This window comes from Melozone crissalis, unplaced genomic scaffold (genome assembly GCF_028551555.1).
Source record: "Melozone crissalis strain CALT ecotype California unplaced genomic scaffold, PUWL_Pcris_2 ptg000033l_1, whole genome shotgun sequence".
In the NCBI taxonomy this organism is placed as follows: domain Eukaryota; kingdom Metazoa; phylum Chordata; class Aves; order Passeriformes; family Passerellidae; genus Melozone; species Melozone crissalis.
In genome coordinates, this window is record NW_026535811.1 from 1,334,960 (window position 1) to 2,379,808 (window position 1,044,849).

Genomic DNA, 1,044,849 nt, shown 5'->3' on the forward strand with positions numbered 1-1,044,849 from the left:
TAACAAATATTATTTATTTATATATATATATACTATTACATGTTATATATACATATATATACACATTATACTATATATATAAATACATATATATAAATATATAAATATATATATATTATACTATATTAAAGAGATATTAAAAGGTATTAAAGAAAAACTCGTGACTGTTTGGGATAGCCAGGACACAGCTTTGAGTGATTGGTTAATTAATATAAACGACCATCACTAGAATCTAATTATTAAATTCTTTCAGGTAAATAATCTTTTAAACACATTCTACACATGTAAAAATAACAGGAGCAGTAAGTAGACACAAGAATTGGTTTTTCTTCTTCTCTCTGTGCTTTTCTAGGAAAAAACCTGGGAGAGAGAATTATATCTCTCTCTGTTTAGAGAATGTGAATGCTACACCATGTGTACTCCTTCCAGTACATCTTGCATTCTCATCCAAGGCTAAAAAGACTCTTTCTTCATTACTTTTTATCTCCATTTTTCTTTAAAATATTTCTGAGCAATAAGTTCATCCAAAATGAATTATGAATACATGTATAATTGCTGGATAGCCATTAAGAACAAAGGCACAACTAGTAAACCACCAGTCACAGGAGAGTTAAATAAAAGTAAATGGATCTAGACTCCTTCCAAAAGGATGATTAGAATTTACATGGCATAGCAGCATGGCAAGCACAGTCCCCTGCCTTGTTCATGGACCCATTTAGCAGAGATTTCTTTCAAAAAAGACATTTGCATGCAGAGTGTAATTAGGAGACAGTGATGTTTCTAGTTCAGGAAAAAGTTGTGTTGGGTTTGTTTAAGTTCTTTTTTAAATTTAAAATTCATCTGTATTTGCAGGATGATCTTACAGCTCCTACTGGCAACATTTTGAGGGTTGGGTTTGAGCCTTGGTGTTGGATATTCCTGGGTATACCCCCCAAGAGCTGGCACAGCCACTGCTGTCAGCAAGGGATGGGGCTTTTCCCTTCCCTTCCTGTCCTCTCCTTTTTCATACCCTGCACCAAGGAAACCTTCTCCAATTTATTGGAAATTCCACCAATTGCAATGTTGAAAATGTCTGAGGAAGGAGCACAGGAAAGGAATGTTCTAAACTCATTCCTAACCTGCAGAAACATTGCCATGAATTAATTTTTAAACCTCTGGAAACTTGTCTCACAAGCAATAATGGAAATGCTGTGAAAACCAATTTTCTCACTGGGGGTGGTCTGCAGGTCAAATGATCCTAAAGGTGGGATAATACTAGTATAGCTAGTCAGATACTGAAACCAGGATTTTAAAGTCATGTTTAACCTATTTCAAGACTTAAGTTTCTGCTAGATAACCTGTGAACTGCTGCAAAGCGTGTTTAATTGGAACGTCTCCAAATTTTGCTGTGGCTGAAACCAAAGGAATTGGAAATTTTGGGTGTTTATTTTGCATTTCATTCAAAGTAAACTGTCTCACAGCCCAATGTACATCAATGAAAATGGTGTGGCAAAGAAAAGCAGCTATTGAGTGCTCCTCTCCTCTAATTGCTTTCTCCAGCAGGTGGTGAGATTATTGTCTGCTGTAACATTATCTACTGTAAACTACAAATAGCACAGCTGTAACTTAATATGACATGAGCATTTAATGCTCTCTCCTGATGTTTCGACTTCTATTTTTTTTTAAATAACTGTGTGAGTAGGGGACAATAGATTTATGAGAGTAAAATTTAATTTAACAGCTACGGAAGTCAGATATTTTACTTTACTTCATGCATGATATGAATGCACCACATTATCCTGCACAGCAGAGTTTTAACAGGGTGTATTTCATTCTTTTACTGCAGAGTCAAGAACTGAATGGCAGGGCTGTGCTCTCAAATTAGGGTCCCTTTTTGTGATTTCTGAATATTCCATCTAGAGTGATTGCCCTTCAGAAGCCTTGAGGTCACCAGGATGATCTCTGTGTCACACAAAGACCCAAACCCCAAGAACTGAACATGCCCACACTGAAATCCCTGTCACTCCTTGTGCTTGAAAATGGGACATGAGCTTTTTGTTAAAGTGATCATTACTCATTGGAACTGCACAGGTTTTAAACTGATTCTGAGCTCAGCATTTCAGCCCTGGCCGTGGTGCAAGGAACCATCAAACAGCAGTGACAATGAAAAGAGATAAAAGTGTGCACAGGCAGATTAAATATCTGAAAAAATAAAAAAAGTCAAGGTCATGAAGGGCTTATTGCAGCTTTGGTCCCCCAGATTCGTTCCCCAGCTCTCACTGTGAGTGATGCAGCTTGTTCCTGAGTCACAGGGAAAGAATTGCAGTGACAGAGCTGTCCTAAGCCATCAGAACCCTAAAAAATCTTGGTGAAAACTCAGCAGCTTAAACATGCAGACAGGCAAATTTCTGTCCTCATTGTTTATGAAGGGCACAGCTGTGAAATTCTCCATGAGACACCAAGGGAAAGTTGTAATAATTGCATCAAAATGATCCATTACATTAGCTACCACAGCAAGCTTCATTCAAAGGCCATCAGAAAGGATGCAAAGTCAAACATCAATAAGCTGGGAAATGCCAGAATTAAGGATGTGTGTGTACCTTCAGTTTAGTCCTCATAATGAATATACCCTATAATGCACTCTGAAATTATGTGATTATTATTTATTATGTGTATTGCTGTTATTATTAACATTATTTTCTGTAGGTTCATTGCCTTGTTCAGTTCACAGCAAGGACTGAGTACAAGAACAGCCAAAAGGAGCAGGATTTGAGGGCTTTCAGAACTTGGACCTGCTGCAGTTGAACTCAGTGACAAAAGTTTTCTATAACACCACAGAAAGGTTCTTAAACAGGACTGTTAATTTTGTTGTGCAAGCATGGCTGGCAATAATTGGCAAATAGATGATGGCATTGAAGGGGGACCCCTTGTCCTTCCTTCTCTTGCTGCTTCCCTGCCCCTCTCTGGAGTTATGTGCCTCTAATTCAGACAGGCCACTGAAACAACTATTTTAAAAGAGAAGGCATCAACTTTCTACTCAGTGAAAACAATAAGCAGGACAATAATTACCATTTTCCCAGTGCTGCTTTCAGCTATCCCAATAAAACTAATATTGTAGTGTCCTGATATTTTAATCAGGACACTAATACAATATTAGTGTCCTGATAAAAATATCAAGACACTAATACAATAATAAATATTTGTGAGAACAATAATCAGGACACTAATTACCATTTCCGCACTGCTGCTTTCAGCTGCCCCAGATTTCAGAAAGGCAAATATCAGTGCCATGCTGCAGTTTGAGAGGAGCACCCAAGAAATGTGGAAATCCAAACAGTGCCCCAGGGCAGGTGGGATGTGAGACGTGGTCACTAAAATGAGTCCTGCAAAGGGTGAATCTTGACTAAAAAAAGCCATGTGGCATTTTTGCAAGGAGATAATGCTGTGAGCAGATAGAGGTGAAGTTCTGAGCATAATCTGCTGGGATTATGAAGATTAAATGGCATTTGACATACTTGTGCATATTGCACTGGCACATAAGGTCAGGACGTGCAGGACAGGGAGCCTTGTCCTGTTCTGCTCACAGAGCTGCCCAGAGACAGATTGTTTTTAGGAGTTATGAGTGAGAGGCCTGGAGAGAGGGGAATGGCACACACACAGACATATTTTAAACCTTGTTAAACCTTACAGGTGCCTCTTTGTGTGGGTTGGAGGAGCTCTTTGCTCCCTTTTGTCCCAGCCACCCTCTGCCTTTTCCTTTCTCTCCAGACACAGGGAAAGCAGTGCACATGGCTCAGGCGAGTGACTCTCCTAGCATTCCTGAGAAGGGAAAATTACCCCAGAGAGAGGAATGAAATGTTGAAAGGCCCAAGCAACAAAGTCACACCAGCCACGGGTTTCACTGCCTCCGTGTAAGTGGGGAATTGCGTGGCTGGGAGGAGGGTCTGAAAGGCAGCACTGGATCTGCTGGGCACTTCAAAGAGAGAAACAAGAGAAAAATAATGGGAAATTGAGGAGAACACTTGAGGATATCAGACAATCAAGCCATTGCTGGGAAGGGTGTGCCTGTTTCCCCAGCACCCTGCATTCTCCTTGGCTGCTCTCTGTCCCAGCTCAGGTCCTGTCAGGAAGGAGGATGGACAGGGGAAAAACAGGGACAGAATCTGCCAGGCCGTGGCTGTAACTTGGATTTCCCATCACAGAGCAAGCAGCAGCAGCAGGAATGTGGGCACACAGCTGTGCAGGGAGCACAAAAACCCCACAGGTCTTCACAGCTCCCCCAGATCACACTGGAAGCCCAGCTCTGGTGAAAAACCAGGCTGCTTCTTACAAGTGTAACAAACTAATTTGAAGTGTCCATTTTTAGGAGATTGGCCTTTGTTTCTCTGCCAGTTTTTCGTTTCCCTGCCCATCTCTAACAGCAAAATATGTTTAGCAGCAAGGAAAAATAAATAATTCTTAGCATTGGATGGGGATTTTTCCAGGATCATTCCAGTGACAGCTGTTTATGGCCCTAAAGAGTATGAGGGCATGATTGAGTGATCCAAACAAACTTTTGGGCTGAGACCAGCCGTTCTGAATACTTGTTTGCTCTTTTTAGGAATAAAAAGAATCAATGTGTATATTACACTCAGGCTGAGACTTGGGCTGCTTTTGTTTGCTTTTCATCATGTCCACGCTTATTCTCATTGTTATTGTATTGCTTTCAGCTCCAATAAACAGAGTATCTTTTACAAAAAGCCCAATGCCTCTGGTGTCCTTTGGGAACCCAAATTCCTTGTGACTTGGCATAGCTCAAAGAGCTGCAGTCTGCATTGCTGGCCTGACTGAGAACTCCTGGTTTTCTGGTTGCTGCTTGCATTTCTCATTGGTGGGTAGTGACAGTAATATATCTATATAATATATAATATTATAATATATATATTATACATAATATAATAAAAATCTCCATAATATATCCATAACTTGAGCTACTGTGCAGCTTTTTCATTCTGCTCTGATAGCTCAGCTACCAACGGCGAGTGGCAGAAACCAAACAGAGCTAGCAGAGAAAAGGAAAAAAAAAATTATAAAAAAAGGAGGCATGGCATAACGTAATAAGAAATGAAAAAATACGGAATTCAGGAAAGAATAATAAAAGCAAATCCTAAAATAAATGGCAGGGATTGGTTTTGCAGTGCTGGCTCACAGCCAGGTAACTGTCTGAACAGTACAACAAGTGAAGCAGATACACCTAAGGTAAAAATAATGTGCATACAATTTTGAGGAAAGGATGAACTGGAAGAAAAGAAAAAGACCCATCAAGAATGACAGAATGGTGGGACTCTAACCCCCTCAGTGCCACTCTGTTTCAGTTCTATTTCTTGTGCTGCTTTTGATGAGAATTTCAATCCTAATTCCTTCTGTCCTACATATTTTATATGTAGGACTTCAGGATTTTATATTTCCACAACTGTTCTCCTCGAAATTTTTTTAAACAGCATTCAAAATTAAAAGGCCCTCATGTTTGTTTTTTTTATTTTTATAAGCAAAAGTCAATCCTAACATGCTAGCCAAATCTAAAGCAACTTTTCTAAGGCTGGAAGAGTTCCACAGAAGATGTGAATGTTACTGCTGTTACTGTCAGGAGTAGACTGGTGGGGAAGAAGCAGACAAAGAAAAATTAAAGTGTTCTTCAGTCATAACTTATCCTTTCCACGCAGGTCAATGAAAACAGGAATCATTTCTCTAGATAGGATTTAGTTCCCATTTTCTGGGTGCTGACTGGCCCCAGTTTTGGTACCAAGGGACCAAATTCCACCTGAATCCTCCCCTGGAGGAGCCAGTGCAGAGACTCTGTGCAGTGACTCTGCCTGCTGTGATTCCTCACAGGGACAAAGAGACCAAAGAAGCCCTACAGTCCTGGTATGAAGGAGAAGCTGCTTACATGCCTCTGGAACCACTGGGCAGTGAAGATGGGCAAACTTTGCCTTTTTTATGGCCACTGCTGTGTATATTTCTCCCCTTATCTTGCTGCAGAGCCTTGGCACATCAGAGCACAAACAAAGGCAAATTGTCCATTGGGATTCCCAAGGAGAGTTACCAGGCAGTCAGCTCTGTGCCATGAGCTGCACTGGCAGCACAAAGGCAGAACCACAGGAACATTTGGTTCCCAGGGATTTGGGTCTCCCCAGAGGGGCAGAGCCAGCACCAGGCAGGGTCTGTGCCAGCTGTTGTTATTCACAGCCACATCTGGCTGCCCTGGCCAGCATGTTAGGGGTTAAACACCAGCACTGACATGGGGACAGGGCTGGCACTGGGACCCCTCCTGTCAGAACCCAAAAAATTCCTCTGACTACCCTAAAAGACTCAAACCCTGACAAAAAGCTCAAAACCCTCAGCGCAAAGTCAAAACCGCCTGTGCCTTCAATTTTAACACAAAGGAACAATTACCAGCTTCGTGCCAAAGGTTGGAAGCCAAAAGTTTAAATAAAATGATAGTAAATTTAAAAAAGTTTAAATAAAATGAAAGTAAATTTATCACCAAGTAGAAATGTAAAATTTTAGAGTTGTTAAAATGAAAGTTCAAAAAGCAATATAGAAAAATCTAAGCGTGTTCTGTCTTTCTCCTTCTTCTTCTTCTTCTTATCCTCCATCTTCTGCTGTGATAGTAACACTTTTAAATTCGTTTAAAATAGAGACAAACTGTCTGATATAAATAATAAGTATCAGAAGGCTTGATTTATTATTTTATGATATATATTACATTAAAACTGTACTAAAAGAATAGAAGAAAGGATTTCATCAGAAGGCTGGCTAAGAATAGGAAAAGAAGGAATGATAACAAAGGTTTGTGGATTGGGCTCTCTGTGTGAGCCAGCTGACTGTGATTGGCCATTAATTACAAACAACCCCATGAGACCAATCCCAGATGCACCTGTTGCATTCCACAGCAGCAGATAACGAATGTTTGCATTCTGTCCCTGAGGCCTCTCAGCTTCTCAGGAGGAGAAATCCTAAGGAAAGGATTTTCCATAAAAGATGTCTGTGACAGTAAGCGGCACAAAAGCACAGCAATCTCTGTGGAGGCACCAGGGAGCTGCTGGTATTTCCCTCCATGGCACAGCAGTGACACAAAAGGAGGCGTTTTTGGGCACACAATCCAGCGCAATGGCATCTGAGCTGAGCAGCTGAGGGTGGGTTTTGTGCCTGGAGCTGGGTTTGCTCGGGGGTTTTGCTCAGGGGTTTCCAGGGGAGCAGGAGCAGAGTGCCATTTCCCACAGCCAGTAATTGATCTAGCAGCAGTTCGAGGCAGTGCTGAGCGCTGCCAGGGACGCTCCTCCGTGCCATTAAATCAAGCTCCTGGAGATGGAGGACATGCTAACACCTCCCGGCCCCGAGTCCCCAGGGCTGGTTATGGCTCAGCAATTTATGGGAGCCTGGCTGGGGCACCTCAGGCACCTCTGGGGTGCATGGGGAGCAGCAGAGACAAACAGCCACAAACCCCTCCGAACAATTCATGGCCCTGCTCTGTGCACAGCCCAGCACAGCAGGCACACGTCCCCGTTATGGATGCTGCCTTATTGAACAATAATCACTGTAATGTTCCGCATATTTAAATCATATTTATAATCACACATTTTAACTCAGCATCCCCCATAAAGTTCTCAAGGCGTTTTACAGGACGCATAAAGCATGGGAAAGCACAAAATTTAAAAATGCAGATGCACCTACCACAGGTGCTGGAGGTGGGCTAATGAGGCAGATATACGAAAGTCTAAGCTGACAGTTTAACAGTTTAAGCAGTGTATATAATAATTCAAACGCTTTTTAAGGCATCCTTAGTTATAAACCTGTTCTTTAACTAAATATTTGGGCTAGGCTGTATAAGTGCTTATTTTCAGTTTACAATTATGGTGAGAAACAGCAACAATTTCTGGTTCCTTATTTAGAATCTTGTGCTTAAAAGCCTTCACGGACCCCAAGCTGAAGGATGAATTACCAGATGGGGAGGTTTGCAGTGCCTGCTGAGCAGGGCTGTGTGCCTCAGCACCTCTCCAAAGAGGGCTGGGACCTTTGCCTGGCTGCAGAATCCACGGGACCAGGAGCCACATCCTCTCTGCTCCTGTGTGTGCACATTAATTAATTAATTAATTAATTAATGACAGCGTTCCATATTCATGGCCATCGGTGCCACCCAGCCAAGGCTCGATTTGTTTTACTCTGAAACAGCCCCTGGGGGTGTTCCTGAGATGGTAAGCAGCACAGCGGTGACATGGGCAGTGAAAACTCACAAAATGGGCAGGCAAAAATCACAAAATATTAAGAAAAAAATTGTCCAAAATTTCCCCAAAAATTTGGGGTTGAAAGGTCCAAAAAAATAAAAAATCCGGGAATGGGGGAACATTCCTGTGGGAAAAGGGAAAGAATTGGATTAAATTCTGAATTTTGGAGCGATTTGAAGCCAGAATTCCCAAAATATTCACCAAAAAATTGACAAAATATTCACAAAAAATTTTGATCCTTTAGCACTTTGCACGCAGGCATCTGATGTGCACCTGGTTTGCCCAGTGGTATCTAAATTCTGATTATATGTGTGCTGCTCTTCCCACCAGAGCAGGCAGCAGAAGCTGATTCCACCTCTCGGATTTACATTCCTTTTGGTAGAACGCAGCATCAGAAATTCAAGGTGAAGTCACTGAACTGCCATGGAAGTTTTTCTGAGGAAATAAAGCGTGTTTAATTCTGTGCCTGCTACTGTAGAAAATTCTGGAGGTACTTGCAACTTTCTAAGGTTTTTTTTTTTTAATTTTAACATATTTCACTATGTCCAGAAATAATTTTTAATATGTTGTAATGTGTAAAAAGTGTGGGAGGGTTGGGATCTTTTTCTTGATGGCACTATGTGCATGTGTCTATATTCTCATGGCATATTTGTGGCTTGCATTCAAACTATAGATCAATTCTCATTTCTCTGCCTCCAGACATTTCCCTCTTGTTTGAAGTTAGAACTTAAAAATTGGGATAAAGTGTCAGGGAACTTTAAATGAAAATATATGGTATTTTGATGTTTGAGGATCTCAGAAACAGCGCTTCAGGGTTTGATGGGATATAATTAAGGAAACAAACAAAAAAAACCCAAACAGAAGCCAAAAACCTTCTGGAAGAAATAGAACAGAGAGAGTTCCTGTGGTGGGAAAAGAACTGGCTAATCACAGTGTCTGTGCACAGGAGCAGATCTGGAGCATTCGTGATTCTTCGTGATTTTTTCCTTTTTTTTTTTCAAGACCATAATTCTATTTTTGCAAAGCACTCATGTCCTGGGGGATGACTAAGGGAACCCAGCGAGCTCTGGGCCATCTGCTTTGGCCAGGGCAGGTGAGGAGAGCTGGCCACCTGGATAACCAAGGAGGCACAGGGTGTGTTAGTTAGAAGGGGTGGTATTACTATTATTATTATTATTATTATTATTATTATTATTATTATTATTATTATTATTATATTATAATTCTTTCTTTATTATTATTATTTTATTTTTATTCCTTAGAGCAAAGGATAAACCCACCCCAAACAAGAAGATGTTTTCACCAAGCAGAAAGAGAGCACAGGCAAACAAGGCAGCAAATGTTGCAAGTAGAGAAAAGGTCTCAGAATTCTCCACTGCAGGAGAACTGAAAAACAACTTCTGGCTTAAATTGTAATGTACTAACTTTTAATGATTGGAGTAACATGAATATGGTAATTACAGTAGTTATGATAGGCTATAGGTAAAAGTTAAAGTATAGATTGTTTCTACTGTATTGAGATGCTCAGCAAAGAAAATAATGCATTGTAAGCAAAATGCAATATAATATAATATAATATAATATAATATAATATATTTATTATATTATATTTATTATATTTATTATATATACCATTATATTCTATTATATATTATTATACAATGTATAATTATATTATATACAATTATATATAATAAAATACATTACATATATATAATGTAGAGCATTGTAACCAAAACCAGAGGGTCTCCAGGCCTACCTGCAGCTGGAGCTGACACTGTAGGCACAGCTCTGTCACTCATGACCCTGGGCTGCTGTAACACCTTGGATGGAATAAACTGCATTTTGTACACAATAAACTGCATTTTTGAAGAGCCCCTGGAGTCCTGCATCCCTCATTTAGGCTCTTACATGTCCCAGCCAGAACTACTTGCCCAGCCAAATCCCCTTCGCTTTGGAGCCAAACCTATTCTGAGCTTTCTCTCTTAATTCTCTGCATGGTTTTGTTGCCTCTTTTCCTGCCAGTCACAATTTTCACCAAAAACAAGTGCCTTGGGCACACAATAGGTTACAGAGCACTCAGGGGCTGTCACCCAACCTAATGGAATAACAGAGAGAGGGCAGCAATAGCAGCTCCCGTGTCTGCTGCTCTGTTCGTAGAGGAGGCATCAATACTGCAACACGACTGGGAATGAGAATATTTTAAGGATGGGGGTGAACCTTGCAAATAAATGAACTTTCATTGCTGCAGCATAAATTAAATGCTTTGAGGAATTGTTTGTTTCCTTACTGGGCAGAAACATCGTGTCAAATGTTAGTTACTGTTGTTACTTTGTATTATTCTGCTTTTAAAAATGTTTAGTCATTCTTTTTCCCTTTAACGTCCGTGTCCAAAAAACACACAGAACTTCTGACCTAGGAATATATTTATACAACATCACAAATCTTTTCCATGGCAACGGGCCTTGTCAAGCTGTCACAGGCACCATAATGACAGATTCCCAAGCAGTTCCCAAATAAATATGATCTTAGCATGTTCCTGGAGGAAAATGCTTTCCCCGAGTGGTGGTGGGTGGCTCAAAGCCCCTGGCCCAGGGGTGCCGGGGGAGCAGTGAGGAGCCAATCCTCCACCATGAAATCTTGTAGGAGGTTCAAAACTCAGTGAAGTCTGGAGCTTTTCTATTTGGAAAACAAAGGAGAATAAGGGCTGGTTCTTCAGACCTTTTGTCACAAAATTAGACGTGACTGGCCTTGGTCAAAAGGACTTGTTGAATGGATAAGGACACTTCTCCAGAGCCGGGGGATATAGTTATACCATAAAGAATTCCTATAGACAAGGAGAACTGATAGAAATACATATGCAGCTCTGAGTAATACTCTGCTGTGTAAAATCTTATGGCCACTAGAATTAGACCATGATTAGATAGAAAAGAAAAACCACAACTATGCATTAAACTCATTAAACTCAACTGGACCCTTCCAAGTCAAGAAATGTTTAGAGTGACAGCTGGCATGGGCTCTGCAGTGCACACATCTTCAAAAGGTCCCAAAGAAATGAAGGAATTCAGAATTGGGCACTGGGATCTAAAGAACAATCTCAAAGTCAGATTCTGCCTTTGAGATATTTTCTGCTTCTTGCTGCATTCCACTGGAGTCAGCAGCTAGTAGGAATAAGGACCTTGGGAAATGTTTTATTTAGAAATGAGCAGCAGCAATGACTTAGGAGAAGTGGGCACAGGCTGTGCCTCCTCTAGATTGAAGCAGTTGGATTTAAATAGGATATCTCTTAAGGAGGAGCAGTTTCATCCTGACTCCTGGTTCTGTTCTGTACCACAAGGTACCAGAGGATACCAGAGGACCCAGATGCTGTTCCATGGATTTTTTTCTTAATGATCATAACAGGAGAACTCTCAGAATAGTTTTTTTTTGTATTATTGTACATTCTGTGTTCCATTTGCTTCCCACAACACCCTCCATCGGCCTTACCTCCCCTTGCTCGCTCTCAGCTCTTTGCCTTCACTCCTGGTGCCTCCTCACACATTAAAGTCTCCATGACCTCATCTGTCAAATGTCCTTTCATTCACATCCAAAAACCTCCTAAACCCACCTCTTCCAGCAAGAAAGCTTTCTCCTAACATAATTTATAATTTAATTTTTTATGTCTTTTTTTTCCTCTTGTTCCTCTTTATTTTTCACATTGTAACAGACAGAGCTGTCAGTACCATCAGAACCCAAAACCGCCTGACATTTCCCATTAGAAGACTTTGTTTTTAGTTGCCTGTACTTTTGCAGCTCTAAATTACTTAGACTGAATTTTTCCATGCCAGGTGTCTCAAGCAAAATTTTTCTGGAAAGTTTCAGCTTTAGACAGTTCTGAAAATGCCATTAAGGAGGAATGCCATGGTTTAGCCAGTTGAGAGAATTCTTACCAGCACTTTGTTTAAAAGCATTTGGGTTTGGAGTAGAGATTTCAGGGATCCAGGGAACCCTTTGGTCTGTCTGTACCCCAGAAAAATGTCAGTCTGTGCCCAGCCCCAAAATCTCATTTAAAACCAAAGCCTAATGGAGAATTGGGACTCTTTGGCAGCTGAAGCTCTAAGGCAGTAGGGACTGGAGTGGAAAAAATTAGGAAATTCAAGATTTAGGTGCTGCTTCTACCCTGCCATAAGAGAGATTTCAAGAGGCACTTAGCTGGGCAGCTCCATGGAAAATATTCTGCACCTACAGTGGGGTGGGAGAACCATGGAATTTAGAAAAATAGGGATCTGATTGTATACATAAGGGCAATATGAATGTATACACTTGAGAGAGGTCTGAATTACAACTTCAGAGACTTAATGTTTAGGTTTTTGTGTTGTGCTCTATAGCTTTTAGCCTCTTTTCAGCTAGAAAAATGGTGTATTAAACTGTTTAACATCCCCATCTCTGTAATCCCTGTCAAGAAAAATCAGGTTAAAACCTGCATTTCTGAATGGCACCTCTCACACCCAAAAGGGGCCCCAAAATAATTATTGTCAGGATCTGGACCTTGTTTAGGACCAAGTGCTCAGAAAGCAGCTGGCACCTTCAGCATTTTCACACAGCAGGCAGCAGGTGTGGGGCAAAACACTTGGGGAAAAAAGAAAGGAACATACTTGGCACTCTGGCAGAATTTTATCAATCTGCAAAATTTTCCAAAGTTTTCCACGAAGCCCTGGACGTGCTGCACACAGAGTAAAGCAAAATAACAACTCCTGGTGTTCGGTCAGAGCAGTATCTACATCTCAGTAGACAGCAATTAGTTGCCAAAACCTACTGTGTACACATGACAGAGGTTAAAATCACTCAGAAGGTTTTATTTCTGAAGCTGTTATCTTTTTAACACCATTTATTAGTCATATCCAGTTAGCACTTCTCTAGAAGTGAAATCAACATCATCACATTAAGAGCTGGGAGTAAAAAGGATAATTAACCAAACAACTAAACTGCTTCCTACAATTATTATTCAAATTCTTGGGAAAGCATTAATGTTTCTTAAAACATAATCTGAGGGTTTTGTCTTGAAATAATTTATTTTTATAGAAAAGTAGTAGGAAAATGTCCGAAATGGGTCAGACTCCGGTTGCTCTGAAGGCAGCTCCTTGTTTTGGGAGGATGTGTGGATTGATGTGTCCCTCACAGTCACAGGAAGGCAGAAGAGCTCACTCTGATTTAAGGAAAGGTAAGCCTCATCCAGGAGGGCAGGAATCTTTGAATTTAGTTCCTATTTGCCTTCTTTTCAAGGTTTAATTACAAAACCAGCCTAAAAGAACCCCCTGAAGCTCCACCATGAAATGAGCTCAGGGCTGCACGTCTCTGCAGCAGCACAGACATCCCTGTAAGTGTCAGACGTGTTCAGGGGGGTGGATCTTTTTAAAGAAATGATTTTGCTGGGTTTAACATGACCTTTTCCTGCCCAGCAATTTTACTGTCTCTCAGGCTAGGTTTGGTTTTCATGGGTGTCTCCTCAGACTCTGCAGCCTTCCTGGAGATCCTCTCTGGGTTAAAAAGCTCACCCTGCCTTGTTCTGCAGGGCCACATTCCTGCAGCTCAGGGAGCTGGGATGGATGGATGGAGCTGTGGGGAGGATGGAGCTGGGATGGATGGAGTGAGTGTGGGGAGGATTTCACATCTCACAAAGCCTCCTGCCTCTCCTGCCCAGCTCCTTCCCCACAATGACTGAACTGTTCACCCACACTGCACTCCTGCAGCTATTGGGGAACTTCTCATCAGCTTTGCCTTACTTTAGCAGTTATTGAGAAGTTCTGTGCTGAGATTCCTGGCATTTTTTGCTCGCTATCCCCAGAAACAGGAGAGGAGAAGTAAAGAATTTATGAACAGTGCTGTACAGATGGCAGAACTGAGGAGCAAGCAAACCTTGTGCAGAGCCATGCAGTGAAGCATTTTCACAGCCATCTCCAAGGTTCCTGATCCTGGGACCAGCATGGCAGCTCCATGATTGCACACCACAGCCTGGGGCTGGTCTTTGGTCAGGGTAAACTTATGGCAGGCACAGGTTGTGCCGCTGTGCTCCTCCTCCCCAAAGGTGGCAAACAGGACCCAAGGTCACAGGGATTAACCCAAAGGACCTTTCCCAGGGATTATCTCAGATGATCTCTAAATAATCACCCACACATGGACCAGAGGTCACCCAGCTCCCTCTGGACCCTTCCCTCTGTCCCTGCCTTTGGTGACAGCAGCAGTTTGGTGTCTGGGAGAGCAGCGACAGCTACAGGAGCACATCAGGGAGGAGCAGAGAGTGTGGCACAGCTCGTATCTCCTCATCTGAGGTGCCTCATGCACTGCCATCTCTCCACCCAAGGGGTGGAATATTTTTTCTGCCTGACACAATCTTCATTTCAAACAGATTTCCAGACAGGAGAAACCACATTTGTGCTATGAGCTACAAGTGCCAGGCTTCTGCCTGGGCAGACATTCTCGGGGAGATTTTTGAGATCCAGACACAATTTCTGTCTTCTTGTCTGGAGCACCAAGAGTCTGGAGGTGCCACGTTGCCACGAAGCAGAACAAATAGGTTATCAGGGGCTTGCCTCACATAAAGCATGCAGAACAGACTTTGACTTTAATGAATCCAGGTGAAGGATGAATAACTGAAGCTCTCAGTCTCCGGGGGGCCTACTTTTCATATTTTTGCTTCAGCTTGCAGGAGCCCAAGTTCTGAACCAACCATAGGGAAGGGTCTGGAGCACAAGTCCTGTGGGAAGCAGCTGAGGGAGCTGGGGGTGTTTAACCTGGAGAAAAGGAGGCTCAGGGGAACCTTCTCACTCTCCACAAGTACCTGCAAGAAGAACCAGGTGAGGGCTGGGCTCTACTTCCAGGTGACAAGTGACAAAAAAATCAATACACTAACCAAGATAAGAGTAAACAGTCCCAAGGTGCACCAGGTGGGGTTTGGATTGGACATCAGCAGGAGTTCCTTCACACAAAGGGTGGTCAGATGATGGAATGGGCTGCCCAGGGAGCTGGGGCAGTCACCATCCCTGGAGCTGCTTGGGAAAGAGGGGATGTGGCACTCAGGGCCATGTCAGGGTGACATGATGGTGCTGGGTCACAGGCCTGAGGCCTGCAACCTGAGGTCTTTTCCTGAGGCCTTTTCCTGCGGCCTGCAACCTGAGGCCTTTTCCAATCTCATTCTCTGATTCCGTGATTTCCACGCCAGGATGCTGTCACAAGGACGATTTTACCTGAAGTTTTAAATATATTTTTTGAAGAGGACATTTCTGCATGCCCCTGCAGCCCCCAAAGGACAGGCTGGTCCTGTATGTGGCAGAAACCCTTTCCTTGTGCTCCCCCTGGGCAGCACATCCCTCCTGTGCCCAATTCATGCTCTGGGGTCTGCTTCCCAAACCACTTCAGTGTGAAACAACCCCACATTTTCTCATATTTCCAGGATATTCATCAGCAGAGGAAACCTCATGCTAAATTTAAGCATGAGATCCAAGTGGGCACTGGCAGAATATGTACACAGCACAAATGGAGCTCTCAAACTGCTAAAATCACCTCCACTCCTTATTTTCTGTGAGTCTGGCAAACACAGACCACGCTCACCTTACAAATGTCCACGTGCATGGTATATTTCAAACCAGGATTTAATTTTAAATCTTGGTTTCTGGGTAATTCTGGAGCATCATTGCAGATGGGCACTACATCACTAAACAGCCAAGCTGGAGGCTCCCTGCACAAGAATCACATATTAAATCTATATGTGATTTACTGTAGAATTTTTCCTATTAATGCACATTATATTGACATTTACTGTGAGAATTCATGCTTCATAAACATGGAATTGTTCTGTTTTCTCAATTTGTGCCAGTTTCCTATAAATACAGAAATTAGATAGCTATCACCAAAGCTATCTGATAGAATTCAAAAATAGATAAACAAAGAATAGCAATGCAATTTGGTCATTAAAATTCTAAAAAAACCAAACAAAAATATATCTGCCCATTATCCTTTTGATGAATCTGGCCTTTTGCCTCAAAACCACCACTAATTCTGGCTGGCACAAGAGGAGCATTTCATGAATCCTACCCAATGTTTGCAGCACTGAACTAGAAATGCCAGTCAATAACAGCTCATTATCATTATCCAGATGAGAGGCAAATTAAACATGGGAACACTATTGCTGCTGCAATGTAAAGGTTGAAATCCAAAACAGCACAAGCAGGAAAAACCTGGGCTAAGACTGTCTACACAAACCCTTCAGGATTATCAGGGCTGGATCTGAATTTGTATTTTTACTCAACATGCTGGAGCATCCTTGCAAAGATATGGGTGGAGCAGCACATAATCAGAATTCAGATACAAAATTCACAGAATTTTTGCACAAATACAGAATTCATCTTTCCCAAAGAATTCTGCTAACCAAAATAAAAATTTTTTGCAGGAAAGACAGAATAGAGCCACAGTGAATGGGGCCCAAAATACACAGGAGACATTTCATTTCCCACAGCAGCTGAAGCATCCCTGCCCTGATTATTAATTGTCAGAAATTAGCTGACAATTCAGAACATGGAGGTGTCACTGACATTGTAAGGACCATAGAGAAAACCAGAAATCACTTGGAGGCAGAGTTTAATAATCTTATACCTAAGAAAAATAATTATTTTTACCAATTAGACTAATTTGGACATGAGACCACATTTCGCAGAAGTGTGAATCATGCAAGGTTATGACAAGAGTTTTTTGGGCATAAATACCATACATTTATTTTTTAAAAAATAATCTGTTTTCCCCTCAATAACTTTACTTGCCCTGATTATAGGTGGTTAGAATTCTGTCTGGGGGCACATGTGTGTACATAGCCATGTATTTCATAGTCAAGCTTGTTTAATTTCTCCAATCCAATTCCTGGACCTGCTAAATGTAATGTAGATATAGCTGGGTTGGTTTTTTTTAGTCGAGGTTTTGGATAAAATCCATTTTTCTTTTGAATAGCATAATCCACAGGTTAAAAAGTCAGCGGCAGTGGGCTTGCTTATGGCAAGTAAGGGAAGTGTTAATGTGAAAAACCCCTCAGATTGGGCTATAGGGTAAATCTAAATAAAAAAGACAGTCAGTGTAAGGAATGACAACACATCACTGTGGAAGATGGGAATCAATGCAGATTTTTTACATGACAGATTTTCTATTCAGACTAAATATATTCTGTCTTGAGCATATTGTGTATTGCCCTGACATCATTTTGCCTTTATTCCCATGCTGTGGTGATGCTATCTGCAGCATATAGACTCCCATTGACAGCATTTTGCCTCTCCTCAGATCACAACAGTGTCTCTGCAGACATCCAGTGACATTGTTTTGCTGTGTTTCCCTCCCTGACTCACAGTGACACTGGCTGCCATCTCGCCAGCCTCCATCCCAGCAGGGCCCTGCACCACTCATTGAAAGCTGCGGCCATGGATGCTCTGATAACACAACCTGGCTTCCAGGTCTCACTGGAGGAGCACAACACGGGGCTCTCTTGGCCATTTAGAGGTGTCTTAATTTGGGACTGCTTTAACAGCATAATTAGTGGGACAATCAGAATTTTACCAGTTCAGATGGAATCAGTTTAGTGCCTGGAATTTTCATACCTCTATAACTGTATAAAAATCATCTATAACTGTATAAAATCTATAACTTTCCCTTATTTAATCTCTGTCAAGTCTTGCTGGCATGCTTAGAGAAAAAGGAAAAAGCTGTCAGCATGAAGTGACACCAGGGAATCTGGTGAGTGCCAGTGTTGTCAGCTACACCAGGGATCCTGTGGTCAGTGCTGCCGCTGGCACTGCAGGGTGGAATCTCCTCTCCCAGCTGTCCTGGCACATCTGGCCATGCAAATGGATGGGTGGAAGATAAGCCTGGCTTTGCTCTGCAACAGGTGTGCAAAACCCTTGGTTTAAAGCAGGGTTTGAGGTTAATTTTGTAGCATCACACTGGGCCTGGGTACTTCTGACAGCTCTGGGATCCCTTGTGATATACTGAGGGAAAGGGCAGATGTGGAAAATGTGAATTTAGTGCATGCAATGCTATCCTGTTATCTTCTAACACATGTGAAGAACTATCCCAGCTCGGTGATGTGTGCATCCATGGGTTAAAGAAAAGCTCACATAATTTGGTTTTGAAAAGGCTTCTGGGGCTTGATAATGCATTGCTCTATCTGGTAAACAGAAAGCTGGTGTTACTTCTTTATATTTTCTCTGAGCAAGGAGGCCTTTTCAAGGCACAGAAACCATTTATCTGTCTTAGCCAAGGTGATTTCCATACCAAGGCCATTGTCCCTGCAGTGAGACTGTGATTATGTGAAGAGTAATTGTGTGTGTGCATATCTGTGTACCTTTACATTGTTCCCAGATAACATTAATGCAAAAAGCCCACAGTGAATACAAGGAAAGGTGCTTCTCCTGCCTTTCAGAGAGGTATTACTGTCCACTTCATATTTTAAAGGGTTTCTGTGCTGGCGGGATCTGTGTCTGCCCATCCTTGCTGAGCCAGAGTGCTCCCCATTCCGTGCAGACACTTTGCTCCACGAAATGCAGCCCAGACTGAGGCACCACCATCATCAGGAGCAAAATGCAAACTTGTCATGTGCAATCCTGACAGCAGAATGGAAATGCTTGGAAAAGATGATTATCTATTGAAATATATATAGTCCAGAGGGCAAATGTTCATCCAACATATTGACAGCAAACACGCAGCATCTTTCATGAGGGCTGTCTCTGCATTTCCCTCCGTGGCTCTGGATGTCTCAGCATATGCACAGGGCATTATTTCTCCCATCAGCCCAAATCCTGACACTGTCAAGTGCCATTGCTCTGCAGACTTTGCAGATGAAGACATCTCACAGTGGGTGATAGCAGTGTCTGGGATTCGTGTTCTGCACGACACTCTGCCAAGCCTAAAGTTCAAATGAAATTTGTTTTGTTTTCTTTTGTTTTTTTCTTTTTTGCCAAAGCATTTCCATTAGCAAGTTGGTGCTCTTTTAGTTCTTTTCCTAAGACAGCCTGGAAACTTTCTGAATTAACTTTTCCACACCAAAGCCTGAAGCCCAGATGAAACAACACCGCTTTTTTCTTTTGCTGCAGCCAAATGTAACTGTGGCAGAAAAATGATTAAAACAAAGTGAGGCTGTCTGACTTTAAAGTGGGTTTAATTTCTTTATGAGCTTTTTCTACCATTTGATTCATAATTATTTTATTTCGTGCTCTCATCTTATGGGAACTTGTCAAAAAGCTTTTGAAATCTTAATAAGTAGGTTCACAGGGTCTTCTTTGGCCACAGCTTCCCTAACCTTTTCAAAGAAGACAGAAAGCCTTTAAATTAAACTGATCTGCAGGCAGCTAATTTTTGTAGTCTCAGAAAATAACTGTCTTCTGTAATTTGGGCTATTCTTTCAAATATAAACATTCAAAAAATAAAAATGGAACAGCTTTTAATGCAATCTGTGTTTACTTATACCAGTTAATAAAATCACATAATATAACTTGGTATTGTGTTAGTGCTTTTTGCTATATGCAAACCACATTCATTGATGTTTTACACTGTGATGGCACTTGTTGTGCAGCCCAGAGGAAGAACAATTCTAGATTTTGCTAATACAGTATTTACCAAAGCTGTAAAAAACCCCTTCGGAGACAGGGAAATGTAAAAGGTCATTGAAGAGGTCTATTGGCTTTGGTTGGCATTGAGGTGCACGAATTTGGGCTCAGGATGCCATGGGAGAGAGGAGTTTGGGAGAGCCCAGGTCTGTTTTCATGCAGCCCTGAGAGTGCAATCACACCTCAGTGGAGCTGTCCCGACACCTCAGCAAAGAGAGTGGAGCAAAGCTGGTGTTTGTCCCCTTTAGATATCACAGAAAAAAACCAATCCATTAACCAACAACATGTAAAATTTAACAAATACTAATTTAACAAACCAAAACCATTACAGACCTTAAAGCTTATGTTGTTCCTACCTGCCTCCATGAGCTGGGACACCTGCCAGAAGAACAGGTTCTGACCTGGCCTGGAATGGGGCAGCCATAGGGAGGAATTCCTCCCCAAAACCCATCACAAATCACCACTCTTCCATGGAGGAATTCCTCCTCTTTCTGAAGTAAAAATTATTAATAATAAAAAAATATTCCTAAAGCCAGGTGCAGCAAGATAACAACAGTCACTTCAGCTAGACCAATACCCAAGTCATAGGGAAACTGCATACCAAACCCCTGAAGAGTGTGAGGGTCACCCAAACCAGGTTTAAAATGCCTGTTCGGTTCTGATGCCACTTTCTGCAGTGTGGATTTTGAACCGGCAAGAGTTAAGCAGGCTTCTCTGGAATGCAGTGTGAGCCTCATTTAAATGCACACTTGTGCTGAGCAGGGCTTGAGTGCTCCTGAAAACCTCTGGTGGCAATGATGTACCCTGACCTGTTACCTTGACAATTTTCTGTGCCCCACCATGCAATTCATGTGTGGAACCACTGGCAACAATTACAGGAGCACTGGGTGAGATATAAACCATGCAATGTGACAGCTAAATGGCAGTTTTATTTGTTTATCTTGAAGAGTCCTTATTTAAAAGCCACTCTGCACTTTCTTTCTGCAGTTGTCACACTCAGCATCCACTGGGATCTGTGCTGTGACTGGGATCTTCAGCTGGCATGTTGGACTTGTTTCAGTTCTTAGAACAAAAGGATAATGCCCTTTTAAAGTATAGTAATTCTCTGTAAAGACACCAGAATATCTCATGGATAGCTCTGGTGGGCAGCTTCCCACCAAACATTTATTTTTACACATGGAGCACACAATCACAAACATCTCGGTGCACTGTTCATTGACTGCTGCTCTGTATTCTCCTGCCATCCCAGCTAAGGAGTTTAAGAAAAGGAATGGCCCAAACCATGCTATCTTATACACCTCCTATTGATTGACTCCAAGAACATTTAAGATCTGTGTTTTACCACCTAGACCTCAGAACAGCCAGCAGGGCAGTGGGAGCAACAGTTGTGGTCCAGCCCTTTGAAACCCTTTAATTTTAACACCACAAATAACCAAAGTGTGCCCAGAAAACCTCTGTGAGATAGTTCTGGCTGAATGCCACAGTCCTTCCACAAGTTAAAACCACCAGAAATTAAAAATCACCCATTTACATTTTGGGGTACCAGAATATTCTGGGTACCTGGAGCAAACACAAATTCCTATTTGTGCCACAGAGCACCATTGTCCCAGAGATAAGCACACCTAGAAATCTCCAGCTATTCACTGTTGTGTGCAAAGTACTGGTGGTTTTCCTCCCCTTTTGTCAAGTGCTCCTAATCTCTTAGCAGATAAGGGTTTGGCATCTCCAGAGATAAGACACAGACCTGTTCTAATTCTGCTCAGCTCTGTGTTCTGTGGTGAGGACTAAATGAATTTTGCAGCTCCAGATCAGAGATGAGGTGAGTGGCAGCAAGACAACCACGGGATTTTTACATCAAGGCATTCTCGTTCTTTAAATATGCACTCCATGGAAAATACAAGAGCTGCCTTCAGAGCAGTGATCCACGCTTGCCCAGATGTCCTTATCTGCAGGAAATGTGAGTGTCCTGGACAGTTCCTGTGTGCTCATGGCCTGGGACTTGTGCAGCCCATGGGCAAGCTCTGATTAATCTGCATTAAACACAGAATGGAGCCTGAACTTCTGCAGGCACACCAGTGAGCATCAACCAGCCTGCTTGTTTGTCTAGGCTCAATGTTCAAGCTGAGCACTTGAAATCTCATCCTATTGGTAATATTCCTTCTTGCAAGTAACCCTCCGTAGGAAAAAAAAATGTCCTTTGCTGTTTTAGATCTTATGGTGCCTTCCTGGATCATAACAGAAAGCAAGAAAAAGAAATGCAGCCTTAGATGAGTAAGAAACACTGAGGAAAATGCCCAAATAACATGGACAGACAGAGGGATTGACAGTGAGGGCACACTCAGCTCCTGGAGGCACTGATGGAGCTCCCAACCCTGGTACTTCCCAGATTGCTGACACAAATATTTACCTCTCCAAAAGAGACATTTGCTTTATCTCTCTCAGTCTAACTTCAACACACACAGTGCTCAAGCTCCCTTCCAGAAGATATTGGTTCCAAAGAAAGTGGTGAGGTTTTTCTTTTCTCCTCCTTTTTTTTTTTAATTAATTTTTGGGTGGTTTTTTTTGGTTTTGGTTTTTTTTTGGAAAGAAGAGAAATTTTTTTTTGTATGTGGGGCAATGAGAGCGATCAAGCGAAATAAATTAATTTGAGAAACAAATTGTGCTAAGGGCAGGGGAGAGCTGACAGATAAGCAGCCATGGGAAATCCATCTGGAGGGAGGACAAAGGAGCACAACTTGACTCCCGTGCAACCCCTGATCTATTTATAGGGGGAAGAGCTGGGAAATGAAGCACCTTTCAACAGCCTTTTAAGTCAACAACTGAAATGAATTGCCTTCACTTTCAGGCTGCAGTGCTGGTGCAGGCAGCACAGGAACGGCCAATTTCACACTCCCAGCTCTGGCCAAACCTGGACAGAACAAACTGGAAAAGGGAGATGGAGCCTCAGCAGGAGAGGTGACCCCAGCCATGGGCTCCTGCCAGCCCCACCAGGGCACCTCAGCTCTGGGGTAAACCAGGGGCTCACATGGGAACTGAATAAATCAGAATAAATCACTTGGTTCCTCTGCCTTTGCTGAGCTGATCTAATAAAGCCACAATTGCATTTCAACCCCCTTCTTCCTATTGTTTAACTTAACATTGCTTCCTATTGCTTAACTCTTCTTTTGGACTGAAGGTCAGGAAACCTGTCAGCTCTGGATTTTTCTCCCTCTGCAGAGCTTGGTGGCATCCCTGCTCTCTGAGTGCTTTTGCATTCACCAAGACATTTATCTCCATCCAATGTCCTAGCTAACAGAGAGGAGGGCTGCAGGGCCAGCAGCCAGGATGAGGGACCAGCCCTGACCCCCAGCCCAGAGGGTTCAGAGCTCTGAGCTCCCTTTTCCACAGGTGAGGGCTGAGCCCTGCTCATGCCAGCACTGTCTGCAGCCCAGCTTTACACTGGGGTTTTTTTTTCTTATATTATATTATATTTTTCTTATATTTTTCTGCAGCCCGAGGAAACACAGGCTGGACACAAAATAAGATCTTTTTCATTTGCCTGTTAACTCAGATCTCTTTTGATTTTCCCCTCAGTCTGCAGTGGGAAGGAAAAGATTGTCTGCCAGCCTAAGCCTACCTCAGAACCACCAAGGAACCCTTAAAATAAATTCTGGTAAACATGGGGTATGTATGTGCTTGTTTGTATGCTGTGTTTATGAGAAGTTTTGAATTCTCTCCCATTGTTTGTAAATATTCTATAGAACTCATCTGTTTTTATGTATTAATTTGTATGTGTTCGTGTATTTTCTGGTAGCAACCTGTTTTATGGAAACATTTTAATAAAAATCTGTGAACATGAGGAGAAGTAGAGCACAATACAGATGCACAAACACTCCCTGCATGACTCTGAGGAAAAAAAAAAAAGTGTACAAGGAATTCACACATCATCTAAGCAGAGAAATGTATAAACCAGAAACGCTGCAGGGGCTGAGTGTGTAAATGCAGGCTGAGCACAAACAGCTCTGCTGTCACCCAGGTGTCCCTCACACCAGGGACAAGCCAGAGGAGAGGCAGAGGAGGGAGGATGCTCCAGGTGAGCCCTGGAATGCAGGGAGGAGCAAGGGCAGCAGCCAGGGCTTTGGAGGGCAGGTGTCGCAGACAGTTTTATGGAAAATCCTTTCCTTGGGATTTCTCCTCCTGAGAATGTGAGAGGCCTCAGGGACAAAATGCAAACAATGGTTATCTGCTGCTGTGGAATGCAACAGGTGCATCTGGGATTGGTCTTATGTGGTTGTTTGTAATTAATGGCCAATCACAGCCCAGCTGGCTTGGACGGAGAGCCCAATCCACAAACCTTTGTTATCATTCCTTCCCATTCTATTCTTAGCCAGCCTTCTGATGAAATCCTTTCTTCTATTCTTTTAGTATCGTTTTAATGTAATATCTATAATAAAATAATAAATCAAGCCTTCTGAAACCTGGAGTCAGATCCTCATCTCTTCCCTCACCCCAGAGCCCTGTGACCATGGTCACACACAAGCAGTGACCCTCTCGTTGTTCCTGGCCAGCTGGGTGATGTGGAAATCCCACATTGCCCCAGGCACAGCCCCCCTGCCCAAGGGGAGATTCCTGCTGTGCTTTCCACACCTTCCCCTGCACCTGGAGCTGAAAACCCTCCCAGGAAAGGGGGAGTGACCCCAAAGTTCACAGCGAGGAGAGTTTTGGAGCACAATGGCAAGTTTCGTAAGGATATGCCAGAGCTGTTTACACTTCAGAGAAGGTTTTGGACGCGGTTCCACATCCAAGGTTAATAACAATGTTTTGGGTACAGGAGTCATGGAGTAAGTGAAAAGTTGGCTCAGAAGTTAATGATGAAGGATAGGGAAACAAAGACAATAAGTGATATGAGATGAATTATGGCAGGAGGGACTGTAAACTGAGCAGAAACTATTGCATGAAGACAGAGAAGATTGCAATCACATCAAGGCTAAGAGATAAATACAAGTCCCTCAGCATGCCTGTTTCACATCCATCTGTGTGGGTGCCACAAAACACTGGAGTGAGAAAGAAAAAAAAGGGAAGGCCAAGGCTTTGGTCAGTATAAGCATATAACACCTTGCCTCTTCAGAAGGCTTCAGTCGAGTGCACACGCAGAGCAGCACCTTTCCACCCCAGCAGGCTGCAGCATCTGCCCTCCCTGTCCCTCAGGCCAGGCTGTGTGCCCTGCTGCTGATGCCCTGCACCTGTGTGCCCTCTGTGCCCTCGTTACTGTTAATGCTGCTCACCTGTGGGCACAGCTGGGGCCAATTGGGGATGATGGGGCACAGCTGGGGCCAATTTGGGATGATGGGGCACAGCCCCATCCCAATCACCCCTAACTCTGTGCACCTGTGCTCTCCCACCTGTGCTGGGATTGCCCATCAGTGCTCGTGGTGCTCACACACCTTTGTTCCCAGGTGTACATGGTGCCAGCTAAGCTGAGGGGTTTTGCCTCCACTGAAACCCCCAGCTATGAACATTTACACAAATTCTCATTATATTTCAGGTCCCATCAACACTGGGTTTGTGAAAAACTGTTTTGAAAAATGTTAGCTTTAAAAGGCAGAATAGGCAGATGATTAAAAACCACTCCACCCTCCACCAATCCACTTTAAACAATAACTAAAATGCTTTTGGAAAAAAAAGGAAAGTAGCTGAGAATGTAAAAAACTTTGTTTCTTTGTTTGCCGTCATAGAGGATGTCATTTTGTCAAAGAATTTCAATCTCTGCAGGTCAAGGCACAAGTTCTGAGGTCTGTAAGTGCATGGGGACATTCCAGGAGGATGCAATGGAGCCCCAAACACCCATCATGAAGGCATGAAATGGTCAAAGGAGTGGCAGCCAGCAGTGCTGTCCTGTGTGATGTTCCGAGCAGATGACTGAAGCCACCCCTGCTCCTTGCTGGGTCATGGTCACTTCTGGAAAAGCAGGAATTTTTGTGCAATAAAAAGCCCTGGAAAAATGTTGGTTTTGGTTCCTTTGGAAGGGGTCTGTTGGAGGACACAGGGAATGTCCCTTTCCAAACCCACACGCTGTTTTTTTGTCTTTTTCTCTCCCCCAGAAGAATCCTTACAGCACACAATCACCTTCCAGCTCTCACCTGGGAGGGAAAACAAAGTGCCCACAGCACGTGTCCCTTACAGCAGGGTTAATCAGGGGTTACTCCGTGGTGTAAATCCCATCCAGGTGAGGCCAGAGGGATCTCAAAGAATGTGACAACAGCAGCTGTCATCCAGTGACCGCTGGTGGCCCCTGCCCCATGGGTTTTCAGGGATCAAAGCCCATGTGGAGTCAGGCAGTAAAATAAAGCTGCAGCCTTTCTAGGCTGTGTCCCAGCACGGTAATTCTACTACAGCGTTACTCCAAGGTCCTCTGAGTAGCTGCGTTTAATAATGCTTTCCAGCAAGGTTCCATTTATAAACACTTCATTATTAATAAAGCATGGCAATTTGTAGCATGCATAAGAATTATTTATATTCATGTGCTAAGCAAGCCCATAGATTTAATAATATTGACGTCTTGTAGCAGGCGTTGTAACAGCTTGTCACAGCATCATCTGTTCAGCATTTCTTACTAATGCCTTTCATAGCAGGCCTCAGAATCATTTGTTAAAGGATGCAGCTGCATCTATTAAGCCTTTCATAAATATGAATAGCACATTTTCTAACATGGCACCATATATTAAATTATTACTGGGTGTTCTAACTGGAAACAGAATTTCTCCTTCTCACTTTTCCCCTTTCCTCGTTTCCTTTTTTCCTCTCCTTTTCCCTCCCTGCCTCTGCTCCCTGTTCCTGGTAAAACACTTTTGAGTGCTGCTGTGCACCCTGTACAAAATACAAAGCTTGTGCTTTGCACAGTTCACTTTTCCACTTTATTCCTATTCAGGAAATGCCTCTTTTTGGGGTTTTTTTTTCCCTCTCCTTTCCTTCTTCTGCCAAGTAAGGTAAAATTGTAGTGCACTGAAATGTTACTAGAGATTACATTCTTAATTGTGAATTTCCTTGCTTTTGTAAGTTTGCCTCAGATCCTTAACATTTTAATGCATTTTTTAAAATGGGAATTTCCATGCTATTTTAACTCATTAGTCATGGGCTATCATTTTTCGATGTAATTACTGTAATTTCACCAAGTGACATAATTACAGTAAATACTTTGAGTAATTACTATTCATATGGAAAAAGATATCTGGAGGTGTAATAATGTCATACAATAAAATATTTATGATGTGTAAGGACAAATTATGATGACATATTTACATCACACAGCGGCGTGACAACATTCCATGTTTGCCTTGGGCGAGGATAACGACACAAAAATGAGTTTTCAGTGATGTCATCTCTTGGTAACTTTACTAAGAGTTGCTCAGCATTGAGGTACAGCAAATTCAATAACTTAATTTATATGTATATATTTAAATATAAATACATATATTTATATTTATAATTTAATTTATATTTATATATTTAAATATAAATAGTGCGACCCCAGTTTGCCCAGGTAATCATTTTCCACAAACCTGGAAGAAAACCACTGCAGAATTGGTGTTATTCTCTGTGCATCTGTGAGTCCTAACAAAGCCATCCAGGACAGAGAGGAAAAGTAAAAGAGCTGGGTTTAGGAAGAGAGAAACTCTTCAGGGAAATGCCAGGGAAATGGTGCCAAAAGCTGTCCTGTTTGGGATATTTGGGATTTGCCTCCTGCTAGCATCAGGTGTCAGCAGTGCCATTCCCTTGTGCAGCAGGGAACCAGCAGACCTGGCTGCCAAGGTCAAAAGCAAAACCAGCCCACTTCTTTTGTTAAAAAAGAGGAATTCTGAGGATCTGATAGGATTTTAAATCCATATTGTCTTTCTCTAATGAGTTTCAATGCCATCATTAAGACACAAAGCAAACATCTAACGCCACTTAAATATAAGCATATGCACATCATACACAAATGTTACCGTAAATACCTGTCATTTCTGCTTGCATAAATTCACAAACTGTTATTTCTGTGGAATGAGCTTGTTTTACAGACCTGCAGAGGTTCTGACTGGAGTCAATAACCCAGTGCACTGTGGCCAATGTTCAATTGCTTGCCAGAGCCCCAGGCTAAGCTGGTCCTGTAAATCTTAAACCAGATCCTTGGAACTTGCAGACAAATCCAAAGACCAAAAAAACCAAGACCAAAAAAACCAACAAACCAAAAAAAAAAAAAAAAAAAAAAAAGAGAGAAAATGAGAAAATTAGAAATCAGATGCTCAAGAGAGAATATTCTTGCCAGTAACATGACAGAGTCAAGTTAATTCAAAGTGATTCAAAAAGAGAGATGATTTATTTTTATTTTTTTTTTAGGATATTGCTGGCCAGTTCTGCATCCTGAATCTGATTGACATATGATACTGCTAGGCTGAATGAAGACGTTTTGCACATGTTTTTGCTTTAAAGAGCAATTGCTAGGGGTAACACTGGTTACTCACAACGTGGAGACATGCCAAACTGTTTGGAGTTATTCTGAATGAGAGTGGATCGCTGGCTATCTCCTGCTTCAAGGTTTGTAGGGCTGGGAGCATAATTCAGCATTCCTGACATCACCATGTGAGCACATAAACTCAGAGAATTGGAAAAATAAATGGGAGGGGGGCTCAGGTTCCTACCAGGTGTGCCAGTCACTTCTGTGAATGGCATTTCCACTGCAAGGGCTTGAATGAGCTCCTCAGCAGACTTCATGGGAAGATCTTTGACTTTTATAATAATTTCACTGCAAAAAATAATGTTTGACATACATTTTTGACAGGGGTTTTTGAACTTCTTTTCTTTCTAATACCCATCTCTTTCCTTTGCTGCCTTTAAACGCGTCCTGCAGAATTTCATTATTTTTTAACAATCTATACCTTTCAGAACATACTTTCCACATCTGGGGATTTTGGAATAATTTTTCTGAATGGAAGCTCCTCTGTCCCATGAGGTGTTGATGCAACATTGAGAGCAATGGCAAATTAGTCATTAATTCTTAACAGCAGCCTGAATCTGCAGAGGCAAGCTTGAGTGGGAAAGTCCTTCAATCTGTGTCAGGATTTGATCCCTCCTTTTGTTTGTTTGCTTGGTTTTCAGGCAGCACAGCTGGTCCTCCTGCTCAGCCCGTTCACACTCCAGAGCAGCTCCAGGTTCCCTCAGCATCCCTTTGCATCAGAGCAGCAAAATACTTCCCTAGTTCTGTGAAAAAATACCAAAAAAACCAACAAAACATAAACCAAACCCAGAACAGCTCTATGTGAACTATCAGCCTGTTCATTAGTGCACATGACAAGTTTCCCTGCATATATTATATATATATATATATATATATATATAAAATACCCTGCACCAAAAACCAGGGAATGGAGAGATGGGAATGCCCTGCACCAAAACCAGGAATGAGAGATGGGAATGCCCTGCACCAAAAACCAGGGAGTGAGAGATGGGAATGCCCTGCACCAAAAACCAGGACATGGAGAGATGGGAATGCCCTGATCCAAAACCAGGAGTGAGAGATGGGAATGGCCTGCACCAAAACCAGGGAATGGAGAGATGGGAATGCCCTGCACCAAAACCAGGGAATGGAGAGATGGGAATGGCCTGCACTAAAACCAGGGAATGGAGAGATGGGAATGGCCTGCACCAAAACCAGGGAATGGAGAGATGGGAATGGCCTGCACCAAAACCAGGGAATGGAGAGATGGGAATGCCCTGCACCAAAACCAGGGAGTGAGAGATGGGAATGCCCTGCACCAAAAACCAGGGAATGGAGAGATGGGAATGCCCTGCACCAAAACCAGGAGTGAGAGATGGGAATGCCCTGATCCAAAACCAGGAGTGAGAGAACGGAATAGCCTGCAACAAAACCAGGGAATGGAGAGATGGGAATACCCTGCACCAAAACCAGGGAATGGAGAGATGGGAATGGCCTGCACCAAAACCAGGACATGGAGAGATGGGAATGCCCTGCACCAAAACCAGGGAATGGAGAGATGGGAATGCCCTGCACCAAAACCAGGGAATGGAGAGATGGGAATGCCCTGCACCAAAACCAGGGAGTGAGAGATGGGAATGCCCTGCACCAAAACCAGGGAATGGAGAGATGGGAATGCCCTGCACCAAAACCAGGAGTGAGAGATGGGAATGCCCTGATCCAAAACCAGGAGTGAGAGAACGGAATAGCCTGCAACAAAACCAGGGAATGGAGAGATGGGAATACCCTGCACCAAAACCAGGGAATGGAGAGATGGGAATACCCTGCACCAAAACCAGGAGTGAGAGATGGGAATGCCCTGCACCAAAACCAGGGAATGGAGAGATGGGAATGGCCTGCACCAAAACCAGGAGTGAGAGATGGGAATGGCCTGCACCAAAACCAGGGAATGGAGAGATGGGAATGCCCTGCGCCAACCCCTCTGAGGGTGGCTGGTGCCCATAGAGTGGACATTGCCACGAGCCTTGGGAATAAACCCAGATCCTGGCAGCAGGCAGTGCCCACCAGGCCAGGAACACTTGCTTCCAGTCCTTTCCAAAGCGTAGTTTGTTAGCTAGCTACTGAAACTTTAAGGAAGTCTAAATGCCTGTAAGTGAAACAAGGCAGAAGTCTGTTTCAATAAACTTCAAAGTGGCATTGAGGGGTTTTTTATGCATTGTATTTTGTGAAGGCATTTGCTTCCAAATTGTGTTAACAAAAATATGTTGTTTGACAGATATCATCTCGGCAGACAGGTTGCCTAATCTGTTTTATTGACAAATTGACTTATTATTTGATCAACTTGAATATAGTCTTCAAGATATACTTCCATTATAAAAAAGTACATGGAACAGGGAATAATGTGTTTAGTCCATCATCTGCTTTCAGCTGTCATTTAAACATTGGTGTGTCTGTGAGGAAAGAAAAAAGTTATCCAGTTGTTTTGATCGTGCTGTCAGAGCTGTCTGTATTGTCTGGGGGGAATGCCCATGTAATTTCTCCCTCCTTGATACGATAATATCTTGACCCTCCCCATTCAGCGAGAAAAAAGCAGGTTACCACGGCTCTACCCACCACCTACATGAAGTTTCACATTCTATCAGGAGAGAAACAAAGCGTCTCTGGGAGCCACAATCACTTATACTTCACTTCCTCTGTCTTCTCTTTCAATGGGACCAGGAAACAAAGTGAAGTTTAAAGGTTTCCCTCACTGCAGGCAGAAACGCTTTTTTTTTAATAAAAAATTAAAATTCTGAGCTGTTGTGTTGCTGTCTTTTCATTAAGGGGGGGCGAGGGTGGGCTGTTGGTTGTGTTTATTTTTAAGCCAATAAGTTCCACTTGAAAAGTTTCAAAAGTATAGAGAACAAAAAAGAAATAAGATCCATATGAATTCGGGTAACAAGGCAGATGTGACAGCTTTAAGGCACTGAGTGAAGGAGGAGATCAGACAAGATTTAAACCTGGACCTACAGGAACAACCTGCTCCCTTTGGCTGCTTGCTCTTGAAACTTAACACCAGAAATGAATTCATACTGGGAGCAAGGCAGTCACTAAACAGAATTCCTCCATTTGGCCCATTTCTGGGTGTCACTCCCAATTTGTCTGTTTGCAATTACACTCACAGTAGGTGGATCAGCTCCACCAGAGATAATTAACCAGACCCCGTTTTGTGATAGAAAAATCCCTCTGGATTCCAGATAATTACCAGTATTGAAAATCTCAGCCCTTTAAAATCAAATGGAATAGACTTTTCATTGGGAAAGTAAATGCACAAACTGAATTAACAAACCCCTGAAGTTGTCAATAAAAAGGAAAATTATTTTCTCCTTCTTGTTTAACTCAGTGGGTAAATATATCCTTAGAGGGAAGTTGAATAGGCTTTTGATGCACAAAAGCTGGGTTTTGATAAAATGAAGCCCCTAAAAGAAGCCCCAAATCCAAACAGTTGTGTTAAAAATATGGGAGCTCTGGAAGTGACAAAGAAATCAGAAACCCTGAGCTGTCCCATCCGTGTCTGGTTTAGCAGAGCACAGATCTGACTAATGGAAACCTGGCCACAGAGAGAAAAACAAACCCAAGCCACCCACAATTTGCTCATCTTCGGGGTTTTTTCCTCCCTATTTTTTTAAACTGCAGACACTTAATGCCATGCTTGTCTGAGAGCTTTTCCTGTAGCTAATAATACTTTGCACTGTAGTGCCTTTAATCCAAAGATCTCAGAGTGCTTTGCAGGCATTAATGAATTAAACCTCATAACACCCCTTTGAAGTAGGCATTATTAGAGCAGCCTTAGAGATGGGCTGAGCAATTTTCCTGAAGTTGTACAGCAAGTCCCTGACAGAGTCAGGAATAGCTGCTCAAGTCCTGCATCTCAGCTGCTGCTGCAACCGCCCTGCCATCCTCCCAGATTAACTCCCTTAAATCATTTTCATTTTAAATAATTACTTTGATTTACTGACTGTATTTAAGCCGTATCTCTGTTAAATACAAGGGGAGGTATCGATTTATCCGTGCTGGGTGAGGCACTCAGTGCTGAGGGAGCTGTGCTGAGGCTGTGGAGCTAAAGTGACACAAATCCCCGGGTGGGGATGCTCTGGGGGGGCACAGGAGGGGCTGGGCAGGGCTGGGCTTCAGCCCCATCCTCAGGCAGCCCCAGTGAGCCCTGCACAGGGCTGGGACCCACCTGAGCACAGGGACTGCCTGGAATCACCAGCAGCATCACCCAGGGGTGCTCATTGCACCAAAAAGGGTCCCTGTGGTTGGAATCACCAGCAGCATCACCCAGGGGTGATTATTGCACTAAAAAGGGTCCTTATGGTACAGCTGTGCCCCTGCCACACACATCTGGGGACACACCAGCCCTCCTCCTGACCTCGCTAAGACTGAACACCCGGTGGGGATTCAAACCAAGCCCAACTTCTCTCAAAAAGCCCTTCAAACTCGAATTGCCATGCAATGCTCGCAGTGTTTGTGCTGATTCCTGTTTTTAATTAGGTTCTCAGTGATGGGGGTACCATCCCACTGTCCTTTAGGCCCAGCTCTACTGGGAGTCTCCCTGCTTGGAGTGTTTTAGGTTTTTGTGGAGAGGTGCATTTGGCTTTAACCTCTTCCTAAAGACTTGGCCTCCCCAAGGAAGGGGTGAAGGGCATGCCTGGTTTTGGTCTAACTAACATTCCATGTTGCCTCTGACAGCATCCTGAAAGTTATATGGCTGTAAATCTGCAAATAACCAACCCCAAAATCAAGCCATTATTAATCTCATGTCAAGCAGTTCTCTCTGAAACCCCCCTCACATCCTCCTGAGCCCTGTGGAACTGAGTCTGTGGCGTGTCCAGGGCTCTGAGCAGCATCTCACCTGAGCCAGGCCAGGGGTGCTGCAGGGCTGGCTTCTCCTTCCTGGCTGTGGCCAGCAACAATCCCTGACTGCAGCGCCCCAGTGCCCCTGTAACACCACAGGAGCATCCCAGGGACTGAAATGAGCTACTCCAGCTCTCTGGCTGCTCTCAGGCAGCAGATTCCTGAGATAAGTATGCTCCAGGACTGTCTGTCCCTCTGCAGAACGCGCTCTCCCCTGGCTGGCCCGACAGACAGACGCTGCCTGCTCCATTCCCCGTTGCCTTGCTGTGCATTGCTGAATATTGATCCCCAGAGCTCCCTGCCCTGCTCCCGGCCCTGCAGAGTCGCAGAGCTGGGCTCCTGGGGAGGCACACACGCTCCCATAGCCCCTGCTGCCTGCTGGGGGATGTCCTCGCTCTCCCACACACACGGAGCCTGCCTCGCTCCCTTCTGCGGAGCTAATTGCCACACGTCTGTCTTTAAAATAGTCTAATGTCATAATTATCCTCATCTTCTTCCTTCCTGCTACAGGCAATTGCTGCAGTGTTTCAGAAGTTTTTGAAAAAAAAAATTTAAAAAAACCCCAAGCAAAACCCTGTCAGAACTTGTCTGGGGAGAGAACTTGTACCACTCCCAAGGCTGGGCCATACCACTTAAGGACAGCAGAAACTTTTATTTCACTTCAGCTGCACACTCAGGTTTAACTAGCTGTCATTCCTGGTTTTGCAAAGCCCAGCCTTATCCACACATACTACAGTTTAGCTGTATCTATCCTCAGCTCACATTGTCTCTGGTTCTCCGTGACATTTTTCCACCACAGGTGTAGGGAACGTTTTTGCTTGTGCTTGGTACCAGCCCTACCAAAAAGGAAAACAGAAAAAAAAAGAGAGGAAAAAAAAAAGAAAAATGTTCTCAATCACTCCATCTCACCTGCTGATCCAGGTGGGCAGCATGGGCCATGGCAGCAGAGAAGGGCTCCCTACATCACGTTGCTGACAGTCCCAGAAAAAGGGATTCTGAAGGGTTAAACCATCCTGACTTTACTGGCCTGAGCCCCATCACATTGTTCTCTCAATCCCATTCCCATGCCACTGCAGGTGCCCTGCAGGTGCCCTTGGCTGTCTCAGGAGCTGCCAGAGCAGATCCCTGGTTTGCTGCTGGCAGTTCCAGGTGCCACCTCAGTGACAGGACGAGCACAGAGCCCAGCCTGGCACACCACAGCAGTGGGGACAGGTTCATAGGCTCTCCTCCTGCTTCCCCAAATATTGCCTTTTCCCTCCAGGAAATCTGGAACCACAGAGTGGCATCTGTCAAGCCGTAGGCACTTGAGAGTAAGCACCCATCAGAATAACTTACTGTCAAAACCAGGTACAAATTCATTTCATCCCACTTGCTGCCATATGCTGCTGTCAAAACTCCATGAACTGTTTAGGCAGCATGTTGGGACATTGTGACTAACTCTGAGCAGAGCTATTTTTTCTGTGGCTCGGTGTCCCTGTTTGTCATTGGGTATTCCCTGGGCACAGCAGGCTCAGGGGGAACCCAGCCTGGGCAGTTTCAAACCCCTGCCCATCATCCTGCCCATCGTGCTGCCCTCTGCCCTGGCCACTCTGCTCAGGACCAGCTCCTCTCTGCTCTGACACAGGGTTTGAATGGTGGGGTGATTTCTGCTCTGTGCTTTGATGAAATTCTTCAATCCTAGAGCAGCCTGCTAAGCTGAGTCCAAATCTCATTTTCTACTGCTGGAGCCCAGGTGTTTTGCTCTCCTGGCAGGAAGGTTGGCCAGCACGCCCTTTGCTGCAAGAAGTGGGAAACAGACCACAGGATAGGTAAAGAACACATTTGCTGTTTTATTGGTGCCTTGCAGGGCAGTAATACTGAAAAAGGGGAATGCAAAAGAAACAAAAAACCCAAAAACCAAAACCAAAAACCCAGGATGGTGGCGATCCACATCGTATTTTTTTTAAAGAGTACATCAACTCCTGTTTTTTTTCATTTATTGTGGCATGAATGATAACATAAAACCAAAACATGAAAATATACAACTTATATTACACTATGTGTTATGAACAAAATATAAATCTATAACTCTATGTTATATTTACATAATTATTTCTTTTATTAAATTTCAAGTGAGATGGTAGGTTGCACATACTTTGTTTTAAGCTCCAGGCATTTGATTGTCTCTATTTCTTTTCTATTTTCATTTCACTTGTAAAATCCAAAACGTTAGAAGGAGTAAGAGCTTTAGAGCCAATGGAGCTATATAAATACTGTTTCAGCAAACCAGTGACAAAAAACACTGGGGAGTAGAGAAATCAGTCAGTAGAAAAAACGAACTTGACACGTTCTTCAATCTGGGAAACTGACAAGTTAAGATAAAGTCGAAAAAAATGTAAATATAAACCGAGCTAAACAGACAGCCCATGCCCTGTGAATTGAGGATACACCGAGTGAACGGCAGAGTTCTCTGCAGGATGGAGGGGATGGTTCTACCAGCAGTGGCCACCAAAGGGTTCCTGTGCCCCACACCTGCCCCACGCCGCCTCTCGGGCAGCACGCGGCTCCCTGCTCAGGCCCACGGAGCGTCACTGCTTCTGATGCTACAAACGTGGTGGCAGAGCCTTCTGCGGGGACAATAACAGCTCATCTCTTTGGATTAAAAAGAAAAAGCTCTGAAAATGTGCTGTAAAAAGGTTAAAGACAATTTACTTTCTAAAAAATGATTTAATTAAAGGCAGTCTGCTGCAGTAACCAAATCTTTGAAATAATGTCTTCGAAGAAAGAATTTCTTCCATACGCATTCATAATAAGAGGATTTGGTTACAAAACTAATTAAATGCTATAATAATAGCTAGTGTTCTTTTCTGGGGGCCTGATTAATACAGCGGAACGGTTAGATAAAGATGTTAAATGCACTTAAAAATCCTATTTTACTAATATAAGGCATGAATAAATGGAAAAAAGGATATACTCTGTGTTATTTAATTGAGCTTAGAAGCAAGTGCCTCAGTTTTTCCCTTTCTTTTCCCTTTTCCCCACTGCTGGAGATGCTGTTTCTCAAGCTCCCAGGGTGCATGGTGGCTTCCCCCATCCAGGAGGAGGTGCCTGATCCCCTCCTGCCTCTCCAGCTCCCAGGGAACAGCGGAACAGAGCCCACCCTGGCATCAGGGCCTCCGTGAGCTTCTAGGTTAATAAATCCTCATCTCCTCTAACCTGGTTTTTCTATGTGCTCCAGGGCACAGAGCCCAGGAAAAAAAAAAGAAAGAAGACAACACAATTTTTATAAATGCATATTTTGCTTTTTTGTTTTTTAGCGTTTTTTTTTTCCCCCAGAAAAGTCAAGAGGGACAGACAGAACCCTATTTTCAAATCTGATCTTCTACTGCTGAAGGACATGTGGGTGCTCATCCTTGGACCTCAGAAAACATTAGCACGGGCACAAAAAAGCATTTTGCTGGTTTGGAACCCCAGAGCCATTTCCGAAAAATCTATGTCTTCATCTTTTGGCCTCTTTTTTTTTTTTTTTTTTTTTTTTTTTTTACTTTTTACCATTTTTCTGCATCGTTTTCAACATCCCAAAGGTGGAGGAGGGGGACAGTCTGCTACAGCCCCAGGGAAGGGCAGGCTGGGCACAGCCTCTCCAAGGGAACGTGCATGGAATTGCCAGCCCTGGCTGGGGCAGCTGGGAGAGATGGGGAGGGCTTTGTGTGACACCACTGTGCCAGGGACACCAGGCTGGGCACACCAGGCTGGGCACAGCTGGCACTGCCCACCCCTGGTGCCCCCAGCAGCCTCTCCCAGGGCATCCAGGGCTGCAGCTTGGTCCCACTGAAGCCCAGGGACCCCTTCCCACCGAGCCCTTGCTCGCTCCAAGCCCCCCTGGCACCTACCTGGAGCTAAAACAAAGTGGCCCACAGTGACACAGTTAAACCAGAGAGTCTCTCAGCTCAGCTGTGGTGGAAATCAAGCATCCAGCAAATGTGTGGTGAACCCACGAGAGTCAGGAGTCATTTGTTCACAAAGACAGGGAACAAATTTGAAAGTTTAAAAAAAAGAAAATAAAAAGAAGCAATTATCTGTTTTCACATTGTACATAGTAATGATATAAAAACAATTGTCTATTTTTTTTTCTTCCTTCTTATCCAAGCAGAGTGCTTCAAAAAAATTGGCTCTTGATGACTGGTGTAATTAAATAACTAAAATGAGTGATGAGAGAGCAGAAGTTAATTAAGATTGAAAACAACACTCCCATTAATTCACTCCATCATAATAAACATCAGAAGTTGACATGGCTGGGGCCAAAATTAAAATAAAAGAAAGAGAAATGGTGTGAGCAGAAGAAGAAGCGATTTGTTTTCATATGTATATATATATATATTTATATATATATAAAAAGGTAAGGTGGGGAGGGGTATCCGTTTTAAATAGCCTAACAGCTTCATTTGCTGCACTGCCAAATTAGAACAGAATAAAATAAAGTTAAAAAAGGGGGGGGTGTAAATAAATTATACATAATTTACTAATCTGGGAACAGCTGACCATTATTATTATTATTATAATTACCATTCAACACTAGCAAGAAGAGGCAGTTCAACTGAAAAAAAAAACCCCAACACAGTCATAAAATACAAACAAAAAAGAACCCTCTCTGACACGGAGGATATGATCAGCTACTCCAAGCATAATTTCAGAGCAAATCTTCTGAGAGAGAGAAAACAGAAAAGAATTTTTCAAAGTAGAGGTGGAAATCAAAACGGGGAAAACAGAGAAAAAGAAAAGAGATGTAGCAGGGTGCAACTGTCACATGCCCAAACATGGGAGTATTGTCCTAAGTGTTCAATGGCATTTGCTTTTTGCTTTGCACAGGTCTGCAGAGGTCAGGTTACACTTCAAGTGGGATTGCAGAGGCCAAGAAAGGCATCCCCCCTCCTGCCTGTCCTGTTCATGGTCCTGCGCCTGGCACCAAGGGCTGGATTTGCCTGATTGAGGGGCTGATTGCAAAGCCAGGGCTGCCCAGCAGTGCTGACAGGGCTCTGTGGGTGCCTGGGCTGGGATCTCAGTGCCCCTGAGCGGAGTGGGGCTGACTGTACGGGCGAGAGGGGACAACAACAGCACTGCAGCTCCCTCTGGGACAGGGATTTACTGGGAGGCAGCACAGGGCTGCCATCCTCCGCTGAAGAAACAATTCAGAGGAGGGTTTGCCCCAGCACGATGCCAAGACCTCCCAGAGCAGCTCCCAGGCCCCTTCCTCGCGCTGCGGCTGCCCAAGGAGGGCAGAGCTGCCCAAGCCATGGCAGTGCTCCACAACAAGAATGGGAATAGTTCAGCACAGAGAATGATTTCTGAGCTGTGAGAGGCAGCAGTGAGGGAAACTCAGCACTGCACCGAGTTCCTGTAACCCGATCTGCAATTTGGAAATCTCCTCACAGCCATCAGCCTTCCTTCCCACACAAACATCCCAATGGTAAAAGAGGAATTTCTGCCAGTGCACAGGAGAAAAAGAAGTCAGTGAATAAAAAAATTGCCTTTTGAATCAGAAATCAGCACTCAGCCAACCTGAAGGGACGAGTTCATCAGAACTGGGCCCAGGTCATGGTAACTAAATTATGCTCAGCACTTGGTAACATTTCCAGTGTCCCATGCAGAACAAACCGCATTTTGGACAAGCCTTTTATGTTGTTTATGCTGCCACTTGAAGTGCAAACGTAAAGTAAAGGTTTCTTACAGACCAAGTCCCTTGGAGGCTGCAGGACTTCATTCTGGAGCATGCTTTTTGCTCATGATAGTCCAAGATTATTCTTATTAGTACCATAAACACGCACACATGAAAATCCAAGACCATAAAATATTTTTTCTCTAAATTTCTTATGTCTCTCTCTTTTTTTTTTCACCTGAGAACAGCACCTACAGTTTCCTTTAAAAAGCAAAAGCAAAAGCAAAAGCAAAACCAAAAACATATGTCTAATCTCACCAGCTGCTGGTATATCAGGTTCTTCAAGGGATTGTCTAAGATATAACACTGTCCTAACTTCAGACAGAGCAAGAAGCAAATGAAAAGCCAAAGAAAAACAAAACAAGAAGAGACCAACCTAAAAAAAGCAAACTGAACTAGTTCAGCGCTTTAGTACAAATTTGGCACTTGCTCAAAGACTCAGTATGGTGTGCAACTGATGAAGAGAAGTCCTCTCTTGAAAGGAAATGCTTGTTGGGGTTAACAGAAAGACTCCCCACTTCCTTCCTTGCCAGCCACGCGCACAGGCACGCACACACACACACTTCTGACCCAGATTTGACAGGGAGGAGGAGGAGGAAGAAGAGGAGGAGGAGGAGGAGGAGGAGGAGGAGACAGAGGGGGTTAAAAGGAATTTTATCTTTTTTTTTTCCTGTCAGGTGCATTACCAAAAAAAAAAAAATTATTTCTCTTTAAACTGTAGCACAAAACAACAAAACACATTCACAAGCCACTTGTTGGCACTGTGTACCTGAGTGAGAATTTCTAGAACATTGTAGAACAAACAGCCATAAAGTTTATTTGAAAAAAAAAATAATAATAATAAAAGGTCAACGGGTAAGACTTCAGTGCTTGGGTATAGCAGCTGAATTACTGGCATTATTTTACCCATAGCTTATATCATTCTGTTGTTGTCGTCGTCGTCTTCGTTTCCTTTCTTCTGAGCCTTTTTTCCTCTGGTGCAGGCTGATGTCTATTAGTCAGCTGATGTCCCAACTAGTTAAGACTAACAGTTAAAGTAACAGTCAGTGTATGAGAAAGTTAATGTGCTTGGCCACTGGCAAGGATAAACCAGACGGGGCTTTATTGATTGATCCGTTTCCGTTCCTCCTTGGAGTCCCGCGGGCGAGCGGCGGCCCCGATCAGTTGGCCTGGCCCGCCATGTGGTTTTCACTGTCACTGCCATAGTCTGCATCGGGGTCCTCCTCCTCCTCGTCGTAGTCGTCGTAGACGTCGCCGTTGGCCTCGTCGGGCTGCAGCTCCTCCTTGACGAGCGGCTCATCGCCCTTGGGCCCGTAGGCGCCGGGCAGCGCGGGCAGGCCGGGCTCGGGGCTGCTGGACACGCTCGAGTGCTCCGAAGGCAGGTGCGGCGAGGGCATGCCCGCCATGGCGATGGCTCCCGGGTACACCACGCCCGCCGTGGCCAGCGGCAGCTGCGCCTGTTGCCTGCCGGGACAGAGAGCGTTGTTATGGGATGGGAAACGGAACAACCTGGACACGCGACTTTCTACGGTAAAACAGAGGGAACTTGAATTTCTGATTCCAGTATTCGTGAATTTCCAAAAGTGACAGTACATTAAAAAATTACACCTCTCCAATGACACAACAGTGGCAGCTGCGCCTGTTGCCTGCCGGGAGAGAGAGATGTGAGGGGATGGAAAATAGAAGTACGCGGATACGCGACTTCCTACGGTAAAACAGAGGGAAGTTTAATTTCTGACTCCAATATTCATGGATTTCCAAAAGCGACAGCAAAACCTCTCCAATGACACTAAACTAACCAACAATCCAACACATTTCTCCTCCTCCATAAAAAATCACAAAACAATAAATTGTTACATTAAGTACACAACAGCGGCAGCTGCGCCTGTTGCCTGCTGGGAGGAGAGTGTTGTAGAGGATACAAAATAAAACAACCCGGACACGCGACTTTCTATGGTAAAATGGAGGGAAGTTTAATTTCTGACTCCAATATTTATGGATTTCCAAAGGTGACAGTAAATTGAAAAATGACAGTGCCACCTCTCCAATGATACTAAACTAACCAGCAATCCCGCAAATTTCTCCTCCTCCATAAAAAAACTCAAAACAATAAATTACTTACATTAAGTACATAAAAAATTTCGTTACAAAAATATAAACATCAAAAAACTTAAAAAAACGTAAAAAACCAAAACAACAAGAGGGAATGCAGGGGGTTGGAAAGCTGCATGGAACAGGAGGAGGGCGAGCTCAAGAGTGGATACTCTTGGGCATGCACAGGAATTCTTGCACAAGCATTCAAAACTCACCGAGCCATGCTCCACAAATAAACCCAAATTAATTCCAACTGATAAGAAAACCCCAGCTCTGAAAGCATCTCCAGCTGTACCTGAGCTACACAGCTTCAGCTTGCCTGCTTGTGAGGGAAACTTCCTTTCTGCGTCTGCTTGGTGCCACCCAAAAATAAATACTGGACCAACTGTGGTCCAACTTAAAACCCATGTATTTTGAAAAGCTTCCTTTTAAAAAATCCAGCCTGCTATCAGGAGTGGACATTAGAGTCACAGTAACTAGCCATAAACTGCCCACAGAAGGGAGGCAGCAAGGTCTAGGTAAACTGCACAGGATTAGGAAGGTGCTGCAGGAAAATGCCTCTGAATGAGGAGAAAGCAGAGGACAAGCTTCCTCCACATCCCTTCAGGGCCCTGCTCATTACCAGGGAGAGGAACAGTGGGCTTTCCAGAGCCAGGATGAGTTTACAGGATGGGTCACTAAAAGCCTCCCACTGGAAGGTGAGAGTTTCCACTGGGAGCAGCCCTTGTGAAAAGCAGATTCTCTGAAGGAAGGTGGGTAAAACTGGGGAAAGGCAGGCTTCAAACGGAAGCGGGCATTACTGAAAAATAAATAAAAAGCAAGGAAACAACACGAGCATTTGAGAAAATTTCCTACAGGATGCCTTTACACAGCGTCTAAGCCTCGGAAACCTGTCTGCAGTAATGAAAGAAGAATTATTCCAGGGCACAGAAATTCCCTCAGCATCAAGAACACTGGCTGTGTTATACCAGTGTTTGTTTCCCTGAGAAGCCTCAGAGTCCCGACAAGCCCAGAGGTTTAAAATTCATGCTGCTTTTGTTGCCTTCCTGCATGAAGTAATTCCATTGCAGTAATTCTGTTCAGTACATGCTGCACATTGTAATGTCATCAGCGGTGTGTCCATCTGCACTGAAAAGCCTTGCCACAGGAGACAGGGCAGAGTCTCTTGAGATGAACATTGTTAATTAAGAATGAAACCCTTCCCTGTTCCCCTGCCTGCCTGTGCCCTGGCTGCACAGTAAGCCTCACACAGCACAGTGATCCTGAAAGGCTCTCCTCTGCCAAGCAGCTTTGTACTTGTTTGGAATTGCTTGCTGCATTTTCAGATACTTCCTGCCTGCCATCCAAGCAAGGCCTCCCTCCACAGAGCCCCTGTTTCCACGTTTCTGAAACAATCCAAGCTGTCTCAGCTGAAGATACAGCTCTTAAAGTAGGGAGCAGATCTAATTTGCATTTTATTCTTAATTCAGGAGGAAGGCTTTTGTTTTCTGGAGTCAGCATCCCTGCAACAAGATTCAGCACACTTAAATTGCTTTTAATATTTAACAATAGGAACACTTTGCACTTAAATGGTGCTTTTCAGAGTGCTTTCCAAATATTAAATAATTTAAGAATAGTGTTTTCCCACCTCTATGGGATGCCCAGCCCAGAGGATCTTGCAGCAGTCCTCAGACATTAATGTATTAGGGCTCTCAGCAGGCCCTGCCTGACACGCTACCACTGCAGATGAGGACACTGAAATAGGGAGTATAAAAAATTCCCAATTCTTCCCACTGGGATGCCTCTAGCATGGCCACAGCTCCTGCTAAACCAAGCACTTTCTGTGGTGCCCAGGCAGGAGCTGGGCTGGTGTTTGGGAGTTTAGCCCTAAATGACCTGTACTGATGGTGCACCCAAACCCACCTAAATAACCCATCTAAACCAGGAATGCAGTGCTGCGACTGGTGCCCGCAGCCACGGGCCACTCTGCCAGCTGCTGCCAGAAAGACTTCACCCTGGGTTCTGCCCCAGTGCAAATTACCTCCAGAAATGGCTTGATTTCAATGTCAGCCCTGCTTGGAAAGCTGAATTTCTGTAGGCAGAATGCTACAAGGTTAATTTTTCCCCATGATGAGGCATGCATGTTAACCAGATAAGCAGCGTTTGGGGGGGCTCTGTTGCCACCTATTCTTTTTCCATAAGGCCTCCTCCTCTTTTTTAATCTCTTGATGCCAAATGTTGGCTGACTTCCCTGTGTTTGTTTCAGTGCTTACCACTGGGATCACTGGACCTGCCAGCACCACAGGGTTAAGCAGCTCAAATTTCTCTGCTGAGCAGCTTATTCTAACAATGCACACTGTAGCTGTTTAAAACACAGGCTGCTGACACTTAACAGTCACTGGATAGATGCTCTCTCCTTTATTGCTACTTCCAGCCATTAACTGAAGAGATGTGCAACCCAGTTAATACCGAAAGGATTCCAAACTCAGATGAAACAGAACGCAAATTCCATTATTTCAGGGGGTTGCTCTTGTTGCTGGTTTTGCTTTTTTTTTTAGGATCCCTGAGTAGCTTTTAATTTTCTCATGTGATTACAGAAATATCGTGGAATATTTGATTACTTCGGATTCTTTTTGATCTGCTGTAACCAACACCAAGGAATATCTGCAGAAGGAAAATACATGCTAGTCTTCTAGACATATTTTATTCTAATCATATCAAACTGATCTATTAGCTGTTTATCAGAAGTGGCCTGGAAATTTCTGCCCAACAGAAAGCATTTAACTTGCTGGACTGTAAGACACTCCCAGGAAGGACAAATGAACAATGCAGACATGATGGGAATACAGCTTGGCATCAATCAACTGAGCCATGTCCATATTCCAGCTCAAGTTCAGTGTGCTCAGCAGTCCTTTTGCAGACCATTTGCCACAGATCCTACTGAATACAAACTTCTTTTTTTGGCTTCTGGATCCTCAGGCACTACCACAGATTCCTTCAGATATTTTCTCTGAGGCCTCCTAATAGTTGTAAGGCTTTACTAGACGACTTATTACTAGAAGACTTATTTCTTCAACCTGGCCCTCAGCAACCTGGGCTCCATCTGCACCCCTGTCCCCAAAGCCATGCACAATTCCCTCTGGGACACCAGGACCATCTCCTACACAGGATGTGCTGCACAGCTCTTTTTCTTTCTGTTCTTCAGCTCAGCAGAGTTTTCTCTCCTGACCATCATGTGCTACGACCGCTGTGTGTTCATCTGTAAACCCCTGCACTACGGGACCCTCCTGGGCAGCAGAGCTTGTGCCCACATGGCACATTTCTGTAGAAATAAGTTTCACTGGAAAATCTTAAAGCCTTTTTTCTCATGATCAGAGTGGAAATGAGACAGGTGGCTGAGGTGTTGAGTGTAAAACAGAAACAGCAATAGGGTTCCTAAAGCTGCCCAGCCTCCTCCTGGAACACTTTGCTGCGCAGCACAGCTCTCATTTCCTGTTACCAACACCCAACGCTCTCACCAATAAACTACGATAAAGAATGAAGACTTCCCCCTGATTTTGGTTAGTTTTTGGGTGGAACGGGAGTGAGGGAGGTGCCCCACCCGACGTTGAAGTACTGCCTCATCTCCTGGCGCCGGTTGCGCATGATGGCCTTGTACTCGCCGATGCGCAGCTTCTTGCCGTCCACCAGGCACGTGCGCTTGGGCCGCGGCTTGTACTTGTAGTCTGGGTACTTCTCCAGGTGCTGCTTGCTCAGGCGGGCCTGCTCCTCGTAGTATGGCTGCTTCTCTAGGTTTGTCATAGCTTTCCAGCGAGATCCTGCCACCAGAACACAGAAAAATGAGAAAAAACAGAGATGAGATGCCACTCATCCCCAAACGCTGCCAGGCAGGGAAACAAGTAGGTCACCCAGAAGAAGACACCCAAGGCCATTTGGCTTTGGGCTGGGAATCTGTCAGAGCTTCTAGACAGGGTTCTGCTCTTGTTTGTATTTGACTCATAAACCTCCAGGGGACGGCCAAGATGCAGAGAGAGGCGGCACTGGAAATTTTGACCCTGTATTTTACTGAAATTTATCTACTTTACAAAGCCTTTCAGATGGGCAGTAAAAGCGTGATCCTGACAATGGCAACACTGACACTCTGTTCCAGGAAAGAAGGCAGTGTGTTTTGGAGGGATGGACACACAGAGTCTGTTCTGCTGTGGCCCCACACTTTCCCCTGGCCACATGCCTGCTCACAGCTCCTGCTCATGGAAGGCTCCACTCCATGGGCTGCTGTCTGTGATCCACAGCTGGATCAAGGCATCAGATCTGCACAAGTCCACAGCCTCATCCTTCTGACAAACACTGGGTCTTTCTGGCTCCCAGGCTGGTGGTCAGGAGAGGAACTGGCTGGAAATGCTCTGCAGTCAGGTACAGGAGCCTGCAAAGACCCTAAATCAATGCCTTTAAAAGCTATAAACTATCCCAGATGTGTCAGTGGGGTTTTAACTCCAAGACCAAGTCCTGAGAAACACTGCCAGCCCCAACTGAAAGAATTTACTGTGTCATGAAGGGAAAAGCACTGGGCACTGGCATATCTCTCCCAGGAGCTGCACTATGGCTTCATTGCTGGCAGCCCTGTTTTCTGACTATGCTAACCTGGATACTTGAGATAGGGATATAGTAAAGACTTCAAAGTTGTTTTCAACTGCCTGCTGAAAGTTATGAACTAATATTTCTTAAAGGATATAATATGGGAGCAGAAAGTAAAAGTTCGGTAATCAGTTGCCCCATTTTATTTTTCCATTAAATATAGAAGTGCTTCAGGGTAAGATACATTTCAAATAACAGGAATAGTTCAAACTGTGAAACCTGTGGCCTAGAAAGAAAACTTTATTGGAAAATAGTCAAGTTTCCCACTGGAAAAATGTTGGAATAGTTTCTCAGTTTAATGGGTTCATAATGCCATATGCCATACTTGACTTCCTCTTGTTCCTCATTTTTTACGGTCAGCTCATGCTACCCCTCAGGCTGGTCTTATCCCACTGTACCCCCAATACTTGCAGTAGAGGGAGCACAGTTATCCTTTCCCCAGGAAAGGAAACACTTTCATTCCCTCTAGAAAGGCCTGTTCTGATTACTGACACCATTTCCCCATTGGATCTTTATTCCATGCTGCAGTCTGGGCTTCCAGAGAGAAGAGCTGGTACCAGCTGCCCTCACATCCAGAGATAAGCAGTGTAAGAGCAGCGATGTCTTTGTCCTGAGAAGGGGAAAAGATGTGGTGGCCAGAGTATTTAGGGAAAAAAGCCCGAATTCAAAGGCTCTGCAGCACCAAGCACTGCTCCTGTCCTTCAGCTGAGCCAGGGCAGACAGAGCTGTGCCCACACAGCTGTGTGTGACCGGCACCACATCTGGAGAGGGCAAATCCTTGAGTCCAGGGCACAAGAGAGATGCCCTCACCCCTGCCCAGACACTTGTGCTCCAGGCACACACGTGCTGCTTTAAAGCCACGTTTCTCTGACAAGATTTTTCAGCTGTTTGCAATATTCTCTAACTTTCAGTGCATTAGACTGACATTTTTCAATCTGAGTACCTGAATCACGCTGATTTTATGTTTAAAAACATTCTCACACAGAGAAACCCTTGTATGATGTATAGGTATGTGTACACATTTATGTAAACACATGTATACATTCCAAGAGAATTTCTGAAGCTAGTAATTAAATTCATTTTTTTCCTAAAATCTTTACATAGATTTCTCAGTGAAAATAATTAAAATATTTACTGAAAAATCTAAACAATGCATTATTAAATTGACAGGGTCCAGCAGTCCCATTTTAGCACTTTTTTAACAATTTACTAAAAAAACCATTATCCACAAGTTTAAGTTGCAGTGAACAGATGGATGACAAACGTATGCACAGATGAATTTAGTGACAAATCCGTGTATCTCATTTTTATGCTCAAAACATAATACCACAGTGTCAAACATAATCCCTAGAGAATTCTAGTGCTGGGAAGGGCACCTCCTCTCATTTTACTATAAAAATGACCCTGGATTGGTAGAACTCTATCTAAGTTACTCTGAGTGACAACAAGCTCTGTGACCTCAACTGTGTAGCGGTGCTGCTGGAAAAATGGGAAGGAGAAATTGTGGCTTTCTAATAAGGACACCCTAATATCTGGCTGAACTGTGAGATTTAATTGGTCACCCTGTGCCAGTTAACAGACAGCTTCCTGCTGGCTTCAAAAGCCTGGCCTTTTGCAGCTGAGGGAAGAACTTTGTGATGTTTCTGTCAAGAAGGAAGATGCCAGGACATCCCTCACTATTGCACACGTAGAATGAGAAAAAAAAAAAAATCAAATATGATCCTGTAAAGAAATAGAAACATCATCTTTCACTGTCTCAGACCTTGCTTTTCCCCATATCTGGCAGCAAAACAGAGAGTTTGGAGTCAGCTATACTGTCTGTCACCTCAACAGGATCTGTAATGAATTTGCACATTTTACTCCAACTACTGTATATCTAATCAGAAAAAGATGTCTCCATATCTCCCTGATCTAGCGCCAAATAGTAAAAGGTGATTCCTTATGTTAACAATTTCAGCAGAATGGCTTATTAAAACCAGATTTTAGGGTATTATAAAATGCTTAGAAGCCCTTTAAAATGTCAACCAGGATCCCCAGAGACTGCGTAAAATGTCAGCCCAGCTCAAGCGCCTGTTTTAAGCAGAATGAATTAGCAGCGTGCTGTCGGAGGTTGTTATCCAAAACAATCAGTTAAGAGGGAAAACATCAAGCTCCCTTTGTACTTTCTATATGAAAAGGGCCATTCAGAATGATCTTGTAGATTTCTGAGGCTGATTACTTAAAAACAGGTTTAACCAGGTCTACTCTCAATTTAGAACCAGACCAAAACGATTACTGCCCTGTCCTCCGGCTAATCACATCATACACCTCTGACCAGTATAATCACTTTTAACCACTATAAGGTTCTATAGCCATCAACATAGCCAATTTAGCCTTCTAATCCTGTTCCCATAACTAATCTAATCATCTCGTACCACCCTTTAAATCATGGGTTAATATCATCACATCTGCCATCCATGGCAATACATTTTGCTTCTCCAACCAATTTATCTCATTCCCACTTGCCCCCTGCTAACTTTTCATAATACCACTCTAATCAAGGGAAGCCTCAAACCTCTGACCAGTCTAAACCTGGCATATTTACCAGCCCTGCAGCTGGTTAATGCTGCCATCAGAACTGCACTGCATCTCTTGAGCAGCCTGCAAAACCAGTGAGGTCTGCAGCACAGGTAAACACGTCCCCTGCTTAGCCACTGGCCTGAGGGATGCTTAGGACCTGCAGTTGTTTTTATTGGTAAAAATACAATCTCTCTAATTTGGTCACAGATATATTATTTTTCTGCTGAGAAGTAATTCATTGACCTCAATGAGCCTCACTAGTCACCTACTGCATCCTCCAGCACAGCACAGAGGAGTAACTTTGGACAGAACATGGTCCTGAGAATCTGTTCAAACACTGACCAGTTGGAAGAATTTGGCATGAGATTCAGCAGATGATGCTCGAGACAAATATTGATCAGGACGTGAAGAGCAGTCAATATGGAAATCAGGGTTTTTAAAAAATTCTTTTCAATGTACATAGAATGAAGAACCACCAAGTGTAGGAGAAGATCAGGTTTGGGTGATAGCTGGTTGCCTGTGAAATGAATCTAAGTTCACTCTTAATTCTTCTCCAAGGAAAACCCACAAACCCTAATGAAGCAATTTAAAGGGGGTACAGCTCCTTTCAAAAAGAATACAATCTCTACAAGTGGATAAATACTGATTTCCCAATTACATTGTGGGCCCTCAAGCAGCCACCAACAAAGAGTGCATTAAAGCTCTACATTACAGAAATATAAGAACTTTATGACTCCCTCCCCATTAACAGGCTAATCTATATTTAAATAGGAGAATTAATGCTAGAATGAGTAACCAGGTGCACAAATCTGTGGGGCCTGCTGAGATGCATCTGCAGGGCCTGAGAGAACTGACAGATGAACTGGCTAAGCCACTATTGGAGAAGCTTTGGCAGTCTGGTGAAGTTACTGCTCTCTGGAAAAGGAGAAACGTAACCCCCATGTCTAAAAAGGAAATACTGGGAACTACAGGCTTCTCTCCTCCTGGGAAAAACTGCCACAACCTCAGTAATTACAAAGAATATTTCAGTGTGGTTAATCCACACTGCTGGGCACACAGGGGAAGCTCCCATCGCTGTTCTTGGCGCAGTGACTAAAGGGCGAGAGAGAAAAGCAATTCTGTTGGGTCAGGCGCTGGGCTGAGTTTGGTCAGAGCCTTCTCCAGCTGACTTACCTAGGATCTTGCTGATGTTGGAGTTGTGCATGTCGGGGAAGGCCTGCAGGATCTTCCTGCGCTCGTCCTTGGCCCACACCATGAAGGCGTTCATGGGGCGCTTGATGTGCGGCTCGTTGCTGCCGCGCCCGCGCGACTCCCGGTAGATCCGCGACTCCGACACCCCCGCGCTCCCTGCAAGGCAAGGCACACGGGCTGCACTCGTGCTGCCTCTGCCAGCAGCACCCAGCTCAGCTGCTGCACCCAGCTCAGCTGCTGCACGCCCCGTGAGGCAGCGTTCACAACAGGTAATGGTTAATACATTCCATATTGCCTGGTTTAGTTATTCCGTTTATTCAGCATCACACGAGTGATAAGGAGTTTTCATTGCTTTCAAACATAAAGTATTACGCAGCTTTTCTAAGCCATCTTTTCCTGCTTAATTACATTAACAAAATATATACTTATCAAGCAGGTTTACTTTTTATTTTCATCCTTTCTTGCTTACAGAATGCTGGTCATATTGTGTCACCTTTCTTCTATGTTTCTGTCACTGTAGGACACGAAAAAACACCAGCGCACACCGCTGTTCTCAAGGTGAAGGAAAAGGGGAGTTTATTTTTTGACTCTAACATTTATAGTTTTCTAAGAGTGGCAGTGGATTGGAGGGTGACAGTGTCACCTCTCCAGTGACACTGGTCAAACCAACAGTCTATCAACTTTCTCTTCTTCTATAAAGGAATACAAAACAATGAGTTATTTACAGAAAATGTGTGAGAAAGTCCACTACAAGAATGTCAACATCAGAAGGCTTAGAAAATGTTAAAAAACCAGAGTGACACGTTTCTGTGACAGAAAGGGTGTGATAGAGGGCAATACTGGGCATTTCTTCTTAAGCAATTCTCTAACTAGCAAAATTTACATACTTGCCTGTTTTTGCGCTTACATCTCCTTAACAATACATGCAACAGCAGAGAAACAAATAAACATTGTGCTTGCTTCATCAAACCAGTAAAGCCCACACAGATGCAGAGCACACAGCACTTATGGAGGATCAGGCCTACTCTTCATGGCTTCCCTGTGTGATCTCACTTACCCCACATAAATTTGCCTCTTTAGTCTCTTTTATTATCAGAAATACATTTTTGGTCCCATCTTGGGACCTTCAGTGGACAGAGGGAAGGTTAAAAATCATCTCCAGACTAAAAACACCCCGCGATGAATCACTTCCTCCTGCCTTGTTTCACAGCCATTTATTGCTAACAGCTTGTATTCCTCATGAACCTCCAAAGCACTGGATTCTCCCTCAGATCCTGTTGGCACACACACACAAACCCGGAAATCAGGAAAATCATTGGTACTGACCATCAGAATCTCCACTCATGTTGAAATCCATCATTGCGTGGCTGAACTTCCCATCTTCACTCTGCTTTACTGCCAGCTGCTGGGTCAGGGTCTCCAGTGTTGTTTTGTCCTATATGGGCAGAATGACAGGATTTGGAACAGGAAAATAATTAAATGTTGTAACTCCAAAGTTTTCACATTATTTAGGAGGTTTTTAGGGAACCTAGATAACTATACACAAGTGATTACTGAGCCATGTATGAAGAATAAGTAACAATGCTTCTTCTGAAGAGACAGGGTTACAGACTCTACCATAAAGTCCTTTTCAAAGTTTGCTCATTAGCTAGTGATAAGCAAACTCCATAGTGTTGAAAAGATTGGCTTAGTTAGGCACGATAAAACTGGCTGCACATCTGAAGAATACTTCAGCTCTCTGTGTTGCTGGGGCTGCAAAGCTGGCCTGAGGTTTAGGTGACACATGCTCTTTTGCAATGCATTTACTATAGCACTCTATTTCTAGCCTGCAATCCCAGTGCAGAGACATGGATGGCTTTGCTCTGTTTCTTTTTTACAAGGCAGTATTTTAGGAAGCAGCCCATAGGGCAAGAAAAAACACCCTACAGTTCAAACTGACTCAGGCCTTGGGAAAGGTTCAGCCTGAATTAAGCATGATCCTTGGGCAGCAGTTTGTGTTCTTGTCCAGACTGTTTTGTCCAACCCTGCTAACACCCCGTCCATCACTCGTGTGGTCAGAACTAACTGTGAACCCTGGATTGCAACAGGCTGCTGTGTGCTGCCAATTAATCTGTCTAAAGACTGCCAGAACAACATGCTAGGGCAATTCATTCCAACGTCCTCTTCAAAACACCTCGCTCCCCCAGAATTGTTTGACTCTACAAACGCAAAGGTGTTCCATTTTCCAACTGTTTTTGTTTTCCCAATGACTCCTGCTCATGAGCACTCTTTCTTCCTGACAATCATATGTTTAAAAATAAATCTTTCAGGGAAGCAATACTAACATTTCAAAATCTCAGGCACTGTGCCTTTTGCAAAGCTAAGAAAATGAAATGATGTGGCATGATAATGAAGTGGCTCCAGTCGAAAAAATTCTTTTGAGCTTCTTCCTGAAAGAAAAGATTTCTGTTTCCTTGCTCTATTCTACTCCTGTTGGCTGTAAAAGATCAATAAACTAAAAAACTTTCAGTTTCCACATGGCAACTGTTTCATGTAGCCTAATAATGTCACTGGGATGTGTTACACAGGAAAACAGAAAAGAGAACAATGTGAATACAGAATTGCTTCCTGCAAAGTGATGTCCCTGCATCTGCAACTCAAAGAATGGTTCAAATTCAAGTAAATCACTGCACAAAGATTTTTTCAGGAACAGTTAGAAACAAGGCTAATCTGCTCAACTTCGTATTTTCAGAGTTTAGGGAACACGAGGTTAACTCTCCTATTCCTCACATTCATTTTCACTACGAATCCCTTTCACACTCCTGGTGCTTTGTCTACACCCTGACACTTCAGCATGGAAAGCATGCAAGAGGAGTTATCCTCTGGGTTTTTGCAGGAAAAGTTCATGCAGCACACTCAGTCTATCCAAGGAAAAGGGTTTCCATAACACTACCAGGCACAGCAGACCCAGAAAGCTTGGAGAACCCTCAAAAAAGCACCTGAGCTAGTCAAGCATTTAGCTTCACCAAAATCTTTGATCCACCATTTTAAACTCAGCTCTCACTTCCAAAGCAGCTTGTCAGAAGTCAAAAAGTCAGGATGAAGGTGACTTTGTATTTCTTCCAAACTGATTGCGGATATATAATGGAAGTCAACAGTTTTTCCTCAGAAAAAAAAATCTATTTACTGTCAACTTCATAATGCTAGAGTCCTGCAAGGCACAGCCCAGCTATGGCTCTTTGAGAGCCTGACCTAGCCCAGGTTTGGTTCCTTGGTCAGAGCCCGACTCAGCTTGTGAGACAAGCAATTCTAAAAATTAGACAGCAGAAAGCAGCAAAAACAAACAGCAAGGAGCACTCCTGTCCTTCCAGAAGAAACATGAAACTCAGCCATCTCTTGCTAAACTTGAAGGGATTCCAAATTTCTGAATTTTGTATCAGACCTCAGAAGGCTGAAAGACATTTTATAAGTATTTTATTTCTTTATGAAGGATTTCCTAATCATCATTTCTATTGGATTGTAGGAGAGACTGGATCATTTAAAATTTTAATGGGTAAACCAGAGAAGATAATACTGCAGAGAGCATGCAATCTCAAAATAGCCCAATTGTTCAAAGTACAACCAGAGAGGTTTCATCAACAGCCACGACGTGATGAGAAGTTTCTAAAACTTTATTAATCAAAGAAATTAACCTGCCGCAGAAGACTGATCTGTACCACAACTCCTAGAAATGCTCTAATTATATTTAAGAGAACAAAAACACATACACACATGGAGTATGTCATGTAAAAAAAAAATATAAGAAATGACTAAGCACCACAAGTCAGACTCAGTTTTGTGGTCAGCTGCAAAAGTTACTTGGCTCTCTGTCACGGATAGCTGTCGTAGTTTAACAAAACATTGATCTAAAAATGACAAGAACTTGGTTGCAGTCTCTTTCATGGAAGAAACATAAACCAAGAAGAGTCAAAACATATGTAGAACAGCCTGATCTCGTTTGCCAGAACTCCTCCCACTACTAGATGAAAGTGAAGCAAGCCCTTGGAAGGTCTGAGGAACAAAAACATCCTGCTGGCTTTGCCTCTGCCCTCCCTCAGCACCAGGGCTCAGGGGGCACTGGGAGCATCCCACACCTCCATCCAAGGGGTCTGCAGCCCTGAGAGGGCTGGGCACATGGCCTGGGCACATGGCCTGGCTCCCTGCTCCCTCTGGAGCCATCCTGAGAGGGTTGGGCACAAGGCCTGGCTCCCTGCTCCCTCTGGAGCCATCCTGTGAGAGCTGGGCACATGGCCTGGCTCCCTGCTCCCTCTGGAGCCATCCTGTGAGAGCTGGGCACATGGCCTGGCTCCCTGCTCCCTCTGGAGCCATCCTGTGAGAGCTGGGCACATGGCCTGGCTCCCTGCTCCCTCTGGAGCCATCCTGTGAGAGCTGGGCACATGGCCTGGCTCCCTGCTCCCTCTGGAGCCATCCTGTGAGGGTTGGGCACAAGGCCTGGCTCCCTGCTCCCTCTGGAGCCATCCTGTGAGAGCTGGGCACAAGGCCTGGCTCCCTGCTCCCCCTGGAGCCATCCTGTGAGAGCTGGGCACATGGCCTGGCTCCCTGCTCCCTCTGGAGCCATCCTGTGAGAGCTGGGCACATGGCCTGGCTCTCTGCTCCCTCTGGAGCCATCCTGTGAGAGCTGGGCACATGGCCTGGCTCCCTACTCCCTCTGGAGCCATCCTGTGAGAGCTGGGCACATGGCCTGGCTCTCTGCTCCCTCTGGAGCCATCCTGTGAGAGCTGGGCACATGGCCTGGCTCTCTGCTCCCTCTGGAGCCATCCTGAGAGAGCTGGGCACATGGCCTGGCTCTCTGCTCCCTCTGGAGCCATCCTGTGAGAGCTGGGCACATGGCCTGGCTCCCTGCTCCCCCTGGAGCCATCCTGAGAGGGTTGGGCACAAGGCCTGGCTCTCTGCTCCCTCTGGAGCCATCCTGAGAGGGTTGGGCACATGGCCTGGGCACATGGCCTGGCTCTCTGCTCCCCCTGGAGCCATCCCCCAGCCCGGGCTGCCTGGCAATCCCTACAGTGCCCTGGCAGGAGCCATTTCCCCATGGCATATCCAGGCTTGCATTGCCACTGTGCAGGACTCTCCTCTCTGCTGCTCTCCTCACCCTACCCCTGCTTTCTCTGACAGGAATACTTCTCCTCTCTGCTCTGATGCCTGCAGAGAAAGAGCCGGTTCCAGAGGAGGAGTTTGGGACCGTAACTTCACATTCAGGGCCATAACCACACAATGGTTCAGGAGCATAACTTCACATTCCTGCTTTCCACATCCCAAGGGAACTGAAGGGCCAGGCAAAAAGAACCAAACACAGTTACATGGAGACTGCAAGGAGAAGCTTGCTGATCACCTCTTGCACCTAGGAATTCCCCACACACAGATGGACACAGCCTGCTACCTTTGCTCAATGATAATAAACTGAAAAGAAACAGATGGTTGCCTGCTACTGTCCTTTTGTGTGCCTCATTTCTTCCCTTCCCCTCCAACTACAGTTTGTCCTGCTATTTCCCATATCTAAACGCTAAAGGCGGTATGTTCAAATGGATTTGGGTTTTCAGGAGGTAGTTTTTATCTTTGATTGATGAGCAGGACCAGTGACAGCATCTGATGGGGTTTGCGGTACTGAGGCACATCTCCTAGCCCAGCAAGAGCCTGTAAATATCACCCCTTCCAACACATACCCTGCTCAATATGCACCAGATCTTAAGAGTTTTGGGCAGATTAATTGCTATGATTGCACAATAAAAGTTCACTTTATGACAGAAAAACCTACTGAATTGTTAGACAAGGTGGTGGCACAAGGTGTTATCCATTCAACCCTGTGGTATTTTCCTCAGCTCTCTGAGAAGGTGAAGAGTTCTATCTAGCACAAATGAAGACTTTGTAAAGGTAATCTTTGTGTGCAATCCCTCTACCTCTTGTGGTAACAAACATCAGAATAGGCTGAGCTCTAAACTTTCCCCCAGAGCCCCACCAAGTGTGGAGCACACGAGGCAGGCAGGCATGAGGGATGGTGGAGAGCTGGGAGAACTCAGGGAACAGCTGGCAGCAGTGAGAGCTGTGCCCAGAGCTTTGCAAGGATGGATTATCTGCACAGGATGGATTATTTGCACTGCAGGCTCTGCTCCTGCACATGATGGTGCTCCACAACAGGTGCTGTGCCCTCTGCCCAAGCCTTGCTATGGCCCAGATCCTGCCTCACCTCCACCTGCTGCAAGAGAATTTCTGCTTTGACTGTGTCACCAAGTGTTCTTCACTCCTCACTGAATTACCCACAAGATTTCACAAAGAAAGGCAGGATTAGTAACTGCTTACCAGAAGGGAAACTGAGTCACACGTTATGGAACTTGCCAAAGGCTCCTTAGAAAGGCTGATAAACATTTTAGTAACTGAAATTAGCACTCGTGAATCTTCCACAAAAAATACCATCTCAAGCCTGTAATTTCTTTATGAGTGTGGAATTGTGACTCTTGCTGATGGCACATGGTACCAAGGAGAGCAACATAAAAAAAAGCAGTTATAGATCCACCACTGCAATGGACCTTGCTTAAGCAACGCCTGCAGGGCTGTAAAACTCATAAAAAGCACATGCATAAATGATAAAATAGAGTGAGGCTTTCAAATGTTGACTCAGTAATTGTTAAACCCCTTCTGGCTGCACAATTTTATAGTCTTCTACCGTACTAATGAAAACGCAAGAAACAACAAAGAAGGGCTTTAGCCTTCCAATTACATAAACTCTGCGGACCACCAAAGAAGATGAAAGATTATTTATAATGTCACAGCAAGTTATCATTTGGAAGATTTTTTGTTGTTGCATCAAAGTTGAGTATGAAGAAACAATGCATTCACCACCCCCTCAGCTCTTTCAATTTTGCTTATCCAAGATCTCTATTTCTCATGGAATAATCCACCCACAGAATCTAAAAGCAGCATTAGAAACAAGAAAATAAAAGAACAGTCTTTATATGTGGCTCTTCCTGATTTTATGGTACTCCTTTCACAATTATGACAGTCTAAGTTGGGGCTACATCAGTTGGAACCATACCTTTTGGTTTACAGTACTTATTAAAACCCAAATTGCTTCAATAGTGCCCAGAAATCACTGCCCCTGATCTTCAATCTACATGAAGGGTCACACAGACTCACAGCAGAGCTTCCTTATGGGGAGTTATGGGGAAAAGATCAGAATGACTATGAAGACATTTAACTACTGCCCTCTCAGGAACAGACACCAATCACAGAGGGAATCTGCTGAAACTTACACACTCGTTTCTCTTTGTTGTGTGTTGTGGACACAGGGCTGCAGTTTCTAGGAGTTCTCAAGTCAGTATCTTTAAAAGCACCTAAGGCATGACAGAGCCCACTGAAATAAAAAGAGGAAAATCCTCAAGAACCTGGCAAGGGTCAGGACCCTAAGGTAGCTTTTTTGTGTTTTGTTTTTTCTTTTTTTTTTTTTTTTATTTCATTAATTCTTTGAGAAAGAATGAAAGAATAACTTCATTCATAAAGTGTATTATTTGGCCTGGAAACAAACAGACGGGAAGCACACAGGACTGGCCCAGCCCAGTATTTTGAAGAAGGAATAAAAAGGAAAAGGAGTGAAAGCAGAATGCTGAGATGCTGTTTCCTCCTCAGCAAAGTTGTTAGAGCACGGACAGAGGCACTGACCTCAAGCAGATCCAGCTGTAATCTGCTGACTGTAAATAGGTTAAGAGTTCCATGACCCAGTTTCTCAGCCAGACTGCTCCTTGGGCTGACATGGCCTGTAACTCTCTGTGGACTGTTCAGCCACTGCACCTTAATTTCCTGAACTCCACAGGATGGAGACAGTGATGCTTTCCCACCACTGTGAGGAGTTCTGAGGTCTCTGGATGAAATGTGCCATGGAAATGTTAACCAGGGGCTTCCCAGCGAGTCAAAAGCTGGTACAGCTCATCAGCCTGGAAAGGAAACACCAGCTGGGGGACAGGGGTGGCACACTAAAGTGAAACAAGAGGAAAATCTCAACCCACCCAGGATTTCCTGGGAAGGAGGGTCTGAATGCAGGCAAAGAGAAAGCAAGAACACAGACCCTGCTTTCCTGGCAATTGTGTCATAAACAATGGGTGAGTCAACTGCACAGCACCAATGCAGCCATTACAGAATACTTCTTTCCCATTTTTCCCTAGAAGGAATTCAAATTCTGCAGGTACTCAAACGATGAAGGCTGCTGTACCTCTGCTTGCACTTCCTCCAGCCCTGCTGAACAGCTCAGGCTGAGCCCTCAGGAGCCCAAATGGACACAACCCACAGAAGAACCAGGCCCAGCCTCTATTAGACTGCAGAGAGGTGCTGCACTGATGCTGAGTCCACAAATGAGCTGAAAGCCCATTTTTATGTGATCACATAAAAATAATTAAAAAATCTCAGGAAGTAATAAGATCTCATGGCTGTGGGGCACAGCTTAGAACTTAAACCCAAGGACTCCAAAAGCTCCAGAGTCGTAACAAGGACTCCCCATCACTTGTACGGTTTCACTTTCAGGAGGAAGTTGATGCATCTTTATTGGGATTCATAAAACTTCCACAGGAGCATAAACAGCTGCAGTGCTCCCTGACCCACACTGTGAATGTTCCCAATCTCTGCCCCTTGGAGTGAACACAGCCTGAATTCCCATTTGGAGTTCAGCGCCTGCCTGGGCCCAGGGTTCTCCCCTTGCCTGCTGCTCTCCTGAACCTCAGCTGGGCTTTCACACACACACATCCATGGGCAGAACCCATCCCTCCCTCTGCTGGCTTTGTATTTTATCAGCTAACCCTGCCCATGCATCCCTGCCACCACAAGGCACCGAGGACACCCACAAATATCCACAGCTTGTCTTTGAAACATGGATCTGGGCATTTAAAAACTGATGGTCAATCAGGAGGGGAAAAAAAGCAGTGTTTTAAAATGAAGAGCTAAAACCTTTGGGGGAATAAAAGAAGTCCTCCCTGCAGAATCTCTCCCTCCCATGCGTAGGCACTTGCTAACTGAGAGTAGTGGCACTGTGACAAAAGCAGTAAAACCAAAGGCAGGCTCTGCTAAAGGAAAAGGGGGAGGGGAGTTCTTCCACTGGCCATCTGTGAAAACAAGGCACGTGGCCATTAGATGCAGAGGCTGTAAATATAAATATACACAAGCTCCACAAAGCAAATGGCAAAAAAGAAAAAAAAGGCAGGGGGGACAGATAATAAGTGGATAAACTTTCAGGTGAAGTAAATCAAAGTGTTTATTGCTTTGTGTTGGGCAAAACCAATTTTGATCTTGGTCCCAGTTCCAGTCATCCCAAGTTCCTCAGCCCAGCCTGACCCACGGCCTCTCAGTGTCTGCAGCAAGCCCAGGGTTCATCTGCTGTGCCAGCCCCTCTCTTTTCTTCTCCTGCCTGCCCTTCTGTCCTGCAACTTTCTCTTGACTTTCTGGTTCAAATCTAGCCATTAGGGGAAGGAAAAAAGTTATTGAAGCAAAGTTCTCTACTGCAAGAAAAAATTAAATGTCATGTGTTAAACCAGCTACTCCATGTGTGCTCAGTAAAGTGAGCTGCAGTGTTTTATTTCTCAAAGGCAGCAGGAGCTGCTGGTTTGAGATTCTCAATATTGCCCTTCTTCCCAAGGGGAGAGCAGGGCCTAAATCCACTTCAGCTCAGCAGATCCCAGTGGTGTCCTAAGAGTTAACTGTACTCTCCCCATCCATCAGGCAGGCAGCGAGGCATCAGAGGGATGATGGATGTAAAATTATTGCAGGGCTGCCACCCGATACACTTCCTGCCATTTGTAACCAGCGCTGGAACCGACACACTCCTTTCATTATTAAACATCCACATTAAGCCAACATTGGTCACTGTCAGCCCACGTTTGGCACTTTCTTAAGGGGAGCAGGGAGAGCTGGGGCTGCGAGTGGGGAGGATGGAGGGAGGAGGGAGATTGGGAATGGAAGCAAAGGCATCCTGAGCCCCGTGCTCCGCAAGCATGAATAATAGGCTCAGCTCGCAATGCTGCAGTAAATATTGGTACAAATAGCTCTTTAGTCACAAGGCAGCACACAAGTACATGTCAGAGCCTTTTAAAAGGACACACTGCAAGCAGTAACAGGGAGAGCTTGCAGCGCAGGTTCAGCCCCAGTGAGGGAAGTGGGGTGTACTGGGATGCACTCAGCTGGGAGTGTATGCACACCCTGCTGGATCCTTGTGCTTGTGTACACCTCCCTGCCTGTTCTGGGGCTGAGCAGAGAGGCCAGAGCTCCCTGCCTGTTGTGCTGTTTACCCCAGGTAACACTGTTTATGTATGGGATGCATCAAGCTATAATTAACTGTAGATGACAATTACAAATAAAGCTACGCTCTCGGGTTTCCAAGAAACCACAAAAACACACACTCTTCTCATTTATACGAGGAAGTGTTTCCAAGAAAAGTAATGTAAAAATATGTTTTACTGCATTTGCAATTAAAATAGGTTTTAGTGAAATCCGTGTTCATAGTGATGCTCAAAGTTTTTACTGTAATCCTCTGAAAATCAAAGCTGTCAAGATGGTCCAAGTTGGATGCCCAAAAAGTGACTCACCCAAATCATCTTAGCCATTTTTAAAAGTCTTTTCTTATGTATGACTCCCTTTACACAGCTTCTCTCTACTTGCACAAATTCCTGTCTGACTCCTGCCTTAGCTGGCACGTCTGGCTGTCCACAGGGATCAACCCTTCTGGGAACATCAGCAAGAAAACAGGACACATCTGAGGAGCCCAGAGAGCTTCAGCAGAGACTCCCAAAGATGATTTCCAGCCCCAAGCCTGCCCAGCTACCCCTGGCAGACAAATCCCCACAAAGAGTCTCCCATAAATGCTGGGAATGGCACAGAGCCCTCTCACTGGAAGGCTGCAGAAGCAATTCTTGCCACAAAAAGCTCAACGGGGAATCACAGGTCTCCAAAAGTACACTACCCACTGCAGCAAAGAAGGGAGAAACATCTGGGATAGCCCCAACAAGTGTCTGTTACCTATAAATACTAATGTGCATTTCTAAGTGCTAATACACACAGGAATACACAGATATATATTAGGATAAAATAAAATTATTACATCTTAATACCACCCCCATCTCCAAGTCTCTGGTCAGGAAGCAAAAGTGACAGACACGATGTCTGCAAAGATCAGGGGCTGCCACTAAGTCCTGTGGTGGGACCTTGACCTGCTGAAAAGGGAAACTCTGTAAAAAAACTGTAGCCCTGTTTCTTGCCAACCAAATTCCCAGCTATCTCATTCTCTGCCTCTGAAAACAGAGAGAACCAGAATAAAGTTTAATTTAAAATGGCAATACTCGCTTTCCTCTCAAATCTTGCTCTTAGTAAGAAAACCTTAATGTCCCAGAGCAAAAAATACACAAACTTTAGAGAAGTTGGATTGTTTGTCTGGATGTAAACTTCACATATTAAAATAAGTCACAGAATCAATTAGGCTGGAAAACATTTCTGAGATCATCGAGTTCAAATCAGCAAGCCCCAATAAAGTTCTGGCATTAATTGTATCCAAACCCCCAAAGCCTACAGCTGCTTTAGAAAAATTCTCTATTGAGCAAACCATTTTTTCTCCCTGCTACCTTGTAAAAGGACTCCTGTCTGCCCTCCACGAGCCTAGCAGGAGGTATGAATTAGAGAGGAAAATAAACTTCAGCTGAGGTTGAGGGTGTGAAGTGAAAACAGAAGGAATAAGGAGAATCCCAAGAATAGGAAAGTAACAGAATAAAGTGAATGCAGATGGTTCCACTCCTGTTACTTAATCAAAAGGCTGTGCAGAGTCACTAGAGCCAGCATAAAGTCATGTGTTAGAACAACAGCTGATCTGTATTAAAGAAGATTAACTGGCAATGCCATGGTGGAGGGCCTGGGATTATTTTATGTGCTTCCACTGCCGAACAAGCCGTCAGCACAATTACTGCCCTCCGATGTGAATGACTGATCTGTAACCACAGCTAAACAGCACGCTGCTTAGGGGCCTGGGTGCTTCATGAAGATGAATTTCCATACCATCAAAGTGCTTTTAATGGGCTTCCTGATCCAACCACAAGGCCTGCTTTGCAAGTATATAGAACTCAGGATGAAGGCTTCCTGTCCAAAAGGATTTGGTCGGTTGTCACTTGACAATTCCCAGCCAGCACAAGGGAGGAGAGGGGGGAGATAGGTAGAGTTGTCTCTGCTTTGGAGGATTTAAAAAAAAAAAAAAGGAAAAAGAAAAAAAGGGTACAGATGCTTTCTGAATGCAACCAACTGCTGTATCCACAGCTGAATTCAATGCGCTTAACAAATAAGGGCAATTTAGCTATGCTTGCGAGGAATAGCTGGAGTCACTTTGCATTAGCATCTGCCTGAGTGTTAAAGTCATTTCTACATGGGGAGCACAGAAAAGGAATTTCTGCTCCGAGCATCCTTTCAAGAATGCTTAAATATTTGAATATAAATTCCTTTGTGCTTGTGATCACTTCTTCTTATATCTGACACTCTGCTTTTCCCTTTTCCCTTCTGGTGCTCTTCTCTGTGGAACGCCATAAACATGCTGCTGCCCTCTCTCTCTCCCCACAGCAGCACCCTGGCTCCCCTGAGATAGAGGGGAGGTACTGCCAGATACCCACTACACTGACCTCTTTTCCCCTTCCTCTCCAGAAAGGGATGGAACTGGAGTCACTCCGACATCGCTGGCACCCGGGACAGGCCGATGGAAACAACAGTGCAGCGGTGAGAGGCTCACGCGGACACTTAACATTCATTACACAGGCTGCTGGCTTCTCACAGCTTATTGATCAAACTCCATCTCAAACCAGGCACAATGGAAAGCCATCCAAATCAGCAATCTGCTCGTTCTGGACAATATTGTTTGACTCGCAAGCTTCCCGGGATGACTGGGTTTCAAGTTTCTGCTAAATAGCTGATCATTTTTATTCAATCCATTTGTCGGCTCGTCTCAGTGAACTGCTCGAGACCTTACAGTGGAAGTGCTCTCAGTTAAATGCAGCTGACACCAAATGTGACAAGGGGATCCTTGTACTGTATCAGCCCAGAAAATACAGCAGGGAAGGAGAGGAGCAGGGGAAGCCTTGCTAAGCCCACTGAGCTGAGAGCAGAGCTGAGCTGTGTATCCTGGGTGGCAGCATTGTAAGGACAGCTCACAGGGAATGTGGCAGCAAGCACTGGCAGGTCTGTTTATCCTCCATAAGGTGCACACAGAGACATGAGGCACTCACTGAGGACAGAAGCAACCCACAACCTCACTGACAGGCACGGCAGTGGGAGCACACACAAAGTTCACTAGAGAGTACCAGCTGTGTTGGTATTTTGTTACAGCACAGCTTCATGGGCCAGGCCAAGAGCAGACAGTGGTAAGGCCCATACATTCTGCTGCCTCTAAGTTTCACTGCAAATATTTGGTGCAGTTTGTGCTGTCAGTTCTCTGCTTTTCAATTCTGTTCAGTCATGTAACGTGACGTGACAGTGCTACATTGCAATGGTCACAAAATATCATCTATGACGACCTCACGAGGCTAAATACCCAGAAGCTGAGCCTGAGTATCAGCAAAGCTTATGTTCCTAAAGAAGCTTGAATATTTTCAAATCCAGCTCATCTCACAAACACATGTAAGCATTTCCATAAAGCAAGATTTCCACTTAGACCCAGAGATTTCCAAGATCACCTTCTCTTAATACATGTTGACAGGCTGGAACAGAGAATTAGTGGTCTCCAAAGTTCTCGTGAGGGCTTTAACCATCTCTGCCTCCTCCCCACTCTCCCCCAGGGGTCTCAGGTCCCTCTGTCATGTCATCTTTCGGCTTTTCACTTTTTTTGAACTACTCTGTTTCAAAAACAGAATAAGAAGAAGGAGGATGCGAAGGGAGGAAGAAGCTGTGTGTCTGTGGGGAGAGGCAACCGAGCACTGTGACCCTTTGCAGAAGGAGTCTGGGGAACTCACTTTTTCTGTCCTGCAGTTATTGAGACCCAGGCTGTTGACCACGGCCACCTTCCCATCCAGCACCTGTTGCTCCCTCCGTAGCTGCTCCTTCATCTGCCGCGCCTCCTGGATGGCCTTGGTGACAGCGTCGTGGTCATTTAAATAACCTGGCATGGACACAAGAAAGGGTGCCTTAAAAACCAGAAAGTCACAGCAAAATACTTCAGCTCCCACCAGGGGGATGCAGTTTATCATCATTAATGGGAAAGAGTTAAAATGCCCACCAACCTGCGTGTGCTCTACAATTGTGCTGCTGTTGTGATAGAGCCACCTGGACACAAAGCCTGGAAAGCCTCAGTGCCAAAATGCTCACTGCTGCTATTTGATCCCATCAGTCTCAATATTTCCCTGACACTGCAGAGGCTGGCCCTGTGCTCTGGATGCAGCAGGATGGAGCTGGGTACGAGTCAGGGGAAGCTCTGATCACGCCAGCAATCCCAAACTCTTCAAAACCGACCGTTCCATTCTTCCCCTTCTCCAACTTGTGAATACATTAAAATAAACCACAGGTGGCGGTGGTTTGCTATACATATGAAATGCATAATGGCTGGGAAGAAAAACCTCATCCACTGAACACTCCCCACCACCACCTGTCATTCATAAATGTACAAGGAACCACAGCTACACGGACCTACATTGCCACTCCTATTCATGCTGCTAATAGCAGGTCAAATGTCCACTGTTTTGCTGCAAATTCACAGCCTAGGGCTTAGCCTTAGTAGTCACTGAATTATTTCCTTTTAAAATGTTACAAGCATCACCGGCCCAGCTAATACTATTTAATTTTAAATGTGACACTTTGTCATTTTTTTTCCTTTAGCGTACCGTAGATTATACTTATTATGATCTGCATGTGATTTGTAGGGTAGAATACTGATGGGAGACTCCAAGCCCCAGTCTATTTCTCATATATTAAAGTAGAGGCTAATATCTATCAACCTCCCTCTCCCCCTGCACATCCCCACATGTGTGCACACACACGCTCACACACACACACTCACACACACTTCTTTCTGTCTTTTAACTAGGGCATAAAAACGGCATAAAATGAATCTGTAATATGAAATTGCCCAGAAAAGGGACTTCTGTTTGTGACATGAGGCTAAATCTAACCAGATCCATTGGTGAATTGTGACAGATGGAGGGACTGTGAGACAGAAGGCAGGCACTAATCACACACAAAATGACCGGCTTGCCTCAACATGTTCCATGGATTCCAGCAAACTTTACACCCTAATCCATTTTTAGAACAAAAAACATCTGGGCCATAAATCCTCTAATCTGCCAAAACACGCTATTAAATCCCATGATTTGTTGAAAAACACTAAGATTAAAGAAAGGAAATATAAAATGGCTAACTGCCGTGTTAGGAAAGTGTTATTAATACTCTTTCTTTGTCTCAATTATGAATGTTCTGTTCCTAAAGAGCCTTGTCTAATCATGTCAGATTACACATCCCTGTTGTATTGCTAGACTCTTCTATCTGATCTGCTGATTGCCAAAAACGCAGGACATTGTCTTGCTGCTTGCTTGGAACATTTCTGGGGAAGGAGCTGATGTCAGATTAGTTCAGTGCTGTGCTGCTGTCAGGATTTTAGCTTGGTCTGGGGTTTTATTGTTGGTTTTTCTTGACTGTGGACAGAGTGGGACTGATACTCCCATCTTCCTTGGAGAACAGCAGCTAGAGAGAAAAGTTCCTGTGCAGTTTGACTGTTGCTAATTGTAGTAACAGCTAACTTTTGGCTAAAACCCCAGGAACCCTGAGAATTTTGTGTGAAACAACTTGATCCACGTTGCTTTTATCAAATGACCCAGTTCAGTAATTCCCAGCCAATGGAATTCCTGTAATTCCAGTTTTTCGACCATAAGGAAGAATATAGCTGATTTTTCTTTCTTTTTTTTTTTTTTAATCTTCATTTTACCAACTTGCCTGGTTTCTTCCCCAGTTTGCATCTGTTAACCTTTGCATCTGATCAACCTTGCATGTAGTCAGAATAAATTAAAAAGGAAGCAAATAAACAAACAAACAGCAGTATTAGTGCTGCTTTTGCTGTTGTCTAGGTATAATACTTCCAGTCTGTAACAGAGCCAAGTTTGCCTAGGAGCTGGAATTCATGCCCTTCTCCAGACTATTTGGCTTTTCCTGAATACTGCTATCTTTGAGACAGTTTGGCACATGACAGTGAATAAAAGCAAGCACTCCTTATGTTTTTCAGTAGCTGCCAAGATGCTGGTGTGCAGGGAAATGATTAATATAGAAGCGAGTTGAATGTAAATTATTGTTGTTTAGGGTAGGTGGTGAATTATTGACAGAGAGGGGAACTGCATTTCATAAAATGAACTTAGTTCCAAGGATTGCCAAACTAGCACAGAGATGTTGCAGATAATGGCAAAGAGCAGGGAGAAGTTGTTTCTGTTTTTAGTACACGGACATATGCCTGCTCCCAAAAAGAAAAGCTTGGATTTAAAGTCATCCATGGAGCCATGACATTTGTGACTGCTCAGTCTGTAGCACCATTTCTGTGCTGTGGGGATGGCTCAGGAAAGGACTGAGGAGCTGCAATGCCTGAGTGCAGCCCTGCTGATAATCCCTGAGGCTCTGGGCTCGTGTCCCCACTGAAAGCTGAGCAATACACAGAATTTCTCATTGCTAGGGGAGCCAAGGATGGTTGTGCACAGAGAAAGCTTAATTTGCACTTAGGGTGGTACAAAGGCACATAATTTGCAGTTAGGGGTGCTGAGCCAGGACAGCCCAGGTGCATGCAGCAAGGAGGGCTGTGCACACCCAGGACAGACAGCCTGTGCCTCGTGCTGACACGTCTCAGACATCTTTTATGGAAAATCCTTTCCTTAGGATTTCTCCTCCTGAGAAGCTGAGAGGCCTCAGGAACAAAATGTAAACATTGATTATCTGCTGCTGTGGAATGCTACAGGTGCATCTGGGATTGGTCTCGTGTGGTTGTTTCTAATTAATGGCCAATCACAGTCCGCTGGCTCGGACAGAGAGCCGAGCCACAAACCTTTGTTATCATTCCTTCCTATTCTATTCTTAGCCAGCCTTTTGATGAAATCCTTTCTTCTATTCTTTTAGTATAGTTTTAATGTAATATATATGATAAAATAATAAATCATCCTTCTGAAACACGGAGTCAGATCTCCCCTGTCTCTTCCCTCACCCTGGGACCCCTGTGAGCACGGTCACAGTGACAGCTCCACCACTGCAGGCCTGGAGGTGTCTGACAAGGGGCTGGGTGCTTCCCAGGGGCTCTGTGGAGGGATTTATCCCTCAGCATGAGAAAGGGATCCAGCTCCCCTGCCACATCAGGGACCTTGGTAGCTTTGCTGAAAACACTCCCAAGTTTCTCCTGGTGTGCTCCTGCTGGAGGGTGACGTGGGATTTCACCCAAGCCCACCAGAGTTCCACCATGGCCACAAGCCCTGCTTGCTGTGATTGGGCTGGATCTGACCTAGCAGAGAGTTCAGGAGCTTTTCCTTCTTGCAGTCCTCCATTAAGGATAAACCTTTGCTAGCAGTGTCCATCCAGCACCAGCTAAAGACAGCTTATCTTACACATACAGCATGCACAGTGATACTGCTCTGCAACCTCAAAAAGTCACTTTCTATATTTGTAGCAGAGATATACAGCAGTGAACTCTGTGTCATTAACAATAACTTAAATATGTTATCTTTTGCTCCACAGTTTTCCATGGTTTATTAATGGTATAACACATTAATTCTTCTTACAAGAGTGACCTTTAAAGCTCTGTTCATCCTCACAGCTTTTATCCAATTACATTATCACTCATTAAAGGTACAGCATTTCAAAATGTGCACCTTGTTAGAAGGAGTAAATTGCAGGGGTCTCAAACCTATGGAAAATAGCAGGTGTGCAGGGAAAGAGGATTGGAGAGGGGAGAACAAGAGGTGCCTTGCCACTGAAATGTGAGTCAGATGCTTAACTTCCCAGGGAAATACAATGTTCCCTCTACTTAAGGACAAAAATCTAATGTGAAAAAAATGAAATTCAATGCATTGTGCATGGAGAGCACCAGGGTCAAGCAAACTGAATATAAAATACATTACTGTGCATCACAGTCAAAGAATGTAGGGTTAATAACAATACAGATATTAACAATTAGTAATGTGATATTTAAAAAATATTTATATGACTGTAATGTGTCATACCAAATAAACATTACTGCACAGCACTGCTGTATCACAGACACAGCTTCTGACAGGTTTGACCTAGGGCTTCTTTTGGGCTTTTCTGTGCTACCCCTGAAAGTGGCCAGGCAGGAGATGCTCTAGGAGACAGCAGAAGTAGTACATCTGCCTCACTCATTTCCCAAAACAGAGCTTGGTTTACATAATGGAACCTTGATCCAGGTTATACTCAATCCCTGCATGGAATACACCATTTCATTTGGAAGAATCAGGAATGGGTGTGGGCACATTTTCCTTACACACACAGAGGACAGTCCCTATAACACATGAGATTCATGAAATTACCTGTAAGACTGTTACTATTTAGATGGTCCTTAGGCAAAGACATCATTTTGGCAGGAGGAGGAACTATCACTATTTTCTGGAATGATGTTAGAAACAACCAGTCAAGACTTTCTTTGCAACACAGAACAACAAATCTGGGGTTTTCTTGAGTGAACCTGGTGATTGTTTTGCTTATTACACCAAGGTGAAATAATATTGCATCCAGGATTTGGATGGACTGAGAATCAAACTTGTAATTTTGGAAAGATGTAGACTTTTAACTTTAAGAGATGTTTCTGAAAGCTCATGCATCACTATTAGATGACTGGGTACAATATCAAGGGTCTCCAGTGCCCACCATCAGCAGGTCACTGTGGATAAATGCTGTATTAATGTGTGCCATTAAAAACCAGCATTTATCAGAAGTTAAAGCAGCATCTGAAGTAACACAGGCCTTCGTTTTCTTAGTCTGTGAAAGCTAAGAAACCCCTCCTGAAAGGAAAGTCTCTTGAGTTTCTGCACCCACTCCAACCAGCTGGAGCATCATGGACACCCTGGGCAGCACTGGGCAGGGCTGATAAAAACCCTTCCCCACAGGAGCTACCCTTGTTCTGAGGGGGACACACGGGGCTGGGGGGACACACAGGACAGAGTGGGACACACACAGGGCACTGAGTGGGACACACAGGGCTCAGCTCACCTATTGTGTTGGCTCTGGCCGAAGGACTGGCTAGTGTTGCTGGCACCGAGGACTTTAGTGAGCTGGCCCCGCTGTTTATTCTCAGGGCTGGCATGTGAGGAGAGGTGGGGGACGTGGGAGATTTGCCATCAGATGTCTTGGGTTTGGCTGAGAGGTTCAGAGGCTGGGCCACTTCATCCTGTGGAGGCAGAGGAGACAGAGATGTTATCACCCAAGTGCTGCTGGCCCAGCTCTGCCCAGCCAAGGCAGGGGCTGCTGCAGCTCCCATGGACCCGAACCTGAGAGCTGCTATCACACGCAGGAAGATCAGATGTGATACCAGCTTGTCACTCCAGCTTGGAACTGCAGTGACTGATAAACTGGAAAATTAGTGTGACATGGTCAGAGAACATCATCCACTCTGTCTCTGAAGAAATTATTCCCATCAACGAGACATTCGCTTCTGTCGTGAAAATAAACAGCAATTTCACAGTTGTACCTTATTTCGGATCTTGTATGCATTGATGAAGTAAAAACTGAAGACCATCTTCACTTAACACTCAACCACCACTAGCCAAACTGGGCAAACAAGTGAATAGGGGTTCCATTCTTTTTTTTATGTGTTTTTTTGTTTGTTTTATTTGGTGTGCCTTTTCTTTGGTTTTTCTTTTGTTTTAACTTGTATTTTCCCCCGAACTTCCCAGACTTAGAATCCCAAACACAAAAACACCATAGGAAATGAATACTTCTCTTCCACCTTAACAAAACCTGACACAGTAACCTGGATAATTCTGCACACACCCCCAGATGTTTTTATCTGGCGCAAAGCTGAACTTCTAGATTTCAGCAATGATTGTTATTATGTGAAAATAGAAAAATTGGGTGACATTTTTTGCAGGGTAATGGAATTATTCCTAAACCTGGCTTGATTACAGACAAGCGTGACAGACAGTGCTATAAAAAACATTAAAATGCCAAGTAATGTGTTTTTATTCGATGAAAGTAAAATACAATAGGAAAAAGAAAAAAAAACCTAACAGAGAAGGGAGAAAAGGATTTTCTACAGGGTGAACATTTTAGAAGTGATTTTAACTGACTTTTAAATAAGCAGAACTAATGGATGTGATATTAGATCAAATCATCACATAATAGCTTGTCATTGTCTGGCACTATGACTCAGGGAAGTCATCTTTTAGCTACAAGGAGTGCTTCACAGACAGCTGGGCTCCAGCTCTAGGCACTGAGGAAACTGATTCTGGCCTCCCCAAACTGTACCTACATCTAGTTTTATAGAATTATTCTTGACTAACTTACAGCTATGCAAACCTGAGCGAGATAGAGTCAGCTTTTGGTTTTTGTGGGGTTTTTTTTTGGTGTTTGAGTGTTTTACTGTTACCACTGAATCTCTGTAACTATCATGTAATGTGATTCTCTTCCACACAGGAAAGTAGGAATTTTACAGCTGCTATTACTCGTGCAACTACGATGGAGATGTCTCCAAACATAAAGACAAATTCTGCAAAGCTCTGTCATGCAACTTTTCCATTGCCTCTGAGCAAAGCACCTTTGTTATGTGTGATTATATTTCTACATTTGGTTATAGTTCTACAGTTTTGTGACAGTCATAGCAGATAAATGTTATGAGAGGCATAGTGGACAAAGCTGTCATCCTTAAAGTGATGCTGAAGCCATCCTGGAGGCAACTTGTGCATAAAACAAATGGGAAAAAATCAGTGCACAGAATTGCCCTAGGAGCCTGCATACTATACTCCCAGAGGCGAATTAGGTACCTAGATGGCAGAGTTCTGCTGATCTCCCAGGAGATTTAGGCTGCAGGGTTCAAAATGTCACCAGTAAAACTGGCATTCGACATTTTTAGAAGGGATTTGTTACTTTACAGAAATACAAATCCATTGTAGTAGAATACAACAGATAAAGATAAAATTAGAATAAAATAAAATACCAGCCAAATGGAAGGGGACTTGCTTCGCTGCTCCCCTGATTTCAATTAAAAAATAAAGAAGTCTCACAACATTCCAACTATAGTGTTGTGTAATTGGTACTGAGTTAGTTGCATTAAAGTTTTGAGTACAAATGAGCCAACAAAGCAACCAAGGACAGCAACCCCGTGCCAGACAAGGATGCCTGAACAGCCAAGCCAGGTATTTATCTGGAACTCGGCCTGAGCAGCAAAGCAAACCTGCCCACAGATTTTGAGCTCAGCCCAAGAGGGTTTGGTCCCCCCATGTTGGATTCTTGACCTCTGCTGAAGTCTCACCAGAAGGGGCTGATCTGTGTCAGATATGGAGCAGAAAGGTGCCAAGTGCTCTCTGCCCAGAGAAATCAGACACAGCAGCAGCTCAGCAGCAGCTCAGCAGCAAGTCCTGGTGGGGATGGCTCCCACCATGGCAAAGGCAGCGTGGGTCCCAACCCACATCCCAGTGTGAAAGGCTTTTCAGCCTCATCCTCAGTCCCTCAGCCATCCTATCCCTATAAAGCTTGTTTCCTTCCCTCCCCTTACATCCTCTCCCTTCTCTCAGCTCTTCTGTTCCCTTTTTTTAACCTGGTGTGAAGGCAAGGTCCTGTCCAAGTCCACTGCTCAAGGGTGGCTCTGCTCTCATTTAACGCCACTGGTTTTTCCCCATTGTAGGCATCAAGCAATGAGGCTGTTTTTGCTGCAACTATTCCTGGGAGTACGAATGCTCCTCTTCATTCAAGTCAGCACAGCCTTCTCTGAAGCCAAGAAATAGAAGGCCTTGTGGAAATAATAGAAGCCGACAGCTCCAGAGCTGATAAATGTCATTCCAAATTGCCCCTTCATTCACTTTCATTGTGTGCTCAGGCTAATGGTAAATTAATCGGAGGTCACAGAAGCTTGCTTCTCATAAAGGAGGATAAGTAAACAATTTTCAGCTATTATATATATTTACAAAATGATACTACTTCACTGTTTGGTCTTCATAACATTTTTACTTCTGTTATTTCCAAGAGCATTCTCAAATCCTCGCTGGAAGTCAAATGCATTAAAAATCCTGCGTTGCATCAGGATTTGGTAATAACTTCAGTCATTTCCTTTACAATAGTGCAACTACACTGATTTATTCCAAAGGACTCTAAAAAATATCTGGAGGACAAGTAATAACATACAATTGTGCTAAGTGTGAAGATGACTGTTAGGATCTTCAGCCAGTGAAACAAGTTACTCTCTTCCCTTTCTGCAGCCATCAATTCAGAGTCCTCCCCTCTTCCAGCTTAAACCAAGAACTGTGCTGTCTTCATTACTGATCTGAGCCTGTGTAACCCCAATAAGAACTAGATGCTAGTCCACCTTTATTTTTTAACCATAAAATCTCCCAGCTAACATTCTGCCACATTACAGATTAGCAGAGTTTTCCCAGTTATGCCAAACTGCTCGGGCAAGTAAGAGACATAAAAGATAAAGCCCAGATGTAGCATCTTCCCTTCAGGTAGATGGTATCTTTCAGCAGCCAGGAGATTTGATTTTATGCAGTGGATCACAGAATCTAGAATTACTCCCTGCACTCAGTTTTTATTAGAGAAAGCATTGATTGGTCCCTGCCTTTTTTTGAAATGCAGCTATTCTAAGATGACATTGATAAGGTGGATTTTTTCCCAAGCCAGGATTTTTTAAAGAGTTAAAGTCAAACATTTATTTATATATCAGCCAAAACATTAATGCTGAGGCTACAAGATGTTAAGACCCAAAAGGCTTGTAATAATATAAACACAAATGTGATGAAAATAAAGTATGATCTTGATTAAAGGTTATGAAATGCCTCTTTAAAAGTAGCACATTTGTCTTACGAAACAAAATACACACAGGCACAAAATAAATGTAGAGAATAAAGCATAAGCAAAAACACAGGAAGAGGGGCTAATAGAATGTATCCACAGAAATAATAATAAAATGTACCCACAGAAAGCACGGCACTGGCAAAGAGATTCCCATCCCCTGCATCACAGCTGGGTCACAGCAGCTGCTGCTTTAGGAGGAAGTGATTTGCTTCCCAGGACTGGGAGACTCACTAACCAAGACTTGAATTCAGGAACTTGAAATCCTTGATTTCCTCCAGTTTTTTTCCCAGGTTGTATCTAGGTATTTGAGGAAAGAAAGAGCCCTCCACCTACACCAGAATTTGGGGGTAAGTAAAATATCCAAGAGCTGTATTTTGTAGCTTCACTCAACCTGGATTAGTTTAACTCTGAGCTGTCACACTTCAAACTTCAGACAGAGAAAATCTCCAAGTTCAAGAGCCTGACATGCCACGCACACAGAAATGCTGCTGGCAGGCTGAGTGGGGATCACACTGCTTTTAAAGGTTTGCTTGGTCCTTTGAAAGGTAAAATGCTATAGGTTAACACAGAGTGCTCATTAACGTGGCAGGAAAAGTGAAAGAGGGGGAGAAGGAAGGGATTTGGCCACAGCCAGGCAGGGACAGCAGCAGAGCTCCAGACAGACCCAGGAACTCTGACTCTCAGTCTGCAGCCTTGGAGTATCTGGCTGAAATGATGTCTTTGCTAATCTTGCCATCATGCTGTCTCTATTTACTTCCTCCTAGGATAAAAGGTTAATTCATCTCCACGGAGAATAGATATGGGAAAAGAAGGGGATAAAATCTGATTTGGAGAAACTCTCTAAACCATCTATTAAAAATGGCACTACTTCAACACCAGGAGCTGAATACAAGGCTGATATCCCACATGAATGAAGCAGTCTAGAGAATGAAAAGGGGGGTGGGGATGGGGCTGGTGCTGAGGAACCCAGACAATTCACTAGGGTTTGATAATCTCACTCCTGTTCACACATTTTAAGGGCAGCGCACTATTAAAGTACTGAATTACTGCACTGTCCTTTAAAGCCGAGTGCTGGATCCCACTGTGGCACACGCTGCAGGCCCAGGTTGCAGGGTTTATTACAAAACCATCCACTGCTCTGGGTATCATCTGACTGGCAGTACAAATGTGCTTAAATGACCTGGCTTAAGCACAGCCCAGCCTGCTCTGCTAAAGAGGCTTTTCATGACCTCTGGGAACACATTCACCACGTCTTGCCGCCTGTTTCAATGACCTTGGCAGTACAAATTGCAGCCAAATGAGTTAGGAATGAGAATCCAGGGAGGGGGGCTCCCGCAAGATTGCCTCTGCCACCTCAACAGAAACAAAGGCTCATTCCCCCACCCGTGTTCTGCTTCCTGGAGATCTTAATTTCAATAGAAATGCAAAATATGGAGCACTCGCTGGCATGTCTGGGGCAGAAGACAATGATGCTATTGTTGCCCACTGAACAATGCAGCCACTCAGTGGCTTATCCAGGCTGCTGCTTATCCAAAAATGCCTAACCAAAACAAGGAACTGAGCTACCACAGCAGAGATGCAAGGAAAACCCTCAGGAACCAGTGTGCCTCAGCTGTCCACACACTCACACAAAGGCACAGCAGCTTCCCTCACCTCCCCTGCTCCTGGAGCCACTCGTGGTGCAACTATCAGCAGTGATAATAAGGAGCCAAGAGGTAAAGGCAGTTGTGAACCATGGTGTATAAATGAATCATGCTGCTGATATTATCCTCACTGATGAAATAATTGTATTAAATTAAGCAGGGATGTTCACATGACAGGATGGGTGAATTAGATAATGCTCATCTGCAGCTGTACCTCCTCCTGCCACATTCTCAAGTTTTGATTAAGAATAATGTGTCCCTTCCTGTAAAGGTGGAAATTTCTCTAACTATGTAGAAAAACACATACGAGACATAAAACCAGGTATCTTGGTTATGATACTGGAATAAACACAGCAGAATTATTCTTCAGGTTCAGAGAAGTCTCTTCATCATCGGCTTGCCCACAAGTTTCAGCAGCAAAAGTAGAACCAGACTCTGGTTAGAAAGGAAAAGGCACTGAAGAGAAGGACGAGGGCAGGTATGAGGAACAACAGATCTTTTCTATACCCAGAACAGATTTTTTTTGTACTTTCTGGAGCCGGGGCATGTTATCCAACCCAAGTTGGTACTTCACTGACATTGCCCAAATACTCACTCATGGGACTCAAAACAAAGGGGGAACTGAGCTGCCCTACACTTGTGACAAATACGCTTTCTGTTCTCTGCTCTGCATATAGGGAACCACTCAATGAATAAATTACTCCCCAATTTACACACTGGGAGGATTGCTGCACAGCCTCCACCCTTGCTCATGGAGAGAAGTGGTGCAGGAGCACAGCAAGGGAATCTGCTCTGTAGCACCTGGGACAGAGAGGAGTTCTCCCCTATTGTTCTTCTGCAGCACCAGGGACTCAGTGAGAATATCCTGGGACTTGTTCCTCTCAGAGAGATCCCTAGCACCCTCCCCTCTCCTTTTTCTCTGCAGGAAGTGGAGTTGCCAGGAAAGAAGTCAGCCACCATAAAGTGCTGCCCTGCAAAGCCCAAGCGGTGGTTTTGCCTGCTCTGCACACTGTCACAGTAAAACCAGAGGGCTGCTGGCTGGTTTGTGTTTAGCAGTGCTGTTTCCCAAAGCAGAATTCCCCAACAGACACAGGAAGGACAGAAGGGGAGCATGCAGAGTGAGCAGTTCATCGATGGCAGACTCCTTCCCTCCAGCCCACACCTCTGTGTGTGACACACAGCACTCTCTCTGCAGCACCTGTCCTGTCAGGCACAGAGCACAGGGGCCGGAATAACAGAGAGAATCCACAAAACTGGGATCACTCCGGTCCTGCTGCTGCCCAGCCATGAAGAGCGGGATGTTCCAGCTAAAAGCATGTCCAGGGAGAGAACTGCAGCACTGCTCTCCAAAGTCTGACTCCAGGGATGGCCTGGGACAAAGGATTTCCCCTTGTGCAGCATCTGCTCACACCTCGGCACACAGACCCAGCTCCTTGAAGGTCTCCAGGGAACCCTGCACTGGCACCTTGCCCTCTGGGGTGCTGTGGCTGCTTGGCCAAGAGAACACAGCAGGACGTGCAGCTGAGCACAATGAACAGCCTGCTGCGTGTTTGCTGGAAATTCACTTGTTTGGTTTCACAAATCTGCAGAGACAAATCCTCCAAAGCACACTGCAGCTCCTGGCTGGCTCTGGACTGTCAGAATGCCCAAGCATCCTTGTGAACTCTGCTGGCAATCCCCACAGACAAACAGCACAATGTGCTTGAGGAAAGCAGCCAGCAGGAGATTTCCAGGCTCATTTTCCTTGAACAGGAGTTTGCAGTCCCACCGACCTCTAGGGAAACCAGATGAGTTATGGATGCTTATCCCAATGCAGACCCAAATTTCAGCATTTGTTTCATCCACACAGAAGTAAATGACTTAGTCCTATCACCATTACTCTTCTAATTGGGCATTTGCTGTTCTGTTTGACTGGAACCAGAAGTGAGAGCTGCTCACCACCTTGCTGAGAGGACCCAGGAAGAGCATTTTCAGTGCAGCATGGAAACAAACTGCAGGAACAAAGAGCTTTTAGCCTTTACTTGCACCTCGTGGTGAAAAACCTCCTTCCCATTCTGCGCCTCTGAGTGAGTGAAAATTCAGCTCAGCAGCCTCATATACAGAAAAGCCCCAGTGAAGCTGAGCAAACCTTGCCAGGCTGGTCCTGAAATGAGAAGGGTCCATGTTGAGTAGGGATAAAACAGACACCAGGGCAGAAAGACTGTTCTTCACTTGGGATTCTCCTTGCCTGTGCTTCATGCCAAACCCAGGCCCTGCTGTTGGCTTTTTGCACCTATTGTTCAGCTGAATTTCTCACAGCACTGCTCCACCTGTTGATTTATAATGTTATTATAAATAACGTCATTTATTAATAACATTAATAACGATAATAATGATATTATGTATAATGTTATTTGTTCATGAAGTGCTCAGGTCAGGGGCTAAGCAGGAGGAGTGATTTAGGCATAGGTCAGCAGGGACTGATGCAGACACTGCAAATCTGCAGGGGAAGGTGACAACTGGTCTTTCACAATTTTCACCATGAAAATCACATCACATGTAGTAAAAATCATTAGAGAGGATCACAAAATTGTGGGGCAAAGGAAGGGAAAGGATTCTTCCCATGAGGACTGCTTCTCCCAAACTGCCCCCACTAAAATACATGGCACCAGTAAAGTACAGGGGGGGAAAGAAAAAAATCACTTCTCCAGTGTACCATAGGAAATATTAATTAATTAGAGCTCACAATTACTCTGACAGCCTTTGCCTTATTTTCCAGCTGGGAAGAATAAGGCACAAAGTGGCTGAGTGATTTGCCTAACCTCACACAGTGAGTAAAGAGCTGAGTCAGGAGGAAGAGCAGAGCCACTCTTCCTCAGAGCAGCCTTTGGGAGCTCCACTGATACTGCACTGAACCTCCTGAAATGTCCAGCTGCTTCAAAACAAGCTCCAAGAACAGCAGACAGAGGTCAGACAGCTTGATCTGTGGTGATCTATTCCTGAAGTTGTGCTGGGCAGAAACCGTAGTGGTCTGTGCCCCAGTTCATTTTGCTGTTTTAAATCCTTGCTGCATAATTCTGAACATGTGGAGTTGAGTCCGTATTAATGCCCTCTCCCACCCATAACAAGGCTGTTTAAAAATGGAAATAAGACATTGGGCTGGATTCTGCTGCTGCCTAAACTGAACCCAGAGTCACCACCCTGCAAGGAATAATCCCCATAAACGCTAGGCAGAACGAGCACCAATAAAAACAACAAACCTGAAAGGATGGGGAAGACTTGGAAGGAAATAAAACAAGGACCTGCAAAGCCAAACAGCACTACAAACTGGTACATTTTAAATGAACAACAAGAAAACAGAAGCCACAGTGATCAAAGCCTCCCACCTCCTCTCTGTGGTGGATGACACCTTCGCTGGGAGCACACCACCACCTTTAACCCCACACCTGCAAAAGGAATTAGTTTCAAAAAGAATACACACCAAGGAGAACCATATCAAAACAAATTAGCAACAGACCCCTCGTCCTGCTGTGGTCAGGCAGGAAAGGTAGGGATGCTCACAGTTGCTGAGATTCAGGGGGGAAAAAAGACAAAACAAAACCAATCCTCCCCCACCCCTCAAAAAAACCCCCCAAAAAAACCAAAACAAAAAACCCCCAGCTGTTGAAAACTTTGGAAGAAACAAGTCCAAAGACCTTGAAAGAAAAGAGATTTCAAACAGCTTGGACAACTGGCAGGGGGCTCAGAAATTCCTTCTCAAAAAACACCTGTGTGTTCTGTGACTCTGGGTATCCCCACGCAGCCTAGGCAGATTTCTCACTAGGAGAGGCAGCAAGTACAGCCCAGGAATATGCAGTACAAGGATAATGTACACTGCATTTATGTACAGATACACACAAGTGTTACAAAAATGGCAAAATGTGTTTTGCAACCGTAGCCATGACCTGCTTGACAATTTGTTTTTCCAACTAATAGCTTGTCAAAGGAAAGCTATCGATACAAAGCTCATCTGTCTTTAATGTTTGCATGCCATTGAAAACACCCCAGATCACTAAAATCAAAATGAATTTACACTCCATCCTGCTGGATATCTTTATGTTTCACCTCCTTTTAGCAGCAAGATGAAATCCAACCAGCAGATGCAGAAACTGGAGGCAGTTTAAGGCACTCTAGGGAATGTTGAAAGCCAACACACAACTCAGTAAATGCTGCACTCAGACAAGGATTGGTTTAATTCTTGTACCCCATCCATGTTCCCATATGTGGCGTCAACCACCTGAGAGAACATCTCCTGGGAATAACATTAATAATTACAATAATGATATTATATTATTATTATTATAATAATCAATATATATATATAATATAACAATATATAATATATAATTAATATATAATAATATAATAAATAATTATAATAATGATGTTATATTATTAATATAATATATATATATTATTAATAATTATAACAATGATATTATGTATAATGTTATTTGTATAATGTATTGGGAATGGTTGGGATTGTTGCATCCAGGCTGTTTTTCAATTGCTGATCCCTCGGGTCATCCCAAAGAGACTCAAGTACAGCTCCTGACCTTACAACAAACTTTCTCTGTGAATTTGAGTGAGCCACTCCTTATCTAACCTTCTGTGCATGGCCACTAACATCCCTGTGAAGTTACCATAAAATGGCACCAAATATAAAACCTAGTGCTTTGTACATGGCTCAGAAAGCAAAGGGTCACCCTTTGCCTCAACTCTCCCACAAAACTGGGGACGAGACAACCTTCCACCTGTGAAAAGGGTTTATTCCATGCATGGCCGTGAAACTGCATGGCAACACCAACACTTGCAGCCCTTTAAGTTTAGGAACTACTATTGGTGCTATATACTTAATTCTCTCTCTTCCTCTATCTATATCTATAACATCTATATCTATATCCTATATTTATATCTATATCTATATCATCTATATCTATATCTATCTATATCCAATAATCCATGTCTATATATCTATAGATCTATAGATATAGATATTGACCCTACCTGTGTTTATTCTACTTGCTGCTGAATGCAGAAGAGTGCTGAAGGAGTATTCAGCCCCCCTTGGTGCACAAGGCTTCAGATGCTGTTCCTGCCTCACACCAGCAGAAATGAAATCACCATCAGGACCAGAACTGGGGCCAAATTGCTGGCAGGCACAATGAACCACTAATTGCTGGATTCATTAGTACGACTCATAGTTTGTCCCCATGAGATGCTGAATACTTTCAGCTCCTTTTAAAACCTTGCATCTTGGAAATTAAAATTAACAACAGCAAACTAGTATTTTTGTTACACTGTAGAAACCCAGCAGGAATTTGAAGTCAGATCACAGGAAAGCTAAAATTCCATTATGTCAAATTAGGCAGATTTTTATCCAGCCCTTCCCTGTGAATTCTGGAGAACATGCATGCAACCACACACAATAGCTACTCCATGCTGCTCCTCAAGCCTAAACAATTGGTTAAAATAGTTTTTGTAATGCCGACAACTGCCTCACAAAATACCTTTAAAATCCCCCACACCACACCATTAGGACCAACCTATTCTTTTCAGGCATCAAACAAACGTCTGTTTAAGAACACATCCAAGAGCATTTCCATCACTCAGGCAGGGCAGTTCACCTCCCAGGAGCTGACAGTGTCAGGGATGGAAAGGGAGACAGGCAGGGAGAAGGGACCTCCAGTGCACCCACTGGCTCCACTGAGGGCACAGAATGCAGCCCGGGCTCATCTCCAGGAGCTCCAGCTGTGTCAGAGGTTACCCACGAGCCATTTCTTGATGGTTCAGAGCTGATGCCTACAGATCTCCTTTTATTTTAATGATGACTTCCATACAGATGTTAAGACATTCTTTGTCCACACAGAAGCGTACGAGAGGGAAGTTGACATCTTAAAAAAAAGAATTCTAAGAGACTGATTTGCTTTTTGTGAACAGGGCCAGCTCTGGGCAGTTTTCATATCTTATCCAGAAGAAAAAAAAAAAGGAAAAAAAGCGCCCTTCACCCTTTTCTCCTATGCTAAAGCTGCTGTGTTTCTGTGACTTATTCTGGGCACAAATCCTAGAGCACTGACTCAATGTGTATGTCACCAGTTAATTACTTCAGGAGAAGACACTGGGGCACTTGGAAAGCACAAGATAATTTTATCTCCTCACCAGTAATGACACGAATTTACACAGCACTATTTGCTCTGCCTGAGCCCAGAGGGGTTCACAAAGGGAGTCCCAAAGATCACCATGGGAATCCTTCCAGCCTCACTGAGCCATCCCCATCACAGGAAAGGCAGGAGCAGGACACACCACATCCATCTGAGATTCCAGGTGTCCCACTGCTGAGAGCCATGCAAATGTGAGATTGTTAACCTCAGCACTCATCTGTGTGTCAGTGTGCACAAGGTCTGTCTGTGTGCATGTGCTGAACTTTCCTCACCCCAAATTTGGTCTGGGCCTTTACAGAGAATATCCTTTACACAAGGATATATTCCTTGTGGAATATATCCACTCATTTATACAAATGAGATATAATTCATACAAATTACAAATAATAAGCAAATAGAGATAAATTAATTAATTTCAGAGTTTTAACTGCAGACTCTATTTCCTTTGGACACCTGAAAGCAGGAGGAGAGTACCCAGAAAAGGAAAGAAGATCATTTCAGAGAAGACTAAGAGTATTGGAAATAAGCACAAAAAGGGGTCACTCTGATCTGCAAGCAAAGCAGAAAAAAGCCAAGAGTTTAGATTAGCAGAGCTCAAGATTGACTGAGGCAACCAACAAGCTCAATTCAAAATATATTAACTTACAGCTGTAACCTGGAGCCTATACAGCTCCTAGCATGGCTAAAGATAAAAATAATCAGTGACCTGGAATGACTGCTCTCCCTGAGAGAGCCACCTTTGCAAAGAAAGACATTCACAAGAACCCACACAATGAAAACACTCTCCAGGACTGCTACATGCATAAGTTTTCTCCTAATTGTACACTGAATTAAAGCTGCTTTACTTATGAAATGCCTCAAACTTATGAAATACCTCAAAAATTAAAATACTTTCGCAACATCACGACTCTAAATTGAAAATCTCTCTCTGTGCTGCTCCCATCACAGACATGGCCTTCCCTTCCAAGATACTCAGAAATCTTTCATCAAACACTTTTTCCCTAATTTTTTTTTTTTTTTACCAGTTCTGGCAATAGCTTATCTTTGCTTTACAAGCAGCAAGGAAAAATGTGGCAAACAGAAACTGAACTCATTCATTAGCACAAAACGTACACATTGGAATCCACACTGACAGCATTAATGGATGAAGACACGTGGCCAAGAGTGAAATTTTAAACCAGTTTCATATGGTAGACCCTGTCTCATCAGCCTCTGATGTACTTTGGATACTCCTGAATTTTCTCTTTGGGTACTACTGAGCCACTTTTACTGGGAGATTCTACACCAGAAAGTCTAATTCTGCTGTGAAGTATTTATGTCTTAGCAGAATTGTCAAGATGATATCTTCTATCGTTTGAGACTCAAAATTAATCCCACTTTAATAAAAAAGTAACTCACAGATTAATTTTCTTAGCTTCTTCCTAAGCCTTTGAGATACATTTATACCAATCTCTAAGTTTCACGCATGACAACATGAAGATTTTTGTTTAAATGAGATTCTTACACACTCACAAGACTTCAGCACCTTGGACCTTAAGGAGGCTCCATTATAAAACCAAAACACGAAGCCACACTGCTTTGGAAAACATGTATACTCTAAAGTGATGCTTTCCACATAATGTCCCTGAATCCCTCTTTTGCAACAGCTCATTTTACACTGAACAGCTCAAACTGCATTCTGCACAACACATGTGTAGTTCTGAGAAACCTGAGTGAAAAGTTGCCAAGCACTTCATGTAAATCTAAAGTTAATACTAATCCAAAAGAAACTGTCTTGCTGAATTTGAGAAGAAAACTGATTTTTCCACTCTGCTGCTAAATTTTGCTTCTCTTCAGATACCCACAGCTACCAGGGATTAGAGATTAAAATGTTTCAGATTAAAATATTTTTGGAGCTGCCTTGTTAGGTGATTATCACTCAGGAGCCCTTCCTGCACAAGGCATTTCCCTGCTGCTCCTTTGAGCTGCATTCTGTCAGAGCACGTCAAGAGGAGCTCACGTCAAATCCAGCATGCAGCGTGGATACAAACCCTTGTGCAGACAAAACAAGCAGCCCCTGTCAGGCTGATCACACCGGGACTTCATTCCTCCACCTCAGAAATTCCCTTCCTGTGCTGAAAAGGAGCTGTACATTTGATGAAAGGTGACTCTGCTGCTGCCACTACACACACCTGCCACACAGCCTTTCTCTGGCTGTTGGCACACAGGGAGATGCTCAAACACTTGGTCTGGAGCTGCAAAAGGGAGGATTTAATTCCTGATCAGATGTACCTGGTTCCTCTCTGGAATTACCTGGGAGAGTGAGAGCTCCCCCCAATCCATGAGACAGGGACATTGCTGCACTGCCATCACCTGCACAAGCCTCTGCTCCTGGATAAACACATCCCTGGATTCAGAGACTCTTAACAGCCCAGAGGCTGAAAACCAAACCTCTGGAATAAAGGATGGCTAAAAAATCTCTGGAATAAAGGATGGCTAAAAAATCTCTAGGATAAAGGATGACCTCTAACAAGAATTTCCCACTCTGAAGGAAATGATCCATTAATCTGATACTGGCATAACTCCCTGGTTTGTCATCTGTACTTAACTTAGAGCTAACATTGGCTCCCCATCTTTTCAGGGCTGCCACATTCAGCAGCCCGCAGTGAGGAATGAACTTCCTGTATTTCTCCTCATGGCTGGTTCCCCTTCTTCAGCATAAAGACCTTCTGATAAATATTTTCTAACCCTCCCCACAGACCAAGGCCATCCAATGCAAGGAGCATCAACAAAAACCACCGCAACCAGAAAAATAAAATTTTTGTCTCTGTTGTGTTACGCAGCTCCAGATTGCACGCTCTCCTAAAGTCCTTTAATGCTATTTTTAGGACTTTGTGGACAACTGGCACCACCAGCTCAACAGCTCTCTCAGTGGCACTAAAAACCCTTGACTCTGTGACACTGTTTTCTTATTTGGGACCAATGCAGTCTCCTCTTGCTCTTTCTCATTTCTTAGTTCCAACTGACAGAAGAAGGGCAGCTCTGTCAGGAAAGCTTCTGAGAAGTAATGCTCAGGTATTTCTGAGTAACCTGAATGGGGTTCACTGATACAAAACTGATCAGAGCTACTGACTGCTGCCCTCCCCACCAGTTTTATTTATTTACACCAGATTCAGAAGGCATTAACAGCCAAGAACAGCAGAGAAAGGACACAGTGCCTGGTTTTTACCCCTTGCTTTACCCCTCTGCTCCTCCCCGAGTGGCTTTGAGGACCTCTCTCAGGAATAAAGCAGTCTTGATTGATAGCTGGGTATCTCACTTCTGCTTTGCCATCAGAGATTCTGGAGGGTTTTTTCCCCTTTTTGTTGTATTTTACTCTGAGTTTTCACTGTAAGGAGTGCCAGCTGAGCCTGACATGGGTAAATTGGCTGGCAGGGATCAGGGAAGAGGAGCTGTGGACAGCTCATCTGAAAAAGCATCCTAGCAGCTCCTCCACATATTTGATTTATTTTTAGGAAAGTGAGGAGGGCTGTTAGGCAGCAGAATGCTGTGCAAGGCCCTACTGCTGTTTAGATGCTGCTATTAACATTGCCTGTATTGTTTGGAACCCATTTGCTATTTCAGAAAAGCACCTTAAGAAGTTCCATTAATACTCATCATTTCCCTGTGCTCCAGCAAATGGTTTAAAAACTCATTGTTTATGTGCCTGCATGTCAGATGCACAGGCAGGGGAGCAAGGGAGAGGAAAACAACTTCAAAGATTCTGTCACCAGCTCCCCATCTGACTATTTAGGATCAAAAGCATGGGCAGCAAAGGAGAGAGGCTCCCAGGTAAGGAGATTATTACCCACAAGATGGGCAGGGAGGCTGGAGAAAGGAGCACAGCACAGATGAGCACACAGCTCCCTGCTCATCACTGCCTCTGTATGTAAACTTTCCCTTGATTATCTCACAGCTATTTCTGACCTGTTTGATGCTCTGGCAGGGGGATTGGGAAATGCAATCACTGGGAATGTTTTGGATGTACTGATGTATAATATTCTGGTGCTAATTGTTATTCCGGTGCTGAAAAGATTAATAGATTAATTTAGCAAGGATTTTAATTTTTTTTTTTTTTTAAATCAGTGGCATATGAAGAATTGTGTCCAGCCTGGAAACTCTCAAAAATAGAAGAAATGCTGGAGATAAAAGTTGAGTAAATATAGCCCAGTGTTTTATCAGGGATGCTGTGTCTTGCATCACTTTGGTGAGAACTGCAGTCCTTAGCTGTAAAATACTGAAGTATTTTAGAAATGCCTGAATTTCCTGTTGCTTGGCATTCAGGCATTCAGCAGCTCTGAGCTCTCCAGCCACTGAACAGGACAAGGAGTGCCATCAGTACACGGGGCCTAATTGAGCTGTGGGTTAGTTCCGCACAGGTTCCTCTTCTCTGCTCTTCTGGGAGAAGAATTTGTCCCCCTGCAACACAATCACCTGCACACAGGCATTTTATCAATTTAAATTGGATGCTTTCCATTAGCACGTTCAAAAATAGCAGCTCTGAGGGCACAGGGAGTCTGTGTGTCCACTTTTCACCAGGCTCCTCCACATCAGTCATGTGGCAAGGGAGTGATGCACAGAATGGGGACTAACGCTTCCCCCAAGATCTCCCCAGGATAAAATTCCACATTATGAAAGGGAGAGATGAGAGGAAGGGAGACAAATGCACCCAGCTTAACAGGGCTGCTTAGGGTGGTCATCGAAAATGAAGTTCAAGTCAACAATTTGCCTGGAGTAGAATCAGAAATATCATGGAGATGATACAGATTTTACTGTTTTAGGGCCTTTTCCTTATTTCCTCCAGACAAGGAAACAAGGAAAAGGAATTTCCTTTTCTTTTTTCCACTATATTTTTATAAAGAAAGCTTTCCTACCAAAACTACTTAATCCCACCATCAGTTATGCCTGGGACAGGAAAATCCACAGCCAGCTCCCCACATAAGGAGTTCTTCTGCAGAGAACCAGAACCTTCTGGGCCACCTCCAGGCCCATCTGCACAAGCATCAGAACTTTCAAAGGCCATGGAATTGCTGCCCATAGGTGGCATGAAGGAAATTCCATCAGAAGTGTTCCCTTTGGTGATCAGATAATGTGAAACCAAAGCACCCTCTTCAGTTAAAGACTCAGATCGATATTTCTCTGAATATTGCAGCTGAGGAGAATCTGACTGTGTGCATCCAGCTGCTCAGTGCTGCTCCTGCCCTGTCAGAAACACATTTCCTCTCCTTGTCACAACTCCCAGGTGCTGCTGCAAAGCATCACTGCCAGAGGTATTTGAATAGAACAAAAAAAATTGATTTGGACAATCTGTGTGCTCTTGTCATTGATGGAGACACAAGAGGGAGCAGGGTTAGGGCTGAGGCCACAGCACGGTTAAAAGAGAAGTGCCCAGGAATTCTCTCCTGTCACATTTCACACTGAACTGCTCCTGTTTTACAGCAGATGCTACAGACAATACACTCTGCTCCACTAAACAGGGGGAATGTTTAGCTGCATTTACAAGCTGCACTGCAAACTCACTCCAGAACTACTGCACTTGAAAGGTTCCATGGAAAGGGCCCGAATATTCCAGTGTGCAGGCACTGGATGCTGTATTTACCCATGCCACATCAAAAAACAGACACAAAGGCAGGAATGAGCAGGGCCCTGACCATTTACAGGGGGGTGTGAAGCTGCAGGTATAAAACACCTGATCTGAGGGCACTGAGGCCTGGAGCTATCAGGTGGGAGGCCTACCAGCATGGCACAGGTCACAGTTCAGACAAACACAGTGCCCACAACACTGCTCTATTTTACCTTGTGCCTGGCCCTGTATAAGCAAGAAATTACTTGCAAGCAAGGCTTGAAATGCCCCACAAGGAGGGCTGGGAAGTTGTTCTGCCTAGTTCTTCCCTGCACCTCTCCACCTGGGAGCAGGGCAGCACAGGGCACCGACACCATCAGGGGCAGGCTCTGGAAACGCAGCCCAGCGTGGCAAGCCCAGAGCTCGCTGCCTCTCAGGGGCTGAGGAGGAGGAGGCAGGATGTGCAGGGTGTGCTCAGCACCCCGGCTGTCCCCGAGCCCTCCAGGAGAAGCTGCGCTGAAATTGCTGAATCCGTTTCCGCAGGCCGCGCGCGCCTCTCCTTGGACAGCCTCCATAGCTCTGCTCCTTCCCTCCGCTCTGCTGGCAGGCTCTCCTCCTCCTTGGAAGGGAGCACAGCCCAGCTCCTCACCAGGGCTGCCAGAACGTGTGCAGCACACAGAACACAGCCCCGAAAGGCTCCCCGAAAGGGAAGGGACGGGCTCTGCGGGTCACAGCTGCTGCGAGGGGAGCAGGGCAGCCCTGCTCAAACACTGCTGGGCCACTGATAAAAGCCCTGCCAGAACAGGAGGTGCCAAGGTCTTAGAGGAGTTTCAGGGATGTTTTCAAGTCTTGCTAGATTTAAAGGATGATCCTTGGCAAGCTCCCCCTGATGCTTCTCAGCGTTTCTAGAGCCAACAGTTGTTCCATCTGCTGCTGAGGCTGACTTTGAAGAATCCTTGCAAAGAGCAGCACACTAACTTTAACACCACACGACAGGAGAAAATGCCACAGCTTTTCAGAAGTGACCTAGATGTTTGCCAGTAGCTTGACACACTCTCAGGTGAGGCTGTCTCCTTGTCTCCAAACACTCGAGGGTATTACCAAAGCTGTGCCAGTGTAAACTGTGGGCTCAAAGCAGAGATTCAGTAAACAGCTTCTACGGAAAGCTATTCTGAGGCATTAACTACTCCTCTGTGGAGGTCTGTACAGTAAGAGTGAGAAATATCACCACAAACTAACCTCAGGAACCCAATTGCTTATGGGGATTAAAAAAAAAAAAATCTAAAAAAGTCTGCAAAACTCAAGACGTATTCCCTGACAACAGTTTGAAAAAAATTACATATAAAAAAATCAGCAAAGAAAATAAACTTTTAGCGCTGTTGAACACAAACAAGCTATGAAAAAGCAAAGAAAGGTCCACACAGACACCAAGGAAGGTGTTTAGTTCCAACACATAAGCCTCAGTTTCTGCCATTGTGATGGATTTGCCACTGTTTCCTGAGCCAGGCCACTGCACCATTGTGTAAGCCGTGTTCTAATTGCTGTGGGCTCCAGAAAGGTTTCTTTGCCGTTTAGTATGATAAGTAGCTGTGCTCCCAGGCCGGGTTCAGAGCTCAGAGCAGCCCAGGCAGGTCAGGTGCCCTGAGTGCAGCTCCCACCTCGCTGCTGCTGAGGACAGACAGAGGGATGTGTCTGTCACACACCATTACCATTAGAACAGAGCCTCCTTCTTTCATCCCAGCTGAACTCCCGGCTCTCTCAGCAGGAATGCTAAGTGAAATCAATGTCTGGGATTTCCAGCAAGAGCTGGGAGGTCACAGCCACTCTATCATTTCTCAGCATTCTCCCTTCTCCTTCCCTCGCGCTCCCTCCCAGCCTCCAACTGGCACACAGCAGATTGAAAACAGCATGCAGCACAGGACTTACTCTGCACAGTTCTACAGCCTTTTGGAGCCCCCTTCCTTCCCTTCTGGCCCACTTTTTTAGATTATTCCCCCCTCCCCTTTGAAAAATAAGTTCTGTTTGTCTCCTATGGAGCTGCAAGGCAAAGGCACTGCACTCCTGAAATTATGAAAAAGCAATAAAACAAAGGAGAAAACAGAGCTGATCTCGACAGCTGCCAGTAGAAATGGTTATGCTCAATGTTACCAGCAGACATGGCAGGCCTTGGAATTCTGCAACTGCCACAAAACCCACGCTCTGCCCCTGAGATCTCCTGAGACACTCTGCTGCACAGGAGAAGCAAATTCAGCCCTGAGACTTAAAGTGCAGGAGATCTGCAAGCTGCCAGCCACACACACGACTCCCCCTCTTGTAAAATGCACAAACTGGGTAACCAAACACTTTTTAGAAAACCCAAAAATCTCCAATTAAGTATTGCACAGCTCGGTGATTTCTTGCTCTAAGAGGCCAAGCCAAGGAAAAGCCACAGGAAGTCAGAGACTCTGCAGTGAGGAGAGAGAAAAGACATGACCTAGAGCTTGACTCATCAACCCAGCAGCTCCTGATCTCAAGCCATGTCTCTCATTCCCTGAACATGCATCTCACTGGGCTGACAATGGTATTATTTATTTGTCTGGTTATTTTTAATCTGCGCTGCTTTACTGTTGGGGTACAAACAGGACACCGCTGTCAGCTCAGGGCATCTCTCCTGACGCGATAAAGGACACGGACAGCGTGCTGGAGGGCACTAACAAAAAGGAAGGACACATGTTCCACCCAGCTCCTGCTGTCACCCACAGAGGGCTGCTCTGTCCCCGCATTCCTCACTGAATTATTCCCAGATGTATTGCAAGAACAAATATTCTCCCATTGCAGGGGGACATCCCCAGAGGCCCAGGGCGGGTACAGTACCTTGCTCTTGGGAGGAGGGCTGGTTGTGCTCTTGTCTGTGTGGATGCTGGTGGGGGACACGGCAGCACCAAGGCTCCCCTGGGCAATGCCAGGGATCTTTCCTCCTGGAGACACCTGCATGGCAGCGAGCTGGGCAGCATACAACTGCTGGGAGACAGAAACAGAGAGGGGAAAGCGTGGCATGGGGAGCAACACAGCACAGAAACCATCATGGTTGTTTATGGTAAATAGTTATAAATAATATTTATAATATTTATTTATGAGACATAAATACAAATAAAGCATCTTCCCAAAACTTCTCCCACGGCAGATGAGGCGTTTTCCCTCCAATGGGCATTTTTTATTTAGCAGTTGTGTGTCTGAAGACAAGTCACAGACATCTTTTATGAAAAATCATTTCCTTAGGATTTTTTCCTCCTGAGAAGCTAAAAGGCCTCAGGAACAAAATGTAAACAATGGTTATCTGCTGCTGTGGAATGCAACACGTGCATCTGTGATTGGTCTCATGGGGTTGTTTGTAATTAATGGCCAATCACAGTCAGCTGGCTCGGACAGAGGGTCTGGGACACAAACCTTTGTTATCATTCTTTGCTATTCTATTCTTAGCTAGCCTTCTGATGAAATCCTTTCTTCTATTCTTTTAGTATAGTTTTAATGTAATATATATCATAAAATAATAAATCAGTCTTCTGAGACGGTTCTGTGCTTCCATTTCATGTTTCTCTATTTTACTCGCTGTGTTCTCCCTGTTTTCACCAGGCTGTAAGGTGTCTGGGACAGGGAATGCCAAAATTGTATTTAGTAATGACAGTAGGAGTCCACTCTCAGTGGGATTATGGGGAACCATTAGAGTCAATATAAATATACACATGTATTGATATGTGAATAAAATGCTGTCCATTAACTACTAGAAGCCCCAGTTAAATCTAAGAAACCTTAGATAGATGCAAATTTGGTCTTTGTATCTATCTAAGAAACCTTAGATAGATGCAAAGACAAAATAAATACTGGGAAGGAATATTTTTCCATGCAACAGCCCAGAAAAAAGCCTTATTTCCAGGTGAAAAAATGGAATATATGAAATTTCAAATGTATGCTTTACTCTCACTTCAGGGATAGACACACCTGAAGAGAATGAAACACACAGTGTGGTGTGGAGAAACCTGGAAGGAGGGGTGAAACAAAATCTATAAAGCCTTCATTCATGCTTTTTAAAACCTTCTGTCCTCCTGTTATCAGATTCAACATCTCACCTCAATTTGATTTATTTTGAGAATTAAAACCAAACACTCAATAAAATGTTATAAAAGGTCCCTTGTTAGAGTCCTCTCTTAAATGTCTCTGTCTGCAACACAAACCAACTATTCTACAGAAAAAGCGGTATCAGGCCCAGCTCTCAAAGGAAAAATGTGTTTATGAAATTGCAAAGGTCTGAAACCTATTTAACCAGGAAGATTGCTCCTATTTCAAAAAAATTGAAAGAAATACACAACCTGCAGCACTTTTCTTAAAATTTCGCTATTTTTTGACCTTTTGTATTACTGAACTTGTCTATTCATATTTAAATGTTTCAGGACATCTCCAGCCCATACCCAAGGAAAGGGCAAAGGTGTGACCAAGTGTTGTGAAACTTGGCCAAATGACAATAATTTGTAATTCATTTAATGGACAAACTGAACTCCAACAAAACAACATCTCTATCTCTGCTTCTCTAGTGGCATCAGATTTTGGAACAATCAATAAATCTCTGCAGAAATATTCAACTATCACCTAAAATACATCTGAAAACATGCAATATTGCATATGGGCAGGGGAGAGGAACCATAATCATTTAGCTATAAACAAACAATAGATGTTACTTTTAAATCGCTTTTTCAGAAGCCCAATTCTGCCTTCTTGAAGTGTTATGTATCTTTTAAAATTCAGAATATTACCCCTATTTATTATATATAGCAAAAATAAACCTGCCCAAAGCTGTGGTGCGTCACTGATTGCAAGGGAATGCCTTGGCCAGAATAAAGCAGTCAAGGCCCTATAGATAAAAAGTCCTTAAATCCTACACAGTAATGAAACCAGCACCTCAAAAAGCAAGGAAAACAATGTTATTCTGTATCACACTGGTATATACTGGGTTTGAGCCTCTTAATTTTTACCCTGTGTAGGATTTAAGGACTTTTTATTTAAAGGGTCTTGACTGCTTTAATGTGGCCAAGGCATTCCCTTGCAATCAGTGACGCACCACAGCTTTGGGCAGGTTTATTTTTGCTATACATAATAAATAAGGGTAATATTCTGAATTTTAGAAGATACATAATGCTTATTCAAGACGGCAAAACTGGGCCTCTGAAAAAGCAATTAAAAAGTAACATCTATTATATAACAACATAACAATATAGTTATTATTATATTATATTATATTATATTATATATTATATTATATTATATTATATTAATATATAATCATATTAATATATTATATATTATATATAATAATATTAATAGCTATTATATATTATATATATAATAATATAACAATATTGCACGTTTTGTTAATCTTTTCTCATTAACCTCTTGTGAAAATCTGCAAGGAAGCCAAATCATCAGAACAAGAGCACAATTTGATACACTTTAAAACAAGCAGGAGGTATTGCTAATTTTTTAATGCTGCCCCTCTATTTTTAGGGTATCAAACAAAAAAAACCCTTTTTCCCTAGGTCAGCACCTTAACTATTTATAATAATTTTCCCAATACACTGAGCAGAAATATTCAGCTGGACTCTGTGAATGGAGCAGGAGCTCTTGGCTGGATGACTCTGTATCACACCAGCAGCAAGCCCAGAGGTGAGGGCAGCTCTGGAAACCTCCCCTTGGGCATTGCTGCTCCACGTTAACAATGCTCATTACTGCTCCGGGGCTACGCTCACAATGAATTCTTGTTCTATTAACACAGAAAACGAGAATGAGATTTAACAGCAATTTTCAGAAGGGTTGAACAAAGTGCCAGCAATTACACAGGCAGCAATAGTTGATTCAAGCACCTATAGGCTTTGGATTACAGTATTATCTCTTATTAAAATATTTTTATTAGTGAACAGTGGAGATTAAGAGCTGTTCATAAAAAAACACCACAGAGAGAGACAGGTGGTGGCGGGAACTGAATCAGTGACTGCAGTAAATTTGTTTCTGATAAAGTATTTTTCAGTGACGATACCACAGTGATGAATTTACAAACCACAGCCCCTGAGTGTCTGAACTGTTGACTGATCCACCACTTCAACTTCTTTGTCATTCCGAGACCCATCATTAAAAATATACACATGAATGGCCTTGCTCTTTGTTTTTGGTTTTGTTTTGGTTTTTTTTTTTTTTTTTTGCATAATCAGGGGTGGGAGGGGGGAATGGGATAAAATGAGACTCACTCAGAATACATGAATTTCATTTTTCTTTACCTCAAATTTATGCTTCCATAAGGCATGAAAACTTAGATTAAGGCAAAAAGAATTTTGCAATTTTGCCTAATTTTGAATCTGCTCAGGTGGCTTTTTAGTTGAAAAGGAAAAAAGAATTCACTGAAAACAAACATTTGATGTACGTCCTACTGTGAGACAGGTTTTTAAAATTACTGGCAACACAGATAAAAGCTACAGAAATTAGAATTAAAGCTGCACTCATTAGTGATTGGTAGCAATGCTTGCTAGATATTCTACCAAAAAAAGTTCTTTATTTACATATTTGAAATGTCAGATTTTATTTCTGTCTGAGTTTCCTTCTAAGACTGTTAAACATTTCAAAAGGACAGGGTAATGTGTACATTCAAACTTCAGCAAAGGCTTCTAAGTGCCCCTTGCTTGCATCCAATGGGAGATTTTCAGAAAACAAAGATAATATTGGAACACAAGGACAGCAGGCTCCTTTAAAAACTCACCAAAGAACACATTGCAAGGTGAATTTGCTAGCTTCCGCTTTGGGCTAATTTCAGATAATAACAATAATTATAACAATAATAACAACATATAACTTATGTTATTAATAACATATAGAGCTCAGGATCCTGAGATGCACTTCACAGTATTTCGGTTTATTTGGGGATTTATTTTATTTTGGTTTGTTCCACCCAGTTCTGAATACAGCTGAGAGTTATTGCTGCTCCACCTCACACCTGCCTTAATCCCAAACAACTCCCACAAGGAGCTGCCCAGTGCAGACTCTGGGGCAAAGGACCTTGTCTGCGCTAAAGTTTCCTGTATTCACCAAGCAAAACCCAGCAAACTGCACCAATTCACCCCAAAATGTGAACCACACAGAGAATACAGAAAATAGGCTAAATATTGGAACTTTGCAGTGCTCCTTGCCTTGGCCTCACAACCCAGCTGGCTTCCTTTTGAACTCCCATCCTGGCTGTTCTCTGCATTCAGCCAAAGAGAAGAGGACAGGTAAGTGAATCACACATCAAGGAACAATAATAATTATTAGAAATCTGGGACTGGGCTAGTTAACAGATAATTAATGTACAGCTTCTAATGAGAGAGCATTGGTGACATGTAGAGGAATTCTCTACCTAGAGAAATTCTGACTCATGATGTTTCAGATCAGATGTGTTCCATGAAGGTGAACTTTGAACAAGATTTATTGTGCTCAGTCATATTTTACATCTTGTTCTGTCAGACCAGACAACATAACAGTCTCTCTAGCCTTAAAAAAGCCCTGAGACTTAGAAGGAAACGCTGAGGAAAACAAGTTCTCATTACAAAAACTGTGCAGCATTCACAAAGAGAACAAGGCTCCGCTTGTACCCAGGCACAGCCCCAGCAACCAGCATCCCTCTCATGCTAGAAAAACATCACTGCTAGAACCAGGGACCACAGGGCTCCCCAGAACAGGATTCCGATCTCCAGGGTTCCAGGCTGCAGCCCTGCTCCTGAGAATAACCCACTGCAGCCACCAGCCAAACAATGCTGGCTTTGACTCCAGAGCAGTGAACAAAGCAAAGCATGCATGTGCAACTCATGGCAGCTCTGAGCTTTCTTAGAAACGGGTGGAACTTTGAGGGGTGGGACACCCATTTTAACTAAAGCACAACTCTGTTTGTATTTTCAGGAGCTTCTTTGGGAAAGACACCAACTCTAACACCCTCAAACGGGAAGAATTTTCCCTGAAAATCCCCTTAACTCTGCCAGGGGATAAATCCTGCTCAACTATTACAAGGTGAGAAGCAGCACCCACGGCACAGCTGCCAGCTCCTGTGACACAGGAAGGGTGAAGGAAGCTCCTGATTAGAGCCCAGACCTGGTGGCTCCTCTGTCCCAGCCCCAGCAAGAAGACAATCCCTGCACAGGATGTAACTGCAGGAACTTATCAATGGACTCTTCCTATCAGAGACCAACCAGATCTGTTCGTCTCTGGGATAAAACATCATTGCAAACTGTGTGTTTGGGATTGCCTGCTCCTTACAAGGGAAGAGATTTTAGCTGGAAAACTGCCCAAGTGGCCCACATATTCATACATCCCATGTTCACACCATGTGACACTAATTGAAATAGAGTGGCTACGTGGAGTGCAATTGGAGAGGAAATTTGATAATGTCTTGTGGAAAAAGCCTGTTGGATGAAATGCTGCAGATAAAGCATCCCCTTCAAGGAAAGTAATTAATATTGTACATATTCTAAAATATTAAAAAAAAAAAAGCTGGCAACAATTTATTCCTTTAGTTCGCTGTGCAGCGCCAGAATGTAATGTATTCTTGCTGCCACTATTATTAATTATTTTTTATGCCAATGGACCTTCTGATGTCAGAAAGAATGGCCAAAGAATGTGTTTAGAGCAAGGCCACCCTTCTGACAGCCTGTTGCTCATGGAGGACACAGTAAAATGGCCAGAGGTGATGTGGGCAGTGCCAACAGGCACGAGCAGCTCCAGGAGGGTTCTGTGAGCTGCACTGCCCCTACCAGCAGCTACCCCACAGTGCAGAGCACTGCTCTGTAATCAATATGAAGTGTCTGAGTGAGGGTGGCACATGGACACTGCTGCTCCAGCACAGCTCTCCCAAATCAGCAGCTCCAAGTCACTGAAGTGCCCCAGACATTTCACTGCACAGCAAAAAACCCCACTACTGCCCATTTGTTTACCACAGGTATGCTTCCCAGGAGCTTTGCTTTTTTATACATATATCCAGATTTCTGGCAACTAGCTCAGAGCACCTGCCTCCAGTAAGTGCAATTTTTCACGTGAGAGACCAAAATTCTCTGAGTGGCCATTTGACAAAACCCTTATTTCATATTGCATTGCTTGACTTGCCTGGTGCTGTACAAAATCATTCATTGTTACCCATTAAGTGCCCAGAGTAGTTAACAAGCAAGCACTGCCAGCAGAATTACTGTAAATAAGGTTCTATATATTTCAGATTGCCGAGCTATAATTAAGGCATTTCACTATTTTACACACATTTCCTTAAGCAACTCTTTCTCCGGTTTTTATTTATAGATTTTCTGTTTGCATTTTAAGTTGTTGTATTCAACAGGGAATTAAGTCGGGGAAAATCTGTGCCTGCTTTAGGACTGATACTGAATTAATTACTCCAAATCTGAATACTCTGTGTCTCCTGAAGTTAAGTGCAGAGCTTGTAGTGGAAAGATTAAGGTCAACTGCATTTCTTATTTTGAGAACACGGATTTGCTGACTTGAATGCTGATATGGCATCAGGTTCTCATATACTGATGATATTCTGAGATTCCTTGCTGACTTGTCCCTCTTCTTCAGGCACGAAGCAGTGACACAGGTATTCTGCACTCAGCCTGCTCTGGAAACCTTTTCTTGAAAAGTTGTGGTAAGAAGTGAGCCCTAAAATACTGAAGTCCCTCTTCAAAGTAAGATGAGATGATAGTAAAGATGACGTAAATTGACAGTAAATGAAGTAAAGAGATGATAATCACCTACCAGAAGCAACAATGACAAATTAGTTTGTTGGGGGGGGGAAATAAACAGATGTAAAAACTCACATTGGATACTTTTTGCCTCCGTATATCTGTGTCTTTATGTATTAACTGTGATATCCAACAGTCAGATGAGGAACATTTTCTTTCCTGTCTGTTTCCCTTTCAACAATAAGAGCAAGAAACACAGCATCTTAATTCAGCTGCATAAGTTATTTTATTTTATTTCCTTTGATTTTACTTCTGGAGGTGGAGAAAGTAGAGCAAGGTTATTATTTTGGGGGAGAAGAATGTCACTCCTCCAGTGTAACCTTTCCAGTTACGAGCTCCTGTGCCACAGAAAATTTTCAAATACGTTCAACTAAATTTACCTCTCATGTAATATTTTTCCATGTTCATTGCTTTAAAATCTCCTTCCCCAAGTCCCCAAGAAGGCCAGCAAGTCCCACCTGATCCTGTGAGGTCCTGCTGTGAAGGTGAGGTGTCATTCCAGGGCAGCAGCTGTCCTCCCCAGCAGCACACTGGGATCCCTTTCCATAGAAAGAATATTGCACAAGGACTAGGGAAAGCTCCAGCTCACACCCACCTTTCCTCTGGCCTTACCCACATGGAATCCCCTCTTCTGAGCACAGTTCTTTTGTTCTGGGCACTGTTAAAGATAAGGCTTGCAGAAAAAGTCCATCAAACCTGTTGGACCTGTGGGAAACTGCAATTCCAATCACTGGCAAAGAGATTGGAACCGGGATTATTCCCAGTTTTGAACCAGAATATTTTGAGCCTCACTGTGTCAGGGCAAATTTGTGTTCCAAAGCAGAAAGCAGCTGAGTTTGGCTTTGGTCAGAATTCTGATGCTCTCAACAGGGAATCCCATCAACCTGGAACTCATGGAGTGCCTAATTTCAAATGAACCCCACTGCTGGAAGCTGGGGAACCTGGATGCCTAAAACAGAAATGTGTGTTAGTTTAACTGGGGTGCTTGGGCTTGGGAGGGGACAGGCTGGATGCTGAAAACACAAACGTGTGTTGGTTAATTGGGGTGCTTGGGCTTGGGAGGGGACAGGCTACACCCAGGGGATGTTGGAGTATGGGAGTGCCATTATCTGAACACAGAACTGCTGAGAGAGCAGCAAGCTCCCAATTAATGTAATTATTATGGAGTTTGCTCCACTATAGGAAAGTTCCTCTTTAACAGAATGGAGTAACAGAACCAATAGCTGTTCGATTTGTTGTTTGATTTTAATGATAAAATGGGTGTGCTCTGTACAACTCCCCCTCCAATGGAGCCCATAAAACTCCAGAGAGCCTGGAACCTCTGTGAAGCTTTGGCAAACCTCTCAGGAAATAACATAAGAAGATGTTTTTTGGTTCATCTCACTATTTCCATGCTCACACTGATGTAACGGGAAAAGTGACACTTTCCATACTCCATTAGGACATGTACGGAAGTTCAGTCTTTAATTCTTGGAGAATTTGTTCCCTCAGAGTGGTCTCTGCAAACACGTGAGGTCCCTGAGGGCTCAGTTCCTGCCTCCCACCACCAGGAACCGCAGCCAGCAAGGTCCGGTCCCACTGCAAGGCCAGGCCGCCACCCATGCACAGAAAGCTGGATCCCACCCCACTGCTCCTCTTTGGCACAGCCTGTACCGGAGCCTTAAGGAGCTGTAGGCATAACAACGTGATTGAAAGTCAAAAGGAGTTTTGTCTCTGACTTTCATGTCCCTCCCGTGCTGTGCAAGCAGAAGAGGAGCCATGAGATGAACTCTGGAACTCTGCAGGGCTGCTCTGGTGCTACAACAGCCAGGAAAGGCTGGAGCCTCCTGCTCCCACTGCAAGGGCAGGTTCTGTCCCTACCATCAGTCCAGCCAGGGGAGACCCAGCCTTCTCCACATTTCTGCACTGCCACTTCTCCCACCGCCCCATCTGGGTTATGTCACCGCATTTCTCCTCCCAGAGAAAAGCAAGGCACAATTCTTCCCAAAAACATTCTGGGTTTCACATTCTCTGAACATCAGAGAAAGAAAATACAATTTTTAGCTCATTTTCTGTGCCTGTGTTTGTGCAAAAGCAGAATGCAATATGGAGATTATTTACACAAAGTGATGGTGTTTTGCTTCCTTGGCCTGTCAGGGCCAGGTGTGTGTGTGCTGGGACTGTGGGCTGACAGTCATGAGGTTCTGGGCAGTGTGTTGAGGGCTTGGCAGATTCAGTTTAGATGTAATGTGATATATACTACATATTAGACTATATTATTCTATATGCATATTCTACATATATTGTCTATAGTATATATATAGTATATATATAGAATAATATAGTATAATATATAGTATATATATTGCCTATAATATATATTTTTTTTTAAAATATATATATATATATAATAATACAGTATAATGAAGTGATTAATTAGCTTTCTGATGTCCATGGAGTCTCCTCACCATCCCTCCCTGCCATGGGGCCATCCTGTTTCCATAGGTCACCCTAAAGAAAGGGCTCACTCTCTGCTCTGCCTCTTCAGCATTTGCCCTCTGGACTAGACAAGAGTGAATGCACAAATTCACTCCTCTGAACTCTGGTTATTGAGGCAAAAAGGATGTCCTGATGTCCCTCACAAGGCCACAAACTGCAATTTACCACCCAAAGAATTCCACAGTAATTACATTTCCACTGATTAACTACCAAAAAGCTCTCTAAACCATTAGATCCATCCCTGATTATTTATTAAATTTGTTTTCCACAAGTTTTTTTTGAGGCATTGAGTAAACTGGAAAAAAAAAAAGAAAAAAAGGAAATAGAGTCCTGAGTGAAAACAGTGCTTTTTGAAAAGTGCCCTCCACACCAATTTCCAGTATGGAAATTTGTAACAGAAAGATGGATCTGCTTGTACAAAACCATGTGAAATACTGAAATTATCTTAGGAGACATTTTTCAATTGTTAATCATACAGCTAGGTTATAAAAAGAGCTAATCCATATCTTTAAATTGTTCATCTGGAAATTTGGATTAGGAGGAAAAAACCCCAGCAATTTTCATGTTTTATAATGAAGTATCAAAACACGAAACTCTTTTCAATCCAAAAAAATGAGTCAAAATTGATGTAAAAGCACATTTTAAATTGCTTCTGGCTGAGTAGCTGCCTACAAAGCAGAAGGGGTGGGAGCACCAAAGAGTTTGCAATGGAAACACCAAGAAGCTTTTACTGCAGTCACGCCAACAAGAAATAAATGCTATCATGAAGCAATAACATCCTCCAGGAATCTTTGTATATTACCTCATTCCCAAATTTCTCATTTCACTTGAGTTTCTTGGGTCTGAGGATGGAGCTAATGAGTGAGGAGGTGTCTGAGTGGGTGTGAATTAGGGGCACTGCTCAAATAGAAGCTATTTTAACAGTTCTGTGTTTAATTCAGTCTGGAACTTGATATTTTATTTTTTTTTCAGGTGAAATACACATTCCAAGGCTAAGAGTGACTTTGGCAAAGCACAGACAATACCTAGACTTACTCCTATTATTATTATGGAGTATTAGAGAGGAACTCATGCTTCTGCTCCTTTGCTACCCCCAGCATTCTGCCCACCAGTCTAACAGAGATGGAATGGTCCTGTTCTCATTTCCTGAGCTCAGAGACTCCTCAAAACATGGATATTTCCAGTGACTGGGTCAGAAAGCACCAGTGATGGCTGCTCTCCCCCAGCCATGCTCACAGCAGCCCATGGCAGATGTTCTCACATCTGCCTGCTCAGCTGATGTGCAGCCTGTTTGAGCGACCCTCTTTGGGCTGCTCAGGGTGGCACTGCTTCCTCAGCAATCCACTGGTAAATTTACCTCCATCCCACAGTTTGGGTGACCCTCTTTGGGCTGCTCAGGGTGAGCAGCACTCATGGCTTCCTCAACCAGCCACTGGTAACTTTATCTCCATCCCACACCGGGATGGCAAGCAGGGATTCTCCTGCGTCCCTCCACAGAGCAGCAATGCCTTCCCCACAGTCCTTTCCTCTATACAGACCAGGGACAGGGGATCCAGAACAAGAAGAGGGAAGGCCTGTGCCTGCCACGGCTGACATCTGGAGCCTTCCTGCCATGGAACTTTCTGTGACAAACAGCAGCACTGCCCAGGGCCCCAGCGTGGGAGGCAGGAACACTGCAGCCCTCCATTACGCAGGGACAGTCCCTGTTTGTGCCAAAATCAGCAACTGCAGGACATCTCTCAGCTTCTCCAGCTCACACCGTGGCACAGCACAGGCCTCTGCTCAGCGATCACATTCACCACAGGAAAACCAGGGCTGCAGCAGCAAAAAGCACTTGCCAGCATCACAGCCATGAAATGCAATACTCACCCTCCCCATCCATATTTCTGTTAACATTAACATCAGCATCACTGACCACTGCCCAGAGTCACCTGGCATGCAATGGAAAGGACATGGCTATGAAAGCACAGGGAAGCAATGCCCTGAGATATCCACACTTCCCAAAGATGGAAAACTCCACTGACACAGGGAGCTGGGAGTCCACACTGACCCCTGCTCCATGGCTTTCCCAAATTCCAGCTGCTCCAGAACTGCACAGGCAGCTGGTCCTGCTGCTCCAGACACCACAGAAATATTCTGACTTTACTGTCCACCATTGCTAGTTACTAACTGGAATTACTAGGATGATGAAGAAGGAACCTGAGACACAGCAGAAAAGGGACATGAGGTGGGAACAGTCTGAGCTCATCACCCTCATCTCGCTGTATAAAAACTGGAATGGAACTCGCAATGTTATGCCAGATGATTTATACATGTTAGGCATCCATGGCTAAAGGTTATTCTCATCCCACCATCCTGAATTAAAAAAAAAAGGGAAAAAGTAGCTAATCTGTGCTCAGCACATCTATGTAATTGTTAAAAATTTTGTGCCAGCAGCTGAATTCAAACTGAACTGTATGCGTCCTCTCTGTATCTCACAAAAACACACATTTCCTTTTTTCTTGTTGTACAAGTCAGATGGAGAGAGGCTCTGTCTCCCCCAAAGCCTCCAATGGGTAAGGCACAGAGCTGCATTTTCAGGACACAACATGTGGGGAAGGGCACACAACTCCCCCAGAGCTGCCTGCAAATTCCTTTGGCTTTGTGTGGAGAACATATATGTTAACATAAAGTGGAGTGTGAACCCAAGGAAAATGAAGACAAACACTGACAGCTGGCCAATCCTGCCCTTCTTTACTGTGTTTGCCTCAAATATAGTATGTTTGTAAGAATGTGTGAAACACTTCTGAAAATAACAAGCATGGGAACACACAACTTACAATCCTCCTCAGAAGGGTCTGATTTACTGAAATCCATGGAGAGACGTCAGCACATTTCCAGGAGGAGTTACAAACCTAACTTGGTGAATATCCTGTGAATTTGGGAACCTGTGTATTTCACTGGATGGTTTCTATTTCATGGCCAAGGTCACAGAGATTTTATTGAATAACTCACTTCTCATTTTTATCTTCACCTTAATGTGTCCCAGAGAATCAGCCTGGTGCTTGCAGCACACACAGCAGTGTCTTTCAGCAGTGGGGTGTTCCACTCTGCAGAAGGACCCTCAACAGTTCCCATTGCCACCCAGCCAGGCTGTGGGACAGGGAGCCCTTGGCTGCTCGGCCCAGCAGTGACTGGCAGCCTGTCTGTCTGTCTGTCTGATCCTCCTCCAGGGAATTGGGAGAAGGAGATTCACACTCCCAGCACACAGGGGACAGATGCTGCAGGGCTCATCCCCAATTAAGGCAGACCAATTATGGTGAGTCAGACCTCTGTCCTTCAAACACACTTCTGCTCTGCAACTCCAGGCCCTGAGCTCAATATTTCATATACTGCAAGCACAGGGAGCTTTCACCTGCAGAAGGAGGAACTTTGAAAGACAACAGTCATCCTGAAGGGCCCTTTGCCTTCATTTATTGTGTCAGGGGATTATACTGATTCTAATGAGCTTAGGATACGCAACATCCTAGAGGATGCACAGCACAGATTTTCCTCGTGAGATTGGAAATACCTTACCAAATTACTATTATTGGAAGTATCTTACCAAATTATTATTACTGGAAATATCTTACCAAATTAACTGGAGTAATTATAATAACAATAAATAATACATAATTATAAATAATACATAATAATAAATAATTATAAATGTATGTTATAATTATATAAATACTATAATATAGATTTACTATATATAATAATTATTATATTACAGTACTTATAATACTATATTATAATTATATTGTATGTTATAATATTATATTATGCTTTATGTTTTATGTATTATGTATTATATATTACATACTATATACTATACATTATATTATATTAGTTATATATATTAAATATATAATATACAACTACAAAATATAATATATATTATACTATAATATATATTTTAATATTATATATTAAAATTATAATAATATTATATTATAATAAATATTATAATATACATTTATTTTATATAATTATAAATATAAAATTATATTTATAATTAGCGTCAAACTGTTCCCTTAGAGCCACTGTTCTTACAGATGGCACCTCATCAGTGACACCTTTTTAGCTTCTGCCCCTCCTGAATGAAGGCACTGCATGAGCCGTGAGCTGTTGTGCCTGACCAGGCTGGCAGCAAGCAGGAGATGCTCAGGGCCAGCACAGGGTGCCCCAGCAGATTCCCATGGCATTTTCACACCTGGGGGCTGCCCTGCCCCAGAGCCCAAGGTCAGCTGTCCCCCCTTGCCCCGAGTGAGCAGGGAACCCCCAAGATGGGCTCTGCTCCCAAAACTGGCCCAAAATTGCCATCAGAAGTGTCCTCCCTTCCTTCCCTCTGCCCTGCCTGCCCTGCACACCCTGGTGCTGTGACTGAGCTCTGCTGTCACTCTCTGCACCACGAGAGATGGATGGGACACACCAAGCCCAACCTAGGTGACCTTTGGATGTGACAAGATTTTTAGGTCAGTCCTGCTAAATGGAAGCCTTGGTGGATGGAGGCTCGCCTCAGGGTGAAATTTCCAGTGAATTTATTATCTCCCAATGCCCTTTGGACTGCTTCCCACCATCAAACACCATGGCAGCATTCAGAACAGGAAGAAATACATTAACTGGAATCTGATCGTTTTAAAAGGTTACAGCTGCCCAAATATAATTTAATTTCATACTTGCCCTTTGAGGGTTTGGTGTATATTTTCATTTTATGACTGCAAATGATAAAGCTCTTAAGATTCCAGGCAATAAAAAGGAAAAGGGGGGAGAAAGTATTGTAAGGGTTGGAGGTCTATTCAGCTCATAGTCAATGAGGGAAGTGACAAATCAGCTTTTCTAAAAAAATGGAACATTTCCTCAGTTTTCAGTAGTCATTTCTCTCCACACTTGCTGGGGAACAATGCCTTTTAGTGGAAACAAACCTGGAATGCCTAAATCCCCAGGGAGCTGCTGCAGGGAGCCCAGGGGACACAAAACTCACTACAGAACCTCTGAAAGGAGAACAGGAATTTGGGGAAACTGAGCCTACGTATTGGGGAAAACTGCACTTTGACTGAAGTTCAGGCACAAGCCTGGGCTATCCCGGCACAGCAGAATAATTCAGTTTGACACTGTGGAAGCTGCATCTCCAGATACCTGGTAACTTCTGTTGAGAAAAGTTCCACTGATGGCTTTGGAAAGGAAAACAGAGCAAGCCTCCTGACCTCAGTGGTTTCTCGTCCAACACTTTGATCTACAGTAATTAGGTATTTCATAGTTACAAACTGTGCCTAATATCAGCCCCCATTCATAAAAGGGTGATTTCATACCCTGGCTGCTAGCAGTCAAGCCTGGCAAGCAATCAGACTTACTAAAAGAAAGGGGAAGAGTTCAGAAACTTCCAAAGGCTTGCACAGTTCTTGCCATATGCAGCTCATGTCCCAGGCCAGGGATGCACCCCTTGTGCACACATTTACTGCTCTGTTTGTTCACTTCTGCCTTGGCTCCTGAAAGTGACCTGAACTTTGGGCAACAAAAACGGCCATGAGATGGACCGCAGTGAGAAATGAGGCATAAATCAAAATCCTTCCACATTCAGCTATTACACCAATCTGACAGCAAACCATGCCATCTGATGTGGGCACAACAGACAGCAACAGTCCCAGAGAGGATTTCCTGCGCTGTGTTTTAGGATGAATAGCTGCAGTAATTTGATTGAGGACCCAGAGCAGCAGGTCTGTATCAGTAGGTGCTACCTGTTAGTGCGGGTTTGTCAGGTTCCCCCTGTCCCACAGGCACTGCAGGGTGAGCACACCACTCATTTGCACTTTTCCCGTGTAAATACACACTGCTGGCAGAGCTCAGCACGGAGACACTGAACTCCAGAAATATCCACAAACACTTCCCAGGCTGGCTGCAGCTCCCACAGCCCCAGAAGGGCCCAGACTGCGATTCCAGAGAGAGCTCCCCCAGCCAGCCAAGCTGCACTCAGTGTGCTTCCCCTCCTCTCCCCCCTCTGGACAGTTTGCTCAGGATTATACAATCTGATTTGCATGATTATATAATCTTCTTTTCAGCAACATCCCTCTGAAAAGAGCAAACAACATAATAGGAAAACCAGCAGCACCAGCCAACTCTTTCAAAACCCAGTGTCTGGAATGTGCAAAGGACACACAGTAAGGGGGGGAAAAAACCCAAGTTTTTTTGGTTCTGTTACCAGATTCTTCATAGAGACCTTTCCCAGGAGCATTAATTCCCAATGAATGTAAGCCAAGAAACAATGGGAAACACAAACACCTCACAGACCTGCACTGTGGCCAGTATAGGAAGGGAAGCACCTCAAGGCGTGTATGAGGGTTGTTTTACCTCTTTAACAACAGAAGTTACTCTGGGGCAGTGTAAGAACTCTCAGGTCTTTCCTGACACTGGCAGGCAGAGGCTGCCACTGCTGCCGTTCTGATCCTGGCTTTGTCTTGCTGAACTCAGCTTTGACACCACAGTTCCACTGATCTGAGTTGGGGTTCTGTGGCACAGACATAAAACCAAGTCCTGGCTGACACAGCCACCTCCACTCCTTGTTCTTCCCTCAAACACTCAGACTTTGTCTCAGGACACTGACTAAGTGAAGCCTGTCATATTCCAATCTGCAAGCAGGCTCTTCTGCTGGCTGCTAAAACTACTTATGATGTCAGTTACTCCAGCAATATTCATCCAAAATTAATGCCTTATAAATAATCCAGGAGTGATCTGCTCCCGTCTGTCAGGCTAACCCCAAACAGGAGCAAGTGTAACATTTCTGCAGGAGAGAAGCAGTGAGGGCTGGCCTGACCTCCAAGCACCCTCGCCAGACAGGCACACACTCCTCCCTGCATGACCCATTTATTTCCCTGCTCACACCATGGATTGAGGTGTCTCACACAAATGGCCACTAACTCAGGGACACCGGGGCTGCCACCCAAGGCAGCTGGGCATCCCAATGTCAGGTTTCCAAAGGTTTTTTGTTATCCCTTCTCCAGATGAAACAGAGCTCTGTTTAACTAGTCCGTGCAGGTCAGTGTTCAATGTCTCACCTCCCCAAAAATTGGGATAGTGGCTATGCATCATGGCCTAACATTTTGCAGCACCTTGCAGCGTGTGAAGGGCCTGTTTGAAAAGCACACTGAGGACAGAGATGGTTGTTAGTTAAAACACCACGTTAGGGAACAACTTACAGCTAAAACACCTTAACTTATAGCCTAAGTGTTCCTACAGCATAAGCTCCAGTGCGGCAGTACTTCCAACTGGAAGTTGGACTTGCAAGAAATCTGTATTACATTAGAGCACTTCTGAAAGCTGCTCTAAACTCCTACCCAATAAATCCTGCAAGGCTCAGAGAACATCTGCTCCTGTCACCAGAATCAGGTTCTGTACCAGTTACCAGCTGCAGGATGGGCCACTGAGCACCTGGGGGTTTTCACCTTTTCCACTGGAGAACTCCACAGCTTTCTGAGCAGAGACAAAAACCAATGCATTGTGATAGAACAGTCCACCTAAAGCAGGTCAACTTCTCTGAGACACCTTTTAGACCTGTTAACAGGATAAATGGTCCCCCTAGCAGAAAATCACTGAATTATACTGTAATCAGATATACATGGTCACTACAAGAAAAAGGCACAGAAATGGTTATTTTGGCCTAATTCATGAGAGGAGAAATCTTGTGGCAGAGAAGGACAAAGCCAAATGGAAGCAACACAAGTGATGAGGTGAAAGGAAACAGGATAAATGTGTGCATGTGGAACACAAGGATTTGCTGTCCTCGTGCTGGGGCTCATAGGTAAAGGGACAGCAGCATGGAGCTGAGGGCTGGTAAACAGAAAATAACCAGAAAAGATGTTATTTCCATTGGCCAAATGCCTTCCAGGAGTGGGGCAGGAGGAGCAGGAGCTGCCTGAGCATCTCCTCACAGGTTTTCTCTGTGCTGAGCCCATGTGAGCTCAGGAGAGCAGGGGGAAGGCTGGCTGCGCTCCTTGCAGCCCATCTGCATACGTCCTTAGTATGCAGAATGGCTCTGGGTGTAATTGAATTGTTGTTTTTGCCTCTATTAATGCACATGCAAATGAGCCCCTGGTGCAGCTGTGCCGTATTAATCATATGTGTGCTTGTGTGTGTCTGCCCTGCAGGCCCAGGGCTGCGGGGAGGGGGACAGGGGGTTCAGCCTGGCCTGGAGCACAGCTCACCCGTGCACACAGAGCCCTGCCAGCAAGGCACTCAGGCTGGTCATTTCTCAGTCCTTTTTCATTTTTCATAGATATGGATGGGGTCTGAAAGTTCTGCAGAAAGGACTGTTAATCTGGATAAAATGAATGTGCTGCCCCTGCTAATTCCTTCCCCTGGAGAGAGGAGGCAGCTCTAATTTGACAAAGCCAAGGTGATGTTTTACCATGTGTATTTAATGCCTGTAAATGCCCACTGTGTGTGTTCTCAGATACCCACAGTGCTCAGTAAAACACAAAGCATTTCCATGCACTCTTCTGTAATGGCAGTCTTACCTACATTGGCTGGATTCTGATAAAATGATGTGATCAGGCTTTTCATCCAAATCTGTTTTAATAGAATATATTGGGTTTACCCACACCATGGTGTAAGATTCTATCAAAGGCAGGATGGGCTATTTAAATGCCAGCTCCAAAGCACACTTACCTACCATGATCAAGGTTTATTTGAGCTGTGCTCTGTGGCTCACACAACCTACCACAACCTCCGGTGCCCAGCAGGTATCCAGAAAGGGAGGAGTGGTTGGAGTTGCAAGGCTTGCTCTGGAGTTAATTGAGAAGAACTTTTTCCATTTAAAAAAATAGAGATTTTTCAGAGGTGCTCTTGGCAATCCACAGCCTCTCACCCCACACCTTACTTTTAGAGTTCAATAAATATGTTAAAATCATCACCAAGAAACCTTGGAAAGATAGAATTTTTAGAAGACAACTTACCCCACAACAACACCTGGCTAGATGGCTGTAGCTTCTTTTACTGGCAGAGTTCTGGGCCCCACACTTTTCTAGCTGAAGGACCTTGGTCTCCCCTGACCCTTTTGAAATACCCACCTTGGCTGCCATGGGCAGTACAGGTGGGAAACACCCAGTGGCCAACAATTCACTTACACAGCCAGAAAGAAGTGGTGGACAGAAGCAGGGAATATGGAATAATATACAGAATATATTATATTCTACATGTTATTCTATATATATAATATATATATATATATATATATATATATAAAAGAAATGATCTATATTTTATATATATAATTATATAGATAGAATATATTATAATATTTATTATGTATATTCTATATATAATAGAATATATATAATAGAATAACCTGCATAATGCAACAATTAAAAAAAAAACCATTTTAAAGGGGTATCCAACAAAAACTGTTGCTTTATTACTCCTCTTACATTGTTATTTGTGATGGCCACAGCAAACAGCAGAGCCATGCACTGAGCTAATGGCAGATGGACAACTGCCATCTCCTGGCAATGCTAATGAGAAATCTCACTTTCCCTGCACTTGCTTGTATTTTCCCCAGATGTGTGTGCTCACAGTGAAAAACAAATTCTAATTTTTTTATAATACTTAAGTGGATTGCATGAGTATTATAATGTTGTAATTAAACTGTGCACTAATGATTCAATCCCTACAAATGAAGTCAGAGTCCAATTAATGAGGACAGGTAAAGTAAAAAACAAACAGAGACAGGATACTCTTGATGTTGAATAAAAAAAAATATTTTCAAGTATTACCTTAGATGGTATTTAAAGCAAGACACTGCCCAGCAAACAGAAGAAATAACCCTGCACTGCTAAAATCCAGTTTGGTTCCCTGCAAGCAAAGAACTGACTACAGCAATATCCCAAAGAGTCCCCAGTGCAGAGTGAATGAATAATGGATGAAGCATTGCCCTCTCTTGGCTGCATTCACTGGGGACAATAATGGGGTGCTAGACTTTCCCTCACCACAAATAATCCAGATTCTCTGCAGCTCTGGCAACCTGGCTCCCCAAAACAAGGGGAGAATGAAGTTTTCAATATTCAGATGCACCACTCCAGTGTCTGTACAGCTTCTTCAGAGTCTTCTTTCACAGATCTGAGGTGCTGAACACTGGAAGGTCAGCTGCCTAATCTGGTTATAAACAGGGATTATAGTAAGAAATCAGAAAGAGATATGCAAAAAACCCCCCAGTTTTGACAATTAATGCACAGCAATATGGCAATATCTCTTTAAGAGCAAGGGGAAGTTCTGTCCTCAGTAACATTTCAAATGAAACTCAAGGAGAAACTCCAGAGAAACAGCCTGAACTGGTGAGTGGAGACCTGTAGTTCATCCCTGCAATGGTGGAGAAGCCAAAAGGAAGCCGATATGTAAGAAAAAACCAGGTTTCTGACTGAGAAGGCTTTAATTTTACTTTTATTTCACAGTAACAGATGTTTTATGGAACACTTGTGCGACCACTGGAGCACTCTGCCTCCTTTTCAGCAGCTGCACGCTTGTCAGAGTGCTCTGTGCTTCCCAGTGACTGTGGATCCTTGGGACACCTACAAGCAAGGCTTCCAAAGGGAAATTGTACTGAGCTGACACCTACATAACAGCAGGGTGAACAATCCTGCACAGCCCTCCAACTCCAAACAGATTTTTGCCAAAATCCGATCTCTAACATCAGTGCCTGCTTGAGGCCCAAATATTTCCAGAACTGTGGTCCAGTTTCTAAAATTCCACTTAAATCCAGCCCCTGGTATGCATCTTACCACACAACTAAGAGAACAGGTCGGTAGTAAGAAAAAATTAATTGACCCAAGTACTTGATGTAACAAGTAGAGACTAAAAATCTTGGTCAGGCTGTTTAAGGTCTAAATGTGCTCCTCACCTTTACACAGACAGAGAATTCAGGACTCTCCCAAGGACTGGTGTCACACTCAGACACTGATGGCAGCTTCTCCTGCTTCACACACTGGCAGATTTGGACACGATGCTGAGCACAAGCACAAACAATTCTGAAGCCCTGCCTCACACTGAGATGAAGAGGGAAGAAAGTTTGAGTGCTGGCACTCCCAACTTTTTGGGGTGTTTTTTTCCCAGGAGCAGATGTTTGCAGGAAGTCTGTATGACATCAGACTGCTCTGGTGTTTTGACAGGACACAAAATGTCCATACAGTAAGACTGCACAGGCAGCTGTCATTATTCATCCAGCATTATCTCTCAACGGAGTTATGGGTATATAGAGCATTTGTGTCACTGCCAATTAATCAGTTGTTGTCACTATCTGGTTATCAAACAAGCAATCTGGGAAATCTGAACCATTCCCACTCCCAATGGTGCAGATTCCTCTCCGCTTTCACGCTGTGTGATTAGTTCCCCTCTTCCCTAATGCTCAGAAACTACTCACAAAAAACTTTTTATCAGAAAAGAAACTTTCAGATGCAACTTTATAAAGAATTTGCTCACACGAATGGAAACATCTATTTCATACTTAGCTGTGCCCACGATGACTGGCACCAGAACAAACCCTGCAGTTTCGTTTGTGCAAAACTCATTACCCCAAATCTACATTTACAGCTTTGAATGCTGATCTTCAGCATGGAGGAACTGAACTCCCTCATCTGCTGAAGCACACAGGAAAACATCACACAAGGCATCCAGCAATGCTGCTGAGTCATTAGCCTTGCTCAGTAAAACTCAGAGACAATTTACGTTCAGCTTTCTCTCATTTGAACCATAGCTGCCGTCCTGCACCTCTCCCGAAGAACAAGACCAGAGGATGGTTATGAGGGGGAAAGTTGATGTAAGAAACCTGTGGCTTACCCAGAGGGATTTCACCACAGTGATGCTCAGGAATGACTTTTCTTAGTAACAGCGGAAAGCTAAAACCACTTTTTCCCCCCCCAAATAGCATTTTTGTCATTGAAAGTGAGAACGAGTGAATACAGAGGGCTGACAGACAGAGCTTTATCACAGGACAGGTTCAAGCTTGCACCAAGGCAGTTCCAGCTTTTCCAGCCCCATCCCTGTGCTTCCTTTACAGCCTCTGACAGCGCAAGGGTCAGCTTCCATCCTCACTGAGGCACTGCCCTCTCTGTGGATCCTGGGAATCAAGGCAATCCCACATGGCAAATATTGTGGTTATTGTGCTTTTTTGAATGAACTGGGCAAAAAAATCCAAAAGACAATTAAGGAGGCAATGCAGGGTGCTCTGTACAATCATTAATCTGTACATCCCAGAGGGGACTCAGAGGTGGGGAGAGGAATGGGAGCCTTGGATTCCAAATCCATCCCTGTGAGCCACTGGGACCTCAGAATGAGGGACCGCATTTTCACTGACAGAGAGCTCCTCTGCCACAGGAACAACCAGGTGCTAGCTCTTCTTCTATAAATACAGCGTGCATTCCATTTGCAAAAACAAAAACTCGATTTTGACAAGCAGGGATAAAAAAAGCACTTCCTGTTGATCTCACAGCACACCACTGAAGCCATGACCCGACTTAAAATTCTCCAGTGAAATAACAAAGACGTGTTTATTGTTCCATAAACAAACAAGAGACATTCCTTGGCTTTGTCCTCACTGAGATAACGTTGTGTATGGGATTTTGCTGGGAGCAACAGGCTGAGCATTGTGTCAGGTCCTTTGATCTCCCCTGCCTCAAGTACACAGAGCCTGAAAGATGAGTGATAGGGAGGACAGAGAGAGAAGGAAAGAGGGAACATGCCACTTTCCTGACCTTTTACTGCCTGATGGCCAGATGACACAGGCTGTGCAGGGAACACCAGAATTTTAAGATAAGCAGGGGAACGTCTGAAGTAAGAAGAGTTCCTCCTTGAAAGAGACTGCAAAGCCATTTAAAGGTGGGTTTGGACCAAAACCATCCAAACATGAATCTTTCTTTATGAATCAACAAAGTCACCACTGAGCTAAACTGGATTTGAACAGAGTTTGGAAGGCACAGACTTTCTAGTCTAGCAGCTAAGCTGAGCTCCATTCATGTCAGCATAGGTGGGCATCTGTTTTGAATCCTCTATGATAAAACCTTTCCAGAAGCAAATCCAGCCTGACTCTCTCAAACGGCACCAGAACTAAGAGGCATGTCCAATTTCTATCAGACAGACTGCAGTGATAGTTAAAAATCACTGGTAAAATGTGAGGAAAAATCAACTTCAGTTTATTTCTAGCATATACATGCCCCTAGAGATCAGATCCAAAACATTTAAGAGAGTCTGCTAAGTCAGGAATCTGAGCCTCTCCCACTGACTGGCTGCCAAACTCTCCCTCTAACTCCAGACATGTAGCAAAACAACATAGGTGAATTTGGTCAATATTTTCATTGTAATGTCCTCTGCACAGGAACAAGAGGCCTTTGAGGTTCTCAACTTTTCCATAACCTAAACTCATCCTAGGATCCCCATGACTGCAGTCACTTTTGCACAAAGCCCACCTTTTAACAAGAGAACTGTTATTGTGATAGAGCCCTTTTAACCAGGGCACTTCAGCCCACAGCATGCACAGATACAGCCCAGAGCTGGTCCTGAAATGAAAGTAAACCATCCTACCATCTCACTGGAGCACTGAGGCAATATTTTAGGACCAGCCTGAATGACTGAAAAGATAAGAATTAGAGTCAGTGTTGTTCCTGCATTGCTAGCTGGCTCCATGTTTGCTTTTCCTTTTTCCCTCCTTCTTGCTTCCATATGTCTGCTCATGTGTGTTTGGCTATTAAAAGCACTTTATCAATACTGCAACGCCTCAAAACTCATTTCAGAGGGATGACTTCTGTGGCTCCCATGATTCCTGAGCCGCCCACGGCATTTGTAACTCGGAGAATCAGAAACTACCACACAGACAATGTTGCTTTTCATACAAAGGCACAATAGGAACGAATGTATTAACCTCCGTGGTGCATGGAATGTGTCAGCTTACACACTGGCAGCTATTTCTGTGAAACTCAGCTCACTTCCGCTGGCTGCGGTAAAATAAAATAAAATAAAGCAAAAAAGTAAAAATCTTCCCCAGAGCAGTGTCCCACGCTCCAGCAGGCTGGCCAAACAAGTGGAATATGTGATGTGTGCTGCACACACAGGGATGTGGGCCAGGCTGGGCTGGAGGATGCATCGCACAGGCGGAGGAGCTGAGCCTGGCCCTGCTCGCACAGAGCTCTGCTGCAACGAGGGGAGATGCACTGCAGGGCACAGCTCGGGGCTTCTCTGCTTCTGGGACAGAATGGCAATCCAGGCTCTGCACAATCACAGTCCATTTCCACCTTGATTTCCTCTCAATCCCACATATCCTCCTACCAACCCAACATACACGACAGGCAGCAAAATTCCCACTGTAGCAATGGACACCACACTTGCTTAATTCCAAGGGCTGTGTGGCCGATCAGGAATATCCAGACCCATGGACAGCCTAATGCCTCCAAAATTCAGAATACTGACAGTCTCAATCAGATACATCTGGCTACCAGGTCACCTCTCTATTGTAGCTGAAAACAACCCTTCAGTATCTTTCCACCTGTTCTCTCATTGTCCATGTTAAATTAGAATAATCACTAATTATCTGCACTACAGCAGTGCCTAAAATGCTCTGGGCACCATAAAACACAGTAGGGGGGGCAGTTATTGCTCTGAAGAGCTTATGGCCTGAAAGGACATAATCATGTTAACGACTTCTAAGCAGTTTAAAAGTGCTTGTCAGGACAGAGCTCTTCTGCCTGACAATCCATTCCAGCATTTTGGTGTTTTACAGCCTGCAGGAGAACAGTCTAATGGAAAAGTGCCCTGGTTTCAGCTGGGACAGCACTGCCTTTCTTCTCTAGCTGGTACAGCGCTGTGCTTTGGATTTAGGATGACAGTATTTGGTAACACATCCATGTCTGGGCTGCTGCTGAGTAGTCCTTACCCTAAACCAAGGATTTCTCAGGTTGTGCGAAGCTGCACAAGAGCACTGGGAGGCAGCAAGGCTGGGACAGCTGACCTGAAGTGGCCAAAGGAATATTCTACAGCAGAGAATGTCATTCTCAGTTAATGAACTGGGGTCAACCACTGCTTGGGGACAGGCTGGGCGCCGGTCAGCAGGTGGAGAGGAATTGTTTTCCTGGGTTTCATTCTTCTCTCTTTTCCATTAAAATCATTGCTATTGCCACTATTGCATTTTACTTGATACCAATTATGGAACTGTTCTTATCTCAGCCCCCAGGTTTGACCTGGTATTCCCCAATTCCCACTTTTGGGAAGCCAGAGAGTGGCTGGGTAGCACTGAGCTGTTGTCTGGGGTTAAACCACGCCAGCAAGAAAAGCAAACGTCCTGCTATGAGGAAACTCAAAGTACAAACCTAAAGGCAGTTAACTTGGCAACAGGGACACAAAAAAGCACCAAAAACTTGCAGCAAGGTGAGAGGACAACGTGTTATCACTTGATGACTCCTTCCGTGCGCAGAGAACGGCCCGCAGACCCCTGCTCATTGCGCTGCGTTGCACAGGAAAGGAAAACTGCTTTTCATATTTACTTAACCTCTGCCTCCCCTGCATTGAGCCGGGACTTACCTGCAGTTGGAGAGGGCCTAAGCCCGGCGTTGCTGCGGCAGCAGCTGCCATGGTAGTTGGGATCAGCTGAACGGGGTAGGGGTCACCTAAGCAAGAGAATAATAGAGGCGTCAGCACCTTTTATCTGCTCTCCACCTGCAAATTAAAGTCCTGCATTCACTCCTTCCAAAAGCCTTCCTTTGTGTGCCTTGTTGAGGCCTAATGAAAAGCTCTATTGTGCAGCCTTTTACTAACACTCTTTTCACAATTCTGGCTGGGAGAGGAATGTGAATAAAAGGCACAAGCAATTAAGGCGGAAACCTCATCCTTTTTCATGATGTATTTAGGGAAATGGAAAAAAAAAAGTGCACATTGATCAGAAGGCTGCACTTCAAAAAAAGGAAAGAAAGAAGATGGGGGTGGAGGAGAAGAAAAGGAAAACAGTACAACCTTGATAAGATCACAGCATTAGAAGGGAACAAATTTACAAGCTTGTCCAAAATATGAAGTTAACTAAACTCCGCTCACTGTTAGCAAACTGAGCCTCACGCAGAGCAGAAATGGCACTCAATTGAACACTGTTTTCTTTCAGGGGAGGAAAAAAAATCTCACTTCAGTGGCAGGGTTTGATCCTGCAACAGGAAAAAGCACGTGAAGCTAAGGAAACCAGATACCAGCCTTTGAAATCCCTGCACCAACTCCACTTCATGGCTTGAGATTCCATTTTGCTTCTGAAGGAAAACTACTTCAACTTTTAGTAAGAACTGCATTGTGCCTAATGAGATAAAGGGAGCCAGTAAAGGCTTTAAGAAAAATTGCAGGCATTTATAAAGGAAAATTACCTGAAATGGCAAAAAATTGAGATGGAGACCAGCTCGTTTTAATGATATGGAGAGCTCACTTCTGGTCAACTCTAACACTTCTGGTATGTTAAAATAAACTTCATACTGCCCCATCCACAAAACTATGAAGAAAACTAGCAAAAATAATAAGAAATGTTACACACATTATATTGGTTCTTCAAGTTATAAAGTGTTTTAATGCTTTCCACCCAAATAAGCCTCACTAGAGCATTTCTGTATGTCCCTATGTTCTGATTTCTGTAGCACAAAAACACACTATGGAAGACTACGGAAAAAGCAGAACACTCTATCAGAAAAATCTACCTAAATGTTGCTGTACATGTCATTAAAAAGACATATTAAAAGTTTTCCCCTTTATTGTGCTTTTTTGAAAGAACTGGGTGAAAAAATACAAAAGACAATTAGGGAGGTAATGCAGGGGGTTCTGTAAAATCATTAATAATTATTATTGAATTAAAGTTTCAAATGTTATCAAGCCTTAGAGAAAACAAAGGGAAATAAATTTATGTAATTTCTTTTTAAATGTTAGAAATAAGCTGTGTTGGTGTACACACATTCAGGTAAGTGGCTAATGTTTATTTTTCCTTTTTATAATGCAATCTTCTTCAGTTAGACCTTTTGATCTCCTCCTGTTAAGAATTAAACACCACAACGTCTAGTAATGGAGGACCAGCAGCAACTGGGTTGGCAAAGCATCTTAACAGATATTTAACTTAAATAAATGTGCCTGTTTATATTTAAGAACACCTTAAGTAATGCTTTGTTGACTGAAGCCACTCAGGGCTGGCCAGCCAAGCAATGCAACCCAAAATGTCCACAGGCATCCCCATTCCCAAGGGTCTGTGCCACAACAATTCCATTTATTTAGTCGTCAGTGGGCAGCAGATTTCCTGAGGACTGAATCAAAACCCCTTCTGAGTTGGCATTTTCTGCAGAGCTACCTTGTGACCTGAGCAGTGGCCCCAGACATGGGAAGGCACAGAGAAAAGGAAACAGTGGCCAGAGAATCAGGGACAAAGGTGTCCAGCTGCTTCCACAGCCCCCCAGAGTGAGCTCAGCATCATTGCAAAACTCCCTCCTAAAGAAGACGTTCTGATCAAAAAACCACCATGGAAGAAAATAAAATTTTTAACTTCTCAACTGAGAAAAAGAAGGAATGAGGGAAATTTTCACAGCAGGATGCTGATTCTTACAGCCCATTAAATTTCTAGTTCTGAATTATTTGTATTAAAACACAGATATTAAAAGATCAAATTTCCATGCACTCTCCCACGTTTCTCTCCACACACAGCCTCAGCCCATCATGCCAATTCCTAAATCCCACTATTCCCACCAACAGCCCAGTGGAAGAGCCAGGACTGAAACCCACAGAGAGCTCCAGGCGCAGGGAAGGTTCTGGAACTCCATCCATGAAGCACTCGGACACTGACACAGTGCAGGAGCACCTGCCAGCCCCCAAAACACCAGCAAAGAGCTCAGCTCTTGTCTGATAAATGCACATTTTCTGCTGTTGCTCTAGAACATGCTGCATCTTCCACTGCATCCTTAAATTTATTCCCATATCAGAGTGAACTTATTGACTAAACAGTTTAAGCTAACTCTGAAATTTGGGAAATGCATGTCTTAACTATTACATTACATCTTATTTTTAGATGTAAGAAGTAGCTGCATTTTTTTTCCCAAGCTCTAGGAGCATTTCAGGAATGTGAGACAAGACAGGCAGTTCTCAGAAATGGGCATTTCCCAAGCCACTCACAAGTCTGTAACTCTGAAAACACCAATAAAACCTCAAACAACCGTATTACATTCCCATTTCCAAAATTCATTATTAATCAAATGCATGCAGGTAGGAGCGTCTTTCAGCCACCAAAAGAAACATTTTGTGCAGTCATTTCATGTTCCAAACTACCTCTTTTGTTATGTGTGGACTTTTTGCACAAACAAAGCAGCAGAGAGAAGTTTTATTGTTGTTTTCCTTTAGTAGGCCATATGGTAAAACACAGAGCAGATCAAAGGCTGCGATTTTTATGGTGACAACAAGGTAAAAATAATTTCATCAGCTAGTGCATTATTGCCTAATACGTAATTATTTCCCAGCCAGCTGGTGACATCACTTTGAAGAGCAGAACCCTTCAGGGCTGGCTGCATAAAGAGAACCCAGGATTTGTGCACTGGAGATGCAGCAGCTGCAGAAGGGCAGGGGAAATGCCAGCCTGGGGGAGCTGAGGGGGGATAATTCACGGGGAATATCAGAATATAGAGGAATCTTATTGGTGCCCACTGTGGGCAGTGCCAGAGCACGAGGCTGAGTCCTCAGTTCTGTGCCAATACTTTATTTCTCTCTCTATCCTTCTTCTGGTCCATCTTCCACAGACATACCCAGAACCTCCTTCCTGATAATTTATGCACTGCAACTTCTTTCAATTCCAAATCACACCTTCGTCCTTGCCCAAAATAATCCTCCAAGATCTTGCTTACAAGAGGATTTTCCATGAAGCACATTCACTCCCAAACCACTTTTTCTATGAACTCTCCTGTGATCCTCACTGAAAACCCTTTTCTGCAGGAGTTAGGCTGAGGTTCAGAGCCAAGGGGACATCCTGTCCCAGCACACAAAATAACAAAATAATAATTCCTGTGTTTAGGAACTGCATTTTCAGCTGACTGGCTACCAGCTCACCGGTGTGAAACCATTCTGTACTTGTGGAAATACAACAATGCCTCTAAAACCATTTATATGTTTTGCAAAATTTTATCAAAGGAGTTTTTAAAGTTAAAAAACATTAGGACTCTTTTTTTTAAGTGAAAATAAAGCATAAGAGTTAACATGATGTCTGTTGCACCATTCACCAAAACCCTGAAGATGTTTTTTGTATTCCTTTTTCTGTCACTCATCTCATTTATTCTCCTTCATGGCGCAATCCCCCCTAGTGTCTTGTCTTGTCTCCTGACAGGCTGCAAGCTCTTCAGAGCAGGCACAATTGTCTTGCTTGCTATATAAATCAAGTTACATGCTAATGTTAAATTATAATGTTTTGACAGGATTTTAAAGTTGAACCTGATTATATGAAACAATAGAACACTGATTTTTTTTTTCCCCCTGAAATTTTCTTCTCTTAAAAAAAGGATACCAGAAGAGTAGAAGCAGGGCATTTATTGCCTGTGATTTTTTAAAAACTCATTGTTTTTTTCCTACCTATCTTTCAGGGACAGCAAATGAAAAAAAGTTGGAGACCATGGAAGAAGAGAAAAGAAAACAGTGTAAAGAAGATGAAGGGTACAAAACAAAACCTAACTCCTAAATTATATTTTACAAGACCTGCGTGCTAAAGTAAATTCCATGAAAAATACTAAAATAACCATTTTCTTACAGTACATTCTGTTGCCTGAAAAGGAATGCTATGCTCTCTTCCCCCCATTTTTGACAAATTCTAGAAAAAGCCACAATAATTTTACACTCCATTTATCACTTAAGTGCATTTATAATGAATAATCGCAGCTGATGGCCAGCTGACAGGTAAGGCACTGCATTTCCTCTCCCCACTCATTTATTCTCAACCTCATTTTCCTCTCGTCCTCTTGGTGAGATGGTGGACATACAGAAAAAGGAATGGAAAGATATGAGCAGTGTTCCCTGACTTCTGGATTTAAATTAATAAGAAAAAGATTATGAAGAAGACACCACCAGTGGCTTCCAAAAGGAAATCCCAGCTGGTTCAGACCTGCCCCACAAGGACAGCCAGATGTGGAGAGCTGTGCAAACAGCTGCTCTCTGTCCTTGGAGCTTGGCAAGCTGAGTAAAGCCCTGAGTGGTCTGAGCCCATCTCCTTGAGGACCCTGCCTGAAGCACTGCAAGCCTTCAGACACCCCTGCCAACCAGAATCATCCACGATTGCAGGATACACATTTTTTAATGTTTTTCTATACGTATTGAATAAATTACACTTATTCAAAAACTGCAGCTTCCAAGGAAAGCCAAAGTACTTCCACGAAGGTCTGTACATGCTCATGAATTAAAAAATCCAGGACTTTATTCCGTTGCCCAGCTATGGATAATGGTGAAGCACCAGACATTGTTCATGGCCTGGACACTGAGCTGGAACTGCCAGCCTGTTTTACAGGTCCTCACTGTTCTGCCTGTGCTTTGGAATTATGAGGAGAAGCCACACAGAGATGGGGAGCTGTGCAACTCTTCCATTTAGAAACAGCCTTCAGTTGTGCTCTATTCTGCATCCCTTCCATTACATCTGCAACCCCACAGAGCCATCACATCCCCATGGATGCTGAGGGGCAGAGCTGTCACCAAAACCTGCTCCTCCTTGCTGTGCCTATCCACAGTGCTCCATCCACATTATAGTGTCTAACCACAGTGCTCCATCCACATCACAATGTCTGTCCACAGTGCTCCATCCACATCACAATGTCTGTCCACAATGCTCCATCCACATCACAATGTCTGTCCACACTGCTCTATCCACCTTACAAGGTCTATCCACAGTGCTCTTCCCTAATCCTGGGGGAATATGAGGCTTGGGTCAAATGCTCATCCCTGTGCAAGGCACGAACAGCAGCCCTGGAAGATGACCACCATCTATCTTCCTAAAGGATCTACAGTATGTGGTGTTCACAACAGACAGCTTCTGTTTTTGCCTTCAATGTCAATGTTTTTGCCATGTGATTTGGTGGTTGTCACGACCCGCATGTCAGCTGACACGGCTAAATCAGAAATTAGCATTCGCATCTCTTTAGAAGACAGAAACACGGACACAGAGCACAAGCAGAACTGTGAGACAGTCCACATGATACTCCATTAAACATGAAACATGTGACTGACTGAAAAACAGAGGCACATCAGCAATTTTCCCTGAGGAACTTTATGGTATTTAACTCCTAAACATTAATTTTATTGTATTATGTGAGGAGCCAATTAACTGAGAGCTCCACTTTTATCAGACTTCAGAATTATTGTTCAGAACATAGATGAATGGTAAATTCGGCATATTTCAATTTTATTAGGCTTGACTTGTACGCCTCTCATATTCTGCCAATTTTAAGAGGTAATCAGATATTTCATCAATAAATTTCTGTGTACTTAGAACACCTCCAGCAGCAACAAGCTGATATGTAAGACATATAAAATGTACTTATTGTATATTCAGATCTCCCCCCCAGTTGGATATGGTTGAAATAGTAATTAAAGTGCTTTCAAAAAACCTTGTGTTGATGACATCTGACTGCAGATCAGATTGTTACAACAAATTATCCACAGGGCACAGGACAAATGGGCAAAGAAAAACAATTCTTGTTTCCAAAATTTGTCATATCACCATAAAAATAACACAGGTATCAGCAAATAAAAGGCTTCCTGAGAATTGGCCAACAACCTGGAAAATGTACTTGGGGTAAATCCCATTTCTGGAAACACAGACTTGGCAACTATTGCTTCCCAAGAAAAGAAAACAAATCCTAAAAACCTCCAAATAACTCAGTTTCTTGCACACCCTAGTTTAGAATACAAGGTGAGTTGTTCTTCATCTTCTACAGAAGAAACTCTGTGGAATTCAACAGCTTCAGTCATCCTAAAAAGCTGCAGGACTGACAGAACACACCACACTGCTTTAGACACAGGTCATTTCCTTCCCTTTTAGCATGGTGACCAAATTTTTTAAGAAATGTTGGAGTGCAGTTTCGTAAATTAATCCTACTCAGCATCACTAATGAGAGAAGACCCATCAAAATTTAAATGTGCATTAAGGAAAGGATCATACAGAGCTGTACATGTGTGCATTAATAAAAGGATCATACAGAGCTGTACATGTGTGCATTAATAAAAGGATCATACAGACCCATACATGTGTGCATTAATAAAAGGATCATACAGACCCATGCATGTGTGCATTAATAAAAGGATCATACAGATCCATACATTTATGCATTCATAAAAGGATCATACAGATCGATGTGTGCATTAATAAAAGGTTCATATAGACCCATTTGTGCAGTAATAATAGGATCATATAGATCCATATGTGCATTAATAAAAGGATCATACAGATCCATTTGTGCATTAATAAAAGGATCATACAGAGCCATACATGTGTGCATTAATAAAAGGATCATACAGACCCATATGTGCATTAATAAAAGGATCACACACACCCATACATGTGTGCATTAATAAAAGGATCATACTACCTACAAATGATGGAGCAGCTTGCTCAGAGGCAGAACTATGCAGTTTTTAAAGGGCACAATACAAAACTTCTTCTCTTCTATCACTTGCACCATTTTTATGCTTTCAAAGCACTTCTCAAATATTAATTAGCTCTAAATAAATTCTAATTATTTCTAAGAGTGGCCCTAGCAGATCTGTATCATCTGGTGTGAAATCTGACTTCAGTGAAGTCAACAGCAACAGCTCCTGAGACCTCAGCCGAGCTGCCATTTCCCTTGCCATTGCTGAGATCTGGGAGCTGTGTCTATTATCTGCTGAGTGCCACAAGGAGGGCTGACCCAGCAGCAGCAACCAGTGACAGGGTGTGGGATGAGAAGGACAGAAGGGTTAAATGACCTGAGCCCGTCTGGGGAGCCCAAATGTGGGAGAAGCTCTGGGAAATGCAGCAATCAGACTCTCTTTGATTTCAGCATCAGTGAAAGGTGCTCACCTGCTGCTAAAACCAGTTTAAATAGTTGGGATACTGGGTCAACTCCTCAAATCTGCTCATGCTGCCAGTCATTAACTTAGTCAACAACTAACCTTGAAACATCAGTCCTTTAAAAAAAGATTTGCATTATGTATCTATCTAAAAATTACACATTATGTGTATCATAAGATACATGTGAAGAGGTGTGCATGAAAAATGCAAAAACCTTAAATTTCAAATAGCATGAATAACTAAATACAGGGCAAATAAGTATGTAATCAGTATTTACCTTTCTCACTGGGGACTATATAGCCCATCACATACTGCCAACTTTTTTTTCCTCATAAGAAAAAGTACTTCAGTTGTAAATAATAATATTAAATATTTTATACATGCAATTATATCTAGGTATGGAGGTTAAAAATTAACTGGAAGCAGAGAATATGAATCTTTTTCTCAAATAGAAATGTAATCCTAATAGAAGTTCCTCCCTTCATCTCTGCCAACTTTACCACCACACAATATGCCATAGAGAAAAGAGGGGAAGTGTCAACTTGTGTAAATTGTCCCTTATGTAATGCAAACCATCTGTTTAAAAAAACAAAACAAAATGAAAACCCAAGCCACTCCCAAGCATGATCTGCTATGGGGAAAAAGAAAGAAAAGGAAATGCAGTACATCAAATTGGAAGCCAAAGACCATGACCTGCCATGTAACCACGGAGAAAATATTTACCCCTCTCCTCCCTTTATTTACCCAATTTTGAAAAATATTTGGAAAAGCATAATTGAATCATTTGCTCTGCACATAATAGAGACTGATACTGCGGGATTCTTTTGAGCATTTCATATCTCTAGAATGTTTTCCATCAGGCTGGAGCCCAGCAGAGAAAAACTCTTTGTTTCCAACACCCCATCTCAGAGCGATGCCACCACTGGGTCGGAAGGTCCCTGGGTCCTCAGTCACTGCAACCTGGCAAAGGATGGGCACAAAGCATCAATGTGTTCTGCCCTTCCTTGGGTATCTGCCATGAAAGGAGTCCAAAGGGACCACTGCTATCAACTGTTACGATTATTTTTGTGTTCTCTTCAGTCTAAATGCTCAGAAAACAGTTTGTGTAGAGAAAGCAGTGCTCTTCTTTTCCAGCCTCTGTCTGGTGAGTGATGAGTCCTTTGGTAAGCACTGCCTGAGGAACCCACTTTTCATTCTGAAATCATTGGGGACTCACATTTCACCCTCTCTGGGGAGGCACAGGTGGGTCAGAAAGCACTGAATGAGTTAAATTAGCACAAACGTCCCTCTGAATGTGTCTCCAAAGCCAAGGAGCCACTAGCACTGCACCACTGCACCACTAGCTACTTATGAAAATATCAGTTGTTGCAATAATGTTCTCTTCTTTCTTCCCCAAATTTTCAAATCTCCCTTTTTTTTTGAGGAAAAGTATGTGAAAACTTTCATAGCTTTTTGTTCTTTGTGACTGGAACTGAATAGTCACGTGGAGTTTTTTATCATTCCTATCTGCAAGTTGTTAATGCTAATAAATAACAGAGTCATCACTAGAGAACTTCCATCAATCAGCCACAGAAAACAATTCTGAAAAATGCAATCAGTCCAGAAGGAAGGGCAGATTTTCCAAAAGGACTGGGAAGATGTGGAAGTGAGATCCATTTTTGTCAGGCACAGACACTGATTTTAAATCCCAGAAGGGCAGTCATGTACAGAAGATGCTGGTGGGGTCTTTGGAAGCTGCTAGGAGGGCTTTGCTCCCAAAAGCAAACTCAGTGAAAATCGGGCATTTAACCCATCCAGAAGCTGAGGAAATTAATCTGCTGGACATTCTCTAGATCCTAGTGCATTTGTCACTCTTAATAGGGAGGTTTAGTCTCCTAAATGACTCAGGTGGTGCTTAACAAAATTGTACCCAAAGCTCTCTGGCTCACAGACTTTGCCAAGTGGAATGACACACAGTAGGGCAAGCAAAAAAATGGGAGAAATAGTTGTAGTGGTCTGTCAAAACCATGACTTGATGTGAACATATCGTGGATTGAAGGCAGCTGGGTGGAGCTTTCCAGGTGTGGCTAAATGTGAGTTTTTGTTTACTCTAGATGCTGAGTGAAAGGAAGAAACCCTTTGGACTACTGATCACTTCTCCTCAGCCAAACATGCCAGGCAAGCACCAAACACAGAGCCGCCTTTTTCCACGGGCTCCTGCTCAGCCCTGCAGCTTGGCACGCTGCTCATCCAAGCCTCACTGCCAGGAGCAGCACAAACTTTGCTCTTTTTGCCTTTCCATTTTCAGGGTTACACAAACACCAAATCTATTTCACAGATGTGAGGAACTACAGGACTATGGTGGAGTTAATACTTCATAGATGGGAGGAACCAAGGACTATGATGGAGTTAGTATTTCATGGATGTGAGGAACCACAGGACTATCATGGAGTTATTATTCCAAAGATGTGAGGAACCACAGGATTATCATGGAATTAATATTCCGAAGATGTGAGGAACCACAGGATTATCATGGATTAAGTATTCCATAGATGTGAGGAACTACAGGATTATCATGGAGTTATTATTCCATAGATGTGAGGAACTGCAGGACCATCATGGAGTTCATGTGCACGCAGTACAAAGAAAGGAAAAACCACCTCAGCTCCTTCTAGCCAAGCTGGACCTGACTAACATGGAAACAATATCATCTGCCAGACCTGTCTGACAGCGTGCTTTGCTGACCTTTTCCAGACCCACAGTGATGGCAGCATTCACATTCAGCGTGGCTCTCAGCTACACATTCTGCAGTGTGAATCACTGAGAGGCTGAGTGTGTGAAATCACTGGAAGAACTGAATGAGACCATGTTTTGGCACTGCAGCTCTGAGGGATGGGAAGTGTTTGGAACAGTATTTGCAACAGTGGTCCCAGTCTGTAAAATATCAGGAAAAGGTGTTAGTGGCCAAAGAAACTGAGTTAGTGTTCAAGTACTTGCCTGTGATGTTCGGAAGCTGAGAGAAATCTGAAATTGTGGGCTAAGCCAGCTTTACTAAAGAAATCTTTCTATTCTAAGTGTACAAAAAATGCAGCAGTGGCAAGTGCTGAGTAACTCAAACCAACTGATGAATTAATGAGTTAGTCAAGGATACAGATGGGTACAGTGACATGGACACAACAAACGCCCAAAGCAGAGACAGAGAAGGGTGGAACAAGCAAGTCCTGGATAACTCCATAGAAAACTGATGCAGAAGAGTTCTACAAGTGCATGAAAACAAGTCCGTGAAATTCGTGCTCTAGCTAAGTTTATTCCCAGAAATAAAGTTCCTTCATTATTTCTTAACTTGTACTTATCCTCATCATGTTGACAGGAAGATGAAAACCTATAGAAGGCTTAAATAAAATATAAAAAAAATCTGCAGAATGCAGAGAACAATACAAATCTTTCAAAGATTAAAACAAGTAGATGCTATATTTTTAAGTGTTAGGCTCTCACAAATATCCTCAGAGTTTGTGTTAGTCCATCAAACTGAAAGGCATATGCTATCTTTGATCTCTGTGCAGAGCCTCCGTTGAGATTAATGTGAGCTCTGTGTGAAGAAAGAGACTAGAATAGGCCCTCAGTTCACAAATAGCAAGCAGTCTGCTCCAGGAAAAAACATGTTTTCTTACAACAGTGTTGAAATTTATTGGGAAGTTTCAAATAGCTTCTCTTCAGATGCAAGTTTGTGGTCATGAGCATGTTCGCTTGTCAGAAAGTCCTGTCAGGGAGAAGGTGCACAAACGCAGCTCTTGTGTCAGATGTTTGGCTGTTGTGTAGGAACACATCCCTCATCTCTGACAGCCTTTTCTCATGCTGTAACAGCCAATCCCCTGTTTCTCACTCATCCCTGCGTGCTGATGGCTCTGTGCATGGACAGGGTGCTATTTCACACAGCCTGTGTCCTGCAGTGCCCACTCCAGGTAAAGGAATGCCCCAGGAGCCGGGACAGGTGCTATTTCACACAGCCTGTGTCCTGCAGTGCCCACTCCAGGTAAAGGAATGCCCCAGGAGCCGGGACAGGTGCTATTTCACACAGCCTGTGTCCTGCAGTGCCCACTCCAGGTAAAGGAATGCCCCAGGAGCCGGGACAGGTGCTATTTCACACAGCCTGTGTCCTGCAGTGCCCACTCCAGGTAAAGGAATGCCCCAGGAGCCGGGACAGGTGCTATTTCACACAGCCTGTGTCCTGCAGTGCCCACTCCAGGTAAAGGAATGCCCCAGGAGCCGGGACAGGTGCTATTTCACACAGCCTGTGTCCTGCAATGCCCACTCCAGGTAAAGGAATGCCCCAGCACTTACTGCATCCCGCCTTGTAGCTGAAGCCAGGAGGAAGGAGGAATCCTTGCTGGGCAGCTGCTGCCAGGGTGCGCTGGTCTGGAGGGAACACGGGGATCATCAATGGAGGCAGCTGACCCTGGACCTGCTGAACAGAGAGGGACAATCAAACACACTATTTGGGGGGGACGAGGTCTGCAATGTGCTTTCCTTCACTGCTGGTCTGAATTCACCTCTTCATGTTGGGGTGCTCCAGCAGCATCAGCTCTGGGGCTTCATCTTCATCACCAAACACTTCATGTGAATGACATGAACCCAAAATAAACTGAAATGTTTCACTAAGGCATATCTACATCCCACTTAATTATTCCCCCCACAGCTCATGATGGCTCACTTATCTCTGGCTGTAGGGGGCTGCTTCCTTCTCTTTCACTGAACTGAGCAGCAGTATCTGTGTCAGACAGTAGCTCCCACCCTGACCAAGCCCAAACACAGAGACACCTCCTCAGAAAGGAAAAATAAGTGCACAAGTAGCACGCAGCACAGCCAGTGCTATTTTCCTGCTCAGACCCGTGCACTCATTTGTACATGTGAAAAGATAAAGCCCCAAAAAAAGGCTGAGAGCCTTTACTCACAAATCCAACAGCCATGTCTGGAGACTTACGCGTTCAACTTTGCACAGCAACTCTACACAAGCATAAAGTCAGGAAGTGGAAAATATTATATTGTAAGTGGATACTGCAGGGGACTAAAGCCATGCAGAAATTAGTCATCAAAGCTGGAAGTGGGCCATGGCACAATGTCTACTGCTGCTGCTTTTACCCTGTTCCGTTAATAGCTTCTATAATTGATAGAAATGGAAGCTGTCTCTGGATTTCACAAAGTTTGCCGGGTTAAAATGCTGAATGAATAGTTCCAATTTAAAACCCCCACTGCACTGACCAGATCACTCAGTCAAGAAGGACTGATCCATTTTTAAGAGAGCTCATCCAGATTTTAATGGCACTGTAAAGCTGAGGCATTGGAGATGGAGATGTCTTTGAAAACTACAATTTATTTTGTGGTTTAAGTAACTCAGAAAATCAGAGTATTAACAGAGAACTTTCTATGCTGAAGGGCACACAAAGGTGTCACTCCCTTCACTGTTGCCTGACAGCAGAACCTGCCCCAGCCCTTGGCTGCCACTGCTCAGAATACACCATTTACACTTCATTCTATTTCCATTTATTCTCCTTAAAATCCAGGCCACGTCTTGGTTCACCCAACACCGTTACCAGGCAAAACAGTGATACAAAATTTGGGATTACCATCCCTTTTAATTTATGCTGGAGCTGGCAACACCCCTGTGTGTGCTGACTGTGTCTGTATGGTCTGAAACAGTTTTCAAGGATAGAGTTCAAGAGCACTGTTGACAGAAATCCTTGCAGTGAAAGATTAAGATTGAGCCTGAAACACAGAGTAGATGTAGCTCCACTCACTGAACCAGCTTGATCCATTTTTTGTTACTTCAATATTTGCCTTTCTATTCTGATCCTGTTAATTAGAAGGCATACATATTTTCAGCTGAAGTACAGGATAAAACCCATATAAAATGTGATTTGTTCTCTATCTGCACAGATATCCTAGAGCTGTCCAATACCTGCCTTTTCTTCACGTGTTCATTTTTTGTTTGTTTTGTTTGAGGTTTTGTGGTTTTTTTTTTTGCTTTTTTTTTTAAGACAAAGACAAAGTAACTGTATTCTTTTAGAACAAAAATGAACAGCCATGCGGAATTTTTGCATAGTACTCTTCTTCGGCAAAAAGCCACAGAACTTTTTTTTTTAAATGGTTTCCAAGGATGAAAGTGACTTTGCCAAGCGAAGAAGCTTCAAAACAGGACTCAAAAAACACTAATAGAAAGACAGATGGTTCTACTAAGTGCTTTGCTGCCAAAAAAAATGTTAAAAAAAAGTGAAAAAAATGGAGTGATGTTATTGAAGCTGACTGCAAAGTTCTCTGATGACTGCAAATACTCTTGTCCCACTGCAAGTGTTAACTCTGCCTCCAGGGCTAATATAACTGAAGCACCACACACACACAAATTGTCATTGCCAAGCCCACAATGTAGCTTAAGTCTGCACTTGATTCCAAGTGACTGCCAAACACACGAGCAAAACACCACACTGAAAAATTCCCATTTAGGAAAACATTTACCAGGAAAATGCCCTTTCTTCCTAAATCTGACTGATGCATTTCATTTTTTTTTTCCAAATTGCTGCTCCTCTTTAGCTCTCCAAGGGGCCTTATAGCCCCTCATTTCAAATGACACAACCCTGTTTGCATTAGGGAGGTAAAAACTATGGGGTGGTGAGGATGGTTTGCATGGATATAGAAATAACACAGTCAAAACAATGCGATTTTCATTCCAGGATGGAATGTATGGAGCAGCACTCGGCTACACTTCATTTTCCCCTAAACACAAATAAATGCAAACATTCGTTCATTTTAATCCGATTACCTGACACAATATCTCACAAATTGTGGACTCTTCATTTTTATGGCTCATATAACTACTACATTTTAACTTGTTATGCTTATTATTATTATTAACTAGAATTGCTAGGATACAACTGCCTCAAGTGGCATTGAATACAGGCCCTCCTTCTGAGTTTTACATCTAAGGTGTTTCCCTTTTTTTTTTCTTTTCAAGGTATTACTACCTCAGCTCAATCTCTCAAACGTTTTTCATTATCAGTTAAATCTCTCAAATGTTTTTTATAATCAGTTAAATCTCTCAAACGTTTTTTATTTTTATTGGAAGCTTACATACCTTCCAATATTTTCTGGATTCTAACTTCTTGATACTGCATTTCTAATTTGAATATAAAGGACTGCAAATCAGGGCTGTTTTCCAGGCCTTTCACTTTGTTCTGCTAAAGGACATATGTCCATAAAAAGAAATACCTCTTCAACAATCCAATAACTCACACAGCTGTCAAGACTCTCCCCTGGCCAGCCTCTCTACGTGTGACCTCTTCTCAGGTGTAACATCCTAAAGGAGGCAACTGTATTTTAAATCCTCACAAAATTCCCACTGGATTTAATGAGCCACAATTTTGCCTTGTAACTTCTTACCTACTTTATGACGTTATTCTGGAGGATACAGACACAATCCTCCAGGATTTTCCTGGTTTTCCATATTGTTATCACTGGGTTATCTGAGCACACTGTGAACCCTCCATTAATTTTTTTCTCTCCTCTGCCCAGATGTGTTTGGCCAGTGCCAAGTCACCACACCACACCTTCACAGCCACTGAAAATCCAAAAAAGAGCCCCCCCTAAAGAACTTATCAGTACAAAAATCAGTGTGAGCACGTGACAAGCAACCCACAGTAAATCTACTGTCCAAGGGGGAAGCACCCACAGCTGCCTGCAGAGATTTCTGATTCTGGAAAGTGCCTCAATGTATCTTTATTTGTCTCAGTGCCTTTGGAAAGTCTGGCCCTAAATGGCTTACCATAGCAAAGGGAATGTGTTGGCAAACCTGAGCCAATTCAAGCTGCTGAGGCCTGGGCCAGCATCTCCACAAATCTGTGCGTGTCCTTTATGGCCCGACCATAACGAATCCCAGCACACAAAGACACTGCAGTCACCACAGTCACAGTGAATATCTCCAGGATCCTCAGCTTCGTTATAACCGTAGTATTTCCACCTCAATTCTGCTCCCCTGTCCCCTTTTAGGAACATACTATGGTTACCACAGCTACCTAAGCACCAGGCAGCATGTTTTTAACAGTTACCCCCACTGTTTGTTACTAGCTCCTGCTGTGACTTCCACAAATTTAGATTGCAAACACTTGACAACTACAGTTCTATTTTCTGTAAAAAGTCATGTGTGCCCTGGGTCACTATGTAAATAGCTACACAGGGAAAGCAGTTTAAAGGAACATTAGGATGGCAAAGTTGGACATTTGTGGCTTAGAGAATGTCAGGATCAGGGCATGACCTTATTTTGGTTCTTCACTGCACTGCATCCAGACAGAATCCTTGAAGTTCAGGGTTTCCCCTCCATATGACTCTCAATCCAGAAGGTTTATCCCATTTCTCAAGTCACATAAATCCATACTTTCAGCAAACTAAGCCCCTAAAATAGCAGCTGCTATTAGTTCTATCTATTTTCTCCTCATACACTTCCCCCAATTTAATTTCTGCAGCTGTTCATTACATATTTATTAGCATCAACTTTTATCTAAGTTTTCCTCTCTCCAAGGTAAATATTTCAGTGCATTTCCCAGCATCTATATAGATATTTATAAATAACATTTTCCACTGAGGGGCAAATGCTGCTATGCACCCACCTCTAGTTCTTCAGAAGCAGTTCTATTCCTTTTGGTGAGACTGGTGATGGATAATGAATTACTGAGTGTGGATAAGAGCAGCTGCTAAAAACAACATTTTCCTCTCTACAACCTGACCAAACTCCGCACAGTACTTCACTCCTGAACTGCTCAGAAGCGTGGCTAACTTTTATTTTCATTGGAGTTATTCTCAGCTGCCCCAAATAAGTTCAGATTTTTCATTCCTAGAATGGTGGATGCACATGAATGATCTGATTAACTTCAAAGTGTTGTAGGAAATATCTTCCTGCTTGTGACTTGTCTGGAAGTTAAGCATCTCTCCCACTGTTCAGGGAAGAATGCAACGCACATTTCACATGCAGCAACACAAATCTGTCCCTCAAAGCTGACATGTTTAATTGCATTTGTCCCCCTTCCTCCAGAAACACTTGGCTCCCAGTGCCACACACTCTGCTGAAGGACTGCATGCTTTAATTAGCACATGTGTTGGCCCTCCTTACCTCACCCCCCTCCCCGTGTCTATCTTAAGGGAAATAAAAATATATGTCCCCATATAACTACAATCTGCTATTTTCCCTTGCAGTGATGTTTAAAATAAGACAAGAAAATGTTTTTCTCTCCTGTGTATCAGTTCCCTAAGTTGCCACAAGCATGTCCTGAGCCCACAGAGCAGGAAGCCCTGCCTGTCCAGCTATGGGATGATCTCTCCTCCTCCTCCTCCTCCTGGGTTTGGGGTGCATTTTATGGGGTGCTCACTGAGTGTCCAGCATGCACAGCACAAGGTGGGTAGCATGAATTAAAGGCGCATTTCTTCTTCCTAATCACCTTCTGTGAGCTCTTCTGCAGTGGATGATTTGGGCCCTAAATATTATTCCTCCCTTTGCTGTGTGTGAAGCTTAGACAATTCACCCCAGAGCTCACCAAAATGTACCTGTGCACACAGCTGGGCTCACCCAGCAGCTCCCACAGCTGCAAACAGGGACAGGCCTGGCACAGAACTTTCACGGGGTGATCCAGGGAGAATGAACCAGGGCTCTCTCATCACCCACACCTGACACAGGCTCCCCAGCACCACCCTGCTGGCACAGCACAGCTCTATTCCGAGGACTGGTGGGGAAAAAATGGTTATTTTCATGGAATATGGACACAGTCCCTAAAGGTATGCACCTTGGCACGTGGAAAACACAGGGAACAAACTCGCAGAATGCATCTCGGGGAAATACAGAAGCATTTTCCATTTTAACAAAGCAAGGCTTTCCAGGCTGGAAGCTTTCCACCTCAGCTCAGTCCTGCAGGAGAGCCTGGGTGTCACTAGCAGCATCCATCTCCAGTTCCTCTCAGCATAAAGCCTGTAGATTAGCACACACAGCCTTCTGAAGCAAGTGCAGCAAAGTGCTGACGCTGCCAAGCAATACAGACAGGAGCTGTTTCCATGTCGATAACTTCCTTCCAGGGCTTCCCTCCTCCAGCTCCTGCCACAGCACAACATGCAACGCTGACAGACAGACAGACAGACCTCCAGCAGCACTCGGCAGCACAGAGGCCAAAAGGACCTTTCACATTCAGGAACAGCCCTTGGACACTTCCTAAGGAAAAAGCCAGTTCATTTGTTGCTCATTTTGTAACTAAAATAAAGAACTTCAAAACATTTTTTGAAATATTTGATCTAGTACAGAAGAAGCATAGAGAGGAGAGAAAAGCAGTAGGATGACTTTTTTTGCATGGGATGAGGTTTAACAAGTATTCTTGCTTGTGCAACTTGGCATGTAAGTTACCTACAGAGCAGCTCTGCCACAAAGGTACTGGAACAAGCAGCCTAAACTAAAAGTACATAAACTGGAATTCATTCCAGCTGTTTTTAGACAAAAGCCCAAGAGTTCACACAGGGAGGGCTGCCCCAGACTGTAAAACATCTCAGTGAGTGGGGTTCTGGCCAGATCAGCACCTTCAGAGCCAGTGACTGGAATTCAGGTACTGCTACACTGCAAGACTGAAGGGCACTCTCAAAGAGCCCCTCCTAATCCCAGCTCAACAGCAACATTAAAATTATTTGCCCCTTTCATTTCTATAAGAGAAGAAGATCCATTGTTTGGTGGGTTGAGCTCCTTGTTTCACGAAGAGGCTGAAGTTAGCAAGTGGGCTTTTGAGGCACAATGACCACAGTTTTGGGCATATCATCTTATTTCACCTTCCTTAACATTCACACAAACACGGAGTTCTCATGGCACAGCTTCCAAGCACCTGAGCACCTTGTTTAAGTGTCAGTGCCCTTCCTAGAGGAATAAACCAGGACTGTAAGGGAAATCTGCCACAGACTTGTGGCTGTCAGAACTGCAGATTTAGGTGCCCTACTGTTCTCTATTTGCGCTTTCGTTGGTTACCAGCGAGTTGCTCCTAAGTGCAGATGTCCTGATCAAGAGTTAAGCCACAAAGTCACTTCCCTGAGAGTGGGACATGTCTGAAGCTGCAGGAGGGGCTGGTGCTGCCTGCAGCATATGCAGAGCACAGGTTCCATATGCCTGGCTGATGCTCCCCCCTGAGCCCCGGGCCAGGGCTGACGGCTGCAGCACAAAGCCATCCAGCGAAACATTTGTCAGGGAAGGGAAAACAGGTGGGAGCTCTCCTGATGTGATTTACCAGACAGCATGTAGGATAATTCCTTCAGCAGCACGTGCACCCTCCTCTGCAGCTAGCTCATCTATGATAGATGGGCTCGGTTATTCAAAACATAATGAACTCTGGGCTTATTTGTACATGCCAGAGAGAATCAGGGACGCACAGCAATGCGCCTCCCTCGTCACTGCTGACAGCAGCCTCTCGGAAGTCACCTGGGGAATTCTCCTCCTGATTTCCTCCACCCTGAGGTGGCTCAGTTTTGCCATGTGGGTGCTCACCCAGCTCCCTTTCCTTTCAGAGTCACTGCTTTGGTGACTCAGAGCTCTCCTTTCACCAAATCCAAAGTTTTTGTGCAAGAGCATCACTGTCAAAGCAGCTCTGGAAACAGGACTGGTGGGGAGCAGTGCTGCAGAGGTAGCACTATTTCTATTTGAGGATGTCCAAGGGCTCCAGAGAGGAGTGTGGAACCAAGAGGACTTTTCCTGTAGGAGCATGGGGATTTTTCAAGCCTGAATCTGCAAATATTAACATTATAAATGGATGGCTAACTATAAAAACAAGTAGGAATGGGTGGGAAAGCACAGAACTGGCATGGGGTTAAAAGACGGGGAGAAGAAGAAGAGGAATAATCCAAAAACGACTTTGCAAGAGCTTCCATGAATGTTGGAAGTAACAGATTCAGCTGAGGACAAGGAAATTTAGTAAGTAAATGAACAGGAAATAAACTCCAGTGTTACGCACCATCACAGGCAGGAGCCTGGCTGGTTTCTGACAGTAATTGTGTTTTCTGACAGTAAGTTCTGTCCCCTGGGAGAAATGCCCCACCTTGTCACCTTTTCAGTGCTTCCAAGGCACCTTTGGGCTCATGCTGACACCAAAGTCTTGTTGTGAATGTTTCTGTGCAAAGGGTGCAAACAGGACCATCAAATGCTCTGAAACTGCCCAAAACGGTTTTCAGGTTGAGAATGCAGCTAAAGTAATTAATTCTAAGTAATTTTCTAAAATAATATCCATATTGTTTCTAAATATTCTCTAAATTTATTCTAACCATGGTTCTCACTCCTGTGTAGACTGGAGTAATGCAGCTTTTGGGAAGTGAGCCTATTCACAAAAGATTTCTTTAGTGCATTTTCCTGAAAAAATCAAGAAATGGGTGGCAATAGCACAGCTGATGCCATTACACTTTTTCTGAAGTTTATTTTTTGTCACTTGAAGTTATTCAGAGGCATCTGTTTTAAGGCCAGCTGCTAAACCTCTCCCTTTACCCTCTGTTGATTTTCCATAATATATCCAAACACCAGTAACTAATAATTCTGACGTACAAATTGCAGCAGTACTTTTCCTGTTCCAAACCCCAGATTCCTACACTGAAACAGGGAGAGCAGCTCCGGTTAGGAAACCACTGCACTTAGGAGACGATGGCCAGCTCCATGACCTCATCTTTGACACCATGCTGAGGGGATCCTTTCTAACAAACCCCTAAGGTTTCAAGACGCATTTTTCACTCAGTATCTCTTTGACAAATTGAATATCATTAATTAAAAAAAAAAAAACCCACAGCAATTTCAGTGTGTAGGCGACGGGGAAGAAACAGGGGTTATTTAATATCATGTAGTGGGCAGAAATTCAAAACCCATTCAGCTGCTGAATAGTGCCATGCTATAAACAAACAAGAAAGTCTTATCAAAGTCATCCACTTAAAATCATACCATCCAGAAAGAGAGAGAAAAAATAGACTTAAAGGACTAAAAAAAAAAAGTGTCTGCACTAAAAGTCATTACCTCCTCTTGCCTTCTTTAAACAGAGACATAGTTAATAAATCTGTATACAAACTAATGAACTACTAATGAACTACAGGGGAAAAAACATTCTTCATGGTTTGATCATTAGACTCTTGCAGAACTGGATCTGCTCATAAAATCTGAGACTGAAATCCACTGACTAAACTGTGTGAATGACCCCTCTTCTTCTCCCAGTTTTTTTTAATTATTGTCATTATTATTATTATTATATCAGATACGTGTGTCAGTGTAAATATTATTATTATTATTATTATTACTACTACTACTACTACTATTACTATTATTATATCAGATAAATGTGGTCTCCAGTGGCATCACTTTCAGAGCACAAGTAGTTACAACAACCCAGTGTCATTCTTTTCTGAAGACAATATATTGTCATTATTATTATTATTATTATTATTATCATCACTGTTACTGCTGTATACTGAGTTTCATTGCTTTCTGTAGGATTTTAGAAATCCCTGCTGGATGAACAAATGGCCAGGACACCTCCGAGCACATGTTATCAGAAATGCTTGCAGCAAACACAGCTTTAGTGCTGGACAGCCTCTAATGACTGCACAATAAAGAGCTTTTTCAGCCCCTCAGCTGCTCACACTTGTTTCTGACTATCCCTGCTGCCAGTGGAACTTGTTCCTCAGGTTTGCCATCAAAAGTTTGGTTTCAAAAGCAAAACAGACTCAAGTTGCAGAACAAATACAATTTCAGCAGAAATGTCACCACTCTCCCATTCACGTCCCGATGCTTTTTGTACCCCTGTTACCAAAATCCTCATCAAAAAATGCTATTCACAAGGATTTTGTTTGGGAACATTTCTTGAATAGGGCTGAAGACAGTCTCTAATTTTGTGCCTACAATCCAGTGACAGCAATACAGCTAAAGCACAATTAGCTGTAGGTAGAGTGATAAAATTTAGACATCTCATCATCTGATTTCTGTGTACAGCCAGGTAAGCAGCCAGCCAAATCCTGCAGCTTTTTACTCCACTGAATTGCAGCTACAAATATTTTGATTGCCCAAAACATTGTATATTTTTCTCCTTTGCTGTCACCTTCACTTCTCCCTTGCCTTCCTCCACCCCCTTTATTATTAAAGATATGAGAAAAACCACAAAAAAGGAAGAAAAAAAAAGGAGAGTAAATGCAATGGTTTTCTTGGCACTTGTAGATACGGACCATGCAGTGGAGAAGGAAACTGCCCACCTCAGAAGGGCACCTATCAGCATGAGTCAGTTTTTAATTTTCCTGGCTCTAATCCTAAAAAAAATAACAATAAATAATAAACAGAATAAAATAAATAATAATAATAAATAATAATAAAATTAATAAATAATGAATAATGACTAATGAATAATTAACATTAAAAAATATAATAAATAACGAACACCTGTGCTTGGCTGGGCGTGGCCCAGGTGTGGCAGGGCGTGGCAGCCCCACCTGGCGCCCAGAGCACCCTGGCAGGTGTGCCAAGGGAAACCAGCAGCTTTCACAGGCACAGCCCGTGCATAATGCATCAAGACAGGATCTCAGCAGAGGGGGAAAGCACAGCACAATGAGCATCAATAATCTCTGGGCATTTTCTTCCTAGTCTGAAGTACTTCTTGAACGCACAATCTTTTTTTCTGCCTTTAAATACATACATACCATACTCCTAGATCAATTTTTCAGCCACTATAGGTATTAGAGGACAATTTACATGTGATTTGCATTTTTTTCCCTCCGACTGTGGTTTTGGTAAGTCTTCCAAACCTAATGACTGTTCTTTTGGCCAGCAGCATAAATGCTGTAATCACACAATTATTGTGCTGGGAACAGTTTAATTCAGCATTTTGTTCTCAACCACAGAACAATTACTCAACAATTTTGGTTAACCATACCAGCTCGCTGCCTGGAGAGGAAGCAGAATATTCACAGCATCCATTGTCCTGCACAAAGGCAGGGAGCAGATCCTTATCTGTTATCACTGCCCAGCATCTCTTTGCTCTTTGTGGTGCTCCCACACGCTCCCCATGAATGAATAATAAATAAACTCTTAGCACACTCATCTTTAGCTGCTGAGTGTTTAATTGTGCATTTGCACACCCAGGGAAAGGCGGAGGGGATGTGTCTGGGACAGAGGGATGCCAGGGAGCAATGTAAAATGCTCTGAAATTATTACAGGGATATTATCCATCTCTTCTAAGCATAAACCATGGGCACTCAGGCTTTAAGGTCTGCTCTAAGCCATCCACTTCTCTTCAGTAATAAAAGGAATTTTCTGATCAATTGATTTATTCCCTGGAAAGACCAACACTTCCCAGGCTTTGTGACTGACTCCCAATAACGGGAGCAGAAGTTCTGAGACCTCAGCAGGAAAGAATTTAAGCTAGCAAGCCAAGTGATCAGGATCCTTACAAATTTTCTGCTCCAAATTTCAATTCTGGAAGCATTTTACCCGAGCAAATAAAAATATTTTAGTAATTCCATTTCCACTCTTGTTTTTTGTTTTGTCTTGCCAGTCACTGGGAATATTTTCATTCAGAGCTGTGAATCTGAAAAGTACAACTCTGGCAGTGCTGCTGAACAAGTGAAATTAAACTAATTAAACAAAACTGACTCAATAAACTTAATTTGACAGTTAGATCAGAAAGGAAACCAGCAGTAAACACAATGAAAACATCAAGTAATAAATGATTTTTTAAATGCCTTTAGCTTTTAAGAAGTGTTCAGCTCAGAAAAGGGACTTTGTAATAATCATAATTTTTTTAAGGGCAAAATTTGACCTGTAGGAACTTTGTGTTGAGTATTTGCTCTGCTGAAGTCAATACAAATTGATCCCAATGGCATTCAGCAGAAACAATGAAAAAAAATCGTTAATTTTAATATATATACAATAATTTACTGTAATTTAACTTTTTTTTAAAAAAGGACAAGGCATCTATGGAGGAGAACACAGGTTCAAATGTCCTCACCAGCAGGACACTGAGCTATTATTATTATTATTGTTATTATCACCTATTTTTTTCCTGTATCTATGACAGGAGCAGTACATCTTGCTTTGTGCATGTATCTGTGCACGGGCATCATCCACAAAGCGCCAGCTGCCCTCCTGCAGCCAAATGCTTTTTAATAAAACAATCATGGAGCTCCCTGGCACCTACAGGAATGGTTAAACTGCTGCCTTACCCGGTGCCCTTGAAACCTGTAATGTTTACACAAGCACATTAGCAACACTTGAGTATCTCACAAAAAATCAGTAAGTAAAGATACGTCTGAGCTGCGGCAAGGCACATGAAAAACTACCCCAAGTGTTTGGCTTCAATACCTCTCTCCCAAAAGAAAAGGACTATTTTAGCAGTTTGAGCCTGAAGTATTTAGCCAGCAGCGAGTTTGTTCATTAAACTGCGACCCACTCTGAACACACTGGGTCCCTTTAAGAGCAAAAGTCAGAGCTGTGTGCTCTGAGCCCTTTCATCAGCATGACTCACCCATTCACGGGCAGCCGGGATTGTATGGCTGGCTTATGGCAGCACTCTAAATGAGTACTCACACAATGGAGAGCTTATACAATTGCAGCAGTCCATATCCAGTAAAACTGCCTTGCTGCCCTGAATAATGGGCCCGGCTAAGTCTCTAACAGTCCTGTAAGAGCCTCCAAACAGCTGCACACAACACATGACCTGTGCCATCCTTACAATGCCTGCTAACCATGAAAGCAAGCTTTGGGAACTATTTCCTCCTCACCCTCCCCACTGGACAGCATCAATCCCTTTGCTTTTTTGAGAACAAGGGGATTTTATTTTCCCCCTCCTCTTTTTCCGTAGGTTTTTTTTTCCCCTTTTCCTTTCCAATCAGCTCTCTGCTGATCATCCTTCACACTTTAGCCTCTGGCCCAGCATACTTTGGACAATGGTGCTGATTCCATCTGTGCTCCCCATTAACGCCCTGGTAATCCTGCTTGGAACAGCTGGGCGCTGTCTGTGAGCACACACACCCCTTCTCTGGGACCCTCTGGCCGCAATCCTGTGCTTGTTCCAAGGTCCTGCTGCAGACGCCTGTCCTGGGGTCCCCCAGGGCTGCAGGGCACAGTGTCCTGGCGCAGCAAATTGAGCAGTGTGCCCAGACACAGGGTGAAAGCATGTGCCTGCTCAGCCCTGTGCCCAGCAGCACCTGCAGACAAATGACAATGCTGGTGACAAGCTTCAAACTCCCACCATGCCATTCCCATGGAGAAGCATCTTCAGCTCATCAAATGGTTTCAATATTTGTTTTACAGCCAGAAGTGCTGCAGTGCCTGAAGTTTAGCTTAGGAGCCTTTTCCCAAGAGCTGCAGTGATTGCTTTGGCTCTGTCCTGGAGCAGCAGCTGGTCAAGAGAAGGATCTGACAATATCCTGAAATGACTGAATGCTGTGCACACCCACAGGCTGGGCTGGCTGTGCACCTTGACTTTCCCAGGGATTTAACCTGCCTCAGCTTCAGCCACTGGGTGAAGTCTCCAAGACATTTCAATATGCAGCCAGAAAAATGTGAGAATAACTAAATGATCTGTACAAGAAGTCTCTGCTGGAATTCCAGTGAAAGTTCCCAGTGAGCCCTGCAGCCTGGAGCGCACCTAATGCACTGCAGCGTGTGCATGTTTGCCCGCTTGTACCCACACAGACACGTAAACACGCACGCTGCTGCAGGAGAAGTGTGTGCACACGTCTCACACATCACACAGGAGACGAGAGCAGCTCTCTCTGAGCCTCCTCGCTGCTGTTTACTCCCAAACGTAAATGTGTGTGTACGTGCACACGCGCTGCTGTTTACACACGCTTACCCACACCGTTCCCACGGAGCAGATGCCCCGGGCACAGGGTCCAGAGGCACGTGCACAGCAGGCAGGCATGCAGCACAGCAGAGGTGCTGCTAGCAGGGCAGAACCCAGCCCAGAACATTCAGCACATCCAGCTGACAGCTCCACTGGCACAGCACTGGGCAGGGATGCCACCCTGCAGCCCCAGTCTCCTGCAAGTGCATTTTCTCTGCAGCCCAGTGACACACACAGAGCCTTTTCCTTCCCAGCTTCTCAGTAAAAATATCCACACCCAGTCCTAGGCCAGAGGCACTTTGGGGCTTTTCTGTTTTCTGTTTCATGGAAGTGTTTCCATGAAGTACCCTGCCAGAAAGATGGAGATGGCAGTGACAGGGCAGGGGGAATGGCTTCACATCGACAGAGAGCAGGTTTAGATGGGATATCAGAAAGAAATTCCTTCCTGTGAGGCTGGTGAGCACTGGCACAGGCTGCCCAGAGCAGCTGTGGCTGCCCTGGATCCCTGGCAGTGCCCAGGGCCAGGCTGGATGGGCTCTGAGCTACCTGGGACAGTGGAGGTGCCACGGCAGGAACCAGATGATCTTTAAGGTCACTTCCAACCCAGACTAATTCTATTATTATTACAAGAAATAGACTTTTCAGAGCTTCCTGATGTGGCCCATAGCATGTGCATGCAGCTTTGAGGCAGCTCCACACATCAGACTCCCATCAAAACATTATTTACAAAAAAAGCTGATCCATGTAAGCTATCTAAGTTATTCTGACTACGGCACAAAAAAGTTTAACAGTAGAAGGACTCAAAAATGTACCCCAATAACTCTCCTAAACCACTGCAAAACCTATTTAAACAGAAGTTAAAAACAAGCTCCTTTCATACAATATAAGGCAGCATAAAGGTTTCACTGCTATCAGGTGGAGATAGCAAGCAGAACACAGCAGTGGCAGGTAACACATCCCTCCAAACCAGCCCAGAACCCTCCCCAGTGCAGCTCCCTGCTCTCCCCGTGCCTCATGCAGAGCACACAGAGCTGCCCACAGCTACAGGCAAGCCTGGCTCTTTGCTGCAAACCAGCAATTCAGAGCACAGATAAATGCCCAGATTAAACACTTCTTGCCTATTCCTCCTATCTCTGGAGAGCCCATTCATCCTCAAAGCCTTTACAGGTGGTCAGCTGTCAGAGAACATACCTGCAGCTGAATTACGGGCAATTTGGCCAAGATCTTTTTGTGATACGGGACTTAGAAAGAGGTGTTAATCATATTTTCAAAATTCTTCTTCTAGGGCTCCTTCGTGCCACGTCACTGTGTCCTAGAAACTTCAAATGAGGTTTATACAAAAGATCTTGGCAAGATCTAGCAGGAGGAAAGGCATGTTTGGGGAGGAACTCTCAGGTGCATTAGGAACACCAGAACAGTCCGTCAGGCTCCAGCAGATTTTAAGGAGTGCCAAGTATCTGAGGAGGAACTAAGTTTTAATTTAAAAAAAAAAAGGAAAAACAAGAAAAAAAAGAAGAAAAAAAAAGAAGTGTTCTCTCTCAGTTTTCCTTGAGGAAACAGCTTTAAAAACAAACAAGCTCCTAAGAGTTCTGTCACAGCATTTTTGCTGGATGTCTTTTCTTAACTGCAATCACCATTGCTGAAATACCATGCCTAATGTGGCAAAACTAACTTGAAGAGCAGTTCAGCTGCCCACAGAGGCTCTCCAGGCTCCTGTTCCCGTTGTCCTCAGAACCAGGATTCCCAGTCACAGCCCTGTAATACCCCAATAGCTTCCCCGTACAGGTTCTTCAGCCACGACCCACCCCAGTTCCTTGGATAAAGCAGCAATATTTTGTTGCTACAAAGCAAAATAGAGCTATATTTTGTATAGCTGTATTTTGTGGTGTTATAGCTACTTTCATGGTGTTTTAGGTCTGTCAAGAAAGCAGAAGGCCACCAAGGTGAAAGTCCAGCAGTGACACCAGGCTCTTCTAACACTCCTCTAAGGCACAAAGCTCCCAGTCCCAGTCCAGATCTGCACAGTGAAATCAGGTCTGGCATTTAGGCCTGGCCTCCCATGAAAGGTCAGCTCCTGAGAAAGCTGAATCACAGCTTGAAGGGCTTGGATCAAACCTTCCCTAAACATAACGAGTCGTGTCTTTCATGTCAATAGGATCTGTGAAGTTCATCTATTATGGCTCAACTAAAAGTCTGCTTGCTTCAGCTTCATTAGGAATTGTATTCAGAGTCTTTATTGCTAATACTGGAATTGTGCTGAAGCAGAATCCAATCTAAGACTCATAAAATGGGATGCTGCAGGAAACGGTGGTTTTATTCCAGTTAAATCTTATCTTTCAGTTTTGGTTATCCTGCTTTTTCTCTCCTATTTTATGGCCAAATTCTGCACTGAGGTGATCACACTGACAGTGGAGGGAAGTACACGTGCACAGAAGAGGAGAGATTTCACCTTTCCTGTTTATGAAATAATCTTATTTAATTCCTTCCTGTTTTCTTTGATACTGCAACCAGCATGGAGAGAAGTCCTAATGTGTGCAATGTGCACACCAGGAAGATAAGATGGCCAAATGGCAGCTTTCTGCACCCTTTTTTCCTAATAAATTAGCTTAAACCAACCCTTTTAGTTCTAATGTCAGGGTAGCTCAACAGTTTACAGAATATAAAACCCTTAGCTCACAGGGAGGCAGATTTAGGCAATTTTGTCTTCTATGGGCTGAATTCTTACACAGGGAAATTTCAGTCTCCTCTTTCTACTGATCTAAAATTAATGGGATGCCACATATGTTCCCCTTGTCTTGGATAAAAACAGTTTCTTTTAGAACTTCACAAAATAACCAGTTCAGCAGGTACTGGGAAAGCCCTGGATGATGATGTGACACAGGACTCCCCAAGAGTCACAGCTGAAGCAGCCCTTTTTTAACATCCCATATTTTATACACAACATTAACCAGGATCAGCCATCAGTTGTCTCTGATTCCCCTGTAGATGTTCAGTTGGTATTCATAAAATTCTTCATGCAAATCAAGGACAGCATTTTATCTTTAGAAGACACCACATTTCTCTGGGTTTTATGAAAATATGCTCTATTCTAGGGTGTGAAAAAGGATCATTGAGAACTCTGGAAAGATGGAATAGACCAAATCCCATGAAAATTGTCTGGTTTAGGCAGCAAATCGGAATGATCTGATTTGCTGTACTTAGGTTGATCCCAGGGCAAATCAGTGAATCCATCCACACAAAGCTCATTGATGTTTCAGGCCCTTGGACACCAAAAGCACAGAGACACAAACCCAAAATCACCAGGCACTGAGAAGCCTTGGGACTTCCACGGGAAAAATGTAAGAGTGATGCACCAGGCATGGAGACAGACTTGGCGAGGGAAGGAACAAAATGAATGGTAAATTAAATTTTGGTAAATGGCCTCGTAGCTCCAATTACAAATGAATTTACAATACACTAAACAGAAAAGACCTCACTGCAAGCTCTGAGAAATAGTTTTTAAAAACCAGGAGCTCCTTATAAACTTGGAATTGTCCATGAGTAACCAACTCCGAGCCTGAATTCCTGGATGGCTGAATCTTGTAAAGAGAACAAGATAGGCCCATATTAAAACTTTTAACGACTTTAGTTACAAAAAAAAATGAAAGGGGAAAAAAAAACGGGAAAAAAAAAAAAGGTGGAACTTTGCAGCCAGCTGGCTCCATACCGAAAGCCAGGCTGCACAGCTTGAACTTAAAGCTATCTTAACATAATGAATAAGTGCCAATAATTAGCATATGTAGTGTGAACAGGTTTGCTGGCACAAGCAAGTGAAAAACTCCAAGGTAAAGTTATTATTAGGGAGTAATTAGCTCTGTGAAGTAAATGAGTGAAACAATAGCTGCCAGCACTGACAATATGGCTAACATCTGACTATGTGGAAGATAACATTGTAAAGTATTGCTCCCTGAGCTAGAATCTGTTAATAACCATATGTTAGTGTAATTAATGCAGAGTCTTTCTGACCTGTTGTCACATAAGAACAATACTTTCTGGGAAATATTCAAACAGGCAGCTCTAAACTTGTGGATGGCAAAAAATAATTTGGGAAGTTGCTTACAAACACCTTTTCTTCTGCAAGTCTTTAAAAAGAATTAAAAACCAGTAAATGGGGGAAGAGAGTAGAAAAAATAAAGCCCCCACACTTATGAACCAACACTTATGAACCAACTTATTTTAAGGCTGATGACAAAAAGGTCAAACCTTGAATCGAGGCTTTCCAGACCATCTGAATAAAACACCAAAAAATATTACTGCATTTTAGGGGTGCTTGTAATCCATGCCCAGACTAAATTCTGCAATTTGATTAATCATATGGACTGGCTTAAACACTTTATGTAAAAATAAATAAATCCTAGAACTCAGGAGCGTTCAAATCTGAGACTGGGCTCTGAATTGTTTGGCTTGCGCTCATTTCCAAATTGAATAGATCCCTCCAGGTATCTGACATCCATCAGACATTCTGCCAAGGTCTTAATATCCTGCTAGATAGGGAGGGTCTCTGCTTGTCCCCACACAGGACATTCACACCTCCAAGTGAGTGGATTCTGGGACTACAAAGGGCAAGGCTACAGATGATTTCTCTTTAGAAGGTACTAAAAATCACACCCAGAACTTCTGAATTTTCATAATAAATGGCACTGATGCAATATTTTCCTGCCATCATATCAACATCTCAAAATGTTTCAAAAGGTCTAGTAAATACAGTTTGTTCAACAAGCCTTACATAATTACTGCATTTCCAAGTCATTGTGCTGATGCAGAGAACACGCATCCCATAGAAAGCCGTTGTCTCTGAAGCTCCCTGGTAAAGAGACCTTTGTAATTCAATATGAATATATCTCTGTTCCAGCTGAGCATCTCATATGCACCTTGGCCCTTAGAGCATTCACAGCATTGGCTCTCTGCAGCAGTTTCCTAGAGAGGGCAAAGTGGGGTCACACATCCCAAAAGAACAGCCTTAATGTCTAAAAGAAGTTAAACAGCTTCAAGGACCTGGCCATATTTAATTTCAATTTTAAAAAATTACAAAATTTAATGCAAGGTGATTAGTAGGATCTCTCTTCCCTTTTTTAGCAGGGCAGCTGAAACAAACCAACAAAGCCAAAAAAACCTCCATATTTTTTAATGCCTCACAGCCTATTATGGCCAGGCAAAGGAGTCCTGCGCGTTTGAGATCTCACACATTCATCTTCTTGCTAAACATCTGTTTAAGGCTTGTGTGATCTACCTGTCAGCAGCAGTGATCCATAAAGTGTTTGAAGCTCCTGTCACAAACCCCAGTGCTGGTTTGATCAGAGCCTTTGTGCACACTAATCACGCCCTTTATCTTTCCTAATGCTACGAGAAGAAAACCACAGCAAGGCTGTCTTCCAAACCTGAATGTAATTAATCTTTGCAAGGGGGAACCTGCCTGGACTGAAAAAGCAAGATCTGATGGGCTGCTGCTCTTTTTCTGCAAGGGCCTTATTTTTCCTACCAGGCGCCTTTCCACTTGAGTGGTACCCTTTAGAAAACACTTTAACTGTATCCCAGTGACACTGAAACAACCTTCAAGATCATCTCGTGAATGAAGCTGCTGGTAACTTCGCAGAGAAAAAGGGGCCACTGAAAGGAGCCTGACAGAAGCACGTTGAAACGAGCCTCTCTTTTTAACTGCATGGGAAAAAAGGAATCAGAATAAGAACTGCTCCCCTTTTCATGTTTCTCCTAAGCTGCTGTCCTCACTAATAATCCCACTGCTACCTGCCTTGGCTCAGCTGCACACAAACGTTCTGAAGGCTGCAGGAGCTCCACAAAGGGAACAGGTGACATCAGGTGGGTTTGGGGATTTTACAGCTTGCCTTTTGCCACTGTTTGCTTTCTGTGCCATGAGGGGAATGAGTGCTGTGTGTGATAGAGACAATGGCAATTCAAGGTGCGCTTGCACTGAATGGGACAAGTGGGTTTAAATTTGGTTACATCCTCTCTGAACAGAAAAGCTCCTCAGCATTGCTGAGTCCAGGCATTAGCAGCAACAGAATTCTGGTGAGCAGATGGTGGGAAGCAGCGAGAAACTGCTGCTGCAAGACCAAATCTGAGCCCAGATTTCAGAGCAATCCCCAACCTAAATAATGTCACAAGCCTTGAACATACATGGACGGACTGATCCGTGCCTATGGAGATGGGGCCCGTTTGGATAATTAACCCATCACAGGGAAAAACTTCAGGAATTCGTGCAGTAAAGGAGCAAGTAATTGGTGGGATGTGACTCTCACCATCACATGGCCCTCCTGAATTACACACAGAAACACTCTCAGAGTCCAGCTTGGTTCAGACAGGGGAGCAAGTGAAGTTAAATTAATCTTTCTATTACTGTCACCATTTATTACTTGGACTGTGAGGAAGTTCAAAGGACTCCAGAGGTCCAACCTCTGACTGTGCATGATCAAAGAGAGTCCTGCATGTTTTATATCTTTTTCTAAGACAAGATACCACAAGGGGAAAACATGATATAGTAGAGAGGAGTAGCCATTATATCTAATATATCTATTATAATATTATTTAGGGTTCTGTCCTTGGATCTAGTTTAGATTTCATGAGCTTGATAATTGTCTGTAGGCAACAGCAGTAGTAAAACCTGATAAATAATTTGGGCAATATGAAAGGCTGGACCCTTCTGAAAAGGTTATCCAGCAGACTTGAGGTAATTTGGAATAAAGTGTAAGACAGCACAGGAAAAGTGAAGAAACACAACAATGAGGTGTGGGGGGTGTGTGTCACCAACAGAGCAGATCAGAATTGGCGTGAATCATAGAGAGGAGAAATGCAAGTGAAAACCAGTGAAGAACCTTGGGGAAACAACATCAAACTGCAATTTCATGTTATGGAAAACAGGGAGCAATGCCTAGGCTGAAGGGAAGAACTGGGTCCAAGACTATCAACAGCAGTGAAGAGATGATGGTGCCTGGGGAACGTCCTGCCAAGAGAACAGGGAGATAATGGAATGTCAGAACGACACAGAATGACAACAGAATGACAACAGAAGACTCAGAAATCAAGTTGTAAGATTGACAAAAAAAGTGGCTGAAATTTTCAGGCAGCAGAAAAAGCTGGATTTTAGAGAAGAAGATTTGAGAAATCAGTCAAAATAGTTCCTTGGAATATGGAGGTGCTTGAGAGGGAGGAAGATGAGGGTGCTGCAAGTTAAAGAACAGAGAAGTCAGAGGAGCTTTGGGAAGAGATCTAATGAGTTCATTTGAGGCCAGTGACTCTGTCCAAGATTTATGTTCCCTCTAGCTAGAGATTAAGGCACTTGAATCGCAACTAATTTATCACTTTTCTGATGTGCTGGGCATGAAAAAGCACCTGGTACTCCAGACTGGTGCCTAATATTGAACCTTGACAGCTAAGTGTCTACAGAGTCCATCTGAATTTGATAAAAGGCACAGGTCAGCTTCCAGATAAACTCTGTACCATAGAAACTTGGATTATAGAGTGAGGACAGGACTAAACTGGCATCTTAGCCAGTACACAATCCAATTGCTTTTAATCTGTAGCTCATTGAATAATTAAGAGTTCAGAATGTCTGAGACTCTGTATACAGAGGCTATAATGTGCTGCAAGCAGCAGTGGGGAGAGGATTATAATGTTATTAAAGAACATCCTGTGTATTTCAAGGAAGAAAGGGAAAATACACCAATTCTTTTCAATGCCATTAAAAAGCAAAGATGTAACCAACAGAAAGATTTTTATTACAAATTATGCTTTATGATCTCTAACCCCTATCCCATCTCACCACGGTATAGGCACGTTGCTTGACAAAAAGGAATGATGGTAGAAGAGATCCTTCAGAGATCTTTTGGATCAGTCCCACCTGAGAACAACATGGTCTTGCCTCACTTAGCTGTAAGAATCAGGTTGGGGTGTATTAAAATAATTAATCATTAACTCCTCCAAACTTCACCTTCCCTTATAATGCTCATGCTCAGTGATGTCGGGGAAGTTAAAAATGGTTTTGCCTGTCCAGATTTCTGTGCAAACACACCTGAGGACAAAGGGGCTCTCTTGCTCAGGACCCTGTGAAATCCATTCTCCTGAGCTCTGCTGGCTTTGCAGATGTACTTGCAAACATTTATCCAAAACTGCCACCCAGGTTTGTAATTAATTAACTGAAAGATGGCATTTCTAAGGAGAGCTGCTGCAACCGGCAAAGGTCCAATGCTCAGCCAAACTGGAGCATGTAACAGCAGTAGTGCAGTAAGAAGATGCTTTCCCTGCAGAATTCAGCAGATAAAGAAGCTACAGCCACATGAACAAAACCAACCAGAGTTTTACTGGGATAAAATCTAAGGAAAAACTAAGTCAACCTCATTTGATACACTCTGGAAACTCTTAGAACCAAACCCATTTCTGTCTCAGTGCCTTGCTGAATTGTCAGTGCTGACTTACACAGGCACACACACACAATTTTCAGCGGAAAGATATTAGCCCAGCTGAGAAAAACTGCATTATTCTTTTGGTGATGTGTACTTTTTTCCAGAGGCAGCGATGAACAAAGCACTCACAAGTGAATTCCGAAGGGCTGGAAATTTCAGTAAACATCTAAGCCTCCTCCAAAATCAAACGGGCAGTCTAAGAAGATTCCCATTTCTTTCATTTGTCTAGCTGCTCTGACACTAACTGAACAAGAAATTAATTCTCATTCTGTCTTCCCTCTGAAGTCCAAGAGCACCCCTCTCACCAGTATGTGAGGCTGCTAAATAAAATCATCAGATGCTGTAAAGCAATTCAGTGAATTCCAGAAATGCAGGAAAGTATGTTTGTAGGTGAACACCAAAAGGAGCTTAAGGAAAGTGATAATCTTTAACAAACACCCTGAGACTTCTGCCTTGACCACTTGTCCCAGAGAAATTTATTCTCCTGAAACAACATGTTCTAAAGACAAAAGATTTTATTTCTTTTATAAGGGGTGCTGTAACAATTCCCTGCTTTCTAAGACTTCATGCTTAAAACACCTATGGGTAAAAATCTCAGTCCTTCACTAAAAATATTAGAAGTTTACCAGTGCAACAAGGTTTTATGCCTCAGAATATCTCCCCATTGTAAAACAAATGCTGGATCCCTCAATTACCTGCACAACCTCAGTGAATTGTATTTTTACCCAAGAAAACCCAATACAAGACAGGAACAGGTGTCTTGTGAAGAGAGCTGCCTACCCTGCACCCATTGTCAGAAGATTGGAATAACTATGGAAAATGGAAACAAATGAGGAATAAAAGCAGAGTCCACTGCATTCTTTCATTCCAGAGGTACCACAATTACAGTGAACTGCTTTGGCCAGATCTACAGCTGCCTTTTCTGATTGATATTTTCAGCTGCAGTTGGTAGAGATGATACTGTGCTGTTCTTACAAGGAACCCTGCAAAATTCAGACTTTGACTAGGACCACCATCATTACTTCTGCATCCACACTTTCTGAAGCATCAGCCAGCACTACCTTTGCTAAAGGTAGTTTGTCTGTTAAATATTGTGTCCCTTCCCAAAGAAGCATATGGAGCAAAGAGAGAGACTGAAAAGCAGAAAGGAACAAAGCAGAAAATGTAGTGTCAACCTCAATAACCATTTCACAGGGCTAGAACAACCATTTTATTTTATTTGCCATTCAACAGCTTAACTTCAAATAGGTGTTTAACTCAGAGTGGCAGTCTAAACGTTTAGCCTGAAGCTGCCTGGCAGAGGGAAAGTATCTACTGCACTTGCAGATTTAGAGCATCAGGCTCCAGAAGAAACTGTTGATTGCATAATGCAGAGAATTCATGTGACACACACACAAAAGTGTAAAGATCAAACTCCCACAACAGTGAAGTTTCTTCTATGCAAAAACTTCATGCAAGTCTAAAGAAAAATGAGGGCACTTATGGCTAAAACCTGTTTTCACAAAATAAAATTCTAGTGGGGTAACAGATTTATTAAAAAAAAAAAAAAACAGAAAACAACAGGAAAGACAAATCTAGGAAAACATTTTTATAAAAATACAAGCACAGTATGTTCAGAGGACGATGAACAGGATTAAGGATTTTTCAAACTTAATCCAAAACACTATAATATTGGTTTAAGAAAGCACAAGGGCTCACAATCCCCAACAGGAGCTGGGCATCTTGCTATGGGGATGGGAGAAGCAAGAAGGCATCATGCACCTTGCCTCCACTACCTGACATCTATTCAGTGGCAGAGGCACAGCTTTGAGCACTCCTCCCTCTGGTTTCTTGGGGTCTTTACTAGGGACCAAGCCAAATTAGAAGGAAATGAATGCCCTGGCAGCTGACTGATCATCTTGAATATTTGACTTCTTGCCCAGCACCCTGCCAAACAGGTATATTCCCAGCATGCAGTGATATATGGTGTCCCTTAAAATGAGATGGCCCTCAAATGTTTTCTGTTCAAGCAGCCCCGATACCTTGGGGATGCAATAATCCTCCTCCCTCTTTAGTTTCTTATACCAAAAGATGTCACACTGGGACTGTTTTAATCAGCAAATAAACCAAGTGCCCAGCACCTGCCTTGGCTTTTATTATCATAATAATCCTGTTTTGTTTTTTAATTCTAAAACATCAGCAGCTCAGCCGTAGGTGAGCTGTGTTTATGCCGCCCCTACCGTCGCCTCTGTGGCTCCATTATTAGCAAGCCATTAAATGGGAAAAACGGGAGGACGGGGGAGAGACGGGAAAGGCACAGCCATTTGTGCCTGTTGAACACACCAAGCTGGCCTCAGGTAGGCGGAGCATGGCATGGAGGCGGGGTAAGAACCAGAAATGGAGAGAGAAGAAAGCGAGGCAGCGAACAAACCACCGGGAGCTGGAGCAGAGCAATCCAGGAGAAAAAAGACACAGGGGCAGGCATGCCACTGGCATTTAGCACAGCCAGCATGGAGCACAGACCCAGCAGTGCTCCAGGGCACCGCACAGACACTGCTAAGGGCCCTACACCCTGATTTGTTTGGGCAGTTCTCATGGAACCAAGGGGTGCTTCAAAAGGGAAGGTATGTGCTGACAGAACCTTGGCTCTGCTACAATGAATGGATCTGGAAAAACTGAAACACAGCAAACGCTGAAAATGCAAGGAAAATTGTTTTCCTACCTTGAAGAGGACAGAAACAGACCCTCATAAACTTTTTACCACTTATTCACTTACATTTTACCAATGGAGCAGATCCGTTTTTCTGCATTAAACTCCATTGATGTGATTCAGTGGAATGGCACCAACATAAATCTGACTCTGGGAATGAGAGAGTCTTTTCTGCCTGCTTCCCTGCCTCATTCTCCCAAACACTGCAGTCTGCATTCAATTTCTTCCAGCGAAATGGGAAATTCTATAGAAAAGCAGCAAAAGTGGAGCCAGAAGATAAAAACCTAGACGGCCTGAATCTTTGATAACTGCACTCCAGTTCCCATTCTGTGCTGTGGCCCAATGGGAGACGCCTGACAATCTGGGTTCTGTTCCTGGTTCTGGCAATGAGCTGCAGCCTAACAATGTGCAAGCTGCTTCCCCTCTGTCCTCAATTCCCCTGGTCTGAAAAACAGGATGCTTTAAAAAGAAAGAAAGAAAAAAAAAAAAAAAAGAGAGAAGGAAAAATATTCCAAGATCCAGCGATGACGGTGCTACATAAGATCTGGATCATGCACAAATATCCGTGCAAATAGACTCTGAAATGCAAGTAGAAATTGGTGATCTAATGCTATTTTTTAGAGCTAGAAGTAACTACAAGGGATGAAAAGGCAGAGAAGAATCATACCTGGCAGTTATGAAATAAGGGATGATGCTTCCAGGGCAAAGTTTCCATGCACAGGGAGGAACATTTGAATTTCAAGCCACTGGAGTATTTTGACATCTCTTTCTGCTATTTAATAGGAAGTAACAACTATTTATCTCGGTTCCTCTAGGAGGTGTAAAACAAAAATAGCCAAGCATTGTGGGAAATCTACATTGCCAAAGCTTATGAAATAATCTGAGCGAAGACAAATCACAAGTTCAAGAAAGTGTCCTTCATGTAAGTATTTCAGTTTCCTTCTGAAGCAGTAAGAACCTTAGAGATAAGGACCAAACTTCCTACCCTAATCTTTATTTCTAAAAAAAGGGATTGGGCAAATAGGCTCAACATCTTAAGGCCCACTTTTCCCAGGGACTGGATAGAATTAGATCTGAGTAGGTTTATCTCAATCGAACTAGGATAGTTTCTATTAAAAAAAATAAAAATCCATATTTTAACCAGCAAAGTTTAATCCCTTCTTTCCCTGTGAAAACTCAGATAAGTTTGATTTTGCGCCTCTCGCTGTCTCCATACTCCAGGTATTATGTCATTGCACATTAGACTGTGTCAACACACCGTGACTTGGCTGCTGCTAATGCAAAACCCCAGCAAACATGGAGCCAGGAGATAATTCCAGAGCGCTTTCCTCCCCCTGGTTAATGAAGTCGCTATTTATCCTCCCTCTTTCTGACACTTCCACTGAGTGATGGTCCCAAAACGGGGAAAATCAGCCTTTGGCATGCAAAGCCGTCTTAAGGCAGGCTGGTGAGCAGCAATCTTCCTGGGCAGGTGAGCTCCACACGTGGCTCAGGAAGCATCCCTGCCCTGCGAAACGCAGGGACAGGCTGCCAGGGAAGCCTCCCCAAGGCCTCTTTGGGCGCAAAGAAGGCTTAACTTCCCACAGAAGGGTGGGGCGTGGAACTTGGGGTTTATTGCACACGGCCTGGGTGCAGGGCCCTGCTGGGAACTGCCAGCCACAGCTCGGAGCAGGCCCCAAAGAGGTAAAGGGAGTGGGAAAGAGAGAGAAGGCAAGAGTGTGGTAAAGAGAAAATGAGAGAGTAAAAGAGAGGATCAGAGAGTGAGGTTCCCATTACAATGCAATCAATCTTCTTCTGGTCTTGGAATATGGGGTTCATTGCAAAGGGCCAAGTGCAGGGGTCCTGCTGAGAGCTGCCAGCCAGAGCTCAGAGCAGGCCCCAGAGAAGTAAAAAGGAGGAGAAAGAGAGAGCAGGCAAGAGTGTGGTAAAGAGGATGAGAGGAAGAATAAAGAGGGTAACAGAGTAAAAGAGGATGAAGTTCCCATCACAATACCATAAATCTTCTGTGTTGAATATTCTAATTCTCACTAACCAATCTCATACAAGATACAATTCCTATAGCATTTCCATACAGCCTATAAGAATCATTACATTACCATACTGTGTTACATTTTAAACCCTAAAAACTCCTCTTTGGGCCCTTCTGCCAAGCTAGTAGGGTCTGCACTGACCCTTGGGCCTGTCTGCAAGCAGAGCGTAGTTTCATCAAAAGGGGATCACCTTCAGCCTGCCACATCTTTGTTTTCCAGTTGTTCAGTAACTGAGGTATCTCAAAGCTTGCTTTCATTTCAATCTCGCTTATAGTTTCCATATTCTCAAAATCTTTTGCCAGCCAATCATATTTATAAGGCTTTCCCGTTTCATGTTCCCCAGCAATCCCTGCCCTGTGAAATGCAGGAACAGCAGTGCCAGGCTGCCAAGGAAGCCTCCCCAAGTCTCCTTGGGTGGAAAGAAGGCTTAACCTCCCCCAGAAGGGCACCTCCTGAAGGAGAGGGAGATGACGTCTCACAGGAACCCACGGGTGTGAGGCTCTCAGAACATGTGCCCACACTCAAACTGCGAGTGAAGTCTGAACTTGAGAAAGGGCTGCTTTCAGAACAGCCTGCTCTTTAAAAACAATCCATCTTCTCTTGTAGTTAAATATTAAAACAGTGGCTCAGGTTCCTTAAACATTTAGAAAAATAATACACAGAAGAAGCCATGTGGAACTTGATAAAATTGTAACATCAATTGTCCTCATCTTGGTCATTTATTTCAGCACAAAGTGTCTCTGAACGCTCATGTTTGGATTTTGTGCTCTTTTGTACAAGAGGAGGGAATTCCAGGCTCCTTCAATCAACATGTAAACATTTTACCATAGTAAAATCAAGTAAAACTTCATGGGTTTTGAGTCAATCAGCAATGAAACATCAAAAGCAGACAACATACTTCACAAGCAAGAAGCCTTTTAGGAAATAGTATTATATAGCATTATTAAAGTCCCATCTTCCCCTGTTAACTACTGCATGCTAAAGCAAATGTCAGCCTGGGGGGGCTCAATGTTTCTAAATTAAACACCCTTCAAACACGCTTTCTGACAGTTATGTTCAGATTTTCCACAGATGCTGCCACTGCCAGTGCCACGGAGTGAAGCACTAAAATAGATCCAAAGCTAGTGTCACATCCAGGCTGTGCTGACACCCCTGCCACTGTAACTGCAGGAGGAGAAGCACTCTTTGTGCAGAGGGCAGCTGATGGCGCTGTGGGTGACATTCTGGAAGCCTGAACCACTGATCAAAGCCACAGAAAGTCACCAGCAGAAGGTTCTGCCCCAGACTGAAAGCAAGAGTCCATCCCTGCTCATTCCCTGGATATGCGCTGCCTTTAGAACCCTGAAATGGTGACAGTAATTCCACTCCTGCAGCTTCCCAGGGCAGCCTGTACAGATGCAACACTCTCTGGAGGTTTTGCTTACCCTGTAAATCATCATGCCTATATGCTTAATTGTTTGGCACAGCTCCCAGGACATCCATTACATCTCCTGTGACTAACACAGTTTTGTATCTGCTCACCCCTGGGGCTTCCAACCAATAAATGTCTGGGCACGGAGAGAAGGGCATGGAAATAATGCATTACAGGTCAGCAATATCCTGTCAGGACACCTGAACAATGTGAGCCAAGGAACCAGCCAAAACCACAGTACAAGGCTCTTGCCCCTCTTTGGATTTCCCTTCTCTGCCTTTCCTATCACCTAGAGAGACACTAGGATTGTACTGGAGTGTGGGAGGCCTACTCTGAACAAAAAGCTGAAAGAATATTAAATGCACACTAGAGAAGGTGGCATCAGGTTGTGATTTATGTGGGCATTCTGCCTGCTACACCCCCAGCTCCTGCCACAACCCTAGACCTCCCCAAACATCCCCACAACTGAGGCACAAACAGATGGACAGCAGTGGCTCCTGCTCAGCTCCAGGTGAGGTTGTGAGCAAGAAATGAGCAGGGCAGGCAGAAAAGTGCCTGTGGTAGCTGTAACCCACAGAGCATGGCCAGCTTCAGGGGATGCACAGAAAGGGCTTGGCCTCTACCCATGGCTCCTCTGGGGATGATGGCATTTGTGGGGGCAGCGACAAGGACACTGGGAGGAAAGCAAGCTCTTTCTGCAGGGATATTTTGTTCTTTTTAAACCTTTCCTGGGGCTGCACCCAGGCTCTGAGGGGAGCGCAGCACTGGGAAGGTAAAAAGGAATCAGCTCTTTGGCCAACAGGAGAAAAGGCAAACCCACCCAGAGCAAAAGAGCCAGAGAAGCAGGGAGGACAGAGAAATTGTGCAAGGACACATTGCACGTGCAATTCATGTAAAGGCACTGGCATTTTTATCACAAAGAAGAGTTTCATCAAAGTCTCAAGAGATCCGCCATAAAGGAAGCCCTTGCCGTGCTGCCTGGGCTGCCTGAAAGAAACACCTGTTATGCACAACAAAACAAGACAAAACAAACAATAGGTATAGAGGGGAGGCCATGCTCCAAACAGTGGGAATTGCAGAAGCACAGTTTGCTCTAAATGCAGGAGCAGAATCCTATCAAATGAACAGCTGGGGAAAGCACAATTCCCTATATTTGCTGGGAAGTTGCACAGATTAAATGATGGCAACAAATACAATATAGGTATGTGAGCTCTGCTTCCTAGGCACCAGAAAGGACAGGAACCTCCTAAGATATCTCTGATGGAAGAATAAACTTGCCTGAGCCCAGCTCCAGGAAAAAAGATAGCCAGATTTCAGAGGAACACAATGGACAACTTTCCTCCCACAGGATCTCTGCAAGAGTTTCTGCTAAGAGGATACTGAGCTCAACCAACCTTCTCAAAAGGTGCAGAAAGCAAACTTGAGATTTACACAAATCCACCCAAGTACACAAAGCAGATGCGAGCAATTCCCAAAATGGATGTTCTGTTTAAAATAAGAAGTGCAAATATTCTTAACAAAGGATACAGAATTTTGTGTCAGTATATTGATTAGATTTCAAGTTTCTTTATTCTGATTGTACCAAAAAAGACAGGAATTCTGAACTGTGCACTAAGAAATTACGCAAGGGAAGTAGAGTTAAAAAACATCCTGAAACTCATCACACAGAAAGCTAAAATTCTTGAAAAATATAATTTCAAGTCTGCCTTTCATTTCAAATAAAGAATAAATGCAAGAAATAGAGAATACTTCTAATTCTGGTCACTAGAATAGATCAGATCTCCAAAATTTTGCTGACCAGTACAATGACAAAGAAATTCCTGGATCTATCATGTATCTGGTGAGCAGAAACAGGTTCTATGGAAAAACAGAAACAACATTTATGGGGTGTCTACAGCCATGGAGACATTCAGAGAATCACAGAAGGGGAAAAGAAGAAGTCTGAAAGTTTCGTTTCTGGATTTTTTTTTTTATTTTGAAGTAATTAGAGTCCATTTCTGCTTATACTGCATTTTGTTTTATATGCATCAGTCTGTTTGCATCCCTGGGAAATTCTGTGGTCATCAATGACCACAGAATTTCTAAATGCTCAAATTCAGGGCTGTCTCTATTTGCCATGATCTCAGATCAGAACAGCCAGCATGGCTGGAGAGTTCATAAAGCCCTGAAAAACTCACAGCTACCATCAGCTGCAATTCAGTAACCATTCACAACCTTGCAAAAACATCCCTCCTTGCTCCTAAATTCCTTCAGAGCCACTGAAAATCAATGCTCAGGAAAGTGAAGCAGTCCTGTTTGTAACTGATATCTAAAATGGGGCATTTCCAATGCAGGCACTAAAAGGTGTCTGAGGCAGCTCACACCTGTGTGCAAGGTGAGAATGGAACCAAAAGCTGCCTCACAGATGCTGACTGACTCCTGCACCACAAATCTGACCTCCAGGCTTAAAGGAATTGGAAATTACGCTCAATTTAGATGTGTGTGATTCTTAGGGATATTACTAACTTAAAACTTATTACATACAGCACATGAAAAAGCCCCTCTTGCTTATTCACAGCACCTCAGAAATGCTTAAATGGCAGACAAGATTCTACACACAGTTTGCAAGATAAGAAAATAAATTCTCACCACACAGAGCTTTAAGGGGACAAATGCTGCAATACCTTCCATCAAACACTCTACCATCAGCCTCTTAGGAGAAAATAATTGATTAGTGGCACAAACTGATTCAGCTCCAAACTCACTGAGGGAGAATGGGAGGAACAAATGGAGGGTACTGAAAAAAAGGGTCAAACTCCATTTTCAACATCACCAGTCCAAATTCAACCAAGGCACTCCATCCCTCATCTGCCTTTCTGAAGAGGACAGCAATATGAAAAAAAAGTCTTCTCTATTTTGATGGAGACAATTGGGAAAAAAAAAACAAACTCAAAACTGGAGGAAGGAAGGAAATGTGACACCGAAAAAGACGGGTTTCAGAGGACAGGCTCTTGTCCACCACAGGCAGGGAATTGTCTGTCTGTCTGTCTTCCCAGGAGAAGCCAGCATTTCTCCTGTCAGTGCAGTGCCAGCTGGCACCTCTCCCATGCTGACACTCCAAACTGACCTGGAGATATTCTGGGATATACTGGTGTACCAGCATTCTGAGCTCTTACAGCCATCAAACCACACAGAAAACCAGCTAGAATAATGCCACACTGCCAGAAAAGTCAAGGAATCAAGCATCAGGGAATGCCAGAATTAAGGCTGTCAACATAATTTTCATTTTCCCACTAGTGATTTTGGTTTACAACAATATTATTGTGTAATTCTGAAATACAATTTTTTTATTCAACATGTATGACCGAGACACATGAGAATAAAATAAAGATATCTATTTCACTTCATTCTGGCACTTGTAACTTCCTAATGCCTTACTTTGTTACCTAAATAATGTATTTCTTTGCACACAATGCTCACAGCACACAAGAGTATAGGAATATTTCAATCATTTCTGTCAAATCCATTTTAAACTGCTATTTTGTTGAAACTATCCAAGTTCCAACTTCAGAATAATTTGCTGAACAGTATCACTCTCATCTTTTAAATAAGCCAATTTTGATAAAAACCATTATAACACACACATTGTAAAGTATTTTTTTGTACAATCGTACGAAATATTTATGAGCTCCAAGCACTGTGAATTCAATTTGTCTCATTTCATTATTATTACTTTCCATCTAAGTCTTCATTTTATTTTTTATAAGTTTATTATGCTTATCTTGGAACTTAAATTCTTTTATTCACTTCTAAATACAAGAAACTCTGACATTTACCTCTAAATCTCTCCAAAGTGTATTTTAAATCCATCTGAATAAAAATCTGAAATGGCTCCTTTAAATTATTTAACCATTACAAATTTTATTCAACTTTCACATGAAAAGTGAACTTAATGGAGACTCCACACAAGATGCAAAATAAAGACAGCTGACATGAGATCCACGAGCCTGCAGGTAATCTTTGTTCAACTGAGACTTTCACAAGACAACTGCACCTTTCCCTCTCTTCCTCCAGAATTTTAAGCAGGGGGTCACTCACATCACCCCTCCAATAACAAACCCCTCAAGGAACCATGAAATATTTCATTTACTCTTCTTAAAGAGCTGCCTGCCACTGTAATTTGCACATTGCAATTCAGCAGCAGGAAAGTGACTGAAAGTGGACAACTAAATGAAAACTGCCCCCCTTGGCCTCCTGCCATGTACCCTTGCATCCTAAGCCATGCAGGGAAGGCACCGTCAGCCTTTGGACACCCAGGAAAATCCAGGGTGGTGAAGACAATGGCATGGATTCAGTAGGGTGGAAGCAGCTTTTCTGTCTGAATTGTTTGAACCATTTTATCCCAGGGGAGAATTTAAGGGGCTCAGTTTTGAATGAGCCACCAAAACAGAGCTGAGACCACTCAACATGGCAATTGTGAACCAGAAAAGCAAGTCGCTGGCAACAGGAACTAAATGATCCTCAGATCTCTTCCTCTTGACACAGGTGTGGGTGCTGGTCGCAACCTTGGAATGCCAAACATAATTCCTATCCCAAATACGGCCATTTTGGCTGGAAAAGCAACATTTCAGATGGAATCAGCTGGGTAGAATGAGATGCCCAGTGCTTAGAATCACAACAAAAGATAATGATCCTTACACAGCAACACCCCCAGTGCCGTTAGAGTAAGAGTTGAGGACCTGGCAGCAGGTTTTTTGCTTGGGCAGTGCTAATGGATGGTTTTTTGTTTGAGCGGTGCTAATGGATGCAGACCAACACTCTGTTCTGTCCAAATTCCAGTGTGGGACACGACACACTACTTGCCTATGTCTCCCTGTCCTCCCACTGGAGATTCCCATCCCACCTCCTGCGCTTGCACATCCAACAGGTGAAACATCATCACACCCAAACCCTGCACTGGTCACAGCACTGCTATTACAGCCAGGACAAGGAAATGCACCTCACACTCCTGCAGGCCAGAATCTCCTTCTATGCACATCACTAAACAGTAACAATAACAAACATTTACCAAAAAAATTACATCCTCTGTTCATGCTGTGCGCCACTACAAAACACAGAAAACTCCTACAGAAACCTTAAGAACCATTTTCTGAGTAAGAGCCGTGCAATCCCAAGCATATTCCATAATATTGAAGAGGAAATAAATGAGATCTGAATTTAACTTAGAGTGTCATTCTCTTTGGGATCCTTCAGGATGTCCTGTGCCACATAAACTAAATATTACTAGGCCAAACCCCCCTCAATTTGGAGAAATCACCAGAATAAGATGCAGTTGTGAATTTTCAAAATTTGTTTTGTTCTGGGGGGGTGAGACCCTACAAGAAATGCTCTCCAACCATGCAGCCATCTGAGCCATTGTGCACTGGTGACCCTCATAAGGATGCTCTTGTTTCCAGAGCCAGTGTGATGCCACACAGCGATCTGTCTGTTAAATTGAATTCTTGCCTCTAGATGGATAGATAGATATAAAGTTTATTTTGAAATGTCTCCTAGTGCTTCTGAGCCTGACTGATGTGAGATGTTATTTTGAACATGCCAAAGCATCTGAACGGCTCCAGTCCTTTCTTTTCAGCGTGCATTCCTTGATAAGTGGCAAAGCTTCCCACTTATCAGTCACTCAAAGTGACTGTGGCTGTCAGCTGTGTACAAAGCGCAATCAGCTTGCAAGAAGAGACACCAGCATTTTTCTTCTCAGTTTGAAGCAAACACGTTTTGACTGCTAGTCATTCAATTTTAAAGCATCTTCAATTAGGGGCGGATGAAGATATAAAGAAAACACATCCTAAACACCTCTGCCAGCCAGCAGTAAAAAATTTATTGTTATCTCCTGCTTCACCTCGCTGCAGAGGCAGCAGTGGCAGCCTTTTTTTGGCTGTACAGCAGAAGTGCTCAGGATTACACAGACAAGAGCACGGCCATGGAGAGCTTGTGCTTCTCCAGGCACTTCCAGGTGGCACCTTGTGCCCCTGCTGTGCCCACACCTGCACAGGTAGAGCTCACACGGCACCCACGCCACCCACTCTGAGCACAAACACTCACAGAACGCTCTGCAGGCAGCAAAATGCCAAACAAACCCATCAATAAGGCCGTGAAACACAGACAAGGAGGGCTGGCAGAGGAGAAGCTGCTGCAGGAAGGGGTGGGCAGCTGCCTAAGGAAGGTTACTCAGCACCAGGGAGCTGAAAGTGAAAGAAAATGGTCAGAGTTGATGATGAGAGATGCAGAAATTGGAGAGGGGATCTGAAAACAAACAAACAAAAAAGGCAGTGCCCTGAGATGCCTGCTGAGCAGAGAGAGACCAAGATGAGGCCCTGGAGCACAGTGCTGCCTGCTGTGAGGACTGCATCTGACCACTGGCCTTTTCCTCACAGATTATTTTGGGTGTTTCAGTGCTCTGGATTTTAACAAAAAAAAAGTTTCTGGCCTCTCCTTGTGATTGTGTGAGAGAACTGGAAAACGGGAACACTGAAAGCTCAGTAACAGAAAGTAAATTAAGAAAAGATGCTAAAATGGCAAGAAAAGAAGTCATGAAGTTCAAAACAGTGTTAGAATTTGAGAACATTTGGACCAGTAACACTGGAGAAAACAAGTGCTATTGCCATCAAGTAGCTCAGCATAGGCAAAAAAAAAGCTGGTTTACCTCAATCAAACATGCCCTTGCATTTCCAACAAATTCAAGCTCACAGAACACTCTGAGTTTGAAGGGACCCACCACAAGGGTTCAATTCTTCAGGAAATGGCCTTTATGGGGATCAAACCCCAACTGAGCTCATGCAAGTTTTAAGCAGATACTCCTGGTTTGCAGTGGCACAACACCAGTACATAAATGTGGATGGTAAAAGTGCACAGAAAAGGCCTGAGATCAAACTACCTGCAGGAACTTGCTAAGGGTTACCTGTGGAGTTAAAACTGGCTGCAAACTGATCCTCTGCAATGAAATAAGTGCACATAAGGACCCCAACAACCTTTTACATAACTTTCCTGCTAAGGGAAGGAAATGAAGGCCCACAGGTTGCTCAAAGTCCAGTCTAGCACAAATGTTATTAGCTGAAGCTGGGAGGACAGAAAGCAATTAGCTCATTCTGACTAATTTTTCTCTTTTTTCTCCCTTTCTTTTCCCTAATCCCCCCCAGCCCCAAGGGTTTGTTCGTTTGTTTGGGGGTTTTTGGGGTTGCTGTTCTCTGGGTTTGTTTGTTTGTTTGGGGTGTTTTGGGGTTGCTGTTCTCTTTGGGTTTGTTTGTTTTTGGTTCTGTGCATGCCTGTGTGTGGCTTTGGATACCTTCTTTCCCAGGGGATTCCTGCTGCCCAAGGGACAGGAGGTAACTGACAGGAGATCAGCTGCAGGGCCCTGTGCGTGAGGAGCCATTGCTGTGGCTCTGTGCCGGCAGCCCAGGGCTCTGGAAGGGCTTGCAGAGCCATGGGAAAGGCCCTGCCTGTGAGCGGCAGGAGAACAGCTGCTCCTGACACATGATGGATGTGCACACAGCGTCCCCACATCCACCAGCACGCTCGGCCTGGCTGTGCGCTCACAGCCCGCCACATCCACACTGCAAAAAATAAATAATAGCAAACGCAAAAACAAACCGCTGCACTGGACAGAGCTGCTCTAAAAATACTCTGGAGAGTGAGGAGGAAGAGACTTTCTCACAGTTTCCTACCAATAAACTCCTACTAACATGAACAAGAGCTTTTACTCCATGTTCAGCGGGGGCTGGATCAGGCACTACTGCAGCAGTTTTATTGTCTTACCAAGGAAACCTTCTGTCCTCACCTCTCTCTGACATGCAAAGACGACTCTGGTTGTGGAAAAACTAATCCTGCTCTGCCTTGCAAAGCGATTGTAGCAGCACAAAGCACTGCTCTGCTGCCACCGACTTCTCAAAACAGCAGAATTCCAGGGAAAACGGGAATCCAGGAGCAACAGGCACTACTGGATCTGTAACCAGGTCCTTGTGTAGCAGCTGCTCATTTTTGTGTCTCCAGTGAAGGACTCATCACCTACAACATCCAGCCCTTTAAAACCCCTGGAGAACTCTGGCTGGGAACCAGGAGAAATGCCCCAAGGCCTTGGGGCTGCCCTGAGGAGACACTGACAGGGCAAAGATTATGTGTAAAGATCTCTGCCCTCCTTATTAAAAACCCAAAGTTCTCCAAGTATTTAGCTCACAGAAAATGAAAGGCTTAGCCATGTTGGAAATATAATTTAAGACTGCAGACTTGTTGGGGCAGGGAAAAAAAAATCTTCAGGTTCCTTTTGGTACAGTCAATTAACCTGTGTCTTCTCTCAACAAGAGAGAGAAAGTGGTACCTTCTACAAAAAGCCAAAAAGAACACAAACGGGCCTAGATATAATGCAGCAAGCTCTGGGTAATTCTCACCTGAGAATACAGAGCAAACAGCAAATCTATCTAAACAACAAAAATGATTGCCATAACTGGTGGGTAAATGGTGGTACTGAAGCACTCTGGAAGCAGGTCTCTACCACTGTTTTGGAAGACTGGAATCAGCCCAGAACCTCTTGCTGTTTGGAAAGTTCTGACAATAACAACTGTGTCATTTCAAAACTTCGCATGTTAAGCTTAAGAAATATTTTGCTGAACTTCTGTGTAACTCAGAAACCAAATCCCTCTTTCCTCCCCAAAAACACAGCTACATTTTGAAAAACAGATCTGGCTGAGAAATGCCATCCTGCAGGGAATTCTAAGTTCAAGACTTTTATTACATTCCAAATTGGAACTTCTCAAACCTCAGAAGGCAGTGAGAATTTGGGAATATTTTGGTTTGAGAACTCGGCATCTCTTCATCCACCCACAGCTGGCAAAGCCACATGCCCCTGGCAGGGCTGACACTGAAAGGGTTAATTCCATTCTGCTGTGCCTGTGAGACTTCCAGCACAGGGGCAAGGCCTGCAAAAGCTGCTTTCAGCAAGGAGAGCTGGGAGCTGAGAAGAAGACATGTGGCCCAAGAATGCAGTGACAGACAAAAGGAATGGGAATTGGGAACGTGGAGTGGGGTTTATCATAATGGGGCAAAAACTGTTCTGTGCACAGAGAGATTGTAATGAGGAACCCCTTGCAGAATCCCCTGTGTGCACCTTCAGCCCTGAATAAAATTATTCCCTCTGAAACACAACTTTAGTGTTGGAGAGATGAATTGCCACATTTCAGGCATTTGGTACCTGGTGGAGCAGGTCAGAGACACTGGTTGCAGCTTTGCATCAGAATTTAGCTGGGATCCCCTCGTTGTCAGGGGTCCAAACCTTCTCACAAAAAAGGGTCCCATTAAAACATCTGCTCTAGCTCTGAGGGAAAATGAAAACCCTCTCGTAAAACACAGATTGCTGTCTGGCAGGAACTGCCCTCAATTTCAAAAAGCACTTGGTTCTTGGGCTGAGTATGTCACTCAGAAAAGAACACAAATTAGTAACCAATTACTGACAGTATCAAACCAAAAAAGTCAAACAAAACTGTGGCCTTAACGTTAGAAACATTGTAAAGCAGCATTTCTGCTGCCTGCTGCTTTGAGATCTTAGTTTTACATTATTGGCAACCTGAAGTGTTCCAAGATCTTGAGCTGGGCTCTCCAAAAAAAATTTTGACTATAAATCAGAACAGATTAGAAAACAGCATTTGGCCTCTGTTTTGTTTGCCTTCTAATTTTGGAACTTGTAGTGCTCATGGGTTTCAGATTTTGCCTGGAAATCTGAGAGTTGGAAGTTTACATTTGGGAGAAATGAAAGCTGGCATTTTTGTCATCACATGACTCCAAGAGCTGGGGCTTGAGGGAAAAACATAAAACATTGTCAGGTTTTCCACAAAATTGTGAGATTAGCAGTATCAGTTTTATCACAATTTAGGCTGCAAGGTTGACCTATTTTATCAACAGTGCCCTACTGAATATGAATCGCTTTATGAATTTTAACAACCATATTTCATTTTAAATGCGGTTCAATTAAAGTGACACTTGTCAGTGAGCTCCAAAGCAAAGCCTTCCATCAGCATCCTGGGCCAGGCTTTGTCTCCGGGATCAAGGAGCCCTGAGCTCAGGGACACCCTGGAAGGAGGGGTGACACCTTTGCGGTGCATTTGGAGCCCAGCTCAGCCCCATGAGCACATGCCAAGCCTCTGCCCCTCTGTGCCCAGCTGAGATGGGAGCTGCAGAGCCCCAGAATGCCCAGGCTCCAGGGGAAGGGCACCAGGGAGAGACTGGGGTCCCACACAAGAGGAGTGGGTACCCAGGAGAGCTCCCTTGAGGACAAAACTGAGCTGAAGCCAAGAACTTGTTGAGTTATACCAGTATCTGAACCCAGGAAATTCCTCTGGCTGCCCTGGAGGGCTTAAGTCCCTGCCCAGGACCCCTGTGCCTTGGAAAAAACAATTACCAACCTCATATGAAGAATTACAAGCCACGAAAGTTTAAGTAGAATGATAGTTAATTTGCCACAGGGCGAAAAATAGATTTTGGGGTTTTTAGAATGAGGCTTCAGGGGGCAAGATGGAGGGATCTGGGCACATCCAGCCTTTCTCCTTTTTCTTCTTGGCCTCCATCTTCTGGCACTTTTAGATTGGTTTAGAGTAGAAGCTCACTGTCTAACATAGGGGATAGGTATTGGGAAGTTATGGTAAATATTGTACATGTAGTTTTTAGCATAAAAAGATAACACCACCCTGAGGCACGCAGAGTGCCTCTGTCTGTGCTGCTGAGTGGACTATGGCTGGACAGGAGAGAGAATTTTATAGATAAGAAACAATAAACAACCTTGAGAAAGAGAAATGAAAAGTTCTGACTCCTTCTTGGATCACTACGCTGGGAAAAGAGACTTTCCAACTTAACTCTAAGCAGCTAGAGCCCTGAGATAGCAGGTGTCAGCCTGCCCTACAATTTCTACCTCAAATACAGCCTGAAGCTTTGAGGTGCTGATGCACAAGGGCTGTAAATACCCAGATCCCAGCTCCATCTATGGAGGAACAGCAGGACCAGGGGTGCAGGGAGAACAGCACCAACACTCAGAGGCAGAAACCTCACAGGGAAAACCTCACACACACATTGGGCAGAGCAGAGAGTGTGCATGGGGGGCTGCATCCCAAAGTGCCATAAAAACAGGGGAGGGTTACTTAATTATTCAGAGACACTCAAACCTCTCCACAAATTAGCTCTAGAACATCCTGAAAAGTAGAAAAAAATTATAAATGTTTGCCAAAACACAAAATCTCGTCTAGATCCTGTTTTAGCATTTTGAGGTCATACAGATTCTCAAATTTAATCTAATCTGCAACTTTCCTGCAGCTTACTCCACTCTCTGTACAAAGTCCTTGTTTTCTGTTTCAGTGACACCACCTTCCAATGAACTCAGCAGAGATGGGCTTGGAAAAGACGCGCCACTTTCAGACTCACATGCCAGGCACGTTTTTCTGAGCCCAGGGAACTAAAGCATCTTTCTGCAGCATCCCAGAAGAGCTGGTTTAACTGAGCTGCAGCTCCACGGAGCATCTGCAGCCCTGTGAGGAGAAAAGGGACTCTCAGTCTCTCCCTGGTTATGGATTGTGTGATGGGCTAAGGAGAAAGGGAACTGTTTCCAAGTTAGCACACTGAGAGAAAGCACTCATAAATCATGGGGTCAGCCAGGTTATGCTTTTTTCTAACCTTAGGGTATTATGCTTTCAATACAATATTTCAGTGGCTTTCTTCTGTGTAATAATTTATATGGAATTATGGCAACTCTTACAAGCTCAGAAAAAATTGGCTCAAGTAAAACGATTCCTTTGTCATAAATAAGTTGAGTTCATAGCTACAGCACAATCACTCAGCTGCACCTAAGTCAAACAGTTATCCACTCTTTGTAGGAATATTTCCCTGTCAATAAATCTCGTGCTATTTCAAAACTTCAGGCCAGTGTGACAGAAGCCTGTTAGATTAATTAGGGCAAGGTCAGGAAAGCTGAACTCACAGCTACATTCCTGTCAGAGCTTTCTTCCACCTCCCATAACCCATAGGCTGACTGTAAACTCTCTGACCATTTTATACATGGGCATCTTAGGGGGACTTCATTGCCTTAATGTAGATACAAAGGGTGATTTCTTTAAGAACTGTTTCTTCTCTGTCAGTCACTAACTGAGGAGAAGTATTTTGCTTTGTGTTCTCTGTCAATAAGCATTATTTTTAACTTTTAGATGTTTTTCCCTTCAGAGTTATGCGCTCCAGCCAGGGTTCATGAGACTTGAGGATCATGCATGGAACTGCCCAGCCTGCCTGTGCAGCATCACCCAAATTTCCCTGCACACAGACCAGCTCTGTGGCAGAGAGGGAGCAGCACTGTCCCCTGCCTGCTCCACTGCTGACCATCCAAGAGCAGGGTGCCACAAACCCGATGGGGTCTGTGTGAAGGGGACCCTGGAGGTGAAACCCTGACCCCAGCAGGGTCAATATTTCATCTGCAATCCCCTGGGACAGAGCCCCAAATCATTCCTGAGGATTGCAGCTTCCCTCAGATGGGACTTGGCTGACTTTCATTTACTACTGACTTAGGTCAAACTTGGACCAGGGATCAAAAGATGAAAGGCTCTATATCTCATTATCAATAACCAGGGTTTTCTTCACTACCCTAAAAACAACATACTTCATTCTTATCTACAGGGCATTAAAACTTAAAAGGGTTGGGGTCAAATTACATTACTTCAATTTATTTTTATTCACTGCTTATAAAACAACTTCCTCTCTCGCTGCCATAGCTAAATGCTAAAAATACAAATATTTTCCTTGCTATTGTACAGGTTTTGCTATTGTTTTTCTTTTAAAGCCTTATTAAAAATGCAGCAATAAAGACAAATCCCTCTCACACACAAATTAGGAAGCAGAAAAGAGTACAGAGGTCCAGGCCAAATCAAGCCTTACCAATCTCAAAATCATTTTCAGCAAAGCACATCTTGTATAGAAGTTGCCTTATAACAGAGGGATGGACCTTCTGAGGAGTTTTTCATAAATGCCAAGTCCAGATATGAACAGAATGTCCTCTGGAATAATACAGCCAAGTTTTCTTCAGTATGAAGCCATAAAACTCCTCTGATGTGGCTGGAATTAGGTTTTTAGGTTTTCTTAAATGGGTTACAATTGTGATTGATAATTTTAGGCAACTCCCTCTGAAATGCTGATGAAAAGCTTTGGAAGGAGAATCCTGCTGCTACTGAACAAACAGAATAGAGTCTAAGCAGCTTGCAATGCTCTGTACAAAACTGCAGGATTGAACAACCAGAGATTCCACCCTGGTCCCAGGTATCTGTAAAGTCAAACCTCTCCTTTGTTATTCCATGGATTATGTTTATTAACCACTTCTGTTATTCCCCAGCAAACTGATTTACATCGTTCCCAAAACAGGGGCATGCTCATGGCAGAAAAGTAATCAAATACAGTCAATGGCATGAAAAGAAACTTCTGAATACAGTATGGCAGAAAGAGGCTAAATAAAGTTTACTGGGTATGCTGGTTTAACAACTTCTTCTACTCCTGGGAACAAATCTGCAGGTACCTGGAACTTACACAGCTGCTCTCCTGAATCTAACCAACCCTTTGGCCAGCTTCTCACTCACACACTATTTCTCCATAAATAAACATTTCCAGTCTCCCAACACCTCAGGCAGAGGTAAGACAGTACACTTGATTATCGGCCACTGAAGATTATCAATAACCTCAGCAAAGCCTCAAAACCAGAGCTGTAGGACACTGGTTCCCAACAAACTCTTTCTGGCAATGCTTTTGTCACTCCTGAGGAAAGAGGATTTGTCCTGCAAATGCCTGAATTATTTTATATTATATCCTGCTTGCATGACCAGCTCCTCTAACAGCTTCTTCCTGACCCCACAAGAACCATGCAAATCATATAAGGCTTTCCAGAAATTGACCTTTTTTTTGCTAAATGACAGGTAGAATCCTCTCATGTTTCCATAAACAAGATGCCAGCCAACTGCAGAGATTCTTACAGAAACGGGGGCAACAATGGCTGAGGGAAGGAGTGGGGAAGGGAAGGGAAGAACAACAGGGGTGTGGGAGGAGATGCGTCTCTGACCTGGATCTGCTGCTGAAGAAGGTTAATTTTGTGCTGCTGCTGCAGAAGCTGCTGCTGCTGTCTTGCAATCTGTGAAGAAATTGCACAGAAGAAACATGAGATATGGGGATCACCATTCCCAGGGTCCATCCTCAGGAAGCTCTGACCCTGCTTAGTTCTTCAAACCTCTCCTCTGAGCTAAGGAACCTCCGAGGGCAGAGGTTCCTTAACCTCTGGGGGCACAGGATTGTTCAGGGGCACAGGAAACAAGGGGCACAGGATTGTTCAGGAACAATTCATTGCTAACACCAGTGAGAAAGGGACTCTCATGGAAAATGCTCTGCTGCACATAAGACAAGGACCTATGCAAAAATCTTACTGAAATGGCGCTGCCAGAATCCCCCAGGAGAGAGAACACCAGCAGAGAAACAAAAAAATGGTGGAAAAGGGTAGAAAAAGCAAAAAAGTAGGATGGCCAGAAATACTCTTCTGTTTGGCACCACCTGCTCCATTTTTATTTTTTAATGGCAATGTGACACCATGGAGGAAGGTTCTCAGTGTACTTTTATTAATGCAGAAACAGGCACAAAGGGACTGGAACTGAGCTTGGAAAAATCCCTGGCTCTGCAGTGTGTGTATCAGCTGCAAGGAGCTGAGGGGGCAGGCAAGGCCACAAGGCTCAACACGAGCCTGGCTTAGGGAGGTGCATGGATCCTTCTGAGCCTCCTCTCAAAGCCAAGCGCAGTTCTCCAGAAGGAATTCCACCCTCCCTCTCCCTAAGTGACTGCAAATGCTGCTGTGGACACTTTTTACACCCATGAAGGGAAACAGCAGACATTAACAGAATGGAGTTAAGAGCTCTAAAGGCTGGAGGGAGACAAACCATTCTTGAACTTTAAAAGCAAGAATGGAGCTTTTCTTTAAGAAAGAAAAATAATTTTTATCACTACATTTTTTTTCAGAGTTTGGATATTTTCATTTCTGCATAATAAAGAAGTACACACAGTTTCTTCAATTAAAATAAATCCTAGTTGTCCTAATTTCTCATTGCCTTTTTCTATTGTTTAATTTTCTTTTTCACTTTCAAATCACTGTGGCACTGGTGACTTTAGGAGGCAGGGAGAATAGTTCATACAGGACGTCTCCTGGTGACAGAATCTTGCCAATTCCACCTTCACTCATTCCTCTACCTTTGCTGTCCTAACAACAGCAGGATACAAATTCTGCAGCTCAAGGTAAGTCACTTCTGTTCTCCCCATGTGGGAGTTCAGGCCAAAATAAGACAAGGTTTTTAAATAATTAAATTAATAATTTTAAATAATTAAAACCAGGGAAAAGCAAGGCTTAAATGGCTGAAGGTAGCAGCAGTGCCTTGGAAATCTTAAGACTTGCTTAAGTACAATACCAACACTGAATATGACAACTATGACAGATTTCAAAAAACTTTGTGAGTTTAAAACTCACAGAGCTGCAATTGTGTGATAAAATTTTAAACTAGATGTTTAAATATTCTGTGCTCATGTTCAATTACAAAAGCAGACATTAATTTCTGTTAAAATCTGCCCAGTGAAATCTGTGAGAAAAGTTAAGTTTTTGCCTCAAATGTTGCGTGTCCATGTGTGCCCATTGGAAGCGATCACATGTGAAAACCATGTTTGCATTGCCAGCGAAGGGCATATTTGCAAGAACTGAAAATCAAGCCTCTCAAGTGCAGAAGAAAAAAAGCCACACTTGTTCACTGACTTTGTATTATTTTCTGCTTTTTTCCACAGTTGGCAAAACCCAACCTCTTCACGTCTCACATTACAATCCAAGTGCTGCATTTTGTTCTTTCTGTACCTGTTCAGTATTGCTGAATTAAAGCAGCTTTGGGGGATTATTCAGGAGGGCTGGATGCGCCTCTTTATTTACAGACAGTTTAAAAGAATTGAAGATAACGGAGAATTGCAGAATATTCTGAGTTGCAAGGGACTCACAGGGACCACCCAACCCAACTCCTGAATGAAGAGACTGAGCCCACAGCCTTGGTGTCGCAGACATCTTTTATGGAAAATCCTTTCCTTAGGATTTTTTTCCTCCTAAGAAGCTGAGAGGCCTCAGGAACAAAATGCAAACATTGATTATCTGCTGCTGTGGAATGCAACAGGTGCATCTGGGATTGGTCTCATGTGGTTGTTTCTCATTAATGGCCAATCACAGTCAGAGAGCTGAGCCACAAACCTTTGTTATCATTCTTTGCCATTATATTCTTAGCCAGCCTTCTGAGGAGAACCTTTTCCTCTATTCTTATAGTATAGTTCTAATGTAATATATATCTTAAAATAAAAAATCAGCCTTCTGAAACATGGAGTCAGATCCTCGTCTCTTCCCTCATCCTCAGACCCCTGTGAACACCGTCACACCTTGGCATTGCTGACAGCAGGCTCCGAACAGCTCCAAGATGGATCTATTGCAAATTAAATTGGCAAGCATTAACACCCCTCTATAACCTGTAATATCACCTACATTCATGATTAGGGTTAAACTGTATCGCATTTTCCTGACATGTTTTGGTTCAAACTTTTCCACCGTGGAGAACAAACGGAAAAGCTTCTGGGTGCGCTTTCAGGGTCTGGAGGCCGAAGCCAAGCTGCTGGGCAGCCTTGCAGGGGTGGCTGGAGCTGCAGGCAGGGCAGTGCCCACTCACCTGCTCCTGCTGCTGCTTGGCCAGCTCCATCTGCTGCCGCTGCTTCTCGATCTGAGACGCCGCCAGCTTCTTCTGCTCGTCGTGGGCTGCCAGCAGCTGCTCCCTCAGGCTGGTCAGCTGGTTGATCATGCCCATGAGCTGCCTCTCCTTCTCAGCCAGGCTCTCTGGAGTCCCTGCGCATCGCACGGTGGGGAGAAAGAGGAGAGAGAACGTTTAGAGCCACGCAGCGCTTCATTTTCTCTTCATTCTGCAGCTCTACTGCAAGCAGAGTTTGAGGAGAGGCAAAGAGCAGCGGCAGATTGCAATGTGCTGCTCACAAAGACCTGCTCCTCTACATGGAAGATAAATCTGTACACAGGCTTTCATCTGGGGTCCCCCTTCAATGCTCCTTTGCCCTTTCATCTGTTTTGCACTGCCTTTCTGTCAGATTAACACAGGGAAATAATACTGCCTATTTTGAAGAAGTTTTAAGTTTTAAACACTTGGGATCAAAACCCCAACCCTTCCAGGTTTGTAAGACAACAATATTTATGGGAGAAACTTAGGGAAAAGATGCAGTAGTGTCAAAGCATTGATGCAGGATAAGCATTAACATCCCTCTGTAACCTGTTATATCATCCACATCCCTGATTAGCATTAAATTGTGTAGTATTTAAACTGTCAGTAACTCCTATTGCTGTTGCTGCCACACCAAGGTGCAATTTTAAAGGAAAAAATCTTTTATAAACATATCCAAAATGTGAGTTAAACACAACTCATCACCACTCTCATTTGTACTGTTGTTAGATGTTTTTTACAGTGGAGTTCAGCACCCAGAGGAACTCACTACCTCACTTTCACAACCATGCTGAAGAAATTATTTTTCTGCCCAGAAGGACAGTGGTTATAGGGGAGCATTCTTCTGCCAATGTCACCAGTGCTCTCCAAGTAAAAAAAAAAAACAAAAAAAAAACAAAAAAAAACCCAAAAAAAAAAACCACAAAAAAAAAAAAAAAGGGAAAAAGAAAAAAACTGGCGACTCCAACAAGCACGTTCCTAGCCAACTATCAGCCAGACATGGAAAGAGCTGCTGGTAATAGCTCATTTAGCCTACCCCCCTGCCAGTGCAGGAATGCTCCCTGCAATATTTCATACAGCCTGCATTGAAATGTCTGTGATGGGGAATCCTCTGCTCTTGCTCTGAAAGCCCTTGAGGTGCCACTGGAAGGGCTCTGTGCTTGATGCCTTAATTTCCTTCTTTCTTTTTGTTACTTTTACATAATTTCAATGATGTGATCCTGAGCAATGTCCCATTTGTTATATTATCCAAGTACAAGCACTTAAATCCATTTGTAGACAGCCACATGCAAGTGGAAAACCACACAGAATCACCAGAAAAAACAGAAGAAATGCAACTGAATTGTTTTTCATTAGGGTTCTAGAAATTTCTGTGAAAATATTCTCACCACACAACAAAGAGCTACAGCAGAATATTCTCAGATAAAGCCTCCAGAAAAACTGTTGTGCAAGCTGGAAACTTGAGAAACACACTGCAACAGAAAGCATAGGCCTTTAAACCTGTTCTGCTAAAAGCTGTGAGAGGGAATGGAAGCCAGTGCTAAAACACTCCCAGGGCTGAAGAAAACACTTCTAACTATGAGCTTTGCTTCCAGCACTGGAGAGAGAGAGCTGCTACAAGTCATGCATCTGCCACCTGGCCATGGAATTAATCAGAGGTTTCCATCGCCACTCTTGCATCCTTCGTTTGTTGTTCCCCAGGAGAAAGATATTTTATTCCTAATTTTCACTGAGGATGGATGCAGGCATGAGAGAGTGGGGAAGAAGTTCCTACAGACAGAAGGGACTCACAGGATTGTCTCAGCCCCTGAGTGAGGGCAAGCAGAAAGAAATCACTGTCAAACACACCAACACACAGCACTGCTGCTTCATCCCTGGATTTGCAGCTCCTACAGCAGCTTTCAGCTGGGAATCAAAAAGCCCTTTGTAAAGTTAAATTAATCCCCATCTTTAAGTTAATCTGAAAGGTAGAAAAATGTTTCCACATGTGTGGAGTGACAGGCAGAGAGCTCACAGTTCCCAGGAGAGGCAGGAAAGCTGTGCTGCTCTCCAGGCTGGGGCTGGGCTGCCTGGGAGGGAGCGGGGACAGGGACATGCCACCAGCCTGCCACCAAAACCCTTCAGCAGCTCCATCTGAGTGCCAGGAGCAAGGTGCAGCCTGCAGCTCTTGGTGCTGAGCACAGCAGGGACAGGGATGTGCTGGAGGAGGTGCTGGGGAGGCCACAGGCACACCAGAGGGCTGGAGCACCACTTTGTATTCTCAGAGAATATCTATTCTATTTCTGTTTCTATTCTATTCTCTACTCTATATCTATTCTCTATTCTCGATCTATTCTATATTCTCAGAAAGGCTCAGAGAGTTTGGGCTGCTCAGCCTGGAGAACAGAAAGCTCCAGAGACACTTTCCAATATCTAAAAAGGGCTTATAAAGATGGGGACAAACCTATTAGCAGGGCCTGCTGGGACAGGACAGGAGGCAGTGGTTTAAACTAAAAGAAAGTCAATTTAGGTTAGAAATAAGGAAGCAATTGTTTACAGTGAAGGTGGTAAAACACTGAAATAAGTTGCTCAGAGAGTGGTGGATGCCCCATCCTTGGAAAGGTTCAATTTTCAGGGCTTTTGAGCAGCCTGGTGCAGTGGGATTGGACCTGCTGACCTTCCAACCCAAAGCATGACTGAACTCAGAGCCAGCAGTGACTGCCAGTGCAGACACCAGCACCACACGGCAGCCAGGCACACATTCACTCACTCTCTTCTTTATTGTTCCATTCTTAAAGACAATCTGAAACGCCCACAAGGGGTGTTTTATATCCTACTTAGCAAGTACAATGCATAATTCCTGGGGTTTATACAGCTGGAGTGAAAGTAGTCTGACAAAAGGCAGACTTCTTGCATTATATTTCTGGAGTTATTTCAGTTTGCTAATAAACCAAAAGGGAAAATTTATCAGCATCAGCTTTATAAAAAAAATCTTCTCTTGGAGGATACTTCCTGGAAAACATGGCTTAGTAGGTACTTTTTTTTCTCAGGACTAAGCCATCCTTCCAGTAACTGGAATAGTACTTAATGATAATTTCAGTTCTTTGAGGTAATAATTCCTTGCAAAGTAAGTACTTGGATAGCCATACTCTCAAGTGACCTGCACAAAACCAGAGGCAAAACCAAAAGATCAGCTGTGTGGCTCTAATGAGAGATGGGGAGCTCTGTGCAATTTCCCCTTGTCTTGCTCACACATCATGGAAACTCCACTGATGATGAATCACAGTTTTGACATCTCTTGCAGGTAACTGCTGGCTTGTAAATGTGTGAAAATGAAAAAAAAAAAGGGAAGTACTTGAATCAGACAGTCTTGATAATAATGTTTAATGTTTGCATTTAGTTTAAGTTTGGTATTTTTTATGTTAGCCTTATTACCTAGCACACCTTTCCTATGATTACTTTTCTTCAAATGGTCAACAAAAGTGCCACTTCACATTGCCATGGCCAATCATGTATTCCTTTGCATATCACACAAAGGCCAAAGCATGGAGGGAGTTATTTATTTATTGGTGAGGTGAGGCCAACAGTGGAGTCACTACATGAGTACAGTCAGTGCCAGGAATTTTTCCTGGTGTATCAAAAACCACAAGAGAGTTGTGGTTGAGCTCCACTTGGTTCTGTGCCCTTTTCTCGGTGCTGTAGGCTGGGGGCAGACAAGGATGGGGGACTTTGGTCCTACCCTCACTATTCTCTCTGTGTTAACCTGCACGAGATCCAAACCTGCATCATGGTGTGAAGTGTCTTGGCAGCCAAGGGATTCCCACTTAAAGAGTTCTGCAGCTCACAGGGCAAAACACGTCAGTATTTTAAGCAACTAACCCAACAAGAAGTAAAGACAGCTGCTCAAATGATGCTACCCAGGAATGAATGAACCACCCCCAGGGCTGCTGACCCTGCTGGAACTTGGGAGGGTGCAGGCCCCTGTCCCCAGCAGCCACAATCAGCTGACAGAAACCCCAAGTGTCCATCACTGCAGGGCGCACCTTGGCAGCAAGCTGGACCACTCCACAGAAATTCTGAGTGAGAGCCTCAAACAGTGCCTCGAGAATTGCTCTGAGTTACCCTGAGAGCCAGCACAAACAGATACTGCCCATTTCATGTCCAGCAAAGCCTTTCACCACCTGCCCTTGCGGGGGTTGCTGTGCGTGCTCTCTGTGCCCCTACTGCCCTGGCAGAACGTGGATTTTCCACAGACGGAAACAGCTCAGGCAAAGGACCACCACAGCACACACTGCAGGTGGGCAGCTGCACAAAGAACCAAGGAAAGATGCTCTCCAGACGTGCCCTGTCACCATGAACAGAAACTCAGGAAAAACCCCACGTTTGTGGATGCAGCACCCACAGCAGATGGCAATAAAAGAAGACTCAAATTAGCGGCATTCTAGGCAAACCTAAACTCCATCTCAGATCAACACCACCCATAATAGTGTTTAAGTAGTAGAAGAAATTTACTCAAATGTGAAATAAACTATTACACATTCTTAGTTCTGATTCACAGCCTCAGACTGGCAGTGACAGTAACATTTTAATAAACATTAGAATGAAGACACCAATATGACCAAATGACACACTTAAAGTGAGAAAAGGAACAGGAGAAACCTTGGCATCCCCACCCAAAACAGAACCAGAGCAAAAAAAAGGCAGAGGAACTGCTTCTGCGATCAAAACAGTAAATACTTTGTTATAATTTATTAGACAGAACAAGAATGTAAATGAGAAGTTGGGAAAGCCAATATTTTCTGTGACAGGCACTTCCAGCTTTTGCTGCAAACGCTGAGGCACAGGGAGTGTTTGCTGCCAGCCAGCCCAGGGATGTGCATGCCCCAGGGACATCCCTGTCCCCAAACTCTGTCCCGTCCCAAATGCTGAGGCACAGGGAGTGTTTGCTGCCAGCCAGCCCAGGGATGTGCATGCCCCAGGGACATCCCTGTCCCCAAACTCTGTCCCCTCCCCAGGCACTGCTGGGGATGCTCTGAGCACCCTCACCCACCCAGGCACTGAGATCCACCTGCCAAGCCAGTCTGCACTGTCACAGGGATGCCTGAACAGCTTTTGAACTGCCAGGATCTGCCTTTCAAAGGGAAATCAAAGAAAACAATGTGCCAGTACAAAGGCTGGGAGACATAATAATATTGTATTATGTTCGTATCGTTAGCTGTGGTTACAAAAGGGAAAAAAAAGCCTCCTGTATCTACAAAGTTTTCTATGGGGGAAAAACTCATTAAATGGAAATAAGAATATTTTGAAGTGCTCTGTGTTCGAATAATGCTAAGATCTATAATAATAATTAGAGCATGCAGTATAAAGCATTTTTTAATTTCAAAGCACCACCTAATTGATCTTCTTAAAGACTGTTTGCAGGTATTGAGGTGATGGCACGCATTATGTTTTTCAAGAGCAAACTGAAGCACAAAGTTTTTAGCGACTCCCTGAAAGTCATTCTGCACTTTATGTGGTGTAGGAGGTTTTATTGCTGGCCCTGATGAAGTCACCAGCAGAACTATTGCAGCAAGGCCAAGAATTTCCCCACTGACTTTTAACAGTAATACACGTTAAATAGATAATTAAGTCTGTGTTTGACCCAGTTGGAGACTAGGTAGGGTTTCAGCCAAGGGGACCCTTATGAATGGAGCAATTATTGATGTCATCCAGCTCATGGAGCAGCAGCCCTGCCTCAGCCCTGCCTGTGTGTGACTTTGATGTAACAGCCCTGAGCTGCAGCCCATGCATGAGCTAAAGGCTGAGTCACCTCCAACATTTCCTGCAATGCTCTGCCTTTTCAGCAGCCTTTTTTAGCCAGCAAAGGTTACAGTTCTGATGCAAAAATGAAGGGTTTTCAAACTGAACAATCTATTAACCCAGAAAAATTAAAATCCTACTAGTCCTAACTGTACCAAATCCAAAGAATAAATAAAATTATCAGCAGTTCATGAAATAACTGTCTTTTCTAGAGGGTTTTCTTACAGCATCTTTCCTCCACAGTATCATTCTCATCCCAGTCTCAACTACTTTTTCCTCACTCCCCGTGCTACTTTTAACCTTGACATTTTAGAAATCTAAACCCAACAACACTTTGCTTAGTAAGGAAATAAGAAAAGTAAAACAGACAAGGCTACTGAGTGTTCCTCTACTTTAAAGCAAACTAATCTGTGTCATGCTCTCCCTAAATAAAAACCTAAAATTCTATTTATGACATAAATGCAAAGAGGAGCATTCCCATTTGTGCTGCTGAAGTCACATGTGAGGCAATGGGGAGCTGATGTTTCCTCCAGGAAAAGCAGGCTGATAAACACATCTAACTGGCTGAGGTAAATTCACAATTTAACATCTTGTTTCTCCTGTTCCTGAACAGCAATGTGAAGTGTTTATGGCCAAACTGTACTTTAAATTTGGTACCTGCTGGGATGGGAGGATCTGTGCTTGGGAACTTGTGCTGATGCTTCACTGTGGACTAGACCAGAGCTTCTCAGGCCACTAAATCCTGCAGCTGTCAGGACAAAATCATCTGAAAACTGGCATTTTTCATTGAGGATTTAAGCCACCTTTGCTACACAATGACTGCCATCCTCAACTACCCACCTTGCTAAATCCAATTATTTCACCTTATTGCTGGGGCGAGTCAGCATAATGAGAGAAAACTTTGACTGCTTTTTACTTGGCAAGCCACAGGCTCCAGAAACAAGGCAAGAAAAAGTGCACAATTCACACTGATTTGTCTGTACCTACAGATTTATGTAATGAATATTTTGTTTGACAAGTAAAAAACCATACAGGACAGCGAGATATAAGGAAAGTTTTTATTTCAGCAGACAGACATTCTTAATCTTTCATGATTTCAGAGCAAGGTGAAGAATGAGTAAAACCAAATTACGGGCAATTACCCTCTTTTGCCATTAGCAGCCTCGAGAGCTCACATTCTGCGGGGAAAAGGAAGCTCAGCAGCCTGTTCTGTACCAAACCAGCCCTCTGGTGTCTCACCAGGCTGCAAAGAGGCTGTCACTGAGCGCTCCTCACTTGCTGTCAGAAATAAGTTCGGGCACAGCAGACCACGAACAAGGCTCGGTGTTCAACCAGGTTAGCAACTCACTGTCAAGGTCATAAAGGAACAGACAACTCTGTTTGTGCTGAGGCTGTTTCTCAGAGGTTACTCATTGTTTCACTGTCTAGACTACAAGTTAGAGCTAGGCTAGGAAAACAGCAATTGCTGCTGGAATTTCGTGCAGCAGCAGGAAAAAGAGTAAAATGTGTGTGTGCGTGTTTGCTTTGTTGTGACAAACCTGCAGTTGTAGCTCAGTGACATTCAGCTCCATCAGGTAATTTTAGAACCACGAAGCACAGCTTTAGGACCCTTTTGTCAACCAACTCTCTGAACAATTTTTAAATACAGTGGTTTGGCCTCCATATATTCAAACAAAGCCATTGGCATTTACTACCTCAATTAGTTCAATTTCGTTCCATTATCTCTATCAGTAATCACATCTTAAAATTAGAACCTGACTTTTTGAGACCAAATTAAATACCTTTATGCACAAAAATCCGGAACAACCTGAATTAGCTGCTTTGCCATAAAATAACATTTTTAGATGCTTTAAAAAAGATTCCTCCAGCCCTCCCTTCCCCATACACAACCCTCAGCTAACCTCCCATTCTAGGTCAAATAGGAGCAGCTCCATGCTCTTGCCACTCCACATACAATATTACTCACCAAAAAAAAAACCAATCAGAACATCCAGAGCTGACACAAGTTTGCAAACGCTTTTGAACCATTAATTTGCAAATGCAAAATTGACACATCTCCTGGGGATCTGCGCTGTATTAGTCAAAGGTTTAAACCCAGTGTATTCCCCATGAATAATCTTTCTCCCCTTCCCCCCTCCTTCTTCCTGTCCACATGTAAATGCAGAATTTCTTGTCTTTAGTTTACAGATTATGTGATCCAAAGTGTCACTCACTGGATTACTGCACATAACCTGAGCACTACCCAGAGCTTACTTGCCTTCAACTTGTGCAGCATTACTTAACTGGAATTATCCCTCACAATCCATACAGGAATCTGCACAGCTCACTTATCTCAAGATTCTGTGTGTCACCTACCAGATTATCCCTTTTAATCCATACATTGAATCTACATAACATATGTCTTTAATTCAGGGGCTCTGACGAGCTATAGTATCGCTGAATGGATTATTTCTCTTTAGCCATTATTGGCAGCCCTAAACCCCTCAGTGCCGACTCTGCTGCCCCATCCCCTGAGCACAGGGGCACGAGCAGGGTCTGCAGCAAGCACAGCTCCATCTCACATCAAACCACCTGCACTGGCACTCCTGGGACCTGGAACCAGCTCCCCATACAGAACAGACCTCTGTGCTGTGCTGAGCTGCAGAGCAGGGCTGGGAGGCAAATCCCACTTTTTATAAATCTGTGCTCACTCCAGAATAGCCACCAGAGTCACCCAGATTAAGGTGAGCGGCTGAGCATGGCTGGTAGGCTAATCTCACTTTCCATAAATCTGAGTTTACTCCAGAGTCACCCTGAGATCTGGAACCCAGCTCCTCACACAAAACAAACCTCTGTGCTGTGCTGAGCTGCAGAGCAGGGCAGGCAGGCTGATCTCACTCTCCATAAATCTGAGTTTACTCCAGCACAGCCTCCAGAGTCACCCACATTTCCATGGGCACAATGAAGAGCTGATTTCAACCCAATCCCTTTCACAGGGACTGCAGAGAACTTCACCTGAGCTGTTTACAAACTAGCCTGCACAATACAAAAGGTCTCTCAAACAACAACAAAATTACGTCAGGTTCAGACCTGCCCCCTCTTCCTTGAGGCACAATCTCTGTTGACAATGCCTTCAAGAGAAAAGCAGCTCAGGGAGATTGGAAACAGAAGTCTGTTCGACCTTTTGTTCCACGCACCTATTCAAAATTAGCTAAGTGGGGAACATAAAAAATATGCCTCGCTGTGTCTTGCCAAGTTTCAGTAGAGAGATGGACGAGATTAGCAGCAAGGCTTTGTGCACACCAAGGGAGTTTTAAGAGGAGTTCTCATTGTGGTTAAAGCTGAGCAAGGCTGGGCAACCCACGATGCACCTGAGGCCCAGCACCACTGAAAGAGAAGCTTCATTTTAGAATTAATAAGTTAATTTTTTTATATAGGAATGATCACTGATAATTAGGGAATAAATGTATTTTTGACACCTTTTCCTAGTGACACTGGAGGACAGCAGCTCCTCTCCCACTGCAGGGCACAGCTAACAAGGCAGTTACACTGACAGCAGAAAAGGGCATGATTTTCCTTTCTCTGCACTTTGAGACCTGACAATCTCTCTGCTCCACTGAATCCAATAAAATGCATTATCCAAGAATAACCTAGAGCCCTGCTTTTGAATGGGATGGATGTAAGTAAGTTTGAACAGGCTTTAACCAAGTCAATATACAGTTTTACAGCTTCACTTTAAACACTTCAATTAAACAGCACTTTTGGAGGTTTTGCTATACAGCAACTTGTTTTGAGCACAGTAAAAATTCCATAGATATCAAAACAGAATTTCGTAGGAAACCTCTAGTGTTAAAATTGTAATTCAGCCTCAGCCCCAGACTGTGTCTCTGAACAAGCACAGGTATTTGAGTTACAGTTTCTACAGACATAAAAAGTTCTAGGCTTTGCCCCATTTTAAGAGCATTCCCTGGCAGTACCTTTGGGTCCAGCTGTGGAATAAAACAACCCATTTCCCTTTCAATTAGCAACGTGATGGATATAGACCCTTCTAAGTGTGATCCTCAATCTGCAGCTGCCTCTGCAGGCACTCAGAGATGGCTCTCCTGCTTTATGGGGGTGCAGATGGAGAAAGGGGGGTTCAAACAGCAGCCAAAGGTGACAAAGCAACCAAGAGAAACAACTGAAGAAGAACATGGGAGCCTGGCCACTTGCAGCCTCTCACCAATTTCCCTGTCTTTAATAAAATATCACTCCTCTCCAGCTTAAAGGAAATCACGCTAATAGAAAATAAAGTCTTCCTCTTCATCTCCCTTTCTTTAATCTCTCCCAGATAATAAAACCCAATGGCAATAACACAGACTTGGGCATTAACAATATGTAGCCTGGTGCTGAGCCTTTTTGCACACGATGTACTAAAACTCCCCCAGACCTAATGAAAAACACAATGAAATTTTGAACAGTTAAATGGAAAAAACTGTTCAGCGTATAAGACAGTTGGGCAGCACAGCTCCTAGCGCTGTCCACGTTCCAGGGTGTATTAAACACAAGACAGTGCTTAAATGGGGGTTTCCAAATATCACTAACAGAGAAATGGGGGGCGGAAAAAGCGCAGCTGCCGGGCCAAGCCCAGGGAAAGAAGTTAATTAAAAAATCACAACTGGAAAACTCCGTAACTGCAGAACGACAAAACCATTTTGCAGCATAACATACGTGTGTTTGTACGCGTGTGTGTGGGTACAGAGCAGCTCCACTGGCACACCTTTCCTGCTGCCCCACTGAATATAGCTGCAGCACAGCTGAGCCATTGTTTGCGGGCTGCTCGGGGCTGATGGTGCCATGAAAACCACATTCCTGGGCACTAAATAATCAGCCTGCCTGACCCCCCAAGAATCTGGAAGTCAAATTCATTTACCCCCAGAGGGCAATGCTCCATTGTGTCCTCCCTCCTTTCCAGCCACCTAGGAACAATGGACAATAATTGCAACTGTCACGGCAGTCAGTAGGAAAAATAAACCAGTGCCTGTTTTCACAGCTTACTGCCAAACTTGATCCAAACACCTAATAACCATACCCCCAACCACAGAACCACAGTCACACTAAAAAGCCTCAGATGTGAGCCTTTTGAACAGAGCTGCGGAACAATAACTCGACTTGTGTTCAAAATATAAAGCTAAAAACCAAAAATTAAAGCAAAGAAAAGTCTTCTTTGAGGCTGTGCTGCTGCTCCCCATCCTTTCCCCCAGGCACGACTGAAAGGACTGTTGAATTTCTCTGGTGGGAGCATATAGCTGGCTGCTGCTGCTTTCAAGTTTAGCTTGTGAAAGGGAAAAAGGGGAAGGGAGAAAAAAGATTGCCCTCCAAAAGAAAAAGATCACAGGCAGCGGGAACAGACCACCTTCTCAGTGCACAGCACTCTTCAGAGCAGCTCCACAGCGTGCACGGGCACTGGAAAATCACTGGGAGTCCTTCTAAAGGCTCCGGTGTGTCAGGAATTAAAGAGGCTCCTCACACTGTGCCAGATCTGCTGAAACACATGCCCAAAAGTGGGTATCAAAGATGCTTCCCCATACTCTGCCCCCGAAACGTCCTAAAGATGCATCAGGTCGTGCCAAAGGGTGATTTCATCTTGAAACAAAGTGCTTTTAAAACCCAGAACTGCCAGGTAAGCCCAGGGGCTGCCCTTCCTCCTTGAGACCTGTTGCTTTACACACATGGAGCAAGAGGAATGAATAACCCAAGGTTTGGCCCTCTGGAGCCATAATAATCACCACCATCATCATCATCACAACGACCTCTCAGCCTGCTGGGGGCTGGAGCACTGCCTTCTGTTATAAAGTTATCCCACAGATGTAATGATATAAAGTTATCCCACATATGCAATGAATATATATCTTGAATTACAGCTTGCTAGGGAGAAGCCTGGGGAAACAAGGGAATATTTTCCTGTTTGGGTAAGGCAGTGGAACAGCACAGGCTAATGCTAGTGGCTTATCAGTGACAGGCTGGAAGGCCCAAAGAATTAAAACAACACTTTCTCTGCATCTGCACCAAGCCATAAACCTGTGAGAGCACCTTGTACTGTGTGCCTTACTGGATATTGCACACCTCTTGTGCACAGGGCCCTTAGAGCTGCCAGCACAAGGTCTGGGAGCCTGCCTGAGAGAGCATCTCTAGAGCAGGGACAACATGAGCAAGCAAACATCCCAAAGTCATGGACAGAAACTAAGCCCTGTTTATAAACACAGGAGGAGAAGGGCCTAATTTTAATTTCGTTCTACTTTCACATTTCCAAAACAGCGTTGGCCTGGGTTTTGCTACTCCAGATGCACACTGCTATAAACGGGAGAAGAATCAGAGTCACTGCTTCTTTGCAGAGTGATAATGGCTGCTCTGAAAACTTGCAATTTCTGACACGTGTGTTTTGAGTGAGTTCCCCATCATCAGCACTGCAGAGGAATTATAAAAATATTAAATTACACGAAAACAAACAACCACAGGTTCCCTAAAACGACCTCGGATATAGAAAATGGGGAAATATCTTGGCAAAGCAGAAACTACTGCTGCTGGAGAGTGGTCAAATTTTGTCATTTTCCTTCTGGAGTACGGCTTTAAAAGAACATGCTCTAGTGCACAGATGTTGTACGCTGTCTTTTAAAATCTGCACTGGCTAATTTCAGTACCTAGAGGTACCATTACACAAACTTCGCTCTTTTTATTCTTCCCTACGTGCAAAAAAAGTAAAAAAAGAAAAAAAAATTTAAAAAACCCTACATCATCGAAATCTGTCCAAAAATAAACAAGGAAATCGGATCACCCCCAAATTTCAGAAACTGAGCTCTGCTATACTCTGGTACCACATATGTCTGGTACTGACTTTTTGTTCCCCCTATCCAGCAATAGGATGGGCTCGTTTATAACAGAGAACGATACAGGCAACAACAGCTTAATGTAAATTCATTCACTTAGGGCAACAGAGCATTCCATTGATTTATATGATCACAGATGGGAGTGCACACATTTCATTTAAACCCCGAATTACCGTGTTTGAAGGGGAGGGGAAGAGGAGCAGACAAAGTTCCACAAAGCCAGCGGTATCTGCACATTCATTCTCAATTTCCTTTAGCAGAGAAACAGCGTTGTTACCTTTTATTTCTCCAAAGTTCCCTGATCCCATGGCAAGAAGCTTGTCTTTCCAGTCCTTTGATAGTAGCTTTTCAATACTGGGAGTTTCTGAGTGAAGGGGGGGAAAAGAAACGTAAGCAAATCAACATGACTGTCTCCACAATAGAACTCATTAAAAGTCTATCTGCTAAAAATAAGGCCAACCCTATTCTGGGCCCCCAGTTCGTAATGACTTCATCAACAAACTGATAAGAGGGGAGGGAAGAGAAAAAAAAAAAAAGGGAACAAAAAACTAAAAAACTGAATGTGTTTTGTCACCTGCTGTTTCAAAACCATTAGCTTTTTCCTCTAGTGGAACAAAGCTCCGGTAATTCTGTATTACAATGGGCACATATAAACCTGCAGTTCATTGTTTTTCAATTTGGTGAACAAGTTGCTGCCTATAATGGATGCCTGTCAGTTTCTGGGTGTTAGTCTGCAGTCAAAAAATAATTATGTTGATAAAATGCGGAGTAAAGACAGCGAGAGAGAGAAAGAGAGAGAGAAGCAAAGAATTAGCTCCTAAATCTGCTACATGTAATTATATCCCTCTGAGTCTTTACAATTACATCCACTTTATAATGTGTGTTTAAACATCGTGTGGTGGTAAGCACACTGTGGAAAGATTTTCCGGTAACACGCGCATTATAAATAATAATAAAAAGTTGGGTATGGAAAAAAAAAAGCTTTAAAAGACTGCAAAATCCAGAGGGAGAAGAGGCATCGCTTAGAATGGAAACCCATTATTTGCTCATTTCAGATTCTATCGCTTCCTTTAAAAATAAAATAAAATATATTTGTTCGGTATTTTCAGGAAAAATACAGCGAGGGTGTGGATTGGTCTGATATTTATGTCTGCAGCTCTTGTGTTCTGACCTCTTTTTGTGCAGAATTTTAATGCATAAGTAAATATAAATGCTAATAAAATTCAGAGAACATTAAACTCAATTCCAAACAATGTAATTGTATATTCTTGTCAGCATTTAGATGGGTACACAATTACAATAGCTTTCAATCCCACGATTAGCACTGCATTCAGTTAGAAAATGGAGTGTACTAAAAGATAAGTGTCCCAGTATGTGCCATCTAAATAACAATACCCACCCTTATTATCTGGATCTAAGACATATACCGCTATTCTCGCGCTGGTGTTTATGTGTATTTGTATTTGTTCAGGCATTTGTTTACCCCCTACCAGGAGCATAAAGGGAGCGCACGTTAACTTATCAAAGGCACCGTCTGGCCTAGAGACCGCGCCATTATTAGCGACTGGTTAACTTTCCCCGCAGTAAAAACCACGGCGAGCCACCTTCATTAGCTCCTTGGGCTAATTGCACCTCTCGTCCCCCGCCGCAGCTCGGGGCGGCTCTGCCGGGGGGCGAGACACGGTGCCCAGGGCAACACCGCGCCAGGGATGCCCTCCTGCATCCCTCGGTGCCCAGGGCAACACCGCGCCAGGGATGCCCTCCTGCATCTCCCATCCATCAGGCAGGCAGAGGGACGGACGGACGGACAGACAGACAGCCGGGTCAGCCCCGATGCCCAGGGAATGCCCGTGCCAGGGATGCTCTCCTGCATCTCCCATCCATCAGGCAGAGGGACGGACGGACAGACAGACAGCCGGGCGGGAGAGCAGCGACAAGCTCCGGATGGATGAGCGCACAGGAGGCGCTGGGTGCGCTCCGGGTCTGTTCGCCTGGCAGCGCCCCGAGCTGCTCCTGCTGTGCCCGCGGCGTTCGGGGGTTCCCCGGGCTGATCCGGGGACATCTCTCCGTTGGAATCCATCCCCGATCGTGTCTCTGCCCCCCGAGCCCGCCCCGAGCGCGGCCGCCGAGCCGGGGGCGCCGCCGGGCTCCGGCCCCTGCCCAGCTCCGTCCGTCCCCTCGACGGAAACCACTGCCCACAGCGCGAACAGCTCACACACACACTGCCCCTTTCCCTTGTTTCTGTCTGTAACATACATATATTTAATTATCATCGCTCCGTGCTTTTCTGCAAGCTCCGGAGCGGCGTGTAAACGGGCCGGAGCAAGCGCGGCGTTTGCGGCGGAGCGCCGTCAGTCAGCGAAAGCCAACAAACCTTTGCAAAGCAGGAATGCGGCAACAGGGCTCTACTGAGGGCTGACAATGGGCTCCGGAGCCTGCCGGCACCGAGAGCGGCCCGCCTCACTTTGGAGCCCATTGTCAGCCGAGTCCCGGGCAGAGCTTTCCCCGCGGCCGGACAGCACACGCCGCGCTCCGCCCGGGGAGAAGCGCAAGGCAGCTCCGAACTCGTGCTGAGAGCCTTAAAGCTGCAGGAGCCGCTCCGGAGCCGCGGCTGCCGGAGCCCCGCTGCGCTGCCCGCTGCCATCCCTGCCTGCCCGAACCCCTGTTTGCCGGCATCCCTGCCTGCCCGAACCCCAGTTCGCCGGCATCCCTGCCTGCCCGAACCCCTGCCTGCCGGCATCCCTGCCTGCCTGAACTCTACTCTGCCAGCACTCCGGCTTGCCCGAATCCCAGTCTGCCAGCATCCCTCCCTGCCCGAATCTCAGTTTGCCGGCATCCGTCCTTGCCCTAACCCGTTTGCCGGCATCCCTGCCTGCCAGCATCCCAGTTTCCCCGAACCCCTATTTGCCAGCATCTCTCCCTGCCTGAATCCCAGTTTGCCGGCATCCATGCCTACCCTAACCCCAGTTTGCGGGCATCCCTGCGTGCCCGATACCCCGGCTCCCGTGCCCGGCCGGTATCGGTGCCCGTGTCCCTCCCCGGGGCACCCGGAGCTCCGCAGCGCTCCCGCCCCAGCCCGGCACAGCGAGCGATGCCCGCAATAAACGCCGAGAACGGCCGCGTATCAATGACTGAGTTGCTGCGAGAACGGCGAAGATCGCAGCAGGAAACCGCGATTGGGGATGTGAAAGGCCAAATGGCAAAATCCCAATAGTAACAATGCATCTGTTCGTTAACGTGTGGATATGAGTAATATGAAAATTTAACACAATTATAAGCCCCCTCAGCAATCCTGATGGCATAAAATAGATTGTGGTGATCTAATCAGTGCTTCCCCTGTTGAAATTCTGTATGTTAACTATTCAAAACAATATTATATAGATTTTTTTTTCCTTTAAAAACCCCCAAGCAATCATATTAAATTGATATCCTAACTTAGTCTCAAACCTCTCTTGATCTGAACTGCAATTTTTACATAAGACACTTCAACACAATTTTGACACAGGATCAGCAAATCATCATCCTTCTCTTAATCCTTAAAAAGAACTTCAATTCTGAAAGACAATAGCTTCCCCACCCCTACAGCTTTACGGAGCCAAAGACCTAGATCAGATTACAGCTTGTTTAATTCTATTATATACCATGTTAACATCTTGTACTTACATAAAATATGCTATTCATATACTCAGCCTATCACATTTCAGTAACTGCTTGTGAAATACCTTATGCACCATGTCTTGGAAAGAAACATTTATTATGTCATTTATGTACCCCATTAAAAAAAGATTTGAAATTTACACATCTTAAATAAAAATAACTGCTTAAAAGGTTACGACAGTAGAGGTTTCACGAGTTACACAGGAACAAAGTCATCCTTTGTTCAGCTTTTTTTAGAGCTGACTGGGAAGATGATGCTCTCAAACTAAGAGAAGAAATAAACACTGTCTCTTGTCTGCAAGGCAGGCATTCTCTGGAAAGTCAGTTAAACTTTTAATGCTCGCACATATGATGTGCAGCTTGAAACAGGGAAAGGAGGCCTGCACACAGGAACTGCCATTCCTGATCCCTACTCTGCTCCTCTCCTCTCAGATTCCCCAAAATCATGTTTTCTTACATGCAAAATCTGAGCTATATCGTGACAGGTTCTGGATGCACATCAGGACAGCTGTGAACTACAGTGTATTACAGTGCTCTGCATTTCCAGAAAGCCCACACATGCTGAGTATTCCTAACACCTCCTAATTCACCTAACCTTTGAGAAGAACCAAATTGCCTCTCCCTTTCCTTCTCCCAAGCGCACCTGAGCTGAGAGCCCTCCCCAGCACCCATCTGCAGTGTCCTGTGGCACACAAAGCCACAGCACAGGATGGATTCCTTCATCTGCAGGACTTGCTAACAGGCTGTTTGTGAACAGGAGCTCAGTGGTGTTTGACACGTTTGTTCCAGACACACCATGAGGAGCGTTACATGCTGCTGCAGAAGGGGATTACAGGGAGGGCGCCAAGAGAAGGACTGAGATGGCAAGAAGAGGAATCATCAACTAAACACTGGCCAAGAGGCACCTGTCTGAATCAGCAGATTCGGCCTGTGCACTACTGGAAAGCAAATCATCCCAGTAAATTAACATTAAGAGGCTTTCAAATCTTATTTTTGGTGTGCTAACAAGCATGTCACTGTCCCTCTACTCCTGTATATGATGCTTAAATACAGCTGCACTGACTGACTTGCTCAATAGCCCAAAAGTTTTCACTCTGTGAAAGGAGTGGTTTGTTTCCAGGAAAGGGACGAGGCTACAGAGCCACAGTAAGAGAGAAGCACAATTTTTATCACTGTCTGATGGAATTCTGTTGAATTTAGTCTACTACCTGAAGTTCATTTTTTTGAGCATTTTAGCTCCCCTTTGGGAGTGGAGCTAATCCTGCTCTCAGTTCAGTGGCAGCACAGATGCACAGGTACCTGGGCCTGCCTTGGAGCATTCCAAAACCCAGTCCAAAACCCAGCATTCCCTCCAGAACAGAGTAATAATTTATTAGCAAGAAGTTGTGAGCTTTATGTCTCACTCACTAAATTGGGACCTGATTGGTCTCAAAGAGAAAACCTCTCACACTATTGGAGAGCCATGAACAGCACACTCTGGAGAACCACAGCTATAAACAATGGACACAGAAAGAGAGATAGTAATTGTTTTAATTCTTTTCCTCTAAGATTTTCCTGGGAGAAACTGTCTCTGTCCTTTCTTTGAACGGAGAACACCCACAGAAGATGTCTGGCCTGGGCAAGGATGATGACACAAAGTGCAGCAGGAACAGAGAGAAGCCAAGGGGTGCTCAGTGCCCAGCCAGACCAACAAACATTCCCTGCCAACAGGAGCCATTCCTGGAGGAAGGAGTACGTGGTTGGCACAAATTATCATGAATGAACTTCAGCGCTGCCTGACACACCTCCCACTTCTGGCAAGCACCTTCCTTTGTGTATTAGGAAAGCACTGGCAAACACTGGGCTGGCACCCATTATTCACCTTTTTCTTCTGCTGTGGTCATAAATACGTTCCTGTCAGCCACAGCTCCACCCAGAGTTCCTATAACCCTCACCTACCAACATGCCACCCTGCTCTCTGCTCAGGCAACACCACAAACCCTCTATGGCCTAAATCAGGAAACAAAATTAAGGGCACATTTCCACTCTGCTTTTAACAGAGCAGAGAAACACACAGATAAAAGAAATTTCTCTGCTTATACCCCCATTTTTTTTAAGAAGTTCCTACCAATACAAAACCAGAAACAATTTTAAGGCAAGAGAAATGAAGCAACTATTATGAAGGAATGGCTGGTATCAGCAGGTTACATAGACATGCAGCATCTGCATACACATATGGTTCTCCATCAACAGAATCATGCTTTTAGGGAACTACTTGCAGCTAGGCAAGACACTATGAATCACGAGCAGGCACAACACAGAATGTATTTAAATTTGGAAATCAAAGACCACAAAACATACATTTTTTTCTCTTGCCTTCCAGGAAGCACTGCAGTTTTTCACCAGTCTAAAAGCAGTTTAAACTTTCGGAGCAGACACTAGGAAACACCTCTATAAATGTAAATATTGCTCAAATGTGGGACACGGTTGCTCAGGCGTGAGAAGCAAAGGCGTGGTGCTGAGCACAACACTACCTGGGGCTGCTGTGCCCGGCCACAAAGTGCTGTGCTTCTGGGTTCTGTGAGTTTGGGGGTTTTTTTAATACACAAAATCTTTTTTAGACTTCCCAGAGCTGAAGCAAACATCCCAGTTCCAGTACCAGGGATCTGTGGTGCTCCGGCCAGCACATCTCAGCGTGGCTCTCACTGCACCACTCCATCACCAGCACTGTGCAGGAAGCAGCTGGGCTGCACATGTCCATGGGCAGCGTCCCAGCCCACTGAACAGCTCCCTTCTCTGGCAGGGAAAGCCAGCCCTCCTGCTCCTGGGATGCCCAGCCCCATCCCAGCCACGGGTTAGCTCGCAGAGCTTTCCATTTCAGAGCACAAAACCAGCTTCTGTACCCACAGCTGGCTGCAGCCACCTGCGGTGCACAGTGACACCAGGTCACCACTGCAGTCCTGCTGCACACAGGGCCTCATCCTCGGTCTGCTCAGAAACACAACGCTTTTTAAAGTTGCTCGCTCTCTTCTGCAATGCCCACCATGCTGCTTTGATGAAGCACATGCTGTATATGAATGATAAGACATTTCATTGTCATTTCTGGTAAAAGAGCACTGCTTTTTGTGCTTTAAAAAAATAATTCACACAGCCAGAAAAGGATCTGTAGCACCATAAATAAATTACTTAATATTTCAATATCCAAATCGATAATCTGTGAATGACACCAGAAACAGGATTCTACTCTACCCATAAATATACACAGTGATTGCCTGCTCAACTGCTCACCAATGCCTACTGCCAGTTCCACAAGAAAGTTACCTAAAACCACAGGGATGTTTATTAGGAAGGAGAGGTTAGAATGGCCTTCAGATACAGTCAACTACCAGTTGTTAAAGTAATTATTGCCACAGCACATTGTACAGCTGAGATGGCCATGACACACAGAGTGTCCCCATACAATTTCTGAAAGCTTCAACCCATAGAGAATAACACCAAACCTCTTCAGAAAGCTTCAACCCAAATACCCTAACACCTTACCTCATCAGAAGGCTTGAGGCACCTGCCCACACACAGTAGCACCTTTCCACCCCAGCAGGCTGCAGCATCTGCCCTCCCTGTCCCTCAGCCCAGCCCTTTTATGCCCTGCTGCTGATGCCCTGCACCTGTGTGCCCTCTGTGCCCTCATTACTGTTAATGCTGCTCACCTGTGGGCACAGCTGGGGCCAATTGGGGATGATGGGGCACAGCCCACCCCAATCACCCCTGACTGGGTGCCTACAAGTCATCTCTTGGGCAAACCCCAGCACAAAGCAGGAACGCATGGCTAGGCAGGACTGGAAGAGCAAAGAGATTTGTTAAACTAGATTTGAGACCCAAACCAGCATCTCAATCAATACCACCTCAGGAAGAGCCAGGCTGTTGTCTGAAACTCTACTCCATCAGCTGTGTGCTCCCCAGGCTGTCCTGTACCCTGAGCAGTCCCCCACCCCAGGAGCAGTGCCACACTCACACAGGAGCTGTGCAATGCCAGCGCAGCACCCAGCCCCTCAGCCTCCCAGCAATGGAGCCCATGTTCATGTGGGGGATACACAGGCCACAGCCAGGATGTTCTCAGCTTCCATCCTCTGCTGGAATGCAGCCTCAGCACAGAGCCTGCTTCCAGGTGTGAAAAATTCAGGCATTTCTCGAACTGTCTCTCTGTCAAACACTCCTCTGGATCGACACTGGATGTCCAAAAAGCCCATCTGAGAAAGCCACCTCTTTCATGAGCACATTGCTGAGCCAGGTGAGAAGCATTCCTGCATTCCTGCTCTCACCTCAGCACAGGAACTCCAGCTCTATCTCTGTTATGTCTAACATCCTAACTTGTACATACTCCACTGCCTTCCCTACCTTAGTGACAGACCCCACCAAGGCTACAAATTGGGTGCTGATAACCCTGCAGAGCCCAGGGCTGTAGCTGCTGGGTGTAATTGCCACCCATTCCACTGCTGAGGGCCTGGAAATCACATTTGTGCTCCACTCACACCTCCACCAACCTGTCCTTCCACACCAAGCCTGGAGCCACTGCTGGCTGCCTCAGATTGACATGGAGCTGGGCCAGGACAACCCCAAATTATTCTGAAACAACCCCAGAACGGTGCAGTTTATGGTCACTGCTCAGTTACCCTGCACTGAAATGTCTGTCCTGAAAATGCACAGTAGGATGTGCCCTGCTCAGATGCAATCTGCCCTTCCCATTTCCACAGCAGTGATGCCTCTGGTTTAGGTTTTCTATTTTTCAGATTCCTGCCGCTTTAGTTCTGAGCTTCATGTTATGGGATGGTGAGCTCTGTGCACAGGGCAGGGAGACAAAACAATTCCTGCTCCAGCTGGGCACCAAGGACAAATGACCCAAATCTCAGCCCAAGAGCACAAACAAACAGAATGAAGAGAGAAAACCAAGAAGGATGGGACTTCATAACCTAAAGCTGGAATGGGACAATGAACTGCAAGGTGCAAATGGAGCAGAACTGATCCCAGGGACAGACCCCGTGCCCGGCCGTGCATTTTGGGGCCATTTTGGTTCATCTTGGGGCCATTTTGGTTCATCTTGGGGCCATTTTGGGACCATTTTGGTTCATCTTGGGACCATTTTGGGGCCATTTTGGTTCATCTTGGGTGCAGCCCTGGCTGGGCTCTTGTGCTGCCCAAGGTGGATCCATGGAAGAGATGCTTTCAATAAATCTCTGCTTTATTCTGTAACTTTAGGATGATTCCAGCTCCCCGCCAGCACTATCTTCTTCACCCCTAATTAAATTAACATGCAAGAACGAAGTAAGTTTTGAACCTTATCAAACTTTAAATAAAACAAAAGTGAAATTTTTAAATGTGTCAGTTCTTTCCTGATGTACAAAAAAATAAATACATGAAACAGAGTAACTCGCTTTCAAACACCTGAGCAGCAGCCCCTTCCTTTTTAATTAAAGCTCCACCAGTAGGAATCCTTATGAAAAGGAGGGCAACAGTGAAATTAAAAAATCCTCTCCTACATATGAAAAAAGAAGAATTCTGTCTTATTCTGTGTTCTCAGCTTTCTAATGCCCCTTTAATTCCTGGCATCTCTAAATGAAAGAAGGAATTGATTTTCTCAGGAGTGGTCCACCCAGCAATAAAAGTGTGTCAGATGACAGAAGGAGGTAGTATTCTGAGCTTCACTGAAACCCTGAAACCACTAAGATATTTTAATATTTCCAGAGACTATTTCATGAGTAACTGCATAAAAACAAAGACATCTATAATTAAATAACATTAAATTTCACTTCAGTTTTGTGTTTCCGTCTCAGTTGGACAGAGATACTCCACCAGAATACATACTCCCCTGAAATACATTTTTGTATTAGTGCTACTAACTGAGCCAGGCTCTAATTAAAGGGCCATAATATCTTGTTAATATTAACAGAGGGCCATGGTTTTGGTCTGCTAATTTTTCACATCTTCAGCACATCCTTGATAAGTAAGAGGGATTTAAAAAAGGCATTCAGTGAGACGACTACACACTAACTTTTTATAGGTATTGACACACCATCAAGGATGTTCTAGGGAGATTCCATGGTTTACCCTTTGACCAAAAAGATCTTTATGCTGATCTGTCACTTTTAAAGTAAGTAAGTGCATTGTCAAACAAACCCTAAAACAAAGCAGCAAGAGCCCCCAGAAGTATGTAATCTAAATAGCCATAAAACATAAATTGAGAGCGACAGTGTTTGGCTAGAATTCCAGGGAAATCCCTGCAAAGCTCAACTGCTCCACTTCTGAAATCCTAAATTCAACAGCAGCCATGTAACCCTTCACACACAGTCACCACAGTGTTCTCACCTGAAAATTTCAGAGCAACTTACTTAAAAAATGGAGGGAAAAGAAAAATTGAGCCCTGAAGCGCCGGTAATTTTCCTCAAAAATGAAAAACGCGAGGATTACGGGTGATGAAGCTGAGGAGACAATTTTCTAAATAGCCCATCTTGCAGCCCTGGCCATGCTGTCCCTGGCCCCCAGCAGGAAGGCAGTTCTGGGCTCTCTCAGGCTGCCCATGGAGCTGGGGATGCCTGGGCCTCCTCACCCTTCCATCCTTCCTCACCTGTCCTGACCAAGGGCCAGATTTGGCAATGCCACAGAGAAATAAAGGGGAAAAGGTAAGCAAAACAAGCACCCTCCTCAGGAAGCTGCAACTTGCACTACTGAGGGGTTTGGGGTTATTCTGGGACAGCTCTCCCTGCTTTGGGGGACAGAGGCAGCCCTGGCTCCCTGTGCCCACCCTGGGCAGAGATGCTTCCCAATGGGAAATATCCTGCTGCAGCTGTGCTGCTTGCTGGCATAATCATCAGAATCATCAGCTCCCACCCTCCTCCCCCACCCTGTTTTCCCTTTTTTTATTTTTTTTTTTGACAGCTGTCTTCCTATCTCCCCAACAGGTGCTATTAGGCCCCGAACAATGGCCAAGGCTTTTAAGGCACTGCTGTTGACAAGTGAAAGGGAACAACAAATGGCTCGGTAGTGCTCTTCTCCCAGGGTCACTCAGCCAATGGTAATAGTTATTATTTTTATTTATTAGCTCCGTGGCACTGTCCCCCATTGTCCCTCCTCCCCAGCCTGCCCTTGCCGTGCCGGCAAGGAGCTTTTTACCTTTCCATAAAAAGGGGCGAGCGCTCGCTCCGAGCCGGCTCTCCCTGCAAAGCGCACGGCTAATGAACGCTGTCCATTTGGGGCTGGATAATTCATGATGTCAGCCAGCAGAGCTGGGAGGGCTGCACCCAGACACGGCCATGGCTCACCCTGCCAGAGTGACAACGGGAGCACAGGGGCTGACAGGGCACACAGGGGCTCTCACCCCTAGCTGGGGCTTCTTCTCATGATAATTACAGGATTAGCAGGTAAACATGACACCCCCTCTCTTGAGGTTGATGTAATTTTTCTTTCCCCTGCTTAGCATTTTGCTGACTGCATCATAATCCCCTTCAGAGAACAATGGCAGGTGGAAGGAAAGTTAATTTTCCCTTAAATGAAAATGACTGCGCCCATTTAAACAATGCACTCTGAAGTGTTACTGCCAGGAGAAAAAAGTGTGCCAGAATGTTTTCTGATCCTAATATATTTCCGATCCACATATATTCACTAGACAAGGTTACTCAATTAATAAATGGAATGCAACAGATAAACCCTATCAAATGCAAGCCCTGTGTTCTCACTGTCCTGGCAAACCAGGTAAATATGAAGGAAAATCAGGCAATTCCACGTCCAAATGAAATCAGTAAACCAAAAATTGACCCAGAGGCACAAACACACTAGAAAGTTGAAAATGTAAAGCTAAAACCCATCAAAGTTTTGACACATTGTGGAACTGGTTGGTTTAGTCATGTGTTATCTATCAGACTGAGGTAACAGTATGTACATCTTTGATCATCTGCACCTATTTATTTCAATTATAAGTTGACATGACTGTGTAGTGAAAGGGCTACAGACATCAGGTTGTGGATGTACTTCCCAGATAAAGTGTGTACTGTTATAATTTGAACCCAATATAACACTGAAAGAACCAGAAAAGAGTCATTTGGGATGTTCATAAAACCATTGAAGGAATTTTAATAATCGAAACCAGAAAACTGGAAAGCCTATTCCCCTGAAACAACAAAACCCCCACAGATTAGGCCCAGACTTCCATTCTTTTGCAAAGCATGACAGACTGTTTTACCCCTGGAAGTGAGAATTAAAGCACACACGCCTGGTGCTAAACAACTCCACATCCTGAATGCCTCTTGCACAACATATGTGACCACAAACCCTCAACCATCCACTGCCAGATGCCAGACAGACAGGGACAACAACATTATTAATAATCACATTAAAAAAGGTACACTATAAATCAGTGCTTCTGAAGTGCAGGTAGTTTCAGAGTAAATCACACTGCTAGCTGTGGTGTAAATGATATTTGCATGAAATCCTTATGCCAAATTAGGTAGAAATTACTAAGGCTAATGCCATCCTTGGACTTGCCCACAATAATCTCCCAGGAGTTGCACACAGGTTTCCCCACTGAAGTGCAGCATCCCATCTGCCTTGACAACGTGCTCTGTTTGCTCTCACTTGTCTCCATTCACGGATTTTGTTGGACTCTGTTATTTTCAGCATAAATAGGGTGAGGAAATACTCTGGGCTCCCTTTTGATCAAGCATTTTTCTTTCTGAGGTAGAGAACAGCATCCAGATACATGGGTGTTTCAGCCATGCAGCAGCTGTGACAGGTAATCCCCAAATACCCAGACAGAAATCAGAGGAAGTCTATTATGCACAGCTCTTTAACATAATGGTTCCAGACAAGGGGAAAGGAAAGTCAGAAAGTAAAAGCAGAAAAGTCAAAGAGGGGAAAACACAAGGGAGATGAAGAAAACAAAGCTGAGAATGAGAGCAAGACCAAGAAAGGGCCTCATCTGTCACATCCAAAATGTGCTTTATTACAGGGTGCACTGAAGGAGAGGAGACTCAGGGCAGCTCTGCGGCCACGCCCTGCCTGCTGGACACTGTCCCCAACATGGAACCACTCCCCAGGCAAACAGATTCACACTGGAGCATCAACTGTACCTTCAAAACACTGCCAGCATGCCAAAGAGAAAATATCTTCTTTACCATAGAGGAATCTCACTCATACCCTGCAGCAAAAGTTTTTCAGACTACTTTAGAAAAATTAGGACTTCCTTCATTCACTTTAGGATGATAAAATTTCCTCTGTGGATTGCCCAGAATGCACAGGAAGGCTGATCTGCATTTGGGATGGCTCCAGGAATGACCAAGGAGCAGGGAGGTGAATGCAGGGCAGGAACAGAACCCCTTCCCCAGAGCTAAGGGCACTCACTGGGCAGCCTTTACACATTGAGCACAATCAGGGGGCACTGTATTCCCCCTGATAAGGGAACACAGACCCCAGACAGACAGAGAATGCCAGCATTTCCTCTGATGCAGTCTGAAACAAGAAACAATTCTCTCACTCCTGCACTGCCACCCTCATCAATGGACACTGAGCATTATCCTTTTCCATCTTCATGCAGCAAAGCTGCCCATGTCACTGTGGGACCTGACCTGCTTCACTAAAAACATGACAGGACTGGGTGGACTCATCCTCACAGCCCATCTGAGAGGGCCTGCTCCAGTGCCTGCTCCCTAGCACTCAAATTAGGAACCAACTCCTTCCTGCAGTTCCAGAGCATTCGCCTGTGCAGCCCCAGTAACATCAGGGAGGGGCAAGCTCACACCAAACTGAAGCAGGATGAGCAGGTTTAGGTGAAGAAAGAGCCACTCAGAAGAGACCACGCAACACATCTGCAACATCTGCAACTCAGGATCCTCCTCATTCTTCACCTGTGAGTCGTGGTAAAGACATCTGGGCTCTGCTGTGAAGGGGCAGAAGCTGCACTTTGCTCTGTCAGACAAACCTGGGATCTCTGCATTTGTGTTCTCATCTTGATCATCTCTACCTTTCATGGCACAAAAGGAAAAAGGCATCTTCTGAAATAACTGTGTTAAAAACAAGGTGTGTCTCCTAAGAGCCTGGCCTCAAACTCAAGATGCTCAGTGGGACATGCACCTCCTGGCAGAAGAGCCAAACCCAAACTTGTGTGAGAATGGTGACCCCAAGCACCGGCTGGGTACAGCTGGCTCAGGGGCTGGGACACACAGAATAAAGCCTGGCTGGCTACACAAACCTTCCCCAGCAGCTGGACCCACTCAGGAATGCAGCCTTGCAGGACCTGACAGCAAAGGTGGGTGCTTTTGGGGAGTGGCAACTCCTTCCAACAAAGATCAAACCTGTAAACAAAGAGCATATTGCACAAAAAAAATGAGGAAAAGATCCATGAAAGAAGCCACAGAGCAGATCTGGGCAGGGGTGTGTGCAGCTCTGCTGCTGGGATTTCTGGCTCCAACTCTTTGTGGGGTAACTGAACATTGACTCAAACCACCTCCAAGTCCCTAAGAAACTCAGCTAAACGTTCATGTTTGCATGGAAATCAGTCAGGTAACTGTTGGTGCAGCTGTGGGAAAAAATCAATCCAAGTCCAGTATCAACTGCACCTCAATTTTAACAGTGAAACAGCTGATGCTGATGGACTCTGCATAGTAACACCATTATCAAACTGTTATATGGAATCATCTCTTTTGTGATTTAATTCTGTGACTAACACTGATATCTCAGTATGGTCCCTTCCTTTTTTTCAGACACAATGCTCAACAATATGCAGTTTACACAGAGATTTATTTCACATCCAGCAAGAGACGCTTGGGAAAAGAACTACATGCAATTCAGTTTTTCTTCTTCAATGCTGAGATAAACCTAGGGCTGAGACTGAAATATTTTCTCTTAAACCCACCTCTCCCTGAGTAAGCTAGAGAAGTCTTGAATAAATGTGTGTAAATGTCCCTCTGGCATGCAGATATGAAGGAGAGCCATAGCAGGTACGTGTCAGTGTGCCAGAAAAGGACCCAGAGTCAATATCAAAAGTGGTGGAATAAAGCACAGGGATGTGGGGCTCCTGTGGAGTGAGGCAAATGCCAAGGGTGAATTCCCAGCTCGCCTGAGAACAGGGTGCCTGGGAAGGTGGGCTGTGCAGTAATTGCAGAATGGAGCAATGGGGAATTTAATAGACCAGAAAAGGCTGAATAGGGGAACAGGCCCATTGTTCACAAAGTTCTCTTTTGTGGCCAGGCCTTAAGAGAATGCCAGAGAAACAAATGGCTTAATCCTGGGGGGATGCTGTGGCATAAATGGAAGGAGTCCATTCCACCTTGAAAGCCAGTGGAATAAATTTCTGTATCACATAACCACACTGACGACTGCAGCTTTCAGCAGAGCCTTAAGACTCTGCAATTGGCAAACCCTGACAGTCATGCCCTCCCATGTCCCCCTTTGTCCCTTCAGAAAAGGACAAAAATGTCCTTTGTGGGCACACAGGGGACAAGTCACACAAACGTGGTGAAATGCCACGTAAAACACATGGTTACAGGGCAGACCAGAGGGAAAGGATTCTTCAGGGCTGGTTTTACCTTCTCTGCCGTGTTCTATCCACGGAGCTCCTCCTGGAGCTTCCTGGCTCTGTGAACACTGCAGCACCAGTGATTTACACAGCCCCCTTGCTAAAGGAACTGAAGCGCTGTAAGGGACACGGTGCAGAATGCTGGTGAACCTTGCAAGGCTCTCCTGAGCATCACCTGCCTCGGGGAACTTCCCATTCCTTGAGCCCTGTTACAGCAGGTGATGGACTTGGAGGGTCCTGGGACATCACAGACAGCATTTTTCCAGGTATTGCAACACAAGCTGAATCAAGAATACAGAAAGGACAGCCTAATTAAAAAGTAAAGGTCACAATCTGGGGCGTAATATAGAATATAATATACATTTGCAGAACATATTCTACCTTTCCAGAATATATTATGTTATACGTTATACCTTTCCAGAACATGTTCTACCTTTCCAGAACATGTTCTACCTTTCCTTGCAGGGATGTCAGAGTTCAAAGTGACACCATCAGCTTTAGCTGTATAAATAGCAGAAGAGCCAGGATATCATGTATTATGTGGTTCAAGGATTAAGGAGAACATAGAACAACTGGTTTTTTTTTTAATAGGAAAAAAGGCAGAAATGCACATTTCTCAGTTACCCATAATTTCTTAATGCAAGTAACAGATTCTTAATTAAGGAAAAAAGAGAAAATCTCAAGCTCATTCTAACTCAGGCAGAAAAGTGAAATGCAGAAATGTAATGCAGCAATCCCCAAAGCAGACTTTTTCCAGATCTTTATGAAACTCAGTCTCTAATGCTCAAATTCCTACTACAGCTAGATGAAAGCTATCAGTTGGCTCTAAATTTGACTACAGGAATTCTACAATTCTCTGTGAGCCTTTTGAATGAAATTCCATCCTAAAACAATTAACAGAGAAAAATTAATTTGCCTTCCAAGAACTCAGGGTTGGAGACGTGCAGCTCAGCTGTGACCTGTGATTTACTTGGTAGGCAGTGTATTGTACTTTTTATTTTTCTTCCCTCTCCTTTTGCCAGAGAAGAAAAAAAGAGATCACCATAGGTACACATTTCTTGAGAGCTCTGCACAAAGATAGGCTTCTGCAAAGCCCTCATCTGACTTTATTGAAACACTTGTTTCCTTACATATTACAGATACTTTTGGTGAGAGTTTAAAACATATAAAAGCAGCTATTACTGCCTTGAACATTTCTAACTCAGGGAAAAAAATCAAGGTACAAAAAGTTTTTTTCCATCCTATTTAAATTACATTTGGGAAGCTCTCTGAGGGGCCGCCACAAATTCCTTTAACCCCCCCAGTCCCTTAGCTCCATTAGATTAATGATGGCTCTCAAGCACTCACCCCTGTGCAGGAGAGTGTGGGACCTGCAGTCGGACAGCCACAGCTCCCTGAACGGGGAACAGAGACCGCAGGGAGACACCAGCGCCTCGCCCCTGCTGCAGCCAGCGCTGCACTGCACTGCAAACCACAGATCTTACCTGGGGAGACGAACATGAGCTGTGTGCTGAGGGGATTTGTCTCTGGCACTGGGGAGAGGCTGCAGAGCAGTTCTCCTGAGGAATAAACCACTCCAGACTACTGCATCCACTACATCCCTCTATCTGAACACCCCAAACACCGAATGGTTCCAGCAGCCCCCACTACAACGCGCTCCTGCCGCTCCACACAATGCTTCAATTAGGCTGGGCGACATTACCTATGATTATCAAAAAAAATGTATTTCCACAATGGCCCTTTCTGTCCGGTGCTGTAAGTCTCTGCTCCCAGAGCTGTGTTTATAGTGAAACGTGTGGTGTATTTTCCACTAAAAGCCTTGGCAGGAGTTTCTGTAGTTTTTCTCATGTATCGCAAGTTCAATACTCTTTCTGCATTTGCTTCACAATAACCAGTCCATTTCCAAGTGATTAATTTTCTATTCTAAAACAATGCATTCCTTTCCCCTCTCATTTTGCTGGTGTGGGGTTTTGTCTTTTTTTTTCCCTTTTCTTACCAAGAGAAAAAAAAAATTCTTTTTCAATGACATCATGGTATAAAATTTTCAAAGCAGGTTTTAGCGGGAGATATGCAGATTGCTTTGAAAAGTTACCCTCATAAATAACAACAAAGTACTGAATTATCAAGGCTGTAACTCAGTCAAGAGGTGCTGTAACTATTTAAATGATATGACCTCAGCAGAACCCCTTGATTGAATTGCAGCCTTTCATTAAACCAGGCCCTCTGTATTATTTTCTCTGAACTAGAGTAAATCAGGACGGTGAAGCGATTAGCCCCCAAGCCCATCTCTTTGTGATCTAGAGGCATATAATTTTTAACCATTACCTCAATTTTGTAACTTAAAAAGCCTGCGCATAATCTACTGTGTCAATAATTCCCTTCCACATATAGGGAATGAGGACACTACAAAATACTGCTGTGTAACCAGGTACACTGAGAAACTGAAAGGTCGTGAAGGAGCAAGATCCCACTAGTGAAAGCCAGAGAAAAGTGGGGAAAAAAAGGAGGGAGAAGAGCAAACTGTGGATTCACAGCACTGCTGCTTCATTCACAAAAAGCTGCAAACCAGAAGGGACCATCAGCTCATACAGGCTCATCTTCTATATATATTGCTGAATATTCATTATTTCATCAACCGAAATCAAACCTTCCTCTGATTTATTTCTAACTACCATTTTACTAGAAGAGAAACAGCTGGCCTCTGAGTCAGGACATTCCATAAATATCTCCTTGCTTTTACTGGAAAGTCGTGTGTGCAGGGATGAGGGTGGAGGGAACCAGGGTGCTTAAAACACTCTCTCTGCTCATCCCCAGCTGGCTGATGTGATGCTGCCTCCCTGTTTGGAGAGAGACAGCCTCCACACCAGTGGTTCCCAAACAAACCCACGAGGACAGCATCGATGTTTGGGTGTGACGGTGCGCACAGGGGTTCTTGGATGAGGGAAGAGATGAGGACCTGACTCCATGTTTCAGAAGGCTTGATTTATTATTGTATGTAATTTAAATTTATTATTTTAATGTAATATTACATATATTACATTAAATCTATACTAAAATAATAGAAGAAAAGGATCTCATCAGAAGGCTGGCTAAGAATAGAATAGCAAAGAATGATAACAAAGGTTGTGTCTCAGACAGAGAGTCCAAGCCAGCTGACTGTGACTGGCCATTAATTACAAACAAACTAACATGAGCTAATCACAGATCTACCTGTTGCATTCCACAGCAGCAGATAATCAATGTTTACATTTTGTTCTTGAGGCCTCTCAGCTTCTCAAGAGGAAAAAATCTTAAAGAAAGGATTTTTCATGAAAAGATGTCTGCGACATTTGGGAGCTTTTTACGGAGTGGGTCCCTGCAGGAGCTGCCCTGCTCGTGCAAGAGGCCAGGCAGGGATCCCTTGTCCAAAGAGAGCTCCCCAGGGCTTGGGACATGGTTTGGGAGGAACAAGCTCACAATTCCTACCATATCATGGTTCAGGAGGAACAAGCTCACAGTTCCTGCCATACCCTGGAAGAGGATGGCGCTTTTCCTGCTTGGGACATGGTTTGGGAGGAACAAGCTCACAGTTCCTACCATATCATGGTTCAGGAGGAACAAGCTCACAGTTGCTGCCATACCCTGGAAGAGGACGGCGCTTTCCCCACCCGGCCATAGCACGCTCCAGCTTTCCTTATTGCTGGGGCTCTGCCTCCTTCTTTCCCAAAGCCCTCACATTTAACTTCTCGGCGAGAGGAAAGCCACAGTGAGTCCCTTTAGCCATTTTCCTATATTTGTGTAGCTGCGAGCCGCTGTGCAGAGAGGGGAGCAGCAGCCAGCCCCAGCAACAAAAGGGCCACTGTGGGCGCGCCAGGGGCAGACGCGGTGGAAGGCAGCCCACAGGAAAAGGGCTGGCTCCAGCCAGGGGCTCCGGCCGAGCACAGGCTCTGCATTCACTCAAATTGGCAACAGGTCCCTCTGTTCCTGGCTGGGAGCTGTGAACAAGGCTCGGGATTGAATAACCAATTATACAACCGCTGACTGAGTTTATCCAAGGTTTGCAAACTGCTATAATAGCCCAGTATTCACTGACTGTTTTATCCTTTTCCAGATATAGTGTCATATCTCCCCTTGTGCTCCATTTACATGTCACTTTATTACATACATCCATTAAAAAGGTTAATACAATGTCACAGTCAATGCCTAAACGTTGCCATTCAGGATCCTCGCCTTGCTCCCCGCTACATTTCACATTCACACGTTCCTTTCTCTCCCCCTCTCCTGCGGGCTCTGCTCGCTCGCGCACTCTTTCCTGCTGCAAGTTAAATCAATTTGCTGTCAAGAATACAGAGCAGAGCACGGACAAAACGGTAGCCAGGAGTCAATGGAGTAAAAACTGCATGCTCCCTCGAGTTGCCAGTCATGGGAGCGCTCTGCGCCGCCAGTGACGGGAATAACCTTTAAATCTCCCAAAGCTCAGGGAACCGCTCCGACCTGCACACGCTGCTGGGACTCACCTGGGCCTCCTCAATTATCAGCAAAGCTCACTCGCTAACAAAGTCTTCTGAGCGGCTTTTCCTACTTTTAGATAAACTTTAAACACGCCACTAACTGTTCTTCTCCGATTTTTAACACCTCCCAACTTGACCCCACCTACAACCCAGACGCGTAGGAGGCTGGAAAAGACTGGAAAAAAAAAAAACAGAGCCAAAATTTTCTGCATCTTCCCGTGAATTACTGATAGAGATCTGGCTTAAATTTGCTCATTATTTTTCTCTTTTGCTAAAGATTATTTTCTCCGATCAAACTGATCATCTCTGCACAGAATTTTGTTTCTATGAACAAACAGAAAGAAAAGAAAACAGTAAGAAAAGAAAATTACTCAAAATCTTATACAGGTCCACTAAGTGAGATAAATTGCTTTATCTCACTAAGTGACAGTTATTAAATTTTTGTTTTCTACTGCTCTTTTAATAAAAAATCAGGCAAGAAATCAAAGACAAAATTTGACGTTCTGATTTTATGCAGTACAACTGACTCCTCTTTGCATACATGGTACCACGGGCAGTAAGGTCCAACTTTTGAGTAAGGTGCAGCTTCTGAGATGATCAGTTCAGCAGGAGATCTCCAGTGGTAACACAGCAGAGCTGCATTTATTTAACAAAGCCCAGCTTCATTCCTGACCATAAACACTGATTTTCACTTACCTTTTTGGCTTTTTACAGTTAGGAGTAGGGCAGTTCAGAAAAAAAGAATTTGATCCTGACAAGTAAAGAACCTGAGGATATTTTTCCTTCTCCATCAATTTCCTGGGGCTTGAGACTTCATTTTTTTGGTGACCATGAAAGCCACAGACACAGAAAAAATGTTTTTTTAAAAACTACTTTTGTAGCACCTAATTGTTTATTTACTGATTATCAGTCCAGAAAGTGCACAAATATTTGAAAATCATCTAAGCCAAGGGCGTTATCAACTCATCATCAGCATGTGAAGTTTGACTGCAATAATTAAAACAGAGCATTTTTCCCAGTATTCCCCCCTGCAAAGGAACATGAAATACACTGCTAATGTGAACTGTACACTGGCCCCTCTCAGTAATACAAAGTCATTCACTGGGGTAAGACTGTCAAAAATATTCTGGTTTTCTTCTAAAACCCCTTCACACAGGTTTTGGATAATATCTATTTCTATTTTGAGGAGTGCTCAGGCTTCTCACACCAACCCTTGATACTCCCAGAGACCACCTCAGGTATGGCTCCAAACTGCTGCAGGGAGCCCAGAGCACCTCATTTCTCACCCTCATTTCTCACCCTTCAGCCTGGGAAAAGGAGGGATCTGGGAAGAACTGGGATGCAGGGATGGAGGAGCACAGCACTCCTGACACACCCATGGGAGAGACACACAAACTTCACAAAACTCCTGTGACTCTCAATAAAACAACCAAATCCTTCAACAACTACCATTACTCAGTTCAGGATTCCAAACAACAAGATCACAGCAAAGATCCATTTCCAATGAATCACGTTCCTATCTAAGGGCCTGTAAAGTCCTCTCCTTTGTTCTTTTTTTCATACAATGCCTTTTGAGGGGTGCACAATGCCACTGGCCACGTTTGCATCACAAAGGACCTGCAGGCCCCTCGTTGTTCAGCTACCAGTGATAGACTCCTGATTGAGCTGCACTCTCAATGACACATGGGAGCAGCAAGTGATAGAAAGATTGGGGGAAAGCCCTCGCCTCAATTTACCCCCAGACCAATTATGTGCAAGCTTTGTGCACCATGAAATTCTATCAGAAACAAATGATATCAGCACTGTTTATGAATGCTATGGCAAGGTGTTGTCCAAAAATGGGAATCACCTCTGACAGAGGACAGGAAAGTGATAATTCTTCTGGCAAGTGGAAAGGCTTCTGTCTCCTTCTCTTGTCTAATTGTGCTAAAGAAAAAACTGACACTTAATTTTGTTACCACAGTTTCTTACAACTCCTTAAACTCTGATGATCTGACTTGGTACTAACCTAACCAAGCCCAAAGCAAGGAGCTTCAAAATTGTTTAAGGAAGAACAACTCATCTGAGCTGCTTTGGAAAAGGACATTCTCCTAACTCTGACTTCTTTTTCCTGCTCATTCAAGCACAAAAAAGGAGAAAACGGGGCGGGAATTTCTATGGCCAAAACCAAAACAAAAAAAAAAAAAGAAGAAAAAACAAAACAGGACATGAAATCCCTTTTTACAGGCTCCCAGGCAGAGAAGGATTCAAAACTGCATCACATTTTGGACAGACACAATGAAGAAAGGTCTAACTTGAAAATATAGTTATAGAAGTGCTCTTTTTTTTTTTTTTTCTGTGAGGAAATTCTGAAAGGGAAAATTCCTTCCTATCACACATTCTGATTCACAGGTTAGCACCTTGCAAGTGTCTGCAGCTCTGGTCACCATTCCAGCCTCTGCAGGAGGATATCCCGTCCCTGTGACATCCCACGGTGCTCCTGAATCAGTCTGTGCTCCTCTCTTTGAGGAAACTGATACTGCCTGAAAGATGCTGCACCTCTCCATAAAACCATCACATTACTGATCTGCGGAGTGGTGCTCTCATCCCTCTTTTTGGTGGCTTTTTGCAAACACTTCTGTAATGCATAACCCAGAAACAGAACACAGTACAATGCTTACTGATTGCTAACTGACACCCCTGCCTCAGACCTCAAACTCTCTCGAACAATGAACAAGCACAATTAGGAACCCATGAATTTGAACACTAACCCACAAGTGGGACAAGCCCTCTATGTCCCACAGCCCACAGAGAGATGGCAAACACTCCAGTGAGTGATCAAACTGTTCTCTTATGCTATTTAAAAAATAATTTTAAAAAATAGCTGTACCTCCTTCTAAGTTTAAGGACAAAATCTGACTGGTTAGTTTCCAACCTTCTCATCTCTTTCCCTTCCAAGACCTCCTTATTGTGAGCACACAAATAATTTCTAAATGAAATAGTAATTAATACCTAGCTATTTTACCCTTGACAGAAAAGAAGAATAAAGCAGAGTTTGATTCACTGACTCCTTGAAACAGATTCTTAGGGGAACCGAAGACATTCAGAGAGCAGAACAAATTATATCTGATGGAACTCATTCTTATGGTCATTCTGGAACTCTCCCTATTTATAATTGTATCTTCTGGTATTCCTGCCCTCATCAAAAGAGAAGGACAGAGCAGGACATGTGAGGGCAGATTTTTTTCCTCCATCCATTCCAGTGGCTGGATGCCACAATAAGGCACACTTTTATTTCTGTTACAGCTCACCTCTTAGCCTGGTGCCAGCAACAGCCAGCTTTAAGGCAGGTACAGTAATTGCAGCTTGCTAATTGCTTATTTCAGAATGGTATCATTACTGTACTCAAGAATCAGAATGTTACTGCTTTCATCAGGCTTTGTTTAAAAAAACAAAGATGTGAATTTCCACCTCTCCAATTTTGCGACTGCAGCGCAGCGCTGGATGGCCAGTGGTTGGTAGATAGCTCCCATTTCAAACACATATTTAACTGTGTTACCTGCAAATGATGGGGCTGTGCAGAGGAACGAGTCCCGTGTTTCATGTTCCTAATCTTCTGCAGAATTAACTTCACTAGAAAGGGATGCGTTTGTTTGAATTTCATTTGTGATGTCACGCGCATCTAAGAGCATTCCTAAAAATACGTGAAGTCCAAAAAACCTTTGCAAACTTTTCTCTCTGAGCACAGAGAAATGTAGCCTAAAATACATCAGGCTATTAACATTTTAACCACCCTGAAGTCATATTCGTGTTGCTACATTTTCAAATTATTTTCCACTTTACAAGAAAGATAAACATGAAGTTCCTTTGATATTTTAAACCCTGACTTCGAGACCGTTTCAGCTTCGCTCTGCCCAAGTGTTAACTGACTAATAGCTCTGCAGCTGCGGAAGAAAACATCTCTCATCTCCCCCATGGTCCGGCACCTTCCATTTATGGCTGCAATGATTTCATGATGCTTTACCGCTGCTGGCTCCCATTTTTTTCCCCTGTCACTCTCTCCTAGCTGGCCTGAAGCTCGGGAAGGATTTGGGAAGCTCTCACTCGGAGCAGCCCTGAGCAGGAGCCAATCGCCAGGGCAAGGGAAGCCTTCTTACCTAAACAAACCATTATCGGCTCATCTCGTCTCTTTGTACTCTTTTTTTGCTATTACCTCACGGGATTAACTTTTATCTCTAATCTCTGCTCTGGCCAACTGTCAGGGAGCCTAAAAGCTGCCTGTCTTTTAATCTGTGTGTAATAATGCTGCTGGTACCGACAGATAACTGTGGAACAACACGGAGGGAAGGAAAACACACAGACGCACAGGGGCTGATTGTTAGACACTGCTGGGCTCGTTCCCACCTGAAAGGAGGGCAAGATCACGCCTGATGTCCACACTGCACCTCCCTCTTGTCCTCTTCCGTGGCTTTCTTTTCAATCCAATGCCACCCAAGTGTTTCAATCTGGGGGATGTGTTCCTATTAACAGTTTATCTCCTGCTCAACCTGAAAGGGCCAGGGGTTTCTAGGAGTGTGCCAGAAACCTCAGATACCTGCAACCTTTCCTTAAACAAAAAATCAGGATGGGGAACATAACGGGAAAAGGAAAAGGAAAAAGGAATGAAAGAGAAAGAGAAGAGAAAGAGAAGAGAAAGAGAAGAGAAAGAGAAGAGAAAGAGAAGAGAAAGAGAAGAGAAAGAGAAATGATCCTACTGTAAAGGGAAATAGCCAGAGCTTCAAAACAGTCAACATTTTAAAGCTTGCCTTGAAATAAGTAAGTCTCTTTCTGGGTGGCACATTTACCAGGCAGTCAGGCTCTCCTTTACTTCAAGTTAATACTTTTAATAAGCTCTCCCCAATACTACATTACACCATGTTTTGTAAAACAAGAGCAAGACTGAAAGAAAAACAAAGAGCACTTAATGATGGCCAGGTGTGTAGGGTAGCAGCTCTTACAGAACATGGGCTCTTGAGGGGCTGGAGTGGGGAGGCAAACCCTCGTAAAAACTGCTCCTCTAGGGGTCTTGGTGACATTTTTTCCAGATTTTATTAAAAGCTTATTAAAGTCAAAGACATGCCCTTTCATTTCAATCTAGTCCTTTGAGTAGGAAAATCAACAGGGGAGAGGAATGAAGGAGCCCTTCCAAAAAATATCAGCAGGAGAGCTATGGACACAGAATAATGTCTAGCTAGGACACAGTATTGTAGGGAATAATTTTAAGGACAGAAAGGATCCAAGTCCTACATGGAATAGCAATAGCCATGAAAGCAGGAGGGTTAGTGACAAATGCATCGGAAGCAGGTAACTTCCAGGATTCTGGCTCAGTGTCTACTATACTTCTCAAAACCGATAAGGCAAACTCCCATGCTCCAAGCACTCTCCAGACATGAAAATTTAGGGATTAGGCACCATGCCTTGGATAACCAGCACATTTAGGGAGCTGGAACTGCAGAGCAGCACAGGACAAAATCTTCTCCTGGCAGGTCCCAGACAATTCCATTGAATCTCTGATGATTTGGACACCTTAGTAGTTGTATGATTTTCCAGCTTTGGCTGAAAAGGCATCACTATTCCTAAGTGGGAAGAACAAGGCAGGAGGAGAAATGCCTGGCCCAAAGCCAGCCAGGGGGGCCCAGAGGCAGAGGCAGGGTCACACAGAGTCAGTGAGGGTGGATGACTAACCACCATCACCTTGGCAAGCACCGCAGCACCCAGGGCATGTCCAGCTGCCTCCTGAGCATCCCCCAGGGATGGTGACTCCACAGCTCCCTGGGCAGCCTGTTCCAGTGCCCAACATCCTTTCCTGGGGATAAATTCCTCCTGAAAGCACCAGCCTGAATGGAGAATCCTGGCTGCTTTAGGAGAGGGGTGGCCAGGACACAACCCCCCGGTCCCCAGGTGCCCTCATGGGGACAGACCCAGCTTCAGGTGCTCTCCCCAAGGCCTTTATCTCCTCTCCACAGTTTCCCAAAGCCCTTCCCTGCCAACTGTGGCAGTGTTCACAGGGGTTTTCAGATTGGGGAAGAGATGAGGATCTGACTCCATGTTTCAGAAGGCTTGATTTGTTATTTTATGATATATATTATATTAAAGCTATACTAAAAGAATAGAAGAAAAGGTTCTCATCAGAAGGTTAGCTAAGAATAGAAAAGAAAGAATGATAACAAAGGTTTGTGGCTCAGCTCTCTGTCGGAGCCAGCTGACTGTGATTGGCCATTAATGAGAAACAACCACATGAGACCAATCCCAGATGGACCTGTTGCATTCCACAGCAGCAGATAATGAATATTTACATTTTGTTCCTGAGGCCTCTCAGCTTCTCAGGAGGAAAAAAGGATTTTCCATAAAAGATGTCTGTGACACCATCCCTAAGGAGCCTGAAGCACACTCAGCAGTGATTGTCCCTGCAGAGCCCAAACCTCATCCCTCTGCAGGATGATTTCAGCCTCCCACCACAGTGACAAAGGGTACAGGGGTAGGGTCCAACAAGAAAGGCAAGGTTGCAATTCTTCAGCCAAAAAAGCAAAGGAAGCTTTTAACCAAAGCCACCTGAAACTCTACAGAGAGAAAATGGACCAGAGACATGCCAAGGGTGAACTTCTTGGCAAAGGAGAGGAAAAGGGCATCACGAATGAGGAAGGGGATGGGAACCATCCTGAGGGTGACTGTGGGTGCCGTGGGCACTGGCACAGGCTGCCCAGAGAAGCTGGGGATGCCCAGGCCCTGCAGGTGTCCCTGTCCATGGCAGGGAGGCTGGAATGAGGTGAGCTTTAAGGTGCCTTCCAACCCAAACCTTTCTACGATTCTGTGATTCACCAAACCCAAATCATTTCCCCTTCTGCTCTGTCATCAGAGCTGGTCTGGGGGTTTGCTCTTCACTCCACGCACTCCTTGACCACGGACAAAGCTGTCCTGGCAGCCAGAGCTGGACACCCTTGCACTGGAACTCAAACCCTCTCTGACACAAGCCATCATTGCTGACAACAGCTTGAACCCCAGTGAAGGAAAACAAGAAACACATAATGAATTCTACAATCCACCCGTATAATAGTTGGTAATCTCAGTCTGCATACTGTGGTCTTTACCACATCCTATCTCCAAACGGTTTTCCAGGAATTCTGAGAAGATAACAGTAAGGAAACTCAAGACACCTCTTGCCAAATGAACATATGATCACAATTGTCTGGGATTATCGAGAATTCAGCAACAGAGAAGCACCAGAAGCAATAACAACCATGCTGCACAGGGATTACTGATGATTTAACACTGCTGTTCAAGTATCAAAGGCTGCTGTTCCATATAAACATGGACTATGTTGGTAAAAAGGTATTCAAAGAGCAAAGCAGCTGTGTTTCCTCTCATTGATACTGAACTAAAAGGGACAAAAAAAATCAGGAAACCAAATTGTTCAAAACTTTGTCTCTCCCACCTGTTTCACCTGACAACATGAAGTCTTTAGATTTGCCCATCTCACCCTATGATGCTTGTACTCAACCCCAAAAAAGTCTTTGCAAACATTACAGTATTTATAACAAAAACACAACCCTGGATCTCCTCACTGTCACCTCTGAAATCCTTCTTCATGCCACCGTCAGTGCCGGTCCCTCATCTCATCTCATCAGAGTAAAAATCTGCATCTGCTCCACATTTGAGACGGCATTCACAGTTTTTCAGACTGCCAGCACCACAAGCTCACAACCAAGCTCTAATCGGTGACAGAGCTGCGCCCACGCCCGCAGCCCACTCCCCCCAAAATAGGGAATCGGGGACACAGCTCCAGCTCTGACCCCAGAGCCCAGATTAGCAACCTCCCACTGCCCCCCAGAAACTCAGCAATCGATACACGGCTGCAGTTAAAAATGCCTCCCGAGCACTCCCCAGCAGCAGAGCCTGCTCAGGGTGATTATCTGAGCATCTTAAGTCAGGCTTTAATAGGGTTCTACTGTATACAGTACAGCTAAAAAAAAAAAGCCCACTAAAAATATCGAGGAGAGGAGATGATTGTGGAGGATCTCACTCTCTCAGCATCGTTTCTAGCCCGTGCCCACAACACTCCAGTGAAATATCTTGTCAGGCCAGGAGGGCTCGACAGGCCTAATCAATAGCTGTTATTTTTTCACAAGTGCCAACAAAGGAAAAACTTAATTTATGCCACGCAAGATGCTGAAAATAATTCGTACTAATTGGACTGCCGAAAATTCCCCTTCTGTCCTTCTGTTTTCGATTGCTTTTAACTTCTCAAACTTCGACTGTCCACACTGAAATGCTCAGCCTCTGAGCTGGGGAAAAAAACAAAAACACAGCAGTAACAAGGGCAACGTTACTCTCTTGCTATCTGACAGTTTAAGCTGCCATTTTTAAGCAAAATTAGCATTGGATTTAAGTGTCTAACTTCCTTCAAGTGCTTTGTAAAAGACAGCTACGCTGCTTGAGAATGCCAGATTTTGTCAAGTGAAGATGAGATGAGTACAGACTCGCTCAGCATTGTCTTCAGAGAAAGTCAGATTAATGCAGACAGCTTTACTACTTGCAATAGATATTCTAATGCAATATTCTAATATTCTGCATTGTTATTGATCCCTGGGACTTGGAAAAGCCCTTTGGAAGCACATGGAGTAAATCTAACAACTTGTGCAGGTTTTCTCTCTTCATAACCACACATGAACATGGCATAGTGCTACAGCACTTTGTGGGGCCTCCAGGCCATCAGGTTATCATCCCTAACAATGGCAACATCTAAAAAAGCTAACAGAGCAAGTGAAGGTTATTAATGAAGAACAGGAAGATTCTGATAAGCAATGAAGTATTTCAGAAGAAAGCCATCCACTGCCATTTGTCTGCAAAGCCACAAGAAGCATTTTCATGAACTGTGTATTTCAACAAAAAAACAAAACAACAAAAAAAAAACCAACCAACCAACCAAACAAACAACCCAAAAAACAAGCAAAAAAAAAACCAAAAGAAACCAGAAGTCACTACCAATAGCTGACATGCATGTTACCATAGGAAGAGGTTTCCAGCCCCTGTCCTGTTTGGAGAACTGTGGATGTGGAGCACAAGTATGGCCAACAGTGCTGAGTGCTTGGTTCTCCTGCTGTTTTTAACTGTGGGAACACACAGAAAGGGCGGGAAGCTTTCCCCAGACAAGTGGAGATGCATTCCCATCCTAAACCATGATGTACAAGCTCCCAAAGAACCACCCCAGGCTGTCAGGGCAGCGCTGCTGCTGGGGAACCAGACAGGAACGAGGGGTTTGCTGTGGGAAGGGGAGCCAGCAGGGAAATGCTCTGCACACCAGGATGAAGGAGAAGCAGAATTAGCAGAACTGCAGATGGAGGAAAGGTGGGCACTGGGGTCTTATGGAAGGTCCCTATTTCTTCAGCATTTTCCATAATTCCACAGCAGCCAAGCAGAAATATGTCCAGTAAATAGTGCAGCCACTGAGACTTTGCTTTCCTCAGTGATCCAGTCTGACTCAGGTCGTACAGTTTTAGACCCAGCTGAAGTGAATTCCCAAAAGAAACTGTGTTTGCCCTATCCTTGACATGTCAGCCTGCTCCAGAGCAGAATGAAATGGAGAAACAGAATCAGTAATTCAGAGAGCTGCAGAGTTTGGCTCCAGAGTTATCTTAAATCTTGAGCTAACCTGACAGGATACATGCACTCCAGAAGCTGAATTTAATCAGACCAAATGTCTGATGACCAACCTGTGACTGCATAGCAGAGCTCAGCTCTAGCATGCATGTGGAGACACCTGAGGGACAGAAATAAATGTTCACACAGGAAATGTTAAATGTTGCTTCACTCTGACACGAGGCTGTGCTGTTAGAATAGAAGCAGCACAAAAGCAATGCATGGTACAATGCAGAAGCTTTTTTACCATTCCCTCCTAACTTTATTAACTTTCAAAAAGGTTCATGCTGTTATTCTGTCCAGAACTTGCATACACGCTTCCAACAGATTATTAATATTTACCAGCAAGAATAAGGAAGTGTAAGTGGGATAGATAAAGCTAATATGTACTTCTGTTCCAACATGAGGGGTTTAGCATAACACATCCCGTCCTTGCAGTAATAACCATCCCATGTGAACAACAGGGGATAATGTGGGGTTTTTTTGTAAGAGAAACGTGTTTTACATAGATTTTTTTAATACACGGAGACTTTCAAGTGCATGGTCCATGCATGCATGTGTCTATATGCACTATGTCTACATGTCTGTACATGGAAGAAACTTTCTGCTCTTACAATGACTTCAGAAATCAAGCAGGGCAATACAGCTCCTTACTTTGAACAAAGGAAACATTTTAACAAAAAAAAAAAAATATTATGACTGAAAATATTATTTTGTGGCTTTGTGGAATTGTTCTACCTGACTTTGCACCAGAGCAAAAAACTCCTAGGGATAGACAGGCAGGTGATCATTAAACCAGTGTCAGGACTGAGTTAGTGTTCCTTCAGTGTCCACCCAAACACTGAGTTCTCTGCCAGAATCTCTCCTAGCAAGCAAATCTTGCTCTCCGTCAGCTCCACGAGCACACCCAGCTCAGTGACAGACCCATGCATGGGAACAGAGGGGAATTATTACTGCAGAGGTTTGAAGAACCCTTAAATCCATTCCCCACTGGGTTGATTTTGCCACAGTCACTGTTAGAATCACAGAGTAATTTACCTGTGGAGAAAACCAACTTTCAAAAGATCCAAGGAAGAAGATCATATTTAATCATATTTACATACGCGCCAGCTTCGATTTCAAGGTCTACAAGGTTGCAGGAAAATAAAATAAAAACAGAGGATCAGCTTTGCTGTTCTCTCAACGTATGCAGCAAATCAAGTCTTCCAGATCCAGCCTACATACCTCAGATACGTATGAGAATGAAAATAAGAAAGATAACCACAGACACTGAAGAAGTATCATCCAATGCATCACCATAGTTTTGAACAATGACAAAAATGGCACTTGAGTGAGAGATCACCCTCCAGCTCCATCACACCCAATGGCACATTTAATGCCAGACTCAAATTTATAGGCTATTCAAGCAAACAAAACCATGTTCAAGGCAATGCTATGTTACTTTGGTGTTTATACACAAACCACAGAAGTTTGCAAATTCAAACTTGACACACAGGCCTTCATCTGTCCCATGAACACAAATGGCAATGTCTGCACCAAGTGCCTTGATCTGGGGCACAGCTTTTGGTGTCATGCATGGATTTCAGCTCAGCTCTTCATTCCCTGTCCAGCAGGGACCTGGCTGCCCCTCAAGAGACACTGCAAAGTGCAATATTGAGGCTGCAAGGCTGCCCAAAGGTTCTGGGAACCTTTAGGGCCAAGGGTGATATTTGGGGGCACGTGGGCTATGGCAGAAGGGATGGAGAGATGTTTCAGACATGGAGGGATTCCTTCCAAAACCAGCCTGGATCTGCTCCCACTCACACAAACCAGTGCACCTCTGTCCACAGAGGTCCATTAAGCTTTTATCTCATCTTCTTTTCCCCTTTGATAGCTCTCTCTGCTCATGTCCAGTTATCAGCTATTACCAGAGACAAAAGCCAGCAGCTAAGCCATAACCAACCCGAATATGGCAAATCTATTGTTTTCAAAATTAAAATAAATCCAACAAAGTCCTTCTTTTAGTGTGGCCACTGGAATATGTATACTGAATATTTCAGTAGGACAGCTCAGTTTTTAATTCTTCAGCATTCTCTACACCATGAGAAAACAGCTACCACCACTCATCTGACTGCTGAGTATTTCGTGGCCCAAATTCATAAAGTTATTTAGGATGTGATAAATTTAACATATGGCCCCAAATCTACCTTTGTAAAGCACGGTCTGAGTCCAGTTTAAGTGAACTTTATACTACACTAATATTGTCATAATTTTATTTTAACCAAAACCACTGATCTAATGTTGTTACAAAGGTGCTCTGAAAAGCTCCATTCTAGTATTTTAAGAAGAACCTCTCCTAAAACTGTTGCACATTTGTGAAGAAGGATTTGGGGGTTTTAAGTGAACACTCTTTAAAAAACCTAAATTTTAGTTTAAAGAAATAGAACCAAAATGAGAAATTATATAGACAGATTTTCCAGTCCATCATATTAGAAACTGGGTAAATTAGGCACTTTTTTGTTAAATACTTCCTTCTGTTGACTCCAAACGGGACTACCAGAGTAAAGAAGAGAAGAACTGATTTGTGCTATTTCTCACAGGGTCACTGTAATCTCCTATTACTGGCTCAACAATGAAGAGACAGAAGCACATTTCTAGAATGCTGCTGATTTAAAACGGGGGTTTTTTAATAGACATTTAACAATATTAGTTTTGTTTCTTTTTCTAATGTAAGCTAAATACAAAGTTTCACTTTGCTTGAAAGAAACACTGAAGAACTATTAGAATGTTACTTTAGAATATTCAAATAATGTGGGAAAGCAAGTCCAGTTTTAAGGTAAAGCAGAGGACTCCTGGTCCTGAGTTGCACTGGAAGTTGAAAAACCCAAAATGAAACATTGATCTCTCTCTGGATTGAATTCTCCTTCTCCCAAAATCATTCTGGAGGAAGGTTCACGTTGGCTTCTGAATTGCTGAGATGGTGTTTAACTAATACACAAACAGAAAGGGAAATATTCTAAAAGCTGAGAAGTGAGTGCTAGCAAGGAGAGTGTAATTTAATAGCCTGAAGCTGTCTGATATACATAACCACATGAAAAGAAACCCTGTAAACCTCCAAACTGTTAGCTATCAGTTCCGAGTGGCACACCAAATCCTTTCAACTCAACTTATTTTGGCTCAATTCTGTCAAGGCAAAATTAGCCTGTGTTGTTTTCAACTGAAATTACACACTGCCACTTCCATTCAAAGCGAGACTCAAGGGTTTGCCTCCCTCATTATTTGCATTTGAAGTCACCCAGAAACTCCCTCAGAACCCCACTGGATCAGATTTGAAGATTCATGCAAAATACCCTGTTTTTAAGACAGGGTATTGTGTCTCGGCAGCATCCCTCAAGTGTGCCCATGCCAGCTCACAGGAGCCTTTCCACAGCAGGTGTAATTCAGTAATTCCAGGAGTCTTGCACTGACTGAAGGCTCCAGCCCTGCCTCAGAGAGAACACAGAAAACTCTTCCAAAGAGGGGAGAAACTCCCCAGCTCCCACGGCACTGCAGCCCTGCATGCAGCACAAGAGAATTCCAGCAGGAAACCCTCTGGGCCTCTGATCCAAGGCTCACTGACATCCTTTGTCAGGCTTAGACAAATGTTGCGGTGTGTCTTAAGCTTCTGGGTCCCTTTCCCAGGTGTGCCTATATGCCTCTCCCTTCCCCCTCGCCCCCTTGCTTAGTGTGTTGTGTCAGTCAGGCTTAACATTCCAGCAAGGCATCCTGTGATTGGTCAAGTTCAAAAGATGCCCCTATGCCCAGGGGTCATTGGCCTATGTCTAGGTGTCCCTCGTCCCTTGAGACCCCGCCCCTTTCACCTGGTTGGTGCTCACCTGTCCCCCCCCTCCCCCTGCCCGGGGAGCTTAAAAGGTGATCAGGCCATGTGCTCGTTATTCTGCTGGAGCAGCTGCTGCCGTCCAGACCTCTGTAACCATGGAATAAACTTCTGGACATTAAACCTTCCAGCGGAATCCTCTCCTTTTTCTCTTCACCATCGCCAGAAGCTCTCTCTCCTGAGGTAAACGGAGTTCCTGACAAGCCTGGACTTGCTCAGTGCCCAGCTGCAATCTCCAGCAGCCAAGGTATCTCTGGGGTGATTTACACCACAGTTGCTGCCTTTGGCCCAGCAGCGAGGGTCAGACTGGCCCAGGCACCATCTAACTGATAATATTGGATTCATATTCCAATAGACAAACACCGAATATCATCACTGGTACAAATCTGGGGCTTGCTGGATTCTTGAAAGCGTTAAAACAAATAAACTCTTCATTTTGTCCTCGCAGAAAAACCAACCTCACCCCAGTGTAATGCTGGGCAGCAAGTATCTTTGAAATGGAGCAAATAAGGGGAGGACACACCACAGCAACTCTAGGTCATTCTCTCCCCTTTCTTCACTGAGTTTGCCAACAAGTGTGCCCAACAGGCTGGATGGTTAATGCTTTATTTATTTACTTAGTGCCACGAGGCAGCATGGTGCTGCCATTCCATGCAATGCAGTTAGTCAGTGGTTTGTGTGTTTCTTTGTCACCAATGACCGCATGAAAAATACAAAAGAAAAAAAACCCAACACCAACCAAAAACCCAAAACAAAACACAAAAATCCCTCCTGAAGTATTCACTGTTCTAAAAAAAATTCAGAGGATCCACAGAATGTCAATACAACCAACTTCCTGTGCCCTCTGATAACTCATGGACATATTTGATCTTTTGTAGTTATTTTAATGCTATGAATAGTCAGAAATCACCTACTGCAGAAGATGAATGACAATCAAGTTCATGTTCAAACAATGAAATCAAAGATGATGTTTGGATTCTGAAGCAGCATTTTTCTATCACACAGTCTCAACACGTCCCTCAAATATTGAGTTCCCATCACCATCTAAAAGGGCTAAACCTCATATGGACTCCATCAAGCAGGGCAGGTGTTGTCAGAATCTGACCTAGCCCCTTCTCAAAATATGGGAGAGCAATATGGAACAAAATATCAGAGCTTTTCCTGTGAAACACCTTCCTCATCTTGCCACACAGGTTTTTGTGCTCAATGGAAAGGGTTAAATGGCTTCTCCTAAACCACAGAAATAATTTCCAGCACTTTGTTTCAATGCAGGGAGAAAGAGAGAAGAACAGGGCAGGGGCAGCTCTACAGGGAGGAGCTGAGGTCTAGAAAGGGGCTTGTAATTGACTTCTTTATTTACCATTAAACTTCTTTCAGCCAAGTCCAAAAAAGCAGTGAGAGAGAGCTCTGACTAGACAGTTTGCAAACTGTTATGCAGTTATGGGAAAGGATCAAAGGAGAATTCCTACATTTCACTGTTTGTGTTTCCTGTATTTCAGTTTCACATCAACCTTCTTGTTTGCATGAGCCTTCCTTCCACTGACACTCAGGAGCCCTGCTGCAGATCCCTCATCAGGGCAACCAACCAAGCCTTCCAAAACTGGGAAGGATCAGAGACGGGACAAGCTGCACATTTTTATATTCACTTCATCTCACGTTTAATTCCTCATAACCATACCTTGAAACTGAAAAACAAAAAAAAAAAAATAAAAGGCAATAATACAGTGAACTTGTTCTAAAGGGATTTTTCTCACCAGGGAAAAAGCTGCACTTACTCCCCCCCATCTTAGCATGAAGCTGTCTGCCCTAACTAGCTTGAGGTGAAATATTTATAAGCATTTCTCTTATGGAAAAATATTTTATGGGTAAGTCCAAAGTTTTTGGCCGTGAAAAAACATAGACAGAAATGGACTAGGACAAAAGTCGGAATTATGTCTTTTTGTGGCTTCTTTTGAAAATAAAATTCACTTTAAAAGATAATATTTAAGGTAAAATTCCAGCAGTTCTTTGTCACATCAACTGTTCACAAAATGCTACAATTTTGAAAATTTTAAAGCAAAATTTTCAAGGAAATCATAGTGAAACTTTACTGGGGCACAGTATGTGAGGTAAGTTATTTGAACAAGCAAGAAGAGCATAGGAAAGTAACTATAACATTATAGTTACTGGTAAAGAAAACACAAAGCAAGCATCGCCTCTGCCTCAAAGAGTTTGTAACATAACCCATTTTTTAAAGAATAATGTAAATGGGGGCTTTGTCTTTCCTGTCCTCCACAGAAAAGCAGAAATTGGCATCTGTTCACATCAGAGGAACATAAACACACACACACGTCCACACAGAACAATCCAGAGTCTAATCTTTACTCTGTTGACTTTCTTTGGGACAGCCCAGCAGTGCTTATCTCCTGTGTTCTTCCAACAGTGCTGAAAAATGTCATCTTCCTGACAGAGACGGAATCACAAAAATCACACGCATGACCACGACAAGCAGTCCCTCCGGACAGGACAAAAATATTAAACTGTATTGTCAGGAACGCTCAGCAGCAGCACAGAAAGGGGGTTTTGTTCAAAGGTACCAAATCTGCCTCATCATGGAAAGTGAAAAACCTCCTCTGTTCTCATGCTGGAAGCAAATCTAACCCAGAGGTTGTTCTGAGTGAAAACATGCAGGTAAAACATGCAGCTACTCTGAGGTGTATCTATCAAATATCTATCTATTGTTGGCAATAGTCAGCAGGACAGAGAATTTCCTGCTTGTTTCCTTGGGAAAGTTTTATCAACTTGAGCACTGCATTTACCATTACAGCCTTAATGCAAATGAGGATTTTTTCAGCTTCACTCACAGTCACTGCTAGACAACAAGCTGAATTGAAAATGTCACTGTTTCCCCAAAATAAGAACAACCGCACAGTGGGTCATGGCAAAAATAATTTTAAATTTGCTCTCCTGGCTTTATGAACACAGGAACTGGAGAAGCACAGCTTATTGAATACTGGGGTTAGAGATCTCTGAGAACAGTCAGAACTGCATTTAATATCTCATCTGCAGAAATCACTGCTTAATTGAAAGCCTATCAATATTCTACACTCTATTGACATTGCAGGGCACTTCACATAGCCATGTCCTGTTGATATCAAACCTTCACTACCATTTTTGCTGTTCCTGTTGCTTTCCTTGCCTGCTCATGCCCATCACATCTGGTTAAGAGATATTAATGAGCTCCTTCCAGAATACAAGGGGAAAGATTGGACAACTTAGTGGGAAGAAAAAAAAAAATAAGATATGGAACTGAAAGAGAAAGAGGAATAAATAAAGAGAGGCTGGTTCTCCTGGTGTTATGTATTTTTTCAGTCAATGGTGAAAAGCAATGGAGCAATCTTCCCTCTCCTCTCAAATGTGTGCTCTGCCTATCTCCCAGGAGATTATGGCTCCTGTGGATATCTCCTACACCTTTGGATTGTCAAACACAAAGCAGTTGGCCAAAACTGTGTCACGCAAAGCCACGGAAATTTAAATATTGACTCGAGTTGCAAAATTCAGATTCTGAACACCCCTAAATTTAGATGTGCGTCGGGTCAAGAGTTTAGGTTCAGTCCCTCACCCACGGGAAAGCCAGCTGAAAAATGTGCTTACCTGTTCACTGCCAGGATCATTAGTGTGAATTGACAAGGTTTTACTGCATACAGATAAGATTAATGGAATCTCTCACGTTGCACAAAGCCCCAAAGGCTTGGAAGTACAGTTTAATTTGAGCAAGCAAAGCAGACACATATTTTGGGTGTTGAAGACACTGGTTCAGTGTCACTTCAATTTTGCACACAGGTAATTTCACTGATGCCACTGGAATTACCAATGGTGCCACGCCAAAGGAGGTGGAAGCTATGAGTCTGCAAGGAAAGAAAGTGCAGAAGAGACAAGATGACAAGGAAAACACGTGCAAATTGGAATTTGCAGCATTAATCCTAAAAAATGCTGTACCTTTAACAGCATTTGGCACTGAGGAATGGCCACAGCTTGTTGCAGAAGCCCTGAGTCCAACATGAGTTTGTGGTGGGGCTGAGACGTGGAGGTGGAAGCAGCAAGGAAGCAGCAGCATCACCTCAGAGACCATGAATGTGGGTCTGCCTTCCAAATTCAGCTGCTGTCCACACAGCTGGGGGCTCCCTGCAAAGCAGAACCTAAACCTATGCTGATAAATCCCTGTCAGCAGGGACATTTGGAAATGCATCCCCCAGAAGGGCTTGGTGCAGGTTTAAACAATAAAGTGTTACACACTATAGATGAAACTGCATCAGGGCCTTGTTTTAGCTTCCCTAAAACAAATGCTTCTCATTCTGGGGAAAAGTCCATCATAGCCTATCTTTCCTTTATTTGAATTTTAAGCCATTTCAGCCTGTTTTCCAAAAAAACCAATATTTTTTACAGGAAGTACTTGCTTTGATCTAACAACACTCCTGCCCAGCAGCAGCTTCTGTGAAACATCAACTTCAGATTAATGATCAAATTCCTGCATTAAGGAAATGTTAAACCACACAGAAAAAGGTTTGGTGTACCACTCTAACTCCAGCATTTAGCCATGCAATACGAGCAGAATTCAAGACAAGCAACCCCAGCTCCTGCTAACAGGAACAATGGCACTTGTGTGATGTCTGTCTGTCTGTCATTTGGTCCTACCCATCCACACTGTGCACTCCACAGATTTCAGTACCGAGAGGGACACAAAAGATTTCTCATTTCACTGAAAAATTTACAGTTGTTCACTAAGAAACGGGAAATTTGAGGAAGTTGCTTCATGTTCTACTGAAATGGCACCACTGTATGAGAAGAAAGATAGTGATGGCACACCCAAAGACTGGAGCATGTCAATCCAGTTATTTTATAAATCTCTACTTTAATCATTTATTTAACATAAAGAATTAAATTTTTCTAGGAAGGGATTAATGTGGGGGTCTGCAGAAACAGCCAGAACTGTGCTGGAATTTGAGAGGTTGCAATTCTGTATTACAGAACATGCCAAAAAGCAGAGATACATTTTAAGGTGGGAATTAGATCAGCACCTGCCCTGCTGAATTAGATGGTACCTCAGATAATTTTTCTTTTTATTTTTTACATTATTGGTAAAGTTTTTTGGGTTTTTTCTTTTTTTCTTCCTTAAATAATTTTTTTCATCTAGGCACAAGAATAAAAAGTGAAAGGAAAATAATTATTCTGGTGATATTTGGGGAAATAGTGTTTTCCTATTTTAGCAGAATTTTCATGAAGAAATTCAAAAGTAAAAGATAATGAAAACAGTAAGAAAGGAGGTTTTAAATAGGAAGTCTATTTTACTAAAAGATACAGAAACACTGCCCTTATCTATGTAGGAGACTATATAAAACTTGGGGTTTTTTTAAAGATTGACATTTATTTGGCTACTTGGTCTGCTGAGGAAAAGATTACCTATAGCCACTTCTTAAGTACATCCTTTTCTTAGGAATGGGTAAAAATACCTGAATAATCCTTCAGGTTTATTATTCAGGCAAAAAGCACCTGAATTATCAATATAACCAATAATTACCAATAATAATCAATAATAACCAATAATTACTGGTTTCAGTAGACACCAGAGAGTGTCTACTGACACCAATAACATGTACCCACTGTTATTGCACTGCTTTTCCCCCACAATTTCTACACGTACCACGTGTGTGTCATTAATCTAACAACTGAAAGGTATTTAAAGTGTTTTCAGCTCAAGGTACCTCCTGTAAACTCAGTCATGAAAATTAAATGCGCGCTAAGACAAAAGGGAAAAGAGAGACCAGTGCTTCTGAAATGAAAGCTCTATTTTTGGCAATAAAAATTTAGAGCCCCTTCTCCTCCTCCCTCCCAAACTCTCAGGTTGATTCATCTCTCATTCAAATTTAAAATGCACAGAGAGGCTGCAGCAAGCCCACAGAAGATTGATATGCACCGCACTCCACGCATGGCTCAGCTCTTTATTCCAAAGTCTGGCATGGTGATGGTGGGTTTTGTGATGATATTATTTCAATATGTAATAAACAGGGTTCTCTGTAAAAGCAGTGCAACGCAAGTCCCCTTTAAAAAAAGCTCCAAATTGTTACTATAGAGAGAAAGGCAGCGAGAGATTCACAATGCAGGCTCAGAACTTGGCAACCTGCAAAAGTGCCCAGTCGAAAATTACTAACAGCTGGAGATGACAGTTGTTTTAACAGCTGAGCTGACAGGATTAATTTAAATGCACTGAAATCAAGAGTAGATAACACCTGTTTAGTCTTGCAGGGCCATTGAGGAAGGTAGGGCAGGGGAGGGGAGCAGAGCCAGGCTGCCTGTGCGGGCTGTGTGCGTGTGTGCAGCACGCACGGGTGTGCACGTGTGAGCCCTGGGCAGGGGCTCGGGGCTCCAGGGAACAATGGCACACTCGTGAGAGCAGGGGGCTGCTGCCCGCTCACACGGCAGCACAGAGGCCAACATCTGCTTCCCATTGTGCCCGCCCTCCCGTCTGATCCAGGGTCTGTGACCCATTGTGCCCACCCTCCCGTCTGATCCAGGGTCTGTGCCCACCCTCCTGTCTGATCCAGGGTCTGTGCCCACCCTCCCGTCTGATCCAGGGTCTGTGACCCATTGTGCCCACCCTCCCGTCTGATCCAGGGTCTGTGACCCATTGTGCCCACCCTCCCGTCTGATCCAGGGTCTGTGCCCACCCTCCTGTCTGATCCAGGGTCTGTGACCCATTGTGCCCGCCCTCCCGTCTGATCCAGGGTCTGTGACCCATTGTGCCCACCCTCCCGTCTGATCCAGGGTCTGTGCCCACCCTCCTGTCTGATCCAGGGTCTGTGACCCAGAGCCAGCCATGGGTAAAGATCACTGGGTTTAAAGCTGCAGCTCCTCACTCCTGAGATCCCCCTGGGTTAATTAATGCGTTCTCTTTGAGCTCCCACACGCTCCCTGCCACCCTCCTGAGCTCCCTCCCCAAACCAAAAACAAAGCAAAGAATTCCTCACCTTCCTGCCATGCCACAGCTCATAACTCCGTGTCCACAAAACAAACAAATGCATTCTGCAAGGCCTGTCAGGAGAGGCATGTGAGGCAGCAAGAAAAGCTTTGTGTGGCAGGCAAGCAGGGGCTGATTTTGTCTCTGCTTTTCAGGCTATCATCCTGCAGTGTCCTGTGTCAGGACCACAGCTGGGTGCCCCAGCACAGCCCTTGCCCTGGACATGAGCTCCAAGAGAGAACCGTCTGCTCCAAGACATCTGGGACAATCCATGGAAACCACATCCTCCCCTGGTAGTGCAAGCACCCCACAAGGCCACTAAACTTGTTCTAGGCACAAGAACCCTCTGAGCCTGACTCTGCAGCTGCTCCACTGAGGCAAGGTGAGCTCTGCTCCTGATCCTGCCTCCCAAAGCCAACCTGCAGGCTCAGTCCTGGCTGTGCACGTGGGGCTGAGCTGTCAAAGCATCTCCAGGGAGCTTGCCTCTGGTCCCTTCTTGTACAGCAGGAATCTCTGTCAGGCTGTGCCTCCCAAGCAGCAATGAAACCTCACCCCATGAACAGGCACACGGCCACTGCCAACCAGGCTTGAAAACTACAGAAACTGGACACAGAGGGTGAAGCTCATGTGGGAAACCGGGGAGAAAACACCACAGAGCAAAAAAACCCTGAAGAAATTGTGTTTCCCGAGCCTGCTCTGTGCTCTTCACCACAGGACTGATCCTTTCTGCCTGTATTCCTGCAGGGATGGAAGAACCCCAGCCCTACAGCCGGTACAGTGATGCTGTAGCTGCACACATCTTACAACAAAGCCTTCAGCTCTTCCCTCACAGCCCAGAGCCCTCCAGGAGGGTGAACTGAACTGCTCAGGGCTCCCTGAGCTGACTGCACACCCTGCACCTCCCTGTCACACCTGCACCAAGCATGGGCAGCACCCTCTGTCCTGGCAGCGCAAGGGGAAAAGGCTTCAACAGAACGGCTCAGAAAATGTTGGATTCATTACACACATTGATATCTGTGAAAAATGCGTATTTTATGATTGGCTTTTCGCAAATATTAAAATGAATATTACATGTGTTGTTTCAGAAAGTAACGCTGGATTAATTCTCTTAAGCGCTGTGTTAAATATAGTTTTAGGTTATAAAAATTGTTAAAATAGAAACGATGCTATGTAGGATACTTTCTTTAAGGAAAGGACTCGCACTGAGGTAGCAGCCACAGGACACCTGAATCTTTCAGAGAAAGACAATTTATTGCCCTCTTATCAGAAGAAATGAACTTCTTCCCGCCTTGAAGGTGCTGTTAGGGTTCAGAGGAAGAAGCTGACACTGCCCAGACAGAATCCTGTGTTTGAATGGAATTTATGCATCATGTATGAGGTGTATGAATATGCAACAGGCTGTTGCTTTTAAGGGTTAATCCTCTGTTAACGTGGGCCCTTTTTTGGGCCAGAAAAAGGTACCCAGACATCTGTACCGCTTTGTTTCTATTGTCTCATATTGTCCTAATTCAAATTGTCTAAATCATTATTACTCTAATTGTATTACTATTTTTATAACCATTTTATTACTATTAAACTTTTAAAATTTTAAAAACAAGTGATTGGCGTTTTTCACAACATCAAAAGCTGGGGAATCACAGACACCCTCAGTTAGAGCACGAACCACTGCCAGAATTCAAGGCCAAAAGGGAACCACCCCTGGTGGCTGTCCCTCAGCCACAGGTGTCAGCACACTCAGCTTGGATCCTCCCCGCATTTCCAGCCACCAAAGTTCCCACACACTCCCTCCCACCTTCCTCTTCCCCAAACAGCACAAAGCCTCATATAGGCTAAGTCACAGTGCCAAGAAAAACAGAACAACCCCTCGCTGAGCTGCATTATTTACTTATTTCAGAATTTCAAGTCCCTCTTTTAGCATTTGTTGTCCAGGCTAAACTACTTACCTGGACAAATGTAAATATCAATAGCAATTCTGAGAGAAGAAATAAGACCCAACTCACCAGGATGCAACAAACTGAAGTAAAACCACAATTAACACCAAAGTTTCAAGTCTGGGTGTAAAACTGCCTTCATTCTGTTTCACAAGAAAGCACCTTTACACTCAAGCCACATGAACCTTTCTCTGGAGGGTATACTCTGGCCACTAAATTAATTTTAATGAGGCTGGGGAGTACCTGAGTTTTACTTCTGCACCTGTGTAAAAGGATTTATTGCCCAGGGCCACTCTGCCCATCTTGCCAGCTTTGTACCCAGGGCAGGAGAGCTCTACTGAAGGACAGAGATCAGCACCAGCTCACGGCTACTCCTGGCTAAGAAAGGGAAAAACTTCAGCACAATGAGATATAAAACTTCCTTACTTGCTGAAGCACTGAACTTTTCCAGCAAATGAACCCAGAGATTCCCAATATGTGCCTAAAATATTGGGCTAATACCAGAGGGCACTTCCCCTGTTATTTTTCATGTCCACGAACCTCTGCATGTCTGGATCGTGCCCAAGCCTGGAAGCAGAAGTGCCAAGGAACATGTGAGAGGCTGTTCTCCTGACAATTCCCATTTGGCTGGTGCTGGAAACAACAGAAACCCCCAGAGAAAACCAGCAACAGCTCATCTCTGATATGCAGCACAAGATCCCTGCTGCCTACCACAAACACATCAGGAAATGCTACAGAAATGGGGGGGGAAATGGAATAATATTGAGAGAAGATGCATTTAAAAAATAAGTAAACCCTCTACTCCCTGTAAATACACATCAAAGTAGCAGCAGTGGTACTTGTACCAGCAGTAATAATGATGATGTCAGGAAGGGCTGATTACCCTTGCTTACATCCATGCTTTATTCTTACAAATTTTATAAAGCCTATCTGCACATCTAAATCATTAATTTCCATTAATATTTCCAGAGGAAAAGAAAAAAAATCTCGCTTTTTAAAGGGCTTTTTCAAAGTTTTCAGTCTGCTGGGCATGCAATGATAATTGCTGCTCTGTTCTGCCTAATGACAGAGCCTTTTCCCTGCACAAAACAAGAAGCAGCTTCTTCCCCACTTTCCTATTTCTTTACCCAACTCGGAGGCTCCAAGAATAATTACAAACAATGCCTGGAGAACGGTTCAGTTAATGTTAATTTATACAACAAACTAATTACTACCAAATGGTAAAAAATCACATGTGGAAGTTCCTGTCTCCCACGCAGGCAGCAGCCATCTGTCTCAGCCTGGGAGCTCTGGGTGACAGGCAGGGATGGATCAGAAGCACGGAGCTGCTCCCCACGACCAGCCCATGGCACCAAACACCACTGTCCATACATGGCCAGCTCAGAAATGGCTTTTCCCCCCCCTCTGTTTATAAAACAAACAAACAACTTGCACCAGCAATTGCCTTGCTGTCTAAATTTCACCTCGACCCCAAATCATTTGGGGGATCGAGGTAAAATTATCAGAATTTAGGATGCGGTCCAAAACATCTCCATCTATCAGCTGTAATTCCTCATCCCTGCATTTTCTCTCTGCAACATCCCTGACTATCAGAAAGAAAGATGTGAGATACTCTTTGAATCTGCGTAGACAACAAGATGAGAAAACGTGCTTTTTTTTTGTTTCAACATGTTTTTTTCCCTCCTCAACCTGAGAAAGCAATTTTCTCCCAAACCTTGAAAAAAAAAAATCAAAGTTAGTACAATTGTTAAACACTTTTATGGGATGCTCATTAAAAAATGACAGGGACAAAAAAGCTGGGGACAAATCCTGAAGCATTTGTGCAGTTTAAAGTCTCAGTGAATTCAACGTGAGTGTTACTTTACTGAGGACTTCAATGCCAGATCCTTCACATGAACGAGGACCTTGGCATTTTGACTGTTAATTATTCCCTGATTAGCTTGCACCTAGTGAAACAAACTAAACGCAACATCATCCCCTAAGCTGTGCTCAGGAAATCTCAGCCCCAATATTCTCTGCTCTCTGTGAGATCAGAACTCCAGCAGTCATCAAAGGAAGTGCTGCACATGAATAGCAGCAAAATATCAGAGTTTAGATTCACAGTGCGGATTTCAGAGAAGCGTTTTCCCCCAACATTAAAAACTTACAAATCTTTCTTTGCTTGAATATAAGGCAAAATGTTCGTATTGCAGAATTATCTCAATGTATCTCATTTGAATGAGCCCCCCTTGTGTTTCTGTGAGTCCCACACAAGTGCCAAAGTGCAGCCTTCATTTCATTAGAGACAAGCCACAATAAGGTAAAGACTGAAGATGTTTGAGTAAAGATGAAATGTCCATGAACTTGTGCTTCTGAGCGTTTCTCTACCCAAAAAGAAGGAATTTGTTTCAGATAGCCTGAAATAATCACAGAGGAGGAATGAGAGGCACAGCAATCCAAGCAGGGTCCCTGCAATCTCATATTCATGAGGTAACACAGTCATTATTCCCACACAGCCAGAACAGCACCCACAGTTTGAGGGAAGTAAACAAGAAAGAAGCACAAGAGAATCCACATTACCAAACAATAATGCCTAATTAGTCTCCATTCAGAGTTCTTAACAGAATTATGACATATAAAAAAATTACAGGGAAATTATTCTCGTCAGATTTTACATAACAAAACACAACCAATGAGGTGGAGGAGGAAGCAACTATTTTTCTGTTGCTCAGCCTCTTTTTTTTTTACATCATCAGGAGCTGCTTTCCATGAATGAAAACTTAGAATGCTTAACTAGAATTTCACTTTGTTTCACATTTCACAATGTTTTCCCTTTAAGGTGCATTTTACAGAAGATTGGCTATTATTAAAGGGAAGGGGGAGTGTGTGCGAATTACAATCCCAATTCGGCAAAGTCCAGTTGTTGGTATAAAAAGTGAACTAAGAGAGCTTTCACCATGGATCTGGGGTGCGAAATGAACCACTGGGTGCTGTATCAGTGAGAAGAATAAACAGAAAAAGGAAGGGCCATTCACACAGAGTGTGGTGCAGAAAAATCTGCAGAAAAGCTGCTTTTTGGGGATGCTTTGGACATCCCCAGCCCCTGGACTGTGACTGACACCAGGGCTCTCCCTCCTCCCTCACCCCAAGCAGCCTCGAGCAGCTCTCACAGCCAAAAGTCTGCCTCTAATTTTAGTTCCCACTGCTGGCACACGTTGTGTCCTAGATCACTGAAAGCCTTGAATTAATACATTAAGACCCAGTATTAAGCGACAGAAGTGACAGCTTTATGGACTGCATTCAGCCTGGGAGGAAAGCTACCTAGCCCTGCTTAAACAGCCCCACTGCCCTCTCCAAGCAGGAACAAGATTAAAAAACAAATAAAAATAATAACAATAAACCAAAACCAAATCTCCACTAGTATTTTGCCCATCCCAAGATTAATCAGATTGCAAAGGTGTATTTTCTAAACAGGCACACTGCACCTTGCGTGCCCCTGAGAACACCCAGCGTGCTGTGCTTGGTGCCCACAGCCTCATTCCTGGTGCACATTTTCAATTTTCAGTACAAGTGGTCAGCACCAACCTGTGAGAGCCCAAGGATGAGATGGAGCTGGCACCTGAACTCTGCAGCCCTCCAATGGCACTTTGCTCCGTGCTGTATTTATATTATTTATGACTATTTGTATTTATGGCACGAGGCCAGAACAACAGCAACAGCCAACAAAAGGAGTGCACAGAGAACTATTAGGAAAATTCTGCAGTCTGGCAACGTAAGAAAGCACTTCTCATTGTTTTGTCTTTGTGAGCATCATTAATTTAAAATATTGGGTCATGTGTGCTGTGAAGCACCCACTGGTGCTATATACAAGACCTAAATAAAGCCATGTATTTCCAAAACTTATATTTCCATGTATATGAAATTAATATTGAAGATGAAACTCGAGTTTCATCTTCAATATATGTATTAATTTCACATATGGGAAATTAATTAATAATTTAATTTCATGTATATGAAATTCATATTGAAGATGAAACTAGAGTTTCTCCCATCCAGTAACCTAACAATAAAAATACAATAACAAAAAGCTCCATTATTGGCTCAAAAAGACTGCACCTTTTTTTCAGCAGAAAGAACAAGGTCCTAAACTTGATACATATACTAAATTTGATACATACACTATTCATCTAATAACTTTATATTTAATTATAGAATGACCACCATTGAAAGCTCTGTAATTCATCTGAACTCAGACAGCACTGACTTGGCCAGACCAGTATGAGAAGAATGCATTTTGTTTGGAGAGGCATCCCAGACATCCCATACCAAAAGCTTCATAGGAGCTGTGAATCAATTAGATGACACAGCAAGAGGAAATGCACAAAAAAAACCCCTTAAAATAAAATAATCTTCAGTGAAATGTCTCCATATTTAGTTAAACACCACTGCTGATTAAAGCTGTACATGAGCTCAGTGTGGAACCCAGAATTTTTGCAGCTGACAATCATTAGCAAGAGCCTGCTGTCCTCCAGTTTCATCTTCATATATTAATTTCATGTACATGGAAATATAACTGTTTGGAAATACGTGGCTTTATTTAGGCCTTGTATATAGATATCTCAGCAAAAACACACTAACATGCTTTTACACTTTGCAACAAGCCAGCAAACCTACAGGATCAAATGAATACACAGTAATCACTACAGCTGAAACCATTTTCTGGTTAGTTGGTGACTTTTTTGCTTTTTCTTTTTTTCTTTTCCCCCTGATGCCTGACTCTGTGGGAGATAAGATGCTCAGTTACTGAAATGGGATATGTGTTGTGGGTTAAACAGAAAAGAAGTTTAGCATAAAACCATCAGGGTGCATAAAAAAAACCAAGAGGCTTTCTTGTTCCATGTGATCCTTGTCTCTGGACTATTTCCCTTAGGATTGTGTGGGCTAATCTGCAGTACAAGGCCGATGGCACATTCCAAACTGCACTGCAAAAACAGGACACTGGGAGAGCCGCTTCCAAGGCAGGAGAGCACTTTCCTTTCTGATAAAGCACTTGGACACTGTTCCTCACTCTGAGGCTTTTCTATCTTTGGCTGTTATCATTCTTGTTTACTGGCAGTGCAGCACAATAATTATTTAGGGTTGGTTTTTTTTTGAGATTGAAATCATATTTTCCTTTGGGCATATGGGCTGGCCTTTGCAACTGCAATTCCTGGATATTTAGGAAAACAATAATAATTAGTAGCCAAGTAGCATGTCCCATACACAACCTGCTGGACCTGACATCCACAGAGCTCATCTCCTGTGTGTCCATTATTTATCTGCAGATTCAATAATTTAATAAATTACAGCTAAAAGGCTCAGATGAACAATGGAGGTTGCTTGCACGTTGCAGTGTAGGAAATGGCTTTTTCTGCCTGACAGGAGGGATCTGGCTCCCTGTGTCACACATCTGTGCTTCTCCTTCCTGGGGCTGCCTAAGCCAGTGCTTCTGTACCCCAAAAGGCAACTCATCCTGCCCTGCTGGGCTTAGATACAGGCCCCTTACAGCTGGGCAATAAAATTTTCCACCAATTAGTGACCCCACAGGCTTGGCTGTCGTTGCTACCTTTCAGTTCTTTTAATCCTGCTCCTTCTAGGAACAGGCCTAATCCCTGTCTGTAGTGGGATAGAGAAACAAGTCACGTTGGGTTCTTTACCAATCCTGGAGTAGGTCAAACGCTGCCTTCCTAAAGCTCCTGCATGTCCAGGGGGAGTGATGAACTCCCATCTGAGAGCAGAGCTGGGCCCACATCCCCTGAAGTGTCCATTAACTCTCCCACGCTCAGAAATACATCAAGATGAGCTTCCCTTCAAGCACAATGAGCCTAAAATGCAAACCCTGCTGCTCACAACAGGGAGGCCAGGAGTTCACCTCGAGTCAGGTGGCTTTGTCCTCCTCCCTGCAACCTGCAGCAGTGGGAAGAGGGCAGGATGCTCCTTCAGCCCCAGGATGGGCCCTGCAAGGGCTCCTCCAGAGCACAGGCCAGCAGGACCCACCAAAGGAGCACTCATTCCATCACACCAAACTCCTGTGGTGCCTCAGGCTGAGCTTTTAGATTTTCCACATTCTGTGCTGGTTTAGTGTGCAGTTCTGAGCGTCATCTTAGGGCATGGTGAGCTCTGTGCACAGAGCAGGGAGACAAAACAATTCCTGCTCCAGCTGGGCACCAAGGACAAATGATCCCAATCTCAGCCCAGGAGCACAAACCCCGTGGGCTGGAGAGAGAAAAACAAGCAGGGTGGGACTGCAGGGGCTAAAGCTGGAATGGGACAATGAACTGCAAGGTGCAAATGGAGCAGAACTGATCCCAGGGACAGACCCCGTGCCCGGCCGGGCATTTTAGGGCCATTTTGGTTCATCCTGGGTTCATTTTGGGGCCATTTTGGTTCATCTTGGGTTCATTTTGGGACCATTTTGGTTCATCTTGGGCGCAGCCCTGGCTGGGCTCTTGTGCTGCCCAAGGTGGGTCCATGGAGGAGATCCTTTGAATAAATCCCTGCTTTATTCTGGAACTCCATCTCCTACTCTATTCTTTCTGTTCTAGATCAGCCTAGTCCAGAGTGGAGACGCACAAGGCACAACTCATTCCCCTCTGCTCACTCTGGAAGCAATCCTTGCTCCATCCAGCCCCAGAATTCCTTGGAAAACTTGTGCCACCACTCATTTCCACCTTTTAGCCCACAGCCCAGCCAGCTGCCAGTCACTGCTCCATTTGTCTCCAGGAGGGTGAATCAGGAGGAGGAAGGAAGAATGTGGGAGGACCTCAGCATTGATTAGAAATGTTTGGGGTGGGAAAGGAGGGAGAGAGAGATGGAGACAGATTAGAGGGCAGCAAAACTGGAGAGGAAGATAAACAGAGGCAAAAAGAAAAATGTCCTTTGTTCATGTAAATGGCTGTGTGCTCCCAAGCCCTCTGCATGAGTAATGCCACACCATGGTGTGTAAACCTCTTGGGCACATAACACAAACAAAGCATAACTGGGCCTGAGCAAACAAAGGCCTGAGCAACAGTGATTGAATTCATCTTAAAACAACAAATCAATTTGTGCCTATTAATGCCCTAAATACCAGCGTAGGAGCACTGTCCTGTTGTAATAAACAGCCATGTGTTCAATTACCTCTGCTTGCCCAACTCCTGCTCTCTCCAGTAATTACACCATGCAATGCATTCTACACTGACATTATATTAATGTGCTGGGAGGAGAAATCTTAAATACGAATTAAATCAAGGCTAAACATCTCAGAAAGCCTTACCCAGTCACACAAGTGCTAACAGGGCACTCTTCAGCAGAAAGCAGAGCCTGATTTTTCTCTCCATTCACCTCTCACTCTCCTCCTCTGGAGCTCTTTCCTCCTCCAATAGAGCTCCTTCAAGCTTTCAGTTTCAAGCTGTATTTATTTATATAAATAAATATATTAAAGAGCTCTGTGGCCCCAAAGACCAGAGCAGCAAATCTCTCCTAAGCTCTCTCAAGCCCACTTCACCTGCACAAGAATGCTCCCAAGCAGGAGCACGACGTGAGTATCAGCTTACCTCCCATCAGCCAAGCAGCAGCCACCAAACCCCCTCAACAACAGACAGGTGACATCAAAATGGGGCAGGAAAAACAAAAGCAGGGAACTTCAGGGGCTGAGACAAAAGCAGGAGAATAAAAGTTTAAGAAAAGGTTTCCTACCCCTTTGCAGAGCCGTCAAACAACTCCCATTGAGCGCTGAATAGCACCCAGCAAACAGCCCAAACAAAAGATATGATGAAAGACATATTTACTCGTGCAGGGCTCCTTCCCCCCAGCCCAACCTTTCTTTCCTTTTCACACACACCCACACTGCACCGTTTGCATTGTGTTGTTCAATAACCAATGGCAACCCGGAGGAAACACTGCAAGGGTTTCTATGATGCTGTCAAGCACCAGACAGATGCTTGGCAGTGTCAATATGTTCTTTACCTTTGGGTTCTGCCAGGGTTTGAAATGAAAAATAAAATAGGGACAATAATGCTGGGAGAGGAAGAGAGAGGTGGCAGTGAGTTAGTGCAAGGATGTACAATAAACTTTTAAATCAGTGGAGTATCATCCTACCTACCTACCTGCTGGGCTTTACTTCAGCAATTTCTACTGTTAGGTAAATAAATAAATAAATAAATAGAGCTTTTCTTTTTACTGTGTGCTGGCTGCAAGAATTCTTATAGAAAGTAAAGTAAAATTCTGGGGTGTACCAACTGCAGATTCCCAGGTCTTCTAGAACAGACTCAGGTTTTGGCTGCAAAGACAGGCCAAGCCCATCTAATGTATGTTCTAAAATCTGCTCCAAAATAAAATGCCCTAGGTGCTGCAGAACTTTGCTGACTTAAGGCTTCAGACAGCACAGAAATTTTTACATTTGGAGAAAATCGAATTTTGAAAGCTTTTCTGACTAATTTTACAGATTGCCCTCAAAACCACAGTGTGCAACATGCAGATATATTTAAGCGTCTATAAAACAACTGTTCATTTGTCCTTCTCAGGTCATTAGATACAAAAACACCCCCAAAACCTCACCAGGTTTTGCAACTCGTTTTTGTTCGACTAGTTTGCATTTTTTCATTTCAGCTGCCAAACCAAGTCAGGGGAAAAGCTGTTTCCACCTGACCCAAAGTGTTTTATTTAATCCTAATTGAAATGTTTTCATTTCTCTTTCAGATTAATCATCTTAAACATTTAAAAACAAAAAATATCATTTCCAAAGAAACATTTTGTCTAAAAACGTTGACCGTTCCAAATTTTCCACTAGTTTTTGGCTAAAATTAACTTGTCAAATTTCTAAATGCCATCAGTCCTTAATTACTGCGTAACAGGTTTCATGGTGCTTGGGGCAGAGAGTTCCCCCCAACTCTCCTTTTTGGGGTTTTTGAGCAATTTTTGGACTTATACAATTGATACATCCCCCCCAACTCTCCTTTATTTGGTTTTTGAGTGCTTTTTGAATTGATACATGCTAGAAATCATGCAGATAGAGCACGCTTTCCCCTGAAGGAATGCAGAAACCACAGTACAATTGAACTGCATGAGAAGGGAAGGTGCTAAAAGGAATTCTGCCTTCCCAGGACAGCCTGTGTGCAATGCAGGAGATGTGCACAGATGCACAAATCTGGCAAGCCTCAAGTCACCTTAAAAATACCAGCGCTAAGCAGACACGAATCTAATAAAGCTCAGCAGCAGCTCCAAACTTAGGAGTGTTTTTACAAGGCTACTTCATTAGCTAAACAAGCAAGTGGGAGTTGCTGCAAATATTGCTCCTTGCCGTACTAGAGGCTTTCCCTGGCTTCTGGTAAACAGCAGACACAAGACAGCCTTGCGAATGGCTGATGGCACAGGCTGGGAGCTGGAGCTAATCACACAGGATGACAGGTCACCCTAATCAGCTCCCAAAGCCAGCGCACATGCTCCTCCCAGCTCCTCGTCTGGCTGAATTTCCCCCTTCCCACACTCGGTGCTGCTGGGGAAGAACGCAGGGAGCCCTCCAGGTCTCGGCACGCAGGGCGCAGGTGCTGAGCAAACTTTGGAGTGAGCTCTCCACCAGCTCCAGGGCCGGCCGTGCCTGCTCCGTCAGCAGCCCTTATTAAAAACCACTAGAACAAACCCAAGCAGGCCTGTTTAATTAGGGCAAATACTCGATATCCACTTCTCCGCGTCAAACCACGCCGTCGCACGGGCCTGGGAGGTCTGATTAATTTTAAAACGCACGGTCGTGACAAGCGCCTCAGGGGTAAGAGAAAGGGGGGAAAAAAATCCCACAAATCCTGCTAGCTCGACAAATAGGTTCCAGCTAAACGGTGTGCATGCTGCCCAGATTAAGATGTTACTATTCAGCAAGGACTTGAACCTTTAATATGAGGGACAAGAGGGCTGAGGAACAGGTGGCTGGCTCTTCACTGCTGAACAAGTGACATCCCCAGAGCTGCGGCACGAGGAGCTGGCACTCTCCCCACCTACAGCTGGGGCTGCACGGGGCACAGGCTCCTCCAGAATCACCCAGGGACCAACACCAGGGTCAGAGAGCTAGTGGCTTTTACAGGGGAGGGGGAAATGCAGATAAAATAATAATAATTTTAAAAAAATTTAAAAGACCGCACAAAACCGCAAAGGCTAATACAACAGGGGAAATGCACAGCAAAATGATGTGGGGTCAAAAGTGACAGCAAATCGTGAAAAACCTTGCTGAAATGAAGCACAGCTGGTGAGGAGTCTGGGGGATAAAGGGCAGACAGGAGCCCAAATAATTATTTTTGCCTTGCTGAACCACTTGCATGTTGTGCTGTTAAAGATGAGAAGTGAAAAGAGAAAGCATTCTGCTTTGGCTCCTGCTTGCTCAGTATTATGGAGTGAACATAACCCAGAGAGAAATTTTAATTGTAGAGATTCATCAGAGGAGACTTTCATTCTGAACCAGGCAGGGGGAGAGAGGGGCTGCATCTTCTCTCCCAAAGCACGAGCTTCCTGTATCTCACTTGACCATAATGCTTTCTTCTGTATTCAAGATGCTGTATCAGCACCTCAGATGCCTTTATCAAAAGGAAGAAGAAAAATCCAAAAGCTAAAAACCTTTGAGGATGTAAGAAGAGAGAGTTGGAAGGAAATCTAAGCAAATTTTGAAAACATCCATTGAAATAAACCGTGACTATCAGGCTAAACTGTTGGGAAGGAAAACACTTAAAAACTGAAGGCAACAAATGAATAAACTTCACTTAAAGCAAGTCAGAGCTGGCAAGGCTTCAAACTAGGCTACCTCTGTTCTAGAGTTAAAGCACTTGTTAATAAAAATTTAAGCTACACTATTTAACAGGGCCTCCTCTCCACATAGGCCTACTCCACAAATAAACTTTCCAATGTTTTAATTATTTTTTATTTGTATCAGCAGTATGCGGAGGCATATTTCCATATGGCAGGGTCTTTGAAAAGAGCAAGGGAAGTTTGATGCTGTACAAGAAAAGGCACATTTTGTGGTGACAGACTGCAGAGACGAGCACGGAACCACAAGGCACCTGAAGCATCCTTCCACAGCAGCAGCAGCGCACCAGCCAAACTTGAAAGTACTCAACTGCAAAGTACCCTTGTCTGTCCTTCAGTGCAAAAGCTTTACAAAGCCTCTCCAGCACGCACTCTGTCAAAGGGGCACCGAGGAACCAAATAAAAGAACTTTAAACCTCAGCCAATTACAGTATCCTTGGGCCTTTCCCGAATCTGTGCACTTGATTTCCTCCCTTCTCATCAGATGTGATTTAAAAACAGGAGCTTGCATTTCAAAGGCCACCCTTCTCGTGCCCATGAATGGCCTGCTTTGGAATCTGTGGCTCAAAAAGAGGGAGACATCTTGATTTTTTTACAAGACTTGTTCATTAAAAGTTTTATAATGTTAGGAGATACCCCAGCCAGAGAGCCTGAATTCAGCATGGCTCGCTTTTACAGATTACAGAGCTGCTTAAACAACAGTCATTTAAATTACCACATTAACAGGTGCTGTGATTTATAATGTAAACTTAAACATCAAATACAAACAGCCTTTGGAGGACGTTCAGAAGACAAAAATCATGCCCAAGAGGCTCTTCTCATCCCTTTTTTCACATGAAGTAATTACTTACAGTACTGCTGCCTACTATAATACATGAGGCTCTGGTACCCACACTGCCTGCTGAAGCTCTGCAAACACACATATTCCCTTCTTACCAAACAGCTGACATTAATTGCTCCCCCTATGAAGACCTAAAGACTGTAAGATGAAAATTTTGGAGCAGGAAAAATATGAAACACAATAAATGAATAACTTGTCTGTGTGTGTTCATATATATTTATGTCTAAATACATATAATACATTATATATAACATATGTGTGCATATATATACATGTGTACATCTGTGCACGTGTTTTTATGGAAAATTCAAAGTATTCACCTAAACAGCCCAACTGAATTGAGTTTCAGAGGTCCTGACCAAGGAGGAAAGAGCCATGCAGATGAATGACTGCACCCACACATGCTCATCAGGTAGGTGTTCATATGATATTTCTTTATACAGAATTCCTACAAACCCCATACAACAACACAGGTCTGGCCTCGGAAAACCCACTCTGAAGGTTTTAAAGATGACCAGATACATAACCTGTTAAAACTGCCAACATGGAAAAAGAGGATTGATTCTTAATGGAGAATCTTTCCTCTTTACTAGGAGATGTAAAGAGCCAAAGAATACTCCAGCTTATTCTAAAAATAGGGAGGAATTTACTTGTTTGCCTCTTTGCTATCCAGAAGCCAAGCCATACGTTTAGGGGAAAGGCTACAGAGATTTCAGAGATTTAATTTTCCACAAGCACAGGCCATAAATTAAAACGCAGCAATCCAATCCCATTAATAGTGCAAGGAAAAGCTAAGTGGTTGCTTTGGTCTTTTTCTTTCACAAACTTGAGTCAAGCTCAGTGACTTCAAAGAGATTTCCATTTCATTTCCACAAATGAGGAGAGCAGACAGACAGAGAGCCTCTGCCATCCTCTGATGCCTGAAGAAAACAGAAGAAAAACACGCCCTATCTCATTCTCCTAATGATTTTAGCCGCAAAAGGAATCCCATGGTTGGCAGACGACCCTCGGGGCAGGGGCTGGGGGTCTGTCACAGTGTGTAAGGCTGCTCCAAACCCACTCCATTATCTTCATTATTGTGCGCCAGCAATGAAAGGGGACTGACTCCTCTGCCGAGGCCCAAGTTAGAAAGGACAGAAATGTTTCATGTAAAATAACATTGTGTGACTTCAGTAATAGGTTTATGCCTTTGGGGGCCTCGTGCTAAAGCTGCATGTAAGGATTTTCCACAGAATTTGAGAGAAGAAAAGTGAGCGCTGTATTAGTAATGAGTGAAATTCGCCGAGTTTCAGATCCACTGGAACACTCATGCCTCTGTGTCAGCGTGACTCACTGTCAATCACACACTTCCATCCAGCAGCAGGAAAATGGCAAAATTAGGGGGAGAAGAAAGGAGCAAGGAGCTCTGGAGCTAAGTATAAACCCCTATAAAAACACCCTCTAATCTCCCCAAAACTCATAGCCAAGGAGGAACAGGCAGTGCTGAGCTCTTGGAAGAGCAGGCAGCATGGGCTCCTGCAGGGCACATTAACCAAGGGTACACACACAGCAAATCCACATGAAAACCATTTAGTGGAGAGTGATGCTTCCCTCAGCAGCTCCTGTGTGAGCACAGGCAAGTGCTTACACACTGCTGCACTCCGAGCACTGTGTTTAAAATATAAGAATTCTTGTCCTGTACCAACAAAACTTACTAACTTTTACTTTTATTTCCTAGCAAACATAATCGTAGAAAACTGTTTCCCTTGTATCAATGAAGTTTCCTAGAAAGAGTCAAACGCAAAAATCAATATTTTGGAATATCTCCCTTGTCCTTAAAGAGAAGCCCTTTCCCTGACTGATACAAGGTTTGAATTGAGACCTGAAGTTGTCCATGCAGCCCTTCCCTTTTTTCTGATTTTGAGGAAAACAGGCCATTTGAGAGAATGCTTGAAAAGCACGTTTCCCACAGCAATTCAGAGGACTATTTCAAACAATAAAAAGAGAGCAAACACAGCCCATTGTACAAGTTAAATAATATATAAACTTTTGAGTACATAGAGAAATGGGAATCCGGCTCATATCTGGTCTTTGAAAGATTCACAGGAAATTGATTTAATTAAACCTCAACTACTGGTGCAAATGTTTCCCTTTCTTCCCAAAGGGAAATAAAGTATTATATTATTCTTGTTGACATAATGCAGCAAAGCTTAACCAAGATTCTTGATCTTCATCCCACAAAGCTTTACAAACTAGCAAGACTAAAAATCATTAGTGAAATATGCATTTATCACAAATTGCCGCGGTTTTACCTACATGTACTATCAAAGATTCCCACTTGTAACACCTCATTCACAGGGAAATTCATTAATATGCTAATTACCTGACTAGCAACCAGTGATGACTGACAATTTTACTTTAGCACTACATGAAGAAGACATGACAATAATTTTCTGCTGGGGTTCAGACAGAGAAGACACTGTGCTGTATTTGGTATATATCTCATTTAGGGAAAAGACTCATATTTGCAGAAGACCTCTAAGAACAGTCTAGCCATCTGCACCCAGAAATATATATTTTTTAATTAGCCACTCTAAAAACAACCATGTTGGCTGAAGGGAAGGGGGAGGGAGGCTTGTCAAAATGATGTATTTGTCCCTCACCACCTTTCAATGCTCTTATGCAAGTCTAATTTTCTTCCTAGCCACCTCACCTCTCTGGCCTCCTTTTGTTTCATGTCCCATTTCCCATTCTCTTCTAACTTCTGAACTTTTGTTAGTTCGCTTTTAAAGAGAAAGGGAAAAAAAGCTCAACTCTTTCCTATTCATTTTTTCCTGGATGGGGAGTAAGCAGAGACATGAATATGGCACCCTCATAATGATTTAACTAGGGCTTAATGAAATTTTCATCACAACCTGCTGTTCAATTTAATGGCCTTTGAAAGACAATAGAACAATGGCTGGAGGGAAGAAAAGATTTTTTGTTGCACGCATTTGCAAAGCCCAACATTCAGTTGCTCCCCCTCCTCTCTCTCCCAATCTCTTCACAAAGCTGTAGATCTTTTGTTTGTACTGTATATTTTCATTTTAGCAGAGCTGAGATAATGCACAAGCTCTGTAGCCATTCTCATGTCTATCTGTGGCCTTTGCTTAATGGAGTCTGTGCAGCTTGCACAACCTCATACTCAGCAGAGTATTTATGCACTGCCCAGAGCTCCTTGCTCTCTCCTCTCGCAGATAAAAGCCTGCTCTCCTTCCCACCCATTCCCCCTGCAATCTTCCATCCAAAGGCACAAGGTGGCACTGACCATTACACCAACCTAAATGCAAAAATAATCTTGTAAGTAATATTAAAAAATGCTCAAAGAATTAGCTTCCCAGCAGACCCTTACTGCATGCTCCACTCAGGAAAAGCCTCATTTACAATCCTGCCATGCTCCTGTATGCGCCAGTGTGTTTGTGGCCCTACTTCCATCCCAGTATGCAGGAAATTGTCCTGAAATTTTCTTGCAGGTGCTGTCAGTTCATGCTTCAGCACTGAGGTGGGCCCTGAGAGCCCTGCCATTGAACATTTGGGGCAGATTTCTGTAACAGGATGGGTGAGTGTAAATGAGAACAGAGTCTCCTCACTGTGTCCTAGGCAACAAGGCTCAGGATGCTCCCACAGCTGGCCCACAGTGCCCCAAAAAGGAGCTGTAAATACACATGGAGGTACCTACAGAGAGCACAATGAGAGCCTCATCTTCCACTCAGGACCTGGACTCTGCCCCAAACCAGGCAAAAAATAAAAATCCTCATCTCTGGTCTTAGTCCCAGAGCACAAGTCCCACAGCACACAAGTCCTGTGACCACCAGCTGGAGAGAGGGTCTCAAAGAGACCCTCAAGAAACCCATTCTCCAGAAAGGACACCCAGAAAGGACACTGCATGATGTTGTTGGCCATACATAATGCAGAGAACACCAGCATTCCCTGCCTGTACAGCACCTGCACTACACATGAACAGACCATGATGTGTCCCACACCAAAGCTTTCACTAACTCCCAGTTTACCTTCTCACCTTTCAAACAATGACCTGCACACTAGATAATTTCACAAAACCACTGACACTGATGATAATACTTCTTCTGGTGCTAGACATGGGGAGAGGGGAGTAGTGGTGTAAAAGCCCCCAGGTGATTAAAATTGCCTTACTGCAGGCATACTGAGGAGCTTGCCACTGTAACAAAAGGACCACTAGACTCTCTTTTTGGGAAAAGCTAAAAACAGCTGTGATGGGACACTCATAAAATTTACCTCTAATGCAGAAAAGAACCGTAAGATCTTTAACTCCGCTGGCACGGAAAAGCAAGCAGCGCAGAAACACGGCACGATTAAAAAAAGTAAAAAGTATACGCAATCCAAAGGATCTGGAGGAAAGAAAAGAACACAGGGAATCTTGGCCAGCTTCCCGGGCCTTACCTTCTGGCTCGTTTTTGATGAGCTCCTCCATTTTCCTCTGCTTGAGGGTGTCCACAACATCGGCCAGGCTGCCCTTGCGGCGCTCGGGGGTGCCCAGCGCCGCGCCGGACAGCGACTCCCCGCCCTGGCGCCCGCCTTCTTCTGCCTTCAGTGGTGAGGTAGATGAGTTGTGCGGGGCAAACGAAGACATCACTTTATTGCCATCAACTTCCTGAAAGAGGAGGGGAAAAAAAAAAAACAAACAAGATGAAACGTTCCTTGCTTTTCTCTTGAAGAAATGGGGGGAAAAAAAAATAAATCGGCAGAAAGAAAGGAAGAACGGTCCTTTGTTCTTGGAGTTCATTGCTATTTGTTCTTCTGTTGAAACCTTTAAAAAAGGCAAGCAATATTTCAAAAACAGCCAGAACAAAGTCTATCCATAAAGCATAAACCAAGATTACAGGCTGGAATGAACAAAGATCAGCTTGCAAGAGAGAAACATAAAATACAGTTTTTCCCTAATTGAGAAGAAGTGTTGTTCTCATAGGTTTCCTAATAACAATGGTATTGATTACCTGTAATTGTTTGTTCTTTTACAGCTCTCTTTCTAAAAAAACCTTCAATTTTTACAAGGACCGTTAATTTCCTGACTTTATAAAGTACTTAATGCCTTGATTGGCTAGTTGTTTTAGGAAATAAAATAGCAACTGAACATTAAATGTCCTTCACCATATGCCATATTTTTACTCACAGTTCAAGCAGATCTCCCATCTATAAAGGATGAAGCAACTGCTTTCTGTTTCCTAATTCTACTCTCTTCTGTCTTAAACCTTCATTTCTGGTAGAAAGTATTTCTCACAAAGGTGGTCCTAATGACTTTCCCTGGCAGCACAATGGCAAAACTCAGTGACTTCCTGGAACGCGCACACAGCCCTCCTCACGTGAGAGTCCACACAGCTCGACTCATTAATTTTAATGGAAGGCAAAACTGGCTCCAGCATCTTCAAACCTGCCTTCATTAACGCAGGAGCCTTCTCCTCCACATCTCCTCCAGCTTAAAGCAACCTTCTCTGCACAATTCCTCCTGCTTTCGTGTCTGTTGTACCTCACCCTTCTGTACACAGCTCCCAAACCCATTTCTCCCTCTTCTGATATGTGCCATCTGTACCTGAAAAACTCAGGTCAACATCTCCTAACAAAGATTGCAGCAGAGTAATACACTGAATAAAATATAACACTGTAAACAAGAGTAGTTTTTATTTTGATGTCATTTCCCAGGGGTTTTTTTTTCACTATCTTATTTTTGTACTCTAGCTGTTTAATGAATACTGGTTTTTAAATAAGCCACTGGATCATCTTGCTATATGAATTACAGACTTGGTTGAAAAAGTCTTAATTTTTTAATTGTTTTCACTCTTGCACTTCATTTCAGAGGGTATGAAGGTGCTACATCTGTCTGTAAATACGCACACACACTGTGCTTTGTGATTTTTGTTATAATTTTATATTTTTGAGTAATTTTGATGTCTGCCCTAATAAACCACGGTATTTCAAAAAAAAAAAGCCCTTATTATAAAAGAACATAAATTGCTACAAATTATTTTAATAAAATCTGAGTAAAGCTACATGGAAAACATGTAATAAAGAAAAACTATTTGTTTTCCCAGGCTACTTTGTTGTGGCCAAAAGATTACCTACGGTTAAGAAAACTTTTAATGCAAACAGTTTGGAGCAGCTTGAATGTGTTATAGTAGTGAATAAATTCCCTAAGAGAATCGGATTTAACTGAGATTACAATCTGGGCCATCATATGCCCCAAAAACCAAACCCAGTGATGTTAATGAGAGACTTTCTACTGACGTCAATGAGCTTTTGACCAAGCCCTAAAAAATTTTCCAACTCCAATCAATAGAAATGCTCCTTTTTTTTCCCCTTCCAATTCCCTCCATCTTTATTCTGCACTTGAAAAATTCCTACTTGCTAACACTGAACTTCAAAACTTAGCTGAAGCCAAATGCAGGTTTTTTCACCTATAGACTTGAGTAAACTGATTTCTTAACTCCAATCTAAACAAGCAAAATGGTTAACTTCAGCATCATTTCAGACTTTAGCCAAAATTCAAAACCATTATCACCAAGTGGCAATTGTTTTCCCTACACACGAGGCTAAAAGAGGAAATATCTTGAAAGCTGCTTTCTTATTCACACTTTGAGACAGATAAGCCAAATATCATCATCCTTAGTTACAGTTCTTAAATCTACCTATGCCACCAGTCATGTGTGTAGAACAGTGTGTTTCTTCATTTTACCAAGAACAAATTTCTTGTTTTAATCCAAAGCAGGTCCCAAAGACTTTCACTCCTGTTTCTGTGTGTCACACATTGCTTATTACAAATACTTTGTGTATTTTACAAATATACAAAGTATTTGTAAAAGCTGCCTAAACCTCAGGAATCACCACTGCAGTTTCCATGCACATGTGAGGTACAAATATGCAAGTGGGGCTTTGTACCTACAAGTATATTCTCATATAAAACCAGTTTGTTATAAGAGAAGAAGCACAAGAACACAAGGATTGAAAGATTATGTAAAGTAATAGAAGATGGTTTTCAGAATCACAAATTGCTTGGCTTTCAAATGAAGCTCACAAGTATTTTTAAAACTCTGCCTTGCTTTCTGGGAAAAGGAATTGTGAGGGGGACAATGCAGTAGTCGGTGAACAAAGCACCACGAAGGACTATGAATACTCAATTCCTAGTTCTTTCAAGTGCACTGTGGAACCATAGAAAATAAAACTTTTTTCCCCTGTATTTCAGATTCCTACCTGCAGAACAGGCACAAGTAATCTCTTATATAATCTCTCATATGATAAAGGTCTTGGAATGATAAATTCATTAATAACAGAGATACTCTCCTACTACAATGTTGGCTAAAAGCATTTACAATACCACACTTAGAAAGACTTCATAGCTGGCTAAGAAAAGAAAGGGAAGCGTTCTACAAGATATTTTTAAAAGGTAAATGAGATACTGAAATATACAATCAAGAAACCATCCCCTGCAAAAAGTTTCTTTGGAGGTCTTAGTTAGGTGTGCACGTATGCAGTGTTTGCATATCACATACATGGCTATTTACACACTTGTGGGATTTAAGCCTCAATCAAAACACAGATACAGTAGGGGAACAGCTGCAACCACATCTCAGTGGGCTAAATGACAGTACACCAGTGAATTATTCATTCAGAAAGATCTGTGGCAATCACACCCCCAACGCGTGATTCGCAGTCCAAGAGGAATCCTCTGCTGTGTGCTGTGGAGGAGAGCTGAGCCCAGCTCCTGCTGCTCAGGACACTGCAGCAGGAATCCTGCAGCACACAGCTCCAGAGCCTGCTGCCCCACAGGCATCCTTTCATTCTGCCATTCCCAACAACAATATGAAATGTACATCAGTTACCTCGCTTTCACTTCATGTCCCTCTCTTTTATTTTGTTCCTTCTTGTGCCATTAATTGGAGACATGAAAAGGCTCTCAGTGGGTCGGGATTTTTAATACTAGCACGTAAAAATAAAGGACACTTCCACCACATAAAACATGCTCGTGTCAATGGCTGCATAAAGCCAAAAAACTGAGTAAAAAAAATCCTCTGATATTGCATTATATGAGGCAAAGATTGTAAGCGGAAGGTTAAGCAAAAGTTGAAGATTGTTCTTGCTCTGTGAATATTGTGTGTCTGTTTTGTTTCTTTTAAACGTTAGCAAATACTGTAAATATCAAGTTTAATTGTCAAGTTAAACTGAAGTTTAACTGTCCCCCTGAAAACACTCAGAGAATTCTCAATGGCAAGAAAGACACATCAGCAACAGTTTAAAATCAATCCCCTGAGAAGAAGTTCCCCCCCAACAAGAGAGATTTAGCAGGTTGTTTTTTCAAAAGGACAAATTGACATGACTTTTCCCAGTTCCACTGAGAGAACAGCAACAGCACTGCAAAGTGGAATTAAGAAACATCAATATCTAATGGTGACATGGTACAATTACATCCATCGAGCCACACACAGGACCCATCTCGGAGCCAGCAGAGCAGAGGACAAACACCTTTCCTGGAGAAGAGCCTTTCCCAGCTGCAGAACCATCTCACCTGCTCAAGTTTGATCACACTGCAGCCTCTGGCACTGCTAATCCTGGTGGCAGCTCTGTGCAGGGGCAGCTGCAGGTGCACGGGGCTCTGTGCCCACCTGCACTGCCCATTCTCTGCGGATGGAGCTGGCCCACATCTCCTGAGCTGGGATGGTACTCACCAGACACCTGGGGCTGCTGCTCCTCAATTCCCCTGCAGACAGCAGGCAGGGAGCGCACAGATCCTGCTGGAGCCAACACTGCAGCCCCTTCTCTCCCTCCCAGCACAAAAGGGAGCAACCCACGGCCCGTGCCTTCTGCTCCAAGCTAGAATCCGCAGGAGGACCCGCTCATTTGCAAGAAAGTTGCCTGGATATTGCCAAACAGCTTTCCACCTATGGAGGAAATACCTCTTGCAAGGTTTAATGATAAAACAAGCTTCTGCCCTTTCAGGATGAGGTCAATAATCTTCCTTTGTTAATCTTGGGCAAGCTTTACTTAATCTAGCCCCCTTGTCACCTTTGTGATTGACAGGAAAAGTCATGTCACTGGACAATGGACTTGCCCTCACCGAGCAATATCTTTTTTAAAGATTACACAATGTTACCCTTGCTCTCATAAAAAGTGCAAACATTGTGCTGTTAAAAGAAATTCTTCATTCCAGCTGTATCTCTCAAATTGTCTCCCTCTGTTTCCAGGGTCCAAGGGAGGCATATTTCAGTTCTGCAGAGGAACATTTAAAGGCCTAATGAAAAGAAACAGGTTGTACTCGGTGAGATCTCCAAAATATCTCTTAGTGCTCTAAATAGATCTCATCTTCTCCTTCCTCATCTAGAGATGCACATTATTCCTGTCTGCAATTAAACTCAGACACTCTGCTTCTGTGACATTAAAATTTTGTCCCAAACCAACCAAGAATTGAAGCAGAAGAAAACTGAGAACTAAGTCTGAAACTGTTAATTACCACCATATGGTATGCATGAAGTCTGCATCTGCAGGGAAAAAAAAAAACATATATCATGAGAATCAAGCTGCTGGTTTTGCAGCCAAAAACACCTGGAATAAAATACTTGTGCCTTTCAAACAAGCACAGATATTGTCTGATTTTAAGAAGCCTGTGATCCTAAAAGCAACCAAAAAGGTTCTTTTTTTCAAAGCTGGAAAAATGCCCACGCTTCACTCTTTGAGAATGTGTAAAGAAGACCAAAGGCAGGGTTTTTTCTCTGCTTTCTACATTAGACATGTAGGCCTATCTATTTTATAGTCTCCATAGTGACCAGGAAGCTGATAACAGTATGACATAAGAGATAATCAGAAAACAGAATACTTCACTCTTCTGAAGACAAATGATTCTCCAGCAATTCAGTACTGTTTCCTATTTTTCAAAATTTACTTTCCCCAACAATATTTTAGGAAATGAGTATCTATGTGTATAAGATTCAACAGCACAGCTACTTCAAGTGAAAATCTGGAAGCTGTAGAAATACTTCCATTGCCCACAGGAGACCCACCAGCAATTACAAGAAAACTCAACTTGACATTTCCAGTATTTGTTAACGTTTAAAAGAAACAAAACAGACACACAATCTTCACAAAGCAAATCTTCAGTTTTTGCTTAACCTTCCATTTACAATCTTTGCCTCATATAATGTAAATAACTTACTTCAGGAGCTTAAGTGCCATTGTCTTTCAATGGGAATCATATTTTTAAATCACTTAAGTGGAGAACTGTCCCATTCTAGATGCTGTGTCACAGGGGCTGCAGAGCAGGGATCACCACACTCCCTGGCTTATGGGGGCTGTATTTATACATATTTATGTATATATATATATCAACCTGGCAACTTCAGGAAGGTGAAACAAACCCATAATCCATCAGGGTTCCCAGGGGACACTGTGCCTTTCACATGTAGGAATTTCCTTCCTTCCATCTTGTATTTAAATAGTCTTTGGTCTGTAAGTCTCCCACATGCAGTGAAGTTGCTCATCAGTGGTGCACAGGAATGACTCCAAGGAGATTGAAAAGGAAACAGGGGAGGACACCATCAGCAACCAGGAGACTACAGAAGGTCATAGAATGGAAAAACAGGTGTAAGGGGATAAATACACTGTTAGCAAGTGAGAACTGACACACAACCCAAAGAGGGATTAAAGGGTTAAGGGCATCATAAAGATCCAAAGGTTATTGGTCTGCAGTCAGATCCATGAAAAGCAACCACGGTCCTTATTCTGATTATTTCTTACCCTAGGACTGTGGTTTTAATGATGACAAGGAAATCAAACACAACAGAGAGTGAGGGAGGAAGGGAATGGATCAGCAGAGTCAGCTGAAGAGGCAATAGTGGCAGAGAACTTTTACCTGAATTAGGTGAACTAAACACAGTGAGCAGAGATGCACTTCTTGTTTTCTTTTTACTGTGACCATGCTACTACCATCAAGGGAAATACATTCAAGTCAGAATTTGGATCTACTGCCACAATGTATTTGGAACTCCATGATCCATATCTTGGAGGTACCACCAAGACTTACACAACCCTGATGACATCTTGTGCTCCCTCTAAAATGTTAAAATTTCACTTTGTAATGGAATATTACTTATTTTTAGCAATCATTACTAGCTCTTGTCCTTCAGTCTGTATTTATTTGACATGAAGTGCTGTATCTAATTAAGAACCTCCCCTTGATGAAGCAGAAGATGCACTGGCAGAGGGCTCAATGCAAAGACTAACAGGTATTTCCAGTGCTTGGTGCCCATGAACCAGGCTGAAAATGGTTCAAAGCCCAAAAACACAGGCAAGTGTCTGATGCAGCAGTCCCTATGGTTTTCTTTTACCTTTTTCCTCCATATGTAAACTGAGATATTAATGAATAGCTCCTGCAGCTTGAGGCATTTTATATAATTGATATAAAAAGCCCAGAGATCATTGGCTAAAAGCCCCACAGCGGTTGTGTTTTCATTTTTATGGATACCATAAATACTCAGCCCTTATATTACTCCGTGAGGCACCACAGCCCAATCACCTGGAACCGGAAATTGGGAATTCTCTCATATATCAAGTGCCACCCCACAATATCTGACAGCAACACTGAAATGCACCTTGATTTTCTCCAAACACCACAATATTCAGACTGCTGCCACAACTGCACGAGCAAGAGAAAATCTCAAACATTTACAGGGTTTAGAGATGAGCTGCAAGAAACTGTTTGGGCGCATTGACACAAAAGGAATAACTTATAATCCGTTTTTGCACTGATTTCTAACTTTATCCTCTGAGATTTAGAGAGCATAGGAACAGATTTTTCAGGGATTTAAGTATCTACAGATAGAAGGAGGTGCCTAGTGGGATTTCTGGAAATGCACAATAATATGTATATTCAGTTAATTCTCACTGACTTCATTTTAAGTGTCTGAAAATAAAGAGGTGGAACCAGTGACTCCGAGTGCCTCTTCACCAGACCATTATCAGCCTATCTCCAGCACAGAGCACGATCTGATAACTGATGCCTTAAAACAAACATTTCTCCCCTGGCTGTTCTGCATTCCAGCCCATCCCCAAACATACAGCATGAGTTCAGGATTTCTTACTGCTTATCCCATCATTTCTACCTGATTTATTAACAATCAAAGAATTATAGGCAAACTGTGGATCTGTTTGTAGTAAAAATATATGAGAAAACGTTGGGAGTGAAATTTTAGAACTTTTTTATATTGAATGCCAAGCATGGGTTTTTAAAATTATTTTCTTCTGTGGTCTATACTTTGGTTTTATTTTTAGCCCACCTCTTCATCCCATTTCTAGCAATGAAGTGTTCCCCATATATAAAAGTAATTTGCAAATCTTTAGATATTAAATACAGTAAAATTGTAAGAACTACCTTGTAATGAGTAAATGTGGTTAGTGACATGATTCCTCACACCCTTACTCAGACCAGATCTCTCCCACTGCCTCTTTCTCCAGCTAAAGTCATTTCAAGAGAATAACGCAATACAGGATTACATCTATTTGCTCTCAAAACACTTAACAAACAAAACTGGCATTCTGAGAACTTCTAATATGTTAGCTATAACCTGCAAAAACAAAGAACATGTTGTACTACAAGAGCCTTGTTATCTTTGTGCTAGTAATCTTCGTGCTTAAAAATAATAAATAAAGCTCTGCAAAAGCACTTTTAAGACTTTTATGAGCTCTTCCCTGAGGGACTAAAGATCGCCCGTAAGACCTTGCTAAACAAAAAATAAGACTGCTTATCAAAACAGCTTGGTAGAGGCTTCAGCATACATTAAATCCTTCTAATAGTTTGGAAATCATGCAGTATAAAACGATTATCTTTGTAAAAATACAAGCTTACTAACCAGATACAACAACTCTGGCTTGCGAGTGTAATAAAACCTATGTTGAGTGTCAAAGCCAGTTTGATCACCAGCTTTGTTACTGTGAAACAAACCCATTGTCTGTGCTAATTCCTTGGAGGGGAGAGGACTATCTGCACAGAACTCGGGATAAAAGGAATGCCATGGGCCAGCAGTGGCTCCTGGACTGCTCCCAGCGTTCACACTTCAGCTCCCTGCAGATGGAAAGGGATGGCAGACTACTTCAGCTGCTCCCTGCTAGCCTGCAAAAACTTGTACCAGGCAGACGATTTCACTCCATCCCTTTGGCTGAAAGTAAAGAAAAGCCACACATGAAATAGTTATGATGCCTCAGGTTTAGCTTTTATATTTTTCACATTCTGTGCTGCTTTAGGTGTGTGGGTCTGAACTTTGTATTAGGGGATGGTGAGCACAGAGCAGGGAGACAAAACAATTCCTGCTCCAGCTGGGCACCAAGGACAAATGATCCAAATCTCAGCCCAGGAGCACAAACACCGTGGGCTGGAGAGAGAAAAACAAGCAGGGTGGGACTGCCTGGGCTAAAGCTGGAATGGGACAATGAACTGCAAGGTGCAAATGGAGCAGAACTGATCCCAGGGACAGACCCCGGGCCCGGCCGTGCATTTTGGGGCCATTTTGGTTCATCTTGGGTGCAGCCCTGGCTGGGCTCTGGTGCTGCCCAAGGTGGGTCCATGGAGGAGATGCTTTCAATAAATCCCTGCTTTATTCTGTAACTCTGCCCAGCCTCTGCTCTAGGGCAGCCTTCACAAGGCATCAATTCTGTGAAAGGTATGTGCCTAAATCCACTACACTTCTTAAATAATCACGTTCTGCTTCATACACATTGTGTATTTTTCATGAGCCTTCTCAATTCACATCTGTTTATCTACTTTTACTTTGTATTTTCTTTGTATGTTCTTCTGCGTTTTTAGATTATAACAAGACTTACAAGATGATAACCATCAAAACAGTCTTTGCCTCCACAGAGATTAGCATCACACTATTTCTCCTTCAGAAAGCAATCTTCTGGAAGTTTTCATTTTCAAGAAGGGCCAGGAAACATAACTTTATTAAAACAGAATAGCAACTTGAGAAATACCCTCATTGTATCCACTGGAGTTTACTACAGCATAAGAACAGGAATCTAAAAAAAGAAACTTTTTTGGTTCAGAATGTTCATCTCATTCATTTTTGCAATGAATATCATCCAGCCCAAAGGACTGAGGGATCTGCTTTTACCTGATTTCTTTATTCTGCTACCTGCTTTTCACAGACTTCCATTACTTTGTCTACAACTAAGTCTCTTACATTTTTTCAGTAATGTTACAGGACTTGGCCAAGCAGTAACTGGTTTAATCTTCTTTAACAGTTATTAACAAACTTGCTTTCCCTCCAAAATTCATTTCACCTATTCTGCTCTTTTATAATTTTATTTTCTTCCTACCTACAACCATTACACAACTTTAGTGAAACAGAATTTGGAATTCTGGTGTAAAACAAAGTAGTTTTTTCACCTCTAGAGGAAGAATTGCACAGGATATAAAAAGAAGAGGAATATCCATATTCTGTGCTTATGAACAGAGAATAAATCCTTTCACAGAAAGGCAGTTCCACAGAACATGCTTACAGAGTAGCAACCAAACTTATTTGCATCTTGCACACTTCAAAGGACAGTATTTGATCAAAATGCCAAATAGATCAGGATAATTATTAAAAATTAATATGACACAAGTCAATCAATGCAACATAGATATATAAACACAGTATAGGTTAGAGCTTATTCAGAATTTTTTTGGTCACAAAACACCTTTGTGGTATTGCACATAGGACAGGTCAGGAGCATGAGCTGCCTTAGCAGGTCCCAAAGCACAGGAAAGGCAGAGCACATTCAACACCCAAGATTATCAAGAACCAACTCCCTGCTCACTCTTCTGGCTCCTACTACACCTCAAATGGTGACATTAAGTTCTACTCCAGGGAGCAGCACGGTGCCATTTTACCATTTAAGTCCCATTCTAAAGCTCACCCAAGCAGAGCTTAAACAAGATTTAAAATGTACACACACCTCGCCAGCTCAGACTGTGGCTGAGTGATGCAAAATACCCTAATAAATTCTAATTTATGACAGATTCACAGTTGTTCCCACTCTGCAGATGAGTTCTTCTTTCTTCTGTTTCTGTAAACTGCAGTCAGCAGCATACATTGCCTACTATGAAGAGACCTTTGTGATAAGATGATATCAAGGGATGTTGTGACATTCCTGATTAAGAATTACACAGTAAGCAAACCGCACAGAAATGCTAATTTCCCTCCCCTTTCTCATCACTTACCTAAATTATTCTGAGTAATACAAATGATCTTTATTAGCTTTAAAGCAGCTCATTCTCATTCTCTTATATCATTTCATTAAAGAAATCAAATTCCTGTAGATGACTAAGTGCACAACGTATTTTCCTCAACAATTAATTTCGTGCGCTGATGTATATCATGTTCACAAACAAACCAAAAAACCCCAAGGAACATCAATTCTTCTGCAGGCACAGCCAACTACCCACCATCAGCAGAGAATGAATAACTTTTGCTGGAAATAGTCCTTTTCCTCCAAATTCCTCTTTGAATCACTGATTTCTGAGTATTCCCTGCAGTTTTCAGTCATCACGAAGTGATGCTGCAAAACCCACAGAATTGCCCAACCCAAATAAGAAAGGCACAATTTCCTCCACTTTGACTGGAAAGAATGTAAGGCTGCTTTATGGTGAGAAAGCATTGCTTGGCTAACAGAGCATGGTTTCACAAAATCTCTGCTCTTAAATTTATTAAAATTGGGTCTCAGGATGTGATCCAACCAGGTGCCACTGCGCCCACCAGCACTGAGCTGATGTACAGAGGGTTTCTAACAAAAAGTTCTCTGCAATGCATTCATTAAACCCAGCAACATCAAACAGGGAAAAATAATTAAAAAGCTCCGATTGAGCACCTAGAGACCTTGAGCACAGAGAGGGAGTGAACACAAAGACAGGGTATTTGGTTTTGAATCACACTTCATATAAACATATAAACATATAAATATTTATATTATTACTATATATAAATCAAAATATATAAATATATAAATACATATATGTATGTGTGTGTGCATAAATACATATATACGTATTTATACACATTAGAAGACATTACAGTGCATTTTGAAGGGTTTTATTATTTTCCTCTTCTCTTCTATTCTGGGCTATGAGCGTCTACCCTTACAGTACACACGTTTAAGCTTACTCAAAAGAGCTACATAAAACTTTTTTATTTCAGTTTTTTTTAATCTTCAGATGCACGTTTATGTGCGGATGAGTTATCTGAAAAATAAATTGCCTGGACAGACTCAATTACGTGAAATAAAAAAAGTGAAAATCACATGCACGTGACATGTAAAGGGGAACTATGCTGAGGGTTTATTTGTGTGTTACAAGGGGGTAAAAGTGAGACACATAAGACGGATCCTCCTGAAAGGCACCCAGTCCTCCCCACAGCCCCCCCAGCACTACTGGAGCCTGCACTCTTATATTTATACAACGCCCTTCTCAATATATTTTCATTTATTTGATTTGTTGATCAAACACTACAGAGTGTCTCAACTTCAGGTTCAGAGAAACTTTCAAAAACAGAAGGTCAAAAGATGCTACAATGACACCAAGTCTCAACTTCTGATCTAAACTGTATCCAGCCAGTTCAGACTGGTCCAAGCAGGTTTGAGCTAGTCAGAACTGGTCTGATGTGGCTGGATTCAGTTTGAACAGCTCAGAACCAGTCTGAACCCAGCCCATGCTCATCCAGACTGGTGATATGGAAACCAGTTACCCAAATCAGCCAGAACATCCAAGGGAGAATACCTGGGATTAGGAAGGCCCATGGACTCAAACAGCAACACCTAAATTATATTTCCAGTGACTGAATGGAAAACTGAGGACTGCCAAAAATCCCCAATCTTTTTGTCAACTTTTTTCCATTAAGATCTTCATCATCAACATGCTTTTCCAGATTTCAACACATTTGTTTTCTACAGGTGCTGGCCAGAACACTGAACAGCTAGCAAGAGTTTCAGGAGATCCCCATGAGCAAACTGCATTTAACTCCACAGGTTATTCTCAGTGAACAATGGGATCACATTTTCAGAAGACTAAACTGTTCTGGAAATCTCACTTCCTGAACACACTTGATTTCAAGCCCTTGTGTTTATTTATTTTCATGTCAGCTATTATTCACTTCAATACAAAGTAAAACTTTTTCCCTGGAAGTAACAGAGTAAATTAAGAGCTCAGATTATGCACAGTGATAAACAAAACACTGTCAGAATTCGCTGTTGAAATGCCTCAAATCTTGGTAGCTAATCTTAAATTTACTCTAGGGCTTAAGCACTATGAAAAGAAACACAATATCCAGGGAAGACACTAAGGAGAATAAAGTGGAAAACAGAGAGCAACAAACACCTTTGGAAACTGCTGGTCATTCTTCTGACCACAGGGCTGAATTAATTTGACACAGATTAGTGGAAGTTTAGATCAAAGTATCTGTGTTCTGCTTCTGAAGCAGGAGAATGTCCAACTATGCATGGAGATAAACACAACAGTGCCTTTAAACTGTCACCTGTATTCAACACTGCTGTTCCCCATGTATTTCCTGAGTAACGTCTATCTGCTTGCTTTATTGACCATTTCTTTTTAACTGCCCTCAGCACAGAGGAGTCAATGCAGCTACAAAAGAAGAATTAGACTCTGCTTTGCAGACATATCATCAAAAAAATGATTAAGTACCATTTCCAAAGTGTTTATTACTAGGGATGATGTGAAGCAAAAAGAGACACAGTGTATTTTCAAACCCTGGGTTAAGTTATAGCATTACAGGCAATTAATAGAAATATCATATTTTTATGCAACTAAATTTGACCTCAAAAGCCACAGCAAGACAGAAAACATAGGACCCTTTAATGTCATTTTCCCTGTCATTTATCTGACTATAACCACACTTTAAAGCACTAAGGTCAGCTGGGCATGCAGCATGACCTACACTTCTGACTAGCATGCACTACATTTGACTTGAGAGTAAATAAGGGACTGACACTCCATTAACCTTCACAAGCACAATTATTTATCAAAACAGTTCAAAAGCCTACCCGACAAAGAACTGATAAATCTAGAAGCAAAAAGGAAACTGCAACAGCACAAACTGATCTTTTGCTGGTGATGAAGAGCTATTTCCTACCACAACTCCTGTGGCAGGTCCTCCGGCCAGTTTTAACACAGCCATCCATTTTCAAGGGCTGCACCTTAAATCACACTGGCTTTATCAAAATATCAGCACTTTCTTGTTTCTTTATTTTGTGGGGTTTTTTTGGGTTTTTTTTCCACCTTCTTTCTCAAAAATAATACATGCTAATATCCTGTATTTACAAGCATCTCCAAAGACTCCCCCAGAAATGCACACAGAAAATTCAAAAGAGTTGGCCCTACCTGTCATAGCACAGGTAGCAGTTGAGACAACCACCATACAATTTCAGAAACCTTAACCCCAAACACAGTAGCACCTTTCCACCCCAGCAGGCTGCAGCATCTGCCCTCCCTGTCCCTCAGCCCAGCCCTTTTATGCCCTGCTGCTGATGCCCTGCACCTGTGTGCCCTCTGTGCCCTCGTTACTGTCAATGCTGCTCACCTGTGGGCACAGCTGGGGCCAATTGGGGATGATGGGGCACAGCCCCACCCCAATCACCACCAACCCTTTTGTAGCCCAAGGATGACACCTGCTCTCAAAATTCCTGTTTGCTCAGGTGACCATCATCATGCCACCACCATGTGAACTTTATTTCTTTTATTACAAGATGTGTGCTGGTTGTGAACTCTGCAAAGTTTCTGTAGCATCTTTCTGTAGTGACATTCTACCCAAATTCTGCACTGAAGCTGGGGGTGAGCTGTTCATCAGCAGCTGTCATCTGCCATCAGCTACTCTGAATTTTTGACTGCAGAAGCACTTTGCACTTCCAAAGATTGGGAAGTTTGTTCAAAATCCTGTACTGGAAAGGGTCAGGAGGGAAAGTGAAGAGAAAGCAGCTCTTCCACAGGAGGATTCTGCCACGATCTACTGGGAATGCTGCCCATCACTGCCATCCTGTCTTGCACAGTGGTTTTCCTTTGGCAGTACAGCACACTCCCCTATTGCACCACACCCTGGGCTCATCCCCAGCCTCTCTCAGACGCACAGGTGGGAGCAATCACCAGGTGTTCACCCCTGGAGCTGCAGTTGTTACAGCAGAGCTCCAAAAAAAGCAGTGTGTGCAGTAAATGAACCACCTTCCTTGCCTTTGCTCTCCCCTCTGGATTACCTCCCTGCTTTGTAAAAATGCATCAAGGCCATGAACACAACAGCTCACCCCTCTTTCTGGAGGTCACAAGGCATGATCCCCAAAATGCAAAAATCAAGAGATAAGGGAGAAAAAATTATTTAAAGGTGAAGAGGCTTTTCTCTTATCAAGCAGCCCAAAACACAGTAAAAGGAACAGGAAGTGCTGACTGACATCAAGGTCAATTCCTACCAAATGTCATCTAATAAAGGGGAAAGATTGACTTGATAATGCCTTTTTAACAGAGGATTTATTGCATTTATAACATACAGAAAAGCATAATCCTCATTGTATTAGTTACCTTATTTCAGCTAGTGCAAACAGTTTATTCCTTAAAGATAATAAAAGGAAATGGATTATGATTTTAAACCTTCTGCACACTTTACCTTATACATATTAAAATAATCATATTTAGGGGACTGAGTACTTTTTAAACGCGATGCCTAAAATTGATATCCTGAGGTCTGATGTTTATTTTTTCCCATTGACTTCCAGATTAAATGCCTTAAATTGCAAATCCTTCCCCTTTGCCAACTCCTTGTCTTGGAAACTCAACATTTCTTTTTCCTCTTTCCACTAAGATTGTGTACTCAGACTTTGCTGACCATTCTTGGATGTGCAGGAGGCACTATAATCCATTTTGCTATTTGAGAGCTCTGCACTCAGGGCTCAGCAAAGCTAAGCAGCCCCAGAATTTGTCCTCTGCCAGGTACCCAAGCAAAAGAGAGCAGCACACAAAGCCTTCCTTGCACCAGGAAATGCACAGGAGAGGATTTCCCTGCGAGTTAATTGAGCAAATCTTGACAGCATCATTTGTGAAATGGTGTCTGAGCCACCCAGAGCATGTTGTCACTTGGGGTTAGAGCTTCTCAGCAGCACCTCAGATGCACCTGCTGCAGACACCACTATCCTTAATGGAACAGCATCTGGTTTTAAGCAGGAGACACAGCTGTTAAAATGTGAATGATTCTACTCTAAGCAGCTCCAGAGAAGCAACAAAACAGTAAAAAAATTTTTAGAAAAACCATGGTGGAGACAAGAGTCCCATATACTGAAAGGACAGTTTGAGACAAGGCAATGTGATATCACTCTTCAAATGCAAAAACATTTATTGCAGCAAAGAGAGCATTTCCTTTTGCTGCAGTGGCTAGGGCAAGAACTAATGAGAGAAAACTGATTCAGGAAAGGTTCCACAGGAGTTATTACACAGGAGTTCTTTTCTAAAGGCAGAGACAGCAAACCCTAGGTTTGCTAGACAGACTGGGAGGTTCTGAGCCTCCTGTCTGAGTAACTCCAAGAAGTCAGACTATTCTCTGAAGGAAATGACATTGGCACAGCTGATCCCTGGACTGGAGCTGGGTCTGGGTGACCTCTCCCAGTCCCTCCCAGCCCTGCAGTTCCACCAAGCACAAGGCTGAAAATGGTGAGAAATGGATGTGCTCATTCACTAGGAGCTCTATAGATCTGCAAGGGACTTACTCACTAAGCTGGATCAGGGTTTTTTACTTGTGTTTTGCTCTGGATTTTTTTTTTTTCAGATAAATCAATAGGCTTGGGCCATTTTCCAAAGATGTGATTTGGTAAGTTTCAAGCCAAACCTCTCAAGCTTTACTCATGAGATAAGTGCTAAACAATGAGCCAGATTCATCAAAGCTTTATAGACTTACTTAAAAGAAAAAGAAACTGATTCAGCCAACTCATTTCAAGCCAAATCAGGCAGTTGAAAATCTATTCCTGAGATTTGGAAAATCTGTCTTTTTTTAAAATATTTTAAAAATATGTTTTGAGAGTCCCTCTTTTGCAAGAGCCTCAGGCAACTCTGTCAAGAAACTGTTTTTTGGGATTTTTCAGTCTGATTAGGAGTGGTGTATTCCTCATGTCTAAAGGAGATAGCTGAAATACATGTGTTTGTGCATATACACCTAAATATTTTTACATATATACTCATATATACAAGCAACATAAGGTTCAAGAACATTTTATCAGAAGTTTGGTAATTAAAGCAATGGGTTTACTTTTCAAAAAGGCTAAAAATGAATGTGCTTCTTTACCAGAAGATAAACCAAACCAGTAGTGCTGGACACCAGGATTCTCTACTAATGCACAAAGCTAAAACCAGTTCCGTGCTCTCAGGCATGTTTATGAGGATTAGCACCATAAAAATCTACCCAACCTCTCAGTGCTGACCCTTAGAGTTCTGTTTCCTAGAAGAAAGTTCATCCCATGTTCTGTCAGCGCTTGGTATCTGTACCAAGAAGGATAACAACTGAACTAAACAAGCCAGTTTTTGTGTACACCCACCAAAAACCCTCCCAGAAGCCCCAAAGCACTTCAGATGTTACCAGGAGAGGGGAAGGCACAGCCTGGTGTTATCTAACCAGGATGGGTCACAGAGGTGGCTGGGGATGGAGGGAAGGACACCCTGCCTGCTGGCTGGCATCCCACACACGGCTTCTGAGCTGGGGAAATCTGCGCTGAAAATGCTGCGCTGGTGATGCAGAGATTTCTGTGCAAAACACAGGAAAGGCCTCTCTCTACCCTCTTCTTCCCATATCCACTGTTAATACCCCAGTAAACTCCATTTCAGAGGCAGAAAGGTGATGGACCCAGTCTGAGGCCATGGGATGGCTGCCCCTCCAGCCCAGCATTTGCTGTAAACATTTATGTCAAAGCAATGAGAAAACGTTCAGAACCTTGCCACGCTTTCTTTTTGTGCTCCTGCTCTTTGCAATGAAACTGCCCCTTCCGAGGACACGGGAAAATCACATGTGACTTTGAACTGGAAACCCTGAAAATCAGCGAGCCTACCTGCTAATGAGCAACTTGCTATTGAAACGAGCTCGTTAGCTTTCATTTCTGCTGGTGCTGATCGATTCATGAGCCACTAACGTGGCCTCTGTAAGCTGTACATAAATTATCAAACACATTGATTTCCCCAAATAATAAATCAGGAAGTCAGCCCTTTCCATATCTCTGGTGTAACTGCTTAGCTCGATGGCCTTCAAAATTCAGCCAAAGGAAACAGTGATAACATCAGTGTTCACAGATACACTGCATCTGAAATGGCAAATATTCTGCTGCAAAAATAAGCTGTGCTGGCATCCCAGGGAAGCGAACAGAAACTTGCCTCTGAAAATGTTACACACAAAACGCACAGAATTTTGCATCAATCCTTGTGTAGGTGGCAGCTCAAGAAATTCACAGTAAGGAACAATTGTCTCCAGCAGGGAAAAATCCAAGATAGATCATCATGGTTTTCCATCTCACATAATTAAATTCCTACAGCCATCTTCATAGGACTGCAGTGGTTAAAGTCCTACGGCCTGCCAGAGCCAGTGCTGAGTTTTGGAAGTGAAAACATTTTCTCTTGTCCACTGGCAAGAGCACAGGAAGTGAACCTGTTAAACACTCATCAGCCAGGACAGGAGAGGTAGGGAAATCCTCCTTAGCCCAAACTTGCACTCATAACATTTCCATTTTCAGCACATATAGACACCTCCAAGGCCACCCTGGCCAATCTGATTTCACCTGGCCTCCCAACTGTTTTTTAAAGTATATAAAAAAGTAATGCTTTGGACATGTATGCCTGCAAATTTCCAAGCACTTCATAACACTGATTTGCAATAATTTGCCTAAGGTCATGTGGGCCTTGATCCAAAGCCTATTAAAGACAAAGCAGTCTTTATAGTGACTTCAAAGAGCTTTGGATTGGACCCACGGTGAAGCGCTGCATAGTAAATAGAAAAACCAAGAAAAGAAAACCTGTCCAAAGAAGAAATGTCATCCTCTCCTCAACTGACTCAGTTTACTGAAAAAGATGGGAACGTGGGATTTAATTTCCCTGTTCTGCACCGCACTGCCAGCCCAATGAAATGGCTCTTTCCCTTTTCCCACACAGCTGCCCTGCTCGGAGCATTATTCAATTCTGAAATGGACCACGCTGCAGAGGTATTTCCATCACCTTGACCCTCAGAAGCTGCAGCAGCCCTGGAGAGCTGTGGCACTCCATGCCAGCCCCGGATGGTGCCAGGATGGAAACGCTGGCTCCAAAAGAGCAGCAAGCTGAGCCCTGAATGCAATAACAATAAGGAGTTAAAATGTGCAGACCAGAGAACACCGCTTAATCCCAGTTTACTGAAAGGACATGTCATTTTTAGAAAGTTGTCCAAACAACTGTCTTAATATTCTACACCAAAGTGGCTATTAATCAAACAACAAAGGCCCAATTAACACATAGCTGTTGTCACCTTGATGTTAAAAGCCTCTCCCTTCCCCCTTCTTTCTTTCTTTTTGTCTTTAATGTTACAACCTAACCCAAAAATGCCTCAGGGCCCTACAGCAAAAAAAAAGAAAAAAAAGACAAGATACAGAGAGGGAGACAGGGAGGAAGGGAAGAGGATGGAGAAGAGTGGGGAGGGGAGAAAAGGAGAGAGAGAGAGTCTTAAATACCATCTCTCCTCTAGGCAGCAATTTCCACAGATGAAGAGGTCACCACTGTTTAACAGTGTGCTGCCACGTTAATTTAGTATGACAAGATAAAGCAGTAATCTCTGCTTGAAGAGGCTGTAAACCGCCTGCTATCCAGGGACATGCTCGAGTCGATTTGCACTGTATATCACTTTATACAATTGCCGTGACAAAGCCCCCTGAGTTCCCTCATGTAAATCTCCCTCGCTGCCTCCCCACTCCGCTGCCAGTCAGGCAGGGGGATCTGGGGTAAGCCGTGCAAACTTGGTGCTTTAGCACCCCAGAGCCCCCTGCTCCCCCCGCCCAAGGAAAGATGTTTAGGACTTTGATAATCCATTGATCCCGCTTCCATATCGGCTTGTATTTTTCAATCTGTCGTGTTAAGTTGTCAGGGAGGGCGATTAAACCGATGTTTCATGTTCCCAGATTTGCGTTCCTGGGAATGATAGTTTTCAAAGCCTTTCTTGCTAGGTTCTGCTTAAAGATTATCCCTAAGAAAGCTGATGTGAATATTATTACTGGCATAAACCTGGTAATAAAACCATAAAGTGTTTTAGGTAAAGACATTTTAGAGATATTCAGGGTTATAAACATAAGAGTTTAAAGCTGGATAGAATTTGGAGTGCTTAAAAAAAAAAAAAAAGAAAAAAGGGAAAGAAGGAAAAAAAAAAAAGCGCCCTGTCAGGCTGTGGAGTTTTCTCAGCACGAAGGAAAACAACATATGTAAAAGGGAACAGGGAACTCGCGTGTCTGTGTGAAGTAAATATAATTACAGAGCCTCAGAGGAGGGCAGAGAGAACAGGACCTGTGCAGCCAGAGACAGGAACGAGGAGGAGGCAGAGAGTGTGGCAGTGGTCATGGCCAGAGCCCGAAATAAAACACAGCCACAGCCATCCCAGCCAGGCCAGCGATGCTGCCGAGCTGCACAGCTGAAAACACCCCTTCTTGTTGGGCAAATAGGGGGGATTTTCTGCAATATGTCGCAACTCTCAGATGCCATACTGCATCCCTAGAAGATGCGAGCTCTAAATTGCGTCTCCCTCTATTTCACATTTAATTTGTGTCGTTTTCCTATGGCCTGCAGGCACGATACAAGTCACAGCACACAATCTACCAAACACGGTGCCAAAATGTGAAGCTGTGCACATGTACATATCCCCGTTTTCTGGATTAAACACAGAGGAGGACATAAGTAGAATTAAAACACGCGCAGCAGACAGGTTTCTACAGAGTAAGCCTGGAATTTTACTACAGAGTAAGCCTGGAATTTTGCTACAGTTTCTTAACCAATACATTGCTATGCCTGTGCAAAGCATTTGGACTTACAAAAATGACCAAGCAAGGCTAAATCACATCTTTAACAGGTTACATATGATCTCTGCAATCGATTAAACTGAACAATAAAAATCTGATGTTCATCGCAGCTGATACTAAGACGGAAAAATGCATTTATTATTATTATTATTATGCATTTTAATTTTTTAATAACATTTGATAATTCCCTAAATTTTAAAAGGGAATTAATAGAATTAATGGCATTAGAATTAATGCCATTTTTCAATACTAAGACAACCTTCCCAAAATAACCTTTTTAAGGTTTTCTGTATTTCTTCTTTCTCCAATACATGTTGCTAACCAGGATATTATTTATTATCTGAACTACTTAATAGATATACAACAAAAGGTTTGTTTTAAGGGAATACCCAATTCTTAAAACCCCATTAAATACCATCAGTACTGGTTAAAAAGGAATTCTGATAGAATATTCACACACAACACCCCCAGCCCCTCCCCCAAAAAAAGAATGACCTAGAACATGGTTACTTCTCCAGAAAAATGAGAGGATTTTTGCACAGTAACCTCTGTTACTCCTTTAACACCACATACTACAAATGGGATTACTCTCACCTAATTTTGGCCCCAAATTTGACACTCAGTCATCAAGTCTCCCTCCATAGTCAATAGACAAGCACTTTCAGAGGGTAATTCATCTTTCCTGTCCTGGGTGCTTATTTTAAGATTGGAAATGTTGTTCCAGGCAGGTGGTTACCTAGTCACACAAACTTTGCAGACTGCCCTAACTTTTATGTGCCTCAAATTTGTTGAGCTGAACCCCAATCTCACTGAATGGCATCAATAATCTCCACGAGTGTGGAAACTCTGATAAATCATAGACCATCATGGATGAAGGGCAAGGACAATTTCCACTGTACTGGCACAGCCATGGATGACAGAAGTGAATTGCCCATGATAAATCAGCAACCTGGAACGTGGAAATAACATGTAATTTCACTCAGTAAACCAAAACCTTGCCATCTTTGTTAATATTTATCAAATTACAAGTCCAACAACTCCGTGATATTTTACCGAGCAACACAAAGATACAGGTCCTAAATATTAAATTAAGTATTTCAGTCCAATCAGTTTATTCACAAGGAAAGCTCAGGAATTCACTGTGTCAATATGTTACCCAATACCCATGTTGACAGCTTCAGAACTGAAGCTATGGTCACTGCCCAAAAGCCAAGTTTACACTGGCCACAAGCAAACAGGAAAAGTACATCATCTGCCACAGATGTATTCTTTGCAGGACTGAATGACTCTATTTGCAGCTCTGCTGGTAGATCTATGAAATTCTGAAAACTGCTTTCCAGAGGAGTTTATCAAACAGGTTTAAAGAGAATTTACACAAGTCTTATACATGTAACTATTGTGACTGAGCAATCTGCTCTCCCCAACACTCTGCTGCTGTCTCTGTCAAGACATATGAATTTAAGAATTTGGAAAAAAAAAAAGTGGGGGGATTGCAGATTTAATATTTATAAAAGTAAAGAATATACCATGCACTCACTATCATTAGTCAGATGCAGGCCACAAACTGAAGTGAGTTGAGGGGTTTGAACTCTTGAGATGCAGAATGTTTTCTATTCCCAACAGAGCCAGGCACTATACAGCAAACCTTTACTTACCAAAAACAAATTATTAAATGTTCTGGCCAGGCAATTACCTCTGACTCAAAGCTTTTTTGGTTGAAGTTATCTAAGCACAGATTTATAACCTATAGGGATCAACAGCTGAGCTTAACACCCTAAGCTCCAGCTGCAACCTATGAAGAAGAATAGGCACTTCTGGGGTGGGAGTTTCCTGACCTACTTACAGGATCTGTTAGGACAAAATGAATCACACCCCACTATTACCCATTTACTCCCATTAACTATAAAGTTAAAGCTGAATTTACTAGCTCCATTCTGAACATACACTTTTTAAACAGACAGTCTGATGGGACTTCACCCTTGAATCTTCACCCCAAAAGTGACATTCAGATTTACATGGCTTTGTATGATGTGTTAGTGGCCAGCTCCATTCTGTGAGAGGAAATAACTTCTTTCCTCTATGAGAAAAGCCAAAATGCCCTCATGCTGCACCAAGGCTCCAATAATCACCAGAAATTCATCACTGGGACTCCATAAATTTAACTGAAAACTGTGCAAGAAAATAACTTGCTCCTAGCAGAGCCCTAAATCCTCAGTGCCAAGCTCTGCACTCGTGTCTGGGTGTTTTCTGGAACCCTCAGCAGATACTGCTGAACACAGAGGGATCCAAGGCTGAGCAATCTCCTGATTGCAACTGCAGCACTCCAAAGTGAAAGCAAAGAGGAAGGTTTCACTTACAGAGATGAAAGCCACACTTTAAATTCAATCTGAAAATCAGCACAGAGTCTGAAGCACGGATGTTTTGCATTATTTCTGGCTAGCACTATTAACAAGCAGTGCAAGCTTCCACCTCTGACATGACTTAGTGGAGAGATGCACACACAATCTACCCCAGTAATTCAGACTTGAGATGTCAGAAGGATTTTACCTTTTTGCTATAATATTTCTTATTTTCTGTCATCAAAATCCAATCCCACAGAAAGCTATGTGCAGAAGGAGTTATAGCCAGTGACCTCTCCTTCCCTCCCTCTTGCTACCATCAGCATTAGGTTCCAATCAACCAGATTATTTTGCAGGAACAGGGTCATAAGCTAAGCATTCTGGGGCAGGAATGTTTCTTTTTTCTGTCTCTATAAAAATAAATCATGCTCTTGGTACAGTATAAATAAAGATAATAACAGTCTGATATTAGATTTTTACTGGTCTATGCTTTAGACAATCTGTGTAATTTGCTTGCTGCCTGTACAAACCACAGAAAGTTAATCTTTAGAGCTCTTATTTTTTCCTTTGGGGGGATTCAGTTTTAAAAGCATAAGAAGAGGATGATGAGGCAGACTATTTCCATATTTCCACTATTTCCATGTATAATTACAGTCTTGCTTACACTGCCCTGGCAAAAGCTGTCCCAAGTTACATTGGGCACAACTCCACTCAGTGACTTTTGCTGGTTTATCTAGTGATGGGATTATTAATTAATGGGATTCACCAAGTCTACTTCTCCCTTGCAAAGTGCAAAAATGCCATATCTGATCCCACACCTGCACCTAAACCAGAACCAGAAACAAAGAACTCGAGGGTGTTAAAGAGAACCTGGAAACAAGGCCAGCCAAACCATTCAGACATGCTTGCCACCCCAGGCATAAAGAACTCTTTTTGCTTCACAAAGTTTGCTTCCTCCCTCTCACTGTCTTTTAAACACTTTGGAACACTGGTTGGTTCAGAGATGCTGCAGCACATCCATGTCCTCCTGTGGGGAGGTCTCTGAACACATCTTAGGAGCTGACCTACCACTGGGAAATGTCCATTCCTAAGTAAATACATATTCCTAAGTAAACACATAATGAAATCTGCAGTTAACTTGCCAAAGGTCCTTCTTCAGCCATGAATTTCTAGAGAAAACTAATAATTACTTTTATTACAGCAGAGAAGGAGGTGGTGTTTCACTGCTGTACTGAAGACAAGAGGATGCAGCTAGCTCCATGAAAGGGAAAAAGCATCACTGGAAGACATGAGGCTTTAAATGCCATTTTCATTCCCACCACAACCACCACTACTTTTGGTGAATCTGAAAAAGCATTAGCAGTGGGAAGAACTAGAGAAAGCAAGCTGGCCTTGGCACAGCCTAATCCAGCTGAATTCTGCATGACCTGAGAAATCACACTTAAAAAGACAGTGCAAAAACCATGAGCACATCACCAGTCCATTGAAAGGACAGAAAACAAAGAAATGCTCCAAATCCCAACAGCAGTGGGTAACTTCCCATGGCCACAAACCTCAGACAGTGAGAGAAGGGACTGTACGGCACAACTGTGAGCACTGAGGGTGGCAGCAGCTTCTGGCAGTGCTCAGAGCCTGAGTTTATAACCACAGGGATTCCCTGCAGCCCTGAAATTCAAGAAACCATGCCCAGCACCTCACAATGCCTTTTAGGTTCGGTGTATCTGTGCTAAGTAGAGCTGCACATCACAAACCAAACATCCCCTACTTTATTGACATTCTGTCCAGGCAAATAGCTCAACACTCATTCTTACTGTGCAACATCTTCATATGAGCTATTTACTGAAGGGCTTTAGAATGGATTAAATAATAAAAATGACTAAGTTAAATATGTCTACAAGCAGAGGAAGAAAATGGGCAAAGCAGAAAAAGGTTTTCAGAGGACAACTGCAAGCAGACAGGAACTGACAGAGTAAAGATGCAAACAGAGAAATCTGCACCTGCACTGAAAGGAAAGGGAGAAAGCCACACCAGCTGCTCAGAAGAAGCACCAGGGGTATGAAAAGTGTGTGGAGCAAACACAAAGCACATGGGGAAACTGTTCTGGAAGTTCTAAAATGAATTAACAACTACTGAAGCAAAAATGAGTCAAGGTGGTGTCCAAAAGGAGGAGTTTGTGCTGTGTAGGGGGCAAAACATAACAAACTCAGGATTCCCACAGCCTTGCCTTGGGGAATATGTCAGATAGGAGTATGGGAGCCTGGCATGCTGCTCTTTACTCTGATAATAGTTACACTGAGACAAAAGCTTGGCCAAAGGACACACAGACACTGAAAGGAAAAGCACAAAAATTTCAAACTTCATTTCTCTGGACTTGTGTTTTCAGAACCATGGAGAATTGGGTGTTTAAGTGGCAGCAGAGTTTGTGTGTCACTACAGCACGAGAAAGACCCACTGTCACCAAAAATGGTGGAGTTTTAGAATAAATTTGGGCAGAGTGCCACAGGGGATGGACCTGGACTGCAGAAACAACACAAATCCCACATTTACTGTTTGACTTCCAATAGGATGGAGAAGATCCCACAGACCCCACCTGTGTTGTGTCACACACAGGGAGTGACTGTTGGAAGCAAAAGGTGTATCAAAATTTAAATGTAGTCTCTTTGGATTGCTGCTATAAACTGGCCTTGCAGCCCTAGAGGGGCTTTCTCCATATCCCAGCCCTCAGCAGTGCTCCTCAAATTGGTAACTTCAAAATTTTGTTTCAAATCTGTGCTATCTCTGTTACTTAGAAAGATGACCAAGCTTTTTGCTTACATAGTTTTTTTATAGGGCATTTAATACTTCTTTTTTCATAAGAGAGAGCATCTGGTTTGAATATTCCTACCAAATGTGGGCTTTACAGTTCTACCTATCTCTTTTTTCTGCAGATTTTTTCAGCTACTCATTTGAATTAGATTTTACATGTATTTATGCAGTAAGTTTAAATGAAGACATTTTCCAGTATGAAGTCAATGAGTTGATGCCTAGGCACATAATCACTTGCAAACAATGGACACATACAGTTCCCAGCACTTCCATAAAACAAAGGTGTTTACTTTTCTGTTGATTATTTTCTGCTTAACTGAATTCAAATGAATCCATTAAAAACATGACTGCTTCACAGTAAGATGGTCCTCAGCAAAAACAAACAACTGCTGTTTCCTCTTCTCTTCGTGGCCTTTAAAAACTACAGTCATCTGCTCCCTGTATTCCACACAATATATGTTGTAAGTCTGGTCTTGATTTGTCAAGTTAATGGTTTAAATGTCGTTTTAACCCTCCTGCTTGGGGAACGGGGGAAAAAAATTTAAAAAAAGAAGTTTTCTTACTTCATTACTTATTTAATGTCCCTTTGGACCTTTCAAAGTCTGATCAAAACACCAATGGGTCACCTCAGACTTCAGCAGGTGTTTCTGCTGGGAATGATGCACCCACCCTGCTTTTCCACGGCCACAAGTGTGCAAAAGTCACTGTGTTAAGAGGGTGGTTCAATAAACAGAGGGAAATTTCCACAAGAGCACACTGCTCCTGAAAGGCCCCATGGCTTTGACCCTGGCTCACCTGGGGAATGCAGGTGAGAGCATTTGCGTGCCCAGACAGGAGCTGCACCTGGAGCAGGTGATGCCAGCAGGACACAGGGATGGAGAGCAGGGACCAGGACATTGGGACACACAGATCAGCCCAACCTGAACGCAAGATGCTATCAAAGTGTTATCAAAGAGTTATCAAAGCTGTTTCTGGCTCCATCACACCTGATCCTCAATCTCTGCAGAGAGTTCTCCAGGGTCTGCATTGAACAGTGCAGCAGCAATTTCTGCAGCCCTTTGATGGGTCCTGACTTGATTCCTTTTTATTTGTTCCCCTTCCTAACAGCCCACACGGTGACTCCCTGAAATGCTCCAAGTATAAAGATTAAACCCTGGTAAAAGCCTCAAGTTGTATCTGCACAGACTGCTTCCACCAGCCACTTTTGTGGTGACATTTACAATGCAGTGTTTGCAACTTCATCATCTTATAAATATCAATTTACCACTAAGAGAGGAGGGAAAGAACAGCAGACAAAGGCAAACTTACCACTGTTTCTGGTTTACTTTAATTAAACTAGTCCTGTTCAGCTAGGCCTATCTCTTACAAAAACAACAGTTTCTAGTTTAAACTGTGAAATTGTGTGCGTGTGTGTGTTGTAATTATGGTGCCTGCTAACAATTTCATACTGCCACACTGCACATATGGCTTCCAAGCTAGCTTTATCTGAATCTTTGTGAATCTATTCTCCATGCTATTAAACTGAGCACATTCCACATCGTTCAAAAGTAATTACACTTTTGTCTAGAGTGTAGGAGACTGCTCTCCCCAAACAATGAAATTCTCATTATGAGAGCTGGCACAGTAAAGGCACTGGTGTTCACAACACTGTGCATTGTATCTTCACAATAACTTATCCTAAGCTTGATGCTCAAAGGTACACTGGAAATTAAAATTTCTCTGAAACCACTGTGAGGTTGTTTTTTTTTATTTTTTTTTTTAATATGCATTCTTTAGCTCAGTATAATTAGAGTCCTATTTGACTTTTTAAAAAGCTATATGCATTCAGATTTCCATCCTCCTCGGAAGGCCTCAACAATGGCTGAGTGCTCCAGCGCTTGTTGTTCTGATCCACCACCATTCATATGCTGACAACTCCAGGCCAACAGGTGAGGCACAGGCCAGGAGAGATGTGATAAGAGAATCCAAATGAAGCATTAAACAACCTTTTACTTGAGCAAGTGGAGGAAAAGCACAAAGCAATGTGCTGGTGAGCTCTTTGACCAGCAGAACTGCCATTCTCAATATTATTCCCAAGTTACACAGGAGTCACTTCATTCACCACAGTAACACAACTTCTTTCAGTGTGAAGCAACAAAGTTATTGAACAGTGCACCAGAATATTTCCTATCAATTTAAAGCACTATTGAAAATGAATTCTAAATCCCACTGAAAGTGCAGGACAGATGTGGGCTACCAGTGTAGTCACAGCCATCAGTTTGGAACAACCAGGGAATGGCAGAATTATGACTTACCACTTTGACCTTTTCTTCAGTACTTCTTTTAGTTATTGTATTTTTAATCCCATCCTGTATTTCACTGATATTCTATAGCTAAAAAGGATGCTCTGATTTAAACACACCATGCCTGTGGAATACTTTAATCAGTGCTTTTAGCCTTGACATTTCTCATTTTCCAGAATTTAGCACACAGACACCATTGGTGAGATCAGTGGTCTTGAGAGTTGCAAAAGCAGACAAATAGAACATAAAGGCAGGCAAATAGAAACAAGTAAAACAAACCTTTGTAACTCAGATGAGCTAACAACTATCTGCGCTACCCAAATACTGAGGCCTTAACAGGTTTCTTCAGAAGAGCCATTGACTGATACTGTAATCCTCAAGGGCTTCCCTGCAAGGCTCATGGCAGGGAAAAATCTCAGATATATTCCAGGTCAAACCATTTGCCTCTTATTTTCTACTGAGCAGTTGCTCTAAATCTGATAAGTTATTGTTTCTTTTCTTATCATGAGAAGAGTTTTCCTACGTGAAATAAGTACCCAGTTTCTTCTATCAAGAGAAAGCTGGAGACAGTGATCCCTGAGCCCAACTGAGCTGCACTTCCAACATCCTCAGAAACATCCTGTTCATTTTGGTGGGCTCTGCAGATTTTTGCAAATTTTGATCAGGTTTGAAGATGTCCTTATAGGAATTTTACCCTCCTCTCATAAAAACCTACCCAGAATTTTGAGCTGTCTCATTAAGTTATTAAAACTTGGTGAAGTGCAACAGGGTGAATTTCCAGGAGTGTAAGTTGGGAAGTGTGAAGCTCCTGGAGCTTTATCAGTAAAACTCCATCAGACTGCAGCCTGTGCTGCTGTGTGCACACCTGCACACACCTGGGTCTGCTGCCCAGAGAGGATAAAACAGCAGAATGTCAATTGAAACAGTACAAAAATGTCCTCTGCCAGGTTAGAAATGAATGCCCTGTGGGAATGATTTTTGTCACTGCTAAGCACACCAACTGAATTCATCCAAACGTTATCCAGTGATTTCCTTCTGATAACTACCTACCACAACAGCAGAGGGAGTGATTATGGCTATTTTACTCATTCAGACCTATCACTTCCTTCCTTCGGGAGACACACAGGCTGCATCCATCCTTTCTAAACTACCTGAGTGATGATTCACAACACAGTCCTCACTGAAAGGGAGATATTACCAAAATGTTACATTCATACAGGCTGCCAATCTTCTTAAATATGTATAAGGACAAAACAAGACCCTTGGAGCCCCCCAAACACTGCCTCAGGTAAGGCTGCAGTGTGTCACTGCTGCAGCAAAACTACCTAAAACACCCCTGATTCAGCACCTTGTACTGTAAAATGACAGAAAATACTGTTCTGACATCACATTAAACACAACCTCCATAGCAGGAAGCTACACCAGGAGATCAGCTAAACCTCTTGTTCTTAAAAACTGTAATGACCAAAGAAGCAAAGCGGTTAGTTAAAATCAGTTAAAGAGCAGTTAAATGTCCCAGTGAGGTGTAGCTGAAATACTCCTGCTGGATGCTTAGGAAACATTACGTTTTTATTTCATTAGGGTCTGATTCTACACTACTGGTGCCCTCACAACTTTATCTATTGACTTAAATGCTGTCAGAAACAATTCCTTATCTTCAAAACACTCTCTTAAAAAAGGCCACAATATACCAAAGCCCATATATTAGTACATACCCTCACATCCCACTGGCTGGAGCTGTTACGTTAATGAATTTCATCTCCATAAAACATAAGATAAAGGATGAGAAATAAACAAGCTCAAAAAAGATAATGACATTGTCTGCCCATGAGTAATTTCTCCAGTGATGTTCTTTCCCCATGTAAAGTTGCAATAACACAAACTAAAATTAAGTATTCCAAAGCACTGCCTGAGCTTAAGCATTAGCCCAAAAAAAGGAAGGGAAATGGATCAGGATCAATGAGTTATTCTGTCTAGGAGAGTAGTTTCAGTGAATATCCAGTGACTTGGTCCTATGAGGAATAATAATCCCTAAGGCTTTTTACTTAGGGCTTGTTACATATGCATAATGAGCTGTAAGGGCTTAAATACCACTGTGGAGCTCTTGCAGGCTTTTATGAGAATACCCTATCACCTATTTTGCAATGCTTTTTTAAAAGCCTTCAAATATGCAGGTCCACTTATTATGTTCCCTTCCAGTGAAATTACCAGCGCCCTAGTGGAGGTGGGGGACTGACAGAAAAGTTACAGCCAATTTGTAAACAGGCAAGAACTGTGCTGGCTCTGTGCTCACAGCAGAGCTTTGTGCAAGTTCCTGGTGCTGGGGGCCTTTCCCTGCTCCTCTCAGCCCTTCTGAAAATGCATCATTGCTGGGGAGCTTTCCCTGCACCTCTGAACCTTTCTGAAAATGCCTCAGTGCTGGGGCCCTTTCCCTGCACCTCTCATTTCTGAAAATGCCTCAGTGCTCCATGTGCCCAAAGCCAGCACAGTGACACTACAATGCCAGCAAGAACAGGGCACTGTTTTGTGTTCTTTAAGACACAGCCAGTTCTGGGCTTCCCCTGGAAGCTGCCTGCCATGAATGGAGTGCTCCGAGTCAGCTGTAGAGTGGAACTCACAGGCCAAAAAGCAGTGAGCTGATTTGATTCATAAGCACGGTAAATTTTATTGCGGGTATCTGTGACGCGAATCACGCTTCAGACGTTAAGTTTTTAAGTCATCAGAATTCGGTTTCTTTTTTCATTTGCCTTCACGCAGTCTTTGAAGCTTTAGTGTTGCACAAACTTGGCACCGGGGCGATGTTTCAGACTCCGTGCCAAACGTGACTCTCACTTGCAGGGCTCCAAACCCGCCTGCTGTTTGCTGAACACACACACACACACAGCTCCAGCTCACACCAGTGCAGCTCTCACGCTTCCAGCACCCCAACTGCCAGCAGGCGAGGGCGAGGGACAGCCTGCACTGCCAGGGGCACGGCCGCCCAGGATGGGGGTGCCCTGTGCCCTGCACTCCCCACCCAGGGCAGCTCGGGCTGCTGCGGAGCTCAGAGCAGATAGAGCACAATAGAGCAAAGCCAACCTACCATTGTGTTGTGCTGGGAAGTGGGAGTCCTATGGCCACAGTTCTCCTGCGTCAGCAGAGAAACTGGCTGAAATTCCTCAGAGTGAGGCTTGTTGGGAAAACTCACATGCAAGGGAAGGTGAAAGGCTGGGAGCCCGTCACTCTCCTCTTCTCCCACTTTCTGTCTGCTTGTCACCATGGCTACCTCTCCATCTGCTTCCCCATACGGAGAGGCTGGTCGCTTGGAAGACATCCTGGAAGGAACAAAAGAGGAGAAAATAATGAAACCTCCAAATAAATCCTTAATGCCGTCATTGTGTGGTTAGGGGCCATTGTAACAGAAATGCCTTTTTTGTGCTGGCAGAGAGCAGGAAACCATCCAAATACCACTGCAAAGCACACACAATTGGGAACAATGGCCAAGCAGGTAGCAACAGAACAGTGCCTTGTTTGTTGTGAGAATAATACACTAATATAGCGCTCCCTTGTATTCTGGCTTCTTAAACGTGAAAATTCACCTAAGACTGCGTAATGAAATGCAATTCCTTTTAAAAAATACCCATCTAGTTTTGCATTTGCAAGGGACTCTATGAAGATAGAATGTCTCCCGATACAAGCCATTGTCAACCTAGCTTTTAAGGAATAATCATCTGCATCTCATTATCGACCACAACTGATAAAAAAAATAAAGTAAAATAAAATACAACACAATAAAAGAACTTGCTAGCGGGCCAAAACGTCTGTGTTTACAAAATTTCACCCATGTGAGCAACTGAGTGCTACAGTCATGTTGCAAGGATCTTTCCAGGTCTGCAGACCCAGTATAGTTAAGCAATTAAACATTTGGACATTAATAATCTAAGCTTTCTGATAAAATAAAGTTAGGGGCTTTGAGTGAAGGTCAGGACTGAATGAAGATCTGCTATCAAATCTATCTATATATCAAATTATTCCTTTCTATAGCTGGATCAGAAAAAAAACCCTCATGAAAATGTAATTTATATCTGTACCTCCACAGAAAAGGATACACAAGGAAGATACCTAGAGCACACATTGCAAAACCCATGCAGAAATATTGACTTGAAATTCAGGCCTACATTGTGAAGTTTTTGATAATGTCTGATAGAACATGTTTTTCTCCAACTTTTAGAGACACTGAAAGAAAGCTAAATCATGGGCAAACTCAAGCATCATTCAAGACAAGCACTACTGAAAATCTTACAGAACCCAGAATGCTTCCAGCTTGGTCTCCAAAACAGATGGGGGTACAGTGAACTCTTATAAGGCAGACAAAATCTGGGATTAATTACAGCAACCTTGTTCATGAAAATCAGAGTATGTCCATGGATGGCCCCCTGTGCTAACCAGGGGCATCTGCAAGGAGCAGAACGAGGAGAAATCCTCCAGGCACAGCCAAAAGAAGATGTGAAAGACAGGGAAATAAATAAATAAATAATAATAAACAAAAAAATAAATAAATAATAAATTAAATAATAAATAATAATACATTATATAATTATATAATAATAAATAAATAAATAAAGTTATAAATGAGGAAACTGAAGACTATTTGTATGCAGAAATAAAAAAAGGGGCTGAAGTAAAATTGCTCCTCCTCAAAAATGTCGTATTTATGATTTTCATGACTCCATTTTTTATTCTGCACTTAAAGGGCTGCACTGGAAGAGCCCAGGAGCTCCTGAGCCATGTGTGGGGCTGCTGTGGGTGCAGCCTGTCCACAGGGTTTGGCACATTGAGCAAGGAAAGGTTCTCAGCAGCAGTCAACTGGGTCTGAAAACAAACAGCCACTTTAAACAGCCCTTTGTTAAGACTTATTTTGCTCCTAAAGATCTCGTTTTGAGCCTTGCCTCCTGAGCCAAGTTAGATTATATTTAAAAAAAAAAAAAAGGGAAAAAAACCAGAAAAACCAACAACAAAAACTCAGACAAAAAAAACCCCTACCAGAACCTACATGCAGCTGCACATGGGCTGTTCTGAACAGCACCTATTGCCAGCGCTCAGAGAACCAATCTGTATTTTCTATTAATGTCTGCCTCAGTCCAACAGACTAACACTTCATACATCCTACCTGAATTCTGTCTTGTAGGCTTCCCCACCTACGTGTCTGCAGCAAAGCATATGCACCAAGACAGAGATCACCAGAGAGACTCGTACTGGCAGTTTGCTACTAGCCCACTGAATTCAGCATTTTACAGCTAGGTTTGATGTGACAGATCTCAAACCCTTCTGCAGAAACCACACAGCTCCCTTCTAAAGTTAATGTGAATTATTCATATTTTGCATTGTACTGCACCGAGATCGACATTTGCTGCTGAATTTAAGTTTTTTGGTTACTCATTTTAACAGTACTCTAATAGAAGCCCGAGCATTTACAAAATCTCTCTGAAAATCAGCACCGAGCAGTTGTCTCAATTTTGGCAAACAAAAAGGGATGGACCCAAGATCATTACTCAATTATTCCACAGTAATTTTCTATACTTTAGAACAGTTATATTTGATAAAATGACTGAAAATATTGTAAGCCACGCACAGAAGTCCCCACTGCAATTCAATCTGACAATAAATTACAGAGAGAGAGGATGCCTTGCTTTGTATCGATGATTTGGATTATACATGATATACTCAAACTGTGTCAAGAACTCCTACTGCTGTTAACCTAGAATAACACAGATTCTGTCACATTGCTTCACAAGGAAAGTTTGAATATCACGCTGAAATAAAGCTCTTCTGTTAACTTTGGATGTGAATACAGAGTTTCAGATCATCTTCCTCTGCTTGTCACTGTTCCCAACAGGGATGAAATAATTTTCTGCAGGGAATTGATATAAACAGACAAGGAAGATAATAGAGGTGTCCACCTCCACGCACTTGCAGTAACAGAGATTATTTTGCTCTTGATCTAAAATGAAAACCTACACGTTGGATTGCAGACCGAACTAAAGTGAAAGCAGAAAGGGCAGAAGAAACTTTTCCTTTTGTCTCTAAAACACCCAGTTCAAATTACAAGCCACATGCCCATCACCAGCTTAGGAGATTAAGAAATCACTAAAATGGCTAAGGCAGCAAAATGGAGCTTTAATCTGGGTTATTCTTCCAAGAACACCCAAAGAAACGGTCACACAAACCTGGACAGCTCAGCCATCAAATGCAATTTGTGTTCAGGCAGCTCTGTCCACAGCCAGCCCGAGTCAGACAAAAATCAGCCTCACAGAAATTTCCTGGATTCTCATAAGGAGTAAGAAATCTCCACAAGAAAATAGAGGATTTAAATAAATAAATAAATAGATCCACATCTACTTTTGGAAATGTCTTCCTAAAGGACAATAACTATCAAAGTCTATAGTAGCAAAGGACCAAATAAATCTCTGAGAGGTTCCCAAGCAGAAAACGTGAAACAAGGAAAAGTCATCTACAAATGTCTTTCATCATTTCTACAGCTTGGTTGGTCCATTTCCCAAATTTGACATGCCCCCACATCATGCGTCCCCTATATTCTTCTTTCCATAAATCTTCTTTATCCTACTGAGCTAATGGCAGCTCCTAACAGATTCCACATCTAAGATGCAAGCAGAGTTCCCACCACAAACAACAAGGAAAGGGAAACAGCTGAATCCTGAGCAGCAACATGACCTGAAACTGAGCTCTTTTAACCAGATCTAGACCTAATGAAGTGCTGGAATTATCCCATCCCAACAAAGGACTGCAAACATCCTGGATCTGCCCTCAGTGACAACACAACAGTTCACAGCTCACAGGGCTTCAAGATCTTCTCCTCAAATTTAAACTCAGAATGGTTTCCAGTTACATCACTCTGAAAGATGATTTACAATGGATCAGGAAACACCAATTTATGGATAGGATTAAAAAAAGCACCCCCGAAACCCTAAGATGTAACTCAGAAAAGTACAAAAGTACAAAAGCAATACGGCACACCAGATTCCAAATGTAGATTAAATCTGTTGCAACTTCATTGTTTCAAGAAGAATTGCATTTTGAAATGCCATTAATCACTTCTACTGAATAAAAAGAGGTAGGTGGCAAGGTGGCAATTTTTTAGAGGACCTAAATCTGCAAAGTTCTGATGCACGAGGACACACCATTCCTGTACCCAGGCCATTCCACAGACACACTGGAATTATGAAATGCACCTCCATATTTGAGTTTATCAGTGGTTCAGATGGAAATGAAGATTTAATTCTGGTGATGAATTCAAATTTGGTACTGTTCCCTGTAAAGAGACCTGTTTTCAGAAAGGCTTCTTAATATGTAGAAACTGCAGGCAAAAAAACCCAAGCATGCTTTTTGTTCAATTTTCATTGAATAAATGCTTTTCCTGGTAGGAAGAATGTTTTTTAAGGGAAGTAAAAACCTCATTGTTCTAACTCACTCTTATCCAACAAATATTTTATGTGATTCATATTACAACAGTTTCTCCAAATATTTCTTTATGCCCTTCCGTTTGTAACAGACTCTTTGTAGGCTTAAATTGAGACCCTGTGTCTATTGATCTCAGAGTTTCTGCATTGACTTCAGCATGGCTGGATTTTCCCACTGGAGCAAGTAAGAGCTTCACTACATCCGCATGAATTGTTTCCTACACTTATTGGTTCCATCCAAATAATTCCAGGCTGCTAAATATGACTATTTTTCTTGCTTGCTTTTTCCCTTGGATTCAGTGTCTCACATAAGTGATCTTTCCATAGCTGTATTTTTTTTATTATTACTATTTTTAACAGAACCTCACTTAAGTGTCCCCCTCTACATCTGCATTTGTTCATTGGTTTTGGTTCATTTCATCGATGATTGTACTCCCCAAATAAACCTGAAGTGGTGTTCAGTACTCAAGGAGATAGTGCCCTCTAGCACACAACCTGCATCCTCTCCAACTGGATTGTTCCTGCCATAAAATTTCATAAATTTTGTGTCATAAAACTCTAATCTTGTTACATTAAGCAAAATACCTCAGAAACATTTCAGATACCTACAAAAGCTTTTGGAGAAGGGGCTTATCCATGTCTTCAAAAGTGTCAAACACAGATGTGTCAGGAGAAAAAGATATGAGGCCATAAATCTTAACTTGTTGGGAGTTAATTAAGGGATTCATCAATCACTGCACAGCTCACCCCATACACACACAGGCAAAATCCCGTCACAGCAATCACACAGCCCACAGCAATCCACAGGTTAAAAACTCCCCAGGCCCCTCTCTTCTGACTATTTATAAATGACTTGCTATAATCTAGCATTAAGACCTGTAATTATAAACCAGCATTAAAACAGGCCTGCAAAGTTATGGATAATTATAGCTGGTACACTTTTTAAAGAAATAAAAAGCTTTTCCATTCAAACACGGGCTTTGCCTCTCTGACAGCTCCAAGTCCACAGGATGTAGAAGGATGATTTAAACTGTATGTCAAAACTCTGAGCAAGAATCTCTTTTCCCCCTTATCAAGGGAGGCATTGTTGTTCTCTCACCATAACCAGGCGTGACAGCAGTGGCACAGCCAGCTCTGAACCAGCACAGGAGCATCACCTCTGAGCTCCTGTGGCAGCCACAAACCCTCCTGGGCTTAAACCCGTGAGCCCTGAGTCAGGGACGGAGCAGGGGATGGGAGCAGAGCAGCACCAGGGATGGGAGCAGAGGATGAGGAGCAAGATGGGACCAGGGATGGGACCAGGGATGGGAGCAGAGGAGCAGAGGATGAGGGGCAGAGCAGCACCAGGGATGGAGCAGAGGATGAGGAGCAGAGCAGCACCAGCCCAGCACCAGGAATCTGCTCCTGAACACGGCCCAAATCCAAATCAAATACTGAGAGCTGAACCAGTCCAAAACCTTGCCTGGGATTCAGTCTGCCTCTCTGCAGGGATATTTACCTCTAATTACAGCCCTTGTTGGGAAGCTGCAGACTGCCTTTCCGCAGGAAATGATTATGATTGCAGACAGCAGCACTGCTGCATGTATCTAATGTATAAGCACACACACGTATAGATGCATAAACACAAGCTCATACAAAATGTCAGCAATGCATCTGCCCATCCCTGACCACATTTAATGATAATAAAACAGCTCTTCCTCCCAGGTTCACTGAAACTGTGATCTCTCTTACACACAGCCCTGGCAAGAGGTGCCAGTTAACACTAACAACGGCTTCCATTCTGCTTTGGCCCCAAAGTAATTCATTATTTATGTACACTGAATAACTAGTACCTCTAAAAAACCCAACTCTATTCATTTTGACAAGATTACTTGTGTAATAAGGTATTACTCAACATGAGTAAGGGTGGCAGACTCCCACACACTGTCCCACTGGGAACTGCAAGCCTGACTTGTTTCTACACATACCACTAAAAACAGACTTCATTTGGCAATATCTTTGAGTCATTTACAGCCTGGTTTGGAATTCTTCACTGAAGTAATTCCACAATTAAAAAAAAGAAAAAAAGGGAAAAAGAAGCAAAATCTGTAATCTGCTAATCAGTAAAAACTGTGAGTGAAACGTGCTCTAATCTGTCACTCACACTGAGGTGGGATAATCTGCTAATTATTACTTTCTAGGATCACATCAATCACTTATCTTTTAAAGAACACCTATGCTACAAATAACTGGTGCTGTTCAAAGGGGGTTTTGGTGAATAAGTCAACTTTGTTAACACAAGATCACTACAGCATCACCTGAGTAATATTTCTATGCAGCTGCCTATTATTGGAGCTGCCACAAGTAATCCTATGCTTAGGGACACCCCATAATTTCCATTTCACCCAGCCCACCTTCTCCCTCTGGCTTTCCAGATTTCCCTCTGTATGGGGCAACCTGAACAATCTCAGACAGTCCCCTCCAGTTTAGAGAACTCTGAATATAAAATGGGGAGGTTTAGGAATTTGATTCCTAAACCATTTTAAATTTTAGTGTAATATCAGCAGCCCAACTCATAAACCTGATATTCCACATACTGTGGAAACTGGTTTTTGAGAAAAGCTACTGCTCCAAGTTCCAGTGGTAAATAAATAGTTTCAATTTGACAATATTTGAACCTCTCAAATACTAAAGCTGTTAAAAGTGTCCTTCAAGCAAAAGTTAACAAAATCCTATTTTTATTAGAAAAATGAAAAAAAAACCCCAAAAACCACTTTCTAAAAATTCCATGCCATCAACTGAAATTTTATAATCTGCATTTTCTTGCACTTGCAAGGAATTTATGCACAAAAATACCACTGCAAAATCAAGTCTAGTAAAATCCATTGTCAAAAAAAGTTCATGCTGAACATTCCCACCACGTGCTACACGAAGCTTTTCAGGGACTTTTTGAAGCAGGTAACTGGGAAAGACTGTGCAGGAGCAAGTTTGTAGTGAAATACCGTGGCCTGAAAGGAAGCAGCCTTCAACCAAAACAGAATTTGGAAGGTAATGAACACACTCCTATCTGCTATATTATTGTAAGGAATATTACCTAATTCTTCCATAGATCTCAGAGAGATTTTGCATGTCACTGGTGTGTGCTAAGCAGGAACACTCAGCAATTCACCCAGAGACACAAATTCAAAGGCAGCTTCAGCAGGAGAACCTGTGTGCTCATGATTTGTGTTTGGCACCTGCCAACTTCATCATCATTTCCTTTTTCACTCATCTGTAATATCAGCTAAAAAAGCCAAAAATCCAGTGAAACGTTGTTACACCAGGATGAGATTTGAGCTCCTGAAAAGTGTGTTTCCAAGGGGTCCAACCCCCAAAGCTGTGAGTTTGGAGCCCCTGTCCAGGGCAGGAGAGGCACGAGGTGGTGGCAGTGGCACCGCGGTGTCAGGGACCATGAGCATCCACCAGCACAAACTCCAAAACAGCAGGATGCAGCCATTGTTGATGTTTCAAGCAAACTGAGCCTGATCGCTGGCTTCTTTCATGCAAAAGACTCTGCTTGGATGATTTTGAATTAAATCCACAAGCTCATTTATTTTCCAGTGCATCCTCAAATTAACTCTGGCTTCCTTTCCTTCCAGCCCCCAACCCTTCAGAAACGTACCCTGACTCTTCAGCTCCTCGTACATCTTGCTTTCCTAATTATTTATTTATTTATTATACTTTTTTTATTATGACGTGAAATTTGTCATCATGCCACCACAAAAACAGGAGAGCTTTGCTTTTATGTTCACGTAAAGTTTTAGGAAGGGCTCGCTGAAAGCACTACCTCAATCACTGTGACATCAGGGAATCACCACTCCTCTGCCTGCTGAACTACAAAGAGGATCTAGTCAAATAATTAGAGATTGCAAGCCTTGAGATTTCACTGCACAAACTAATGCCTGAAAATGACAGGAAAGTCGTCAGTACTGCTGCAGACACTGAGTGGGAGACACAGGGAACCCACACATCGCACACAGACGTGCACACCTAATCCCCACTGAGGGAAATGAAGGCAAGGACTTGAAACGGCTCTGAAATTATGACAATTATGGCTGACTTATTGCAGAGAAATTTGAGGAAGATGGGCTCATTTTGGAAAGTTAGTAAACATTAAAACTTTCAGAGTTTTGGGAGCTTATTATCGGTCATTTGCAGTATTTGTCCAATCAAGCTGACACAAATTTTTCTTCAAGCATTGTTAAAAGATTAATTACTTTCAGTAGAATCAACATTAATAAGAAGAATTCTTCTCCAAAAGATGCCCAGATTTCAGTGTGAGAAGCCATTATTTTGACTGAGATCTTGGTAGAATGTGACACAGCTTTTCCACTCCTCCACCACGCCAGTGTCTGATGTGAGTGCCAAGCAAACAGCCACTGAGCTTCAGCCCCCCTTCTCCTTTTCCCTTTATTTAAATTCTAAACTCAACAAATGGTATTTTAACTATTTTCTAAGCAACACTTCCTCTGCAGAGTTTGTGTGTAATCACAAACCAGAAACACAGAAATTTTTAGAAGTTTCTTTTTTTCTCCACTCTCAGTTTCCCTACTGTAAAGTTCAAAATAATAACTTTATATTGCATGTGTGTTTCCTTCCAGTAAATCTACATATAATTACACTAATAAAGTGATGTTCAAGGTACCCACTGGTGTTTACACATCTGAATTTGCAGAATCATTCTACCTTATCATCTAACTCCTGCTCCAACCATCACTTGCATCCACATTTGCACTGTGGCAGCACTTTGTAAAAAAAAAACCAACAAAAAAACCCCAAAAACCCACAAGCAAACATGAACACATCCATCCACAGGTGTCCTGCAGGTTTCCTGGCTAAACTGATCAGGCCAGTAAAGCAGATAACCACTGACAGCACAAACTTGCACCGCTGAAATATTGGGCCTTTAATTAAGTTTAGTGGGAGCAGAACTGAGGCCTCACAGAAACCATTTGTACCTTTAAGAACGACACACAGTGAAATCAGTTCTGCATCTGAGTGTGTGGTGAAGAGGGCTATGAAAAAAAAAAACAAAAAACTTCAGCAGAGCAATGTCTCTAATGAATGAAAACTCCTTCTTCCCAACAGGTTAATTCCAGCTGCCCAGAATTTTTATTATTCTTTTTTGTTCACATCCATGTGCGTGCTCCTCCCTTTCTGGAGGTTTGTACATGACAGGTGCATTCTTGGCCCAGGAACAAATAATCCTGGAGACCCCAAGAAAGAAAAATCAAACTGAACTTGAAGATAAAATCACAGGGAATAAATACATCATTGCCTTTCCATTATGCTAAAAAAACACCACCAAAAAAAATTTTTTTTGAACATTTATAACGTACGAGCAATTTGAGGTAGGATTTTCAAAGCTGAAAAGAGATTGTTCCAAAGCCCAGATGTTGCCTTTCAGAAACCAGTGAAAATTGCTGCCTCGGAAAATTACTCTGAAATACCAATAGAGTAAAACAAAAATTGTTTAAATAAAAATAATTCTACTCAGACGTTCTGCTATTCCGAGAGAGAAAATGAACTTTTTTCAAGTGCTCAGGCGGTTTTGCATTCCTGTCTCCTACTTCAGATGATCCACACTCATGGATCATCTCTGGCCCAACAAATGGGGGATAAAACAGGAAAAATGCATGTCAGGATGTGAGGGCTCCTGCCTCACTGACTGTGCACACTGCACTGAGAATCTGCTTCAGTTACCTCAGAGCTGTTGTACTCCTTTCCAGGTTTTATTCAGAAAAACGTCAGAATTAAAGATTCACATTAAAAACAGGGGTGGTGCAATCACACATCTGCTCACCCACAGCAGGGCTGTGCAAGCCCTTTCACAGCTGTAATTTTCTGATTTCTGGGCATCCATGTTCCATTTCCAGCACTACTGGGCACTTCCAGAACCAGTGTAAATACCCAATGATTGCACATGCTAACACACTTCCTCATGCAGGACTGACTTAAAGCTGGTTTTTTTGCTTTGTTTGATTCTGAGACACACCTGTAAAACTGCAAGGGAAAAGAACAATCACAACCAGCTGATAATTACCCAGCTTAACAAACCAACTCCAGACACTGGTGGAGCTGCTAGGTAAGAAAAACACAGCCATGTAACACATTTATCCCTGCACAATTGAGTGCCCATTGGCAGGCAAGGTAAAAACAAACCAACAAACAGGAAAATGGGAGACCCCTCAGAACAGACAACTCTGGGAATCATAGGGGGACTCCAATATTCATTCAGAAAAGCTGCAGTGGCAAGCACAGCAGCATCAGTGCAAGAAGTGATCTACCTAAAAAAGCTCTGGAAGCTGTGGAGTGGGGTGGAGAGGAGAAAAAGCCTGAAGGGAACATCCTTCCCCCCAGGCAAACTCAGAGGATGCTGCTCCCTTTTGGAGGTTTCCTCCCAAACCTGCCCTAACCCAGGACAGCTGGCTGACATGCTGCCCACTGACTGAGCCTGCCAGGATAAAGGAGCCTTGATGGAGAGCAGTAATCATCCATTGTGTTTGTTTATTTTACCTCCTCCACCACACGCTGGAACCCTTTTTTGTTTTTTCCATTACCAAAACCATCCCCCACTGAGAGGCCTTTGTGATCTAAAAGGGGCAGAGCCCCTCTTTCCCAGCACTGGCAAATTTATGTAGGAAGATTCATTCAAACACATCTTCAAATAAACATTTGACTCTTCCCCTCCATCACAGTGCCTTCAAACAGACTTAAAAACCACCATTAAAATGGTCTGGCCTGCAACTGCTTTTACTGAGGTGTGTTAGAACAATTTAGCAGTTTGAGGCACGCATTGCCATGAAGTCCAACTTGAGATGACAGCAACAGTCCTCTGAAAAGAATAAACACACATTACAGTAAAGTAAACCTGGCTGCCATTGCCATAGCAAGTGGTGTAACAGCTTTCTTGAAAAGACTTCTCCTACCAAAAACCCTCTCCCTGCTGGGGATACACTCAGTTATACTGTAAGTGAGTCTGAATCCAGATGTTCAGATCGAAAACCCAAGCCAGAAGGCTGATGAGGAAAGCGAACACTGCTTGAGAAATGAGGCATTCCAAAGGCACCACTGGCCCCCAGGAGAAGGAGGATTCTGGATTCCTTCAGGCAGAAGGTGCTGAGCATCTCAGAAAATTAACTTATTTCTTAACCCAAAAGGAACAACAAACTTCCTTACTTCCCGCTTTTTTTTTCCTCCCTTCTGCACTCCCCACACATATATCAATTTTTGGTTTTCCTACATGAGCTACATGGATTTGGCAGTGAGAACAATTCAGCCATGTAAAAATGCAGACCATTTTTACGTACCTGAATTGTATGTAAAAAGGGCAACAGAAAACCTTTTGATCTATCTGAAGGCAACACCAGAAAGAAAACTTCTGTATGGGAAGATGCCCATGGTCACTCTGTGGCACAGCTGCAGCATCCAAAGCAATTGACCAGGAATGACAGAATTTAAGTTCTCTCATCAGCTACTGCATTTTGAAGCTGCAGACCGAAGTTTCACAGAATCACAGAATATTCTAAGTGGGAAGGGACTCACAAGGTTCATTGAGTCCAAATCCAAAGGAAGTTCCTACGTGGAGTCCTGCCAATAGACTGCAATAATGTTTTGTTTTAATCTGATGACTATATTTACATTAAAATCTATTCAACTCTTTTTTCTGGGCAGTGATAATTGAAACCAAACAACCCAACCAAAAAACAAACAAACAAACAAAAAAACAAAAAAAACCACAACAAAAAACCCCAAACAAACAAAAAGCCTCAAACCCCAAAACCAAAACCGCAACAAACAAAACGCATTAAAAAAAACCAAAAACAAAACCCAAAAAAAACCAAAACAAAAAACCCCAAAATAAACCCTAAACAAGCAAAACCCCCTAAATGCAGCGTTTAGCAGGAAAATGTCACTGCACCCTTTTCACTCGTGCCCAGTTTCACTGGCTGGCATTTGTAAACCCCTCCCTTGTACAACTTGCTCATCAGATGCACATTAATTTACCTTTCTCTTCTCTTCTCCCTCAGCCTCCATCTCCATGCTTGCTTTACAGGGGAGGACCAGAAAGTGCAGCTGTTACCAAGCTGCTGACCTCACCCTACCTCCTTCCCACCCCACACGGCAGGAATATAAAGCACAAGCCAGATTTTAGAATATATTAAAGTGCCGAAACCATAGTTTGCCTTGCTGCTAAGAGAATTTCAAATATACTTCAGATATTAACATACCCATAGATTTCTGAAAATCTGACTGGGAGCCCGTCTCTGGCTCCAAGCACCTTCACAGATCTATAAACTCATCTTACTCCTCTTATTTCCTGTACCCAATTTATTAGCAAACATTCCTTACTTGCACTACCCTTCTCATCATCCTTAAAAGCACTTACAAACACTAATTACTCTTCACATATCCCTTCTCCTGTGAAGTAAATCAGGATTATTATCCCCTCTGAAGTAAATACAGATTACTAACTCCTGTTTCCAGTCTGAGGAGATACAGTGAAGAAGTGGCTTGCACATACAAAGCACAGAGGAATATTGAAGCACAGACCAAGACACAGAAGTTCTCCATCCCATGCTCAGCCTGTGACAATCTAAACCTCACCCCTCTATTTGCAAATGATACCCTCAGCCCAATTGTTCCCCTCTGCTGGCTGATGATCAAATATTTAATGCATGCCATAAAATGAGAGTATGAACTCGGCAGCAGTGCCTCCTATTTGCCATGCCCCATTACTCAGACAGGGTGGTAACGTGCCCACGTGACAGTTTTCAATTTTATTATAGTCTCTATTTGCTCACTCACTTAAGATGTTTAAAGAAGAGTTGTATGGATTATCAGGCAGTCTGAAAAGTTCAGTTCAGAGCTCTTCAAACATATTCATTTTCATCTTATTAGCACAAGTAAAGTAAAAGCCTTAGGCAGGTAATTTACCATCCAGTTTATCCAAAGGGACTTCTAAAGGAAAAGTCAACCTTTGTAAATTGTTGGTGATAATCTCCAAATTGATCATTAATTATCAGCTGCTCCTAAGCGTTTCTTCCATCAGCAGCACTGTGAAAATAATAGATTTCTCAGCAAATCTGCCATTGTTGTCACTGCCACCTGTGCAAGCAGCCCTGATTAAACCCAGCAAAGTTCCAGGGCAGGCAGCTGCCTTGCTAAGGGAATCCTGTCCAGCCACTGCATTTCCCAGGCAGCTTAAAAATTAGTTATCCACCAAAAGGAAAGCATTTCTTACTAATGTTATATTTCACATTCTTTACCTTCCCGTGTATAGTAGCAGCCACAATTAATTTGAAGCCATTCAACTGTGCTTAACAAAGAGCACATTGTTTTGTACTGCCAAAGCCAAGCTGACACACACAAACTTCATCCTTCTTCCTCTGCAAGTCAATGCTTACAATCCAACAGTAAAAACTTGGAAAGATCATTCCAGACTTTGTCTGTGAAAATGAACTCTGGAGCACACCAAGGGTTCACCATCTCAGGTCCTCATCACACAGGATCAGAGCAGGATTCTATTTTGTTTGGTTTACATGTCAAAATCCAATTCAGCCTGGTGAAAATATTCCAGAATTGCCGAGTACACACACTAAACGGAGTTCTCACAATTTTGGGAAATGCTGTGGCCAGAGTACAACACCTGACATTCCACTAATTAAGTTTATCATTCCACTGATTAAGTTCCTAATTTAATTCCCTCCCATGGACAGTCCCAGCTGACTTTGCTGCAGCAGCCATGGATGTCACACACCCCTCATCACCTTCAGTGTGACCAAACACACCTGGCACACTCACTTTAAAATCAAACAGGATCCCAAAGAGGAGCACAACAAACTGCCAGTCCAACACCATTTAATGGTGTATTGCCATACCACAGTGAAAAGGAAGCAAAGAATTGATATTAGAGGGAAGATAAAGGCAGGTAATGAAATTTTTTAGAGATAAGAGTATCTGGAAATAGTATCCAGAAAAGGCTGCATGGTTATAAAGCACAAAATTTACTTTAGCTTGAAGATGATCTACAGGTAAAAATACCCTGAACCAGGTAAAAATACCACTTGAACCAGGAGATCTGCCACCTCCATGGGGTGGAGGTGTAACACAGCAGCAGCTGAAGCCTTTTACACCTGAGAATGGCAAAAATACAGGTAAAATATACAGGTAAAAACACCCTGAACCAGGTAAAAGCACCCTGAACCAGTGATTTGTTACCACCATAAGCTGTAGGTGTAACAGAGCAGCAGCTGAAGCCTTTCACACCTGAGAATGGCATTTCCAGCAGCACTGCCACACACTGCTCTGGTTATGAACAAACTGAGATGCAGGCTAGTTCTACAGCTGGGCAACCACATCATCTTGAACACACACACACACAAAGAGTTCTGCTCTTTTACTGCTCACTGGATTCATGATCCCTGTCCATTGGCAGCAAGTCCATACCAAGTCCTGATAATTCCAAATGCAGTGGGATTACAGTCATAAAGATGGAAAAACACAACAGCACCGCAGCTGAAAGAAGAACCATCCCTTAAAGATAGTTTTGCTCAGATGCTCTCAAATTCAAATAATTTAGGTTTACAGTTGCAGCCCGGGAGCTTTTAAATAATAGATATGAAATTTCCAGTTCAAAGGGCAGGAAGCCTGAAATGGAACAGAACCTTACAGAGAGATGAGACACAAATCTGGCAAAAAAGAAGGGAATAGACTTGTATTTCTATCAGCGAGATGGTGCCAAGGAATGGGCTGCTCTTAGGAGCTTGGGCTATAAATACTTTAATATTGAGAAAAGAAAACCAAGGAATCCATCCAAACTATTCCATCCAAACCATTAAGGTGTGCTTCTGTTCTGGACAGGGGGAATTCAAATGGCACCACCTCACTGAACAGCCCTGAGCACTGAGAACTGCCTCTCATACCCTGGCTTAAACTTCCAGGACTGAAAATAAAACAAAAAACAAAACAAACCCACACTCACAAATGCAAGTAAAACACAGTTTAGGGAGAGAAAATAAATGCTGTGATGTGATTTACAGGTAATTCTTTGCAGGAGAACTACACCAAGACTCTCAATGTATGTTTAATATTGGAAACAAGATTTGTCATCAGCAAACAATTTAATAATCCAGTTACACGAGCAGTAACAATTCCTGGGCTGGTAATGAACACTATGATATCGAAGTTGTCATCTCTCAAACAGAATCTTGGTTGGTTTCTGTACATGAGTAGCCCTGATTAATTCAATTGTGCCCTCGGTGTGTTCAGTGCCTGTCTAGGTATGGGAGAAGGGAGTCTTGCAAAGGTCTCTCTGAGGACTGAGTGAGCTTTGAAATTCTAACTTGGGCCACGTTATATGAAATAGAATCCAGCTCACTTGCCAGGAAGCAATAAAAGAGAACTCAGTGAGCCTGCTCATGTGAATACATCTTAGCAGAATCAGGGCCCACTCGAGCCGCAAGGGAGGAGAAACTTAAATAAAGCATTTCAGTATAAGCATTCTTTCAGCAGCTCTTAGTCTGTATTAGCAGCTAACATCTGAGGAAAGGAAAGGTTTGCTGCTTGGCAATGGTGTGGTGTTAATGTAACACAATCTGTTAAATGAAAAAGCAAAATTAATTCCAATTTGGTGTCTTCACATTTCACACTCCAGAGACTCTCATGGACTGAATGAAAGACAAGAAGGGGAAAAGAAAATTTAGTGATTAACAAAAAAAAATAATTAATTGTCTCTTTCTTTGCATTTCACCCAATTAAGTAAAGAGGCAATCTGAGGAGAAAATAAGAAAGGTCTCTGATTTTCATAGGTATTTCTCCCCATGTGGCCTGAGAAACGTCTGCCTGTGTCCATCTCTCCCTGCCCACTCCCCCTCTTCCCCTGTCCCCTCCACAATTCCCATGTTCAGCTTTACTCCATCCTCACAGCAAGCAATGGATTAAGCAGAATTACTCACTCCTATGCCAATTAGGGGTGAATTAATTACAATTTTGCCTCCTGTCCCTCGAAGGTTGCAAGCTTGTCCACCAAGCCCAATGGGAAGGCAGGGAAGGGAAGAGCTCAAACACCGCAGAGCAGAAACCCAACTTGTCCTCCTGAGCAGAAACCCAACTTGTCCTCCTGAGCCATTCAAGCCTCTCTCTGCCCTGGGGGAAATTGATGTGAGCTCTTCTCTCCAGGCAAAGCACAGCTGGGACTCCAACTCCCAGGACTGGAAGGGGGCACCAATAATTTTTCCTATTTTTCAGTGCCATCGTGCAAGTTAATCCCTTAATATTTGCAAAGCACCTTGAGGCACAACAGAAGCACAGAGTGTCACCATCACCAGAATAAACTGGGGCATGTTCCACCAGGCTGCTCCCACTGAATTCTCCCTGGACCTCCACTCAGGACATTTCTGGTTTCCAGAGTTACATGCACACACTGTCCAAACCAAAAATCTGGGAAGCCACACAAGGCTTCTCTTCCTCAGCAGCCCATTTTCCCCTTATTTATTTTTTTCTGAAAAAACACCTCCCCATCCCACCCAGCAGCCACATTCACTTCCAGGCTAATTATACACTGCAGGACAAGCAGCACCAGGCTGATGATGGCTTACAGAGTCAAGGGAAGGCCTAGGCAAACAAACAGGAACATTTCCCTTGGTCTCTCACTGTTTTCCACTTGGTGGTGGATCTCAAAACCTGTACAGCCATACACCTTAAAAAGACTAAAACGATCTTTGTTTCCCTTTTCTCTCTCATTTTTGCTACCCCTCTATACTTCCAGCAGCACCCTGCAAAGATCTCAGCGCTTCCAGCTGCTACTGATGCCAACAGAAACTCTGGGCATTTAATTCTGAGCTTTACAACATAAATTACTAATATCTCCTTTTGATTGATCTGTGGTGATTTTCTAGAGACCCACACCTTGTCAGGCCAACTGCCCTGCTGTGCCAGTCTGCTACGACCTGTGACATTATAAAAGAACATTCCTGTGCAAACAGAACATGAACCCAAATATCACTACTGTCTTCACAGAATAAATGCAATGCTGCACCTTTGGTCAGATCACTTTATAAAGTGGAAAAGGAGAAAAAGTGCCCCATGGATTTGATTATAACACATTTAGAGATTTTTTAAATATAATTGTTCTGAAATTGTGGTTTTTTAAACCACCAAAAAGTACCACTATTTACCTAAAGGAAAATATTTTAGTTCAGTTCTCTGCCATGATTTGTTCCAGTCCATTTTTCATGTCTCTATAGTTTGTATCATTATTGACACAGCCATGTGAGTAATAACATGTATCATGCCCCTGTCTGTACACAGCTCATATACAGAAGAATAGGGTAGTTCAGCCAAATGAGTAATTATTAAGGGTATATTTTCAAAAAACAGAAATCAATTGCACATCACAGCCACTGACTGGAGTCATTCATTACATCTCTGCTGTAGATCCTGCTCTGCTTTATAGAGACATGTCATTACCAAGAGGCAGTAAGGAAACACTGCACAAGTTTTAGCTCTCTGAATGATAAATATGTTAGTGTTTCACAATGTACAGCAAAAATGATGAAAAAAGTCACACAGAAAAAGGAAGATGGAGCAAGCAGCAGTGCTGGTTAGCTGGTTCAGTGACATACTGTTCCAATGCAGCTCTTCGGCACCCATTCCTCATGCAAACACTGCAACTAAACACTGAGGGATTCTGACCTGATTATCTGAACACCCCAAATGCAGATGAAGCACACCTTTAGAACTGAAATACACACCTAGCAGGCATAAAATGTTCTCAAAGTAGGATAACAAGACATTTTATACTAGGATGTTCAAGTGCGCTGGCCATAATGTGTTGCTTTAATTGTATACCCTTAGTAAACAAAACAAAACAAAACAAAAAAAAAAAGGTCCAGGCAATAAAAAAAATTAAAACAATCAAAACTTATTTCATACCTCTTGGTCAGTATAGCAGTTTAGCAGTTTTGCCTGCCCAGCTGGAGTGTGTGAAGTGACAGCATTAATCTCCTCTTGTTTCATTTTCTGAGTGCTTTACCTCAAGACTAGATGTTGAGAGGAATGAGTCTATGGTCCTACCTGGGCATCCTTCAGTGACCGCAGTGCAGAACTTGTTAGGTGTTAACCATGTCCCATTCCTTACTCTGCAGCAGCAGCAGTTACCTTTTTTATCTTTTAGGTAATATTGCCTACATTTCACAGGACAAAATAAAAATATGCCTTCTAATTTGGATTATTAGCAGGATGAAAGTGCATCCTGCTACCCACTGGATTAACAAGTAATAGGGATGCTAAAAAAACCTGAAAAACTCCACACCAAAAGAAGCACAAACAATGACAAAAAGACTAAACTATACTCAAATGGCCCCAAATCTATTCTTTAACTGATGTCATGTACACCCATTTCAGTGTTTCACAATTGCTTCTTCATTCCCCAGACATGAAGTCATTCCAAGGGGACTCCAAGCTATGCTGTATTTTCCACGTTTCACTTCAATAAAATATTACAAATACGTTACCATGTAGCTGGAGTTTTTTCCCTGCAATCATCATAACAAAGCAATGTTTTCATAATCCCACCACAAACCACATCTATTACCTCACACCAGAGCACAATGTTTTGGCCACGCAGTGCAAATAGTAGGAACGGGCTCACCATCATCTTCCAAAATAGTTCTTTGAACACATTTCCAAAAAACAGTAGCGACAAAAGCCCTGACACCTCATTCCTTCCCTCCACCCCACTGGATGGGTAAAAAGCACTGAAACAAGCACAGAAACAAGCAGAGAAACAAGCACTGCCCTCTGCCCCTCTGTGCTAGGAACAGGCTCTGATCACAGCCATCCACAGCTAAAAATCACTCTGCAGTCCATAGGAAACTTCCCTAAACCTGCAGAAACTGCATCCACCGTTTCACCTGGGCACCCCAGAATGAGGTTTGAGAAAGGCAGACTGTTTAATCCTCCTGTCTCACACGGCTTAACCAAGTCACAGGGAGGGCTGGGGAAACACCTAAAATATACCAGAAACGTAAGCAGTGCCCCGTTTTAATGTGAAAATGACACTGAAAATTACAGCAGAAAAAATTGAAGATGAGGTGAAAATTCTTTTGCTCGTGGCCTGATGCTTTTAGCAAGTCCAAAACCTACAGAACTTCAAAGGAATCAAAGTCACTCAAAGCCTAACAGAGCTGGCCTTTATTTATGTGTTCAATCTACTCTATTCCCTCCCAGACTTTACCCAAAATGGTTTTCAAGCAACTTACTGTTAATAAGGATTAAACCTACTTAACTGAAGTATTTCCAGAGATCACATCACTATCAGGCCTGATTAACAGGTCTTGAAGTCTACAGCAGCGAGGCTGCACTCCTCACATATTCTAAATACGACTATATATTTGTATTCTGGATTCCTTCTCAGTGAGAACCAGCGCATGCAGAATAAATTCCACAGTCCCACATCTCGTATACAAAGGGCATCACACATATCTTGCGACTTAAGCTATTCTCCTGAAATTATCTTAGTCTCACACAATCACACTTCAAATACCCCATATGTCCACTTTGGTTATCCCTCCTTTGAAAAGCTAATAAATGTAACACTGAGATGCAACTGCATTTCATCCAGGAACAATTCTCCGCAGTACTTTGTGCCAGGGAAAGCATCAATAGGCACGGCCAACAACACTCGCACTCTATTTTCCTGCCGTCGGATGGGCCCAATCCAACAGCCATGGAAGTCAGTGAGAGGCTGGGCATTGTGTGCAGCGGGAGCCGGGCAGAGCCCCACGGCGGCACATGAATGTGGGGTTTGTGCGGCGGGCCGGGTGACAAGCACAGCCTCTGTTCATTCACACCGCCAAGGAGAGGAAGGACAAACTGCCCGGGGTGTTCCCGTACCCAGGGCCGCCCCGAGCCAGCAAGGACAGCCACGGAGGTGGGAGCAGGCACGGCAAACTGCCCTTGTTCTCCTCTCTGACACCGAAACCTGGACTGACACGGGCACCTGGAAACACCAAACACTCACCTGCTGCTCTCCCCAGGCATTTCTGAAATTAAAAATCACAATACAAGACCCACCCTTGGTGCTACACAGAGCCTCCTATTCATCCTCATGGTTTCTCAAAGAACAAACAGGTAATCTGCACAATGGTTCTCAGTTACAATGCACTTGTCTTGCTTTGCTGAACTCTACCTGATACAGGGTTTAAAAACAGCAAATAATTTATTTCAGACACTCACTTGGATGTTTCACACAAACAAAAATGAGAGGGAAAAAGGAGCTCTTGTTTTTCCCTAAAACACCCATGGAAGGGGTATATTTCCAAAGAGACTGCATGAGCCAAACAATTAAAAACACTCACAAGTGCCCCATAATTCCAAAAGGAACCCCAAGTGCTTTGTATGGCTGCCTCACACGCAATGTTTTCCCAAACAATTTTTGACTTCTTGATGAAAATCATGCACTCTTCCTACACACACGCTCATGCCTTCCTCCTGCTCTTGGTGCGAGATGTAACACCAGGATCTCTGAGAGTGCAGATGTTGTGTTGTGGGAGATGAGAAACCCTGCTCACTGCTGGCGAGCTACAGGAAGGAAGCCCTCTGGGAAAGGCTCAGCTAGCAGGCACAAAGCAGGGCACACAGCCAGACAGGGGCTTGTATGTGGTCACCTCATGCATGGGACACTGATTGTTTGGGGACACGTGGGGACACCAGGTGACCCAAAAGCTGATGGGGTAAAAGGATGTGTGAACAGCAACACTGCAGTGCCAGGCAGCCAGTGAGAGCTTGCTTTGGGTGAAGTTTGGAACACAAAAAGGCTTGGTTCGTTGCAATAAATGATATTCTTTAAAGAATGAGGTCCATGTGTCTTTGTTCCCCATTTCTACATTATGCAGCCTTTTAAGCCAGGCGACAACTTTTTCTGGAGACTTTCAAACCTGTACCTGTCCAGGGCTTCCTGGAAGGCACAGGATAAATGTAAACCTCCAAGGGATTCCCAAAGTCCTGTACTGACCCCAAATCCAAGGGATTCCCAATTCCTGCACTGCCACGAGGCTGACCCCAAACCCAAGGGATTCCCAAATCCTGCACTGCCACATCCCTGAGCTCACCATCCCTCACAGGCTGGAGTTACACAGTCCAACACTGGCAGGCTGCCATCCCATTGCCATCTGGCACCCGGATATTGCAAACCCCACTTTATTTGGGATTATGGAAAAGACAGGCCACAAGGAGGGTTGAGGTCCAGCCATTAAACCTGGTCATTTGCACCCAGTTTAATGCAGATGCAGCTGTAACCTGATGATAACACCAAAATCACCAGAGCATCCTCTGAAAACCATTCTCTCTCCATCTCAAGATTTCCATAGGTCAGAGAGCTAAATTTTAGTGGGAAGGGTGATGGAATGCAGCAGTTTGCTGAAAACCAACACAAAGAGACCAGAAAGAGACAACTGGAATTTCAGTGCTAGAAACGAAAGAAGAAATGAAGAAGAGAAGAAAGAAAAGAAAGGAGAGGGCAAGATATTTGCTCATCTCGTATTTAGAGCACAGGGGAAACTTAGCCTTAACAGTGTAAATCAAATTAAACATTTCAGGGGTCTTGCTTTAAAAGCTGCCATTTTAATAAAAAGGGGGACAATTGGGAGGTTGTTTAAAAACTGTAGCTGCATTCTCCTACCCTCTGCCTCCTCCTTCTCCCAGCCCTTCCTCCCACACCACCAACTGCCATCTCTAATTTACCTTGCCATGCAGTCACTCCAGAAATCCCTCCCAACCACAGAGGACTGGAGGAATCTACAGAAAATAAACTGACAATAAACAGGACTATATTACCTAAAGGGAGGAGGGGAAGCAACGAAAATTACCAAACTGTTGACATTGGTCAAGAAAACTTTCCCCTCTAAAATTTCACAGAGCACGAAGGCTTAGCAGCAAAGGTCTCATTATGAATTCACTCAAAACTGGGGGTTTTTTTTACAGAGCTCCTTCTCCCCATCCCTGAATACAGGAGCCCATTCTGGTGCAATCATTAGTGCCCAACAGGCTGCAGTTCCCCACTCCTGAAGAAACCCATTTCATGGTACACAAGGTGAAGAGCTCTTCCTCAGTCAGAGGTTGAACAGCTCCAGTGGAGCTGCTGCATGGTGACACTGTGGTGGCAGAACTGGCTTGCTTTCCATCTGGATCATCACTGAAAGGCCCTCAGAGCTCCCTTAAAGCTGACAGGTTTATTGTTTTAATCCCCACCTGGGAGAGTAACAGGACTTCTCCTAAAAACACAGAAAGCAAGAGTGACTGCAAGTGGGGAGAATGGGACAGGGAAGCAGCTGAGGAGGAGAAAGGATGGATATAATACAGAGAGAGGGCTGTGAGTCCATCTTCTTGCTGGGACTGAAAGCGTCAATACTGTTAAGGGTTATTTCACACACATTTTTTAAAAGAGTAGGATTTTTGCTGTCCACACACCACAATTCAACTAAAACTATGCAGAGGCTTTTAAGTTTCAAATATTGTCATAATTTTATCCATAAAAATCCAACTTTATCTGTCTTCCAGTATCTCAGACCTTCTCCACAAAAAGCCAGGCTCAGGCTAATAAAATGTTATAGTTTAAAGCAGCACTGTCTTGAGACCACGTAACACACAGAAAATGAAATTTTTATTAAAATGAGAACATAAATATCAATCAGTCCTTTCATTCACCCTCCTGACATCTTGGAAGCAAACACTCCAGCCCTACCTATAAACCAGCAGTACATTTACTGAGGAAAGCACCCAGAAAATGATGAACTGACATAAGCAGCTCTCCAGACACAGCAGCAAGGACCCCTCAGCCTGTCCAAAGGTGTCACCAATGCAGGACTGACGTGACACAGCACTAAAGGGATGGCCAAACACAGGGGCTTGGGCACACACAGGAGCTGCCATTCTTGCCATCTTTTCCCAAACATGCACCTAAGGGAAAATACTATCAAGCCCTTTCAAAGAAGGACTTTCATGGAAGAAAAGGAAAGGAGAAACTGTTTTGCCCTGCTTATTTTATGGACAATTGCTAACAAAGAGCAAAAACTCCACAGATTATTTATTTGTCTTTTATGCTTAAGGGTACAACATGAACTGGTCAGAGTACCAAATTCCCACATACCCAAATCTCCTAACTTTGAGAATTTATTTTGTACAGCTATACATTTCATTAATAGGGTTTTACCAAAGGTTTTAGTCAGTCTCACTCATTCTCAACCTTTAAACAGACGAACTGGATCAAAATGATTGTATTATACTCCTGTAATTTATGGCATCAACTGTACTTTCCAGCAGTGCACCACTAAAGGAAGCCCGTGGTCCTGGTTCAGAGCTGTAAATTCCGATCAAATGGGAAAGTGTTAAATTCAGAAGAGCTCTTGGTCCATTAACTTCCACGCTGATTTGACACGCTCTGCAGTGCTTGGGCAACAGACTCTGCCACACAACGTATTCCTGAGCAAACAGTGCTTTGTGTCATAAACCATCTGGGGTGTCAGCGCCAAGGGCCACTCATCCAGCCTCCTCTGATACGCTTGGAAAGGCTGAGGTGCAGAACACAAACTTTCCTTCACTGCAAAATACCTTTTGCAAGGGTAAGGTGGATGCTGCCATCAGAGGAACGACGGCACACACAAAATTTTGGCTCAAAGGGCGTTGTTTGCATTATTGCACCGAAGAAAACCACTGGATAAACAAGCTTTCTGAAACACTAAGGTGCCAGTGAAAGTGATACCCTTCATAATCTGGACAGTGTTCCCTTTCATATCAGAGCCTATAGCTGCAAAGCTGAGTGCCAAGCAGATGGCTGAAATCTGTTTTGTACAAGGAGTGTGTGCGCACACGCGTTTTTTTCAGATGGAGTTCTTTGTATTCATATTCAGGCCTAGGTTCCAGCCATCAAAACACTGGCACTGAAGCAATCATTAGCTGCACTTTAGACAACTGGCAACCAAGGTATTCACAGTTCTCCACAAAATGTTCAGCTAATACCTCCCAGATGCATAACTAAGGCAAAAGATCATCTTCTTAAATTGGTATCAGTGTTCTGGATGGCCTTTTCAATAGACTGCACATGTATGTAAAAATCTATTGTATTTATCTCCTTTTTAAAATAATTCTGTGTTATGCTCTAAGTGTTTATAGCAGCTTTTCAAAACACAGGCTTCCACATCAAATTCTGCCCAAATACAACAGAAGAAACTCCATTCATCTTGTTCTCATCTTTCTAAGAAACATCTAGCAGGAAATTCTGTAGGTAATTTTAAGACAAAGACTTTGTCTTTCTTATCTGATAACCATTCAGCTTATTTAAAAAGTAAACATCAGATAGGCTCAGCTGCTCCAGAGGAGTCAGTTCCAGACAAGATGAACCTGTTCCTGCTGCCCTGCACAACTCATGCAACTCACCTCAGTCCATCTCTAAGTGGGTTGCTTATTACCACAAACAGCAAAACCAGAAATGCTTACCAGCATGGGGCTCTGCTGTCTGCCTGGGCTTCTCATGGAATCAGTGAACAGGTGACAATAATTTGCCTGGTGACAAATTAACAGAGGTCACACTTTGGAAAACTGGGGTTATCAAACAAATGTATATTTGGAAGAAGGCATTTTCGTGCAGCAGTCTCTCTACAGGCCCTGCTGGCCACAACTGGGAATTAGTACCTTAGGAAACACATAGTTTCAAAACAAAGATTGATTTTCTGCGCAGTGCCAAGTCCACTAAGGGCCAGATGTTAGCTCTGGCATAACTCAGGTAAATTTTCATCATGGCCATTCGGATCATTCTGATCTGCCAGGCATGCTTGTTGTTTAGGAGAAAAAGATAGTTAACCTGTCGTCAAAGCACAGCAACAGGAAACTACCAGAATCCCCAATTTGCTGAAGCTGCAGAAATCCCTCCTGATGCTTCAGAAACTCTGGTGACGCTGCAACCCATGGATGTTTGCTGCAGGTTAAGGAAAGTCATAATTCTGCTCCTCACCAGTCACATTTCCATGCCATCCTGGAGGACTGGGGTGAAGAACACCAGCCTTTCTCATGGAGTTCAGCAGAACATTAGTTAATTAATTAATTAACATTTTTAGGACCTGACACTGAACTCCAGTGCTGCTGAGCCCAAACACTCAGAATGAATGGGCACTTCTTAAAAGGATGCCTTGACTGGCCCTATCACAAAATAGGGCTTTGTGAGCACACTGCTGAGAAACTACAACTGAAGCACCACGGAACTGGCCTGATCATAATCCATTATCTTGAAAGTAATGTCACTCTGAAAAAGCTCATCAAAGAGAATAACTTAACAGCTTAGTCATGATATTCAAAGGCAGCAGAGATCAAATCCACCCAGGACTACCTCGGTTTGTACCCATTTTCTCAACAGTGTGTAGGAAAGGATGCAGCACACAGCCTAGATGTAAAGCCACCTGCAGACCTCAGCACTTCAGCTCTACTCTCACAGAGTCCGCACTTGGAAACAAGGGAAAAAACCCACTAAAACAGATTAGAACAACTTTTAACGTGAATAAGAAAATAATTCCTCCCTTTTAATAACTCTGTATCACTTCCTTCATTTCAGATGTCATTTAAAAAGTGGATGTCAAGCGTTTGGGGAAGAATCACGGTGCATTTTGTGTTCTGCAGTGGGTTTTTTGCTTTTAGGCTGGTTTGCTCACTGTGGCTGCCTACACTGCCACTTCCAGAGGAGTCTGTTCCTCACATCAACACTCTCCACATGAACAATTTTTCCCTGGGCTCACCTTGTGCCTGGTCCTTAGGCTATAAAACCTATGACAGCTGTGGCACACACGGCTGAAGATGTTAACTGTTCCCCAGGACCAAAGTTTACCTGTTTGCAGCACACACAGTTTCCAAAAGTACTGCAAAAGAGTAACTACTGCATTTAGCAGGTACAGCTGCCCGACTCCAGCTATCCAAACCTGCCTCCAGGTAAGGAGCTGCTTTAGAAGCAACTCAGATGACTGGAGGGTCTACAAACAGTGTTCCCTCCCAGCCCTCCACGATCCAACTGTGGCTGCAAACATTCCTTTAATTTATTTTATTAATTATGCTCCACAGTCCCTATTTTACATACTTAAGCGATTTGAATACTATAGTTCATCTTGCTAGAATGAGACCTTCAGAAATTATAATTGGACAGGGAGAAGTCTGTAATTTGCAGTTCTTAGGCTCTCAAGAAGGGAAAAGCAGGGTGTCTTGAGGTTAAAAAACAGGACTACCAGTCAGCATCGCTACTTTTTAAACTCACACATGCAAAAGATTTTGTGACAGAATTCCTGAGTTTACTCATCTATAGGTTGAGACTAATCTTGCCTCTCAATCTAAAAAGCACAGAAGTCTTCATGATTTGTATATCAATGCTTACCAAATGCTCTGAATTCCTAATCAAAAGAATTTACAGGAAGAATGAATCTATTATTAATAATATCAGTACTTCTAACAGTAGAGCAACTTCTCCATACGTGCGTCAGGAAAAAAAAAACAGAAAGAGAATACCCATACACATATATTGCTCAATTTATAAATTGTTAAGCATGGCTTCAGGACTGAAAACTCATTCATGAACCATGCTAGGGATCTCTTACCTACTCCCTGTTTCTGAATTTTCCCCATACAAAGACACATTTATATTACTCTAAGCTCTAAGCACAAAGGCTGCTCTGTGGAATGGAAAGAAACCTTCTTTTTTTGTGTTTGTACAGTGACAAGCATAATGGGGTCCTGATTCAGGATGCTTGCACTCTACAAAAACACACTAAATCAATGACACTAATACACATGAAGATTATCTATAAAAGAGACGCATGGCACACTGCAGAGGGGCACAGCATTTTCCCTATAATTTGCCTGGCATTTCATGCAGACGCCTAATGCACATTCCCGAGTCACACAATTCGTTTCAGACTTTAGGCAAGAGCAGAAAAAGTGAGCAGAACTTACAAAACATAAGCAAAGGAGGAGAGCCTTCCACTGAGAAATTCTGCCAAATTCTAATCTCAGTTGTAAAACCAGAATCAGCCCAATGTTCATGGGGTTTTGACAAAGATGAGAACCAGTAGCCTTCTTTAAAACACACCATAAATTTCTACTTCAGTGTCCAAAACCCAGGAGCAAAAAACAAATCAAAGCCTGAACCTGAAGAGAGAAATGTATTTTCCGTGTCCCTGTTATATTCAAATTTAAAAGCCTAGATATTTTTAACAGACATGGAAAAAAAGAACTATTTGGCTTTACTCAGCAACTGCAGAAGGAAACTGTACCAAAAGAATAATGTTGCATGTTCTGTTTTCAGTTGATTTCATTTAGCCTTTCAGTTCTATTTCAGTTATGTTTCATTTAGCCTATTTTTTTTAAAATAATCATCATGTTTTGGTGATTCACATTTCACACCATCCCAGGAACAAGTCATGTAAATACAACACAGCAAAATGACCCAGTTTGTTAATAGACATGCAAAACGGGTAAGAACATCCTTCCCTCCGCCCTTTCCAACCATCACCTTCCCACACATCTCATGTCTATCCAAAAAAGCCTCTGCCCTGGTGAGGCCATGGTATCAAAACTTAGGGATAAAACCCCATGAACTGAAGCCTCACTAATTCTTGGGAGAAGATGTTTTCAGTCCTGTCTCACAAAGTGAATGCAATGAGGACGCTAAGGGAATGCATCTGGAAGCAGAAGACCTCTCTGCAGCCTGACACAGCACTCAGAACCACAGCTCCCTCCCGGCACAAAGCTCTGCTCAAGGGCTTCACTCCTAACCCAGGCAGGCCAGCCCTGAAGGTCAGAGGACACCGCGCGCTTCCTGCCCTTCATTACACGTTCTATTAAATCAAGGAATACTTCCAAATGTATAAAAATGGCGTGCAGAGATGCACTTGGCTCTTTCAGATGAGTTTTACTTCATCCCACTCTGCTGCAGTGCAGCCCCTCCATGCCCCAGCAGACCCCCCAAACCACGGAGGGCAAACACAAACGTGCGCGGATGGGCGCGCACGCCCTGATGTTCCGGGAGGCTCGCCGGGAAAAAGGGCAAAAAATTACTGGTGACATACTTCCATGTAATTATGGTGAAAACACGCAATAGAAGCATTAAAAATTGTTTAGAACCATTAATATTTTCTTTAGTTTTGGTCTTCTTTGCTGGCAACGGTGAGTAAGTCCAGCTCGCTGTCAGACACAGCAACCTTGGCCATGCCCAACCTCTGAGATGAATCAATGGAACTTGGGTCAGTTTTTCCATTCCCAAATTCCTAAAACAGTTAAGCCCAGCACCAAAGAAACCAAGAGGATGACAAACTGCATGGGTTTCTCTTTACATGAACTACATTCCTAGGGCTTTTTCCTCCAGAGCTACAAAGGTCCATGAAGAACACTGGAAGAACACTAGATGTAGACAATGATCTTAACTACAAAACCAGCACGTATCTCTTCCACAAGTTCCTCACCACTAAAAAGAATTGAGTATTCACACAACAAAATTAAACATCAATTCACTCTGCTTATGTTTTTGCCCCCAAATGTAACAGAATAATGTTATGACAGAAACAAATGAGTAATGATAAAACTATAATAAAATCACAAAGAAAATTAGCACTAAGGCAACATTTTATGGTATGTTTAGTTCTAATAGCAGTCAGACACCCACATCCCAGGAAAAAAACACAGCCCAAAAAACTGAAGACACTCTAAATGAACTTGAGAAGACACAAAACCAGAACTGCATGGCATAACAAAATAAAATTATTATAGATCTCAAAAAGCATATGCCAAAATGAATTTCAATACTTGGTCTTTAAAAAACCTGAAGCATGAAAAGGAAATGTGGAATACTGAACATAAATCTAAAATACTAAACATAAATTTTAAAAATAGCAAAATATAAATACAGTTTGAGAATTGAGAAATGCTACCTGATTAATCCCACGGTACTTTTAAGGGAAACAAGGTCAATATAATTTCAAACTGCCAAAGCGAGCCACAAGCTTTTCCTCATTTCCACTTTACCTCTGAGTCCCACAAGTCAAAAATAATATCATCGTGTTGGAATTATTTTTTTCTTTAAACGAGGTGACAAAAAGACAAGTTCAAGAGAAGTGCCAAGCCAGATCAAAACGAGGACATTGGAAAACGTTTGCCAATTTCTGTCAAAACAAACAGCTCCCCCAATGCCATGAGAAGCACCTGAACTTCATATCAATATCTGATAGTTCTAGCAAACTGAATTCAATGTTTCTTTCTAAGTCTGTTTAAAACAATTGAATAATTACATTTCGCACCTATCCTGGAAAAAGACAGGCAGCTTCTCTGAATTACTCCTGTACACCTCACAATTTCCATCCACTTCTCACATTCTTTTCAAGCCCCATGGCCCCCGCAGGCAGCGCTGACTCGCTAAAACTCTTCCAGAACCTCGTCTGAATTTGCCGTCTCCCAAGAACCACCGAGCACGGCACTGCACGCTGTCCCAAGGACACGTGGGCTCAGGAACAGCTCCTGGGGACTCCTGCCCGCCCAGCTGGCACGGAAGGGGTGACCAGGGCTGGGCATGGGGGTGACGAGCGGCGTCTCCAGCGGAGGCTACGGCGCCTTGGGCTCACCACGGCACCCTGGGACCGGGCTGGCCAAGGCCATGGAGCAAGGCAGCCCCTCTGGAGGGTGTGGGAGAGCTGACACAGCTCCATCACTCTCGGCTCAGGGCGTAGGTGAGCACTTGGTGCTGGTGCTGGTGTTGTGACAAGGGGGCCGTGGGAGGAGATGGGAACGGGACAAACGCCGCCGGTAAATCCCCGCGACCGCTGGCCACAGCCACCCAAAGCTCCAGAGAAAAACAGCCCAAAGCTCCACAAGTTCTGCTTTGGGCGATTCAGTAATGTGACGAGATTTGCTTACTTTGCCGCCCCGTGGGTTTTAACATACTCGTGTACAACAGAATTTTACCTTTTGTAGGAAGGAGACTTCACAAGTTTTCCACATTTGATAAAAATCTATACGAACTTTAAGAGGGAAATGCTCCTTGCTTTTAAGGATGCTACTTGTTAAACAACAAACTCCTTGCCATCATCAGAGAGGCACTACAGCTATTGATTAATTGCTGTGAGCACTTCTTTTCTCTTGACTACAGTAGCAGAATTCACAGGCATTGAATATTTCCAGTCTGGTAAAGCACGACAACATTTTTTCCCTTGCACTCCTGAGTTAATTATGCTACAACCAGGCCCGAGCAAGAAATTAACGAAATAAAATAAAACTGAAAATCAAGAGGATGTCAGACTGACTTCTGCAACAGTTGTGAAGGCACAGGTATCTCACACGAACATAAAGTTACGGTATATTTCAAGTCCGGTATGAAAAGCATGCGAAGAAACTGTAACTGTACCTTGGGAGGAGACACTCTTTTTCCCATATAAATATTGTTGAAAGTGTATTTTATACACCTACAGATGTATCACACTGCACAGACACATACTCCTATCCTATCAGGCAGCTTCACATTTAAGGAACTCAAGCAGATACTCAGTGCCTCCTAAACGATAAAGCCATAAATGCTTGTTAAAGCTCCCCGAGAGGCAGTAAATATTTTGTAAACTAGTTATATATTTAAGATCTCTGGACAGAAAGAGAAGGAAAAACAATTCCTCGCCCATGTAAAGGTACCAATCAAACACACTACGCACATAAACACCGCAAGATGCTTGGTGGGAGACTGTGTATGTGTTTGTGTGTGTTTTAATTAACTCCTTGAATGCATATGATGAGCCAGCCACCCAGAATTAGTAATGCCAAACTCCCAATTTGATTCAAATGCAATGAATACAACAGTCGAATTGTGCAGGCTGGTGTGTCACTCATCAGCTCTCTCATTTGGGCTTTTGCCTTCCAAGATTAGTTCACAATTTCAGCAACTGGTAAATTATTGAGATGTTCATTAAAATCTGTAATCTGTAACAGTCAACTTCTTCCTAGCCAAGCATAAACACAACAAATTAAATCAGTGCATGCAGGACTTTAATGAATAGTCTGCAAACTCAGTAATTCCTTCAGAATTATCTCAGGGAAATAAAACTGTTCATTTTTGTCACTGCGAAAAACCAGTATGTGCAACTTTACACTGGCACTCTATCTATTCTTCACATCCCAGATCCCTAGAACCATGAACTTAAGCAATCAAGTCCTTTTCCCAAAACGTCTCAATGAAGTTAAAAGATACTCAGCTCAATAGTAATCTTTGAAATGAAAGAATCTACTTGTACAGGTAGATTTTAGGAGAGCGGGACAGCGTTCTGAGCAAGCCGAGTAACGGAAAGGTGTTATTCTTTCTCCAGAATTCTCAGCAAATGCAGCAGAATAAAGCTTTTAGGGTAACTTTAGCTAAGAAAAGCACTTAGGAATACGCAAAGTTTCCTTTTAAGAAAATGACTTCTCCATTTGACAGTGTTGGTACAACCCCAAAATAAATTCAGTGGGAGTCTGAAATGACTCGTGCAGTGCAGCAGTAAAGCAGCTAAGTATATTTTTTTCCTCCCAGCAGAGGCTTGCTTTACATCCCTGAGCCTTTCCCTTCCCCAAGCCGTGGAGCGGAACGGGGAACGCTCCGAGAGCGCGCCACCGGTGACTGCCAACGCTGAACTTGTGCCACTGTCCCCATCCCCACTGCTCCCATCCACGCCTTTTGTCCTTCCCCGCTCTGCCTTTTCCCCTCCTGAGGCTCCAGCCCACCCGTCCTTCTGCAAGCACTGCGTGCCACTTCACCTTCCACTGGCATGCTGAAAATAAAGAGGGAAAAAGTGAAGGAGCTCATGGAGAAGAGAAAGGATGTCACTCTGTCTGGGCGCCTAGCATAGCCTCTCTCTCAGCCCACAGAGAAATGTAAATATGCAGTCATTAATTTGGGTTTAAGAACATTCCGTACACCAGGGACATTGTTAAGCAGTCACTTTATCTATTTTTCATTAATCAGATTTTATTAAGACATTAAAACTTTACGTTGGGCATTTCTGAGGTTTTATCATTCTGTAAATTTCCCAGCTGCCCACAATGGTTCCGGCTGCATTGTCTCTATCTTGTCCTCAGTGAAGTAAACTTTCTATTCTGTTGTTATATTTAAGTATAATGACCCAACTTAAAAAAAAAAGGAAAATAAAAGAAAAAAAAAGAGAGAGAGAGAAAAATCAAACAACAAAAGACTCATTCCTTTCAAGACCTTTAGAGCCAATGCAGGGTGCCACAGGCGCTCACACAGCTCATCCCAGAAGTTCCCCTTTCCCTGTGAAACACACGGAGCGCATCCCAGCTAGAACATCTCCCCACAATGTTGCTGCAAACATCATCCCCCTCACCGTACGCATTCTGATGCTCCTCTCAATCAGGCAGCTGAACAACCACAAACAGAAATAAAGGCGCACAAGGAACTTCTCAGGGAAGGACGAAAATCCTCACAATTCTGACACGGTAATTAATTATACATGTTAATTCACAAAACCTACTGCAATTTACCAGTGGTGCTGAATGAATTAATGAGTGTTTATTTGTCTGATACCGAGGATCATTTTCATTCCAAGTGCGTGCCGTAAATTCCCCCTGCTGATGGCCACAGACGCAGCAGAGAAGCCCCCTGAATTCAGCCCTCCTCAGCTGGGGTGCCTGAAAGTTTCTCAAGTGTTTGCAGCTCGCTGAGACACACAGAAAGCTCTCGGGAAAGACAGCGGGGAGAGAGGAGCGAGCTCCTGAGAGACACACGGGTGCTCTGAGAGCCGAGCTGCAAACAGCCCTGCCTGACAAACCTTCCCCTCCTTGTCATTCGCCGCTCGAGTTCGAAAACGAGCAGTGGGAGACGGGTCATAGTAGCAGAGCTGAAGTGGGACACGCTGCCACGACAAGCTGGACGCCAGGAGACTGCAGAAATGCGCTCCAGGATCTGTGCTGACTGGGAATCCAAGGGAAGAACCTGCCTCAAACATCCAGCAAGCAATGATCTGTGCATCGTGCACACACACACACACACACAGAACTCTGCAGGCGTTCGTGGGTCCAAGACCCCCGGGCAGGAGGAAGCGTGTCCTCGGGGCTGCTCCCTGACAAACACACTCGTATGACATGGACAGTGCCTGCGTGTGTGTGTGTGACTGTAGTCAAACACACACAATGTAAACAAATGGTAATGATTAACAAAAACACTGCTCTCTATCCCCCAATTTCAACTGCAGAGGGAAAATTGTTTAAAAAAAAATAAATTTCCAAAAGATTGCACATCCTGAGGTTCATTTTTATTGCTTCCCATTTCTGCTGCTTGCTATTATCTGCATGGCAAAAGGAGAGCAGCATATTGATTATTTAACTAGAATGTTTACAAGAGCAAAGCTGGGATCTCTGAAAATGAAACGTATGCCTGGGGCAAAAAAAAAAAAAAAAAGGAAAAAAAGAAGGGAGTAGAGAAGCTCATTCAAAGGATGATGGTAGCCCCAAATGACTTGTTTATAGATAAAATTTATATAAATATCTATATTTATAATGCAGAGAGACTTCAGCTAAAAGAAAAGTCCCCCAGCAGGAAAATGAAAGGACTTCTTTCTGCTTCAGAGTTTACAAGCATTGTGTGCATCACGAAGTTCAAAGAATGATCAAAATAGCTCGCTTATAAATTTCTATGTGCAAACTTAGTGAGGCACATGAAATACGCGAATCTATCGATTGCACAAAAAAGACAAATACATGAGCATGATGCCAGACCACATCTGACATCAAAAACAGTAACAGTTTCCTCAGGTAGTTGAAGTAAGTTAATGCAGCGCACGTGAACAAAACCAATTTTGTCCTATTATTGTAACGCTAACAAACCGAAGGAAAGCGCCAAGTATTCCAAGTCTGGAAAATTAATTGCATTAAAGACAACCTCGGAGTAGAGCAACCTAGCCAATTTCACTTTCTAGTAAGGAAGCGTTCTAGTTTCAGAACAAGGGTTGAAAGTGTTAAAATAGTTCTTTTCCGCGTTTCCAAATTTTAATTTTCTCCGATCTTTTAATTCAAGTGTTCTTTCCTGTCCTTCCTTTGAATGCGTGTTCCTCAGCCCACTTAAAATGTTTTTATCTTGCCTTCTTTTCTATGCCTTTACTATCAAATTCAGTAGGTTTGAACGATGAACAGCTTGACTTAGCATATTTTTAACCAGCTGGTCTAGCACCTAGCTTGTATTGCATAGTCAGATACAACCAAATGTTTATACAGGAGGTAGCTTTCACGAAGATGAGAAAAACCTCAGTAACGCGCATCCTGGCATTCTTTCATTTACTGCTTGGAAATGAAAGTTTGGGTTGTTTACTGCAGCGCACAAGGGGCTATTAATAACCTCTCAAGAAGAAGCCGGAGGGGAGGATGCGGGACCATCAAGGCGCGGACGTACGAGAGAGCCTGGGATAAACGCTTCCGACCATCTCGGGAGAAGCAGAGCGTGTGGAAGAAGGAGCGAGCTGCCGGAGTCACACGGCACCAGCAGTGACAGCAAACTCGGCTCCAGGCAGGCAGGGCTCCTGTTTCGGGCAGGGGGAGTCGGGCCCGCTACGTCACGCCCGCAGCCCGCTCGTCATCCCCAGACCCGGCTCCTGACACTCCGCGAGAGACGCGACGGCCAAAACTTGGAGGCAAGAGTTTCACTTTTCCCCTTCGGTTCGTGTTCGCCTTCCCCCCCTCTCTCCTCAGGCAGAAGGATGTTCTCCTCCTGACGGAGGGCTGCGATGTTAACTCGCCTAAAAATAATAGCTCCTGCTAGATCAACAAAAGGTCATGTGCTCGCACAGCGCCTTCCCAAGTTTGACGGGAGCCTGGGGCTGCGAGCCGGAGATGCCCGGGAGCCCGGCCGCCACCGGGCATCCCCGGAGCGCCGTGCCGGGCCGGAGCGGCGGCGCCGAGCGGCAGCAGGGCACGGCAAAGCGCGGGCCGAACAAAGCTGAGCGCCGCCCGGGGCCGGGGGCTCGGCACGGACGCGGCACCGGGCACCGCGGAGGGGAGAGCGCGATCCTCTCCCTCTGCCCGGCCTCCCGCCCGAGTTGCGCGCCCGGCCCCGCGTGTCCGTGTGTCCGTCCGTGCTGCCCATCCGCGCACACGCGCGCCGGCAGGCGAGCTCCCATGAATTAAAAAATAATAATAGAAATAACAGTGCGATAACAAACAAAGCACGAAACAGAACAGGAGGGAAAAAAAAATTTAAAAAAAAAGGGAAGAGACACCCCCACACGCATACGCACACCCCCGCCCCAAGAACTCGACTCACCTTTCAAACTCCTGAGGTAAATCAGGGTCAGTTAGCATGCTGGAAAAGCACAATTTCCCTTTGTCACAGCAGCCACCTATGGTCGCCTCCAACTGAACCTGTCAAGTGAGTCCAAACCTTCTAAAGCGATTGATTTTCTCTCTCGCTCGCTCTCTCCCTCCCTCCCTCTCCCTCCCTCCCTCCCGGCTCGCTCGCTCTGAGCGAGGGCTCCTTGACCAGTCTCTTAAAGGGGCAGCGCGCTCCGCTCGGCTCCGCTCCCCCCGCCGCGACCTCCGCGGCTGCCCGGCCCTTCCCTTCCCTTCCCTTCCCTCCGAGCCCGCCGCCGAACGGGAAAAGTCAACTCCTCAGTGCCCTGAACACCCCCGAGCGGTGGAGGGGATAAAGGGGGCTGGGGGGGGCGGCGGGGGGAGGAGGGGAAAAAAAAAAAAAAACCAACAAAAAGCAGTCCCGACAATCCACCTAAAGCGGCGAGGCAGGAGCAAATCCCCTGCGCTGAGGAAGATCAGTGGAGAAAGAAGATAAAACAAGAGCAGACTGATTAAATGGAAACAGTTATCAACTCCCCTATTTCAACTCCGAGAGAAGAGATTAAACACATAAAAATGTTACCAAAGGCATTTGTGCTCCGAAGAATTTTCATTCCTTTCCCCCCCCCCCCCCCCCCACCCTTCCCGGTCTCTGGCTTTCTCTCTCCCTCTTTCTCTCTCTCTCTTTGGGTAGGGGAAAGGAAAAAAAAAAAAAAAATCACCCGCACAACAATCAGGCATTGTTCTGAGGGAAGAAAAGCAACTTTGACAGATTGAAATATAGCAGAGGCCCCTTCAAGGAAACCTGTAAACAACTTGTCACTCACTCTGTCGGTCTCACTGTTAGCTCTTGCTTTCCACAAAGTGCTGCGAACCGTCCTGGCAACAAACCCAAAGTTTCCTCAGCTCCAAACTCCATCAAACAGCCCTGTTGTGCGCGAGGGAAAAGGTAGCCACATGCCAAAACAGCGGGCGCGCACACGGACGCACACACACGGATGTTCAAACAACAACAAAAATAAACTTTCCGTTCATCTGCTGCGGCTTTTCTCGTTTAATCACACCCCCTTTCCCCCCCCCTAACTCTCCGGGCGAGCAGCAAAGCCCCGGGGTCGCGCTCCCTGCCATTCCCTGCCCAGACAATCGCTGATAACAAGGTGGACGAGGCGCGGAGCCCCTGGGCTGCCTGGCGGAGCGCAGCACTCCAGTGATCCCAATGGAAGTCTGCGGGGCCGGGAAGGCAGGCAGGGATCGGGCCCCGGAGCCCCCGGCATGCCCCGCATCGGGAGGCAGGCAGGGATCGGGATCGGGCCCCGCATCCCCCGCATCCCGGCCGGGCACGGCGCATCCCTGCGCGCTGGGCGGGCACGGCGCTCCGGGGAACGGGGCAGCGAACGGGGAAAAGCTCCCGAGCGAGCCGGGGCTGTCCTGCCCGGCCCTCAACTCCCCGCAAGGGCCGGCAGGGAAAGGAAAAAAACAAAAAAGGAGAAAAAAAATTGTGCGCCCTGTTCTTTCGCACATACGTGCGCACACACCCACGCAGGAGCACGGATCTATACCCCATTCTTTCCAGCTCCCCTGCCCTCACTCTTTTCTCTCTTCCCCCCCCCGCTTTCATCTGCAGCTGGACAGCATTAAGGGCCTTACAAACGCACGTGGTTTTGACCCCACAGCGGTTTGATGAGGTCCATTGCCACCCCTCTCATCCCTGCCTCCCAGTGGCGCGGAGGTTGCGAGTTTACTTTTTGAAATACACACACATATTTGCGCGGAGCATCCATAAAACTTTCACCATTTTCATGCCCGCTGGCTGGAGAAAAACGCCAGAATAGAAAAGCTTATTATTTTTAATATCCAACGGCTCCAGCGTTTAATTTGCTGCTCGGTGCACATGTAGGAAGCAGCAGGCTCATGCGGAGGCCGGCCAGCCCCGCGCTGGTATAAAGGCACTGCCAACTGGGAGCCGGGCTGCTCCTTTAATCACCGGCAGCAATCCCACTCCCAAGTCGTGCTCATCGGCATCCATCGGCATCCCCGGCCCGGCCCGGCACACAACTCTGCCCAGGCACAAAGGGGATGATGAGCACAGGCACCTCCAGCCTGCCTGCTCAGCATCACCCACATCTCCTGGCTCCTCACCGCGGGGCAGGGCAAACCAGCTCCCTTCTGCACCCCCCAGCAAATAATATTTCCCACAGAGATCCTTTCATGGGAGCCTGACAAACCCCTTAATGTCCACACGCATTTTTCATTTGATTTTTAGTGGCTATCCCTTTTTTAGGCTTTGAAAAGGCAGCAGATGATTAAAAAGAACAATTCCGAATACTTTCTCTTTCATCTGAGGGTCTCAAACCACGTTAAGTATCGCATTACTCCTCTGCAGGTAATAAATATAATTAGGGCCGATTCCAAAACTTTATTTGTATTGAAAAGTATCTCGCTCTGCAGGGGCTCCATTCAAATCAGCAAATCTCTGTGTGGAGTAGGAGGCTACTTAGTAAGAGAATTTGGCCTCAAATAAGGAAACTGAGATGCAGGCAGGCTTAGGAGCTTGCCCAAGTTGACACAGTTAGCCAACTCCAGCAAAAGGATGGAAAACAAAGACCCCACATGCCTCACAGTCAACAACAGCCCTTATGCTGCTGAAACGGACATATATATTTTTAATATATACGTGTATTTCAGCTTTTTTCCCCACAGATTTTTTTACTTTTACTGTGTTGTTTAAAACATGCTTCATTTCTGTATTCCCGCTCTGTAGGGCCCCTCTCCTCCTTGGTGTTTCATTTTCCCCTGGATGCACCACTGCCCATCCATAAACGCTGCTCCTTCTGCCCCAGCCCTGGTTTGCCTCCCCTGGTTCTGGGGCCTCCCCTCACACCTGGCCCTGGGAGGAGTTCACAGAGTGAAGCTGCACAGAAGCCACGTCTGGAAGAAAACGAGGAGCACCTTTTATTAAAGGAAGGATAAATCTCGAGCATTTGGGTAGAACCATACTTTGTATCTTAGCTCTAACCTCACATCCTTTTAGCAACTCGGTTCCACAACTGCCCTTCTCCCACCATGTCCTTTCTTTGTCTGTTCTGTATTTACCCCTTTCCATTATAATTTCCCACCTGAGCTTTTGCAGGACAGTGATCCCACGCCCATCCAAGCTGGTGTTATTCCCAGCACACTGGGGCTCCTGGTTTGCTGGCTCTCTGCTAGTGTGATTATAAACCAAAGCAGCCACCATCAGCATCAGGAGTTACAGAAGAAGACATGGGCTAGATGAGGAAGAATCATATTAAAACGAGGAAAAATAGAAAAATAAAAGCGTGGGCGAGAAAACTAAGATAACTGAGTTATCTGCAACTACTGAGCTCCGGCTCCCAGATAACTGGGGGGAAACAGAGTGGTGTCCAGAGAGGAGAAAAAACCAACTTACTCTTGTAGTAATTCTGCATTATGGTATCCTTGTCCTATACTGGATTATGTGGATAATATATATATTACTGCGATATAGACAGTTAAGTATAGACTTTCTGATGAAATTACTTTCTCATAAGTAGTTCGGCTGCAATTGCAAGATGGAGAAAAGGCAAGTTAAGTGGTTTGAGGGAATCTCGAAACCCTTCTGAAAATCATTTCATATTGACTTTTAGCTTGCTTTTTAGAAATTGCCAGGACATGTCACAGAGTCTGCTAGCACATCAGAGAGTGGAAAAACTGAGAAATTCGGATAAATAACCACCGAGAAAGACGAAAATGTGCATAACATGCAACTGCATGTCCAGTTTTTAACGTAAGAAATTTTATCATCTCGTTCGGAAACTTTTGACTACTAATAGGCAGCTCTGGTGGCTCTTTTTAGTGAGTGGGTGGTAGTTACAAAACCCACCGGCAACCTCCAGCATCCACATTTAATGCTCACAATTCTCTCTTCTCAAGATGAGAATTCAGACAAGTTCAAATGTCTTTAACTGATGAGAAACATGAGCTATATTCAGTGAATCTGTATTTCTCTTGCTTTGCTTCCTTTAAGGGGTACCAAACAAAAAAGGCCCAGTAAAAGAGGACAATTTGGGTTGAACTAAAAAAAAAAAAGCTCTGATTTTCATTTGGATGAGAGGACACAACTGAAATCATAAACTCCTGTAAGAATTTTTGTGCTTTACTGATTTTTTTTTTTTTGCTATTGTGGTTCTCCAATTCAAGAAGTGAACCAAAAAATCAATTATCCACCCAGCTCAAGTTAGAAATCCTGTAACTCCTGAATATTGCACAGGCAGAATCCTCAAGTCTTTACACAAGCATACTGGAAGAAGGGAAACCTTAAATGAAACATTTTTTTAAAATCCTTAAATGATATCACTTCAGTCTAGTGCCTTTGGCAGATGCTGCAATACTGTAAGCAAAGGAAGATCTGGGGGGAAAAAGAAGAGGTTTTTGGGTTTTGTTATTTCCACTGTAGGTTTTAATAACAGAGACCTACCAAGTCCAAGGCAATATAAGATGTTCCACAGAACGATTTGCTGGAAAATTCTCACAGAAAATATGCAAAACTCCGAAGATCCTAAATGGATTTTCTTTTTTAGGCACACATGCTGCAAACAACTACAGCATTAAGGATGAATCTGTAAGGCTCCTAAGAAAGGTGTTTGCAACACACCATGGAGAGTGGAGGGAGAATGGAGCGGGGCTGATGCATTTATCATGAAAAATACCTTGCAAATAATGAGTGCTGACTTCAGAGCATGGAAATGTTTAGCTACAATGCAGTTTGGATCATATGCTTAGGAACAGATTTTTCCTTCCAGTGTGCATGCCTAGCTGCCATTTCCATTAATGGGAATTAAGTACATGTGTCAAGAGGAGAAGTTAACTCTTAGGAATAAAACTAATCTATGCCTTTTTTAAAGAATGTAAATGCCACATCAGGCATGTTCAGTGTTGGCAAAACTGAATGCTGAATATAGTATAGCAAAATCTGAGAAGGAGAAGGCGGTCTGGAGGACTGAAATTTCTGTGCTATTTAGAGTTTTTCAATTTACTGCATTTCTTCAAGGAAAAGTAAAACCATCTCATTTGTAAGTGGGAAGCCCTCATTTATCAGTTATTCACTTGCACTTTTAGCAAGGCCCTACCATCTGCAACCCTCCCTGTAAAAAGGGACTGATGCTACCCTTAAAAAGAAATCTGAACCTTCATCTAAATTCAAACTTCCCTGAATATTACAATAAAGTGCCTATTTATTTTTTAAAACGAGGTTGAATCTCACTCTTTCATCCTGTCCACTCTGAATCAGCCAGGCTAAAGGAATCTCAACATTAATATATTTTCAAATTATAATATAAATAGGGATTTTCAGAAATTAAAATAGTACACGTAAACACATTGAAAATTAAATTACATGTCTATTTTAGCAATAAGTAACTTTTAATTGTAGAACTGAGAAATATTAGTGAGGTTGCACAATCCTGGTTTTGTGTCGTGTGTTGGTCTCTCACTCTCTTATCCCTCTTTGTTTTGGGGGTTATTATTGTTTTATTATTTCTGTATACAAGGTCTCTTTACTGTTTGTCTTAGTATCCTTGGTCTGCACAGAAGCAGTTAAAAAAAAAAAAAACAAAATCTGGACCATCCAAAAAATAGTCATAAAAATAGAGAGCATACCCATGGATAGGAACCGTGATTGAAATTATTTGAGAAAATAACTGGATTTCTAATTTACAGTTCCTCATTCAGGTTCTGTGTGCCACCACACCCAGCATGCACGGAGACTCCCAGCCAAGGGAATGATCCCTTCTCCTGGTGCTTGTGCAGAGCAGGGGCTGCCAGGAACCAAGACTTAACAGGCAACGTCAGCTTCTGAGCCTGAGTATCCTAAACCCACAGCTTTGGTCTATTTGCAATGGCAGACAAAGAGCCTGAGAATCCTGAACCCAACTTTGGTGTATTTGCAATGGTAGATGATGAACCTGAGTATCCTGAATCCACAGCTTTGGTGTATTTGCAATGGTAGATGATGAACCTGAGTATCCTGAATCCACAGCTTTGGTGTATTTGCAATAATGGATAATGAGCCCGAGACTCCTGAACCCAGCTTTGGTCTCTTTGCTATGGTAGATGATAAACCTGAGTATCCCACAGCCACAACTTTGGTCTGTTTGCAATGATAGACAATGAACCTTGGTATCCTAAACCCAACTTTGGTCTGTTTGCAATGGCAGATAATAATCGTGGAGCTGATTCCATCTGCAATGGTGGACAATAATTGTGGAGCTGGTTCCCAGTGCACTGAAACTGAGACCTCCCTGCTCGACCCCCTGGGCCTTTCTTCATGGCTCTCACAGTGCTTATCCCACCACATCCTTATCACTCCCACAATAACAATTCTGTCCCTTTTTTGACTGATGCACTGAGCCAGGTTAGTGATCACATTTTGTCTCTGTATTTCTAATCCCACTCTGCTCTGCCCTAACTTGTACACCAAGGATGCTGGGTTTGAAGCAAACAGCTTTGCTTCCATGGATCATCAAGCAGCACGCAACCAGAAGTGCAGACCTGTTTTTGGAAGAGTCCACATCACCCAGAACTGTTTTGTGAAGGCATTCCAGCCTTCCCCTTGTGGTCCTGAGGCTTGCTGTGGTGTTTGCCATGCAGATTCTCCACATCCACACACACACTGATGTCTGCTGCCCTTACCAGCAGTGGTTTCCCTGGAGTGCCCCTGCCGTCACTGGTGACACTTTCAGCACAGAGCTGCAGCCACCCCGAGCTAACCAGATTGAACTCTTTGCAGGTGTGCATGACTCAAGCTGAGTTTCATTCATGGCTGCCCTCCCTTCACTGGATTACAAAGAGTAGCAAAATAAAGTTCTTTCAAATAATATCACCATCAGGTATTCACATTTTACTGGGGGGGGGGGGGGGGGCAGTGAAGAATTAAACCTTTTCTCAGAAATATCCTCTATCTGAACCAGTTTTGACTTCAATTGCAATTAGACAGAGAACACAGAAAGAAGTGCCATTTCTACCTTCTGTAAACTCTTTATCTATTCTATTCTTTAAGTCTGTATAATCCTAAGGACTCGTGTAACTGCTATCTAGAAAATGTTTCATAAATAGAAATACTGAAATGTCAAATTCAGAACAAATTTGGAACTCTATTCCTTCCTATAGTATGCCATGCATGAGACCCCTACATTATGTATACAGTCTGTGATAAGATAAACACAAGTCAGTGTTTATTAAATGCAGTCAATTGATATTTAACTTGTTATACAAGTCCCTGTGAAGATCAAACTCTAAATTAAGCAGTGATTCTAATGCCATTAAATGCAAGGGAAGGAGATATAAAACACATTGCCATCTTACACCTTGAGCAGTGATCAGCAATCAATGAGTAAGTGGAGTTACAGCTCACTTATAAAGTTACAAAAGCATATGTAACCCTTAATTTATTTTAACGGGGCTCTGATGAAGTTTCATAAGTGATTTTCCACTTCTGAGTAAGAGCAAAATTCAAACTTCTACTTTCAGCACACGGACTTCAATTCAGCCACTATTACAGAGAAATAAACACCTAAGTATGGCATAAAGCAGAGCAATGGCTTGTTATTGCTCTTTCTATGGAGGCTTAACTCTTGCTCCTCATCTCTCATTACCTGGGACAGAAACATTGCCAGGGTGGAATGCTAAAGGCCCCTGGGAATGCTTCTGTGCCTCGTGCAGGGAAAAGCAGAGGAAATACTGCCACCGAGTCCTGAAGCATAAATATGGGAAATCAGAATATCTGGGGACCCTCTGGAGAAGCCCTAATGCAGCCCAGGCCCAGGCTGACTGCTTTCTAGTACCAATTAGCTGCCAAGACAGATCTTCAGCACCTGCCATCGAGGTATATTCAGAGTATAAAAGAATCAGAAAGGAGCTATAAAAGAATATAAAAACACAGAAAAAAAAAGACCACTGGGCTGAGGCAAACAGACATTCATTAAGATAAAAACACAAAGAAGTTTCTCAGGAATGTTTATCAAAGAAAATTTATGTCATAAATTTTCCTCTGCCTGGAGAAGATCCAGAGCTGAGTGTCTCTTCTCTTGCCATGTAACATTGTACTGAATCCAGACTGCACATTTGGTCACCCACTTTTTGCTTTCAATAACATTTTCTATTTCTAATGTGGCTTTTGTTTTGTTGTACAAAGTTTAATTTCTCTTTCTTTTCGATGCATTTTCTTTTTGTCATTATTTCAGAGCTGTGCTAAAGTAATTAGTGACACGATGCCAAGGACTGAAGCACACAAGCAACCTAAATATTTTGATTCACTGAGAATGCAGCCCATAATTTACAAAGGGCCTGACCCCATCCAATAAATAAAATAAAATAAATTAGACAGCTTCTGAATGCTAACAGTCTGAGCCATACAGAGAAAAACATCAAAATGCAGAAATTTCACCACATCAGATATAAGACAGTATTTTAACACTTTTTCAAGAAACGAAATCCCATTTGTACATACCTTTTTTTAATGTTTGTCCCCAGTGGGCCATTCCTGTCACCATCTCCCCGGCAGCTGTGGCTGCTGCCCTTTGTGGGAGCAATGTGGTTCAGCCTCTGGGCAGGGCTTCCACCAGGGACAATGGCACAGGTGAAATTTGTTCTCTTAAGGAAGGCTGAGCTGGCCACAGACTGGCAGCAGGAGTTTCCACAAGTGCAAATTGGGTGAAATTAAAAGGAGAAGGAGACAGATACTTTATTCTTCTTCTTCTTCTTCTTTTTTTTTTTTGTTTGTTTTTTAACTGGCCTGACATTTTCATTTATTTTACAGCTTGCCATAAGTTTTTCAGAAGGGTCCCAATATTGTAGTGAAAGTTGAAAGCTGCTGTGCAGCCAGGACAGGCATTTGGCACAGAGGCAACCACACAGAGCCTTGTGCCTATAATCTGTACAAAGATCACAGCTTTAGGGTGATTTCTGGGCCATGACACACAGGGCCACCAAAACATGACTTTGCCAGGATTTGTGTTCCATTGCATAAAAAAAACCCCAAACTGTACATCACTTAATAAAGCAATTTTTTCGTATGTAATTTGAAAAATCCCCCCTGAATTTCAGTGAGGACTCTGCCTCAGACACAAAGCACAGCCTGGTCACAGTGAGGGTCAGGTGTGCATTATTTTATCTCCCAGGTGCTTCAAACAAGGGGGCCCAGGCTGGAGAAGAGTTCTGTAATGAGGGGGGAAACTCATTCCGGTCCCTCACCCCCTGCTTTACTACTTTATAAAAGTATATAAATCCAAAGACATGTTACTTCTGAGCCAGAAGTAAATCACAAGTTACATAAAAGACTGTTTCCTATTTTGTGTGTTTGCAACTGATTTGTTCTTATAACTGAAAAAATAAAAAGGAACTGATCTCCTTTTCTTTTATTTCATAAACTTCTATTTTTAGTATTTATCTTTTCTCTAAAAAGTCTCATCGCTTTTTCCTCATATAGAAGTCAATCTCTTCAAGCACCTTGTTAAGGTCTTTTTCAAAAACTGCCATTAAAAGGAAACAAAAATCTAATGATTGTATTTTATTATTTGTTGACAAGCTCAAGCAATTATCTTTATACCTATTTTTTCTCTATAAAAGCTGTGCTGATGGATAGCTATTGTATCACAACACTCATCAATATGTCTCTTAATTTTATTTTTTATTACCACTTCAACCAATTTATCAAGTAAGGAAAGAAAAGTCATTAGACTAATTCTCAGCATCAATTCTGCTGTTCAATTAAAGAGAAGCAGAAAAATGGCTTTCTCCAACCTCACAGGTTAGAAGCCAATATTAAAAGGAAAGAATAGATATTAATTTAGCAGCCCTATTTCAGCTCATCATCAATTTCCAGGTGCACATTTTGATACGTCCAACTTTTCCCACTGCTCTGTTGCTCTTCATTTGATGACTTTAGCATCTGCCTTTCCTTCACTTTTTTCTCTGACAGTTGTAATCCTCAATATTGCAAAAGAATGGCTACAGGTTAGATTTCCCTCTTAAACCTTATACAATTGAATATGACTAGGAAATAATTTGGTTTTTCAGCAAACCTGTTACCCTTTTTACCTATTATTCTGTGTTACAACCGCAAGGAAGAAAACCTCAATTATTCTGTGTTGCAGTACAGAGGGAAAAAAATATTTACAAATGTGACGTGGATAGCCTTTTAGAAAACACCTGAATTTCTTCTGTGTAACTTCAATAGATCCAAGACATGATGCCTGTTTTGGATGGGGTTTTCCCACATTTCTAGCTAGAATAAATTAATAATAATAGTAATAGTAATAATAAGAGTAAAAATAATAATAATATAGTAATAACAAAAATCCTGTTGTCCTCCCATTTTAAGCCGCACCTATTCCAATGCCAGACTTCTAATATTGAGCTGTGCAAATCAGTTTTTCCAGCAGCTTGGAGCCCAGTCCATACTCCAGACCTGGGGAGCCTACAGGGGATAATGAACTTTAACCATGCCTTGATACCAAGGATATCTAGAAATTCAGAGCCTATCTTTGATGTGAAAGGTGATATGGAATGGCATCAGCTCTCCAGAACTGAGGGAGCTGCTGGAATTGGACGAGAGGTTGCACAAGATGTACATTTTGTACCATGAAAGAGTTTTGATAGTTTGCACATGGTTGGACTAGTCCATATAAGAGAAATACTGGTTTTTTTCAGAAATGATCCAATGACTTGCATTTACAAATCTGACAAATCTGCAGAGTTTTGTGTCGCTGCTGTGCATGGCTTCAGTATTTTCATAAGCATGAGATGGAAGATTTTTACTCTTAATCAAAACCTTACAAGTTGGGGTTTTTGGAAACTGAAATAAAGGCATATTTCTTATAAACCTTACTAAATATCTCACTGCACTAAAAATTTACCTGCAGACACAGTTTCATTCCTGGTAAATGCTCACAATCTCTGCCACTGTCTCCAATGTCCTTACAGGACCTGCAGCCTATCCCTACAACACGGGATAGCCAATGAAAAATTCCTAGAACTGTGTTTTTAAAGGTTGTTACACACTAGATCTGTGTACCACAGTGAATGCTCACGTGTGAACATTCAGTTATTAACATAACACAGGGGGTTTACTACATCACTCCAGACTGGACAGATCTCCTCCATCCCCATGCAGTGAATAAAAGCTCCCTCACCCTCAGACCACAGACAATTCTGTGATGTTGTGATGTGTTTTACATGGAATTTGTGGTCATTTTCTGACAAGTGTGACCACACTCCTTGCACTCAGGGTCTTTATTCACACTCCTTGCACTCAGGCTTATTTATTCACGTGTAACCACCCAAGTACCATTGCTTTCTCACTGAAGGAAAAATTCAGTGTTCATTTTGGCTACTGAGATATACTTCAAGCACCAAAAAAAAAAACCCAAACCCAAACCACCCAAGCCTAACAAAAATAATGAGAAGATTGTTACAAGATTTTTATGAATATAAAGCATCTGTAAAGCCGTCACTAGGTGGGTCCATAGCAATGGATTAGATTTGAGAGATATTACATTGAGAACCCTGATGATTACAACAGATGCAATATGGACTGAGAGAGGAGGAGGAAATGGAGAAGTGAAATGGGAGAGATTCTTTCCTGCAGGTGCATCAAGCCTGGAAACCAAGGGCTGAGGAGCTGGTTTTGCACTGGCTGCCCATCCTTTAGATGGCTTTTGTTAGGAAGAGAACAATTCATGTAACAGCAGAAATTGCTCATGTTCTCTCTGAGGTCCAGATGCTCACATAAAAGCTCTCCTTTCTGTGAAAAAAGAAGGTTAAGGATAAAGGAAGGCGTTTTTTCTGACCCAAAGCTCTGTACCTTCAAGCCAAAGGAGGAATGTTCCTTAATCATCCTAGAAAATAATGATTTGGGATACTGAGTGGAAAGAAAAGTGTCATTCCTTAATTTGCTTTCTGTTTGAACTACCATAAGAGTAAGGTGTTGGTTCCAGGCAGAAAACCCTTTATTTTTGGCGTGGTCACATTTATTGAGGTTTAGTCAGGCTTCAGCCAGGAGGAAACAGCCTCAGTGTGGCCACCATGACAGCAAGGAAGGAATAACAGGTATTTTCTCCTTTCTGCTAGGCAGAAGCTCCTATCAGAATACAAAGATGATGAAAAACGTGGGTGGATTATTTGGTTCCAGCTGGCTCCACATCACACAGTAAGGAAATGCCACGATCTTTGACAGGTTCAAATTAGCAAAATCAAGCAAAAGATTATGGGAAAGCTTCCCATTCCATTATCAAATAATTTGGGGGAGGGAGAAGGATGGGAGACTAACAGTTTTTCTTTCTAAGCTCTCAGGAAATGCCTATTTTTATGACCCTTTTAGTGTTGAAAGCATTGTCTGAAATAAAGACTAATCTCAAAGGATGTGGAAAGCAAACCCATGGTTAGGCTGCTCAGAAAATGCAGAGCAGGAAGGAATGAGCCATTTTCCACAGGTGAAGCTGCTGCCCAGGCCCTGCTGGCACCCTGAAAATAATCCTTACTTCATCAGCCACCCATCACAAACCCACCCTACAGCCTGCAATACCCACAGGAATGAACACCAACATCCCACCCTACAGCCTGCAATACCCACAGGAATAAACACCAACATCCCACCCTACAGCCTGCAATACCCACAGGAATAAACACCAACATCCCACCCTACAGCCTGCAATACCCACAGGAATAAAAACCAACATCCCACCCTACAGCCTGCAATACCCACAGCAAATAAAACCAACATCCCACCCTACAGCCTGCAATACCCACAGGAATAAAAACCAACATCCCACCCTACAGCCTGCAATACCCACAGCAAATAAAACCAACATCCCACCCTACAGCCTGCAATACCCACAGCAAATAAAACCAACATCCCACCCTACAGCCTGCAATACCCACAGGAATAAAAACCAACATCAGCAGCACCTTCCTTAGGGAGATGAGAGTGGGAGCACAGCCCTCATACATGAACACATCCCACTTCCCATATACCCTGTCTGTCTGTCTGTCTGTCTGTCTGTAGGCTGTCCATACACCCTGCTAGGTGTCACAGGCATTTTGCAGTCTGATCTTTGAATGAAGCTCATTACAGATGTGGGCACAGAATTTAAACCCTACCCCCAGTGGTGTGTGAATTCACTGCTCCTTCTCCTTGGGCCACACAACTCAAGCCTGTCCTGTCCCTTTGGACCTTATCAGGCTGCTGCTTTTAGGGCAAAAAAAGGTTTATCCCAACCACCAGGTGCTAAAGCTGCAACTACTGACCCAGAGTCTGTGTAGAAACTGGTACAAAGTGCAAAAACCACTTTGGTGGGAAATGTGAGTAGCACAGTGACGATGGCAATGACACAATGATAAAACATAAAAAAGTGTGTTTTACTTACAATGACTAGCACTGCAAATAAAACACACACCTGAGTAGATGACACTCCCATTTCCACACTCCCTTCCTTCATTTCACATGAAAATGACCACGGATGAAGCATTAAAAGGGTTTCATTATCTAATTCATTAAGCTAGAAGAGAAATACCTTTCTGCAGCCAAATTACTGTTTCATTCTTTCTGGCCCATTTCAACGATTTCATTAAAAACACGGCAGGTCCCAGCCTCCCCCTGCATTCTCCCCAAAAGGGGGAATCACATTTTGTCCCCCTGTGCAGGGGGAGAGGGCAGCCCCCAGAGCAGCCCCCATGCCTGGATCCATAGAGATCTCTGAGGCTGGTAAGTGCCACAAATGCTGCTCGTTTCAGCCCAGAAAGCTGCTCTGCTGAGTGCACTTTATCCTCAGTGAAGGATCTCTCACAATTGGGAAGTTTCAGCACAATCAGGGCAGGCAGGAGCTAAGAGGGGGTTCTTGGGATCACAAGATTTCATTTAGGCACTTAGGCTCTGTCACTGCTCACATTAAACACTCGCAGATCTGAGCCTGAGTGCAGCTCCCGTTCAAGGGAACAAGATATTCCCTGTGTAAAGAAAATGGATATGGCTGGAATAAAGCTCCCTGACAGGAAACAGGCTGCAAATACATGTAAACTCCAGAGCTTGAATCTGGTGTGGAGCAATCTCTTGGAATTAGCATCTTTGATTCTGAAAAATATAAACACGTGCTACACCTTTAATGTCTGCTCGAAGCCATTCAAACGCTCAAGGAGAGGCAAAAGTTAATTTTTGTGAAGTGTTACTGTCAAACCACACCGGGATATGTGCAGGACCCATCACAGGGCCCTTGCAGTGCAGTTAAACAGCACACTGAGCCAAGAGAACACCAGACAGCAGCACTCAGTGCATGGGCTGAGCACTGGGGAATCATCAGGGCTCTCTCTAAAAACACCTCAGAGACACTTGGCTACCTCTGAACAACTGTGACTACGTCATGGACACTCTGATTCCAATGGGCATCACCAAAACCTACACACCCCGTCACCTCTAGGTACAGAAGCATCACTGAGTAAGGATTGGCTGCCTGATAATTCAAACAGGTGGCACAGGGCAGCAATTCCCCAATTCACAAGGCCACTGTTGGTCCAGCTCCTGTCAGATCTTACAGGTCAACCTCTTAAGCATCCCAATCCTAAAAAAAAAGCCATTAGTTTTTTTAGGGGGCTTCCAAGACCAGTTAATTTTATTTACAGCACTTTCAAAATAGAGAGTAGTGCATAAATGCACAGAATTGCTACAAAAACTCACCAATGGGTCTTGGGTGAAAGCGTTGTTTCTACAGCCAAAATTTCTCTCATTGGGAGGCTATTTTCTTTGAGCCACTGTTAGTATGTTATTGGCTCCTCTAATACTCAGCAAGCAATGTAGAAAACAAGAGAAAAGTTGAGACTGGAGTGGATTTCAGTGGGACTACACTGTGCACCTTCCTCTGATGCACTCTCATCAATCGTCTGTTACTGAAATGGCAGAGATGGGGCAAGGCATGGAACGCTGGGTGACCTGGAAATGTTATGAACATCCATTTGAGAAAAAAAATAAATAAAAATCAAGTTTTATTGAGAAAAAAAAAAATTTAAAAAATCAACCTCATGCTTAGTTTGCCTTCTTGCAAATTTATGGCTGTTTTGAAGAGATGAGGCTCACAGTGATGGCCATACAGCTGACATGTTCTTTGTGTGCTATTTGGATTTTGGTCACCAGAGCATTTTGCTTTATATGCATGTCAAATATCCAAGATCTTTGGTAATGTTGATAAACCAGAAAAGCCATTTGTTGCAAATCTTGTAGATTTCATGTCAATAATAGGGCAAACAAGCCTCTTATCTTGTGTTGTATTGCTATTTGCTTCCAGGTAAACCTGGAAAGAGAAAAGCAAGGAGGAAGGCGAAAAGACCAACAAAAGTCTGAACTTTTTAAGTTCTTCAAAATGGTTCTGTTCAAACAGCAGATCAAAGTATAGACTGGTTCTTATTTTATCCAGAGTTGGCTTATCCCTCCACCATAAGGACTTCTTTAATTCCTGTAAAACAACTGTGTGTTCAGGAGAGCGTCTATTCTGAAAATGTTTCTATTCATAAAAATGGCATTGCTGAGCTCTAGCTCTCCAGCATGTTTGCAGCTCCATGTGAGATTTACTGGCTGACAGATAAAAGATGTCTTTTTCAAGCAGCAGCCCTGAACACTCAGCGAGGGATCATAAAATCAATCTGGTTACCTAGTGCCTCATCCAGCGACAATGGGCAGGGACAATTTGTTCACTTGTCACCACGTGGGCAGCTCCATTGCCCTCAGAGGAGCCAGGCTCACATCCCACTGCTGGTGCCCTGAACAAGGGGAGCCTCATCCCCCTGGTGCCCTGAACAAGGGGAGCCTCAATCCCTGGTGCCCTGAACAAGGGGAGCCTCATCCCCCTGGTGCCCTGAACAAGGGAAGCCTCAATCCCTGGTGCCCTGAACAAGGGGAGCCTCATCCCTGGTGCCCTGAACAAGGGGAGCCTCAATCCCTGGTGCCCTGAACAAGGGGAGCCTCAATCCCTGGTGCCCTGAACAAGGGGAGCCTCAATCCCTGGTGCCCTGAACAAGGGGAGCCTCATCCCCTGCTCTCCTGAACAGAGGGAGCCTCATCCCCTGCTCTCCTGAACAGAGGGAACCTCATCCCCTGCTCTCCTGAACAGAGGGAACCTCATCCCCTGCTCTCCTGAACAAGGGGAGCCTCATCCCCTGCTCTCCTGAACAGAGGGAACCTCATCCCCTGCTCTCCTGAACAGAGGGAACCTCATCCCCTGCTCTCCTGAACAGAGGGAACCTCATCCCCTGCTCTCCTGAACAAGGGGAGCCTCATCCCCTGCTCTCCTGAACAGAGGGAACCTCATCCCCTGCTCTCCTGAACAGAGGGAACCTCATCCCCTGCTCTCCTGAACAAGGGGAGCCTCATCCCCTGCTCTCCTGAACAAGGGGAGCCTCATCCCCTGCTCTCCTGAACAAGGGGAGCCTCATCCCCCTGGTGCCCTGAGCAGAGGGAGCCTCATGCCCTGCTCTGCCAACCCGGAGCAGGGGTCGGCACCCTTCCAGCAGGGATATGCCAGATTGCAATTTTCTTTCCCAAATTAGAGTTTAAGAATGCTTTGGCAGGAACTTTGCAGGAGCCAACAGACGCTGCCGCTCAGAGAGGAGCCGTGCTGCCAATCAGCTGATTGGCACTGCCTTGCCTCTGGGTGAGCCAGGGGAAACAGGGAGCCAGGAGCTGAGCAGGAGCCTGGGCTGCCTCCTGCCCTGGCCTGTGTGCCACCCCATTAAATGTGTGCCACCCTGTAACCTGTGTGTTATCCCATTAAATGTGTGCCATCCCATAACCTGTGTGCCATCCCATTAAATGTGTGCCACCCTGTAACCTGTGTGTTATCCCATTAAATGTGTGCCATCCCATAACCTGTGTGCCATCCCATTAAATGTGTGCCACCCTGTAACCTGTGTGTTATCCCATTAAATGTGTGCCATCCCATAACCTGTGTGCCATCCCATTAAATGTGTGCCACCCTGTAACCTGTGTGCCATCCCATTAAATGTGTGCCATCCCATAACCTGTGTGCCGTCCCATAACCTGTGTGCCCCCCGATAACCTATGTGCCATCCCATAACCTGTGTGCCATCCTATAACCTGTGTGCCATCCCATAACCTGTGTGCCATCCTATAACCTGTGTGCCATCCCATAACCTGTGTGCCGTCCCATAACCTGTGTGCCACCCGATAACCTATGTGCCATCCCATTAAATGTGTGCCACCCCATAACCTGTGTGCCATCCCATAACCTGTGTGCCACCCTGTAACCTGTGTGCCATCCCATTACCTGTGTGCCATCCCATAACCTGTGTGCCATCCTAGAACTTTTGTGCCATCCCATTAAATGTGTACCATCCCATAACCTGTGTGCCACCCCATAACCTGTGTGCCACCCCATAACCTGTGTTCCACCCAATAACCTGTGTGCCACCTTGTAACCTGTGTGCCATCCCATAACCTGTGTGCCACCCCATGGAGGCAAAGCACCAAAGGCAAATAGCATTTCACATTCCCTGAAACTTGCACACTGACAGGAAATACAAGCTTCCTCAGTGGTGCCAGTTTATTTTTAACTCTTGAATTTCTGTCTAGAACAGAAATTTCTGAACACAGACTTTAGAGACAAGAAACACCTAAAATACATGGCTTGAATACACACTTTAGAGGCAAGAAATACCTGCAATGCATGGCCCGAACACAGACTTAGAGACAAGAAACACCTAAAATTCATGGCCTAAAGAAGAGAAGAAGACACCTAAAGAAACCCCTAAAAAACACTTTAGAGAAAAGAAGCTCCTCAAATACATGGCCCTTGCTGTGGGCTTGTATTCTGGGCTCCTCACACATGCCCTTACAAACTCACCCATCTCTTTCACTTCCAGGAGCAGACAAACATTTTCAATTAGCCAGAGAGCAAATACACATAAATACAGCACGGTGGTGAGGGCAGAATGGATAATGGAGAGCAAGTGTACATTTTAAAATTAAAGATGCCTGAGAAAACAAACAGTAATTTTGTGAGGTTTTTGGCAAGGCAGGTTTCTGAGCTTAGCTGAGACATGAAAACTGCCATCCCTGCTCTCATTCAAAAAGCTGTAAAGGGGAGAGGAGCCATCCCAGCTCTTTGAGATTTTCAGTGAGTGGCTGTCATGCTCTGAAGGCTCCCAAACTGCACAACCAGCACTGCCATGGAATTGTGTCCCCTCAATTCTACACTCCCAGCCCAAGCCAGCAGCAGCAGGGCACCGATGGAGCTGCCCCCAGCCCTCTTTGGGCTGTCTGTCTATCTGTCCTTCCTGCTCCTGTGCCATGCAGGCTGCAGCTCGCACTGCTCTGAGAGCAGCAGCTCCTGTGCAGTAAATCTGATTCTGCTGGGCTGGGAGCAGCTGGCCCTGCTGCTGCTGGATTGTCCCAGCACTAAGCACAGTGTCACCTGGCAGGGTGATGGACTGGAGCCTGGCTCTTGGCACAGCAGCTACTTTGGCATTTCTTTATTAAGTTCAGGTTAGACTCACTTAAGGAATGTGCTTGCCAGCTATGCCACGTTTTCAGCTTTATATCCATCATGATGATAAATGGTCTATTTACAAAGATATTCATAATTAAATTCTTACCTTCTTTTCCCAGCCCAACATAAAACACACCTATCATTGTGTTCTGTTGGAGCAAGCCAAACTCCATTAGAAACATTTTCAGACATCAGCACAGGATCCTTTCCCACTCTGCTCCAATCCTGAACTTTCTAAAGATGTGTGCCTATTTTTAGGGCTTGAGATTGTTAAAAAAAATGACAAATTATACAATAACACCTTCACTTCCTTCCCTTCCTTCCTTCCCCCCCTTTTCTCTGCCTCTGTATTCCTGCAATTCAGTGAGCCTCTAGGAATATGTGAAATTTTGAGCATCTGCCTCTTTACCTATGCAATTATCAGAACAGAACTGTTGTAATGTAGTGCCTGGGAACCTCAGCCACGAGTGGATGGTAGCTGCTACTGTGAAAAATCCTAGTTCCTGCCCCAGGCACTTGGCAAGTTATGAAACAAGAGGCAGCAGTTAGACTGCAGCAGCATGGAAGTAATGAAATACATTTGCTCAAGATTATTATGCCGTGGTCTCACAGAGACCTAACAAGTTATTTTAGACATTAAGACAAACTATCAGTCCAGGCAGAGTTTCAACAGCTTCAGCCCCCTCTTTGTCAGGCTTTGCAGGCCTTGTTTTGTGGTTTATTGGGAGCATTTCCCCTCGTGCAGGAATGGACTCGGGTCCAGGGCTGTCTGTGCTGCTCTGGAATGGGAGAGCAGCCTCAGACACAGCTGTGCTCTGGAGCACTTATGGAGTAAAGAAGTTAATAATCCCTGCAAGCATATAAATCACCGTGCCCAAATACACTACAGTTTCTCTAGCATGTTTTACTCCCCCTCTGAAATATGAATTTCCCTTCAGCCTGCCTTATCATATCCATGGATTTTTTTTCCTGAAGTACCTGGGGATGGATTCTAAAAAATGCCTTAAAATGTAAATAGACAATCACTCTGTAGCATTCAGAACTGCTTACAGAAGTAGTGCTTAAGCACATTCTAAAATTCCAGATGAACCTTCCTGTGCCTAAATAACCTAGGCCCTGACCCATCGTGCTAAAAACTTTGCTCCAAAATTCCCCCTCTCCCCATGCACATCTCAGTGCTCTGTGACAATAAACCCTTTCTCCCCGGGCTAAACCTGGTAGCAGCCAAGCTTTCCCTTTAAGTATTTAATTAATCTCATTGCCAAAGTATTCTTCTTGAAACCTTGATAAAGAGCCACTCAGCACTCAGAATTCAAATGGATGGGAAGGGAAGCTCGGATGGGATCTGTCTCACCCAATATTACGCATGCTAATATCAGATCTACACTCCATTCATGGCTAGCAGGGAGAAGTGGGGTCTCACAGGACAGAATAAATGTGACACCTCCTAAATAACTACCCAAGGGTTCAGTGAGTTGCATCTCTGCTTTGGCAGAAAGAACGGAAGAAGAAAGGAAAGGAAGGACAAAGGAAGGACAAAGGAAGGGAAAAGGAAAAGGAAGGGAAAAGGAAAAGGAAAAGGAAAAGGAAAAGGAAAAGGAAAAGGAAAAGGAAAAGGAAAAAAGAAGAGATAACTCATTTTGCCCCAGCATCTGCTTTGAAGGCAGCTGAAGCTGGGTGAGATGGATTGCACCACTGTGTCTGCAGGTTAAAGCAGGATATTGATAGTCCAGTTCTATGAATTCCTTCCTTCCTGTCATTGACTCTGAACATAACCACCAGCAAATCATTTAACTTCTCAATGTTTCAGTTTATATATCTATAAAAAAGGTATATTATAGTGCTATTACATTCTAGATAGGCTGCAGAGTCATAGCAGGGCAAAAGTAGCTCTTGAAAGTGTGCTGAGAACCTCAGAGGGAATATATTAAGTATGTGCAAACCATATTAAAGAGACTACTAAAGAATGGGGGGAAACAACTGACAAGACTTGGAGCAAGAAATAAAAGAGATTAAATTCCACTGGCTGCACATAAATGCTGTGAATAGCCCACCTTACAAATGTTTAGCATGTTACAGGAGAGCTAATATTTCAGGGTGGATTTTCTGCACACCACGAGGAGAAGAGAAGAACTTGGTTAAATCCTCATGTGGAGCTCAGGAGCACATTCCAGCCAGGAGAGCTGGTTGTGCCCCTCACCTGGCAATGCTGTGAGTGAAGCTCTTGTGGCCGGGTGCTAATCCTCCCAGAACCCTTATTAAAAATGGATGTGCTTCCAAACAGCCAGGACATCAGGTTTTTATTTATTATTCCTGTGAGCATTGCTCCTGGTGCAAGCTTTTTCACAAAAATGAAAGGGGAAAAATGGTGAGGTAAGATGTCCATCTGCATGGCATTTATTTCCCACCTCAGAAAGTCTAAAGGAGCACATGTTTAACTTCTTGGTCAGGACAATACAGTAAATTTTGGTTCTGTGTCTGGCTCTCTCCTGGCCTGTGCCTGGAAGCAAATAGTTAATGTTCCACATGCAGCCAGAGGTGCTGTAAAGGAGGGAGGAATTGAGCACCCAAGGTGATTATAGCTGAAAACATGACTCTAATGTAGGGAAATAATTCATATTTAAATAATTGATTATTATCTACAAAGTTATCATTATAATCATGTTTATAATGAATGCATGTTTTACCAATTTGAAATAACTAAGTATTCTAATCTTAGCAAGCTTAAAGAAAGTCTGTTAATGAGATAAGGATATTTTCCTTTCTGCATATGCATTAACTGCTCTTTTTTTTTTTCACTTCAGAAAAGATGCCTGCAAATGGATTACTCTGGGATGTGCTCTTGCCAATTCACCAGTGGGAATGCAGGTAGATACACTGCTGGGGAAAATCTGGGTTTAAATTGTGCCTGGTATTTCCATTTGATATGGCATTTCCCTTCAGATCTTTGTGCCTGTCCATTCCGTTCCATGACATTTTCACTCCTGTGTTCCATCAGTGGCTCAGCCAAATTGCACTCCTGAGCATCTGGGAAGCACTTTCAACTCAAGGCTGTGGGACACTAAACATCCTCTTTTCTGGTGGGAATGGGTGATGCACATCCTTTGAGTTTCCTCAGCTGTTGTTTTGCATTCTTCCCAGGCAGAGAACCACCTCCCATTTCAAATAAAACCTGTGCTATGGGCATCAACACCATAGACACTTAGAAACCCATGATAATGCTCTGTGAGGTGCTAACCTCCCCCAAAATTAGTGGAATTCAGGAATTTAAATAATTGAATCATAGCACAGTTTGGGTTGGACATCATCTCATCTTGATCTTGAACATCATGTAATTCCAAACACCTTGCCCTGGGCAGGGACACCTTCCACCATCCCAGGGTGCTCCAAGCCCTGTCCAACCTGGCCTTAAACATTTCCAGGGATCCAGGGGCAGCCACAGCTGCTCTGGGCACCTGTGCCAGGGCCTGCCCACCCTCATGGTAAAGAACTCTTCCCAATATCCCATCCCAACCCTCTCTCTGTCAGTGTGAAGCCATTCCCCTTGCCCTGTCACCCCAGGCCCTTGTGAATAGTCCCTCTCTAGGTTTCTTGTAGCCCCTTTAGGGTCTTCTGGAGCCTTCCCTTGCCAGGCTGAACCCAACTCTGTCAGTCTGTCTGTCCCCTTGGAGAAGTGCTCTCATCATCTAACTGCTCTTCTCTGCACTTGTTCCAGCATACCCACATCCTTCTTCTTTTGGGGGCCCCAAAGATGGATGAAATCCTAAATCTCCTTAAGGATTGGCCTAATATAAAGAATTGTAAAGGTATTTTACTTTGAAACCAACTGGCAAACACGGTCAGTGTAGCATATTCCTGCTTATTTTACAAACAAAGCCTCACATATCTCACATTTTAGGGAGGGTTGGTGTCACCGATGCCCACTGAAGGTGATCAGCTTTGACACAAGGCAGGCACCTTCCCCATGTGCAACCTCACAGCTTTGGGCAGCAGATGGATTCAAATTCAACCTGTTTTGGAAAGATGGAAGGCTGGCAACAGGTATTTTGCTGGTTCAGGACATCCTCATCTGCTCCCCTAGCAGTGCATGGAACTGATCCTCTTCAGGCCATGACAGCACAAGGCATTGGCTCTTCCCATTCCACTCAAAAGGAGAGCATTGGGACACAGAGATCACACTTCAGGTTACTACTGCCCAGTGAGATGGACTTGGATGGATTTTCTGTTGTGTAATTTGTAGAATTCAGTGAGGGGAATGAAGAGAATTTTGAAACATTTAAAAACTGGCTGAAAATTTAAAAACTCAACTTTTTTGTTGAGTTTTGCAAGATATTCACAACTTAAAGTGCCACCTTTTTTGCCACATGGCAAAACACTGATTACCAGCAACAGAAGAACAAGGCTCGCAGTTACAGCACTGCCATTGTTAAGAGTCAAGCTTAATAATCATAATCATAATCAGGCCTTGATATTCCAGTTAATGCCATTGAGCATCCTTTCTCCAGAAGTTTGTAAACTGAAACAGCCCTTCTGCTTTTCCTGGTTGCATTGCAGCTCCTCTGCGTATTGTAGCTCAAAGCAGGAACCTGATCCAAACTTACATTTGTCAAAACTCCAGGACCTAAGCCCTGGCAGGTCACAGCTGCAGGTGGAAGAGCATGTTTGCCCAAGAGAGAAATGGAAAGGCAATGGGGAGTCATTTCCAGTGCCACAGCCATCCTGCTCTTCCTTGTGTCCTCCCTCCCTTGTTTTATGAGCTCCTGCAAAGGGGCAGTTTGGGAACGGGTCTTGTCAAGAAGGAGAGCTGCCTAAACCTTCAAGTACCCTTAAAATTGTCTTTGGAAATGAGTTCACACTGCTGCCATTATTAGCTCAGAAGATCTATCCAATTTCAGCCTTTTCATGTTCATTAATTAACAGGTGACCAAAAATGACATTATCAAAGTCTGCATTAAACTGCTTTCTTTGTCTTAGGATGGTTAAAGGTCCCCAGATATAATTGAAAAGGCCACCTGTGTTACAATATTATTGTTAATATTTTTTAAGCAGACACCACTTTGTCATAGACTGGATTCAAAGCTCGAGGCCACAGTCACACACACAAAAGAATAGCTGGCTTTTTTCCCCTTTCAAATTGTTGATATGAAAGGGACAGGACAGAGTAATTGTTTAATCACTGGCACATTGCTTTAAATCTCATTCTCAGCACACACAGAGAAAACAAAAATGGCTGGAAAGGGCACGGAGGCATTTGAGCTGATTGATGGCAGGTCAGCAGCCAATGCACAATGGATAGAAAATGGAGCACATCAAGAGCACCACCTCTGAAAAGCATTGCATGAAGCTGATCTCAACCAGAGGGATGGTTAATACAACAGCAAGGTGGAAATACCAGCCAGTGTGCAATATCATGTAATGGATAGGGAAGGTGGGAAAAGGTGGGAAATTGAGGATGGCAAATATTTGTGCTACTCTTTAGAGCACTCACTTTGCAGCAATATTTACCTATTTTAATAAATGTTATGCTCCAGAGGTTGACCCTTTCAATTAGAAAAGTGGCAGAAGAGGCAATCCCTGTGCCCTGAGTGGGGCAGGCAGCACATCCTTATTTCCAGCTAAATTCCTGTGCATCCTACAGCACAGGCCAGTTCCATTCTCACAGCAGGTAACTCTCCACATATCTGATATTCTGCACCTGCTTTGCATGCACTGCACTGCAGCCTGGGCAATCCAGCAGGTCCTAAAGAACAGGAGAGGAGAGTCCTGGTGGTTATTGCCCTCTCTGAGGTTCCCCCACCACTTCAGCAATTCTCTCCGTGAGGATTTAACAGCCTCCCCTGCTCCTGGGATGTGCATTAGAATTTTAAGGTAAATATTTAATGTGTGCAGATGACAGGAGAGCACGCAGCTGAACAGATTATAAAACATGGTAAAGTTTAGAGCAGCACACAGCAGAGTAGGAGCTGGCACCCCGGGAGCTTTGTGAGGATAAGGAGCCCCCAGTTTTCTGATTGCCCTCACTGGGGTTCTGTGTCAGAGTAGCATGAAGGAGAAATTTAAAAGTATTTAAAGTGTGCTCTTAGGTTCTGGTTTGGATGGGTACTGGAGGAGAAAGTCACTGTCAGCAGCTGGAGAATGAACAACTGACAGAAGAATCAGCAGAATTCTGGAAAACTCTGAAAGTGCAGCTGGAATCAGGAGCTGTTCAAGACAAATGTGGGAATTTGGGGGATAAATCTTTTACTTTTTTTGTTGTTTTTTATGATGTAAGGTGTTACTGCTGAGGGCTGCAGTCCCAGCCACCTTTCATATCCACGCGAAGCTCTGTGGGCTGCCAGGACCGGAGCCCTTCTCCAACACTCACATCTGAGGGCTCGGGTTAGAGGGGAGCCACGGGCTCTCAGGCATGTAGGAAATGGGAGCGAAGAAGTTCCCTCACATTAAAGTTCCTGTGAACCTGCTCCTGTAGATGGAACCAATTTGGCTACTTACCAAAACGGTATCAGAATCTGCCCTTTGATTGCCAGGCAGAAAAGATCAGGCAGCTCACTGACTGATCCAGTGATTTGTTATGACCTAATTGTATATTTAGATGTAAATGTTGCCTTTGGATTTGCCTGTGAGGGCAAAATCTGACCCTTTCCTTTTTTTTTTCCAGCTGAAATGAAATTATGCCTAAGTAACACATCAAAAGAGGCAGGAATTTGCAGTTGGCACTGTTTAAGGATTCATATTATCTATTGATATTACATTAATTAGATATTCCCCCTGCTCAAATGATTCAAATATTTTTTTATTTTTTCAGGACTGAGAAAAAGGAGCATGGCTTGTACTAGAAATGAAGATGTGACACAGCATTCAGCTGCAGCTCTTTTCTTTAACCTGTCTTGCACGAGTGGCAGGACTGGGAGAAGGCTTGGCTGAGAACACTCCAAAGCAATACATCTCTATTCTGAGATTCAGTGATTTCATAAGGACAGTTGCTTCTTTGCAACATTCAGCAAATTATATTCAGGATTGGGCCTGACAAGCCTGATTTTGTGCAAGGAACTAAATGGGCCAAGAAATGAATTTTATTGAGAGCTACCTATGTAGGGATGTCAGAAATCCACCATAAATTCAGGCATTCCTGTAATACAGCTGAAGTTTGCTGCTGAGTGTGAATGGACAGAGAATTTCAGTCCTGGAGCTCAATTCATTAGCCTGTACAAGCACTAATGGTATTTCTTTGAAGCACAGGGAGACTATTCCACAAGTAGTATTTGCCCCATTTACAATAAATTGCATATCTATATTTTAACTGGATATTTAGCTATTAACAGGGAATATTTACCATCAAAAATAAATTACCCTTTCCTAAAAGGGTAAGGTAAAAAGGTAAAAAAGTAAAAGGTAAAAAGGTAAATCAATTGTTCTGATTTAACAAGTGAAATTATTTAGAAATCACCTGGAAGTTTAAGAGCCTCAGAAAATGGTCACAGATCACCAACATGTTATCTTCTATGATGGCTAACTATGTTTTTATAAAATTATGGGTTTTTTAGGAGCAAGCTGCAGCCTTACTCCCCAGCCACACTGGTTTTGTTTTGCACCCAAACTGCAGGGAGAGCAAACAGTGTGAGATCAGCCAGGGCTCTGAGCAGCCATCCTGACAGCTCCATCCCACAGTGCCAACATGCCAGGGGCTCCTCCTGATACCCCCAGGGCCAGGGCAGCTCCCAGGGCTGGATGGGAACAGCCACAAAAGGGATGTTCCTCAGGGAAAACAAGGGAGACAGGAAGGACCAGGAAAGAGGGAGAGGACTTGACGTGCAGAGGGGGATGCTGGAAGAAGTCAAAAGGGAAATGCAGAAGGAAAGAGGATAAACAAAGCCATGGGATGTGTTGGTGGCAAGGAAGGACAAGACAGGAATTTGAGCTGTGAGTGACTGAGTTTATACCCAAATCCATCAGGTTTTCAATCTCTTGTTTTACCCAGCCCCATAAACACAAATTGCTCAGCCATTCCCCTGCCAGACTTCTCCCAAAGAGATCCCCTCCACTACATCCAGAGGCACAGAGGCCACCCAAGCTCTTTTGCTTCAGGCCTAACCCTCTGAGCAGTTCCTTTCCATGCCAGCAGTTTGCCTTTTTTCCTGTTTTTATGTCACACCATTAGATTTCTGCAGCAATGTGCCATCCACAGGTGGGACAGAGCAAGGAGGGGAAATCACCAGGAATGATCCAGGTAAACCATCACCTTTTACAGGTGTTTATTTAGGGAATCCAGAAAGCCACAAGCAGCCAACTTTAAACAACAAACAGTAAATTTTTTGCAGTGCTCCAGATCTGGAAAAGCCTGAAGGACCCGAAAGTATTTTTGGTTTTTTATTTGCTAGATCCAAGGAGACAAGCTGTTATTTTATTGCTCTGTGTAGATGCTCCTACTTTGATGGACAAAATGTCTGGCACAATTGGACCACAAAGTGACATAAATCCCAACAGAACAAAAATATATCCATTACCTACAGTATGCCTGGAATCAATCTCTGTGAGGGATGATTATGGTATTGACCTGAGATCTGTCAGTGCAGTTTCCTCTGAGAAGTCCCTGGTGCTTGTAGACAGAACCCCTGAGGGGGTTATCTCTCATGCACACCAACATGAACTGAAGAATAAAACTTGCCTCATGTGTGTGCTTTTCATAGCCAGATTGAAACCATTAATGGCTGTGGGATTAGTAGCTCAATGCAAGTTGTATTGAGCATAAAATAAAATAAAATTAAATAAAAGCATAAAGGAAATTAATATATATGGAACAAGGAATCCATGTCACCAAGTCCTCCATAATAAGCAAGTCAGTCCATAATGCAAACTTTCACACCTCAGTGCTCCGTGTACCTGGATAAACTTCAGCAAATATCCGCATACATTTGGTAATTGGGATGGCAGCAGCAAGGAAACAAGTGCTGGACAGGGTAAACCAGGAATCCCTTAGTGCTTAATGCATTGTAGTGTTTGTTACAAAGACCCTCACTTCACCTGGAATTAATACAAGCAGGTTTTTTTGGTCTCTGGGGAAGATGCATCCAGTTTGAGTGCAGTAATTGCACATGGATTAATCACCCAGAATTGCCTGCAAAGATCAAATCATCACCCAGATCCACAAAGGAATGAATTCACATCCAGTGCCAGAGTTGTGCCAGAAGGAAGAAAACCTTACAGAACACAACCCTTACCATGTGTGGTGTAGGTGAAGAATCATCCTCTTTATCCCCTGGACACCAACCAAAATAAAGTCAGGAATTTCAGTTTGCTGCTGACTAACAGGATTAAAGCCAGGTACATGAAATTTGAGAGTGTCTCGCGACACTCAAGGCTCCTTTGGCAGTTTGTTCATCAGGACAGCAGTGAAACCACATTTTGAGAGGCAATAAAAGAAGCTAAACACCAGAGCCCTGGGCCTCAATGCAGTCAGGCTGCATCATGCCATTTTCTCATGCAGCCAGGGAAAAGGAGATCAGCTGAGCTGGCCACAACAAAGTGCTCAGCAGAAAGGCATGAGCTGCTTCAAGGAGCCAGAAACATAAAAGGGAAATTCAGAGTCACTTCCTCTGCTTGTGACACTCATTGTTGCTGGGCTGGCTGGGACCTCGCCCTCCAGAGCTGTGTGAGAAATCCTCCCCTGCAGTTTTATCAGCACTTTTATCACTTTTATCAGAGATGGAGGGCCACGGGGAGGGGAGGCTCAGAGACAGGAGATGGCAAAGCTGTGCAGGAACCCCAGAGCCCCGTGCTCTGTCAGAACAGGGCTGAGCATGGGTGGGAGCCCCACAGGCACCTGGCAATGCCACATTTGGGCTGCTCCCAGACCTTGCCAGAGTGTGTCCCTGTGCTGGTGTTCACAGGGGTCCCAGGATGAGGGAAGAGACGAGGATCTGACTCTGTGTTTCAGAAGGCTGATTTATTATTTTATGATATCTATTACATTAAAACTATACCAAAAGAATAGAAGAAAGGATTTCATCAGAAGGCTGGCTAAGAATAGAAAAGAAAGAATGATAACAAAGGTTTGTGGCTCAGCTCTCTGTCCGAGCCAGCTGACTGTGATTGGCCATTAATTACAAACAACCCCATGAGACCAATCCCAGATGCACCTGTTGCATTCCACAGCAGCAGATAACCATTGTTTGCATTTTGTCCCTGAGGCCTCTCAGCTTCTCAGGAGGAAAAACCCTAAGGAAAGGATTTTCCATAAAAGATGTCTGTGACAGCGCCCCTGTGGCTGATCCCGTGACACAGCTCAGGCTTGGAGGCCACACTTCTTTTTTTTAACAATCAGGGGTTACCCAACCTTACCCTGGGGAGAAGCATTTGAAGAACACCAGGTTCCTTTGCATTTGCATTTTTTAGAACACTTCAAGTTTGTCTCAGAAGTTTTATAAATTAAAACACTTGCCACAGAGACCAGAACTGTTCATAATCAGCATAAAGATGTATAACTGTCCTAAACTCCTACATAAAAAGATGAGTTTTACCTGGCATTCTGCAGCAATTCCAAGTTTTAGCATCATAGAAGTTTAAAGGATGGGGCATGGATTGCACATTACAGTGTCTGATGCATTACAAAGGGGTTTCTCAGTCATTTTGTAGTACATCTGCAGTCAAGCTGGGACTATCACTCCATCAAATTGGAATAAATAAATATTTTGCATGCTTATAAGCGCCCATAAACAAAGTCAAACATGCACTTCTGTATAAGAGTGCACAGGATTTTTCAGGCAGGGGTTGATTAAGCACAGGAAATTGCAGGAAGGACACAAATGCTCCCATCCCCAGTCTGCAGTGGGTGAGATTCTGAGTGTCAGGAGCAGGGACTGGAGTGCTCAGCCAGGGCTCACCCTGCTCTGCCCCTGCCCCAGCTCTCCCAGGGAACATCCCACACAGCACTCACTCCCGTTCCACCCTGCAACTGCTCTGGGCTCTGCAAGATCCAGCCCCCATGAAATATTGAAGAGATGTGCATGCAAAAACAAAGGTAACTGCCGTCAGGAATGGCCCAACAAATTGCTTTAAAAGAAAGGAGGTCTGCATAATGGTATTAAGGAAAAAACCACCCAAAACAAACCTTCAAGGAGAAAATCATTCCAATATCTTCAATTTGAATCTGATAGGATAGAAAACCCCTGAAATTATTGCAATAATCATCACTGCAACAGATGTGGGGACAGCCAAAAAACCAAAAACTCAGGTTGCATGGGAAGTGCTGAGGTAGCTCAGCTAGGGCAGCACAAAGGCTGCTCCTGTTTACCAAGTCCCCTATAAATCTCATCAAGCCAATGTTAATTTCAGGAGTGTTTTAGCACAGCTGGGAAAAATTTGTACCATAGAAACCTTGGCTTTACAGAAACAGGAGTTTCTGAAGTATGCTAATTATTTTATAAGTATACAATGACTGGAAATACTTTAAAGGCAAACAGAAACAAGAGTGGATTGAAGCTGTGGGTTAAAAATGAGATGCAAGACCTTTCAGTAGGAGCATGCAAACATTTTCAGCACAGATTTGGATGGTTTACTACATTCTGCTTCCTCTATTCTCCCCCTCTCCAAATTGCATCAAAATTTAGTGAAAAAAAAATGTATGGGAAAGGAAAAATAATTATGGATACAGTAAGGCAGAAAACACTTAGTGGGCAAAAAATTACAAAGATGCCATTATTACTATTTATATTACATTAGCAATCACAAAATAATGCACATTTTACAAACATAGAGATAGAATCTCATACTAAAAAAAGAGTTTACATTGGAAGCCAATGAGCAGGAGGAGCTGGACCTCCTTGCTGGGCTGGGTTTAACAACACCTGTGGCTTTATCCAGCACTGAGATGTGCAGGCAAACAGGGAACTCTGCAGGGGTACAACCATATGTATGGCATGGCTGTTTCTGCATGGAAATGCATTAACTCAGGGATGCCATGGCAGTTATAAAATACTTTTAAACTGCTTTCATATTTTAAACTTGTTTCTTCCACGCTGCTGCTGGAGAAAGAAGTTCTCCAAGTGCCTACATTTCTATCGGCTCTAAAGAGGAGTAGAAATAATTAATTTTAAAGAAAATTCAGACATTTTCCCGTGGATTCCCCTCATCCCCAGCAGCCTTCCACTCCTCCCTGAGCCATAACAAACCCAGAATGACAGCACAGAGGGACTCCTCATACAAAGTGTCCTCTCCTTTGCCTAACCACCCAAACATTGCAGATCTTGGAGAGTGGTTAGTTGGAGAGTAAAAGAGCAAGAAAATGATTGCAGGGTAGATCATCTCATCCTTTCCCTCATGTTGGCTTCTCCAGGCCAGTTATCAATATCATCTGCATCATCTGAAGCAAGCTACAACTAAATATACTGGAAAGTCAGCACGAATACACGGCAGGAAAAGAACGGTCCAAGCAGAAACTCACTCAGGAATTCTGTCCAATGGGACTGGAGGCATTGCTGTGCCACTGCAGAGTGGGGACAGGGTCCTGCTGGGGCTGTCCTGCTCTATGAACACCACTATGAGTGAGAGCTGCCCAAAGTCAGTGCCTTTGCTGGGAGACAGCTGCTGATCCTAAATGCGCAGGAATCAGAGATCACAAACCCCAGACTCCTCCCTCCATCCAAACTGCAGTTCTGTCCTGGTTCTGGCTGGGAGGGAGTTAATTCTCTTCCCAGTGGTTGGTGCAGAGCTGAGTTTGGGTTTAGGCTGGGATAGAGTTAATTCTCTGCCCAGTGGTTGGTGCAGTGCTGAGTTTGGGTTTAGGCTGGGATTGAGTTAATTCTCCGCCCAGTGGTTAGTGCAGTGTGAGTTTTGGGTTTAGGGTGAGAGGAGCATTGAGAGCACTCTGCAGTTTTAGTTCTTGCTGAGCAGTGCTTACCCCAAGTCAAGGAATTGTCAGTGCCCTGCCTGGGAGGGGCTGGAGGAGCACCAGGGCATAGCCAGGACCTCAGGAGGAAAGGTGGCCAATGGTTCAGGAACACCCAGCATCACAATTTAATTTTATTTGCGTCTCTTCTTTTCCTTGAGGTTTATTTTTATCTCTTTCATTGCTTTCCTTTTCATTACAGCAACTGATTATTTCACTTTAATTCAATTATTAAACTGTTCTTAACTCACAAGTTTTCTCACTTTTCCCCTTCCCAGCCCCTCTGGAAGGGGAAGAGGAGCCTGCGCAGTGCTCAGTTGCATCTGGGGTTAAACCACAGCCAATTCCCTGCTTGCTCCCCAGCAGCACCTGGAGGAAACTGGAAGCAGAGTGACTGCTCAGATGAGATGATCTTCAATGTCCAAACAACAACCAACGTAAAATTTCATCCAAGCCACACCACAGGGCACGTTTTCAGCATTTTTTTGTGGGGGGAGATGATGCTTGGGGAGTTAACTGCAAAACTCCCATTATTAATAGAAGCCACACAGCTAAATCCCCACAACCAATAAGGAAAATATTGCCTTCCATTTCTGTCTGGTATCACTCCTGATCTGTGCTGACAGCACTCTCATCATGAATAACATTATGTCAGGCTGCCCAATGATTCCTGAAACTGTCAACAACGTTTAAAGTCAACTTCTCCAAACTTTTTAAAAGTTAATCATCTTCACTCTGGAAGCATAAAAGTTGAATGCAATAGAAAATGTGCAGATTCACAGCAAGTTTTATTGACTTGCTGGCCAAAGCCTTCATCTGGCTGCTGAACCATTTACATACAACAAAGCACTATCTATGGAAAGGGTGTCCTTAAAGGCCAGAATATACATGAGATGGCAGAGCTGAGGAAGTGTGCAGAATAGTGCACAGTGTGCTTGACTTTTACACTAAATTATAACAGCCCTCAGTCAATCCAGTGTCTGCAATCAGCCCAGTTTGGGGAGCTTCACTGTGACACCACGCACAAGCACAGCTGAGAAGGAAAAACTCTTGAGACATCTTGATTTCCTTGTCTTCTTCTGTTGCAATCTTACAATGCCACATTTTTCAAACATCAGTCCTTCAATTTCCCTCTATTTATTTATTTTTTTAATTACCACTCATCAACGTGATGAGAAGTTCCAGAGGGAAAGGCTGAAGAAAGAGCAATCAACGTGCTCTTTACTAGCTGAAAGTGTAAATTTTCTTCACTAGTCCCCCCTAGGCTGGTCCATAGGGGGCACACGCAAAGGAAATACCTTTCTTTCTGAAAGGCAGCCAATCAACTTTATGTTTTTAAATGGCTCAATTACAAAAAAAAATGCATATAAATATTGTTTCAAATTGAGTTCCTGATAAATGCTGTGCCCACTTTAAACACCTGTGTTTAACATCCTTTTCTTGTTAATTTTGCTCTTCCCTTTTTGTCTAAAGGGGTGTTTTCAGCAATTACGACATTAACTTGTACTCCAGACCTCTGAACTATTGACCTACACATAACCAAGACTGCAGGAGTTGATCCAACCTGAACTTTCTGAATCTTCCATTAGCCTTCATTGCTCACAAATCTTCCACCCTGTGCTTCTCTCAAAGCTGCAACTCTTTCAATCAATGATCACATTAGATCACATTGGGATTCACTTTTAAAAAAAAATTGAGATTTACTGTTAGTGCCCAGCTGAATGCACTGAAGAAGTCCAGAAATAAAAAAGTCAAAGAAAAACAAGATGCAGGAATCATTATTTTATAATACCAAGACTATTATGCCAAGTGTGCATTTTGGGGCTTAATTTATTATTTTCAATATATTTTCAATTGTATTTATTCATTTTATTAATTTATTATTTTCAAATTATTATTTTCAATTGTATCTGCTGGCAACACCTCTGTTTTACTCTCTGCACTGTTGAACTGAAGGATTTAACAAAGCAGCCAACAAAATCTCTGTGCACTGGACTGAAGTCCTCCTCAAAGACCCCTAGTCTATATTTTTATAAGAAATATTAAAAAATAAATACAATATTATATAAGATATATAATATAAGAAATATAAAAAGAAATTCTACAAGACACCCAGTCTATGGTTTTTATAAGAAATAGAAATCTGTCAGCTTCTCTCAAGAGCTAACAGGGAACAGCACCACTTGCAGAGGAGGGCAGTTTTTCTGCTGGTTCCATATTAACCTGGGAAAGCCTTTAAACCACAGATATTTCCTCAAAATCTGTTTCCACTGGTGCTTTTCACTTCTGAAGGAGCAGAAAAAAGGATGAAGTAGAATGGAGAAAGTCTCATGGAGTGCCCACATGATAGGGCCTGTCTTAAGGAAAGCTCTTATCTGTAAGATATTATTCAGTCATGAGAATCTAAACATAGCTCACAGAGAAAACACCAATGGCACACAAAAGCCCTCTCATTTTGGGGCAGGATAAAATAAAGCAAGGAAGAAGTGAAAGTGGTCAGAAACTGTTTGCTTTCAAGTCCTTTCAAGCGCCCCCAGTCAAGGCATTGATGTGGTGTGGCCCAGAAAGGGACAAAGCACAAAGAGATCTCCAGCTCATTTGTGTATTTGTGTGTGGAACACTGCTGCCTTAGACTGGACACTGATTCCTAAGGAAAAGGAGGATTTTCTCTCTCTTTTCCTCCCTCATTTCTTCTCCATGGCCAGAAGTCCAGCCAGAGAGCTGTGCTGGTGACAGGAGGTCGCTGATGAGCACCAGGTTCTCTGACAGCCGAGGTGCACCAATAATTCTGTCATCTCAGGGCACCCAGCCACTGTGAGCGTCCCCCATGTGCGCCAAAAAATGCACCGATGTTCAATCCTGTGCCGGGTAAATTCCCTCCATCAAGCAGATATATCTGATGTGGTCCTGAAATGGGACTGGAATGTGACTGAAATCCAGCCTAGGCTGTTCACCAATGCAATGACCACAAAAGAAAAAAAATGATAAATATATAGAAAAAAAATAATGGGAGTGAGGGTGATACAGCACTGGACCAGGTGCTTAGAAATGGAACAAGATCCTGAACAACCTGAATAAACTTCCAGCTGCACCTCCTTTGAGTGAAGGGTTGAACCAGAAGGTTTTCAGAGGGTTTGTTCCAATATAAATTCTGATTCTCAGTGTGGTTTAAATGGCCAAACTGCCCTCTGCTAGTGGCTACTTGAGGGCTGCTTATGTGGCAAACATTTGCCATGCCTCCCATTCTCCCAGGGAAATTTCTCATTAAGGTGAAGAGATTTTAACAATTAAAATAATTTAAAGTGCCAGACCAAGAAACATGAACTAGTGTAACTTGTCCCTCCAAGTTCTTCACACCTCCTCAAAGTCCTATATGAAAAATAATTACCAATGCTTAGAATAAACACAGATATTCATGCTTCCAATGATTATTCAGAAATTATTTTGGTGCAGGAGCAAAGACTTTGTTTGCGAAGACAAAATTCATTCAGGGGTTGCTTCAGGCTCTGCTTGAATGTTTAGAGCAACTTTTATGCAATCCGACATTCCAAATAGAACTGACAGTAATGGACTGGAAACACAGGAAAACTGTTACAGAAGTGAGCAAAAAGAGTTTCACAATAAAGGGAATTTAAGAGCTAAATTTCTTTAACTGGCTCTGATGAGGGACTGGCTGAACAGAAACCCCTTGAGGAGCTTTCAGATTCACAAGATGACACTGCATTGCTGCAAACCCAACACAAAAGTTGGGACGTGAGGCTGGAGAAACATTCCCCTCTGGCTTTTGCTTTGTCAGATTTGATGGAGCCAAGCAGACTGCCCAGGGATCAGCAATGAGGATGGAAAGCCTCCCAGGGAAGGGAGGAGTCCCCAGGAGAAGGAAAGGTCCTGGAGCTCTGGGGACCTGTCGCAGACATCTTTTATGGAAAATCCTTTCTTTGGGATTTTTCCTCCTGAGAAGCTGAGAGGCCTCAGGAACAGAATGCAAGCAATGGTTATCTGCTGCTGTGGAATGCAACAGGTGCATCTGGGATTGGTCTCATGGGGTTGTTTCTGATTAATGGCCAATCATTGGCCAGTCAGCTGGCTCGGACAGAGAGCTGAGCCACAAACCTTTGTTATCATTCTTTGCTATTCTATTCTTAGCTAGCCTTCTGATGAAATCCTTTTTTCTATTCTTTTAGTATAGTTTTAATATAATACATATCATGAAATAATAAATCAGCCTTCTGAAACATGGAGTCAGATCCTCATCTCTTCCCCAATCCAAGAACCCCTGTGAACACGGTCACACTCCTCCTCTTGAAAAGTACAAAACATCTAAATGTGTCCTTAAAGGTGCATACCAGGACCTTGCTGTGGGGACAATAAATGACAGAATTGACCATAAATGCTCCCCCCTTTATACTGGGCTGGAAGCAGACATTGACCTTTCCTGAGACTTTAACAATTCTCTGTGAATATTCTTCCACCTCCGTAGCTTCAGCATTCAGTAAAGCTCTTGGTCACTCTGCAAATGTTTTCTAAAATTTTTTTTTTTTGATTCTTGATTCCTGGCCTCCCTTTTTTTCTTTCCTTGATAAATCTTAGCTGGAGATAACGCTCTTTGGTGACCAAATGCATGTGCAGCACACCCCAGGAGGAGCAATATGACTTTATTTATGTTATGATGTCTGTTTAACAAGTGATGGGCCCCATTACTTGTCCACACCCCATCACTTTTCCACAAGATGCAAGAGCAATGCAGGCCAACAAAAGTTACTAAATTCCCACTCTCCACCCATCTCTAAGAACAGGAAGGCTTACTCTAGAGTCTCCTCAAATTATCATGTAGCTCAAAGTAACATTTCTAACTTGTTATGTGGAGTAATTGTGGTTCTTTCTAATAATGGGTGAAGATTTCTACCCCTTTGTCCCTTACAATTTTGGAGCATTCTAAATTTCTGGTTTCTCCAGAATTAAAATTGCTACTAAAATAGAAAATTGCCATTTAAAAAACTTGCGAAATATTCCTCTTCCTTTATTTATACTGCTGAATATCTGATTGATACCTCACTCTCCAGATCTTTCCCTCACACAGTGCCAATCTTGTGCTGAAGGCTGCTGTCCTTCTGCTTTTTGCAAACAGATGCAAAAAGCCATTTTTGCAAAAAGTCACACAGAGCCATTTTTCCTCTATCTCCTCATTTTATGGCCTTGCAGAATTACTGTGGATGTTCTCCTCAGAGCTTGGAGGACTGGGCTCATTGTCTGTGAGGTGACAACTGCTCCGTCCACACATCTGCAGAACATCTCAGCAAGTCACTCCAATGAACAAAGTCTGGTATGTTTGATTTAATTCTCACTTGAGAGTTCTGAGAATAACTCGTTCAGGTGTACCCAACGAGGTACATACCTATTCTGAAACAGAGCAGGTAAGGATTAAATGTCCTGCCTATACCCAGAGCCCTGCACCCCAGACTCTTCCTAAAACACTAATTAATTAATTAAGACTCAAGTTATTCTCCATGGTGGAGAAACACAGCTTTGCCTGCTTTATGTAGGTCAAGGTCCCAGGCAGAAACAGGCCAAGTTAATTGGCCAAGATCCAAGAGAAAGCACGCAGCAGAACTGGAAATTCAACTGTGACCTCACTGCCGAGATGTCTCACATTCCCCACCCAAAAAATCAGTCCTACCTTCATTCATTCCTTCCTCCTGAACCCTTGCAATTTTGCAACTCGATGACCATCATTTCCAGTTAGAGTGAGCAACACAGCACTGAAGCAGCTCTTAGACTCTTCTTTAGAGGAGGAAAATATAAGTACAGTACTCCAGAGCAATGCAGAATAAGAGGTTTAGGGTTGTTAACCTGATACTTGCTCTGATTTGATCAGCACAGCCCAGGTTTGGAAAGCTCAGACAAGCTAAAATTGGTAACTTTGATATTTTTGTGACTTTATGTCATCATCCATAACACTGCTGTACAATAAAGCATTATACATGATGACATAACACCTGGAGAGAGCATTGTGCTTATCAGCAAGGCTGTGGGTTCAGCCAGCTCAGCTCACGACCTCGTGAGCATTTCTGAGCTCTCAGCCAGGCTCTATCAGCTCTGGTTATTACTCTGTCCCTTTTCTGGCAAGGAGCAAATAATGCGCCTGCATTGTCTGCCCTGTGCAAAAGCCACACCAGGGTTTAACAGTGTGATGCACAGCAAGAGGGATACAGGTCACTGTTATGGCACGACCTTGTGAAGGTGACCAAAAAGAAATTTAAAATAAACATTTAAAAACAATATAAGAATGCTGCGCCTTCACAGTTCTGTGCCTTTAAAACATGTGTCAGGGAAGCCAGAATAGTGCTAGTGAAAGGAAGTGGAAGAAAAGTTGTCTGTGTCTCCAAGCAAATCCCCATCACATCTCAGCAACTGTTCAGCCCAAAGTTTAAGCGACTCCTGAAATTCAGCATCGCTGGGGCCTGGCTGCCTAATAGAGACTACAGGGTGTTGAGAAGCACAGTATATTATTTCATTAAGTGCTTTTTGGGAGAAGGGGATTTAGAAGTAAAACTGCTGGCTTTGTGTGGCAAGGTTGTGACCTTTGACAACTTCGGAGCTTATCTCTTTCATCTCGCCACTCCCCCGAGAGCCCGAACTTGCGGAGGGATGGGAGCGGGTAAGCCGGGGCCAGACAGAGTCCGGCATTGTTGTGGGGCTGCCTCCTCTCCCTCTCCCTCCTTCCCCTTCTCTCTCCCTCTGCCTCTCCCTCTCTCTCTCTCTCTTTTTCTTCCCCCCTAAACAAAACAGATCTGAACTGAGCCAAGGAAACAAAAATGTATTGTTCCTCGCAGATGGAAGCGAGTGTCGCCTAGGTAACCAGATTAATCTCCTTTTTCTCTCCCTTCCTCTCTTGTAGTGCGGTAATCGGTGGGCTCTTTTCACAAAAAAGCCAGCCTCAAAGCTGGGGCTCTAACTAGGTTCCTAATTAGCTGCAATTTACAATGAAGACAACATGATGAGATAATAGAAATTTGCAAAATAATGACATACCTCAGCAAAATATTCCTCCTCCTAAGAACCATTTTTATACAAAAACAATAAAGAGGGCCCTTCTAAAGCAAAGCTGGAAAATGGTGGTGTATTATGTGACACAGAACATTATTGTTCGCCTCTTGTTCCCCCAATCAACAGCTTATTGTTTGGCATCTTAAATAAAAATGACTCAAATACAGGCCACATAATGATCTCCATTGCGCTAATACACTGTATATACAGAGTAGTCAAAAATGTACCCAAGCCAAGGCCAGTGGGGCTGATAAAGTAGCAGGGCCCAGAAAGGTAATTTACAATACAATGCACTAACTATTATTGCTGGCCTTAATCACACTGATATCTCCCTGATTCCTGTCAGGATGAGCTCCCACATCAAAAAGGGCACTTGAGCGGGGGGCAGCCCGTTAATGAAATATGATGGCTCGCATTTGTTTTCATGTGGTGGTTGGCTCAAACGAGGCAGCTCCAGACTGTTAGCCAACAGTCTTCCCCTGTGCCACATCAAAGGCTCCCATTGATGGCAGGGAGGGAGGCAGGGGGAGACAGCGCCGAGGGAGGAGCGCTGGGCAGCTCAAAGCACCATTAAACCCTAATCTCTACCTTATGTCCCAGCAGCAGAGAGGGAGGCAGAGCTGGCTGGGGCCAGCCTGGTCCCCCAGCTCCAAGGGGAGCAGCTCCATGGGATGGGCACGGTCCTGGACGGGCACGGGGCTGCACGAGGCTCGCTGCTGATGTGGGGAGCGCACCGAGCTCAGGGCAGCTTTGATCCCAACGAAAGGTTTCAGGAACAGCAACAGATTGCCTAAAACTGCCAGGAAGAGCAGCAGCAGCCAAAGTCACTCCTGATTTGATCTGTGGGCTCAGCAGCGTTGATTGGTGTGGCTGCAAGTGACCTACAGATCTTACAGGACTGTCCCTCAAAGAAGTGCCCACTTTGGGCAAGGATGGAAGAGCATTATCATGTACCCTGACCTGGTCTTCTGGTTCCTGAGAATGGCAAGAAGCCTAATTTCCTTCACAGAGTAACTGAAAGGATTGGTAATGCCATATTACACAGAGCAAGCCAAGTGCTGAGATCTGACAGGAGATGTGGCTCCAGCCAGGTCCTGCAGGACAGCTCACAGCAAGGGTTAACCTTCTCCAGAACCACTGCAACTCCACTGCCATGTGTTTGTACAACTTCTTTCATCCTTCTCAGAGCTCTACATGGCATTGTAGGTTAGTTGGGGAGAGCCTGAATACATCAATGCTGAACATTATGTGCAAGAGCGAGGAAAAGAAGATTCTACAAGCACCCCAAATATACCGCTTTGAATGACCGCTGCCATGAGGTTTAAACAGGACACAGGGCAACTGGGCGTTGGGGTCTGAGATATTCTTCAAAACTCTCACATAAGAAACATACTGATCCTGGCAGCCTTTAGAAGTGTAATGTGACACCTTTAAATCAGCAACAGTGAACATTCAAGCAATAATATAATAAAAAAAAAGAAGGATGTAGGTTTGAGACACAGAACAGCACTGAAAATAGATTTCAGTTTTGGAATTGGGTCTGCTGTAAACAAACACAGCAAAGATTTCTAGGAAAAAGAGAACAAGGTGGACAAATGTGAAGCATTCAGTCTTTAAATAGAAATAAACAGCAAGCAATAGATGGTCAGATCCTTGTGTGCTTAATCCTATTCTCTCCATGCAAAGTGTGATTCAGCTGCAGAATAAGGTGTCATTTAATGTAACAGCATCAAAACTGCCTCTGAAAAACAAAATGATGTGTGAGGTACTTGAACTGCCTGTCAGGCAGCCCTATCCAACTAATGCTGAGCATCTTCTTATCCCATTGACTTCTCCCAGCACGGGAGCTGGCAATCCACCAGCAGTGTGCTGACACACAGGATCAGGCAGCACCCAAGGAAAGAGCAGCAAAGTGCAGAAAATGGCTTTGAACCTGTGAACCCAGTTCAGTGTAAATCCTGTGTTGACATCACTGACCATAGAAGTCACTAGTGGCCAGTTGAAAGCCAGATCTAAAGATCGGTGTGTTAGCTTTTTTTTGTTTTCACATACTATATACATTTCTATGGAAGGCTAAATATAGCCTGTTCCTTTCAGGCTCATCTGAAAAAGCAGACCCAGTTTAAAATTCAGAAGTAAGCTTTTAACCTGGCACATTTTTGTCCTTTGGAGCTTACACTGTAGTTTTGCTTAATCTACCTGGAGGTTTCATCATTGCATGCTTAGATAATCCTGTGTGGAGCAGCCTCCAGACCCCAGGAATTCAGAGCAGTGGGAGCAGGGTTGTGGCCTGGACGTGCCATGGCAGAGCCAGAACAGCAGCTCTGTATCTGCACCTGGTGTGCCTAACACCAGCTCTCCATTTTACACAGAAAACACCCAAGGAGCTCCTCCAGCTCCTTGGATGGATGAAACAGCTCAGAGAGAGTTAGTTCCCCACAATTACAGAGCTGATATTCCAGGTGCGTGGCACAAATGGAATTCAATTGGATTTCTGTACATTCAGCATCTCAAGGTTTGGGAGCCTGAATATTAACCTTTTCTCCACAACAATCCCATCCAAAGCACTGCGCCACAGGAGGTTAAAACACTGGGCATAAACCTGCAATACGAATCCTGTTATTCCTTCCCTTTTTCTTTTCTAAGTTAACAGAACTGTTTGTGCAAACCAGCGCTGCAAGGCTGGACACTCAGCGTGTTTCCTTCTCGGGCATCCCGAGCGTCTGGCACAGACTGTGTGACCCAGGGTCTGTCTGAGATCATCCACACCATTCCCCTGCAATAGCACCTGCGCCCTCCTGGCCCTGGATGGCTCTCACAACACAAATTTACCAATGGCTTTTGAAAATTACCCAAACATCCTTCCCATGAGCAAAATCTGCTGCGACACAACCGCCTGGCCTTGGTTTTATTATGATTATTACCACTCCCAGCCTTTGGGGAGCTTTGTGTGTGTCAGCACATTTCTTTAGCGTCTCTGATAGCCTTCAATCTCCCTGCCTTTTATACCTTTCAATCAGTTGCAAACAGCAAGAAAAACCACACAAACCATGGGTTTGCTCAGGACACAAGGAAATTCATGCATCCAACTGAAGTTTAATGCTCTCCAACTCCATTCCTCCCTGTCTTGCCCCTGCCCCCAAAGGAGGTGGGAGGAATGGTTTAAATCAATAACCAAAGGCTCCAGTTTTACAAACCCCTGAGCCATCAGAGTCCTTGGTGCACCAGCCCCAGCCTCCCCCAGCCTGCACACACACAACACATATAGAAAAGAAATGCTGGCAGCCTGGCATTAACAATGTTCATTCAGCGCTCTTTACTTAAAGGCAAAAACAATTAAGTGAAACCTTGAAGTAATCTCATTCTGCCTATTTAGCCTCTTCATCCCTCAATGTGTGGTTAGTAAGTGTTGCAATCAGGGGCTAAGGCCTGCTATCATTCGGCCTTAATTAAAAAAGACACAAGCAGTGGAGCTGTGAATTAGAAATGTAACAACGCACTACCCCTGATTAATTCGAGGCTCATGTTGGATTAATAACTCCAAACAAAGAACAAAAGGAAATTGTTATGCGAATTGCAGCCCTCCCAGGCCAGACAAAGGTCAAATCACAGGATTTCAATTTCATCCGGAGTCGCTTAATCAACTCCCTCGGAAGGAAGACCATATGCAGCCCTGAAAGCTCCCCATTGTAGTGCTGTTGTCACTGGACCTGAGAGACAGCACACAGATAATCCCAGCTATTCCCATCTTTTCTCCTTCTTGTCTGCTCCTTTTCTTTTTTTTTTTTTGTTTCTTTTTTATTTTCCTTTTTTTTTTCTTTTCCCCCCATTATGACAAAAGCCCTTCATTAGGGCTACCGATTCAGGAATAATCCGAAGGCAGGACAGGATGGTATCTGTGGGAAAGTGCCTTTTGTGGCTGCTGCCCCATGGCAGCACCCTGGGTCTCAGTGCCCATGCAGCTGCAGGGGCAGCCCCTCATTTTGGGGGGCAGTCACAACTGCTGTGCTTCATTGCACACCACACAGTCACTTACCCCCAAACTTTGGGGTGTAAAACAGGGTTTTTGGGACACCCTCAGTGTGCTGCCTACATCTTCATGCAGAGATCTTTTGGGGATGTTAGGTGAGAAAGCATATTACCAGTCTGAAACCCCATATCCGACCAAAACTAAGCCACAAAGAATAAAATCCCATATTTTCTTGCCCCCAGTGAAATGATGATGGAGCAGAACAGCCTTCAGTTTTCATGACCTTGGATATAGTTAGCAGGAGCAGGGCACGTCCCCCTGTTCCCATGGAACATGACTTCTCATAACTCACATGGCAGAGCATTTTATATGGACTGCACAGTTATTCTGTATTTTAAAAAAAAGAAAAGTTGGGGTCTGCTTGGGAATCTGGCACCCCATGCCAAGAACAAGCGTATAGAAAGGAAAAAAGAGCAAGGAAGAAGCTTCAGGGGGTCCATCCCCACCCTCAGTGCCTTCTGGAAGGGCTCAGCCCAGCAGCCCAGGAGCACCAGCTTGCCCAAGAGCTGCCAGCAGCCTGGAAGGGCAGGTACCCCTCTCAGCTAGATCCCTATTGTTTGCACACAGCTCAAAAGGCAGCCTGGAATGTCTCAGGGTTTGGCTCATTGGGGTTTTGTTGTTTATTCTGTAACAAGAGCACAGTTGGGACCAAATTCACTGTCCCCAGGAGCTGGCTGCAGCAAGAGGCCAGGAGCCATCACACTCCCCACCTTGACCTAGACCTCCTGCTTAACTCAAAGAAACCTCTCCTGATTTACATGGACATGAGATACAGAGGCTCAGGCAACACTTCTCCTCTAATCTTAAATTCTGGTTCAGACAATATTCTGTGTATGAGCTCCTTGGTGCAGGATTGCTGACAAATGCACCAGGACTCTGAGCTGGCCTTACCAAGAGACACCCAAAGCCCAAAGAAACCCCACAAACCCTGGCCCTAGCACCTGAAACTGCATCAGCAGCTTCCAAACCTGCAGGCTCTGCGGAGCAGGGGTTATGGCTGGGAAATACAACACCTGGGGAATGCAGGTTCTGCGGAGATCTCTTACCTGTGCTGGGTGCTGGATGAACCTGCAGGTCGCTGGGTGAACTCGAAGCAGATCCTTTGTGACTCTCAGCTTGGGATCATCTCCACTCAGTTCTGTCACAGGCTGCACTGGGTCCTCTTGCCAAGGGGCTGCTCACACAATTGTGCCTCTGAATTAGCTGTTGGAGGGGAAAAAGTGGTTTGTGAATTGCCCTTTCCCACTCAGAAATATTCCAGTTTTTAATATTAACCCAATACATGACTACTCAACTTCTCTGATGCTTTCCTTTCAAGTATCCATACTCTCGTGCTTTACATATTGATTTCTTAGCATGCAACCAAAAATTAAGATGAAATACCTACTGTGTCATGGAAAAAGAGAGTCATATACTCAGAAACCCTTTTGCCTGTGTTATACCAAGCTATTAAATCCAAATTACACAGAATGCAAATTCTGTTAGAAATGAATCTTTCAAGCATTCCACCAGCTCCAAAATGTATTCAAAAAATAAGTTTTGAAATCTGTTACTATTAGAAGCTCAGCAACGAATTAACTTCCATGCACTACCAGCTATTTTAGCTACTTCCACTCTTCAGCACGAAAGTAAAATGCAAGTTTTAAGTATGCAGCTCCAAAAGTTTAGCCCATGTATTCATCTGTCAAGAAGGAAATGGGTGCACATATCCCAGTAAGAGCAGCAGGGTGACAAGATTTCCCTTCCCAGTCATGTTGAAAGCCAGTTTAGTGTTGCAGATATCTCTTCATGAAAAATCCTTTCCTTAGGATTTTTCCTCCTGAGAAGCTGAGAGGCCTCAGGAACAAAATGTAAGCAATGGTTATCTGTTGCTGTGGGATGCAACAGGTAAATCTTTGATTGGCCCATGTTGGATGTTTATAATTAATGGCCAATCACAGTCAGCTGGCTCGGACAGAGAGTCCAAGACAGAACCTTTGTTATCATTCTTTGCTTTCTGTTCTATTCTTAGCCAGCCTTCTGATGAAACCTTTTCTTTTATTATTTTAGTGTAGTTTTAATGTAATATATATCATAAAATAATAAACCTTCTGAATATGGAGTCAGATCCTCATCTCTTCCCTCATCCCAAAGCCCCTGAGAACACTGTCACAGGTCAGCTTGCAGCCTTCAGTCCAAAGGGAGAAGGACTGGTCACACATTTCTCATGTATTCCGATTACTAAAGAGAAAATCAGTTTCTTCTCCAAGAGTGAAAGAATCACAGAACCATTCAGGTTGGAAAAGACCTCTGAGATCACCAAGTCCAAGCTTTGATCACCACTTTGTCAACTCGACCATGGCATTAAGTGCCACATGCAGTCATTTCTTGAACCCTCCAGAGACCTTGACTCTGCCACCTCCTTGGGCACTTGGGCAGCCCATTCCAATGTTTAACAACCCTTTCTGTGGGGAAATTCCTCCTGGTGTCCAACCTGGACATCCCTTGGTGCAGCCTAAAGCCATGTCCTCTTGTCCTGGGAGAAGAGGCTGACCCCAGCTGGCTGTACCTTCCCATCAGGGAGTTTAAAGAATTATAAAGTCCCCTTTTCTCCAGGATAAACGCCCCAGCTCCCCCAGCAGCTCCTCACAGGCCTTGCTCTATGGATAGCACACTCAGGAGTTGTTCAGGCTCTCACTACACAGTGCTGGTCCCCAGGTCTGTGAGACAACATTCCTCCTCTCAACACAGGACATGCACCTCTCACTTACCAGCCAGTTGTGTGCAAATAAACAAAATAAATTAAAAAAAAAATTGTGTGCAGATGAAAGCTGATGTGCTAAAAAATAGCTCAGCACAGTAATGAAATACGTCCACTGCTGCTGTAATGCTACAAAACCAAAACAAACAAAACTCCAAAAAACCCTCAAAATCCCCAAAAAAACAAACAAACAAAAAAAAACCCCAAAGCCCAAAAACCATAACCCCCCCCAACAACAAAACCAATACCAAAGAAACCACCTCAGGATAGTTTTCTTCTGCTTTCTACAGAGTCAGAGGCATCTGCTCTCTCCCAGCCCAAACGCCAGCATAGGCCAGGCATGCAAAGGTTCCTACAGCCCACATCAGATGATAACCTACAAAATCTGCTGAGGATGAGGAGGAAAACAATTTATTTAAGTGGCTGCAGACCCTACTAGCCCCACTATTAAGTTTGGCATATGCATGCTGAGTCTTGAAATCAAACTTTGCCCATCCTCATAACTCCTGCAAACACCACAGTGAAAAACAGCTTCCAAGGGGCTGCACTGGATGGGACAGGCACAGCCTAAAACAGCAGGCTGCCCTAAATTCCTGTGCATTCCCCCAGAACTGACCATGCTTGGAGCCCATCGCACTCTCCTCGCTCCTCTCAGCTATCTCTGAAGCCTTACGGATTTTTATAAATCCCAAAGCATCCACAACATTGGGCACTGAAAGCTGCCCTCAGCTTGACTTGCTCTTTCCTTTGTGGCAATAATCTCAGAGCTGTGCACCTGTATCTTTAAGCAAATAAACCAACACATTTCCCTGATTTTACTTGACATTTTTTCTTATCCTTTCCCTTTACGTAGGAGCTGCCTCTTTCTCTTCCTTTTCCCTCAAACCAGGCACCAGTGAGAAACATTCCTCCTCTGTAGCTCTTCCCAAGTGTGAAAGAGCTTTCACATATCTTTACCTTACTGACCCTTCATCTCCTTTCGAATCACAGATAAGAAACAACATTTCCTTATCTTGCTAAGAACTGGGAACACTTTCCACTTCTATTACAGTGTTTGCCACCCCTATTAAACACTCTGAGAGCCTGCATGAAAAAAAAAATTATGCATAAATCTGGTAGTTCTCTGATAGATTCCAAGCAAGCAGTTTTTCAGTGGATAGCACTCCAAACTGTACTGCGAGCAAGCAGCTGTGTCAAAAGATTAAATATGATGGGGTGAGCAGAGAAAACCAGTTATGTCAAGCCCATTTGTCTCTCCCAAAGAAAACCAAGCCGACCAAGCAAAGATAATGTGGGTTCTTCCATCCACCTTACCAAAATGCCACTTCCACTGGAAGGATAAAATCATGGCACAGCAAATTAGGTTTTACACCTGGATAATTTTTCCCAAGAAGTCCAGCACCGTTGTTTAAGCTCAACTTAAAGGACTGCACACCACTTCTAAGTGTTGCTGGGTAGCTGCTGCTCTCCTTCTTAGAGGTGCAAGATATAATTTCCTTGAAAGATACAGCTTTCCTTCCGAGAGGCAAAAATATTTCATCAAACACTTTCTTTTTCATTTTCATTTTTGGCCAGCTTTAATGGTAATTATGGGGATTGCCAATTATTGTTATAAATCTAGAAACACTGCAGTAACTTCCTTGTTACTTGAAAGAATTTATAATACACTTTAACAAAGTTATCAGGAATCTTATCTAATTCTTCATTGCTCTGATGAGATATTGCATAAAGGAGCAAGACTAAGAGTCCATTCATGTTGTATAAGCCTGGAAAGAGGTTCCAGAAGCTTAAAAGAACTGGATCCCGTAAATAATTTCACCTTTGCCTTTCTTTTTTTTTTTTAATTTCCTTGTGAAATCTGTCTCCTTTGCTTTGATGCCTTTGATTGAGAGGCATTGTGTAAATGACTCACGTTTGCACAGCTCTGAAACAGCAACACCAACAAAAGCCAAAACATACAATTTGGTGTCTTTGCCTGCTGACTAAACACTTTTCCTTGGATCTCCCTTTGCTTGGAGGGTAAATTGTTAGTTTCAAAGCTGAATGACTGCTTCAGTGAGTTGGGTAGCAGACTATTGGTACAGTGTGATAATTAAGGGATCTTAGTTCTTAAACAATGCTGATAAAACAGAAATCCCTCTCCCTTTTTTCTGGATTACCTTTAGAACTGAAATCAGAGCACGTAAAATGAATAATAATTTGCACCTTCTGTGAATGATAAAAGATTGAATCAAATTTTAACTAGAGTCTATTTGTAAATCCCTCAGGATGACATAATTACTATTCAACACATACCTTAATTAGCTGTACACATCTATTTCATAGTATTTAGCAGGTTTAAACAGCTCCTATTGTCTGCTGAATGGATGTTCCATTCTTATCAAAATGGAAACTATTCTGAATTTCCTCAGCTGGAGGAAACTTGCTCACAGAAGTTAAGAAATGATCTGGAAATTACTGTTCATATAGTCAAATCGGTTTTGGTTGGGTTTGTTTGTTTTTCATTTTTAAAGTTGTTTCAAATTCACCAATGGTACAAAGAATGGCATTGCACTGGTGTAAATTATTGTTGGTTTTGGTTCTTTCCTTTTGATGAGAAAAGGTCATAGTTGCATTGTCTGGTGAAAAGAAAAATCTATTCAAACATTTGCACAGAATTTGAAACTAATACCAGGCTAGGCAAGGACATGATTTCTTCTCCTGGTTTGGATTACAGCACAGCCTCACCTCTAGAAAGCAGAGAAAATAAACAACTTGGGGAGAAGGTCTGAAAGATATTGTACCCCTCCCAAATACCCAAAAGTCACAGACCAAACCTTAAGTCCTAAGATTTACCATAAACCATAATGCTTAGAAACATACAAACAATGCCTCCCAATGACTTTGAGATCCTTTTATCTTTCTCTTACTTCTCCAGGCTGCCCCCATGTCGTATTTTCAAGTTTTTCACCACAATTCCTTGTAGCAAAAATGTATTTTTTTAGTAAGTGCAGGTAGAGATTCCTTCACATTCATGTTATCTCATAACAGGGCTCTGCAAGTCTTGTTACGTATTGTGAGCTTCCTGATAAAATTGCAGACATTTGTTGGGAAGCTAATCAGTTCTGCCCCTGAAACAGAACAAAGTCAAACAAAATAAAAACAAACAAAATAAACCCAAACTTATTCAGTTGGGAATGCTTCCTCCTTCATAGTCATGTTTCTTCTTCTGTGTATGATGAAACTAAATGTCCAATCATTAAAAATTAAAAAGATATAAATCACTCAAATGTATCAATCTGGTCCCTTATCTTTCTCAGCAGATTTGGGGATGGAGGAGGAAAAAGAAAAGGGTTTTGTGTGATATAGGTGCCAAGGTCTTTTATACTTTACCAGCCCCTCTTTTTGAGCATGAGTTTCCCCCCTGCCTTGTGGTGGTCACTTGCTTGGTACTGGAAAAGTGGCAAATCACAGGGGGAAAGGGTGCAGGATGCACTCACTGTGCAGTGTTAATTAGTGCTGGATACTCTATTATTACACAGAGAACTGCTGATAAAAATAATCAAATTACTGCTAAATACTGATCAAATTACTGATAAAAATAATCACATTTATTATTATCATTATATAAGGTCATGTAATTAAGATAATATAATTAAAATATACATATATTAATATAATTATAGAAGTATTATTATATTATTATATTAGTATATATACTTATATTAAGCATATATACTTATATTATTATATAATAAGTATTATTATTAATATTATTATATAAGTATTATATAATTATGTAAGTATATATTAATTAATTATATATTAATATATATAATTAATTCTAAATGAGACTACTATTACTGCTACTACTGACTATTATTATTATTATTATTATTATTATTATTATACACATCCTATTGGAAAGAGAAGTAGTTTGAGCTCAGCCAGCTACAGAGGAAAAAGCTACAGGAGGCCAAAGAAGGATTTCCAATTCTCTTGCACTTAAAATATATAATCTGTAAGGAAACATGCATTTCAATGGAGCACCATACAGAAGAACTTTGGGAGAGTGCAAAAAGCCTGACAGTAGATCCAGGCAGCAAAACCATGAGATTTTGAGCATCATAAAAAGGGTGGTGGTACCAGCCCATACAGACCACCCAGTATATTCCATCCCTAGCTGAATCCTGCTGTCCTACAATACTGGCACTGGATTATTTATTATTTGCATTATATATTATTTGCATTGCAGTATCCCCAGCAAGGCCTCCAGGAAGCCCCACAGGAGTATTTGCATGTTTGGTTGATTAGTTTTGCATCTGCATAAAAATATTTGCCTCGTTGCCTGAAACCTCGACTTCAGCATGGAAATGCACAAAAAGCAGGAAATAAATCTGATCTTTCTGCTTTCCAGCTCCAAGCTGATCAATAGCTAAAACAATCTACTCACAATAATTAAAGATGAAGTTGTTAATACAAAGAATGTCTTAAAATTGCATTTGGTGTGTCAGATTTCTGGAAGCTCCTCTGAGTTCTGCTGGAGCCCCAAGTAACTGCAAACCTGTTGAGCAGGGAGCACAGGCCTCTGAGCCAAAAACTCACTCACTCCTCCAAATAGCCCTTCCAAATCTTAATTCCTGTGTCTGTGCAATACCTGGCTATGAAAATCACCTGTGATGATGCCCGCTGTGCATGGCTGTGGTTTCACCACGAAGGCAGGAACATTTACATGTGAAACTCATTCTGTGGGCAACACTTGCAAAAATAAATATATGTACATGCATCTCCAGAAGAAAGCAAACTTGACAGAAACATCAAGTTTGCAGTGCTGTGTTTTCTAAACACACAATATTGTAGGCAGACGCATTGTCCCTACACAATACACTTTGGCACAATCACAGTTCATTCTTGTGTAAATAATTTGGGATAGCATTAGAAAAATTGTAAATATGGCACTCAATTTTATTAAGAAAACAACTGACGCAATAGCAGCTATTGCAAAAATGGGATGGTAAATAGGCTGGGGTTTTACCAAATTTCTCCTTGGGCCTTTCTGATAGTTAATGAAGATATTTTATTGAAGCCATACAGTCAGGCTGAAGGAGGCTCTACATCCCACAGCAGGAGAGGTGATACAAATAAGTAAGTTAATTTGGCTTTATTAATTCATTTGAGGGAATCCAAAAGATGAATTTCTGAATTTTGATTATTGTGGACCTGGAATAACACCAGTGGATGCAGAAATCTGTCAAACATGGAAGAAAGGATGGAACAGAACAACTTTTACCACCCATTTGTTCAGTGAGCTTGAGCTGATGAGCATTGCTTTATTCTCAACAAATTAAAAACACCCACAAGCCATGCAGTGGGAAAACATGAATGGCATATTTGGGATCTGCCAAGTAGAATATAGCTGGAAAAAAATTTGGTCCTAAGTCCCAAAGTATAGCAGATCTGTGCCCTGATTAGCTTACATTCATCCAAACCTCCTTCTGTGCCCTGTGCTTAGATTAGGTTGTGCACACAACCTATTTTCTATTTATGCAACATCTGCTCTGCTTTGAGATTGTGAGCAAGAACATTTCCAGGCTCCAAAGCAGGATGAGATTACAGACTGGCAAACTGAGCTGGATAAAACAAGGCCAGAGCCACAAAGATTTAGGTTCAACTCCGATTATTTAAGATTCCAAAAATGTCTCTATTTCACATTAACATAAGTGATTTCCCATATTTATACCTCCTTCCAGTTTTGAGAAGGAAGAGAAACAGAGTGCTTAATTAGTAGAAGTTCATCTAGTGCTGTTCTTTCACATGACCAGAGTGACAAATCTTGCGGCCATCATGTGTAGTGCCATAATTAAACCTTCAGCCCTGATTATTCAGGCCTTGGAGAGTCATCCAAGCCCTGTCATGCACACACAGTGATGTCCTCCTACCACTGGGATGGAGAGGGGAGTGCAGGAGGAGAGGAGGGGATCTTTCTCCCTTGATGCCAGCATGAAAAATGTTCACCTTGTGGGAGCACTGAGGGGCTGTGAGAGGGGAGGAGTGCTGCTGAAGCAGGGGAGATGGCAGGGTAACACAGCTAACACAGGGTCCCCTGCAGATGACCAGCTCAAAATAAGAAGAAGAGTGGGGTTTTTTCCTAAAAAGCAACCAGCAAAACTTCTGTTAAATTCTGCAGTAAAATTAGCAGTGGTTCCTGTGAAAGCCACCTCTGCGAGCAGCGAGGCCAGGACTTGGTCTGCAGCAGCAACAGCCACCATGCATGGAAGGTCTGCAGAATTTGTTTTAATTAAACAGAAGGTTAAACATCTGACCAACCTCAGGGTGACTACCAGGAGCACAGAGCTGCTCCTGCCTTCCTGCTGGACTGGGCTTTCCTGCCTGCATCCCACACTCCCTGGCGAGGTACAGGTGAGCAGAGATACAGGTGAGCAGAGATGCTGCTGCTGGGCTGTGAGGTTTAACAGCCCCACTGATGCTCTGGGAGCCCATGAGCCCACAAAAATCCCCACCCCAGCTCAAATGCACAGGCTGGTCAGAAGGATACTGCTTCCCCAGTTTGGCTGTCTGAGAGCTTTCAGCTGAGTTCAGCGGAATAATGTTTCACTGACAGCCCTTTAAATAAATAAATAAATAAATAAATAAATAAATGGATAAATCCCTCTTTGCTTGGCCGTGATTGAGGGCTTCTTCCTCCCTTGGAGGAGGCTGCAGCACAAGGAACGCCATTCAGCTGGGAGGAACTGGCTGCATCAAAAGCCGGCCAGGATTTCTCCCTCTCCCCATTCTTCCCCTCCCCAGCACAATGGAGCCGAAAACAAAAGGCAGATTATTAGGCTGAAGTGTGTAGCCCATTCTCCACGTAGCCTTTCCTCCCTGCTCCCAGCCCTTCCTCAGCACATCTGGTAACCATGTGTGGCAAGTGCTAATGAAGACTTTCCTGAGTGAGCCACAATTAGTTCCGACTGCTGCACGCCTCTCTCTCTCGGCTGCGCTGAGGATAACTACCAAAACAAAACAAATATCTTCCCCTCACTGTTCCTGAAACCTCCTCTGCCCCTGGGATTCCCCTTCCTCATTTGCTGCCGAAATGAGAACAAAAAAAAAAAAAAAATAGTGTAAGCAAATACTTTGAGGTGGTCTTCTGCCTGATTTCTTTTCTCTTTTTAAATCAGCATTTTATTCATTTTGATTGAACACGACAGGCAGGCAACAGCGCTTCTATGATCCTGTCTACAATGGAGAATTGTTAAACAGATGTCCATTTTTTTCCCTCCTAGCCTGGCAGTATTATACACATAGCAGTTTTATCTGCTTGAGCAGATCAAATTTGTGTGTGTGAGTGTGTGTGCTGCCATTTGGAGTGATTAGAGTAAGCTGCACAGAGGCAAGATGCATTGTGCACAATTAAGCCCATCTCCAGAGCGCACATTTCTGTTTACTTTTGGTCTCCTCTCCTTTCCCCAATCAAGCTGCTAATAGAGCTGTTTCAAGTTTCAACAAGACCACGTTCACTGCTGGTCTCCACATGAAACTGGCTGTCAAACCCCTAAGCACCAGCCCCCCCTGTCCTTTACATTTCTCTCTGAAACTGCCCCGGCCCTCACCTCCAAAATTCCCAGTGATTCCCCCCGTGGGCACCCAGAGCAATGGGAAATTTCACACTGGGACACTTTTTACATGCCCTTTGCCATTTCTCTCAGTGTCACACCACTGACCAACCCCTGGCTGAAAGTATGCTCCCACCAAACAAACAATCTGGATAATTGCAGTGCAAGTGATGGTGTCTGCATACATCATATTTCAATTACACCTTATTCACTCAAAAAATGGCTATGACCCTCCCACGCCTTGGGAACGGCGCTGTATGTTGGAATGCAAAAAAACCTAAGTTCTAAAAGCAGAACAAAAGCAAAACTGATGCTTGAAAAGGAGTTATTCTCCTAAAATACACATGTTTCTACTTGCCAAATGATTTCTCAGAGAAGATGATAGGCTGGGGTAATGCAGGGAGGGGGGAACAAAAGGGGTTTTAATCACGGCTGAGATTAAGGAGTTGTGTAACAATTGCTCTCCTTCCAGGCACATATACTGTACAGGCTCACTGGAAATGATCAGCATTGCAAGAAACAAAGTGCACTGTGGCAAATTTCACATACAGACAGCTGCATGTACATTAACACTTGATTCATCCAAAGACACTGGTTATCTTCCTCCCTCTGATAACCAGGAAATAGCACTTATGCACACAGGACTGACAGCCAAAGCCAGGCTTCTCCCCTGCCCCAATTAAAGCACATAAAACCCACTGCAGGGAAAAGAAAAACAAAAAAAAGCACACAACTCTTTATAATTTGAGGGCCTCTTTCAGGACAAAAAATATTGCTTCATCTCTTGCTTTTCTCTGCACCAAGCAGGGAGTAGAGCAAAGCTGTGGTACTTGCAGCAATATTTTTCCATAAAACATAAGTTTTACACTTTGAAAAAAAAGGCTAATTTTATTGGTAATGAATACCAGCAATAAGTTAATGAGTCACTGCAGCACACACTTTAAGGAGGAGCCGGTGCTAATGCGTGAATAATTATTGACACAATTAAGTGCCCAACACTGGGCCTGTTAAACTGCTTCTGGCACGTGAGGGCTCCCTAATGGCTCCATGGCATCCTACAGTGACCCTCAAAGGTTCCAGAGTGCAGAGAGCTCCCTTTTGCTGCTGCAAGGGATCCTTGGATCTCCAACCCCTTCCCCGCCAGACAACGCTGAGTTGGCAAGGATCTACATCCTGTGGGGTGTTCTGCCTGCTGCCAGGCTGAATAATTGCCTGTTTACCCATTTTGTAAACAGCAAGCTCACCCTCTGACCTGCCTTGGGAGAGACTGTCTGGTCCCCAGCCCTGCTGGGGCTTCCTCCTTGCTGACAGTGCCCCTGCAAACCTGGCTGCTCCCTTCCCACTGATGGCTCCAAAGCAACGAGGTGCCAGCAGCACAGCATCCTCAGAGTGTGTGTGTGCAGGGATTAATCTCCAATTCACCTACAAAAGCTTTCCTGAAAATGGAAAAGAGCACCGGGCTCAAGGAGTGGAACAGCTCCAGGCTGTTTGGGATGCCCCAGCACACCATGGGTGTATGGGGATGTGTCACAGACATATTTTTATAAAAAATCCTTTCTTTAGGATTTTTCCTCCTAAGAAGCTGAGAGGCTTCAAGAACAAAATGTACACAATGGTTATCTGCTGCTGTGGAATGCAACAGGTAGATCTTCGACTAGCCCATCTTGGATGTTTATAATTAATGGCCAATCACAGCCCAGCCGGCTCGGACAGAGAGTCTGAGACAGCTGCCTTTGTTACCATTCTTTCTTATTGTATTCTTAGCTAGCCTTCTGATGAAACCTTCTCTTCTATTCTTTTAGTATAGTTTTAGTGTAATATATATCCTAAAATAATAAATCAAGCCTTCTGAAACATGGAGTCAGATCTCCGTCTCTTCCCTCATCCCAAAACCCCTGTGAGCACGGTCACAGGGATGTCCCACACCCCAGGACACTCAGGCCCCCCAGCTGCATTGGACACTCTCTGCTCCCTCTTTCCCACGTGTGCCAGTGTGCAGATGTCCCAGATCTCTGTGCATACCACTCTTATCTGCAGCAACTGCAGCAGAATCCTGGAGATATCTGCAGGTTTCCAGCAGAGTGATGTGTGAGGCAACACTGCCAGCAAGAAAGCCATAAAACAGTCACCCCTGGCCAGTGACTGCTGGCCGTGTTTCACAAGAAGGGCACTGTGGGTGTCTGTGAGTGGGACAGCCTGCCAGGACGCCTCATCAGTGAGCAACACTGCACTCACACACACACTGACCCTTTCCTCCGAGCCCCTGAACTCCCCCTGACCTCCCCCGAGCCATTCCTGCTTGCATGGAGCTCCAGGAGGCAGATGAACCAGCAGACAGACAGGAGGGAATATTTTATGTTACAGCTGCGCAGCCTGAGCACTGAACCTACAGAGTTGTCACTCACTGAGGGCTGCCCAGGCCAGGTCAATTCAATGGCTTTGCATTTCCTCATCTGCACAGATACTGCCATCTTTGTAGGGTGCTGTAGGCACATATCCATTTTGAAAACATGCACTGTACTGCACAATCCAAAAAGAACAGGAAAACAGGGCTGACTTGAAAAATACATGTCCTGAATTAGGAACTATAAACAGTCTAGTACTTCTCACACAAGAGAAGGCTTGCAAGGGAGATACCACTTCAAAAAATAGGTAGCTTCATTCATTTCCTTTTATTAGGTAATGGTAGATGATAAAACCCAGTCCTTGCTCCTGACAGGCCAACACCCAGCTCACTGAGACCCAGAGAAAACCCACGGGTTTCCCATGTCCTACATGATGCCACATTCCCAGCAGACCTTCCACAAGCCAAGGGCTTTTCTGAAACACCAGGAGTAAGGGTGAGCTGCAGAGAAGACTGGCTGTGACGGTGTTTACAGGGGTTCTTGGATGAGGGAAGAGACAAGATCTGACTCCATGTTTCAGAAGGCTGATTTATTATTTTATAATATATATTACATTAAAACTATACTAAAAGAACAGAAGAAAAGGTTCTCATCAGAAGGCTGGCTAAGAATGGAATAGCAAAGAATGATAACAAACTTTGTGGCTCGGATTCTGTCCAAGCCAGCTGGGCTGTGATTGGCCATTAATTACAAAAAACCACATGAGACCAATCACAGATGCACCTGTTGCATTCCCCAGCACCAGATAATAATTGTTTACATTTTGTTCCTGAGGCCTCTCAGCTTCTCAGGAAGAAAAATCTTACGGAAAAGATTTTCCATAAAAGATGTCTGCGACAACTGGCGTCATGCATTATGAACTGGTGTGTTGTTACTTTCAGCTGCCTGATTTCTGAGTAAAGAAGAACAGGAATTTTTCCCCATATCTGCCCCCCAACAGGGCACAGGAGCTGCCTGGGAGGGCAGTGAGAGTTTCACCTGAGCTGTACCATGCCAGCTCAGAGGTACCACACTTCATCAATGCTCTTCAGCAGAAGACAGCTGTTCCAAAAACAGCAGCCCTGCAGAGCCAGGCAGGGTTTGTGCTGCTGCACTGGGGCAGGAATTCACTGCTGAACACCCAGTGCTGCCTACAGCCAGCCCCAGGAAACCCCCAGGCTGCCCCTTCTGCTCTGCAACCAACCAAATGTGCAACACAACATTGCCACATCCCATGTGCGTGTATTGACACAACTGGGACTTCAGCCCCCGTTCTGCTTTGTGTTTTTCAAGTGGTTTTGTTTGCACTGAGATAAAGCACACACGTTGTGGGCTGATACAGGGGCAGCCTCGCTGGGGAACGGAGTCAGCGCAGGCTCTGGGCACTGGGTCACCCCAGGACAGGCCCTCTCCTCAAGTGCTGCCCTGTGGCAGCAGCCAGAGAGCCCTGGGACACCTGCAGAACCAGCCCCCTTTAGAAAAAGGGACAAAATGATGAATTTTTCATGACTCGCAGCGCAAAACACATGTTTGAAAGTCAGCTGGTGTGAAAACTGCAGGGAAAAGGAATCAAACTTTAGGCTGCTGGTCATAGGTTTTTCTAACATGGAGAAGAAAAAAACCAGACATTGTGTTTGCATTCTATTTCTGGGCCTTTTAAGCTGTAACAGCATGAGTGGTATTTGCATCAGGAGTTACCATATATCATTGCAAGCAACATATGCATAGATGGAAAAAAGATGACGGCAGCAGCAGGTTCAGTGAAATCTCAGGATCTCTCTGTGATAGGGACCTGCTAAAGGTTTGGTTTTATTTAGCGGAGCTTAAAATGTCATTGGCATATGTGTTTCTCAATTAACACCAATTTAATACACTCCAGAAGTGTTCTATTCTGAGAGCAGGCTTCAGAGTTTACAAAGGATCTAACCTGACATTTTAGCACAGGATATCCAGACCCATTTACAATCAGGAAGGCACATTATGAAGGCTGGAGGATTTTTTTTTTCCCTTCCACATTGTGTAATGACGCCTCTAATGATAAATACAAAAGTCAGAAAATCCTAGCAAACAGTGCTCTACTATGGAAATTGTGAGTCCCTCCATCCTCTGTGACTCACTCCTATCCCCATTTGAAATGGTGCCTTGCAGAAAATGCAGAGTTTCAGCAAGTGCAAGGTTGGTTTTCCTTCCTTGTGCCTTAACCCTGCTGTACATTTCCCTCAACTGATAAATTGCCAACTCACCAACAAAATGAGTGACAATTATATTGAAAAAGCACAAAAGCAGACCCCAAAGTCAATGAGAAGTGGTCAACAATCCTGAAAACCCTGGGCCTTATGACAAAAACTTGAGGAGGGAAGGATTCACTGCTGATGACTTCCTAAATGATAAATACAGATGTCCGAGAGAATCCCAGAAACCAACCACTGAAAGGCTGAAGGATTATTTTTTAAACAAAAGAATGGATTAAGAATAGGCAAGTATCATTTCATATGAACTTTACACAGACTATGTGAATGTCTACAGTCTATTTAAAAAGAGCACCTGGCATTATTAATATTGATTCTGGAATATACAATTCATTAGATGCAATGGGCCAAATTCAGCCCTCATGAAACCAGTAACTTCAGAGAAGCTGCATGAGACAGAAATACTTATTTTCAGATCTAGTTAATTGTTTATTCTGAAATCAGCGACAACAGAAACACTGCGGGGAAAACATTCAAGAAACATTGGGAGAAAAAGGTGAAAATCAAGCATTTTAAGGTTAGGAAACACCAGTTTTCAACTTGCCCATTAATTCTGTCCTGTTGTGTGCCCATTGTCTGCACTGAAGAGGGGAAACCAGCCCAGGTTTCTGCAGTTCCAAAGTGTATCACAGGGCACTCACACAAGAGGGCAGGAGTGTGATGGAGGCACAACCTGAATTTGGTCTTAATTACCAATTTTGGCTTTGCAATTTGCATGAACCTTCCTCCTTTTCCAAAGGGGGTGAAACAAAAAAGATAAAAGCTAAATATATGACAAACAACAGCTGAAACTTCCCAAAACACACCTCCCTGGCAAGGTTTAGCACAAACGTCTGCTCTCTGAGCTTCAGGCTCTGGGCTGCAATCTGCAGAACACAAGGTACAGGCTGCTCTCCAGCCAGGAGGGCCCACCAGTCCTTCCCATTTCCCAGCTGCACTGCAGGGGAACTCCAGCTGCTGCCAGAGTGGGGAGGGAGGACAGAGAAACTGGAGGAGACTGGAGAGGAGGAGCTGCCCACCCTGCTCCAGCTGCTCTGGAAGCTACAGGGAGGATGGGATGGATGATGGATGGATGGAATGGATGATGGAGAATGGATGACGGAATGGAGGATGGAGGATGGAATGGATGGATGGATGGATGGATGGATGGATGGATGGATGGATGGTGGAATAATGGATAATGGATGATGTCCAGCTCAGGAGCTCCTGAGCTGCAGGAGAGGAGCTGCTCTGGTCCCAGTGAGCTCAGCTCCTCTGACTCCCCTGACTGCTTCTCCCACACTGAGTCCCTGCCTAGAAAATGACCATCAAAGAGGAGCAGAGAGTTCCACAGGCTTGTGTCATCACCAGGTTTGGACAGAGCCTCAGGGCATGACAAAATTTCACTGCTGAAGCCTGGAATTCCACGGCATCACTGAGTTCTACTGCTAAAACTTGGGATTTTTTTCAATATCAAATTTTAAAGCAAGCCCAACGCAGAGAAAACATTAAACGTTTTTTGGTCCAACAGGATCATTTAAAATTAACTGAAGCAATCTAGAGGCAGGCATCAGACTTCTACTGTCTCCTGCAATAAATAATTTGGAATAATCTTTCCCTGTAACAGCATTATCACCTACACACTGTCTACAGCATGTGTGTTTGTGTATACCCACATATATATAAACACATCCTTGAATACAAACAGTTGGAAAGGCTTCATCCTGAGCACGACTTGCCAGCAAATCTGGAGAATTCTGATATATGATGAGTTAAAATATTAACAGATGTGCACGTTCAAAGTGAGAATTTAATCCTGAATTTGATCAGGAATACACGTTGAACTCTGAAATTCAAAAATTTATCAAAAATAATAATAACATCATCCAAGACGTTCTTTGTGAAATCATGGGAAATCTTGGGTTTCAGATTCTTCAATTCCTGGTTCCAGTGCAAGCCTGGAGCTGCTCGTGCAGTTTTGGTCCTCTGAAATAGTAACTCAAATGAGCAGACAAAGTCCTGTTAGAGCTGAGAAACTCTTACCTCCAGGATGGAATCAGAATCACAGAATCATTTAGGCTGGAAAGATCTCTGAGATATCTGCTCCAACTTTTGACTGAGGATCACCTTGGCAGCTAAACCAGAGCACTGCGTGCCACATGCAGTCACTTCCGAACACCTCAGGGATGGAGACTCCAGCACCTCCCTGGGCAGCCTGTTTGAGAGCTGAACACCCTTTTGTGAAGAGTTCATCCTGATGCCCAACCTGAACCTCCCTGGGCCGTTTCCCCTTGTCCTGTCCCTGTTCCCTGGGGCAGAGCCTGATCCCCCTGTCTGTCCCTCTGGCCAGGGGCTGTGCAGAGCCACAGGGTCCCTCTGAGCCTCCTTTCCCCATAGACCCTTCCCCAGCTCTGTTTCCTTCTCTGGACACACTCCAGCCCCTCAAGGTCTCCCTTGTGCTGAGGGGCCCAGAACTGGACAAGGACTCAAGGTTTGGCCTCAGGAGTGCTCTGTACAAAGGGACAATCACTGCCTGGACCTGCTGACCACGGGTTTAGATACAGGTGTCACATTCAGCCAGGCAGAGGGCATGCCTTCAACCTGTCCATCTGTGCTGGAGGTACAGCACCTGAAAGGGTTAAAAGAGAGAGGAGAGCTCTCGGGAATATCTGGGAACAAGGATACCTGCAGGGTTTGAAGATGCCTTGTTCTAAGCCTGCTTTTGAAGATAAGCTGTTCTAACCCTGGTGGGGTGTGCTGCTGTCTAATATCCAGCTGCAGAGCAGCTCAGTTTCCTCTCAGGATGCTCATTTCGGGCAGGATCGGTCCCTGGGCTGTGCTGAGCACAAACCCTGCAGCCCCCACCCTGCCCAGGCTGCCCAGGTGAGGGCACAGCTGCACCCAGGTGTGCTGGGAGCTCCCCCCTGCAGAGAGAGCACAGACACTCAGCCACCACCCATCCTCTGCTGCCTTTATTCCTGAGGCACTCCTGCTCCAAACTGCCCCTTCCTTTTCCTTCCTTTTGCATCTTTTCAAGCTGCCTCCTGGGAAGTTCATTATTATTATTATTATTATTATTATTATTATTAAATAATTTATTATTTATTAATAGCAATTAATATAAGCATTATTGTTAATTATTATTTATTATTAATACCTTATTATTTATTAATAACTAATATAATATTGTAATTAATAATTAGTAATAGTAATAATAATAATAGTAATAGTAATAGTAATAATAATAATAATTAGCTGACAATCTGATTTTAAATCAGGAGACAATATGCTCTCCTCAGATCAATACCCAACTCTCCTCCCAGTCTTCTCTCCACCCTTTTGACATCTATCTCCTGAAAATGGACAAATTCTCAAGGAATGCCTCACAAACCTCCCCCCTCATTGCTGAATTCATCCAAATTTGTTTCCTGCTGCAAAGTGCTGCCTCTTCACTACGTTTTCAAGACCCATTTCAAACTCTCAGCACTTAAAGCTGAGGTGCTCAAATATTATCTTTGTCCATAATAACACTGCCCGCTCTTTGCTTCCTGCCTCTTCATCCCAAAGGACTTTTTCTTTTTTTGTGCACATTCTAAAGTAACTGCATCTTCTTAATGGCCTCCTGTGAAGAACTTTATACAAAGCATTTCAGCACTTAAATAAATCATATCCCCAGCCGTTCCCTGACCACCATTTCACAAACCCTTCCTAGGAAGGAGGAAAAACAATCTAATTAGTTAATCTTTGCACAGTACTTTGAAGAAGAAAGTGCTGTCTCTGTTTGAACATCCTTCCACCACCTGGAGTGCTGCTTTTGGTTCAGCCTTCAGAACAGACCAGGATGCAGCAGCAGCCACCCCAAAGAGCCACCCTCAATTTCTGCCTCCTTGGGATGCTCCTTGCATGGAACCACTCCACACACACACACAACAATATCCAGAAAGGAAATAAAGTGCTTTTCCAACCCTAACTATTCTGTTTGCTTATTCAGTTTTCCAACCCTAACTATTCCGTTTGCCAGGCCCTTTGCTGTAAATAAACACGTGCTCAAAACTCTCCCTGGTTTGAGGATTTGAGGACTGATGATGAACCCTTTAGCCATGCACTCATTAATATTATTAATATTAATTCCCTCACCAGCTCTGCTGGGTGAGTGCCTGGCTGTTGGGATAAGGGTTTCACAGCACAGGGTCTGAGATTTTCATGGCTCTGCAAACCACCAAGAGTTACCAAAATACAACAAAAGTAGTGACAGCTTCTAATCAGTGGCTGTCCTGTGGCCAGGAGGAGAGCTTGGTGAAGAAGGGGTGAGAATGAGGGGTGAGAATCCTCTTGGTGAAGAATTAGAGAGGCAGATCAGCTCTCTCTAATTTGCAGCACAAGCTGTCAATGCAATAAATTGATTAATTAAGGGACAATTAATGCACAGTAGCAGGAAATGCAGGCCCTGCTGGCGCAGCACACAGCCTGGGTTTGAGAGCTGGCTGGACCCCACGTCATGGGGTTTTTATTGCTCAGAGCTGGTGCTTCTCCTCTTTCCCCAGCGCCCTGGCTCTTTGTTTCTGTCTCTAAGTGAGGGTTGTGGTTGTTCTAACCCATATGTGTCTGGTTTTGAGCAGCGTGGTTTGCCCCCTGTCTCTCATCATTGCTTTTGGCCCAGATTCTTGACAGGAAATGCGAGATTTATTTTGTCTGGCCTGAACTGCATTGTTCCTTCCTGACTACTGGTGTTACTTCACTGGAAATAACATGAAATAACACAGCTTTGTGCTTATTGCCTGGGCAGGGTCAGAGCCTGAGGGGTGCAGGAACACTTAGGAGCAATGGGAGAGGAGGGGATGAGGCTTCAGGGCAAGAAAACAGACTAAAAGGCACAGGGAGAAACAGGTAAGAAATTAAGACACAATTTAAAAACTTCTGATTTGGAGGAGATCCCCTTCAGGCAGCAATAATCTGAATAACTGCAGAATAACTCTTGGATATAGATTCACACCAAGCTACTAATGCTAACATTATCATATGAAGCAGGATATTGGCAGGCAATTTTTTACCACAAATTTAAGGAGAAGAAAAGTTATCAAAATTGTTACCAAAATACAAAAGTTACCAAAGTTACCAAAATACAAGTAATTTTAAATGTGTTGCTGAAGATTTTCAGTATTTGGTCGCTCGGCAGATAAAGCAGCCCAGGAATGGGGAATGAATCTGGTCCACAGCAAAGCTGAATGCAAACAAACACACAAATGCTGGAAACCAACCATCAGTCCTTAAATGAATTATACTCGAGTTCCTCTGGTGCTTGTAGAAGGATTTGTAAGTCTTTGCCTGGTATCATTAAGTACACAGTAAATGAACTTGTAAAAGGAGCTGTGCCAGGCATTGCTGGGCTGCTGAAACTGTGCCACTCAAATTCAAAGCCAGAGCAGAACAGCCCTGGTACAAACCACAAAAATAATATTTGAACACCTCGGCCAAAAGTTGCCAAACTCCTTTTTGACTCATCACAGGGCTTAAAAAACCTCATTTCTCCCACTTACCTGATCTGAAATGAATCCAAAGCAACAAGCAAAGCTGGTGCTCAGCCAGCAGAGACACACACCTTGCCAGTCCCCAGCCTGCAGTGCATTTACTGGGATGGGAATGCAGCTCCGGCCTGCCCACACTCTGTTATCCCTGAAATTGGACTCAAGGAATTGTCCACAACTTCAGATAAGCACAAGGGAATGGGCACCTTTGCCCAGAGCATATCCAAACACTAGAAGAAGTACCTTTTTCACACTAAATCCTTCATTTTAGGCTGATCTCAAATTTTGTTTTGTAGGATCCTTTTGACAAGGTCATCCCCACAGCATTTATGCCCCAATGGTTCAGGAGGAACTCAGTCACAAACCACTGCTAACCAGCAAATCTCCAGAGGTTCAGAGTCCTTGGGTAACTCTGCAAGTTCTGATGCTTTCATGGCTTTTGTCTGATACCAGCCAAAACAAATAGTCCAGGATGGGGCCAGGAGCCTGGCAGAAGGGAAGAAGGGCTTTGCAAACAACCTGAACAGCACTGAAAGCCAAAAAGCAGTCCAGACCCACTCATGGAAGCCTTTGGTACCTCAGACCCTAAATCACATCACTGCATCAGCACCACATCCCTGCATCAGGCACTGGGCAGCTCTGTGCTCTGCCCTGGGATGTTCTGACCTGCACAGGTGAGATATATCAGATATATCCTCAATATCCCAGAATTGTGCTGCCCGGTATCACCTCACATTCCCACACATGGCCAGCCAGGCTCTCCCACAAGGGAAGATGGGGCTCTGCACCAGCTGGAGGGGGTGTCTCAGGAGATGGGTTTTGCTCCTCATTCCAGAAACACAAGGCCTGCGTGCACACTGATTCAAACAACTCATTTTCTTGGTCACAGCTAGATAAGGGTCTAAAAAATGTGGTACATGAAGAGTGTGGGCTCCAAGCAGGGAGGAGCAAGGCCTCCTTTTCCTACAGGAGGTTGTTACAGTGGCTGTGTGACAAGTGACAAGAGCAGAGATTGTCCTTTGTCATTTGGGGGGCATTCCTTCAGTGCAGCACAACACCAGCAGCAATGTGCATGCTGAAGTTTCCATCTCTTTTATGCCATTACCCCAAATTGCTTACCCGCATCAGACTGGGAGGGATTCAGTGTACCAGCTGAAAAACACATGGTCAAGCTTTATGGTCCAGTTCTGCTCCCTTTTTGCTGAGGTCTAAAGAGTCAAAAGCTTCTCAAATTAGGAATGGCCATTTAGTAAAAAATTGATTTTAAATTGAATTTAAGTTGGCAAGAGCTTTTCAGCAGGATGGTGAGGCAAATATGCCCAGTGCCAACTTCCTGAAGTTCACCCCATACTTCTCAAGGGACTGGCCAAAACCTGTGGGCCACCTTCACTTTGCTTTGCACCCTTCAGACTCTCCTTCTTTCACTGCAATTAGGTTTAAATAGCGTTTAGCATTCCACGATTGCCCTACTTTGCAGTCCCTTCATTTTCTTAGCTTAAAAACGAGCGAAGTTGCAAGGCTGTGGTGTTTCTGTTGTGATTGTCATGATGGAAGCAGAGCCAATGCAATTTGCCCGTGTTTTACTCGCTGCCATCTGGCAGGGATATGGTGACATGCTAATCTTCACAGGACTCTTGTTTCTCAACTATCTGCTGGACAACTAAGGAGATCACCAGGCTGCTGGGATGAGTGCCAGATAGGAGGCAGGTATGTTTATGAGTTTAAGATTCTTATTTTCTTTCAGTGCTTTCGCATGCTGCTCATGGAGTGGCAGGAAAAGTGAAAAGGGGGAGGAGGGGATGAGTCAGTGACTAGACTACAACTGTTCAAAATCACACTGAAGTTCTGCAAAGAGTGTTTGTTCACAGCTCACCTCTTACCTGCTGTCTGCTCACTTGGCCTTGAGGTCTGCATGGGCTTTTTGGGACTTCTTACCAGGGCTTTGCCCAGTGTCCCCAGCCTGACAGGCAAACACAGGTCTGACCACACATACAGTGCTCAATAGAACGGCCACATTTTCCTCTCTTCCTCATTCTTGTAGCTCTGGTGAGCTCTGGGGTGGTGGAAGGACACTCCTATAGTAATTACAGGCAGCTGACATGGTGCTAGCACAGCAGCTGAGTCTTGCAGGGGAAGTGGAAATATGGCAGCTCTGTACCAAGGGTGAGAGAAAAGCCTTTGTTCATCTCCCTGAATTTCAGGGCTGCCTAAATGGCAAATAAAAGAAATAAATGGCAATAAATGGCAAATATTGCTGTGACAATATGGAGACTGGGCCTTGCTGCTGATGGATGCCAAAGTAACCCAAAAGATAATGATAGCATCAAAGCTACACAGATACTTTGAAGTTTATGTTAAAATCCCAACGAGAAAATCCATCAGGCTGTGAATTGTGAGAGGACAACTGCAAGCAGTGGGTGAAGCAGCCAGGGGATGACGGCTCCTCAAGTGATGCAGACAATAAGCCAGCTCTGTCTGGAACATGCCCAGGTCTCAGCTCCATGCTGCTTCCTCAGCTTCCCTCCCAGACCCCACATCTCCCAGTCCCTTCAGCAGGGAGGAGGGTGTGCAGCACCTACCCATTCACCGGGGCTGCAGCCAGTGCCAGCCCCTGCCAGCACTTCAGAAGGAATCAGCAACTTCAGCAAATTTATTTAACAAATGCCTTACCCTGACTCACCTCCTTGCAGCGGGGCCAAAAAACAGAGTCTAGTTTTAGCCTCTGTAATGACTAACATTCATAATGACTAGCAAAGAATTACAGCTAAAAACACAAGCTGCTTCAGCTCAAGCTAAACAGCCACGGCACACCAGTGGGGACTGAGAGATTCATGCTCAGCTCAAGTGCAGAGGAGTATCTGTGGCACACTCTCACCAGCACGTGACACGAGCAGGGCTGAGTGCAGTAAATCCTTATTTCAGTAGGAAATAGAGCAAAGAGTGCTGATGAGGGGGCTGCTTTGGAAGAACCCCGTGTGGCATCAATTAAGTAAAACAAACAACTCCTCACTCACAAAAAACCAGAGCACAAATAAACAAACAAACAAACAAATCCCTCACCTGTCACTCTCAAGTTGGAAATGCACTTGTGGTTCCAGCCAAGGGTAAAGCACTGGACATGCACAGGTACCTCACCTTTCTTTCCTCACTACAGGTAAAACAATCACTGTGAAAATGATCTGCTCCATTATTAATTAAAAATCTATAAATTCACACACTCGCAGACAGTCTCTCTCTCCACAGGCCTTGGCATAAGGGTGCACACAGAATTTTGGCACGGAGCTGAGAGTGGAAGAGGCGGCACAACCTAGACATGCCCAAGCCTTCCTGACACAGGAACAGCTTCTCTTCCCTGTGCCAGTGGTTTGCTCAGTGCCAGCTCCCATGCACACCCCCTTCCAGGAATGGCTCTCTTCCATGCTGGCAAACAAAATGATGGGGAAGAAAATACGAAATTACTCTTGAGAATGTAAGTGGAAGGATGAGCACGGCGCCAAGTGAGAAGGATCCAAATGTGAGATCCCACACTGCTGGGCGTCACTCGGGAGGGTGACACACGTACAGAGAGTCAGGCAGGCAGCTCTGTCCACAAAGGGCAGCTAAAGGAGACCGCTGGCATTTTGTGCAGTGAAATGTTTCAATCAGCACTGCCCAAATGATGCACAAAACCCCTCGCTGCAGCCACCAGGAATGCCAGCACCCTCCATGGCAGCCGGCCAGCAGAGCCTTTATTAATACAGGGTGATGAGAAGGAAGCAGGAAAGTGGCTGCCGACCCCTGAAGGCCAGCAGGTAATGCAAGCCAATTGATTATTCAGCTCTAATGAAGGGATCCAATAGTTATTTTGGACTGCTCACTGGAGAATAAAGCGAGAGTTCAGGGTGAAGGAAAGTCGACTTTATTTAACAATCTGTGACTGATTATAAGGGAGCAGCAAGTTCCAGATGGGTGGGAGTGCTTACAAAAACCCCTCTATTTTCCTACAACTTACAATCAATGCTTTTGGTTTCCATGTATTGTAACGTTGCCACTTAACACGACAAGCACAGGAGAACAAAGAAACATGAAACTAACTTTGCACCAAAATTTGGGGACTGAATAGGCCATGCTTTCCCACTCAAAGGAAGTAGTTCAGGCTTCTAATTTTAGCACCTTATTCAAGACAATGTCTCATTTAGAATGTTCCTTGGTTGAGCCCTCGGCTCTGACCTAAGCCTAAGAAACTTTAATTCTGTTATGTAAAATATGCAGGCTTTTTGAGACAGAAATCATGCCTCATTCTATGCTGTGGAAAAATCATCAGGCAGACAGTCTTTTAAAATAACATTCACTTTAGCCATTATTTATTTTCAGCTATCTGTCTTTAAGAAATGCTATAATTTTGAAATGAACAATTGATTTTCTTTTAAAATTAATCTTATGCATGTCCTCATAACCACCTAGATTTATTGCTGCGGGTGGGCAAATCACATGGAAGCATGGAAATCCCAACAGTTTGAAAAGCAATTAGTCCCTTTTCTGTTACAATTGCAAGTTCAAGAAACTGTTCATTTTTACAGTGAGAAAAGGTTCACTTTAACTTTATTGTGATTCCTGTTCCGTGCCTTTGCCCACCCAGTACCTAATCCCCACAGCCTTGGCACAGCGGTGGAAAAGCAGCAGGACCATGAGTAACGGTGAAAGCCTGGGACTCAGCAGCCTTAATTGATTCGTATTCAGTGAAAAGCAGAAGAAAAAGTCTGTGTTTGTCTCCTCCTGAGTACACCCTGCTAGACAGAGTGGGTGCCTTGGACCCACCGTGTGCTCCTGGCTCAGCAGAGCTATGTAAGATAACACAGCCCAACTTCCAGCCACCAGGATTGCCCAGGCAGCAGCTGGGAAAGGGTTAATGCCACTAAACCTGCCCTACCTGACTGCTCTAGCAGCCTGACAGAACCCTTGTGCTGCACTCTTTCCCCTGGACAAATGGAAGAAGAAGAGGAGTGAAAAGAAGAAGAGCTCCATGAAGAGCGGTGCTCTGACAAAGGTCAGTGAATTTTACATGGACACTCACCCACAGAGCCTTACTGCCGCTTCAAACACACAGGGCAGGGCAGGGCCTGCCTGCTCTGGGCTGCCACAAGAATTAAAAGTTCCCTGTTCAGGACATAACGGATGCAGAAGGAATCCATGGACAGAAATCAATCCTACCACCTCAGCTCCAGACAGGACAGTACCCAGCCTCCTGAGCCCTCCAATCCAAACACACATCATCTCATCTCTAAACTTTCATGGACCAGTTAGAGTCTCCTTCACTGGGAATTTACAACCACAAAGTAAGGTTTATAACCATAAAGTAAGTTTTATAACCATAAAGTAATGTAAAAACAGCAGCAACAATAAAGAGCCCACAAAACCTTTCTAAAGAAAGTCATTCTTCTACCTACTTAATTTTAAAACTCGGAATTCATTTTCAACACAAAAAGCTTGAGGATGGGTGTCTAAGAGGAGTGATTATAGGATTTTCATTCCTTTGGTCAACTGTTTGAACATGCCAAAGGCCAAACCAGATCACATTAATGGGCGAGTATTACACCAATTTCTAATGTCCACCAGAAATTTAGTCATCTGTATGCATGAACTTTTTTTTTCTTAAAATGTTCTTCCCTTTCTTGGTGTATTAATACCAAATAAATAATGTAATACCTTTAAACACACATAAATGGAGCTGTACAAAACTTTATATGTGAATTGTACAATGGCATCCTTCCTTCTTTAGCTGGGAATACCAGACCTGATACATCCTGCATGCAATTTGCCTTTTTCACATTTTCACATTTAATATTTCAGAGTAATCCTGTGATCACCTAAATATCACCTCGGTCTTTCCCTCGCACTTTGAGGAAGGGAGGAGATGACTAGGGATAGCAATCATTAGTCTTTAACCAAATGACCTTGTTGTTTGTGCTGCAAAGTTGAATCTATAAATCCCCTTCAAAGTCACCTATTTTGGCATTATGGCTTTGTGAACCTCCCCTAAAATGACAGTGCCTCTCAAATTTTATGGTTGGCTTCTGTTTAAAACACAACTGTAAGAACAGTTATTGTTCTTTCTTTATTGGTCTTCTTTCCCCCTTTTATTTAGGTATATCAGTGATGAAAATCTCACTGTGTAAATCACAAGTTGTTCTTGTGTGTTTGGTTTGTTGCTTTGTTTTTTTAAACAGAAGTCACCCAGATGAAGTTCTGATTCATTAATTCCATAACTGTCATGACCCAAGCCTCTATCTGTTGAAAGACTGTTAGGTTGTTTATTCCTTTTAACTCTTGTGGTACATTTAGATTGATTGAACATTTTCAAAGCTGACACTGCAAGGGATTAAAATAAAATTTTAAAAAAAGCTTCAAATTGCAGTCCCCAATCAGGCAAAAGGTTTTGCCAAAGGTCAGCTCTATATGAGAATTCACAGTTTTAAAACATATTATTTTCTCTCTAAATAACATGTAAGATATTATTCATGATCTACTATGGCAATACTTTTCCCAGTGCTATAAAACATACTCTTTGCTACATAATGGACTCCTCAAGCACACACTGGAGCTGACAGAACCGTTCTAGGTTTGATGATAAAATTATAATGTGGAATTTTATGGCCTGCTGTAAAGAGCAGATCAGGCAGGGAGAATACAGAGCCCAGGTGATGGCTCTTGGTGGCTCTGCATGATCTCTGCAGCTCCTCAAATTCACTGACTGAAACAAGGACAAACCCATTACCCCAACAGACCAAGCAAACAATATTTTAAACACTATTACAATTTGTAAATTACTAAAATTACTATTAATAAAAATGTTCTGAATGTTTGTCCACTTTAAAATGGATGAGATCTATTGCTATTGGTATTACCACTAGTATAAAATAATCTCTGTGTGTGTGCAGGGGCAGGATGGGGAAGGCTGGGGCTGACTGGAGATGAGTCTCAGTCTCATGCTGTTGTCTACTGACCCAATAAAAATCCTGGCTGGCACTACTGTCTCTTTGGCACAACGCTTAAAAAATATCAGTTCAAAAGGAGAAATAAAAGGAGCATACCAAAGCCACCCAAAAGTTACAGAAATTTGGTGACTTGTGACCAGCAAAGCACAGAAAAACTCTTCGCTTGGCTCCAGCATGAGTGAAGACAGGGCTTGTGTCCTTTGCTGAGTCAGGATCTCAGCACTGAGCATTGCCTAAAATTGCCCTGCTGCTGAACACACTGGGTATGTTCTTAACCTAAAGATACTGAATCTAGAGATCTAGAGACTTAGAGATTAATCTAAAGTTATGAATCTAATGATATACCTTACACCCACTTCTGGCAGTAGTGGGGTAACCTCATCCTCCCACTGAGCAAATTCACAGAGATTTTTGGGGAGAAACCTGTGTCGTTTGTCCCACACAGCCCCTAAAAGCAGCTCTTTCTCACTTTTGTGCAAACGTGAGAGATCACCTGGTGAGAAGAGAAGAGAAGAGAAGAGAAGAGAAGAGAGAAGAGAGAAGAGAGAAGAGAGAAGAGAGAAGAGAGAAGAGAGAAGAGAGAAGAGAGAAAAGAGGAGAGGGAAAAGAGAGAGAAGAGAAGACTGAGGGCACTCCCCAGGGCAGCAGAGGGGCAGCACTGACCTCTTCCCTCTCCAGCAGCAACAGGACTCAGAAATGTCACACAGCTGGTTTGGGGGAGCCGGAGGTTGGATACCAGAGGAAACCCTTCCCCCAGAGGGTGTTTGGGCACTCAGGCTCCCCCAGGGAAGCAGCCACAAGGCTCTCAGAGCTCCAGGAGAGCTGGGACAATGCTCTCAGCACTCCCACTCTCCTGGAAGCAGAGGTTCCCTGCCCAAGCACCAACACTGCACAGAGCTGCTGACACACACAGCCAGCTTTTCCCATCGTGCTCAATGTGTTTAAAACACATGTACATCAGTTATTTTGGAGGATGAAACATCTCTCCTGGGGCTGGTAGGGGTGTTTTTTTTCCCGCTCACAAGTGTTGCCATGGGATTGAAGGAATGGCTGGGGAGGGGTTTATGTTTGCAGCATTAAACACCACGTGTGTGGGGATAAAGGAGAAATCTCTGCTAGAGTACAGCAGGATTTGTTCTTCCCGTTCACTTCAGAAAAGGACAGTGTGGGGCAACCCCCACAAATAAATTTTTAAAAAAGGAGAAAAGGAAGGGCTGAATTGGATGTCAGAGCAGAGACTGTGCAGACCTCAAAACTACTTTATACTGGTTGTCAGCTTTCCTTACACACAATGGCAAGAGTAATTATAAAAACAAATAATCAGACATTAAAGTTGGCTTAATCCTTGCTTAAGTACTGCAGACATATAACTCTGAAAGCATGCACAATGTGATTATAAATAAAAGCTCTGGTCTGTCACCACATTGAGCTATTTCTGAGTTTTTAAAGATGGCAGCTGGGGAATTAACAGTCCTGATGCTGTCAGCATCATCAGCCACCAAACCCCAAGCAGAATCTGTGTTGTGTTCCAAGGTTTTTCCTCCACCTCCTAAGAGTGATTATCTCCTTTTAGTCCCTGAATGGAGAGGGCACCTCAGGACACGTTCAGTGGATCTGTACCTAGGAATGTGCTTAAAGGTGCACTCACACAAATGGATCTTTTGGCTCTTTCTCTCAGCTGGGGTCTCCCTGTCCTGTGGCCTCCTGCAAAATGGGTTCCCATAATGAGCCTGTATGATGTGACTGGTGGTATATGAATAATAAAATTTTAAAAAATTGTCACCTGGCCAGTTTTTGATTACATATTTACAGACACACAGGAGTGTAGTAACAGACACTTCAAATTTTTGCATCATTAAATGAAAAAAAGAATTCATTTGTAAGCTATGGCTCAAGTGTTCCTAGGTTTTAAACAAAAGCAAGAACTCCACACAAAATCACCTGCTTTACCCACAAAATGCACACAATCAGCAAGACTCTATAGCCAAGATTTCCTTGGAAAACACTAAGATCCTTATCTCACTTGAGACATCAAGTCATTGCTGCTAATCTCCTTCCCCACTGAAAAACCCCAATGGCTCTGAAAAGGATGATTGCGGTAAGGGAAAAACAGAGTGCTCAGAGGAGGAAATGCTCCTTGGGAAAAGGAGAGAGTTCTCTCCTAGCTGGTGATGAACACAGCCCAGTGGCAGGTTCCTGCACTTCTGCAAGCCAGGGGACGCTCTGAAACCCTCCTGCTCACCAGGGAGGGCTCAGGATGCTCTGAAGCTCACCTGAAAGGACTCAGGATGCTCCTAAAACCCTCATCTCACCAGGGAGGGCTCAGACAACAATCTCCAGCCAAGCTGCATGCATGTCCCTCTTGGCCAGGGCTGAAACCTCCAGAACCCCACATTTTGATGGAAAGTTTACTGGGAGACAGTGCTGCAGAGCAGTGTGCAGCTGGGGAAAGCTGCTGGGTTGGGGAGGAGCTGCAGAGGATCCTGGGGCAGCAGGGATGGATTGTGCTCCAGATGTGGCAGCAGGGCTGTTGGAGCCCTCTTTATCAGCTGGTGCAAACACACAGGATTGCTTACAGCTCTGCCAGAGGTACCTGAGGCTCAGGATCTGCAGAACATGGAGCAAGAAAGGGTCTTTATGGGTTGAACAAGGGGGAGCTGTTAGCCATGTGTTTGTTAGCACTTCCAACGTGATCGTGTGTCCTGGGCCATGATAGCAAATAAAGGGCCTTTTCTGCTGCAGAGAACCCTCCTCTGTCCCAGAATCTGGAATAACACTATTTTTTTCCATAGTCAGGATTCATTACATCTGGCTAGGTTTTCCCTTTTTGGTTTCCTTAGTTGCAAGGCTACATTCAGGGTACCTCTGTCTCCTGAAGTGGATCAAGCTTTCCTTTATGGTTTGAAAGAGGAATCAATGAGAGCTGATTATTTTTTGCAATTTTTAATTGCTTCAGCAGATAGTCCCCATCTTTGCTTTGTTGACTCTGTCTGGGGCTTTTTGCTTTCCCTGGGCCTCAACATTATCAAGGTACAAATTACTGTGTGTGCTATTTGCTGACATTAGAAGAGAGATCTGGCACTGAAAGCAGCTTCAGTGAGCTGAGATAGTGGCTGAGACAGATTAGTGCACCAGCAAAAGGAAAAGCTCTTCTTTAAGGAATGCAGGGGGCTTTTGTCCCTCCCATCACGTGCTAATTCAGTGACCTGAAACTCCTGATGATTCCTCAGCAGCCAGGAGAATTGCATCCTCATGTTTTCACAGTGCAGACCTTTCCTTCCCAAACCCCTTAACCCTTTATTCCCACCTCAGTGCTTTGCAACACCAAGAGGAGAGAAGCAGAAGTGAACGCGCTCCAGCAGTCCCCACAGGCTGCTTAAACAAACACTGTGATTGCAATTTAGACAATCTGGAGTCCATTCAACATTAAATCCCCATCCCGGGCTACAACTACCAAACAAACAAAGGCTTCATGGAGTACTTTACGCTGTCATTTACTCCCAGGCCATTGTCACTTGACAATCCAGAGGAGGAGCCTGCAAAGGCTGATGCTGCACCAGCCACATCTGTCAACAGGGAGACAGAGAGCCCTGCTAAGCAAACAGCCTTGATCCTGCCTGACACAGTCTCCCTTTGTCCTGAGCCCCTCTAATCTCTCAGCCCATCTCCAGCAGCACAGGCCAGACCTTCTCCTGCAAGCAGGCAGACAAAAGGTGCCTTTCTGCACCCCCCTTTCTGCACTGTTTAAATGTTTGTGCCACTCCAACTCCCTCCCTGCACCTTTAGCCCACGTCCCCACCCACTGCACAACTGGAATGAACACTCGCTATTTGTGACTGCAAATTCTGCCAGGGTTATATGTGTGTGTCTGTGGGACTCCACATTGAATGCACCACACATTTCACTCTCCCTCAGCTGGAAATTGTTCCAGTTATTCAGAGGAGTCTCCCAGATCAAACTCCCATCATGTTGCTTCAAGTCAGGATGAGCTGGTTTGGCTGGAGAGCTCTCGTTTGTCTGCTTTAGAAACCCCCCTGGGATTAGAAATATCCACCACTTCCAGAAACTGAATCCACTTGGAAACATTAAGGTAAAAATTATCAAGGTATATTACTCCAGAAGTCCAGGCTGGAAATCCTGCACTTTTCTCATAGCTACACATCTTAAATAAATAGCACCCGAGCAAAATCACCAGGTAAATCCATAGGATACACTTCATCTCAAGGAACATGAATGAATGCAAGATTTCCAGCTGTTTCAGCATCAGGAACTGCCATATTTATTCTGGAAGGAGCAAACAACAGATGTGGCTGGTTAGCAAGAGTTCATCTAGTTTTCAATCACACAAAATAAAACTCAATTTGCCATTATCATGTCAAAAGCACTCGATAAATGTCAGGAATCTGGGGGAAATCCTAATGTGCAAACCTCCAAGTCCAATTGCTTAGCCAGGTTAGAAGGGGCCTCATAAGACAGAATCCTTTATCAACATCTGTTAAAGCAACTATCAGCAACAAGTGGTTTCCCTGACTTGTGAAATTCCCATGAAGTGTATTTATGATTGTTCCCTCCTTCACTGTGAGATGGAGCCCCTCAATCCACACCTAGAGCTGCTCCTGCCAGGGCTGTGCCCCTGCACAAGGACGGGTGGGATGGGTCCTGGGGCCTAGAGCTGCCTTGGCACTGTTTTGTGCTGATTGCTTTAAAAACCAGAGACAGATATTTTAGGAAGTGAATGAGCATTACTACAACCCCACCTTATCACATCCAGGGAACCAGCAGTGCCCAGTGCTGGCTCCAGAGCTCAGGGGACAGCGCTTCCCCAGCCCAGACTGCAAATTCATTAATTTGTACTTGTAAAATTGTAAAAAGTAAAATTCTGCTTGGAAAGCAGAGCCTTCAGCTTCCTTGTGCTTTGATGGTGTCCTCTAAAAACACAATGGAAAATAATCAGAAGGGATGCACAAAGCAAAGTCCCAGTGGGATGAGTTAGCTCCATCTGCACCTCCCACCTTGGGACACTGATGTTTTCCCTCCACAAACACCATCACTGGGGCAGTGCATCAGCCCTGAGTGTCAGAAAGATCTGCAGACATATAAACCTAGGGAAAAAGGCAAAACAGGAAAATAAGGAAAGCATCGCTGGGTGAAACCTGATGTAAATGTACCTACACCAGGAGTGGATCGAGCTGGTTAAATATCTATTTAAAAATGTGAATATCTCTTTCAATCTCACATTCATCCCTCCACAAAAAGGGAAGAAAGAAATTCCATTATCTCAATAGTACTTGCTGTCAGCAGCTCTATTCTCTGCTAGCAGGAGCACACAGCTCTCTATCCCTCACCATGAAGTATACTCCTAACTTCAAATCCAATTCTGTTTAGCTGAGTTTTGATTACTGTGTCTCTGCCATGTTGGCCACTGCATTTTCTTCCTCCTCCTGCCTGTGAATTGCTCCACACAAATGGATTTTATCCTTGATTGTACCCAGGCACTACTGCCTTACACATAAATCATCCAGAGTAAAAATTTACCTCCCTTCCCCTTGTGTTGGCACTCCCACTTTGTAACCCTGTAAGCTGAAGTACATCAGAAATAACACAATTTCCAGGCTGAGGTTACAACTCATATGGTACATTCATATTATACAAAGCATATTATACAACTGATATGATACACTACGGCCACAGATTCCTTATCCCCTCTGTGCCTTTTGCCTCCCCTGCACTTGGCTGTGCTGTCCCTGCTCTGGGGTATTTGTCACACATTTAAAGCCTTGGCAGGTTACAGGCTGTGTGACCCCTGCCCTTCCACCCCCATCCAATTCCTTGTCTTCTCCCCTCTCCTTTTCTTCCAAACTCCATCTTGTGTGCCCCTGCTGAGCCAGCACAGCAATGCTCCTCACCAACACCCAGTGCCACCTAACACATGGAGCCTGCCAGGCCCTCATGTTGCTATCAGCAAAATGTCCCCCAGGGCAAGGGGAGAGGAAGAGGTCATTTCTCATCTGTGGGAGAGTGAGTGACCCTTTTCCTTTGGGCCTGAGAGGGTCTGGATTCAACAAACCCTCTTCCCTGTCTCGCTGCTGCTGCTCACTTGCACACACAGGAGCTGGAGAATAAAGAGCACTTGCAGGAAAGTAGCAGCTAAACTTGGCTTGGCGTGCTGGAATTCAAAATAATTAAATGCAGAGTGGGAGAGGAGCCAAAAGTAGAGGAGTTTCCAGTGCAGGGGAGTGAAATTTGTCTGGTTTCCAGGTGTGATGAGCAATCCTCAGAAGGCTCTCGTCAGTTGAAAGAAGGCAGCTCAAAGTGGGGTTCTTAGGTGAACTTAAATCAAACTGTATCAATCTTTCCAATCTTCAAAAATATCTAGACACAGGGATTGCTTGGAAATAGGCTCCTTCAGGGATGGAGTAATTTAATTTTTTTTTAACAAAACAAAACAAAAACCAAAAAAATCCCCGACCAAACAAGCAAAAAAACTTTTGGCATTTTTCATAGTGGGCAAACCAGCAATAAGACTGTTAAGTTTCCCATGACAAGTTAAAGTTTTTGTTTTTTTTCCTTGGAGTTGTAACCCAAAAAGGGATTCAAGGGCTGAGTCAATAATCATTTTGGCTGTGGACATCTGCATTGGAACTGGTGCTTTCTCTGCTGCCTGGGCTCAGGCTCTCCTCACCTAAACACAAGAGAAGCAAAGCTGCAATGCAAAATAGCTCTCCAGCAGCTTGATGAAGTGGTTCCTGACTTATAAGACAGCTCAAGCCCAGCAGTACAAATGACATTTTACATGTCCTATGCAGACAGGTGCATTTTTCAAATGAAACTGCTGAAAACTCTTACCCTGCCCACAGAATTACACAAAATTATATCAGTGAATCACAAAATGATCTGGGTTGGAAGGGACCTTAAAGATCATCTGGTTCCAAATCCCACATCAGAGGTTTACACTGAGATCCCTCAATATGACCCCCTTCCATTAGCTACCAAATGCAGACAATATCCCAGACAGGACAGGTTCATTTTCGAATATTGCTAAAGATTAAAAAAAATTTTAAATGTTCCTCTCATTAAAGCACTTCCTAAAAGGGCAGGAATTTAATTATAATAGTTAGCCCTGGAAACCAGAAATCAGTCCAAGTCAAAAATTCTGCTTCTTCCAGCTACAAACCAGTTCTGTGTTTGCAGGAGTGGTGGCCTCTTATCTAAATCAAACCTCCAGCTTTACACAGATTTGAAATCATCCTCTTAACTAATTTCTGTGACACAGTCTTGTTTGATTTAGAGACATTAGGCAATAATATCCTTGCCACTGGTGATCTGGCTAGAATGATGATAAGACAGAGAACTCTGCAGGCACTGCTTTTTTTGTCTCCCCTTTCATCCAAGCCAGGCAAAGATCACCAGATGGGGTAAACACCATGGTCCCTCACACAGGGCTGCAAAGGAACACTCCTGCCTGTTTTTCCAAGTCCCTCACACAGGAACAGCAGTGTTCCAGCAATTCTAAATGCAGCCAAAAATTCTGTACAAAAAGCTGTAAAACTTTCAAGACCTTCCCCCCCTCCTTCTGATTTTGAATCATCTTGGTACTCTCAGAGATGTCAGAGAGAAAAAGAAACTAAAAATTGATTAGAGATGGCTCCTTGTGTATCCTTACCCAAACGTCCTCATCCTCTTCACCATAAATCTTCAACCTTTTCCTTTTAAGTGCTTACAGTGTGAGAAGGATTGGTGGGGTGGCTAGAACAGCATGAGAACTTGTTTTCTTTCTTTATTTCCCTTCACCAAAACCTTCTCTCACCTTTTGGCCACTTTTTTAGGTGATGCCAATCAGGAAGAGAAGCTGTGAGGAAATACTCTAAGCCAGTTGTCTGCAGATAATGACAGAGCAATCAGGTTCAAGTTCTATGGCACCTGCAGGCACATTTTCTTGAATTGCAGCTTCCTGAAAACCTTGGCAGAGAAGAGCTCCTTATATTCCAGCTCAGGGTCTTCTGCCCCTAAAATGATTTCACTGACTCCATTCAGACTGTTATCAAAAGATCCAAACCAGCCAGAGTGATAACCTCTCCTGCTTCCATTCACATTTTGTTTGCCATCCTGTCTTTGGACAGGTTCTCACTGCCACTCCAAGCTGTGCCCAACATGAACAGCAGAATGGAGAACCTCTTGTTTTGTTCCAACCTCTGAACTGAAAGGGGAGCAGCCGCAAACATCCCTTTCCTTTCAGATGCACAACAGTTATTCCCACTGCACAACACCTGAGAGAGAATGAAGCAGATGAAGGAGAAAGAGCAATGGAGCAAATCTTCCAAAGGTGCTACAGGTACAGGGTGGGCAGGTGGCTGTCAGTGATCCTCAGCCCTCTTGTCTCACTGGGAAGCAGAACTGATCTATTCCCATACTGTATGTGATTAACAAGCACCAAAATATTTAAAAAACAAACAAAGAAACCCAAACACAAACCAAACCCTCAGGAAATTTTCCATCATGTTCTAATGGCGGAAAACCAGAGGATGCTGAGGGATTCTGCTGCACCTATTTACACCTCCTTTGCAGAGGTATGGCAAATTTTCTGATTTTTCATTCTGTCTACAACTGCAGCCTGTGCAGAAACTGTTCTTCACCAGAGGATGTACTTGCTCATTTTGGGGGTAAAAATGAAAGTGTATCCTTGCTTTCTTTTGCATAAAGAAACTCCTTCCCTTTTACCTACATTAAGCCAATCCCTTTGGAAAACATTGAGTGTTACAAGTAAACTCTAAAAATTGGAAAAACAGTTCCATATTAGATGCCTTGAGTACTGGCAACAGGAAAGAAATTATCATGTTCTTGGTACACTAAATACAACATGAATGCTTAATTCTCAGAAAGTCCCACCTTTTAAAAATATTTAATAAAACATCAAAGCATCCTATTGCTTCTGAAATCCACACCAGATTCAAGCACAGATATGCAATTAAAAGCAAGAGCTAATTTCTGTAAGGAGGTGCTCTACTTTTAAAAATGTCTTTATGTAAGCAGTAATTTTTGCCTTCTGAATTCAAATTGTAACTCTGTGTTAAGTGAAGAGTAAAATCTCTAGCTTGGCTTCAAAATGGCAATTTTTAGTCTTAATGACCTTCACACAGCACTTTTGAACATCACATTAAAAAGATAAGCCTTTGAAAACTTTAAAATGTGGGTAAGTAGGAAATATTTGAATAAGTAATTATGAAGGCTAAAGAGAAGTATGATATATATCATCACTAGGCCATATTCAAAGAAATCTATTCAGTCCTGGAGAATCAGTGGTTCTTAAAAAGCCCCATCTCAGTAGGAATGTGTGCTGCAGGTAAGGGGCACAGGCACACACCTCACTCCTAAAACTCCTCAAAACTCAGCAGTGCTGGAGCCCCTGTTCAGCACAGCCCTTTTGTCCCAGCAGAATTGACCAGATGAAGTCATGCTCAAGTCAACTGTCTCACTGGAGGAGAGCTCTCCAAAATAACCACACACATGCCATACACAGATGTCAGCAGGGTCAGACCCAAGATTAAACCACAGCAAGATTCAACAAACTCCATGGATTGAGGACCTGGCTAACACAAAGTGCTTTGGAAGCAAAGAGTGGAGCGTGTCAGAGCTGCCTGTGGAATTCTGTATCTAAATGCCCAAGCAGTTTAAAAAAAGGCCAGGGACTTCAGATTCCATAGGCAGCTCAGGGAATTTCAGCCACAGTTCCTAGAAGGTTCAAGTGAGCACTGCTGTGGTTTATTTTGAGACACTGGGTGCACTGTGATTTGTTAGAATTTGTTAGATTTGTTAGGCTGCAAGCTGCAGCCTCCCTTAAATGAGATGTACGTGTGTGTGCCTGCATGATACCCTCATAAATGGGATTAACCACCAGTCCCTGCTCAACACTGCCATTCATAATTTAAGGGTCAAAAGGAAAGCAAAGAGATCCCTTTCTGCTGCATTTCAAAGCAGAAACAAATATTTATTTCAGCCTGCAAGCTGCTGTGCTGCCATAACAGCACATTAACAAGAAAGTATTCTGAAAAATGCTCACATTTCTCTGTTAGGGGCTCCTGTGCATAACTCGGGTCATTTGGGGCTTTGGTAACAGTAGAACTTTAACAAGGTTAACCAAATAAGGTTTTAACCGTGACCTCCAGGGATATCTAATTGACTCTACCTATCACGGTTTCCTGTACAGCTTTTAATTTACTTTTAGTATTTCTACAAACTTAATATTGTTCTGAAAACAATGGCTACATTAAAAAAAAATACAAAGCAAAAAAAAAAAATCAGGAAAATTAAAAAATGCTGTACTTAAAGTTAATCAATGCCTTCCACATGGGAAACAGTGAGTTCCCACAATATTTATGTACTTTAATATACAAAAGCAAGCTAAACTCCTCAAAGAAAGAAAATCTATTATCAGCTCATGCAGTCAGACTTATGTCTAGAAATCATGTAATTTTCTGCACCATAAAAAAAAAAAAAAAAAAAAAAAAAAGCCAAGCAGACAGGATTTCTCTAGTAGCCTTAACAAGTTTTGAATGTCTTTACAGCGTGGGCTAAAAGCTCCCATACAAGATCTGGGCTTTAAATAAAGTTTGGTTTGTTTTCGGTGGCAGACAGATAGCTGCTTTGAGAGAGAGGCTTGGAAAAGGAAAATGTTCCGCTTAATTTCAAAACGGGATGGATCAAATGTTTCTGATGCCGCTCAACTGACTCTGTTTGGTGAACTGGGACACGGAATTATTTTATTTTCTTGTATTTTTAAAATTGTTGCCAAGAGACAGATTCCCTTCCCGCAGTGGGAGCTGCACCTATTTACACCAGCTCAAGGAGTCCATCAAGTCACATTTCTGAAGAGACATGAATGAGCAGCACATGGAAAAGAATGTGAAGTAGTGAATATGAATTTTGCATGCGGGGAACTGGCTTGTCAATTTTGAGATGTAACAATAAAACTTCATTCACTATTGCAGTAATTAATAGCCACAGCACAGCCTAACTCCCAGCTTACCTATGCCAACACCCGAACTTCAAAACTGCAGAGGGTTTAAGCCCAGACCAAACCCAAATTTGGATGTTTGGTTAATAACCAGTACAATAATTCATTTCAACATTTACAGTAAACATGGTGGCATTGCTGAAAATCTTAATTATAGAAATCAGTAAAAATTGCAGCACAATAATTACCCCCCTTTGTCTGAGGCCATTCATTCATGGCTTCTCCTACATAATCTCATGAGCTACCCAGGCCTCCCCTCAGCCTGCTCTTCTAAATATCCGAGGATCACAGAGGTGAGGTCACCTCACCACTCCTCGGGAGGAAAGAGAAATAGAAAAGGAAAGGGGGAAAAAAAGGGAGAAAAAAGCAAAGCATCTGCTAAAATCTGACTTCATTTGATTTACCCTCCAAGACTGTTTTTTATTAAATATGTTTGACTGCTATCTCTAATTAAATGTAGAATTAATTTTGGCAAACTAACCACAGATGCAGTTTATGTTCAATTTTATCAGACAGATTTATTTATAAGCTGTCAACTTCTTGAAAGACTTCATTTTGGAGCAGTTTTAAATTGCTAACAGTAGCTGTAAATGGGGCTACTGTTCTCTGGAAGACTAAAGAAGAAGTATGCTATAAATGTCCATTCCATCTGCGAGGAATCATAAAACAATCACATTCCTTTATATTTTTTTTTTCTTCCTTCCCCCCTCCTTCTTGGGACCTTTATTAAATTAGTTCAACTCAATTAAAAATAACTTCAAAAACATTTCAGGCCCCTTTGTTTCAGGGAATACTTGGAACTCTCTGCACGGAACGTCACCCTTTTAACTAATCCCTTTTGGGGAGCGGAGGAGAATGGTGGCATTGTGACTTCAGACAGTGCTTTCAAGGGTCTCTACTGTACCGAATTGAGGTCAGGGCCAGACAATGCCCAGCACCCAACAGCCTTTCAGGCCTTCTTCACAGCTCTATCAAACGTGCCTTTCTTCCCTGCGCGCGCTTTCTCTCGTGGCAGAGTCACAGGACAATGGAGAAAGCCTCCAGCACCATTTATGGTCACTATATTTGCACATGACAAAGTCTATTCTTCCTGGTTTGCCAGTTCCCTGGTAAAAAAGAATGAACCCTGGCTAGATTTTCCCACCATTACAGTTGTTCAAACTTAGCTCAGATTAAAAACGGAAAACTCTTAAAAACAACAAAAAAACCCGTCTAAGAACAGTGAGTGCTGTTTGAAAGGGGAGCTGCTCCACTCCTTGCTATTTTGGTATTGAGAGAGAAGCTGCAGAGATGGAGTGGAAGATGAAATATGCTACATTATAGATTGCATATGCATGGCTGAGGATACATTTCAGTGGAAACAAGGGGAAAATCAGAACTATTTTTCATCCTTTCCTTTAAAGTCCCTGTTTGAGCAGCGGTGCAGGGGCTCCTCTGCACCCCTTGGTTTTGCTGGGGAAGGTTCCACTGCTCCAGTCACAAACAACAGCAGCAGCAAACCAATTACTGCACATTTGTGCTGGCTACTGCTGCTATTTCTGAAGACCTACCTCGGAAGTTTTACTCTTTCAACAGATGAGGATGAGAGAGAGACAGAGTGAGAATGTTGCACTAGATACGGCGAGCTTGCTGCCAGGAAGGATTTTTTTTCTTTTTTTTCTGAGATTTTAAATATGCGCTACAGATACAGTACTCTTCACAACCTAAAAAGATCTGAATGAAAATGTGCTGCTGTTTAAAAAGACTGTTTATAACCAGTACTGAACTTGACATTTGCACTGCCTCACCCACACACCTCCAAAACATACACATCTTTTTTTTAGCTCATTTTTAGAGATGGCAAAGCCCCCACCCCTGCCTGACAACAGGGAGAGCAGCAACCCAACCTGCAGCCAGGCAAAAGCCACCAAACATGGCTGGAGAACCAACCACTGCAGCCTGCCCCATCCTACCATGGGATGGTGCTTTTTTTTTTCCTTTTATTCCTGACCTTTTTGGCGAATTTGTTCCGTTTGGCACTGTGCTGTTTGCACGGCATCGCGGGGCTGCAGGCTCTTCCCAAAATCTGATCCCAGGACATTGCTCTGGCTGCCCTGCAGGACTCCAGACCCTGGCAGGGGGCTCAGAGACCCTGGCACAGAGCCACAAACACCTGTGCCTTTGATTTTAGCCCATGGAAACAATTCCCAACTTGGTGTTACAAGCCACAAGGTTTGAGTAGAATGATAGTGAATTCATCACAGGGTGAAAAAGTAGAATTTTGGGGTTTTTAGGATGGGGATTCACAAGGCAAGATGGAGGAATCTGGGCATGTCCTGTCCTTCCTCCTTCTCCTTCTTGTCCTCCATCTTCTGCTGTAATAGTGGCACTTTTGGATTGGTTCAGAGCAGAGACAGACTGTCTAACATAGGGGATAGGTATTGGAAATTATTGTAAATAATGTACATGTAGTTTGTAGTATAAAAAGCCAACACCACCCCAAGGGCAGGGACTGTGCCACAACCCGACCTGCTGGACAGACCTCAGCAGGTCAGAGAAAGAAGGGAATAGATAAGAGCAAATAAACAACCTTGAGAACCACAGCTGAGGAATCCTGACTTCTTCTTCAGTCTTGACGCTGGGAAAAAGAGACTTTCCAACACCTCAGGATTATCTCAACACCAGAGACCCCACCACAGCCTCACCAGGCAGATCCCACTGTTGCTGGGGCTGCTGTCCTGCACAGCAAAGGGCTCTGCTTGCTCCAGCGCTGGAAGGGACAGCCAGGGCCAGGGCAAGGCGTGCTCTGCTCTGCACCTGCCCGTGGGCACAGCCAGCCACACCTTCCCTAAATCACACACCAAATTCAGCAGAGAACGACAGAACAAGGGCTCCAAACTGAGGGCTGCTTGGAGGTGCTTTGGGGTGTCATTTCCCCACCAGGATCTAACATAAACTGAATTGTGACACTGATGCTCGCTGGAACAGTTGTGTCCAGCAGCCAGTGTGATGCCAGGCACCAAATTCTGCTCTTTGGCTCACAAGGAAAACAACCAAGTACATAAATCCCAACCCACTTCAGGAAATCCCATAAGTATGGACTTCATTTTCAGAATCTCCCCCAGTGTGAATGCTCATCTGAATCAAAGGCTAAATGTCTAATTCAGGCTGAAACCAATGGTGTGTTAAGATCCATCAAGAATAAATTACTCACTTAACTGGTAAACCTACATGAGATCTTTAGATGGAAAAAATCCTATAGAGTGATGAACCATATTGTTAATATAAAAAAATAACTATAGCATGTTCCACTCAAGCAGCAAAATGTTGGAGTACTGACTCATGGGTTCCAGACATGTGGAAAAGAAATAGCATTAAGTTACTTCCAAATTTGCTCCCCACATTCTGATTGTGTGCAGACCCAGAAATGAGTCAGTGCCATTAGCACATTCTTATTTAATAGAGTAAAACTTAAATATCTGATTGTAGATGTGAGCATCATCTACAGGCTGGTAGCCAAGGGTTTCTGCCTGCAAATGGGAGCCTATGTCAGACTGCAAAAACAAATTAAGAGGCCACAAAAAGGATTTTCTGAGATTTTTGCTGGTCAATAGCATTTCTGTGTTCTAAAAAAACCAACATAAAGTGTTAAGGAGGTGCACTTAAAAAAGATAGACTCTGCAATGAAAGAATTCAAGACACAAAATCTACTTTGCCAACACAGCATTTAACGGATATACTGTTTTGAACCTGCCTTTAAAATTGCTCAGCTAGGTAAATATTTTCCAACGTGTTTTACTTGAAACTGCTCACTTTTCCTAATAAAAACCAAGATGGTATCTCATTGTCTTCAGAAGATGGACCTTTGGAAGTTCCATTTCCAGAGTTTTTATATTAGGCCTTTTTCTAAGACATGGTAAGGACTTTTATTAACTACCTAGTGGATAAGTTGACTTTGAAATGTCTCCTGAACCCCCAAAACACATGACAAAGCCTTAATTATCTAACCCTTTGTGATCTACACTTTTACTAAATCTAGTATGTTTTACAGAGAAGGATGTATTCAGTTCCAGTAAGTTAATCTGGATCCTGCAAAAAGCCTATTAATGCTCCATCTAACAATCAAAAACCAGAGAGACAAGGGGAGGAAAACACAGGGATACATGGAACAGAAATCTAAGCCTCCTATATAAGTTTTCGGGGTTTTTTCTCAGATTCTGACAGAAAATATTGAAAGGATCTTGCAATATTTAGCTAAAAATGTGCAACCTGTCCTGATTCCCTTAGTGCTAGCCCACAGCTCTGTCTATCAAAGTGCAGATAAGATGCTCCCCCAGAGAAGAGTTGCCTATTTTCCTAAAATCCTGGTGCTGTGCATTCCCAGAGTCACTGCATTGCCAGGCTGAAAGAAAGACTGAAGGGACAAGTCCAAACCACAGGAATCCCTCTGTCAGAAGAAAGCTGATCGTAAACCAGGTTTTCTATGCCATTTCATGTAATTATTCTGCTATCTTTTCCTTTTTTAAAATATAGCTTTAGTTGTATATTCATCCACATGTAAAAAAAGAGTCTTTAAGAAAAAGTTCCCTGAAGAAAAACCAGGATGCAGAGTCTAAAAGCTTTTTCTCTAACCCATTACTTGCTTGAAAACACAGTCAGCAAAATCCAAGAGGATATCAAGCACCACCAGGCTAGACAGACAGGGGAACAAATTGATTGAAAGATTTTTTCAGTGTCTCCATGCACAATGTTAGTATGGAACACAGACACCTTCAAAATCACATGTGCATAATACACAGTGATAAGGGAAGAAAGTTAAATTCTAAATGAAAAAAAAAACCAACCAAACCAAACCATATTTTCAGGAGTGAAAAAGATATTTATGAGTGTCAGAAGTGCTTTTGGGCAGGAAAGCCCACCAGCTAAGCTAGAACAACATGAATTTCAACCCTCCACAATTAGAAGGTCACGAAGCTCAGTTTAAACTGCTTTTGCTCCCCCAAGGTTCATTACAGAGCTGTGGGGATGGGCAACCACACCCACACAGGGACCAGCAGCAACTCTGGCAGGACACTGGCTCAGCCTGCTGAGTTACAGCAAATAATTTATAATTTGTGTCTGAGGACTTGAATATTTGAGTGCACAGAACATATCTACATCCCTGACCTCTGTCTCAGCCAGGTGTTCAGCAGTGCTTGATGAAAATGCTCCCTGGCACTGAAATCATGCCAGGTCCACAAGGGTGGCAGCATCTAATTCCTACACACAGCTTTAAAATTCATGCTTTCAATCCTGAGGTCCTGTTTTGCAACTGGATAATACAATGCACTGCTTATTCCTGGTTTGATAGCATCCAAAGAACTTTTGGACTCACTTTTAGGCTTCTGGAAAGCATCTATTTCAGCAGACCTTAAAATATAAATTAATGTGATCCCCTGTAGAGAAAACACACGAGATCATGAGCCCCCTTAATAACACAAAGGGGGTACCTGCACATAAGTATAAAGATATATTAGTGCTATGTTTCCTTTTTTATGAGAACAATTTAGCTTTCCCCTGTCCTTCCAGCCAGACTTGGCTGGTGTGATATTGAGATGGAGGAATCAAATACCTTCAGAATGGCTGACAGCCTGCTCTAGGCATTATATCTGAAAGCAAATCATCAGCAGCAAGAAAATTGGCATTTAGAGAGAGAATAAATTACAGGACATTGAAATGTCTCTACTAGAGCTGTAAAAAGTAGAAAAGGAAAAAATAATAAAAAGATAACCTGGTATTCATGGTAAGGCCAAGGAAGGGAAGGTGAAGATGAAAGGAAGAAGATTTTGTTGTAACCACCATGTGTAGTTTGAGAAGACAGAATAATACCCCCACAAAATGCTAGAAAGGCTGCAAAATCTGTTACTCAGAGGTTAGGGCACAAAGAATAACAATTACCTATACCACCTTTGTTTAGCCCCACCATGCAGATCAACTGCAATAACAATAAAATAACCCCAGATGATTTTTTCCACAAGATCTCTGCCCCACTGCCCAGAACAAATCTCCCGGAGTAACAAGGACTGTCAGTGACAAGGGGCTGTCAGTGACAATGTGCCCTTGGCTCCTTTCTGCAGACCCTGAAGGTGTGCTGGGAACGAGGTGAGGGATGGAGGGAAGGGAACAGAAGCTCCCATCAGCAGCCAGGCAGGTGGATCCTGCTTGGCCAGGCTGGATCTCCTTCCCTGCCACAGGGTGTGAGGTGCTCGTTGTGAGGGACCTTTCCCAGGTGTCCCTCAGTCTGTCTTTCCCAGGTATCCCTAACTCTTTGTCCTCTTTGTGTGGTACACAAAACTGCCTTGCTGCTCTGCATTGTCACTCGCAGGTGCCACCTGAATCATTCCATGCATCACTCTGAACAGAAGATGTACTAGATAATATTTACTACTGAAAAGGAATATATAAACTCAGCTATAACCCCACTAGTATCCCCAAATGTCCTGGATTCAACGTGTTAGCAAAACTCCTGCTTCTTGGTTTCCCATCTATGAAATTGGGACGCCCTCCTTTCTCAGGACCCCAACACACCCAGTGAGTGAAGAGAAAGTTTGTGAAGTTCTCTTCCACAAAGAAAAGCCTAGGAAAAAGTAAGGGATTGTATCTCCAGAGAATGATTTGTGATTGAATTGTGTGTATAATCTGCGCCCTGTACCATGAGGAATAGTCAGGAAGGATAAGGGAAGAATGAACAGCTGCTCCATTTTTTACCACCTTCATTCTGTGTGGTCAGTGAGGTTCCCTGTAGAACAAAACCTGAACATCTAATTGCAGACTGCATCCTATGGACAGATATGGGGATTCTGAAATGAAATTACAGCAATGGAATGAGAGTGCTTGACTTTGCAAGCAAGGCTATTTGTGCATGCCATTTCCTGCATTTCCCAAAAAGGCACAGGAAGCAGCAGTTCCACCACATTTATGGCACTGTCAACACCTTTGTCACCTGGCTCAGGACCTCCAGCACTTTTCTGCTAATGACAGTAACCACGGGCAAAAATCAACTCGTGTCTGTGTAGGTCTTACACAGTGAACCTTCCACCAAAGTCTCAGAGACGTTTCATGCCAGTAAAAGGGGATCCATCCAATAAAAGTAATTGGATGGATCCATCCATTCAATGAAAAGTAATTTTTCTGCCCTTTCCCCTGAATCCTTCCTATTTTATTTTTCCTCCACTTTTCTTCCAGTTCAGTCCCACCCTTCCTGCCTACCAGTATTAACTCCCAATCTTCCCTGTCCAGACCAAATCTTTCCTTTTATTCTCACACTTTTTCCTCAGTTTATCTCAAAATCTCTTGAAGTGATAGGTATGGGCACATGCTGCAAAAGTCATGGAAAATGCAGAGTCCATCACTTGAGAAATTCTGTCTTTGCCTCACTGCTGTGGAATATTAAGACTATTCATTAAAAAAAAGCCCACAAATTTTTGTTTGTTTGGGGTTTTTATTTTGTTTGTTTTTTTGTTTTGTTTTTCAAATGGATGAACCAATTATTTTCTCTCATATCATTCAATATAAGAAAAGCAAACAAACAAGAATAAGAGTGTGAGGTAAGACCAAAGGTCCACCTTGCCCAGCATCTTCTCTATAATTGAGTGACCAAAGCAGATGTCTGGGGAACAGTAAGTTTAAATAAATCAATAAATCTGCCTAAGGCAGATATTCAACACTTTACAGTCTTAGAGCAGGAAGTAATTGACAACTTCAAAAATATTTTTCTTCTGCAGCACCCAATGAATCTTGGTTATGTTCTGAAAATCCCACCGGAGAAGCCTGAATTCCTGAGATCAGATAATAACACACAATCAGAGAAAACAAACAAGTTCCTCAAAGAATACAGATAATAACACTTCTGGCACATCACCCATCCTCCTGGACTGTCATTCTTTCTGTTTTTGCAAAACATCCTGGTAAGAAGTTACTTCCATCCCAACTTATCATCTCCTTCCCCAAGATACACAAAAATTCACCTCAGCATCCTACTCCCACAAGATTCATATCAGCCTGGTTTTAAAGAAAAAGCTCTGCTTTACACAGGTCTGTTTGGACTCTTGTGTTATGTATTGAAGATGCAAACTCATCCAACCCTGGCTAAGTGCTAAAATTGCAAACCTGAGCTACTGCTGCTCTTAGAGGGTCTCAGTTAACTCAAAGGGATTTCTCACTAAATCTTACAAAGAAAAGGTAAAACCATCCCATGGAAGGGTAAATTCATTCCTTTTGTGCCAGGCCTGACCCAGGGGACCAGCTGGTATCAAGTTGTGCTTCCCAAAGGTTTTGGGCACTCAGGATACAGACACCCCACCTGTGGTGGAAATTTTCCTCTCTCACGCCACAGCTGGACCTTCCAGCCAAGAACTGCTCTGGTCCAGCATCAGCAGGTGAAGATCAGCTTAAAAATCTGGGCTCTGTGTCCACCAGAGGTTCTCAAGCTCTTTTCCTTGGGGGGAATAGTGTGCTCCATTTCAGGAAGCCAATTCTGTCACCAGCAAACACTCCTGATTTCCTTATCATACTGCATCTGTAATCATCTGCCCACTGGGCAGCTGGGGGTTCTGTTTGGTGAGAAATGACCCAAGCAAAGCCTCAAGAGCCACTTTGCAGAACTTTTTTAAAGCAAAGAAGGCCAAATTCGATGTTGTTCTGCCAGGGTCTGAATGAAGGGATCCTCCAGGGATTCCCCTGCTCTGAGCCCAGGATCCATGGTGCACCTCACAAAAAACCCCAAACCATGCTGCACTTTCTGAACCTGATGTCAGTCACAGTGCCATAATTACTGGCTGAGCACAAACAATTAAACCAAAGGGAATGGATGGGAGTTAAGATGCTCTGTTAAAAACAACGGCAGTGTCCCAGAGGAAATGGTAGGAAAGTCATTAATTGTAGAATGCCCCCTCAAGGTCTGAATCCTGGCCAGCAAAGTTTGTTCTTTGCAGGACTGAGCCCAGGATCAAAGGGACAGCAAAGTTCACAGCCTGAACAGAGAGGGCATCAAGCAGGCAAGGGACTGAGGGAAATGTTACTCGGCTTCTCTCAGGGAAAAAGCAGATTTTAGGTCAGCTGGGGTTTACCCCACACCTTCCCTTTTTGTTGTATCATTTTTGTCTCCCTGCAGTTTACCTTCCTTTGCAAAAACAATAGCTTTTAAAAGCTGTTCTGAGACATTTTAAACAGAAACTGCAGTTGGAACTGGAGGAAATACAGGAACATGTAAACAAGACAGTCACTTGTATAGAAGAGGCAACTGCACCTGTCAATAAAGGATGCACTGAAGAAAAATAAGTGCAGGTCTTTTTGTCAGACTGTGAAACAAGAAAACTTTGTCTCAGATTTTCCAGGAGCCTCTGCACACCTCTGTAGATTTATTTCTGTGTACAATAACAACAACAACACCGAAGGAATGCAAATCCAGGCCTGACCTTTGTGGGTTTTTCCCCATCCTTAAAGGCAAATCCATGCAAGCCCATAGAAAACTTGAACTTTGTGATGTGAGAGGAGGTGCCAGGGTTCAGGCAGCACCTGAACCGAGTGAGTCAATCCTTTGAGGCTGCCTCTTCTCCTCCTCTCCAACACTTGTGGTTGATATTTCAAATCTGTCAGAGGCTCTGAGATACCATCTCTCCAACAGTGCTTGTGGCCACCAACTTGCTTTATAATCTCTCTCCATTTTTCCTATGTAAGAGTCTTAAATGAAGTTTGTTCCAGACTATTAACCTATGACAGAAGACTGCAGAGATAAGATTTCACTGACATATAGAACAAAGAAAAAGAAAGGGTGTGAAAATTGCAATGACAAGGTTGCCTTCATAGTTCAAGATGTATGAAATGAAATGAACGAAAATATCTGACAAATGCCTGGATAACACACGTTGGGCACTACTGCCTTCAGCTGAGTCAATCAGAGCTGCATTTAATGGGCAGCACAAAAGATTTCATTTACAAACACAACTCCTTAGCTGGAACATCTTAAATTTATCCAATATTGTATTGCTTTCAAGAATAAGTGATGCAACCACTGCTCCCAGGACATTTATTCTCAAATCACAGCATTTCTGATCCAGGCAAAATAAATACTCCAGTACACTGAGACCAATCCAGACTCTGTCTATAAGAGAAAAGCCATGGCATTGGGAAAGCTCCTGTGTCACAGTTAAACTGATCAAACAGCCCTCACATAGGCTGGACAGCACCAAGCCATCTTCTGACTGCTGGCCAAAAATAATCTCCCACCTCCATCTGTGCAAGAAGTTTTCATAAATTCTAAGGGGAAGATGGTTTCAAGCTGAAAATGCCACAATTGTGCAGGAAAAAGGAAGAAGACTGAAATTAGAGACAGACTGAAGGGAGCAGCTTTCCTAGCTGCCATTGTGGAGCAAGAACAAAACCCCAGAAGCAAAAGCAAGGAAAAATGTAAAGCACTTTGTGTGCAAATATCACCCTCCGTGCAGAGTTCCTGTGGTAATGCCCAGTGTGACACCACGCTGGCAAAAGTCTCAAGTCCTGTTCCTTCTGCACAGCTTAACTGAATACAACCACAATATAGAGGGGTAGTGCTTCCATTTCCTTGAAATTTGGCCTCCTTTTCTGCTGGAGAATTAATTATTAATTAATTATCTGTTAGTTAATGTCCTAGCTAGACACCCTCCTTGTGGGAACATCCTTTGAGCATCACCCCCAGCAGAAATGGGATGCTCCAGGGGTTTGTGATCCACCAGGATTCCTGGATACCCGTGCACCATCAGAGATCCAGTGAACTCCAACTTCTGCTCTGCTTCCTCCTTTCCATTCCAGATTGGCACACAGCAAATACATAGAACCCCAAGAAAAAAACATATGAAAGAGAAAAACAGGAAAGCAGCAAAGCAGCGGGGTAGGAGAAATACTACATTGTTTGTTTTTGCTAGGGAGCAGAACACAGTCTATGGCTTGGAACAAAAAAAAAAAAAAAGGAAAAAAAAGGAAAAGCAAGAAAAAAACCTCTACATGAATGGGTCTTTTTTTCCATTGTTGTTCATGACCATAATTTAGCAATGCATTTACTAGCCACTGTAATCATCAAACAGGCTCTGACAATTAACAAAAAGACCATGAAAATGAAAGTAGTGAAATGGAAATGAATCACAGCCTCACCACAGCAGAAAACATCTTTCTGAAGAAAGACAGACTAGAATGAACACAACTCCAAGTAAATTACATATTAATTAAATGAATTAGCAGCGTTGCTATTGTCCCATTTGGCCACTCACAGGCATTTCACAAAACAACCCTTGCAGCTTTACGAGCTTCTGTCTTTTCAGCACGTCCTTGTGCAATGCCTGCTTCCTCCCTGGGATCCCCACTGCCAGCAGCTACTGGAGGGCAGCAAATCCCTCCATCCATCCATCCATCCCAGCTCCATCCATCCATCCCAGCTCCATCCATCCATCCCACCTCCTTCCATCCATCCCAGCTCCATCCATCCATCCATCCATCCATCCATCCCAGCTCCATCCATCCCAGCTCCATCCATCCCAGCTCCATCCATCCATCCATCCATCCATCCATCCCAGCTCCATCCATCCATCCCAGCTCCATCCATCCCAGCTCCATCCATCCCAGCTCCATCCATCCATCCATACATCCATCCATCCATCCCAGCTCCATCCATCCATCCATCCCAGCTCCATCCATCCCAGCTCCATCCATCCATCCATCCATCCATCCATCCATCCATCCCAGCTCCATCCATCCATCCCAGCTCCATCCATCCCAGCTCCATCCATCATCAAATGGATTTAGTTTTTAAAAAGGTCACAAGAACTTCTGGCTTATATAAGCAGTCATCCCTATATTAATACAGAGTGGCAAACAACCTTCTGAACCTGCTGTAGGACCCTTTGTATCATTGCGAAGGGGCCAGACAGATTCTTTGTGGTTTTCAGATATAGGAGTGTATTATATTAAAGAGCTTGGCTTCAGGACCTCTCCACATAAAAAAATCAAACGCTTAATGACAATGATCTTTTAAAAAAATGCTTAAAAACAAGGGGTCCTTGTATAGGCAGTATATCCTATTTCTTTGGTGTGTTGTCAACAACTTGTCAATATCAAAGGCAATACCAAACCAGCATTTAGACATAAAGGAAATAAACACCACCAAACATGCAACTTTGGAGAAATTCACAAGCATTGTGGCTTTGCAGTTGACAGTTCTCTGAGGGAAACTGGCCTCCTGATGCTGAGGAAATGGGTGGGCTGATTACTAATCTGCTCAAGTAATTTTCATTCCAAAATATTGCTAAAATCGCTGCCACAATGGAGCAAACATCAAATAACTTGCAAGAAAAGCTCAGAAGCATGCAGAGGCCCTCCCTAGAAGAAGCCTGGCCCTTTCAGGTAGGTTTTCTGCAGAACAGGCTGACTCTGGATGAGCTCACATGGAGACAGAAGGCACTGACCTACTGAGCACTTAGTCTGGGCTTAAGCTGGATCTCACACTGCCATTTATTACATGGCACAGCACTCCCCTCTGCAGCCCTGCTCCTGGCAGAAATGAAGTCACAAATCACCATTGTTTGAGACTATTAAAGGTCTTTCTACATCAGTGTTATTATTAGAACTTGGGTTTAAATGAATAGTCTGCCATTTTTAAGCTGCAGTCAAATGAACCAGACTCCTGGTTCTGCAGGAAGGCAGCCCCACACTGCCTCACTTCAATAGAAGGCCAACATGCACTTTGGGCTGTGCCTGTCAGCCTTCCCTGACTTGATAAGGAAAATTCAGATGCCTACAGACAAATTAAAGTGGGAGCATAATGCATTAAAGGAGCGCCTGTGGGATGTTGACATTCAGCTGTGAGCTTCACACCTTCATTCCATCCTCACGATGCAGCAGAGCACAGTCCCACATCCTGGAACCCAGAAACTGCAGGGAGGCTCACCAGGGCTGCCCCTGTGCAGCTCTGCACTGCTCTGGAATCTTTCCTGTTTCACAGGAAGGAATATCTGGGTTTGTTTTAAACACTTACTCAGGCCACAGAACTGGGGTATTTAAACCGAGACCACATCCCTTACAGGTAACAGAACAGTGGCTTGGGGTAGGCTCAGTCAGTGTTTTACTCTTTAACCTCAATTCTCAGTTGAGGTTGTAGATAACAGGAAAAAAAATGGTTTTATTTCTTCCTTCTTTCCTTCCAGGGAGCAGTAAAATATTCAGCAGCTTCTTCTATAGTTTTTTGCTCCTCTTAGACAACAAACACCAAGAACTGCCAGAGAAAGAGCATTTACATGACCAACACAGCGATCTGGACTTCCTGGACCAACTGAGAAATTCTGTGCTTCTCTTTTACACTCCAAAAGACAAAACGCTATGGGAAGAAGTCATGTGCACTCCATACAAAGCAATTCATGAGCCCAAATGTAAATCTTGTTTCATCAGATAGCTTGGCTCTACAGCTGAAGTAATTATTTTGTTTTGAGTGTTGTGGATGTGTTTCATATGTATAAATTACCTCCTGCCTTGTAAAGCTATCATGAAAATGAGATCTTGCTCCAACTCAAGCAAGCCCAGAGATAAAGGAGACAATAACAACAAAAGATATCAGCCCTTCCACCTCCCTGTACAAACAGCCTGAATAGCCTCCTGCATTTCAAGGGTTCTTGTCACTGATGATCTTTAGGATCTTGTAGCTGAACTCTACACTTCAGCAATGAGGACATCCAGTGGCAATCACCAGTTAACTTATGTGATGTGCTTTCTGCAAGTCTGATTTTGGTATCTGACACTATTTTTGTGCTGCTTACATCTGCATGGGATGAATAATATCCTTTTTCTTGTTTGGTGACTATTTTTCTTGAGCTAAATTGCCTATTGACTCTAGCCTGAAGCTAAACAAAAAGGGCAAATAATACAGCAGAAGCCATTAAATAATGTATTTTTTTTTTTTGCCTATCATTAACATGAATACCATGTGCAATTTCAATCCCCACAGAAAAGCCATAACAATCTCTGACACTGGAGCAGAGCAATTGCTGATGAAGACTGACTGCTCCAGCAGCACTTTTTCTTTATAAAATATTTTATGCATTAAAACACCTGGAGAAAGCCCAATTATTTTCTGTCACAGACAAACAAAAGTTCTAGTGCTGCCAGAAGTTTCCTGTCTTAGGGAGGAGCATTCATCCTCTGTACCCACCTTGCTAATGGAGAAAAGAGATTTTAGTTGCTGTGAGGCAGCCACTGCTTGAAACAGTCCCCACAAGGAGATTCTGGAAAAAGTTCCTGCTTCTCTACCCTAAACAGAGGCAAGACCTTGATGGGAACAAAGGACAGAGCTGCCCTGCTGGGGGGAGGCCAGCGCTGAGAACAATTAGCGTGTTGATGTCAGCTTAAAGAGGGTCAGGAGAGATCAGCCTTCCCTGCATCTGTTCTTTAATTAAAGAGAGAAAGGTGCCAGTGGCCGCTGCCCATCGCTATGGAAACCCTGAAATGCCACGCAGCTGGAGCTGCTGCCCGCTCCCCAGGCTGGGACCAGCCTGCAGCAGGACCAGGGAGGAGGAGGAGGGTGAGGAAGGACCCTTGGCAGCTGCCCCGCACCTGGGAGCCCTGGGATGGGGCACGCTGCACACCCTGCCCTGCTCCTGCTGGAGCTCAGCCGGTGCTGCACCAGCTACAGAGGCTGTTGGTGCTTTTCTGGCTGTGCATCAGGTGTGTAACATACATTAGTACAGCTATAACATACACTAATGAAGCTATAACATACATGAATACAGCTATAACGTACATTAATACACCTACAACATACATAATACAGCTTTTCTGACTGTGCATCAGGTGTATAACATACATTAGTACAGCTATAACATACATAATACAGCTATAACATACATGAATACAGCTATAACATACATAATACAGCTATAACATACATGAATACAGCTATATTCATGTATGTTATAGCTGTATTCATGTATGTTATAGTTGTTATATACATATAGTATGTTATATACAGCCTTCCTGCCTGCACATCAGCTACATAACATACATAATACAGCTTTTCTGGCTGTACATTAGGTATGTAACATACAGCTCCTGCTGAAGCTCAGCAAGTGCTGCTCTAGCTATAAGCTGCTGGTGCTTTTCTGGCTGTACATCAGGTATTTAATATACATTAATACAGCTCTTCTGGCTGTGCATTAGGTATATAACATAAATATATAACATACAGCTCCTGCTGAAGCTCAGCCAGTGCTGCACCAGCTATAGAGGTTGTACATCAGGTATATAACATACATTAATACAGCTTTTCTGGCTGTGCATCAGGTATATAACATACAGTTCCTGCTGAAGCTTAGCAAGTGCTGCACTAGCTATAGGCTACTGGTGATTTTCTGGCTGTAATCAGGTATATAACATACATTAATGCAGCTCTTCAGGCTGTACATGAGGTATAGAACATTAATACAGCTTTTCTGGCTGTATATCAGGTATATTACATACATTGAAAACACCCAGCTGAGCAGTCTGAGAGATGTAACCCACTGGCAAGGACTGAGCAAACACTTTGAACACCTCCATGCCCCCTGAACCACTGACCCCCACAGGAAATTGTGGCACAGGAGGGGCTGGAGCAGAGAAGGAGCCCTGTCTTCTGCCCTGTGCAGTGCCACAATTTGGTCAAGAGAGAATACAGAACTAGGGCCCAACACTTCCTCAGTGGGTTCTATTGGTGTCCTTGGTGGATTTCTTACCTGAAGGAGCAGGAATGCCATGCAGGAGAGGGGGAATGAGGGGTTTTGGCAGGTTTCTGCTGTGGGTGTGTGCCTGTCACCCTCTGCCCGCTGCTGCCTTTGATCATCCCCAGCACACTCATGCTGGGCCTTATCATCTTCATTGATGATTTAAGTTGCTGCAAAAATATTTGCCAAAACTATTGTCTGAGTTGCGCTAATAACAGTGATTATAGCATTCCTTCAATTAATTACAGACAGCTGCACTCCCAGCTTTTTCCACTTTCTCTTCCAAGTATTTCTTGCATTATCAGCACTGACAAGAGTTTTGTCCACAGAGATATTGGTCTTAGGAGATTTTTGGGGGGGTATTTTGGGGAGGGTGTTTCTCCTTCTGGTTTCAGTAATTATTTGTGCCATTGCTTTCCTTTTCTTCAAACTGCAGCTCAAAACTAACAACACCAAAATGATAACAAGACCAAAATAACATGATATCAGTGCCATTAGAGTAAAAAATGTCTAATGCATTTTGCAAAATAACTTACAGCCATGCAGTTGAGACCCCACCATATATCTTACCTAAGAATTAAAATAATCTATGTATTTTACTCCTTGAAAACTACTTCTGAACATAATTTCTTCTCTCAGCTTGAGACCTGTCTCAAGAATCAACTATTCTGCATGTATAGAGTCTCTGGAGCTCTCTCCAATTAGAGTCTAGGAACTGAGGGATGGAAAATAAGTTTCATTGCATGCCTACATGGCAAAGATCCTTCCATTCTTATATTTTCATACACAGTTTCAACATCTTGCCTTTCAAATATGACAATACATTAACAAGATTATGGGAAGATATATTATCCTGCATTACCATGTGAACAAAGCAAAAATGATATTCCCTTCAGAAAGGAAGCTGTTAAAAGCCCCCATTACACCAGAAACAGAACCATGAACAATGAGTTAATGACTAGGTAAAATATAAAAGACATTTTCAGTTAGGTGATGAAAGGTCCTATTAACATAGATGTTTTTAATGAGCTATTTTAACTTATACCTGGCATTTCTCAGCTTAGATCTCTTTTAGATCTTCTGGTTATTTCTCTCTGGTTCTCTACAAACTCTTGGATCTAAACCTTCATTTGTTCACATTTCTTGGCTGTGGCTATTATTAGAACACCAAAATACTTCATTTAACTTGGAAATTGCATGTGTCATTATGTCTGAAACCTCCTATCTTCCAAACAAATAAGTGGGTTATGTTGGTGTCCTTGGAATTCTTTCACATCTTTTCTGTTGTGGAGACAGAGCAGGGGAGGGAGCAACCAGAAAGGAGCACAGCCTCCCATGTGTGGATCATAGATACAGCACTAATGGACATAATAATTATGTAAACACAATAACACTGTTCACTGTTCCTTTTCCAATAACTCCTAGCATGCTGCTTGTTTTATTCATTGGTACTACACAGTGAACTGACACTCTTGAGAGGAAAACTAGTTTACAGCTCACCACCCTGTATGCAAAATTAGAATTATTTCCCCCCATATGCATTACTTCACTATTTATACACACAGATTTTTACCTGCCATTAATTTTTCCAACCAGTCACTCACTAATGGGAGATCCTTCTCTGCAATCTGTCTTGGTTTCAGCGAGATCCTTCTCTGCAATCTGTTTTGGTTTCAACTCCTTGAATAACCTGTTAGAAGCTGCAACCTTTTATAAATTTTCCTTTCTCGGATCATTGATGGTATCTGTTGAGCAGCAGATACCCTAGCAGCACAATCATCCTGTGAAACCGCACCACTGGCTCCTCACCCTGTCAGAACTGTCTGTTCATTTCTGCCCTTTGTTTCCTTCCTTTAGCCAATTATTTATCCATGGAGACTCTCACTCCTGATCTCATGACAGGTCAGTTTTTCCAGGAGCCCTTGGTCAGAGACCTGTTGAATCCTTTTCAAATCAGAGCAGATAACACCAGGATCTCTCCCTGACTCCTCTGCAGAGCTGCAGCAATCTGTGAAACACAACTTCTGTTTACAGAAACCGCATTAACTCTTCTGCAACATAACATATTTATCTTTGTGTTGACTAACCCTATTCTTTGCTGTTGTTTCCTCCAAATGGTCTGTTAGGGTGTCTATTTCCCATCTGAATTCCTTCACAAGCCATGGATGATTACTGCCTGGTCCTGGCAATCTGATGCTCCACATTTTGTTGATTTAATTCTCTCCTTTCCCACCGACACTGGGAGTTAATTCAGCTCCTGTGACACTTTCCCCCACCCCTCATTTTCCCAGCAGAGTTCTGGCAGACAACATCCAGAGTATTTTCTGTCAGCAGTACCAGCAGATTTGTGCTCACAGAATCACCCTGTAGAGTCTTATCTGGTGCATCCCACACACTTGGATAAACACACAAGACCTCCCCAGTACAGACAAAACTAAATCTGGGTGCTCAAAAATCTAAGCCCAATAATAAAATTCAAGGTGAATATTACTCCTGGCTTTGGCACAAGCAGGACAGCACTGGTGGGAGAAGCCTAAAGCCATGGAGGCTTTGTCATGCAGATCCCAGCTCAGTTCTTTGCACCAGCTCCATCTCACAAAGTTTGTCTGTTTTCAGCAGAGCACCTACTGCAAAATAACACTGAGCAGACTGTATATTAAAAAGCCATCCCACGCATATTTATAACTAATTTATTCTTCATTTCTTCTGTGTTGAATAACTAAATTACAACAGTGGCTCAGTAACCCCTTTTAGTTTAGGAAAGGGCAGCAGCTTCATTTGAGTAATATTTTAGCCCAATTAGTCCATTAGTCTCCAGTGGAGACCAGAGGAGAATGGAAACCAGTGAAACAGGAGTCCTGCAGGATTCCTTTTAAGTAACAGACCTCTGACTCATCTGATATCATCTGGCAGCCCTCGTGATCCCTTCAAAGATATTTCCAATTTTCCCAGTGTTCCGCAGAGACACGAAGCAGGCGTGTGCAAGGAAGGAGCAATGCATTAGCATAGGCCGCCATGGGTAAATCAGCCTTATAAAGGAGTTTCCAACTCCTCATGTGCTCAAGGAGCTTCAAAGTCTCCGAGAATTTTGGCTTCTGCTTTTTCCCAAACCCTGCAGAGTATGGGTTAGTCACAAAGCAGCACCTTGCCTTTGCTCAGGGATGTTGTCTGAGTGGCCAAGCTGGATGTAGCTCTGGTGTTACACACATTTAATGAAAACTCTGTTTTTACATAGAATTAGTGAAAAAGTGGCTGAAATAAGACACACAATTTACTATCTGGAAAAGAAAAATAACTATTTGAAGGCTTGTTTTAGACTCCTTGCCTTGTAATACATATATGGCAGCTAGAAGGTAGGAAAAATACAAACACTCAAGATGAAGAATCTGAAGGACTTTCCTGGCTCTGTCTAACTGACAATCTGAAACTTTCAGTGACAATTACCAATTTAGTGACAAGTTTCAGTCAATTACCCCTTCAATGAATGCAGAGAAAGCATCCAAGAAATCCAGCACCTAAGGCAGGGAAAATGCTTCATGTACATATCTGTATTCAGGAAAAACAAGCTTTAATTATTAGCTTAGCTTAAGCGCCTGGAAGAGATTTCCTGGACCAATGAGAGATATGATACTTGTGACAAAAATGACATTTCAGTATCACACCAGAAGGCCTCTTCATTTCTGCCACCTTACAGCACCATAAACATGAGAGCAGGAATGTTTTCTGTCAGTCCAGGGAAGAACTCAAGGTCCCTGGAAGCTGAGGCAAAGAGAAGAATCATCCTCAGCAAGATTTGGAGTATGGTCACCAACCCCAAACACATCACTGAAAACATTTATGGAGCCCAAGCCCTCTTCTCTTTGAAAGGAACCGTAAGCCTTGGCATGAGCATGCAGGTGTGCATGTGGTCTCACCCACATTAAACTGCAAGTTTAATACTCCAGGATTGCCCTTTATACTATAATTTCAGAATATTTTTCTACAAGCAAGTCTCCATATGCATAAGGCTGTAGGCACACCGACACTGCTACCAGCACTGAGATAACAAATTCAAGGCTTGCAGGAAAATGCCATTTCAGCACAGTGACTGAAGAGGGGTCGTTCTCCAGCTCTGTGCTTTGGTTTAAGTTTATACACAGAGCTTAAACCACCAGTCACTGGCAAAAGGCTGCATTTCACAATAGGAATGAATTTCCAGCTGCCCTCATCTTTTATCTCTATCATTCAATTCTGTGACCTATCTTCTCATCTGAACAAATGTGAGGTCTTTTGCAAATATATATAGCACATATACAAGCACTGAAAAAAAACTGAGCTAGTGTGAGGAAGAGCTTATAGTCTCCCAAATAAAAATCATCATTGTTAAAATAAAGCATCAAGCAGGCTGATGCCAATGCACGAAAGATGGGACGCTGATTTTGTAACTCTCACTCAGAAGAAATGCTAGTTTTAAACTGCATGATACTGAATTTGTCTGTCTCATAGGGCTGAAAGGCTAAGTCTGTTCTGATGGGATTTGAGTCGGAGATTTTCATGGAGATTTTCATTTATTTTATAAACAAACTTATTTATGAATCACAAATAGCATTTCTGCTGGATGTTTTTGATTTTTTTTCCTTATGTTGCTGTTTGCATTTCAAATAATGAGATAAAGAGCAACTCTACAAATAAAGCCATTGTTAAAACTTTCATTTTTGAAGTACTCACAACCCTGAACTGCGTGTGAAGTTTCTCCCCAGCTGCCTAACTTCAGGTGACAGCAAGAGAGGGAGAAAACACTCAGCCCTCATCTCCCATTCACCCAGCAGCCCCTGAACAAGGGCTCTGAAGAACAGGAGCACAAATCCCACCCCAGCCATCATCCAGAGAGTGCAGCTCCCCACAGCAGAGCTCTGCACATCTCTGACAGAAACACGTGTAGAGAGCACAGCTTCCATTTGAACTTCCTTCAAGAACTTGACCCATAAGCTGGGAAATCTGTGCCTGCCTCTGCCACTGCTATCGTCACAGACAATGAAACCTGATGTTTTGTCATCATTAAAATGGTGCAACGCTATCCTTATCTGTCACTGCTCATCCCAAAGAAATGCAAAGCATTCCCAGGATGGTGTGTAAGTTATCATGGCACAAAGATGAGGAGAGGATGCTGCTCTTCACCAGAGAGCTGCTGCAGACGGCAGGAACAGGTAACATTTCATAGCAGGCAGAGCAATTAAGGTAGGCAGATGACAGTCTGGAAATTGAGATACCATGCTAAAATTAATTTGTGGCACTACAAAAGCTGTAAAGATCACAAACAGGATTACAAAAAAAATCTGCTGCTCAGTTGTATGCATCTCATATTAATACTCAGATTGCATAACAATAACCCTCTAATTTGTAATATGCCAATAGCATTGGCCAATATGCCAATATGAATAGCTGCAGAAAAACTTTTTTTCAGTATTCTTTGTAGAGTTATGGAAATCTATAATAATATCATTTTCCCTTATTACAAAAGACTGTTTAATAGATAATTTCTTGATTTTTTTATTCCACAATGGAGTCTTATCTTTCCTCTCAGGAAACACAGCACAACATGAACATTGGGCATTGTGCAGTTTCATCTCACCTGAGAGCTTCTCAAGAGGAAAACCTCAGGACTATTTTGCTGCCACCATTTGGCTGGGCAGTATTTCAGGGCCATGGGTGTGGTATCCCAGCTCCTCCTGAGGATATCTCCTGATTTATGGCAGCAGGTAGCTGGACAACAGCAACAGCTCAATGGAATTACACTTAAATATAACTTACAGTCTCCTCCTGCATACACAGAATGGAAGTGAATAACAGGAACACAGGTTGCCTGAGAACCAGTGTTTCTTACAGACATGGGAGCTGCCTCACACAAGTTTCTGTATCTCCATGGAGGAAGGCAGCGCACCTGAGAGGGACACAGCAATTAACAACGGGAGATAATGACCCAACCTGCACATTGGGCTGGCATGGGAACAAATGGCTGTGAGAGGCGAGCAGGCACACTAAGGCACACCAATCCCTGTATCAATAAAGGGCCTGAAATCAGATTAATTTCTGCACAATTAACAAGGCTGCTGAAAGATCTGCTCTACAGCTGCCGCCGCTGCCAGGAGATGATGACAACTGAGGAAATGAAAATCAAAGGAGGAAACAATTACAACAATACTCGCTGAAACTATTTAGAGTTCTCTTAATAAGTCAGCGAAACAAGTAATTGAAAGAATGTATTTTATTGCTGATTAAGATAATAGTTAATTTAGGTCTTGTTTTTAAAAAGAGCTCAAATTAACAAATCAGGTCTTTCATCTGAGTGCAAGTGAGAGCTCCATGCATTCTCCTCATATCACAGAGTCTGGAGATGCAGAGTGTGCTCTGGGAGAGAACAAAGATGGGAAGGAGGTAGGAGATATTTAGGGAGAGGGGCCAGTTGAAAAGAGTAAAGTGCCAAAATACTCATATATAATATATATTCTATATTCTATAATATATATTCTATAACATATATTTTATATTCTATGATATAGAATAAAGAATAAAGAATATAAATAAAGAATATTAATATATAATATATAATATATAATATATAATATATAATATATAATATACTTTTGCTCATTCAAATCTAGCAGCACAGCAGTAACTACACCTTGCTTTTCTGCACATTAAGTTAAATTAGCATTCTCCCACTCTCCAACTACCACACAAGTGGTAATGCTAAACCTTAGCCTGACATCTAAACTTGTGGAACTTTAAAATAAAATGTTCTGCAAGCAGAAACATTGCTAGCTTCTTCTTGAAACAGCAACAACAAAATCCATAAATCTTTTTCTTTTCTCTAAATTCATAGAGCCATTATGTCACATCTCTGGATATTATCATTGAGAGATAAGGAAAAACAAAACAGGTAGAAAAATATGTTTGCTGTGCCTGTTATTTCTTTGAAACTAAGTGGAGTAGCTCAGTTAGCTGCCAGATTGCAAGAACAATGGGAGCCACTGCAAGTTTTTCCTTAAATTTCAAATCCTACACCAATATCTTTCTCTTTTTTTTTTTCCTGAAGGATGAAATAAAATAAAAGCTGAAATGTAAAGAGGACTTTCAGGTTTGATAAAGAAAGGTAGGATTAATAAAAAAAGATGAGGATGGGCTTTTAAACACTATGTTATAACCTGATAGTGTTCTGAAAAACTCAGACATATAAAAGTTAATCATAAAAATACTGGCAAACTTGCCTTTGAAGGGGAAGGCAGCAAAAAATTACAGAACATCAGAGCTCGGAGGGAAGGGTAGAAAACACTGGAAAAGGGTTAAAATGACTAAGATTAAGAAGGTGCATGACAACCACTCTCAAAGCCCTGATCTGTGCTAACAAAACCATATCCTCTGCTTTTGATGAGACACTCACAAATGATTTAGCAAGAGGTGCTTTTGAATTATACCAGTGCTTTTTTGGCAATAAAATGTCCTTTTTTTTGAGTTTTCATTTTTATCTGCCCTAAGCTGAAAACATCTTTGCTAGAAAATAATAACCAGGTTGAAAGTATTTTTTTAAAGCAAAATTTCTCTAAAAGGGAGCTTATTGCAAATTTTAGCAAAAATTGATTAAAATAACATTAAGAATTCAGGAAATACTAAATCTAAGAAATCAAAAATGATGCAAAAGAGGCTCCAGATTTCAAGCCCCTTAAATCAAGACAGCAAGGCTTGGATTTCAAGGAGCTATGAAGCTTATGAAGGCAAAAGTTCTGCATTTACCTTCTGGTAAAACTAGGTGATTTCTCTGCTTTTTCTTTTTTGTATGTGTGCTTTAAAGTAGCTGCTTTAGAATATAAAAATACCTATCTTAAGCTGTGTGTAATTAAAATTCAGACTGTCTTTGACATATAAGCTTCAGTCAATTTACAGTTAATTGCTCTAAGGTCTGTCCTCCAGTGCCAGCTGGGCTACTCCAAAGCCTGAGCTCCCTTTGGGAAATTGCCTGATCCACAAAAGTCACTTTGCACCCTACAAAAGTGTAAAACTTGCCCTTCTCAGGGAGAACAAAGTGATGGCTTTGCTGGTTATTGTCAGGAAACCCCCAAACCATCCACTTCTGTATGATGGGAAGGAAAAGAAGAGTGGGGAATGCTGTGGGATCAACAGAACCCCATGGCAGCCCCACTGCAGTCCTACCTCACACCACCACTGAACACACTGCATGATTCCAAGGAAAACAGTATATTTTACACCATATTTTACAATATATTTTACAAATTTATATCATATGTTACACATTTACAAAATATTTTACACCAGCACCACCAAATTCCTAATCCAAAGCTCTGTGGCACTGACAGCAAAGCTCCCATTTCTCTTTGCCATCCTTAATTTGACACCAAACTGTTGCTTGGTAGTTGCTGTCTTCAAGAAATGCCTTTTGCCCTGAAGAAAATACACACCTGAGTGATATTCAGGTCCCACATCTGAAACCAAACCTGCACATACAGCAAAGTGTTCCAGATTTCCATCTGCCCGGTATCCTTGAAAGAGGAAGGTGTGTGATACTCTCATTCCTACACTAGAATATCTATCTAGAGAAATGTCTTTTAAGTTATTAGAAATATTGTTGCAGCCCACTCACTTTCTGGTATCCTGAATCCTTTTCCTCTATTTCAAAGGACTGTTAAGTTTGAAATTCCAATTCAAGTTGAAAACAGCTCAAATCAAATGAACAGGGACTAGCTCAGACTGAAATCAGAAGAAAGAATTCACTGGAGTTAACAAGGACTTCAATTAACAGAGGATACAGGAAGTTCAGAATGAGTGAAAAAACACACAAGACAGACAAACATACCCTAACCATAAACCTAAACCAGCAACCTTTAGGACATTACCTGTTTGGGTAATTTCTGGGAATTAAATCATCCTCAGCACCTCTAAAGGTCAAAGCACCAGCAAGATACAAATGGCACATTCAAGGGCAAAAACAGCTAGCAGGAACCAACGTTTTTCATGGAAATACTCATGACTGATGGCTCTCTGCTCCTCAACCACACCTGGAGCAGCACCAGTCTGGGACCATCCTGTGCCCAAGACTGGCACAGCCCCACAATGTGCAAGGACCTCGAGGCTGAATGCACAGGTTTTGCATCACAGAAATGATGTTTTAAGAGAAGTTGGTAACAGTTTACTCTGTGTCTGACAAAAAGAATAAAAAAAAAAATCTCAAATCTTAAAAAACGCTCAAAAGTCACCGAGCTTTGATTAGGTGAAGCCATTTAACAAAGAGTAGCTCTCTCTCAAATTAGTGAACCAAACCCACTACAACAGGGGCCCACCAGCTGTGGCCAAAATGTCCTTTAGCTGTGCAGGACACAGCTGGAACGTGAGGAGTAATATCTGTATACAGCTTTGCACCCACAGAGCCCAGTTTGGAGAGGTGGCACAGTGAGGGCCACAGGACAACCTGCTCCATTTTCTCCAGCCTTCTGCTCTGTTTGACCCTAAGATGGGTCTTTATCCACTCCACAGAAAATCGGCACTGAGTACTTTCAGAGAAATGAGCTGGTTTTGATCCAGGCTTGCTAATTTTAAGCTGGTTTTGACCACTTTGCAGAGTTTTCTGCCACCAGCACAGCCCACCCTGCCACAGAGACGAGTGAGATGCGCCCACCAGGCCGAACAAAGAAATCCCAGTAACTCCTGCTCATTACACTGCAAGAGATGTTGCCCCAGGAAAGGAACGGTGAGCCATGGAATGGCTCATTGCCTGTGCACCAAAGGTGTTGGTATACACCAATGCTTTTGGTGGGTCAACACTATCAAGTAAAATAATTAGCAGCAAGATACTGGATCTTCCATCTCTCTGGATGCACTGCATGCAGCTCTCCCGAGAGAAGCTGCAACCATCAGACACAAAGAAATTAGGAGTCAAAGGAAAACTGAAGAAAAAAAAAAAAAGAAAAAAAATGTGGAGGATTTCTTTCAAAAAAATTGTACAGCATAATTGTTTTATTAATTGTGAAACGAGAAGACATATTAAGCACCGTGTGGCCTGGGAGTGAGAAATTCAAGAGTATCTTCTGTATTTAGGGAGATAAAGAGGAGATGACTACGGTGTGAAATCAGGAGGAATAAGAAACTGGCTTCCCCTTTTAAGAGCAGCATCAATTAAACCCAGGGGAGGCGGGTGCAGTTTACTAGTTAATTAGTCCAGGGATGTGGTCCTTTCATGTGTAATTCAGAACAGGAACACCTGGTGTGCGGCACTTCAAAGCACGGGGGAGGAAAAAAGCCAAACAATGCAGGATAGGTCACAAAAGAAAGCAACAGCACAAGAACAAAAACTGTTTATATCTGACCTTCACCCTGCTGTAAATAAAGCAAGACGGCAGGGCCCCCTCCTCCCCGCCCGGGGAGAACAAACAGCTCTGGGCGCACAGGGGGACTCAGAGAAAGAGAGGGAGAGGGGGAAGAGAGAGACATGGTGGTAACTAATTGTTTTACAACCTAATTAAAAGGAAAACAGACAGCACGATATAGATAGGGATATAATGATTTTAATCACGTTCTGATATGCAGAACCAGAAAAGAAGGGGAAGGGAAGCGCGGTCCTCCGGCGGTGGGAGGCTGGAGAAATGCTACCTGTGGGCAGGGAAACATGGGCAGGTTTGGGGCACCGAGCTCCCAACAGGGCCTGCACCCCAAGGTTTGTGACTGCAGAAGAATCTGGGTCAGGCTAGAAAGCCGCAGACCAGGAAGGAGTCGTGATGTACACACCTGCCCTCCAAACCCAATTCCAGCACGCTCCAAAGTTTCCCCATCCCTGCCATTGCCCAGAGAACTCTTCAGCAGCAAGCCTGAATCACGCTGAAACTGGAAGCAGATGCAGTGTGATAAAACTTTTACAGTGCTTTATCTCATCAAACACAATAGCACTCATTAAGCCCAAGGAGGTGTTATTTCTGTCTTGCAGAAGGAAAACCAAGAGGGAGATGAATTCAGCAGCCAGAAGTGACAGAGCAATCAGCAGCAATGATCAGCCACTGGCTTCCCAACTTCCTCAGTGACTTTGCTGCTCAGTCAGCAAAACCCACCAGGAGATGGCCAGATCTGGTTATATGAACAATATTTTATTGGATGTGGTTAGCACAGGAAAATCTCTGAAGAGGATTACTCAAGAAGAGCACAAGCATGTGTATGGTGATGCAAGAATCTTGCATGAGTCTGGCAACTTTAAAAAAATAATTTAAAAAATTTAAAAATCCCAATTTCTGAACATATATTTGAACCAGATTCCTTTACTTTATTGGTGCTGATTTCATTCACTCATTGCTAAGCTTGATCTATCACAGTAAAGAAAGATGCTGCTATTTTCAAACACTGGACTGCAATTTAAGAAACATGATTTAGTCTTTAATCTGCTGCTATCTTTCTTAGAATCCCACAGCAATTAAGCTGAGTCTCATTTTGCCATCTGTAAAAGAGAAGTGGTGTGAAGAAATTGGGTTTGTGGAAAATGCCCCACAGAAGGGAGGCATTATTACAGATAAAGCTTACTTATGTTTAAATAGCAATTTTTATGTTTCATGAACCAGTTATGAAAACCCTATGATTTGTCCTAAACCGCCGTCTGTTCCCCAAATAATTTTTAAAAATTACCAAAAAATTGCATAATCAGGACTTTTTGCAAAACTCCAACTTTTGATACAGAATTCAGGCCAGCACACCAAATAATACTTGATAACGTTCTGGACACAACACACAGAGCAGCACCATGTTAATACCAGCAACAGCACAGACACCCTGTGTGACTGATACTTTGGGAAACTATGGGAATAAAACCAAAATAATCCCTCTTCCTCTCCCTTCTTCTTAAGAAATAACACAGATTAGGTTTTTTTTCTTTTTCATAAGTAGAAAATGGGTATATTGAGCAGCATGCATGAAAACACATTTCAGAATGGGCATGGTGATAGTTGGGAATAAAAAAATAAATTGTATCTATTTGGTGACTTGTCTTTGCTTACTTCTCCATCATTTATATGGAGCTTGGAGATCAGAAATGTGGCAGTATTTTCTAGAATGAGCTTTCCAAAACAGCCCAAAGAACTCTCAAAGTATTCCTCTTCACCTATGCTCACATGGGAATGACAAGCCCCTTTATTGAAAAAAAAAAAAAAAAAAAAGTTATTTAATGGGCAGTGACCTCTCCAGAAGCTGCATTTGTCTTACTAAAATGTGGCCAGCATTCAGGGTGCCATATAACAGAATATGACAATGCTGAAATATTTCGGGGTATTTTGGGGTTGGGTTTTTCATTTTGTATTGTTTTGGGAAGGGAGGGGGATTGCAACAAAACATCCAGCACAAACCTCATGAGAATAATGGCAATTAGGTGACATAAATGTTGAGACAACAAGCTTTGATTAGGTGAAGCCATTGAACAAAGAGCAGATCTCTCCTAAATACTTACATGCATGGCTCATGTGCACTGCAGAACCAAAACCAGCCCAAAATGAATTTTCTTGTGTCTCTCACCAGTTCATCCCAAAATCACTCCTACCCTGGTGCACCTGGGATGTGGCTAAAATCACCTCTGCATGACAGCAAAGCTCTGTGGGCTCCCAGGATATCCCAGCAAAGGGCTGGGTGCATTTCTGCACCCAAGAGGAGAATAGGTAAAAGTAGGTGGGAAGCAGTTGGTCAGGTCCAAGTTAAATGGGGAGGAAAAAAAAAAAAAAAAAAAGAAAAGAAGTGGATTTGCAATCTCACAGTTCACAGATAGCCTTGGCTAATCTGTGTGAACCAAGCAAAGTCACTGCTAAGTACATAAGACTGTGGGCCAATATTTAATTCCGAAGAGGAGTAAGAGAGGAAGCAGGTAATAAAAGACAAGGGCAATGAAAACTGAAGGGAACAATCCCAGGTCACAGGACACTGCCAGGGCTCGAGTTCTCACCAGCCTGGGACCCTCGAGGTGATTCTAGGTTAGGTAAGAAGTCACTCAGCTACAGAAATTGCACATATATCACTATATCCAGCTGTTCAGACAGAGCTACAGCATTTCTTTGGCTTTGGTTGGGGTTTTATTTTTATGATTTTCTGTTTTCAATTTGCAATTACAAGACTGTTATTAAGTTATTGCTAAATAAGCCCAGGCTTTGCCTTAACATGAAATTTGTCTTCTGTTGTGATTCAAAAAGAACTGGAAGAAAACTGACAAACTCTTGGCACTCCTGTCTTCCTGAAAGCAGAGGCTCAGTGGGGCACAAGACCATGTTCTCAGAAACAGAGCTTTGAGCAGCATTTCCTTAAAATACAAGGAGTTTCTAGAGGGCCCTAAGAGGGCCAAGTGACAGCAGTTAGGAAGGTTTCTGCAGAGGGGGAATAAACTGCAGCCTTTCTTGGAAAGAAAAGGAAAGAAGGAAAAGAAAATGAAAGAGAAGGAAAGCAAAGAAAAATGAAGGCACACCCCAAGAGTTGCATGAGCTCTTGCCAAGGGGTAATTCTCATACCAAGGGTTAATTCTCACACCAAGGGTTAATTCTCATACCAACATAGATTTTTTTTTTTTTAAGTTATTTATTATGCATGTAAAAGAGAAACTCTCTCTTCGTGCAATGCTTGACTCACCGCAATGAAAAACAGAACTTCCATCGGTTTGAAAAAATGACGAAAAATTGAGGTGACAATTTTACAGGGAAACTGTAGGTTTTTCTGTGATCTGTGGCTCCTCAATGAGAATCCATTTGACTCCTAAATTGCTAAAACTGCCCAGGGAGTTAAAAGGTAGCAGACTATGCTGTTCTGTGGATGATCCACCTGGGCTGCTTTAGGACCCAGTGCTGACTGGATGAGCTCCCAAACTGCCTGCTCTCCCTGTGGATTCATGGGGAGTCCCAAAAGCCAAACCAGTGGAGGTTCCCTGCTGGGTTTGAAGGGAAGGTGCCTGGTTCCAGGTCAGTGAGGCCACCCTGTGCTGCCATTGATTAACACCAATCCCTCTTACAGGCACAGGGCCTTCTACCAGAGCTCCCTGGGCACACTCACACACAGTGCCCAAAGGCCAGGAAAGCATTTGTTTGGATGGGAACATAAATCAAAGCTAGCATGCTACATTTTAGACAAATTTATATTTCTAGCCCACGGTATCTTCCTATGCCAAGCACCCGCGAGAACAAAACCTCTTCAGTGTCTCACAGGAAGCAGCAGCACCTTCTAAACCATTAGCACCCTTCTAGCTAGCACAACCATGATAAATCACTGGGAATGAAAGTATGCACAGTGTTTTTTCATTTGTGGCACTTCTATTTCCTTTAATGTGTGCCTGATAAAATGTTTTCTAAGCATTGCCTTTAGTATGTGTTTATCCCAAAGGGACCATTCCAGGAGGACAAAAAAATGCAGCACCCACTACTGCCAGGTTTGCCTTCAAAGCCATGAACACACACTTCATTCACTTGAATAAATTTCCTTTTTATCTAATACATCCAGTGATGCTTCAGGCTTCTGCTTCATGGACGTGTCCTACCTTTCAGCAGAAACTCTGAAACAGAAGTTAAGTTAGCCAAGAACAAAGTTACCCTCACGAAAATATCAGTCTGGAAAGCTCATGCTTCAACAAGAAGAGTGTTTAATTTTTAAATATTCTTACTGTTAAAGACAGCTCAACTTTTTGGGGAGCCAGTCCCTTGAGGTGGAAAGGTGCTAAGTGCCTTCAACTCTCAGGAAGGAAAAGGACACACTTGAACAGGAGAGCTCTGCTTGTGCAGCTGAAACAAACACTTTTCTCTCACCTGTGTCTTCATTAAAGGGGAAAAATGGTGAGGTCAAAGAGTACAAAGAATGTGGGCACACTCTCTGCTTTAACTATTGGCAAATTTGTGGCAGAGCTGCTGCCTCAGCCAGAACAAAATCCTTCCTGCCCCATCTCAGTCCCTGCTCCATCCATGTCCCTGGCTAGGCAGCAGATTACAGTCCCCACTCCTTTAAAGAGCACCCTGATAATATGCAGGGCTAAAATGTCAGAAGCTATTAGAAACTCTCAGACACACAATATATCTCCATCCCCACGTTTTCCCCTTGCACTGTGCAATAACAGACAACAGGCATGCAAACTGCTCAGCTGCAACTGTTCCAAGTCGAATAATTACAACTTGTCAGAAAGAATTAATTTTCCCATTTCTCATAAAGATGTGTAAAAATTACCATGTTATTATACACTGACACTCTCTGGAGGCAGACACAAAATTTAATTTTGAATTCTTTCCGCATATTAAATTAAATCCATAAATAAGAGTTTAGGCATTCACTCGGAAGCATATGTTCATTGGGAGCGAAAGCCAACACGAGCCTGGCTGTAATGGTTGTTGTAATGTTTTAATAGCTCGCTTCTTCTAAGCACCAATAAATTTACATGATCATAACAGTCGTGGGCATACAAGAAGCCCATTACTGTCTGGGCACAGGCAGCAGCGTTAACAGGATGGAAAAATGGAAGGGGGGGAGAACCCTTAAATAAAATTAGGCAACTGCACTTGTCAGCTGCTCCATGATTGAATTTTTAATATTGTGGTCAATTGGTCAAAACAAATAATGGGATAAAATATTTTAATGTATTTAAAACCTGCTTCTGTGGTTAACAGAGTTTATCTGTCTCTTTCTGCGCACGGCTTCAGACTTGTCAGGCTGCATTTCCATCCCGTGAGCGTGCTGACAGGAGGAAGGCTCGTCCTGGCAGCATCTCCCCAGCTCCTGCTGGCCAGCAGGGCTGGGCTGAGGCTGCAGAGGGCCTGGTGACAGCCACTCCCCTTCCCAGCACCAACCGTGCAGCCCCAAATGCCTGGCACCTGGTGCCAGTGGATTTTGAATAAAACTCATGATGGTGGTTGATCCCACACCCCTTGGGATGCTGGGCAGAGCAGCCCTGAAGATAAAGGAAGGAGCAATCTCCAGACCTCCATCTCCTTTCACCTCCCCGAGACAAAACCTCCCACACCAACATCCCAGACTCCAGTGCAGGGTTTATGCACACAAACCCAACCTACGCATTTGCTCCTTGAGCCCAGGCTGCAGCTGCCCTGCTTGCCTGCACTTGGGTGAGCTCCTCATGCTCCTTCCTTTTGAATTTCCAATGGTCTGTCATTTAGATACCTCCATAAGTGAAGCTGAGTTTCCAACAGGGAATTTGAATGTGCTACAAAGGTTACCTGCAAAGATGGGCTCCTGAAACTTCTTTTTAAAGATTACAGCTAACCTTATGCTCTGCTTAAATCAGGCCACCACACACTGTCCCTGCCTTTCTTACATGTACAGTCAGATGGTTATTTGAAAACTTAATTATTTTTAAGAAAAAAATCCCAGTTATCTCCAAACTTCTGCTTGCCACCACCAAAACTGGGAACATATTTTGTGTGTGTGCACAGCCACACATCCCCAGGGAGTGACCCACCCTGCAGGGTGAGAGGCAAGCCAGCTCCTCCCAAAACCTGTGTATTACAAACCTTCACAACATTTTCTTTCCTGCCAGGACAGGCAATGCACATAGAAGTCAGTATTATCTTCACAAGCACACATTTGTTCAAAATTAGTTCTTTAGTCCGTTACAAGCAGCAAAAAGCACAGCCACAGATAGCCAAGCATTTTTCTCCTGCAATCACACAACATTTTGAGATCAGCACTGAAAACCCGTCTCCAACAGAAGAGTAGCTGGTGTGGGATTTGGACGGGCTCCTGAGCCGTCACTGATCTGCCCAAGGCTGCACTGATGCCCAGACACCCAGCTCAGCACATTCAGGTCTGTGTAACTCCCCTGGTGCCCTGATGTGCAGCCCCAGATGTGGTGCCAGGGCAGGGACACACCACCAGCACCAGCAGCTGGAGCAGGCAAGAGAAGGCCAGCAGCCAGCACAGCACAGCATCCTCCCTCATAACATCACTCACTTTAATCCTCAGAGAGAGGCAATCCAGCTGAGGTCAACTACAAGCAAAAAATAATTCTTGTGCTTTGAAATCTGCTGGTGATGTACAGCACACACTCCAAGCTGGGGTTGTCAGGCTGATTTCCAGGAGAAACCACCACAAATACTATAAATACCCAGGCAGACAGCTACAGGTGATGCTCACACTATCAGCATGCTGCCTGCCTTGCAGCTGCTCCCAGTGCTCAAATTTGCCAGAGTTTCACTGCCCCGAGTTGAGCCTTTAATAATTGGAGATAATGGGATGGAGCTAAAGAGAGCCCAGCAGCAGTAATGCTGTTTTGGAAAAGCTTAAAAAAGTTTACAAGTAAGCAGAGATGGCTTTGTACAGACTCCTCAGAGGTACAGGTGATTCAGAAAATGAGTGTGGCAATAAAACTAGCACAGAGCTCTTTGAAGCTCAGGAAATGTGGAGTGTTCCAGTGTTGCATTTTTGACATTGTATTTTCTTGTGGCCTTGGCCACAAGACCGAATTGTGAAACCAAAACTTGACAGATTTTGAGAAAGCATCTTTCAGTGGTGCGGCAGCACTAGTTACAAAACCCAGGAGGCACCAGGACTCCACTTTTCACTGACAAATCTCATTCTTACTCAGAGGTGCAGAAACTGAAACCCTTCTCACCTACTGCGGAGCAGCTTCTCTGAAATGGATTTGCAACCTCAGCCTAGATCCTAGTGGGCAAAAAAAGAAAAAAAAAAAAACAAAAAAAGCCCACCACTCCACAAGGCAAAACCCCCTAAAGCACTTGGTATTAATTGGCCATCCTGGCTGGTGGTCTCAGGACTGAGCCATGGGCATGGAAAATGAACAAGCTCCTGACCTTCTTCTGATCCTCTCCACGAGGGCTGAGACAATGCCTGGGCTATGCACTGCCATTTCCTATTTAATTAAATGGCTAAATGGAAGATTTCCTCTGTGGCTAAATGGGAGGTTTCTTTCTCCAGTGCTGCTCTCAGTCTAGTAACTTGCAGTCATTTAGGCTGACTGTAACATTTAAAGGAAATAATTCCCCCCTTCAGCTTCCCTAGAACAAAGGAGAGAGTCCTGCACCAGAGCTGCAGCTCAGCTTATGGAGAGACAGATTTAGATGTGTGTCCTTTGATTTGCATCATTCTTTTCTTTCTAAAGGGACAATCCATGTCATTATCCCCCTTAAAAAATAAGACAGGTTTACCTCTAAAGCCACTGCAGAGAGAACTTCTGAAATGTGAGAGTGAGTTCCTTCCATGTTCAGATGTGCAAACTTCAGCTACCTGATGGTGATGATATATGCACATTATATAATACATGTATGTGGAAAACAGCCTTGATGTGACAGCTGGGTCCTGAGGCATCGTGGTAGTCACTGCATTTGAAAGACAGCTTCTCTAGCAAACCACTCAAACAGTAAAATGAACACAATATACTCTCCAGCTAGAACTATGCCCTTAAGCTTCAGTTGGAAGAGGAAAAGAAAACTTCTCATTGAAGTCTATTTTAATTAGGGCTGCAGAGAACCAGTCTGAATGAAAGCCTACCTTCTTTTTATTTTTTTCCCTTTTTTGTTTTTTTTCCTCCTTTTTTTTTGTTTTGAAACCCAAGGTAGAGTTTAAAAAATCTTGGGTGGGGCGAAAACCCAAAGAAATGCTGAAGTAAACTCGCATTTAAACATCCTTTAGCTGAGGAAATTCCTCGTGAAAACTTGGATTTAGGGATGACAAAGAAAGGATGGGTTCTTATATTCAGTCTGCTTCTCCCATATGATCTGCAGACTGGCTCTGTCATAAAAGCTAGAAAACACTAAACAAGTTATACAGCATTTGCTTAACTGACAAAATATTCACTGATTATTACTGCCATTAGCCTGTTCTTTTTGATTTCCCTATGTATTTGTTTCTCAGCTATTTGGATGTTTAGTATCCTGACATGATGTGTCTCCAAAGCTCTGTCAGATGCTATCTTTCTAGATTAAATACATACAGAAGGAAATGCCTCGTGCTTGCCTGTGACAACTGCCTTGCCTCAGCGTGGACTCCCAGGAAGGTCACAGAACCTGCATCCATCTGTGCGAGCACCACAGCTCTGTGGCGCCTGCCTGCCTCCTCTCCTGCTAGATTTAATCACCAGGAGAAGCTGGAAACGCAGCACAAATAGCTGCAAGCCTCCTAGGTGGCATGAACACACCTGCCAGCACCTGTGGCTGTCTGGAATACCCTTCAGTGTTTCTGCAAGAGATCTGGAAAACCCTTCAGTGTTAAGAGGGCTAAAATACCCTTCAGTGTCTCAAGCAAGAGGGCTGGAATACCCTTCAGTGTTCCAAGGAAGAGGGCTGGAATACCCTTCAGTGTTTCCAGCAAAAGGGCTTTCGCTATTTCCCTGCCTGCCCCAGGTATTACCTCATGTGCCTGGGGGCACTATGCTGTGACTTAAAATACAGGGACCTGGGCTCAAAGATTGTGAGTTCATTGCTGGGCGAGCAGGAGAGACTGTGAGTTCATTTCTGGGAGCACAAAGCCAATTTAAGCAGATGCAGAAATGATTCTGAAACAACAATGCTGCAGAATTCAGCGAGGAGGCAAAAGGAGAGAGCTGCAGCACCAGCCCAGCACAGGCATAAGGAAACTGTAATCATATCTAATTAGAGTTAAAATAATGTTTCCCTTTGAAATGTTTAATTAGCTCTGTTTTATTACATAAACATTCTTGATGCAGAGCATACTGAGCTAGAAGAGCCTGATGAGTTAAACAGAGCAAAGTGCTCGGGCGCCCAGTGAGGGGCAAAACCTGACAAGGAGTGGCTGTTGTTACCAGATGTCTGGACCATCAGTGGAGCCATGATGCTTGCTGCAAACAGCAGGCTATCATTTCAACCTTTGTTGCCTCTACTGAAGCCTCCCATCGTGCTTTCAATTTAACAGCATCACAAGGAGACAAAGACATTTCTTACAATATGCCTTTCAGTTCAGAGACAAATCCCATTTAAACTTGTTCAACCTCTCATAACGTATTAGTTATTGTTGCCAGCCTGCATGTCCTCTGGCTACACACTAGTTGTTCTGGAAAAGGGAAGCTTTTTTCCCTCCCCCCACCACCCCCCACCCTTTATCTCTCTCTCTTTTTTTTTTTTCTTTATTTTTTTTTTTATTTCTTGCCCTTCAGTTTGATAAAGCAAGACCAGATTTACTGGCAAACTTACAGCATGCTTGTCACAAGCTTGCAGCAAATTTAATTAACCTTATTACAAATATGGTTTTCTTGAAGATTACATCACAATCTGGTTTCACATCGCCTGCTGCTGATTCAACATATTCTGTGCTTTGGAGAATATGTTCATTTTCTGAAAAAGGTCAAAATGTTAAAATAGCTAAAACTTTGCTATTTCCTCTGAGTTCCTGCTCAAATCTTGTAGCGTACCAACACTTTGTCTTACAAGCAGCGTTCTCCTGTGCCAGTTGTAGATGGGTTCACTTTACAGGACAGTTTACATCCTTTTAACAACAGGGACAGCTAGATGATGGGAAATTTGCTAGTTTAACCCCTCATTAGTACACTGGGACAAAATCCCTAAGAATGCATAACTAGAAAGAGTTTTGTCCAGAAAAGTGGAAACAAGTAATATTTAGTTGCATGATTTGGAATTTCGGACTGAGTTAAGGTATTATTTCTGCTCAGGAACACTGACAGTGAGAGTGCATTAATCAACTAAGATTAGCAAAATAAATTAATAACATTTAATTCATCACAATTTTTTAAACACTGAAATGTTTCACTGAAGGGCTTTTAGGTCTCAGTTCTCAGAAAGTGGAACAAGAAATTCCCTGTGACAGAAATCTCAGGCCAGCATTCTTTATCAGCACACTTCAGACTTTGAGGAGCTGGATAAACACATCTTGAACTACACCTGAATTTGGAACCTTTACTATTTGCAGAGACTGAGTTAGTCCCCTTGAAAGTGCATGCTCTCTCCTAAAACTCTGGGAGAAAGACGATTTCTAACATGTTTAGTTTTTCCATTTAATGTCTAGAAGAGAAATGCCCTTGTCTGTACTCGTGCAATAACAAAGCAAGACTTCACAGGCTGATATTCTCTTATGGTGTGGGAGGAAGCAGAGGAAAACATTCACAACATCTGTACTAAAAATGCTCTTTAATAAAGCATAAAAAGGGAGTGTAAAAGAGAGACACCTTTGCTAATCACTAACTCTGTAATTCTATTAGCACACAGGTGTTATCAAATCAGCGAGCAGTGGATGCAGCCAAGATTATGCAGAACAAAAACCCCCAAAGCAAACATTAGCACAATGGCAGGGATCTAAAAGCTTGGCACATCCCACATTGTTATTCCACATCCCATTCTGGCTCCCACACACCTCACAGATGAGGTGGGTGGCCAGCACAGGGCAGGGGCAGCACAGCCAGCCCATGGAGAGCAGCTCTGCTCTGGGGGAGACAGTCTGCACAGCACAGTTGGTACTAGAGTGTGTAAATATGGGGTTAGAATCAGTACTAGAGTGTGTAAACACATGGTTAGAACCAGTACTAGAGTGTGTAAATATGGGGTTAGAACCAGTACTAGAGTGTGTAAATACAGGGTTAGAACCAGTACTAGAGTGTGTAAACACGTGGTTACAATCAGTACTAGAGTGTGTAAATATGGGGTTAGAATCAGTACTAGAGTGTGTAAATAGGGGGTTAGAACCAGTACTAGAGTGTGTAAATATGGGGTTAGAATCAGTACTGGAGTGTGTAAATATGGGGTTAGAACCAGTACCAGGGTGTGTAAATACAGGCTTAGAACGAGTACTAGAGTGTTTAAACACTGGTTAGAATCAGTACTAGAGTGTTTAAACACTGGTTAGAATCAGTACTAGAGTGTGTAAACACTGGTTACAATCACTACTAGAGCATGTAAACACGTGGTTACAATCAGTACTAGAGCATGTAAACACATGGTTACAGTCAGTACTAGAGCGTGTAAACCCATGGTTACAATCAGTACTAAAGTGTATAAACCCATGGCTACAATCAGTACCCCAGTGTTTAAGCTCGTGGTTACAATCAGTACTAGAGTGTGTAAACCCGTGGTTCTGGGGCAGTGGTTTTTGCAGGTGCCAACTCCCCCATGACTAGGAACACTTTTTGCTTTTACACCTATGTGTAGATCACAAATATTCAGTGTTATTTAACTTCCATATGCTTGAACGAAGAGCTCTGAAAACTCCAGTGAGAGCACTCATACAAGAAATCCAAAAAGGTTCCCCCTACCAAGGTCACTTTTTTCCCCTTGCAAGAGAAAAACAAAACAAAACAAACCAAGCAAAGCTCTCCATCCTGTTCCAATCACCAAACCCCTCCCCACTGTTCTGCTAAACCCAATTAATCCAAATTAATCCACAGGTTATTTCAGCACTGCCATACATGGAGGTTAGGCATTATTTTATGGATTCACTTTACAACCACACAATACAAATATTAGATCATTTGAACCAGAATAAGGTCCTTGATTGTCTCAGGAATGTATTTACCATTAGGGACATCTTTTGAAACTTTCCACAAAATATCCAAAGAACTAATTAGGAACTGGACAATCCAGCTAAGGAAGATGTTCTGCTGAGCCTGCTGCTCAAGAAGCATCAAGAAGTGGTGGGGGATGTGAAAGTCAGGGGGAGCCTCAGCCACAGGGAACAGGACAGGGTGAACATTCAGGATTTTAAGTTTCTGGAGGAGTGAGGAGGACATAGAAGCACAGTTTGGACCCCAGCATAGCTGGTTTCAGATTGCTCTGGGATTTACTTGTCAGGATCCCAGGGACACTGCCCTGGAAAGCAAAGGGGCTCAAGAAGAGTTTGATTTCCTGACCACAACCTTCTCTAAAGAAAATGCAGTCTATCCCTAGGAATAGAAGGTGAATCAAGGGTGGGAGAGGGCCAGCAGGGCTGACACAGAACTCCTCAAATGCAAAACAAGGTCTATAGGCAATGGAAGAAGGTACAAAGAACAAATTGAGATGTTGTCTAAGCACACAGGGGGTTAGAGATGTGAGATGGAACTAGAAAAGGAAGTGAAGGCTGCAAGAAGAGCTCCTCTAAGTCCCTTAGAGAGAAAAGACAAAGCCAGAACTTTTTGAGAGACACACAGCAATAGACAGGAGGCAATGGAAATGTCAGGTAAGTATAAGATTTTTTTACCATGAGGATGGTCACCCATGCTAGCACCTGAGCTGGGGGTTGTGGAGCCTCCACCCTTGCAAAGATTGAAAAGGCAGCTCACGTCCTGCTGCAGGGGTTAGACAAGGGCTCCATTCCAACCTGCACCATGCTGGGGTCCTAAAACTGCATGAAATGTGAATCAGATTGGTCTTCCACCACCTAAAGTGAGCACAACTTAAAGAAATATTCCATCATTAACTGAATTGGTTTTGGTCCTTTGTGCAGTCTGTAATAGTTCCAGCACTGAGTGATTTACTTGGCATGTTTTTATTTCTATTTCTAACAAGTGTTAGTCCACCTGATTAACTCACATCCTCCGTGCTTCACACTGGTGCTGTACCCAAATACCCCACTGAAAATGGGGTAACAAACCTGAACGTCATCCCAGCACTTCAAACTCATTTACTTCTGCTTGCTTTCATCCATGTGTTGGACATGTAGGTTATAAACCAGAAATCTTTCTCTAGGAGTCTGTGCCTGGCAATTGGCAGCTCACCAAAGCTCTCCCTGCCCCCTACTTCTAACGTGATTCCCTTTCCAAGAGCCCTTCAACATCACAGGAGTGGATCCTGCTCTTTGCAAGCATTAAATCCTGTTTAGATTTAGGAATGGTTTTGAGAGGAAGATTTGCTGGACTGAGTGCTGCTGGCTTTCACCTCCATGGTCCCTGCAAACCCGCACAGCTTTTGCCAGTGGGATGGGAAGGCTTCTGGAAACTTGTCAGCACATTCAAGTGCTGTTCCCTGCAGTAATTCTGCTTCCTTCGTACACCTTTGAGCCCTTCTTTGTCCTCCTCACAACTTTCCAGGCAGCCTGACAGAGGGGGATTGAAGCAACCAGAATAAATTCACTGAAGGAGACAATTGATGCCCAGAGATTTTGGGTTCTTCCACGTTTTTGGGTGATGCGTGACCTGTGTGCAGGAAGGGACATGAAGGCGAGCTTTTTCCCTCTAACAGTCCTATAAAATCCTCTGGAATACTATAAAATGAAAGGTTTGATATTATTATAAAAGCGGTAACATCACCCCGAAATAAATACTTCAAGATTTATATAATTTCTGAACTCTCAACTCTTGGAACACTGAAGACCTTTAGATGATTTTCCTGCTACTACTGCTACCAAAAATCCTAAAAGAGAAGCCCCACTACTGATTGCATATAAAACTGCAACCCCTGAAAGCAGCAGTCAGCTCTCTTATCACAATTCTCTATTGACAAAGCACCTGTTTATGCTGCCAACAAATTGAAAAAAAAAGACATTTTCTCTTGTTCAGTAGGTCCATGCATTATTACAGTACATGAGAGACCTGCACAAATTTTTTCTCAAAATTCCTAGATTTAGCTGGGCAGGGAATAGCTTCTCCATTCTTCAAAATCCAAGTTCCAAAATGGGAAAACACCAGCAGTGTTAGAAGCACAACATACACGAGAAACCAGACTAATCAACAGCCCTGGCAGCAGCAGTTAGAGAACTCACTTTGAACATAAGAGAACCTTTAAGTTCCTACCAAAATTAATTCAGACAAAGGCCTTTACCTGTATCACATTGTGGGAGCATATGCTGGGTCTCTAAGTCCCTTCCCCTACAGCCAAACAAGTGAGAGATAAAGGCTTTTATCTGGTGTGAAGTAAAACAAAAAGCACTTCTCAAGTTTGAACCAGGTAGGGCAAGAATCTAGCCAGATTAGTTAAGTGACTTCTCAGAAGATTAAAATAACTTACAGATTTTTCTCATCTGGTTTTGATGAGAAAATAGAACCTGGAGATAAGAAACTTTTCTCCACAGAAGTTTCATTGGACTTGACATATTCCAACAGAAACGTATGGTTTCATTTGAAAAATTCCAGAGGAAAATAAGTTTTATTGGAAAAAACCCCCAACCTTTGACCACCTCTAAACTTTAACCCTAACTTGTGGTAGATAATGGTTATATCTGCACTGATGCACAGAACAAAGTGGAAGTGAACATTTTTGGGGTGTGCAAAGAGGTTTTCATAACTCCCTAACAGTGAGCTGAAATGAAGATGGACAAGAGATGAATTGGAATTTTCAGTGAGTGTACATAGCAAATTCCAGAAGTATTACTAAAATTCACGATGGTGGACCAGAAACAGGAAACCTAAGATAAAGCACTCTCAAGTTAAATGTCTTGATTCATATAAAAGGAGGAAAGAAAAGAGTCAGGAGATCACACACAAAGAGGGAATCTTGTGGCAGTGGTCAGGTGGGAATTTTTCTGCCCCAAATCTGATGATCTAAACAGACACACAGACAAAAACTGATTTGCACCACTCACTGATGTCTTCAAGGATGGTGTATCTACTAGCAGTTCCTCTGTGCTAAGTCAATAGGTTGGGAAATGCCCCACATCCCATCAGAGATGTTGTAGGTTAAATGGGCTCTAATTCCTTTTGTGTGCAGCATAAAAATGCACTGCTCCCACAGCAATCTGAATGGTGCTGATGCTCATGGAATTTCTGGTCATTCAAGCAAAAAGGAAACACAAAATTCTTGTTCTCTGCTCTCTCGTTTGGTCCCCTCACAAGCCAGGCAGTGCCAGCATTCTTTGAACAAGGCACCCTGATTACAAGTGAGACAGATTTGTTACACACACCACATAACACTCCAATATCCACTAAAAAGAGGACTCAGGAGAAGCCCATCACCACCCAGTTATTTTCAATAAGTTTTCCAGCTAATGGAAATAAACAAAAGTGGTTGGATGGCTGCAAGAACCGCTTCAGTGACATATGCTGCACATAAAAGCTAAAGGCTGGATGTGAAGATAGCAGCAGCAATTAATGGGGAGAGTTGGAAAACCAACATCTCCCAAACTAGGGAACGCTGCTGTCTGTGCAACTGCATTTTTTATTGCATGGAGGGTGCATTTCCAGTCCAGGAACTGCAAATACCCAGTTGGAGTAATTGCAGCTGCTACCTGGGAATGACACAGCTGAAGTTTGGTTAACCAAGAGTGAGACGGTTTGTGACCCATTGCCCTGGGAGACAAGAGATTTAGAAAAATATCAGTATTGGGCCTTGTGTGAGGTTTGAGCAAGATTTGTAAGAGGTTTGTCCGCAAAAATCTGGGAAATTCTGATGAAAACTTTAAAAATAGGGGTTAAAATAAACTATAAGCTCACAGGAATAAGAGAGGGAAAATTCCTGACATAAAAGTTCCATGTCCATTCAAAGAGCCACTACTCTTACATTTCAGGTTACTGCTTCAAAAGGTAAGGGTGACAGTTCTCCAAAGAAACAAAAGCTTTTCAAAATTGAACACAGACAAATTGGAAATTATTCTGTACTCCTCCAGGATGACTTTTCAAAAGAAAAAAAAAAGACCAACAAATTTGAGATAGAGAGGAAACAGTTTTGTACAAAGTTATAAACTTCCAATCAGAAGTTTTCAAATGAACAGTTTAATAAATATGAGCAGTTTAATAAACAGTTTTAATATGAACAGTTTAATAAATTAAAAAAAGAAAAAATATAAAGAGGCACTTTACCCATCTCTAGATTAAAAAACCCTTTTACTTTCTTCACTTCCGATAGTGATTCCATTAAAAAAGCTAATCTATATTTTCACTGAAAATTTGATAATTCTATTTTGACATTTAAACAAGAACACTATCCCTTCTAACAAGGACTTCAATTTTTAGAATTTCTTCTCTATTTTCACAGGAGCAGCAAAATGCTTCAAATACAAGGGAAAATGTTATACATATGTAAACTGATACTGTTCTCTAAAAGTTGTTTTGTCAGGAAAATTCAATAGCTCCAAGGGAAAGGCTCTCATCTGAAGTTTTCTGGCCCAGTTCTTTGGGACCATGAAATTTACATAGAGTAAATAAGGGCTGTAAATCCATGAGAGTGCCATCTATTTATAGTAGAGCTCAGTAATCTTCAAGCACTTCTCATTAACATGACACTTACATCACCTTTGATTAATTTTTTTGCTATTATTTCCAGCTCCATTTCGCTGAATAAAAACCTAACATCAGTACCACTTTGGATTTATATGACATCTCCCATTGCAAAGTGATGTTCGCATGCTTTAAAAAAACATCCATTATATATTCTTATCAGCTCAACAATGAAATGAGCCACCTGTGGTGGGCAGGCAAAGCACAACACAACACACAAACGGAATGGAGATGGAATGCAGATTTTTGTTGGCATTAAAGCATGACCTCAGTGCAATAGAACAGGTCAAGGATTTTTTAAAGCCCTTGGAGAACAGGAATCTCTGGATGGAGGTCTGGGCACAGGGAACACAAACCAGCTGAGTCACAATGACAAAGGTAAGCCATGAAGGTGACTTGCACTTGTTGGAATCTGGGGTTTGCTGCAAAAGCCTCACATTTTGCTTTATGATGGTCAATCACAGTTTGACTCAATGAAATGAAACTCTTTAAAAAAAAATTTAAAAATCCTAAACACTGCAATTAGTCTTAACAATGCAGGAATGGGAATGAAACTGCCTGAATGAGTCCTTGATGCACAGGACTTGCTGTAAGTGCTGCACACTTTGGTTCCTCACTGATTTTAGCATCCCTCCCACTTTAAACACTTTAAACGCACAGCTCAGAGCCAGGGCCCTGGAGTGTGCTCCCAGCAGTGGGAAGGGCTGGGATGCAGGGCTTCAATGGACACTGAGCTCCAAGGGCAGCATCCAGCCCTTGCCCTGGGAGACACCAGCCCTGTGATCACTGGGACTGGCAAACTCAGCCCTTTATTGCTCAAGAAGGGCTTTTTTACAGCTTTTTGTCTCTAATGTAGGCAAATGAGGTCTGCAAATATTCACCAGAGCCAGGCATGCTGTGAGCATCCTCTTAATGAGACCATAAGGATGCAAGCAGGAAGAGCCATTTCAGCAGGTCTAAAACATAATACCCAACAGTTAGATTTCCTAATTCCACCTAAGTGTGAGCAACTGAAAAGTAGGGGCAGAAAGCATTTAAAATCAGGAATGAAGCAATGCAGGAACTGCCACCATGGATTTAAAGAAGGCAGGACAGCTTTCAAGAGCTGATTGAATCAAGCAAATGCCCAAAATAATCCCAGCTCCTTTTCTCTTTTCCAGGCACTCTGCCCTTAGAATAGTTTTCACTGTTCAAGAGACATACTGAACATTCTCTACCAACAATTCTCTCCACATTTAATGTTTATCAGCAGGCAGAATATTATTTATACCAGCAATCTTATTTGCTAGTCAGCACAACAAATAACTGGCAGCCTTGACACCACCCCTGTGTGCCCAGGCAAAGTCTTTTCATGTCCTCCTTTATAATTCCCAAAATTGTGTTTACCTACAGTTTAGAATGACTTCATCTTTCAAAAGGAGCTGAAGTTCTCCTTTTGGTGGAATTCAGGATTTAATGCAACTCTCTTCATGATAATTGTTAACATTTTTTGCACATAACTACCTAAAGCCTCATCTACCTTTTGACCAAAAATAAAGTGAGACTATATATAAAAAAGCTATAAGACCTATATAAAAGCTATTATTTTCAAGATGTTCTGTCAATCAAATTAGCTCCTATGTGGTGCAATTCAAGTGCAGTTCCACTACAGATTGTTTTGCACCTAAGGATCTCAGGTGTGTTTTGTGTCAGGAGCACAGAGAGCAGATGGGAGCACAGGGCTGGTGCAAGGTCACACAGCAGGGCCTGACAAGACTCAGTTCTGTGACTTAAACATGGCTTAAAGATGACTCAAAGACACTTTTCCCAGCCATGCTGTGGGTAGGACTTTGTTAGAGAAGGTTCTACTAAAAAGCAGTATTTTACTCAGCTTAATAACCTCAGGTTCTCATCAATATCTTTGTATAAATAGAGAAAGAATGGCACACTGTGTCTGTACAAGCAAGATCTCATGCTGAAATGCATCAGATTAATGTAGGGTCAAAATGTGCACGATTATCTCAGATAAAAAGGACAGGTGCTTTCTTGGTGATTTAATAAAAAAAAATAGAGAACTAGGGAAGGATTTTAAGGTTTGTTCTTTAGAAAATAAATAAGAAAATATCTCAGAATTTCTAAACATTAATCTGAAAACTATACACATTGTGGTAGAACACAGTCATGGTCAAGAACATGAAACCTACCACGATACCAAAGGTGCTGGCAGATCATTAAAACCCTTTATGAACAAGTCTATTCCTCTAAGCTGATTAACTTGACTAGGCTGAAACAAAGCCAGCACACAAATTATGCCAGATCAGTAATAAAGTTTGATTTTTCAATGAATGACAACGTATCAGCAATTTCTATTTACTCCTTTAACCTATGGACAACAAAATACAAAAAAACCTTTCTGTTGTAAAACTGAAATGGCTGAACCCTGTGACACTGTTTCAGAAACATTCACCAACTCCTCCGCTGCTGAAGTTTACTTTGTTGGCATTAAAGTCACCACAATTAAAAGATGACACTCCTATGAAAATGAACGTTTTCTTACTCATCTTTTAAAATAATGCATGCCTTGACCTTGGCACAACTATGAACTGGGTAAGCAGAAGACCAGAGAACTGTTTTTGTTTTTAAATTATAACTAACTTTCAAAATAAGAAAGGAATTATCAAAATCCAGTATTTCAAAATTTTCAGACTTACGTAAAATAAAAACTCCAATTCCTGCTCAACACCCAAAGTTAATTTAAATTTTATGTTGGGTTGATCAAGTCATGCCTTCTCCTTTTTCATGTTTTTAATATTTGTTTTTGTTTGGGTTGCTTGTTTTTAAAAAGCATTTTCACTCCCAGAGCCAACCAGTGCTAACTCTAAATTCCCTCTCCAAGAACACATTTCCCTCTGAGCATACCAGAGACAAGGGAGCACTCAGCCAAAGGCTTTGACAACATTTCAGTAAATCAAACTGCTTGAGAGACACCAGCAAGTCAAACCTGGGTGCTGCCCAATGAACACTTTCCCTGCAGCATTTCCCAGCCAGGGAGCCAAATTCCTGTGTGCCCAGGAACATCACCTGTGCCCAGGTGTCACTACAGGACACGAAACAACAAAACGCGAACCTGCTGCTCTTTCTAAGGTATAAAAGGCACTTTTCTTTCACACATTTATACCTTAGAAAGGCACATCCCTAAGGTAGAAAAGGCACTTGTATTTTTCTGACTCTAACATTTATAGATTTCCAAAAGTGCCCAGTGGATTGGAGGGTGACAGTGCCACCTCTCCAATGACGCTGGACAAACCAACAGCCCATCAAATTTCTCTTCTTTTATAAAAGAATGCAAAACAATGAGTTATTTATATAAGTGTGTGAAAAAGTTTGTTACAAGAATGTGAACATCAGAAGGCTTAGAAAATCTTAAAAAATCAGAGTGACACCCAGGAGCATCCCTGTGTACCCAGAGACATCAATGAGCCCAGGGACATCCCCACGTGCCCAGGGACATCCCTGTGAGCCCAGGAGCATCCCTGTGTGCTCCCAGCCATCAGTCTCAGCCCAGCTCTCAGCTGACAGCCCCACAAGATGAAAGCAGTGTCTGCAAAGAAGATGGTTTCAAACCCCCGCTGCTGACCCTGAACAAATCAGGGCCCAGCTCCTTTTGCAGCCTGCGTTTCTCCCCTTCAGTCACTGAAGTGGGCAGATTGATGTGACACTGCAGAATGAAACTGAGCTCGGCACAGCCTCTCCTGATTTCTGCCGTTCTCCAGTGCCTGCATCTGTCTGTCCAGGCACAGCACAAGCCCAGTGCTCAGGGTCCTTTGGGTGGCAGAAAAGCTGCTGCCCAACATCCAAAGGAACAACTTCCAACACACACAAAAACACACTCTCAGTGTCTTGTATTTTCATGTATTATTCAAGACTTTTTCTTTTTTAAAGCATAAAAAACCAAACGCCTAAAACAACACAACCCACTCTCAATGAATGGAACAGTCTAACACTTGCGAAAAAAACAATTAGAAATTTGTGAATTGTAAATTCACATTAGAAATTTCTAATTGTAAATTCACATTAGAAATTTATAACTGTATATTCACATTAGAAATTTCTAATTGTAAATTCACACTAGAAATTTCTGATTTCTGAGAACTGCACACAGCGGAACTGAATGCTGTGGGAACACCAGAGTATTTGGCACCGAGTCAGAGCCGGAACTGAGGATTCCCTTGTTGGAATCCTCTGAAGCACCTCCACCTTCCAGTGCTCTTCGAAGGCACAGCAGAACCTGAACTCCTCCTACCCTTCAGTGGGGGCACAAAGCAGAAAAGCTGGAAGTGATTTAGCACACACACAACCCACAGCTGTGGGTAAAGACGACATCAAATGATTTAATGGTGATGCTTTCTCATGGCAGAGAATGACCATCAATCCAGACATCCTAAATCTCAGGGCAATAACCTCTCTCAAGCAGGCAAAAGGAAAGTTAGATAGCTGGCAGATAAGTTAGATGAAGAGCAGATAAAAAGCCACTAACACAACCAACTGAGCCTCTACCTGCTATCCTGTTCTTTCTTCAGGATATCCTCAAGATGCCAGTTAAAAAAAAATGAAAAAAAACAATAAAAGAGTGAGTACAAACCTATGTATTTTTTCACAGAAAATATTTTTATATTTACAAAACTTAAATATTCCTATTCTTACAAAGGTAGACATCAAAATCAAAGCAACTAAAGAGTACATCAATAGCATCTGATGCCCAAATTTTTTCTTTATTTTCTATCTGAAAGGCTGATATTGAGGCCCTGGTGTTGCTGGAGAGCATTGGGAAGTTTTCCCTCACAAACAGCTCTTCTCCAGCAGGAGGTAGCTGAGATGGTGATCATTGCTTCAACATGACCATGTCCCACTCTGATTTAATATTTCCTACTGAAATTTCCCAAGTATAATATTAGTTCCAAAGCTCCTATAACATACTAGAATCCCTAAATCTTGTGTCTGAACTGTGTGACATTTCCATTAAAAGATTTACTAAATTTAGAGCTGATGTGATTCCTATGCAACCCTTACGCCTGGAGAGATTTGCACTTCAGCATTCTGCAAGTTCAGAATATATATACTGATAAATATTTTAGAATCAAGAATTTTCTCATCTCTCTCCTCCTTTTTGCATGTTAAAACAGAAGTGGCAATGTATGGATAGATTTTTGCATGTTAAAACAAAAGTGGCATATATGAATAGATTTTTCGTTAAAAGCAGTCAAAGTTCCTCTGCTCCTTTGAGTGTGAATTTGCCCCAATAATTTACACTCTCAGAGGGTTTTTTTTTTGTACTGGTTCAGCTTGTTTTATATCATTGTTTGCACTTTGCATCCCTCCCATATTGTCCCAAATTTGTTTCTGTGCACCCCACAGCACACACACACTCCTAAAACATCCCAATGAATACAAAGGGCAGGAAAAAGCTATCATTAAGTGGGGAAAAAAACCCAAAAAACCTCAACCACAAACCCAAAAGCATTGCAACCAGAGATGTGGACAGAAGAAAGTTCTAGTGGCTTGCTGTACACAAAAAAACCCACAAAGGAAAAAAACTCAAGAACATATATGGCATATGCAGCCTGCTGAGAGGGCCATTTTTCAACTGTCCTCAGCCCAGAATGGCCTATTTGCTGCTTTGAACTTATTTAATAACATTAAGCAAGAACACTTAACTATCTAAAAGAAGGATCAGTGGCATAAATCAGACATCATTTCACATATTTCAGGATCAAAGCTGCAAGGCAACATGATTTGTGAGGACATTTGAACAGCTCTAATATATCACAGCTCCTTTTGAAGGATACTTAGGCATATTAGTTGCCCAAATGATGATTTCTTTGCATAGTTGTAGCCAAAAAGAAAAGAAAATTGAAACTTTTCATTCAGGAATTGGTTTTGTCCATAACCTTGATTTATGCAGAGCATCAAACAAAGCAGATGAAGAACACTGTGAATTTGAATTATCAAAATTAAAACCAGGAGAGTGAATTGATTTTTTTTTTCCAAATGATCAAGGCTAATCGAAGTGACCAGCACAGAAATTGCATAATCAGTAGCCAATATGAGTTAATAGGAGCTGTATAACCAATGTCCAAGATTGCAATCATATTTCATTCAAATTTTCATGAACCTGTCAGGGTGGAGCAGGGCCTGCAGAACTGTTTGATTCAGGATCAGAGTAAGCTGTACTGCTCCATTTTAAAGCTTTTTCTTTTTCTTCATACTAAAAACTGCTTGCCATGGACTGCCCCAAAAATATCTCATCCTAAAACTCTCTAATGAGAAAGGCTGGATGGGATAATTTTTCAAGGTCTCTTCTAAATTGCATTGTTTTGTGTTTCTCTACAAATGGTAACAATAAAACTGATTACACAATGACATTTATTGAAACAGGACGACCCTGTGGCAGGGGGAAGTGATGAGGAGGACTCCATCTTATCAGACGGCTAATTAATTACTTTATTATACCATATTATTCTACTTTGGCACAACATAGGCACAGTAAATAATATAAGAATTGTGTTTTCTTTCTGTGATGTTCAGAGAATGTGCAACCCAGAAATATTCTTGGGAAGAACTGGGCCTTGCTTTTCTCTGGGAAGAGAAATGTGGCGACAAACATTTAAGATCAGAACCAAACTTTTCAGGCTTGTAGCTGCTGAAGGCACAGCATAAATATGGAATTTAAACTTAGAATAAGTCCCTCCTCTTCTCAAGAAAAAGGTAAATCTCTTCTTTGGGCAGTCCTTAAAGCACAAGTCACACCAGAGCAGAGCCAGAAATCCCCAGCCTCTGGTGTGTGGAGGATGCATTATCAGGCAGGCTGAAATTAAAGCAATGAGAAGGAGGCAAGAAAACCAATGGGAAATTAATATTTTCAGAAAATGTGTTTAATGTTCACAAGACATAATAGCATTTAATGCTTTATAAAAGTCTGTTTAGCCTGCAAGTTATTTAAATTAGCAAGTCTGGAGTCACAATTCTAATTCCCTGTGAAAAGGAATTCCATTTCTTTGTTAATAAGTAATCCCATATCCTTTTCCCAAGACATGCACATGTACACAACCTTACCATAAACAGCATTATTCAGTAATTACAGCAAAGAGGAACGTTAAGGAATACCTGTTTTCCTCATCATCTCCATTCCATTAGCATACAAACCCTGTTACATTCAATTAACATCCAAAACATTTTTGCTAAAGAAAACTAAATACTCTGAGGTTCCACATTCTCAGCAAACTAATAACAAACTTCTGCAGGAAGCCAACAGTAATCAAAGCTTCTGCAGTACCAGTTGCTTGCTGTACTTTTTTTAAAGTAAAATCTTTGACACTGAGGGCAGATCTTTAAAAGAATTATTGATAAATTTGAGAATCAATAAGCACAGAAAAATAGAGGATGACTATTGTGGAGGAGGGACGTCTGACATGGGGCCTTCCTCAGCCACACGAGGAGCATCTCTGTGCTTAGCAGTACTTCGTTAAAAGTCCTTTCAAAAACTTTTAATACCTACAATATCTTGGACCAAAGGGTACCAGAGTACAGCTCTGCTCACATAAGAGCTCTGAGTTTCTCTGCAGACAACACAAAGTGACTTCTAAAGGAAATTATGTACACAGGGACCTGATTTCCACGTTTAACAAAACAAGAATACCCAGGTTTGGTATTTGTTTAGAGAGCAGCATTTGGAAAAGCTTCACTTTCATAAATGGTGCAGCTTGAACTCTGCCCTTTGTTGAGCATCATATCTGAAAGGGTTTGCTGCAGCACAGATCTCAGCTGAGTGTTTAAAATACGCCTGACATATGGGGAAACTTTCCACAGATTAAATGATACTGAAAATAATGACTAAACACTGAGTCAGAAAAAAGAAACAAGAAGATGTATGCATCCCCTCCATGGTTCCACCCAGCCACCCTAAGTGAGATGATAAAGAAAAGATAAATTGTACTATTCCATAAATTAGAAGAATTACAGAAAGGTCAGATATCTAAAAAGAGAAATTATATGCTGAGAAAGAACTGAAAGAGTGTATAGCTCTAGTACAGCAGTTAATATTTTATGTTACAATAACTCAGAAATGTAGGAACCTTAAATTTTATCTGGAAATACAGCTCTTGGGATTCAAATAAAAGTGAAAACCTCATCAGTTTTGGTTCTTTTTGAACAGGATCGGGTTGGAGGACAGACTCTGACCCTCTGTTATCCAATACTCCAGCACATGAGCAGTTGGGAGGTACAATCCCTCTCAGAAAAAAACATCTCCGCTCGAGAAATAAATTCAGCACGTAGGTAATGCTAATTGTTATGAGTCAGGGCTCAGCATAAAAAATCCAGCCAAATCAATCCTGAAAGCAGTGGAGCAATATGATGTTCCAAGAATGAAATGGTAGCACTATCAAAAGCAATGGTGTTTTTGTACAGCTTCAAAAAGACATATTTTTTTGACAGATTTTTAGGAGGTATACATAGTAACAAAAAGGAAAGCAAAAGAAATTCAGTATCCTAATATAATAACTTCAGCAAATTCATGTTTTAGCACTAACAGTGCAAACCGGGAGAGGGAGTTGGGCAAAAAGCTCAGAGAACACCTGAAATTTTTTGCAGGTACAGACAAGAATCAGGAGATATCTTTGGATGAAGAAAGAATTGTAACTGTGAAGATGCTACGACCAGTGGGCAGATGTCCCATCTCTGATGGCCAGGGCTGACCAGGAAAAGAGGGACAGCATCCGCTGAGAATGGGAGATCAGAACTAACAGAGTGGGGGAAAAGGCATTAAAGGAATGCATTGACCACCCTCGGCAGTACAGACCAGCCCTGAACTGACTGGTGGGGATGGGCGAACAAGGAAAACACTCAGAAAGAGCAGAGCCCTCCCTGCCCAGCCCCCTGACAGCTCTGCCCCTCTCCAGGAGCCAGCGCAGCTCACAAGGACACACCACAGAGCCAAGGGGACGGCCAGGGTGACATTTCTCCTCTTTTCCCACCACACACACACAAATGCTACCCAGGCTGCAAAGTAAAGAGGCAAAAGAGAGAGCTGTGGTATTTAGGTGCACTGCGCAATCTTAACTCGGTTGTCTTGTGCAGATGTATCGTGGTGGGATATAAATATATCACACCAGTCTTTTTTCCATCAAATGTCACCCACAGCATAGAGTCTGCTTGCTTAACAAACAGTCACTTCATATTGTGTTTATTTTCAGCATGTGTTGGAAGAGCCTGGCCTTATTTACTCTGCGTTGCACTGACTCCATATTGATAAAGCAGCTCCTTTTTAGCTTTCCTGAAGTCACCCATCAGCATAATCTTTATCCTGTATCAAATGAAGCAGTCTACAAACAAGCTTAAGCACTAAATTAAGAGGACTAAATTAAGGTAGGACAAGTTAATTAAATTATGATTTTCCCCCTGCTCCCTCCCCCCAGTTTCTCAGTGCCTGGGCTTTGTGTCTGAGCCATGCAATCAGCACTGACTCCTGTGGCTCATCCCTGAGCATCACTGCCTGCACTGAAGCCATGGCTCCTCTAGGTACTGTAAATTTCAGATGAAAGTTGCATTAAGATAAGAAACAGAAAGGAGGAATAAAAACAGTAATTAGAAATGTAGATTACATCCTTGGAATCTACACATGAATTACATTAGAACAAGTATCACGACTATTCAACGGTATAATAGTCTTTGGAGCACACACTTATAAAGAAATTAAAAAGCAGCCCTATGTTTGAGTGTTTAATGGTATAAACAGATCAGACTTGCAAAGAATGGGAGGCAAACAGATGGAGAGGAAACTCAGGAAAAACACCTCTGCACACTCCAAATCCCCAGAGCAGGGCACTGGCAGAACCGGGTCTGCAGCCCCACATCAGCACCACCCAAACATGAACTGTGGGACAGAACCAAACTAATCTGGAATACAAATCAAACCCCCCTTCTTTTTAATGTATAAGCAGTACTAACATTCCCTTTCCACTCTGATGTAATGATATTAAACTTATCATTAAACCACTAGTATTAAACTTACCATTTTATCATTAGGATTATTGTTTTCCCTGCACATTTGCAATAGCATCCATCATGACAGCATTGGAGAGCTTTCAACATCTCCATTTCAGTGAAATGAATTGCACAAATTCTCCTGTTTCCACAGAGGCCAAGAGGCACAGGGGATGAGAGGTTCTTAGCAGGTAAAGATGCTCAGCTCTGCAGAGTTAAAGACGCACAGACACTGCCCAAATCGGATTCGTTATCTTCAGTAATGCCAAGCAGCAAGTATTAATGTAAAATCTTTGAAAAAGAAAATTTTACCAGCAAAGAGGAGCATGTAACTTTGACTGCTTCTATGGATTTTAATTGATTTTTAATCTGCTGCTGGTAGACTGTAAATAACTGCTGAAAGCACACACGAGTGCAAGTCAATGGGAAGTTGTATTGGTTTGCTTTCAGGGAATTACAGCAATGATGGAAGGACTCTCAGGCAGGCAGAGGCCCAGGACCTGAATGGTTTCTCTTCTCCTCACAGCCGTTTGAACATTCCTCCACAAGGGTCCAATTCAGCCAGAATTTACACCTGACTTCCACACCATGGAGCCCAGGATGGCTACAGAAGAAGTGCTCAGGTTATCATTTTTTTGTGTAGAATAGGGTTTTTTTGTTGTTGTTGTGGGGCTAAATGGCGAACAAGATATCTGAAAAATAGGAGGACTCCAAAAAATACTACCCACAACCACTGCATGCCTTACCATCAGCAACCTCACCCTAATGGAACACCATTTCTAGCAGGGTTCTACTCAACTCCTAATTCATTGGCAAAGCAGACAGTAAAAACTTGTACACAGCACACCTTGTCTATAAATCCCTTCAGAGCCCCAGAAAAGGTTCTGAAACAAATCACCTTTTTTTTCTTTACAAGAAGGGAAGGGGTTTGCATGTAAAAATTTACTTTTTCCACTTGTTTTCATCACTCGGAATGTCCTGCCGATTATATTTTATACAGGCACACTCTGCAAGTGTTCCCAATACCACACTCACTTGGTTTTCTTCACATCAACTGTCTTGCTGACTTGTATCCTGCACTAATTTCTGTACAAGGGACAATTAGGACCCCAGATATATTCTAAGGTGGAACCCAAATCTTCACCTCTTCTACATCCCTCTAATCTCGTTCTGCCATTTGAAAGGAGGATAAAAAATAAATCAAGGTTAGGAGAGTTAGGCTAAGAAATGCTTTTCTTTCAGTGAACCCAGGCTAGGAGAGGAAATGACAGAGCTCCCTTTTTCAAACCAGCCTGGAGAGCACCTCTGCTCCTGCCCCTTCTCCCCAGCAGTGACAAACAGCTCACAAAGCACATCTGAGCATCTCTGAGAACCTCAGGGATCTCCTGCTGCACCCCCAGGTCTATGAGCATGAGGCACCTGGGATTTGGTATTTGTGTGACTCACCCAGAGTAGAAAGGAGGAGAAAAGCAGAATTTACTGTCAGCTCATCAGCCAGCACAGACCCTGCAGAGGCTGCCCCAGCCTCCTGCCCGTCATTATAACTGACTGCAGCAGGAATATTTGCATACTTTGAAAAAAACTAAACGAAACCCAACAAAAACAAAAAAGAGAACTCCCAAAAAGTAAAAAAAAAAAAAAAAAAAAAACCACAAAGAAACAAAAAACAAACAAACAAACTGTCCAAAACAACAAAAACCCAAAAAAACCCCCAAAAAAACACCGAAAAAGCCAAACTACAAGCAAAACCAATAGTCAATTTTCTTAGCTAACCCAAAGTATTTTAAAGAAGGTTGCACCCCCATCATCTGCTCACATGAAAAAAATAGAAAAGGGAAGCTCTTAGCTTAAATTTATAATTCACAATAACTTAGCACAGACAAATGGAAGGAAAAGGCAAAACACAGTCATAAAAACTGCATGTATATTGAGTTCAGGATATTTCTTTGAGAGGATTTTATAAGTAATCCCAGAAATTACTCACTTCACTGTCCATCCTTTAAACAATCAACTTAACCTGATGCATGGGTCCTGTGCATGATCAAATTTTGGATTAACTGTGTAGCAGTGCACAGAGGGCTGAAATCACCCAGTTTTCCTTGTACCACACATCACCAGTGATAAAATTTACATTTACCCATTTACACGTCCCTCACTGTGGTGGAAGGTGACTCATTTTATCAGGCATTACCAAGGCACAGGGCTCTTTTAGGCAAAAAGGAAATCCTACCATCACAGAAAAAGCATGAAATGGAAATCCAGAAGCTATTGAGATTAGGATATTATCCATTTAACCCTCTCTATCAAGATAAATGTGCTACCTAACAACACAGAAAGACAGCATTTTGGTTCCATGCCTAATTTGAGTATATTTAAAATAATATTTCTGAAGCTATAACAGCTTGAAGGTATCATGAAGGACCTGGCACACTTCTGAGGTGAACTGCAAAGAGAAAAAGTGGTGACATCCCCACAGGTTCAGATGATTTGCCCTGGTGTACTTCCTAAGAATGCCTTTGTATCTGGCCATTGTTAACAGATCTGGCACAGCAAACTGAGAAGTGTTTCCCTGGGTGATGACCTGGATGCTGTGGCCAGTGAGGTTTATTTCTGAGTCCTGAGTGCTCAGCACATACCCAGGAGGATAACATACACACACACAATGCCAGCTGAGAGAATTCCCAGCGAATTCCTGATTCCACCAAAGCCCTCCTCATTTTAGTGATGGTGGCTGCTGGAATGGTCACCAGACAGCTGCCAAACCCTCCCAGACTGCAAGGTCCTTGAGTGCACACAAAAAAACAAACTCTTGGGACAAAATAACCTCCCAATGACATTCTGCATTATTTGACAGTCTCAGGTTAATTCCTTGGGTGGATTCATACACATAAATACCAACACAACTAGCCAATTATTTTTCTGTTGTGACTATAAAATAAATGGTTAAATCCACTAGTCACTGGCTCATAAAACAATCTGTTGAAATAATGAACTCAAATATACTAATAGGATACAGAGGTTCACCATTAATTGTTTAATCCATAGCTGCATAATACTGTACTGAATTATTTCCCCCCCTTTTACCCTTGCTAGGAACTGACACAAGTACAATAATTAAAATAAATTTCAACACAACCATTTGGAAAATTGCCAACATTTTCAAGAACTTATAATTTTCTTCCTTCCCCCTTTTCCCAAGATAAAATACAGTTTTGACATCTTGGTAAAAAAACAGTTGCAAACTGTTACTTACAATTTAGGGAAAAATCACTGTTTTAATCATGACCTTTCATCTGTCCTTGATTTGGAGCGAAAGGGTGGGGGAAATTGGCCACTTACAGGAACAATCCTACTGGGCTTTCGTCTCACTGATTGACAGCCTCATGTGGCTAAACACATTCACAATTAGAAATAAAAACTACCCCTCTAAAATGGCAGAACTTATCCTCCATCAGGCAAACATGTGCTTGGAGCTTTTTAGTGGGGATGGTAAAAATGATCTTTGAAAGATGGGATAAACATCAATTCTGCATTGTCCACCTCCAGACCTATTTGACAAAACAACACTCCCAATAATGATTTGTGTAAAGCACAGAATAGCTAAATACTGCCCATGTCATTAATACACAAATGAAAAACACATTAATAAAATCCACTGTTAATAATATGGTAATAAAATGTGCCAATAGGCTGTTTCCAATGTCCCATTCCATCTGAATCTGGGCTATTGGAAAAGCACAGCTGCACTATTGGCTGCAGCATCCTCACAGATATTTCCAAAATGTGACAGATCCCATTTGCTGCCTAAGACTCCAAGCCAGTGCCTTGTTGGCATTTGTGTGAGCTGCCTGAGAACCAACTGAGTGAGCTAAACCAGCAGAAATGCTTCACTGCTCCCTAAAGTGAATCCCACACCCCTCTGCGACAGGCAGACAGGTGGGTGCACGGCCTAAAGCTGTGAGGGTGACTTGTAAATCAAAGCATTAGGTGACATGAGATTATCTCACACTCCTTCCAGCCCTTCCCTAGACACTTATTTTTCCAAAGCCAAAAGCCAAAATCAGAGCAATTTGGCAGAAAAGCCTGTACAATGATCACACACACCCCAGGCACTTTGCAGGGGGGAATACCTGCTCTCTGTCCCCTTTGGTGATGTCCCCTAAACACCTCTTCCTCTTCTGCTCCTGCACCAGAACCACATCTGAGGCTCCGGCCTGGAGGGCACACAGGAGCTCCTGTCACTGTCATATTTTCTGGAAAAATCCCTTCACCAGGATTTTCTCCTGGGTAGCTGAGAAGCCTCAGAGAAGAAGGAAAACAATAATTATCTCATCTGCTTTTCTTGTGTTTTGCTCCTTTGGAATGTGTTTGGAGATTGTTTATCCAAAAGGTGATTGTTTCTTTGGTTTCATGTGAATTGTTTTGACTCAATGGCCAATCACATCCAGCTGTGTCAAGGCTCTGGAGAGAGTCACAAGTTTTTCATTGTTATCTTCTACCCTTCTGTAAGTATCCTTTCTGTATTCTTTAGTATAGTTTCAGTACAGCATTGTAGAATAGAATAGAATAGAATAGAATAGAATAGAATAGAATAGAATAGAATAGAATAGCCTTCTAGGAACATGGAGACAGATTCATCATTTCCTTCCTGCCACAGGGGCCCCTGAAAATATCACAATCTTCTCATGGGTGAGACTCCTTGTACCATCACAGGCACTCCCCAAGGCTCCCCAGCCCAACCTGCACTAGCAATGACATTGCTCTGAGCATCTCCTTGCCCCCAGCTGGTACAGGGGATGGGCTTTGCTGTCTCCAAGCAGGTTTAGAGCCATCCCCAGGCTTTGGGGACAAGGGCAGGGGTTCTCCTCTCCCTCCCAGCAGCAAGGGAGGCACCCAGCCCAGCAGCCTGGCACAGGAGGCAGGGCAGGAGCAAGGCTTGTCTGGCTAGGTGAGATCCCTGCCAGCCTTCCTGCTAAAATTAGAAAGCTGGTGGCAGCACCTTGGCTCCTGGCGCTTGCTGGAGACAGATCTTTAGCTCTTTCTGCAGCCAAGGGGTGGCATTTTGATTGCTGCCTGCCAGCTCCAAGTGGTGGCAGTGCCTTGCTGTCAGCTGGGCTCTTTGGTGGCAAAGCTCCTGCCTGCCACCAGCTGCCTCTGCTCTGAGCCCCAGCACTGTCCTTCCCCAGAACAGCAGAAACCAGAGGAAGCTGAGCACTGCTTGAAATAGCCAAAATTTCCACTCAGAAATTGAGCCTGGGTAGGTCCAGAAGTGAATTCAGCATGCAAACAGGAGTGCTCATAATTCACACAGTTAGAGCAGTAGCACTTTTTAATGCAAAGATCTCAACCTCTCTCACAGAGATCACAAACACAAAGTGTCACAATGTTGCTGTGACAGAGCAAGGAATTATTGTGCCTGCTTCTATTAGAAGTATTTAAGTTGATCTATCACCTATGTAGGTTACAGATACATCCTACTGCCACAATCTCACACATTGATCCTCACAAATCTTCTCTGAAGTAGGGAAATGCCATTTTCACCATTTTGGGTAATTGCAAACCATGGTGCAGACCATGGCCAGATGCAGATGATCCAAAAATCCACCTGATCCTGGGGCCTCCACTTCCCATTGGCATTTCTGAAGGCACAGACACATCAGTAAAAACCCTCTAGGGTGGGGATTAGGTGGAATCCAGGCCTAAATGAGGTTGAAAATTGGCCTGAATGCACCTGGGTATCTTTCCTGCTTTCCCTCCTTGCAGCCAAAACATGCCAAGGGGCTCCTGGCCAGAAAGTGAGGCTGCAGCCCAGCCTCACAGGGGCTCAAAGCAGCAGCCCTCTCCTTGTCCACACTGAAACAGGGCTTAAAAATACTCATAAATAAAAGGAATAATAATAAAACTTTCCATTGAAACAAAATGGCCATCCTTTGAGTTAAAGACCTGAAACAGAGATGTTTCTCCTTCAAGAATAAAAAAAAAAATCTTGTTCTCCTCCCTTATTTGTTTCATCTTCCTCACAATAAACTATTTTGAGAGGTTTACATAATAAACTATTAGAGAGGTTTACACTGTAGAAATGGTGCTGAGAGAAAGGAAACACAGAGGCTGAGCTTTTCGTGTAATTTTTGAAAATGAAAAATCTCGTGGGTAAAAAATTATACCACTCTTTGTCTTAAGCAATATATATGAATTGAAGCAGTTAGGGTTTGGCTGTGTCTGCATACACATTATAAAGTTGCCACAGCGTTATGTTTTTATTGAAAAATCTCCTCAAAAGAATTGTATTTGCTGTCGACTCTGAAATGCAGCATGTTTACCCAAAACAGAAAATCTAAAGATGCTCTTCACCCTACTGTTTTAAGTCCACATTTTAGGAAACTATCATTAGATTATTATTTTACTATAAAAGGTTGGAAAACAAAATGCTGCTCTCAGAAAATTATGCAAAACCCATGTTGTGGGATTTTTTTTTCATATATATATTCAGGTCTCATTTACCCTTATATTTGACACAAATGAAAATAAAACAGCATTTTAAGATCCTGGAAATGACAGTATCATGTTATCTAGATAAGTAACACAAAGCTATTATTGAAATTCTGATAGCATTTGGTTTACTGGTAAAGGAAAATTACCTGTAATGCATAGTTTAAATAATTACTTTTAAACAAAAGCTTCTTTTTTACAACACTTATTTATCTTCTGCGACTGGCTCAGCAGGGTTATGTATTTTATTCAAATTGCCTTCAGCCCGTTAATGGTGGGGTGTGTGCAAGCAGAGGAGCAGGGATGCCCGTTTGACTCCTGCTCCTGGCTCTGGGAGCTGGTCCAGGCTCTGGGGAGGCAGAGCTGTGCACTTGGATGTGTCACACACACTCAGCCTGCCTCCCAAAAACTGGCAGCAGCATCTCAGGGCAATGGGCAGGCAAACTGAAAGCTCTCACCGCGCTTAGGACAGCAGCAGCAGCCACCACCAAACCTGAAATATACTTCAGTTTTTATATTTCAGAAAAATATTTCACTTGATTTCAGGTCCCCCACGGTGAAATTATTTTGTTTTCTCTTACTAATCATTTCTCTGTTCTCTTTTGTGCTCAGCATTGGGTATTCCCTGTGTCAAACCAGCAATATAACTATATAACTATCACATATTATGTATGTTATATATGTATTACAAATATACACATATAAATGTATTATATGTTATTTAGTTCTATAGCTGTTAGATAATATGTAACTATTACAAGTTACGTATGTTATATATGTATTATATATTACATATATAACATACATTATACATATACATGTATGTATTATATATTACATATTATATATTACATATTATATAACAGCTATAGAACTATATAACTATTACATATTATGTGTTATATATGCATTCTATATTACATATATATAACATATATATTATATATATACATCTAGGTATTCTATATTACATATTATATAACAGCTATATAGCCATTACATATTATATCTGTCATATATGTATTATATGTCATATATGTATTAGATATGTTTAACTGTATTATATGGTATATCTGTATTATATATTACATATATAACATCCATATTACACATATATACGTATATATACACATGTGTTATATATTACATATTATTAAACTGCTATACTGTTACATATTATGTGTTATATATTACATATATATACACATAGATATTACAAATACATATGACTACCTACAGCAATATAACTATTCTGAGCTGCTCCATGGTGAGTCTATATGGCAGATAAATCACCCAGATAATTCTTATAGACAGGGGCTTCAGCTTCATTTGGTGTCACCACTGCCACCAAGACTTCCCCATGAAAAACAGGCACATCTATCTTCTCACATCCATACAACAACCAAGTCAATTTGCTTTATTAATTCACTCTATTTTTATATGTGTTGACTTACTCATATGGCCCCATTCATCTGTTTCACATCTTTGTGTTTAAAGGGATCAAAATTCTAGAAATTAAAAACTATGATTTTCTCAGATGAGCAAACACCAAAAATGCTACTTACACTCCAGAACTGGAATTGCTAAATGAAGTGGTCTCTTTCCTTAGCTGAACAAATATCTGACAAGAAGCAGCAGAGGAGGCAAAGACTTCTCAAAGTTATGTTATGATACTGGCCAAGCAGAGACAGCAGGATTTGTCCACTGCACCAAGCCTGAATTTTAGAGAAGCTCGACAGCTCCACAGAACTGACATTTGTTGGAGTATTAACTAACTTTTAAAAGATGCTTAGAAAACCCATGAAAAACGTTCCCTAGCTGATGTTCCCAGGTTCTGAGGTGTCCACAACACCTTCAGAAGGAGACCTAACTCATCTCCGCAGACAAACAGTCCAAATGCACACCCTGTCCTGGCAGGCTGGAATGCCTCCCAGGGGAACTGACATTACTGAACAAGCATAGAAAGCTGAGCAGACAAATAAGCACAACTACCTATTTTTTTTTTTCTTAAATAAAGAGCATTTCCCATTTCAGAAAAAGTGAACAAGAAGTGAACACCCACCCACAGCCTCAAAGGCAAAGAAAAACAAAGATTTCCAGAAGCCCTGCCCTTCAGACACACCAGGAACAGCCAGATCCTGCAGATCAGCACTGGGAACAGCAACGGGACTGTCATAGGGGAGCACAAACTAAATACTTGAGCTTTAAACTGCTGATTCACTTACTCCCACTATCTAAAGAAAAAAAGGAAATGATGTGCCTATAAAAAGTGTACCATGTGCAGGGCACATGTATATAAACCCCAAACTGGCTCACAGGAGAATGGCAGAGGAATTACCTATCATCAGGGACAACTTGGCTTTTTAATTACAGATGGTTTTTTGTTTGGAAAAAGCCTTTCTAAAAAGCGAGCCAAAACATTACCAGAAAAGTGACCAGGAGCATTCTGACCTAAACTAAAAAGGTGAAAAGGATCCAGCCATGCACACACAGAATTTGGTCACAGAGGAAGGCAGGAACAAGCAGACAAACCCCTGGGCTATAACTTCAGATCCCAAGCAGATTGAGCCAAGGCAATTCTAGCTTTACAGCATTTCCCCAAGACTCTGGGGCCACCTCCCATTCCCAATCTCAGCTGCCTTTTCTCACTGCTTTTACGAAGAGGCAACATTTCCTCAGTTGGCTGTTTCTTTGATTTTCGCTGCTTGTGATTTTTAGGCAAGAAGACGGTCACCCACACTACCCAATAATACCCAAACTCATGCAGATTATGTTAAACAATCTAGCCGTGGTTGCATTGAAATTTTTGTGTAAAGGGAGAAGCAAACCTGTAGTTTCTGTTCGTCAGAACAGGCAGAAAGGACATTTCACACATGTTTCTGGTGCCCTCAGCTTCTTCAGTTATCCTTTCCCGTTTCATCCCATTTTCATGGACATGTGGACAATGTGCATGATTTTAACCTGTGTTGTCTGGGAATATTCATCCACTGATTCTCAGTTACCTGAGCAGCTGCTGGGTACAAATGAAGGCACAAAAAAACCCTTTATCCTAAGCCTCTTCAGTGCCATTAAATCATCCTAATTCCCTCTTAGGTGACAGTCCTGGCAGCTGGCACAACAGTAAGCAAACTCACATATGAACACTCCAATAAAACACCACATTATGATTTGGACCTGCTCCCTCAACATAAATATTATATTTTTTAGACCTGGTGGATCTAACAGTCACTCAGAGGTACCCACCCAGAAACCACTCTTGAAAACAAGCCTCAGTCTTGGATTTTTACAAAAATTAGCACAGAAAGCCCCAAAACCAGAGCCATCAATGCAAGTACGAGATGCATATATCAAAGTTCAGGATGACACAGAAAATAAATGATGTGCAGGAGCGGGGGCTTCCTCCCTCTCACACCCATGCTCAGAAGTGCATGCAAATGTTGTGAGCTTGTAGGTCACCAATTTAGCAACTGGTTTCATTTTGAGACCTTTTTGGAGGGGAAGTAATACAGCGAGAGCAATTCCTCCCAACCCACTTCCCATTGTCACCACACAAACAGACTTGAATTCTCAGGTTGACAAAAACTGTATCTGCAACAGAAAATGGGATTATCATCAAAACGTGCCCCATAAAATGTATATTATTTACCAACTGGAAGTAAGGTCTGAGGCAAGAATACAACCTCAGAGAAAGTCCCTTTCCTTGTTTCATAGAGCTGCTCTCCCCAGCCCACACTGAGTGTACGAGTTGCAGACCACAGAGATCTTAGAAGCTTCACCACATTTGTGTGGAGGAGGTTTCTGCAACTCTACTGATACTCAACCCATTCTCATTAAAATCATATAGAGGGATAAGTCATAAAAATTCCTACTTTATTTGGAAAAAGGCTGAATAATTTCTTTTAACGGCCTTAAGACAAGCTACGCATTAAAAAATACCAATATTCCCACTCTTTCAATCTCTGGCTGCTTTTCTTTTTTATCAGGAAGACAAGTTCTGCCACATGGTTCAAATTCTTTTATACATTGATCTTCCTATTGTAAATTTTTTTTTACTATGATGTTAAATTACACAGCAGAAATAAACAAGGGTATCTCTCTCTTAGTACATTTGTGTACACATGAACATGCTGTATTTGACAGCTGTCTTCTCCACCTTTTCCATGTCATTTTTACACTCTAACTGCAATGTCTTTGTAGTGGGATCCATGTCTTTCTATTCTTACCTGCACTTCCAGTTCCAATTTGATCAGAGTTTAGAGTAACACAATGTTTACATGCTAAGGAACTACAATAAGGAATCACTCATTGTCTCTATTGTGTGGGAAGGCACATCTACAAAAATCAAAAGCAGCATGTGAAAAAATAATTTATAAGTAATATTTGAAAGTCGAATGTATGGTGATCAAAGGCAGTGGAAACAGAGGCTGAGCCTAAAGAATTATCTGCAGCTTGCCATGCTTTAACTACCAGCTCCTGCAGACAGCTGAACTGCTGTGAAAAAGCCCAGAAACAGAGTTTAATGGTAAACACATGAGCCAGCAGGGACAGAGAGACAGCCTGATGCATTCCATGGTTTGCTTGGAGATCACATAACTTCACAGCAAAAAACCACATGCCAATATATGGGGTTGAAAATGCAAAAAAGCAACCAAAAAGCACTGGCAAATAAAATAACCAAAGCAACCCAAATATCCAAACCCAGAAGATTAATTCTGCCAAACTAAACATGTCCAGCTTGTCACAGGTCAATTAGTGACATACACTGAAAACGCAAACAATTTATTCTCTGACAAAAAATTCTGCAAGTAAATCTATATTTATAATACTGATGAGTCTTCTCATAAGTGTTAGGGACCAGACTATTTCAGATTAGAAAATGATTTATTCTCTTAAGAGCCACAAACTTATCTTGATCTGTGAGTTTGAGCCAGGCTTGCTCCACATGCCTGCAAACTCTCAGCCAGGGGAGTTTGGTGTTTTTCCCATGACATGTTGCTCCTCCAAAAAGCAGCAGCCCTAAAGGGCTGTGGGGATGGGTGAGGGAGGCATTTACTGTCCCACAGAGCTTATTATCCCAACATCAGACAAAGCATGACAGGTGGACCCAGCAGGGAATTTCAAACAGGGCAACACTTATCTTAGTGCTATTTACATCGCTGGGGCCTCTGAATATTAAAATTTAAATGCATCCTCACAGATGTAGAGGAGGGGGAAGAACATCCAAGATTCTGACTAGAGTGTGCCACACAGGAAAGGCAGAGAAGCAGAAACAGATCAGTCCCTCCCTGTTTGGGTGAGCTAAGACAGTCACAGCACTGCACTTGCACAGTCACAATGTGGATATCAATAGCTCTGCCTCCCTGAGAGCCCAGGAAAGGCAGCAGGACAATTTCTATAATTGACTGGATCAGCAGCCATACCTGTTATTAAGATTACTTGACACAAGAGATTAAACAACTACCTGCAGCTGCTCAAAGCCCTCCAGTCCTGTGTCCCCTGATTTATCTCTGGTGCATGAGTGCCTCAGGCTGTGTGCTCTGGAAATGGGACAGCCTCTCCAGGAATAGGGGTACAGAGTATTACACTGAAAGCTCTTCAAGCTCCTCCTCTGAAAAACACTTTGGTGCTTCAGCCTGGCTGTGGCTTTTGTTGCCTTGAAAAGTCTTTTGTCCCCAGATGTGCCTCAAGTGAGCCCTGAGGAACTGCCTTTGCAAACTGCAGCTGTCCAGTGAGGAGTGCTTGGTTTCCCAATGTTGTTATTGTACTTTCAGCGTGGTTTTTATGTGAAAGCAAGTGCTGGATCTTGCTTATACTGCATTTCACCTTCACCCCATTTAAAGGCACGTAGAACAGGAAATGAGAGTAAAGTAATCAAACGAGGCTTCAAAGGAGATAAGGCAGTGAAGTTACAGATAGCACACGAGTCCCTTAGCAAAACATTTCTTGAAATAATGCAAACACCAGCCCAGCTGTGCACACAGCACAGCTGCTACCCTCAAACCAGGCACCTTTGTCCAAGCAGCTCTTTACACCAGCTCCTTACTCCCCAGCCCTTCCTGCATTTCTGTCAATAAAATGCATTTCTCCTCCTGCCACAGGGAAGCCTTTCTGCCCCTGCTGCAGGTGAGGAACCAGCAAAGCAAAGCCTTTGGCACAAAAAGACTGAAGGCTCAAGGAACTCAGCTGGACTGTGCCATCCCTGGACCAGGCTCATCCTCCAGAGCAGAGCCAGCCCTGCCAACCCACATCAGCACCTCCAGAAACACCTCCCTGGCAAGGAACAAACACACCTCTTACCTGCCAAGTCTCCCAGCTTCAGTTCTCAACTCCTCTTTGCTTCCTTCTGCTTCCAAGTGCTGATGGCAGCAAGGGGAAAGAAAAGAAAAAAAAAAAAAAATCAAAGGACAAATCACAACTATCTCATTCAAAACCCTTCCCATATTTACTACAAGTGTCCTGAGCAAAAATCTCAGGGAATTTTCCTGGGGTTTTTTGGCTGAGTTTTCTACAGAACTCAGAGCAGGCTCATAGCAAAGCTCCCCCTAAAATGTGAGATGCTGAACCTCAGACCAACACCTGTGGCACGAGGAGGAAAGGGAGCTCTGATGAAAGGAAAACTAAGCTGAGGGAAGCAGTGGGTATTAAGGCAAATTTGGGGATTAGGATTCCTGTACAGCAAGGTGCTTATTCACAGAACTGTAGGAATACATGTAACTGTAATTAATCAAACCACAGAACCCTTCAGGAGCTGCAGAGGGGATAAAAGCAGGGAGGGACAAGTGGGAAACTGAGCCCCAGTCAGCTGAAATCCATAGCTGGACAGACAGCCACTTCAGGGGACTTTGGGTCACACCCAAAGTGGCAGAAGAAAAAAAGGTGCAGCAGGAACAGGGGAAATAAATGAGGGAGCAGATTAATAAGTCAAATAAATATTTTTAATAGTACAACTTAAGAACAGCTGAGGAATTGCAAGGGGGGGAGGACAGATTTTGCTTTCAGGCTCATAAATGGTGGCTTTCTCTCTCAATATCAGCGGAGCAGTTTTAGATTTACATCAGTGTAACTAAGAACAAAATCAAATTAAGGAGCACAGAGTAACTGGAGACAAACCAAGCCTTATTGAGCGTTCCAACACTGGGAGGCACTCAGATACTATAGTGCTGAAGGCCATGCTACCACATTGATTAAATGTTTGATCCATCAGTAGGAGATTTATCCAATATGGGAGAAAGCAGAGAGCTCTCACTCTAGACTACTAATCAGCTATTATTTATATTTTCTGCATGCTATAAACATATACAAAGGAGATGCTTTATAGAATTTGCAGTAATAATAAGTCACAGTTATTCCCACTCCTGAGATTAGTTCTAACAGATTTCTCCAACATTTTAAAGGTGTTTTGTAAAATTATTTTGAAAGGAGTTTTCATAACAAAATCCCAGGACTTTCATTCCTGCTCTCATTTAGATCCTAAGGACTGTTATCAAACACTACAGAAACTAAGCCCAGAGCCATTTATAGTATTTTTTCCTGCATGCACTATTTTTCTCGGACAAACAAGGGAGAGTTTCTCCACGCCTCACTGCCAGGCTCGTTGGGAGTTCTATGTGACAGTGTGAAAGTAGCAGTTTCTTTTCAACAGTTTCATGCTCCCACAAACACAGACTAGTTTCTTTCAGACACCTACTTTCACTAATGCACTGCCATTCCTTATGTCATGTCACTCTCTGTTCTAAAACCACAAACCTTAATAAAAATTAGAGCTCCGACTCAAGTACATCTTTCTTTTATTTACTTCTAGTTTCCCTCTAGAAGCACTGCAATGATGATATTGTACCCAAGTCCTCACCACTGGGATTTCAAATTACTTGAAGATAATCCCTTTTATTACAAATAAAGAAATTATTCCATCAAGTCTGTCCCTCATTTCCATGCTGGCTCCACAAAATCCACCAATGTGTAACAATGCCAGTCACATTTTTGTGACATCTCTGTCCCCAGCATGTACATGCATTTTTTCACTTTTTAGTGGATGGCCTACAGGCACAGAGAACGGTACTGCTGGTAACCTGGGGAAATCTATTTAATCTCAAATTGTAGAGATTTATGTTTAAATAAGTGAAACAAGGTTCCATCTAGTTTCTGCTCCCACAGGTAAACTTTGATTAGTAATTACTAGTTCAGTCCTGAAACTCCAACTAATAATGAGACCATTAAAAAAAAAAAAGAGACATGTTTAAACTTTTTTTTCTTTTGAAAAATGTCTTAAAATAGTAAAAAAAAAAAATAAAAATCAAGTGTCTTTAAGGAAGAATACTGATTTCTTTCCAGAGAAGATGATGTCCTTGGCTGGATTCTAGTCCAGTAGGATCTATCCAGATTCTTTAAAATGTACAACAACTTTAATCAGAACAGGAGGGAGTTTTTCTACAAAGCTGGGAAGCTGTAAGTGGAAAGCTACACTTCCCATATGGAAGGTCAGTTTGTCTTTCAGATATGAACATTTACAACAGAGCAGGACGCACAAGACACTGCCCAGCTTGGACAGACTTGCATCCTCTTCCAATGTCTAATGACAACAAGTGTTGTTGTTATTATTATTATTATTATTATTATTATTATTATTATTATTATTACCAACCCTGCTCTTAAATACAGTTTCAGAAAGAAACAACATTTTCACAGCACTGCCCCATGAGTTACAGGCAGTTTTGATTCCCAGTGCTTGGTTTCAGTGCTGTCAGCAAAGGTATGGTCCACAACACTGTGGAAAGGAATTTCAGGTCCATCTTTATTTGAAAGTGTGTGCTCAATGTCACTCACAATCAGGCTCTTAACCATATTACAGCAAATTTATAACTAATAACAGAAAACTTGTAACTACATTACAGCAAATTTATTGGTGATTACAGATTAGTAAATAGGCCACCAGTGCATGCAGGATCAAAAATTAGAGCTCAGTGTCTTGGGTGTAGCACCATTTGTACTTGAGATTTATCATCTGCTACATAGAGGAAATGGAGCAGAAAAACTTGTCTCTAAGTCACTATTTGCCTTTCTTCCATCTCCCAAAAATAAAACAACTTAAAGACATTGTGAAAGCTTCACAGTAAGACCCATGCAAAACTTTTGCCACAAAATGTAAAAATCCCTCATGCTTCATTACAAATCTGAAAAACAAGGCAGTATCTGCAAACAACTTTCACACAATCATTTTGAGTGTTAAAACAGAAACTAAAGAAAAGCTCAGATACTGAGAAAGAACTATGGTTTTAAGACTAAATTATTCAAAGTAGACTGTTTTCATATGTTGTGAAAAGGCAGGGATAAATTAATATTTTCAGAAACTGAAAACCATCTCAGTGGACAAGGACTCTGGCAAACCAGTGAAAAAAAGTAGTTTAAACATCATTTTGCGTAGTCCCAAATTTGTGTTTAATAGTAGTGAGTTTTTATCTTCAGGTGCAAACAACTTGCCTCAGCAATTGGAAACACTTCATAATTCAACATTAATTCAGAGGTTCTGGAAATATTTCAGACTTATAGTCTAATTCTGAAATATTTCCAGCACCTCTGAATTAGACATTAGAAAAGAAACAACACAAAGCAAGTGACCTATATTACTCATCTACAAATATACTTTTGCATTCCTGGCTCTGTTTTTGTGGTCAGCAATGAATGTGGTCAGCCATTGCCCTCCCAAACAAGTCTGTGCTTCTCATTTTTATGGTTTTAAGTGCTTTACAGCAGCCTCCAAAGGGCAGGGACTGTGTCCATGCCTCCTGTCTGGGCAGTGCCAGCTGCAGCAGGACACGAGAGCATCCCTCAGGTCTGCACCTCCTCCAGCACTGAATGTGAATTTCAGCAGTGCAAGAACAAAGCTGGACCCTTGGAATCAGAATCACTTGGGCTGGGAAGGACCCTGAAGGTTTAGGACTGGACTCTGGTCTAGCACTGCCAATCCACCACTAAACCCTGACCTTAAGGGCCATGGCTGCACATCCTGTAAGAGCCTCAGGGGATGGTGACTCCAGCATTTCCCTGGGCACCCTGCTCCAGTGCTTGGGAAACTCAAACATGCAAAACTCTGGAAGAGCAGCTCAGGAGGCACAAATGGCACCGCTCACCCAAAAATGGCTGTAACAGGGCTGAATTTTAAACTGTTTCAAGACTTCTACATGAAAAAAAGAACTCTTTGTACAAAACGCTGTCTGACTTCCCACTCTGATGTTGCAGGCGTGTGGCATTTGTTTAGCCTCCTCCCTTCTGACAAGAAACCATCCTGAGGGTGTACAACAACCACCCAAACAAGAGAGGGAGGAATTCGGGCCCCTCAAGAGACTCCTAAAATAACAGAAGGGTGTTTACACCCTTTACTGCCCTCCCAGCACAGAGGAGATGCTTGTACAGAACATTAGTCAAATCAGATATGGCAGAAACACTAATACTCCATTTGTACTGTGGGTGAGCTTGGCTAATGGATTCAAAGGAGAGCAGAAGCAAGCCACAGACAGCCAGATTTTTAATATCCTCATCTTTTCTAGTAATGCTGTAATTGTATTTAATGTTTCACTTTGTTGTGCATTTTATTGTTGAGACTTTAAAATCATCTGGGATCCCTTTGGGACATACAGCACTATATAAATGTAAGTTGTTATTATCAAATAACAATCAGTGGCTATTTAAATTATACAATAGCTACCTGATTATACTTAACCAAGTTAAAGCTCTAATAAGAAATGATTATATATCATCTAAATTAAAGATATTTTTTGCCAGCCTAAAGAACCCAAAGTTTTTCACACTGGATATGCAAGTGTCCTGCAACACCTGAGTGCTGAGATCACATAGGATTTCTGCTGCTTTAAATGGAGACTCCTGGCAGAGAGTTAAATACCTAGACAATTTTATTTTTCTGAAGCAGCAAAACTAAGATTTATTTTGTTTCCCACAGTTATTTGAGAGAGCATTCACCTGCACCTCTAGCATTGATCCTGCAGTGTCTATAACAGTTTTTTGGCTGTATCACCAGCTATATATAGGTTGTAAATCTAAGACAATTTCAACCCAACACAGGGATCTCTGAGCTCACACTCAAGCAGCAAACTCAGTGTTTGTCCTGTCAGCTGGGCACAGTGTGGAACACACAAAAAAGCAGCAAACCTTGCCTCTCTGAGCTCAGTGTGGAACACAAAAGCAGCTAACCTTGCCTCTCTGAGCTCAGAGGTTCTGACCTGCCCCTGTGATCCAGCCCCAGGGACCCAGCATCCCAAATATCCACCTTGGGCATGAAGCAGGCCATGCAGCCATAGGAGATGTTTGGGGATGCTGCAGGCTCTGAAAGTGCTGCTGCCAGGCATGCCTCAAAATCCCCAAATCCTGCAATCAGAAACAAGGTACAGTGACATTTTAGCCAAAAATTCTTTTAGGAGATTATTTTCTTGGCTTGGAGCTGTTAGAAATCCCATCCTCAGGCTTCCAATCCACTGGGGAAGACGCTGGAAGCCCAAAATGACTCTAGGATTTAAGGTTAAGAGAAGAACCTTAGTTTTGTTCTTTTTTAGTAACAAATACCACGAGACCAGGGCCTTGAGGTGTGGGGGGAAATTTGTCTTTCCTGGCTGACTTTGGGTGTCTCCTCTGTGGAATGGGGACTATGGCATTGACTTTGGTGTTGATGAAAAGCACTGTAGATGGGGCTGTGTTACATTTCAATGGTAACAGCTCATCTTGGGGACCTCCGAGCATAAAAAAACAAAAACCAATTCCAAAGTTTCCAAAGTCAATGGCCTGGTGAGAAGGGATGGCTAACCCAACTCCAACTCAGCTGGGTTAAGAACACAGCTCAGGATCCCTCCAGCACAGATGGACAGGCTGCCTTAAGGGCTGTAAAAACCCAATGGGGGCTGAAACACTCCAGGTCTCAAGAGGCAGGCTCAGGTGACAGTGTTCAAAATCTAGCAATCTCAGAAAAGTGATTAACACTAGTTAGGATGAACCTGGAGCTATAACCTTGATTTCAGCCAGTTCTTGATTCTTCTGAACGGCTTAAAAACCCCAAAATTAAATCTAAGGTTTGGCATACATTTCTCTCCTTTTCCTGCTTCCTCGCCAAAATATTTTTTTTAGAAGTGAGAAGTTGGTGAGTTGATTTTAAGTGAAAAATTTACTAAAAAGCGCTAATTTCAAAACAACCCCATACACTTCTCCCAACGAGAGTATAAATATTTTGCTCTAAAGTAGATACTTTTTTTAAAAAGAAGTGATCAATTTTCATGTAAAAATTGTTCATTTTTATTTAAAATGAAAATAAAAATAAAATGAAATGAGGAAAGACTGCACATGCCTGACACCTGGGTGTTAATTCTTTAAGGCCTGGGCTAAGATGACACTGGCTGAAGATTCCCTCTCCCCAGCAATGCAAACAACAGTGACATGGCACAGACCCTTCCCATCCACCTCATGGCCTCAGTGGCATTGTGCCAGCTTGTACCAGCTGAGAATCTGGGACAGGAGCCCCAGCTGAACCAGGCATGAGCCACACACATGCACAAAGCTACAGACAGCGCTCACAGCACGGTCTGTAATCCAAAAGGACAGCAGCACCAAGAGATGAGAAGAAGACACGATGATTAAAAGGGAGTATAAGCATCTGTTGCAAAGGGACAAACCTGAGGAAAAGCAAAAAAAAAGGCAAGGCATGATTTCTTGAGTTTAGACTCCCAGCTAATAACTCGCCTTTTCTTGGAGTCAGGATGGAAGTAGAAATTTAATAAATTAATTAATTTATTAATTTATTAAATTACCCCCACTAGTGGGGGTTTATTAATTTATATTAATAAATATAAATTAATTATATTGGATAATATATTTATATAATATGATTTAAATACAATATAATTATAACAGTATACTTATTTATAAATTATATTAATTCTATTATATTTATAAATTAGTTATATTTCTATTATATTATAAATTAATAAAACGCCAGTACTGTAAGAGCAGAGTAATGAAAATTTTATTTTAAAATTTTATTTTAAATAAAATTTAATTTAAATAAAAAATTTAATTTAATTTAATTTTTAATTTAATTGAAATAAAATTTTAGCTAACTTTGATTTTAAGCTGCTCCCCACTGGTGCCTCCTGCTAGCTGGAGCACACTGCCAGCAGTCCCTGGGCTGCGCAGGGTGGTGGATGATGGAACCCACCCCTGTCCTGAGCCCTTTGCGTGGCAGAGTTTGGTGTTTCCTGCAGGGTGTGAGCAGGGCAGGGCAGGGGTGCCATCCATCCCTGCAGCCCCAGCAGGGGCACACCCCAGGCCAAGGGGAGCAGGGCAGGGTGGCACGAGCCCCGTGTTGGGGTTCCTCTATGCCACCCCTGCCACGAGGAACTGCTGTGGAGCTGCAGCAGCAGCACAGCCACACTGGGAGCAGGCAGGGTGGGCACAAGCAGCCCTGGCAGGATCCCATAATGAGGGGCAAGGCTGCTTCGCCGGAGCTGCCTCACTCAATTAGCGCGCAAGGCTTTTAACGCTGCTCTGCACAACCACAGCAATTTTCATTACTTAGAGCTAAGTCTCCATTTAGAATGAGTCAGAAGCTGAAACATCTTTTTTTTTTTTCCTCCTCTGTCTTTTAATATAATTTATCTCCAGAGTATTTGAATGGCAATAAGCTGACTGAAGGCTGGACACACTAACCTCTGTTTGTGGCCAAGTGATGTCAAAATATACTTCCTAAAGTAAGTTCAAAGAGTGTCTATTCTAGCAAATGAAACTGATAAAATGACAGCAAGTCATCAATATCGTGCCAGAAGTAAGGGCCAAATTTTGCTCTTTTTCACTGTAATATAACTGAATCTTTGAGAGGGGATTTTGGTAGAACAGCCAGAATTTCATGACAATACACAAAGAGCAGTAGCATTCTTGGCTTGCATCCCCCTGTGCTAGGTTTACAATTCCTAATGTGATTGATTCTGTTAGCCAAAGACCAAAACTGGATTATCTCCTGAGTAGGAGGTAATATTTTTTTTCATTTAGCAGAGATTTTAGTTGATGTTTCGGAAGTACAATTTATCTCAAGAAACTCTCAAAAACCTGAGCAAACTTTGCTAATATTAACAATTTTTCTGAGTTATTTTTGCTGCCTTGGGTCCAGACCTGAGTTTCCAATGTTAAAAAGGGGAATTGTACAAAAAACTGTGGATTAAAGAAACTTTTGCTGGGCAAAATAATGTTCTGCCAGCAGTTTAGAAGTAGATCCTGTGGACAAGATGCTCCTTACCATTGTACTCCAGGGATTCAAGTATTCACTGAGATCAGGACCTGAACTTAAATTAAATATGATTTAGAGCAAGGATCTGTGTGTGCACCACACTCATACCTGCCCTAACCAGGGGTACGTCAGGATCTCCTTATCAAGCTTTTCAGCCCAAGTTCTGGATAAGCCCCTACACATTCCCTGGCACTAGGAGAGGAGCCCTGAGAGCTGCTCCACAGGGAATAGCCTGCTCACAATCCTACAGAATTATTCTGTTTCTCCTCCCATGACCATCTATGCATGTGTAGATGTACTAAGAATAGCATGCAAGGTGAAGAAAAATTCCATCCAGGACCCTCCTTTAGTTTAGGAAGGAAGAGGATAAGAACATGAGTACCTGTGAGCAGCCCTGAGCACTAGACTGTACAGTTAATGAGTCTTCTTGGAGATTTCAAGAAATCAGAATACTTTGTTTCAGTGCATTGAAATGCACAGAATTTTATTTTCATCTTTATTTTGGCTGAAACTACTTATCAGATTTGACCCAAATTCCTGAAAAACTTCCACTGCTTAGAAACTGAATTTTTGGACGCATAAATTTGTTTCTGTGGGAAAAATCTTGACCAAATATGCAACATTTCAGTACTTCATCAGGATTTCTTATGAGTGGGTGGAGGGGACTGGGGGTGCGTGCTGCAGCTGAGAGAAAGGGATTCCTTACCGAAGAACCAAGAGGGATTATTTATCATCACCCACACTTCTCCATAGACCTGACCCAGTGCAAACTGTATTTTTCCACTGGCCTCCAAAGCACCCAGCACCCAAACCAACAAACCAAATGTCTGCTCCATTAAGGACACAGAGTGGATGCAGGCTTTGCCTAAAGCACAGAACCAGGAACATTTTCAGCTGCTTCATTTCCCAGCTCCAGTACAGCTATGTATGTATAATTTATTTAAGATTTGACTCGGCAGGGTAGCTGCATGCAATCAGCATATTGTTTTTGTGAAGGTTCCCTCCTATTGCCCCTTAGACAGATTTTAACTGTCAGTATATTGGCCTTTTAAATTTTTGTTTTCATAATACCATAAGCTATTTGAACATACATTATTATATACTAATCACTGCTTGTCCAATTTTTTTTTTGAGTCTTACAGGCGACAGCAGAGAACAAGAAATGCAATTTAGTTGGAACTTCAAAGCAGTGTTTCACTATCATCCAAACTGGAGGTCTTTTATGCCTCTCTCACTATTTGGTTTTAAAAGTGAAAGGAAACCAGTTGCTTAAATTTGTTCTTTCAAATTTGCACCCATTTCCCACTCTCAAAGGAGGGGCTTTATGATAATAGATAGGCTGATCTCAAGATCAATCACAGATAGAGATATATTTACTGTCCTCACATAGTCATAGTATTGCTTACACACATGAATTAAAGATTGCCTAAATCCTGCCTTTGAACACTTCCAAACTTTAAAAAGATAGAGATCTGTATTTGAATTTCATATCCATCTCATATCTCTATAGTGAGATGAACAAAACCACTCAATTCAATCACACCTGAACCCTACAGAAACTGGATCTTTCAAGATTTCCTATCATCATGTGGACTTGTGTACGTAACAAAACAACCCCAAAAAGCTAATACAGAACAGCTCCACTCCACACTCATCCTTATTTCTTTTCAGGAGTGCCTCTGCACAGCTGAGCTTTGCTTTTGAAGAGGATTCAGGTACACTCCATGTGGCATTTTTAGTGGGGAAGTAAAGTGCCAAAACAGGAACCAGTGCAGGAAAATATTCAATTGCATAGCCAGGCTTGTCCATTAATGGCCTAATACAAGGCAAGCCTGAATAATGTCCTCAGTTACATTGAGATGCTGGATTTCAGTGAAAAATTCAGTGGTTCACAGGTGCAAAAGGTTCTATTCCTGTAGATGTTAGGTTACATTATAAATTTAAATACCCAAATTGGCCAGATTCTCTATTTTTAAACTTAAATCCCTGTGCTATACATGCAGTGGGAACAGCATCTTAGTCAGGAACAGCATAATAGACTTCCACTTTATGCAATGGCTCCCCAGCCATTACTGGCACCCTGGTTCCCCCTTCTCCTTCAACCCTTCCTTCCTTCTTTTTCACCAAACAGTCCAGTCTGGACATGAGACAGCTCTTGTAAAAATACATTTAGCTTTGGGAAAAAAAAGGAAAATAAAACCTTCCAAAGTAAATTTTTAAAAGGAAATCAACAAAGCCTTAGAGATTTTACTAAGAAACTCTCAATAAAGCAAAACTATTTTAAACTTTGATACAATAGGAAAAGTTCATAATTTTGAACAGAGTGGAACAATTGGTAGTAGAGCAGAGAATGAGAAACTGGAAAGGTTAAGGTTTTCCTGGACAAAAATCATAACTCAAACACACGCTCAGGGGGACAGTTATACATATGCTTTTGAACAAAAACTCTAACCTGGCATGATTAATTTTGGCCTTAGCTTTGTCAAAATATTGAAGTCCATATGGCACAAAGCAAATAATTTTACATTTTTATTTTAAACCCCTGTGTTTTTCTCGTCTATTCCCTTCCCTTCCACCACACACACTGGCAGCCACTACCAATTCGCCAAATGCCAAATCAACCCTGCAAGCTGGCTGGCACGAGAGCTCTACAATGCTGGCACGGGCTTCCCTGTGCAGGGGGATTCTCTCTGAAACCCTGTGGCACATCCAAGCATCCCTGCCTAGCAGCTGAGCACCATGTCCGTCCCGCTCACAGCAGCAACAGGGTGCCCTGGCAGTGAGCGTGCTGCCCATTGCATCAGCCCAAATCAAATCAAATCAAACAGCTTCCCTTCGCCCCAGTGCACCCATTCCCCTCCCACAGAATCAGGGCTCTGCACTATCATCTCTGTGTTCAGCAATGGACAGGGATTGCACCCATTCCCATCCCAAAATTCAGTGCCCTGCAGTATCTCTGTGCCCAGCAATGCAGAGGGATTGCACCTGTTCCCCTCCCAAATATTCAGTTCTCTGCAGTATCTCTGTGCCCAGCAATGGACAGGGATTGCCTCCATTCCCCTCCCAAATTTTCAGTGCTCTGCAGGATCTCTGTGCTCAGCCATGGACAGGGGTGCCCCCGTTCCCCTCCCAAATTTTCAGTTCTTTGCTGTATCTCTGTGTCCAGCATTGGAGAAGGGTTCCTGCTACAAAAACACAGGATGCAAACCACTGCAATGTGAGTAAGAACAAGGAGACATCACTCAGGCAGGCTGAGCAAACTCCTGCAAGTGCAGCTCCCTCCACAGAACACTGGGCCTTACAAGGAACAAAAGATGCCGCTCCTTTACCTCTTATCCATGGAACCTTCACTGAGCTGGAGAAAAATCAGGAACACTGAAGGCTTTGCTGACCCTGTCAGGATCCAAACTAGTATTTGAGGCTCAAATACTAAATAATTCGCTTTGATGACCCTGTGTTTTCCTGTCGGGACCACAGAGGAGGCACAAGCAACACCGAAGACGACTTCAACCATCTGCAGCTCTTAATTGTCCTCCAGCCCTTTTATGCCCTGCTGCTGATGCCCTGCACCTGTGTGCCCTCTGTGCCCTGCATGGCTGTTACTGTTAATGCTGCTCACCTGTGTGCACAGCTGGGGCCAATTGGGGATGATGGGGCACAGCCCCACCCCAATCACCACTGACTCTGGGGCTACAACATTTTCCCTATGGTTTTTCTCTATATTAGGGCATGTTTCTTTAATATATGGCATTATATACAAATATACATATTAACATATTTTAGTTAAAGTTTCTGTAGAATATAAGAGAGTAGATTCTTTAAATAAGCAATTAATACTGTTTTTAGACAAAGACCAAGACTGGGAAGGGGACATTCTAGAATGCTCTACTCAACCAAAGGTGCACATACATTCTATATCATTTTCTACATGTGTACACTAAGTTCATGGCCAGACATGGATCCCACCTCCCAGTGTGATCAGTGACCTCTGCAGCTACAAGAACTGTGCTCAGGATCTTCCACACAGCCCTGATGATAAGATCATAATAACACTTCTTTTTCCCTCATAGCAGACAACAGTGGATGTGTGAGAGGCTGCTTTGAGGGAGGTCTGGAGCATTTCTGGCCAAGCCCCATTTCTGGAGCTGCAGCACACAGGCTGGAGAAGACTCTGGGGAAAAGCTGTGCAGCCACAGTTGCTCAGAGCCCTTACCTCAGCCCAACATCTTTCAGCTGAGGATAAATAATCCCACCTGCTGCTGTTCCCCTGAGATGTGCTGAGGAATCAGGGGACTGGGTGAGGGTACCAGCAGTGACCCATTACTGAGGACACAGCCTGCCAAAGGTGGCACCACCTGGAGATCCCAAAAGGCTGGACTGTCCCTCTTGGGGTGATTCCACCTCTCTGCAGCCCTTCTGGAAGCTGACCAAGGAGCAGGTAAGGAGCTGGTTGTGATTTGATCACCACAGCGTTGTGGTCAGTCGCGATCACTCCATCACAACCAAGCTGGGAAGTCCTCTGCAAAAGGGGAGGGGGACACTTTGCTCTCTTGTCCCTGCACAGCCACGAGACATTGTCTGTGCCTTTCCACATTACCAAATTTCTGTTGGAGCAGCAACTCCATCTCTCTGCAGCTCTTCTGGAAGCTGACCAAGGAACAGGTAAGGAGCTGGTTGTGATTTGATCACCACAGCATCGGGGTCAGTCACGATCATTCCATTGAGACCAATCCAGGAACTCCTCTGCAAAACCTTGTGGAGAGGGGAAACTTTGCTCTCTTGTCCTTGCACAGCAATGAGACATTGTCTGTGCCTTCCCACATTACCAAGTTTCTGTTGGAGCAGCAACTGCAGCTAACAAATGTAACTTTACCAACAGTAAAACAAGCTAATAGCTGTGCGTGCCGGGGGGCTAATGCGGTGAGCCATTTAACGCTGCACTAAATAGCCTGGCTTGGTTCTCCCTGCCAAGTGCTGAACTGAGAATTGCAACTGCAGGAGCAGCCCCTGATTCGTTACTTAAAGGGGGTCACTGCTCATAGGGTGGGGAAGAGGAAGGAAGGGGGGAATATCAGACAACTCTAAACGTTCAAAGCCGACAGAAGGTTGCACTCCTGAGAGAGGCAGTATTTAGTTGAAAGCCTGACAAAGCTCTGCAGCTGGGAGGCCTGTGGTGGTTTTACTCCACACTAAAAAACTTGCCATAAGATACTTGTAACCTGTATAATAGGCTTGGTGGAAATGGGGAAGCTGGGAATGAAAGGAAGGTGAAAACATCTTGCTAATAACGCTGCGGTTTCGTTTCAACTGGCCCTCAAAACCATACACCATGCAGGCTGCCAGCACAGCAGAGCAGCAGCAACACAAATAAGCTGCTTTCCCACCTACTCTTCCTGAAAAAAAAACACAACAAAACTCCCTGACAGATCTGATTGCAAGGGACATGACTTAAAAACTTAAAATGATACAACAAAACAAGCCCAAATTTACAGGGCACCTCTGCAGAGGGAGAGCTTTATTCCTGCATGTTAGAACCCTGAAACAACCGTTTTCTCTAATTTCTGCCATCACTCAGATTGGCCTTGAATTACCTCCTGATAGGCCTCCCATGTGCTTGCAGATGAGAGAGTGTAATGGGGATCTGTTAATTAACTAGAAGCAAAGTTGCACGGTGGGGATCAAACACTGGATGCGTCCTAAAACTCCCACAGAGAAGATGAAATGCAGCGCAAACTTTAAAGACTTCCCGTCATTAGCCAAGACCTTGGCTGCTCCTGGCCCAGACCCCTCCTGTTCCAGAGAACAATGAGGACAATGATGGCAGGAATGAAATAGTGCAGCAAGGAACAAAGGAATTAGCTATTTACCCACAGAGAGAGAAAGGAACAGAGGGGCAGGGGGGAAGGGGGAAGGGAACTTGCTTTTTTCCTAGGGTTTCTGTCTACTTTTAATTAATTTAGGGCTGCCAGGGACTTGCACGCAGAGCACGCCCAGGAGCATTGTGTTGGAGCTCAGTGTTAATGCACGGAGCATCCACTGCTCGCTGCCAGGCCGCAAGGAGAAGGAGCTGGGGCACAGGGGCAGTGGGGAAGGAGGAGAGGAGCTCTTTCCTCTTCAAAGCTGCTTGAAAGAGCCAGGCAGAGATGAGCAAAAGGTTGTGGTGCTCTCGGAGCTCTCTGAACCTGCTGCTGTTCTCTAAAGGAGCTGCAGGTAGGGCGGATCGCTGTGGGCAGGACTCGCTCTGGGCACTGGGATGGAAAGGGAGGGCTCCAGGACAGGGGACAGCAAGGGCCATGGAGCCAAAGGGACAGGTTTAATGGGCTTCCCCCAGTGCCCCAGACCAAGGGAGATGGGGCTGGAGGCTCACAGCCCAGCAGGGCTCTGAGCACACAGCCAGCCTCACTGCCCTGGCCTTCCACAGGGCACCACAGGGGCGGCCAGCCCAGGCAGCAGTGCCACAGATAAATGCTGTCCCGGCTTCAAGAACTGAAATTCCAGCTGTGCTAGGCTGTGCCTGTCCCTCAGACAATGGGGACATGGCACCAGGCTGAGAGCTTGCCACAGAGACACCTGGCTGCAAGACTGAGTACCCTAAAACATCCCAGCTGGCATTGTAGGCCTGTGTTTGAGCAGCTCACCTGAGCAACAAATGATAATTTCCTTCATCTTACCTTGCACCAAAAAAACCCAAAAAAACCCCCCCAAAAAACCCCAAAAAACCCCCAAAACAAAACCAAACAAAAAACCCAAAAAATAAAAAAACCCAAAACAAACAAAAAAACCACAAAACCCCAAAAAAACCCCTCAAACTAACCATGAAACAAAATAAATTCCAAAAAACAAACAAAAATCCAAACAACAAACCCAAATCACACACATAAAACCCCAAATCAAAAAAATAAAAACAAACAAAAAAACCCCACAAAAAAAAAACAAACCCAAAACCCCCCCAAACCAACCATGAAACAAAACAAATTCCAAAAAACAATCAAAAATCAAAAAAAACAAGCCCCAAAACATACACACAAAACCACAACACAAAACAAAAATCCCCAAACAAACCAAAAAACCCCCTTTGTCAGATGGCTGTTTTCAAGAAGCCAGAACCCCAGGATGCAAAGCAGCGCTGCATTTCCACTGAAAGCCTGGAGAACAAGGCTTAGAGAAGTCACACTGAACAAGGAAATCCTGCATTAAGAATCTACAGCTTCCCCCCCAAAACCATCAGACCTCAGAGAGAGACAATGGGTGCATCATGAGAAGCTGAAGGGAACAGCCCAATCCTCCTTGCAGGGTCTTTGTGAATGTTTCTATTGAAAAAGGAGCAGGAGAAGCAAAGGCTCCACTGAAAAATAAAAGTCTGCCTCTGATCAGGTTTATTCTTGGCCCAAACAGCAGCCCTAGGCAGCAGTGGTTTCAGCCTGTGCTCTGCACATGACTGCTTTGATAAGGAATGAGATCAGGAAGGGGAGCCCCAGGTGAGGATGAAGCATTTAGACTATTTTCTGGTTGCTTAGGAGAATATTGGTGGAGGTGTCAGTCTTTTTCAGAGGTAAGAGCACATTACACTCCTGCGTTTTGAAAATAAGAGGCAGAACCATTTGGTTTCCAGACAACCTGTTCAGAAGAATCAGTGTGTGCCTCACAGCTCAGCAAAAGAGACAACACCTTCTAGGCTTGCAGTTAACCAAAACAGCAGCTAAAAATCCCACTGCACATCAGGCAAGTTTGGCCATGAAGGAGAAAAACAAAGAAATTCCCAGGCATTTGGTTCCCTCACAGAGAATGAGGGCAGGGGACAGTAGGAAAAGTCCTTTGGTACCACAACAAGTCTCTCAGCACTGTCCCACCCCAGCTGACTCCACAGGTGGGAAAAAAAAGGTGAAGGGAAGGTTGGATAATTTCATATCTGGTCTGAAGCATGATAAAATATAGCCAGCTATGTTTTCAAAGGGGGAAGTGATGAATACTTTTTCAGAAAGCATCTAATTCCTGTGTCAGAGAGTGATGTTTTCCCATCACCAGCAGCATTTATGCATTGCTTACATATCACTCAGCCCTAAGTAAACTGAACTACTCAAATATCAAACTCAAATATCCTGGAGAACATCTCACTGCTCCTCCACTCTTCCCTTCCAGCAGCTCCTACTTCTTCCCCCAAAAACTGTTTCCCATTACTTGGAAGACATTGCCATCATTATTTCTCTGTGTGATTATGTTTTTCTCTACCAAAGATATCCAGAAAAACACCTGGATATAAAAAAAGGGAATAAAGGGGACTAACTTTATGGAATTTGTCAGATCTCAAGCAGAGCACTCAAGATTGTCACTCCAAAGGGAAAACTGCTCCAACATAGCACAAATACATGAGATTAATCCTTACCAAAAAGTCTAAAGCAAAAAGTAACAGAGTCCAGGTTGCAAATTCTTTGCTTTTATGCACCTCTGACAGGAAAATGACTGTGTTAGAATAAGTTAAAAATTTGTTTTATTAATTCATTTGGCTTCTAACACAGAGAGAATCATCCCATCACAAAATCTGCCAAAAGGTTCAGTTATTATTAGCCTCTAAGATGCAAGCTAATTGCTTTCTGTGTTTTTCACCAAAACCAGCTGGGATCCTGAGGTTCACCAAAAGGATACCGCACATGCTCAGAAATTTGCCTGTCCTGAAGATTTCTAATCACAAATTTGACATTATTCTTCCCCAGTGTAAAATCTGAGGCTTTCATCTTAGAGAGACTCCTCAAGCTTGTGGCTCTGCACGTCAATATTCTTGCTGAAGGTAGAGAGACAATTCATGTGTATAAACCAACATGTGAACTTGCCAAGCCTGTGCAAAATCACAGTGAATACTACAGACTTTGCCACAACTGCCTGGAATGAAATCCCTTTTCCAAGAAATATATTTGACAGAATTTTTGTGGAGAAATAGTTGGGTCTCTCTTCTTTAAAAAAATTATTGAAACAGATCACCAAATGTTAATACTGCACAATCTCTCTAGTTTTATGTATTTCCTCCCTCCTTGAAGCTAGTTAAGGATGAAGGTATCCAGAAAAGCCAAGAGGGTTGATTTCTACACTCCAGCAACTCTCTGCTGCCACTGCTATTTCTTGAGAGAACAGCACTTCACACAGCTCTTTGAAACAGGCTCTGAGCTCCAGTTTATTCTGGGAGCAAGAGCAGGCAGAACATCCTTGATGCCTGTTCAGGGCTGGAGTTCAGCAAGCTGGTTCTGCTCAGGGCGTGGCCAAAGAGACACCAGAGCAGGCTCAAGTGACAGGCACAGCTCTGGCTGGCACTGTATTGTCTTTTACATCAAGGAGGAAAAATGTGAATGGTTTAATCCTGATTGATTCATTTTACTCCACTAGTTTGTCTCTCAGAAAGAACTGGTGAGAAAGAGATGAAATTAGCTGCACAGGTAGGCAGTATTGCAGCACAGAAAAGAGCAATGGTTCCCCCAGCTCTTCCAGACAAAAAACCAGCACTCCCATTTTTAAGGGTATGATCCTCAGCCTGCTGACATCTTCCAGTGAGCTGAGGACTCTGCCTCATTTGTCAGCACATATCCTGCACAGCCAGGCCTCACATTTGCTCAAGCAACGTATTCTGCACACCTTCACATGAACATATTCTGATAATGAACATATTCTTCATTACTCAGTAAGTGGAAGCAATCCCACTTTATAAAATCAGCAGTACAGAAGTCTCTCCCATCTCTGAAATGACAAATCACTACAATGCCAGTCTTATCAGTGCTACTCCCCATTTCTGTTATCCATTCCAGCCACAGTAGCTCACCAAACCTTTTGCTGGCTGGTTTGGAAGACAGCCCCTCTTTCTCCTTTGTGTGTTGAGCCAAAGCAATGCTGTAGAAGTACCAGCAACAGGATATTGTGCTTTATTTTCCCATGGCACAGGCAGTGATGGGCCTGAGATTTCAGCTAAGGTTTTCTAGAGAATCATGGAATGACTTCAGGTTCAAAGGGACCTGAAAGATCATCTCATTCTACCCACCCTGCCATGGGCAGGGGCACCTTTCACTGTCCCAGGCTGTTCAGAGCCCCAAGCAGGCCCTGAATACTCCCAGGACTGGGGCAGCCACAGCTTGATGTGACCCCTATCAACCTCTTATATGTCAAAGGGCTGGATGGCAAGCTTGCAGGAACTGTCCCTCTTGTAACTAAATAATGTACATTTCATTAGAGGTGAGCAAACATAATTCTCAAATGGGAAAGGGCCAGATTCCAGGCTGACATGCAGTTTCGCCTTCTTTTCTCTCCCCTAAAATCTTTTGTCAATTTTTCATTGCCATGAAAAATTTTTGTTTTGACAAACACACAATCTTCTTTAAAACAAAAATATGTGTTTTTTGACTACTTGACAGCACTGCTTATAAAACATTGCCATACATTTGCTGCAGCTACATGTGGGCCCAGGACTAAATATAGAGTTTATTTTTCAGAGTTGTCAGTGCCCACCACCTCACCCTCTCCTAAATGCGGAGGTGAGCACACACTGCAGCACGGTGAGCCAGCTCACCCATGGTGTATGTGCACTTCATCATGGGCAGTATTTATAGAGCACTGCATGCCTCCAGTGACTTGCTTAATCTTCTCCTGAGTCCCATTTTTATAGGGCTGCTGAGAAAAAAACCAACCAACCCAAACAAAACAAAAAAGCTACAAAAAACCAAACCAAAACCACGGCTTACAAGCACAGGGAGAGACTATTAAAGGCAGAGGTCTCTCATATAAGCACAACATATGATTGGATAATATTGTCTGGATTAGCAGCTTTATAACCTAGCCAAGCCCCAGGGCTACAATTATCTGGTTGCATTAAACTGAAATCACCTGCAAACCTCACAGTGAATGAACCCTTGGAAGTGTCTAAGCTGCTGGTTCGCACTTGCAGGCAAAAACAAAATTCACCAGTGGTGAAGAGATGAACAAACACCACAGTGCGAGATTTTCAACTAATGCTTCTAATTTTGCTTCAAAAGGAAGGTACTTCCATTGCTTTTGGCTCTTGTTTGAAATACTTTCCAAATATAGCATGATAATAAGCAAAGGATAAGAAGATGAAAGTCACAAAAATAGCTACTACCAATTTGCCCTTTTATAAACATTTTCATGCCATTAATTTTGGAATTAAGGTCTGTTCTAAGGAGGAACCAGACTACACAGCACTCCTATGGTTCCTGTTGGTCCCAACTCTGTCAAGAGCTGGAAGGTTCTCAAACTACATTGCAATTTTGAAGAGAAACCTTCCAACAATAATTCCTTCCTTTGTACTTCCATCTCCTTCTCCTAGTAATTGACCAGGTGCCACAGAAACACCACAGAAACAGGAAAAAGCACTACTTAGTATGTGAGGTTTTTGCTCCACAGAACTTCCACAGACTTGCAGCCTATCAAATAACCAAACCCAAAATTAATGGTCATTTTGGACTCTCTCAGCAGCTCTCCCTTCAGGCACTCCCTCCTGGCTATCTACAGTTCCCTCTGGTTGCACAGATGGACACAAAGAGCTTGCTCCGCCAGCTGCTGCATATCAAGATTTACCAAGAGTTTTACTAAAGTAAAACTGTGGGCTGATGGATGGAACTATAATCAGGTTACACAGATAAGAAGGAAGCCAAAGATAAGAAATTGAAACTTGTGTGGTCCTAAAAGTTGCCTAAAAGATTGAGGCTCCTCTGCCCTGGAAATGGCAACCACCTGGGGTGTGTGAGCAGATTTTAGGGAAGCACCCAGACACTGAGCTACCTCCCAGCCTTCTGCACACCTATGAGCAAAAGACATTTCTTATAAGAACATTATGTAAAATCATCAATACAGCCATGAGGATGGACAATTACACTCATGTTGTAGGATGAGTGTAGTTACCTACACTCATAAGTGAGAGTTGTGGGGGTTTATTACGTATCATAGCATGAGAAGCTCTGCTAAAGCAGCAGTAAAAAGTCAATAATTACAGAGAAAGTGACATTTGAAGAACTACTCAGGTACCACCGTGTGGGAATTAATGGTACTATTTTTACTGCTGATCTCTGTGAATCTCCAATTTCTCTGGGCTAGAATATGCAAGTGGGAAGAAAACTTCTAACTAAATTAATTTCCATGCAAAGTTTAGAGACAGTCTGGAAGATGTTCTTTAAAAACCAACAATGAAATTTGAAATAACTTAAACTGAACTAATTGATTTTGGATTTTCTCCATGTTGAAAGCTATTTTCTGATATAGTGTTGGGGAGAAATGTTTAATGTGGATATGACTGGTAAATGCTACTATACTTTTATAACAGCATTTTTTTTTCTTGAAAATTAATTTCTTGCCTGAAAAGGATTAAAATAATTTCCCTTTAAAGGAAGCTTTGCTAGATTGCTGCTCTATCTACATTGCACCATCCAGTTGTGTATTTATGTCATGACTTGCAAAAGCTTTTCAAGGCACTCCTAAATGTGCTTTGAGCAGATGGGGCAAGGTAATGCATGGCATTTTGTCAGCACAGACACATGCTGATTCTGACGCAAAAGCGACATCGTGGTGTAAGGATTTCACATACATTTCCATATGCTTAAATTGTTGCAGCCTGCATGGTACTCCAGCATTCCTTTTAGGATAACAACACTATTTAAACTGCATTTTTTTTCCCCATTTATCTTCTCATCATCAGAATCCATATTTCATTCCAACTATAGCTGCTTGGGTGTGCAGGGGGGGGAAAAAAATACAGATAATCAATCAATCAACCTTCTCATGATCCAATGTACTGACAAAGCAGGTAACACCTAAGCCACATGAGGCTGAAGGGGATGTCTCACACAGATAACAGGTGCCCCTGGAAGAGCCACACTCCTGCTCTGCTGTGACAAGTTCCATCCAAGTTCCATCACTGTGGCATTTTCAGGGTCCCCCATCGTTGGGAGGAAAGATGAATCTGACTCCATGTTCTTAGAAGGCTGATATTATGTTATGTTATATTATATTATATTATATTATATTATATTATATTATATTATATTATATTATGCTATACTAAAGAATAGAAAAAGGATACAGACAGAAAGCTAAAAGACACTAATAAAAAACTCCTGACTCTCCAGAGTCCCAACACAGCCTGATTGGTCATTAAGTCAAAACAAGTCACACGTTGGATAAACAATCTCCAACCACATTCCAAAGCAGCAAAACACAGGAGAAGCAATCACATAATTATTGTTTTCATTTTTCTCTGAGGCTTCTCAGCTTCCCAGGAGAAGAAATCCTGGCGAAGGGATTTTTCAGAAAATATCATGGTGACACATCAGAGCGATCTGAATGCATGCTCCTAGCTTTACCAACTGCAGTTGTGTTGTCCTCTGTCAGCCACTTATTTGATTTTATTTCTCTTTCACAGGTCAGTACTACTCTCTTTTGCTCTCTATTTCTGACCTGAACTTGAGGAGGAAAATGACACGTCTCATCTGGACTAGAAAGGAACAGTTCAGTTTAGGTCAAGCTTAGCCAGCAAAGCCCTCAGCTCCTTCTGTGGCTCAAATGCAGCCTGAGCTGTACTCCAGCTGGATACAGTTGTACCAACAGCATTATCCTCTGTTTAAAAGAGAGAGAGAGATGTAGGCAGATGGATCTAAGTGGTTCTAGCTAAGCTCACCTTAGCCATGACTTCCCAGCCACCATCCCAAACACAGAGACAGCAGAGACATGAAAGTCAGTGGCTTCACAGTCTAGCAAAAAACTCCACAGGCTAGGTAAACCTGTTTAATTTCATCACTCAATGAAGTTGCTACTGGATACACAATTTAGCATTTCAGAGGCCTGTAACTTGGGAGCTGAGCTTTCCATTGAGACAGTGAGAATATTTTTAATAAAAGCAAAACAACCTCTTTTTTTCCTCTCAGCTTAGGGACAGCTGAGCCATTTTGGCTGAAAAATTATTTTAATTTTTTTTTTAAATGTCTGAGGCAAACACCCAAAATGGAAAATATCAGCCAAAGCTGAAATCGTTTGGCAAAGATACGAACAGCTGAACTGAGAGCTTTAGGATGGAAAGCATCAAGCAATCTTCAGCACAGACATAACTTCCCATACTTGCTACTGCCTATTTCCCCACGTCCCTGTGGTGGTCAGGGGAGGTGGTCACCGCTCCAGAGGTTCATAAATGCTGTGGAGAACATAAATGCTGTGGAGAACACACCTGCTGTGCCATGGAGCCAGACCCACCTGGGATCTGTGTGTCCTGCTTTGGGCCACCTGCCCTTCAGTGCTGTTGGAAAGGGGCTGAACAGACCCCAGAGAGCTGAGCACAGCAAAGCCCTCAGCACAAACCATCCAGCAGCAGCAGCCAAGCACCAACCCTGCACCACCATTCAGCCCCCTGAGCCCCATCTCCATTTGCAACTCACATATACCTATTACAGGTTTTGTGTAAAAATATACTCAATTTTTACCTTGAGCAACCATGGCTTACAGCCACTGGAGGAAAAAAACTGCTTCACTAGAAGCACAAGGAAGGACAAAGCTAGAAATGCTAACAAGTAAATAGTTTATTTTTCTATCTCTTTTTAACTCTGTGGCATGAATGCTCAAGACCCTTATAAATACCAAGTAGATTTCACAAGCTGGCATACCTGAGTTTTTAACAGGAACATTTCGAGGTGCAAGCCAAATACTCTGTGTTAAGGTAAAAGGAAATAAAAAGTTGACCATAACCTGAGGCCCTGGCTCCTGCCAAGTGCCTGCTGTTATGAAAGCAAGGTGCTCCACACAATCTAATCATAGCACTAAACCTTGTTACAAGCCCTTTTACAGCTTCAATATCTGCGTTACATGGAAACACGCTGGAGAGCCTCCTTGTACTATGAAATAAATGTCATTCTGACTGGCATCCTCTCTTCCAGCCAGTAATTTCCCTCTGCTGATAAATCGATACAGCAAAAACAAATGAGAGTGCACAATGGGCACATTGAGGATTACATTTTTATTCATTTCAGAGCCCCTGCAGCAGAGTTTCCTTAAACACAATAGCAGAAAATGATGCACTCGAGCTGGGGGCAAGGGGGGAGGAAAGCATACCTTAGAGAGGAAGAGAGAAGGAAAAGAGCAAGGCAGGAAGAGAGAGTAAAAAACGGAGGAAGAAAAATAACCTCAGAATTTAGAATATAAGTCTGCATTTGTAAGCCTCAAGTTTGGGGTACACAAGTGTTCAACAAGTATTTCGTTTGGCTTATTTCTAATGTCTTTGTTAAAGCAACAATATTTTGCCTTTCTCCTCCTTTTCCTGCCTTTTTAAATTTTAATTTTATCAATTCCATGCTTGGCTCCAAGGAACTCTTCCCACCCCTTCCATCAGAACTGCTGCACTAAAACCAGAGACGCTTTGGCATTTCAGCTCAAAGAACTGATCCACCACCCAGAAGAGATATTTCCAGTGGTCTGTAGCAGGTTTGGCCCAGCCTGATCACCTCCAATTATGAACATTTTGACCCCAAGACTTGGAGTTTCAGTCTTCCATAGTTATGAAGCAGAATTGAAAAGAGAAAGAGAGAAAGAGAAGGAAAAGAAAAGAAACTTTTCTCCTTAGGGCATTCAACCAAAAAAAGAGGGTGCAGCCATGGGTTTACTGAGGTGCAAGCCCAAAGGCAGGAGCCCAGGGTGATGAGTACAGCACAGATGTAAAGAGAAACTCCAGGGCACGACAGGCACCATCAGTACTGGTCAAACCCCCAGTTTTGGGATTCCCCCACTGCTACTGGGCCAGACCCCAGCAACAGCAAAGACTGGACACCACTGCATGTCTGCAGGAGACCTGGAGCCAGGTCAGCCCTGGGGAAGCTCAGGGAAAGGCATCCCACATTTCTACAGCATAACCCTGACCTGAACACTCCACAGGTAGGAATCAGGGAGGACAGGGTCCTACAGCCCTAAGAGGGACTGCAAGCAGGGATCCCATTTCAGCACTGTAGGGCCACTAGAGCTGGACCAAAGTGACAAAGCCTTGTGCATGTACTGCCACGTGCCTGCTGGTTTGTGGCCACTTCCAGCAGTGTCACTGCCCCAGTCTGAACCACCAACCTCAAGGTGAGAGGCTGCTGAATTCATTACTAGTTGCCCATGCCTCATTAAATTTGAATTTATTTGGTTTACCCTGTTAGTGGTTCCTAAAATGACCAACTAGAAATTACTAGAAAAATGTGATTTTTTCCCCCCCTTCCTTTTCTCCCTCCCTTTCTATTTTTTTTTTTTAAGCCAAAAGGCCGTAACACAACAGCAACATAATGAAAAGTGAAATCCTTTTACAACCCTGGGAAGGCCAAGATGTGTGCCCAATAAATGTAAGCAGACATGATATTCTTTATAATCACAGCGAGATGAAGATGTGAACTGAATAAATGCTTTAAAAACATCATAGATTTTATTAGATGCAAAAGATTGAAGCGTTAGGCACCTTTTAGCTCAACTTTCATTTAATTTACTGCTTGCTGTACTGTAGTCTAAAGGGAGTGAAAAAATCCTCTCTCTAATTTTTTTTTCCTTTTCATGAGCTGACCAAGGAGATGAAATCTGGGTACTTTAATTACCATTCAGAGCCAAAGGCCTGGCCTTTGATATGGAAATCCCACTTCAACTCCAGCTTGCTGCTGCCTTTCCCTGTCCCCTTCTCCTTCCAATCTCACAACATGAATTTTAAGTAGTCTTGTCAACACCTGACCGTGAAAGCTAACAGAAGCCTGTGCTGCTAAGTTGGTGCTGTTGATAATTTTTGTAATTTTTTTCTTTTTTTTTATTCCACTTTTCTTTAGGAGGGAGAGAGTGAGGCTGGGGAGAGTGGGGTCAGGAATTGGACAAATCCATGCAACTGATCTTCTCCTTCCTTGTCCACACGTGTCCTGGCCCAGCTCATGCAGCAGCTCACATGAAAGGGTGAAAGAAAGGAGAAGCAGGAGGGGCAGGGGGGAACGGATGAAAGCTGTCATGTACAGTTACCCTGTTATTGTCATCTGCCTGCTGCATGACTCCCAGCTTTGCTATAATTATTAATTGCACTTGTCAACTGTCATTAATTCCTCTTTAGCATCCCTGTCTTGGAGTAATTAGACAGAACAGCCTCACTGCACTCATTGTTTTGAGAGGCCCCTGAAAGAGCCCAACGGGGCTGTGGAGACACAGCCATCATTAATACAATGGAGCACCTCAGCATTAACCCTTTCCAAGGGGGGGAAATCACAAGCTGATGGCTCCCCAGCTGCTGAATGCCCCTTTCCCTTTTCCTTTGGAGGGGTCCCATCCAAGGGCTCAGGAGCACCTGGGGGCTCCAGGTGTGTCACACCCCACTGGAGGGGCTGCAAGGAGACTGAATTTTCTGAGGGGTCAGCACCCCCAGATCCACCATGACCTCCTGCTGGACTCCTGGAGGAAGGCACAAAACACCAGACTTTATAAAAAGTTGTGGTGTTGGGTCCCCAGGAGGAGGTGAGAGATGAGAATTGGACTCCAAGTTCTCAGAAGGCTGATATGATATGTGGTATATGATATATGGTATATGTGGCATATATGATATATATGATATGATAAGAAATTACATACTAAAACTATACTAAAGAAAGAGGAGACGTCAGAAGGCTAAAACAAGAATGATAGTAAAAACCTGTGATTGACCAGAGTCCCGACACATCTGGACCATGACTGGTCATTAAATTAAAACAATTCACATGCTGGGTAAACAATTCTCCAAATCCCATTCCAAAGCAGCAAAACAGGGAGAAGCTGAAGCTTCCCAGCTTCCCAGGAGAAGAAATCCTGGTGAAGGGATTTTTCATAAAACATCATGGGGACAAAAAGTCACCTTTACCTCTTTCCCCAGAGTTTAGGCAGGCTGACCAAAAATCAGCTGTGGGATGTCGGTGCCCTTTGTTGCTCCTTTTCCCCTCACCTGAAGAAAGGGACCCAGAGCAATTTTTTGGCTGCACTGCTGAGATGTCCAAGCCCAGCTTTGCCACCTTTGCCCCCCCAATAACCCTTCCATGCCCACCATGCACTCCCAGCATCCTGAATTCCCCAAGGCCGAGATCCCTGTGCTGTTACACAGGTGTAAGAGATATCCCCAGCCTTCCTCACACCTGCCCTTGATTTGGTGGCCACAGGAACCCGGTCTGCTCTCTCCCAGGGCTGCAAAGGCTGAAAACTCAGGGATGTGGGGAAGGGACAGCAGGAAGGCTCAGTAAGGAAGCTGCTGAGCAAAGAACAAAGCAAATGAATGGGCTGATAGTGGATTTGTATCATCAGTTTTGGGAACAAAGCCGCACTTCCCATTGGTCATACCAGGCTGCTTCTGGGCAGGAAATAAAAAGGAGGGAAGGAAAAAACCCATTCCTTTATTTAACTGGAATTTAGTCTATATAAATGGTCATTGAAAAAACCCCAAACAAACAAGGAGGAGCTAAAACAACCTGTTGCTGCAACAAGCAAAATATCTCTGCAGCTCAAATCTGAGTTTTCTGCTTGGGTTTACCAAAATCTTTCTCTGCAGCTCATCCACTCTCTCTCTCCTCATCTTTTTGATTGTAATGCTGGAATTCAAGTTTCAATATAAAAAAGAGAAGCCAGTAAGGCATAGCCAGCCTTGATTTCACTGTCTCTTGGGGACACCCCAAGGAGCTCCTGGGCCACTGGCCAGACCTGTGTGGGGCTAGGGAGGACCACACTACCCAGCCTCTCCTCCAGAACCACAGCTGGGAGCAGAGGGAGCACAGATATTTTTTTCCCTTCCAAAAATTCCAGGAGAGACTCCTATTCACCCTAGGCAAGCAATTTTGCCAAACCTGGTCACACCAAAAAAAGATCTTCAGCAGCAGTATGCCTTGAATGATATATTTTTAAGTAAGACTACATATTCCTGGTTCAAAATCAGAACCCAGACTGCTGAAAATGAAAAGGAACTTTCTTCAGCCTGTTAACTTAAGGGCAACAAGAGACCTTTTGTGAAAAGGGTTTTTTTTCCCATTAAATTTTGCCTATCTTTTCAATGCTTACCCAACTGAGATCAAAGCCACAAATTAATGAAGCAAATATACTCTAAACCAGCGTTTCAAAGTCATAAAATGTTAAAGAACCTTATTCAGAGCTTCAGCTTCTTTGGATCTGGCTTAGTAGCTTGTGACTTACTGAAATAACAGAGAGCTTTGTATAAAGCCATGTGGAATGTATTTATAGTACATATAGAACCAGAAAAATATTTCATAAGCATATGCATCAGATTTTTGGCACTGTGCACCCTACATCAGAAATAAGAATTTGGCCAGAGACCTAATCAGAAAACACTTATTCACTTTTCTCTATTGTGGCTGCAGTCAACCACTGTAAAAATTAGAGCAGTTTTTTCAAAGCAGGGCCCAGTTCAGCTGCATGCTAAGTACCATCACTGATTATATTCCCCCTGCATTTTTCCAAGATGGATTTCAGTGTCCCACAAAACTGGCTCTGCCTTGTATAACAACAAGATTCGACAGCCAGATCTCATTGTTACCTTATTAGTGAGAAACTCTGCTAAATCACCTTCAAATTGCTCACAAGGCTACATTTCTCTAAAGGTCAACGTGAACACAGCACACACACATTATTACAGATTTCTGAGTGGCCAGTGGTACTGATTCAAAGGAAAAGATTCTATTTCCCTTTGCTAACAGCAGTTGCTTGTTTCACCTTCTCACAGAGTGTGCTCTTGGGACAGCTGTGAATGAATCAACCCCAGCTGAGGGCAGGGGACGCACCCAGGATGGAGCTGGCTGAGCCACTGGTGATTCCAGGCTTTCTGTGGGACCTGCTGAGACATTTCTGTGATTTATCCAGGAGCTCTGACTAACTCAAGGGTGCTAACAGCCATTTCAGTGGGAATTCACGTGCTCTCTGTGGTGAACTGGTGTCACCAGTGCATTTTGAGGCACGGCTGGGAAGTTGGGCCAGTTAGAAAGCACAACTCAGCACGCAGCTCTTTATCAAACAAACTCAGCTGCAAACCCATGCACTCCTCTATTGCATAATGACCCCTGTACCTGGGGTATTCCCAAACCATCCCAGCCCATGCCTTCTCCTCCCTCCCCTTTCCAGGCTGGCTGAAAAAGCAATTAGCAAGAGCACAGAACACCCAGCACACACAGCCCTAAAAGCACAACATCACCACAGATAATAAATTCTGTTCCACAGCCTCTCCCATGAAGAGTGTTCAAGTGACGATTAACCAACAAGCCAAGTGCTCAGCTGCAATCTCAGCCCATTCTGAACAGCTTTTGCTCAAGGCACACTAGGGCAGAGGATTAAGAAGCCCCTCCCAAATGGATTAAAAACCCCTTTAAATGACCATCTCCCAGGTCATTATGACAATAAATATATATCTATATACACACATATATATTACATGTATAAAGAAAGGGGAAAAAAGCCCTCAGACAATCCCTCTCTAGAGGATTACTTCAACACTTTTGACTTCAGAGAGATTGAAACTGATTCTCCTAAGCAAGCAGCTTTAACCCAAATCAGAACTCACCTCTTCACCAATCAGAAAGAAGCTTTTTCAGAAACTTATACTTCATAATAGTTATATGGGCCTTAATCCTCTTGGAAACAGTTTTAAGTCATTATTCCAGGAGTTATTAGGTTGGAAAACAGCTTCTAGGCAAATGATGCTATTCACAAACCTTTTACACCAGAAATAATGGCTGGATTATTTCTGCCTCAAAAGTAGTCTTGAGGTCTGGTTTCTGATTTTCTTTATATCTGATGCTCCTGAGGACAAAAAAAAAAAAAAAAAAAAAAAAAGGAAACACAGCCCCGCTTGTACATTCCAATAATAATGGAAATTTTAAATATGTAGAACTAATTTTATAAGGATTATAAATGGCAGCAATGACAGCAAGTTGGAATTTTAAGCAGAAGTAAAAAATAAAAAAACTTTAAAATATAAAAAAATTAAAAAATAAAATTTTCTGGTTTCCAGTGCAGTACCTCTTACCCCAGAGTTTCCTTCTTGTCTTAAAAAAATACCACTATGTATCATATGAATTTTCAGTAAGAAGAGAATTCAGCCCCAAAGATGTTTTATTTCCAAAAGGCTTTCCTCAGCAGTTGCCTACTTCTCCATTTTATAATAAAGTCAAATGTACCAACACTAATAAGCACCAAAAAAACACCAAATAACCATCACCCTCCAAACACACAATGCCAAGTCCAAACCATATCAATTCATCTGTGCTGTACTGCAAACTTGGATGTCTTCAAGCAGATCAAATACTGACATTTCCATGGCAATTTTTGCCTGAATAACAACTTCAGGATTTACTCCATCACTTTTCCATGTAGCTGTATATGCATGTGAAGTACCCATAATCTTCCTTTTCTCAAAGAAAATAACTGAACTATTAACTTAAACACCTACCTGGTTAAAACCAGTTATTAGTAATTTTTCACCCATTAATTTTACCACAAAGATGAATTTCTATTCTGTGCTGAAAAGGGGGTCATAGTGGAAGATAGAACTCCAACAGCACAAAAAGAGCAGCAGCATCTCTGACTAAATTCTTCACTGGAGCAGTGATATCACTTGGCCAAAGGATTATGTGGCATCACTTTCTGAAGTGTATTAAAAATGTATTCACTTGCCTATATAACAAATTCATCATCATTGCTCAGGAGAAATCCCTAAACCTACAGCAAAGGCCTTCTGAGGTAAACTAAAGCTAAGGAGACATAAGGTAATTAAAATAAAAGAAAAGAAAAAGAATCGTTGCATTTGTTCTCCTTAGTTATATTATGAATAAAAACCCAAAACTAATGTAATAATGTATCCCAGCAGTTCAAATCTTCTAATTTATGTAGAATGGATTATTACTTAGACAATCTGACCCTGGGCAAAACTTCCTCAGTTGAGAAGATTTACAATCTAATTATGCAGGAAGTTCTGCTGAGACAGTTTGGGTGCAATGGCCTTCTATTGCATTAGCTTAGCTAAAATTGCTGCTCCTTCACTTGCTTGGGCTTCCAAGTGCTCAGATGAAAACAGAAAATCCTCCCTTCATGTCCTTCCTTTCCCTTTAGCCTTTCTCAGCATTTCTGCGTGCACAGGCACTGCTCTGCACTGCACACAGCACAGAGGGGCTGGGGCTGCAAAATGCAGCTCCAAGTTGCCTTTCAGGCTTTTGCTTTGGCCCCTGCTCAGTGAAATGACTTCAAAAAGGACCATCAAAGTGCTGCTCATAATTTTTACAATGATAGTTGCTGGGTTGTTTCTCCCCTCCCCTATTGCAAATGCCCCTGAAAAAAGCCTGGAGCTGAAGTCTGTTCCTGTACACTTGTTTCTTCATCCTGCACACACAAAACTAGTTTATTTTTGTAGGGTGGCTCTGAGATGTTTTGCTGCTGTCTCAGACACCTGAATATTTTTAGCAATCTATATCATTAGATTAAAAAAAAAAAAGTTCCTCGACGCATACAGAAATAGCAAGAGCTTTGCAAGCCTGCAGAGGAAATGATGGGAAATTTGGGGCTAGCAGAATTGGAAGTGTCTTTTCTCCTGTAGCTGTTTTACAGTGTATCCATACAGCTGAGCATACAGACACGTCCTCCATTAACACAGACAGAGAAATCAGTGCCTTTCCTTCTTTATAGGAAGTGTTTTGATTTCAAAAGGTCAGTGGATCATATCACAGCCTCTGACCTTGATGATTACCATGTGCAGTAATGCACATTTTTATCTACAGGTGGCAGACCTTTGAAAATAAGCTTCAAATTCGTTAGACATTTTTGTTGATACCACCGCCCACATTCAAAAGTAAGAATCTGCAGCATAAAGTTCTAATTAATGCTGTTCAATTTAGAGGACAGATTTGTCAACAAAGTGGCTCAATTCTCAAAGGCTAGTGACCCCTCTCAGAATGCGGCCTTAAAAAAAGAAAAATAATTTTAAAAAATTAGTTGCTCAGTACATAGCAAGCTTTTATTATTTTAAAATCATTCAGCAACTCAGCAAAAGATTTTTTTTCTGTATAATAGGAGTTTCACTTCCTTGATTATTAAGCACTGCCTGGCAAATTAGTGATTTCTTCTTTGATAAGCTTATTTAGAAGAGGAAAAGATGAGAATGTCACAACTGACTTCTGGCATTTAGAAAGATATAAGTGAATGGTACAACTTCTCCAGATCTGAATCAATCATGTTAAAATACCATGACTTAGGCTGTCATCTCAGATGTGTGTCTAAGGCCTCACCACCAAGCAGAAAAACATCGATTTACACCATAATATTATCAATCATTCACATAATACTGCATTCAAATTTAATTAGAATTTTTTTTTTCTTCTGAAAAACAACAGCAGCATAGCCCTGTGCATGTGGACAGAATCCTACTGAAATCAAGCAGGCTGTCTCTGGGTTTTAGCTCAGTCAGGCCTAAAGTCTCAGCTGCACAGCGTTTGCACAGCTTCTCCTCATTGCCACCCAGGAAAAGTGGATGTGTCACCTGTCACCAGGCTGCATTTCCAACCCTGATGTTTTAGGAACTGCCACTGATGGCACAGAAACAAGAGAGCAGCCTGGTCAGAGACAGGTGACACCCAACCCGTGGCAAACCCATCACACGCAGCAATGCCAACCTCAACTCCACAATGACAAGGGTAAAAACGAGGCCACCGAAGGGAAATGCTTGTCCTTGAAACCCTAAAAGCCTTTGAAGTTGTCTTTGAAACCCTCATTCTGCCAGCATTTACTCCTCATGGAAACCAGACTAAGCACAAAAGCTGCTTCAGGATTGTTGCCTCTGCAGCCCCTAAAATCAAGGGCCAAACAGGGTGAGGTGACAAAGTGCAGTTACATTTTGGATGAAGGATCCCTCCAGGTGCACAACACTCCAAAATACATGTGTCAAATACATGCCAAAAATGTGTCCAAAATGCCCTCATGACGTAGGGCAAGCACATTTTATAAGTTTAGCAAAGAAGCATAATTGACAAGAATCAGTTAGAAGGACAGGTAATGAAATAATTTCCCTTCTTGTACAACCCCCTCTGAAGCCCCCCTGCTTGCTGGCTATGTCTTATTACATCAGAAAGGTCTTGGGAAGGTGTCTTGTCCTTGATTACCACAAGAAGCAAGACTAGAACAGGCCCTCAGGAATGTGACTGTCTAATAGGAAAAGTGTTGAAGTAAGGAAACAGCAACAGTTTACAGAGCTAGGAATATATGTGAAAAATATAGAAAAGCAAATGGCATCAGGACCAACAAGACATAAGAACTGGTGGGGTTATCTGCAACTGAGTCTCCTCCCAGTCCAACAGCATTTTACCAGATTCCTCCCCACCCAGTCTCCCTAATGACAAGAAACACCAAATTTGTAAAAATTTAGTACTTGGATGTAGATATTTACACAGCAACACCACTGAAATATTGTAATATATCCACAAAAACAAAAAACCCAACAAAAACAAACAGAATCAACAAAACCAAAAAAAACCAACAAAACAAAACAACAATCCAACCCCAAAACTCTTCCATAGTTATCTTATTGAATGTTTTGAATAGATTGAACTGCAAAGTTGAATGAGTAACAGAAAGTACAGACAAATTACAATATTGACAGGGATCACACACACCCTGGAGAATGGTTATTTGCTGGCTGGCATGCCCACTGCTCCCCCTCCTCCCCAGCCCAAGAGTGGGTGAGCAAACTGAGCACACACTAATGTCTTTTGTGGTAACCTAGTAACCTTCTCCTTTTCCTCCCCAAGCTCTTCCTTCACACCACACTCTTCCTTACTGCCAGGATAATTGCACTGTGTCTTTACAAGGCTTTGTTTTCCTACCCAGTGCAGAGGAGCTGGGGTTATTTTCAGTCTTGACAGGATCAAACAGGAACCCGGTCATCAGCAAGAGGAAGGCTAGAAAAATAAAAGCAAATGCATATCAACAATTTTATTTTAAAAAGAAAATACATCCAAAACATGAAACAAAAGCCTGGGCTCTGCTAGACATCCCCCTCCCCACTCCTTTTTATTTAGTTCATGAACTCTTTTTTGCAGAACACAGGCTGGTGTAAATTAATGTGTGACCCATCATGTATCACGTGGGAAAGCTGCCTTAGAAATATGGAATGGCAAAAAGAAAAAAAAAGTAGACATTATTAGAACTAAAGAAGCACCTCTTATCATGATAAATCAATACTCAGACTGAACTAGGAGACAGCTGTGACTCCATATTCCTGTTTCTCTGGAGTGCTTGAGCAGCTCAAGTGCAGAGTGTCTGACATGCCTGCACAGCCAGCAGTGCCAGTGCTGGGAGCAAGGGCTCCTCTGCATCTGCTCCTGCTCTCAGCTGCCCCTCTGGGAGTAGCTGGGTCACTCACACACCTACTCCATCACCTACACACCGCCCTGAGGCTCCTGAGTTGCACCTGCACAGGGGACAGAGTGGCATCTCCCCCAGAACAGCCCAGGGCTTCAGAGACTCATCCTCATCAGGGACTGCCCAAAGGCCACTGCACCTCCACAGCTCAGGACCCCTCTGAGCAGCTCCCAGCTCTCTGGCCACTCCTGCAGCTGTGGTTGCAGTTTGGGGTTTGGGTCACCCCAAGCCTGCAGCAGGGAGGGGGAAATGCAGCACAAAGTGGCACAAGGGGTGCGCAGGTAGGATGCTTAACAAAAATAAGCATAAGTCTGAGTTTGTGACATGATACCCTGTGCTCACACAGGCCAAAGTTCATCTCAGATGGGGAGTGCTTGTCCTTCTAGCCAGGCTTGGCGTCCCTAAGTTTCATTACAGTGTATTATTACCAAGCTAGTCCAACCTAAACAATTTGTAGTATGAAAGAGATGCATGAATATCAATTTAATGATTGAATTTATTTTCTTTTTCAACTACAAAACACACACACAACCATGTAAATTTTACAATCAACATCCTTAATATATAAAACCAGGAGGTTTTTCCTACTGGTTTAACTTGACAGAACTACTTTTCCAGCCCTAGAGCTCAGAGAGCTCCAGGAAAAGCAGCAGCAGCATGCAAGGCCCACCAAGATTAGGCTGGCGCATGAAGGTTGAAAAGCCAACCATCCCTGGCTCCCTCCTGAGCTCTGCATGCAGGCAGACTTGGTGAAGACAAACCTCCATTTCCTATATTATTTTTAAGCAACCAGATGAACAAACAGAAATGTGTCCTCTGTATATTTGGTATAGAATTTTCCTCAGTCATGAATTTCTGCTCTTAGAAAGATAACTATCTCTAAAATCTGTGCTGAAGAAAGAGGGGGGAAAGTCATTTCTCAATTAAGTTATCAACATCTTCTCCTACAAAGATAAGTTTTGTGGGACCTATTAGACTACCTGTTCACCAGCATCACAGAGAACTGAAATAAAGCAATTTCTTAACTCTTATTACTTAGTTATCAAAATAGCCATTCATTAACTAAAGAGCATCATATAAAACCAGTTCTTTATCCTCCTTCCCTGACCCACACATTATCAATACAGCAGACAAGGACCACGAGCTGAGAAAAGAGCAAGCCCCACTCAATTCACCCCTAATTAGGATGAAACCCCAGGACAAAACAGGTCACAGGACAATCACAACAAGTAACACTCACTGGCAGAATATTCCCCATTATGTTTTTAGCCTTTCCCAGCAACCTGGAACCGAGTGCTACCCCTGACCTCCTCATGTCAGCAGAATACAAGGAAATAGTAACACTCATTTTGCTCATTCTCTTGTTTGCTGCCACCTGCTTTGACCAGTGATACTTGCTTGTCCTTGTCCTGTCTCCTCCCTTAACAAACTCTTTACAAAACTTAGGATTTTCCATGACCATAGGTATTTCTAGGTTTTTGACCACACATATTTCTCTGTACTTAGAAGTCACCTTCCACAATCTGGGCAGGCACAGGTACAAAAACTAAAAAAAACAAACACAGTAACATCAACAACCACCACCACCTGACTTTGAATCTCAGTTGTATTTGGGTTAGTTTACAACTAACTAACACAAAAAAACTTAAGAGGAAAAAAGGAAAAAAAGAGGAAAAAAAACCCAAAAAGCAGTAAAACCTACTGACTTTGCTCTTACAGCCCAGACACAGGAACAGGTTTGTGACCCCCAGTTTATTCCCATACAGAATTAAGCATTTTCTTCCTGGTAATTTTATCTACATACAACTTTCTAGCTGGTGTCAAGCAGCTTCAAAAGGGTTTCTTTATGACTGTTAGAAAAGACAAAGCAAAACTCAGGCTAACAACTACCCACAAGCTTTGAAGGGAATGAGATGATTTTTTTTTCAGGAGTAGAGCTGGAAATATCTGTATGGAAAAAGACCCTTTGAAAAAAGTCAGATTTACTTGGACTAAGCAAACTTTAGTTAATTAGTTGAAGTAAAAATAAAAATGTGTTTTTAAAGATAAAAACCCACCTAATTCAACTGTTTATTAACAATGCAATGAAGCAATCACCAAACATTAAGAGGGACTGCTGAAATTATGGTTCTTGGCTACAGCCTTGAGTGGAGAGACAGAACCAGTAAAAAAAGGGCCTGCTGCCATGTGAAATAACCTAGAGCCTGCTCTGCAATTAAACTCACTTTCATATTTACTGCAGTTTCCATAGGACAGACCTAAGAAAAATTCTGCTTTTAAACTATTTCTTTGACTCGCTCTCTATTTCCATAACTGGTCCTACAATATTTTTGTTTCTAGAGCAACATGGTTGGGAGTCATTATTTGGGAGGACTGGGAGTGCCCCATTCCAGAGGCAGGCAACAGCTCCATGTACAGGAATTAAAATAACCCTTTCCAAAAAAATCCTAATGGGAGAAAATCTTAGGTATAAAAATCCTGAACTGCAGCACACACCCTTACAAGACTTTTACAATATGAGAGAAAGTGATACATGACATAGAATATAATAGCTCCTAGAGTCAGCTTGATGTGTTGCATTATATTTATATTGTAAATATAAATTAATTATACCTGATTTGCATTATGTTTGCATTATATTTACATTTAAAGTACTTTTATTTAAATGTTGTCCAAATTTTAATAAGAGCGAAATCACAGCAACAGCCTTGCTTAGACCAAAATGCTGCCGCTGACCACAATTCCATCTCCACACAGCCCTGCCTGAAAAAGCTTCCACCGTCTGCAAGTTCCATTGTTCCTGTGCTGTTTTTTACTGAGGCCACCAGGAAGATGACACAGAGTGACAAACACTCTGGTGACTTTTCTCTGATGATGACATTAGCTTGGGTTATATTTTTAGGAAGCAAAGAGAGCAAAAGCCCCAAAATTACTCTAGCAATTACTCTGCTGGATATTTCTCAGGGATAAAAATAAAATTTAAAAAGCAAAGCCCCAGCCCAGCACACGTTTTGCACAGAAAATGCAGCATTTTCCAGCAACTGTGACTCACAGCTCACCACATTTCACCTGGTGGTTAAAACTCCACTCAGCTGTGCATTACAGAGAGTGAGAGAAACAGGGAAACATGAGGTTTTGTGCATCCACTTTCATTTTCACAACAACTCCTCAAGGCTTACAGCTGTTAGTTTTTAAATTTTCAACCCTTAAATCTGCCCATTAAAGCTTGAGATGAATTAGTCAGGTGTTATAGAGAAAACTCTGTTGCTGCAACTCCTGCAGGTGACATCTTCAGTATCTAGCAAATTCTTCTTCACTCTTAAAAAACAGAATGCATAAAAGAAAAAAGCATAAATGCTTTTGAAAACCTGCTGTCTTCAGAGAATCTCCCAATTTCAAACACTGATTTCTCATTTCACAAGCCAAAAATCCAATCCACATTATGGCCCTTCAGAAGAGTGGTTTTGACATGCCCTAGGAAGAGTCACAGGCTGGCTCTGGATGCTTTTCCCACTCCAAAGCAGTGAAAACTATTCTAAACAGAGTGGGCTTGAGGGTTGTTTTAGAGTTGAGGTTTTTTGGTTGTTGTTTTGTTATTTTCTCATTGTTATTTAGTTATATTTTTTGTTTTGTTGGTTTTGGTTGTTTATTTTGTTATTTTATTTGTTTCAAATAATTTTTGTTCTAGAAAAAAACCAGGTGGCTTGTGCAAGACTACCTCCTCAGTACCTACCTGTTCCTGTAAGAGCAAAGTCAGTAGGTTTTATTGCTTTTGGGGGTTTTTTCCCCTCTTTTTCCTTTTTTTTCTCTCCAGTTTTTTTTTTTTTTAATCTATTTGCCAAGCAGAGTCATTTATCCCCTATTAGATAAAGTATAATAGACTGTACCAAAAGGGTCACTGGCCTTCCATTTAATGATATTGCCAGCACCAATCTCCATTTTCCCGACAGTGTCCCTCAACACAGAATAAATGGCTGATCTCTTCACAATAACAGCTGATTTCTCTTTATTAAGCTAAAAAGGTCACCATTTTCTACGGCTGGGCCGCCCTGCACTATTGATAATTTTATGCATAAACAAATGGCAAATTTGTGCCACATAAATATGCATTAGCAATTACTTTTTCCTCGGGCAACGCTCGCCGCATGCAAATGTGTCCCTCACAGGGCCTGGTGGCTTTTGTTTTAGCTCTTGAACAGCCAAACAAAAGAGCACAATAAACAGTTTAAAAATTGCCAATCAATAGGAAATGCAAATGCAAAGGTAAATGGCAGGAAACTTGCCCAAACAAATAAAACTAAATTAAAAAAAAAAAAGAAAAAGCCAAACAAAAATCATGCAAGGAAATACAGAAATAAATGGAAAGGAGTCTCTTTTCTCCCCACTATTTATCTACAACTCTGTTTTATTTCTTTTTGATAGAGACATGGCTGAGGTACTCTTTGCACTGGACCCACATGGAAGCACCTAAAATGTCCACATGGGCTGGGGATGTTTTAGGCTGGCAGGCAAAGGAGGCAAAAGAAGGATGTCTGCAAAAATTCATAGTGGATCCATGACTTAGCTTTCCCTGGCTGCAAATTTCCATTAAAGACCTTTAAAGAAAAGCCACATTTGAAGGAACCACTGAAAAAAGCTTCAACATCTCCTGTAAATAGTGATTTGGGATTTTATTACTGGGGAAGTGCCCAGAAAACACCAAGATATCTGTAACTACATACAGACATCTGTAGTGACTGCCTAATAAATGTTGTCACTTGAGAAAGTTGAACTCCATATAATTTCCCTTCCCCCAGGGACAGAAGGCTTGATTTTGCCTTGTCTGATCCTTGGAGTGCTCAATTCCGACAGCAAGTCAGAGTTGTGTGCAAGAGGCAGGAGAGAGGGAAAACATCAGAGCCAGACACTAAATTGGTATGACCACAGAAAAGCAAAGCTGACAATTTTAGGAGAGCTGATGCTTCCTTTGAATTTTCCCCTTCTGCAGAGGACGGAGTGTGACACATGCAGTGATCATTATTGTTTGTAGGCAGGCAAGGAACCCAGCTCAGGGATGCAGGAACACACAATGTGCACAAACCTATGCTGAGGCCACCCCATGACCCAGCCACAAGAGCTGCTTTCCTTCCACACAATTTCTGAGGCAGAAACTTGATTTTCATGACTGGGATGGGGAAATGGAAAGGCATGAGGGATAGCCAGCAGTGTGAGCTGCACCTCAATCTACAAATCTTTATGAAGAAGCCAAACTAAAAATATGTAGACTTGCCTTCTGGTCTTAAAAAAAAAAAAAAAAAAAAGGCACTAAAAAACACCCAACAAAACCAAAAACCCAAAAAACCCACAAAACAAAAAAACCCAAAACCCACCAAAACAAAAAAAAACCCCCAAACACCAAGAAACCCCCAAACCCCAAATGCCCCAACAAATCAAACCTAAAATATAATTTAGTTCAACAGAAAGAAATTGAAGAGACTAATCATGTGCTTCAAGTGTTTCCCATATAGGGCACATCATCCAGCAGGTAACCCACATACACAAATTTGTCTGATGTTACTGTCCAAGGGTTTTATTTTTAGCAAATGGGAATGTTCCTGTCAATGTAAGCACTCAGCAGCAATCCTACGTCTTTCCCACCCAATCAGCTGTCATGGAATGACAATTTCACAGAATTCATTTCCATGAATTATACTAAAAATCAACAAGCTGATAAATATAAATTTTTTGCCAGTTAATTTAGTTCATTTCTTGCCTTTCACTTCTCCTGCTTTTGTCTTGGATAATTTTCTAACACCACTTTATGGCAGGGCTTTTGATCCTGATAGAACCTGATAGAAGTGTTAAAGGTTACAGTGGCAGAGGTAATTTTTTAAAATTATTCTCTTTCTAAGAGCACTCTTACACATGGTCCAGTACAGGAGAAGCTGCACCAGGCACAGGACAAGATATGCCCTCCCAAAGAGAAATTCCTCATTTTAGGCTTTTAGCCAAGAGCACTCCCACACCAGTAACACATTTCAGCCCCAAATCCACAACTTGCAGCTTCACTAAATGGTGATAAGATGATCAATTCAACATTGTGCATATGTGAGATCTACAGAAATGCCCTCTTGCCATCAACCTTCCTTGGCTCTGCTTTTTCCCTTATCATGCACAAAGAAAAAAAAATTATAATAGTACCCTGTGCTTTGGGTAAGTCAAGGCTCACCCAACAACTGCATCCCCATCAGAGGGAGCATCCTCAGTGAAAACACTCTGCCCTCTCCTGCTGGCCTTGGAGCTCTCCTTGGACATGCCAATGCTGTCCAGGGGCACCCTCCTGCCAGCAGGCTCACTGCAAATCCCAAAGATTTCAGAAATAACACTTGCAGAAATTTGCATACCATTTTGTTAAGCTGAACGTGATTGAAAGACCCATGGTTATACACAAAGTTCTCCTGAGGTCATCAAGAGAGTGAAAAAAGGCATAAGCAGGTATGCTAAAGCAAGATCAAATAAATTGTTTAAATGTCACTGCAAAGGTAGTTCTCACGAATGTCTCTGTGGCCAGACTACTGCCATTAACACAGTTAGAAAGTCTGTAATAGGAAGGAAATTATTACTACATAAAATATTCCTACAAAGAGAGACTGCTGCAGAATTGAAATGAAAAGATGTAGCTCAATCTGTTAATGCCCATCCCACATGTGTGAATGTGATGAACAGTGGAGAATGAAATGCCTGTTAAATCTCTGCTAACAAGGGTATTTTAAATAGTATACATGGGTCCTTCTGTATTGCTTCCATGTCTTAACAAAATTTGATAGGGTTATCCATGTTAAACCCCAAAAGTAGCAGTAGCACTATCAAAACAAGACCTCCAAAGAGCAAACCAAGAGATGGCCATTTTCTACAACAGTGGGTGGAGTTGTTTTTGTGGGAAGGATGCAGCTCAAGAGAGTGAGAGAGGAATAGAGAAGAAACTATTTTTGTCAAATTCAAGCTCTCCAGTTCTCTCTCCCAATGATTTCAGCTTCTACTCCTGTTGTCTAGCCCCCATTTTCAACAACAGTTATTGTCACTAGTGGTTAAAAGAAGTTTTTCTTAAAAAAAAAAGACAGAAATGAGCACTCACAACTACAATCTTCATAGGAACATGCTTTTAATATCAAAGATTGCCATTAATTTTTTTAACAGCTTTCCTAGAAATTTTTAAAGTTAAAGCTTTCTGGCAAGAACAAGTTTCTTTAAGAACTTTAATACTGCACAGAGCTGTCATTGATAGTGCCCAAATACTAATTGTGTATACTTTTATATGGTTACACACTTGGAAAAAAGATAACTAGACAACAATGCAGATGCTGACACATCTGCATGCCAGGCTCTTAGAATTGGGCCACATACCGATTCTTCCCTTGCTGCCACGTTATTAGATCATTACACACATGCACACACACACCTGAGGATACCCAAAAGCAACGAATTTCAAGCATTACAGATAAATCCTACCTCCTCTCCCCTCCCAGACTAAGCATTAGCATTTCAAGATGTGTCCTCCTAATGCAGCTACAGCCCTCCTCTTTGATGCTTCATGTTTCTCCCTTCAATTCATTGCTTTCAATTGTTTTGAATTGGGAAACATCAGAAACTGTCAGCAAGGATTTACAGAGAATTAGTATCAGAAAATTAGTGAGTTTTTTAAATTAAAGAAAATGTGATGTTTTTGTTCTCCACATCTCCTCCTTCCTCTTCTCTCTCCACCCCAAGAATAATCAAAATGTGCTTCTGCAATCAATCCATGTCTGAGAAGTAAGCTGGATTTCTTCTCTTTCCTTCAGATTCCCTACCAGTAATAGCTCCATGATTAAGACTCAGCTGACAGTTCTCATGCCACTGAAGTTGAAAAAAATCCAGCTCCCTCCTCCAGGAGCTGAATTGGTCCTGCAGGGAGGGGAGGGGGGAGATAAACACATCTGATCGGGAGGCACCCACAGCCAGAGCCACCAGAGCACCCATCCCGGGCAACCGCAGCCTCCCAGCAGAGAACAGATTTAAGCATTCCACTCCAAATAGTAGGAGAGATTTCTGAAGGTTTCCATATGAACCCGGCAGAATTGACCAAGCGCATCCATCTGTTCGCTTTCATATAAGCAATATGCACGCTGCCAGGATGGGACCTCTGCTGGGGCAGGGCCCTGGGACTTCAATTACATCTGCCACTTCCCTGCTTTACAGCAGCCTCAGCAGCAAAGCAGCAATTGCTTTTTTTATTTTTTTTTAAAGCCTCAAAATAGCATCCTGAGGAAACACATGAGAAAATGACTATTTCCACATTTCCTCCTTTTTCTACCTGATGACTTTGCCTCAGTACCTAATATTAATATCAAATGGGATGTTCTGAGCTGAGAAACATGGAAGCATTTCAAGAAAGCTTTTTTAGTGTCTCATTTCCATCTCCTTAGCTCAGAAGGGACTATTTCATAAGCAAATCTGAACACCTTCAAGCAACTCATGATGAGAGTATCCCGAATCAAATTAGTTACCTTGCCTCTATTAAACTGGCAAAGCAGCAAATCCTCATCCCTCCCTGCAGAACATAATCACCACTACAACAGGCCGAGCAGAACCTCCAAATATGGCTGCACCTTACATACCCCAAACCTGAATTACAGAACGCAGATTGCTTTTGAAAATTTATATTGCTGATAATGTTGCTTATTTCAGCTTAGAGTTTGTTTCTTTTTCCGATGCAAACATGAAAATCTGCTTCCTCGAATGCAAAGCAGTCCTTCTTAGTTCAGCAACTGCGGGACATGCAACAAATCAGCACAATAAAGGCAAAGGTAAATTTTGAGTAATTCCCTTAACCTCTGGAGTAGTGGTTTTCAAAGGACTGAGTTCCAAACAATTGGTGTTGTTAATGTTCTTTGCTTTTCTCTCTAAATATCCAGCATATCAGCAGGAACCACACCACCACTGACCAAACCTCTACCACCACCACTGGAAACATCATAATCTTAGTTGTGGCTGGCCTAATATATATAGTGAAAATAATATATTTTATTTTATTTTAATATAATAATATTATAATAATATTTTATTATATATGATATACCATAATTGCAATACATTCTAATGTATTATATATAATAAAAGAATATATTTTATATATAATTTATTTATATTTATAAAAGACATAATAATATATTCTTATATATAAAATATAAAATATATAATAAAATGTATTATATATTTATATATTTATATATTTAATTTTTATACATTATATGTATATTATATATTATATGTATTTTTCATATATATATATATATATATATATGAGGAAATAAATGCAGCATCCAATACACAAGAACAGGGAGTATAAAACTTGAACAAATTAACTGCTTGGCTTCATACATTGCCATTCATGTCCTGAATCACACTTTTTTTTTTTAAATCACTTTCACTGACACAGCTTAAATCACTCTTGGATGACCTGGAAATGTGCATGGAGGAAATCATCTCTTGCCCTTTGCAACCACGGATGGGAATGCTGCCTAAGGCTGAGGAACAGGGAGCTCTCACTTTACACACAGGCAGAAAAGAGTTGCTGAAAATCACTGCAACAGACTGGATGGCCTGCTAGGCTGGGCATGGCACCCTCATTGTGCCAGCCTGCTTCACAAACCTCTTCCAGCAGCTCCTGTGAGTCACCAGTGCTCCCAGGTTGTGCACTGGGAGGTGCTGCAGAGGCAGTGAAATCAATGTCACACCCTTCTGTTTGCTGCCAGATTGCAAAGGCAACTTAACTCCATGCAAAGACCTCAAGCACGGCAAAGCACACAGATTGAAGAAATGGAGTGATGGGCTGGCAGCAGCTGAGCAGGAACAAGTATGGGTGAAGATGAGAAAGACAAAAATTAATTTAGAATATGCCAAGACTGCCAGAGGCCACTACCCTCCCAACAGGGAGTAACTGCTGGATTTCTGACTGACTAGCCCTCTGCTGCTGCCCACAGAAACCAGCAGGACTCTCTAAGTATTTGTAAGTAACAGCCCCTGATGACCTAAGTGAGAAGGAAAGGGTGGTAGACCTCTACAACATTTGTAGTTAAGTACTATAAAATTCTCTGCTGAAAAAATATTGAGCCAAAGTGAGCATCCAAGAAAATGCTATGCTTTAAGATTTCACAGTCATTCCTTATTTAGCTGTTGGAAGCCCAAGCAAAGATTCAGTCTTTGTGCATACATTCTGCAATACTCTCTCATTATATGACCAAATTCCAATTTTTCTAGGAGAATATCACCCCAGAAGAGCCAGTTCTGGGAAGGAACATGAGTTACATATTACAAAGTTGTCTGCTGGACCATGAACTCATTTGTATTAGGTACTGGAACATGAGAACTCTAGGCAGCAGAGATTTGCCAGCCCAAAGGAGGACAGTTCTGCAGGAACCCAAAATCCTGCAGGAATCCCTTTGTCACCCATGTCCCCCTTTCTGATCTGCTGTACCTGAACACAGACTTTGCTGTATCTTGCAGTCACTGCTTTATTTTAGAGATATGAACAGCTACCATAAAGTGAAACCAACATTTCGAGTAGTCAGATCTGCCCCAGTTGCATTTAGAAGCCCACCACAGGGTTCCCCTTCCTCCACATCAAATGGAGATGGGGGTACCTCTGGAAACTTGCACAGGGAACTTATTTCCAAGTAAACTCTGCATTTCCTTCTCTCTGCTGACTGAACAGATGCTGAAGCAAGACTCCTCCTCTTCATTATCATCATGGAGAGCTGACAGAAAAGGCTCGGTGTGGCACTCACATTCTCTGATCAGAGAGACATCATTCTCTGTCCCAGGATTTTTCCTGGGAAAGGCAGTGAGAAACTCAGAGAAGAAGAGAAAACAATTTTTATCATTATCTGCTGCTCCTGTTGTTTGGCACATATAGAATGTGTTATGGAGATTGTTTACCAAAAAGAGTTGGTTAACTGGATTCTGCTGATGATTATTTAGATTGATTGGCCAATTAGGTCAAAACTGTGTCGTGGCTGTCTCCAGACAGTCATGGGCTTTTCTTTTCTTTAGTATGGTATAGTATCTCTTTAATATAGTATAGTACTAGTGTAATATAGAATAGCTTCATGAAGCATTTGTTCAGCCTCCTCAATCATGGAGTCAGAGCACATCATTCCCTACACTGGTGTCACCCTGCATTGATAGATAAGGGCCTGTATCCACCTGGGACCAACCACTCCACCGAAAGCCAATCCTTCCACAGGTCTGCCACCAGGCCAGTGTGGAGCCTGGACTGCCACAGGGCTCTGCCTTCCCAGTGCACAGCAGCACCACTTTGGAAGAAGGGCAGAAAGTACCTTTTTTCTTTCCTCAAGGTTCCCCTAAAACCGGTGGCAAGGGCAAAGCTCCGGGTAGCAGAGTTCAGACACTTTCCTGTAATCCAGAAACTCCCTAAGGCAGATAAATATTCAGAATTAAGCAGGCTTCAGTGAACTGGATAGCTGCCAGGATTTAGGATGACTGTGGCTGTATAGGTAGGATTTGACTGAACTATTTTCTTCCCCTTCAAAAACTTCCCTCATCTGTAAAACAGAGTACCACCAAGATAATGTTGTGAGAATCAATTAACATCCTTACAACATGCAGATAACACAGTGATAAGCATCACAGAGGAGGCTATAGGAAGTTCTTCATTTTCACATCTATTGGTTATACCAACAATATTATGGAATTTCTGTTTTTAAGCTGGAGTTTGAATGTGTACAGAATATGCCTGCCACAGGGACATACAAAAAGGATTAAGAAAAATATGGAATATCTTCTCATTCTCTCAGCACTGCCATTTCAGCGGTCTGATATGTGATCATGTAATTAAAGACTGTATCATAATGCATATGCACAAAGGGGCTGAATTAAGGTTGTGCAGGCCAATGTAATTCTGGCATTTCCTATGCTTTGAGAGCCTGACTTCACAATCTTAGTGTTCATTTACCCACCATTCCTGTATGTAACACCATATACATGCCCGTGTCAGGAACACCTTCCCACTGCTGCTCACTCTGATTTTGGGAGAGATCTTTGTATGAGCACACACACACATTGCAAAAGCAGGACAATACAGAGCCATGTCCCCTGACCATCTTCCCTCCTGACTCATGGCATTGCTCACTGCCTTTGATTTATTTAACCACAAGAACAACCAAATCCTTTTTTCTCATGTACTGGTTCAGTTTGGTTTACCCTTGGGGAAAATCCCTTTTTCTCTCCTCTTCCAATTTCAGTATTTTCTCTACTTCCTGAGAACAACTTTCATTCCAGCCTCACACAACTCACAGAAAGAGTTCCACTAAGGCACAGTGCTTGTGACACTCTCTTATTTTGTCTGCCAAGCTCTGGCCAGGCGCTGATGCTTGCTTACCCAGCTCCTGGATTTTCCAGCCTGCCCCTGTGTGCCCTCCCAGCCCCTGGAGCACTGATTCCACCTGGGATCCCTGTAACACAGAGGTAATTTTGCCAGCTAAGCCCCAGGGAAGGTGCTCCACTCCCAGACAGAAGATGTGCCAACTCAGCCCACGTGCACCATTTATTCCCCAATCACTGTCCATCGTTCCACATCTTTGTTACTCACTGATACCTTAAACGCATCTTTCAGAACAAACCCCAAAACCTCACATGATCGGCTTTAAACACCACCACACTGCTGCAATACACACACACACTGTCTGCAGTGAGAACCAGGCATTCTCAGATAAGCTTTTTCTACCGCCCCATGTGCAAATGCACTGCTTGTTCAGGTTTTTGCATGTGTTCTCTGGTGTACAAACACTGCACTGCTAGTGTACCTCATGAGGCAGGTGAGCCTGCCCTCACTGAGGGAAAAATCGCCCTGCTTTGCACTAATGATAGCCACAGTGAGCTCCAGGACTGAAATAATGGGAATTTCCTCTTGCACAGCTCCATAAAAACAACGTTGAGCACTCACAGGCACTAAAATCACCTTGAATCTGAGCTTCCTGAGAGGCAGTTTGCAGTCTCACACAGTTAACAGTCTAGATCCTTTCCTCCTCCTCACACCAGTTTTCTCTCTCAATTTCATAGAATACAACCTACAGTTGTCCTAGAATTTCAGAAAGTGATAATTTTCTGTAGAGGTAGTTTATCTGACATTGGGCCTATAGCACAGGAGGGCACTTGTAGCTTCTAATCATCTCCTCCATCTGTTCACCATAAGCAATGTTGATCTTCAAATTACACAACCTACACAATCCTGAAGGAGTCTCTTGCTTTCCGGGAGGACAATCTGCTCCTTCCCTCCCCGTTCACTGCAGCCTGCAGGAGCCTCTCTGCCATGCATGGGGAGAGGGAGAACATCCCAGTCCACCCCAAACGACCTCCACAGGCTGCATCAGCCCACCAAAACAGGCAGGAGCTGCAGCTTCACAATTTGGGAAAGAATTTGAGATGCTTGAGCACACCCAGAGGAGGCAACGAGGCTGGAGAGGGGCTGGGAACACAAACCCTGTGAGGAAGCCCTGATGGAGCTGGGGGTGCTGAGCCTGGAGAAAAGGAGACTCAGGGTGCCCTCATCACTCTGCACAGCTCCTGAAAGGTGCCTGTGCTCAGCTGGGGCTGGGCTCTTTCTCCAGGTCTGGGGAAAAAGGAGGTGGGTTTCTGGAGAAAAGGAGTTGGTCTCTTTCTCCAGCCTGGAGATTCGTCTGCACTGTTTTTACCTATTGGCTCCACCAACTATGTAGAAAAAAAAGTGTCAGTGGATCCTCATAGGTCAAAACTGATTTTGCTTAGCAAAAGGCATGCAGACTAGAGGCAACATAGAATATGCATTTCATTATTCCTGCTTCACATACATAGATGTTCACATACTCTATTTAAATGATCAAAGGCTACTAAACCGTTTCAGTAGCTATAAAAAACAATTCCAAATCAAGCAAATAATTATTAAGATTTCTAGATTGTGAAAACACCATTTTTTCTTTTGTTTAATATCAAAAGGGCTAAAGTTCAAAACAGATAAACAGGTCAGAGTGGATTTGCTTTTCTGGGGTGTTAATTTTCACAGGGAGCAATGACTGACAGCGAAACAGGAAAATAGTAAGCTAGGCTGAGGCCTAACCCAGGCTGAGGCCTAAGCCAGGCTCAATGATGAGCCTTAGCTACAAAGGAACAGGTTCCTACGCAACAACTTTTCAGTCCTTGATTAGGAAGAGCTGACTGTAACTCTGAGAACAAACAGGACATTAATAAAAGCACTCCAGCATGGGAATCATCTCCAAAGGACTAGTTGAAATTTCTGATTTCAAGTTTAAAAGACAACATGGCTTTCGCAGCGCCCAGAGAAGGTGACTTAGAGACTAGTTCCAAACACACCCCACTTTAAGAGCAATACATTAAAATGAAAAAAAACTTAAACCCCAAGTTTCAACACTTCCTGCTGACTATGCTGCACTTGTAAGATTATCCTCTTTCAATATTTTAATTTATATTAATTAATGCATAGAAAGTTTTCCAAGCCTAGTAAAACCATAACTTACAAATATCACAGCACTGTTAGGCAGAGAACAACTTCCACTGCAAATGGTTGTACCTTTTCTGCTTTTAATGGCACAAAGAAACAACTGGCAAGAAGTTCAGGGAGAAAAAAGGAGTTTTCCAATAGGTAAGAATGTGGGTTTTGGAGTGGAAAACGGTAGCAAGACAGAATAGAAGCTCAGAAATAAGTGTGAGAAGCTTGAATGCTGTTGTAGAAGCCAGTGGAAAGCACTCAGCTATCGTTAACTGGGGTGGGATGTCTCTGTGTGCCAGGGATGCTGGTGGCAATACAATTAATATTCCAGGAACAAAAGCAAAAGGAAGTGGGTTTCAGTGTGCTTTTTAACTCAGGACCCTGGGGGGAAGGTATTAGTTCAAGCCTGGAACAAATCTCTGGAAATTAATGATAAATCAGACAGAGGGGTCAATGTATTATAAGGGACACATCTAAAGCCATTATTTTATAACAGCTGATGGCAATAGCTGCTCAGGAGGGAAAAAAATAAAATGCTGATTTTGCAGATATTTGGAGGGGGGGAATTAGCACTCTAGGGAAAAAGGGCAGAAAAGATGGCAGGATACAAAGGTCCACCAAGATTTATTGAAAACCAGAGGGGAAATGTAAGCTAAGGGGAATGAACATTCAGCGCACACCAAACAGACACCACAAAACACAATAATCAGACAGAATACGAACACGGCCTCTCTTAAATAAAAATAAAACCAAGATTTTAAAAAAGGCAGCTCACCAACAGGACCAAAAGCATCACTGCAGTCCAAGAGTGAAGGTGACAGAGCAAGTAGCCCTGTGATTTCAACCACAGCTCAGCCACACTGAGTAGACATTCCCCCCTGCCTCCTTCTGACTACCACTGGCTAGGTAATAGCAAGCTTAATACATCTGGATTTATGATTAAAGAGTACTTAGAAAAGATTGATTTGCCCTGCCCGACAGCAAACATGAATAGCCTGGAAAAAAGAAATAAAGGGTTAGAAATCACCCAGACTTCAGAAGACATGAAAAGGGACAAAAGTACTGGCCTTAGTGGCTTTTATTTGAACAGAATAAGTCCGCCCCCAACCTTCAGATTACAGACCCCTTTGTACCAGAGGCAGGATAATAAAATGCTGTGTAGAATGATATCTACATGAATCTTGCCCAAGAAGAAATTACTGAATGCATAAACAAACTTTTCCATCCTTCTATGCCTTGCATATTGCACTCTTTAAACACACGCATCAGTGCTTAAAAAACTTCAGTGGAACAGGTTAAAACACATGCATGGGGCACCACAGTCTATTATTTACTTGTCAAACATCACATCCACCCAAGAGGGGCTGGCTTTCAGAGAAGTCAGATAATATTGAATGTCAGAATCTAGTTCATAATAAGTGGTATCTGAATGCAACAAGCCATTACACCACTAAGCATAAAAATCTCCTATTCAGTGCTAATCAAAATACATAAAAGGTGCTAAATCTTGGCACCTGGAAGAGGAATTAATCTGTTTCCTGAATCCAGGCTGGAGAGTGCTGCCACTGCCGGTGTCAGCATCCAAAATTCCTGCACTCCTCCTGACACGATGGGGGCTGTCACAACCATCCTGGTGGCCTGACACATGCTGACCACAAATCAGAGGGAGATGTCAAGTATTCTCTACCAGCCAGCTGTCCGCAAAATAAAATGCTGCAGCTCGGCTGATGGAAAGGGAGGGCTCAGCTGCTCGTTTGCTGAGTGATCTTCAGCTTCCTTTGGAGAGGGAGCCGAGCAGCTCGGGGCTCTGCAATCCCCCACCTATCATGTGCTGCAACAGCCAGGACTTCATCCTAAGCAGCTGTCAACTCAACATTTTCAAGAGCAACAAATTCATTAAAATTGTGTAATTATGGCTGAAACTTTCCGTGATACCCAGGACATTTAATCACGCGGCTCGGTTTCAAATCAACCAAGTCTCCAATACTTCAACCACCCTCAAAAAATCCAGACTATATATCTGGATATTTGTCAAATGCAACAAATTATTCAGATTATTAAAAAGGTCTTATCCTTAAATTACTCTTCTACTTTTGAAATGCAGATCCCATAGTAACAAAACTTCAAGAGAGAAGAATTCAGAAGAACAAAATTAAAAAGGGCTACACATGGTACGATACAGATCTTTCAGGAGAGATCAGATGGTAAAAATTAAACAGCATTGGGAACCAGCACTGGTAAATTAAAATCAAACTAAGCAAAAATCCCATTAAAATCCATCAACTTTCACAGATACACAGCAGCAGAAATATTACAGGCCACAACCTAAGGCACCAATTTTATTTGAGCCAGCCAAAAGCACAGAACAAACACAACCTGGATGGTGAGAAAACACAAAACAAAGTTTATGAACATTTCTTCAAAATTTGCATCCAAATTACAACTGTCTAAACAAACCTCCAGTTCCTCGTGTCCCTTTTAATTTGCAACATGAACATTTCCTGCAGTACAACAACCTGCTTTGCCCAAGCACTGAGCACTAAAATTTCCTATTAGAAAAGCCCATGGCAGTTCTCATTATTTATTTCCTCTTCAACTCAAGTAGGAATCATTATGTAAAACTTCATATTTGGAAAAGATAAAAGATAAGTGAGACAAGTTGGGGTAAAATAAACTGGCCGTTACCTGCAGCTGCTCATGGGTGTATGAAACATAAGGAAAAATAGAGGAGATGGAATTTAATGTGCAAAGTGAAGGCAAGACTGCCAAAGGTAAGTGGAAAAAACAAAATATTATACAAGGTTTGCATTTTGTCCCATCAACATCACTGTAGGGCATTGGATATATATGAGAAAAATATCTGCAATTCCACAGCATAAGCAAATGTTACCACTCCCCTCTGATTGCTGGTGTCACAATTAGCAGCACACAGCCCATGGAGCCTGGAGAATCCCCGTGCTCCTTCTGGGGGCTCTTCCCTCTGTAGAACTGACTGCATTACTCAGTCCTTTCCCTCCCCTCCTTCCACAGGCAGCCTTCTCTCAAACCTTAAACAGCAGCCACGTTTCTCCTTGCAATCTGATTATCAATTTGCACCTCAGCCATGGAAGGCTAGAACTCTATTGTTTTGTTAATTGTCAATTTGCATCTTTGAAAGGTGTTGTGCATTTTCTTCTTTCGGCAGGTTAGGACTAATTCTGTATGTTAACATATATGCGGGTGGTTTGGGTAATAAAGTGTTTTCTTTTAGAACACAGTTTATTTTAAATGTGCTGCTTTATTTATTTTCTTTTGCTAACTTTTCTTGGACAATCTTGTTCCAAAGCTAGTAGGGACCACTCTGCCTGAGAAAGAGCTAAGAGGATAAAGCTTCTATTCCAGCAGGTTTGTATAAGTTAATTTAAATGTTACCCTCTAAAAAAGGAAAAATCTTAAAGGAATGTTTAATTACAGTTTCCACTTATGACAAACAATCCATGAGCTCCTGTGACTCCTGATCTTTGGACTCAGCAACCACAAATATTTTTCCATAAATAAAATTCCTTTTACTCTTGCAAAGCCCCTTTCCTGTGCTAAGGATGTATGAAATTGATTGATTAATGAACAGACCAATTGCTAATTAGTTTTCAAATGCAGGATGGTTGGAGATAGGAGCTTTTCAAAACTGCAAGCTGCACTTGAACAGGTGGCTAAATTCACTCCTGATGAACAAGGAAGGCCTCATCTGCATGGAAGGAGGTTTTAATCATCCAAGCTACAAAAAGTAGGAAAATCATAGAAGAAACAGACTTACAAATGGATTCTGAATTCTAGAATGGTTTGAATTGGAAGGGACCTTAAAAAGGTCATCTAAGTAGAACCTCCCTCTCATGGGCAGGGAAACCTTGCTGTGTTACAGCCCCATCCAGCCTGGCCTTGAGCACTTCCAGGACTGGGGAATGATGCTGAAGTGACAGAAGCAAGCAGAAATTCCTGCTAAAATACCAGACAGCCACCAAGACAAACACTCAGCTGAGACTACAGTCTATCCAAAGTCAAAAATCAGAAACAATCACCACAGAAAGATGTCACAGGATGGAAACTCTTAGTTTCTATGTGTTATTATCACTTTCACCTAAAGCTGGGCACAGAATGGGGAGTGAGAGGAGAACTATCAGAAAATGATGGATTGCCTTTGCACACTTGTCAGTGTTGCACTTAAAGTCATGTCATTTTCTTATGCTAGGATTCACCAATGTAAACTTAATCTGCCAGCAATTTTCAACTGGGAGTTAATTAAAATAATAAAGTACACCAACCCATGTTGAAACAAACAAACAAGAATGAAACAATCTGAAAATCCTGACCACTGGATCTCCTGCTGAGCCACAGAACCTCACAGAGCTCAAATCTCACAGAGGATTCTGAGATCAAAAGGGGAGAGTTCATGAAATTTCTATTACAAGTCCTTAAGAGATGAATCCAAGCTGTATTGGCAGAAGTATCTCAAGCAATAGACTTGCACATTCTTTAGCTCTGCGCACAGCTGCAGGTCCTGGCCAGCTCTGGGCACTCAGGACCTGCAGAATCAGGACCAAACCAGTCCTGTTCTCTCAACTTTTACTTCCAAAAGAGTCTGGAAAGCAGGTTCAGGGGAACTGCAATGCTCAGTGTGTGTTAAAGCCATATAAAGGAGCAGGAAAAGATTTTATTATCCACACGGGGAAACATTCTCAGTTTTACAGACTTCTCCCAGCAAGCTGAGCCTTGTTATAATGCCCACCAGCTATATGTTTGTGAAGATCAAGGACATTTATGCCCATGGTATCAGAAGAAATAGGTGCGTCCAAAGAACAGGAAGAGAAAGTGCCTCTGGTTTTGGGGAAGTCTCTGTCATCAAATCAACCTCTTTTACCTATAAATGTAAGCCCAAAAGTTAAAAGACTGTCTAAGTTTGAGCACTGGATAGCTGGAGGTGTGAGTAAAACATTTAACTTGGTTCTGTTAAATAACTGAAGAAAATAAAATTAAAATAAGGCTTTGATTATTATTCTAAGTAAATAATCAAATTTTTAGTAAGTTACAGTTCCTGTAACTGGGGTTGAAATATTACAAAACTGGACAATCATGGAACTCCCAGAACTTCCTGTTTTCATGTGACAGGAATGACAAGAGGCTCTTCACTTAAAATCTTTGGAGCAGACCAGAGTGAAGCCACAAAGACTGGATTTAGACCTAGACTTCACCACAGTGTCAGGATTTGACTCCTTCCTAGAGAGTTCCTTTCCAGTTGCCAGCTGGAGAAAACTTAAAAGACAGGGGAAGTACTGAAAGCCTTCTCCCTAAGAAAAAACCAAAAAATAAACCAAAATCAAACCAAACCAACCACCAAAAAAGCAATACAGGCCTTTAAGTGATGAATGCAGTCACATGGGCAGATTCACCTAAATCATCTAACAAAAAGTCTGTTGATATCCCATTTTGACACTGAAGAAGGAGTAGAGAGACTTTTTAATTGAACTTACTTGCCCATTTTTTCATCATGGCCAGTACAGAATACAGGGCAAACAGTGAATTTGTAGAGAAACAAGCTTCATTACATAAGGAAAACCTGAGATTTGCTGAAATTTTGATACCACAAACACAGGTTAGGAGACCCAAAAGCAATTCTGTTGGATGTACCCCTTAATAATAAAAAGGTATATTTTCCTATTTGATGGTTGGCTGATCAGACACAGCTTTGCTTTGGGTTTGACCTGAATTTCTCTTAGAAAACATTACATACTCAAAACTGATAAGGTAGTGCTTCAGCAAGTTGACATGCCTCACATCCACATATTTAATTATCTCACCTATTCTCCCTGTGCCACGCCCTGAAAAGAAGAGGAAAACCTCCTCAGATGGCCCTGAGCATCCCAGCTGGTGGCAATCCCTGCAGGGACAGCACAGTGAAAAGCAAACACTTGCCAGAACTGGGTATGTAGGGATCCTGCAATCATCCTGTGCCAGTACAACAGGTGAAGATAGACAGTGTTCTAACACAGATACACAAGAAAATACTCCACAGATCAGTTCAGCACTTCCAGGCCATCTGGGGAGACATTTCCTGACTCAATGAAGTACCAATAAAAGATATTAACTACTCCTGACCTGACAGGAACACTTTTCCCTTCAAAAAGCAAGACCAAGGATTTCAAAGACCCCTTTCTCTCTTTTCCTTACTTTCTCCTCTTGACTGTTCCAGACTAATAGTTCAAGTGAGTTTAGTGTTCTCCATGCCTCACCCTTTGCCCCACTGCAGGGCAAGGACCCAGCTGTGTTCTCCCTCCCAGAGTAAATGCCAGCTCTGTTCTCCCACACAGTGCCATGCTGCCCAGGAAACAACAGCTGGATAAAAACCCTCTGGGAATCCAACTCAGCCTGAGGGAAACACCACAGAGATCACAGAGAACACCTATTGGAAGAGCCCTCAAAGTCCTCTGAAAGATAAAATCCTGACTTCCTCCCAAAATCCAAGTAACCAATTTCTAACAATTTCACTATACCAAGAATTTCACCAAATCAGAAAACTGCCTGATTTCCATTGTTATCCTTTGGATAAGGATGGACAATAACTCTCCAAGCACGAGAACAGCAGATGAAATGTGGCAAAGCCTGAGAGTTTCACGAGAGCTGTTTTTTAAGGAGTGTGTCAGTGCAGCAGCAGATCAGAGGCTTGGCTCTGACCTCTGCAGAGCATCAGCTCTCTGGAGCAGCACCTCCCTCCTGTCTCAGGCACAATTCATGCTATAGCAACGAGCCAATCTCCCTGGCAGGGCAGGGGCAGCACTAAATAGGGAGGCAGGGCTGAGCTTTGCTGCTGATGCACTTTTAAGTCTCGTAAGGGCACAAAAGAGTTGCAGGATTTAAGAAGAGAAATAACCGTGCTGCTCTGTCTGCAGCCCCATTAACTCTGCACTGGCTTGAAAAGGATTCCTCTTTTAAAAAAGTGAAATTAGTACAACAGCTCTGTTTCAGCACTCTCCTGGCCCAAAGCAGGACAAGACATTTTCAAGATCTGACAGAAGGTGTCTAGAGCACCAGGAGACCAGAGTGTATTTGTTTCCTATTACTTTTTGTTCTGTGATTACATCCCCAGTTAGAGGTACTAACTTACTTCTGCTGGCACTAAAACAGCCTGTCAGAGCCAGTGGGAGTACCTGCCAGAACATGACTTCCACCACTTCCTTTCAGCAGTGCATTGCTCTCCTGTTACTTCGTTTTCAAGTATTTTATGACATCCATGATCTATAGTTAAAAGCCCATTCCCAGCCAAACTCCCAATCAGGAAATTTTCAGTTTATTCTTCTGATGCTTTCCTCTCTTGGATGCACTCTCCTGTGTCTCAGTTCTAGCCTAACAGCAGTATTGACACTCTGATTTATTATTCCATCTCTGCTTCAGAGGAAGATGAAGGAAACCCTGTGTTCAACATGAGTGCTTGTCACAAAGTCAAGTTTTAACCCCAAAAATCCTGTGCTATTCTAGGAGTAGGCTAGTGAAACATACACTATTGTAAATAACAACACACCTCTGACTGCTTCCTCTGCTGTCCTTTTTCCCCATTTTTGGGCCATCTAACCCCAAATCCCTCAGCTGCCGCGCTGATGGCACCTGCCCATTGCACACACACCATAACAAAGGCTCAGTGGCATCCCCTCCCTCTCCAACACCACTGAGGTTCATTCAGGACCCTAAACCTACACTGGTTATTTGAATATTTTCTGTATTCAGTGTCCATACCCCTCCTTCTTAGCTCCCCTTCCCCTCAAACACTTGCCCAGTTATTACATCCCCACTTATTCAACCAGGATCTGTATAAATGAGCAAAACAGGAGGGAGAGGAAGGCAAAGCCCCTGGAGATAAACCTCTCCCTGCCCTCTTCAGCACTTATTTCACATCCCCACGTTCCCCACCTGGAGACTTTCTGGGGACTCGCAGGGAAGAATGCGTTTCCACTGGAGTTCATCTAAGGAACAATCAGCTTAAGCAGTTGTATTCAAATACTATTAATGTTTTCAAATCGACTTCCTATTTTCCTGCTGGAAACCCTGCCAAACACACTCTTCAACAGACACTAAAATAATTTGGATAGTTGATATGCAGTCCAAATTTTTAGTGGAAAACTGCCAGATTTGACATCTGTGAGAAAGTGGGTAATTTTTATTATCCACAGAGAGCATGCACTCCGTCCGATATTTTCTACCTCTACACATCTCTTTCTACTGGAACTGCTTCATGGTTTTACATGATCAATGGGCTGCCAGAAATTATTTAACTCATTCACTGCTACCAGGACCCAAGACCCCACTGCCACCATTTTAACAGCGCTCATCTTATTTTCAACAGCACAGTGTTCTTATCTGTTACCTCTGATCCCTCTAACTACAGCAATGCAGATAATTTTTAATTTCTTTTTTTAGGTAGTATCTTCTGATTGTTATTTGCCAAGTATGAGAAGGAGCCCAGTCTCTTCTGAGCAAAGGGTTAATTACCTTCTTCCTCTTGTCCCTTCACTTGCTGGAGAAAGCAAGGATGGAAAAATGCCTTTGGGAAAGTAAACCTTCCTGCTGAGGAGCCAGCCCAGCTCCAGCCTGGAAAGGTATTTCTGCTCAGGGCACCTTCTAATTTATTAATGGTTATAAATATTTGGTCGTGCCCCTGACAGGTCAGGTCCTGCAGGACACTGAGGTGCTTGGAATTGTGGTCATTCACAGGAGCACGTAACCTGTGTGACTTCTCATCCCTTCTAGTCTGACTTCTTCCAAGCAACATCACTTCTGGTTTAGAATGGATCTCACTACCTCATTTGCAAGCTGTAGGAAAAGCTGAATATGAAAAATAAAGAAGAAATAAGATCATATACAGACCTTTTACCATGGTAGAGGTTTTGTTTGTTTGCTTTGGGTTTGGGGGTTTGTTTGTTCTGCTTTTAATAAAACAAGAAAATGCAAGATTTCTGTTTGAATCTGCCTGCTGAGGTTCCTTTAAATAAATGAAAACAAATAGTCCCCAGCTGTCTGGGCTGCACTAAAGCAGCTCATCCTCTGAGTGATTTGTAATGCTGAGATGGTTTACCTCATTCACTACAAAGATTATCAAAGTTCACTTTGTAAGTGCACATGTATATTTTATTTCTCAAAGATTACCAGTTTTCTTCATATCCCCACCTCATCCTGCTGGGAACAGGTGGCAAAACTCCTGGCACCAAAGCAATCTCAAAACCTACACTAAACAGGGATAATTTGTTGTTGCTGTCTTAATGATCAAAAAGGAAGATCCTCCCGGCGGCTCTTTTTTCTTTTTTCCTTTCCTTTTTAATTTAAATGTTGTATTTGAGGCCAAATCCAAAGCCAGTGAGTGAGAGCTCCTGTGTTGCTCCTGGATTTTTACTGGACCAATACCAGTGGCTGGGTCACAGTGCCCTGGAGCACAGATCCAGCCAGTGCTCAGGGATTCCAACAAACCTGAGCACCAGGCAGAGCTAATGGAGAGATCTTTTGATCCTTGGTGTTTTTTCTGCCTCAGAAATGAGCAGAATGCTGTAAAATTAGGCACCAACTGGCAACTGAGAAGCATCCTATTGCTGCACTTCCAGAAGACTTAAGACACAAATGCATTTATTTTATGATTCCTCACCCACAGTTTTAAAAAACCCAATAACTTCTTGCTGTGTTGTGTCTAATTTGCCTAATACCTAAAGAGGGGAAGTTTAGAGTAGAAATTAGGAAGAAATTCTTGATTCAGATGTTGGTAAAGACTCCCCAGGAATGGCTGCCCCATCCCTGAAACTGTTCTGGGCCAGGTTGGATGGGGCTCTGAGCCACCCGGTCTGGTGGAAGGGGTCCCTGCCCATGGCAGGAGGTTGTAACAAGATCATCTTTAAGGTCCCTTCCAACCCAAACAATTCCATGATTCTAATGTAAACTGTTCAAAAACAGGGTCAAAGAGATTTAATTTCTATTTATCTTACTGTCCTAATGCTGTCCAAAAAGGAGTAATTTTCATGTTTCACACCTATATTTATCTAAGGATCTCACAGGACTGAAATGCCAGTGAACTGAAGCTCTGCTTCTGCAGATGCAAAGCTCTACTGCAAATCCTTGCAGCCTTCAATTGCTGTGTTGCCAAAGGCCTTAAACTAAAATCCAGAACTGATAGATGGGAGTCTCCCTCTGTCTTGAGCGGAGTATGATTGTAAATTCCCAGCAAATTGCAACATCCATATCACCAATATCAATTTTGCAGATTGGTAAATCGAGCAGCAAATGAATCCCATGGTGACAGCAGAGCAGAAGGGTCACTAGAAGCACAGGACCTGGTCTCCTGGACTTCTGCTTGACTTCTCCTGAACTTCCAGAAGCTTCTGCTTCTGGAAGCTGCTGCTGAGCTCCTGGTTGTTGTTTCAGGTGTGCAGGAGAGAAGGACACATCCCCACATTAAGTGCTGTGTCCTGTCACCTCACACTTCTTGCACTGGAGACCTCCAGAGAACCTGGCACATGCAATTTTTAGGCCAAGCAGCAATATATTTGGCAATGGCCGGGCCTGGAGATAATTTATGCCCCAACAACTACAGCAGTTGACAAATTAATAAGGAATATGAAGATTGCCTTTAATCTTCATCTTGCCTTCTTCCTCTCCTGGAAGGAGAATGAAGAAATAAATTCTGGAGGGAAAACTGAGCTCTAATCTGTATGTTGTTCCTTTACTTGGTATTTCAGGAGAAAGGGACATGAAAGGACCACTGACTTCTTTTTTCTGATAGCTTCATACTTTCCTACTGCACAAAATTATCCAGAGATGTATCAACCAGAAATTCTACAAGGTTTCCACCAACAGCGCCTTTTTCTTAAATCCATAAAAGAACATCTACAAAAAACCAAAGAACTTCTACAAGATGTACAAGAACATCTACCAAAAAAACCAGAGTTATTTTCTTGGCAAACTTGTAGACCTCCTGTATTAGCAGCTTTAGGATGTGGGCACAGCATCACAAGCAAGAGCTGCCAGGGTGGAGTGCAGCATGAGACAGCTGAGAGCAGCAAAGCCCTCTGAATTCCCCTGCTGCTCCTCTTTCAGGGCAGCCCCAGGACAGCTCTGACACATTTCTTTACTTTGGAATTAATGATGTTCAGCTGCTGCCAGAGGGGAGATGCCAGAACGCCACACTCTTCATGGACACTCCATAATACCTGAATACAGAATTGGTGGGGTTTCTAAAATCATAAGGCTTCAAGGTAGTTTTGAATTTCAAGGAAGACTTAGTTTTAAACTCTAGGAACCAGCAGAAATGCCAGAAGAAAATATGCAAACAGCCAGAGTTTGTGACAAATTTGGGATTTGTGATGACAGTCACATTTAATTATGAACCCCTTCTTTTTAAAGTATCCATATATAAAAACTGGTAAACAATATGATATAAGATTAAAGCTAAATTATTCCAAAGTGTTTTTATTGCAGAATTATTCCTTTACCCCTAAAAATGGAAATAATTAAGAACAAAGGAACATTAGTCTTGCACAGTTGGCATTTCCTTAGCTCCAGTGTAGATATACAGATTGTAACAAAATCTTTCACTCCATCATCACCTCCTTCTACATATCAAAGTAGTATCTCCCCATGAACACCTCCACACGTGGAATCTTATAATCCTTTGTGTTTGTATTAACTTTGTCTTTATAATAGTCGAGTGTACACAAGCACGAGGGTTTCAATATGTCTCAAATAAATGTATTTGTGCACACACACACTGTGTATGGATGAATTTCAGTTGTATGAGCAGCAAAATGAACACAATAATTAGCCCTGTGCCCACATGGAGCTCCATTACCTTCAAGGGTGCTTCACATGATCTGTATTTTTGTACTTTAAACAATACTTTTTAAATGATTTTACCAGATACCATCACACTCATACTACAGCCATAATGGAAAAGAGCAGAAAGCATGATAAATACATCAGCTAATGGGTAATAGGCTGCACAGCTCTGCAGAAAGATTATTACAGGCACAATGCCACGGATTTATTTATGGCTCAGAGCAGTGCATGTCATAAACATACATAGTTTCAGAAGGTGGAGGCATCTGACCCAATCTGGCAGAGCTTTCGCATGGGAATGGCCAGGGCTCCACATTACCCATGAATTAATGCTTTTATTGGCAAAAACTGTCTCCTATGTAGATTCCTGAATGAGAACAATGTGAAGCAGTTTCCAGGGATTCACATAAACTCTCTTTCCTTTGGAAAAACTGCCTGAGTAACAAAGTCACTTCTTTTTAGAGTTCTGCTTCATTTCTTCAGTCTGTCCAACCATGCAAGCCTGCACATTGCTGAAGTGGCCAAATGAGCCCAAAGAGCCTCAGAATTCAGGGCTGAAACACAATTGTTTAATATTGAACTCCTAGAACAGCTCAGCAAAGCAAGGTAACTCACGTGTGTGTGGAAAATGTAAATACAGGGACACACATTGCCTCTGTATGCAGATATTAGTGATGCTGCTCCAGGTCTGAGGTGCAGCATGGTCCTTCCCAATGAACCATGAACAAAGGAAGGAGGAAAAGCGCAGCAGTGCCTGCCCCACTCAGCTCACACAGAGCCAGCAGCTCTGCCTGCCCTGAGCCACTGGTGATGCCCAGCTCAGGTTTGAGCACTCACTGTGCCGTGCTGGGGATGCCCAGCTCAGGTTTGAGCACTCACTGTGATGCCCAGGTCAGGTTTGAGCACTCACTGTGCCCTGCTGCACCACAGATCCCAGGCACATCATTGGACATGCTCCAAGTAGAGACCGCAGGTTTGATTAAATGTGCCTTAAAAGAGTGTTACTGTACCCTGCTGACATGATGTTTCTGAGGTCTGAGGGTTGGGTTCAGGCTTTATCCTCTCAGCTGGCCATGTGATGACAGGGACAAATAAGTAACACCTCTTCCTCAGGGTGCTAATGCAGACCCCTTCCAACACCATGACACTCCAGCTCCAGTCCCACCACAGAGCCATAAAACACATGGTGTAAGCACACAGCTACCTCAGAGTTCATAAAAGCAGTCTTGCCCTACTCTTCCCACAGCAGAAGTCATCCTTCCCATCCCCTGCTCTCCTCATTTCCTCCCAGCCTAATGCCATTTTACATTTTTGTTCTGAATTCTGCACAGCCAGGCTGACTCGTGTCTCAAGGCAGCACCACCCTCCAACACCTAATAACTATTTTCAGAAATGAACACTGAGTATTCTTCAGAGCCCTGCTCATAACCAAAAGCACACTATAAGGCTTCAAAAGCCATCTATATTGTCTTTAAAAACTCCTTGTAAAATTTTCCTCCTTGAAATGACTAAAGAAAAACTAACTTGGACTGTTCACATAATAAAAACTCTAAATCATGCTGAATACTATTGCACCATTCTTTCCTTATTTTAGTAATTTGTTTGATCTAGATAAATTTTTAAGAATCATTAGGCAAAATCAACTGAAAGCTACTTGAATCTTTCAAAGTAGTTAATTAGAAAGGTGCATTTTGATGGAACATACACGACTATTGCAACAATGACCTGTCAAAGGAAAGCTGATTCAAATCCATACCTTGTCATGCAGCACGATACCAGAGCAGCTTCCCCTGCAAAGCTGTGGCCTCATAACTCCTCTGACATGACCAAGCAATGCCCAAAGATTTCCTCCAGCTCACAACTACACATCCTAAGGTTTCATCCCTGTCTCCATTCTCTGCTCTCAGCCTGGATGCACAAGGGGAGGATTTTTGCTGCTCAGGTTAAGGCACAGCTGAGCCCCACACTTCCCACAGAGCCCAAAAAGCTCCAGCTCTGTCACTGATCCATTTGGGACAGGTCCTGCCCAGAGGCAGCTCAGGAGGAGCTCCCTGGGGCTGTGGCAAAGCCAACCCCACCTCCCGCGGCAGAACACTTAAATCCATGAGCAGCAAGGCAGGGAAAAACAAAGTGTCATTTTTGCCTAAAGTACAGGAGTATTTTGTATTATCCTCCCCTGTGGTTACTGAGCCAAACAGGCATTAAACAAAAAAGAAATTATTTTTACTCTTGTTCTGTTTCCATGCGATGAAAATAATACATAATATTGGCTTGGCCTTAAAAATACTTCTTTTATGAAATACATTCCATTTGCACTGACTTTGTGGAAGGTGCGTGGGTGTGTCAGAAAGAAGAATTTAGTCCCAAACCCTTGCATTTCCCTGTAACTTTACACAGAAACAATCCAAGTCTTGTTTGTTCAAAGGACCAACTCCAGGTACAGACACTTAGTAGAACAACACAAACACCTGAACCCCAAGATAACAAAATGTGAGGAAGCCAATTCCATCTTGCTCAGTTTGAATGCTGCTTCAGCAAAGCAGCCAGCTGAAACATGACCCTGCTGAAGTGCCTTTCAGAGCCACCACAGCAAAATTGTTACAGTAAAATGAAGTTATCTCGTGCAGTGTGCTGGGACATGCATTGTCTGCACACATTTCCTTGGAACTCTGAGCATGACAGACCTCTGAGTTTGGATGTTTGTGTCCAGGGCACCATTATGCCTCAGCGCCCTGCTAATCTCTCCCAGTTTTCCTTTCTTCCAGACTCCACAGCACCTTTGTTTCCTCCCATTTATCCTCCTCCTCCCTCCCCTGCCTCTCTCCTGGTGGCCATTAACTACGCTGACAGTTTGACAGGCTGAAATAAGGAAATAAAACACTTAAACATTGTTTCCCCATGTATGCATTCATCTCCCCTGCCAAACACAGATATTGAGGAGATGCTTCACTCCTCCTGTCAGCTCACTGAATTATAGCCCAGCTCTCACAGCAACTCCACTCTCCAGTCCAGCACATCCAGCCTGAGCTCCCTTCCCATCACAAGGCCACACAAAGGCCATTGCCATGTCTTCACCAGGAGCTTCTTGTGTTTATACCCTTCAGTGCCACATTTTCATATGCCTGGGGTTGAATTGCTGTTCAGAACAGAATCTTTTCTGCTGAAAACGCTCACATTAACATGACAGCTCCACTGCTTGCTCGGATTACAACGAGCCTACTCCAGGAATAAAATAAACTATATTGCATTAAACTTTGTGTCATTCTCATTACCCACTGCTGCAGCTGAGCAAACCCAAACCCAGCTTTGCTTTGACCAGGTTTGTTAGGCTTTTTTATTTAAGCATTTTCTCCTGGTTGACAGGAAACATGCTGCTGGAGACTGGAGGCATCCCACCCTTTTTATAAAAACCACTGCTCCCAGCATCAGCTCGCAGGAGCCAATGCTGTGCAGCTCCCCAGGGGAAAGTTGCAGTGATACTGTCACTGCTCATTACCTCCAGTGGGTGTTGCTGTGAACAAGCCTATGGGAAAAATCCAGGGAGGAAAATTAAAAAAAATCAAAGTATTGCAGACACTCATAAACATGTCCCATGTCTGGGAAGTCTGGCTGTTTCACACAACCAAGAAAAGCTTGGTGAAAAAACTCAATAATTGTACTTCCTTGCCATTTACCACCATTTTCTACTTAGATAAACATAAGCAGTTTGTGTTATCTGCTGTGCTGGTGTAAGGCTGCAATGGAGCAAAATCAAAAAAGCCCCTCTTTACACTCCCATGGTATGAATCCCAGCAGAACTTCACTCTCCTCTTTATCTCCTGCTTTCTCATGAGCTCAGGGATCTCTAATCATGACCCAGAGACACAGCCTTTGAAGCAGCTGTGTGATCACCAACACAAGGATTGGAGTGGAGGTGGGATGAATAGAGAACCCAAAAACAACACAACAATGTATATAAAGAAAAATCCATGTAAGTGACACTGTTGAGATTTCATTCTCTCTCTAAACGTTTTTTTTTTTTCTAAGAGTTGCTATTAAACCACAGACAATACTAAAATTCAATCACCCCAAAGAGCAAACAGAGCCTGAGTGGAAAAGTAAAAACTGTGTTCATCTAGAGACAGTAAAGGCTTGGCTACTGCTTTTCCATCTTGGCTGTCCCAGAGAGCAGAATTTCAGCTTGTCACACCCATTCCTTTTGTCATCCTCCAAAGACCATTAATGAAAGCAGCAGCCTGCTAGGAGCAGGTACTCGCTGAGAGGATTTGAATGTCACAAATGAAAATGAAAGAAAACATCAACAAAGCAAGAGGAAACCCAAGTTCCTCGCTATTTCCTCCACACCAGCACATAGAAGAGTCTGTCAGCCAAACCTATCATTAGGAGAGTTAGGAGTAAACTTTTAAGCAACAATTCATTTTGGCAAACATTAAATTCAGAAAGGACCATTCCTCACAACCAGCAATGCCAAAAAACATCAGTATTCTCCCTCCTGCAAAAATACTCTGCTCGTGTTATCAATGCCAAATGGGTTTGCAAAGTCAGAACGGTAAGTGAAATCAAACAGGGCTTTACAATCCCTGTTGGAATCAACATCACTTATCATAGCAAACATCAACAATTTGCAGTATTAATTACAACCACCATCAATCCCAGAAGAACTGGAAGGACAAAATCCATACAGCTGGGAAGGGGTGGGGGAAAAAAAAATCAAAAATCAGTGCTTGATTCTCAGACAAAAAAGTCTCTGAAACTGCAGGAATTTACCAAGCATATAAATATCTTTCACTTATTCCTTAGGACTTCTCTCCCTTGCTTTAACTTCCTTTTTCCATGGCTTACCCCTGCTGCTTCTCTCCTCCTCTTTTCCTTCCACTTTTTTTTTTTAATCTCAAGGCCGTTCTGGTCAGGATTAGAAAAAATAAGGCAGAACCAGTTAGCTTCTTCTTTCTCTCTGCACACAATGGAATTTTTGGATGGAGGGAAGGAGTAAACCTTTCCCAGGTGAGGCCACTGAACTCTCTGAGACCCTGGAGGTCCCTGGGGCAGTGATGAACACCTGAGCACACCCCAGCCCTGCACACTTCAGATCTGGCTATTACACATTAAAAAACCCAGAAATGCAAAAATGTGTGTGAACAAAAGAAAGCCTCTTGCTCAGAAGGCTGTTTTCTATGTTTACAAGTATTTAAATTGACATGACTGATGGAGTAATGAGAGCCAGGTAGAGGATGGCACTTCCCTCTGATGCTAGGATAATTAAAAGGGCAAGGTATTAACTAGCTTTGGGAAGGAAAAAGTTATCTTGGTTGTTCTGGGGATTATGGTTCTGTCTTGATCCCACCTTCACTAATCACTGCAGTTAGTCATTAGACACTTTGCCCATTCCCTGGAATCCACATCTGGTGATTACTGTTTGCTGATCTACTCTACAGACAGGATTTGAAACACAGGGATAGTGCAGAAATGCCCTTTAGAAAGGCCAGATAATGCCATTTCTGGTTTGTACTGCAGGAAAAGAAATTCCTTCAGAGATACTGGTGTCAACTACATCCTCATCATCTTTTTACTAATGTGCTCCTCATGCACAGTGGAATCCTGCAGATCAAATGTTTTATTCATCAGTCAAATAAGTATTTACTACTTTTTTAAAAATACCTGAGGGAAAAAAAACAAAAACAAGCATAACACCACCAGCTCCCTTCTCTCCCAAAAATAACTCTGAATTAAACATTACGTGATGGTAACAAATGCTGGCACAATGGGTAGAAAGCACAAGTCACAGAATGATTATTGATGAAGCAAATAATATTAGTATCCATCAATCCAGTTAATACATACCTTATTAGCATACATTTATCTGAGATGAAAAACCATGTAAACATGCTATATTTTATGCAAATCACAAGCAGACCTCAAAGCTTCTGGGAAATTGTCATTACAGCCTTTGCAAAATGTAGGTGCTGCCTTTTCATAGTCACTGTAAGCAATAATGCTTACAAAAGAGAGCTGTTGCAATAAATGAACTTACAGAAGTGATGGACCTGACCCACAGCACATTAAAGAAACAGGGTGACAGGCCCCTGTGCTATAAATTCATCAGTGCTTATATATTCTATATAATGCAGCAACAGTGTCATTTGTGTCCTGTACTCCTCTGCAAACAATCCAATTTATAAAATGCCTGTTGTGCCTACACAGAGAAAACCATCAGAAATCCTGGACACTAAACACTGTCAGCAGGGAAAGCCAACTTCCCCACGATGTTCTGCATGTTGCACTTGGAGTGTTTTTAAAGAAAAGGCAGCCACAAGGGAAGAGTCTTCTGAATTCAGCTGTTTACTCATGCTGGGGACTGGTGACACCAGCAAATCCAAAAGAAATTTAATCTTTCCTCACAGTGAAAAGGTATTATTCAGCTAATATGGAAGCATGGCACTTATCCATAAATTTTGCTTATTTAAAATTGAGCTTCTTTATTAATTACAGAAGAACTTATAGCAGGGAATTATCCCACACTAGGGAGAATCCCATTGTATACAACTCCTCACCTGCCTTTTGCCCTACTGACAGCAAAGGCAGGTCAGTGATAAATATGTACTCATCCTTATCTGCCACCCTGAATTAACAACTTTGAGGAGAAGCCTCTCAGGAAGGCAGGTGAGTGCCAACATGCAGGTTTGTCCTGATGCTGCCTGGAGCACACCTGGGTGCTGCTTTGCACAGCCAGCTCTGCTCCCACCACATTCACACACATGGGCTGCCTGTGCTTCCATTCCACTTGGTGACATCCAGCAGCCATCAAGCCATCCCACTTTTGGAGTAAAACATGTCAGACACAAGTGACTGGAACTGAGTCCAGGCTGATTCAGCCATCAGGACCAGGCGCCCTTGGGAAAGGTGCTATTCCTCGGGGATTGTCCCCAGAGAACAGGGGTCTGGAGGGAACAGAGGCCAGAAGGAGATGCCCTGGGCACTCAGCAGCAGCAGCAGCACACCTGCCATTGCTGGGGGCTGCAGTTACAAGATCTCCATCTCCACAACAGCTGATTCCTGCTCTCTCCTCATACACCATCCTAGTGCTTCCTAAGGGCCTGGTTCCACTCCTCTGAGCAGCTCCGGTCTAATGTGAGCACCAGTGAAACTCAAATTCAGTGCTGGCCACAGATGCTTTCTGTTCCAAGACTTCGTGCACAAGCTGCCCATCCATTCCCATGGCTCACTCAGCTATCACATCTCCTTAGAAAAGGAGAGCTCATCAGGACAAGCTCTCTCTCATGAGATTTTAAATATTCTCTCTGTGTTTTTAGGGCAGGAACACTGCAAGACATATTGTTATTGCCTCATGTTGTATGACAGCTGCTCTCTTGGCCTGCACACAGGGGACTGCAGCAGGGACCTCGAGCTGAGCATGAGCAAATCCAGCTCAGAGCAAAGAGCAGACAATCTTTGCTAACCAATGCTAATGAAGATTTCTGTGTGAGCTCATGAAACAATATTGTTACTGAGGAAATGAAAAATAAAGATGTATTCTGCTCACTAGACCAAGTAGTGCCTTCAGTACTCAAAGAGCAGAGAGAAGCCAAAAGCTCAGTAGTGTAAGATATCAGGTATATTGCAGTCTACCCCTAAAATACAGTATTCATCAACATAAGCCTAATTTTCTTAGTGCTTTGTAGCTCTACATGTATCAAAGGGGGCAGTGAAAAGAGTCTTCTTTATTATTATAAAACAAGAAACATGTCAAATGTTCAACTGCACTTTGGTTAATGCGGCAACATCAAATATAACAGCCCAAGGTGCTTATTGAGTCAATGATAAAACTGTACAGGACACATTGATTTTTTAATCTGTATAGAACAGAAAAGGTGCCTTAGTAATAAAATCGCTATTTAAAATATTATTTGTTAAGCAGTTATTACAGCATTTATTTCAATATGCTTCCCTTAATCAATACAAAATAAGTTCATTCTCTCACTCTACTCTTTTTCCAGCTGACTGATAAACAAAGAGCACCTCCCCTTCAGCAATGCCTTTACAATTAATTTTCAGTCTTTGAGTGGCACAAAGCTGTCTCACCCCAGCAAACCCAAGGAGGAAAAATTCTGACTCACAGATTTTGACTTCTTCCCTGCTTTCGTCTCCCTGATAAGAAAAACCTTTCCTGCAGTTCTGAGCAAATGCAGTTTAATGTCCACTAATACTGATGGTTCCAGGAGGAAAAAAACCAGATTTAGTAGCAGTGTTTCCTCAGAAAAACAGCAGCAATCACTACCAAGGGCACAGTGCTGAGCACAGGTCACTCACACAAGCCATCTGCATGGCTCACAAGGAAGAAACAGGCCCAGAAAAAGCACAACACAACATCCAAATCCTGAATTCCCTTCTCAAGGGACTGAAAAACATTTTCCCAATATGCTTGGCTGTTGCCCTTTGGGTCCTTAAGCTGTAATTTGGGGAAGAAAGACTCTGTCATAGACCATCCTTAAAATGCCACTGCTTCCATTAAACCCCAGAGCTGCTGCCTAAATTCTGTGCTGACTCCAAAGAGCCCCAATCTGAGCTGTTCTTGCACTGATGTCACCAGTTGTCTTAGCTGAGAAATCCAATTATCATCACACTTCTGAAAATAAAGTTTAATTACAGGCAAGTGTGATGATTCTAAAAATTTTGATGATTATCAGAGTGAACTATAGCGTAACCAATAGCATTAAGAATATAGCTGAAAATTCTCATAGGGCAGGGCCCAGATCTTTGAAGTTGGTGAAAAGATTCTCATTGATGTTAAAAGTCTTTGGACTTTAATTAGACACAATGGCTTAAAGTAATTACTGCAATTCAAATAAATTTTTTATCATTGTTGTTACAAGTTCTATTAGTAATAATACAATTAGAGTGCATTAAAGATTCTTTGAATAAAGGTACTAAAGGCAAGTAACAAGCATAATTTTAGAAATAATGTAACATGTTAGTCTGCCATCACAATATTCTGTCAGTAATCTTTTGCAACACTAGAAAGTTGTCCCAGTTATTTACATAATATTTTCCTATTCGTATTTTTATATCAGAAAAATTGCAGTAGCAAAGAAGTCAATAAAATATTTAAAATCTGAAGAGTTCTTTGTTTTAAAAACAAGACTGCTGAGCTAGAATAGCAGCTTTATTTTCATTTATTTGCTTATTTTTGCAGTCTGACACTGTGCTCCCATGTTGCTATTGAAAACTTCTCCAGCTAAGGAAATTCAGTGGAGATTTACTTTCACTTTATTTACTCCTTGACTCACAACTGTGATGTTTCCTGGACAATGAAGAAAATCCAAACACCACCACATCCAAAGGAAGGATCTGCCTTCTTATCCATCCCATGTTAGTTAATGAGAAAATGTGGCTGTGACTCTACTGAGAGTAAATAACAAACTGTTGCTGATGGTGGGACCGATGGTCTCCTAGCCATTATTTAGGCTACCTAGTAGGCAGTACATTATCTTTGGTCTTTTTTCTTTTCTTTCTCCAGGGCACAGCCATGTAGCTCTGCTCCTCATTATTCTTTAAGCTGTAAATTTAAGTGCAACCTCATTGCCTCTGCAGGGGTTGCAGGTGAGTAACATGCAATGAGATTTACTCAATTTTTTTTTCCTGCTGAATTCTGCAGAACTGTATTTTTAAAAGATTCCAAAATGGTTTGGACCTGCTCTGCAACCCCTCTGGTTTGCCAGAAATATCCCTTGTAGCACCATCACACCTGGGTGGTCCCCAAAATGATATGGGGCCACTGGAGGATGTCCCAACCTATGGGAGGGTGCTCCTGGGCAGGGGTGGGACAGCTCCAGGCACTGCCTGGATTCATTCCCTGCACTTTTATTGGGAGCTGCTCCACCACTGCCTGTAGCTCCCAATTACACGGAGCAAAGAGATCTCAGCACTTAACGAGGGAGGAATGTTCTTTTAATGTTCTTTTCTGCTTACAGGAGCTGCAAATACCTCAAAAAAAAGAAAATCGACCCTTTTATTGCTAAGGAGATCCTGACTCCATCTTAAGCTTCCAGTTCTTTGCTTGGTCTTACTATTCAATAAATTTTTGTGGGTAGCCAGCGGAGACCCACATTAAAATATATAGTATGGAAGTGTGGCATTTGGATAAAACAGGGTTTTATCCTGGCTGGTGGCTTGAGAAGGACTTGCAGTCCCTCACCTGATCTTCCCACAGCCAAGAAGAAAGAAGCAGCACAGAAGAAGGCTGGGAGGAAAGAAGCTGAGCACTAAGGGCTGCTCATTTCCACGTGGGCTGGCAGAACAGGAGAGGGAAGGGATCCCAGTGCAGCTGTGGAGACAGATGTAAGCTACTAATTAACCCAACCAAAAGTGAACCAAAGAGAAAAGGATGCAAGAAACTTCTGTGGAAGACAGATCTAATGACTTGGAGGAGAGGAGGCCACCTTTGATACCACAAGAGATTCAGGAAGGAACCAAAACCTCTGACCTGCAACCACTGAAATGAGTCAAACAGCCCTGATGAGTCCATTTATGAACACCCCCACAATCAACACTACTGTATGAATGTGCTGCTTTGGAAAATTAGGTTTACAGTAGAAATATTTAAAACAGCAGTACTCTTGTTTGCTTTAAAGAAATAATCAGGCCAGCATTAATAGAAATTTTGATATTCATTCAAGCAAGTATTAAGACTGAAACTAAATATACTGAATAAATGTTATAAAGGCTGCAAAGCATCAGTGTCAGCCAATTGGCATTAGGAAACATTCTTGTTAAAATGTAACTGATAGCAAATGACTTACCCTGTTATATTGTCAAGCTTTAATAGTCTGCTATATTTAGTCAAGCTAATACAGTATGTCTGGGAGAGCCTTATGTTTTGTAAATATTAGTCCTTCAGTGGATTCACTGGATTACCTGTATTTTATTATTCAGCACAGCCCAGCTGCTCTGCATTTGGCTGAAAATTGACATTGCTAGCAAGGAAGAGACATGCAGCAATGCTGACTTCTTACCTAGTATAGTATTTTATTATTATTCTTACCTAGTATTTCCTTGTTTGGATTTACACAAAGAAGAAAAGAGCTGCAGGTCATATCAGCTGGACATATTACTGTGGGCAACCAAGAGCTCACTTAGATCACAAAAACTCAACATAGCTTAGTCTCAAATTAGGTTCTCATAATCAACTCAATTCACAGTGCTAAGATTTCCTTAAAAAGACTTCCAAATAATTAAATCTCATTCTTGCCTGGGCTAAGATGTTCAAATTTAGGAACTAATTCCAAAGTTAATTTCCAATGTTAACCAAATCATAGCTGCACTTCTTAAACTCTGCATAATACTTTGGTGATTTCATATGTAAAGCCAATCAATCAATAAGCCCTGTGAAGCCCTATATATGTATATACAAGTATTTGACTTAAATCTAAATCAGAACTCACTGAGATTTCTGATATTTATCATGTATATTTATCATCTCAACCTGTTAATCTTTAGACCTTCATTCACAGAATTTCCCAATGAAATTTATTATTGGCTATGTTAAGATAACAGCAGTATTTTCTTCTTAGGAGTTTTTCATGCTTAAAAAAGGAATTGATTACACAAAAAATTATGGGTTTTAAATATTGCACTTCACAGCACCCAGTACAAGGACAAATACAATACTTCAGGTTATGTGTGCAGTCAGACAGGCACTTTAGAAATGCAAGGGATAAGATTTTGAAACAAATCAAGAGCTTAACTTGAAGAAGCATGAGTTGAATCTGATTTTCAGAGACTGTTGAGTATCCCTCTGAAACACAATTCCTGTTCATGAGCTTTCTTCTCACACTCATCTTAACATATAGACGAATGGTTGTCCAAACCTGTTTGGCCCTTGAAATACAGCAGGACTTCCTGAGTCCCCAGCAGAAGAACCATGGCTGAATAGATATCACAGCACTGAAATGACAGCCTTTGTGTCATGATATATCAACAACCTTTGATGCAGGAAACATAGATCAAGTGAAACATTAGCTAAATGAAATAACACATACACCCAGAACACTGCTACCTCAGGCAATAAATTTCACAAGAAAAATAGATTACAAAGCACTTTTTTTTTTGCCCAAATCCATTGTTTTCCAACAAGCCTGCCATTCCTAAATTATTCCCAAGTCATTTTTGAAATGGGATTTGGGCTTATAAATCACACTGCATCTTGAAAAATGTTCTTGGTTCCTCTGCCAAATAATTCATCATTTGATTGATGCAAAACCAAACAGAAGCAAAAAAACCCAAAATGGACAAGGGACTTGGGAGAATGAGGATCACTGCTTGTGTGTGCACTACAACCCACAGGTGATGCAGAGTTGTGAATGCTCAAGTGTATTTTTATAGCTTTGTTGGCTCACAAGAGCTGCCCTAGGAAAACACATGTATACACATAATGTTATAGGGTCAGTAGGCTTACACTGACAGGTCAAAGCAGCCCACAAAAAACCCCACATCAGCCAGAAACAGCAGTTCTCAAACACACACAGCACAAGAATAGCCTGTCAAGGTAATATGTCTTGTGCTGACAATAAGAGTTTAATGAACACATCAATATATCCCAGCACTACTACAGAATCACACACTGGAGTAGGAAAAATAATTGACATTTTCTCTATTTCATAGCAACCTAGGAAGAAAGGAAACAAAAAGCCTGACATGCCAACCCAAGGGCACTCCTGCTTACTCCTGCCAAGGAGATCTCCTACACCGCTCCTAAACTCGACACCTCAGTAGGAGATGGGGCAAAAGTCCCAACCAAGAAAGCCAGCACTGCAGGGAACAAAGCAATGCCACAAGAACTGGGTTGGCTTAGCCCCATTCCTGCTGGAGAATGTTCCACTCACATGAGCACTTCAGTTGGCACAAGCCACTGGGCATTTTGGCGTTCCCAGGAATAAAATGATTGGAAACTTGTGGTCTGACCCCCTCAGTTCTGTTGTTATCTGTCCTATAAGTTGACACAGCTATAGGACAGACAGATGACCTGGTCTTGCTCAGCTGAATCTCTTTTTTTATCCACAAAGAACCAGCTTCTAAGGATGTTAGTCAATTAATTTTGGTTAACTTCTGGCATCTATGCACCATCCTTTAAGAAAAAAATAAAAAACTACTTCCAGCAACTTTTAATATATAATGATAAATTTTAATCCCTCCTTTGGATGAAATTTCTCCATACTGTTCAGCTGCTGATCAAAAGCTGAACAGGGATCCTACTTGGATGGACAGACACACAAAATTCTTCTTCAGGGGCAGGCAAAGGGAATAGCCACAAAGTCCATGCAGACACAATCACTGCTCTGCCTCCATCACTTTGCTTTAAACAATTTCCAGCTTCTTTTTCACCCCTCAGCTCCCAGAGCGCTGCAGGAAAGGACAGCAGCCCTCTCCCTTGGCTCCCCTCTCCTTGCACCCTACCCACCCTGACCTACAAAGCACAGCTCCATTTAGTGGCAGCACATTTCACCTCCTTCGCTCAAAAACAGGCTTCAGAACGGAACATGGGTGAGATATTTTGGTGGCTTTCTTGTATCTTCAGGGCATTAATTAAAATCCCTCATTTCTCAAGTATCTTGTAACATCTGTGCTTTGTTCTTCCAGGGGAAAACTCGTGCCCAAATCTGACCACATCAAAGACCACAAAGTTCAAAAGATCACTGCTCCTGCTAGCAGAGGCAGCTTTCTCTGCACAGCACTTGTGGAAAACTAGGAGAAATTGGGATTGCAGACTTCTTACCCCAGCCCCACTTTCAGAACAGCTGTAGGAGGGAAAAGAAACAATCTCCAGTTAAAATGCCGTGGTTTGAGAGCCACAGGACATTTCCAGGAACTGCAGCTGCAAGTGCTCAATGTACTTTGGTGTGCACCCCTATCTCAGAGGCATGAGAGGCTTGACATAATACCTGAAAGTGCTCCCAGGATCCTGGATGGAAAGTGCTCCAGAAGGGCAAATCCTCGCTACTGCAACTGCAATACCTGAGCATGCTTCTGACCCCTTTTAATTGGGAATAATACTTCTTTCCATATTAGTTTAGGTAATGGTTAAGAAGAAAACCTTTTAAAAAAATACATATATGGCACAGAGAGAAAATTTGCAATTCAAATTGATATTTTTAATCTTAAAAGTACTTTGGTGGAATGGAGTGAAAAATAGAAAGAAGAACAAGTCCCATAAATCTGTCACTCGCACAGCACATCACTCACAGCTTTCCCCAGCCCACTGAGAAGGAGAGCCATACAGCTTTAAAATGACTTCATTCCCATATTTACATATTTTTTAATAGGGCTATGATGAATCTCCTTCCGCTTGACTCCTATTTTGAGCTGTGATATTTTAATCTCCATTCTTGCTGCAACTTAGCAGATGAATGTGCAGTGTGACAGAGCTCAGAGGAAACAGTATAAATAAAGCAAAGTGGAGCTATGACATCTCACATTTTATAGCTTTTTTATTGTAGCCTAAGCATAAACAGAGCACAGCTGTGTTATACATACTGCTGTGAGCACTCCCCCAGCTCCAGCCCCCCACTGCTTTTAAAGAGACACACAGGATCCTCTGGGCACCACCACTGCTGCTCCAGGCATGGCTGACAGAAGCAAAATCCCCCCTACACCCCTCTCACTGCCCCCCTTGCTTTGTTTTATTTCCCTTTTCCTCTTTCTACTGGTTTGTCCCCTTGCCCAGGATGAGCCCCTGTGGTCCCCAGCATGCCCCCATGGCCAGGGCTGTGCTGCTGCCTCCTCAGGGATGCCTTTCTTCCCTCCTCGCTGTAATCTGGTGTGATTTGCCCTCTTTAAGTACACAGACACACGTGCAACCTGCAAAAACAACACTTGGATAAAAGACTTGCAGCTAGCAAGCCAAAATATTGCCATCTCTTAGCCCTGGTGCTTTACAGAAACAACTCTCACATTTCTCATCACCTCCTGGTTGGCTTTTTTGCTCTTCACAGAGGTCAGTCAAAAAGAAAGAAGGAAAACTTTACTCCTACCTATTTAAAAACAAACTATCATGATGAGTTCCTAGACAAAAAAAAAGCCTCTTTTGACCTCAGTAATTTATGAGATACCACAGAAGTTCTCAGCATAACCATCACCACACATTCCACAAAAATGCTGCCATTTACAGCCTTAGACAAGAAAATCACAATGCACATGGACACTTTCATGACTATAAAAACATAAGGGCAAACCCAATAGCCAGCAATTTCCCACAGAGTCCCTAAAAATTCTGTTTACCCTTGAGGCTCATTGAAAAATTTTATGGTTGGACTAGATTTCAAAGGCCTTTTTCAATCTACATGTTTCTATCAAAGTGCTTCTCCATCTCAAATTTCAATATCATTAACATAATGATATTTAACATAAAATGCGTCCTGCTCTTCTTTTGCTCTTCATTCCTCTACCCATTAAAAAAATAATAACAAAAAAAGCAAAAACCAAACCCAACACATCATGGCATTGCAATGGTCCCAGTGAGCCACTGCTACCTCAAACATTTTCTGCAGGTTTTTTTTCCCCAGTCCAGGGTTTCCATACAGACTGGGATAAATCATCCAGCAATGCTCAAGCAAGCAAAAGAAAGTTGTTAAAAATAGCAAAATAAAGCTATGTTAGATATTCATCAACAACTCTATTTTAAAACTTTTTTTTTAAAGAGATAAATTAAAAGCCACCCAGAAAGCCTGCTGAATTTGTTTACATGTGGGAAGCTGATTAAACTAACAAGTCTTCAAAGCTGGGATCTCAGGATCCTCAAGCCTGCCTGAAGTCATCCCTTGATTCAACTCATGGATTACTAAGCACCAGCCTCATACAAAGTTCTGGTTAGAAAAATGCACTTTTTTACTTTTTTTCAGAAAATAAGTGGAATTCCTTTGTTTTGCGAGCAGATTATAACATCTTAAAAAAACCAAAAAAAAAAAAAAAAAACAAAACAAAACAGGTGTTATCTTATAAAGATTTCTTTGTCTGTTCCCTGAAAACTCCTTGAGCTGAAAAAGGAACAGGAGAAACCAACTTCAGACCCAGAAGCCCAGCAAAGCCACCAACCGGAGGTTCCTACAGGCTTCCCACCACCACCTCCATGCAGGCAGGAAACAAACAGATGTACACTCCATGCTGGCACTACAGCCATCAGCAACATTTGCTCCCTCTGAACGAGGGAAGACTCAAAGAGGAGGGCCATAAATTATTTTTACTGAGTGAGAAAATAGACAGGAGGGAAGATTTAAGAAGAGTTTAAAAAACAACAGCCACAAAATAATTTTTTTCACTGTGTACCAGCATCTACCTCCTGCTGAGCTTTTAACTACATTTTTTCAAACTCATGTGTGTCATCTTCCATAACAATACCAGCACCAGCTTCACTTCCCTGAGGATTGTCCCTTGGTGTTTTTCCAGATTGCTGCAAAGCTCAAATACCTGAAGCACTGGTCAGTGCCACTAAAAATCAGTGCTAGAACTATGAGAATGAAAATAAACGAGACATTGCAATGGAGCCTGGAAATCCAGACTTCCTTACAGCCCTTTGAGGCTCTTGGGGCTCCACCTGGAAAAGATGCTGAAGATACTCGCAACCACAATATTAAATGTGTTTTGAGTGAGTGAGACAACGTTGTGGTACAGATTTAATGGGAACAGCCCCCTTAGGTACCACATTAAACATCATCTCTGACAGGGACTCAGCACTGAAAGCTCAATCCAGGTCAAATAATCTGCAGCTCCAAATAAGATCCCCATTCAAAACTGGCCTAATGGGAAACTACAATGAGTATGGGAGAAAACCTTCTTTGAGCTTCCAATTAATACTTCTGATCTCAAATTCCTTTACATGACCTTCCTACCCTTTGCAGAACTGTTGGTTTGATTAGCACAATCTAAAATGCCTCATACATTTAAAAAAAAACAACAGCAAAAACAATACAAAAAAACCCACCCCAACCAAAAATCATAAAACAGAAAATGAACAAAAATCTCAAAAAAAAAAAAAGAAAATCAAAGTCTCAACAGTCATGGCACATGCAACACTTTATCAACACAGGTGTGGCAATGTTGAAGCATCACCAACTCACTCCCAGGCTGTGTATTGATGGTGCAGCTCTCTCCTACTGATTCTGAAGGGTAAATATAGCTGTGACTCCAGTTTCTAAAGAAAACTTCTCAGATCATGAAAGAGATTTTCCTTATAGGCCACAGCAGCTCTCAGCAAGAGCTCTCAGCCAAATCAGGTGGAAGAGGCTCCAGGCAGAAGCTGGGGGTACCTGCTCTGACAAACAGACAGAGCAATGGGCTCTTATTTTTCCTCCTTCTTGTTTAGTCTTCAGTCACAACAAATGAATGAAATGAAGCAAAGAAAAGAAGTAAGCTGAGAAAAAACAAAGTAAAATTAGTAACAGGCTAACAGCATATACCCACTGCCTGGGGCAGCATACGGCTGATGGATGATGACAGCCAGCAGACAAACCCTCATTCCCTGTCTGCTAAACAAATTAGGAATCTCATCAATATCCTCACTGCATCCACCTTCCTGCAGCTGCTGCTGCTGCACAACTGCTGCTGAGCTCCAGGGGAAGGGCTGCCTTTGTCTCCCAGCCTGCCAAATCCTGTGGGCATTTAGGGTTGCCACCCTTTGAAAAGCACATTTCACCTGAGAACGAGATTTTGTTGTTGTTTTTACCTTTACATTTTTAAAAGAGCCTGCAGATCTGTGTTTAAAGAGGATGGCACACTCTGAAGTCCTGGGAGTCTGCAGAACTGAACCTTCAGGGCCTTCCCAATTATTGTGAGTTCAGAGCCCCTAAGCTTGAAGGGGACAACAGGACCTCTCCTCAGCCTGAGATCTGGCTCTAAACTCCTTTCTGCTCATTACTCCTAAAGTTTCTGTCTTAAAAAGACCACAAAAAATGGGTTTCATAAATGAAATGAGGTATCCAATACCTCTTGATTCCTTCCCCATCCCCAAACTTTCCTGAGCCCTGTGTAGTACTGGCACTTGCAACATTGCCAAAAGAAAGGACAGCATCATTATCTTCACTTCCAAAACTCATCAGAACAATAATGGGATTCAAACACATTCCAGTCTGGGAAGATCAAATTCCAAAAACACTCAGTACAAACCAGGGCAAAACGATTTGTTGTAAGAAGCCTGGATTACAGAGCATCCAAGCAAACACACACACCCACACACACACCCACCAAGAGCTACAGCAAATTTTGCAACTTCAATTTCACTTTAGCTGGAATTTGGGGTGAAAACGGGGAGTTTATAGCCTTCAGGAGAAGGGGAGGCAACTCAGGAAGACTACAAGGATAAATATACATATATAATATACAAGGATATTGTGAGGTTAAAGGTCTTCATACAGTAAAGCTGGTTACATTTTTTTATGTCAGCAGTTACACTAACAAACTTATGAATAACTTGAATTATAGAATATTTGCCATTTATTTCAAGTTATCACCTTCCACTTGAAAATGTGCAGTACTTGGAACAACCTCCTTCTGCAGCAACCCTCTGGATCTGTGTACAGCTCACAGAACCATCAGAGAGTGGCTTGGGTTGGAAGGGATCCTAAAGATTATCCAGCTCCAACAAAACCCTACCTTGTCATGGCCAGGGGTACCATCCTCTAGGACAGCTCAGGGTCCAGCCTGATCTTCCTTGAATGCTTCCAGGAATCTACAGCTTCTCTGGGATCTAAATCCATCCTTTAAAACCATTCCCCTCGTCCTATCGCTATCAGTCCATACAAAAAGCCCCTGACTCTTTCAGAAGGAATGGGAAGGCTGCTGTTTCCAGGCTGAACAGCCCCAATTCCCCAGCCTTGCCTCACAGGAGAGCTGCTCCATCCCTCTGACCGCCCTGCTGGTCCCTCCTGTGCTGGGACCCCAGGGCTGGAGGCAGCACTGCAGGTCCAGCAGAGCAGGACACAGCGACAGAACTCAAGTCTGGCATTGCCCCAGCCCAGGTGCAGGACTTGTTGAACTTCCTGATGCTCCCATGGGCCCAATTCCTGAATTGTCCAAGGTCTGTCTGGATGGCATCCCTTCCTTCTGTTGTGTCAGCTGCTCTGCTCATCTCACATCATCTGCCAACGTGCTGAGGGTGTGCTCAACCTCACCCTGTCACTGGTAAAGGGTGACATTCAAGAGCCCAGGTCCCAAAGCAGAGACCTGAGGCACCTGTGTTAATGCCTTAATAGCAGGAGTTTACCAAACATTCACTAGAAAGCTTTATGGTTGCGTTACAATTTTTTCTTTCACAAAAAATCCAAAGGTGCTCACAGCAGTGACTGATGACTAATTGCACTGACTCAGCCTTTCCTGTTGTTAACAGCTAAAATTTAAAGTTTCTTTCAGGACCAGTGTCTTCTCTTGGGGTCAGCTGAGCCAACAAAATACATGTTTTCTCCTGTTTGCTTCCATAACTGACTCCATGAAAAATTCACAGCATTTCTTTGTGCTCTAGTGTAAGACACAACTTCCTTCTGCATCCGGGTGTCACATATCCTTCCTTCTGCATCACTTTGGCACAGGTCATGGTTTGGCACTGGCCAAGTACCAGGCACCTCCAAAAGCCACCCACTCACTCTCCCCTGCCACAGCTGGGCAGGGGAAAACAAAAAATTAATGAAGGCTTCATGAGTTAAGGACTGGGAGAAAACATTGCATGGGCAGAACAGAAGTTAGATATACAGAGTGAGTTTATTACTGACAAAGTCAGAGAAGGACAATGAGAAGTAAAAAATAAACCCTCTCACCACCAAAACCAGGCCATGCCAAACCAACACGCAGACACACACTCCTGGAACTCCTTGAGTCACAATTAACACTGGGTTTATGTTCTAGTTCACTAATTCATGTCCCTAGTAGAGATTTTAAGAATGAAACTTAAATACTGAAAGATCTTCACAGGCAGACTGAAATACTTCACCATTTTAGACCATAAATTCCCATTTACCTATTTTCCAACATTAAATATCTTGCTGTCTAAGTAGGCAGTTACTGCTTCTCTGACGTAACATCAAATAAATGCAACAATACTTTCAGGTACGTGTCAAGTAACAATGGAAATAAAAATTAACCACGACATGTGATTTTCTCATTATCCCTCCCCCCCCTTTCTTTTTTTTTTTGTTTGTTTTTCTTTTTTTGGGGCTCTGTCACGTGTCATTATCATGTCCCACCCCCAATTATTTAACCATATCATAGGCATATTCCCTTTAGCACCTCATCATACACAAAAATGTTCTATGGCTTCATAAACTCCATCACAATGAACATAATCCTTTAGTTAAGTGCCAATTAATTATTAAAAACATTCATTGAGGATTAACAATCATGAAATAGATACAGTTCTATTATGTAGTTGTTAATCCTCAATAAATCTACTTGTAATAGACAGCATTTCAGTAAGAGAGCTAGTCTACTTAAACTAATGCCTTATATTTAATTAGATAATTATTGCATGTTAAAAAATACATTCATTAGTTTTATAACTGTGTAATAAGCATATTTCTAATAGAGAGATTAGCAATCCTCAGCAACCAGATTTTTTTAGTAATCCCTTGCATTAGCATCCAAGAGCTACCCTGCAACATGAAGGGCACTGTGCTGCACCTTTGCTGCTTACACCCAGGCCAGGAAGGGGTTAATGCTCCTAATCCCCACTTTTTGGGCGTGTGAAGTTCACCTGCCCACACAGCCTGTATTGCCTGAAGCAGCTGAGAGTCCCAGCTCTGCAGAGAGGAGCCCCAGCACCCAAACATCCCCACAGCCATGGGCAGCCTGGGCCGGCACACGGGGGGCTTGCTCTGAGATGGGCAGGGGATGCTACAGGAGAAACCTCAACAACAACAGAGAGCTCACAGGACTGCCTGGGAATAAGGCTAAATGGCTACCCAGCTCTAAAGAGATGCATTGCTTGCCTTTTTATTTCTCATGCTTCTTCTAGTTTTGCCATCTTGGAAAAAGGGAAAGGGGAAAAGAGAAAAAAGGGAAAAAACAGGGAAAAAAGGAGGAAAAAAAAAGAAAAAAGAAAAAGAGATAAAAGAAAGAAAAAAAGGAAAAGAAAAAAGAAAATGAGAAAAATATAAGAAAGAAAAAAGTAAGAATGGAGAGAGGAGAGAGGAAGAAAAAAGAAATAAAGAAAGGAAAAAAGAAGAAAACAATGAAGATAAAGGAAAAAGGAGGAAAAAGAAAAAAGAAGGGAAAAGGGAAAGAAGGAAAAAGGGAAAGAGGGAAAAAGGGAAAGAGGGAAAAAGGGGGGAAAAAAGAAAAAAAGGAAAAAGAAAAAAAAAGAAAAAAAGGAAAAAAAAAAGAAGAAAAAAAAAGAAAAACAGTGAGGCATATCCTGTTGTTCTTGTGGTACCCCACTTAGGCCCAATTCCTGTTTCTGGGACTGAAGCTATGAGAATGATCCATGCCATAAAAAGCACTGAGTGACCCTTTTAGGAATTAAGCTTAAGGTCCCTCCCAGCCAAAACACTCTGTGATTCCATGACAAGGTGATCAGTGGTCCCTCAGTTCAAGCTGTCAGGGGCTCTCTCGTGAAACAGTACAAATATCAGCACAAACCCTGCTCCTCCGGAGACCTCCCAGCTGATGGGCAGCATCACTGCCTGACACAGGCTGCCGGTGGGGTGGAGTCTCAGATGACCCCGATCCACCCCATAAGTCACATTTGTCTCGCCTTTTCCCCTTGCACGTCAGAGATGAGCTGATTTTAGTGAGTGCTCTCTCTGAAGAGGTGTCAGTTCCTGAACCAGAGCCAGTGCTTTGCAGCTCTGCAATAGTAGACCTTGTTTTCCTATGGTGCAGGGGATACATCTGTAATTCTGTAAATCTGTGACTGCTTACACCCCCTTTTGGAACCAAAAGTGGAGAAAAAGGAAGACAGTAGTCAGACAGCATCAAAAAGCACAGATTTTGGCTACTATTTTTAGGTTTGTATTGACACTGCAAGTGATCTATGTTCCTTCTTTGAAGTGATGCTGCAGCAGCTCAAAGTTAACTTCAGTATGTTTTTTTAAATGTCACAAAAGTCCACTATACTTGGCAAAAGTAATAATCTTTAATATGAAAATGGAACTGCTCTGGATTTCAGCTACAGGGTTACAGTCACTGGACCACTCATTCTGATGCAAACATCCATTTTGTACACTTCATAAATGTCTTAAGTTTTAAGAGTAACATTCAGTAATAAAAGAATAAACAGTATGTTCTGAATTTTCAGCATAGCAAATGCTCCAAGATTAGCAAGAATCCTTTCAGGATCAGTAGTTTTTTGGTAATTTCTGCTGTTAGACCAGTGATGGGAAGGAAACCTTTTCTTCTTCAGAAGAGAATCCTTCCCCATTTCTCAGGCCTTCCCTATTTCTGCAATGTCTGGTTAGGACCTAGGTACCCCTCTTGTCCTGCTCAGCTCAACTCCCCACTTATCCCACACTTCCTTTCATGTTTTTTAAGATAAACTTTTAATGTGAGAGAGAAAGAGAGAGAAAAGGAGAGCGAGAGAGAAAGATTGCTGGAATAAACAAAGTGCCTTTATGGTTAGAGCAGAGCGAGAGAAGGAAGAATCCAACCTCCTACTCCACAGAGCCGTACTGTGGGCACAGCTTCCCCACGGAGCATGGAGCACAGGCATTTATTCCCGCAGAGAGGCGGTGCCCGGAGCCCAGGGGGCTGTGGCACGCCTGTTGGTGCCTCAGGGAGCAGAACACCATCAGCAGCAGAGGCAGCCCCTCACAGAACCAAGGCAGAGCTCTGGGGCCACGGGGATGCTGGGCTCTGATGGAGGGATGCTGGATGCCTCTGCCCAGCAGTATCCCCAAACCAAGGACCTGCTCCGAGCTGAGAGCACAAGGACAGGGGACATTTCTCAGTTCCAGCTGTTTGAGTGAGTGGTAATTGCAGCTGGGGGCCTGTCATCTCACGTCACACAGAGCAGGAAAATGGGTCAGAAGCAACGCGTTTGGTTAAGTGTCTAAACTGAAAAGGTGCTATTTTCTTTGAAATTATATAGTCTTTACTGGCAGTGAGGTTACTGGTGCAAGGCTTTCCAGCTTTAAAACGTAGCAGGGACATGCCCTCTGCGGGTCAGGCTTTCATTTGGCAGCGCTAATTCTCCGCTGCCTGCTCCTCGTCCTTCATTGCAGCCTCTGTGCGAGCCGGGCACGCTCCCATTGCCTACTCCGTGCACACGGCCCATGTAAATAGTGTTTATGTTAAGGAAGTCATGTTCTGTGTGACTGGAGCACATAGAAACTGATGTTGTTGTCACTTTAGATTAAGCTCTCATTTTAGCAGAGGAGGCAATTGGAGCAGGCAGCTGAGTGGCCGAATGAAATATTCAGCTCATTTCGTTTAAAGCTGCCCCCATCTCCATTGTTCGGGCTGGCAGGGCTGATTAACCCTTGCTGGTGCTGTCACAACAATGCTCACTCTGTCTCCAACACTCAGGCAGGTTTCAAAGGTCAACAAGGTGATATTTGTCAGGGCTTTTTCCTCACAATTAATGAACTTTAGGGAAAAGGCATATTAACCCCTCAAGTCTCCACCACTTTGCAGAGAGGAGAAATAAAACAGAACTTAGCAGTGCTCAAGGACATTCTCCATGCTCAAGGCAGGCAGGAACACTGCTGCCCTTAACCACGGCTTGGCATCTGACACCTGTGAGCATCCTGCTAACCTCGAGCTGACCCCAAGCACTTAATGAGCTCTTCCTCATGCAGAACTACACACTTGGGTTTGGGGTTTTTTTGCAGAAATTGGTGACAGTAAATAACAAGCCAAAACAAACCTAAGATCTAGGGAAGAGAAAGCCATGACCGGCACTGCTGTGGGTGTCCAGCTGTGGCCCACATGTGTCTGTGTGTCTGGAGCACATCAGCCCAAGGCTTCCAGCACTGCTGCCATGGGGCTGCTTGCCCACAGCGACCCCAAAACCTCCCAGGGAAATGCCTCATCCCCAGCATCACCACTGCACAGCCCTTCCTCCTGAGGACTTTGCCAGGGTGCAGTGGTTACTGCAGGAGGAGCAGTGAATGATTAAATAAACAACGCCCAATGTCACAGAACCAAAACCAGAATTGTTAAATGGTCTCCCTTCAGCTTGACTTGTTGCAGAGATTCTATTTATGGAGTGGCCTAATGCTGTTCCATGACAGGCACCTTCAAAGGCAGTTGTGCTTGTGCTCTGTCACTTGCTGCCTTGTGCTGAAGGGCCTGATGCTTCAGAGAGCTCAGCAGAACCCACTCAGGCTCCTCATCTCAAGACAGAATTAGAAATAAGACACAGAACATTCCTGGCAAGAGTGTTAGTAACTGCCCCAAACACTGAAAGGTAAGGCCATCATAAACTGCACCATCAAGGGTAATAACACTTTATTTTTAATCGGAGGTTTGGTATGTTAAGACAACAGCTCAAATACAGGAGACAAATTTTCTCATAATCACACTGACAAGTACTGTACCAATTTTTTCATTTCATCTGTATTTTGAACTAAATTGCCAAAAAAAAAAAAAGTGTATCTATTAAAAATATCAGTAGTTATACAAACTTCAGTCACACTGGCAGCAGATAACCACAGAAGTAACTCTACTGTGGAGCAGCTGAAATCAGAACTCCGCACCCCCCCAAGACACTGAGCTATGTGTATGTACTTGTCTCTCTACTGCTAAGACATTTCTCTAGGATACAAAAGAATTGGGTACCACTGACAAATGGATAAACCTCATAAAATAATACTTATACTACCTAAATGACTAATTTCCAATAGCCTTGCAGCTACATTTTACTGTGACATTTTACAGCGTAGTTCATACGAGAATATCCTGTAAGAGCTCTCACACTAATACTCTCTGCTTGCATATATAGTATAATATCCCAGCTTTGCTGTAATGATTTCCACAGTCAAAATCTCATCAATTGCATGTTTGCTTTACTGGTTATCTAGATAAATATGCACTTATCTATGAATGACTTGTGAATGCAGATAAAAGTAAGTTAACAGGAGAATATAAACATTAAACATGATCTCTTAGGTGTAATTATTGTACCCACAGTTTAACTACTAGCACTTTTTTCCATTTGGTACATTGGAAAGTATATTACCTGATTCCAATACTCCATCTATATCTGCTTGAAATTTAGGGTCCAACTCAGGAAGATCCTTCAATGCTGTTTAAATACATAAGTACCTAATACCTCCAAATAAAATATACATCTGTCAAAGTGAAACAAAGAGGGGCTAGATGTTATAATGAGACCTATTTCTTCAAAGACTAACCTCTTAAACCTCACAAGCAATGAATGAAAATGCCTTTTAGTAATCCCTTTTGATACTTTCCTGAACAAGAAGTCATGCAAGAAGTACACAGACGTAGCTAAGCTCCTGTAATCAGTCTAAATATGAGTGGTTGTAAAACCAAGTTTATGTTATGCATGAACATATTTTAGACCTATGCACTGGGAACAGTGAAGTGCTTGACATCTGGAGTTAGACAGTGGTGAATTGTAGCATGCACACATCACTCTCATCTGCATAAATATCTATTTTCAGAACCACCAAGGCTCAAACACCCCCAGCTTTCCACTAATTTAAAAGCATCATTCATTTGAAATGTTAGGATAAAGCCCAAAAGGATAAACTCACCAAAATTCAGTTTCGACAGTGTTGTGGTATTGTATTTCCCCCTCTCACCACATTTTAATCAAAAACAACCTATACACAAGCAAAACCCACACACAACAACATGCCTTGCCACCATGACACTTGCCCACCTACCCCTCCAAAAATCCCCTAAAACTCAGGGTGGCAAGAATGGAGATGGGTGGGCTCTGCAGAGGGGAGGAAATAAAATGCAAAACAGCAGAAGTCCTGCAGAAAACACAAGTTCCAGGGGCAGAGCTGTGCCCTGCACGAGCCAGGCAGCATCCCAGCATTCCAGCAGGAGCTGTGGGAGCCACAGCCAGAGGTGCTGCTCTGGCGGGAGAGCCTCATGGTCATTAAAACCACGGCACCTTCTGAAGGAACGGAGTTATTAACCTCCCTGACCCCAGACAAATTTAAACCCCACTGACTGCAGATTCCTCTGAGGAATCAAGGCACGTGTTTGTAAATTGCTTGGATATTCAGCATGATGAAAGATGTTACATAAATGACAGTTATTATTATAATAGTGGCAAATGGGTCAGGAGGAAGATTTCAGGGCTGATTTAGGCTGTTGTTTCTAGCCAGCATCAAATATTGCTCAAGTTTGGATACTGATGTCCTAACAGAATAAATATGGCAGCCACCTCTTTAAAACTACAAATCCATTTGAAATTACAAATTGTTTCCCTGGTTTGAAGAAAATCTTGAAATAAACACTTCAAAGAAAAAGTTCAAACCAAAATAGTAATAATTCCTTATATTTAGTTTACAGTCTAGGATTAAAGATTTAAATTTGAACTCTAATATTGTCACCTACTGATTACTGCCAAAGAAATCCCCCAACAACATTCATAAAGCAAATTTTCCCAAAGCACAGAGAAAAAGGTGTGGTATCCCCATTGCACAGGAAGATGTTGTAATCATATCAATTAAACTGACATTTTTCTGAAAGAAAACAAATAAATGAAAGCAACCTGAAACATGCACCACAAACAAAGTTTCCCATTGCAACCCAACCTTGTGTCCCTACAGAGCATTCCACTGGTATGGATGGAGGTGTAGAAGGGTCCGTTCAACATCCAAATTTACCAAAGATCCCATTCCTGGTGTTATTAGCTTCATTAGGACTGCTGCCTGGCCAAGTTCACAGGCATATGTAAACAAAATACGTGAGCATATCCACAGCCACCAACTTCCCTGCAATCCCAAGCACCCAGCAACCATTTACAGATAATTTACAGACAGGCAGCACTTTCCCAACCCTGTTCTGAAATAGATTGTAACCATCAAGCAATGGCACCACTTCACAAAAAGAAATGGAGTGGATTTGCTCCCAGATTTGAAGTCAAAGAAGATACCAAAAGTAAAGAGCATGTAATTACCCAAATGGCAATTTGCCAAAGCAGAAACTGCCTGAGCAACCAGCTCAGAGCTGGAGACCTTGACAATTGGGGTCACAAACCTAACCAAAATTAAATCACAGAAGCTGGGCTCACAGAACAAAATGTGACTGCTGGGCCTGCCAACAGGGGAAAGCTCTGGAAGCTGGTCCAAGGTAAAGGTCTGGCTCTTGGTGGGTACAGGGAGTTTTATATAGATTTTGAGAAACGGGGCAGTAACTGGTTATACACATAGCGTGCATCTTTGTTCAATATTTCTCATGGAATGGTTAAACACCAGCAGTCTGGTTAAAAGCGACTTTTTTAGTGGAAAATGGGGTAAGGAACATGATGTCAAAAGTCAAATACTGCTCATCAAATTACAAACATTAACTCCCAGAAGACTGCAGTTTCAATGTCAAAATGAACTCCCAGGAGATTATGCTACTGTTAATGCTATTAACTCCTTCAAGAGGTTCCCCACAAGGTAACAAAGAAAAAAACCCCAAAGATCTCACATAACTATACTCAAATCTGAGGTGATTAATTGGGACATTTGAGAAGAACCTGCACTTAGCACCCTTCCTGTCACAGGAACATGGTGAGGGCTGTTTTCTGCTGATTGTATTTCTACCAAACCATGCCAGAAATAAAGAGGCACCTCAGAGAGACTTTTCAGGCCAGCTTCATCAATTTTCTAGGTCAATTAAAAAAAACTTAGCTCTGCCAAAGTCAAGATACTAAAGAGCAGTTCCAGAATTTTGTGACTACACTTCATCCTCAAAGCTGTACATCAGGATATATGGAAGGCCAAGGGATCCAGATTTACAGAACATTTAGTAAGGCTTCAGAAACTTTTTGGTGCAACCAGGCCTAGGGCAGAGTGAGCCTGATCAATTTATGGGTTTTGATGGAAACTATGCAAAATGTGGTGGTGGTTTCAGCTGAGTTTCATTCTGGGGTTTGGGGTTTATTCAAAGTCTGAGCTCTGAGGGAAACTAGAGGGACATGAAACCATGCAACATGAAACTGAAATAAGGCTTGCATGAGCACTGAAAAGACAATTTAATGAACTGGAGAAAAGGGCAAAAGCCCCAACCAGCAAACAGGTCTGGGGCTGCAAATTCACCATACACACAGCGCTAATCCCAGCCTTCTCTGACAAGTCATTCCTCATACTACACACTCAATTGAGAAATTCAAGGTCAAGAGAAATTACTTGCATTCATGAAGCTTTCCAGATTTTTAGTTGGGAGGACGTGGCTCCATATAATCCACTTTCAGTCAAGAGTTAAGATTAAAATAACAGCATTTTATTAATTCAAGTTTAAACTTATACACATTTATACCTCACATCCATCTTTCTTTTGAGCTATACCCAGTATCATCATCCTTGACTACAAGTGAAAACAAAGCATCATGAATCTATAATAACCTCTTCATTTACTTTGCAACATGGATTTTTGTCTGGTTAAATGTCTCAATTACTCCCACTTATAGGTTATCCACATATGGACTGAGAGCTGAACCCATTTGAGAATTAGCTTTTAACAGCTGACCTGGTGCCTCAGCAAGTGTTTTGCACAGTCTCCTGGGAAAAAGCACATTCATGAGCAAGCCTGGAATCACAAACCTGCTCCCAGGAAAGGCAGAGCACGTCACTGCTTCTCACACAGAGAATCCAACTACCCTACTGCTCCAGTGCTGCTCAGTGGCCAAGTGACAGAACAGCACCAAGTATTATTTGCAGAGAGAGCCATCTGCCTGCCATCACACACAAGGGGGAAATCACCTACCAGCAAGGGAGAATTGAAAGAGATTACAGAGTTTCATAGGAGAAATATAAAGGGAGAGGAAAGATGAAAGCCAGCAAAAAAAGTAAAACAAAAATTAATTATTTAGAGCTTGGCACCCAAGCTTGCTATTGGATCTATTAACATATCCCAAATAATTAGAGGGTTTCCCACTACCCTCACACTAACTGCTAGTGAATTTTTATAAATTGCTATGTTACATAAAACACTGTGTTTTTAATATGCCTCTAGTATCTGAGCAATTATTTGCATTATAGTTCTGAATTTTCACATCAGTGAGGAACGATGGCTTCAATTCAGCACCTCTGTGCTGATGGTTCCCACCTCTCCCTCCCAACCAACCTTGTTCTATCTAAACACACATTTCAGCCACTTTTGCTTCAACTTAAAAATGTTAACATCTTTTTCTGTGTCTGCTGAAGACTTGACAGCAGTGACTTCAGACATGCTGATGGGACAGAACTTTTCCCTTTTTTTGTAATTGCATTTTAGAAGACTATAAAATATCTAATGGATATCTACAGTAACAGTCAAAAGCATTAGAAAAGATCAGAGTGCTTCTAGGCTGGGTATGTAAAATAGTAATTATTTTTTTAAAATCATCATTATGGGTTTTAACAGAAAAAAAAAATGAACAGATGAAAACAATGAAACTCCTTCCACCTGGCCGGTAAAACCAAGTTCAGCTCATTAGAGGCCATGACCACATTCACACCTCCTACCCAGCAATGGCTATCCAAGATTTAAGACAATAACAGCTTTAAGAGACCAACAACAAAACAAACCCAGAGAAACAGCAATAAATTTAAGTATCTGCACAGATAGATACTTAAACCACCATGCAGGATTTCCTGCTGCCATCCACACTGCCTGCCCTCAGTGCTCACCCATGCAAAGAGCCCACCTGTGCCAGAGGCAGAATTTAGGAGCTCCCTTCAGCTCAGCTGCTGGCCCTTAGCTCAATCTGAGATTGGTAACTGCAGCCCCTGCTGCTCTGGTTCCCCCAGCCATGCCGCGAAGGGAGGTGTTTGGCAAAGGATCCTTGGAAGAGAAGGGGTTAAAAGAGGTGAAGGTACAGCCAGCTGTTGGGGCATGTGAAGCTTGAGGAACCTGGAAATCAAAAAGGGTGGGTTTCATTTCTCCTATTGCTCTGATCTGCCCCCAGCATGGAAAATCATGGCCCTTGTCACTCAATAAAGGGGAAATGCAACCTTGTTCATATTTCATCAATTAATTGATGCCACTGTGGGCTCCCCATGATCCTGTCAGGTGTGCTGATGCTCCAAGGATGCATCCCACAGGCCATGGCAGAGACAGGAAATGTTCTTTTCTAGCTACTAATCCCATAGGCTTTCCACCAAAACAGGGTAAGGAGCTGCTCAAATTTCAGTTCCTACCTAAGGAACGCTTGTGTTGTTCCCTCTTCAATTCTGCCATGCACAGCTTGCTAAGGAGCTCACCCTGTTCTCAACCTGGAACTGTCAGGGAAGAACAGACTCAATAAAGGCTCAGAGGTTTTGTTCAAATGGGTGTAGAGAGAGAATTCAAGCTTCACACATCCTGTCTAAGCGGTCCAAAAAGAGAGAAAGAAATCTAAAACTCTGGACTTGCACACAATTTCTCCAGCTCTCCCGTCTGTTACACAGACTAGACATTTTGCAGATTTCTTGGAGAACTTCCTGGCAACCACAAGCAATCACCAGGGCAGGATGCATATGTGTTAAACTGAAATCTTAAACAAAATCATCTTTTTGAGCTTCAAACATTTTTTTTTAACTGTGAGTTCTGGAAAATGGCTTATTATTTTATTTCACTGCAGCTAGCTCAGCCATTCAGAAACAGGAATGTTCACCCCAGAAACAAGGGCGGTGCAAAGGCTTAGGGGTCACCAGTGGTGTTTTACATGGCCCTACCAGGAAGAAATTGCACTGGTCTTTTTTTCTGGCCATCTTATTTCTATTATGGTGATTTTTCTTTGACCCCACACTGTTGTGGTTCAGATCCAAATGAAGATTACAACTCATTTTTTCAGGCACACCCACCTGAACAGGCAGGCTCTTCCTGATTATTAAATCAAACAACCTGGGGTACACAAGGTCAATGGCTTAGTTTGTTCCAGAGCTGTTAATCAAGCAGGAATTAATACACTAAGCATAGGGGAAATTGCCAGTGAAGAGTCAATAAAAGGACTTCACCTCTCTGTGGATCCCTAATAGGTTAACAGCTTGCTCTTGGATGGAGTAGGTGCCATGAAACAAAGTATGACCTCACTGGTAATGTGTAATTTGTTGTTTTTATGTCCAAGGCCATGGTGGAAGTTCACAGCTTTCACCAAGATTTCTCCTCCACAGATGCCCCATCCACTTCCAGGGGGTGATGGGGGCACCAGGAATGGATTGGGAATCACCTGTACACAATATAAATAAATGCCCTCCCTTGTCACAGGCAGCACCTCAGAACTGCTGCCACAAGAAATACAAAATAATTCACAGTGTTGAAAAATCCAGGGAAGTGTCAAAGTTGTGCAAAATTACTCAGCATTGTTAATAAACTTGTTATTAATTCATGAAACGAATCACCTTAAAAGTCCTGATGAATTTATGGATTTTCACCAATAAATGTGCTCTTAGTGTGGTGTTATTCACCCCATTTTATAAGCAGGTAAACATGAGACAATATCCTTTCCTTTAACTCCACATAGGGTTGGTGAATTTGATATACTTCCATCCCACTTGCACTAAAGAAAATGAGTAGGAAATGCTTGCAGAAAGCAGCACAGAGGAAGCTGCTGCCTGTGATGGGATAAGACCTAAAGTGAAAATTCTGTGCCCACTCTGGCTCTCTGTAGCCCTCCACTTGGGAGTAGTGCATTTAAAAAAAATAAAAGGGACAAAAAAGAGCTGAAAGTGCTAAAACCAAGTGTAGTCAGCCAGCCTTCATTACAGAGGGGGAGAGCAGAGAAGCAAAAAGGGGAGAAAGCCAGAGTCACCCTGGAATCGCTAGGGAAAAAAAGACCAGAGGAGCACTTTTGTCCCACAAACAAAATTTCTGCAAATACATGTGTTACAAAGGACTCACTCTGAAATGAGGAAATTCCCATTGGCAGCCCTGTCTTAAATATTCCCTCTAAAAATTCAAGGACAGAGCAAAATGCCAGCAGGCCTCTGGTGGATCCCACAAAAGCTACCAAGGTCTCCAACAAAAAAAAACTCCCCAAATTCTAAGCTCTCCTCAATTCCTCTTCAAGGCCAGTAACAAGCCAGAGTAAGTAAACTTGAATAACTAATGGAAATCAGGAAATCTGTAATGAACTGCTCAATAATTCTTTGCTAAAGGGAAAGGAGAAATAAAATAATTTATGCGTATTCTCTGTGATCCTGCTGTAAAAATCTCTGGCAAAATACACAAATCATTATTTTATTTAAAAGAAAGAGGGAACAAAAAGGTAATAATCATAGTTATTTGATCTAATTATTCCTAAAGGAATCCATAAGAGACTAGAAAATGTTTAAAAACCACCAGTCCTGATTTGCTACCTGGGGAGAATAAAAAACATCCTAGAAGGAAACACAGGTGAAAAAATAATGAAATTAGCATCTCCAAATTGTTTAAAAATGGATCTTCAGCCTAAAGAGAATCGACAGCATAGCTTTAAGGACAGATAAATGGCTGCCTCAAGGATCTGTCTTACCTCCTCTTTTTTTTTTAAGTAATACCTTAATTTGCATAGTAATAACCCAATTATTGTAAGATTAAGTGACAGAAATCTCATTATTACCGTTCCTACAAAACAGTCGATATTCCATTCAGCACCTTTTAATGTTACACACCTTAAAACATAATTATTCCAATATATGCTCATTCATCTTTAATGCAATTTCTTTAATAATAATAAAAAAGACTCTTCTGTAATTGTTGGGGGTTTTTTTTGGTGGAATATATTATTGTTAAAACATGATTTTCCTCCTCCAGGCTGCTATAGAAACAAGCAAAGCCAACCAGCTGCTCAGGGGCACGCTCCCTCCCCTCTTCCCAAGAGGGAGTCCACCAAGAGGCCTAAAGCACATATGTTAAAATATGTTGCAACAACTCTCTCTCTCCATCTCCCCACTCCCTGCTTCTTCCCACGCTGAGAGCTGGTCATAAGACAAGCTTGCAAACAAAATCAAATATACAGCAGCTCCTGAGAGCTATTTGTGCTCAGGGACTGCTGCTGCTGCGGGGAGAGGGGGAAGGGTTTGGGGCTGTGGGAGGGGGGATCAGGCACGGGGCTCACCTGCTGCAGCATCCCCAGCTCCAATTACACAGATAACAAACGGCATAAGTGCCCAGTTACCAGATTAACAGCAGAAAGGAAATGGGGGAAGGAGACAGGGCTGGCTCCACCGCAGGGACACAGCCCCACACATGTTCTGCTTCAAAAACATGTCAGGAGCACTTAGGAGAGGAGAAACAGCAGCCAGCACCTCAACAACCCCATCTGGCTCAAGGTAGGGCTGGGGAGTCTTCCACAGGCAAATCCTCACACTGATTCTTCAAACCCTGGGCAGGCTGGAAACAGCTGAGGGTTGGTAGCACTGGGTGAGTCAGGAGCCTGTAAAAAGTCACGGAGCCTGCTCCAAGCCCAGACCTCAGTGACCAGGGCCTTCCACAGTGACTCAGAGGCCTGGGAAGGCCACCTCCTACCAGAAGGCACTCCAACCCCACTAATTCCAGCCCTAATCTTAATCAAAACAACAAGCCTACACAACAAGTCAACTCATCCATCCACTGACCCTAGGCCTACCAGCCAACCTCACAGCAGGCCAACCTCATCCAACCCATCTCCACAGCCACCACAGCCCTCTTCTCCACAATACCAGCAGTCTCATTTCTAACCCTTCTAGTCCTCTTCTTACTAACCATCCTAGAGGTGGCAGTAGCAATAATCCAAGCCTATGTCTTCGTGCTACTGCTGAAAACATCAAACTCTCACAATGGCACACCAAGCACAGTCTTAGCACAGAGTAGACCCTGACCCATCCTTGGAGCAGCCATTGCCCTCCTGACTACTTCAGGACTAATGATATGATTATGATTTCACCACAATTCCCCTCGACTCCTCATCCTAGGCCTACTCTCCACTGGCCTTGCTATATTCCAGTGATGATGTGACATTGTGTGAGAAAGCACATTCCAAGGCCACCACGCCCCTTACAAAAAGGGTTACGATATGGACTAGCCTTATTCATCACATCAGAGGCCTTCTTTCTTAGCTCAGAAGAAACCTTCTTCCACTCAAGCCTAGCCCCTACACCAGAACTAGGATGACAATGACCACACGTGGGAATTAAACCCCTAAATCCCATACAAGTCCCACTCTTAAACATTGCCATTCTCCCAGCCTCAGGAGTTACCATCACATGAGCCCACCACAGCATCACAGAAACTAAACCAAAACAAGCAAGCCACCCTTTAACAGACAGTCACCCTCCAGAGCAGTTCTCCAGGAGAACCTGGTGGGACACATTCTTGGTGAAAACACACACACAAATCCAGGTCATTCCATCCCTTACCCAACCACCCCTAAAAGCAGTAAATACAAGATGCAATTCCACAGGAGTTACTTATTGTTTCATTTTGTGAAAGCCTTCTGTCAAAATGGCATGGAGGAGAAGCCATTTGGCTAAGCTCTGGTTCCCAAAGGCCTTTACAGCCACTACAGGTCCCACTGGAAAGGGAAAGTGCACAAAGCCATCCCTGGGTGCAAGCACTCCGGAGATGTTCTGTGCTGGGAGCACAGCCTGCTGCTCCTGGGGCTGAGAGGCACCCCCATCCTCCTGCCCCACCCCTGTGGGGCTCCATGGGGCTGGGAACCACCAGGCTGCCCCTTGGTGTGCCCTGGATCTCACAGAGGGGACAACACCCTGTGCCAAGGCAGCAGGGACAGCAGGACCAGCCCTGGCACTGCCCACAGCCCTGCACAGAGGAGCAGCTCCAGGGCAGAGCAGCCCTAATGGTTCTGGTTATGAAAAGTTTCCAATCATACCATATTCCACAGAAAGCAAATTAAAATGACAGTCTTTACTTGAAAATAAAATAAAGCAGTGAATATGCTAATGATTTTTTCTTACATTCTTATCTCATTTCATGCCTTTAAACAGAAAACCTTGTGAATCTTGCTAGGAAAATTATCAACAAAGACTAAACAGCCTTCCATCTTACACCAAAACTTGGAGGGCTGAGTTTATACCATCCTGACCCAATCTGACTGAAATTGAAAACTTTTCCTCTTCCATTAATAGCTTTTCCAATTCAGCAGTTCAAAGCCACAATCCCTCACAGCCTATGCAAGGATTTGGGATCATTTTATAAATCTGTGTGGCAAATGAACATGAAAGAGAAACTCTCCTTATGGCTGGGAACTATCCTTTGGGGGGAAAAATGTTATTAGCTTTTTAGAGAGCATTTGCAAGGGTAATTTGCACTACAGCATTTCTTTTTATTGGCCTTGCAAGCAAGTGTTGAAACAATTTGTCTTATCATATATATTTATCATATATATTCACTTTGAATAGGGACCTCATGTGAAATGCTCCCCTTGAAACAAGGAACAATGGCTTAGAAAACCAGCACTGAAAATGGTGGAGTGGGGCAATAATTCATTTCATGAAAAATATTCAAAGGGAAAGAGCAAAGCAAGAAGGAGAGGATAAATGAATGAGGGAAGGAAAAGCTTCTGATTTAGTCTGTCATAACTTAAGGCAGCTCTGCCAAAGCTCCCACTTTGGTCCAGCAATTTCACAGGTATTAGAACAGGAGGGGAAATTGCTACTCCTGGACATCATTCGTATTTTATTACTTCTTAAAGAGTCCTCAACCAAACCCAGGGCCTCAGCCTGTGAGATTGTGCACAAACAAACAGCACAGAGACACCTTTACCACCCCCAGCCAATTCCCAACAGACAGCTAGCTGCAAGTCAGGATTTCCATGAGCTCCTATGGACAGCAGCTGAGGATGCAGCATTTGGTACAGGGAGTCACTGAAAACCATTCCCCTCTTTCAGGGTGCATGGAAGAAGCAAAGCAGCAGATTGCTCCTGAGAAAGTAAAACTGGAACCTCCGAGTCACCTCATCCTGCCCTGTGGGACAGCTCTGCAGTGCAGAACACCCTGAGCAAAGAGAATTGATCTCCTTTATGCTGCTCTGGTACAGAAAACTGCAGATCTCCACTTCTGAAAGTGGCATTTCATTCCACCACGGCAAACAACTTCCATGGAAAGGAAGGAACAAACTACTCACAACAAGGAAACAAAACCACATTTGCAGTCAAGTTCCACATCATTTGAACTGCAAGTGCTTTCTTCTGCATCAAATCAGTCCCAAAAAGACCAGTGGAAGTACAGTAAGGAATAATAAACTCAAAGGTCTCCAGTTACAAATGTTTCTAGTGCTGATTCATCCCTACAGCAAGAATTCAGCTTGCAGATGCCAGCCCCAAAGGCAGTTTGCTAGAGCAGCTCCCTTCCCCTTCTTCTGCAGCCCAAGGGACTCCCAAGGGGTAGTGACAGTGCTGCTCACAGGCCAAAACAATTTACTCCTGTTGCTGCAGCTCTTCCATCTCCCAACTCAGTGGTGTTCTGGGTACAGCAACTCAAATTTGGGTAGCAGTATCACTTCCTCTGAATTTTTTTATTAAATATCTTTTAATTGAAAAAGAAAAATTAATGGAACCTTGCTAGTTTCAACAGCAAAGTTCTCAAGGCCAGAATAACTGAGTTAGGGGAAAAATAAAAATAAAAGAACCAGAAAAACCCCCAGAAGATGCCACAGGCCAGGATGGATGCTCACCCAAGCTGTGTGCTCAAACCCTGCCTCAGATTAGAGCCCACAACTCCTCATGTCTTGTGGGAGAATGTGAACCCCTGGGCCATGAGCTGCTCCAAATGGTGTCTTTCTCTCAAGGTTACATGTGACTTCTGGGAGGATGACCTTTTAGGGTGAGTTTTTTTTAAGTGAAGATTCCTGAAAGCTTTCTTTTCTTTCTGATTCAGAAAAAGATGAGAACAGAGGGGATTTTTAGAGGTTATTGAAAAGTACAACAGGCCAACACTTTCAACTTTCACAAATAAACACAGCAGCATTTCAATCAGTGTAACCCCCTTGATTTAACTATTTTTCAGCTTAACCCAACAGAAACAGAAATTATTGAGGCTTGTGTTCAATGAAAACTGAGAAGTGAAGCTGACCAGAAAAAGAGAGCAATTAATTTTTCAAAAATTCTCCTGAGATAAGAAGGAAAAATCCCCCAAAAGCTCCCACATTCAATTCTTTAAAACATTTGTCCATGCAAAGCTATTGACCCAAGCCCCATGCCCTAGCTGAATCCTCACAGGCTCCTGACAGATGTCTGTGATGGCTTTTTCCCACCTTCAAGGACATTTCACTGCATGCACAGAAAAGGCCAAACTCTGCTTGCCTTGCTCAGGACAGCATTGCCACCTCTTTACTTGCAGGAGTAAGGAAAGGCTGCTTGGCCTCATGTCATCAGCTTGGAAACAATACATTTTATACACTGACATCCCACCAATATTAACTTCAGAGCCAGAAACTGTCACACTATATGAATAAATAAATATAATCAATATGAATTAATTTATTTATATATAGTTTATATTCATTATATTATCAACATATGGAATGGAATATATGAAATAAAGCAAAACGCACATAATTGAGAGAATGGAAAAAGACAGATAGACTCGGTAAAATGAATGAATAAACCCTCAAAATATTGTACATATTTTTTAATTGATGTTTTGCTAAGTACCATCAAATTGAAAAAGGAATTTCTGGGAGCTTTGAACAGCTATTTAAGTCCAAGGCTCACTTAAATTCAGGTGAAAAGTCAAACTGAAGTGCAGTTTTAAGCAAGCTTGGATTATACTGTTCTGACTGCAGGAACTGATTCTTGCCACTCATCAGGGCCACCCTCAGTATTGAGCTGCTCTGCTCTGTGTCCCCATGAAAATGCAGAGATAATACAGATATAACCATACATGAGCTCACTGCCAGCATCACACCCTTGTTAAATATTGCCCTAGTATTGAGCTGTGACACAAACAGGCCCCCACTCAGCAAGTTTTGGGTTTTAAACATTTGAGTCAATGCCTATTTAAGCCCTCAAAGTCAGGCAGGTGTCTAAACACTCTGCTGAAGCAGGGCCAAAGCCAAAGTGTTGACATTGTGTGATGTAAAAGCTCCATATCAAAGGAATAATGAAACCAGCACAAAGCACATTCAGCTGCATTTCCCTGCCATTAAGCTACACATATACATGTAATTTTTGGAGACATCTGATCTAATGGAACCCTAAGGTCAGGCAGACTGCTCCCATCCATTTCCATGTGAAAACAACATTACTGCTTTGTGACTACTGAATTTCTCTCAAGACTAAAACTGCTTGAGACAGACTTGTCCGCATGTACAAGGACCTAAGTTTTTATCTAAAAATCTGACAAAAAAAAAATTTATCACATATCTGTCAGGGTCATAGGTAAAGAAATGTAGAAGAATTAATAAAATCCTTCATTCAAATCTGCAAATGACTTGATAAAAATCTATCTTTCTGTATCTCCCTTCTCAGATGATTTGATTACAAAAAGTAAGACAAAATCCCTCATTATTAAATGTCTCAGAGCAAACTGAAGAGAAAGCTGAGCTCTGGCTGTTCTGAATATCCACAGTATTTGTACAAGGTGTTGTAATATTAACACTCTTTAACTACTCACATGTGGCTGAAACATTTAGGTTTGAATCACACAAAGGACAAGTTTTGATTCAATATATATAAATATATTCTTACTGGTGCATGGCTTACATCATGATCTGGGGAGTTTGGTATCACACAATGTGTCACTTCCTATGAAATAAAATCTGGGAATTATTGAAGCCATTGTCATTTCATATGACAAAAATATCAATGTTAAATGTGCCTTTAAAACATTTATCAGTCACGTGTGTCAAGAAGCAAGGGATGAGGAATATTTCATGTGAGTAAAATGCAGATAAGTTAACTTGACAAGAACATGCATTCACTTAAGAACGGGTTATGTCCCTCTTGGCATGGACATCATACTGTGCAGAGTCTCCAAGAATTTAATTAGAGCTGTAATGTAGTAATTAACTACTGTATATTGAAACCTTTTGTAATTTTTTAAAATATTTTTTTGCTATAGTGGGTGAAGAAAGAGAAATTATCTTGGGGGGGAAACCCAAACAAACAGCACAGGAAGATAGAAGCTCCTGTAAATCTACAGGCATTAAAAGGTGTGTGGTGGGCTTTGTCATCTCTTTGTTCCATCACTGACCTCACCCTGCACCCAACTACTTATCAATCACCCCTTCTCTGAGCTACTAAAAGGATGCAATAAATCCTAATTTCTATTTGGTAGCTACCCATAAATAATTTCACTTCTTTAAAGGAAATATCCCTGCTTCCCAAAATAGATGGGGTGAAATCTCCCAGGCTCTAAAAAGGAGTACTCCACAATTTCTCAACCTAAGTCATAAGCATTGCCGAGTTTACATAGGTGATAGAAATAATTCCAAACCTGGGTTCAAACACCAAAACCAGGGACCTGAAAGCACTGAAAACCCTTCCTTTTACAAGGTACCTGTCTCTGAGGCCTTTGCTTGCCTTCCACAAACACCAGAACAGTCTTGGGGAGATTCTCTAAATAATCCAGACAAAGTGATGCAGTGGGAGTGAGCCTAACCCGAGCTCCCTTTCCTCCTGCTCATGCTAAAAGCACGAGAAAGGGAGAGAGAGTGCGTTCAATCACACTTTGCTTGTGCTCCAGGAATCTGCAAGTTCTCCTTGACTTCAGGGGATCTCTGTACTCAGCTCTGATCCCCCACACAACCAGGAAATCCTGGACTTGGTCCTCTCCGCAGAACTCTTCAAAATTCCATGAAAACACTATCAGGGTTCAGTGGAGAGTGTAATGGATCCAGAGGAAAAGCAGAGATGTGTTATTCCAGCTTGGTCCTTATTTGGGTGGGTGATCTTAACCACTCCTGTTGTAATTTCTCCACCCACAAAACAGGAATACCTGTAACTTCGATAAAGTTCTTTTGGTGAGTAAAAAGCACCATGAAGGTGCTGAATTCCATTACTAAGTGCTATTGCAGTCTTAGTGGCATTTGGCAAAAAATAAAGAGAATATAAAAGCATCCATGCTCTGATTTACTGCAACTTAGATCCTGGGGGTTTTCCTTTGGACTGCCTTTGCCTTCCTCACCCAGCAGCACTAACACAACACTGCAGAGAGTGAATGTGGACAGGCTCAGGTAGATAAAGGCACCTGTGAAGCACTTGCAGAGGTGACAGTGCCACCCAGCACACAGGAATGGGTGACAGTGACACCGAGCACACAGGAATGGGGTACCACATGCCAGCTGAGCTGTGTGGATGTTCCCAGCCTGCTCAAACTGCCTCTGAAAACCTTTTAAGCTCTGATCACTCATTCACCAAAAAAGTAGCTCCTGCATGAAGCTTTCAGAGCCAGAACCCTCACTGATGGTGGAGCACTAATGCATAACTTGGAGCCTGAACCCATAACTTGCCTGCTGGGATGGATGTGCCCCTCCTTGGCATGCCAAACACCAGACTTGGTGTTGGCTGGTGAAGCAGGGGCAGAGTTAGAAACAAAAAAACCCATCCAGTTTTCCCACAATGATTCTCATCACACTTTTTTATGTTTTCTTGAGATCAGATTTCCCAGGGCAAGAAAAGTAAGTGCCCATCAAGAGAGGGACATTCAGTGTCACCACACAGGCAATTTGGGGCTTGCTCCAGGGACTGCCCAACCAGCAGGAGCCCAAGGGGATGGACAGAAGGCACAGGAACAGACTGCCTGAAGGAGACACTGTCAGTGTGCAGGGACACCTGAACTGCCTCTGGGCCCTTTTGGGGTAAAGGCTACTTAACCTGAGCCCCAACTGTGTCATGTTATTCCAACAAGGGGAAGGCACTGGGATCATGGAAAGGGGGTCACCCCATGAGCCATCCCTCCTGAATCCCCACTGCTCATCCCTTCAGTGCCCCTCTCCATCCTCTGCCTCCCCCTAATCCACCTGTTTCCCACCCCAAAAAACAAATCCAAACAAAACCTCCCACCTCTATACACAAAACAGGATATACAGGGAAGTGAAGCATTTCTGATTTCCTTCCCAGGGGATCAGGACCAGGGCTGTTCCCTTGACTTTACATCAAAAGCTAATCCTCCCACCTCCTCCTCATAGACAGGCAAGTTCTCCAGACTCTTCCTCATTACATAAGGCACATGCATAATCCTTCCCCTCCCACAGAACATCTCAAGGAACACAATCCTCCTCCTCCCCCTCAGTCACACCAAGCCTAATCCCAACCCTCCTGACATTCCAGCTAAATAGCCACCAGTGCAAAGGGAACAGAGCACAAACTCTGCACATGGCTTAAACCAAGCCTCACAAATGCTCCTCTCTAGTTTTCCACTCAGCCTTCACATCCTTCTTCACACTTGCAATTTAAAGCTATTTTTCTATATAAATTCTGTCATGTCTTTTACTTTTTCTCTGTAGTCTCTTTTGTGAGGGATGAGAGGGTGTTTTTTATTAGTGAATAGCAGATTTTGTTTTGTTGGTGGCAATTTATGGCCAAGTTTTAGAAACAAGTTCACAGCAAGTTCAGAGGAAAGGAATTTTCAAAGAAAATCTAGCACAAAGCATTGTGGGGAATGATACAGAAAGTTGATGAAATTAGGATAAACAATGAAAAAAAACAATTAAGTGTGGGGAAAAACTGCATCAGTATTTATCACATTGTTAACTTTTCCTATGGAAAATGCTTTATTGTCTGCAGTTTCTGAAAGAGATCTTAACCCAGGCTATGGAAGCAGAATGCTGCATATATAATGGGTTTGAAATATATTTTTTATATATATGGGGGAAAAAAAAGAAAACGGCAAATATGTCTGTACGAGATAAGGCTTTCAGAACAAAATATAATACATGGAAATCCTTTCTTGAAGTGCTTTGTGGTCTTAGGGAGGTAGGAAACTTGAAACAGTCACAGTAAACACAAGTCTAAACAAGGTGTGAAAAATTGGGGCCGAGGCAGAAACAAAACCTGAAGTAAGCAGCTAAAGGAAGTAAGAGAAGTGATGTCTTACATGGTCATGGCTAATCTATTTACAGTTACTTTAAATCCCATTTAAGAACTCAGCTGCAAATAAATAGAGACTGCCTATGCCCAGCATTTAGCAAAAGTAGTTAGAAAAGGGAGAATAAGTGGAGAGACAGGCACTCAGAACTTCTAGCTCTAACCCTAGGCTCCCTGTTCTGAATTCCAGGCTGAGCTGTGCCACCTTAGACCAGCTCCTTCCCTGAAGAGCAGGGTGAGAGCATTTTCCTCTCCAGCACGCCCTCAAAATGAATTAACTAAATTGCATTAACCCAGGCTCTCTCAGTGTCCTCCTGCAAATCTCCTGCCAGGGCTCCTTGCTTGCCTTGATGTCTCCAAAGGCTGCCCTGGCTGCTGGGTGTTAAGAGACCAGCCTATTGTATCTGTATCTGCTTTAGAGAGCAGTTTGGGGCAGCAGAGGCAGAGTTGGTACCAGGGCACCTCCATCTCTATGCTCTGTTATAGCAGCCTCCTCTAGCCAGCTCTAATGAGCTCTTAGAGGGCTATAACACACCTAAGATAGCTCAAATAAAAACCAGCAGGATGGCTTCTGTTGCAGTGTTGGAAACAAAAAGATTTCATAAAAGGCAAAATGACAAACAGAAAAACCCAGCCAGGTGCCAGAGGTTCTTGCTCCTGGTAAAACACTACAAAAGAAATTCGTTTCTTGGACTTCTCCTTCTGCTAAATTGCCCAGGTGGGACTTTTTTGGCTCCTGTCCAATTAGCTATCCTTAAGTTTGAGGTGAAGTCCCCATGGCCTATGAGGTGGCTTGTTCACCTAATCCAGGAGAGAAACTTCTGGATTTCTTTCCTTTTTCAAGGGACAAAAGACAGTTTTGTCAACAAAAACCACACTCCTACAATTCTCTGGCCCCAAGTTGGCTACTGACCACATCCAGCCTTGTGTGCAGCTCTTTTTGGTTTGGAGGAAGGAGCCCCTGGTTCAGATCCTTGGATTTCCCTCAGCGCTCAGTGTGTTTAAGCACAGGAAGCTCTGCCTTGTTTTCCTCCAGAGGAATCCAGTTCAGCACAAACTAAAACCATCCTTCAACCCAAGCTGATATGTGCTAAGTAAAAGAGACCAGGGAGATTTCCTTCAAAACCACAGGAGCGGTGCCAGCCAAAATGCTAAAACCAAAATGCTAGTAACCAATATTGGCTACTATAATTTTTCTTTATACATCCCTTCTATCTCCTTATCCACATCCTGGTTGTTTCCTTTGTTAACTTTCAAGATACGTTAAGGTTTTACACCTTTTACAAGTAGGGTTTTGGTGGTGAAGCTACTCAATGAAAATTGCTCCTGGCTGCAGTTTACAAGGACTTACAAGCAGCTGCAATGGCACAAGGTGAAGTGCAAATAACTGATGTGCAAAGGCAGGAAGAAACCTGTGATTACAAACTAGTTTCCCCACTGCACTGTCAAGTGGTTTAAGACAGTAAACTTTTGAGATGCAGTCAGATATTGTGTTGAAGAATTACTTAGCTTATTATCTATATTACTATAGATACTATATTATCTATATTAATATCTATATTAAATATATTATTATCTGTACTATAAAATTGATTTCTAAACAATTATGTATTTTAATATTAGTACTAATAAATTGTCTTCTTCATTTGCTGGCATGTTTTATCTTCCACCTTATTTTCTCTCTGAAAGGACATTTTACCTATGGTTACAAACCCTGTTGCAGAGTTTTTCCCATCTCTTGAAGGAACAGATAACAAATATAACTGTTAAGGGTATTGTTAGCTATGTTCTATTTCATATACAAAACAATTACTCAGAGAGTGACTGTGTAAAAGACATTTGACAATGAAAGAGTAGAGCGTATTTAGTAAGCACAGAAAAAGGACAACCCCTTGCTACAAGCCAACCAACATTTGAAGTAGCAAAACTTCCATTTTCTTTTTGTTAATGTGCTTTTAATTGCAAGAGGTGTCGACTTCTATTCTTGTGGAGAAATCAGTCAGGAATCGACAATAATGAGGAGCATATTCAAAAAGGTTACTTCAAGCACCAGGAAGCTAATCTTCTTTGGTTATTCATAACTACTAAAGAGATAAAAGCTTATTCACAGAATAATTCAGAGCACCTAAGCTAAACACTGTCTCTGAACCACCTTCCACCCACATCCTTCCCCACTGAGAGAGGAAGAGATGAAAGCCAGCCTTAAGTTAGTCTTTTGGAATAACCCCTGTTTGTGAACAGCATTTCCATCTACTTCATCCCTTTAATCAGAGGGTTTAAAACACATTGTTTTATTTTGAACTGCAAGTGCTTCAATTTTGTCAGTCAAATCCCACTGAAATATTCTCAAATTCTAACACCTCATTTGGCCTTGCTGTTAAAAATGCTTCAATAACTCTGTAAAGTAGAAGAATTTCAGCTTTGAGAGGTATAAATTTGTATCCATTTGCAGAGTAAAATGATTTACTTCACCTATATTCTTGTGGGCTCCTGCACTGATAGTCACCTAAGGTCCTCATAGATGCTGTTTCAGCTGAAGGTAAATCAGAATTGACCTGATTACAACCAGATTTCACAGATACTTTGCTGTTATTACCTTGTAGCCAGTCCCTGGGGATTCATATACGAAGTTTATGGTTAAATAGTGTCTTAATACCTTAAAAACCTTCTAATGCCCCAGATAAATATTGTGTTAATATGTTGTACCTTACAGGTAGGTACAAGGAACAGTAAAACCTTGGAGATGCTTCTGGTGGGAGCACTGTGCCAAAGATGAGTGGCTCTGTGTTAACAGGGAGCACCCAGCAAACTCAGTGATAAGCAGCCAGCAATACTGCACCTCCGAGCCTTGGAAATACTATTTTTTAGTTTTTTGTTGTTTTCTGTAAATAAGAATAAATTATCATATTTAAAGTAGGTATTAAATTAACCACTTTTAATCTCCTAGGGACCTAAGAAGCCTTAAAAAGCAGAGGAATTGTAAAAAGTATTTTACTTTCATGTTTCTAATCATTATTGTCTTTCTTGTTTCTAAAATCAAACCAGTTTTTCTCATCATTCCTTGAGAACTCAGAACAAAATATCTGCAGACCAAAAATCCTTGTGTGACCCAGAAACATCAGTACTTTCCAAAAATGCAATGACACGCTAACCTATTAATGCAAACCTGATGCTTTACCTACTTTTCACTAAATCACACCAAAAGGGTCCATTGTGGCAATCTCATTGAACATGCTGCCAAACTTCCTTCAGTAGAGACATTCACAAGGATAAACCCTCCAAATAATTAAGTATTAACTAATCATCTCACTCTCTAATCAGATTGTTTGCATTACTTAAAATTATTATTAGTTATTGGATCTGCAAGGCATGTTTTTTTCCTATTCATTTTATTTTTAAAATTATTATTACTTTTATAGTAATTTTTTTTATTTTTAATTATAATTACTTTTTATTTCCCATAGATAATACAGGGTCCAGTTGAGTTCCATTTCTCTGAGAGACTCAGTACAACACTGGTTTGGTAAATGTGAGGATTGAAAAATCTGGCCCTAAGTGTCCATCCCTGTACTTCTCCCACAATCTATCAAGCTTTCCCTCCTTTGAATTAATGTCAAAACTGAGCTTTTAATGCATGGCCTTGGCTTGATTTATGAGTACATTTAAGGAATGTGAGGTCACTCAAGCTAGCAAACCAGCTGGCCTCCATGAGACAGAGTACAACAAAAACTTTAGTGAAAAAAGTCCCCCTGGACTTACTTCAAACAATGTATAAAATAAATCTTTTAATTTTTACTTTAAAACACATAAATAAAACTGTATTGCCATATTTGAAAACTCAGCCCTATTTTAAATAGTAGCCACAGATGCACCAGAGAAAATGGGATTTTTCCCTGTTTTGTCCTTACACAGCAGTACCCACAGTCATGGCTACTTTATTACATCTAAAAACAAATAACTAAGGAGAAGAGGCTCCCTTTAAACTAAAAATGAATGAAATGTTGCCTGTTCTGGGATACAGCATCATTTGGAATGAAGGTCAAAAAGCCTTTCCAATAGAATACAGCACACCGAGTTGTTGGTGCTGCTGTCTGCAAGACTTCAGCCAGGTGAATGTTGGGGGGACACTGAAGGGACATGGGTGCCACCAGCTCCAATCGCCTCACTGCAGCTTGACAAAAACCAGGGTTAATCTACAAAAACCTCAGGGCACGCTGGAGAAAATCAGTATTTACGGGCTCCTGTGCATCCAGGAAGAAAAAGAGGCACAGCATGAAGGCAGCATCAGTTTTCTACCCTCTTCCATTCACAGGTTCACTCAGAGTGTTCCAGTGAAGAGCAGAAACCTCACGGTAAATCTGCCTTAGTTCCTGCAACACCCTCCCAAGGCAGCAGTCAGAGCCTGCCAGTTTCCTGATAAAGCAGCCCTACGTGGTCAGCCACTCTGGAGCTATACATTGCCACTCAGGGAGACAGCACAGGAGGTCTAGACAAACCCTGCTTCTCCAGGGACAAAGAACTGCAAGGAACATACATATTTACACAGACCCAGTGTTGTCAAATATTGTGATTTTGCCACGAGATTCAGAGCAGGCACTTCTCTTACAGTTCTGCTCTGCTTATTGGAGAATATCAGCTCCAATTTAACAAAGAAATGGAGCTACAAGCTGTGATGCTTAAAAAAACCCACCCTTGAAAGTGTGAACCCTGACAACTCCAATGCAAGAAAAACAGAGAAGGGGATTGGGGGATTTTTTTTTATCTTACGATTTCGAAACGATTTTGTGGCCTGCTTCAACTGGTAATATTCACACAGATGGGTTAAATGTCATTTTGCACTCTGAATTAACTTGCCTAAAATCTGTTCTCCAAGCCTTGTCACTCACCTGAGTAATCCTCCTGGTTTTAAGTGGGCCTCCATAAGTGACCAGACTAGTTTACTTCTGCACGCTGATGAGCGTTACGTAGGAGGTGCCGATACTCCCACATCCCTTTAAAAAGAAGATTAGGCACTAAGATAAGTGAAAACTTCTGTTCAAATTGGCTCAAATCCTTCTCCTATTTAAATTGGTGGCAGAACTCCCACTTACTTCAAAGGTCCAGGACAGGCACACTGTATTAATTAGGACAGTGCAAAAACTCTCATTACAAAACCGAAGTGTGTGGCGCTCACCTGATTTAAAACAAGACAAAAAAACCCAGCCTTGGATTTGCATCTCCGAGAACACTGGGCACTGAGATTTGGGTGCAGAAGTCCCAGGCACTTTGGATTTCAAACTAAAGCAATGTAAGAATGAGATTATGAGTTTATTCACTACTCATTTGTTAGAAGCTTGAGAGTAAGGCCCTTTTGGATTTGCATCTCCGAGAACACCGGGCACTAAGATCGGGTAGAGAAGTCCCAGGCATTTTGGATTTTGAACTAAAACAATGTAAGAATGAGATTATGAGTTTATTCACTACTCATTTGTTGTAAGCTTGAAAGTCAGGCCCTTTTACAGCAGGTCTAAATTTGCTGGATTTCATGTAAATGAGAACAAAACTTGACCAAACAGTAGGTCATACTTGCCACAGCTCTACTTGCACTGAAGAGGGCTGCAGCTTTTTAATTTTAAAGGAACTTAGGCCCTTTGAGCACTCTCTGTAAAATGAAAGAGCCCCCTTAGCAGGATGTGAGCTGAAATTCCAGTGGTGCATCATCAGGCTCTCCTGACAGCAAATCCCCCAGTGTGGGGCAAGTGCAATTCATTTAATTTATCCCCTGGCTTATTCCCACTCCTGGAAGATGGTGACATCAGGCTGGTCCATCTGAAAACATCTCTGCCACATCAGCTGAACCTGAGAACTGCACTTGGCAGGGCTGTGACAGTGCAGGGGCTGAGCCCAAACTGCTGCTCCCCAGACCAAGGGGTGACATATCCAGATCAGCCTTTCTTAAAAGAGACCGGGGAGCAAGCAGGCTAATGTCAGGCTGAATATTTTTAATATTTATAATGAATAAAATTATATGCTTGGAATGCAACATTCAGCGTAACGGCATTAAAAGCGAAATTTTTATTTGGATTATATTCATGGTAATAATAAGGAATATAGGGGTTTTTTTGTGACATAAAGGTTAAAGAGTCTGTAACCTCTAATTTGACAGGAACTCTATTATCACTCTCTGGAAAATTAGACAAGATAGAATATTAAGACATCCAAAAACTGACACAAATAGAAAACTAGGTCTCTCACTTGCTCCTCTTTCTTTAAACAAGGAAGATGATTATATGCTGTTTGACATTCCATTTTCAGGGCAACTAAAGAGATGCCGGGAGTCACACTTCATTTATTCTTCCAAATGCCACCACTGAAAAAAAAAAACGTGTTGGTATTTGAAGGCACCATACTCCCACAAACAGCGGCCAGAATTAACCTTGTCTTCCTGATGGATTCATTTGTGAAGTCCCTCAGTTTAGTTTCTCAAGATGAAATTAAAAATACCCTCATGGCTGAGTGTAAGCACTTAAAGCACACACACACTGCATGGTGGGCCAAAACTCCCCAGGGTGTAGCCTGGCTGAACTCATTGTATTAGACAAGTCAAGGGGAAATATGTTCTTGTGGAGATTTCCAGCCTCAAGATATTTGGATTTGCTTAAGGTTAGCATCTGAACTTTTACATAACTATTCTGAATGAACCTCACAAAATTTTGAGGTTCACAACCAGCTCTGGAAACTAAGAGAAAAAAAAAAAAATCACTTTTACAACACTTTCATGATTCCCAGTAAGATGTTTTGCTTTACAGCGTGAATAAAACAATGTTGTTTTATATCTTGTCATCCCAGTGAACAAAGGCATAATGTTGCACATATTTCTGTAAACAAACAAACAACCCCCCCTCCGTGTTGTTGTTGGAATTGTATCAATCCAGAATAGGCAAAAATAAAGTTCAATTTTTGAAAATCTACTCAAAGCTGACACAAAAAATTAGAATCATTAGTGAGTTTTTTAGTCTGTTCTTACTCAGGCAAAAGTCCCATTGAAATGAAGCCAATATTACTTCAAAATCTGAATACTGTTTCATTCAGCTTTTCAGCACCAAGATGAAGCTTTAGTTACAACCATCTGTCATGGGTATAATCTCATAGCACTGATACCCATTTCTCTTAAATATAACCTTTCTTCATAAACTCTTTATCTACCTCTGGGGCATATACAAAGCCCCAAAAAACAAACGAAAAACCACTATTTTCACTATTATTCTACATGAACAATAATAATACCTTGCAGTGCAATAAAAATGCATCCCAGATAGCTTATCTAGACTGAAACACACACTACAATGCAGGATCTTGAAGACAGAGATTAAGACTTGTTTTGGCACATCCTGAAAGAACGCATGAACCAGAGGGATGGTGCAGAAGAAGACAATGTTGTATTTTTAGGTTTCAACACATTGTGAGGTTTCTCAAATGGCAGTTCCTCCACTGCCATTAAAAATCCACTATGTATGCAGATTCGAGTATTAATAAAATGAAGTTTTCAATGTACTTTCAATGGGAAAAGTCACAGAGATGTGGAAAAGCATTGTTAGAATAACAAAGCATATCCAAGCATTTCACACTGTTCTTGCTAATGGATGACAAAAAGCTCACAATTCCGGACAAAACAGAAAAATAGGGGCTGATGGGGACTGAAATGAGGAAACAGCACAGGCACTGAGCTGGGTGTCATCCCAGCTGGGGCTGCATTTCTAACTGGGCTACTGAGACACTTCTTTCTCTCACACCAAGTTGTGCCAAACTCAACTATCCAAATGCCTGTGAAATTCAGGGTGTGCACAGAGATATTTATTTGCCCTCTGACCTGTCTGGCTGGAATCCATCCTGGCCACATTAGCAGGATTAGCTCTGTCCACCTGCAGCGTTAGGACACAGTAATTTAGTTTGTTACTTCTAGGCCAGTCTGAGCATGCCCTTCCCTGCAGACATAGCTCTGACTGAAAAATAACTGGTCAAGGTCAAAAGAGAAATTTCAAGTAGTGTTATATTAAGTGCTATATTGATTGGTTGTTTTTATTTTCACACCTAAAATCCTAAATAATGTATTATCTTTCAGCATACGAAAACCAAAAAGTCATCACCAACTGCCCAGAAAAAAGCAGGACAGGAGTTGTTCAGGAGAAAGAAGATTCTTGATATTGGGCATGTCTAAAATTTTTGACTCAAACCAGATTTTGTTTTTACATCTGTCATGATTTTGGGAGATGGGGAATGACTATATTGTTAATGATAACTTCTAGAACCTAAAGGCCTGGTTTTCATCTGCAGTGACAACACAATACTGAGAGGTTGGTTTGGGATTTTTTGCCAGGAACATCATTTAGAAACAAATATTTCCAACTCCTCAACATAAGCAGCTGCAAAACCACAATGCTTTAATTTTAGAAGTCTATATCAGACATCATATGCTTCCTGAGGATTCTGGGAAGTGTAGTCTCCTAGCTTAGTTTTTCCCCTAAAATGTAATAAATTTAGGACAAACCATCCAGGTATTTTTGTTGGTAAACACAATGCAAATATTGCCGCCTGAATTTATTTTCACAACTGAAGGGAAGGAAACCGAGTGAGCCTGTGGTGTAAACAGATTATCTCCTTGTTTAAAGGAGTGAAGTTGTCTCTCCCTTTTGCTCAAACATATAAAACAATATATCTTCTCTATTTCCAGGCTACTGGGCAACATCTCCAGGGCTGCTTTAACTGTAAGCCAGTTTTAAGTCAGGCATAGGAGAGGGGGAATTTGGTCAGCACCGAGAAGAGGGCAGGAGGAGAAAATAGGTCAGATAGCTTACAAACGTGCCAGGAACACAGACTAACAGTTCTACTTTTTATTCTATAATAAAATTAATGCTGCCCCAGCAGCATGCTGTTTGGTGCATCCATCTAATCTATTAAACAAACAAGACAAAGGGTTAGCTGAAGATAGTACTTCTGTGTATTCGTGAACTAGTTTCTCTTAATTAACAAAATTGATGGTAAATATAATTCTGTTTTTACTTTCTCTTCATTTTCACACACAAACATGCAATATTATACATCAACTAGAATAAAACCTGCTAAACTGATTATGAAACTACAAATCTATGATTTATTTATATGTTTAGTAACAGCATTTTCCTTTTTGCTGGTTCCTTCACGTACTAAAAGGAAAGGGCAAAACAGGAGGAGATATGCACAATTTCACCCACCAGAATTTCACATTGAACCCCACCATGCGCACACAGCAAAGCAAACAGTGCAAAAAAACATGAAAGGGGAGAAAACGCTGGACAACTCTGAACAAAAGCAATCTCAAGTACAAAGACTTGAGATCTTTTTAAGATCTTTGCAAGCAGAGAGGAAAATAAGTGCTTCAAAATGGGGGCAAAGTGAAGAGGCTTCTTTATAAACACTGACTCGAAGCCTTCAGACATTAAAGACTCACATTATAGACCAACGCTATAAACTCCCCCAAACCTCATCTCTCCAAATGCTTGAATTAATTTTTCTCTTGTCACTGGGAATTAAGTTTACTTGGTCAATCAAAACTGTCTGATTCCCTGCAAGAATTTTCAGCCTTCAGTACAGTTTGTAAGCAGCTCTGCAGAGCAGGCCCTTTGAAACCACAAAAGAAGACAGGGGCAAATGGCCCTACTGCAGCAGGGAGGGTCCTGCAGGGAGGAAATCCAACAAAAGATGCATTATGCTATTAACAATAAGAAACAGCTCTATGATTCCCTCTTATTTCTGATATTTATATTGGCTTAGTGCCCCAAAAATCCCAGTAAGTCCTCCTGCCTCTCAAAATCTGAATGGACTTTAAATCCAAAATTTAAAGACCACAGGTAAAATATTTTTTCTCTAAAAATACTATTGCTGGCATTTGAAAATTTCTCTTTTCCCCGCTTTGCCTCATAGGCACACTGGACAAGTATGTTCAGTTTAAGATTCCCAAATTTATCATATCTGCTGCAATGACAGCATACTCACATGATGACAGCAGCCAAGATATCAGTGCTGATTCATATCTGCATGAAACTCACTCTTCAGTTCATAAAATTCTTCTGATCTTTTTGTTAAGTTTGAGGTCTGCTGGAATCTAAAAGCTCAAAGTGAAAAACAGTCTGTGTCTATTCTGGGGCTGAGCTGGAAGAAAAAACTGAGTTCCACAGCTTTCCCCCCAAACAGTAACACATTCAGTTTTATTTATAACTCTCACCTATTTTGGAAATTTTTGTGAACCTGGCCTGACATTCAAATTGGAAATTCAGCTAAAACTAGGGAAGGCTCCTCTCCTTTTATGCCTCCATACAATTGGTTTGAGAAGGCTAACACACAACAAAGGTATTAATAGCATACCATGACATGACCTACGAATGCCACAATGCGATTATCACATTCCAAAAACCAGGGGCAAACAGACAAAATCTCCTATGAACTGCTCCTGTTGAGCAGCAAGGAGAAGGAGGGAAAGATAGTGTCCATATGCAGGAGATAATAAAAGGTTCAGAAAACTGCAGTGTGACTTTGGCATGGGTGACACCGAGTTGCAAATGTTTGCAAGGAGGTCCCACCAGACCTCGGAGCTAACAATCCTCTCTCAGATCTGTCTGCTCCTTCCTTTTCATCTTCCTTTTCTGTTGTTTTTGCTTGAGAGAAAACAACAAGGCATGATGCTGTGGGAGAGATGCCAATACTCAGCTCCTGCTGAGAAGTGGAAAAAAAAAATAAAAAAAAACGTGTTGGAGCTGGAGCTGCCGAATCCTGAGCTGAATCCTGCTCACTTTGTGCAGAGGAATTAAACAGCATCTCCCTTCCCTGCCTAAATAGGGCACATTTGGTTACCTGGGGGAGAGAACACCTTCCTCTGAGGGTGAGGAGTAAAATGATGTGTTTGAGGTGAAAAGGGAGGCGTTAATTTACCTCTGTGGCTGCCCTAAGGAGAGATGGGGATTGCCCTGCTCTGGGTGCTGTGTCCCTCCACACCTGCCCCAAAAGGAGGGGAAGCTGTTCCTTCCTGCTGGAACATCTCCAGGGCTCAGACCACGAGCCACAGACACTTCTGATGACAGAAGGAGAAACTGGATATGGACAAAAACAAAACCAAACAAAAAAAATCCATTTCATCTCATTTTTAAGCAAAGATTTGTGACACGGCATCAAATGCAATGTTCAGAATTCAGCTTTTAACTTCTTCACCTGCTTTAGGTTTTTAATACAGCATTTTTAGCTGAGAGGATGACACAGGAGACATCTGAACAAAGCTATTTGCTGTTCTTCTGTCTCCATCACAGGGTGTGGCTGGGAGTTTGGAAAATGGGATTTCTACCACACAGCACAACTGCCATGAAGAACAAGCACCACATTCAGTGTTTAGTCTTAAACACTTTTTGTTAAAGGAAACTCTTCATAAATTACAACAAAAATTAGCAATATGTACTCTGAAGGCCTCAAATTGTTTTTACACAGGAAACCAAACACCATGATCCATATTAAAAAAAAACCCCAAAACATAGAGTACACAGGGAAATAAAGTATTTTCTCCTACTCTGATGTTTTTTCCATGGTCCCACAGTTTCTTCACCTCCAAACACTGACTCAGAGTGTAAGTAATTATGAATTTGGGAGGTTTTGAAACATTACTGCAGTAGAACTCTTGTTCTGTGGAAGTCCACAGCATGTGCATTTACATTCTGAGAATATTCTCGTTATTCTGCTCCAAAGGAGAACTGACCACCTTGCTCTAAAACTGGGACCTTTCCAAGCAGTGACAAGCACCAAAAGTGGCTGTGATGCCCAGTCAGAACCAGACACACACAGAGCTCAGAACTAACATTCTCTTCTACAAATCACTACCATTCTCTTCTACAAACTCAGGCTAAGACAACAGAGAACATCCAAAGCCATGAGCAGCATCCCAATTTTTGGGGCACCTCCACCTCCCCCTCCACAGGCATGGTGACAATCTTCATGGACAAGCGCAAGTACTCAGCAGCTGATGGATTTCACATCCAGCTTTTCAACTTCCCCCCCCAGTACCAAGGAGCAGAAAAGCTCTGTCAGACAGCACCATCCCACAGGCCACCAGCTCAGAGGGGTTTTTCATCTTACTGCTTATGTAGGAAGTTACATCCTTATCTCTCTCCTCTCCTTCTATCTCCCACCAGTTATTTGCGTAAATTTTTGGAAGCAAACAGAAAAGTTTTTGGAAGCAGACAGTGCTTTCAGGAAGGGCACCTAGCATGGAGATTTTGCCCTCCCTCTGACAGCCATCCCAGGAGCAGTGTAAAGCCCAGATAACAGAGCCACAGCTCCAGGCAGGCTCTCACCTGCACTGCCAGAGTGCTCTGAGCTGCAGTGCTGGCAGCTGAAGTCACCCCCCTCCTGTGGCACACAGGGACACAGCAGGAAGGATTTTCCCTCTGAAAAACATTTCCCCAGCTCAAGCCCTCTCCCCTGAGCCATGCAGGAGGAGCAAAGATCTATCCCAGGAATTTGCACCCTTCCAGAGCTGGCCCTGACCATCCGCCATGGGATGATGTCCCTATAGAGGGTGGCCCTGATGCCAGATGCTGCATGTCACAGGGATGGGAGCAGAAATCAGGAAATAAAGTTCAATACATTCCCTCTCTGATACATGTGTGATTTATTTCTCCATCCTGCAGCCAATGCACAGGCTCCAGAGCTGCAGTTTTCTTCACACCAGTTCAGCCCTCCTTTCCAAAAGAAAGAGGCTTAATTTGAAGCTCAGCTCAGTCAGGAAAGAAAATCAGTCCTTCAGCTGCAAAGATTTCCAAGCCATATGTAGTACTTTGGGGTTTGAGTTTCTGCTTGCATCCTTTACCCTGTGTCTGGTCAAACATTTTTTTTCTCCCTTGACTTTTGCAGGCCTCTTCCTCACCAGCCCACCAGTTTGTGCTCACATTTCTGTGTTAATGAGCCTTCCTTGCATCCCTCCCTTCTGACCAAGCTGTTTTAATATTTCTGCTTTACTCATTTCTTTTTAAATTCTAAGCAACTAAACAAACTTTAAAAGCAATTATTTACAGGACTAGTGAGAAGAACCAAAGTCTTCAAAATATCTGATCTATTTAACGAATAACAAAACAACACATAACTACAGGGCTTACCTTAAGTTTTGACCAAGCCAAGCAGGAGAAATCTTAACTTCAGTTCTCATGCAATATGCAAATTTCAAGATGATATTTTAGCTGATGTTTAGTTGAAGCATGTGGCAGAAAAGCTGGCTCACAGCAAAAAGCCAGCTTGCCAGGAAGGCTTCTGAGCCTGCTAATACAGAGATGCAGACAAAAGAGGTTCTGCAGCACCTAAATGAACAGAGCTAATTTATCCAAGTCCACTGAGTACACATTTTCCCAGCCCACACAGTACAGAGAGAGGTCTGAGGGCAGCAAGAGGGGCAAGTCTTTACAAATGCAGCACCATTTTTTGCACCTTTGCATTCTGCAGATGGGCTGTATTGCTTACAAAGGTTGAATGCCTTGGACTGGGAATGAAGAATACCACAGTAGCGCTTTTAATTTGTTTGCCTTTAATAAAGCTGCTTAAAGCAATCCTTCCTTCTGCCTGGTTCTCCTTTGGAGCCTCCCATCCCAACACACTGCCTTTCTCTGTTTTACACCTGTTGCATAAAACCTGCGAATCCCAAACTAACTGGAGAGAGCCTGGGCAAAAGGGTGATCCACACACAGCTCCAGTGGCTCCCTGCCCATGGGAGCTGGCACACCCTACGGATAACAGAGATTTGGACAAAAGAGGTGGCTGTCCTCCTTCCAACATGGCTAGTGTTGGATAATTGAATAAATCCCATTTATTTATCTGGGGGGGTGAGCATGTGTCAGGAAGGAAAACAGAAACAAATTCCTACTTTTTAAAGTGCTGTGAAATTGTCTGAGGAAGCTGTAGGTCAGCACCACCTCAAACTGTTGCTGCATTAGCTTTGCTTTTGCTGTGGAACACCATGGGGTAAATCTTTAGTCTTCCTCTGGAAAATAACAAACCAAAACAAACCTGTACTGGTACCAGAAAAGGGGGGGGGGGAGAAAAATGACAGCCACTGGCCTGCCCTTCAACCTTTCTAACAGAGCTGGTGGCCACAATGAAGCTTAATCAATGCAATGGAAGTGACATTTCACAGTCAAATCAAATTAAATGGAAATGAAAGGAAAATCTGAGGTCCAACCTAAAGGCTGTTCCCTCTTGCACCGAGGTCATTGCCATGGCAACTAAATGCTACAAATGTGTAGAGTAAATCCTTAACAAATCTGGAGAAAGCATGTCCAATTGCATATGATAGTTTCTGTCACTGTACTTCGTACCTCTCAAAGGAAAGGGAGGCAATAAAACAAAGCACATCTTGGAGCCCATGGAGCAGAACGCAAGTTCTGCCAGCAAGCACAGGGCACAGCAGTGCACCCAATCCTCCTCTGGCGCTTGGGCATGCGGAAACCCAGCAGCTCCACTGCAGGACAGCAGTGGGAGCTATGGACAGAGACCATGTGAAGGGGATTAGGGCATGGGGTGTTAGATTTTTCAGTCTTGCTTCCACTGGGGAGCTGATGACTGAAAACTTCCTTGCGTCATTTCATGGTGGTTGGGAGCAGCTCCGGCTGCAGAGTGCCCACGGCTTCCCCATCCCACCAGCTCCAGCATGCACCTCCCTCCCCCTGCTGCTTCCTCAGGGCCCTGGGGTGCTCAAGGGTTGATGAGAAAAAAGTAAGGAAAAAAAAATATCAGGGATGCTCCCACCTTGCAGCCCTTTCTCAGTCCAGCTCCGGGCAATGGGGCTGGGGCAGCTCCCCCTGCCCTGCCCATGGCACTCTCTGGGCACCAAGGGGACCCAAACCCATTTCTGCCCCTCCACACTCCAGCATCAGCCTGGCTCTCTGTGCCTCAGCTCTGACACGCGGGCAAAGCCCAGAGCTGTGGGTGCCCCTGTGGAGAATTAAAGGTAATTACCAATTCCTGCTGCCACTCAAGGAGTGCATTTCACTCCTCAGCCTAACAGCTTCTGACAATGAAGGGCAATTTCAGAGCCACATCAAAACACAACAGTCTCACCCTCGCTCTGCTATTTAATTTCAACATTTCCACCTGTGTAAGCAAAGAGACAGGAGCAGGAAAGGCACCACACAGGCTGTGAGATTTTTCTTTTCCTTGCAAGGTGTGCAGGACTTTTCCCACGGAGCTGCGACCTTCCCCAGAGTTGTCATTTATCCGAGCCGCAGAAGGTGGCACCCATTGTCATCTGCTCGCAGCCGGCGAGGCAGCGCTGGGCCAGTCACTGTGCATTACAGGAGAGCTCCGAGACGCCCTGCCCTGGGCCAGCAGGGCTGGCAGCACCGCCACTCTGATCCGAGGTGACATTTCCCAGAGAGCACAGACAGCCCCGGGACAGCCCACACCTTCCTGCGCGAACAGCAACGCACGCTAATGAACTCATTCCGGGGGAGATCGGTACCTCCTCGGTGCCCGGGGGAGAACACTTCCCACACCTCAGCCAGGAAAGGATTCTACTTTTCCTGCCATCCTCTGCTGCTTTCCGGCCCTTACAAACAGTGCTGCTCACCTGGCCTACACATCCTGTATCCCCTTGAAGCAATAAGGAATAAATCATCCAGCTCCAGCCCAGGCCATGGACTTCGGAGCTCTGGGTGATGCATCCCACACCCTGCATGTGAAATCACACACACTCCTCTGCTAGGGAACAACACAGAGTACCCACATGCCGCACCATGCTCACACTATACATAAGGAATTATATAAGAAAAAAATATATATTATATTACGTATATATGAAATTATATTTATAATTATATATATAATATACAAATATATAATATGTAAAATAGAATATATATTATACCTAGTTTTATATGTAATTATATAATATATGTAATAGATAATAGGTATAATATATGTGATATACAATTATATATAGTATACAATAGATGTTACACATATTATATAATTATATACAATATATTATGTATGTAATTATATATTAGAGATATAATTATATACAAATACAATAATTACATATAAATACAAATATAATTATATTAAAAATAGAATTATATATAAATACAATATATATAAATACAATACAAATATGTAAATATATATTATATTTATAATATATATATGTATTTATACACAATATAATTATATTTCTATAATTATATATTATAAATATAATATATATCTATAATTATATATATTATATGTATAATTATATATAAGATATCTAATTTATAAGGAAATAAATTTACTCTGAATCCATCCTGCTATTCTATTCACTCAGTACTGCTGGATATTCTAACTTAGACCAGCCAAGCCCTCTTTTTTTTATCACACATAACAGTGACATTTACAGATCATTCCACATTTGTTTTACCCTTTGAGTGCTGCTGGATGCTTGTGGTCATTTATTCGTGCTCACATGAGTTATAAATGCACTCAAAAAATTTGGCTGGCAGACCAGGCAAGATGGTTCTGCTGGAAGAGCAGAAGTGACAATTTGCTGTAAAAATCTACGTAAGCTCTGACTCAGAGGCACAAAAGACCACAGAAAATTGCCTTTATATTACAACTATTGTGGTTTTTCTTGACCTTCCATGGAAAAATAAACTGAAAAAGTATTTCAGAGGAGCAGGTAGATCAGGAAAGCAGTAATGAATGTATGGAGAGGAGAGATACAAGCACAAAGCTGCGGGCACAAGCACTTGGTGCTGAAATGTTTCGCTCACACAAGTGGTTTCTCAAACTTGTCAGTAGAAATTGTTAATACCAACACTAAATTTTAGAGGGTTTATAATCGAGAAACTCTCCTAGCAAGTGTCTGTGAGATGCAGCTGGGCTGGCAGCCAGGTGAGCGCCATCACCCAGGTCCCATCAGAGCATTTTACCAGAGCAAAATACAGTGGCTAATTGTCAATATAAATGACAGTAATTTACAGTGCAAATAATTATTTGCAAATTTTTTTAGTCAAGGTGGGTTTTTTATTAGTGAATGAAAGAATAAGAAAGGGTATATAATTAAACAAAATAAATAGTTCTGGGGAGAATGGGAGTTAAGGATGAAATGGACCACAATGCTTAATTCAAGAACAAGGAATTGTTCAATAAAAAAACAACAAAGATATTTTGATAAAATAGGATTATTAGGCACTACCTGCAAATAACTTGTGGGTCTTCCTAATAAGACTGTTCTGATTTTTAAAAAATTAACAAATTGAGGTCTTACATAGATTGCTGAAGTTTGAAGGTAAAGGAGATGTGCTTTCTGTCTATTTTCTCCTTTTTGCCTCAGAACATGAAGTGCTTACACAGGAGATGGTTTATGAGGAGAAGCCTGACCAGAGAACAACGACCACTGTAAAATTCAGTGTTAGGTCCTTAATCTCTGCTTTGGGTTAAAGGAAATGGAGAGGGTCTGACACAGAATGGAAGCTTACAGAACAGACCCAGATGGAAAGAGCAAGGAAAAGTGAAAAACACTGAATACAGTGGTTTTTTTCAGTGAATACTGAATGAAATGCTGGGAAGAGACCCCCTACTCCTGATTTATCAACTCTCCTTGCACCCACTTGTTGTTACTAAGAAAGCAGCAAAGCCCTGTGGCACTGACTGACTGCTAGGCATGATCTACTCTGAGCTTTACAATTATATGAAAGCAAATTTTTTTTTAAAATTTTACCTTTATTACAGAATTCAGTGTTAAAAACAATTATAACTTTTTAAAAATTATAAATTTAAAATTATAATTTAAAAAAATTCCTGTATTTCTACATAAATTTCTGTGCTATCTCCCCTAACATGCCCTGTTAAAAGAGAGGAATGTCACAAAAAGCAGAATCTGCAGTGTGATGGACAATGACAAGCAAAGAGGGATTTTGAAACCATTTTTATGTATTTTTTCAGTACTGTTTGATACATATTTTCTCATGTTATTTCTTTTATATTATTTTTGAGATCTAACAACTGCTTTTAATAAGCAACTGTTATTGCAAACATATAATTATACTAGGCCACAATCCAACAAAGCACTTAAAAGCACAGATTAAAGACACTGAAAACAATGGGATTATTTATGTGCTTAAGGTTAAGCATCTGCTGAAGGACTCGGATGGATCAAAGCCCCATTTCTATTACATCCACAGACAAAATATTATATATGTTAATTAAACGTAAAATATATGTAAATTAACCAGCACATGAAAAATAGCACTTGCATAAATGTTTTTAACCCTATATAATTTGTAATCATAGAATATTTTGGTTAGTCAAGATGAAAAATAACTGCTAATATCAACCATTTCATCACAGTGACAAATTCCTGGGACTGAACAACTACAAAATAACTTGTCATCAGAGAGTTCTCCTCATAAACCATCTCCTGAGTAGGTACTTCACATTCTGAGGCAAAAAGGAGAAAATAAAGCACATCTCATTTACCTTCAAACTTCACTAATTCATCTAAGAGCTCGATTTGTTAATTTTTTTAAAATCAGAATAGTTTTATTAGAAAGAGCCACAAGTTATTTGAAGGTAGTGCCTAATAATACTATTTTATCAAAATATCGTCCTTGTTTTTTTTTTTTTTTTTATTGAACAATTCCTTGTTCTTGAATTAAGGATGAAATGGACCACAGTGCCTAACTCCCATTCTCTCCAGAACTATTTATTTTAACTGTATATACCCCTTTCTTATTCTTTCCTTCACTAATAAAAAAACCCATCCTGACTAAAACAACTTCCAAATAATTATTTCCACTGTAAATTACTATGTCTTTTATATGGACCATTTTTAAAAATTAAAGCAATTTTTATGATATTACAATTTGAAAAAACCTAGAAAACATCTCTTGATAAAGTTGAAAATTTTCCATTTTAACCATTACCCTTAAAAAGCACTATTTGATATACAAAGACAAATTACCATCTGAAAAATTACTTTCACCTGATGTTTCTTTTTAATTTTATGATGTTGAAATAGAAAAGGCTTTTATTTTATTTCAGTACAATGTTGTGACAGATGAAACCAAAAAAACTTCCTAAAAATGGTTCTCCACTGGAAAACCCAAATGTATTTCATTTCTCTTTCATTTGGAAATTACAAGTACAACAGTTAAAAAAATGTGATTCAACCAGAGTAACAGTAAAACTTGCAGTACTTTCAATTTGTTTTCAGATTCGCTGTTTCTGTTTTGGTTTTTTTCCCCCCTTGGAGGAAATATATTACTACTACCTTAATCTTCCATAATAGCAAGTAACATTTATTTCAATATTTTAACATGAAATTGTGTATGGCTTAACACTGAAATATAACCACAGGAAAAAGTATTAATTGTCTTATGTCTTTAAATTAAACATGTACTTGGAGAATTACAGCCAAGTATTACGCTCAATGCAAAGTTTTAAATGACAGTAAAACCCATTAAATGGCCTGATCACACCTCCTTTTAATCAAATTTATGCCAGCTCACTGACTTTGCTTATGACTTGACTTCAATTTTGATTTTCTCTATGCAAATAAGGATTTTGCTTGAATCCTTCAATAATGACCAACAGATAAAACAGCGGAGAAATAATGACATACCTGAATAATCAGCAACTCCTGGAAATGGTGGGTCAATTAGGCCTTGTGTCAGCATACAGAGGAATTTACCATAAAAATGGCTATGTTGGGGTGCAGGGAAACTTCAGTGATGGGGATGTGTGCATCCCTGGAAATAAATTCTGGGAGCTGCACTGCAGCTCCCCAGTGGTGACAAGAATAGAGGATCTTCTGATTAATTCCATCTCTACATTTCCTACATTCCAGTTCCAGGAGCTGTTTCCATAGCCTTCAGAAGTTGCCAAACCCAACACAAAAACCAGACCTTCCTGACTCTCTGAAATGAGCACCTTCCCTGCAGAAGTATTAGCCACAGTAATAGAAAAGAAAGCACGCAGAATGTTCCCTTATTTATTAAAATATTTTTTTGTTTTTTAACGTTTTTTTCATTTAGAAGGACACACTGCCATTCAGTTAAGATGACAAGTCTGCAGATGGGAATCATGCTTTATCACCAATATTCTTAACTTTCTCCAGTCCAAAACAGGGCTACACAGGGTATTTTTTCCCAGAAATTATGATAAATATCAGGCAGTGATGGAGGCAAGGTAAAAACTGAGGAACTGCTTTGAAGAGATGACAAAATACCCAGTGCTCTCACAGCACTGAGGAGTTAGTGCTGAAACATCTGAATGCAACTAGAGAAGTGCATCTCAACTTGTTTTGTGTACCACAGATGTACTGTTTAATTAAGCCATCAAAAAAAAAAAAAAAAAAGGAAAATGGAAACAAGGGGATACAAAAGAGAGGGAAACTTCTCCAGCAAGTTAAAGCACTCTTAATAAGTAACAACATGACATTAGTCATTAAGAAACAAGAACTCTAAATAATGCATTCCCAACCTATAGATCTAAACCAGAAGATAACAAAGGCTCATAAATCTGTTTGTTCATTAAGTTTAAAAAAGGCAGGCTCTGTGTTGCTATCATGTCAGCTGGCACCAAACTGTATGCAATTTAGCGAGACTACAAAGTGAGGCCCATAGTCTACAATGGCAGGGTTTTTGATCACGCTAATTAACAGCCATTTTGTTTAAAATAAACAGATACGACTCTAATTGCCTTTTTTACATAAGAAAGGGAAGATCTTAAAAGTGAAAGCACGCAAAAGGAAAGATCAGACAGTCGCCTTTCAGGCTGATAAGCAAACTCTGTGTGAAATGAGCGCAAATGAAGTTTGAGACACTCTGGATTGACAGCAGAGCAAGAGGAGGAATGGCTTCCAAAGCTGGAAATCCATGGCCACAGTGCCTTCCACGAGGCAATGCTCGTTTTCCCATGCTTTTTCTCTTATTTTCTCCAGTGTCCCAGTGCTGGCACACAGTTCAGTGTCCTAGCTAACTTCAGTGAGCCTGCACTGCAGCCTGGAGTTGCAGGGAAGATTTTGTTTTTTCCTTTTCTGCCTCAATATTGTTGGCTTCTACTAGATAAATTATATTTACTGCCTTTCAAACCTAAATTCAAAGATGCTTTTCAAGTGTCTTACAACATTCACAGAATGAGGTCTCTTCCAACCTAGTCAAAGATCATCACCCCATGTCCTACCAGCTCAACTAAACCATGCCATTGAGTGCATATCCAATTGCAGAGTAAGGCAATGAAGGAAAAACATTAAAAACTATTTATGTAAAAAAGTCCCCTCACCTTTCTCCCCAGTAATAAAATCTACACTTCCTCTGCCAAAAAAAACCCCACTCTGGTAGGTTTTAGGATGCAAGCAAAGAACAACACCATTCCAAAATGCCTCCCTGTACTTTAGGAGTGTGACATCCCCACACTCACGTTGATAACAAAGCCTCTGGTGCAGCATCTTCCTCAGCAGCACATCCTGACTCCCTCAGTATTTCAGAGATAAGAGCAAGGTCCTTGTTGTGAGGACACCACATGGACTGCATGTTTTCAGCATATTCAAAACACCACCGAAAGTTCTGAAATCACAGCAAATTGCTCTGCTTAGGCACAGCAGGCTTCCAGGCCATTGTGCTAATGGTACAGCAGGAGACTGAGTTTTTGCAGGACCTGGTCAGAGAATAAGAGTCTGTGAAAAACCTCTCAATTTCCCATTGCATCTGATGGATGAACTTCTTGCTTTTCCTAATGCCTCAACCACAACTTGTATGTTTAAAACAGCAAATGAAGCCCCATTCAAGGATTTGCATGTAACAAAGATTCAACAGAGATAAAACTGCCACACCTTAGCCACGTTAATGAACATGATGCTGTAAAGAAATTAAGATACAACAGTGAGACTGACAGCACAGATTACATCTCAAACATTGTTAGTCCTTCTCCTTGCTGGGACTACAGGAGTCAGTGACTCTGGGATGCACAGGAGAGCCAAGGCACTGAACACACAGATCTGCCCCCACAAGGTACCACAACACCATTCACATAGAGATTTTTGTTTTCAACTGAATGTGTGAAGCAAAAATTATCTTATGTGCATTTCTCTGAACACAGCTTTCCAAACCCAGTTTCAAACCAAACACTTCCAGCCAGCTTTAATGATAACCATATCAGAGAAGAATTTCATCACAAGAGCCATCTCCCTGGCCGTCAAATATTTAGTTAATATAACTCTGAGCATCAGACATACTCCCTATCAAAACAAGCATCAGTATGTCCTGTAGGGGAATTGCATTACTACTGACACAGTGCAATGTATGCACTGCTGGCTGGGGATCTCAGACTGAATGACTGCAGCTTTCAGGACTGACTTCAGCTGGGCTAATTTGATTTACCCAAGGCCACGTTGCTGCTTTTCAAACATTAAAACCCCACAGAGCCACAAAAGAGCAGTGGTGGTATTGCCTGAGTAAGGGCAAGCAGAGAGATGCTGCAGCTTTTCAAGCACAAACCAAGGCTGCCAAAATACCCCTTCGAGAAATACACTGTGGGAAATAAGACATTAAAAGGGAAGGGAGTTAGAAAACGAGGTGGGTCTGGCATTAGCCTAGCGCTAGCACCAGGTCAGAAATGATACTGAGAGTGACACACACGTGCAGCTGGTTTGTCATGTCACTGCTGCCAAAGTGGCACTTCCAAACACACACACACATTTATGTACCAGGTTATAAAACAAATGTTAAAGGCAGGAATTATTACGGCATTGGTATTGAGAAAATCTGACACAACTTTTTGTACCAAAGGGGAAAACAATTTGGCTAAAATTGCAACCACAGCTCCTTGATGATCCTTGTGGGTCCCTTCCACCTCAGGGCATTCTATGGCTCTTCATTTCCAAAGCATCTATTTGGCTTTTGAAGCCAGAACCTACCAACTTTTCCATTTGAGTTCAGCTCCTCCTGCCTAAGTCACATGATGAAAAAGGAAAATTACTTACCTAAAAGGGCAATTCTAGCAAACAGAAGCCCATAAAATAAATACAGAACAAGCACACAACCTTTCACATTCTCTCCTCTATGTGTGTGTCTCTGCCCACTCTTCTCCCTTCTAGGAGTTATTCTGAGGGACAATTATGCTTTAAAGTCAGATGTTAAACCCTAACTAACCACTACTATCAGCTGCACTTGTAAAAAGGCTTTCAGATGCAATTTTATGCAGCGCAACAAAAGACAAACAATTTGCCTCCGAAGACCTGACTGCCCTGTTTAAATATCACACTTCTTAGAAGTAAAACACAAAAATAGCCCATCATAATGAACAAATTCCTAACAAGTAAGTTCTGGGGGGGGGAAAAATGTGTGGCAAAACTGGGCATTAAAAATTTGAAATAAAAAATTTATTTGAAGAATTCAGAATTGAAGTCTCAACTAAGTAGTACACTCTACTGTAATTCTGAATTCTGTGTTATGGCTTTGTGTTAAAATCAATTGCATAATTTACCTTACCAAGAAGTATGACAATACAATATCATAATATATATAATATTATAATAATAAAATATAATTAGTTATATATTAGTGTATTATAATTATATTATTAAAATAATATAACACAAGCTGGATAAGCTTAAAACAAAGTACAGGCAATCAATAAACAATAATGTACACTGTAAAGCAGGATTTTTTTGTAGCTGAAAGCTTTTCAAAGAATTCTTCCCGTAGCAGGAGAAACACTCCACGGTTACTTAAAAAAAAGACATAACATATGTTGGGAACTCTGCAGAAATTCTGTATCCTGGAATTTGAAAGTTCCATAGAGTATCACTGAATTTTTCATATTTAATGTTTTCCATTGGAAAAACCTTCAGGTTTAATGTTCATTCAAACCCCAAAAGCAGTAAATCATGTTTTCATTCCAAAACCTAAACAAATAAGAGGATTTTATTGAATGCAGAACAGAAAATGCGATTTTACGAAGTTACATCCACTCAGTGTCATCTCTGTCAGGTTTTACATCAACACTGGAGAGACTGTGCCTATTTCTGTAATGGCCATTTTCATACTGTGCTTGAATAAATCCATCTGGGTGACACACCAATCATGGTACAGCTTCAGAAAGTGGAATCAAACCAAGTTAGCACAGTTATTTCTGTCATGAGAAAACCCTATTTTCATCTCAATTTGTGTCATGAGAAAACCCTATTTTCATCTCAGCACCAGGGCTGGATGGTTCCTGAGCCAGCACCATGGACAATCTGTAAATTGTTGGTGTGGAGAGACGAGGGGAGGAAGGACGTGTGCCACCTCTGCAGCTCAATGAGAACAAGAGAACACCTGTGGCACCCAGCCAGCCCTGCACTGGCTCTAGTTAGGGCTTTACAGGGAGTTTTACATTGCACAGGTTTATAAAAAATAAAATAATCCCACAAAGTTCTATCACACATGCACCCAGCCCAGGTGACCTCTCCCTAATACACATCCTGCACTGCCACTTGTTTTAGGGGAACTTCACACAATCCTAGTGCTGATGTTTGCTGCCACAAACACGTTTCCCTCAGTTCCACCATTCAGGCTGCATTTTCCCCAGAACGTGAGGTTTTGGCCCAGGACAGGAGGAAAGCAGCAGTGAGCTTCAAGTGCTCTCTCAAACTCTCTCATGACAGCAGTGGCAGGATCAGCAACAGAAGCAGCAGGTTTCATTTGCAAAGCAAGACAGTCAGATAAGCAAGTCATGGGAGAAGGAATTGCACTGTAAATCGTTTACTGGCATCGTATTTCAGCTCAAAACTATTGCTTAGGGAGCAGTTTGGGTTTTGGGGTTTTTTTGGAGATAATATTTCAAAAGCGAGTCTGTGAAGGTGAAGATGGTTTCTTACACTGGAGAGCAGTGTCCTATCAAAAGTTCAAAAAGAAAAGGGACAACACAGGCCCTTCCTGACAGCTGGATTCACAAAGTGCAGAGCTGAATCAAACTCAAAGTCCACAGCTTAAAATAAGTTTATGAACACTAAAGGTAAAGACAAATTGCTGGTTATAATCTCTAATACAACACCAGCCAAATTCCCCTCCAGTAGCTCCCCTCTATTGATGCTGCTGTAAAATGCAGCCACTTTTGCTCAGTGTCCTTTCCGCTTCCCAGCTCTCTCCAGCAGTCTGAATTACTCCAACCCAGACCCTAAATGGCCTCCTGCTTTTCTGGAGATACAGCCCCAAGTAAATCAAATCCAGCATGGAATTTCTGCTCTCATCACTCAGCCAAGTGAAAAAAAAGAAAACAATCTGAAAACAGGATTTCTCCTGTAAGTAATATTTTTCTGAATGAAAACAGGCAGGAAAAAAGAAAACAAGTAATTGAACAAATAGTCAAGGAAATGTTTTTTGTCAGAAATACATCTTTGGAGTCCCTGCTAGGTGGCTGGGCATGCATCACAGGTGGCTTCAGCAGATACTTTGGAAGCAAAACTATTTATTGTGAAGTATAACAGATTTAATTCTGGGTTGTTTTTTTTCTTCTTTAATCTTTTCTTACATGAAAAATGCTTATCCCTCTTACTCATATCATTTGGATTAGAATGCCTAAACATTTTGGCACTTCAGATATTTTTCATATGGTTTAAAACAACTTAAACACGAACATGTGAGAAGATTCATAGCCTAAGACCACACCTTCAGGCAACAAAATTAGCTTCAATAGATTGCAGAGTCTCTGCCTCTCACTGAATAACACCAGCAATACAGCAAATACCAAAATAATACATGTCTCTGTCACTCTGTGTTTGCGTACACACACAAATATTTATATGCACTCACATGTATGTACTGTACACACATAGGTTTCTTGCACATTCTTCCACGAGATGTTCACAAACTTCAGAAACTGATTTGCATTTTAAAGATTTATTAAAATGGGTTTAATCACAGTGATCCAGAGCTCTCCAGAACAGCACTTAAATAGGCAAACTGAAAAGTCATTCTCAAAGCTCTTCAGCAGCACCTCAAAGGTCTCAGGAAAGATTCCTCTACAGATCTCAAGTTCTCCAGAAACAACCTGAGCATGTAATACAGGAGCAGCATTTTGCAACATGTAAAGTCTAATATTAGTGAGAATGTTAATTTCGTTTCCATACTTTCAGTGTAAGAAAAGTGGAAAAATTTTAATGACACACTCTGGCATAAACATTGTCTTTTTAGTGCAGTTCTGGTCACACAGAAACATTTCTCAGTCAAATCAGTGAGATTTTACATACTCCTCCTTCTCCTGATCTCATCTTAAGGTTCTTAGGTTGGAAAGATTTAAGATTTAGCCAAATGAAAACATAGATTAAAATTAAACATTCATGTTCCAGGTAGCACAAATTTCATAGCATCTCATCCCTGAAAATGCAGCCACTTCCAGAGGGGAATCCAGGAGCTGATCAACAGCACACAATGCTGCTGCAGCACAGCTCACAGCAAGAAATTAACACATTAGATGTAATTAAAAAATCTCCTCTCTAAAAAACACACAATCCTTTAAAAGTAAGGGTGCTGAGGAAAATAAAACTTGGCCTACTTTACCACACGTGGCTCTAAGCCAACAACTCTGTGTGACCTCTGCTCAGCTTCCAGGAGCATTTACATGAACCTGAAAAGCCTGGTCTGTGTTGTGCCCTTGAAGTCAATGGCAGCTGAGGGCAGAACTCAACCGTGCCACCAACACGAGGGATGGAGCCAGAGATGGAGCCAGCCCTCATGGCAAGGCAATGAGCCCTGAACCCACCCAGGGGGGTGCTCATCCCCAGAAAGAGGGTCCCCTACAAAAAGCACAGCACTAATTCGTAATTTTACAATTACAAATTAACTAAGTGTAAAATTACAAATTAGTATTTGTGATTTTGTAGAAATTTGTAATTTTTGCAGAAGCACCAGGAGATTTCCTCTCTTCTGGTGCTTCTGCAGGAGAGAAGAAATCCAAAGGGCAGGTGCTATTTTAGGATGGCTCACACTCAAAGGATCACATGCAGTGCCATGTCTTATGTAGGAACACATCTCCCTGCATGCATGGGTGTATTTTTCTGAGTGGGAGAGGCTGTACTAAAGATGCAGCCCAAGCCTCAACTCTGGGATTAATGACAACACTCAGACCCTGCTCACTTTGATGCACCAGCCATTGCAGGCAGCATTAAAAGCTTTGCAAAAAGAGCAGCCATTTCCTTCTCCCACTCAAAATACTAACTGAGACCTACAGATCCTCCTGACTTCTGTATTTATTTCTGCTGGATTTATTTATTTATTTGGATGGCAACCTCTTATCACTCACACAAGGACACACAAGACTTGCAGGGAAAATACATTTGTGTTCACATAGAAGGCATGGCACTGCATGTGATCCTTCCCGAGTGTGAACCACCTCAGCAGAGCACCTCCCCTCTGGATTTCCTCTCTCCTGAAGGTACTGCTAAATACTGCTGGATCTTGGAGATGCTGTCAAGTCCAGAATCAGCACATCACACCTTTTCAAACGTAAACCACAGATCACCATAGCACATGGGATGTGCACTTACTGAGTGGCACTGGAGCTTCACTCATATCTCTGGAATTAGCGTGATTTTATCTATGAAATTAGTATGATTTATGCTGGCTTTGACTCTTTTTGAAAATTTAAATCATTAGAAAATGATGTTGGAATTGTCAGCATGATGGTAACTAATACACCTTTCCTCTCAGAACTAAGTGCTGGTCTGTTGTCTGGTTATTAACATGACAACATAGAAATGACACCCTTTTGGAGCATACTGCAAGTTCTGAATGCATTTTAAAGGTTTTCCTCTTAAATAATTAATCAGAATATTTATTTATGTCTGCAGCTTTGCAGAAGGGCCCCGTGTTAAATGGAGAACTATTGGAAGTCCTGTTCCTGATCTCCAGCATCAGTGATGCATTTCTCTGAGGTGTAATCCCCACTGAGAACTTCCAGCAGCTTTAGGAGCTGCAAAAGCTGACACTGGGACCAGGGGTTTTAGTGCTCAACCCTGTGTTTGTGCCTGGGCCACTCCAGTGCCTTCCCCTCCAGCCCTTGTTTGAGCAGAGGCAGTGTCACTCCTGTTTCTTGATGACAGCTATTTCTGCATTTCAGACAGCATTCTGCTCCTGCTCTGCCCCTGCAGTTATTTCCCAAAACCAGGGCCCAGGTTTGCAGGAAGGGGGAAGCCAGAGGGGCCTGTGAGCCCAGCACTGCAGCCCAGACCCTGCACAGCTATTCTGGGACTGCTGGAACCACCCATCAGAGAGGCACCAAACACTCAGGGGAATCTCCTTCTGTCACTTTTGTTACTACCACCAAAAAAAGCAGTGCTGATGTGACTGCTTAGACACGGTCCTGGGCAGAGGGTGCTCTTTATTTTAAGTAGAGGCAGGAAATGAGTAATAGATTTCCTCTGCAGTCAAACTGGGGCTGGGGACTGGTTGGTTGAGTGAGCTCTGCCTCTCAATAGTTCAGCTTTGTGCTAAATAGGGAAAATAGTTACAATCCTGACTACTTTTATCACTTTTGGACATTTCAAGTTCAAGTTCAAAAAGATGAACTACCTGTGAGCCCCAGCCTGAGATTACTCTGATGTCAGATAATTCCTTATTCTAAGAATACACTGAGGTAAAGCATGGTCTACAGAAACACATGGAGGCTTTGGCAAGTCCCTCCTCCCTCATACAGCACTAACACATTTTCCATATCATTTCCCACTTATTAAAAGAAGTTCTCTTCCCCCAGTGGCAGAAGTGATGAGATTGCTCTTAGAGACATTGATGGGTGCAATCCCATCATATATAGATATAAAATCATCATATATATATATATATATATCTCTAAGTTTTGCTCAGAACAGGTCCAGATGCCCTTGCAAAGTCCCCACACCTGTGCCTTGTTTACACTTGGCCTCCTCCTACCACTGCTCCCACTGATGAAGCCACACAACTGTTAATAAAGTTTGAGGGGGAAGATGTTCTTGCATGCAAAGCAGCTGTTAGCTCACAGCACCAGCTCCTGTTCAAGACTCCTTTTCACCTGGGTGAGAGCAGCCCCATGTCTGTGTGTGTTTAAACATTAATATTTCCTGCAGGATTGGCAGTGATGGCTTTTTGCCTCACAGCACTGAAGAGCCACACCAGACAACTTCTCGTGTATAAAATCAAGCAAATGGAAAGAATAAAAGCTTAAAGAAGCCATCAATGAAAAGAGACTGCACAGCTTAATTATTAACATGCTAAAGAGAATCAGATGGACTGGAGAATGAATTTGCAAAAAAATCTGGGGAAAAAGGAAGTTGTTTCCATGTCAGAAGAATCTGCAATGTTTCCTGAAGGGGTATATTAATCCTGTTTGGGCAATGACTGCTTAAACCCAAAATGCACCAGGATTTCCCAGCAGAGCAATAGTTAATTTTGACAGCACGGATTTCCCACTGTGCCTCCAGTTAAAGTGGTGCACACCCCCTGTGATGACACTCTCCCACACTGACTGAAAGGTCACTGGCAAGGCTGAGCAGCTCCTGCTCACACTCCTGCCTTGCTGGAGCCCTCCCATGTCAGTGCTGACTGCTGTGACACCAGGCTCGCACTCCAGACAATGCCATGGAGTCATTACCAAGGATTTGCTACTGCCATGGTACTCATTTACAGCTCTGCCACTTATTAAAAAAAAAAAAAAAAAAAAAAACAAAAACCAAAGTTTTCTCCTGAAGTTATGCAAAACACAGAATTTGGGAAACATATTAGGCTGATGAATATTTAGTTTGACTCCCTCTCAGAAGAGCAGCCTCACCTTCAAGGTGGCAGCCCCATTTTCTACCCTCATTCTGTTTCACTCTTCTCTGCTTGCACAGCCAGACTGGGTCTGTGGGGACTGCCTTTGTCCCATTTTCCTCAGAAGGTCACTGCATGCTGGAGAACAAAGCTGCAGCTTCTCCTGAGCATTTGCACTGGGTGCTCTTCCCTGTCATTGACACCCCTTTCCAAAAGCACACAATTTAAACACATTCCCAGTATTTCTAGTAAACAAGCACCACCAGCTTTCAGCTTCTTCCCATGAGCAAGCAGATACACCTCTTTTTCTGAATTATTGTCTATGAATCAAATTTATAAATATTTCTATCATACTTGCACCTAAGTTTTCCTAATTTCTTACTCCTGAAGGAAAATTATTCTTAACATGCAAACTTAAACTCCACTTAAAACTTTGACAGACTTTTCCTAAACCAAAATTACTACTGTTTTTACTTCACTTATCATAATTACCATCTAACATTGCTGTCTAAAAATACCTCAGTAATGACCTATAAGAGAAGCAGGAATTTGGGACTTTGAAGTGAAATACCAGGGATGGAGAGCTGAACTGAAATGAAGACATTCAAGTGCATAAATAATATGTGCAGGATAAAAAAAACCTAATTCCTAAGGACAAGAATGACATGGAGAGCATGAACAACCATTTATGTGCTGCCCAAGCAGGAACAGAACCACCTGGGAAATAGCTGAGAGAATGTCTCCAAGTAACAAAATACCCCCGATATCACCAATGTGGGGTAAGGATTGCGACACAAAAGGTCATTAAAAACAGCACACCAACCTCATGTGGGGCCAGTAAGAGCTCTGCAATGGTGCTCCCTGCACAGAGAACCTCAGGGTGGCTTCCTCAGCTCTGGTGCAGCTGGACCATGGAAATATTGACCAATATCCACGTCCTGCTCTGCACACACCATGGTGAGGGGAGACAGAATGACTGAGGAGGGGATTGAGAGCAAGAAGCATTTTGATTTTCCCACGTAGCTTTTCTTGTAAAAAAAAAAAAAAATTAAATAAATATTGCACAGCCTTATGTCTACTTCAAAGAGCTCATGTGGAAATCCACATCTAAAAGCCCTTTAAAAAGAAAGTTAGAAATCAGCAGTGGAGCAGAAATCCTCAGTCTCACCACCACGCTGGTGTCACTTCCCTGTTTGCACTGCTGACCCAGGGCTTTTCTTTCCCCTCCTCACACCATGAATGCCAAACACATCCTCAAAGCTCCCAGTACTGCTCCAGAAAAGGATGAATAACCAAAAGAGATCAGCAAAACCTGCCTCAAGGGCTCTGGGAGGGCCAATAAGAGCAGTATGTCATTTTAACTGATTAGTTTTCAGTAAAGTTTCTCTTAAAGGTGAGATGGAGGAATTGACAGAAGGAATTTTTCAGTTTTCATTCATCTTCTCTGCTGCACAAATGCAAACCAGGCTCCATAAGCTGGGAGCCAGGCACACACAGTTGCAATGTCTGAAGAAGAAAAATCACTCCAAAAATCCTTCTAAGAGTTTATTCTCTCCTGGGACTAAAGACCTGCATGAAAAGGCCACCCAGCCTTTGTGGTTTCTTATCACAAGTCTACCAAGACAATCTTTTGCTTAAGTCCTTGGATTCTGAAGGAAAATCAGTTGGATTCCACAGGAAAATCAGCTTCCATTAAAAGAAAATAAACACCTGTGTATGCAGGTTTGTGCCCATAACATTCACATGAAACTTCAGGAATATGGGTGTTATGCTGTGCTTTTAGAACTACACAACCTGAAAGTTTAGATATTACTAAGTTTCTGTTTTTCACAAGTACTTTCTTAAGTTTCTTTAAGTTTTACACTGTTGTATTTTCCTTTTTTCTCTAGGTAACTACAAAACCATAAGCAGCCAGGAACATCAGTAATTCCTAAAAATAGACACCTATCCTCCATTCCAAATTTAGAAAGATATGGCATTTCTCATGAAAATGGGGAAATAAAGCAGTCACTAAAGGTGGAGTGTCCTATTTTTGGCTCTTTAGGCAGCTTTTATTTCCTTCTCAACTCCCCTTTTCATTTTCCTGTTTTTTACTCTGGGGAGTAACTATCATTACTACTCACATTGTCCATACCTTTCCAGCTTTCCCCTCATTTTCAGTCCATTGCTTCCTTCCACTCCAGGCTCCTTTCTCCTCAGCTCAGCTTTTCCCTGCTAAAGCTGCCTTGGAGCAGCACACTTCTCCAGCTTTAGTTAAGTCCCTCTTCAATGATCATAAAAGGGCATAAACATATAGCTGGAGAAAAAATAATAAAAAGAGTTGACAGTTACATTAGAACAGTCTGATTAGAAAGAAATCAGATGATGAATTTATGTCTAAAATGCGGTAGGACTCAGTTGTCAGTCTGATGAAAAATAAGAAACAAACATTTCTGGAGATGTAGAAGGGCTATTTAAACTTAAAGTGTTTAAATTTTTCATTTCCAGAGGCTTTGCTTGAATATTCTTTATATGCACACTGCTGGTGAGTTCTGAAGTATCTATGATCCTCAACTCACAAGACAGCTTTCATTTTTCTTTCTGTAAAATAATTTCTGTTCAGCTGAAACAAAAGATTTTCCCCACATCAAAGAATAAAAAGCACCTTCTCCAAAATGTTATTATTTGACGTGAAACAATTGTAATCCTCAAACCAATCAGGAATTGAAAAACCTACTTTTGTGTGAAGTGTTCTGGATCCCTTTGGGATGAAGAGCACTGTGCCAGCCCTAGAAATAATTAACCAACATTTATGGGATGTCAAATGAGCCTTGGCATTAGGCACCAGATCTTCCTGTCTTGCAAACACTATTTGTGCTAAGCAAAGTGTATCTGTTACTCCAAGGGATGACAGATCACTGTCCTTTTCCTAAATATTTTCTGGTTGTTATGCCATCCCTTGATCGACTAAATTCCACCCCCAACACCCTCTCCCTGCCAGGCATTTATTGCTGGTGTGACAGTGACATCCCTGCTGTCATCCCCTTGACCAAAGTTTACAGATCTCTGGAAGCATCTCAATGCCCACCTTCTTTCTCTGCTATTTTTTAGCACAGACAGCACTGCATGGAGGAGAGCTGGTGTTTCCCTACTCCTTGTTTTCCTGCTCTCCTCCCCATGTGACCCACACAGGTGTGGGTTCCCTTTTTCCACCTCACTGCCGGGGAGCAGCAGCTGCCAAGCCCCATCTGAGCAAGCCCAGCAGAGCTGTGAGTGCCTTTCCACACTCACACAACCAGGGATGCACGTCCAGGTCCCCCAAAGAGCTCTTGGCAGCAAGCTACACAACAAAGCCTGGAAACCTTCACTGAAATAAAAATAAAAACAAGCACAGAGAGGAGGGACAGCCCTTCATTTCCCCTAACAGAGTCAACATGCCAACATCCACACCTCCTGCCTCCACTGATGTCAACTGAAATAATTTCACCTTTCATTATCAGTCTCATTTCTGTCTTCACATGCTAAAAAAGCTCTGTCAAACAAGAAATATACTCACCAGCCCGGTCTCTGAACTGTTTGTCCCTTTGACTCCCTTTCTGTGCCCTTGCAGCAGACGTGGCTGGTGATGCCTGTTAACTATCCCCTCCTTCCCTCCCAGATCCCTCCATCCTGACCATTCAGAGCACACGAGCACAAAATGCTGTCCCTGAACAGAAGGAAATTTACTGTATAGCCAGTAATTATCAGTGAATATTGCCAATCCCACAGAGCACGAGGAAATCTCTGTTACAAAATCAAAGTACAAAAGTGCAGTCCTTTGTGTAAAAGGGAGAGGGAAAAGTAACATTTCTAATTGAAAATTAAAGCAAGAAGCAGGATACTAGCAAAGTACATTTATTGTGTTAACGTACCATTTGTCTTCTGGGCAAGTTACTAAAGGTCATTTGTTCTTCATAGCAAGTGTTGAAAATAGTTTATGTTGTGGGTCTAACTTAAAGGAACAATGTCAAAACCCTCGGGCCCAAAATGACCTTTTTATGCCAACACAGAGATCTAAATCTCTTACTGAGGATAGCAGTGATGTTTGCATTTCAGTCTCCCCCCTCCCTTCCCCATGTAACCTCCCCTGCCTTTGCACAGGCTGCAGAGGGACCCTGCCCACTGCACACCTCGTGCTGCCCATCCCTGGCTGTGCCCACCCTGCCAGGCACCCCAGACAAGCTGCTTGGTTTTGTGCTTGGTTCCCAACCTGCCCTCCAAGCAGGGGAGGGGAAGGGAGCAGAGCTACCCCTGCCTGCTGGAGCAAAAGGAGAACACGCTGCCATGTGCCCTGGAAGGTAGAATATGGTCACAACTTGCAAAACCCTGTGGCAATGCTGCCCTCCTGCCCAACAGAGCCTCTAGCTGGGTGTCTCAGAAGGGCTGGCTGTAAAAGAGGGAGGATCATGGTGAAATCATAAAAAAATGTGTGTAGGAGGTACACACAGAGAAGCAGACACATATACAGAGGGATTTGAATAGAAAGGCTCTGAATGGTTGCAGGCTGGCAAAACACCTGGAAACTCATGTGATCCATTTGAAAACAGCCCATCTTTAGTATTGCACAGGTGCTCTCTCTCAAATGTTAGTGTGAGATCAATGTGGTGCCTCGTCCTCCTGCTCAGTGTGGTCACATCATCCTCAACCCTACTCTGAGCATTCTGTGAGCACCTGCAGATGTGGGGCACAGAGAGACCCTGAGCAGCGCTTCAGGACAAGGAACCATCACAAAGCACATCATGGAACTGCCAACACCTTCTCACTGCCAAGGGGAAGAGCCCTGGCTGGGCTGCACCCCTGCTGCCACCCCCCTCTGTGGGCGCAGAGAGCTTTTCTGTCTGCACAGCCCTCACTGCCACTGGAGGGGCTCCTTTGAATACCACAGCAAATATCCCTTTCACTTCAATGCTGCCAATGCTGCTGTGGCTGCTGAGCCCCACCTGGGGCTCCTGACTGTGATCCATCCCATCCAAGAGGCACAAGAGAGCACAGACAGCACAGCACATTCTGCAGCCCACTCAGGTACCCCAGTATTGGATTTGCAGGGTTCCCAGATGAAGGCAGGAATGATGAATTCGATTCCATGTTCTCAGAAAGCTAATTTATTATTTTATGATACTATATAATATTAAAGAAAGCTATACTAAAACTATACTAAAGAACACAGACAGGATACTTACAGAAGGCTAAAAAGATAAAAATTAAAAACTTGTGACTCTTTTCAGAGCCTCATTGGCCATAAAACAACTCACATGAAACCAACAAAAAAATTCTTCCACCGCATTCCAGAGCCGCAAAACACAGGAGAAGCAAATGAGATAATTATTGCTTTCCTTTTTCTCTGAGGCATCTCAGCTTCCCAGGAGAAGAATCCTGGGCGAAGGGATTTTTCCAGACGATCTGGCAGTGCCACATCCCAGGGCTCCATGAGGAGCTGCTCTTTCCCAGGCTGTACCCACAAGGTGAACACCTCCTGCCAACCGGCGCTCGGAACCTTTCGGGAGGCACCCAGCACTTTGCAGGATTTCAGTGCAACAGCCTCAAAAAGGCAAACCTCATTTTCCTGAATTCCCAGCTCTGGCTGCCATTTGTGACAGACTTCACACATTTATGTGCTGCCCTGTCACATTTGGGTGGCAAAAAAATGGCAAAGTATAGATGCCGTGACAAGTAGATGAGACATGTTTTTCCTCTTTAGTGTTCTTAGGCTCAGATTTCCCTTCAACACATAGAGGAAGAGAAAAAAACCCTTGGGGCAGACAGAAACAGTTTAAGAGTTTAGTTACTCTGTTATTCTGAAAAGGATTTTTAAAAAAAATTAAAAACTCAAACATTATGAAATACAGAGCAGTGTTAGAATTTCAGAAAGTCCAAGTGGAGACTTTTGTACGTGTAGAATAATGTTATAAATAAAAATATGCACAGGTATATACCCTAATACATATTTTTGTGGAGAAATCTTAGGAATGAATTTCTATATTAGATGCATGAACTACATTAAAGAGGTTTTTTTCAGTTGTTTGGGAATAAATGTACAGAACAATACAGGGACAATTCAGACAAGACTGTCATTCCTTTCCACTAAATGCAATATTTATTTTCATTAATTTAAGGATTCAAGACAAAACCACTTACCCAGCGACCTAACAGGTTCTCTTTGAAGTATATTTAATATTATATCTAATTGAGGCATATTTAATACTAGACATACACTTATATATTTTTTTTTAAAGGTGCAATTTTAAGTGTGGGAGATATAAGCAAGATATCATATCTGCATCTGGTTCCTAAGTAGCCAAGATTCTTGTTTTGATTTTGCACTTGATTGTGGCCATTAATGTTGCAAGAGAAATGCTCAGCTCACAGATGGAAAATCTCACCACAAGGGCTCTCTGAGAACAGTCACCATCAGACTTCTCAGGCTTCACTGGCTGGCTCACAGGAGTATGAAATATTGCCCCATAAAACACATGTAAATAAATAAACCTACAGTTGCATTTAACCACACTGTTTGTGTCCTTTTTGCATGCACTTTTATTAGTGACAAGCAAGTACTGACACGCATCAAGATTCAGAGTTATCACTAGGATGGGATCCCCTTGACTCAGGCAAATCACAGGATTTCCTTGAATGGGCAAATTACAAACTTGAGTAAATTCTCTCCTCCACACTTATAGTGTACACCAATTATCCAATAGTAACTCTGACCTTAATCAAGCTTCAAATAGAAATTTTAATTCACCTTAATCTCCTACATCTGTAGCAAAGCACAATGCCCAAGTCAAATGCAAGGACTGAAAATGGGCTGGTTTTGATTGTGAGATATTAAATATTCTAGCTGAAATCCTGGCTCCTTTGAATACCACAGCAAATATCCCCTTCACTTCAATGCTGCCAGGATTTTTACCATGGAGAATGGCCTGGAATTCACTCTGTAAAGGTGAAGCAATAGTCTCTGAACCCAGTCTCACTGAAGGCCATGGACAGACTCCTATTCATAGCAGTGGAGTGGATCAGAGTCTGTCTTGGCACAGTCAGGAGCTGTACCCTCAGAGATAGTGAAAGAATTGTTGTAAATGCCAGACAGAATTAGGAAGTACAAGAACACCCAGTACTTTATATGGCATTTTACAACAAGTTCAAAGCTCTAAACTGGACGTAAAGTTAAACAAATTGCAATTAGATTAAGAATCTGTCGTTTCAATGTATTAAAAACACAAGGTAAGTTTTCCTGTAATGCTTGAAGTAGGCAGTGCAGAATAACAATTTACCTAAATGTAAAAGTAAATCTGTAAGAGAGAGAGACAAAGACAGAAAACAGAAGAATCTAGGGAGGGGTGGGGAGTAAAACCATAAATTAAAGCAATAACTCCAGCCTTCAGTGATGGCTCTACAATTTCAACTATGTTTTTGGTTGCTATGTCCTTTGTAGTGAACAAAAATGTGAGAAATGCTCATGTCTGGATTAAGAAAAAAAGATTCCTAGTTGACACTGCCACGAAGAGTATTTGCAACACAGAACTGAGTTTCAAACCCTGGTCTATTTATTTAATATAAAAGATAGAAAGAGTTATTAAGAATATTTCACAATGGGTGGCTTTGCTTGCAAGGGCTTCCCTGTGGCAAAGCAGACTCTGCTGCTGTGCTGTTTGGTGTTTCATGATATTGGTAGGACTGCACTGAAACCTGCCCAAGCAAGTGGCCAAATGCTTGGAATCTGTTTAATCCTCTCCATAACAAGTTTATTGCGTTGAAACAATGAATTATGAGTGGCAATGGCAACAGAATGCAGTTGGCACATGACAGCAAGGAAAAGAAAGGAAAAAGACATGTGGAAAGAGGATGGAAGGAAGGCAGAGGGGCACTGTGAGCACCAAGCCTATCATTTGGATCTTGTTAGGAAATGACACGATCCCTGTGAAGATCTAACATGTATGTGCAAAGAATACTACTGGAACAGGCTGTAAACAGTGAGTGAACCCTTCCAGCTGGGATCAGCGTGCCAGTTAAGGAGCACAGAGGGACCATAAACCCTCAGCAGCCTGCAGGATGGGAAAAGCAGAGATTCCACTCTGTGTCTGCATGGAACAGCAGCTGCTCCACAGAGCACTGAGAGCTGATCCCATCTGACCTGCAGGCACAGTAAAGATGATTTCCAAGAGGTTTTCTCAGGGCTGTGGTATAGCTGAGTGTTAGTCTGTCATTCCTCACAGCTGCTTGGGTCACAGAGCCACAAGGACTGCTGAGCCCAGCTCCCTGCAGGGCCACCTTACACTAACTATGGCCTGAAGCATCACACAGACAGTCCCTGGGCTCTGACACACTCAGTACCATGGCCACCTCTTTGGGGAACCTGTTCCATGGACTGACCATCCTCCAAGTGAAAAGGCTTTATCTGGTGTCCAGCCTGAACCTCCCTGGCACACTGCAACAGAAAGGGAGGCTGTGAACACAACACAAAACCGCAGAAACACAGAAATCCCTGGCTTGGAAGGCACCTTAAGACCATTCCAAGCCCTTCTCAAAGGGCAGAGACATCTTCACCGCCCCAGAGCTCCATCCAGCCTGGCCTTGGGCACTGCCAGGGTTGGGGCACCCACTGCTGCTCTGGGCAGCTTGTTTCTGGTACTCACCACCCTCACAGGGAAAAATTTCTTCCCAATATCCAATCTAAACCCACTCTCTGTCAGTGTGAAGCTATTCCCCCTGTCCTGGCACTCCAGGCCGCTGTAAATAACTTCTCTCCATCGTTCCTATAGGCTTCTTTCAGGCACTGGAAGGCTGCAAATATCAGGAGGTTTATTTTATTCTTCCCCCCTTTTCTGGCAGCCTGATTTCCAGTTTCCCAATCAATCAGGAGCATTATCCATTGCTCTATCAGATTAAAAGGAGATGTTCTCTCTGCTCAGCTCATTCAGAGTTTAAAGTGTTGGGTTTATGTACCTTAAATGTATGACCTGCATACAGAAGGAAACAAAACTTTTGGAAGCCTGATATGTACATCAAGTGGGGAACCCCAGGCACACAGTTCAACACCCCCTCAGCTGAGAAATTCCAACCAAAGCCAGGCCTGTCATGTGCCACAGCACACAAAAAGCCTCCTCTGGCAGCAGAGCCCTGCTCATAGCAAGGGACAACTTCATACCTTGATCCCCCGTGCTGAATCCCTCAGGACAGCCCGGTTTCCCATGACAGAGATGACAGCACACACTGGTACCAGAGTCAAACAGATGTCTGCAGCCAAGAATCCCATCTGAACAATCCACTGAAGGACAAAAACTGAAAAATGTACGGCTCCATAAAAGGAATGTACCACACTTGCAAAGTCAACCAGAAAGGGCATAGGGGAAATTGAGACAGCTAAGAAGGAATCTGACATGTACATGTTTGGAGAGGTTAAAAAAGGAAAGGAAAGGGATAAGCCAGTCTTCAATTAGATATAAATATTGAAAACATTTCCTTTCCCCAGTGGCAAAACAGTTTTCAAGAAATATGTTTGTCTAACAATTAAAAAAAAAAACGCAAGAGGAAAAAGGTAAACTTAATTCAAAAAGTAAGCAAAATTTTCAATTACAACTATTTGAAATTCCAACCTCTGGACCTGAAAGAGGGTCCAAATGCATTTTTCTGTCCATTTTTCAGGACACTGATATCCAGCAAAGGCAAGGAAGGGCACTCTCTCATCTGCTAAAGTGCACTTGGCAAAAACAAATGAAGACACATAAAAGAAAAGAGAAAACTCCTCCCTGAGCATAATGGACCAGGAAATGGCGAAGGAGTAAGTTGTTTATTTGGGGACCTGCATCTTCCGAGCAGCTGTTGTGCTCTCTGGTTATATTTGAGGCTAACCTCTACCCTGGCAGGGGTGGATATTGCATGTGGGATCATCCCTGGACTCCTGGCTGGGGATTTCCAGGAGCTCAGCAAAGTTCATCAGCCTCTGAGGTAAAGGAGAGCTTCAGCAGCTCATTCCATAGCAGCAGAGAGAAAACATGAGTGCTTTTAGCTCCTACTACAAAACAAGACCAGAAAAGCCTCTGATAACTGCCCTAAAAACTTCAGGAAAAAAAAGGTCTGGATGAAACCACGCAGGGGACTGCCCCAGGGTTCTGACCCTTTGTTTGCTGAAATGGATGCCTGATCTGTCTTTAACAGCTCTGGGAAGACATTCCTGCAGACCTTCCAGACTTCCAGCACTATCTGCAGTGGGATCTGATTAGCAGACATGGTTGGGAGGAATGAAAATCACCAAAAAAATGAAATGCAATAGAAAGGGAATGAAGCTGAGCTGCCCAGGCTCTCCCCACATGCAGCCACTACATAGCATTTAGATTTGAAATAGGCCAAATTACTGGCTATATGGACTGCTAACAATCAATGATAATCCTGGCAAAAATCTTTACCTGAAGGGTGCTGATTTCACATGGTATTGGCCAACTTGGCTGCTTTTACATACAGGGAAGGGAAAAGGGAAGAGGAGGACTGTGCTTTACATCAGCAACCCATCATTCAAAATTGTATTCCCAGGTCAAAAACAAAAGGAAAGGAGGATGGATTTCAGCACTGATAGCCAGTATGAAACTTTTAACCACTTTAACTTAACTTTTAACCACTTAACTTTTAACTTTTAACTTATGAATTTTTTTTAACCATTCCTATTTTCAAAACATACTTTTGCCATAATTGATAAAGGGCTGAATGTCTTTTACTTAATAAGGGGTAAGAGAACAAATTCTAGGATGATTTACCAAGAACAGTCACAGCTGATTTAGTTTTGGAGGTCAGTGGGGATTTCAACACTGACTGCAGACTCAGGCAAGTCAAGTACTGGCAAGGAGTTGGCAGTGGTACCTGAAATACTTTGAAGAGCACCCACCCTCCTCCATAAGCAGCAAACTCTGTATTTCTGTCTGTATTTCTGTAGCACGGCCCAGCTCTGAGTAAATAATACTAAACAATAATTCTTGGTTAAGGATTCATTATACAGAAGGTTCCAAATAAAAAAAGGAAAGATAAATAAGTCTCTCAAACTCAGCCATTTACACTTGTGCAGCATTAAAATCACACCTAGTAAAGCTGCATGCATTAAGGCAAATAATAATAATAATCTGAATTAAACTAAATAAAACTTGTCAGAACGGAAAGAAAACAAATCCAAAGCCTTGACATCAACATAAAACCAGATTTCTGCCCATTCCCTTCATAATGGCTTTTCTATTACACTTTGTTCTGACCTTTTATTACTTTCCCCACACTGAAGAATATTGCTTTTCAAAACTCTTCATGTCTTTGCTACCCCTGCCATTATTTCCACTCCTATTGTTGAGAGCTGTTAGTCACTTTTGTTCCAAGGTGCACAGCAGCACTGTACCATAAAAAAAGAGCCAAGAATATATGTATTTTTTGAGGAGAAAAAAAAAAAGAGTAGAAAACACTTGAATTTTTTCTTCTAAAGACCAAAGCCAAATTTTGTTATAAAATTAAATAATAAAGTAACTAAATGAATAAATAATAGCTTAATAAATATACTGGGAGACTGAAAAGCATGAAATCAATTTCCTGCTGGTAAGGAGGGAAAAAGACACTTCTCTATGACTTGACTGGACTTAAATAGACATTAATAGACACAAATACACACAGTCCTGATCCTGTGATTGTTCCATGCCCAGAACATTGATTGAATTCAGCGTGAGCTCCAAAACCAGATCAATTAGAGTATCAGGGCTGCTTGGGAAAGGCCTGCCCATCACTTGGAGAAAACAAACCAGACAGACATTGGAAAAGAATGTAAGCCCATAACTGGTGTGCAAGGTTAAACAAGGGGGTCTGTGCCAACCCCACAGCCATAAAGCAGCACACAGACCCTGATGAGGCACTTAAACCCAGGCACTGCTCACAGAGGAGCTGAGCTTTGTCACCAGCTCCTGTGCAAGAGCTGAGTAAGACCAGGCCCCAGGAGGGAAAGCTGAAGTGTTGATGCTAAGTTAGAGACACCAATTTAATTTGCACTATGTGTTTAAAGCCTGCTTGAAGAGCACACAGCCCAGCAGCTTTCTGCACCACCAGAAGTCCTGGCAGGACAATTCTGTCCTCAAGCAGCAGTGAAACTCTGGCTGCAGCCCAAACTGAGACTGACACACAAACAAAGTCCGCTCCCAGGCTGCAGCTGGATCCTAGGGACAAACCCTGCGCTGCTCTGCAGCCCTGCTGGTTTCAGCCCTGAGACAAAACTGCAAAATCTAGACCCTCCATTCCTAGGAAATACTCTAAGAGCTGATTTAAAATGGAAAACATAAAGGTAAATTTTTAAAAAAATTATTTAGTTTAGCTTTTTCATCCTGTTGTTTACAAATGGCAACTAACTGCAACAATCATTAATCCCTTACCAGTATTTCCCTGCTGCACAGTCAGTTCTGGGGATCAGTTTTACACAGCAGGAGAGTCTTAAAAAGCCTCACCTTGTTTTTATGAAGGTCTCAGAGGAGCAGTGCTCGTACCTGAGCACACTTGAGTACAACAGCAAGCAGCCTGATGGAGGATATTCAGTCTTTAGCCCATTTTAATGGACTCTGACTCAAGCAGTCAAGTTCTCAGTTTGCTTCATAATGACAGCTGGTTCTACAAACCTAAGTCCAATAATAAAAGATAACAATGGCATTCAGTATACTGGGTTCTCTTTTTTTTAAATGGCAGCACACGTCATCAAGTAGTTCAAAGCTATTTCAACATCAAGTAGGAAATTCTCACCATGAGGAGTATCAGCAGTTCAGCTCCACTCCATTCTCACAACCATATAAAGCAGATTTCAGAAGAACTTCAAGGGGTTGGACAAAAAGAAGTCATACAGAGTCAGAAAAAAGCTCTTATTTTGGAATGCCCCATGCATTCCCTTCTCTGGCAATAATTGGGAACAAATACCCAGGGAAAGACCAAGGAAGGGAGTCAGGGTGATTCTGGGTCTTCCTGGTGTGTGTCTTCATTGCAACCTCCAGTTCAGATTTCCTGAGTACTTGAGACAGAGCCTCAAGGTTTTGTCCCCATCTCTGTTTCCAGCATTCCTGATGGACTTTTCATCCATCCCCTTGTCCATTTGCTTTCTAACAGTCATCCTTTACGTGGGGACCCAGGACATTCCTCTGACTGCCCTGGAGAACTCAAGACCCTGGCTAGGGGCTCAGAGACCTTGGCACAGAGTCACAAACACCTGTGCCTTTGATTTTAGCCCATGGAAACAATTACCAGCTTTGTGTGAAGAGTTACAAGCCACAAAAGTTTGAGTAGAATGACAGTGAATTTATCACAGGGTGAAAAAGTAGAATTTTGGGGATTTAGAATGGGGGTTCAAGAGGCAAGATGGAGAAATCTGGGTGTGTCCTGTCCTTCCTCCTGTTTCTTCTTGTCCTCCATCTTCTGCTGTGATGGAGGCAATTTTGGATTGGTTTAGAGTAGAGACAGCCTGTCTAACATAGGGGATAGGTATTGGAAATTATTGTAAATAATGTACATGTAGTTCTTAGTATAAAAAGCCACCACAAGGGCAGTCACCGTACCACAACCCAACCTGCTGGACAGACCTCAGGAGGTCAGAGAAAGAATGGAATAGATAACAGAAAATGAAAAGCAGAGCCAAGGAACCTCAACTTCTTCAGTCACGGGGCTGAGAGAAAGAAGTCTAACACCCTGAGGGTGTCTCAACCACAGGAACCAAAGACTTGAGACCATCCAGGACCTCATGTGACAAAGTTTCACAGCGTATAAAAAACACCAGCCTGCTCTTGGCCCCAAACTGGATCCAGCCATAATTATACATTTGAGACAGGGTCAAACACCACGGTGAGGTTCCCCCAAAGTCTCTTCTGGGTACGAATACAAAGCAGGCATTGGCAGCTCCTGCTGGGCAGCTCCAGGCACCAGCACTGCCTGTGCACGTGGGATATTCCCTGTGCACCACCAGGCTGCAACAAGGGCGCAGACGCAGCACTCTAGGAGTCAGTTCAGAATGCAGGGTGGCTTTCTTCTCTGAGAAGGAAGTTCTACAAGCAGAATCCATGGGTTTTATTCATCTGACTGCTAAATTCCCCCCTCCATCTACTTTAGACACTGCAGTTGAAAAATAAACCAAAACAAAATACCAAAAAAAAACCAACAAAAAACCCAACCACAATCACCAAAAACAACAACAAAAAAGCCCCCAAAACTAACCTAAAACCCAAACTGAGATAGGTATTTAAATAAGATGCGGCAGTTCTGCAATTGCTTCTGTAGGGTCACAGAAAAAGAGGTTCTGAGCAACCTCAGCTGACGCTTCTGTGGCAGGGTGTGTCATTAAAACACTCAAAAATGAATTTGCAGCCAGAGCAGCCCCTTGCTCTGACTCCTCACACCACTGCCAGGCCCTAGGAAGAATGTTGGACTCCTCTGCACTGTGACATCCCATCCTGGTACCTCTTTAAAGTGCTTACTCAGGTGCAATTTACACCTTTCAGGCCACGGATTCTAAACCAGATTGATAATTAGCAAAATATGCTATGACCTCCGTTACTCTGTAAAAATCTCAAAAACTTCCCAGTAAAATCTCAGCCCCTGGGTAATTTCAAGCCTATTCAGAGCCCCTTGCTTTTCCCAGCTGCCATTCACAGGCTCTTTGAAGGAGCTCACATTCATTCCCCAGTTGTTAAAAGGCTGAGAAAAGGACTCCTGTACCATGATTGTCCCTTGCTGGAATAAAAGAACTGGCAGGGCTTCCCATCAAATCCTGTGTGGACTGAGCCTCCTGTTTTAAAAACAGTGTTTGCCAGTGGTGCAAATTATTCTAGTCTATTTATGATTATTCTATCTCAAAATGGACAAATTGGAAAGAAACTCTTTCATTCCCATACTTGGCAGTGTGGGTAAGTTTACGTGACATCCTGAAAAAACTGCAGTTCACGGAGGGCATTAATGCAAAATGGCAGAGATCATTTGCTCGTATTTACTCCTCCTCTTAACACCAGACACACAGCTAAATGTCATACAATGCATTTAAAATTAAAACACTTTTGCAAGAACTATAAAAAAGACCGAGAAACTCTGTAACATGTAATTAAATCGAGAAAGTAGCTCAAAGAGCTTGGCAGGGCTCAGAGAGATTAATGAGTGTGTGGATGAAAATAACCCATATCTGCATTCAGAAGGGAGTGAGTGAGACCACCCATTTCAGCTGTGGACACCACAGAGGAGCCACAGAGTGAGAATAGGTGCAGGAAGCCCCTGGCACCTGAGCCCTTGCAGGGATATTAAAGCAGGATAATGGAGGATTGGCCAAATGTTTGGGATTCAGCACTGTATTTGCACCAAAATATTTACTTTGTACTTATTGGTACTTATTCCTCTTCTGGAGGAAGAGGAATAATCTTAGGAAATGTCCACAGGTATTCACACACCCCTTACAGACACAGAACACAGTAACAGATCACCTGAGCCAGCTTTGGGACTCTGAAAAGCAAGGGGCACCCACTGAAAAGTAAATTCCCATTACTTTTATCATTTGAATATACATTTCCAGTCCAAAAAGAGAAGAGAAAATTTGCACCAAAAAACACATTTGGGGTTTCATTTCTGTGAGTTTGCACCCACGTTGATGAGTGGATTACAAACCCAAGCAAACTGAGCCTAAGGTTAATCCAAATGCAAAGTGGAACTACAATAGAGTCAACCACCTCTGCTGCTCCTCTCACTTTCCTTCAGCACCAAAGACAGGATTAAGTGCAGATGAGAAAAAGAGGAAAAAAACAAAACTCCTGACTACTTAAAGTCTTAATTTCCAGCACAGCAACTTCCAGAGTTTACATACTCCTGAGGATGATTTTTAGCACCACCAGCAAGAGGGAGGATAACAAAGAAGGGGAAGAAACAAATGGAAGCAGAGTATCAGGTGTAAAAATCTGACATGCAATTGGGTCATTTCTATTGGAAATCAAGTACCCTATAATTTGAAAATATTACTATTTACTGCTCACATTTCTGAAGGGGGGGAACTATATAGAAATAAAATAATAAAAAAGAAAAATGATAAAAAGAAAAATAATAAGAAAAACTAAAAATAATAATAAAATAATAAAAATAATAAAAATAATTTCTCACAGAATTAGCTCAGGCCAATAGTAGCATATTAGCAGGGTAGACTGCAGCTGAAAGATCAGAGTGAGGAAAACTTAAAGTGTATGAGGCACAAAAAGGGGACATCACAGTAAAGGTGGGGACTGTAAGGAAGTTGATAAAACAGAATAGGTGTGATAGAAATGCATACACAACATCAGCAATGGTCCAGAGAAGTTCTTCCAGCCCCAACCAAAGTAGCACCCAGGGTTATTAAAAGATCTGATCCTTCATTCCTTTCTTTGGAGAGATGCTGCACAGATAATTTCAATTATCTGTGCTCAGTTCTTTAGCCAGACTGAGCTTCTGCTCTTCCAAAACCACCTCTTGTTTTAGGGATATCGCTATGTTCAGGTGAGCTCAACATGGGCTCTCAGACCAAGGGCCCAATTTGTGAGGCAAATTAAAGGAAAGCACTTGCAGCTTCAAAAACAGCCTGACATCAGGAGTGTTTTCTAAATATTCTACCTTATTTACTGAGAGGTGATGACAGATGATTTAAATTATCCAATTTATTATTATAAAATATAATATTATTACATTATATCTATTATGTATTAGATAATTATAATGTATCATGTATATTATTATATATAATATACATCATTATATATATAATATTATATATTATATAATATTATAGGTTATAATATTCTAGGTTTCCAGCCCTCAAACCTTGTGGCCATTTGGGTTCTGCCCAATCCCAGCACCCAACAGAGAATTTTCCTGTGTGAACAAAAGGAGTATGGGCCTTGGAAAGGAGCCATTAGATGGTTAGACTCAAATAAAAACCCAGTACATTGCTTTTCTCCACCTATGATTTACTAAAAGATCCTTTTAGTTGTCCACATCCTTCCAAAGCACTGCACATGAAGTATTCTGCATGATGGAGATAAAGGGTGAACAAACCTCAGAAAGATATGCAAGCCCATAACCCCATGAGCTGTCCCAGGACTCTGTACACACTGAAAGTTGGGTGTCAGTGTGAAAATCCCAGTGAAATCTGGTGTATGGAAACCTTCCCTGCACTGCATTGGGACCATATGCAGTCAAGAATCATTTGCAACTGCTGAATTCCAGGGAAATATAATATGCACTCTTACTATTTCATCTTCCCTCAAAAATAAATTCTTTTTTGCTCTCTCTTGTTTAGTAACAATCACTGCTTATGCCAGATATGTCAGACCAGAAAAACAGACTATTTGCCAAACTTGACTTTGAATGGCAAACTTACTGACTTGAAAATTTCAAAAAGCCTGAGCTGCAGCAACATGCCTCAATTTTCCTTTGGTTTTTCTGGTACCTTTCAAGTGACACAACTTTTCCCTTTTTTTAAAAAAAGGCTCATTAAATCATTACGAAATCTAACTGCATAGTACCAAAAAGCTCTTTACCTGCCATGAGGTATCTGCAGTGGTGTTGAATCTTTTTATCTTATTGTTGTCTTACTATAAAGAGACATTAACCTAGGGCTGATCTGTGCTCACATTTAATTGCTGCCCACTGCTTTCCCTTCTTTCTCTCCTTTCCCTGAGCACTGCTCTCCTTCCGTTCCTTTCCAATCCAGGTGTTCCTGAGCCCACCTCAGCCCCTCTGCTCTCTCAGTGAAATGCAAGTGTGAAACCCTCCTAACCCCTGAATCCAACACAGAGGGATGGGAGGCTCATCTCTTTAAGGATTTAATGCCAAGATGTTTAGTGTCTTTTTCCCCCCCTGTTCTAATTGGGTGTTTTGGTTTAAATCCTACTTTCTGACTGATGAATTTTTCGATTAATGCAACTCATTTTCAGCTTGGTATTTTGCCTAGTTCCCTTCAAATTGAAGCAATTATAGAAAAAATTAAGTGTTCCAATAATTTGAAACCTCTCCACACACTGCAATATTATCAGTGTACTTCACTTTTTTTTTTAAAAAGGTGCAAGCTCTTCAGGAGTGCTTACCATTCAAGCACACACAGTCTAGGAACTGATTAAATATTATCAGATAATTTAAAATCTTTACAAGAGCTTTGGCTTTCCAACACTGAAAGCAAGTGCAGCGCTAAACTTGGAAGATGCTAGGACATGGCATGCTCTGAACACAAGAAACACCAAAATTCTTTTTGAACAAAGGCAATCTCAGGCTTTATAAATGCAACGGCAGAAAAAAAAAAAAAAAAAATCAGCCTCCTCATGAATGAGGAAAATCCTAAATGAGCTCTGGGGTAGAAAGTTCTCATCTTGCACACTTAAATGCTGTCTTAAAGAGTCCACTTTTACAAATCTACAGCACTCAATCATCTTTTTAGTGCTCTTTTCATGTAAGGTTTTCAGAGCAGATATCAAGGTGACACCTACACACAAACCTTATTTTTTTAACACTAAAAAACCGCACTGAGCAAAGAGTATACTAGTTTCTTGGCTAGTATTGTTAAAAGACTGTAACAAAGAAATATACAAAACAGTGACATGAAATCTACACTGTCAATGCAAGACTTGGTTTCTTTCTATATGGTCACCGACGCACGAAATGAACGTTTGCAGTGCAAGATTCAGCCTCTTCCTGTATGTTACACAGCATTTACAAATTCAAAACATACTCAGTTATATATGATGGTACCTGGCTACTGGAAAACAGGCTTATTGCATCCTCTAACTCAGCAACACTAAGACAGCACCTCACACAGTTTTTAAGCCACTCAAAGACAGTAACATAATCACAGCATGGCACACTCCTGCCAGAGTCAAATATCTATTCATTCCTTAAAGAGAGGCAAAAAAAGCAAAAGCAACCCAGGTTAACTCTTGTTTTGTTTCATTCTTGTTAAATACCAGAAAAGCAGTTTGTAGGATCAAGGGTAACTTGGGTTGCTTAACAAATGCCATTGCATTCCACCCAGATTTCTCCTGATTGCCCTAAGAAGCAATCCCCCTAGAGCTGCAGCCAGGGCTGAGCAGCCCAACCACTTTTGTGTCCCATGTCCCACCTTTTTTCCCCCCATGTACCACAAGAACACCACAGTATTGCAGCAAAGGAGGGGATGTGCTGTAAGGGAGGAACTTCTGACCTCAAACACTTAATGAACATGAATTCTCCATGTTCAAATCCACTACCCAACTGCCTAATCCAAAATCAGCAATTCAGCTGTTAAACAAATCCTTTTTACCATTACTTCAATAAACACTTAATGAATAACCTGAGAGTGGGGCAGCAAGAGGGATGGCAAGAGAGGAAGGGGGAGATTATAAATCCGAGTTTTTTGTCTGTTCTGCCTGTATCCATTTTCAAACCTGCCCTCCCTTTCTGTGCTTTTGGAGTCATTTTTGAGCCCTGGCCTTAGCAGAGTGGAGAGATCAGTGTCAGAGCTGTGCTGGGCAGCTCCTGTGCACATACACACACTCATTGTCCATCCCTGTTCCTGATGTCAGACAGGATCAAGGCAGAGCAGAATCACACCCAAGGGCTCACCAGGGATCAGCCTGGCAGATTCTGCAGGAAAATTTGGATTCCTCCATCACCCTGAGCCCAGGGCATGAACACAGGGGGCTGTCAGACTGCAGCACAACCTGGAACCCAAAGGGCTGCACTCTTCACATCATGAACTCACCTGCAGAACTGCTCTGGTGATGTCCTCTGGGAGTGAAAAGTGCTCAAAAGAACACTGAAAACTACTCAAACACACAACAGCCCTCCTGAGCCCCACAGCCGCCCCCCAGAGCCCCTCTCACAGTTTTGGGGTTTCACAATCACAGCTTGTCATTCTTAACCACTGTTTTCTCCTTCTTGTTCTATCTAACACCCACAAAAATATCAGGGGAAACAATGAAAATGACCACTCACTGGGGACAGGGTTATAAAAAGAGCATTTAACATCAGCCTCACTCTGCTCCCATTGACATCAGCTGTAAAACTCCCTTTGCCTTCCAGGAAGCCAAGAGATGCCACTGCAGATCCCTTTTGGGAACAGCAATCCAAGAGCAGTCAAATGCAGAAAGGTAGCAGACTAATGGACTTTTCTTTTCCCTCCTGTTACTTCTAATTATAGCTTTATTTAACTGTACTCCTGTACTGAGGTGCCCTGATTGTCCACACTTTTTTGAAGTCTAGTTCTCTTCTCCCTGTTCCTTTCTGGAAAAAACTGCAAGGACACTCCAAGCAGGAGCAGTCTGACAGAAGAGTTATATCCCAGCATTCATGAAGAATTGTTTTACATGGAATGCCAAATTTGGCTCATCCAACCTTTCTGGTGGACCTCTCATCCTCTAACATCCACAAACCAGCAGCTCAGGACAGGAAACATACAACTCAATTACATTTTGTAGGAAAAAAATCACAATTTTTGAATTGATGACATTCAAGATGTGTCACAAAATTATCACAGGGATACCACAAGAAATAGAGACCCAGGCTTTGCAATGTGGACATGGCACAAAGCACAATGGGCCTAGGCCAAGGCAGGAAGGCAGAGACCTTCACAAATGAAGCTGTTTCATGGTATTTTTACCAGCCATCACATCCTCTTCACAATTCCTTGGCTACATCAAACAAATGGCAGCTCTAAGATACCACCAGTGTGAAAACAATGACATACACACTCTTAAGCTATGGAATACCATTTCAGAAAAGGAGAAATTGGTAGGTGAGAGGGAAGTTGTATTTTAAAATGCCACACTCATGCCCAGACTGCATCCAATTATGAACGTAAGTGACAAAGAAACAAACACAAGAACTTCAAACAGGAATTGGAGTAGAGGAAATGAAGCCTAAAGTCTCGATCTCCACAAGCCCCAAGCTCTGCAGCACCTGAGTCCAGCCAGGACCACAGAAGTGCTCATTAACGAAAGACAAAAAGGATTACATGTGCCAGTGCCAATGGATGCTTTCTTAAATAAAGAAGTCAAATCCCAGCTTGTTTTACTCCTCACTAGAGCACTGAACTCCAAAACAAACCAAGGGCTGAAAAAATCTTAGCAGTAAGCACTTCTGGAATACACTTTCCTTCTTCTCTTTCTCACTCATCCTTTCCCTTAAAAGCATTTAGAAGAATGCTTGGAGAAATCACACATTATTTACATGCAGTATTATTTTATGGGGTTTGTCAAGGTGTTAATTGAAAGTTTTAATGAATGCTAATCATCTGTCATTTTCATTGGCAATCTCCTCTCTGCCATATGCTTAACTTTTACACCTGTACAGACTTTGCAATCAGTTCTTTTAAATTGTTTTACTTTCTCAGTGTAGTATATGTATTAATATTTAGGAAACAAGCCAGCTGCAACCAAGACTGCCATTGCCTGCAGTTTATTTACTACATGCAATGCCCTAAGTGGAACAGAGTAATACATTGTACTAGTGGCACCAGTTTGAAATATTTGTATTAATCAGTGTTTGTATTAATCAAGGAGATGCTGGACTGACACCTGTGAAGACCAAAGTACCACAAGGCAGGGCAAGTACAGCACTCACAACATCTGCTTACACCTCCCTATATATTTTCCTTACTTTTGTCCCTTGCCTTTCACCCCACATTAAGGGGCAACTGATGCAAACCCCAACAGTCATGTCTCAGTTCTGCTCTTTTTCAGTAACATGGAGATTTGTTTCTGCAGAGATTGGGCTGAGGAAGCACAAGCATTCAAGTTATGAGTTCTATTTTTGACTGACTGCAAATATTCTGTGTGAACCAAGTCACCCTCAGCACACATGGCACACATTTAGCATGGACATACCTACCAGGCTCTTCAGCTTTTACCCTTTTCAACAGGGCTGTCGTCCCCCTCTCCTCACTAAAGAAGCCTGATCTTCAAAACAGGACTTTTCTCTTGTACATTGTAATCAGCAGTGATTTAACAATAATATTTATCCTTGGGATTTAGTGTTAAAATAACAAAGAGATGAATGAAAGCAGCTTTAAACTCATCTTTGCTTTTTCATCCATCACTACAAAATGGCCCAAGAGCTGAAACAACTCAGTGAGGTCAGAGCAGTGCCACTGCTGCGGAACTGGCAAAAGGGAGGAGATGGTGACCAGAAAATTCAGGTTTTTAAACTCAGGAGCAGGTAACAGACTGACCACTGTACATCTTGCTAATTTCCTGAGAAGGAGAAGCAGGAGAGGGGAAGGAACAGCCTGGCAAGGACTGCAAGCCCCAACACGACTTTCTGCTTCACTAGCAAACACCAGGAAAGGGGTGGAGGGATTTTGGTGCAATTCCTGGGAGAGATTTGTATGCAAACAGAAAGTGTTACAGAAAAACAGCAGAGAAAACGGTTTCAGAACACACAACAGAGACCCAGAGATCTGAAGCAATAAAACCCAGGATATTGACAACGCCTTGTCCAGTGGGAGGTGAGAAGCCCTGCTGGCTGAGCATGGCTGGTTTCTGCAGCTCTGGTGGGGAAGGAAACAGGGAGGCAGAGAAGAGGTGCCCTGCCCTCCTGGTGTTGCAGGCAGAGACCAGAGGAAGGAGCAGATTCAGAGAGGAATACTCCTTTCACGGGCACAGCTCTTCAGAGTCTGTCAAAGTGCCTGAGCAATTCACAGCACAGAAATATGCCTGATTTCTACCTCTTCTTCAATTAAATTTTGGGGAATTCAAATAAAACTTCGAGAAAATGATTCTTCAGCTGAAGTTATCTAAGCAACATGAACAGAAGTGTTACCTTCATTAAATGCAGCTCATCATGCTGAGGATCCCTGTGCTCCCAAACCCACTGTGTGGAGAACAGGGATGTGACAGACACTGTCTCAGTTTTTCCCTTTTGGGTATCATGTACCCCCTGAAGCACCACAAGGTGAAAGGATTTCTTTGTGGGAGGAACACACAACCTGAGAGTCCTTGTGGCCCCTTCTAATAGTGTGTTCCAGGGTTACAAACACCCATGAACTTTTCCTGTTGTCTTGAAATAACTTAAAGCCTCAATGCTTGTTATCAGATGAAAATCTCAGTTTCTTTTTTAAAAGTGCTGAATTTTACTGTTGAGAGTAAAAGAGCCTGAACTATAAAGACTGAGAGCTAGGGCTGATAAAGAGGAAATCAGAATCTATTACTTTTAAAACCCTATGATGCATAACAGTTCTGACTTTCTAACACTAGGGATGGACAGAAATGTTATGCAGATGATTGTGGACAAAGGACAGAAAGAGCACCAAGAGAACAAAGTGCACAACAACCTCAGCTAACTGCAAAGTCTGGATTTCCTGGGATGAACTGAATCAGAAGTAAAATCCTACAACCTTTCCAAGTGTAAAATGGAATAACAGTGCAGCAGGTAATCCAGTGAAACACTTAAAACCTACCAATTCAAACCACTGCCCCTAGAGTATAATTGATAAAAATGGCAGCCCAGTACCTGGGAAGCCTTGAATTGAAACCCGCTGTAGAGGTGCTCTTTTAGGGCAGGTACTACCATGGAGTTACAGAAATTAATTCTCTTTCCATCTCTTGTGAGTCCAGCTCATGTACAGCACTCATTTTCTAGGTACCCTAGTGCCTATTTATACAGCAGCTCATGAACAAAAACTGTTTAAAATCATTTCGAAAGATAAAGATACCTATTCCAAGCATTAAATAAAACTGCTAGGAACTTCCTAGAAATTTTGCTAAACAATAGAAAGCAAGTTCTTTATTTTCCACATCGCAAGCCTAATAAAGCCCCTGTTCTTACACTGCAAATTTCACAGTAAGAATGGAGATTGCTGAAAAGAAAAACAGATGGAGCAGAACTGCTGAATGCTCTGGAAATCCCAAGGTTGTGCACACAGCACTGGGGCCTGAACTGGGATGGACCAAAGGGCACATCCTACTCACTTTCCAGAGCAGCTTCCAGAGCACCAGAAGTGGAAATGAATTTGCATTTGCTCAAATGTAAATGATATTCATGAGAATAAAAGGAAATCTCAGAAGTTAGGCTTAAATATAGCATATTCATGAATCTGAAAGGGGTGTTTAGATGTCTTGATTTTTTTGAGCTTTGTTTGTATTCCTATTCTGCTGATTTGTAGTGGCAAAAATACGTTCTCACTGGTCCCAAGTGTTGATGTCCAACAGTGAGATGGACCAGCAGTGCATCAGATCCATGTGGCAGAGACCAAGCTAACAACCTCTGATGCACTTATTTATTTATTTTGGGGTTTATTTTGGAGCTTTTAGGGTGCAGCAAGGAGCAAATGGTACAGCAGAGAAGTGCCAGAGCTGCCACAAGAGCTGGGAAGGAGAGGGAATGTGGGAGGGCAAGGAAGGAAAGTTCAAGATTCAAGGAAGATAATAAAGAAATCTTCCAGCACAGATCTGGATCTCAGCCTCAGATCTCTGCCTTCCTTTCCTGCCCCTGTATGCAGCAGCCAAGAGGGAAAGGTAGTTCTGCTCCACAGGACATAAATGACCTGGCAATGCATCCAGGAACATTTGCTCTCACAGATTATTTCCCCTCCACAATGATTACTCTTACTTCACATTATTACACTCAACGCACACAGAGAAGAGTGCCCCACTCCGTCACATCTTACCTAAAAGAAACAATAAATATTTTGTTTCTATGCATCAGAGTTAAAAATCATGAACTATTACTCTTAATATGTAAGCAAAAGAAATTAAATATGTAAGCAAAAGAAACAAGTCACAGCAATGGCAAGCTGCAAAATACATGTATTTACAAATCTACAATTCTCAATTCACTTATTAAAAAAGCCTCATGAAAAACTGGTCCTCTCTCTTGAACAGAAAGGCAGCAAAATGTTTGTATTTTAGGTGTTACTCTGAGAGCTCAAGAGACAGTTCTGGACCAAAGGAGAGCATGTTCCCACTTCGCCTGGGCCACAGAAGAACCCTTGCTAACTCTCTGCTGTACCCTCAGGGCATGCTGCATGCATGCTGCCTAAAGGTAGCTTTGAAGACCTAGTGGGGGAAAAAAAAGTAAATATAAATAATCCTTAGGATTTTAAATTCATTTTATACCAACTGTTTTCCTCCTGACTGTACTTGGCCAAAACATTCTCCTGTGTTAAAGTCTATGATGGGAAAAAAACCATTTCAATCTTATGTGCTATCAAGACTTTCTGAAGTATTTTGATAAGCACTGGCTTTTAATCAAAGATTACAACATCAGCAGAGAACTTGACGTAGCAAGTCACTCATGTCCCTGGGGTATGCAGTCTATATTTTGTATACTTAGTCTCAAGACACCTCTGCAGCCCAGTGTGAGCCAGGCCCTGAGACAAGGACATTACCCCAAAAGCTTTTCTGTAACCTGCACAGCTCCCTGAGAATGCAATGGGTGAAAGGCTGAACACACACAAGGGCAGCACCCCAGTGATCTGCAAAGGATGCCACAGGAGCCTGGATTTGGCCCATCTGGTGTTTTCATATGCAAGCTCCAGCTGGAAATATTGCGCTAGAAACATTACCATGGTCCCCAAAATGAAGACACATCACAAAAGCAATCCCTTAACCAATTCTGCACGAGGAGGATAATCCTCACACCTCCCTGTGCTTCCCCTAATGCAGCTTGGCTCCCAAAGAAATCCCATTTTCTTGCAGGAGCAGCATTCCCACCAGGAATACTGTCTGCTGGCAGTGGCAGGGTGCTGCAGGAGTAAATCCAGACAGACAGCTCCCACAGAGGAATTTAAGGAGCACCACATCCCATGGGGAAACCAAGGCAGAGGTGTACAAGGAACATGTCTGGGCCACTCTGTGGATCAGCACAAAGCCGAGATCAGACCCATCACCATGATGCACTGGCAGCTGAGAAAAAGAAAATAGAGGAGCTTCAATACTTGAGATGACAGCAAGAGAATTAATTTTTTGATGCGGTGTTTTGTTGATTCTTTCGTCTTGTCATGTACAGCAGAAATAATGTTCATAGGATTAGAGTAAACTCACAGCAAAAGACTCTTATGATTATTAAGCATCTCAGCTTCAATTTGATGTTTTATCACCTGCCAACCTTGCACATCAAAAATGATTTTTGTGTGTATTTGAAATACAAAATTTACAAAATATCAGCCCAGAATTTAAAGCACTTCTTAAACACATTCGAAAAATAAGTTTAAAATGTCACTGAAGCTACAAAGAGGAAAAAGCTGTCCATTGCTCTTATGCAATAATTAATTTTCATAACAGCCCTTGTTATGCATTAGTTTTTATAGAGCAACAAAACATAACTGCATACTATTGTTTAAACATTTGCTGCATATGCCAGAAGAGTAAAGGCTGGAAATAAGTGTAAAGGATAATACACAAAACGTAGCTAAATGTATTTTATATTATGGATCCATAATACAGAATGCAAATGATTCTGACTAAGCATTCACAGGAGACAGTCTTTAGGGTGCATGCTGTGAATGTATATTATGAATAATGCATAAAACTTGGCTAAATCTTAATGAGTCCATTGACATCCTATGGGGTCCACAGGAGCCTCAGATCCCAAAGCATGGCAGTGGCACAGCGCTCTCCTCCCCCACTTCATTTAAAAAATACTTGCTTAAAACAAAGGAAATTAAAACACAAAAGAAAAAGCCCTTAGCTGTGATTTAACTCCCATATGATGGCAAATGCAGAGTCACAAACTCTGGCTTCCTTCACTCTGTTGTGCCTCCATGTTCCACATTGAACCAGGGCACTGTATGGCCTTCCTGTAGGGCTGCATCAGGTGTGGGACACAAGTTACTCCTAATTCCCAAATTCATGCACTCAAGGGCCTCTCCACACACAAAAGAAAGAGGATAAAAGCACCCCTATTATATTTTTTCTCCATTCTCCTTCCCTAATTCCCAGATTCCTTAAACCAAATAATCCATGCAGAAGGTGACAGCAAGAAATATGGGGGGAAACCATCCCATTTACTAGTTATAGCTACTCCAAAAAAGCAACTTCACATGCTGAAGGACATTAGCAATGGCTGCAGTCAAGAGGACAAAGAACTTGACCAAAGAGAAGCTATTTACAGTTTCTAAGTACAAAACCAGAGTAAGACAGAAATCTCCAGCTCCCGAGTGAAACCGTAAGGTTGTGCCATTCCCTCTGAGTGGATGAGTATACCATATTCTGTAGGGAAAAAAAACCTTGGCATCAAGCCCCAGTTCCACTCAGAAGTGTGAAGATAGTTTTTGTGTGTCATGTGCTTGGAAATAAATGAGTGGATTTTTCCTATAGCACAAATACAAAGAAAAATAACTGATTAAACTCTTGTTTATTTAGGGTTACGAGCCCTCAAATTGGTTGGAATAGTAATTAATTAATACTTGCAAAACCCACAAGCGATGGTTAAGTCTGTACGTCCTTAAACACAATAAAACCAAGGAACAAAAGGTCAAGAGCCTTCCCCAGCAGAGCAGAGTGGGACTGTGCTCGAGCTCTCAGCCCTGCCCACCCTCACCCTGCACTCGGGCGGGCCAACACTGCCCTCCTCAAGGACCACTTGGGTGCTCAGCCAGGCAGCCTGGGCATGGCCAACACAAAAATACCTGTGCAGGGCCCAAACTGGTGGAATAGAGCCCACCCAGCCCAGCCTAGCACTGCCCTCCCATGGAACTGAAGGCGGCACACACACACCCATGCACCCCAGACTGGGCAGGAGTCTTTGTTCTCTCCCTCATGCCCCGTCAGACCCCAGGTGTCCACACTCACAGGGGCCAGCAGACCAATGGAGCACTTTTCACCCCTCCAAATTTCAGCATCAAAACCTGCCAGACTAGAGCAACAAGAACCCTTGTTACAGCTAGAGCAATAAGAACCACACACAGAATCACCAGGCTGGAAGAGACCTTCAAGATCATCAACTCCAAGCCAGCCCCAACACCTCAAATGAACCCTGGCACCCAGTGCCACACCCAGGGATGGTGACTCCAGCACCTCCCCTGGCAGGCCACTGTCACTGTTGAGAGGGCCAAAATACACAGAATATCCCCACACAATTTCAGAAAGCTTCAACCCAAACCCAGTAACACCTTACCTCCTCAGAAGGCTTCAGGCATCTGCCCACCCACAATAACACCATTGCAGTTTGGAAAACCTTCCCGTCCCTCAGCCCAGGCTTTTGTGCCCTGCTGCTGATGCCCTGCACCTGTGTGCCCTCGTTACTGTTAATGCTGCTCACCTGTGGGCACAGCTGGGGCCAATTGGGGATGATTGGGCACAGCCCCACCCCAATCACCCCTAATTCTGTGCCCAGAGACCATTCCAGAACTTTCTCACCCTTTGTGTAAAAAACTTTTTTCTAATGTCCAATGGAAAATCAATACCAAGGAGAGAGAAAATATCTGGGTGTTCAGCAAGCATTTTTGAACACACACACACACACACACAAAAAATGTGCTTAATCCAGCTTTTGTTTTCCTTGTTCCAACTTGTTACAACAACAACAAAATATTCAAACGTGATTTCTTTTACATGAAAGCATTCAACAGAAAGATCCTGGAGGAAAGTAAGTGATGGAAAGAGTTCCACTGGATCTGCAGCAGAATCTGGCATGCAACATGCACGGAGAGAGCAGGGACACACCTGTGCTGATCTCTGAGTATATCTGTCTGTGTATTTGAGCATTAATACACAATCTCATTTTACACCATAACCATACCCTTTTCTTTTGATAGCAGGTGAATTTTTGTGCATCTATAAAATGAACCCAACTTCTTGTGGAGATGTAAATTTGGCCCTGATACAAAACCACATATTTACACACACATAGAGATATATTCTAACCAAAAGCAAGGGCCAGACTTTCACAAGAACAATACTCCCAAAGCATTTTACCTTTGCAACCCATCCTGCTACTATTTCTACTCGCTGCTACAGATATCAGCAGTTGTTTCCTCGCCTCCTCACCCCTCCTGGACACCAGGGGAATAACAGAGAAGGAGTCTCCTGGTAGCACTTTCATTCCCAGCAGGAAGCACCAGCGTTTGTGATATCCATTTTGATACAAAACCTAAATTAGGCCTCTGGAAATAGGTAATGCATAAAAAGAAGCATTTTTGTGCCACAAGATTATTATTATAGGTTACTGTTAACCCTTGGGAGATGGAGGTGAGTCCTGCAGCTCCCCACTGGGCTGAATATTTGCTGAGAAATCACAAGCACTACCTAAGCAGATATTTCAGGTGTGCTTCATGCTAAACAGAATGATCCTGTTGACCCATCGTATTCTGATAGCCAGTTTGAGAGCAAAGCATTGTGAGTTAAACAAAAAGGATCAGCACAGCATGCGCATGCTGCAACTCTCCTGTGCAAAGAGAAGATTTTAAAGGGGCTGGATGCAAGGACAGCTGTGGAATTACAAATGCAGAGTTCAAACGAACAAAAAAATACTATATTTGGGAGCTGCCCAAAACACATTTTGCCTCTTGGCTCCCTAAAATTCTTCCTTATGGCAAAGTTTCACAATCTAGTGAGAAGAACCACATCATTCAAAAAGGAAAATATAAATCCAAACCTTTAAGTGTTTTGTAGTTTTCAAGTTTCAAATCACTGCAGATTAAAGTTTCAGGGCTGGAAGCCTGTGTGATTTATCCCACCTTCACAACTGCAAATCATAAAGCTGTACAAATCATAAATTAACTTTTTTCCTTCAGAACCAGCATCATACCTGAAGTTTGGAGAAGTGGTCAATAATTTGGATTCAGTGAGCCAGGCTATTCTGCACTAAAGCTGCACCACCTCCTGTTGTGATACAAGTTGGCCCAGCATTGCTCATTGCCTGACTTACTCCCATAGCAAAATGAGCCACACAGGAAACTCAGTCTGTATTTGCCTCCACAATTAATTCAAGTTCAGCTTCTCCCAAGCATTCCTCTTTCCTTCAGACTTCAAAGGGCTATAAACTGTGATCTTAAACGCACAACCAACTGTGTGTCAATCGGTTTTCACTAAATATAAATAAATATTTTAGTAAACTGTGGTTGCTACTTGTTAAGCCTGGGAAAAATGGAGCCTTGCAGAAGCCTGGAAGACAAATTGGATCTCAGAGCCTCACACATCCTCCCATTTGAATCCCTGTGCCTCGTATACCTGCAGGAATAACACGGGAGAAGCATTCCAATAACTTCATGTAGTAGCAAGGCAGGCTGCTGCTCTCCTAATAAATTTCAGCTTTATAGCTCCTTCACTCCAAAAGCCACATTCTCAGCTATTCCTGCACACTGAAGGGGCAGTCCTGTGCAAGCAGTTTATTTCACAGACCTTTCTGACTACTGCACTGGCGACCAGAGCACACAAATCTCTGCACCCCTGCGTGGGTAAACATTCATAAAAATATCCTCCCATCAACAGAACAGTTCACATGAGCTACAGCTCACCACGAGGAACAACGACTCTCTGTTTGGCCTGGAGATTTTCCTACAGCCATGGAAAGGCACAGGGAGGAAGCCAGAAGTCCTAGCAGCTCCTTTTGCACTCCACCATGAGGTTTGGCATGGCTTTTCCTAGACAGCCCTCTCTGCTCTAGCAGCTCTGACATCTGCACATTGCATTTGCCCTGTTGTGCAAGCAGGGCTATTTCCTCAGAGATAAACAGACATCACCAAGCCCACGATGCCTGACACAAACAGAGCTCAGACCCAGGCTTCCTTGGGCAGCCCAGACCCATCCCTTTCACTTGCAAATGTGAAGCAAACTTGGCAAGACCCAAAGGGGAAAAGAAGGAAATTATCTTCATAGAGAAATGGGAAGGGAAAATCTCCCTCCCTCTCGCAAGGCACGCTTTTCTGAGCAGCTCTTTGAATCATCCCTGCTCACAGACAGTCCCACTCCTTCAGCAGTGGAAAACCAATACAAGGGTCCTGTTCCACTCCTTCAGCAGTGGAAAAGCAGTACAAGGGTCCTGTTCCACTCCTTCAGCAGTGGAAAAGCAATGCAATGGTCCTGACATTCGATCCCCCAAACATTCTGTCATTTCAAGGAGCAGGCTCCTCCGGGGCTCTCAGACAGAAGTTTGCCCAAATGCCTTTAAAGTACATACCTGATTCTGCCTTTGTCTGCTGTGCTCCCTGTGCAGCTGCATTCCCAGGAAAATGCTCCTGTGCCCCCTTTCCCCGTGGTTCCCACAGCCTGCTCAGGGCTGCATTCACTGCTGGCGCTCGGCGGTCACGCTTCTTCCTCAGCTGATGCTTCCCTTCATTTATTCTGAAGTTTCCAATGTAAAACAAACAGGAACACCACCTTTCTGAAATTACTGCTATCCCACTGTCCTCCAATGCAACATTAACAAGAGGCAATATTCTCCAAAGCTATGAAGCATATACTGCCCTAAATTACATTGCAGTTGCTGCCCTGAGCTTACACATTTTTGAATAGGAAGGCTCCCAGGGATCTCTCTCTCTGTTCTGACTGCATTTACTGCTTTAAAATATTTTTAACCCAGACACTGAAGTGCCAGCCTAGCAGCCCTTCATGCTAATCCTAGCCTGGGTGGCTGTTCTTAAGGGAAAGCATTCAAAAATTGTAGCAGTGCATCAACTTTGACCCTTTTCATTTAAAACATGAGACTTCTTTTTTTTTTCAGGGAAAAAAAATTAGATTCCAGAGGGAATCACTGAACTCTGACCTGCTTAAAATTAGTTTTGTTTTAGTGCCTGTGTGGTGACTCAACAGGCCAATTTTCCAGACACTTAAGACTTCTCTGCTCCTGAAGATTCCAGTTCAAGTCCTGGACTCATTGCCTGGGGTCGGATCAGAACACTTTGTTCCAGGGCTCCAAGCAGTGAATTCCCAGATCCCCATACCCTTGCCAGATGCTGGCATGCTTGGTAATAAGTAGGGCTGCAACCAAGCTAATTATATTTTTTTTAAAAAAAAATCTGTGAAGAGTTTTGCTTGCAATACATATGTTAGACCAAAAGAATTTCCCTGCAAAATTCGGCAGTCGAGAAATGTTTACATGGCTCTGATAAACATTTCATGATAAGCTGGATTCTTTTGGGGGGGAGGGGGAAGATGTGTACTTTGGTCTTAACAGCGCAGCAAATAATTCTCAAATGGGTCTGGCTGAGTGTATCCATCTCACTGGGAATAACTGATTTAATTTTTTTTTTAATCTGTCACAGGCATTACAAACACCAAATGAGTCACCGTAGACTCCTATGCTGCAAAAAATAGCATCACAACACTTCATTTGCTCCTCAACAGGACTTCAAGTGTAGTGCCTGGTATCAAAAAGCCTTGTCAGTTAACAAATTAAAAAATCCCAGGAAATGACACCCCAAAACAATCCCTGAAAAAATTACTTCCTGCAGAAGTTTAACACCACCCAGCACAGCAAAGCTCATCTAGGAGCAGTAATTTTCCTCAATTTCAACAGAATTTTTCAGTTTAATCTCACCATTAATTCTCTAGCATATACTTTCTATCTTTCACCAAAGTATCCCAAATGCCAAAACAAAAACCAAATACCCAAATACCAAACAGCCTCAGAAATCTCCTATAAAGTGAGTGAGCACTATTATCCCCATTTATAAGTCCACAGGAATTAAAGCAAAAAAGATGCTGAGAAACTTTGGCCATGAGGCAAGAAGAGGCAGCCCCAGAGCCAGAACCTGGGTGCTGGTCCACATTAAATGGCATCTGTTCCATTTCCATCCCTGTTTCACAGCCATCATGGGAAGCAAAGCGATGCCAACGCCTGTAATCACTTATTTGACAGCTGCTAACCCAAAGAACACGAAGGCAATTTATACACCATGCCCTAATCTGCCTGCATTTGATCATGGATGAGCACAGCTCCAGTGCAATTCTGTTTTTCCAAGTAAGAATGTAGCTTTCTTCCTTTTTGAGAAAGCAAGCGAGGCACTAAAAGACAGAGTTTTAACACGCAGTCATCAATATGCTCCTCTTACAAATACAAATGTAAAACAGTAATAACACAAACAGTGAGGCACACTGTGCTGCATCAACAGCACCACTGCCTCCTGCCCAGAAACCCTCCTTCAGCCTAGCAAGGCACTCCCCGGGCACACAGGACTGGCCTGTCACCCCAGGTGACACCATCAGGCCAGTCAAAGGGAAGGCAAATTCTGTGACAACACACAGGGACTCTGGGTTGGGAGCATCCTCCACATATCTAACCTCAAGATCTGCCTGGTGATCACAGTTGAGCATAACAGGACCTTAAAAATACATCCAGTGAGGGTAAAAGTTCTGAAGCCAAGCTGCTGAGCCATGGCCAACAGCAATGGCAAATGTAAAGAAGCAACTCATGCATGGTGGTCAGATGTCCAGGTCATGGTTTCTCTGCCTGAGAGGACCTCCCAAAGAACCTCCCAAAGAACCTCCCAAAGAGGAGCTCCCACCCAGGGTCCCCACCAGGGAACCCAGGCTCACAAATCCCCACCAAGGAACCCAGGAACACAAATCCCCACTGAGGAACCCAGGCTCACAAATCCCCACTGAGGAGTCCAGGAACACAAATCCCCACCAGGGAACCCAGGAACACAAATCCCCACCAAGGAACCCAGGAACACAAATCCCCACCAGGGAACCCAGGAACACAAATCCCCACCAAGGAACCCAGGAACACAAATCCCCCCCAGGGAACCCAGGAACACAAATCCCCACTGAGGAGTCCAGGAACACAAATCCCCACCAAGGAACCCAGGAACACAAATCCCCACCATGGCTCCTCCAAGGAGAGCTGTCACCCATGCAATCAATGTGAGCTAACTAGGTTATTCATCACCTGCAAAAAATCCCTGCTGCTCAGAGATTTTTGGATACAATGGTGAAGTGAAGAAGGCTTTCTTCACCGCCCACGCAGCCTGGGCTCAACTCTGCAAAACAAATTTGAGCCGCAGTCAGACTCAATGTCAGACTTTTGCCAGCTGAGCTCCCTCTCACTTCCTCAGTTTCAGGTCATCTGAATACCTTGACAACCTGTGAGGATAAATCAAGCACAGAAGGTGTTTAGGAACTAAACACACATGTCAGGTGTTTCTACAAAACCTACACAAAGTTATATCGAAGCAGCCCAAATTCCAAATCCTTAACAAATATATCACACATTTTGGAAACGGTGGGCAGGGACTTGAAACACAGCCTCACTGGTTATAAAAAATGAAAGGAGACAGAGTAAAGCTGGGAGGAAAGCAGGAGAGAATGCACATTTTTTGCTCTGGAAGACGGATCAGTTGCATGAAGCTTATTTTCACTGGGGTAGACTCTTTGAACAACACTAATCTAAAAGCATATTAAAAAGCACATTAATACATGGGATCTGTTGATCTCCATGCCAGGGATTGCTGGGGCTCCCTGGTCAGGCCTCCTGCCTGATGGAAGGAACTCACCCAGCAATTCCTTCTAACATCTGGTACAGCCAAAACCAGGGCCCAGGCACAGACCCTGCTGGTGCTCATCTTGCATGGAGAGCAAGAAAAACTGAAATAGAAACTGAATATTCCCACTTCCTTCAGCCCTACCAGCTTGGCACCAACGTGCCCACAGGCCAGTGAAGAGAGCCATGGCCATAAACCTTTCCCACAGGCTGGCTGTGTCACCAGACCCATCCTGCTGCATGGTACAGAAAACTGATCCTGTCACTGATGGTTTGTAAAAAATTATTTACTCAAAGGTCTTCCTCAGCACCAGTAAAATGAAAGCTCCCATTCAGCAGAGGGCTGAAGCTTTTGCCCAGTTTCAAGCCCCAGAGGAGACCTGCTGGGCACTTTAGTGGGGCTGAAGTGCTCAGAGCCAGGCTCGGAGCCACGTCAGGGCACAATCCCCGCCCAGCCACTCCAAACGCATCCAAGGCTCGCGCTTTGCTTCTGGAAACTTTGTTCTCACTTTACATATAGTCAAAACCTGACAAGAGCTCACTGTCGGATTATGCAGGAAATCTGCAAGTTTCACCAAGGTGTGATCTTATGCTTTTTCACACATTATTGTATCATGCTGCGCCAGAACACTAACGTATGCACAGTTCTAAAATAACTCGCATTATTACAGCCCAGCACGGCAAATGGCACCCAGAAGAGACTTGCTCCTCAGTGCCTTGCAAACTGATAAGGGGTCACCATTCCTTTCTTATGGGGAGGATTTAAAAAAAGAAAAAGAAGAAAAAAAGAAAAAGAAAGAGAAAGAGAAACAATCCAAACCAAACTCAGCATTTCAAAACCTTTTCCCCCATTTCTCTCTCTTTCAAATGAAACTGTCAATTTTCAGATTTGTCTTTGGTCATGTCAGGGTGGGAAAATGGGATTTAATAACATTTAACTGACTTGCTATCAAGAAGGAAACATATTTTTCTTCTTTCAAACTTGAAACCGACACTTTCTCTTTTTTTTTTTTCTGTTGGCCTACTTTCTTTTAAGTTGCCTTTCAATTATTTATGAAAATGCAATAATGCATTACTTTGCTGTGCAAATGTTTAGAAGAAGGAGATAGTGTCTTTCAAGTGAAAAAACCCCATCCATGGCCGTGCAGAGGTTTGTTTAGAAGCACATTGCAGGTGACACTTTATTAAAAACAATATGCTTTCATTTGCCTCCCAACACACATCCCCACTTTCTTTACACTCAATACAAAGAGGCCCACAGCTCCTCCACAGAAACACCCCACTCATTGCTCTCCTGAGCTGGAGCTGTGACAAACAAAAGCTCAGCACGGGAAGCTGTACAAGGGGCTGAGCCAAAGCCTATCAGGGCTCTGAAAGGACTCGACGCTTTCTGAACAGCCTAAGAAGGCAAAACCCTGTCCTGCTAAATAAAGGAAACCAACAGCAAAACACTCAATGGTTCAGTCAGATTTTTTTAAAGTTTTTTGCTACTTTTTTACTTGAAACAGCTGGATTTGGAAACAGAACATCACTGAACACCAACTGCTGAACTTCTTTCTGCACTTTCTGAAATCCCATGTGGATGCACACTCAGGTGGCTAACCACAGGCTCACCACCTCAAGGTTTTAGCATCAATAGACTAAAACAAACAGCAAATTCTGCCTTGACAGCAGCAGGTACAAAACCAGGCCCATAATGCTCAGATGTTCTTAACAAGAGCGTAACGCAAACTGAAATATAATCAGGGAAATACAACCTACCAGAACAACCTTAAGAAATCCTAAAAAAGCCCTAAATAAACAAATACAACCTACCAAAACAACCCTAGCAAACCCTTAAAACAACCCTAAACGAACTTCCATCCTGAAGGTTTTCAAGCCTCAGCTGTACAAAACCATGACTGTCCCCATCTGGCACAGCAAGTGGCCGCCCGTGGTCCCACCTGGCCAACATCCCCAGTGATACAAAAGAAAAGAAAACTGTAGAAGGACCTAGAGACCCCAAACTTTGCTAGTATTATTAAAAATTTACAATGTCTTCAGTATCACTCCTTGGAGCTGGAATCCATGTAAATCCTAGAGGTGCTGGAGGACACCTCTCACATCCACTCGTTGCTGTCCCTGCAGCTTTTCTGAACAATGTTTAACAACACAGGTAACTTAGGAAATGAACTTTTTTCTTTTCCCCTTTTTTAGAATGACTTAGGGCACCTAAATCGCCCTGCAGGTCATTGGGGCACTGTCTGCACAGTCTGAAAAATGCAGAGGGGCATTGAAATCTCATTCATCTAACTAACACCACACTTGTAAACTCATGTTTTGCTTAATTTACATGACTTTTTAAAGCTAAGGCTATACTTAAATATTGTTCTTAAACAGGGCCATAAAGCACGCCTCTACAACTCATACTCAGGTGCTGAGATAAAAACAATTGCAGAAAACTGTACAGCTACACAAGTATATATTTCCCTTTTTCTTACATGCAAAACCACAGATTTAAAAACTAAGCAAAGCAAGAAGAAAAATCTCACATTCTTAAAACCTTTTACTATTGTGCAACAGCATTTTTCTTCCATCTTGCCTCTTACAGCTACTTCTTTATGCTGTGTTTGCATGGCAGAGGAGCTTGGGTATGCAACTGCTGCTGCTATTCACACCACAGGACCCACGCCTTTACCTCCAATTCACTTTACGTATTAGAATCTGTTGGTTTCTCCATTTTCTACCCCATTTCAGCTTGTTACCTCTCACTAGGAGCCCCTTTCTGGGCCAGCACAGTGCATGAGTTATTAAAAGAACAGTGGGACATCTGTGGAAGGTGCTAGAAGGTGCTTCCCTCCCCTCCAGGGTTCCTCATGGAAACACAGGCACAGCTCTCATTCAGAGAGGTTCTCATTCTGCCTCACACAGGGTGAGACGCTGCTCTAATGGCATCCTGGGACTGGGGTGGGAGGAAAGCACCACATGGAGTGCCCAAGCACAGGTTTGAAATGTGTTGGAGGATCCCCTGCACGCATTTTACTGTGAGAGAGCCTGCAGAGCTGAGCCCCATATCCAGCACATCCCAGGGGATCACTGCACACCTTCCCTGGGCTGCTCTCCTCTATCCTTCAGCTTCCAGAACTGCCAGCTGCCTTTCAGAAGCACCAAACTCACACTCACACATTGGTACATATTCATCAGCATTTACTCATTTGTAGCCTCTCACGAGAATTAATATTATTGCAGAACTTCCATCATCCTGTGCAAACTGCTACTTACCTACAGCAGCCCTGTTTGTGGGAATGCCTCATTACATCTAATTTCAGGTTTCAATTGGAAGCTCTTTTGCAGAAGTGACAAGCACTTCTCTGTTTCTATCCCAGCCCTGTCTGTTCTGTCTGCAGGAGGCTCAAAAGGGATCTCAGCAACAAGTTCCATCAGGAACTCAGTGCTCACCCTACCTGTGCACACACTGGCTGAGTAATCAGTGTGTGACTCTCAAACCTGAATTAATTAATTATCCTGTGCGTGTAAATCTCAACCTCCGGGTGCTGAATGCACCACAGAATCGCACAAATCACAGTTTGGTTTGCTCCCAATCCTCCTGTCCTGCTCCTGGAGGCTGCCTGCACGCAACTACAGACATCAAACCAACCTGCAGCACAGGAAAGAGCACACTGTCTCCTACTGAACATGCTCTTCTTCCAGATTTGAATTTGTAAAGCAGAACATTGCACTAACACGTTCCCTTTTCTGTGACTTAATACATTTTTGATATATTTTGCATAGCTTCCTGGCAGGTGTGTTCCATTTGTTGTTAAACAGAAGGGCAATGGACACATACACTGCATTTCCTGATATTATTTATGCCCTTGTCTATAACAACACGAGCAGCATGATCTTTGATGCCACAGCATAAGGGGGAAGCTCATCTCAGTGAAAAGCCAGCTGTGTGCTCCTGGATGGCACAGCACAGAGTGCCACAAGAGCTGCCTTTCCCTGGCTACCCCAATGTCCCCAGGCTCCTTCCAGAGTCACTGGAGGAGGCTCCACCAGCGCAAGATTTGGGGCAATAATCACTGCCACAGAATAGGTACTTTCTCCGTTTCAGTAAGAAAATTCTTTAATACAGAAGTGAGCACCTGGCTTTAATTCAATCTGCTCGGAAATCACTCGAAAACCATTCATTTTCTATCATTTTCTAATTCTCTTCTCTAATGGCTTCTGAATCTTTTTCAGTGTAAACCTGGTCTATTAGGACTAATCTCCTGCTGGAAGGTCGGTTGGGACATTAAAATGATTTTCCCAGCTAAGAAAAGCAACTCCTCTATTGCCTGACTAAGGCACTGACTTAGCCATGTAATAGGTATTTTGCTTTCATTTAAAAAAAATGGATTGCAAAATTAACTTCTAGATCCTTATTAAGTAAACATTTAATTGGTTAGCTGAGGATCACAAGTGTGTCCCCCAGCCTTTTTCATTACACCGAAAGCTTGCTCATACACAAGGATTTTATAGCAGTGTAAAAGGTAAACTCCATGGTCCTAGTTTAGAAATTGAACCAGTTTAATTAAATGTATCTTTAGACTGACTGCTACAAACCACAATATGGCACTCAATTTAATTTAAAGCTGTTTTGTTCACTTACTCCATGTAGAAATTTAAGATACTGCAAGCCATATTTAAATCTGTTCCAAAGCTTCTGAGCAGAGCAAGCTTAACTGAATTTTGTCCCCTCTCCACCAAAACATGGGCAAAGCAACTTAAAGGAGGAGGAGCTCAGCTAGGAGCTGGCAATTTCACCCTATGCCATCAGCTCTTTGCTGTCCTAGCCATCCTTCTAACCTGCTTAACGCAAAAGCCCGTGCTGAGAATCTGGGTTTAAATTAAATTAAAAGAAATTTAATTAAATGCAACAACTAAGATCACTGCCACTAAGAGCAGCAGTAAGACCTTAAATACAATTTTAGTAATACTCCAGTTCTACCTTGCACATCCCACTAGGCTTGGACTGGCAAAGCCAAGTCCTGAGTACATGGGGCAAATCTAGGCCTGCTGAGTCAGACAGACATGAGCATTCTTAAAACCTTTCAGACTCATTTCAGGTAAAACCTGGATTTCATTTCTAGGCACCAGGAGACAATAATGAAAGTCACTCCTCTACAAGATGAGGTCTTATTTGGCTCATCTTCTGTAAAACTCTGCTCCTTGCAGAAGCTACAAAACGTCATCAAATAGCATTGGCCACTGAGCCTGCTCAGTTTGTCTCACAAACCACAAGAGATTGGTTTAAGTGTTCAGTGTCCTTTCCCAGACCAGTGCAGCATTAATACAACATTAATTCCCAAGTATTTGAACTGAAATCATCCAAAGGATCAAATACTGGTACAAAAATATATCATTTAAATAGTGTGAGGATTTTTCTTTGAGATTTTGCAGGAGTGAAGAATACTATCCTTGTAAAATAACTCTGACCTGCACTTCTCAGGCAATTAATTTCCTTGCAATATAGACAAATACTTTATTCTTCAAACAATAATGACAGAATACACTTTAGCTTTGTCACCAGGATTTCTTTTTATTTAAAAGAACAACAGGAAATGGGAATGGGGGAGGGGAAGAGTTCTATTAAAGGACAATTCACTGAAAGGTCTTTTAGCTGGCAATTGTCAGCACAGCTCAGGGCCAATGGATCAAATTTAACTCTCAAAAGTGCTGATGGTTGTATGAGTCTTCACAGTAGGGGCTGGCGCTCTGGGCCACTCAAGTTCAATTTTTGGTGTTACCACGGGATGGAGGAACTGGGATCTTGGTGAGCAAAGATTTGCTCCGTATTTGATGCACTGGGTAAAGTGGTATTCTTAAAATCACCAGCCTCCCAAGCAGCTAGTAAGCCAGCAGGAGGTTAGTAGGAAGAGAAAGTAATTGTCCTTTGTGCCTCTGAAAATAGCCAATATTAAAGGATCCTCTTATGTATTACCTGCGTTTCAATCTACACTTGCAGCTCAAAGGAAAAGAAAGAGGCTGGAGGAGACAGAAAATAAAGCCGTCAGAAATATTACAGGAGACCCTCCTCAGGCTGCCATGAAGTGTATGGTCTCCTCACCCAGAAACCTGTGCAGCCAGAGGGGATGAGAGCTCTGTGAGCAATGAAGGACTCGCTCAGACAATGCACTTTACATACACAGAGTGTGCTGTGCATGTCCCTGGGCATTCAGCACCAGCCTGAAGAGGCCAGGGACCTGGGCAAGGCACTGCAAGAGGGATCCTCAGACACTTATCCAGGATGGCCATGGTGCAGCCGACACCGTGGGGACTCCACTGTACATAAATCACTGGAAATTCACTTTACATGCAGCCTTTGCTCTCCACACAGTGCCCAAAGCAGGTGGAGTACAGCACAGCCAGCAGCATAATGCTAAGATCTTGACCCGAATGTTGTTATTTGTTAGAAAACTTCCCAAAATGAAGCAGATCTGGCTGCTGATTTCCCTAGTCCTACTGTTTGGTCACAAACCTGAAAGGAAATTTACTTTGGGTCTGGGCACAATGTGAAATGGAAAGAAAACACTCCAAAGCCCCCAGCACTTCAGTGCTACTGGAAAGGAGCTCACTCTTGTTTCAAGCCTCAGTTCAAACCAAATTTGGGTCTGAACTTGACTATATACTGTATCCTAAGTGATCAACTGGACTGTATTATCTAATGTCTTGAGATAAGGAGAATTAAGCAAAACAGATTGCAAAAAAAACCCCTGAACTTACAGCACAGCAGACTTAAAGGCTTTTTGAGGGCCATCCCAGTGGGGTGCAGTGCCCACTTCCTCACCAGCAAGATTCCCACTGCCTTCTGTATGAGAACAGCTCTGCCTGCTCAGGGAACATGTGAGGATCTTCATGTTGAAAACAGGAAAAAGAAAACTTCTGTGTTAATAGGAAAAAAATCCTTGCAATAATACTAATCTATTTATAATGGTCAAAAAACATGACAGCTTACAACAGCGTCAGAGCAGCGCTTTGGCAATATTTTAGCATACTGCTGTATTTTTAGAAGGACTGTTCATTTACTTTCTCCTAAATGCTGCAGAGTCCTTATTTTTCAATAAACGATCTGTGTTTTTTTGGTGTATCATTTGCCAACATCAGAGTGTTTTATCTCAGGGTAAGGAGGAAAAAGCAGAGCTCCTGCACACAGGCTGCTGTGCAGCAGCACCGCCAGGGATGCCAGATCCCAGCTCCTCCCTGCTCTGTGCAGGGAGAGCTCTGCCACTCACAAACCTCCCTGCAAGGCTCAGCAACACAAAACTGCTGGGTTTCCTCACCCTGAGCCGTGAGGAACTGTCCCACTGCAAACAGCAGGGCTGGCAGTTTAATGGTGGTGCTCAGCCTAAGTGGTTCTAGCGAGCAGCGTGCACGATAAGAGTGCAGGGAGATGTGTTTAAGCACTTTTAGGTTTTCTCAGCACAGGGTGCTTTACCATTTCAAAATTCATCTGCAAGCTACCTTCGGTGAAAAACTGCCAAGTCTCACCTGGGCCTACAGGATTGTGACAACAGGATGGTCACAGTCCCTAAGAGCCTGTACAGCCGTAGCTCCAAGACCTGCAGACAAAACCCACAGGCTCCCACTCTCTTTCTAAAAAGCACATACGAGCTTCCATTGCTTACAAAAATTTACACTAGGCTAAATTAAATACATGTGCACCCACATGTTAACTGAATTAACTTGAAGCCATCAATACATCTCAAATGTCCATCTGTTTACACAAGCCACTTGCAGCTTTCAAGTCTTGTGCTCCTCATAGTGTAACTCTCAACCAAAACAGTCTAAGTGCAAGCAGAAAGCTCTGCTGTGAGATTTCCATGCATAATGGCCATGTGTTTATTGGGTTTTCATGTTCAAATCATGTCAGAATAGACATGCTATCCATTTGCAAGATGCAACACATCGTGCCAGCCTCTCCCTCTTGAGCTGCAGAAGCCTTGTAAAACAAAGCTGGCTCTAACCTGGACAGATATTATAGCTAAATTTAAAATATCTCCCTCTGCAATTCCAATGTGATAGCTGTAAACGGTACAGCTTGCAGGACAAAGATTTAATTTCTGAAGCAATAATGTATCTTCCAGATCTGGGAAGGATTAAGAGCAGCAGATACAAGTAGCGGTTTCCAGGTAAGTTTCAGGTGATAAAATACTTTGATGAAAATCTTTGTACTGGCTCTTTATAAGAAAAACTTTGTACTAGCCCCTCATAAGAAGCCGCCTTTTAATCTGAGTGGCTCACTTCAGCAAGGCTGGGCACAGCTAGCTGGATTTAAACTGGGAGGATGAAAGCCAGCACACATTATCCTACAGTTCTACAGCTGGAATCAAACTTCTTTTCCTAATCTGAACTAAACTTAATATTTCACTCTTTGACAGAGATGGAGTGAAATGCAGCTCTGCTAAAAGAACCAAAAAACATTTTCTCTCTAATTTTAGGATATTGCTGGCTTTCCTTTTAGAAGAGGTCAATGTTTCAGCAACGATAGCAAAAGCTACCTGTGCCAGCATGTGATAGCAGCCTCTCAGAGAAAACGGTTCTCATCAGACACCATCCTCCTGGACGTCCCTACTGTATTGCTGTTGATGATGATGATTGTGATGTTGAACGCCTACAAATCTCCCACGTGCCTATTTCGTTGGCCTGTTTTGTTTATAAAAAAAAAAAAAAAAAAAAAAAAAAAAAGCTCGAGGCCATTATTCATGAGCAGTAAGAAAACAAATCACTCTTAGACCTACTCTTCTTGCAGATTCCCACACTTATTACCCAAAATCCCACAGCTCGCTATTGGTTGTACCCTTGACCAAAGTACAGGGCTGAGGCAGCATGCCATCCCCTGGGAAAAGCCGATCACGTTCCTCCCGGCGAGCGGCTCCGGTTATTCTAGGATCGCAGTCGGGCTGGAATAAAGTCCCCGAACTTTTCAGAGAAGGCAGCGCTGGCTCCCAGCGCCAGCGCCTGGGGACCCGCGGGGCCGCGCTCCGCACCCCGCCGGGGAAGTCGCTTTTCCCCCCTGACCCGCTTTCTTTTCGAGGGGAAAAGAGCCGAAACGAGCGAACCGAGAGCCTTCGGCGCCCTTCCAGAGAGCCGCCCTCCTGCTCGGGCAGAAGCGAGGAAGGCGCTTTCCCGCAGAACCACGGAACGATGCTCACGCCGGTGCCCCCACCCCGGAGCCGGTGCGGTGCCCGCCGTACCCCCCGCTCGTCCCCGGCGGCGGCGGCCGCCGCCGCTCGGCACTCACGCACGGAGAGGCAATTACAACAATTTAAAGCTTCCTGTCCGCCGGCTCCGCCGGGATCCCGCGGGCTGAGCCATGCCCGGGCAGGCAGGAGCAGCCGCTGCCCCGCCACACGCGCGGGCACCGCGGCCGCACCGCCCCCGCCCGCCCCCAGCCCGCAGAGGCGGAGCAGCAACGGCAGCAGGAGGAGGAGGAGGAGGAAAGGGGGGGCGTGACAAGTTGTGCCAAACTTCGGGAGGTGTGCGAGCGGCCGGGAGGGAGCCGGCCGAGCTGGGCTGACTGCCGGCCCCGCCGCCTCCCCCGGCGGCGCCCACCCCGCCCGGCCCCGGAGCCCCGCGGGAGCGGCCGCGGCGAGGAACAAAGTTAAAACGGCGGCAGCCGCGCACCTACCCGCTGTCTGTCATGTCTCCTCCGGGCGCGGGGTGCTAAGTGAGACACTGGCGGGGTGGGGAGAGCCAGAGGTGCGGGGAGGGACCGGGAGATGGGTGTTTGGTGAGCTCTTCCTTTCTCTCCCCCCTTCTTCCCACCCCTTCCCCCTTCTCGCTCTCTGTCTCTCAAGGACGAGGTGAAATCCCTTGGCTGGTCATGAGGCGGCTTCAGAGACAAACAACACAATGCGAGTGCAAATAACAAAAGGGAAGGAAAAAAAAAAAAGAAAAGGAGAGGGAGAGGGAGACCGGGAACAATGGGGGAGGAGAGGCTCGCCGCGCCGCGCCGCGCCTGGCCGCCGCCGGCACCCCGGCAGGCAGCGGCAGGAGGAGGAGGAGGCGGAGGAGGAAGGCGATACGGTGACAGCGGGAAGGGGGCTGCGCGGGGAGTCCCCCCGGCACGGCGGGGCTGCCTCACACCGTCCCCGACCTCCTCCCGCCGCGCACCGGGGCGGCCCTGCCTGGCGGCCCCCGGTAAGTGCCGCGCCCGCCGCCCCCGCGCTCGGCCATCGCCGCCAGCACCATCCTCATCCTCATCCTCGCCGGCCGCGCAGGGAGCGGGGGCGGGGCTGCCCGCCGCCACAGCCCGCGGTTCAAAGCGGCGGCGGCGGCACCGAGCCCTCTCCGCCTGCCCCCCTGCTCCGCCCGGCAACTTCTCCGCCGAGCGGGGCTGCCGCGGGTTCCGGGCACACCGCTCCGAGTCCGGCCCGAGGAGCGCTCCCCCCTCCCGCCCTTTCGCTGAGAGTAAACACGCCGAGAGTTGCGTGGCCGTGGGCGTGTGCGCGTCCGCCGGCACCTCCCGCACCGGCCGTCCGTGTCACCGCGCCGCGCTGCCGCACGGACACGCGGATGCCCGCTGCATCCCCTCTCCGCATCCCCTCTCCTCAGCTCCCGCTTCACTCCCGGCAGCCCAGCCGGGCGCAGGAGCCCATTCAGAGGCAGAAGTTTGGGGTCCCTTCCCCTCCGCGAAGATGAGGAGGCGCGGCGCTCCAAGCCCACCGGTGTCCCCGCCGCCCCAGCGTTACCTCGGCGGGACCGCGGCTCCCCGCGCTGCTGCAGCCCCAGGCTCGGGTAGCCCCCGCCGTGTCCCGGTGCCCCGCTCGGCTCTGCCTCGGCCCCGCGGGTCCCTCCTTGTCCCGCCGCCGTTCCCGGGCTGCCGGGGAGCCGGCCGGCCCTGCCGGGGCTCCTGCGTGGTGCGGGGGAGCTGCGCCTGCCCCGGCGCTCGGCCCGTGCCCAGCGCGGCGCTCGCAGCCCGGCCCGCTGCCCCGGGGCTGGAGCGTGGCGGACCCGCCGCTGATAAAGTCACACTCTCCGAGAACCGGGCTCGCCTCCCGCCCGCTCCCTCGCTTGTTTACTTACGGGGTCTTTTATTTTTAACGGAGCAGTTTGTACACGTGCTTTGCCGAAGCCGGCTGGACGGGGTTCGAGCCTGAGAGTGGGAAACGCAGAAATCTGCGCCCTGAGCCAAATTGTTCAAAGAAGAGCAAGTTCGGTTATTATTCATCTCCACGAGGGAAGTCTTATCTTCTACAAATATTTGATACTGGGACAAGTCCAATAATTAACAAGAACAATCAAATAATTTCACTGCCTTCTTGGGGATTTAAAAAGTCATCATCTGGAATTCATGAACATTACAACCTTTTTTTTTCCCCCGTGCTCGGATATGTTACTGTATATGATCTTTTCTCTGTGTGTGTGTCCCTAAGTGATTTTACCCTTTCATGCAAAAAGATGCAAACCATTAACAGCACCGATAATATTCACAACTGCTGATTCAGTGAGACTTCAGACCTCTCTGTAGGAGTGGTGAGAGAGGGTGGTAACTCTGACGGGAAAAGGAGAAAAAAGAAAAGAGCTGGAGGAATGTTTCTTTCTTGGCTTCCTCCCTACCTCTGTGGCAGGAACTCCCACGGGAGTCCTGTGGGTGGGATGGGAGCGGGGCACATGGGAGCTTGGCCAGCTCTGTATGGGTGCAAGCACCAGCTCTCCAGCCAGCCCCACAACTCCTCATAGCCGAGGAAAAGCCAGGCTGGCAGAGGAATGGAGCTTCTGAGCTCTGCAGCAGCATTTCTGCACAGCTGGGGTGCCAGGGAGGCAGCGTGGCTCTCAGGGCCTGCAGTGAGCCAGGCAGGACAGACAGGGAGTGGACAGACAGAGGGCCACGGCCTGATTGTATTCAAAAAAACCAAGCACTAAGCCAGCCTCAAACTTGCCTGTTCTGAATGAAATTGAGGCTTTTGATAAAGGTGGCCACATGGGGGATGATGATGTTTGTCCCTGCACCGTCCCTGTCACCAGCTGTGCCCAAGTTCTGCCTCTGGCTGTCAGAGCTACACCTCCTCAGCCCCCTCCTGCTTGTGCAAACCCTGCTGCTGATGGCTGCTGGAGGCACTGGAACAGCTCAGGCACGAGGCTTTGCTCTGTCTCAGGTCATCTCAGACCTGGGGACTGCAGCCAGACTTCCAGGGATCAGCCTGACAGGCTTTGTGTGTCCTCCCCACATCCTCCAGAACTCTCCTCTATTCATTCCCTGCCCACACCTTTTTTTCTTTGCATGAGCACTGCCCCCCTTTTACTACTTGCTTTGTGCCAACTCCTCCTTACAATCATGATAAAGTTCCTTGCAGTTCAGCACAAGAAAGGAATAAGGGTGGCTGGGTCCAAAACTAATCTGGTGCAAAGAGAAAAAGCCAAATGCGGGTGCATTTTATTTAAGATCAAAAGCACAATGGTGTGAGATTGTATTATGCTCTCCACAGGAGCTGTATTTTTCTAGTTCTACAATAGGATTAAGGTGTTCAGTGGAAAAGAGAATTACAAAAAAAAAAAAAAAAAAAAAGACCAGAAAGAAAGGAAGGAAAAAAGCCCCATTGGACTGCAAGCAGCTGCATTTGAGTTTGTCTAGAATAATGAGGATATTTCATTCCTCAAAGACTCTAGCATCCTATTTCCAAATACTTTTTTAAACAATTGTGAATGCCAATTATAATTTAATTTTTACTATTTATTGCAAATAATTAATTCTGGGGGGTTTTATGTATTTATTTTTTTAGAGGAAGGATGTTGCCATTTCTGCATTGACTCATTTCAACATTTTCAGTCAACCAAATGCTTTTTAGTAGAACCTAAAGACATCTCCTTATTTAGCCTTGCATATCTGAGTGCACAGGATGTTGAATGTTAGCACACACGGGCTGGACACAGCTGGGAGCACAGCTTCAAGCCACTTTTCCACCCTGAATAACTAAAGAAAGCACAAAAGAAAATTTTCAGTGCAACTTACCCAATGAAAGGTAGGCTACTGGGTAAAAATTGCTAGCTATTTTAAATTTGCAAAGCTCTGGCTAGCTCTGTTTCCCAGCGTCAGGGAGGCATGGCCTGAGCCTGGTGCTGTTCTAGTGCTCATGGAACATGGCTGTGCTGAAATGAAAGGTATCACACATCTTTACAGTGAGCAGTGTGCACCTAAAAATCAGTTTGTGAAGGTGTTTTATGCACAGCTCTACATTGGTTTTCCCCACCCACCCCTGAACCTTCAAGTTAAAGTTTTACGTATGATTCTAAGGAAAAATAAATATCTCTGTTCACATAGAGCTAATCTGTCTTTAGTTTTCCCTGGCTTTTTCCCTTCACTGCCACTACTCACAAGCTGCTTCTTGCCTCATCCTCCTAGAAAATTCATAGCTCCAGTTTTCTACTCCACTGAGTCTTGGCACGCTCATTTTCACAAGAGCTGCAGTAAAATGCCACCTTTCTCACGTGGAAATGCTTTGTTGTTACCTTTCAGAGGTATAAATGACAGCATTGAACAGCAGAGTCTGAGTCCTATAAAACAACATTATCTTTGTGCCAGAGTAATCCAATTATTGAGGTACTGAGATAACCTTAAAGCCATATCAAAATGAAGAAACCCCTTAGGAACCTACAAACATCTGTTTTCCTATCAGAGAGCATCAGCACAAGAACACCCTTCCATGGTCCCAATCAGCCCATGCAGCACTCTCATCTTTTACATTCAGCATGCCTTATCTGCTCCTCCATAATAAAATCAGGGTGATGCTTGCACTGATTTCTGCCAGTAGGAAAAGCCTCTGTTGCTTAAATTAAAGCAATGTGGTTCTATGCGGCTCTTGTCTCTGTTCTCCCAGAGGCACTAGAGAATCCCATCTATAATATTTCAAAAAGACATTAAAATAACTTCCTAGGGAACATAAAACATGCTGCTGTTGTGTCCCTGAACAGGGCACTCTCTCCAGTTTCTCGTTAGCTGATTCCTGAAATTAAATGATAGAATCATGTTTCAGCAGAGCAACTGGCAGTTTGAGTCCCACATTTAGGTCCTATTAACTAAATAAGGAATACATTTATTTTTAGTAGAAGGTGCATACAAAATCTAAAAGAAACAGGAAATGTTGATTAAATTAAATGTCAGTGTGGCGTTCTATAATTTAAACTACTGCAGGCACATGGAATGATAAAGAGAAAAGGAAGCCAGCTGAAAAAGTTAGGATACTCACTTTGAGTCGTCCATGCTGAGCAAAAATTAAGTATTACAAGAATCTATAAACAGCTTTCAGCTTCAATAATGGATTAAAGGCGTGAGCCACAATCATCTATCATGCTACCAGTGGTAACCCATAGATTTCAATGAGATTACTCGTATATATAAAAATAATCATAATCTATCAGGACATGCAGATGAATAAAGACAGTCACAAGGATGGATTTAAGAAGCAGGCTGGAATTCATTAATACAATATTTTCACATGTCAAACAGTTAAGTGGGCCCAGATCAGGGATTACAAAGCTACAATTTAGGGCAGATCTTCCCTAATCTCTCTTTTACAATGAGCTCACATCTGAAGCCCACCCCTCAACCTTTCCCCAGGAAAAAGGAGAAGGACCTAAACCCCACAACACTTCCTTTAGGTTTGCTTCTTTCCTAGGCACAAATCCAGTGGAAAAGTTCCAGATTTATTTTTTAATTTCAGCCTTAGTCCACAGTAACATGAGCAAAAATAAAGCTTTCCATCATTCCAACAGATGAATAAATATGTATATTCTCATATATTCCATTTCCAAATCCAGCTTCTTAGCCCACCCCTGACTCTGTGGTGCTACAGAGGCCATCAAAAAATTTAAGCCTCTTCAACTCTGCCCTAATAGAAGAACATGATACCAGAGTTGACACCAGAATTCCTCACCAAGAAGCAGCATTCCAAAATCACAGATTATTCATTGTGATACAGGAAAGGATTAAGTCCCAAACTTTAATTTCACTTTTGTGCCTGCCAGAAGTGAGAGAACCTGCCCAGGATGACAGCTGGAGGTCTCATGCATATATTCTGGCTGTTCCCTTTCCTTCTTGGCTGTTTACTCCACCACTGGGTTAATTAATAGGGCTTTCCATGGAGCCTCCACTGGAGGAAGCCCTTGCAGGATGAGAATCCATGTGGTGCTGCTTGCCTAGGTGTGGGCACCAGCAGGAATGTGTCTGGCATGGCTCAGTGAGGGTCACTCAGGACTAATTAATGAGGGCAGATCGTTAGGATGATGCCTCAGGTTTTAGCTTTTATGTTGTTCAGATTCTGTGCTGCTTCAGTGTGTGGGTCTGGATTTTATATTAGGGGATGGTGAGCTCTGTGCACAGAGCAGGGAGACAAAACAATTCCTGCTCCAGCTGGGCACCAAGGACAAATGATCCCAATCTCAGCCCAGGAGCACAAACCCCGTGGGCTGCAGAGAGAAAAACAAGCAGGGTGGGACTGCAGGGGCTAAAGCTGGAATGGGACAATGAACTGCAAGGTGCAAATGGAACAGAACTGATCCCAGGGACAGACCCCGTGCCCGGCCGGGCATTTTGGGGCCATTTTGGTTCATCTTGGGTGCAGCCCTGGCTGGGCTCTGGTGCTGCCCAAGGTGCATCCATGGAGGAGATGCTTTGAATGAATCCCTGCTTTATTCTGGAACTCTGCCCAGCCTCTGCTCCAGGTCAGCCTGCACAGGGCATAAGGGGCAGTGCAGATGTGGAACTTCAGACCATGAAGGAGTCCAGGTTGTGCACAGCATCCACTTCAAACTCAAACCAAGGCTACAGCAAAGTTTTCAGAGTGATTTCCAAGAGTTTTGGGCACTCTAAAAGGTGACAAAAAATTGTGGCATAGACCTTTCCAAAAGGAAAGGTGTCTTTCATTTTTTACATCTAGCCACGTTTTCTAAAACTGGTGATTGACTGAAAAAGGGAGGCAATCAAAATAATCTGAGACTTCTGAAAATAGAGGCCAGTTCCTGTGAGTAAGTTTTAGCAGGATTGAACAGTTAGTGTCTTATCAGTAGCACAGGAACAGGGATTTGTATATACTGTTTTATTAAGATCGTTATCTCTGCAGTGCTCCTTAAATAAAAACAAAAGAAAAAAAAAATTGCCGTAAAAGGACAGAAAAAATGACTCACTTTCCCGTCGTTTCCAAAAGCCTCTAATTTTCAATATAATCAAGCTTTGTGCCACAAGATAGAGCTTTTTTTTTTTTTTTGGTTAATAGATATTTAGGAGCAGTAATTATTATTAAAATAAATGGGGGGGGGAAATGGTGTGACCTTGTTTAAAATTTAGCACATTGCTGGAGGATTACTCTCCAGCATGTATGCAATAAATAGCACCCTCAAAAAAAGCAAACAAACACAACAAAATCAAACAGAATTAAGTAAAAAATGGCCAAATTTCCAATCAAAAAATATTCTTGCTTAGTAGGAAGTTTGTTCTCTGAATTTGTGATCATTGTTTGAAAAATGAGAGAGCATATACAATTTTTGCTACAGCATATTTCATGCAAACCTGTTTTTGTGCACTACCATCTTTTGTGGAGTAACGCAGCTCCTAATATCCTTAAATTACTATCATAAAAACAAAAAGGAGAGGAGGTTGCACTGCAATGAGATGTAGTTTGTGTTCCTAACAGGGCAATCACTGATTTAAAATTGGCATTGGAGCTCCTTTTGTGAAATGATTGCTGGGTTAGGAAAACAGCCCTTTCAACTGGCAACATGTGAATTTCTAAGGAAGGATTTGGGTTTGGCACTTGCTCTGCTCTGTGCTCACTGTTAGACCTGCACGAATTTCTGTATGTGCATATTCTGTTGCTCTGAATGTATCCTAGAGGAATGCTCATAAGATCACTGTCTGGAAGGTTCAAATAGATCTATATTTTACTTTTAAAGAAAAAAAAAAAAGAAACAAAAAACAATGGCATATAAATGAAATTTTCATAAGAACTCAAAGCCTCTTTTACCTCACTCACCCTCTCACATGCCTGCAGGTCTGCAGTGAAGGATAAGCAGTGCAAAATATTCTCTATTCTGCTTTTCCAGTGTGTGGACATCCAGGCTGCTCACTACAAATGACTGCAGCAGGTGAGAGGCAGGGAGAATCAGGCCCCAAAGATTTTCTGTACTGGATCAGATCAGTGGTGCATTAAGTGTGTCACCTCACAGCTGGATGCTCCAAAATGAACCTGGCTATCTGTGCAGTGCTGTGGGAGCTGCTCTGGCACTCAGGCTGCATCCAGGAGAGGAGAACGGGCTTTGCCTTTTATTTTCTCGGGGCATCTAGTCAGAGCTGCCCTTATTTGGGATCAAACTGTTCAGACTTCCTCAGCAGTTAAACAAGAGTATCTGAGTCTGGTTGTGAAACAGGATGTAAGACAGGGCATTAGAAATTATAAATAATAGCAGGAGGGAAAACAACACAACAAACATTATTTTCTCACTGTTTTCATGTGCTTATCTGGTGTAAGAAAATAGTCTGCAACATAAGAAAAACAAAATCAGTATTCCATTATTTACATCAGGATATTTTACACTGCAGAACTAATTTATGGAACTTTGCAACTTCATATAATTGATTCATTTAAATCAGAAATATGAGCTATTATTACATGAAAAATAAACATATACATTATTAAGAATTTCCAGATATCAGCAACACGAAGTAGCATAAATATATCAACACACAAAACTGTGCAAACCTTTCAGAGGTTTCAGATGCTGAACCCAGGGAGAATCAAATCTCAGCACATCCAGCCGTAGGCACAAATATTCCTAAACCACTCCAACATGCTGATTTCAGCATCCAAACAATCCAAAGCAGACGAGCAAAACTTAGCACACATGCTGGATACATTGATCCTAGTTGTCACATATTCAAAACTATCCAAAAAGCAGTTCCATACCTGCTATCTGACTGAAAGCCAATAGCACTTACAGGTGCCCCTAAATTGCTTCTCTGGAGCTCAGTTTCAGCCACCAAAAAACCCCAACAAAACCCACAGAAAAAATGCATGTGCCTACACTCACAAAAAAACCCAAATTAAAAACAACCCAAAACCAAACAAACTACCCAGCCAAAACCCAAACACTTCTGCTACAGGCTTACATGCTATTTTTTAAAAGAGTTTCATTTCAATAATATTTTTAAACATATGCCATGTGACTGGTGATCCAGCTTCCCCAGTTCACACAGCAGAACATGAAAGCTCTCAGGAACAGGTGTCCCACCATCCATCCACTCTTAGTCATTCTGAAACATAAGACTTTGCTGCAAGTCTTCTGCCAAAAAATTAAGGTCATTCAGGAAAATATTTTTTAATCCTTCTTTTTTCTTTTTTTCTATTTTGATAGAACTGCCTCTCTTCAGACAAAATAAAGTAAGAGATGAGTAAACCAATGATCTCTTTCTGCAAATGTGTGTGTGAAAAGCTGTTATTGATAAAGTCGAATTTCACTAGTAAAAAAGAGCTTTTCAGTGGGATTGGTTTGAGTGGGCTGATTTTCCTCTCTGGCCAGGTAACTGAAACACCTGTTGTGCTGCAGGTGAGGAGCCCTGGCTGAGCACCAGACAGCCCCAGGATGGGCTGGAATGCAGGGAGGGCTCCTGGCAGGGACACCTGAGGTTCAGCCTCCTGCTGGCACCAGCTTCAGGGCCCTGTGCAAAGAGTCAGAGCAGGAAAGAAGGCCAGAAGAGAACATGGCAGGCCACGAGGATGAAATCAAAACAGAAACAAGAAGTCAAGTGGCACTCTGGGACCTGCAGAAAATTATCCATTAGACAAATCAAAGAAAAAAAACCTCACTAAGAAATTGTCAGACCAATTAGAAATCTCTGAGTTAGAGTGAGTGTGTGTGTGTGTGTGTGTGTGGTGGGGGGTGTTGGCATTTTTGTCTTTCAACTGACTTCAAAACAAACCACAAAGTTTGGAAGGAAACAAAGGTCTCTAGTATGGGCTTTTGTTCCGAAAGAAATCTGCACTAAAGCCCTATTGTATTCATCCTCCAAGGCAGGAGCAGGGCTGGTATTTGTAAATCCAGGGCAGGGATTAGAAGCCAGGCTTGCAGACAAAGAGCAAATCCAGAAGTTCACAGCAAGGACTCTCCAACTATAATATTCTTGAAGTCCTTCTCACCCAGACTCCAGCTGTTTATATCTGGAATTACCTTTTCTCTTGCATAGATTCAAACTGATACTTTCACTGTGAAGGCCTTGGTGCAGCTGATTAATAAATTTCCTTTTTGAGTAAGGAGGCTTTCAAAAAGAAGAGTGACTGTGAGATAACTTAAATCCATGGGGACGGAGGGAGAAGGGTCAGCATCAGGCATGGGACAGGAGGAACAGGCACCAAGGAGGACACAGGAATCCTGAAGAGCATCACTCATCAAGTAGGGAATTTTAACATTGCTTAATAGTATGCAGGCTGCTCCCAGACTTTTGGGACTTGTCAAGGCTTTCAGAATAATGAAATATTAGTCTTTGTTTTATAGCAGGGAAGGATGCTTTTACTCAGGAGCATCTAGCATCTCCTGAAGCACTCCAGAGCTGGAGAAGCCATCTTTACTTATTTCAGCTCTCTTTGTTCACAATTACAGTCTATTTAGTGGCTGAATAATTGGGATGGAATTAAAAACTAATCACCCTCCTCCACTCATGCTACCTTCCCCTACCAGCTGTTTACCCTCCTCATTCACTGTTTTCCTAAAAAGCAGCTTGTTGACAAGAGGCAGCATCCCCATTTGTGGTGCCACAGCCCATCAGAGAGCAATGCACAGAGATTAATCTCATTTTTGAATGAATTTTTTTTTTATTTGTAATTTTTGAAATGTATTTGTCATTTTGAAATTTGAATTTCACAAGATCATCTTCACCCCGTCTTGGTGTAATCGATTCCCTGCTGATCAGTGTTTGTGTGTGCCTCTGTGTGTGTGTGTGAGGCAACAAGTGTGCAATGGAGCTGGAGCTCTCCCTGCTCCATGCAGCATGTGAGCATCCTGTGACTGAAAATATGCTCCCTTGCATAATCCTGAGATTAGCAAAATTTAGTAAAGGATGTCAGACAGAAAAGGGAGGAGGAAAAACACTTAAGGTAAATACAGGGGAAAACCCATCCTAAGAAATGAACCAACAGGGCTCCTGCTCAGCTCCAGCTGCATCTCTATCATGCCTGTGTGAACTGGACTGAGACATCACAACTCCTCTGGCCTTAAAATCCCTTCTCCTAAATGCAAGAACTGAAGTAGGTGGAGCTATTTGAAAGATCCTTGGCTGTTTGGAAGATGAGTTGTGCCAGTGCCAATTGTTGATAACCAACTTCTGACAGACAGAGAAGGGAAGGTCAGCAGATCATAAAATACACTCTGCTCCATTGTGTGACATTCATGGAAAATGTCACTGGCTGGAAGTGATGATCACCTTGGCAGCTGTGCCTGGTGGGATGTGGCACTGCACAAACCAACACCTGGAAGGTGCTAACTGGCCTTGCTCAGGTGTGCTCCTGGCATGTTGGATGCTGGAAGGGGAGGTGTTTCCCAGACATCCCTTTGCGGGAAGGTGCCACGGGTGTTTTAATGCCACTCCACAGCTGGTGTCAGCACTGCCTGGCAGGGTGACAGCTGCAGTTCCCATGTGCTTCTGTCTAAGAACTCACCCCACAGCCTTTGTGCAGCTGGGAGGCTCCTAGCCAGGATGGACAGTGTCTTCACTGCCAGAGAACATGATAAATTATATCAACTATAAACTGAATCCCTGTGCCAAATCCTTGTACTGCAGACTTGGGGCCAAAATGAAGTTTTTTGGTTTGGGATTTTACAAGGAAACCTATTACCAAAACTTTCATAGCAGCCTCCACTAAATCCAAAAGAGGAAGCAACATCTTACAGAATTTCAGGTGAATATTTGAATTGAATATCAAACCTGAATACAGCTCTATGGGTTGCAGAGATCTCCTGCTGATTTTATTTCTAAAGACAAGACAGTTCACCCCCAGAGGTTCTTTTGCTTGTATAGAGAGAGAAAATAATCTTTCCTCAGATCATCTCTCTTTCTGTCTGTTACCCATAGAGTTTGCACCAGCAGTCCTTTCATTTGTGCTGAACCCTATTTTTGGTTGGCAGCAGAGGGGAGGGAGGCAACCAAGAAAAGGCTTAAGAGAAAGCCTCAGCGTGTGCCCACAGAAGGGTTTTTCCAGATGGGGTGTCCCCTGTGCTCTCCCCAAACCTGCTGCCCTGCCAACCCCCTCCTCAGGCTGTGTCCAGGAGCTCAGGAGATGGTGACATCTTGGGGACATCTAGGTACCTGCCCAGGGTTCCCTGCAGCTGCATCAGCCCTGGGCAGCCTCACCTGCACACCTGGCAGGGCACCAAAAACCCATTTGAGTCTTTAGCAAAGGTATTTCCCTCCCTTGTGGTGTTTTGAGTCCTTTCTTCAAGCCTTTGTGAGCTGGGCTTGGGAGCAGTCCAGGCAGCCCAGAAGACAAAGCAATGCAGAGATCAAGCCCAGGTTCACTGGAGTGCCAGGCCCCACAGAGAAAGCATTACAATTCAGTGGGGTGTCAGGCCCCAGGTTCATTGGGGTGCCAGACTCCAGGTTCACTGGGGTACCAGGGCCCAGATTCACTGGGGTGCCAGGGCCCAGGTTCACTGGGGTGTCAGACCCCAGGTTCACTGGGGTGCCAGACCCCAGGTTCACTGGGGTGCCAGGGCCCAGGTTCACTGGGGTGCCAGGGCCCAGGTTCACTGGGGTGTCAGACCCCAGGTTCACTGGGGTGCCAGGGCCCAGGTTCATTGGGGTGTCAGACCCCAGGTTCACTGGGGTGTCAATCCCCAGGTTCATTGGGGTGTCAGACCCCAGGTTCACTGGGGTGCCAGGGCCCAGGTTCACTGGGGTGTCAGACCCCAGGTTCACTGGGGTGTCAATCCCCAGGTTCACTGGGGTACCAGGGCCCAGGTTCACTGGGGTGTCAGACCCCAGGTTCACTGGGGTGTCAGTCCCCAGGTTCATTGGGGTGCCAGACTCCAGGTTCACTGGGGTGTCAATCCCCAGGTTCACTGGGGTGCCAGGGCCCAGGTTCACTGGGGTGTCAATCCCCAGGTTCACTGGGGTGTCAGACCCCAGGTTCATTGGGGTGCCAGGCCCCAAGGTCACTGGGGTGTCAGACCCCAGGTTCACTGGGGTGTCAGTCCCCAGGTTCACTGGGGTGCCAGGCCCCAGGTTCATTGGTGTGCCAGCCTCCAGGTTCACTGGGGTGCCAGGGCCCAGGTTCACTGGGGTGTCAGGCAGGCTCACCACGTTCTCCACCTCCCAAGGATCCCTTCCCTCCCAGCTCTGCCTTGTGGTTTTGCAGCAAGGTGGAACGGAGCAGATCCTCTATGAGCTGATGGAAACCCTGCGCCCCTGAGCTCATTGTTGGGTAAGAAAGGAGCAGAGTGGGAAGGTCAGGAAAGGAATTTGTGTGTGTACCTAGCAGAGGCTCCAACCCGCCCTCTGTGTGTGCATAAAGAACACCAGGTATTTACAGACAAAAGTAATGAAATCTACAAGGGTGTTTAAACTCTGCCTTTTAATTCTGGTTTCGTTACCAGCTGAAGTGGTTTGAAATCCACATTATCACGACTGTCTTGGTCTCAGTGATCCCCTTCCCAAAGCAAGTTACTTGTTGCAGAAGTAAATTACTTCATATCATTTTCTTAGAAGATCATTAAAGGAATTTCTCATAGCATTCGGGTTGCCAGTTTGAACTGGGTGGCAAACAAGAGGTGGCAAACTAATTAGCACCTCAGAAATATAACAGATTAAAAGTGAGTATTTCTGTCTCATTTTGAACCCGCTCAAATACAATGGATCTGTAAATTCAGCTCAGAAGCTGTTGGGGCTGAACTCTGCTCAGAAGAAATTATGTTCAAAGAAGACAGAGAAACCATTACAATGAAAAATAAAGCCCAAGACAGAACAGAAATCTGATAGGATGAAATATCTAAAAGATTACATGGAAACTAAACAGAAATAGAAATGCTTTTATTAAAAGAAAAGTGAATGAACAACAACAAAAAAAAGAAGAAAACCCCAACTTTACAGCAGCCCAAACTGATGGAAGCCCTATTTCTATACCTACAATAAGGTTTAGTTTTTCTAGTAAACTAACGACTTCAATTGCCATTGTAGAAAGGAGAGCCTCTCTATTCCCCTGCAAAAAGTGGCAAGCCACTTGAATTCCTCTCTCCCAGTAAGTATTTCACAAAGGCTCTGATTCTGCAGAGCAGTTATTGGGCAGCATTGGTGCTGCACAAAGTGCCAGGGATATGGTGAGGGCCCATATGTCTGCAGATCCCCCCAGCACAGGCACATCCACGAGACGTGGGAGGTGGAAAAAGCAAAGCTGAGTGCAGCCCACACCAGCACCCTTAAATCTTAGAGCCACAAGTGTTTATACATCTGCTAGTGAAGATTAGACTGTCCAGATCATTAAAATTCAATGCATAAGTAGAAATACTTAAAATACAAAAGAAAAAAACTTTATATAGCAATTTCCCCCCTCCCTCTGAGCTGGTTTCCCTGTCAGTGTAACTCTGCCAGCTTTAATGCCTGTTATTTTTAATTTGCTGCACAAGAGGAAAGGCAATCAGGGAAGTTCATGTGCTCACATACTCTCCTCCACATGCATGCGTCGATGGATATCATACATAATTTCTCAAAGTAAATATGTGGTGATTAATTTAATAAAAGAAATAATTGCAAACAGCATACGGGGTCATGGGTGACAAATCTAATCATTTACTGAGAGTAATATATGCAGAAATAAACAAGATATAGCTTATAAGCAATGTGTGGGAAGTTAGCTATGATTCAGGCGAGCGTTTGGATTTCTTGTTTGTGGACAGAAGGTTGCAAATTTAACCACTTAACAGACACCTCTCTAATTTCCTGGTAATTAATGATTTTTGTAATGATTATTAAGGCCTCCAGCCCTAGTACTGTCAGCTCATTATTGTATTTGTGAATTAACTGTAGCAGTTAAAAATATAGGTGGACAAGAAGCAGCTCCATCTTATCCTGGGCTGTTGCAGCACTCTGAACTAGAACGTGTAACCCCTCTAGTGGAAACTGGGAAAAGTGGCTCCAAAGAATTGCCCACGGTAAGACACGGGCATTCCCAGCTCCTCCACGATCAAGAAATGAAAACTCCCTTGCTCCTGCGTCCCTTCAGATGCCCTGGGCTCAGAAAAGTGCAGCGTCACTCATGTTTCACTGCAGGATGCAGGAAAAGTGCCGGCAATAGAATGGGGTGAAATGAAGGAAATAAGGTTTGGGCCAAGCATCCTGTTTCACTCCAATGAGAACACAATTAAGCTGAGCCACCCTGAGAAGTTTCCTTTCAATAAAGAGCCCCGTCAGTTTGAAAGTCCTTTGGAATATGGGTGCTGAAACAGTACAAGCAGAGAAAAAAAGATGTGTAACTTAGGGCACAGACTTAGGGTACCCTCATTTCTTCTGACACACCTTTGGGTGGGATGCTTTCCCACTGCAGAGAAAGGGACTGTTGAGTGGTTTGAATGGGCTCATTTTCCTCCACAAATGGGAATGGACTGATACTTGTTATTGGTGCACAGGGCTGTGGTTGCATGGTCTGAGCACCGAGCTCTGAGCCCCACAGTCCAGAGCTTGCCAGGACCTCTGGCCTCATTCCAGCCATTGGCTTTCTCCCATCTCAGCTTCCTCACTTCCAAACTAGTGAAAATACTTAACCCTGAGTTCCTCAAAGCTGAAATGTACACTCAGCAGCAAAGGAAAGTTATTAAGTCTATATACACAGCATGAGTGTGTAAGCACACAGCACCTGGCTTCTCAAAATCCCCATCTTCACACACGGACAAAAACCACCCTAGACACACCAAGCACAGCATTGTGTGCTCCTTGTCCTCATCAGAAATTCTTGTATTGCAAAGACAGCCACTCTTTCATCACTACATCATCTCCATATCAAAATGAAAAGAGTCAATAACTCTTTAGACATGCTACCAAAAGGTCACTGACCTGAGGTCATCTGTGTTAGGGTGAGAGCAGAAAATACTTTCTGTTTGTTAAGCAGAGTGATAACTGTGAAAGAAAAGCTTAAATAAAGTCTTCTCTGTAAAGTGAGGTTAATCATGTTGTGCCTGTGCACAACCCAAATGAAGTTAGAATTAGGTGGTGGACAGGCAATGCCACAAATTGGTCACAACAGGACAATAACTCCCCTTCTTAAATATCTGTCCTTCAGGGGGAAACTGTAGCCCCCTCACAGCCAAGCTCAAGTCTCCATGCAGTTCTTTTAAGTGCTTCCTATTCCCTTTGCATAGCAGTCTGGACTTGCTGAATTTTAGAGTGGGATGATGGATCCCTATTGCAAATGCAAATTGCAATTTGCTGTGCTGCCCTGGAGTGGGACAGTGCTGACAGGAGGAGCAGGGACACCTCTCCTTTTCCACTTCTGCAAAACTGAGGAGAAGCAGAAAACAATTATTTCTGTGACTCTTCTTGGATCCTTTTTTGCCCCTTTTCCTCCCATGAAAACTAAGGATAACTTTTCCTCATTTTAGAGGATTAATATCAACCATTAAGATGGTAGTTGAATGTATAAAATTATCTGGTTTTTCACTCAGTGTATACTCAAAACTCTCTATTGATTTACAGACTTTTCAAGTGCGGTTTGCACATGTATCATTCTGTGATACAGGAGTATTAATCACATACTTTTTTTTCCTTTAAATGTTAATGTGTACAGGTAATTTTCCAATATGCAGAAAATATGGTAAAAGCATGAGTGCTGAACACTCATCAGATGCTAGAAAGTGTCATGCCAGATTCTAGAAAAGCTTCTCGGGAACCGACACAGCTGGTCAGGAAATACCCCTGCCTGCAATCCAGGCTTGGTTAGCTTTTTAAAAAGGGGCTTTTAAGGGGTTTCATTTTAATATTTTTAATGCCAGCAGATTGTGGTGCCTTACAGTAATCAATCCTTAAAAGTGATTAATTCCGAGGATGCGCTAAAGGGTGTGCTGCTATATAAAAAGGAAAGGGGATTTTACCCGTTTATTATTTGCATAATGATTGAGGACTCCCCTCAGCTGAGTGCTGGCTAATTTGCAAGACAAAAACTGAATGCTCACTTTCAACGTGCACCTAGTTAAGTCCTAGTGGAAACCCAGCCCGAGACTTCTCCTTGCATGTTTGCATACAGCTGAAACCCGCACCTTCAGAGGATTTTGAAGCGCTACTACCGAGATTTTCAAATCAGCCTGGGAAATTGAACGGGATTTTCACAAGCGAACCTCTAGTCTATTTTGAGAAATCGAGAGCAAGTGCAGGTGCAAACAAAGATACTAATGCAAGTTCTAACTCAACGTTTAAGAGCCGATATACAATAATTAGAAGCCATAAATCAAGTAGGTGTTAACCGGTGTTTTCGTGTCAGCAGAAAGGAGAACTGCAGGATTCCCGAATAACTGAGCGCACAAGAGGACAGCGCTACTCCTCGCCCGCATTAAAACAGAACTAATCACATAGGAAATGACCACTTGATCCGAACAGCACATCCCTGCTCGGTGCTCTGGGAAGGATCAAAGCAGCAGGGCGGTGCTCAGTCCCTCTCAAGGAATTCCTCTGGGCTTGGGGCTGGCACCTGCCTGCAGAAAATCACGGGGTTAAACACCCAGCACTGTCCCGCTTGTTCGCGGCACAAGTGAAATTATTATTAAATACTATTATATTTTCGTACCCAGTGCGTTGTTAGCACGAGCAGGTTCCCCACGTTTCCCACCGCTGTTTTCAGCTCGATCCTGGCAGGTTTTACAGACAGGGGCGCAGCCCTGCCCGCCGGGCATTACCCGAGCGCATCATTTACCAGCCCGGCTCCAGCGCTGCTTTAGGGACCTTTCCGCGGGCAGCTCCCCGCAGTTTGCAGCCTGCCGGGTTCTCCTTCCCGAGCACTCGAGCACCTGTAAATCTCGGGGCTGAGCAGCCCTCGTTAACCATTCCGGTGCTGGCTGCGGGCAAACAGCGCACCGGCACTCCGGGTCTGCCACTAAAACACCTGAGCTGACCACAAACACACCTGGGCTAAACAAGGCACTCTGGAGCTGAAGGGTTTGCAGGAATTCTGTACAATCTGCCTCTCCATCTTTCTGTAGAGCCCCAAAAATCTGAGTGCCTGCCCAAGTGTCACGCTGCAAGAAGTTATCTGTATGGGCTTGGTCACAAGCGTCTCGAGACAAACAGTGCCAAAAGCTTTCGTTTGGTTGAGATTTACTTAGCCGGAAACTAATTCCCAGGCCTTGGATATTTTCACCAACTTCCACCTCTTTGTAAGCAATATTCTTTCTGTGAAAGTAGCCAGCTAGCAATGCCTGCAAAATGAACATTTTCTAATTGGATTTAGTGAAGTCAGGACGGGGTATTGGTGATGTGCTCAATAAACTGCTTTAACTTGGGACCTTTAGCATTGCCCTGCTCCATCCCAGAACAGCTAACCCATGACTTCCCTAGCTGCACACACAGGGATTTGATTGAAAATACAGAAATGTAAATGTACCACCTTCCCACACCATTGCTGCAAAGTTTTGGACGTGCAGCATGGGATGCCATCAAGGGCCACAGCTCCCAGGGTTTGATCAGGGAGCCCATTCTGTCACTGCTCCACAGGGACAGGACACTTTTCTCTGAGCTGAGGTCCCCAGACATCTGGAACTTTGCTGGATTTGAGTTAACTGAAAACATAACTCTGTAGTGGTGTTAATTTTCTTCATAGTGTGGGACTGTGGTTTGGAATTGTGCAGGAAGCAGTGTTGGTAGCACAGAGATGTTTCAGCTCCTGCTCCCAGTGCCAAGGTGGTTTGGAATTGTGCTGGGAGCACAGATCCAAGGCCTTTCCTGCCCCTCACCCATCAGTGGGGGTGCACAGGGGGCTGGGAGGGGACACAGCCAGGACAGCTGACCCCAATGAACCAATTGCCCCAGACCAGATGGATCGTGCTCAGCATATAAAGCTGGGGAAGACGGAGAAGAGGGGGATGTTTGCAGGGATGGTGTTTGTCTTCCCATCTCACTGCCACATGTGATGGAGCCCTGTGGTCCGGAGAGGGCTGAACACCTGCCTGTCCATGGTCAGCAGGGAATTCATTCCTTCCTTTGGTTTGCTTGTGTTTTACCTATTCAGCCTTTGCTTTACCTATTCAACTGTTTCTATCCAGACTTGGGAGTTTTATCACTTTGACCCTTTCCATTTTCTTCCACCTCCCTGAGAGGACAGGGAGTGAGGGGCTGTGCAGAACTTAGTTGCCATCTGGGGTTAAACCACGACAGCAAGTGAAACATTTCACTTTACTGCATGGGATAATGTCTCTCTCTAGTGGCTAGCTACAGTCACTATAGCCACATGCTTTACTTGCATTTTGGATGGCATTGCTAGTTAAACAATCACTGCCGTAATCAAATCCTGTGCTAAAGGTCCCAGGTTAAAGCAGTTTATTGAGCACATCACCAATACCCAGTCCTGACTTCACTAAATCCATTTAGAAAATGTTCATTTTGCAGGCATTGCTAGCAGGCTACTTTCACAGAAAGAATATTGCTTACAAAGGGGTTGAAGTTGGTGAAAACATCCAAGGCCTGGGAATTAGTTTCTGGCTAAGTATATCTCAACCAAACGAAAGCTTTTGGCACTGTTTGTCTCAGGACACTTCTGAAATCCCAAGGATATACAATATTTACAGGGAGGTGAGAATAACCTTTTCCCTCAGTTCCTAACGTATTTCAACTTCTTATTCTCCTAAAAGCCAATAGAACATTTAAGTGGGAGAAATTCTAATGTAAAAGGGTGATGTTTGAGTGTTAAAAGGCTGCTAACTTGATAAGGTTCTCCCTTCTACTTGCTCACAAGCAATAATTCAGTTCAAGTGGTCAGCGACCAAAGGCCAGATTTTTAGAGGTAATTAGATGGAAAAAAAAGAGAATAACAATGTACCTAGAAGGATTTTCTGAAGTAGAAATTTTCTATTGTGCATATGGAGAAATTCTCATTGAATGCCTGCCTTGTTACAGACCTAGCTTTCTCTAAACAATAACTGACCTTCACCCTTACTGATATGCAACAGCTGTTTGGTAAAAATAAAGTGGGAGTTTCAGTCCAGCCTTTAGTGTGCCTCCAGCACCAGGGTCATTGATGTTGTTTGGAGTAGGAACTCATTACAGCAAGGCACCAAGGGGAGGTCCCTGCTGCCACTGTCCAGGTGCATTACTGAGAGATTTCCACCTCTGGGCCTGCCTGTCTTCAATGAGAGTCACTCAACCTCATGACTGAAAAACCACCTGATAGTGTTTTTAGCACACCTGACAGTTACACAAGTGGGAAATGGAAATCCTCTGTGGATGTCTTGCTGATGCCTTGTGAAGGCTGACCTGGAGCAGAGGCTGGGCAGAGTCACAGAATAAAGCAGGGATTTATTGAAAGGATCTCCTCACGGATCCACCTTGGGCAGCACCAGAGCCCAGCCAGGGCTGCACCCAAGATGAACCAAAATGGCCCCAAAATGCCCGGCTGGGCACGGGGTCTGTCCCTGGGATCAGTTCTGCTCCATTTGCACCTTGCAGTTCATTGTCCCATTCCAGCTTTAGCCCAGGCAGTCTCACCCTGCTTGTTTTTCTCTCTCCAGCCCACGGTGTTTGTGCTCCTGGGCTGAGATTTGGGTCATTTGTCCTTGGTGCCCAGCTGGAGCAGGAATTGTTTTGTCTCCCTGCTCTGTGCACAGAGCTCACCATGCCCTGATGCGAACCTCAGAACTGCACACTAAAGCAGCGCAGAACCTGAAAAATATCAAAGCTAAACCTGAGACATCATTCCCAATGCAGTGCAACTCTACTGCAGCCAATGGGAGAGATGGGAACTGCAGGAGAAAAAGGAATCCTGGATCAGGAGGGGATGTGTTCTAGTGCTAGCAAATAAACCACTGCTTTTGCATGTGGCTAAGCCAAGGAGGGAAACCTTGGCATGTGGAACATCAGGGAAAGCACTTCCACCAGATTACAAACAAGACATTAATTGGGGATGGGGAAATAATATCCTCATATTCTCCCAGGGCTGCCAAACAAATCTGTGGCAGGAAAACAAGATCTGAGATTGCTTTCCAGTTTTCTAGTCCCAGTCTGCATTTGCTAGACTATACCATTTTCTGCTTAGGACAAAATAGACCAAACAAAAAAACTCAAACAAACGAGATCTTCATCAGGGATGAGCTGTGGGACTGATATTTTAATATTAACACCTAGATTGCTGTATCCTGGCAGGTATTTATTACTGCATTTATTGGGGGCAAATAAAGGTTTTGCCTAAAAACCCAGTGAAATGGCAGAATCTGAACTTCTGCAATTGCCTGAAGAGTTATCACATGCAGGGCAGGTTGCCGGCCTTTCTCCCAGGACCAGGAGACAAACAGCCCTGACACAGGAAGGACCAGGCTGTCCTCTGCTGTGGCAGGACAGTGTCTGCACCCAGAGGACACCAGGAATCCCTGCCTGGCACTGCCAGGGCTCTGTGCCACTCTGGGTGAGCCCTGCTGCAGCTAATGGCACATTTCAGCAGGGAATGAGGCCTGGGAATTGCAGCTGTGCATGAATATTGATAATAGCTGCTGTGCTTTCCATCTCACCTCCCAGGAGGGGTGAAGTGCTTTCTCAGCACAGGTGAGACAGTGCTTCCAGGGAGGCAGGAAGGGGAAAACTGTCTCCCGTTTCTGCTGCCTCAGGGCTCGCTGCTGCTTCCACAAAAACAAGTGGTGAGGCTGCTGTTTCCTTGGGAGGAGGCAGGATCAGACCCTCATTTTCCTGCCAGACAACACACCCTCATAATTATGTATTCACACCATATTTTGATAATGGTTCCTTACAGACTAATTAATATGAATGCTTAAGAAGCCTAGTTTGAATATGTTGGTACTGAAGGAGAGGCTGCAGTCCTGTGGGAGGCTATCCCTGTTTCCCACTGATGAGCACCTTAAATCTTAATGCCTGTGAAGAGAAGGGAGCAATGAGTCTACAGAGCCAGATACAAATGCTTCTTTTACAGGATGGATTTCATACAATTAAAAATCCGTTTTCTTGGGAGCGGTGGCGAGGATTATTTTTAGTTTCTAATAGATGTGTCTCTGTTTGAGGTCTAATAGAACATGCAAACTCTGAAGCTTTTCCTGCCATCTAGAGGTGTGGATTCTCTGGTGACTCACTGAGTGAGTTGCCTTTGTGGCAAGTCTCTCACCGCAGCACTAACAGGGGCTTTTTCTTCTCCCCAGCCAGCAGTTTTCAGGAACATTGCAGGGACTTGGCAACTTTGAAAACACTGCCTTTCTTGATGGTGAGCACAAAAGTTTCTGGGGAAGGGTGGGCAAACAGAGATCAATTACCAGGTGAGACCTATTCCCTTATGAAAGTGGTTGCAGAGCAAAAACAGTTGTAAAATGAAAATATCCTCTTTCTTTAAAAAAAAAAAAAAAACCAAAAAGCCCAACAACAGCAAGAGCAATGGAAATGGGAATCAGAGCTAATGATCTGACTCACAGAGGTCTCATGTTAACAGGAACTGACTCATTGCGTTTCTTAGAAATTGCCTGATGTTCTTTTATCTTCCCTTGGTGTCCTGGGAGCAGGGGGACAGCACCAGCTTGCTCCATGCCTGGGCCCAGGGAAGGAGCTGCCCTTGGCTTTTTGCATGCCTGATGTACAAAACCCCCGCCCTGAACACAGATTGCCATGAGATAAAGTCTGTTGTGAGTCCTGGGGGTTACCACCAGGATTTGATCAGTTCAAGGATAGCTGTGACCACCTGAACCGTTCAGACCAGAGTTTCTGCTTCTGGTCACGGAGGTTTCTGCTTCCTGCCACAGGGGAAACAACCACTGCAGCTCAGGTTTTGTTGTTTTCACCATGTGGGCCCCTCTGAGCTGTGTGGTGAGCTGTAGATAAGAGGTGCACAGGACTGGCACATGTCCCTGTCCCAGCACACTGCAGCTGAGGGCTGGAACAGAGCAGGGCAGCTCTGACAGTGAGGGGCTCATGCACTCTGGCCCTCATGCCCTAGCACTGCTTCCCTCCTTCCAGGAGAGCCACAGCCTCATCCAGAATAACAGTGCCAAAAGTCTGCAAAAAGCTGGATAAGTGGAGGTCATCATTATTCCTGATCCCTCTTCCTCTCAGTGCAGCCCAAGTCATGCTTAGTCATTTTTCCCAGCCCATTTTGCCATCTGCTGCTCTGTCCTTTGCAGCAGCTGACAACAGTGCAAGGACATGAGAGCTTCCATGTGATGGCTGTTTAAAAACAAACACACATTGTGCTCTGCTGCCAAATACTTGTGTTACTGAAGAGGACAGAAGCCTTGGCTATGGCTGAGAATCTATTGTTTGAGGTGTGATAGGAGAGAACAAAAGGATGGCGTCTAATTAATAATAAAACAAAAGCCTAAATATAACTCCAAAGACAAAAGATGAAGGAGTAGAACAACACAAGGAGGCAACATATTTATCTTTATAAACAAAGCAGAAGTCACCTAAGCAGAGTTAAATCTTTTTGCACCCATCACCACAAAGAATGGTTTTAATCTACAGCTGGAGAAAGATAACTTGTAAAACTATGTAAAGAACGCTCCCTGGGAGCTCAGGAGAGTTCCTGTGGGACCACAGAGAAAAGACAGAGTAAAGCTGGTGGCATTGTGGGCTGAGCAGAGCAGAAATCCACCTCTCTGGCTGAAGTTGTATGGCAGCTCCACTGGAGCCAAGGAAAGCCCTTGGATCCCTCATCTGCCACTCTGGGAAGGCAAGCAGCACCCAGAAGGTGCCACTTCTGCTACTGCATTCAGCTCACCTGGGCAGGCAGCGGGCACTCACTCAGCAGCCCCCAGAGAGAGGGGAAGTGTCAAGTGAAAGTGGAAAATTAACTACTTTTCTCACCTCTCAAGGTAATCCTGGCAGATCAAAGCTGAAGCACAACAGAAGGCAGCTCAAGGAAATTTAAACTCCTTTACTACTTATCCTCTACTTCTGCAGCTGAGATCTGGGTGGCTGGCAGAGAATTCCCATGAACACCACTTCCCTTTGAAATGTGTGCCCTTAGTTAATCTGAGGGAGCCCAGATCTGCAGACATTCTTAAAAGGTCCATCTTTTGAAGGGATATCTTTAGAAGGGCAATGCTGCCTGAAAAAAATGAAAGCTAATATAGAAATAAACCTTCCTTCAGGTTTTGCTGAATGATCTTCTGACTAACACAGGTGGTCCAATTTCCAGCTCTACCACCAATTTCCCACATGCTTTAAGCCAAGGGTCATTTTTGTTCATATGTTCCCTTATATATAAAATTATATCATCTACATTAAATTATTTACTATGTTGCATCTATAAGGTGTGCTTTATCCATGTATTATACATGTATAAATACATTATCATGTATTTCATATCTATGTTATACTACATTCATCTCACCCACTGCCTTGCCTATGCAGCCCAGAATTTCAAAAGGATGAATTTCATAAAGAAGCCCTTACCATTACAGGTTATTAATTTAGTTTGCTCTGGAATTGCCACTAAAAATGAGAGCAGCTGCTCCTGGCTCTGTGCTGTGCCATGCCTCAAATCCCCCCCTGTAACACAGAACGTTTAATCTCTGTGAGCTGTGTGGTGAAGAAGAGGTTTCCCTGACTAATTCTCCTTTTTCCCCAAAACAGATCCCAGCTCCACAAAATTGACCCAATTTACCCTTTTTAACCCATAGCTATCCTGTCAGGATTAGCCTGTTCCACAGGAGGTCCTAGCAGCAGAATTTGGAGCTGCTGTGTGACACAGGAGCACAGCTGCCAGGTTGTTGCTTTTATCTCCCCCAAAAACCTGCCTGGCCTCACACAGGTAAACGAGCAATGCCAGAGCCCAAGCCAGAATACATAAAAATTGGAGGGATTCTGCATTTTGCCATTTGTTCTGGTAGATTTTATGCATGCCTAGGAGCAATGAGCAGGTATGAGGTACCCATTTGGGGTTGGTAAGGCAAAGATCAATCAATCATAAATGAAGTGATTTTTTTTTTTTCCGAAAAGAAGTGCAGTGAACCTGGTTTTTGCTTCATTCAGCTTGCACCTACTTTATGTGACAAAGAACATTCCTGTAAGAGTTAGCTACAACCATCGCACTGGTGTGTCCACCTAACCAACAAACCAAATTAGATCAGGGCAGCTGTCCCACACCTAACAAACAAATCAGTTTGAGAATCAAATCAAGCAAGAATTCTGTGGGACACACAATGAAGTGTCACAATAAATAATTCATTTTACCTATAGCTGTGATTAAGGATGGGCTACATTTTAGGTAAATGCTGATCTAAATATCTTTAAAGCTTGTTGTATAAATACATTTTTTCTTCTGATGTTCTTTTTCTTCTAGCAGACAGCCTTACTTATTTGCTTATAAAAATCAAATGTGCCTTTTTGTTTCAGAGCTGAAAATTCAGATTTTCATTTCAGCTGCACTTCTGTAATAGCATTTTGCTGTCTCTGTGACATCTCAAACAATCATATATCCTCTCAGTCCCTCAGAATTAAATCCAATATCCTCCTGCTGTTGAGGATGTGGGAAATGAGGCAGCAGAATGGAAAGCCTTTGTTTCTGGAAGCATTCTGTGCATTGGATGTGAGCTCCTGGTATGTCCTGGAGCCTCACTGGGCTAGGTGAGTCACCCAGAAAACATGTGCTCCAACAGCCTGCAAGACGGAACTTGTGTGAGGACACCAGGAAAATAAGTGTCAGTGTGGGGAATAGATTTCATTCTTTCCTGCTTTAATCATCCATGACATTTTCTGAATACTCCTTTGTTCTGTGCAATGTAAATAATGACACAGCCATTTTTCAGATGTGCTGTATAATGTGACCAGCTCCTTAAAATACTGGATATGGTGCCTTAGTATCCATGACATCTCCTAGGCAAGGGATTCAACAACAGATGCACAACTTTGTTTGGGTCTGCAGAATCTCTGTTTACCTCTGCAGCTTTTTTCCCTCCAAAAACTTCATTAAAATTAAGTTGGAAAAAAATGCAAAATGTTAAACTGTTTTAATGTTAATGAACAGTAAAATTTTAAAGTACAAGTCTGAACCTGGAGAAAAAGAAATTCATAGAAAAGCAGATTTCAGATTTAAATGTCCAAAATAATGCATTATTGAAGACAAATGTAACTCTTCTTTTTTTTTTTTTTTCCTTTTCTTTTTCAGTTTGAGTTATTATTCTGTTCTTGGCAGCAAAGACACTGTTCTGTGACCAATACCTTCCCCTGGAGAGCTACACAGCCAAACCTCTGGATACACAAATCAGTTTAATCTTTGTAATGTCTCTCAGCGCTGGATTCTCCAGGTCACTGTAATTGTTAGTGTTCAGACAGTTCTTTGAAGCTCTTGTCATGGCCCAAGTTGTTTGGAAGGAGCATGAATTGGTTCACTGGTTCAGGCTGAAGGAGACTCTCAGGAATCCTCTGGCAGCTCTTTGTCTCAAGAGCTATTGACAAACACTTAGGACAGAATTCTGTCCTGCAATCATCCCATGAATTCCTGTTCCTCTGCTGAACATGATGTGCTCTGAAAAGAAACCATTGCCTCCTGAAGGACAGGGCCACAGATCCAGCAGGCAGCACTGACCCTGGCATCCCATAGTACTCAGTGCTGTGCCATTTCTATGTGATTCCTTAACATGGAGCTGTGGGAAATTGTTGCTGATACTGCATTTCATGGTATTTTGGCACTGACCATGCCTGTGGAGTCTAAATGTGATGCAACCTTTGTACCAAATCTCATCTGTTACAACATGAGCATACCAGCAGTCCACAGACATGGAAGGGGAATTTCTTCATTCATTGTATCTAACCAGGAGCCCCAGCACCCTTGGACAACAGGCTAAAATTCAGCTGGCTGTTATTCACCCTTTAAATCTTTACTTGAGGCTAACACATCCCTGCAAACCCAATGGGGATTCCTCCCTGGTAAACACACTTACATGGGATTTCCACATTTCATAGCGTCCTCTCTTTCACTTACACCATATTCAGCACATATTACATCTATGAAATATAGAAAATACTATGCTATTTAAAATATATAAAATATTGTGATGAATAAAATATATGAAACACTATGATATATAAAATATATCAAACACCATTATATATAAAACATGTAAAATACTATGATATATAAAACATATAAAATACTAATAATATATAAAATACTATGTATCCACTTGTACTGTACACTATCAAAAGGCCTTTCCTGCAGTAGTCTTCAGAAATTTTTTGCCAGCTCTGTCACACTGAGCACACACATGCACACTCCTAAAGCAACCAGCCCCTTTGATTTTGGGAACAGATTTTTCTCTCCGCAGGGTTAGAGTCCTAGATAAAAAGGTCTAGAGAGATATGTAGGGATATAATGGAATCAAAATCCAGTCCATCAACTTGCTCAAGAGAAGATCAATACAAAAAGATTAGGAAGCTGGATTTTTCCAATACTGTCACTACAAAGCAAAGTTGTACCTGTTTGGTTGCTCTAATATGGGAAAAGGAGCAGGTAGAAGCATATTTATCCTGCTAGTATTGAGCAAGAGGGAAGCTGGACAGTGCAACAGTCACTTTTTCATGGGGAAAAGCATAAAAAGCCAATGAGACATGGAGTGAAGTAGCAGAAAGAGTAGGACCACTACTACCACCAACTCCTTAGCACACAGAAATGTAGGAGCAGCAGGGGAGTCACAGGGCTTCAAGGGTGCCCTGAGGAGAGAGACAGCAAATGCTGGAACTGGGGCAGTGGCAGGTGTCCTGAGGGCTTAAAGAATGTGAACATTTCATTCAGGAAAATAGAGGCTGGGAAAAACCACAGAGAGCTACCCTTCCCACTTCTCATGTCTTCCCTTACTCATTCAGGCTGGAATCTTAGATGCAAACAGTGTGTTTCCATGCAGTGATACCCCTGCTTTAAAAAGCTGTGCAGTTGTGTTTGGAAACATGCTGGGCACACCTACACCGGCCCAGTGACCGTGGTACACAGATTCCCAAGGACACACAGAGCAGCGTGGAGGCTGGTGTGGCACCCATCTCCCCTTCTGTGTGTCACACAATGGGTTCAGAGAGACCTTAAAAACCATCTCCTTCCAATCTCCTTCCATTACACCAGGGTGCTCAGAGCCCCATCCAGCCTGGCCTTGGGCACTGCCAGGGATCCAGGGGCCACCACAGCTGCTCTGGGCACCCTGTGCCAGGGCATCACCTTCCTCACAGCAAAGAATTTCTCCCTAATACCTAATTTAGACCCACTCTCTAAGTCTGAAGCCATTCCCCCTTGTCACTCCACACCCCTGTCCCCTGTAAAGGGTCCCTTGCCATCCTTCTTGTAGACTCCACAATGAGGTCACCCCGAAGCTTTTCTTCTCCAGATACAACAATCCCAATTCTCCCAACCTTTGCTCCCAGCAGAGCTGCTCCATCCCTCTGTGTCCCTCCTCTGGGCTGGCTCCAGCATCTCAGCTCCTCCTGTGCTGGGGCAGCTCCCATGTGGGGTCTCAGCAGAGTGGGGCAGAGGAACAAAACCCCCGCCCCATGGGGTGAGGGTGAGCCCTGGCTCCACTGCACACCACCATGGTTTACAACAGCCTTGTTCTGGGTTAGAGGATGAGTTTTATTGTTTCATACACCCAATCCCAATCTCCAAGGCAGAGCTGGGATCCCTCCCTTTCTGTTCTCCAGTGTCAGGTCAGGCAGTGCATCCATGCCCATGAATTCAAAGCTGGTGTGCTGAGGAAAAGGCCACTTTCCAATTGTGCACAAATCTTAAGGAGTAAGCATTTACCTCTGGCAAAGGATCCAAGTAACATTGCACTGCAAAGTAAGCTACTCCAGGAAGGCTGTCCTTAAAAATAAGTACATTGTCATGCAATGCAATGCACTTTTGATTCTTCAAGATTAACAGGTGTGACTGAGGATTGCAAAATTTTTCCTACCTTGTTCTATTAAAAGATCCTCACATTTGACTCAAGGTTGCTATATATTGTCAGTGCTTTCTTCCAAGGGACACAAACCTAAAAATATGAACATATTCTTACCAAGCCCTACTGGTTTCTATATTCACAAACTGAAGCACGAAGTATGTCTAGTAATCTCTTACTCAATTCTTTTACTTGTGTCATTAATTCCACAGCAAAAATACCGCAAAACAGAGACAGATCTTTCTAAAGAGCAAAAAACAAAAATAATACAGTGATATTCAATTTTATAGTATGATGTCACTGTGAATAAGCTTGCCTTTTTGTATAACCTTTCTGTATATCTCTACTTATGGAATCTTCTTGGAGAAGATAAAGCTTTTTCAAAGAGGTGAACACCATCATCTAGAAACACATTTATATTTACATATATATATATAAAAATCTATATATAAAAATATACATTCATATATATATTCATACACACACACACATACATTTAGGAGTTTTCTCTTAGTTCAAGGATTAACTTCAATCTGTCTTGCTAGTAAAAGCTGCCATCCCTTTTCTCCTGATTTAAGGAGGAGACTGCAGCTTTGGGCAGAGGTGTACCAGTTTTCCAGGCTCTGAGCTGCTGGGACTGCTGGGGAATAGTTATCACAGACAGTCAAAGTGCATGGGCAGTGGTCAAAACATGATTGACCTACTGTATACTTGATGCATGTTTTGTAAAAATGACATGTTTGTACTCATTGATCAGGAATACAAACCCCTCATTATGGACAAGTCACATGTGGGTGGGAGGCAGGAAATAAAATAAATTTTTAAAAACCCAAAACAAATCCAAGCAGAATCCACAGGTATTTTTGCAAACCCAACATACATAGCTCCTAAACACGTCCAGAAGCATTCAGATCTTTGCCTGGAGATATTTGAGGAATAAAAAATCTCTAAGCCCTAGGAGCTCTTGCTGGTCCTCACTCACTTCCTTCTGTGTATGCCGCTTCCATTTTTATCCTCCAAGTTTTGCACACTTTCCTGGATGAGATGTGGTGCTCCTAATCTCCCACCAGAGCAATTCTTTTCCCCTGCTTGCCCCCATAAACCTGGTATTTATCCATATTGCCCTCCCAGGCTTCAGAGCCCAGCAGGAATGGATCAGCTGCCAGCACAGGGCAGCCCCATCCTGAGCAGCAGCTCAGAGGAGGTGCTCATTCCCCTGCTGGGTATTTTGAGAGTGGTTTTGGACACCAAACGCCAGGAAAAGTATCAGCAGAGAGCCCCTGGGCCAGCCAGGGGCTGCAGAGCGGCCCTGTGAGGAAACACTGAGGTCCTGCCCCAGAAGAGATGGCTTGGGGGTCCTGCAGGGAAAGAAAAGGGAGCCACACTCCTCCCAGAGGTGCACTGAAAAAGGCCTAGAAGCTATGAAAACCAAGTTGTTTTCAAGGAAATTCTAACTGGACAAAATGAGAAAAAAATCATCTCCTTCTGAGGCTGGTGCGGAGGAGCTGCAGGAGATTTTCAAAACTTAAATACAGCCCTGAAATACTGATCAAGATGGCCTTGCACTGAGCAGGAGATCAGATTAAACAACATTTCCAACTCTTTATGACCTGAATTGTTCAGATTCTCTGATCAATCTGTTCCAGTTTTCCCTCCCCTCAGCATGTAACAACATCTACATCCTGGGTACTGCTTCTTTCTGTGTTTGATGCCACATGAATGATGCCAAATGAACTGTGACATCTCCAGAAATTACAAGGCACTTGTCACAGCATTATTAGTTCTATTTCAGAGCCATTGCACCTGCATGCATTGGAGCATAATTCCCAGGTTCCTCTAAACTGATTTTAATCTTCACTCAGAATAAAATTGCTGGGTATGATGGAAATAGCAAACTGGAGATTCTCTTTGCAGGTGGCTGCAGGTGAAGATGTCTCTGCCTTAAATAACTCTGTGGTAGATAAACGCCAGGGGGACTCAAAGATAGATTCAACAACTGATGACTCTAACCTGAACCAAACTAAAGGGGGGTCACAAATGGCCATTGGATTTCTGGAAACTGAGTAAATGTCATTCACCTCCACATATATGTTACATTCCTTAATGCAGAGGGGAGAAAAGCCAGTCTTGATTGAGTCAAGCCCATTTTGCTTTTGCAAATACAAAGAGTCAATTGAAGAGAAAGGATGACCTTTATTTGGTCAAAAAATCTTTGATACATGTTATTCAGTAACAGCAGGTGTCCTGAATGCTAGCTTTTAAAACAGAAATCTTATTGCCATTTCTGCTTGCTTTAATGATGATGTTTTACTTAGTCCTGGCATTGGAAGTTCAGTGCCTCCCCAGAATTTCATACTTTGCCTTTTCTCCTGGGCCCTCATCACAAGAAGGCAATATTTTACTGCAAATGGAGGGAAAAAAGCCCAAAGCTTAATTTGCTAAATGCACAAACTAGAACAAATACAACATCCTTAAATGTAACAAACAGCCTTGGGTTTGGGTTTGTGTGTAGTTTTAATTCTGAGAGCCTGACTATAAATTATGTCCACTCTCATTCAAGCAAGTTGTCTGCCGCTGCTGCTGGATTGGACACAGCATATTGAGCACAGCAGAGCTTCTCACTGGAGGAGGGATCTCTGCTCTGGGTTTTACAGCTCTCTGTACAAATCAGGCCACAGCAGACGGAGTGCTTTTCAACCTCGACTGAGCTGCAGCATTTGTGCACCCCAGTATCCAAGCATAGTGTGACATAGAACCATCCTGCAGGCTTGCTGATCACCAAATAATGTACAAAAATACCTTCTCTTTTATCCCAGGATGCTTGGCAGCCCTGACAGCTGCTCCTGCTTTGGCTGGAGCATGGCAGGGCTGGGACACACTCTGGTTCTGCTGGTGCTACAAATAGCAGATCCATGACAGGAAAATGGAGTTATATTATCTGGAATTACACTCTCAGGAATTCCATGCCAGGCACAAAGTGATCTCTCAAGGAAGATCTGCTGCTTTAGCATGTGAGGGATCTGCTTCCCAGTTCCCCAAGCAGGAGTCAGACACCACAAGCTTTCTTCAGGGCTTGTAAATAAGCAAATGCCCAACTGGACTCAAGGACAGCAAGGCAGCCCATGTGTGATGGTTCCTCCTTTTTGTCTGGCTTGGAATTTATTGCAGAAATTCCCTAGGCTTGTGGCTGTGAGCCCCAATGCTCCATTGCTTCTGTGTGTCTGCACAGAGTTTTGCACAAACACCAATCACCAGTGTGATTCCTGCATTTGGAATGCATCAGGATTGATGTCTCCAAGTACTTTGGTGCTTCCTACAAAGCACAACTGTGGTGCCCACTCTTCACTGCCAGATTTTCATGCACCTATTCCAGCCCTTTGTTCATTCACAAACACACTATTTTACATGTTTAAAGTCCAGGCACTCCTCACACTGGTATAAATCTTCCATAAAGAAAATTTGTTTAATCATTTGTTGATCTGCTAAGGATCCTGGAAGAACACATCTCAGCATCTACTGACAATTCCCTGCAAGGGCTAGCAAATTCACTCTGCAGGTCCTAAAACCAATGAGTGCTTCTTACCGTTGGAGATTTCAGAAATTGCAACAGAAGAACACTGACAATACACAGAGTTTGAAATCCTCTGTAGCATTTGCTACCATCCAAGCAGTCAAAATCAATGCCTGGAAGTTATATGGGTTTGCTATTCCAGAACAATTTTAGCGTCTTGCAGAAAATATCACAAGATTAACTGCTGTAAATGTATTGCCCTGTTGTCACTCTTCTGCTGTTAGCATTGTGACCAAAATTTGCCACTCTTTCATGGACATTGCACAACAGTTCCATCCTGTGGACTTTGGATACCAACCTCCATTTAGGTTTGCTGGGCTGTGAAGGCAATTAGAGACCTGGAAGAAAGAAACTCTACTGCAGCACTGATCACATAAAAACTCTACAAATTCAGGTCATGGCAGAGATCATGGACTGAAAAAGTTTCTTAGGCCCAAGATGAACAAAAAGTAAATACAGGTTTAAACCTGGCAAATCCAGAATTGTTTGAACACTCTCAAGAACTGGACAAGACATCTGTGAGGCTTTTAAAGTATTAAAAACACCAGCAAATAGAAGGGCAGGAGGTAGGATTTGGGTTTGGTGTAAGGATTATTTTAAAGCCACTTAAGCAACTTCAAATAACTTCTATTGACTGCACTTACGGGGCATGTCTCTTGCCATGAGCTCTCCTCCTTGCCTGCTTCATTTTTGGTGCATTTATCCCAGGGATAAAGTATCTTTAGTACAAGTATGTTAGCTACCATGAGCTTAGGAGATCAGGGAAGAAGCTGAGGACCTTCTGCATTAAAAACAAGACCTGTAATACCTTCATGAAAAGAGCCCTCTGCCCTTAGCAGTCACCATTATATTTCCTGAAAAATCCCCTTGCCCAGGATTCTTCTCCTGGGAAGCTGAGAAACTCCAGAGAAAAAGGAAAACAATATTATCTCATTTGCTTTTCCTGCCTTTTGCTGCTTTGGAATGTGGTTTGGAGATTGTTGGATTGGTGTCATGTGAATTGTTTTAACTTAATGACCAATCATGGTCAGCCGGTGTTGGACACTGAAGAGAGAGTCACAAGTTTCCATCATCATTCTTTGTAGCCTTCTGTCTGCATCCTTTCTCTATTCTTTAGTGTAGTTTTTGCCTAGCACAGAAAATAAAATAAAAAAATAAAATTAAAAAAATTTAAAAAATTAAAATAAAATTTAAAAATCAAATAAAAATTAAAAACATAAAAATAAAATAAAAATAAAAATATTGATATGATATTATAATTAGATTATATCATAAAATATAATAAAAATATAGTAACAAAATATAATAATAAATTGGCCTTCTAAGACCATGGAGTCAGATTCATTCCTTCCTGCCAGCAAATACCACACTTAGCCAGGGCTGCAGCAGCCTCCTTGGTCAGCACCTTGGTGTGGTACCCTGCGAGTCTGATTACATGAGGATGCTGTGGTGAGCACCATTGCCATTCTCAGGAAACTTTCTGCACAGAGACATTTTTCAGCTAAGTTCATGCACAGCTCCTTCAGCAATTTATACTGGAGAAGTTTTGCTCCTGGAGAATGTAACAGTGTAAATAGAAATGTCTGGGTACAGATGGGAATTTAGATGATCATGGGGAAGGGGAAAAAAAAAAAAAAGTGTTTCCTTTAAATGAGTTTTACCTGCCAGGAATTTTTAGTGAATAAATTAAAGGACACTTTTATTCTGTAAATCTTGCTCCCACACACTTTTCCCTGCACCAGTTTGAAGGAACTGATTTTGGTTTTGACAAAAAAAAAAAAAAAAAGAAAAAAAAAACAAAAAAAAAAGACAGAGAGAGAGAGAAAAGGACAGTTTGTGAAACAGCTTACTAATAACTTGAAAATTTAAAAATTTATATTTAAAGCTGGTTCATCTCACTTATTTAAACCACAGCCTATCTATCTCTAATCAAGTCCAAGGAGTGGGATTTCTTCTATAAATAGCCCCTTTGCACACCCATTTTCCAACCCAAACCTTTCTGTGATTCTGCGTATTGGAACAAGGTACAAAACAGGAGAAGCAACAGGTGAGTCTGTAAATAACCCAGGGCTTACAGAAGACCTGGCCATCACCACCATATTCTCCAGGTAAGTCACATGATCTATTCAGGAGTCTTTATGGAAAATCCAAAGCACTGAAGGACAGAAGGGCAATACAAAGCTCTTTACCTGCTGATGCCTAACGAGGTTACCTGGAACAGAGGTTGGACAGGGTTAAAGAATAAAGTAGAGATTTGTCAAAAGGTCTTCAAAGGACACACCTTGGGCAGTTCAAGACCCTGGCTGAGAACACACCCCAGATGGATGGCATGTCTCCAGTTTTCACACTTTTATAGGTTTTGCTCCATTTCCATATTGGGGTTATTTACAATTCCAGCTCCAGGTGCTGCAGTCCCACCCTCCCAGGTTGCTCTCCTCCATTCCTGTTCTTTGCACTTTTTGGGCTGAAGCTGCAGTGGTGACCTTGGTTCTGGACTGTAAAAGGATTGTTCTGTGTGACTGGGGAGAGGAAACGGACTGTTCTGTGTGACTGAGCTGTGAGGAGAGCTGCTGACACTTTATATGGAGGTCAGAGTTATGTACTGATGCAGCACAGAGTGTGGAAAATAGGAAAGCTGAAGCTGAAGGCATCAGTGGGATTTGAAAGAAAAAGGGAAGCAAGGTGATGCCTGGGGAAGGACAAAGCCACATGCATCTGAGCATTGCAGAGCTGCTGCCACAAGTGCAGACCCTGCCTGGCACTTGGCACTGCAAGGGATTGTTCTTTCCTGTCCTGAGTGAATGATGCACCTTTGCCAGAGCCAGCACCCTGTGCAGGACACAAAGGTGACACACAGGGCCAGTCACTCTCACAAACCCTTCCTATGAGCAATAGGTAAATACCAACCTCCTCTTCGCTAAAATTTCAGCTTACAACAAATGGGCTGCTCAGTAATGTCACACTGAAACACAAGCCAAGTGCTCATCAGGAAATAGAAAAGGCAGCTGTAAAGGTAGAAAGTGGCACAGCTCAGAGCTTGCAGGTACAATCCTGCCCTCAGCATTTTTATGGGAGAGGAAGGTGGAAGAGGAATAACTTGCAATGCTGCTGAGGAAGGAGGTGTGAAACCCAAACATATTAAGCATTCAACAAGGTACACTTCTTAGAGGAACCTAAAAATAATAAATAGATGCTGGAATCAGACTTCTAAATCCTGGAAGGAAGAATAAAAGCAATGAACCATCCTGCAATTCAGGTTGCTGGGAAAGACTGAGACTAAAAAGAAGAGTTGGATGTGTTCACAGTGTGGAATGATAGAGGAAATGGGAAGAACCAGGGAGGTAAATTCCCTGAAGTTCACTGTGGGGGGAAAAAATGAAGCCTTTCACATGTGTGTAGACCCCAAAATTATATAAATATGTTTTTAAAAGGGGAATATTTTTTTACCTACAAGGGTGAAAGTTTTTTTGGACAGCTGTCCAGTACCAAATATTTTCCTATGCTGAAAATGTCAGCAAGGTTCTGGCAGGTGCTTTGGAAAACAGAGCCCACTTTTGTGCACAGTCAGCATCCCCTCTGGGAGACTCCATTTCCACAGGCTGCACTGGGGTTGTGTTTGGCACCTGAGCTATTTCACAGGAAACAACAACAACTTTTTGATGGTATAGAGGGTACTGCAGTCTGAAGAAATGTTTCAGCATTATAGGGGTAGAGGGGAGTGGGTGTGGTGGTAGAGCCTCTATGCAGGTGTGGAAAGAGCCACATGTCTGCTAGTTCAATGCTAAAATTAAAAAGAATAACACAAAAAAAAAAAACCACCAAAAACCCCTTCATGTAAATAATTGGCAGATGAGAAATAAAAATTAGAAATACAAAAAACCACAGAAATTAGAAATAAAGGAAATGCAATAAAACATCATCAGTGATGATGAACCACTACAGAAAATTTTTTGTCTTCTGCAGTTTCTCAAATCCTTCTGAGGTCCCAGCCCTGTGTGATACCAAGTGCAAAAGAAAAAGAAGGTAAGATAGGGCACTGCTTAACCAGAAAGAAAGAGAAGCCTAGGCTTCTTATTGCTGCCTAGACAGGAATTCCTCTGCAATCAGTCATGACTCATTTACCCCATCCTAATGCTAAAATATTTCCCTAGCATGTAAATATAGCCTGTACAAAACCATAAATTCTGCCACTATCAACTCAATTAATTTACTCTTGGGGAAGAAATGGACTGGCAAATTATAGCCTACCATACAGGCATTTTACAAATGACTAAGTAGAGGTTCTTCCTGGGAAATTCCCAAAGAGGGACAATGCTGCTACAATGCAGAAAAAGTGAACAAATCAGACATGTAGAAAGAAGTCTGTGCAGTGACAAGCACAGGGAAAACTTTGCTAAAGTAAGTATGTGATTCTAAGCAAGAGAGATGGGTGTTGAAATGAGGTCCCTGAGAAAGCAGGACTGTCTGTCTAGAGCCAGGAGGGGACAACAGAGATTAGGGCAGGACAGATGCCTGGACCTGGATGGAACCAAAAGTTTCATGGTGGCTCTGCTCTTCAAAATTATCAAAATTATCTTCAAAATAGGCCTTTTGGGCAAGGGACTACAACAACATTGCTGAAAATCTTTACTCAAATATTTCTAAGTGTTGTTACATATTAGCAGTCCTAAATTTTAGAGTTGCAATACAACAGGGCCAAGAATATTGAACACAGTCAAAGAAAAAGAGATATTACATGTGGCAGACTAACCAACAGCATATTAACCTGTGTGATTTGTCTTTTCAGTGTTTCAGACAGACTGGAAAGGACTGGATTTATACTGTGTGTATGCAGGTAGCTGAATGCAGCTGGGAATATCATCCCAGACCAATGGGGTTAATGTTAGTTAGAGCAATTCCCTTCTATAGATATTCAGCATCTTCCTGAAGTTGAGAGACCTCCTTCCTCCTCCTCTGGAGAAAGCTCACCTACATTCATAACTACCAATTCTTTCATGTGTGCTCCTGTGTGGATCCCCTTACACATCACTCCTGCTGTCAGAAACATTTGAGAAAATTTACTTGCGATAGTTAGGCTAGAGGTTCTTAAAGATCTTAATTTTTGCAGTTTGGTAACTTTGACCATTTGCTATTCCTATTTTGGGTTGTGTGTGTAAAACTGATGGCTCTGTGTGATTTTTCCCTATAGCCAGCGCTCAGTCTGCTCCAGCAGAAAGTAAGTTTTCCCTTGACAGCAATTGGTGCAGAACCAGATCCTTCAGTGTAGGAAAGGTGATGTTCAGCTGCTCCTGAGCTCACACTTCCTCAGCATCAGCAAGAACTGATTCACAGCTGCACATGGCCGCCACCACCATGCCATGGCCTTTGCCTCTCTGGAGAGTCAAACCCTGCGCTGTTTAAAGTCATAATTTGGTATCATTGCACCGTGGGATGTCACTGTAATATTTCATGAAAAATCCCATCGCCAGGATTTCTTCTCCTGGGAAGCTGGGAAGCTTCAGCTTCTCCCTGTTTTGCTGCTTTAGAATGTGATTTGGAGAATTGTTTACCCAGCATGTGAATTGTTTTTAATTAATGGCCAATCACAGCCAGCTATGTTGGGGTCTCTGAGTCTGTCACAAGATTTTATCATTCTTGTCTAGCCTTCTGATATCTGCTCTTTCTTTAGTAGAGTTTAGTTATATAATTTCCTTTTAATATAATATAATATAATATCATAAAATAATAAATCAGCCTTCTGAACCATGAACTCAGGATTCTCATCTCTTCCCTCAAACATCACCACAATGGGACACTTTGTGAGCTGAGCAAAGAGAGAACGCAGACAATGAAGAGTCATTCACTAAAAACAACATCCATAAGGTTCTGGGCAGAGTGGGAGAAATAACCCAATGCCTTGTTTCTCTGACATGGCGTAAATTGCACACCAATTTTATTTTGAGAAGGTTTAGATGTTTTTAGCTTTCTGAAATTTGTCATCCACAACCCAAATCACACAGCAGTCAGGTATGCACACAAGAGTTTGGAGGAGGGATGCAGCTGCTTCTTGATGGGACAATGCTCCCATTGCTGCATCTCTGTCAGCAAATTCAGCAGTGCCTGGGAACTGCCCTAAGCCTGGGAATGTGCTCATCTCTCTGTTCAGGCACACGAGTGGTGATTCTGGGCCATGCCAGCTGGCCCTGCCCCAGGCAGCTCCTGGCCAGGCTCTGTGGGCTAGCATGGACCATTCCCAACGGGCATTTTGCAAACACAAACCTCATTTCTGGGAGCCAAGAGAAGTGCAGACAGAATCCATCATCTGCCAGGGATCTCAGTGCCCAAGAACTCACAGACAAATGCAACTTAGAGTCACACACAGAGGTTTTATGTCCTTAGGGACCACTTCAATGTGAAGAGATAAATATAAATTTGTGACACTGTTTCGAGTTTAATGATGTAAAATGCATTTCCATACAAATTTGCTGTAACTCAGAATCATTATAAGCTTCTCATTCTTCTTTTTTATTCGTTTATTATTTTAAAAAAGGAACCCAAAACTAAGCACATCATCTACTTTTATTGGCTTAAGTGAGTAATTTTTCAGCTTGGAGTTAAAATCAAGGGGAGAATCAATATGGGCATCGCTGTAATTGAAAACCAGTGGGTGATAATTCTGTACTGAAAACAAGATAATAAGTATAGAGATGAAACACTGGCAGGGGAAAAGAAGAAAAGATTAAAGATACGATCTCAATTAAATATCAAATATTATTAATATTATATTAAAAACTTGCCTGTGTTCTTTTCATATGCTGTCTATTTTTTCTTTTTTCCTCTAATAGATGTTAAAGGAAAGAATAAATGAAATTATGTGAAATTATTATAAAACAAATTCAGACAGAATCAATCAAGTGTGTCCTTAGCTGGTAATTTATTCCTAATATCATTGAATAGCCCCCAAAACATGAATATTTAAATCTAAATCTTCTTTCTCACCACTCTCTTTACACAGCCTTCCCTTCTACCTCCAGCTAGCAAATCTAGCAATAAGGAATTATCTCCCCATTGCTCACAATGAAAGGAGAAAAAAAGGAGAGAATTCACCTTTACTCCTTATTTCTAGCAGACCTGCTGGTTCTAGCTCTGGACTTTAATACTAAGGAGAAAGGAGAATTAATTCTCCATCAGGCCAACAAAACTACTTTTTCTCTGGTCTAAACTGTATTTCAAACAACACAGTGATAACAGTTTGAGAGAGAATCCATTTTGCTTTCAGACCTCTCTCATTCAAAGTCAAAGAGGGGACTTCTAAAAGCTTGCTGAGAACAGATGATGAGGAGGCCTGAAAATTAGTTTTATTCAAGTAATTTTTAAAAAAAAATTAAAATCAAAAACCTGTCTCCACAATGAAAAGTATCATTCAACTTTTAATAAGGCAGTCTGCCAAGAAAGAAGTCAAATCTCTCTCATTACTGCTACTACTTGTAACAATAGAAGGGGCAGGCAAAGAATATTCTAATTTCATTATTTAATGAATGAACAATAGAATATTGTTTATTTAACAATAAAAAGTGGATTGCAGAAGGAAGACACAGTCCAATGCCTTCTCTTGCTGTCATCTTCACACAGAATGCTAGTCATGACGTGTCCACAAAATTAACACTGATAATAGAACAAGGGTAAATGTCAGACTAGGGGGGAAAGAGTTAAAAGACTAAGTAAATTAAAGGTGTTCAAGCCGGGTCCCCAGGTGAAGTTTGTTGTGGCACACCTAAAGATCCTACTGTGGCAGTTTCTACCTCAGAGAGAGTGTGAAGGATGGGGAGGAAGGAGAGAATCCCAGGTGATTGATACAGGCCATTGATACAGCTCCTTGCCATTTCCTAAACCTCAAAACCTTTGAGGAGGGCTTAATCCTCGGTTCTTCTGCACACAGAACTGCCAGTGAAACCACCAAAAGCTTATTATCAGCACTGTTCGATTTACACTGTTGTGCCAATGGTTCATAAATCCCTCTGAAGGGTGCAGATTTGGGGTATAAATGGATATTTTTGTGCCTTTCACCCCCAGAGCCCTCAGGTGAGTGTAACAGCACCAGCAGAACGTGCTCCTGCAAGAACAGTTTGTCATTCAGACCCCAGCACAGGAACAATTCCCCAAATCCCTGTCTAGCCACACTGCCTACCCAGATATTGTATGGGCTCGCAGTGGAAAATGCAGATATTGTTCTCTCCTTTTGTGCCTTTGCACATGAATGGGGACTAAGAGGAATGTGCTCGGGCCCTGCTTGCCAGGGGAGCCATAGACAGGCAGAGGAAGTAAACTGCACCTTTTTTATGGTCTTTTTCTGCAGAATGGGACAGCATTGTGTCCAGGACACGTTTCTTTGTCAGCCCTGCTCCTGGGACAGCACAATGCTCTGCAGTCCCACAGGCAGGACCCAGCCAAGCAGGAATGGCCATTAAATACGACAATTGTGCTATCAATATATCTGAACGTGCTCTTAGGTGCCAGATAAAGAAAATAATCTCTCAAATAGAGTTCAGGATTTTAAAACCTACGTTACATATTACTGATTTTAATTATAGATTCTTTGAAGCCTCTTTCAGTCACTTCAGGTAATCTGTGCTTTTAGAATATGGGAAGACCTACTGCTTTGAATATTACTGACAAGGTTGCTATTAAAAGTACAATCAGATTTTAATTTCTACAAGCTGTGTCAAAACAGTTTAAGCATATTTGAATTTATGGGGTTACCTTTACTCTCCCTACTACAACTGCAACACAAAGTCAGGGGTCACACTGCTACCACAGGAAAAAATTACTGAGCCAGCATCAAAACAGCAAGGGATAGGAACAGAAAACTCTTATGAAGGTTCTGAGCCTGCCCAGAGCAAACAAAATCCCTGTAGTAACTCAGTTGGCCACTCCACTTGTCCCTGTGGGGTTAGTTAAATAGAATCAACTAATGGAGCCATGGTAGCCCAAAAGCACTCATGAAGATAGCGCTTGCAGGTGAAATGCCTTTTCTGAACAACCTGTTCCACTATCAAATCTTTTGTTCAGCTGGGAGCACATCACAGGTGGGACTCATCACAAAATCCTTATTTTAATTGACATTTTTGCACAAGGGAATGGCCAGGCAGAACTGAAAAGGTGAATATTCTCTCCCATGCACAGAGCCATAGAATCAAGAGCCCTGCAAAGCTCAGAGAAGCATTTCCAATTCCATCTCAGCCCTTTGCCAATGGCTAAGGACTCACTGAGCACTGCAGCATCCCTGGTTTGGATTACCTCACTCCTCCACTGCTGCCCTCTGCAGCTGCAGCCCTGGGACAGGGGAGGTTCATTCCTCCAGGTGAAACACTCCTCGTTTTTCTGGTTACACACAAACCCACCCAAACACATTCCTACCGTTAAAAGCAGCACTTTCATCTGCTGAAAACTCTTTCTCAACCGTCTGCAGTGAAATATTTATTTACCAATCTGAAACTCTCCTCCCAACAACTTCTGGTGCAATTTACATGAAAAGCATCCTCATAAATAATTCGCTAAAGGGTGTTTTAATAATCAATTGCTGGATAATTACTGGTTCCAGCAGGACAATTGCTGTAAATCACAGGCATAAGGAGCCAATCTCTAACACCTCCCAGTAGTTTCTGCCCATGCTAATGATGTCTGACTATGTTAGCCCTTTCTTAACCATTTATAAACACACATAAATATTACATTATGGAACACAAATTTTTGCTGACAGGGCAGTGTGGAATTAAGGGGCAATGTTTTAGAGCTTTTTCTGGTAGAGAGGTCTCGTTAGGAGGGATACAATTATACCTGCATAAAGACACTTGTTTTGATGCAGTTTTCTCTCACATATTTCCTCCATGAAAACAAGAATAAGCAATTAAACCACTAAGGTCTTTAGCTAACAAGTTTTCCTCAATGCCACATGGCAATCTGGGCACAGCAGCATCTTTTGCAGTTAAAACTAATCTTACACATACAAAAAAAAGGTAAAGCACACCCAGGCCTGAAATATCACCTGTGGCCTGCAGAACTGTGGTGCACTGCAGTGTCCCCAGCCATTAATTTCAGTGTACTCAGATGCTTTGGTGTCAGGCAGATCATTATGGACACACACCCTCAGGAAAGTAAAGCAAATGGAAACTTATTCCAATCATCTTACCTTGTGTGCACCCTTCACTCTCGCTCGCTCTCTTTTTAAATTTATTTATTTTAATTGGGAGGTTTTAAAGTGATATTGGTTGCTTTTAAATGCCTAATTATCTTGATATAAATCGCACAATATCATCCTCCATCCTTGAAGTGCTGTGCTTGGTGCCCTGTGCTGTTTATTATTTTGCATTACAATTATCATGCAAAGCATAGAAGGTGACTTTAAGCAGCTCATTTGAAGTGCTCTTTTCCTCAAGACAATATCTTTTTGAGCTATTTACATAGATGTTTATCTCCTCGTTTCAAGAAAAAATCAGCTCAATTATAACTACACAAAAGTTTTTATTATGAGTTTAATCCTGAAATGTAAATGGGCCGTTGTAAAATCCATGCTGAAACGTTCATTTGTGTTTTCATTTGTGTCTGTGGATTAACAAACCATCCTGCAGTGAAATTAATTATACAGATACACAAAAAATTAACTGATAGGAAAGTATATATGGGAAAATAACTCAGCAGTCTGAAGAACGGGAAGCTCTTTTGACTTGTGCATCATGGCTGCTGAAATGTGTGCCTACTGCCCAAATAGAGAAAAATAAAAAAAACAAAACAAAAAAACCCATCTTGTGCAGTGGATATGTATTCCATTTAATGTTGCTTTCTGTTGCCATGGCTATGATACCCTTAATATTGTAGGCTCACAGCAAGGTTGCAATTAGTATTTGGATTTAGAAGAGGGAAGATAATGATTTCATATCAAAACTTCTCACTTAATACTCTTCTGGACATAAAACTGCCTGTGGGTTTCAAACCAGCTATTCCCATGCTAAAACCAAATGAGAGGAAAGAATCCGTGTTATTTGGCTTTGCACCTGACAAAGTTATTTGCACCTTCATGAAGCTATTTTGGCCTGGCCTCTCCAGAAATACAATTCAGGTCACATATATATTTATGTGTCTATATACACATATACATGTTTATATATACACCTTAACCTCACATGAGGCAAGTTACAACCATTCATTTGCTTTGCCATAATTCTGACATGAACCACTTGACACTTCCCAGAGTGCCAAGTGGATCATGTCAGAATGAATGGTTATAACTTTACCTGCTTCTTCCTGATCCCTCCTCTTACAGAATAGTGCACTTTTCATCCTGAAACATTCTGGGTCAAGGTCCTGGAGTTTGAAATCTCCTCCTCCACATCACCAGCCCTCATCTCCCACACCAGTGTTGTCAAATGGACAACTCTGCTCCTGTGTTCTCCTGCTGGAGAACAAAAAGCCTAATCTTGATGATTGAAGGCTTAATTAGATCCTTTGTTAAGGGCAAAAGTTGTGCTTTAAACTTCTTTCACCAGTTACCCACTGTGGCTGGGAACTTCTGTTTTCCAACACTCACTGCAAAGTGTTATTTTCAAGCATTAAACCCTTTTCTACAGCAATGCTTCTTCTGCTGTCTTTGACAGGAATCGTGCCTTAAAGCTTCAGAGGAAAGGGCAAAGAAACCCTTGTGGACAACTATAGAAAGATTCACCCAAAAAAAGAAACATCTGCCAGTTCCTGTCAAATGGTGCTTAGATTTCATCTTCACGATGCTGACTGCGACTCTCTGTGGTTCTAAATCTTTTAATCTTCCCATCCCTTTAAATATGCCCACTTCTCTTTTTCCAATCCATTAAAATTCAGGCCTCATAGTCATCCCACAGCAATGACTGCCATCAGTTGACTGGATTATGTTAAAACCAGCCTTTCCTTTTTAGCATACTTTAAAAGTTGGAGTAGATTTGCTGACAATGTTACAGAGCAGAGTCATCTGTTAATTTTCCCATATAACTTTGAATCTTTGTCATCTTTCAACTTGCTCATTGTCCTTCTAGACCAAGCACAGAGGGAAGGGGTTTGTGACTTTTGAGTGGCCTGGCAGCCCCACTACCTTGTGCCTCTGCCATTCCTGTAGGAGTTGTGCTTGGCTGTCATTGCAGGCTGGGCTTGGTTTACATCAAGGTCTCCATGAGGGGTGGATTGTTTCCTTGGCCCTCCTTTTGTTGTTGATGTATTTATAAAGCCACCACAGCTCCCACCAGCCCTGGAGGGCTCAGGGACCACTGCTGTTGGGAATTCTCTCCCACACATTCCAGGAGCTTCCCAGGCTGCTTCCTCCCTGCTGTGCTGAGTTTCCAGCACACAGCCACCAAGGTCAGGCCTCACACGAGAGCCAGACATGGCAATCCTAAAACCGCAGCCAGGCACTTAGAAAACCCTTCATCTTCCTGTCCATCCTGGCTGGGGGGCCTGCAACAGACCCCCACCAGGATAAGTGCCCTCTGCCCTTCTCAGCCCTGTCAAAGCTCTTTTTGCTGACTGTAGAAGCCTCTTGCCACTGCCCCTGCACAGATTTTACACTTCTCGGTAGTCACCTTGGAGGGAAAGTCACAGGTAAATGAATTTGAGTAGGAGAAAGAATTTACCAAAGTCCAGAAAGATTAGTTCTTTTTGTGGAGCACAGGAATATACTCAGGCTTTCCCTGAACTGACTGACCAGTTGTTGCCAGCACAATGAATGCAGCAGCACAGAGCACACATGTGGCCAAAAACTCACCTGGGTAGGCACCTGGTAGACATCAGGTACCTGTCCCTGAACAACAAGACATGAAATCTGCCTGCCTGAGCAGTCCCTTATTTCAGCATAATCTTACAAAGACCTTGTTCCTTGAAAAAAAAAATTGTAAAAGCAACTGCTTGTGTATAGCTGTCAGCTGCCATCAGCAGAAGCTTCTGGCAAGTCCTGCCCAGAGCTGTGGATGTCTTCTTTCCCTTGTGAATGACTTTGAATCTCCTTTTAGACACCCGATTTTCCCCCTGGCTGCACAGTAATCCTGTGTGCTTTTTGGTCCAGCTTTACACAGTGTGTAGCTGTGCAGCAGCCTTGATCAGATAAACAGCTGCATTGCTCCTGCTGCATGGGACCACCTATTGAACTACTGTGGTAAGAAGTGTGCTTGTCCTCTGGGTTGGTCATTTTCCAGGGATCACCAAACTGGGATGCTCTGTCCACTGTGATCTGTTATCTCCTGATGTCTCCAGAAACAAAACAGCATCACTTCAGGGATAGCTGCCCACACCGGGGATGCTAATGGTGACCCTGCTGCATTAGCAAATTTTAATTCTTCTAATGTGGCCTCCTCCCATTCAGACAATGCCATTTCTAAGAGCCTTTCCCTCCACATTTTCTGCAAATGTCATCTGGCCTGTGATTCCTGGGAAACAGCCTCTCTCATCTGACCCAGGGGACAGCCATGCTCGCTCGGAACTTGGGCCGCTTCCAATTCACATTTTTTTCCCCCTCCTAATCCACATCACTAGCAATTGTTTTTTTGAAATACTGCATCTGGTATGAAGGAGTCACCCAGAGGCTGGGAAGGAACAGCTGATGCTTGTCAAAAAGATGAAGAGCCTGATCCACAGGTTATCACTATCTTTGATTCCATCAGCTGTGCCTGTCTCCAAGGATGATCCTTCCCATGGCTTGCACTAGGCACAGGTCCTTATCTGCCTCTTCCAGGGCCAAGTTTAGATTTGGCATAGCAGATTCTGCCTCACTTGAGCTATGTCCAAGGTACATGATGGAATGAAAGCCTTCATAAACAGTCTCCTCAAGGCTGTTCCTCCCCCCACTACCATCTGATTTGCTATTTTTGCCATTATTTTAAGAGGGCAAATCTTCCCTCTGTCTCCTTAGGAATGGCTATGAAAATAAAACACACATTCAGGCAGGCATTGTGGGCAACATTAAAAAATTAGTAATTTTATAGATACTCATTTATAATTACTTTAAGTGTCTCTAAGGCCTGAAGTCTGTAGTAGAAAATTCTCAACAAAGATGCTTTAGTCTCCAACTGACAGGAACCACCAAATATCAATATTTCCTTATCAGTTTAGCCATTTACAGACAAAGAAGTGCCCAGAGCCCATCCGCTGCCCCCAGATTCCAGGCCTTTTCTGTACAGCTAGTAAATCTTTCCTCCACCAAATAAGCCGCTGCCATTTTCTATCTACTTCTACCAGCTGAAGTACTTGCCTGTGGATTGCAAAGAGTGATTGAAACATTGCAAATAACAAATGCCGTTTCCTTTTCCAGCTTTGTTAGACAGACTGCAAGAGATCCATGACAGGACAGACAGGAGGAGGATATTCTTGGGGAGAAGCCAGCCTGTGCAGCTCCATTCACATCACAAGGTGCATGCCTAATAACACAACTCAGATAAACATCTGGATTGTGCATGCCTAATAACACAACTCTCAGATAAACATCTGGAATTAGGGGGGCAAACACTGAAGATCAGTGTACAACATCTTATTGCTAGTTCTTTTAGCTCCAAAATAGCAATTGAAGTCTAAGTAGTGCATAATCAGCTGCCTAAATCTGGTTCCTTTCCTACTTTGAACACAGTCGTGTCCTCCCCTGGTTCCTCAAGTGAGGTGTGCCCAAAAATTACTGCAGTGGAGCTCCAAACACCGAAAAAACTCAACCCAAAACAACCTTCCCCTTTGTCTCTACCAGCATTGTAAAAGTACCCATGTCAAATTCTCCCACAAATACTGCTTCGCTTTCAGCACAAAAGAATATTTATTGCAATTATTTGGCAAAATAACTTTGCAAAAACAAATAGCTGAAAGAAAGCTTTGATATATTTGCAGACATTTTATGAAACAAAAGGAAACGTAAATTCTTTGATTAAATCATACACAATGAATTATTAATCCAGCCCTTTTCTGTGTTAATCAGTTAACACAAGGTGATAAGATGACTTCAGAAAAAATGAAAACAAAACCTAAAGATCTGTAAGAAGGTAAGCATTATCTGAAATACGAACAAGAATAGAGCAATATAATCAGATAATGAAGTTCCCTTTTAAGGCAGAAGAGGCAAAGCCAGCACACCTTCTGAACAAGGAACAACAAATTCATATTTCCTGACCTTCATTATGCTGACTCCAAAGGAGAAGGAGTTTGCTGAGGACAAGCAGAAATCCAAATGCAGCTGCAGTTACCTGGCAATTCTCTCACCTGCACTGGGCTCACTGTGACCCTGATCCTTGGAAGAGGGATTCAGATCTGAGGCTGAAAATGGGAAAAGAGGACACCATTTTCATGGTCTGACTAATGGAGGTGGGGCAGAATTTCAGTCCTAATCCACTTGCCAGGTGAGACGAAGTCAGAACCACAGAGGAGCTGATGCTCCAGCACCCAGCCCCACACTCCTGGGGCAAGATCTGTGCCCCAGTTAGACCAAGGCTGTATCTGATCCTGGTCAGGGCAAGAATTGGTTCTCACAGAACTCTGGAGGGATTCCTTTTGGGGTTCCCTTTGTGGACCCCTCTCCCCAGCCGCTGGCTCACCTCCAGAGCCAAACCTGGCTCCAGGAGCTCTGCTCCACACACACAACTCCCTGCCAGGCTTATTTCACCACAGCGCAATGCCCCTCTCATCATCACTATTTCATTTCCTTCTCAGAAAAACCCATATTCATCAACATACCCATTACTGCTTTTCTATATTTAATTGAAATTTCACATACTATAAGTACCAACAAAATCTCAAGGTAAATGTAAATTTTTCTTATTTTATCATCACACAAAAAACTCTCCATGTGGATTTAGCACTCCATGTATACATATTTCTTTTCAAAAAAACTAACCCATACTTTCATGGAATTTACCATATTGGTGAATATTTATCAAGAATGTTTTGTGATTTTTTCCAGACTTCTTTTCCCTCGACCCCTAAATGTCTCAGCTTGAACCTGCACAAAATATGTGCATATAAAAATAGAAAGAGACTCCAAAGACAGAAAGAGAAGTGGCACTTGGAATTCCAACCTGCTGAGAAATATTTACTCTTTACTTCACTTGACTTGAGAGTAGCTGAAAGGGGTTGCTCTGAACAGTAATTTTATGCCTTGTAAAAGCTATCAGAGCTGCACACAGATGCATTTTACAGACTGGAAGGAACACTCACACTTCTTGGCAGGTGAGTTAAGCCTGTGGCACTGTCTGCAGACAAGGTTGCAAGGGTGAATCAAGCAGTCCTGAAGATCCAAACCATTACATGAATTTAAACATTTTCTCAGCGTCTCTATTCCCCCAGCCACAAGTGTGCTTTTGTTGGTTAAACCTTTCAAAATGCTAATGGCCTCTGAATGGCTGCAGCTCTAAATCCTGTGGTGCCCAAAGCAGCTCCAGCCCATCCCAATAGCCCTGCCCGTGGCCTGAGCAAAGGCAGGTGATTGCTCCAGCATGGAATTCGCCTATAACATATTTATTTATTTGAGATAGAAAATATGCTGAAGAACAGCACCTAGTTTTGTTTAAAAAAAAAAAACAACACGGTGACAAAACACACAGTCCTCTAAATAAGGTGGCAGCAGGTGCTAAGTTAAACTCCTCCAGGCTGCAAATACAAATTTCTGTATTGATGCAAACAGCACAGAGCAGTGAAGATGCAAGCCCTGGAAAGATTGCAGGAGCCATGCTCCTTTGTAAGCAGGCTATTTTAATACATTTTCACTTTAAAGTCCTACCTCCTGTTAGTGCTAATCCCCCTCATCCATAAGAAGTAAGTGCGAGTTGCTAGAAATGTATTTGAATGCACTTGCTGTGAGAAGCCATGAATATCAGCACCAGAAATTATGTACTGTGCCTTCCTCCCTGCCACCTTTGCCCTGAGCAGCTTCGGCTCCTCAGCCTACATTGCAATAGTTTCTTTTATCTGACACATTATGTTGTGCTTTATTTCTCTGAGTTCCAGAGGTCAAAATTAACCTGTAGCAAGAGAAATGAAATAAATATAGGTCAATCTATTAATTGGATGACCTACTAAGAACTTTACAATAAAATCTGAAGGCCAAGATTTTTCAAAACCAGATGAAAATGAGATTTTTTTGCTTGGATACTAGTTATGATAAGAAATCACCACTCTAGTGCCTGCAGTCAGTTCTAACCTTGAGTTTACTTTAGAAATAAATAACTAACAGCAAGCCCAACAATAAAACCTGCATTAATGTCTTTAATATCAAATATTCCTTTCTTAGAGGTGGCTGGACAGCAGTTAATTTATAGGAAGGCAGAATTGACAAATAAAGCTCCTGAAATTTGTGATTTTAGGTATTATTGTGTGAGAGAATCCAATGGGTTTGGAGGCCCTTCATAATTGGATGACTGACTCCCAGCAATATCCACAGGAATTCCAGGACCAACTGGCAGCATGAATTAATAGGAAGAGTTCCTCCAAAACCCCCTTTTCATTTTCTGAGGTGTCAGCCAGGCATTCCTATGCCCGGCTGTATTACAGATGGTTTGGTTATTTTTCCATAGGTACCACCCTATCTGAAGGTCCCAGGTAGCTCCATAATGACATTATATGTAACAGTAGCATCATCAGGAAAGGCAAGTCTGGGATTCACAGGTTTTGTAACAAAAATGTTCCGCCAAAACAACAAGAACAAGTTGCAAACTTTAGTTCAAGGGCTGTTTTTCGTACTCTGAATAAAAGCATAGCCTGGCTCAGCATCCGTGGAGCTGCTGGCCTGCACAGCTCCTTCCTCTGCCCTGCCAGAACTGGGGTGGGATGGGGCTCTAGCCCTGCCCAAATATCAAGATGCAGCAAGCTGTGCAGGCTGGGTGTCCCTGCACGAGGCAGGGGACAGAATCCAGTGGGATTCTCATCAGTTCTGCCTTTGAACTCCATCTTCCCAGAGCCTCTCCTCAGAGCCAGCTCCCTAAAGATGACCAAACTGAAATAAAAAGCCACATTTAATTAGATTATAAACTAATTAGCTGGCTCTAAGTGGGGGAAAACTCAAAAGAGGGTAGGCAAAGCAGAACAGAATTAAAAGAGGTTTATGCCCAAGTCTTCCCCTGTTAGCTACATTCCTGCAAGTAGGTCATTGCTTCCAAGCATGATTCCAAGAAATTAATGGCTCTGCTTTGCCGCAAACTGCACAGTGAAAAAGTCCTCTCTGGTGCTTAGGAGCCACTCATTCCCATTCCTAGAGACCTGACCGTGGGGCTCACACACTGCTCTCTGCCTTTTGAGCATCAGTCCCGCATTCCTGCTTCTCACACTCACCTTACCTGACCAAAACTGCTCTCCCACACTCAGCTTCTCACCTTGAAAGGAGGAGCCCCACCTGAGCCACTTTTTACTTAAGGATAAAATTACCAGCTAGATGAAAAAAAAAAAAAAAGCCAAATTATTTCCAGTTAGGTCTTTATTCTACATTCTCTTAAACATTTGTCTCTGAACATGTGGATTTTCTCCACACACAGCCACTCACAAGGACAGGAGTGTTCACCCAACCTGAAACCAGTGCTCTGACACACTGCTAGTGCAAAGCATTGCAAAGGAAATATTTTGGATTAGTTTCATAGCGTTATGTCTCTGCTGAACTCCTTTGCTTCCATTTGGGAAAAGGAGGGCCCTGGCAAACACTAATTTTTAAAAAAGCCCTGGTCACGGCTTCCTGCTGAGCACCCAAAAATAAAGCTAAGCCATGACCACAGTTATGCAGAGCAGTTGCCCTCCTCCATCTGGGCATGCCAGAAACTACCTCCAGAAATGAGGGAAGTTCCCCTCATCTTGCTGATTTCTCACTCTCCTGTTCTGTTCCAGTCCCTTGTTTGTTAGGGATGTCTACCCTATAAAAAGGAAATTGATGCTGGCCATTATCAGCTCACAGAGCAGCCTAAAGCAGGTTCTTTACTAAACCTCACAGGAAAGTCATCAGCAATGCAGGATCCTCCTCTTTATCAACACAAACCTGAAAGTTTCCAGCTAATTCCAAATCTCAATTTCCTTCTCAACACTAGAAATAATCTTGGCTGTACAAAGCAGCCAGTATCTTCTGAATTGGAGTGGTAAACAGGGATTTGAAGTGTTCTGGATTTTTATTCTTCCCCTGTATAGTTAAATTCTGGAATTCTAATACGGATTGCTCCCATTCTAGAGGGGTAGTTTAAAATGCTACCTCCTAATAGGCTTGATCTTGTCTGTGGTGGTGCATGGATACAGAACTAAAGGAAATGATGCAGAACTAATGGTGGGAGAAAAGCTGAGGAAAAGGGTATTTGCTTCTCCTTCCAAAATTCTTTCATTTCCCCCATAATTATAGAGTCATTCATAGCACTGGAGACTCAGTCTCACATGTCTGAAGGGCACCTGATTGCTGAAATGGAGTCAGTTGCTCTCTGAAAAAAAGGGGTTATAATTTAATGGATTGAAGTGCCACAGCTCCAAATAGCAGCAATAGAGTTGGATGCAAAGAGTGCAAATGCTGGAGAACTTCCAAATGCTTGGCATTTACAAAAAAAAAAAAAAAATACAGCACACCAAAAAACACATGGCATAGCAATATAAAGCTATATCACAAATACAATTTTTTTCCAAGTTGCTTGCAACACCAAAGCTGAAAGCTAAGAGGACTAGAGGAAAGTGGGTAGGTCAGTCCTAGGAAAACCATGCCTTATTTTGTGGGATGGCCTTGGGAAGGGCAGCTGCCACAAATGGACCTGGTTTCAATCCCTCTCAGGGGCTCTGTGGATCCACCTCCCCTTGTGAATTGTCTGCATCAGCTCTGCAGAGCAACTGCAATGCTTGGATGAAACTGAAGCCATCCAACCACTGGTGGTGATGATCCGAATGTCTGACACTTAAAGGAAACAGAACAAGCTGCATGAGGCCTCCTCCCTGCTATCAGTTTCCCATTCACTTATCTATATTGAGTGGCAGAGAAGTTTTGGGTTATGCGTTGTCATATTATCTGCTATCCAAATACTCCCTGTCCTGCAATTCCCTCCTGCTTGTGCCATGTCCTGGCAATGCTCCTGCAAACAGAGACATCTCATGTTGGTGCTTATCTCACTACACCTCTGTCTCCACCTAGGCTGAGGCTCATAACTACAGCAGCTGGATTGTCCTGGAGCACACCAGGCTGACCAAAGGGATTCTTTTGGATGGGAACTATTGTATTCTTTTAAAAAGTAAAGAAAGGCAAAACGATGTCTGCTCTGAATTGTGCAATACACTGCAGATAAGAGCCCCTTCAGGTAGTCTGGAAGGCTGAATTATCCTTCCATTAAAAAAAAATTGATCATACAAGTAGAGATAAAGGGTTTATTAAAAGATTTTGGTACTCATAAGAATGAAGCCAACAAGGTAGAAAGTAAATTTAGAGGAGTCTATCCCCTTGTGCATAGAGAGGGATTTTTTAACTACTCTGTACACTTAGAATGCTTCTCATAAACCCCAAATATGTTTATCTAACACACATCTAAAGGCATACCTAAAAAGGCAGCTATTGTAACAAAAATCAGAAGCACTCATTCTGGCCTCTTCACATGGCAGCTGTGGTACGCAATCACACAAGAGAGGGTAGAACAAATGTGGCCATTTTTCTGCAGATAACTACTGCAGATGTCAGGGTGAAGGGGACTGGGAACTCTGGACAACCTGTACAAGGATCTTTTTAATATCCCAGCACCCCTCAACCCTGCTTTAATTTCTTCTGGGCGAGCTCCTTAAGCTGTGTCTTTGGATCAGAACCCAGATGACAAAATGTCACTTAGCTTTTTACATCTTTCTTTCCTTTCTTTTTCCTCTGAACTTTACAGAACTCAACCACAGTCTGGATTGCAGCATGACATCACTTTCAACCTCCTCATTGAAACTTGCAAAAATAAATAAAGGGTGAGTGTGAAGGTAAGAAAAATACTTTTCCTTTCCGATGTGAGTTGCTGGATCTTGAGGATAACAATTATTTGAAGGCTTGCAAACACATAATGGGTAAGTACCATTTGTCACCAGGCTTGTGCCTGTAACAAAAGCTCCTGTGTGGTACAGCAGAAAAAGAAAAAGCTTCTCATGATGCACTTCACAGTCCTTGATCCTGATACTGAAGAGACAGAGCCTCAGCCCCAGATGTCGAGTGTGCCCTGCAGAGACTCAGTGAATGGAGTCCTCCTTCAGTCCCACACACTGATACAGGAGCTATTTGTGCGAATAGAAGTGCTTGATCTATTTACTTAAAAATAAAAATGGGTTCTGTAAACTATTTATTTGCCTCAGTGCTATCGACAACAGTCAGGTTTGGGTACTTGTAGAGCTACACTCTGTTTCTTTCATGGGAACCTAAGCAGGAGAGGGACAGAAGAATTTTCTATTGGTAGAGACCTGGCAACAAGACCAGCAGGAAAAACCTGGCATGGGAGGATTAAGGATTTCCAGTACTTTAGGTGCAACAACTCCTATTCTTTGTTGTAAAATAACCAGAGGAGATACAAACACATCAGAAGGTTTGAGAGCAAGGCTTATCCCATGAGGAAGGAATGTTTTGTCATTCTAAATTGGCAAGGTTGCCCTTGGACATCTGAGAGGTTGCCTTTGCAGCAGCTTTTGTAGCTGGATTATACAGTGGCAAGTGCAGAATATATAATCTTCCTGCAACTTGCTAAATCAACATCTCTGTGATTTCCCAAGGAGACAAACATAATCCTACAAAATTTGTTCTAAATCTTCTCCTCTCCTTGCTCAGATTCATGCTACATGAGCTGGCTGTCATGGAATATGACCACTCAAAGAAGGGCTCTGAAATAAGCAAAGTTTCTGCATTCTTAAAGATTATTTCATTTAATTCTGTCTGTCAAGTGTGATGGGTCTTCTCAAACTACAGAATTTTTCTCACCATCATACTTGAATTACAAACATTGTATTACAAGCAGTAGTGTTGAAGAATGCGATAAGGCTGGAGAGTCTCCATTATTTCAGCACTAAGTGGTGTGATTTTAACCACCAATAGTCAAACTGGTCCTAACTTTCCACAAGAAAACCCCACAGGGAATTGGCTGATGATGAACCAATGGAAGCAGAGGATGCTTGTTCCATCATTCACTTCAAACCCAAGCTAATTTTACAAGTGCCTGTCTTTCAGACAGCAGAGCACAGCCCCATTTCTGACAGATGGCTTTGACACATCTCTGCTGGGGGAGCTTTGGCAAGGGGCACTGTCCCTTTGGCAAGGGGTTTAACCCTTCATGGGTTGATTTTTCCTGGGGGAGCCCTGGCTCAGGAGCCCTAGGGTTTATTACAAGTGTGAGTGTGGTTTGCAAGAGGGATTTTTCCTCGCTGCTGGCAGGGTGGAGAGCAGTCCTGTGTGTGCTGGGGGCTCTGAACCAGGGCACAGCACCCGCCCAGGTGCCCTGCAAGGTCACAGCCTCGGCACCCTGAGCTGTTGAGCAGCTTCACAACCTCCCCTGCAGGGATTGCGGTTTGGTTCTCAGCCTTTTCCTGTGCGCCCTTAAAAGGAGAAAGTCAAAAAGACCACCACAACAAGTGTCATACAGAATTTCTTGATTTTCACCTGGAAAAGAGCTAGGCCTACATGTGCCAGCAGCTCCAACCTTATTTGAGCAAATCCTGGCCACTTTGGAGAGACCAACTTGAACTGAACCCCTGTGGCATTCACATTCTCTGAAAAATCCCTTTGCCAGGATTTTACTCCTGGGAAGCTGAGAAGCCTCAGAGACAAAGGAAAACAATTCTTGTGTCTTTTGCTTCTCCTGTGTTTTGCTGCTTTGGAATGTGTTTGGAGACTGTTCATTGGTTTCATGTGAATTTTTTTGACTCTTTGCCCAATCAGGGCTGAACTGTGTCAGGACTCTGGAAAGAGTCACAAGTTTTCATTATCTTTTTAGCCTTCTCTAAGTATCCTTCCTGTATGCTTTAGTATAGCATTCTTTAATATAATATAGTATCATAAAATAATAAATTAGCCTTCTGAGAACATGGAGTCAGATGCATCATTCTTTCCTTTGTCTGGGTAAAAGCAAATACAATAGACCCCTTTTTCCTTGAGGCCACCTGCTGCACAAACTTCCTAGGCACATTTGGTAGCAAGTTATTTAAATTTCTCATTAAAATTTGGAGGAAAAAAAAGAAGAACGTCAAAGTAACGTAACTTATCTCATTTGCAACATTGCACTGGGCTTATTTTTAAAGCCCTGCAACCAAGGAACCAAAAGAATGCAATGTTCTCTTCTAAGCACATGCAAAGTGCATGCATTTAAAAAGAAAAATCTGACCAAGAATTATTTATGAAAAAAGTTAGCAAAAGACTTTGACATTCCAAAAGTGGTTCAGTTTAGTAAGGACAAGTGACTAAGAGAAATTTAAAAAAACCTGCAAAGGTCATTCTCCATTTTTCAGCTCTGGATTGGAGCATGTGACACTGTATTTTTATTTCTGGGACACCTAGACAGTGCAGTAGCCAGTAATGCATAATTCTACAGGAAATTGGTGCCTCAGACCATACATATCACTATTTTAAAAAAATCTTTTCCTAGACATTGGTGCTTAGACTTTATAGGGGTTTTTAATTCACTATTTCATTTAAGAAGTGCCACTGCAAAGCTTAATAGCTGCCCTTAGAAGACACCTGGACAGCAACATTCATGCACAGAACAACTGATATAGAGATTTGGGTAGCTAAAAATCAGACTTCAGGGCAGGACACTTTTTAAAAAAATAATAATAATTGTGAATGTCCACTTCGTTTTATCTTAGGAACAAGGAGAGGCGATTTACTTTTCCAGGGGACTCTACATTAGCACAATGTCTGGGTGCTTTGAAAGGACAGAGTGCAGAGGGGTGAGCGCCCACCCCAAGCAGGGAGAGGGGATTTGGCCTCAGGGTTACACAGCCCAGACCTGCAGCAAGGCCTCCCTGTGACCCCCACACCCACACAGCACAGCTTTGCAGAGGATAACACTTCCATAAAACAATGTATGTGACCAAGCTTTACTTGCCCAAAGTGCTCCAGATGGCTCTCTGGGGAAGCATTAAAGGGATGAAAGGAGGTAATGCTCCTTGGGGGTGGAGGATGCACAGGAGCCTTTCCCTCTGCAAAGGGACATGAGTGGTGCCACAGTATCAGAGAGGCTGCAGAGCCCCCAACTCCCACTGCTCTGTTTAACTGGCACATTCCATTTAAAGATTAGACTCCCTTCAAGGCCTTTCCTTTTGTAGTGCACAATTTAGTCATGAGTATCCACTAAATCTGGTGTAAGTGTCAGCTTGAGATAGAACAGCCAGGGTTCTGCAAATTTCTTTTTCAAACAGCTACAGCTGTGCTCCTAAAGGAGTGACAGAGTAGCATTAAAGAACCTCCTTCACCCCAATCAACTTTGTAAAAATCCAAGGAAATGTATTCCTGGATAACTTTGACCAAGAGCTTTGAGCTCTGTGGTGTAGAGTTTTCCACCCCCACTGCAGATGAAGGCAAGAAAAAAAACATAAGGAAGAGCTTTATAGACCTGTCCCACTAATCTTATTATTTTCATATTATATAGTCAAATTCAAAATAGATTTCAACACAGACTTTGGGAACCTGACTATAAAAATTTTTTCTTCCATAAAAAATTCGTTAATTGAGTTTCTAAGAGGAAAAAAAAAAAAAGGCAAAGATTTTGTCCGGCCAAGCAAAGCCCTCTTTTTAAAGTCCTGTTTCTCCATCTCTCATTGGAAAAACAATAAATGCATTCTTCCACACTGGGAGTTAAGAAGTCTATTATTCACTGCCGTCAGGAGTTCCTTTCTCACTGTATCCTGGATATGAGCTCATGCCACATCAACAATCAACAATAGCTATTGTTCCTGGAGCTTTAAGGAAGTTTCAGTGCCCTGTTTCCTGAACACAGTATGTAAACTAATACACACAAAAAAGGTGTTTCATATTATTCCAGGTACACTGGGCCCCCTCCTTTTTAGCCAACCATGCTGGCCAACATTTCTGCAGAGAGCTGGAAGAGCAAGTGTGTTCTTGTGTTTATCCATTTGTGAATGGAAACAGGTACTTCCATCACAAGCTGCATGGAAACAGAACCCAAAGAAACACAACAATGTGTTTAATTTAGAAAGAGCACCTTTAGCTCCTGGCTTGTAAAACTGCCCAGCCTCATGGGCTAGTTCCTCAGATAATTCATCACTTCTGCATTGATGGAGAAGGGCAAAATCCTCAAGCTCTATGCACATCAGGAAGGTTGGTGTTTGTTACCACACGGCAGCAAAGGGAATGACTGAGCTGGGATCTGTTTGTGCCCCTGAGCCTCAGCCCAAATATTCCTTTTGTTTCTGGAGGTGCAGATACACCTGTGCTAGATGCACACCTTGTTCTGCATGACAGTAGTGCCAGGACAACGGTGTGAACAGCTCCAGGATGCCCAAAGGCACATGAACCTTCTCAGAATATTCCAGTGTGACCACACATGGCAGACCTGCCTTGCATTTTTTTACCCCTTCTTGGCAGAATCTGCCTGGCAGTATTACATATTTCTGTCAGAGAAGGCAATATTTGCTGGATTTTTCTTTACTGTCACACAGTCTTCATCTCCTAAAGGAAGGACAAGGCATCCCACTAGTACCAATGTATCTGGTGGTAGCAGGGGTTACTGTCATTTATCCCTTCTAACTGGGGCAGGGAAGCTGGAACTAAATCATCTGCAAAGTCCCTTCCAACCAATGATTTTTGATTTCCCCACAGCCTGCTGGGCTCTGAGAGGCTGCAGAAGTTTCCAGTAGAGAACATTTAACATCCCAAAGATTCCATCACATTGCCCTGATGATGGTGCTGCTGGAGCACCACAGTGAGGAGAGCTTGTGAGAAAGAGAAAAGAGAAATTCCTGTCCTGACTTAGGGAACCTCATCCAGACCTTTCCTTACACCAGTGGCTATGGTGAGTCCCTCAGCCTTCCCAGTTTAAACCACTGCTGCCTTTACAGGGCAACCCTCTAGGAAAGGAGACTCACTCCTGGTGAGGAGTGATGACCGTGGTCTGAACCTTGAAGCAGAAATAAAGACATGATAAAGGCATTAACAATGGATGGTTTAATATATCAAGGCTGGGCAAACCAATTAGGACTGAATAGAAAGTAAGCTAAATCTTTTCCCACAACTCTAATCCTTTCTGTAGGATTTGAAAGAGAATAAAAAGCTGCTGCTGCTTTAAAAGTTACTTTCATGGTCATTTTTATGTTTTTATACTAATACTCATGCTCCTGCCAGGAGCACAAATGAAAGTGCTGAAATACCCCACAGCCCTTCCTGTGAGATTTACAGGCTAATTACAGATCCAACAAGTTTGAATTATTGGGATAGGCTTCAAATGAGCTTCTAAATTTGGGAGTATTTCTCTGAATCCAATATGAGATATTTACCATTTGATTTTTTTTTTCCCCCAGCCCTATGGGAGCCACAGTGTATTGTTGTGCTTTTGGTGCATGTCCTACTTGAGAGTTTAATGCTGGCTCTCAGATCTTTTATTTCCAGCATTCTGTGCAGTTTCTGCCAGCATCCAAGTGACTCCTCTGACTGCTGCTCTTCCCAGGGCAGGACACTGGGAGTGCACTTGGAAGAGCAGAGGGAGGGCAGGCAGAGCTCTGGGATGCCCTGTCTGGGCTGTGCTTCCAGCTAAAATTCCAGAGGGCTTTATTAACAGTGCACTGGGGAGGAAAGGCAAGGAGAGGGGATGAACAAAGAGAGGCTCAAAGAGGAGGATCAGACCGTGTCTCACTGCCAGAAGCCTCTTCAGCCCTGTAGCACAGAATGCCCTCACAAATTCCTGCACAGGAGGAGCTGTGGAGGGGACTGCAGTCCCCAGGAAAGACATTTTAATGTAAAAGATTACTCAGTGTCAGAATGCTGCCACGGATCCCCCTAATTCTCCCATAAAACTGGAAGAACAAAAGGTAGCTTAAAGCCCCCTCTATCCTTGAACTTGACTCCTCAGTTCTAGCTCATCAGGCCAGTGCTGAATTTTAAAGGAAATCTTTAAGTGGCCATTTTCTCATTGCACCCAAAAGTGGAACAAAAAAACCCCATCAGCATTAATAATCAAAACTCACATAAAGAGAAGCTTTAATACATATATATGAATTGTGCCCTTGTAGACAAGGTTGCTGCTGTCAATTGCTCCTTGGTTAACAAATTAACCTTCTGATCATCATCAGCTATGATTTCACTCTGAGGATGTCATGAATTCTGTTCCCAAAGTCTGTGGGGACCCAATTCTGCAAACATTTTGGAACATTTAAGTTTTGACCCTAAAGCTGTACTACTTAACCCCATGATTCCCTCCTATTTGAGAATACTTTTAATGGAATAGCTTTAGAGTATATGGGTGTTTGTGGTTTTAGTGTGTATGTTTGAAAAACCCTGATGTTAATAGAGATATTTCCCAAGCATAATTGTCAAAGTCAAGGAAAAATAGTCTTAAAAAATTCTTAGATAGAAATACAAAGAAGAAATACTAGTCTTCATCTTTCTAATAGACCCTTTGTTACTCTAGGTTTTAAATAACAAACCTCTTAATCTTATTGACTTAAAATCGTGTCTTTTTTTTTTTTTTTTTTGTCATTCAGCAAAAAAAACCCAAAACATATTTTGGGGACCTAAACTTATAATCCATGTTTGAAGGCTTTGAAGACCAAAATGCATAACCACAAAGGGAAAAGGCTCATGAGCAAGGAGCTTCTCCATTTTCACTGTTCTCCCTCCATCCTCACCATGGCACACACTCATGTAAGTGCACACACTCACACAGAGTTTAAGGACTGACTGGCACTTGAAAGCAGCTGCTCCACACAGGAAACATGACAATAAAACATAGAATAGAAGACTGCAAGCGAACTAGAGCTTTGGGGCTTAGAAAGGCATTTTAAAATACTTTTTTCCATTCAGCTATTAATATTGTATTAAAAAAATAATAGTTTTAGCTCAAATTCCCATGTTTCAAAGCTCACACAGCTGTAACACTGAGGTTATCTTGTTTGGCATGAGAACAGCTCATGTCTACATTAAAGCTGGGAGCTTAGAAGTGACATAAACAGGCCTTTTTCTATAAAGATAAAAGGCTAAGCTTTAAAGAATTTTATATTTATAGATAAACGTTTCCATAGTAATCATTACAGTGAAACTTGCTGGTGTCAGCAATCCTTTGCATACAAAAATGGCTTATATTCAAATGAGCAGGAATCACAGAATCAGATCGCAGCTGTTACCTGAAAGAAGGACTTACAGAAAAAGTGTGAATGGGGATCTCTGGGGTGGGCAAATGCCCTTCTTTTGGTCACCTCTCTGCTGCTTTCTGCCCATACATAAAACAGGAGATAGGATGTAAGAGGCAACATTGCAGTGATAAAAAGCAAGCTGAAAGACCCAGGTGTCCTTTTCCATCTCTAATTTTTAAGTTTCCATTATATAAATCCAGGCAAATTAAAGTTTAAGACAGGTAACAACCAGAAGGCAGCAGTGTGGTTTGCTCCTCACCTATTCCCTGTGACTTGGATTCTTTTACAACATGGCACAAACCTCATCCCTGCTTTGGAAAGATGTCCATTTCTTGTGACTCAAGGAAAAATCTCCTTCTCACAACCCTCAGTGAGGCTGGACTTGCCCAGAAGAGCTCAGCAAAGGTCCAGGTAAATGTTGTGGCAGTGATGAGCCCTGCTGGGTCAGGAGTGCCCTCTTATTACAGCTGCAACAGGCAGACTGGCACTCACAGTGATGGGAGTCATTTAAAGCAGAGAGGTTACAGTAATCATGTAAGATAAGACGCAAATCACATGTTTCTGGAGGTTTCTACAATGCCCTGAAGTAAATTAGGTTTTAATTAAAAAGAAAAAAAAGAGTGATGTGAAGGCTTTCAGTCTATGAATTTTTAAAGCACTTCCAGTTAATTAAACAAAGGAAGGAGAATATCACACTCTTTTTTACAGGTGGCAGGATGAAGGAGAACAGAGGTGAGCTGACTTACTCAGGGACAATGTGGCAAGCCAGTAGTGCCTGGCACAGAACCAAACCTCCTCACTCTGAGATTACATCCTACTCACTCCTTGAAGTCCCAAAGAAGGGAAAAGGAAAATAGCTGAGGGAGCTGTTCAGCTTTGAAATGAGAGCTCCGTGTGCGAGCCCACAGGCGTACAAACATATGCCATGGGAGAGATGCAAGCAATACTCCCTGATCAGCAGTAATGAAAACCTCCCTCCTCCACCTTTTTTCCCTCTAAAACTTTTTTTTTTAAAAAAAGGCAAACCAGGGAGGAGAGTAAGTCTGAGTGGTTTGCAATTTATATACAGAAGTTTCCATTGTAATGTGAGCATTAATGGCTGTCACCATCAGCACCTCCCTGCAGAGGGGGCCTGCCCTCTGTTTCTCTTGGCACTCTGACACAAGGGATTGCTTTCACAAGGTGCCCTGCGTGCCATTCTACCAGGTTTTTATGATATCTTTGGAGACATGCACCCAGTTGTTTGGCTCCTTCAAAGCTCCTCAAGTCTGGGACACAGCTGGTAGAAAAGTACCTCCAATAAATAATAGAAGTCTTTTGGCCAGGGTGATGTTTGTGTTAACACCTAGCAGAGGGGAGGGAGTAGGGCTGGGGAGGGTGGCCACACTTCAAAGGGGGTACCCCTGGCTCCAGGCACAGCTGCCTGGGCTTGGCAAGAGCCAGGGCTGCCTGGAGCAGCCCAGCAGGATGGCTTCTGGCTGCTCCAGGTGCTGTCACAGAGCATCAGGACCTGGGCTAGCCGAGAACACGATGGGAAACACTAAAAGGAATTTCAGGGCCTGTGCTCCACTTGCTCAGGTTTGATGGTGGCAGGGCAGTAGCAGCCTCATACAGATAATTTCTCCTTTGAGATGCTCAGCAGTGAGCCTGAAGTATTTCTTCCCCTCTCTGCCTAACTGAGGCTCAAACCACCAGAGAGGCTGGGCAATGTTACAGTAAAACTATAGGACTCACATGTCACAGTTGAGACAGCCACAATACACAGAACATCCCCACACAATATGAGAAAACTTCAACATCAACACAGTAACACCAAACCTCTTCAGAAAGCTTCAACCCAAACACAATAACACCAAACCTTTTCAGAAGATTTCAGGCATTTGCCCATACACAGTAACACCATTCCAACTTCAGAAAGCTTCACCCCAAACATGAGAACATCTTACCGCTTCAGAAGGCTTCAGTTGTGTGCCCACACACAATAACATTATTCCACCCCAGCAGGCTGCAGCATCTGCCCTCCCTGTCCCTCAGGCCAGGCTGTGTGCCCTGCTGCTGATGCCCTGCACCTGTGTGCCCTCTGTGCCCTCGTTACTGTTAATGCTGCTCACCTGTGTGCACAGCTGGGGCCAATTGGGGATGATTGGGCACAGCCCACCCCAATCACAACTGACTCTGTGCCTACACTCACAAATCATTTGACCTGAGCCAATATTGAGGAAAGTCCATGGGCTTTGGATCAAGCTCTACTACTGGACAGCGGCATTAATTAAATTTTTGCATTTCTGCAGCACATCCCATCCCAGCACACAGTGTTTTACAGGCATCAGTTAAGACCCAGAATTTTTATGTAAGGAAGAAAACCAACCATTTTACACAGGAAGAACTCATGCTAAGGCAGACCTTTTGCTGTGTGGTGATCAGAAGTTTATAAAGAGAAATCTGGGGATTCTCTGTCCTTGCTACACTCCATTCTTGGTGACCATCTAATATTCAAGCCCACAGATGTCACAGTGGTTCTCTGGAAGCCTTTGACCCCAGCACACATTCTGGGAATGATCTTCCTTCCTGACTGTCTCTGTGCACACCAACAGCTTCCAAAATCCCACAGCAGATGCAGCTGCCCACCACCTCTGGCAGTATGAGCACACACACTCATCATTTTATAAAACTGATAGCTGATAGCTCTCTGTTAGCAGTTTAGCATTTTATGAAACTGATAGCTGTTCATTATTGATCACACACCAGAGCCTGAGAGACCACTGGCTCCTCTCAATTGCTCTGAACAGGAAATTAATGCAATTACTTGCCATGTCTGCTGGCAGATGGTGATTTTTACATTTTTATAGTAGTTCTCTATGTGTATGTGCACACGTATGTGTCAGAGGGACATAAAACTTTGGAGAAGAGCAGACACTTTAGTTAAATACCCTGGAATTCCACTCTAATCTCTTGTTATTGTGCATTTTAGGAAGTAAATTCTGCCTTGAAGTTTTCCATGTGTGGTCTCAATGGTAGGTAACAGAAAGTTTGAGAAAGAGTCTGCTTAGACATTTTGTACTACAAGAGCAGGATGGAAAAAACTTTTGCTTCTAGTTTCAAATGCCTTTTTAAAAAATGGCCAAAGTTAGACACTTCAATTGCATTTTCCTTCAGTTTTTTAGCCCCTTTTGATTGAACAAAATCTGAGGCAAATTGGCCAAGGGGTTTCTGAAAGACCACATTTGCAGACACGAATTACAAAAAACTATGTCATCCACATTCCAAAAGATTTCAGACAACATTCCAAGGGCGTTAAATGGACTTACTTCACCACCATTTTTTGATGGAGAAATACATATTTAGGGAGAGAGTAACAACAAACTTGACTGCTCTGAAATGCCATCTTAAATTATTTGAATAAAAGGTGAGCTAATACAGAACTTCACACAGCACTTCATAGTGGCAGAAATGCCAAAGAGTATCCCACTCAAATTAGGGAAAGATGCAATTCCCCTTATGTTCCTTCTATTTCTTGGTTTTTCCAGCTCTTTTCTTTCCCTCCCCGTGAATTGCCTGTCACCCCCAGCATCCTCCTTCACCTGCCCACACAGATCTTTTTCTGTGAGGGGCTGTGGAAGGTTCCAGCCACACTGCGAGCTGATGCAGTGCCACAGAGGGAGAGGCAACATCAAGAAATCAGAGATTGGAAACATGAAGGGGCTGAGCCTCTGGCTTGGGTTCAATCGACAATCACCCTGCTCCTGGCCCCACGTTCATCCTGCACCATTCACTCAGCCCCTTTGCACACACCTCATCTTTTCCATCAGTTTGTGAAAAGTAAATTTACTGTTTGCTGAGCCCCAGTCATGCAGGATGGTGGAAAAAAACCCTCACTGATGGCAGGACAATGAGAGATTCAGTACAATGGGTGCAAACAAAGCCTGAGTAGGAAGGTTTGGTTTTCAGTGCACATTTTGAGTGTTAGATCAGCTTACAGTTACACTATGAGACTTTTTCCTCACTGGAAAGAAAAATCCCCAGAGCCATCAGGGTTGTAAACCAGGCAAGTAATATTAAAATGAACAGTGCAGGACGAGTGGGGCTGAGCTGCTTTGCTGTTGTTTTGGGAAGGCAGCCGATGAGGCAATGGCCAGGCATTACCTGCTTGCTGGGATAGCCACCTCAGTCATTTGTAATTTGAAATTACTCCCCACTGGGGGGGAATTTCAGCCGCAAAATAAGGAGTTGTCTCCTGGTCCAGAGGTGACCAAAACCCAAGGCACAAGTGCTTTGGCATGGAGGTTTTTTGTGCTGCTGCAGGCTATGCCCAATCTACACTGAGCAGGCTAAAGCAGCAGAGTTGGTCCAGGAAGTACAAACCAAAAGCAGGCTGAAGGAGATTTTCCAATTCTAGCTTGAACTAATAAAAAAAATACACATGTACACACATACAACTTCATTCTTGTTTGCCCTCTCCTCTGCCTTGCCCCACATCAATCCTCCCAGGAAGGCAAGGTGCAGTTCACCTGACTTTCTAGGACACTGGAGTAGCTATCATCTGGTGTCCATCTTAACAAATATTCCAATTGCCTTCCATCTGAGTTTGTTCCTCATTTAATCTTCCTCTACATGTTGCAAAATCATGCAGAAAAGGATGCAGCAAAGGAAAACAAGCAGTGGCATTCATGACTAAGGTGATCCTTCACTTTACTAAACAACACAACTCAGTTTCTTCTCCTAATTTTATATTCAATTTTTCCTCAAATCCCATTCTACCTGAATGCACCCTTCATTTTGTTGACACAATTATTTTTTAAATTATAATTGTAAATGAAATTTCAGATAACAAAGCAAAGCACTTCAAATAAAAGAAGTCAAAACATTTCTTTCTGAAATTAAAAATTTCAATTTTTTTGACAGATTTGTGAATTTGTTTCTTCTGGAGCTAAATATGCAGAGCTGGTAAGAAGTTTCACTGCAGAAATTCTGCCTAGCTCTGAAGATGAGCGGTTTTGTGTGTGCCTGCATTTTTGCATGGAGAGAGAGGAGCTGTTTAGCGGGCTAGGACAATGACAGAGCTGCCAGCACTGCCCCTCTTGACTGCCAGTGTTGGCTGCTGCCTGCTGCCTGCCTGGAACCATTTTGCTGTGGATCAAATCACCTCCCAGCAGCACTGCCAGGGTCCCCAAGGCTCGGGGGTCTAGGGCTCAGTCAAGCATAAAACATTGCTCATACTCAGTGTGCACCAGGCTGGAGCAGTTACTGCAGAAAAGGAAAAAATTATTACAGAATTGACTTGTAGTTTAGCAAATCTCCTTTAGATCCTCTTTCCTCCTCCCCAGATAAATGAAACTGAACCACAGTGGTGCTGCTCAGAGTGTGTTCAGAGTCAGGGCCACTTTCTCAGCTGAGCACAGCAGAGCTCTCCTGGCTCGCCCTGCAATGATGCTGATTTATGCAAAACAGGCACATGGCCTACAGTTTATGTCACACATTCAAAATCCCATAGAGACTCAATTTTGCTTTTCAAAGCCCACAGAAATCCACAAATTAACACCTTTTAGCATTATTTACTTGGAGTTTGTCAGTTTTTCTGCAGTAATCGATTAACAGTTGTTTTCAAGTTGGGGTTTATCTCTTGTTGGCGGGTGTATTTATGACACATGGTTACACCTACAAGAATATATTAAAAGTTTTTTGAGCAACTTGGAACTACAAAGGCAAACTGGTGCCTTGCAGTTGCTATAATCTTTGATGTCACTAGGAGACTGCATTCACCAGAATCAAGCAGGAGAATTCTGTTTTCTGCAACTGAAACAATCCAGGTTACACTTTTAAAGAAGCCGACTCGACACAAGTAACTCACATACACTTTGAAACCTTCAGAGATATTACTAAGAGTGCCATGCATAAAACTTTTACCTGTAGATCTCCTCCCCCTTGATTAACTTCTTTTTCTGAGAGAGGGAATGCTGTTTGTTACACAGCATCCAGCTGAACAAAGAAGCAGAGCCTGAACTCTGTGCTCTGGGCACCAGGATCTGATGCAGCTCACTTTCATCTCAGTGTAGCTTATCTGGTAGGCAGACCCACTGGAGGCATGAATTCCTAAGGATAAGTTATATTATACAGCATGTGACTGGTTTCAGCCAACTCACCAGTGATGAATTTTCCTTCTCTTCCAGAGTTTCACTTGCTTTTAAACAGAAACCTCTGCAAAAATGGAATGAGTCTGTCAGGGTAATCTTGACCATCGTTAGACATGATGTAAAAAAAGGATACAAAATATGCAGGTTACAGACCCCCAGTCCAGCCTGATGTGATTGTACTGGTGCACACAGACACGTAGATAAAACACACACAACCTGAGGGGGCTTATCTTTAATAACAAAGGATTAGGACTCCAGAAGAATTCAGTTCCAGCTTTGCCCCTGAATTCTTCCATGTCTTGGACATGTGATTCATGTAGCATCTTAGTCTTCATGCATTTATGGGCACAAAACAGTCCATTGGGGGCAAAGGCTGTTCTTCACTGCATGATTGTCTATTGCCTGATGAAACAGCCTCTGACACAAGTTAGAATTTAGTCATGTCACAAGTAAGTTATTGATAGTTCTTTTTTTTTTTTTAAATGCCAAAAATGGATCACAATGAGGGCAGTGTTGAGCAAATTCTATAATTAAGGGACAACATGTTTCTAGTTTCATTTTCTCCTGTTGTAATAAATACTGCAAACACTTGTCTCACAGCACTAGCTCAAAGCATCCAGGTTGCAGTGAGCTACTTGTCTGTTTGGGGGATATCAGTATAATCCATGCTGCTATTTTATAAGGGTTTTTCTTCAGACACGCAGAAATTTGAGACAGAATTCATCAACACCTTTTCCCTGACTGCCAACGCAGAGCTGTGGCTGGGAGATGTGAAATGTTCTGTGAGAGTGAGGGAACAGAGGACCTGAGTGGGGAAGGCAGTGGGAGATGCTCGGGCTCCAGAGCCAGGGCAGGGCCACACTGGAGCCAGGGGCTGTCAGAACCCAGGACATTGCTGTGGCTGCCCTGGGGGACTCCTGACCCTGGCAGGGGGCTCAGAGACCTTGGTATGGAGTCACAAACACCTGTGCCTTTGATTTTAGCCCATGGAAACAATTACCAACTTTGTGTGAGGAGTTACAAGCCACAAGGGTTTGAGTAGAATGATAGTGAATTTATCACAGGGTGAAAAAGTAGAATTTTGGGCTTCTAGAATGGGGGTTCAAGAGGCAAGATGGAGAAATCTGGACACGTCCTCTTCTTCTTCTTCTTCTTCTTCTTGTTCATCTTCATCTTCATCTTCATCTTCATCTTCTTCTTGTCCTCCATCTTCTGCTGTGATGGTGGCACTTCTGGATTGGTTTAGAGTAGAGACAGACTGTCTAACATAGGTGATAGGTATTGGAAAATTATTGTAAATAAAGTACATGTAGTTTTTAGTATAAAGAGCTAACACCACCCTAAGGGTGGTCAGTGTGCCACAGCTCGACCTGCTGGACAGATCTCAGCAGGTCAGAGAAAGAATGGAATAGAGAAATAAGAGAAAATAAACACCCTTGAGAACCAGAGCTGAGGAATCTCAACTTCTTCTTCTGTCATGGGGCTGGGAAAAAATACTTTTAATACCTTGGGAGCCATTTCAGCAACACCAAACCCCAGAAGGTGGTGGTGGTGTCACCTGAATCATTCTGCTGGAAAGGCAGCAGCCTCACTGCCTGTGACACTGGGCATTATCCACCACCACCCTCCTCATCCTCCTCCAGGTCACACCCACACCCTCAGGCCACAGAGAGCTGCAGAGCCAGGGACCTTTGTCACTCCCTAACTGCTGAGAAGGGACCCAGCTCTGCCTTCCAGTGGTTATTTGCCTGACAGACCTGTGCTTTTAAATATGTGGTTTAATTTCCTATAATCCCAGGTCCTACCATGATTATGTGGAATTCCATTTATTCTATTTGTTCTATTTTAAAAGGGATGAAGTCATCTGTGCTGGAAACTATGACCTGATTGAAAGAACTGAAACGCTGCAATGTCTCAGACACAGCTCTGGCACATGAAGAAGTATAAATTAAACTCTTCTGCAGACATTTGATCTCTTGCTATGAAAAGGGATATTGTGCTTCCTCTGTTTAACAGTATTCTCTGCCCACTGTGAAAAGAACTCTGTTTGCACTTCTTTTTTTTTAAGTGTGGCATTTTTTTCCACTCTAAATAGGATTGCAAATTAAATTTCAGCATGTATACACACAGAGTCTGCATACTCCTGTCTGCTGTGAGCTCAGGGATGCCAATGCCAGATCTGCCAGCCTCATTAACTAAATAAAATTATTTCACTGGTTCAATGGCTACCAGTGAGTCCCAGTGAATGGCTACCAGTGAATCCACAGCTCCCAAGCTCCAGGGCTGTGCACAGCGCAAGCACTCCACAACTGCAAACCATTTTTGGTCATGAGTAACCGATCAGCAGAAGGCAAGGCAGGATGCTGATCCAGTCATTGCTGCAAGTTGTCTACAAAAATTCCAGTAGCCATGCAAAGTCTGCTCCTTTTAGCATAAGGTTACCAGTTACAGATATCATTTCTTTCCTCAGGCTTATTCTCTTTGCAAACTCTAACATAGCTCTGCACCAAGGGTTGGGGTTTTTTACTCTAAAATTTTTAAGGAAAAAAAATGTATAAACCTGGTCTCATGCCACATGAGCTATAATTCAGCATGCTGTGGCGTAAAATAATTCAGTAAAATTAACCATCTCTTGCTATACATTTTGTACAGAATTAGCTCCATTTGCCTACCCACTTCTACAGCTAGGGAGGCTTAAGTGAGAAAAGCCATGCTGAAAAATAGTACTTGAGTTGCTGCAGGGTTAGCAACAACTGAGCTGTGTGAACCACAGCAAAGTCCCCCTCCTTTCCACAACAAGCCAGACAACTCATATTAATAGTGAAGGAGCTTTTTGTGCCAGCAGGATTGATATTGGGGGCAATGCACTTGTTCCTACTTCAGTGGAAACAGACCTCAGTGATTTCTGTATCAAGCGCTTTCAACTTACAACAATACTGGACAAGAGCACAAAGTGCTCAATCCTGACCTGCCTTTGATCCACTGAAGGGGGGAAAATATCTCAGGCAGTGGAAGCAGAATGAAAACAATGGAAATACTTATTTTTAAAATTCTCAATAATATATATTTTTTTCAAATCTAAGCATGGCCAAAAGCAGCCTGTAGAGTGGCAGCTGAATTATTTCTGTGTGTGGCTACCACACAGCATTTCCAGTGTGGGATGGAGCCACAGCTGGGCGGGGCAGGGCTGTGGGAGCTGGAGGCCAGACCTGCTGTGGCACCATGGGCACAGGGCAAGGACTCTGGGCAGGGAGCCTCGAGGCCCTGTCACCAACACAAACTGCCTTAACTCAGGATCTTCTGCAAGGGGCACAAAACGCATCTGCAGGATCTTCTCTTGCAGCTGCCAGTGCAACTCACACCTCCAGAGAAAGGGGTCATCCCTTCCATTTTAGTGCTAGGAACACCTCAGTCCCCTGGCCCTGCCTCATGTGCAATTGTACTTCTTTAGCTAGCCAAAAAACCTTTGCTGTCACTTCTGTGTTAGAAGACTGATTTTTCACTAGCCAACATTTTTATTATTATTTATTCCTTATTTTATTATTATTTATTCATTTTATTATTATTTCATTCCTTACAAAGAATCTGAACTTTGTTAAAACAAAAAGCCTTTGAGTATTTTAGCCACAAATATTGTGAGGTTACCTATACTAGATAGACTCCACTTTTGCCTATGTTTTCTACTGCTAATGGAGCCTTGCAGGAAAAAAAAACCAAAAAACCTTCACTGTTACTTCTGTTTTAGAAGACTGACTTTTTTGCTAGCCAACATTTTTATTATTATTTATTTCTTATTTATTCATTTTATTATTATTATATTTCTTAAAAAGAACCTGAACTTTGTTAAAACAAAAAAGCTTTTCAGTATTTTAGACACAAATATTTTGAGGTTACTTATACTAGATAGACAGCACTTTTGCCTATGTTTTCTACTGCTAATGGAGCCTTGCGGGTAAAAAAAGGGGAAAAAAAACTTCACTGTACATTCCCTACTTCTTTCATTTCACAATAATATGATGCTCAGTCATTGCTCTTTGATGTTCCTTCATGCTGGGATTTTCAAAGGAAATTAGTTTCCAAAATGTGATGGCACTCAGCAGAAGCTGAGCACTGAACTTCAGTGGGTCTCACCGAGCTCAGACTCGAGCTCTGACACTGAAGATATTTTTCACCTGTGACCTAGAGATCTTTTGTGGCACTTAGTCCTGCCAGAGATCCCTGATAGAGAGAAAGAAATGAACTGAAAAACTGCAGCACATAACAGGTATCTTTGGGGGTTTAAATCCTTAGTCCTTGTGTCAGCTCTGGATGCTTTGATAGATATGATGGGCTGACCCTGGCTGGATCCAGGTGTCCACCAAAGCCACTACTCAGCAGGACAGGGGAGAAAAAATACAACAAAACGTTCTTGGCTTGAGATAAAGTCAGGGCAAGATCACTCACCAATTACTGTCACTGGAAAAACAGCGTTGACTTAGGGAAATCAGCTTAATCTATTGCAAATCAAAACAGAGTAGGGTAATGGGAAATAAAACGAAATTTTATAAACACTTTCTGCCCACCTCCCCCTTTTTCTAGGCTTAACTCCACTGCCCATTCCTCTGTCTCCTGACAGTGGTGCAGGATTCTGGGAATGGGCAGCAGTAGTTTATGGCACATTCTTCCTCAGAGGGGAGATTTCTCACCCCTTCCCCTGCTCTGGCATGGGGTCCCTCAAACAGGAGACAGTCATTATGAACATGTCCAACCCCAGTTCTTCCCACAGCTGCAGTTCTCCAGGACCTTTCCATGGTGAGGAACTTCCTTCAGGAACACAAATCCTGGTCACAAATCCACCAGCAAATCTGCCCCAGCATGGAGGGCTAATCTCTCCACAGGTCCTGCCAGGAGCTGCTCCAGTGCAACTTCCCACAGGGTCACAGCCTCCTTTGGGCATCCCTGGGCTGCAGGTGGATCCCAGCTCTGTTTCCTGGAGCATCTCCTGCCTGTCCCTCTCCCAGCCCCCAGTGGTGCAGAGCTGCTCTCTCACTCTGTCCCTGCTCTGAGTGCTGACATGCAGTTTTTCCCCCCCTTTCTCAAACAGGTTATCCCAGAGGTGCTTCCAGCATTCCTGAGGTCCTTGGCCTCCCCAGCTGGCCTTTCCTACACCAAACAAGGGTGAAGCATCAGCAGCTTCCCACAGTAGCCCCCTGCTACCTGAGCCTTGCCAGGCGAACCCAATGAGTGAAAGGCAATAGCTGTCTTCTTACCAAGAACACTTTGGATTCAGTGCTGCTAAAGACTTTATAGCTTCCTGAGGTGGAAAAGCATAAAAATCCCTCTGAATCTCACCTGAATTCAGCCCATGTGATGTGTGAGTCCCTCAGACCAGTAACTGTGAAGGCAGATATTTTTTGGCCTCCCTGAATCTCATGCTGCTCATGTTGCATTGCTCTGGCTGTGTCCACAGGAAAGAGGAAGGGACCCCACTTGTCTAGAAGGGAAAATCCCAAAGAAATGTGAGCAAAAACCCTGCAGTGGGTCAGATATCTGTGGCCCTGCCCTGTCTCAAACAAAAGGAATAAAAGAAATTGCATCAAGAGAAGGTGAAGGATGTTGTGGCCTCTGATTTCCCTCCCTGCTCAGGAATGATGTGGCAATCAGGTTGGCTTTGCCCAGAAATACCAAGAAGTTATTAATAATATTTATTATTCCTCAGTGTTTTTCCACTGGTAGCCAGCTGCTCTTGAAAGGTGCATAAACCACTTATCATCAAACTAGGAGAAAAATTCTTAGTATCTAATCTGGACATAGAAAGACACTATGCAATTTTAATCAAAATCTACTGCAAACACTTCATTTGTTTTGATGTTTGAACCGTGATGATCAAAGTTCAAGCCGTGCTTATTGTGCACTTGTTGAATGTAAAAAGAGAAAGGACATGTGATATTATTGCTGTCCCTGATTGTCTCTGATGAACGAGTCTCTGGTGCAAAAGTCCCAAAGAAGAAGAACTTTAAATTCACTTTGGTTAAAAATTGGAATGTCCAAGCCTAGAAGCCATTTCCTATGGATACTTATTAAAATTCAGCTCCATGGATGTTCATGAAAAGCCTCCAGAGTGGAAAAATTCTGGCAGTGGGGATTACAGTTTCAAATGAGTATCAGCCATCCTTGCAGAAGCATTCATTAAACCCAGTTTTACAGTATTAATCATAAAGGACCCTGAGAGATGTCTTTAAGCTCATTAATTAAATTAATCCATTAATCGATGATGGAATATATTTACTTGTAGAAAAACCATAATATTCCAACTATTATTATTATTGTAATGGCCATTCTTATTTTCTTTTTCAAATCTGTTGCACCTTTTAGAGGCACTTCAGTAACCATGTTGTTCCAGGATACAAAGGGCTACAGAGCATTGCCCACTCTGAAGAGCCCTCTGAATGGGGCCTTTGTTTTGTGTGCTGTTTTGGTAGGAAATGGTTGCTATTTAGGTCTCCAAGAGGGAATATAAAACTATGCTCACCTAATCAAACAGACCAGTAAATACAGCAGTTAATCTGACAACTTCAAATTCCTGAATTGCGTTTGGAGAAACAATTTAACACAAACAATCATTTAAAGCCTGCATTAATCATCCACCTTGGGTTACTAAGATGCATAATTTGTTTTCATTATTGCAAACTCGTGGTTCTAAGTGACATTTCTAGCAGTTGGATGTTTTATTAAAGCCAAAAGAGGAAAAAAGTGCTGTTAATCTTTTCCATCAACAGAGCTGTAAAATAAAAGCAGGGTTATCATAAGTATCAGAAGATAGACCTGTCAGAGCTCCATGTCTGAAAAATGTAACTGTCTTAAGTATTTTACATAAGAAAAACACAATTGCTTGTGAACTAAACCAGCTATTGTTCTCCACGGTGGCAAAATGTTCCTTTCTGAGCAAGCCTGCCTGGTGAATGTGAATCAGGAAGTGTGGCTTGTTTGGATTGAATTATTAACATATCTACAATAGCTTCAGAGTTACCTTGAACAGGTTCAGTGGGCACGTTAGAAACAAAAGGGGAGAAAGGGAAAAACATGTGCAACAAAAAATTCCACCTGGCACTTCAGTGCAACACAGAATGGCTCTTTACAGCAGCAGCAGAAAAAGGCTTCTCCATGAGGGTATAGTCAAATATAAAGATATAAATGCTGTGGTTATGCCTTGTGCCTCCCAGAACAATGGCAGCCTTTAGCAATCTTTGCTTGTCTGTCCTTGCAATGTTGCAAGGTAGCTCCGCCAAAGCTGGCTGTGTTTGTAAAACATGACACAAACTCCTTCTGTCCTCTTACAAAAAAAAAAAAAAAAAAAAGAAAAAAAGAAAAAAGAACCTGGCTTTTAAAAGAGCCATTGTCACTTCTGGCTGAATGTTTATTTTACTGTCTCCTGCACAGCAGAGGACATTCCACCTATAAAGAGCAATTATATAGCACTGGGACAATTTGAATGCTCTAATCAATGCTAGTTAAAGTGCAGATAAATAAATTTTTATAGTGCCAGGGCTCCTACCCTCCACGGAAATTATTGTTAATTTATTGAATCAATAATCTTGGAACAATAAATTATAATGCCTTTTGTTTTACTAAGCCCATCTCTCAGCATGTTTAAAAAGCACAGCTTTATAAATATTGCAACAGGCTAGGGGGAGATTTCCAACCAAGGCTTTGTGTTTGTCCCATTATGGAGAAGATTAAATTGTAAAAGCAAAAGAAAAAAAAAAAAACTCAAAATAAACAACAAAAACTTGAAGGCACAGAGACACTGAAAAAATAAATCCTTAAATACAGAAACTGCCTGGGTTGTAGCTCAGCCCTTTTGGGACTGTACTTTTTAACTCCTTCATTACTAGCCATGCTTTTATCAATTTCTTTTCATAAAGTAAAACCCCTGGATTTACAAGAACACACATGTGGTTTAAAATACAAGAGCAGAGCATCACTTTGCAATAACTATTGACTTCAGCAGCACAGTCCTGGGTCTACATCAACCTAACAGTGATCACAGACCCACCCAACAACTGAAAGTATATATATATTATTTTAGAAGTAATATCTCCCCAAAATATACTAGTGGAATTTTTTTAATCCTCAGAAAACACCATTCAGGCCAGCAGGTATCCTGTAGATAGCACTGACTTCCTCATAAGCTTTCTTACTCCATATTTTGGAGTATATATTATATATTCCTTCTATAGGGAAACACATCCTTGGCTCTAAGGTACTAGTGGAACACAGTTAATCTTATTATTCCCTGTGGAAGTGTTCCATGCATGTGCAGCTCAGTGATTGCAGTTTGTATCAGTTCAGCAAGGAGCTCAGACCTCTTCTTCTGAGGAGCTGGTGGTTTCTATTTACCTTTTCCAGATAAAATGGGCTGGAGCAGGAACTGCTGGCTGTTCTGGTGGGAACAGTTTCAGGACAGGAGCAGAGATACACAGCAGGGTCTGTCTTTTGCTTTGAATAGCTGGTTGTTCTGGGCTAAGGTGAGGGTTTATCTGGTGGTAATGAGAAAATTCCCCGTGAATTTAAGGTGTCAGAATTCCACCCCTGTTCTTTTTGACTCGTTACTGTCGAGCTCTCAACACTGGGACACTTATTGATGAGAACCAGGCCTTGAGCAAGGTGTAAATTAGCTTAGTTGAGCAGGAATTAATGATTCTGCCCAGCTTAGAAAGAGCTGAGCATTTAGTCCAGAGACGGTTGATTCTGTATCGGCGCTGAAGGAAAAAATGACACGAGTTGTTATTCTGCTTCCAAACTCCTATTTTTGATCAAGGTTTATGGAGCTGGAGCCACAGTCCCCAGCTTATGTAAGTTTCACTTATTACACAATGAGCTAAACATAAGTAAAAGTAGGCTGAATCATATGGGGATGCAAACCTGGCCAAAACCCCCAGAAATCTCCGAGGTGGGTGTGAGGAAAATCAGCTGCTGTAATTATGATGGTGGTTGTGGGGGATACGGGAGCAGCCAGATTTGGCTGAGCTTGAAGCAGTACTTTTTGATTTACAGACAGGGAGTGTATTTTGACTTGTCCTCAGCTTGTTAATTTTTAACTCTTGATGTTTGCACGAGTGCCAGCACGCAGACGGGAAGCATCCCTTCAAATGCTGCCCACAACTCCAGGCAGCTTCCATCCAGGGATAATTTTAAAAAGACTCTCTAAGTCATTGGCAGGCTGTAGCCATTTTGTCTTGTGTGTCTAACCCAGCTCACCACTGCTCTTTTCCTGCAGTCTGCCACCAGCCTCTGGCAGGCTGGGGCTGGGAGATCCACGGAATCCTGTCCTTTAGTCCCTGTGCTCCTTGTGCCTGTGTCTGACATCCCACCAACACAAAGGGCATCAACACACATCCCACCCACAAAAATCTGCTGGGGGACGTTTTTACTCACACACCCACACGTCTTTTTTACAAAGTTGAATGCTTGGTCTAAAAATCCCTCATTGTGGAAACCCAGAACACTGGGAATAATTCTCTGTCTGCTCTGGGGTGTCCTGAACCCAGGGCAGCACTGACTTTGACCCTCATTCATGGAGAAAGTTTCCTAGACTTTAGGATAGACTGGAACCCACAAAAGTGTGAAATAGATTATAGGGAGCAGTGTAGGTGTATCACTGGGTGAGAAATTCAGTGTGTTGTGGATGGCAGCAAGATGGAGGGCACAGGGTGATGTCCTGGGTTTCCTCTTCATGCTTCTTCCTCCTTCTTCATGGGTTTGGGTGGCATTTTGTGATTGGGCAGAAAGCTCTTAATTGGATAGTTTGAATAGTTTAAAAGACTTGGAACAAGAGATTGTTGGCCATTTTGTGCCTTCTAATGAAAAGCTGCTGAACTCACAGTAGTGAGACTCTTTTACTGATAAGAAATAATAAACACCTGAGTGTGAACATGAACTACTGTCTCAGGTGCCTTCAATCCAGACCCAGAAAAACCAACACCTGGTGGTGCTGAACTTGTGTTATGTAGTCTGGGGTGCTTTGGATGACGGATTAAATTACATAATTAAAACCATTTTCATCAAGAGCAGTGTCCATTATTTGGGTCTTGAGACCACACCACTAAAACCTATGGGAGTTCTGTGATTGATTTAATCAAGTAGAGGAAGCCCACAGTAGAAAAGCTACATCCAAAATATAAATATCTATAATTTTTAAATAGAACATGGAGGATAATGCACACTTGCAGTAATTTTTGTGGATGAGAACTCACGAGATAAATGGAGGTCCAAAGCTACTATTCTAAACTTTCCCTATATTTCAGATTAAACTCCTCTACTGCCTTTGCAGCAACTGTACAGGATTTTCTTGTCTCTAACAGCATTCCCCAAGCAGATGCAATTAGGGATCTTTGGAGCCAACATATGCATATCTTAATTACAGAACCAATATGGGATACTGTTTGTTCCAACCTTAACCATTAAAAAAATATCATGGACATCTAGCTTAACAGATAGTTATTGTCATGCTAGCTTTGATGAAAATGTACTCAGCTAAACTGGTCACTCTAAATATGACACTGAATTATGACCAGGGCAGGGAGCACCATCCAGCACCTATCCTAGCTCAGAGAAGACAAGAAATCAGATTTTTCATCACATTGCGCACCAAAAAATCCCTTAGAACAAAGTAAGCATCTAAATATTATAGGATCTACGCTCTTCACATACTCACAGCAGTTGTAAAATTATAAATTTACATTATAAGTGGGAAAGAAAGGGTTATAGGGTGAGAAAAAGTATTCTGAAGGGTTTGTTTTAATTCCTACTACTCTTTTCTTTTAAGTTAGTATTAATAAAATTGTCTTTATACCCATTTAAGGTTTAAACCTACCTTACCTTTCTCCTAATCCTATCTCACAACAAGAAGTGAACACACCAGTGATTAACCAGCACTAAACCCACCACACTCTTTAATACATTAACCAGGAAAACTCAAAATTGGTAAAATCTCTAATTAGCAAACCAAAACCACTGGAGTTGCTCATTAAGATGCAAGGGCAGTAAGAAGAAGATCCTTGGCTGCATCATTTAATTAACTGTTTGACTTGTTGAGTTGCAAAAGAGTTTTCCACAATTTAGTAAGCCTCGATATACTACCTGAGAGGGGAAACAAAAACAAAAACAAACAAACAAGAATAACAAAAACACAAAGAAAACAAAACAAACAAAAAACAAACAAGGAGAATGAGTTCCTGGGTGGTCAAGTACCTGGGTTGTCAAGATCCCACAGTTTTGTGATGAATTAAGAAACCAAAGTCAACATGGTGCATGGAATAATTACATGAATTTAAGAGATTGTATTGATACAAATGAGCAAAGCAAAGTATAGCAGACACTGGATGTGTCATTCCTGCAGCATCTGCAGGTCTTTTTCTTTGAGCTGCCCTCAATGCCTTCTCTGGGAGCCTTTTTGCACCCTGTATTTCCTGTGCAGGGAAGGACATCTCCATGCCATGGGCCAATGCCTGTAGACAATGGCACAGGAAGCAGAAATGCTGAGTTTTCACAATCCAGGCTGAGACTAATCTCCTCATTCTCCACTTCTCCCTGTGAAATTAGGAAATATTAACACTTACTTTCCTCAACAGGTGGTTGTTGTAAGCATCACAATTCCACAGTGATCATATGCTTCACAAATGCTTTGTACATTAAACAAACCATTTTTACAAATCCAGCAGGCTTCTGCACAAGAGTTATTTTTTTTAGGAATGAGTGAGCAATCATAAAAGCCCCAGTTATTTATCTCTTAGAATAAATTAAGACTTTACAACTGATACTCCCAATCTCCTTTGTTGTTTCCTGGTTCAAGCTCTTTATCCTGTACTTCCAAGTTTCCCACTTTCCTTAATCTAGATCTTTTTATAAAATTTTCTTTTTTTCAGATTTTTTAATGCTACTTGCTACAGAGGACCCATGTATTCCTAGGAACACTGAATAACCTGTTTATCTTTAGTGCTGAATAAACTATGTTTATCTTAGCAGTAAAAAGATCAATATTTTTGAATATTCAAGTGGGAAGACTAGAGAGTTTCACTAGAATAACGTTCACTAGATAATATGACACAGGTACTGGTGTATTTTTCTTCTTTTAAAAGAATTTCTGATTATTTCTATGAAGTTTATTTGTTTGTAGTTTTTTTCCTGACTGGATTAGGCAAAGTTTTGTCTTATGGAAATTGCATGAGATCACTTGGGTTACTGCTATCCACATTCAACCAGGGCACTGACTGGGTAAGGGGTTCAGATTTGGGACATACCACCTCAAGATCAGTGGCTGGGCAAAACAAATACCTGTGACAACTACAAAACATGATAAACCTAGTGAATGGACAAGGAGGGTAAATTGATGTAGTAAGTTCCAAGATAAATATTTATTATTAATGGTATTACAGAACAAAACTAGAAGTTAAAGAATGGGTAGCAGTTTGTAAAATCTGTGAAGTTCTAGATAACGACCAATATTATTTTCCCCATCTACCTTCTGCCACTCATGCCAGTCAGCGCATGCTCAGCATTTTGCATCTCCAGAAAAATCAGAAATCAAATTTTGCATCTCCATACAAACCAAAAACCAATCCTGTGGCTGATGGCTGAGAGGCAATGCACAAATACCCAGTTACAGAGGTGAGCTGCCAACATGCCACATGCTGGCCAGGGAAAGCACAGGAGCCCTGCAGGAGAAGGATTTCTCAGGTAACAGGGTACCAGTGCAGTATCATAAAGTAATAAATTAGCCTTCTGAGAGCATGGAGTCAGAGCCATCATTCCTGCCTTTGTTGGGGCATTCCCTGCAAATACAACACACCAGGCTCAGCACTGAGCAAAACAAAACCAAACCTTACAGACCTGAGGCCTGCTGCATGGCCTGGCCTTCCTTGCACAGGAGACAAAAACATAAATCCCTGCCAGATGCTATTGTTTTCCTTTGGCTCCTACAGCTGCTGGCATGACAAACTTCCTCACCAGACAGACAGACAGACAGCAGTGGCCTGTGCTGGTCAAACTGGACATCAGGAGTTGCTCCATTCTTGCTGGTCGGGGGGGCCCATTTTTGCTGACTGATGCATTGACTCAGCTGCCCAGAAATGGACTTTGAAATTCTCAGCCTGTTTTTGGAAGTGACTGTCACAAAGTGCCAGTAAACCTGTTTGCTCCTTGCCTCTCCAGGCAGGCAGGTGATGTGGAGCCAGGTCAGGGGAAGCAGCACCAGTGCAGGCAGCAATGCAGGAAAGCTGGTTGCAATGTTTCATCCTGAAAACTGTTCTTTTATTTAAAAAAAAAACAAAACAACTTTTTTTTTCTTTAAAAATCAGAGCATTTTGCAAATAACTATTTGCTCTTTTAAGAGTATTCAGTTTAAAGCAATTTTTTAGCTGTTGGATTTCCTCTTATTCCTTTCTTTTATTGAAGAATGTGGTGAGAGGCTAAGGGACACTTATTTCTCAGTTAAAACTTTGTTTGCTTGTTTTTAAAAAGTGATTAAAAATAAAAATAAGTACATGTGGAGAAAACAACCAAAATCCAACCAGCTGCAGAGCCACCAGCTTAGTTACACTGGCTGATGTGCAAACACATAGAGTGCACTAAAATAATTAGATTGCCAGATATGTGTCAGATACATCATGATGCAATTTGAATACCAAAAATACTTAATAAAGAGAAGTCTCTTTTTGGTATGATTGCAGAGAGCAGCCATAACAGCTGCACTTCAGGTAAGATGGAAATGCCAAAAAGACCAGGAAAACTGGGGAGTTGCAGCAGCATCACCCTCAGCATCCCTGCATCACTCACTGGTGGGCCCAGGGTGACCTGGTTGTACACCAAGGCTGAATTGAGGTTCAGACTCTGATGGAAGTGCACTGAAATCACAAACAGCTGAAAGTCCAACCCCACAGTAATGTTCATGGCACTCATTATGTCCCTACAGAGAGCAATTAGCAGGGCCTGACAGGGAAAAAGAGATGTCCCCTGTCTCAAAAAGCTCTAATTTTATGGCAAGATAATAGGAGATCACTAAGAATAAATTAGAGCAAAGCCCCATGGCTGGAAAAAGGGGAACTGGGAAATAATTTCTATTTACATCCTTGGTATGACTTTGTGATTCTTGGTCATCTCAGTTTCCCTGACATATCTCTGTGTTTTCCAAAGGGAACAAAAATCTTGAATCTTGCTGTTATTTGTTAAGTATTGCAAAGCAGCTTTGACTAGAGGGGAAATCTCAGTTGTCACAAAGGGACCCCAATAAAGCCCAGCTGTTTGCTCAAGGTTACCCTGATGTGACAGTCTCTGCTGTGTGCAGGTGGCTCTCGTTCACACCTTTGGCCCCTGGCTTTGGCAAAATGCCACCTGGAGGGTTTCTGGAGCATTTCTGGAATTCTTGAATGCCAATTGCATTTGAGCAGTTGGTGCAGAAGCCTCAGGAACACCTGAGACACAGAGCAAGGCACCAGCAGCTCCAGATCTCTGGCAAGCACAGCCCTGGCACAGCCATGCCCAGCATTTCATCTCTGACTGGAGACACAATCACACAGGGCTGGAAAAGGGTTTTTAAATGCTCTGTTCACACAGATTCTGTATCATGGGGAGAGAAGACCATCTCTAGTGGATCTGTGTAGAGATCCTTTGTTTTTTACATGGAAGGATCACAAATATTTTATGCACAAGACCTTTGAATGCTGATGTGGCCACAGGAAATGGGGAATTTAAATGGAGGAGAACAGGAAAAGCAAAATGTGACATGTTGTGTTGCTTATTCAAAGCCAGTGAAGAAGGGGCCCAACAGCTCCATACAAAGAACTGTTTATATCAACCAATACCTAGTTTTAAATTTCCTGTCTTAGTCACTTTTGGGTATCTTTTTGTCCTGTGTCTTTGTCTCTCCCCACCGAGCTGAAAAGCATGATCATGTTAAAAATACTCCTTTTCCTTTGTAAGGGAACCCAGTGACTCCAGATCTCTGTGCAGCACCACCAGGAGCTGGAGCTGAAGGGTCGTGCCAAGGCTGCCATGAGTTATGTGGGGCTGTGAAAAACAAGGCACTTGCTAACTCTGAGGAATAACCCAACTGCACACACTCGCTCCGACCCGAGGGTGCTGCCTTTGGGAACGTTTCACAGCTTGACACACAAGTGCTGAGCATCCCAAGACACCAACCTGGCTCTCACAGTCACAGAACAAGCTCTGCTTCTCCACCAGCCAGGCTCTCACTGCATCACTCCCTGCACCCACGTACTCTTGGCTTCTCCCTGGGTGCTGATAGCAAACAAAGCAGCACTCGCTCCATTCCTGTCATGCCTGGAGTCACTTCTGACAGACCAGCAGCACACGGTGCTCCAGGAAATCCAATCTCTCCCTTCATCTCCCTTTCTCCCAGCTCTACACCAAGGTGCTACGCTCGCCCCCAGGAACCCCACAGAGAATTCATGTGCTTAGGCTAATAGCTTTCAACAAAAAATAGCAATAAATTTAAAAATCAGGTTTCTTGCCACACGATACAATAAAAATGCATGTTTTTCTTCTTAAACACATTTTAGCCTTTGTGAGCTTGTGTGAAAAGACCCCATTATTAGGCCTGAGTTATTTAAGCAATATTGGAAGTGCCCCTGCCCTTTTGTTAATTTGCTTGGCTTGGTGCACACATGGCATTTGTTTTATATCATGTGTGGAACTTGCTTCTTTAAAAAGCCAGCAGGTTTCAAATTCCTCCCCTTTTGATAGATGTACTGTATGTACTGTTAGGTTTTAAAAAAGTTACAGGTGGCTGCTATTTTTCCCAATTCAGTCCACAAAAGCCCCTTTATTAAAAGAAGTCCTTAATGAAAAAGAAAAGTAGAGCTACTGTATGTGAGGTTGCAAAGAGCTCTGGTGGAAATATTTGGTGTTTACATTTTGCTGAACTATTTATACTGTGGACACACACTACACTAAAGGCTCTCTTTTCCCTGCATAATAGAAATCCTTGTGACTGAATTCTATATACTCAGTATGGTTTACATTTTTTATCCAGCCTCACCACATTTTATTCCACGGTGTGTCTGCAGGGCTCTGTGGGTCTGCAGCAGAGCTGTAGAATAGCAACACCTTCTGGAAGAACTGGAGAATCCTTCCTGATCCTTGCAGCTTGTTGCTCTCACCACCCAGTGTACATTACTAATAAGGCAGAAGCTCAGAATAATAATTAAAATACTTCACTGGCTGTATGTGCATTTATTGCTTCATTTAGCAGTAATTGAAAACTTTGTGTACGTTTTTTAAAAAATATCTCTTTCAGAGACTTTTCATTCAGAGTACTTTTAACAATTAATATTCAGCATTTTAATTGCACCAGATTTATGGGTCTGAGTCTCTGCTCTGTCCACCTTTTGTCTGGTGATGTGAAAAAGCAGAAAAAGCAGCAGTCACCTCCTCTCCCCTTGGAGCAGCACGAGGAGCATCTCCAAACCCAGCCCAGCAAAGGATGTGCAGTGGCCTGCATTTAACATCTTACAACCTCAGGTAAGCACCACAGCCTTCCTGGTGTCTTTACAAACAAAACTCTGCCCCTGCAGGGCCTTGAGCTGCCTTTGGCATTGGGGCTGTTCTGTTTTTGCTTAAAAAGACAGGCAGCCCTTTGGGAGTGTTGCTAGAAGACAGCTTTGCAAGCACAAGGAGGAAACAGAGGGTGGCTGGCAGGAGGACTCCTTTAACTGCCTTCAACTCCAATCTATGGCAATATTTTCTTTTGCAAAGTACTGCAGAGAGATGCCATTAGAGCAGCAGCAGCAGTAGTAACAGCAGTAATAATAATAACCATACCAGCTCTAATTAGATCTTTGAACAGAGGTGCAATCATTTTCACACCACTGCTGTAAAGATGAGTTCTGCTAGAGAAACAGGGAGGGAGGACTGGATTCCTTGAAAGGCACTATCAAAGGACAAGAGGCAAGGAGAGGGGCAAAAGAGCTTCCACATTTAAACTTTGACAACATTTCAGGCACAAAATTTGCTTTAATGGTACCTAACTAGTGAACAGTCTGATTCCAGAACACTGGGCATCATTCAGAAGAAGGATTATCAACTGCTGCAATATTCAGGTGGCTTGGAGGATGCAGGATGGAGAGTCCAGTTGAGCCTCCTAAACCTGGATGTCTTTCCTCAGACAAGGCAAGGCACAGTCTGGTTGTGGTCTGGTCTGGTCCTGATGAGCAGCCCAGGGTCAGATCTGACAAGTTTTGCTGATTTTGTAAAGTTAACACAAGATTTCAATTTGCTTTTAATTTTCAAATGGTGTGTCTGAGCAAAATTTGCTGTGTTCTTGCTTTGACACTGAGTTTCTCTATCTCCCATGCCTCAGTCACACCCTTGGTCAGGATTTCATGTTTTGGGCTATTCCTTTTCTTTCTGCACATCCTTCCTGCAGTGCCAGCTCCTGCCCACCTAATAAAGAAGCCAGTGTACTGCAAAGCTTGCACAGTGCAGCCATCATCCACAAACCACTCTGACTTAGCTCACTCCATTATGCAAAACAGCTCTGAGGAGAAGCCTGCTGGGAAATGCAGAAACAGATTTTTCCAAGATGGGAAAAAAAAAAAAGGTATGTTTAGGAGTGTCAGGGGAGAGAAACTGTTTAAGAAAAGTAGTTTGTCAAAGGTTTTCACGATATATCTGAATTTTGCAAAGCATTTGAGGGCCAAAGATGGGGTACACCCCCATCTAATCATGGCAAACACACTCCACACCTTTCTGTAAGTAGCTCCATGCCCGTACTAAGGTGCAGGGATCCCTGATCCTGCATGAGGGCAGAATGCAGAGCAGCAAGGAGCCCATGGGGGGCTGCAGGCAGCTGCTCAGAGTGGCCAGGTGAGAATAGCTATCAGAGCACCAGAGGGAAGGCCATATGGCACCAGCTGTGCTCTGCCTCCCAGCAGGACAGCCTCTCCTCTCATGAATATCATTTCCACAGCCTGCACAAGAGAGATCTGCTATTGCAATAAGCTGCTCCTCTCCTTTTCCTCACCTATACCCATCACCTTGGGGCTGCTGAGCTGTGGCACAAAAGGAAAAGACAGCACAAGGAAAACTCTGAGCCCTACACTGTGATGGTGCTCCAAAATGAGCCACCAAAAAGAGCACCAAATTCTCTAGGAAGCCTCTTCCCTGCCCCTTCTGCTTCACACGGAAATGGGCTGTGTGTGCCTGCCACACCTGTAAATGCCCAGAGCCAAGGGGTGATGGCCAACAGGACAGTCACAAAGCTGCTCATGGTGACAAAACCCTTTTGTCACAAACCCTTCTGTCTGGTTCTGCCAGCCCAGCCTTGCCCAGCTGACACAGCCCCAGCACATCCCCCAAACTGGGAATGGGTTAATTCCAGAGGTGCCTCAAACAGCTGGAACAGAGGCTAGACAGAGTTAAGGGGAATAAAAAAGGATATTTACTGAAGAGCCTTCAAAGGCCACACCCTGGCAGTACCAGAGCCACACTCGTGACTCTGCCTGGATGGTTCTAAGATGGAGGGAAAGGAGGACTTGGTCACAAGATCTCACATTTTTATAAGTTTTGTCCATTTGCACCTTGCAGTTCATTGTCCCATTCCAGCTTTAGCCCAGGCAGTCCCACCCTGCTTGTTTTTCTCTCTGCAGCCCACGCTGTTTGTGCTCTTGGGCTGAGATTTGGATCATTTGTCCTTGGTGCCCAGCGGGAGCAGGAATTGTTTGGTCTCCCTGCTCTGTGCACAGAGCTCACCATGCCCTAATAAAAAATCCAGACCCACACACCGAAGCAGCACAGAATCAGAAAAGGAAAAATAAATTAAAATAAAATAAAAGCTAAAACCCTGAGGTATCACCAGGACAAGAGGAGTTTGTGACAAACCAAGAGCCAGCCTGAGAATCCCGAGCGGAATTTTTAACGTGTCTGGCCTGGGATCCTCAATCGCTGATAATGACAGGCATTACCTGACCCAGCCAGCTCGGGGATCGCAGAGCTGTTCTCAAGAATTTGCAAATCCTTCTCCAGTTCCTGGCTCCTTCCCTCTGACTATCTTGGCAGCCTGTTCTGGCAGCCAGACTATCTCACCTAAGACTTCTCCAGCTGGTGAAGCATCTTGGCGCTCCTGCCTCTCCATGCCCACACACTTTCATCAACTTCAGCAGTAACCCTTTTAAGTGTTATCTCTTAGCAGCCCTAATTACTTCAAATACATTTTCTGCTGCCGTCGTGGGACAGGTGGAAACTGAGCGCCATCTATTGCTGACTGAGAGAGGAGAGGCTGCTCTGCTGGGGATGGAGAAGCAGCACAGAGCTCCTGCGATCCAGCAGCAGCATCCAAAACAATTCCACTCTCAACCGATGCTTAAAAGCCTTGCTGTTTTACAGAAAATACATCGATACATTCGGGATGTCTCCCTAGCTAATTTTTTCAACCTGGAAATATTGTGAGAACCAGGTTTCCCGTAATATTTGTGCAATTATGTAATTAATTTTGCCCTGAAATATTACGGCATGAAACTCTCTCTGGTGTTTATATCTGACACAGGCTGGTCTCTACACACTTTGCAGTCCCAGCACTGGCTGTACCCCCTTTGTAACTGTGAGCAGATGATGTGGAAGAAGGGAGTAATCCCCAAGGCAAGCATCTTCCCCTTCCATTTTCCTTGGCTCCTTCCAGCCCAGGAGCACTCCAAAAAGCTGAGGAACAGAGCAGGGGGCAGCACTGCCACTGCTGGGAGAAGGATTCGGTTTGTAACAAGGCATCAATGTGAAGCCAAAGGTCATTTTCTTGTCAAAGGTCTTGGGACTTCCCTGCATGATATGAAATCATTTACAAATCATCCCCAACAGGACAAAAACTCTGGAAATACTATCAAGAGCCTAGGGTGAGTAGAATTCCATGACAGAAGCAAAAGCTGTATCTTTTCTGAGTCTCACTCACAACTTTTGAATGTATCTGAAGGGATGCTAATTGTTAGCACTGAGGATGATGCTGTTAATTTCTGCTTCTCACTTTAAGCAGCTGATGCAATCTTTTGCATAAAAATGCAAAGGTTTGTAGTGGGGACAAAGTTAGGAGAACTGATGGGAGGAGATCTGAAAACACTAAAGCAAAGTGCTGCTGTACACAAGCTGCAAAGACCAGGAGCATGTTGTCTAAATCTGTGATGTTTCCAATAGATCTGGCTGCAAAGATTCCTGAGAACAGGAGAGGGTAAAGATGACAAAAAAAAGATGAGCAACACCACTTCAAAGTGTCTGCAGCCATAAAGTTTGGACATCTTCAAACTTAGAAAAAAAAATATCCCTGATACAGTGTAAAGAGCTGTGTTTGTTGCAAGCTCCATAATACCTGCTACCTTTTTTCCTAAAGCTCTACATGCCTTAGAAGGGAATAAATTGTTTTTAAACATAATTTTTTAGCACATATGATAGAGATGAAAGGTGAAATATTTGTGTCAAGCAGTTTAAAAACAGTGAAGCCAAGGAAGACAGATGTTGGGTTTATTTAGCAAAATATCCTTAGGATTTTCAAGGTTATTCTGAAGGGTTCTAAAACCTGGCCCATGATTTTGGGTTAGGCTTTATTAGTGATTCAAAAGTCAACTTAAACTGTATAATCAGCACATAATAACTCAGGTATAGTAAGTCAGGTAATGACTCCTTGCTTTTTGCAAATGAATGAAACCAGTTTTCCTCATAAATAACAGAAAGGGGAGCAAGAAATTTAAAAAAAAAAAATTTAAATCATTCAAATTCAGGTGTGTTCTCCTTGAGCCTCTGGGATTCCCTCAGTTTTATATCCTGTAGCCCAGATAATGATTCACTGCTGCCCAGAAGGTAGGAGACCATTTTTATCTCCCAAAATGTGTTAGGAGAACATGGCCTGGCTCACGTTTGCCTGAGGCTGAGCCTCTCCAAGCTCTGACTCTGCTCCATCCCCAGCTCCTTCCCTGCTCCCTGCAGCAGTGCCAGGAGCAGAGCAGGTGTGAGCACAGCTGCATCAGGGGCAGATCCCACCCACCCACAGCTGGAATTGGAGCAATATAAGGGACAAGGCAGGTGTGAGCATTCACCTGCACTTGGTGCATTTGTACAAACACCAAAGGCAGCTTCACTGGGGATCTGCAGGGAAAATTTGTCCCGGTCTGGTTTTGTTTAAGTGGCTGCTACTTCTAGCCAAGGCAAGAGTGGTGGTCTTTAGACAGGACCCCAGTGGGATGAGTAGACTCTGGAGGGCAGGGATGTGCTCAGGACACCACACATTGGCCCAGCTCTGCCACACAGCCGGTACATCCTCACAAAGGTGCTTGGCCAATCCTCCTCCCTGGCAGACAAGCACAGAGGGCTCAGGAGCAGCAGCCCCACCCCACGCCTTTCCACCAGGAAAACATCACTGAACACACCATGAGAAAGGCTGGACTTAGCTGAAATCCAACCAGCAAAGAATTAAAAATTATTTTGTTATGACTCTGAATGCTGCTGGGCAATAACCTGGGGAGTAGTGATGAAAAAACAGAGAATGTGGTATAAGAAAATAAATTTACAAGGTAGCACTCTGGAGGTTAAGATGATGGCGCTTGTGCTCCACTCTTAGGTAGACTGTCCCAAATGCTCCCCTTTGTACATTACTTCAGTATAAGAGGAATTTTATATTGGTTTTTATTTGGTTTGGAAGGAACATAGTACTAAAGCTTTTAAATAAGTAAAAAATTAATTAATACTGTTGTGTTTCTTGGCAGGACGAATATAGAAGTTTTACTGTTGAAATACACAGCCTCTGTTCTCTGTATTTGGTTTTGACTTTTTTTTTTTCTTTTTTTTTTTTTTTTTTTTTTTTAAGAGGATGGGGTGCTGGATGGCAAGGAAAAGAGAATATTTTTTTGTTTGGAGAGTTGACCTGTTTTTTTTCCTACACCACATTTAAAGCCCGGAAGGTCACCAGAACAAGATCCAATTTCCCAACCTATTCCAAATTCTGGTATCAGATAAATAATTGGTTATGGGTTAAAGCAAAAATGGCTACAAATGACCTTCTGGAGAGGTACTGCAGTCTGCTCCAGAAAGGAACGTGGTAGGAGCACTTAGGGATGAAGGAAGGATATTCCAGTTTGAAACAAATCACAGAATATTAGAAAAGCTCTGCAAAGCCTGCTCTAGCTCACACAAGCTCCCAGGGCTGTCAGGAAAGCACCAAAGGCCTGAGTTGCCTGGGATCAGTGAGTTTAAAGGCAATCTGTTCTTCCTGAGCTGGGAGAGCCCTGTGAGACTGGGACTCTGTTCCAAACTTCTGCTAACAGCCATGCCAGCTAGGAGCACGGTGAATTGTGATTTTTGTGATTTCCCCAGCATAGCTGTGCCAGCCAAAGCCCCAAATGACTCCGTTGTTCTTGCAAAGAAAAAAAGAAAAAAAAAAAGCCAAAAAAGTGCATTTCCTTGTACAACTTTTCCTGTGTGGGGCTGTGGCCAGGTATGGCTTTACTGAGCAAACAGCAAATGCTGTTCCAGTGGCAGATCTGCAGCGCTCTGTGTGCACTGATGGAATGGCCCTAAGCACTGGCAAAATGTCACACTTGGGTTGTAAGCAGGGCTGAAGGCTGATTATGTACAGCAGGTCTAAAAATCCTCACAGAGGCTTTGCTGTTCTCTTTGTGGCTGTTGTGTTGTGAGCTTAAAATGTGCAAGGTTATCCTGTTTTTGTTTTGTACACAGAAAACAACTTCTTTCATCTTTTCTTCTACAATTTCTTGGGGAGGAGAGAACTGCACACAGCCCTCCATGGATGTCTTTCTTCAGGTAGAAGAGCCAAGCAGGCATCTCAAGTGAAAGGAATAATTTGCTTAGAGAGTTAGAATTGTGATAAAGAACCTAGAGTCATCCTGCCTGTGGAGATCAGAGGGGTCACACATGATTGCTGGAGACAAGGCAGGTTTTAGGTGCAAGCTGAAGGAAGAAAAGTTGGGAGTTCAGTGTTTCATCAGGGAACAAATGCTTCTGCAGTTCAGGCACTTGAAAATCGCATTAACCTGGAAAAGCAAAAGCAGGAACAAGACAGACATGGATGTAATAGACACTGACTGCAGGGGTTCCAGGGCAGATGCCAGCTCTTGCTTCTGCAGTGGAGGTCACAGAAGAACCTTTCTGATCCTTTTCTTCCCTTTTTTCTTTCAAACCATCATTACATTGTGTGTTTAAGCCACAAAAATAATTCACTGGTGAGCAGGAAAGAAGAGGCCAAGCACAGGTGTCACTCTGTGTCACTGTCACATTTCTGGAAAATCCCTTCGCCAGGATTTCTGCTCCTGGGAAGCTGAGAAGCCTCAGAGAGAAATGAAAACAATAATTATCTGATTGCTTCTCCTGTGTTTTCTGCTTTGGAATGTGGTCTGGAGATTGTTTACCAACAGGTCATTGTTTGATTAATTTCTTGTGAATTTTTTTAACTTAATGACCAATCACTGTCAGGCTGTGCTGGGGCTCTGGAAGCAGTCACAAGTTTTTAATTAGTATCTTGTTAAGCCTTCTGTAAGGATCCTTTCTCTATTCCCTAGTATAGTTTCAGTATAGTATTCTTTAATATAAGCACATAAAATAATAAATCAGCCTTCTAAGAACATGGAGTCAGATCCTCAATTCTCCTTCATCCTGGGGACCCCGAAAATACCACAACTCTGTCTCAGCCACTTCCCCACATATTGTACACCCAGAGATTAATTATCTGGTCAGTTGGACACGTGTGGTGACACATAAAGGAGCAAGAAGGCAGCTGTGGAACAACCTCCTTGAGCAGGCACAGTGAGCAGAGCCAGGCAAGAGCCAAAGTCCCCAATTCTTCACCAACACACTCAGGCTCCTGTGGTATTTTCGGGGTCCCCAGGACGAAGGAGGAATTGATGAATCGGATCCATGTTCTTAGAAGGTTAATTTATTATTTTCTTACATTATATTATATTAAAGAATGCTATATTAAAACTATACTAAGGAATAGAGAAAGAAAACGTACACAAGGCTTAATAAGAATGATAATGAAAACTTGTGACTCGCCAGAGCCTCGACACAGCTGGACATGATTGGTCTTTAAGTTAAAACAATTCACATGAAACCAATCAAACAATGACCAGTTGGTAACAATCTCCAGACCACATTCCAAAGCAGCAAAACAGGGGGAAGCAATCAGATAATTATTGTTTTCATTCTTTTCTGAGGCTTCTCATCTTCCCAGGAGAAGAAATCCTGGCAAAGAGGATTTTTCAGAGAATATGACAGTGACAGGCACCAAAGGGCTCCTGCAGTTCCATCTGCACATGCAGGCAGGCAGTTCTGGAGCTGGAAGGTTTTGGGTAAGTCCCTGAACTGCAGCTCAGCCCATCCTTTCTCTCTGAAGCAATAACTAAAGTGTTTTTTCCACAGATGTCTGCAGGGCTTCTCTGTTGTGTGGGCTTGGGTCAAGATCACAAAGCTGAACACAGTAAATGCTTCAAGTCTCACCTATGTGGATTCTTTTATGCTGGTTAGTGACATAAAATAACTTTGTATTATAAAACAGCTGGTCCTCAATTAGGAAAAGTGCACATGCAAAACTTATGGCCACTAAACATGCACAGAAACCCGAATTTCTGGAACAGACTCCAAAGCCTTCCTTGCAGCTTGCCTTCCTCTCCTGAAGTTCAAGCTGTGTTTGGTCCCCAGGCACAAAGGAGAAGGGATTAAAACGGACATTCTTCTGCAAAAAAACATAGCTCTATGCCCAGATGCCTGCTGCTGGCATCATTAATTTGCTTCTGAACACTCAGAATCCCAGAAGGTGTCACCTGGGGCTGAGAGCAGAACACTTAGGCAATGCAAACTCTCCTAAGGTTAGGTGAAAATGAGCTGGGTGTTTATTTGTTTAAGCCAGAATCCATACCATAGGCTGACAAGGAATTCTACAAGGCTTGGCCATGCACGAGCTTGATTTTTCTCGCATTTAAATGTCACTGTCAGCTGTAGGCAGTGCTCCAGCTTGTGAAGTTTTGCTGAAACTGGAGGCAACACTGAACTTGGCAGAGATGTGATCACAAGGTTTAATTGAAAAATAAGCCTGCTATTACAAATTAATGTGGAGAAGGCATCCATGGTGGAATCTGAATTCAGGTCCATCTGGCCCTCCCCTGCTCATGGATCACCCAGCCTGCCATGCATCCACCTCTGTCTCCAGGGAGCTGTTACCCCCTTTTACAGCTGGAAACAGCAGCTAGGAGGGTCACTGTGGAAACCCAGAGCACAGGGAATATTTCTGTGTCTGCGCTGGGGTGCCCTGACCCCCAGGGCAGCACTGACTTTGACCCTCATTCATGGAGAAGGCTTCCCAGATTTCAAGATAGACTGGAACCCACAAAAGTGTGAAATAGATTATAGAGAATAGTGTAGGTGTGTCACTTGGTGAGAAATTGAGTTTTGGGATTTTTAGTATGTTGTGGATGGCAGCAAGATGGGGGGCACAGGGTGTTGTCCTGGCTTTCTTCTTCATGCTTCTCCATGGGTTTGGGTGGCATTTTGTAATTGAGCAGAAAAGTCCCCATTGCAGCTCTTTGGGATCAGTTATTGGGTTAAAAGAGAAAATAATCCAGGTATCAGTTCTTAACTGGATAGTTTAGTCTTAAAAGCCCTTGTACCAAGAGATTGTTGGCCATTCTGTGCCTTCTAATGGAAAGCTGCTGAACTCACAGGTGTGAGACTGTTTTACTGATAAGAAATAATAAACACCTGAGTGGGAACATGAACTACTGTCTCAGGTGCCTTCAATCCAGACCTAGAGAAACCCACAATTGGTACCCCCACAGGTCACCTGTCCTGCTCCCAGGCACAGGAAGGAGCTGAGCAGGGATAACTGCTGATCTCCCCTTCCTTTCCAGATTGCTTGTCATTTTTCCCTAAAGAAAATCACTTCTCTGATAAACTTACATTATGGGTTGCAGAGAAGTGTGTATTATGCACACCAAGAGAAGCAGTGCCTTTTAAAAATAAATCATTACAAGCCATCCTGGTTTTTGCAATTTACTGTAATTGCAGTTTGATTTTCAGTTTTCCCATGAAAGATCTCAACTTATCATCTGATGACTGAATGAAGTAGTAACTGTTACAATATTCTTGGTTGATTACTGATTATCTGGGGGTCATAATGTTATTTTTTTCCCCAAATTACTTTTATTTTTTAAAATGAAAACCATAATACTTTCTGGCTACCAGCTCTACACAAACACAAAACTATTTTTCTTGATGATATCTGTTTTCTCAGAGAAAAAACCAGGTTAAACAACTCTACTGCAGATTAATTTTGCCCTGAACTTCAAATCTAATTTGATGAGAGTTTCACTGAGTCAAACATTGGCTCTCCTTCATGCTGCTTAAATTGCAGTAACAGATAATAAAGCCTTGTTCATGCTACTTTCTCTTTCCAGGAAAAAGTTGCCGTAAAGAGGCTGTGAGGCTTGGCAGGGATATGCATGTGTTCAGAAAATAAGGTTGGGGTTTTAATATGATCTTATCCTGTAAAACTGGGGAAACTTTCCCTTTTTTCAGGCTGAAACTTTCACTTATTGACACCTCTCTTAACTCCTGGGTTGTGTTAGTACTAAAAAGCTTGTCAATATTACAGGTATGCAAAAATGGGTAAATAACACAGATGTTGATGTTTTGTTGCTGTTGAAATATGAAGGAAATGTGGAATAAGGAGTCTTCCTTTGTGCCACTCAGATATACCATAAAGGAATGTCCCAAGGGACCCTGAGAGCCAAAGAGGAACCATCCAGCTCTAAGATTCACCCCAGGAGATGTAAGAAATTGCAAGGTAGGAACTCAAGAGCAATTACCTCTCCAAACCAGGCAGCCATCTGACCTAAAACTGTGCTGATTGCTGATGGCCCATATGCACAATACCAGTCTCAGTTACAAGGCTTTCATGCACATATTGTTAAATAAGCCTCTGCCCAGGCTGGCAGATTGCAATCTGGATTCCCTGAAGTAAAAAAAATTAAATATATAAATTGTGCTTTGCCTCTTTAGGAAGTCACACTGCAGAAGGGAAAAAATGCAGCATTTGGGGTCTCACTGGATTCCTTCCATGACATCAAAAATACAGGCAGCCAAGCTAGGTAATAGTGTCTTCAACTTCTTTTTTAAAAAGAAGCCTCATTTCAGCAATGTGATGGGACCAAAAGGTTCCTCAGACAGAATTCTTCCAGTGTGCAATACAAGTAAAGCCCACATCCCCAAAACTGTATTTCTTTTGTCCTGAGGAAAACACACACAACACAGCTCTCTTTGCTTCCCACCTCAGCACACACAGAGCCTGCAAACCCAGCAGTCTGAGAGACCCTTGAGAAACCTGAAGGGTTTTGGATCAGTGACTCAGATTTGGATTAGAGACTCAGATTTGGATTAGAGACTCACCTGAGAGCAGCCACCAGCACCTCCCAGCCAGGACAGAGACACCAATGGATGACGGAGACATCAAAGAGGGCCCAGGGAAATGTCATTTCTCTCAGCAGGGCAGGGTGTCCCTCCAAGCACCTCTCCACCAGCCAAATAATGGCTTTGCAAGGGGAACTGTGTGGTGATTGAAGCCACCTGACAGCAAAGTAAACAAAGTAAAATTCTGATCACAACAAACCGAGCACAAGTGGGATCTGTCCCCATTGCTGAGTGATTTATCCACTCCTTCCCCTGCATGGAAAAGGGATTAGAGAGGATTTCTAACCTTAAAATCTTTCTAACCTTAACCTTAGCCATAAAAATATTCTACTTGCAAAAGGAGAGAGCAGCAAAGGGTACCTGTGCTATGGGTTATGCTTACAGGCTGGTATTTGTGGGAGTGCACTTCTAAGACAGGAATACGAACACCTGCCAAACTTCCCAGATTTTCTGTCCTTTGTATGATACAAGGATAGATTCTGCAGTGGAGGGTGGGGATGGTATGAAGGTTTTAAGCATTTAAAGCAATGTGATTCTTAGGAGGATCCAGAACAACAGGATCCCATCCAGAACCCCGTCCCTAGAGGTAACAAATCCTAGGACAGCAGGCTGATCCGTGACATTTTTCTGCGAATGTTAAAGCACTAAGGTTTCCTAAACAGATGGGCATATTTTTCACTGTCTGCTCTAGTCAGTTTTCAGACATGCCCTCATGACACAAAACCTTCAAAAGGTCCTTTCTTATCCAACCTGGGACTTCACAGTAAAGCAAATATTACAGACTTCACTCACAAGTTTTGTATGAGCTAAAGGAGTTAAAAAAATAAAAAAATTCTGAACCCAGAATTGAGCAATGACTTAAGCAAGGTCTGGTGCACTAAAGTTTAAGAGCCATAATAAAAGTGTCTGGCACCTGGGATATAAATCCTGATGTGTCATAGGGGCTGATTTCTGACTGGCTGCAGGTCCTTCAGACAAATGCTGCTGTGGGGAGGAGAGCAGCCCTGCTCTCCCTGTGCTGGGCACCTGGGCATGTCCTTTCTCCTTCCTGTGGCCAGGCAGGGATGTGGGCACCCTGCAGCTGGTACAGAGCCAGCAGTGCCACAGGGGACAGCAGGGACAGGCCAGCTGGGGAGGAGGGGAGCTGTTCCCTTCATCACCCTCAGAGCACAGAAATCACCTCAGGTGAGCTTCTGAGCCAACACCAGTTCAGTCTCTGCTGGAATTGGTGTGCCACTGGTGCTGGGTGATGAGCTGTGCAAGTATCACTAAAGGGCAGCTGAGCCCCAGTCTGTTTTAAGACTGTACGTAAACCCATGGCACTGGGAATAATTCTCTGTCTGCTCTGGGGTGTCATGAACCCCCAGGGCAGCACTGACTTTGACCCTCATCCATGGAGAAAGTTTCCTGGACTTCAAGATAGACTGGAATCCACAAAAGTGTGAAATAGATTATAGAGAGCAGTGTACGTGTATCACTTGGAGAGAAATTGAGGTTTTAGGATTTTTAGTATGTAGTGGACGGCAGCAAGATGGAGGGCACAGGGTGTTGTCCTGGCTTTCTTCTTCATGCTTCTTCTTCCTTCTTCTCCATGGGTTTGGGTGGCATTTTGTAATTGGGCAGAAAAGTCCACATTGCAGGATTTTTGGTATCAGTTATTGGGTTAAAAGGGGAAATAATCCAGGTGTCAGTTCTTAACTGGATAGTTTAAAAGACCTTGTACCAAGTGATTGTTGGCCATTCTGTGCCTTCTAATGAAAAGCTGCTGAATTCACAGGTGTGAGACTGTTTTACTGATAAGAAATAATAAATACCTGAGTGGGAACATGAACTACTGTCTCAGGTGCCTTCAATCCAGCCCCAGAGAAACCCACAACTAGTACCCCCACAGGACTGGTGTGACACAGTGGATGAATTCCAGCCCTGTCACAGTGTCAGAGCTGGCCTGGCTGTTTTACAAGGGATGGGGTTTCTGGCAGTGGCAGCCTCCCTGCAGGTATTGAATTTGCACATCTATAAAGGGCTGATATAAAATCAACTCCCTCACACATAACAACCCTGCAGAGCACACAGCTCCAGACCCTGCCACAGCTTCAGCTGCATATCCAGACCAGGGCTTTGCCTACATCTGACTGTGGGCAGACCCTGAATGAACATTTGCTGTGTTCTGAGGATGGGTGGTATGTTCTGGGCATTCTCACAGTGCCACTTCACAGATCCCACACAGCCAATCAATATTTAATCAGCTTTGTCTTTGAAAGGCTGCGTCTTCTATGCTGTGAATATCTAAACATGCCTTACTCACCCAAGTTAACTCAGACAGTGTTGTCATCTTATTGCAAAGCCCCCATACCTTCTCAGTGATTTCTCATGTGCAGCTCCTCACAGCACAACAAACTCCAACTCTCTCCTCACCCAGCTCACCTACTCTTTTGCAGCACTAATCTTCTTACTGGACACAGCTGTGGCCTGTTAAGGGCAGGCCTGTTCCTAATCTTTGGTGATTAGCACAGCTGCAACTCCTCCGGTGAGACCACCTTCTGCAACATCTTTATTTTCTTACATTCTATCCCTGCACAAGACAACTTAAAATATTATATTACTTATGTAGTATTTGCTTTCTGCTTTGCCCTCTCACTGTAAGATTTTAAAACTATGGGTTTGGTTTTTTCTGGTCACATCAACTTTACAAGTTTGTATCCTGGATCAAAGCCCTCAGAACTGTTACTCTGCAGCCCCAACAACCCAGTGCTGGTGGTGATACTGCAAGTGCTTTACTGGACAGAGCTACTGCCAGCTGCTGAGATGTTTCAAATGGGAGGAAAAACAAAAAGTCTTTCAAAAAAGGTCCCTGAAGCCCACTCAGCATCTTGTATATCAGTCCTCAACTTATTACTACACAGGAAAAAAGTCAGATTCTATTCTGACATATTAGGTTCATTCTCCCAGCACTAATTAATAACTCTCAGTTATTAATCATACTTACCTATCTACAGCTTCCTTAAAGTGTCTTGTGTCAGCTTTCTCTGGAATCACTGAGAACCAATCCAGGTGGAAAATGTACCCTGACGCCTAATTTACCACAGCATGGATCAGTACAACCTTTAATCACGGTATTCCCTTCTCTGGAAAGGGGGAATACATAAAGTTTTTTTGTAAATATAGCCACCACACATGGCAAATGTCAAGATTTTAATGACACACACTTTCAGTACTTTCCATCTTCAAAAGGCTCCCCACTGGTTAAAATATTTGGGAGTAATGACTGTTCAAAAATGCCCTGTGAAGTAAGTGCTCCAAGTATAAAGCTGTTTTCTGGCATTCTCTCCCTTGACTTCATCACCCCCAAACCCTGAGAATGGGAGCTGCATTCAATCACTGCTATATAGTCCTGGCATATTAAAAACTCCTTCATGGTTAGCAGGTAGGCACTTTTGTTGCTTAATTTGTCCAGCATTTTACTGTAAGTGAGAGAACTGGCTCAGCCTGCAGGCTTGGCAGGGTAGGTGCATGTCTGCCAATGCAGCCTTGCTTTGCTGTTCTTACATGCCACACTTCATCCACATTTTATTTTTTCTTTTAGTCCAACCTTCAAGAATTTATTTCATAGCAGCTCCCATCTCTGGGATAATTACACTTAGTTAGCTGCACTCAACACCCATGATTTCATAAGGTGCCACAAACAAGTGCCAATTAAATTCCTTTATTGGAGACAGAAACATTGAATTTGAACACAGAACATTTGAATACAGATCTGATGAAGGAAAGCTGCAAATAGTATAGACTGTTTCTACTGCCAGCAAAATACAGTTCTTACAGGATGTACAGACACACAAATATAGTGCTTCTTTCATGCCAGACGGTCAATGCGTAACAATGCCATTAGGAGCTCTTAATTGTGCTTCTAAAAACCTTTAGAGAAGAATGAGGTAGAGTTTCCTTTAGTTTATCCAGTACTTTTTCACACATCTGTCCTTTACTGCTTTTATATGCTTCAGATTCTTGTAAAATACCCAGTTAACTTTCAGCATGTGAGAAAACAGAGACCCTTCAGAGGTGTTTACTTCTCCCTCCCTAGGCTGCTAATTTCCCACTACAATTTCAGTATCCACTTCTGCACCCTCCTAAATGCCTCAAAGCTCAAGTAGGTTGGGACTTCTGGCTTTCCTACAGAAATTGTCGCTAAACAGCTTCAGATGAAACTGTAACTTGTCCTCATTACGGCAAAGAACTTTCTGCATTTTGTCACCCAGTGGCCAAGGTGAGTCCAGGAGACAAAGGGAACGGATCCACCCTTTGTGAACATTCTGGACTAGGAAATAGTGTTAATGGTGTGTTTGTCTCCTGCTTGCAGCTCCAGTCCACCACTGGGCTTAACACAAATGATGGGAAGAGAATCCACCAGTGACCTGTTAGATGGTTTGGAGCATCAGCTGTTTGACCAAATATTCCACTGTTTTACAAGATATAAAAGTGCTGCAGCTTTCAGTGAAGATACAGGGGACCAAGCTGAAAATGTAGGCACAGATGGAGGTGTTTGAGCAGGTGAAGAGCATTAATACCAACTTAAATCCCAACATCAGCCTCTGATCTTGCTAGACCTGTGGTGTCCCTCAGTGGACTCACCAAGAGTGGATGTGATGCGCTGCTGCCCTCCTGCCTCACTGGCCTGAGGGGTATTTTCATTTTCACTCTTGCTCCTCTCCCTGACACAGCAGATTTTCCACTCACTGCTCTGGTCTTTGCTGCCAGCACTCAGTACTCAGTTTAGCACAAGCAGGGTGCAGTTATGTCACCCAAAATGATCACAATTCTAGTGGTGACCAAGTCACAGTGACCAGGGATTTTGGCATACACAAAGAAGGTGATTACACAAAGAATAAGTATGTTTAAGCAACTGCAATGTGGTAGTGTAAGACAACAGTTCAGCAAACACTGCATCAGAACTCTAAAATGAAAAACAAAATTTTTATAAAAAGCTGCAAAGTTTAAGAGACTCCATGTTCATACCTCGATCACTTCGATCGTAGAAGGACAGCAAATCTGTTTCTGCAAGACAGGACCACCTGAGAAAAGCTTCTGAGCTCCTCTACCTCCCCCTGAATTCAAGAGGGCTCCTCCTCTAATTAAGCAGCTCTGAGATCAGTCCCAGCTGCTTTTCTGTCTACCTCTTGGAAGACAGACATTTCAAATAACTTGCACTCCAAATGACTTTCAAGTATCACATTTTTCCAAATCACCATTCCTCATGCCTGAGGATAAATAATAAAACTAATACACAGGAAAGGATCTGTGATATCTCTGTGTTGAATTGGGCAAACCCAACAAGAGGTTATGTACAAAGAGGAGGAGTGGCTGATAACTGATTTTGGCTTGACACAGTTGAACAGGTGTAAACAATGGCTGGGCAGAGAGATCTCACTACCTTGCTTTTGTCTTACCACTCTTCCCTTCTATAGCCCAGAAAAATCCCGTTTGCTTTGCCCTGCTCTGGACTGACCAGGTTATCTACCCCAGGAACCTTTATCAGCATCCTCACCTGGCTCTGTCCCTGCCATTCTCAAGGAATCTGCCCTCACTGCAGTTAACAGTCTGGTTAAATAATGCCAGCTGCTGAAGCCATAATTCTTGGCACCAGAACAACTTGCACGAAATGCCAGTTTCATGAAAATCCTGTTATTTGAAGGACTTTTTTCTTAGTCATGAATCATGCTAACCAAACTTAAGATTAAGGACATGCTCAATACTGAAAATAATAATAAAAAGAATGCAGAGAAGAAAGAACATATGAAAATCAGATTTCAGTATTATCATTTTAAAGTACAGTGTTTGTAAAACATAAGCATGTGAAAGGCTGAATCTCATTTGATCAACCCAATTAAACATTAAATAATCGCAGCCAATTATGCAAATATCACACAACAATATTAATTTGTTGATCTTTTTTGAACAGTTTCAAATTTTCCTAATGTTAGACTATCTTATGTCTTAAATGATCAATTACCAGAACCATAACTAAGTGATGAAGAATGGATAATTGCCTAGTTATGATGTACCATACTCTTTCTATGTAAATGTGTTGCAATTAAACAAATAGGGCACATGGAGAAAAGATGTGCAGATGTTCTTTTACAATCTGTTACTAGCTCAGGGAATACCACAGCTCCCTCCTAAATTGTACAAGTGAAAACAAGGAGATACCAAATACCAAATACTGATTGTTATTTACACATGTTATTTCTTTCCTTTGGTTAATGGGATAAAATGCACTGCTACAATTCAGAGTAGGACAGCAGGCAACATCAGAAGAATTTCCTGTACTATACTGATCTGTCAGCTCTCTTATTAAGGTTTCAAAGTTTAAAATCAAAAACCTATTCCCCTGGATTCCAGTTGGAAACAAGCATGGCCTTGAGCTGACACAGACAGAGCAAGGCAATAAACCAACATGTTAAAGACAACAATTAACACACACCCACTCCACGTTTTCATTCTTCCCTGGGAGAAAAGACCACTCATTTCTGTGGGTCATTCCACTACCAAATCTCTTCATTTTGAGTCTCCATTAGCAGAAAAAACAGAGGTGTCTGTCTGGTCAGTGCAGGAAACAGTGCAAAACACAACAAATGAAACTACCTGGTTCATGTTAAATAACTTGCAACCAATTTAACAACTTAACCAATTTAACGATTTAACAACTTTCAGGTTTACATTTCAGTAAAGTAATTTTTCTAACTGGTCCTTATTCATTCTGCCTAGTGAATAGATTGCTGCTGGTATACTGAGGCCTTCATGGGGATTTCTGATATGTGGTATCATTTATCAGCTCTGTCAAAGCTGAGATGTTCAGGTATTGCACAACCACTTTGCCATGCATCTGAACTTAGGATATTTTCACTTTTCCATTTGCTGATAAATCAAACACGAACTTAAGGGAAGGAATAGATTGTTCAGTACCAGTAAGCCACAAATGGCTGCTCATTACAGAATCTTCAGAGAGCTCCACTCCACACTCTGGTCAAAGGCACACTTTAATTTCAATACTGGTCTCATTGGATAAAACTCTCTACCCCATGTTGCACCTTGACATATTCCCCATGTTTATATTCCAGCCATCTAATTAAATAAAAGCAAAGACTACTAGTTAAATAAAAGGAAAGACTACCAGCAGCTGATAACACATAGCAAGATACTGAACAAAGACCAGCACAGGATACAAATTCAAACGTCACAACACTATGGCTACTATGAGTGAAAAAACATTTTGTGCTTGCAGTTGTAGACTAAAGAAAAAATTATTCATCAATTTTTAACAACAGTTACATTGTCAGAGAGAACCTTCAACTGTTCTTCATTAAAAGATCAGATTGGGCTGCAGTCAAAGACAGGAAAAATCATCTGAGGGAGCAGAAGAAAGTGATGGCTAAGGAGGGGTCTTCAGAAGGTGACCAAAAATGAACAGGAAGCCATAAGGCTGCTCTTTAATAGCTGCATAAGGCATGGATGGTCCACTAGAAATTATATTTTACTTTTTTAACTATGTTAACAAATGCCAGTAACTACAAAAGAGAGAGATACTGTTGGTCTTAAAAAAATTAAAGTGCTAAATGTTTCCCTTAATACTGGTGCATCTCTACTGCAAACTAGAACAAGAAATGTTTCACTTCTACTTCTTATAGGACTCCAATAAAGTGTCAATAAAGTTCCACCAGTTTTATACTGAAGTAGCACTTTGGAACATTGCTAGAGAATATGGTTATCCTTTTTGGCAAGAGGTATCTTAAAGCTGTTCAACAAAGCTGTGTGCAGAAGGAGAGAGCTAATAAATATTACAGGATGGTCGTTGGTGAACATTTGCAGAAGTTACTTCCCAACTGTGGCCTACATGCTCTGTATTGCTTCCAAAGAATCAAGGCTGCATGTGAGAAAGCAGCAGTCTATGAATTATCTGCTTAACCAGAATGAAATCAGGGTTTGAATGAAGCCTCTTTCCTCCCAGACATGTTCTGCTGACAACACTGCTTGCTCCTTAATGGGAAGGCCCTTCTGCAGTACATGTGGCAATGGAGGCTGGATACAGCAAGTATGTGAAAGGGACAAGGAAAAGATTTTTGTGATCTAAATTATGTGAGTGGGTGATGGAAGAAACTCCTCAATCCAAAGGTTTGGCTTCTTTGAAGAATGGTTCGATTTTCACAGCCAAAGTTGTCTAATCTCATTTTTCTGGACACTCACCTGTAAGGCAACACTGTGTCTGCAGAGCCCAGCTCTGCTAGGCCAAAGGGGAACTTTTATCTCATTTTTAAAAGCCTGACACAGCCTTTTAGATCATGCCTAGGAGAATGTACTCTCAGAGAGAAATGCACTGCCCTAGCAGGCACTGCAAATCCCCACAGAGGGAAGGGCAAGAGGCCAACAGGAACCATCCTGCAGAATTTTGGGCTAAAGAACAGAGTTATTGGGCAGAGTAGGAGGGCATCTAACAGGCTAGGCAAACTCAGGAATCTCCCATAGCAGCAGAGTAAGAAAGGATGGAGTGTATGGCTAAATTTGTTTCCCTAACACAGAGCAAAAGGCAGAATAATGTCAACAGAACCCTGTGGGCAGCTAACAGGCAACATCTTCTGTTGTGGAGGCAGTAAACAAACCAAGCTGAAGAGCAGTTGAAGAGCATTCTACAAGTTTCCAGACTGTATATAAGGAGGCACTAAGAAAACCATTGGGAAAGTTCTATTGCTAACATTTAGCACCTCTACCAAGAAGACAGGCTTCTACCAAGAGGATTACAGTAGAAATCAAAACGATTGTGTTCACGTTTGCCAGATTGTGGAAACAATCATCCTGGGGAGCAAATTGATACTGGGACTATGCTACACACTGGCAGCTACAAAATTTGTCACTGTTCAGATGTCAGGTGTGTCTGGAGGTTCTGGACTCTGCCACCTTCATGGCACCACCATTGCCCAGTCGCTCTCTTCTCTTCCATACTGAAACAAAGCAAAAAATGAAGTTTAAGAATAAAAGTTAAAAGAATCAGTGTATGTTTATGATAACTTTTTAGGTCTATCCACAGAAATGTTCATTTTCACTGCTCTTATAGTAGTTTACATTATTTTTTATGCCTTTACCTGCCTCTGATTTGGGCACAGACTAGAGACAGCTTGCTTTACCCATATTACACTAGCTGATTTAGGAAGGAGCAGAGCTGATACTCAGCACACATGACACAGAACAGCCCTGCTTCACTTCCATCAGTTTAATGCAGTTACTCCCTGAGGCCTGCTCACTAATTCACTCAGAAGTATGCCTCTGCTCAAGCTCCAATAAACAAACACATTTCATTTTATTTCTTTTTATTGTCAGGGTGGCTTTTTATTACAGCATTCTGATTGAATGTAAAATAAAACCATCACAAATACCACAGAGTGCAATTAGGGAGAATTGTAATCCAAAATAAAACAAGTTGTCTTTCTGTACACAAACAAATGGGATCACCAGGCAGAAATGAAGGCAACCTATGGCATGCAGCCACATCCACTTCCAGGGGAGCATTCAGCCCCAAGGCAGCACTTCTGACAGCTAGACTGGTTCCATGTTCCAAAGCTCTGTCAGAAGTCCTGTAAACAGTGCTCCAGAGAGACCCCAAAACACACACAGGGCTCAAGCAGGTAAATAATTCAGAGGTGGAGGGACAGCAGCAGATGGGAGTCCTTTCCCTTAGAGTGTTATATTCAGGGAGCTTAAAAACACCTCCAACCAAGAAATGAAAACTGATTTTAGAGGCTTTATGTAGGCCAAAAAGATCACTTAATTTCTCCAGAGTGGAAAAAAATAAGTTCCTCTAATACAGGTTCTGCATCAGCAGGAAAAGTGGTAACAGGTCACTAAAGCAGGGAAAAGATAAAAGCTCCAAGTCAGGATGAGCCAGAAGAAACACACTTCTAGATCCACAAAGGAATGGTGTTCAGTGGGTTTGTGTTTTAGCCTTACTCCAGCAGGCAAGGCTCTAACTGACCTTCAAAATTATCACATCTACTTCTTTTCATTATTAATTCTGCTGCTCCTTTTCTGCAGCTGCAGTTATCTATAAATTTTGTTATCTTTAGGCAGCAGTATCATCCAATGCTCCAATACAGAAATTGTGGCAGGGACCAGTCTGAGTTGCCATTTGACAGAGTTTGCACCTGCTCCCAGAATTAAGAGGGGAATGAAGCTGCAATACCACAATGAAAATAATTTCTTTCTGCAAATAAAAGCATATTTAGCTTCAATTTTTAATTCTGTCAAGGGCTTTGTGATCTCGGTCTAGTCAATCCAGTCCCTCTTCCACTGTGCACCACTCCTTTCCTTTTACAAATTTTAATTTGTAAAAATTAACACGTACATGGTCCTTTCCTGGTTGTTTTTCACTGCCCAGAGAAAGGGGCTTTGATTAAATGTCTCTTCTCTGCTGCCTTGCCTGCAGTGTTTAAATGTATTTAATAACATGTAGCACAAGCAATATAGCATATTCTCTATCCATCCCTTCCAAGTTGCAGCTTAATCCCTGTCATAAAGGGCACAGCAAGACCTTGTCTATTCTCAAAGCATGGGTGCAAACCCACAGAAACATGAGTGGTATTTCAGTGAGTGCATTCCCACAGAAAAAACCTCATCCCTAAATCTTCTAACTTAAGCAGCTATGGGAGAGTGTACTGTTACTAATTCATTCATAAGCACACCATTAATTTATATAATGTATGTTCTTCAATTTGAAGTCTTTATCAGGCTTTAGTAACCATGATATCCATTCAGTGACAGGAAGGGAAATGTGCACTGCAGTGCCACCACCGTCTCTCTCAAGTGGCATGAGAAATTGAATCAGTTCTGCCCATGAGGTTCTAATTTGTCCCTCGAGCTCTGGTTCCACTGAGCAGCTGCTCACATCTACAGACATCCCACTGAACAGGGCAGACTTGCAGGAGAGCAGCATGAAACCACACTTGGAAACACAGAAATGAAGAGAATATAGAAATAATAAAAGCAGCATGCAGTCTACCCAAGGGAACTGGTATGAAAACAGTGGATATGGAGCCTGCACCTTTGGTCACAGGTTCACATGCAGAACGTGGTGGTGCTGAGAATTTTCACTTTTTTAACAAATTCCCATGGTTCAACATGAAATGGATACACTGCCCCAGTTCAGGCCACAGAACAGCACAGAGACCAAAGCTGTGTTTGACTGTGATTTCTATTGCACTTTATGCTTCAAAACTGGAAGATTCTTTGGAATAACAGCCTCAGGTTGTCCAAATGATTCGACAATAATCCAGTGATAATGCAAAGAGATCAGTTATTTTTCCTCGTGGTAGTGAATATAGAAGATCTTGGTCGAAGATTCTCCTCTAACATTTTAAGGTTATTATGTAGTCCCTTTTTTGTGTCACAGCATTGTTTTCTGTGCAACATCATGGGGTCCTTCTGGATATGAGCCCAGCTCTGCACAGATAGAAAGGTGCAGAAACACAACCAGCAACCACTGATTGACTCTTAATGGGGAAGCAACCACCAACCTCTTTAAAATCAATTATTTTAAAAATGGTTTGCAATGATTATGGGTTCTAACTCTCCTGATTTTTTTTTTAAAGAAGGAAGAGAACCCAAAATTAAGCATAGACATAAGAGCCCAGCATTTTCCAGGAGTAACAGATTTACTCCTGGCATGTAACTGATGAACACAGACCGGGTGCACAGCTGAAATGTGAAAAAGTCCACATCAACAGGCAAGTGAAGAGAAAAGCTCCCAGAAAGATCATGTTCAGCAACAATCCACATTTTCCAGCCTCCTCCTGAGCCTTGGCTGGTGGTGGAACACCAGGGTGACAAGGCAAGAGGAAATGGGCAGGAACTGATGCCCAGAAAGTTCCACCTGAAGATGAGGAAGAATTTCTTTACTGTGCAGTGACCAAGAACTGGACAGACTGTCCAGAGAGAGTGTGAAGACTCCCTCACTGGAGATATTCCAAAACTGTCTGGACACACTGCTGGGCCCTGTGCTCTGGGATGACCCTGCTGGAGCTGGCACCAGATGACCCTGGTGGGCCCTTCCATCCTGACCCATTCTGACCCTCTGTGATCAGAGAGGGCACAGAAGGACCCTCAGGGAAAAGGCTGGATACCTCTGCCTTCCACTGCTCACTGTCTCAAGGGAGAAAGACACAGATCACAGGATTACTGGCAGGAACATAAAAATTTTAGTGGCAAATCTAAGAACACTTGGAGCCAAAAATGTAGAACGGAAACCATCAGAGTCAATCGGAAGAAATCCTGTCAATACTGCCAAGCAACTGCTATCAGATCTTAAATAAAGGGGCTTTGTAACTTGCCAAGCTCTTCTCCTATCCCCAAACTCCCCACACCATAAACTACACTAAATAAGGAAAAAAAAAACCAGGCAACTTTAATAAAAAGGACCATCACCTGCTGCTCACTGACTTCACCTGAAATGGTTTCTGAAATGCCCAGACATGGAGATAAAGCACAGATTCCAAACAGACTTTGATATTTAGCACATGACAGAGAATGGAATTGCTTTAAGAATGAGAAGTGATCGTGTGATTGGAAAGACAATGAGAAATGGAAATGGTGATGAGCTGGCTGTGCCCAGTCAGTGCTTAACTGCCTCAGTGATTAACCTGCACTCATTTGTGATTGTGGTTCAGATGCTTCATAATCCTGTCTTCTTCCCCTAAAAAGCAACCTCTAACAAGAGTATTTGATTTCACTGGTAACAGTAATATCTTGCAACTCTTATCCACCTTCCAAGATGAGTAGGGGGAAATCACACTATACTTCATCTCTATACTTCATCTCTACCATACTTTCTCCAGGAAAGAAAATTGGCAGAATTATCACATTACACAAAGGATCTACACTATTATATAATGCCATCTGTAGCAGCACTACCAAAAATATTATTTTCTATTCCTTTCAAATGTTCACCTTTTGTTATTTTATCTGGTTACAGAAGAGGAAACACCTTACCTGGATATCAGTTAGCTTATTCAGGAAACGGGTTGTGACCTCAGGCCCATTCTCCATGGTTGGGATGTCCAAGTGCTGGCATGGAACAAAGGAGAGGAAGAAGGGGAGAGAAAGAGAGCAACATGTTATTACATGTTATTCTTTATAGCTTTACATATATATGAATACCTTATGGTTGCCAGAAGTTTTAATAAGTATTTATCATGCTGGCCAGCCCTCCTTATGAGTAGGAAAGGGTGGTTAGTTTGGGGTTTCGTGTTGGGTTTTTGGTTGTTTTTTTTAAACAGGAGGGTGTTGCTGAGCCAGTGAAAAGTTAGAGAGTTAAACTGTTATGCTCTTGTTCAAGAAAGGCCAACCTAAGCCTTCCAAGAGATCTGTCCAAAATGGAGGGAATATTGTGCAGGCAGGAGAGGTAACATTTTATACAGCATTTCATTTCAAAGTGTATTGTGTAGAAATACAACACTTATATTTACAGTACTTCTCACTCAGCACCTCCATGTCTCATATTATGTTACCACCAGGTAATGTCAATACATTTATTCTACTTTATTAATTCAGGAAGTATCACCTAACAGATATTTATTGTACTTATTGTACTTTAGTGGACAAAGCACAATCTTTTATGCAGCTGCACTGCCCCATGTGCTCTGAACTAACTTTGTGCTGACTAAACAGCACCAAATCAGCTTTACAGTCTGAATGCCTGGGGAATTCCACCTGTGCAGGAGAAATCTCCCACAGGTGCAAATAACTCTGAGAAAATTCAGAAGAAAGAAGGAAAGGGAGAAAAAAAAAAAAGAGACATTTCCTTACCTTGCCCTTATATAAAATTTTGGAGATGGGACATACAATGCAGGCTGTTCCAGCCCCAAACATCTCCTTCACTCTGTTCTTTTCCAAGGCAGCTGTCAGGTCACTCATGGTGATATATCGCTCAGACACTTTGAATTCTCCCTGCACAAAAAGCAGCAACCATCAAAATCAGAAAAACTTAAAAAAAAACACTTCTGTTTTTGTTTTCTGAAACATTTCCAATAGGACTTTAGCCTAGTGACAATAAGTCAAGTTTTGACTCTGATCTTGTGATGATTTTCAATCATACCAGTGTCACACAAGATAGATTTTCATCAAAAGAATGCCCTGCAAAGGTGCCAGTGGTTTGCCAGATGCAGTGCTGATGATTAAGTGGCACTTCCCTCTGGTTTGGTGCAGAGTATCACATTAGGGAATAACAAAGAACAATTGTTATGAGACACTGGATCTCTCTGCTCATGGTCTCTAGCATGTTAGAGTTTGTCCAAAAATCAATTTGCATCCCACTGTCAGATAATTCCTAAGCAAGATACATTCTGTTCATTAATTTCACCTGCCAAGCCAATTTGTGTGATGTATTTTTTTAATCCCTAGTGAAACATTCCACTGCAGCCTGCACATAGCTGTCACATACAAAAATTAACTGTACTACAGGTATGAATAAAGCCATTTGCACTGCAGTCTTAATACTGGGAGTGTTTTACCTTCTACAAGGGTTGAAGAATGCATAGGAATCACTATGAAGGGTAGTGTTTCAAGAAAAAAAATGAATGTCAGACTTTGCAATTTTTATTTCATGTACATGGTACTCCTGTTATCCCACTCTGAGCATAACCCCAGCCCAATCCAGGAGACAGGATCCTGGGCTTGATGAGCCTCTGGCTGTGCAGCATCCTTACCCAGGCTGCAATAAAATCTCTGAACACAGCAAGGCAGAGTTTGCTGCATTTCAAGGCATGATCCAGTCCTAAGTGTCCCAATAAACTCTTGGATTGCTGCACTACAGAACAGGAACGGGAAGCAGACAGATGACTGCAAGACTGTGGCAGGGCAGGCTGCATGCTTGTTAGCAGAAACACGGCTGGAAGCATGAGAACTAAATGCAGAAATAATGAGCTGATGACTGAAGTACAGCTGTGGTCATGCACAGTAATTCTTTGTTTCCTTGCTCTAAGCGCTGGTACCAGTGGATTTAATGAGAATTTTCATGTTAAATATTGCATGGAGCTGCTTTAACAAGCTTGGTATTGTTCTGTGTGATAGGTGTGGGTATTCTGGTGATGCTCCTGAGAATCCCTGAATGAGCACACCCTGAGTTCCCTTAGGTTAAAGGACTGAGTGCATGCTCAGCCAGTTCTGTCAGCAGCACCAAGCTGTATGGTGGGGCTGACAGGCTGAAGGGAAGAGGGGACATCCAGGGGGATGAAACCCCTGAAAGCAGGGTTTCTGCCAGGCTGGACACAGCTCTGAGCACTCTGATGCAGTGGAAGATGCCCCTGCTCATTGCAGGGAGGCTGGAATAGATGGCCTTCAAAGTCCTTTCCAGGGCTGGATGGGCTCTGGGCAGCCTGGGACAGTGCAAGGTGTCCCTGCCATGGCAGGGGCTGGAATGAGATGATCTTTAAGGTCCCCTCCAACCCAGGCCTTTGTACGATCCTAGGAAGCCAGACTGGTGTATGATTGATGATTTAACCAAATCAGCTGAACTTTAACCAGAAATGTTGACTTCTGCTGAAGTTATAACATGACAATTGAAACCACTGCTGCCAAAGCACTCACCCAGCTGCGTGCCAGTTCCAAAATGCTCTGCCTTGTCACTCCTGGAAGGATGATGCCATCTAAAGGTGGCGTGGCCAGCTCATTTTCTGCCAAATAAAAAAGCATTGGTTGAAAAACAATCAAAGAAACAAACACAAGTTTACTGATATTACACCAAACACGTGGGTCCCTTCCAGCTCAGGATATTCCATGATTCTGTGCCACCAAAAACAATCCTTGCCCTGTAAGATGCAACATTTCTCAGAGTTCTGCAAGAACACAAACAGATACTCAGTTCAGTAAGTTGCAGTTGAGTGTTTAGAACCTTTTATATTCACCTTTTATTATAACCTTTACATATTAATGTATTAAATATGTTTATTCCTCACCTTTTGGGCAGGGAAGAAACATCAAATACATTAATATATACATGCCTAATGCCTTGGAGGTGGTTTGATTCCTCAGTGTATTGTATATATAACTGTGTGACTTTTTAATGCAGCCACCTCTGGATTCATTCATTTGGACTCTCCTATCAGTGCTTCCAAGTTCCTTTTATGAGGATCCATACACACACCTGTAATAGGTGTAACCTGCCATGCCAGAATGTACAGAAATGCTGCCCTAGAACAGCCTGTATGCTCTGCTCTGGTTTCGCTAGCCCAGTGTCACTCTACAACCTATCCCAGACTTCTATTTCCATCAGCCCTCTCTTCTCCCTCATACAGTCAGGAGGAGTAACAGCATTTCCTTTTTGGAGCCTGTCTATCATCACTGCTCTTTGTGATGCATATCTGGTCCTCATTCTGGCACAACTATCACAAGGAGACTTTAAAACTTTCCAAGAGCCACAGGGCTCACCTCTAAACATTGCAAACCTGAAATTCCGCATTTGTGACCCAGTCACAATCTAATACACACCTTTCTTTAACAGAAAACTTCAGATATTGTGGACTTTGCCACCAAAGATTGTTATTACACGTCCCTGCCTGGTGATGTTGCCACAGATCTTGCCCAGGACCTGTTTAAGCTCAGTAACATGTATTAATTGATTTGAGCTAGTTTGAAAATGTGCCGGGCCAAGCCAGCTGCCAAACAGCACTGAGCAGACAGGACATGAAAGTCTCAGAATGTTCCCAACAGGCTGCTCTGTAGAATTCTGTAAGTGTGCATGTGATGCCTCCCAGCCTGGGGCCAGCCAGGGAACATCTGCTCCCCTGGGATCTGGCAGGGATGGTAACACCATCCAACAAGGCATGCCAAAGCTCATCCTCCCTGGGAACTGATGCCAAAGCAGGCTCCACATGACATCAGTGTGTCCATCTCCCAAAAAACAGACTGTGAGCTCACACACTCCACTTGCCTTCTGAGTTATTTTGATAGGCTTGAGATGTAGAGCTGCAAAAAGCAGGAGGAAAGCATCTGAGGGGAAATGTCAGGGTTTCTCTCCAGCTGCCTCCTGTTATTGTTCTGCTAGCAGCACTGCCGGCCCAGTGTCCTGGTACACCTGCTACAGGCTTGCTCTAACAACAGAATTCCATCAGAGAGTTTAAAGGGGTTTTTAAAATGAGCTCTTCCATGTTACACAACTGCAGCTTTGCCTATAAACACAGAGCAGGTAAGACTGCACTCCTGGGATGCCTTCAGGACTAGCCAGGCTGTAACAAAGCTAAGAAATTCACCCAAATATGTATTTTACCAAAGCGATACATTCCAAGTGAACTTCAGGATCCAGGACAACCCAGAAAGCCCCGTTTTCACTGATATTAACAGCAAATTTCTTCTACCAGCTTGTCCTGGGTCTTTGTCCTTACTTCCCTCAGGCTTTTCTTCAACTCTTCCCTCATGCAATCACCACTTTGCATCTGTCTGTTAATTTGCCTTCCACAAGTACTTTTTCATCCTTTGCTTTATCTGCCACCTCATGCATTTGCTGCTCTCCTCTCCACTCTGTTGCTGGGGCTCTCTACTAGAGCAGAAGCTGCAATCCTGATTTTGTTAGCACTGTAATTGTACAAGACATTCCTGTGGCACAACTCATGTTCCAACTACAGAATACTTAGCAAACTTGCTTTAAATTTTACCTGATTGTTTCAGGGAATCTTTTAAAAGATTTACTTTTTAATTTATGCAATTCTGAAGTGGGGACCTTTAATCACCATTTCAATTGCAGCACACAAACATTAAATAATGCCCAAATACTATTCCCAGTGCCTTAACATTAAAGATAGAAGCAGAGCCCAAATGTTTGCATATCATTTTGAAGGCAGGGAATTTTTCAAAACTGCACAGATTTCATAGCTAGCAATCTCCAGGTTGGACATATGTTTAAATTTTAAGGTTTTTTAAGGCTTTTTTAAAGCCAAGCCTATGTTCTAGGCAGAAGAACAGACACTGTGAGAGGAAGTGAGTTTCAATGTCAAGAGCCTGCTGGGACAGTTACATGCTCTGAAGAGGCATGTGGAAGGGGGTGACTACATTTTTCACTTAGTGAATATAAACCATAAATAGGATTTGATGGATGAGGTATTTCTGCAATAGCAGGGATGCAGTTTTGGCTGTATTATAATCCTCAGAGCAGCAGTGGGAATACATGAACAGTATGGAGCAAGTCATGCTGTTTCACCAAAAACTGAGCAGTTTTTTTCCACTACTCCCCCCTTTATGTTACAAACAAAATCTTTTTCCAGGCTCCTCCTGCCATGCAGGACAAGATGTCACCTTTAGGCACAAAGAAAGAAGAAAACCTACTCCTCATGGCTGTCCTCTAGACCAGGCTTTACTGGGATAAGCCTCTGCTTATAAACCAAGGAGAGCAGCTCAGCTCCCAGCAGCACCTCAGAGCACACAAGGATGGGCATTTTCTTTTGATGATGATCTGCAGTTTCTGCCTCACTTTTTTTGATCCCTCTCAGCTGCAGCATTTGCAGAACAAAACCAAAGCACAGCCTGAGTGAGTGTCCTTTGTGAAGTGACAGAACACAGTGACAAGCAGTTCCAAATCCCCGTGCCAAGCCACAGGCAAGTATGTGATGGCACTGGGTGATTCCCAGCCAAAGATCCCACACATGAAGAGTGACTCAGCACCCTGGGAGACAGCAAAGTGCTCCATGGGGACAATGCCCATGTCCTGTGAAAGGACAGGTGTGCCAGCATTGAGACCTCCTGGGTGGCAGGAATGCCAAGCTGTTTGCCACAGCCACCTGACAATGGCAGCTTTGAGCCCTGCCCTGGCACCACAGTGAGTGGCAGCTCTTTGGAACAGCACAGGGTTGCAGCTGCACCATTCCAGCATATTCCTGCTTCAAGTACAATGAGAACATTGAATTCTAATTATGTCCTTGCTTCAGTGTCCTTCCCTGGGCACAACGAGCCAAAATCTATTCTCATGTTTTCCCAGCTAAGCTCCAATTTGGCCATCTATCTACACTGACAAATCAACTGCTGCCGCAACAAGAACATGTCTAATATTTATCACTTCATTCATAAAGCTTCACAGACTCACTTAGCACTGAGGGACTGTTATCCCCCTTCTTACAAATGTAGTAAAGGTTTTGCAGAAGAACAAGCAACAGAACTGGAGATAGGAACATGTTGCCTTGTTCTCCTAAGTTCTTCTAAGCCTTCTGATGTTTTCATTTTTGTAAAGAAGTTTCTCATGCACTTTTATGTAAATAATTATTGTTTTTACATTCCTCTCTGGAGGAGGAGAAATTTGATGGACTGTTGGTTTGTCCAGTGTCATTGGAGAGGTGGCACTTTGATCCTCCAATCCACTATCACTTTTGAAAGTCTATAAATGTTGGAGTCGGAAAATGAACTTCCCATCTTTTTACCTTGGAAGTTCCAGCGTGCATGTTGGTTTATTTCATGTCTTATAGCAAGAGGAGTCAGGTAGCTGGATCCCAACCACACTGAATTATCCAAGGCACACTGCTTTCCCCACAAAATGCTGCCTGCTCTCTGCAGAAAGCTGACAGTTCACTAAGGTACCCATGGCACTACAGTGAAATCTGTCTGACCCCTGCATCTGCTGCCATGCAGAAATTCAGTAACACTTCATTCCCTTGGAGAGAAGAAAATTACTTTCATTTAAAAAAAAAAGTCTTCTTTCTTATTGGGAAAAAAAAGGGAAGAAAATTCTTTTATTTTTGCCTGTAGTCTTCCAAACCAGTTATCAGGTGATGCTATCACAAGCACCGAATACTTGCATGCCCAATGGGTGCTTTTGAGATGCCCATATAGTTGGCTGGTTTTAATAGTTAGTTCTAATAGTTTTAATAGTTTAATCAGCATGTACCTTGCTCAGAGATGACTGTGGGTAGAAAGAGGTAAAAACAGCTTAAAGAATGATGATCCATCTTGAAAGCACCTTTTGAGCATTATTGATACCTGACACCCACTGACGTGTTTCTCTCGCTGCCACCACTGGACGGAACTTCAAATCCTTCAAAGAGTTTTGGATTGGATGCTGCAATACTTCTGGAGATGGTTCAGGAATATCTGACTGGCCAGCAAGTGATGATGAGAGCCACTCGCACTCAAAGCTACAGAGCCTGAAGGGTTGCACAGCCCTGAGCTGCCTTTTAGCACGTCTGCACTGCTTCTGAAACAACAGCTCCTGGAGCTCTAACATGCTGCTGGCACCCAGGCTGATGTGTGACCTTGTGCAGGGCTGAAATCTGTCCTTCTGAGCATGGGGACAGCCCAGCAGTTTGGTCTGTTACCAGCAGGCAGCACTCAGAGCTGCTCCAGGATCCCCTCTCTCACAAATAACAGTCACCCAGTAACTTCCAGAATGGGCATTCCCTCTAAGTTAAACAATCTTCATTAAAAAGATTATCATCTGCATTCTAACAATCATTTTGTGGATTACAGTCCCATTCACCTGCTCTGTTAAAGTCTTCACACTTTATGTTACCATACCTCCCTTTTCATTTATCCAGTAGAGAAACAGATTCATTGTTCCAACTTCAGTTATTTGGTGATCTTCTCCATAGAGCCACAAAACCTGCTGGCAGCCCAACTCCACGGCTTCTTGCTGGGCATAAATAGAAGAACCATAATTCCTTCAGGGAAAAAAAGAACCCAAAGAGTTATGAGTACCTGGTTGGGCATATTCTCAATTTAAACAAGATTTTGGGCACATGTACCTCATGAGCAAGTGCTCCGCAACAGTCACTGCTTGGCCCTGGGATATTTTCACTAGAAATATTCCACCAGGATTTTATTAGATTGTTTGCACCTACAACCCAAAAACTTTGAAGGGCTGAACAGCACCAACAACTCAAACATATCCATCCAAACTGTATTAAACATACCTCTTGTTCCATATTCTGGACATTGTAATTATTGCAACTGAAAACCCTCAGAAATCATTTATCTTTATTTAGCAGTTGGCATCCTGGAGAGGGAGCAACAATTCCCCTCCAGGTTTTGGGGTTTTTTGGTGTTTTTCTTGGGCTTTTTGGTTGGTGTTTTTCTAAATTCATCTACCTCATGCCAGGTGGGTGATATACATTAGATGAAACTCCTGGAGCACAAAAAACACCAGAGGTGAGGGGGCTTTTTTCTAATAAAAGATATTAAGAGAACTAGCATCTTCAGGAATTGCAAGGGCAAGAGCCAAAGTATTACATGGACACCAACCAGATGCACTTCTTCCGCTTGAGATGCTGCAAAAAAATCAACTGGCTGTAATATTCAAACAAAAAAATGCAAGTGAGTTGCAAAAATAATATTAGCAAAGTACAATTTTGAACTCTTCGTTGTAGTATGTTGTTTATTTAACTACTAAATTTAATGTCTGTGTTTCTGCTGGATTAGATACTTCACTAAAGACCAAATCTGCTTTGGGAGCTGTGTAGAAAAGGCAGGATGATGTTTTCTTACCCTCCCACCTTGCAGTCTCCTGTTCCCCCTTTCCACGCTCTCACATACTTTGGATCTGCCCACAAGGATATTGGATTAAAGGTTCCACTTGCAAAGTAAGGGCCCACAGGGCTCAGAATGACATACAGCAGGGCTTTAGATGGCTTCTTCACTCCAAGGGAAGGCTGAAAATAAAGAAATGCAAACAAATCCAAAGTTACTGGTGTCCTTCAAACATCAGGGGCTGCACCATCAGCTTCTGCAACACTGCTCTCAGTGGGACTGCAGCATGAGAGTGCTTTTACCAGGACACCGCAAAGTGCTGCAATGAATAAAAAATATTTCTATAACCTTCCCCTTATCCAAACAGCACACCAACCCTAATTTTATATATACTGTCACCATTCACTTGCAGCCATTCAATTTATCTATATATTATTCTAGCACTCTCAAATAGTGTAACGTTTTTGAGAACTTAAAGATTAGCTTAACAAAGTGCTATACAATTATATGAATATAATACAATACGATACAAAATAATAGAATGGAATACAATAGAATATAATACTATATATGAATATAATATGAATTGATCATACCAGAAGCTCACAAAGCCTTCTGGGGGAAGGAGTGGCAACAACAGCAGTAACAGCAGTGGAGAAACCACTGTCAGCTGCATTAGTGACAAGAACACTCCAGTGCCAGCCGGCATTGCCAGAGCTGAGTGCTGGCTCTCTGAACGCCTGAGTGACAGCTAAAATTATTTGCCTACTAAAAACAGCTCACACAACAGCCCAGGAAATAACCAAAAAATGTCAGAGTTTTTTCTGCCCCTCCTCTCTGAGAGATTGGTTCTCACACTACAAATCATCATCAATTAAGGTGCGGGTAAGAAGTTCTGGTGCTGGCCAAAGTTGTCCAGGTGCTGAAAGGGCTCCTTTGGTTTCTGTCTGCCCTGCTGCTTCAGAAAGACTTCTCACAGGGTTAACTGACATCTTGGTATTTTTGCTGATGTGATCATTCAAAAGATTGTGGTGCCTGGGTTTCTGATTGATTGATAAAAGCCTAGCAGGACATGCAACCTGGGTTAATGGAAAAGCCACAAGGGTTGGCTGTCCTGAAACAAAGCTCAGAGCAAAAGAATTTCCAAAAACAAAACCAGGGGTAAACACCCCAATTTTAATATCAGTACCTTATAGCCACTGAGTGGAGATTCCTTAATCTGAAAATCTGCAACTAGTTTAAAAGTATTAAATTAATGGAGTCCTAGAACTTGTGTGAAATGTAAAATGCTCACTTATGGTAACTACTTACAGATAGGGATATTGTAGTAGTTTAGTTTATACAGTTTGGAACCTGGATGCAGTTTGGAATTCTTTAGCTTCCTTGTCCTATGCTCTACCATTGTATATTTCTCTCTTGCTACTGCTGAAAAAAAAGAACCCTGAAGGATTTAATGAAATAAACTCTGTTTCTTTATCAATGCTACAGAAATGACTCACACATGAAACTCAGAGAGGACTCATTAACAGCTATTTGCTAAGGAGCCCCTTAGAAGGTCAATTTTCAAGAATAATTGACGAGAGACTAGTCCTTAGCTCTGTTGAAAGTGTTTCTTCTGAGACATCTTAATTTACAGGGTAAAATCTTCCAAAAACTTCTCTGTTCAGAAATGACTTGAAATTACAAAATGTACACAGCAAGCTGTGATCCATCATCTTCTCTCTGAATTATTAGGGTTTTAATATTACCATGTCAGGTACAACTATCCTTTCAGGACAACCCAAATTAACAAGCACTGCTCCATTCCCACCGTGAGTAGTGGGAGGAAACTCCGTTTATTTTCTGTGCTCTGAGCCAGTGTGCCCACTGAGTGGCACTGTGGTCAACCTTAAATTCATGCTGGGGACTCCCAAGTAAAACCACAAAACCAATCTGCCTTCAAACTTCATCCTGTAACCTACTGACTGCTGAGTCTTGCCCTGTGTGGACGGAGGGCTTTGCCTTGTACCTAAATAAACAAAATAGAAAAAAAAAAAGCAAAGAAAATATTGCACACCTCAGTTCCAATGAGGGTAGGACGGATGTAGAGGCTGGCATCGGTTGAGTAGGGCACCCACTCCTGCTCCAGCTCCACAAGCTTACGGATGCACTCCAACAGCTCCTTCTGGTCAAAAGTCTGGCAAAGAACAGAAAGGGAAAAAAACAAATGGAGAAATAAAGCTGGAACACTTTGTGGTCCTCACAGATCCACGTGCTCCAGGGAACACCTCCTCAGGATATGCAACATTGACACACTGCAGAGGTTCACATCTTCTTTGGGTTCATTCCTTACAGAATTTAACATCCCATGGTTTTAGCTACTGTGACTTTTTGTGCAGTATCCTGAGCGACCTCCTCTGCTCCACAGTGTCCTCCTGAGATGGCAAAAAGGAGCCACTGACCCTTCTTGCCTCCAAAGCACGTGGAGAACTCCCTGTGCAGCCAACTCAGCCGAGCATACAGCACCACCTCTTCTACAGGAGAGTGCTCTGCTTTACAGCTCCAAGGGCCAGCAAGTCTCCCAAAGCTCCCAAGTTCTTACAGCAATTAAGCTAACAAGCCTGGGAGGAAGTTCACTGGCCAAGATACAGCTGCTAAAAGCAGTGTTAAGTTACTGGCATGACCAAAACCAAAGGCACTCAAGAGGCTGAACAACTTAACTGAAGTCTAAAGAAGAAAAGGGAGAACATCAGCACCAGAGCAAATCAGACAGCTGCCTGCATGCAAACACCTGCAGAACAGCACCCATCCCCTGTCACTGTCATATCTTCTGGAAAAATCCCTTCACCCAGGATTTCTCTCCTAGGAAGCTGAAAAGCCTCAGAGAAAAAGGAAAACAATAATTATCTGATTGCTTCTCTTGTGTTTTGCTGCTTTGGAATGTGTCTGGAGATTGTTTACCAACAGGTGATTGTTTCATTGATTTAATATGAGTTGTTTTGACTTATTGGCCAATCAGGGTCAAGCTGTGTTGAGGCTCTGGAAAGAGTCATGAGTTTTCATTATTCTCTTTTTAACCTTCTGTAAGTATCCTTTCTGTATTCTTTAGTATAATATAGTATTCTTTAATATAATGTAGTATCATAAAATAATAAATTAGCGTTCTAAGAACATGGAGTCAGATCCATCATTCCTTCCTGCCATGGGGCACCCTGCAAATACAATAATACCTCAGAAACACTCTGAGGCAGCAGGGAGGCAACAATGAAAGCAAAACACCCACTGTTCTGATTTTAAAACAATCACTTAAAGGGTTTCCTTCAATAAGTAAGATGTGTTAACGAAGTCTGACTGCGCTATCAGAGACTTAAGTGTGTTTGATAAACGCTACTAGTGAAAAGCTGTAGAGATGTGCACTGTGACAGTGAGAACCTGCCCCGAGGAGGCTGTCTGAAGGAGCAGGAGCTGCCCTGGGTACGTACCGGCAGGGTTGTCCTCAGTGCTGACCGTACCATCCTGTCCATGTTGAGGGTGGGCCGGAACAGGCGGATTTTGCCATCCACTCCTCGGTACGCCTTCATCCCTTCGAACAGCTACGAGCCAGGGAGGGGAGAAAGCACACAGTGACTCAGACAGCTCACCCCTGGGGAAAGAAAAGCTCCACCCTCCTGCTCACAGCACCCAAACACCAAAATGCTAACTAGTGAGTTCTGGCAATACACCCCAGTGAGACAGATTTATCTGAAGTACACAGGCAGGTCATCTTTGTAATATCAACTTCAATAATATCAATATTTAAAAACTGAAAATCAATAATTCCTCATTATAATCTCATTTTTTTATATAATTTGGTTACAGCAATTAAAATTTGTAGCATGTGTTTGACTTAACGATTCCCTCACATCCAGACCAATACCTGAGTCAAAGCAGCATTTTTGCTTACATAAGGCATCTATAGAATTTTGTTTTATATATATGTTAATTACTTTTAGAGCTCTGGCCAAAACACATCTTTGTTAGGAAGTATAGAATAAGGTAATGGAGAGAATTCTTGTAAAGTTCTTGCTGTAGTTGTAGCAGGAGCTGGTCACTTATTTCCCCCTTATGCCCCTATGGTGTGGAATGGGATTTAGCCTGCATGAGAGAGATGCAGCCTTACTCTAAACATAAAATACATGGAAATATTTTCTCTATATACTTTAGAGGAAATTTAAACATAGTTACCCCATCAAACTGCAGGATCCAGACAACTGGTGTTGACAATCAGAAACCCTTATCCTATCAATGCTCTCCCAGCATCTCCTAACCACATCAAAAAACACACCCACCAAATATCCAGTTACTTTCAGCTACAGACTGGTAATTTCTGGTTATACTTATAGACAGAAACCACATGTACTATATAAGCTCACATTAATATATATGTATACACAGCTCTTATTTGGATTAAGTATTAAAGGCTCACTTATGCTTACAGACAAGAGGTCACATTCTCAGAATTTTATCTTCCAAAGCATTTCTTTGTACATTAAATTTCAGTGTAATTTCTATGAATTTAAGTGCATCACTGCTGTCAGTCTCCTCAGGCTTCTCCTTCTCTGACTGTTCCACAAAAAGTGCCTGGAACTGCATCCCTTGTGGTTGGAAGTCTAGACAGGCAGCTTTTTTATTCGGAAAAAATAATCCTCTATTTGTGCCCAAGTAATTTGAACAGAGTATTTCAGGTTTCACTGTTATCAAATTCTATGCTTTTCCATAAGGATCACTGAAATGCAATCTTTAGAAAACTTGTGTGCAGTTCCATGGCAGAGCTAGGTCCTTTCACATGACAAATTTTAATTGGGTTGTAACTGGGTTGCAGAATCCCAGCAATTTTCCTCAGGCCATGTGCCAATTATGTAGCAGAACCAGAATTAGAACCCAGAACTTTTTGCCTTCCAAACCTGTCTTAGTCCTATGGCAATGCCAGCCTTATTAAAAGCTTGGCACAACTTTGAAAAAGAAATTGTTCCTAGGGTAGACATTGTAGCCACCAAAAAAAAAAAAGTCTTTAATAAAGAACAGCATTACATATACCAGATATCATTACATATATTACAGATATCTAGCTGATATTTTGATATGGTTTTTACCGGGCCAGTCACTAACTGATAGCACATGGCTGGAATGATACTTTCTTATCCCAGAACACATTTTTTTATCCCCCCACCCTTCTCCCAAACACATTCACAGAACTTTTAATGAGAGGGAAAAGGGAGGAATGTCACTACTAAGAGTTGATCAATGGTTTGACAGAAGTAAGAATCACACCATTACTGAAACACAAAGCCTTCTCAAGATGTTAAATCTTTTTCTCCAAAAATAAATACTTTTCATCTTCCAGAGCTCAGTAAAACCTTCCACTCATTAAAAAAGGGAGACAGAGATGTGTTCCAGAAATGTTCATCTTTAATGAAAGCAACTGCTGTGGTTGCTTGATGGTTGGTTGCTACAGTGGTGTGAGAACAGCACTATCTGACACCTGTACATCACAGGAGCTGGATCTGGAGTTCAGCAGATCCAGATTAGCACACTGCATCATGGAGGGCAAGGAGAAAGGGGAGGGAATGCCAAACTCATCACTTTCATTATACCCACTGTGTATTCATTGAGCCACAGCAATGACACCAGATTCTCCTCTCTCTGTCCTCTTGGCTAGAGGAAACGTGATGCAATAAGGGTAAAAGAATAAAAAAAATGGGAAAAAAAAAAAAAGAGCATATTCATATTAGCAATGATTTCAGACTAGGCCAAAGGCCAAGCATTAAAGCAATGTGCTACTAAGAGTGAAATACAGATTTGGGACTCCAGCGTGGTTTCTGACTTCCTGGGCAGATCAAGAGCTGCAGCCTCAGGCCCAGGGCCTGCTGTAATTTACACAGGACCTCTGGAGGCTTGGTGACTAGATGAGGAAAAAATCAGTCAAAATAAAAATGAAGGCAGGAACTCAGGGAAAACAAGCAGGGAAAGCCTCCCTTGTACCAGTGGTTAAAATACAAAAAAAAAATTTAAAAGGAAAAAAGGAAAAATAATAATAAAAGCAGCACAAGCAACTCCACACACTGTGGTGGAGACACTCCCACCTACCCAGAGTTGGGAGAAGTGGGCTTCATTTCAGGTTCTGTGCCCTGCTGGGGCTCCCATAGGTGTGAGCACAGCCCAAGCTGCTCTGCAGGCACCAAAGGCAGCTGTGGGCAGCAGTCAGCCAAGCACAGAAACTTTAACCACGCTGGTTTCCAGCCTAACATCCCACTTCCCAAAGTTCCCTGCTATCTGTTCTCCTCAAACACACTTGTGAGTGCATCAGATCCAGCTCTGAGCTCCAGGGACTGGTTCAGAGTTTCAAACAAGCACCTGCCTAGCCTGTCCTGCAATCCAAGCTACCAACCTTTAAACCAGCTGCAAGTGACTTGTACAGAGTGCACGTTCAGCCCCCAGATTAAAGCTACTCTGAGATGCCCTGACACAGATCAGAGACAGTAACTGGACCAACCCACTGTCAGGGAACAAGAATGCTTTTTAAGGTAAATTTATCACCACTCAAGAATGAGCTCACCTTCCCTAGGCTAGGACTTTAAGTGTGCTGGCATCCCCAGGCCAAGCTGCTTCTGTGTTACACATAACCCTGTTGTAAATACTGCAATTACTCTGGAAGAACACCAGTTAACAGAACAAGATGTAACTCAATATTAATGAAATAAAGGCAGTAATACTCCTTGTATTACAAAGCTGTGGCTTCCAGAGCTAATAAAACAAAAAATATTTGGTTTCCAAATCAATGTACTACTCACTTCTACAGCATAGTGCAGGGCTGAGGCAGCTGGATGTATGGAGAGGTTCTCTAGAGGCCTGATACAGGGTTTCTCCCATCCTGAAGCCAAGGACCATTCAATTGTCAGCATATTGTCAGTGAACACAGTTCCAAACACCAGACCAGTGGGGTCTGGCTTCTCCTTGAATGTCGTGGCTGGGGTGATAATCAAGTCGGAAGCCTGAAGGAACACAGAGATAAAAATAAAGTGTATCAAAATAATGAAGTCAGACTCACTTAAAATTATTCTGCATCAGTGAACAAGGACAAGCTTTAATATTTTCTCTGTAGGAAATTAATATTATCTCTGTAGGGATATTTAATGACATGATGGTTAAAGGCAGCTAACCTCTAAGTAGCTGGCAAAATATCCATAAAGGGCACACAAACATATACACAGTGCTGTCGTACAAGTAGCAGCATATTTTGAAATTCTGTTTAAGAATTAAGTTAAAGAAGTAGTACAAGGTACAAACCCAGAAAATGAGCACATGACATTTCTTGGACACTTAGGTTAACACCCAATTGCTGTACCTCAGAACATAAGCTGATCATCAGAAATTAATCACCATCACAACTAAGTACATGTCACACTGGTTTTCCTTTAATACATAAAACCAATGTGAGAGATCAGAGCCAGCAGTCAGAAAGTCACTTATGCCACAATAACTTGCTCATTCAAACACTTATGACCCTAGAAAGATCCCATTAGCAAAAAAGGCTAAATCCTTCCCTGCACCAGGGACTGCAGACTCTCTCATAAGCCACAACTAGCTGCAGACATGTGCCACAGGGTTTTGCACTGGTTCTGCCTGGGATGGAGTTAATTTTCTCTATGATAGCTCCTGTGGTGTGAATCATCCTGAAGAACAGCAGGGAAATTAGGAATGCAGATCTCTGGCATGTCACTCCCCTTTTATCCACAGGTAGGGGCTGAACAACCAGAGAGGGCTGCAAAGCAGGCAGAGCCTTGAGTCTCCCTCTCCTTTCCCTTCCTGTGCTTCCTTCTGGGCATTTAAACTGCTGCTCAGAGGCCAGGGAGAGTTCAAAGAATCATATTCAAAGCTCCATTTTCCTTTCTAATATAACCCAGAAAACACTGGCCTTTATTGCAGACTCCCAGGTGAAATCCTGCTCCTCTGTGCTGGGTGCATATGGAATAGACTGGAACACAGGTAGTCCAGAATACTGATCAAGTGATTTGCACAATTGTTATTTGATCTAAAAAGGTGCTTCTGCAAGAGATCTCAGGGTCTTGGACTTCTCACCCTCTGCATGCATTTTGAAAAAGACAAAATCAGTCCCAAGCTTTTGAAGAAGTGTACCCCCATCTCTGTAAATAACCTAATTTTCAAGATGTCTTTAATGAACAAAGACCTGTTTATTATTCATTAGCTGTTTTGGTTGAGGTTTTTTTGCTTAATGGTTTAGATGTGAAATTAACTTAGAGCGGGAGCACATGAATAGCTAAAAGCTTGTTTCAACTATCTCCAATTATAAGGCCTGTCTAGATATTACAGTGCATTAGTCTGGTTGAATTAATACATAATCTGATGAAACAACAATTACTCTGCTTAACTCTTCCCTTTATTCTTCTGACAGTGAATGCTCCAATGGGAGAAGCACCACCTAATGATGTCCTGAAACTCATTTTACCTGGCAACCTCTTAGCCCTCTTATCAAGCTTTAGGAATAAAAGGTACCAGAGAAGATGTGGATCAGAATAAAAACCACAGAGGAGTGTTGGCAATTATCCACAGCTCAAGAAAACAATTACTGGGGAGCAGGGATGTCAGTGGGGCTTAAGTGAGTGTGCAGAACACAGCTGTATCTCTGAGTTTATCTCTGCAAAGAATAACAGCTGCTGAAGAACTCCCTCTTTCCGTGCTATCAACTGCTTTCCCTGGACTCCAGGCTCCTCAGGTCACTTTCATTAGGCTAATTATGGTACAATAAACTGGCCTGGGGACCATAATTATCATTTGAAGCCTCTTTTCCTAGAATTCCCATCAGTGTGCTGATTTTTGCTTTCATGACTCCCTTTGCTGCCTCCTCAGTGGTGGTAGCTCAACTACTTGAAAGGCATCACTTCAAAACAGTTTGGTAAGTTTGCTGGGGTTAACAATAGCTTTTATTTAAGGATGGGAAAGGATTTTACCCTGGCTCTTAGAAATCCACAAGCAGTGCAGAGGGAGCAGTAAGCTGAACAGGTGGAGAAACTCACTCACTGCATTTCAGTTTGAGTCCCTCAAAGGCAGAAAGTTCAGAGAGGTAGGAACTCTGACCCTGAAAAGAAGCAGACAGCTCCCAGACCACAGAGCTTCCTGGAACTGCACAGTCTGACCAGGAATCCCATTTGCTCTTTCAGAATTTGGGCAAGCCAGCTTTCCTTCAGACACTGTGCCGACACCTGAGCCAACAGAGTCAGGTACAGCACCTGACCCGTAACAATTCCTTCAAACAACAGCAGGAACAGCCTGGCTGAGACCTTAGAGACAGGCTCAACTGCACTGACCAGCAGGGCAACAATCACTCAGCAGGCAAAAAGGCTGTTTTCTCATTCTTATAACCCTGTGAAGCTCTCTGGAGATCCACTTTTTTGGCCACTACTTTCTTAATATCCTTTCCTAGGACTCTATTCCTTCACCCATTATGTCCTTTTCTCAGTTTTTTTTACCAAGCAGTGTAAATTAACAGTGTGCAACAATCTTTCAGAATCTAAGTTCTTTTTCTGTCAAGACAGCATCAAGTGCTACAATGCATTTGGCCGCCTTTTTCCATGGAGGAGAACACACTGGGAGGAGGTTTTGGGGATCATCCTTGGAAAGTCTCTCCCACAGTGTGGTCTGCATGAAGTATTAGCTCAGCCTCTTCTGGGTCACTGTGTAGGACACCCTACACAACACCTCACCTGGCTCACAAACCCTTTGTTCAGGCAGCACCAGGAGGGAAATCAAACACACAGAATATCCCACAGAAGGGGAGCAGAGCAAGGGCAGGTGACAAATGCCACGGTATTATCAAGTATCAATGCCTATTCTGTTAACATCCCTCTTTAAACGATTATCACAGTGGTACCCTGCTATCACCTTATCACCTGTGACCTTTACAAACAGCAATTTCCTCTCTTCCTCAAGAGAGGACACTCCCCAAGCCCTAAAAGCAGCATGTTAAGGGTGCATTAGGGATTGGCATAAGCACCCATCCAGATCTCCACTGTTTGCACTGCCAACACAAAGGGGAATTTTCAGCTAGGCTTGTGTTGTGTTTGCTTTGTTTATCCAATGTGCTCTCAAGCACCTCCTGATGCTGTTGCCCAATAAAACCATTAACCTGGAAGGAAAACTGGTAAATGCCAAACAAAAATGATAAGGGAGACTAAAAAAAGAAGATGATGTGGCACATGGTCTGAGTGCAGCTATTTGGCACCTGTTTTCTAAAGTAAAATGACACAGTTCCAAGCCTGCAAAATCTCCATGTCACAGCAGAAAGGGATGTAGAAGATGTCCCTCCAACATCCCAGCCCAGGACTCCCTGGTAAGGAATGGGAAATACCAGATTGCCCTGCCTATGGTAGGCACAAGGGAGTGGTAGGGAAAGAGCTGCATACTGCTTATTTTCAGGGCTTTTATGGCAACACTAAACCTACACAGGGCTGCTGGCCACAGGAGACACCTTCTGAGACCCCCTCAGCTGGAAAGTGCCTGTTCATTCCAGTGCAGCTTCTTCCACGGCAAAGCTGCACCCAGCCTAAGTAAAGAAGATATATTGTGATCTCTTGAAACTATAATTCACCATTTGATCAAAACAGATCTTCTCAATTACGAGCTGGGCCAATTAAAGGTGACATGCTGGTCCATGTCTAATCAAGGCTGTGACACCACATCGTGGTGCCTGGCTGAGCTGTCACTTCAAGGCTTGTTCCACCCCACCTCTGCAATGGCTTTAAGTGGACTTGGAGCTGACAGCAGCCCCTGGCCAGAGCTGCCACTCTCCCTGTTGCATTTCCCACCTGTAATCCTAGACAGCCATAGCAAGGGCATATTTTGTCCTACACTTTCTAGCAAGTCTTGGCAATGCGTTTCCAAATGATCCTTGGCTGCACTGAAAATCCCAGACCGTAAGCTGTAACAGCTCTAACTCATTTGACACACTTCTGAGCACTGGGCTAGGCCAGGCATTTCTATCACTTAATTGAGTAAAACCAGACCTGGCAGTCCCAGCTGTAAAATAACTCACAGGTCACCTAAAAACAGCAGCAAGTTTCAGCAGAGATCCCCAAAACATTAACATGCACCCAAGTGAGACTGACTGCAATCTCCTCTGCTGAAAACAGTAACCTCCCTGACCTCCAGTCTAGGTGATTAATTCAAGATCACAAGCAACTGTAATAATTTTTTTATCTTACGCTGAATTTGTAAGCATATCCTAGGAAAGATCAGGGCCTTCTCATGCAACAACAAACACAGAAGCACAGGCAAAATCAAGGAACTTGTTCTGCCCTTGCACTTGAGAACAGCACTGGAACAAATCCTGAGAAGGACACAGATTACAAAAAGCACAAGGAATTATGGTGATGGGGAAAGGCAACAAAGCATAGTTGAGGAGAGTTGGAGAGAATGAATAAAGTAATATTTATATAAGCCATCCTATAATCCCTTTACCATCAATACTATTTTAAATTTACATCAGAGCCTGAGGCTTGAGAATGGAATGTATGCCAAGATATTATAATAAGATTTGAGGAGAAAAAAAAGCCCTGTTTTTACTACCACTATTATCACCAAAGGAAAAAAAAACCACAAAACAAAAACCAGTCTTCTGCAATCCCAGGGTAAATACCAAAAATAACAGAAATCTTTCAACATAAAGCTTCTTTGAAACATCATCTGAGATATGTCAGCACATGTAATTGGATTGAGTGCTGGAACCATTGCATCAGGTTGGCTGTACATTGGGTAATAAACCACAGAACAAATGACAAAGCAAAACAGAGTCAAGGCTCTGACTCAGCTGTGAGACAGACATGGAAACAGCAGGAAATATGGCTGGAAGGACCATGTCCAGTCCATCCTCTGCAAGGCATCTCCCCCAAACTATTCATAACAGATACTTCTCAGATATCTGTCTCACCAAAGAATGAAATTCTGCTACACTCTGCAAGAAAAGGAGGGCAGCATAACCCACTGCTGGCTCCTTTAACCTTTCCCCTGCTCTGACAGAGGCTCCAGCTCTGCTGCAGGAATGTTTGATCTGCAGGAGTAGGTAGGGAAGGAAACCTGTTTTGACAAGAAAACAGACAAGTGGATGGAATTGACATAAACTTCTTGCCTAAAGGAATGAAAAGGGCACCCAGGGCAGCAGCACAGCTGAAAATATATTCTGAAGCCCTCAAAACACAACAGAAGGGAAATGAAGATGTTGGAAAGCTACAGTCAGGCTAGATGACAGAGAAAGCATAAAAGGAATTTATTTTGTCCTAAAAACATATCATTCATTTCAATGGCACTAGCTAAATTTCAAAGAGTTTTTCCATGTTGCTGAAATGCTGCCTGCATAACTTCCCACTGATTTGATCCAGAGACAATTTAGGTTAATCAAGACCCTTTCTTCCAGCTTTGTAGGAATCTGGATTGTAAGGCAGGAAAAACTACTTGAATCTTTACAACCTCATCCTTTCTTCTGCTTCAGGAAAATTAAAAGAATTTATAATCATTAGGTTTGGGGGGTTTTTCTCCATTACTGATTAGTTTCTTATCCACTGACGTATTTCAAAAGATGTATTTTTGGGTTAAAAAAGATGCTGGGAAGGGATTCCTAGAGATCCTAAGGAAATCTTCCACCTGATATTAAGGAAATCTTAAGAAACAAATCTACTTTATTTTAAGGGGTCAGCCTCCTCTACTCCAGCTACTTGTATTTTCAGATCTATAAAAAAGTCACTTTGTATCTCTCCTATCAAAAAATTCTCTAAAATATTTCAAATATGGTTCTCTCTATGTAATTCAGACAACAAATATGTTGATGAGTGAATTAAACATTGGAATAAAACCAGACCCACTGGCTGTATTTTGGTGCCATGAATCATTTTTTTGGTAACAGCTGCTCCCATCAACTGAGTGGGGTGAGAAGGGAATGTGAGCAGGCTTGAATGCAGCCATTGCACCGGTGTGAAAAACACACTGGTGTGAAAAACACACTGCTGTAAGCTCTCTGTTACCTTTAGGCAAGTCAGCTAAAAACTCTATTTGGCCATACAACTGCACTTCACATCTGCAGTGCAGACACACCTGGGATTCAGATTAGAAAGAAGCAATTCCATTTAGGGAAATACAGACCGCAATTCCATAACAGCAGAAAGTCCACTCATATGTCTGTACACAAATATTTCCATAAAACCAGAACTAGGACCGTTCTTCACTAATTTGTGTGGTTCAGCATTAACACAAACTGCTTTTCTCAAAGGTCTGACAGCTTGGTTAATGCAATTGCTGATGCTGTGCTGCTCCTTGCCTCACCACTGCATTTCTGCACAGCAGCATAAACACAGTGTTCCATTTTTGGAAAGAGTTTGCCTGGGAGAAGGTTTGAGTCTAACACAAGCTGAGGGCTCACACTGGCCTGTGACACAAGACTGGAATAGAGAGGTCTGACATTTCACCAATAACACATCTTTGCACCAAGATTCAAGACACTTCTGTCTCCTGGTTTGGGAAATATCATTTGTACTTCACATGAAGCAACTGGAACAAAAAAAGACATTTATTGCATCTAACCTTCTCTGAAAGGAGGAGTCATGCTGAAGGAAGAAATGAACTGCAAACCTAATTTCAGACAGACAAGTTGGAAGTGTTTTGCCTAAGTAGCCTGGCCAGTCACAACGGTGTTGTGTGGAGCAGCCAAGAATAGAACCATAATCTCGTATGACCAAGTCCTGAGCAGCTGCAATTAAATCTTCTTACCCTGATTTTAATAAGCTTGCAGACATGCAGGGAAGTGGATTCATGGAATGCAGGCACCCAAAACCTTTTGGAATATAAATATAAAATGCTTTCATGGTACAGTCTCTATATTGTACAGAGGTTACGGGAACCATTTCAAACACTCAGTTAACCACACCTGACTCGTGCTCAGATTCCATCTCCCTTTTCACACTGGCAGACAGAAGGTAAATTAAATATTGCCATGAAATTCAGTGTCTGATTTGCCAATGAAAATGCCACAGTTTGCCATTTCATTCCACTCAGTATTTTCTTAGAAAGAGGGACTAAATACAGGATTAAAATAAACCTCTTCCAACTCTCTAAGCTGTTAATTCATGGAAAGTTAGGATATCCTTCCAAAAAGCAAGCAGGAAGGCAAAGAGAATCCTATGGAAAAAAACAACCAACTTAATTCTCTTCCTAAATTGCAGCTTTTATTCAAGTGGCTCAGCAAAGAAAACATTTACTATCAAAACTGGGGACAAGAAATCACAACTACATGAAAACTTAAGAAATCCTGGAAACAGGTATGGGCACTATGGATTTTTTAAGTTTTGGAGTCCGTTTATAAATTTTCTTTGATCTCTGACTGGTGCTAAGCCTTGCATTTTAAAACCAACTCTTTACCTTGGGAAAAACAAATCGAGAAGATGACACAAGCTAAATACAATCTCCAAAATTCCAGGGCAATTTCAGTGATTTTACAGACACATCTTAAGCTCCTAGTGAAAAAAATGATAAAGCATCGCTTTCTTGTGCTATAAATCAACTCAGCCAAACTGCCCCTGGCTGTTTTTTTAGCAGTTTCCTTTTATCTTGGCTAAAAGCTCCTGTTACTCACCCGAAGACAATTAGCTTTATTTGCAAATCCTCCAGCTCCAGATAACCCATCAGTTCCTCTCTAACAGCTCAGGAAATCTATTTGCTAAAAGCCTGCAACTGTTTGAAGAACATTACCCACTTGAAGAGAGACACAGAACCACTTCCCATCGAGTTGAAAGTGAAAGGAGCTGCCAGGGATCCCAAATTCTTTCCTAATAACTGGAATGAGAGCAGCAGATATGTGTCAGCCTGGTGCACCTATTAATAGTAATACTCAAGAGTTTGTGCCATGCCCACATGGATGTAGAATATCACAGAAACCATTCAGCACTCTTTATTCTGGAACTGGATAAAGTTTTCCTATTGGCAGGTAAAGAAGGGAATGGATTTGATTGTAAATCACCTGAAATAATTCTGCAGCCTATACATAACCAGGTGGTATGAAAGTACAGTGATTTAACAGTGTTATTAGTCACCAATCTTTTTAAATTCAATACAACACAAAAAACAAATACTTTTGTTACCGCTGACAATAACCCAAAGCAAACAGATTCAGCTGAAACCAAAATAAAATCAGAATGACCTTTTCTAAGGCAGTGCCCAGCCCACACAAGCTAAATATTTTATGACAATAACAGAGCTGGCCTCTAGCTGGGCATCCCTGATCTAACAGTGGCTACAGCTCTGTACTTCCACACAGGTGATGCAGAGATGAGCTACCACAGGGGAACTGAGGGGATCAGACACAGGAGAACAGGAATTCTTTAGGAGAGCAGCCCAGCTCTGCACTCAGCAAAGGTACAGAGGCCTCTCCAGGGCTGATGAGAGCCCCACCTCCAAAGCATTGGGATATCCTCACTGTATCCTGTTACACACACACATACACTGGGATGTTTCTCTTTTACTGCTTCCAGACAGTTTATGTAACAGCAGATTTTCTATACACACATTCCAGGGAGCTACTGCTCATCACAGCATCAAGATGTCACTACTATAACAAATCTTTCCCCATGCAATTTAATAGAAAGGAAATGCTCTATCTCACCAAGCAAAATTTAAAATAGAGTGTAATAGAGAATTTTAAATGCCAATGCAGGGCATTCTTCTAACATCCCCCCTAACACTCACAACCCCTGAAGAATCAAAGGCCTCACTGGGTGCACATGTGCTTTAGCAGGTAAATAATTTACTGATGTCAGTAGAAAATGATAAATTGAGGACAAGCTGGGGAGGAAATAATATATATTTGAAAACCTATAAACCATGTAAATTGCTTTATATTTATTAGCCCTGTGGGTAATATGGTAACTATGCCCGTGTATTTCCTCATTCCAAAAATCCTTGGGTGTTCCTTGATCCATATGCTCTGAGTATGTCAGTAACTTTACCTACTGCTCCTATAAAGTGAAAAGAGAGGAAAACTGCTCAGTACTTCCTAAACTCTTCCAGAAGTGGAAATTTAACCCTGTCACACTCCTGTGCAAATCTGATAAAGTCATTTAGTTTAGACTTTAAGATGATGTTTCAAAAACCGGACTACTCAGTATTTTATACACTTTGATCTTTGCATTTGATGGGAAACAAGAACGATAGATAAAAAAATAATTTTCATCATTCATTTAAAAAACCCCTAGGATCAGAGAACTGTTTGTTATTTATCACTGCCAGCAAACTTTTTACATACCATATAGTTTCCTAAATTAAAGCTTAAAACCATATATTTTCTCAAAATGGATTGTTCTCTCTCCCAATTCCCAGAATAAGGAATCCTATATCCCACTGTATTTACCACAAATCACAGGCTCACTTAGTATAAAAATGATTATGGCTCATAGTAATGTAAAACTGTCACTGGCAGTCTCTCAATTTGAACCACAAATGGAAATTTGAACCTGCACTGGAAAAAGAATTTCAGTTTCTTCTTGTGTAACATACACTGGAGCTTTAGATTCTGTGGGAAAATTGTCAGAGATTTTTTTGTTGGAGTTTTTGGGGGGGCTTTATATATGTAGAGTAGAAATAACCTTTATGTTCAGATTTGTACAATACTTAGCACAGCACCACCTAATTCACAGCTTAAAAATGTTAGAGCAATGCAAGAAACAAATAAGGCATACAACCCTATGGAAAATTCAGCATATCCAGCACCTCACCTGGCTGGAGGTGAGACAGCCTGGGCTGGAAGCCATGCAGGTGTATCAACAGAGCACTGCACTTTCCCTAACAAGCCCAAGATGCCCAGAGGAGTCAGGGGATGCAGCACAGCCCTGCTCAAGCAGCTGCCAGGGCTCACATCTCACTGGCCCAGAGCCTGGCAGAAAACTGTGGGAGCACTAACAGATATCCAGAGTGGCACTGTGGCCACATTTCTCTTCACAGACAAAAGCAAAGCACAACTTCCCAAGGATATTCTGGGATTCACATTCTCTGCACCTCAGAGAAAGGAAAAACAATTCTTGTCTCATTTGTTGTGCCTGTGTTTGCTCACAAGTGGAATGCACTGTGGAAGATTGTTTACCTGAAGGGAATTGGTAACTGGATTCTGGTGTGTTTTGATTCCTGATCAATTGAATCCAGATGTGTGTGTGTCAGGACTATCAGGACAGTCACAAGATGAGTGCAGTGGAGTGCTTGACAGATTCAGTTTACACGTAATGTAATATAGTACAGTATAATAAAGTAATTAATTGGCCTTCTGATAAGATGGAGTTCTCCTCATCATTCCTCCTGGACATATCACTGCTATAGCAGAGGAGTTAAAGAGTTAAACATTTCTCCTTCTGCCACCAAAGCCTTGACATGAGCAACTCAATCCAGGCCCACTTGTAGGCTACAGCCACTCCATTCTGCTCCAATGTGGCAAACCAGCCAGTATTCCCTAGAAATTCCCTAGAAAGTCTGCATCACTTTGGCTCACTAAACAGGCTGTTAAAAAGTAAAACAAAAGTACTGAACTTTGCACCATTACAATGCCAATTTTTCCAGAGCTTCGGATCACTGAAAGTCAGAGAAGCATTACAGGAGTAGGTAAAACCTTTTTGAAGTGCTCCATGTATCAATCTCAAAGGGAAAACAAAGACAAATTCCAAGACAAAAGGCTAAATTAAATCACCTTTTGGGATACAAGAGAAATAAAAGGCATCACAGACGCCTTTAGTTTCTTAACATCGAGTGCTAGGAATTCCAAGTCAGAATTCACACATTAAAAGAAACCAAATCAGAGTTACATATGGAAACAGACTGCTACATTCTCCAAACAACATTCATTCTGTCTTGTGACAGCACAATGAGCAGAATGAATGCATTAAAGGAACTACCAGATTTTTAGTCATAAAAATTAAGTGCCTTAGACATAATTGTGTGCTGTTTTGTGGTATTACTGGATGCAAGTATAAGAACAAAACCAGATATGTGCATTTCTTGATCCAACTTCCCACAAAACCACTCAGTGGCACAAAGGATGACTGTACTCTGCATTACTGGTGTGATATCCCCCTCACAGAGATCCAGTGCTGGCTAGAGACAAAAACTACAACTTAGGCGTGGCCACAAATCACCATCTGCTATTAAATGAACAAAATAATTTAGATAATTATTTATATATTTATAAGTGCATACTACAGTCAAGGCTGTTGCATGCACTTATATAAATATTTATAAGTGCATAAAACAGGGAGGGAAGAAAGTTTCAGTCACATGGAAGGAGCTTGGTAGATAAATTCTGGAGATCTGACACTCTCAGCATAATCACTGTTTCCTTCAATGTTCCTTAGCTGTTCCACGATCACTGTTTAGAAGGCAACTCTAAATGCCATACATTAAATGTAACTACAAACCTGCCAGGATGAGACTTTTAACTGCAGAATTGAATCAAATTAATGTATCTCAGGGGCAGTGAGGATGCAGGAAATGCCAATTCTGACCTGCTGCTTTTAAAAAAGCATGAGAACAGAGAAAAAGCAGCAGATAGAGGGGCTCAGTGCCTGCTAGAAATTGTGGTAACATTCATGCCTTCCCCCCATTGTACAGGAACTTTCTAACTCCACCTTTCAAAGCCAGGCAGAAACCGCAGCAAAACTGAAAGCAGCTTACCCCACCTAAAAAGCTCAGCACGGCATTCTGAACAGAAATGTCTTCAGAGGGCCAATCTGGCATTCAAATGCTGGAAACAATATGTTTTATGTAAGCTTTAACCAAAACCATACCCTGCTTTCTGCACTCCCACAATCTTGGATTGCTTAGGTCACTGGCACAAAATTGCAGCTTTGCTCAGCCCCATGGGTCAGCTTGATGCCTTTGAAATATTATTAGCTATAGTTTCTGAAATTGTAACCCCATAACTGTCTGCCACAAAAATGTTTGAGAAGATCCCCAGAATGAATCCAGGCTATTTTATTTTCATTTTGTGTTGCTGGGTTTTTTTCTTAATTTATGAAGCTTTTCCTTCTTAATTTTACCAAGAAGTTGAAGAGGCTGAAAAATAATTATTATAATGCACGATACTACAACCAGGACCTATCTTCTCACCTTAACTTACATCCCCACGCTTCCCACAGTACAGTATTTTCTAGAAATCTCTAGATTTCTAGAAAGTCTCAGCTCACCTTCAGAAACTGAGCCATAAGGCAGGAATGAAGTCTCACAAATTAGACTTCAGCCTGAGCCAGCTGCTTTCTCCTAGCGTTATTCCCTCTATGACCATCTGTTCCACCTGTTAATGTGCTTTTCCCCTCACCCACCATCTCCACTACCATGATTTGCCGTTCTGGCTGACACACAAGAATCAGTGCAAAGGAACCTGGACTAAATCCAGCTTTGTGCCACTTGGTATTTGGAGCTTTGGTAAGGCACCTGCTTGACTGCTGGTATAATTAAATCTGCCTTAAGCCTGCTTTAGTTCATGCCAAGTTCACCTGTGAGCCAAACACAAGAGTTTGTTGTCCTTCCTCACACTGCCTCAATGAGTGAAAGTTTGGGTCAGTTTGGTTACACAAGGGTTTCCTCCTGTACAGCAATTTTTGTTTGCAAATACCCCAGCACACTCTGCTGAATGAATCTACTGAGATCTGTTTGTTGAAGGTGAATCCACAAAACAGCCCCTGCACTCCACACTTGTGAATTCTTGTGGTTTCAAAACTGGCCGCATTCCTGACTTTGTCAGCATTTTTTAAAACAGACCTTCAGGCTGAAAAGTCATCCTGAATTTTCCTCCTTGGGCAGAAGTGCCAGAGAGACACAACACGAAGAAATGAGGAAGAGAAGAACTGGGAAGGGCTGAGAATGAGGAAATACAAATTAAATGGCATGTTGCTACACAGTGAAATTCTGCAGTCATGGACTATCAAGAATTCCTTGCTGTTTTCAATGAGATTAACATCAGAATAAATCTTACCAAAGCTATTTTTAATAAATAAATAAATAAATTAAATTGTCTTAATATATTATATCATATATATAATATTTTATATTTTTATTTTATAATATAGTTCTATTTTAGACTATTCTACTCTATTAATATATGATAATATAAATGCTATCAAATTATATATAATATATAATTATATATAATAAATATAAAATTATATATTATATAATACATAATAATATATACTTATCTATCATATATAAATATTATCATATCAAATAATACAAAAATGTTATATTTGATAATATAAATAATATCAAATATTTATTGCAGCATTAATTTTTCATATCTGTTTAGAGCCTGACAACTGAAGGGGAAATAATTACTTAAGCATAGCTCTGAAGACTGCACAGCTGTGGCAGTGCCCAAAAAAGTCAGGAAGAACACAACACTTACAAAGCACATCATCAAAATTTCATCTCATGTACTGCTGACAATAGTCAGAAATAACAGGAACGGAACTGCTGAAAAATCATGAGTTTTTCTGAGTACTGCTTTTGCATTTCTGCAAAACACAGATAAGGCTTTTTTGAAGACTGTAAATCAGGGAATAAGAGAAAAGGAATTACAGATGTGTGACATAAAGAATAAAGGCAAAGGACGTAGAAAAGGCAGGAAAAAGGAAATTAGGACAGATGCAGAATTCAAAAGAGCACATGCTGACAGGCTCTGCACTTCCAAGAGAAAACTGGAAGCTGACATCTGTACCCATACAGTTTTAAAATGAGCTCTTAGTTACTAGCACTGCATCCAGGAAGGAGGCAGAGGCAAAGAATGGCATCTTCACTGCGCTCATTCTAGGCATAAGATTAAAATAAAAAGAGAGGGATGCAATTTCACGTCAGCTCCTGGCAGCTGCTCAGCATTCCTGACTGTCCCAGCCTGGTTTGTTATGGAGTGCTGATAATGTTCCCAAGCTGCAGAGCTTTGGAGCCCTTCTGCGATCCTCAGCTCTACAGCTTTGGGATCCAATGGAAAACCCCTTTTTTCTGAAGGCCATTGACACATACCTTGAAAGATTCAGTCATTTGCTTTCCTGCTTCTCCCGCGAGTCCTCCGCCCTAGGAAAAACAAACCCAGAGCAAATCAAATCCAGTGCACAGTGCAGGAAAGGTGATACACATTCACTTCATTCATTTCAGACTGTACTGAATCAGCAGGCTTTGCATCAGTAAATGTATTGGCAAAAACTCTGTGGTGAGTTCTTAGCGCAACTTTCCATCTTCTGGGCTCTCAGTTTTACTTCAGTTCCTTTATTTTGTGCAACTGCACTTCAAGGCTTCATATATGAGACAAATATATACACACGTAATACCCTAGATTAGATCATTACTCTGTAGTGTAGAAGGTTATGGACAACATCGTGAGTTTTTCATTCAGAGCTGAATAAATAAACTGAGTTTTTACTCAGGTTTCTCTACTAAAGTACTCAGCTAACAGGTTTGCTTTTGCCTTTTATAAGAGAAGGTTGAGTAGGCAGAACGGAAGAAAAAAGAAAGAACTGGTTTTGTTAAATCCTTCATTAACCAAAGAGAGTAATAAGGAGAGTAATAATTTTGCATCATCTGCACTGTTGAACTTCAGGTTTCTGCAAAGAAACTGGGAGGGGAAGGAAGACAAAAAAAAAAGAGTGCTAGTTCCAGACATCCTTCCGTTCAACAACAGACAGGGGGAAGCCATCTACCTAAAAATAAGATTCCCATTTCCCACAGCATCACCTCAGCATCTCTGTGGGCCCTCCTGCAGTACCTGCACCTTCCCTGCAGTTACAGCATGGAACAAAGGAGACAAAGCCCCACCAGGGTTCCTTGCTTCCCAGCAGCCTTGAAGAAGGAGCTGAAAAGGTGAAGTGGGTGCAGAGGCCTGGGAGGGGGAAGGAGGACCAGGAGCAAGAGGCTGGGGTGATGGTACATGAAGGAGGATGGCTTTAGGGAGCACAACTGGAAGGACGGAGAGGACTTGGTTGCTGCATCTCAGGTGGGAGCTCCCAGTCCAGATGGGAAAGCCCCAGATCAAAGGTACAATCCCCTGCTGGAAAGAAGATGAAAAGAAAACCTTTCATGGTCAGCCTGTGAGATCCCGGCCCTCACTCCCAGGGAGGGCTGGTGCAGGTGGATGGCAGCGTCAGCAACACAGCAGCCGCCAAAATGTGGGGCCAGGGCTGGCACCACATGGATCACAGGCTTATACAGAAGGCAAATAACACGATTCTTTTCCCTTTTTACAGATCTTGGGAATATGGTAAAAAGACAAAAAATGAAAAGAAAAAAGAAGTAGTATTTTCAGTGGACCTTCCACAGATCACAGCCTTGCTACCAGCAAAACATAAAAGGCAAAGTCCCAGGCACAGCAGATCTCACTTCCTCTCCCCTTCCCCCCAGCGAGCCCCCCACATCCCTCCTGCTGCCTCTTCTCAGCTTTAACCCTTCTGTTCCTCTTTTATTGTAACTCTCTACAGCAAGGCAGGCAATTGTGGCTACAGGACCCTCCCTACGCACTAAAAGACAATGTGCCAAGAGAGATCATAAATCTCTTTAGAGTATCCCAGAATGCTTTATCCTTCCTTAAAAATATGTTTTATTTGCCTTAAAGCTGAGGGTTTTCTACTCCAGAATGACAAGACTTTGGCAGAGTGGCAAACCCAAGCAGGACTAAAGTGTCACCCAAAGCCAAGGACACTGTACAATAACAGCTCCTTGCTTTACCTGGAATTTTTCAAACACTTCCAAACCCATTGGTAAAATCCTAGAAATCCTTTCTGACACCATCAGCAGACAGCAGTGAAGCATTCCACAGATGAACGGAGGCAGCTGATTTTTCTCTGCACTGCAATGAATTAGGACGGAGAACCTGCTAGTTCCCAGCTAACAGGATGGGAATTGCCAGCTCTGGAAGAAAAATACCCTAATGCCATCATCCCAGCTCTGGAAGAAAAATATCTCAGAGAGCTCCAGCTCCACTGCTGGCTCTTGTCTAACATCCAGCATGCCAAGCTGGATTTGCTAATAATAATTACTGGTGACAGCAAATACTGACAAGTACTCAACCACTATGCTTCAGTTTCTTCCTGTTGCTGCTCCATGGAGTTGCCCTAAAGCAAGAGCTGGCATCAGCACAGAGCACTGGAGCGAGCTGGATACAGCTTAATATTCTCTTTCATGATCTTTCTTAAAGATACCAAGGCTGCATGTGAATTTGAAGTGCAGACCACCTACAGAACAGCCCCTGGGGCTCCATCACGTGTCTCTTCAGTTCAACATTACCACTGAACTCAGTGAAGTCACCAGCCCCATTTTGGGCACATGCCATGGGGCCAATCCTGCTCTCTATGAAGTCATTATTAATTTTTACAGATTGAACTCATATTTAAAGCAAGTAGCTAACTGCCTTTGTTAACCACACTGAAATTAAACTGAGTTAATCCCTCAGCACGAGAAAGAAATACCACAATTACTTTCTAATTAACAGAGTCATATTTTAATGGCTCCGTGGCCTACAAATCTGAAACACGTTGCTAAGTGCAATATGGAAAATTGCTCCCTGGTTTAGTGCCAATGTTGCCAAGAGAGATATTCCAAACACAAATGTGGCCTTTATGTTTAATAGCATGGTAGATTTAAACCTGCCCCCATTAAAACACTGATGTTATCCTAAAGACACACTTGAGCCACTGGGTGAACAACTTCTCAAAAGTCACTCAAGAGTGTCTCAAGTGGCTGTACAATCACACAAGCATGACATTATTTCCTAGTTGTGCTGTAGAGATATCAGTGTTTTCTCTGTGGTGTATGTAATAGGAAATAGAAGAGTATTTCAAAGGTTTACTTTGAAAATACTGAAAACACACATTGATTTTAACATTACTGAGGTGTAAAAATCTTACAATAGATTAAACTTGGTTGAAAAATAGGGTTTATATGTAATTTCATCACTGTGAAACACCACTGAAATAAAGACCTGCTGAACAGTAATTCTGTTATTATTTTAACTGAGGATCTCAATGCTCTAATGACCATTACAAATCCCTTAGCACTGACAGAGTAAACCCAATGCACTCAGCTGGGTAACAGTGCTCCTCACACCAGCACTTAGCTCCAACCTAACTCTTCCACAAGGCACAGGAAAAGCCTCAGCGGCTATTTATGTATGGAACACTGCACTTGTGGCAAATCTTGGGCTAAACAGTTGTCACCTGCCCTTCTGCTAGAGCTGTCCCAAACCTGGACATCCAGCTCCTGCACTTGGTGCTCAGGCTGCCTTAGACATTCACATCTACATCTCCTGGCACCACGGTGCTGCAGCCCATGCTCTCCCTGATGCCTTTAGCACACCTCCTCTACTTTTGTGCAGTCAGATCACTCAGCCTCCTGCTCCAAAACCAGGCTCATCTCCTCCCTAAACCCTCCAGGCTTCCTACACTGCATGAGTGTGCCTCAGCTGCTCCTGTACCTTCACTGTGGTATTTTCAGGGTCCCCCATCGTAGGGAGGAAAGAGTCTGACTCCATGTTCTTAGAAGGCTAATTTAGTATCTTATGTTCCTCTATTATATTAAAGAATACTATAGTAAAACTACACTAAGTTTTACTTCAGGCTACTAAGTGTCTAAGAAATATTTCATGCTCTAATTTGCACTGGAAGGATGATGAAATGAGAGCCCTTGCCAGGAACACAGCAGATCAATAGATCCAATCCAGGACTCACACTGGCACAGGAAAGCCACATGAGGTGTGTGGCGACAGGTACCCTGCCACTCACAGCCACACAAAGCAGAGCTGCCCCCCTGCTCCAAGGTAAAACACAATCCAGTGTGCACAAATGCTAAATATTCTGTATTGCGACAGCCAGGCAAGAACACTGCCATGACTTCAAAACAGCTTTGATCTGTCCCTAGGAAACAGCAATACAATTTGGCAGCCACATCACATAAAAGATGAATTTGCAGAAAAAAATCCACTAGCAATGTTTACAGCTAAACAAAAAAACAAAAAAAACCAAAACAAAACACCAAAAAAAAAAAAACCCCACACAAAGTCAGAGAAAATTTGCTAATTTTGTGATATCATATTAAAAAGTGATAGCATATTATTTTTACTATCAACTAGAGTTTATTTTACTTTTAATTTCCTTTTATTTTTTATTTTATTTATTTATTAAATCTTGTGAAAGATTCCCACAGTTTAAGAAACTCATTTATGGAAGCCAAGAGCCATAAAAGCACTTCAATCCTGTCCCTATGCTGCAGGTATGTGGACACGAACATATCCAACACGTCTGTACCACAGTGCTAATTGTGGCACACAATTTACAAAGCTAATTTCTGCACTTCCAATACATTTTTCAGACCTTTCCTCCTCACACAGATCCTCCCTGATGCCCTGTCAGCCTGGCATTGTCACCTCTCTGTGGCTGCCTGTCCAACCTTGGGCTGGCACTAATGTTGGTTAAACAGAGGCTGTGCAATGACAGCACACAACAAAGAAAAACACAAGGCAACTAGTGTAGCAGAAAACCAGGGCTTCCACATTATTTAATAATCATTTTGCCTCACAGTGAGGGCATTGGGGCACAGAAAATACAAAGGTTTTATGTACAAGACAGCTGCATTGTATGAAATAAGGCTGAATTGAAATAGATTGTAATTAAATTAGTCTGAAAAACTGTGCAGGCACTTATCTCTGACTTGAGCAGTTCATTGGCTTCAATTTAAACCAGTTTAATTGGTTTGAATAAAACTTAAATATGCTCCTCTTAAAACAAGCATCACTGTTTTTATGAGGCTTAAATAAAAGACAATTCCGATTACATGAGCACAATGGTTAGAAAAGCCTTGGAACAGAGATCATCAAGAAGCAGAAATATTCAGTTAGTCCACCCCAGATTCATGTTTAATAACATTTACAGCTGAATCACATCTGTAAAAGCAGACAAACTTGGTTCCACAAGAGCAAATAAATGCAGAACAATGTTTGCAAAGTAAAGCCATTACAAGCAGCACGCTGGTGAGAAACCTCTTCTAGAACTAATGTCAGTTTTTTGACTCAGTGCTTAAATGAGTATTTGAGTAAGCTCAGTAATGTCTGAACTGATGCAGAAGAAAGCTTGTTTCAGTTCACTTGAAATACAGCAAGGCTAGGGAAAGTGAAGGGTATCTACTCCTGAAGTCATAAACCAACATGGGCTTGATAAAGCTGAACTATCAAGAACACTAAAGGAAAAAAAGAGACCAGCAGAAGCACAAAACAAATTAATTTGCTGAAACTAACCCTAAGGAGAACCTGACCAGGGATCCATTCAGCTTCAGGCTGAATTTATTTTGTCACATATTTCAGAAAAATTTACAGTTTGAGCTGTGAATTACAACCATACCCCATGGAGTCTGAAGCGTGATCCCTCCCAGGTGAAAAACCCTGACAGCCTCCCAGCAGTCCCATCCACCACAGGACATAAAGCAGCTGTAAATCTGTGTGCTGCCCCTTTATTCAATACTCACTTGGCTCTAATGCATTTCCTGCACATCCAGACAATTCTCTTTCCTACTTTCTTAGCAGAAACAGGCAGGGACTCTAAAGCAACCCTCTTCACCAATGACCCCCAGGAGCTGTGTGCGTTAACCTTGATTTCTCAAGGCACTGCTCACACTGCTCCTGATTGTCTTCCTCCCTGTGACCCTTCTGCTGCTCTGTCACTCCCCAGTGCCATTTCCTCTGTCTTCACAGTTTACTGCCCTCCTGATTTGGGAAAACAGCCTGGTACAATGAGGGGAAGAGGCAGATGACCTCATGGAGCTCTTCCATCTCTAACTCCTGTGAGCAGCGCTCTAAGTGACTCTTTTGTTAGTTTGTTTGTCCCGTCCAGCATTAATTAGGTTTTTAACAAATGCATTGTTTGCTAGAATGGCATGAAGGAAAACATGTTAAAGCAACCAGCTGGATCTAGCTGACCTAAAAATTCACCTGCCTGTTTTCTAACTACACAGTGTCTCATGGTTGTATGATACACTGATTGCTCAAACAAAATGAATTAAATTCTGAAAGACACCACAGTTTTCTTGTGTTTAGGCCCACTTCTTTGAGATGAGATCTTCTGCATCAAACTGGCAAAAAGAAAGGCCATAAATGCTACTGCATGCTTTCCCCTACCACTGTGGCAGGGCTTTGCTCTTTACCACAAGCTTGTGTTCATTATGTTTTCTCTAACATTTCGCTTTCCTCATGTATTCTAAAAGCCAGGTACTAAATCAGCATTTTAAGAATTTATAGTAAAATTAGGCAGGATGCATTTTTAACTTGTTATGCATGTTATTCCAGAAAAGATGAGCCTATGCACAATAAACACTAATTTGTTTATTTTCCTTGAAGATTCAGTTATACTGGCTATATTTTTTATTCTGAGACAGGTGCACAGAAAAGTGACAGATCTGATTTAAAGATGCATAAAACGTAGCTTGCAATTTATTTGTGAAATTGCCTGAAACTCCACACAGATTCTGCCGCTGATGACCAAGGCAATTGGCTTTATGCAATTACCAAATGAAAATATAAATAACATGAAGACATAGAGAGCAAAAACAAATCAAATCATTGTCTGAGGAGTTACTGAGGGCTTAGAACTGGAAGCAAACAATTTAGTGTGGGAGACCAAAGCTTCTTCAGCGATTATTCTTGCAAATAAATCACTAGAAACTCCTGAAGGGGAAAAAAAAACCCAACCAAACCACAGCAGAGACAGTGATGGATCCCAAAATGAAAACTGACATGGCCAAAGAAAAAAGCTAGCAGACAAAAACCTGTTTTTAAGGACACAGCCCACAAGTGCAGCAGCAGCAAGAGGAGCACGAGGCCAGCCCTGAAGCACTGGCCTGTGTCAGGGGTCACTTGGAGCTATTCTCAGAGTGCTCAGACCGTGTCCCATTTAAGCCCATTCTGCACTGGAATAAAGGTTTACATAAGACACTGAGGAAAGATGAATGGCACACTGAACACAAAAGCTCTGTGGAGGAAAAGAACAGAAGAGCCTTTGGAGGAAGGAGGAGTTACTTTTTCCACCATAAGTGCTGTGTAAGTGCCACTAGAGATGACAGAACTGTGACTGACACAGCTGGCTCAATGCAGTGCACATGTGTGGCTGCTGGTGCGCACAGGGCTGACAGCACATCTAGCTCTGGTGACTCTGCATGGCCTATTTAATCACAGCCCATCACCAAATGCCACTGCTGAAAAGCACCAGGAGCACGACTGTGCAGTGTGCTGGCTGTGGCTCCTGTCCCTGCTTCCCAAGAGGCTGCTGTGCCCCTGCAGTGCCCAACAGATGAGGCTGATAAGGCATGGCAGCAGCTATCTAAGCTATCTGAATGGGCTCAGACCTGCAGGGACACTCTGCCCCACTGCTCAGAGTGCTCCTATAAAGGGGTTTCTCTGCTGTTGTTTCTCTCCAATGTCTGAGCAAAGCCCATTTCCACGCTTGCAGGCACAACCCTGCACACCCAGACCATGCTGCAGCAGGACCCCAACTTCAGTTTCAGGGCTCACAGTGATTCATTCTCTTGTTCAGAGATGCAGTGAAGTTATCCTGTATCTCTTTAATCAGGTCATTGCCCCAGTCTAGACCAATTTTGGGAGAAATCAGGTTTTTAAAAAACACATCGTTTGCTAGAATGGCATGAAGGAAAACATGTTAAAGCAATCAGCTGACCTAAAAATTCACCTGCCTGTTTTCTAACTACACAGTGTCTCATGGCTGTATGATACACTGATTGCTCAAACAAAATAAATTAAATTCTGAAAGACACCACAGTTTTCTTGTGTTTAGGCCCACTTCTTTGAGATGAGATCTTCTGCATCAAACTGGCAAAAAGAAGGGCCATAAATGCTATTGCATGCTTTCCCCTATCACTGTAGCAGGGCTTTGCTCTTTACCACAAGCTTGTGCTCATTATGTTCTCTTTAACATCTCCCCTTTCCTCATGCATTCTAAAAGCCAGGTACTAAATCAGCATTTTAAGAATTTATAGTAAAATTAGGCAGGATGTATTTTTAACTGCACTGTTAGGCCAGAAGGACTGCAAGAAATATTGCAAAGATTTCTTTCCAGAAATACTGCAAATACTGTGTTCTCCTGGATTCTGATGGTGGGCTTGGAACTGCTTGTTCCAGATAAAGAATGAAGACCTTCATTATTTATAAGTTTTAAAGGTATCTTCTCACTGTAAGCCTGGCTCTACAGTCCCAACAGCCAGGTGAAAGAAGGCAGAAATATCCATTACTTCTACAAACAGGAAACTAAGGCACAGATTGTCCCACTGGCACACTTCACCCTGCTCAGCAGCTGCTTCAGGGAATCTGCTGGGGTGCCAGAACAGGGTCTGCACAGCTCCCCAGGAACTAAAACAACAAATCTGTCACTGTCATATTTTCTGGAAAAATCTCTGCCTCGAATTCTTCTCCTGAGAAGCCTTGGAGAAAAAAGGAAAACAGTAATTATCTGATTGCTTCTCCTGTCTTTTGCTGCTTTGGAATGTGTTTGGAGATTGTTTCATTGGTTTCATGTGAATTGCTTTCACTGATTGGCCAATCACAGTCAGGCTGTGTTGGGGCTCAGAAAGAGTCACAAGTTTTCATTATCATCCTTTTAGCCTTCTGTAAGTATCCTTTCTCTATTCTTTAGTATAGTTTAGTATAGCATTCTTTAATATAATATAGTATCATAAAATAATAAATTAGCCTTGTGAGAACATAGAGTCAGATTCATCATTTCCAAAAAATACAAGATCAAATCCATCCCAGCTCTTCTCAAGAAAGACCAGGTGCAAATGACTGATTTACAACAAGTCTGGCTGTTCCCTGCTCACAGCTGTAACCTATTCCAGTTCTTGCAGAACAGCACACAGGTGGTGGCTGCAGAGCACCTGCCCACACCAGCTCCAGCGGGGTTCCAGCCTGCCATAATTGGTTTGAAGCAATGGGAGAGCTCTCCAAAGCCTACCTAATGTGTGATGTGTGTTTTGCTCTGTGCTCAAACACTGCCCTGGTCTGTTTCAAGTGGACACAGTTCAACAAAGCAGAAAGGAAACTGAAGCTTTCCTCTTGACGTAAAAGGCACTAGGAGCAGAGCTAAGCCAAAGGGAAGATCCTGGGGATCTGTTTGAGGACAGCATCTACAATAATGTTCCAATAACAGAGAGGGAGCATAACTGCATGATAGATGTTCAGCTCAGAATATTCTAAGAACTTAATTGTTTTACACTCTTTATGAGTTGCAGAGGCTGTCACAGAAGGTAAAAAGCATTATCCACCACACCAAGCAAGTGTAAATAATCTCACGGAAGCTTACTAACAAGCCAGGAAAAGCTGGGCACAACTATAGCATCACTGCAGTGTCACACACTGCTCTCTTCAATGTGGTACAACAACAAGATAACACCCAGAAACTGCTGTTTTTCTTCAGATCATCTGCTAAAAGAGGTAAAACATTCCAAGCTGGTGACAGAAGCAGATATCCCACCTATTTAATACGTATTCAACTGTGAAACAACTGTATGACAGGGAAAAATAATGGATTATAAAGCTCCAAAATTCTGGAGCTGTATTAACCTCATCCTGTGTGTCCTTTCTAAACAACATGAGCAAGTCCTTCATCTGAAATCCCCTATCACTTGTTGACAGTGCCCAGAGCAAACTGGAGGCTGCCCAGGGAATTTGAGAGCAAAATATCTCTCAGCACATGAAAAGTGGCCTTGGAAGAAAAGGGTGATCGCAGATGAGGTATTTGTAGAGGTGTCAGCACTAAGCACACACAGAATACACAAAATGCAGAGAGGAGCTTTGTGCAAACCATAGCATGGTTAAAGCTATAAAAAACATAAATCAGGAGTGATGCAGTCTCTGTTAGAAAAATGACAGCTTTGAACCGGTAAGAAATGGAAATGAAGATAATAGACTGGCCTATGACAAGTACTGTAGGCTTGTCCTCCTACAATTCAACACCTGTATCAATGATCAAACAGCCCTGCTCAGCTCCACAAATCTAAACTGACAAATGATTCACTTATAACATGAGCAAAGGGTCTGGGAGGCTTCAGTGCACGTGAACAATGTTTTTCACATTTCAGAAGGTATGAAGCTAATCTTGAGCCCCTTAAAAGCTTAGAATTGCATCTGAAAAAATATTCATTTTATATGTATGCTCTAAGAAATATTTTGCCCAAATTAACATGATGAAAACACTGCTGGCTACAGCACACCACCTTAATAGAAAATTCAAAAGAAAACAATTGTAAATGCCAATTTTCAGCTTAGTGAACAATCAGAAAGGAATGCTGTTACTGAACTTCTATCTTCAGGTGTCAAGAAGAGAATCAAACTGTAAATGTCAAAAATGGTCTTTCAAAAACTGTCAAAAGATAAAGGATAATATTAAAAGCACTGATGACATACTCAAGATGTATAAATGCCTCAAATACATGAGCATGTGAATAGAATTATGGTTTTCTTCTGCATGCATGTACACATGCATCTGTGGCAAAACTGTGCCTGTGTAGCCATTACATGTAGTAACACCTTGTGCTAAGGCTAGTTCTTAATTTTCTCTATATTTACCCTCTATTTTTCAGGCAATACTTTCCAGCAATTAGGAAGAGGTTTGTCAAATTTTAAGCAGCCATTGCCACAGGGCAGAATTCAGGACTGTGATATTGATAATTCAATAATAAATCTTCATGTTCTGTTCTCCAAAAATAATTACGTTACTCTGAACTATCATTGTATAAAGACAGTTTATAACAAACAAACTATAAACTATGGAGCCTATTAAAAAAATACTTAAACTTCTCTTCATCCAGGATCAAAAACTTAGCCTCTCCACCAGTTTCTTCAAACTTTAAAACCAGGGAAGCAAAACCTGTATCGTGCATCTGGTAAGAAATTTACGTAGCAATTGACCTGGCAGCTATGTTGACGGTAACTTCATAGTAAATGTTAATACTTGAAGTTTCTTTTCCACACTTGTTTGATTAAGAATTTCCTATATTTTAATGGAGGTTGAGAAACTCTACATCAAAAAAACCTGTATTGTTACTGCTGATTTTAGGTGGACTACCTATAATTTTTAATTAATTGCATGATGATAAGCAATTGTATCACTTTATAAGAGTAGAATATACAATTTTGTGTGGTAACCTTATAGACTGTATTTCGGATGCAGCAATTTCAAGTTCACATCCCTGAAAATCAAAAGTATCTCCTTTTATTCAGTGCTTTATAGTTTTCCAGCTTATACTCTTCTGTTAAGTACACAGATTTCCTCAAGATAATAAAGAAAATATTATTGCCATACTGACATGTTAAGAATATACCTTCTGCAAAGCAATCTGCCTACACTGGTGCTTTTCAACACCACCCTTACACAGACTCCTATGTGCTGTTAAAAGCCAAGCATTCAGGGCTCTGGGCAAATATCTGCAGGTCCACACCACTGAGTGTGTCAAAAAACTACGACTGAATTTAAAAAAAATTCGTTTTTAAGCTTTTTTTCAGGACCACAGGAAAACCCAGGCTGGAAGGAACCTGGGGATGTCTTTAATTCAACCTCCTGCTCAAAGCAGGGCAGGCTCTGGGCTCAGACCAGGTTCTTAAGCTTGACCCAGCTGGGTCTTGAGAGCTGCCAAGGGTGGAAACTGCACAGTCTCCCTTGGTAACTCACTTCCCAACTGTGCTTGTGGAGACAGCTTTTTCCTTATACCCCATGTGAACTTTTTCTTTTTCAGTTAATGCCATCATCTCTTGCCCTCCTGCCACACAAGCCCTGCTGAGCCTGGCCCCATCTCCATCTTCTTCCTCTAGATTGTGGAAGGCTGCTACAGCACCCCAGAGCCTGCTCCAGACTGAACACACACTGTTCTTTCAAACTCTGAGTGCTAAAGACTTAAAAACCTCCATTCTCAGTAAGAGTAATGCATATTCTAACATTTATACCAGAGGTGATGACTCTTAACACAACAGTCTAAATGAAATTAAGCAAGTGGACATGATGTCTCTGAATCCTAGTGGGAATTATTCCAATCAGAACCTCGTTGAATTAAACCCTGTTTGTATACCAGGAAAAACATTTCTCTGTGCTTGCTAGAAATGTTTTTATCAATATGGTGTGTGATATGCTCTAACAGGCACACTGAATTAGCAGGAGCTGTGTACCTGTTGAGAAGTTACATGCTGCCCTTCATTAATTCTTCAGGTTTATTCTAAAATAGAACCCAAAACACTGCAGACCTCAAGGGAAGAAGTAAATGAGCAACTCTGTTGGAATGGTATTATGACATTAGTTTGCAAAAATAGTAATAAACTATGGGCCAAGACACACAAAAAGCCCCAGATGGATAAAACTTATTGACCATTTTTTAAGATAGTTTTAACTATTCTCATGTTAAGTTTTGGGTCCTCTGACGTACACACCATAAGTGCAACACCGGATTTTCCTCTGCAACAGCATATGGTAATACTTCCTAAATTGCCCTTCTGCAACAGGTGCTCTGTTTTATGATGTAATTTTACCTGGACCTTTAATGCGTAAAGCCATAAAATAATGAGGTTGTTTCCAAGGTAAATGGGGTCACCCATTGACTTCATCCTGTTTTAGATTGGGAGGCATCAAGGTGCAAACATGGAAATGACCACAAAGATGGCATATTAGGGTCACATACTATTGGATTTATGCTCAACCACCACCTACAGCCAGGCTTTTAAGATGCAGTTTGGGCTCCACTGCAGCCATGGTTGCATGTGGGTAGCCACAATTGATTATCAAAAGCCACAATCAGTGCTGAGTGCCTGGAGCTCCCAGAGCTGCCTCTGTGAGACGAGCCTCCCCAGCAGCACAGAGACCGTGGTGTGTCACTGTGGGGATGTGAACGTGCCAGTCCCCACATCTGTGGCCTCAGAAGGCTGATTGTGCAAATTTCACTGAGAGAATTTACAGCCTGGCTCCTTCATTCTGACACTGAAGATCCTGCCCTCAAACCCACTGGTAATTTTCAGCATTATACATTCAGCTGTGATTATTAATTTAAGAAAATGGCATAACACAGGAAAGCAATGAAAATGTCTGTTTCAATACTTTACCATGTCTCCTAATTTGTTCTAAAATGCCTGAATAAATACAGAGCACCTGTGTGTTTACACAGTTAATTAACTGATTTACCTGCCTTCCTAACACTATCCTCCCAGGGACAAATTAATGACTAATGAAATCCACCTGAATTATTTTCATCTGTCTAATTAAACAAAGGATACAGCCTGTGGACTATTTTAATAAGATATCAGTTAAAACTATCTCCTGACTCTGCAATCTTCTCTTTTACCTATGGCTTTGCAGCATATTTCAGTGCTCAATTTCCATGGGGAAAAACCAGCATATCCACTGGATCACAGACAAGCGCCAGGCCTGTCAGTAACAATCAGTGCATGAGGTGGACAAGGCAGAGACTGCAGAAACTGGAGGCACAATTCATTTCTTATACATCACTTTAAACAGCACAGAAAGGGAGGGCTGTGGTTGAGCTGGAAATAGTTCAAGGAAAAATGGATGCCTGTGACTAAACACAGGAGAGAAGGGAGAGATGAAGGGACAAGGAGGTGGAATGATAGTGTTGATTGGGTTATTTATTAATGTATCAGGTTTTATGTAAGTATGGTGATAATCAAATTGTAATTTTCTGTTCCTTTGACACATGCTCCACAAACACACAGTGACAGCCAGAACCCTGGAGAGCTGACAGTCTGAGCAGATGAGGCAAAGAAGGGGTAAAGGGCTCAGACAGCCCTGACTTGCCCAAGGCTACATCACTTCCAAGCAAGAGTGTCCTTTCACTGCTGTAGCTACTGCTACAGCAAAGACAAGAAAAAGACAAGAAAAATACAAAGGAAGGTCGGGTTTGTGCAGGTGAGAACCCAACGAGATGTCAGTGCTGCTTTGAGCAGACAGGTTGATAGGTCCATGGTTTCCCTGTTACTTGTTCTTTATGTAAGACGAAAGCATTCCTGGCAGGTACTGGATATTATAAATATATAAAGGTAGATATTATATATTAATATTATCGCTAGTATATATTAATATTCTACCTTTATATATTTCACAGTATCACAATTTTGAATTCTGACACCCTGGAAAGCAGCACCCTGCCCTCTTTCCTTGACACACAACAGGTACATCATAAGTGATATAAGACACGAGTCTGCCCCTTCCTTGAGACGCTCCATTCTGTCTGAGCACTGTGGCTGGGTGAGCTCCTGGGTATTTTCCCTGAGTAGCTTCAGACCAGTTTCCTGCCATGGCTGCTGTGCCCCTCTCGGGGCTGGGACAGCATGCCAAGGCTGCCCCATGCCAGCCCTGCCACCAGGAGTAGCAACTGCAGCACTGCTGGTGTGAGGAACACTCGCCACCAGCAGCGCAGAGGGGCTGGGGAGACGCCTACCAGTCACCTGCTGTGCCCATACCCCATCTGCTAACGTGACCCAGGAAAGCAAACACCTCAGCCGTGGTTTCCTCAGCTGTCAGCTCCGGCACAGACTGCGGCTGTGCAGCTCCCAGCCTCAAACCCGAGCTTTACTGGAGCTGCTGCACAGGGTGCAACGCGGCTGGGATGCTCCCTTGGTACTCCCAGCTGAAAGGCGCCCGTGATAACTCCGGGGCCTTTGCCTTGACCAGCAAGACTTGGTTTTAATCCCCAGATCAGGTCACTAAGCCGAGGAACATAAACATGGCATTTATAAAAGGACAGTGTCCACAGATGCTCGTCGGTGTTAGTGTTTGCTACCGAAAACTCCTCTTCCATGATTCAAAGTTTTTTCTGAAATTACTCAGCACATGTTACCAGATTTTACCCATAGTCTATTTTAGTACAAGGGCAGACATAAGAGCTTTAACAAACCCACAGGCAAAAAAAAGCCTTGATGTCTACCAGGACACCGTAACCTTCGCGGGCTTTTGATGGGTTTTTTTCAGTTTTATTTGGGGTTTTTTTAATCACTGAGAGTCCCATAAACGTGAAATTCACCCCAGAGGAAATCGTACACCTTCCCTATCCTCCCTCATTATTTCTTTTCCACACGTGGTGCCTGCAATGAAAGAGCAATGAAGGAGGTAAAACCACACTCTGCCTCTGAATCTCAAACAACAAATCCGCCAGGGACAGAAATCCCCTTCGCAAAGCACAAACAAATCGTGGCACTAAAATCTGCCAGCACAAACCGACGAGCTGCCGAGGAGCAGCCCCGGAGCCGCTCCGCGCCGCCGGAAGGACACACGGACGGATTGGGCAGCAAACTCCGCTTACCTTGCTCATGCTGGCAGGAGGGGGAGATGGTCCCGCCGGGCTCCGGCCGGGATGGAGCGGGATGGCCGAGCCCCGGAGGCGGAGAGAGCGGCGCGGAGCGGGACCGGGGCCGGCTGGGGCTGCTCCTACTGCTGTGGCGGCTGCTCGGATGGCTGAGGCGGCTGCTGCTGCCGATGCTGCTGCTCGGGGCTGCTGCTGCTGCCGGGCTCGGATTGCATCAGCGGGCGAGGGCGGCGCGCTCGGCGGGCGCTTGGGGAGCTCGGCGAGCAGCCGGGACCGCCCCGCCCCGCCGCTCCCTCAGGCACCCACACCGCCCCTCGGCATCCACAGTGCTCCCCTCGGCACCCACACCGAGCCCCCGCTGCAGCCAGGGCACCCCCGCCCTAAAATGGCCCCGCATGGTGTGCGGCGGAGACATTCAGGGCTTGTGCTGTAATTCACACTGAGACACGTTCTTCGCAGCCCGCACTAAGCAATCCATCGTGCTCTGAGTCATTTCCTCTGTCTCGTTGTGTCCGACTCGGCTGACACACCAACACCTGGCAGTCATCATCCCTCCCTGGTGCTGAGTGCCCCAGCACTGCCAGCCAAGCACAGGGGCACAGCACCCATTGTACCTGGGATTATTGGAGCTGCCAGAGGTGTTTCCGTGCCCACCCGTGCCCCAGCACTACCACCCATTGCATCTGGGATTAGTGGGGCTGACAGAGGTGTTTCCCTGCCCACCGTGCCCCAGCACTGCCACCCAATACAGGGGCACAGCACCCATTGTACCTGGGATTTCTGGGGCCCACAGAGGTGTTTCCCTGACCCCCGTGCCCCAGGCCATGCTCAAGGTCTGGGACTTACCTGCAGAGCTCTGAGCCACCTTGGAGTCCTGGTCCCTGGCAGGCAGCTGGCCAGCACCCGAACACAACAAATACAGCAGCCTGTCCACTGTGTTGCTTCTACCTGTTCCTGGGAAACTAATACAAAAAAAAGGGAAAAAACCACACAAATTTTTCAGAGAAAATGCTGCTGTAATGTTCACAAAGTGCTTACTTTCATCATAACTGATTTTACATTTTCTTCCTCTACTAATATTTTTGTAAAGGTTTTCCCTCTCTGATCTCCTTCAGAGTTGCTGTAGGAAGCTGTTTCATCTCAGTGTGACTGTCACAAGTGCCAGGTTCTGCTTTGCACGATGTACATGAATTATTCTCTGTTGTACAGTGCCAGAGACTGGTTACATAAGCAGGTTTTTGTTCCTGCTGCTCTTCAGCCAGGTATAAAGGCTGTTTAGTGGATTTGCAAGCATTTTGGATTCCAAAAGAACACAGGTGAGCAGCGCTACCAAAACAGAACTTCACATGAATAGCAGCTATTTTAGGAGAGGAGAAAGATGGAGCAAAAAACCAGGAGGCAGAAAAAGCAGCAAAGAAGCTTTAGACAGGTTCAACTCATCAGGGCAGTGCTACCCAGTGCTGATAAAAGCAATTCAATCCATTCACAGGGAGTTATCTTCAGGTTCCAACCACACATAGGAACAGCCAGGGTCAGGCCATTTAACTCAATGTCCTGGCACAGTAATAATGCCTGCAGAACAGTTTCAAGAAGAAAATAAGCACACAGAGGCACTTCGCTTCATGAACTCTTTCCACTATACACTCATCCTCAAAGGATTTGTGCCACATCAACTTCCTGAAAGATGAATTCTCTAGGCTTAACAGCTCCTCATGGCTTTTTGTTCTATTAATTTGTTCCTACATAAAATTTTATGGCTTTCCGATCTTGTGCTCCATCAGTTCCACAGTTTAGCTCTGTTCTGGGGGAAACCTCATAATTTTGCTTTATTTTGAATTTGCCACTTGAAAACTTCACATCATTCTCAATTTTTCTGATACTGAGAGACTGAAAACACAAATGAAGAGCACTTTACCCCCTGCATATAATTTGTGGTTTTACAGGCAATTGTCAAACCCTCTGTCAGCCATCTCCTTCCTCCAGCTGAGGAGTTCTAGTCTTTTTTGTTTACTATAAAACAGTTCAATAATCTTGATCATCCTTGATTTAGGATGGGGACATGAGCTACACAACAGTTTCATATTTAATTTTAATTTGCCTTTTTTCTATTTCTTTTCATTATAGTTCTGTTTCATGTTTGGGATGTTCATGAGCACTAAAGTGAACCAATGCATTTCTGAACTACTTAATTCTAAGATTTTTCTGCAGAAAGGCAACACTTCATTCATAACCCACCCATTTATATAAATTTAGCTTTTTTAGTTTTTGTTATGTGCATAACTTTATACTCATAGACATTATTATATGTTATTTTTACAACTGTATATTCAGTTTCATAAGGTCCTGCTGCAGATAGCCCTACTTTGGCTGAATTAACACCCTTACCCTGAAGGCTTTAACTCTTATCAGCAAGCTTTGTCTTTTCTGTTTGCCTCAATTTCCCCTTCTCTCAATTACAGCCTCTCTTCTGTTTCTTATCTTTTACCCAATTAAAGACAATAACCATAAAAGCACCTTTCTTTTCTATGAGACTTTGCTAAGGCACTTCGTCAAATGCTTTGGAGACCCAATTTGATTTTATCCCTTGGAGCTTTCCTTCTTCTGAAGCTCAGGATATCCCTTCAGAAAAGTCATACTGAGTCTGCCTCTCAATGGCATATTTATCCATATATCTTTGTGCATTTCTTGTTACAGGTTGTGCATTTTCTCCCTTCAGTAGCCTGAATCCCTTTACAAAAACAAACAAACAAAAAAAACCTCCAACCCCCCCCCAAAAACCCACAAAAAAACCCCAAAAAACCAACCAAACAAAAAACCAACCAAAACAACAAAACCAAAAATAGAAGCTGTTTGAGTGCAATTTGACTGTTTCCAGAGCTCAGTTTACCAGTCTGAACAATCAGCCTTTTACCAAAGTTCTGTGCAACATGCTCACCATAGAGATGCATTTCAAATTATCCCTAAACTGCTGCCAACTACTGAGGTACAGAGCAGAATCCATGGCCTGGGCAAAACTGACAAATAGGAGGAGGAAATGGGAAGGAAGAAATATTATCTGAACTACAGAGGATTCATGCAAAGCAAAACCACCACTTACTACACATCTAGGATATGTTAAAAAAAAAATCTTTGTATTGATCTTTTGCTTTCATTCAGGGCCAAGCTGGCCCTGAGGTTGCAAGTAAAAGTCAGGAAAAGAAGACAAAACTCAGAGAAGCTGCAGAACTTACTTGAAAAGCTGCATCTTGCTGCAATATCCCCAAACCTGAAGTTGACACTGGCAAATGGGCCAAAAAGATGTATTTTTGAAGGAATAGTTTGCATTGCTTCAGTCTAGTTACAATCCTTTATGTAACACTCCACAAGTTACAAGGCAAAGGACATAAAGACATTTACCTCTGGTGATTCACTCAGTTGTGTTGCTCCATCAGTAAGAAATTCCATTTTCTACACTCTGAGTATTTAATTTTGATAAAACATTATTCATTTCAACACTAGTTTTTCCATTAACACCAAGAATTCCGTGAACGCTTGACAGCACTGTTAAACTTTAGAAGTCTTAATGAGTAATTTCTTCATACATATGAGAGAATAAGGTAATTTATATGCTCCAAGTCCAAAGTGTTTGCACAAGTTGTAAGGATCCACGAGGGGAAGAATCTAAGCCACACACATTTTCCAAACCAGACCTGAATAAATTCACTTTTAAGCCACTGAAATATAAGGAACCTCTGTTGTGGAAATGAAAAGGCAGTATGATATAAAGCCACATGGGAAGTGTTGAAAGAGGAAGCTTGTAGATTTATAATTCTGTAAGAATAAAGAGCACAAACCCTTCTTGATAGGCTGCAAAGTTTCCTCTACAACCCTGGTGACATCCTCTGGAGAGGATAGGGAGAAGGCGGGTAGAAACCTGGTGTTCCATGTAAAAAGTCTAGGATTCTGTGGATTTCTTTTTTCTTCTGAAATGGCATAAAATGTTCCTGTAGAAGAATGTGGAGATACCAAATTCAATCCAATCAAATGGTATCAAGTCAGTGCTTGAGTTTGATCCTGATCTTTTAAAACTTTCAAAGCTCTTTGTAATATAAGCCCTTTTGAAATGTGTTCCAAAGCTTATTAAAAAATATATAGCTCTTCCAGAAATACCAGAATGCCATGTTTTCATCTTTGTGAAATACTTCACTTCTACATTGGCGTTTGTACTAAAACTCAATCTTGCATAATTACTATGACTGCATGTACATGCATTAGCACAAATATTTAAAATAAGGAAACATCAACTTTCATCGACAATATTCCCCAGGGAAAACCTGTGACTGATTTCAGCCACAAAGCTAAAACTCTTAAGAATTATTAGGAAGGTAACTGGAGTACAAGATTCTCAAATAGCCACCCTGCAGATGTGGAAACATAGTTGTGGAAAGCTTTTAAAGTGAGGGAAAAAACAAACCTTTGGTTAAGGATCAGGTTGGTGCTGTAGAAATTTCCTAACAGAGAAATCATTATGCAATTATTATATGTATATATAAATTATTATGTAATTAATACACACAAACATGTTCAGATATGTACAAAATGTTAGGGTGGGATGATTTTTTAAACTGTTTTTATTTTGGGGAAGGAGAGGTCCTTCAAAGACTGGTCATTCAGGACTACCACAATAATAGGAGAAGCTGATGGTTGCAATTACTGCTCTTCTATCAGTTTCTCTGGGTCTGGATTGAAGGCACCTGAGACAGTAGTTCATGTTTGGACTCAGGTGTTTATTATTTCTTATCAGTAAAACAGTCTCACTAATGTGAGTTCAGCAGCTTTCCATTAGAAGGCACAAAATGGCAAATCTCTTGGTACAAGGTCTTTTCAGACTAAACTATCCAGTTAAGAACTGATACCTGGACTATTTTCCCTTTTAACCCAATAACTGATCCCACAGAGCTGCAATGGGGACTTTTCTGCCCAATTACAAAATGCCACCCAAACCCATGGAGAAGCAGGAAGAAGCATGAATAAGGAATCCAGGATGACATCCTGTGCCCTCCATCTTGCTTCCTTCCACAACACACTAAAAATCCCAAAACCTCAATTTCTCACCCAGTGATACACCTACACTATTCTCTATAATCTATTTCACACTTTTGTGGATTCCAGTCCGTCTATAAATGTAGGAAACTTTCTCCATGAATGAGGGTCAAAGTCAGTGCTGCCCTGGGGATCAGGGCACCCCAGAGCAGACACAGAAATATTCCCTGTCGTGCCCTGGGTTTTCAGTCTTCCTTTGGAAAAGGAGGAGGGAGGATCGTTTGCAGAAACAAAAAGATTAAAGCAGCATGGTCTGACTCCTCGTGGAAGAGCTGGAGTGGGATGCAGCGTCTCAAGTGTGAAAAACACCAATCACTTGTTTTCAAAGTTTTAAAAGTTTACAAGTAATAAAACGGTTATAAAAATAGCAATATAATTAGAGTAATAATAATTTAGACAATTTGCATTCGGACAGTATGAGACAACAGAAACAAAGAGTTATGGACAGTCTGGGTACCGCTTTCTGGGCAGCATAAGCCCGAAAAAGGGTCCACGTTAACAGAGGATTAACCCTTAAAAGCAACAGCCTGTTGTATATTCATACACCTCACACATGATGCATAAATTCCATTCAAACACAGGATTCTGTCTGGGCAGTGTCAGCTTCTTCCTCTGAATCCTGATAGTGTCTCCAGGGCTGAGTGAGGTGAGAAGTTAGTTTCTCCTGATAAAAGAACAATAAATTCTCTTTCTCTGAAAGATTTAGGTGTCCTGTGGCCGCTATCCCACTGCGAGTCTTTTCTTTTTAAAAAAAGTATCCTACACAGCACAGTTTCTATTTTAACAGTTTGTTATAACCTAAAGCTATATTTACCACACTACTTAAGAAAATACAGCATAACTTTCTAACACAACACATACAATATTTATTTTAATATTTACGAAAAGCCAATCATAAAGCACGCATTTTTCACACAGGGGATGTGCTTTTCAGAGCAGCAGGATCTTTTTGCGGCAGCACCTTTGCCCGGTGCTCCTTTCCTCGCTTCTGTTTTCTCTGTTTTCCACCTCCCCGGCCGTGCCAGCCCCGCTGTGTGCGGGCTCTGCTGTAAAACCCATGAGAAGAATCTGGGTGTAAAATAAACCCATGAGCAGAATCTGGGTGTAAAATCCCAGCTAAAAAGGCCTTGAGGAGGTAGGAAGAGTTTGTCGGGAATGCTGAAGGGCTGAAAGCCTCAGCACAAAGAGCACGAGCTGCACAATTAAACCTCGCAAAAAGAAACATCACAAACCAGGAGATAAAAGGGAAAGCGGCCACACAGCATCTGACAAGCGGGGAAATGCTGGGAAAAAGGCTGAAAGGGAAACGTCTGCATGCATGAGAGTAATTGGAACCAAACAAACACATCTCCCCCCCGTTTCCTTCCCACCCCCTAAACCCAGCATTTTACGCATTCTTCCTAAACAAGCGCTTTGTGAATGTGTCACTTATTTCTGCCCGGAGAGGCAAGAAAAACATCGGGCTCCGGGAATTAACCAAGAACAGAGTCGGTTTCCAACATTTCTTGCAGCCTTTTGTTTTCCAGCCACTCACCTCACCCCTGCCTGCTCCGGGCCGCTTCCAGAAGGTTCTGGGCGGTTGCACCTCGTCAGGGCTGCCGGCCCGGCCCGGCCCTGCCCTGCCCTGGTAGAATGGGACAGACCTCCCTCAAGAGACATCTCTATCATTACACAGCCTTCCAAAGGCTTTTAAAGGGGTCCAGGTGCTCCAGAGCGTGGAGGAGGCACAGGGCGGACAGCAGCATCTAACCCACCCCAGCTGGCTCTGGGCCTTTAGCACCTCATGTGAATCCCCACCTCTCACCAAAATCAACACCATCATTCCCCTTTTAAAGGGAGCACCACGAGTCCTAGCTGGCCCATTTTTCCCGTGTAGTGTGGCTCCTAAAGTTACTTCTTTATCCCCCACTCAGCCCTCCTTAAAAACTGGTGGGAAAGTGAGGAAACAGTATTTTGTGCAATTGAGGGGGGAAGAAGAGAGTGGAGGATAAATCTCCACTCGGGTTCACAGAATGACAGAACTATTTAGGTAGGAAAAGACCTTTAAAATCATTGAGTCCAACCATTACCTAGCACTTCCAAGCCCACCACTAAACCATGCCCTTGAGTGCCACATCCACGCTTGTTTTAAATAGTTCCAGGGATGGTGCCTCCACCATCTTCCTTGGCAGCCCATTCCAATGTCGAATCAATCTTTCTGTGGAGAAATTCTGCCTAGTGTTGAACCTAACCCTGCTCTGGTGTGGCTTGAGGCCATTTCCTCTTGTCCTGTTGCTGGTTGCCTGGGAGCAGAGTCTGATTCCCTGGTCTGGCTACACCTTTCTCTTGAGGACTTGTAGAAACTGATAAGGTCTCCCCAAGCCTCCTTTCCTCCAGGCTTAACATCCCTCAGCTGCTCCTCGCAGGACTTGTGCTCCAGACCCTTCCCCAGCTCTGTCACCCTTCTTTAGATCACAGAGTTTGACATGTAATGAATGATAAAAGCCACTCAGCTGGAGCATCTGGAAGATTCAATGCAGAACTGCTTGGTTTCATTATAAAAACAGAATTGTTATTTAAACCCACTGACCTAATGGGTGTGTGGGTTTGGTGATGTAAACATTTGGGTCCAAAAAAGCCTTTTATTTCCAAGTAGTAGAATTAAATGGTAAGAATCGATGTGAAATCTTGATTTCTCTGATGTTTCTGGAATAGCTTTGGGGTGCCTGGAGGAAAGAAGGCAGTGAGGCAGCTGGGCTGTGCCCACGTGGAAATCCTGCTTTCCCAACTTCCCAAGTACAGCCTGGCTGCCTCAAACCCTGCCAGCCCAGAGAGGGGCAGAGAAAAGCTGCTCAGCTTTTTGGCTCCAACAGCACTCCATAAAAAGCTCAACATCCTCTTTGTGCTCTAAAACTGCACTGTGGTTCCCCAGCCTAAATTAAACCGAGCCTAAAAAGGCTTCAGAAATAAGTGCACACAAACCCACCCCCCCCCCCCCCCCAAAAAAAAAAAAAACTAACAAAAAAACAAACAACCAGGCAGGAAATTTCAAGCTGTTTTCCAGGTCCCACTCACCAGGAATAGGACTCGGAGCAAATAGCATGTGCCAAAAAGAACGCAATAAAAGGTGTGTTTGTGCTTGAGCATGAGACATCCCCACCTGCCCTCCTGGTTTTGCAGGGACATGGGCTCCATGCTGGTGCTCCCAAGGAGCTGGTGACCCCCCTGCTGCCATCCCTGACCCGAGGAATTTCACTTCTTCCTGTGAGGAACCGAGGGCACTGGGAATATTTCTGTGTCTGCTCTGGGGTGCCCTGACCCCCAGGGCAGCACTGACTTTGACCCTCATTCATGGAGAAAGCTTCCTGGACTTCAAGATAGACTGGAACCCACAAAAGTGTGAAATAGATTACAGAGAGCAGTGTAGGTGTATCACTGGGTGAGAAATTGAGGTTTTGGGATTTTTAGCGTGTTGTGGATGGCAGCAAGATGGAGGGCACAGGGTGTGGGCCTGGGTTTCTTATTCATGCTGCTTCTTCCTGCTTCTCCATGGGTTTGGGTGGCATTTTGTAATTGGGCAGAAAAGTCCCCATTGCAGCTCTTTGGGATCAGTTATTGGGTTAAAAGGGAAAATAATCCAGGTATCAGTTCTTAACTGAATAGTTTAGTCTGAAAAGACCTTGTACCAAGAGATTGTTGGCCATTTTGTGCCTTTTAATGAAAAGCTGCTGAACTCACATTAGTGAGACTGTTTAATTGATAAGAAATAATAAACACCTGAGTGTGAACATGAACTACTGTCTCAGGTGCCTTCAATCCAGCCCCAGGAAAACCAACAACTGGTACCCCAGCAACTGGGACCCCCCACATTCCTGGTTCCTCCTGGTGGCCACAGGGGGACCCTGACTGCAGGACCAGCATGGCCTGTGGTGCTCAGCTATGAATCCAGAGCTTGTGTGAGCAGTCAGAGACCCCAAACTTATGTATTTCTATAGGAGATCCACCACATTCCCCAGAAAAGCAGTACTCAGTGGGAAGTGGTGCCTGCTAGAAAGCATGCAGCAGCACAGATGCTTTTTGGCAAGCACATTTCTGGGCATGCACTTCCTCAGCAGGTGAACTGTTAATTAAACTACCCTTAATGACTGGTAACCAACACATAAATGCATTCCTATACATAGATATTGCTCCAAATCCCAGTCATAATACTCAGTCTGAGGTAATGAATTACCCCACAGTAGCCATGTGATTTTTCTGTGAATTATTCTGTGTTTGAGGAGGCAGCTTTAGCATATAATTGTGGTGAATTAGGCTTGGTGAGGGATTACAGCAACTGCAGAATCTCTTTGTTGGGCTGAGCATGAGATCCAGCTCCTCTAAGAGATGCTTTAATGTGCCAAGATCAATACTACAGGGGCAGAACTTAGAATAGATGGGCCATGAGGGCCAAGTTCTGCTGGTAAATCAGTCTGGTAATGACATGCCACTGATGTCACAGCTGGCACTGGCACTCTGAAGGGTAGAGCTGCCAGAGGTGTGGCAGCCAGAGGAGCAGAGATGGAGTCCAAGGAGTAGCAGTGACCTCTGAAGAGCCAACTCAGAGACAGACATTTGGTTTAGGGATATGGACTCTACTCTCCAGCCTGACTGACAATCAGTCATCCAGAAAGGGAACGAGGGGATGAGTGTGTCCCTTGAAATCTTTAAACAATTCAAAAAAACCCATCCCACAAAACCTTCATTTTGACATCTGCCACAGGGCCAAGATTCCTTTATTTGCACTGCTTTTGACAGTCTCTAAACTGTGTATGGTACCACATTGTGAGCAGTAACTAAGCCAAAGTACTCCTGGTTAATGAATGGCAACTAGTGACTGAAACTAACTGGCCACGAGCCACATACAGATTAAAATTATACCTCTCCTAGTTTAACAGATGTAACCAGACATTGCTGTGGGGTTTTTCCTTTCAAATTAGGAAGTGCCAGTTCTTTCTAGACAAGCAACTTTGGTCAAGTTAAGTTTTTAGGGTACTAACTGGTGCACAGCACCAACACAATACCTCAAGAACCATTTAAAAGCTTTCCTTTGCTCCTCTCCTGTGAAAATCCTCAACAATGAGCCGCAAGCTTGCAGAGCACCACGGAATGGTAAACCTGCTTATCAGGCCGCTTTCTAGGATACACAGAACTCACGGTCATATCCTTGAGCTAGACTAAAACCCTGCTCCAGGATCTAGACACATGCTCTTTTTCTCCTGAAGTTTCACAGTTATTTCGTCATGGGAGGTAGTTTCCCATGTAACTGAAATTTTGTGTTTTGTTGTGCTGTGTCCGAAACTGGAACTTGAAAAATTAGGGGGATGCTTATGTAAAAGATTTGTTGTAAAAAAGGGAGGAAACCTTTCCATTTAAGAGTAATCCAAGCCCCTATTTACTGTAAAAGTCACAACAGTGTAAGATAGACAGGCAGTAACACCCTGTACTCCTGACACTCTGGAAAGGAAAACTTGTCCAACACTTGTCAACAGACTTTCTTAAAATGTGCACAAGAAGACACAAAGACAAATTATATAAAAAGGTTCCCATTTATTCAAGGTATGACAAGGATATTTACAGTATTCATTTGCTCAGAATAAGATCCATCCTTATGAGTTTTAAAGCAGCAATTATAAATTACATTTAAAAGGGGAAACATTCCAAGCATGTTTCTGTTAGAGATATTTTTACAAGGACAGAAACACTTTAAGGCTAAGTTGTTTTGACCTTTGCTGCCACCCACATTTATCTTGGCAAAACCATCTCAAAACCAACGTTACCTTGAGGGATAGACTTTGCTAAATTCAACACACAATTCTGTTCCCTCAGATGCTTTCCACAACAGTGGAAAGCATGTGACAAAAAATTGACTTGATTTAAAACAATGAATTAAATATAACTGAGATGACCTGCCTACACCCCAGCTTCTCAGAGGCAAAAGATCATCCACAGCCACACATGAACCACTTCTAAAAGACATCATCATCATTTCTTGTTGATGAAGGTACTTCAGCTTACCAAGCAAGTTGCTGCAGCCAGAGATCCACAGTCCTGTGGTGCAATCCACCTTTTCCATCGCATTATTTTTCAAGACAGAAGCACAAAAACCTTCAGGTAGCTGATTTCTAAGGTGAGCACTGTCTGCTTGAGACAGCACTTTGTTCCCACAGCACAGCCTAGTGCCCTACCACAGCAAACAGGAGCTGGCTAAGCTGCTGGAGTGTTATTCTCTAGTCATTGGAACACACCACAGAGCTATAGAAGCAGTTAAAATTGGGTTATCTAAAATGCTTTATCTCTTGAGGTAGAGCCAACAATTGTATTCACTCCTGTTTCTAAACTGTAATGCACATGCCATCAAGAAAATATAGCAATTTATAAAATAAACCCACTGATTTTTCAGATGTTATTAATAGCAAAATAACAGGTTGGGTTTTCTTTCTGAATAATTTTGTGCCTGTTTTAGAAGGAAGCAAATTAAATATTGATAATAGCAGATTGTGGCTATTTATACAGTTGTAGTGAAAAAACCCCTTGTTTTATACAAATAAACTCCACAGCAACTTTCAAAAGGGTTGGTATACGAGGATTTTTTAAAGTTAAAACTAACATTAGAAAACTCCAATTTTAACTGCATAATAATAATAAAAAAAACCAAAACAAAAAACACACCCCCAGTCATTAGATCTTTAGGCTACATAGCTACCTTTAATACTACATTGGGTAATTGTTTCAGGAGTACATGAAAGGGAAAAGAAAATGAAACAGAACAGAACCCCCTGCCTGCACAAACACAATTCACTGAACAAGGATTGGTAGGTGAGGACACTGTAACTGAGACTATTGCAAGTGCACAACGTTTAACACCCCAACAGGAGCAGAAATGGGACCTGTGCATTAGGAGGGGACATTTATTCCAGGTTAGCCAAGAATCCTCAGTAACAGCAAAGCTGCTGCTGTAACCAGGAGCTGTCTGAAGATAACCAGCTAACCAGTAACATGTTACAAACACATGGAGATTGGCACTTGATCTGTAGTCAGCCCCAGTCACTCAGCAGTTTTCTCCCCACAGACTCACGTACACAGAGCTTTAAGTTTCCATTTTATTACCGTAAAAAATAAAAGTCAATTCGTAGTTCCAGAGTAAACAAAGAAAGCTTAGTTTCAAACTGGTTAAAAACAAAGCTCCAGGTTCTGGTAAGTTACAGGTCACAGGGTTCACATCAGCACCTCAGCCTAATGCAGTTTTTTGTGAACTAAGAGTTTTTCACAGAGTTTGCACATTAGTGACAAGGGGCTACATTCTCATCAGGATGCACATGGAACACGGCTCAAGGAGAACAACCTGGAAGGCCTGCAAGTCAGCTTCCAGAGTTCCTCAATGAGCTCTGCATGTTCAGAACCAACATTTAAGACCAAAGTTATTAAAGATTGACCTTTTGCATATTCCGAAATGGAAGGCAAATACAATCAACTAACGTTTGGCTTTGAAACATTAAGATAACAATGCTGTATTTCAGCCACCTATTTACAAAAATGTTTACAACAGAACTGTGTAGGGTTTCCTTTTTATTGTCATAATACACTTGTAGATGAATAGTCATCTTAACCTTCATGCAAAGACGCATCTCTTGTTACACAAGAAGTTTCCTGTTTGATTTTTTTGCACTCTGAGGATAGCAAGCAGAGGGTTGGGTAAGTTTGGGTCACCCTTAAAAATGTAGGCCTGTTTGCTCTACTGCACCTTCAAAATAAGGAGGTAAAGAACAGGCACCGTTAATTCCACAAGGGTTCATTGCCTCTAGCATGTTTTCCAAAACCAACAAAAATAGTCTTGAACAGTTGTAACAGGGGTTATTCCATGACTTCCCCTCTTCAGTTTACTTCTCGAACTCTGGAGTTACTTTTCTAGAAGCACACTTGCTGAGCTTCTTTTCTAAAGTATACTGTTGACTATACATTTTAAATTAAACTGTTATGTAAAGAATGTAACAAGCTTTTTCCTTTGTACACAACTTAATCTTTGTGCTGAGTATTCTTCAAAGGGATTTTATAAATAATACAGTAAAAGTTTAGATCAGTCTTCCACCCTCTCGTCATTATACCATGTTGTTGCTTTCTCCAACTTTATCTACAAGCTGTGGAAAAGGAGACAAAAAGATTTTAGGTTGATGACATTTATGTAGAGTGAAGCTGCTCTCAAATACTGCTTGCTACTTGCACAGTTAGTATGTGACTGGAAATGAGAGTCAAGTAGTACTCACCGAGCTCTCATGGTTTAGGTTTGTGAAAACCAAAATTCTTACAATTGCAATTGTGTTTCTGCATAACATGTTTTTCTCATATAGACATTAACAGTGCAGCATGAAGATGCAACAGAATGAGAAAGGAAATAGAAGAATGCAGATAACACTCCCAGCTTAATGGTTAAAACAAAACAATACAGTCTCAGCCACACATGCATTAGTAGACCAAGGAAGATATTTCAACTGACCATTACTGTGGATTCTCTTCTGAGCCTACGTAGGCTTTGAATAAAACATTAACAATTATCTTTTAAAAACAAGATTTAACCCCGTTATGATCAAATTAAATATGATTAGGATCAATTGACAGATGAAACATTCAATTGATCATGAATGATGAGCCACAACTTGGCCTAACTGTGAGACTGGAACAGATGATCTGGAACACTCATTTTTAAAAAACAGCCTGTATGCATCTAAGTTATTCCCACTATTAAGTTTCAGCACTAGCTATTAAAACTGTTGCTTTCAAAACTAGTATTACAAATGCTTGTGTTAAAATACATAAATAATTTAGCACAGTAAAAGCAGTTGACTGAAACACCCTAGTTTAGCATCCTTCTGTTGTCTTCAAATCCTCAGCCATTTGGTTTAAAAATGGAAAAGTCAATTTGAAAAAAACACAAATCTATAGTAATAAACAGATGTGGCCTGGTGCAGTGGACCTCAATAAATATATCTGATGAATAACTGTGCAAGCTGAGAGTTTCTGGGTTCACCATACGAGCTGCAACATAACATTGAACTCCACTCTTTGCTTTTAGAGGCCACTTTTCCTAAGTTCAGCCAAATACTGCACCAAGTACGGTGCCCTCCTCGTTGTACAACAGGAGAGGAGGAGGATTCACCTGTCTGGTCAGCCAGGGCCAAGAGGGAAGCAGAGGAACCCCAGCATTCCCTCACAATGCAGGACTCTTCCCACTCCACTGCCCACGAGCAGGGGCAGCTCCTGCCAATGCCTCTTTTTGTCCTTTTACCCCTAGGAGTGTCTGCCTGGGAATGAGTGGGATGTGCATGGTGCAAGAACAGTGCAGGAATGCATTTGAAGTCATTGCTCCAAAGTTCTATTTGCTTTATTTTTGATGCATTTCTACAGGTGCTATATTAGTGGAATGAAAACCAGAACATGCTGCAGTTGTTGCATGAAGTACCAAACTTACCGAGCTTATACCAGGTAAATTCAAGAGATACCCAAGAACTGGAACTCTTCTAATAAAGCCAACCACCACAGGAAAGAACCCCCTTCAGGTAAAACATCAGAAGATTGTATTAGTTTTTGTAATTAAGCTTTCCTCATATTGCTGTAACATGAAAACAAATTAATTTAAACAATTTTTAAACCAAGATTACATAAAACCTTGCAGCTTGTTAGCAGCACACTTGTTTAGCAAATATATCAGTACACATTCATCAGAGTAAAGAGAAAACCAGGAATGAAATGGTGTATTTTTAAATGGATTTAATTTTCTTCATAGCTGGCAACTCTCAGTCAACTCATCAAAAAATAACTCAAGTGAGAATACCTAATTTAGTCAGCGAAATGGATTTCTCAAAATTAGCATACATATTTTGAGATAATTCCTCTTTATGTTATAGAAAATACATTCAAGACCCAATGTAGAAACAAGTGAAGTTAGTTCTCAGTAATTAAAGCCATGTATGATACTCTTACTCTTACATTAATAAAAGAAAATGAAGCATGACAGAGTTGTGCATTCATTTATTTCCCAAACTGAAGTCAGTGGTTTGAATGGTGACCTTGGGAATCTTCCCTGGCACAGATGCTCTGGTGCAGCCCCTGCACTCTCCACCTAACCTCTGCAGCAGAAAAGCAAATTTTCTGTGGCAGCATCTCAGCTGTCTGCAGGCAGCTGCTGGCATTCCCAGCAATCCTGTGCTCAGCATTCCCTGCATGGAATAAGGATTAATGTGCAATGAGGCCTCAGCCACAGTGAAACTGTGAAATTTCACAAGTCATCATCCTCTTCACCACCCTGCTAAGAACTATTTGCTGGGTAATATCCACCAATAAGGGGGGTTTGGAGTTTTGGTGTGTGGTTTTTTTGTTTGTTTGTTTGTTTTGTTGTTGTTGGTTTTTTTTTTGTTTTGGTTTTTTTTTTAAGACCAGATAATTCCATTTCAGCAGCCCAGTAAATTGTGAGGCAGGGCACACAAATCACTTGTAACAGATTAAAACAACTGCTGTGTCCAAGAATAAGGAACAGTCAGTACAGCAGGGATAATATTGTCAGCCATAACTCTGCAGGGCTGTCATCTGAACAAGGCTCCAAAAGCACCTTAGATTACAACAGCTGTCCCATAATAGCAGGGCAGTTTTCTGCTATGCAGCCAAGCAGCAGGACCCTGAGGAACAGTAGAAAATGGTGCTTGAGGAAAGACCTCATTTGTAAGATTTTCAGAAGGGAGCAAGTTGCTGACAAGAGGAGGATGGTTGAACGGAACAAGGCTGAAGCAAAACAAAAAGCTTTGCTTGAAGTAATTGCTAGTCAGCCTTGTAGCAAGGGATTTAGATTCTATCAACTAATGAGTGCTAGAAAAGATGGTCACAGAATCATGGAATCAAGGTTGGAAAAGACATTTAAGATCATTCACGCCAAACCACTGGTTTCCAAATGCTTTAAATTAAAACAGATCAGCTAAACATTAATATCTGGAATTGTCCATCCCTTGTTGATTCCCTTCAGGCTAAGGGACAGTCCTGGGGATAATTATTGATCTTTTATAAGCCTCTTAACAGTGTTTTACCTTGCAACACCACTAGATAATCCATAACCACACCTGCCTAGACAGACTAACTTATAACTCTTTTGAGATCTTTTAAAGGAGGGTGTTCTGTTGGAAACACATTCTATTTGCTTTGTACTGGCTGATTAAATCAAGCAAGAAGTGACAGTGTATTCAGTGGAATACTGAGATTATCACAGCACTTACAGTGACAGGATTCAGAGTAACACAGAGCAGAACAATAAGACATACATTAAACCCACTAAATTAATTTTCTGAAATTTCACTGTCTCCAGTGTTCAGACTGACTTTTAAAATAAACATTTTATCTGAACTAAATATCAGATTAACATACAATTTTACTGGCTACAAAAAGAACTCCATGAGAACAATGGTTTCACTTTGATTAACAGGAACAGTGTTATTCAGCCATTCACAGAACACTTCAGGGTCTGAAACTTGATCAATAACCATTAGTGGAACAATCTGCATCTGGAGAGAGGTCCAAGAACAACCAGAAGCCTCTCTTTCTACTTTTTTGCATATTTTTTGCTTTGTTCTGTAGGGAAGCATAGAACTTCAACCATGGAAATAAAGATAAAAATATAGATATCTATGCAGGTTGTAACAAGTAAAATTCTTTCACTATTACAGTAACATTTATGAAGAACTTAATTGACACATTGTGAAAGTTATAACATGTTTCAAGATTGCTGTTAAAAAAAATAGAATTTCCATTTTTCCTTAACTCAGTCTAGATACTGCTAACCCAAACAAGCAGTTCTGACTCCAAGGCACAATTGTAATGAAATATGGCAGAAAACAGCTTTTCCCTGGGCTGCCAAAGTGATGAAATGGTAAGGTTACAAACCTAGGATGGTTGTATCTAAATATTTTGCCCCATTTGTCAAAGAAAATAACAAATTCCCTACTGAAATTACGACCAAGTATCCCTTTTTCATGAGGAGATATTGAAACTTCATACTGCTAACAATTTGGGCTCCCACACATTTTGAAGCTTTACAATTCTTTGGTTAGACATCAGCATTATGAAAGTCACTTTAGTAAATGCCTCACCAACATTAACAGCTTTGAGTCTTGGAAAAATACTTACCAACTTGTAAATAAACAATTTCATATAAAATCTGTTGAAAAGGAACATTTAAAGGAGGCTGCTTTGTCAACTCTAACACAAACACTACACAATACATTTATTCCTAGATAAACTAACACAAAGTTGTTTTCAAACAAGACTTACCTGAACAATAGGAAGAACCCATAAATTTCCAGGATCATTCCTACTAAAGGCCAGCCAATGAGAACTATGAGCACACCACCCAGGAAGAAGCCCGTTGCTTTCATTTTGTGTTTTTGAAAGAAGAATCTGAATGTTCTTTCTAAACCGATAACAAAAGACAAGCCAGCCACAAATAAAACCTAGAAAAGACAAAACCAAACCAAAGAAAGAAAACAACTAATTATGTTCCCAAGTACAGGATGTAAACACACACATACATATTTTATAAAATTACACTGCCTTTCTTGCACAACTTCTGTTAATACCACGAGACAGTTGGTGAGAATGAATTTATTACTGATTTTCTTTTATAAGGTCCATCTTAAACACTTGCAGCTCTCAGCTGCTTGAAAGTAAAGGGTCTATCCTTTTAACATACCCAAGACAGAGGATCTGCCCTGTCACAGCTTTACCCACAGGTGGTGCTGAAGCTCAGTCCTACTGACAGCAAAGGCTCCTAAAAACTGACACCACACATAACAGCACCTCTGCTCTGTGCCACTGACATCTTCAACCGCTTCTGCTGATCTACTCACAGTGCCAAGCCAGAGAAGGAAAAAGCTGAACAGTTGTTTTTTACTGTGCAGAGTCTTTTTATTGTTTATTTATTTGTTCCACTATAGACTGAACACCATCACACCAGTCTCAAGTAGTTAGAACTACTTCTGGCGTCCTGAAGCAAAAGAACTTGGAATTATTATAACAACATTTTTGCTCAGAAAGCAATAGTATCTCAGGTTTTACTCATGATTGTTTTACTAAAGTTTAAGTTTTGGATGTCAATTTCTTAGAACTTCCTGCCCTTTCTGATATAAGTTTTTTTTTTTTTTAAAAACAATTCTCTGCAAGGATACAGTACCTTTTCTTGCATTATCTTTGGTTACCACATAGCCTGTCATTGTCTCTTCCTACCTACATTTTCATTTTCCCTAAACAGGATCTCGTATTTCCACCTTACATTAGAAAAAGAAAATAAGCATTATTTCATTTTTCACTCTCCCACTGCACACTTGATCTGATGGTTCATAACAATGCTTCAACAAATTCAGATACACAATTTTATATTTCCCTGGGAAATCTCAGTGTTAGAGAAGGAAACTGATCAGTTTGGTTGCAGACTTTTAGGCATCAGCAAAAGAAGGGCTGAACCTCTCCCAGCCAGGCTGTGCTTTGGCTGGCACAGCTGAGAACAGCAGAGGCACAGAGACTGGCACATGCAGGAAACACCCTGGCATTTGATATTTGGATTGGAAATGTCCTGTACCAGAACTAGGACTTATTTTCTGTGCTGCTTTGAGTGACAACTTTGATTTGGTAAAAGCTGCAGATATTGAATCTCTCTTTTATGAAGGAGGTCTGGCTCTTCTAATGCGAGAAGTGCCAGCAATTCATATTTCTTTCTTTCCTCCTACAGCACTGCAAAACTACATTTGCTAGCATGTACTTAAAGATTTTTATCCAAATAGATAGTCAAATTGACAGTGATCTCAGAGGACCACAAAAAAATCACATTTGCAGCAGCATAACTGTGGAACAAGCTGCTTCTTGTCTACCAACATCCCACAGGCCTGACCCACGGTGATATTCACATCAGTGTGAGCTCTTCTAACCTCAAGCAGCAAAAATGATTCACTCCTATCACTGAGCACTCCTCTTTTATACCAGATCACCACAGTAATCTTTGTCATTCAGCTTCAAACTGATAACATGATGTTCTATTTTGAGTTTATCTTTAATAGATCACATACTTGATTCTAAGCACTGCAGAAAAGTCACTTACATTTCCAATAGCCAAAAGAGCTTTGTCAAAGAAGAGTATCATTCCAAAGAAGAGGAAAAACACTCCAAAGCCTGTTAGTCCCATTCCAATCTCTGAAAAAGAAACAAATTTAGGCATGTAACAAAACATGGTACCAAGAAAAGGTCAGGGATAAAAACTGGGGAAAAAATTAGAACAACCACTCTAAAGACATTTTAAATTTAGGAACTTCCTTGACTGTACAAATATTATAAATCTTGTAGACCCCAGTTACTTCAACAGACAGATCTTTGGAAGCTGTTTATCAACAAAGGCCATGTTTGGAACTAGACACTGAAATTGAATGCATACATACATACATATAGGAAAGACATATATCCCTTTTGATTAATTGCTATCTTGGAGAACAGGATTGTTTGTAAATTAAAGGATTGTTTGATAATGAAACTTTGTTTTCCAGATTAGATCAGTTGGTCAGAACATGGTACAAATAACTCCAGGGTCGGCGTTTGATTCCCATATGGGTCATTCACTGAAGGGGTGGATCCTTGTGATTCTTCTCTTTTAATTCAGAATACTCTGGGATCTGCAGATCTTATCCCATTATTTTTCCCATAGTAATGTAAGTACCCTGGTCCTCTCCATGCTCCTGAAACATCATGTTCCATCTCCCATGACTTGCACAGCATTTTCTAGATGGAACAGAACTTGGATGAATCCTGCAGGATTTTTCCGAGTAGCACATGTGCTGACAGCTATCAAACCCTAGCCTGGGGCTCCAGACAACTGCCAGTTTTCACAAAACTGGCAGGTACTAAATATTGAGGGATTAATGTTCAATTATAATTTCCATGCTTCATATTTAATTTTTATTAATTAAATGGTAGATTTACATTACACATAGGTACAATATCACTAGACTGCTAGTGCTGTATAGCAGTTCCATTTTACGAAATTTTTCATTTTATTATCTTAACTTGCAGATTTTTCTAAAAATACCTTTTGTACTTAATTTATTTGCTTAAATTATGGACTGGCCAGTGCTGGGTTAACAGCTGGACTCAATGCTCTTAAAGGTTTTTTTCCAGTATAAACAGTTCTATAAACTTTGAGTTCTGCAAAGGATACTCAAGGAAAACTGGGAAGCCAAGAGTAGGATGGAAGGTTTGTAGGAGAAACAAACATCAAGCAAGGATTAAAACTACCATTTCACAATAGTATCTTGAAGACTGCTATTAGAAATACATCCTGCTTTTAATTTTAAATCTCTAAAGCCTTCCTTTGACTCTCACACAGATGAATGGGAGAGAAAAACCAGGAACAGCAGCAACAGGGCTGCAAACACATGCATTTATTATTTTTTTCACTGGGACCAGACACAGTAACTGACAGGTTTGTAAACTGCAAAACAAAAACAGCTTAGCAAAAGCCATCCTAATACTATGCCTGTATATATGCCTGTGTATTTTGAAGTTCCAAGTAGTTTTGCATAGCCTGTCCTGAAACAAAGAAAAACCACAAAATCCACAATCACATCCCTCACTGCTGCTGTGGGCCAGATCTGCCTCCATGGATTTTAACTGCACTCTGTTGATGCAGTTGGTCATTTGCTGTTGCTTGATGAGCTTGGGAGTAACGGAGGATAATTATGCCTGTTTTAGGACTTCTAAGTAGTTATTGGAAATAAATTTCAACACAGCTCAGATTGGTTACAGCAACATTCCACTCCCCAGACTTCTCTGAGGGCTTGGCTTTAACAAGGCTGTGAGAGCTGTAGTTGTGTGGCATAGCCTGCTGCTTTAAACTTTCACTGTGAGCATTTTAACACCCCACAATTAAAAGCACTAAGTAACTCGATCCAATCAATTTACTACAGGCACTCTCCGTACTGGTTTACAACAAAAAACAGAATTGCAAATTGTATTTTCAATGGATCTGCTGACTGAAGGCAATGTAACAATTGCAAGTGCCCTTTTCTCCAGTACTCTTTACTTCAGAAGATCAGAAACAATCTGCATTCTGGAAGGAAAACACTTCGAGGCAGGATTCCAGAGGAATTACCAGCTGCCAGCAAGATAAATAAGCAGTCCCGGAAGTGAGTATTTGCTCCTCCTCAGGCACAGCTCAAGGTGTGGATGTGGGCAGGAGGCAGAGCCACCTTCCAGCAGCTGCGGCAATTCCCTCTCTCACACCTCTGCAACCACCCCAAACCGGTTTGGAAGCACTTCTGCCACAACGGGCTCTGATTCACTGCACAAGTCACCCATGTGCTCTGGTTAGTGGAGGAAAAGGGAAAAAGAGAAAGGAACATTATTCTCATTATCCCAAAATAGCTGCTGGAAGAAGATGAATGGTCCAGGACTATTATCCTCCAATGCTGACATCTCAGTTACTGCCTTGATTTGGATCAGAATTTGTAAATATATTTAACTACACTTCTCAGAGGAAGGAAAAGAAAAAGTGTTGGTATTTTGTAGAAAATCCTTTCAACAACTTACGATGAATATTTATAGAGGGAGCAAACTATTTTAAAATGGTTTCTCCTGTGCCAGAAGAGCTTTCCCACGTTAGTCAAATACAACATATCAATGCCTAGAAATGCAGCAACACACACTGGTCAGGTTGTATTTATCCTGGATAATTATGATTTCCTGAGACAAGGGAGCAAATCATCATCAGTTTCTTCAGAAATTCCATAAGCTGTGCAAGACTACTGCAGCACGGTGTAAAAACAGCTCAGCAGATTTTAAGATTCAAACTTAAGATACATTGCTTGTGAAAGATTACGGCAGATAATATACATCTCAAGTCTTTTACAGAGCATAATATAGTGCAAAATAAAATGTAATTGTGTGCTATAGGCTTTTAGAAGACAAAACCTAATATTGCTTATATTCAATGCATAACTATTATTTTGCTAGCAGTATTTTTTAGTATTGAAAATTAAATTTGGGAAAACCTAAGTGAATTCCCTTGCAATTACTGGTGGTTTATAACACCATTCAACGCACCACTTAAAATTACCTTCTAGACTGCAGATGCAGAATTAACTTTCCAAACATCAGCAGTGGTTCTCTCCAGGTATTTTTCACACTATTCCACCAGTGACTCTATGGCTAACTCTATATTTTTCCAGACAGCAGTGAATTTTAAAATATCCAATGAACTATCTTCAGAATTTCAGAAAAACTGAAAAAAAACCCACCCTGAAAACCACTAAATGTCAGAGTGTTTTATTTAGTACTCCTGTCTCTGACAGTTACAACCAACAGTCTTAGCACTGGAAATAGCTGAAGGTCCCACACGAGGAACCAAGCAAAATAAAAACAGTGAGTCTCCTTCTGAAGAGATTTTTATCTTTTTGCCCAATGAATACTCCAGACTGGAAGTTAAGAGCAAAAGCAAAGCCCACAAGGGTTTCATCAATCAGAAAGGTAAAAGTTAACCCCAAGGCTTGGTACTCATCCCAGTAACAGCACAGTATCTGAGTATCTCAGATATTGAGACACTTAGCACCTGAATGCTGCTAAACTCTGCTCCCTGTCTTCATCCTTAGCCTTAACTGGCTCTCCAGTACCTTCATTTCCACTATCTTGCTATAAAGTTATTTTAACTTCTATTTTCTAGATTTTTCACACCCTCCTTCATAACTGATGCTGTGGTGCTTTACAGGCAGACTCATTTCCTTCTGTGGCAGTCATACCAGAATTGCACCATACATGGGATGGTCATTTAAATCACAGGCCTGTCATGGTCCTTCACCCTGCAGCTTAAGCTGTTATCAGGGAATCACAATGGTTAGGGTGGAAGGATCCTCTGGAGATCGCCCAGCCCAACCCCCCTGCCAAGGCAGGGCCACCTGCCACAAGTGACAAAGGAATGTGTCCAAGTGGCTGCAGAAAGGGAGATCCAGCCCCTCCCTGGGCAGCTGTTCCAGGCCTCTGCCACCTTCAGTGCAAGGAAGTGATGGCTCACATAGAGATTAAACTCCTTGTGCTTCATTCACTTCATGGCCATTGCTCCTTGTTCTACCACTGGCACCACTGAAAAGCCTGGCCCCGCTCTCTTGTCACCCATCTGGGATATTTACATGCAGAAATGGGATTCCCTCTCAGTCTTTTCCAAAATAAACAGGCCCAGCTCCCAGTCCTTTCTCTTTACAGATGCTCCAGAGCCCTCATCATTCCCGTGACTCCTTTCAGCAGCTCCCTGTCCCTGCTGTACCGGGAGCCCAGCAGTGCACGGAGCCCTGGGTGTGCCCTGGGGCAGAGCAGGGGGCAGGATGGCCCCTGAGCTGCCAGCCCTGCAGGTGTGCCCTGGCTGGGGTAGTTCAGAGGGGCAGGATGGCCCCTGAGCTCCTGGACACAGTCCAGAGCACCCCGGACACCACTGGTGCTCCTGGCTAAGGACACACTTAGGAACTGCTTTACTTTCATTTCTTTGGTCACTATTTCCAAGCACTTTGGTAGAAACAAAACTATGGCCACATACAAATATTTTTGCTTTTTTCCACTTCAATGTCGTGGCCTCACTTTGAGGCCGCCTCAGTGTCACCTGCAGACGTCTGGTGCGGTACCACCAAGAGCAGCACAGCAAAGCTCTTTACTGTTTGGGTAATTAAGTGGTTCCAGACCACTGACGTCCAGAGGGAGGCACACGAGAAGAGCGTAGCTGAGTGTTACTTTGTTTATCGTTCAGCTTTCATTCATTCTCTCACAGTGCTCAGCCGAAGTGCCACGGGCACAAACCCACAAACCCAACAAACCCTAACAAACCCAGGCTGGGTAACAGGAAGAAATGTTCTCCTGTAACGCTAGCCAGGCACCGGCACAGGGTGCCCAGAGCAGCTGTGGCTGCCCCTGGATCCTTGGGAGCGCTCCCGGCCAGGCTGGACGGGCCCTGAGTAGTGCAAGGTGTCCCTGCCATGGCTGAGATGATCTTTAGGGTCCCCTCCGGCCCCTCCGCACGGCAGCACGGCACACCGAGCACTCGCAGCCCCGGACACACGCCGGCCGTGCTGGCAGAGCTCTCCCAAGGCCGGGGTCCCTCCGAGCGCTGCCCCGCCGCTCTCCACCCCCTTCCCACCCGTGCTCCCCGCCAGCCGCCGCTCCCTCCGCACCGGGGCCGCCGCCGCGCCTTTCGCTGCGGGGATGCGGCCGTGAGAGCTCCCCCGCCGGTGTCCAGCGGCCCGGCCGGACCGTGCCCGGCCGCTCCCGGGAAGCCCCGCCGCGGACAATGGCTGCGGGCCCGGCCGCCCTGGGAACCCCCGGCCCCCGGCGCCCCCAGCCCGGCAGCGGGCGGCCCCTCTGCGCTTCCCCGGCGGGAGCGGCGGCAGCGCTTACTCTGCGTGTCGGACAGGGAGATCATGGTGACGGCGGCACCGGGAGCGGCTCCGGGAGCGGCACGGGCGGGAGCGGCACCGGCGGCGGCGGCCACGTCTTCCGGAAACACGCACCCCGCCGCATGAGAGCCGCGCGCCCATTGGTCGCACCGGCCGCCAATCAGTAGCCGCCTTGTACGGCCGCGCGGGCGCACCGCCCCGCCCACGGCCCGCGATCGGCGCTGATTGGCGGAGAGGCGGAGATCGCGCCGGGCCCCGTGCGCCAGTGGCTGAGGGCGCGCGGCGGAAGGGGCGGGGCGGGGCCGGGCCGGCGCGCGCCGCAGGTGGGAGCGGGGCCGCGGGGCGGGAGCCGCGAGGGATCAGGGATGAGGGATAAGAGATAAGGGATAAGAGATAAGGGATGAAAGCTAAAGGATGCGGCACCAGCCCTCGGGGCAGCTGTGCGAGCTGTCGGCCCGAGCCACGGCTGAGCCCAACGCACGGGAGGACACGGCTGCGAGGCGCTGCTCCTGCTCGCCCTGGCGGCCTCGGTCCCTTCCTCCGTCCGTCCGTCCATGGATCCATCCAGCCCCGTCCGCCGCCCCACCGAGCAGGGGCATCCACCCCGGCCGTGCCCGCGGCGGGCGTGTGGGCGTGGGATGCAGGGAATGCCGCACTGTACACGCTCACTGTGGATATTTGAATGCCATTCACACTGTCATAGTCCCACACTGTGAATACCCACACGAGCAGCGTGCCCAGGAGGTGGGGGAGTCGCCGCCCCTGGAGGTGGTTAAGAGGCGTCTGGGTCTCGCCCTGGGTGATGCGGAAGTGTTTTATTCACACATCATTTGTATTATATATTTCCTCCTCTATTTATAGGAGCAGGGAAGGTGCTTGTTATGGTGGAATCAGCTGGTAGTGAGGAATTTTTCCCCCAGTATTTATTGTAATGCTGAATTTAATCCCTTTCATCTTCCATTAGACTTTGATATTTTCTGTTACTGCATCATGAACTATTCTTTCCATCTATGTAATAAATCTCTTTAGTCTGGTGTTATTAAGGTACAATGTGACAAAAACTGTTGTTCAAATAATGACCCAATGAATTAAATTCCACGGTAATTTCACTGATGATTATTCAAAGTTGAACCCCTCCTCTAAACCAAACAGCATTTTCACTTCCTCCTAACAGATCCTCTGGGTGTTATGGTGGCTGCCTTTCTAAGGGGCACAATATAATGTGTCCAGGCTTTTCTGTAAAATAAGCTTTGAAGAGATCAAAATTGGTGAGTGACTGGTCCACCTTAGAGCATTGCTCTTGCAGGAAATGTATGACTTGGTTAAACTTCACTTGGGTTCATTTAGAGGCCTGGTGAGCTGTGGCCTTGGGAATTGGTTGGGAGTTTGTGTTTATCCATTTTGCAGAAGGGAAAAAGCAATTGTCACCTAGTGGAGCTTCTTTATGTGAGCAAATTAAATTAACCAGTGCTTAAACTGTTACACCCACAGCTCTGGTAATGAAGAATCTCCTGCAGTAAATTTGTTCTAAAGTTGAGAAGGTTTACTTATAAAATGAAATAAATACATGTTAAAATATATTTTCTTTTTAGTGACAGCTGTTTGGCTAAATAAGATCTCCTAAAGATAACATTCTTTAATCTCCGAAGATGAGAGCTGTTGCAGGTGATCCATAATTTATATTACATATGTTCATTTAGGTAACAAGACACAAACACTTCATGTTACTGATTGTTATTTACAATAATCTATACATAAAACATTTTGCGGGATCTCTGCTATTATACTTAAGATTTGAAGAAAAAAAATCTTTTACTGGATAGCTTTTTATTTCTTAGGTGAAACTAAACCAAAATGCCCCATCCCTGGAAGTGTTAAAGGCATGGTTGGATGGGGCTCTGAGCAACCTGCTCCAGTGGCAGGGGAGTTGGAATGAGATAAGCTTTAAGGTCCCTTCCAACCCAAGCTATTGTAGGATGAAAATCAAGAGTGTCAAGGAAATTACTTGGTTTTCAATATTTTTAAAATGTGTTTCAAATTTTGAGATACTCTTTACTGTTTTCTGCTGAGTACCAGTGGGCATTTAGGAAGATACTTATCACCATTTTGTGCTATTTGAAATGAAGATATTTTTTCCCTATCACACATTTTCGTTTCCATAACCTTATTACCATATCTGCTCTGGATGGGCCAAAATCTCTTGGGTTTTGTGGGTGTGGGGGGGGAAGTAATTGCTTCTGATGTTTTTCTGACCTGGCTCTGGAGCACATGCTTGGCATGCAGCTGTATGTGTTAATTATTCTTTTAGACGCCAAGGACTGGATTCTAGAACACAATCTGCAATTCACACACATCATATTGGGATGGAAAGAGGCAATTCCTGCCAAAGAGTCATTTGTGTGACCCAAGCTTTTGGGGAGCATTTGCTTCACTTCTTTCATGTGTGAAGGACGGATAAAACATTTTCCCTCTACATCCAAACCCTGTTGCTCAGCACATCCTTTTCTTCTGTGGAGGAGGGAGATCTCGGTACATGAACACAGCTTGTTGCTAATGGCCCTCTTTACAACTCCAAAAGAGTTAAACTTACTGGGGTTAATGTTGCTTCTCACATGTAAATAAAGACTTTCTATTAACAGCTTGATCCTTGCCTTGAGTACAATTAACACAATTAGAAGTGGCATCAGCTCATGGCTGTGGTCTCTATTGTGCCTTCTCCTTGCCTCTGCCTGCAGTGCTAGAGGAGGTGTGGTGTCCATTGAGAATGAGCTGCAAGCAGTGCAGATGCAGATCCAGGAGCTTGTGGATAAGAAGCAGGAGCTCCTTCGAAAGAAAATGAGAGTAAAGAATCTGATAAAACATACCTCAGGAGACTTGGAGGCAGGTGGAAGTAAAGACACTGAAACCTCAGCTGAGGAATGAAACAAAAAAGGTTTGCAGAATCAAAGTCTAATCTTTTAACAGAAAGGTGAACTAATCCATTAGGGGAAAATGCACTTATACAGAGTTTTGTTTGGATAATGATATTGTCTCATTTAATTTTAATCATCTGGCTGACATGCCAGGGTAATGTTTGTACTTGTCTCACTGGACATTCCTAAACGTTAATCTTGAGTTGTTCTGGGCAGAATTATCTGTACTGTCAAAATGTCCTATTATAAATGCTTAAACCCTTTGCTTTCTGCAAAGTCACAATTTGATCTGTTTTGCTCTTAGAATCCCAGGGTAAATTTTTATTGCATTATATACAAATTTTTATTGTATACAAAATGCTTACATAGCAATACTTATGCTTGTTTGTGTTATAAAACAAACTGCTTTGCAATTTCTCAGGATTTGATAATGACGAATTTGGACTGAAGAGTTGCTTTTGCTGGTTTGGTGTTTCCTCTTGCTTGAGTGGGTCGGAAATTGATAGTGTTTGTGATAGTTATGTAGACTCACTGGTTTACCAAATTAATGCAGATTAGATAGGTACTAACTGCCAAAAACAACCTAGAATGCATTTTAGAATTAGTGCAAGCGGCAAGTGCCTCATGTGATGGGAGGGCTGCTGTGTTTCACATTAGATATTACCTGAAGTCCTGAATGGCTATTGCTTCTTGGCCATGTTATGCCTTCCCACATTTCATTCAGATTTTTTTTTCTCCTTTTTAATTTATTTTCAATTTGTAAATGCCTATACCTATCATATATATAAAGTTTTTTGTGTTTTTTTTTCCAAATGAAATTATTCTTGTAGTTGAATCCATATTTATCTGTATTTGAGGAGTATTACGCATATGTAAGAATGCTGATACTGTATCATTGCAAATAATGCTATTGAATAAATAATTTGCTTTGTGTAGTTCCATGCCTGATTTTAACCTCCTGTGCTTTGAAAATTAATGTCTTCGCAATCAGATGCTGTGTGTGTATTGAACAAGAGCACCAGCTAAATTTGTTCCCACTTTCAAGCTCGTGGAAGCCAGTGAGAGACTTCTCTTGGCTTCACAGAGCCTTGGATTTTAACTGTGCTCTTTGTAAATTTCTCAGCAATTACACCTCAAATCCCACAATAAATTCTTGCCTTCTACATGGTGTAACCTGGAGCTCCCAGAGTTTTCCTGCATTTCAATTTTTGTGGTACTAAACCAGATGCATCAGGAAGCATAATTTAAGTTTTGACACAGTTAGATCTTTTAAAAATGCAGTATTTAGGTCCATCTTGAAAAAAAGAAAAACCTATTATAAGAGTGTTGGGGTGGTGACTTTCGGGAAAAAGAAACAACTTTTCCCTCTATTTATTTCATACATTCTTATTGCTGATGGAATACATGAAAACCTTATATGCCTCCTTTATACAATTTGTAATTGCTGCATTTCTATGACGGAAGCATTTAAGTAACTACTTAATTAACTGGCTCAATGTCCGGTTTTATTTGTTTTCATGGTGGGATCCTCATTCCTACTTATTTTGGACTAATGAGTTAACATGCTGATTACCAATTTGAAATTCACCAGTTTTCAATTTTTCACATTACTTCACGTCCATTTGCAATGAGAGGTTTGGCCTGAAGGTGAATTCTGTGTATAACTTGAGTTTTCCAAGGTCCACACCAGAATATGGATTATCCGGACGCAGCTTGAGCAGAGCTTTTTCTGTGCCGTTTGAATACTTGACCTTTCCCAGATCAAAAATCATATGTGACTACGAGATTCAGTTATTCAATATGTAAATTACTCCTTCTTCTTGTATTTTAATTTGCTTATGAAAGGTGTTTGTTGAGTTGGGATCTTTTTCACTTACAACCAATGCTGAAGGCTGGCTCTTGCCGAGCCGATCCACTCTTGAGCTCGAAGAGGCCGCTCCTGCGGCTCGCTCTTTCCTCGCTGTCCCACGGCTTCTGCAAACGTCGACGAGGACGCAATCAGGCCCGAGGAGCTCCAGCGGCCCAAGGGAACCGCCACCCAACAGCCCCGCAGCCAGATCCTCACGCCAGCACCCCCGCGGCCCCCCAAAAGCCTCCGACTTCAGCTTGACTCACCGTCGCGACGTCCGGCGCAGTCCCACGCCGTGCTGGGAGCCGGGCCCTCTGGGCAAAGGAAGCTGGGCACGCAAGGCAGCGGCCAAGAGGCTGCACCCCTGCTTACAGGGGGCTCAGGCCGCTGCCCGGACTCAAAAGTGCCCGGGACTCCAGAGCACTTACAGGCCCCCACTTACAGGGCGGCTCGGGTCCCCAAGGCCTATGGAGGCTCCTTCTCTCCACCAGTTGCGGGGCGCTCCCCACTAACGGGGCGGGCGCCCCACACAGGCTGCCAGCTGAAGGGAGCACAAAGGCTCCCAGACCCGCAGCCTGCTTACAGGCCGGTCCACACCCGGGGAGCCACAGAGCTCGGCCTTCCCCCAAGGCAACAGGAACCTGACTCTACCGTCAGGCAGTCCAGCTCACGGCCTAAAGCCGAGGGGCCGCCAGCCCAGCCCTGAGGACAGGGAGGGCACACGCCCGGCCCCATGACTCCTGGCCCCGCGCCTCTGAAAGACCGGGGCCAGGGACACCCGCCTGATTACAGGGGGTCCCTCCAACCGCCCGCCGAGGCCAGGGGACGCACAGAACCCCGCTTACGGGGCCGCCCCCCGCTGCCCGGCACCCCCCAACAAGCACTACGGAGCACAGGCTCCGGCCTGCGCCCCACTTGGGGACAGGCCAGAGCCCGGCCGCAGCGCAGCGCAGCGCGGCAACGCGGCCGTCTGCAGAGCCCCGGGAGCCTCCTGTACGAGGCCGCCAGCCGTGTGGCGCCGGCCCGAAGCACTGCCAAAGGCAGGAGCGTGCCCTGCGGCACAGCACTTCTGCAAGCCGCCCCCTGGCAAGGGCCCGGGAGCGCTCGTTCCTGTCGCCTGGCTAAAGGAGCCGCCCCAGCCCTGCTTACAGGGACCTGGGTGGGGCTGCTCCTGGGGACAAAGGGTGCCGCCAAGGTCCTGACACGGGCCCCGAGTACAGGGCCCGCACGCTGGCAGCTCACCAGCACCACCGGCAGCGTGGGCGCACGCCCTGGCCCTGGCTACAGGCGGGTCACGCTGCCCACGCTGCCGCTAAGCGGCTTCGCGCCGCCCTCAGAAAGCAGGGGCAAGGCCGGAGGCTTTCTCCACCCGTGCATTTTGGGCACCCGCCTGTGGCTGCACAGAGCTCCTCTTTCCCTCCTGGGAAGTCTAAGCTACGCTGGCTCTGTTGCTAAAGCACAACCACACTTCCTCACTCACACACACTAGGGGGAAGACAGGGGAGGGGGAGGCAGGGGAGGGGGGAGACAGTCCCAGAAGAGGGAGCAAGCTCTGTGCAGCCAACCTACTCTAGGGAGCCATTGCTAATGCTGAGCGGGAGAGGAAAGCGTCAGACCTGCCCCTGCACTGAGAGGAGGCCACAGGGGCCTCGGCGAGCGCTGAAGCGCTTCAGGACCGGCACCAGGGACACGGGCTGTGACACGCCCCGAGTACAGGGGGTCACGCTGGCCAGGGGCCAGCAGCAGGCAGAAAGCTGCCGGGGTTGGGGAAAAGCCCTGCCCTGCTTACAGGGTAGCTGGGCTGGGGGCCGGGAGAGCTCCGTTTCCCCCCTGCGGTGCGGAGACAGGGGCTCTCACACCCTCCTTTACAGGGTCGCCCCTCTCTCCGAGCAGCCAAAGGAGCACAAGGCAAAAGGCCAAGCACAGCAAGGACCAGCCCCGCACGCAGGGAGGTCGCCCAGCGCAAAGTCGGCCGCGGCACCCTGAAGGCGCCCTGGCCTGGAAAAAGCCCTTTGCCCAGAGGGCCCCTCGCGTCCCTCTTCGGCTCCCGTGCCTCGCTCTTGCCTCGCCGTTCCGCTCTTGATCTCGAAGACGCTGCCGCTCTCGCCTCGGCGTCCCACGGCTTCTGCCAACGGACGACGACACGCTCAGCCCTGAGAAGCTCCAGACCCCGTGCCTGCAGGGAACCGCCACCCAACGGCCCCACAGAGACATCCCCAACCGGCCGCCCACAGATCCTTTTGGCTGCCCAAAAGCCTCACGCTTCAGCTCCAAGCTGCTGCTCTTACCTTGCGGCCGCGCTTCTGAGCTCGAGGCCGCCAATGCTGAGGGCTGGCTCTTGCCGCGCCGATCCACTCTTGAGCTCGAAGAGGCCTCTCCTGCGGCTCGCTCTTTCCTCGCTGTCCCACGGCTTCTGCAAACGTCGACGAGGACGCAATCAGGCCCGAGGAGCTCCAGCGGCCCAAGGGAACCGCCACCCAACAGCCCCGCAGCCAGATCCTCACGCCAGCACCCCCGCGGCCCCCCAAAAGCCTCCGACTTCAGCTTGACTCACCGTCGCGACGTCCGGCGCAGTCCCACGCCGTGCTGGGAGCTGGGCCCTCTGGGCAAAGGAAGCTGGGCACGCAAGGCAGCGGCCAAGAGGCTGCACCCCTGCTTACAGGGGGCTCAGGCCGCTGCCCGGACTCAAAAGTGCCCGGGACTCCAGAGCACTTACAGGCCCCCACTTACAGGGCGGCTCGGGTCCCCAAGGCCTATGGAGGCTCCTTCTCTCCACCAGTTGCGGGGCGCTCCCCACTAACGGGGCGGGCGCCCCACACAGGCTGCCAGCTGAAGGGAGCACAAAGGCTCCCAGACCCGCAGCCTGCTTACAGGCCGGTCCACACCCGGGGAGCCACAGAGCTCGGCCTTCCCCCAAGGCAACAGGAACCTGACTCTACCGTCAGGCAGTCCAGCTCACGGCCTAAAGCCGAGGGGCCGCCAGCCCAGCCCTGAGGACAGGGAGGGCACACGCCCGGCCCCATGACTCCTGGCCCCGCGCCTCTGAAAGACCGGGGCCAGGGACACCCGCTTGATTACAGGGGGTCCCTCCAACCGCCCGCCGAGGCCAGGGGACGCACAGAACCCCGCTTACGGGGCCGCCCCCCGCTGCCCGGCACCCCCCAACAAGCACTACGGAGCACAGGCTCCGGCCTGCGCCCCACTTGGGGACAGGCCAGAGCCCGGCCGCAGCGCAGCGCAGCGCGGCAACGCGGCCGTCTGCAGAGCCCCGGGAGCCTCCTGTACGAGGCCGCCAGCCGTGTGGCGCCGGCCCGAAGCACTGCCAAAGGCAGGAGCGTGCCCTGCGGCACAGCGCTTCTGCAAGCTGCCCCCTGGCAAGGGCCCGGGAGCGCTCGCTCCTGTCGCCTGGCTAAAGGAGCCGCCCCAGCCCTGCTTACAGGGACCTGGGTGGGGCTGCTCCTGGGGACAAAGGGTGCCGCCAAGGTCCTGACACGGGCCCCGAGTACAGGGCCCGCACGCTGGCAGCTCACCAGCACCACCGGCAGCGTGGGCGCACGCCCTGGCCCTGGCTACAGGCGGGTCACGCTGCCCACGCTGCCGCTAAGCGGCTTCGCGCCGCCCTCAGAAAGCAGGGGCAAGGCCGGAGGCTTTCTCCACCCGTGCATTTTGGGCACCCGCCTGTGGCTGCACAGAGCTCCTCTTTCCCTCCTGGGAAGTCTAAGCTACGCTGGCTCTGTTGCTAAAGCACAACCACACTTCCTCACTCACACACACTAGGGGGAAGACAGGGGAGGGGGAGGCAGGGGAGGGGGGAGACAGTCCCAGAAGAGGGAGCAAGCTCTGTGCAGCCAACCTACTCTAGGGAGCCATTGCTAATGCTGAGCGGGAGAGGAAAGCGTCAGACCTGCCCCTGCACTGAGAGGAGGCCACAGGGGCCTCGGCGAGCGCTGAAGCGCTTCAGGACCGGCACCAGGGACACGGGCTGTGACACGCCCCGAGTACAGGGGGTCACGCTGGCCAGGGGCCAGCAGCAGGCAGAAAGCTGCCGGGGTTGGGGAAAAGCCCTGCCCTGCTTACAGGGTAGCTGGGCTGGGGGCCGGGAGAGCTCCGTTTCCCCCCTGCGGTGCGGAGACAGGGGCTCTCACACCCTCCTTTACAGGGTCGCCCCTCTCTCCGGGCAGCCAAAGGAGCACAAGGCAAAAGGCCAAGCACAGCAAGGACCAGCCCCGCACGCAGGGAGGTCGCCCAGCGCAAAGTCGGCCGCGGCACCCTGAAGGCGCCCTGGCCTGGAAAAAGCCCTTTGCCCAGAGGGCCCCTCGCGTCCCTCTTCGGCTCCCGTGCCTCGCTCTTGCCTCGCCGTTCCGCTCTTGATCTCGAAGACGCTGCCGCTCTCGCCTCGGCGTCCTACGGCTTCTGCCAACGGACGACGACACGCTCAGCCCTGAGAAGCTCCAGACCCCGTGCCTGCAGGGAACCGCCACCCAACAGCCCCACAGGGACATCCCCAACCGGCCGCCCACAGATCCTTTTGGCTGCCCAAAAGCCTCACGCTTCGGCTCCAAGCTGCTGCTCTTACCTTGCGGCCGCGCTTCTGAGCTCGAGGCCACCAATGCTGAGGGCTGGCTCTTGCCGCGCCGATCCACTCTTGAGCTCGAAGAGGCCGCTCCTGCGGCTCGCTCTTTCCTCGCTGTCCCACGGCTTCTGCAAACGTCGACGAGGACGCAATCAGGCCCGAGGAGCTCCAGCGGCCCAAGGGAACCGCCACCCAACAGCCCCGCAGCCAGATCCTCACGCCAGCACCCCCGCGGCCCCCCAAAAGCCTCCGACTTCAGCTTGACTCACCGTCGCGACGTCCGGCGCAGTCCCACGCCGTGCTGGGAGCCGGGCCCTCTGGGCAAAGGAAGCTGGGCACGCAAGGCAGCGGCCAAGAGGCTGCACCCCTGCTTACAGGGGGCTCAGGCCGCTGCCCGGACTCAAAAGTGCCCGGGACTCCAGAGCACTTACAGGCCCCCACTTACAGGGCGGCTCGGGTCCCCAAGGCCTATGGAGGCTCCTTCTCTCCACCAGTTGCGGGGCGCTCCCCACTAACGGGGCGGGCGCCCCACACAGGCTGCCAGCTGAAGGGAGCACAAAGGCTCCCAGACCCGCAGCCTGCTTACAGGCCGGTCCACACCCGGGGAGCCACAGAGCTCGGCCTTCCCCCAAGGCAACAGGAACCTGACTCTACCGTCAGGCAGTCCAGCTCACGGCCTAAAGCCGAGGGGCCGCCAGCCCAGCCCTGAGGACAGGGAGGGCACACGCCCGGCCCCATGACTCCTGGCCCCGCGCCTCTGAAAGACCGGGGCCAGGGACACCCGCCTGATTACAGGGGGTCCCTCCAACCGCCCGCCGAGGCCAGGGGACGCACAGAACCCCGCTTACGGGGCCGCCCCCCGCTGCCCGGCACCCCCCAACAAGCACTACGGAGCACAGGCTCCGGCCTGCGCCCCACTTGGGGACAGGCCAGAGCCCGGCCGCAGCGCAGCGCAGCGCGGCAACGCGGCCGTCTGCAGAGCCCCGGGAGCCTCCTGTACGAGGCCGCCAGCCGTGTGGCGCCGGCCCGAAGCACTGCCAAAGGCAGGAGCGTGCCCTGCGGCACAGCGCTTCTGCAAGCTGCCCCCTGGCAAGGGCCCGGGAGCGCTCGCTCCTGTCGCCTGGCTAAAGGAGCCGCCCCAGCCCTGCTTACAGGGACCTGGGTGGGGCTGCTCCTGGGGACAAAGGGTGCCGCCAAGGTCCTGACACGGGCCCCGAGTACAGGGCCCGCACGCTGGCAGCTCACCAGCACCACCGGCAGCGTGGGCGCACGCCCTGGCCCTGGCTACAGGCGGGTCACGCTGCCCACGCTGCCGCTAAGCGGCTTCGCGCCGCCCTCAGAAAGCAGGGGCAAGGCCGGAGGCTTTCTCCACCCGTGCATTTTGGGCACCCGCCTGTGGCTGCACAGAGCTCCTCTTTCCCTCCTGGGAAGTCTAAGCTACGCTGGCTCTGTTGCTAAAGCACAACCACACTTCCTCACTCACACACACTAGGGGGAAGACAGGGGAGGGGGAGGCAGGGGAGGGGGGAGACAGTCCCAGAAGAGGGAGCAAGCTCTGTGCAGCCAACCTACTCTAGGGAGCCATTGCTAATGCTGAGCGGGAGAGGAAAGCGTCAGACCTGCCCCTGCACTGAGAGGAGGCCACAGGGGCCTCGGCGAGCGCTGAAGCGCTTCAGGACCGGCACCAGGGACACGGGCTGTGACACGCCCCGAGTACAGGGGGTCACGCTGGCCAGGGGCCAGCAGCAGGCAGAAAGCTGCCGGGGTTGGGGAAAAGCCCTGCCCTGCTTACAGGGTAGCTGGGCTGGGGGCCGGGAGAGCTCCGTTTCCCCCCTGCGGTGCGGAGACAGGGGCTCTCACACCCTCCTTTACAGGGTCGCCCCTCTCTCCGAGCAGCCAAAGGAGCACAAGGCAAAAGGCCAAGCACAGCAAGGACCAGCCCCGCACGCAGGGAGGTCGCCCAGCGCAAAGTCGGCCGCGGCACCCTGAAGGCGCCCTGGCCTGGAAAAAGCCCTTTGCCCAGAGGGCCCCTCGCGTCCCTCTTCGGCTCCCGTGCCTCGCTCTTGCCTCGCCGTTCCGCTCTTGATCTCGAAGACGCTGCCGCTCTCGCCTCGGCGTCCCACGGCTTCTGCCAACGGACGACGACACGCTCAGCCCTGAGAAGCTCCAGACCCCGTGCCTGCAGGGAACCGCCACCCAACAGCCCCACAGGGACATCCCCAACCGGCCGCCCACAGATCCTTTTGGCTGCCCAAAAGCCTCACGCTTCGGCTCCAAGCTGCTGCTCTTACCTTGCGGCCGCGCTTCTGAGCTCGAGGCCACCAATGCTGAGGGCTGGCTCTTGCCGCGCCGATCCACTCTTGAGCTCGAAGAGGCCGCTCCTGCGGCTCGCTCTTTCCTCGCTGTCCCACGGCTTCTGCAAACGTCGACGAGGACGCAATCAGGCCCGAGGAGCTCCAGCGGCCCAAGGGAACCGCCACCCAACAGCCCCGCAGCCAGATCCTCACGCCAGCACCCCCGCGGCCCCCCAAAAGCCTCCGACTTCAGCTTGACTCACCGTCGCGACGTCCGGCGCAGTCCCACGCCGTGCTGGGAGCCGGGCCCTCTGGGCAAAGGAAGCTGGGCACGCAAGGCAGCGGCCAAGAGGCTGCACCCCTGCTTACAGGGGGCTCAGGCCGCTGCCCGGACTCAAAAGTGCCTGGGACTCCAGAGCACTTACAGGCCCCCACTTACAGGGCGGCTCGGGTCCCCAAGGCCTATGGAGGCTCCTTCTCTCCACCAGTTGCGGGGCGCTCCCCACTAACGGGGCGGGCGCCCCACACAGGCTGCCAGCTGAAGGGAGCACAAAGGCTCCCAGACCCGCAGCCTGCTTACAGGCCGGTCCACACCCGGGGAGCCACAGAGCTCGGCCTTCCCCCAAGGCAACAGGAACCTGACTCTACCGTCAGGCAGTCCAGCTCACGGCCTAAAGCCGAGGGGCCGCCAGCCCAGCCCTGAGGACAGGGAGGGCACACGCCCGGCCCCATGACTCCTGGCCCCGCGCCTCTGAAAGACCGGGGCCAGGGACACCCGCCTGATTACAGGGGGTCCCTCCAACCGCCCGCCGAGGCCAGGGGACGCACAGAACCCCGCTTACGGGGCCGCCCCCCGCTGCCCGGCACCCCCCAACAAGCACTACGGAGCACAGGCTCCGGCCTGCGCCCCACTTGGGGACAGGCCAGAGCCCGGCCGCAGCGCAGCGCAGCGCGGCAACGCGGCCGTCTGCAGAGCCCCGGGAGCCTCCTGTACGAGGCCGCCAGCCGTGTGGCGCCGGCCCGAAGCACTGCCAAAGGCAGGAGCGTGCCCTGCGGCACAGCGCTTCTGCAAGCTGCCCCCTGGCAAGGGCCCGGGAGCGCTCGTTCCTGTCGCCTGGCTAAAGGAGCCGCCCCAGCCCTGCTTACAGGGACCTGGGTGGGGCTGCTCCTGGGGACAAAGGGTGCCGCCAAGGTCCTGACACGGGCCCCGAGTACAGGGCCCGCACGCTGGCAGCTCACCAGCACCACCGGCAGCGTGGGCGCACGCCCTGGCCCTGGCTACAGGCGGGTCACGCTGCCCACGCTGCCGCTAAGCGGCTTCGCGCCGCCCTCAGAAAGCAGGGGCAAGGCCGGAGGCTTTCTCCACCCGTGCATTTTGGGCACCCGCCTGTGGCTGCACAGAGCTCCTCTTTCCCTCCTGGGAAGTCTAAGCTACGCTGGCTCTGTTGCTAAAGCACAACCACACTTCCTCACTCACACACACTAGGGGGAAGACAGGGGAGGGGGAGGCAGGGGAGGGGGGAGACAGTCCCAGAAGAGGGAGCAAGCTCTGTGCAGCCAACCTACTCTAGGGAGCCATTGCTAATGCTGAGCGGGAGAGGAAAGCGTCAGACCTGCCCCTGCACTGAGAGGAGGCCACAGGGGCCTCGGCGAGCGCTGAAGCGCTTCAGGACCGGCACCAGGGACACGGGCTGTGACACGCCCCGAGTACAGGGGGTCACGCTGGCCAGGGGCCAGCAGCAGGCAGAAAGCTGCCGGGGTTGGGGAAAAGCCCTGCCCTGCTTACAGGGTAGCTGGGCTGGGGGCCGGGAGAGCTCCGTTTCCCCCCTGCGGTGCGGAGACAGGGGCTCTCACACCCTCCTTTACAGGGTCGCCCCTCTCTCCGGGCAGCCAAAGGAGCACAAGGCAAAAGGCCAAGCACAGCAAGGACCAGCCCCGCACGCAGGGAGGTCGCCCAGCGCAAAGCCGGCCGCGGCACCCTGAAGGCGCCCTGGCCTGGAAAAAGCCCTTTGCCCAGAGGGCCCCTCGCGTCCCTCTTCGGCTCCCGTGCCTCGCTCTTGCCTCGCCGTTCCGCTCTTGATCTCGAAGACGCTGCCGCTCTCGCCTCGGCGTCCCACGGCTTCTGCCAACGGACGACGACACGCTCAGCCCTGAGAAGCTCCAGACCCCGTGCCTGCAGGGAACCGCCACCCAACAGCCCCACAGGGACATCCCCAACCGGCCGCCCACAGATCCTTTTGGCTGCCCAAAAGCCTCACGCTTCGGCTCCAAGCTGCTGCTCTTACCTTGCGGCCGCGCTTCTGAGCTCGAGGCCACCAATGCTGAGGGCTGGCTCTTGCCGCGCCGATCCACTCTTGAGCTCGAAGAGGCCGCTCCTGCGGCTCGCTCTTTCCTCGCTGTCCCACGGCTTCTGCAAACGTCGACGAGGACGCAATCAGGCCCGAGGAGCTCCAGCGGCCCAAGGGAACCGCCACCCAACAGCCCCGCAGCCAGATCCTCACGCCAGCACCCCCGCGGCCCCCCAAAAGCCTCCGACTTCAGCTTGACTCACCGTCGCGACGTCCGGCGCAGTCCCACGCCGTGCTGGGAGCCGGGCCCTCTGGGCAAAGGAAGCTGGGCACGCAAGGCAGCGGCCAAGAGGCTGCACCCCTGCTTACAGGGGGCTCAGGCCGCTGCCCGGACTCAAAAGTGCCCGGGACTCCAGAGCACTTACAGGCCCCCACTTACAGGGCGGCTCGGGTCCCCAAGGCCTATGGAGGCTCCTTCTCTCCACCAGTTGCGGGGCGCTCCCCACTAACGGGGCGGGCGCCCCACACAGGCTGCCAGCTGAAGGGAGCACAAAGGCTCCCAGACCCGCAGCCTGCTTACAGGCCGGTCCACACCCGGGGAGCCACAGAGCTCGGCCTTCCCCCAAGGCAACAGGAACCTGACTCTACCGTCAGGCAGTCCAGCTCACGGCCTAAAGCCGAGGGGCCGCCAGCCCAGCCCTGAGGACAGGGAGGGCACACGCCCGGCCCCATGACTCCTGGCCCCGCGCCTCTGAAAGACCGGGGCCAGGGACACCCGCCTGATTACAGGGGGTCCCTCCAACCGCCCGCCGAGGCCAGGGGACGCACAGAACCCCGCTTACGGGGCCGCCCCCCGCTGCCCGGCACCCCCCAACAAGCACTACGGAGCACAGGCTCCGGCCTGCGCCCCACTTGGGGACAGGCCAGAGCCCGGCCGCAGCGCAGCGCAGCGCGGCAACGCGGCCGTCTGCAGAGCCCCGGGAGCCTCCTGTACGAGGCCGCCAGCCGTGTGGCGCCGGCCCGAAGCACTGCCAAAGGCAGGAGCGTGCCCTGCGGCACAGCGCTTCTGCAAGCTGCCCCCTGGCAAGGGCCCGGGAGCGCTCGCTCCTGTCGCCTGGCTAAAGGAGCCGCCCCAGCCCTGCTTACAGGGACCTGGGTGGGGCTGCTCCTGGGGACAAAGGGTGCCGCCAAGGTCCTGACACGGGCCCCGAGTACAGGGCCCGCACGCTGGCAGCTCACCAGCACCACCGGCAGCGTGGGCGCACGCCCTGGCCCTGGCTACAGGCGGGTCACGCTGCCCACGCTGCCGCTAAGCGGCTTCGCGCCGCCCTCAGAAAGCAGGGGCAAGGCCGGAGGCTTTCTCCACCCGTGCATTTTGGGCACCCGCCTGTGGCTGCACAGAGCTCCTCTTTCCCTCCTGGGAAGTCTAAGCTACGCTGGCTCTGTTGCTAAAGCACAACCACACTTCCTCACTCACACACACTAGGGGGAAGACAGGGGAGGGGGAGGCAGGGGAGGGGGGAGACAGTCCCAGAAGAGGGAGCAAGCTCTGTGCAGCCAACCTACTCTAGGGAGCCATTGCTAATGCTGAGCGGGAGAGGAAAGCGTCAGACCTGCCCCTGCACTGAGAGGAGGCCACAGGGGCCTCGGCGAGCGCTGAAGCGCTTCAGGACCGGCACCAGGGACACGGGCTGTGACACGCCCCGAGTACAGGGGGTCACGCTGGCCAGGGGCCAGCAGCAGGCAGAAAGCTGCCGGGGTTGGGGAAAAGCCCTGCCCTGCTTACAGGGTAGCTGGGCTGGGGGCCGGGAGAGCTCCGTTTCCCCCCTGCGGTGCGGAGACAGGGGCTCTCACACCCTCCTTTACAGGGTCGCCCCTCTCTCCGGGCAGCCAAAGGAGCACAAGGCAAAAGGCCAAGCACAGCAAGGACCAGCCCCGCACGCAGGGAGGTCGCCCAGCGCAAAGCCGGCCGCGGCACCCTGAAGGCGCCCTGGCCTGGAAAAAGCCCTTTGCCCAGAGGGCCCCTCGCGTCCCTCTTCGGCTCCCGTGCCTCGCTCTTGCCTCGCCGTTCCGCTCTTGATCTCGAAGACGCTGCCGCTCTCGCCTCGGCGTCCCACGGCTTCTGCCAACGGACGACGACACGCTCAGCCCTGAGAAGCTCCAGACCCCGTGCCTGCAGGGAACCGCCACCCAACGGCCCCACAGAGACATCCCCAACCGGCCGCCCACAGATCCTTTTGGCTGCCCAAAAGCCTCACGCTTCGGCTCCAAGCTGCTGCTCTTACCTTGCGGCCGCGCTTCTGAGCTCGAGGCCGCCAATGCTGAAGGCTGGCTCTTGCCGCGCCGATCCATCCGTGAGCTCGAAGAGGCCGCTCCTGCGGCTCGCTCTTTCCTCGCTGTCCCACGGCTTCTGCAAACGTCGACGAGGACGCAATCAGGCCCGAGGAGCTCCAGCGGCCCAAGGGAACCGCCACCCAACAGCCCCGCAGCCAGATCCTCACGCCAGCACCCCCGCGGCCCCCCAAAAGCCTCCGACTTCAGCTTGACTCACCGTCGCGACGTCCGGCGCAGTCCCACGCCGTGCTGGGAGCCGGGCCCTCTGGGCAAAGGAAGCTGGGCACGCAAGGCAGCGGCCAAGAGGCTGCACCCCTGCTTACAGGGGGCTCAGGCCGCTGCCCGGACTCAAAAGTGCCCGGGACTCCAGAGCACTTACAGGCCCCCACTTACAGGGCGGCTCGGGTCCCCAAGGCCTATGGAGGCTCCTTCTCTCCACCAGTTGCGGGGCGCTCCCCACTAACGGGGCGGGCGCCCCACACAGGCTGCCAGCTGAAGGGAGCACAAAGGCTCCCAGACCCGCAGCCTGCTTACAGGCCGGTCCACACCCGGGGAGCCACAGAGCTCGGCCTTCCCCCAAGGCAACAGGAACCTGACTCTACCGTCAGGCAGTCCAGCTCACGGCCTAAAGCCGAGGGGCCGCCAGCCCAGCCCTGAGGACAGGGAGGGCACACGCCCGGCCCCATGACTCCTGGCCCCGCGCCTCTGAAAGACCGGGGCCAGGGACACCCGCCTGATTACAGGGGGTCCCTCCAACCGCCCGCCGAGGCCAGGGGACGCACAGAACCCCGCTTACGGGGCCGCCCCCCGCTGCCCGGCACCCCCCAACAAGCACTACGGAGCACAGGCTCCGGCCTGCGCCCCACTTGGGGACAGGCCAGAGCCCGGCCGCAGCGCAGCGCAGCGCAGCGCGGCAATGCGGCCGTCTGCAGAGCCCCGGGAGCCTCCTGTACGAGGCCGCCAGCCGTGTGGCGCCGGCCCGAAGCACTGCCAAAGGCAGGAGCGTGCCCTGCGGCACAGCGCTTCTGCAAGCTGCCCCCTGGCAAGGGCCCGGGAGCGCTCGTTCCTGTCGCCTGGCTAAAGGAGCCGCCCCAGCCCTGCTTACAGGGACCTGGGTGGGGCTGCTCCTGGGGACAAAGGGTGCCGCCAAGGTCCTGACACGGGCCCCGAGTACAGGGCCCGCACGCTGGCAGCTCACCAGCACCACCGGCAGCGTGGGCGCACGCCCTGGCCCTGGCTACAGGCGGGTCACGCTGCCCACGCTGCCGCTAAGCGGCTTCGCGCCGCCCTCAGAAAGCAGGGGCAAGGCCGGAGGCTTTCTCCACCCGTGCATTTTGGGCACCCGCCTGTGGCTGCACAGAGCTCCTCTTTCCCTCCTGGGAAGTCTAAGCTACGCTGGCTCTGTTGCTAAAGCACAACCACACTTCCTCACTCACACACACTAGGGGGAAGACAGGGGAGGGGGAGGCAGGGGAGGGGGGAGACAGTCCCAGAAGAGGGAGCAAGCTCTGTGCAGCCAACCTACTCTAGGGAGCCATTGCTAATGCTGAGCGGGAGAGGAAAGCGTCAGACCTGCCCCTGCACTGAGAGGAGGCCACAGGGGCCTCGGCGAGCGCTGAAGCGCTTCAGGACCGGCACCAGGGACACGGGCTGTGACACGCCCCGAGTACAGGGGGTCACGCTGGCCAGGGGCCAGCAGCAGGCAGAAAGCTGCCGGGGTTGGGGAAAAGCCCTGCCCTGCTTACAGGGTAGCTGGGCTGGGGGCCGGGAGAGCTCCGTTTCCCCCCTGCGGTGCGGAGACAGGGGCTCTCACACCCTCCTTTACAGGGTCGCCCCTCTCTCCGAGCAGCCAAAGGAGCACAAGGCAAAAGGCCAAGCACAGCAAGGACCAGCCCCGCACGCAGGGAGGTCGCCCAGCGCAAAGCCGGCCGCGGCACCCTGAAGGCGCCCTGGCCTGGAAAAAGCCCTTTGCCCAGAGGGCCCCTCGCGTCCCTCTTCGGCTCCCGTGCCTCGCTCTTGCCTCGCCGTTCCGCTCTTGATCTCGAAGACGCTGCCGCTCTCGCCTCGGCGTCCTACGGCTTCTGCCAACAGACGACGACACGCTCAGCCCTGAGAAGCTCCAGACCCCGTGCCTGCAGGGAACCGCCACCCAACAGCCCCACAGGGACATCCCCAACCGGCCGCCCACAGATCCTTTTGGCTGCCCAAAAGCCTCACGCTTCGGCTCCAAGCTGCTGCTCTTACCTTGCGGCCGCGCTTCTGAGCTCGAGGCCACCAATGCTGAGGGCTGGCTCTTGCCGCGCCGATCCACTCTTGAGCTCGAAGAGGCCGCTCCTGCGGCTCGCTCTTTCCTCGCTGTCCCACGGCTTCTGCAAACGTCGACGAGGACGCAATCAGGCCCGAGGAGCTCCAGCGGCCCAAGGGAACCGCCACCCAACAGCCCCGCAGCCAGATCCTCACGCCAGCACCCCCGCGGCCCCCCAAAAGCCTCCGACTTCAGCTTGACTCACCGTCGCGACGTCCGGCGCAGTCCCACGCCGTGCTGGGAGCCGGGCCCTCTGGGCAAAGGAAGCTGGGCACGCAAGGCAGCGGCCAAGAGGCTGCACCCCTGCTTACAGGGGGCTCAGGCCGCTGCCCGGACTCAAAAGTGCCCGGGACTCCAGAGCACTTACAGGCCCCCACTTACAGGGCGGCTCGGGTCCCCAAGGCCTATGGAGGCTCCTTCTCTCCACCAGTTGCGGGGCGCTCCCCACTAACGGGGCGGGCGCCCCACACAGGCTGCCAGCTGAAGGGAGCACAAAGGCTCCCAGACCCGCAGCCTGCTTACAGGCCGGTCCACACCCGGGGAGCCACAGAGCTCGGCCTTCCCCCAAGGCAACAGGAACCTGACTCTACCGTCAGGCAGTCCAGCTCACGGCCTAAAGCCGAGGGGCCGCCAGCCCAGCCCTGAGGACAGGGAGGGCACACGCCCGGCCCCATGACTCCTGGCCCCGCGCCTCTGAAAGACCGGGGCCAGGGACACCCGCCTGATTACAGGGGGTCCCTCCAACCGCCCGCCGAGGCCAGGGGACGCACAGAACCCCGCTTACGGGGCCGCCCCCCGCTGCCCGGCACCCCCCAACAAGCACTACGGAGCACAGGCTCCGGCCTGCGCCCCACTTGGGGACAGGCCAGAGCCCGGCCGCAGCGCAGCGCAGCGCAGCGCGGCAATGCGGCCGTCTGCAGAGCCCCGGGAGCCTCCTGTACGAGGCCGCCAGCCGTGTGGCGCCGGCCCGAAGCACTGCCAAAGGCAGGAGCGTGCCCTGCGGCACAGCGCTTCTGCAAGCTGCCCCCTGGCAAGGGCCCGGGAGCGCTCGTTCCTGTCGCCTGGCTAAAGGAGCCGCCCCAGCCCTGCTTACAGGGACCTGGGTGGGGCTGCTCCTGGGGACAAAGGGTGCCGCCAAGGTCCTGACACGGGCCCCGAGTACAGGGCCCGCACGCTGGCAGCTCACCAGCACCACCAGCAGCGTGGGCGCACGCCCTGGCCCTGGCTACAGGCGGGTCACGCTGCCCACGCTGCCGCTAAGCGGCTTCGCGCCGCCCTCAGAAAGCAGGGGCAAGGCCGGAGGCTTTCTCCACCCGTGCATTTTGGGCACCCGCCTGTGGCTGCACAGAGCTCCTCTTTCCCTCCTGGGAAGTCTAAGCTACGCTGGCTCTGTTGCTAAAGCACAACCACACTTCCTCACTCACACACACTAGGGGGAAGACAGGGGAGGGGGAGGCAGGGGAGGGGGGAGACAGTCCCAGAAGAGGGAGCAAGCTCTGTGCAGCCAACCTACTCTAGGGAGCCATTGCTAATGCTGAGCGGGAGAGGAAAGCGTCAGACCTGCCCCTGCACTGAGAGGAGGCCACAGGGGCCTCGGCGAGCGCTGAAGCGCTTCAGGACCGGCACCAGGGACACGGGCTGTGACACGCCCCGAGTACAGGGGGTCACGCTGGCCAGGGGCCAGCAGCAGGCAGAAAGCTGCCGGGGTTGGGGAAAAGCCCTGCCCTGCTTACAGGGTAGCTGGGCTGGGGGCCGGGAGAGCTCCGTTTCCCCCCTGCGGTGCGGAGACAGGGGCTCTCACACCCTCCTTTACAGGGTCGCCCCTCTCTCCGAGCAGCCAAAGGAGCACAAGGCAAAAGGCCAAGCACAGCAAGGACCAGCCCCGCACGCAGGGAGGTCGCCCAGCGCAAAGTCGGCCGCGGCACCCTGAAGGCGCCCTGGCCTGGAAAAAGCCCTTTGCCCAGAGGGCCCCTCGCGTCCCTCTTCGGCTCCCGTGCCTCGCTCTTGCCTCGCCGTTCCGCTCTTGATCTCGAAGACGCTGCCGCTCTCGCCTCGGCGTCCCACGGCTTCTGCCAACGGACGACGACACGCTCAGCCCTGAGAAGCTCCAGACCCCGTGCCTGCAGGGAACCGCCACCCAACAGCCCCACAGGGACATCCCCAACCGGTCGCCCACAGATCCTTTTGGCTGCCCAAAAGCCTCACGCTTCGGCTCCAAGCTGCTGCTCTTACCTTGCGGCCGCGCTTCTGAGCTCGAGGCCGCCAATGCTGAGGGCTGGCTCTTGCCGCGCCGATCCACTCTTGAGCTCGAAGAGGCCTCTCCTGCGGCTCGCTCTTTCCTCGCTGTCCCACGGCTTCTGCAAACGTCGACGAGGACGCAATCAGGCCCGAGGAGCTCCAGCTGCCCAAGGGAACCGCCACCCAACAGCCCCGCAGCCAGATCCTCACGCCAGCACCCCCGCGGCCCCCCAAAAGCCTCCGACTTCAGCTTGACTCACCGTCGCGACGTCCGGCGCAGTCCCACGCCGTGCTGGGAGCCGGGCCCTCTGGGCAAAGGAAGCTGGGCACGCAAGGCAGCGGCCAAGAGGCTGCACCCCTGCTTACAGGGGGCTCAGGCCGCTGCCCGGACTCAAAAGTGCCCGGGACTCCAGAGCACTTACAGGCCCCCACTTACAGGGCGGCTCGGGTCCCCAAGGCCTATGGAGGCTCCTTCTCTCCACCAGTTGCGGGGCGCTCCCCACTAACGGGGCGGGCGCCCCACACAGGCTGCCAGCTGAAGGGAGCACAAAGGCTCCCAGACCCGCAGCCTGCTTACAGGCCGGTCCACACCCGGGGAGCCACAGAGCTCGGCCTTCCCCCAAGGCAACAGGAACCTGACTCTACCGTCAGGCAGTCCAGCTCACGGCCTAAAGCCGAGGGGCCGCCAGCCCAGCCCTGAGGACAGGGAGGGCACACGCCCGGCCCCATGACTCCTGGCCCCGCGCCTCTGAAAGACCGGGGCCAGGGACACCCGCCTGATTACAGGGGGTCCCTCCAACCGCCCGCCGAGGCCAGGGGACGCACAGAACCCCGCTTACGGGGCCGCCCCCCGCTGCCCGGCACCCCCCAACAAGCACTACGGAGCACAGGCTCCGGCCTGCGCCCCACTTGGGGACAGGCCAGAGCCCGGCCGCAGCGCAGCGCGGCAACGCGGCCGTCTGCAGAGCCCCGGGAGCCTCCTGTACGAGGCCGCCAGCCGTGTGGCGCCGGCCCGAAGCACTGCCAAAGGCAGGAGCGTGCCCTGCGGCACAGCGCTTCTGCAAGCTGCCCCCTGGCAAGGGCCCGGGAGCGCTCGTTCCTGTCGCCTGGCTAAAGGAGCCGCCCCAGCCCTGCTTACAGGGACCTGGGTGGGGCTGCTCCTGGGGACAAAGGGTGCCGCCAAGGTCCTGACACGGGCCCCGAGTACAGGGCCCGCACGCTGGCAGCTCACCAGCACCACCGGCAGCGTGGGCGCACGCCCTGGCCCTGGCTACAGGCGGGTCACGCTGCCCACGCTGCCGCTAAGCGGCTTCGCGCCGCCCTCAGAAAGCAGGGGCAAGGCCGGAGGCTTTCTCCACCCGTGCATTTTGGGCACCCGCCTGTGGCTGCACAGAGCTCCTCTTTCCCTCCTGGGAAGTCTAAGCTACGCTGGCTCTGTTGCTAAAGCACAACCACACTTCCTCACTCACACACACTAGGGGGAAGACAGGGGAGGGGGAGGCAGGGGAGGGGGGAGACAGTCCCAGAAGAGGGAGCAAGCTCTGTGCAGCCAACCTACTCTAGGGAGCCATTGCTAATGCTGAGCGGGAGAGGAAAGCGTCAGACCTGCCCCTGCACTGAGAGGAGGCCACAGGGGCCTCGGCGAGCGCTGAAGCGCTTCAGGACCGGCACCAGGGACACGGGCTGTGACACGCCCCGAGTACAGGGGGTCACGCTGGCCAGGGGCCAGCAGCAGGCAGAAAGCTGCCGGGGTTGGGGAAAAGCCCTGCCCTGCTTACAGGGTAGCTGGGCTGGGGGCCGGGAGAGCTCCGTTTCCCCCCTGCGGTGCGGAGACAGGGGCTCTCACACCCTCCTTTACAGGGTCGCCCCTCTCTCCGGGCAGCCAAAGGAGCACAAGGCAAAAGGCCAAGCACAGCAAGGACCAGCCCCGCACGCAGGGAGGTCGCCCAGCGCAAAGCCGGCCGCGGCACCCTGAAGGCGCCCTGGCCTGGAAAAAGCCCTTTGCCCAGAGGGCCCCTCGCGTCCCTCTTCGGCTCCCGTGCCTCGCTCTTGCCTCGCCGTTCCGCTCTTGATCTCGAAGACGCTGCCGCTCTCGCCTCGGCGTCCCACGGCTTCTGCCAACGGACGACGACACGCTCAGCCCTGAGAAGCTCCAGACCCCGTGCCTGCAGGGAACCGCCACCCAACAGCCCCACAGGGACATCCCCAACCGGCCGCCCACAGATCCTTTTGGCTGCCCAAAAGCCTCACGCTTCGGCTCCAAGCTGCTGCTCTTACCTTGCGGCCGCGCTTCTGAGCTCGAGGCCGCCAATGCTGAAGGCTGGCTCTTGCCGCGCCGATCCACTCTTGAGCTCGAAGAGGCCGCTCCTGCGGCTCGCTCTTTCCTCGCTGTCCCACGGCTTCTGCAAACGTCGACGAGGACGCAATCAGGCCCGAGGAGCTCCAGCGGCCCAAGGGAACCGCCACCCAACAGCCCCGCAGCCAGATCCTCACGCCAGCACCCCCGCGGCCCCCCAAAAGCCTCCGACTTCAGCTTGACTCACCGTCGCGACGTCCGGCGCAGTCCCACGCCGTGCTGGGAGCCGGGCCCTCTGGGCAAAGGAAGCTGGGCACGCAAGGCAGCGGCCAAGAGGCTGCACCCCTGCTTACAGGGGGCTCAGGCCGCTGCCCGGACTCAAAAGTGCCCGGGACTCCAGAGCACTTACAGGCCCCCACTTACAGGGCGGCTCGGGTCCCCAAGGCCTATGGAGGCTCCTTCTCTCCACCAGTTGCGGGGCGCTCCCCACTAACGGGGCGGGCGCCCCACACAGGCTGCCAGCTGAAGGGAGCACAAAGGCTCCCAGACCCGCAGCCTGCTTACAGGCCGGTCCACACCCGGGGAGCCACAGAGCTCGGCCTTCCCCCAAGGCAACAGGAACCTGACTCTACCGTCAGGCAGTCCAGCTCACGGCCTAAAGCCGAGGGGCCGCCAGCCCAGCCCTGAGGACAGGGAGGGCACACGCCCGGCCCCATGACTCCTGGCCCCGCGCCTCTGAAAGACCGGGGCCAGGGACACCCGCCTGATTACAGGGGGTCCCTCCAACCGCCCGCCGAGGCCAGGGGACGCACAGAACCCCGCTTACGGGGCCGCCCCCCGCTGCCCGGCACCCCCCAACAAGCACTACGGAGCACAGGCTCCGGCCTGCGCCCCACTTGGGGACAGGCCAGAGCCCGGCCGCAGCGCAGCGCAGCGCGGCAACGCGGCCGTCTGCAGAGCCCCGGGAGCCTCCTGTACGAGGCCGCCAGCCGTGTGGCGCCGGCCCGAAGCACTGCCAAAGGCAGGAGCGTGCCCTGCGGCACAGCGCTTCTGCAAGCTGCCCCCTGGCAAGGGCCCGGGAGCGCTCGTTCCTGTCGCCTGGCTAAAGGAGCCGCCCCAGCCCTGCTTACAGGGACCTGGGTGGGGCTGCTCCTGGGGACAAAGGGTGCCGCCAAGGTCCTGACACGGGCCCCGAGTACAGGGCCCGCACGCTGGCAGCTCACCAGCACCACCGGCAGCGTGGGCGCACGCCCGGGCCCTGGCTACAGGCGGGTCACGCTGCCCACGCTGCCGCTAAGCGGCTTCGCGCCGCCCTCAGAAAGCAGGGGCAAGGCCGGAGGCTTTCTCCACCCGTGCATTTTGGGCACCCGCCTGTGGCTGCACAGAGCTCCTCTTTCCCTCCTGGGAAGTCTAAGCTACGCTGGCTCTGTTGCTAAAGCACAACCACACTTCCTCACTCACACACACTAGGGGGAAGACAGGGAAGGGGGAGGCAGGGGACGGGGGGGAGACAGTCCCAGAAGAGGGAGCAAGCTCTGTGCAGCCAACCTACTCTAGGGAGCCATTGCTAATGCTGAGCAGGAGAGGAAAGCGTCAGACCTGCCCCTGCACTGAGAGGAGGCCACAGGGGCCTCGGCGAGCGCTGAAGCGCTTCAGGACCGGCACCAGGGACACGGGCTGTGACACGCCCCGAGTACAGGGGGTCACGCTGGCCAGGGGCCAGCAGCAGGCAGAAAGCTGCCGGGGTTGGGGAAAAGCCCTGCCCTGCTTACAGGGTAGCTGGGCTGGGGGCCGGGAGAGCTCCGTTTCCCCCCTGCGGTGCGGAGACAGGGGCTCTCACACCCTCCTTTACAGGGTCGCCCCTCTCTCCGGGCAGCCAAAGGAGCACAAGGCAAAAGGCCAAGCACAGCAAGGACCAGCCCCGCACGCAGGGAGGTTGCCCAGCGCAAAGCCGGCCGCGGCACCCTGAAGGCGCCCTGGCCTGGAAAAAGCCCTTTGCCCAGAGGGCTCCTCGCGTCCCTCTTCGGCTCCCGTGCCTCGCTCTTGCCTCGCCGTTCCGCTCTTGATCTCGAAGACGCTGCCGCTCTCGCCTCGGCGTCCCACGGCTTCTGCCAACGGACGACGACACGCTCAGCCCTGAGAAGCTCCAGACCCCGTGCCTGCAGGGAACCGCCACCCAACAGCCCCACAGGGACATCCCTAACCGGCCGCCCACAGATCCTTTTGGCTGCCCAAAAGCCTCACGCTTCGGCTCCAAGCTGCTGCTCTTACCTTGCGGCCGCGCTTCTGAGCTCGAGGCCGCCAATGCTGAAGGCTGGCTCTTGCCGCGCCGATCCACTCTTGAGCTCGAAGAGGCCTCTCCTGCGGCTCGCTCTTTCCTCGCTGTCCCACGGCTTCTGCAAACGTCGACGAGGACGCAATCAGGCCCGAGGAGCTCCAGCGGCCCAAGGGAACCGCCACCCAACAGCCCCGCAGCCAGATCCTCACGCCAGCACCCCCGCGGCCCCCCAAAAGCCTCCGACTTCAGCTTGACTCACCGTCGCGACGTCCGGCGCAGTCCCACGCCGTGCTGGGAGCCGGGCCCTCTGGGCAAAGGAAGCTGGGCACGCAAGGCAGCGGCCAAGAGGCTGCACCCCTGCTTACAGGGGGCTCAGGCCGCTGCCCGGACTCAAAAGTGCCCGGGACTCCAGAGCACTTACAGGCCCCCACTTACAGGGCGGCTCGGGTCCCCAAGGCCTATGGAGGCTCCTTCTCTCCACCAGTTGCGGGGCGCTCCCCACTAACGGGGCGGGCGCCCCACACAGGCTGCCAGCTGAAGGGAGCACAAAGGCTCCCAGACCCGCAGCCTGCTTACAGGCCGGTCCACACCCGGGGAGCCACAGAGCTCGGCCTTCCCCCAAGGCAACAGGAACCTGACTCTACCGTCAGGCAGTCCAGCTCACGGCCTAAAGCCGAGGGGCCGCCAGCCCAGCCCTGAGGACAGGGAGGGCACACGCCCGGCCCCATGACTCCTGGCCCCGCGCCTCTGAAAGACCGGGGCCAGGGACACCCGCCTGATTACAGGGGGTCCCTCCAACCGCCCGCCGAGGCCAGGGGACGCACAGAACCCCGCTTACGGGGCCGCCCCCCGCTGCCCGGCACCCCCCAACAAGCACTACGGAGCACAGGCTCCGGCCTGCGCCCCACTTGGGGACAGGCCAGAGCCCGGCCGCAGCGCAGCGCAGCGCGGCAACGCGGCCGTCTGCAGAGCCCCGGGAGCCTCCTGTACGAGGCCGCCAGCCGTGTGGCGCCGGCCCGAAGCACTGCCAAAGGCAGGAGCGTGCCCTGCGGCACAGCGCTTCTGCAAGCTGCCCCCTGGCAAGGGCCCGGGAGCGCTCGCTCCTGTCGCCTGGCTAAAGGAGCCGCCCCAGCCCTGCTTACAGGGACCTGGGTGGGGCTGCTCCTGGGGACAAAGGGTGCCGCCAAGGTCCTGACACGGGCCCCGAGTACAGGGCCCGCACGCTGGCAGCTCACCAGCACCACCGGCAGCGTGGGCGCACGCCCTGGCCCTGGCTACAGGCGGGTCACGCTGCCCACGCTGCCGCTAAGCGGCTTCGCGCCGCCCTCAGAAAGCAGGGGCAAGGCCGGAGGCTTTCTCCACCCGTGCATTTTGGGCACCCGCCTGTGGCTGCACAGAGCTCCTCTTTCCCTCCTGGGAAGTCTAAGCTACGCTGGCTCTGTTGCTAAAGCACAACCACACTTCCTCACTCACACACACTAGGGGGAAGACAGGGGAGGGGGAGGCAGGGGAGGGGGGAGACAGTCCCAGAAGAGGGAGCAAGCTCTGTGCAGCCAACCTACTCTAGGGAGCCATTGCTAATGCTGAGCGGGAGAGGAAAGCGTCAGACCTGCCCCTGCACTGAGAGGAGGCCACAGGGGCCTCGGCGAGCGCTGAAGCGCTTCAGGACCGGCACCAGGGACACGGGCTGTGACACGCCCCGAGTACAGGGGGTCACGCTGGCCAGGGGCCAGCAGCAGGCAGAAAGCTGCCGGGGTTGGGGAAAAGCCCTGCCCTGCTTACAGGGTAGCTGGGCTGGGGGCCGGGAGAGCTCCGTTTCCCCCCTGCGGTGCGGAGACAGGGGCTCTCACACCCTCCTTTACAGGGTCGCCCCTCTCTCCGGGCAGCCAAAGGAGCACAAGGCAAAAGGCCAAGCACAGCAAGGACCAGCCCCGCACGCAGGGAGGTCGCCCAGCGCAAAGCCGGCCGCGGCACCCTGAAGGCGCCCTGGCCTGGAAAAAGCCCTTTGCCCAGAGGGCCCCTCGCGTCCCTCTTCGGCTCCCGTGCCTCGCTCTTGCCTCGCCGTTCCGCTCTTGATCTCGAAGACGCTGCCGCTCTCGCCTCGGCGTCCCACGGCTTCTGCCAACGGACGACGACACGCTCAGCCCTGAGAAGCTCCAGACCCCGTGCCTGCAGGGAACCGCCACCCAACAGCCCCACAGGGACATCCCCAACCGGCCGCCCACAGATCCTTTTGGCTGCCCAAAAGCCTCACGCTTCGGCTCCAAGCTGCTGCTCTTACCTTGCGGCCGCGCTTCTGAGCTCGAGGCCGCCAATGCTGAAGGCTGGCTCTTGCCGCGCCGATCCACTCTTGAGCTCGAAGAGGCCGCTCCTGCGGCTCGCTCTTTCCTCGCTGTCCCACGGCTTCTGCAAACGTCGACGAGGACGCAATCAGGCCCGAGGAGCTCCAGCGGCCCAAGGGAACCGCCACCCAACAGCCCCGCAGCCAGATCCTCACGCCAGCACCCCCGCGGCCCCCCAAAAGCCTCCGACTTCAGCTTGACTCACCGTCGCGACGTCCGGCGCAGTCCCACGCCGTGCTGGGAGCCGGGCCCTCTGGGCAAAGGAAGCTGGGCACGCAAGGCAGCGGCCAAGAGGCTGCACCCCTGCTTACAGGGGGCTCAGGCCGCTGCCCGGACTCAAAAGTGCCCGGGACTCCAGAGCACTTACAGGCCCCCACTTACAGGGCGGCTCGGGTCCCCAAGGCCTATGGAGGCTCCTTCTCTCCACCAGTTGCGGGGCGCTCCCCACTAACGGGGCGGGCGCCCCACACAGGCTGCCAGCTGAAGGGAGCACAAAGGCTCCCAGACCCGCAGCCTGCTTACAGGCCGGTCCACACCCGGGGAGCCACAGAGCTCGGCCTTCCCCCAAGGCAACAGGAACCTGACTCTACCGTCAGGCAGTCCAGCTCACGGCCTAAAGCCGAGGGGCCGCCAGCCCAGCCCTGAGGACAGGGAGGGCACACGCCCGGCCCCATGACTCCTGGCCCCGCGCCTCTGAAAGACCGGGGCCAGGGACACCCGCCTGATTACAGGGGGTCCCTCCAACCGCCCGCCGAGGCCAGGGGACGCACAGAACCCCGCTTACGGGGCCGCCCCCCGCTGCCCGGCACCCCCCAACAAGCACTACGGAGCACAGGCTCCGGCCTGCGCCCCACTTGGGGACAGGCCAGAGCCCGGCCGCAGCGCAGCGCAGCGCGGCAACGCGGCCGTCTGCAGAGCCCCGGGAGCCTCCTGTACGAGGCCGCCAGCCGTGTGGCGCCGGCCCGAAGCACTGCCAAAGGCAGGAGCGTGCCCTGCGGCACAGCGCTTCTGCAAGCTGCCCCCTGGCAAGGGCCCGGGAGCGCTCGTTCCTGTCGCCTGGCTAAAGGAGCCGCCCCAGCCCTGCTTACAGGGACCTGGGTGGGGCTGCTCCTGGGGACAAAGGGTGCCGCCAAGGTCCTGACACGGGCCCCGAGTACAGGGCCCGCACGCTGGCAGCTCACCAGCACCACCGGCAGCGTGGGCGCACGCCCGGGCCCTGGCTACAGGCGGGTCACGCTGCCCACGCTGCCGCTAAGCGGCTTCGCGCCGCCCTCAGAAAGCAGGGGCAAGGCCGGAGGCTTTCTCCACCCGTGCATTTTGGGCACCCGCCTGTGGCTGCACAGAGCTCCTCTTTCCCTCCTGGGAAGTCTAAGCTACGCTGGCTCTGTTGCTAAAGCACAACCACACTTCCTCACTCACACACACTAGGGGGAAGACAGGGAAGGGGGAGGCAGGGGACGGGGGGGAGACAGTCCCAGAAGAGGGAGCAAGCTCTGTGCAGCCAACCTACTCTAGGGAGCCATTGCTAATGCTGAGCAGGAGAGGAAAGCGTCAGACCTGCCCCTGCACTGAGAGGAGGCCACAGGGGCCTCGGCGAGCGCTGAAGCGCTTCAGGACCGGCACCAGGGACACGGGCTGTGACACGCCCCGAGTACAGGGGGTCACGCTGGCCAGGGGCCAGCAGCAGGCAGAAAGCTGCCGGGGTTGGGGAAAAGCCCTGCCCTGCTTACAGGGTAGCTGGGCTGGGGGCCGGGAGAGCTCCGTTTCCCCCCTGCGGTGCGGAGACAGGGGCTCTCACACCCTCCTTTACAGGGTCGCCCCTCTCTCCGGGCAGCCAAAGGAGCACAAGGCAAAAGGCCAAGCACAGCAAGGACCAGCCCCGCACGCAGGGAGGTTGCCCAGCGCAAAGCCGGCCGCGGCACCCTGAAGGCGCCCTGGCCTGGAAAAAGCCCTTTGCCCAGAGGGCTCCTCGCGTCCCTCTTCGGCTCCCGTGCCTCGCTCTTGCCTCGCCGTTCCGCTCTTGATCTCGAAGACGCTGCCGCTCTCGCCTCGGCGTCCCACGGCTTCTGCCAACGGACGACGACACGCTCAGCCCTGAGAAGCTCCAGACCCCGTGCCTGCAGGGAACCGCCACCCAACAGCCCCACAGGGACATCCCTAACCGGCCGCCCACAGATCCTTTTGGCTGCCCAAAAGCCTCACGCTTCGGCTCCAAGCTGCTGCTCTTACCTTGCGGCCGCGCTTCTGAGCTCGAGGCCGCCAATGCTGAAGGCTGGCTCTTGCCGCGCCGATCCACTCTTGAGCTCGAAGAGGCCTCTCCTGCGGCTCGCTCTTTCCTCGCTGTCCCACGGCTTCTGCAAACGTCGACGAGGACGCAATCAGGCCCGAGGAGCTCCAGCGGCCCAAGGGAACCGCCACCCAACAGCCCCGCAGCCAGATCCTCACGCCAGCACCCCCGCGGCCCCCCAAAAGCCTCCGACTTCAGCTTGACTCACCGTCGCGACGTCCGGCGCAGTCCCACGCCGTGCTGGGAGCCGGGCCCTCTGGGCAAAGGAAGCTGGGCACGCAAGGCAGCGGCCAAGAGGCTGCACCCCTGCTTACAGGGGGCTCAGGCCGCTGCCCGGACTCAAAAGTGCCCGGGACTCCAGAGCACTTACAGGCCCCCACTTACAGGGCGGCTCGGGTCCCCAAGGCCTATGGAGGCTCCTTCTCTCCACCAGTTGCGGGGCGCTCCCCACTAACGGGGCGGGCGCCCCACACAGGCTGCCAGCTGAAGGGAGCACAAAGGCTCCCAGACCCGCAGCCTGCTTACAGGCCGGTCCACACCCGGGGAGCCACAGAGCTCGGCCTTCCCCCAAGGCAACAGGAACCTGACTCTACCGTCAGGCAGTCCAGCTCACGGCCTAAAGCCGAGGGGCCGCCAGCCCAGCCCTGAGGACAGGGAGGGCACACGCCCGGCCCCATGACTCCTGGCCCCGCGCCTCTGAAAGACCGGGGCCAGGGACACCCGCCTGATTACAGGGGGTCCCTCCAACCGCCCGCCGAGGCCAGGGGACGCACAGAACCCCGCTTACGGGGCCGCCCCCCGCTGCCCGGCACCCCCCAACAAGCACTACGGAGCACAGGCTCCGGCCTGCGCCCCACTTGGGGACAGGCCAGAGCCCGGCCGCAGCGCAGCGCAGCGCGGCAACGCGGCCGTCTGCAGAGCCCCGGGAGCCTCCTGTACGAGGCCGCCAGCCGTGTGGCGCCGGCCCGAAGCACTGCCAAAGGCAGGAGCGTGCCCTGCGGCACAGCGCTTCTGCAAGCTGCCCCCTGGCAAGGGCCCGGGAGCGCTCGCTCCTGTCGCCTGGCTAAAGGAGCCGCCCCAGCCCTGCTTACAGGGACCTGGGTGGGGCTGCTCCTGGGGACAAAGGGTGCCACCAAGGTCCTGACACGGGCCCCGAGTACAGGGCCCGCACGCTGGCAGCTCACCAGCACCACCGGCAGCGTGGGCGCACGCCCTGGCCCTGGCTACAGGCGGGTCACGCTGCCCACGCTGCCGCTAAGCGGCTTCGCGCCGCCCTCAGAAAGCAGGGGCAAGGCCGGAGGCTTTCTCCACCCGTGCATTTTGGGCACCCGCCTGTGGCTGCACAGAGCTCCTCTTTCCCTCCTGGGAAGTCTAAGCTACGCTGGCTCTGTTGCTAAAGCACAACCACACTTCCTCACTCACACACACTAGGGGGAAGACAGGGGAGGGGGAGGCAGGGGAGGGGGGAGACAGTCCCAGAAGAGGGAGCAAGCTCTGTGCAGCCAACCTACTCTAGGGAGCCATTGCTAATGCTGAGCGGGAGAGGAAAGCGTCAGACCTGCCCCTGCACTGAGAGGAGGCCACAGGGGCCTCGGCGAGCACTGAAGCGCTTCAAGACCGGCACCAGGGACACGGGCTGTGACACGCCCCGAGTACAGGGGGTCACGCTGGCCAGGGGCCAGCAGCAGGCAGAAAGCTGCCGGGGTTGGGGAAAAGCCCTGCCCTGCTTACAGGGTAGCTGGGCTGGGGGCCGGGAGAGCTCCGTTTCCCCCCTGCGGTGCGGAGACAGGGGCTCTCACACCCTCCTTTACAGGGTCGCCCCTCTCTCCGGGCAGCCAAAGGAGCACAAGGCAAAAGGCCAAGCACAGCAAGGACCAGCCCCGCACGCAGGGAGGTCGCCCAGCGCAAAGCCGGCCGCGGCACCCTGAAGGCGCCCTGGCCTGGAAAAAGCCCTTTGCCCAGAGGGCCCCTCGCGTCCCTCTTCGGCTCCCGTGCCTCGCTCTTGCCTCGCCGTTCCGCTCTTGATCTCGAAGACGCTGCCGCTCTCGCCTCGGCGTCCCACGGCTTCTGCCAACGGACGACGACACGCTCAGCCCTGAGAAGCTCCAGACCCCGTGCCTGCAGGGAACCGCCACCCAACAGCCCCACAGGGACATCCCCAACCGGCCGCCCACAGATCCTTTTGGCTGCCCAAAAGCCTCACGCTTCGGCTCCAAGCTGCTGCTCTTACCTTGCGGCCGCGCTTCTGAGCTCGAGGCCGCCAATGCTGAAGGCTGGCTCTTGCCGCGCCGATCCACTCTTGAGCTCGAAGAGGCCTCTCCTGCGGCTCGCTCTTTCCTCGCTGTCCCACGGCTTCTGCAAACGTCGACGAGGACGCAATCAGGCCCGAGGAGCTCCAGCGGCCCAAGGGAACCGCCACCCAACAGCCCCGCAGCCAGATCCTCACGCCAGCACCCCCGCGGCCCCCCAAAAGCCTCCGACTTCAGCTTGACTCACCGTCGCGACGTCCGGCGCAGTCCCACGCCGTGCTGGGAGCCGGGCCCTCTGGGCAAAGGAAGCTGGGCACGCAAGGCAGCGGCCAAGAGGCTGCACCCCTGCTTACAGGGGGCTCAGGCCGCTGCCCGGACTCAAAAGTGCCCGGGACTCCAGAGCACTTACAGGCCCCCACTTACAGGGCGGCTCGGGTCCCCAAGGCCTATGGAGGCTCCTTCTCTCCACCAGTTGCGGGGCGCTCCCCACTAACGGGGCGGGCGCCCCACACAGGCTGCCAGCTGAAGGGAGCACAAAGGCTCCCAGACCCGCAGCCTGCTTACAGGCCGGTCCACACCCGGGGAGCCACAGAGCTCGGCCTTCCCCCAAGGCAACAGGAACCTGACTCTACCGTCAGGCAGTCCAGCTCACGGCCTAAAGCCGAGGGGCCGCCAGCCCAGCCCTGAGGACAGGGAGGGCACACGCCCGGCCCCATGACTCCTGGCCCCGCGCCTCTGAAAGACCGGGGCCAGGGACACCCGCCTGATTACAGGGGGTCCCTCCAACCGCCCGCCGAGGCCAGGGGACGCACAGAACCCCGCTTACGGGGCCGCCCCCCGCTGCCCGGCACCCCCCAACAAGCACTACGGAGCACAGGCTCCGGCCTGCGCCCCACTTGGGGACAGGCCAGAGCCCGGCCGCAGCGCAGCGCAGCGCGGCAACGCGGCCGTCTGCAGAGCCCCGGGAGCCTCCTGTACGAGGCCGCCAGCCGTGTGGCGCCGGCCCGAAGCACTGCCAAAGGCAGGAGCGTGCCCTGCGGCACAGCGCTTCTGCAAGCTGCCCCCTGGCAAGGGCCCGGGAGCGCTCGCTCCTGTCGCCTGGCTAAAGGAGCCGCCCCAGCCCTGCTTACAGGGACCTGGGTGGGGCTGCTCCTGGGGACAAAGGGTGCCGCCAAGGTCCTGACACGGGCCCCGAGTACAGGGCCCGCACGCTGGCAGCTCACCAGCACCACCGGCAGCGTGGGCGCACGCCCTGGCCCTGGCTACAGGCGGGTCACGCTGCCCACGCTGCCGCTAAGCGGCTTCGCGCCGCCCTCAGAAAGCAGGGGCAAGGCCGGAGGCTTTCTCCACCCGTGCATTTTGGGCACCCGCCTGTGGCTGCACAGAGCTCCTCTTTCCCTCCTGGGAAGTCTAAGCTACGCTGGCTCTGTTGCTAAAGCACAACCACACTTACTCACACACACTAGGGGGAAGACAGGGGAGGGGGAGGCAGGGGAGGGGGGAGACAGTCCCAGAAGAGGGAGCAAGCTCTGTGCAGCCAACCTACTCTAGGGAGCCATTGCTAATGCTGAGCGGGAGAGGAAAGCGTCAGACCTGCCCCTGCACTGAGAGGAGGCCACAGGGGCCTCGGCGAGCGCTGAAGCGCTTCAAGACCGGCACCAGGGACACGGGCTGTGACACGCCCCGAGTACAGGGGGTCACGCTGGCCAGGGGCCAGCAGCAGGCAGAAAGCTGCCGGGGTTGGGGAAAAGCCCTGCCCTGCTTACAGGGTAGCTGGGCTGGGGGCCGGGAGAGCTCCGTTTCCCCCCTGCGGTGCGGAGACAGGGGCTCTCACACCCTCCTTTACAGGGTCGCCCCTCTCTCCGGGCAGCCAAAGGAGCACAAGGCAAAAGGCCAAGCACAGCAAGGACCAGCCCCGCACGCAGGGAGGTCGCCCAGCGCAAAGCCGGCCGCGGCACCCTGAAGGCGCCCTGGCCTGGAAAAAGCCCTTTGCCCAGAGGGCCCCTCGCGTCCCTCTTCGGCTCCCGTGCCTCGCTCTTGCCTCGCCGTTCCGCTCTTGATCTCGAAGACGCTGCCGCTCTCGCCTCGGCGTCCCACGGCTTCTGCCAACGGACGACGACACGCTCAGCCCTGAGAAGCTCCAGACCCCGTGCCTGCAGGGAACCGCCACCCAACAGCCCCACAGGGACATCCCCAACCGGCCGCCCACAGATCCTTTTGGCTGCCCAAAAGCCTCACGCTTCGGCTCCAAGCTGCTGCTCTTACCTTGCGGCCGCGCTTCTGAGCTCGAGGCCGCCAATGCTGAAGGCTGGCTCTTGCCGCGCCGATCCACTCTTGAGCTCGAAGAGGCCGCTCCTGCGGCTCGCTCTTTCCTCGCTGTCCCACGGCTTCTGCAAACGTCGACGAGGACGCAATCAGGCCCGAGGAGCTCCAGCGGCCCAAGGGAACCGCCACCCAACAGCCCCGCAGCCAGATCCTCACGCCAGCACCCCCGCGGCCCCCCAAAAGCCTCCGACTTCAGCTTGACTCACCGTCGCGACGTCCGGCGCAGTCCCACGCCGTGCTGGGAGCCGGGCCCTCTGGGCAAAGGAAGCTGGGCACGCAAGGCAGCGGCCAAGAGGCTGCACCCCTGCTTACAGGGGGCTCAGGCCGCTGCCCGGACTCAAAAGTGCCCGGGACTCCAGAGCACTTACAGGCCCCCACTTACAGGGCGGCTCGGGTCCCCAAGGCCTATGGAGGCTCCTTCTCTCCACCAGTTGCGGGGCGCTCCCCACTAACGGGGCGGGCGCCCCACACAGGCTGCCAGCTGAAGGGAGCACAAAGGCTCCCAGACCCGCAGCCTGCTTACAGGCCGGTCCACACCCGGGGAGCCACAGAGCTCGGCCTTCCCCCAAGGCAACAGGAACCTGACTCTACCGTCAGGCAGTCCAGCTCACGGCCTAAAGCCGAGGGGCCGCCAGCCCAGCCCTGAGGACAGGGAGGGCACACGCCCGGCCCCATGACTCCTGGCCCCGCGCCTCTGAAAGACCGGGGCCAGGGACACCCGCCTGATTACAGGGGGTCCCTCCAACCGCCCGCCGAGGCCAGGGGACGCACAGAACCCCGCTTACGGGGCCGCCCCCCGCTGCCCGGCACCCCCCAACAAGCACTACGGAGCACAGGCTCCGGCCTGCGCCCCACTTGGGGACAGGCCAGAGCCCGGCCGCAGCGCAGCGCAGCGCGGCAACGCGGCCGTCTGCAGAGCCCCGGGAGCCTCCTGTACGAGGCCGCCAGCCGTGTGGCGCCGGCCCGAAGCACTGCCAAAGGCAGGAGCGTGCCCTGCGGCACAGCGCTTCTGCAAGCTGCCCCCTGGCAAGGGCCCGGGAGCGCTCGCTCCTGTCGCCTGGCTAAAGGAGCCGCCCCAGCCCTGCTTACAGGGACCTGGGTGGGGCTGCTCCTGGGGACAAAGGGTGCCGCCAAGGTCCTGACACGGGCCCCGAGTACAGGGCCCGCACGCTGGCAGCTCACCAGCACCACCGGCAGCGTGGGCGCACGCCCTGGCCCTGGCTACAGGCGGGTCACGCTGCCCACGCTGCCGCTAAGCGGCTTCGCGCCGCCCTCAGAAAGCAGGGGCAAGGCCGGAGGCTTTCTCCACCCGTGCATTTTGGGCACCCGCCTGTGGCTGCACAGAGCTCCTCTTTCCCTCCTGGGAAGTCTAAGCTACGCTGGCTCTGTTGCTAAAGCACAACCACACTTCCTCACTCACACACACTAGGGGGAAGACAGGGGAGGGGGAGGCAGGGGAGGGGGGAGACAGTCCCAGAAGAGGGAGCAAGCTCTGTGCAGCCAACCTACTCTAGGGAGCCATTGCTAATGCTGAGCGGGAGAGGAAAGCGTCAGACCTGCCCCTGCACTGAGAGGAGGCCACAGGGGCCTCGGCGAGCGCTGAAGCGCTTCAGGACCGGCACCAGGGACACGGGCTGTGACACGCCCCGAGTACAGGGGGTCACGCTGGCCAGGGGCCAGCAGCAGGCAGAAAGCTGCCGGGGTTGGGGAAAAGCCCTGCCCTGCTTACAGGGTAGCTGGGCTGGGGGCCGGGAAAGCTCCGTTTCCCCCCTGCGGTGCGGAGACAGGGGCTCTCACACCCTCCTTTACAGGGTCGCCCCTCTCTCCGGGCAGCCAAAGGAGCACAAGGCAAAAGGCCAAGCACAGCAAGGACCAGCCCCGCACGCAGGGAGGTCGCCCAGCGCAAAGCCGGCCGCGGCACCCTGAAGGCGCCCTGGCCTGGAAAAAGCCCTTTGCCCAGAGGGCCCCTCGCGTCCCTCTTCGGCTCCCGTGCCTCGCTCTTGATCTCGAAGACGCTGCCGCTCTTGCGTCGGCATCCCACGGCTTCTGCCAACGGACAACGACACGCTCAGCCCTGAGAAACTCCAGACCTCGTGCCTGCAGGGAACCGCTGCCCAATACCCACCATGCAACTTCAAACATGGTAGCTAGAATTATCAACAGTTGGTTTTTCAAGCTAATTTTTGGATTGCTGTGTGTAATGATCCTTTCTTGATTGTTAGACACCCATCAGTTCCCTCTCATGTATTAGTACATGAGATTTTCGTCCCTTTTTGGCATGGCTATTTTATATTAAGTTTCACTGATAAGGGTTTTTTTGTAGCTTTAATATAATCAGTGTTCCTGGTAGATTGGGTATTATATTATACTGGTTTTTTTGTGTATTTATAATGTAGTAAATCTGTCTGATTAAGATACTTTTGAGTAGTTTTTATCTTAATAAATAATATGAGTTTACATATATAAATGCAAATGGGAATACCTGTTGTTTGCAATTCTGTATTCTGAGGAAGAATATTTAAAAAGCTTCACTTACATCTATAAAATCTTTTACGCACAATCCCGTGATAGTATCAGATGTGAGGATTTTATTACCCTCACTCAGGTCCCTCTCTGAGGAGTTTAGAAAGCAAGGGGGCTGTATTTACCACCTCAGGACTCATTAGGAATGCTTTTCTAAGAGATTTTTTTCTGCAGCTCCCACTATGACCAGAAGAATGCCCTTCTAAAGACTCCGGGGCTTTCAGCTGAAAATGTCACCTCTTGCCCTTTTAAAATATCCCAGATTGTCTATGAGAGATGCTGCCTCCCCATGCTCTGTTACAATAGACTTTCCCTCAAATATGCTCATTTTTCCTCTCTAAATTACCCCAAATTCACCCATCTGGAAGGCACTAATTATTTAGCTAGCTGTTACAGCTAGGTTTCCTCAGGTTTTCTGACAAGAAAGTCACTTTCACGCCCCTAAAAGAGGGTCTCTGATTTTCCCTCCAGATCATCCCCTAGCCATGTCCTATACGTCACCTAAGATTTTATCCCAAAAACGTTTATTTTCTGCCCCATACACTTCTCCAGATTTTCCCTCCAAAATATTGTCTACAGATTAACAGATTTTGCTCCTCAAAAGTTCTATACCATAGAAATTCCTTTTTTACTTTGATTCATTCCATTGCAGATTAACTGAGATTTCAATACAAAAATGTTCCTTCTAGCCCTTTAAATTACCGTAGGCGTTATCACAAAACTTTCTCTGCCCTACCACCCCAAAGTATTTCAGACTTTTCCCCAAAAACCATACGCTTCCCTAGAGAGCCCCTGTAATTTTCTTGCCAAAAGAATGCCTGCTGTATGACCTCCATAGATTACCACAGCTTTTGTTCCCACACGACTCAATTTTACCCAAAATATTCACTCCTACGCCCACACTCAGGTGAAGCCAGGAAATTCCAGCATGGGTCCCCTCTGCAGTTCTTGCTGCCCCTATGAGTTACCTCATCTCTACCCCTGAGAAACTGCAACACAGCGCACGCCGGCCCTCCATTCCTCCTCTACCCCACCCGAGGGCGGCTCGAGGGAGCCTCCCGGCCCGCGCCTCCCCGCCCGGCCACGCGCCGAGAGCGGCGGACCCAGCGGCTTCGAGTTTCCGCCCTCGGGGCTGAGGGGCCCGGGCTGCGAGGGCACCGCTGCGGGCGGACACCCCGCGTTCGACTTCCCGCCTCTGCGGCTGCCAGAAACGGCAGGGCAGGGCCACAGCGCATGCGCAGGAACCGCGCCCCGCGGTGCCGATGGGGAGGCGGTGGCCGCACGACGAGAACACGCCCACCCACCCCACCCCCCCCCCCCGAGCCTCAGGGAGGGACATTCCTTACGGCGCAACCGGATCCCCATCGGGGACTGTCCCGGGGCCGCAGCAGCACCCGGCAAACACGCAACCCCTGCCCTCAGAGACCTTCACATCTGCTGCCACCTCAGTGACATGCAGGCTATACCGCATGCCACTCTCATGGTGCTCAGCCACACCCGAGACACCTGCCTCCCACTCAAATCACCTTTGTGTCCCCTCAGCAACATGCAGGGCACGCACCACTCCTTCAGTAACCCCCACGCCCTCTCAGCAACACACAGGGCATTTACCATCCCTTCCGTGACCCTCATGTCCCCTCAGAGGAACACGGGGCACCTGCCTCCCCTCAAAGCACTCACATACTCCTCCTCAGAGGAACACAAGCACCGTCAGAATCCTAAACCGTAGGTAACAAAAGGCTACACGTTATATTGAATCAAGTAATGGTAACAAGTAATATTGGACCAAGAGATGCAGGTGAAACAAGCAAGACAGCAAAGCCAGCGACACAGCAAGCACCATCCACACCAAAACAGGAAATTATAATACATCATGCAAAACCAAATTTCAGCAAAAAACATAACAGACTAAAAAAACCCAAGATGCAACAGACATGTCCTGAAGACAGAGGGAAAAACTTTAAACAGAAGGAAGACTACAGAAGTCTTCATCAATGACCACCAGTAGAGTGAGGATTACACAGACGAAACTGACGCGGGAGTGAAATCAACCAGCTCTCATAGAAATATGACACAGCTTTACACAAATATGAGTATGCTATTGATACCTTGTAACTTGGAATTTACAATTTAGAATGAAATGAAAGGCAAAACAACATTGAGTGAGGTTTGTCAGAGAGATTCACCTCACTCCCAACTCAGAATACACAAACACCTGCTCTGCAGCCCTCTGAATATAGAGCTTTGCTTTCTTACCCAGCTCTGGGCTTTACATCTACCTCCCCTCAGGAACACTCATATTCCCTCAGTGACCCTCAGATCCCCTCAGCATCACCTGGAGAGCCACCTCTCCCTCATTGCTCACTCTGGTCCTCACAGTTTACCTCAGGATTTCTTTCCAAATTATTCCTTCAGTCCATAGCATATTAAATTACATTGTCCCCCCCAAAATAGTCTTTTTGTGCATTAAAAATTACCTCAGATGTTATCACAGAATTTCCTCTGCCCAACCTCCCCAAATTAGCTCAGATTTCTCCCCAAAACCAATTGTCCCCCATAGAGAAAGTTTTTTCTTCCAAAAAATGTCCGCTACAGTATTGCCACAGATTACTGCAGCTTTTGTTCCCACACTCCTCAATTTCACCCCAAAATATTCATTCCATGCTCTCCAGGTGATGCCAGGGAATTCCAGCATTCCCACCCATGAAGTTTTTTTTTCTCCCCTCTGACTTACCTCATGGCTTCCTCCCGCAAACCGAAACACCGTGCAGACGCGTGAGGGACCTCCATTCCTCCTCTGCCTCACCCCAGGGGCTGCCCGAGGGCGCCACCCGGCCCGGGGGTGTCACCCGCCCGACGCCGCGCCGGGAGCGGCAGCCACAGGGGCTCCAAATAACCGCGCTCAGCGTGAGGGGAGCTGAGGGCGAGGGCGCCCCCAGGCGGCCACAGCGGCTTCGAGTAACCGCGCTCAGCGTGAGGGGAGCTGAGCGCGCCCCCGGCGGCGTCGAGTAACCGCCCTCAGCTCTGAGGGGAGCTGAGGGCGAGGCACCGCTTGCGGCTACAGTGGTTTCTAGTTTCCCTCCATCCTCAGCGTGAGAGGAGCTGAGGGCGCCACTGGCGGCTTCGAGTAACCGCCCTCAGCTCTGAGGGGAGCTGAGGGGCTCACGCACCCCCCTGGGCGGGAACCGCGCCCTGTGGTGCCCGTCAGCAACACAGCCCTCATCCCCCTGCCCCCAGACACCCTCACAGCCCCTCAGGGGCACGCTCGGCATCTGCCACCGCCTCAGTTACATGCAGGCTACACCACATGCCACTCTCATGGTGCTCAGCCACACCCGAGACACCTGCCTCCCCCTCAAATCACCTTTGTGTCCCCTCAGCAACATGCAGGGCACGCACCACTCCTTCAGTAACCCCCACGCCCTCTCAGCAACACACAGGGCATTTACCATCCCTTCCGTGACCCTCATGTCCCCTCAGAGGAACACGGGGCACCCGCCTCCCCTCAAAGCACTCACATATTCCCCCTCAGAGGAGCACAAGCACCGTCTGAATCCTAATTCGTGGGTAACAAAAGGCTACACGTTATATTGAATCAAGTAATGGTAACAAGTAATATTGGACCAAGATGTGCAGGTGAAACAAGCAAGACAGCAAAGCCAGTGACATAGCAAGCACCATCCACACCAAAACCAGCAGATTGTAATAAATCCTGCAAACTGCAAAATTACCTAAAAACATAACAGACTGAAAAAACCCAAGATGCAACAGACATGTCCTGAAGACAGAGGGAAAAACTTTAAACAGAAGGAAGACTACAGAAGTCTTCATCAATGACCACCAGTAGAGTGAGGATTACATAGACGAAACTGACGCGGGAGTGAAATCAACCAACTCTCATAGAAATATGACACAGCTTTACACAAATATGAGTATGCTATTGATACCTTATAACTCGGAATTTACAATTTAGAATGAAATGAAAGGCAAAACAACATTGAGTGAGGTTTGTCAGAGAGATTCACCTCACTCCCAACTCAGAATACACAAACACCTGCTCTGCAGCCCTCTGAATATAGAGCTTTGTTTCCTTACCCAGCTCTGGGCTTTACATCTACCTCCCCTCAGGAACACTCATGGCCCCTCAGCTGATAAAGATGTTTCTGCAAACTCTGAACTCTTTGCCAATCCTTTCAGCCAGTAAAACCCAGTAGTAGATTGTTACCTAGTGTTTGTGCATGCATTTCAACTACTATAAATTTTAATAAATACTCAATGCTTTCCTTTACTCTCTCAAATGTGAGTGATGAAAAACCAATGATCACTGCACACACAAGTAGATCAGCTGTCTAATAAGTCTGGAAATTGCAGGAAATTTGTGACTTCAGTTTCTCCTGTGTTTTTTGTGTTTTTATTGCCATTAACAAATTTTCTGTTTTCAATAGTTGCCACTCACCTCATATTTGCAGATGAAACTGCAATTCCATCATCATCCATTAACCTAACTGCCTTTCTCCCTTGCAATGATTCTAAAGACATTGTTCTAAAAAAAATTATTGCCAAATATCTTCTCTAAAGCACAGGTCAATGTTGAAAAAATACCACTTGAAAAAATATTAACATTATTAAATCATGGCTGAGCGAGGTCTGGGTTCCCAGGCAAGTTCCAATTTTTCACCACCTCATTTAAATCCACACAGGCCAAGAGACACCAGTGGGAAAGAGACCAAACACAAGACTGTGACTTTATGAATTCTGATCTGTGATTGAAACTCTTATTGCACTTCAGTTTTCATAATGCTTGGTTACAGTGCATAAAACACATCTGGCTTCTAAAGTGCAAGGCCTTCCATGTTTGGCAAATCTCCTGAGGCTGATATAAGAATACATTATTTCAAATCCAGCCTCTGTTTCAAGCCTCTTTTCCTTTCCTATTTCAATTCATTATTTGTATGTATTTTAATGTAGTATTTAATTTTCAGTTGTGTAGACTCTACTGGTTACTGCAATATGATTTTCATTGTCAATACTGAGTTAATTTTATAAAATGTGAGGAAAAAAATACTGGGAAAAAATAAAAGCTGCTGGTAAAAATGCATGAGGCAAGATAAATATCCATAGATACAAGACAGATTTCACTTTTATCTCCATGACTGTGATAGCAATGCTGGCCATAAATCTCACTTATGAAATTATTAATAAGAGATGTAATTTGTTGATGGCTTGACCAAATTAATTAGGAGCAAGTGAACTGATGAGGTGAATGAGGCACCTCTGAAACTAAGCTACAGATCAGTGATAGAATGACCATTTGAATTGCTACTCCTCTCTGTGTGATAAAGAACATCTGGCCCTGCCAAAGATCACAAAAACAGACTGGTATCATTTTAAATAATGCCAAATGCTGCAACTCAGAGCAAGATGGATGGAAGGTGCTCCAATTGTAAAGAAGGAAGTTGTTGTCTTATATATCCAGGGTTCTCTTACCATTATAGAGCAAGGATTCCATATTGCCAGAGCCTTGTAGTTCCTCTAAGCTCTGACTCTTCTTGGTCCTTGCAGCAGCCATCTGATTCTTGACACCAATCCACTCTTTTTGTTCTTATTGGCTACAGGTGTGGCCTGTTAACATCAGGCCTTCTCCTAATCTTCAGTAATTGGTTCAGCTGCAACTCTTTGGGGGCTAAGATTATATTCTATACTACCTTCATTTACCCACACTGTATCCCCCTGCAGGAAGTTACAGAGCATTCTTTGCTCAAGGATATAACACAGAATCCTATGGGAAGATTTCCCATAAGGAATTACAGGAGAATTATATGGGGAAGACGAACAGAGCAATTCTGGGCCTCCCTACCAGGAGGATCTGGGTCTGTCACTTAGGCACTACTTCAGGCTCTCCAGAGGTTCTGAGAGTTATGGAATCACAGGTGGCAATGGTCAGTGTCCTCTATCCCCCCATCAACTTGCATCATTTTTACACTTTGTATTTTCACCTGCATAGGTCAGTGGTTTCAGGAAACAAGTAATAGTCAGTAGGAACCTGTCTATAAAAACATCACTATTACTCCTTTAGATCAATCTAATATAGGATTTCTTTGCTCAGGAGAAAATGAAAAAAAAATGTAAGACTTTGCTCTAGATAAAGGGGAGATAATTAAAAGTACATGGGCATGGCGCCGATCTCCTCAGTTTTGATGTCTGAACTGAAATATTCTTATATACATTGACACCTTTATGATCCTGGGATATGTAAGCCTTAAGGGTGACACTTCCTGAGATAGGTAATCATGTGTATATTGTATCTTCCAGGCTAAACATTTTTCAAAACTACTGGAGGCAAATGATATAAAAATGTCAGGCTTAACATTAACAGCCATTGAAATTAAGAAGGACATTCGTAAAGAGATGTTAGAATAAGTAAATAAGTATTTTTGGGGGTATGGGCCTCTGCTGTACCAGGGAGGGTGAAAAATGTCCCCCTATGGTAATCAAGCTTAAGGAACGAACACAACCAGTGAGAATTAAGTAGTACCCCCTCAAAAGAAGATAGGAAAGAAATCAGCCCAATAATTGATAGTACTGGATTGAGGGCTGTCAATAAGATAACAAAGAATTTATACCCTGTGGCAGCAAATCCATATACTTTACTAACTTGTTTAACACCTGAGCTAACCTAGTTTACTGTTTTAAATCTGAAAGATGCCTTCTTCTGCCTCCCTATCCACCAAGCCAGCCAGAAAATGTTTGCATTAAATGAGCTGATGGATGGAGAGGCAAGGAAAGCAGCAAAAGGTGAGGTAATTATGGACAGATTTCCCTCAGAAGTGAGCCAGAATATAATAATACTAATCAAAAGAGACATGCAACCACAAGGGGTGGGCTACCATTGAGAGGGAGTTGGTAATCCCTTCCCATTTTTGGTCACTAGTGGTCACTAGTGAAGGAAGAGCACTAGAAAACACACTGGAGTCTAACTCCTTAAAAGCTTTTATAAAGTGTGGCTCCTTTGCCAGAATGACCAAGGCTGCCAGTGTTACAGAGTGCATCAAAATGAAGTGTTGACTTTTAAGTAGTAGTTTCCACAGGCTTTCTAGAACACATATCTAATTGAAAGAATCGTTGCCAGGAATTTATATGCCACTATTACTCAGGTAAACCAACAGTGTGATCCTTGCCTCCAGACTAACCCCAAAAACACCCCCGAGGCTGAAACTCGGTCAGACTGGGAGAGACCATGGGCCTAGACAGCAGTGGCAAATTGACTTTTCAGAGCTCCCAAGAAAAGGGGGGTATCTGTATTTATTGGTATTGACAAATACATTTTCAAGCTGGCCAGAAGCATTCCCCACCTGAACTGTCAAAGCTCGAGAAGTGACCAGAGTATTATTACAAGAAATAATGCCACAATTCGGAGTTCCAGCCACATTATTCTCAGATAGAGGATCACATTTCATTTCCAAGATAGTGCGACAGATTAGTAGCCACCTGGGCATTCATGACCAGGCCTCTACTGCATGTAACAAAGAATAACTGCCTATCTAGACCTCCACTATGCATTTTTTTTAAATACTTGATTTTTTATCAAATCTGTGGCTTACCAGAATAACATGATACAGACTTGATATACAATTTTATTTTTTTTATTTTGTACAGCACCTGGGATGTGTGATTTGCTCAGATTGTCTCTAGATGATGTTTAATCACTGTATGAATTCCAGAAATACAAGTAGGATGGGGAGTCTGGAGCAAGGAATTTTAAGGATTGACCAATGTTTAGCAGCATTAAATACCTGTTATGGCCAAACTCCACCCCCAAAAACATTTTGCAGTGTTTTGGGATTTTCGGTCTTGTTAATCTCATTTACTGCTGCAGCAGTATCTGAAGTATGTAAGATAACTATTTTGTTGTCTTTGTTTTGGTTTTTTAATATTTAGTAGTCATTTTACCTTGCTCTCTTGTTACTTTGGTAAAAAATTAATGGTTACATTCTGTAGTCTTCCTTTCATTTCAGATACATTTAATGTATTCCTAAAAACCCTTCAAGTATTGCTATATTTCCTTTTCAAAAGTTGGAGGAATAGTTGAAATGCTGCATCCCGTGCAATTTAAAAAACCTGGGGTCTTCTGTATTCAGGTAGAATGTTTAAATCTGCAGCAGGATTCATTTTGGAGAAGTCTGAAGTTCATACAGCTCTCATTCACATTCCATGGATAAGGAAAGCAAATGAGGTTGTGCACACGATGTCTAAGTCAGGAAACGCTGGCTAATGTGGAAGGTGGGACTCAGAAATTTTAAGAAAGCATAGTGGCACTAACACCAGTGTTGCCTCTGTAAGCTGTCCATGTGCTATGTGTTTTGTCTTCTCCTATAATTGTTAAGTTCAAGAATACCTACAAATATCCAGTCCCTTTATTTTGACTTCATTTTTCTTTGTATCTCTCCATACAGCTTTTTTAATATTACTAAGAGGGTTAGCTGATGACTTATTACATCTTTTTTTCCTCATTTTCCCCCATGTGTTTCAAGTGACAAGTGTGCATCTGTTTTTGTGTGTGTCAAGGTCCATGAACTGAATTAAGTGTTGATCAGAGCAGCTCTAAGTCACCTGTCTACTTGAATAGATGAAGCAAAATGAAGCTGCTCTCTGCAACACCCATCAGAAGGGTTAATGCGTCCCTGTCCTTATGGAAAGAGTTGTTGAGAAGCGAAGTGGTGGAGTCACCATTCCAGGGTCTGTTCATACAACATGCAGATGTGGCACCTGAGGACATAGCTTAGTGGCAGTGCTGGGTTGATGGTTGGACTTGATGTCTTGGACGTCTTTTCTAACCTTCATGATTCTATGATTTTTTTCCCCCTGCATATTCTGGCCTCCATCTCCAACCTTCCCCAGTGAAATCAGTGATTTCACTGATGCAGGGAGGATTTCAGCTTCACAGCCTTTGCTACAATATCCTACCTGAGGGTGGGACCCAAAGCCTGGCTGCTGAAAAACGAGGGACATATCATCACCATAGAGGGGATAACAAGCAGCAAAAGTGTTTCCAAGGTATTTACATCTGTTCTGATTTGCCATATAGGTATCTTCTCCATTAGAGCTTAATTTAATCATTTGGTATCTGCTCAAAACATGTTTTGTAGTAATTCTATCCTCCAATTGCATTTCAGTTACTAGTGCAAACAACACACTTTCCAAACAATGTCAGAAGCAAAAATGCAGAAAAAACCCAGTCTAGTCTCTATGCTTAACCTAACACACCCTTTTCATTTTGATAAGTTTCTGGCAATATTTTGACATTATTATTTCATTTTTAAAGGCGTTGAAAATATTGATATTAGCTTTTGTGGTCAGTGAAATGTGAGAATATCAATAATATTCTAATTGTAGGCATTTGCCAGTCTCCTACCACAGAATTTCAAGATTCAACATCCAGAAGTGTTTGGAATGTGATGGAGCACATGTATATATGCATAAATATGTGTATGTGTGTATATGTGTATGCATGTACATCATAAATATCATAATCTCATAAATATCTTCCCTCTTGTGTGGGAACATGGAAAAGGAAAGCAATGTTAGAATTTTCACTGAACTCTATAATCTTACAGATCAAACCATCTCAGTCTTCAAAAGGAAGCAGAGAAAATGCCCAGGGTGGATCAAAGACTGTCCAAGATTCAGGGGTGAATCAATCACAGGAACATAAAGGGCCCAGCTAGTCCTAACTTAAAAGCAAAGAAGCCTCGGCTTCAGGCAGGTGCACATGACCAACCAGTAGTTATTGACTGAGTGTCACAGGCTACATTTAGGATCTAATCACGGTTGCTGCTCCATGGACAGTGCAGTGTGTAAGTTCAGTTTGTGCTTTAGTATTGGTATTTTTATTTTTATTTAATAAACGCTGAACAGGGAACAAATATCTTTAAAAAGTGTCAAATCTAGAAGGCTAATAGAAGAGGAAAGCATGTTTCTTATCAAAATAATGACCATGTGGCCTTTTTAACTCTTTTGCAAGTGTAGTATATAGTAACACTGTGGCAGGTTCATGCAGTCTGGAAAGGACTGATAGAGGTGCAGAGATTTCCAGGCTTCCTTCCTGTGGGAGACTCCACCCACTGCTCCCCTGAGAGTCCTCATGAGGTTTCTCTCCTTTGCAGCACAGGACTTGGCGGTCTTAGCTCAGCACGAAGACCCTGTCAGCTCCTGTTCTTCTGCCTCCTGTGCAGGTGACTCTCCTCTTCACCAGTGACCCCACTGCAGCCAGGGCACTGCTGTCACCAGCCCCAGGGAGTGACATCAGACAGCTGGAGACAGAGATGCTCCAGCATCCTTCCTCTGGAGCCCTGGCTGGCTCAGAGCTGCTGCTGTGCCAGGGCTGGCTGTTCCAGCCCACGTGGGCACTGCCACCTCTGCAGTTCTGAGTAGGGACATGTGTCCCTACACCCACTGTGGCACGTGGGAGTGAAATACTGTATGTATTTATGAGTGATTATGTGTATTTATTCTTTTGAAATATGGCTGTTGCTCTTCAAATTGGACTTCTCTGGGTTATTATTCAAATAGAAATTTATGACTTCTGTGCTTGGCAGAAGTACCTCAATTGAAGTTTACAAACAAGACAACCTGCCAGCCTAGGAAACATTCAACAGCTACTGCAAGCCTTCTCAGGCACATATGCCGACTGCTAGATTCAATTTTGTTTTCTTACTTTTAACATCTTAGCAGTCAAAGATCAGAAAGGCATGTTCAGTTTCATTAATAAATGCAAGTTCTGGTGGTTGCATTTTAGTTCTTCTCCCTTACACTTAGAACAAATATAAAAATAATATCATTAAGAACATGCTCTTCATCTTTATTTTTCTGTAAAATTGTGACAGTGAATAAAGCCTATAGTCGTTCACCCATCCTTTAGCTGAGACCTTCACCAAAAATTGAAAATTTAGTTAAAAACAGTCAGTCATTCTCCTAAAAAAAATTAAGTGATTTGTCTGGGACAAGTCTCAATATGTACTGCCAGCTTTGTATTGAGTACAATAAATTGTCCCAAATTTGATCCAAAATAAATAGGAACTCTCAGGCAGCAACTGTAGAACAAAATCAAAAGCCAGGATGAAACCACTGCTGTCCAGGGCTGGCACTATCCAGTACAGTGCAGCTCCACCCCAACACCTGCACAGCTGAAGGGACAAACAGTTCAAAGGCTGCTCTCAGCTGACATCTCATCCTGGCTTTCATTGTGCAAAGCCTTTGTTCTGTACTTAACTGAGTAGAAAATACATTTATTTCAGAAGTAAACTTATGGGGGAAAAGAAAAAGGGAAAAAAAAAATGGAGTAAGGCCATGTATTTGCAACCTGCATTCCAGTTAGCAAGAGCTCTGAGCAGCCTGTGCCCTGAAACTGTTCTCTGTTCATATGAGCCAGCACAACAGAGATTGCACCATTAGCTGGCACCTGTGGCAGTAACCAGTCAGTATTTTAGCAAGATCAACCCAAAATCTTAATTGAGGATTGCATTTATCCCCAGTCCTGAGAAAACGGTTTTCTAAGATGTATGACTTGCTCTCAAAGCTTCATACAAAATGGGAATGGGGTATTGTTCAATCAAAATAATCTTCTATGTCAATATCTGGATTTAGGAGATCTTCACCATAGGCTGAAAGATCCATTTGATTTAAAATTAAGTTTTCAAAGGTTTCTTCCAAGTCCGTTTCACCGATGAGCACAGCTCCCATCATTCGGCCGTTCTGCATCACCACTTTGATGTACTCGTGGCCCTTGGTACACCTCAGCATCAGCTCGTGCTCTGAGCCCAGGCCCTGAGCGTTGTACTTCCCCAAAACCACCACCTAGGAGAAGGAGAAGGGAAAAGCTCTCATAACAACACTGCAGCGGCTTTTAGCATGTCTGCTGCTAACAGTTCTCGGCCTCAAAAGGGATGCAAACAGGGAAATATGCATCCCTAGGGTCCCTCCCCCATCACTGGCTTGCAAACACACAATGGACTCAAAAATCTTCCCCTTGAAATATCACACACATTAGCACAAATACACACAATGGACTGAAAAATCTTCCCCATGAAATACCGTATACATTAGCACAAAATGAGAAAACCTAAGCTAGGATTAATTACTATAGAAAGAAACCTGCTTCTTCAATATTAATGCATCTGCTCACTGTCAGCAAGTGAATATAAGCAAGCAGTATGTGTTACTCAGTGGTTTACAACTATCAGACTGTACTGACCTTGTAATTGAAAAATTTTGTAATGTGAGCAAATAGTTCAAAGCTGAAATCCATATCAATAGACTCCCCTAAAGCTTCTGCTGCCATGCACTTTGCTGCATACCATCCCATCTGCCGAGCCTGGGTCCACAGCCTCATCTGCAAGAGAAAATTGGGAAGACTGAAGTCATGAGGCCATCCCTGTGCCATGAGCACACTCTCTGCAGTGAGTACTCAAAGCACACTCACTGCTGTTCACACTCAGGGGGGCTGGCCAGCTCATTTCCAGCCACCTCCACAGAACTCAGCCACCAAACCCCCAGGATTACCCACTGTGGGGTGTCACTCACTCAGGGTCAGCAAATGTGGTGGTGTTTGAAGGTCCCCAGGATGAGGGAAGACATGAGAATCTTGACTCCATGTTTCAGAAGGCTGAGTTACTATTTTATGACATATATTGTATTAAAAGAAAATGACGTACTAAAACTGTACTACAGAATAGAAGAAAGGAGACATCAGAAAGCTAGAAAGGAATGAATAATAAAATCTCGTGACAGACTTGGTGTCTGACACAGCTGGCTGCCATTGGCCATTAATTAGAAACAATTCACATGCGACTAATCAAAGATGCACCTGTTGTTGGTAAAGCATCTCCAGACCACATTCCACAGCCCTCAGATAGTTATTGTTTATATTTTTTTTCTGAGGCTTCTCAGGAGAAAAATCCTAGCGAAGGAGTTGTTCAGAAAATCCGTCAGTGACAATCCACTGTTAACCTGTCCCTCCTTGGTGTGAGCACTGGTGTGTAACTCCTGTGCCAGGACATACCTGGTGCCACACAGGGCTGGGCTCCCAGGCTGCTGTGCAGATATCCCCAGCTGCAAACACATCTGGCAGTGACGTGTGCATGTGCTTGTCCACCTTCAGTCCTCCATCCTCTCCCACAGCAAACTGAAGGGGTTCACACATCAGCAATGGAACCAGGCACCCAACTCCCTCCCCCTTAACAATCAGCTGTTCCTTTATTATTTACCATGAGACTGTGCTGAGTGGCAAGAGCTCCATGGAAAATACAAAGCATTACTGTTATTATTATTTCTAGAGCACAGCACAGGTTTTAAAGAACTATTACTGATACCTAGGCAGGGAAGTCACAGAGCTTGCCAAATTCCAAATCACACTGTGTGTTTGTTATAGGGACACCCAGTCTTAAGACATCACTTTGTATTTTTGTCAAGGCAAGAAAGTATCATTGCAAAAACTTAATTCCTGATCTAAGCTTATAGCATAGGCATGGAAATACGTCATGGCTCAACATCAGATCTATGTTTTCAGCATTTCCTTCTTTAACCAGAGCACAGCCTTTTACCTCATATTAAGATGACACCACTTAACCCAAATACCACAACATCCTGGTTTTGTTTGGGATCATTTTTTAGTAGTAGCTTGTATGGGGCTATTTGTTGGATTTGTGATCAGTGCTAATAACTCAGGGATGTTTTAGTTGTTGCTGAGCAGGCACTGAACACAGAAGCAAAATGATCCTGAGGTGTGGAAATTCACATGGCAGTTATGAACTCCAGAATTACCATCCACATTTGGGTGCTGACTTCCATCAATGAACATGAGCACTGTGACAGCTCAGTGTCCCAGATGGAAAGTACTGGAAATAGTTGCTTCCTTTCCAGGAGCAAATGTCAAGATTAATAAGGTAAGACTATGGTACAGAACCAACATGGAAATTATTCTAAATTTCTGCCACATTAGCCAATTATACACATGATTTTTTCTCTTTGGTTAGGCTTAACACTGCGTATGTACTATATATAAACACCTGAGGAGCAACATAATAAACCAAGTCCACAAATCAAATACACTTGTATCATGTTGGATATCTCAGTATCAACACACCCTGCCTTATTTTGAGATGGTACACAGTATTTAAATCTTTGGCAATCCATGTCAGAACAGAAGCATAAACCAGCTGAAAAGGTTTCTTTAACCTTACTTGAAATCAGTATACTTACATTATTGCCATCAAGAAATGGTTCAACATTTGGCACAACTCCAGTTGCACTGACAATGAAATTGCATCCATAAATTTTTCCATTAGTTAATTCCACATATACAGGCCACAGCACTGAAAAATGAGAAAACTTTGCCCTGAGAATGTAACCAACAGAAGTTATTTTATTAATTATGTCTTATGATAAGATATGAATGAAAATAAAACCATAAAACCTTTGAGGTAACTGAATAAGTAAAGAAAGGTTAAAATTGAAAAGAAAAAGGAAAAACTATCAGAGATTACCTGTAACTTTTCTTACCATTGCTCAGAACTAGAGAAAAAAACTATTTTGGATCTCAGCTCCAACTCCTACCAATAACTTCCTTCAGAATTTTCCTAAATTAAAGCCCTCTGTGTCCTGTGGGATGTTCTCTCAAGTATGCAATTGCCAAATATTCTTTTATGTAGAAATTTACAGATGCACAGAAATGCCTCAAAAGCAAAAAGAACAGCACGGACTTGACTTGTGCTGAAAGTAACTGATTACTAAAACAGTATTAAAAATATTCATTTTAATTAGGAGGAAATTATAGGCATAATTATTCATTTTTTAAAAAGGGATATTTTCCTCTACTTGGAAGGTTTACTTCAGTTTGATACAAAATGTTCGTGGTTTTTTTCCTCATGTTTTAACTTAACTATTAAAATATTTAATGGATTGTGTTAGGATGGAATATTCTGCACACATGATTTTGGTTACTTTGTGGAAAAAAGCATCTGACCCACAAGATTTTATAATTTAATTGCAGCCCATAAATTTGATTACTGTAAACTGCTAGACCTCAAATTATAGAGAAAAAAAGATTTATTTTTCAAACAGCAAACGTGCTCCAGCACAGATTTACCTTCACGGTCTTACCAGCACTGGCACTCACCCTCATCTGCCTCTACATTTTTCTCTCCTTTAGGAAAAGTCAAGGAAGTCTGCTGCAGTTGGATAAATTCTTGCTGTAAGAGAATTTTCTTTACTTCACACAGTATTTCAATATGTACTTTGTGAGAAAACTAAAAAAAAAAAAAGAAACAGAATTATAAACATAATGATTAGTGATCACAAGATTGATAATAGCAAGGACATCTTCACCTAAATTGATATTACTGAAGTGGAAAACCACCCACCATATATCCCAGCCCACTACCTGGATTCCCACACTTTCCTCCTTTTGGCACAGCTCTAACCATAGCCAGTGGCAATTTAGCTGCTTTTTCAGCAGGTAGCTCATGTTCCTTTAAAGTTCACAACAATTAGATTTTTCTGGCATGCCTGAAAACATATTCAGGTTCCCCTAAGCTTGCAGGAAGAGAGTTCAAACCTTATCAGAACGGAATAAAGTAAACTCATTTTTCTGTCTTTCAGGATTGCAAATCCTTTATTTTTCTATCGTTCATTAAATTTTGGTAACAATAATAAGTTTATATTCTAAACACAGTAAAAAGAAAAAAATACTCTGTACCATCAACCCACATTTCAACCATATTCTGAGCTCAAGCCAGAAGTTGGGAAGTTACCTGTTTCTCTAAATTGTTTGGTGAATTTGGGCCTTTTTTTATTCTCCACTACACAAATATAGTTCCACAGCCTTCAACAGCCAAACCACCACTGATTAAGCTGCTAAATATCCTAAACATCCTTTAGCTGGTCTTTGACTGATCACTCTTGATTTTATAAATCAAGAGGTCATTTTACAAATGCAGAAAAGATGCAAACAAATAACAGCTCAGGAATTCATAAATTAAAAAAAAATGAAATGTGAGGATTTTTGCTTTATTGCAAACATGGAACTCTTCCCTGTGCTCATGCCCACAACACCCAAATAAATCTGGCAGCAAGGTTATGCCCCTACCTCCTTAGTGCCTTTAAGGTGTAAGCCCTCGTGCCAGTCAGGGCCCAAGGCACTGCCCAGCTTGTCAGATGCTCCTGGAGGCCTTCCTTTCTCCTCACTTCCTGAAGCAAAGACATGGAGTATATCAGATTTAGTGTGCAACTTTCCTTGTCCTCAGAATTCAGAACAAGCATTCTCAATTAACAGAAAAACACCATCTGGGGTAATATCCTTATTCTTCCTGCCTGATGTCTAGAACCATGCTCTTCTTTTTGTCCTGACTTTGGCCCTACATATGTTTGTGTGATGTTTCTTCATGCAGTGCCAATTGTTGTTTCTGAGACTGCACTTTCCCTCCACCTGTAATAATGTTCTGTGTGGTTTCACCTGCCCCTCCAATATCTCATTATGTGACAGCTCCTCCCTATAGAATGGTGAGTTCACATCAAAACATTACAGAAAATAGAACAAGTTCTTCAGCAGAAGGAATACAGGGAATTTATGTAAATTTGGCACAATGGTAAGCCCTTTTTTACAGCTCACAAGAAGCTGTATTACATTCTGTCTACATAAATGTGGGATGGGTTTTTATGTTGCATTTTTAGTATCAGTTTTTGAAGAAGGAAATGTCATGAATGATAACAGTAAGGCTTACTCCAAGCTGCTAAACTGACTGATTTTAAGACTATCTTCAATATGAAATGCTGCTGCTGCAGTGTCAGGAAGCTGAACCCCATACCTTCCACTGTGTACTTGGTTCTTTTACACTCGATGGGACTCTCTTGGCTTTCAGCAGTGAGCTTGGGAAGGAGGAATTCAGCTGCTCCTGCATCAAAGAAAGTGTTCCCAATGGCTTTGTCTTTGATAGCCCAGATTACTTCACAGCCTTGAACTTCATACCTGTGGGCATTTCAACAAGGGATAAAGTGACAGACTGCCTGAAAAGGATCTTTTAGCAACACAAGCAGAAGTGTGTCAAGTTTCCTTCCAGAAGCCAGAACCAGGGGATCCAAGATTTTCCAATCTATCAAATCCACTTCTAAATATTTACATAAGGAACCCGTTAAAAATATCTCTTCAAGCTGACAAGTCATACTTCCTCACCAACACAACCCTGACTGAACTGGGGTAGGGGGCAGATCCAATTTATAATACTAATAATTAGTATTTCCTGCTCCCCATAATGAAAAACAAGTGCATTTCTGCCAGACTGCCACTGTTAAAAACAAGCATTTGGATATTGCTTCCAGTATGTGGAACATGAACTGAATATTCTTGATATCTGTGTCAAAGCTTCTTCTGGAGCTTTTCTGATTTTATGTATCAGTAAAAACCACTATGTTGCAAAAAAACCCCTCTGTGATCAGTTTTGCTACTAAATGCTCTAAGAGATAAAATTTTAAAAGTCAACCTTCTCCCAAAGTCATTTACACTAGATTTAGCATTGCATTGTTAAAGATTTTAATTGATTATGTATTTTTGGTTCACTTACACTAATTCAAGGGCAATCCCACCATTTCCTACCACCACTATTCTCTCAGCTTGAGCCAAATTCTTCTGAAAAGCCTGCATTAAGAAAGGAAAAATGTCAGTTAGAGCATGTTCCCTCCCACTGATCACCTATATCCTTCTCAGTATTTTCTTGCTCTTAGTCTTGATTTTCTCAGATTATTGATACACATCCAGCTAGGCTGAGACCTGTAACAGAAGCTGCTGTTGTAGCAATCAGCAATTCCAGTTTCACTTCAGATTCTTTGAAAATGTAACTCCTTTTTTTTATCCTCAAGGTCCAGCTTCATTTGATGAATGGCAGTTCCATTTTATGGAGCAGCAATGCTCCTCTATTTCTGAAGACCTGTAGCAGGAAGACATCAACTTTGCCTTCCAAGCTTAATTTTTAGTCTATTAAGTCATTTCTCAGGTGAAAACTTTTCCACATCTTTGACCATTTCTAACTCTTTTCTGTACAAAGAGGAGAAGCTACAGTAGAACTGCAAGAGAATAAACTTTTTCCTTCAGTAGCTTTCAACTGCATAAAGCAGCCCTTTGTACCAGGAACCACACATATCTTCCCAAGGAAATTTCTTTATATTTTCCAATTGGATTCTTCCTGGAGGGTGAAAAAAATATTGTTTATTCCATATTATCATGTTAGAAATAATGTGTATGAGCTATCTATAAACTTAACAAATCGGTGGCTAATAAATTCAGTGGCATTATAAGGCTGTTTTCCTGCTAGTGAAAATGTTCCTAATTAAGAATATATAATAGCAAACATTTTCTGTTTCTCCATTTCACTCCACAAGAATTCTGGTATTTTGCACCAGATGCAGGAATACATTGCACATTTTGAAGTCCCAAACACATTTACCTGTGCACTGTCAGTGTCCCGGATTCCTAACACATATGGGTTCCCTTCAACAATTAATTTTGGTTTGGCTCCAGCACACAGACAAAGCTTTTCATAGATGTATTCTTTCCCATCTTCAGTGTAAATTTTCTGTTATCAATGAAGAGAAAAGAAAAATCAAAAAGAAGACATCTAAGAGACATCTTCCCTTAATGTCACAGTAATTTACAGATATGAAAAGCTGTAAGGGGCTTCTGAAGGAACAAGGCTCCATACTCTTCCTCACTGTGTGTCATTACTGCCATCACACTCACCACAAATAAGTGACCAATAAAGTGGGAATTGCACACAGTGCACTCGAAGCAAGATCAACCACTTGGTGGCACTTGGTACTCACTGGCTGTGCCAAAAGAGTTCTGTGTTTTCTATGTGACAAATGTCCCTCAGGCCCCAGGAACAGAACCATGCACTGCTGGACATCAGCAATCGAGCATCTCATTCAAACATTTCAACAGCAGTACCTCTGAGTTAAACAGGCACAGGATAGGACACAGTTCAGAAATACTGCAAACCTGTTCTTTGCTGGAGAAAAAGTGGAGGCACTCAACAAGCTATGTCATTCTGAGAAAGAAGACCTTAAATTTTAACATTATTTGTTGTTCTACAAACTAGAAGCTGCATAGTTTAAAGTGATTTTGGGCAAAAGAGCTTTCAAGTCCACATAGATTAATTATTTACATCCACCAAGACCAATATTAAAACACTATCCTAGAAATTATGTAAGAAAAGCATCGCATTCAGACTGTTAGCAGAATCCACCTGGAATTACACCTCCAAACCTTAAAAGTCAGCAAAACCAGTTTGGGATGTGAATGTGAGTTTCTCATACATGCTGGAATGAAAATAACATGTTGGCACAGAGCTAACAAGGCTGTGTACATGCTGCCCATTGTTCATATTTGCAATGTATTTCCTGCTAAACAGAAGGAAGAAAAGGTGGAAATGATGGTTCTTTCAAGATTTATTTTGTCCTCTGTATCTATTTCTACTTAAAAAACTGTGTTAAGCAGTGAGTGAAATCAGAATTAGGAAGTATTTTCTTGTAATTTTGGTAACTTAATCAATTCAATAACCAAAATGTTCTTGAACAAAATTTTTCACCCAAAACATTCAGCTAGTTCTTAAATTACTTTTTATATACATAATTTGAAAGAAAACAAATAAAAAAGAAAACCTTCGCTTACATGTTCATCACTTTTCAGCTGTTTCACTCCAGACTGTATAACTCTAATATTGGGATATCGTTTTTCTAATAGGGAACTTGGTTGCTCTTCAACATCAAATTCCTCAAGTGTTTTGGAGACCTGTAGGAGAAAGAGAAGTATTTAAAAATGAGGATCATTTACCCATCTCTTCTTCTAAAGCTTTTGACAGAAGGTGTTGTGTTCATTTATAATAAAAAAGTCACAACATAAAGCCCATATGGTCTGAAAATGGGTTACCATGTAACTGCTAAAAGTTTCTTTTTCCGTACAGAATCTTTTCATGCCTGCTCCTGGTTGAAGAGTCCAAGTACTACATGTTAATCCTAAAGACAGAGATTAAGCAAAAATGGAAAAGAAAACCCTGGCAGTTGCTCTAACTGGTACAATGTTTTATTCCATAAAGAAGTTGTTAACACTGCTTTTTCATTTATGTGATGTAGTGTTTAAAATCCTGGGTTTTCTTTTTGTAACTTTGCTAAAATAGCTCATCCAGAGCCACTAGCTGATATTTCAGAGACCTCGGGGGAAATGGAAAACATCAAATACAAAACAAACAGAAACAAAATAAAAACCCCAAAGAGGCAAGCCAAAACTTGAAAAACATTCAAATAAGTGATGACAATTTTGTGCCTTTTTCCAAAAGAGTGGCTGCATGGAAACATCCAGGCCTGCTACTTTATTGAGTATTTAAGTTTGGAACACAGCTAGGAACCAGAAGCCACACCATGCTTCCAATTCAGAGAGAAATTAAGATGCTCATATCCAAATCTCAGATTCTGCTGCCTTCCAATAGTGCTCAGCTATTCCCTTATTCTTCAGCTATGTAAATTTCCAGTGATGTGAATTACAGACTTTACATCTCTGCACTGTGCAGATGTCTTTGCTGGACACTCAGCACTTTCAGAAAGCATTCTGTACTTGGGCGTTAGTTTCAGAGAGAGCTCTCAGACTTAGCCTCATTCCCTACTAGGCATAAATCTGAATTCATGCATACATTTGATTTTCTTTTTCAAACCAGCAGGAAAGATGTCACTGAATAAGCAGCTGCTGGAGTAGACAAAGCCCAAAGCAATTCCCTAGAAGGTTATCCCTTTTTTTGCTGTTTCTGCCCCAAATTCAAACATGAGCAAGACTATGATACCATTCTAGTGCTTCTAAGAAGTCACTCACTAAAAAAATAAATAAATTAAATAAAATAAAGTTTCAGTAACTCTGAACACACTTCAGTCCTGTAAGTACCTGGTTTAACCTTTGCCTGAATGGTGTGAATATATTCACAATGACTGATCATTGTAAAATAGCCTGTCAGTCTTACTGACACTACTGCAATCACACAAATATGAAAACAGGCTCTAAGTCATGAGCATCTTTACCACTGGGTTCTAAATTATCTGCACAAACAAACTTGGAACATGTCTCACTATAAGAAAAATGAAGTCTCTCTTACCTGCTTGAAATTAGTTATAGCTTTGATAACTGGGGAGGCTGTCACTAAAAAAATGTCTTCTGATGGGAATTCTGCAGCCAGCTTGTAAAGAAACAGAAACCACAATAAGAGTCATCATCAGACTTAAACACAATAAAACTACTGGTGAAAAAATCATATGTTAATACATTACTTTGGTTTAGTAGAATCATTGAAAAAACACTACTTGAGGATAACAGAAGGATAAGGGCTGAAGAGGATTTGGAGACAACATTTATTTCAATCACACATAAATATATCTTCAAGAACTGCAGCCACAGTGTAAGGGACTATTGTCACAATATTCCAAAGGCCATCTGATGCTCAGACTGTGATCATGGGATCTCTGGACACACCCACTTGGTGGATACACATTTTTTTACTGCTCAGCAGTGACTAATTGCTTACAGGTTTCATTTGCACAGAGGAAATGCTGATTCCTCCTGCATATTTTGTACCCCATTTATAAACTGATCATCTTCAGGGTGCTACTAAGCAATGCAAGACTTAAAAAGCCCCAAGCCAAAGGGAAGAACTCCCATTTTAAATGTGCCTTGCTCAGCAAGGTGACACAGACCAAGACAAGTGGTGCTGTTGGGGGGAAGATGCCAAGCAGAGCGACCCTGAGAACACTGCCTCCAAAACATGTGTGCTGCTCTGCAGCCCTAAGAGATAAAATATTCCTCATCCATCTAATACCCACATAATTTCCTTCTACAGGTGCAAAATTACCTCCAGTTACTATTACTTTAAAACCATCAAATCCTTGAGACCAAGTGACAGATTAATTTATTTTTAGAGCTCGGGCTCACAGAGAGGTGGATGAGGTACACAGCTCTAAAACAGAGCCTATAAAAACTGAGCAGTGTTAATTAAAAGGAGCACATCCCAGCAGCCTCCAGCTGGGCTGCAGCACAGTCCCTTAGAGTAATTCCTGCAGGGATCCCGAATCCCTGAGCTCTGGGCCAGGGCACAGAGAGCCAGCTCTCTGCAGTGATGAATAACTCACTCTCTTTACAAAGGGCTTCATAAACTGCTTCAAAATAACCTTATCAGCTCTGAACCTCTGGGGAGGTATCTGTACACAGATAAACATCCTTATATTGCAATACTGCTGCCCTGGGGCTGCGCTTGGCTCGTGTTTTCTCCAGGGAAACACAAAAAAATTTATTAAAATTATGTTTAAGAAACGGGGAGGTCGGAGTACGGAACTACTGAACACATGCGAATATTTGTGCAACTACAGCGCAGATCTGTTTCCATAGCCGTGTCCCGCGGGGTTCATCTCTCTAAGTCAGCGCCAGCCGCTCTCACCGGGCAGGCGGCAGCTCCGGGCCGCTAAGGGCCGGGCACACCGGGGCTCCCCGGGCTGACGCAGCTCCCCGCATCCCCGGGGACAATTCCCGGCTGGCGGGGAGCGGGGGAAGGGGAGGGAGAGCCCGGCCCCGTTACCTTCTCGGCGCAGGTGACCCCCGCGATGCCGCCGCCCACCACGGCGAAGCGGCCGCGCACCGCGCCGCCCGGCCCCGCCATCGCCCCGCCCGGCATGGCCCGACCCGGCCCCGCTGCACCGCCCCCGGCCTACGGAGCGCGGGAGCGCCACACCTTCCTCTGCTCCGCGGACACGGGCGGTCCCGTGTGCAGCCGCCTCGCAGCGGCTTTTCCCCGCCCGTTCGGTATCTCTGTACCGTGTGGGTGCTGTCTGTGTACGGGGATCAGGCCCCGTCTTGGGCACCCACTCCGGGATCGAGCCGTAATTCTTTCCAGGTTTCCCCCCACCACCCATTCCGTGTTCCGGTGAAGTCCGGTCCGGGTTTTCCCCCATTCCATATTCTGGCGAAATCCAGTCCAGGTTTTCCCCCATTCCCTACTCCAGACAATCCAGTCCGGGTTTTCCCTCACACCATACCCCAGATCCGATGCCAGCACTCTCTGTACCAGCAACCCCCCATGTAAACCCGTATCAATGCCACATAAACCTCTGCATCAATTCCATATCAAGCCCTATCAATTCCGCTTTTCCTCATCCCCACATTTTTCCATATTTGCCAGCTTCACATGTAATATGAACAGCAGCAAGGTGTGCTCAGTTTATTAAGAATTAGAGTGGGATTGAGTGAAATTCCTGCAAAAATCAGTGTCCAGGGCAGCCCCAGGTGTGGTCAGTGAGGATGAGGAGGGTCAGGGGAAGGAAAATCTGTCTTTTTCCTGATTTAGGGGTATCAGCTGATGGGGGATTGTTATTTTCTAGTTTAAAGGGAAGGGGAGAACCTTTATGATGCCATTTTATGGGCTTGAATTGAGGGCAAACTCCCCATTTTCATCACCAGAACCCAGGACATTGCTGTGGCTGCCCTGGAGGACTCCAGACCCTGGCAGGGGCTCAGAGACCTTGGCACAGAGTCACAAACACCTGTGCCTCTAATTTTAGTCCATGGAAACAATTCCCAACTTTGTGTGAAGAGTTACAAGCCACAAGGGCTTGAGTAGAATGACAGTGAATTTATCCCAGGGTGAAAAAGTAGAATTTTGGGGATTTAGAATGGGGGTTCAGGAGGCAAGATGGAGAAATCTGGGCATGTCCAGTCGCTCTCCTTCTTGTCCTCCATCTTCTACTGTGATGGTGGCACTTTTGGATTGGTTTAGAGTAGAGACAGCCTGTCTAACATAGGGGATAGGTATTGGAAATTACTGTAAATAATGTACACACAGATTTTAGTACAAAAAGCCAACACCACCCTAAGGGCAGGGACTGTGCCACAACCCAACCTCAGCAGGACAGAGAAAGAATGGAAGAGATAAGAGAAAATAAACAACCCTGAAAAGCAGAACCAAGCAATCTCTACTTCTTCTTCTGTCACTGGACTGGGAGGAAAAAAAAGACTTTTAATACCTCAGGAGCTATTTCAACCCCAGAAACCAGAGAGGCAAGAAAAGGTGTGGTACCAGAGACACAGCAGGAGCAGAGGAGTCAAGAGGAAGACTTGCATGGTGCTTGTGAAAGGATAAAAGCCCACAGACCTTTGTTTGGGGTCCCTCCTCAGAGACAGGCATTACTACCCCCTGATGCAGGCACTATCCTGCCTCCCTGAGTGCTCCTTTGTCCTTTTATAGCTCTGGCCAGGTGTGAGGATTGCTTCAGAGAGCTTCAGCTGTTTCTGCATTACTGTGCTGTGAATAAATGGCCTAATGGAATGAGAGGCAGCTGAGACTCTGCTGAGGGAAACCTCAGCTTGAACTGTCACCAGACCCACTGCAAACTAGTTGAGTAAGACTCCTTAACACCAGTTTAGAGCTAAGAAGGACATCATTTATTCAGGTTACAGGGGTGATAACTGCTAACTTTGTGTGCACACACGATCTTACAGCTGTGTTGCTGGCACGTTACAATTTGGATGTGTTACATGCATGTTACCATTTGGCCATTACCATAAAACCTCCCCAGGTTCCCAAACTCAGTCCTTGCTTTGGCTATTGCTGCATTCCTGAGCCAGATGTCTTCCCCTTCTCTTCCAGTTGTCCTTTCTGGCAGAGCAGATTTTGCATGCTTTATTTCTCAGCTGAAAGTTCACAGGCACAGGAGAAATTGAGTGAAGCCTCATGGCACCAACTCCCCCCTTTGAACCTTCTCTACTTTGGCAAGATGATTTGGTAAGTTTCAATTCAATTTCTATCTACAATCCTACTCACTCTTGCAAGACCACAAATGAGTGTTTTGTAAACATGAGCAATAGCAAGACCAATAATTACTACATTTATAACTAGAATTACAAGGGTTTCCAGTATTTTAGCCAGCCATCCCCCTATTCCTTGGGGAATTTTATTGAACCAATTAGTTTCAGAGTCCTTGTGGATAGCATTGCTGTCTTCAGCAACTTGCCACATTTTGTTAAGTTGTTTTTGGAGATCTTTTATGTTTGGGATGTGTACACAATAGTGTTCTCTGTCCAGTTTTAAATATCCACAAAGCCCTTGTTCTTTGGTCAGCAATAAATCTAAGACCAGTCTGTTTTGTAATGTCACTTCAATGTTTGCTTATTTATAATTTGAAATCCCCTTTCAGTAGCTTCAGATTGTTAGATAATCTAACTTGGCAAGTAAAGAAACTAAGTTCTATCTTTCAGATAGAAAAATGGCTCCTGGTAAGAGAAAACTCAGCAGGGCCCATTCAAACATTGTGGAAGCTGAAGGTCCTGTCCATTCATTGGTCCTGCTTTACCCTACCCCAATACTTGGCTTTTATGGGGCTTCTTTCCCAAGATGGGTATAAGGTCAATAATCTTAAGGTAACTTGTCAGGTGTGGGGCCAAACAGTGGTCAGGTGGATCAATATCCTCTGGGGTACCCAAACAGTGTAACCTGGGGAGGGAACTGCCAGGGACCTGACACAATTTAAGGGCTGGTTCCTGCAGTTTAGAACTAATTTGGCCATCCAGCCTGTGGTGCTGGACTGACTTTCATTGTCCTGTTTTTCTCCATACCTCCACTGACCCTTACTGGGGTGATTAATAGGTGTGATTTCCCAATCTAGGCACCATACTGCCTCCCCTAAGTGCTCCCATTGTCCTTTTAAGGGCTTTGTCCAGGTGTGAGGATTGCTTCAGAGAGCTTGACACTCTGGGAAGCCTGAGACATTTTGGGATGTTTCATAATTTAACATAAATCTATCGGCCTGGCTGCTTGGCCTCCAGAAGCTGCTACAGCAAATCCTAAAAAATGTTGGATGAGACTGTGGGACCCTGTTGGACACTCCTTACCCCTTTGCCTTATTTTCCTCCAAGCTATCAGATCTTTAAGAATACAATCTCTTTGTCACCTGCACCTCTGCTTCTCATCCAGCTAGTGGGTGACATTTGCCTTTGCTATCACCTTAGCCAGATTGTTATATTGAATCACCATTGACAGATCTATAAGGACAATTCCCCAAGGAATGTGTTCCCCTGCTGAATGGGGCAGAGGAGGCAGGCTCCAATGCTGGACAGATTGCACACTTTACCAAACCCCTGGGTTAAAGTCAATATTCAATTTTCTTCAACACCCCCACCTAAAGATAATGTGATTCCCATAAGTTTTAGATGTCACTGTACATTTCACTGCTCATTTACAGATGTTTCAGGATTTTCAGCTGCAGGGGTCTGGTGTTTTCCACTGGCCACTCTGAGTCAGGAGCCCTCTTAATTCAGGTATAATATATACAAGGAGTTAATTCCTTTCACTTTCACAGCTGTTCTTGTAGTCCACAGAACCAGGTAAGGTCCTTTCCATGCTCCTGAAGTGGCTCCAGTTTCCAGGTCCTGATGTGTATGTGATCCCCAGGCTGGAATGAATGAACTGGGGTGTCCAGGGCAACAGGTTCTGAGGGAATGATAAACTTTTTTAGCTCGTTCAAGGATTTCCCTAATGAAATTAATTATTGTTCCATTTCCTGACTTCTAGTCTCTGTCTTGGACCCAGGGAAGGTTGCAACAGAATACAGACCCCAAATATCAACTCATATAGTCTCACTTTCAGGTTAGTTTGGGGCTGTACTCTAACTTGTTACAAGGCTAGCGATAACACCCGTGGCCATTTCAAGAAAGTTTCCTGACATATTTTGCTAATTTGTCTTTTTTAGGGTTTGATTCATGTGCTCAGCCCTTCCACTGGACTGCAGTCTCCATGGAGGGTGTACATCCCAGTTTATACCCAACTCCTACTAAGCTGCTGAAGCACTTCAGATACAAAGTGGGGTTCCCTATCAGGTGACATCCCTGTAGGCACTCCAAACTGGGTATGACCTCTTTGTGGAGCACCTTGGTGACTTCCCTGGCCTTGTTGGTGCAGCAGGAGAAACTTTTATTGGGTGGCCAGAAGCTATCTACCAACACTAGGAGATACCTGTCTCCTTGTTGGTGTGGCAGCTCAGAAAAATCAGTTTGTAATCCTCTGGATTGTTTCCTCTTTTAGTGATCCCTGGAGGAGGTCCTTTTGAATTCAAACAATTATTTTGACATAGTGGGCATTTCTCTGTAATAGATCGGACAGTTTCTGTCATATGAGCACTCAGTATCTGAGTCTGCAGACTGATCACCACAGCATGGATTCCTTTGTGGGTCTGCTGGTGTTTGTCCTTTACAATTTGTAACATCAGCTGTGATGGAACTGTGACCTGGTTATTGGGAGTAACCAGTCACACATCCTCTTTATTCTGGGCTTTTAGGTAAGCAGCTAATTTTAAATCTGCCTGACTATACCCAGGGCTACCTTCTGGAAGTGAAATGGCTTTCTCAGGTCTAAATGGCTTTCTCAGGTATTTAATGCTAGGATGCCTTGTTGTGCAACCTCTCAAGCAGCTTTACCTGCAAGTCTATTTATTTCCCACACAAATTTGGGAATCCCCACACTGGCGTGCCCTGCAGTGTAGCATGGCCACTTTGGGCAGTTGGACAGCATCGAGAAGGAGCAGTAGTTCTTGTTTTTATTTAATTGGAGAGCCTTGTGCTGTTAATAGGCCTCTTTCCCTCCACATACCCCTCAGGCATGGCCAGTGCTAAAAGCATATTTCAAATTGGTCCATATGTTTGCTCTTGTTCCTGCTGCCACTCCCAAGGCTCTCTGCAGTGCTGTGGGTTCTGCCCTTTGTGCTGAGCTGTCCATGGGCAGCAGTGCAGCTTCTATTATTTAGGTTGATGCATTTTCTGCATAGCTGGCTTTTCACCTTCTTGCACAAGGCTACTTCTGTCTGAGAAGAACTCTGCTGGATCTCCGTTTTGTGCATTTTGTAGGTCTGGCCAACCAGCACAAACCTTCTCAATTTTCTGTAAGCAGTCATGGGTCAGTGGCTCTTCTCCTTGTGTTCAGGAATTGGACTGGGCTTACTGCTGTGGTTCCTTTAATTTCCACATTTTCTGCTCCATTAGAACAGTGTGATGCTTCAGCATTTGACTCAGGGAAAGCCAATGCCCCCCTTTTGTCGTCATGCAGCATTCAAACTGTGCACTAATGTCTTCTGTCCCAAATTCCTGGCCTCTTGGATGAGAAAAGTCTCAGCTATGGCTAACAGGCACCAGGGCCACCCATGGCTGACTTTTTCTAGTTGTTTCCAAAAGTGCCCCACGGGCCTCTTGAAGTCTCCTACCTTCTGAGCCAGAGCTCCAAGGGTGAGGGGCTGTTCTTCATGCACAAAAAATTCCAAGGGTTTGTTAAGTCTGGAAGTGCTAAGGCAGGTGCAGATATCAGGGCCAGCTTTGGGTTACAGAATGCATGTTCACCATCAACAGTTCTAATCAAAGGTCCTTCCAAGGCCTCCTTTAAAACCTCATATGATGGTTTGACCAAAATTCTGCAATTTGAGACCCACAATCTGCATCATGCAGCCACACCTGAGGATGCTGATAAATCCTGGGCAGTCCCAGGTTGGAGTACGTGGCACATGGCTTCTTCTCTGTCCATTCCCAACCTCCACTGTTCTGGTACTGATTCAAATCCTAGGCAGGTACCTTGCTGCCTCATGATTTAAGTATTTTCCTGAGACACTTGGTAACCTTCTTGGCCTAGGAAATTTAAAGCACTCACAGTCAATTCCATACATGTTTCATTAGGTTCAGTTGCTAGTAAGAGATCATCAGCATGCTGCAGGACCAACCCTTCTGGGTTCTCTTTTTTCCAGACCTATAATTCTTTTGCCAGCTGGTTCCCCAAAATCATTGCACTGTTTTATATCCTTGCAGTAACACAGTCCAGGTAAACTGAGTCTTCTGACCAGTTTGGGGGTTTTCCCATTCAAAGGCAAAAATGCCCTGACTTTGCTTATCAAGAGGTATGCAAAAGAAGGCATCCTTCATATCTATCACTTTAAACCACCAGTGATTTTCCCTGATATTTTCTTTTAGGCTCTTGATTTCCCTAATTTCAAAAGATGTGATTTTTGCCTTACTGGTCTTGATCCAGTTTTTAGGGTAACAATTATAGGCTGAGCTTGTTGGGAATAGCCTGGAGCTCCACTGGTTCAAACCAGGGATGTTACTGCATTTTCTCCTGCTTCTGGGTATTCCTCCAGAATTGTCTGATTCTAGTGTTCCCTGCAACATAAAAGTCCTTCCTTTGATGGCTTTAGTCTCAGGTACCAATAACTGATTTTTCCATCTTTACATACAATCTGAGCCTCCCAATTTACTAAACAGGTTTCTTCCTAAAAGAGGAACCAGACACTCAGGCATATATAAAAATCAGTGTATTATCCTCTGTTTTTTGAATTTAATGGGGTTAAAGAATGTTCATTTTTCTACTTCTCCTGTTGCACCAACAACACTTGCAGTTTCTTGGCTTATTTTCCCCTGGTTTGTATTTAATACCAAGTAAATGGGCAGAGTGTCTATTAAAAAGTCAATTTTCCACTTCCTCAGCTTTATTGTAACCAGGGATTCAGCTGTGGATTCTGTCCCTGGTTCCCTTCATCCCTGGAGCAGGGGTAGGTCTGTTCCCTCTGTCCCCATCTGCCTCTGGGGTCATTCCAGTTACCAATGCCCACACCATCTACAATCTGCACATTGATTCACTCCTGGGGACTCAAATCCCTCTGTTGACAAATGGAGGGACTGCCCACATGGAACAGAAAAAGGGGTGAAAAAATGCTAGATATTTAACTGTCCCCCCCCAGCAACAGAACAAAACACCCAAAATTCAATAGAAAGAAAAAAACCCACAACAACTAGCAACATGGTAGGACAAGGTTTTTAGGGGTGTTTTCCTGTCTCAAGGAAAAAAACCCTAAAAAACAAGGGGTTCATGCAGAAGCTTGACCAAAATCAGATGGGAACCTGGTGAGTCCCTGGTGTTGGTCTCCTCTTCACAGCAGCTGAAGCAGGTGGATTTGGTGTCCTTTCTCCTGCTGGCTCAGATGTTCTGAGGTCAGGGGCTGAGATGGAGCAGCCTTCTCTGGCCAGTTCTTCTCCCACTGGTCATTCTCTCTGATCTCAGACCAAAACCAAACTGTACAATTCACTTTGAGGAAAGCTACCAAGTGATCACAGCCTCTCCAAGGCCAGGGAAAGGGAAAAAAATTCTTGCCTGAGCTAACAGAAACCAAGCAAAAAAGAAAAAAAGAATGCAGTCTGCACAGCACCACAGATGCCTGGGGAGTGATGCTTTGAAAAAACCCAAGGAAGAGGGGCTCACCCTCCCACCCCCCACCAGAGCCTTAAAGGTATAGCAACCATTTTGGGCATAAAACAGATGATCAGGGAATAAATTATGATCATTAAATCACCCAAGATGCTGGTTACTTTCAAACCAGCGCAAGCATCAAAAAATGAAGTTACTTGAGTAGGAATAACAATATGGGATTTTTGCAAGTGTTGCTTGTATTTGGATGTAAGAGGAATAGGCATTTTAAACATGCATTGGTGGCCTATTCCAGACAATATGGGATACCACTGCCTTAGCAGAAATCAAGCTAGAAAAGCTTAACCCTGTAATTGGAAAGGAATACACACCTGTATTTGGGGAATATTTGGACTGCAGTTCCAGAAAAGTTCTCAAAAGGATAGCTGGCTACTCCAGCTTGTTGCCTACATGGTGCTGATCACCATTGTTAGTAGTAGTTGGGTACTAGGTAACTTCAGTTTCATTAGTGATTGCTGTGGTTTTCATGTCTTATAAGTTTCTTTTTACAGACTGGTATAAGTTTGCTGCTGGCAAATTTTACTGAAAGTTGTTCCCCACTGACCTTTTCCTCTTTCCCTGGGTATAGTTCATGGGGATCTCCCTGAAATCTGGTTGGTGGGAGGGATAAGGGTGAAAATCTGGGATATGTAAATTTAGTTGGGTTGTGGTGGTACCTGGACCTGTAAGGGTATGGCTCTGAAAAGCAAGGCAGCCTTAGTTGAACTCATAAACCTTATGAGTCCAACAAGTATGAAAAGATAGTTTTGTAAAATTGTCTAACATTCCAGAATGCTGAACCTCACCAAAGAAGACTGTTATACTGTCTCAGGTTACAATGTAAGATGTAATCAAAAGTATGTATTATATCACCTTCGTTATTAGCTGTTAAAAGCAGGTGGGGCAGTGTTCTTTATCTCTTCCAGGACTCATCCCTGATAACTCCCTCTGGGGGGGTTATCTTCTGCTAATGGGGCATTAAGTGTCCCTGCATGGCTGATAAAATTTCATCATCCCATTGTGAGGTGTTCCACCCAGGGGGAGGAGCCCAGCATTCCAAACTGGATATAATGTGAGCTGTGGAATACCACAGGCAGCATTACCTACTGGACTTCCAGAGGACAAGAGCCACATAAGCACCACTGGACCTTCAGAGGAAGACCAGACCCTTCTCCAGGATCCCTGCTCCACCAGAACCACACCTGCAGGAGGACTGCAGCCACCATTTAATTAGACTGCTGCCACCACCCTGACCCACAGGCTGTCAGGCTGTATCCTGACTCAGTTCAAGCCCTTTCTGCCTTTATTTTCTAACCAGCATCACCTGATGGCAGAGGAGAGCAGTGTGTGCAGCTTCACGTTCAAGAAGCGGGTCCGAGCCACGGGAGGCGGCCGGCGAAAACGTCCCAGCAGTGAGCAGGACAGCAGTGGGGAGGAGGGCAGCACCGTGGTGAGGAAGAAGCTGCCCAGGGACACCCCCAACCCCATGATCCAGAGGACCAGGTGCTGCATGAGGGAGAGGCCGGAGTATGCACAGAGCAGCAGCGAGGATGAGGATCCTGCCAAGGAGATCAGGGTCACCTACAAATCGACCAGGTCAGCAAAACCTGCTGGCCCAGAAGACATGGGGGCCACAGCAGGGTATGAACTGGACACGGAGAAGGACAAGGATGCCCAGGCCATCTTTGAGCGCAGCCAAAGAATCCAGGAGGAGCTGAGAGGAAAGGAAGACGATAAAATTTACCGTGGTATTAACAATTACCAGAAGTACCTGAAGCCCAAGGACACATCGATGGGAAATGCCTCCTCCGGAATGGTCAGGAAAGGCCCCATCCGTGCTCCGGAGCACCTGCGGGCCACGGTGCGCTGGGACTACCAGCCTGACATCTGCAAGGACTACAAAGAGACCGGATTCTGTGGCTTTGGGGACAGCTGCAAGTTCCTGCACGACCGCTCGGACTACAAGCACGGCTGGCAGCTGGAACGGGAGCTGGACGAGCGCCGCTACGGCACCAGCAACGATGAGAACTACGAGGTGAGCAGTGGCGAGGAGGACGTGCCCTTCAAATGCTTCATCTGCAGAGGTTCCTTCAAGAACCCCGTGGTCACCAGGTGTGGGCACTACTTCTGTGAGAGCTGTGCCCTGCAGCACTACCGCAAATCCCAGCGCTGCTACGTCTGCGGGAAGCAAACCAGCGGCGTCTTCAACCCCGCAAGAGAGCTCATGGCAAAATTGGAAAAACACAAAGGGCAGGAAGAAGAGGAGCAACAGTCAGACCATGAAGAGGATCCATGGTAGCAGAACATGTTCTGTACATAACTGAATAAAGCTTTTGTAGGAGGAAAAAAACCCAAAAAATGGAGTGTGGGGTGGGTGTATACCCCCCATGTAAGTCTTGGGGTGTTTTCATGCTTCTCCATTTCATTCAACGTGAGCTAGCATGCTGACAGTTCGTCAGATGCAGAATTTTGTCAACAATGGCAGGACAATCTACTCATCACCCTACTTGAACCCCAAGATTCAAACATTTGAGAAACACCAACAGGAGAAGGATGTTTGTTTTTTAATTGAGATGGTTTTGAGTTGAAGAGTTTCTTGTTTGTAGTGTTGAGTTGTAATTTGTAGATATACTTGGGATATGAGGGACTTAAGGATTTTATCTATTTAAGGACATGGGTCACAAACCCCAAACTAAGACAAGCTGTTTATTATGTTGTTTTTTCTGACAGTTCTAAAGTTGAATTTTTTCTTGTTTGTAGTGTTCAGTTTCAATTTGTAATTCCTGCAGCATGCTATCCTGAAAGATTGCTGGAGATTTGACAGCTCCTGGATGATACATGGGATGCATCCCTGCCTAGGGGGGCTGGGCTTGTCCACTTGGGTGGAAAGCCTTATTTGACCTGGGCTTGTCATCAGTGACATCATACTGGCTTTGTCATCCTGTTTGTCACATTGCAGCTGATCTGAAACCCAACCATCCTAGAAGAAAAAAACTCCCTGGGTGAACAAGGATAAGGCTGGATTCAAATCTACACAGGGACCCTCAGCCAATGTCATGCAGCCCTAAATGCAGATGTGTCATTAGCCAGAGAGCTGGATGGTGCTAAGACTTCAATGAATCACATGTGTAAGCTTGGGAAGTTTGCAGCTCCTGTAAAAGGAGCTGTGAGAATAAACTTGAGGCTGTTTTTCACAAGAACCTTTGAGAGTTGTGTCGTTTGTATGTCTCTGATGAATGACCCCACCATAACACTGTCTGCAAAGGGCCCTGCAGAGGATGGCAAAGAACACTTTGCCCTTTTTAAACAGAGAAAAGGGGAACTGTCACAGCCACAGTTGGCCTGTGGGCTGTACAGATAAATTGGCCAAAGCAGACCTTAATTTGACCAGCCTAGCTGTTACAGAGTAGAAGTAAATGAGTCCCCAGAATAAGACAATCATAGGTTGGATTTAAATCAAACAGGAATCCCAACCAATCTCATTCAAGCCTCAATACAGACTGCTAAATCTGCAATGAGGCCAGTGAGCTGGGTGGTTTTAAGACCTTGGCCAATCAGATGTGTAGGCACAGGAATTTTGAACCCTCTGTAAAAGAATTATTGAGAATTTATTGATATTATTTGTAAGTTTAGCAAATTGGCATAATTGACAAGAATCCCCTGTTAGAAGTACAGTTACTGAAGTAATTCCCACTCTTGGTTTGGCCCCCTACTGAAGCCTCCCATTTGCTTCTAGCTCCACATTGTTTATATATAAATACATGGGAAAGTAAAATGGCTTTTGTTCACTGAAGAAGCAAGGTTAGAATAGGATTCCAGGAATGTGTTTATCTAACAAAATACTGGAATTAGCTGAAGAAACTATATAACTATACAGTAATAGTCTACAGAGCTACAAATATATGAAAAACATATAAAAAGCAAAAATCTTTTGGCATCAATGACAAAATTGTATAATGAAAAAAATTACGAGTGATGGTTAATTTGCTACCGTCTATTAAATATACGCCTGAAGTTATATAAGTGAATATCAAAAGTGGGTTTGAGTCTTGGTGCCAGGTTAAAAGCATAAAATTGTCATCACTGAGTAAGAAATGACACAGACTCACCAGAGGGTTGGTTTGCATGAAGAATGTGTCTTTACTTCAGATCCTGTTTAATACATTGTTCCAATACAGATAGACCTGTCTGGTCAATTAATCAGTACATTCCACCTGATTGGATAATTTATGAGACATTTTTCTAATAAACAATATTTGAGAAAAACAAGAAAACAGAGAGCCAGAAAACACCACCTGCAGGTTATGATAAGCTATCATTATTTATCTTCTACCCCCCAAAGTCTCACAAGCCAATTCTGGGAAAACTTATCATCTAGTTTTCTCGCTCTCTGACCAGCCTGTGACATCCACAGGTCCCCCTTTTTGTTTAAATCCTCTGCAGGGTCCTTTGCAGAAAGGAGAACAAACAGAGCTGCAGAGGTTCCTGTAGCAGTTGCTAGTTATCAATCAGAACCTCAACTGGACACCGATTTAAAATGGTCAGAGAGATTGGATCTTGTGATTCCCTCTTACAAGAAATAAACTATTAATCCTAAAATCAGTTACTTATTCTAATACATTATCAATACTAAGTCTAATAATATAGTAACAACTTATCGTTAATTTGTTGAAAGAACTGACAGTCTTAGCCTGTCAACAGTCCTTTTCAGAAACAAAGAAAGGATGGAATGTTTACTCCCCACTCGTGGAGGGGCCATCTGATTGATGGTTGACATCTTGATCATCACTCTGAGGTTGCCTGTTGGCCACATTCTGTCTTTGGTGTCACAAATCAGGGTAGACATGCCTCACAGGTACCCATCAAACTCCAGTATCTGTGGAAACACTTGCATACCCAGGTGTCATACATGCCCCAGAGGACAGTTCTTTGTCAGTTAGTCCCAAGTAAGGACACAACCAGCTGATGACACCCATCAATTTCTGGGCATCATTCAAGATCTTAATAGAATCCGAGAATTGCACCTCCTGATGCTGAATAGTTCTGTCAAGAATTTTGACTCCCAGATATTTCAAAGGAGGGTGCTGCTGAACTTTCTCCGGGGCCACCTGCAGCCCACAAGAATGCAGAGCAGTGAACAGCTGAGGCTGTACCCTCAGCAACTCATCCTGGGGGATGCTGCCACCAGGATGCTGTCCATGGAATGATAACAAATGCGCGAGGAAACTGCTTGTGGACTCCAGACAAGGCCTGAGCCACATACCACTGACAGATAGTCAGGCTATTGTGACAGCAAAACCTGTGGCAAAACCTTCCATTTGAGACAGAGTGGAAATTCTCTAGAGTAGAAATCCATTTTGATTTAGGTGAAATGTACATCTTTGAGTTCAGTCTGTAGTTTGAAGCCTGTAGTCTGTAGCCTGACTGCAAGGCCTAGGCTCAGGGATTCAGTGAAGGATAGAGATAAGTGGGGGGAGACAGAGGATGATAAAGAGAGACAGAGACTGCTGTGAAAGCAGGTCAGCCTGACCTAGGAATCCTTTCTGATAAAGATGAACTGGTGGCAAATATCATGTGAAATTCATAAAAATGAGTATGTGTGAACCTATTGTGAAACTGTATGCATATGTATTTGAGAGGGGGATAAAAAGAGACCTGAAGTTCCCAGAGGTATGCATGCCTTTAAAGGAGAGTAATCTTCACATATATCTGGCGCTGTAATAATGAACATACTGGCTTTACAACTTTCACAGAGTTGTGGAGTTTTTGGCTATCTCCGCAAAACACATTGATATCTCTGCACAGGTTCAGCATTGCTGACTGAAGGCACTGTGAAGGCAAACTTTGGTTTGTCATCAGGATGCAAAGGAATTGTGAAAAAAAATTTCTTCAAATCGATGATCAAGATGTCCCATCCAGCAGGGAGCATGGTGGGTATGGGCATACCAGGCTGCACTGCCCCCATGCTTTCCGTCACTGCATTAATTTTTCAGAGGTCCTGTACCAGCCTCCATTTCCCAGATTTTTTCTTTATCACAAAGACAGGAGTATTCCAGTGACTAGTAGAAGGCTCAATGTGTCCTTGCTGCAGTTGCTCCTGACCCAGTTCACAAAGGGCAACCATTTTTCTTTTGTCTGGTGCCACTGATGAACCCAAATGGGTTTGTCCACCAGCCACTGTAAAAGCAGTGTAGCATATCTTCTGCCCTTCAATGCAGTGTCCCCAGTTAAAAATCCATCCCACTTCTGGCTGCTAGTACATCCTGCTCCCAAAGACTGATTGGAGTTGCAGTGACATAGGGCTGAACTGTGGCTGTCTGCCCATTCACATTACTGATCAGCACAGAGTGTTGGCTCACCAGGGTATGTGCCACATCCCCCAGCCCTTCAATGGCCAAACCTATGGGAGCCAAAGGCCACATAAGAGGCCATACAAAGAGGGAGACGACTGTCACATCCACCCCTGTGTTGAGAAAACCTTGGAGATGGATCTGAGGTGGCCAGGCACCCAGTAGAATCAGGGTACATGTCATCTGTGGTGGCTGAGCAGAAACATTTGCAGAGCAGAGGACTTGTGGCAGTCCCGTGGATTCGAAGCCACCATTCCCACGAATCCACTGGGGACACATCACTGAAAAGGCACAAGTTGAGCAATCTCAGTTCCTGCTGGAATAGTGACGGGGGTGTGCATGAAAACCGTAGCACAAATTTGGCCTGAAAAGTCAGAGTCAATGACTCCTGGGTGCAAAAAGATTCCTTAGTGGGTGACACTAGATCTTCTCACAAGCAGTGCACCCAGTCCTTGTCCCAAAGGTCTGAACATATCCAAAGAAAAATTACATTCACTACAGAATTCTAAGAAAACTGTGTTGGTGGTATGTGCATCCACACCGGTGGAGTCCTGGGTGATGCCTCCGAGCTGGCTGGGCAGGTCTGAGCCAGCACCATGCCCTGAGGAATCACTTGTGTCAGGGCACAATTCCCCTGTGCTCATTGTCCCGTTCCTGGGTCTGCCAAAGGCCGGCCATTGGCATGAAACTTAGCCTTGCATTGCTCAGCAAAATGACCTGGCCTTAGGCATCTAGCACACAAGAAGGAGGCACCCGGCCATGATGGATTGCATGTTCCTTGTCCTCCCTTGCCCTTATTTTTGCTCTTCTGTTGTCCACCCCCTAAGGGTATGTGGCCTGGCTGTAAGGGAGCCATGAGAGCAGGCACTGTGCGGCCTACAGACCCTACCCAGGCACATGCATTGACCATGTCTACTAGTGATGGGATGCCTGGAAGAGTAGCTATGATCCTCTTGCACTGACTGTTTGCGTTGCACTGGGCTAACTGCTTGCATAACGTCTCCCTTAGGGCATCATCCTCAATCTGCTTCTCAAGGGCGTCAGCAAGCTTCTGGACAAATGGCAGAAAATGTTCATCTTCTCCCTGAGTTATTGTTGCAAATGCTGGCCCAGGGGAGGCCAATTCAATAGTTCTTAACAATGCACGAAATCCTGCCCTTTGACTCTGCTCAAGAACAGCAGAGTCCCAGGTAGCCTCAAAATCAGGACTGGAAGAGACCTGTTCTCCGAGGAGAACGTCCACCCCCACCTGAAACCTAGGATCTTGCTGAGGCAAATACCTGTTGCCTGCTGCAGCCTTTTCAGCAGCCTCCCTCCAGTACTTCAAAAAAATACCAAATAGCACAGGCTCGAACAGTACCTGAGCTATTTTTCTAATATCAGATGGAAAAAGCAGGCCTGAGTTTAGCATTCTGAGAGCCTGCAAAACTTGTGCAGAGCCAAGGCCATATTCTTCAACATCATGTAGCAAATCTCGGGCCACCTCCCAGTCAATCACATTATGCCTGGCAGCACGTACTGAATTTGAGACAGCTTTAGAGGAACCGGAGGGGGAAGCTGGCAGGGGGTATGATGTTGGCTGGACCAAACACCTGAGGGCAGGTGCTGATGATGGGCGTGGCTGGGACATCTCTGCAGGCTCCCTGGCTCTCGATACAGGAGCTGATGGAGTGACCAGTGTGGTTGTGACTCACCCGCGATGTTGGGGGTGGATCTTGAGTCAGGAACTGCAGCTCCTGCTGGCCGTGAGAGAGTTGGACCCTGGCGTGCAGGGGAGGTGAAGGTGAGGCTTGGCAGGGCCAAGTGGCTTTTGGGGTGGTGCTACGTTGTCCCCCTGCTCCCTGATAAAAAAAGACGGGCATCACCAGCAGGAAAACTTATCTAGTTTTCTCGTTCTCTGACCAGGCTGTCACACCACATAAAATGCAATTGTACGGTTAATTCTAAAGCATGTGGTGCGCAAAACGGTTTGGTCTTAGTTGCAAAAGCTAAAACAAGGGTTTTGGTGTGGGGATTAGGGTTCCTTCTAAATTTAATTTGTTATAAGGGCTGTACCAAATCTTATAATTGCCTGGGTGAATTGTGAATTTTGCAGCTGTGGTTTTGTGGGGTTGAAGTCCCCCCTTGTGCCTTTTTGCGTGGTTTGTATGGACCTGCCAGAATTGGCAGGTCTGAGTCCTGAAGCCAATTCTGCAGCTCTTGCCTCGTGGGATTCAGTCCCCTCTGTGCTGTTTAAGTCTCAACTGTGGGTATAAGAGAAAAAAGGAATTGCATGATTGAGTTCTGCAGGTTATACTGTCAGTTTGTTTCTTAGGAACATATATGTCTGCATGTGAATAGGAATAGGTTGTGTGTGTTTAGTCTCACCAGTATATAAAAATTGGAAGAGGAACGCCTGTTACATAAAAGAACTTTTGTTGAAAAATTGTTAGTCTCAGGTTGCAATGCAAGATGTAACCAAATGCATGTATGCTGTGACCATCTGTTAAAACCAGATGGGGCAGGGTTCTTTATCTCTTCCAGGACCCATCCTCCCTCTGGGGGTTATCTTCTGCTAATGGCCCATTAAGCATCCCTGCATGGCTGATAAAGTTTCATCATCCCATTGTGAGGTGCTCCGCCCAGAGGGAGGAACCAAGCATTCCAAACTGGATATAATGTGAGCTGTGGAACACCACAGGCAGCTTTTCCACTGGATTCCCAGAGAAGCAGCTTTTTTCTCCACTGCATTCCCAGAGGAAGGCCCATCTACAGCACCACTGTACCTCCAGAGCAAAACTTCATCCTTCTGGAGGATCCCCGCTCCTCCAGAACCACAGCTGGCCTTGTGAGATTCAGAGGGCTGAGCCACCATTCAATGGGACTGCTGCCACCACCCTGACCCACAGGGTACCAGGTTGTATTCTGACTCTGTCAGTGCTTTTTGTACTGCTGCATTTTATTTTAATTTTCCTAGTAAAGACCTGTTATTCCTATTCTCAAATCTCTTCCTGAGAGCATGGCAGTGCTGCTGGAGACCACGGTGGGTGACCTGGTCATTGACCTGTACACGGAGGAGCGGCCCCGAGCATGTCTGAATTTCCTGAAGCTCTGCAAGGTCAAGTACTACAACTTTTGTCTTATTTATAATGTCCAGCGGGATTTTATTATACAAACTGGTGACCCCACGGGAACCGGCCGTGCAGGGGAATCCATATTTTGTCAACTGTATGGTGATCAAGCCAGATTTTTTGAGGCAGAAAAGGTGCCCAGAATCAGGCACAAGAAGAAGGGAACAGTGTCAATGGTGAACAATGGAAGTGATCAGCATGGATCACAGTTCCTCATTACCACAGGGGAAAACCTGGATTACCTTGATGGTGTACATACAGTGTTTGGAGAAGTGACAGAAGGCATGGATGTATTGAAGACAATTAACGAAACCTTTGTAGATAAGGATTTTATCCCATATCAGGATATCAGGATAAACCATACAGTAATTTTAGAAGATCCCTTTGATGATCCACCTGGCTTGTGTGTTCCTGATCGCTCACCAGAACCTACAAAGGAACAGCTCGACAGTGGCAGAATAGGAGCAGATGAAGAAATTGATGACATGAAAGGACAGCCTGCAGATGAAATAGAAGAAGTTCAGGCTGAAAAAGAAGCAAAAAGTCGTGCTATTCTTCTGGAAATGGTGGGAGACTTACCAGATGCAGACATCAAGCCACCAGAAAATGTGCTGTTTGTTTGTAAACTGAATCCTGTGACCACAGGTGAAGACCTGGAGATAATATTTTCACGATTTGGTCCCATTAAAAGTTGTGAAGTGATCCGAGACTGGAAGACTGGTGAATCTCTTTGCTATGCTTTCATTGAGTTTGAAAACGAGGAAGACTGTGAGAAAGCCTACTTCAAAATGGACAACGTGCTGATTGATGACAGACGGATACATGTGGATTTTAGCCAGTCTGTTGCAAAGGTTAAATGGAAGGGAAAAGGTAGGCAGTATACCAAGGAAGATTTCAAGGACTATGAGAAGGAATGTGACAAACCTTCTAAATTTGCTCTGAAAGAAAAAGTAAAACCAAAGCGAGATGCCAAGTATGACCTCGTGTTGGATGAGGATATAGAGGAGTCTCACACAAGTCAGTCACACCTGGCTAAAAAACAGAAGAAGAAGAAGCACCACCACTGTGAAGAAGATAACAAGAGGACCAAAAAATCTAAGGAGTCTGACCAAAAGCATGAACAACACTGCAGGGAGAGGAGCAAGGGTGAGAAGAGACACAGGCATTCGAGCTGCAGCCGTTATAAGGAGAGAGATTACACTTACAGCAGACAAAAAGACAAGTACAGATGAAGGCAAAAGCAGAGGGGAACTAAAATAATAAATTTAACTTTTTTAAAAAAAAAAAAAAAAAGAAAGAACAGAGCTGCAGTGGTGCAGTGGCCGAGTCTCAGTCTGTAGGCAGAAATTTTCTCTTGTAATATTGTTTCCTAAGGTTGTCTGTTAAATCACTCTCCATTCGTAGGAAGATGTGTGTTGTTACCAGTTACTGTGTACTGTGTGTTTTAATCTGTCCCCTGTTCATGGGGAAGATAAGCTCTTGTGAAGTCATGTTCCTCACTGATATTAATAAAGGTTTGCTAGTAGATATTTAGGAAAAGCCTCCCAGTCAAGGCTTAGGCCTTGGCCAGGTCCTGGCCCTGGCCTGTTGGGAATTATGCCATCAGACCCAGGGGATTGTACTAAAAATGTAATCAAGTCACTCTGACTTGCTTATTTCGTCTTTTAAAAGCTGGACTCCCTTTTGAGGTAAAATTGGAAATATTTCCTGGGAAAGGTTCTCCAGGTCCTCACTGTGAAATGAGGAGGATCCTCTCCCTTGATGGAGAGGGTCCTGCTGGAAGCTGCCAGACACCTGAACAATGTGTGATCACCCCATATAGGGGCATTAAGAAAGGAGGCTGCTGATGTGGCAATGTGTGATAGGCCCCTTAGAGTAAAACACCATATAAGGAAATACTATGTCTTGAAGAAGTGTATAAAAATGTCTTGTTTCTCTCAATAAATGTCTGATTATCACTATGGGTCTGAGTCCATTCCTTGGTCATTACATACATACACACACTAGTAAAGATGTGTTATTCCTTTTCTCATATCTTTGCCTGAAAGCCCCTTAATTTCAAAATTATGACAATTCAGAGGGAATGGGGTGTAGTGGTTTTGGTTTGCCAATTGGACTTGACAGCCCCTGGGCAAGATGACTGAGCACCTTGTGGCAGGAGCTGCTCTCAGGGGCTGGAGGTTGAGCAAGGCCCTGCCCTGGCAGCTGAGCCTTCATGGTCAGAGCAAGAACAAAAGCTCCCAGAAAACATTCAGTGATGTCAAGGTCAACATTTCCAGTGAATGAACTTGATCCTACCTAAACAACATGATTCCTGAGTCTCAGCTTTTTGGACTTTAGAACAATGGTCAATTATTTCTATTTCTCTAAGAGACATTGGACATTATCTTTTGTCTTCCCATGCCATGAGACCCTGTATCAGTGACATGATTGGATTAAATAAATTTTGTGGATTGTCACTGGTCTTTTTTGTGTCTTATCCCGTATCTAACAGATAGCCAGTAACAGCCTTAATAAGATGCAAGCCGTTTGAACACTAGAACAAAAGAGAGACAGAGCAATTATAATTATTATATTGTTATTATAATTAGAAATTACAATTTCTCTATCTCTCTGTGACAGAGAGATAGAGAAATTATAAAAGAAAGGCCTCATAAAATCAGGCCTTGCTTTGCTAAATTAGATGGCCTGTCACTTCTAAGTGGAGCTAGATAGTTTGCAAGCTCCCATGTGAAAACACGTTGAGAATGAGCATTTGTTAACACAACAATCTATTCCTAGGGTAAAACAAGTGGTTTTCAGAGGCTGGAAAGATTGATGTCCAGGCTGATGGCCTTATGAGAATTGAAATGTTGTATCCGAGTCTCAATATATATGCAATTGAGTTTGTAGTTTAGATTGTGCTGTTCTGAAAGAAGTAAATAAAAAGGAATAGTTTCATTTGCTGAGAACATTATGGCACACTTTATGCCAACAAACTGCACCATTTTATATTCTTCATGTTTATAGTCATACCAACTTGCCTGGGTTCATTGTAGAAGGAAATGACTGTGCAGATAAGATAACAGCCCTGGTGTGGGCTGCCCTGGTACCAGATACATTACACCAGGCAATTCAGTCACATCAGTTTTTCCATCAAGGGGCTCATGCCCTACGACATCAATTCCATCTTACATCTGCACCAGCACGTGATGTCATTGCCTCGTGCTCTGATTGTCAGCAGCATGTCACCATGACCGAGGATGGAACAAACCCCAGAGGGCTACAAGCTCTTCAGCTATGGCAATCTGACATTACTCATGTGTCAAAATTTGGTCCCCTTAAATATGTTCCTGTTTCTGTGGATGCCTACTCTAAGGCCTGTTGGGCCTCTGTGGTGTGGACAGGCAGACTTAGATAGGAGGAAGAAATTTTTTTTAGATTGAGGGCAGTGAAACCCTAGAACAGGTTACCCAGAGAGGCTGTACATGGTCAATCTGTCCTGCTCCCAGCCAGGACAGGTAATTTTTGCAGTAGCATGATTGCCATGGTGCCAGGACCCAGAGGTTATTCTCTCCCACCTTACATCATAGGCAGGGGAAGGAGCACAAGGGGTCATTTCTGCTCAAATAAGCATAGCAGAGAGGTGGCTTGATTCCAAGCCAAGGGGAGCAGGTTCAATGTGAATAATTTCCCCCCCCAAAGGCCAGAATGAACAGAGGATGGGCAAGAGGTTGGTAGGAAACACATCCAGGACAGCTGACCCTAACTGACCAAAGGGATATTCCCAGAGTCACAGAATGGCTGAGGTTGGAAGGGACCTCCAGAGATCTGTGAGGACTTAAAGGGCACAGTTGGCTGTCCCAAAAACTGTCAAGATCACAGTGGAAGGAACTTGCCATAAGATGAACAACAGTTCATCAGATAAGCTCAGAAGAGAGAAATTTGTGACAGAAAGGTGCTCATTCCAGGCCTGGCAGAGGTGAGATCTGGTTATCACAGGCAAACAACACTGAATATATAATCCAAATGTAATTCATTGCCTCTGATGTTACCATGCAATAAACACAGCATGTTAACAAAACAATTTTGATTCCTCTCTGTGGCCTTAAAAAGGCCATCATGATGAAAAAATAGTTCCCCATGTGTGGAAATAGATACAGGGCAAAGTGCAACATCCATGTGAATACATCAGGCATCATGATGATCAGGGACTTTCTGTACCCAATACACAAATGTTTTAGAAAAAAATTCTAATTCCAACTTCTCTCTTTTGCCCCACACTGGGTGCCAAAAGATATGCTGCTTTTTAAGTAAATTGGTGGGAGAATAAGCCCCACTCAATCACATTGAGAGAGATTTCAGGCTGGAGTTACCTGTGTCAGACTGGGAAAGATCTCTTCAGAGACATCTTGGGAGCCTGGAATGTGTGTAGGGGATGGGTCAGACCTTGCATTGCTGAGGTTGTGCCCTGTCCCCATACACAGCAGCTCCACAGACAGGCTGAGAGAGTTGGGGTACTCTGGAGAGACCTTGCAGAAGCCTTCCAGTGCTTTAAGGGAACCAACAAGAAGCCTGGAGAGGGATTTTTTGTCAGGGCATGTACTGACAGGACTAGGGTAAATGACCTTAAGCAGAAGTTTTACAACAGCAGGCTGGAACTAGATGACCTTTAAAGTCCCTTCCAACCCTAATCATTCCATGATTCTATTAAAAAAAAAAAAAGTAAATATAAGGTGTATCTGGGCATAAATAAAATACATGTACAATATAAAGTTGTGCCCAGGTGTACTGACCAACCACAGAAGGGAACAGAGGGCACACAGGTGCAATGCACAAACATGAGGGGTATAAAGGGTTGGGCTAAAGAACAAGAAGGGCAGATGCTTGAAGCCTTCTGAAGTGGAATGATGTTACTCTGTATGGGTTGAAGCTTTCTGATGGTGACACTCCGTGTGTCGTGGCTGTCTCAACTGCGAAATACACACATATATGCCCACTGTCTTGTTGCCCTGTAAACAGTGGTACAAAATGGGACCTTCTGAGCCCTTCTGGACTGAAGAGGCTGTGACCAGCAACCTCCCTCTGAGTGGGGCCTCTCAGTGAGTGAACTCTCAAGTGTACTGCTCTCAGAGAATCCCTGATGAATCCTTGCCTGAGACCCACACTTCTCAAGGCTCGACCCTTGGCTTGTGGAGAAGATGCAAAGGCATCTGAAGTGAATATTTCACTGCCTTTGAGGTGAGTTTTTAGCAGGTACCTTGTACAGATTCTTTATGTCTGTGTGCATGCAAGTGTGCCTATGCTATAGCAAATGTGGGAGAAATGCTTGTCACAGCTACAACTGCTCTGAAGCTGCACAGGTAAATTTGGCCATAACAGAATCCCAATTTGGCTAGCCTGGTTTGTAAACCAGTCCCCAGGTACGGCAATGATAGGTTCTCCTGCTGGAAAATATATCCATTTAAAATTGGTTTATATAACTTTAGCCAGGGTTGTTCACCTTTGTCCTGGGGGAAGAGAACTGAAGCTTCTTTCCAGGGCACTGTTTATCTGTGTGAGGCCTGATGAACTCAGCATATCAACAGACTGGGAATAGCACCAAAGAGATAAAGGCCATCAACAGAACATCAGCAACCATTTAGGAACATCTATCCCAGACTCTGCCTCTGGAACAGCTGGAGAAACCTCCTGAAAAGCCTGATAAGAAAAATCAAGGAATTAAAATCTAATTAACATCAGAAGCAAAGAAATCCAGATCCACTAGGACACCAAATATAAGAACTTTGCAACCTGGCACCCATGAATGCTGACTGAATTAATTTCTATGAGTTTTGACTGTATAAAACATCTGAAAAATCTTGTAAAAGTGGTGTGTGATGGATTGATTCTCTCTGCATACCTGGGCTATGTGTGTGGATGAGATGCTTTCTATGGTACATCCTGGCCAGAACAACATCCTGGCCAGATAATAAAATAATGCCTTGACTTTCTAACTTAAAAAATGTTGGAGGGTGCCCTAGGTTGCAATGCAAGATGTAACCAAAAGCATGTATACTATTACCATCTGTTAAAACCAGGCGGGGCAGTTTTCCTTATCTCTTCCAGGACCCATCCTCCCTCTGGGGGGTTATCTTCTGCTAATGGCCCATTAAGTGTCCCTGCATGGCTGATAAAATTCCATGATCCCATTGTGAGGTGCTCCACCCAGGGGGAGGAGCCAGGCATTCCAAACTGGATATAATGTGAAGTTTGGGACACCACAGGCAGCCTTTTCCACTGGATTCTCAGAGAAGCAGCTTTCTTCTCCACTGCATTCCCAGAGGGAGACCAGGCCCATCTACAGCAGCAGGACCTCCAGACCTTCACCTTTCTACAGGATCCTTGCTCCAACAGAACAACATCTGTCACTGCCGGAGGGCTGAGCCACCATTGAATGGGACTGTGCCACCACGCGGACCCACAGGTGGTCAGGTCTATTCTGACCCTGGCAGTGTTTTTGTACTGCTACATTTTATTTTAAATTGTAGTTGTGACTTGGGATCTCCCACTGGTTTGCTTTCAAACCAGCACAGAGGGTTTTTGTTTTTCCCATAGTTGTGGTTCCAAAATTATTAAGCACTTTAATTTTTTAAAGTAAGACAGGGGTGTAAGTAAATCACTATTTAGTAATTGGCCCCTGCCATTTCCAGAGGGGGCAGGAACTGCACAGGCACAGGGTTGGGAGCAGGATTGGAACAGGGTTGGTGTCATGGGGAAATCAGATTTCCTCAGCCCCAAGGCCATCTCCAACCGTATCAAGAGCAAGGGGCTGCAGAAGCTGCGCTGGTACTGCCAGATGTGCCGGAAGCAGTGCCGTGACGAGAACGGCTTCAAGTGTCACTGCATGTCCCAGTCCCACCAGAGGCAGCTGCTGCTGGCTGCTGAGAACCCCCAGCAGTTCATGGACTACTTCTCCGAGGAATTCCGAAGGGATTTCCTGGAGTTGCTCAGGAGGCGGTTTGGAACAAGGAGAGTGCACAACAACGTTGTGTACAACGAGTACATCAGCCATCGGGAGCACATCCACATGAATGCCACCCAGTGGGAGACCCTGACTGACTTCACCAAGTGGCTGGGGAGAGAAGGGCTCTGCAGGGTTGATGAGACCCCTAAGGGGTGGTACATCCAGTACATCGACAGGGACCCAGAGACCATTCGCAGGCAGCAGGAACAAAAGAGGAAGAAGAAGCAGGACCTCGATGATGAAGAAAAAACTGCTAAATTAGTTAAGCAACAAGTTAGAAGAGGTTTGGAGGGGAAAGAACTCGAAATGCCAGTCTATACTGAATTGAGCAGAGAAAACAAAGATGGAAAAGTTACATTTAAATTAAAGAAAGGAGCAAGTACTTCAGTTGCAGCATCTTCTCAAACAAGTGTCCTTGCACTGAAGATGGTGGAGGGTGCAGTTAAAAGAACAGGAGCAGCTCATTGCTCTGGTCAGCCCAAGAAGAAAATGAAGAAATCTGCACTTGATGAGATCATGGAGCTTGAAGAGGAGAAGAAAAGAACATCTCGAACAGACTACTGGTTACAGCGTGACATCATTGTAAAAATTGTTACAAAAAAGCTGGAAGGGAAGTACCACAAGAAGAAGGCAGTTGTTAAGGAAGTGATTGATAAATATGCAGCAATTGTGAAGGTGATTGACTCTGGGGACAAACTGAAACTTGATCAGACACATCTAGAAACTGTAATACCAGCACCAGGCAAGAAAGTGTTGGTGTTAAATGGTGGGTACAGGGGAAATGAAGCCATTTTGGAGTCCATCAATGAGAAGAGGTTTTCAGTGACAATAACCATCAACTCAGGACCTTTAAAAGGGCGCAGAGTTGAAGATATCCAGTATGAAGATGTTTCCAAACTTGCCTGAGGCGCTAATCATGCATCAGAGAAGATCTGAGTTCTCAAAACCTTCTTCCTGACTTTTTTCAGGCAGACACAATGCTCTGTAGTACAGTAAATCCTAAATGAGTCCTTTGCTTGTTACATTTAAGTTATAAGTTAAGCTAAATGCTGTTAAGTTTAATGTGTTGTTAAGTTTAAATGTTGTAAAGTGCAATTGAACCTTTAGTTCATACTCCTTTTTATCCTTACCCCTTTATGCTTTGTCACCCCCCTCCTACACCCCCTACCTCCATGTAAACAGTTTTCAGTTTATTTTGGTTTGGATTGATTGACTCTGGATTTTTGTTTCTTGCTTTTCCTAGGTGTGCCTTCACCGTCTAATAAATAGTGTGAACCCTGGAAGTGATTATTGTTATAAATGGCAATTTAAGTATTGGCTTTCACATTAATGTATTTGCTTTTGCAAGTTATTATTGATCAAAACTATTTTAATATAGTACTATTTGTAACCCATTTTAACTGCTTTAACATAGTATAAAAAGCAGTTTTTGACAGTTTTTTCTGTCAGCTTTTGCAGCCAACGCTCTGGCCATGTGTAGTTTATAAATAGTACTGTAATAAATATATTATAGCTTAGACCTTTGCATAATATTAAAATAGAAACTGTGTACTGTTAAATACTTTTATTTTAACTAACTCAAAGTTGTGAAATAGCTATGTTGATTCAATGTATTTGTGGACTATCTTATCTGAATGATGAGATAACAGTGACAAGAATCAGGATGCCAAGAGAAAGATCTACTACTGACTCTCCAGTTTTCAGGAACTGTCAGAACAACAGAATGGAACCTCAAGAAGAAATAAAGTACATCTATTTAATCTGCAGGATGGCCTGCAGACAAGTCAAAGTTAAAACTAAACAACAGAATTCCCAGAATATGTAAAACCACAGGAATGTTTGAATACATACAACCTCATTCATATGCATTTAACCAATGTAATTAAAAATATGTAAGAAAATTGTTTTAAGCTAACAATGTGCTTTTGGCAGCACCCAAGCACCCCAGCACTGGATATTGTCCTTTTTATCCATTATTAAACTTCTACAAATTTGAAAGAGTGAGTGTTGTTTCTCACAATTAATTAGGAGTTAGTTGCACATGATAAAATGTGCACTGATGAAACATACATGAAAAAGGACACCTGTTAGAAGGAAGTAGCAGTCACACAGCTCAGGACACATGTACATTCCTGCATTAGCCATCACAGGGAGGGTTGTACACGTCCCCAACACCAGATGCTGCTCATCTCATCTGCAGCCTGGGCACGGCCTGGCAGGGTGCCTGAATTTTTAAATTTTTTTTTTAACTTTTTAAAAGTTTTACTTCATCTGCCAGCCCCTGTCCTGCTGCAGGTTCACTCCCAAATTTTCCTCTCTTGCATGCCACAGCTCATCCCGTTTCTCACAGGCCTAGCAGGGCTGTGTCATGGAATAGAGATGACATTGTTGAGAGAGAGATTGAGCTAGAAACAAGTTTCAGAAGATGGCCTTGCAAAAGGACAGATATTTTGGAGAATTAGAACTGTGAAGGATGCATTGCAGCAGGACCACGTGGGGAAAAAAAATAGATCATTTGGGTTAGAAGTGATAGCAAAAGCTAATAGGCTGAAAAACATTTATAAGGTATTGTACCCAGGAAATAGGGTGCCTTCTGATAGAATGGTGTTGAGTGTTATGTCTCACCCTTCTATGAGACTGATAATGGAATAAAGTCTTTTAAAATGCCTCTCAGTCTCTGTAGATCTGGGATTTTCCAACACAGCCCCCTCATGTCTCCCACAGCCAGCACCCGGGTTTGAGAGGGTGATGCCCTTGAGAGGAGAGCTAGTATCTTTACAAACAATTCCATGGATGAAGCAATGAGCGGATGTTAATGGCTTTGAAATGGGTCTGAATGTCTCTACTGCAGCAGGTTTGTGGCAGAGCTTGGCTCCTGATGCAGATAGGGGTGTGCACAAGCCTGCATTTCCAAACTTTGGGGTAAAATGACAGGTTCAAGGGGGGATATGTGGTAGGTGGTTCGGATGGGCTGTACCTCCCTTATACCTCAGCAATGGGGAAAGGAAGAGGGCAAAATGCAGCAAGGGCTTGCCCCAGTGGCCTCTCTCCCCTTATTCAAATAAAGTTGCAGGACTCCTCTGTCTCCTTTTTGGACCTAAATCTCTGGATTTTGTGGATTTTCCTGATTTTTCCTGACACCCTGAAGGACTATTTTCCCTAGACATAGTTCAATATTATTAAGCACTAAATCAGGCATTCCTCACCAGTGCCGATCATCACCCACGATAAATTGGGCAGTCTTTAGGCTGCGAGAAACTTCTTAATCCAATTTTTCTGCTTTCCCCACCCCACCACCCGCAGGTTAATATTCATCCCTTCATTCTTGGTGCAATAGCCACGTATTTCCACCCCTCAGGGTCTGGATACTGTTATGAACAAAAATTCTGCCAATTTTTTCTGTGAGAAAAAGGTTACCACTGTTGCTGCTGGGCTGCTGCTTGGCTATGGTAATTACGGGTCGTTGTTGTTAATAGTTGTTTTTGTATCCGTAAAAGCCCTGGCTGGGGCGAGTTAATGGCCCTTCTCCGAGACAGTCAAGGGTGGGGTACCTCCCGAACAGTGAGGAGAAGAGACTTTGGAGGGGAGGGATATGCAAAATCTCTCCAAGGACCAGCACGCTGTGTGGGACCCCTGCTCCAAATGTACTGAGAAAACCCCAAAAACAACGAGCAACCTAAGAGTTGAGAGATTGGAGCGATGTCTGGACATGAGGAGCGGAGTGCTGGACCTGCAGAGATGCGGATGTTCCGCATCATAGTCCCTCTCACCCTGACCAAGGGAGTCGTCCCCGACGCTGAGAGCCGGCTAAGAGAGCCAGCAGCACTAACAACGGAAGGTCAAGACGCCCTAAAGGCTCCCACCAGGACCAGACCCCCAGCCTTGCCCCCAGTGGACAAAGCTGCGCATATTTTCCTCCTCCTGGTCGCCCTGGGAGAGACAACGGGAAGCTGCAGACCAGTCGAGCTGCTCAATCCTGAGCTCATCACTTATAATAAAGGCATTAAACAGGAGAAGTAGTCTCCTGGCCCTGTTTGTTTCAGATACCCTCGAGGGATGAGCTGCAGGAGAGGCGCAGCCCACTGCCGATATTCCAGCGCCGGCCATCCCGGGACGGGAGCGCTCATCCCTTCCCACTGCGGCGCGGCCGGGAGAGGCTGGGCGGCTAAAGAGGCACCTCCCCACACCCAAACCCACCCCCTTTCCCGAAGGACCGCCGTGTCCTTCCCGCTGGCGCATCCCCCCGTCCCAGCAGCAGCGCCTCCGAGAGCGGCCCGGGGCGATAGCCGCGTCCCGCACCGCTCCCCCCTGGCAGCCCCATGGAGGGGGCACCCCCGGGCCGGAGCTTCCCAAGCCACGGGGAGCGGGGGATGAAACCGGGACGAGCTCGGGTCAGCGCCGCTCGGCCCCGGCCGCCAGGGCTGCCCTGAGCCGGGGCTGCAGTGTCACTGTCCCCAGACAGGGGGACAGCCCGGGGACAGCCCCCGCACCAAAGTCCCGGCCCGCCCGGGGCCCCCTGCCCGCTCCGGAGCGGCGATTCCAGGGGATCCCTCCCTATGCCCACTGTTTCCAGGCAATCCCTCCTGTGCCCTGCCCCGCTTCGGAGCGCTGTTCCAAGGGGGATCCCTGTACCCACTCCGTATCGCTGTTTCCAGGGGTCCCTCCCCGTCCCGCTCCGGAGCGGTGATTCCAGAGGATCCCTGTGCCCTGTCTCGCTCCGAAGCGCAGTTCTCAGGTGATCCCTCCCCGTACCCACTACGGAGCGCTCTTTCCAGAGGAATCCTTCCCTGTGCCCGCCCCGGGCGCTGTTCCCAGGCGATCCCACCCTGTCCCGCTCCGGAGCGGCGATTGCAGGGGGATCCCTGTACCCTGTGCCCGCTCCGGAACGCTTTTTCCAGGGGGATCCCTCCCTGTCCCACTCCAGAGCGCTGTTTCCAGGGGCTCCCTGTGCCCTATCCCACTCCGGAGCGCTTTTTCCAGGGGGATCCCTCCCTGTCCCGCTCTGGAGCGCTGTTTCCAGAGGGATCCCTCCTTGTGTCCGCTCCGGAGCGGCGATTCCGGGGGACCCCTCCCTGTGCCCGCCCCGAGCGCTGTTTCCAGGGGGATCCGTGTGCCCTATCCCGCTCCGGAGCGCTGTTCCCAGGGAACCCAGCCTGCAGCGAGCCGGGAGGGATGCCTGGAGCTATGCCCCCCCCAGGAGCTGCAGTGTCGAGCAAACCCCCATGGACAGAGCTAGGAGGGGAGAAGTGGGGATGATCTTACGTCTCTGCGGGAGCTGGGACGCCGGGCGGTGCGGGATTCCGGTGCCGTGGAGCCGGGGCGCAGCGTGCTGTGCTGCTCTGCTCGGTGGAAGGGGTACCCGGCGCCGCGGTCTTCGGGGTTCTTATAGGGTTCTCCTGGCTGAAAAACATCTCTATTAATCACTTCTACTGTCAAACAAAAAGATGTTCTCATGAGAACTCGCTGCAGTGTTAGATAAAGGCAAGGCCGTGCAGGTGGTGTAATCTTTTGTGCTGAGTGGGAGCTGACCACAGACTCCTCACCACATTTTCTGCATTTTCGAGCTACAATTTATCCCGAGGCCGAGGGATGTGTGCAGGATGGAGGAAAACCAGGCTGTACCCACGCTGCAGCACATACCTGAACCTGCCGAGCCAGGACAGCTGCACTGTGCAGGGCTGACTCCTAAATGTTCACCAGGCTGCTTGGAAATGCCCCTACAACATGCTCATGCATTCTATTGTCATTTCAGTGCATTCAAAAGCAGTGTTTAGTTGCTTTTGGTGTATTCTTCAACCAGATATCCAGAGATTAGTATGTTTCCTTTATTTCTGCAATGATCACTGCAGCAGTCAGCAGCCTTAGAATAATGTCCGCCCGACTAGCAGGGCGGCCAGCTGGCTACTGCACAGGTGAGGAGCTAATCCCGGTGGCAGGGCCCCACGATCGCTCCTACGGACGCCCCTCACCGGCAGAAGGCTTCGGGCTGCGTCCGTGTGCACGAGATCACGCTGAGTTGGTTGGCAGGCTGCGAGAAATGACGGGACCGAGAGCTGGACACTCGCTGGGGACAGTCAGGTCTATTGCCCAACAGAAGTCAACCAGGGCCTAACCCCAATGCACAGGTGACAGGCAAAGGGGGAGGAATCCGAAGGAGAGGTTTCCAACAGAACCAATCCCGGAAGGCGTGGGAGTGACTTTACGATAGCAGACATTACGAGAAAGCCAATGGATACATAGTTAGGGCGGGGCCCCGGTCCCACAGCCAATCATAGCTCCCAAAGTGAAGAACATTCTGGAAAGAAAGGAGGAGCAGGGAGTGACTGACTGGGCCCAGGGAGGGAGGAGTATGCTCCTACATAGGGAAACAAGGGGAGGAGATCTGAGAGTTACCTCATATAACAAGGGGATTGACAGAACTTAAGGCGGGAGTAACCATAGCAACTGAATGACAGACATTACTTAGGCAGGAAAAATAATGGAGGACAGAACCACAATACAGAATGGGGGAGCAACTAGACAAACTAACATAACCCACTACAACAGATCACCACTAGGATTTTCCCTCTAGAAACATTTGTGTGCCGAGCGTTGTAATTTTGACACATTGGACTTGAAAAATAAATTAATGCCTAGTGAAATACCAGCTAAATGAATGTTTTGTGCTGTCATAATATTTTTGTTAGTTGAAACTACAGCAGTTAGCAAAAACATTCAGGAGTTTGCCAGTGAAAATATGTTGACTGGGTTCTGCTTTCATTTCTGTGAGTGCGAGTAAACATTATTACCATGGATCTGTGAGAAGTTTATTTTGCTTTGGCTCTTAGTGGAACATTAATCTTTAAGCTTGCCTTTGTTAGGGGAAAGCAGAAAAGATGTGAGCCTCTAAAGGGCACCTCATTCATGAACACTTTTCATGAGATTTCACGTGTCTGAGATGGCCTGTGATTCTGATGGTCTCTTTAGTTAATTCACAGTCAGAAAGTGCTTCACTTAAAATGGGAGAAATCAGTTATTGTCCTGTATACACCTAAGCATGCCATACGAAGGCCTTCTGATTGTTTTTTGTAAGGCACTTGTTTGTGGGTAAAATGCAAATTCTGGGAGAAAATGCAAATTCTGCATTTTTCAATTCTCATACCATTTTGCAGGCCTTTTTTCTTGGAAGCAGACAATGTACTTATTTTTTAACCTCCTGGTGTGAAGGGACTGCTAATCTATGTAGAGAATATTTTACTTTATGAATAGTATGATTTGTTCTGGGATTGGTGGATTTGCCAAATAAAATATTAATGTAACACCCTTTGTGTGGCTTGTGTAAGTGCTAGCTTTTGAAAATGAACTCTGGAACGCTCCCCATTTCTTTAAGATTGTCTGAACAAAAAAAAAATTACCTAAACAAGCTCAGAATTTAGAAAGAGGATAAAAGACATATGAAAAGTATAATTGGACCAACTGACTGCTGAGGGAAGCCAGTACAGTTTCCCCAGAAATGGGGAATCCTGTGAATAACATTTAAGGATTACCTGAGCCTTGGAGCCACTCTGTAGCCCACCCATTGTTGGTCAACCATGTGGAGAACAAAATAATAGTTGGAGTGGATGGAGGAAGGCCTCTTTGCTCAGGGAGAAGAGCACAGAGATTCTCAGTGTGCACAGCAAGGTGGTGCATAGCAAGAATGCAAGCAATATAACAGTAACCTAATTTTTTAATTCTTGGGTGTAATGCCTTTTCATTGTCCTTCTCTAATTTGTGTGGTTAAAGCTTGCTTCTCACCTGGAACATCCTGAAACAGAGGTGACATCATTTATCACTGCCCTGGGAAGCACAGTGACACTTCTATTCTGTTACCTCATTTTCAGACCACACAGTTGTGTCACTTCCCATTAATTGTCACTGCCTGTGGTAGCCTGGATTAGTTCTGCCAGGGAAATTTACAGTTTTAGGGGTCATAGCACTGCTCCCTTTGCAGGCACCCTCTTCCCTTGTCACCTGCACTGCCTCTGGACAGATGGGCACAGTGAAGAGAAGCCTGGATCCAGCTAGGTCAAGCACAGAGCCACCTCAGCATCTGGCTGGTAATTCAGCTTTGGGAAGTGATTAGCTTTCTGGATAGGATAGAAAATTTGTTTTTCCCCATATAGCTTCATATTTGTGTGTTTTCCCTCCCCTCCTTTCCCCTCTAGCATCCTGCAGTGTCACTGTTCCCAGATGCTGTTCCCAGAACAATGCCTCCTCTGCACTATTAGTAAAAGGGTCTAGATTTTCTAAGAGGATGGCAGCACTTGTTTGGCAGAGCAGGAGCATGTGAGGAGAGCAGTCTTGCTTGAGGGGGCCGTGGAAGCAGAGCTGCTCAGAGGGGAACAAACCTGGAACTGGGGTGACACCCCTGCAATTTGTGCCTGTCCTGTGGGTCCTGGCTAAGGGGCTGGTGAGCAGCCCCAGGTGTTGCATGTGGTGAGCCAGGTGCATCCAGGGAATCTCACCAGGAGGCTCCAGAGAAGGGCACAGACCCACCAGGGACAGGGACAGGCACAGCCAGAGCTTCCAGGGCTCCCAGGCTCCCAGCATTGGAGCTCCCAGGTGAGGGAGGGACCACCAGGGAATTCCACCCTGTTAGTGCCTGCCAGAAATGTCTTTATCTGCAGGTTTTGTACATCTCCAGTTCTTTGCACCTCTCATCCATCTTCTGGTGCTCTGTTCATGCTCATTGTCTGGAAGATTGCACCGGATTTGGGCAAAAGATTCCTGTGCAATGCTGTGTGTATTTTGATTCAGGGGCTGCTGCCAAAAGTTGTTAGGAGCCACCCTTCAAATGGTTTGTTTCAACATACCATCAATGCAGGAAGGAGCTGGTAGTTTAGATGTGGTCAGATGCCCCTTGTTCCTCTGCTTGTGGGCCAGGATTTGAATCATCTACCTCTGGAAGAAAGAGCATGTAAGTTAATATTGTGGATAATTCTAGAGCAGGTGCTTCAAACACTTTGTGTCTTCAGAACATTTTTGGGTAGCCATTCTGGCCAGCTGGGTCCAGCAATGTCCCTGGGTTGATGTGGCCAGGCAGGCCAGGGTATCCACATATTACATATATATATATATATATATATGTAATGTTCACTGGTTATTTAGTTATAAACATGCAATTCTCCCCAGGATGATTTTCATCTAAGATAAAGATTTAATCTTTAATTTTTTGGGGTTTTATGCTGTCTCCTGACTTGCTGTGTTAGCTTTTAGGGAAAAATCTTGTATCCATGCAGAGTCTTAACTGTGATTTAAAAGAACAGCCTAAAACAACCAGCTTTTGTGTCTCTCTTTCCAAGCCTGTATGTTGGCAGTGGTTCTGACACTAATAACTTTTGATAGGTAAAGCAAATAACATTTGGGCACATTTAGCTTAATAGTTGCCTTAATGTAGTCTTGTCACAGAGCAAAACTTGTTTGTTGATAAATAAAACTCTCAGAACTGAGACAGAAGCTTCTTCTGTCAACTAACTTATTTTTCTGTCATTTCTTCAGGGGCTTATGATGAACAACTGTAGTGCTTATTATACATTAAGTTATTTCTTGCTTTTCTGACACAGGTGCCTTGCCATTGAGAATTTCATTCAGTACATGATTTCTATGTAGTGTTTTAAAACTCTAAAATGTTGGTTTTCCATGAGCAAGAAGTTGCATTCTAAACTAGGGGATTTAGTAGCATTGTGACTATAAACTAGATTTACTTTACACATACTTGCTTAAACAATTTATTTTTCTAGGGCATTTTTGTTTGTTTTTGTTTTCTTGGTGGTTTTTTTTTTTGGTGGTTTTTTTTTTTTTTTCTGTGTCATTAATTTTTATGGTGTGCTAAGACCCCTTTCATCTCAGGATCTCCAAATGCTTTCCATGTTTCACAGGTAAGCAAATGATGGCAAAAAGTCATGCTGTGATTTGCAGTTCTGGAAATGAAGCTTGATCATTCTGAGTAAGGAATGGAACCAAGATAGTCTTCTATTTTTCTGTGTGACTTTATTTTGATTGTATAGAAGTGGTAAGCCTATCTCAGGTTACTCCAACTAAGGAATTACTGAAATGATTAAAAATTCTACTATTTGCAGAGATCATGAGGATATTCTGTAGTGACTGTAATTTTCCTGCAGAATCTTTGTAGGCCACATTCTTATTTCTTTTTGACAACTTTATTATTTCCTTTGTGGGGTCACCTCTTGCACTCCACAAAAGAAAATTTTTCCTGGAATGTTACCAAGTTTTGCATGATTTGATGGCTCTGCATGTTTTCCCATCAAACATCTCTGTTTGCCAACATGTGTCTCTGGATAAATACAATGCTTGCACCTGAAAAAGCAGCACTAGCTGATGTGGAATTCAGACCAAACTCAACAAAGGTTCTTAGCAAGGGGAAAGTGCTGCTCCACTGCTAAGGAGATACATAGAAATATATTCTAAATTCCAAAATTTCAATTATTTGTTCTTCCTACCTGGGATTTGTTCCTTCTCCCCTGACCTTGATTTCTTACAGCAGTGACAGTTTAAATACTGCATAATGAAGAAATATGGATATGAGACTTCTGCAAATGTCATGTGCAACTCAGATCTCATTCTTGCAGAATAGAACAGCCCCAGAAAAAATCCCTTGAGGAAAAAAATTGAGTAAAAAGTATAATTATTGATGTTTTTAACACATGCAGACCCAGAGTTTGCTCAGGAGACATACTGATCAAGAGAGTTTTGCAGCTGGAGATAAATTCAGGTATCACCATGACTTGTGAGAGCAATGGGCTTAGAAAATCTAGTGGTTTAACTATCAGTTCTTGGAAACACCTGGTAGCTTATTTACATGGATGGGCTGCAAATCACTTGTGGCATCTTTGTCTTTAGCATAGACATCCCATTAGAAAAATTGTGTACTCCCACACAAGAATGAAACAGACCAGAAAACCCTACAACATTTAAAGGCTCTTATTAAAAAAAAAAAAAAAAGTCTGACAAATCATAATTCCAACAGCACAGGATAAGCTTGAAGGAAAATTGCATTTAGCAACTTTATAAAAATATTTAGAATATAGAATAACTTGGGTTAGAAGGGACCTTAAAATTAATCTTGTTCCGAGCCCCTTGCCATGGTCAGGGTCACCTTTTTGCTAGACCACATCTTAGAGCCCCATCCAACCTGGCCTTGGGCACTGCCAGGGATGCAGGGGCAGCCACAGCTGCTCTGGGCACGCTGTGCCAGGACATCACCCCCTCACAGAGAAGAATTTCCTCCTTTTATCTAATCTAAACATATTCCTGCAGGAGTGCCTTACCAATTCCCATGTGAAAAACAGCAGAGGGACAGGAATTGTAATTCTGACACAATGAGGGCTGAGTATTTCCTGCCTTGAGCCTCTGACCAGTCTGATGTACCGGAAAATGTCAAATGTTTCTCTGGTGTTTGTAGGAAATTAATTTGCAGAGTGTTTGTAGGAAACACATTTTGAGGTGTGGCATTTTAAGATGAGTTCTGCTTAGGCTAATCTGCAAATAGTATTGAAGTGGAAGAAAGAATGTTGCAAATTAAATGTATTTACCATAAAGCTTTGCAGTAACCAACAAAATAAACAAATTTTCCTTTTCTGAGCAAGTGTGGCCAGTATACATCTACCCTTCAAAATGCTGCACATAAGGAAAAGCACATTTCTTGTCTTCTGGCCTCTTGCTTTCTGACTGCATAATTTCTCTTTCTCTCTCTCTCTCTCTCTTTTTCTCTCTCTCTTTTTCTCTCTCTATCTCTCTCTGTCATTTGCAGAAGGAGAAACTCTTCTGCAGTATTTTTTCCATCAGTCCCTTTTGATGATTCATTTTCCTATCATTTAACTCTCTGCTGGTGCATCAGAGGTTGAACTTGATGAAGTTTTTGGAACATGTTTTTTTTTCCTAGTAGCACGATGCTTTCAGCACATGCTTTTTTTCCTAGTAGCACAATGACTTTCTCCTTTGTCATATAATTTCTCTGAAAAGGTCAGCATGACCCTATCTTCTGGGCAGATTTTATGAAATTATAAATATGTTCATCTAGTTTTAAAATCAAAATCTTGTTTGACAGAAAAAGCCTGACCTTAACAATCACCTTGTTGGGATCTGAACATGGGGGCTTATGTAAGTATGAATAATATGGGCATTAACTTTGCAAAATCCACATTTAGAAAGCCTCTTTCAAGTTACAGACAACTTTTGCATTTGTTTTTTATCATTTTTGGAAAAGATTCTCCAGTAAACACAGAATGCCTGTGGATTTACTGGTGGCAAAATGAAGGAGTGAGTCAGGAATGTAAGCATCACAGTTCTTCTGGCTGCAAGCCACATTCGTTTACACAGTCAAGGAACAGATTTCTGCTTTTAAATGTTCTGTAATTTTCCTTTCTTTTCAATATATTATTTAAAAAAAAATACAAGGGTGTTAAGTAGCACAACTTTTCCAACCTGATTCTGAGAGTGCTTACCTTATTTAGGTATTACTCTTTAGAATTACCACCAAAAGTGAGAAACTGGAAAGTGTCCCTTGGTCTTTTCACATCCACAAATAAGCCTTTCTCCTCAAAAGTGTTTTGACAAATAAATCTGCTATTTCATATGCTCCAGTATTTACTGTTGGACATTTGCTATGTTGACACAGCAAACAGTGTTCTTTTCAGTGCAGAGAATAATAAGAGAATTGTGTGGCTAAAAGCAAAAGCAAAACACTTGTTGACTTTGTTGGGCACCCTAAGGCCCTTGCTTAATAATCACATTTTTCAGAGGAAGAAGTATTCACATTTTATAAAAGTTTTATCACAGTTTAAGTACAGGTCAATTTAGAAATGTGATTTACCATAGCATATCTTCATAGGAGTATTTTTGAAATAGTTTGTGTTACAAAATAAGCATAGAGCATATTGTGTAGCAATAAGGTGTATAGCCAGAGAGTACTGCTGATAAATGAAATATGCTGATACTATTTCTGAACATTTGAAAAGTATTAAAAAACTATATAAATCAAATGATTGCTTATTGTTGAATGTATGGATTGGAGGCTTACAATTCCAGATGTATCTCTGGTGAAAAAAGGTTACTCAAAGGTAACTGAAGATCAAATGTCACAACAAATAATAAGTGATATTATCATTATAGTAATACATTTTGTGATGAAAATTTCCTTACTGCCCTGCAGCCCATTTGGTGCCTAAATCCTGCTCCAAATCTCAGGCAGAAAAGAGTTTATTTATTTATTATTTGCAACAAGTGACTGCAGTATTTGTTGCAACAAGTGACTGCAGACTGTCAGAGTGTTGGGTTGCAGGAGTGCTGATTCACCATGTAGATTTTTCATGGTTTTTGGGATAGAAAGAGGAAGCAGCACCTGCTAAAGCAGGAACAAGTCCAGAGGAGGCACCAAGGGAGTCAGAGGATGGACACTGCTCCTGTGAGGAAAGGCTGAGGAATGTGTATGCTGGGCTATGGCAGAAAGATTTCTATTTACTTCCAAATGCTGACTCACTGGAGTGCTACTTACACCATTTTTTTTGTTTGTTTCCAGAGCTCAGTGTGAATAGATTTTTTTTTTTTTTTTGCTTTAGTTAATTGCTCATGAGTTTTCTGACTAGCACTTTCTTTATCCATTGAATGTCTTGTCCAGTATAAATTTCTTGCCCTTACTGTGGGTATTCAGGGTACAAAAACAGCCTCTGGGGTATCTTTTTTGTTCTCCAGATCATGTACTGAAGAATTAGATTACTGTTCTTAATTTCAGCTTGTTTTCCTTTTTCTTTTTTCTCCTCTATATTGATTTCTCCTTTCTCTGGTAATACCTTGCTGGTATTTCATTCAGGGAATCAGTCCCTTAACCTGTAGCAAATCTGTTATTAGTGGATTCTTAGTTCAGTAAGGGAACTTTATGATTCAATTTGCTTACACAAAAATGGAAGAGTATCTCAGAGCCCTGCTGGATGAAGCACAGGCAAGCTGAGAATTAAAGTGTGCTTCCCCCTCTTCTTTGTCCTGCACCTGGAGGTTTTTTCCCCTCAGCCAGAGGGTTCACATTGTGGAGGTGTCCCTGCCTTTCACTTCACAGCCCGCAGCACTGCCAGCATCTGAGATTTTCAAGGGAAAATGCTGGCTAACCAGGCTTCTCTGACTCTGGTTTTCACACTTTAGGGCTGACCTCAGGAAGAAAACATTTTTCCTGCTCTCCAAGTATTTAGCCCTTGTGTTCTCAGTTTCCCAAAAGCTTTATTCTGTAGAAATACACTCCTGCTGGTTTGCAGGAGTCATCTGTGGGTGTTATTGCAAACGTACACATATATGCATGGTCACATTTTGTCTCTGAAACTTCTTTTAAGCTTTCTTTGCTGATCCTGTTGCTTATAGAAGTTGCCATTATATTCTGAGGAAGTTTCTGGCACTAAGTGAAACTCTCAGTTTGACTTTTACACACAGTGAGAGGGAACCCTGGCCATGGGTGAGGTGTTTCCTCCTGGCAATGTGTGTGCCCTTAGGCTGGGGCTTCCTTTGCAGGTGTTGAAAAAGCACTAAAGAAATGTACCTGAGGATTGTCACCATGGTCTCTCACTGCCCAACTTGTGCAGCTTGTGACTGATGCAAAGGAGATTGCAGGGTGGATTGATTTCCTCAGGAGTTCTCTGTGCATTTTGCCTTTCTCTCTGTGTGTGACCACCTCATTTCAAGGGCAAACAAACTTGGCTGTCTTCCTGCCTTCCAGCTGCTTTTATTCCTAAGTTTTCTTTGGAAGAGAGATGAGCAGCTGGAGCACCGAGCTGCTCTGCTGGAGAGAGGGGACCTGGGTGTGAGGGAGGGAGGGAGGAACTCGGGGCAGTGAGGGGCTGCAGCTCTTCCTCAGCCAGTTCTGAGCCAGCTGGAGCAGGGGTGAGTGTGGGTGACCATGGCTTGCACTGAGGAGCTGCTGCTGTGGAGGTAGAAAGGGGGAAGGGGTCAGTTTTAGTTGTGGGGAGGTGAGAAGGGCACTGGGTTCCCAGCAGAAGTGACTTTTCATGTCCCTGTCACAGCACAGCTCAGGGCAATCATTCCCTGGGCAGCTCAGGCTGAGCCTCAGTTGTGGGAATCGATGCTGCTCTGGGCTTCACTAGAAAAATGCTATTTCCCTTTCCTTTGGGTTGTATTTCAGTTGTGTGTGAATCCAGCTGTGTGTTTGTATTCAGGTGTGCAGCCAGTCTGGCCAGCTCTGTTTTCTGTGATTCCCTGGGCAGCAGCAGCTGCAGGATGCTGTTCCAGGAGGTCCTGATTTATGGATTTCAGGTGATTTATGGATTTCAGGTGATTTATGGATTTCAGGTGACAGGGTTGTGCTGAGATGCAGCAGAGCAGGACAGTGGCCATGGCTGTCTAGAAAGGGGCAAGAGGCTGCAGGGCCAGTGTAGGAAAGTGCTCCCTGTTAATACTGTAGCTAAATTATTGTTTGCTTAAAAAGGCAAAAAGCCCCAAAATTTCTCTCCCAATTTAGTACAAATATGTCATAAAGGTACAAAAGTACAAAAAGTTCACAGGACCTTTTAGACTTCAGCTCAGATCTGAGGCTGTCCAATTAGACAGAGGCCAAGAAGTCCCATCTAGGTAATCTCACTAGAGAAAGAAAAGAACAACAACAAAAATTAATTTGGTGTGGTTTGTTTTAGCAGGAGAAAAAACCTCTTGCCCCTAACTCAGTTTTTCTCTATAAGAAGTTTATTATTTTATCTTTTATTATATCTTTTTCTGTTTCCAACACTACCTCAAAAGCCACCCTATTAATTTTATGCCATTCAGACTATCTGGGCTATCTGAAGTGTGAAAAGTTCTCAGAGCTCATAAGACCTAGCTCAAATAGAAACCCATCAGGCCAGGAGAGCAGGGAAAATTCCAGCAGGAAAAGCTCTCTTACGTCTATTTGTTGCATTTTTGGCATAGCTTAGGTAAGTGCAATGGGAATGTTCTGTGGCTGCAGCAATAGCATTGAAAAGTGAAAAGTGCATAATAATAATGCAAAAATAATGCATTGAAAAGTAAAAGCATTATACTTATATATTTATATATTATAAAAGAATGTGGGGGGTGCAACAGAGGTTTAAAGAGTGTCTAAGTGACAAAAGTAGATGCAATAAAGGGTTAAACAGAGAATGATAATGGGTGATACTGAGTGATATATCCTTGGAGAAAACATTCCTGCTTTATCTTTTGCTTGTCCACTCAGGCTTTGTTGGGACTGGCTTTGTTTTCAAACATTGCCTGATATGTGGTGTGTGTGACTTTGGTACTCAGCTTTGCTTTGAAAAGTCTGAAGACTTATGCAGATTTCACTATCAAAGTTGCTGTTTTGCAGAGAAGAATTCCACAGTACTCTAAAATCCAAGCTGCAGCAAAACATGTTACCCAAAGAAAATGGCTTTATAAGCATATTCCCACCACCATTGTAACTTTTATGTCTTTATTCTTGCCTACTTACAGCCACAGTGTTTATTTATTAACAGTGTTTCTTTATTAACAGTATTTATTTAGCAGTGTTTATTAGGTCTGAGAGTGAAATACCATGGAAAACAATGGGGCAGGTTCACAGTTTCTTTAGGCCTTTTCTCCAGCTTATCTTTTCCAGTTTGAAACAGCAGGCAATTTTCAAACAGGTATTTCAGAGAGAGATTGTGAGGCACAGAGTGGCACCCAGCGTGTAAGTTCACAGTCTGTGGCAACTCGTTTGATAGATATTTTGATTTCCAGTGATATTATGTAAACTTTGAGGGGGGAAAAAGAGATTTTGTGGGATATGGCAGGCACAAGACAAGCTGATGCCACAGAGATTAATGTCAGTTCTGTAATTCTTTAATTCTGTGGAAGTACAAGCCAAGAAACTCAGGAGTCTTCCTTGGTGAGTGAACATGCACTGGATGCAGATGTCTGGGTTAAAAACCATTGTTTATCTCAGTTTTGATTAGAGCTGCAGTTTGTATTACCAGAATGTGACAGATGTGTTTGTGTGAGGAGGAAGTTCACAGTTATGTTCAGTTTTCTCCTCTCAGCAATTTATACCCTAAGCATTAGTCACCCACCCAATCTCCAGTCCCTTCCAGGATATATCAATAAATATGGTCTAATATACAAGCAGTGACATTTATGGCCATTGGCTGATGCCATTCGTGTCTCTTTCTTGCCATGCTGAATTGAGGGTAAAGAAAACAATTTCTTAAACCGTGCACAGTCTTGATTCTTTCTGTAAATGTTGAGCAGCAGCAAGCTAAATCGTGCAGCCTTTACTCAAACCTGTTACCTAATATGATGATTAAATGAAGAAAATGAGATTTTTGCCCCATGAATGAAGCTAGTTCCTGTGTAGAAATCCTGTCCAAAGCTTATGCTCTTCTTTGAGTCCTGAGAGTCAAGTGTTATTGTTTGGCCTGGCGAGTCCCTGAGATGCATTTTGATCTCAAAAATGCCAAAGTTAGCTCTACCCCCCATAGACATCCCTTTACCTTAGGTGTTCTCTGTTTTCACTTATATCTCTGGCATATTTTCCAGGCTGTTGATTAGGTGCCTCCTGAGTTGAATCATGTTATCCTCCATTTTTTCCTACTTTACCTTCAAGGGCAGTGATCACAATAAATTAATAAATTATTCTTATCTCACTCTTCCCCACCTCCCAAAGCAGGCAATAATGTGTCCTGATTTAAAACTCTTTTGATATTCTTATTTTTTTGGCACTCATCATAGAGAATTTTGACAAAAAGAATTTGTCAAAAAGATAAAAAGAAAATAAATTAAAATAAAATAAAATAAAATAATAAAAAATAATATTAGTTCTAGCAGGGCTTCTATAAATAATTAAATGTTGGGTTAGTCAGCTGAGGCCCAGCAGAACCTGGAAACTTCAGTGTGTTTTCCATATATTAAATGCAAAGAGGGAATTCCTATTTACCTAGGCTGCAGGATTTTGTGCTGTGCTGTGTTTAACCCTGTGCATGCACAGAGATGTACACAGGGTGTGCTGAAATGTCCTGAGTGCCAAGGCCCTTTTGCTGCAGAACTCCCACAAATGGCAAGTTTGCTTTTATTAGTGATGCAAATGATCTGAAATAACTCTGGGGTTTTAAATTGACTCAAGTTCTTTCCTGGTTTAGAAATGTTTTATTCTAGCCAGGTTTTGTAGAAAGAAGCATTTGGAAAATGCTCTGGGATCCTTGGAGCTGCCCTGTGCAGGTCCAGCAGTTGGACTCAAGTGATCCTTGTGGGTCCCTTCCAGCTCAGGATAACCCATGATTCTGATTTGCACTGCATGGCTTGATAGTGATCTTAACATAATTATTATTTTCTGAGAAATCACACCAGAATTATGTGCCCTCCAGTTTGTTAAAGGAATTATGAAATACCTGCCTGAACATGTGGTGGAATGCTTTTGAAGGAGAGTAAAGATTCATCAAGGCTGAAAACTCTGATACGAGCCTGAAAGTCTCTGTGACTTTTGGCCACAATTTTTTTTTTAACCAACAAAATAGTGTCCATCCTCTTCTTCAAAATTTTGGTTTTGGCCTCAGTGTTGGAAAAAAAAAATTGTGCCATTTTGCCTTATGTGCTCACTAGAAGGATCCATGTTGTTTGTGCATGTTGTTTGAGTTGTACATTCAGGTCAGGCTGTTTTTGTGACTGAGTCTCTGTGTGCAGATTTGGAAAACATTCTGTTATCTCTTCCTGTCTGTGCTCTGCTCTTTTCACAGCAATGTTTACTTCACTGATTCTCTCCTCCCTTCAAACTTTCCCAAAACAAGAAGGGATAGGAAAAAAAGGAAAAAATCTTTCCTCTGAAGGTCCTCTTGACCATCCCCTCCTGTATGAGGCTGCTTCAGATTTGTATTTTCGCTGAGACAAGGAATACTCTGCCCCACAATCTTGGTTTTACCTCTCTCCTTCCTGTACCATAGCACAGCAGGCAATTTGGAAATAAAAAAATGAGTGCCAGTTGCTTACTGATCATGGACAAAGAATTTATGTATTTTGCAACCTTAACATTATTTATCCCCTCCTCCTTTTTATGACCCCTTTCTTTCTTCAATCTGCCAAACAAGCAAATAGACAAATTACAAAAAATCCTTTTCTCTGTTATATGGCTAGTTTGACATGCAACACAGAATGATATTGAATATGAATGATATTTAAAAATGCCCTATATTCTGAGAGCAGTCCAGCTCCTCAGTGCTGGACTGATAATCATCCACAGGCTGCTGAAATTTTAGCACAATTTCCCCAGTGGAAGCAAGTCCCACTTTGAGTCCTTCCAAAGGGGCTGCTCAATGAATAAGGACTGATTCTGTTTGAAAAAACCTGATCTGCCTCTGTTGGGAGTGTAAATAATAATAAGCACGTTCTGGGTTTAATGCTATCCTAATCCTATTGAGGAGCACTTCATTTAAAATTGATTCCAGCTATTTAAATTCACTCGGGTAATGACTTTTTTATTACAACTCCAATTATTTTGATGCATTCCAGTATATTAATCCCTTTTGAAAAGCAAAATAATAAATGTCACTAGCTGTTCTGCAGCAGATCTCAGGTTACCTGTGCTATAATTATTTACAATAAGGATATTGTAAAAGAGTCCTATAAGAAACAGTTTAATTGTCTCTAATGCAGGATCAAAAAGAGTCTTTTAAGGTGGAGAGGAAAAATGTTATTATAGGAGGGGCAGATCTAAGAGTCTTAATTTGAGTAATTAAACCTATTTTGTATTTTTAAAAGCATTTCTAGGAAATAGTGACTTTATGGCATGACTGCCATAAAGTCAGCCCTATTGTTAGGATTAAAATGCATTTGAGTTTTTGCTTTTTATTCAGATGTTTTAGCATTCAAGGAGATAATTTTTTGCACAATGAACAGCAATTTTAACTATTGTTTTGTCATCACTGTCTTGTTCTTTAGTGAGCTCTTGATGACATGACTTTTAACATTCATGGCATGTATAATTCCTAGTTTGAGACTTTTTTTGTTAACGTTTTGATTTTAAGGTAGTTTTTTTAGTTCGAGAAAGTATTCTTAACTGAATCTAATAAAGGATAAATAGTTTTCATCGCAATTGCAGCTGGAAACCAATTTGTCTAAAGTTTTCAGGAAAACTAGAGCATCCAGATTTGTGTTCCTAAACTGAAGCTGAGTTTAAATGGTGAATTCGGCTCTGAGTTTGAGTCTGGCTCTGAAGCCTTACACAGCTCCATGAAAATATTTTGGTTTTCAGTGTGGGATTTTTTCTGAGTGTGGAAAAACAGAGATAACAGAAAAACAGAGCAGGATGATTGGGACAGAAGTTGTCACATCCCATGGAGAGATTCAGTTTTGTGAGACTTCAGCCATTATTCTGTGTAGGGCAGGGAGATGTGCCATTCCTAAACCCAGCTTTCTGCTCTTTGCACTGCAGGAGGATGCAGAGCTGTCCCTGTTCTGTGGGATAACCAACTCAGACTACAAAATTGTAAAATTTTAAAATTGTAAAATTGTAAAAATTGCAAATGTGAAATTGTAAAAATTGTAAAAAACCTTGTAACTGGGAGCAAGGAGTCCACGACACCTTCCAAACTTTATTTGTAAATGAGCTCCTTGGCTCAAAGCCCGCATAAATCTGGAGGCTGAAGATGGCAGCTGCTGAAGATACTCAGTACAGGAAAAGGATTTTATTCATGATATCAATATATTACCTTTCAAATAGTGAAAGCCATTCAGTAAAATCCAGACTAATTCCATTAAATTAAAGCTTCCCAGTAAATGGAAGCTTTGTCAGCCTGGTGTTTAAAACTCTCATCAAGAAACTTATTTACTTGAAAAATAGCCAATTTCTTTAATAGAAATTGAAACTACTAATTCCAAATTTGCTTTTCAGGAAAATACATTTTATATTTCATGAATATTGTGTGCTTTCTTAGTTTTAGCCTAAGCTTTTGCAAGTGAAATAAATTTCTTTTCTCAACTCTATTCATCATGAGAAAATATAAATCCTGTCTTTTATGAAGCTGTCATAGTTCCTAAGAAATATTAGACCCTAGGGCTCCCTACTCCATTTAAAACATTCTTCATGTTCCTATAATCTTTTTTTTTAACAATTCTTTTGCTTGTTTGATGACTTTTACTCTTCCCCTTCTCATTTAATGAAATTCAATGTTATGTCCTTATTATGTTTTTTTTAAACACAACTTCATAGAACATACTAAAAAGCAGAGGTTTAGTATTTTTAGTTTTTTAAAGGGAATATAGCCACGTTTACCTCATTGTCTGTATTCTTAATTTTCCTCTTTTTGCATTTTTTGTTTGATTGCATATTCTCTGGAAGATATAGGGAATCCAGATTAATTGAAAAAGAACCCAAGCTATGTAAAGCTGGATTCTCAAGTAATATTTACATCCCTGAGGAAGCTGAGAAATACATATTGGGATTTTTAAAAATGTATAGAGGCACTTATTTTTTTCTTAAATATTCTGAAAACTCTGGTTATGCTGTTTGCAGAGCTGATGAAGCAATGCTTAAATGCTTACTATTGACTAATTATTAATTTATTTCTTTATAATTTATTTTTTATTATTTAATAAATGACTATTAACATGATTTTTATTTTATTAATTAATTAATTTCTATTTTTTAAATCCCTTCTTTTTCTGGCTCATTTGCTCAGGATTGTGCTTGTATCCAGGCTTGTTATGGCTAGATCCTTCTTCTCTGAGGAAGGCGAGCAGAGCTGTGTTCTCCAGGGAATCTGGGGGAGTTTCTCAAGCTGCTCTGACTGATGAATTAGATAACATAGCTCAGAGTAAAAGGTGGTTTGGAGTCTGAAGTGTTGATGGTGTGGGGTTTTTTTTACCAAATTTTTTCCCTTTGATTTTAGTTGAGCAGTTGATTTGAGCAGTTGATACCAAATGGAGATGAGATTCCTGTCACCTAACTCCAGCTATCTGAAAGTTAAGTGCTCATTTTCAGCTAATTGTCTAGACACTCTCTATCACCAAGGAAGAAATAGAGGCACTTCAGGAGTGATTAATCCAATCCTAAAATAGATGTCTAAGCTGGGATGAATTGGAAGAAGCTTCTTCCTCCACCGAATAGCAGGAGAGCACTGACAGCTGGTTAGACACAGGAGCTGGGGACAGGTGAGATGGTCCCCTCTTCTTTCTCTCTGTGCCTTCACTGAATTTGGGATAGGAGTTCTATCTTTCAGTGTTTCTGGAAGAGTTTGGGCATGTGAAACAGATGCTGGTATCAAACCCAGCAGATTCAGGAGTGCAGAAGGCAGAAATAGATGTCCCCAGTTGCACTGGCCCTGTGCATGGGCAGCCTGAGCTTTGCTGGGTTTGTCAAGTGGTGGCTGAAAATACAAAAGCTTTGCCCAAATTCCAGGCTGGGATCAGCCAGGGATCAGCACCCACCCCTGGTGGCTTCTCTGCACAAACTGTGTCACAGTGACACTTCAGAGCCCTCCTCTCACCTTGTTTCTGTTCTGAAACATGAATATTCTAACTGAAACACAAATTAAGCACACAGTGTGTGTGCAACATAACTCAAAAGTAACTGGGATAGAAAGCATATCAAGCTGGCAGAAACATTAGACAACTTTAATACCATATAAATAGTTTTCTCAGTAAAGTTCAGAATTGATATCCCTAATTAGAACATTAATGAAGGTTGAAACTTTCCTCCATAAAGAGAATAATTAGTAACACTTTTACAGTAGGAATCTTATGCATTAATTTTTTTATTCCCATGTGGTTTTTTGTGAAATGAAGTGAATATGCCATTTAACATTAAGTTTAGCAAAAATGTTTCTATTTGGAGGTATACTTTATAACAGAAACAAACCAACTGAAGGCAGTTATTAAGCTTTAGTTTGCCTCTCCAGAATGAAGGTTGTGCTGAATGTTTTTCATTATTGGACAATAATGTTTTTTCAGATGACTGAGCCCTTCACTGAGAAAGTGTGGGCAAACCAGGCATTTCTGGGATATAGGATGTCACCTCTATGAAAATTTGCTTAAAAATTTAAAGGATTTTAAAGGCTTTTAAGCCTGCACTGATCCTGGGCTGAGATAGGAGAAAATAACACTGTCAGATTCTCATTAAGGTCTGCCCATCTGTGAAATATTTTTCTGGGTTTTGCTAGCAATGTAAGTATGCCAGTGGAAAAAATTACTGGGTTTCTAAGAAGCATTTTGGTTCTTGAACTACTCATTGTTTTTATTCTTTTCCCTTTGTTACTCTAGTTCAAGGAAAGGAATACCCAGGAAATGGAGTTTCTGCTAGATTGTTATCAGAGATTTATCCTAGTCATATTTAAAAGCACTTATTATGCTTAGATTTTACTGATACCATCTTTACATAAGAACTGCCAATCTTTAAAGCAGGCACAGAAGTCTGTGCTGCAAGACCAGTTTCTTTGCTTATGGCATGTTATAGTGAACAGAGACCAGTCAGGTAACTGCATAATTGCATGACCATGGTGCACAATGCAGCATCTTTTCTCATCTGGCTGTTCCTGCAGCTGCACAAAACAAGGTGCTGTAGCTGGTTCAGAACCAGAAGGTTCCTCTGGTTTATTTTCATTAGGACATCACTTTTGCCAGCGTTCTGGTACTCCTTGTTCTTTATTAAGAACATATTTGTTCTTGTTGATTATTTTGTTCTTGTTTAATTAAGAGCATTTGTTGTTCTTTAATTAGGAACTTTAAAAAGACATACACATCATGGTTTATTTTTTCATCCTTTTAATAATAATAATAATAATAATAATAATGATTAAAAAAACCTCGTTGCAATTACTTTTCCATTTATTATCATGGTGGATTTTTACAAAGGGATTTCCCAAGCAGATTTCTGGAGCTCTAATGGAGTTCAAAGAGCAGCCTATGCATGTCATGGCACCTGCACAGCAGAATGGTGAACATAAACCACACACACACAGAGAAAACAAGGCACTGCTAAGACTATACAAGTAACAAACCACCAAGAGGTTGTCAACACATTAAAAAGGAACATTCCAGCAGCCCCTAGAGCAGTGCATGGCTGTGGGGCTGTGTGCCCGGCAGGCCTGGCGCGTCCCTCTTGCCGTAGGTGTTGGAGCCCACGTTGGTGGGGGGGTACAGGGCGCCCGCGCTGCCGCTGGAGCGCACCAGGAAATCGGCCAGGCGCTGGGTCACACACGTGGCCGTGTTGCACCTCCTCTTCTCCAGCTGGTGGCTGCCAGGTGGGCACAGAGAGCCAGGGTTAGCCAAGGGAAGAGCAATGGAGTGGTGGATTTGCTTTCCCTCCAGACAAAGGAAGGAATGATGAATCTGACTCTATCGCCGGCCGGTGGTATATGCACAGATCACCAATGGGATGGGACTGCTACTGCTAGGAACATGTTTTGAGCTGTTTTATTTTCCAGCATCAGCCTCATTCCATGGTTATGACAATGGGAAGGTGCCAGCAGCTCTCATCCCAAGCAGCAGACCAAGAACTTAATGTTACAACTTACTTTAAAAGTTTTTTGACCAATCACACAAAGCAAAAGCACATCGACAGTAGTTCCATCCAACCACTATAAGCACACATCCCTTTAGTTAAAACAAAGCTTGCTTATTTCAAATATAATACCTGCTTGTAAGCCTTAAGATGCAATGCACAGAGCTCCATTGAGCTTCAAACTTCCTAATATCTTGCTAGATAAACTTTTCTGTAGCTTAGGGAGTTATTCTAGACAAGTGTTAATACACAGACCATTGTTCTATTTGTCCTTTTCTACTTCTTACGTAGTTTTTCTGCTGACAAATCTCATGGCTACTGCTTAGCTCTATTCACAGTTCTGCTGTCTCTGAGGCCTGCTTTTTGCAGCTTTCCCAAAACCCTCTGATTTTATGGATTCCCACATGACTCCATGTTCTCAGAAGGCTAATTTATTATTTTAAGACACTATATTAAAAAATACTAAACTAAACTATATTAAAGAATACAGGAAGGATACTTACTGAAGGCTAAAAAGATAATAATAAAAACTCGTGATTCTTTCCAGAACCCTGACACAGCTTGGCCCTGATTGGCCATTGAGTCAAAACAATTCACATGAAACCAATGAAACAATGACCAGTTGGATAAACAATCTCCAAACACATTCCAAAGCAGCAAAACACAGGAGAAGCAAATCAGATAATTATTGTTTTCTTTTTTCTTCGAGGCTTCTCAGCTTCCCAGGAGGAAAATCCTGGGTGAAGGGATTTTTTAAGAAAATATGAATGTGATAATCAAGTGTGCTGCTTCTCACAGCCACTTCAGCTCTGCTAATGTGGGAGTTCTTTTAATGTGTGCACAAATACAGGAACATTAGAATCTTCCCACCACCTACTTTGTGCCTGAAAAAAATCCTTGTGCTGGGTGCTATTATCAGTTTTAATGATGGGGGTTATTCAAATGCAGAGACCTGAACAGTCATATGTCGTTTTTATTGATATCCTGCACAGCAGTTTATGACAGCCAGAAAACCTGTAATGATAGTATAGGTAAGACACTAAGTGAAAGCAATGACTAAATGTTTAACTTGCAGCTGAACTTCTAAATCTATTTAGAGCTCTTGCTGATATCATGAGGATTACTAACATGATGATGATCACTAACATTCATTTTGTTCTCGTGTTTCCACAGAATCATATCCTGCTCTCCCTGAAGGGACTGGTAATATTCCAGTCCACACCAAGTGGGCTAAACCCCAAGGCTTTCTCCCATCTGCACCACATCTCACCAGAGGTAGCTGTGGTGCTTGTGAGGGTCCCCAGGACAAGGTGAGAGATGAGAATCTGGCTCCAAGTTCTCAGAGGCTGATTTATTATTTTATTATATCATATCATATTAAAGAATGCTATACTAAAACTATACTAAAGAAAGAGAAAGGATACATCAGAAGGCTTCACAAGAATGAATAATAAGAACCCGTGACTCCTCAGAGCCTCAATACAGCTAGACTAATTGGTCATTAAAACAATTCACATGCTGGATAAACAATCTCCAAATCACATTCCAAAGCAGCAAAACAGGGAGAAGCTGAAGCTTCCCAGGAAAAGAAATCCTAGTGAAGGGATTTTTCAGAAAATATCATGGTGACAGGCAGCAGTACCACTTAGGATGGTTTTAAGTTCTGTCTCTAGCACTTAGCTCTGACTAAACTGCCACATCTTTTTTGGAACAAAAAAGCAACTTGGAAGTTCTTTTGTAGTGAGAGAGAATCTTTTGCTGAATGATACTTTAAAAGAGTGTCCAAGGAGGAATCTGTATCTAAAAATAACATTCTATGATCTGAACCAACAGACCGTTTACATAACTCCATGTGAAATTTATGTAGCATGAGGGTTTTTCTTTAAATTGTGATAAAAGTGTTAGCTTGAGAGAGCTTGGGTTTTCAAATTTGTTCCTTGGACTGCTGTGTTGTTCCTTCAGACAGAAATACTGCCTTGGTGAGATTGCATACGGAGTTATTGCTTATTTTCTTGGGTTCCTTCATGCTGCTATGGCATGAGTTGAACACCAGTTTGTGACTCAAATTTACTGTGAAGAGCAACATTATTCCAGTTTCAAGCTCTGAGCAGTTACCAATATATTCCTTTGCTTACTGATTATTAAATCTATAATCTAAAGTATCATATAACCTTTGAAGTTATTTGTGTTGATCTGAGAATCCAAGTGGAATAGCAGCTGTGAAAGGAATGTCTGTATTATACTGGTTCTTCATTAATAGATTTGCAGCAATTTTTAAGCAATTAATATTTTAAATGTGTAATTGCATTAAAAGAAAATTGTTGGACAGGGCTTTATAGAACCTCTCATTGCCTTTCATGGGTATTTCTGCTGGTTTTATCAAGCCTTTAACATACAAGGTTCAAAGAGCAGCTGGTTCTCCCAGAGATCCTGCTTTCTTTGTGGAGCCAGAATTCTCTTCTCCATTAAAGCTACAAAATCAAGTTGAAAACTCCGGTCCTTACTGGAGCTGCTGGGTTTCTATCTCATGTCCAGCCTGGCTGAACCCACCACCCCTTTAGCTTTAAACGAATATTTGCTGCCAGGAGATATTTCACCCAGTGAGAGATGGTTCCAGGCCGCAGAAAAGCAGATAAGGCACACCACACTCCTCAGGGTGATGACTTGTGTTTGAATATTACAGTTATTTTGGGGGGTTTGTATTTATTTTTAAAGTGATAGCTGCAAAAATGTGAGAACTTCATCTCTGTTATAAAAACACTTTTGAAGATATAATTTTTTTCATATAATAGTATTTTTAAAATATATATTCAAAGAGAGAGGAACAGGTAACATATATAAATATAAATATATATATTTACTGAATTCATCTGTAACAGAATTGTCATTGAAATAAATTCACTCAAATGCCTGACAAAACTATATGAACTTGAAGCTCCCTTTCCACCTTGATGATTCTGTGAAAAGTAGAATAGTTCAGTGCTGCTTATATTTTAGTACAAATTGCTAATAAATCTTGAAATGGTTTTTATTCGTTAAAATTTGCCTGAAATTGAATTTATGAATTTATAAATGAGAATGTGTTTCAGACAAGTAAAATTCTATCAGAACCAATTTCTTCTTTTCCTTCCTCCCATGATTAAATTAATGTTTAATTCTGTGATTTTAAAAATTGCTTAATTACTGAAAGCATTTATACTATAAAATAATTCCATTCTAGCAGAGCAGTAATATTATTAAGAAGAGTATGTTTTCTTTTTTTTTTCCCTCTTCAGGCTGGGAAATCTGACAAATTTTTTAAAAAGGAAGGCACTTGCAAAATACACCTTTCTTCTCAAGGTAATGTAGTATTTTCAGCCTTTGTAATTTATGTGTTATATATAAATAATGTTGCAATTGAAGCGTTATAATTGCCAAGTGATTAAATGATTTGCAACTTTGTCCCTGGATTTCACCTTCTACTCTGAATGCTTTGATCTTTATGTTACAGAAAAGCTGATCTTTATGCTTACAGGCAAACTCTATTTAGCCGAAGTATTTTAGTATTAGTAAACTCTATTTAGTTAGAAATATTTAGTATTTTAATAATAAAATAATAAAATATAATTAAATAATAATAATTAAAATATATAATAATAATAATATATTTAATAATAAAAATATTTTTTGAGAAAAACAGCTGAAGTCTCTCAAGTAGCAGGATATCACTGGGACAAAGTTTGCTCTGTGGTTCAATCTGATACGGCTGGAAGAAAGAAGGGAAAATCAATACCTTTTTGTCTTTGCTGCTGGTTGTTCTGGCATCTCCTCACTAAGTCCTGGGAGTGTATTCTGTGACATTACAGGCAACATCCATCCTTGTCTCTTGGAAGTACCATCAGATAGATCATCAGCCACAGACAGTAATCTTTGAGCAACAATAAAACAGTGAGCTTGAATAACTCTATTTTTATAATATTTGAGACATGAAAGCAAAAGCAACTCATGCAATAATGTGAACCCCCTTTTCCCTAAAGGGAAATAAACATGATTATTTGTTACTCACCTCTCAATAGGTGTAGCTTCCAAACAGCTCAGAGTGACAGAAAGTGCAATGAAGAAAACTGACAGCTTTAGGTTGCACATCTTTCCTGCCAAACTTTCTGCAAAGAACAATGATTCAAAACTGAAATCTGACCCAAATACTCCTCAGCATGTCCTGTTATTGATGCCCATTCTGTCCTAAATCAAGAACAGCTAGTCTTTTTCACAGGCTGGAGTGAGAAAAATGATCCTCTCAAGTTTAGTGACACAACTCAGTCTCAGAAATACAGCTCTCAGGAATAAATGCTCATTTTCCATCCCGCAGTTTCAATCCTATCCCTTACCTCTGGTTTGCATTTCCTGACACATCCCAGTCTCAAATTCTGGTTCCCAGTGCAGTTTACTTTAAAGTTGTCTTAGTTGCCTTTTCCTGAAAAATGCTCTTGATTAATAATATTGTGCTTTTTAAAGCACATCTGTTGCACTGCAGGTAAAGTAAGAGAAAATGGAAATTCTTTACCTTTTTGTGGCCACAGATCTAACTGGAGAAGCCAGCGAGCCCTCTGGGTTAGCAAGAAGTGTGCATGCAACAATTCCACGCTTGCACCTAGCTCTGGAGAATCCTTTTCCCTCTTCCTTTCTGCCTCTTATATATCCTTGACACCTTTCTCAGCTCTGACATCAGGCAGCACAGAGAGACTGTCGTTAGTCCCAGTGCCTGTAGACAGAGAGTGCCCCAGAGAGGAGCAGAGGCAGGTGGGTCATTATTGCACTAGGACATCAGGAAATATTCACCTGGGCTGTGCAGGGTGCCCTGCTGAAGGTGCTGCAGTGGCATCCTGCACATCACAAATGTAGCCTCACTTTTACAGCTCTGATGAGCTGCTGAGGTAATATTCCCTGTGGGTGTTTTCGAGGGCTAAATAAGGTAACAAAAGTTACAGAGCAAATGAAACTCCAGGCCACTGGTAATTGAAATGCAGGAAAACATGTCTCAGGAAAAGATGGAAGAGTTAAAATTGTGGAGGTTTGCTGCAGAATATAGATCAGGAGGAAAAGGTGTCTGAAGGAAGAGAAGCTGTATGACGAATAAGAAAAGAGTGAAAGTTGTTTAAATTGACAGCTAGAGTTCTCATTCAGGGTAACATGGTAGAAATCACGTACATTTTACAGTCAGGTCTAAATGTGAATGAAAATTCTGTCACTATGAAAGTAAAATCTCATGTTTTACTAGCACAGGTGGGTTCTTCGTCGTGAGTGAAAATTGAGTCAATTAATACTTTTCAGGAGGCAAAGACTAGGATTGAAAAGCGAGGAAATGTCAGAATAAATCTACCTGTGGAAATTTATTTCTCTAGTGTGCATTGAGTATGGTTCAGGGAAAAATGAACAGCTTTTAATAGACTAAATCCAGTGTCAATGGATTATCTAATTGCAGATTTCCAAGGATACAGATTAGAACCATTTACCTCTGATTTCAGTGGAAATTAGGCAAATCAATTTTTTCTCCCTCTGTTTCCTAAGCTTTTTCTAGGTACCCCAATGCCTTTGGAAATCAGTCTTTTAATTATTTATAAAGGACAAAGTTCTGGCTCTAAAGCTGAGTAAAAGTTCTGTGTGATGAGAAGTCACCATGCGCATCTTTTCTACCCCCAAGGACAGGAATTCAGAGTTCAGAAGTGCTTCAGTGCCAAGAGCATTGCCTGAGCTGCAAACCCCCTTCTTTGTCGGTTTAGCCTGTAGTAGCAGCTTTTCCTTGCAATGGCTCAAGTTCCAGTGCTGGCTCATTTCAGGCTACTCGAGGTGAATACAGAAGGAATATTTAGCTGGGATAGTAACTTCTCAACTTGATTACAACAGCCTGCAAATGAGGCTCTAGAAAGTGACAAAATATTTTGTTGATTGTGGTAGATGTTGTTTTGGGGTAGGTTTTTTTGTGTGTTGTGTTTGGTTTTTTTTTTAAAGAGTGCCACTGCTGGATATTTTTTCTCTGTTTTTATATGATCATTTACTTCTTTTCACCAGGTTCCTGATATTCCCTCTCTGGATGGACAGTCCCAGTGTAAGAGAAGTAAGTGCAGTATTTTATCTTCACCAAGACAGTAAGTTCTGTGCCACATCTGAAACAAGTTTATCTCTCCAAAGACTCACTGTAGAATTTGACTATGATGAAATAACATTCTGGTGTTAATTTCACTCTGGCAATTTTGCTCCTCTGAAATGAAGGCATGATTAAACCCCTTTTACAGAGAGTGTATTGTGCTGAAAAACAATTATACAGGTACTCTGCCTGGGGATTGACATCAGCCAATCTTCCGTGCTTGGATGTTGAACTTGACAATGCCTTATTGTGCTTTTTCCTGGGTGGAAAGAGATCTGTGTGCCACTGACACTCAGCTGAGGTCTTTATGCTCAGCCTGTGTGAGAGATGCTGTTTCAAATCCTGAAAAACAATAGATAGATAAGTTTGTGTTTAAGATTTTAAAAAACTTCACTCAGTCCTCAGAATCTCTTCTGTTTAAGGCATTTAAGTGAATGGCTTCTGTATCAAACTTAAATCAAGCTATGGCTCAAGAGAGATAAAATGAAATACCAATTTTCAAATAAATATTGATCCAAAATTCCATTTGCAGCTGTCCTGCAAAGCAGACTTGGGGGGGGAGCCACTAATGCTTTGAGAGAACAGAAAGGCTGCTTCTTGAGTGCATTGTGGAAATGAAAGTGGGCTCATGATGTCCCAGGAGCATTGCCAGCCTCCTGGGCTGCACAGCATCTTGGCAGGGTCAGCAAGAAGTCTCTCCAGCAATTAGTCACATGTAAAGTTAACAAAAGTAAAGTTTTGCAGCTCCTGCTGCAAGTTCTCTTAAGCAGTAGTAGTGTTTTCCTGCACAAACAGGAATGGAATATTGAATTGTGGAATCTCTTTGACAGCAGAACAGTTCATAACTCGAATTTCAAGATGCTGGCATGAAATACTTTACTGTTAGTACCATTCAATGAGTGGCTGGAAAGCTATTTTTACCACTGACAAAGTTCCTTTACCTTGATTGTAGAAAAAACCCTTTATTCCTCTGCATGACAACATTTAGCTGTTGACAACATGGAGTTCTCTGACATGTGTTGTATCAGCCTGTGGAAAAAGAAAATCAAAGAAAATCAAGTGTTCTTATTAAAGAAATCTGTGATCACTTCTATTCTGAGTAGTAATGGTAATTTTAGATATTTATACTAAAATACTTAAGTGTTTAAGTGTTTATGCAGAGATTTGTCTGAAGAATTGTGCCTATAAGAAGGTTAGGTGACACCAGAACTGAGGTTCAGAAACAACCCAGCAGACATGCTTTCTCAGTTCCCTGATTCCTTCTGGAAGATGCCTACACAGTGTCTGGAGCTGCAAAATGCTGTCCATGCTGTGCACTGGCAGCAGAGGAACAGGGAACAGCCTTGTCCCAAGGGTCTGCTGCTCTTCTGTCCCTCCAGGACCTGTGGGACCTGTGTCACTCAATGCCAGGTGAGCAGAGACCATCCCAGTGCCATTCCCATGCAGGAGTCTAAGCCAGCCTAGATGCCTGTGCCTGTTTCTCCTTCTTGCCTACAAAAGCAGCCTTGGGTGACTCCTCAGGTGCAGATGTTTACACTGTGGGTGCTGAAATGCAAATTGAATTAACTCCACCAGAAGTGCTTCAACTCTCATATTGAGAGAGATTGAAGGCTGTCTCCTCCTTTCTCCCATTTATCTTATTCTTAGGCTTGTTCTTGGCACCTGCTGGGCAGCTGGTTCCCACTTTCAATGTCTGAGTTCTACATTTGCTTAATAACATTAATAAGACAGGTTAAGACTCTTGCTAATGGGTATGTCTCCCCCATTTGGGAGTGTCAGAGCCACATTCCCTGGTGCAGGCACTTCCCCAGCTGCTGCACAGATGTGTGAGGCAGAGGTCTCCAGTAAATTATTCTGTTGCTCAGTTACCAGGAGCTGGAAGTGTGGGAATAACTGCCGGATTAGTTGCCCTGTTGTACCAAAAGGGAGAACGGAAAGGTTTAGTCATTAACTTACAATCTAAATTTCAACTATTTCAATACTTATTTCAGTTTTTGGAATAAACCAGCAATCAGAGCAGCAGCAGCATTACCATCCATCAGTGTAAACATTCCCAGTAATGACACAGAGCTGTGCCTGTGTCACAGCTTTTAGCTTGTACGTGAGTTGAGCACAATGGCAAATGCAATTGTTTATAGCAATTCTAGTAGCCTTTCAATCTTTTTTAATTAAGCTGCAAAAGTAAAGCAAAAAAATTTCCAAAAGTAAAGCATAAAAAGGAGGTTTCATTGATAGTGTCAGCACCTCTGAAAAAGTCAAAGTATGCCAAATATTAAAATAGAAGAGTAAATCAGGTTTTCTGCTGTCATTTTTTATGTCCTAAAATATCCAGGATTGCCCTGGTTATCAGGACACTATTCAGCATTATTGTAACTAGTTAGCCTCTTTCAACCTAGTCATTCTGTGAATTCTGTGAACTAAAACCTATGTGGAGCATCAGAGGGAGTGTAAAATCACTCTAGACAAGGGATAATGATAGGAACCTTTGTTGCTCCCTAAATTTTTACATTTGGATGGCAAAGTCTGAAAATTTTGGCTATAATACTCTCTTCCCAGTATTTCTTGTTTGCAAACCACAATGTTTGCACTTTCTGGTGTGTGTGAAGTTGTGATTTTTCTACCATTAGCACTTAAGCTGTGTGTAACTGCTTTGTTCAAATAGTGTTTTATTAAATATGCTTTTGCTAGCACAACTTTCTTTGTTACCCCTGCTGCATGTGGACCATTCCAGTGCTGATAAAAATACAAAGAACTGTTCCTGTTGATCCCAAAAGTGATGTTAAAACTGAGGAAGAAATATGTAAGGAGCAGCTGAGAGGTAAGAGGTGGAAAGTTACTCACTTCTCCCCCAGAGGAAAAAAAGATTATTCAGAAATAAACAGTGTCCATCCATGGGATTGATGAGCAAAAGAAAAGGAGTAATTTGGATAGTCAGGAGTATTTTAAACCAACTTTTATGATGTATTTTGTTACTCAGCTCACGCCATTGACAGGGCAATGACGTAGCCTGCAAGGACTCTTGCTAATGATTGCAGTGAGAATGAGCTCAGCAGCCTGGGCTGAATCAGTGCCTGTAGCTGGGAATCCCTCAAACAGGAGAAATAAACTCCATTTTAGATCAGAAAAGGCAGAACTGACAGCCCAGTGATTGGGGAGTTTTAGTTCCTAGTACCATTCTTACTTACAGTTATAGAGTTTTAATTGCATCCAACAATTTACCTCTGAATACAACAGAAGGTTTAACTTCGTGATTTTCTTTCCCCCTGTCTCTCCTGCAACCGGTTTCCAGAAATTAAAAGCAAAAGCAGGACTTCCTTTTGGTTACCATTGTCACTCTCAAGGGCTCTAAGCAGTGTTGATGGTAAATGTGACTATGCAAGAGAATTATTGTTCTTCCTTTCTGGTAAACCAAGTCATCCATTGCTTCCTGCTGTACTAATTATCCTCAATCACTTTCTATGGCAATTAATGTATAAAAAGGTGTTCAGGTTTCCAAGATCTTGCTGGAATGTACTTCTGCCATAGAGCAGGGAGTTCTCTAATATGTTGGATTCATGTGTATTTCAAAGCAAAACAAAAAGCCTTGCTGAAAGGAAGGGCAGGGTGAATATATTGAATTATAGGACCATGGAATGGCCTGGGTTCGAAGAGACATTAAAATTCATCCAATTCCAACCCCCTTCCATGGGCAGGAACACCTTCCACTATCTCAGGGTGCTCAGAGCCCCATCCAACCTGGCATTGGACACTTCCAGGAGCATCCATAACTTCTCTGGGCACCCTGTGCCAGGGCATCACCACCCTCACAGGGAAAAATTTCTCCCCAGTATCCCACCTAAACCCACTGTCAGTGTGAAGCCGTTCCCCCATGTCCTGTCATTCCATACTTTTGTCAATAGTCTCTCTCCATCTTTCTTTTGGGCTCCCTCCAGGTCCTGGAAGGCCTCAATTTTGGCCATCCCATCACTATTAAATGACAGAATGAAGTCTCCCTAAATGCTCCTGTTAGGGGAAAAAAGAGAGAAATTAGGCATGTGTGGAAGTGCTGCTTCTGATTTAGTAACTGTGAGAACTCTCCACCCCTTCCTCCCCAGCCCAGCATCTGTGATAGAGAGCACAGACATCTGCAGAAGGTGCAGTGAGACCAGGAGCCACCCCCTGTGCTCCCCAGACTTATTCCACTGCAGGTGAATCACTGGGAAATGGAAAGCAAAGGAAATCACTCACCTCTTAGAGAAACTGCTGGTTTCCAAAAGAATTCCACACAGGTTCATGCCAGCCCTCCACACCTGAGGCAGTGCCTAAGTTTTAACCAAGTTTTCTTTTAAACTATCCCACTTTTAAAAAACCAGATTTTTTTTTTCTTCTCTGCAAACTGCTGCAAGAGAATGACAATCTGGCTTTGTCTTGAAACACTCTGAATCTTTCAGATGATGCTGACTTGACAGCTCTGCTATTAATAGTGGCATTTTCCCTGCTGTTTAAAAAGGAGGCTTGTGCTGAACTGAGGATCAGTCATGTTCATAATAATTTTTCACCAAGGGTAGATGCAGTCTGTGAGCTGACGTAGGAGAATTTACGTTGCCAATACCATGAAACATTAATTAATTTATTTATGGCACGTCAGCATACCTAGCTGCAAAATAACATAGCCCTTCTTCAAGAGGAAGTGCAGTAGGGCTGGATTTACAGCGTGCCTGAATCATTGTGACCTGACCTTTTCTTTCTGCTTGGAGATGAGAAAAGCCTTTGATAAGCACAAGGAACATGAAGAGGGACCTGGAAATGTCTTTCTACTGTAAGAAGTCACTAAAAATTCATTAGAAGTTTAGCATATGCATCTGAAAACATGTAGTGGATTTTTGGTCTGTTTTTGGGAATTTCTTTTACTCCAAATATTGCTGTTTCCTTCCATTTAGCAGCAAATCCACTTTTGGCAGAGCTCATCCTTGATAACAGAATTCAGGAATGGTGTGAAAAAGTCAATACTTAAATGTGAGCTTTCACAAATAATTTAGGAGCTTCAAGTGACATGGCTAGGCCAAAAGGTGGTGGTTTTTTGCAATAAATGGTTATTGAGCCAAACACTCAGTGGAAAATTGAAAACATGGCATTATTGTGAAGGGGGGAAAAAATGAGGCTCTGGGGCCCTTCAGTCATTAACATCCTGAAATAATTTCATATTGACACATACTGTGCCTATGAATGATAATATTTTAATAGGAAAAAGTTGAAAAGTCACCTTAGGAAAGCATTTAATTGAGAAAAGAGCCTTGTGCAGAGCAGCAGAGAGGCACAGACCTCAGGAGAAATGTCTTTAAAATCCACAGGTGTTGGATACCTACCATACATTTAGAGTGGGCATCTTGAATTCTGCTTTTGATTCCAGAGTATTTTCTGCTACATAAATTACTGTCTGCATAGGTAATCTTTTTTATTATTACTATTTGTCTTGATCTGCAGGATTCCTACACATTTCCACTCTGGCTAGTGACCATGATTCTGGTGACTGTAGGCTTGATTTTGTTAGTTTTCACTATCAAAAGTGAAAGTTTTTGGGAGTTTTTCTAACTAGATTTTGTTAATTTTAACTAACTAACTTTCATTTTGTTAGAGTTCCCATGGGCTGCAAATGGCTACTTTCATTTTAGGGAGCTCTCACATCCCCACATACTTGTTGAATTCTATTCATGCTTAGGATATTGTGTTTAAAAATGAGCAATGTTGACAATGTCATGTATAATTTCATGTCGACAGAACATTTCATACTTCATGTAAATGAGGGGTTAACGCATTCTTAAACTATTTTTTAGGATGTTGTCATAAGCAGGCATAATCTTCATGGAGCTGTGGATCACTACAGCCCACTGCTTTCAGTCATACATCATCCTGCTGCCTTTTATAATACTCATAACAATTTGTAGAAGTTAAAAAAGCCACTGTTGAAAGAGCTGTAGAGATTATCACCATAGAGGTGAGGTATTTTTTATCAGAGACTCTTAAAGCTACACTGTTATTTGAAACCAGCACTTTAATTTTTGTTGCCAAAAGAGGATGTATATTTCATGCAACTTTAACCTTTCTGAGAAAGAGTATCTATTTCAGGAGATCCTGGGAAAATTTCCAATGGTTAAAAATGAAATGTCTGTAGAAAAGCCATGCTCACAGGTGCCTGATTCCCAAAAGATCCTGGATCTTCCCCTCGGTTGTTTCACACCCTTTAGGACTGAGCTGAGTCCAGAGTGCCCAGAAAGGCCAGCAGTGTCACCTTTAACCATCTCTGCACACAGAGCACATTGGCACACCCCAAATCCTCCTGGAGTGATGGATAGTGAAGTGAAATGCTATCAGGTTACATAAACCACTGATGGATGAATCACAGGTAATGTCATTTTTTCCAGAGGAAAAGGCTCCAGGGAGACTTTGAAGCTTTGAGCTGCCAGTCAACCTGCAGTTTGTTCCTTCAGCTTTTCTCAGAGTATGTTCCTGAGACAATTTGCCTCTAAGCTGATCACACAACAAATCCCTTTGTACTTCAACTAGGAAGCACTGCCCAAAAGTATATAATTAGGTTTTCAACGTTCTGAAAAGATGTTTTGACAATTGAAACATTTATGTTTCCTAACATTTAAAACCAGAGGTTTGTACAACAGAATATCTTCCAGACTTGCAGCAAACTTTATGAAGAATAAGGAATTTTATGTCCTCATAAATTTTGCTGCAAGTCTAGAGGACATGAATATGCTTTCCCAAAACAAAAGCAAATCCAAACAAGTGCAAATCAATGAGCTAAACTGCTTTCTTAAGGCAGAAATTGTTATGGCAGTATCACTGGTTTAAATAAATAACTAGTTATGAAACCAGACAGCATTAATGGAGAATCAGTTAAATTATTATATCTTTCCTTATTTTGCCCTCTTCTTCTATTTCTTTTGAGAGAGTAGGCCCCCAAAACATCTTGAGAAGGGTTTTTTTCATTTATGCAGATGCAGGGACCCCTATGAGTGGGTGAAAGGAGTGAAAATTCTGTAGAAGAGTCTTTGTTGTGAGGTTCCTATGCCCAGTTCTGCTGGTCTGTTTAAAGGCTGAAGTTTGCAGTGAAGTTTTGGAGTGTGGACCCAGATCAGGACACAGCCCTGAGAAGCAAATCCTTTGTTGTCCTTGTAAGAAACTCTCCCTGTTACCCTCCGTTTGACTGGGAGGTGCATGGACTGCCAGAGAAGCAGCTCCCAGCAGACACTTCTGAGAAATAAAATGGTTTTAAACATTGCCCTGGATCTGAGCTGATGAGGGAAATGATGGTGAACCTGCTCTGTGTCATGACATCCTCTCCTGGTTTGCCATGCCACATGCTGTGGGATGCAGCCCCTGGTGCTGTGGCTCTGTGCAGATGCAGCTCACATTCCCAGCTTTTCATGGATTAGAAGTGGCTGCTTACAACTGCAGTGCTGGGAAAGAGCTATGGGACCTTAGTGATTTCAAAATAAGCTGTTGTGTTTAGAGTGAGGACAGAAATGTCCTTTTTTGGTAGGTAAATCACCATGACATATAACATTGAGACTAGGACCAATAATGGATTGTACTCTGCTTTTTTCACTTATGACTTGAAGGTGTATCTACTGATTGCTAGATGAGATGTCTGATGGACTTAATTGAAGTCAAATAATCTCTTCTTGTTGTGTTAGCCAGAACTATTTGTGCTTGGTCAAATTATTCTCTGATTTTGCAATGTAAATCAGTAATGAGTAATCTCATTCCCCTCTTCCCTTCTGACCCTGTGCCACCCTTTCCTAAAGTCTACCCAACCTGTAAATTTACACACTTAGGTGCACTCCCAAAGTTCCTCTCTGGCTTGTGGCTGCTCTCTGGATGACTTCAGTGCACAGGAGTGTCAGCACTTCATGCTCAGAGATCTCTCACAGATGTAGCCCTCGGCCTTTATTTTTGCAGGGAAAAGAAACAGATGGGCTTAATTTTCCTTCTGAGAACTCAGCGCGTGTCTGTCACATCTGAGCACTCCAAAATGCACAACTGAAATTTGGCAAAAACACAAGTTGCCCCATACTTGGTTAATTTTCAACAATGTAGATTTAAAGTCAAAGTTCAAGTGTGCCATATCAGTGATTTCTTGCAGAAACCTTTTCAGAACTGTAAGTACCTGATTGTTTTGCCATGAGGATATTTTCCGTTGTCTCAGTCTAACATTCATGTAATTGCATTTGAGTAATAGTTTGAACTGTACCTGGTAAAACAAGATTTCAAGAAGCTTTTTGCAACCAGAAAAATAAATTAGTTAAAAATCCTGCCACCATAATTGCTTTCTGAATCGTTATGTTTTGTGATTTTTAACCCTGTAAACAAAATAAAGATGTGGCAGTTTATCTATCTGTATGACTAAGCTGAGCTAAATGGAAGATGAATTGTACTTTGAAAGTAGCATATCCTCTTGGGACTTAGGCAAGGGAACTTGCAAAACATTGCATCATCAACTTTAAATTCAGATATTTGGGCGCTTTTTTTCCTTTTTATTAGTTTGTTAGAGTGATGATGCCTTGTGAAGGCTGCCCTAGAGCAGAGGCTGGGCAGAGTTACAGAATAAAGCAGGGATTTATTGAAAGGATCTCCTCACGGATCCACCTTGGGCAGCACCAGAGCCCAGCCAGGGCTGCACCCAAGATGAACCAAAATGGCCCCAAAATGCACGGCCGGGCACGGGGTCTGTCCCTGGGATCAGTTCTGCTCCATTTGCACCTTGCAGTTCATTGTCCCATTCCAGCTTTAGCCCAGGCAGTCTCACCCTGCTTGTTTTTCTCTCTCCAGCCCACGGTGTTTGTGCTCCTGGGCTGAGATTTGGATCATTTGTCCTTGGTGCCCAGCTGGAGCAGGAATTGTTTTGTCTCCCTGCTCTGTGCTCACCATCCCCTCATGTGAAGCTCTGACCCACACACTAAAGCAGCACAGAATCTGAAAAATATAAAAGCTAAACCTGAAGCATCAGTGAAATGTGATTTAATGTGATGGTTTGTGTGGGACAAGTGGCTCCAAAGTGATGTCTCAGTGCTTGCCTGCTGCTGGCAGCTGCACCAAACCAGCCTCTTTTGGTGCTCACTGGAAGGCTCAGCTTTGGTTTTAGGCCAACCTTGTTCAGCCCAGGTCACTCTGGGTGCTCTGTGTCCTCCAGCTGCTCTGAGCTGCCCCCACAGTGAGAAATCTCTGTGCATGTGCAGGGTGGGTGTCTTCTGATCACCTTTGTGTCCTTCTGGCTGCCCCTGCAGGTTCACTCAGACAGTGGAGAGGATGGAAGAGGCAATTCTGGGCATTGCCAACTTCCTAGCCTGCCATAAATGTGTCACCAGCCCAGTGCAGAGGTGGAAGGAGGAATTGTCCTGCCCTGTTCCCTGAAATTTCAGTGAGCATTGCAGGCTTATGAGTGGGATTCAGGTGCAGGTGCTCACATGAGTGGACTCAGGTGCTTGTAGGTCACTAAGAACCCAAGGGCAAACTTTTGCATACCCATTTTAAAATAAATGTATTTCAATAGAGCTATGTTTTGGCTTGTTCAATGAGATAAAGAGGTTTTCAGCTGAGTCTGAAGAGCCCAAGAGTGTAACCAATGTACCCAAGAGGAATGTACAATGGAGAGCAGGTAGATGGAGAAAGGAGTGGGAGCACACTTGGTTCATGGGACCAAGAAATGTGTGTTTATAGACACAGAAATGGTAATATAAATTCTAACCTGGACTTAAAGTGTGGTATGAGTGCACCTGAGCTGAGTGAGTTATGCACCTGTGTCTTTCTGATAATTCAGGCTGTTAGTCTGTGTTGGCATCAGTAACATTTGATGAAGCGTGACCACAAAATATTATAGAGCTGGGGAAAGCAATTTCAGAAACAGAGCTGGAAATAATGATTCTGTCTACTTGGTTATTCAATTAATAATCTTAATAATCTTCCCAGTAAAAAATTGGTTGAAATGCTTTTTTTTCTGGATCCTAATCTCTGCTGTGAGGGAAGGTATGAATAATTAAAGGCAAACAATGCTGTTTTGACTGCTGTAATTGCATGAGGAGCAGTGTAATGTGTCTGATCCCCCAAGTCAGGTAACAGGGTGCTGTCTGGTAATTTGTAGCACCAGGAAGGAAAATCTGCAGTTAGCTAGATGATGTTCCCTGGATGTGACTGTGAAATGCAGGGAAATACAGTGAAACTGGTACAGAAAGGGAAAGAATCCCTTTGCCAGCTCCTAGAAGAGGACAAATATAGGGTATTGCTGTCATGTTTTGTTATTGCTGGTGGGCTTCCGAGAAAAGCAGTATTTAGATAAAGCATTAATGAGTCCCTGGGATATAAATTTTGTTTCAAATTGAAAAAAAAAAGAAAAAAAGAAGAAGAAGAAGAAAAAGCTGTGTGAGTACAGTTTAGTCCTGTGATTGAACACACAATTTGTAGAAGTATCTGTGAGCAAAGCAGAGATAAAATCTCTGTATCTATCACAGATAATTGTACACAGTTTGTAGAAGTATCTGTGAGCAAAGCAGAGATAAAATCTCTGTATCTATCTCAGATAATTGTCTGAGTGCTGAGCACCTACAGTTAATTGTAAGGTATTTCCAGGAATGCTGTAATAATGCACTGTGCTTTTAAAAGCTGCAAGTGAGAAAGCAGCTGCAGAAGGAGTTAATGCCTGTGGACTTGCTAGGAATCAAGTTAGTTAGGAAACACATTTGAGAGGATTAACATTGTTGTAGAAATGAATGTTTGGAGAGATTGGCCAGGAGGGTGCTGAGGTGAAGAATTTGGAAGGCAGCTGAGTCCTGTTGGTGGGCTGGTCAAGCTTCTCCCCATCCCTGGACCCATGAGGGGGAGAGCACAGAGCAGAGCAGGGGCTGCAGGATCCCTTGGGAAGTGTAGCCCAGACCAAAAAGAGGAAATTCACCTGTATCCATCCTGCCTATCAGGTAGGGCTCTGCCTTGCCCTGGGTTTTTCACCTTACTCCATCAGGCCCCAGGGAACTGTATTTCATAACTTTATTTAATGGAGTCTCTGTAGGAGCCCTTGGAATGAATAGAATAAAATTTTGATTCATTGTGCAAACCCTCAGATGTGTTGGGGCTTTTACAGGTCAGTATATCCAATCCCTGGAATATATTGCTCCTTCTTTGAACACACTTTTGGAATATATGTAAAATTTAAACAAAGCAGGCAGCTTAGTGTTGTGAGACACTCTAATCATCAAGTTGAGATGGAGATAAGCAAAAGTAGGCAGATGAATAAAGAGGAATATTTTTGACAATCTTGGGAGAGGAAGGAGAATGGAGTCTGTTTTGTGTCCATTTAGAGCTGGAGTTGGTCTCGTGGTTTTGGTTTGATTTTGTTTTCCTCTAATTTTAATGCCAAGAGATAATGTCTCTACTCTAACCAAGTAATTTAATTTAGAATAAAATCCATAATCTGGTAGGCTTTGTTGCAATCCAGTTTGCAATTATTGAAGGAAAATGCTAAAATGTCAAATCTCCTAAAAGGAATATCATATTTTTGTAAACATGGGACAAAAACTTTTGTTCTTTTCTCTCATCTTTTTCCAACACTGTAATGGGATGACCAGCAGACTCAGAAACAGACGCCAGTGTCAATTAAAAAAGGCAACATGAAGGAGCCTGAGAAGCCACGTGCAGAGGACAAATTCTGCTGCATTTCCAAGCTGAAGGTACAGCCATATTTTAGTGATTTTGCAAGAACACACAACTGTAATTACTGCATTTACAGAATTTTGGTAGAAGTTACAGCCTAGATTAAATGAATGCATTAGCTGTTGTCTTCTACCCTTAATGCCCTTACAAAAGTCTGTAAACAGCTGTGCTGGTTTTTTCTCTCCCTGAAGTTTCCACTCTGTGAGATGTTGGAGATATTGATTGATTGCTGCTTTGAAACTTCACCACTGACTTTGTGTAATCCCCCCAGCCTAACACATTTACCCTTTCTTCTTAAAGCTGTGAAATGAGCTTTACTGACTGGGATGTGGCAGTAAAAACTGCCTGTTGATCTTGAATGGTGATTCAAGTTGTCAAGAAACGCTAGAAAATCTTGTAAAATAACTTTTAAAAAATAGTAATTAAAAACCCAAATGCGTTTCTTTTGCTTTTTAGCTTTTGCAGCAGATGTATTTAAAAATAAATACATTCATTTCATAAATGCTGCTTATAAAGAAGCCTGAAGTTAAAAGGGTTTGAATACTGCTGCTCTCATTATTTTAACTTTTTAGCTGTCAGTTGCTGCTAATTGTCTTGTAAAAAGGACATGTTATTTATTTCATTTTGGTTGAAATTGCTTTTTCTGGCCTCATGACCTCTGCTGAGGTGGGAGAGCAGATCCTGGATGGAGTAATTCCTCCAAAGGAAAGGATCTCAGGTCTGCAAGCAATTTGTCATTTGGGTGAGCAGGGGGTGGGAAGGTCCTGCAGGTGGCAACCTTGCAGCAGGCACTGCTGCCTTGGCTGGCTAAATGGGACCTGGGGCTGCTGAAGGCACTCTTGGTCAATTAGAGAAGATGAAGAACGAAGTTTGTTTGGTTTGGTTTGGTTTTTTTTTTTTTTGTTTTGTTTTTTGTGTTTTTTTGGGTTTTTTGTTTTTTTTTGGTTTTGTTTTGGTTTGGTTTTTTTTGTGTTTTGTTTTGGTTTTTTTATTATTTGTTTGTTTGAAAAAGTCATAACTCTAGAAAGAAATAGGTGATGGGATTTACACACACATCAGCTGAACAGAACTGCTCACTTTTTTAACTGGGAGCATAACTTCACTGGAGGAAATAACCAAGGAATATTCACAGATATGTAATTTTTTATGCATTCTTCCCTTCCCTTCCTAGGTATTTCTGCTGGCACTGTCACTTGCCTTCCTTGGGAAAACCATGTCTGGTGCTTACATGAACAGCATGTACACACAGATAGAGAAACAATTTAATATCCCAGCTTCTTTAGTGGGCATCATTAATGGAAGCTTTGAAATCGGTAATCTCTCATTTTGATATTTCTGATTCTTTGAAAATGTAATCTGTGTTCTGAGCATGTCTTAGTGACTCTCATCTGCTCTCAATTACTCTGTGTGCAATAGTGGCAAACTCTGTCATTCTTTTGAGCTGATTTGTAACCATTTCATGTCTTGGCAATTAATAGGACCTCTTGAATGGGCAAATTTAGATTTAAAAACTGGTCCAGCTAATTTCTGCACTATCATAGGATATGACAGAGCAACTAACAAAACAGAACTAGTTTATGAGATGTTTTATTCAGAAATATTCAATACACAAGAATAACCAACTATGTAAACTTTGTTTGAATTTAAGCTCATATTTAGAATTTTGTAGTTCCTTTAATTAAACTTGGTTGGAGTGGACTGTGAATCCCTATCTAAACTCAATAATATTTTAAGTTTTTGTACCTGTACAACTGTCCTTGCAAAGAAAATTTCCAGTTCTACTTTTAGTGCTCCTTACCTATCCTGTCAGTAAATTTTGTTGTCCAGTGATAAACTTAAATGTTTCTCTTTAAGTGTCATTCGAGCCACTGATTCAGCACAGCCTGTTTAGAAATGATACATTAAAAAGGCATTATTTTATTTCAGAGCATGACGCTCATCACTCAGAGACATGGTTTTGTTCTTCTGACAAAAAGATCATAAAATTAGTAGGTGTAAAATTATTAAATTGCTATTTTTATAGGGCCTGATTCATAACATGAAGCTTGATTCTTTTCTTAGTTGCATAGCAATAAGTGGAGAAAATCAACTGCTTCTAAGTGAAAGTGGAGGTGAGGAAAATGAAGATTTTTAGTACATTTTTGTTTTTAAATGGTACTAGGTATAAAAACCTGTGACTTTTTTATTATTAAGCTATTAATAAAATTAATATTAAATTATTATTCCTTTTTTTTTGTATGATGGTTATCTTGTGTTTATTATTTTCAGTACAAAACCACTATGATATACACTTCTGTATTTTCCTACACATTACCAAATAAAGTATCCTTGGGGAATATTCCTAATAATATTCCTATATTATTCTGCAGTCCTGGGCATGTTCTCTATGCCAAGTAGTGGGAAATTTCTCCTCTATAAAGGTGCATTTAAAAGTCTCTCTCACTGTGATCTCTTTTCCACCCTGCCTTTTATTCTCATGTTCTTTTCATGTGATGTAACTTTTCCAAAAAAAGATCATATATAGCAGGGAATTACTGCACCATGTAGGCAGTTCCCTGTCTAGTGACACTTTTTAAAGACAAAAAAAGAAACAGGAGCTCACAAGACATGCTCAGGTTTGTAACTATTATGGGGCGCCTTGGTTTGCAGATGGTGACCCAGGTTCTCTTTGCAGGTAACTTGCTGCTGATAGCATTTGTGAGTTACTTTGGAGCAAAGCTTCACAGACCCAGAATAATTGCTTTGGGCTGCACAGTTCTGTCCTTTGGATGTCTTTTGATATCACTTCCTCATTTTCTGTTTGGGAGGTGAGTGTTGTGCTTAGCTCACAGCAGCTTCTGTGACCCTTGCCGGCATTAACCCTTTCATCCTCTCACTGAGGGTGCTGCTTATGGGGATAGACATTGCTGAGCATGGATTCAATTTGATCATTGCAGATTCTTTGGGTTTGCTCCTGAGATGGCTCCAAAAGTCAATCATCACCTCCTGAGGAGAGTCACCCCTCTGCTGGGCACCTGCCTTTGCCTTTGCCTTCATCCTTTTGCTCCCCTTTGCACGGGCTCTCCCAACTAACAGCTGTGATGCTGTCACTTTTAGCTCTTATCTACTTGGATGGACAATAGAAATTGTGATTTTTAAAGATCTCTTGGTCTGGAACCTGGATGAGAGATCATACCTGGTCACTGTGTTGGCAGGAATGAAATTGGGTATTATCAATCATCACAAACTGGCACAACAAAATGACCCTGTTATGTAAATCTTTTTTAGCCTGAACAATACAGAATGAAAATTGGAACTCTGTTTTCTCTGCACTGCTAGGAATTTATTCAGAGAAAGAGACCTCCCAGAGGATAAGGAATAGGTGTTTCTCAAGCTATTTTCACTGCCAAATTGATTTCTTACATCCACGTTGCAGAGATGTTGTCTACCTGTTCTGAGTAAAAGAATAGCTAGAAGCAAATTTAGTACTGACCATAATGATCCTTCAACTCCTTTGAAATTATTTTTTGCTTGACTTAAAAGAAATAGTAATATAAACTTTTGTAGGCTTTAATCAGCAAGGTGTTTTTTGATCCTTCAATCCTGTTGTGTCCAGTGTGGAATGGCTCTGGCTACCTACTCTTTTAGGTAGCTCCATGATTCTAGCACGGACAAATGAGAATGGTTCTCATGAATATCTTCTCGACCTGTACATGGTTCCTTTCCTTTGTTTCCAACAGGTATCACATTGAAAGCAGCATTTCACAACGGGAAAATGTCTCAGTGATGCCTCTGTGCCTTGTTAATCGCAACTTGTCCTCTTTGCCTACAGAGGAGCCATCAACAGGTAGGACTTTTCCTATGTCTGTTGATGTTTTTTTCTATGTCTATAGTATCTAAATAAATGAATTTTTGTTTTTTATTAGCAAACACTTGTTTATTAAATAATGGTGATTGTTTATTAAATTATTTTCATCTAAATGACGTACAGGCACATAGATCCCATAGACCCTCATGCCTGTGAATATGCTTGGGTAAGATGATTGCCTCTTCATTGGTTTATGGACAAGCAAGGCTGTGAAATTCATATATCTGAGTCCATTTCCTGTGTGAAGTGAAAACTGGACTGAATGTGACCCCATCTGCACGTGGATTGCTTCACCTGTGTTTGGTGGCAGCAATTTAACATTAAAACAGGAGATCTGGGTTTTATCTTTGGTCAGACACTGAGAAAGGCAGCAGCTGCCGCTAGCAAAGTTGGTTTTTATTGGTTAATGAATATGAAAGAGAAATCTCAGCATGACAAAAGGGGAGAGAGCAGTGGAGTCTGAAGCAGATTATGGGATGAAGAAATCTCAGGTCAAGGAGAGAAAAGAAGTAAAAAAGTATTGTGACTAGTTATTAATATTTTCTTTTATAAGACAGGCTTACCCATCAAAGCTTAAGCTCTTCTTCAATTCTTTGTCTCTAGATTTTCATTAATAGTTGGGACTAAAACATTAATTCTTATTTTTTTGTTTTATCCACAGAATGTGAACAAGAGCCTGGGTCCCTGCTGTGGGTTTTTGTGATGGTTGGAAACATCGTGAGAGGGATGGGGGAAACTCCCATCATGCCTTTGGGAATTTCCTATTTGGAGGATTTTGCCAAAGCAGAGAATTCACCTTTCTACCTGGGTAAATCCGCCCCGTTGTGGTAATTCCCCTTCTCCGAACACACAGGCAAACAAAAGCAAAAGAAAGGATTATTGTGATGCCCTTCAGCCCAATAAAGAAATGCAAAAAACATTAGTTATTGCCTTATCAAAACAACAATATTTTAGGACTTGTAATTTAACCAGAGAGAAACTTGTTGGAATGAGGCCATTTTTAGGTGCAAATGCTTTTCCAGTAGAGCTGTCCTAACCATATGGAGCAATTCCAAGCAGATAATTGTGACTGGGTTCTAATTTGGAATGTTTTCTCTTTGTCCCACTCTAGCATGTCTACATACAGCAACTGTAATTGGCCCCTTCCTTGGTTTGTTGTTGGCTTCATTCTGTGCAGAGCTGTTTGTTGACATTGGATCAGTAGGTGCAGGTAATTGGTGAACATATAAAACCTTATTTTTAAGTCTGTAGTTGGTGTATTTTTCAGAGCTAAAGGATGTTTCCTTGCTAATGTGAGTTAATCCCACCATGAGTTTGTTGGTGTTTTTTTTAGAATAGAAGATTTGTTTATAATATTCAGTTCATAGGTAAACAAATCAATCTGCTTGTAAATTATCTGTTGAAAAATTGTGTCATCTGGCTTAACAGAGGAAAGGACTAGAATTAACTTAATACAAGCCACTGAAATTTGCCAGAAAATTAGCAACATTAGAAAAGAAAACTGGACAATATGCTCTTTCATAAGCCTCATTTTAAGAATCATTAAAATGCTTTTATGTCAGAGGTGACTGGGAAAGCCCAAAATGACAGCAAAGGATGTTTCTGAAGTGATCAGGAAGTCTGTTGTTGTGTTTTATTCCAGATGAGATAACTATAGCAGCCACTGATGCCCGCTGGGTTGGGGCCTGGTGGCTGGGCATTTTGATCTGTGCACTGCTCAATCTGCTGGTGGCAATTCCATTCTGGTTCTTGCCCAAGTCCCTGGTGAAGGAAGGTGAAACCAATGAACCCGAGGAGACAAGTGAAAAAACCGCAACACCATTGCAAGAAAATGATAAGAATGAAGCCAAGCAGACCATGTATGAAATTGCTAAAGGCAAGTTGTGTTGCATTTTATTCCTTTCTAGCTTTAGTCCTAAGGTGTGAACTCTGTGTACTTTGTAATTAAAGGTGGGTCCAAGATGTGCTGTGCCTGCTCTGTTTTGATGTCTCTGCAGTTCAAGGGATTTGTACAGGAATTTAGAATGGCTCCTTGCAGAGGAAAAAAGCTGATTTCATAGATATGGGATCTGGATCCTTCCTTTTCCCCTCCTGCAATTCAGGTGTATCTCCCAAGAGAGGGCTGAAGCTCTGAAATCTGAGTAGGAATATTACAGCTCAGTGAGCTGGGCATGAGGTGCAGTTATTGATTGCTTGTACCCCACATTCACTGGGCAGAAAGGCAGAAACCCAACACGAATCTTGTGCATTTCTTGAGTCCAGCTGCAAGCCCTAAAAGGGAATTGACAGGGAATTAACCCTCATAAACATTTAATTACTGTACAGCAAGGATGTATTCCACTCACATTTATTCACCTGGCAGCTTTCACATTTGGGGTCTTTCAAATCTATGGTCTTGTAGGAGCATATTTTTTCCTTCCTTATTTGAAGGAAACAGCCTTCCAACATTTCCTGGTTGGAAATGTAAGTGAATAAACCATGTCAAAGGGTATGATCTTCAGAGCAGCCTGTCCTGCTGAATCTGACAGGACCTCAGAAATGTTCAGCAAGTAAATTCCAAGTGGCAGCTCCCTCTCTGTGCTGTTTCCAGCTGGGTCCTGCAGATTCACCACACCCAGAGTGAGTCCTTAGGTCCTGGCAGATATTGCAGCTTCATCTTGATAACCAGAGCATCTCTTTCTGCTGTCACCTAGCCTAAAATGAATCCATGAATAAAATATTGTTTTCCCAGCTCAGGTGTGGCTCCTTAGTGCTCCAGGGTTATAGGAATGTTTTTATAGTAAAAAATAACCTAAAATAAAACTAATTTAATAACAATAAAATTTCCTTAAGAAGCTATGATTAAAAATGTCACTGCATCTGTAAATAATGCAGCTTATTTATAGTGTTTCTAAGATTTGACTAATTTTTGAAAGATTTGCATACAGTCTACTTCTTATAAGGTGCTTGCTTAGCTCTAGAAGATATACACCCATCCTAAGTGGTGCCCACTTTCAGTCAGGCCCAGTCATTGTTTTGTAGATACTTAAATTTATCTGCAGAGTTTCTTGACAATAGCTCAGCACATTGATTAACAGAGAACATTAGACAAAGGGGAATTGTGGGGCTTTTTTTATGGTTCAAATCCTGACTTAATGGGCATTATTCAGAGGAAAGACCTGTGTGAATCAGTTTCTCAGATGCTTACTTGGCTGAAAACTGGCTGATGCAGAGTTTGAGAGGAGTGTGGGAATAACTGTGCTCACAGTCTCTTCAGGCCTCTTCTGCCCAGCAGCAAACCCCAAAATCAGAGTTCTGCTCTCTGGGGCAGCTTGTCACAGCTCTGGAGTGCATTTTCACCCCTCTGGATGCCAGCTGCAGGACAAGGCTTTTGCTGAGTGCTCTGGGTACATGAGATGAGCAAAAAGGGAGGGAAGATGGGGCAGTAGCTGCCGCTGCTGCTGTGATTTAATATTTTTTGATAAGGAAGAGCTGCACTGGTGTGCATGTGTGTGTGTGAGGGTATCTCTGGGTAGAGGACACCCAGGGCTAAGCAAGGAATCTTTGGCCTATGGTGTCTGGCAAAGCACAAGGTTTATCCTGCTCCAGCTCAGGACCATTTCTGTTCTCCCCTTTCCCCCACAGCCACATTGTTTTCATAAAGCATCACACTAACTCAAGTCATTATTTCCTTGTAGATTTCATCCCCTTCCTCAAGGCTCTGTTCCACAACCCTGTGTATATGTTATTTATATGCATAACTGTGCTACAGTTCAGTGCCTTTGATGGCATGATATCCTTCATGCCCAAGTATCTGGAACAGCAGTTTGGGAAATCTGCATCAGATGCCATCTTTTTGATTGGTATGTTTGTATTTTGTTTTGTTCTATCAATTAGTGATGTCTCTATTCAAATTATCTATATTTTCACATATATACATATGTTCATGTGTATTTATATATACATACTAAGGTTAAATGCTTCTACAGGTGAGGGATATCACATTACAAAACATTTCTAAATGCCAATGCATTTTCTGCTAAACATCTAATTTTTTGTGCACAATTTTATAATCTAATTCCCATCTTTTGAATTGGCTTCAAAAATTCAGCTGATATGAAACTAAGCCATGTGATGCTTGTGTAAAACCATTTCCAACGTGTCTTTCAGTCAGAATTTGCTTCTCTTAAGCATCAATCATCAAAGAATGATGTGAGAGCACATTCAGTAATCTCATCTCAAAACTGAAAGCCTGTTCCTCCTTTTTGTCATGCTTAGAGTGCATTAAGATATGCACTTAATTAAGATGTGCACACCTTTCTGTTGAGTTTCACAGCTGGAAAGGCTGGATTGAAACCATATAATTTTTTTCATTTTTTTCTTCCTTTCTTTGGTTTTTTTTTTGTTTTTTTTTTTGTTTTCTGGGGTGGGTTTTTTTGTTTGTTTTGTTTTTGTTGTTGATGTTTTTGGTTTGGTGTTGCACCTAGAGTGCAACTCTAGATTGCCATTTTCCAATTGGTAATTTTAGCCCTACCCTGTAGCTCCCTCCCCTAGCAGTTCTCACCTGCTGTTGACTTTGGCAGAGGTTTTGGCTGTGAAAGGAAATTAGCAGAGAGACATTTCTGATTGTAGTTAAATTATTCAGCCCCAGGCACCCTTTGAGTCTTTGCCAAACACAACCTTCCCTCACAGCAGCTATATAGCTCCCTCTCTAGCTGCCCTGTAGTAGAGTAGCTTTGATGGTCTCCTTTATTTTAACATGGAAGTTTCACTTGTTTAACTAGGTGTTTACAACTTGCCAGTTCTATGCGTTGGGTATTTTTCTGGAGGCTTGTTCATGAAGAAATTCAAGATAAATATCTATCAGGCTGCGAGCATAGCATTTTGGGTATCTTTACTGGAATACCTTCTCTACTTTGCTGCCTATTGGACTGTCTGTGATACCTCACCAGTTGCTGGTCTAACAGTTTCCTATCAAGGGTATGTTCTTTGGGACTCAGGAGGACTTCAGTCTTAAGACACCAGGATGATTTTTCTTGTCAAGAATCAGCCAGGAGCTCCATTGCAGTTCCCTGTTCTAAATTCTCAAGGCTTTCTGCTTGCATTAGACATTAGGTCTGTCATGCCTTTTTCAAACAACAAAAGTGTGTTAAAAAAGATATCCATGCAGTTGCATGTCCATATTAATTCTTTTACTAATACAGATAGTAAAGTCATGTAACTGCAGGTGAAAATAAAAATTGTTGGTGAAATCAGGCATACATGAGTGCAATTTCAGAATAAGAGAGGAACAAATCCCCTTCTTGTTCTTACACTGGTTTACTCAAATTTGATTACTATCAAGTTATCAGAGGGTATTTTATTTGCAGTTTCTTGATTTGAAATCCGCCATTGATCATTGGGAATCTTAGAATGGTTTGGGTTGGAAGGGATCTTAAAGAGCCTCTATCTCCAACTTCCCTGCCCCATGGCAGGTTGTGCTTTGTGTCTGTAAAATGGACATGGAGGTGTAGATACAACCCTTATGGATGATCAAGAACATACAGGCCATAGATGAGAAAAAAGCTCTGGGGTATTCATACCTAATTTACAATATTAATATAAAACAATACAATTTAGTGTCCTATTGAGAGATAAAAAGGCATGACTTCAGGGCAGGAGCATGTAGGGTTGAGTCCTGATTCAACACTTGAGCTAGAATAGAATCTTAAGCATTGCCAGGGTTACTGTGGGTATCTCATTACTGAATTATTTATTCATCTTCTGAATGTGTTTCAGAATAGAACAAGTTTCATATGCAGAAAATACTCTCCTGGCTGGCTGCAACATGGATTGTGATTGCCCACTTAAAATCTGGGACCCAGTTTGTGGGAGCAATGGGATCACTTATGTGTCACCTTGTCTTGCTGGATGTAAATCCTCAAGAGGAACTGGAAGGAGTTTGGTAAAGCATACATTTTATTGTACTGTAACTGTGAAATCAAGTAGGTGGCAAATATTTATACCAATATAGGATGGGGAATCATATACATAATTAATGTATATATAATATATATTAATATATTTTTACCTTATACCTTATATATTCATGTACATTGAATATATAAGGTAAAAAATTTGAACAAATTCATTGAGTAGCACCAGAAATTCCAAACTGCATAGGAAAATCGGTTTAAGTTTAAATTAAAAAATATAATGAAGGGCAATTCTTCTCTCTTAAGAACTAAAGGAATATTAAATGCTTAACAAGGAGTGAGAAATTATTCTGAAGGTGCTGCCAACTGGAAATCTGAGTGCCCAAGAATATTTTAACCAAAATGAAATTCTATAGCATGAACTATTAAAGAGATTATTATAATCTCTTTTACCCTGTAGATTTAAAGGTTAAATGCCAGGTAACCAGGCATTATAGAACTTTTATCCTGAAATACAGGGATGGCTGGACCTGTGGCTGGCCAACTGGGAGAGAGGATCAGTACAGTGCTGCTCATGAGTAACAGGTTTGAGAGCAGGAGACAGTGAGATGGGTGCCAACAGTGTGGCTTTGCCATCAGAGTGTGAGTTTGGACAATCTGTGTGATTAAAATACTCTTTTGATAGGTATTTGAAAACTGCACCTGTGTTGCAGCCTCAGGGTTTTCATCTCAAAACATCTCTGCAACTCTGGGCCACTGTGATGGACATGAAAGCTGTGACAAGATGCTCCATTATTTTTTAATCCTGACATTAGTCTGCAGCTTCATTTTTTCCTTAGCAGCCATGCCTGGATACATGGTCTTAATGAGGTACAGTAAATTTTCCTTGTCTTATGAAAGCTACCAGACTTTTTATTCTGAGGTTTTAATTCTCCAGGGAATTAAAAGGTGTTTAGTTTGCATGTGGATGGAGGAAGAGCAGAGAAATCTGATGTCGTTTCTGTGCTGTTAAGGCTCAGTGTCATGTCACCTTTGTAATCTGATGCAGCTTCTGGCTGTCAGCTTTATCCTGAATGAATGCAGGAGCCCTGAGTCAGGGCAGTGGGATATTGAGTGGTGTGTGATACCTGGGAGTTTATCAATCATTTTAATCAAATGATAATTTATGATGTTCAGTTAAGGCACAACTGCGCTGCACTTTGTGTTGGCCCTGATACCATACCCTGATAGAAGCTTTTCCTTTTGTGATTTGGCAGTCCTAGATAAGGAACTTTTCAGCAAACATCACCTAATGAGCATAATGAGATCATTATTAGAATGGTTTGGGCCTAATGTGATGAAGAATTTGATTAAAAAAAAGGTTAAACATCTCTTATTAATGTCACCTCTATGAATAATTGTACAATGCAATTATCATCACAGTTATTACATTATCATACAGGTCTCTAAAGCCTGAAGAAAAGTCATTTGGAGTGGGTATCCATGGGCTGGCTTCAAGAGTGTTTGGTAAGAAAATATCTCACACACTTCAGAAGAGCAGTTAGGGCTGACCTAGAGCTAGAGAAGGATCCCATCAGGACTGTGGGCATGGCACAGGAGTCATTCTTTTTGTGGAGTGCCTTTGATCAGGAACCATTTAGGAATTCTTTTTCACAGCTCTCAGAGCATGGCAAAGTAGAACTTCTTGCAGTTTGCAATTTTTTTTAATGGATAATAGGCTGGTATCTTGGTTTAACCCCAGTCAGGATCTAAGTACCATGCATCCACTTATTCTCCTCCCACATGGAATAGCGGGGAGAGCTGGAAAAAGAGGTAGAGCGTGCAGGTTAAATAAAGAATAGTTTAGCATGGAAAGAAAGTAAAATATAATAATAATAATAGGAAAAATAGAGAGAGGAATAAAACAAAAGAACAAAAAGTGATACAGAATAAAATTGTTTGTGAGCTGTTGACCAATACCCATCCCACTCCCAAACAGTCCTCAGTCAGTCCCTCCCGGCCACCTCTCTCCACTCTGTGTACTAAACATGACACTGAAGGTTGTGGAATTTCCCTTTGGCCAGTTTGGGCCATGCTCCCCCCTGGTTTCTGTGCAGCTCCTCACAAACAGAGCATGAGACACAGAGAACTCCTTGATGTCAGCCCTCCTTAGCAGCAGCTCAAACATGACTGTGTTATCAACATTATTCTGATATTAAATCCAAACCACAGCACTGTACCAGCTGCAAAGAAGAAAATCAACTGTATTAACTGTATCTTGCAGAAAGCAGGACACAGGACTACATCTTCTGCTGGTCACTGGAAAGCCATTTGGCATTCCTTCACTCTTATTGTTTATGTTTATTGAAGGCAGCATTGACTCTCACTGATGAGAGAGTACCTTGAGTTCTGAATAGGAAACACTGTCCATGCTGCTGCATGTGGATGTTGTTTAACAGGCAGCAGGGAAGAAAATCTTTGGCTGAGGGTAAGAAAAAGAGGGAGCACAAGATAAATAGAGAATGAGGCTCATGCTGCAAGAGGACAGGACAGATGGAGTGGGTGACAAACAGCATAAGCTCTGTGGTGGATCTGATAACCAGAAGGAAATCACAGAAATTTTGCTCATGTTCTTTTCAGCTGGAATTCCATCTCCCATTTATTTTGGAGCTTTGATAGACACCACTTGCTTGAAGTGGGGTACCATGACTTGTGGTGGAGAAGGAGCGTGTAGGATGTATGATGTTGTCACATACAGGTATGTTTATTTTAATTTCTCCTTCTTACTCTATTATTACATGCATAGAGATGTAATTTTATGCACTTTAAGTCTCCCTAGCAGACAAACTGCTCCTGTGTTAGAGATATGATACAGATATGGCTTTATTTGCAGAGCGCAACCTTTGACACAGACATTGGAAAAACCTTTGAACAGAAATGTTCTGGTGCCATAATATTCACTAATAACCTCTCATGAGAATAAGCTCTGAAAACACTGAGTTATGATAAAAATACTGAAAAGCAGTTAGCACATGTGGGAAAAATGTTCAATGGGTGACTGCAATATCTTTGAACAGGAAATGGTTGAAACAGTACTTGGATTTAAAAAAGAAGAATTTTATGGAGAAGATACAGCTACTTAAGTTGGAATTGGCCCAGAATACTGCACTTCATGTTTTTGTAGTCCTTCAAGGACTGATGTGCAATTTTTAAAGAAAAATCTTGTTGAACTTGTGCCCTCATACTAATTCCTTGTAATATGTGTTGAGGTTGGTTTGGAAGAATATTCTTATGAATACTTAGAAACTTTAACCAGGTAGTCTGAGCCCTTTCAGGACTCTCTCTTTTCCCTATGGATACAGCCATAGGAGTACCAGGTGCCTAACTTGCTAAATCATTTGCCTGAAATTGGGAGAGGTAAAAGGCCATTTTACCTTTTCATATTCTCTATTCTCACATTCTCATCTTCTGTGAGACCCAAAAGCATCAGGGCACAAGCTTTAGAGTGGCTTTGTAACCTTCACACAGCAATGTTGTTGCTGAATAGTTTTGTCCTTTTTTTACAAGTGCATATATTTAATGAAACTTATAATTTATTTCAGGTGGCTCTATCTTGGCCTGCCAGCAGTGTTACGTGGAGTGTCCTACATCCCAAGCACACTTGTTCTGCTCATTTTAAAGAAGCAACTGAAATCTGAAAAGCCAGTCTTATTAAATGAACCAATAGAAATGCAGGATAAAGGACAAGAAGCAGTGAAATAGCATTTCACAGAAGGACATGTTGGGAAAAAAACATTGCAGTGTAAATATTGGGTATATCCTTGTGAAAAATTTTGTACTTTCAGTAAGGAACACTTGGACAGAGATTAATAGAATTACACATAGTTGTATCCTACTTATACTATAAAAGTATCAGTTTATAAAGACAAGGCATGGGAAAAATATGTTTGGTGCAAAAGAACAAGGGCTAGAAATAAGAAAACTTATGAAATGCCAGGTTTGAGTTGTCTGAGCAAAGGGCTCTGAAACAGAAACATGTGTGTTCAGTGGTGTTTCACTGAAAATAGAGAGAATTTTGCATTGGACTCCAAGTGATGCCAGATTTCATCTAGGAATTCTCACATGGTTTCTGTCAGAGTGTCACTGACTGTAGACAGCATTTGTGGCTTCTTTGGGCCCCAGTTTTCCATAAAATTATTTAATGATATTATTAGTCCTTTCAGGCAGGGATTATTTGTTATTCTGCATAGTACAGGTGGTCAATATATTGGTTTATGATATGGTCTGGGTGTTGTGGTAATAACAATAAATTTTTAAAAATACATTTTTAAAAAATGCTGTGTTATGGTGATGTTTTAAGATTTGAATTGAGCCTTGACAAGGAAAGGTCATTAGGAATCATTACTTCAGTTACCTGTTGCCCTGGGATGTCTGAAATATCTAGGGAAATAAAACACTGAATGTCTCAGGTAACAAAAATGAAAGAAAGCCCTGCTGATATGAGTTATACAAGGTGTCTCTGTGGTTTGATGCATCCTTGTTTAGCATCTAATTTGGCACTGCCTCATGTTTGGCCCCGGTGCAGAGCACCATTAGGTCTGTCTGCCAGTGCCCATGCAATAACTTCTTGAGGCTTTTTGTTACAGGTCCTGGTTATTTTATTTTATTGATTTTATTACAGGTCCTGGTTATCCTACTGTATATGGCATGCAGGGAGTTTGTGGAGCTACCACAGATCTACAAATATTTCCTACTAGTTTATTCTATGTAGCACAGACCTGCTCCCATTTAAACCACCTGGGACCTTCTGCAGCCACCAAGAAGTGGGAAGGATATTTTGCCAAAAGAGTTTATTAATTCAGTTACAATCTGATTACTTTAAGGTGTCTTATTGACATCTATATGTGTGTGCTTGGAATTGCTTCCTGTCCTTGTGGGGTCAGTGAGAAAAGACCCATTTCCTCTCCCAGAGCAGGAAATTAGCTCCAAAATTTAAAGTTTCTTCAAATACAAGTGATTCTTAAAGCTGATTCTTTTGAAAAGATCTGTCCTTTCCCCTGTCTCCCTTTGTATTGGATGATGGAGCTGAACATGAGGAAGGGGAATGGAAGAATTACAAATATGATGCAGCCAGGAGCAGAGCAGAGAATTCAGCTCCCTATTAAACCACAGATTGTCACTGTAGGACATGAAACAGAAAGATGTGGACATTGGATTTTTTAAAGTAAAAAAGAGGGAAATTTAATTCTGACTCTGACATTTATAGATTTCCAAAAGTGACAGTGGGTTGGAGGGTGACAGTGCCACCTCTGCAATGACACTGGACAATCTAACAGTCTATTATATTTTTCTTCCTCCATAAAAAAATGCAAAGCACTAAGTTACTTACATAAAGTGTGTGAGAAAGTTTGTTACAAAAATGTAATCAAAAAACTTAAAAAAAAATTTAAAAATCAAAGCAACACAGAGATATCCCAGAGGCTTTGTGGACATTTGAAGCTGATTTTGAGCATTGTTCTTGCTAGCTTGGGGCACTCATTGGGAGCCATCATTCTTCCTTGTGGTCATATTCCTCCAAAGCTGGAGTTAAAAACCCTTTGCAGACATTTAGTCACAGCTTGGTGCCAGGGTAACCTGGGAAACAGGAAAAGTTACAGAGCAGCAGAATTTCACAGCTGTGAGAAACAAAAGGGCTTTGTCAAGTAGGCAAATCTGTGCCACTTATGTGGAGCATTGCCGAAGGGTCAGACCTGGAGAACTCCCTGTGTGTTGAAGTGAGAGGAAGCAGATAGGAATGTTTCCAAGTTCTAAAATTAGAATTTCTGCAGGAAAGTCTTAAATTTAGCATTTCAGTGGATATATTAACGCTGTGTTTAATTGCTCTGCTTCACCTGCCTGAGAATGTAGCAGTGAAAAAGCCACAGATTGTGTGTCCAAGCAGGCAGGGTGGTGGTGCCTGGATATGGGAGCTGTCAAACACGGAGAAGCAAACACTTGATGCTTTTCAGGCAATGTGATGAACTTGGAGGTATTTTAAAGGCAATGATACACAAACTGTGCACACAAGTGTTTATCTAGAATTTCTAACATGCATTTATCTAGCATTTTGTACTCAAAGTCTTTTGTAATGATCTTTGATGTTCCATTGGGTTTTTTTTTGACTGGGACCAGCTGTTGAGCCATCATTTTCAAAGAAATAACAAATCCTCAGTCCCACTGAAAAATGTCACTGCTTTGTAAAATGCACATCTTTGTGCATGAGAAGACTATGTAGTTTTTTTGTTTGTTTTCACTATTTTATCTGTATTTTAATTTCATCAGCTACTTAATTGCCAAGTCTCCCATTATTTTACAGTCTTATCTGTATCCTAAAAAATCCTGTGTCTGGTTTAAACTTCATTGTTGCCCTGCTGCTTCCAGCTTTAAAGAATTGCAACCTATTCTTGATGCATATGATAAATACTTCTGATTATGCATATTGCCCAAGCTATGATCATGGGTTTTTTGGGTTTTTTGTGTTTTTTTTCTTGAGAGAAAATTACTCATTTGAGAGGAAAATATGTTGCCTGACAAGCTGATTTTAATTGGTGGACAGAAGGGAGGTGTGATGACCAAAGCTGCATCCTTACACTGTCATTTGGTTGAGGTCATGTCTGATTGTGATGTGATGCTGGCTTTGTGTTTGTGATACAAACCTCTTAAATTAACATTAACAATTTTGGGTAAATTTTACTGGCAGCTTCAGTTTACTTCATTTTTCTGTAATTTCATCAGTGGTGAGCAGTGTTTTACAGGCTTTATAACCTTTCTGTATCAAGTGGAGTTTTAGCAGCTGACTCTTCCCTGCAGGGTTTTCTCATCCCAGCAAACCATGGTGCCAGAAGCTGATTCAGCAGTGGCTGTGGGGAGGAACACCCTGGGAATACCTGGGGTGGGATCTGGCATGCAAAGAAGCCAAATCACTTTTTAGTTTATGTAAGTCTGGCCATGTGACACAAACTGGAAATATCCAGCAACCACTTCTTGGCTGGATACTGCTTTTTCTTTTTTTTTTTTTCTTTTTTTTTTTTTCCCCCACAAAGAATTGTAAGTCTTTTCCTTTCTTAACAAGGCATGAAGTGTTCCCAGTTATGATGCTTGGGATTTTGAACTTTCTTTGTTTAGGACTTTCTCTGAGAATGTAGCAAATTACCTGGTAATAGCCCCTCTCTTGCTTTGTCCAGGGAAACAAGGGCATACATTTCTTAAATCACAGCAGGCTAAAATCACAGGATAAAACACACAGGATCCCTTTGGGAAGTGAAATTTAAGGTATTGCAATGCCTGACTTCACTTCTGGAAGAGACCATGCTGTAACTCCAGGCCAGAAGTGTGACTATTCTAAAAGTAGTAAACAAACGAAAAATTTCAAGTTTTGTTTCTTTACATTATCATGAGAAAGAAAAAAAATTGTAATAAAAAGACAAGTATCCTAAAAGTTTTATTCTGATTCTTATTGCTTTCTCTTTTAGTTACTGTTAATACATTTTTATTTATTCCCTTTTAGAGTTTTAAACCTTTCTCGTAATCCTATATCAAACAAAAATAAGTAAATACACTCCAATAAGTGAACTGGCAATTAGCCAACACTAACCCCACCACACTCATTAGTACATTAACCAAAAAAAATCTCAAATTAACAAACCAAAACCACAACATTTGTGCCTATTAATTTCCAGGGGAGGTGCTCAGGGCTTTTGCTCAGGGTTGTGACCTTGCTGGATCCTTACATGGCAGAGCAAGAGGAAGGGGCAGAAATCACCATTAGAAATGGGGGTTTTAAAGAAGGAGTTCATTCCAGAGGTTTTGATTTTAAAAGGCCTTGCCCCCCTGTGTTGGAGGAAAGGCTGCCTGGCTTTGTGAGGCTGAATGGCTCCAAAAGCAGCTTTGAGAACACAAATTCCTCAGGTGAGGTTAATGAGACACAGAGGGGGCAGTTCATGCTGTACCTGCGCTGTTCCATTGTTCCAGGGCAGCTCTCTGCATGGCACAGCTGCAGGCTGCTGGCACACCATGGCTGCTCCTTCTGCTCCAGGAAACTTTCTGGTATAAACACATAATCATGGGGAAAGGCAGCTTCAGGTGCTGCAGAAATGTTCAGAGTTTAAAAAAAAATCCCTAGAGAGCACAAGACTTGTGGGGGTTTTTTGTTATTCCTTTTGTTTTGTTTGATTTTTGGTTGGTTTTACTTTACTTTTGGTGGTGGTGGTGATGTAGTTTTTTACCTCCTGTGGTAACTCTGAATGTTCTTCCTGGGGAGTTTGCATAAGAGGACAGCAGCATTTGCAGTGGTGCTGCTGCTGTTGGTGCTTTGTAAGTTCTACTTCCATGGCCAGAGTCTTGCAGGAATATTCCTTTCAGATATCTATGAGTGTATAAATATATATATATATATATTTATATACATAAGTAGATATATGTATATATACATATATATTTATAAAAATATATAGACATAAATATTTTATATATCTATCTATTTTTATATATAATCATATATATTTATACACACATAGATATCTGAAAGGAATATTCCTGCAAGTTATCTATATTATGTATATATTTAAATATATATTTATATATTAATATATATATCTCAATACATATATTTATATATGTATGTGCACACAGACAACTTGTTTCACACACAGAAAACTTTTTAATGCTCTCTGTCAATTTTCCAGCATTCCAATTTAACAGATGGAGTCTACTAAAGGACTTTCCATTTGGATCCCTTTTCTGTAGAAGCCTGCCATCTGAAATCCTATCCTGGGTGCTGAAGAAGTTATTTCTAATTTCAAATATAGGAAATATAAAACTGTTTTCAAGTTCCTCTGTTCATTTATCCTGTTATGTTTTCGGGTGAGGAAGGCCTGAGCAGCAGGGGCTGGATTCACTTATTCACTGTTCTCAGAGACCTTAAGGGCCACTATTGGATTTTCTTGTGTTAATTAGACAAGTCTATGTAGAGAAGAAAAGAGCTGGTATTTCTCCAAATTTTATTTCTGTATGAACACCATGAACTTGATATATTATACACACACAGAGTCAGCAAGAGGTATTGTTAAAAAAAAGAATTATGACTTCAGTAAACACCTGGAGACATAAAGAGTGCTGGGTGTGGGAAAGCTGCTTTCCTTCTGTACTGCAGGCTGATAAATCCCAAAGAAATCCATTCCACACAGAAACCTTTCCGGTTCTGGGGTGAGCCAATCATTCAGTGTGGGTAGTGAAATTGGTACCTTCCCCCCTCCTCCCCTTTTCTGATATGTGAATTTTTCACAGGAGCCAAGACAGGGCTGCAGTTCAGTCTTCCAGGGAATCTTTCTGTGAAATCCAAAGGCCTGAGTGCCCTAAATGACAGCTCAGCTGAGCTCTCAGTGCTCATTTGCATGATTTTATCACAAAATCACAATAACAGATTTAAATAAAGAGACAGGAAGGGAGAGTACCAAGATTGAGGTTAGTCTGAATATGCCTTTAGTGCAAAAAAAAAAGTAATCAGGTAGGAGAAGAGGTACCAAGAGGATCCATTGGGTTGTGTTTGCGTGGAAAGGGATCTGGATAAGTCCCTGATGCACAGGGAGGAAAAACTGTTGCCCCAGAGTTTTGGGCTGGTCACAGTGATATTTTATGACAAATCCCTTCACCAGGATTTCTTCTCCTGGGAAGCTGGGAAGCTTCAGCTTCTCCCTGTTTTGCTGCTTTGGAATGTGATTTGGAGAATTGTTTACCCAGCATGTGAATTGTTTTAATTTAATGTCCAATCACAGCCAGCTGTGTCAGGCTCTCTGAGTCTGTCACAGGTTTTTATTATCATTCTTGTCTAGCCTTCTGATGTCTCCCTTCTCTATAGTTTCTTAAAGTTTTAGTATATAATTTTATTTTAATATAGTATCATAAAATAATAAATAGGACTTCTAAGAATGTGGAGTCAATATTCTCTGGGATAAAAGATGGTGCCTGTGGTCACTGGGAAAAGAGCACAATTAGCAGAGGGTGCTGTGGCTGACACCCCTGGCACTGACACCACAGCAGCAGAAAAAGATCTGGTGCCTATGCCTTGGTACAGCAATTGCACTGAGAGCTGCAAATGGAGCTCAGCGACTGCCAAAAGGAATTCAAAAATCCCTTCATAAAGTCCCTTTATATAGTGCTCCTGCTGGAGAATGCAGGCAGGGATGGTAATGAGCAGATGGGAACAATTCAATGTCCCAGGCCTTTAATTCTAGTCCTGACTGAGTTGGTTTAACACTTTTGACTTTATAAATTGAGTACAGTAAATAAATCCCATTCCTTACCATCAGTAAAAGATTATTTCTTGGCACATATTTATTGATTGATGTTTTCCAAGTCAAATTTAAAAATATAGGTGGCATGACTTCTATTACTTCTCTGGAGATTAAATCCTGTTAAGTTTGCCCCCTTGGAACCTTTCCCAGTGTGTCACAGGCACCCTGTTGTGTTCATTTTTTTAATTTTAATACAAAGTTTCTCATCCAATTTAACATTATTTTTTTCTCTTTGATATTTTTACATTCTTGAGATATTTGCTAGTGTCAGTCTCCCTAAAATAAGGCTGTACCTTCCCTATGTGTACTAGGTGCATTGTGATTTGTTTCAAGAATGCATGAAATTTGTGTCATGCTCAGCATCCTTTTGCCCTGAAAACTGCTGCTTGGTGGCATTTTATTTTGCTTCCTTGAAAGATGTCTGTATATAGTGTATATTGCTTTAAGTTCATACTGTGTGAATTTTTTACCTTTGAGATTATTTTCATTGATTATTTTGAATTTTTTTCAAGAATTTGGGACATTACCAAAACAAAAAGGAAAGAAGTATTTTTAGTAAATTGGGTTGTCACTGCTCCTATGTAGCTGAATGTCAGAAACTTGTCTCAGGGACTTTTTTTGCTTTACAGAACTTCTGTAACAGAGAAACATGAGTGAAAAAGAGCCATTCTGCTTCCTGGAGTGGAACAGCTCCAGCTGTATCAGTGATACCTCTGACTTTTCTTCCAGATCATAGAGGGTGATCTGTTTGCATTCCTCAGAAAGAAATTCTCATGGGATGTTTGCCTAAGTTTGTGCTGCTTAACAATGTTAATGATAGCTCCCAATATGTTTGTTTCAGATTTTTCTCATGTACAAACCCAGCTTGCTCAAAACCAATTACTGAAACTAATGCTTAAGAAATTCCTAATGCATAGTTTTATTGAAAAACAAAACTCTAAGTAATTTTTTTTTCAAAAAGTGACTGTAAGAAAAGCAGTCTTCTTTGAAAAGCAAAGGGAAGAACTGATGTGAGAATAATTTAGGAAATGTTTTCCTTGAAGCTTCCCACATCCATCTCTTTTTAAGTGAAAGCACAAAGTTTCAAGTTTTCTTTAATGACTTTTGAAACACCATTTAGTAGAAAAACAGCTCTAGGTTGCATAAGTAATAATAGTCCTGCATGTAAAAGTACTTTTGGATTTCTTCATATTTAAAAAAAAGCAAAGATAAGTCTATAATATCCAAATATACAAACAAATTGGTATTGAGATGTTCCTTCTATGTTTCCCACCAAGGACATGATGTAAGCTTTTTGGGAATTATTGAATAATTGTACTTTGTAATACAAGAGCTGGCCAGCACTTAAACATTCACCACCTTGATAAACTACAGCTGTGGGGGCCCATCCTAATGCTCACAAGAGTTCTTCCTGAGGCTTTGGCCAAATTTACTGGAATCCAGGGGGTCTGCACTCCTCCAACAGCAGGGAATTCCTTCTGTGCCCTTGGGTTACCATGCAGAGGGAGATGAGATTGGAAGTGCCCTCCTTGCACAGATGTGCACAGAGCCAGCTGTTCACAGCTCTCCCCTGCTGCTCTGCTCAGGAGGGCACTGCCCCGCTCTGTGATCAGCTCCCTGCTCCTTTTCCCCTGCCTCAGGCACAATTTCCATTCCCACAGGGCTGGCACAGGCAGTGGGCAGCTCCCACTCTGGCCTGGAGCTTGCAGAGATCTTGTTACTATCAGTAATAATACACTGAAGATTATTTCCTTTGGGTTGCACTCCACTAAAGACTTGCTTGTTTATTTTCTTTTGATACAAACTTTCTGTGGCAAAAAAAGAGCTGCGATTTTTAGAAGCTAAATTTCTCCAGAGCTAATTGGGTTCATTTTTAATTCAGCTGGCACATAAGACACTTGTAAAAAAAGGTGATTTCCAATGGCATGCATTGAAGTGGGCATCCCTTTTCCAAAGGTTGTCAGTGGCAGTTTAATTTCTTCTTTTCAGCTTTGAAAGCATCCCCTCTTTGGGCTGCTTTTTACTTGTAAGACTAAGGCGCATCTAAACAATAATTCCTTTATTCAGGTTAAGGCATTATTCCAGCATGTGCTGGAGATTCAGATTGGAAGTCTTATATCAATTCTGACAAAAACTTGATTTTTTCAGACACCCTTTTCTTTTTCAGAAACCTAATTAATTCAAGCACAAATTACATCTAAATGCAAAACGCAACTTGCTAAGAAATGGTATGGGTTGGAATAATTTTTAATGTCTCTTTCTCCAAGGTTAACAGTACTGTTTCCCATATAACCATGCATGTAATACCTGTCTTACAGTTTGAAGAGATCATAACACTTCTCATTTACTACTATAATTGTTGGAGGTTTTTACACAAGAGTACTCAGTAGGGTACTCAGTCTTTGGGGAGAAAATTCCCTTATTGCAGTTAGATGACGTCAATTTTTCAGAATGCCTGTAAAGAGTTGCCAAATTATGTTTTACAAGAAAAAATTCTCATAGAAGAGCACTTTGAAGTTATTTTTGCCACTTATACCTTTGTCTTTTGTGAGTTTTCTTTGACACCTAAAGAGGCTGGAATTAATAAAATAAGATCAAAGGATTGCATGGCTTAGCAACCCCAAATCCTCTGTGCACTTTTCCAGAGGTGAAAAATTGGTGTCAAGAAAAAGACAGAACAACTCATGTACAAATCATACCTCTAAGAGCTCTTTTTGTATTGAGGCACAGGATTCACTGTTTTTATCCCCTCTTTTTGCACGTGTTGTCCTTCAGCGTTTCAGCAGGAGTAGGGTACAGTCTGTCACAATTCATGTTCCCCCTCCCTGCGTGACTGAGAGCTCATGGTGTGCCTTGCAGACCGAGCTCCCTGAGCCTTGCCCTTGCAGCCCCACAGCACACAGGGTGTTCTGGCTGCCAGCCTGGCACTTGGGCTTGTGCTGCTGCAGGCTGGGGCTGTGCTTGGCTGGAAAGCTCCGTCAGTGCAGCCAAGCACAGCTAAAGCAGTGACAAGTGGGTCCCCTCGTGCAGAGCTTCCTCCGCCGATGAACAAGAGTGGAATCTGCCATCTGCTTCACCTCAGCATGGCAGCAGGCCAGAGCTAAAAATTCTGCAGTTTCTGAGGTGTCTGCCACATAAAATAACCTCTTGGAGGAAGGAGATGCCTGAGCACTTTCTTCCTTGGTGTCCCCAAGTGTCCCTGGCTGCAGAGCATCCTGCACCCTTTAGATGTGGTTCAGCACACACGGGTGCTGCGCGCAGCCAGCCAGGCACATCCCAGCAGGGACAGCCCCTCCTGCTTTGGGAAGGTGGAAGGTGGTGCTGCACAGCCTGGCTGGCAGGGGGCAGCTCCTGGGGCTGTTTGCAGGGGGTTTTGCAGTCCCCCTGGGCACACTGCCTGTCACAGCCAGCCCTGGTGATGCTGGAAGCAGCAGCAGCAGCAAACACTTCCTCATTGCTGAACTGCTCTCCTGATTTTGAGTTTCTGGGCTGCCATGGGCCTTGCAGAACAGGTTCCCAGTACAGCCACTTGTCAGGCTGGTGTCTGACACAACAGCCCACGGTGTGGCATGTTCAGATATCCTTTTGTTTATCCCATTCTTTTTTTTTTTTAATTGCTGGCTCTGGTGTGTGCTGCTGGTGCTGTGCTCCTCCTGGGCTGGCCAGCACCTGCAGATGTGCCTTGCCCCTCCAGGACTGCCTTTCCATAGCAAGGAAGGAAGTTCCTCACCTGCCAGCAGTTGCTGCATCACAACTGATGTGGACAAGGCATGATGGCAAACGCTGCCACAGGCACTGCAGCTCAGCTTGGAAAGGCTGCAGAGGACTTTTTTTATGAAGTCTTTTATAGTGGGATTCATCTCTCTTGACTTTCTGTTGCCAAAAGCTGATCTTGGCCTTTCCCAGCCATATCTGGAGCTCATCCCATCTCCTACCTAAAGTAAGTATCTAGAATAGATCAAAGGACACATGCCTTTGGAAATGCTTCTTTTCCCTCCTCTGACTGTAAGGTGAGCCTGGCTGAGTGCCTCATCTGGATGTGTCTGCACTGAATCCATGTGGGGCTGCCTTGGGAGTGGATATCGCCATGTGTATGCCAGGATCACCTGAATCACGTCCCCTAGAGACAAACTTCTGACAAGAATAAATAGGGAACCCATTGCTAATGTTCATACATTTTTTTCCTGCTAGCTTTGCAATACTGTAATAGTTAAAAGCAGTTCAAATACATGTTGCAGTATGTATAATTTGACATTGTCAGATGATGCAAAATCTGTTTCATTCTAATGGTATTCTGGTAAATGAATCTAAGATTTTAAAAGATTTTAAAAATTTAAAATAATAAAGGCATTAAGAAGTAGGTAAAGATAAATGTTTTTCACCTGAGTAAAAGTATGCAAATGAGACTCAATTTATCTAAAGAATAGGTTTGATGAATTTCCCATATTCTGAACTCTTTTAAGAGAAAGTGAGTTTCAATATGTACATTGTTCCCTTCTATTAAAGCTAAATTAATTAAACAAGAAATCAGCATTAAACAGTAATGCAGGAACACTACATTAAAATGATCATAGAAAATAACACTTCGTCCTCTTGCAAATATTCTTATGAAATGGTAGAAATAAGTTGTGTTTTCATTTGCTCAATGAGGGCAAATATAGAGAGCATATAGTTGTGCTGGTAAAACAGAGAAATTGAAACTTTAAATTAAGACCCATAATAAATCAATGCACATATAATGATCACAGTAAAACGTAAAATTCTATCAAGCCAAATCCATTAACAAGTGCAAACATGGCAGATAAAATGACTGTCTGCGGTTAACCTGCAAGCTTCAGGGGGCAATGAGAGGGAGCTTGCATATTCCTGTACTTAGCAAGTATATAACTTCTTTTAGCTTTAATAATTTTTTTTTTAGTTCTGACTAAAGGTTATGATTCCATAACTCATAAATAATCGAGTTCATTAAGTCTTTAGCAAATCCCTTAGTGTATTTTTGTACAGAAGTCGACAATCAAGGCTCTGCGTGCAAACCACTGGATTGGGGTGAACTGCATGTCACTGCATTGGAGTTGTGGCACAGAGGGCTCATCCCCAAAACTGGCAGATGTCCATGAGCTGTTCATGCCCTCCCAGGAGCTCAGCCACCCCTTGGTGTCTCTGTGACCCTCCTCCAAGGCACCAGGGAGTGAGAGCTGGGAGGCTCCAGGTGCTTGGGGAAGCTGAGCCTGCACTCCCAGGGCTCTCGTGCCTGAGCTGAACCATTCCATGCTCGTTGGGTGGATGGCAGGGAGCTCCCTTTGAGACGTGGTTGATGCAGCTCCAATGTTTAGAGATCAGAAGGAAAAAAAAAAAAAAAGAAAGGAAGAGTGAAGAAAACAAGTTGTTCCAGCAGCCGGGAGAGGCTGGCACTGGTGCAGGTAGGCTGCCAGAGCAGGGGCAGCACCAGACCTGCCTCCTGCACAGCTCCCGCACCTCTGACGGGGAGCAAGTTTTGCAATCACCATAAGAAGGAAATCCAAGGTTTAAGAGCCATGTGGTGAGGTGCTCCACTTGTGGGAGCAGGCTGTGTCACAGCTTTGGCTGTGACGCTGTGCTGGCTCCGAGCCTGGAGCCCGGGGCACGGGAGAGAACCAGCCTGACACCGCTCTGACACACAGTAAGTGCCTGCTCTGTCCCTCCTCCCTGCTCCCTTCCATTGCTGGTTACCCTGGTTGTTTGTTCAGTTGTGAGCTCCCAGTGCAGCCTTTCTGCACATCTCGCTGTCACTAAACTTGAAAGGCTTTAAGGTACAATTATGAAAATTCAATTTATTTTTTTTTAAAGGATAAGTGCTGTCGCTCCCATTGGGAGCAGCGTATTTTATCCCTCCGTAGAAAAACTATCCATTACTCCTAATTTATTAATTAAATATTTTATCATTTTTCTTGCTTAATTTTAAATACCACTGGTGTCAATGATTCACTGGTTTGCCAAAGTTCAGATTCTCGTAGAGTGGTTATGGAAAATGTGATTGCTCCATTAGGCATAAGAGAAGTGTTTCTAAAATTTACCATTTTCTATGAGTTTCAGGTAGATTATCAGTCTGGCACCACAAAAAAATTTAAAATTTGATATATTGAAAAGAAAACCACGTCACTGATTGAGATCCTGTTTATTTACCAGAGTCAGATGTTTCACAAAGTTAATCATCAGCAAAATACAAATAAATATAGAATGTATTTGCTTTAGAGAACTGTGTCTTTGAACTCCTATCCTGTAGGGACTGGGGTAAGTCTGACTTCACCATAATCTAATTATCTATAGCTTACTTTTGAAACTTTTTTTTTTTTTTAATTTAGAAGCTGCTGAAGGTGGTCTAAGGAAGGTTAGGCCCCTTTAGAAATTTCATATGGAGCTTAGTCTGAAATGTGCTTGCTTTTCACAGTCCCCTCCTACTGGAGTAGGATTTGGAACTAAAACTTACAAAAATCAAGTTAGAGTCCTTATGAGGCTGTATATCTTTTTATGAGACATTAGTGCCCATTTTCAGTGGTTAGGAGGAACTTCTAGGGGATTGTTGCGTTTCTAAGCTTGCTGTCCTTTCTGGCATAGGTGGGCATTTCCCAGGGAACCCAGGTAGCCCTGGGCATCTTGCTGGTGACAGAGGAACTCCTCAGAGGAACCTGGTGATGTTTTTGGGGTGTCCAGTGACCCTGCCACATCCCTGTGGGGTGTCCTGGGACCCTGCCACATCCCCACAACCTCGGTGCCAAAAATCCCCCACAGCACCTGAATGGGCTCCACTCATGGGTCAGTTGGCCTCAGGGCCTGCAGGAGGGAAACCTGGAAAGGTCCCATGTGGCTGAAACAGCGTGGCATGTTTGAGATTCCAGTGTCTTGTGGGAAAAATGTTACAGGCCAATTTCTTGATATATTCTATACTCCTTTAATATATGTGCATATGTGTATATAGGAGCTAACTGGTTGATTTTGGTACTGTTGCACCAGTTTTCCAACTGACAAACTTGGAAGTTTTTTAAAAACTTATTATCATTCCAGATATCTCAGTATTAGCTACTTTCCCCTGATCAGCTTAATCTACACCAGCTAACATAACTGACTCCTTGAATCAGAGCCAGCTTTTAAACTTAAAAGTTTATCAGTTTTATTAAAATATCTACATTTATCATCTGTCCTGCAGAAACTTCTGAAGCCTTATGAGCTTACAGATAGTCATTATTTGTTTCTTTTAATCAGTGCTCTCTTTCCCCTTAATACATCTTTATCTACCATGCTGCTCACCCTGTTTTCTCCTCTGTCATCATTTCTGGTCTGAGTCTACAAAGATTTATCCAATAAATAATGCTATTCATTCAAATGCTGACAGAATGGTAGTGTTCACTAAGAAAATCCTCAGAAATATAATAGCAGAAGCCTACTGGATCACACCAAAGGCCCATTTATTCTGGAACATTGATCAAAAATGCATATCTCAGAAAGGATTGGCTCAAGTGTGGTGAAGGTCTTTTTCTGACAAACTGTCCCTACCTCCAGCTGCCTGGGGACTTTCCTTTTACACAGAGATTTCTAAAGATCTTCAGTGAGTTATCTATAATTTTTCCATCTGTCCAAGAAAGTCCTGGAGCCTTTTAGAAAGCAGATGTGACAGATCAGGCGCACCAGTCCTTAATTAGTCGCAGTAGTTACTTTGAGCACTCTTTAATGAATGTTCAAAGATGAGAAAAGATTCAATGTGCAGATATCTCAAGCAGTGTTTCACCACTGAGTATGTCTGAAAAACATTGGAAATGCAGTTCTTATGCCAATAATAGTTAAACATAGCAATATTTTTCAAACAGGAGACCTTTCAGACCTGGGGAAGGAAAACCATGGACAGACCAATCACTGCTGGCCAGCTTAAAGAAAAATCCCTGTTCCAGGACAGCGATGGCAGTGCAGCTCCTGCCAAGACTCTGTGCCATAACTGTTCAAAGCTAAAGGTATGGAAGAGCCCCCACCACATATTTTCCCTGGAACACTGAATTTTCATTTGAAGTCCTATCAAAACTCAGTTATGTATGGCACTGTTTGGTGCTATATGTGGTGGGGAAAATGCTCTGGGCTGCATCCATAGGGGGTTGGAAGGGATTTGGGCAGCAGGGAGGGAGAGACTCTTCCCTGCCCTGCTGAAACAACACCTGCAGAGCTGCCTCCAGCTCTGGGGTCCCAGCACAGGAAGGACAGGGAGCTGCTGGAGCCAGCCCAGAGGAGGGACACAGAGGGAAAGGCTGCAGAATTGGGGCTGGAGAGGAGAAGGCTCAGGGCTCACCTCCTTGTGGCCTTCCAGTACCTGAAGGAGTCAACAAGAAAGATGAAGAGAGAATATTGACGAGGGGGAATGGCTTCAAACTGACAGAGAGTGGGTTTAAATGGGATATTAGGGAGAAATTCTTCACTGTGAGGGTGGTGAGGCCCTGGCACAGGCTGCCCGCAGAATCTGTGGCTGCCCCATCCCTGGAAGAGTCCAAGGCCAGGCTGGATGGGGCTCTGAGCTACCTGGTCGGGTAGAAGGTGTCTCTGCCCATGGCAGGGGGTGATCTTTAATATGATCTGAAGGTCTAAAGATGATCTAAAGATGACCTAAAGATGATGATCTAAAGATGATCTGTTAAGATCCCTTCCAACCCAACCCATTCTTATTCTGTGGTTGTGATTCCAAGCATACAGAAGTTAAATATGCTCAGAAGTTGAAAAATGAGGCCATATTTTGCGAACAATTCATTTAGAGGTGTGCTATAGTCACAGTAGTAATTGCAGATATATATTTTTACTCATGTTTTTTAGAACAGGAGAAGGAGAGGTAATAAGATATAAGTACCAGATATGAGTATGTGATATAAGTGCCAGAAATAAGCAACAAGTTTTTCCTAAGGAAGAAGTTTTTCCTATGGAAAACTTCAAGTTTTTCCTAGGGAAGGAAACAGCTGGACCAGTATGTACTAGAAAGTTAGAAGGTGCATACCATCAATGTCAATTTTCCTTTTCTTTGAAGAAGCAGAGGTTTTGGAGGCCACCCTAAAAAGAGAAAGTAAAATCTGTTTTAATTATAACAATAGGCAGATTCTCCTCATAGAGAATTAGAAAGCAAAGCATATGATTTTTGTGCTTCTTGACTGGGTTGCTCAGGCATCCAGCTGTAAAGCAAAAACTGTTACTTTGTAAACTCAATTATTTTCTCTCTTCAGATATTTCTTGGAGCTCTAGCTTTTACCTTTTTTGCCAAAGGATTGTCTGGAAGCTACATGAAGAGCATGTCCAGTCAAATTGAAAGGAGATTTGAAATCTCATCATCAATTGTTGGCATCATTGATGGCAGCTTTGAGATAGGTATATGTACTTCAAAAGTGGATCAGTGCTTCCCAGTACCCTTTCACCCCAAAAAACCTATTTTTTGTGCTTGCTCTCTCTCCTGTTGATGCAGGTAACTTGATGGTGATGGTGTTGGTGAGCTACCTTGGACCAAGAGTTCATAGGCCAAAAATAATTGCTGTTGGGTGTCTCATCATGTCTGTAGGAGCTTTTTTGTCAGTGATGCCTCAGTTCCTAATGGGACGGTAAATATAGAGACTTTTCATGTTGTGCACTAATGGAACTTGATCATACAAAATGTTTTTTAAGGCATGCTTCTGAGTTAAAAGCCTGGCAGTAGTTGTTTCTTACAGCTATTCCGACAAGAAAATGGGTGGATTTTTAAATACTGGCTTTCTGATTTCCTCTCTGAAAGCTTACCTCTTGCTACAGGTAAACAGGAGACAAAGCACAGATTTCTACAGAACTTATGCATAACTAAGGATAAAGTGGGTTAAATTTTTCACCTGGGATGGATAGAAATAGAAATAGAATTTTTAAAACTGTGTTTCCTTTTTTATATTTAAGCGAACTGTAATTAGATCTTGGTGGTAAAGGTTTCTTTCTCCATGGTGACTACTCATGATAACCCCTTTAAAATGCTGAAGGTTTTAATCTAAACTTGGGGAGAATTAAATGTCTAAATACCCCATCCCCATTTAAGATATAACACATAATTGTCAGATGCAGGTCCTACCCTTCCAATCCTTTGGCATCCTTGCATCTGCCACAAAGGTAAGAAAGAGGTGCCATAATGGAAATACACAGATGTTGATGAACTCTGCCTCTGTCCTGCACTCTGAAAAATGATCTGTGAGGGCAGATTTGTTGCTCTTTATCTCAGGAAAATATTAGGAGCATTTGAAAATGGTATGGAGATACCCATTTTTTTTGAGCAAAGCACTGGGAATGGGGTCCCCTTTACTTTGTGTGCCTGAGACAGGAATGAACACATGTGAACAGGGCTCAGACACGCTTCCTGCAGAGCAAAGTCCTTCATGTGTCAGTTGTATTTCACACAGTTGTTTTCCAGTTACAATTATGAAAGGATAACTGTTAGTGTGGACAACTCCTCCACGAGTGTGTCAGCTTGCTCCCCAGAGTCTGGGGGCCCTCCAGCCACAGATGCTCCAGAAACACTCAGCACAGTGATAAATGCTGGTAAGATAAAGCTCTGACGCTGGATTCTCTTCAGCTTGTCCCTGTTGTGAACCCTTTTTTACTGGAAAGCAGTAAAACCCCTGCTAGAAACCATGATGTATATAAACCCACCCTATAATGATTGTTAATCCCCATATTTTATCTTATTTTACTGCTGCTGTAAAGCATTGACAGAATTATGTTCACAGAAATATAAATGTTTATGGTCTGCAGGATGTGAGAAAACAACAAATTCCTATCTGTGGCTTTTTGTGTTGGTGGGGAACCTCCTACGTGGAATTGGGGAAGCACCAATTATGCCTCTGGGAGTTTCATATATTGATGATTTTTCTAAAGAAGAAAATTCAGCATTTTACATAGGTAATGTACAAATGAGCCATTTTTATGCTAGATATTCTGTTCTTTAACATTTCTATAGTCAAGCAACAAAAGAAACTCAACAAAGGAAATTATCTGGTAACTTTGAGCTATACAGAGACAAAAAAACCCCAAGCAGTGCCAAAGAGATCTCATATTTATTCTCTAGGGATAACTCCAGGATGGTCTTTTTGTTTTCCCAAAGGAGCTTCTGTGATGAAGAGAAGCATAATCAAATACTCATTTCCCCAAAGTACAAAGTCATATCTGTCTTATCTGGCATATCAACTTCAGTACCACATCTTCAGAGAACCGAATTCCTTCTGATCACTATTTCACAGATAAGGGAATGATCCTGAATGTGAGGATCTCTAATGAAGTCACAATTAACTACAGCAATGTGAATGTGTTTCAGGAGCTCTTACCTGGCTTTTTGAATTTCACATTTCACTTCCAGTTGAAAGCTTTTTAAAGTCACTCTCTGGTGAAGGATAAACAACACCTTGTCAGGGTGTTGTAACAAATCCTTTCTAATTGGGGTTTAATCTTGTTTTGACGGCACATAACCTATTGCCCAAGACAGAGAGACTTACACCCAGGCTAATTAATTTGTAGGCAAACCAATTTACTGGCAAACCAATTTATTAGCATGGGATGTTTGTGTGGCCTGAAGTCAAGTTGGTGAAACTGAGCTGGTCAGAAAGACATTAAGAGACAGTTTCAGGAAGAGCACAGCATGTGATGCTACAGGGTAAGGCCATGGCCAATGTCTTCATTTGGGAATGAGGAAATCTGCAGGGTGAAGAAAATGCAAGAACTGTGTCAAAAGCAAACATTCCACTCAGCAGTTATCCAAAATATTTGTAATCTCCTCTGAGACTTCTGATTGAAGGTATTTTAAAAAGTTTAGCTGAATTTTGTTCTTGTCAGAATTTAATGTGGGAGAGATTGAGACAGGTTGGGGACTACTGAGCAAATGGGATCAAAAAGATAAAGTAAACATGGATTCAGCCAAAATGGAAATTCATTTACACCAGAGAAATAAAATATTTAGTTTGCAGTTTATAAAATATTTCATTTTTACATTCAGAATAGCAGTTTTCAGTCACTTATTTCATTTTGGTGGACTGAACCACTTTGTAAAAAAAGTAGAAGTTGAAACAGCCTTTCTATGGAACAGGACTTCCTTTTCTTGGCTAACTTTAATTATTTTCTGAATCTTATTTTTCATCATCTGGTTAAATCAATTAATAATCAGTGTTCTTTTAAGCACAAGCATAAAAAATAAAGTCCTATAATGAAAAGGTCAGTCAAGCCTTGCTGATGAATTTTGAGCATTAATCTTGCTGTTTTACCCTGAACAAGAAGTTTCAGCTTTGTCTCTCCTTTTTCCTTTGTCCTTTAATGTTTTGTTGAGTAAGAACATAAATTATTTTGAGGCAGAGACAGCATTTTCTTAATGGAATGAACTAAAATAATTTTGGTAGAGTTGTGGTGACAGCAATAACACTAGAGTTGCCATGGGAAGAAACAGAAAATTTAGCATATTTGTTAAGCTGTAACAATTTATTACAGAAGTTCTGGGTGATAAACTGAGCAATCGCTACATTCAGAACAGAGTTTGCAAAACCAACTCTCTCAGGAGGAAAATCTCTGCAGTAGAACACAAAAGGATTTACAGAGCACAGTGCTGGATGTGGGCAAGAACTCGCAGACATTTGGTGAAGAATTCCTTCTTTTCTAATGGAATGAATCCTTCTGCAACTTCAAGATGTCAGCTCTGCACTGGAATTCAGGAATCCAAATTACTGAGTTGTAGTTTGATCCTATTACCTGCTCACAACAAAATTTCAACAGAGCAACACAAAGTGGCGAGGGAGTGTGAGAACCTATGCTTGAATTATTTAGAGGATATTTTATTTTATTTTTTGTTGATTGCCACTAGTGGTAACCAAAATCAAATTGTGCTTTATTTACACATCAGGTCAGCAAAATGCAGTGTGGGTTTCTGGCAGCCTTCATTTGCTCCTAGGGGCATCTCCACCTCAGCTGTGCTCAGGGCAGCTCACACCTCAGGACATTATGCAATGCCCTGCTCCTTCCTCTCTCATTTCCTTGCCCTCAGAGAGGAAGGCTTGCCTTGCCCATGCAGTTTTTTGCTGTCTCCCTTCTCCTGCAGGCCTGGTGAGATCCTCAGGCATGTTTGGGCCAACGCTGGGCTTCCTGCTGGGCTCCTTCTGTGCCAGCCTCTGGGTTGACGTCGGCGTCGTGGACATTGGTGAGGGACCATGGCCACCACCGTGGGGTGGCACATCAAGCCAGAAGGTGTCTGGGTGTAGGAATCCCCATGCCAAGAAGCACCTTCCCACCTCATTGCCACCAAAACAGGAGCTCTCTTGAGAGATTTTCCTGCTCAGAAATGGAGGGTTTAAAATCAGGCGTTGTAGCGTGGTTGGAATAGCCCTTGTAAAATCCCCACTGTTTTATTTATGTTTGCACACACACTTGTTACACCCTTGCTGTGCAGCTGAGAACAAATGATTAATTGAATAAAAGGCCAACCCCCTCTTGAGGGAACAGTGAAAGGCTCTTGGATATTTTCAACACCTAGCAAAAACTGTGTTCTCTTAAAAAGCACACAGCAAAGATTAATCTCAAAACTCATGCTGTTCAAATCACTTAAAAGTCTCTAATCCCAGGGGAAAATTGAGGAAATTTGGGGAAAAACTGTAGAGTTTGGGGATGGAGAAGGAGGGCACTCTGGGAAATTGAGAAAGGGAAGGGTTGGGGTTATTTTTGTGGTAAAGATCCTTTTGCTCATTCCCCCAGAGAGTATTGGAGGATTGTGGCAAGGAAATGCCACCATGGGCCTGAATGGACACATCTATTTTTGACTGCATGGGACTGATTCCCTTCCAGGGATGTGTCTTTCACAACTTAGGAAACACAGAGAAGCTGTGGCTGCGCCATCCCTGGAAGTGTCCAAGGCCAGGCTGGATGGGGCTCTGAGCAACCTGGGGTAGTGGAAAGTGTCCCTGCCCAAGGTAGGGGGTAGGACAAGATGTTAAAGGTCCCTTCCAACATAAACTTTTCTATGAGTTTATAATTTGAAATAAGCTACATTTAAATTCTTAATATGGGACATACATGACCTCTGTTCTCTTTTTTAAATTATATATATGAGCATATACAGTATTATATAATAATCTGTACGAATTGCTCTGCATAATATTTACCCTATTTTCCTGTCTTTCTGTATTTTATAGATGCCATCAGCATAAATCCTAAGGACAGCCGTTGGGTTGGTGCCTGGTGGCTTGGATTGCTTATCTGTGGAGCTGTCAACTTCATTGCTTCATTGCCTTTCTGGTTTTTGCCCTATTCCTTACCAAAGGAAGGAGAGAATGAAAACTTGAAGATTAGTCACTTGTCTGTTCAAGGAGATCCCTGTAAAACAGAACCTCCAGCTCAGCCACAATTACAGTTCTCAGAGGCAGTAAAAGGTGAAATATTATTGCCCAAATATTTGCATATGAATTCTGTCTCATGGATTCATTGTGAGCTGAGCGTGGACTCACACAGCCTTCAGCAAATGCAGGTTTCTGTAGTGCAAACTATCGACAAAAATATCTTTAATTTGTGCTATTATAATTACATGCTAAAGGCAAGTTTCAGTCCTCTCCTGATGTCAGACAGCTGGGAAAAACTTGTGCTGCTTCTCTGAGCACCAGAGATGCTCAGTTGGTAGTTGTGAGGTGATGTATTACAGCTACAATGCCATGGTTATGAAGAGAGAGTGGGGAAAACATCCCATCCCTCATTAATGACCAATCCATAGTGGGTAGGCCTGTGTTTCTCTGAGGCAAATGTTTGGGAAGGAAACAAGAAGCTCATTATGACTACCTTAGATGTTGGAGACTCCCTGGACTTTTAGCCTCTGTGCTTGAGCTCAGGGAAGCTGAATTCATCTCATTTAGGAACCACCAGATCCAACCATGCGTTGCTTTTATTTTTATATTTTTATTATTAGACCCAAGGTTTTGCTTGTATACACGTGCACACCTACAGCAGATGTGTTTTCGGCAGCTGTGCCAAGAGCCAGACTACAGTCTAAATGCAGATGTTTATGTCCACTTTATTCTAACCAAGGGTCCCAGAAATGATTCCAGCTTTTTTGGAGGCTGGGTGCTTTTGTTTTCTAAACATCACCCTCTTGTGAGGTCCTTGTGTGGTTGGTGAGGGCTCCTGCTTTGAGAACCACATTTTACTCTTGGTGGAGAATGTTGATGCTCTGTGCAGCATTGAGGAGGTGTGCTGTGAGCCTGAGGAGCCCTGTGCCACTCACAAAATAATCCAGGATCCTGATTCCCAGCTCAGCATCCTCTGTGCTGCTCCTCCTTTCACATCAGGCACGTGTTGGCAATGAGAACTCTCACCTGGGCAATCAGGTTCTGTGATAAGCACAGAATTATAACCTGCAATGCAGCCAGCAATTAAATCCAAGTTAATTTCACTATCTAAAGGATGCCAAAACACCTCCTCTCTGTGTTTAGCAGGGTGTACAGTATTTCCTCTCCATTGCAGATTTCTTGCCAGCGCTCAGGAAGCTGTTTGGAAATCCAATTTTTGCAGTGTTCATCCTCCTCACCATTCTGCAGTACAACTCCCTTGTTGGGATAATAACCTATGAGGCAAAGTTTATGGAGCAGCAATTTAATGTGTCAGTGGCAAAAGCCATCTTCCTAATTGGTAGGTACCTGACTTATTTTCAAATTCCAGTGTCAAAAAGGAAGCTTTTATTTATTATCTTGCCTTCTGTTTTAGAAGGAGCTTATGTGAACTTTTTTTGGTTATAAAGAAAGCACGTAGTGGTTTCCTAATTTTCCTACTGTATTTTGAAAATGGACGTTAATTTTAGTGTTAATTTTCCTAGTGTTCCTAATTCACTGAGCTAGAGGATTATTAAAACTGGGTGGAAGTTTTTTCATAGTGAGATTTGGGCTGTGTATGCTTTCATGAGTAAAAACCACACATCAAACATCAGCTGAACTAAGTAAAAACTAATAGAAAAGAAAGTTTAAAATGTTTAATAAAATGTGTGATTTTTTTTTCTTTTCAGAGTAGCATGTTGGTATAAATCTTCTTTCCTTTTGATTACAAATCCAAATTTTATAAGCAATAAGAAACCAAATTATAAAAGTTTGAGTCACTTCATTAATTTCAAAGCTGTTTTTCTATTTGCCAGTTCCTTCAGAAATAAGTACTTAATAGTGTTCTGCAAAGAAAAAATGCTGAAATTATATTAATCTTACAGTGATTGATATGGTCTCATAACCTGAAAGGAAAACCAGGCTATGTGAGGTCATTGCAGAACTGATATTGAATTACTTTAATCTGAAGACACAATGTCTTAGTCAGCTACAAATGTGGGGAGAACTTTGTTTTTCCTACCTTTTTTTTTCTGAATGCTGACAAAATTTTACAGAAACGACCAAGAAAACCAATCAACAGTAAAACCAGAGAAAGGCAAACCCCTGCCAGTAACACCTTGACAAACCTCTCTGTTTAGGAAGTGAGGGCTGGTGTTTGTGAAATACTGAACAGATTAAATCTAAATGCAAATAATCCCATTATCCAGTCTCAGGTCAAAATGGAATCCAGTGCAGAACCAGATGCATCTTCCTTTTATGTTCCGTTTCGGAGACTTTTTTGTAGCTTTCATAAAGTTTTATGTTTTATTTTATATGAAGTGTGTATGAGCTAAGACATTTACTCCATTTTCTACCAGGCACCTGTTCAGGTTTTGTTATATCTACATACAAACAACAATATTGTAAAAATGAATTTTGAGCTTTCTAAAGTCATAATATGATTTGCAAAAGAAAATGAAGATGTGAAATTACTAGAAGGTAATATAAATATTAGAATCTCAAGAATCAGCCTAAAAATAGGTGTCTGATACCTATTTATTCTACACATAGAATACACCTATTTATTTTAGAAATATATTCTAAAAGAGTCAATGCAAGAGAGAGCAGTTCATAGTTTTTTACTGTCTCTTTGCAGGTGTGATACTTCTACCTGTCACAATCCTGGGCATGTTTCTAGGAGGCTTCCTGATCAAGAAATTCAAGCTGCACATAACTGAAATGGCCAAGTTTGCCTGCATCACCTTCATAGTGGCATATTTGGTGAACCTGCTGTACTTCACGTGCAGCTGTGAGGTGCTGCAGGTGGCCGGGCTGACAGCGCCCTATTCTGGGTTTGTACCCCTCACCTGGGGCTGCCAGGGGCACTTGGCACAGCTGCTGCTTTGGGGGGGTGCACAGAAAATAATCCCAGGTTTTGAGACGGAATTGTCAGCCTGAAGTCATGCCTGAAGCTGGAGATGGGGAAAATATACCAATTTTATTTTCTGAATTTCTTTAAACTGGACATTTCTTTTTTTCTAAATTCTCTATTTCTTTTTCCTAAATTCTCTGTTTCTGACAACGTACTTATATATTCTGGCAAATTGCTAAAAAAAGATGATATTTATAAGAGGCAAATTAAATTTCTTTCTTCTATTTCAAAGCTTCAATTTAAGGTATTGTGGGAAATGTAGGACTCTGTATAACTGACTAATATGATTAAGCAGAAGTTGTTAATTGTTTATATTATATATATTTTAATAGATTTTATAAACTATTAGGTACATACACTTAATTTTTTTCTTTTTTTGTTTATTCTTTACATTATATATTTTAATAGCTTTTATAAATGAATAAGTATATACTTTTTGATTGGTTTTTTGGAGTTGTATTTGCTTTTTTTGTTTCCATTTCTTGATGGAAACAAGCATTTGTGATTGGTTACAGTTCAGGTGGTTTATATTTTTTTTTGTTATTTAGGTCAAATTAAATTTCTTTCTTCTATTTCAAATCTTCAATTTAAGGTGTTGTGGGAAATTTAGGACTCTTGTATAATTGACTCATATGATTAAGTAGAATTTGTTTATTGTTTACATTTTATATGAAAATAAATAAATATGCCATATAATCTATATATTTTTATAGATTTTATAAACTGGTTGAGTGCAACATCTGATGCCACAGAGTGAATTTTAAAAAAGCATCAACAGCATATCTATATAGAGAGAATATAAAGAGCATTTAGAGTTTCTCCGGAAGAACTGAGTCTGGAGAATTTGGCACATGCCAGGGTTGTTTCTGGTTAAGTGACCCATTTAGTTTTTTACCTATTTAACTTTTTTAACAATTTAACTTTTGAAGAGAAGCAATAGCCTAATGACGGCTAATTCCCTCATTTATCTTCCCTTCTAAGAGACTTAGAGGAAATGTAGCCCACATGAAGTGTGCTTTAGGCTGAGGGAAGGGAGAAGGAGGAAGAAAAGGAAAATTTTGAACATTTTTACCTTATATTTAACCTCACAGCCAGGATGATTTGTGGGCTCCTAACGCTTTCAGGAAAGTGAGCACTGCTAACGTGTGCTTAGAGTGTCCTGATACAGTGACCTGGGTCCAGTGAAAAAATGTCAAGTGCTGTTTTGGTTTCATGTACTTTTTTTTTTACTTTTGCACCCTACCTCTGTCACCTGGATATGGTAGGATATCCTACTGCTGAGGAAATTATGGTTTTTCTTTGGACCATGTAGAATCTCTATTCTAGGTACGATTTTCTTTTTCTTGGGGTGAGCTTTCAAACACAAAAGCAATATTCCCGCCCAGCCTTTTCATTTCCATGCCTTTTCAATCCATAGAAATGTTATTGCTTGATGAAAAATCCCAAGAGAACTTTATTTTAGCTGAAATCACCTTAGTGTCCATATGACAACTTCACAGTGCAGGTATCTGTCCATTTTGATCACTTCACTTTCTCCATGTTTTTCCTGCATGCTCCTTAATATATATAATTTTTTAAAATATAAAATTCCACTAAATAAATTCCTTAATTTCCTCCTGTTGTCCTCCAGAATGAAGCACCTTTCCTCCAGCAAGCACATCTACGTGGCCAGCTGCAATGCTGAGTGCAGCTGCAAGCTGGACCAGTGGGACCCTGTCTGTGGGGACAATGGCATCACATACATGACAGCCTGCTTTGCAGGGTGCAAATCCTCATCTGGGACAGGAAAAAATATGGTAAATATCCAGGGGATAGATGACTCTGCAGCAGGACAAGGAGCAATGGTTTTAAGTTAAAAGAGGGCAGCTTTAGACTAGATATAGGGAAGATATTTTTATCAGCAGCAAAGCCATTTCCAGGACTTCAAATGATCCTGCCTGAGCAAGACTGTTAAAAACACCATGTTTGCAGAATAAGCTTATATCTTCTGGCAGAAGCAGAATTGACTTCACTGACAATACTGAAAAAGACAAGAAGCATTATCAGGCTTGTATTTAAGCATCCCATCAATATTGTCTGGCTTCATTTCAGGAAAATTTTCCTCCAAACCCATGTGTCCTGCTGACTTCAAAGCCCATTATCAACCCAATGCTGTTTAAGAACACGATGATCTATGTGCATGATGAATATTTGGTCCACGTCTCTATTTTTTTCTTGTTGCTGCTGTTACACACCTTCTTCATGGGATACCTGAGTAGGATGGCTGGATGGCAGTTCACATTTGACTTTTTTAGCTTTGACCCACTTTAAACACACACAGAGCACCTTGTGTTCTAGCAGTGGCTGAAATTAGAACTCCTGTTTTGTGTCTCTGGAGCATCTCAGAGAGGCTGGAGCATATCAGTGACCTGGCCATCAGTCTGCAGAGATGATTACAGAGGGTTTTTCAGCATCAACAACAGCCTGGCTGGTGTGGGGAGTAAAAAATCTGGCTGATGAAATGGTTGCTTATTGATCCTGAATTCTGAATAAATAAATTCTTCTTCTCATCTTTTCCTTTCAGGTGTTTCACAACTGCAGCTGTGTGGAAGGACAAGGGCTCAGTGGCAATTCCTCTGCAGTTTTGGGACAATGCCAAAGAGAAAGCTGTGCCAAAGCCTTTCCCTATTTTTTAGCATTACAGACTGCATGTGCATTTGTTTTAGCCTTAGGAGGCACTCCTACATACATGATTATGTTTAGGTGAAATACTTTACCTTACCTTGACCATAAAGCTTGGGAAAAGAGAAACAGAAAATGCTATCTACTATTTCATTCCTGCTATGAGGAATGGCATGTGGATCAAATTGTGCCCCTGAGGATTTATTTACCTGTGATGTGAAATCCAGCTCTTTTCAGAGGCAGAGAAAATATCTGTCCAGAAATTTAATTCTAATTTGATGCAGAGTAGATACTTTGGTGATGAAAGGGGGGGCATTATGCTGATCCTGAATGCTGGGTTTCAATTCCAGGGATAGGGATGTTTTTACCAGAGCATTTGACTTGAAATGAGATGCATTGCTAAGCCATAGCCAGTGCTGTTCACATTATTCAGAGAAAAACAGGTACCTTTGTTAAGCCTTGTGGCCTCACAATATCTTCTGTGTTGGGAGAAGTCTGATACTCCCATTTTTTTGCTCAGCTGACAGAAGCAGAATTATAGCAGGAATATTTTTTTAAATTTTCATTCCTTCAGTTGGAAAGCATTTTACATCCAGAAGAAAAGACAATATTTTATGCCTGTCACATGGAATTGTCTTTATCTTCCTGCTCATGGGTGAATCACAATGGTCACTGTACATGACTAAATAACTTGGCTAAGCTGCTGATTTCCTGCAGTATTTCTAAGTGCAGGGCACACCTGGGTTATGGACAGGTGTGCATAAAAATTGTTGGCTAGTTTTCAGAGCCCTAATTTGTGTGGTGAGAAGCCTTTGGTGGTGATGCTGAAGAGACAACATAGTGGTGTATAAACTACAATACAGGGTGGGCACAGCCAGGCTCCCTCCTTCCCCTGTGCCAGCTCAGAGCTCCCCGCTGGGTTTTGTCAATTCTCCAGCTCACCTGATGGAGACAGGCTGCTTTCCACTGGTAGGAATGAGGTGTTTTACAGCCAGGTCGCTCACATTTGCTGTCTCTCTGTAAAATGCTCGAGGCTGAGGTGGTTAAATCAGCAAGGACTGCACACCCTTGTTCCCTCTGGTCATCACTGCACAGTGCAGCCCCTCATAAAGCCAGGTTTGAGCTTAATTTAGGCCTGAACTGCCTTCTTTTGGTGGGCTCACTTTCATATACCTGTGCACCATCTCCCAGAAGTATTCACAACCTGTTTTCCTTTGGTTCAAGATGCGTTCCTGTAGTTTCTTGCATTTATTTCAGTGGGTGTTGCTCTCTGGAAGAAGGCTGTACATGTGAATTTTAACTTGATTGATTGTGCTGGGTAAGCCACAGTGTTCCTGCAGTGAGGCATGGGCAGGTGTTCTCAGCATGGCTGCAGATCCATTTCTCTGCTCCTCAACACTCTCTTTGTCTCCTTTCCAGATCTGTCTCGCCAGACCTGAAATCCTTTGCTGTTGGGATAGAAGCTTTGGGTGGTAGAGTACTAGGTAAGATTGAATTTCTTTGTGGTTTTCAAGTGGGTTGACAAAGAAGCCAAAGAGGTAGACCAGAGGTAGCCATAGTGGTGCCCTTGCTCCAGAGAAAAACAAAAGAAATTTTCCAAAATTTTTCTTTGTAAGCAGACTATACATTTCAAAATGTTTGGAGGAGCTTACTACATATTTCCTGCTATTTACATATGATGATTACCTAGTATTTACATATTATTATTGTGTATTTACATATTATGATTATCTCTTCAGATTTTTTCTCTACACTGAAAATAAATGAGGCAAAGGAAGGAAATTTCATTTTACTATTGAGCTGCTTTTTTTAAAAATTGTGGACACAGCTACCTGAGCTTGATCAGTCTGCATATCCCTAGCACCCATCCTCCCTTTTGCTCACCATTATTCCCTTAAAGCTCCCATGTACTTTGCCTGTGATTTTGTTTCTTGAGTTTATCTGCAATAAACAATAATTTAATTATTCAGATACATGATCTGCCCTGCATCAAATGAACCTTGCCTCATCTTCCCTTGTTTGCTGATTTTGAAATCTCCGCCTTTCAGAAAAGCCCAAGCAGTCATTTATTTGGATCTCTTTTTCAATGTCCATATTTTACAGAGAATCAATCTTCTGCTTTTGTAGGACAGTTAACTTCAGAAAATTGCACAATCTTCCTCATGGTGATGATATTAAAAAAATTATTGTCTGTCTAAAAGAAATTCTTCCAGTACTACATAAATAGAAAACATATTTCCCAGTTTCTGTGGAGCAAGTGCTTAATTTCATCTCTTTGCACTGCACTAATCCCCTTTTAATGGCAAGACTTGAATATATAAATTAATATACATAAATATTCATATGTCATGGCATGTAATTCCACACCAGGGATTGCAAAAGTTGGTTTTTTTATTTCTTTAAACATAGGAAGTTAAACTTCTAATAAAAATACCATTAAAGGGAATTGCTAATGCTTCCCTTGCTGGATATTATTAAGCTATTGTTTTAAGTCCATTGTTTCAACTCCCTTTAAGTACTTTTACTTAAGTAAATCTTGTAATCTCAAAGCTGGAACTGGATGTTTAGTCCCATTCTATGCAGGCATAATTAAAAACCCTAGAGATTGACTTCCTTGTTTCTTTACATGAGGTTAAATGATGGGATGCCCATGTCTGAGATCATGTAATGAGAATTTTCTTTGCAGGAGGACTCCCAGCCCCTATTTATTTTGGTGCCTTGATAGATGAGACCTGCTTGAAATGGGGGACAAAAAGCTGTGGGGGATCAGGGTCCTGCAGAGTGTACGACACAAAAGAGTTCAGGTAATCCTTTTTGGGGTTTGGGGATCTGGGAGCAGGGACCAGAGTGGACTTTCCTCATGCCAGCTGTCAGAGTAGGGTCTGACAGAACCACTCTTCCTTACTACACCTTAATAGGTAAATAAACGAAATGATTTTTATTCAGTCTGACATCTAAAATTGCAGGGTAATGCCTGAAGTCACGAGAATTAGTTCTTTGGTTGTAGTCTGCATTGAATAATGAATTAAATGCAGTGAGTAACTCTGTGACACTTTGGCTATGTGGGGTGCTGAAAAACTGTGGAGTACATGTAGATCTGCAGATTCTCTCCCTCATCCCTCATTTATTTCCTTCTGATTCTATAAGAAATCTCACAAACTCCACTTGGAGGGAGGGCATGAGTGGCCACAAGGAGCTGGGGAAGGACAGGGACAGCAGGCAAAAAGGCCCAGCAGGTGCAGCTCCTCTTTTGTCAGCCCTAAAACAGAGCCTGCTGGATGGCAGCACACTCCAGACATTTCTGCTGGGAGTCTGACACTTGATTAGAGCCTGTCTGGGGCTAAATATCAAGAGGTCATTTGCTTTCTGCCTGTTATTTCTTATTTTCAAATGTGAAGCAATACCTAGCTGAGAATAGATGGTTTTGTCAAGCTGCTCTTTATAACCTATTTGGTTCCATACAGAATTGGAAAGTTTTATTAATATAATTGCATTTTGTCCCCTTTTCCCCCCCTAGGAATGTGTATCTTGGCCTCGTTGCAGGACTACGGGCAGGATGCTGTCTCTTGTACATAGTGCTCTCTGTTTTAATTATCAAACGCTTCAAACCAGATGGCAAAGAGATGACAGATATTAAAAATGCAGAAATATCAACCAGCAAAGAACCAGAAACTGCCAACAAGAGAGAAATTCTTCCTGGTTCAAGAACCTCAGACGAGAGTGAGGAAACTTATATGTAAAAAAAAACAAAACCCAAGGTCTTGTGTAACTTTGCCAGTGCTCCTGTTTTTCTGAGCACAAAAGGGGTCTAAATACAGACTTCAACAACTAGTTTACATTTTGGGAGTTCAAAAAGTATCTTTGAACATTGGCTTTTTATTTGCTTTACCCTATCTTCTTCCTTTCCTCATCTGAGACAAAAATTAGGGGAAAAGGTGTTCAAAATTTTGGAGAACTCTCCCATCCTCTTGCTCTCAGTCCCTCTCTAGACCAACAGTAGGACAAGCCAAACTTTTGCAATTTTGTCATAAATTTGATTATGCTTGAAAAATTAAGACGAAGAAATCCACAATAAGCTGCTTTGACATTTTTCACTGACTTTATTTCAAGTCCTCTTGCTCTGTATTTAGTCCTACAGCTCTACATGGACAATCAAGTTTCACTTGGGCTTCTCTGATGGCCTTTCATGAGCTGAGCTCCTTGTTCCAGTCTTGGTCCCCTGAGGCATGGCCAGGTGAGACCCCAGGGCTGTCACTGAGCACCCTCAGAACTCAAACTGCACCACAGCTCTGGGGTTTGGCTTGAAAAACAGTCAGAGTGGAGAGGAAATGAAGTTTGCCAATGAAGTTTTGAAGCAAAGTGTGTTCAACAGTCAAAGTGGAAACCAAATGAAGAAAGTGGTGTATGAATTTTTGCAGCACATCTCAGTAATGGGTTTGAGAAAGATTACTCTGAACTGATGCAATAAAGTGATAGGTGTTAAAGTTTCTTTTATTTTTTTTTTTTTTTTGTGTTTGTGTGGACGGGGGGGAGGGCATTTTAAGCCAAAGGACCACTGTATTTGTACCACATAAATACAAATTTCCTTCCTTGTTTAAGGAGTCTTCAATAAACCTTGAAACACAATACTGAATACTTGAAAATTCACAGCTTTCCACAGACAGCCTTGTCCAGATAAAAGCTTTATTAAAGGAAGATCACAACAGTTATTAAAAGAGGAAAGAAATATCTAAAAATATTATTAGTGTGATTTTTTTGTTGACACCTCTCAGGAAGTACCTTTGCAATAGGATCAAACCTACTTAGGAAGATCACTATAGATTTTCTCGCCATCACCACAGACATTTTGGTGGTGATGCTGACAATTTTGCTTTATTTTCTTCTTCCTGCAGTGCTGTACAGAAACCTAAATCTAGGAAGCAAAATTTCTTTCCTAATTTTAAACTTGCTTAAGATATGGAATAGAGATAATGGACATAAAGAAAATCTGCCACACTTTATCTCAGAAAGAGGCAGATCGGTGGGCTAAAGAGAGGGATTCTCTCTATTAAACTATTTTCTGACCTTTCTTCTACCATCTGCCCCAGCTAGGATGGGAAAAGGGTTAGATACTCACTGAAAGGAAGCTCCTCACATCCTGGCCTTTGGGGATGGATTTGATTGCATTTTATTGCTTCAAGACATTGAGCAGCACATGTAGACATTGTTTTTTCCATTGACAGCTCTGATTATAAACTGATTATAAACTCTGATTATAAACTTCTCTAATGCAGAAGATACCAGTAGTGCATCTAGGTCTGGAAATTATTAAAGAAAAATCCAAGTTCCAGAAACCTCAGGAACTGTACACAGAGAAAATAATGGTGTGTCATTCTCCTTCTGAAAGGAGAATTTTAACATTGAATAAATGCCCTGGCAGCTCTAGAAACACTCCTGATCTACGCCAGACACAGAGTCAGTCAGGTGACTCATACTAACATCATTTCCCTTTACTTCTGTTGTTTGGGTATTTATTTCTGTACTCTGAGTTTTGGGGTATTTTTTGTTGTTGTTGTTGTGGGGTTTTTTTATATTATAGGGTGTTTTTTGATGGAAGCATCTTGATTTTTCCAGGAGGTAATGTTTCAGCAAAGGTGCTTTGATAATTGATGTCAGACTGGAAATGAGATTCTGGTCAGATCTGATGATTCATGCTCAGATATTTACCCCAGATGAAACTTTGAAAAGTGAGGTTTTTCAAACAAATAAGAATTAAGATCATTCTTCATAACAGTCCTGAATTCATAGTAGCACAAACCCTGCACAGGCAGGAAGTTTAAATGAGCCTCTCACTCAGTATTCTGACAAATCCAATGCTGTTTTTCCAACATATTCTGGTTTTTGAGTGCAAATCCAGCACTCTCCTGTGAACAAAAGGTAGAAGTTTCTTCAAGGGAACAGCTTGTATTTCAACAACCAGCTAATACAGAACATGAAAAAATTAAATAGGTGATCAACCAAGTGGAATTTTTCGAAAAGTTTTTTATCTCCTTGCTTCTCACACCAGAGAAGAAGTAAAGACACCCTCCCTTCTAATTCCTCCTACTCCAAAGGCCAGCCTGAGAGGCAGAGGGGACCGTGAGGCTCTGGTTTCATTGCAAAATCACATTACTCTGGACTCTGGGATCAAAACTGGCATCTTTGTCCTATGTCTGAGCTCCCTCACTGGGAAGATCCTCCAGGAAAAAAGAAAAACCTGTTGTTTTCCAGGTTCATAAGAGAAATTGTTAACCAAGAAAGCCATTTTGGAGGCAAATTTGCAACTCTACCAAGGCAGGTGTGCTTTCAAATACAGACTACAAACATACAGTTTAGGGATCATTATATAGAAATCATGCTAAGTCCAGTGAAATAAAAATAAACAAATAAAAAAGGCAGTGAGTTTTCATTGGACTGTGGGAGATTTAAGGGCATGAGCCTTCTGTTTACCCAACTCTCCCTTGAGGATATCAAAAAGCTCTTTAATGGCATTTTCAAAGTCCTTCTGCCAGAATAACTACACAAAACAGGAGACAGCTCAGTTATCTGGCATTTCTTTGCTTTTAAATACACAATTGAGCAGACATAATGACCTATGACTACCTGGTTTTGTGATGTTTTCTAGCTGTTTATAAAAAAATAGAAAAAACCCCAGCATCCCTAAACCCACAGTTTTCTGTATGCATTAGGATCATGTACCCTATAAAAACCAAGCCTTCCTATGGCCTTTGTGTCCCCATTATCAACAACTCCTGTCTATCCTGGCACTAAAATAAATTGGGAATAAAGTACTAGTTGCAGAATAATCAGAAAATACCTCAGGCTGTCAACTTAAATTTAAAGCATCCAAAATGTTTTTATAACATAGGTAACATCAGATTTAGTCTACCAGTTTTCACTGTGGAGTATATTGTCATTTTGCCTTCAAGTTTGAAATATGCTGAAAGATTTTCCAGCTGAAACTCTTAATAAAGATCTGAAAAATGTGATTCTTTTTCCAGTGTTACTTTCTATTTAATGAATGTATTTATTCTGAAGTACATAAACATAACTAAATCAGAGTTCAAGCTGAGGGTTGTTTTGCAAAGGGATTAAGTGTTGGTTTGTTTTTTTTTAGTGAGGTGTGCTAAACATGCAGTAATGTGATTGCCCCTTTTAGTGAAAAACTAAGCAAGTCTTGAGTGATTGAGAATACCAGAAAGCAACAGGTCATCAGATTTCTGCAGATCAGTTTAATAAACTGAGTAATTGTATATATATGTAATTGAATTTGAATTGTATATATTGTACATATATATAATTGAACTTTATAAAGAGTAATTGAACTTTAATAAGATATTGTTACAGGAGAAATGCAGGTCTTTACAAAATATTCTGTTGGAATCCTTGAGATTTTCTCAGAAAAACAAATTGCATTTTGCAGGAAAAAACCCTGGGAAATATTACTGAAATTCTCATAACAGATCTGCATTTTAAACCAGAGATATTCTGAGGCAGTGACTGTCAAACCTAAATAATTCCTCTCCTCAGCTGTGTCTCACAATAAGGCATTTCTATAAATGCAGCATTTCCTTCTTTGAAGTCCGCAGGCAGGAAATAATCAGAAGAGTTTCACGTTTCTCGGTAGGAAATATTGCTGCCAAATGAATGAGTGCTCTTGTTATCTGCAAAAACCATAAATGACTGAATCTCAATGGAATGCATATTTATTTTAATATCATCTTATCACTGGAACACTGATGTTCCATATTATTACCTCTAAAATTAGTATTACACTGGGTCACATCATCACAGATTTTGTGCTGAGTCCTGCCTTAGCTGACAAGATCAAAGAAACCTGAGATATTACCCTTGTACTAAAAACAGGTTATAGTAATTATAATAATAATGATAATGACAATATTATGATCTGAAATACCTCAGAGGCCCTGCCAGGTTTTCTATATTGATTGCTTCAACATTTTTCTTAAAGCAATAGTACATGAGTTGCAAACCATCTCCTAAATACAACACATAAATAGATTTCTAAATAAAATTTTATTCGTCACAAGGTATATGAATCACAAGATTATAATGGCCAAATAGAATGTTATTCCAGATCTATATATGCTATTATATAATACAGATAAAATAATAGATATAATATATATTATATATAACCTGTGTATTATAATAAATATACTAGATATTATATCAAATGATTATGTAATATAGAATTGTTTTATATTTTATTTATTGTTATGTTCTGTATATTTATACATTGTTGTAATATTATATGTTATAAATGATAGGTATATTTTTATATTGTAATTGTTATATGTTTTATAATTTATAGTTATAATTGCTTATGTAAAATATAAATGTTATTGTAATATACAATTGTCATATATTTTATATATTGTTATCTATTTATATATTTTATAATATTGTATATTAAAAAATATATATAAATAAATACTTTGGTTTACTGTTTTATGTTATAAATTATATATATAATGTTTATATATTCTTATATTTGTTATATGCTTTATGGTTTTTATATATAAATATAATTGCTTATGCGAAATATAAATGTTTATGTAATATATAATTGTTATAAATTTATATGTTGTTATACTGTTATACATTTATATATTGTTATAATATGGTATATTATAAATTATATGTATAAATACTTGGTTAAAATATTATATATTATAAATTATATATGCATGTTTATTTTTATATATTGTTATAATTATTATATGTTTTATAATTCTTATACATACATATAATTGTTTATGTACTATATAAAAGTTTATGTAATATATAATTGCTATTTCCAGCTCAGTTTTTCTCTCTTCTCTGACTCCATAGTGTTGATGGAGACCTAAGAGCTGAAGACACAAATGGAAAGTTTGGTGGAAATATCATGATTTCTACTTTTGGGTTTTGTTTTTTTTTCCTATAGACCCCAGAAGAAATCCTCTGAGATAAAAACTGAGGAGCAGAAAGGAACACAAATAGGTGATGCTGATCACTGCAGAGGGTAAGTGGCAGCAATTTAGAAAGAAGTGATCACAAGCAGAGCAGTAATTCCTTAGCAGGATTTTCCCTTCAAGCTGCACCGTGCAGGAACTCACTCCAGCACCAACACAAACAACCCTGCAGTCCCTCCCCAGGGGGGTTCCCTTTTTTTGAATCAGCTGGCCTGCATAATTGGGAGATTTTCATTATTAATACCAAATTTTGGGCCAATTTAGTCTCGTTACTCTTATCAGTTCTATTCCTTGGATTTCCAGTCCTTTTTCCTTGCTCTCTTAATTTGGCTTTCAAAATAACACCTGAGAGTTGACGTCTTGCAGAGACTGCCCACGTGTGCTCTCTGCCCTGATTTAATAACTGTTTTCACCATTTCATCTGTTTTTAGAATAATTTAGGTAATACATTGATGTGACACATTTTTATTTTGATTTTTGGCCCATCCATACCTCCTTAAGTACGTGCTGCCACATCAGTTTTCTGCAGTTCCACATTTGTTGAAATGTTCAGTCCTCCCAAACCTTCTAAGGATCAACAGGAGCATATTTGTTCAATAAATTGCCTGCTGTTTCTTTCCATGCCAATATTGACATTTTTTGCAAGCTCAAATTGACTGCAAAGTGCATCAATATCGAGATAATGACAACTGATCCAAATCCAGGTTCTCCAGCCCTAGTAATGCTTGGGTGACCTTAAGAAGCAGCTGTTGAATTCCTATATCCCTGGAGGATTTGTCAAACAGGGCAGGAATGAGGGCATTTGTGAGACCTGGATGGCAAAAGTATTTCTTGCTCTCCATAATGCTTCTTTTTAACCAACTCAATGCATTCCTGAAGTCTAGAAAAACAACAAACAACTTTAAATCCTGTGTATTAAAATGAGGATTAAAAAAAGACTGGTGGGCTGAAATTAATGATGATTCAGAAGTGAGTCAGCTATTGAATTCTCCTTCAAAAATCTGTTTTCAAGAACAGGGGGGAAAAAAGAATAGTATGAATAACTGGAAACTAAGGAGCTTTTGCAAGTAAATACTTGCAGCTACTTAGTGTAAGTAAGGAATTCCAGAAAGCATGCACAAGAAGGAGCACCAAGGAAACAAATCAGTGCTCTTACTGCAGGTACCTTTAAAAAATAATTTATAACTGCCAGGATTTCAGGTGAATGCAGCAAACAATTTGATATTCTGAAAGACTTGAGAGATCTGACTGTATGTGGGACATTTATACTTGAAGGAAGTTGAGCACAGGATCCATCCCTGGTCAGGTTGTGACCCTAATCCCACTCAGGGTGGGCCTGCACACTAATGCTTTAAATTTATGGGTTTTTTTCAAATTCTAATACTTTTATTAGAAAGGAAAATGCATATGTTTGTTTGAAACTAAAGTCAGTTCTGTTGTTCTGCTGCACTGGAGATATCTATATAATCTAGATCTATATCATCTATATCTATCTATATTAATATCTATATATCTATATATCTATATATCTATATATCTATATCTCTATATATCTCTATATCTCTATCTCTATCTCTATCTCTATCTGTAGCTATATAAAATGCTTGTCAGATGGGAATTTTGCCAAAAAACTCACTTGATAAATTCTGAAATTCAAAAAAAGAATAGTGATATCATTTAACACTGCTTTAGATGACACCTCCCAGTTTGAACAAAGGGAAATTATTCACACCTGATGGATTTGCATCAGTAGAGGCCCTTGTCACCAAAACAAAACTGACAGATATTTTTGTCTTTGTGTCTTATGTCTGGAATGTATTTTATTGCCTGTAGACTCTGCTCCAGAATAAACCTACAACAGCATCCATGGGGTGGCATGCACCACATAAAAAAAAATGAGCCTTTTTCAAGTCTTGCATTGGTTCAGACATAAAGCTCTGCACACAGACTTGGAAAAACACTATTTTATTTTCTTTTTTTAATGTGTTCCAACTTTGTCTTGAAGAGGAGATATTACAAAAAAAAAAAAAAAAAAAGGGGAAACATCTTAAGCAAAGCATGCTTTGCTAAAAATGTATTTCTGTATTGATTTTGGACATCAGGGATTTCCTAATAAGTGGGAAAGATTCTGCAAAGTTATTTTCCTGAGAAGTAATAAAAAATACAAAAAGAATTCCCTCACCTGCTTTAGGCACAGAAAGTAGCAAGATGGGAAAAGACTTTTCTTCTTTTCCTGTGTTTTTCTCCTGCCCATTGTGCAAGCACTGAACAACGTAAATTCATTTTGCAGTTTACAGCACATGTCACCTTTGGTGTGTTTCCTCTGGAGTGGTGACTCCACCACTTCTCTGGGCACTCTGTTCCAAGCATTTCTGTCAAGAAAATATTCCTGAAGCCAAGCTGAGCCTCTCCTGTCTTAGCTCGAGGCCTTTTCCCCTCTTTCTGATTACCTGGGAGAACAGCCTGACATCCCCGGCTCCTGGTCGGGAGTTGTAGAGAGCCACAGGCTCCCCTGAGCCTCGTTTTCCCCACGCTAAAGAAGAATAAAGAACTTCTCTAGTTCTGATGGATGGAGAATCTCCACCTTCAGTAAATATCACTTTATTTGGAAAAAAAGTCCCATTTTTCTCCCTTCAGCTGCTGCAATCACTGCTGAGTGATTGCTGTCATGACAGACAACACATTTCAGAACAATTCAGCATTTTGCTCAACATATATAGATATATTTTTTAGATCTAATATGTCTATTAAACATATCCCACTGAGCCTTGAGCATCTATTTTAAAGTGTCAACCTTCCTGTTGTGAAATGGTTCTCAAGTGCTCTTCTTTTTATTTAAAGTCATAACAACTTGTCAAGCTCCGAGTGAGGCGAGCACAGTGAAGGCAAACCAACAAATACACAGAGGCAGCTTTGAGTACATGAGCTCAGGTGGATGAGCCGAGGGAATTTTAGAGGGTGTGTGGGAACACGGATAGGTGTTTTTCCTGGCTGGTGATGAATTTTTCCCGGGAAAACCAGAGCTGATGATAAAACATCGAGAACTGCGATGGCAATGGGGAGCAACGCTGGCGTTTGTGCGCCCTCTGCCGGACACTGCGGGCATCGCAACCCAGCCACGAGCATTGCTTGTGCTTCAGAATCTCTTAAAAAATAAATAAATTTTAAAAAAGAGTATTTTTGAATAAATTCCGTGACTCGAGGACTTTTAAAAAAACCCCATTGTCTTTATGAAAACGTCGGTGTATTTTTAAACAGGTGTAACATTTTCAGCTGAGGTAAGACCAAATGCTTCTTGGAAAAATACTGGTTTTTTGCCAATTTTGAAATAAAAAACAGGTGCAATAACACAATTCGGTGAAGTGTTCAGCTTAAATGCTTTGGCTTACCGTGAATTTTGGTTGAATTTGATGGAGTCAGAAAGCTTTTACGAGCCTTGAGCTCATCTCTCCTGTGTCAGTCCCCTGCATGGAGGGGTCAGGATCACTTTCTGTGAGCCATTGGCACATGGATGTTCTGGCAGTTCTTCGATCCCACAAAAAAACCCCAGACTGGCTCTGTCAGAACTGCCAAGGAGGTTTTACTTTGTCAGGCTGTGTAACTCATTCTGTTATTACTGGCAATCAGGTAGACATCAGGCACTTTCATTCTTGTTTGTTAGTGTTTATTGCTGTTGTTTGCAGTTTTGCTATTAGTTATGCTCTCTGTACATATTTATTAGTTATGCTCCCTGTACATATTTATTATTTAGTTACTCACAGCATTTTGAATGGTGTTTCTAAAAGAAGCTGACCTGATTCACATGTCAAATTTCTTTCTAAATAGAGGATTCATTCTCTGCATCAGGAGAACCTGGCAAACGTTCTTTGATCTTGCAATTATCTTCTTTATTCACAGCAGCATCTTCTTGTCCATTCTCTACAGGCCCAGAGTTCTTATTTTGAAAGTGTTTCTTTATCAATGCATAAAAAATTATTGCAACCAAAAAGGAAGGACCTCTTAAAAGTGCTCCTAAACCAAGGTAGACATACCTGCGGGATACAGCACAGAAAATTAGGTCAGGTGTTGAATTTTTGAAAAACACTTAAGAAAATCACTTTAATGGCTTTTAAATCTCTCTCAAAAAAAAAAAAAAAAAAAAAAAAAAAGCTTAGGGGAAGACATTAAAATTCATTGTTTGTGAATGGTACCAAAAACCGGACATTTTATGTGCAAAAACTTCTCCTTAAGAACTGGTAATATTCTTTTTGCTTATGAAGATAATTTCAAAGTGAAACTTCCATCTTCTTCCCTTTTTTTTTTCCAAGATTTTTTTATAATTTTAAAGCTTTAGACTCTTTAGGGCTAGAAATATATTAAGGTCACCACCAGAGTGGCCTATTGGAATTAAAAATAAAAAACACATCAGAAGTAGCCAAGGCTTGAGTGAAACAGAGAAAAATCTATGGAGCATTCCCCCAGGAGACTGATAGCGACTGGGTTTTCCCAATACCCACAGCTACTCAGTACAATATTCTCCATGGACTTTTTCCTCAAAAGTGGCCAATGCACAGAGTTAACTTTATTGCCAGTGTGAACAAACTACCTGCAAACCAGGTAAATTTGGGTAACTTTCCTCGTTAAAGTCCTAAGGTCTGAGGTATTTTTAATATAAGTATATTAAAAATAAAATGCTATACTAAAAGTATATATATAAAGTCTATAATAAGTATTATATATAAAAGTATATAATATAGTACTATATAAAAGTATATATATAAGTATTAGATGAATAGTTATTTTTAATATAATAAATATAATATTATTATATTTGTTTTATATAATTATTTTTATATATTTTATATAATTATATTTATTTTATATAATTATTTTATATTATTATATAATAAATAATATAATATATAAAAAATCTTCAATGAAAATTTTATATATGTATATATAAAATGAAATAATAAATAAATTTTTAAAATAAAATAAAATACACATTTTATAATTTTAATATATGTATATTAAAAATACACAATTCATTCCAGAAATCTCTGTCATGGATATGAAATTTCAACAGAAAAACTGACTAAAAATTGGGAGCTTAATATTTGATCTCGAGATTTTTCAATTTCAGGAATTCTGGACCAACTTTAAGCTGAGTCCAGAGTTAATATCTGACCATGATTTTGGATCACACCCTTCAGTGTAAGACAACAGAGCATGTCTTTCCATGTCACTGACATATTTTATAGAAATCCTTTTGCTAGGATTTTTCTCCTGAGAAGCCTTAGAAAAGAAATGTAAACAATATTTTCTTGTGGAATGTGGTCTGGAGATGAGTTACCAACAGGTGCATCTTTGATTGGTCTCAGGTGGATTGTTTTCACTTGATGACCAACCATGGTCCAGCTGTGTTGAGGCTCTGAGTCTGTCATGGGTTTTTTATTATCATTCTTTTCAAGCCTTCTGATGTCTCCTTTCTTCTATTCTTTAGTGTAGTTTTAGTATATAATTTTCTTTTAATATAATATCATAAAATAATAAATCAGCCTTCTGAAACATGGAGTCAAGATTCTCATCTCTTCTGTGCCTCCTTTTGTGTCCATTGCTGTTCATGCCTCTGCTTTGTCCTCCCTCTCTTTCTAGTATTTAGCACATCAGCAGCATTTCACCACATAAAGCAAATAAACAATGTTAGTCAGGATTTAATTTTCAGTAAATAAATTTCCACTTCTTAGTTCCCTCCAAAATTCTTCAGCTGTTATTTTGCTTTCTCATGGGCATGTGAGAGTTTAAGCCTGGATTCAGAATACCTCATATTGTCACAAATTCATCAGTAGTTTAATTTCAATGAGATTGTCATCAGACACCGCCACATTTCCACAGGGAGGTGTTTTTTGCCCTAATTTTCTTTACCTGTTTGCATTGGAATCGTAGAGCCTGCAGGCCCCTCTCTTCCCACAGCTGGTGCTGCCCCACTTCAGGCAGGTCCTGTCGATGGCTGCTCCAAAATAAACTGGTGCTGGGATCCCAGCTGCAAGGAGACAGCAGAAAATGGGACAGGGCTTCACAGGAAAGGACATGCTCTTAGAAATCAGATTTATATTTCCTTAGAGTGGTTACAGGCTCCCAGAGCAGCACAAGGGGGGCTGGACCCTGCAATGGTTTCTCTTACCCAGCATCCTCATAGTCAGTGTGAAGAGACCAACTGCAAGAGCTTTGAGCTCTGGCTGGACACATCTGCAAAAAAGAGGGATAGTAAGAAGTACTGGCTTATATAGTGCTTAGACATGCCTATTAAATGCTGTTAAATAACCTGAACTGAATATCCTTGTTGATGGAAGAAGCACTTTGGAGGTTTTGGAAAAAGAGTGCTTCCTTCATCTGCTGAAGTGTGTTCAGTGTTTCAGTATGAAAAACGTGAATTAATCCACTGATGTTCATCAAATAGCTCCTGGCATGTCCATTCCCTATGCATGATTAAGGAATTGAAATTTTAAAGCCATAATCAGAGCCTATCCTGACCTTTTGGAAATGAGCTCTCCAACTGCTTTCACTCTTGGGCATACATTTCCCTCACTTGATGGAATATTTCATGGGAAATATCTTACTGCTCTAAGACAAAAGAGTTGCAGGTAGCAGGGTCAGTGCAGCATCTTTCTGTGCTTGAACAAAATTCCTCTGTGCAAGGACACATTTTGGGCTGCACAAAGCCTCCTGGCTCATTTGTTTCATGGGGAATTGCACTGCAGGCATCAGAAATGGGCACTGGTCTTGAATTCATCCTATCTCCAGCCTCTGTCCTCTCCTTGCACATCCAGAAATCCTGGCAACTGCATGGCACTTTCAAAATCCAAGCAGAAAAAATGACATGTTCTGGAAAACCTGATTACAGAACCAGAGAATCACAAAATGGTTTGGTTTGGAAGGGATATTAAAGAATTGCCTTGTTCCAAAACCATGGGCAGGGACAACTTTCCCTGTCCCAGGTTCGTCCTAGCCCCATCCAGCCTGGCCTTGGACATTTCCAGGGATCCAGGGGCAGCCACAGCATCTCTGGGCCAGGGCGTCAGCACCCTCAAAGGGAGGACTTTCCTCTAACCCAAACTTCTCCTTTTTCAGTCTGAACCCATTACTCCTTGTCCTACCACTGCAGCTCCTGATCAGCAAGAAACTCCTTTTTTCCCTAAGATAAGGAACCAAACATGACTTTGAAAGCCTTTGGTCAACAGCCAGGTGTACTCACCTGAATGTCAGTATAAATGAAGGAGTGGCTCCCAGGGCATAGAAAAATCCACCTATGACTTGTATTACTGTGTAATAAATGAAATTCCTCGAGCAATCATCACTTTTTGGACATTGCCCCAAGGTGGCAGAATTGTTTCCTGTCCATGAACTGCTGATCTCAAGACATCTGCAGTTATGGAAGACCTGGAAGACACAAAACAGGTTTGGTAGGACACTGCTCATGAAATGGGGATTCTGCTGAAGAGAAAACACAGTAAAGAGATGGCTCCAGACCATTTATATTCTGGAGTGATCAGGAAACATTCAAATGGCACAGCCCAATGAAAGTTTACATCCATGGACTGGAGCTTTGTCTCTGGAACTCTTGGCATTTTCTCCATGCCAAGCAAAATTCAGTCACCCAGAAAAACAAGCAGTTTCTGACATCCCAAAATCTCACATGGAGGAAACAAGCTGCCTTGCCTTAACCCATTTTTCACACTTTAATCATCAGTAGCAGGGAAGATACTACTCTTAGTGTACTTCCATTGTTAGGTAAAGCCTTGGGACAGCCAAAATGACATTTGTGAAAGGCAAAGCCTGTGGAAAACCTTCAGGCAACATGAAACCAATTTGATTTGTGTGTTTCCTCCTCTTGTGCTCAACCTACAGAAGATGAAAGTCAATATGTAGAACAAGGAGCTAGGGCCTTTTGCTTAAAGTGCAATAACTCAGAGAAATCTCGCTTTTCTGTGCTGTTTGCACAGCCAGAAATCAAAACTCCCTTACTGACCTGTCCCCAGTAACTTTGGCTTTCCTGAAATGCTTTATCCTACTAAATCCCTGATGTCTCATGGAAAATAGGCTGGTAGGGAACCAAAGCAGGGTCTCTTACTGCGTTCTTTCCATGTCCCACAGAGGAGTCACAGCCAGCCAGACATGCAGAGACGTAGGTGATGCCATTGGCTCCACACACAGGATCCCACACGTTGGAGGAACACTTGCAGTGAGAGTTGCATTCCGAAAACAGGGAATTGTTGTGGTACGGAATGGGGTTGCTTGGATATTAAGTTCAGACAAGTGTAAGACATTTTTAATTCAGTGCTGGAGTCAGTGAAGAGCCTTCTGTGTGACAGTGCTGCTGTTCTGAACCCCACCTCACGTGCCCAGGCCATGTTTTGACAGCTCAGTTTCTACATCTCTACTGGTCTGTTTGAGATTCCATCCTACTTGCACTGATATTAAAGCCATCGATAGATTATAGAGAAATCTAAAACAAATTAAACATTGCTACTGATTTTACAGATGTAGACAGAAAAGAGAGAGGAGGGAGAGGTAATTTGGGCTCACCTCTAACTGAATTTAGAGCTGGCAAGAATTATCACAGTCTTATCAATATATCAGTTGGTAAAAACGCACCAGTGGCAGAAACCAAATCTCCTGGTCTCTGTAGTTAAAAAATACTCCTTTGTTAAAGCCTAGCCTAACTTTTCACTGAGGATATGAAGAATGCAGTATTTTCTTTTGCTTTCAGACATCCCTTGTGTATTGAACAACAAGATGTCTTCACTCATCTTCTCCTTCCTAGGAAAATGAAACTGATGTGCTTGCCATTTTTTCATCCCAGTGCTCCCTAAGCATACTCCTTGGTCCACCATTTACATTCCTACTGAAAACCTTGCACAGCAATACTCCCACCCACCCCCAGCAAAACAACCTGCATTGCTATTGAAGCAATTCCTAATTAATCTTTAACCAGCCTTGGGCTTTGTCAGGCTGACCAACAAAACTACCCCAGTGACATGTGGCAGTGCTCACTTTCTCTCAAGCATTGCAAAAGCATGTTTCTCCTTTAGCCTTGATGCCACAGTACATTTTTTTGAGAACTATGGAGAAAAACACAATCTTTTTTTCTGTTTGATACTCACCCTTCATAGGACACTGTCATTCCTGCCACCATGAGGTTATCACAGCCAACAAAAAAGTGTAACAAGCCCATGACATAGGACAAAAATGACATGGTAATTGAAAACTTTGTCGCTGCAATGATGCCCATTTTATACTTTTTCATTATAAGCCCTCCTAGGAAAATCCCAAGACTTACAGGAGGTAAGCTTGTAACTCCTGAAAGAGATTATAGAAGGGGAATGTTAGAATTCAAGAATCATTATAGTCTTAAGAGCCAGTCTGTCCTTAGTTTTTTGTTCCTGTCAGCTTTATGGTCTGTTATGACTTTAGGAAGGTTTGTGTTCACTCCAGCCCCTGGGAGTTGCTGCTTGTGAAGCGCCTACCCCTCCAAACCCACTCCCATTGCAAGGATGATTCAGCAACTAAAACTTACATACCACATTCATTGCATATTTGGGGTGCCCTAGCTATAAATACAATGGAAATTTAATGTAATGTGATATAACTTTAAAATTTCTTATGGTCCCACAGGCACAAAACCTTTATTTTTAATAATTCAGGTTCAGGTCAGACCACCATCTACCTCCGCCTGCTCTGCATGGAATTGAGCCCCAGATAAAGCCCACCAGAACCTATCCCCATGCCCTGTTGGCAGCACAAGCAGCTCTTCTCACCTATTAGGAAGTTGGATTTGGATGTAGATTGTCCATACTGCTGTTCCATGTACTTTGGTTTGTAAGTCACGAAACCAATAAAACTACTGAACTGTAACAGTGAGCAACACAAAAATGTAAAGTACATTCGATTACCCAATACCTTTTTCAGGGAGTTACAGAAATCTGAAAGAAAGGGACATATGAGTTGTCACTGAAAGATGCATGGCATAATTACTGGTGAGTAACCTGCAAAACTTAGGGCAAGGTCCTGCTCTCAGCTGTCCAAGGGCAAGCTGTACTGATCTTCATTTGCATGAGGGTATCTGAAAGCAAAATCAGGTTCTTGAAAAACACCAGAGGCTGAGATACAGGAAGAGAATCCTAAAAGGAGACAGAAGTATGCGTTAAGGTCTGGCTGCTCTGTTATGATATGCACATGAAGACTAAGGGGCTCCACACAGCACAGACTTGGTTCAGATTGCATGAATATTATCACAGATTCAAGGCTAAGTGATAGCTGCCTCACTGGGGTTACCTCAGTGTCTTCCTCTGGGATCTGAACTAAAAATTTGACAAATTAAGCAAAGCCACTTCTTTCCATCACCTTTCCACCACTTTTTTTGGCCTAAGGACTGCACAACCAGAACTATTCAAGACTGAAGTATTTTCATCAGGCACCAACGTACTTCAGAGTCTCCATGAACTCTCTCAAATAAATAATTTGTCTTTCCATCTGGCAAAAGGAGCCTTTGAATAGTTTCTTTATGTTCAGATACAGGAACACTTTTCCACTGTTCAAATTTCTTCCAGTGCAAAATTTTAGAGGTAGGTGCCACTCAGGTGATAATTTATTTCAGGTGATGAATGCAGAACCTCAGAGTCCTGAACACTTCTAATAATTTTTGGTGGACCTTTCCTTTCCTGGGGATAGCTGCCTGGTTTAGATGGAAGTGCAGGGAGGCAAAATATTTTGCAGAACTGTTACATTTCCTATGTGTGCTGTGCCTATTGCTTTGCACATTTATAACATACAAGAAGCACTTGCCTTTCAGCATCACTGACAACTTCCTTGGCTTGTTTTTTTCAGGAGAAAGTTTATTCCCCATGGCACCCATGTTTTCCAAGAGCCCATGTGAAGCTTTGTCTTTCTTGGCTCCCTCTGGCTTTTTCAGGCTCTTTGGCAGGAAGCAAAATGGAATAGCAGATAGGAAACTGAGTACTCCACCTATCAAAAAGCCAAGCCACCATGCACCCACCCAGCGGGAATCCTGTGGGGTGATGGTGATGCTCCCTGGAAAGGAGGGAAACAGGCACAAGTTACCCCAGTGGAGAACCTGAACCTTCCCAGCCTTTTTCTGCTACATTTTATAGCGCCTGACTTCCAGCAATAAGCATCTAGTGAGGGGCCATCCATGCAGTGGAGGCATCAGGAATCATACCCTGGATGATGTTATAGAATCGTGGATCGGTTTGGATTGGAAGGTGTCCTGTGGGCAGGGACACCTCAGGGGTGACCAGGACGGTCTGAGGCCCTCCAGCCTGGCCTTGGACACTTCCATGGATGGGGCATCCACAGCTTCTCTGGACAACTGGCTCCCGTGCCCTACCATCCTTGCAGGGAAGAATTTCTTCCTAACATCTAATCCAACCTTACTCTCTTTTGCTTTGAAGTCATTACTGTTTGTCCAGTGTTATTTTATCTGCCATTCTACACCTTTCACTGGCTGATGTTTTGTGGCAGACACAGCAGCACCAAGGTCCTTCCCCAGCACATGGGAAACCACACAGGACTCAAGTGTGGTGTGCTTTTTGGCTCCTGAGACCTTGCTCTGCTTTCCTAAATTGTGTAGGTTGCTATTAAGCAGTTGGACATTCTCTGTAGTGTCAGTGAAATTACCTATGGCTTTAAATACACTGCAAGGGAGGTGAGAGTAGCTAGTTCTACTTTTATGGGTTTTAATTCTGGCATGTTTAGTGGGCAACTAAGATTTTAAGACTTGGTATGACCAGAATTGGCTCACTGTCTTTACTCCTAAATAAAATCAAACATTGGCTTAACAAAGGGCAAACACAAAATAGTTCACCTATCTAGCTACAGGATTCTGAAGATCTGAAAACTTCTCTGTCCTGCTAGAACAACAAGGAACAGCCACCACTTACAGGCATTGCTGTGACCCCTCTGGCATTGTGCAGATGTGAGCACATACATGTGTTTTCATTTCATCTGAATAAGCAAGGGCTGAGAAAATGTGTATTTTGTGCTGCAAAACGATGTGAAATGTAAATAATGTAAATTACTCAGTGGAAAGGGTGGGTCATTCCCCCAAACTGTAAACCTGCTGTACTAGCAGAATATTTTTTGTTAAAATTCCAGTTTAGAGAAAAATCTTGGTTCTGTGAGAGTCCTTGGTACTAATTCTTCGGCTTAAGTGTGTATTACGACCCTTTAATATTAAAGCACAGTTCTAAAATATGATCCCACTCTAACTCTGCTTTTACTCTAAAAGCTTTCAGTAATTCAGTAAATAAAAATTAATAAATTATTTCAATAATAATTTATTATTATAATTGAAATAATTTGCTTATAATAAATTATAATATATAATATTATATACATTATATATAAAATATAACATATATTATATATACTATATATGTTATGGTATACATTATATATAATATAAATTATATATTATATATAAAATAAATAATATATATTATGTATGTTATATATCTAATCTATAAATGTATAATTCAATAAAAATAATAAAATTTCAATCAATTCTACAATAAAAACAATTAAATAAATATAATTCAAACATAACATATATAATATAATATAATTAATATAATGCATACGTATGAAACCATTTATAGGCAATTGTTGTGAACAAGCATTAGCTCACTTTCACTTTTCCTCTGTTTCGCTTACCTGGATCCACAAATCCAATATCCACGTACAGCTTTGCACACAGAGATCCCAGCAGGAAGCCAAACATGGGGCCCAACATGGCTATGGTGTGCAAACAGCCTGAAAATACAATGAGGCAGGTGCTAGTACCCTCTGATGGCTGAATGCTGTCTTCTGCAGAGGGTGCTCCACCTCTCACACTGGGAATCTCTGAGTTTATTCATGTTGAGATTACCTACATACATAGGAACATTCTCTTCTTTAGCAAAATCATCGAGGTAAGAGATGCCCAGGGGTGTTATTGGTGTCTCACCAATCCCACGTAACATGTTTCCCAGTAAAATATATATCCACATGTATGATGATGGCTCCTTCTCACAGCCTGCAGAGGATATAATATTATAAAAGAACAAATACAATAGATCTTTTTTTAAAATAAAATATCTGAATGGGAAACGGAGGAAAAACCCAGGAAATGTAGCACATGAAATGATTATAGATTAGAAATCAAGGTTATTGAGAACATTTCCTTATAGAAGTTAAATGAAAGGCTGTCAATCCCATTATAAATTTTCTTGATCTTTTAATAACACATTCTGCCACCCCCATTGCATTTCATTTCTAAAAGCACAGGTCAGTATTACCCATCAGAAAAAATGCTCATTTAAAAAAAAAACTTATTGATATTTTCATAAATATATTACCTGGCATATATCATGTATCTTTAATATGACAAGTTTGAGATGGGTCCTGGTGCAGAGCTTGGCTCATTCTCTACCTGTGTCCCATACAAGCAACACATAAAACAGTTGTGTTCCATATTGTAAGGAGGATTATAGCAATATCCATTTATTTCTGTTAAACTGCATGCAGTTTCTTGTCCTGTCCCCATCTCCAGGTCCAGGTAACTGAGTCCTTGCAATCAAGGACAAAACAAGCTCCTGTATTTATACTTTCATTTACAGTTCTATACCTGCTTGTGAGACTTCTAGGACAGTGTCATTCACATCCTGATGCAGGGAGCAGGGATTTATGCTGGAATTTAAGCTGGCTGAAGCATCTGTGTGCGATGTTGTCTCATACTTGTAGCTGCAAACACACAACAGGAGGTTTAGGAGCAGTGCTCACTAGGGAAATACCAGTGTGGTGGGGCTGGAACCACCTTGGTTGCTGTTTCCCTAAAGAGAAAGGTATCTTTGGTTAAATATAAATTCAAAGGAGCAAATAAGATGATTAAAGAACATTTTAAAAAACCAAAATACTGAAATTAAGAAAAAATAAAATTTAGAATTCTCTGTCTGGAAGGCATAATGTTTTAAGCTGGAAAATTCAATAGGGCTTGTGAAAGTATTTCGGATAGGATTGAATTTTTGGCATCTAAATTGAGAGTCAGGTCTAAGTGAGCTCTGTGTGTTGGCCCCACAGCCAAGGAGAAAAAGATGAATGTCTTGAGTTTGAGCAAAGGTCCCCTTTCCATCTTTGATATGTGTTTGGACTGTTCAGCTGCTCCAGCATGATCCCTCTCCCAGAAGCAAGTGCTGCTGAGGGGCAAAGTACAATTAGCTTTAGCAGAACAACATGGCAAAGCACACATTCTGCTTCAAAGAATTGCCCTGGCTCTGTCAGACCAGGCAGGCTTATTTTTCAGGTTGGAACAAAGAGCACTCATCAGTGCAGAGCAGCTCCCCTACAAAAACTCAGGCTCAGGTTCATGAGTTGCCCAGTGTAGAGGAGGATGATCCATGGCCTGTCTTAAAGAGTGAAAAACTGATAATGAGTCTGGTTTTGGTGCGAGATCCACTAACAAGAAAGAAAGCTTTCTTTTTGCAGTAGTATACCTAAAATTATTCTAATATATTTAAGGAATCAACAGAAATATGTCTTACTCTATTTGTCATCCCTGTGCTCAAGCTGCGGCTAGAAACATTATCACATATAAGCATAATGCAGTAATTCCCTGAGCCTGGAGAAGGTGAGTAAAAATTGACCAGACACAGAAAGTCAGTTTAACCAGGCATGTGCATTTGGAACAGGAAAATCCTGGTATGAGTTCCACCAGCACTCATCCATCTGCAGGCTCCAGCACCATTGCATTCTTTAGCTCCTTTCTGAACAAGTCTGAGTGGAAACTAAAGCACTGTGATGTTCTCATTTTTTTGAGGAGTTGAACTTCCACTTGAGAAGAGCTGTATTTTTTAAATGAACATTCCCCATCACAGCAGTGATGTGTGTGTCACCTGGGGTTCATTGCACTTGGAAATGAGGTTCCACAGGCCTTCGGAAATCTAAGGCTAAATATACAACAAGCTCCACTTAAAAACCAGACAGCACAATGCAACTGCAGTGTGAGTCGCCCAAATTAACCACAAGCAGTACTTACTATCCCATGAAGAAATGAGGCATGGCTGACAAAAAGCATCCCAAAGCCATAGTAAAGGATCCCACAGCTATTATTTTTGGCCTGTGCAGCTTAGCTCCAAAATAGCTTACAAATGCAATCACCAGCAGGTTGCCTGCAAGGTAAAGAACCAGAATGAGTGCCAGGTGCTGTCTGTGAGCAGCTGTGTGTGTGTGTCAGGGAACATCCATTACCCATCTCAAAGCTCCCGTCGACGAACCCTGCGACAGAGGACGTCAGGCCAAACCTCCTCTCAATCTGGGTGATGGAGCTCTTCATTATTGTCCCACACAGGGCTTTACTGAAGTAGCTGAAGGACAGAGCAGCCAGAAACACCTGGGAAAAGATTCAGACAGGAAATGGGGAGGGAGAGGTAGAGAAACTGGTCACAGAGGGATCAAACGTGTTTAAAATGGTGCGGAGCCGCCATCATCATGACACATTTGTTACTCAAATTGGAGTGACAAAGTTAATCTGAACCCAAGTTACCTCTTTCTTGGGTCACATGTCCCTTATTTTAGGCCAATTCATAACTGCTTCTAATTCAATCACATGGCACCATTTTGATGCTTTAAGCAAGTTTTTATGATACATCAGTATGAGGAATGTGGTACTAACTGACCAAGTTCATCTCTGTGGCATATGATATATTCTGAAATGTTGCTTGTATACAACATATCTCACAAGGAAAAGCTTAATACTCTTTTGTAGTTTGACTGTTGCTTCCACCAACACACCTGGTGGCTTTTGCAAATAAAGATAGATTTAGAAAAATATTTAAGTTTGTTTAAATATTATCCAGTGATTTCCACATAGTCTAAAAACCAAATAGATTTCTTGCTCACTGGGCAAGAGTTCTAATACAACAGAAACCTGGGTAAATAAACAAAGTAAATATAGGTTTAGACATTGCAATGCTATCTACTATAAGAAATGAAGCCAATCTGGGAATCAAAAGCTTGAAAATTGGTATATTTACTCTCTTTTTGTCAGGAAGGAAGAGAAAAATCTTCCAAGCGTGGGGTTTGTCCGCATATGATCTATATTTCCTGAGCTTGACAGGCAAAATTTCTGAGAATCACCCTTTGTGCCTTATGCCAGAAGTACTCGCAGAGGGTTTGGCTGAAATCTCAAAGTGCTGATAAGCATGAAAACACCAACAAAAATCACTGGGGTCATTTGGGGTTTAAAATGCAATCCTCAGGTGAGCCACAAAGCATTTGATGAAATTTGGTTCACCTCACCTTGTTCTGACCCTATGAGACAACAACCTCCAGACAATGCATTGCAGGCACCCAATTGAGGCTGGTTCAAGCTTTCCACTTGAAGCTGCTGCCTCTTTTTAATGACCAACAAGGGGATTGACCTACAAGTAACTTGTGAATAAATATGGTAGATTGTGAATTTTTATTTTCTTTGGGGAAAATATAATATCTGACTGTCCCCTGGACCTGTAGTACATATCCAGTTACTCCAAGGATAGGGATAGGGATGAAGGAATTTGGCATGTCACAAATGTCACATCTGAACAACATTTTTTAACAAAAACAATGGTAATTCATGGTGGTATTGCTAAGGCTCCAAACCTTCAATCCAGTGCGAGAGGAAGTCTTTTTGACTGGTGGGGTTTTGTTTCCTTCATCATCCAAAAGCTGGTCAGGCTCTGCCTGCTGGTTTGAGTCACTGGTGTTGCTGGGTTTGGTTTCCACAGTCATGGCTGATTTCTTTACTGAGTGATCTGAGCTCAAGAGAAAATAGCAATAAACACCAAAGCACATTTGCCAACATAGAGTTGCTCAAGGACCTCTCTGATGAATCTGGTGAAACTAATTACAGGAAAGTGCTGAGATGTTGAAACTGAACCTTTCTACTTAAAACAATGTGGGTCAAGGACTTGCATGTTTCAAAGTGTATATTTGTTTAAATTCTGAAACATCTAGTTTTGACATCTTTTGTTTTTTTAAAAGAAATGAACACCCATCTTTCTACCTTGTCCTGTTCTTTAATGCTAAAAAGGCTGTTTGGACAGAGGAGTAAGAGACAAATCTCTGTTCAAAAATAAACTACAAGGGTTAACAAAGCAGTAGTGCTGAAGCACAGGGAGTCCCAGGAAGCTCTAAATTTGCAGGCCATGTGGCTTACAACTCACGCTTAGATTTGGTAAAATCTGTAGTAACACTGTGCCATTCAATTTATTCCTTTACACTGGCTTGTTGGAAACAATTCTTAGTGACAAAAGAGTTTATTATTTCACCTAGCTGACCTTCTGTAAGGACATCACTTATTTTTTTTTCTTGCAATAACATGCAGGGTATCCCTGATCTCTTTCTGTTTGCAGAGTGCTGTCTATATGACCAAATGCTTGAAATGATCAGCAGAACTGCTCCAGTTCCCCCAGGAGCTTCCTGTAGCCATAGACAATGATATATCCTTTGACACATCATAATGTTTTAGTGCTGAAAGCCTTGTTTGGTTATTAAGTTGTATTTTGGTTTATTGCAATGGATAGTTCCATACTTAATCTTTTTTTTTTTCCCCTCAGCTTTTTAAAACTCGGTATCTGAGAGATGAACAACTACAAAAGGAAACTTGAGAGAAAAGCTGTAAAGGAAGCCTATATATCTGTTTGCAAAGTTTATTGAAAGAATGAAAACACTTGCCTGTTTGTGCAACTCCCACTACAATCAGAACAGATTTCTCAAGGACGATCCAGAAGCCACCGCAGAGCCCCTCAGAAAAAAATGGGTCACTCGAAACAAGCCATGTTCAGACCTGCAGATAAGAGTATTGCAATTAATGCCCTCAAATCAGAACCCAGAAATCACAGCTCGCATGATCTGATTTGTTTCACCTTTCACAATACTCTCCTCATTTGAGAAAACAGCGAAAAAGAGAGAGAGGGGAAACAAATCACACAAAGAGAGGTTTTATATGCTTGAATGCAGCTGAAAAAAGTTGGATGAACTTTTCCAATGCTGGAAAACGTCCATCTGCTTTCCCACTGCTAATATCTACTTCCCAAACTCTTTTGTGGCTGTGCTATGAGGCTGGGTCAGCGCATGTAGCAGGACAAAAAAATTGGCTTCTCCTTCCTCTTGGCTACTCAGACAGAGAGGAACAAGAAGTAGAGAAAGGATTTCTCCAAGACTGCACTGCTATGAACAAAAATGTTACGAAATAAAATTCCTGCTGCTTAGGAAAAGCTTGTACACAAACAGTTCTGAGCAGCTGCTCCTCTGAAATTCACCTGTCTTTGTGTAGCCTGAAGATACAAACTTCTCCTTGAAATTATGATACATTGATGACCGCAATAATATGCTGGGGAGAAAATCATTGCAGGATTTATTTTGAGAGTTTAAAGGTAGAACATAACTTAGAATCTGGTGACAGTATGTCCTCTCACCCTCAGATGACCCTGACCTACACAGATATCAGCTGAAGATGGAGGCGTTGAAGGCTGGGGAAATTCCAGGCCACAAGAACATTAGGGAAAAAAAAAGATAAAAGGTCAATTGACAATTGATGACAGCATACAGTAGCTACTGAGCCTGATAATTTTAAGTATTGATAAAGTTGTTATTTTAGATTTTTTTCATTAGCATTTTTTCCCATGTTTAATAAATCAAAGGTCTGGTTAAAAATATGAAGTATGAAAGCAAAAGTAGGAAGCTTTCTGCACCAAACATGCCCTTTCACTAATATGAGTTCTCTAAAACTACCATTCTTGGCCTGCACAGGCTACTCTTTTGTAATGGTGATATGAGAGAGTTGCATTTGCAGAAAGACAGGATTAGGCAGGTAAATAATTGGTATTGTTTAGGTAGTCAATCAGCCTAAACATTATTTAACCCATCTTTCTCCCTAGGGAGAGAAACCAAACCTCTTCCCAAAAACCAAGGGAAAAAAATAAAAATCCACTAAAAAGTTCCAAGCAGTACAAACAGATGAAATTTAACACTCAGTTCACTTTTTGGAACATCTGACAAATTCACTTGATTTTATGCTCAGTACAGCCTCTTCTGAGAACCACTTTGGGTGGGAGGAAAGCAAGGGTCCCATCTAACAACCAGTGTGCATTGTTTGTGCTGCTGGGAGCTGGCAGCTTCCAGGACACCATGGGAAATCATGCAGCAACTGCAGCTCAGTTGCAGAGGGAATGCAGCCAGCCCTGCAAAGGACAGATCTCTTCAATTCTCCAGGGGACATGATCTGATAGGAGCCACAGCCTAACTCTAGTAGTTCTGTTCCTTATTTGATTTAAAACAAAAGAAAATCAGCTTTGTTTTATACCCCCTAATTGCAATAAAATTGTAATGAATAAGAACATCAACTAAAAAAAACCTCCACATGAATAACAGGTAATAAGTTTACAAAGGTCAAGACAATGGTTTGCTGCAGGTTTTGTAGAGTCTTACAAAAGAGAAATATAGTGATATTTGAGGACTTTTGAGAAGGCATCCAAGGCACTCTGTCTTTGGGCTTATTGTCACCACAGTTCACTCTCAGGGACTGTGACATCACCCATTACAAGTGCAAATCACAAATCAAGAGCCACATTTCCTCCAGTAATTTATGGAATTGCAATGATTTACACTAACTGCAGTGCTAATCCAACTGTCTGATCTTTAAATACACCCATAGCAAGACGTTTGAAGTTCAGCTAACATGAAAAATGAGTATCAGACTGGTATGAGTGCAGACCCCAATGCTCATTGCTCAAGACACACCATGCTGACAGCTCAGACACACACACAGTGCAGGATGCCACCACTAAAGCACTGACACCTCCACCAGGACTGGTTCTGCTGCTGCCAATTACAGCAAATGCTACTGGAAGCCACACAGGTCCTGTTTGATAGCTGCAAACACTAACAACAACACTTTAAAGACAGACAGAAAGAGTATCGAAGAGGTTCCTGAACAGAAATAATATTGAAGAGGTTCCTACCTAGGTTCTGCATCCACAACAACAGCAGTTATGCTACCACACAAATGCTCAAAAGTCTGAGAATTCTCTCCTTAAGCAAAGCTCTGCTGGTACATGGCAGAAGAATCATTAACTTCCAACTCAAACCAATGTTTTAATCTTGTCTCCTCCCAGTTCTGCCCTCTGTTAAAGGTCCCAAAATCCATGTTTGTCCACAGAGGTCAAAAGTTAATTAGGATGAAGACGTGCAAGGGTGTTCCATTTGTAAACTCTTGTGAAGCATCTTTTATTTTTTTCTTCCCTGAAATTGTCTATATTATAATGGTTCACACCTTCCTGGTGTTTAAAAATATGGTGTCCCAACTTTAGAAATACTCCTGCTTCTAATGCATTTTGCTACGAAGATTTATTTTCACTGTCTATGGCTAAAATCCATTCAGTTCAGATCTGCTAGAGCCAACCAAGAACTTGCAGGAAGAGAAAATGTAATGCTTTGGATATATGGAAGAAAGAGGGTGTTCAATAATCACTCATGCTTAGAAGACTGTTCATATTTATTGTTTATTGCTATTAGCAGCAAAGGCAGGTGAAATATGAACGTTTATTAGGGCTGTGTGTACTTTGGAGCAGCCCTTTATCACTAACAGCTCTAGTTCAAGGAAACCCAGACAGGTTTATTTGGTTGTGTCCCTGCTGTGCCTTCTGCCTTATTCCTGAGAGTAATTGTACTTAAAAGGTAAGTTACTCTTGAGGCAGGTGTCTGCCTGGATGTTACACCAAAATATTCAATTTCTGGTAGCTCCTGCCCCTTCCCTGCCAGCACTCTCACCACATCCCCAGTGCGATTTCCTCACAGAAATCAACCAGCTCAGTCAGACCTCGATGAACCCTTGATAAATCCATGCTGACTGCTCCAAATCACCAGTCCATTGTGTCCTACAGTGGCTTCAAGGTTAACTTGCTCTATAATCTTCCATAAACCTCTGCTGCAATTTTTTTGATTCATTTTGGCTGTAACTTTTTGTGCAGAACAATTTTTAGTTTTCCATGACTAGGTGATCAATAACGTGAACATTTCATTCATCAGTGCAGAGAAAATCCATGGTGTTAGTTTATGATTGCATCAATTATATTTAAGTCTGAATGTATAAAAACCCAACACAACCAACATTGCCATCACTGTAATTTTTCCAAAAGAGTTGTCCTCACAGTCAGAGCATTACTGAGCATTAAATACACGCAAGAGAGGGAAATTCATGGACCTCTTTTTTTTAGAGTTAGTGATCCTTCATGTCCTGCTGCGGCATAAAACACCAATTACCCATTTCTAGTCCCAAGACAAGCATGTATTCCCTGTTTTACAAAGTTTTTTGGTGAAGCTTTGCATTCCCAAGGTTGCATTTTCAGGTTGTCTTCAGATGTATTAGCAGACCTACCCACGTGGGTTTTTGGCTTTTTAATCCTAAACATCTGGAAAGGGATGGAGCAAAAATTACTCTCTTACTTTGGAGCAGTAGAACCTGTAGAAAAAGATGCTACTTTCTTTTTCAACATTCTTTGTTTCCCTTATATGATAAAGAACATTTCCTTGTTTTCATCATTCTGACAAGTGAGTATACAAATCGGTTTCTCCCTATTTTTTCCTAGCCCTGTATACACCATTAATTTATAACTTTCCAGGATTAAAACATCTTTTATACTTTGCTTTCAGTATGGCTAAGAAGAATTTTTCTATTTTCAGACTGCTGCTGTCCAAACTGTGTGTGGAAGCAGAAATCAAAGCTGACCTCTTGAACCAAGAACTGTTGACACAAACTGCCAGAATGGGAAACTACCGAAGTAAAATCAGACTATGGTCTTACACCTAAAAAAAAAAAGGAGAAATACCTCTTTTTCCATCCCAGACCCCCCTCTATATTTCTCACACTTGCAGGAACAATATAAATAAAAAGGATTATGACAGCAAAAAATCCCCTTAATAAGAACACTGAGCTATCAGTAATTTCTGATTCCTGCTGGGGCTTAAAAGCAGTCCTTACAAAAGCCACAGTGAGTCACTTTTAGCACCTGTGGTCACCTTTATCTGGCTGCAGATTCCTCCAGGCAGAGGGTGGCAGCAGATCCCACCAGGAGCAGCTGCCAGGGCACCCTGGGCAGGGGCAGCAGCAGGAGCAGGAGGTGCTCTAAGGCAGGGGCCAGCTGGAGCAGGCAGCTTTGATCAGAGCCCTTCTTATTCTCAGGGTGCTAATCCCCAGATAAAGAAAATCGATGTATTTTAAAATTTAACTCTTTGTTAACAAACTAAATAAAAGGGACAGTGTACAGCAAGTGTAAGCAAATACTCCTGTAGTTAAGCTACTACAGGAATCCTCAGAGGGTGAAAATAAGACTTTTCCACCACAGAAAAAGGTTCTTTGGTGCTCCTGTCCCAGTGTCTAGTTTCTGTGTGGTGCTGTTGAGCTAACAAGAGAGGAAAACAGCTGATCTGTGGTCTCCATCTTAGGCAGTGTCTGGGAATTTATCCTTCCACTGCTCAGTGGAGCATTTGCCTTTCAAAAGAACTCGAACATTTTCTGATTGATTTACCTCATGCATCTATCTGGGGAAAAGTAGACCATGATACGCCGTTTTAATGAATTTTTTTCTTTTTTTTTTAAATTTAAAATACAAAGGGTAGATGTTAATGCTGGTTGTACAGCTTCTCTTTGCATTCAGCCTTAACCTGCAGCTTGGACTGGAGCTGTTACTCCAGACACAGAATTAATTAAGTGTAAATCACTCACAGGTGAGAGCGCTTAGACCTTTTCAGTAACCCATCCAAATGTGAGCAGCATCACAGAACAGCAGAAACAAAACTCATCTGACTTCAGGTGAAACCCTAGGGCAAGCCCCCCAACATTGTCTGGGACATTAACTGAGCTAACAGGACTGAAAAAACTAATATGGCTCACATAACTAATTAAATACCTGTTACTATATACAGAACCACTGCCATAAACTGCTCATCTGTCTTGTTACACTAGAGCAGATCTTTTACAAGAATGGATGAGTCTTGACTTTTTCCAGACAGAAAAATCTATCAGATGTCAGAAACATCCCATAGACTGTTCTAGTGAAAAAAAAAAATCTATTATAGTTTTATCCTGCTTGATTTCCAGACACTGAAAAACAGTCTGTCTGCACAGTTAAATAAACAGATTGTTGCTGACTGTATAAACTTATCACGGGTTGGTTTTTACTTAAACAAGTTTGTGTTTTCTCACATCTTATTTTAGAAGTGCCAACATCACAGGATCAACAAGAGGGCTCTGGTTGTGCACAACAGCCTTTCAAACTTACCATGCTCAACAGCCATGAGAGAAAGCTTCCTGCCTGGTCACCATCCAGCTGTGAGAATGTGCCCCATGTGCTGCCCACTAAATCCTTTCCTTATTTACTCTCTTCAAAATTCAATGAACTGCAATAATCTGGGATGAGCTGTTGGTTAACTAACCTGCTGATATTAGCCACATGTTGCTTAAGTAAGGTCCTTTTAATGAGCACTTCACATCACCATTAAAGGGCCCCGCATTTAAATTGCCCCTCATGTTTTTTACAGCAATTATGGACTTTTTGCCTTCTAGAGGTTGATTAGCACTGGATGAGGAGCTGCCTCATGCAGCACCTGCTTAGTTGATGCTCCAGGGCACAAAAAAAGACAACCAGATCTATGATCCCGCTAGGCAGCAGCCTTTGGGGTAGATTATTAATAATTATTAATAGTGCTTATCTATGTGAAAATGATTTTAAAATACTCCTGCAACCTAGATGCTTCAGAAGCACTTCAGAGCTTCTAGAATTTTTAGTAACTTTTAATATTTTGCAGAATTAAGCTGCATGTTGTGTCATCATCAGCCAAAGTGGTGCTGCCAGTGTTTTCTCTCAGATTATACCAATTGTGCTGTTAATTCAAAATATTGCAATACTGCTTTCATGTATCAATCTTCCTCATTATTTTAAGCATTTCAAGGAGGCAATCTATAATTATTCAGCCTGTTTACTGTTTTTGAAATATCCACACCCCTTGCTCTCTGTTTTTTGGTAATTCCATCTGATGCTGGCATGGCATGAGTTTCGTAGCTATATATTATATATTATCTATACTTAATATAGCTATATTAGCTATATTTCATATATTTTATATATATATCCATATAAGATGCATTGTTCCCTCAGTCTTTTGATCTCACCTTTTTGCCTTTTTATCTGTTAGAAGTTCTTGAAGATTCCCTCCTGACATGGTTAAAAATGCTGTGCCTATAACTAAGACATGTAATTTCATTTGAGAGTTGTATTTTTTGCTGGAGGTAGCAGAGGAAATATGCCTTTGGCTCATGGGTTTCATTATGTGACATGGCCTGGTTAGCCCAGCCTCACTCTGCATGTGAACAGTGGGGACTTTTCTATAATATCCCACCTTTACATGGCACACAGAATTTCTCACCAAGGGGGTGAGCCCCACTCTGGCCTCTGAGGCTGATAGCAAAGGTTGGGAAATCCCCTCAGCTAACTCTTTTAACAGTCTCACCTCTGAAAGTGAAAGGTTTTTGCTTCTTTGCAGTCTCTTGGCTGTGGTTTAGTGTCTCTAACTCTAAAAAGAAAATATCCAGGTTTGTTGACCTTGGTGAGACAGCACCAAGTTGCAGACACAGTTTAAGATGAAGAATTCTGGTAGGAAGATGGTCACAGATCCAAATAATGCTGAGATAATTTTTTTCAAGTATTATAACAAGTCCAGAATGTGCATCTGTGCTCAGACACTCATCCAGGCATCCTTGTTACTACTTGAAGCACTAAAATAAAGCAACAAACTCAAAAATAGTTCAAAGTGGGAATAGTTTCTATCTGTTTCCTAATTTACAGGATTATCATAGCTTAAGGAAGGGAGGAGGAGAAAATTGGACTTTTAAAAAAATATAGTGCAAATAAGAGTTACTGAAACAAATTCTTTTCTGGTATTCTTATGTGTAAAGAAGATGGGTTATGGAAGGAAAGCCTGTATTTTAAAGAATTATTCACCAACTACAGGCTTAATATATAGCCATAGATGATAACCCATGAAGCTCATTTTTTCTGTCCTTGTTTCTTTCTGAACTAGAGTAGGATATGTTTATTTATCTTAATTTCTTTATTTGCCTGTTGTGATTTAACCCCAGCCAACAAAATTAAATACCATGCAGCTGCTTGCTTACCCGGCCCCCACAGAGGAGGAGAATTGAAAAAAATTGAAAAAAATTGAAAAAAATTGAAAAAAAAAAAAAAAGAGAAAGGTAAACCCCATGGGTAAAGAAAAAATTATTAATTAGAATAAAATAAAATAGAATAATAATAGCAATGAAAAGGGAGAAAAAAGAAAGATAAACAAAACCAGAGAAAGACAACTTTTTGATGCACTATATGGTTGCTGACTTATATCCAGTCTGTTCCTTAACAACCACTGGTTCCTCCTGGCCAATTCCCTCCAGTTTATATCCTGGAAATGGCATTCCAGGGTAGGGAATTTCCCTTTGGCTAGCTTGGGCCAGCTGCCCTGGCCATGGTCCCTCCCAGGTCTTGTGCAGCTTCTCACTGGCAGAGAATGGGAAGCTGGAAGTCCTTGACTTGGGGTAAACACAATTCAGCAACAACCAAAACATCAGTGTGTTATCAACATCATTCTCCTACTGAATCCACAACACAGCACTCTTCCAGCTCCTGAGAAGAAGATTTTCCCTCTCCCAGGTGAAATCAGTGAATTTTCTTGGCCCTGTGACAGCTTCATAGTCGGTGAGTGGCAGTGTCCTCACCAGGACTGATCCACAAAGCAGGAATTTTCCCCATTGCTTTGACACTAATATAACACCAAGCACTGAGTGAAATGCTGATATGTCTCCTTTTTTATCCCAGTGTTCACTTTAGCTGGGTTCCTCCTTTCTCTCATGGGATGTGACAGCTCATTTCTATGGGAAGTGCCCTCCTTGGGAGGCTGTGGGAGGCTCCCAGCATTGTTTACTCCTGGGTGCTGATGCAGTTTGACATTTTTTGCTGTTTTTATGATGATGTAAAATGAATGACACCTGAGATAGGAACATCAATCTTTGTGTTCACCCTGACCACAACTCCTGCCTTATTCCCATATTCATAAAGCTTCAGATTATTTTAATTATGTTTGTTTAGTTCAATATCCAGTGGTATTGAGCCCAGTGTGAACAGGCACAGATGTGCAGGACCTCAGTGCCCACAGCCTCCGACACTCACCTGGGAGGACAAAGATCTGGGACACGAGTCTGGCTCTCCAAATTCCAGGCCACTGTCAAACACTCACCCATGTGGCCAATCTGGGTGGCATTGGCTCTTCCTCTGACAAATGCATTTTCCCCAGTAATGGGTTTAAAACCTTACCTTCTGCAGATTTTTGGTGCTTCAGCACCATCCTTCTTGGTGCTGCTATTGAGTGGATTAGGTAGGCCCCTGATGGCACAGGACAGACATTGATCACTGATCACTGGTCATTGATAAAGCCCAGTGAATCCCACTCTTATGCAGTAGCCCTCCTCATGCACCCCACTGGAGAGGCAGCAGGGTACCTACAGCCACTGCTGGGACACAAATGATGTTATATGGGTTTGTTTTGCCAATATTGTGAAGGATGAAGCCTACCTTTCACCATGTGCTCAAAAATTCTGGTTGCTTTAAAGGATATCCTTGTGGACCCACCATCACCTTTTCCAGTGCAAGCTTTCCTGAGATTTTTTTCACATTAAACACCTATCCTTTGCACTCCCCACCCCAAATATAATTAATATCAAATATTGACAAAGCACAAAAATGTCTTAGTTTCAGCTAGAAAATACAACAAATTAAAAGGAAAAGCCCCAAGTCACCTGGTCTTTTAATTAAATTTAATTTTATTTTTCCCAAGCTGTCTTGTCATAGTTTTTTAAAATATAAATCATACGTATCTTGCATAATTTTGTTATTACATCATAAAGTGCATGGAATTATTTAGTACACTGAGTACTAGCAAGTAGCAAGAAACTGCTGGAGATAAAAAAAAAGCTCTATTTTCATCCCAGTTTCCTTTGGATGGTACTCTTGTGGCCTCTTTGTAAGGACAACTTCTACTGCTGGTGGTTAACGACAACTTCTATTGCTGATGGTTACGCTGCAACAAAAGCTACTGGAAAACAGATTCCTACCCACAACACTGACGTCCCAGGTGTTATGGATGGAACCCATGAGGTGCCCAGAACCTGTGGCTGATTTTTCCTCCCAGCAAACCTTCCTGCTGCCCCGTGCCTTGCTGCTGGCCAGGACGGGCTCCGTGCCGGGGATCCCTGCACCTTCCAGATGGCGAAGCCAGGTTTTGTGCTCCCCTTGGCTGGAGCCATGGCAGAGGAGCTGCAGTGCAGCCTCCCCACTGCCCCTCACACCCAGGGGGACACTGAGGGGCAGCAGCAGCTCTGGCAGCCTCCTGAGGAGGGAGGGAGCTGAGGGGCAGCCGCAGAAACAGGGTCTGGGTGAGGGCACAGTGCACCTCCCCAGCCATAGGAAATCCCCTCAACTTGGCAGAAAAAAAGGGTGAACAGTGTTTTCAGAGCTGTTCACGTGCTAAAAAATATTGGTGGTCTTTGCTTTTGGGGTTCACAGTGAAAATTGCAAGAGGGTGAACATTTTCAGGGCGGCTACTAAGATACTGCTTCACTGATGATGGATTTTTGCCTGGCACACCACTCACTGGGTATAAGCACGGTGGAGATCTCAGTTTTCCTAAAGCCTGGTCTCCTTTTCTGGCCAGTAAGTTGACTGAATTAACTGGTCACTATTGACAAAATTATCTTTTCTGCTCTTTGTCCCACAGGTGCCTCTCTCCCCGGTGGCTGAGAGGGTCTCATCTTGTGGAGATGACTTTTTTCGGAGAACCCAAAGGACAGCAACACTGAAGAAAATGGACACCATGCCCAAGACCAAAGTCAGCCCCAGGTACACATACCTGAGAGAGAAATGATTGATCAGAGCCAACACACGACCAGAAGGCAGCAAGGACACATTCATCTTTTCATCAGGTAAGGCTGGGTAAGGACACTGCAGTCAAGGGGATGGCCCTGGAGAGGGGAGTTTGTCAGCTAACCCAGGTCAGGTGCAGAGTGCTCTGGGCTCAAAAAAGCATCTCAGGCATTGCCTGACCTCCACCCCAATGTGCCTCAGTAAGAATAGCATTAATATTTTTAGGGCAGTTACTCTATTTTTTAATATATAAACAGTACCAGTGATGACAAGACCATTTGATGGCATTTTTGCTTTGCAGGCATAATGACAGCAACAACAGCAGCAACAATAACATCATCATGTTTTATTAGCAAAAAGAGTCCCAGCTGAGATTTTGCTCTTTCCTTCAAGTTTTCAAAACAAGATGTACCCTTCTCTCATGTTTATTTTCCTTGTGGTGGGAGAAGGGACAACCTGTTCTCCCATTTTCCTCTTACCACTGTTATTCCATTCTTCATTTCTGGAGAAGCCTTTCACAAATGCAGTTCAGACAATTACTGTCCTCTAGCAATAAATTAATAAAGATAACTCTGCACTTAAGCCTCTAGATAAGCCAAGCATGTTTTGTGGCACCTTTGCCTTTCATTTTTTGATCCAGCTCCAACATGGAGAAAAATGAGGTTTAATAACTTATTTACACACACACACAGTATGACAGCAGATATATTGAAAGCTGAGGGAAGCTTTGGCATAAAATTGAGGTTTCAACACGACTTTTTTTTTGTGAATTATTAAAAGACAATTATTTACAGCTGATACTGAAACAAGATGATCCACCCCTCCTATCCAAAAAGAGATTGAATCAAAAGAGAATGGTGAAATGTGAGCATTATTGTTAATATTGTTAGTCAGAGTTTTCCATTCAGTTTCAAATCTTTCACTCAAATTTTCCAACAGAAATTCTGCTACCAGTGCCAGGTGTAGATGTAATTTAAGAACCAAAGGTAAGGAAGGAATGGAGAAGAGCATTACCTGAGTGCACTGGAGTCATAGAGTCTGCACGCTCCTCTTCCTCCACATCTTTTGCTGCCCCATTTCAGGCAAGCGGTGTCTATGGCTACTCCAAAATACACTGGGGCTGGAATCCCCGCTGGGTGTATTGAGCAAACAGACAGAGGTGAGAAATTTACTGTCCAGGGTGATCAGTTTTGATCTAGAGGCAGGTTCACACAGAACACTCAATAATACATTCCAACAGCAAGGACACTTGCACGCTGGCTGGGGAAGACGTGCCTTGTGCTGCCCAGGCACACACCACCCTTTCCTCCCTGTGGGAAGCCAGGAAAACATGACAAAACATCAAAAAGCCTCTGGAAGTCCCTGGAAGGAGTGCTGGCCACGGCTTGGTTTCCTCACCCTGCAGGACATCTCTGGGGAAAAAAAGTAGGAGATAATTCTCCTTTCTTGAGAGCAACGGAGCCTGTTCAGCCTGGATGTAGGGTGGGGATGAGAAGGGACAGAGACAGTGGGTTTGGAGCCTGCAGTGGGGCTGCAGGGATCCCCCAAGCATCTTGAGATCCCACTGTGGCAGGGGCAAAGCTACTGCAGTTCTTGGGGCTGATGGAAAGGAAAAGCCTTTTTGCATGTGCTGATGGGGACACCCTGCACTCTGTGTCACCTGGGGTGCTGGAGGAGAATGTAAGCCTGGAGAGAAAATCCTGGCCTGCAAAGGTGTAAGAAAGAAGCCAACAGCTTGCTTTGACATAATTTTCAGTTCATCTAACTCTGCTCATGTAAATTGGGTGCTTGCTTCTTGCTGATTTTTTTTTCATGAAGACCTAGAGGATTTTAGAATTGCCAGTCCGTTGGCATCTCACGTTACTCATGATTTCAGGTCGCCCTGCCACAAGACGGCAGTGAACCCCAGGCACACCTGTAGTCAGTCACATTAATTCCCTTAGAAACTAGTGACTATATGCCTGAAAAGCAATCACAAATTCTTAGCCACAGCTGTTCTTTTACACTTGTTGCTGAGTAAGGGACAAGATGTAATTTTGATGTTAGCTTCATAGCCTACAGGATCACATCTCTATAAATATTGGCCTTGTGTATTTAAATTATGCCTAGGATATAATTATGTGATTTATGAAGTACAAAGCAATTTCCTTTTTCCAACTCTTTTTTTTTAAATCATATGACATCTATTTGCAGATAGACATTGTTCTTTACAACAATCAAAGCTCAATTCTAAGAGAAATTATTAGTGAAGAGTGAATTAAAACCAACTCAGGAGTACAAATGGACTTACCAAGTACTCTTATTGCCAGGGTATAGATGCCAAGTGCAAATGATTTCAAGTGGGGTTTAATGCACCTGAAAATAATAATAATAATAAAAGAGGTCTTACCTAGAAATAAAGCATCAGGTGTATATAATTAGAACACAAATAGAAAGAAAGGAAAGGAAAGAAATGTGACCTTTTCCTCCTTAATGTCATGGACTTTGAGCAAACTGCAGAAATATGTAAAAAAGGTGATAAAAGCAGACCAGCACCTAGGAATTCTGAACATCTATATTCAACATCACATTTTAAGATGGTTGTGGATTTTCAGATGATATCAGCACTTAGGGGTGTTACTAACACAGGACAAGAAAATTGCTAGTGAAATCACCCATCCATTGGATAGTTTTATTCAGTTGACACTCCCTGAAATTCAGGATCAAAGCTAGTACAAGGTATTCAGGCACTCCCTTTTCCTTGCACCCTATCTAGATGAGGATCACACCTCCTGTAAAGGCAAATCCTCCAGGCCATTCTCTGTCAGAGCAGACCATTTGCATTTGGATTCTGCAGAGATTGCAGGGTGAGTCCCACACACATCCAGCTCTCCTGGCTCCAGCCCTGGATCCTCATCCTGGCTCCCTGAGGGTGGGCAGGGATCAGCTGCCTTTCCCAGCCTGCTGGCAGCAGGGTGTGTATGGAGCCTCTCAGATTTGCAGGAATCACCTCTGCTGCTCAAACCTGCTGCCCATCCAGCATGTACCAGACTGACTATTACAGTGCCTAATCCAGCACAAATCTGGGCATATGTTTGATTTTGGCAAGTGGGTAGTGCCAGTCACATGGTCCAACAAGGACATTTTTGGTATGTGGGGTAACACATATATCAACATGGTGATTACGTAAAACTTCTGTCACAGTCATTCTATTCAATAATAAATACATTTAAATAAATATTCAAATAATAAAAAATGATCTGGGCTGACATTCAATTTGTCACCATGGGTGAACATAGCACTCTGGAGATAAAGTTTCTGCTCCTGCAAAAATTAATGTAATTGGGAATATGTTCTAAAAAATAATAGAGGCATTTCAGAACAAACTCTATTGTTCCTCACCAGGGTTAATTTTCCACACTTTATTCTCTAATGCCCTGGCCATGGATTATCATCACACAATCTCTTGATTGTGGCTTATACAAGCAGTGCCATCTATGAGGGCATGGCTGTAAAATGATTTTGAGCTGGAAGAACAGTGTCTTGCTCCCCTGCTAGACACCTGCTACACAAGCACTCCTCAGCCCAGAGTCCTCCTCAACTAATCTGAGGGCATAGAAAGCAAAAAGTGGAAAATAAAAGCAATCACTAGATATTTGATATGTGTTTCACAGGATTTATATCCTACAAAAAAATATTCTCTTTCAGATGAAAAAAAATTGTTTTATTCTTTGTATTGTCTTTGCAAGGAAGCAGGAGCTCTTTGTGATGCTGAGTGATAGCCAGACCTCTTAGGGAGATCTGAGACTTCCTTTTCACTGCCTAATCCCCTGCTATTAATAGCTGGTGCTTGAACAACAGCGATCTGAACTGCAGGGCTTTTTTCCCAAAAACCTCAGGGCTTTCCCAAATTCCCTGGCTGCTGTAATTACACTAATACCACCAAAATGACATTTCAAAAATGACTTGGTCACCAGCTGTAAGCATTTTTCAATGACTTCAGTGTGCAAACCATCAAAGTAAATGTCACTAAATCTTACAGGCTTTTAGGGATTTAGCTGTATTTGTCCTCCATGGCAGGTGCAGTGATAGCTGCTCATCTGAAAACATCAGCTTGCTTCAGTGCTGGAATCTTAACAGAGATGACTGAATGCTGAATAATTTCTAAAAGTGATCATTGGAAAAAAATACATAATGAAACCTGCAACTTGACCTTGGGACTATTTGTGTCAAGGATAATTTATTTTCCCTCTGGTAACAGAAGCACACTTTCAATTCAGCCAGATTTTTGGAGAAAGTCAGTCAGTGATGGATTTCAAAAAAGACAAAAGTAAGCATGAGCTTAAAGTGGAGTTGTGCCCAAAGGCCATTTGCAGTGCAGGAAAAAAAAATAAAAAAAGGATTGAACTTACTGAAACATGTTTTATTTAGCTGCACATCAAAGGTGGATGCCTCCAATCCAGCAGGAAAACACATAACTTCTCATTTTCTCTTAAATGTCTCTCAAAGTAAAATGATTTTCAACAGCAATAAAAGCATTGGAGCAGAACCAATAAAACTGTTTTTCTGATTTCATATAACAATGTGGTTTAGTATTGTAACTGAAAACCTTTCTAAGCTTTTCTGACTAAATTGATTAAGTAGTAAGATTCCCAAGAGCAGGTTCTTAGGGCTGAGAAGGGCAGCAGCTCCGTGAGATTTGAGCTTGCAGTGCTCAGTAATGAACATCTCCCAAACACTCCATTTTTTATGCAGTGGGGACAAGAAGAAAGCAGGAGGTTGAGCATGGCTACCACAATTTTGAGGCCCTGTGTGGTTCCAGATCTGCACATTTTCCACCATGGATAGAAGGAAGATTTGATGTAGAGGGAAAGGGGAAGGCAACTGTGCCCCTGCATAGCTCTATGCCAACATTTATCCAGTGTGTCAGAAGCAACCACAGAGACCAATCTGGCATAAACCCTGAAAGGCTTTGCTGCAAGCCCTACACTCATGAATTGTCACAGACATATTTTCTGAAAATTCATTTGCTAGGATTTTTTCTCCTGAGAAGCTGAGAAGCCTCAGAGGAAAAGAAAAACAATAATTATCTGCTGCTGTGGAATGCAACAGGTGCATCTTTGTTTGGTCCATGTGAGTTGTTTCTACTTGATGACCAATCACAGATCCAGCTGTGTAGGGACTCTGGTCAGTCAGAAGATTTTATTATCAATCCATTCTTTTCTTTGGTAGCCTTCTGATGTCTTTTTTCTCTTTCTTTAGTGTAGTTTTAATATATAATTTTCTTTTGATATAATATATATAATAAAATAATAAATCAGCCTTCTGAAACATGGAGTCAAGATTCTTATCTCTTCCCTTGTCCTGGAACCCCTGTGAACACCCCCACAATGAATCATCCTCGTCCTGGCACAGGGACAGCCCAGTTGTGCAGGAGCTTCAGTAAAAATGATCTGAAATGGATTACAGTGTGATTGTTCTTGGAGAGAGCCCTCGAGGAGAGAGAGATGCTGTGAGGTTTTGCAGCACTCGGGGGTAACCCTGAAAGAAAAGATGTGTGAGGAGAGCTGTGCAGCTTGTGCACACCTCACTGGCAGGGTTTGTGCAGGGCAGTGGAGAAGGATCCTCACATCAGCCATTTCTGAAAGTCTCTGTGCGAATATTTATTCTGGTTTAAGGACTGTGATGGAACCATAGCTGAAATCACATTTCTTTTTTTAGGTTTTTCCATACAGCCTACATTCAGCCAGTTCTAAGACTGGCATTGTCCATGGACTATAAAGATACCAGCAATGAGACAGGGCCTGGTCCAGAAAATTGAATTCAAAACCAAGGAGAATTTGGGAGCATGAAAACACAGCTATAATACCAAAGATTAGTTAGACTGGATTTACTCTTGTTTTGTTTGAGAAGTAGAATGTGCCCATCTGGAAATAATTTGGAAAAAGGAACTGAGAAAGAAAGGTTTCCAAAACAGAGCAGAGCAGAACTTGGAATCCAAACATCGCAAGTAGCTGACAAAAATCCAGATTAAGCACTTGTAGCATTAAATGCTTTTTGCACTTGCTAAAATTAGTTTCAAATCTTACAGTGATGGACAAATAGTTCCAGCACTTAAATATGCACTGGGACAAGCATTCAATAAATCTGTGATTAGGAAATAGGAAAAGAAAATCTTGTGCTAAAACAATTGTTAGAACAAGGAGAAAAATCTAGGAGCCACAATTATATGGAATATGCTATCTTGCATAGCTGCAAAACATTTCCTGATACCAGGAATGCCAGGAGGGGAGGGAGTACCAGTCATGTGTCAAAACACTTTGAAAGCATTTGGCAATGCCAGCAGGAATTGTTCCTTACCTTAGGAGCAGTATGTATCCAGGTGTGCCACCTACTGACAAAGTGTATGAAGTGATAACTGATATTACTAGGAAATACAGGAACATTTTGGGACACTCGTTTCCTTTTTGACACGGTCCCACCACAGCTGAGGAGCTCTGTGAAGATTCAAAGGTTCCCACACAGCTGCAGTTAAAAAATACCTGGAAGAGAGCAGGCAAAAGTCTATGAAAACCTAAATGGTGGGGAATTGGATGTTTAGGAATTGCACATTCTGGATGGCTGAAAGTTTAAGTCCAAAGTGGGAAATATTTTATGAAAGGAAAAGGCTTACATAATGAAGGAGAAAATGATAAAGTATCTACTGTTGATGAATCTAGTTATTAGGGTTTTTTTCAACCAGTCTTGGTAGCCAAAAGCTCAAAAAAAGGAAAAAGCCTCCTACATTTTCTGCTTGTGATTTCTGCTGGAAACAGCAAAGTGAAAAAAAATTTAAACGTGGGTGCCAAATTGCTAAAAGCCCTGAGGACTTCAGGGCTGAAGAGGATGTGCCATGCTCAGTTTAAATCCACTTTGACAGACCTGGTTGTACCAGAAAGAATGAGCCCACCTCACATGGAAATAAAGAATTTTATGGCATTTTTCCCAGTGCCTTGTATCAGAAAGAAAGGTCCCACCTCACACAGAAATTATGGATTGTCTTACGCCCTGTATCAGAAATAATGATCCTGCTTCACATAGAAATGAAGGGTTGCCTCACACCCTGTATGAGATATAAAGACCCCATTCTCACACAGAAATGAAGGATTTTCTCACACCTTGTATCAGAAAGAATGACCCCACCTCACATGGAAATGAAGGGTTATCTCACACCTTTTATCAGATATCAATGTCCCATCTCCCACAGCAATGCAGGGTTGCCTTACCGTGTTTTTCCCGGTGCCGTTGGACGCGCGGCAGCCGGCCAGGCAGGGGGACACGTAGGTGACCCCATTCTCTCCACAGATGGGGTCCCAGTCGTTCCTGGAGCAGGAGCAGCCTGAGTTGCACTCTGAAAACAGGGCTTGCTCGTGGTCACTCACTGCTTCAGCTCTGTGGAATAAAAGAGGAGCTGCAGAGGAGCTGCCCAGCAGAGGAACCCCCGATCACCTGTGGGGTGATGCTCTCTGCCAGGAGCACCTGGCCACCCCTTCCCTCTGTACCCCATTAAATGTTGTCTCTTCACACCCAAACAGCAGTGTAAATCCTCATTTCTCTGTTATCCAAAGGTTTTCACACTATCTCACCACCTACTGTGAGACAGTATTTACATTATTACAGAGGACAGCTACTAATTTATATACATGTATTTTCTCAGATTTTCTAGGGTCATTGTTATGCAGCTTTAACACAACTGGGCAAGTGGCACAGAAGGGAGGGAGTTACTCATGGGAAATGGTCTCTGTAGAAGTTTGCAAGGAACTGATCAGAATGGGATTCATCCAAACTGAGTGTCTGATACCTTGCACGACAGCTCTCTGTCAAATTCAGTCATCAGACACCAGTGGAGCAGCTGCTGTGAGCCAGTGCTGGAAACTCCTCCCAAAACGTTAGTTTTACAGAGTAATAGCATGGGTAAAATGTTAGCCTCAGGTGTGCCTCATGGTTAATCCATGAATCCTTCAGTTTTGAGTTCAAAGGCTATCAAATGCCATTCATTGTTCAGTGGCACACAAAGGCAAGAAACAATTAATTGAACCTCTTCCCCCCTACTGAGATACTCACATTGCCAGGAATCACTGGGCTAATAGGATGGGTCCCATGGCAATAATAATTAAAAAGTAATCAGAAAAATAATCTGCACTTGTGACATAAACCCCACTGGTTTATGCCACAATCATGAGAGGGTCATGACACAACACCCACTGGTATGGAGTGGTTTCCATTGATTTGAATCAAATTTCTGGGAAGCACATTCAGGTCAGTCACTCTCTTTTCAACAAGATCTACTTTGTGAAACAAAGTGAGGAGGGAGTTGGGTTTGCAGTGGCCCTTTCTGCCCTGCCAGCATACCCATGGTAGGACACAGTCAGTCCGGCCACCTCCGAGTTCCCACAGCCCATGGCAAACAAGGAGAGCAGCAAAAGGTAACCAAAGAAAGATGATCCCAGGGAAAGCTTTGCAGCCCCCACAACACCGACTCCAAATCTCTTCATGATCAGTCCTCCAGAGAATATGCCAAAGGCCACAGCAGGAATGTTAATAAGACCTGAAATCAAACAGAAAATTCTGTATTAACGAAAACCCCAGCTCGATGGGCTAACCTTGTCAGCACAAAAATAGCTGCAGCAATCAGATGAAGGAGCAAAACATAAAAGATCTTCAGTCAGGGCATTTTTTTTTGTCCAGACTTAGACTGATGCTTGGAGTGTTACAAAGGTGCTAGGACAGCTTTGAAAAACTTATTCCCAAGGACACGCTTCTTTGCTGGTTCTTTGACAGTGAGATTATGGATAAAGTTTAGATAATGCTTTTCCAATTTCTTAAGCTAAGTGGTTTTTTCCACAATTAGTTTGTCAGTGGAGTCATCTGCTGATTCCTAAATTTAGTTTTATCTAATGTTACAAAAGCCAGAGCAAGACCTGCCTTTTAAAATTTTTTTTTAGTGCTTCAAATTGCTCTGAAAATTTTGGTATCTATCAGAGAGTTTGATAGCAACTGTTGTTTAAAAAAAAAGAAGAAGAAAGAGTAAAAGATGTTTGAAACAGAAATAAGCACTGTGAGTCTGAGTCAGCCCTCAGGCTCCTTAGGAAGGGTGGATTTGGAGAGAAAAGAAAAGGAGGAAGAAAAATCACCTTATTGCAGGGACAGCCACTGAGCAGGATCCTCCCCTAACCAAGCCATCACACACTCCCTGCTGGATATAGTCCCTGTGCTCAGAGAAATCAAATGGTTCCTAATCTGCACTCACTTTGCACATACCTGAAAGCTTAGCTCCAGAAAATCTTTAAATACAATGAGAAGTACTACACTGAATGTAGGGATTGTTTTCTGGACTTTTTTGGCCATCAACTGTACTTGAAGATTTCTCCTTGCTTTGAGGAGTTTGGTGCCAGGAAATTCCAGCTTCTATCTTGAATGGAATTAACATAGCACAATGGATCATATCAGCTTTTCTGCACATATAGACCTCTGTTGCTGTGCAACTAATGCTGCTCTGGAACAAGGCAGCTCCCTCTGGGCTGGGGAGATGTAAACCTCTTTGCTGCTAATGCTATTGAAGCCCTGGACCTCTGGAGCTGAATCCCACATGCAGGTTCAGCAGCTGGGCAGTCCAGCCCACCCTCATGAAGTCAGCTATAAAAATGCTGATTTCTGTACCCAAAGGCTGAAGCAGCTTCTCTCTCTTGTGCTGTAAGGGGCAGCTTGGGATATGACTTTTTTCCTTTTATTTAACTACAATCTCTGCAGAGAGTCACCCACAGCACTCACTGAACTGATCTTTGTTTTGTTGAAATAAATGGGAAGCCACCAAGGCAGCAGATCTGTCTGATGATAAATTTATGTGAACTGTTTTAAAATTATTTCTCAGTTATTTTCTTGTATTGTACATACATTAGGTATGTACAAATGATGTAGAGGGAAAGGGGAAGGGAAAGGAAGGGGAAGGACTTTTCAGATTTCCGGTGAAATGGGAATTAAGATATCAAATCATGTAAACTTTTACAGTAAGTCTTGCATAGATAAAGTCAGAGTTAATTGGTGCTGAAGCAGAAATGAAATGACTTACCTTCTATGAGCTATTACTTAAAGGAAGACAAGGAGGGAGAAGAAATTAACAAACCTTAAAAAACCCACAATTTTTCCTATATGTATATGCCACTCCTAAAATGTCCATATTAAAGATATCAAGAAGCAGCTATAGCATTACCTATAACAAAGTTAGTTTTGGAAGATGTCTGCCCATACTGTTGTTCAATATACTTTGGCTTATATGTCACCATGCCAATCAAAGAATTGAACTGAATAATACTTGCACACAAATACAGAATGTAAACTGGATTCCCAAAGAGGTTCTTCAGGGATGGCAAGAAGTCTGCAAGACAAAACAGCAGAAATAACAATCAGGCCAGAGAGAGAATTACTGCTGGAATAATGCTTTGTAACATGTGTGCCCCTTCCAAAAAAACCAAAAATGCAAAACATTTCAGAGGGAGTCTGTGAGGTTTCCTGATGCTCCTAACATCTCCCCCATTTATGGAGGGAGGAACAGTGGAGCAAAGCACCAAGCATCAATTCCCCAGAAGAGAGATCTTGTTTTAAATACCTTCTTTCCACCATAAACCCGGAATGATTTGGTTTCTCTGTGTCCTCAATAGTCACAGCACTGTTTAGCTTAATTTGGGGCAAAGAGCGCTCAGCACAGCTGACAGTAAAGACAGAAATACTGAGCTGCAGATTCAAGTTCTGAGGGAAAATGCTTTTGGCAAAGCAAGGCCAAGGAAATGCAATTGTGCAGACCAGCTCCTGTCTGAATCCAGACAGCTCCCTCTAATACTGAAACTGCTCTGTGCCCATCTACATTCTGATCAGATATTGTAAATGTTTTCCTAATGCAGGAAAAAAATAATTAGCAAAAACCAAGGGTTGGGGTTTTTTTGCGCACCACTTCTGCAACAGTCACTACATGTGAATAAAACATTTTTGCAGAGCTTCATGATATGTGCTGGGCCACTATTGTAATTTTACAAATCTCAGCCATTTCTCATGCAATAGCAAGTCCAGGGAACATTGAAGAGACCTTTTTGTGTGTACTATGGAGTTGGAGAGTGAAAGGGAAAAAACAGAATTCTGAGACCATTAAAATAGGGACTCAGAAAGTCTAAAATTTTTAAAGTCTAAAAGCCTCTGAGAGAAAATCTGAACAATCAGGAAGAAAACTCGAGTGATTTGCCTTTTGCCATCTCTGCAAGCTTCGCCTGCTGCCAGGAGGATGTGCCTTGGTCCTTGCTGTCCTCAGTGATGAACCTGGAGTGCTCAGAGGAGGTGCTGGAGTCCTTCCTGCCCTGGGGCCTGGGGAGGTGCCTGGGCAGGAACCAGAAGGGGATGCCAGCCAGGATGCTGATCAGCCCAGCTATCAGGTAGCCCAGCCACCAGGCCCCCACCCACTGCGCGTCCTTGGGGCTGATGGTGACGCTGTCTGCAGAAAGGGGAAAAGGAGAAACAAATAAATGCAGGGATGTGCATCCTCTTTATGGAGTGACAAAACTGTCCTTTGTCTCCTAAAAAAGGAAAAAAAGCCCAGAAGTTTCTCTCCTCAATTGGGTAAAAAGACGCCTCATAGGACCTGGCAGTCACCTCAAAATTAAGGATAGCCAGTTGGACAGGAGCCAAAAAGTCCCACCTGGGCAATTCACTAGAAGAAGAAGAGAACAAAGAAAATAATGGCTTCTGTGAGGTATTTTACCAGGAGCAAGAGCTTCTTGCCCCTGGCTTGGTTTTTCTCTGTAAAAAGCTTTGTTATTTTGCCTCTTATTAAAACTTTTCTGTTTCCAACACTGGCACAGAAGCCATCCTGCTGATTTTATACCATGTGAGCTGATCTATCTCAGGTGTGATATAAATCTCCAAGAGCTTAAAGACCTGGCTCGAGGAGTCCCTTATATCAAATAAACACATCTGGAGAATATGTGCTTATAGCTGCTGCTAAGGAAGGAGGGTTTGCAGGGTGGTTTTTCCATCCAGGTTTAGCTGTGCTCTGTCACTGTGGGTGTTTTACAGGAGCAGCTGTGGGGACATGCTGAGGACTCAATGACTGCTGGCCCTGACACTGCTGTGCCACTTGCACATCCCCAGAGATACTGCAAGCATCAGCACTTGGGGCAGTCCAGGTGGCCACTCACCTGCTCCCAGCCAGGCTGTTCTGCACAAAAAACCCAGACAAAAACCTGTTTTTCTCCTGATTTTTTAGTTATTATTGTTTTCTCAGAAGAAGAGCAATCAGGAGATTTGGTGCCCCCTGCCAAACCACCTTTCTAGGCAACAAATATTAAAAAGGCACATGCAGGATCCTGAGCCTCAGTCCTGTTTCCTCCTGGCTCCCATGGTCTCCCCAGAGCCTCCTTAGCAGAGCATCTCTTGGAGCTCCTGCTGCAGATCTCCTGGGGCTGAGGAAGAGTCAGAGCTCCTTCTTCCTCTACCCCCATCCTCCTTGCCAGCCTATTCTGCATGGAGCCCTACACTGCTGTATCCTCCTCATTTCACAGAGTGCCCACTCTACCCCTGCTAGCCCCTCATGCCTAGCGGATAACCAGAGTTCTTGGCCAAAAATAGGAATTTTGGAGCCTTTATTTAAAAACCTTGACTGGGTTTTTTTAAGCCTGAGTGTTCTGACTTACCCAGGTCCACAAAGCCAATGTCAACGTAAAGTTTGGCACACAGGGATCCCAAGAGAAAGCCAAATATTGGCCCTATAATTGCCACTGTCTGCACACAGCCTGGAAGGGAAAACAGGGCACTGTTACACTCCTGAGCTAAAAAAGGGCACTGGTTCTTCTGCATCTGACAGCAGATTATGGCATGTGATGGGCAGCAAGAGACAGACATTGAAATATTGTATTGAAACACATTGAAATATTGAAAGATACAGTTACACAAATTGAAATATTTACAAGAAGGAAAAAGTCATATATAAAATGTTCCCCATTATGATGACACTTTTTATTGTTGTCCAATTATAGAGTTACATTCAGCCTGAAGGAAAAAATGTCAGCAAACTGAATGGCCTGAACTCAACAGCAGCACCAATCTACAATTGCTAGAAATGCTTTAGCTGACAGGATCACAACTGGGGAGCAAATGTAATTTTTTTAAAGTTAATGATCACTTTCAGTTGAGGTAGGCCCTGAACAGGCTGAGAAATCACTTTGCTTTGGTTTCCACTGTTAATATATTTCAACACACCCTCAGCCAAACTTTCTGAATACTTTGAATTTGAAAAAATTCACCTGGCAATCTGGGAAGACTGAATCTTTTACAGACAGAATCTGATTTTTTGCCTTCTGCCTGGCTGGAAACTTGTTAAGAGCAAATGAGACAGGACTTTTTGGTAATATTTCAGGTACAGCCATCATACAATGAACACAAAAAATGGTGATCCCAACTTCCTAAAGGTTCAGTACTATTGTTTATAATCCTACATGAATCTGGAGGGAATGTTTTGAGTGCCCACTGAAATTCTATTTTAAGTGCTTAAAAGAGAGCCTGTTTTTATCACTTTCCAGAGAACTGAATGTGCACAGAGGCTCAGCAGCCCACATCCAGAAGAATTAGGAAGATTAGGGTAACAGCAGGAACCCAAGGTCAAATTCTTTCACCAAATTAAGATAATGGAACTGTGCTGGTATAATTAAATGGGAACTTGGTCCCTTGGGTGTACATGACTGTTAAATAAGCTTTAATATTGGAAATGATGCAAACAAAACAATCAGGGCAAGTTAATTCAATAAAATTCATTCCATTATTCAGAATGACTCAGTTCTCTCCTCTGGGGAGAAATCCATGAGGAAAAAGCAATTATATTTATTTTACCAATATATAAGGCAGCATTCTCTTCGACAGCATAATCATCAATGTATGCAATTCCCAGGGGCTGGATGGGGGTTTCACCTATTCCACGCAGGAGGTTTCCAAGCAAAACATAGATCCACATGGAAGAGCCTGCTTCCTTCTCACACCCTGGGGGCACAGCAAGAGACAGCAACCATGTGTTTGTAGTAGCACTTTGACACTGAAAGTTCAGGGCTCCTAAAATACTTCTGTTGTGGGAGAAACAGTAGGAAAAGTGTGAAATGGCCTAAGGTAGAAAAATTTTTAGCATGAGTTGCCTCAAAGATAGTACAATTTTGCTGGTTTTATACATTTGCCACCCCACTCCTTTTTAGAAAACTCTTTCACTGCCTTCTAATGAAAACTGGGATTTCCTGACAGAAGGATTTGGGGAACATCAATGACAGCAAGCACTACCAGCCCCAGGATTTAACAGAGACAATTCTCACCTGCATTTATTTTAGCTTGAGATTTCTCCATGGCTGAGAGTGGAGTTTGGCTTTTGTCCTGCAGACATGGAGAGAGGCTGACAGTGGAATTGATGGTGGAAGAGAATCTTTCATACCTGTATCTGTTTGGAAAACAAACTTGTATTTATCCATAAGTACTGATGAGAAAAAGCAAGCAGATCTGTGACTACCAGACAGGCCTAAAGCACTAAAATGCAAATTTCACCTGCATCCATAAGAATCCATCTGGATCCATTGCCTGTGGTGGTTTTCAGGGCATAAACAGAGCTCTGTTTGTACTGCAGTTGTACATGAAAATTATCCCGTTGGTTCTTTTTGCAACAGTGATTAATTTCAGGTTAACAGGCACTTTGCTCTACTATGATACATGAATTTGGACTGAGATTATCAGACACTGGTGTATCCTCTGGCTTGTCTTTCTGAGTTTAGTCATCACTTTTTTACTGCCATTTCAACAATTCCTAAGCCACACCAAAATGTGGCCAGTCAAAATCAGAGACTACTTTGAAAAAGCTGATTACAGCTTAAAAGAGTATACATGTTAAATTATTTGCTCTACAGTAATAAATTATAAAATAAATAATTATTTTTAATGATAAACAATATTTTAAAATAATTTTAAAATAAATAATTATTTGCTCTACAGTAATAAATCTTTTCACCAAAAAAACTTTAAATTAAGTAACCACATCCCCATATGCCTATTTCTATCATCATAACCAATGCCTAAATGTTTTAGTGAGTGCCATTCAGTGTGCACAGCCCAGCTGGAAAACAGGGATCACTCTGCACTTACCTTCCCATGAAGAACTGGGGCATTGCAATTAGGAATGTTCCAGCTGACATAATTAAGCAGCCTGCTCCAATTATTCTTGGCCTGTGAAGCTTTGCTCCAAAGTAGCTCACTAGAATTATGATTAGGAGGTTCCCTTCAAGAGTACAAAAGGAAAACTGAGTTTTACTGCTTGTTGATAAGAGATCCCCTAAAATAACAATTCCCAGTTTGTAGTACAGGCACTGATTTGGTGGGAATGGCCTTTCTCCCTTTTCCAGGCATTCTGCAGGAGCCCAGTGCCTCCTGTGCTAGGAAAACCAAAAACCTTTGGATAAACAGCTGGAAAAGAGGAGAAAGCCTGTGCCAGCTGAGGAGAGCAAATAACCAGAAAGGCAGAAAAAGGAGGAATCAAGCTGAGTTTTACACACTGAGGCTAAGATTTCTTTCCTGTGAGTACCACAGTCCACAGAACACCCATGAGATAAATTCAGTGATCTGAAATTGTGAGACAATGACATGCTGGAAACTTTAGTGTGAGGGAAGGAGAGGGACTGGACAAGAAATGTAGATTATAATTAGAGGTTTGTTCTTCTGCTGCTTAATAATGGACATAATGCTTAATAATAATAAAGCTTAATAATGCTTAATAACCTGTTCCTATAATAATGGAGATCACAAAGGACAAACACCTGTGGGGAAGGTGGATTTCTGCCTGCAGAAATCCGTGCAGGAAAATTCTCATTCAACACTCAAAATGTCTATTAGTCACACACTTAAGTTACCAAATTATAATTAGCCACACGCTTAGCTTATCAAATTACAATTTTTTTTTATGTCTATGCTGAATTGCTTGTATTAGCAACCTTATTCTATTGAACATAATCATACTGATAGACCCACTTATTTTTACCAGGTGAATCTTGCTCAGTTTTAAGTTTTCAGGGACATTCATGCAATCATTCTTCAGAACAAACTTCATCACTCTTTTTTTTTTTTCTGAAAATAAAAATGTGTTTCTACAGCACGTACCAATTTCAAAACTTCCATCAATAACACCAACCAAAGAGGAAGGGATGTCAAATCTTCTTTCTATTTGTGTGATAGTACTTTTTAGATAACTTCCTGACAGTGCTTTAGCAAAATAAACAAAAGACAGTGCACCAAGAAATATCTGTGAAAAGAAAAGGACAGTGATTAAAATCAGGCAGTACAGAAGATACATGAACTATTTTTAAACATGTTCTGCATTCCTACCTCTTCTTTTGCCAAATAGCCAAACCAGTATTCCTCCTACTTCTTATTAAATGCTAGATTGCTGATTTGTTCATCTCTTATAAGCAATATTGATAAAAACTGAATTGACTCTCAACCATTGCTAATTTCAGGTAGAGGTCAAAGTTACTGTTCTGTTGAAAGACAGAAACCTGTGATTTTTTTCTTACACAGTGACCATATGGGTAAATGCTAAGTGTGGCTTGGTGGGGAGGTGAGTTTTTGAACATTTTTAAATGTGTTACATGTTCTGTGAGATGAACCTGCCAGGCAACTCTCTTCTACTAATACATGCATTTTCCTCAGAATGCACCCTGCATTTTGCACCTCCCTCCCTTTATTTTGCAGAGACAGTCTTCTCAGCTATCACTGCATCTGATTTAGCATGTCCTTCTCAATCAGGAGTGGGCTTTGGAAATTAAACTCCATGTCCCTTCACAGTGCTTTGGTTTGTACTTCAGAGGTACAGACTGAGCTCCTTTCCCACAAATTTAACCTGGAAGATGAGGGCTGGTCTGCAGTGCCTGTGGAGGGAGTGCAGGGTCCTCAGAGTGAACTCTGTTCCTGCAGATCTATTGCCTAAATCTGCCCTCACTGAATGCAGCCCAGTTCAGTTTATTTGCTCCACAGATAATCACACACAGTGGAATTGGTCATGGAAACCACAACTTTGCTTTCTACCTTCAGGTACAGGTGGTGTGGACCCAAAATGAATACAAATATGGATGCTTTGTATAAAACCCAGTCCCAGAAGTTAAGAGACCCATTAAGGTTCTATTTAGAAGTCTAGAACCATGTGCAGCTCCTTAATCCTCTCTGACAATCACACTCCCAGTAACCAGCTGCTCTGAGCAATGGCCTCACCTCCAGTGCAAATCTCACAACACCTCATTTGACAGGGCACAGTGGCAATAACAGCACTGCTGGATGCAAATTCAAGTATATTCAAATATATCTGTGTGTCACTTTATCCAGGGCTGGTTATCCCTCCTTCAGAAACAATTGTAGGTAAACAAACATTTACAAACCCTCTCTGGGTCTTTTTTTTCCTACAGCAGCATTTCTCAAAGGACTCTCCAGTACAAACATTATCATTTTCTGTATTTTTATGCCCTTGGATTTTAAATAGCAATGTGACAGCACATAGTTTTGGGGTTTTTTAACAGGAAAATTGTATAGGTAAACTACAACTTGAAATGCTTCTGAATGTCTTTGGTACACATTTTTTTACTGGGTTTGCTTCTGTCCCAGGTGTGCAGTGGAAAGACACTCCTGAGCTAGGGCTGGGACAGAAAGGTACACATGATTTCACATTCTTCTCTGTTTTGCCAGTGCTTGTAAGCAGATATTTCACTACATCTTTCTGATAATGAAGGCAATTTTAAGACATAGGGAGGTTGATAATTGGTAAAAACAACCTGTTGTATCTGTATATTGTTTTCTTAACACATTAGGCAAAACCTGAAGCAGACTTTTTTATGACTTGGAGATATCTTTAATAATTTTGTTCTGACTCAGCAAGACCTTATCAGAACTCAAAAAGGGTTAGTTCACCAAAAAAAGAGAGAGGGCTTCTCTCTTCTTGTAATTTCCTACAACAATACATTAGTAATATCAGTTTGGGTTCCTAGAAGACACAACTTTAAAGAGAAAGAAACTGAGCTGAAATAATATTGCTTTTCTATTTCTGGAGCTAATAAACAGATTCCTGACTGGCTAATGTGTGACTGAAGTCTTATTCATTGAAGGGATTGGGTTATCATGTTAGCAAATGGAAAAGCTGTGATAGAATTCTATTATGGTACAAAATTTATTTAATAACAACTCATCTTTCATTTCAAAACAAAACCATTTAAAATTTATAGACTTCAGGGCAACTATTGCTCATTTCACTGACTGGAGTTGGATTAATACCTGAAAGAAGATGCATGTTTAAGTGAGGGGACAAAACAACAGAACTAAAGACTGTGCACCATGAAAAGAATGAAGTAAGGCCGAAAAATCATTTTTTGTGTAACTCAAATAATCTCAGCATTGCATGGTGATGTTGAGCTGTCACCCAGGAGTGTCAGGAGAAGGGGCAGAGGCAGCAGGCAGAGCCCTGCGCTGGCTGCTGTGCCCCCTGTCCCGAGCAGGGAGATGCAGCTCCCTCCAGGCAGGCACAGCCACATCCTGAGGCTCAGAGCAGGGACCTCCCTGCTCCAGGAAAAACTTCCTGGGGGTGAGAGAGGTGTGGAAAAAGTGGTAAAAAAGAAATAATATTTCTGCAGTTTCATTTCAGTCACCTCATGCAGAGTTCTCTTGAATGAGGAGCATTACAATCATGCTTTAATAACACAGCACTCAAAGCACACAGACCATAATACAATATTAGTTTGGGGAGCCCAGCAGAATACCATGGCTGCTGTCTTAAAAAAGCAACTATCTTAAAAAAAGCAATCTGCACTGACAGCTGCCTGTGCTGTCTGCCCTGTTCTCAACTTCAGGTGGAGCAATCAGGAAGATAGAGGGACTTTTTAGGATGGGTCTTGAAGATCTCACAATATGCAAGCCTCAGCGAACAAATAATATTTGATGATTGCCAAACATTAGGCAACTACAGATCTGAAGAAGATTTTCTGTGACTTAGAAACATATCTAATAATTTCATTCTGACTCAGCATGACATAATCAGAACTTAAAAAGGGATCATTCATTAAAAAAAGAAAAAAATAGAGAGATTTTGTAATTCCCTACTGGAATATGCAAAAGCTCTTACTCTACCTTTATACCTCCACAACACGCCTGCTTTTCCTTGGATGCAGAAGATTCGGATTTGAATGAAGATCGGTCCACGGGCAAGACTGTGTTGTTTGAGAAAAAGTGAGTATTTTCCTTGGATGAAACCTCCATGATGGTATCCTCTGCCTCTAAAGCAGAAAACATGGAGAACACTTTAAAAGCGCATCCCATTAGCTCAGCCTCAAAACTCATCATGTGACAGCAACACCCCGCTGGACTGTTTTCCCAACAACAGCAATTACCAAACTTTACAACAGAATCTGACCAGTGCACTGGATGTTTAATTATGGAAATTTGCAATCCACTTGCCTATAATAATGGAGATTAAATCATACTCAGCAAACAGCCATCATCTTTGCTCTCTGGCCATCATCAATGTGATTTCATTAAGCATTTGGCCAAGCATTGCCAGCAGACTGAACAAGGCTCATTATCATTTTAAATGACATTTCTGAAGGCTACATGTAAATTCATGTTTCTGGATGTGACCAGGTCTGCAGAGATTTCTCAGCACTGATCTCGGAATTTCCCATATATGTGGGACATGAAGTAATTAGATCAAAGGAAATCTATCCCCCTTAATGAGGCACTTGAATTGTTTTAGATGGAAACATTAGCTCTAATCGTCTGATTTCAGCTAATGAGTTACACAAGAATAAAGAGGTTTAGTTCCCTTTACCATTTTACATAGAGTCTTAGGGCTCAGTGGTCAATTGTTTCAGGGAAAATGTGAATTTGCTTCTTTGCAGGTAAATACAAAGAAGTAAAGATAAACTAAATACTGCACTTTGAAAACAAAAGGTATCAGCAATTCTTAAATCTCTAGTTACATACTGCACTACTTTGTTCTTAATTTCAATCTCTAAATCAGATCTAAAAATATTTATGAAATCAGCTTCTGTGTTCACTTTTAGGCAGTCCTATGTTTTACAGAACTGCAGCCTGAAAATATGAATAGGAAAAGTTCCTGTTCTTTCATGTTTGCCAGAAGAAACATCTCACGTAATTTAAAATATATATGGTTTTATGTCTATACCTCTGGATGCATGTGTTTTCATGGCTTCCCAAACAGGCACCTGTTTTGCCAGAAATACAGGTGAAAATAACAGAAGTATATCTTTAGAGGCTAATATTTGCTCATAGGCTCTGTTCTTATATCAATAAGACAAAAGGACTTTCTGGCGCCACAATTTTCACCAAGATCTCTCCATCATTTAAAATAAAAGCTGTGACTGAATATAAGAGAAATGTTTGCATTTCACACTGTCCTGACAGGAACTCTAATATGTTTTCTTATCAACATTAAGGAGTAGAGAGGTTTTTTTGGAATAAAAAAATAAATTTTTTGCACTTGCTGAACGTTTATTGCACCTATTCCTGTTCTGCTTCTGATTTTCTTGATGTCTTTGGGAAAAGTCCCACTCTTGAACCTGAACCCCACTTTTGACCCTGTACAATGGGGAAAACCAGCGTGTACCTCACAGCATAAATCCTTTTATGACAATCACATGAGGTGTGCTGCCATGGAAGCACATCAAATAGCCTCTACTGCAAGGTTTGAAATGTTCTGCATATTTACAGCAAATTTGGAATGAAAAAACCCCAAAACCTGGAAAAGGAAAACATATGCACCACAGTTCAATGAAATGTCCTTATTTATGAGCAAAGCATCTTCCAGCTAGAGAAGATGGCACAGGTGTAGAGGGTCTCCTCCATTGCATCACACATCCAGGATTGGCCAGAACACAAAAAAATTGCTGTGGGGGAATATAATAAACTGATGTTTGACAGCAGCATGTAAGCTGGTGTTCCACTGAGCTGAAACAAATCTCAAATGGACAGCAGAGCTCAAGCAACAGTTATGCTCATGTTATTACAGCATAAAAATTGTTAAATTTTATTGTCTGACTGTCAAATTGAAGAGTGGAAGGAAGGCCTGATATCCATGCAGGTTTTAATATATCCCCAGGTATATCTATATAAATATCTACACATTTTAATATATCCCCAGCTGCTCTTGAAGCATGGCTTTAAGGACCTTGGTAGTTTTCAGAGCCACCTGCAGCCTTGTACCTCAGAGCATCAGTCTGGTTGCCTTGACAATGCCTCTGATGGAAGATTTAACACAAGGCAGAGCACAGAGAAATGTGCCCAGCTGAACCCCAGCCAGCTGCACTGTTGGTTTTGATCTCTTTGGTGCAACCAGAACACACAGGACTGATTCACTGTAATCACAGATTTGCCTCTCAAATTCTTTTGGCACTGTTGGTGTTACAGGGGCAGTATTCCTAATGGACTCAGTTCCAGTGGGGGGTGAGGGACATCTCTGGTTCTATCCAAGGATGGCCTCAAGTTGTCACCATACCATATTTCTCTGGTGACACAGAAAATGAGGACAGAAAATGTCTAAACACTTCCTTTCCAAACATGGTAGGAATGCCAGAAAAAGGTAACCAGAGAATCATAGAATTGTTTAGGCTGGAAAAGACCCCTGAGATCATTGAGTCCATCTGTAGATCCAGCAGTGAGAGTCCACCACTAAACTCTGTCCCTGAGTGACCCATCCACCCACCTCTCCAATGACAAACCAACAGTCTATCAAATTTCTCTTCTATAAAAGAATGCAACACAAGGAGTTATTTACAGAAAGTGTGTCACAAAGTTCATTACAAGAATGTAAACATCAGAAGGCTTAGAAAATCTTAAAAAATCTTAAAAAATTAGGGTGACACACTGCAGGACTCCAGCTGTGCTTCACCTCAGCTGTAACAGCTGAGTGACAGTCTGCCTGGTGGGTGACACTCTGTCTGGTGGGTGACTGCCTGAAGGACAGCTGCTGGCCACGCTCACACCTTGTCCCTGACTCTTCTGGGCCCACAGCTGGGGGGCTCAGAGCCCTCCTTCCATGCCTGCCTCCAGCTGCGGGGCTGTGGGAGCCCCCCTGCTCTCCATCCCCCCAGAAGCTCCCAGGGGCTCACCTGTGGCACAGCCTGGTGGCACTCACGTCCCGAGGGCTGGCATGGGCACCTGTGCCTGAGGGTCGGCTCCAGGGACAGCCCTGTCCCTGAGCACAGGCTGGGGCACCTCCAGGAGCGCCCCTTCCCTCATGCAGAGTGCAGGAGTGAGAGAGAGAACATCCTTCCCCCTCTGGGAATTCCTCCACCCTGCAGTAAGCCTCCTTAGCCCTAGGCACAGGAGCTGCACTTGCTGCACTGGCTGGACACACGGACAGCTCACCCATGAGCCCAGCTGAGAGGCATCCTCTGTGAAAAGTGAAGCAACAAAGAGAAGAAGAAAAGCCAAATCTTACCTGGCAGCAGGAATCCCCAGAGATGGTGCCCACCAGTTTTCATAGGTAAGCTTCCTCTGCTGCTCATGCAAACCCACACTTGCATGCACAGAAAGGGGAAAAACTGGAGGGGAAAACCTCCTCTCAGAAATGCCCCTGTCTGCGGGTGTGCATCTTATTCTGGAGGTAGAGAGAGGAAGAGAACGCAGGTGGGGGAACTCGTTCTGTCTCTTGTTTTGCCTGAGCATTTGCTCTTTGTCTGCCCCTCATCCTCCTCCCCCACCTGCTCAGGTTTTTCTCCCTCTGTCCCCTCCTATCAATTCCAGGACAGTGGGCACACCAGCACAGCAAAGGGGCTGGGTGCCCTGGTGGGAATCATGAGGAGCACCTAAACAGCTCCCAGGGGCAGTTTTCTTTGCAAGTTGCTGTAAGTTTGAGGAGGCACGTGACAAAGCTTTGTGGAGAGAAAAAAACCAAAAAAACCAAAACTCTGATCTTATTAATTGCTTAATTCCAGGAAACAGAAGAATTCAAGTGGGAATCGACTTGGGGGGAAAAAAAAAGAAAATGGGGAGTGTGTGAGAGAAGACAGGATGGGGGGGTGGACAGGAGATTCACAAAAACTTCTTATCCAGTCCCTGGTCCTTCCTGTTCTGCCCTGATGCCCAAAATTCACAGGGCAATGTCCCTGTCAACATGAAAAAGACCCAACACAAACAACAGAGGGAAAAGACCCGTTAAGGGGGAGGACAGAATGTATGGCAGAGTCAGTGAAGTCCTTTACCAGAAGGAAAGGAAAAGAAAGTTTTGAAGATTTCATTCCCACCCAGAGTTTTTCCTGCCACAAGGTCACAGCTGCTGAAATATTAAAGTTTAGGTAAAGGTGAGGAACGTGACTAGCTCCCTCTGTAGTTTGCTGAGCTAAAAGAGGCTGTAAATCCTGTCTTCTGCTGCCCTGTAGGCTTTGATCACACAAACAGAAAAGGTATTAAAGTGAAAAATTCTTCTTCCTTTTCCCTTCTTGCTCCCTCCTACCCTCTGCAGTACAGCAGGTTCCCATGGCAGCTAAAACCTCACTCACACAGCCAAACACAGAGTAGGCTTCTGCTTTCCTAGATTTAATACAAATTATTATCCTTCCCTTCATTATTTCTCCATTTTGGGCTCTTAATGTGTCTGGAATTTAATTACACTACACCTAATTCACATTTTGTACTTTAAAGTGTCTTGTATCCTTCTTTGGTTTTGAAACTTGGAAATCTATTTTCCCCTTTTCTAAGAGATATCAGGGTGCCTAGTAGTCCACAGTAATTAGTGATTAGGAGACTTAGTGATTATGAGCTCTTTCAGCCTCTTGAGGAGAACAGCTTCCAGGCCATTTCCTTCCATCATTAGGAAAACTGAGTTTACACAATGCAGGACCTGTGCTAGTTTGGCATGACCTTTAATCTTCATTGCTGACCTTGCTGCTTTCAAAGATTTCTGACACAGATTCCAGTTATTCTGCCACTGGTAACCTTTACCACACTGTGCTTTAAAATAAGTGAATTTTGATTATCAGATTCCTAAATTTGTTAAAAAAATCCTCCTAAATTATGCTACAAACGGTATTGATAAGCACCAGAGCCTTGTCCTCCATACTCCCAGAAAAATACCTACAGACTGGTTTAATGTCCTTTAGAAAGAAGCAGTGCTTTGAAAGGCCCACAAGATTTAGTGCAATTGACTCATATTTTCTGGATTTTTATTTCATCATAAAACCTCAGTATCAGGTTTTTACCACAGCTGGTCTTTTACTGAAATTTTGTTACAGAGTTGTCTCTGCCTTCTTTATAGGAACTTCCTCAAAACCACTTGGGGCAGGTATTTTCCATTATGGAAAGTTTTCTTACCTCTCCAGAAGAGTGCTCTCCTTCCTTTATGAAGTAATTATAGCAGCTCCTCAGAGATTACTTATGTCCTCTGCAATGCTTTTCAATATGCTCAGAGTAAATGAACACCAGATCCTCCCTAAAATTCAGTAAATTAATCTGACAGAAAGTCTCATCCAGGTAGGAATTTCTTGGTTTTCCAGGCCTTGCAGGCCATGGATGTTCCATGGAAAGGCAATGCTGTACATCACCCAGCACAATTCACCACCAAGGACTGAGACATGAGAAACAAATCACTGCCAATTATAACACTGGACATGACACCTCCTGTTTGTCACTTTTCAGTGCCTCCCACAGCACAATGACACAAAACCCTCTGGAAGCTTGCTAGACAATGAAACAGACAAGCAAGGTTTTACTTTCCTATAGTCCTAAAAGAAATTGCCTAATTATGTATATCTATTCTGTAATTGGAACAAAACCTTTAAAGCAGCTACAGGACAAAGAACCAGACTGAAGCTTGTTCCTTGAGGTCTGTTTTCTTTGCATTCCTACTTTGTATTAGTAGCAGGAAATTAGAAGCCAGACCACCTTCATTTCTAAAGCACAGGTTAAATTAATTATACTTACAAAGCCTTGTCTAGCCAGAGTAAATGGCTGTGACAAGCAAATCTTCATACACAGGCCCACCATTACACTGACAGCACAGCAGCTTTAGGGCCAGCCTTTGGAAGCATGAAATGTTTTCCTTCTTAAAAGACATTTTAAAAACAAGTATTCCAATAGAATGCACTTTAATCTGCTAGAAGGAAAATACTGTCCAAAAACACAAACAAAAACATATAAATATCACCTTAAATTTGAATTCAAATGACTCCTACAGTCCAACAGAGAATACATTTGCAACCCTTAATATTGTGCTGCAGTGTTACTTAGAAACCCTTGGTGGAATGAGTCTTCAACTACTCTCATTGAAACTGGCCCAAATTCTCCTTTAATATTTTATTTTTGCTGATACGTAAATGCTCCAACCCTGAGCAACAAGTACTGTAAATGTGCAGCTTGCAGTCAGGTAGACTGACAGGTAGAAAGAGGGAAGACATTTGCAGTTTAATAATAAGGCATCCTAGTTTCACTGCCTATAAAATTTTAATTGCTTTAGTTATGCTACTCTACTGCTATGGATTATTAATTTCTCAGCATTAATTTTCCTCTTCTTTTTGTTGCCAGTCCTAGGAACAGGCTTGGTAAGAATATAAATGAGTAGGAATCCCACTGCCAGAACAAACCTTGGGTACCCATTCCACACCAAAGAACCAGAGACAAATTATACATAAATAATACATTTGGCTTTTAGAAACTCTTGGAGATTACTGGCGGAATTTCAGCCTTGGGGATTTTCTTGTCCAACTAAGGACTATCAAATCTATCCTCAAAGAATAGTTTTCTTACCAAAGGACAGGAAAGCAACAGAAAAATGTTCCAATTATATCTTGGACCTGTCTAACTTGTTATTAGGATATGCAAAGGTCCTACTGAATAGTCTCTTTACTCTGAGGCACTCATCAAATCATTCCTGATGTTTACATTTTCAGCCCCTTGCATGAGACATAAGGAAGAAAAGAGTTCAAAAATAGAAGTGGCAGTAAAGACCTTTCTTTACTCTTGGAGATTACTTGCAGGCTCTCCGTGCTCGGTACCTGAGGCAATTTTTAGGAGTGTGATCAGTGGTTGTACATTACCTTGCAAGCACTTGCAGAAGGTGACTGATCAGGTAAAATGGCTCGGAGGTTTTCCTTCCTGAATGGTTAATAAAAAAAAACAAGAAAAAAAAAAACAACAACAACAACAAAAAAAACCCAACCAACTGCCTCTGCAGTCAAATGGCAGTCAGCCAGGTTTTAAGGAGACATTTGAACAGAATTACTATGTTTTTTATACAGCACCACACTTTGCAGAGGGCCCTGTGAGACCTGTTTCTGAGGGAGTACAACAAACAGGATGAATGAGAAATCCAATGATATGACATTATTCAGGGCAGGAAGCATTTGCACCCACTGGAGCTTTGGGGAGAATTTCTGTGTATAAAGATGCAATAAGTGAAATTGGAACTTGTCCAGCTACCAGAGATTAATGCCATTAATCTTAAAAATAGTCCCATAGCACTTTCCTTAATGAAGTTATTTGAAGTAGGTTTAAGCCCAAAGATTTTGTCTAGAAATGTAGAGAGAGAAGGTACCAAGAACTGAGCAGAAGACCTCAACACTGAAGGTGTTGAATTTATAGAATATGACGTGTTTATCAAGAACAGTAACAAACAATCACCACCTGCAAGGGATTGAGAAGGGAAGTAATTTATCAGCAATAAAAGGCACATTAAATGAAGCCATTGTGCAGATCAAACAGGAACCTTCTGCTGTGTATTTCCTGGCTGAAGACAAGCAGGTGCTGCAGCAACCTTTCATCTGTAGCCGACTTCCAAACCATTCTGCCTGTGTGTATCCCAGGTTGTGCAGTGATTACAGCTGGCAAGCCACATTGGGTGTGACACAAACCATCAGAATTTTCAGTTTAACTTGAAACTTGTATGTTTCCTCATGAATTAATGCAAGGCTCCTGTGACCTCTGGCAGTGAAGATGTTGAATGAAATAGTTTTGACAACTTCCACTGCAGCACACCAGGTCTATGGGAATCCAGTGTGGAGTGGTTAAAAATTCTCATTTGGATGGTGAGAGACGGCAACCCCAGAGCTACAGACCCAGCAGCCAGGGTAGCACCTGCAGGTTACCCTCCTGACCAAGTTGTTTCTCTTCCACCCCTGCAATAACCACTGACAATATCTGGGGAGCCCGTGGGGGCATCAGGGATTTCCACAGGGTTTTGGTGAGATAATTGAACACACATTGAAAGGAAGCACTGCCAAACAAAGCCCCAATAGTTCTCTGAGTTGTGTTTGCAGTGAAACACTTCAAGTGCTTTTAGGCAACCACATTTGCCCAGCAATTAAGGTAATTTGAACACCTGGAAAATGCAACATTTAATTGAATTGCTCACGGTCTCCTTTACGCCTCAGCAGAACCCCAGGAGAGGCAGGCTCATGTGTGGCCTCATTAGCAGATTCACTGCTCCTGCCCTGTTTCATTGCACAGCTCTTCCCATGGGAACCTCTCACTGTTTGAGGAGCTCCAGAGGGAGTTTGGGGATTTTCAGACAAGTGCATTCCTTACCTTGGTAGCCCCTGCTCTTTGCGATGAGAAGTGGTGAGGCAAAAGTTTCTCTTTGCTACTCCAGTTGCATTCCTCTCTGTGAATTTAACATCCATTAATTACATGCTCTTGAGATAAAAAGTGTTTGGGACAGACCAGCTGCTGGCTTAGAAGCAGTTCCCTTGGAATAGGTAAAAACAAATTTTACTTTCCTCCTGGCAATGATTCTGATTTGTATCTTCCTAATCACTGCCTGGTGCAACTTTCCTTCCAATTTTTTTCCATTCAGAATTTTAGCCAGAGGACAAATAAACTGGGGGGCATTTGAAAACTGACAGCCAGATACGTAGTAGATGTTCTTGAGGATTTTGGAATCTGTTAATTTTTCACTTATAGGAAAAGAGGCTTTGAAGACATGGTTGATCTAGATAATTTTTATGCAACCATTTCAAATCAATTAGCTGAAGAGCTTCCAAGTCTTTGATGAAAGTAGGTAATAAAACTTTAAAAATGGGTAAAATTTTTGACAGCTGTGAGATACTTTTTTAGAAATTATAAACAGTGAGCAAATAAGGTAGCTAGATGTCAATTCTAGCCCACAAAAAAGACTAGTAAAATTTTACACTGAAAAATGACAGCACACTTATCAATATAATGGCAAGAAAATGGATTTCACTCTCTGATGTCCCACTTTAACAGATTACTGCTGCCATTAATATGGGAAACTGTTAAAGTAACACATTTCATTTTCTCTGGAAGCATTAGTCACTGTGCATTGCTGAATGCTGCCCTGTAATACTGACCACATCCAGTCCAAATTAATTGGATTGAGTGGTACACTGATGATGGATGCTGAAATACTGGTTAGCATTAAAGAAGAATGGTTATAATGAGGCTTTCCACAGATTGGTTGAGTCACAAAGGATTTAACATGGGATTTATTAGCAATCTGAAGCAAAGTGAAGAATTCTGCAGGTAAAAGTCTCAGGAAATCAGATAGCAAGGAACATGAGCTTGGGTCACTAACACACACCAAGCAGGGCTGGCAGCTAAAATGATAATTCAATATATACAAGCTTTCACTGGATTTGAATCAGTCTAAAGAGGGTACAAGTCATTTGTAGTCTGACACTTAAAGCTGGGCGCCGAAAACAATTTTGTTCAATTAAGGAAGAAGAAACACAGCCAACAGGATACCACAGAATTATATTTATGTTGTACATTTGTCTTCACATTGCAACATCCACATTGTTCATTTTGTGACAAGTATTTCTAATAATTTTGAATACATATTTACTGTATAATACATTTTACCAAGAGGCACTTCCAGTAATTCTGGCAAAAAGGAGCTTCATTATAGTGTCTAACTTACAAAACAGTAAAAATAAATAATGTTTATCTAAAAGATTTTTTTTTCCTGTACAGAATCTATTTTGTACAAAACATCAGCCATTAACTAAATCACTTAACAAATACTTGTGAAGAGAATATATTAAGTATTGCTACATGTATCGAGTGCAAGATACTAGTGAAAGGAAAAGAATAATTCTGTTTATGAAAATCACCTAAAAATACAAGGCCTTGTTCCTGAAGTGTTTAGAAAGGAGAAGCTTGGTTACAACAATATTGACAATATATAAATATAAATTAATGTATGTAGTACTTAGTGAAAAGAACACTGTGTTAAAAACTGGCGTGTACAAATCCTAAACAAGATGGCACTTCTCTGCATTGCCACTTTGGCTGGCAGTTATTTTTTAAAATATTGCTTCAAAAGAACTATAAAGGTACACAAAACCCTTTGTCAAATAGAGCCGTATAAAATTACACTCCCCCCATCTTTTTCTCACCTTTTGAAGTGAAAAAAAAAATCAAGGAGGGATTGAATTTGTAGTACACGAGTGATTTGTGGAAACCTGCTACTATAGCTGAGTCTGAATAAGCATCATTAAAATAACTTTGCCCCAAGGTCCCAGACCAGGAGCCAACCCTCACAGGACAGGATGTAAGATCACCAAATTTCTCAGTGTTTCCTGAAATTAAAAAAAAAAAATAGATTGTCTGGCCCGTTGTCAAATTTAAAATAAAAAATTTATATAATTTGGCCCTCAAATCTGGTAGGGTCAAGTGCTTCAATTATATTGGCACACCCAAGATTTTAATTCAGAAAGGGTTGTAATCTTGCTAGATTAATTTCTTGATTACCAAAATTTTTAATTTTTTCAATGACATCTTCTACATGATATATATACTTGCATATCGTTACCCAGACAGGCCAAACTGCATTGGAAAAGGATTAGATTTGGAAGGTATTTGTTCCACAACTGGAGGCAAAGGTGAAAAAATGTGTTTTTGTTGGAAAATATCCTGGATGTTGTTCTATCAAAAGCACTAAAAAGAAAAAAAAACTGCCACCCATCAGTGAAAATGTGAATCTGTTAAACAAACGTAACCCACAGAATGAATCACTGCTTTTTGAAAAGTGAACTTAAATTACTTTCCATCATGCAAACATCTGATATTGATTATTCAAGAGAAGAAGACTTAACTTTAGAAAAGTAATGATCAAAAGTACGCTGACATGGTTGAAATATTAAAGATACCATCAACACCACAGAGCAGATATTAACGTTGTCTTTGATCTTTTGGGACACCACCTGCAGTACTCTATCAAGGTTTACAAACACTTACAAATCAACATTTTGCATTCAAATACAGGTTTTTGTTGTGTTTCAGGATCAGGCAGGAATTTTGGGAAGGAAAGTCAGCTTTAACAGATTTTAGCAGCCTTTCTACCTAAAGCAGTATGTACACACATGGCCAACCCCTCCCTGCTTTCTCTCTGACCAGATCACAGAGTTTTTTTATTTTTAATTCTTTTTTAGGAAAGCATTGGGTGAAAATGACTAGGGTCAGAGGAGGAAAATGAAAAGCACCACCAAAACCTCCCATTTGCTTTAAATAAATACTTAAAAGCAAAGAGCAGTTGCTAATTTACATCAATTGTTTCTAAGCATTTGCTGCAGTACAGGAAGACAGCATTGAAATCTGAGCTATTATTTGATCTCATTTCTATGGTTTTGCTTCAGGACAAGAGAATTTTGCTTCAGCCATAAAAGGATACATGGCTTGTGGCAGAGTCCTGTGTACCTGCTCTTATGCTTCCACACAGAAAACAGGAATATCTGGGTTTCCCTAATTAAATCACTGCTTTTTGCACACCTGCAGGTTTCAGTGGTGCTCCCCAGAGCACAGAGGCTTCCTCTGGCATCCAGGGCAGAACAATTCTCCTCTGCTGCCCCATTCCCACATCTCAGACATCCTGCACACACAGCTTTGGGAGCAAGAAACCACTGGCACAGACTGGCAACCTCAAAAGCTCAAAGGAAATATTCTTTTTTTTTCCCCTCCACTTGCACCAAGCAAAGTTTTCCTTGATGAAGGAGAATTAAACAACTTCTGTCAAAAATTCTTTCTGATTTACTACACCCTTCAGCTTGACTGACCACACCCAAGGCCAGCTGGTTTTACCTGAACTCACATCAGTTTTACAGGAGCAAGCACTGGGGGGAATGTCTGTGTACACCTCCGTGACACCGGCAGGGTTTCAGACTGCACAGTGCTTACCATTTCATTTTTACCAAAGAACTATTGTTAACTAGCTCAAGATCCTGCCTTTTGTCAGTGTGAAAATGAACTCTGCAGAAATACACCAGCACTGTTCTTCCCCCAGGCTCCTGAGGAGTTTGTCTTCAGGGCTCACTCAGGTGACATCTGCATCCTGCTGAGGTGGTGAGATGCATTTTTCGTCAAAAGAACACCTGCCTGCCAGGAAAATCCCACTAATGGCCTCTGAATAAATCATAATTAGGTTTTAAATGGAGAATAATTCTCACACTGCTCCCTCCAAGCTGGGACTCAATATCCACCACAGCAGGGGCTAAACTCTGCTTTGATTTACCTGCACAGAAATGTTGTTTTGCTAGAACAAAGTGACAAAATTCAAAGAAAAATCTATCACAATAAATTGCTCTTGAAAGAACTGGTGCTATTTTGCTCTAAATCAAAGTTTGACTCCAATAATCAATAATTTTGCAAGCTCTTCCAATGTTTCTTAAGACAGCTCTCACCTAATTTCTATGATTCTTTCATCTGCTCAAAATCACTTAACATGTATTATTCTCCAAGATCCTTGGATGTTCTTACTTGTTGATTCACTGAAGAATAGGGGGGAAAACGACTCTCCTGCTCTAATTAATGGGAATAATTATCTTCTCTTTAACACTGCCATCTTTTTGACTAATACTGCAACATCAAGCAGATATTAACCTCCCAGAAACTCCATGTTACTCCATTTCAGCAGGATTACATTTGCTTTTGACAGAAAAGGAAAATAAATTTTGTTTTACAAAGTCTGGTTGATAATGGACTATGATTTTATTTGCTCCTTCCCACAGAATGCAGGTTTCACTTCCCTCCTGCCTGTGCACAGCCCCATCCACTCAAGGACTGACTTCCCCAGCTCTGAGCTGCCAGGGAGGAACTCCCAAGTTCTAAGGCCAGCAGAGAGGTGAATCCTTCACCCTGGCAATGTGTTTCTCCCTAATCTTCTGCCCACGAGGCCATGGAATGCCTAGAAACTTCTCCTCCTTAAATTGAACCCTTCCTTCCTTATGATGTTGGAACATCTCAGTGGAGGCAGGACTTACACAGACTTTGCACAAGAACTTCATTAACAACCAGCACCAACCACCAGGCTTTTGCTGCATAAAACTCATGGCTAAGCTTTCCAAAATGCTTAGGGTTTGTTTTGAAAATTGACAAAATTCTCTAGGATCCCAAGCCCAGGTTGCTGACAGCTCCCCCACACCCACTCAGCTCACAGATATGTGTGGATGCCCACACAGAGTCCTTAGAGGCTCTGATGCTCAATTTGGCAAGATCCTTGCCTTCTTCTGCATTCTACTTCGCAGGGCATTTCTGAAGAAAGATGGGGCCAGAATTTCAGAAAAAAAATTCTATCAAAAAAGCAGAGAGAAATTTAGACTTTTTTAAAGCAAACAAATGAATTTTATGTCAAGTGGAATCCATAGAATGGGACTGGGGAGGGAAATTTGCTTAGGTACCAAATGGTACCTTTAAAGGCATTAATTTGAACTTTTGTAGCACTAATTTTCTTCCAGATTCAGACCACCAGGATCTTGAGAAATTCTAACAGTGGTACCCTAACAGTAAAGACCTAAATCCATCTTTAGGCTGATAATGATGCAGAGAGACGTTCACACATGATGTCAGAATGAAAACTGATGAGAACTATCCTGGAATTATTAACAAAAGCATTCTCAAGTGACATCTTCCCTGCGAACCATTTCCTGCTATAACATGACCACGTTTGCCATGAGAACCAGCACCCTGAATGATGTCACATTTGGTGACACACAGCTCTGTGTAAAAGATTTCATTCACACATGAAGGCCATCCAAAATCCTGTCAAAACCACAGCAAAATCCCTTTTCTCTAGATTGTTGCAACTCACTTCTGATGCACAGCTTGCAATATCCATCAAACACCATCTTCCTACTGGAGGGAGTAGATGATTTTCAGAGACAAGTGTCAAAATGCTCTGCACATTAAATAAGCTAAGAACAACCCAAGATTTTAGAATTAGAGCATAAATATAGAGCAAATATAGAGCAGGCCCTTTGAGCATGGTGGAAACTATTGTTTTTAGACACACCATTTTTGGTTTCTTAAAAGCTAATGTCTCATATTCCCCCCCAAAAAAGTTAATTAAATAGTTAGGGGCTTTCACACTCTCTACTTCCACGTGTTCCCTCTGCAACACAAGTGTAAGGAGACAAGTTTTATTCCATGGTAAACACCACGTGGCCATCAACAAAAGTGCCAATATAAGGACAAAAGTGTTTACATGTGATTGCTACATGACATAGAGTCCTTTTGTCACTGCACTGGGAGCTGCAAGCACTGCAAGAGCATTTCTAGACTAGAAGGGAACAGGATCAGATACCAACTGCCATTAAAGTGGGAAAAACGAAATATCCAAATGGAAAAAAATAATCTAGTCTTTCTCCTCTTGTTTTTAAAGAACAGAAAACTAAAATACTTTGGGTTTGCCACTGCAAAACACCATTTAAATTGGGCTTGCTTTCTTTATGTTTTGCATATTTTATGTACCAGGAATTCATATCAACATTATAAACATACCACCTAAAACAAGAGCATTTTTCTGATTGAATACAATTCATTTTCTTTTATTTAGTTTTTCTTTCTAAAGTATTTCTTAGGCTGTGGATTACTTGGTGCTTGCAACACCAAAGGACTACACAAAGTAAAAAACTCCTGCCTCCAAAAGGCTGCTTAACTGCAGGTAAAAATCTTTTGCCTCCTTTGGACTAGAAAATATTAAAAAGCCCCCTAAATTACCTGCTTCATTATCTATGAACCCCCAAAGCAAAAAGAAAAAAAAGTTTTTCACATTCTTGACATAAAATCTCTCTGGTATTTTCTGTTATATCTATGCCAACCTGGAGATTTCCTGATCACTGCCTGCCAGACATGCACTTCAAAGACTGAGAATCAGATTCATAAGGAGGGACCACCTGCAGAAATTGGATTACTAACTATTTGAAGTGGGGAAAAAAAAGTCACCTCTTACCAAGCTGAGCACTCGCAGCCACTTCAGCTTCTTCAGTGGAATTTCTTTCTAGTTTAGGTAAAAACAACAATCATTCTCATTTTAAGTCTGTCACCAATTTCTTCACCATAAAGGTCCAGCTCAGTGACTGCTCCCATGAACAGGCTGGGGTAGCAATGCTGCATCAGTTTCTAACACTGCCTTGGCAATGCAGAAAAACAATCAAAAATGATGACTAGAAAAATATAATGGTTTCATTTCAGCACATTTTTAGATAACTTTTCTTAGTTACTCTTAGTTCTTTCCAACCCTGTGTATGCCAGTTTAGAGGAATATGTGAAACCCTACTTACAGGATTTGGCCACATTCTTGAATGCTTCTTCATAATTTTACCAACTGGGCACCCACTAACACTTGCAGCAATAGATTTTTTTCCTCTTCCAGCAAAGGCAATATAAACATTAGCATTAAAATCCAATTGCAGCGATTATGCACTGAAAACTGAGAAAGAAGTGCTTGGAGATGGGATAATTTAAAGCATCTCTGTAAATTTGATTTTTAAAGGACAGAATGAGGCATAATAAAACCTTCTCATACTATAAGGTATGCATTTCACTTGCACAAGAAAAGCCCAAATAAAATGATCAAAGTGACTGAAGAGATATGAAAACAACACAAGCTGGAATTGGTGGAGGCTTGCTGAGAACTTGGAGACAACTTTTTTCTTTTGAACAAATTCTGCTATGTCCTTTCCCTTTAAAATAGCAATGCAATTTAGATCTTTGCTTTCCTGATTTCACTGGAAAACACTTCCTGACTATTCCTGCTGGTAAGAGCATTCAGAACCTGCCCCAGTCCCTCTGCTGAAAGGCAAACACATTTTCTACTGGTAAGAGTAGGACAGGGCAATATCAGGCAAATGCAACAGCAAAAACCCCAAATCCTCTTTTGAGCAGACAGGAACAAAAAGCAAGAAGGAATTCT

The 1,044,849-nt window shown here is 43.3% G+C and overlaps 12 protein-coding genes across 35 annotated transcripts; 5 read left to right on the forward strand and 7 right to left on the reverse strand.

Annotated features, from left to right (window-relative positions):
- Positions 1-38,377: 38,377 nt before the first annotated feature.
- SOX5 (SRY-box transcription factor 5) lies at positions 38,378-629,195 on the reverse strand. 14 transcript variants are annotated; one of them, XM_054281899.1, is made up of 18 exons: positions 487,446-487,480; positions 454,608-454,666; positions 351,563-351,719; positions 297,173-297,238; positions 272,284-272,515; positions 241,148-241,358; positions 183,241-183,327; positions 170,284-170,456; positions 167,619-167,687; positions 125,412-125,535; positions 113,594-113,679; positions 88,626-88,772; positions 68,575-68,752; positions 63,348-63,493; positions 50,689-50,797; positions 49,345-49,518; positions 44,579-44,795; positions 38,378-40,368 (listed from the first exon to the last, which is right to left on the reverse strand). In XM_054281899.1, the coding sequence occupies exons 5-18, from the start codon at positions 272,512-272,514 to the stop codon at positions 40,065-40,067; spliced, it is 2,256 nt and encodes a 751-aa protein (XP_054137874.1). In that variant the 5' UTR covers position 272,515; positions 297,173-297,238; positions 351,563-351,719; positions 454,608-454,666; positions 487,446-487,480; the 3' UTR covers positions 38,378-40,064. The 14 variants fall into 14 exon arrangements, with proteins under 14 accessions (XP_054137874.1, XP_054137875.1, XP_054137873.1 ...); XM_054281900.1 differs by lacking the exon at positions 297,173-297,238 and adding an exon at positions 410,498-410,627; XM_054281898.1 differs by lacking the exons at positions 297,173-297,238; positions 487,446-487,480 and adding an exon at positions 629,105-629,195.
- A 99,834-nt stretch (positions 629,196-729,029) lies between these two features.
- BCAT1 (branched chain amino acid transaminase 1) lies at positions 729,030-782,107 on the reverse strand. 2 transcript variants are annotated; one of them, XM_054281968.1, is made up of 11 exons: positions 781,911-782,107; positions 766,596-766,646; positions 752,336-752,536; positions 749,018-749,098; positions 747,583-747,702; positions 745,545-745,708; positions 744,579-744,721; positions 739,674-739,759; positions 737,895-738,035; positions 737,079-737,153; positions 729,030-733,042 (listed from the first exon to the last, which is right to left on the reverse strand). In XM_054281968.1, the coding sequence occupies exons 1-11, from the start codon at positions 781,917-781,919 to the stop codon at positions 733,001-733,003; spliced, it is 1,113 nt and encodes a 370-aa protein (XP_054137943.1). In that variant the 5' UTR covers positions 781,920-782,107; the 3' UTR covers positions 729,030-733,000. The 2 variants fall into 2 exon arrangements, with proteins under 2 accessions (XP_054137943.1, XP_054137942.1); XM_054281967.1 differs by having other exon boundaries at positions 748,988-749,098.
- A 12,371-nt stretch (positions 782,108-794,478) lies between these two features.
- GOLT1B (golgi transport 1B) lies at positions 794,479-806,547 on the reverse strand. 2 transcript variants are annotated; one of them, XM_054281876.1, is made up of 6 exons: positions 806,460-806,547; positions 801,139-801,230; positions 799,320-799,498; positions 796,477-796,558; positions 795,505-795,538; positions 794,479-795,148 (listed from the first exon to the last, which is right to left on the reverse strand). In XM_054281876.1, exons 1-5 carry the CDS (start codon positions 806,482-806,484, stop codon positions 795,530-795,532), a joined length of 387 nt encoding a protein of 128 aa, XP_054137851.1. In that variant the 5' UTR covers positions 806,485-806,547; the 3' UTR covers positions 794,479-795,148; positions 795,505-795,529. The 2 variants fall into 2 exon arrangements, with proteins under 2 accessions (XP_054137851.1, XP_054137850.1); XM_054281875.1 differs by lacking the exon at positions 795,505-795,538.
- Positions 806,548-854,947: 48,400 nt separating this feature from the next.
- On the reverse strand, positions 854,948-866,284 carry PYROXD1 (pyridine nucleotide-disulphide oxidoreductase domain 1). Its single transcript, XM_054281830.1, has 12 exons — positions 866,204-866,284; positions 864,734-864,814; positions 863,266-863,385; positions 862,043-862,171; positions 861,164-861,237; positions 860,411-860,571; positions 859,693-859,793; positions 858,724-858,853; positions 857,808-857,920; positions 856,609-856,731; positions 855,802-855,939; positions 854,948-855,404 (listed from the first exon to the last, which is right to left on the reverse strand). The coding sequence occupies exons 1-12, from the start codon at positions 866,282-866,284 to the stop codon at positions 855,156-855,158; spliced, it is 1,500 nt and encodes a 499-aa protein (XP_054137805.1). The 3' UTR covers positions 854,948-855,155.
- An 8,935-nt stretch (positions 866,285-875,219) lies between these two features.
- LOC128940439 (E3 ubiquitin-protein ligase RNF113A-like) lies at positions 875,220-876,425 on the forward strand. The gene is made up of 2 exons (XM_054281834.1): positions 875,220-876,124; positions 876,398-876,425. The coding sequence occupies exons 1-2, from the start codon at positions 875,220-875,222 to the stop codon at positions 876,423-876,425; spliced, it is 933 nt and encodes a 310-aa protein (XP_054137809.1).
- Positions 876,426-883,240: 6,815 nt separating this feature from the next.
- On the forward strand, positions 883,241-884,584 carry LOC128940437 (peptidyl-prolyl cis-trans isomerase-like 4). The gene has a single exon (XM_054281832.1). It carries the CDS (start codon positions 883,241-883,243, stop codon positions 884,582-884,584), a length of 1,344 nt encoding a protein of 447 aa, XP_054137807.1.
- Positions 884,585-890,082: 5,498 nt separating this feature from the next.
- Positions 890,083-891,243, forward strand: LOC128940438 (DNA/RNA-binding protein KIN17-like). Its single transcript, XM_054281833.1, has one exon. The coding sequence runs from the start codon at positions 890,083-890,085 to the stop codon at positions 891,241-891,243; it is 1,161 nt and encodes a 386-aa protein (XP_054137808.1).
- A 22,905-nt stretch (positions 891,244-914,148) lies between these two features.
- On the reverse strand, positions 914,149-919,656 carry IAPP (islet amyloid polypeptide). 2 transcript variants are annotated; one of them, XM_054281835.1, is made up of 5 exons: positions 919,371-919,656; positions 919,195-919,280; positions 918,873-918,969; positions 918,600-918,734; positions 914,149-914,560 (listed from the first exon to the last, which is right to left on the reverse strand). In XM_054281835.1, exons 2-5 carry the CDS (start codon positions 919,217-919,219, stop codon positions 914,371-914,373), a joined length of 447 nt encoding a protein of 148 aa, XP_054137810.1. In that variant the 5' UTR covers positions 919,220-919,280; positions 919,371-919,656; the 3' UTR covers positions 914,149-914,370. The 2 variants fall into 2 exon arrangements, with proteins under 2 accessions (XP_054137810.1, XP_054137811.1); XM_054281836.1 differs by lacking the exon at positions 919,195-919,280.
- A 938-nt stretch (positions 919,657-920,594) lies between these two features.
- Positions 920,595-946,645, forward strand: LOC128940434 (solute carrier organic anion transporter family member 1A2-like). Of its 6 annotated transcripts, none has more exons than XM_054281825.1 (16): positions 920,595-920,653; positions 920,876-920,921; positions 932,558-932,659; positions 933,814-933,955; positions 935,317-935,449; positions 936,362-936,468; positions 937,151-937,297; positions 937,601-937,699; positions 938,132-938,365; positions 940,167-940,331; positions 941,253-941,448; positions 942,247-942,412; positions 943,069-943,253; positions 943,825-943,889; positions 945,003-945,120; positions 945,965-946,645. In XM_054281825.1, exons 2-16 carry the CDS (start codon positions 920,898-920,900, stop codon positions 946,122-946,124), a joined length of 2,043 nt encoding a protein of 680 aa, XP_054137800.1. In that variant the 5' UTR covers positions 920,595-920,653; positions 920,876-920,897; the 3' UTR covers positions 946,125-946,645. The 6 variants fall into 6 exon arrangements, with proteins under 6 accessions (XP_054137800.1, XP_054137802.1, XP_054137799.1 ...); XM_054281827.1 differs by having other exon boundaries at positions 932,561-932,659; XM_054281824.1 differs by lacking the exon at positions 920,595-920,653 and adding an exon at positions 920,682-920,774.
- An 11,566-nt stretch (positions 946,646-958,211) lies between these two features.
- Positions 958,212-977,032, forward strand: LOC128940433 (solute carrier organic anion transporter family member 1C1-like). The gene is made up of 15 exons (XM_054281823.1): positions 958,212-958,352; positions 960,535-960,675; positions 961,921-962,062; positions 962,157-962,289; positions 963,117-963,244; positions 963,458-963,604; positions 965,781-965,879; positions 966,868-967,104; positions 968,186-968,350; positions 969,668-969,863; positions 971,574-971,739; positions 972,507-972,685; positions 974,024-974,088; positions 975,291-975,408; positions 976,122-977,032. Exons 2-15 carry the CDS (start codon positions 960,565-960,567, stop codon positions 976,342-976,344), a joined length of 2,109 nt encoding a protein of 702 aa, XP_054137798.1. The 5' UTR covers positions 958,212-958,352; positions 960,535-960,564; the 3' UTR covers positions 976,345-977,032.
- An 8,238-nt stretch (positions 977,033-985,270) lies between these two features.
- On the reverse strand, positions 985,271-999,420 carry LOC128940458 (solute carrier organic anion transporter family member 1C1-like). The gene is made up of 15 exons (XM_054281870.1): positions 999,349-999,420; positions 998,275-998,426; positions 996,883-997,024; positions 996,671-996,803; positions 995,264-995,379; positions 994,526-994,672; positions 994,312-994,410; positions 992,425-992,670; positions 991,398-991,562; positions 990,744-990,939; positions 989,711-989,873; positions 988,835-989,019; positions 987,764-987,828; positions 987,505-987,622; positions 985,271-985,631 (listed from the first exon to the last, which is right to left on the reverse strand). Exons 2-15 carry the CDS (start codon positions 998,401-998,403, stop codon positions 985,418-985,420), a joined length of 2,118 nt encoding a protein of 705 aa, XP_054137845.1. The 5' UTR covers positions 998,404-998,426; positions 999,349-999,420; the 3' UTR covers positions 985,271-985,417.
- A 9,135-nt stretch (positions 999,421-1,008,555) lies between these two features.
- Positions 1,008,556-1,032,306, reverse strand: LOC128940457 (solute carrier organic anion transporter family member 1C1-like). Of its 3 annotated transcripts, none has more exons than XM_054281867.1 (15): positions 1,032,154-1,032,306; positions 1,028,826-1,028,971; positions 1,025,820-1,025,961; positions 1,024,812-1,024,944; positions 1,023,995-1,024,116; positions 1,023,528-1,023,674; positions 1,022,336-1,022,434; positions 1,020,892-1,021,137; positions 1,019,869-1,020,033; positions 1,018,011-1,018,206; positions 1,016,885-1,017,050; positions 1,015,980-1,016,161; positions 1,011,931-1,011,995; positions 1,010,655-1,010,772; positions 1,008,556-1,009,626 (listed from the first exon to the last, which is right to left on the reverse strand). In XM_054281867.1, the coding sequence occupies exons 1-15, from the start codon at positions 1,032,236-1,032,238 to the stop codon at positions 1,009,404-1,009,406; spliced, it is 2,235 nt and encodes a 744-aa protein (XP_054137842.1). In that variant the 5' UTR covers positions 1,032,239-1,032,306; the 3' UTR covers positions 1,008,556-1,009,403. The 3 variants fall into 3 exon arrangements, with proteins under 3 accessions (XP_054137842.1, XP_054137843.1, XP_054137844.1); XM_054281868.1 differs by lacking the exon at positions 1,032,154-1,032,306 and adding an exon at positions 1,031,822-1,031,871; XM_054281869.1 differs by lacking the exon at positions 1,008,556-1,009,626 and adding an exon at positions 1,009,926-1,010,152.
- Between the last annotated feature and the right edge of the window lie 12,543 nt (positions 1,032,307-1,044,849).

Excerpts from the sequence above, each read along its gene's own strand:
- LOC128940438 (XM_054281833.1), top strand. The coding sequence starts at position 890,083 with ATGGGGAAATCAGATTTCCTCAGCCCCAAGGCCATCTCCAACCGTATC.
- LOC128940434 (XM_054281825.1), top strand. The coding sequence starts at position 920,898 with ATGGACAGTCCCAGTGTAAGAGAA. Across the intron at positions 935,450-936,361 it reads CCTCATTTTCTGTTTGGGAG|GTATCACATTGAAAGCAGCA; the intron begins GTGAGTGTTGTG and ends TGTTTCCAACAG. Across the intron at positions 937,298-937,600 it reads GAATTCACCTTTCTACCTGG|CATGTCTACATACAGCAACT; the intron begins GTAAATCCGCCC and ends GTCCCACTCTAG.
- PYROXD1 (XM_054281830.1), bottom strand. The coding sequence starts at position 866,284 with ATGGCGGGGCCGGGCGGCGCGGTGCGCGGCCGCTTCGCCGTGGTGGGC. Across the intron at positions 858,854-859,692 it reads ACCTTAAAGGCACTAAGGAG|TTTTCTCACAAAGTACATAT; the intron begins GTAGGGGCATAA and ends TTTTTTTTTTAG. Across the intron at positions 856,732-857,807 it reads CATTTCTTGATGGCAATAAT|TTTGCTGTGGGAGAGGATGG; the intron begins GTAAGTATACTG and ends GAACCCCTTCAG.
- LOC128940433 (XM_054281823.1), top strand. The coding sequence starts at position 960,565 with ATGGACAGACCAATCACTGCTGGCCAGCTTAAAGAAAAATCCCTGTTC. Across the intron at positions 967,105-968,185 it reads GTTCTCAGAGGCAGTAAAAG|ATTTCTTGCCAGCGCTCAGG; the intron begins GTGAAATATTAT and ends TCTCCATTGCAG. Across the intron at positions 971,740-972,506 it reads CTGGGACAGGAAAAAATATG|GTGTTTCACAACTGCAGCTG; the intron begins GTAAATATCCAG and ends TTTTCCTTTCAG.
- GOLT1B (XM_054281875.1), bottom strand. The coding sequence starts at position 806,484 with ATGATCTCCCTGTCCGACACGCAGA. Across the intron at positions 799,499-801,138 it reads CTCTTTTGGCTATTGGAAAT|GTTTTATTTGTGGCTGGCTT; the intron begins GTAAGTGACTTT and ends TGTCTTTTCTAG. Across the intron at positions 796,559-799,319 it reads GGGTTCTTCCTATTGTTCAG|GGGGTTCTTTCCTGTGGTGG; the intron begins GTAAGTCTTGTT and ends TTTTACCTGAAG.
- BCAT1 (XM_054281967.1), bottom strand. Across the intron at positions 749,099-752,335 it reads CCCTGCACTATGCTGTAGAA|CTGTTCGAAGGGATGAAGGC; the intron begins GTGAGTAGTACA and ends CCTGGCTCGTAG. Across the intron at positions 737,154-737,894 it reads AAATTTTATATAAGGGCAAG|CACTTGGACATCCCAACCAT; the intron begins GTAAGGAAATGT and ends GTTCCATGCCAG.
- LOC128940458 (XM_054281870.1), bottom strand. The coding sequence starts at position 998,403 with ATGACTGTGGAAACCAAACCCAGCAACACCAGTGACTCAAACCAGCAG. Across the intron at positions 995,380-996,670 it reads CCTCATTTCTTCATGGGATA|CTACAAGTATGAGACAACAT; the intron begins GTAAGTACTGCT and ends GTGTGTTTGCAG. Across the intron at positions 987,623-987,763 it reads ACTGACTATGAGGATGCTGG|CTGGGATCCCAGCACCAGTT; the intron begins GTAAGAGAAACC and ends GTCTCCTTGCAG.
- LOC128940457 (XM_054281867.1), bottom strand. The coding sequence starts at position 1,032,238 with ATGCAAGTGTGGGTTTGCATGAGCAGCAGAGGAAGCTTACCTATGAAA. Across the intron at positions 1,023,675-1,023,994 it reads TCAAGCTAAAATAAATGCAG|GGTGTGAGAAGGAAGCAGGC; the intron begins GTGAGAATTGTC and ends CTGTGCCCCCAG. Across the intron at positions 1,016,162-1,016,884 it reads ACGGCACCGGGAAAAACACG|GTATTTTTTAACTGCAGCTG; the intron begins GTAAGGCAACCC and ends GCTCTCTTCCAG.
- LOC128940437 (XM_054281832.1), top strand. The coding sequence starts at position 883,241 with ATGGCAGTGCTGCTGGAGACCACGGTGGGTGACCTGGTCATTGACCTG.
- SOX5 (XM_054281894.1), bottom strand. The coding sequence starts at position 308,026 with ATGCTAACTGACCCTGATTTACCTCAGGAGTTTGAAAG. Across the intron at positions 272,516-307,988 it reads TTACCTCAGGAGTTTGAAAG|GATGTCTTCCAAGCGACCAG; the intron begins GTGAGTCGAGTT and ends TGTTCCTTCCAG. Across the intron at positions 40,369-44,578 it reads AGGCAGTACTTCAACGTCGG|GCAACAGGCGCAGCTGCCGC; the intron begins GTGGGGCACCTC and ends CTGTCCCGGCAG.
- IAPP (XM_054281835.1), bottom strand. The coding sequence starts at position 919,219 with ATGTGTCAGGAAATGCAAACCAGAG. Across the intron at positions 918,735-918,872 it reads GAAGCTACACCTATTGAGAG|ATTACTGTCTGTGGCTGATG; the intron begins GTGAGTAACAAA and ends TGTTGCTCAAAG. Across the intron at positions 914,561-918,599 it reads CCAGCAGCAAAGACAAAAAG|CCACCAGCTGGAGAAGAGGA; the intron begins GTATTGATTTTC and ends CCCACCTGGCAG.
- LOC128940439 (XM_054281834.1), top strand. The coding sequence starts at position 875,220 with ATGGCAGAGGAGAGCAGTGTGTGCAGCTTCACGTTCAAGAAGCGGGTC. Across the intron at positions 876,125-876,397 it reads GCAAGAGAGCTCATGGCAAA|ACTTGAACCCCAAGATTCAA; the intron begins ATTGGAAAAACA and ends ACTCATCACCCT.